This window comes from Ambystoma mexicanum, chromosome 11 (genome assembly GCF_040938575.1).
Source record: "Ambystoma mexicanum isolate Mex_15411 chromosome 11, UKY_AmexF1_1, whole genome shotgun sequence".
Taxonomy (NCBI): domain Eukaryota; kingdom Metazoa; phylum Chordata; class Amphibia; order Caudata; family Ambystomatidae; genus Ambystoma; species Ambystoma mexicanum.
In genome coordinates this window covers 872,714,601-873,830,499 of record NC_090934.1, presented here as the reverse complement: position 1 = coordinate 873,830,499, position 1,115,899 = coordinate 872,714,601, and the positions used below count along the sequence as shown (strand labels likewise).

At 45.8% G+C, this 1,115,899-nt stretch overlaps 2 protein-coding genes across 7 annotated transcripts; both read left to right on the top strand.

The window, feature by feature from the left end:
• Positions 1–201,855: 201,855 nt before the first annotated feature.
• ANO9 (anoctamin 9) lies at positions 201,856–842,417 on the top strand. Of its 5 annotated transcripts, none has more exons than XM_069623931.1 (26): positions 201,893–202,031; positions 464,322–464,381; positions 466,677–466,796; positions 504,051–504,190; positions 537,615–537,661; positions 559,266–559,310; positions 572,847–572,885; positions 573,922–573,980; positions 575,298–575,383; positions 580,179–580,313; positions 585,865–585,961; positions 668,854–668,914; positions 699,260–699,342; positions 725,965–726,069; positions 731,688–731,852; positions 735,454–735,490; positions 742,479–742,590; positions 743,723–743,780; positions 743,883–743,980; positions 754,203–754,366; positions 755,985–756,137; positions 789,414–789,561; positions 791,683–791,781; positions 792,228–792,321; positions 793,796–793,908; positions 840,112–842,417. In XM_069623931.1, the coding sequence occupies exons 1-26, from the start codon at positions 202,026–202,028 to the stop codon at positions 840,137–840,139; spliced, it is 2,352 nt and encodes a 783-aa protein (XP_069480032.1). In that variant the 5' UTR covers positions 201,893–202,025; the 3' UTR covers positions 840,140–842,417. The 5 variants fall into 5 exon arrangements, with proteins under 5 accessions (XP_069480033.1, XP_069480032.1, XP_069480029.1 ...); XM_069623928.1 differs by lacking the exon at positions 840,112–842,417 and adding an exon at positions 816,571–816,655 and having other exon boundaries at positions 201,896–202,031; XM_069623930.1 differs by lacking the exons at positions 201,893–202,031; positions 840,112–842,417 and adding exons at positions 279,349–279,475; positions 816,571–816,655.
• Positions 842,418–934,913: 92,496 nt separating this feature from the next.
• Positions 934,914–1,115,063, top strand: SIGIRR (single Ig and TIR domain containing). 2 transcript variants are annotated; one of them, XM_069623926.1, is made up of 10 exons: positions 934,914–935,020; positions 1,013,435–1,013,683; positions 1,028,005–1,028,209; positions 1,031,570–1,031,700; positions 1,063,847–1,063,987; positions 1,066,870–1,067,013; positions 1,078,159–1,078,261; positions 1,079,712–1,079,862; positions 1,112,254–1,112,431; positions 1,113,663–1,115,063. In XM_069623926.1, exons 2-10 carry the CDS (start codon positions 1,013,677–1,013,679, stop codon positions 1,113,833–1,113,835), a joined length of 1,233 nt encoding a protein of 410 aa, XP_069480027.1. In that variant the 5' UTR covers positions 934,914–935,020; positions 1,013,435–1,013,676; the 3' UTR covers positions 1,113,836–1,115,063. The 2 variants fall into 2 exon arrangements, with proteins under 2 accessions (XP_069480027.1, XP_069480028.1); XM_069623927.1 differs by lacking the exon at positions 934,914–935,020 and adding an exon at positions 999,970–1,000,112.
• The last annotated feature ends 836 nt before the right edge of the window (positions 1,115,064–1,115,899 follow it).

Below are 1,115,899 nucleotides of genomic sequence, written 5' to 3'. Positions count from 1 at the left end.
AAAGCCAAACAATGGTGCACCTGTAAATAAAACATAAAGAACAAAAAGGTGTATAATACAAGGCGGTCGAAGTACAATTTGGGTAAATTGAATATATTTCTGACAAAAAGAAGCATACATTGTTTCAGTCAATGGGGCAGAAATCTAACCTTGTACAACATGAACATACACACAATTTCGCTAGATAGTTAAAGGAACGTATTTTGCAACCTGGGACCTTACTGACTCTGGTGAACAAAAACAAGACCAAGAACAAGAGGGCTGGTCAGTTGTGGGATGTGGCATGTGTAGAATTGCCGGAATGGGCACATTGCCAGGAAGTTGGAAAACTAGGGGGTACAGGGCAGCCCCCTAGTAGTGCCGGTTATCCAATGGTGCTGCCTCATTGAGGCCTGTTTCAATGGAACGCAGCTTGAACACCCACCATGCTTCTTTATAGTTCAATGCACTGGTCACATTTCCCGAATTTAGTATTTTTTCAAGAACCCACCACTTGAGCTGGTCCTGGTTATGCTGTTGTTCCAAGAAGTGTGGGACCAGTGGTGCTGTAAGCGTCCGGCATCTGATCCTGGATCGATGTTCCACAATACGTTTGTGTATTGGTCTGCTGGTCTGGCCTACATAGCGGAGGCCACAGGGGCATTCAATCACGTAGATTACATTGGGGGTTTTGCAATTAGTGTGCTGGCGTAACGTCCAATCTTTGTCTTGAATTTTAAAGGTCTTTATCTTGTCAGTGAAACGGCAGACCGTACAGTTACCACACGGATAGTGACCCATGATTTCTCTAAGATTCCAAAGTCCTGTTCTCTGGGTCTTTTTTGGCAGTCTAGCACGCGTAAGCCATTCATGGATATTCTTGGAGCGTTTGAGGGCCATACGGGGTGGAGGTTCTCCGGGTAGGACTTGTTGGATGAGGGGCCAGAATTGCTTAATGCTCTTAATCCTGTTGGTGTTTGGTCCAAAAGTCGTAACACAAGTGATTCTGGTATTTTCTGTGTGTCTGTATTTTGGCTCAAGTAGTGTTTCACGTGGAATGCAGCGTACCCTTTTTGTGGTGTTTCTGAGGAGTTTTTCTGGGGTATCCTCGCGCTGTGAGTTTAGGCTCCAGAATGTCTGCGTGGTGTTGATATTGGCGGATGTCTGAGCAGTTGCGTCTCAGCCTAAGAAACTGTCCGAATGGGAGGTTAGTCTTGAGGCTCTGTGGGTGATTGCTCCGGTAGTGAAGGAGGGAATTTCTATCAGTTTCTTTCCTGAATAGGGTACACATGAGTTTACCCTCCTCCGCAGTGATAGTGAGGTCCAGAAAGTTGATGGTTGAGGCACTGCTGGTAATAGTAAATTGGATGTCGGTAGATCTGGCATTAAGCCATGTAAAGAAAGTCATAAGTGTGTCCGTTGTGCCTCTCCAGACAAAACTGATGTCGTCAATGTATCTATACCATCTATTAATGTTGTTAAAGAAAGGATTCTGCTGGGTGAGCACATGTGTTGCTTCAAATTCTGCCATAAAAATAATGGCAAGGCTGGGAGCAAAAGCTGCCCCCATAGCTGTCCCAGCGACTTAAAGGTAGAACGTGTCATCAAAGGTGAAGAAGTTCTTGGTAAGTGCTATTTCTGCAGGTATGTGTGCCATTATTATTCCTGGACCTACAGGCTGAGCAGTGTAGGCTGTTTCAAACCGGTCTGGCCAGCAGGCCCTGTGAGAAATCCCTGAACCAATCAGATTGTCTGGCTGTTTTCATCCAGACAATCTGGGTACACCATAATACAATGAAAAGGACCAGTTTCTGGTCCACAAACCCAGATTGGGCCATGAGGGGGGGGGGCACACTTGTCACAAAAGCAAGCATTCCCAGGAGGACCGCACACTATATACAGGAGTGTTGCAGTGTCGTACCTACCGTACCACAGGCCTGCTCAATAAGTGGAGCAGGAGCCACTCTGGCTTTCAAAGCCACTATTCCACTAGACTATGCAAAACAGCAACATGGAGCTATGTACACACGTTTACTGAACATTGTATAGTTACTTTAATAAGAGCAGACTCTGAGTTGGAACAGGCAGTACTGCTACTGGGAGGGGTCAGAAAAGTGAGGCGGGCCACGTTGTGAAGTTTTCCCAACAAATGCCATTTTATTATATAAGGGTGGAGAAACACTTTACTATCCCTAAACTGATGAGGATTTCCCTGCCTAAAATAAACTAAAGGAAACACCTTAACAAACGATATCTGTCCCTCACGCTTATACATAGTACAAATAAACAAGGAAATGCATGGCCGTTCAAAACAAGAATTAATACATTCACTATGTGATAAGTCTCTCTTCATAACCTGGACGAACTCCCCTACTCCAGGTTTAAACATGATTCTGCTTCACAGTACAAGAAAAGAACACAAAGAAATCCTGTTTCGTAACAAAGTTCCAATACAGTTCAATTCAACTTCAACTTGTCAACAGAAAGTTCCAACACAGACGATAGACATCTCTTCTCCCTCTTTAAACAGGTTCTCAGCTCCTCAACGGCAACAATGATAGTCTTAGGATGATTTGCCACTCTGACAACTCAAAGAAATACTGGTTCTCTGCAACAGCCTTGTACGGCTCTTCCTCCAGTACCACTAAGAACATAAATTCTTTCTGTCCAGACCATCTTGTAGCACTCCTTCAACTTCCACTTGGCCTGCTTCCATGCCAGAACAACAATCTCCAAAGGTTTGTCATCAGAGTAGAATTCCCCAGCCCGAACAGCTTTTCACAAGTGCTTTTGTGGTCAATATTAACTGATAAGAGGTTTACAACAACTTCACAGCATTCAACAAATTGCAGCTTCAAAACTTTCAACTTTTCAGGGAAAACAAGATTCACATTGATGCTTTTTAATATTCTTCTGCAAATGGTTCCCCTTTCCTTCTGGATACCTTTTCCCAGAAAGGCAGCCTTTTTACCAATCGTGTTTCCTCTCTACATAAGCAACCAAAGACTGATGGGGATAGGGTCTCCTCCTGCCTCTTCCCTGTTTTAGCAATGTATGGGTCTCCCAGCTTCTACTAGATGTTGTACACAATATAGATAACATGTTTCAGAGTTAAAAGACATTGCATTAGTCCCTTTCTGCTGTTGGCAAACTTGGCTAGGTTGTATTGACCTTGGTTTCAGTTTCTCTTGGCTTGGGCAATGCTTGTTGAAATTAACTCTTAAAAGATTTGCCGCCACGGGTGGTTGGGTTTTCCACATACTCACACTTTTAAGGTTACAGTCATTTGGTTTTGAAATAGGTTTTTGCTGCTTTCCCCAAGTTTGATATTTGGAATGAACTTGGGAATCACTTTCACTCATATACAAATGTTGGTACTTTACAATAATTTGGTATTAAAAAGTAACGTGTGACAGACGCAAGTGCTGCTTCTGCTGCGTTGCACTAATTCTGACCTACGCGGCGAGTACTGCTTGTTCGTCGAATGCCTGCTTCTCTCACGCAAGCGTTGGACATAGCGCTCTGTGGTCACGGACAGCCTGTGAACTCATTGAATCGGACATGTGCCTTTGTTCCCCTTGCCGCTCATAGGACTTCTGCTGTTCTGGCTCCTTGTGACCTGGAAAACTGCTTCGGTAAGTCTGCCTTCGTCCACCCCACTTCTAATTGGAGCTCCTCTTGCTCCGGAGGCCCTCTTGTGCAGGCCAGCCACCAGAGACCGCCTTGAAGCCCTCGGGCGCACACCACCCACCTGAGACAGCCTCTTGCATGCCTTTTGCTGCACAACCTCTGCAGAACAAGTCACAAGGGAGAAGCGTTCCGACTGCATGCTTCCCGCTGCACGACCGCTGCATTTCAGATTTCTGGAGGCACTGACCCTCGCGAGACCAGCAGCTGATATCTGCCAAGCAGTGGTCCCTTCTTCTTGCTCCTGCCAGCACGAACCATGCTGCTTCTACTTTTGACTACTTCTTCAGCAACAACACAAACTCCTCTTCCTCTCCTCCTATGTCTTGCAGGATCTGAATGTCACAAGGCCTAGTAGGACAGTTATTGTTTTCTCTTCTGCCCCCCCCCCAACCCCTTGAGGGACGCCGCAAGTAGAGCGTGAGATAGAGGAGATAAAAGGGCCCACTTGCACTTAAGAGGGCCGATTTTGAGAGGAAAGAGGTTAACCAGTCCAGTGCCCGGCCTATGATGCCCAGGGTGTTATGGAGCCGATTTTATGAGGGTGAAGACATTGACCTGTCAAAGGCATAGGACAGATCGAGGAAGATGAGAACGGAAGGAGAGTTGGAGTCAAGGTTTGAGAGCAAATCGTCCTGGGTGTTCAGGAGAGCAGTTTCCGTACCTCTGGCTGCTCTGAAGCCAGACTGGTGGTCGTGGAGCCAGCCAACAGATTCGGTGTGATGGACCATTTGGGAGATGACCAACTTCTCCAAGCTCCCCAAAAAGGGGGTAGTGGAGATAGGGCGGTAGTTGGCCAGGCAGGAAGGGTCCACAGATGGCTTCTTTAGGATGTGGTGCACAAAGGAGTGCTTTAGGGGTAATGGGAAGGAGCCAGTGGCAAAAGAGTGGTTACAGAACTCAGTCATGGAGGGAGCAAGAGAGGCAATATTGTCCTTGATAGTTTTAGAGGAGCAGGGAAGCACCTGTTTGGAGGAGCCTTTCATAGAGCAGACTGTCTTGGTGACCTCATCAGGTGAAACAGGTAAGGAGGAGGAGAGTAGGAAGGGAGGGGGCCGAGGTAGGCCTGTGTGTAGAGGTAGAGGAGGGAGAAGACAGGATGTCCTGAGTTTTTGTAGTGAAATGGGAGGCCAATGCCGTGCAGAGGGCCTGGGAAGGAAGAGAAGTTGAGTCTGCAGTAGAATTAAATCAAAATCATAAAGGTAATAAATAACATTTTAATTATAAATAAGTTTCCTTCAACCAAAATCTAATAACTGGGTATCCTTGTAACCTGGGTCGAATCCACTTCCCCAGATTCAAAGCGGATCTTCGTTCAAAATTAGAAAATTCAATTTTGTAACAAAGTTCAAATTATCATTTTCCTAGGTTCTAGAGTCTTCCACTTGCTCTTTAAACAGTTCTACTTGATGACAAGTCTTTAAATCATTTGAAAAAGTCTTAGGGCCTCATTATGAGTTGGGCGGTATCCTGGCAGTAAATCTGTTGGAATACCACCCAACTGAATTACCGTTACTGCTACTTGGTCTGGCGGAATTACTGCCGGATTACAAGTGGCCGTGTAATTCCCCATTTATTTTGAGTCCATTTGACTCAATGGGGCTTTTTTGGTGGAATTCTGCGGTTATTCCACTGATTCTGGCGATATTTTGGGTCAGTGAGTGGGAGAAATTACCTCCCAGGATTTTCCTGGAGGTAAATCCTCCACTCCAGGCCCAACCTCATAATTTGGCATAGTGGTAAAATTAGTATAAACAATAGTTCAACATCACTTCCTCTTGTAAGACATAGTCAAAAACCTTCACAATTCTTCTGTATCAACACACAAGGTTTTGTCACGTTGATTCCAGAAATACATTTAGTGACTTTGTCGCTTCTGCAATTCTTCTGTTTCAACAACAATGGTTTTATCAGGATGATTTCATCATCGTTCATGAGACACTCTAGTGGGCTTGCCACTGCTGCTTCTACACAACATTCAACCACAAGTCTGTATCAACATGTTTTCTTCCTGGTCCACTAACCTGCCAGGACTACCACTAGAAACTTCCTATTCTGTCTGAACGAAATAACTTCCAACACTACTACACATTTTCTTTGACAATTATGGTAAAAAGGGGCTTGCTTAAGCATCACACGCTCTGTTTGGGCAATGATGGTTCTGACTGGATTGTTAAAGTATTGCCCCCTTTTTGTATTGACAATTAACTGGGCCTTGATAACAATAATGATAACCTTTTTTTTTCTCTTCTGTTTTCAATATTCCTGCTCTTCCAATTTGATTTCCCATCTGTTTGGTATTCGAAATAACATTCAGCAGCTCGCAGTTGGCTACAGAGCATACCGGGCTTGCGCGTTAATGGTAAACTCACTGGTGTCTGACAGCGTGTCTGCTCAAGCCGCTGCTTGTTCTCCCTCTGGCCCTTCGGTTTGTTTTGGGTTGCTTCCTTTGCCCCACGCCGGGCGGGAAAGGAGTGTTCCTCACTCCGTGACCTCCGGTGCTCGCCAGCCACCGGGATACAAATCGTTACAAGGAGAGCGCCTCTCTCCACAGGGACATCTTGCCTCACCAACACTTACTGCAACACTTACTGCTGCGCAACCTCTGCAAACAAGGCAATCAATGTTGGAGACCCTCTCAGGACCAATGCCCACAGTACAAATAGCGGCGGTTCTGGTGTCTCGGTCTTCATTTTGCTGGAACTGCGATCCACACCCTCTGCAACTGCTCCACCTCCTACTTCTAATGGCCTGCACTTGAGGTGCCGTTTATAGTCTGGAGTCCCGCTCAGGTGTGGGTCATTAGAACCATTAGCCTGCCTCTTGCATTTTAGTGCTTCTGACTCCCTCTTCCTTCTCCCAGTACTTGGGGCATTGTGGGACTTTAATTCCCCAATGTTCTTTTTACCCTTTATTCAGAAGTACAGGCCTCAGCATTATAAACCTTACTCTGTTTGTTAGATGAACCGTTAGGCAAGCTTTTTGATGTAGTTATTGTTTGGTTTACAATTAAGGGAGAACTATATTCACTATAAGTCAGTGTTTGATGTTCTGATGCCCACTTCCATTCTCCCTCTGTCAATCGTAAGACTTTTCACGACTGTCAAGAAGGTTAGTTTTATCAACAGGAGGTTTACTTTGACAACAAGCTATTAAATATTCCGTCATCCTGGAGATTTCCTCTTCTGACGAAGATAAATACTGCATCTCTCCCAACTGAATCATCTGGTTCCCTTTTGGGCCCTTCTCCTCCCAGGCGAACCACCCGGCTAGTACCATCCCAGGGTTATGATCAGGTTGCAGCTTCCTTCCTCATGCCACCTGAGAGGAGACTTTAGCTAGGGTGTTTGTGAGGTGTCTGCACGATTCATCACAGTGTGGGGTGAAATGAGGGAGTGGGTCCTTGTTCCCTTCCCACAATGGTGCCACCCTGCAAAGGGCCTTGGGTTTCTGGAAAATGTGGGCAGTGTGTTATTGATTGGTTGAGTGCCCTTCCCCGGGTGCAGATTGTTCTTTTCCTTATCTTAAAGAGGACTAATCTAAATTGCTTGAGGAGAAGTGGCTAAGTGCATTTATTTTACCAAAAGGTTGACCTAAATGATGGAATAAGGCAATCCTGCCATGCTTAAAACTGCCATCTGACAAATGTTGTTAGTTCAGCATTTTAATTGTTTGTTCCAGATTCTTAGCCAATGAATGAGCAGTTAAAGAAGATTTTCTTCCTGGAATCGGAGACCCAGCTGTAAATGGGCTACACATTTGGAGGCAGATTGTGGAAGACCTAATAGTTTCTATAAAGTCAGTCTCCACCATTTATAAGGGTGATAGATCAGAGAACCCCAAAGAGAGGCCCCATATTTAGCAATTTTTTTGCTGTTTTCATGTTCTACATCTCCAAAATTATATTTATGGTTTGGGCCTTACATATCTTCATGAAATGAGAAACCTCACCCAAAACCGGTTTCATTCTAATAGCTTGTTTGAATATATGGGAGTCTTCTGTTGGATGTGGTGAAAAACATATACCCAGATAATCAAATTCAAACACGCCTTGGATTAAAGCGATATATAAATTTAAATAAATACAAAACACCTATGTTATGATGCTTTTACTACTTTGCATAAATGGAACCTTAACGCGTCTTTTGCCAAAATGCTAAACCAAAATGGTGGTCTTAGCTGTGTTAACTTGCAAGTCTAATTTTCTCACAATGTATATTCAGTAATTAACAGCTGTAAAGCTCGAGGAGTACCAGCTATTAATACTGTATCATCGCAATACTGGTTAAAAAAATCCCTATTTTGGGTACGCCTAGACTAGCTCATTGATGTACAGGGAAAACAGTGGCGCAAGAACACAGCATAGTTGTACTCCCTTTCCCCACTCTTAACACACGCGTTGGTGCCCTGATAAAGGCTGATGAGAATATCAAAGTTGTCAATCGGACAGTTCAATGACCGGAGTACTAGACACAATGTCGACCTTGTTGAAAGCAGTACTCTGGGCCTTGGTGCCCTGATGAAGGTTGATGAGAATATCAAGGATTTCAATCGACAGTTCAATAACCTGAGTACTAGCCACAATGTTGATCTTAAGGTAGTACTCTGGTCCATAAAGACAAGATAGATTCGTTATTCTTTTTCCATACCATGAGTGTGCCACAATCCAATACACATGAAGATTCTTCTTTGCAAGTCCCTAGTCCAGAACTGAAACCCAACTGGATGTTTGTCAATATCTTATTTATCCATTGCTCCAGTTTCATAAGAGCCTTCCCAAATATTTTAAAATCATTATCAAGGACAGAGATTGGTCTGTAGGCTGTCGGGCTATTGCTTCTTCCTTTTTTGTATATTGGATGAATTAATACAAATTTCCATATTTCAGGCGTCTTGCCAGTGTTAATTATGTTAAAAATAATGGTCAATACGGGAACCCACATATCAACTAGATCACAAAACAAATCCGCTCGGATTCTGTCAGAGCCAAGGCAGTGGTAAAGTGTGTGTTCGACTATAGCATCAGCTACCTCCTTCATAGAGAATTCGATGGGAAAACTGGTACCTTGGTCTTGCGTACTAATAGCCATGGGTTCAACATTCAACATCATGAAGTCCTGCATACTAACAGAGGCAGGTTAACTATGTAATGGAGAAAAATTATCAACCCAAGCCTGGTCACCTACATTTGTTTCAGAACCTTTCATTCTATTTATTTATTTTGACACTTATATAGCGCACTGAACCCAGAGGTATCTGGGCGCTTGTTCTTGGTTGGTTACAGGAGTTGCTTGTGTGGTAGGTTGCACATATAGTTATAGTGGTTACAAAGTGCAGGTGCTTAATATTCAAATCAGGTAGTTGCATTGTATAGGCAAGGCAGGTGTGCAGCACAAACCTACAGTGTCAAATCCGGAAGTTACATTGTATAGGCAAGGCAGGTGTGCAGCGCAAGACTACAGTGTCAAATCCGGCAGTTACATTATATAGGCTAGGCATGTGTACAGTGCAAGATACAGTGTCAAATCCGGTAGTTACATTGTATAGGCAAGGCAGGTGTGCAGCGCAAGACTACAGTGTCAAATCCGGCAGTTACATTATATAGGCTAGGCATGTGTACAGTGCAAGATACAGTGTCAAATCCGGTAGTTACATTGTATAGGCAAGGCAGGTGTGCAGCGCAAGCCTTTAGGGTCTGATCCGGTAGTTACATTGTAAAGGCAAGGCGTGTGTGCAGCGACTATACAACAGTCAGTTTGACGCTAGATCCCAGAATGTCCTACCATTATTTTCGGAGGAAGCTTCTACTAGATCCAACTATACTGTATTATCCATTTCAAGCTTGCAGCTAGCTGTAGCTCTCTTTTATGTAGCCCAAGCTGTTACTATTTCTTTCTTAGTCAATTGTGTTTTTCTTAGTATAGAAAGTAAATTACGTTTTGCCTTGCAGCAGTCCTTATGTAACCATGCCCTCGAATGTTAATCCACTGCAGAGGTCAAGCTACGATAAAATGCATCTGAAATATTAGACCTCAATTGATCATATATAGTCACTACCAAAGAATCATAGGATTCTGCTTGCAATATTAAATGAGATTAATATACAAGAAATGCAAGCAAGCTATTTATTGGTGGATAGTGGATTTGCCAGTTCAGGCCAATTTTATTCTTTTACTCATCAGTGCAGCTTCTGCAAGGACCAGGTGAGGGAATTCATTTAGTGTGGCTGTATTACATCACCACTTACAGGCCGATTCATGTAATTCCTCTCAAAAGTGTCGCACGCGGCTGGCGCACAGCGTGCCCGTGCGAATGTCTGCGCCAGCCGCGTGTGATAAAATCAATTTCCGCGCACAGCGTATTCATGGATTCTCGCCTCCAAAAGCAGACGTGGCGCAGAGTGGCGCAGCGACCCTGCAGCAGCGCCAGTTACGCCCCCAAGAACTCCCTCGCGCAAGGAAAAGCCATCAAGATCGCAAAACCATCGCAAAGGGCTGTGCCAACCCTGTACCAGTTTACCGGACTGGCAAACAGCAAACGCAAAGCGTGAAACGCGTATTACGGGTTTCGGGAACACGCGTGCCCGAGAAGTTTCACACGCGATCTGGCCTGGGGGAGCGTGTGCGTGTATTTCAGGGGTGCGTGAGAAGTTTCACACGCGATAGGGCTGCGTGCGGGTATTACAGGGGTGCGCGCAAAGTTTTACACACGATTTGGCCTGGGGGAGCGTGTGCGTGTATTTCAGGGGTGCGCGTGAAGTTCCACATGCGATTGGCCTGGGCACGTGTATTTCAGGGGTGCGCGAGAAGTTCCACACGCGATTGGTCTGGGCGCGTGTATTTCAGGGGTGCGCGAGAAGTTCCACACGCGATTGGCCTGGGCGCGTGTATTTCAGGGGTGCGCGAGAAGTTCCACACGCGATTGGCCTGGTCGCGTGTATTTCAGGGGTGCGCGAGAAGTTCCACACGCGATTGGCCTGGGCGCGTGTATTTCAGAGGTGCTCGAGAAGTTCCACACGCGATCTGGCCTGGGGGAGCGTGTGCGTGTATATCAGAGGTGCGCTGGAAGTTTCACACACGATTGGGCTGCGTGCGGGTATTTCAGGGGTGCGTGGGAAGTTTCACACGCGATTGGGCTGCGTGCAGGTATTTCAGGGGTGCGCGCGAAGTTTCACACGCGATTGGGCTGCGTGCAGGTATTTCAGGGGTGCGCGCGAAGTTTTACACGCGATTGGCCTGGGGGAGCGTGTACGTGTATACCAGGGGTGCGCGGAAAGTTTTACACGCGATTTCAGCAGGGTACGTGTAGTTCAGGGGTGCCGGGGAGTCCTACATGTGATTTGCCAGTGTGGGTCCTCCCAGGTGTTCCCTGTACACCCTCCACGGTCCCTGCAGGCAGCCCACACTACAGGGGACTACCCTGCATCCCTGGTCATGTCCCGCAGGCAGCCCACCCAACATGGGCATGCCCCCCAGCAAAGGCACATGTCTCCTTGCACTAATGATCACCAACTCATGTCCCCTTGCACCCCCACCCCCAGAATTGCGGGGCACCTGCCAGCAGGCCCCCACTCATGTCCCACTCATGTCCCCTTGCACCCCCACCCCCAGCATTGCGGGGCACCTGCCAGCAGGCCCCCACCCATGTCTCCCACCACCCCCAACCCCAGCATTGCGGGGCACCTGCCAGCAGGCGCCCACTCATGTCCCACTCATGTCCCCTTGCACCCCCACCCCCAGCATTGCGGGGCACCTGCCAGCAGGCCCCCACCCATGTCCAACTCATGTTCCCCACCACCCCCACCCCCCAGCAGTGCAGGGGCACCTGCCAGCAGGCCCCCACCCATGCCTCCCACCACCCCACCCCCCAGCAGTGCAGGGGCACCCTCCACCAGGCCCCCACCCATGTCTCCCACCACCCCCACCCCCAGCATTGCGGGGCACCTGCCAGCAGGCCCCCACTCATGTCCCACTCATGTCCCCCTGCACCCCCACCCCCCAGCATTGCGGGGCACCTGCCAGCAGGCCCCCACACATGTCCCCCAGCCAACATGTCATCACAATCTAGATCCCTGGCCCTTATGGTCAGCCTCCAAATGCAAAACACCCACTTGAGTATTGCATCCACCCACTTAGAAATGGCAATGACATGATAGAACCCCAATAGCAAGTCTGGAAATGAACACATGGCCCTCACATACACCCAATGGGTGTCAGTGAATCTCAAAACCCATATCATGATATGCATGATACCAATGAGATGATGCTACACATTGAAGTTTGATGAAAAAAATGTATTAAAAACAGCATAAATGGAATTAAAAATAAACAAATGACAATGGGAATCAAAAACCAAAAGCAGCATGTCCGTAAAATAATGAAAAATGACAAATCATAATCCAAAGGAAAGGTGTCCAAAGTCACAGTTCAAGAAAGTAAATCCAAGGTAAAAACAAAACCGAAAACCATTGCTCCATGGGTAAATCCAAAAAAAATTAAAAAATCCAACAGTCAACTATATACAGATAAACAAACCAGGGTCCATGATCCCAACTGAAGAAATGAAACCTACATAAAAATACTACCTAATAAAATAAAACTATATACAAAAATGTGGCCCATTGTCCAAAAGGTCCAAAATAAATAAAAAAGCAAAGGAAACCTACACTAACTACATAACTATTTACAAGGGCAGCGGGCTAGTCCGACGGCTCACTGGTTGTTGTCATGGGCCAGGGCATCATCGAACTCCTGTTCAATGGCTTGGAGGCGGGCATGTTCCCTGGCCCCGAGGTCCCGCAGGGATAATGCAGTGTCCAGCTCCAACTCCCTGCGAAGACCCTCGAGGCACTCAGCCCACCTCAGTGCCCTCCGCATGGAGTTCTCCGCCCTGACCATTGTGAGCCGTTCCTCCTCTGCCCGCTGCCGCTCCGCACCTACCTGCTGGCCCAACCGCTCCCACACGGAAGCCACTCCCATTCCAGGGTTCTCCTGCCCTCCGGCCGATGCCTGCACCCCTGATGTTGATGGCCCCCAGCCATGATGCCTCCCACGTCGAGCCTGCCGCTGCCTCCGACGCAACTGCCTGTGCCAGCACGACGGCATCCAGGCTGATGGAAACCACCGACGCCGTCGTGCACGTGCCCTGCCCGATGATGCCGTCACATCCTCCATCTGCTGGGGTCCAGTTGCTGGTGTGTCCACCCCTGCTGGACCTCCGACTCCCGACTGTGGCAGGGATGGGATCCCCACCGAGGTGGCTGCATTGGTCGGGGCAGGTCCACAGGGGGCCCTGGTGGCATCTGGGCCGGAAGACGGCATGGAGTACGACTGGCGCATAGCCTCCACAGAGGAGGAGAGGGTCGCCAGAGTGCCCGACACATGTACAAGACCCCCGACCATGACCGCTCCCAACTGGGCCACTTTGGCACGGTGCTCTTCATGATGACGTGCATGCTCCCCCCGGGAAGCACGCACCTCATCACGAATGACAGCCGTGCGCAACGCGACACCAATCGGGACCTTCTCCATACGGCCAGGGGTCCCCTCGCGCGCAGGTGGAGGGGAGTCAGATGACATGGACATCCCCCCTACCTGCGGACGGGCCTGGGATGGGGCATCCCTGCTGGTGCATGGTGGTGCAGTCACAGTGTCAGGGACAGTGACATGCACAGGCACCTCCACGGCGACCTGTGCTGCCTCCTGCCCCTGCCCCTGGACTGCACCACTTGCACCAGCATGGATGCCCCCACCAGGCCCCATGTGCGGCTCAGTAGCGGCCTCCTCCTCCTCTGTGGAAACCACCAACCTGGATGGCTCCACACCGTCTTCCGCCGTTGCAAGCCCCTGTGGGGGCTCACCCACCCCTTCCGCTGCAGCCGTGGGGGCATCCCCGCCGCTTAGCTCCACAGCGCCGTCTCCGCCCTCTTCTTCACTTTGCGCTGTGTAGAGGGAGACATAGAACACAAGCATCAGGGTACTGTACAATGGTCCCCTAGACAGGAAGCAACAGCAGATGAGTGGCACTGTCAAAGATCACTTCCATCATGTCCCTCCACAACACTTGGGTCAGTGCAGGCAAAACACATGCAGTAACAGGCATGGTGCATGCTATGGACATAAGCAAACATGTCCAAGGGACTCTTGAAGTACACAATGTTGTTTTTGGACTCACATGCATCATGGGTCATGCCTATCACATGCACACACTTCAACGTACTTTCATCCATCTGGACTCGTACACCCCAGACACAGTGGATGCAAGGATAACTAGGCTGCATCAGTGAATCTGAACATTGTCACAGACATGTGTCATGCATCCATGGCATCCACAAGTCACAGACACGCAGGTCAGAAACACAGACATGGACAGCATACATGTACATGGCATCAGCACCCATCCCTCGCCCACACCCATGTCCAGGAACAGAGACTGGCATTCTCTCATGTGTCCATTCCGCATAGGGCTCCCCATGTTGCATTTAAACACATACACCAACCGTGTGCTTCACACATTACTGGTCTCACATGCATGACCATGATGTCCCTGCACACACACACACACACACACGCGTACATGGCCTATGTCACACATACAGGCAAGTATCAGACAACCAGCACGCTGCAACATGCCCTGTCTCACACAGCAATGCTTGGCCACTTACCGCTCGACTCCAGACGGGTCTGCCTCTCAAGGATCTGGGCATGGAGCGCTGGGCGTACGCGTTCCAGGACCCTCAGCTGGATGGTACTCCTGCTGCCCCGGCCCCCCTCCACGAGGCGCCGGGCCTTTATGAGGGTCCTGGACCTGAAGTCCTCCCAGCGCTTCTTGACTTGCTTGATGTTGCGGGTTGCCACCCCCTCTGCGTTGATGGCAATCACAAAGTCATCCCAGATCCTGTCCCGTCCTTCCTTGTCGGCGCGTGGTGATCCGAAGAGGGCATCATAATGCCCCAGGACAAGCTCCACCAGGACACCAACTTCCTTCTGACTGAAGCTGGTGGCCCTCTGCCCCTTTGGCTGGGGGTCGCCAGTGGTCTCGGATGGTGTTTGCCCCGACATGGCGACCCCCGAGGCAGGCGTGGGTGGACAACTGGGTCCTGGGGCTGGGCTGTGAAGCGATGGTATCCCAGTCGGGGCTGTGGAGCGATGGTATCCCAGTCGGGAGTGTTCTGTTCCAGCAGGGGTGGACACAGCAACTGGACCCCTGCAGATGGCTGATGTGCAGGCACCAAATGGCAGGGCACGGTGGCAGCAGGCAGGCAGGCAGCAGCAGATGGCTCGTGGAAGGCTGCTTGGGGCTCTGGGGGCAGTAATTCGGCCTTTTGGGCAGGAGCGTGGTCTTCCGTGTGCTTACGCGTGGCCATCTTGATACGGAGTGATTTGGCACTTGAAAATTCTGCACGTCAGCGTGTGAATCGAGGAAAGGCCCTTAGCGCGTAAGCGCGATTCCATTGGACCAAAGGCCCTTAGCGCGTATGCGTGTCTGTGACGTGTCGCACACGGGCGTTGCTTTTCGTGGGGTGCGGTGCGTGTGTCTTGCAGGCGTTGGGGTTCACACGCTATTACTTCACAGCGGGTGGGTGTTGGCTACGCGTTCTTCTACACGCAAGGCAGACGGTGAGTGGTACCCTGCTCCCCCAGGCCCGATCGCGTGTAAAAACACCCGCGAGCCCCTGAAATACACGTACCCTGCTCCCCCAGGCCCGATCGCATGTAAAAACACCCGCGAGCCCCTGAAATACACGCGCCCAGGCCAATCGCGTGTGAGAAACTTCTCGCGCACCCCTGAAATACACGCACACGCTCCCCCAGGCCAGATCGCGTGTGGAACTTCTCGCGCACCTCTGAAATACACGCGCCCAGGCCAATCGCGTGTGGAACTTCTCGCGCACCTCTGAAATACACGCGCCCAGGCCAATCGCGTGTGGAACTTCTCGCGCACCTCTGAAATACACGCACACGCTCCCCCAGGCCCGATCGCGTGTGGAACTTCTCGCGCACCCCTGAAATACACGCGCCCAGGCCATTCGCGTGTGGAACTTCTCGCGCACCTCTGTAATACACGCACACGCTCCCCCAGGCCCGATCGCGTGTGGGCCTTCTCGCGCGTGTAGGACTTTGGCGCACATTTTTTTCCTGCGCAGGGACGCTACCGCCTGCTTTCGTGTGGCGGACATGTATGGGCCTGTGCGCGTCTTTGGCCGTGCGCTGTTTTTCCCTATTCGATTCCATGAATACGTGTTGTAGGCGAGCGTGTGGGCGTTCTGCGCACTTGCCTCCTGTACTTCCCCCGTGACGCCCACATTTTCATGAGTTGTTCCCCATTCTGCGTGTGACGCCCCGTGTTACGCCTACTTTTGTTATGTGCACCGCGCTATGTGCGAATTCGCTGTGGCCATATCGCACGGCGTTCGATGACCTGTGCGCCAGCTTGCGCCAGCGTGCGCCGCGCACTTTTTCAGCGCACATCCCACATTTTGCGCGTGCACGGACTTCCATGAATTGATGTGCGATGTTTTCTGTGCGATAATCGCACTTGCACTGCGATTTTCGCTATTTCACTGCAAATCGCACGTTTTCGCACGCGTGCGCCGTTTTTTCGGCGCACATTAATCCCATTAATCGGCCTGTTAATCTGTAACAGGGTGATGATCACTGAAAACATCTTCAACAATAAAAAACGTTCTTAACAATAATAGAACATTTTGTATCTGGAATACAAAAGTAATCAATGATGCAGTTTCCCTGGTATCCTCTGAATGTATATTTTCCAGGGATATCCTTAGGTGCTCAACCGTTGATATGGCGCAATTCCCACTCAATTAGCCAAGAATAAAAAATGAGGCAGTGAGAACAAATGCGAGGGTCTATCATAAAAGGCTCATAAAAAGACTCCATGCCATATCTTCAGATTCATCCAAAAATTCTGAGGTAGGGCTGTTGCCAATTTTTTGATTAAAAATCCCCCCCCCCGGATTAGCCAATCCTGACTCTTCAAGCCCTTTGAAAATAATTCATACATGCAACGCATACATCAATAAGCTGCATTGGTCATCGACCTTTCAATGATTATTATATAAATGTACTATTATAATAAATGCACCAGCTGCATATCGTCATTGTATATCTTGCAGACTGCTTAGTTCAAAGCAAACTAGGATGATGGTGCAGTGTAATGAGATTTTAGCAAAATATCTACCATGAACTTTCTTGAGCGTTTTGATTTGAAAAGTGTTCTATCCAGCCCGGTTCCGTGTCACTTTGCCGACAGTAATTTACCACAAAGTAATTACATTGAAATCTTTCTTAGATATATTTATTTTTATTTTTTACATTTTGGGTGGTTCCTGCTATGTTCCCCTTCCCCTTCATTACTGTCTCTACCCCTAAACCTTCCTCTCCCCCTTTTTTTACCTCTCACCCAAAACTACCTATATTTTTTTATGACATTTCGAAGTAGTTACTTTGTGGTAAATTACCACAAAGTAATTATTGTTGGCGAAACAACATACCACCATCCAGTACATTGTCATTTGTTGTCCATGTGTCTTGTAAAGGGGTGACGTGCATATTCAAAAACGGAATGACATCTGCACGTTTTTCAATCCCCCCTGCAATATTCCAAGACAATAAAAAAGTGAAGTTGTGGCATACTCAACAGAATTGAGGCATTGTATCTGATCAGCCAGTAGATACATTCAGGGGTTGTATAACACTGGATAGTATTTCTCATCTCTCTTGGGACAAGTCTGATCAGTTAGTCCTGTTCCTCAAGGGTAGACCAGCACCCAAATTATATGATATGGCATTTGTAACGCGCCTATACACAAGTATTTCAATCTAGTCAATCTATTCTTACTAGTGCCAGTCCACCACGTATTAACAAATGGTTTGTTGCAATCCTTGGGGGGTCATAGGGTATGAGTTGTTATAGTTATTAAAATGATTTGGCTGGTTTAGTCTTCTCTGCAAACTACAACCCATGAAGCGTGAAAACAATATTCTGGTTGATAGAAATAAGATAAATGCTATATTCTCAGATAATTTTTTGTGGTGTGGGGGCTGCACCCTAGGATGGAGTTAATAACAAAATGATGTAATCTCCCTTTAAAGATTTACTAGCGTTCAAACACAGTATACTCTTCTAGCCATCAAGATTTCTTGAGGATTAATATTTGACCCCTCCAACCTTCTGTTGATCTGGTGAGTAGTCTTGTTTTTAAGAAAAAATGTAGAATCCCTATAACCATCCGGCAAAGCTTCCACCTCAACAGTAACATCAGCCAATAGTAATGCTGCAGGTGGTAAATGAAAAATATGTAATTATGATTGTGGTATTTGACTCACCTAACTTACTTTTGTTAGAACATGGAGTATTGGGGGTACTCAAGCCGGCGTGTACATCTCCAGCTACCCTCCCTGGTTCTTGATCTTTCCGCAATCCCTGTATTGCAGGCATAGTAGCAGTCAAGGACAAAAGCTCAGATGTTATAGGATGTGATACACCTTTGATCAGTATTTCAACCTGGTTACTTGTTCGACCACCATTATCAATTGCATTTTCTCTTTTTGGTCCATAGAAGTAGCCTTAAGGTCCTTGGAGAGATCCACCACCACCTCAGGAAGTAATTTCTCTCCTTGACCTGTTCTGAGAATGTGCTATCTATTTAAACCTGCACAATTTCAGACGGAATGTCTCCTGAAACTTAGTGGGGATTGAAATTAGTATCATTGGTGGGAGGTAATGGAACATGCTCAATATAATGTGTTGGCTGCGAATCCTCATTTAAGGACCCCTTCTACTCTACATGTTCACTATATCCATGGTACAGATCAATTTGTCTTTCACTGTCGGATTCAATGACTGAGTAATCAGGGTTAATAAATCCACAGCCTACGGACCTTTGATATAATTGGTTTTAAGTCTCATAGTTTCATTAGGAGCTCGTTCTGCCACAAGTATCCTCTCTTTCAGTTTTCCTGACACTTGTAAATATGAGTCCACTCTTTCTAGGTCTTTTCTCAAACATTTACGCAATTTTGCTTTTTGTTTTCCCATTGGTTATATGAAAATTAAGGCACACAATAGTTCAAAGGCAGTATCCTGCAGTCACTAACCTCTCCTAGTTAAAGTCAAAAGGGAAGCAAAAGCATCAAAGGCACTTGACCACAATCGCCCTAAACCTATTGTTCAGAGAGCTAAAGTTCAATGTACTTTGTAGGAAGTACTGAGAATACTAACACAATTAATCAAATCATAAAAGGTAATTACAAATATTCATTATCTTATTGCTTTATTCAGTTAATCATTACAAATTTGTGAATCTTCCTAAACTCTGTGGTCCGGAGCACTTAAATATTCTTGGGTAAACTAATTATGGGCCATTTCATCAAGATCTCTGAGTTGGAGAGCATGTCACAGTAACAGTACCTTAATGGCTGTGTAGATCCTATTCATTATCCAGTTTGTGCATCGTAATGTGTCATGATGGTGTCAATATATAAAGTCGTACATTAATATGCACATAACTGCAGCGCAGGCAAGGAATCCGCAAAAAAACTCTGGAACCTCTTATATCTCCAGGAGCCAAAGTGACAATCCAGCAAAGTACGGCACTAGGTGTGGGTAAATAAAGGACCACAGACCGCTCCCACAAAGGGCCCTGAGTGTGCAAGAAACCCAATCAGTTATAGGCTGCAAACCACAGAAAGGTGGTTAATAGCTAGTGGTTAGTGACTAATAACAAGTGGCATGCAACGAAGGAAAATTAAGTGCCTGCTCAACCAACGGCCTCCCGGAATAGCCCGCTCCTGGCCCAGCTCTGCTTGAGCACCGGTTAGTAGGTTTTGAACAGGTTCGCATAGACTGGCACCACAGCCCCAAAATGCGGCTGTTTGTGGGTTCTTACTCCCACTGCCTATGCACCACAACACAGCCCCCTTCTGGTCCCTCTGTTTATTAGTAGGCGTAACACAATAAAAAGTACAATAAAACCTACATTGTTGGACTGTTACTACAAACTTAACCTCACCTAACTATACCTTTTTCAAAGCACATGAAAATACATAAGCATCCAATTAATTTACCAAACAATCCACAGCCACAATCCTTATTTTATTTGCACAAGAATTGCAACTTATGTTAAGTTACTTTAACGCCATACACAATTACTAAAATCACTAGCTCGCAACATAAGGTCTTAATACCAGCTTAATTTGCCTTTTCACACCATTTAACATTCACAGTCTAAGGGCAAAGAAGCAGATTACAGCACCAATATACAACCAAAACACAATACTATTAATTCATGTACATATTCACACATTAACACCTTTAAGGTTTTAACAATGTTGGTTTTTAACATGGTTTTTTATTATGTCGTTAACTGTTAACATTACTTTTTGTTTAATAATGTTTAAACTTAATGTTGATATTTTCAGTCAGTAACCTTTAACTTTTTCAAAAAATGTTTTTCTGAATTTGTATATGTAGGTAGTATCTGTGTGTAAAGATTTATCTATCTTAATACTTTGAAATTGCAACCTGTGGATTGTCAGACTAAGCACTACTATGCTGGATCTTTTCTCGCTTCTTCACCCGGAGAGGGCCATTTTTGTTATTTTCCCCTTCCTCCTTTTCTACTGTAAATTATAACCATTGTTTCTTTCCATGTTGCATGCGGTTTGTTCAAAAGAAATATCAACTCAACAGCGGAGGAAGGGTCTTGCTTTAGATGATTGCAAAATGCGGTTTCATTATGCACCATTTTTTAAATGATTTGTGATTGCATCACAAGTATACAGCAGGAAACCAGTCTGCTCAATTCATTTTCCCTGATATCCAATTTTTTTCCTGTTCGAATTGCACGTGCCACTGCCACTTCACCCCCCAGTTAGCAGGAGTAGTTTTGATTATTTGGATTCATTGTGGATGTTGGCAAGTGCAACACTTGGATAGAGCTGTGAATGTTAGAAGTGCCACACTAAGGTAGAATTGTGAACATTAGTCTGCGCTGCATTCAGACTGAATTATGAGTGTTGGCAGATGCCACACTGGTATAGAATTGTGAGTGTTGGCAAGTACCACACTTGGATAGAGCTGTGAATGAAAGCGAGTGCCTCATTTGGATAGAATTGTGGAGTTTGGCAAGTGTCGCAACTGGATAGAACTGTGAATGCTGGCGAGTGCCGCACTCAGATAGAGCTGTGAGTGTTGACAGGTGCCACACTTGGATAGAGTTATGAACATTGGACTGAGGCACACGCTCACTGATTTGTGAATGTTTGCAAGTGCCACACTAAGATAGAATTGTGAACATTAGCTTGCGTAGCATCCACTCTGCAGGACTCTCAATATAGGTGTAGCCTCCACCTTTGTCAATTGTATGGTGAAAAGTAATGTATTGTGCAGCCTAGACCTCTCTTCCACTTTATGGGACTCTCAAGTCTAGGGGTGGCCCCCATCTTTGTCCATCATATGGTTAAACGTAGTGTGTGGTGGCAACCTGTTCTCTCTCCCACCTTGCAGGACTCTCAAATCTAGGTATAGCCTCCATCTTTGTCTACGGTATGGTTAAATGTAATGTATTATGAAACCTAGGCCTCCCCACCACGTTACAGGACACTCAAATCCAGGTAGGGCCTACATCTTTGTCTACTATGGTGAAACGTAGGCCATCGTGAGACCTGGGCCTCTTCCCCAGCATACAGGGTTTCCAAATCTAGGCATTTAGCCTAACAGCGAAGGTCAGCTGCGAGACACATAACCCACTAACCAAAAATATCAAAATCTCTGCATACTTAACTCCTACAAAAACCCACACAACCTCCTCTCGCACGGAAAGCCGCGCGCACTTCACCACACAGCAAAAACAAACAAACACATATGCTGCACCAACAGCACACGAGGACTGAAATTGACCCGATACTCGCACCAAAGCTAAAGCGTATGGTGTCAACCGAACTGAAGCAGCCAACAGGACATCACTTCTCTCACTATCCTACTCCCTCCTCACCTTACTAACCCAACCTGCCTTCTCGTTTACAGATCCGCCTGAGCTCCTGAGGACCAAATCCGTTGGTTGACAGTGCAAATACCTTTTTAACATTTAATTATCAATCTCGTACACCTCATAGAAGTTTCACATTCTTATTGTGCATGTGGTGTCATACTGCGGAGTGTAAGGATTTGTAACGACAAAAACACAATAGGACCTCATGCTTAGAGCATGATGTGTGAGTTCTAGTGCTACTTTAAAAAAACTGTGATGTTTACGCCTTCAGCTATAGAGCGTTGCACAGGTCCCAGTGTGGATCAATGTCTTTTCCTCTGTGCCCTTTTCAAGGTGGGCCTTCTTTTCGTCTAATCCAAGTCCTTTCCTACCTTATTTCTCTTTTACAGAATGGGGTATGCTTCAACACCCCAACTCACCTTTTGATCCCCTTTTTACTTCCAATTCCCTTCTTCCCATCTGCTTGTTCTGTGTTTTTTCAATCTGTTAGCTGACACGTGTCGTAAAGTCACTGATGATGTACCCAAGAGTTGAAACCACTAGGAAAAAGCTGTCACCCACCACTGTTCCTTATCTTTGTATCCACATATCCTTTCCTGTTTTCCAGGTGAAACATTGCTTTACTCACCAGCTCCCAGCCCCTCTATGTAGACAGGACATCATCCCCCTCTGGCATTCGGGGAGCGCCTCAGCTGTTCTAAAATGGAAATTCCCTACAGTGCAGTTCTGCCTCCCACTCCATTGATGAGTAAACATCATTTTATAGAGCTCCTTATTTTTATTTTTTATTTTTATTGATTTTATATCAAACAAACAACCCAACTTGCAGTACATATTACAATATTTCGAATTTTATGCAACACAATCATCATCACTGCTTCTCGCGTTCCCTCCCCCCCCCACCCAAGCCTACATCACTTTGTGATCTGCTTCTTCATCTTGCAAAGGGGTTCCCTCTCCCGTATTCTCTGCTGGGTGCTGGTCGCTTGACCAATCTTGAGTGGACCCAAACAGTGTTGCTATTCAATGTTTCCAGTTTGTCTGGGTTTCTGCTTCTTAATCCCCTCCAATGTTTATAGCTTCCTGCCATACTGCAGTTTCAGCTTCTGCCCATTTCTGAAGGCCTTTCCACCATATTTCTATCCTAGGTCTGTGACATACCTTCCATCCCATGGCAATTCTACGCCTCGTGAGTATATACGCCAGATCCTTTAGTTTACTTACATGTTTAAGTTTACGTGGTCTGGGAAAATCGCCTACCAAACATTAATCCCCTTTTCCTCTAATCTGTGGGCTACTTCTCCCCAAAATGTCCCAATTTCTGGGCACGCCCAGAACATGTGCGTTATCCCAGCTTTTTCACCGCCGCATTTGGGGCATATTTGCCGTTCTGCGTTTTTAAATGTAGCTATCCTCTGAGGTGTCATTTAAGCCCTGTGGGTTATATACAGTTGTACTTTCTGTAACCTCGCATTCCTTGACACTTTCTTATGGTACCCTTGGGCCCACTCCCACGTTCCATCACTCATAGGGGCACCCACTTCCTCTTCCCCGTCCTGTCGTAGTTGTACCACTTCCTTTCCCACTTTGGGCATCACCAGCTCATATATCCTGGATATCTCATGCCCTCCCTCTGCTATATCTTATATTATTTCTATAGCGGTGTCCGGTTGCTCTTCCAGTACTATTTCTGACCATCTCTTTGATTCACCGGACCATCCTATGATACGTAATATATTGTCCCGTATGTAACCCGTATCTTCCAACATCCCAAATTCCTTTATCCTCCCCTCTTGCCATATGTCCCCTATTGTTGCTATACCCACCGGTTCCCAGTGTTTCCTGATTATCTTCATTAATTGGTCTTCTTTTCCCGTCAATGCAACCAGTGGCACTTGCAGGGAACACGGGGTCGGGTTCTCCATTGCCTGAAGGGTCTTATGCCATATTTTCTACCCCAATGTCATCATCTCTCGGTGCTCTTCCATGTCTAATTTTGACAGCCATATAATTTCTTTCAGGAAGAATGGGGCGCAGTCCTGTCTAAACAACATAGATTCTGAGGTTGGCTCTTCTGATAGCCATTTTGCTATGTATTGTAGTTGGCTCGCTAGATAATAGATCTCGTAGTTTGGCAATTTTATGCCCCCCTTATCATACACATTTTGTAATTTCCAAAGGGCAACCCTGCTCCTCGTCCCATGCCAGATAAACCCCCTACATGTACTATGCATCCTATCAAAAAATCGTCTTGGTATCAAATATGCTATGTTCCCAAAATAATGCAATAATCTAGGTAGAACCACCATTTTCAGCATTGCCCCTCTTCCCATCATCGCCAAGGGTAGCTTTTTCCAAAATGTCATACTATTTTCGATTCCCTTGACCGCTTTCTCAGTATTATGTTGGTGCTCTGCCTCCACCGTATGATAGATGTCTATCCCAAGATATCTAAACGTGTTGACCTCCCACGATATTTGTAGAACTGGCAATTTCTCTCGTGGGATTCCATCATACCTACTCAGCGGAAATATACATTATTTTTTGGGGTTCACCGCTATGCCAGACAGCGCCACAAATCGCTCCATTACCTCCAGAACATATTGGAGATTTTCCTCAGGGTATTGCAAATACAACAGCATATCGTCAGCATACAAGGAAATTAAGTGCAGTATCCCGATTATGTCATACTGTTGCCTTAGATATATCGCCAGAGGCTCTAATGCTAAGATATACAGCATAGGGGACCATGGACATCCCTGTCTAGTACCCCTGCTAAGTAGCCACCTCTCCGATATTATCGCACCCATTTTGACCCTGGCCAGCGGTGCGCTGTACAGCAGTTTGACCCATTTAAGATACCCAGGGCCTGTCCCATAACTGGACAGGGCTGCAATTAGCCAAGGCCATTTAACTGAGTCAAATGCTTTTATTGCGTCCAATGATACAATTGCAATTTCAGATGTTTCCCTTTTTGCATGTTCTATAATTCGGTGAAGTCGCCTGAGGTTATTTGTTATATTTCTAAGTGGGACGTACCCGGTCTGGTCGGGGTGTATTACTTTGTTAATAATCCGTTTCATTCTGTTTGCCAGTACCGCCATGAGCATTTTGCTATCTTGATTAAGCATTGACAGCGGTCTGAATGATCTGCATTCTTTGCCAGGCTTATTGGGTTTAGGGAGCGGTATGAAAATCGCCTCTCTCAGGGACTCTGGCAACCTTCCTATTTCGTATGCCTCATTAAGCATTGCTAAAAGCGAGGGGAGCACCTCCTTTCTATACATTATAAAATTCACTAGGAAGTCCGTTGGCTCCCGGGGTCTTACTAGTGGGTAGCTGCACCACCACCTCCTCTAGTTCCTCCAGGGTAATCAGGGCATCTAAATCCTCTCGCTCCTCCATGCTAATTCGTGGCATACCTATGTCTTCCAGTGTTTCCGTCATTTCCCTGTAGTCTCTTCCCCCTTCATCCCCATACAATTGTTGATAGTATTTTAGGAATTCCTTATTCACGCCCTCTTGGGTATCCACTCCACAGCCATCCTCCTTTGCTATTGCCCCGATTGTTGGTCTGGGGGTCTCGCTTTTATATAACCATGCTAGCACCCTTCCTGGTTTATCTCCTCCTGCGTGTTGTCTTTCTACATATCTTTTATAGTTTAGATTGCACAGTCTCTCCCAGTGTCTTGCACATTCCTGTTGCAGCCTGATTATGGTTTTAGTGCCCTCTTCAGTTTTGCCCTCTCTTCTCATCACTTTTTCTAGCTCCCTTTCCGCTTCCTTAGTTCTGTTAGTATCCCCCCCTTGTAGTCCCTTAGTCTTAGCTATGGCTATCCCTCTTACTGTTGAAGGCATCCCACAGTGTGCCAGCTGACTGAACACTGCCAGTATTGGTCTCAAAGTAACTTACAATTTCTTCTCTCAAGTCCTCCCTAAACATTGTATCTTTTAGTGCCTCGGCTCTGAGGCGCCACGTTGGTATCCTTGCTCTTGGAGGTCGGAATCGCCATATTAGGACCAGTGGCGAGTGGTCTGACAGGACCCTTGCCTTGTATTCTATCTGTACTATTTCTGCCATCAGCTCTTGTGTGACAAACGTGTAATCTAGCCTTGTAAGTAAATTATGTGGGGCCGAGTGATGTGAGTACTGTCTGTCTTGCAGGTGGTGCATCCTCGTACCTGAAGTCCGTCAACAATGACTGCAGTGCCGTGGCAGTCGGGGTGGGTCTATTTTATTGTCCAATCTGTCTACTTTCAGGTTTAGTGTGCAGTTAGTCACCCAGATGATCACCCCTCTAGCATAAGCCGAATATGTTGCACCGTCCCCTTCCACTTCTTCTGGATAACCTCTAATTTTTCCTTTGTAAGGTGGGTCTCTTGTATTAGGGCTATATCTATTTTCTGTCTATGCAGATACATCATATCCTTATTCCTTTTCAGGTAACTATTGAGCCCCCTAACATTCCAAGTTATTACTTTGAGGTCCCCCATTATCCAATACCTTCCTGCCTCTCCTTGTGCAGGTCTGCAGGTTTTGCTTGAAGGCCATCGCTCATGTCTGTAGGCTTGTTCCCCAACTTTAAACCATCCCTCCCTTGTACTCCAACTCCCCCAGCCTCATCCCCTCCCCCCTCCTCTCCCAGCCCCAACCTACTTCCCAACTCCCAACATTCCCTCCCCTCTTCTACAAACACCCCAACATGTCCCCCACCACCCTACCCGCCCCCACCCTTCCCATGCCCAACTGATGCCCAGCTCCATCCCTGGATCTCAGGCCTACCTGCATTTAGTACCTATTCGGCAATGCCGATACTAGGGACACAGCAGGGGGTTGCCACCCTACCGGCAACCCAACTATCCTATCTATTGGGGTATACGAGTGAGTCCATCGTGTCTCCTGATATCTGCCACGTTATGTTATGCACATTCAATATTATACACTCAATCGCCCCTTAATTTCAACACTGTCCTACCCTATCTAGTATTCAAGTCCCAAAGTCACAATATATACAGCACCTCGACCTCAGGATCAGTCTTCACTTATCCATACCGTCCTCTTTCCGTCTGTCTGCTCCCTCCGGACAATTTTGGGCATCCAACCACTCTGTTGCATCTTCCAGAGTCTCAAAGAACAGAGCTTTGTTTTTATGAAACACTTTCAGTTTTGCTGGGTACATCATCATATATATCGAAGACCTGCATCGCGCAATCTCTTCTTCACAGGCCCATAATTCAGTCGCCGTCTCTACACTTAGTGTATAATCTGGATATGCCAAGATGGTCGCAGATGTCCTTTGTATAGTGCCTCCTTTCCGGAAGTGTTCTAGGATATTCTCCCTGTCTCGATAATTCAGTATCTTGGCGATGATTGGCCTTGTGGGGGATCCTGTGGGGGGTCTTCTTGTGAGCGCTCTGTGCTCTCTCCACCGCAAATCCTTGAGTAAGGGCCCCGCCGCCTATCTTCTGAAGCAACATGGTTTCAACGTAGTCTGTTGGGTTAGGGCCTTCTTCCCCTTCCGGAAAGGCCCACTATGCGTACATTGTTCCTCCGGGTGCGCCCTTCAGCTTCCTCTGCTCTGTTTTCTAGATTGCTAACCTGTTGCTTCAGTATGTGGATCTCCGAGGCATGAGATGCTCGGGCTGTTGTGTTTGTGGTCACTTCATTCTCCAGCTCATCTGTACGTTCTGCTATCTTCCGTACATCTTGTGTGAGTAGGTTGACTTCCTCTTGTACTGCCCCCACTTTGAGCTCCAGCGTTGCTTTGCGTACAGCTGTAGCAGCCTCCAGCTTGCTCTCCCATGTTGCCTTTAAGTCCGCGATTGCATCCAGGATCTGCTGGTCATTGCGCGTTGGGGTCGTATCCACCTGTGGGTTTCTCTATTCCTAGCCCCCTCTGTCGGTTAAAGGGTTTTCGTGAATTCCTCCATTGTGGACTGCTTCCCTTTGAACTTGGGAAGTTTAGACGTCATCTTGGTACCTAGGCTTGTACAGATAGTACCCAGCAGAACTTTGCCAGTTCCCTGTATCGTTGTTTTAGGCTGTAAGGGTTAGTGTGTGCGCCGCTGGGGTTCGGATGTTCTGATATGCTAAGGCTGGGTTTCTTCGTTTCTGGAGCTGTGGCGCTTCTGAGTCTATTCTCGAGGGGACATGGAATCCCTTGTTTACTGTAGTCCCCTCCTGGGGTGGCCCTGCCATGGTTTCTCGTGCCGTGCAGGTCCGGTTTCTGATTGCCAGATAGGTCCTCAGCAATGGCTATGTTGCTCGCCCGTTCTGCTTCCTCCCCGGTGCAAGCAAACTTTGTCTATCTTGCTGTGTTATTGCTACTTTCCTTTTTGTTGGTTCGATGTTCCTTGCCACTTATTGTGTCCAATCCTGTCCCTTGCTCAGATCTTGTTGATTTTCTCTCCGCTTGTCTGCTCTGCTATCTCGGCTCAGTGTATGCCACCGGATCCCAGGGATATGCGTTTTGGTTTCCCTTTCGTGCGTCTGCCGGTTTCCTGCTTCAGTGTTCCGGTGTCCGTGTTATCCGCCCTATGGCAGGCGGTCACTCAGCTTGCTTCCTTTGCAGACCACCTTGCTTGCCCTCACTTCTTTTCCATGTACCAGCTTCAGGGCGTGCTTCTTAGTTTGCTGGTTTGTCCCTCTAACGCTAGCCCTGCACCCTGTTTTTCGTTGTGTGGCAGTGCTTTGATGTGTCACCAATTGCTTTGGGCTGCAGGGTCTAACGGGCCAACAGCAACAGCAGTCCCTGTCACCCCGGCACAGTTGCTTGGTCCGGGCGTACAGTCGCTGTATCTCGGTCTACTTAGTCCAAGCCCTCAACAGCAGGTGTCCCGCAGTCTCAGTATGTTTATTATTTGGGCCTGCCGTTCACCTTCCTGCCCAGATTATTGTCTGTTCAGGATGCACTGTCTGTCTTCTATGCACAGGACTAACTGCTGGGCTCACTGGTTTGCATTTGTGGCAGCTGCTGAGAGCTATGACACAGTCCGCGTGTCTTTTTAAAGAAGCGCTATTGTCATTTGTAATGCAGGTCCCCGGGCAGAGATATTCAGCGTCTGAGCCCCCATCCATTGGTGTCACACTCCTCTTCATGCGCCCGCACCTTTGTTCATTTCCATCAGGAACGAACATTGCATGTTTATGTCCAGCAGCATTCCTCTTCGCATATTCGCTCTTACCGCGAGTGTGACATTGCCACAGATACAATGTACATCTGTGTACTTGGGGCTCTTATTTGAATGTCAGTTTTGTTTACACTCACATCACCCGCTCTCGCTGTTATATAGCCGAGATGTTAACATTACTTGAGCCGCTCTGCTTCTGACAAGCTCGAGGGCTGCCGCAGCGGGGCCGCAAGCACTGTGTCCCCTGCACAACCCGCCCAGCTACGCCGCCTTAACAGCGCCCTTTCCCGGTGATGCAGTTCGTCGCTGCGGAGACTCCCGCGCCTACCTCAGCGCGCAGCTTAGTTTGGGACCATCAATCCAGGCCAAAGGCGTTGTCCCAGCAACTGCGCAATTCACCTGGAGGATCTGTCTGACCTCACCCCGCATCCGTCCCATTGATGAGTAATCCTGGTGTGCGTTCCTTGCCAAAAGTTCACATGGGCCACTGCGTTCACTGGCCCGGCATCCACATGCAGTGCTGCGATGCTTTGGCGTCAGTCTTCCGCTCCAGCGGGCTGGATCAGTCCCGTGTCAGGGTTTCTCCGTGCATCAGCTGTCGACCATTGTCCTTTGTTCATGATGGACGCCATCTTGGGGATTTGTCCTCTGGACTTACGACAAGCGTTTTCTGTCCTGGTTGCGATTTCTATTCACGGATCTTCATCTGGGCACGGTCCTTCGATGCCTCACATGCTCCCACAGCTGTAGTTTGATTTGTTGCCGTAACACGTTCATTTAGACGTCCATGTGCATCAGGATATTGAAGGATCCTCAGGAGCCGCACGGAGAGACAGCTTATTCCATGGCTCTCTAGCCACGCCCCTCATAGAGCTCCTTATTCCATGTTTTTTAGTCCCAATTCTCACACTGGTGAGATTTCCAATCTCATCGGTCCCGTCAATTGCAAATGAACCCACCTTTAACATACACGGCTTACTTTGTTGATATACTCCTACATTCTGGCCCCTTTCCTCCCTACATATGGGACATGTACCCAGTGATGATGGGAATATAGCCTTTTTGCACAGCAATAGTGTTTGGACAAAAAGCAACCCCCCATCTCATGTTTGTCATGATGGCCATGCTGAATCTGCTCTCCTGGCTTGACCTGCCCATCCTTTACTTTCTGTTTAGACTTGACATATTTGGACTGCCAACATAAACCAGAAGGTTGACTCTAGGGGCTGAACAGGGTGCAACCAATGCCATGCAAGCACCCTGGTTCCAAGTGAGGGTAGTACGCGTTTTGATGTGCAAAAAAATGAGTCTCGTCACCATTGGTACAAATCTTTAAGTATGGAAGAAATGGGATTATGGGCACGCTAGGTAATATGATCAGTAAATTAGGCGTTTCCTCTGGTTGCCGCAAGATGGGCTCCCAAGTCGGTACTAACCCTTCCATCTGAATACACTTATAATTGTTCATTTAGTACATGCTTCTTACCAGGAGTGGTTTCTAACCATGCGATCGGGATTCGAACCTGTCTCACTGCTTTAATTTGCTTCCAAGAAAAATGGTTGCCACAGAGCTATCCTTCCTCCTCATGTAAAATCAAAATTCATGATGCTTCCTTTGTTTATCAATTCTATTGCGCTCTTAACCAAGCTAAGGGATCATAGGAACGTCATGTGCTCAATGAGATGAGAAGATATGGAAGTATTCTCTTTCCAAAGAAATGGGTGAGTGATACCTGTGGAGTTGGATTACTGTTTTCTTTGCTAGGAGATATTAATGCGCTCAACCATTTTGAAAGGTATTTTCACTGAGAACTGATGTGTGATGTTGATCTTGAGTCCGAGATATCTTAATGGCAGGGCAAAGGGGCACTTGCCCCCGGGCCCCATCTTGGGAGGGGTGGGGGGGAGCGGTGCGGCAGAAGGCTGCCGATCAGAAGAAATCAATTCCGCTTGGCCACCAAACGTAAATGGAACAAATCTGGACAGGGGTGTTACTAGATCTGGAAAAGATCAGGGGCTAAGCTAATATTGGGACTGCCAGGATTCGGGGTTAGCTATAGCCTTTTGGTTGCAGTCCCTGAGCTTTTATCTGGGGCTAGAACCAAAAACCCGGGGCTATAGCCCTCTCAGCCCCACCCCCCTGCTAGCAACGCCTCTGAATCTGGATATATTATGGCGTGCTGCTGAGGCTCGAAATATATTGCCCCTCTCTTAAGTACTTTCTACACTGATCACTTCATCCTGTAACGCTTTCTTTGTTCACTGTGGTATGCATTGTTTGTGCATTCACTATGGCACACATCCTGTTACATGCTCACCTCTCTGTGGGGAGTATATTGATCATGTGCGATAGCCAAAGTTGAAATGCATTTGGATGAATTAGAGTGCTGTGATTAAGAAAATATCTCTTGTGTGTCAAGTACTCATTGCACAGATTTGTTCATATGGAAAATTATCATACCAATTCCAGCCCGGCCAACTCTGCCTTTTCAATTTCTGATTTCATAAACCTGCATGTATATGTACTTTGTTTTGTAATGCAATAGGTGTTGTTATAATTTGTATTTTGTATTTAATTGTATATAGTGCCTTACACCAAAGCACTTTAGATAGCATTAAAAACAGTACAGCCAGTAGGATCAATATTTAAAACACAAAGTATTTCCAAATTGCAATAGGACCTTGATAACCAGGGGCCATATTACAGAAACTTTGCACTGGTGCAAGTGCAAAGTTGCACGGTATTAGCACTAGGGCAAAGTTTGCCCTATTATTTAAAACAAAGGGACATATTAGAAAACTATTGCATCATGACAAGTGCAGTTTGGCATGGTATAAGCACCAGGGCAAAAATTGCCTTTGGGCAAAAAAGATACATTTTGACTGCATTATTGTAACGGGGCAAAGTTTGCCCTAGTGCTAATAAGGAATGGTATTCGCACTAGGGCAAACTTTGCACTGGTAAGAAAACGCATTGAAAATGCATCTTTTTTGCACTATGGCAATTTTTACCCAGGTCCTTATACCATGCCAAATTGCACTTGTCATGGTGCAATAGCTCTCTAATATGTCCCTGTGTTTTTTAAAAATAGGGCAAACTTTGCCCTTCTGCTAATACCGTGCTATTTTTGCACTTGCACTGGTGTACAGTTTCTGTAATCTGGCCCCAGATGAAAGTAAATGAGAGTGTAAAGAAGCTCAAAAGGAGGAGTAACCAATGGATCTGCTCCAGATAGTGGTTACTATAGAAAATAATGTAGCACCTGTATGGTGAAGTTCTAGAAATTGGTTTGTTCATATGCAGAGTTGGAAAACCTTGGCAAGCACCTCCAACAATGAGCATACAGCGTTACTCTGAAGAGGTGATTAGGTATGCAAATTCAAGACTGTGCAACCAAAGTGTGCATGCTTGTGTCCTGGCTTTGCTAGCAGACAATACAGTGATCCTGGAAGATCTTCTGTGAACAGGTTTCTTTTCACATGCTGGTGGCACTGTTTAACCCATTGCATGACTTTTCTTTTTTATGAAGGCCATTTGAGTGGAGTCATTTGAGTGGAATAGGTTCCAGACCGAAGAGAGCGGACCAGATACCACAGACCTCTTGCTTGCATATTTTAAGGTCTGCTTATGTGATACAAAAAACTGTTTGCTTTCTTTTTGTACAATTCAAAGCTTTATCTTCATATTTTTTGATAGCAATTTCATAAGCTTGTATTTTGGGTGTATTTTAAGCTTTAACATACACAATGAAACCCAGATTAAATCTTTTCAGAACACATCAGTTAGTATGCTTGTACTTCTATACTTCCCTTGATGATGCAAACAATGAAGCTACAATCATTCCCATATGCTTCTATAATGTTTTTTAAAAATTGTCATTTTTGATTTGTGTACTTTCCTAATAAGCTCTTTAAAATGTAATTATTTTAGTTCATGTCAAGAACTGGAAAAGAAAGTGCTAGAGTAGGAAAGTATGCCAGCTTCACCTTTTAACCAATATGGGATCCTGGGCATCTCATTTAATCTTGCATTGCCTAACATGTTAAAATTCCCAGTCCTGAGGGACTGGGCTTGAAGCCACTGGGATTGGACACAATCTTGAAGTGCTCCCTGGGTGCCGAGCAGTATCCTGTTTCAAACTTCCCCACAGAGGTCTCTGAAGACGAGTATATTGCCCTCCATGTGTGGTGCCTGTTAAGGAAGCCCCCTTGATTTCCCCAACAAGGAAACAACTGTATATGGAAGCGGATGATCAGAGTGCAACAATGATCCCAGATGGCTGCTGGTAGAGCCCAGGCAAGAGGCCAGTTACTAGGAAGAGTTGGGCAAGTTGCAGAGGAGTGACAAAGGAAGGCTGTCTGGAGCCCAGAGGTGTGGAGGGATCAACCCAGTCCCTCTGCCAAGCATCTAGACCTGAGGCACAGCGAATCCTGGAGGATAGTGCAGAGCGGCAGCCCGACATAGATACAGTGGGTAAGTGTGCTGATTGTCTCAAAGGAGTGGCAGTGGAGCATCACTGACAGCCTCAACTTGAAGAAGGATCAGGCTGGCTGCGGTAAGTGCCAGGAGCTTCATAGTGGTTCCCCGGCATGACGGGAGGTTGGTCCCTATCTCCCCCTCACCTTATGTTCAGAAGGAAGCCTTGTGTGACCCCCAAAGAGTAACATCATCTGGTTGAAGCAGCATTGAAACCACACCAGAACTAACTTGAAGAGAACAGCTTTACTTAAGGTAAGACTATTGGAGCTCTGGCTGTAGAGCTGGAGCACTACATGCCCCAACTATATAAAGCTCTTGACACCAGGCAGCAGAGGAACTGCCTGCCAAATTGCCAAATGGGAGTGTCTTACCCAACGTGAGTGCTATCCAGACAAAGATTACATTGACAAATAGGAATTTTAAGCACAAAGAGAGACAGATTAGTTATTCAAGCTGCTGAAGGACTCGACCCTAACCAGAAGTAATTTTGGTTGTTGGAAGGAAAGGGCCCCCTTCTAGACATTGCGATAGGGTTATCAACGGCAGTGTAAAGTGTGGGGGTCTAACAAAAGGATGTTGGGAGGCAGACATAAAAGAATTCCACAAACCAACATCATAGACTGCTACACACCATCAAAGGGGATTTGATTGAAGCCACACTGGCCCAATCGTATAGGTCGAGACGTGGAGGCGGGTGCAGTAAATTGACCCAGTGAGACTTTGGGGGCAGGAGTACCCTCATTATCTTTAATATTGAAAGAAATAAGGAGCAGCCGTGTGATGCTGGAAAAACAGATTTGAAAAATAGGGACAGATCTATCGTCTTTGAGGGCAGAACTGAAAAAAGTGTCAGAACAAAGGAGGCTGAAGATCATATTTTGACGTTCGTGGATGAGCTATCTGGCTAAGGAGCAGGTAGCTCTTCAACTAAACTTGAAAGACAAGCGGAGGAAGCAGCAGGATGCTCAAGGAGAAATGCTGTGTGGATAGTGGGTCTGCCAGAGAAAGTGGAAGGAGAATCAATGGACCTTATGTGGAGAAATGGTTGGTCAGGAGTTTTGGTACGAAAGGGTTCTCATCCTGCTCAATAGAAAAGGTGCACTGGGTCCCAGCTAGACCTCAAGTCTCAATATTCCTGGACTTAATGCGAGAGGCACAGAGACAAAGGCAATCCTATGAAGGAGTGAAGCGCAAATTGAGCCGGTGGGGACTAAGCTAAATGCCCCTTTTCCCATCAAAGCTGAAAGTATTACACATGGGAAGATTGTGGTTATTTAGCACCTCAAAGGATGGCTGAGAGCTGGCTGGAAAGAAATGATTTAAGGAATATAAGCTGTACACCAAAGGGAGGAGTGGATCCTGAGGAAACTCAGGACATGAGCCCCAAGGATTCAAACTCTGGAGAGATGGATGTGGGTTTGTTGGGGAAAACAAATGAGCGCGCAAGAGTGCCTGAGGATGGTACCTTGGCTTTGGGACATCGGGAAAGGGACCTGAAATATTAATTTGGGAGTCGGGGAGGTGAGAACAAACACAGTGGGGTCAGATCTGACCTTAACAAAGGCCTGGAGTATGTTCTTGGGGACTATATGGTCTCGGGAGGATAGCTCAGGCGCAACATGCTCGCCTTGGAAGCAAGACAACACGGAGCAACACAGGTCCGATCCCCCCGGGTCCGCACTTAGAAACCTCTGGGTATTAAGCACATTATAAATAACCTATCATATCATGGGGCAAGGCACTTTTTGTGGAAATTGGCAGCTGGGGTGGGCTGACTGGTTTCCAGAATGACAACAGCAGTCTATTTTTCGGGGAAAGGTATTAAGCCACGTTGGCAATTTTTGTTCTAGATTGAAATGTAAAAGGGGTGTAGTTGGCTGTGTACTGCGAGGAGGGTGCAGATGCTTTTAGTGGATGGTGGGTGGGAGTGGCATATATGTCATGAGGGACGCTTGGAATCAAATACCAGGCACCGGAGGTAAGACTGGGATATTTGAGAGGGATGGACACAACTTCAGGATAGCTGCAGGTGTCAAGAATTACTTATACGAATTTGAGCACGGTGCTGGAAGAAAGTGGAGTGTGGGTTTGGTCTTTGGCGGTCTGGGTCGGGCAGCGTAGGGCGAACTGAGGCAAATTTCAGCTTACAGAAGACTTCTCTAAAAACATGAGTGACTGTCCATTCTGAACTAGTTTACGACTGCTCAATGTATGCTTGAAGAACCAAGAATCCAGGGCCAATTTCCCCCCCCCCCCCCGGCCCCATTTCCATTCCTGCTCTTCCAGATTCTGCATGTCACAAACTCTTTATGCTAAAGTTGCAGGAGCTGCTCCCTGCAAAGATCCCCGAAAACCGAATCCGTGTACAAAGACAGAGTAACAAGGGAAACATATATAGCACTATCACACAGGGTAAAATCACTGCGTACTTGCACAATGTGGAAGATGCATCGATCCTGGAGATACTATGAGTCGAAACTCCTACCACCACCCAAAAACAGTATGTAGATCTATCTATTTCCCATTGCATCACCAGATTCTGTACCTCTAACAATTCCAACGCAGACTACATCTACGGTGGTGTAACTTAATGACAGACCTGGAAGGCTTTCTTCTGATCCTTCTCAAAGCTGGGAATCTTTCATTTTCTTCCAATCTGTTCAGGTCGGAGAACAGTAACACAAACCAGTCAAAAAATCCCTCTAGCTTTTCTTCCAAACCTTCCCCGAATCTGTTGCATTCCCCAGAGTTGATGGAACCCTCTGGGGATTCCTCTACCACAGGGCAACCTTCGCTCTTGGCCTTAAACTTTGTTCTTACTTCTCTGATCAACCTGTATGAGAACATTCACAACGATTTTAAACAACACAAAGCCCTGTTAAATTCACTTAATTCCAAAATGCAATTTCTGGAAGGTTTAATTTGTGCTCTCCCCAAACCTTCACATTTGAGATTTTTCGAGGCCAGGTTTGATGTAAGGGAGTCCTCCAACTCGGAACCTAAGAGCACATAACTAGCATCAAAGGGATATATCCAGGGGTGTGGCCAGCAGATGACTGATGCAGTCGTAGAACCTCTGTGCTCTCGCTGCCACCTGACCTTGATTTTACTTAAATCCTGAATGTGCAGAAGTAATCAATATAAAACATATATTTGAATGTACTGGAGCACCAGGGGAGCTGGATAAAGGCCGTTCTGACTTGGAATGAAAATGGCTGCCACCCACAGCTAAGATGTCAGCCACGGCTCTACCCCAAACTGATCACATCGGCGGCTAGGAAACTGGCGTGTGACCCCCTACCTGTTCTCTTATAATACGGAAGAGGAACGGGTCGAGGTAGGGGTCTGCGAGGGAAGAGAGGAGCACACTTGCATGTTCTCTCCTCAAGTAGATGGAAATATCCTTAGTGTCTGGAGAATCTGGCCTGCTTGGGGTGCAGACCTGGCTGCATCGCCTTTAGATGGCGGGATCCAGCGTTTGGAGAAGATTTGGCAGAACATGCGGCGCAACAGGCGAGCAAAGCCCCACAGACAGCCATGCAGCCTGATTGCCGGGGACCGGACCTGTGGTGGGGACGCCCGTGGGCAGGAGAGCGGCCCGGGGCACACTAAAGTAGAGGACTGGAACTGGAACATAGGAGGAAGCACCCGGCTCCGGAGTACATAGAGGAGCGGGAGCCGCAATTGCCAGAGATGCACGATAGACTGTGATGAGTTCATACGTGGAGTGGACTAACTCCCCATTAAGTTTGGGAGCAACAGAAACACAGTGCTAAGATTATTAGGCCTCTACAAATGCAGGCAAGTAAGCTGCCCCGTTTCAGCATGTGGGCCCCGTTGAGCCTGGGAAATCGGAATAGAGGACTGCCTTGGGAGAGGCATCCTGGATTGAGGGGAGAATGGTCATGGAGTGGAAGGAGGCTTCAATATAAGGGACCTGGTGGGGCACCAAACAGCAAATCCAGGAGAGGGTTCCTGAATAGGGCAGCGTCCCCAGGACAGTGGACGCCCGGGCAAGTGGGGGACTACTCAACCTTGCAGGAGGAATAGGGAAGAACCCTAGGCATATAGCAGAAGGGGCCTAGGGGCTGGACAGACTGAGGCCGGCCACGATGTTGAAGGGCCAACAAAAGATTGACAAGTATCCAGACCCCAGAAGTAAGCAACAGATGCAGGAGGATGTGAACGAATCACCAGTGGGGAGGGACGCAGGGAGCTCTGGAGACCCTTATGGAGGCTATTCAGGCCACAAAAGCTTTTCTAGAAAGAAGCATTAAAGGAGGAGGGGTAGATATGTCCCTGGTGAGGGCAGACCTACAGAAAGTGTGTGAAAGAGTCAGAGGTGGAGCAGAGAGTGGGCAATGTGGAGGATGATTTGCAATGCCTTAAGAACCAGGTAGCTGGCCTAGTGGGGGCAACGAGAACATTGGAGGCAAAAGCAGAGGACGCAAAAGGTTGATACCGGAGTTGTAACATCAGGTTGGCAGGGATCCCGCAGAGGGAGGAAGGGTCAAGTGTGGAACTTTTTGTGGAGAACCTCATTTTGAACACACTCGATGTGAAAGAGCTCTCAAAATTATTCACAGTAGAAAGGGTACATAGGGTGCCAGGCAGGGCCCCGCCGCCTGGGGGACCACCGAGAGTGATAGTGGGCAAGGTGTTACATTTCCGGGACAGGGACGATATCCTGCAGGAGTCTACTATGAGGTGGGCAGAACAAAGCTATGAATATTCCCAGGCTTTACAAGGGAGGTGCAGCAGCAGCAAAAGACCTTTGATGCGGTGCAATGACGCCTTCACGAAATGAACATTAGATACATGATGATCTTTCCAGCCAAGCTGAAGATTATAGTGGATGGCAAATCCCTGTTTTTATATGACCCCACAGGAGGTGTAGACTTGGTTGGACTCAGCAGCATGACTTCTGGACCCATGAAGTGAGGGAATGGAGGGGACGCCCAGGCCCAAGGACTGAGATTGAGACTATACTGGCGGGAGGATGGTTGGGAAACAAGAGGATGAGCGGTGGCTACATGGTAATATTGAGACTATGGTGATAGGTGCTGGGTAAGGGGGCTGAGGAATCTGAGTTGGGTGGAGGGCGGAGCGGGAGCAGGAGCTGAAGAGGACACACCCCTGGACTACCAATCGCTCACCCATCAGAATGGGGAGGAGGGGACTGACTGGGGGGTGCAAGGGGAGAGGGAGGGATTTGTTGGGGTGAGGGGGAGGGAAGTTGGTTTTTTAGTTTGGTTTGAGTTGGGGATAGTTGGGTAAAAGAGGGGGTGGGGCCAGGATAGATAGCAGGAGGGGGACTTGGGCATGCAGGGGGGTGTTGGGGGGGGGAGGGGGTATAGGGGGAAGGATTGGAAGATTCTAGAGTTCCTATTTCATATGTTTGGGTGGGAGGGAGCTGTTGAAGAGATCGGAGATGTGGTGGTCGAAAGGTGGGCCATGGCATGAATTCAGGGGACCTATGTGGGGTAAGGAGCTCCATAGGAAGTTCTACAAAAGGGGGATGACAAATTGAAATTTGGGACATGGAATGTCCGGGGGCTGGGAAAGCGGATTAAATGCTATTGGTAATGGGGTTCCTCAAGAGGCACAGTATACAGCTTGCGTTACTTCAGGAGACACATGGTTTGGAAAGACCTGGAGATGCTTCGGAAACAGTTGCGGGGGGGGGGGTATAATGGTGTGGACGTCATACTCTTCATATGCTAGGGAGGTGCTGATTTGGGTCGCTCCTGGAGTCCCTTTTACGGTAGAGAAAGTTCTGATGGACGAAGTTGGAAGAACGGTGTTGCTCAGGGGATCGCTGGAGGGGAGGGAAATGTGTATAGTGAATTTGTATGCGCCAAATACTGACAATGGGGATTATTTTCTCGCAGTTATGGACCTTTTTGGCAGAATACAGGGAGGACCTGTTTATATGGGGAGAGGATTTTTTAATTGCCTCCTGGACTCGGTCCTGGACAGCACAGGGACCTTGGGGTTACTGAAGCGATGAGCACCAGCAGCAGGTGGTGGGGGTCTGGACCTGGTGGAGTTGTGGCGGGAGACACATGGGCAAAAGAGAGGATATTCATTTCTCTCGTGAGTGCATGGTTCTCAATCCTGTCTTGACTAATTGTGGGGGTGGAAAACATTCACTCCTTCAAAGGTACGGAATATCTGGGATGGACCTTTTCGGACCATTCCTCCTTGACGATGAAGCTCAGGGGAGCGGGGGGACGGTTGCGACAGACCTCCACGGAGGCTGTGGCGTATGCAGGTTGCAGTGCTAGATGACGTAGGGTTCAAGAGGCTGGTACAAGAGGAGATAGTTTTTTTTTTTACTTATTGAAGGATCAGTGGAATCAGCAGGGCCTTTAAAGCCACGCTTAGAGGGGTCTGTATTTCCAAGGTTACGGGGGTTAGGAAGGAATTACAAGGAAAGTTGACAAGGATGGAAAGGCAAGTAGCGGATATAGAGGGGAACCTAGAAAGGGGGGAAAAGGTGGGGGAGGAATTTGCCAAGGTGCTTGCCACGCATCAGAGTCATGGCTTTGCTGTCCAGCTTCGAGAACAGTAAGCAGGATGTATGGATCCATGGGGAAAGGAACAAATCAGGGAAGTTATTGAGTTATTGGCTTGGTTGATTTGGAGGGAGCAGCTGTGGCAGACTATTGTTCAAATCCACAGGGAGACAGGTGAATTGAATTGTACCCAGGAGGGGATTAATTATACTTTTAATAGATTCTACCAGAAATTGTACGCACGCAAGGGTACATACTTGCCAGAGGATGCAGACGCATTACTGGAATTAGTTTGGTTGCCCGTTTTGTCAGAGGACTACAGAGGAGCAGCTGAATGCCTCTTCAGAAAATCCTGCCCCTATACTTCCTATAAGCTGGAAACCAGAAGTTGCGCCATGCATGACACCAGTCATTGTGTCAATTCCACTAAATGTTTTTGAGAAAAGGTATCCATTGAGAAAAATTTATATGATGTATCCCCGTAGAGATGACAATCTCTTGGAGGAGATCCCTGATGGAATATGAAGATGAGAAAGGGAGGTTGGTGACATTACAAGAAGCCAGCGTGGCGGACTGGGAAGAGTGGCTGAGAAAGGAATGTATTGACCATATGGAATTTGATGACAAAATAAAGAATAGAGTAAACTGTCATATGTGGAATGAAGATTGCACCTGTGAAGAGCACTGCAGAAAATGCAAGCCGTTTGATAACTTTACAGAGGCAGCAAGGCAACTAGACTAAGCTTAAAGGCCAGCTATATATACTGAATAGACTACAGACAGTGCCACCATTATATAGAAGCTGGACATTGGTGTCACATAATTAGTAAGCTCAGACCCACATAGAAAGAGGGATCGGAAAGCTGTGTCGCAGCAACATGAAGCAAAGAGCATGGAAAGGCCTGGAAAAGCCATCTGACCTGGTGTAAAAGGATGGAGCGGCCAAGAACTGGTTATCTACACTTGAAGAACAGAAACCGTAAAACGCTGAATCTTCTCATGTTAAGGTACAAAGAAAGAACACCATGAGTGGCAAGTTTGTTAATTAAAGACCATTAAATACTGCAAAAAAGGATGAAATATGGTTGTCTGTCATGTGGGCTTTGAATAGAAATAGAAGGTGGGCATGCTGCTCTAGACTCGAGATAGCGTGTTTTTGTACTCCCTTTTATTCCCAGGAGCAAGGATACTTTACAAGACCAAGTTCAAAGACAATCTGAATGGCAGAAGGCATGAGAGATGTTGGGCTAATTGGGTGCGGACACATGGTCAAAGTCCACGCACTGCCATCTGGGGCACTAGCTTACGTTCTGCTAGTGAGCCAAATGTTCCAAAAGGGTACAAGCATGCCAACCAATTATAGAGGGTCAAATAACAAAGGGCCTTACATTTTGAGAGCCAATGATATACTGGGTATCTAATAACTGATGTAGATGACTTGCACTAGGGGTGGACAGAAGTTGTTCACCTGACCATAAATACCCAATTACAACCCATCCCTATATAGAAAGTATACTTGGATGTTCTCCGTGAGCCTATCACAATACCCTGTAGGTTTTAATTATTTGCCACTTAGTATGACATCATGTATGATTAATTTTTAGGATATAAATGTGTTTTTTATGCAAAATGTTTGAGAGCAACCCCCCCACCCGTTGATGTATGTTGTAACTCCCTGTTTTAGACAATTGATAGTAAAACAGTCGGATGAGACTTTTTGCCAACTTCCTGAGTTGGTCTTATTATTTGGTATAAGATATATTCTGCATCCCATTCCTGCATGACCTGTTACTGATGTAAGGTCCCTCTGGGTTCACGTGGTAGCAATGTTGGATGGCTGAAAAAAGACATATCGATCTGTTGAACTCTAGTATTTCGGACGATCGGACATCCTCCACCATCTAGCCGGAAGATTGCAGGTTTCCTTTGGAGAGCGGCCAAATAGAAATCTTTCAAGAACATCGAGACGGTGGGCAGGGTCCCTTCTTAACAAAATCCCTGCCTGGTTTTCACAGGCGCTTTGCGGACGGAATGTGAAAGTGGTTGATTGAGGAGGAGGCGATACCGAAGACCTTGAGTCAAACGAGCAAATGGTGAGTAGACTGAGGGGAATGGTAAACTAATGTGACATGGTTGTGATAATTTAAAAAGTAACGAAAGTAACAGAAGTAACAGCAAATATTGTGTAAAAAGAGAGAGACATAGTGCCCAAGAGTCCTAACCTAACAGATTTAGAAGAGGTTGTTTCACACTCCAGTTGGAGTAAACTAGGCTACGTGCAGGACAGGACCGCATAAGGAGACAACCTAAACTCTGTGATCAGAGTATTAAGTAGGGGCAAGAGGAATGAGAGTCCACTAATTTGTGTTGAATTAAGGTGTCGAGGAGCGACAGTTTTGTAAGAATTGAGACAAAGTGAATAAGTTATACTATCTATCTATGGAAGTGGTTGGTACTAATCCAGAGGTAGACAGAGAAAATTGGAGAAATAGAGGTTTTGAGTGGCGATAGTTAGGGCATGCTCATATTTATTGTTTTTAAAAATTAAAAAGTGGCAAAAGTATTTTATAAACTCTGGTAAGTATTGACAGTCAATTGAGACTCATCACAATGGGATATGTCATTCCCCTGATTCATCTATGTAAGACATTGCCAAAGCACATGAACAAGCTCAAACAGTATAGTGCGGAATGGGTGAAAGTTCATGCCACGGACGCAAGGGGGATCATTGTCAAAAGCGGTATTACAACACATGGCCACATACTTGAATGCTGCGTACACGGGAAAGAAGTTAGAGAAAGGTTAGCTATTTTAAAGCTGTGGAAAATGTATCAGGAAGAGAGGGAAGATCTGCCAGCTGAAGAGTGGATGCTTAACCAGTGTAAGGAGGAAGGTATTGAGACCTCAGCTCCCCTTACCTCGCTTGAAATAAAATGCGATAGTACGGAAGAAATAGGAGTGTAGCCTTTAAAGGAACTGAAAGCAGCGACTGCGTATAGTAACCCGATATACGAACCGCCCGCTTATAGCAGTGACGATAGTTCAGAGGAGAGTAAGAGAACATAGGAGTTCTTTAAGCTCATACAAAACAGGGAAGATAAAAGTGAGTGATGAAATGTATTGACAGAGATAGAACGAGAGATGGAAAGGAGAAAAGATAAAGCTGATGAGGTAACACTTGTACAGACGAATGGATGGGAGGACAGATATTACTCAAGCTTTATGGGAAAAACATTGAGGAAGTAAGGCAAAAGGAAGACGGGACTAACAGGATAGGAAAGACTGGGAGCGAGAAAAATGATTAAAGGAAGGAAGATGAGTATAAAAGAAAGAGCAGACAGTGGTGAAAACAGTAGAAAGAAGGAAGGGCAGAGGAGCAGAGAAAGTATGACAACAGGCAGAGAGCAATAGGAGAGAACAGATGAGACAAGAAGAGAAGAAAGTTAGATGGGAAGCGAGAAAGCGAAGAGAGTTAGATGAAGAATTGGAACGCAAGAGGAGACAGCGGAAGCTTGATATTAACCGCATTCAAAAGGAGCTAATGGAGCCAAGCCCTATAATGTGATGGGACAGAATAGAAGAGTTCCGCTCGATAAAGGGAGCAACATCCGAACCATCTAGAGTGGCCCTAGAAGAGAACTTTGAAATAGGAAGTATCGGAGATACTAACGATAAGGCCTATTAAGAGTTAAAGGAAGGGATTCCTAGATGGCGGCTGAGCCGGGTAGACGTGCGTAACAAAAAAATATAAAAAAGCAGACATATGACCCTCCGGAGTTTGTCTCCATAGAAGATATGCCAAGGGAAAGAAAATCCGAAACCACAGATCCAGCACGCCGATATTAGGTGGAGGGACCCGCGGGCCATAACGAGAGGAAGAGCGCCCACAGGGCCCACTTCACACAGACCCAACAAGCGGAGAGAGACCAGGACCTCTGACCAAAGAAGGCGACACAGGAGGCAGGACCAGCACGCCACCCCTCCGTGCGACCCGTTGACGCATACCAGAAGCTGAGCCACAGAGACTACCGCCCAGGACCCAGGCAAGTGGCTCAGGCCGTGCGGAGACGCAGCACCCGATGCGGGAAAGCAAACTGTAGGATCGGATCTCCTGAGCCCCCAGAAGAAACTCCAGTAACATACCGCCGAGCTGCAGCAAGCGGGGAAGGAAATCCACAGAACCTCTGACGGTGTACCAACAGCCGGGGAAGAAGGTCCCCCCCCCCGCACGGTGTCCGGCAGGAGAACCACGGGTGCAGAAGACCACGAGAACGCCACCTCAGGAGAAATGAAAAGACTCAAAACGAACGGTAAGCCCACAGGGACGGTGGGAGGACAGGCAACAGTAACTGCAGGCAAACACCCACCCCACCGTACCCTCCAACAACAGGAAGGGATTGGGCCCAAGGGAGCAGGTAGAAAGGAAGGCTCACCCCACAAAGGGGGCCCTGACAACTTCACAGGCCACAATGCAGGACAGAAGAGGCTGGAAAAGCCCTCTGGGGAGGAATTAGACACTGGAGGGGAGAACACCCAGCCACACGAGATTAACGCTGCAGGGGGCGAATACCAGAAACGAACGGCGACCACACGACCAACCTCAGAGACAGGGAACCATCCCACCGCTAACAACAAGAAAGGACTCCGGTCATAGGGAGCAGGCAAAAAAGAAGACCCCCCCCACCCCCACAAAGATAGCCCGGACAACTCCACGGGACACAACACGGGGCAGATATCACGCACTAGGCTCCACTGGGAGTAAATAATGCAACAGGACATCAGCCCCGCATTCGATACTACCACAACAGAGAAGGCACCTCGAAGGGACTGAAACGGGGCGACTCACGAGCCCATCAAAGCAAGGGAAAATAGATCCCGGAGGGGCAAGAAACCCCAATAAAGCGAACATAACCGGAAGAATACCCACGCCGCCAAGGCCACCACAAGAGAAGACTCACACACATGTCAAGATCTAGAAACCATCAAGTGCAACAGGCGACACAGCCATCCATCAGCAAGCTCAAACAAGATCAAGACCTAATACAACTCTGGGAAACAGACAAAGGAGTGACACTGAAAGCAAATACGCAAAAAGATAAGGGGAAGACTAAATCGGAGCAGGCTGGAGGCACAGACATGGCCACAGGTCCCCGATTGGTTCCGACTGTGTGCCGTGGCCGCAGCGGGGGGGCAGGTCTCCCCGGGGGGCAGCAACCGGTTTGCTGCCTCCCTGGGAGCCCTGCACTCACGGTGGACGCGCTGCCGTCGGGGCAGGGATTCCCCTTTAGGCCCCCCCTTTTTGTCCTTCCGGAATTGTATTGTGCTCTCTACATATTTGCACACTAATTGGTAATTTACAGCCTTAATGATGGTTGTACTCTCTCTTATTTGACCTTTGTGTATGTACTTTTATTCTTTGTTGATCTCACAGATGGATCTCGAATTTCGTATACTAATGGTAGTCCCGTCTCGGTTCTTCTCCCCTCTCCAACCACAGTGTGTGTTTGACACTCACAGTGTGAAATAGAAACACACCTTGATGAACCAACTGGGCAGAACACTCGGGGACCTTCAAATTGGCCATATCCCCCAGCATCATTTGGCTTGTACTGCTTTCTTGCGTCTTGAAGAAGATCATACGTAAATGACAAGTGACACAACTGCAAGGTAAACTGAGACAGCTCCACTATGATTCTGGGTGGGGTGTGATATACTGTTACATTGTGGTTTGAATTTGTTGGATCACAATTATGACGGGAACAACAATATAGATATGACACTGTCTAAGGACATATACATGTCTGTGGTCACAGAGAAAAAACAGCACCAGCATCAAGAAGGAATTCTTTGTCTGTGGTGGCCCCGTTGGAACCATATGAAGACATTGTAGTGAAGTCAGCACAGTGCAGCTTGGGTGAGAGAATTGTGCGATACTAACCCAGCATGAGACATTATCTGCAGTAGAGGTTAGTTTAGTGTGGTACCACTAAGCCTGCAATCATGTATATTGATTCTTGACCCATCAAGGGTTGGACGTGAGAGTACAGTACAGCACAGCCTCATTCCCTAATTTTTAATCTTTCTTTAAATTTTTCTTTCAAACTGAGATTTTAAATTATATGTGTGTTGCTGATTCTTCCATCTTGGGGTGGCGGTGTGGAATGGCCAACAGTACTCAATCACATTACCCTTCTAGGAATGTCAGGGTGAGCACACTGCCTCCCTAGTTATAAATTGGTTGGAGTAACCCAGATTGGACTATGCCTCAAGTAATGTTGGGGGTAATGGATACGACAGATTAGTGTGTGAGGTTCATAGGAGCCAGGACACATGGTTAGGAAGGGTTGGAGGACATGGTAGAGAAGGATTGTAAACATTGTTTTTTCTCTTGCTGGTACAAGTGGCTCGCCTTGGAACATCTTTCGCAGAAATAGATATCTTGAAAAATGGAAGAAACTAGATACTGAATATTGAATAAAATGTAATTCACACCAACCCGATTTCTCATAAAAAGCACTGTTTGTTTTTGTATTGTATATGTCCTGATGAGGTGCACCAAGCAGACCTGTTTAGGCTGGTTGCCCGAAACTCGAGTCGGCATCACCATAGAGCCCACCCCTCCCAGGTTGGCTCTAACTTGGGTTCATACAGAAAAAATGTGGTAAATCGACATATGTTCAAGAGCAACCACTTTTGTAACATTTACCCTGTCTTTGGCTTTAAAAAAAAACATTGCCAATTAGGCCTTTTTTGAGTAAACTAAGTACAAACCCAATTATATGGGTGTTCTGTTTACAGAACAAAGTTATCAAAACTGCGACCTTTGCATAAGTACGAGTGGTGTGTTGTGTGAATGGGGATGAAGGAGTATGTGAGAAATGATATGTGAGATGTGAGTTTTTTTGTTGGTGTGATATGTGTTTTGAATCATTGACTTGGTGATAACTTTTATAGATGTGATATTAACCCTTTAAGTGCCATGGGTATTCCCCCCCCGTGCCAGGGCCTTTTTTGGTGATTTTGTCCTTTTTTTCCAACATGTAGGCGGTTGTAACGCCACCCAGGAATCCTAGGTTGCTGTAGGGGTTGAGAGAAAATAAGCAAAAAGGGCGAACATTTGGGGTTTTTTGAAAAAATGATGTACAAAGAAGCATGTGGTTTTTTCCTTGTAAGAGCTAGGAACAAATGGTTTGCTGTGTTGAGTTCCCCAATTTCCTGGCTTTCAAGAACAGGTTGAGTGGAAACGAAAAAAAAATATTTTGATGTGGTTATCAACTGTTTTGTTAGAGGTAGGCGATTTTGCCCATTTTTGCCAATTGGACATGCATGGACGGAATGGAAGAAAAGAGTAGGAAAGCCGAATTGGAGGACAGAAAAGCATATATTACTGAAAAGTAGAGAAAATTCCAAGTTTAGGAAGTGGTGATTTGCATAGATCAGGCAACAACTAGGTAGGGCAAAATGCCATAGATTGGGGTAAAGCGAGAAAATGAGCAAAAAAAAGGTATGTGTTGGACATGGTTGGCTTGGTACGGCAATGGCTTCTATGAATTTTGAGAAAAGCAATGCTGCGCTACAGTCCCCCGATTCTTGCAGTTAGGAAAGCACACCTTTTTTGTAGTGTTTTACAAATCAAGCATGTAAATCGAGAAAACCAATGTGGCGAGGAACAGCAAGCATCCATTTTTTGAAAGAGCACAGGCAGACCTTTTCAAGGGTAGGTGACTTGTGCAGGTTACAGAAGTGTATGGTGCCTAAAGCAGCGACTAAATGTAGGTCACATTTGGGAAATGAAAGGGTTGTGTGACAAAGGGCACCAGCAAAAGGGTCAAAACATTATGAAAACCACACAAACAAATATTATACCTTTGTGCGTTCCCACAGGTGTACCGATGAAAACGGTACCTCACATGTGTGGGTGCACCTACCGGGGGCGCAAAAGGAAACTGGTAACCCCAAGCCTTTCGCCACTGCCCATTTTATTCATGTGGGCAACCTACAGATTTGGGCCTAGGGTGTTGAAGCCAGCAAGGAAAACAGGGAACGCCATGCATTTCCCAAAAGAGGACACCCGTGGGAATCCACATATGGCCAAACTGGAGGGGCGGCCCATCTCATGTAGCCCTCCCGATGGGCAGATAGGGGGGGGGGGGCTGTCCTGCACTCCTCCCTGGGCTCAGGCGGCCGTTCCTAGGAGCAGATATCTGGTCCCAGGGGGCTGCATGACATGGCGCCCACTCAATTGCGGCTGGGGGGGTTAACGCCCCAACCCATTAGGACATTCCCAGACCCTTTGGGGTGCCCCACAGCCCCCCCTATAAAGCGTTCCACCATTTTCACTTTTTTCCTTTGGTAACCCAACTCCCCTTGGTGCAGAGAGGCACATTGATGTGCCAAGCTGGCCTCAGGGTGCACAAACCTTACTGCCCCACCCACTGAGGGACCTGTCCCACCATTTTTGGGGGCCCTCAGCCCCCTCACCCCAAATGGGTGGCAGGGGCACCTCATGCAGGCCTCCCTGGGCCTCCTACAAACAGCTGCGTGAGGTACATCCCCCTCCATTTGGTTTGGGTGGAAGAGGGCCCCCAAAAATGGTGTGACAGGCCCCCCAGTGGGTGGCACAGAAAGGTTTGGGCACCCCAGCACCATATTGGCACACCAATGTGCCCCTCTGCGACAAGGCAGGTATAGTAAACAAAGAAAATAATTCAAAATGGCAGGCTGCCCTTTAGTGGGGGCTGAGGGGCCCCCTACACTGCTGTAGAATTTTCTAATGTGAAGGGGGGTGTACCTCTCCACCCCCACCCCAATTGGAGGGGCGGCGCATCTCATGTAGCCCTCCCCAGGGGCAGGAAAATTGGGGGGCTGTCCTGCACTCCTCCCTAGGCTCAGGCGTCCATTCCTAGGAGCAGATATCTGTTTGCAGGGAGGGCTGCATGACATGGCACCCACTCCATTGCGGGTGGGGAAGACAGGGTCACTACCCCGTCCAATTAGAAAATTCCCCATCCCTTTGGGGTGCCCCACAGCCCCCCTAAAATGCATTCCACCATTTTTGGGGGCCCTCTCCCCCTCACCCCAAATGGGTGGTGGGGGCACCTCGTGCAGGCTGCCCTGGGCCTCCTACAAATGGCTGTGTGAGTTACACCCTCCCTCCATTTGGGGTGGGGGGGAGAGGGCCCCCAAAAATTGTGGGACAGGCCCCCCAGTGGATGGGGCAGTAAGGTTTGGGCACCCTGGGGCCAGATTGGCACACCAATGTGCCCCTCTGCGCCAAGGCAAGTTTCGTAAAGAAAAAAAAAATGGAAAAGGTACACTACACTTTAGGGCGGGCTGAGGGGCACCCTAAACCTCCAGGTAATTTTCTAATGTACTGGGGGGTGACCCTCTACACTCCCACACCAAATGTAGGGGGGGGGCATCTCATGCATCCCTCCCTGGAGCCAGATGCCCCTTCCTAGGAGCAGATATCTGCCCCCAGGGAGGGCTACAAGAGGTGCCCCCATTTCCCCTTGGGCTGAGGGGGAGAGGGCCACCCCCCCATTTCTGTAAACTATATCCCTGGTGGCTAGTGCCCCCCCCCATCCCACCCAAAATTCCCTTTTCTTATTTTCATTTTTTTTTTGCTCCCTTCCCTGGCCACCTCATGTACTCCTGCCTGGGGCCATAAATCTGCCCCCAGGGAGGGCTACAAGGGGTGGCCCCCCTTTCCACTTGGTGTGGGAGGGGGAGGAACACCACCATTTCATGGTGGCAAAAAAATCCCAGGCCCCCCACCCCCACCCCCGTTCTATGTTTTTTTGCCCCCCCTTCCCTGGGGGCAGATGATCAGCCATCTACCCCCAGGGTTGTGCACATATGTGCCCCCATGCTTTGGGTGCCAGGGGGAGAGGGCTGCTTACTTGAAGCAGCCCCCCCCCACGTAACAAACTTTTCCATGGTGGTCCAGTGGGTTGCTGGTAACGGATCGAGCGCTCTGCGCCGATCCATGACCAGCAATGCCTCATGTAGATGGTGTCCTTGGAAAGGGGAGAACCTCTCCTTTCCAAGGACACCACGTTTTCCTATATCCCTGGTGGTCTAGTGGCCCCAGGGCCCCAAACCCCCTCCCACCTCCCCCTTCCCTCGACTTTTATTTATTTTATTTTTTTTCTTTTTCACCCCAGGGGGCAGTTAACATCTGCCCCCAGGGGTCTCCAGCACTGTGGCCCCATGCTTTGGGGCCATAGGAGGAAGGGGGGCTGCTTACCTAGTAAGCAGCCCCCCTCCCCCCACGTCACAAACTGATCTGTATTGATCCTGTGACATTGCTGCTCCCAGATTGCGCGCCCCGCACCCGATCCGTGAGCAGAAATACCACATAATGGGTATCGTTGGAAAGGGGAGAATCTCCTCGATCTCCAGCTTGAAATACAACCGGAGATCGATGCGGAGAAGAAAGAAGGGCTCTTTCTTTCTTCACTGCAGCAGCCGAAAATGGCTGCTGTAGTGATTTTACTTTGTTTCACGCCAACGTGCTTTACGAACGCCGACGTGAAACTGAAGGTAATCCAGCCCCCTGGCAGTGAGGGGGGACCACCCCCTCACATAGCCCAGGCGTTGGATTACAGTTTTGTGATCCCTGCTTTGTAGTCGGGACCTGATGCAATTGACTATTAATACGTCCGAACGGTTGGCAGCCAAACAAAAAACAAGAGCTGGAAGAGCAGGAAGCAACTTTTTTGGCAAGCGGCACTCTGGCAGAGGCAAAAAAACAATTGAGCGCCATTAACTTAGAGAGGGACGATTTCAAGAAATTCAATCTGCAGAAAAAATCTAATAAATTGAAAACTGACATTGCCGCTTTCTCAAAAGAAAAAATATACCCCTATCTAGCCAAAGATTATAAAGCTCCAAATTGGAATCATAAGTTCCAAAATAGGCCTAATAACAACAAACGATGGCTAACATTCTCAGACACGAGTTCCTCTGGGAGCGATCCAAGTAATCCCACATGTGGGCAAAATATTAACAGAGGTCAGAATTTTTTAGTTCAGGGCGGTCCAAGAGGCAGACGCCCACCCAGAGGCAATGGTCCACCAGCGGGACCGACTGAGAGCCTTCTTCATGGAAAAACCAGACAGACGCGATCAATCCCTTACAGGTTTTAGACCAAAGTCCTCCTTTACCCCTAGCGCTAATGAAATACTGGCAGAAATTGTCTCCTTTGAAAGGATGGTGTTGAAGGCCCTACCGGAAATTATGAACCAACCGGGCAATTTACATCACAAACACAACCTCTCATCAGAGGAAAAAGAGGCTTTAAAATCTTTAGCTGAAAATAAAAACCTAGTGATAAAAGCTGCAGACAAGTGGGGGGGGGATAGTTGTCATGGACAGACGGGGATATGAAGATATGAAAGGATGGTAATCTCCCCAATTAGCAACAGCAGTCATTATGAAGAGATGCGCATCGACCCCACTGACAAACTCATGGTCACTTTACAAAATCTGTGTACCCAGGGTATAGAGGATGGATTTCTCACATCTGAAGAGGCATGCTTTTTTAACCCCCAGGGAATGCCACATACCAACGATATATGCACTGCCGAAAGTGCACAAAGATAGTGTTAACCCTCCAGGAAGACCAATCATCTCTTTGGGCCTCATTACAACTCGGGCGTTAAGGGTTAACGCCGTCGTTAACCCTTAACGCCTGATTCCGATTTTAACGGCTGCTTTTAGCAGCCGTTAAAATCCATGGCGCTAAACCGCCTTGGTGCTAATTACGCCACCGTAATTCACGGTGGCGTAATTAGCCCTTCCCCACTCCCATTATGCCCTATGGGACAAAAATGGGAATGGGGAAGGGTAAAATGGGAAATGGGGATTTACCGCCCCACTCACCTTGGAATGGGGCGGTAAATCCGCCATCCACCATGGTGTAAACATAGTTTACACCATGGTGGTAAAGTTGGCGTACTTACCGCCTGGGTCGTAATGACCCCCTTTGTGTGGTTTGACCTTGGAACCAACAGGGAAATGCATCGAAAAGGCTATTTACACACTGGCGAAGACTCTCCGTCCTTTCTAAAGGACACCATGTCCACGATCAATCACTACGAGGGTCTCACTTTGGTGGGTGACCAAAATGTATTGGTCACATTAGATATTACTGCCCTGTATACAAACATCCCTAAGGACAAAGCATTGGCAAGCATTGAACAGAGACTGAATAGACGACCCACACCACACGGGATACCAACACAATTTGTATTAAAACTATTAGAAATCGCTTTATGCAACAACTTTTTTCAATTTCTAGACACCATCTACATTCAGAAACATGGCACCGCCATGGGGGCAGCATTTGCTCCCAGCTTAGCCAATGTATACATGCAGTTTTTTGAAGATCAGTATTACATGGCCACGGTAGTGGCCATGTAGTTATGGTTAAGTTGGTGTTTCCATAGGAAGAGCACTTTTTGGGCGGCTTATAACTTCGCTCCCCCTGGACGAATCCTCACCAAACTTTGCAAAACAAGTATATGGCCCACTCTGAATATTTCCAAAGTTTGGTGAGGATTCGTCCGGGGGGGGGGGGAATTTATAGGGGGGTTCCCAAAACTTTTGTTTTTTCCCATAGACATAGACATAATGGGAAAAAACTTTGCTCACACCTACAGCCCAAACCGCTGGACGGATTTACACCAAATTTGCGGCAGGAGTGTCGGCTTGGTCTCGAAAGCATGTTTGCTTAATTTGGTGTAAATCCGTCCAGTAGTTTTTTAAAAAATGACAAAAATGTAAGTGAAAAAAATTAGTGATATCTGTGTTCGCTTCGCGGACACACTTCCCTGTTCGCTCTGCAGACAGGACAGTGATTGGGCAAGCAGCTTGTGTGATGTCCGCGGAAATCTGACGTGCTCTCTCATTGGATGCGGTGAAAGGGCTTCAGAGACGCCCTCCATCTTTGTTCCTCGCATGAGAGGCTTTCTCAGCAGGAGCGGGATCTGCCGCCTGCACAGTAAGTCCGCCAGTGTCTGTCTCCTGTTCCTCCCACCCCCGCTCATGCCCCATGTGTCCTTCTTGTCCCCCCCCACCCCCACTCATGCTCCGTGTCTCCCCTGTTCCTCCAGCCCCCCCGCTCATGCCATCGGCACACGGTGGCCAGCGGAGGGCCGAGGAGCGGGATCTGCCGCCTGCTACACGAATGCCGTGTGTCTCTCTCCCTCCCCCCACCCCCTGCTCATGCCCCGTGTGTCCCTCTCCCTCCCCCCAACCCCCGCTCATGCCCCGTGTCTCTCCCTCCCCTCCACCCCCGCTCATGCACCGTGTCTCTCTCCCTCCAACCCCCGCTCATGCCCCGTGTGTCTCCCCCTCCCGCCAACCCCCTGCTCATGCCCCGTGTCTCTCCCCCTCCCACCATCCCCCCACTCATGCCCCGTGTCTCTCTCCCTCCCATGCCCCGTGTGTCTATCCCAAGCCCCCGGCCACCCCCCCGCCCAACCCCTGCTCATTCCCGTGTGTCTATCCCTCCCTCTGCCCATGCCCCGTGTGTCTATCCCTCCCGCCGGCCACCCCCCGCTCATGCCCCGTGTCTATCCCTCCCCCCGCTCATGCCCGTGTCTCTATCCCTCCCGCCGCCCACCCCCGCTCATGCCCCGTGTCTCTATCCCTCCTGCCGCCCACCCCCACTCATGCCCTGTGTCTCTATCCCTCCCGCCGCCCACCCCCGCTCATGCCCCGTGTGTCTATCCCTCCCGCCGCCCACCCCCCGTTCATGCCCCATGTGTCTATCCCTCCCGCCGCCCACCCCCTGCTCATGCCCCGTGTGTCTATCCCTCCCGCCGCTCATGCCCCGTGTGTCTATCCCTCCCGCCGCCCACCCCCCGCTCATGCCCCGTGTCTCTATCTCTCCCGCCGCCCACCCCCCGCTCATGCCCCGTGTGTCTATTCCTCCCGCGGCCCACCCCCCGCTCATGCCCCGTGTGTCTCTCCCCCTCCCACCCATCCCCCCTCATGCCCCGTGTGTCTCTCTCCCTCCCGCTCATGCCCCGTGTCTCTCTCCCTCCCGCCGCCCACCCCCCGCTCATGCCCCGTGTGTCTCTCCCCCTCCCCTCCACCCCCCACTCATGCCCCGTGTGTCTCTCTCCTCCCCCCCACTCATGCCCCGTGTGTCTCTCCCCTCCCCCCAACCCCGCTCATGCCCCATGTGTCTCTCCCTCCTGCCGCCCACCCCCCGCTCATGCCCCGTGTGTCTATCCCTCCCACCGCCCACCCCCCGCTCATGCCCCGTGTCTCTATCCCTCCTGCCGCCCACCCCTGCTCATGCCCTGTGTCTCTATCCCTCCCGCCGCCCACCCCTGCTCATGCCCCGTATCTCTCCCCCCACCCCCGCTCATGCCCCATGTCTCTCCCTCCCGCCGCCCACCCCTCGCTCATGCCCCGTGTGTCTATCCCTCCCATGCCCCGTGTGTCTATCCCAAGCCCCCGGCCACCCCCCCGCCCAACCCCTGCTCATTCCCGTGTGTCTATCCCTCCCTCTGCCCATGCCCCGTGTGTCTATCCCTCCCGCCGGCCACCCCCCGCTCATGCCCCGTGTCTATCCCTCCCCCCGCTCATGCCCGTGTCTCTATCCCTCCCGCCGCCCACCCCCGCTCATGCCCCGTGTCTCTATCCCTCCTGCCGCCCACCCCCACTCATGCCCTGTGTCTCTATCCCTCCCGCCGCCCACCCCCGCTCATGCCCCGTGTGTCTATCCCTCCCGCCGCCCACCCCCCGTTCATGCCCCGTGTGTCTATCCCTCCCGCCGCCCACCCCCTGCTCATGCCCCGTGTGTCTATCCCTCCCGCCGCTCATGCCCCGTGTGTCTATCCCTCCCGCCGCCCACCCCCCGCTCATGCCCCGTGTCTCTATCTCTCCCGCCGCCCACCCCCCGCTCATGCCCCGTGTGTCTATTCCTCCCGCGGCCCACCCCCCGCTCATGCCCCGTGTGTCTCTCCCCCTCCCACCCATCCCCCCTCATGCCCCGTGTGTCTCTCTCCCTCCCGCTCATGCCCCGTGTCTCTCTCCCTCCCGCCGCCCACCCCCCGCTCATGCCCCGTGTGTCTCTCCCCCTCCCCTCCACCCCCCGCTCATGCCCCGTGTGTCTCTCTCCTCCCCCCCACTCATGCCCCGTGTGTCTCTCCCCTCCCCCCAACCCCGCTCATGCCCCATGTGTCTCTCCCTCCTGCCGCCCACCCCCCGCTCATGCCCCGTGTGTCTATCCCTCCCACCGCCCACCCCCCGCTCATGCCCCGTGTCTCTATCCCTCCTGCCGCCCACCCCTGCTCATGCCCTGTGTCTCTATCCCTCCCGCCGCCCACCCCTGCTCATGCCCCGTATCTCTCCCCCCACCCCCGCTCATGCCCCATGTCTCTCCCTCCCGCCGCCCACCCCTCGCTCATGCCCCGTGTGTCTATCCCTCCCGCCGCCCACCCCCCGCTCATGCCCTGTGTGTCTATCCCTCCCGCCGCCCACCCCCGCTCATGCCCTGTGTGTCTATTATTCCTCCCGCCCACCCCCCGCTCATGCCCCGTGTCTATCCCTCCCACCGCCCACCCCGCTCATGTCCCGTGTCTCTAACCCTCCCCCCGCTCATGCCCCATGTCTCTATCCCATAAGCCACCCACCCCCTGCTCATGCCCCGTGTCTCTATCCCTCCCGCCGCCCACCCCCTGCTCATTCCCGCCGCCCACCCCCGCTCATGCCCTGTGTCTCTATCCCAACCCACCGCCCACCCCCGCTCATGCCCCGTGTGTCTATCCCTCCCGCCGCCCACCCCCCGCTCATGCCCCGTGTGTCTATCCCTCCCGCCGCCCACCCCCCGCTCATGCCCCGTGTGTCTATCCCTCCCACCGCCCACCCCCCGCTCATGCCCCGTGTGTCTATCCCTCCCGCCGGCCACCCCCCATGTCTCTATCCCCCCCGCTCATGCCCCGTGTGTCTCTCCCTCCTGCCGCCCACGCCCCTTGTCTCTATCCCTCCCGCCGCCCACCCCCGCTCATGCCCCATGTCTCTATCCCTCCCGCCGCCCACCCCCCGCTCATGCCCCGTGTCTCTCCCCTCCCCCCGACCCCCCCGCTCATGCCCCATGTGTCTATCCCTCCCGCCCACCCCCCGCTCATGCCCCATGTGTCTATCCCTCCCGCCCACCCCCCGCTCATGCCCCGTGTGTCTCTCCCTCCTGCCGCCCACGCCCCTTGTCTCTATCCCTCCCGCCGCCCACCCCCCGCTCATGCCCCGTGTCTCTCCCCTCCCCCCGACCCCCCCGCTCATGCCCCATGTGTCTATCCCTCCCGCCCACCCCCCGCTCATGCCCCATGTGTCTATCCCTCCCGCCCACCCCCCGCTCATTCCCCGTGTCTTTCCCTCCCGCTCATGCCCCGTGTCTCTCTCCCTCCCGCCACTCGTGCCCCGTGTCTCTCTCCCTCCCCCCGCTCATGCCCCGTGTCTCTATCCCTCCCTCCGCCCACTGTTACGCTCACCTGGTTCCCACGGGGGCGTCGACCGGAACTGGGCCGCTGTTATTTCCACCAACGTGATGTGTAGCGCCGAGATGACTGACTGGACTGGCCCGCTCAGCCTAGTTTGTCTGGCTCGCAAGAATATTCTTCTGCAAAGGAGAAGAGGAATTAACCACCCGTGGAATTGAGTGTCAACCCACCTTCCCCACTCCCGTTGTCTTCCCACAGATCACTCTTGATGTCCCCTCCTTAGTCTCACCTGATGGTTTGGAAGGATGAGCTCTCCATCCTGCGTCGACCGCAGGGGCGCGTTGATGACCAGTTACTTCACTGGCGTAGAGGAATTGGTGAGTTCCAGTATTGACTCTAAAGTCCAATTGTTCATAAGAGTTCAAATGTCTGCTCTTCACACTGTCCGATTCCTTGCAGGTTGCTGATTAATCCACTCGAAGATTTCCAAATGGCACTCGGTAAGATTCAGGTAAGTCTATTGTGTTTTTCCCCTTAGGGGCCGGGGTACGGCAATGAAGCAGAGTTGACTGTGCCGACCCGAGATGAGGTGAGACCCCCGTGGTAAATCAGGTAAGTTTTGTGGGGGGTAACTGGTATTGTCTTTGCTTTCTCCCCTTAGGGGCCGGGGTACGGCGAAGAAGCAGAGTTGACTGCGCCGACCCGAGATGAGATGAGTACTTCCCGTGGTAAATCAAGTAAGTCCTTGGGGGTAGCTTGTATAGCCTTAGAGAGTCCCCTTGCTCACCTTGCTGTCTTTGTCTCCTTAGGTGTCGGAGGGCGGCCGCGAGATGGAGAGAGCGTGATGGAATGCTGAAGTACCGCCAAGCAGGTGAGTTCAGCACGGCGCCGTAGGAATGCGAAGCGATGCTTCAAAGACTTCTGTCTTTCAGTTCCATGGCGAAATGGATCAGGATTCAGGTAAGGATTAAAGTTAAAACTCCTGTTCTAACCTTTATCCTTCTTGTCTTCTTGTTTCAGGAGTCCCAGGACTGAAGCGGGCGTGGCTGAAGACTGGAGCTGCTGAAAACACAGTGAGCGTTCCGCTGCAGCAAGCAGAATAACGCGAAGCACGTGTGGCTGTCCGGGCGTGGTTTAAATAGCCTTGGAAGAAGATCCAGGTAAGTATTCTTCCACAGCCCCGCCCAAGTAACAAAATAGTCCCTTCAGTAAAATAGTCCCTCCTAAGCCTCATTTGGCTTGAGTCTTCATGCAGCATGGTCTGCCTCAGGTGAGTATGCAGCATGGTCTGCTTCAGGTAAGTTATCAATAATGAGCCTGGTGCCCATGGCGCCAGGACTGACTTTATCTTTATGAGCCTGGCGCCAGGACTGTACCCAAACAGCCCCTAACTGGGGCTTTTGGGCATGCTCCAAGTGGCATGATGCCTGCTTCCGGGGCTGCTGGGCCTGGTCTGGTCTTCCGGGGGCAGGCATCATGACACCCATCCCCTGCTCATGCCCCGTGTCTCTATCCCTCCCGCCGCCCACCCCCGCTCATGCCCCGTGTCTCTATCCCTCCCGCCGCCCACCCCCTGCTCATGCCCCGTGTGTCTAACCCTCCCGCCGCCCACCCCCCCGCTCATGCCCCGTGTGTCTATCCCTCCCGCCGCCCACCCCCGCTCATACCCCGTGTCTCTATCCCTCCCGCCGCTCACCCCCCGCTCATGCCCCGTGTCTCTATCTCTCCCTCCTGCCCACCCCCCGCTCATGCCCCGTGTCTGTCTCCTGTTTCCCCCATCCGCTCATGCCCCGTCGGTTCACCCCGTTTCGGCGACGGGATGTTTTGGCGCGCCGCACACCAATGCACATCGCCTGTTGTTTAGGGAAACGTTCAGTGCCATGCACTGAAAATGCGAGTTTCAACTTCACCCCACACTATTTTAAAATTAAACTGTTCTAGAGCGGTTTCATTTTAAAATAGTGTGGGATGAAGTTGAAACTCGCACTTTCAGTGCACTGCACTGAACGTTTCCCTAAACAGCAGGCGATGTGCACTGGGGTGCGGCGCACAGAGCAGAACTGATCTGCCGGGCTCACAAGGGTGGGGGCTGTGCTGCTCGTAGCGGACTGCTCCGAGCAGCACAGCCCCCACCTTCACGGGCCCGGCTGTGTACTCTGCGTGAAGAACTTGCGCATGAGTAGCTTAGTATACTGGATAGAACTTCATAATAGAATGCTATTTATATCAATGCATTGCTTAATGCACTAATTAGCTCATGATATTTATCCCCAATGATCCTTGACAGATTATAAGAATCCCTTGTACAGAGTTTCATGAAAAGTAAATGCACATGTGATGTCATCAGTGATGTCATCAATGACATTTGTGATGTCATCTTTGATGTCCTGGGTGTTAGTGTTAACAGTGCACGGTGGCGCGAGTTATGGTTGCTTATCTTACCATAACTGCCGAATTTCAGGGGTTTTTCGGTTTTACTTTGAACCATAACGTCCCTTTAACAAAGTTTTTTCACTGAATTTCATAGGTTTTTAGTAGCACAACTTAACCATAACCTCCCTTTAACAAAGTTTTTTTACTGAATATATATATATATGTGTATATATATATATATATATATAACACAACAACCCCTTTAGTGAAAACGGTATATCGATGATATATTCTTTATTTGGACAGGTTCTGAAGAACAACTGATGGCGTTTCTATTCTGGCTGAATGAGCGCAAACCCAATCTCACCTTTACAGGCCATTGGAATCCAACAGAACTACCATTTTTGGATTTGATCATTGCTCAAAAACAAGGCTGTATATTTACATCACTATACAGAAAGGGCACAGACCGGAATACTTTGCTTGAATACTCTAGTCAACATCCCCACTCCCAAAAGGATAATTTACCGATGGCCAATTTCTCAGGCTCCGACGGAATTGCACCAACATTGCTGATTACGAACAAAATGCAAACCTATTGGGAGTGAGACTCCTAGAGAGGGGTTATCCACACAAACTAATTAAACGTTCAGCGAAATGGGCAAGTTGGACACCGAGGGAACATCTCTTGAAGCCGAGGGAGAAGAAAGCAGAAACAAATCATCTGTTATGTGTCACTACTTTTTCACCTCAATCAGTACAAATAAAAAAGTTAATAAAAAAAACATTGGACCCTAGTCACAAGCACGGGGTGCACCAGTGGGTTACCTTTATTTGCGTTAAAGCAGTCGAAGAACCTTCGAGACCATCTAGTTCATTCTAGACTGCAAACTATTGGGACCAATTTTGCACAGAACAGTTTAAGAGCGGCCTGGAGTCACAGCAAAGAACAAATATTGGGCCATTACCCCTGTGGTAAGTGCAGTGTGTGCCATTTGACCTCTAAAACCACGAAATTCAAACATGGCCAGTTCAATTGGCAGCTTCGACAATTTACCAACTGTCTATCCAGCAATGTTATTTATGTTATATGGTGCCCGTACAAACTACTGTATGTAGTCGTGACAACAAGGAAGGCATCTATCCGGATAAACGAACATAGGTCACGTATTCGCACCAAATGGGAGTACTGCACCTTTAGTTCAACACTACACTGCACACAACCACACAGAGGATGATATACGTTGGACAATAATAGATCAGTTGACACCAGACAGCAGTCAATACTCTATGAAATATAGGTTAACCAAATTGTAACAAAATTGGGTTCACAGACTTAAGACTCATGAAATTGGCCTGAATGAAGACATCCAATGGTCTTATTTGCTGCAGCGGTTACTCAAATAACTAGGCTTGGTCTTCCCTCAACCATGTCAGTGTTTCATGGATACAGACTGAACATTTTTTTGTAGTCACACCGAGAGATGTCAGGTTCAGTTGTTTTGAACCTGGTTGATACGTGTATGACACGATACACCAATACCTTATGTATGAGAATCAACATAGACCTTTTTTGAGGGTCTCTGCACAAGTAAGGGATTAACTGTTTTTTGCCATCTTTGGTGATTTCTTGCAGCTAATATTACATCAATGATTTTGGTGATGTCTGTACATTAGCATCACATTACACGCACCCGGCCTTTTTCACCTATCACATCTGGCAGACTGTGTTCATTTTTTAATCACAAACTGATCTTGAGGTCTCTGGGTTTTCCCTTTCCTCATGAATCTTTCACGTCTGCGATATCTGTATTATGACCAACAGCGTGATTCTTTAATATTATACCTTTGATTTGATTCAGGTATCCATATCGTCTTGTTAGAAAATCACCTTTAAAAATAAACTTGCCGATGAGGGGCGCAACAGTAATGGTCTCCTGGGTGGCGTGCTAGCGGTTAAACTGGCGCCTGTAACATGGATGGGGGTGTGAATATGAACTTTTGCTCCGGCCCCTAGTCCACTTCAGCAAGGACTGACGTATGGGGCACGCCCCCTGTACGTCTCTATGTAAACAGCGTCATCGTACCGGAAGCAGAAACTAGGATTAAACAAACTCGGAAGACGATAGACCGCACACAGTGGTTTGGAATCGCGGGCGAGCCTCTGAGGTGAGAATGCCGTGGCACATTGCAGCTTGCGAGTAGCAGTCAGCACCATGCCAGGTGCCTGCGCCGCTGACTTGTTTGGGGAGAGGATTTGGTCTCATTTGGGAATTGATTCGTGACGGCCCCGACTGTGTGTCGTGGCTGCCGTGGTGGGCGGGTCCCCCCGGGGGGCAGCAACCGGTTTGCTGCTTCTCTGGGGGCCAAGCGCATATGGCAGACACGCGTCCGGCGGGGTAGTCTGTGCTTGTTGGTCTCCCTCTCTGTTTGATTCAATTTTCGGAGCAGGGTCTGGGTCCCTGATTGGTTCCGACCATGTGTCGCGGCTGCCGTGGTGGGCGGGTCTCCCCGGGGGGCAGAAACTGGTTTGCTGCCTCCCTGGGAGCCCTGCACTCACGGTGGACCTGCGGCCGGCGGGGCAGGGATTCCCCTTTAGGCCCCCCCTTTTTATCCTTCCGGAATTGTATTGTGCCCTCTACATATTTGCACACTAATTGGTAATTTACAGCCTTAATGATGGTTGTACTCTCTCTCTTATTTGACCTTTGTGCCTGTACTTTTATTCTTTGTTGACCTCACACATGGATCTGGAATTTCGTATACTAATGGTAGTCCCGTCTCGGTTCTTCTCCCCTCACCAACCACAGTGTTTGTTGACACTCAGTGTGAAATAGAAACACACCTTGATGAACCAACTGGGCAGAACACTCGGGGACCTTCAAATTGATGGCCATATCCCCCAGCATCATTTGGCTTACACCACTTTCTTGCGTCTTGAAGATCATCATACGTAAATCACAAGTGACACAACTGCAAGGTAAACTATGAGACAGCTCCACTATGATTCTGGGTGGGGTGTGATATACTGTTACATTGTGGTTCGAATTTGTTGGATCACAATTATGACAGGAACAACAATATAGATATGACACTGTCTAAGGACATATACATGTCTGTGTTCACAGAGAAAAACAGCACCAGCATCAAGAAGAAATTATTTGTCTGTGGTGGCCCCGTTGGAACCATATGAAGACATTGTAGTGAAGTCCGCACAGTGCAGCTTGGGTGAGAGAATTGTGTGATACTAACCCAGCATGAGACAACATTATCTGCAGTAGAGGTTAGTCTAGTGTGGTACCACTAAGCCTGAAATCATGTATTTTGATTCTTGACCCATCAAGGTTGGACGTGAGAGTACAGTACAGCACAGCCTCATTGCCTAATTTTTAATCTTTAATCTTTCTTTAAATTTTTCTTTCAAACTGAGATTTTACATTCTATGTGTGTTGCTGATTCTTCCATCTTGGTGTGGCGGTGTGGAATGGCCAACAGTACTCAATCACATTACCCTTCTAGGAATGTCAGGGTGAGCACACTGCCTCCCTAGTTATAAATTGGGTGGAGTAACCCAGATTGGACTATGCCTCAAGTAATGTTGGGGGGCATGGATATGACAGAACAGTGTGTGAGGTTCATAGGAGCCAGGACACATGGTTAGGAAGGGTTGGAGGACATGGTAGAGAAGGATTGTAAACATTGTTTTCTCCCCCCCACCCCCTTTTTCTCCCTTGCTGGTACAAGTGGCTCTCCTTGGAACATCTTTCGCAGAAATTCGATATCTTGAAAAATGGAAGAAACTAGACACTGAATATTGGATAATGTCTAATTCACACCAACCTGATTTCTCATAAAAAGAACTGTTTGTTTTTGTATTGTATATGTCCTGATGAGGTGCACCAGATGGAACTGTTTAGGCTGTTCTGGTTGCCCGAAACTCGAGTTGACATCACCATAGAGTCCACCCCTCCCAGGGTTGGCTCTTACTTGGGTTCATACAGAAAACATTTGGTAAATTGACATATGTTCAAGAGCAACCACTTTTGTAACATTTACCCTGTCTTTGGCTTTCAAAAAAAACATTGCCAATTAGGCCTTTTTTGAGTAAACTAAGTACAAACAAAGTTATCAAAACTGCGACCTTTGCACAAGTACGAGTGGTGTGTTGTATGAATGGGGATGAAAGAGTATGTGAGAAATGATATGTGAGATGTGAGTTTTTTTTGTTGGTATGATATGTGTTTTGAATCATTGACTTGGTTATGATAACTTTTATAGATGTGATATTAATGTGTTTTATGCGATTTTTTTTTTTTTTTTTTTTTTTTTTTTTTTTTTGCTTTGCAAATGTTTTTTATGACTGTGTTTGATTAACTAATAAAATAAATGAATTGCTATGCATACTGTTTTTCTGTCTAGAATCTATACCCTCTAAGTAGGGTTGTTCCTTGGAAGGGATTATGTTGCGTCTCTACGCACACATTTTTCATTATTAATGATTGGAGGGTGTTGCACCTATCTACGGATATTTGCAGCTTTTGTATGATGGCCACGAAAGACGACATGAAAATGTGGTTTAAAGAATTTCAGGACCAATTCATATCCTCCAGGCAAACACAGTTTGAAAACATGAAAGGTGAGATGAAACGAGCAATTCAGGAACTGAAGAAGGATATGGGGAATCTGGAGGAGCAAACGGACCAACTGGAAAGAACGGTCCAGAACATAGATGAGGAAACACAGCAATACGCCGAAGCACAAGAACGACTGGCAAGACTGGCCCAAGAACTAGAAACTCAATGTGAAGACTTAGAGAATCGATCCTCTAGGTTGAACATAAAAATAAAAAATATGGCGGAATCGGTAGAGGACAAAGACCTCCGTACAGCAGTCCAACAGGTGTTCCAAGACATACTCACGGAAGGCTCGGGAGAAGAAATCCAGATAGACAAAATACACAGAGTCGGCCCCTGTAGAGCGGGAGAACCAGGAGCCCACCCAAGAGATGTTCTGGTACCACTGATGCAATGCACGCAAAAAGAGCAACTCTTAAGGAAAGCCAGGACCATAGACCACATAAGAATGAACGGCAAAGAAATTCAGCTCTTCCAGGATTTAGTGCAATCGACGCTCAGGAAACGAAGAGAGATGGCCCAAATAACAAAATTCTTAACAGAGAAACAGGTGCGCTACAAATGGACCTTCCCATTTGGCCTTCTTTTTACGTGGGAGGAGAAGCAACATCGTATCACCACATGTGAGGAGGGTCTCAAAATACTGAACATGCAAGAGCAAGACAAAGAGCCAATAACAGACATGGATACACACCGAGAACGATAGGCGCCGAGGGGATGGCAAACAGAGACTAAATGAACGCAACGCCAAACTCGAAACCTGGACCACAAATCATACCATCTCGAGACAAAAGGAATAAGACTTATCAGATGGAAGGGAGACATTGTTTACGCAAATAAAAGAAGAAATGGGCCAATTGTTGCCTGAGAATGCGGCAGAGCCAATGGACACCCTTGGAATCCACAACAGACAAGCAGTGTTAAGGACTCCCTGCGAAAGACATTAACCTGAGTTTTTAGAGGACATGGAGCAAAGGCCACCCGCCCGAGCAACCATAGGGCCCACTGCCCTCCTCAGGGAAAAAGTTGGGGGGAAGGGACTAAGGGAAGGGGGGTTTGTGGGAGAGTTACAAAGTGGAAAAGATCCAAACACCGGCACCAATGGACATACCTGCAAACCACACAGTAAGAGACATGGGAATTCAGAAACTCAAGGGAAAGGATGGGGCTGAAAATACTAACATACAATATTAGAGGGCTGAACTCTCCCGTAAAAAGAAAGAAAATGGAACACTTTCTACACAGAGAAAAATATGATGTAATAATGCTACAAGAGACTCATATACAGAGGAAAAGAAAAGGACAAATCCACATAAGAGGCTACAACCAAATACTCCAAGCCAACGACGAAGAGAAGAAAAAAGGGGTCATGATAGTATTCGCTAACCAACTCAATGTACAAATACGAAAAACGATGTCAGACAAAAAAAGTCGATACCTATTTGCAAAAGTGCAGATCGAAAACCGGCCACTGACATTAGCAACCATATATGCCCCAAACATGGGTCAGGACAGATTCATAAAAGACGCACTGAACAAACTGGAAAATTTCGCAGTAGGAGAAGTAATTCTGACAGGAGACTTCAATATAGCATGGAACCCGAGGGAAGACCGCTCAAACCCAAACACATGCAACAAGGGACACCGTCACAACCGCTAAAAGAACTGATGAAAAAGATGGCCCTGGAAGATGTATGGCGGAGAATCAGAGGCACAACCCCGGGATACACATACCACTCACACGTGCATGGCACGAGCTCAAGAATCGATTATATATGGGTCACCGGGAGCCTACTAGGGGAGATTCAGGACATAGCGAGATCTGGCCTTTTTCTATCAGACCATGCCCCGCTGTGGATGTCACTCCCCAAGATTCGCAAGCGCACAGGTCTATGGCGCTGGACACTTCCAAGAGACACATTACAGGACCCGGTAATGAGAGAAACAATCAGAGAGAAAATAACAGAATACTTTGAACAAAACGATACCCAGGAAGTCTAAAAAATCACAATATGGGAAGCCTTCAAAGCGGTGATAAGAGGACAAATAGCCCTTAAAGCACAGAAAGGCAAGCAATCCAGAAAATGGGAAAACGAATTAGAAAACAAATTGGAAGAGATAAGAGAAGAAATGACACATAACAGATCTCTGAAAATAAAGGTAGCCTACCGACATGTCCAAAGCCAGCTAGAAGCACTCAGAACCAAAAGAGCAGAAACAGAACTATTACACTTAAAGCATTGGTATGCGGTGAAATGGAACAAAGCGGATAAACTCCTGGCAAGACAACTGAAAGGAAAACAACAAAATCAAACGGTAAAAGCATTAAAAGACAAACGCAGGCAAATGAAAAAAACACAATCCAAAGAGATAAAAGAAATATTCAGAGACTACTACCAGAAACTGTACACATCGGACAAAGCGAAAGAGGAGGAACAGAAAGCATACCTGAGGGGGATCACACTTCCAACCATCACCCCAGAAGAAAAAACATCACTGGATGAACAAATAACAGAGGAGGTAACGAGAGCAATCAGAGATCTACCCAAAAATAAATCCCCAGGTCCGAGTGGCTACACGGCCGCCTTCTATAAAACGTACGCGGGAGTTCTTTCCCCCATCTTAACTAACCTCTTCAATCAACTTTAAAGACACGGCCAACATCACTACATCAATGAACGAGGCAAAAATACTGGTTTTTCACAAGAAAGGGAAAGACCTAGAGAATCCGAGCTCATACCGCCCAATAGCATTAATAAATATAGATGCAAAACTCTACACAAAGGTCCTCGCTAACAGACTTTCGCCCCTGCTCCCCAAACTGATACATTAAGATCAATCAGGATTCATCCCAAACAGGAAAACTCATGACAATATCAGACGAATCGCACACCTAATAGAGAAAGTGGGGATCACCAAAATCCCGGCAGCAATCCTAGCGGTAGATGCCGAAAAAGTATTCGACGGGGTGGAGTGGTCCATGTTATTTGCAATACTGGAGAAAATGGGCATGGGCAACACGTACATAAGCATGATGCGGGCCAACTACAACTCACCCTTGGCAAGAATTGCAGTAAACGGAGAACTCTCAGACAAGATCAGAATAGGGAGAGGTACCAAACACGGCTGTCCATTGTCTCCCCTTCTATATGCAATCTTCCTCGAGCCACTACTGGCGAAGATCAGGGCGGCCTCCAACATTAAGGGCATAGAAATGGGAGGGCAGGCACACAAGACAGCGGCATATGCGGACGACATGTTGATGACCCTAACCGAGCCAACAGAGACCCTACCCCACCTCATACAATAAATAGACGAATATGGAACGATATCGGGCCTGAAAATAAATAGGCAAAAGTCATTGGTAATGGTCCTGGCTGGAGACATTCAAGAAATACATAGGAAAACGGAAGAGCTACATCTTCAAACGGCGGAAGAAGGGGTACGATACCTTGGAGTCACGCGGACCAACTCGATACAAAATCTCTATGCAGGGAACGTCTCGAAACTAATAGAACAGGTGAAAAGAGACCTGGAAAGATGGAACCCGCTCTCAATATCCTGATGGGGCAGAATTACAGTCATAAAAATGACAAAACTGCCCAGACTTCTATACTACTTTCAAGCACTCCCAATAAGGATACCGGCAGCATTTGTCAAGTCACTCACCAAAGTAATAACGAAATACATCTGGCAGAACAAAACCCTGAGACTGTCAAACCAAGCACTCACGGCGCAAATGTCAGAAGGAGGCATGGAACTCCCTCACTTCCGGAAGTACTACGAGGCAGCCCAGATGTGGGTTCTGAAGGAATGGATCCCAAACATATCAGAAAAACGATGGGAGGCACAGGACAGAGCGGTAGCAAGATCAAACATGCGACTCCTGCTATGGATCAAACCTGAACATAGACATCAGAATGTCCGAATAAGTGAGATCATGAGCACAACCTTGGAAATATGGGACAGAGCGACCAAAAAAGAAACACTGACAAAAGTCCCAGCCCCCTTCATACCAATACTCGACAACCCAGAATTTCTCCGGGCACGGAGAAAGGAGCATTCCAGAAATGGTGGGAAGCAGACTGCACGAAAGTGGAGACATGTATGACGGTCTACAGATCAGAACATAAACGGAATGCCAGGACCTACTGGGCCTCACGGAAAAGGAAAGATATCAATATGAACAACTCCATCACCGGCTCACTACCCCAAGAATAACACAGGCAATAGCAAGGGACCTGACCTCATTACAAACATACATCATGACACAGACAGGGGAAAAACAATTAATCTCCACACTATACAAATTCTTAAATGCCCAGACAGAGGAAATAAAATGGCAATATATGAAGAAATGGTAAACTACGTTAAGGAAAAACATCACGAGGGAACAATGGATATATATCTGGCAAATTCCCAAATGGACACAGGCGATCCAGACAAGAGAAGCGTGGACAAAAATGATGATACAATGGCACTATAACCAGAAAAGACTCCACAGAATGTTCAACACAGCACAAGATAGATGTTGGAGGGGATGCGACGAAGTGGGCAATTGGAGACACATCTGGTGGGACTGCCCGGAATTACAAAACTTCTGGGCAGAGGTAAAGACCCAAATGCAAGGAATGTTTAAGGGTGCAGAAACACTAGAAGAGGTATGGATGTGTGGCACGTGGAATCCCGAGACAGGACATTAACAAAGATACAGAAGAGAAACTTTATGGAATTCCTCACAGCTGCATGGCTAGCAATTGCACAAAAATGGAAACAGAAGACGCCCCATCCAACCAGGAATGGCTACAGAGAATATGGACATTCGTGGCAATGGAGAGAATTACATACAATATTCAAGGGGACCGACAAAAATTTGTAACAGACTGGGGAGAGGCGATAGACTACCTACACAGCGACTATATGATGCAGTGGCGCCGCATTTTGGACAAGTTTACAGGATGAGACAGAATACGAAGAGTGGAAGCGGAAGAAAATGAAGGACAGTTCAACCGGTGAGGGGGGGGGAGTTTAGGGGGAGAAGGGATGATGTTGAAATACCTATGTTCATGTTTAAAGAAAACGCCAATAAAAATATTGAAAAAAAATAAAAAATTTCAAAAAAATGAAAAAATTAGTTAAAGGAAGGTAGCACATCGGTGAGCCGAGGGAAGGAAGATCAATCCCCCAGTCTTCCAATCACAAAGCGAAGAGGAAAATCCATTCAGTCTCAAGCATAGGGCCTTATCCTTAAGCAAACTGACCTTAGATAAGGATGAAGGGGATGAGAGTCACACTGGTTGGGGACTAGACATGTCAGACCAAGAGAGGGAATCCTTCCATGGGGAAGAGGGAGTAGGGGCATGTGCCCCAGAGGGAAGCCTGCAGATGGACAAGGTAGCAAGTTGTTCTGATCTAGAGCAACCTAAGGATAGGATGCCAGATCCCATAGTCGATCCAGAGCGTCCCAGATGACGATCATATAGTGAGAAGGGAGAATCGCTGCCATATGTGAGAAGGTTAAGATCATAACAAGGGAGGAGACGGTCAGTGCCCATTGTCCCTGCCATGGATAGGCAGATGATGGGAGCCGATTGTGGGACAGGGTTTACGCAGTTTGCCTTATTGGAGAAAGGGGAGAAAGACCGCAGTATATTCCATGCCTACAGATGGATAAGGATAATTTAAGATGCAAGCTCACGATTTTGACACTGGGTGCAAGGAAATGGATTTATGAACTGGAAAAAATGACAGGTGGAAACACGCTAGCCATATGAGACATCAAGAGTCGCTTGGCTGCTATTCTTGGGGAAAGAGCTGATGATATATGGAGGAGAACATGCTATTCAAGTGTGACAGCACAAAACACAGCACATGAGGGAGCGCCATTCAATAATTGTAGAGGAGATGTCTGGAGGGCTCTTAGGGTACAGTATCCTGATATGTCAGACATTGGTGCAATCATGACACATAATATGAAGGAAGATGAAGACCCTCTTGCTTACATTCAAGATATTCAAGAGCGTTGGACTCTTGAAACGAGGGAACCATGGGAAAAAAGCGATGGCATTATTTTACCACATTTTATGTCAGAGATTGCCCGAGCATGTACAGAGGCAGATGAAAAAGCAAGTGGGAATGGAAGCAAAGCCATGGGCTGGAATACAGGTGACGATGGTGCATCACTGTCGGCTGTTACAGGAGAAAAATAAGAAGGATGAGGCTAGGAAATTTGAAGCTAAATTAGTTCCAGAAAATTGTCAAAATATGCAATAGAAGGGGTGGCATTGGCAAGAAGGGTTAGGAATACAGCAAGTAGTGTGTATATCGCAGGCAAATAATCAGCGCCAAATGGACCAAAGGGGAAATGGGTTCATGCCACGAAACAGAGGTATGGGCTATAGAGGAAAGGGGTGGATTCCAAAACAATCAATGTGGGTTTCAGAACGCACAGAATGGAAGTCAAAATGCGCAAGAAGGATTGAACCAAGGGGGACTAGTTAGAAAGGCTCCTCTTGTGTATTTGATTTGTGGGATGACAGGACACATTGAACACATATGTGGGAGCCAAGAGAATGTACAGAATGGCCCCTTTTCAAGAAGGGGACAGCTTGTCCTCCAGTATAAAGCCCACAAGCTAGGGAAGGGTTTGCCCAAGATCAGACCGTGTATCAAACACAGGTGCCGCAAATGCAACAGGCAGAACCGCCACAGCAAGCACAAATGAATCCACCACAAGGGCAGTCGCAGCATGCCCCCATGCAAACACAACATTAAGTGAACACAGGACAATTGTTGACACCAAGAACAGAGGGTGTCACTGTGGTGGGAGGAAATCCTTTCAGAGTACAGGGGTATGCATGTATCTACAATAGGACAGCTCACAGGGCGACTAGATGTGTTCAGTGCTATCAGTGACACCAGACCCCCAAGAGGAACCAATGGTTGATGTGATGATAGGAGGCAAATCTTTTTCTTTTCTAGTAGAGACTGGGGCTACTCATTCATGTATACAAGAGGGAAAGTATCCAATGTCGGGAATTGCCATGAATGTTCAAGGGTTCTCTGGACCTACGAGTGGAGTTCCTTTTACTGATAAATTACGAGTCTCTATAGGAGAGTGTGATATGTCTGTTCCATTGTTGTATTCTCAGCAGAAACCAGTTAACATTTTGGGAAGAGATTCGATGACAAAACTCAACATGACAATTTCTTTTACTGACGAAGGAATAGTGTGTTCTACTCCCGGAATACATTATATGAATGTGGGAAAATGTATATTGGCATTGACATGGGCAAGTGGCTCTGTGATGCTTTCCTGCAGAGCCAGAGGTTTTTCTTTATGCAGTGAGCATTCTACTGACATGGCTACCTGGCTTGGTGGGAAGAACTATGAGAGTACCTGATGAATTTTTGTTTAGACCACTGATACCCATAGACGAAGAAGGGGGACAGACCAACCCTATAGAGTTAGATGCATCCATAGTATGGGGGAAATGGCAATGCTTGAAAGAACGGATGACAAGGGTAGACCATGGTGAACAGTAATAGCTATTGGGGAAGGGTACAGGTTGACTGACATTATGATAACATGTTTAGAGACGATCCGACAGGCGATGAAGTGGTGTTCTTTGTGAGCATTACATATTGGATAAAAATAGAGAAAAGGGAGACCCCACAGCGAATGACAATAATAATACGGCAGTGTGCAGCAATTTTTGATGAAGACTTGGAGGAGATGCCAAGCGTTTTATGGACCACAGGCCCATATGACGTAGGACTGTTAAAAGAGGATAGGGGAAGTCAAGATAAAGCTGAAACTAGGAGCGATTTTACCTCGAGCAAGACAGCACACCATGTCTCGAAACTATTTGAATACTGATGGAACAAGATATTCTGCTGCCGTCAGAATCATCGTGCAACATTGCGGTGTATCCTGCGAAAAAAGTCGTGGAGATTCATACAAGACATGAGACTGATTAACCAGATTGTAGAGAGAGTTTCCTTTAGTTCCTAACACAGCGTTGATACTATGCAGTATCCCAGCAGAAGCATGAAATTTCACTCTGATTGATTTGAAAAATGCATTTTTCTCAATTTCTCAATCCCGTTGCACAATGACTCACAAGATCTGATTTCATTTATGTTCCGCCAGACTCAGCTGATACACACTAGGCTGCCCCAAGGGTATTGTGAGTCTCTATCAATCTTTAACAGAGTCCTCTAGATGGACTTAGGTACTATTGATTTGAATAGTGCTGTGATACAATACGTAGATGATATTTTAATTTGTAGCACTACAAAAGATGAGTGCAGACAGGACTCGAGTCAATTGATGACTATCCTAGCAGACCAGGGATACAAGGTAGACAAGGAAAAATTGCAGTACTGTCAAGAAGCAGTGTTGTAAATAGGACAGTTGATTTCACATGAGGGAAAGAAAGTGACACCCGAAAGGGTTGAGGCGATTATGAAAACTGTAAAACCGCATACAGTGAAACAGATGCAACAATTTTTGGGGCTATGTAATTATGTTAGAGTCTTGGTGTTTGACTATAGTTCATGTACAAGACCCCTTTTGCAGGCTTTGGAGAAAGCACAGGTGAATGGTGTTAAAATAGATTAGACTGAGGAGGTGGAGGAAGGGTTTGAAAAGTTGAAAAAAGCAATTTGTATGGCTCCTGTTTTAGGAATTCCAACTATCCCGAGGAGTACTTACTTTCACACATGAATGAGACAAGCATGCCTGCAGTACTTACACACAGAACTACCTTGGGGTATAAACCTCTGGCATATTACAGTACGATTCTAGACACATTTATGAAAGGACACTTTCCTTGCCAACAGTCATTGGCAGCCACCACGTTCGCAATTGCGAAGTCTACAAGTGAAGTAATGGGCTGCTCTATGACTTTTTTCGTGGAGCATGCTTTGTTTGCCATTTTAGAGAAACCTAAAGGTACGTTAACCTCTCAGAGAGCTTCTGCTTATGAAGTGATGATTTTGAACCCAGCGATTAAAATTGTCAGATGTAAAATAGTGAACCCTGCGCCCATTTGTAGCTGAGCAAGTGGCAGAGGGCAAGCATATGCATGACTGCGAAAACTATGTTGAATTCTATGATGATATACCTAGCATAAAGAAAACACATTGCCAGGAGGGAAAATTCTCTTTATTGATGGTTCTTTGAAAATTGATCAAATTAATGGAGAAAGGCATTCTGGTGCAGCTGGAGTGAGGCATAGAGCAAATGGAGAGTTTGAGGTTGTAGCGAGTGCCAGGATACTGTCTCACTTTTCAGCGCAAGCGACAGAATTAGTAGCGCTTATTGTCACGCTTGAGAATCATGAAGGGCGGGAAGTGACGGTGTACAGTGACTCTGCCTGCGTGATGTCAACCATACATGCAGGGTTAGCACACTGGAAAAGGAGGAGCTACCTCTGTGCACATGGCACTCCAGTGCAGCACACATCCTTATTGAACAGGCTTATTAAGGCACTACAGCTCCCAGTAGCCATAGTGGTCATCAAATGCACTGCTCACACTAAGCCTACAGACTTGATTTCTTGCAGGAACGAAGCAGCAGATGCAGAAGCCAAAAGGGTTGCATATTCACCAGATATTTCAAGTTTTGATACTCCAGATGTCGAGGAGAAGGTAGTCACAATTATCATAGTGAAAGAAGGATTTCATCATTTTACAAAAACCCAATTAATGGAGATTCAAGGCAGTGCACCACAGGAAGAGCTGGAATTATGGAAGCGAAGGCAGTGTTCTTTATCCCCACTGAAGCATTATGGCAACAGGATAGCACTGGAAAGCCGGTGAAGCCAGTAGCATTGTTAAAAGCAGCACTTAAACAGCTGCACTATCCAGCGCATGTAACTAGGGAAAGTCTTGCTGCAACGATTGCAGAAGGCTGGTTACTCCAAATTTGTTAGACACTTTGCATTTTATGTAGTAAACTGCATCGTATGTCAAAAGTTTACAGCTGGGCATACACTGAGAACGATTAGAGGAGTAATTACTTAACCGAATGTTCCTTTTCAGCATTTATATATTGACCATGTTGATATGCTGCAGATGTGTAATGGATACAGGTATCTGATAGTGGCGGTGTGTCCCTTCTCTAGATGGATCGAAGTAGGTATGTATACACAACCTGACACCACTTGCGCAGCGAAGTTTCTAGTACGTGAAGACTTTCCTAGGTGGGGAGTGTGTGAAGTGCTGAGATCCGATAATGGCCCACATTTTGTTAATGAAGTATTTGAATGAACAGGACCATTATATTTGAATATAAAGCACACGTTTTCTTCTGCTTATTACCCACAAGCGAACAGGATATGTGAGAGACTCCACAGCCTCCTTAAAGAAAGGATTGCCAAGCTCAAGCTATCATTGTAAGACAGGATGGCTATACTGCATACCCTTAGCTTTTTATGTCTTAAGGAATTAGCCTGGTTCAGACCACCACCTCACCCCCCATGAACTAGTGACAGGAAGGGGAATGAGAATGCCTCTGACTCCTCCATCAAGGAGTACAAGTGATGCCCAGAGTACAGCAAAGATGTTAGGAAATACGTTACGTGAATATTTGACATGTATGACCTCTAGCATCTCATTTCAGATCAACTCAAGCGCCAGGGCGGTCGGTCTCAGAACACAGATGAAAACCATTCAGCAATCGGATCAAGTGAAATATTATCAGCACCTGGACTATTTTTTGGCCACACCGTGCTATTTAAAAACTTCACTAGGAAGTGGCACGAGCCGAGATTTAATGGTCCGTTTCTTGTCGAAGATGTCACTCCCTCAGCAGTAAAAGTCCAATGCAGATGAGCTTGGATCCACCTGAAAGACGTCAAGATATACGTTGGTGAGACCACAGAACCCCCTAGCTATCCATTCGGAAGCAAGACAAGAAGAAGAATTTCAGCGTGTGCAGACTCCATCAATGGCGAGGAAGAAGGACGAAAGAGCTATAAGTTAATAAATGCAGCTTTTCATTTGGACTGTCACTCTCCTTGGACACTCCTTATAGATATTATACCAGGCATGCAATTCTTTGCTAGAGTCACAGGAAAATTTGAAAATGAACTTTAGAAAAGTACTGATTTGTCACAACTATGCCTAACCTCGAATTCGACAACTTGAAATATTATCAGTACCCCGATTCGTTTCTTACAGAATATTTTTTCGGCTGAATCTTTGGTCTTCACAGACAGAGCTGCTCACAGGCACATACTTGCTGTTTTTGTGTTTATCCTTCGAGCTTGTCCTGCTCTTGTCAGAAGAGACGTAGACATACATACTTTTTTTTATAGGATCCCAAGAATGGCCCTGTAAGGTTGCTTGTTGCAATATTAGAGGAATTACTGCAGCTGCCAGATCTACTGCAATTGCTGGAGTAAAACATTTTTTCCTTTGTTAAAATGAAGTAAAAATGAGGCATGATGAAGCTGGTATGATTTCAGAGAATGAGCTAGCTCAAGAAATTCCAAAATGGCATAAGTGGTGGGGATTAATATGTTGGTTCATGATATACATATGCACAATTATGCTTTGTGTCTTTCTGTTTCTCCTGATTCACCTCTTCTATTTTATTGATCTAAACAAAGCAGATGTCCCTTTTAATCCTCCCCACTCCAGAAACTGCTGTTGATTTGCCCATTACAGATGAGCCAAACCCCCTTGTGTTTTCTTCCCGTAGTAAAGCTGCTTTGGAGTTGTTTCCATGGGTTGCAACCATTCTGTTAGGGAGACACGAGAAGCACAGAGGAAGATAATGATGAGATAAATATATATAAAGACAGTACAGCACACTTGGGTAATAACATGTGGTACCAGCACATGAAAAAGGTGGGAGAGAGAACATTTAAGGAGGGTTGCTACATATGCGCACTCATACCTTATGCCATGAATGCTGCCCAAACTTTCTTTTCCAGAGAAATGCCAGAATACAATGCCAGATGTCTTGTTCACCTTGCTGCATGCATGACTCAAAGACAGTTTCAAGGACATTGGGCACTCTACAATGGAGATCAAAATGGTCATTTCCATTCCAGGATGATTATATCAAGACTTCACAGATGGAAAAGGACCCTGCATGGAAGAGCAAGATGCTCATGTACCCTAGGGCATGACCGGATGAAGTGACCATAACCGAAATGAAGAAAATGGACTGTCCTGATAAAGGAGAGATTGCTTGGCCGCCTGGATGCTGGGAAAGAACTCAGTTACTAGTCTATGGATGATTGAAATCCAAGAAAGGATGGGAAGAAAGATTGATGTCCTTTGCAGCTCATGTATTGAAGCAGGAATATGTGCGAGTAGTACAAAAAGTAACTAATGCGTGTTTGAAGTCATGGGCTGAATATGCCAAGCTGCTGACATGGGTAGAAGATGAATCAGGCCCAATGTTTGTGATTCCACTGGTGAATGTGACACTGGGCTTTGAAAGAAAAGGAAGAAGGCATGTGGAAGATAACACAGGTTGCAAGACTATAGTTGCTGTCTCCAGTATGGGCGCAGGGACAGCCATCCTGATGGATCGATATTGGCTTGTGGGACCAGAGCCTACATGGAGCTGCCCAAGGTTTGGGGAGGAACATGTTCCTTAGTGCTTGTCCATGTTCCAGCATTAGTGATTCCTCAAAAGGACCTGAACATTGGAGAGTTTCCAAAAGCAGTCACCCATTTTAGGAGAAGATCACTTGAATCTCTTAATAGAACAAAGAGAAAACTATTTTTCAGCAAAATCAGTAGAAGCTTTTGATGCTATTCCGTATGAGCACAGATTGTTCAGTCAGACTTCTGCAATCTCCATGACTTTCTTTATGCCTGGAATCCAGACAATGGTCAATGCGAAGTGGTTGCAAATTACTTGCTGGGAGCTCCTGCAGACAATCAACACTACCATAAAGGGATTCAATGCTATTAAGGAACAATGGAGGCCCATACGACTAATGACCCTCTAGAACAGATATGTCCTTGACATGATCACAGCGATGGAAGGAGGAGTTTGCGCCAAAAGCGGGCCATCATGTTGCACGTTGCTACCTTCTCATGATGACGAGAATGGGACCTTGACAGAGGCCATAACATTCACGATCAGATGGAAGATGAGACAGAACACATTGCGGATGACATTTGGTTTGCGTCTAACTTCTCATGGGTTCTACAATGGATGGCGAACATTTTCAAGCTTCTTGGAACAAAACTGGTGATGTTTGGATTCTGTGTGATCAGGATAATAATTACACAATGCAAGAAGACCGTTAAGAAGGCAGTTGGAATGAAGATCATGATTGATGTTGAATCAGGGTTCGGACACAAGGAGTGGACAGATGAGGAGATCAGAAAATATATAGAGGCCAGCATCTTAGTACCTGAGGGAACAAAGTTCCTGCATCCAAGAAATCATAAGAAGTATGTAGGACGATGGGTCTATTGTAGACTGAATGGACAGTGCAGCTAAGTGACCTGGAGTGTTGATGAACATGTAAAATCAGCAGGGTCCCTGAAAGGAGTAATGAAGAGCTGGACTCCAAAGAAGCATTTCTTCAAGAGAGGATACCAAGATGTGAAGACTGATGAATGAGTGGTCGACGATGAATCAACCAGAGGGGGGAGTATAGAGGAGCAGCTGAATGCCTCTTCAGGAAATCCTGCCCCCATACTTCCTATATGCTGGAAACCAGAAGTCACGCCATGCACGACAGCAGCGATTGTGTCAATTCCATGAAAAGCCTTCGAGAAAAGGTATCTATTGAGAAAACCCTATATGACGTATCCACGTAGAGATGACAATCTCTTGGAGGAGATCCCTGAAGGTGAAGATGAGAGAAAGAGTAGTTGGTGATGTCACAAAAAGTGAGTGTGGCGCACTTGGAAGAGTGGCTGAAGACAAAGATGTATGGACCATATGTTATCTGATGACGAAATAAAGAATCGAGTTAACTTTCATATGCAGAATGAAGATTGCACGTGTGAAGAGCTCTGCAGAGAATGCAAGCTGTTTGATAACTGTGCAGATGCAGCAACGCAAGTAGACTAATCTTAAAGGCTAGCTATATATAGTGAATAGACTGCAGGCGGTGCCACCATTATATAGATGCTGGACATCAGTGTCACATGTAAGCTCAGACCCACGGAGAAGGAGGGATCCGAAAGCTGTGTCGCAGCAACATGAAGCTTATAGCATGGAAAGGCCTGGAAGAGCTGTCTGACCTGGTGTCAAAGGATGGAGCGGCCAAGAACTAGTTATCTGTTGTTTAAGAACAGAACCCGTGAGACACTGAATCAGCTCATGTTAAGGTACAAAGAACGAACACCATGAGTGCCATGTTTGTTAATTAAAGACAATTAAATGCTGCAAAACAGGCCAAAATACGGTATGCTGTCACGTGTGCTATGAATCGAAATAGAAGGTGGGCATGCTGCTCTAGGCTTGAGATAGCGTGTGCTTGCACTCCCTTTTATTCTCAGGAGCAAGGATACTTTGCAAGGCCAAGTTCAAAGACAATCTGAATGGTAGAAGGCATGAGCAATGCAATGTTGGGCTACTTGGGTGGGGAGACACGGTCAAAGTCCACCCACTGACACCTGGGGTACTAGCTTACGTGCTGCTAGTGAGCTGAATGTTCCAGAAGGCCAACCAATTATAGAGGGCCATAAAATCACGGGTCTTATATTTTGAGAGCCAATGATATACTGTGTATCTAATAACTGATTAAGATGTCTTGCACTCAGGGCGGGCATAAATTGTCCACCTGACCGTAAAGACCCAATTACAACCTGTCCCTATATAGAAAGAATACTTAGATGTACCCCGTGAGTGTATCACAATACCCCGTAGGATTTTCTTAATTGCCACATAGTATGATATCATGTATGACAAATTTCTAGTATAAAAATGTGTTTTTTATGAAAAATGTTTGAGAACTCTAGCGAAGGTCTGTTGTAACTCCCTGTTTTAGACAATTGATAATAAAACAGTCAGATGAGACTTTTTGCCAACTTCCTGCGTAGGTCTTATTATTTGGTGTAAGAGTTATTCATGCATGATATGTTACTGATTTAAAGACCACCTGGGTTCAGGACCTTAGAGTAGGGATGGAAGGGCAGATTGAGGAGGAGGATTTACGAGGGGCACTTCAGGATATGGGAACAGCCAGGTCTCCAGCAAGTGATGGTTTCCCTGACAAATTCTACATTGAAGACACAGATCTAGTGATCCCTAGTCTTAAGAGGGTGTATGATGAGGCCTTTGAGAATGGGGTACTCCTGGCTTCGATGAGGGATGCAGTTATAACAGTGTTACTAAAGGAAGGGAAAGACCCACTGGACTTTGAATCTTATCGTCCAATTTCACTGCTAAATGTTGATGCAAAACTCCTGGGTAAGATCCTGGCTACTAGGCTATTGAGCATGCCTCCGATACTAGTACATCCTGATCAGTGCGGCTTTGTAGGGGGTCATAATACTGCAAGGAATATTTATCGCTTACACCATGTTATAAATCACACTCAACATTTGGAAGGGGAAATGGAATTGGCTTCCTTTGATGCGATGAAGGCATTTGGTTTGCTGGCATGGGAATGCGTGTTCAGAGTGCTGAGGGCCTATGGATTTGGGGCTGAGATCTGATGCTGGTTGAGCCTGCCATATACCAAACCGGGGGCTGCAGTTAGGACCAATGCCTGGATGTCAGGGCAATGGGAGCTGAGTAGGGGCACAAGACAGAGATGCCCGGTGTCACCTATTCTGTTCTCCATGGAGTTGGAGATTCTGCCACAGTTCTTAAGGCAGGAGAGGGGCGAAGCTGAGATTCTAGTGCGGGGATACGGCTTATAGTTTCTCTATATGCAGATAACCTGCTGTTGTATGTAGGGTATCTGCAGGACAATGTGCCCATGTTGCTTGAAGTGCTGGTAAACTTCCGGAAGATGTCAGGATTCCAGATTAATAAGGAAACATTGCTTCTGTTTGCAATGGGAGGACTTGGAAATATGAAGCTGGCTAATCTCCCTGACTGGGGATACGTTGGGAGGGGGAGTCATTCAGATACCTGGGAATTCAAATATTTCACAAGATGGTGGATACGTTTGTATATAGTATGGGAAGGGTGCTTTCTAGGGTGGGGGATTCCATCTTGTTTTGGAATGGTCATATTGCTGAGGCTACTTTATTACTTCACCAACTTTCCATACCTGGTCAAAAAGGTGTTTTTTATAATGGTAGATGAGAAAATCAGGGAATTACTGTGGAATGCGAGGAGAAAGAGGGTATCACTAGCGATCCCAAGGCATCCACGGTTGGAAGGGGGGTCTCAATTTGCCTGACTATGAAGGGTATTTTGTAGCGGCTCAAGTGCAGGTGATATTGGAGTGGGGGGACCCTGCATCGGAACTATTGAAGGAACTGGTGGGGCGCATTTCAGGAGCCAGGTGGGGGATTGAAATGTTGTGGGGGTAATCTAGATAGTAATGGAGGAACGAATGTGTTTCAGACCATATGAGAGGCATGGCGGAAGTATCTAGGAAGGATTCTGGTGCTAGGGTTACTAGCCCAGATTTACCATGGAGTGCAGGCTGGAAGTTAAGGCAGATTATTGGGAGCGTAGGATTTTGAAGGGGCACTTTTTGACATACGAGGTGATGACTTAGCGGTTAGCTGCAAGATGGGAGAAGATCCTGGATGAACCGCAAGTAAGCCCATTGATGCAGGTATTGATGGATAAGGGTGGAGGGGGAGCTAGAATCTCCCGCATTTACCAAACGATGAGGGATCGGGTACCCTTGAAAGAGTTAGTAGTGAAAGGTAAATGGAAAAAGGAAGGGGCTTGACAGATCTCTGAGAAGGAGTGGACGAAAATCTGGGAACGAGTTCAGAAGGTTTCAAGAAAAGCCGGTTTCCAGCTTACTCAGTTTAACATACTGCACAGAATTTCCATTACTCCGGCTAAACTTCATGACGTGCTACGTAACCGACTAGCCCAATTCTTGTTGATACTGGCCAAATGGAGAATAGCCATAGCCTGGAAGAGACCCAAGGGGCCTCCGGTGGAACAATGGATGATAGACGTTTGTAGGTGGGGAATGGCAGAACAGGAAATGTTGCAGAAAGATAACAACACGGAACAGGAGGAAGGGGTGGTGACAGACTGGAGTCGAATGTTGAATGAGATGTGTTCCACTAAAGATCTGAAACCCCCATGATGACAGAGAAGGGGGGGTGTGGGGAGGTGAAGGGGAGACAAGTGTGGGATCACTATGCATTGTAATTGGCTCAATTGATGTTTCTGATTATGCCTGGGGCTTGGAAAATCAGCAAACTTGGGACACCATGAATGAGGGAAGGAACCAGGAGAGTATAAGGAGGGGGAGAGACATGGGACTATGCAGCTGCGTGTAGGGGGAAGAGGGATGTTACTGTTGGTTCTTTATGCAAAAGCAAATAAAACAGATTTTCCCCCCAAAAAAGGGCAACATTCATAATGTTGGCTTTCAAGATTTAAATCGTCCTGTTTCAACATTGCACCAGGATGGCGTTTCTAAAGAGGGGTTATTGACTACCACCAGTACCGGCACGGTTAACATCTTACCCAAAAGACCACTCTCATTACCACCAAAAAACAAAAAGAATGTTCCCACATGCAAACATAAAGGTTCTAGGACATTTCTCTGCAACCTAAGGCAGTCTTTATTTTCAAAAAATCAGTCACCCCTTTTACTGGAAGCCAATTCCTGTCCTAGAAAGTGTATCTGGACTCCCGGACTCTTAACTGTTCCCTCTCAAACAAACAATTATCTTCAGCCATCCTGGCCCTTTGAGGGTTAAAACATTATTTAAAGCCTTTTCTGGAAAATCATACACAGAATAATGATATGGTAGATCTGATTATTTTCACAACTCGCTCGTATGGGGGATGATCTGAACGAAAAGTGGATTTCTACTTCTCTGCAGAGAGGGCAGGCTCCGAATCAGCCTCTCAATAGAGAGCCTCTCACTTTACCTATTAATACACCTAAAGAAGAGCAGATCCTGTGCAATCTGCTAGCTCAGGTATATGTGAGAATTCTGCTTCTCAGTTTATTACAGAAATAAATACATCAGCAACAGTCGTCAAGCGATTGCAGTCTCCTGCCATGCACATTCACAACTTGTTGTCCTTACAGACCTTGAGGTCTGTGGAGCCCAAGAGATTAGATTTGTTTATCGCAAATTCAGTGAGCGAATTGTGAGAACTATTACTGTACCAGTTTAATTTATTCTTTGAGTGAAGCAGGGAATGATTACTTCTTGGTGGGAACTACTTCAAAAGCTACACAGAAGAACAAATAGTCAATTATAGAGGAACTACGTCCTCTCGACCAGGTGAAGAGGCCTGATATATCATTTCCTATTTGGCCATTGGCCACATCGAAGCCCCAAGAATCCATAACAGTCTTCATTTTTTTTCCCTTTACACTTAGATTCTCTGGCATAAGTCCCATCTGAACTATTCATCTCTGATACACAATAAACATTGAAATCTCAGCCACTATGATTTTGCCTGAGTAAGACCAATCAAACATCAAATATCCGAACTAAAGCTACTAAAAACATGGAATGAGAGGTTCTAGCAGGATTTCTGTAAAGATTGACAAGCACTAAAGTATTACCACTGTTGTAAGAAGACACCTCGCAGGTAATTTGGAGCATCAGAATATCCGAAAAAAGAACACCCAAACTGCACATTTCCTGTTCTTAGTAGAACTAACGGCAGTCAAAAGAACCCCAGAAGGTTGCCCTATGATGCCTTTGAGCGTGGTATGTACAAAGACCGAATCCATCGAGAAAAGTCTTGGTCCTGCAGCCAAGGTTCCTGTAGGAGGAGAATGTCTTAATACAACCTACTGAAAACATATGGATAGTCATTGAACAAGTGATAATGGTCACTAGAGGTCCACAATACCATAGAGATCTCGGAATCAGCCAGACAGTTCTTGTCTCGTGGACCCTCTGGTGGGGTACAATTCAATTTGCGAAGAGCAGCAGATATTGAGTTCCAGTTTTTTCGTGGCTGAAACAAAGTTGGAGAAAAGAATTCAGTTCCATGACTTGATGCTTGGATAGGAAGGGATCATTATTAATTGATATTCGTAAGTCCTTCACATCTGTCTGAATATTATCTGGAAAGGAACTCAATCTTTTATTTCCAATGCTTGTACACTCTGAGGGAGCACTGTTATTGATGTTATTTCCTAAAGGAAAGAAAGACTGCACTTCTTCAATCAAGAGAGGAATGGTGAGTCTAAAATAAAGGTGAATTGCAACTAGATCAAGCCTCTTTGTAAATGATAATACACTTATTTTCTTATTTTATGTCTCCCTAGGAAAAGGTACAAAGGCGAGGAATTTCACATAGCAAGTGAAGAATGGTTTGTGTATTTAAAATCACAGGGGTATCTTCTGGAAAAATCTGTTTCAGGTATAAGGAAAATGTAATGGCTCCAAAAAATGTAATGGCCAACGTTCCATGATGATGAATAATGCTCACTTTTATGGTAGGTCGGCATTGCACTCTTTTGCATTTTTAACTTTACCTTTTATAAAAGATAATGGCTGCCCTATTCATCCCCCAATGACCTATTTTCATCGTTTTGACAAAAAAAGTAGCTCTTAAAAAAAAAAAGAATTAAAATCAAATCTGAGGCAACTTTGGTGCAATATTAATCCTGTGTCACTAGCTACACATAAGGCTTTCAAATCGAATTATAAAAATTGTCTCAAAGCACACAAAGCAACTCTACATCAGAGAGATGCAGAGTGTTTGTTGAGAGCACTTAACCTATCTAAACTGAAAACCTTTTGGCAATTAGTCTGTCAGGGTGCAGGCATTGGGATTGTGTAGAGGGGAGCCTGGAGTAAGCTGTGGACGTGGTCCACACATGGGGAAACACAAAAAACCCCAGCGCAAACGGATATTGCCTTATAGAAGGCTTCTGTGCCCTCTTTGCAGCAACAAAGGCCACAAACTCCACTTCCCAGCAGGCCCTGGGCCAGAAACTACAAAGCCCCACCCACGTTGGGCGGAGCACATCCGCGCATGCGCGCGCGCGCACGTTAGCACGGGGCTTGTGCTTGAACTCCCGAACGAAGAGGACGTGTTCATTGCAGCTCCGAGGAAGGGGACACACACGAGGGGCCACACCCCAGCCAGCCATCACCCGGGCCCCTCACACGCCTGAGATAAGTACCGCAAGCGCAGGGGAGCAGCTGCAGCACATGCTGGGAAACCCGCGCTTGGGCAGCAAAGCCGCGTTCAGGGGCGAACAGTCAGGAATCTCCCACGCGAAGCGGGGCACACGCAAGGGGGCACCGCCCAGACTCATGAAGTCCCCTTGTTCGGCAAAAGATAAGTGCAGCATGTAGCAGCCATTAATCCAAAGCTAAGACCCGCACCGAAGCGCAGCAATCCCACGAGCAGTGCATATTATTTGCATGCATAATTAGCCATGTGCACCAGCTAAGGGAACCGCAACTGGAAACACGGCGTGGCTTGTACTGAAGTCGCACTGCGCCACGTGCGGCTAGCGGCACGTTTATTATTTAATCTGCGTGCGCATATTAACAGGTGGATCACCGTGAACAGCGGGGCCACGTGCGGCCTAGCCGCATATCAGGGTGAAACCCACTCAAGGGGGCATACATGTTAGAACGTGGCAACTTGGAGATGAGTGGGGGTGCATGAAGGAATGTCGTTTACCCACTGGATGCATCTGTTGTGTGTGTGAGGAAACACCCACAAGGTAGTAACTCATAACTCTCTTTGCAGCATTTATCTGCTCCGGAGACCGGACCTGAGAGTGCGCAGGCAGGAGGCCAGCACTCAAAAACAGAGATAAGTCCTTTTGCTCTAATTGCCTCATTGATGACAGTCTGTAATGTGGCCATGTAATGTATATGCTGGTTTGGGTATGCATGTTTAATTGTTAGCTCGTATTTACCCTGACTCCCCCAGTCCTGTCCACCTTCCCTCTCCTAACCCTTTATCCGGTGATCCTGAAAACCAGTTCCTATCCAAACAACGATTCCCTAACCCTCTTTCCCCGCCGGGGTCTCGGAGGTCTGTGTAAGCTGTGACTTGCTGGCACCCAGACCGCGGAGGGGGTGGTTGGTTCGTACCACTCCTGCGCTTGAAGGTTGGAGCCTGACATAGTCAATAAACCTGTCTCTTTTCATCTTGAAGCCCAAAGTAACTTCATCTCTGAGTGGACATGGAAGGCTAATTTCACTGAAATCTTTGTATGACCTGTTACCAGTTACAAGCCATGTCAAATTAATCCATTCAATCATGTGATTTATTTTCTATGAAGATTTAATCTTCCTATGTATCGCCAGGGCTTCTTGTGCACTAGGACCAGCTCGAGTACCTATGACAGTCATTAAGAATAATCTTAATTTATAGTCTAAAGTTATAATGGAATTATTCTCTGCCTTTCTATTCACTGGAACAATCCAGAACTCGTGAAAAACTTACATCATTGTTCCAATTTTCAAGAAGGGTAATAGAGGGCACCCTAACAGCTACATGCCCATTACGGTTCTAGATAGCATGAGTAAAAGCTTTTCGATGATTATGCTTGATAATCTCAACAAGTGGATTAGAAAAGTGAGTTTAGGTCCCTTTAGGAACGTGCATTCAATGGATGGGTTCACACAGAATAACTGAGTCCAAATAACCAAACCAACTCAGGAAGATGGCAAAGTACTGTTTTATTAACAATTATCTAAAACAGGGAGTCACAAAGAACATCAACGGACGTACGCTCGATTTCTCTCAACAATCTTTTCATAAAAACATGGTTTTATATCAAAAATATGTCAGAGGTTAAGTCATACTACGTGGCAAATAATGAAAAAACCTACTAGGGACCGGGATTGGTTTAAGGGGAACATCTAAATACACATTCTATAGGAACTGGGATTATGATTGGCTGCCAACTGCCAGGTGGACAACATACGCCTACCTCTAAAACATGTCATCTTCAGAAACATTAGATACACGGTTTCTCATTGGTATTCAAACTATAAGGTCCTTCGTTATATGGACCACCACAATTGTTGGCACTCTTGTGCCATGTCTAGAACATTCGGTTCACTTATCAGCACATAAGCCCAAACCCAGGTGCAAGGGGAGGGGGGCTGACTCTATCTCCCCACCCAATTAGCCCAGCATCTCTCATCACCCAAACCTTCTGCCATGAAGATTGTCTTTGAACTTGGCCTTGCAGAGTATCCTTGTCTCTAAGAATATATGGGAGTGAGGTTACCCGCTATCGTGTTCTAGGACTCAAAGTTCAACCTCTATTTTCATCCTTGGCTCAAGTGACAGGAGACCACGATGTGGTCCATTTTGCAGGTTTTAGATGTCTTAAATTAATTGAACTTGGCACTCTTGCTGTTCTTTTTTTGCACCTTAACACGAGATGATTCATCCTTGCATGTTCACTCCTTTCCAGAATGGATAACCTACCTTGGCTGCTTCAGTCCTGACTTCAGGCCAAACAACCTCACCATGCGGCTTCATGATTCAGCTTATTCTTGCTGCAACAACATTTTCCCTGTTTTCTTTATGGGTCCTGGTTTACTAAAATTCATGATACCGATGTCCAGCTCCTATACAATGGTGGCTTCACCTGCATCGTATTCACTACATATAGCTAGCTTCTATAATAACTCATTCTACCTTGCGTTTCAGCGTCTGTACAATTATTGAACGGTTGATTCTCTCCAACAATTTGTGTACATGTAATCTTCTTTTTCATATTTAAAAGTTCTATTGATTCTTTACTTGGTCGTTAGTTTCTGTAGGATCCATACATCCCATTTAGCCAGTATCTTGAGACGTCATTCATACTCTCTTATGACGTCACAGGCTTCTTTCTTTACTCTTTTTATATTCCTTCAGGGAGTCCCTCCATCAAATTGTCGTCCCTTCGGGTATACATTCGATAGGGTTATCTCAGTGGGTATCTTCTTTCGAACATACGTTGCGGTATTGGCACAACTGCTGGTGTTGAACATGGCACGATCTCAGGCTTCCAACATATGGGAGGTAGGGTGCGGGGTTTCCCGCAGAGGCATGCAGCTGCTCCTCTACAAAAGAATCAATAGGGTACATGGGCCAATCGGTCATTCGACCTGGCATGGATACTTCATAACAATTCTGTTCCCTCACTCAAACAGTACCGAAATTCTAAAAGCCCTATCTATTTGGCTTTTGTAGATCTTTCACAGGCTTTTGATTCTGTAAATAGGTCTCAACTCTGGGACCAAATTCTATCCTTTGGATGTCCTTCTCCTATTGTTAATATCCTGAATTGTTTACATTGCAATACTGCAAGAAGAATCCGTCTAGATCTTAGTGTTGCCCTGTCGGATGCCATATTTACTAACTTAGGCCTCCACCAGGACTGCTGTCTTGTGTCCAATCTCTTTAATTTATACATATAAGACTTGGCCAACTCTCTACTTAGCAGTCAATCTTACCCACCAAAGCTGGGTCCTCACACTACACAACACCTAGTCTATGCAGACAATTTTGTACTGCTGGACCAAACACCTATAGGTCTTCAAAATTCACTATCATCTTTATATAAACATGGCAATGATCTAAAAAATCCATTCTGCCAAAACTAAAATATATGTATTGTTTGTAACCTACAATTCAGAAAGAATAGTTATTAATATTATTATTATGTTATTTATTGGGCACAGACATTGCTTCAAGAAGCAACGTAGCTCTTTACAGAGGTATACAACAATACAGCTACTACATAAAAAAGCGCTTTACAGAGATATACAACAGTACAGATGCATAACAGAGTGCTTTTCAGAGGTGACAACAGAACAGATTTACAGCAGGAGTTAGGATACAGAGGGGCACAGATGAGGGATACAGCTGTACCGGGTGGCTGGGAGAAGAGGAGTGGGCTGCGTCTAGTGAATAATGTTGTGCGAAGGGTGGCGTGATGGCCTAGGTGTTGAGGAGAGACTCCTTGAAGAGGTGGGTCTTGAGTTCTTTTCTGAATTGTTTGCCTGGGGGCGAGTCTGATGCTTATGGGGAGTAGATTCCATAGTCTTGACCAGTAGGCAGAGAAGGCTTGTTTTCTGTTCCTTTTCTTTTTGCAGGAGTGGATTGCAAGTCTGCACGTGTCCTGGCTTCTGGTAGTGCGCTGTCCACCGGAGATACTGAGTTTCTGTGCAAGGTAGCTCGGTGACTCGATTGGGACTGCCTTATAGATGATGCAGCAAGACTTGAAGGGGGTTCGTGCGTGCAGAGGGAGCCAGTGAACGTTTATGAGGGCTGGGGTTATGTGGTGTCTCTGTGTACACCCTCGATGAGGTGTGCGGTATTGTTGGACACTGCTCAGGGGCACAAGGAAGGACGACAGGAGGCCTTCGGGAAGTGCATTGCCCCCACCCAGGTGGGATAGGACCAATGCTTGAATGGTGGATCTATAGCTGTCCGGAGGGAGGGCTTGACTTCTTTCTGCAGGAGGGAGGACTGATGCCAAGCTGTCTGAGTTTTCTTAGCTATGTGTCTCTTAAAGGAGAGGTGTTTATCGATGTGGAACCCAAGAGACTTGTTGCGGCAAGTGAGATTGTGTGTGAAGCCCTCTGAGTTCATGGTTGATAGCCAGGTCTGTGTGTCTGGGTGTTCAGTGTTGTTAATGAGGAGTAGGAATTCGGTCTTTGAGGGTTTGAGCTTGAAGTATGCACTGGACATCCAAGAATGGATCAGCGAGAAGCAGGTTTTGAGCCTATGGATGTCCTTGATAGAGTTGGTCTTGAGGTATAGCTGGGTGTCGTCGACATGCTGGTGGATGTGGACGTTTTGTGTGGCTAGGAGGGCTCCCAGCAGCTCCGTGTATAGATTGAAGATCACTGGGGAGAGGATGGAACCCTGAAGGACTCCACAGGTGACGAGTAGCATTGGCGATCTTGAGTAGTCCACCTGAACCAACTGCTGGCGGTTGTCGAGAAAGGACTTGAACCGGCATAGGATAAGGTTGCTGATCCGCATGCACCGATGTAGGGTGCCCATAAGCGCCTGGTGGTCTACTGTTTCGAAAAGCAGCCAAGAGGTTGAGTTGAACCAGAAGGCAGAGGTGGCCATTATCAAGGATGTTTAGGGTGTCGTCGACCACCTGTATGATTGCTGTATGGTTTCTGTCCAGTAAATTCAAATGGTATGCTAATAAGGAACAGAGCTGGAAATATCTCTGGTTTACTATTGAACAAACTCACAATCCAAAGCTAATTGAGAAAGATGCCTACACGAAATCTCCACCACTCGTAACTCAAATGAGGAAAACCTATTCCAAATATGGTACAGTTTCCATACTCCAATTGGTTCTCTTCTAGAAAGGGTAAATTGTCCCCTGCCTAACATATGGGTCAGCAAATCGATTTGCTATCAATGATTGGCAGGAAATAGGCCAATTTAAAGTTTGCCCCCAAATATTTCCCTCTAAGGGAGTTCAAAGACCTGCCTTATGCCATGAGCTTGGTTTATAATCATTACAGGTGTCTTTTCACTGGAAAATGCTACTACTTTACTATGAAGTGTCCAACCCTCCACCTAACTCCTTTTTGATCAAACTAGTTAAGCTTAAAGAATATCAGTCCTGTACAGTTGTGACAACTGGAGAAACGGGGTTTTAACCATTCTAAAGATGTTGGGGTCTAATGAACAAGAGTTGTTGGATTCCCCTCTAGAATTAAAAAAAAGTTGCTTAACCTGATGGACTGGATTAACACTCATTCTGTCAATCTGAAGTACATACTTTTCTGCTTTACCCGTCTGCTTGAGAAGAAAGTGCGTTGTGTACCTCTTTACTTGTGGAAATAATGACACATAGTTGTGATGACATTTTTATCTGATATTTTAGCATTTTAGTAATTATTTTGTTGGCTTAAGTTTAAACATTGTAAGACTCTTTCTATTTATTTGCTTTATTGTTTTTCTTTTCTTTCCTATATTGTGAAAGGTTTAAACCGAAACACCAACAAAAAAAGAAACACTGAAATGTATATCTTGGAACATAAATTGGCTCTTGGATAACGGGGGGGGGGCAGAGGGGGGTTACCAACTGTCGGTTTCTGGGAAGACACCAATATTCAACTGTGCTTCACGCAGAAGTTGCCAAGGGATCCAGAGGGTAGCTATTCTGATCAAAATGTCTGTCCTTTGGACGATGAGACAACTTACATTGGCCAAAGGGGGAAGTTATATTTGTGTTTCGGGAACACTTTGACAAAATGTTATCATTTGTTAATGTTTACACTGCTCCCCCGGCCAAAAAGGGGTTGCTAGCTGAGGTAACAATCCTGGAGGCTAGAACTACAACAGTGCTAATAGGAGGGGTTTTTAATGATGTTATGAACGTAGTGCGCGGCGGGATGGTTGTGAAATGATCAAAGAGCCGCTGGAACTCAAAACCATATGAATTGGCACAAGCACTAGGCCTAAACAGACCTTTGGAAGGAATTATACCCCGAAAGGGATTCATTTTCGTTCCATTTAGGAGCCCATGGGTAATTGTCCCGTTTAGACTCTATGTTCACACCAAGGGAGGAGGCACATAGAGTGAAAGAAGCAATAATATCTACCAAGAGGATTGTCAGATCACTCTCCCTTGTTGATAACATGGGGATTATGTAAGAGGAAAGCCCAATAGGTGGGGAGTGCTTTAATGCCTGTCATTTATTGGTGCCGGAACCAGGGGATTGCTTGGTTTAAACGACCAAGCAATATTTTAGGGAAAAAGGTAGCTAGTGAGGTAATGTTGTGGGAGGCATATAAAACGGTGATTCGAGGGAAAGTGATAAGCCACGTCAGGAAGAAAGAAAAAGTTCAGTGACAGGGACTAGTGGAAGAGGAGAACCTAGTGAGGGATTTGGAGGGCAAGTGTTGAAGGGATAAGATGAACAGGCGCATCAGGACCTAAATAGGGCCCAGGATAAGGTAAGAACAATTTAGCTAGATGAAGCAAAATATCTGTTTAGGCTGAGCAGAGGGAGGTTGTATGAACATGATGATAAAAATGGGGAGTTTGTGGCATGGTTGGCTAAGCAGGAAAAAGGGGGTAGATGGTTTGAGGCACTACAGGTACCTAAGGGTAACTGATCAAGGTAGGGGAAGGGATTGCCAATACAGTTGCAAAATTCTATGGAAAATATACTCCAAGGGTCCAGAGAGGGGGGATGAGGAAATTATAGCATTTTTGGATAATATCCCATTAAAGTGGCTGACTGAGGCACAAACAGGGGGCTTGGAGACGGATTTTGCTCTGTGCGCGGTGGAATGCAGCATTCAATAGCTTTTAGGAGGTGGGGGGAATATCAGCCCTGAACAGACTTCCAATCGAACTATGGAAGCGGGTGGTAGAAAGAGTGAGCCCACACTTTTCTGAATATGCTTGTGAGGAGCAAAAAGGATGGGATTCTTCCTCGGGACATGAGGGAAAGTAGAATCTTGGTAATCCACAAGTAAGGGAACCTCATGGAACTATGCGGGTCCTACAGACCAGTCTCCCTACTAAATTCAGAAGTGAAGGTACTAGCATAAATATCAGCTTTCAGACTGGTGGAGGTTCTCCTGGGGTTGATTCATTCAGACCAGAATGGGTTCTTGCCCTGGAGGTCGACATGCCTTAATATACATAGGCTTTTTGCGGCAGTGACAATGGCAGAATCTTTGCCTCATGACTATAATTCTAGAATTGGATTCCTATAAAGCCTTTGTTTTGATCAAATGGAATTACATGTGGGCAGTTCTGGAAAGAATGGGGTTTGGGCCCAATTTCATTGGGTAGGTAAAACTGTTGTATAAGTCTCCTATAGCTAGAGTGAGGGTGAATGGCCAGCTTTCAGAATCTTTCCCCCTGGTTAGGGGCACGAGACATGATGGCCCCCTTCCTCAGTTTATATTCACGCTCCTTATAGAATCATTGGTTGAATGGGTAATGGACACAGTGCTTACCGGCTTCCACTGGCCGGGTATTCACAAGGACAGAATCTCGCTGTTTGTGGATGATGTACTCTTATATTTAAGCAACCCTGAAGTGTCGGTGCCACGTGTGATTGAACTAGTCAAAATGTTTGCAGCCTATAATGAACTGAAAGTGAGCTGAGATAAATCAGTCTGTTTTACACTCACAGGAAACAATTGTAGACTTGGCGACTTGGGTGATCTGAAAATCGGGTGTGAACCATGTAGATACCTGGGTATCCAAGTAACCAAATTGAAGAAAGAAATAATTTCTTAAATTGAACTGGGATCCACTGGTAGCAAGCTTCTCTACGGATGTTAAGTTAGAACAGTCTGTGATTGACATTGATGGGTAGAACGGCACTTTTCAAAATGGTATTTTTCCCCATGTTTTTGTATGGACTCTAGGCCACCGCAGACGAGATGCTTTAAGAATTTGATAAGGTGCAAAGAGGCTTGAGGAAACTGTTGTGGGGTTCACAAGTCCCAATAATGGACCTGCTCACCAACTTGGTCTGGGAAGAGAAATTGAACATACTAGACCATAAAAAGCTCTTCTGAGTGATACAACTGACTGTTTTTTTCTGGATGAGGAGGATCCATCAAGAAGCATAGCAAGATGAAAAATGGGCACCATTGCACTGAGTCAGGGCTCTATAGGAGGATATAACCGGGTGGGTTCCCTCTGGCAGGCAAACTGGTTATATATGTGTGGCACATCCTTAGTGACAAGATATGAGGGGAGGTTAGGATGACTGGTGACCAGCCTATATGGTGTAATAGTTGGGAAATATGCTGGGGGTTCAAAAATGGTTGGAAAGGGGAGTTGGGGATGTGGTCAGGCCGAGGCTATTGTATCCTTTGTGGATTTACAGGAAAGATTCAGGTTGGAGCAAATGATGCACTATTAATATTTGCAACTACATAAGCAACTGGGGAGAAATGTTGGTATCTTGCATGAATCACCAATGCTATGTAAGGGAGCGAAGGACAAATTGACGGAAAAACCCAGATCTAAGATATAAAGATGGATAACTGGGGCAAAGGCCGAACCAATGGACCAATTAAGGGAGAGATTGGAAAGAGATTTAGATCTTTTGGATGAAGGAGACTGGGGCAGGCCCTGGGCCCAGCAAGAGAAGTAGCCATAACTTTGCATATGGTGTGATTCAGTTCAAAATCCTGCATAGGATTTACTGCACCCGTCAAGTGCTCCATAAAATGGGAAAGAGGGTGAGGAGACCTGTGCTAAGTGTAAAATCGAGGTGGGGACCCTTTTTCATATGGTGTGGCAATGCCCCTGAATTCAAGTATATTGAGGGAAGGCATTGTGTGTGATGGCGATAATAGTGGAGGAAGAGATTGACGCAGGCCCTTTACTGTGTTTTCTCCTATGGGGAGATGCAACATTAACTGCTCATGGCCAAGCACTGACAGGCTTGGCACTTGTTCTTGCAAAGAGGGGTATAACAAGAGTATGGGACTCAGTGAACTCCCGTTCCCATGGCCGAAGGGTAATCCTGTATGGACAGCTGCATAGCAATGGAAAAACTGGTATACAAGAACGGGGATTACCTGGAAAATACACGAGAAAGTGTGGAGGAAATGGATACAACAACGGCAGGGTTAGTTAAGATAAGTTCTCTGAGACAAAGAGGGTTGTTACTTAGACACTTGGTGGGAAGATGGAAGTTGGTTGTATGGGTATGCCAGAGAGGTCCGGGGTTCACACCACGCATCGAGCACCGAGGGCCCAAGGAACTCTCCCTGGCATACAAATGGAGGACTCAGCCAAGGGCAAGTTAGAACTGTCCTTTATTTTCTATAACAGACAGGGATCATACACGAAAACAGAATTCTCCAGCAATCACAGCTCCTGAGCCCATGTCTGTGCCTTTTGTCGAGGTCTTGCGTCACATATCAGGTCTCTTCCCCAAAAACCTAATAGCCTGCGTGATTGGGTGATTGGAGTGGTGTTACCTATAGCCGGCACATATAGAGGTTATTTGACTGGCCTTCTCATGTCAGGTGGCTTGCCTGAACCTTCCAGAGAAACTATCTATTGCATTGTTGTAGGGTCGCAGGATTACCATTGGCCCTTGCCCTTTGCCATCCACCTCTGGATTTGTGTTCCCTGATTGGCTGGAGCTGATCTCCCCAGGCCTGGGACCCTGCTCTGTTCTCAGCGGTCCATGGACCTTCACAAGGTGATGAGAAAGACTATGTGTCCCCATTGTTGCCATCAGTATTAACACTTCCTTTGAGAGTGCCTGCAGGGTTGCAATATTGTAGAAAAACACTTGTTATCACTTTGTGTCTGTTTTGCTGGGAACTGTTCCTCTTCTCACCACAGGTAAATGGCCATTGTTCATCTCGGCTGCACCACGTGGGTGAAGACCACACATTTGAGCTTTGTGGTATGCAGTTAGTGAGGATTTATTCTGCTTTTCTGCAGGTGGCACCTTGTCTCTGAGGCTTAGGAATGTTCTGCTTGTCTCTGCCCTCGGATGCGAGCCCTGGCCTGGTGCTTCATGCGGCCTAATTCTGCTTTTCTTTGCCTCTCGTCCTGAGGCCATTTGGCTTTGTGTAATTCAAATATAGTTATGCTATAATTGCTATGTGTCTACATTGTGCTATTCTTCTTATAGATTAGTAGTATTTTGGTTCTTCCAGGTTCTTTATACGATCCTGCAGTTCCATATGGTTAGTTGCAATAAGCGTCAGCAAGCTGCTCTGCATCTCTTGCTTCCTTGCATTTCTGCTGATTAATGAAACAATAATAAAGGCTTTTGACAGTATGTATATGCTTCTGTCCTCTATTTACAAAACTGTGTAAGCATGTTCTTCATGTGTGCATGTGTGTGTCCATCTAACTTCATGCAGGGATGCAAGTTAGCTTCATGGCTAACGTTTCTATGTTGTGGTGTCTCTAATGACGTCAGCACTGTTAAGATATTTGCCATTAGTCGATCAGGTCCAGCGAGGCACCTGGATCCAGGATCAGTGTTGGGGCACCTGGATCCATGATGACCATAGCTGGATAAGGTTTGAATGGCTGTCTTAGAGAATATCTGTTTGCATATGTATTTGTCACTGGCCCTCCTGGGGGCTGTCCAAACAGTGACTTGCATCTTGCATCTCCGACTCTTCGGGCTGTCATGTCTATAGGGGTCAAGAGGGGCATTCCAGGGACCATCTCTTCAGTCTCCCTTCTGGTTGACTTATCAACCAAACCTAGTTACCATTGCCTTCGGTAATTATATCTTTGTTATTCTTCAAAGATATCCTTAGTAATTTGCATGGTCATCGAAACTCCATGTCATGTAACTGCAATCTCCTTCTGGGTTACACCATAGCCATTTCGACCAATACCTATTGTCCACGGGATCATTGAATGTTATCATCTCGGTCAGGAACAATGGGCACTCCTTTATCTGTGTCCCAATTTTGTTTCTTTCCTCTACTATCTTATCTTCTTCAACATTTGTATTTATATCTACTATCACTTTCATCCCTATTATTTTCTCTGTTGTCTTGCAGCATTGTGTGATGCGAATCTTTATCACACATAGTGCTACTAGTACCAATATTAGTGCTCCTACTAATACTTTTAGTCCATCTTCCATCCATGTTGGCATCCATGAGAATATATACGATAGCCAACTTTGAGCTTTTCCTTTGGCTTCCTCCACCATTTTGGCATGCATTTTCGACAATATTGTCACTGCTTCCATTAGTGTGCCATTTGCTTCATCATTTGCGGGCACAAATGTACAGCAAGAACTCCCGATCTTGGCGCAAACTGTTCCTTCCATTGCTGTGAGAAGTTCTAGAACATATCTGTTCTGGAGGGCCCTCAACCTTACTGCTTGGAGCTCTTCTTTTATCGCGTTGAAGCCATTTACAATTGAGTTTATTGTCTGCATCAGTTCCCATCTCATAATCTGGAGCGATTTGGGGTTTGTGTATGTCTTTACGGCTGGAACTACTGATGCAAAGAACATCTCTGTCCTACTGAACAATCAACAGTCAGGTAGTACATCATCCATTGATGCTTTTGATGCTGATGAGGAGTAGTTATCCCTTTTCACTCTACTCACTTCTACTGACCTCTCTTTTCTCCTTGTATTGTCTATCTTAGGGAAGTCTTCTGTTTTGATGTCCTTTTGTGGTACTATCAGTGCTGGTGTATTGATGTGTACCAATGAACACACTCCTCCCCAGTTGGGTGTCAGCTTCTCATATGCCTTGGATGTGCACGCCCAATAATGATCCATTTCCATCTTCACCTTTCCATCTCCAACACTCTCGACATTCTTGGCCATGTCATGAGGGTCTGACTGAAGCCTGCCAAAAAGTGCAACTCTTGGTACAACTCCGATCTAGCTGCCCTTAAATGGAGGTGCAGAGCAGCAGAACAGAAATGGGGATTCTCAGGTGCACCCTCTGACAAGCCAGTCTGCAGCCTTCTTCAAAGGCAATACAAACTCCTCATCGGGTCCAAAAAGAGAGTCCATATTCATGCCTGCATCTCTGCGGTATCTAACACAGGGACAAACTTTTCAAAGCCTGCAGGGATCTGGCCAACCCTACGGCAGCGTCATCCTCTACTGCACCCACCCAAGCCCTATGCTCAGTCCTGGCTGCACACTTCACCACCAAAACATGGGACATCCTGACCTCTTTTGCCTCTGTACCCACTCATGCACCAACATCTCTTTGGCCCCCCTCGGCCGCCCCTCCCCAATCCCTCTTCTCCCCTCCCACAACTGAGGCGGTCTCTAGATAAGTCTGGTCTATGAAAGCCTCTTCCAAACAGGTTGCCCCTTGCCCTTCCAAAACCATTGAGGACAACATTGACACTCTTGCTCCAGCCTTAGCAGACCTCTGTAACCTCTTCTTCCCCATTGGAGCTTTCCCCACTTCTCTCAATCACTCTCTTGTGCAGCCTCTGCTCAAAAAACCTTCCTCCGACCCTTCCATTCTGGAAAACTACAGCCCGATCTCATCACTCCCTTCCTGGGAAAACTCTTGGAGAAGTTAGCTATCTCTCAGCTTACCCTCCACACTGAATCTGTTGGTTGTCTCCATGACCATCAGTGTGTCTTTCAGTCTGTCTTTAGAGCATCCAGGCACACAGCAACTGCTCTTCTGAACACCTGTGAAGACCTGCTCTCAAATCTTGACTCTAACTCTCCCTCTGTCCTCATTCTTCTTACCACTCTTCTGCTATCGACACAGTAAACACAACATCTTGATCTCCCATCTCTGTGAACCCTGGTGATCACAGATCAGGCCCTGGCGTGGCTTGCCTCCTTTCTCTCGGACCGTCCTTCCCAGGTGTAACTTGGGTCTTTTCTCTCCGTATCACTCTCTCTACGTGTGGTATCCCCCAGGGATCTAACCTATCCCACTGTTTCTCCAATGTCTACATGGCCCCTCTGGCCTGCAGGATTTTTGCCTTCACCTCCAACCATCAGTGTTATGCGGATGACACACACCTCTTTTTCAGGCTTCCCTCAGCCTCCTCCTCCTTGCTCATTCCTGATTGTCTGCATTTCAGTCTTGGTGTGCTGCGATCAATCTTTGCCTCAATGCCAGCAAGACAGAGATCGTCCACAATGGGACCCCTGCTCCCGCTTTCCAATTTTCACTCTGGCTGGCCTCCCTTGGCCCTGTGCCCTCAGCCACTAGTGAGGCAAAAATGTAGGGGCCATCTAGGGGTCATCTTCGACTCCACTCTCTCCTTCTCCTCTCACATCTCACACATCTTTAAAAGAACCCCACTACCAGCTGCAGCTCCTCAGAGATATTCTACCTTTTCTCACTTCCCCCAGATGCTCACCATCCAGTGCCCTGGTTCTTTCTAGACTGGATTGCCGCAACAGTCTCTTTGCCAATCTTCCTACTTCTACTCTCCGACCTCTATAACTCTTCCAGAAAAGAACTGCAAGGCTTATCCTTGGCCTCAAGCCCAGGGGTCGTATCTCTCTGGCGCTTAAATCCCTCCACTGGCTCCCTTTGGCTGCGAGGATCAAGTTCAAGACCCTCTGCATAGTCCACAAGTCTTTCTGGGGCAGAGGCTCACACTATATACACCTTTCTCTCCTTAAATACTCTCCTTTTAGAGCCTTCCGCTCGTCCTCATCCAACTCCCTGCGGGTGACCCGATTTTCAAAACAGATTTGGGGGTAGTTCATCATCCTCTGCAGGTGCTTCCCTCTGGAACAACCTTCCTACCTCTCTCCACCTTGAGCCTGATGTCCTTAAGTTTCCGGAAACTCCTCAAGACCTTTGTCTTCTCTTCCTCTTTCTCTCACTCTCTCTCTTATTAAACTCCTCTCTAGTCTTCCCTACTCCTTCTCTCCCTGGTGCACCTCCAGGGCCACATAGGTCTCAGGCTCCCCCGCCAGTCCTCGCACTTTCCCCTAGGTGTCTGCACTCTACTCATCACTACTGCACTTCTGAATTCATTCTATGAGAATGTTAACCTCTCTGCACTTAACCCAGGGCCCTGCTGGACTGGTCGCACTTGTTCCCCTTTCCTCCTGTCTGCGCACTTACATTACCTAGATTTCACTAGGGCTAGTTCCCAGGCCAGTACAGTAGTTTTTTAAAATGTTATGTCCCTCTCCTTCTCCTCCCCCTTATCACCTCACTTTCTGCCACGCACTTGCACTATCTGAAACGTTGTGGGCCTAGTACAGTAGTGTAAGGACTGTATCTTCTCTTCCCTCTACTCCCCCCTTTCTTGCCTCCCTTCTTGTCTTGCACTTGCACTAGTAATAATAGCCGTTGTCCTAGTTTGCTAGTCATTTTATTTTTGCTAGATCATTCGGAAACTTCAAGGACTAAGAATGACTCTGTATTCCCTTGTTCCCTTCCCGCCTTGAAGCGCTTTGAAGCACTTCACTTGTGTATAAGTGCTTTACAAATAAAAATTACAATTGCAATTACATTACTACTGCTGTCCCAACCTTCATTGCTGGATGCTTTTCTGTGTACTTGCACTCTTTGTTTTCTCCAGCCTTTACTGACCGTCATTCTGGAATCACAATGCTGGTTTCTTCAGTGGTATTATGGGCATTGGTCCAACTTCGTTATCCACACAGGTCAGTAACTTTGTACTTGCATCCCATTCTTTCAGGCATTTATCATTTTCACCTTGTACTGTGTTTACTGGAGCTTGTAAGAGCGTGTATGCTTTTCTGCCTAATAGCCCCTCCTTCCATCCTTCAGCTGCGTATACTTGGCCATACACAAGCATCTGTGGTCGTTCCCAACATCCTGGTTCTCCTCCTATTTCCTTGGGTCCCTTCTTAGGACTTGGCAATTCTTTCAGTGTTATTGTTTTTGTCTCTCCTTTCTGTGGGCCGTCAGTTATGGACAGTGGTCAAAGTGCATGAAAAGAATCAGTGGAACTATGTTCCCTGCTGGCCTGCTCTGCTCCCCACAAACCTTGTCACCACACCGCCTCCCACGCCCCGCACAACACAAACCCCCAAACAAATGTGCTTGCTGTTTAAGGGAATGTTCAGTGCAGTGCACCGAAGTGCACGTTTCAACGGCTTCCTACACTTTTATTTTAAAACAAAACCGTCCTGGAATGGTTTCTTTTTAAAATAAAAGTACAGGAACAGTAAAACGTAATTACAAAAGTAGAGGAGCACCGCTTCCAACCGCTTCCGCCCACTTCGACCACTAGTTATGTATTGTATAGCCTGGTCTAGTTACCAATAATTGTTCATCGTGTCAAGTGTCTTTATATCACTGTCTTCATAGGGGAACGTTGCCTTTGACATCCATCTCAATGTTGCTGTTTTCCCTTGGATACTTCCTCGGTCTGTAAACATGGACAGGTTCATAAGGCATTGTGCTCTTGCTGCTGGTATTTCAGTTGCTACAAACGTTCTGGAGGCACTCATGACATAGACGATTAGTGAGCAGACATAGCAGCTCTCCCCTTTGGTTTGTTTACCTACTTTAGTCATGTGCTTGTACCACATGTTATTAGATACTCAAGCAGTATCAGTGAGATTGTATTTTATTGTATTGTATTTGGTTATTTATACAGCGCTCTTTCCCTATTTGTATGGCCTCAATGCACTTTTTCGGTTGGAATGCCCTCGGTATCCGTTGTCAATGTGCTGGAGAGTTCTAAGAAGTTTGGATTAGGAGATGCATGTGTGCATTTATTTTGCCGGTCTAGGACTTGGGTGGCTGGCTAGTCTTGACTAGGCAGCCCAGAAAGAGGCCAGGCACATGGGTGGGTGCTGTTGGAGGTTGCAATAGAGTGGTATTGTTGAGAGAGTCTATGTGTGGCCAGCTATACCGAATTTATTTTGTAGGTAGCCGATGTATGCTAGTGGCAGAGGTGTTGAGGCTGTGAACGGCTATATGGGCTGCCAGAAAACGCAGCCGTAGCTGCATTCTCTGGTGCATGGCTGCTTGGCTGTGCCTGCGGCCTGTGTTCACAGATGTGGTGTAAGGTATGCATACCCTGGTCTTCAAGGTTATACGTACCATAGTCTTCGAAGTTGTTCGGCTGGAGCGATCTTTGTCCAGTGCGGACGGCATGGTCTCGTTATTCATGGCCTCTCTAGTGCGAGGGTCTGAGCATGCGCTGAGCGTGGGCGAGTTTATTGCAGTGTGCCTCAGTGAAGGCTGCTGGCTTCGCTGGTGTTTTTGTCAGGTGGGAATGTTGTTGTGCATGGGGTGATAGTGTGTCAGGTGAGCCACTGCGAAAGCTGCCAGCCACTGTGTTGTAATTGGTGCAAGGCATGTTGGTTTCAGCAGAGTACTCTTGAGGTACAGGGTTCAGGGGAATATTGGGAAAAGCCAGGATTTTAGGGTCTTTCTGAATGTTAGGTGGTTTTCAAGGTTGTGAATGTGTAGTGGTAGACAGTTCCAGATGATTGGCGCTTGGACGGAGAAGGAGGAACAGCCCAGCCTGGAGGAGTTGTGTGATGGGATCACTAGGCAAAATGTGTTGCAGAATCTGAGGTTCCTAGACGGTTGGTAAGGAACGATTTTGTGTCGAAGAAATTCTGGTCTGGTGTTGTGGACTGCGTGGTGGGTGATGCACATGGCTTTGAAGGTAGTGCTTCGACCGATCCAGAGCCAATGGAGCACTCTTAGGGCAGGGTTGATGTGTTCTCTGGCAGGTAGGTTAAAGAGCAGGCGTGCTGCCACGTTTTGGTTTCTTTGGAGTTTCCTTAGTAGAGATGCTGGTGTTCCTAGGTAGAGGCAGTTTGCATAGTCTAGTTGGGACAGGATGATGGAGTTGATGGCCAAAACAATGGTGTGGATAGTTGAGGTAAGGGGAAATACACCTGAGAATCCGTAGATTGAAGAAGCAGGTTTTGGATACGACAGTGGTGTGTTGGGTGAGGGATAAGTCTGGGTCCAATGTGCATCCAAGGTTTTTTACCACGTTAGAGATTGCTGGTGCTTGTCCTAGTGTGTTGGGCCACGGGATTGGGATTGGTTGGGGGTGGAGGGCTGTCTTCCCTCAAACTAGGATTTCAGTTTTCCCAGGGTTGAGGATGAGGTGGTTGGTCGTCATCCAGTGGTCAATATCCGAGAGGCATGAGGACAAGTCCGGACTGCCAGAGCCTTGAGATTTGGGGATTTTGAGGATGATCTGCATGTCATCTGCATAGTTGTAGCAGGTAAGATTGTATGAGCAGATGATCGTCAGAAGGGGTTTTAAGATTAGGGGTGATCGGGATGCTCCTTGTGGGACACATTTACTAACTGGTTGTGATGTGGTTGTGAACTGGTGGAAGTGCTTCATTTGTGATCGATTTGAGATAAAGGAGGAGTTCCAAGAGAGGGCCGTTTTTATGATTCCTAGTGTTTGTAGCCTGTCTGTTATATGGTGTGATTGATTGTATCAAAGGCTGCAGAGAGGTCCAGCAGGATGAGAACAGCACAGTCTTCTGCGTTGGCTGTTCTTTTTAGGTTCGTCCCAGATGGAGACTAGGGAGGATTCTGTTCCCCTTAGAGGTTTGAAGCATGGTTGTTGGCTTCAGCAAATTGGCCAAGCTGTTTGTATGCTGCGCGGTCCATGAGTTTGCCGATGAAACGCGTGTTGGAGATAGGACGGTAGTTCTGAGGGAGGAGTGGGTTGAGCATCGTTTTTTTGCAGATCGGTTTGATATAGGATGTTTGATATACACAAAGTACCTGAAGAAACAAGACCTTCTCTTTTGTAAAAACTGTTAATTCAGTTAACACAATAAAAAAAAAAATAATAGGATGTTTTAAGGGATTTCGGGAAAGATCCGGATGTGAGTGAGTGGTTAAGGATTGTACGCGCAACCCTACCTGCACAGGTGGAAGCTAGGATGTTTTTGAGGAGTGAGGGTGGGCAGGAGTCCTCAGCGGAGCCTGACGGGTGGCTGACTTCTACAAGTGAAAGGAATTCTAGGTGTGTGATGGGAGAGAAAGAGTCAAGGAAATGTATTTGGGGAGGAGGGTTTGGACGTTGGTCTGTTTGGTGTCGGGGGTATATGTTTAATTTAGAGATGATGGCCGAGTGTCTTTCATTGGCAGCACTGTGGAAGTGGGGCGATAAGGTGTTACAAAGGGCTTGGGAGCTTGTTGGGGGAGGCTCGAGCATGCAGGGGATTTGTAGTTCATTACTCGGATTTTGAGCGTTTAGGATTCCTTTCCCATAGAATTTATTCTTGCTGTTTTCTGGATAGAGATCCACCCCCCATGTCTGCATCTGCACTGCATCTACCTCTCTTTATTGTACTTACAGTGCTTACCTTTCCACCTGACATGGTCTTGCCACCTGCTGGAGTTGGGGTTGTGTTAGTAGAGGATACAGCAGTCTTCCTAGCAATGTATGACACTCGCCAAAATATGACAGTGAAAATACTACATGAGAATAAGACACAAGACACATAAATAATTATTTTAATAATGTCCTCCATCACTTACACCTCCTGGATCTTTGAGTAGTTTGAAGATATCAGTTGCCCACCTGAAATGCTCAAAACAAGTGTTACTGTGTTAATATATTAATTCAAGCTCAGCGAATGAAATAGTCGGCCATAGCAAGAAGGAATAGCTGTTCCCACACAGCTTTTATTCTGGTGTTACGGAGTACTGAGAGCACTGATGGATTTCCTCTTTCCAGGTGTGGATATACTTGGGACAAATATGCTATGAAGACACAGAAATATACATTTGCATGGTGTTTCCTTGTGCTATTGGACCTCCTGACAAATTGGATGAATTGGCCTTGGAAGGTTTTGGGATGAGGATCATGGGGAAGCATGAAACAATGCATAACTAACAATGCAATAATAACAGTCGACCTTTCACGATGAATGCTGTCAGTGTGCGAAAAGAAAAATAATAAACAGCCTGTGTTCCCTCACTTTGGATGTGTAGGAAGTCCTTTCCCTATCTCTCTTTATCTGGAATGAGTAACCATAGGGTGCCCTCTGCTCGGGTGTGATGCTTCCAAACAATTGTTTTCTTCTTATGCTTGTGAATCATTGGCCCTTTTGTTGTTGGTGCTAGGAGAAGCCACCGCTTTGTGGGGCTTAATTTCCACAGGTGATTCCAAGTGTTTGTGCCTACCAACTTTACCGCTCACTCAGTCACTAACTCCACGATGGCTTGTCCCACTTTCTGCTAAGGTCCATAGTAGGACTGTGTCCCCCTGATACAATGGTGGCTGCTTTTGAAGATGTTCATTTGCTTCAGTGTTGTTTTCTCCTCTGGCTTCAGTCCTCTCCTGTTATCCCTGCAGTTGACGAGAAATAAGAGGCACTAGCCATCAAGGAAGTGGTGTATTTGTACATTTCCTGACCCAATACATCAGACATTTTTGCAGCATCTTTTAAGGCCCTAGTGGGAGGAGCCAGGGGAAGTAGCATGTGCTGTCCTGTCACTACCTCATGTGAGGTTAAATGATGGTCGGACCCTGGTTTATTGCACAACGCGAATAATGTTAATGGAAGACAGTGAAGCCAACTCTTATTGAGGGTCTTTTTAATTTTGACACTAACACACCCCATTTGCTAGTGGTTGATAGAAGAGAATTTGTGTTGTATTCCTAACAAGGTTGTGATATGCTGAAACATCTCATTGGAGAAGTGAGTGCCATTGTCAGACTGCAGGACCTCACACACGCCCCATCATGGAAAGATTTCTCAAACCAGGAATTTCGTCACTCTAGGGGCATCGGGATGTGAACAAGGACCGGCTTTGATCCACTGGGAAAATGGCCATACAACCACTATCATGTAGTGGTACCCTTGGCATACTTGGATCATGTCGACATAGTCGACGTGCAGGTGTTGGAATGGACCTATTGAGCGAGGTATGGCTCCTCTCACTACCCTTAATCTATGACCTGCTGTAAATTATACACTAGACAATTAGTCATGAATTCAGCCACATGTTCAGCCAAATTGGGACAGAACCAGTCCTCTCCAATATGAGCAGCAAGCACATCCTTCCCTATATGGGTACGATGATGTAATTGTGTCAGTGTGGTGTGCAATAATGTAAATGGCATTACCACTTTTCCTTTGTTATTTTGCCACACTAAGGCATCTACCGGAGACACAGTACATCCCCTCTTAATCCAAAGCTCTTTTTCTTCCTTGGGTGCAGCTCTCTGCAATTCTATAATCTGTGTCACTGGTAATGTGTAATATCCTTCCTTTTGTATCATTGTTTGTGCATAATTGCATGCTGGAGACGAAGTATCCATTTCTAAAATGTCCCTAAAGTAGGCAGCTCGTTTTGCTTCCGTGTCTGCTGCCTTGTTACCCCTAGAGATGGGGTCTTCCCCCTTGTGTGTGCTTGGTGCTTCGCCACTGCTATGCGCTGTGGGTACTGGAGTGCCTCTATCAGTCCGCCTAATAGGAGTGCGTGCTGCACCGGTGATCCATCAGCACGTCTGAATCCCCCCCTCAGCCAACATGAGAGTCCAGAATGCACTGCAGATGTCACGTAGGCTGAAGCCGAATATACTGTAACTTGTGTGTAGGTGCGTTATAAATGCCATATCATATCATATAAATGGCATATTATATCACTTATTTCCTTTTCTGTGCTCCAATGCTAGTATTGAAGCTACTAATTCTACTACTTGTGCTGATAAATGTGACGGGAGATGTGCGCTTGTCACCACCTCGCTCGTCCCATCCCCTCTCAATCTTACTACTGCTGTCCCAGTATGTCTTTCCCAAGTCATTTGTTGACGACGCGTCAATATAAAGCATGTCTCAAGTGCATTATCCTGTACTTTTCTAGTGTCAATGAATTCTTCTATGTTGTCTTTGCAGTTGTGCACATAGTCGTTCTCCTTTACGGGTTCAGCGATGAAAGTCACTGGGTTGACAAGTCTGCATCTCGCTATTTCGAGAGCTGGGTTTGACAGTAACACCTTGTACCCTGAAGCTCTCTGTGTTGTCAATGTACTTGTCGGTCTTTCCAGAATTACGAAGACAGCATGCTCCACATAAAGAGTGGTGCTGCATCCCATGGTAATACCCGCTGATTTGTCTACTGCGAATACGCAGCAGCCAATGCCTGTTCACATGCATGGTGTCCTCTCATTACTGGGTCTAATTTCCCACTGTAATGTTCTAAAGGTTTATGCCCCATGCTTGACTTTTGTGTCACTACTGCAGTCATAACCACCCCATTTGAGTGTGAGAATAAAAAAAACTCAATTCGATAGTCTGGTATCCCTAAAACTGGAGCTGTGCACATTGCTTCTTTCAGCTCATCAAATGCCTCAGTCATCTCGTTTGTCCATTGTAGTGTACTCTCCCCTCTTTGTGCTTCTTTCAGTGCACTCAATAAGGGCCTAGTATAAGTGCTGTAGTCAAATGCCCATGCCCTGCAGTAGTTACATAGTCCTATAAATTGCTGCATTTGTCTTATGGTTGTGGGTTTGGCTGTCTTGCGTATTGCCTTTGCCCTTTCTGGTGTCACCTTTCCCCCATCTTGGGATATCAGTTGTCCAATGTATAACACCTCTTTTTGGCTATATTGCAATTTGGCCTTGTGTTTACTTTGTACCCTTTGTTTGCTAGTACTGTCAACATGTGCACGGAGTCGTCGCTCCACTCTGTTTGTCTTGCTGCAAATGACTATGTTGTCTACGTACTGTTTACCCGTGCTCTAATTTTACATTTCCATTTGAAGTACTCTGTTGAATATAGAAGGTGATTCGCAGTACCCTTGAAGTCCTGTATGTTTCCACTTCTTATTTATATATAGAAATGAAGTTAAGTCTTGTGAGTCTGTGTTTAATGGTATAGAGAAGAACGCATTCTTCAAATCTATCCTCTTGGAACACCTCTCAAATTCAATTGAAGAAACAAATTGGATAAGCCGCATAGATAGATCGACCGAAATGCTGAGCTGGCCAATTGACTTGCTGCTGTGGGATAATCTTTATGCGACTGACTGATGAGCAGTGGCGCAATGGTGAGACATATGGCACATCAATGCTAAAGTTGATGCAATAGGGCAGTCCTAAGAGCTCTGCAACACATCAGGAATTCTGCTTTATTTCTTAAATGAGGTGGGAGGGTGTTATGGAGTGTTCCACCCTTGAAGTGTAGTGTTCGACCTCTGAATGGTGGTAAGTATTTGTATTTATGTTTTGAGGGTACATTTTCTTTGTACTGTGAGAAACCTGAGGGTATCCTCACACCTACTCCCCTTGAATCCTCTTCTTGGGTGGTCAGGGAAAGGCCTTGCTTAAGGATCCGGACCCTGGGGGTGGAGAAGGGAGAAACCATCACCTAGGTGGAGGTTCTTTGGGGATTGGAGAGAGGATATCCACAGGTGAGACATGGTATCCCCCTTTCCCTTATGAAGACCAGTCCAACCCTCCCCCGGCCTTTGTGAGCTATTGTAACACATCTCCTCACATTTTTCCTCATTCAATCCACTATGGTACTGGGACGAGGAAGAGGCAACTAATGGTAGTGAACACTAATAAGTCATTTCACCACTCTCGTACTGAAACGAGGAAGAGTTCTGCAGAGGATTGTAAAGGTAAGGCATGTCCCAACTGCTTTACTAATTACCACGAGGCAATTCCAATCTGGGACTCACACACACAACCTGTCAAGTGGTTACAGGTGTATAAGAAGGGGGAGACCAACAGCAAAGAGACAAGCAGGGAATCCTGAATGCAAGGAGGCAGCTGTGGTGGGTGCTGCAGGAGGGCCAGGTCACTGGCAGATGACCCTAGTGAACTCTAGAGTCCAGGGCCATACGGTCCGCGAGAAGGACACAAGAGGGGGAGCTTTGATGGTCGTAGTCATGCAGTTGAACCTCCTGGCACAGAATAGAGAAGCCAAAACACTCGCAAGCGGCTGCAGAGAGAAAGCAGAGCTGCCAGGGCAGGAGTTGCACAGCAGAAGCAGTATGGAGAAGCCAAACGCCTGACAGTGTCTATGGAGAAAAAGCAGAGCTGCCAATGGGATACCGAGAGAGACCGAAGTGCGAGCTAGGCTCCCAGTCGCAGAAAGACGCGCAGGCGGAGTCGAGACAAGAAGCGCAGCTGCCCGGAGGAGACACCAAGGTCCGGTGAGTGAGGAGGGAGAATCACTCAAACCGTAGCTCTTTTGGGGGCTGTGGGCAACCAAAGTGAATGGAGTGAACCGAAAAGCATGTGCCTGATTAAACCAACCCAAAGCCACAAGTTGGAAAGAAATTAAGGACAATATAATGTGTAAGCAGCAAAGTGCAAGGTAACATATATTGAATATGGAATCAAATGAAAGCTTTTAGCAGAGCCATGATCTGATGACAAGAATATGTGAACTTCAGATATTGCCTATTGTGAATGCAAAGCAAGAGCCATATGAAATGCAGAACTCTGCAAGTATATAGAAGTGTGAAAGAAACTGAAAGCAAAGTGGTTGGGAAACAGAACTACTGTAAAGTGAACTATATGCATACATACAGTGTGTCAACACCAAAGACTGGCAAAGGAGAGGTGACACATTGTGGAAAAGACGAAGAAGGAGAGGGTAAGTGAATGTGAACCACATGTACAGATACGGAAGAACCTGTGTGGGCTGGAAAGTCTAGGGTTCCTGGTTGCGCGACCTGTAGTGGGTGGACTGTGGGTGGACCGTGTTGTCTGAAAACTGCACCTAGACCAGGGAACCCTAATTGTGAAATCTAAAGAAGTTGCTGATGCAAAGCAAAAGAAAGTCATTAAGAAACCCAAAGAGGGATATAGTTAATCTGGAACTGTCTTGCACTTGGGGAAGGGATACCTAAGGTTTTGTACAACTCTCTTGGGCTTGGGGAAGGGAACCCCAAGGTTTTCTGGAACTGTCTTGAACTTGGGGAAAGTATCCCCGAGGTTTTATGGAGCTGTTTTGAACTTGAGGAAGCCAGCTCCAAGGTTGTGTGGAACTTTATTGAACTCAAAGAAGGGGAGCTCAAAAGTAAGCCGGGAGCTGAAGGAAGCTCATAACTTTACTTGGAACACTATTTTTTTTATTGCTGACATCCCTACACATTGTCTAGCTTTAGTTGTGAGGGCAACAATAGATTTTGGACACAGACAGACTTTAAAGTTGAACTCTTTGACTCAGACTTTCTTTAGTTTCTTTAGGTAGGGAAATCCCACTTTAGTTTAGAGCAAGTTAGGCCTTCGACCATCCTGACAATTAAGTTAAATAAAACACTTTTGTTTGAACTTTGAATCTGTTGTCTTGCTTCATGATGCCTTGACAGTACCAGGAACACAAAATGGAAACCGCCAACTGGGTAATCCTGAGCCATTTGCTGCACATATGTGGGCGAAGTTGTGGTAATCTGAGTGGTGGATGGTGAGAAGTACATAGAACAGGGACTGGGACAGGACAGGATGGGATAGGACAGGCACATTCTATTAGTCTGGAGGCACTGAATATATACAGGATATTATTAGAAGTGGAGTTATTTTCAAGGGCTGCTGAGGAGGGGGTGAAATATAGGAGAAAGAGGAGCTCTGTCTTGATAAAGGAAGTAGAGCTATACTGCAAATTTGAAAAAGCAGATATTAGTAGTATTTTTAACATGGAGAGGAGGGGAGTTCCAGAGGTGTGGGGTGAGGAGAGAAAAGGAGCAGAAGCAAGATGATGTGTAGTGCATGTAAAAACATTTACACCAGAAATGATGCCATAGAAGATTCCCAGTCCCAGAATTTCAAAGTCCTGTCATAATAAGTCATGAGCCCAGGTATCGCATATAAACACATATAAACACAGGCCAAAGAAACCCTGATACACATAGATTGCTTACGAAAGGGAATATTTAGGTGGTACACCACACCTGCTAACTAGTGGAAAACATCTGCAACTTCACACTAGGAAAACTTGATTAATTTATATGAGGGAAATCTCACATTAAAATGTGTAATCACTAAATTGAGTGCTGCATCTCAATGCAAGTTCCAATTAATATCGTTGCTGAGAAGGGTTGTTTGTTATTGCACCAGCATTCAACTTTGGGCCTCATTACACGGTAGGCGGTAGGGGATTACCGGCACCGGTAAGGGCACCGGTGCCGGAAATCCCCTACTGCCCTACTACGAGGTCCCTCAGCGGGTCCCGTCCTTAACATTTGGTCTGCCCAGGCGTTATGGACGGTTCCCGCTGAGGGACCTCAGAGCTAATAACGGTTACCACAAATTGCAGTACCGTTATTGGCTCCTTCCCCATTCCCATTGAGCCCTATGGGGGCTCAAATGGGAATGAGGAATGGTTCCCGGAATGGGGACTTACCGGTCCCGCAAATGTCGGAATAGACCGGTAAGTCCCTATTCCGGGAACCCGGACTCCGCCGGCGGTAGGGGGTAGCCATGGTGCTAATAGCGCCATGCCTACTGCCTACCGTGTAATGAGGCCCTTTGAGTCAAAAGGCTAATGAAGGAACTTTAATCCAAATATTGTGTCTCATTGGTCATGACTTCAAAGCAAGGTTCATAAATTGTCAAAACAGATTTCTTAACCGCTTTGTTATATCTTCAATGCAGGTTTCATAAACTCTCAAAACAATTTTCCTCACCTCAACACGTGTTTCTCCACTGCAGTTCCAGTGGTTCATTAGGAGGTTATGCATATGAAAAACACAACTTAAATGTTTCTGTGAAATGAAAGTAAGAGAAATGGGCCCTGATAAAAAATTTAATTTGGCCACAACCCATACAGAGCACTTATTTTATCACGGATAATTGGACAGTTTGTAAGTTATATTGTTCTCACTCACCCTTATTGGTGTTAAGGATTTCAATCAGGAGACGCACACCTTAGTCTTGGCCCAGTATGCAGCGCACGATTGAAATGCTTATGTTTTTATGTTAGATTCAATATTGAGATGGTACAACACTCATATCACACCCCCTTTTCAAATACCCTGGGCCAAGATGGACCATGAACCAGGCTGGTTGGTCAAATGCAATATTTATTTATTTATTTAAAAATTAAAAGAAATCATACAATTGTTAATATGGGGCAGCAATCACCAATAGGGTGATAATAACAATCGGAATGTAAGCAATGCACTAGTGTAACTTTCTATTGACACATCTACAAAACACCAGGGAATAGGAGCACTTTTTGATTTTAGGAAAGATAGCACTCCAGTTAGGATTTCCCCCTGCAATGTTCCCTCAACCCACAAATAATCAATTCTAAATGGTGTTAGGCAGAATCCTGTGCAGTACCCTCAAGATTAAGACTACAGGTGGTTTTACAATTTCACCTGTGGTACAAGCCTGTACTACACAGTTAGAGTGGTAGCAGTAGTGGAGCAGCCAGACTTATCTCAAGAGCAAATGAGCAGCAGTAGAGATTACACAAAGGACTACAATTCCTGTGACTTAAGCAAACACTGACTCAAGGTTTCTGGTTAAAAAATATAAGTACATTTATTTTTAAACCATCTGTTCAATAAACACTTCACTTCTATTAAATTAAAACCACGCTTCAAATATACTACACACAACCAATTCCCCTTGTGCAGATCAATTCAAGGTAAGTACCTTGGATTTGACGGACTGGTGTTGTACAACAAGAACGTTACTGCGGGTTAATACGCAACCACTTTTTGACAGTAATGACAGTTCGGTCTTACGAAAGAAAGGCGTACCTACGAGAAGAAATTTTACCGAAGTCAAACACACTTAGCACATGAATTAACACAAGGGAATAGGGGATAAAAATCATAGGCAATACTTTGTCAAGGCAGACAGAATCAGAGGATACTTTCTAAAACATAGATAAAAGTCAATAGGCCTGTGCCAGTGTCAAATGGGACAGGGGTCCTGTTGTCGAGGATCACAAGGCTAGAACAGTTCACGATTCGAGATTGCAAGGAGTACTTAGATATTGTCTAAAGGGAAGCAAAAGTTATAAGAGGGAAGGAAGATAAGGACAAGCCTTTGATGAGGAGAAAGGGTTCACCCCAATTCCTCGAAGTCGGACACATTACCTTATTCGTTTGAAGAAAAGCTGGTGCTACGACAGTTGTTCCTGGTAGTTCCTGCAGACTCACGGTTCCTGGAGCTTCAGTCGTGGGGACAAGAAGGAGGACGTCTGGAGCGATCTGCACTACCCAGGGATGAGGCCAGCAGCAGCGAAGCAACGGTGAATAAAAGGTGTGCTCCTTTAAAACAGGAGAGGCTCTTCAGATGGCTATCTGGACCACTACAGCTGTGTGCAGTGATTTCAACCAAGAAGAGGATCATCTGGCTGTAGAAGGTGAGCTGGTTGATCCCACCAGGCTCAAGGGAAGAAGATTCCGGACCGGATCTTCTCTTGTTGTTGAAGGGTAGATATCTCAGGACTGCAGCAGGGCTTCACCGGGACTCGGGAGTTGCAGCAGCCATCTTCTTCTCCGCTTCTCTTCGGTTCTTTGCAGTTCCAGTGGCGACTCTGACTTCCAGCCCAAGAGTCCTGCCTTTTATGCCAAAATCCCCCATTCACTCAGCCTGGCTGTCAATCACTCAGCAGGGGGGTTGTCGTGCCCGGACAACCACCTTAGCCAATCGACACAAAGTGCGACTTGGGTCTCCAAGGAGACCCTGTGCAGGGGGTGACTAAACCCCTCCCTCACATTCAGCCCACCTAGACACCCAGACGCCAAAGGAGGGCTTATGGACAGAAGCCCGCTAAAGGTTGGCGAACAAAGAAGGCAAACCTGGTTTGCCGAGCAAAGTAAAACACAAAAAGGATTTTAACAAAAAGAAATGGCGATAAAACCTGACCGGAGCAAAATTAAAAAGTATTTGAGCAAGCAGGTTTAAGTTTGAGGCTAATACAATAGCCAAAAACAGTACCACGTTTATATACTATAATTGCGGTAGAAAAGATAGGGTAGGTACCACTACCACCAGCCAAGTCTTAGTGTTAAGGGAGCAAAACAAAGCTCTAAGAGGCGCAGACAAAAGGAGTAGGAATTAACCCTTTCCAGTACTCCATGTACTGCGTCTACAGTTTAAATGACTACATAAAGTAAATGGCAACTTTACCTGTTTCTGGCAGACAGGAGTCAGCCCCAGAAAAATTGAGTCAGTGGGAAGTCTTAAAGACAACCCTGTGTCACTGCACTGAAGGTGCTGTGTAACACACACAAAAAGTTGGGCTCATGGATTGGTGTGGCTCCAGAGTCCAAGATCACACAAACAGTAGAAATACACATGGCAAAACACATGTAAGAGTGGGAAAAAGGTTCACACTCTTACCAGGTGGAAGAAATAAACCCCAGAAATCCAGCAAAGCTGCTGAGGGAAATTAGCCATAAATGAGATTTCTCCCCAACAAATGGATATGAAGAAACGGAAGGTAATTAGGAATAAGAAGCTGAAAACGGAATTCAAAACCGACCTTCCCTCTCCAAATAAGAGTGAAAACGGATTTGAAACTCTTGCAATGTTAAAAAGGACACTCGGAAATGGATGAATAAAATGATGAATGAGTGCGAAAACCTTGAAACAAATACAGTTCTTCACTAAAGCAACAATGTAAAGGTACTACAATCACAAGCAATGGATTAGCAAGAGCATACAGTTCGAAAATGAGTGGCAGGTTTTAAAGCATGTTGCAGCAAATGACACGTTGGAAACTTTGCAAACTTGCAATTCCCGCCTGAAATTACCCAAACGGTTTTTAATAAAAACGGGTGAAATACACTGATTTAGAGTGCTTTTTGAGTAAAATAAAGCGGTGAAAAAGGAAAGGAAATCAGTTTTGACAAGAACAGTTTTACTCTACACTAGAGTATTCAGGCTAGGCCACCAAAGAGGGACACAGTAAGTTCCAGGGTTGATTTGCGAGTTCAACCCTAGCTCCCCAGCACCCAACCCTGGCGGACCCAGTCTAATCACTCGAAATAGGACTAAGGGCTTAGGATTTACACAAGGCAGAATTACTAAAGAGATGGCGCTAGCACTAGAAATCAAAGATAAGGGTTGCAAGAATGATTCTGACGGTATTACTAGTTATCATGGTAAGGATAGGATGACTTGGAGAGGGGAACTAAGGACAAGGCAAGGGAAGGTATATTATAGATTTCTATGGTTTTCTATTGATACTCATAGTCCACTTTTGTTTAGGATTTGGAAAGTCAGCGTTCTGGTTACCACACGGATCTTGTCTAACAAAGGACAGCCGGACAAATTAGCGGGATAGGATCAGCTGGGCAGGGACTGGATACCAAAGGATAGTTCCGGTCACCAGATGGCACCGGTACCTCTGGATGCAGTTATTGGGCAACAATTGGTGGGCCGCAAGCCAGGCTGGTGTCAGGAGGCTTCCCACAAAAATACCACCGCTTCTCCCTTTAAGTATTGGGATTTTAGAATTGAAGCCTTGCTGTAAGGGTCAGCAATGCTTGGCTTGGTAGTTGGATCTGGAATCTGGATCAGTGCAAGATGAGGGAAACGGGAACAGAATACCGCGCAGGAAATCAGGAAGAGAGCGTGTGTCTAGAGTCTTGTCAGGGACCCTTATTTATAGTGCATAATGACATCATCAAAGTAGAGGCTGGGCAGGGTTAACTAAGCACGCCCCTAAACTACTTGGATTGGACAGGGGTGCTAGTCTCCGCCTTGTTCTCAACTGGTTGGATTTCCAAGGGAATGATGTCAGGTTTATGAGGTGAGTTTTACAATGTCCAAAAACTCCCACATTTTCTTTACTTAAAATTCGATTTTGCCAAAAACATACATGTACACTATTGCAATCTCTTGGCAAATTATATACACAGTTTACATATTATGTGCAGAACAAATCAGTCTGATCCTCAAGTCTGTGGCACCTTGTTTTGCCCTTCTGATACATTTTGGTAATTTTAAACATGAAAGATTCGGCCTAAAATTCCACAACTTTATACACATGTGGGGTTGATCATAAGGTATGTAAGTATAACAATTTACACTTGGGACATGTGTACTTTTCTGGTAATCTGCAATATTTTGTTACTTCTGTTCCTTATGCAGCAATGAAACCTATGACGTCTTAAAAGAAAGTTTTATATAACACAAGGTAGACAGTAGTTGTATCATTAAAATAATGTATTCCTGGGTCTAAGTCCCTATCGATAACTCTCTTGCCCTGTGTTTGAATACCTCAATACACCCGTGATGTGGTGTAGCCATCCCTTGTTGGCGATGGTGTGCTGCCTACAACAAGATGTAGAGATCCTTGCCCTCAACTCTCTCACTACTTTCCTCAATCTAGATGATTAGGTGCACATAGCCTGGTGGTCGGTTTTTCTTTTTAATGTTACCGCCCCCAGTCTGTGTGTCTTATAGTTAAAATAAATTCGACCAAATGGTCAAAGGGAACATAAAAAGGTAATTTTTTATCTATCAGTAAGATAACTATTACTGCCGGATAAAGTTTAAAATGATGTTACAATTGCTCAAGCCCTCTTCTCAAGAGTATGTAGGGTCTCGGAGTTGTGGTCATCAGCCCTTCAACTCTTAAATTTGTCAACCGGTTTCAGCGGTGCTAGTAAATGGCCGCCTTCTTCAGGACAGAGAATCTTGCATTGTCAGTGACAGTAAGATTTCTTCAAAAGTCTCCACTTTTTGGAGGGTTGTAGAGATTCTTCGGGTTTCCCACGGGCATTCTGACTAGTGTCACGGTCCCTGTAGGTTTACAAGAATGGACAATTGGGGATAGTGATCAGGGGGATGTTCTTTACCAGTACTAGGTGTTAGAACTAACGTACTGCGAAAGAGAAGTGTTACCTGTCTCTATCACTTGGCTCTCTTTAGTAAGTATGCTGTTCTTGCAGGGTATGCCGATGCAGCTGGTGACTTGCGTAGTAAGCCTGCAAGAAGATGACCTAGTATATAGTATTGTGTACCGACTGTGTAACACTTTTTCACAAGCTAGGCCATACATATTGCTTCTGTATTGTATTGCCGTACCTGTAGGGTGTAGGTCTCGCCTATCGAGCTGTAAAGGTTCTTTGTCTGGGTACTGGCATCTCAGTTGAGTCCAGCCCTCTTCGTACTCTGTTGTGGGATACCGCTGTGAAAAGGAGACCATATGGGGTCAGTTTTGATGGTCCCGTGGTCTAAATGTCATAAAGTGGACAACAAAAGCTAGTCTGCGGTCTCACTAATCTCTGCATGGACAGTGGACTGTGCCTCATGCAGGGTAAGATACATTCTTGCCATAGAACATGCTGTGCCTTTTATACTGTAAATTAAATGCTGTTAGCAGTTCTCCAAGGTATATTCAAAATGCCCCTGTTCTATTCTTGGGGTAAGGAACTGTGGTCAAATAGGTATCCCTATAGTTTCTTACCTCTATGTGTGCATCGCTTTCTCTCAATCGACTGCCTTCAAAGTGACGGCGTATTCGCCCGCCATCTTGTGGTGCCTGTTTATAATCCGATGTCCTGACTTAGTCACGTGATATGTTATGACTACAAAAAAGCCCAGTTGACTGATGGGGATTGTGGTTTACTTGCCTGATCTTTATTTCTGATCTCGTGTAGCTGAAAAGCTAAGTTTCTCCCCAGATTGTAATCGGGGTTGTGATAATAATCGGCACCGTCTCTGTTGTGCCTGTGTTTGTTCTCTGCTTACTCGCGTAGTCACGTGAGGTTAGGTGACTACAAGGCAACCCAAAGCCTGAAGGGGGTTGTAGTTGGTTCACATGGTCTGTTGTGGCAAAGTATATATTCAATTGCATAACATATAATTGGGAGAATCCCATACCAGGGATTTGTAGTAACTCCTAATGTTAGAAATCGTATAGGACCTGTTTATGATCCAATATCCTCACGTGGTCACATAAGGCTGAGCAATTACAGAGGAGGGCCCCAGTCACTGATGGGGATTGTAGTTAGCTTGCATACTATGGTGGGGCAAAGTGCTCTCCTATTCCTAGTCATGTGTGGCTGAAAGGCTACGTTTATCCCAGAATGTAATGGGGGTTATGATAATAATCGGCGCTGTCTTTGTTGTGCCTGTGTTCATTCTCTGCTTACTCGCATAGTCACGTGAAACTGAGTGACTACAAGGCAACCCAAAGCCTGATGGGGTTGTAGTTGGTTCACGTAGTCTTTTGTGGAAAAGTATATATTCAATTACATTACATATTCCCATACTGGGAATTTGTAGTGTGGTAACTCCTGATGTTGGAAATCATGTAGGACCTATTTATGGTCCAAATTCCTCACGTGGTCCCATGAGGCTGAGCAATTACAATGAAGGGCTCCAATGGCTAATGGGGATTGTGGTTGGCTCACATACTATAGTGGGGCAAAGTGCCCCCTTATTGCTAGTCGCGTGTAGCTGAAGGGCTATGTTTATCCCCAGAGTGTAATGGGGACTGTAGTAATGTACGGCGCCGTCTTTGTTGTGGCTGTATTTGTACATTGCTTACTCGCGTGGTCCTGTGCGGTTAAGTGACAGTAAGGAAGCCCAAGGCTTGAAGAAGGTTGTAATTTGTTGACGTAGTATGTTAAGGCAAAGTATGTTTGCAGTCACATGTTGCTGGGAAATAAAGGGAAGGGCCCCCTATTCCTCACAGTGTGGTAGCTCATAATGTGGTTGACTGCGGATGGATAAAGTGGCTCTTGTCCCATATATGCACACCCAGTGCTAACTCTACTAAGGCAATGGGCCTCATTACGACCCTGGCGGTACGGAGTGAACGGCGCCGTAAAAGGTGCCGGCGCCGTTCACTCCGTACCGCCGCATTACGAATTCCCTTCGCGGGACACGGTAAGCACGCCTGGGAAAACCAGGCATGCTTACCGGGTCCCGCGAGGGGAAGAGGGAGCAAACAACAGACCATCTCGTAATGGGCCGTTGTTTGCTCCCTCTCCCAATACCATTCAGCCCTATGGGGGCTGGAATGGGAATGGGGAAGGACCATGTCTGGGTCCTGGGAGGGAGGAATTACAGGGCCTTCCGAACTCGGAATGGCCCGGTAAATCCTCATTCCGAGGACCCGGACCCCGACGCGATTTCGGCAGCAGCCATGCCGTCAATAGCGGCATGGTTACCGCCGAACTCGTAATGAGGGCAAATGAGTGGATCTTAAAATTACTTGTAAACATTGAAATATTTAAATTTTTCCAGAGTCCTGCTTCAAAGATAGAAGTCTTTAAAGTTTATTCCTGAAATAGTCTTTGGGAACTAATGGCCGTCTCTTTGTTCCTGGGTCCATTTTTCTTCTTGTCCTTCAACTGCTGCCAACTGTCATTTCCTTTAGAGCAGGGTGGGGGCTTCTTCCTGGACTGGATTTGTATTGCCCTCTTCACACCTCCGGCTTCCTCCCCTGGGAGCTTCATTGTTTGGGTCTCAGCAGAGATAAAAGTCTGTTCAACCCCGTCATTATCAGGGGTTTGTCAGTATCTGCTGATTGTTATGATAGCCCCCTTCCCCTTGGGGGAAGTTTCAGCCTGCCATCTGGAATAACTTATTTTTTACAGCTTGCAAATTCAGCACATTTTGGGTCCTGAATTAAACAAACCAGTGAAAGAAAATAGCTCATGGGTGTATTTTCAGCAGCAACAAAGCCCCTTTACATTGCTAAGTAGGCAAGCTTTCATTCAACAATTTATTTTTAAACAGGTAATTTTTTTCCTTCAGTCAGCTAAGCCCATTCTTACACGTGTTGAAAACTGCTAGCATTTTTTTCTTTAAATTCGGTTTGGCAGCTCCCTCAGCTGCCCACACTGTCTTTGCAGCTCTAGTCATTTCCTTGAATGCAGGCGTTTTATCTGATGCATAGATACATTACACTGACCTGGCTCAGAGAGTTAAAGTCTCTTTGAACTGCTGAGCCTGGATACTTTTGGAAAGAAATAAACACGTGTTCCCGTGCGAGTGACAGTGAATTTGCTTATTGATTTCCCTCAGAGTTGGTTTGACTGGGCCTGTCACTCAGGAATTATTCCTGGTTTTGGTGACACAGTGGCTTTAAGGAACAGAGGGAATCAGCGTCACATCAGGTGAAAAAGGGTTTCTTTTCAATGGATATTTTGGCTTTTGCAGCAAAGCAACTCTGCTTTTTCCACTTTCTTCCTTTTGTTTATGTGGGAACCCACTGGTAATCTCCTTTAATGTGCCCCTGGTTCCATCCTGCCCGATGCGTGCTCGGCAGGACGGTGCAGCCATTTTTGTTGTTGCAAAACGCAGTTATGAGCCATGGCGCTCACAGGAGCCAGCACAACCCTTTTGTGGCTGTTTCTGTGCAAATGCAGCTTAGTGATGTGGGGCAATGCCATTGAGTGGGTCAATATATCCCACATTGGTATACTGGTATAAGTAGTCTTTTTAAATTGGAATTTTGTCTTTTTATTCCAAAGGTTATACCTTGTGTTTATGCAGTTGTCTAAACATAACAGAGATAGATTTTGTACATAATAGCTTAGTATTTCTTATTGCAGATGCATGCTAGGGATGCATTAAAATAACGTCATTTCTAGGATGGGTGTTTCCAAGAAAAGGTTTTGGCTTAGTTACCTTTACAAAGGAAGGACTCAAGGATTCAGTTGTTCCTTTGTTGCTTGAAACGCGACGCTTGTAAGGGATAAGCATTTCAAAATGGCCACCAATGTGCATCCTTACGCGATGACATCATCACCTTAATGCGTTCAATCTAGCCGTGGCCATCCCGTGATAAGGGTCTTTGCTGCTATTTCATAACAGCATGCAAGAGACTCTGTTTTTTAATACAGATCAGTCTATAATACTGGGTCTACACTAGTACAATGCCATCACTCACACCAAATGTTAACAGATTATCGTGTGAGTATCTAATTACATATACAAGAGAAAGATGATACTTACAAAAAAGTTATAAAATAGATAAATATTTCTGCAGTAGAGTATTTGTGTGAAGACATGTGTATACATATGTGAGGAAACACACAAGGAACAGAAATGAGAGGTGAAAGAGATTTTCCCCAATAATATATGTGTTACGCTCACCTGACTCCCACGTAGGCGCTGGCCTGGTTCGCGCTGCTGTGACCTCTTCTAAGGTGATGCGCAGGGTTCGGAAGACGGACTGGACCGGGCCCCCAAATCTGGCTTGCCTGGCTCGCAGAAGTATCCTTCTGTAGACGAAAATAGGGGATTAACTGTCTGCGGGGTAATGCAATCGGCCTCCCACTTTCCCCTCTCACCCTCCTCGAAACCCTTCTGTGATTTCTCGTAGCGTCTCTCCTTAGGGTCTGGAAGGACAAGCTCTCCATCCTGCTTCTGATGCAGGGGCGCGTTGGTATCCAGTTACTTCACTGGATTTTCGGATTGGTGAGAACCAAACTTGCTTGGCTTCCAGGTAAGTTTTTTGATAAGAGGTTCCCCTTGTGTCCATGCATTAATGTACTAGTGCTAGTGTCTTTTTCCCCATAGGGGCCGGGGTACGGAATGCCGGGGAACAGGCACCGACCCGAGATGAGAGGTGAAATCTTTGTAGAAATCAGGTAAGTCTTTAATGAGCATTTTTTGGTAATGTCTTTTCATTCGATCATTAACGCTGATGTCTCTTTTTCCCCTTAGGGGCCGGGGTCCGGAAATGGCAGGATGCGGCGCGGACCCGAAATGAAGAGGGAATGAATCAACAGGTAAGTCTTAACATGGAGATTTAGCTTTCCTTATTCCCGTCTCTCTCTCACCTTTTGTTCTGGTCTTTTTCTCCCTAGGCGCCGGGGCGTGACTGCGAATCCGGATGATCGCTGCTGAACATGGAGGCGCCCTGTAAAGGTGAGTGGAATGCGGCACTGCAGCGATCGACGCGATGAGCTTTTAAATTAAAGTCTTCCTTTTCAGGATTGTCGGCGAGATGTCTCCGGGATGCGGGTTTAGCAAGTAAGGACTTTTCCTTCTTTTGTTCTCTTCTTCTCTTCCTTTGCAGGTGATCCAGGATGCTGGCAGGCGTGGCAGAAGTCAGGATGCAGGAGCAGAAACGGTGAGCGTCCAGCTGCTAGATGCAGAACAACGCGAAGCACGTGTGGCTGTTCGGGTGGGGTTTAAATAGCCTTGGAAGAAGTTCCAGGTATGTATCCTTCCTCCAATCAGGTATGTATCCTTCCCTGACCACGCCTGGATGGTAAATTAGTCCCACAGGTAAAGTAGTTCCTTTCAGGCCTCAAGGAGGCCGGGATCCTGCAGCATGGTCTGCATCAGGTAAGTGCACCCAAGCACTCCCATAATGAGCCTGGTGCCTATGGCGCCAGGACTGATGTCTTTTATGAGCCTGGCGCCATAGGCGCCAGGACACTGTCCAAAGGGCCCCTATATGGGGTTGCTGGGTCCTTCCTTGGGGACTGGATGTCCGCTTTCGGGGACGCAGGGCTTGAACCGGCTCCCCGGGAGCGGGCATCATGACAGCACTCCCCCCCAAGGCCCCTCCCAAGGTGGTTCCCTCCGGGGGTTTTGGTTTGTCTGGGAAGAGTCGGTGGAATTTCCTGACTAATCGAGGTGCATGCACATGGTCGCTGGGTTCCCACAACCTCTCCTGAGGTCCGTACCCCTTCCAATCAATTAGGTAGAACAGTTTTGACCTAAACATTTTTGAGTCTAAAATGTTCTTCACTTCGAATTCGGGCTCCCCATCTATTAGAATAGGTTCTGGAGGTTTGAGTAGTCGGGTTCCGGGTACCACTAGTTTCAGAAGTGACACATGAAAAACAGGGTGAATTCGCATACTAGCTGGTAAATCAAGTTTAACAGCCACTGGGTTAATTATTGCCGTAATAGAGTAAGGTCCAAGATATTTTGGGTTAAAAGTTCGAGGCCCTTTGAGTGGTTAATGTCTGGTAGCTAACCACACTTGATCCCCAATCTGATACGGAGGTGCTTCACTCCGATGTAGATCAGCATTCTCCTTGTATTTTCTCTTGGCTTGTTGTAAATGCGTAGTTGCCTCTTTGAAGGCTTGGGTAATTGTAGAATGCAGATGTTCCACTGCAGGCATTCCGAGGTTCTGAGGTGAGTCAAGGTTTGAGGTTCGAGGGTGATGCCCAAACAAAGTATAAAAAGGACTGTGGCCAGTTCCAGAGTGTACCGAATTATTATATGCGTATTCGGCTATCCAAAGAATGTCTTTCCAGTTGCTTTCAGATTGCTGTAACATACACCGTAAGTACTGTTCAAGGGTCTGATTTGTCCTCTCGGTCTGACCATCGGTCTGGGGGTGGTGACTGGTCGATAATCTTGCGTCGATCTGCGCCATTTGACAACATTTGCGCCAGAAGTGGGAAATGAATTGGCTTTCCCGGTCAGAGATTAGTATAGATGGGAATCCATGTAGCCGAACAATATTTTCGAGGAATTGTTTGGCTAGGACAGAAGCTGAAGGTAAACCTTTCAAAGGAATAAAGTGGGCCATTTTGGAAAACAAATCCACAATTACCAGAATAGTATTGTACCCCGAACAAGGAGGCAGGTCCGTAATAAAATCCATTGATAGGGTGTGCCAGGGTGCTGGTGGTATGTCTAGAGGTTGAAGGAGACCGGCTGGTCTTTTCTTTTGACTTTTCTTTTGGGCGCAAACGCCACAGGACATCACAAAAGATTTAACATCTTTTCGCCAAGAGGGCCACCAAAATTGTCGTTTCACCTTTTCCTCTGTCTTGGCAATACCTGGGTGTCCCTCTATTAATGTATCATGATAACCGGAAATAACTAGTTTGTGTAATTCCTTATGTGGCAGGAATAAGCGTCCCTGGAAATATGGTAAACCATTATCTATGGTAAAGTCTGATCCCTTTTGTATCCATTCCTGTAAGGTTGTAGGGTCCAGGAGTTGTTTCACTCTGGCTTGAATGTCTTCAAGCGTCTGTAACGAAGTCATGCCTAGAATCCTCTGTTCGGGAATTATTGGTACTGGTTCTGAGTTTGTATCAGATTCTCCCATTCCAATTCGGGATAAGGCGTCTGCTTTGCCATTCATGCAGCCAGGTCAATAGGTAATCACGAAATCAAATTCAGCGAAAAACAAAGCCCATCGGAGCTGCCGTGATGACTGAGCCTTGGCGGTTTTCAAATACTGTAAATTCCGGTGATCAGTGATCACTGTGATGGTATGTCGAGCGCCAAGCAGATAATGCCGCCAGGCTTTAAAAGCGGACTTAATGGCTAACAGTTCTTTGTCCGTGATTGCATAATTAACCTCGGGTGCCGAGAATTTTCTGGACCAAAATGCTACGGGATGCAGTTGGTTGGTTTCGGGATCTCTTTGGGACAGGACAGCTCCCATGGCTAGGCTGGATGCGTCAGTCTCGACGACATAAGGGAGATCTGGACGTGGGTGTTTCAATATAGGTGCAGAGGTAAACTTAGCTTTTAAATCCTGAAAGGCCTGCTCAGCTTCTTCAGACCATTCAAAACGTTTATTTTTCCTCAAGAGTGCAGTAATGGGTTGTACCACGCGTGAAAATTCCGGGATAAACCTGCGATAGAAATTGGCAAAGCCGAGCATGCTTTGAACCCCTTTTACAGTGCTAGGTGATGGCCATTTGAGGATGGCATCCACTTTTCTTGAGTCCATTCGGACTCCTTTGGGTGTCAGGATGAAACCTAGAAACTCGACTTCTGTGGTATGGAAAACACATTTCTCCAATTTAGCAAATAGTTTGTGTTGGCGCAGTTTTTCAAGTACTGCCCTGACGTGTTTTCTGTGATCAGATTCCGAAGAGGAGTACACCAGAATGTCATCGATATATACGACAACACAAACATCAATCAGTTCCCGAAGGACATCATTCATGAAGTATTGGAAGGCAGCCAGCGCGTTACACAATCTGAAAGGCATCACCTGGTACTCGAATAATCCGTATTTAGTACGGAAGGCAGTTTTCCATTCGTCGCCTTCGTTAACTCGTACCAGATGATAAGCCCCCCGGAGATCTAACTTGGTGTATATGCTAGCATCCTTCACCTGGTCAAGGAGTTCAGGGATCAGAGGCAGAGGATAACGGTTTTTAACCGTTATCTGGTTCAATGCGCGGTAATCGATACAAGTTCTAAGGTCGCCTTCTTTTTTGGGCACAAAGAACAAAGCCGAGGATGCCGGGGACTTTGACGGACGAATAAAACCATTAGCTAGGTATTGATCCAAATATTGTCTCAAATGCAGATTCTCAGGTTCGGTAAGGGCATAAATCCTGCTACAAGGGGGTTGTGCACCGGGCACCAGATCGATTTGGCAATCGTACGATCTGTGAGGAGGTAACGTGTTGGCCTGTTCCTTTTGGAAGACGTCCTGAAAGTCTTGGTATTCCGGAGGTAGTTGCATGGAGGCAGAGGTTACAGATGCTAGATTAATCTTCAGGTTTTCTGGGTAGCAGGTTTGTGTACAATCCGGGAAGGTTATTCTCTTAGCTCGCCAATCAATTTGAGGATTATGTGTCTCTAACCAAGGGATTCCAAGAATAACCTGAAACTGTGGAGCCTTGATTACATCAAACACAACACCCTCCCGATGGCCGTCGGGACCAATAAGAGTCACCTCAGTAGTGGAATGTGTTACCGGTCCAGAGGCAATTTCAGTTCCATCAACTGTGGTGATGACATCTTTGCTGGTTTTAGGACAGAGAGGGAGGTTAATCCTAGAGACCAATTCACGATCCACATAGTTTCCAATAGCCCCACTATCGATGTATGCCTTTATTGCATGCAACCACTTAGGCTGTTCTGGATCTACGAGAACCATTGGCACAATGAAATGCGAGGTCTGAGAGTTTGTTTTCAAGCTCGGCAAGCGGACCCCTACACTTGTCCGGCAGAGTCGTTTCCCGAAACAGAGTCTTCATGGTTTTTATCAGCGGCTCCTACCGCCTTTCGGGGCGGTTTTGCCGGGCAATCTCGTAGAAAGTGTCCAGAATTCCCACAATAAAGACATAATTTTAACTGCCGCCTCCTTTCACGTTCCTTTTGAGTTAAGGGTCCTTTAACCCCTCCAATTTGCATAGGCTCAGAGACATCAACTCCCTTGGGATTAGCATGGGTCTTGACCAACACCCGGGTCTCAAACCTGGACCGATCTGCTTTTCTGTTTTGAAGTCTGTGATCCAATTGGACCACAAAGTCTATATACTCTGTGCATTCTTGGGGCGGATTTACAACTTGGGCCAAGACATCGTAAAGTTCTCGGCGAAGGCCTCGATAAAACAACGTGACTCTTTTATCCTCTGGCCATCCTGTTTCCACAATTAGTCTATTAAAGGTTGCAATATAGGATAGGAGGTCCTGATTGCCCTGTCGCAGGGATAGAAGTTCGTCATCCAGAGCCTGCCCCTGAGAGTGTCGAGCAAATAACCTTTCCATGCTTACTTGGAACCTTCGAAAATCACGGAGAATCGGGTCATCTTGAGTAACCAGTGGAACTGACCAATCGGCAGCGCAGCCGCTGAGATATGACAATACAAAGGCTACCTTGGTCTGATCATTAGGGAAGGCCCCAGGTCTGCATAGGAAGTGCAAACGACACTGATTCATGAATACGGCAAATCGTTTGGGGTCCCCAGCAAAGCGTTCGGGTGGGGCCAGCGGCATGTTTCCAGGTAGATTAATCTGCACAGGGTTACTGGAAACCACAGGAGCGGGGTTCCCTCCGGAACCGGGTAGAGGAGTTTGCCCAGCTTGACCTTGCAAAAGCTGTCTGGCCAGGTCATCAGTTCTTTCCTTAGATATTATTAATTCCCTCCTGAGGGCACTAGTCTCTTGACGAGCGGCATGTACTTCGGCCCATAATTCCCCCAGTAATTGGGCCAACTGATCAGTCTCAGAACTTTCCATAGCGCCTGGGTGGGAATTTGTAGGAAGGCTTCGCGTTCTGTTACGCTCACCTGACTCTCACGGAGGCGCTGGTCTGGTTCGCGCTGCTATGACCTCTTCTAAGGTGATGCGCAGGGTTCGAATGACGGACTGGACCGGGCCCCCAAATCTGGCTTTCCTGGCTCGCAGAAGTATCCTTCTGTAGGCGAAAATAGGGGATTAACTGTATGCGGGGTAATGCAATCGGCCTCCCACTTTCCCCTCTCACCCTCCTCAAAACCCTTCTGTGATTTCTCGTAGCGTCTCACCTTAGGGTCTGGAAGGACAAGCTCTCCATCCTGCTTCTGATGCAGGGGCGCGTTGGTATCCAGTTACTTCACTGGATTTTCGGATTGGTGAGAACCAAACTTGCTTGGCTTCCAGGTAAGTTTTTTGATAAGAGGTTCCCCTTGTGTCCATGCATTAATGTACTAATGCTAGTGTCTTTTTCCCCATAGGGGCCGGGGTACGGAATGCCGGGGAACAGGCACCGACCCGAGATGAGAGGTGAAATCCTTGTAGAAATCAGGTAAGTCTTTAATGAGCGTTTCTTGGTAATGTCTTTTCATTCGCTCATTAACGCTGATGTCTCTTTTTCCCCTTAGGGGCTGGGGTCCGGAAATGCCAGGATGCGGCGCGGACCCGAAATGAAGAGGGAATGAATCAACAGGTAAGTCTTAACATGGAGATTTAGCTTTCCTTATTCCCTTCTCTCTCTCACCTTTTGTTCTGGTCTTTTTCTCCCTAGGCGCTGCGGCGTGACTGCGATTCCAGATGATCGCTGCTGAACATGGAGGCGCCCTGTAAAGGTGAGTGGAATGCAGCGCTGCAGCGATCGACGCGATGAGCTTTTAAATTAAAGTCTTCCTTTTCAGGATTGTCGGCGAGATGTCTCCGGGATGCAGATTTAGCAAGTAAGGACTTTTCCTTCTTCTGTTCTCTTCTTCTCTTCCTTTGCAGGTGATCCAGGATGCTGGCAGGCGTGGCAGAAGTCAGGATGCAGGAGCAGACACGGTGAGCGTCCAGCTGCTAGATGCAGAACAAGGCGAAGCACATGTGGCTGTTCGGGTGGGGTTTAAATAGCCTTGGAAGAAGTTCCAGGTATGTATCCTTCCTCCAATCAGGTATGTATCCTTCCCCGACCATGCCCAGATGGTAAATTAGTCCCACAGGTAAAGTAGTTCCTTTCAGGCCTCAAGGAGGCCGGGATCCTGCAGCATGGTCTGCATCAGGTAAGTGCACCCAAGCACTCTCATAATGAGCCTGGCGCCTACGGCGCCAGGACTGATGTCTTTTATGAGCCTGGCGCCATAGGCGCCAGGACACTGTCCAAAGGGCCCCTATATGGGGTTGCTGGGTCCTTCCTTGGGGACTGGAGGTCTGCTTTCGGGGACGCAGGGCTTGAACCGGCTCCCCGGGAGCGGGCATCATGACAATATGATTAAATGAGTGTCATAGAACATGTCATCAGACTCATTGGTATTACATGTCAAAATGTTAATGATCTGATCAATGCAGTGATTCCTAGATGGCTATTTTACCAACAATAGCAAATTTTTGTCTTTTGAGTCCTTTCGGTCAACTCGTATAGATTTAGAGGAAATTAAATATTTCACTGTCCTGGTTTAAACCTGATATACATGTGTCCAATGAATTGATCCATCTGGCTTCTTTTCATCTGAGGAGCTGTTCTTTGTTGCCACCTCTTGGCGGTAGATCTACTTTTTCTATGCTGAAAAATGTAATTCCTTCTACTGTTTCAGTAGAGTGTTCCATGTAACAAATGACCCTTCTGAGCAACTATATCATGCATTAGTATTGGGCAGACACAGTACCGGGACATTATTGCCGACAGCTACAATAATATAATACTTGAAAAGATTTGCCTTTTATAGAAAAGTTTGTAGATAGAAGTACTATCCATCAGAATATGTACATATACATTGTGCCACATTTTGAGCACACCAGATATGGGAACAAATGCACAAGTGCGCCAAATGTTATTGGAAATCAAATCATTAAAAATCTCTAAATGTGTGCACCAACTTGGAGAATCTGAAAATATTAATTTTAGCAATCTTGCATATTTTAGGGAGAAATTGGGTCTAAAAGCAAAATCTACTTTTCCCATAAGAGTGTTCTCCTTCCCACCTATGGGACTGGAAAGCCACACCTCTGTCACAAGGCACAGGTGGAGTCAGAGAGGGAGATATATTTCCATACACAGATTATTATGGAACAAAGGAATTTGAGTAAGGCGAAAAAGAAGGATGATAGAATATGGGGAGATGAACATTTAGGATTGACCCACCAGGAGAGAAAGAGGCAGTCCATGTAGAGAAGGAGACCAAGCCATAGAAGGTAGACCAGTCTGTGCTAGGAGATTGATTTGCAAATAAGCCACCTGAACAGAGGGTTTGCTGAAGGAGGGAATTTAGGGTGAGTGGGTTCCTTCTCGACTCTTTAAAATCAGATGTTACATCTTAAAAGATACATTAAAAACCCCAATCATCCCCCAAGCTAAGGTTACTGCGGCAATGCTATTTGAAAACAGGAACACAGGTGCTGATATCTCCATGCCTTGGGCTCCCCCTTTATATTGAATACAAAGTGACATATTGTTCTTGAGGCCCAATCTACTTTGTATTGGAAAACAACATTTTAAACTGAGTACATTTTGGTTCCCCTTTAATGTCGAACTTTCTTTGTAAAGTTAAATATTCTTTCAAATATAATTAGTGGCCTAAACCGGTCCAGAGTGCTTTTGGGTCATGATGTCAATGCAAAATATCATCACCTAAGGTGATGTGCTATACATTTATTTAGTCAGGGGAAACCATAGTCATAGATCAGATGTTTGTGAAACAAAATGAATTCTGAGAGAATGTATTCAATTTATTATGAATTGTGCGAAGTGCAAACCCCTGCATTCCTTTATCTTCAATGCACAGGAAGATTCCGGTGTAATGCCGAAGGAAAAGGGAATGGGGGGATCTTTACATGATTACGTGTTAGAGGGGAATAATATCTTCAGCCTGAAAATACATAAAGGCTGACACCCACACACAGATGCATTGAGGTTTTGCAGGCTTAAACAGATCGAAAGCTGCACACATAAATAGACTGAAAAAAGTGTACACACACAAGTGAATTTAAAGCTGCATATACAGCTGCATTTAAAGTGACACACAAACACGTATAGATTGCAAGCAACACTCGCATGATTAGTGAAAACTGTACTCATGTCTTTTGAGAGCACACTATGCATGTGGGTTGTGGGTTCAGAGTAGAGTAGACAGATCTTTGATAGTATTATCTCAAATTCAAAATTTTAGGTGCCAATGCATGCTGACCATTGTCTACATGTACATGGCCTCCACAGCCTGTACTTTCACAACCTCACACATGTATTGGGGAGCTAAGTTGAATATATGTGAATGCATGTTATTTATTCAATGGTGTTTTTGCTGATACCTCACTTGCCTTGATACTGGAGAAAATTAAATGTTTGAAAGCCATTTGCATCATGTTGAAATATTACCATTGAGGAACTAGTGATGTTCATGTTTGAATTGAAAGTGAATGCCTTTGTGGGCTTATAATAGTGAGATTCATATAGGCAGGGAAATGTGTTTGATATTATTACGTGATTTTGGATTGACTGCACTGTATGGATTATCAGGGTGAAAAGCTGGATAACAAGTTGGCTGAAGTTACATTATCCTTTTAAATACGTTTAGTTTTATTGACTACCACACTGTTCCTTACACAGAATTTTAGGGTGGGATAACTGGGAGTGTTATATTGGCATGTCACATCAGCATGAGCCAATAATAGAATATACAAACATTTTATTCATGTGGTTAGGGAATTAAGACAATTGGTGCAAGAACAGAGGGTGTGGGGAGCCGAGTAGTGGGAGATAGTGCTAAATAAGTAGAATGAAGGAAAGTCATGCAAGGGATTTGCAAATGAGCAGTAGAGGCTTAGAGATGCTGGTTTTAATGGACAGTCATCTGCCATGGAGGCAGTGTTTGGAGGTGGGAGATGATAATTGTAGATGGTCGATGTGGCAAAGATGAATACTTTAGGTGGGGAGGAGGACTAAAGTCAGAAGTCAAGTGTAAGGCTGGCACAGTAGTTCAGATTGCTGAGAAAAAGGGTCTGTACAGGGGTTTTTATCTCGATTTTAAGTGAGGAAGGGTCTATATTCTTGATAAATGTGCAGGTTAATCTGGCTGCAGCTGAGGTAGATGTAACGAAGTGGTGGAGGTTAAGGTTGCTATCAATAGGCGCCACTAGGTTGTGTGTTTTAGGGCAGGAGGGATAGTAAGACAGGTTGAAATGAGAGGGTTGAAGGAAGGTGGGACAGTGAAGGAAGGAAAGTAGATGACTTCGGTCTTGGTGGAGTTAAGAATAAGGCAATGAAGTGCCATCCAGTGATGGGTTGCAGAGTGAAGGCAAGATAAGCGGGCAGAGAGATCAGGAGTAAAGGTAAAGAAGGAGAAGATTTATATGTTGTCTATAAAGAAGTTATTGGAGAACCCAAAAGAGGAGATCAGTTAGTCATGGGTGAATATTAAGGGAATAAGGGTAATGTTCTGGGGCGCAAATAGGGAGGGAGATCTATCAGAATTGGCAGAGTTCCAAGCATTGGAGAAGGACAAAAGAGACAGGTAGGAATCTGCCAGTCAAAGCTAGTCTCATAGAGTCCAAGGGCAGCAAGGGTATGAATAAGAGAGGAGTGATCCTTTAAACCATAGGTTGCTGAAGGTTTGAGCCAGGTTATTGTAGTTCTAAGTGGTGGGCAGAGGGCAGAAAGTTAGAGACCTCCCTAAGGATCAATTTAAAATGCCAGCTGTGAAGTCCACACTGAAGAGGGTCACGAAGGTCGTTAGTGTTCCGATAGGAGGAGATCCTATTAAAGGACAGATATTCAAGGAGTTTAAAGGAGTGAGATAGGAGACATACAGGCCAATAGTTGGCAGGACTGTTGGCATCAGTCAAGGGCTTCTTTAATATTGGCAGGACAATTGCTGCTTTGTAGCAGGCAGTAAAGTTACAGCGGGAGAGAGAGAAGGTGAAGGGAGAGGAGATAAAAGAGCAGGTGAGAGTTGTCAGTTTCTTGCCCGTCTGTCGATCAAAAAGATCAGCAGGGACACAGGAAGGGCTGGCATTCCTCAGGGTAAGTGACAATTCACCCGCAGAGGTGGGGGGGTAATAAGATGTAGATGGTGTAGATGGATGTGGGGGTAGAGAGAGAGGTGAGGGTGTCATGAGTTTCAATTTTAGAGGAGAAAAATGGGAAAAGTAATTTACAGATGGGGAAGATGAGATGGCACAAGGATGACATGCTGCCAGCATGACTTGGTGGGTGGAGGATAGCTTTCTAAGGGTGTTGGGGGGTGAGATAGAAAAGTAGTAATGGGATGAGAAGTCAGTAGATTTGGCTGAGTCAAGAGGTAAGAGTAGGGTCTTCTTAGATGTGTGGGGGTATGGTCTTTGTGCTACCTGCATAGGCAGGGTCATAGTGCCTTTTCAGGAGTTGGATATCCGTGGTGATACAGGTTTGGGGTTGAGGAGTGGAGGGGTTGAATATATAAGAGGGATAGCACTGACCGAAGGAAGAGTGGAGAACCAGGTTAAAATCTGAGAAGACCTGCTCATTAGCAGAGGCTTGGGGAAGAACAAGAGAGAGGAGGCTGGACCTAACTTCAGCTATGTAGGGGGCATTGAGTTTGGGTTTGATTTTGGGTATCACGATGTTGGTGATGGGAGGGTTCAAGGTCTGCATAGTAAAAAAGCAATGCTGAGTAGGTTGACGCAGATCAGGGCCCTTTCAAGGATATACGCTACCTAAGGCAGTCTCATTTAACTACACAATGAAACTGCTATATGTGTTGGTTGGGAGGGCGGTCTGGTGCCCCCCTGTTACCTCCTCTTCTCAGTGGTGGTTTAATCCTGCCTTAGTATAGAACCAGTAAGAAGGCAGGCTTATCTTTAGTGACACGTTGGCTGGTGTAGCTGAAAGACGTTAGAGGGATAGAGAACACTGCTGTTGGGAAGTATCTTAAACTGTGTTCCATTCTTAATCGGAAAGGGGAGACCTGATACTTGCGTCACAGAATGAATAGAAGATAGGTGGCATGGATCTGGCTGTCACAATCTCGAACATGGAACCTATAATAAGAATTGTGTCCCGATGAGGACTTCTTGCATACGCATTTCTCTCTCCTGTTCAACATTATAAAAATCAGGAGCATTGTTCATTGAGGCAGCTAGGATGCCTGTATTATAGGCAGGTGCATTATGGAATAGGTGATACTGGACACATTTATTTAGGGCAACATAAACTATAAAGGAATGTTTACATTGTGCACAACATTAACACAGAATATAGAATTCTGATGTACAATATAGTTTAGCAAAAGACAGCCATTGCATTAGAGATGGCTACAGGCTCCAGAACTCCATGAGGGGTTTAAAGTGCTGGATGCACAGAAAAGGTGCTGTGTGCAATTCAAGGAAGAGAGTGACTGGGTAGAAGCCAAGGTACGGTGATATAGAAGAATTAATTACATAATGTGATTTTCAATGATGTGACTCATAAAGTGAAACTAGCTACAGTCAGGAGCAGATGAGAAAGGTGAGATGACCTTGGACAGAATGTACTAGAGAAGTAAATGCATCCTTTCTAAAATTTGTTTTCACCAGTTTAAGGTTGCATCATATGTCTGATGATTCAGAAAAAGTGGAAGACACCTAGTCATGCTGATCAGTATACAAGTCATGTGTTCAGGAAGTCTTTATGTCCAATGACAATCAAATGATGTTTGACTTTTAAGTAAAATGGGCAATCAAATCCAATTGAGATATAAGGTTCATATTAGCATAAACAGGATTGCATAATCTGTTGCCATTGTATAAAACCACAATGTATGCAGTACACAGTTGAGAGACATTTCCTTTTTCAGTCATGAGAAGCAGTGATTAAATGAATTAACTCCCAGCCGGCGGCCCATATGTCTCTTCCTTGCACAAAAGTATATTTATTTCCAGGGATGGCTGACTGCAGAGAATTATGGCTGAGAATTAAGCTCTTTACATTTGGCAACAAATCAAAGGGACTGTCTTAAGACTTCAAAGATGGCAAGAACCCATGTTCCCTGCACTGGGGGATACAGGGAATTTACAGGAGACAGATGAGGTATAAGGATATACCGCAGTTGACCCCATGTTTCAGACCACCTCCCTGTGCCCAGCAGAGCAGAAGTCAGCCTCATAATTATTATGGTAATGTGTACGTTGTGCAAGGAACTGAGATAAGGGAAGGGAAGATTGCTTTGTATATAATTTATAAGCAACAGGATTTTGGGGAAAAGAAAATAGGATACCTCAGTTTAGAGTTTCAAGGGAACTCAAGGGCACACACTACACTCCAGTTGGGGTAATTTGTAGATACATGAGGCAAGAGCCAATATGAAGAGTTAGTTGTCAAACTCCAAAATGGAGCAATGAATGTTGAGATGGAATACATTTTCATAAAAGGGATAACAGAACAAGACAGCCGTAAAGTGCACATTTTTGTTGGGGTTTAAGCTGTGATAGTAAAGATATTTTATTTAGTGTTCTATGTATGGTGAATGAAGCTGGATTTCATTTTATTGCATATAAATGGAGAAAAGGGCAATTGTTTTTTAATGAAGACATTGTTTGAATGTGTTATTGGTTGAGTTGAATGAAAACTATTTTTCTTTCGTGTGCTATGGGATTCTTATTTTTACTTTTTAACAAAGCAAATGCAGTTTTTTTGCATAAAGTTGCCATACAAACAGGGCCACATTTTTAATCAGTGAAGACAGTTTTAAATGAATAACCTAGGTAAAAGCTTGGTTTTGTATTTCTTTTTTTTTCAAATTAGATTTTATTGAATTTGTTTTACAACAAAGTTCGGGAAAAATGCATTAATGTAATCGTTACAAATGTGGCATCTCGTTTCAGTACATTATGAAGTGACTTGCAAGAGTTCATTACAGGAGTAGTGTGATGGGGTTACTTTTTTGCAAGATGTGCTCTGTGTATCTGTACTGTTCATCACAACCAAAACCTTAATAGCATGATTCCCTTCTCCTTTCCCTGCCACTCTTCACATCAGAGAACACTACTGAATAATATGGGCTCTTGATCAAGCACTCTTTATTTGTTGGTCTGTTTTGCCTATGTGCGGGCTGAGCTGTGCGGCATTAGGAAACTTTTCTGTTAACAATCTATTCTATTTAGCCCTGGTTCCTGACATCTTTAATGCTTTGTATGTTTATGTATTTCTATGTATTTCTATACTCCACCTAATGTTCAATGAAGGGCAGCCAGGTCGTTTCTATGTGGGAGTGTGTTTCCAACAATGTGGCTGTGATGCTCTCCATTTGATATATCCCATGTGCTTTGGCTAGCTACTCTTTTCTAGGGTAGTGTGCTGCATTTCCATCGGATCGTCAGGCCGACTCTCGCTGCCAAGAACAGGTTTTTGGGCATATGTGACAACAATGTGTATTCCTCCCCGTCTCAGTTTCTACCCCGAACAATAGTAGCAGTGGGGAGAGGTTTCTGTGCACCCACCCTAGGACTTCTTTCCACTATGTTTGGACCTTCTGACAGCACCACCACTGGCGCCAGTATTCACTAACCTCAGGACATCCTCTCCAATAATGTGGCGTTACCCCCTGGTACATTTTAGCTAGTCTTTGTGAGGTCAGATGCCATCGTAACAGTATCCTCCCGTTGTGCATCTTGTATTGCATCGAAATGGAGGAAGACCAGACTGCTCTATATATTGCCACCCAAGCTTCCTTGTTTTCATGCAAGCCCAGTTCTGTGTCCCATTTTTATCTTGTGTGCTTGGTGTAGGGAGGTAACCTCTGTTGATAAGCAAGGAATACAATCGCGAAATTAGCCCTTTGGGGGTTTGGCTTTCGTTGAGGATTTTTTCTAACAAGGTTAGCGGTCTACTGAGAGTGTCGGCTTAGCGTGCATCCTGCAGCATGCTTCTGAACTGCAGGTAGCATAGTGGGGAGATGGTACTGCTCTATAGTGCTGTTTACAGTTCCTGCTTTGTCATGAAGAAGCCCTCCTTCCACATCTGTCCTGCCCTTACCAGGCCTCCCTCGTACTGGGGTTGAAAGCTACGTGGATCCACCAGCAGGTCTCTTATCTGGGGTGCCCGTATGCAGCTTAGTGGAGATGGCCAGGTCTTGACCCCCCGCATCTTTGGGGATGGGTGCCAGATGGACCACAGCGCTTTACGCACAGGGTGTTCACGAATCCTCCGTGGCATGGAGCTAGCAGGGATCCAAAGCCATTCAGTTGGAGTTACTGAGGTGAATAACTCATTTTCGAGGCCCACCCACTGTTTTTCTGTATTTACCCTTAAGTGGTCCACCAGCACCCGTAGTTGGGATCCCCTATAATACTCGAACAGGTCTGGGAAATTCATACCCCCCTTGCCCTTGTGCATCACCAGGGTCATGTAACAAGATTCTTTGCTTCTGATCCACCCACATGTACTTGAGCAGGGATAGCTTGATCTCTGCATGGAACGATTCTGGGATTACTACTGAGAGTGATTGATAGAGGAACAGTAGTCTTGGGAGTACATTCATTTTTATTGATGTAAAGCGTGCTGCCCAGGACAGTGCCATTTTATCCCACCTCTGCAGGTCTGCTTTGATTGTGTCCCATAGGGGAGTGAAATTCGCACTGAACCGATTCGCTAGGTCTTTGGTCATTTCTATCCCCATATATTTTATTTTCTGTTTGTAGCTGGAATCCCCCTTCCGCAGTGAAGTGACTTGGGAGGGTGGTGGGCTGTTGTAGGGGGAAGGCTACTGTCTGGCTTAGGTTAATGCAGAATCCTGATAGTGCCCCGTATTCCAAGAGACTCGCTGTGAGGGCAGGGACGGATTCCTTTTGGTGGGTCAAATATGCAAGAATATTGTCAACTAATAGTGCTAGTTTGTATTCCCGCCCTGCTCTAACCAACCCCCATATCTGAGCGTTAGCCCGTATGGTTTGTGCGGGTGGCTCCAGGATCAGGGCAAACAGTAGGGGCGACAGGGGCAGCTCTGACCCGTGCCGCGCATCAAGTAAAAGGGTTCCGATGGGATGCCATTTACCACCACCTTGGTCTTGGCTTCTCGATATAGTGCCTGTGCGCCTCTTGTCCATTGTTGTGCTAGCCCCGCCCAGCCCATCACTGCTCGGAGAAAGGGCCACTCCACCCTGTCAAATGCTTTCTCTGCATCTATTGACAATCGGGTGGGGCATTCATCTTGGCCGTTTATGGAAGTGATCAGGTCTATGGTTTTGCATACATTGTCTGCACCCTGCCTACCCCTTACGTAACCCACTTGGTCTGTATGAACTAGCCGGGGGAGGATTTGGGTGAGCCGTCCTGCCAGGATGCTGGTGTAAATCTTGGCATCTACATTTTTTAGAGATATCGGGAGGTATGATGCACAGTCTCGGTTGTCTTTACCCTCTTTTGGAATTACCACAATTATGTACTCTGTGAACAAGGCCGGTGCTTGACCAGTCTCCAAGATCTCGTTGAAGAGTTTTACCAAGAATGGGATTAGGGAGTTACTGTGGGCTTTATAGAAGTCCGGGGTGAATCCATCTTGCGCTGGCACCGAACCTGCTTTAAGTTTGAATATGGCACCTTGGATTTCCTCAATTGTTATAGGAGAGTTTAGCGCTTTTAAGGTCTCATCAGGCAATTGAGCTCGAGGGGTGTTTTTCAAGAACTGTGCTATCTCTTCTACAGAGCTGCTGCCTTCCGTGGTGTACAGTGAATCATAAAATTGGGCCAAGAGTTTCGTTATCTCCCCCGGGTCCGCCCCCGCCCCTTTTCGCCTTTCAGTTTGTGGACTGCGCTCTCTGCTTTCTGGGCTCGTAGGTGCGCAGCCAGCCTTGTGTAGACCTTGTCGCCCTTCTCTTAAATTGAATTAGCACTTTGTCGTGCCATATTTTGCCCAGTTCCTTGCGGAGCATCCCAAGCTTTGCTAGGGTTTGCTAGGGTTTCTTGCCTACAAGCAATCTGGGTCTGGAGGCCGGCTTCCCCCTTTCTGATTTCCCTTTTTATTTCGTTCTCCCTTCACAGCCTGGTTCTGTTTCTGAAAGCTCCCTCAGAGATCAGGACAACCCGAATTGTGGCATTGGCCCGTTTCCCATACTGTGTTTAATGCCAGCTCCCCCGGGTCATTGCTTGAGAAGTAGCCCTTTATTTCCCTGACCAGAGTTTCACTAAATATTGGGTCTTTATAGAGCATATCGTTACAGATCCATACACGATCTGTTTGTGGGGGGGTTCCAGATCAAGTTCTAACAGACACATTTCATGGTCTGACCAGCCTATTATCTCAATGGCAGCCAGTTGTATTGTGTATGTGTTTGCCGCTTCTATGAGTAAGTAATCGATTTTTGTGTACGTCAGATGTGGGGGAGAGTAGTACGTGAATGCTCTTTTCTGTGGATGCATCTCTCTCCATGTATCTACCAGGTAGTTGGTCTTTAGGAGATCGGGGAATTGTCCGCTGGCTGGATTGGGGGTGGGGGGCGTCAAATATCAATGCTCCTGTCTTCCAGTTGTTTAAGAAGGCAAAGCGGTCTTCGCCGAAGGCTAGCTGCTTCTGATTTGGTGTATAGGCTGCACACAGGGTGATTCTGCGGGTCCTCACCTTCCTGTTAATTGCTATATATCCCCCCTCCTTGTCTCTGTGGACCAGCGTGATCTGTAGATCTAGTGACTTCTTATAGACAATGCCCACCCCTCCCCTTTTGTGCTCTCCTGATGCCCACAGCACCCCTCCTATGCCCCTCCCCCCACCTTGAATTATTTCCCTCTTGCACATTTTTTGTTTCTTGGACATCTAATTTGGAAAGTTTAAATGCTCTCGCCAACATGAAGCGCTTTTGTGGTGAATTCAGACGTTTAATATTAAGTGACCCTAACCTATTTCTGTTAGCTTGCGCCATGATCTTGTGTCAGATTTCTTCCTATTACCGTTGACCGTAGGGCTGTCAGCCTATTGTTTCTCCCAGATGACCAACTTATTCTGTGTGGAGAGCGCTTGGTCTGCCTATGTTGTAGCAGTTTCATAGCTGCAAGTGAACCCCTTTCCCTTGTCTGATGTGAGTGCCCCCCTCCGACTCCCTCTGAAGAGTGCTTCCATGGGCACTTCTCTCATAGTTGGAGAGGCCCTAAGAGCAATAAGGGCCACACTACAGGGGCCCCTCACCGAGTTAAAGCAAATGTTGTCCAAACAGAACTCGTGCCGACGTGAACAGACCACGGCTATGAACATGTAGAAATGTTGAACTAACCAACTCAATCAATGTAAACTTATATATCAATCTTAACTTCCAGGGCGATAGTGTCTTGAGTTTTCATGGCATAAATCAGGCTCCTCCACTTGTCCCCCCTCCCTCCAGTATTATTCCGGCTTGCGAAGTGCAAGGAATGCCTGCTTCAGGCTTGCCAGAAGTTGTGTGTAGCCTACCATTTAGTCTATTGCAAGGTCTGCACTGCGCAAGCTTTGACTGGGTGTTGAAGCGCTTATATTTCCTTGTCCCTTGCACGCGTCCTCTGTGCGGGGTGGAGGACATTGCTTTGTCCACTGGCCTCTGATCTTTTGTGCACCGTTTTGTCCCGTCTCCTGTGCATTCGTCCGCAGATCTTCTAGAACTCCCTTTGCTGCTTCTTCAGAGGTGAATGGGTAGTCCTCACCTCCGCACTCAAAGTTAAGTGAAAAGGGGAATCCCCACCTGTAGAGAACAGCTTGTTATTGTAACCAGGTTGTGAGCGGTCGGAAGCCCTTCCTTTTAAGGAGTGTAAATGCAGAGAGATCCTGGAACATTTTTACAGTTGATCTTTCAAATGTGATGGGCTCTCTTTCCCTTGCTTTTTGTAGAATTCCACTTTTTGTTTATAGTAATTGCATTTGGCTAGGATGGACCTAACGCAGCTTGGCAGGCCTCCAGCTCTGTGTATCCTGTCAAACTCAAAGTCTGAAGTTGCTGGGGGATCAAGCGGAGATGATATTATGGCTTTCACTCGGTTTTCAAGAGAGGATGGCGACTCGCCTGGCTTTCTTGGAGGCCCATGATGCGAATATTCATTCATCTTTCCCTGTTCTCCATATCATCAAGCTTCAGCTCTAGATCTCTTTCTCTTTGTTCCAAGTCCTGAAATCGGGCTTCATTGTTCATTACTGTGAGGTCGCCAGATAACTGATTATTTTTTAATTCTTCTATGCGGTCCTCAACTTTCCCCCATCCTGAAGTGCAGGTCTGTGACCTTTTCAATCAGGGTGGACTTGATGGATTGGATCTCCCTCAGTAGGAGCTGAATGTCCGCTTTGGTTGAGCTGTCGTCGTCTGACCCGGGGATGTTCGCCTGATCGTCCATCCTGCTTGCTTCAGTGTCTGCTGGGACTTAGCTAAAGGTGTGCAGCCTGGTCCTGGTGTACTGATCCAGGGTGTGATGGTTGGTTTGCATGCACTTCTGGCTGCGCCGGCATTGTGTATCGCATGTACTATCACACTGAGCGGGAGCCACAGTGTTCTCCTTTATAAACATTTTCCCGTTTATGACTGGCACCCGTCTGCTGCTCGCCCTTTGTTGCTTTGGGCTGGGGCGTTTTGTGCTTCATGTTGTGGGTTCGCCCTCTCTCCTGCTTGCCCCTGTTTTGCTGACACAGTTTTTTTTGGGGCCTTTCTCGCAGCTTTGCTTCCAGGTTTTTATGTCTGCAGGCGCCGGAACTATTTCACATTCAGAGGACCGTGGCTCATCAGCTGTGAGCCACGGTAGCATTGGGTGCACTTTGCTTCTTCCACACTCCCCCGGGCTCCTGGCGCCTTGCTTATCTCCTATCCTTCTGCGCCTCGCTGGGTGGGGAAGAGGGGTGATTCCCTTCTGCTATCCGGCTAACCCTTGGTCTTGTGTGTGCCACTCTTTGTCGCTCGCTCCCCTGGGCTGCTGATATACCTCTATTTCCCTCACCCTGCGCTCTTTGTTGGGCAGGGGAGGGTGAGGGTTTCTTCTGCTGACTCAATAGCCCATTGGGGCCGGTGTGCGGTTCGCGCTGGTCTGAAGGTCCGGCCGGCAGGAATCCCTCTGTTTGTGGTGCAAGGTGGATAGTGCTGCTGCTGCTCATTACCGCTTGCTCACCCGGCCGGATGGCGGCCAGGGGCCTTCTCCAGGTGCTCGCCAATGTTCCGTGCTCTGTTGTCAGCCTCCTGGTCACTGCTCCGTCACACCTGCCAATGGTCCAGAGACTTGGCACGTCTGTTCTCAGCGGGGGGTGTCCGGTCTTAGGTTCTAAAGCTGGTCAGTTCCTTTGTTTTGTTGCGGCGATCGTTTGCTCCATGTCTGCTAATTCAGTGAGGGAGACGGTGGTTTAAGCTGCCATATCGTCTGCACCCCCTGGTGGTCTCCAGTATTCTATTTTTTAAACTTAAATTACAAATGAAACAGGTTTGAAAGATACACTGTGTTTCACGTGATGAAAATAAATAATAGCTGTGTTAATCAGAAAGGCAAAAATAACATTTTCTTTGCTATGCTTATCTCCTGTGTGCACAGTAGAAACAGTCTGCTTTAAATGAAGCTTGCTCATGGGCTGCGTTTGTAGAAATAACAGAATTACATTCTTTTGAGCAAGTGGAGGCAGCTCTAATAACACAAAGCCTATAAATGGTTTTGTGTCACAGAGAAACAGAGCAACATTTTGATAGTGCCGAGTTAAAAAAAGAGCAACATTGTGTTCAAGTACATTTTATTTAGGCCTAAAAAAATGTGCATGTCCTATAATGTATTTAAGCTAAAAAATAAAAGGGGTTTAAGGGAGATACAGGGCCTCATTATGACCCTGGCGGAATGGGTTTAACGGCGCCGGTAATGGTGCCGATGCTGTTAAACCCATTCCGCCCTATTACGAGGTCCCCTTGCGGGACCTGATCTGGACGGCTGGTCATACCAGATGTCCTTTGCGGGTCCCGCGAGGGGACCAGCATGTTAGCAATAGGCCCATCATTAACGGCCCCTTTGTTAACATGCTCCCCATTCCCATTGAGCCCTCTGGGGGCTCAAATGGGAATGGGGATGGTCCGTGTCTGGGTTCTCTGAATGGGGAAATACCGGGCCCTCCAAAGTCGGAATGGCTCGGTATTTCCCCATTCAGGGTCCACGGACCCCGACCCGTGTTTGGAGGCAGCCTTGCCCTTTTTAAGGGCATGGCTGCCTCCAAACTCGTAATGAGGCCCACAGAGTTTTTTTGTTATGCGAACAGTTCAGTTGAAGTGCACCCACAATTTATGACCTTGTCAAGTAGAGATAAACATTCCTTTATTTCACTAAGCAGAGGCGCCAACAGAATAAGATAACAGCTAACAATCTTCAGTAGAAGACATGACGTGGGGGGCTCAGAGAGCGAGTAGGTCTCAAGGTAGCTTAGTGGGATATGGTATTAGTTGCTCTGTTTCCCACATTGATTGTAGTAGTATGCAATTAGAGTGAAAAATAGTTTGGTTGGGAAGATTGTGTTAGAAATGTTAGTAAGGTTGGGATAAATGACAGATGAATATTTATGGAGAAGCTTGGAGAAATGATATGAAGAGTTTGGATTTATAGAAAGGTGAACTGGGATGTTTTGCAAGTATTTTTAAATAATGTTTATATGGATGAACGATCAGCAAGAGTATTTGAGTGCCAATTTTGATTGGAAGGAAAATCAAATTTATCTTTTTAAGGTGTGATCTGAGGCACAAGAAAATGTGTGTGTATATACGATTATATATATATATATATATATATATATATATAAAACCTCCTTCCTCACAGACTGTACCTCCCAGGTTATATTGGGCTCTCTATCCTCTCCCACCTCTATCTCCACCTGTGGCATTGGCAGGGTTCCAACCTTTCTCCCAGGCTATTTAACATCTATCTTGCTCTGCTTGCACACCTAATTTCCACTTTCTCCCCTTACTTCCAGTGTTATGCAGATGACACACAACTCTTCTTCAAACGTCCATCTGATCCTCTCCTCACTTCCTCCATCATTCCTGACTGCCTACGGCCATCCAGTCCTGTTGTGCCTCCAATGATCTCTGCCTCAATGCCAACAAGACTGAGATCCTTCCCATTGGGACTCCTGCACCCTCTTTTTTCCCTTAACTCTGGCCACCCTCTATGGGCTTTCCCCCTTCTCCTTCTTCTGAAGCCAGAAACCTTGGAGTCATCTTCCACCTCTCTCGTTCCTTCTTCCCTCACATCCAGGACCTTGCCAAGAAGGCCCACTCTCAACTTCAACTCCTCAAAGAACATCTTCCTTTCTTCACTTTCGCCCAGAAGTTCAATGTCTCTAGCTCTGGCACTCTCTATGCTGGACTACTGCAATAGCCTCTCCCCTAATCTACCCTCTTCTACTCTACTCCCCTCCAGCCTATCCAGAATAGGACTGCAAGATTTATCCTCGTCCTCAAGCCCAGGCACTGCATCTCTCCAGCCCAAGAATCCCTCCACTGGAACCGATTACTGCAAGGATTAAATCCAAATCCCTCTGCATCATCCATAAGGTGGTCTGAGGCCGGGGACCAAGCTATCTACAACTGGCCCTCACCTGATACTCTCCCTCCAGATCTTTACGCTCCTCCGACGTCAACTCCCTGTGTGTCAAGCGCTTCTCTAAACACTGAGCTTGTGACTGAGCTCTTTCCTCAGCTGGCTCCCTCCTCTGGACCAGCCTCCCCCTTCCTCTCTGCCTTGAGCCGGATCTCCTCAAATTCCAGAAGCTCCTCAAGACATTCCTTTTCACCTCCTCCATCCCCCTCTCCTTCCATTGCTAAACCCTATAGTCGCTCGCTCAGATTGGTGACAAGGGACCTTATGTGTTCTACTGTGTCTTGGACTCCCCCCCCCCCCCCCAATCGATCTTCAGCCTCCGCCCACTACCAGCACTTGCCTTTGGACGCCCACTGGCCTGAGCTGTCGCACAGGCCTGAACCTATTGTATTGGCAGTTGACCACTCTTACCAAATGATCTATGCCAGGCACTTAACAGCTGCTTGCAACTTACTCACTAGCAATAATACAGACCTTTAAGTGAAACAGGGGCTCAGTGCCACTCTCATTGTGTCACGCTCCCGGGTAGCTGGCGCCTTTGGAAGCAGTGGAAACACTGACTCCATTGATTGCACTGTTACGTTTTTGCTACAATGTAGCAGCGCAGTCTAGTTGTCAGTTCCATCACGGCCGCTACTTGGAGGCTCTTATTCCCCCTCCTCCCAGCGGTCGGCGCGTTGCAACCCTTTGCATGCTTTTCCACTTTGTGTTCGTCACGCTTTGTGATTTTTTCCATTGGCTGTGTTCCACTCCTCTATCCTGTTTTTTCTCCTGCTTTTTGAGCCTTGCCTTTCGTTCGATCTTCTCTTTCTTTCTCCCCGCCGGCAGAGCTCTCTCCCCCATGGACTCTCTCATTCTCCCTCGAGGCAGAGCTCTCTCCCCCACGGTCTCTCTCTCTCTCTCTCTCTCTCTCTCTCTCTCTCTCTCTCTCTCTTTCTCTCTCTCTCTCTCTCTCTCTCTCCCTCTCTCTCTCTCTCTCTCTCTCTCAGGGGCCCCCTTTTCACCTATCTAGGCTGGCTCTCTTGCTAGCCTTGCAGTGTGGTTCTTCTCTGTTTTCTGTTTCTCTCTACTCAGCTCCTTTACCTCATCCGGCTCCAAGCTTACCTCTAGGGTTCTCCGGATCTCCTCTGTTCCCTCTGAGGTTACGGCCTCTCTAATCTGCCTAGCTTCACATTACTGCTTTAATTCAGAGGGTTCCTTCTCTGTTGTTTGCACACTACCACTTGCATAGTGCTTTCTCTTCTGCCAGGTACCGAACCTGGATACCACTACCACTGTCAAGAATTACCTACCAGGATCAGGATGAACAAACCGTATCTGTGGCAACTACACTGGGGTTTTTTGTGCCTGGAGGCTTTTCCCCCTGTTTTCTGGCTACTCCGGAAGCAAGGTCACTGGCCTGCTGAATCCTCGTGGTCACAGTGGCTTCCTTCCGTGGTAGACCGTATTTACTCCAAAAAAAAGGATTATCGCCTCAGAGGAAAGAAGAAGATTCCTACTCCAGAGTCCATTTCTGAAGGAGATAACGTTGTCATATTGAAAACGTGTTGAAGATCCTGCACTCATTAAATTGACTTTCATTTTTAAGGGTTTTAATGAGATATATCAGTAGTAATAGTGTTTTTTGAGTAGAGGATGTTAGTTTTAGTTTGATTTAACAACACCAGCTGAAGAAATTTGAGATTGGATAGGTTTTGAAGAAAGAAAAATAATTTGATATTTTGTTACATGTTATGTTGATGTGCTTGGGGAGCATTTGATTGGAATATATGGGATTATGGGGTGTGTAAGCCCTTGTTTTTGATTTGGTGAGGGTCTATATTATTTTAATACTTTTTTTTCTTCACTAAAAGTTTATCTATGATTAACCATATTTGGAGCACATTTTTCACACTAGAATTTGTCCCCATTCATTACCCATATATGGAATCGATAACCTTTTTAAGGACCTGATCATAGACATACTATTAGCACACACCAGAGCACCTGTGATTTTGTAATCCCATTTACACATTGTAGGTATTTTTATTAGTAATAGATGGGGCATTTTTAAAAGGCATATACTATAAGCATGCATAGGGTAATCCCATACAGGAGAGCGAACGGTATGTTGAGTAATGGAAATAAACAATTTTTGAAGTTTAGGCACATTGTTGAAAAGTGATTTGGAAAAGAGAAACGTTACTTGCCCAATGGTTTTCCAACATATAGTGAATGAGCACAGGGAGGTGCCTCACACCCTTGTGTTAAGTTGCATCCCTTGTGTTAAGTAACATAAGAAATTGTTGCAACAACTGGAAGGGCTCTTAGAAGTTTCAGTACACTATCAAAAGAAAGAGCAGGTGCACACAGTTTACTTTTTTATATAATGTGTAACAAGAAAGCAATGAGAAAGCAAGGAAGTATGTCAGAAGAGGGACATGTGAAAGTGATTGAGGAAGGAGAGGGAGAGAAATGATGGTAAGAAAGTACATGGGCATTGGAAAGCAAGAGTGAGGTAGAGATTGCAATGAAGGCACAGTAGAGTGCTACAAATAACCAGACAGTAAGAACATTGGTAACTAAGTAGGGGGGCAGCATATCCCCCACTGCATAGCACAGAATCATTGAAATAATATGTCTGAGATCACACATGATGCCAGGCATGCACTGAGAATAAAAATACAATTATAAATGCACATCACTCAACAGAGAATGTTAATGTAATAACAAGTGACACCGAATTAGGCATGAACAATATGTAAATGAGCACAGCAGGAATTAAGGTTATAAGCCCTTTTTACAGTAGCACCATCAAGTGAGCATACACTGACACAAACCTTTTGGATTCAAAATGGGGTGGGGGGGGCTAATAATAATGAGAGGGAGCACTCTCACTAGCCAAAGACTGAAGTTATGTACATTATAGGATAAGAGAGCATGATCTTTGTATACTATTATTACATATTTTGTAACAAATTAACAGATATATTGGGGAGATATTTGAGTAAGTGACTAGGGGATAACATGCACTATTTTAGGGATTAACTATGTAAATACACTTGAAGTCACATTAGTTGTTAAATGCCTGGAAATATAAAGGGGTCTGCCATTAGTCCAAATAGGTATTTTATATGAAGCACACACCCTGATTTGCATGGCTTTGTTTAGATTAACACATCTATGGATAAGGACGAAGAGCCAATGAGTGCAAGTAAGCTAGGAGCTGAAGACATAAGGGAATACAACTGAAGAATAGTTATGGCTCTTGGTAAAGAACACAGATAGATTAATTTGACAAACAAAGGCTTGTTTAATGGAAGTGTATTCAGCAGTTAATGATTGCAAACAAAAAAAGGAGGATTTGAGGTAGTTACCTGTGGACACAAGAAGTGTGTGGATCTCCTCATTGATAATTATTAGAAGAAAGAGGACCCAGGTGAGTACACGTGAAAGATAGTGAGGGATACAGTGGTTTCAAAGTCATAGCATTTTTTCTCAAGTAAAGTGTAGCAAGCTTAGGTAAAGAATAGTGCATGTATCTAAGTATGGCCATATTTAGTGAAAAAGGAAGAGAAGACCTTTGGATGTAAGAAGGTGGAGTAACCCTTTTATGATTATGTTAAGAACAGAGAAAATATTCCTCAGGATAAAGAAAGCTAAAAGAAGGCCTGCCAACACATTTAATAAAAAAGATAAAAGCAAAATGCACCATTGTTTCTACTTAAAAAATGAGCTTGCGTTCTACATGGCCATGGATATGAAGAGATGACCCCAGCATCACCATGTTAAGGAAATACACAAGCGACAAGGCCAGCGCCCTCCGTGCAGAAGAAGGAAGAAAGGCCTATTTTAGGAAAGTGCAGTTCTCTTTGTTAGCTTACCATGACTTTTGCCTCCATTTGGTTTCTGCAGGAAGTAAAACAGTAATTCATAGAGTGCCAAGAAAAAAGAAGAAGTCGTCTGAAGAAGAAGACAGTTCCTTTTGTGTTGTTGGTGGATTTGTCATGTTGTCTGTTTTGTCTTTTATTATTTTTTATTATAAAGAAAGGGACAATTTAACCCCAGTAGTGTAACGTATGATACAACCATTTATAAATAAACTCTATCAAGAATGGAGGAACAATTGTTTCCTTTTTCAATTAAAAAAAGGAGTTGATGATGTTTGAGTTTAGAATGGCACTAAGAAGGACAAAAGAAGATGTGAACCTATGAAAAGGGGGGCAAGTGAGTGTAAAACAACTGTTACACTTCAGGCTTCCCCGCGGGCATCCTTGCAGAATAATGCAACTTCTTTACAGGCTCCTCTATGGTCCAGGTACAAGCTACCATGGCGTCTGTACAAACGTTGACGCATTCCAGGTCACCTGACACGTCTTGTACTTGGAAGACATACAGCAAGCCACGCCCCTCTTCCGACTATAAAATCACCGTCTTCCAAGGGGCTCGTTGCTGCTAATTAGCGTTACCAGCTACACGCGGTTTCGTTCATTTCCTCTTCGTGTCTCCCTACACGAATCCTTACCTGAATTCCTGGTTTTGACCTTTTGCCTGACTTTTGGATTGCCTCGTCTCCTCCTTTATTCCTGTCGTGCTCGTCTGGTTGTTGGACTCGGAACGCTACTGGATACGGCTCTCTTCTGTGTCTTGCGGTTCTTTCCTGGTTGCCGCTCTGCACATCAATTTGCTGTCTACTATCCGGATCATCTCAACAGCTACTCAACTATACTCGTGTACTCAGGTACATACCTATTGCCCTCCATTTTGCTATTTGTTACCTGCACGACTAGTTTGGATATTGTCTTCTGTTGGATTCTGGGACATTGAGTGACTTTCTTATGAGATTACTCTTAAGTGCATATGAACGCCCTCCTAAACTGCACCAACCCGGCACTAGTGCGTCCCTCATGCCGTTCGTACTAACTTCACTGTTTGTTATTTTCTCCTGTCGTTGTCTTCAGAATCCTGGACTCCTCTTACTCCATTTATCTTTACTCAGGTCAGTTGTTATCAATTCTATAGCTATAGTGGGAACCAATACTGATTTAGTTTTATTCCACTCATTTGTGTTATTCTTTGTAGATCATCCCGGGGAAACTCAACTCCACTCCAATATCTATCTAGGTAGTTGTCCAATCATTTCAACTGTTCTAATCACTTGTATAATATCAACACTGTCTAATATCTTTGTATTCTTTTGCAGCATTGGTATTGGCGGTGTGTGTTCCCCCCGCTCTTTTACTCAATTGACATCTCTGTCTGTTCTAACTGAAACAGCAGAGAGGTACATTGTGGAAAAGAGCCCCTCTTTGAGGAAGCCTGAGTCTTGTACTCAGGGGAGCTGGGATGGAAGGCTGAATTCCGAATCTTATACCACCAACATCTCCAAGGTCATTTTCTCTGCATCTTCGGCCTATTCGGAGTGGTGAGTAACAGAATTAGCAGCCTAAAAAAAATGTCCACAGAGGCCAGTGATGCTTTGAATCAAATCGTGCAAATGGTCACGGATCTACGTACCGACTTGACCAATGCACAAGAAGCACTGCGCCAACGCATGGACGCCATTCAGTCTTTGGTTACCACACCAGCGTCACAGATGGCTGGTGCTGGAGCTACAGCATCAGGTTCAGCGTTTCCACCTCCACAGCAGGAACCAAACCCGATCATGCTTACAACCCAGTTCCCTCTAGCTCCTCCTCAACGCTTCCTAGGCGACCCTAAACAATATCGAACCTTCATTAATCAATGCAAATTGCATTTTCTGTGTTGCCCTGCTTCAATTCCCACATCTACAACCAAAGCGGCTTTTGTTTTGTCTCATTTGGGAGGCACTGCAGCCGCATGGGCTAACCCGTTGTTGGAATCTAATAGTCATGTTCTCTACAATTGTGATGCCCTTCTTGCTATGATGAGTAAAGTATTCGATACACGTTATACTACTCAAGCTACTGATCTGGAACTCTTAAAACATCGACAAGGAAACAATTCTTTATTGGTTTATTTGGCACAGTTCAATCAGTTGGCAGCAGAAACTGACTGGCCTGAAGAAAAGAAGACAGCTGTCTTCTATCAAGGCCTCTCAGATGAACTAAAGGACATCCTCTCCACTGTTCCTGTAGTTCCTGCGGCATTCGGGGAACTTCTAGACTTAGTCCTTCAGATTGATGCTCGTAAGTCCGAAAGACGTGGCGAAAAGAAAACAGCATTGTTCAGCACGGTTTCAGCAGAGGCCTCGTCTTCGTCATCTCCTGCGCCTGAACCTATGCAGATTGGGGTGGTTAGGGGACCGCTTACCCCTGCTCAACGAGAATATCGTCGATCACACAATCTCTGCATGTATTGTGGGGCCTCTGATCACTTATTACCTGAGTGTACCAAAAAACCTAAAAGAAAGGCGGGAAACGCCAAATCCCGACAGTAGACAGAGTCCCTATGTCGGGAAACTCACCCTTGGACTCTACATTACAGAATCCGAGTCATTTAGTCCGCCTACCTGTCACATTTTCCTTAGATCATGATGTTTCATTCCAGACAACAGCCGGGATTGATTCAGGTGCAACAGGTAATTATGTTGATCAATGTTTTGCCGCCATGTCAAGAATACCACTGGTTCGCAAAACTATACCTGAAACAGTGAATGCAGTGGATGGTTCACTTCTTGTCTCAGGAATGGTAACTCACCAAACAGTTCCACTACATATGAGTACTGATGAAGGCCATACTGAAGACATATCATTTGATATCATTAAAGCACCAGCTTACAAAGTCATTCTGGGCATTCCATGGTTGAAACTTCATAATCCTGCCATCGACTGGTCGACATCTCAGATTCAGTTCCCTTCCAATATGTGCAATACTCGATGTACTACATTACTCGGTATTACCCAGGATAGTCCAGTCAGGGCGCTAGTTTCACCTACGATGCATATCGGAGCTGTCTCTAAAAATGTTACCTCTGTGATACATTCCCAATATGCAGATTACACAGATGTTTTTGATAAAGGGATGGCGGAGACTCTACCCCCACATAGAGCTTATGATTGCCCAATAGACCTAATTCCAGGAGTAAAAATACCATCCGGCAGAGTGTACTCCCTCACTCTCAAAGAAGACGAAGTTCTTAAAGATTACATAGACAAGGCTTTGACCATGGGATTCATTTGTCCTTCCAAATCACCAATTTCATCACCACTTTTCTTTGTCCCTAAGAAGGAAGGGGATCTACGTCCTTGTATTGATTATCGTGCTTTGAATGCAGCAACCATAAAAAAACAGTATCCTCTTCCTCTGATTTCTGTCCTTCTTGATCAATTGGGTTCTTCCAAAATATTCACTAAGCTTGATCTCAGAGGAGCTTACAATCTTGTCCGTATGAGAGAGGGGGACGAATGGAAGACCGTATTTACAACACGTTACGGTCTATTTGAGTATCTTGTCATGCCTTTTGGGTTATGTAATGCCCCGGCCACCTTTCAAGCTTCCATGAACGATCTGTTTTACAACATTCTTGATCAATTTGTTGTTGTCTACCTGGATGACATTTTGATTTACTCACAAAACCAGGAAGACCACGAAAAACATGTCAAGACAGTACTCCAACGTCTGAGGGAACATAGATTGTTTGTTAAAGCCGAAAAGTGCATATTTCATGCCTCAGAGGTGGAATTATTGGGATATGATCTTACTAACAATGGAGTGCGCATGAGTCAATCCAAAATGAGGGCGATCCTGGAATGGCCTGTGCCCAATTCAGTCAAATCTTTACAATCATTCCTGGGATTTGCAAACTTTTATAGATGCTTCATCAATGGGTTTTCTGAAATATCTGCACCACTTACCTCTTTGACAAGTGCCAAGTACCATTTGTATGGTCTTCAGAAGCTCAGAGAGCCTTTGATCAATTAAAATCAGCCTTCACTTCCGCTCCTGTCCTCAAACATCCTGATCCCGAGCTTCCTTTTTTTGTTGAAGCTGATGCTTCAGGTTATGCCCTGGGGCGGTATTGTCTCAAACCTGTCCGCATTCGGGAGAGATTCATCCTGTTGCCTATTTCTCTCGTAAATTGACAGCTTACGAAAAAAATTATTCCATCACAGAACGCAAACCTTTAGCCATCAGAGAAGCATTCTTGGAATGGAGGCATCATCTTTTGGGGGCCAAACACCTTGTAACTGTATACTCGGATCACCGCAGTCTGTTAGCCTTCAAATCTATGAAATGTCTTACGGCTAGACAGGCGCAGTGGCATTTATTCTTTTCACAATACCAATTTGTTATCACATACTGTCCTGCTAAAGCTCAAGTTCCAGCTGATACTCTCTCGCACTTATATACAGATGGTCAGTCTCAACAGGTCGAAGCTCTTCCTCTTCTACCAAACAAGGTTGTTTGTGGTTGTTCAGTTCAGCCCTCTTTGCGTTCAATCATCCTTGATTGGGTTTCAAAACATCCAAAAGAGATCACTGACCTCAATCTGGAAATCATTCAGGGTATACCATTCATTCAAGGGCGCGTCTATATACCCTCAGGTCAAGCTAGAGATTTAGAGCTTCAGTGGTCTCACGAAAACTCTTGAAGCCTTACGGCATTGGGCTTGGTGGCCTTCCATGGTTCGTGATGTAAATGGATTTCATTGTGGAACTTCCTGATGTTCAGGGCTATGACACTATTTGGGTAATCGTTGATTACTTCACTAAATATGCATTGTTCATACCTTGTTCTGGTTTGCTTGCAGCTCCAGAATTGGCGAAACTGTTCTTGACGAATGTGTTTCGTTTCTTTGGTTTACCCTCGATTATTGTTTCCGATCGTGGTACACAATTTACGTCACGATTCTGGAAGGCTCTTACAGCTTCTCTGGGTATTGAGGACAGGTATTCCTCGGCTTACCATCCTCAAACGGATGGGCAGACCGAGAGAACTAATGCTACCATCGAACAGTATCTACGCTGTTTATGCCTTCAGTTCCAACAGTCTTGGTTTACTTCTTTGCCTTATGCAGAATTTGCATACAACAACTCAATGCATACATCAACTGGAGTTTCTCCCTTTTTTGCCCTTTATGGTGGTCATCCCAGGGCACTTCCACTTGATCCGGTATTACCGGCCATTAATCCTGCAGCAAAAGATTGCATCAGAGATCTCGATAAGATTCATCTGGATGTACGCTGTCATTTACTCCGAGCTCAAGATCGTGCCAAGAAGTATGCTGATGTGCATCGATCACCTGCTCCAGTCTATGGCAGTGGCATGAAGGTGTGGTTATCGTCCCACAATTTGCGAATTGCAGGCAAACGCTTGCTTCTGCCCAAATTTGTGGGACCCTATGTCATTACTGATGTCATCAATCCTGTGGCAGTTAAGCTTTCTCTGCCGCGATCATGGCGCATACATCCAGTCTTTCACGTCTCCTTGATCAAGCCTTTCATCCATGGGACCCGTCTGCCTACTTGTCCTTCGCCGATTTTGGTGGATGGTGAGGAGGAATATGAGGTCTCGCGTATCCTGGACTGCAGGGTGTCTAGGGGTACATTGTTCTACCTCGTTGATTGGAAGGGGTATGGTCCTGAGGACCGCACTTGGGAGCCACTCTCCAATTTGCATTGCCCGGTTCTTCTGAGGAGCTTCCATTCCGCCAGGGGGTTGCCAGAGTCTTTGGGGGAGGATGCTGTTACACTTCAGGCTTACACTTCAGGTATTCTGTTACACTTCAGGTATTATGCAAGGATGCCCCGCGGGCATCCTTGCAGAATACAACTTCTTTACAGGCTCCTCTATGGTCCAGGTACAAGCTACCATGGCGTCTGTACAAACGTCGACGCATTCCAGGTCACCTGACACGTCTTGTACGTGGAAGACGTACAGCAAGCCATGCCCCTCTTACGACTATAAAACCACCGTCTTCCAAGGGACTCGTTGCTGCTAATTAGCGTTACCAGCTACATGTGGTTTCGTCCGTTTCCTCTTCGTGTCTCCCAATACGAATCCTTACCTGAATTCCTGGTTTTGACTTTTGCCTGACTTTTGGATTGCCTCGTCTCCTCCTTTATTCCTGTCGTGCTCGTCTGGTTGTTGGACTTGGAACGCTACTGGATACGGCTCTCTTCTGTGTCTTGCGGTTCTTTCCTGGTTGCCTCTCTGCACATCAATTTGCTGTCTACTATCCGGATCATCTCAACAGCTACTCAACTATACTCGTGTACTCGGGTACATACCTATTGTCCTCGATTTTGCTATTTGTTACCTCCACGACTAGTTTGGATATTGTCTTCTTTTGGATTCTGGGACATTGAGTGACTTTCTTATGAGATTGCTCTTAAGTGCATATGAACGCCCTCCTGAACTGCACCAACCCGGCACTAGTGCGTCCCTCGTGCCGTTCGGGGTTACTTACCTGTACTAACTTCCCTGTTTGTTATTTTCTCCTGTCGTTGTCTTCAGAATCCTGGACTCCTTTTACTCCATTTATCTTTACTCAGGTCAGTTGTTATCAATTCTATAGCTATAGCGGGAACCAATACTGATTTAGTTCTATTCCACTCATTTGTGTTATTCTTTGTAGATCATCCCGGGGAAACTCAACTCCACTCCAATATCTATCTAGGTAGTTGTCCAATCATTTCAACTGTTCTAATCACTTGTATAATATCAACACTGTCTAATATCTTTGTATTCTTTTGCAGCATTGGTATTGGCGGTGTGTGTTCTCCCCGCTCTTTTACTCAATTGACATCTCTGTCTGTTCTAACTGAAACAGCAGAGAGGTACATTGTGGAAAAGAGCCCCTCTTTGAGGAAGCCTGAGTCTTGTACTCAGGGGAGCTGGGATGGAAGGCTGAATTCCGAATCGTATTCCACCAACATCTCCAAGGTCATTTTCTCTGCATCTTCGGCCTATTCGGAGTGGTGAGTAACAACAACGTATGTGTGTGCTTGTTGGTCCAATGTTATAGTCACACCCAGTTATAAGCATAGATAAACACGGGTGACATTTGGTATGCACAAGAGGGAAGTTAAGCAGCTATTCAATCAAATTAAAGAGGAAATTTAGTAGCAAGTATTTTAGGAGTAATATTTTAGAGAAATAGGAGCATTGAAGTAGTAATTTTCTGGTTTTAGGAGGAAGTGCTGATAGTACTTCCTCCTAAAAGGTAAATGGTTGTATTTTTCAAGAAACTCGCTCAGTTTTTTATATTTCAGATGGACCGGGAATACCTGCACTATGAGTAATGTCATCACACAAGCCTACAAGCAGAGAGAAAAGCTCTAAAGATGGCATGAAAAAGAGGCTTGGGGGACCCAGCCAGATGCTCATTGCTGTTTTATTGAAGAAAAGAAGAAGCAGAAAAGAATCCTCTTTATGGACTCCTGTATCCTTATTTCTCCTTGACTGACTATTTTACTCAAGAAGACAATACTCCCTAAAGCATGGCCCTTGTACAAATTAAGGGGCCCCTGAACTTGCTGCAAAGCAGAGAAAATAAAACAATAATGAACTGATGAAAGATCCTTGTAGTTGAAATAAAAGAAGGAAAGAGAACCAGATTGAAGAGGTTCTAACAGAAGTTAAGCAAGATGATGACCAGGAAATGGACTCTAAGCAGATGGCAAATGGGAAGAGGAGAGGTGAAATGTTATGGGGACGAGAAGAGTAATAACTTACTAACTACAGAGGAAAAGAGGAGAGAAATAAAAATGATGATGAATGAATGAGCTGGTGGGTCCCCTCAGAAGAAGAGATATACATGTTGTTTAATGATATCTCCTGATTCTCGTAGTGGCAGAATCACTTGCTGTGCATGTAAATTAACATTTAATTGGGTAATAGGGGTGGGAACAAGATGGAAGAAAACAATGTCACTTTATGGGGATACATATATATACTCAAATAATGAAAGAGGGCAAAATATGTCACACCTTTGACAAAAAAGGATACATGTACAATAGATTAGGAGAATACAATATGGTTGGAGACACTATTGGTTCTTTAGAAGTGTCTTCCATGATACCTCCCATGTTGAGATAGAGCACTGAGGTGAGGGGGAGACTGACTAAGTTAGAGATGCATAGGTACATTGCATGCAGGGGGGGTAAACAATAGGTATGATGTTGAATAGTGGTCAGATATATCGACCATACAGGGGAATGTAGAGGATCAGTCTCTCTCTCCCTCTCTCATGACATACAGGTGAATATGGAATTTAGGTGTTCTACCCCTCCCTCCTCTTCAACATTATATAAATCGAGGGCATTGTTAATTGAGGCAGCTAGGAAACCCGTATTATAGGCAGGTACATTAGGGAATAGGTGATACTGTACACTTATTTAGGGCAACATAAACCATAAAGGAATGCTTACAATGGGCACAACATTAACACGGAATATAGATTTCTGCTGTAGAATATGGGTTAGCAAAAAACAGCCATTGCATTACAGATGGCTACATGCCTCAGAACTCCATGAGGGTTATTCAGGGAGGTGAAGGCGCAGGGATGGTTGTGGCTGGGGATGCAGGAGGGTCGGGATGTCACGGGCTGCAGGGGCTCTTGGACACAATATGTTGGCACCCGTGGAGCCAGCGGTACAGAGAGAACCTAGCAGACCGCGTTCCGAGCTGGCGATACGGGGACGGCACAAGCCACGCTGAGCGCAGTTTTCACACGAGAGACTGCCCTCCCATTCCGATCAGGGTCGGCAGCGTGCAAGGGGAAACCATGCCCCATGCCCCATGCTCAGCCCACCCGACCAACATCGGAGCCAGGGCGGTGTCATGAGGGGCAGTCCCACGTTTTAGCCCCTAGCACAGGCCCAACACCTTAACTGCAAGGCCAGAGAACATGGCGTCCCCAGCCGTACCGACCAACAGGGAAAGCCCTGACAGGAGGCGGGACCGGACGGCTGCAACGAGGGTGGGCTGGGAGGCTCTTGCCGGCCCGATGTATGCTGGAAGAGGAGCCTGCACAAGGCCCAAGCAGTGGAGTGTGCGGAAGGAACGCGGCTGCCACATGGGGTTGGAGGCAAAGAGGGCAGTCATGGCAATCACTCTGGAGCAGCCAGGGCAGGAAATAGACAGCAGCTCCTATATTAAGGGGTGGGCTTTCACACTACCAACCAACCTGGGTGGGGTGGCAGCTCCTGTCCCTGATTAGCTTAAAATCAAGCCTATTACAGAGGATAAAAGAACCAACATTGATTCTCCTGTTGCTCATTTCAGGAAGCTGGAGAGGAGAGAGGAAGCGACTGTTGGGCCTACCCAGGCTTGAGTGATTAGGAGAAGGCTCAAGAGGAGTAGCCTTTCTCCCAGACTTTAACCACAGTGAAGTAACTACCCTTAAGTCTGAACCACTATTTGTTTTTGGACACTTTATGAACATTAAGAAATTAACCAATAAATAAAGTATTGTTTGGCATTACAATACCGTCTCCTGTCCTGTATCCTACAGTGTTTCAAAGTGCTGGAAGCATAGAAAAGGTGCCATGTGCAACTCAAGAAAGGGAGTGTCTGGGTAGAAGCCAATGTACAGTGATATATCAGAATTACTTACAGAATATGTGTTTTTCAATGATGGGACTTGTAAAGTGAAACTGGTAAACAGGAGCAGATAAGAAAGGCGAGATGACCTGCAAAGTAAATGCGTCATTTCTAGAATTTGTTTTGCCCAGTTTAAGGTTGCAACATATATCCTGATGATTCAGAAAAAGTGGAAAACACCTAGTCATGCTGATTAGTATAAAAGTCATGTGTAAAGGAAGTCTTTATGTCCAATGGAAATCAAGTGATTTTTGACCTTTAAGTAAAATGGCCAATCAAAGCCTATTGAGATATACTGTTCATATTAGCATAACAATTATTGCATAATCTGTTGCCATTGTATACAACCACGATGTATGCAGACATTTCCTTTTTCAGCTGTAACAAGCAGTGATGAAACAAATTCACTCCAAGTTGGCTGTCCAGATGTCTCTTCCTTGCACAAAAGTATATTTATTTCCAGGGGTGGCTGACTGCAGAGAATTACGGCAGAGAATTAATCTCTTAAAAGCATCTTGTTCCCATTACAATGACTTTGGCAATTCTGTCAATTGGTTAAATTCTTTCACTGTTTGAACTATGCAACTTTTTTCAACAATACGCTATGCACCTAGTACCCAAAAGCTGATAAGTATGTATTGCTGTTAGCTAAGTAGCTATTTGCTACCCACCATCAGTGCAGATTAAAAATGTACAAACTCATTTCAGTAATCATACTTGACATACAGAGATGGTTACAGAATGAAATACAGGTGGATATAGGTGAATGAAAAGCGGTGGGTTGATATATAGAGACGGCATGGACGGTCCGGGAAGGGAGGGGGCAAAGGGGCAATTTTGCACCAGGCTGGGTGGACTTTTGCACCCAGGGCAACACATGCATTGAGCAACAATAAAAAAAAAGTTGACATCACTAAACTTCCAGCATACCAGGAAGGAGTGCAATTTAGAAAGTTTTACTGGCTTCTGTGTATATCTACTCCAGCAATTATATTGATTACTGCATTGATGCATGCGCGCCTGCTTGTCCTCCACATGTGGACCTCCACAGTAAGATGTAAATGTAAATGTGCAAAGGCCACAGGCACATGTTCATAGTGCACATTGTCAAGACATATTCCTTTGCTCGTTATTTCAATGTTGGCACATAAACCTTTGGTCTATTAAAATCTGCAGCCACTTATCATGATTCCTACTTTCCAGTGAGGTTAGACTTTGTTTATTTTATTTATTTATTGGTAATTTGTAAAGCAGCTATACAAAAAATGGTGTTTCAAGGTGCCAAAAGACAAAAAAGGGGCAGGGAAGAAGAAAAACAATAGCGGTCCTACTAGGCCTTGTGCCATTCAGATCGTGCAAGAGCAGTAACAAGAAATGCAGGGGGAAGGGAGTTGGAAGGGGTGGTGTAGGTCAGGGCAGAAGGGAAAATGCTAGGGTGGGTGAGAAGTGTGGGGCAAGAGGAGGTATACAAGTGCAGGAGGGTAGGAGGAGTGGGAAAAGAGGGTCAGGCAAGTGCTAAGGGGATGCCAGGTGGGGAAGTGCCAGGGGAAGCAGGGAGTGAGGACCACATGCAAAGCGCGAGAACAGGGGTGGACCAGGCTTGGTAGGAATACACACCTTGTCAGGCTTCTCAGGGAAGCCAGAAGAGAAAGTACAGGTTGCTGGGTGGGGCAGGAAGACAGGGTGCTGGGTTATACTGGGTAAGGAGGGTGTGGTGCCCTGTGGAGAAGGGACCAGGCAGCCAGTCAATGTCTCAGGAGGATAGCTCAGGGGCAACGTGCTTGCCTTCGAAGCAATGCGACATGGAGCAACACAGGTTCGATTCCCGGGTGCGTGCTTAGAAATCTTTGGGTATTAAGTGCATTATAAATAGCCAATTACAATTACAAGTCTTTGTTTTCTTTCCAAGAATGTATGTTAGAACAATGTTTTTTTTTTTTGCAAGCCGAATATCTACAGGTCCATCACAAGTTTTTGAGCTCCACCAAAGAGGGTTGCTGATAATTTTTTTCAATTGATTTAGCGACGTGCCATATATCATATTGATGCTTTATGTCCGGGAACTGCTCTCGGATAGCCTTGGCTATTGAAACGTGCAGTCGGTGGCTATCATGTTGATTTGCATTCCTCTGGATTGCAGAAGTTAAATGGATTTAATGAAACCATATTTTTCCATGGCAACGAAAGATGTACATAAAGATACTTGCACAATGACGAACCTCACTATTTTTTGGGTTTCCATGTCTTGAAAGTGGTAAGTGCAGTATTTAGCAGAAAAACCTGGAGTGTCACACTGTCCATCACCAACAAGCCAGAGCCTTTTACCAGCAAGAGCATTTTCTAATTGACAACTGTTTGAGTGTCCATGCCTGTTAATAGCGGGGAACAATAAATCCTTCTGATATTTGTAGTACTGGGTTTTTTAAAGGAACTAGAGTCTCACAAAGTTAGAAACACTTGAAATGGTACTGTACGTTGATCCGCTAAACAACAAAGCAGATGAACAAAGTACATTTCCAGCAGGCACTTTTACAAGTATGGGTTCAGCAGACCATGAAAATGAGCTCTGGCGGTGTACACAGCTACCCTTCATCTTCGGGTTGGTGCCTTTAGCTAGACAAGTAAACTTCACCAATGGATCCCCACGAATCCTCCTAATCAATTTATGATCACATTTAATCATATTCATAAACTCGATCAGGCAGCAGTGAAATACAATGTATTTTGGTTCCTTTAATAACCAGTTGTCCAGAAGTATACTGGTTTGCGATTCCATGGTGGTGGATAAGTCCTCAACACTAGGAAGAGTGAAGTCCACATCACAAGCACAATCATCACTCAGAAGCGAAGATGCTTCAGTTATTTCTCTCTGTCATATTTCCGATTTGTCCACATGTATTGGGGAAACAGGGAACATTGTTTCTTAGATAGAATTTTTTAAAGGGTGTGGATTGTGTGAGCGGTTCTGCAAGCAATTCTGAAACATCTTCTGTGTTGTCTGTTTCTTCTGGGTGACGTTGTGTAACAATGGGTAACAATGATCCAGGGTTACTTTCCATGGGTCACTGTTGACATTCAATTCAAATTCCAGCCAATGTACATCTGCATCATGACGCTGAATCTTGCGAGGACCATGCTGAGCCTCAAAATGTAGCTTCTTCCAAGTGACAACGGTTTGGCAAGCAACATCATTAGTTTGTATAGTTGTCTGAGGGGGTCATTACGGGATTTGCAGTAAAAATCAGTTTTTACCGGCCTGGAGGAAATACCGGGTCCAGGTAGCAATGACGCCGCTAACAGCGGCTGATTACGAGTATGCGTGCATGTGCGTAGCGGCATGCCGGTATTGACATTACGGGCATGCCGCACAAGACCCCAAAACATCCTTAAGCGGCATCATGGAAAGAGCCGACACCTCTTCCGCCTCCGTCCACCCCTAAATAACGGGTCTGGTATTACCGGGCCCGGCATTACCGTGCCCGCTAATATCCAAACCGGAAGTAACGTCATTGTGCCGGAACAGGAATTGGCACGGCGGCCATCGTGAAAAACACAATCCATTGCCATCATCGAAATACAGGATCTGGAGCCTCACACCATCAGTCAAATCAGCATCTACACCACCAGCACTATGCCAAAGGCCATAAAAAAAGGGGCATCCCTGCAGCGGAAGGAGCAGTTCTCCGATGATGAACTCAACATGCTGGCCGACACTCTGGCAGAGAATTCAGATGTGGTCTTTGCCTCAGACCTCAAGAGAGCTGCACAGCTCAAGAAGAAAGAGGTATGGGAGCTAGCGGGCCAGAAAGTCAGTGCGGTTGGCACCACCCCCGCACGGTAAAGGACGTTAAAAAACGCTGGGACGACCTGCACCTCCGAGTGCGCAATATCTTGTCTGCTAATCATAGCCAGGCTCTGGCTACTGGCGGTGGGTCCAACTCACCCATTAAACTCACCCGCTGGGAAGAAACCTGCACCAGCACCATTGGAATGGAGTCCATAGTAGGAGTGGGAGATATGGAACGTGGAGCGCCGTCATCGGCAGATGGAGTTGAGTGTCCAAAGAAAACACTGTAATGCAAAGTATGATGATGGTCCACCAATGTGACCGTGCCATGAGGCAATGCATGGGCCATCACACACACATGGACTCATCCCTGCCTAGATGCTGTCCCCAGCACCATCACATTCACATGCATGCAGCATGCCAATGCCATACCTGAGACACTCACCACAAATAGGGAAACGGCATGTGTCACACTGCACGCAGTCCACAACACACACAGCATACACCACCTCACATATGTGTGAACCTAACGTATGTCTGAATAACCCCACCATATGGCAAGCAACCTGTATGCCACAACTGTAAGACAGCACGTCATCAAATGTGTACAACTGAACTAATACCATTGTATGCATGATGCATGTACAACCATCACTGATGCCGTCCCTCTTTCGGTCCCCCACAGGCCATGATACCAACAGCGATGCACAGGACTCTGCATTACAGGCCACCACTCCATCGAAGAGGGCCAGGTCCAGGGAAGAAACTAACAGGCCTTCCACGTCCAAGGGCACAGGCAAGGCACATCAGCCACCGAGGGCAAATGCAACACAGGATGGCAGAGAACAGGGGCGTCAAAGGACAGCCACCACACCAACAGTGCCAACACCTGTTGAATCCACTGCAGTCGAGCCAGTGGCAGATGGGACCCTGTCTGCAGCTGACAGCTCGGTAGGGGAGGCAGCTGCCACAGTGCCACAGAGTGGCAACGATGAATAATCCCAAGACGAGGTATGTGTCCCTGAGGAGGATAACCGCTCCATGGAAGTTGGTGGCACACCCAGCTCCGCCCAAACACCCCAGTACACACCAATTAGCACACCCGATGGCACCTCGCACATCCAGACTGGAGGAGAGGCAGAACCAGAAGCCTGGAGACCCACACATGACCCACCTGAATTAGGCCCCTTGCCAGACGTACCATCCACCTCCACAGGGGTCTGGGACAGGGAGTTCAGGATGGCACAAATGGAGGCGCGGCAGCAGGAGCCGACCTGGCTGGTAAAACAATATGTCTCTGATGGTGATGTGACGAGGAAGGAGGCCCGAGAGAACACTGCAGCCATGAAAGTGAACATAGAGTGGAGCACATTAAAGATCTGTGAGGAGCTGTTGGCAGTGAGGCAGGTCCTTGCCATAATTGCAGATGCCTTGGAGGCTCAGCGTCCTGCCTCGACAGTAGAGCATGCGCCCACGAGGTCATCGTCAAGCTCCACACAGACAAGCCCCCTGCACAGGTCTGTGCGCACCATGCGGCACCCCAACATGCCATCCCCGGAGTCAGACACAGGACATTAGTAGCAGGGTCAGCCTGCATGTGCAGACTTATGCAGACTCGAGCGGCATAACATTGCACGCCATGTGTGGGGGAGTTGTGGGGGGAGGGGTAGGGTGTGTGTGGGGGAGTTGTGGGGGGATTTGGAGGGGGAGGGGGTGTGTGGGGGAGTTTTGGGGGAGCGGGAGGGGGAGAGGGTGTGTGGGGGAGTTGTGGGGGGAGGGGGAGTGGGTGTGTGTGAGGTGGAGGGTCTGAGCACTTGTTACATGTTTCTAGTTAAATACACCCGTTGTGTACCAAACAATCACATGACTGGACATTCCTTATTGTGTATGTGTGCTTTATTGGTTTACAGTGCATAGTGTCCATGTACCCCCACACCCATTGCCCTGAGTCCCACATTCATGGCACCCTCTGCATCCATGTGTCTTAGAAATATTGGCCTTTCACAGACTGGCGCACAGCACGTCCCTCCTGTGCATCGCCACCTGGATGATGTGCAACCCCATCTTCTTCATCTTCTTCATCCTCACCTGGTGGTTGCTGTTCAATGTCAGAGGGCAGAGGCATGTTCCATCGGATGCACATGTTGTGCAGCATGACAAATGCCATGATGATCTTGGCCACCTTCTCATGTCTGTACAGGAGTGCCCCACCTGACCTGCTAAGGCAATGAAAACGTGCCTTAAACAGGCCAAAGGTCTGCTCGATCACCACACGGGTACGGGTATGAGCACGATTGTAGTCCTATTCGTGCTTGTTCTGCGGGTTCCGGACAGGGGTGAGGAGCCACAGCTTCAAGGGATAGCCACTATCACCTGCATGGGTACAAAATCATATGTATGTGTAAGTCATCATAATATGTGTAAGTCAATTCCTGTAAGGCACCTGTACTTATCACACATGCCAGCAGATATTTGTTGTTCACATGCACATGTCACTGGATGTATGCACACATTTTACCTTGCCACAATGTGTGCTGTCCCATGGTCTAATGGTGTGGGTTGCGTCGTCCAGATGACACAGTGTGTCCACTCCCTTGCTGGTGTTCATGCACTGTGGATGCATACCGCTGTGTTTGTTATCATTATGTGATGTGTAGTGATTAGTATGATTTTATTACTAGCAGCATTGGCACAAGTCTCAGCATGACTTCTCATTCAGCGCATATTATTCCCATGGTGACATGCAGCGCTACTGTGGTGGTGGCCCAGTGACAAGCAGTGGATTCCCTTGATGGGATTGATTTGTGCACACTCATGGATGCTTGTCCTGTGTTGTGTTTTGCTGCTGACATTTACATTGTACATACTCACACCATGTTGCTGGATTGTGTCACAGAGGGTGAGGTCTGATGATGTGCAGTGGATGTGTTGTGGGATGTGTGCTGGTTGAAAGTCAGGCATATTGTCATTGGTGTGCAGCTTCCGTCATTACTATGGGGTTTGTTTGTCATGTTCAGTTTGGGATGCTTTGGGGTACAGTGTTTTGCAGTATGGACATTGTGCAGTCACAACAACAATGACACCAGGGTGGTGTGTGCATCTCTCCCCCCATTACACTGCCATGTGCCTGTCATGCAACTTATCAAGCAGCCAGGCACGTCGTCCTGCATGTTGCTCCATGTATCGTGGTAGCGTGGAGTTCTGCAGGACCATTGAGTCATGAGTTGATCCGGGAAATCGGGCACAACAATGTGTGATGATCTTGCTGGAGTCACATACCATCTGGTCATTGATGGAGTGATATAGCTTACGATTGCGGTACACCACCTCCATGGCATGTGGGACCACCAATTCCACATGGGTGCAGTCAAGGGCATCATTACAAATTGGCATGCCTGCCAGTGCATGGAAGCCAACTTTCGTGTCAAAGATCTCCTGGCCAGTCTGTGGTAGGGATATGTAGTCGCTTGAGTGCTTCAGGAGGGCATCCAGCACTTGGTTCTGCATGCGTGAAAATAAGGGTTGTGATAGGCCATGCATGTTGCCCCACTGTGTGCTGGTAGGAGCCTGTGGCCTGGAAGTGGAGCACAGACACTACCTTCAGTAGAGGGGGGATGGCGGTGCGGATTTCAATAAGGCTGACAATGTCATTGTGTAGCATGTGCACAATGGTGGTGATGGTGTCCCGGTACAGGCGGGACAGGGTGTGGATCTGCTCAGGGGTTAGGTTGACTGGACTGGCTCTGATGCAAGGTATTGGGGGCTGCCTGCGTGGTACCACTGGCTGCACTGGTGGGGCTTGCTGGGCCTTTCTCACCCTCCTTCTCCTGCATCTCCTCTGTGGTGCCTGTTGTTGTTGTTGCTGGTGTAGCAATGCAAGCATGTCCTCCAGCCCCAATATTGCAACTGCAAGTGGAATCATTTTGGTGTGGAAAGGGGTGTGGTGTGTGGTGTGTGCTGTGTGGGTGTGCTCCTTTTGTGCTGGGCCAGACTCCATTGTCTCCACCTCTGCTGATTGTGTGCATCTGTGGCAGTTGAGAACACTGCACATTGCTGTTAGCGGGTGATTCGCGATGCCGGTGATGCCGGCATCCCGGTATCCCTTATTACCTCCTTCATGATGCCGGTATTTGCATGTCCGCATGACTTGTGATGTCCTCCTGTTAGCGCCATCCCGATATTGCCGGCATGAAGGGCCGCGTGCCCGCTTGCATGCCGGTACGGGGGTGCACGGTCTTTGCAGTGGCGTTGATACTGGGTTGTTGACTCGTAATAGGCCGGAGTGGTATGCGGTGCCAGTATTCCCTTACCGGCATCGTTTTTCCATTACCGCGAATCTCGTAATGACCCCCTGAGTCTTTATGCTCCTCTTCTTCCTAGGCCTCTAATCAAAGAGAAAAACAACATGCTTACTTTATAGCACACATACAGACTATATGAATTACACCATGGAAATGTAATGTCAATGAAATAACTGATAAACAACTTATTTTAAAAAAAGGCATTTCTGCTATTTACCCTTTTTTCCAAATTTTCCTTGAAACAGTCAAATTGGATTTGCCGACCACCAGGCCAAGCTGAAAAACAGCATTTTGAAATTGCATGAACCTAGAAATGTGCTCTTCTACTTAACGAATCATATATACATATGTAACAAAATGTCACTATGGAAACCATTAAAACATATTAAATATTACATCACAGTTAAAATGGATAACTGTTATTTTGCAATATCTTATGGATAACTCTGGTACATGTTTCTGTTTAATTTCGACCGCTTCAGTAGCACATTCCTTGTACATAACAAATTCAAATAACATTGATAAAATTGTTAAACAATTTAATATTAAAATCTTTGACCTCACAAAGTACATCTTGAGAAAGATGATTTAATGATTGGTGACCTTACAATATAAGTTAAACTATGTAAAAAGATACGGTTAATCGTCTGATTAAAATGTTTAAATTAGTATTGACATAAAGTTGAGCACTGTGTACATGTAACATTTTAAAAAGACACATTTGAAAACTGTACCTGATAACCTTCAGAGATGTTGCAGGGAGTTGGTGCGAGATCATCCTGGAAAACATATTGATTAAATTGTGGCTCCTTTAATGGATTGTAATGTTATTTTGTTTCACTAATTCCATTTTATTGCTAAGCAGCAAACGTTTATAAACAAAAACATACACCATTCATATAGTGAAAAGGTCTATGTTGTTCAGTGACAAAGTACATTTTTACTTTCATTGTCAGATGTGTTTCTGTGATAAATACATCAAGGTTGTTGATCTAATGCTTTGCAATCTGCTGACAGTATTGCACATTATAAAATAAATAAGTGATCTTAAATGTAAAAAATATACTATTAATCAATAACTATTAGTATAAATCAATACATTATCACTTCCAATACCTCATCCTCCAAACCGGTTGCAGTAGAAGAATAGTACTTTGTTGAAGTTCCAGGCGCCGCTTGTAACAGTAATTGTAATAATATAGATGTAACATCAACAACAAAAAACATGCATGTAAAAGATGGTCGATATTGACAAAGAAGCCTACAAGCCAGTTTGTATCAAAACCTAATATTAAACATATAACAATAATCAATATGTTTTAAGTTGAACTTGAACAAATACATATTTTGTATAGTTGAATCTGAAGGAAGATTCTAAAAAAATGACTTGAAAGATGACTTTCTGTTAACTCCGGAATAGAGGTCGATGTAGCATCACAGTCCTTTAATTGATGTATATGTTCATACCATTGTTCAATAGAAAATGGACATTAGTATTATAATTTAGACCACATCAAAAACGATAAAAAAAGTTTGTGTGCAAGTTGCTTGGCTTCACCATTAGGATGTTGGACGTGTCTGTTGTTTTCTACCTGGTAACGGTCTGTAATTCCATCAGTGTTGTCTACGTAAAGACAGACATGGTCATTTTAAAAGAATTACCTATTTATAAAGGACACAATGTGAATGTGTATTTGACAATAGAGCACTCTAAAGTAGAGATACACAAAGTAATCCAAAGTTCAAAATGTACAAACCACAGTACATCGTGTCCGAAAGGAAACGTGTGTAAGAAAATATCAATGGATATATTCCCCAAAAATTGAAAAACTTTCATTATGTACCTGTTAACAGACTATTTCAATATATTGAGTGGTCATTTATAAGACATATTATACAGGCAAGTTCAGAAAATGGTAAAATACATTTCAAAATTCAGCGTCCACTACTCACCTGGGTCAGCGTGTGCTGAAATTGATTGGAACTGCATTGGGAAGTCATTTGCAAAGGGGTCTGAGGCGACGCTTTTTAGTGTATTGTGATTCTTCGTACATATCTTCTGAGAAATGCATGCTGCAGTTGCGGAATTGATTGCCCCAATGTCATCCAAGACATCATTGGCTCTGCTTTCAGTTTCCGACACTGTAAATCCGCAGCTCAAGAGCCATTTTCTTATTACATTTAAATCCTTTGGAAATACATGCAGGACTGTACTCAGACATTTAGCATGACTGTTAGTACAACCCAAAACAATACAAGAAGGCATTGTTGGATTGTCCCCATGATCTGTTAAAGAAATATAAATAAATATTACTATTAACCAAGTATCACAGTGAGTACATTAAACATCATATTCCTTTGATAATACAAAATAAAGTACTTCATAAAAAATGGCACCTAAAGCAAACATGCATTGAAAACATGCACTACGAAAGATTACATTTGGAAACAATAATCTGAAATGTTATGTACTAATTAAAGAGATAAAAATGCATAGGACGGTTGATAATGGTGTAGACCTTTTGAATCAAATACAATGAGAATAGAGTGTACATTGAGTATAAAGCAATAGAAAGCGGCCTATCAGAGAACATTGACACTACAAAAAACGAAAGTAAAAGTTCACTAACTGTTACATAGAAGAAGAGATGAGCTGACTCAGCAAGCAAGGTAACCAGTGGAGAGCAAGCGATATCCGTTGTCGATATCACAGAGGTTTTCTTGTTAACTCCCGCAGTGTTTATAAAGTGTGCTCTAGCACCTTGAAGCATCTCTTGTGCTAGATGTGATTACCAATAAAGATCACAGACCAAATAACTGGACAGACTCAAAGAATATGGCAACAGGTTAATAAAGCAGGGCAAACTGGCAGACATTGGCCTAATGCTTGCACACTCACACACAACCTTGATTTTACAGGGGATTTATACCCCAATATGCGTCATCTATGACGTCATCCTACATGGCAAACAGTAAAACCTATTGAGGGGAGGGATTGGTTAGGAGAGCATGTGCACCTATGCTATCCATATGGGTTAGTACTTCATTGGCTGCCTCTTATCTGTAAGGCATGCCTCGAACTACATCTAAATTTGTATAATACTAATTATAGCGGACAAAATGGCAGATTGGTATGTAACATTGTATGGTAGGTTGCCTTATAGACCCACTGATTAGTGGTGTGGGAAACCTGAGGCTGTCTCACTCACTGTTCCACAGGGATCTGTCATCCAGGTGGCCAGGACATGCCCATCGCTGTTGGATCCAGTTCTTGGGGGTGAATGAGTGAGGGAGGATCACCTGGATGAGGGGTTCTCGGGGAGTGGAAGTGGGACACCGAAGGTTCAGATGCGTTATTCCCTTTCTTATGACACCTTTTCCCCATCCTACCTAGTAGGATATGTAAAACCTCCATCCCCTTTTTCCAATACAAACACTTTCTCACAGCGTGAACGACAACAGACTAATACCTGAGCCGTTTACATGACATGTCTCAACACAAGGGTCAGGCAATTACCAACAAGTACACACACCTGACTACCCTTTCCCTTCCCCATAGGGATAAAAGGCAAAGCACCAGAGCTCACTCCAAGCCAGGCCAAATGCACAAGGAAGCAGCCATTCCAGGACGGCAGCTCAAACTTAGAAGAAAGGCGGCGAGACCTGAAAGGATGCCAAAGAGGGAGTTGCCCTTGCCCTTTTCAACCCAGACCCTCGAAGCCTCTGATGAAAGCAACATAAGACCATGAATCGCAGCTGGCAGATGGTGTGACGGATGTCAGCGGTACATGGCACCCCTCGCACTGATAGCCAGGGCGGGAAGATGTGGTTGTCATTGTGGTATCGTCCTTCACTCCAGCGGCAAAGGAACCGCTGATGAGTAGAGCACATCTGGTGAGTCGGAAGAACCTGATAGTCGACCAGACTGTGTTAGACTCAAGGTTGCAATGGCAACGTGAAGAAGATAAATAGATAGGAGGTCTTTTGTGAACAAACTGGGTGCCAGGGATAGAGTGGTCCAGCATCACAGGGGCGCTCAGTCGAAGGCCTCTGGCTGGTGGCCCTCTCCTGAGCAAAGAGACTGTGCTGGTAAATAAACTACAAGTACCAAGAGGCCATAGGGAAGGCCGGTATAATGTGTTAGGGTTGTCATACAAGGGTCGAGCCAAATCTCTTGAACACTCAAAAGTCCTTGAAACATTGCAGATGTTTCATTATTGTGGAACTAGCGTTTGCGCCCGGCTGAGGGGAACGCGTGCAAACTGTCATTTTGTAAAACCTGTGCTTTCTGTAAACTAACAGAGTGACACAGCGAGACTAGATCGCCCTTCAGAAGTCTCTGCTTAAATTGACAAGTGCTCTGGTTGGTCTGAGCCCAGACGAGGGGGGCCTAATGTGAGCATTGGGCAATTGTTTAAAAAGACATTAAGATTTATGACTATTATAGAAGAAGAGAAAAGCTAAACAAAGTGAATTGTGTTACTGTGGCTAATGTGAACCCGACTAGGGGATGCCTGCGACTTCATAGTGATGATAGAACTATGTGACGCCTGACTGGAGGCTTAAGAGAAAGCCTGACTGGGGGCTGAGATCCGGACTTGGGTAAAGGTCGAATCAAAGGGGTCTAGAATAACTTTCTTGTGAACTGTATAAACAATGGCAATGTGAACCCGACAGAGGGAAGTGAATCCCACATGGTGTCAAAACACCCATGAAACTTTGTGATGACAAGTGTGAACCTGACTGAGGGATGTTCCCAGTGAGTGGTTGGTCTGAACCCGACTGAGGGAGGCTGACGACCGAGAGAAGGATCAGAGCCCGGGTGAGGGGGATCCAAGGGTGAAAAGTATTCACCCCACATAGAGATTACTTGAAGGAAATTTTGGTTTGTTGTTTTGGCATATCAGGCCCTCTGAAGCAAGAGACTTTGCATGAGAAGAGACTTAAGCACAGAAGGCCCTGATGCTGGAAAAGGAACTTTAGCCTCATGCTGGAGAAGCCGAGGAGTGTGCTGTGCTCGAGAGTCCTGCCTTGTCCCGTGCTAAAAATGTGGGGAAGGGAGACCCCGGCCATAACATCCTGCCTTATCATTTTGTGAACACTTTCTTTTATTGTGAATGTTATCCCACACTATTTTGTAGTATAGCTGTAAGGATTGGCAAAAGTTGTTCTTAATATAGGCCCTTTTATTTGACTAGACACCATTAGGACTGTATTATTATTATTTGATGGTCGCAGCTTGCTCCCATCTTAGATTTATGTTTAGCTTAGGCGTTTATCTCACCCATTTTACAGTTTTGTAAACACCCTTGAACTGTGATCACTTGTGTCTGTCTTACTTTGATGCCATGCCTTCCTTACAGTGGGCATTCTCACCCACCCTTTCACTTTTGGCTTGCTAGTAGCACTTAAGAGAAACAAAACTCAGGTGCTTGAGTCACGTCAGATTACTCCCCACTTTCCCTATTAATCTATCATCTCTCATCAGTCTGGCCATGAGCCAAAGTATTTTTGTCTATTGTTGTCCTTGTAGCCTGCTCACTGTTCTGGCACATTTAAGGGAGTGTAGCACATCACTATCTTCATCCAAAGCTTAATGATTAGCCCTTGTTTTCGACTTCTGAATCACGTGTGAAGACACCACAAATGTGTCCATTCAGGCCTTCCATTTACTGCTATTTGATTTAATTATACTGGATGTTATTGCTCCTCTTGGCCTCGAGAGACTTGCTCACTTCATCTTATATAGACTTGATATGCTTTAAATTGTCCAAAACTTGGCTCTTGCAGAAGTTTCTATCTTCTTTAATCTAAGAGAAATATGTCTCACGTACAAGGCTTATCCATCTGCCCCGACCCCCCTCGTGCCTTGCAATTATTCCTTAAAATAGCATCCTTGATCTCAGGCCAACATAGACTCCTCTTTGTTTTGCACACAAAGCTATTCTCCAGCGTTTCCCGATTCTGCAGCCTTGGTCTGTTTCGGAGGTAGCTGGGCTGAATTTGACACAAGCCGACGTCCATTTTCCTATCATTGTCATATATTAATAAATGAGACAAGTTATATGCATATCCAATCAAACAATTGGCAGGTTATCTCAAGGACTCACCGTTACCTCTTCCTCTGACAGACCCCCTTTCGGTAGTGGAAGCTCTTCTGGTTCCAAATGGAGAGAAGATAATGAAAGCCTCCCAAGTACCTCTTCCCCCTCCCGGATAAACCAGGTAGAAGAAGAAGTCCCAGGGAAACCCTCTGGGGAAGAAAACCCTGTTCCGAAGGTAGCGGTGTGTTGTCCTCCGTTGCAGTCGGGGATTTCGGCGAAGTCAGGAGGGCGTTCGTCTTTGAGAAGAAGAAAGAGACTGGTAAGTATCAGAGTGAAACTGAGGGATAGAATGTAAGGTAAGAGGAATGTGGATTACCCTTAAACCGGAACAATAGGGGGAAGATGGTGGTAGTCAGAATCTTCAGAAAACCTCTGAGAGGCAATCGAGGCGGAGCTAAGATCTGTTTTGATGGTGCAGAGTCTTGCCAGTGTGTTCGAAATGCTGGTGCGTGATGTGCCTGTTACGCGGTCCGGAATGGGACCGGATGGCAAACTTGGTTGATGAGGAGGAGGAGACCGTAAACTCGGAAAACAAAGAGGTAGTTGGAGAGACAGTAGCGTTGTTAATGAGGAGTAGCAACGCAACGCCGTGTTGATCTCCGGGACTGATATACCCACCCTCGGGTAGGGAGGCAGTACTTCCGGGAAATCAAGGTGTGCTGAGGCTAGACCCGCAACTCCTGTTACGGCGGCCATCTTGGTAGTAGAAATGGCTGACACCCGCCGTCCTATGGTCCATCGATGCCACAAAGCCCAGCGTCTCCGAAGGGGCGTGACAATCATAGCCGTCCTTGCCACGTTATATTTTCCGCTATAGCAAGCCTCTATATGTCTCATCTACCTTGCATATTTACATTCCTTGACCAGCAAGCTACTTTATCTTCTTTGTATATATGATTACTTTATCCTTAAGTACATGTTTCTCTTGTTTCTTCAGTTACATTGTCACTCTTAAGTATTTTCATATAGTTTTGGTATTTCTTCATTTATCTTCTTTATGACATCACTTTTCCCTCTTTAGTTTTCACTTAACGCTCCATGATGTCCAATGGTGCATGCTGACATACTTCTATGCGACATCCTTAGCTCCTTCAGTACGAGGGTACATTCTATATGGTTGTCTGAGTGCATATCGTTTCTCGTACAATCGATGCAGTATAGGGACAATAGATAGGGTCCCATTTATAGCTCTTCTCCTGCTGTTCCAATATGACCTTGGTGAGGGGCGGAAGTTATGGACAACAAGTGTACCTGCTCCTCTACATTCCCCCCTCTGGTTGAGTCCTGAACCACATTCTCCTCTTCAATCAGGTGACCTGCATTATTTATATGCTCATCTACACTGCAGTTCTTGTGCCAGCATTCTCCAGTTGGTCGACAGAATATCCAATGTCCTACGTATTTCTCATGATACTTTGTTCCTAGAGGTCCAAAGGTACTTTGCTATATATTCTCACTGGTACTTTCCTCATTTTGCATTTCTTCACCGGTTCCTGCATCTATATCAATCATTATCTTCATCCCAATAGCTTTCTTGGCTGTCTTCTGCCACTGCCCCAATTTGATCCATATGAGACAAAATCCTATCAATACTAACACTAGTATTGTTCCAAATATTTTGAAGGCATTTGCCAGCCAGGTTGGAATCCATGATAATAGCCATGAAAACCAGTCATCTCCTGCTGTCCCGTCAGTTTCATCTTCCATCTTCGTATGCAGGGCCATCAGCATAGTTATTGCCTCTGTCAGGATTCAATTTTCTCTATCATGAGATGGTATGAATGTACAGCAAGAAGGCTTGACCTTGGTGCATACGCCTCCTTCCATTGCTGTAATTAGGTCCAGGACATATCTGTTCTAGAGAGTCATCAGCCTGATGGCTCTCAATTCTTCTCTGATTGCATTAATTCCTTTTATTGTTGCATTGATTGTCTGCAGCAGCTCCCATCTTGTAATCTGAAGCCATTTGGCATTCACTGCAGTCTCTTTCCCTGATTCATGGATTATTTGCGCCGAAAAAAACGGGATTTGTGCGCCATTCTGCCCGCAAATCCCCATTTGTTAAACAGTGATTTGCGGGCAGAATGGCGCACAAATCCCGTTTTTTTCGGTGCAAATAATCCATGAATCAGGGAATCTGTCTTTAGCCGGAGAAAGGTTGAGCGACCTCTTCCTCCTCTGATGATCATCCATTTTTGTAAATCCATCAATATTGAGGTCACTTTGGGGAATCACACATGCTGCAACATGTATTACTAAAAGGGAACATATCCCCCTTCCCCCAATTCTTAAACAACTGAATGTAAGCTCTGGATCCACAGGCCCAATATAGTTCCATCAACACTGCAGTTCTTTCATTCATTCCTGGGAGTTCGATCATATGTCTACAACATTTGTTTTCCTTTGGGTCAGGCCTCCATTCTTGAAGCAAGTTTTTGCATTCCTCAGCGGTATTATAGATACTGGTCCTGCTTCATTGTTGACCCATGTTAGTAACTTGGAGTATTTGGCCCATGATTCTAGTCATCTTTCATTCACTATTTGCACTATCCCTACTGGTTCCTTCTTCAATAAGTGTGCAGGACAAGATAACCTTCATTCTTTCCATCCGGTACTGGTGGCAACACTCCCACACACCAATATCTGAGGTCTCTCCCAGCATCTTGGTTCTCCTGATCTTTCAGTCATATCTGAGCTGTCCAACCTTTATTAGTTCTATAATCTGGGATGGACACGTAGGTTTCTTGTTTGTCAACTCCATTCCACTTTCCATCCTCTTTGTTTTCACATAAGTATCTTCATATGGAAATGTCCCTCTTGATCGCCATCGTAGACTTGCCTATTTTCCTTTCATCTGCCTTCTGGTTGTACATGCTGCTAGATGACTGAGACATTTTGCATCATGTGCAGTCATTTCTTTTGCAATAAATACCCTTGCCGCATTCATGGCATATGCTATTAAGTAACAGACGTAGCAGCTTTCTTCTGACATTCTTTCTCTCACCACTTCCATATGCTGATACCATAAATTATTTTATAAATGAGCCGAATTATCAAGATATATATTTATATCTTCATGATCTTCTTCATCCCTTTTAAATCAAAATAGGTGGTGCCTAGTAAGATCATACAGAATACTGTTTGTGCTCTCATCGGGGACAATAGCAAGTGTTCCATTGTCTCCCACCATATCTGTATTGTTTCTTATAACATGTCTAAATGCCATAATAATCAGGAGTGAAACACAAATCATAATGCAGAATGATACCGCAATTATTATACCATGGAAAATCATTGATTTTCTTGATGGTAATGCGCCTCTTATATTCTGAAACCTCATCATTTTGACTTGAACTTTTTAAAATGTAACTCTGTTATTCTTTATAGATCACACTTTTATATCAGGAACTGCAAGATGATTGCTATAAGTATTCTGAAAATAATGTAACTATGCTTAGGGTTCCCAAAAAATTGCACAATGTTCAAGTTTCTTCTTATTAGAGCCGGATAAGAATGGAATATATATATAAAAACAGCATACAAGAATGTGTGTATTGTTATTACAATGGGTAACATAAAAGATGGCAAGTGCTTTTTTTCTTAAGGCTCTGGTATTTTCAAAGCATTTTGGGCCTATCTAAAAAAAGTTCCAGGATAACTGCAAGTCTATTTGTTTTTTATCAAATTTGAAGATATTGGTCCTCAATTTAGAATGCTTTTGTGCTCTTCATTTTCCATGTCTTTGCTTTTGGGCATCGAGCGAGTCAGCATGTCTGAAGCATCTTCTCTTGCTTCACTGTGGGCAGCTGCAGGAGGAGTTGGTGTCTCTCCTTTATACGGTTTGATATCATGAAGATGCAGCCAGGCTCTTCTTCCTTTCAATTTAACCACTGTGTGTGGGGCTAACTTCCTCCACCTCATATGATCCCCCAAACGGGGCTTACTGCATGTACGTGCAAACTTGCGTACCATCATCTGGTGCCCTAGGTATAAGATAGATGGCTTTAGTAAATCTTCTGAATCAATGGGTTGGTCATTATTGTTGCTTCTTTTTTACCCCTCCGCTTGGCGTTTGACCTGTTGAGACATGAAAGAAATACTTGCAGTCATTGTTAGATAATCATGCATCTCATCATCTAGTGCCTTTGCTACACTATGGGCATCAGTTATTACCCTAGTAGGAAGAGCAGGAGGGTTATCATACATCGTCCATTCACCACCTCATGAGGGGTTAGATGGTGATCTGAGCCAGGCTGATTTCTTAAAGCATATAGGGCAAGGGGTAGGCGGTGTAGCCATCCCTTCTTTAAAGTCATCTTAATTTTTGCAATTCCTTCTTTTAGTAATCCGTTTAATCTCTCACATGTGTCATTTGCCTGTGGGGGATACATGGAGGAAAACATGTGCTCAATGCCTAATAGGAGAACTATTTGCTCAAACAACTTATTTACAAAATGCGGACCCATCCTCAGTCCCACCACACCTCACACACACCCCATCTGGGAAACACCTTGCAAACAAGGAACTTGGTGGTGCACGTGGAATCAAGGTGTGTGCATGGACCTGCCTCGATCCACCTAGAAAAGGACATACCACAACCAGCATATATCTGTAGCCATTGCACGCCTGCAGCATATCCACAAGATCTATATGTAGATGTTGAAATTGGCCATTGGGTCTAGGGATTGCTCCTCTCACTGTTTGCAAAGTGTGCCCTGCAGTACATTTCTGGCACACGGTGCAATTTACAATGAACTGTGCCACATGCTCTAATAAATTCAGGCAAAACCATCCTTCTGCAATTGTAACAGCAAGACTTTCTCGAGTCGCAAGCGCTGGGTAGTGAAGCTGCTCCAGCATTACCTTCAATAATGCTAGAGGCATAACTGGCTTTCCAGTGCTATCATGTCTCCGAATTGCCTCAGTGGGGATAAAGAATACCCCTGCTTTCTCTATAGATCCTGTTCTTCTTGTGGGGCTCAACCTTGTATCTCAATTAACTGGACAATAGACAGCATGTCAAATGCCTGCTTTACTAACATCCATTGTCCTGTCATCTGTTTAACACTTTCTAATTCAAAATTGAAAATGGTTGGGAAATAGGCTGCCTGTTTGGTGTCTATGTCTGAGGCTTTGTTTCTGCAAGAAATGACGTCAGTCCTTTAAAATGCGCTGAAATTTTACGACTGTTAGAGTCACTGGAATGCTTCAATGAGCTTATCCAATCGGGCCACATGTTGCACTAGAGTGCTGTCTGCACAGAGGAAGCCCCTCCTTTCCAACATTACAGACCTGCGTGTACAGTTGACATCACATAAGCAGAGTCAGAGTACACCGTCATTTCCCCATCTTCAAATCTCTGAAGCACAGCTATAAACGCCACTAATTCTGCAGCTTGTGCTGAATAATGCAAAGGCAATCTTGTGCCTGTCACTACCTCAAATTCACCATCTCGGTTCAGCTACAATACTGCTGATCCCATATGTGTTTCACCAGTTTTTTGGTCAATTTTCAAGGACCCATCAATAAAGACAATCCATCCTCCCCCCAGATCATTTTCTGTAGCTTGGGGAATATCATTATAACTATCAGTATACGTTGTGCAATCATGTATGTAATCATCCTCTCCTACTGGCTCTGCTATGAACGTTGTTGGGTTCACTGTCTTACATCTGATGATTTTAATTGCAGAATTCGAGATTATTACCTTGTATCCTGATACTCTCTGTGTGGTCAATGTACTTTTGGGTTTCTCTAAAATTGAAAATAATGCGTGTTCCACAAACATTGTTACTGAACACCCCATTGTTATACTTGAAGCTTTTTCAATTTACAAATGCAGCAGCAGCTAAAGATTGCTCACAAGGGTTTTGTTCTTTCATAACAGGGTCTAAAATCCCACTATAATAAGCTAATGGTTTATGCACATGTTCTCATGTCGTTTTCTGTGTAAGGACTGCTGTCATAACTTCTCCATTTGAATGAGAGAACAGATACAATTCTTCATGATGAACTGGAATTCCTAACAGAGGGGCTTAACTGATTGCCTTTTTTAACACTTTAAATCCTTCAGTCATCTCAACTGCCCATGGTATTTTACTATTGTCCACCTGTGCTTCTTTAAGTCCTTTAAAAGTGTCAAATATATGTAATGTAATCAAAAACCCAGACCCTAAAATAATTAAATAAGCCTAAGAATTGCTGCATTTCATTCACTGTTTTAGGCTCTGTAGTTTCCATAATTGTTTTTGCCCTCTTAGGGTGTCACTTTTCTCCCTTCATGAGAGATCAACTGTCCTATACAAGACCTCTTCCTGACAGTATTGTAACATTTCTTTGTCTACCTTATACCCTTTCTCTGAAAGCATAGTCATGAGCTTAACTGAGTCTTCTCTGCATCTTTATTTTCTCTCACTGCACACCAAAATATCATCTATGTACAGATTTATTTCACATTTGAGCTGAACATTATCTAAATCCACCTGGAAGACTCTATTAAAGATTGAAGGGGACTCACAGTACCCCTGGGAAAAATAAGTATGTTTCAGGTGAATATTTCTATATGAAAAGGAGTCAAATTGTGTGAGTCTTCATGAAGGGGAACTGAGATAAATGCATTTTTTAAACCTATATCTGTGAAATATTTGGCCTTAGATGGGATATTGCACAATATTGTTGCAGGATTTGGAAATTAAGGAAATTCAGCTTCGAGTATATTGTTTAGCGGGTGAAGGTCCTGTATAAATCTCCACGACCCCCCCCTTTGATTTTTTCACAGGGTACACAGCCGTGTTGCAAGGAGAGTCGGATGGCACCAATATTCCTTGCTTCATTAAAGTGTAAATGGTCTTAAATATGTCTTCATCGGTTTATAGTCATAAAGTCAAATGAAATAATATCGAAAGTCATAATGTCTAAAACAAAAAGTCGAAAAGAAAATGTTGAATTTTTTTTTTTTGGTTGTTTTTTGTTCGAAATGGGGGGTTCCCCCCAACCCCCCCTTTTTTTTGTTTTACCCCTTTCTTTTAACCCCCAGAACCCAAAAAAACATGTAAATTAAAAAATAAAAAATTCAAAATTTCTTTTTTTCAACATTTTTGTTTAGACATTTTTGCAATTTGATATTATTTTTTCGACATTATGACTGCACACTGTCTTCATCCGCCTCTCTAGACATGGAATATTGCTTTGCCTGTGGCAAAAGGGCTCCTGCTTTAATCTTGATTTCAACTGCTCCTATCCCTTTTTATAGAACCACATCACATGGGCTTATGGTCCATAAAATAGTTGGCACTTTCTCCAAGTCTCCCAGAAAAACTGACGGTTTCTATTTTACCAACGCCATCTCTGTGGTATCTCTAAATTCTCTACTTTAATCCAATAATTGAGACTTATAAAAACACTAATTCATTGTCTGAGTAATCATCCCTAAACATCTCTTGATCTGTCAAATCTGTCAACCTACATCCTTCACTGAGAGATATCACTGTTCTCCATCCTCTACCCTCATCATCTGTTCCATGAAGAATCACCCTTTCCTCTTTGACCACTGCTGCTTCTAATTCCAAAGGGATAATCTGCCCTTCTTCATCATCCATGGGAATTTCTGGTCTAAATAAAAACTCATCTGGTATTCTCAACAGTTTACCTATCACCTGGGGAACCATGATAATAAAACAGTCACTCCATACACAAAAACTTTTGGATCTAAAAGAAATCCTCGTAATGCCTTCTGACCTGTAAAAGCTAATATAAACTCTCTCCCATTCATATAATGTAACCCTTGGGTAGAACACACTATTCCTTCATCAGTAAAAGATATCGTCATGTTGAACTTCGTCATGAAGTCATGTCCTAGTATGTTAACTAGCTTCTGCCTAGAATATAATATTGGCATCGACATATCGTGTTTTCCTATGGAGATTGGTCATTCGTATGTAAAAGGAACTAAACTCATTTCCCTAGAGAATCCCTGCGGATTCATGATAATTCCTGACTTTGGATATTTTCCCTCACAGCCATAGGAACGAGTTGCTCCAGTGTCTATGAGAAATGAAAATGTCTTGCCTCCTGTCGTTATCTTAACCATTGGTTCCTCTTGGGGGTCCGGTGTCACTGAAATTGCTGAACAAATCAGGCAACTCTGTGGACTGCCCAATTGTGGATATAAATTCATCCCCATACCTGTGAAAGGATTTCCTCCTACCACTGTCACACTACCCAATTTGGGTGCTGGTGTTTCCTAGGCTCCTGTATTCATATTCCATTGTGGTACCACAGCCTATTATCTCTGTGCTTGCTGAGTTTGAACCTGATGTGTTTGCATGGGCACTTGCTGAGATTGCCCTTCCGGCGCTTTAATTTGCAATGGGGCTTGCTGTGACTGCTGTAGTTGCGGCGCATATCTCTGAGCCAGTGTGTGATCTTGGGCATAATATTCCGGTGGTTCTCTGTTATACTGTGGAGCATAACCCATCCCCCTCTTGGAGTTTGCCAATTTTGCTGCATGCCTTTTCTGCTTTTACATGTTCTGGCTATGTGTCCTATTCTCCTGCAATTCCAACATTGTTGCGGTTGTCTGGCATTAAATCCTCCTCTTTCCTGAGGGTTCTGAAATCCACCTTGTCATCCTCCTCTAGGCCCATTCCCTCTTTGTCTTGGCCAAAAATGGTACCAACCTTGATTCATGGGATACACTGTGTTTTTTTGCTGCACTGATTGCATCTCCTGTGTCACCACAGCTTCATTACTCATCAATACCGCTCCCTCTATGGCTAATTTTGACAAATTTTTCTGAACTAACTTTGCTTCTTCCTCCTGCCTACTCTCAGCTTTCTTCTTATTTTTCTCTTGCAATAATCGGCAGTGATGGATGATCGTCAATTGTATTTCTGGCCATGGTTTTGCTTCCATTCCCACATGTTTCTTCATTTGCCTTTGCACTGGCCGAGGCAGTCCCTGACACAAAATGTGGTAAAATAATGCCACTGTTTTGTCCCAATGCTCTCTCGTATCAAGACGCTATCGCTCTTGAATATCTTGAATAAAAGTGACAGGGTCTTCATCTTCCCCCAGTTCCTTGTCATGATCGCACCCATATCTGTTGTGTCAGGATATTGTACTCTGAGAGCCTGCCATACGCCTGCTCTGCAATTATTAAATGGCACTCCATAATGTTTTGTGTTTTGTGCAGTTACACCTAAATATCCTGTTCGCTTCCAAATGTCATCACCTCTCTCCCCTAAAATGGCTGCCAGAACGTCTTTTATGTCACTTATTGCTAACATAATTCCTGATGTTATGCTCTCTAATTCATAAATCCATTTCCCCGCACAGGATGTTAAACTCAGTAATTTACATTTTAAATGATCTTTATTTATTTGTGGGCATGGAATATACTTTGGTCATCCTCCCCCTTTCACTAATAATGGAAATTGTGAGAACCCTACTCAATAATCATGCCCAACTACACTCCTTGTTTTCCAGGCGGGCTAGTCTCAACCGTTGGTCGCTGTCCAGGTAGTCTGCTTACATAAAGCAGGGATACATCCCCTGTACTGCGCGATCGTGTTGTTCTCTCTTTGGGGTCCTCTAGATCTAACAATCTTACCCCTTTCTCTACACTTGATTCTTTTGAAAATCCACATGCGCCCTCCCTTCACGCTTTCTCGTTTTCCTCCCTTTCTTCATTTCTTCGTCTGACATAATTATGCCCCAACTTGTATGACTATTATCCTTTTCCACGTCATCAGATCTAATCTGCTTAAAGACAGCATTATATGATTGTCTGTTATAATGTTATCTAACCTACCATCAGTTTCCCTCAATAGGGATCCTTCTATATTCTCTTGAGTTTTATACCCTTTTTTATCCCTCATTTGCCTATATAAATAATAATTTTCCCTACGTTCTCCATGTCTTGTTCATCCGCCCATGTTGATCTTCTCAGCATTCCTTGCAACTCTCTGTGAGGCTGTTGTGATCTTTTCTCCTCCTGAAATCATTCTTATGCTTTGTTCGGCACCATGCTTCTATGACATAGATATAATTTCTTGTCATCTTTTAATCCCCTACTTCTGTTCATTTCTTCTTCTCTTCTCCTCATCTCCCTTAATTCATCTTCCTCTTGCCTTCTTTGCAACCTGTGTACTTTCGTTCTTTGTGCTTCTACCTCCTTTCCTTTTTTCTCTTCTAATCTCTCCTTTTCTTTCCTTGCCTCATACTTTCTTCGTTCTTCCCTTCGCCGGTGTTCTTTTTCCTACTCCTCTTTGTATACCCTCCCCTCTTGCTTTTCTCACTCTTTCCTCTCTTTCTAAAACCCCATCAATGCCCTCACATCCATTCCTTCTGTACTGCTACTCCCTTAGCCTTGCCCTTTATTTCTGTCTGGCTCTTTGCTTCTTACTCTATCTGCCTGTCTTGCCTATCTTTTCTCTCATCACACTGTTTACTTTCATCGCGTTTCATAATATGTTTGCGTTCTCTGCTTTTGCTCTCTTCCATGTTGTCCTCACTGTTATACACTCGGGGCTCATATATCGGGTTAACATACCCCGCCGCTGGTTTCAATTCCTTTAAGGGATCAAATCCCTTTTCCTCTGCATCTATGCTCTTCTTTTCAGGAGCAGAAAGGGGAGCCAAAGGCGTTACATCCTCCCCTTTATGCTGATTAAGCATCCACACCCTCTTGGCTGGATCTTCTTTCTCGCTCTGGTACATTTTACATAACTCTAGAACAGCTAGCCTTTTCAGTAACTTCTTTCCCTTATATGTAGCATGTAAGTACGTCATCATATGTCGCAATACTGTTTTTGACAGCAATCCCTTTTGAGGCCATGGTATAAGTGTTTTATTAGTCATGCCTTGAACCCACTCCAAATGATATTTCCTTATTTTAGCTTTATATCTTAGCAATGTCCTGCATAAATGTAGAAGCAGAGTGTTCCCCATAATGACAAGTCGATCTCAACTGTCTCTACTTACCCAACCTTTTATTCTGGTCCTTACTGTATCAAATACACAACACTTATCAATTTGAGCAGACACCATAAATCGCCGCTTATTTATTCAAAAAAATTAAAATATTTAAAGCACTTTTTAAAATGTACACAACAATGTTCTTTTCGTTCCTTTTGAACTCGGGTCATGGGGCCCTTTAAGACAGGTAGCAATACTTAGAGATGGATGAGGATGCAGAACTTACTCATACATCAATAATCAGACCGACGCAGGAAGTTGGCAAAACACTGTACTGTTTTATTAACAATTATCTAAAACAGGGAGTTACAATGGACATCAATGGACGTTCGCTCAATTTCTCTCAAAGCATCACATGAAAAAAAAGCATTCTTATACTACAAATTCATCACTACTGACGTCATCCTACCTGGCAAACTAAGAAAACCTACTAGGCGATGTGATAGGCTTAAAGGGAACATCTAGGTATACGTTCCATACTGACGGGAGTTGTGATTGGGTCTCTAAGATCAGGTGGACTACTAAGTCCACCCCAAGAGCAAGTCATCTTCCGTGTCATACTAATACACAACACCCTATTGGCTTCACAAACTATAGGGTTCCTTAATATGTGGCCCTCTCTAATTGGTTGGCACGCTTGTATCCTTCTGGAATATTCCACTTGCTAGCAGCACACAAGCTGGTTACCCCAGGTGCTGGGAGGGTCGGCCTGGTCATGCCTCCCCCCCCAAGTAGCCCTTATCCATCATCACTCCTGTGGTCTGCCATTCAATTAAGGCTTTGAACTCGGCCCTGTAGAGGCTCACTGTGCCTGAGAATAAAAGGGAGCATGGCATGGTCTTATCTTCTGGTTTCAGTGTAGCTCGAACGAGTCTATTTCCATCTGACCATGTGACTGGAGACCACGTTTTTGAGCTCTTCGTTGCATAGAATACTATTAAATGATGAACTCTAGGCACTTTCAGTGTTTTCCATTACACCTCAACAGGAGTTTGTTTCTTTCTCACGTTCATGCAGTTTCTTGACAGATAACCAGGCTCGTGATGGCCCGACACTTGATGCTGGGCCAGCCAGCCTTTCTTGAATTCTCCTTCGCCATCAGCTGTTTTCAACTGCACCACACTTCAAGTCCTTTCCATTCACGGGGTGCAAGTGCATTGTGGAACATCTAGATTCTATACATTCCTATGAATATACATTGGTGCATCACAGCAATCTATTTACTACGTAGCCAGCCTCATGATTACATTGTCTACTTGCGTTACAGCATCTGTACAATTGTCAAATGACTTTGCATTTTCTTCAGTGTTTCTTCACACAAGCAATCTTCATTTTGATCCCGAAATGTTGCTTTTCTTTGATACCTCATCCTCAGATCCTATAGAATGTCTATATTGCTTCTTCATTTGTATCTTTATTGGGTGTGTCAATTCTGCTTCCTATGACGTCACCAGTCTTCTTTCCCTTTCATTTTCACACTTCTTCCGGGACTTTTTCCAGAAGACCATTTATTCTTTGTGAATGCATATAGGGTTTTCTCAATGGATATATTCTCTCAAGGATTTTTTGCGGTATAGGCATTCTCCCTGGCACTGCACATGTCGCAATTTCTGGTTCCCAACATATAGGCAACATGGGGCAGAGCTTCTGGTAGGGGTATTTGGCTCTTCCTCTACATCTACACTCCCTCCTCTGAGCGACTCATCGACCACTCTCTCATCAATCTTCACATCAAGACATTCTGGTCTGAAGAAGTGCTTCTTCGGAGTCCATATCTTTATGACTCCTTTGAAGCATCCTGCTGATTTCCCATGTTCATCAACACTCCAAGTCATAAGACTGCATTGTCCATTCGGGCTGCAGTAAATCCATCTTTCCACATACTTCTTGTGGTTCTTCGGATACAGGAACTTTGTTCCCTCAGGTGCATGAATACTGGCCTTTACGTAGTCTCTGATTTCCTTGTCTGTCAGCTCTTTAGGTTTGAACCCTGATTCAACATCAATCACGATCTTCATTCCTACTGCTTTCTTTGCAGTCTTCTTGCACTGTGTGATTATTATCCTGATCACACAGAATCCAAACATGATTATCACCAACAGGGCTCCAAGGAACTTGAAAATGTTTGCCATCCATTGTGCAACCCACGAGAAGATTGACGCAAACCAGCTGTCATCAAAAATGTCTTCCACTTCATCTTCCATCTTGACGTGTAAGATTGTCAGCATCGTTATGGCTTCTGTCAAGGTGCCATTCTCGTTGTTGTGACAAGGTATGAATGCGCAACATGATTCTCAGATTTTGGCACAAACACCTCCATCCTTAGCTGTAATCATATCCATGACATATCTGTTCTGAAGAGTCATCAGGCGTATGGCTCTTAGCTCCTCCTTGATAGCATTCAATCCCTTTATGGTGGTGTTAATCATCTGCAGAAGCTCCCATCTGGTAATCTGCAACCACTTGGCATTTACCATTGTCTGGATCCCAAGCATAAAGATAACAGTGAAAATTGAAGCAGTTTTGCTGAATAGTCTGTGCTCATATGGAATAGCATCAAAAGCTTATATTGATTTGGCTGAGAAATAGTTTTCTCTCTTCATTCGATTAAGGAGTTCAACAGATCTCTTCTTCCTCAGGTGAGCATCTGCTTTCGGAAACTCGTCAATGTTCAGGTCACTCTTTGGTATCACCAATATTGGAACATGGAAAATCACTATAGAACATAGTCCTCCCCAATCTCTGGGCAGCTTCATGTAAGCTCTGGATCCACAGGCCCAGTAGTGATCAATTATCACCCCTGTCCCAACTTTCATTCCTGGTACATCGAAGATTCGACCACAATGCTGATTCTATCCACCTTTTCCTGTGCCATTGTTTCTGAAGCATAGCTCTGCATTTGTTAGAGGCACTATCTACAACGGGCCTCCTTTGTCTTCGACCAATGTCAGTAACCATCAAAAAGGAAGTCAAGATGGGGCATTTTTCATTTACTTCAGCACTTCCTAAGTTCCATTGTCAAGCTCCTGTCGCTCAAGAACAGTAACTTTCTCATTTCCAGCTATAATATCTATAAGGAGTGTTTCAGGGGAGCCACAGTCCAAATGTGCATCTATCTACTTGATAGTCTTTGCGTCCTTCTTCCTCGTCATCGATCGAGTCTACATGTGCTGAACCTCTTCTTCTTGACTTGCTTCCGAATGGGGTGGAGGTGTGACGGTCTCACCAGCATATACTTTTACATCTCCCAAGTGGATCCAGGCTTGCCTTCCTTGGACTTTAACTGCTGAAAGAATAACGTCTTCCACAATGTAAGGACCACCAAACCTGTGCTCGTGCCACTTTCTGGTGAAATTCCTAATTAGAACAGAGCCTCCAGCAAAAAGTTTAGGAACATATAACTTTTCAAGTCCGGTTGCTGTATTGTCTTCATCTGTGGCCTGAAACCAACACCCCTTCCGCTTGAGTTGATCTGAAAGGACAGAGATACTAGCCATCTTACATACATCTTAAATACACATGTAACAAATTTCCTAACAATTCTGCAGTTGTCTGTGCATCACTTCTATTCCTCGATGGTGGAGTCAGAGGCGTTCTCATCTGCCTCCTCATAACTAACTCATGGGGCATGAGGTGGTGGTCTGAACCAGGCTGATTTCCCAATGCATATAATGCAAGGGGCAGGCAATGCAGCCACTCCTTCTTCAGTGTCAATTTCAGCTTTGCTATCCTTTCCTTTAGAAGACCGTTGAGTCTCTCACATATTCTGTTCACTTGCGGGTGATAAGCAGAAGAAAATGTATTTTTAATGCTAAGGAATAGGCTAATCTGTTCGAATACCTCATTCACAAAATGGGGTCCATTGTCAGATCTCAGCACCTCACATACTCCCCATTTAGGAAATACTTCTTGAACTAAAAACTTTGCAGCGCCAGTTGCATCAGGATGTGTGCATGGACAAGCTTCAATCCATCTTGAAAGGGGGCACGCTGCCAATATCATATACCTGTATCCATTACATACTTGCAGCATGTCAACATAATCGATATGTAAATGCTGAAAAGGACCATTTGGTCGAGAAATCACTCCTCTGTTTGCAGTGTGCACCCAGCAGTAAACGTTTGACATAAGATGCAATTTACTACAGAAAAAGCAACTTGTTCTAACAGGTTCGGTACAAACCAGTCCTCCGCGATAGACGCTGCAAGGCTCTCCCTAGTTACATGCGCAAGGTAGTGTAGCTGTTCTAATAAGCCACCCTTAATAAGGCTACAGGCATCACTGGTTTACCAGTGCTGTCTTGTCGCAACAATGCTTTGGAAGGGGATAAAGGACCCCCCCACCCCGTGTCTACAGCTCTTTTTCTTCCTGTGGAGCCCCACCTTGAACTTCCATCAATTGCATTCTTGACAAATGATTAAACCCTTCATTCACAACCATAATTGTGACCATTTTTTGTTTCACATCAGGTTTGTCACAATTGGAAATATCAGGTGAATATGCAACCTTTTTGGCCTCTTCATCTGCGGCTTGGTTTCCGCGGGAAATAAAGTCAGTTCTTTTATTATGTGCTGCACACTTAACTATTGCGATGGCTACTGGGAGTTGTAGTGCCTTGATAAGCCTGTCCAATAATGCTTTGTGTTGCATTGGAGGCCGTCCGCTTGAAGGTAGCCCCACCTTTTCCACTGTGCTAGCCCTGCGTGCACAGTTGACGTCACATAGGCGGAGTCACTGTACACCATCTCTTCCTACCATGCAGGTTTCTCGAGCACGACAATAAGTGCCACCAATTCTGCAAGCTGTGCTGAAAAATGAGACGGTAGTCTCGCACTTGCTACAACTTCAAATTCCCTGTTAGCTCAGTGTCTTACCACAGCTGTACTTGAATGCCTTTCTCTATCAGTTTGATCGATTTTCGAAGACCTGTCATTAAAGATAACCACCCCGCTTCGAGAGCATTCTCCTTTACCCTTGGGATCTCATCATAGAATTCCTCATAATTGGAGCAATCATGTACTTGCTCGTCCACTGCCAATGGTTTGGCTACAAACATGGCAGGATTCACTATTTTACACCTGACTATTTTGATCGCTGGATTCGATATAACCACCTCCTTGGGTTTCTCCAAAACAGCAAATAATGCATGCTCAACAAAAAAAAGTCATGGAACACCCTGTCACTTTGCTTGTGGACTTCCCAATAGCAAATGTGACAGCTGGCAGTGATTGTTCGCAAGGAAAGTGTCCTCTCATAACTGGGTCTAGAATCCCACTATAATATGCTACGGGTTTGTACCCTAATGTGGTTCTCTGTGTGAGTACTGTTGTCATAACTGTTCCATTCGTATGTGAAAACAGGTATAATTCCTCAGAATAATTGGGAATTCCTAAAACTGGAGCTGTGCAAATAGTTTTTTCAATTCATCAAATCCTTCCTCCATTTCCTCAGTCCATTAAATGTTTTCCTGATTCACCTGGGCTTTCTTCAGAGCCTGCAAAAGGGGTCTCGTATATGAACTAAAGTCAAAAACCCATGCTCTGACATAATTACACAGTCCCAGATACTTGCATTTGCTTTATCGTGTTTGGTTTTGGCGTTTTCATAATTGCCTCAGCTCTTTCAGGTGTAACTTTCTTTCCCTCATGAGAAATTAACTGACCTATGTATAACACCTCTTCCTGACAATATTGCAATTTCTCCCTATCCACTTTGTATCCTTTGCCTGCTAAAGTAATCATCAGCTGAATCGAGTCTCGTTTGCACTCTTCTTCTGTTGTGCTACAAACTAAAATATTGTCTACGTACTGCAGCATAATACTTTGTATTGCATTGTATTGTATTGTATTGTATATTTATATAGCACTCTTTCCCCACTTGTGTGGCCTCAATGCGCTTTTTCCTCAGTTGAACGCCCTTGGTGACCGTAGTCGATGTAGTTGTAAGGTTCTAGGGGGTTTAGTTTAGGAGATGCGTGTGTGCATTTTGCCGTTCTAGGACTTTGGTGGCAGGCAAGGCGCGACTAAGCAGCCCAAGAGAGATCAGACACGTGGGTGGGTGCTGGTGAGTGTTAGAGATAGCTTGCTATTGTTGAGAGAGTCTATGTGAGGCCAGCTATACCAAGTTCCTTTCGGGTGGTGGTCGCTGTATGCTAGTGGCAGAGGTGTAGAGGTACGTCTGATGTTTCAGTCTGGACAGCTTTGTGTGCACTAGACCGACTGTGCTTAACCAGAGGCATGGTCTATCGTGCATGGATGCCCGCCGGTGCCTGCGGCCCATGTCCATGCTAGTAGTATGAGAATATACGTACCTTAGGCTGCGACATTGCTCCAGGTCTATACCAGGGGGACCTGGTTTTAATAAAGTGGTAGGAATCCACCTATATTAAGCTGTGACGGGGGCTACACCTAGAATTTGAGAATCCTGTATAGTGGGAGAGAGGTCTACACCTAACAGTACAGTGTTCGTAAAGAGGCTAAGCACGGCCAGATAATAGAGTCTAGTCTAGTGGGAGAGAGGCCTACCCCAACAGTGCATGATTTGGATACAGGCAAAAGATAGCTAGAGTTGAGAGTCATGCTTGGTTGGTGGGATGCCTACTCCCGATTCAAATTGGATAACAGGCCTTGAGAATCCACAGCAGGAGCTGAGAATCCTGTACAATTGGAGGGAGACCCACATCCAAAACGTGCAGCCTGGATAAGAGAGTAGGCAAGGCCAAATCCGAGCGTCATGAACAGTGGGAGAGGTCTAAGACTGACAATGCAATTTGGGTGACTAACTAGGGACAGCCACAACTAAGAGTCCAGCCCAGTGGGACGAGGGGTTGAAACCTGTCAATGCGGCCAGAGTACAGGACTAAAACAGGGTTGGTGCCCATAACTCGTTGACCACGCAAATAAGAGTATACTACTAGACAGAGGCAGACCCTAACCCTGACAGTGCTATTTGTGTAAAGAAAAACAGATTTGGACCCTTAGATGGAGGATGACAACATGTTCATTTATCTTTTTTTAATAAATATTGACAAATGATTCAATATGTTCTTTTATAAACATTTCAAATATTTTTTATAAAGTATCACCATTACGGTGTAAAATTATTTTAAACATAAAACACAATTTGCGCTTATTTAAGATCCACAAAACCATTCATCCCTACATTCCATTCTTTTCACTTTATCATACCATCAATCACACAAATACAAAACAACCTAATCTTTTAGGTCACACTCTAACAATTTTATACATCAACACAAAATTTAGATCCTCTCAATACAGTTTTAAGTTTAAGTGACTGTCTGCCCCTAATCAAGCAGTAGGTCGACACGTGTTTCAGGTTGTATTTTATAGACTTAAATCAGTCCAATATGTACGCCAACCATCTTCAGGACATACACAGGAACAACAGTAAAGTCCCTTTAGATCTAGTAGGGTGGATCAAATTTCTTCAGAAGCCACAGGTGAAGCCTCACTCAGAGTCTTTCGAATCAGGTCCTCAGTGGAGCCCCCTTTTTCTTTGTATGCAATCTCCTTAAAAACGGCCATACGTGTCTATCCTCTCCGGCTTATGGACCATGCTGCTATGGTCATCTTCGTATCATTAAATGATGTGACGCTCGGACCTCTTTCTATTTTGTTTGCGTGGTTCTCATTAGGTTACAAAAAATCTGAAAGGTTTTGCCCAATTCTCACTACTCGCCATGAGTGCCGTTCATTCCATCTGTTCCCAACTGGTACGTCAGCAGTGCTATTTGTGTACAGGACTACACCATACTGCAAATCTGAACCAAATAGTGTGAATATACACCTAACAGTGTAAGTCTAAGTACAAGACCGAACAAAGCTAGAGCCTACCCCAACAGTGCAAATTGAGTACCCATCCAAGGAAAGCTAGATTAGAGAGTCCTGCACAGTGGGAGAGAGGACCGCAGACCACGGAGAAACCGGAGCACATGACTCACATCATATAATAGCAAGAGATGGAGGCTCCGTCTCGAGTTGGGAGTCCTGCGGGGTGGGTGCGATGCTTGGCAAATCGATATTGCTTAGGTCCATCTGCAGGACCCTATTAAAGATTAACGGAGACTCACAGTACCCTTGGGGCAAAAGTGTGCTTTTCAGTTTAGTCTGACAGAACGTAAATGACGTAAGGTCTTGGGAATCCTTGTGCAACGGGATTAAGAAAAACACATTTTTCTAGTCAGTCACCGTAAAATAGCTTGCCACTGGGGGAATACTGCATAAAATCGTCGCAGGATTCGGAACTAAAGGAAACTCTGTGTCACGACTCGCTCCCTTCGCTCCCGTTCCCGCCACTTGGGGGCATGTTTTGGGGCTTATTCCTTGCTGGACATTTCCTCCGAACCTAATGCCACAGTGCTGTAATGAATTGGGAGCGCTAAATCCCTATTTTCCAAACTACTTCCCTTCCGGATCCATTCCAGGTTTTTGGCAGCCAGCATGCTTCTTTAACCAAATGACTGTGCTTCCCAGAATGCCTGGCCCACTGCTCCACCTCCACCCTTGCAGGACAAGGTTGGGTGGAGGATAGGCAACACCTGTGGCTGCATGTGCAGCAGTCAGCACACCTGAGGCGTGTGCTCGTTAAACAGCTTTAAAAGCCTCAGTCTCACTTCAGTCCAGCGCTGGTCATCGTTTGCAGTGTTCCTGTTTTTGACTAGTCCCTGGTTCCTGGTCCCTTGCCTTTGTACCTACTTCCTTGTTCCTGTTTTCTTGTTTCCTCCGCCCTGAATTTCGGATTCATGCGCTAATTGATTTCTGCTCCCTTGATTTCCCTTTTTGTCTTCCCCTGTTTGCAGGCAGCAATTCTCAGTGCTTTCCCCTTTTAGATGCAGCCCAGTTTGTCTGTGTTCTATATTTCTTTGACTCTGTCCTTTGCTGCTGTTACCCATTTGCCTTAGCCTTCCTCTTAGTTTAGTTTCCTGTCTTTTCCTTGGAGGGGTAGGGAGAAGTTTGCATAGGTTATTTCGTTTTTCCCTGCTCCTGATCCTTACCTTCTAGAGGATCCATTCCATGTTTTCCATTGCACTTCTGCATCCATTTCCCATTTGATCATTAGGTGTGGTGTGTGGTGGTAGCTAGCTCCTGTGTGAATGCTTATGTTTTTTCCCACTAATTTGTAATCCCTATTCCATCTTAGGTATTTAGTTTTCTGCAGCGGATCACGCTCCACTGCCTTCCAGTCTCCGCCCTTGCCCTGCCGGGCTCTCCACATTGCAGCGGATCTCGCTCTGCTGCCTTCCAGCCTCCGCCCTTGCCCTGCGGGCTCTCCACATAGCAGCGGATCTCGCTCTGCTGATTCCCAGCCTCAGCCCTTGTCCTCTGGGCTCCCTGCCCGGCAGCCTGCCTCATTCCGGCTGCCTTCAGCCCTTGTCCTCAGGACCTCCCTACTTCTCCCATTGCTGTTATAGCCTTTCTGGGTCCCAGATTCATCAACAGGATTCGTGGGCTAGCTGACATTCAAGAGGTGTATTTCGTCCTCGTGAGTACAGTTCCTAAGCTCCCTTATGTAATACCATCAAGAGTGTTAGTACACAGATCCTGTCATTGCTGGCCCTCCACGTGGGTTTAGCGCTGTCAGTACCTGTAACAGCAATTGGGGGTAAGGTGCTTGACGACTTTCCTCGCGGTCAGGTGCTTACCCCACATCCCTTTTCATATATTGGTTTTGATGTCACACTCTATTTTGCACTCCTGGGTTCTAGCATACCTGAGTCGTTGTTCCTGGGTGCACATTTCCCTTGCCATATTCGCTGCCTTAGTACTCGCCTGACTAATCCTGACAGTATGACCAGCCCAAAATTCCCATTGAATATGGCAGGTTTAAGAAAGAAAGGCAGCAAGGCCTCTAACAAGCTTGTACAGAAAGCTTCCCCTACATTTACCTGTGACAAACCAATCACTAGTCCTGACCCCTATGAACTCCTTGTCACGAATGGGCATTTACGTGCAAAGTGTTTTTCCCATAGGATGGCACATCCTACATGGCCTGATCCTAGTTCTATCTTTGGTTTTGATCCCGATTCTATGTCAGCACAAGCCTTAGCCGCAGAAAACAACACACTGTTAGACTTATTATACGAGAGTACCTCTGTTGTTGAACCCCATGATTCCAGTTGTGCTTCACCTCAGATAGAACAGTTTCATGATACCAACATAAAGAATGGAGGGGTTTCTTGCATAACTTCTGTTTTCTACCCTCAGTCTAACGCATACTCTGTTGCACAGGTACAGACTGTAGTCCCTAATGCCAAGAGGTCTAAAGTCAATAGTTTGTTTAAGGGAAACACAGACCAAGTTGGAAAGATAAACTATAAATCACAGAACCTGCAAGCAGTAGAGGACAATGTACAATCGATGCATATTCAGATTGCTAGTGCAGGATCCAGCCCTGATGCCACTATGCTTCCCCCTGTGCCTACTGATAGTGATGTACAGTTAATGCAGGGCATGCTAAGAGCTAAACTTGAGGAGTTAAGACAAAAACTCATTTCGGCACGAGAGGAAAATAAAACCTTACACTCTTTACTGATTACACCTCAGACTTTATCTGTTGATGTGGAGGAAGTGAACTCTGTTCAGCCCCTGAGTGTAGAGACCTTGGTAAACCATGATATTTGTCGATATGTTAGATCTATTGGGAGTGAAGGTCTTTCGTCTAGCACAGCGCTTAATCTAGGCACAGGTTCTAACAATTGTTCTGCTGTTTATCAGGGATTGCAGTTAGCCGAAGAGTTACAAGCCACTCCTTTACCAAAAATACCCTGTGTAGCAGTTTGTCATAATTCTGAGCTAGCACACATACAAGCTTCTGATTTCCAAACACAATCCACAATGGTGGCATACACAAATTCAGTCACTACCCTAGGCTTAGGCCCTGCTCTTTATACAGCTGCTGAGACTGAAGTAGATGTTAAAGCTGATGTGGAAGACAATGTTACCTCTGGGTTCACTCTTCCTGCTGCCACTTCTGATCAATACGAACAGTCAGAGACAGTACAGATTTCATGTTCTGATGGACTCATCCCACAGTATACTGAACCAAAGAACCGTCAGGCGGTTCCTGAACTGTTGATTGATAATCTGCCTCTTTCAGAAGCTAAAACAGAGGAATGGACAATAGACGAAATCCTGATTAACAGAGACTTTACTATGGTGATTCCACTGATTGATATGGACTTCTACAAAGAAAAAGACTCTGTGTCACCCACTAAAGAAAGGGACTGCAAGGGTACAGCTCAGTCTTTGGTTACTGGTGCCAAGGAGTCTACTGCCCTAAAGGTGCCCTTCATTCCTGAGCCACCGATGGGTCTGTCAACTTCTGAGACTTCTGTCTGTCCTCCTACAACAATTGACTCTTCTATGATTCAATCCACAGCCCTGCCGTCATCTTTGGCACACCTGTCTTCAACCAATGAACCGCTGCCATGTCTGCCATCTACTCAAGAGCCAGTCCCAAAGACCTGGACATGTTTGTATCCAGCAACCGAGATTGCTCCAGCTTGCATGCCTTCAGCCTCAAGGTTTCCCCTGACCTGCCTGTCTTCAGCTACAGTGACTCATCCTGCAGATCATCCTTCAGCTTTAGAGCCTCCGGTAGTCCATCAGAAGAGCATGTCTTCAGCCCCGGAGTATACTGAGAATTTGCCTCCAGTTCATGAGACACCTGTATCCTGCATAGCCTCGCTGCCATTATCAGAGGTATACCGGTCTACACCAAAAGATTCGGCTGTGTTTTCTTCTGCTCCAGCGATTCCTCCTGAATCCCAACCATTTACAGTCGATGAACGTCTAGCCTGCCTTTCTCTTGCTTCAGGAGGAGCACCAGAATGTCTGCCTTTTTCACAAGACGATTCTTCCAACTGCTTCATTTTAGCATCAGTGCCTCCTAAAGATGCAGCATCAGAGTTTGAGACTTTTGCCAGCTCCCGCTTCAGAGTCATCAAGCTGGACCAAGTGGTGAGTCAGAACCACTCAATCGGGTGTGCACAAGGGGTGGTGCAGACCGGCGTATTACCTACAGGACTTGTGCAACAGAATTCCGCCAAGAAGCACCAGTCGGGTGCTAGTAGCCAAAGGAAGGGAATGACTGCTGCAGTTCAAGATGTGTCTGTTATTGCTCCTTCTGCGAGTCTGCCTGAAATACCAAGTACTGCGTCTATCACTCCCATCAGGATGCCAAACATCCCTGCTGTGGTATCCCACGTGAAACAAGGTGGCTACACGACTGTCACCAGGAGTACTAGCCTTGTACAACCCATTGGACTTTCAGGTCTCCAAGGCGTAGAACATGTGCAGTCAAACCTAAGTCGCTTTCAACCAAAAGCCTTTTCCCAGATGGATGACAGAAGGAAATCTGAACCTCTACCTCAGCCACCACCTTCTCTAATGGCTGAGCATAAACCTTTCCTGAAGCCAGCATTTTCCTCACCTCCCGCATGTCCACTCTCGGCAGAAAGGCTTACAGAACTTCTACCATTGCCTAAGGCATGTTGCACCAGCCTGCCTCTCTCCTCAAAGACTTACAAGGGTCCACTCCCAGTGACTGAGCTTCCTGGACCTTCCAACTCTGCTCCAGGTCCTGCAAGTTCTTCATGCCTTTCTTCGAACCATGAGTCTCTTCCTCACCAGAAGTCACCGTTTCCATCAGTATCACCTCCAAAGACAACACACTCCTATCATGGAAGCCCATCTGCCTTTGCCCACAAGCCGCCATTTCCATCAGTGCCACCTCCAAAGAAAAAGCACTCCCATCATGGAAAGAAGAAGTCTCGTACGGGTGGCAGGCACCCGAAGAGGGCCGTAGGAGGGGGTATACTGTCACGACTCGCTCCCTTCGCTCCCGTTCCCGCCACTTGGGGGCATGTTTTGGGGCTTATTCCTTGCTGGACATTTCCTCCGAACCTAATGCCACAGTGCTGTAATGAATTGGGAGCGCTAAATCCCTATTTTCCAAACTACTTCCCTTCCGGATCCATTCCAGGTTTTTGGCAGCCAGCATGCTTCTTTAACCAAATGACTGTGCTTCCCAGAATGCCTGGCCCACTGCTCCACCTCCACCCTTGCAGGACAAGGTTGGGTGGAGGATAGGCAACACCTGTGGCTGCATGTGCAGCAGTCAGCACACCTGAGGCGTGTGCTCGTTAAACAGCTTTAAAAGCCTCAGTCTCACTTCAGTCCAGCGCTGGTCATTGTTTGCAGTGTTCCTGTTTTTGACTAGTCCCTGGTTCCTGGTCCCTTGCCTTTGTACCTACTTCCTTGTTCCTGTTTTCTTGTTTCCTCCGCCCTGAATTTCGGATTCATGCGCTAATTGATTTCTGCTCCCTTGATTTCCCTTTTTGTCTTCCCCTGTTTGCAGGCAGCAATTCTCAGTGCTTTCCCCTTTTAGATGCAGCCCAGTTTGTCTGTGTTCTATATTTCTTTGACTCTGTCCTTTGCTGCTGTTACCCATTTGCCTTAGCCTTCCTCTTAGTTTAGTTTCCTGTCTTTTCCTTGGAGGGGTAGGGAGAAGTTTGCATAGGTTATTTCGTTTTTCCCTGCTCCTGATCCTTACCTTCTAGAGGATCCATTCCATGTTTTCCATTGCACTTCTGCATCCATTTCCCATTTGATCATTAGGTGTGGTGTGTGGTGGTAGCTAGCTCCTGTGTGAATGCTTATGTTTTTTCCCACTAATTTGTAATCCCTATTCCATCTTAGGTATTTAGTTTTCTGCAGCGGATCACGCTCCACTGCCTTCCAGTCTCCGCCCTTGCCCTGCCGGGCTCTCCACATTGCAGCGGATCTCGCTCTGCTGCCTTCCAGCCTCCGCCCTTGCCCTGCGGGCTCTCCACATAGCAGCGGATCTCGCTCTGCTGATTCCCAGCCTCAGCCCTTGTCCTCTGGGCTCCCTGCCCGGCAGCCTGCCTCATTCCGGCTGCCTTCAGCCCTTGTCCTCAGGACCTCCCTACTTCTCCCATTGCTGTTATAGCCTTTCTGGGTCCCAGATTCATCAACAGGATTCGTGGGCTAGCTGACATTCAAGAGGTGTATTTCGTCCTCGTGAGTACAGTTCCTAAGCTCCCTTATGTAATACCATCAAGAGTGTTAGTACACAGATCCTGTCATTGCTGGCCCTCCACGTGGGTTTAGCGCTGTCAGTACCTGTAACAGCAATTGGGGGTAAGGTGCTTGACGACTTTCCTCGCGGTCAGGTGCTTACCCCACATCCCTTTTCATATATTGGTTTTGATGTCACACTCTATTTTGCACTCCTGGGTTCTAGCATACCTGAGTCGTTGTTCCTGGGTGCACATTTCCCTTGCCATATTCGCTGCCTTAGTACTCGCCTGACTAATCCTGACACTCTGCCTCTACAATCTGGTTAATTGGCCTCATGGCCTGAATTAAATGCCACAACCCCCCTTTTGATTTTTTAACAGGATACACTGCAGTATTACACAGTGATTCTGACATCACCAAGATGCCTTGTTCCATCATAGCCGATATAGTCTTAAAAATACCTTAATTTGCCTCTCGAGACATAGGATACTTCCTTGCTCGAGGTAAAATTGCTCCTGCTTTCAGCTTAATCTTAACTTCTGCCACCCCCTTCAACAGTTCTACGTCATAGGGGCCCGTAGTCCATAAAGAGGTTGGCACCTTCTCCATGTCCTCATCAAAAAATGCAGGACGCTGCCACACTATCACCATTCACTGTGGGATTTCACTTCTTTGTATCCTAATCCAATAAGTAATGCTACATCTCGAACACCACTTCATGGTCTGACAGATCGCCTTTAAACATATCTTTGTCAGTGACGTCAGTCAATCTGTACCCTTCCCCAATGGCAATTACTGTTCTCCATGGCCTGCCATCATCATCGGTTCCTTTGAGCATGGCCAATTCCCCTCGTACTATGGCTGCCTGTAATTCTATAGGTTTTTACTGTCCCCCCTTTTCATCCATAGGTACATGTGGCCTGAACAAGAATTCATCAGGTATCCTCATAATCTTACCCACTAAACCGGGTAGCCATGTTAACAAAATGAGTACCCCACAGTGAAAGACTTCTTGCTCTAACGTTGTTCCTCGCAAAGCTATTTGTCCTGTAAATGCCATGATAAATTCACCCACATTTAAATAATATATTCCTGGCGTGGAACACACTATACCTCCGTCATTGAAGGAAACCGTCATATTTAGCTTTGTCATTAAATCTCGGCCCAGAATATTAACTGGTGTCTGCCTTGAATACAACAATGGGACAGCCATATCGCATTCTCCTATAGAGACTGGCCATTTCTCAGCAAAGGCACTCTACTTGTATCTCCAGAGAACCCTTGAGCATTCATGGCATTTCCTGATAACACATATGTTCCCTCTCGTATACATGAGTGAGTTGCCCCAGTGTCTACTAAAAAAGAAAAGGATTTGCCTCCTATGGTAACATCAACCCTTGGTTCCTCTTGAGGATTTGGCATCACCAATAGTACTGAACACATCAAGTCACCATGTGAGCTGTCCTATTGTGGGTACATGCTTATTCCTGTGCCTGTAAAGGAACCCCATCCGCAACAGTAACACCCCCTACTCTAGGAGACAATAACTGTCCTGTATCTGCATGGGTGCATGCTGTGACGGCCCTAGCAGTGGATTTAATGGTGCTTGCTGTGGTTGTAAAGCCTGTTGCAATGGCGGCGCTTGCCCCTGATACACTGTCTGATCTTGGGAAACCCATCCCAATTTTGTGAGCTACACCTCCACAAGGCGTACCTCTGATCTGTACCCCTCCCCAGAAGTCCTTCAAGGATGGCAACCTTCTCAATATTGCTACTCTAAACCCTTGCTCTGCTTTCAAACACTCCTCCGACATCTGCTGCCTTCTGGAAGAATTTGACCTCAATGTCTTTGGCGTCACTGAGACATGGTTCACGGCCGGCTCTGTCACTGGCTTTGACCCGCTCCTCCCTGATGGCTACAAGATCCTCTCCACGCCCAGGTCCAACCGCTCTGGGGGGATTGTAGCCCTGATCTTCTCCGAGTGGATTCCTGCCTCGGTCACTCCTACGCAGGCCTACTCCTCTTTTGAATGCCTCGTCTGCAGGCTCTCTCTCGACCCTAGCCATTCCCTTACTGTGGCTACTATCTATCACCCACCTGGTCAGATCTCCTCCTTCCTCTCTGAGTGGGCAGACCTCGCCTCCTCACTCCTGGCCTCAACCTCTCAACTCCTCCTTCTTGGAGACTTTAACATCCACCTGGATGCCTCCTGTCCTCCCTCTGGACTCTTTCACGACTTCTGCGACTCTCTCTCACTCACTATTCTCCCTTCTGGCCCAACTCACTCTGCAGGGCACACTCTGGATGTTCTGATCTCCTCAGACCTTCCCCTTTCTGTCCCTCTCTCCACTCCTCTCTCCTGGAGTGATCACTTTCTCCTCTCCTCCCATCTCACCCTCCCTACCCCTCAGGCCAAACAACTTCCATCACTGCCACCCACCTTCTCGGTCATCCGACCCATGAAGCGCGTATCAGTTGAGGCTTTCGCTGCCACCTTCTCACCCCCCTCCCACTTTGGCTGACTCTCACCCTGACACAGCCCTCTCCACACTCCACTCTGCTGTATCTGATACTCTTGGTATCCTTGCCCCTGTCATGAGAATCCGCCTGCAGCCCAAAGCCAAGTGCAACTCCTGGTATGACTCAGACCTCGTCACCCAAAAACGCAAGTGCAGGGTGGTCGAGAGGAAATGGCGTGCTTCATGTACATCCTCTGACAAACTAGCCTGCCGCCTGCTCCAAAGGCAATACCGCCTCTCTGTCCTCACCAAGAAGAGAGCTCATATCCAAGACGGGTCTCTGCGGCATCTAACAACTCGGCTCAACTCTTTCAAATCTGCAAGGATCTGGCCAATCCTGCTGCAGTCTCTACCTCTCCTGTCTCTTCCCAGGCCCTCTGCAAGGCACTGGCTTCTCACTTCATCTCTAAAACTCAGGACATCCTGTCCTCACTCTCCTCCTCTCCCCTCCCTTCCTCTCCCCTCCCTCTACTCCCTGCTCTTCCTGCGGCCCTTCTGAAGACACCTCTCCTACCTCCTTCTCTGCCTTTCTCCTGTTCTCCGCAGACAAGGTTTCTAGACAAGTCCAATCTATGCAAGTCTCGTTAAACAAGTTCACCCCTGTTCCTCCAAAACCATCAAGGACCACATCGACTCCCTGGCTCCTACCCTGGCTGATTTCTGCAATCACTTCTTCGCCACTGGAGTCTTCCCATCCCCCCTGAAGCACTCCCTTGTTCCCCCTCTTCTTAAGAAACCCTCTGCTGACCCCTCCTGCCCTGCTAACTATCGCCTAATATCGATCACTCCCTTCCTGGGCAAGCTCCTGGAGAAACTGGCCATATCCCAGCTTAATCTCCACACTGAATCTGTTGGTTGTCTTCATGGCCATCAATCTGGCTTCAGAGCTGCCAGAAGCATGGAAACTGCCCTCCTGAACATCCGTGAAGACCTGCTCTCCAACCTTGACTCTAACACCCCATGTGTCCTCATCCTGCTTGATCTCTCTTCTGCCTTTGGCACAGTCAACCATGCCATCCTGTTCAACCGTCTCCGGGATAACCTGGGTATCATTGGTCAGACTCTGGCGTGGCTGACTTCTTTCCTCTCTGACCGACTCTCCCAGGTCCAGCTTGGGTCTTTCCTCTCCTCTATCTTTTTCTCTACCTGTGGTGTTCCCCAGGGGTTTTACCTCTCTCCTGGCTGTTCAACCAGTACCTGGCCCTCCTTGCCCACCGCATTGCTGCTCTCTGCCCCAACATTCAGTGCTATGCAGATGACACTCAGCTCATTTTCAGGCTACCTTCGGCCTCCTCTTCTCCTTCCCTCATCTCTGACTGTCTGTCCGCTATCCAGGAGTGGTGTGCCACCAGTGACCTCTGCCTTAATGCCAGTAAGACTGAGATTCTCCTCATTGGCACACCTGCTCTCTCACTTCCTGTAGCTTTTTGGCCACCCTCTCTTGGCCCTCTTCCTGCTCCCACCTGCAAGGCTAAAAACCTTGGGGTCATCTTCGATTCCACACTCTCCTTCTCTCCTCACATCTCTGACGTCACTAAGAAGTCACACTACCAGCTTCACCTCCTCAGAGGTATTATTCTTTTATTCTCCTTCCCCCAGAAGCTCACTGTCTCCAGAGCTCTGGTTCTCTCTAGGCTGGATAACTGCAACAGCCTCTTTCTAAATCGTCCTGCCTATACTCTCCGCCCTTTGCAGCTCATCCAGAACAGGACTGCGAGACTTGTCCTTGGCCTCAAGCCCAGGGATCTTATCTCCCCTGGACTGAAATCTATGCACTGGCTCCCAGTGGCTGCGAGGATTAAGTTCAAAACCCTATGCATTGTCCACAAAGCCTTCTGGGACATGGCGCCTCAATACCTTCAACTCTCTCTTCCTAAATATCTGCCTTCTCGAGGTCTTCGCTCATTCGCCTCCAACTCCCTCAGGGTCAGTCGCTTCTCCAAGCAACGAGTTGGTGGTAGATCTCTTTCTTCAGCTGGGGCCTCCCTCTGGAACAGCCTCCCTGCCCCCCTGAAACTTGAGGAGAACCATCTCCGGTTCCGGAGGCCCCTCAAAACCTTTCTCTTTGCTTATGCTTTTTCTCCGCCTCTCCCCTGCTGACCTCCAGGCTGTATCCCGAGCTGCACTGGTTACCTGGACACCCTCTGATCTCGGTCCCAGGTCCCTCCCCCACCAGCATCACACACCTGCACTGCCCGCCTGGCTACCCCCGCACTTGAGGACTGTTTTGGTATCCCTACAGTCCCCCTACCAGCCCTTGACACCGATGTCTGCACTTACCCATGCACTTGCCACATGCTGGCCATTACTTTACTTATTGTTATTATCTATTCCCATGTACTGCACTGTCCCTTCCCCCTTCCCACGCACTTGCACGATCTGAATGACACCTGGCCTAGTAGGATAGTTGTCTGTCCTCCCTCTGTTCCCCCTCCCTTGCCTCGTCGCACCTTGAAACACTTGTGTATAGGCGGGTTAGAAATGCCATATCATGTCATATCATATCATATTATATCATATCAGGATAAGCTGTCTCCCCTTTTGAGAATTGTCCATTCTGTACATACCCTTGACTCCCACAAGTTTGCACAGTATACCCTGTCATTCCACATGTCCAACACACAGGAGGGAGTCTTCTAATCTGCCCTCTCTGCATGCTTTGATTATCATTCTGTACATTCTGAAAACCACCTTGGTTATTCTGAAAACCTCTTCTTTCTCTGAAACCATTCCCCCTGCCTCTTGGCATGAACCCATTCCCTCCTTAATCCGATTGCTGTTGATTATTCATCTGTGACATACCTGCTGCTTGCTGCATTCCCAACCCCTCTCTGCTTGTCAGTACTGCTCCTTCCATAGCGTACTTTGACAATTTCATCCGAACTAATTTAGTTTACTCAAGGTTCCTAGCATCTTCCCTCTTCCTATTTTTCTCTTGCGACAATCGGCAACGATGCGCAATGGTCAACTGTATTTCTGCCCATGGTTTTGCTTATGATAATACAGGTATTTATTTCCCCCAAGACTCTCGGGTTTCTGAAAGACCACCGTTCCTGAAATTTTTAATTTAAGCAAGCAGATCTTCGTCCTCTTTCATCTTACGTGCCATAATTGCACCCATATCTGACGTATCAGGATATTGTACTCTAAGCGCTTTCCAGACTGCCGCCCTACAATTATTGAACAGTGCCCTGTCATGCACTGTGCTGTGACACTCGAGTATTCTGCTCTCGTCCAAATGTCATCAGCCCTTTCCCCAAGGATAGCTGCTAGAAGACCCTTAATGTCCCCTATGGCTTAGGTATTTCCTCCTGTCACTTTTTCCAACTCATAAATCCATTTCCCCACACCGCCGTTAAGCTGGGAAGTTTCCATCTTAAATTGTCTTTATCCATCTGGGGCCAAGGGATATACTGGGGTCTGACCCCTCCTTTCTCTAATAAAGGGAATTGAAAAATCCCAAAATCGCAATCGGCTCCCATCGTCTGCCTATCCATAGCAGGGACAATGGTTCCTGGTTGCCTTCTGCCGGGTAATGACCTCAGTCTAGTCACATATGGTGGCGATCCCCCCCTCTCACTATGAGTTCGCCCTTTAGGCTGCTCTAGGTACGCCATAGGTTCTGGCGTCCTTTCTTTAGGTTGGTCTAAATCTGACCATCTTACTTCCTTATCTGTCTGGAAGCATCCCTCAAGACCGGATGAACTGACACCCTCCTCCCAATGGAAGGTTTCCCTGTATATACCAGTTTTTGTGAGTGTATTGCACCATCCCCCATGCCTCCACGGGAGTGGCGCCGGCCGAGGCTCTGTTCAGACGCTGCCCCCGGCACTGCTGCCCGAGGTGGGGGAGAAGGAGCCCGGGGTGATTGATGACCAGCAGGTGGAGATGGATCGCCGGCTGCAGACAGAACCGGAGAACGCCAGGAGAGGACTCTGACCGCAAAGACTAGAGCTGGGAGATGAGGTGCTAATCAGGAACAGGCATCCCCAATGAAAGCTCTCTCTCCCCCCTATGAACCCGAGCCACTTGATGTGGTGGCCGTCAAGCGGTCCATGGTGACAGCCTCGGATGGGGAGGCGGCCGTCACCCGGAACGTGAGCTTCTTTAAGAAGCTAGGGGACCCCAGAACTGAGCCGCCCCTCGAACCGGACCGGATGGAAGTGCCAGACGAGGGTGGAGGTCACTCCTCCATGCCCGCGTCCCCAGCCCGGGGAGTACCGCATGATGGACTGCCCGTGCCGGAGGTAAGCGGGAGGTACCCCCAGAGGGCTGGGCGAGGGAAACCCGCTTACCTCAGCGATTACGTGTTGGGACATATTTCATAATTGACCAGTGGGCCTCCAGTGTTAGGGGGATCCAGGGTGGTTGTGAATAAAGGGGTTTGTGGGGATTTTATGGTAATGTTGTGTTGTTATTGTTATAAACTAGTGAAGCATTGTTGTTTGTCCTCATGGAAAAGGAGCAGTGTGGTGCTGTCCCCTTAAGGGACACGCACGCGGCAGCGTGAAGTTGCATGCTGCTGCGTGCATTATAAATAAAGGGGGCATTTCCGGCCGCGACAGTGCGACCGGGAAGCCTGCGCAGTGCAGACTTGTACGTGTCAGTCTGTGAGTGCTGGGGGCTTACGGGCATCGCTTATGGGGGTCCTCACAGACTCCCAACAATACTCACATCAGCAGGTAGCTGCGGGGTCCCCCAAGAACACGGGTCCAGGGTGACAGCACAGACTCCCTATGCCTTGGGAGGCTCTGGTGGTGCCCTTTGTGCAGCCCAGCTAACAAATAGCCACTCCCATGCCCCATTACAAACCTTACATACATCTGGCTCTGTGTGTCTGCCCTACATGTCAATGGTGATTGCTTAAATCCAAGAGAAAGGGTTCTTATTTTTTCAGTTAAAACCCCATTTAAAAAGACAAGGGTCCAAAAGTGCACCCTCCATACACAAAAAGTGAAAATATAGTTTCGTTTACTAAATCAGATGGAACACAAATAAGTTCATTGAAACAACAAAAACGAGTGCACAAGGTGAAAAATGCACCACACTTCGCGGCCGGTTTCTGACTACCAAAAATCACAACCAAATCAAACATACTTCGTATGCATAAAACCAGACGCAATTATGATGATATGCGCGTGGGTCTCTCAAGAAATGTGCCAATGGGGCTGATCTGCGCCGAAGAATCCGCTGTTGCGACCAGTCGTTGATTTCGCCACTCACCTGGCGCACGGGGCGAGGTAAGTTGTCCCATCCCAGGAGTTGAGCCCGTGGGGCGGGACGGGGGCGGGGCGCGGCAGGTGAGGGGGCGGAGAGGCAGAGAAAAGAGCGAGCGAGAAAGAGGGTGAGGTAGGGGCTCTCCCTCAAGAAGCAGAGGGTCCACCGAGGAAGTCCCTCACCTGCCCGGCACGGGCCAGGTGGTCTCTCGCCCCTGTCAGGACCCCATGTAACCGGAGGGCAGCGGCGACCGGATCTTCACTATGCAGGTAAGGGAGGCGCCTGGGCAGGGAGGACCCGGCAGCGACAGCCGGGGATCAGAGTGTCAGGAAACTTTCGACACGGCCCGCGACAGAGGCGGAAGGGAGCTGGCACCCACGCCAAGAAACACCGGCTCTCCAGCACGGACACACACTCAGTGTGTACAGCCACATATGTATGTAGATACACGCGGAATGCACACGCGTATACACAAACACGGAGAGGATCAGACAAAACACTGACATAAACCATAACTACAAAGACGGTATGGTCGCCCGAAAATAATATCTGCTCCCCCTAGAAACCAAAGGATATATATGCAGGCGCACGGGTGTGTACTGGATCAGGCAACAATTCAGATGTATACACGTACATCCACGCGAAGACCTGGAGAGACGTCGGAAAGGCGTGTACAGGCATACACAAACAGGTATACACAGAGAAGATCAGATAACAATTTAGATGTGTACATACACACCCACGCGAAGACCATGGAGGCACGTAGGAAAGACTTGTACACGCACACACAAACAGGTATACACAGATAGAACCGCGTTGTGTGTACATACCCAGACAGAAACAATGCTGCCTGTGCATATAGTTAGAAATATATTCTCTAGACCCAGGACATGTTTTTTTGCACTATGACACCTCCTTATCTCTCACAGCACTGTGTGTGAGTGCCAGGGTCGAAAGGCGTTATGCTGCTACACGCCATGCCCTTTTCAGGCTGAAGCCTCATCGTTAGGGTCGCCACCTCTGAAGGAAAAACCAGACGTTTAGCCACACCCACATTTTAGAAGCTCCACCCCCTGACACACCTCTTTCTGCATTACTAAAAATAATTATGTATGGCTAAAATGACATGCTTTACCATAAATGTTTTATCTTGGCATAATGAAAAGATGAGCTGGCTCTGACAAAATGGATCTGCTGATATCAAGCCATACCTGCTTACCGTTAAAATCAAAAACTCTTCCATTTCTGGTATTTGCATCACGCGCCTGACGCCGTTCCTAGGTATGAAACATTCTGCCATTGTCATATCTCAAGGAAGAAAAGGAAGGGTGGTTATAACAGCATACACACACACTCATGCCAACATTTTTAACTATGTTGAAAAAAATGCAACGCTTGTAACCTATAATCGTCACTTGATTCATTTTAATCTGGGCAAACCTTAATAGGCCCATGTGTACATTGTTGGAAGTCTCTCAAGAGGGGTGGGATGATGCGATGGAGGTGGGAGAACTGAGCATGAGCGGAGGCCAGAAAAGGATGCTATGGAGCTGTGACCTTGAGAGTGCTAGAGTAGTAGCACAAAAGAGCTGGTGGGGGCATCTGGAAAGAATAAAAAATAGAGGTACAAACACTAATGTTGAATGGATTATAGAGGGATTTGAGAAGGTGATTAAAAAAATGTGGGCATTAGTATTCCAGATGGCTAGGACGAAACTAACAAATGGGCAATACAAGGAAAGACCTAGATCCAAAAGGAAAGATCTGATGGGGAGGTACAATTAGAAAGGATCTTGTTGAGATACATCCAATCCATACACAATGTGGGGTTTTAAGTTCGAATGTAAGCCTAAGTAAGAGTTTAGAGGCCATAAAACTAAAATTTAAAAAGTGGGTTCTATCTCACCTTAGGGAAAAAAGGATGAGTGCCTGGTTATGGTTAAGACACTGAATGTCCACTATAAATGATTTTGTCAAAATATCAATCGAAACAATTGCCCAGGGATTCTAATCAATGGGTTCTCGAGCAAAGAATTGAAGGACTATGTCACCTCCACTTTAAGGATAGCAGAAATGGTCACCCAAAAAGGGGTGTGTGTGTATGGTAACGATTGGTCTTTTAGATTGTCTATTGAAGCTTTGACCAAAATGATTAGCAAATGAAAGGTGTGTCGTGCCATGGGATGGAACGTGCAATGCCTTACTTAAACTAAACCCCTTAAACTAGGCCCACTCTTATTCGGATGTTCTGATTGCAATCAGTAAATCTGGAAAGACAGTACAATCCTGCCCGTGTTTAAGAAGGGACTGCAAAATCATCTGGCTAATTACAAGATGCTTGCTGTGCTCAGTAAAACGTCAAAAGATTTTGCAAGAATATTGCTTGCAGATCTTCTGGATTGGTATGAGAGAGACAAAATCTTGCCTTATAACCAAACTGGTTTCTGTAAGACAATGGGGACCATCGATAACATCCTGACACTTACAAGCATAATGGGGTTTACTTAGGGAAGGAGGGGTTTACCTTTGTATGTGGCCTTTCTAGACTACTCAGCTGCGTTCGATATGGTCAACAGAGGTAAACTCTGGAAGAAATTGCGTGCCTGGAATCTACCAGGTGGCCTTTTGAGTATGATTGTGGAGCTAAATACTAATATTAGGATATGAGTGCGTCTGAATCAAGCTTGGAAGACTACAAATTGGGTGGATACATCAAGAGGCGTTAAGCAGGGTTGCCTACTGGCTCCTTTTTTATTTAATTTATATCTGGAAAATCTCCAGAGTGCTCTTGACTCATCAGAAGTGTGCCATGTTAAATTTGGAAGGCTGACACTTTCTTGGTTAGGCTATGCGGAAAATATGATTATCATGGCTTACACACAGCATGGCCTTCAAAAAAAATTGTGTTGGATCAATACTCTAAAGATAATGATTTGAGGATTAACACAGTAAAAACAAAATCATGGTCTTTAACAAAGGGTCTAAAAGATTGAAGAACTATCAGTGGTATCTCCAGGGCAAGGAACTTGATGTTTTTAGAGAATACAAATATCTTGGAGTAATTGTTGATGACCAGTTAAAATGGGTTAAACACTGGGAATCTGTAAAACTAAAAGTTAGTGAAATTGTGGGAGGAATACATGCTTTCTAAGGGACTCGTGGAGGACATAGCCTGGCAGCAATTGTTAAAGTGTACAAAGCAAACATCCGCTCCATTAGGACATATGGGGTGGAAACATGGGGTAGTAGGTTTATGTCCTGCCTAGAAAAAATTGGAGGCCAAAACCCTACAGAAATTGGCAAACTTAAAATCTACCCTGTCAGTTGAATATTTAACTTTGTAATGTAATCTGCCTAGCTGTAAGGCAGTATGTAGACAGAAGTTAATATTGCTATACAGAAAGCTTGTTACAGCGCAAGGCGACTCGTTGTTATATCGTCTATGGTCTGTGTATAACCCCTTGAATGTTCCCCTTAGACAGGGCATGTTGTTAAACATTGAGTTATCTGATGTGGGGTGGCAAAGGGAATCGGTTTTATTATCAGATGGGGAGTTTTAAAACTGTTCTGCATGGAGTATTGTACAATCAGGATAGAGACCGAAAAAGTACAGTGCTTGCAGCCAAATCTAATAGCATTGAATTTTTTTGATATATTGAGGATAATTGCTCGCTGCTAAAATATGTCAAGGCATACCCATATGGAAAAAATCGTAAGGAAATATTTGGAGATCAAATGTAATATTATGCCCTCGTTGGAGGTGTTGGGTGGCTGTATTGTCATCCCCAGGGGAGATGGAGATTGCTGGTTATACAGCAAGAGTGTATTGGAATCAACATGTCATTTGATAATAGATTGTATAAGCTAAGGGGGAGCTACCTCGGGCAATACTGCAATAATGGTACAATTGTTGATGAGTAAAAACTGTGGGTGCACTTTCTAATTGGCAATGATTTTAATTTTATGTTTTATATTGTTGGCTTTGCAGAAGTGATATTTATTGTAAGAGTTTCTCTGTTAGGACAATCACATTTTGTAACTTTGTTTTTCTTTTGTATATTGATTGTATTCTTGAGTGTTTAGATTGGTTAAAGTATTGGATTGTGTATAAGGTCTTTATATGTACACAATAAACAAAAACAATTTTATATATATATATCTTCCTCTATTTGATGGAAAAGCAGGGCTTATTTAGTTCACATTAGGTGTTCTACAGATAAGGCAAAGATGGATAAACTGATTTGTCAAGGATCACACACTTTAGTTTAAAAATGAAGCTAGGAGTTCAGATCAGTCCACCACTTAAGGACTTTACTTCATATTGCAGGTACATTCCTCTGACTGAGCTGACGACATTGTCCATTGCAAAGGTTCGATTTCCGGTGGGGGATCCAAGCTTTATAGCTTCATTTCCCCACCCCCCATGAGACGGCTGTGCACACCATAAACCTATAGGGCTCCCTCTCTCCCTGGAGAAAGTCTATAAAAAACAGAATCCTGGAGGTTAGGCAGGTGTGTATCAAGCTGCTCAGTTTTTTTTTTATCAAGATGTGCATTAACCCACTTGTCTATCTTGCCAGATCAATAGATGGCACTGACCATCTGATTTGTAAAAACATGTTCTTAGTTTTAAAAGCAGCTGTACTATCATTCCTAGAAGCTTTCTTTTAAGCTTTGAAAGTCAGTAAATCCTTAGAACAGCCCAGTGAGTTAAGAACCTGCAGCAGAGATCTCGCCGCAGGTTTCACATAAATCACTGCAGCTGGCACATTAACCCACCAAGCCAACATTCCAAAACAAATTCAAAGTGAGAAAAGGTGAGAGTGATTCTTCAACCGTTTTATAAATTACACTCCAATAACAAAATGGTCTGACTTTTTTAAGATATATTGCCCACGCAAATTAATTTTATAGGAGCTAGAAAGTTTAAAGGCTGACTAAAGTACATCTATAATTATCTGAATATTCCCAAGCCCTACTCTCCTTTTAGAGGCATAGGCCAGTCATAAAATCCTGCTAGATAATAATTTTCACCAGAATCTTATTAATTTTGTGAGATAAGAGTCTGAGCAGGGTGCACCGACTTGCGACTGACTTCCCCCATTGCTACTAGCCTCTTACAGAAACGTACCTGTTATTAAATCTCCCCATTTTATCTTTGTTGTTGTGCTTGGTGGGCATATCATACAGCAGTATTAGAGACCTCTTGCTCCCTTACACAATAGTGAAGGTTAATGTTCCCAGTTGGAATGCAGATTTACAATAAGCATGTCTGAAGGCTGATGTGGGTTGGGAATCCATGACTGGTGTAACTCTTACTAGAAATTGGTTAGCTTGACAGGCCTACAGAAAAGAGACTACATTCCAATAACACTTTTAGCATTGAGAAGTGGCCCCATAACATGTCTGACACCTCCCATCCAGTCCTAGCTGTTTGTTTATTCATTCTGAGAGGTGTAGCTCAGTGTTTCCCAAATGTGTGTACCACAAAGCAAATGCAGATTGACAGTGGCTGAAAAGTAAAAACTGACCACTAGTCTGCCTCTTTCCCACCATTTCCTCCATACTCTACATGGGGGTTCTGAATCGGAGATGCATATTCCGTCGAACTATGTAGGTCAGGTGTAAGTAGCGCATCCTGTGCTGACTGTTTCTCTGCATTCTGGTAATTGTAGTTTTTACCTTCTCATTTATCATTGAAGAGCTGTAAGTGACAGAATGCAAAAAAGGAGGCATGTCTGGGTGCCCTATGTATGCATGACACTGCAACAAGGAGGTGTCTGAAGTCTACCATGGGTTGGTTGTATTATTAATAAAGGTTGCTTGCTTATTTCATTTTTGAAAATGGGCATCCAGCATATCGTTTGTCAAAGTGTAAATAAAGTTTACAGTTTTGAACAAAAAAAATTGTTTGCGCTTTCAAACAAGCAGGCAGACTTTTATAAATATACAATTCTCCTATTCTTTCACAAATAGCTTGCGGGACCTGTTGTCTGTACTTGCCTTGAAAATGCATATGGGCCATCAAAATGAACAACCTCCGACAGTAGCACTTTGTATGCAGAGTTGGTACTTTACATGTGCATGGGTCACTGGAGGTGTACTTGCCCCCATGATCAAGTTTCCATTAATTGCTGCCTGCTGGGCAGCCCTTTTCTGATAACAGGGCTGTACATCACAGCTCTGAGGAGCCCTGCAGGAAGCTCATTCATCTCTGCCTGAGGCACACCCGAAAACCGCACAGGCCGCTCTTGAAACTGAGACTGCTGATGTCCGAGGAGACACATACAATCCAGATGTATTGCATCTAGACCTCGACAAATACAGTCAGTCTGAATACGGTCAGTCTGGTCGAAATCGGTGCTGCTGGAAACCCTACTGAAAGGTCCTCATTACGTGTGAGCCTGAGTGGTAAAAAAGCCAGAGAAAATGTTGGTACTACCACTCTGGAATTGTTACTGAACCTGCTCACTCCGAGACTGCCGTCAGGGGCAGTGAACTACCTGCAGGCTTGACCTGCTGGGAGTTCAGGCCCCTACCTGCAGAGAAATGACTGAATAACTGGTGCCAGTGATTCAGTAGTTCCCATCCCATAGAATCCTATGGGAACTTACTGCCGTGCGGGCACCCATAATATCCCGGTATCGCCGGGATAATGGCACCGGTAAGTGTAAGGTGAGTTTGCTGGTAACCTACCGGTAGTACAGGCGGGTTACCAGCAAACTCAGAATGAGGGCTTTAGTGTCCATGTTTGGCGGCCTCCACTGACGTATGGGCTTCGGCCTTGGAGGCCACATCTGAAGTATGGTGTTCAGCTTTGGAAGTCTCACCTGGAGTATTGTGTATAAATATCGCTGCTTTCTGAGATGCAACTGGAGTATGGCGTCCATCCCTAGGAGGGATGTCACATCAAGAGTATGGAGTCCAGCCGTGGCGGGGGAGAGGATCCCATCTGAAGTACAGTGTTTTAGACACATCTGGAGTATGGAGTCCAGCCCTGGAGGACACCTCTGGAGTACCAGGTCCACCCTTGAAGGTCACATCTGGAATAAGTTGTCCAGCCGTGGAGGTCACACCATGTATGGTGTCCAGCTTTGAGCCACAATTCAGAGTATTGTGTAAAGCTCTTGTTGACGCACCCCAGGTGTTCTGCTCGGAAATAATTTGTCCACCTCTGTGAGGCAATCCTGGAGTATGGAGTCCTGCCCTGAGGGTCAAATTTGGAATACCTTGTTCATCTTTGTGAGACACATGTGGAGTATGGAGTCGGGCCCTACAGGCCACATCTGGAGTATGGTGTCCAGCTTTGTAAGTTTAACCTGGAGTACTGTGTAAAGCTCTTGTTGCCAAGCCTTATCTGGACTAGAGACACAATTGGAGTATGGAATCCAGCCTGGTGAAGGTCACATCCAAGACACATCTGGAGTCCAGCTGTCGAAGTCAGATCTGGAGTATTGGGTCTGTCCTTGGAGGCTGCATACCCCTGAAGGTGATCTCTGGAACATGGAGTCCAGTCCTGGAGGTCACATCTGGAGTAAAGGGACCAGCTGTGTAGACACATCTGGAATATGGAGTCCAACCCTGGGGGACACATCTGGAGTTCAGGGTCCATCCTTGAAGGTCCCATCTGGAGTGTATAGTCCAACCATGGAGGCCACATCTGGAGTAGGGTGTCCAGACCTAGCGATCACACCATGTATGAACTCTAATTCAGAGTATCGTGTGAAGCTCTTGTTGACACACCCCTCAAGTATTGCTTGGCAATAATTTGTCCACTTCTGTGGGGCACACCCGGAGTATGGAGTCCATCCCTGGGGATCAAAACTGTAGTACTTTATCTTATCCATCTTTGTGAGACACTTGGAGTATGGAGTCGAGCCCTAGAGGTCATATATATCTGGAGTATGGCGCCCAGCTTTGGGAGTCTAACCCTGAGTTTTGTGTACAGCTCTTTTTGACACACCTAGTTTGTCCAGCTATGTGAGACACAACTAGAGTATGGAATCCAACCCTCGGAGGGTCACATCTGGAGTGTTCGGTCCATCCTTGGAGCCCGTGTATGGTGTTCAGCCTTGGAGGTCACATCTGGAATATGGAGTGCAGCTTTCAACTCTCCTCTGGAGTAATATGTAAAGCTTGTGTTAACATACCTCTGGGGGCCTTTTCTGGAGTCCTTTGTCCACCTCTGAGAAACACATCTGGTGTACAGAGTCCAGCTCTGGAGTATGGAGTTCAACCATGGAGATCACATCTGGGTAGGGTTTCTAGCCCTGGAAGTCACACCTGGAGTATGGTGTGCAGCTTTGAACCATAATTCAGAGTACTGTCTAAAGCTCTTGTTGACACACCCCTGGGGTCCTAGTCTGGTGTAATTTGTGCACCTCTGAGGGGCACATCTGAAGTATGGAGTCTAGCCTTGGTGTTCACACCTGGAGTACTTTATCCAGCTTTGTGAGACGAATCTAGAGTATGGGTTTTAGCACTGGAGGCCACTTTTGGAGTGTGGAGTCCAGATCTGGTGGTCAAATCTGGAGTTTTGGGTCCATCCCTGGAGGCCATATTTAGAGTCCAACACTGGATATTGCATATGGAGTATGGTGCACAGCCCTAGAGGTCACAGCTTTGAACCCTCCTGTGGAATAATGTGTAAAGCTCTTGTTAACATAATTCTGCAGCCCGTATCTAGAGTACTTTGTCTACCTCTGATTGACACATCCAGAATATGGAGTCCAGACCTGGAAGTCGCACCTGGAGTATGGTGTGCCGATTTTGAAGGCAATTCTGGCGTATTGTTTAAGGCTGTTCTTTCACTGGTGAAAGTGAGGCAAAGTGTGTGCTGTGGTGGTCCCTGGGATTCGGTGGACTTTGCGGCATCTGAGAGACCAGCTGGAACTACTTGTCAGCACTCTCCAAGTCATTCGGTAAGCAGAGGGGGGCGAGAAACGAATGCTCAAAGCCGCTCTAACGATTCCTTGCCGACTTCAATTCATTCCTCCACCCCTCCACCCGCGCTCACAGTGTGCTGAAACTGAACTGAAAAATCAACGAATCAAATAACAAATTGAGGTCCCGGCAAAGAGTGTGCCGCCTCGGCGGTTGCTGCCCAGAGCACTACACTCCTCATTGTTATTCCTCTCCCCTTACCAGATAATTACCAGCAACTTGCAATCTCACACAAGGCTCATGGGTGTGTGCCGTTGGCACTTGAGCTATGTGAATCGGCAGCGCAGAGGCTTCAATGACTCCTCCCCCCCCCCAACCTTGCACACATGGACAGGCTTTAAAGTCTCTCATCAACGAAAGGGCTGAAACCAACTATAATGAGCGCAGTGTCTCTACGCCGCATGATCAAATCGTCAGTCCCTTGAGTGGCCTGCAATCCGACCCCCCCCCGGATCTAGCGCCAAATGTGGATGAGGCGAGTGACTCGATGTTCCACTCCTCGAACGAGCTTTTGTCTCCTGGTCACTCTGGCAACCTAATTGGAAGCCATAGTAGTAAACAAATGGAAGGGGGCGTGATTGATGGCCTGAATATACAAAACAGTCCGTTAACCAACCTGAGCCCTCTGCCTTACCCCAGCAACGTTGCCTTAGAGTGCTTTCCACCCACAATCGGTACCCTCGCCAATGCTGACACTTCTGCATTAATGTGCGAGCAACTGGAGCCAAGCATGGCCACTGGCAAAAATGGACTCTGACCTGTCATGAAATGAACGGAAAGGGCCAACTCAAAGCTCCCACAACTGATCTTAGGTTGAGAGCTGCAAAAGCAAAGCAAATCTGGAAACAGAACTTCATATCGAGACTAAGCATGAAAAATATCGTGCCCACTGATGGCAAACTAGACCAACAGTGGCAGCGAACTGCGAGACTGTCTTTAGACATCATAGAAATAGAATCCATAATGTCCAACCACGAAAAATGGAACCACGTTTTTGGCTGCATAACACCAGTCCACCCAAGGAGTTTAAAAGCAGAACTGACTTCAACCCCAATTATGCTCGACCTGAGGACCCACGGCTTCCCAACACATTAAGCAACCATGATGGATGCGCCATATCCAATAGAAAGGAATATGGTAAACCCTGGGTGTAAAGAAGAGGAATCTTTACCCAACATGTCACACAATGAGGAACAAACAGAAAAAAGTACCAGTAAGTGCACGTGTGACCTAGATAATCGAGAATTACAGCCCGCCATACCGACAACAATGCTTGACTTACAATAGTCATTGATGGCGGCTTCAACAATTGCACTAGCTCAATTTCTTAAGCTATATGAGACCGGCAGTGAAGCTATGAAAGATCAAGCTACCTTACTTGCACTTATCCACACTAAACGGATACACATGGAAGCATTTATAAATAAAATCCAATCTCGGTTAGATATAGAGGCGGAAACATGTAGGAGATGGCAGGCTCACCTTTTCAACATTGCCAGAACTGACCATCTGGACAAAAGCGTAGCTACCAACGGCTTTGATGTAACTATTGAAAAAGAGACACCAAGATCATCAGCAACCAAGATCATCAACAATCTAGTGGTCAACCCACAACTGATATAGTACCTATAACTTCTGCTCATAAATCTTCCCACCAGGATCAAAAAGCAATGAATGGAAGTGCAGCCCAAATGACTGCTCCACTACCACCGCAAGGGCAAAATGGGCACGGTGCTAAGTTAAAGGAGGCCATTATCCCTCCGCCTCCAAATGAAACCAATCTGACACCGACTGTAAGCATCGACTTTGCAAAAACAACATTGTTACCGGCCAAAAGTCAACCGAAACAAACCCCATTTTCAATATTTGAACCCACAAATGCAAAACAGAGAATGTCGCCCCGACTAAGACACTCATTACGAAAGGGAAAAACCAACCAGCAAGACCCAAAAACAACACAAACGGTTCCCATCCATTTGCAACTTCCATCAAACCTGCTATCAAGCAGGTCCACAAAACACAAGCACAGCTGGCCATGAAAAAACCCACTCTTGGGGATGTCAAGGACCTGACAAATGAAGAGGGAGATCCGTGTAACATTTTGCTAAATTCATCATTCTACTCTGCAGGAAATGAATCTGGGGGAGAAATAACAGGGAGAAATGAAACGGATATAGGGGATGGTCAACTGAGTAGACCCTACCAGGATGCAAACCAAAGTGAAAAATCCACCTTCATTGTCATCTCTGACTTGACGTGTAAAGAAATAAATCAACAAATTCAACGACGGACAAGTCCGAAGACCCTCATGAACACAACCCCTTGAGTGTCTCGCGCGATCTCTACTTTTATACGTTGGAACAAAAACGAGGACTTGCTAACCACAGGCTCCCAACAATTGCCAGGAACTCTTAACCCAATTATACCAACCCTGCCACCCCCCCACCCACCCCACTATTAACTCTTGGCGGCTCACTGACTCCAAAGTGATCGTCATTGAAAGCTTGATTAAAGGGAATGAAGAGCTCATTCCGAACAGAACAAATGTCTTGAGACTTCTACATGGCCTCCCGATTCCAAAGGTATCAGAGTAGTCGAATTATCTGACGCTAGAATGTATTGGGTCGCTATTCATTTGACTTTAAATACAGTACACCGAACCATCTTAGATAAACAGTATGCCTTCCAGCAGATGGGATTCGACATAACTGAAATGTGGAGGGATAGTTCAATAGCACAAGAGGCCTCGAAAAAAAAACCTCTGATATACAACACAGAGTTACCCCGTGGATCAAATATCCCAGCCAACAGAAACCCCACCCTGTATATTGGGAGGGCAGACACAACACCAGATCCGCTCAAAATAAAAATAGTCTGGCACCATTGCCTTCTCAAAACTAAGTGATGTGGAACTAAAAGACAATACACTCGAAAACCAAACCAAAGCAGACCTGATATCCCAATTTTCACAAAAAGGCCCAAGGAAATAATAACAATCGTGGGCAGTCGAAAAAGCACCCTGGTCCATGTGCTCTTGGAATACATGAGGGTCCAGGCACCTCTTCACACAGGACAACCAAGATCAGAAAAAATACAATATCTGTGTTTTCAGGAAACCTGGATTTCAAAAGAACCCACCAGCAAAGGCTTTGTCTCCAACATTAATCCAGCTATGTCCAGAGACAAGGGATGACCCTGCAGGCTTGCTTACCCTACTCAAGCTCAGGGTAAATTTAAGAGCCATCGAGACACAGATTCCTAATCACTTTATACAAGTCCTATTGAAGCAATTGACGACTATGACAACCAGGCCCAACTGAACAGTAACACCCAAAGACCGCAAACCATAGGCCTGCTGAATTTATACTGGAAGCCTGTGGCTATAAACAACAACATCTTTATAGATAGTGTTTGCACTTCAATTGACGACGTTTATGCACGCTATCCAGCTACAGAGTTCATCGTATATGGAGACATGAATCTGCATCTTTTCACAAAAATGGGAACCCTGATTCCAAAGTCGAAGCTCTCCTAAAAGGCAATGGTCTGGATGAAGGAAATGGCACAAAGGGACCTAATCCTAATGAATGGCCACACGAAAGGCGAAATCCTGGCATTACCTACATGGTCCGAGGGAAACTCAAAGTCCCACTTGGACTATATTTTTATGTCCTCTAACTTAAGCGCTGCGATTGACTCACTATCAATTGTACTGACACACTAATGATCGTCACAAACTGTCGATGACCTGGATATCCCACCAACCAAGAGCTCCTGCCCTCCTCCGTCCGAATCTGGAACTCACCCATGGCAATAAAAGATTGTAAATTACTGACTCCCAATCAAACCAGTTAAAGCAGACATTTGTTAACAATGGGATGATGGATGTCTTCAAAATCGATTATGACTGGCTCCTGCTGCCCTTTAGACAACCATTCAAGCCAAAGATCGTCGGGAAGCCATCACACCTTCACGACTATAGCAAAGAAATTGCCATTAGGAAAAAGGACCTACGATCCAACCTTAGGAAAGCGAAACACCTACCGCCTGATCAACAAAGTGCCTTCATTAAATCGTGTAAGCAGTCTTACAAAAACTGGAGTCATTGCAATTGGAGTATACAAGTCCAGAACGATGCGGAGCATATGCTTGGAGCATTATCAGGCCAAAACACAAGAGACTTGTGGAAGATCCTAAACGGCCAAGATTCCCATCCAGATTGTTAGCAGCAAATGTTACCGAATCAGCATGAGTCGATCATTTCACCCACCAATTCGATAGAAAATCTAACGAACAGCCTAGTGAAGGTAAAGAACCAACTCCACGGCTTAAATGGGATCTTAAGCTGGACTATGAACAAATACTTTCACACATAAAAAGACTCAACTCTTTCAGAGCCCCTGGTCCTGATGGTCTCAGTAACCAAATACTAAATTCAAATTCGGAGGCCTGGGCAGATTTTTGCTACCATCTGTTTACGCTAGTCATTGCCTACAAACAAATTCCAGCAACTTGGTCAATGGCTATTCTAATAACAATCTACAAAAAAGGAGATAGAACCAGCCCATCGTCCCATAGCACTACTGGATCCACTCGGCAAAGTGTTTGCATCCTTCTTCAGCGCTTGACTGAGTGGATAAAAAACAATAGAAGAGACCCCAGGCAAACTGGATTTATACAAGGAGTGAGAACTAATATCAACCTCTTGATTTTAAATCTACTCCAGCTAGACGCCATCAAGAACAAAATCCATACTGTGGTGGTCTTTATAGGCTTTAAACTAGCATTCGACAGCATCAATCGAAGCAACCTCTGGCAATAATTAACAATGTGGAAATGCCAGCTGGAAATATTGGAGCCGATCAAGGCTTTATACTCAAATACAACAGTCAGACTACCACGAAGTGGCGCATTATCAATGCCATTCCCTCATGGAATGGGTTAAAACAGGACTGTCCCTTGGCTGTGTCTCTATACAATCTTTATACCTCAGACTTCAAACCAACACAGAACCTGCCTACAGCAAATCCCTCCCCAATACTAAATGGAACGCCAGTCCCATATTTAATGTATGCGGACGATCTCGTCCTATTGGACAGAACTCAAGTCGGGCTACAAAAACGCCTTTCGGCCCTCGAGAGTTATGTAGGAAAAAGCGATCTCGAGATCAACACATACAAATCATATCATATGTCACTAACCCAACTACCAAGGAAAAAGAATATCACACTATTCATTACTATACACAAAAAACTGGAAGAAGTTAAACTCGTTAAATACCAAGAGTTTGGCTTAACCAAAGTAAAGGCGGAAAGGAATGGGCAGATCATCTCCAAACGAAAACAGAAGCCCTAGCTCGCCAAGGAGTCATCATCCATAGAAAGTATGGCAAATTCTTGCTAAATCTACTAATTTCTTTCTATATACTAAAAGTAGTAGCAATACTCACTTGTGGAGCAGAATCCATGTTAAACCTACATTGGAATATGAGATTTATTTGAAGCAACATTCGATTCGAACTGGCTCTGAAATCATTGAGAACCATTGTAATCTGGAAATACTTCGATCTCTACAGGAAACTATTACTGGACAAAGTTATTTCATCAGTAGGCATCCTAAGAGACAGACCGATTTCATCTCGCGACTCTCTACTGAAAATATGGAAGGCAGGTTGTAGTCAAATCCTAGATGTTCTGGAATACTCAATGGAAACACTTCTCCAGCGCCCATTGGAAGTTTAAAAGAAAAATTAAAAGAACAGACTGGATGGATACAACGAAGAAAAAAGTATCATACAAGCTTGCAATCCGAGGTGTAAATGAAATAAGAGCGCTACACCAACAGCCATCATATCTTTCTGTGTCAGCAAACTAGAGATCTTTCTAAGAATGTGATTAAACATACTACCTACCAAAGAAGTACTAGCATTAAGGAAACGAGATGGGTTGACCTCCCCTTTCTGCCGCTTCTGTCAACAGAAAGATACAATTGAGTTACTACATCACATTATCATGCACTGCAAAGCATTGACTGAAGAAAGACGTTGTTATGCTGATATGCTTCTGACTGCGCTTGTTGAATTGATTCCCCAAGAAAGATGGTCAACACTGATGATTGGCTCAAACAAGAAGGTAACTACCAGAATCGTCAGTTGGGGTCCCACATGATTGGAAAGGACTAATTGCCCCCAATCGAACCTCCTCCAGGTCCAAAGGAGGAACTGACCTCCCACAAAACCAAAAATGTTTTATCCAGATTTCAATCAAACCTGTTTGACAGGATTCCAAATTAACTTCGTCTTCATAATATACTTTCCCCAAATTCTCCTTTCCTAATTTCTTTTTTTAGTGTTAATTATAAAATAGGATTCATCAAATGAAAAAAGTTTGTAAATAAAACTATATTCATTAAATAAAAAAAAAAATGTTGACACACCACTGGGGGTCTTATCTGTAGTACTTTGTCTAACTTGTTTGAGATACATTTGGAGTATGCAGACCAACCCATGGGGTCACATCTGGAAGCTTTGTCCAGCTTTGTGAGACACATATGTAGTATGAAAAAAAAACATACGTATATTTGGGGAACCAGGTCTGAGGGAGCTGTGGCTTGGGTGAGAAATTATCAGCTGTAGACTAAAGAACTCTAGGCTACCCCTGCCTAGTGTAGCAAAACAAATATTAGGATTTTTGCATGTACTTGCGCTGGTATTTCCAAAATAGATGCTATAACATAATAGTGCTGATCCGCATATGCGAGTTGGAATATCAGTATTTATTTCATGGTCATGAATAAACAAAAACTATGCCGACACGTGTTTCGACCACATTGGTCTTTTTAAAGGCAAAATATTTGATCTCTGGTGTTCACATGTGTCCTGGCCATATATATATGGCCCAGAAAAGTATCAGGTGTTTGTAGCTGTTTGCTGAAAACTGGCGCAATAATGTCGTAATGCGAACACTGAATTAGGATAGGCACGGTTTCCCTCATAGAAAGAACGTGTTGCCGGTAGCATTAGTCATTTCGGGTCTACCCAGTACGCGGCCTCGCCATCGTCTGGCCTACACAGTAGTATGGAACTAGGGAGTGTGCAATCTATAGCCTTGGTGGTGGCAGCCGGAGTATGGTGTCCAGCCTCTGAGGTCCCATCTGAAATCGAGCTCTGCGGCATTGGGTACCGCCCTGGAAGTCACTTCTAGAGATAGATGCCGCTCTCAACGACTGTCTGCGGCTCAGAGACCATAACGATGCCTGCTCTAACACACATATGAGCCCGATGAGCAGGGCATCGCTATTGTAATGCCAAAGCACTGGGTTTTATGTGAGCAGGATTCGAATGTTTGAAGGGAGCAAACACTGCATAAGATGGAGCATTCTTTCTGGGAAACAGTAATCTTGCAACTATGGGGGTGGTATGGGACTGAGGCGGGGCTGAGGTGTCACGAGGGTTCTATGCCATTCCATCGCCAGGCTTTTTTTTTTTTTGCGGCTTATTTTTGGCTGAAAAACTAATCGAAATAATTGTTTTAATGGGGGTGCCACCCCCAGCCCTATTCCCAGTTATTAACTACCTAACCCTTATATCCATTTACCCATTCCCCCATATTTTTCTATGAGTTTTCTTAACCAAAAATCGGCGCCAAAAATCTACACGAAAAAAACCTGGCGAGGAATGAACGTCGTACTGTCATGAGTGACGTTACAGACGCATTACCGAAAGGGCAGTGCTTAGAAGTAGCATGCTCCAGCAGACATAACAAGGCACGCTCCGAGGCACCCCAGGCTGCAGAGCACACACACACAGAAGCCCTTAGTTAAGGGGAAACAGTGGCTAGTACTTCTGGTGACCGCTTAGTAGTGGCAGGGTCGGGCTGGGGCAAACAGTTGGTTTGGGCCACAGTGAAAACGTGCCACACAGTTGCAAATACCAAGTCATTCCTTTTGTGTAATGCTGTATGAGTAGTACCCCCAGAAAACATATTTTTGCAAACTATGCATTTTAAAGAATGCTTATTTACTAATATTAGTAAGACCTATCAGCTGTATTGTGAAGTAACGCATCAAAACAGCCCACTTTGGCCCAAAAAGTGGCCCACGCTAGCATGCTGGACCTGCACTTGGTCCAGTCAGGGTGCGTCGAAGCAGGCAGCACCAAAGCAGACTGGAAGGCATGCTGGTGGTCACGTGTCTGTTACCCCTGAGGCATAGGAAGATCCCGCCCACCCCCCAAAGCATATACTGCCTGCCAGTCCAGACACCTAGAGGGAGGCATACCTTCGTTTGTGATCAGGGCGCGCTCGCAGGAAGCAACTCTACCCTACAGTTATTTTGGGAGTCTTTGGTTATGTTAATGTAATACCAGCCCCTCCGAAAGTCGCATCTTGCAAGTCGGGCATTCAAAGATTCTTTTTTTTTTTCTTCACAGGGAATGAAGGATGGAGGGGGAGGTTGGGGTGCTCAGCGTTACTTTAATTCAAAGCAAGCACTGGCAAAAACAATAGGTTTTGGTTCACAAAGGTCAAGTGCAGCATCAAACGCCTCACTAAAATTCATGCCATAACTAACAATGAAGTTTTGCTCATTGCAAGTAATAATCATAATTCATGTATTTAGTGCAAAACAGGCAGACACTGGAAGCAACGTGTAGAGCAAAATAAACGCTTTTGTGAAACCTCGGACATCTAGGCCTCTCCCCATTGAAGTGATCACAGAGACGAGCAATTGCAAAGGAAAGGCACAGACCGAATCGCCACCTTTCAGCAAATCTCAGTGCCAGGAACATACACATTAATGACACGTCACTGAGGCGGGTGTATGTTCATGCACCGTTGCCACGTTCCACTATCTATTGCAATAGTTTTCCTCTGCCAGGTGTCGCTAAAGTGACGCCTCTAAGCCACACCTTAAAGGAGATGATTAGAGAACGTGGACAGAGCCTGCAGCACACAGGAGGCCAGGAGTTTAGAAGAGCACCATGGACCAACAACATGGGTGTGTAGTCTAGACTGCAGGGGCGGTCAAACTGGACAGGAATGAGCGATTACAATCATAATAACAATGCCATGTTTTTATGTAGTGCTTCATGTTGGATTCGTCCAACTTCTAAGTGCTGTTAAAGTCGCTGTTCTTATCACACACTTTAATGGGACGTGATTTTTCAAACTTGGAAGGATGCAGAGTGGAGTCAACCCTGTCGGAATTTGAACCTGTGGAGTGCACGCTGACCTTTTGTGGCGAACCCATCATTCATGAGTTATCTTCCTGAACCTAGTGGCTAGCCTAGTGAGTCTAGCGTCCTGAAGCTGATAATTGGGCAGGTCTCTGCTACACACAAAGTCTGGCACCAGTGAGCCTGTCTAAGGCATGTCAATAAGGAGACCTGTGCCTGGTGGCAGGGATGGACCAACACTATAGGGGTGGATCAGGTGGCAGAGGTGCATGGATGGGCCAAAGCGATACTCGAGGTCTGGTGCTGGGGGAGCCTGTAGCAAAGAGTACAGTGTCTGTGATCAGAGATGCCCACAGTAACACCTATCCTAGGTTGGCTCGGAGAATTTGTGTGCCAAGTCCTCTCCAAGGGCTGGCGGAAGTGTGCATGCCCGGTATTGGCACAAAACGGGGTCCAGAGCGAGCAAAATCAGTAGATAGTGTGAATTATCTGGAACCAGTGCTTTAAGTGGGGTAAGAAATTGAGGTGGGGGGGTCCTCATTTGGGGGTGTGGTTTGCATGATGGGTGTGGTTTAAGACTTGATGGGCGTGGCCTAAGACAAACATGTGAAAAGGCTTTACCATCGATGGCCAGTTTGGACCACTATGGCACTACCAGGCAAAGTGCCATTCCCATGCCTACACAAAAGCCAAGACAATTGGCATAGCAAATGTTTGTTCGTTATCAGGGGCGCCTCCAAGGGGTGGCCAGGGGGGGCCATGGCCACCCTTATAAAAATGCTGGCCCCCCCATCGGCCACCCCATGAAAAAGCAAAAAAATACACTTTTTTTTCTTCCCCTCTGAACTGTGTATGGACAATAATCACATGTGCAGTTCAGTGTGAACACATTTTTTTGTTTGTTGCCGCAGCTCGCCACCCGCGATGGACTGGATCAAGCCACGTATGATGGTGGCCCTACCCCCATTGATCACACAATAAACACAGCCTGAGTGCACGCATTTCTGTTTTGGCTTGTACTTGCAGGCTTTGTTCACTTCCAGGCACTGAAAAGGATACCTGGGCTGCGGCGCTGAGGGATCGAGTGGTTGTCCTAGGCAAGCACTTCAGAGTTGAGGTATGTGGCACCAGGGGTGGTGCCAGGCATGGGCGTGGGAGGGCTAAACTCCCCCCTTCTGCAGCTGCCTATTTGCCATGCACAGGCCTGCTCGCTTGACCTCAAGCCGGCGCTCTCCACACCGCTTTATTTTCTCCTCACAAAACTGATTGTGGGGGAGGGAGGAGGCGTTAAAATGTAACAAGCCCATTATTATTAAATAGAACAATTGTGGAGGTGAGACGCCCCTGGAAGAAGAGAGTACCTGCTGGCTGCGAGATGCATGCTGGCCACCTTAGCAGGATAATCGGTGTCTCTTTCAGTGAGGCCATTCTCCTTGTACCCATCGTGAAGAGTACACCCTTTGTCAAAAACATGTTGCTGCGGTGCCTGCCAATTGAAAGAGCAGCTCTTTAAATTGTATCTGGCCTACGTGGCCAGACCATGTCGTATGCGAACCCTGCCACGTCGTCATTTGCCAATCGGCAAAGAGCAGTGCTGCCATCATTGCTGCCTATCCAAAAACAGGGCCCCTCCTGTCACAGCCGTCCCCTGGACTAGAGGCCCATGTTCGGTGACCTTTACTTTCTACCCCCAAATACCTTTGCCCTTCTACCTGCCCATTCGACAGGTGGGAGGCATTTCACTGCCCTACTCTCCACACAAGACCCATGATTGCTGCCCACCTTCACCCCACCCTTGACCGAGGCCAGCACTGCACTGCCCTGATCTCCCTACACAATTCTGCTCTCCTCACACAAGCAATTTCTTTATACTTACACCTCCTTACACAATCCCGACCATTCTGTCACCACCCAGAACAAATGAGCTCCTAGGCCTGTTGTGCACAGCTAGATTTGGTCCCTCTATATAGGACGTCTAGAAACATTTAAATTAAATAACTATCAACTTTCCCACTAACAGATGTGACTCCCCTCATTCTTGTGTGCACTTCAGAATGCTGCATTAAAATAGAAACGAGCACCCCTCTCTAATGCTTCATAGGATGACAGTGTCCATATTACTTGCCAATATGCTTCAATACACCAAGTCCTTCCCTTCCTTGACATAGTCCTTACAACTTGCGGCACTTTCACCTCTCGAGTCACCTTATGTAAGCAAATAGCTTTCAAATAATACTTTAGTTTAATTCAAATGCAGACTCCAAATAGCACTCCTCCCACTCCCAGAATGCTCTCTTTGGCTAGAAAGCTCCTAAGCATGTGCACAGGCTGGCAGCATTACTTGGCAGGGTAGCAGGAGGATTGAGAGTGACAAGAAAGAGTAGGATTTGGAGTAACGCGAATCCCCTGTGGACACTATAGCACCTTCCTCGCCCCAGTTGTAGATATATGAGGCTATAGCAAGCACCATTAAACACACACACTGGAAATGCTGCAACACATTTGCTGAAGACCAGATCCTTAATGAGCAATGCTTTCTGAGCTAAAATGAAGTCCAACAAAGTCTACAACATGAAATGTGTAATGCTTAATGAATGTTAAGGGACACATGCTTACATTGTGGTCCTGCAGATTTTTGGCACTGATATACACATCCTTTCTGCCCATAAAGCTGCAATGCCACCCGAGTAATGAAATTGGATCACATTAAGTAGTAGAACTTTCTGGTGTCCTTAGTCCAACACAATCATTTGCTTTGCCCATCTGCCTTTGATAGTAGTTGCATGTTTCCAGCTCCATTTCCCTGGAACAAAAGCTACTAACAGTGTGCCAACGGTTGCCAGTCAATTCGTCGAAAAAAATTGGTCGACCAGACAAATGGTCGAATCAAATTGGTCGAAAACCATTTCGTCTAATTTTTTTTTTTTTCTATTTTAACCCTTTTTTTTTTTTTTTTGGGGGGGTCCCCCCCCAACCCCCTTTTTTTCTCTAAAAACCCATTTTTTATCAAAACGAAAACCCAAAAAATAAATATATAAATAAAAATTTTTTTTCGACGAAATGGTTTTTGACCAAATTGCGTCGACCAAATTGCAGTCGACCAGTTTTTTTTCGACGAGTTGACTGGACACCGTGCCAACAGAGCGAAAAGGAGCAACCCTGTGTAAATAGATGGCCCTCCCTAGGTACAACATATGAGGCAGCCCATCAGGGCAGTTTTACAGACTGAAAGTAGGGAGAATATGCTTCAGTGATATATGAAAGGGCATTTACTTACGAACAAACCCAGAGTAGAAGTCATTTCAGATGAGGCTCAGAGGAAAGAAGTGCCCCCCAATTTCCCTAAGCAGTGAGTTGAAGTAATAGCCACTAAATAAATAGTGCCATAAATGACAAAAGCTGCAGGTGCACCTTTTGCAGAAGGGTCTAGTCGGGAGACTCACACTCTAAGTGCATGGCATGTCTTACTGCCATTTTTGGGCAATGGAAAGCCTACTTGAGTGTTTGTATGTGATGGTGGGGTTGGAGTGGGGATGGGTGGGGGAGAATACTACAGTGGGGCTGGCCTGGCAGGGTCTTACTGTGGCATGGAATGTTGTACTCGCATTAAGGTCAAGGGCAACATGAGTGTTCTTACATTGGGAGCACATGCTTCCTTATCTTGACTTGGGTCTTTATTATTTTACTGGTGTTTAAGGTCAAAGGCAACATACATATTGTTACATGGGGGAATATAACATGATGTGTGCAACATAAATGTTCTTATATGGGGGGATTTGTGTGATGATATGCTATTTATATAGCGCTTTCACCAAAGCGATTTTCAGAGAACATATTTACATCAAATGTATCACCCAGCCGAAGTTTGCACTCATTTAATGAGCTTTATTTATTTATTGCATTTATTGACATTGCGCAAACCCATACGTATCACAGCGGTGGTACAACTTGGTGAGCAGGGAAAACAGTACTGTCATGATGCCTACCTCCAAGGAGCCAGGCCGGGCCCAGCAACCCCAGAGGCAGACATCATTTTCCCCAGGGAAGTCTCAGCGGGCCCAAGTCGGGGCCCTTTGGACTCAGTCCTGGCGCCTTAGGCGCCAGGCTCATAGCGGACCCCAGTCCTGGCGCCTTAGGCGCCAGGCTCATAGAAGAGGATATGTGTTTAATTTGCAAGGCGCTTCCATCTTCAGCAGCGATCTTCCGGATTCAGCTACGCCCCGGCGCCTAGAGGAAAAAAGACAAGAACAAAGGTGAGAGGGAGAAAAGGAATAAGGAAAGCTCAGTTTCCTTTTATGTCTTACCTGTTGGATTATTCCCACTGCATTTCGGGTCCTGCCGCTTCCTGGCATCTCCGGACCCCGGCCCCTATGGCCATTGAATGAGCGAATGCAAAGACATTACCTGAGCGCACATCCAGAACTGTTTCACTTCGGGTCGGCGCCATATCTCCGGCACTCCGAACCCCGGCCCCTAAGGGGAAAAAGACATAAGCATTAGCGCTTGCTGCAATTAGACAACGAACATTATTATTAAGCTTGAACTTTTGAACAGAACTTTTACAGCGCCTTACCTGAACAGTCAAGCTTACCTGAACTCCCATCAACCCTCAATCCAGTGAAGTAACTGGGTTTCAACGCGCCCCTGCATCAGAAGCAGGATGGAGAGCTCATCCTTCCAAACCCTAAGGTGAGGCTTCACGGGGAATCGTGGAGGAGGTATCGTGGAGGGTTGGAAGGGAGTGGGAGGCTTGAGCATTGTTCCACAGTCGGTAATACTCCCTTTTCACGTACAGGAGGGTATCCAACGAGCCAGGGAAGCCAGAATAGAGGGGCCCTTCCTGTCCATCTTCAGAGTTCTGCGCCTTCGACGCCGCGCCTCCGTGGGATCCAGGTGAGCGTTACAGTACAGTACAGAGTAAGAGAGGTAACAAGTTGCAAAAGCAACATAATAGTACGAGGTCCATAAAGGAGGGTAGAGATCACAGAGATCACATTGAAGTATGAAAGACAGAGTTGGCCTTGCCTGGATTTGAACCTGCGAATCACACTCGGATTACAAAAGCATGCGCTCAGCCCGGTTAGCTATTTTACCGGCTTGCCAGCAAGAGCATGTTTTCTTTCTGTGGCATTGCAGTGTATTACTGGTGTTAAGGCCAAAGGCAACATACGTATTCTAACATTGGGGTGGGGGCATTCGTGCTGCCTGCAAGGCTATATGTTTTTTTACTGTGGCATGACATTTTTTATTGCCGTTAAGGAGCAAATACAACATGATGAGTGTTATTATATGTGGAGTGGGGGATTTTTGTAGCCAGCAAGGATATATTTTCTTAATGTGGCATGGCTCTTTTTTCACTGGCATTAAGGCAAAGCCAACAGGAGTATGTTCTTACATGGGGATTCTGGCGCGTATTGGGAGAGCTAGCATAAACATGCTTTGTTATAGTATCGTTACTGGCATTATAGACAAAGCAAACATGATTATTGTCATATATGGAAATATTGGCATATATAGGTGCACCAGAAAGGACATGTGTGAGCAGAATCAATATGAAAATGCTTTTTTACACTTGCAGAGTACTGGCATATAGCGGACAAAGGCATTATGAAAATGTGTTTGAAAATGCTCCGGTGCATTGTTGGTGGCTTGGAATCTAACATACTTTTCATGTCTTACCCTACAAAATCGATTGTAAACTGGGTGGTTTTTACCTAATTTATCACAAAGTGTACTGTAAAATGCACTATATTTTAACACATTATTTAAAACCTTTTCTCAAGGGGACAAACCCCCTTTGATTGGTTCGCCCTCCCTCAATACTCTGTCACTCCTATGTATTGGCTGGGGGCAGAACAAGTGCCCTTCCTTCTGCAGGCTCTTCTTAATGTGGGCCCTACTACATTAGCTCCAGGCCCCACTTGTTACAGAATAACGGCTACGCCTCTGGTGAGTTGGGGTGAAAGATGGATCTAATGGGCCAAAGGATGGCGTGATATCTACTCAGCCTACTGGGCTTTCAAACAGTAGCGCCTCCAGAAATTTTTCATAGGGGTGGCCTGATGAGGCCACAGGAAATCTTGGGGTGGCACACAGGGTGCCAAACAGGGGCGGATCCAGCCTCAACATTTTGGCGGGGCTGGATGACCGTTTTGAAAACTGTTAGTGAGCCCGGACATTAAACCTATTGGGCTACTGAACCACCCTCGTCCTAACATCCGCTTTGAAAGCCCAGTAGGCTGAGTAGATATCACGCCATCCTTTGGCCCATTAGATCCATCTTTCACCCCAACTCACCAGAGGCGTAGCCGTTATTCTGTAACAAGTGGGGCCTGGAGCTAATGTAGTAGGGCCCACATTAAGAAGAGCCTGCAGAAGGAAGGGCACTTGTTCTGCCCCCAGCCAATACATAGGAGTGACAGAGTATTGAGGGAGGGCGAACCAATCAAAGGGGGTTTGTCCCCTTGAGAAAAGGTTTTAAATAATGTGTTAAAATATAGTGCATTTTACAGTACACTTTGTGATAAATTAGGTAAAAACCACCCAGTTTACAATCGATTTTGTAGGGTAAGACATGAAAAGTATGTTAGATTCCAAGCCACCAACAATGCACCGGAGCATTTTCAAACACATTTTCATAATGCCTTTGTCCGCTATATGCCAGTACTCTGCAAGTGTAAAAAAGCATTTTCATATTGATTCTGCTCACACATGTCCTTTCTGGTGCACCTATATATGCCAATATTTCCATATATGACAATAATCATGTTTGCTTTGTCTATAATGCCAGTAACGATACTATAACAAAGCATGTTTATGCTAGCTCTCCCAATACGCGCCAGAATCCCCATGTAAGAACATACTCCTGTTGGCTTTGCCTTAATGCCAGTGAAAAAAGAGCCATGCCACATTAAGAAAATATATCCTTGCTGGCTACAAAAATCCCCCACTCCACATATAATAACACTCATCATGTTGTATTTGCTCCTTAACGGCAATAAAAAATGTCATGCCACAGTAAAAAAACATATAGCCTTGCAGGCAGCACGAATGCCCCCACCCCAATGTTAGAATACGTATGTTGCCTTTGGCCTTAACACCAGTAATACACTGCAATGCCACAGAAAGAAAACATGCTCTTGCTGGCAAGCCGGTAAAATAGCTAACCGGGCTGAGCGCATGCTTTTGTAATCCGAGTGTGATTCGCAGGTTCAAATCCAGGCAAGGCCAACTCTGTCTTTCATACTTCAATGTGATCTCTGTGATCTCTACCCTCCTTTATGGACCTCGTACTATTATGTTGCTTTTGCAACTTGTTACCTCTCTTACTCTGTACTGTACTGTAACGCTCACCTGGATCCCACGGAGGCGCGGCGTCGAAGGCGCAGAACTCTGAAGATGGACAGGAAGGGCCCCTCTATTCTGGCTTCCCTGGCTCGTTGGATACCCTCCTGTACGTGAAAAGGGAGTATTACCGACTGTGGAACAATGCTCAAGCCTCCCACTCCCTTCCAACCCTCCACGATACCTCCTCCACGATTCCCCGTGAAGCCTCACCTTAGGGTTTGGAAGGATGAGCTCTCCATCCTGCTTCTGATGCAGGGGCGCGTTGAAACCCAGTTACTTCACTGGATTGAGGGTTGATGGGAGTTCAGGTAAGCTTGACTGTTCAGGTAAGGCGCTGTAAAAGTTCTGTTCAAAAGTTCAAGCTTAATAATAATGTTCGTTGTCTAATTGCAGCAAGCGCTAATGCTTATGTCTTTTTCCCCTTAGGGGCCGGGGTTCGGAGTGCCGGAGATATGGCGCCGACCCGAAGTGAAACAGTTCTGGATGTGCGCTCAGGTAATGTCTTTGCATTCGCTCATTCAATGGCCATAGGGGCCGGGGTCCGGAGATGCCAGGAAGCGGCAGGACCCGAAATGCAGTGGGAATAATCCAACAGGTAAGACATAAAAGGAAACTGAGCTTTCCTTATTCCTTTTCTCCCTCTCACCTTTGTTCTTGTCTTTTTTCCTCTAGGCGCCGGGGCGTAGCTGAATCCGGAAGATCGCTGCTGAAGATGGAAGCGCCTTGCAAATTAAACACATATCCTCTTCTATGAGCCTGGCGCCTAAGGCGCCAGGACTGGGGTCCGCTATGAGCCTGGCGCCTAAGGCGCCAGGACTGAGTCCAAAGGGCCCCGACTTGGGCCCGCTGAGACTTCCCTGGGGAAAATGATGTCTGCCTCTGGGGTTGCTGGGCCCGGCCTGGCTCCTTGGAGGTAGGCATCATGACAGTACTGTTTTCCCTGCTCACCAAGTTGTACCACCGCTGTGATACGTATGGGTTTGCGCAATGTCAATAAATGCAATAAATAAATAAAGCTCATTAAATGAGTGCAAACTTCGGCTGGGTGATACATTTGATGTAAATATGTTCTCTGAAAATCGCTTTGGTGAAAGCGCTATATAAATAGCATATCATCACACAAATCCCCCCATATAAGAACATTTATGTTGCACACATCATGTTATATTCCCCCATGTAACAATATGTATGTTGCCTTTGACCTTAAACACCAGTAAAATAATAAAGACCCAAGTCAAGATAAGGAAGCATGTGCTCCCAATGTAAGAACACTCATGTTGCCCTTGACCTTAATGCGAGTACAACATTCCATGCCACAGTAAGACCCTGCCAGGCCAGCCCCACTGTAGTATTCTCCCCCACCCATCCCCACTCCAACCCCACCATCACATACAAACACTCAAGTAGGCTTTCCATTGCCCAAAAATGGCAGTAAGACATGCCATGCACTTAGAGTGTGAGTCTCCCGACTAGACCCTTCTGCAAAAGGTGCACCTGCAGCTTTTGTCATTTATGGCACTATTTATTTAGTGGCTATTACTTCAACTCACTGCTTAGGGAAATTGGGGGGCACTTCTTTCCTCTGAGCCTCATCTGAAATGACTTCTACTCTGGGTTTGTTCGTAAGTAAATGCCCTTTCATATATCACTGAAGCATATTCTCCCTACTTTCAGTCTGTAAAACTGCCCTGATGGGCTGCCTCATATGTTGTACCTAGGGAGGGCCATCTATTTACACAGGGTTGCTCCTTTTCGCTCTGTTGGCACGGTGTCCAGTCAACTCGTCGAAAAAAAACTGGTCGACTGCAATTTGGTCGACGCAATTTGGTCAAAAACCATTTCGTCGAAAAAAATTTTTTATTTATATATTTATTTTTTGGGTTTTCGTTTTGATAAAAAATGGGTTTTTAGAGAAAAAAAGGGGGTTGGGGGGGGACCCCCCCAAAAAAAAAAAAAAAAGGGTTAAAATAGAAAAAAAAAAAAAATTAGACGAAATGGTTTTCGACCAATTTGATTCGACCATTTGTCTGGTCGACCAATTTTTTTCGACGAATTGACTGGCAACCGTTGGCACACTGTTAGTAGCTTTTGTTCCAGGGAAATGGAGCTGGAAACATGCAACTACTATCAAAGGCAGATGGGCAAAGCAAATGATTGTGTTGGACTAAGGACACCAGAAAGTTCTACTACTTAATGTGATCCAATTTCATTACTCGGGTGGCATTGCAGCTTTATGGGCAGAAAGGATGTGTATATCAGTGCCAAAAATCTGCAGGACCACAATGTAAGCATGTGTCCCTTAACATTCATTAAGCATTACACATTTCATGTTGTAGACTTTGTTGGACTTCATTTTAGCTCAGAAAGCATTGCTCATTAAGGATCTGGTCTTCAGCAAATGTGTTGCAGCATTTCCAGTGTGTGTGTTTAATGGTGCTTGCTATAGCCTCATATATCTACAACTGGGGCGAGGAAGGTGCTATAGTGTCCACAGGGGATTCGCGTTACTCCAAATCCTACTCTTTCTTGTCACTCTCAATCCTCCTGCTACCCTGCCAAGTAATGCTGCCAGCCTGTGCACATGCTTAGGAGCTTTCTAGCCAAAGAGAGCATTCTGGGAGTGGGAGGAGTGCTATTTGGAGTCTGCATTTGAATTAAACTAAAGTATTATTTGAAAGCTATTTGCTTACATAAGGTGACTCGAGAGGTGAAAGTGCCGCAAGTTGTAAGGACTATGTCAAGGAAGGGAAGGACTTGGTGTATTGAAGCATATTGGCAAGTAATATGGACACTGTCACCCTATGAAGCATTAGAGAGGGGTGCTCGTTTCTATTTTAATGCAGCATTCTGAAGTGCACACAAGAATGAGGGGAGTCACATCTGTTAGTGGGAAAGTTGATAGTTATTTAATTTAAATGTTTCTAGACGTCCTATATAGAGGGACCAAATCTAGCTGTGCACAACAGGCCTAGGAGCTCATTTGTTCTGGGTGGTGACAGAATGGTCGGGATTGTGTAAGGAGGTGTAAGTATAAAGAAATTGCTTGTGTGAGGAGAGCAGAATTGTGTAGGGAGATCAGGGCAGTGCAGTGCTGGCCTCGGTCAAGGGTGGGGTGAAGGTGGGCAGCAATCATGGGTCTTGTGTGGAGAGTAGGGCAGTGAAATGCCTCCCACCTGTCGAATGGGCAGGTAGAAGGGCAAAGGTATTTGGGGGTAGAAAGTAAAGGTCACCGAACATGGGCCTCTAGTCCAGGGGACGGCTGTGACAGGAGGGGCCCTGTTTTTGGATAGGCAGCAATGATGGCAGCACTGCTCTTTGCCGATTGGCAAATGACGACGTGGCAGGGTTCGCATACGACATGGTCTGGCCACGTAGGCCAGATACAATTTAAAGAGCTGCTCTTTCAATTGGCAGGCACCGCAGCAACATGTTTTTGACAAAGGGTGTACTCTTCACGATGGGTACAAGGAGAATGGCCTCACTGAAAGAGACACCGATTATCCTGCTAAGGTGGCCAGCATGCATCTCGCAGCCAGCAGGTACTCTCTTCTTCCAGGGGCGTCTCACCTCCACAATTGTTCTATTTAATAATAATGGGCTTGTTACATTTTAACGCCTCCTCCCTCCTCCACAATCAGTTTTGTGAGGAGAAAATAAAGCGGTGTGGAGAGCGCCGGCTTGAGGTCAAGCGAGCAGGCCTGTGCATGGCAAATAGGCAGCTGCAGAAGGGGGGAGTTTAGCCCTCCCACGCCCATGCCTGGCACCACCCCTGGTGCCACATACCTCAACTCTGAAGTGCTTGCCTAGGACAACCACTCGATCCCTCAGCGCCGCAGCCCAGGTATCCTTTTCAGTGCCTGGAAGTGAACAAAGCCTGCAAGTACAAGCCAAAACAGAAATGCGTGCACTCAGGCTGTGTTTATTGTGTGATCAATGGGGGTAGGGCCACCATCATACGTGGCTTGATCCAGTCCATCGCGGGTGGTGAGCTGCGGCAACAAACAAAAAAATGTGTTCACACTGAACTGCACATGTGATTATTGTCCATACACAGTTCAGAGGGGAAGAAAAAAAAGTGTATTTTTTTGCTTTTTCATGGGGTGGCCGATGGGGGGGCCAGCATTTTTATAAGGGTGGCCATGGCCCCCCCTGGCCACCCCTTGGAGGCGCCCCTGCTTTCAAAGCGGATGTTAGGACGAGGGTGGTTCAGTAGCCCAATAGGTTTAATGTCCGGGCTCACTAACAGTTTTCAAAACTGTCATCCAGCCCCGCCAAAATGTTGAGGCTGGATCCGCCCCTGTTTGGCACCCTGTGTGCCACCCCAAGATTTCCTGTGGCCTCATCAGGCCACCCCTATGAAAAATTTCTGGAGGCGCTACTGTTCGTTATGTACCCTGCTCTTCCATTGATGGCCCATCTTTCCTCTGTTCAATTGTACGTCTCTACATAAAACCCCGCATATACCAAGCTCTCCTTGCACCTAATCTTACCATCGCCAACTAATTAATTAACTGTTTACTAATGCCTGCCTTTCCATGCTGCATTTTCCACACTTAGTTCATGTGATAAGCTTATTTTAAGTACAAAATGGCTGGGAAGTTAATGCAAGGGGGCACAATATCATACAACACTCTGCAATACATATTTAAATGGACAGCAAGGGTGCCACTACAAATACCATAGGGGGCTTGGTGAGATAATCTTCTCTGCAGCTCTTAGGTCATTGAGCCCATGGCTTTGCCGACAGATAAGAAGCCTCTGGCTCGGTGATCTGTGCTCTGCAGAGCAGATTAGATCACCGAGCCCCCAGGGTCTCAGCGCATCAAAGACGCCTCAGTGACCTGGGGAGGGGGTGAAGGCATGATTCAGCCCGATGGTGTAGCATAGGACTACAACTCCCTCTCGTGAGGTTTGTGAGCCTGCCAGGGGTTGCATGGGGAAGTTACAGGTTGAGGACGCTGTGTGTTTCCTACAGCTGTGATTGACGGAAGTGACAGCCAGCCACAGCGTTGTGCAAACAGCAACTTCCCGGTCCACTTAAAACTCTCTGTAGTTAGAAGCTTTGCCGCAGCTTGCATGCAGTAAGTGCAGGCAGGTTATGTACCCGCTGCCCGCTGTGTGTCCCTACCTGTGCGCCACCTCGAACTCTCATACAGGGAATCTCGAGTGTGGTTCCCGCAGGAGGCCCTCTGTGAGTTCCGTATATGGAAAGCAAGTGGGACTAAGGGCACGTAGTGCCTACAGGAAGCCTGGTATGCCACATTAAAACTCCTGTGGGAAAAAGGCACGCCTGATGCAGCTGTCAAGAAGGTAGAGATGTTCAATGGATATTGAAGTGAAATTCAGTCAAGTGGCGAATGGAAGACACCCGTGGACATTGAATGAACCTTGGCAAGAGTTTGGTCAGTCTTTGGTTCCCTGTGGAGGAGTAATACGAATTAAAACATATAAGGCTATGCAACAGCAAAAACAAAGTCTCCCTGCTAGAATTTTCAAATTAGATATCAGTGACCCGTTTTAACTAGTAGCTCTGTAGCTCTCCTGAGGCCCTTTCTCTCCAGGCATTGCAATACGTATGTGCTCTTTCTCGACCAATTTACAGATTGCTCCAGAAAGAGGAAATGCGACTAGTTGGCAGCAAGTAGCAGAATTTCTACTGAACCATCAACTTGCAGCCTTTTGTGAGGGGCTTTCTACTTTACCTTTTGAAGATAAAGCAGGATTATATGTAGTGGAATAGAAACACTCTTCCCTTGTAAAAGTACATCTTTGGCATTGTTTCATTAAATGTTCTGCTCTGTGTAGTGTATCATGCAGGCTTAAAATGATTACTTGAAATACTAGCCATTCCCAGAGTAACCTACGCCGTTCTAGCAGATCTTAAAGGTCGGTAATTCATAGGATCACTTTGACCCCCTTCTTAAAAATTGGAATTGCACCAATCGCTTCCAGGAAGGGGGCATAGGTCCCTCTGACTTATGAATGGTCATTGAAAAGGCTAAACGCATATAAGTAACTGTCTTCTTTTGAATTTGAAAGGCATGTTTGTATCAGATGGAATGAGAGGTATGCGTGGTATAAGAACAGTATCTAAGTTCCATCCATTACACGGGCCTCTATGATGTGTCTTTGTAGAGGTGTAATTGTCAACCATGTTCCATTGCAGAATCCCCGTGATGGCATAAGATTGCATAGTAGCAGAATTAAATCACCTACTTTGTTTGAACTTTTGAAGGGGCATTCATCCGGTGTCCAGTCATTTGGTTGACAGACAAATGGCCGACAGCCAAATGGTCGACGCAATTTGGTCGAAAGACAAATGGTCGAATTTTTTTTAAAATTTATATATATATTTTTCAGGTTTTCGTTTAGGAAAAAAAAGGTTTTTTTAGCAAAAAAAGGGGTTGGGAGGACCCCCCCCCCAAAAAAAAGTGAAAATACAACAAAAAAAAATTCAACCATTTGTCTTTCGACCAAATTGCGTCGGCCATTTGTCCTGTTGACCATTTATTTTCGACCAAATGACCTGTAACCCATTCATCCCACATCATTTCATTCTTTGGAGATTGCACATTGAGCCGGTAATACACTGTTCATTGACAATGGGACCACCGTGCCCTGTGTGAAGACAAGTGGGTGTGGAAAGATGTAACTTAAAATGATTCTGAATGTTTGCAATAGTGAAAGGTGAAGGTGACCACATAGAACCATGCTCATTCTGTTTGTTAAAAAGATAGCTGTTGAAGTGGTAGCTCACACAGAGGTGAACTTTGCCATTTGGACAGCAGAGGGCAACCTAACACTGATACATTATATCAACTGAGTACAGAAACATAACTAAGCGTTATATATTTTATGATGAGTATCAGTACATTTCCAGGCAAAGTTGTGATGTCTCATTTAAAATGGTGCATGAAAAAAATGGTAGATTTACATTAGTGGGTCTGTTGCATAATGAATACGAAGTATATTAAAAATCACGTTCTTATTTTCAACATGTGCATAATATTGTCCTATCCATGAGGCGTCTCAAACACATTGGAAATTATCATCTATTTTTCCCTATGACGAGGTTCTGCAACTCTCAAGGTGTTTTGGACTACATTTCCTATGATCCCACACAATGACTGTGCTGTCTAGGGCTGATGGGATTTGTAGTCAAAACGATGTGGCGAGCCACAGGTTCGAGACCCCTGCCCTCTGCTGTATGGACATCCCTCATGGAAAAGTTCAAAGCAAAACCCTTTTTTCCGAAACCATAATTTCACAGCAAATGCACTTTTGGTGGTTCCAATGTGCTACCCTGTACAATGGTATTACTATATACCCTCCCACCCCACTCAGAAACTTTACAAGTCTCACCCTATGTTTGCCTATGGAGTGGAGGTAGGTCGACATTCATTAGAATGATATAAGAGAAGATGTTTCTTTCTTGCATACATCCTTTAGGAGTGTAGAGTAACCCCTCAATGCTCACACCAGAAGAATTGTTCTGCTCAACACTCATATGCTAACGCTATAATTGATAATGCATGAATTAACAGCTACTATTTATGCATGTTGATGACAATTTCCTCACCAGCTTACTCTACTCGTGCCAACGTGTTTTTTGCATGCTCCCACCAACACTCTATAAGCAATTGCCTGCTCATCTCTTCTACACACCCTGCCACTAGTTGTTTTGGAACCTCGCGCTCTAACCTCCTCTGCACATGAGACAGTACTTTCTAAAAAAATGAGCCATCCTAAAGACAACAGGAGCCCTTTCCTCATCATAGATGACTCCACACCCTGTACACATGGAATATTCATCGCACTGGCTGGCGGCTTATTGAGATAGGGATGCCACCGCCACCACCCCCTCCCATGCCCTACTCCATTTTAACCAAAAAAAAAACTCCTTTTCCATCTACACCAGTCCATTGGAAACTTCAAAATATCGATGGAAATGACAAACCCCTGTTGACAACAGATACTATTAACCTAACATCACTTGACTCTAGTTCTCGCGCCACCCACAAAAATACCAAGGACACACACATGATAACCAACTCCCGCCTTCCACATTACGATGTGCCCCATCCAGGGAACAGCAAGACTCAGCAGGCTAAGAGCACGCACGTAATAATATGATCATGCCTCCCCCAGCCTAAAACCATCTGGCCTATCACATTCACCAAATCCACGGCTAATAAACTTAGCCTCGGAAGAACAAACCAAGGCCAACCCCTTACCACGTCCCAAACTTCCCTCCATGAGCGGCAGTACATTTTCCGCTCAACACGCCACCTCTAGGACCCCACAGGCCATCACCACCCCCCCATCCTTCCGCTACAGAGCCACCGCCTAACCTCAAAGGTGCACTACTAAATTTACGATCCCTTGGAGCTCATGCTATTGAGAGATACAACCTCATCCTATACCAACAGTTGGACTTACTAGTGGTAACCTAAACTTGGCTACACCAAGCTTCAGGCCCATTACTAGCACTAGCCATCCCATCTGGTTTCAACATCACTAGGATGGATAGAACGAATGCACAAGAAGGCAGCGTGGCCATCATCGCCAAATCTAATCTGCAAATCAGACCATGCCTACCTGACCCAGTAGAAGGTTATGAATTTCTACTTGTCAAATTGTCCAGAAACTCAAAACCACCATTTAACATCCTGGTCACCTACAGAGCACCTAACGATAACTCACACCCAGAATTAGATATCCCACCCCTCCTCACCCCCCATCTCAAGCCCAACACCAAATTCATAATCCTTGGTGACATGAACTTAGGCTTTAATGACAAACTTGACTATAAAGCCAATGCCTTCCTTACCTCACTCTTAGACATGAACTTCTCCCAACTAGTTAATATCCCTACGCACAAGAAGGGTAGAATATTAGATTGGATACTTACATCAAACACTGTAGTCCCAGTAGATGCGGTTGACCCAATTGATTGGACAGACCACTATCTTATCGGCTTCTCCCTACCCAACCAGGAAAAAGCCCATCTCACACCTATCACAATGGATACAGTAGAGATAAGAAACTGACAGTAGACAATCTCACCCCCATTTTGAAGGAAGTGCTCACCATGACCACTCTCCCCATAGACCACCCTAGTGGTTTAGCAGACATTTACCATAAATGTCTAACTTCAGCCATTGATGCTCTAGCCCCCCTACAACCAAAACAAAATGCCCAGATAAACGCTCTAGCTTCTGGCTCAATGACAAACTTGTAGTACTCGGGCGCAATAAAAGGGCACTGGAACACAACCTTAAAAAAAAAAACAGTCAATAGACACTGCCAATGCATTCCTAAAAGCCAATCAAATCTACAAGGCAGCCATCATAGCTCATAAAGCGAATACCCTGAATCTACGCATTAGTAATTCGTCGTCTGATTCCGAAGAGCTCTTCACAATACTTAGAGAGCTGGAAAACCCTATTCCGCCCGCGCCACAGAATAATTCCAGCAAAGAATGGTGCACCACCATTCAGAATGCTCTAGCATCCAAAATCCAAGTGCTCCCAACCAAAATCAACACAAAAAGAAACATTCTAGCTAACTAAAAAAAACTCACCTCCACCTACCACGGACTCAGTCAACAACAATATCAACACCCAATTGAATTCCTCCCTAGTGAGCAAAGTCCGAGTGCTAAACACCATCACCAAACTAAAATCCTCCAACTGCAAAGGAGACAGCTTTCCTTCATACTTTCCTGAACACAAAGGAACTCTTCAAGATCATAAAAGAGTTAGAAATGCCTGCCACCCCCCCTGACACCTGCACCAAAGACAGTAAATGGTGTGCCAATATACAGGCAGCCTTATTGAATAAAATCTCTATGCTACAATCCAAAATTAAAGACAAGCAAGACAGTCTGAAACTTGACAACCAACCACCTTCCCTTGCAAGGTCCCCCCTCTAGACTCGGCTAACATTAAACCATTTGCCTTCTCACCACTCACTACTACTTAGGTAGAAAACATCATCCTGAGAATGAAACCATCTAACTGCCAAGGTGATCCTTGCCCAGCCCCTACCATTAAGGAATCTGCACATGACCTAGCCCCATTCATCACGGCCTTCATAAACTCTTCCTTTAAATCAGGTATTGTCCCTCACAACCTTAAGGGTGCATGGGTGATCCCATTGCTTAAAAAACCATCCCTAGACCCCAGCATACCCACCAATTTCAGAACCAGTACTACTGTCCCGTTCTTGCTCAAGATCCTAGACCGCGCAGCATACCTTCAGATCCAAGACTACCTGGAATCTAACAACCTACTAGGTCTACGACAATCTGGATTTCGGCCCAGACATGGGACCAAAACGGCTTTGATAGACTTAAAAACCCAAATTGAGGTACTGAAGGACAAGGGTAAACTAGCATTGCTACTTCTTCTCAACCTCTGTGGCATTCGATCTGGTCAACCACCAGATCCTATGCAGTCACCTCCACTCTGCTGCCCACTTCTCCACCTCAGCCATGGCCTGGATCAAATCCTTTCTGAGTAACAGATCCATGAGGGTCTTTGCTCCGTCCGCATCTGCAGATCCATCTCCTATTCACTGCGGCGTTCCTCAGGGATCTTGCGTGTCACCTACACTCTATAACATTTTCACGAAACCACTCTTCGATGTGCTTGACTATCTGGGTGTCTCCTACACAAACTATGCAGACGACACCCAGATACTCATTCCCATCACAGGTGACTATCTAGCTGACTCCAAGGCCCTTAACGACGTCTATTTGGTAATCCAAGCCTGGATGGCCCAACACCAGCTATGCCTAAATGACGACAAGACTACTGAGCTCCTCATCTTGGGCACCTCGCAATGCCTCAGCAAACTAGAGCCTGCCTACAAGTCCTTTGCCATTGACGGCAACACCATCCAAGTCTCGAAGGACACCAAAACTTTAGGTTTCTACCTTGACCCCGCCCTATCCTTATCTCGACAAATAAATGCAGTCAGATCAGCCTCCGCATACACATGTAAACTCATTGCAGCCTGCAGACCCTTTCTTACCACTCCTAACACTGTCACACTAGCTAGAACCCTCATCATGGCAAAAATTGACTATTGCAGCGCCCTCTACTTAGGAACCAGCCAAGAGAACCTGAATAAACTTCTAACAACCCAAAACAAAGCTATTCGAGCCACCCTAAACATCCCTCGCAACCATCGCATCTCTGAATCCAGAACCAATCTAATGTGCTTACCTGTGAAACAGAGAATCTCACTGAAAACACTTGCCCTCACACACAAATGCTTGGCTAATAAGGCCCCCCCTAGCTCTGCAGTCGGCTGCCCCGCCACTCGACATCCTGACCTCTAAGAACCGCCCAGACTCACTGTCTTTCGATCCAGAGGTTCAAACTCCAAAGAGCGGAGGGCTCAAGCTTCCCTGTGTTAGCCTCCAAGCTTTGGAACGCCCTCCCTGTTACAATCAGATCTGAAGACTCCTTCAACACTTTCAAGGCCAAAACCAAATCTTGGCTCTTCAATCAGCACTAAGACACGTCCTGCACACCTGCCTGCACACTCCACTTTACATACATAGACACTTGTTATGTCTCATGTATTACCCGCATTGTTATTTATGTACATTGAATTGCTTGTTTATTATCTTATGTACTATTTTGTTATATGTATATATGCTCTGTATGCAACCCTGCACAAATTCGTAAATCTTCATGTATGTCTTTATGCTTTGTATGTAACCTTGCTTAATTTGCGCCCTGATGCCTCTGGGCCTGATGGTCTGCGCGTTATAAATATACAAATACAAATACTTAGTCAAATTATGCACCCCTACTCTAACTCACATTATCAGGCACTTTGTCAATGCCTCCTTTAGTACAAATAACATCCCCACTAGCATCAAGGAAGCCTGGGTCACCCAAATCCTAAAGAAAACATCCCTGGATGCGACAGTACCCACAAACTATCACCCTTTTACGACTGTCCCTTTCTTGCTCAAAATAATTGATGAAATAGCCTACTCCCAAATCCAAACACATCTCGAACAAAACCACCTCCTAGGAGCGTGACAATCAGGCTTCAGGCCAAACCATATCACAGAGACGGCACTCCTAAATCTCAAATTCCAGATGGACACCATAAGAGACGGTGGTAAACTTTACATTCTTCTACTCCTAGATTTACCCGCGGGTATCAATTTAGTCGAGCATGACAAACTCTGTGCCACTCTAGCCCAAGACTTCCACTTCTCAAAAGAAGCCACGGCCCGGGTCAAATCCTTCCTGGCCGACTGAACATCTCGTGTTTCCATTGGCAAGGAGGCCACAGACCCCATCCCAGTGCCTATAGGTGTCTCACAAGGATCGTGTCTGTCTCCAAAGCTATAAAATGCATATACCAAGCTGCTATTTGCTGCCTTGGACGCCATGGGTGTCATCTACACGAATGTCGCCGATGACGCCCAAATTCTAATCCTCATCACGGGAAACTACGACCAGGACACAATCATGATGAATAAAATCTATGCTATAATACAGAACTGGATGGTGCTAAATAGCCTCTGCCTCAACGATTAGAAGACAGAGATTCTCATCGTAGGTTCACCAGCCAGAATCAACACCCTCCATGCTGACTACTCAGCCATCAACATTGACGGCACCCTTATCCCAGTCCTAAAACAGGTCAAAATGCTAGGCGTCCACTTAGATACTAATCTAACAATGGAAAAGCATATCAAGGCTTTATCTTCAGCCACTGCTTACACTGCTAAATTGATCGTCTTAAGCCATCAATTCCTAACGCCACAGAACTGCATCACCCTAGCCCGGGCTCTCATTGTATCGAAGCTTGATTACTGTAATGTCCTACTACTTGGCACTTCTAACACCAATTTGGCAAAACTACAACTATTGCAAAATAAAGCCTTGCGAGCAGCCCTGGGACTAAAAAAAACAGATCACATCTCATCCATCAGAAGAGAAACTCATTGGCTACCCATAAAGGCCATAATTCTTTACAAATCGCTATGCATCACCCATAAATGCCTCGCAAAAAAGGCACTTACCTACCTGAACAACAAGGTCGCCCTGAACAAATCAGCAAGAACTCTCAGATCCAATCAATTTGCCCACCTCTCTGTACCGCGCTATAAATGCGCCAGAGCTGGGGGTAGCAGTTTTCCAGTAATGGCCCCAAAAACCTGAAACACACTCCCATTACTCACCAGAAATGAGTCCTCCCACCAATGCTTCAAAAAGGCCCTATAAACCTGGTTATTCAACAAATACTAGGTTCTGCCCCTTTGCACCTGTTGCACACTAGGCATCATCTACTGATCATGCACAGATGCCAACTGTATAGTTTTCATGTTAACACCAGCAAAAGTCTCTAAACACAAAGCTATCTGTTTACAAACTATCTGTTTAATGTATACTATCTGATTTGTTACTGTATTAATATGCTAAGATGTCTGTAACTATGCCGTGATACCAAAGGGTTTGGGCGTATTATAAATAAATAAATAAATAAATACAACCCACTAGGGGAAAATAAACCAGCACACCTCTTGCAAGGAGAGCAAGGTTTAATCTCACAAAAAACTTTGCTGCCACAGAGTGTTACGAAGAACAAACCGTATTAGCAGTAGTTTTTAAGGATACACAGCATCACTTGTGACGTACATCGCATAGGTTACAAATCCAGGTAGCTGGTTTGTGCGACCCTATACACATATAGCCTGCTCCATGCAGATTGCCAGGTGATTGGTCCCAGCATCTTCTTCCACGTGGGGATCTTCTTCTTTCGTCAGCGAAGTATAAAGCATGAATTGGCAATTGAGTTACGCACACACACAACTCATTATTTCACAGTTCTACAGTGCACCTGGTACCAAGGACATGAGCGAGGTGGCTACTTTAGAGGTCGCGATAACTCCTCAAAACTACATGAACCCCTGCTCCTTTCCCAGACACACCAGTGCCTCCCCAGCTTTCCCACCCCAGGAATAGATTTGTTACCTTCTACCTTGGCACCTCGCAGCACAAATCACATGAACTGATGGTGGGGCAGCCAGTCTCTCATCTTTCTGATCGACTAGTCAGTTTTATGGCCAAGTGTCATCAGCTGGTCCATGTACTCAAATGTTTTATGTCTAGAACTTGGGGGTGTCGGGTTACTATAACTTAAAGCTCTCACCCCTCGTCTTGTGGGATTGCTCTTTGAAGATTAATTAGGGCCACTCTTGGCCTTGCTGGGTACATTCCTTCTGGGTTGCATGGACCACGGATAAGATACAATAAAGGACTATGTGTGTGTTCAGGAAATTAACCTTCTGCTGAGCTGCCAGGGCTGTGAGTGAAGGAGCACGTGCACCCTTCTAACCCCCTGGACTAACTATAGGCATACTAGCATAGCTATGGCACTAGGCCTCAAGTTCAAAATGTCATCTACCTTTTAAAATGGGGTTTCGCTACACAGGTGGTTCTAAGGTTACAATTGGCTATGTTTCCATTACAATCTAACTTCTATAAGCGGATCCCCCACCCCCTTCGATCTTCTAACTCTCCAGCAAATCCCCCATCTACAATCGCTTGCCCTAAACAACTGCAGGTCCTGGGACCTTTGCCCCTGCTCCCCAACATTCCCCCTTTAGTTAATCCTATATTAACAAACTCTTTTGCCATCCTCTCAGCCTCCTCATACCTCCATGTACCTTCCTTTGGCACCTACACTCTACATACTGAGCGCACACTTTCTCCTGCTTGAGCATACTTCTCTGGGGTGCAGGTGAGATATATGCAGCCCCCATCTCCTTCTAAATCTACCTAGTGTTCCACATTTGTGGGGACAAGTGGGGCTGTGGTAACTGTTCTAGAGTGATCAATACTTTGCTCTATTCTCACCATGCAGGGCTTATTTAGGTCATCTGTTTGTACCTGCCCATCTTTTGTACTGCAAGGTGCACTGCTTTCCCCAATTGTAACCATCATCACTGCACTATTAGGGATCACCTTAGCACAGCATCGAAGTCCCAACTGGCATGTGCGGAACACCACCACTGGCACTAGTATCTTGACTATCACTCCCAACCATGATGGTGCCCACGAGAAAAAGTCATCAAACCAGTCACTCTTCTGGATCCCATTTTCCATCTGCATATGTTCTCCGAAGGTGTGCATGGGCTCTATTATTTGTTTGGGAGAGCTGTTTGCTGCATCGTTTGTGGGCACGTAAGTACAACCAGATTCTACAATTTCTTTACAAATTCCTTCTTCCATAGCTGTGAGCAGATCGAGCACATATCGGTTCTGCAGCGTCATTAACCAGATGGCCCTCACCTCAACTTTAATCACGTTAAAGCCTTGTTCAGTGTCATTCGCCTGCTGTATTAGTTCATATCTAACTATTGGCAGCCATTTGGCATTGGCTGCTGCTTGTATGCCTGGCACTAACAGAGAAGCGAAAAATGTCTCTTCTTTATTGTACAGTCTTTATTGATCAGTTATCTCTTTGAGCTGAGTTTGATGAAAAATAAAACCTTATCTTACTCTCCAAAAGTCAATTTTCCTTCTTTTCTAGCAGAATACGGAAGACAGGTAGTTGTAGTGGGGATGCAGAAGCAGTGGGCTCTGGTGATGATGTGGGGTACCCAAGCTCCCTGGTTTTATACTCTGGTGCGCTTCTGGGAAACGTGACGAGCTGAGTACAGCATAGCCAGGGAGCATATGTCCCTCCAGGATGGTGGGCGGTGCAAGAACGCATGCTGGCCGCTGACTCAGTAGGTATCCATCAATGTGGCTGGTCCTTTCTTGAGATCCGGAATGTTTATCGTCACGTTGAACTTATCATTGGTACCCACAGAGACATTTCCTGTATTATAGAATCAGTTGATATACTTCTTGTTTCTGCATCTTCACAGGCTTCTCTTTTGCTTTGAATGTTAACTTTGCCACATGCTTCCCCTAGTATTCTTGACATGCTTTGTTCACCCTCTGAATCTCTTCTTTTTTCTGTCCTATAAGTCCTCCTGCCATACAGCTGAGCACAGTCTCTTCCTACCGATTGGCCCAAACCTCAATCCTTCTAGCTGCATGTATGGTCTTTGCAAACACTGTAGGCTTTTGGTGTTGTGGGCACACTGCTGTTCATCTGTATCCACCATCAGAAGGCATATACTGTGCGCTGGGAATGTGCTTTGCAATCTACACACTGATAGATGGACAAAACATTGAGCATCTAAAAACGGAACCTCTTGTGGTATCAGTACCTTGCATGCTCCTAACACATGTGTTATTAAGGAGCAAATATGACAACTCCCATTTACCCTCTGTTTCCCCACCAAGCTCATGTCCGCATACCAACTGTTACTCATCTCTGCGTGGTGCACGTACTCTATCATATCAAAACCTAAAACTCTGTACTCATCATATCTTTTCCTATATTGTCTTTTAAAATGTTTCAATATTCTTGCTTCTGGCACATGTGACTTTGCATCTGGTGGTACATTATTCATTTTTTGTGACATCATATCCCTATAATGGTGGTGTATTAGTAGTAATTCCCTATATTGTGTTGTTATACCCATTGTGATATGTACATCCACCCCTTCTACACCTACCCTGGGTATCCTCCCCTTTTGTATGCTCCAACCATATAAAATTACATTCTAAATATGCTGCTAAACCAAACATAAAGGCACAAAATATTTTCAGTGTGAAATGCATCATAGACATATAAATGGATGAAAACGCAGACCTATTATATTTGTCTTTGGTTGTATTTTGTACATTGGAAACCGGCGCATAAATGAGCAACTTTACTGGCATTCTGACATGAAAAGAGAAACAGCAAGAATAGACCAAGAAAAAGAACCCAAAACATATAAAGAAAATAAAAAGAAGAAAAAGACACTTTACTCAGAAAGGATATACTAAATCATATGTACAGCTGATAAATTATCCTGCAAATCTCAGTGCACCTTTACTCTTGTACTGTTGTCTTGCTTGTTAGCGGGGGGGGGAGGTGCGGCATCAGGTGACTTCTGAACATCAGAAAGGTGTACCCAATATCGCACCTCACGGACCTTCACCGCAAATGGAGTGGCATAGATGATGGAAAAGGGGCAGTTATAGCTTACTTCACTCCACCTGGTATTAAGTTCCTCATGAACACCCTATCACCAGGCGATAATTGGAAGAGGCTGTGAAGGTGTGGAAGTAGATGCAGTGCTGGTTTGTTATTCAGCCAGCCATGGTGCTTTCTGTTGAGAAACACATTCTATTGATCTAGTTAGCAAGTTAAGTAGTCCTTGAATTCTTCCCCTAGAACGGACGCTGCTCTTTGAGCATCAGAGGCCTTCCTTATAGGGGATAGAGGTGTATGCATTCACATGCCTAGGGGATAGAGGTGTATGCATTCACCTGCCTGTTACCATCTCATGTGGTGATAAGTGGTGATTTTCACAGGGCTGCGTGCACAAACTAAATAAAGTGAGGGGAAGACAGTGCACCCAGTTTCTCTGTAGGGTGGCACATAACTTAGAGAGGTTGGCCTTCAGCAAGTCATTGATCCTCTCCACAACCCCTTTGGCATGGGGGTGGTAAACTGTGCACATCCGATGCTTGAGGCCTAGCAATGCGGTAATTTCCTTACCCAGTTCATAAAGAAATGGGTGCCTTTGTCAGACCGCAACACATCACAGACCCCCCCCCCAATGAGGAAACACCTGTCTCACTAAAAATGTGGGCACACATTTAGCGTCTGGATGTGCACAAGGACCCACTTCAACCTATCATATTGGGATCGCGACCGAGAAGGGATCTAAGCCCTGTGATTAGTGTACAACGAGGGATTTCCAGGGATTGGAATTTGACAATTCACTCTCACCATTGCAAGTGACTGATGTCTTAATCAGTAGCGCCTCCAGAAATTTTTCATAGGGGTGGCCTGATGAGGCCACAGGAAATCTTGGGGTGGCACACAGGGTGCCAAACAGGGGCGGATCCAGCCTCAACATTTTGGCGGGGCTGGATGACAGTTTTGAAAACTGTTAGTGAGCCCGGACATTAAACCTATTGGGCTACTGAACCACCCTCGTCCTAACATCCGCTTTGAAAGCCCAGTAGGCTGAGTAGATATCACGCCATCCTTTGGCCCATTAGATCCATCTTTCACCCCAACTCACCAGAGGCGTAGCCGTTATTCTGTAACAAGTGGGGCCTGGAGCTAATGTAGTAGGGCCCACATTAAGAAGAGCCTGCAGAAGGAAGGGCACTTGTTCTGCCCCCAGCCAATACATAGGAGTGACAGAGTATTGAGGGAGGGCGAACCAATCAAAGGGGGTTTGTCCCCTTGAGAAAAGGTTTTAAATAATGTGTTAAAATATAGTGCATTTTACAGTACACTTTGTGATAAATTAGGTAAAAACCACCCAGTTTACAATCGATTTTGTAGGGTAAGACATGAAAAGTATGTTAGATTCCAAGCCACCAACAATGCACCGGAGCATTTTCAAACACATTTTCATAATGCCTTTGTCCGCTATATGCCAGTACTCTGCAAGTGTAAAAAAGCATTTTCATATTGATTCTGCTCACACATGTCCTTTCTGGTGCACCTATATATGCCAATATTTCCATATATGACAATAATCATGTTTGCTTTGTCTATAATGCCAGTAACGATACTATAACAAAGCATGTTTATGCTAGCTCTCCCAATACGCGCCAGAATCCCCATGTAAGAACATACTCCTGTTGGCTTTGCCTTAATGCCAGTGAAAAAAGAGCCATGCCACATTAAGAAAATATATCCTTGCTGGCTACAAAAATCCCCCACTCCACATATAATAACACTCATCATGTTGTATTTGCTCCTTAACGGCAATAAAAAATGTCATGCCACAGTAAAAAAACATATAGCCTTGCAGGCAGCACGAATGCCCCCACCCCAATGTTAGAATACGTATGTTGCCTTTGGCCTTAACACCAGTAATACACTGCAATGCCACAGAAAGAAAACATGCTCTTGCTGGCAAGCCGGTAAAATAGCTAACCGGGCTGAGCGCATGCTTTTGTAATCCGAGTGTGATTCGCAGGTTCAAATCCAGGCAAGGCCAACTCTGTCTTTCATACTTCAATGTGATCTCTGTGATCTCTACCCTCCTTTATGGACCTCGTACTATTATGTTGCTTTTGCAACTTGTTACCTCTCTTACTCTGTACTGTACTGTAACGCTCACCTGGATCCCACGGAGGCGCGGCGTCGAAGGCGCAGAACTCTGAAGATGGACAGGAAGGGCCCCTCTATTCTGGCTTCCCTGGCTCGTTGGATACCCTCCTGTACGTGAAAAGGGAGTATTACCGACTGTGGAACAATGCTCAAGCCTCCCACTCCCTTCCAACCCTCCACGATACCTCCTCCACGATTCCCCGTGAAGCCTCACCTTAGGGTTTGGAAGGATGAGCTCTCCATCCTGCTTCTGATGCAGGGGCGCGTTGAAACCCAGTTACTTCACTGGATTGAGGGTTGATGGGAGTTCAGGTAAGCTTGACTGTTCAGGTAAGGCGCTGTAAAAGTTCTGTTCAAAAGTTCAAGCTTAATAATAATGTTCGTTGTCTAATTGCAGCAAGCGCTAATGCTTATGTCTTTTTCCCCTTAGGGGCCGGGGTTCGGAGTGCCGGAGATATGGCGCCGACCCGAAGTGAAACAGTTCTGGATGTGCGCTCAGGTAATGTCTTTGCATTCGCTCATTCAATGGCCATAGGGGCCGGGGTCCGGAGATGCCAGGAAGCGGCAGGACCCGAAATGCAGTGGGAATAATCCAACAGGTAAGACATAAAAGGAAACTGAGCTTTCCTTATTCCTTTTCTCCCTCTCACCTTTGTTCTTGTCTTTTTTCCTCTAGGCGCCGGGGCGTAGCTGAATCCGGAAGATCGCTGCTGAAGATGGAAGCGCCTTGCAAATTAAACACATATCCTCTTCTATGAGCCTGGCGCCTAAGGCGCCAGGACTGGGGTCCGCTATGAGCCTGGCGCCTAAGGCGCCAGGACTGAGTCCAAAGGGCCCCGACTTGGGCCCGCTGAGACTTCCCTGGGGAAAATGATGTCTGCCTCTGGGGTTGCTGGGCCCGGCCTGGCTCCTTGGAGGTAGGCATCATGACAGTACTGTTTTCCCTGCTCACCAAGTTGTACCACCGCTGTGATACGTATGGGTTTGCGCAATGTCAATAAATGCAATAAATAAATAAAGCTCATTAAATGAGTGCAAACTTCGGCTGGGTGATACATTTGATGTAAATATGTTCTCTGAAAATCGCTTTGGTGAAAGCGCTATATAAATAGCATATCATCACACAAATCCCCCCATATAAGAACATTTATGTTGCACACATCATGTTATATTCCCCCATGTAACAATATGTATGTTGCCTTTGACCTTAAACACCAGTAAAATAATAAAGACCCAAGTCAAGATAAGGAAGCATGTGCTCCCAATGTAAGAACACTCATGTTGCCCTTGACCTTAATGCGAGTACAACATTCCATGCCACAGTAAGACCCTGCCAGGCCAGCCCCACTGTAGTATTCTCCCCCACCCATCCCCACTCCAACCCCACCATCACATACAAACACTCAAGTAGGCTTTCCATTGCCCAAAAATGGCAGTAAGACATGCCATGCACTTAGAGTGTGAGTCTCCCGACTAGACCCTTCTGCAAAAGGTGCACCTGCAGCTTTTGTCATTTATGGCACTATTTATTTAGTGGCTATTACTTCAACTCACTGCTTAGGGAAATTGGGGGGCACTTCTTTCCTCTGAGCCTCATCTGAAATGACTTCTACTCTGGGTTTGTTCGTAAGTAAATGCCCTTTCATATATCACTGAAGCATATTCTCCCTACTTTCAGTCTGTAAAACTGCCCTGATGGGCTGCCTCATATGTTGTACCTAGGGAGGGCCATCTATTTACACAGGGTTGCTCCTTTTCGCTCTGTTGGCACGGTGTCCAGTCAACTCGTCGAAAAAAAACTGGTCGACTGCAATTTGGTCGACGCAATTTGGTCAAAAACCATTTCGTCGAAAAAAATTTTTTATTTATATATTTATTTTTTGGGTTTTCGTTTTGATAAAAAATGGGTTTTTAGAGAAAAAAAGGGGGTTGGGGGGGACCCCCCCCCAAAAAAAAAAAAAAAAAGGGTTAAAATAGAAAAAAAAAAAAAATTCGACGAAATGGTTTCCGACCAATTTGATTCGACCATTTGTCTGGTCGACCAATTTTTTTCGACGAATTGACTGGCAACCGTTGGCACACTGTTAGTAGCTTTTGTTCCAGGGAAATGGAGCTGGAAACATGCAACTACTATCAAAGGCAGATGGGCAAAGCAAATGATTGTGTTGGACTAAGGACACCAGAAAGTTCTACTACTTAATGTGATCCAATTTCATTACTCGGGTGGCATTGCAGCTTTATGGGCAGAAAGGATGTGTATATCAGTGCCAAAAATCTGCAGGACCACAATGTAAGCATGTGTCCCTTAACATTCATTAAGCATTACACATTTCATGTTGTAGACTTTGTTGGACTTCATTTTAGCTCAGAAAGCATTGCTCATTAAGGATCTGGTCTTCAGCAAATGTGTTGCAGCATTTCCAGTGTGTGTGTTTAATGGTGCTTGCTATAGCCTCATATATCTACAACTGGGGCGAGGAAGGTGCTATAGTGTCCACAGGGGATTCGCGTTACTCCAAATCCTACTCTTTCTTGTCACTCTCAATCCTCCTGCTACCCTGCCAAGTAATGCTGCCAGCCTGTGCACATGCTTAGGAGCTTTCTAGCCAAAGAGAGCATTCTGGGAGTGGGAGGAGTGCTATTTGGAGTCTGCATTTGAATTAAACTAAAGTATTATTTGAAAGCTATTTGCTTACATAAGGTGACTCGAGAGGTGAAAGTGCCGCAAGTTGTAAGGACTATGTCAAGGAAGGGAAGGACTTGGTGTATTGAAGCATATTGGCAAGTAATATGGACACTGTCATCCTATGAAGCATTAGAGAGGGGTGCTCGTTTCTATTTTAATGCAGCATTCTGAAGTGCACACAAGAATGAGGGGAGTCACATCTGTTAGTGGGAAAGTTGATAGTTATTTAATTTAAATGTTTCTAGACGTCCTATATAGAGGGACCAAATCTAGCTGTGCACAACAGGCCTAGGAGCTCATTTGTTCTGGGTGGTGACAGAATGGTCGGGATTGTGTAAGGAGGTGTAAGTATAAAGAAATTGCTTGTGTGAGGAGAGCAGAATTGTGTAGGGAGATCAGGGCAGTGCAGTGCTGGCCTCGGTCAAGGGTGGGGTGAAGGTGGGCAGCAATCATGGGTCTTGTGTGGAGAGTAGGGCAGTGAAATGCCTCCCACCTGTCGAATGGGCAGGTAGAAGGGCAAAGGTATTTGGGGGTAGAAAGTAAAGGTCACCGAACATGGGCCTCTAGTCCAGGGGACGGCTGTGACAGGAGGGGCCCTGTTTTTGGATAGGCAGCAATGATGGCAGCACTGCTCTTTGCCGATTGGCAAATGACGACGTGGCAGGGTTCGCATACGACATGGTCTGGCCACGTAGGCCAGATACAATTTAAAGAGCTGCTCTTTCAATTGGCAGGCACCGCAGCAACATGTTTTTGACAAAGGGTGTACTCTTCACGATGGGTACAAGGAGAATGGCCTCACTGAAAGAGACACCGATTATCCTGCTAAGGTGGCCAGCATGCATCTCGCAGCCAGCAGGTACTCTCTTCTTCCAGGGGCGTCTCACCTCCACAATTGTTCTATTTAATAATAATGGGCTTGTTACATTTTAACGCCTCCTCCCTCCCCCACAATCAGTTTTGTGAGGAGAAAATAAAGCGGTGTGGAGAGCGCCGGCTTGAGGTCAAGCGAGCAGGCCTGTGCATGGCAAATAGGCAGCTGCAGAAGGGGGGAGTTTAGCCCTCCCACGCCCATGCCTGGCACCACCCCTGGTGCCACATACCTCAGCTCTGAAGTGCTTGCCTAGGACAACCACTCGATCCCTCAGCGCCGCAGCCCAGGTATCCTTTTCAGTGCCTGGAAGTGAACAAAGCCTGCAAGTACAAGCCAAAACAGAAATGCGTGCACTCAGGCTGTGTTTATTGTGTGATCAATGGGGGTAGGGCCACCATCATACGTGGCTTGATCCAGTCCATCGCGGGTGGTGAGCTGCGGCAACAAACAAAAAAATGTGTTCACACTGAACTGCACATGTGATTATTGTCCATACACAGTTCAGAGGGGAAGAAAAAAAAGTGTATTTTTTTGCTTTTTCATGGGGTGGCCGATGGGGGGGCCAGCATTTTTATAAGGGTGGCCATGGCCCCCCCTGGCCACCCCTTGGAGGCGCCCCTGGTCTTAATACGTTTGGTATATGTTCAGTTTCAAAGAAGACCCCAAGACCGAAACACGGGTTAACCAGTGGATATAGCTGTATATTAATACATTGAACATGTGGCACAACCCATACATATCTTCATCGTATCATTGGGAAAAGAGAAATACAACAACAATGAAATGCCTGTACCTATTGCACCGCTCTCCCATGCCAGCACAATCAATGTGGAGCTCCCTAAATGGCCCCTCAGGGCAAGGCAATTTACATTGTTTTGTTCTCTGGGTGAGACCAGTACTGTAGGTTTGACACGTAATATCACCAATTTAGTAAGAATCTACTGAAGATTGGGAACAAACCAAAACTCCTGAATATCTGCAACAATGTGCTGGTTTGACAAATGAGATGAATGGTGTAGCTGCTCGAAGTCGACCAACAATAATTCACGTGGCATGTCAACCTTTCCCATACTTTCTTGCCACCATAATAAATCAGTAGGGGATTGGGTGAACCCTCTTTTCTGCACAAATCTTTCTCTTCCTGTGGGGCTCAACCTTGTATTTCAATGATTTGTGCCATGGGAAGTGAAGTGTAGGGTGCTGGCAACTGCTCTTGTCGCTGTGGTGTTACTGGATATTCCAAGAGGATGGGTACTGGGAAATATACTGCTTGTTTGGCCACCTTGCTTGCGGCAGCGTTGCCGAGTAAAACTTGGTCTGTGTCATTGGTATGGGCGGTGCGTTTAACCATTGCTGTCACGGCAGAGTGGGAAAGTGCTTCAATCAGTTTATCCAAGAATGCTGCATATTGCACTGGGGACCCATCAGCCCTTATAAACTCTCTCCTTTTCCACCTTGCAAGTCCAGAGTGCACCGCTGTGGTGACATAGGCAAAATCAGAATAAATGGTCACTCAACAACGCTGGGATGCTAGAGTTGCTTCAATGAGAACTATGAGTTTTGCTACTTGTGCTAAATAAGGCATAGGCAGTCTTTTTTGCACCACCATCTCATACACTCCGTCCACTAGGCAGATGACTGCCACACCAGTATGTCTTAGGCCTGCCACCTGGTCTATAGTTGCTGATCCATCAATGAAATGCACTTCTCCCCCTCGAGTGGACTGCCTCTCGCTTTTGGTATGCCCTCCTCCTCCCCTTTACTGTCTTGCACCGCACTATGTGGCTCTTTGGGCTCGATAGGATAACCACATATGCAGATACCCACTGCGGAGTCGAAGTTGTTTTAGATCATTCTAGGATGGCAAATACTGCATGCTCCACATGCAGTGTTACAGAACACCCCATGGTAATTTTGGAGCTCTTATCAATTGCAAATGTAGCGGCAGCAAGCTCCTGTTCGCAAGGGAACTGGCACTGCATTTCTGAATCTAGCACTCCACTGTAATATGCCAATGGCTTTTTGCCCATAGTGTTTTTCTGCGCGAGTACCGCAGACATCATTTGACTACTAGAATGGTAAAACAAGTAAAACTCTTGAGAGTAGTTAGGGGTTGCTAACACTGGGGCTAGTGGAGATGACCTCTTTCAGTTCATTAAAGCTTGTAAGCATGGCCTCTGTCCATGTTTTCTGTCTTTTGTGCTTCTTTGAGGCCTTATAGCGGGGGCCTAGTGTATGCAGCATAATCTAAAACCACGACTTGCAGTAATTGCACAGTCCAAGGAATTTCTGCAATTTCTTTGACAGTTTTGGGCTGGATGGCACTGCGCACCAACACAGTGCCTTCTGGTATTATTTTCTTTCCATGGACAGCTATCAATTGTCCCAAATAGAGGACTTCTTGGAGGCAATATTGTAATTTAGCTCTGTCTACTTTGTACCCTTTATATGCTAGCAGCTGTAAGAGAATGACCGAGTTCTTCTGACACTGTCGCTCATTATCACTGCATACCAGTAAATCGTCCACATATTCAATGATAGTGCTGGGCACCTATATGTTCCCCTAATCTGCATGTAATATTATGTTAAAGATACTAGGAGAGTCACAGTACCCCTCAGGTAATCTTGTATGTTTGTACTGCTTTCTGTCATGAGTAAACGCAGTGAGCTATTGAGTCTGGGTGCAGGGGTATAGAAAAAAGGCATTTTTCTAGTCCACTACAGTTAAATGTGTTGTTTGTTCTGGGATACTACACAAAACTGTTGAAGGGTTGGGAACAACCGGATACTCTGCCTGTACAATGTTATTTAAGGGGCAGAGATCTGGATCATTCTCCAACTTGACCCTTTTGACTTTATCGGTTATATCACTGTGTTGCATGGGGAGTTAGAGGGCACAATAATCCCCTAATTTAGAAGTGTGGGGATGATATCTCTTATCCCTTCCTCTGCTTCTTTGGAAAGTGGATATGGTTTCACCTGGGCAGTACACCACCTTGCTTGTGTGTTATTCGAATGGTTGCAACCCCTGTAAGAGGCCGACATTGTGTGCACTGGTTTTCCATAACCTCTCGGGGAACCTGTTCTAGATCGGTTTCAGTGAAAGAGGGTGCTTGCACAAGGTCCATCAAAGAACACTGTACTCTAAAATACTGCACCATTATCTCACAGGGTATGAAAATAGCTAACACTATCTCTCCATCATCAACCTGGTCCTTAAACAATTCTGCATCTGTCACTTCTTTTAGGGATACTGTCGGTTCAATGCACAATACAGTGCGGCACTCGCACCCGTCTGAATTGGTCCCAACCACAACAATCCTTTTCTCTGACACTACCAACCCTTGCAGGTCCAGTGAGAGTATTGTCCCTGCCACAAGCTCTGGGGTCACAATGGTTCTGAAGATAAAATCAGAAGGTATCTGCCAACAATCCTTCCCAATATGGGGCACTGCATCAAGTAACATGTAATCCCACATACAAACATATAGGGATTAACTGGAATGCCGCAAACCACCATCTCTCCTCCTCTGGCATGTATGATCACCATTGCTCTCGTAGCACACATTCCTTGAGTAGCACATATTATTCCCCGGTCTGTGAAAGAGATGGTCATTTTTAATTTGCTTACAAGGTCACGCACTAAGAAATGTACTGGTGAGGTTTCCGTATACAATAGAGGTGCACGCACCACTTTCCCTCCTATTTTGATTGCTACATCTTCAGTAAATAGAACCGTTGCCACAGCCCCACAGAAGCCTTGCATGTCGAGAGTTTCACTTGATAACGGGAAGTTTCCTTCACTAATGCATGATTTAGTGGTACCTGTGTCAACCATAAAGATGAATTGTTTATTTCCTATCTCAGCGCCCACCACAGGGTTCTTCGTCGGGGTGGGTAGTCACGTACAGGACTGGGCATGCAAGAGCTTTCTGTGGGCTGTCGTAGTAAATATAGGAACTGGTCCCTGAAATGTAAAAAGGGTTGCCTCCCAGAATGCTCTCTTCCTGATAATGTGTCACTGTCCGATTTGGAACTGCATTGTTTCTGGGCATTGGGGCAGCTTGTGTTGGGGTCCCAGGTGGGGCAAACACCTGTGCCTGAGGGGGTCACAGTGGTAACTGTGTATATGCTTGGTGTACTTCATATGGTTTGGACATGGGAACCGGGGGCGTGGGCAAATACTGCTGCTGTTGCACTGGGCCTGTGCGCATGTACAAATGATATTCCGCTCCCATCCTGCTCCTGCATTCCCTTGCAAAATTAACCCATTTCCCACATCCCCAACACTGAGCTGGTCCCGCTCCACCTCTCGCCCCCATCCCTCCAAATCCACCTATGCTCCCCTGCTCTCCCTTGAAACCCTCCTCTTCCATGCTGCTGACCTCCTTGGTACCAATCTGGGTACGGTGGTTGCAATCCACCATTTCACTGTCCTCTTCCTGGCCAAAATGCTGCTATTCTTACGTCTGTCAACGCTGCTGCCTTGTCTGCAGAATCTGTTTGCATGACTGCTGTTACCGCCCCTTAAACTGTTTTTGCAATTTTTCTCTGTCCCAGTTTTGCTTACGCAGTTTGCGACCTTTGTGCCATTTCCTTTTCTCCTTCTTTGATTTGCTTACAGTGATGTATCATTATAGTCTGTATTTCGGCCCACCCTTTCGCTTCTTTACCCACAATCTTATTGAGAGCTTTCTGTACATCCTTGGGCAATCCTTGTTTGGTAACAAAATAGAAAAGCGGAACTGATCGGTCCCACTGTTCCCTCGTCTCTGCCCTCCACATCTCTTGCACTTTCGAAATGTATTGGGCAAGGTCTTCATCATCCCCCATTGTGTGTTGCATTATGGACTGTTAATCCGGCGTATCTGGGTTTGCCTGCCGGAGTGCAGCCCACATCTGCACTCTGATGTTGTTAAAGTGTGCCCATCATGTGTATCATCGTCTATTTTCACTCCTGAATATCCAGCCTTAACCCAAACATCCCCCACCTGATCTTCCACAATTGCTGCAAGCAAACCTTTTATATCTCCCACTGCTAAGGGCATACCAGCTGTGTTTTTTATTTTATTTCTTAATTTTTATTTTTTAAAATGTTTTGGTTTACAAATCAAACCTTTCGTCTTATTATAATATCATATGTATCCCTTTGTTCATAGCATCATATTCACAAATGTCTTTAGAGTCTATTTCATTCTCTTCCTTCTCCTTATTCTCTTGTCCTTATTATTTCTCATCCAAGTTGACATTTCTCCATGATGTTATTCCAAAAAGAGACAACTGCAAAAATCGTTTTTTTCTAATTTCCCAATAAAAGTTGGGCCCATCGATCTTCGGGAGAGAGTGGTGTTTGGTTGTTCATAAACCATCCTCTAGACGGGTTTCTTTTCTCGATTAAAGCGGGGCATATCATTATAATATGGTGCAGGCTTTCAATTGACTCTTTGTCGTTGCAATATTTTTGGTTTCCTGGGATTTTTTTCCTAGCTGCCATGATTTCGCATTTTGGTAATATATTAAACCGCAATTTCAAAAAAAATATCCCTTATCTTAAGTGATGGAAACATCTTTAGGTATGATGGCAGTTTGTTGATTGGTCTGACATCTAATTTGCATGGAAGATCATGTTGGTACTTGGCTTTAGTGTCATTCGTCTGTATACAATTGTTATCCGCAATTCTCCTTTTTGCTTTTTGCGGTCTGTTGAGCAGCATGTCTATAGAAATGTCTGATGCTTCCCTTTTAGCTTCAACAGATCTTTTCCACATGTCCAGTGGTTGTTTGTTTCTTCAATTTTTTCTGCTTCGTAGGATTTCAAATGGTGGAACATATGTGTCGCTCATTATTTTTCGGTATAGATAGAGTTGTTTCCAATCTACAATTGAGGCGAAAGATTGGAGGGCAAGTTCTGCGCGGATACGTGGCATTGGAAATGATGTGGGTAAAGTTAATACTTTCCTCCAAAAGATTCCTTCTATTTGTAGCCAGATGGTGTTTTCGATATTTATCATTGTTTATGCTCTATATGTTAAAATTGCCATAACTTTTTGCCTATAGAACGTTATTAGAGGGACCGTAGAGAATTTTCCGTATTTCCGGTGGAGTAGTTTGGCTTGTCGCTCTAGCGATAGCGTTTTTGGCTTTAAGATGTTGGGACCATTCTTTCTCCATTGGAGATTGCGTTAGCATACCCCAAGGTATTTTACTTCTTTGCTTGTTCCACTTTTTCCTTCCGATGTAGAATGAGATGGTGTCTCCTTTCCTTTTTGTCTCATCAGGGGCATCATTTTTGTTTTCTGAACTTTTATTTCAAGCTGGTTTTTAGTCATGTATTCCTCTAAGTTCTGAAGTGCAATCTGCAGCCCTCTTGGGGTTTTGGCTAGTATAACAATATCATCTGCGTACATGATGCACAATATTGTTGTGCTGTTCAGTTTTGGTGGGTTCATCAAATGTGTATAAATATTTGCTTCAAAGTCAGCTGTGAATAAATGAAACAGTGTGGCGGACAGAGGGCAGCCTTGTTTCAGGCCGTTCCATGTCTTGATGGGATCCAAGAGTATTCCTTCACTGGACATTCTGATTCCTATGGTGGTGTTTTCATATAGTAATTTAATAGGTTCTGAGATGTTACTCGGGCAGTCCCATGAACTTAGTTAATTCCACAGGTAATTTCAATTCACTGAGTTGAAAGCTAATATTAGATCCACAAATGCTGCGTAAATCTGTGTTCTTGTTTTTATAGCTTCATGCTTTAGTAAATTCAGTAAGAAAAGGTTGATGTTGGCTCCTATATTTTTCACAAATCCTGTTTGTCTAGTGGCATATTTGTTTTCCTTCATCGCCCAGCTATTCTTGGCTCTTTAGTTGACCCATGTTTGAATATTGGGATTATAGTAGCTTGCTGCCATGTTGCTGGAATGTTCTTAGTCTTCTGGATTAACTTGAATATGCAGTTGCATATTGATCCCCAAATAGCTGGGTTCTGTTTAATGATCATGTTGGAGAGGCCATCTGGGCCTGGCGCCCTGGATGCATTTAGACTCTGTATTGCCTTCTGTATATCGCAGAGCTCCCAGTCAAGTTGCCATGTTGGATTCTTCACTTGCTGTGTGTTCTCATTATGCTTTGGGTGTAGTCCGTATAGCTCAGTAAAATATACCGTCCAGCTCGCCTCGGGTACATCGGCAAGCATTGCGTCTTGCGTGTGCGTCTGACCATTTAGTAAGGACCATAATTGCCTCGTATTACTGTTTTTTCAGGGTTTGTAACATCTTTTCTGCATCCTATTGTGAGGTGATAATTCTGTTATTTCTCAGACAATTTTTGTGTTGTTGTTTTGCTGAATTGATTTGTTTATATTTATCACATGGATTTTGTTTGGTTATCTATTTTATCTTCTGCCTCAATTCCTTCTTCTTTGCTGCTACCTTGCAGTTTTATGCATGGAGATGTTTACGTGATGCAAGTTGGTTTGTTTTCATTGGTTTCCTGAATGGATAAAGCAACCATTCATAATTCATTTTTTGTGGATCTTCCATCGTCGAATTTAACAGGATGTTTGGTAACTTTGCTATCGTACTTTGGCTGATCCTTAATCTGTTCCTCCCGTTGTTAATCTCCATTGGTGGTAGGCATCTTTTCTCATTACTTAGATGTTTGGAATACCAAGCTCTTATCATGATATAAGGGTCGCCGTTATCATTTTTGAGGTTTCGGCTACTGCTGATTTCGACATAGATTCCTTTTGTCAGGAAAATATAATCAATTGTTGCAGTTATCATTCCTCGCGCCCAGGTTTCTGTAGGGTGACCTGTGGTTATATAGTGGTGTCAGATCTGGACATATTGCTATTTTTTACTTCTTTACTCCAGCTTTTGGCTCGAGGCTGTAGCTTATGTTCTTAAATTTCCACACCATTGATATCGCAGAGGTGGATATTTAAATCACCACAAATGATTAACTCTATATCCATGTATTTCGTCTTAGCTTGATCAATTGCTGAGAAGACTATATCGATGAAGATTTCCTCAGCTATGGCCGTTGGATTCCAGTACAAATTCATTATGGCCCATATTTCAGCCTTCAAAAGCATGTATCCATTTCCCAGCTCCTGCAGTGAAGGGCAGGAACGCCTTAATCAGATTGTTTTTGTCTATTTGGGCCTAGAGGACATACTGTGCCCTGCGGGAGCCTTTATGCAATAATGGCAACTGTGGCCCACTCCCCTTCTTGGTTTCCTGTCGTCACTTGCCTTCTTCCTGGCCACTGCTGCCTGTCTAAATCTATTCCTTAATTGCGGACCCCATAAGCTCTCTACCCGTGGAGTAACTGTCAGTGCTTCTTCTTCATCCTCCAATTCATCCATTGTGTCCCACTCGTTCTCCCGCAGCTCACTGTTTGTACCTCCCATCCAACCTCACTGTCCCATAGCCTACACTCCCCATCCCTCGTTTGTCACTCTTCCCCTTCTCAATATGGACATCCTTAATCGTGGTGCTGTCTACTCTAAACAAAATGTCTCTGGCCCTCTATTTGTCCAGTCCACACCCTGATTTGCCTCCTTCTTCCCTGAGGGCCCCCAACCAAAGGCCCTCACTGTGTCACTGCCAATTCCGCTTGCACTGCCTCGAAAGCCTCTTCTAGCTCCTTCTGTGGTTTCCTACCCATTGGTACACCAGCGTTAATACTAGTTTGATATGGGGGTGGTAAAACGGGTGGGGATGGTGCTGTAGTTGCCGGGGACACATATGTTGGATTAGTGTATCCTGTGATGGGAAGGGTTGGGCAACATCCTGCTAAAGGTGAAGGTGACTGGTTCCATCAGGTATTACTGTTTAATTGCACTCAGGGTTGTGCTGCTGTCGCCATGAGATTTGCACTCCTCACTGTCTTCTACGTCCTCCACCATTTTCCATAATTCTAAAATCTCTTTACTCCTTCTTACATTTGTATTTATCAGCTACAAATGTGTACATGTTCTAATATCCCTTTTATTATTCGCACCCTGCTCCGGCCATGGGTGGACTCCCTCCCCCTCCACCCCCTGTGTTTCTACCACCCATTGCTTGTGATATTTCTCAATCCTATCTTTCTAAAAATGGTAAATGTCAGACCATATGCTAAATGCAGTCTGTTTTAGGCGTTCCTACCAGTCCTTCGCTCCCTTTCCCCTGTCGCACCCTACACACACACTCACACACTCTCACACTCTCACGCTCTCACGCTCTCACACTCTCACTCAACACCCACACTACTTCTTTTTCATGTCCTCCCTTGGCCCCTGCTCTCTACACAATAAAAAGTTAAAACACTAAAACAACAAGCTAAAACGATAAACTAAAATGGCAATCACTACTTTGTGTCATTCCCCCATCCGAAATATATTGGGCACAGGAATCTGAGCTCTCTAACTATACAGAGCCCCTACTTCTTACTTCTATTATCTCACTTTAAAATTGTTCTTCCCTGCCTCAGAAAGGATCCCACTTCCCTATTTCTCTCCTTCTGTACTTATAATAATAATAATACTAAAAAAACGCTACTTGGTCTTTACACACTACCCACCTCAATCACACACAGCTTTTTGCCATACACTCTCGTCCCATCTTCTTCAATGCACACAAACCCACACAACTGTTTCCCTGTTATCCCAGCTTCCCCCTCAGCGTCAGTCCTTGTTGTTATCGCTCCACAAGAGGTGTACTTACATATGCGTGTTCACCCAAGCTACACCTCTACAAGTAGCGCGCTTGGGATTGGTCACTGCAGGTCGGCGCTGCCCGTCCTGATGTGCGGCCTGGAAGCATCCACCTTTGCAGAAAACCTGGCATCACGTTGGGGTCACCAAAAATATAGAGTAACCCCTCAACGCTCACACCAGGAAAAAATACAACCCACTAGGGGAAAAAGGCACACCACACCTCCTGCAAGAACAAGGGTTAATCTAACAAAAATACAAGTATGTGCCAGCAAAGAACTCTGCTGCCACAGAGCGCTCTGAAGAATAAACAGCATGAGCAGTAGTTCTTAAGGATACACGGCGCCACAAGTGACGTACATCGCATAGGTTACAAATCCAGGTAGCTTGTTGGTGCGACCCTATACACATATAGCTTGTTCCATACGGGATGCCAGGGAATTGGTCCCAGCATTCCCTGTCAATCTTCGCAGTGAGGATCTTCTTCTTTCATTAACAAAGTATAAAGCATTAATTGGCAATTGAGTTACACACACAACTCATTATTTCAGTTCTACAGTGCACCTGGTACCAAGGACATGAGCGAGGCGGCTACTGTAGAGGTCCCGATAACTGCAAAACTATATGAACGCCTGCTCCTTTCCCAGACACGCCAGCCCCTCCCCAGCTTTCCCATCTCAGGCATACATTTGTTACCTTCTCCCCTGGCACCTCGCAGCACAAGTCACATTAACTGATGGTGGGGGAAGCTAGTCTCTGTTCTCTGATCTTCCTGATTGATTGGTCACTTTACAGTTTTATGGGCAAGGGTCTTCGGCTGGTCCGTGCACGCAAATGTTTATGTGTAAAACTTGGGGTTCTCAGGCCACTGTAACTTATGGATTTGGACTGGCGAGGGCCTAAAGCCCTCACCCCTCGTCTTGTGGGATTGCTCTTTGAAGAATCATTTGGGCCTCTCTTAGCCTTGCTGGGTACATTCCTTCTGGGTTGCATGCACTATGGATAAAATCCAATAAAGGACTGTGTGTGTTCAGGAAATTAACCTTTCGCGGAGCTGCCAGGGCTGCGAGTGAAGAACACATACACGACTAACTATAAGCATAATAGCATAGCAATGGCATTAGGCCTCAATTTCAAAATGGCGCCTACCTTCTAAAATGGGGGGGTCTCTACACACATGGTTCTAAGGTTACAATTCGCTATGTTTCCATTACAATCTAACTTCCATATGAGGGTCCACCTCCCCCCTTCGATCTCCTAACTCTAGCAACGCTTCCTTCTACAATCGCCTTGTCCTAAAACGTAGTGGGGCCTGGGACCTTCGCCCCTGCTCCCCAACAGGACATGGAGGAGAGTTCCTACGATTGAGTATGTTTTTCCTTCGCCCTGTGTTTTGGTACATGTTTTCACCATTTTGGTTAAGCATTGGGGTGATGGGTGGGTCCGCTAGTGGGCTGAGTGTGATGATCTAGATTTACGTTTAGAGTTGTGAGCTTATGTGTACTATGTTGCTTTAAGGGGATTATGGAATTTCCACTATTCTGAGAAACAGGTATACGCAAATGTAGGTTGCTCATGCTTCCTAAGAGGGGAATGTGATAAGTGGTATTAGTATTGTACTTTTGTGTGGAGGAGATTCAAGAAATGAATTATTTTGCTGTTGTTTGGGGGGGAGGGGGTTGTTCCCCATAGTTTTACAGTAGTTTGAGAATTTATGACGTAGTTGCAAGTTGTGATGGATGCCCACATGCTATTTACGGGACCTGGGGCATGTTGCTTTGACTTCTGGTTGTTGTGATTAGTGTTTAATGCTAGTGAGGCATGTGGATGTTTATGCAAGAGGTTGGTCCAGTCAGTGTTTGTGAGTGCTTGGAAGGCAGGGACGGCACATGTTATTTATTGCCCATGCTAGGGGGCCATGTGAATGTTTTTTAATGGCCTCAGGCCAGGCACACATGTTGATCCTAAGATTATTTAGAGGTCATGCTCAGGAGGCATGCACATGTTTTTTGATGGCCTCAGGCTCGGGAGCTAAGTTGATCCTAAGGTTATTTAGGTTTCATGCTAGAGAGGCTATTTATTTATTTATTGTATTGATCTTCTGTTTTTGTTCTCAATTTTGTGGGCATGGAGTGGGTTCTGATAGTTGCGCGCTTGTGAGAAATGTTCAGAATGTGGATGAAGTGAGTGCGAGTGGTCATCAAGTGGTCATTTGACAGTGTAGGTGTCAGTTCCATAGTCAGAAGGCCTGTGGTGTAGGATGGAGTTGTAACATGTCTATTTCTCTCTTTTGTACATTTTACTCAAAGGAGCGGAGAAGTGTGACTATCTGTATAAGAGTGGGTGAATGTTAGTGTGAGAGCTGTCTGATGGGAGAAAGCATGGCTTTCTGTATCAGTCGGTGAATACTACAGTGAGAAGCTTGTGATGGAAGAAGTGTGGCTATCTGTATCAGTGTGGGCGAGTGCTTGCGTGTGAATTTTCAGATGGAGCAAGTCTGGTTCTCTGTATCAGAGTGGGTGAATGTTTGCATGATAGGTTTCCGTTGATATAATTCATGTTGCTGTACTGAAGGTTCTAATTCAATGCCAGATAGGGAGACACATCTACCACCTTTTGAGAGTAAAGAAGGGGGGGCACAGGCACCTACTAGGGCGGGGGTGGGGAGGACACCAAGGGTACACAAAGCCCTAGTCACCCTGTAAATGAAGACCTCACTTGGAAGGGAAAGAGTAGTGATGTACCGGGTGCATAGTCAGCCCAATGGATTTTTATATAAAAAACACAAGACTGGGAAAAAACAATGGGTCTTATGAGTTAACCGGTCCGGATTTAACGGTGCTGGTAAAACCTTACCGGCACTGTTTTCCGGACCAGCTAACTCCAATTTGTGTGGCGTTACGCCCGCCAGGTCAGACATGGCGGGCGTAACGTCACTGGCTGCACACGGACGTGTAAACTCCATCACCATTACTGCATGGTGCCGGTGTTTCCAGTGCCCCCATTCCCATGGAGTCCTATGGGACCCCCACGGGAATGGGGAGTAAGGGAATGCCGGCTCCGGTATTGCCGGACCACTGGGCTGTAATGCCCCGGTAAGTCTGGCAATTCCAAAGCTGGTAAATCCCTACGGTCCGGCGGCCTGCCGGTTTTACCGGCAGGGCTACCGCCGGACTCGTAATGAGGCCCAATATCTTTGGTAAACGCGTTCAGTGGGGAAATCCAGAGAGCGGGCCCGACCCGGGAAAACTCGATCTGAAACACATGACCACCCCTCGGGATCAAGGGAGGAGGGAGGCGGAGCACAAGCTGCTTGTCACAGAAAAAAAAATCGAAGCAGCTAGAACAACACTGGGTGATGTAATTACAGGGCGGTCAGCCAATCCAGCAGTCACACGGGGAGGAAGGGAAATGGATCTGAGCCAGTGTACTAGTCACATGGCCACCTGTGCCCATCAGCAGGTGGCTATGGGAACAAAGTGGCGTTCCTGGAAGGACCAATCGGATGGTAAGTCACTCTGCTCTGGTGAGGTGACCCGCCTTCAGAGTATCCACTGCAGGGCTTGCGAAGGTCATCAGCAAGCAGGTGTCGTGTGAATGTCTCCTTTTCCACCAGAGGCAGGGTGTCTCGTGTCCCGTTGTCAATGGTGCTGACAGTAGTGTATTAAAATTCACGGGGTCGGCACAAATGTTATTTTGCTAATTGTTCTGGGGTGGGCTGAGAATCGATGTGGCGCCACATGGCAAGGGGAAGTGTTGGGATATTGTTGAAACTGTTTGCTCCAATCGCATTTCACCAACATATGTTTAGCACTAAGGATATGATGTAGACTAGTGTAAGGAAGTCATGGTATCAACAGTAAGACACAAGTGACCACAGCTCACACGCCTCCACTGGCTCCCTGCGGCTGCAAGGATCCAGTTCAAGTCCCTCTGCATAGTCCACAAGATTTTCTGGGGCCGGGGCCACTACTATCTTGGGCACCTAAGGCTATGTTTTCTTTGGGAAAAATTGAACGATGGGTCAGGGGGCAGCCATTATCTGTAAAGAAGCCCTGGGGATGTATGAGGCAAAGTGTGACTGAAGGATGTGAGCTATTACACACTAAGATCACTCCTAATCCTAATAATAGCATTAACTTTGTATTACTCTATAGGCCCCGGGGTGTAATGCCTTTGTTCAATGAAAACATCACACATTTATTGTCATCTATGCAGAACATGAATAGTGCTATAATCCTCCTGGGTGACCTAAACCTATGGAGGGGAGACTCGAGAGATAAGAAGGTGCTTGAATTAGAAACATTACTGAATAATGTGAAAATAATTGTACACAACTCAGACCCCACACACATAAAGGGTAACACGTTAGAGTGGTTGGCCAGAGAGAATATAATATTGATGGATGTAATTACTACACCCTGTGTGTGGTCGGATCATTTTTTTCTCACTGGCCAGATACAGCTTTCTAAACCCTCCTGTGAGAAACATGAGCTACCATGTAAAGTCCTTGGGAGAAATTATCGTAGCATCAAACCAGCTGATTTTGCGGGATGCATGAGTAGTCTGAAGATGCAGACTACTGATTTAGACTCCCCTGACTTGTTAGTGAAAAGCTACAATATGCACCTGACATCATTGCTGGATAGGATTGCACCTAATAAATTCCAGAGTGTTAGGGATCCTCCCAACCATCCGAAGTGATTTTCCCCGGAACTTGCTCTGCTCAAACAAAAGAAAAGGCAGGCCGAACGTAGTTGGCTTAAAGGCAAAGTCCCAAAGATTAAAGTAGAATGGAAACATATAAAAGTAAGATCTTAGAAGTCAAACAAAACCATTATTATGAGAAGATAAACAGGGAATGAAACTAAATAACTCTTTAAATTGTTCAGAATTTGGGAAAAGCCCAAGGTCCTGAATCAAAACACCGATCCTAATAAAGATGATTGCTTAAGGGTCCAAAAAGCATTTGCAGACAAAATAGTGCTTGCCCATGGAAAATATGTAACGAGTTGGATAAATTGAATGCCCCAATTGCTTGTGATACTACTGGAAGTAGGCAACAAAAAATTGTAGTTGCCCCATCCAATTTTTAGGATTGAAGGAGCAGGAAACTGCGGATCTCTCTCCTCAGTTCCACTTTTCAGTTGTTACGGACCTAGCGTTCTAGGACATTTTGAGGACCACGCATCCCACTAGCTGTCTGGGTGACCTAGTACCATAAAAAGTCACCCTTGAAAATTGTGGTATCTTTGATCCATTCTTACGCAGGTTTATTAATGCCTAATTTGCCCATTGTTATATACCCGGAACTATTAAAGATGTTGTGGTTACTCCCCTTCTAAAGAACCAGGGGTTAGATCCTAAGGATGCCTCTAATTTGAGGCCTATAACCAACACTTTTTCTTTCCCTTAAAATTGTTGATAAGGTGTCTATCATGCAAATTCAATCTTCCATGGAAGTGGGAGGTGTCATGCATAAAAAACAGTCCAGTTTTTGCTGTGCCCATGGTACGGAAAGCACCCTTGTCGATCTCCAAACTCAGATGTTAACAGTCCTGGAAAGGAGTAGATCGGGGCTGCTGGTTTTGCTTGACTTATCAGCAGCCTTTGATCTCCTGGACCACAAAAAATTGCTGAACAGATTGGCTGTTATTGGGGGCTTTTCTAAGGAAGCAGTGACATGGACAAAGTCATTTCTTGAGGGATGAAGGTGCAGGGTCCATTGGGGAGATGCTTCATCTGACGCTGAACCCATCGTCTGTGGTGTTCCGCATGGGGCCTGCTTGTCCCCCCTCCCTCTTTAGCATTTATATCCAGCCATGGTGCATGGAATTGGAGAGATGAGGGGAATTCTTTGCTAATTATGTGAATGATTTCCAGTTTACCTTGGAACTCCCTGTAAACTATGCCTATGATCAGGAGAGGCTAACCAAAATCTACATGGCCATCAAAAATTGGATGTCCAGTAATTGGTTATGCCTAAATGTTAAAAAAAAATGTCTTGAGAGTTTAGGACAGAAATGTTCTAGTTTCGATATTGATGGAGGTCTTGTTCTGGTAGCTGCGAAGGTTGAAACCTTTGGCACCTTCATGGAGGCTATGCTCAATGCGGAAGCCCATGTGGACTACATAGTCAGGAACTCTAACTATTATCTTAGAGTCCTAAGATTGATCGGTCCTATGATTACAAGGGAAAATTGCACAAAGCCGGTGCAAGCCATTATTTTACTGTGACTCATCTATTGCAATTCTCTGCTAGGGGAAGCTAGCAAGGATTGAATTTACAAACTACAGAAACTCCAAAATGAAGCAGTACGAATAATCTATAACTTTGCGCGTAGAGACTCTGTAACTATGGTCCACAGAGAGCTTCATTGGCTCCCGGTGGCAGCCAGAATTCTCTTTAAGATGTTGACATTGGGACACAAGTGTCTTTTTGGGTCTGCACCTCAATATCTAAAGGAGAAATTGGAGATCGACAGACCCTTTAGGAACCTGTGCTCCACAGAGGCCTGTACCCTTAAGGTCATGGGTAGCACAGGCCTGGAATGAGCTCCCTGAATCATAAGGAAGGAGGGAAATCACTCCACTTTTTACAAAACGCCTTAAAACCAGGTTGTTCGCTTAGGATTGATCGCAGCTATTTGTTTTGTAATTTTGTCTTTGTTTCATGTCTGTCTGTCTCAGCACATGGATGCTTGAGGGTTTCTTGCGCTTTATAAACACATAGGTAGATATCTACACTGCTCTCTTCCTAAATACTTCCCTTCCAGAGCGCTCCGCTCAGCCTCCTCCAAATCTCTGCGGGTGAGCCGCTTTTCCAACCAGAGATTTGGGGGTAGATCCTTATGTTATGTTATATCATGTTATTTTGCATTTATATAGCGCCTTATATACCATTGGTATGGTCTAAAGGCGCTGGTAGGTGAAACGCCCTTGGGAACCGAAGTTCAGGTCAGTAGAGAGAGTAGAGAGAGTCAAAGGTGCATGTGAGCACCGGGATTGCGTGCAGCTGGTGCGGTATTCGTGTAATAGCTGCTTCTGAGCGGTAGGTATGGTGGTTGAGAGATCAGGAGTATGTGTTCGTTCTGGCAGAATTTATCCAGACCGAATGTGGCTGCGTTATGCCTGAGGAGAACACCTGGCTGGGGGGGGTGTAACCAGCAGTGTTTACTTAGAATGATAGGGAGGGAGCGGCGGATGTTGGTATGAGAACAGTTATACCGAATGGTGTCATAGTATCTCTGTGTTCTAGTTGAGTGGTGGTGTAAAGAAGAGAGTAAACGTGGTGGTGTGATATGATGGGTTATATGCTCTTTCAAACGTTCCCTGCATTTCAAACCATACTATGTACATCACGTAATACTATGCGCTCCAGTCCGTTCCATGCACTCTTATTCATTCCATGCACCCCAGTCTGCTTCACACACTCTGGTCTGCTCGATGCACTCCAGTCTGCCCCACGTGCTCCATTCCACCCCACATACTCCTGCCTGCCCCGCGCGTGCACTCCTGCCTGCCTGCCCCGCGCGTGCACTCCTGCCTGCCTGCCCCGCGCGTGCACTCCTGCCTGCCTGCCCCGCGCGTGCACTCCTGCCTGCCTGCCCCGCGCGTGCACTCCTGCCTGCCTGCCCCGCGCGTGCACTCCTGCCTGCCTGCCCCGCGCGTGCACTCCTGCCTGCCTGCCCCGCGCGTGCACTCCTGCCTGCCTGCCCCGCGCGTGCACTCCTGCCTGCCTGCCCCGCGCGTGCACTCCTGCCTGCCTGCCCCGCGCGTGCACTCCTGCCTGCCTGCCCCGCGCGTGCACTCCTGCCTGCCTGCCCCGCGCGTGCACTCCTGCCTGCCTGCCCCGCGCGTGCACTCCTGCCTGCCTGCCCCGCGCGTGCACTCCTGCCTGCCTGCCCCGCGCGTGCACTCCTGCCTGCCTGCCCCGCGCGTGCACTCCTGCCTGCCTGCCCCGCGCGTGCACTCCTGCCTGCCTGCCCCGCGCGTGCACTCCTGCCTGCCTGCCCCGCGCGTGCACTCCTGCCTGCCTGCCCCGCGCGTGCACTCCTGCCTGCCTGCCCCGCGCGTGCACTCCTGCCTGCCTGCCCCGCGCGTGCACTCCTGCCTGCCTGCCCCGCGCGTGCACTCCTGCCTGCCTGCCCCGCGCGTGCACTCCTGCCTGCCTGCCCCGCGCGTGCACTCCTGCCTGCCTGCCCCGCGCGTGCACTCCTGCCTGCCTGCCCCGCGCGTGCACTCCTGCCTGCCTGCCCCGCGCGTGCACTCCTGCCTGCCTGCCCCGCGCGTGCACTCCTGCCTGCCTGCCCCGCGCGTGCACTCCTGCCTGCCTGCCCCGCGCGTGCACTCCTGCCTGCCTGCCCCGCGCGTGCACTCCTGCCTGCCTGCCCCGCGCGTGCACTCCTGCCTGCCTGCCCCGCGCGTGCACTCCTGCCTGCCTGCCCCGCGCGTGCACTCCTGCCTGCCTGCCCCGCGCGTGCACTCCTGCCTGCCTGCCCCGCGCGTGCACTCCTGCCTGCCTGCCCCGCGCGTGCACTCCTGCCTGCCTGCCCCGCGCGTGCACTCCTGCCTGCCTGCCCCGCGCGTGCACTCCTGCCTGCCTGCCCCGCGCGTGCACTCCTGCCTGCCTGCCCCGCGCGTGCACTCCTGCCTGCCTGCCCCGCGCGTGCACTCCTGCCTGCCTGCCCCGCGCGTGCACTCCTGCCTGCCTGCCCCGCGCGTGCACTCCTGCCTGCCTGCCCCGCGCGTGCACTCCTGCCTGCCTGCCCCGCGCGTGCACTCCTGCCTGCCTGCCCCGCGCGTGCACTCCTGCCTGCCTGCCCCGCGCGTGCACTCCTGCCTGCCTGCCCCGCGCGTGCACTCCTGCCTGCCTGCCCCGCGCGTGCACTCCTGCCTGCCTGCCCCGCGCGTGCACTCCTGCCTGCCTGCCCCGCGCGTGCACTCCTGCCTGCCTGCCCCGCGCGTGCACTCCTGCCTGCCTGCCCCGCGCGTGCACTCCTGCCTGCCTGCCCCGCGCGTGCACTCCTGCCTGCCTGCCCCGCGCGTGCACTCCTGCCTGCCCCGCGCGTGCACTCCTGCCTGCCTGCCCCGCGCGTGCACTCCTGCCTGCCTGCCCCGCGCGTGCACTCCTGCCTGCCTGCCCCGCGCGTGCACTCCTGCCTGCCTGCCCCGCGCGTGCACTCCTGCCTGCCTGCCCCGCGCGTGCACTCCTGCCTGCCTGCCCCGCGCGTGCACTCCTGCCTGCCTGCCCCGCGCGTGCACTCCTGCCTGCCTGCCCCGCGCGTGCACTCCTGCCTGCCTGCCCCGCGCGTGCACTCCTGCCTGCCTGCCCCGCGCGTGCACTCCTGCCTGCCTGCCCCGCGCGTGCACTCCTGCCTGCCTGCCCCGCGCGTGCACTCCTGCCTGCCTGCCCCGCGCGTGCACTCCTGCCTGCCTGCCCCGCGCGTGCACTCCTGCCTGCCTGCCTCGCGCGTGCACTCCTGCCTGCCTGCCTCGCGCGTGCACTCCTGCCTGCCTGCCTCGCGCGTGCACTCCTGCCTGCCTGCCCCGCGCGTGCACTCCTGCCTGCCTGCCCCGCGCGTGCACTCCTGCCTGCCTGCCCCGCGCGTGCACTCCTGCCTGCCTGCCCCGCGCGTGCACTCCTGCCTGCCTGCCCCGCGCGTGCACTCCTGCCTGCCTGCCCCGCGCGTGCACTCCTGCCTGCCTGCCCCGCGCGTGCACTCCTGCCTGCCTGCCCCGCGCGTGCACTCCTGCCTGCCTGCCCCGCGCGTGCACTCCTGCCTGCCTGCCCCGCGCGTGCACTCCTGCCTGCCTGCCCCGCGCGTGCACGCCTGCCTGCCTGCCCCGCGCGTGCACGCCTGCCTGCCTGCCTCGCGCGTGCACGCCTGCCTGCCTGCCTCGCGCGTGCACGCCTGCCTGCCTGCCTCGCGCGTGCACGCCTGCCTGCCTCGCGCGTGCACGCCTGCCTGCCTCGCGCGTGCACGCCTGCCTGCCTCGCGCGTGCACGCCTGCCTGCCTGCCTCGCGCGTGCACGCCTGCCTGCCTGCCTCGCGCGTGCACGCCTGCCTGCCTGCCTCGCGCGTGCACGCCTGCCTGCCTGCCTCGCGCGTGCACGCCTGCCTGCCTCGCGCGTGCACGCCTGCCTGCCTCGCGCGTGCACGCCTGCCTGCCTCGCGCGTGCACGCCTGCCTGCCTCGCGCGTGCACGCCTGCCTGCCTCGCGCGTGCACGCCTGCCTGCCTCGCGCGTGCACGCCTGCCTGCCTCGCGCGTGCACGCCTGCCTGCCTCGCGCGTGCACGCCTGCCTGCCTCGCGCGTGCACGCCTGCCTGCCTGCCCCGCGCGTGCACGCCTGCCTGCCTGCCCCGCGCGTGCACGCCTGCCTGCCTGCCCCGCGCGTGCACGCCTGCCTGCCTGCCTGCCCCGCGCGTGCACGCCTGCCTGCCTGCCTGCCCCGCGCGTGCACGCCTGCCTGCCTGCCCCGCGCGTGCACGCCTGCCTGCCTGCCCCGCGCGTGCACGCCTGCCTGCCCCGCGCGTGCACGCCTGCCTGCCCCGCGCGTGCACGCCTGCCTGCCCCGCGCGTGCACGCCTGCCTGCCTGCCCCTGGCACTCCTGTCCACCACTCGCACTCAAACCGCTCTATTTACTCCAATCTGTTTAATGTATTCTAAGTTGTTTTATGCACTACGTCTACAAATTTCTCCCGTAACATCTTCATAATTCATCCGTTCCATCTACCTATTTCACACGTTTCATCCACTTATGTCACCCATTTTATCCACGTACGGCACCTGATCGATCCACCTACGACACCCGATCGATCCATGTACAGCACCCGTTCTATCCACATATGTCAGCCGATCCTTCAACGTATGTCACCCGTTCCATCCACTTTCGGCATGCGTTCCATCCATATATGTGATCAATTCCATTCACATATATCATTTGTTATATCCATATAGAATCCATCTACATACTTCACTTGTTCCGTCCTCTCTACGTATTCAGAAGCTCTATGCACTTATCCATTCTACGCACTCATCCAAACTGCATGCAATCTGCACTCATTCGTTCTATGTACTTATCCGCTCTACGCAACTCGTCCGCTCTACGCAACACATCTGTTCCCTCTAGGCACTCATTCACTCCGCTCTAGGCACTCATTCGCTCTAGGCACTCGTCCGTTTTATTCCCTCACGTGCACTATGCCCTCACACGCACTATGCATTCACCTGTTTTGCTCACTCACCCGCTCTACGCACTCGTCGGTTTTATGCCCTCATCCCCTCTACGCGTTCATCCCCTCTACGCGTTCATCCCCTCTACGCACTTATCCGCGCTCATCTGCCCCCCGCGCTCATCTGCCCCCCGCGCTCATCTGCCCCCCGCGCTCATCTGCCCCCCGCGCTCATCTGCCCCCCGCGCTCATCTGCCCCCCGCGCTCATCTGCCCCCCGCGCTCATCTGCCCCCCGCGCTCTTCTGCCCCCCGCACTCATCCGCTTTATGTACTCATCCGCTCTATGCACTCGTGCTTTCCATGCATTCAACTCATCTGCTCTCCACACTCATCCGTTCCCCGCGTTCCCTGCACTCATCCGCTCTAAGTACTCATCCGTTCTAAGCACTCGTTCTTTCCACGCATTCAACAGCAATATGCACTCATCAGCCCTATAAAGTCATTCGCTAATACGCAGTAATCCTGTTCTATATATTCATCTACTCTCTACACTCATCCGCCCTGTACACTCATCCGCCCTGTGCACTCATCCGCCCTGTGCACTCATCCGCCCTGTGCACTCATCCGCCCTGTGCACTCATCCGCCCTATGCACTCATACGCTCTGCACATTCATCTGCTCAAGCGATCTACACACTCTCTGTATTTCCGTATCCATCTGCTATCTACACACTCATCCGCTCTACACACTCATCCGGTTTACGCTCGTCCGTTCTGTACATTCATCTGTTCTACGCATTCATGCGTTCTACTCGCTTCTCTGTATTTATGCAATCATCCGCTCTACACGCTCGTCCGCTCTGCACACTCATCCGCTTAACATGTTCATCAATTCTATACACTCATCCGATCTACATACTCATTCGATTTACATACTCATTCGATCTATATAGTCATCTGTTCTTCCACTCATGCATTCTTCACCCAGCGCATTCATCTGTTCCACACGCTTCATCCATTCTAACTATTTCATCCACGCCATTCACTTTGTTCGCTCCTCATGCATTATGTCTATTTCAGCAGTTTAAATCTCCTTACTGTTTTCAGCAGTTTAAATCTCCTTACTGTTTCCCTATGTTTTATTCTTATTATCCACTTCACTGTTTTGATCTACTTTACTCGTTTAATTCTGTTTGTCCTTCTAGTTTATATTCGGGGTGATTAGCTGTCAATTTCTCGCATCAGGTAGTTTGTTGGATTGGTGTCATTGAGATGCTGTTAGTCCTCTTCCCCAACCTGTTCAGTCAGCTGACTGGTCGCCTAGTGCACCTCCAGAGCCTCACAGGTCCCAGGCTCCCCTGCCAGTCCTGCACTTGCCTCCGCCCTCTACCTTGTATTGCTGCACTTGCAATACGTTCCATGAGAGTGGCACTCACTCCACACTTAACCCTGGCCCTGCTGGTCCGGAGTACTTGTCCCCCCTCTCCCTTGCACCTCTGTCTGCGCACTTGCACGGCCTTGAATGTACTAGGTTTAGCATGTTTGTCTTTCCTGTCTTCCTCTATTGCCCCTCCCTAGCTTGTTGTGTCTGCATGCATAGGCGCATTGATGACCAACCTTTTGTCTCGTATACCCCCCCCTCTTCGTCACGCACTTATACTAGTAGAAATGCCCTGGCCTAGTATGCTAGTTATTGCTGTTAGATCATTCAGAATCTTCAAGGCCTAAGAATGATGACGATATCCCCTTGTTCCCTTCCCACCTTGAAGCCCTTTGAAACACTTCACTTGTGTATAAGCGCTTTACAAATAAACAATTATGATTACAATTACAAGGGTGTTTATTGAACTTTCACAAGGGTGTTATAAACGCCTATCTAAACCTAAATCTACAGATGGGAGCAAGCTACAACCATCAACTAATAATAATGCAGTGTACCCTTGTCAAAATAAAAGGACCTATACTAAAAAAAACGATTGCCACTCTTTACCACTAATTTACAAATAATGTGGGGTAGTGTTCATGAAAAAGAAAGAAGTGTTCACAAAATGATATGTCAGGATGTTCAGGCCATTGGTCTCCCTTCCCCACATTTTTAGCACAGGGCAAGGCAGTTCACTCGAGCAAAGCACACACGCTGGCTTCTGTTCAGAGAATATTCTTTCTCGGGTGACTCCAGTTCACTCTGGCTCCCCCTCAGCCAGGCTCGGATCCATTTCTTTTACCCAATTAGTCTCCCTCAGCCGGGCTCAGACCAATTGCAGTATACATGAAACCATCAAAGACTTTCAAATGTGCACAGGGTTTAGCTTAACCCGTTGCAGGACCACTTTGATCTCAAGATTCTCTTTTCTCACACTTGGCATCAGTTGGATACCTAACAGAGACTTTAGAATAAGCACCCACGTGGTGCCGGACCACTTTACTTAGCCTCGCAAAGTTCAGTCACTCCTTTGGTTTCCAATTATATTCGCGTCACTCGTCACATATGTCTCACACACTGTTCTCTTTCTTTATCTTCATACAATGTTGACGCTTGCGACCTTGGTTCAAAACATAGGCTGGTTTGGTATCAATCTCTCTGACTGTCCTTTACTGACGCTGCTTTGTTGTAGGAGCCAAGGGCAGTACCACGGCATCAATCGCTCCCCCCGCCTTGGTTATCGATGTGGGAGAGCCCCGGGTACCTCTGACACACTGTGCAGATTTGATCCACTTTTGTTCCTGTTCTTAGGTTTCTTACTTTCCAAGGCTCACAAAAGTAATGGTCTTTAAAGGTCAAGGACAGTTCCCTCCTTGCACCCCTCTCCGGTCTTGCTGTCTTTCTCCTTGTATTAATCTGCCATCTTAGAACCGCTGTCTCCTCGTGTGCATTGCCTCGCTCAGGGTATGCGTTCGTGCTCCGCCTTCTATCTGTGTGGGGAAGTGTGATGGAAGTCGGGTGTGTGTAATGGTCAGTAATTGCCTGACCTTGCCTGACTATTGTATTTGGACATGTCAGGTATACGGCTCTGGTGTTAGTCAATTGTTGCTCACGGTGAGCTGTCCATGAGAAAGTGTTTGTGTTGGTGAACCTGGAGGGAGGGGCGGCTGAGTTCCTAGATATCCTACCTGGTAGGACGGGGTAAAGGTGTTACGGAGAAGGGGATACCGCATCTCACCCTCCGGTGCCCCACTACTCCCTGAAGACCCCTCATCCAGGTGATCCTCCCACACTGGTCCACCCCCAGGAACTTGATCCAAAAGCGATGGCTGTGTCCTGGCCACCTGGATGACAGAACTCGAGCACTAGCGGGTGAGACACCTTCAGGATTCTCACACTAGCCAATGAAATGTATGGGAAACATTGAACATACCAAATTACAAGTGTTTCAATAAGTTCAGTTAATTGTGTTTTATGGCATAAAACGAATGTTCGCAGAGCATTCAGATGTCAGATCTCATCAATCAGATCTATTCCACTGTTCTGTTTGATTTGTGATTGTCCAGCTGTAATAAACAGCGTTGCTTCTTGCCCGCTGTGTGCTCCTTTTTCGAGTACGTGTTTTTATGGTGTGATCGAAGGACCCCCAAGTACATTGCTGTGGAAGGTTGAGTGAATGAATGATGCTTGCAAACTTAGCTGGGTGTCCTAGGAATGAGAGGATTTTCGTGAAGTTGTGTAGTTGCAAAAAAGTGCTTTAATTGTTATGTTATGCTGACTTATACCGTGCATCGCTACCACCCTGGGGCAGTCTCCAGACACTCACGTGGCTCTGAAAGATATAGTACAGGGTTGGTTAGTGTGGGTAGAGGGATAGGATAGGTCCAGAACCAGGAGAAACTGGCATCTGTGTATGTTGGGTTGTCTATGGGTTGATTACATGCACTGGCTTGTTGTATCCGTAAGGGTGCAGCCAAATGCCTGGGTTGTTTGTTGTATGTTAATGTCTGTTATGTTGGGTGTGTGGTTGTGTGTTATGTGTAAATTGGCTGGTGTTTAAGGTTATGGTTGCGCACACTGGCTTGTTGTGGCTCTAGGGGAAAGGTCCAGTGCCTGGGATTGTTTTTGTATACGAGTGTTACGCAATAATAATAGGTGGTTAAATGCAGATATTCAAGAGTTAAAATCAAGGAAAACAACATATTTTTAATGACTGGAGGAAGAGGGAGGACACTCCAAACGTGGAAGTGTATAAATAAAAAAGTGGCCAGGATTTATAAAAACTCAATCATACATTCAAAAAAGATATGTTTAACGATAGAATATCAAAGGCTACTTCCGACAGGACTATTTAAGATTTTAAGAGAGCAGGAATGCCCCAATGGACCCAGTAAGGAACCACTAGTGAAAGATAAGGCATGGCGCTCATCAATTCAGGAAGCCATGACGGATACATTAGAAAAAATCAAAAAAAGTATTGAGGCAAAAAAAAAAACACATTTAACAAACCCCTAGAAACAGACCATGAGGATGTTATTAGTAAACCCAGCATACAGCAGGAATTTAATTTCTCACCAATCACAGAAGTGGAGTTGGCAAGGGTTATCAGGCAGCTAAAAACCACAAGCTGCAAGGGGGACCCTTGCTTTGCTCTGATCATTAAAGAGTGTCCATGCACTTTAATACCGGCACTAACTACATTTGTGAACACCTCATTTGCACATAATCATGTGCCAGAAGGACTAAAGAAAGCATGGATGATGCCCTTTCTCAAAATGCCAGATTTATTCTCCAGCAAACTAACTAACTGCAAGCCGATTACGAACACCCCATTTCTCCTAAAGATTCTTGATAGGGTTGCCTATAACCACATTTTAACACATCCGAATTGCCATCAGATACTGAATAAGTATCAATCGGGCTTCAGACATATCATGGGACAAGACTGTTCTTCTTAACTTGAAATCTAAACTGTTGGAAGCCATGGACATTGGTCAAACCTCACTGCTGATGATTCCCGATCTAGCGGGGAAGCAGAGTCTGAAACGATAGCCTTAGTCTATGGTGTACCACAGGGTGCATGCGTATCTCCCTGCCTGTATAACATCTTCATGGTGCCCTTTTTCAACATGCTAGAGGCATCACATTCTCTAATTATGCAGATGACACACAATGTGTCTTACTGCTTACAAGGCTACAAAATAGGGATGAAATTGAGATCAATAGGGTATATGAAATCATCCAGATTTGGATGGCACCGACTGGCCTAGCTCTGAACAACGAAAAAACATATGGTATTGGGAACAAATAAGAAACTGGCCAAGTTAGGACAAACTTTAGACATAACTTTAGATCAGAATCTAAACATGAAATCCCAAGTGAGCAACCTGGTCCCCTCTTCCACTTATTACCTAAAGCTATTGGCTCAACATCGGCCTTTTATTTCACAAAAGAATTCGGAGGTAATAGACAGAGCAATAGACAGAGCCATAAGCGACGCAAAGATCTATTACTGCTGCAGTCTACTCATTGGGGTCCCACAATCTGAGATCAATCGTCTGCAGGTAATTCCGAACAGTGCAGTCAGGGTAGTGAAAGGACTGAAATGGAGAGACCGTGTCTGAAGACGGGCGCAGTTTACGCTGGCTTCCAGTGAAGGCAAGATTTCAGTTGAGATTGCTATTGATCATCCACAGATGCTGTGTGTGTCGCATGCCAATCTATCTGATGGAAGGGGTAGTAGTGAAACCGAGTCAGAGGGCACAGAGATCCAACAACTCCCACCTACTGAAAACACAGCGATGTAAATCCAGTAAAGCTCTTAAGGGACCTTTTAGCTTAGTAGCCCTGATGGCATGGAATGCTCTCCGCCTGGATTCAAGAGAGACAGAGTCCACAGACATTTTCAAAAAGAAGTTAAAACCATTTTTATTTTATTAGGCACCCAGAATAACTGAGAGAAATCTGTGTCACACTGAAACTCGAATGGAGACTCTCTTCATTTCTGTCGTTCTGTCTGTGTTCGTTATGTGTGTGCCCGTAAGCCTTTGGGTACCTGGAGCGCAGTAGAAATTAAAGTAAAGTAAATGCAGGCCAAATACAAGACATGGCTACCTAGTACAACTTATGTTAAAACCAAGATATGGCTACCCAGCACAACGTAGATCAAATGCAAGATATGGCTACCTATTACAACTTAGGTTAAATGCAAGATATGGCTACCTAGTACAAGGTAGGTTAAATGCAAGACATGGCCACCTAGTACAATTTAGGCTAAATGCATATGCATACGATATTTGGTAGTAAGAGTGGTGGGGCTTTACATGAGTAGAGTAATGTCTGTACTCCCCAACCAGACCACACTTACCTTATCAGTCGCTGCTGGTTGACTGCAGCAGGATTCCCAGTTGAACACGGGCAAACAGCGAGCAGAGCTGCTTAGGCGATAGCAGCCCTTTGCCTTGTGGTGCTTAGCCAGTGGGTGCTCGGGCAAGGCTGCCCTGGAAGTGCCTCTGAAATGCTGCTGTTCAAGTCACCGTGGGGCAAAAACCAATGAGAACCAAAAGTATGGCCAGGGGAGGAGAAGGGAGGGAGGGTGAGAGGATGGATGAAGGTGAACGAGAGAAGGCAGAGGGAAGCAGGCAGAGATGGCCTCCAGGACAGAGTTAATGAGACACCTCACTGTCTGAGCCAATTGCTGAGGGTTAGGTGGGTGAAGGAAAAAAGCCAGAAACTAATAAAGGACTATAGCACAAAGGCAGGCGATTTCTGAAGTAGACCAGCCCAAAATACGGGTTTGGAGTCGAAGGAAAACACCAAATTAATCCCTTAGAAAACCAAGTTCTAGCTCTAAAAATGATTGCAAAATACATACAAATCCTCCACAAGTGCAATTTGTTCGAAAATAAAGCATGCAAGGTTATCAAACGTACAGTGTTATTAATGATTCATAACGCTGTTTTGAAGGTACATCAACATCTCTGAAGAATGCATGCTGAATTGTCTATGTATCAGTTATGTATACACACCATCCAGTTTGAATTTTAAGCTGATAAGCGAGAGCATTTTTTTTTTTAACCTTCGTTTTTAATTAATGCCTCTACCACGTAACTAGAATTCTGGACATTGTACAATTGAAGGTACAGTTAACGGTAACAAGCTTAATCTAGTCTAGCCCCCGTTGGCCCCTTCCCGCTCATTTACCATTCCCGATCCTTATTGCACATGCTGTTCAATGTTTTGGTTTGAGCGAGAAAGACAGTGCAACGGTGTGAAAGTGGATTGGGTACTGTCTGCAGAGGTCAGTGTTGGGATTGTGAGCAGAAGGCATGTTGTGACTTTACACCTGTGTACCTTGCCATGCTTTTCTATGTCGTGCTAGATGTGGCTTTTTTTAAAAAAAAATCTTTATTTATATTCCGAATATAAATAACACAACACTTAAATTGACAATAAAGAAATAGCAAGGGCAATAAATATAACACCAGTGACAATATATGCATACCAATTTCAAGAACATCTACCCCCTCCGCCCCCTGCAACCTCCACCAACCCACCAAACAGATTGAAAAATCATGGAACTAGTACAAACCTACAAATGTTGTCAAAAATTAGTGGCTTTCTCAATCTCCTGAAGATTGTTCATTCCATGTCCACAAGTTTATACATTTCATCAATCCAAACTGCGGGTAACAGCGCAACCCGAAATTTCCAACCACACAGAATCATTTTCTTACTTATTATTGCTCCACTGAGAAGCCATTTCCTCTGGGATATTGATAAATCCTCCATCAAATCATCACATCCAAGTATCATCGTCTTGAAATCCAGATCAATAGATTCTCCACGTGCTCTCACACAAATAGTGCATATTCCAAAGCATATGCTCTGAAGTACCCATCTCATTCAAGCAACCACAACACTCATCTGAATCGGACATACCCCTTTTTACCAAGTGTTCGGGGCTCCAGTAAACTCTATTTAGTATTTTGATTTGTCTCGATCTCTCACTCAAGTTCAGCGAGCACAGATTCACATTTGCACACATACCCTGCCACATCTCGGAAGTAATAGTGTAGCCCAATCTTTTACCCCACTCTTCCCTCAAGTTGACATTCTCGTTGTTTTTAGCAACAATTTGCCTATATATCCTACTAGCAATGGCTCCTTCCCCCGACTCCCTCTTGGCAGTAAAAATATCTAAATCTTTAGCCCAATCAACTTTCCCAATTATCTTTTTCAGCCGCCTGTAGTCTGCAGTAGAAAAATCCGGAATATCCCACTTTGTTTTAAAATCTGCTCCTGAAAGCCATTTCCCATCCTTCCCCAAGATCACCAATGCAGTTCAATCCGCTCATGAACAATTCCGGCCAAAATAAAGTCTTACTTTTTGTCTTTAATTTTAGGATTACACCAAATCGAGGCATTCGACGACTTCAAAGCATCCACATCCAGCAGCTCAGACAAGTTTCTCCAAGTATCTCGCAAAAATTCTGTTTCCGGAACTTACTTTCTGGCAAAATTCATTGTTGTCAAGACTATCCTGGGGTTTAGTGGGCCAGTAAAGCTCGACTCAGCAACTGTCCATGTGTCCGGGAGATCTTTCAGAAATGGCACAAGAAATAGACTAGAAAACACCAAATGACCAGCTACATGCTTGTCTGCTAAGGTAAAACCTATGAATAAAGACCCAGACAACAGTGGTTTGAGTACAATATTTGATTAAGTGTGGGGTGTGTGTGTGTGTGTGTGTGTGTGTTTGTTTGTGCTAAGTGGTGTGGACTAGTCCAGCCAGCCCACCATGGGACTGGATGAGAGGTTGAAAAAAGGGACAAAAGAAAGGGCTAGAGATAAGAGGAGAGAGAGGAGGAAAGGAGGACGAAAAACAAGAAAAGTGGCTCCTGGAGGGCCGGGGGGGGGGTGAGTAGGGGCACAGCCTTGGGATCCCCATAAGGGGAGCGACCCAGCGTTAGAACCTTGGGGCTGGGCACCCACGGGGCCATGGCACCTGTTGGCCCACCCCGGTTCCATACCGGACGGGCCCATCAACATTAAAGGATTCTGGTAGCATTTGCGGTTGGTGCTCGGGCCATGTGTGGTGGGTTGGCCCGAACCAGGCAACTCGACCGTGCCCCTTCACAGCCCTCTTGGGCCAATCAGGGGAGGGGCAATGCAGAAAGTACTCCTGGGCTGTGAAGAGTCTTGGAAGAAGTCTGCCCGATGAATACTAGTCAATTTGGGTGGCCCGCCAGGCCATGGGAACGCCCTGAGAAGAGAACAAAGTGGGTGCGGGATGTGGTGGTGATGTCGGAAACACCTCCAGGCCATGGGGGCTAAGAAGGGACAAAGTACCACAGGACCGTGACGGTGATGTAGGGGTGAGCCCCCTCTCGAGCAGGGGGCTGCTCAAGAAATTTTTTATAAGTGCAGGTCGTGCTGTGAGCTCGGGTAGTCGCATGTGTTGGACGGGGTGACCCAGAAGAACGAAGCTGTGCGGCCAGGCCAGGCCAGGCCAGGCCAGGCCCCAACACCATCCCATGGCAGGCCCTTCACCCAGCCACCAAGGCAGAGCCCTAAGAAGGTACTGTGGAATGGGTGGTTGACTACAGCAGTCACCCTTGTGTATAAAGTCATGTTTTAATCGTTGTATGTCATTGTTTGTGTTAGTGTTTATTTAAGTGTTATGTAGGAATGTTATGTAGGGGAAATGTTGGGAGGGAGAACTGTTATGTAAGAATTGTTAGGTAGATTACATGTCTAGTATATATGTAAGTGAGTAAGTGGGGACAGACCATAGAGGGGGCAAGGACCCTGACGTGAGGTAGTGAAAGAAGGGACGGCCTACCTGAGGCTGCTTAGAGAGTGGAACCACCCACAGAGGCCATCATTTGGCCCCATACATCAGTAGGTGGTACCAGGAATTAGGTAGGGGGTTTGTTGCATCAGTCCCACCCTATGGGCTCCCTGAGAATGATGTCCCCTGCTCTCCTTACACCGATGAGGGGCTCGGGGGATGCAGAGGTGTCCCCAACAGTTGCAAGGCCATGATTGTGCAACTAAAGCACAGATGCTGGATCTATTTGATCGCTGTGTGCCTGTATTTCCAATTTCTGTTTGCGGTATTCTCGGGTGCGCAGTGATCACATAGATTCCACAATTACTCTAAACGGATAACGGTGTGGGAACTTTAACTGTCTATACATATCTCTCCAGTGCTCACCTTGTAACTCAATAACAAGAGGACTGCATAGCTCACTTTGAAAAACACCCGGACATCTGCAGGGTGCTACAGGCTCAAAAGCAACCTTAGGGGCCATGAAACAGCAACTACCATTGGCCAGCGTAGCTGAATGTCCAGGTTACGCACAGCTAAATTAATTAATTTCACACTGTGTTTAATTGTTTCACAGATGGATTGTTGCAGATAGAATACGTTTGCATGCACAGCTAGAGATATTTTTATGAACACCTAGATTCATGTATTCTGTATTTATTTGGTGCACTGCTGGATGCACTTTAAAGACAGCTAGATTGATTGTTACGGCTTCATTATTTTTGTCCCTTGGTGAATGTATGTTTGCAGCTAGATCAGGTCATTTTACAGCTGGATTAATCTATGCACAGCTAAACTGATGTGGGCACTGCTACATTGATTGTGACAGATAGATGTTTTTGTTGCACAGCTAATTTAATTGAGCAAAGCTAGGTTGCCTTTAAGCACCGATAGATTTGTGGTTGCAGTTAGATTATGCACAGCTGGATTGTGGCCTCTAGATTATTTTTAACCACAGCTACTTTGATTTATGCATGGGTATATCGATTGTTGCAGCTAGATTCACTTTGCAGCTAGATTCAACTCAGAGATAAACACAGAATGTCCTCTGCGAGGGCGCAAACATCTTAGCTTTTTCACATTTTTAGCAATAAAATCATGCATTTAATTCGCTCTCTGAAAGAAAGCTCTGCTAATCGGATTCGCTTTGATTAAAGCTCCTTGCTAAAAACCATATTGTGCAATGAACCTGTCTGTGGCTGTCTACCGACATCCCCCAGCAGTTACCCTGCAGTTAAGAAGGGCAAGTTCAAAGGTCACATGTATACACCTGAGTCGGCAGCTTGAACCCAAAGTTCCAACGGGCAGAGGTGGCTTTTTAATTGCAAGCACATCTGATTCAAAATGTAATAATTGTGTGTCCTTACTAAGGCCTGGTCACATGTAAATATCTAAATATGCTAAAGTCATCCCAAGTGAAACGGGTATGTCCAGACGTGGGTCCTGAGCCTGCTGGGCATAGAGACCCAAGCTACTCCTCACTAATGATGCCCAATGAGGCCAGAAAATGTCTGGGGATGCTTGTGGTCTTGTGCAGAAGGGATATGACTGCCCTTTTTGGGGTGGGGCCAAGCCTGATTTGCATGTGGTCTTTCCCCTTCTCTAATGGCTTGGCAGACTGAGCAACAATGGTCTCGAGGGTTTCCCACAGCAATGCCAGAGGTTGCACTTAATTTCAAACCTTCCAACCACCACCTCCTTTGTTTAGCATACATATCTAAATATGAGTCATGTCTAGTTATGTAATGGTGGTCACTGGGATCACACAATTGTAAAACCACAAGCATTTGGATGTTATTGTCAGGCTGGTTAGGCTACTCATTCATGACAGGGCTGGTGTGTATTAGTTGACTGGCCTGGGTGTATCCACAAAAACCATGTGGGACCCTGCTGAAAAAATCTCTTTTCTCTTTTTTGGTCACCTTGAGTAAGGTCAACACCTTCTTCCAGTGGACAGGACATCTCTTCTGGAGTTCCCCTGTGTAGTGGTGTTCCAATGTTAGAACTGACCTGACAATGCCCTCTCACACCACACTGCTGATTACTGGAGACCTTTTGAAGTAGGCAGGCAGAGGAAGGGGGAGAAGTGAGTAGTTTAGAGGAGAGGTTTAGCCCAGAGAGGGGTTCCACCATCTTGGATTCTGCACTGCTCCCTAAACCTCCTGCCCCACCCTCACATCCTGCAGACAAAGTACTCTCGGTATAACATCAGAATTGGACCTTTGGCAACAGGCTTACTTTGGACCAAACTGCTGCAGCATTTTGCCTTTATAAGGTGGGTAACCTTGCCCTTAGTTCATTAATCTTTGCACTTCAAGATAAGAAGGATTAACCTGCAAATCTTTTGGGGATACACTGCGTCATTATAAGAGTGCTGGTCCGGTAACAATGGTGCCGGTAAGCCTACCGGCACCGTTGTTACCGAACCGGCACTCTACGAGTCTGCGGGTGGGATGGCACCCGCCCGCAGACTTTGATGGAAGCACCGACACTGTTGCACATGGTGCCGGTGCTTATGTCCTCCCCATTCCTGTTGAGTCCTATGGGACTCAAATGGGAATGGAGGGTAACACTTTTCCAGCGCCTGACTTCAAGGTACACCGGGGTCGTAATCCCCCGGTGTTTCCATGAAGCCAGGCGCAGGAAAAAAAATCACACAAGTCCGGCGGCAGCCTGCCGGTTTTACCAGCTCGGTTACCGCCGGACTTGTAATGAGGCCCACAGAGTGCCTCCACGGCAGAGGACTTTGGAATAAAGACAGAAGGCTTCAAGAAAGTGGAAAGCTCTTCTCCCCACCCATCTTAAAAGTACATTTTGGGTGCAAATGCTGTGTGTACAAGGCTTTCTGCACCTGAGGCACTGGTACCCAGAACATGTCTCTGGAGGTGACCAACCCCCTGCAAGTACCCTCTGCAAACCTTCCCAGTTGAGAAAAAGAGAATGAAGAGTTTGTCTTGCCCCTAAGGCCTTGGACTGGGTCTCCCAGTAACTCCAGAATCAAAGAAGTGACCCATGTACCTACTTGCATCACTGAACTGGCCTGCTGCCGGTTTGGGCACATTCGACACTATCTAAGGTTCTGTATAGGAACTGCCAGTGTCATCTAATACCTAAATGCTTGATCCCCTCTGCATCTCCGAGTTTCACTCAATGTGATAACAAAGTTCTACCATCTTTACATATTAGACCTGCTGAGTTGCTAGCATCCCCATACTGTTTGCTGCCAAAGGCTAGTCTCCAGTTCGCTGCACCTGAGACTGCTGAGTTGTGCCATCGACCCGACATCACCCGTTATCCCGAATGTCTTTGATCCACATGTCGACGCCGCTACCGAACACTACTTCATTACTGGAATCCTTTGACACTGCTCCTCGACTTGAACCCGAAAGCTACCAGACTCCCGGTTTGAATGCAAAATGCCTGTCTCAAGGCTGTTGCGCCCCAAAGACCAGAACATAACATATTTGAAGTGGCCCTGTCACGTTGGTCTGCCTTAAAAGGGCCTAGTGACTTTTACACCCCCTTCTCTACCTTTTGAAAGACCTATCCTTGAACATTGGCACTTGCTGCAGAAAGCATTGCCTGAGCACCCCTATTTTCCGACCCTTTTTTGGAAACGAATGTTAACACGTTTGCACTTGTGTGATTATTGTGTATCAAAATATGAGGTGTTTATTTGTTTATTACTGTACGATGGGCCTCATCATAAGTTGGGCGGTAGCCCTTAATTGCAGCTGTATCGCCATTACTGACGCATTTAAGAGCTGGCCCAATCTTGAGCCAAAAGCTGGAGGTAAACATTTCCACTTGCTGCCCATTTTCGGCACTATTACCACCAGCGCAATTACCACCAGCGGTAATGGCACCCCCGCCCCCATTGGGCCCTATCGACCCAATGGGGAATGGGCAATAGTGGCCCAACTGCTACTTGTGGTCCGGCACTAATAGTGCCAGATCGAGTAGCAATAACGCTATTTGCGCTGGCGGTATCCCTGCACTATTACTGCCGGAATACCGCCAGAGTCCTGATGAGGGACTATATGTTGAATGACAGGATGTTCTGTATTCCAAGAGACATGTACAATGCTCGATTCATGGGAATACATGTCTAAAGGTAAATGAATGCCTGTATCAAATAATTGGTGAAGAATTGAAAATATCAAACCAGAAAAGAAGAATACCAATAAAATAAACACATTGGTTGGCAATATTTAGTTCCAAGAACTTTATTTACATTGATTGTAGTTGAAATAGACAGATTGATATTGACGGTGCAAAATGTTGGGCACATTTTTGTGAAAAGTGTCAGATTGAACCCATTGTATCCAACTCAAAGGGTTTTCCCTTATGTATTGGTGTTCTAACCCATAGTTTTCTTTCCTTCAAAGTCTGCATTCTCTTTTGTTCCTTTACCGAGGTGTGTCTTTTTTTTTTTTTTTTGTGTGCATTGTCAGCTTTTATTAAAGTTCCTGTTTTTATGGAAACTTCGTTGGACCTTCTTTTTATTTGGTAACAATGTTATTGTTGTTTGTGTTACATCTATACCAGCTCACACACCTCCTGAAGAGGATAGCCTGCCTTAGGCCACGTTACCAAAAAAAGTGAAGGAGGTTTACCCGTCAGGCTGAGTCTATTTCACCTTCATAATTGAGATTACTGCTTTGAAGTGGTGTGGGGCTGAGTAGGCAATTCAGCCACTTATCCCAGTACGTCTTCAGAGCAGTAGTCATTTCATCACAGGTGACTGACTGTTGCAGCTAGAATAGTTGTAAGCAGCTATATTATATTGTTGCACATCTAGTGTGATTGTTACATAGCCAGATTAACTTTCTAAACACAGCTGAATCAACTTTATGCACAGCTGTACTTTCACAGCTATATTGATTTATTCTGCTCATCTAGATTAATTTGTTGCACAACTCTTTGCATAGCTAGACTGATCTGATGCACAGGTGCATTGATTTTGCTGCGGATAATTTTATACACCGCTATTTTCATATACATACAGCTAGATTTATTTTTGCAGATAGGTTAATTTTCTTTATGCCCAGTTTAAGGAGTCAGCCATGGGAGACGGACACATAGGTGGACTTTTCCCACAAGTCGCCATTTATTAAGTAATAACGGGGGAGACAAATGCCTAACTTTCCCTAACCTAACAAGGATTTCCCTACCTAACAAACCAAGGCTAATGGAAAATGACCTAACATCCAAATGGGTCTGTCCCTCGCACTAATATGTACAACAAAATCATACAGTAATTTATTTGGCGGTTTCAACTTTGCAAAATAACATATATATTCAAACATAAAGAAAACAAAAATCCTGTGACCAGTCTTGGATCCCCTTCCCCTGGATCAATTCAGGATGTTTGACACCAACGTTCAATTTCAAGTTGTTCTTTTCACTCGCCAAGTTCCACTCCAGTTAGAAAACACAGTGCTTTGCATCCAATATGTCTTTTACTTGGCAAGGGGACTTTCTTTGTTTCAAAAAGTTTTCTCACTATTAGGAAAGTGATTAAAGCGTTCACAACCTTCCACTTGGCAAATCAAAAAGTCTGTTTCTTCATACATCAAGTTGAAAAGCAAATGGAAAAAGGTTAATTTCTCAGAAGGCCAATCACTTTCATCACATTGCATTTCTTATTCATAAGCAACACCTTAATCAGGATGGTACATTCAGAAGTTCTACGTTAGTCATAGTCAGGATGGTTATACAACAGTTCATCAAAACACAGCAGTGGAATTGCCACATTTTTCCACCACAATCTTCACAACCTTCTACCACAGTCGCAGTACTTCAAATCCTCTTCTTCCTGGTCCACTCACCTGCCAGGACTAACTGCTATTTGTCCCTTTCCTGTTGTACTTGCCAGCCAGGATAAAGCTCCTACTATTATTACTCCTACTCTGTAGTAAGGCTTGTTTCCAACTTTTCACACTCAACTCCTCTATGGGGAAAGTTGAGCCAACAACAGCTTCTGGGATAAGTCTTCTTTCATAAACATCCTGTACAAGAGGACAATGATTCAGACATTGATCTGTTTGCTATAAGCAATACAGGTTAGTTGTCTCCCCCTTGATCCTTTCTACAACGAGGGATTTTCTCCTGCCGTCTCTGATTTCTTTCTACACAACCTATTGGATGTGATTTCCAACTTCTGGGACAGCTGCATTCAAATTGCTTTGATGTTCCCTGGCTTTGACAATACAGGTAATAATGTCCCCTGTTTGGATAACCCTCATTGGAAGAATTGTAACCCCTTTCTTTTATATTTGCCCCTCTTTGGCTTTGGTAATGTGGGTTATAATGTTCTTATTGGGTGTCTCCTTTCAGGTAAGTCGTATTCCCTTCATTTGATTATAGCCTCTTTTGTCTTGGATAATGCATGTTACAATATTCTTCTGTCCGCCCTCTCCCTTTGTAGAGGTTACATTCAGTCTGCTTTAATTTAAATGTTAGTTATTCAAAAAATGCTTTCTTGTGCAGTGGTATAAGTGCCTCAGGGTCACCTATATCAGGCCAACTCACTGATCCTGGCTTCTCCTCCGGACTCGCTGCTTCTGCATCTTTACTCGTCGCATCTTTCCTGGCATTTGACAGCCCCAGTCAGCCTTCTTCTGTGTGGGCTGTCTATCAAAGGAGCACATGCTGCTCCCAACATGCTCTGGTAAAAGCCTCACACTGGGTCGAGATGCAGGACACTGAGAGCTTCTCTCTCCTTCAGGACAACCGGTCTCAATACTGCTTCTCGCTGTGCATCCTCTGCATCTCACAGGCATCACAATCTCTACCACGTTCTCTGCACAGTTTCTCGCTTCCAGCAAAGCCGCAGCACTGACCTCTGCTTCGTACTGCTGTTTCTCCTTCATCATTGTTGTGTACTTCCATTACACATCTATAATTAGAGTGCCATCTTTAAATAACAACATGAGACGGTCCGCACGTTTATACCTCTTTATTCATACATATCAACTGACCCTCTTTCCCTTTCACCATTCCATTCTTCCCTCTCAGTTCTACTCCAACCACATTCCACATTCTACCAGCCACAACATCCCCCCCCTTGATTATCACATAAGTCCCCCTCCATCTGTCCAGCAGGATCACCTCTACATCTGCTCAATCAGACGTAAGGGTTTACGAATAGTTCTATGAGGCCGAATAGTAGCCGCCCCTCAAAGTCCCTTGCCAGTCAAACAAGCATCCCCAGTTACTTCACTACCATCCTTCATGACAGTGACCATGGCCATGGGCACTTAACAGCCGTCACAGTTAGGGGCTCTGACTCATCCCTAGATCCCATCTTCCTTCGCTGCCTCTGCCACACCAGTATTCTCTCATCTACCGTCATCTGATATTCTTCCGCTCTCCTCTTGTGAGCTGTCCAAACTTTGTTCTTCCTTCTCATTTCACTTTCTCTTTCACCAATTGCTTCACCTTTTATGCGGTTATAACCTTCATGCCATGGAATGTGATCCTTCAGCTGATATTTGATCACTCTTTCAATGGGAGCACACCCTGTCGCCTCATGTGGAATCCTTCATTAACTTTTTAGGATTTGTGAATTGTCCTGCAGCTCCTCCCATTGCAGCCAACTTCTTACTCTAGGCATTAGTTTTTGATCAGTTGTAGTCACATCACTTTGCTCTCTCATTAGTATCTTCAAATCCCTCCAGCTGACCTCCCCATTCTCAAAATGTTCCATGGTTCTGCATTCGATATTAACTGTGCATTGGATCTGTAGGTTGGTAATAAACAGACTCTCTCTCTCTCTCTCTCTCTCTCTCTCTGCACATGACCCAGAAGTGACCTCCCCGACCACATTGCACACACTCGACCAATGGCCGGACACCGACCTTTGTGTGGAAACCCTAATCCACATCTATAACACAATCTTCACAGTCGACTTCTGCCGATAGCATTCCATGTGCTTTGGCAGAGTACAATGCTTGAGTATCGGGACTGTCTTTGTACGTTAGCTCTGATGTCAGCTATTGCGTCCAACTACCTCTTATTTTCCATATTGGCTGCCTGTTTCTCAATCCTTTCATACATTCTTGCTAATTCCAGGATACCTTTCAACGGTAGAGGTACTCTTAGAAGATGTTTCCGAAGCTCCGACAATGTGCAACTCTCAATTATTCTTAGCCTAATTGCCTCGTCTGCTTTTTATTGTAATCGCAATACAAACTGTGCAATCGTCTCCTGTGGCCCCTGTGTGCACTGATTAAATGCATAAGGCTCATAATCTCTATTAGGAGGAACTATTAATCATTCACTTATTGCAGCAATAAGAAGCTGGTATAATCTCTCTTCAGTTGTTATTGCCTTGATGACATTCTTCATTTATTCTCCTACCAGATTTATAAATATGTCTAATTTGTTTGGAACATTTTCACCCCCACTGCTCTTAGAAATTCCTCAAATTCATTCACCCCTTCTTGCCAGTGCCGTCCCTGGTCATCATGCGGCACAAGGCTAAATGGGTTTGGGCGTCGTAAATAACTTACTACATTCGTGGATGAAGGCATTCCAGACATTCCTTCACTTGGGTTTACATCTCCACTTGCATTATCAGACAACATTTTTCTTTATCTTGTGCCTGCGTGTAATCGTTTGTGCTTTGACTTGATCCACTAAATGACACACTCTTCACTTGGCTGTTGATCCAGAATCCATTGCAGTGTTGTAACGTTTTATTACTTTTGCTATATAGGAGCATTAGTCTAGCCTTTTTGCTCTTCTTTGCTATGTTTCGTTTCTGTTGGCTTTATTCTTTTTAGTTAATAGTTATTTCATGCATTTTGTCACTTCCTTGCGCGTGGCCTTTATGGATGAGGCTCTTATCAACATCAATCCATGCGCAATATTTCCTTCAATTGTCCAGCTTGTGTTGTGTATTGTTTCTGAATTATCTATCTGCTTTGCTATTATGACTGTAGTATGCTACATTCGTTATCATTGCTTGTGCAAATATATATTCTTTTTAATTGGTTACTTTGTTGATGTTGCTATTCTGATCCTGTCGTGCAGCTACAGCAGTTGTAGTTATAGGTCTTCTTTCTTCATTTATTGTTGTTGCATTCGTTTTCTTCTGTACTCTACTGGACAAAGTTCTGGATTTATTTTTTTGTTTCTCCTATATAACGTTGCTTGTCAAAGTGCTGAATTTATTTCTTTGTTTCTCCCATATAACGTTGCTTGTCAAAGTGCTGAATTTATTTCTTTGTTTCTCCCATATAACGTTGCTTGTCAAAGTGCTGAATTTATTTCTTTGTTTCTCCTATAGAACGTTGATGTGACCGCAGCCGTAATGCTTCCCTTCCCCAGCGTTATGTTGCCATAGTAACATTGTACACAATAAAGTCGTTTAGCCTAAAATGTCCACATGTTTTCGCACGTATTTGGGTCCATTCCTCTAAAGTCACCTAATACTACGTGCTATGTCATGCGGTTGCCATCGCTTTGGAATCCTCACCCTCACGCTCCGGTGAGCAGTGCATTTTTTAAATGTCTCACATAAATGCTGGCTTTCAATGTTTCCGTTGCAGCGTAATATTCATTGTTCATGCTTACGCCTGTTGCCTTACAACATTAAACCTTTGAATACGTAATAATGCCTTCCCTCTTTAATTGCGCAGCACCTCTTACCATCTGTGCACTTGTCTCCCACTGTTCACTTCAGTTCCTCTTGTTGCTGTTCCATCTTCAGTGTTCCCGGTTTACACTAATAGTCCTTTCCTTTTGTAGTTCCAAATCACAACCTCTTCCACAGGTTGTACGTTCATATGTTTTCCACCCTCTTCAATCAGCCAGCTCCGCAGGCTCTGCTCTGTCATAAATGGGTTGTCGTTCCCTCATCGCCAAATTGTTGTGTACTTCCATTACGCAACTATAATTACAGTGCCATCCTTAAATAACAACATGAGACGGTCCGCACGTCTATACCTCTTTATTCATTCATACAGATCAACTGACCCCCCTTCCCCTTTCCCCATTCCATTCTTCCCTCTCAGTTCTACTCCAGCCACATTCTAACAGCCACAACAATCATGGTCTGCATCTGAAGGGCCTTTAAATGTTTAAAGGTCCAACTCAGATATGGGTCATTATAACCACTAGACCATGCACCACATTCTGGTAACTCTGGACCCCTCTTCCTTGTCTTAGTACTAATAGCATTATGGGACTTGGAGTCCATAATGTCCTTAGTTGTTTTTATTTCTTTTAATTCACTCTGAGTGATAGATACAATTCATTTTAAGGGATGATTTTAAAGGGAATAATGGTTTTCTTTTAGATTTATAATCCAAGCACCATGTAGCATCATAACTACTAACCTGATCTTGAGGGTCATCTCCTCTGTGATAGTCAGGTCATCCATGCTGTCCGCCGCAAGATCAGATAAACCCAGCATCTACAGAGAGCCAAGGAATCAAGACCCCAGCTCGTAATCCCCAGAGAACTATGACTCATACACGACCTCAGAGAACTTTAAAAACTGCTTCGCTATCTCCCCGGGTCAAAGAGGTCCCCTCCATTTGGGCTTTTAATTTTGTTGACCAATCTAGATTTCAAGGCCTCCCGTAAGCACATGCCAAAATTCTATCTGTCCTGTCTCCCTTGTCGCGATATTTCTGTTTCGAGAATGCTAACTTCTTTTCCGTATCCTGGATCAGCAAAACCTTCAACTGTGATTTGTAAAGGCACAGCTGAGCAACCAGTTGTGGGTTCTGTCCACCCACCCTAGCACCCTCTGGGTAAAGCTTCTCTATCTTAGAGCATAGGTCTGCCTCTTCCCCTTGTCTCTCTCGCTTCTTCTGTGCACCCAGACCAATCAACACGTCCCTGATTGTGGCCTTAAACCCTTCCCACACAAACTGAGGACTGGTATCCCCCCCGCAGCCTCGTTGTGAAACTAAAATTATTCCTCAATGCGAGTCAGGGGGTCTAAGCTACTGCTTTGTCCTTCAGCAGCAGCTCATTGCATATCTGCCTCACAGGGGGGGGGGGTCTACGTTCCCACCCCTCTCCAAATAACACCCAGACCAAATCCTGATCCAACCACAGGACCAGGGGCACAGTGACAGAGTTGACAAACCCCTTCAACACAGTATCAACCAGAACTATGTTGATTCTGGAGTAAGTGTCGTGGACTCGTGAATAAAAAGTATAGGAGGGCTCCTCATCTGTTTTCAACGTGAGGGCGTCCATAATCCCTAGCTCAGTGTTAATGCTATTGAACTTCCTAGATTGTGAAGACTCGGCACAAGACACCCCCTGCTCGTTTCCTATCTCTCTTCAGGTCAAGGACCATGTTAAAGTCACCACTGACTATTAATTGACCCTTAAGAAACAATTTTAATTCCTCTTTGAGCTTTGCCCAAACTTGTTCTGACAAACAAACCTCTTTGCGACCATAGGCGACACAAGAGTGATTGGAGTTCCCTGCAGCAGCCCCTTAACCAAAATGTACCTCCCCTCTGGGTGCCACAGAATACCCTGAACTATAAGCCTGAGTGTGGATGATGCTACTATGGCTACCCCTCTCTTCTTGACATTGACTGACAACTGAAATACCTCCCCAATGAACATAGACTTCAGCCCCTGAGAACTTCCCCAGGTCCAACGGGTTTCCTGCAAGAGAAGCAGGTCAAGCTTAGCTCTGAAAATGAGAGACCACTTAGTAGGAGAGTTTAAACCTCAGACATTGAGAGACCCCACCACCAGATAAATATTCACATCAGCTAGTAGCTAGCATTGGATTTCCGATAATGGTCCCATCTAAACATCTGTCAATTCGCCAAACAAAGCATGTCTTCCACAAAACGCAAACCCCACACTTCCCAAGCTCCTTTATCGTTAATGTATAACAAACATTAACCTCCCCGCATACAGTTCCCCTCCCACCCAACTGAATTCAACCCTCTCCCCCAGGCGTCCAGTCCCACCAAGTTATCACTGGCTTTGGATATCAAACCACAAAAGAAAGCCGCTCCACCGGGTCTTACCCATTATTGTAAACCTCTGAAGAGCCCCTGCCCCCCCACCACCTCACTGCTGCAGCCCCGAAGGTTCACATGTCTCCACACTAATGACCTAAAACAAAAGAATATTGAACTTCCTCCCCTTCCCTTTCCCCTCCCCCCAGTTCTAGCTCCATGGTTTACCCGACACTGGGATAAACCATAACATTATGCAGGACTCAGCCCTCTTCCCCTTGCTTTTTAATATATACATCCAGCTGCTGGCAGTTCTCATTCGCTCCTTTGGGTTTAGATTCTATTCTTACGCAGATGATACCCAGATTCTGTTTAGGCTGAATGTGTGCCTGCCAGGCAGGCATGGCTGCTCATATTAGATCCTGCCTGGCAGCGATTGACGCTTGGATGGTAGCCAACTGGCTTAAACTTAATGGCGAGACTGAGGTCCTTATTACTGGCCCATTGGGTGTGTCGCAGAGATCTACCACAGACTTCTGGCCATTAACATTGGGGCCCCTCCCTGTTCAGCTCGAGGTGGTTAAAAACCTTGGTGTGAAAATCTCAGCTTCACTGACAATGGATTCTCGGATCAATACTGTGTGCGGACTGGGCTTTCTCAAGTTAAAGCAACTTGGGAAAATCCTTCCTTTTATCCCAGAGGACCTGCAAACACAGGTAGTGGCAGTGTATCCTAACGGTAGCCTGGACTACTGTGATGCAATTTTCTTGTCTCACCCAGTTTACCTACTGCATCGTTTGCAGGTTCTACACAATGCAGCAGGTTGCTTGGTGAAAGGTATGCCTATTGGACAGCATGTCTCCAACACTCGGAGGGGACATCATTGGCTGCCCGTCCAAGCTCGAATTCATTTCAAAATCCGGTGTATCATTCATCGGGCTCTGAATGAACAGGGTTGCCTAGCCCTGCAGGAAAAAAATGTAACTGCACTGTCCTGGCCATGAATTTTCTTCAGCAGGGGCAGGACTTCTGAAAATACATGCCTATCGTCGGGGAAAGGATAGGCGGTCGGGCTTTCTCCATCTCAGGCCCCAAACTGTGCAATACACTTCCAGTAGAGATCTGCTGTCTGCAGGACTTTGGTCTCTTTAAGCAGAGTCTGAAGACCCATTTGTTTGCCTAAACTGTGCGTTTTCTCTGTCCACGCTTCTAAACAGCGCCAAGATGCCTTTGGTGAAAGAGCACTCTATAAATGCAGTGATTGATTGATTGATTCACATGTAATGCACCAGCACGTCTAAGGCACCAAAACTTATAGGACACTGTAACATATAGCAATTGGAGGACAACATTTGCAGCCCCCCCATCTTCTCTGCAACCCCAATGAAAAACAGTGTGCCCCCAAAACTCTTTTTGCTGCCTTGTCCAGCAGATAAATCAGTTATATACTTCGCCACAAACTGTCAAGTTAGGTCGGTCAGCGAAACAAAACGACCAGCAGAACGCAATAGAACAAAGCCCAGACTGATGAAAATAAGGCTATCTGGAAAAACATTGAAAAGGAGTATAGGGAAAACACCTTTATTGCAACAAAAAAAAAACTTTTATAATTCTGAAATTGAGGGACCCTCTTATAGTACAAGGAAAACTCTTTCACATCCTAAAAACCTTGGACAAGCCACACAGTAAACCAGTCTTAGCATCACCTACCTACTAAGGAACACTGCGGCAGAGGTCAACAAGCTTTTTAGATAAGATTACCATAGCTCATGCAACTCCTGGCAGAACCAGTTTCAGTTCTTGAACCCGGAAATGTTAAGGCCCCCTCAAGTGAGGATACCTGGGTTTTCAATTTCACCATTATTTCTTTGCAAACCATGGAGGAAGTCCTTAAGAAAATGTGCCCCACTTGATGTAATGGTGATACCCTTCCAGTCAAAATGATCTTAAATAACAATGATATTTATTCACCTTTCTTAACCTGCTTTACTAATGCCACTTTTCAACACTGTATGATTTCGAAAGAGGTTAAGAAAGTTGTAGTCTCCCCATTACTGAAGAAAACGGGTTTAGACCCTAATAATTCTAATAATTACAGACCCATTACGAATGTGCCTTTCCTCCTGAAAGTTGTGGACCGAGTAGATCCCTTACAGCTACAAAAATATCTCATACAGGCCAGCTTCAATCCAAGCAATCTGGCTTCAGAGAACATTATGGCACAGATCTCCAGAGCTAGATAATGGACTGTTGGATAAGAGCAAAGCAGGAGTATTGGTGCTTCTTGACCTATCTGCGGCTTTCGATCTCCTCGACCACAAAAAACTCTTATCCACGCTATCCTCAGTAGGTCATTGCTCTCCATCTGCCATGAAGTGGTTAGAGTCTTTTCTGTCAGATAGGATGTCAAGAGTGTGTTGGGGCCAAGCTTGCTCGGGACAATTATTGTCCATGTGCAGAGTGCAGATGGAGCTTGTCTATCCCCTACACTCTTTAATATCTATTTACACCCCCTGTGTAACATCTTGGACAAAGCAGGGGTGAAATTGTTTTGGTGTCATATGTGCCCCCTGATGCCTGGGAGCTCCAGCGCTTTACAAGCATAAACATAACATAACATAAACATAAACATAACATAACACGTTGCCATAAAGGTTAGGTCCTTCCACGAGACACCCCTCAAGGGGGTAGTCAATGCTTTGAATTTTCTGGAGCCTGGCATCCTACGCCACCTGCTCCCCTTAACCTTTTGGAACACGTCAATATGAGCACCACCATCTTCGTGGGGCTGCTTGCCCGAAGAACCCATCAGCTCACCCATGCCCCTCTGGATGTCGTCCACTGTAACCAACGTATATTTGTGACTGTCATACTCAAAGGAAATGGAAAATGGGGAAACCCCAGCAATAGCAGACCCCCTTCTTGTTGAGTCATCGGGTGAGGGGGCACACATTCGCCGCAAGTGTGAAGGCTGATGGGTCCTGAAAAACAGTGATCTTAGAGTCCCCCAAAGACACTGGCCCCTCCTTTTCTGGTCCTATTTAGGATCCTTGTTTTCTCCTCATAGTAGTGGAAATGGGCAAATACCGATCGTGGGCCCCTGCACCCCCTACCCTTCCTGCATGGTGACCTATTTCCATAGTAGGTTTGTCCATGGAGTCTTCACCAAACAAAAGCTTAACAACCTCAAAGATTATCCATTTAATATCTCTTTCAGTTTCCCACTCCTCCTGGATCCCAAAGAACCAGAGGTTGTTCCCCCTTTTACGGTTCTCAAAATCATCCATTCTGAGTCTCTGATTCCCTCCTTTCAAGTTCAGAAAGCCACATGTCGATGTGTAGTTCTATCGTGTCCAGTGAGGTTTGATTATTTTCCAAATTCTGCAATCTGTCATCGATTTTTGTCCACACGTTTCCACAGGGTGTGCATCCTGATCCCAATGTCAGCACGTATTCCTCATATCTCCCCCAGCAGTGCTGCAATGTCTTTTTTTAGTTGACAACGGGTCAGATTCCCTCTCTGCAATTGTCACTAAACCCACTTCTGGCCCCAATGGAGGGGAGTGTGAACTCCCAAATTTAAATCTCTGAAGAGAAGACCAATCCATCAGAGTGACAATGCCCAAAGAGCCTCCGTAAATCAGCCCACAGCCCCAGCACTGACCCTCCCCAAGAGGCAGCCGAAGCTCTAAGAGGCCTCTGCTTTTCATCAGGCCTGCTGCTCCCCCATCTACCAGGACCTCCTTGCATGACCCGGGCCTCAGAGGCTATACTCTCTGCATACTAGCTGCACATTCCAGAGCAGGCAGACCCCGAAGAGCTGACTCCAACAGGCAAAACTGAGCAGACAAGGAGAGAGTTGAAATCCAACCAGGCGGACATCTGCCTCACTCCCCCAGTAATGTACTGGGTGCACCACAAGTCCATCCAGTCACCGGGCCATCCACTGCCCCACCAATGGCCAAGTGTGTGGCAAGGTGAAGTAGGAAGACCTTTTCTGATACAGCGCCCCCCCTCCCAGTCACCTCACAACAGAAATCATGGGGATCCAGGTCTGTGCAAATGCTCCTCTCCCAGGTCAAACACAGCTCTGTACCCCTTGAGGGACCTTCATTCACACAGCGAGACTACAGGGCCTCATCCACTGCCTGAAGCCCTATTCGGTAGCTCCCTGCAGCTCAAGGCTGTGTCATTGGTATAGTGCTAGGCACCAAGCCTTCACCACATCACTACCGTGGCGAAGAGAGACTTCGACCACTTCCTGTGCCCAGCTCCATGCTATATCACTGCGGCGGGCGAGGGTGGGAATATGAGGGGGACTGCGGCTCACTCCATATCACCAAGCTGTTCACCTTAGGAAGTGTGGAGCCACTGTCCTCAGGCCTCCCCGGCCTCCGCGGTCTCAAAGTCTACTAAAAGGCTCGATGACGAGCATCAAGGGCTTTGCGCCCACATCCTCCAGCTTGCTTTCGATTCGGGAGCGGCCCGAGCACCGGAGACTCCAAGGCCCCGGGCCACGACATTGGGGGACACCTCAAGGGCTAGGGGGCCTCATGACAGCAATAAACCAACTTGGCTCTTCACTCATGCAGCCCTGGCGGGCTACAGAGAGATACAAGTCCATGGTGCCTCCCACTGCTCATAGGCCTTGCAATGCGGGTCCTTACTCCTGCATCTGTTACCACTTCCAAGGGCCCTCAAGAACTGGAATTTTGCACAGGGGTGCACTCCACCTCACGCTCACTGGGGGCAGGGGCAGGGGCATGGGGGGGCCACAACTGGTGTTTCCAAAGGGGTCTGAAGTGAGGGTTCTCTCGCTTTAGACCCAGTGTAATCGGAGCCCCGCGTTTAGGCTGCTGCCATCAACGCGTCCCCTGGTGGCCTCAGAGTTTTGTTTTGATGAGTTATGTATTGTTGCTGTCTGGTTCTTTGTTGCTACTGTTGCTGTGTGTGCATGTATGCATGAGAAGCATGGGTAAATGATAACTATGTTGGTAGAAGAACACTGCAAGATGTTCTGTGATTCCGAGAGCGAACAAAGGATGTGGTACAGCTATAATTATTACTTACTTTATGTTGCTGTGAGTGAAGTTCAGGATTCATAATTTATAGTAAATGTGACTATTACAAATGTATCTTTGATATTTTTATAGAGGGGTATATGAAAATAAATGAGACAATTAGTGTATTGTTTTACAAAGGATGATATTAGAAATGACTTTGTTGCTGTTTTGAACTGGGAGAGGTATCTCATACCTGCATAATTTATGATTTGACTGACCGCTAAGTTTATTTTGTGATAGATGCAGGCATGCTAGTGAGTCATATGGATTTGCAGGCATGATGTTTTGATTTGTGGCTAGTGTGACCCACAACATGTGTGCTAGCGAGGTGTATGGGTGCAGTTTGCACTAATGAGTGTGTGCTTGGAAGGCATGAACAACATATGTCATTGATTTGTCGTGTGCTTTGAAGACATGTGAATGCTTATGTTGATCAACACATGCAAGGATACTCATTATATAGACACAGGTGGTTATTTGGGATTTCATACTTGTGAGGTATGTGGCTGATGGATTGGGATTACCATGAAATGATCAAATGGAGAAATGACTGCATTGCTTCTCAGTCCTCTACCTTAACTATTACCCTTACCCCATGCCACACCTATATTTTAGTAAAATGTCCTCAAATTTCGAAAACATCAGTTAAAAATTCTGTCATTTCTTCATTCGTCATTTTAAAGTGGATCATTTCTACAGATCCATGGATTGCATGGTAGGCAAGCATGTGTAAGATTACGTAATGTATGTGAACTACTAGCTAAGCATACCATTTTTTCATTGCATGCCAAAGAGTCATGTGCGTGCCAGGTAGGCATGTGGTTCAAGACATTGCGGATGTAAGGAGGCATGTGTGTAAAATGTTCATGCTTTCTTGTGTAGATGAAGGCAATGTATTGCCCCTCTACTTTGTGGTAATTGTTTGAATTGTTTAGTGCCATAGACATTTGGAAGAATAGTGTTAGCCACTTGTTGCTACCGAGTGGTGCCTAAGTGTCATTGGCATGCTAGGAAGCACTGTACTCTACGAGTATGGTATTCCCCTGTCTATCCTTGTGTATCAGCCTCTCTTGTGCTTTGAATAAGGGAGAAGTGCAGTGATTTGTACTTATGCTTACATGACTGCCTGTGTGAGAAGGTGCTGATTATGTCATGCATGTTGTGGAATGTGGAGTGAATGATGCAAGTTGTGAGAAGGGTTCTAGAGATGACAGTTGGTGAGTGGTGTGACGAATCCTGAGATGTCGTCCCTTCTCCCCAGGTGGGAACCCCTTCCTATGAGGCAAGGTTGGTGAGGCTGCTACCCAATAGTCCCCCTGGGGGTGGTACTCAGTGGGAGAGTCTCATGGGAAGTGTGAGAAACCTGAAGGTGTCTCCCTAGTTAGTCCCCAGGGATCTGTCATACCAGTGGCCAGGGCACGGCCATTGCTATTGGATCCAGTTCCTGTGGGCGGACCAGTGAGGGAGGATCACCTAGATGGGGGGGTCCTTGGGGAGTGGAAGTTGGACGCTGATGGGTGAGATGCGGTCTCCCCCTTCTTTCAACACCTTTTCCCCATCCAACCATGTAGGATATTCCAAAACACTGCCCCCCCGCTTTTCCGACACGAACCCTTTCGCATAACGTGAAAGACAATAGATTAACACCAGAGCCGTTTACCTGACATGTCCCAATAAAAGGGTCGGGCAAAGTCAGGCAATTGACCAAAATTGCATATACCTGACTGCCCTTTCCCTTCCTCACAGAAAGGTGGAGCATGAGAGCACAGGACGAGCAAGGCAGACTGCACGACGTGAGAGCTACCTTAGCACTGCAGTTCTAAAGGAGGCGAAAGACGGTGCATACCGAAGGGTTGACGAGGTTGAGAAGCGACCTTACCCTTTCCAAACAAGTCCAGTGAAACCTCTGCAGACGGAAACATAAGACCACGAACAAAGGCTAGTGTGTGTTGCAGCAGGTGTCAATGGTACACAAGACCCTCCACCGCTGATAACCAAGCCGGGGAGAGGGGCTGGTCTCTGTGGTACTAGCCTTGACTCGAAGGAAGAGAAAGCCAAGCAGTTCATCACAGCCAGTGAGTCGAGGGGAGAGTCGATAAGAAACCAAACTGTGATGAACGAAAAGTAGCCAACGGCTAATTTGAACTTTGAAAGGCATAAAGCAAATCTTGATGTGAAAGGGGGAAAAACCTGCAACAGAGGAGTCTGGCACCACGTGGGTGCTCACGCGGGAAACTGTGGGCGATTACCTGACGGTAGAAACTATGGTAACCAGGAGGCCTTGAGAAGAGGCAAAAAGAGGTCAAAGTGTTCATACAGGGGTCTTGTAAAATCCTCTGTACCGTCAAAAGTCTTTGACCGACAGATGATTGTGAAAGGTAAGGGAAATGAATCCTGCATGGTGAAAATTAGTATATGAACAGGAATGAACCCGATGGAGGGATGTCCACAGTGAATTGTTTGAAAAGACATTAAGACTTGTGAATGTAAGAAAAGATATTGTGAACCCAAAGGAGCTAGCATTTGAAAAAGAGTCTGATCCCGGAAGAGGGCGATCCCGGGGTGCAAAGTCATCATCCAAAGTTCATTGAGAAAGGAATTATTCAAGTGATTTGTTGAATATGACTTTTGAGGGGTCAGCGCCCGAAAGAGGTGGATCCAGGGGTGAAGCTGTCACCCAAAGTATATGTGGAACCGAACTTTGTGTTTGTATGTTGAAGAGACTTAACCATCGAAGAATCTGAAAGCTGATACAGAACTGTCGACTCGTGCTGGGAAGGCTCGAGTGTGTGCTGTGCTCAGGAGATCCATCTTGTCCCATCCTCACAACCTGGGGAAGGGAGACCCATGGCAATCACATCCTGACTTATTATTTTGTGAACACTTCTTTCTTTATTGAGAAGATTATCACACAGTTCTTTTGGTATTTAGAGTAAGGATTGGAATTAGGTTTTTCTTAGTATGTATTTATTTATTAACTATTGTGGGTGCCATTTCAAAAGGAAAGGACATGCATAGTAAGAAATGCTTGCGAATGAGGCAGTCCCTGCGTACAGTGCCTTAACAAAAGATTGAGGCTATCTGAGTGGGAGTAACCAATTGATGAGAGGGTACAGTAATGGGACATGAACCCAGGCCAAAGAGTACATAGCAGACATAAAAAACAAACAAAACTGGTTTAGTGACATGGCATATGGCAATACACATATTTGCAGATGGAGCATGCATGTGGCAGCTAGCTCGGAAGGTAGCGCTGGGGTCAGTTTGTGGAGTCGAGTGGGATGGGAGAGGCTCCTTCACTGGCCAGAAAGCAGTGCTTGAGTCCATTCTTGAACTCTTTGTTGTATGCTTGTTGGGGTTTATTGATTTTGGGGATGACCGTTGCTATTTCATAGCAGGCAGGGAAAACCTCTGTCTAGAGGGAGAGGATGAAGAAGGAGAAGAGGTGAGAGGAGGTGGCAGAAGCACCTTCTGCAATTGCTTTTGTTGCAAATGTTTTTTTTCTATACCCTTTCATCTTGCGTCCTTTTTATGTAAAGATTGGATTTTTAGAACTATTATGAAATGAGTATTTTATGGATTAAGATTTATTTTTTAATCAAACAATTTTTATTGATTTTTCACATTCATTGTAAACAACACAGTTACTTATAAACTCTACGTGCCCCCCCTCTGCCCCCAAAACCCCTTTTCTCCCTGGGTGTCCGTAAACCAGTCATAGTCTCAGACTCACTAGCAGTGTTAGGCAATGTTCCATTGGCGTTTGTATGTTTCGCACTTTCCTTCTAAGTGTAGATACCTGGCTAGGCAGCAGACCAGTCTGTGAATGTCCTCCCATTTCTGCCATATTTTCCTCGCTTTGTCAGGGCAACCTCTTGCGGTATACACCCGGTGTTCCATTGCGGCACATATGTCGACGTCTGTGACCCACTGATCGAAACTGGCAGTAGCCTCCGAGCCCCAAACTTGCGCAATGTTCCTTCTGACCACTGCGTGGCAGTAGATGGAAACAACTTTTCATATCTTGACAGATCGCTTTTGTCATCCACTCCCAGCAATAGCTGCTTTGGTTCTTTTGGTATTGTTTTGCCTATGACCCTATATAACTCGTCGCAACACACCTGCCAAAATTGCTGTATGTGGTCGCATTCCCATAAAATGTGAAAGAAGGTGCCTTCCTCATGTTTACAGCGCAAGCACCAGGGACCTGAGACTTTTCCCCACTGGAAGAGGGCCACTCTCGGGTAGTAGGTACGATGTAGGATCTTAGGTTGGACGAGCCAGAGTCTGGATGAGATTGCGGTCTCCCTGGGGTACATTAACGCAGTGATCCAGTCTTCTGGTTGTATTTCTCCTACATCCCGTTCCCATTTGGCCTTGAGGCTGACTAAATCCTCTGTGGCAAAGGATGTGATTGCATTGTACATGGTTGAGGTGACTTTGTGTTTGATCTGTTCTGGGATCATGTTGCGTTCAATCGGGCTATATTCAGGCATATTGTTCATGTCCGGGAGATGGGATCTTAATGCGTGCCTCATTTGGGTGTAGTGGTAGTGTTCTGTTGGTGGGAGCGAGAAACTGGACTGCAAAGATTCAAATGTGGCTATCTCGCCCTCTTGTATGACACCTTTGATCCTCGTTATCCCGTGTGTTACCCAGGTAGACCAATTTGGGAGCTTGTTGATTTCTGGGAGATGTCTATTGTTCCATAGTGGTTGCTCTGGTGTCAGTTTCATGTCCCAGTCCATGTACTTAAGTGTCACTACCCAGATTCGAGGCAGATGCGATAGCATGGACAGTGGGGCAGCTCTGTTCAGGGTGCGGTATAGGAGTTTAATGGGGGGTGTTCCCCTGCTGGTGTTTAATACTCTGATATGTGGCAATGTTGCGTCCCCATGTAGCATGTCGTTCATGACCACTATCTGGCTTGCCCAGTAGTATGTTTGTAGCCTGGGTAGTCCAAATCCCTCCCAGATGGATCTTTGAAGCATGGCAAGTGCTATACGCAGAATGCCACCACACCATAGCAGTTTCCAAAGGGCGTGATCTATTTTCTGGAATTCGTGCATTGGGATATGTAGTGGGGCGTATAGGAAGCGGGGAGGGCAAACATTTTGAAGAGGGCTGCTCTGCCCAGTAGAGTTAGCGGTAGCGAAGTCCAGTGACGCGTATCCTCTACGATCTCGTTGTGATGGGTTGTAGTTTTTTGGTTATGTAGTCTGTGAGACTATTTGTGATCTGTATGCCAAGGTACTTGAATCGCATTTTTTTGATGCGGTGGGGGCAGTTTGCAGGGGTTATGTTGTTTGTCCTCCCTATCGGGAATAATATAGATTTAGACCAGTTGGCTCGAAGTCCACTGAAGGCTCCATACCTCTCTAACAAGTCTGTGATTGCAGGGCTTGAGTTGACCGGGTCCCTCAGGTAGATTAATAGGTCGTCTGCATACAGTGAGACCCTGTCTTCCCAAGTGTCTGACCATAGGAAGCCCTCCCACATCTCTGACTCCCTCAGCAGTGTTGCAAGGGGTTCTGTGGCTAGCGCGAATATCATGGCTGATAGGGGACAGCATTGTCACGTGCTCCTCCCTAAGGTGAAGGGTTCTGACCTCCAGCCATTGACCCTGGTTCTCGCCCTTCGACAATTATATAGGAGTTTCACCCATGTCACGATTGGTGACCGAAGCCCAAGCAGTGCATTATTTCCCATATGGCCTCCCAGTGCACGAGTCGAAGGCTTTTTCAAAGTCGATGGCAATCAATGCCATGGGACCCCGAAGTCTGTCCGCTCTTTCTAGAACTGAATGTAATCTGTATATGTTCATCCAGGTTGACCTCTGTGGCATGAAGCCGCATTGGTCTGTGTGGATCAGGGATGAAATTACCAATTGCAGTCGATCGGCTAATACCTTCGCAAGGATTTTGTTTCGCCATTTATGAGGGAGATGGGTCTGTATAACCCGCAGTTGACTAAGAATTTTTGATGAATGTTTTCCTTTTCTTTTTTTTCCAAGTCGCTTTTAATTGTGTTTTAAACATGGTATGAATTAAATAATATTGTATGAAATGCTATATCTGTATACTGTAAAGGTTTTAATTAACCAAACATGATTACAAAAAAAAATGGGTCAGTAGATGCGTGGGATGGGCTAGCTGAGTGGAAGATGAGTAAGAGTTTAGTGGGGGGGAAAGTGGGATAGTGAGGAGGGGTGGGGGATATAGGAAGTGGATAGAAGGAGGCAAGAGGTAGGAGAGCTAAGAGGGTGGACAAGGTGTTGTGTGTATTGTTTTGTGATTTTGAAAGAAAAGTAGATGGCAAGGTCATCAGCTGAGAGATTGGAACAGAGATCGTTTTTAGGGGGGCTAGAACATAGCCTGGAGGGTCACAGAAAGATGATATGAGGTAGTACGGTGATTTGGCAGAGTCAAAAGCTGTTTGAGGACTTTTTAAAGACAGTGAGAAAAGTTATCTAGTCCTCTTTATGGCAATGGAAGATAGACAGAACACCCATTTGATGTCTTCAGTTGTTCGATTGCTGGTGGGATCTATGGAGGAGGGTGGGGATGAAAGAGGGTGATGGAGCATGCAGGATAGTTCTAGTCAATTGAGGAGACACGTGTGTTTTTGAAAGTTGGAAAAGGCTATGATCAATGGAGTGGTTATGTGGATGTGAGAGGGTGTAAGGTTTGAACTCCCTCGAGGTGATATATGCGGGTGGGTGAATGCAACTGGAGGGGGAACAGAGATGATAAAGTGAATGAGTGTGTGATCAGAGTGAGAGGGGTGAATAGAGCGGGCAGAGGAGTGAATCATGGAGGATAGCAAGATGACCTCTAGAGAGTTTGCATGGGTGTGAGTCAAAAGTTTATGTAAGCGGACCAGAGAATGGTCAATGAAGTTGGGGTGAAATTGTAATTGGTGGGTCCTGTTGATGGTGAGAAGGTTGAGGTGACCCATAATGACCAAGGGAACCTTGGCTGGGTGAGTTGTAAGTGGTAGGTTTAGGTCACAAAAGAAGTGGCTAGGGCTGCCAGGTGGCCAATAAATAGTAGGATAGTGAGAGGGGTGTGAACTAGGAGCTGGTCAGGGATGTGTTCAAAGGAGGAGGAGAGGTCTGAGGGTGGAGGTGAAGCTGATCTGGTATGCTTACTGATATTAGCCGAACACCACCAGCATTGAGGGAATGAGAAAGGGTGGCCATTTCAACAGGGTCGGATTGGACACTCTGCCTTTCGGCCCGTGGCCGGGCCGAAATCGTCCCTGGGGAATGGGGCCGGTTTCTGCCCATGCCTGGGCCAGTTTTGAAAAAAAATGTTGGAAAAAAATTTTTTTGGGAAGAAAAAAAAATCTTTTGGAAAATAAATAACACCTGCAATGTCATACTTCATCAAAACAAGGTAACAGATGTTACCTTGCTTTGATGATTTATTTGCATGCATGATGTGTGCATCATAAATTATGATAAATACATCATTCACATGCTGCTTCAGCATGCAACGTTGAGGGGCCGGGAAAACCGCCAGGCTGGCGGCTCTCACTGTGCCACCCCTCCAGGAAGAACGGTGCCGCCTGGAGTTGTTGTGCTGTTCTATTAGTGATAAATATGTATTAAATTAGTGATAAACTACCAATTTTAGAGTAGAATGAGCATCAATTTCAGACTAGGGGGGTCATTACGAGTCAGGAGGTAACCATGCCACTATTAGCGGCATGGCTACCCCCTCAGCGAGTACCGGGTCTGGGTTCCTTGAATGAGGAATTACCGGGCCATTCCGACCTTGGAGGGCCTGGTAATTCCTCATTCAAGGAACCCATTCCCATTGGAGCCCCCATAGGGCTCAATGGGAATGGGGAGGGTGCTAACAACGGGCCCATTATTAATGGGCTCGTTGTTAGCACCAGGGTCTGCTCGCGGGACCCGCTAAGGACGCCTGGTTTTACCAGGCAGCCTTAACGGGTCCCGCGAGCAGAACTCTTAATGAGGCGGTAAGGGGTTGACGGCTCCGGCACTTTTACCTGGGCCGTTAACCCTATACCGCCTCACTCGTAATAACCCCCTATGTATTTTGCCTTTCGCAAGTTGCAGTAATAGCATGTTTTTTTTTTCTGCTGTTGTCTTTGTTACGATCATCATAAGACATTCCATCTCGGTGTCCTCGGTCACTTGATATAATCCTTGTGCCTAAAAGCTTCTGTACAGTGTAGAAATATTTGACCATACCACATCAAGTAGCCATTGACTTCATTGTGCCATAATTAATGCTTTGTTGTAATGGGCATCATTACAAGTTTGCCGGTACAGTAACAACGGTACCGGTAAGCTTGCTGGTACCGTTGTTACTGTACCGGCAAACTACTAGTTCTGCTCGCAAGTGCCTTTTTGCCCGCCGGGTCTGACCTGGCGGGCAGACCGGCACCCACGATCAGAGCATGTTGGATGCACCGGCACCATTCACTGGTGCGTCCGGCCTCCCCATTTCCATTGAGCCATATTCGGCTGAAATGGGAATGGGGACGAATATTTTCTGGCACCCGGGAATGGGCAATTACCGGGTCCGCCGGGGTTGTAATATCCCGGTAATTGCCCATTCCCAGGCACCATAACAAATTCACAAGTTCGGCGGCAGCCTGCCGGTGTTACTGGCAAGGCTACCGCCGAACTTGTAATGAGGCCCAATGTGTCTATCTTTCCCATCTCCCTGGTATGCTGTTCAGGATGTTTGTTTGCATGTATGAAGTAACGAGTGCTCAGGGTATGGGATGTCCTGTGAGTGCGCTGCTTTCCCTATTTTGCCAACCTCTGAAGCCTGAAAGTAGATGCATGCAGGCTTGACATGCGGCCAACTTTACACAAGACCTGCAGATAAACTTAACTGGTCTGTTGTTAAATCTCAGTTACCAGTTTAATGGTATCCACTACAGAATAAGTGCTCATTTTACTATATCCGATATGATAGCTCAGTGGTTTGAGCGCTCACTGCTGCGATGTGTGTGTGATCTGCAGGTTCCAATCCCAGCAAGGCCATCTCAGCCTTTCATCCTTCTTAGGTCAATAAATGAGTACCAACACAGGCTGGGTGATATTGGGCCTCATTACACGGAAGGCGGTAAACCATGGTGCTATTAGCACCATGGTTGCCGCTGGTACCATACCGGTACCACCGTGGAGGAAAGGGGAATTCCCACCCCATTCCAAGGTTGGCGGGGCGGTAATTCCCCCTTTCTCCATGGCCCTTCCCCATTCCCATTTTTGCCCCATAGGGCATAATGGGAATGGGGAAGGCGGTAATTACGGTACCACAAATTGCGGTACCGTAATTAGCACCATGGACCCTTTGCGGGTCCCAACTTTAACGGCTGGTCTACACCAGTCGTTAAGGTCGGGTCCCGCAAAGGGACCTCGTAGTAAGGCGGTAAGGGTTAACGGTCACCGGTACCCTTACCGGTGACCGTTAACCCTTACCGCCTACCGTGTAATGAGGCCCATTGTATGCATATTTGTTCTATAAAAAAGAGCTTAAGTGTAAGCGCTATATAGTAACATGTTATCATTTGGCCTTGGACGTCTGCTTGCATTCACAGTAATTTGACAATATGGATCTATACACACAGATATTAATGATACATATGGTGATCCATTCTTGTATGAAATGTATATCACATTAGTGAAATCATAACTATATTTTTCGTAGTGTACCTAGGAACAATGCTATTTGATGCCACTTCCTGTTTTGTCAAAGGGTGAAAGGTCATGTTTCATCGCTTCCCGGGATGTCACTTTGGGGTGGGGTCAAATGACATAATGTCCGGTGATGTCATCAGAGGTCAAGGGTCGTGGGCAAGGGGGGGGGGCACTTTTTTGAGGCGAGGGGTGGGCCACCTTTTTGGGGGTGTCCGGGCCTATTTCTTGTCCCAGTCCGACCCTGCATTTCAATATGGAGTACAGAAAGATTTGCAGTGTCTTCTGAGGAGATCAAGGTTTCAATGACCTCCATCACAGGGAGGTTGCGGTCATGGGAGATGAAGTGGTCGAGTGGTCGGTGATGAAAGAAGTTTTATTCCAAACGTATTGGGTATTCCAAAGTCCCAGAGTAGGGTCCATTGGGGGCACAGAGGGTGAAGTGTTAGGAGGGGTAGTGGTGGAAGGAAGGCAACAGGACAGGTGAAGTTGGAGTGGGTGGTGCTTAGGAGACGGGCGCAGCAAAATTGGAGGATGGGAAAGAGGGCAATTGGCTGAGAGGGAGGACAGAAGAGTTGGAGGACGAGGAGGAGGAGGTGGAGGAGGAGGAGGATGGGGAGAGTACCAATAATGGAGGAAAAGAGAGGAAGGTGAGGAGGAGTGTGATGGGTAGATACACGGTGAGATGGTGACCAGGGACGTGGTATGAAAGAGTAGTCGGAGGCACTGCAGAGGGTGATGATAGCTTTGGTGATAAGTTAGTGGGCCTGTTACAACCACAAAATACAGGTTTGAATAGGATGGTAGCAACCAAAACACACAATTGTAAATGGGTCTGTACCAATTATAAGACATATGTCTAAATATGTTGGTAGTGACCAAAACAAATACAGGTTACAATAGGCCTGTAACAGCCAAAATAAATCCAGGTTTAAGTAGGCCAGTAGCAACAGTGAGATATATGTGCAGATAACTGCTACTCACGGTCGCCATCTTGGCATAAGTGAAGGAGGCCATATTGAGTGGAGGGCAAGCTCCGCTCTGTCCAAATCAGCCTATATGTGATATTACGAGGCGGACTGTGACCTCCCATTCAATGAGGAAACGGACCAGTCCTTTGATATCACAGACCTCCAAAGCAACCCGGTGACCTCCAAGACAACCTCGCATCTAGTTACAAGCAAGCCATTTTGATGCCCTAGCATGCACACTTGAAAGCTTTATTGTGTGGTAGGTCACTGCCGCCTAAGTAAGTAGTCTGAAGCTGGAATGAAGGGCCTCCAAAAAGGGCGAAAACTCACCTAGCACACAAGAGACCACCTAGCACACAAGAGACCACCTAGCACACAAGAAACCACCTAGCACACAAGAGACCAATAGTAAGGCCACAGCTAACACTATTAGAGCTTGTGCAGGGGGAAAAAGAGAAGATTAAGCTGTGGTTTGCTGTGACAAAGCTTGTCCATGCCTCCTTGCCCAGTGTGTACACATCACAAAAGGAAGCTTTGAAGGCAGTCTTTACATGTGGTTCGAGCCGCCCTTCCGAACATGCTGATTGGTTAGAGAGCTGGAAACAGTGAGAAAAACAAAGGAGATGCTTGGAATGCATGCTTCCATTGAAACATTACAGCCCACACGCGAGGGTTCTATATTGTGGTAGATGACCTCAGCCCAATTTAGTGGCTCCGAGCAATAGGCAAAGGCCTCTGTGGAGGGTTAACATCGCCCACAACAGAATAGTGCCAGATGGTAAGGGTGTGCTCCAACGCTTTCGAAACGTGTGCAAGATCAAAAATCTGCAGCCTCGCCGAAATTTCCTATGACACAGCTTGACCTTGTCTCCTTGATTAGTGCCCAGTGTGTACATATCACAAAGGGAAGCTTGGAATCTAGCCTTAAAGGGCAATTAGCACCTCCATTCCAAGCTTGTTGATTGGCTAGATAACTGGAAGCTGTAAGAAGAAGCAGGGAGAAGCACATACTGCAGGCTTCTAATGTATGTAGAGCCTGGAGGCTACACTTTCTGATTGTCTAAAGAGCAGACCACTTGCTCTAGTGTTTGATCTAGCAGTGCACCTGGTTAAGCAGGCTTGCCAAGGGCCTGTGAACCCCCTCCTCCATGGAAATCCCAGGTGTTCACCGGGGAAAGCTCCAGACACAGCAGGGCACCAAAGGATGTCCTGCATGTGGCGTGCTTGCCAAGGCTTTGTTTGTGTTGCTACAGAAAGATTTCTAAAGCAATATCTGCTTCATGTGGCTTCTTGGTACTGACAAATGCCCTGGTTCATTTGAAGTGTCCTTTGCTCTTGTGACCTTTCCCAAAACCAACGCATGGATAACTATGAAGATGGGCTGAGAATGAGGTGCTTTCACATCAAAATAGTGTTAGATTCTACTGCAGTACTTTTGAAGGGATTCAGCTGATAAAGTAGCTCAGTGAGTGAAGTGTTGGCGGATGCGATTTGTGTGGAGGAACCCCGCTAGGGCAGGCACACCTTTTTATCCTTTTAATATTGTTAGAGCACACTTGAGTTCGGAGATCATAACATCTCTCATTAATAAAATGGCAAACATCTCCAGTAGCAAGCACTTATTTTTATGATACATGGAAGCGTGCAATATCGGTAGAAAGCCTGTATGTAATATTATTATAACAGGTCAAGATCTGTAATTATGGCCCCTGACGACAAAGCTAAAGGTCCGAGCTGCAAGCCAGGCTTTTTTTTTTCCTTCATTTTTTGAAAGAAAATGTGTTTATTATTTGTTTTGCAACATTTCTCATATACAACATACACATGAGATGTCATTTCCACCACTTCTCTTCGTGCACTTTGTTCCCCAAAACTCCCAACCCTACCAGTTTTCATTCCCACCCTATCCCCAACTAAACACAACCACTACCTTAAGACCACAGCATACTCTCCTCCAGAGTTTACAGACTGTTTCCACATACTTAATCACCCATTTGCTTCCCTGTTCCATGCTGCCTTCAGAATAACCGCTCTTGTCATGTATGTGACCTATACAGGGAGTTTATGGAGGCTTATCATCAGGCGAACTGAACAATGGGCCTCATTCCGAGTACGGCGCTAACCAATGGCGCTATTAACGCCTTGGTTGACGCCGTACCCGGACCGGCAGCGCCTTGGTGGATGGCGGAATTACCGCCCCATTCCAAGGTTGGCGGGGCGGTAATTCCCCATTCACCAAGGCTCTTCCCCATTCCCAAATGAGCCCCCATAGGGCTCAATGGGAATGGGGAAGATGCAAATAACGGTGACCGTTCATTACGGTCACCGTTATTGGCTTGGAGGCCCCTTTGCGCCCTCGACTTTAACACCTGCTCAAAGCAGGCGTTAAGGGCGAGGGCGCAAAGGGAACTCAGAGTATGGCGGTAAGGGATCACCGCCACCGGTCTCGTTACCGGTGGCCGCTATCCCTTACCGCCATACTCGGAATGAGGCCCAATGTCTGTACCAGAGTATTCCAGGACACTAAATCCGCTGCCCCCACTCCTCCCCCTCTTTTAACCGCTTCATGCCAGACCGTTGTCTCTGCTGTTGACCATCTTTTCAAGTCGTCCCACCATCGCTCTATTCTCGGGCCCTGTTGTGACTTCCAGGTCTTGGCAAACCTCCTCTTCGCCAGGACCCAAGCCAAGTCTATCTACCTATTTTCCGGCCTAGTCGTCTCTGGTCGTACAAAAACCCCTAAGAGGCAGGCCTCTGCTGTCCATACATATCTAGTTATGCCTCCATTTCTTAATCTCCGCTCGTTGCCAAAAAACCCTTATGCTGGGGCAACTCCAGAACATATGCACTAAGTCTGCTTCCTTCTCCTGACAATGTAGGCACCCTTTGATATCTAACGTGGCAGCCATTTCGGTGTCATGTAAGGCCTATGGAGAGTGTAAAATTGAGTCTGTGTGAATCTAGAATTCCTCGATATTTCTGGCGGTATAATAACGCCTTATACCATTCACCATAAGTTAATTCCCTTCCTAAGTCTGATTCCCGTAATTCCTTCCCTTGACATGTATCGTTAGAAGTCGCTTCTAATAAGCTCTGATACATTCTGGAGACCTCACGTGCCCCTTCCGATACGTCGTACAATAGACCCCGCACCCTATTGTCTTCAACACATTTTAAAAAGTTTGGCCACCGGGTAGCTAGAGCATGTATTATTTCAGGGTATAATATAAAAAATGTCCCTTGATGCATTCCACTTCTATCCACTAGTTCACGAAACGTTAGCAGAATGTTAGAGGAAAACAAGCCCCCTATTGTCGCCATGCCCACACTTTGCCAATAATTCCGAATCTGCGCTAGGTCTGTGTGGCTATTCCCATATATGGCTGACAACGGTATGTGGGGGGAGCAGGGTTCTTGCCCTTTCAATAACAGTTTGGTTCTAGCCCACACCTGTCTGCCCAATTTCAAGAGCACTGAATGATCCACTACTTTATTATTCTCCAACCATAATTCCTCCTTTAATAAGCAGGGTGCCCTTTCCATGCTTATTACAGTGTGTTCTACATTCTCAGTCTGCTAACCACCCGGCCACATGTTACAATTGTCCAGCCAGATAATAGATTTTGAAATGTGGAAGTCTCATTCCTCCATTAACATAGTCTCTATGCATTGTGTCCATGTCCACTCTACGTCTACCTTGTTTCCATGTAAACCTCCCCACCATAGTGTTGTTCAATTATTTGACAAATGACCTAGGTATAAGGTATGGGACATCAAGCAAGGCTATTTAAGGAGGTTTCTGGATCCTCAACACCCGGTACAGCACAAGGTTTCTGGATCCTCAACACCCGGTACAGCACAAGGGTGGTGTCTATAAAGCAAATATACCCTGAGTTGCTCTTGATACTATGTACCATTAATACTTAATATGTGGCCCTCCAAAGGTTTTGGACTTCAACTCCCATGAACCCTAGCTATCGTAGTCTATGGTGAAGGATCATAGGAGTTGTAGTAAAAACACCAAGGGTCACATAGTAAGTGACTCTGGTATATAGTATCTATATGTAGCTAGATGTTATTATTACATAAATCTCCATTGGCCTGTTGCCGGGAATTGGTTGGTGGTACGTCCGCACTGCAGCTACCTTGAAATGCAGCATTCTGAACAGTCTGTGGGCTATACAAACCATTCTAGTTTGTGTAGCCCACAGATTGTCAAATGAGAACATTCTTTGAGCATTGCAAGGAATATAATTAGAATGACACCACTACTCTCATTATAGTTGAGTTGTGGCATCACGATGACTGCTGCCAGAATACTTGGTGAAGGGCAGCTGTCTGATGAATTCCAGCTGTTACTTTTAGAATGTGTGTTTTGTCAAGTCACCGTTATGATTTGGTTAATATGGAGAGGTTTATGCTAGTTTATTTAGTGTTCTATTGGACTCTATTTTCATGATACCACTTATTCTAAGCCGCAAAGCGAGCTTTTAAGTGGATTTTCTAAATTAAACTGATTACAATATTTGTTTGTAATACATTCTATTTCGTATATATTGGTGTGTTTTTCCAGCTCATCACATTATACAAGTATTCAACATATAAACAACTGGAATATTTCCCGCATCAAAACAGCAAGTATTATAGGAGGTGATGCTGTGACTATAAGTAACACAATACCGCCCACTGTACATTCTAAAGATCTTGCAGGTCACGTCAGAGTCTGTGACCCTGTAAATGTGTTTGTCCTCTGGCCTCATTGCCCCATTTCATCACAGAACCCCTTGGTGATCTGCAATACCCTCAGAATGTGTGCTACATTTCATCACACGAATTGGAGTCTAATTGTGATATACCCAACTGTAAGCAGAACATTACAGCTCAAACAACTGTAATAGAATATTACAGTTGTTTGTGTGGTCACAATGCCTGCTGCATGAGCAATCACAGAGTGTGAAAGGTCGCGTCCTGAAAATAATTCCAGCTGCAGCTTGAAACCTTAGTAAAGGAAAGATGAGCTTTTCAGATCCCATCTTCTGGGGCTTCCTTTCTCTGACAACTCAGTCCTTAGTCACTAAGGAGCCCTTCAGTGCAATACTTGAGCAATATGCCCAGAGCCGCGGGGACATTGCCTGCCTCGGTAATGCCCCCGCAGCGAGGGGCATATTGCTATTAATACCCCGGCCCTCAAGTCTCATTGGTTGAGGGGATTGCCACGCCCCCCCGCCGGGGACAATGGCGTGGAACCCCGTCTGAGGGATTAACGGCTGGGTAATGGCCCGGCGTGAGCCAATCAGAATGTTTCTTACATTCTGGTTGACTCTTGCCGGGTACTAATAGACTTTAGTACAGGAGTGCATGTTACCATTTATTTAAAACCACAAACCCGGCTTTTAAAGGGACTTTTTATTAAACCACTTACAATATGTGTTTATTAAACATTATGAGCTGAATATCAGTTCCACTTTTTTAACAGTACAGAATTTACAGTTATTCTACATATCATCAACTGCAAGATCTTCTTTTTCAGAGCTGGCCACAGCTGACATATTAAAGAGGAGGATGGTGTGGCAATGTACCTACATTGGATGATGCAAGTCGCCTGCGTGTTCCATCACCTCAGAAAGCAGGGGTCTGCATTCTGGGGCTCTCCAGATGTTTTGACCCATGTCCCCCATGATCTCTAACCATTGACTATGATGGCTAGAGCTGATGGAATTTGTCCTAAAACACCCTAGGAGCCCAAGTTTGCAGACCTCTGTTATAATGAAAATGACCTTCACCCTCCTGCTCGTCTTTGGCCACAGAATATCCCAGTGACTGGCAATATCTTTATAACGGACTGTAAGGTGCACTTTATCCCATAAGTTATAGTCAAGTCATTGTGCCTCATTACGTGTTTCACTGTATTTCGGCGGTAAATCATTTACCGCTACTTGCTCAAGTGGATTTACCGCAGGATTGCAATTGATGGAAAGACGGCGTACGTCCTCATTTTTGGAGTCCGTATGACTCCCTGGGGATTTCAGCGGAATTACCACCAGCAGTAATCCCACCAATTTTGCTGATTTGTGGCGGTAAGGTGGGACATTTACCTCCTGCTTTTTGCTGGAGGTTTAGACTACTGGTTTAGAGTTATGGAGGCTAATAGGCAAACAACCTTAGGAAAGTGCCTTTTATTAGAGAAAAGAAAGAATCAAGAAAGCCTATACAAATTGGTTGCTGCATTACCACCAGTTTAAAACATCAGAGAAATGGCCAAAGATGCTGATTATATTGTCAATTGGGGACACAAAGGGTTGTTCGGATTTGATAAATAACAGGGCACGAGGGCCTTAAGATGGCTCAAATAAGCTCCATAGATTGCAATACATTGGTTCACAAACAACACAAACACATATTTGAATCATTGTTTAAAGTTGGGCCTGCAGACTCTTAATGCGGCTCAACATATGCGCAAAGATCTCCAGGGCCCCCGGCCTGACACACTTCAGTGAGGTCTTCAAGACTTGCACAAAGAAATGATAGAAGTGCTTTACATTCTGCTTAAAACAAAAGTACAAACTGGCTCTATATGACAAATGTGGACAGAAAGCTGTGAGAAACCCAAGGGTGTCTAACCCTTAGTCCCTTGGGATCTGTCATCCAGGTGGCCAGGACATGGCCATCGCTTTTGGATCCAGTTCCTGGGGGGGGGGGACCAGTGCGAGTGGATCACCTGGGTGAGGGGTCCCTGGGGAGTAGGAGTGGGGCACCGAGAGTTGAGACGCAGTATCCCTGCTGTTGTTTCCCTGATTTCCCATTATATTACTTAGGAACTTTACCACCCACCCCCTTTCTCACACCACACACTGTTACACGGACAGAGCGCTCTGGGGGAGACATACTCACCCCCAGCCAGTCTGTTTTACATGTCCCGACATCAGAGTCAGGCACTTGCCTACAGCGACTCACATCTGAATCCCATTATCCTTCCCGACTGGGATAAAAGGTGGAGCATGGGAGTACACAGCGAGCGAGGCGAAAGGCATGGAGGAGCAAAACTTCCATGGTGGCAGCAATATTGCAAAGGAGTGGTGGCAGATCCGAACGGGGCAGTGAGAGTGGAAAGGCTCTTTACCCCATTGTATGGTGATCAACTATATCTGAATGGTCAGCGAACAGCACAAGCAAAACCTAACAGGAATACTGAGCGGAGCTTCGAATTCTGTGCACAATGTCCAGGGCCCTTCTGCATGTCTGCTGGAGACAGAGAGGAGTTGCAGCCGACGGAGTATCATCCTTGGCTTGAGAAACGAAGCTGCCGATAAAACAGCTTTTTGTAACCAGTGCGTTGGAGGGAACTGTGAGATACCAGTATGCTTTGAAGCGAAGGCTGCGAGCAGCAAGATAGTTGCAATATGAACAGCTTTTTGAAAGGCCTATATTGAGAGATGCGAGTGAAGGCTAAGTGGCAAGAGGGGGTTTCAGAGATACAGAAAAAGACTCAAGGATAAGCCACTGTAGTGTGGTCCGGGCACCTGGGGTGCCCAGGCTAAGGTCTTAGACGGGACGTCTTTGAGTGAAAGTGCAGAACTGAATGAACTAAATTCGAAGTGGTCATGCAAAGGTCACAGCAAAACCCCTTTGCACAATTGAAAGGCTTTGAACTTGTTGTTAATCATTAAGGTGAAGAGGCTTTTGCCCGATCGAGGGGAGACTTTACTTGTGAGAAATTTGTGAAAAAGTACATGGACTCGAGCCCAGCCTAGTGAAGTCCATGTCAAAAGGAAAAGAGAATAGTCTGAGCCCGATGGAGGGGGACCTGAAGTATTCGGTGTGTGTAACAATTTAGCATGTGAACTGTACAGAAGGATATTTCCCAGTGGAGAGACTCTTCGACACCGAAAGGGAGACTTTGCTTAGGAAGACCCTGACTTGCGTTAAAGACTGCTTCCATGTACCACAAGCTTCCAGTGTACACCAAGCTCGACTCCTGTTCCGCCTAGTCCTGTGCTGAAACGTGGCGAATGAAAGCTACAGTTCCACAGTCCTGAACTACACTGTCTTTGGTATACACGTCATCATCCCACACTCTTTTGTTATATAGTTTAAGGTTTGGCAGTAGTTGTTTTTTAGTATAGGCCATCTTTGTTTTGACACGACATGACTAGGACAGCGTTTTCTTTATTTTGATGGCAGTAGCTTGCTCCCATCATTAGCAATTAGGTTTAGAATAGGTGTTTTTCCAACCCATGCAAAGTTCAATAAAAATCCTTGAACTGCATTCCTCGTGTCTGTCGTGCTTCTGATACCATGCCTTCCTTACAAAGCATACTTGTGCCTATTTTTAAAAAAGGAAAAAGAGAGGCTCCCTGCAAATAATACCATTCAAAAGTGTTAAGGCACTAAACCTGTAAAATCTTTGCTACGATATTGCTGCAAGAACCTAGCATCTGGGTGGAGAAGAACTGTACCCTCTCACACTTTCAAACTGGCTTCTGTAAGGGTATGTCTACAACTCATAACACTTATTTGCTGAACTAGTTAAGTCCTTGACCACTACTCGCTGGTCAAATGTTGCTTTGTACCGCCTTTATCGGTTACCCAGATGCACTTGGCAGTGGCGTAACACAAAATGCGGGAGCCCCCCTGCAAGCCATGCTGAGGGGGCCCCCCCAACTCAGCAACAAATCACTGGTCACGCCACACTCTGGGCTGGCATAGATTATCAGACTTGCGCAATACCCACGAACGTGCTGCTGAAGGTTTATGCCGCACACTGCACTAGCAGAACGATATAAATATGTGTTTTAATGCACACACCCTCGCTCTAGCCATGGCTGATTTCTGTAATCACACTTTCACCAGTGGCACGTTCCCCTCTCCCCTTAAGCACTCCCTTATGCATCCACTCCTCAAGAAGCCCTCCGCCAATCCTGCCTGCCCGGCAAACTATCGCCCAATCTCCATCACCCCTTTCCTGGGCAAACTGTTGGAAAAGCTGGCCATCTCCCAGCTTACTCTCCACATGGAATCTGTTGGTTGTGCTCCATGACCTTCAGTCTGGCTTCAGAGCTGCCAGAGTCACGGAAACTGCTCTCCTGAACACCTGTGAAGACCTGCTCTCTAACCTTGATTCCAGCATTCCTTCTGTCCTCATCCTCCTTGATCTTTTCTCTGCTTTCGACACGGTCAACCACGCCGTCCTGATCAATCCTGATCAATCGACTCCATGAGAACCTGGGCATCACGGATCAGGCCCTTGAGTGGCTGACCTCCTTCCTCTTGGACAGCCCCTCCCAGGTCCAACTTGGTCCCTTTCTCTCTGCTCCATCCTCTCACCCTGGTTTTTCAACCTCTACTTGGCCCCTTTGGCCCACCTAATCTCTACCTTCGCCTCTAACTTTCAGTGTTATGTGGATGGCACTCCGCTTTCCTTCAGGCTCCCCTCAGACTCCTCTCCGCTCTTGCTCATTCCTGACTGTCTATCCGCGATTCAGGATTGGTGTGCCTCCAATGATCTCTGCCTTAATGTCACTAAGATGCAGATCCTTCTCATTTGGACTCCTGTCCCCGCTTTCCCTCTCTCTCTCTGGCTGCCCTCCTTGGGCCCTCTTCCTTCAACATTCTGTGAGGAAAACAACCTTGGTGTCATCTTTGACTCCACTCTCTTTCTCTCCTCACATCTCGGACATCGCCAGGAAGTCCCACTACCAGCTGCTCCTCCTCAAAGGTACTCTTCCCTTTCTCACTTTCCCCCAGAAGCTCACTGTCTCCAGAGCCTTGGTTCTCTCTAGGCTGGACTACTGCAACAGCCTTTCTCAATCTGCCTTCCTCTACTGTCCACCCTTTGCAACTAATCCAGAACAGGAATGCGAGACGTACCTTGGCCTCAAGCCCAGGGATCGTATCTCTCCAGCCCTGAAATCTCTCCACTGGCTCCCAGTTGCTGCAAGGATCAAGTTCAAGATCCTTTGCATTGTCCACAAGGCTTTCTGGGCCTGGGGTCCACACTACATCCAACGCTCTCTTCCAAAATATCTTCCTTCTCAAGCCCTTTCCTCTGCTACCTAAAACTCTCTAAGGGTTAAACACTTTTCCAGGCAGAGAATGGGTGGTAGATCTCTCTCCTATGCAGGCACCTCCCTCTGGAATAGCCTCCCTGACCCTCTCAAACTTGAGCCGGACCACCTGAAGTTCCGGAAGCAGCTCAAACCTTTCCTCTTCTGCTTTCTCTCTCCCTCCCCTGCTGGCCTACCTGACCTACCTGTCTGCTGTACCCACTGGTTGCTTGGCTACCCTCAGAGTCTCACTGAGTCCAGACTCTTTCTTGATAAGTCACCCTTGCACTACCTCTGGGCCTACCACACACTTAGGGGCTGTAACTGTAACCCTCTCGTCCCTTGTTCTCCTTGCACTACCCACAGCCGCGCTGCCCTGGCTGCACTTACTCGGAGCATTGCTGCCCTGTTTTTCCCTCTCCTCTCCCTTGCACTCCCCCCCCCTTTTTTCCCCTTGCACTTCTCGTTCTTGCACTTGCACAATCTGAATGACACAAGGGGCCTCATTACGAGAGGGGCATTGACGGGACCCGTTAAGGGACTTTAGAGCTAATGACGGTACCGCAATTTGCGGTACCGTTATTAGCTCCTTCCCCATTCCCATTGAGCCCTATGGGGGCTCAAATATGAATGGGGGATGGCTTTTTCACCAGTCCCGCAAAGGTCGGAATAGACCGGTAAGTCCCCATTGAACAAGGGCGGACTCGGTACCGGTATTGGAGGTAGTCATGGCGCTATTAGCGCCATGATTACCTCCATACTCGGGATGAGGCCCAAGGCCTAGTAAGATTGTTTGTCTTGTCCTCCCTCTATTTTCCGGCCCTTGTCTTGTTGCGCCTAGTAACACTTGTGTTCAGGCGCGTTATAAATGACTTATATCATATCATTTGATCACAGATGCCCAGAAAGATATACAAAGCTGCAGTAAGAAGCGGCTAGACTGGCAGCACCGAAATCGCAGTCTAGCCAGGTAATTCACTTAGCAGGACTGCTTTATCAGAAATGCCCAGTTAAATAATGACATATTAAACTGAGGAATGACTAGACTCGCTACACCAAAATGCCTCTCTAGCCACTAATACCATATATCATGCCTGCTTAGCCTGGACATGGACAGCCTTTATGATTTGTTGCACAATCTGCCCCCACACATCCCCTCTCCCTCCCAACCCTACCCAACCTCCAAACTAAGCTCCTGGGCCCAGAATTACCTCCACGTCCCTCTTCCTTGTCCCAGAGCTTACGTATGAGGCTCTTTTGCCTCATAGGTAAGTACTGGGATGAGGAAATGTGGGACTAGGAGTAATGATGATTACAGGTAGCTAAATCAGGCATTACCTCCATGTACCTCTACCTCATCCCAGTACTTATATATAAGGCACTCTGCCTCATACACAAGTACTGTCTCATACACACTGGGACAAGGAAGAATAGGGGTAGGAGTAATGAGTAATCAAGGCATTAAATGCAAGTATTGGTGCAACACCATTGAGTTTACTGGGATTCAGCACTTCCTCCCCCATCCCCCTGAAATTTTGGGCTATGTTGACTCAACCTGGTCGACCTTCACAGCAGTTGCCACCAGACAGAACAGGACACAGATGTTAAATGGCACCTGGGTTTTGCTGTTAACAAGATCCCAGCAGTTACTAACATTAAGCATTTCACTGATAGTACCTGCATTCAAATGCCAATTTTTTTTAGGCAATTGAAGTGGTGATGTGGTTTTAATACTTGCATGTCAGGGGAGTGATTGGAAAGGTAGGGAGGCAGCAGGAGACCACTCATTCTCATAGCAGTCCATAAGTGGGTGCGTTCAACCGTAAAGGAGAGAGTTAACTGCTTGTAACATTGAAGCTGCACTAGAATAGTCTTATTAAAATGTGTAAAGAAATGAGATGCCCCAAACAAATAAGTTTGCCCCTCCCTCGCCACCCATGAAGTTAGCGCCTCTCCCAACATTTGAAGGGTTAGCCCCCCGAAATGTAGATTTGTTGGGCCCCTGAACGCAAGCACACACACCATTCACTATATACACACACCCAGCCATCCATACATTTAAGTGTGCATTCTTTCACCAAACACGGACACCCAAGCAGCCATCCATACATTTAAGTGTGCACCCTTTCACCATATGCTCACACAGGCAGCCACCTATACATTTAAGTGTACACACACACAATATATATATATATATATATATATATATATATATATATATATATATATATATATATATATATATATATATATATATATATATATTGGGGTTGAGGGGAGCCCTAATACTTCCCAAAGAATTGGGCCTCATTACAACTATGCCAGTCTGGAAACAACGGTGCCGGTAAGCTTACCGGCACCTTTGTTTCCTGACTGGCATATTAAAGCTCTGCGGGCGGTTGCTATCCCGCCCGGCAGGTCAGACCAGACCTGCCAGGCAGAACGACACCCACCCACAGAGTTTTCACGGAAGCACCAACACTGTTAATAATGGTGCCGGTGCTTCCGTGGACCCCATTCCCATAGAGTCCAATGGAAATGGGGCAGTCGGGCACCAGTAAATCATTACGGGGACGGCGGCAACCTGCCGGTAGCACCGGCACGGTTACCGCCAAACCCGTAATGAGGCCCATTGTTTCTTTTTGAAGTCACTCTGACTTCATAAAGAAATTATTTCCATTAAGGACCGAACCATAACGGCAATCATTTCTTTGGGAAGGCAGAGTTACTTCAAAAATAAACAAATTCTTTTTTAAGTCATAGGGCTCCCCCCACCCCATGACATGGAGGCCTCCAGCCGAGGGGCTTCCATGCCGTGGGGGGGCAGAGCCCTCGGACTTCAAAAAGAACGTTTCTTTTTGTAGTCACTGCCTTAATAAATTATTTCTGTTACAGAAATCATTTCTTTATGAATGCAGAGTAAATTGAAAAAGATTTTTTTTATTTTTTTTAAATATATTTTTCTTTTTTTTCACCAGGGGGGGACCCTGACATGTGCTGGCGGTGCCCCCCGCACCGCAGGGAATGCGGGGGCCCCTGTTACGCCAGTGGCACTTGGCCATGTTCAGTGAAAGTTATTCTGGAACATACTTTTTAAATGGGTTATTGAATTAGGACTATACAAATGTATTATTGTCCTACTTTATAAATTACTGTTAGAGTTGAATTAGATCAGGAAGGGCCATGTTTGAACTCTGTGGCCTGTACCAGAGACCTACACCATTAGTGTTCTCCTGTAGCCCTGTTATTAAATATTTCCATGGCCGACTTGGAAGTCGGCTCGAGGAAGATTCCTCCTTAGCTGGGGCAATCTGCTATCTCTTAGTTGGTATACGCTCATGATTTGTTCTTTTGTGGTATGTGAGAAACCAAAGGGTGTCTCACCTACTAGTCCCCAGGGATCTCTCAGGTGGCCAGGGCATGGCCATCCCCTTTTGGATCCAGACCCTGGGGGCGAACCAGTGCAGGAGGATCACCTGGGTGAGGGGTCTTCAGGGAGTGGGGGTGAAGCGACCAATGGTGAGACGTGGTATTCCCCCCTTTCCTGTACCCATGACCCATCTTATTTTATAGGATTCTCCAATGTCCCAACTCCTCCTCCATCCCCCTTTTCTACACAAGAGGGCGACTGAGAGTGAAGAGGCTAACCCTTACATATCTCATTGGACATGTCCAGCTAATCGTGTCAGGCAAAGTCAGGCACTTGACCTTTAGTACATTTATCTGATACCAATTTGCTCTCCCCACATGGATAAAAGGCAGAACATAGTGGCAGAACACTCTGAGCAAGGTGGAACACGAGAAAGAGCAGAATCTCTGGAGTGAGCTGGGGATGCTGGATGGTGCACAGAGGTTCAGAGGAGAGAATTCGAGCTGGAGAGACCCTTGAAGGCCTGAAGGAAGAAGGACTGCCTAATTGCTGGGCCTGTGAGTACCGGAGAGGCTGCAGTGTGGCGAGGGAGGCAGCTCGGGGTTACCTGGCAGTGCCCACACCAGAGCCCCTTCCCTGGAAAAAAGCAGGAAAGCCCAGTCCTTTGAGGGGCAGCTGGCGAGACCCTGACCACAACAAGTCATCCCCTTTATCACCTGCAGCTCCCAAAACTCTGGAATGCAGTATAGTAGAGCAGACAAAGGGGGAGCAAAATAATAAAAGTGCATTCTGGGACATGATGTCCAAAGACTTTAAAACTTTGCAAATCAAGAGGCGTCCAAGCCCGAATGAGGGAGACATGAGTGAGAAACTTTAAGGACGGATCCAAGCCCAGCTGATGGCGACCCCTGAGATGACAGAGCGAAAGAGAGCAGTGCTTCGAACATTGCATTCGAAAGAGACCAGCAGCCCTCCCAGGTGAACGGCTGAGTTGGGGAGATGAGGCCGCAGCTGTGGTATCGTCCTTGGCTCCCAAATTTAAGGATGTGAACAAAGAAACCAACAAAGCCCATGAGTTGAAGCAAGCAAGTGATGAATAATAGCGAAACAGTATAACAGAGTGGTCGATGTTGAGTGTAACGAAGGGCCTGGTTATCAGAAGTACGACTATCATACATGTTCCCCTTCACCTATTGTTTGTATGAGAGATAGGGCAGGCATTCGGTTTTGTTAGTATAGACCATTTTGATTTGACAGACTCAACTAGGACTGTTTTATTTATTATTTGATGGTAGAGACTACTCCTATCATAGTTATAGGGCAAAGTAGGTGTTTTTCCAAACCCCGAAAATGTAATAAAATTTTACAAATTGTGCCTCTTGTCAGTGTCATACTTTTGATAGCATGCCTCCCTTACAGGTACCAAACCAAAACCGGTATGCTGAGAAGTATTAATGCAGTAGAAAATCTATTTAAAAAAAGAGGTACAAACAGTGGTTAAACAAAGATACAGTACTTCTCCAAAAATGTTAATAGTTTATTTAGAAATTGGAAAGTCACCCCATTGAAATATCAAGTGAATATTGCCATTGGGGAACTCTGTTGGAACAGAATCTTAGACAAAAACAGGCCAGATCCAAACTTTAGAGAAAGTTGTTAATGGTTATTTTGGCTTTGAAAGGCTTTAACAGTTCTATGTTCATTTGTTGAAGTAAATCACAATGTGGTAATTTACTTCGCCAAAATTACTTCCCCATTTTTTTCAATATTCTTTTTACAATGGGGCATCATCGATCATGCCCCCAGCTCCCCAACTCTCCCACCCCCACCACCTCACCTATACGTCTTACCCTAAATATACATATTTATCCACCCCCCCAATCAAAGTGATTTTGTCAAAATAAATTACCACATGTTAATTTACTTCAGCGAAACAATGGCTATATGGTGGATTATGTATTACACTGCTAGTTGTATCCTATAAACAATTTGTTTTCCTGTTGACACTGGATGGCATGGAAACCGTTCCAGGTGGCATGTTTGGGTGATTAGGCATCATAGACGGTCGTAACTAAAGGAACGTTCTGTGCCTACTGTGAGTGGTCGGAAATGTGAGGCAGGCAACCTTTGTGAAGATTTTTCATAAGATGCCATTTTATTAATTCAAAGGCGTTTGAGAAACGCCTAACTACCTCTACCTTAACAAGGTTTCCCTGCCTATCAACGTAAACTAAATGGAACACTCTAACAAAAGGAATCTGTCTCTCACCCTTGTACATACAACACACTTAACAAGGTAATATATGGCAATTCAAATATAGCAGAAATATCATGCTCAAAACCTCATAACTATTTCTCCTTGTCACCTGGGTGAGTTCTGTGAGAAACTCATGGTGACAACAAGTAAGACAGACACAAGTGCTCAAAGTTAAAGGGTGTCTATTGAACAATGAAAGTTGTATGCGGGTTGGAAAACGCATATTCTAAACCAATATCTAAGATGAAGCAAGTGTCAATGAAAAATGAAAAATAAGGCAGTCGTAGTGGCGTTGGGTGTAAATAAAAGGGCCTATAAGAAACCTATTGCCAAATCTCACATCTAATACAAAAAGGGGTGCGGGATAGTTCTCAGGAAAAGGAAGAAGTGTAATCAAATGATATGTCAGGATGCGGTAACCTGGGCCTTCCTTTCCAACATTTTGCGCACAGGGTAAGGTGGGAGCTTGGAGCACAGTACTGTCTTGGGCTTCTCCAGCACGAGACAACAGTTGCAGTGGTAGTTCTCAGGACCGTTGATGGCCAAGTGTCGTTTCCTTTGAAAGTCTCTTGCCTTCGGGGCCTGATGTGTTCAAATAACAAGAACAAAAGTTCCTTTAACAAATGAAAGGTCTTGTCCAATGTTCGCTGGGTGATGGGTTTACCCCTGGGTCCCCCTCTTCTGGGCACTGACCCTTCTTGATTATTTATTACCACAGTTCAGATAAGGTGCTGGTTTCACCCAGGGTCTCGCGCTTCTTGTCGCTGACCCTTTTCAATTGTAATACACAAATTTATATATCAGTTTCTTCTTGAAGCTTGGATGATGGCTTCACCCCTGGATCTCCCTTGACTGCTAGTACTTGGGCGATAGCTTCATCTCCGGCATCCGTCCTTTGGGTTCACCACTGCCGTTTCTGTAACTTGTGCTTTTCATACAATTTTGGGTGATATATTCACCCCTGGATCTCTCTCGTCGGGCAGGGACCCCTCTTCTCTTAACGGGATTCAATTCCCTTGGTTTCTCAATATTCTTAGGTCAACAGTGTGGAAGGAAAACTCTGCTCTGCTCTCCTTCAGCTGCAACTTCAATGTGGAGTTACTGAAATCACTCCACCTCCTACTAGTGCTCCTTATGGCCTGAACCTGAGGGGGACTTATATGCCTCCCAGTCTTCCTCAGGTGTGGTTCATCAACACTATTAGGCTGTAACTTGCAGTCCAGTGCCTCTGCATCCCTCTTCTTCGGCCCAGTACTTTGGACATTGTGGGACTTGAAGTCCCCAATGTTCCAAATTCTTTTTGTAAAGGAAATATTATCAACTTCATTTATATCCTTACTTACATTTTCTAAAGGAGTATTATAAGGATTTAATGAGTGGATTGGCTTTACAGTGGAACTAGGGTTTTCAGAATCTGAGATGTTAACGTTTGAAGATCCACTTTTAACATTCCCCTGTTAATCACAGTAGCTTTCACCTCAATCAATGGGAGTGACCTTGTGGGGGAGGATTCTTATTCCCAATAAATGATTGGTTATGACAGCTTTCACTATATCAGGATAATTAGCTTTGGGAAGGAAAAGCTCCCTCTGACAGCAAGTCATTACATATTCCGGCATCACTGACATTTCTTCCTCTGATGAAAACAACATACTGTATCTCTTCCAACAGAGTCCTCCTGTTCCCTTGGGCCCTTCTCCTAGGTGATCTTCCTGGCAAAAACCTCCCCAGGGTCAGGATCAGGTAGCGGCTGCCTTCCCCGGCCACCTGCTATGAGACTTTAGGTAGGGTTTCTTTGAGGACTCTGGTACTGTGATGAATCCTGCAACTTGTTGCCTCATCTATCTTGAGCTTGTTCTTATTTCCGTGGAGACAATGAAGAAGATCACAAGAGCATGTTTACATTTTAAGATTACAGCTGTGAAATAAGGCAATGGTGTGTCAATAGTGAGGGCTGCCGGGGAAAAGGGGGCAATGATGCCCTAGCAGACTTCAAGAAATCAAAGGAGACGTTTCTCAACAATATTCAGATGGACTTAGCATGTGGACCTGCACCACTGCATTTGATGGCACTTGCCTTCCTGGCCTTCCCTAGCACTTGCACCTGTTCCTCTGTGCCATGCTTCCCTACCCATCCTAGCACTTTGCTTTTTTTTCCGCAGACCGGCAATTCCCTCCGTACCCTCCCTTGCACTTCTTGTTCTGCACTTGCACGATCCAACTGTCACAAGGCCTAGTAGGGCGGTTATTGTATCTTTCTCCCTTGTCCCCCCTCGTTTTTTGTCTTGTGCTGCCTTGAAACACTATTTGTTGTATAGGCACCTTAGAAATATCCCAAAAATAAATAAATAAATGGGGAAGATTGACAAAGAAGAGGAAGTTGCCCTTTCTTCCAGGGAATTGAAGAAGGCATATCAATGGCACTGGCATGAAAAGGTTTCTCTTTCAAAAGAGAAAAAAAGTTCATGCGATTTAACTTTAACCTCCTGGAGACCATTTAGATCCGGGGTGCACAACTGATTTTGACAGAGGGCAGAAAGTACCTTACATGATGGCTATAGTGGGCCGAAAAGTAAACGTGGGCGGGGTGGTAGGCGGGGCGTGGCAAGAGGCTTTTTCAACCCCCGATTTGTATTGAACACATGGGAAAAGAATGTTTTTGAGGGGTAACGATTTTTATTTGTATTTCAAACTTCCATTTTGTACTACACATTTTCCATTGTTATAATTTATTTCTCTTTAGTTATTGTATATCGTCTGTTTAATTAAATTATATATACTTTATTGATCCTTGATTGGACATTCTGTTATTTTGGACTGCTATAGTTTGCTGTTTGGGTTGCCCAAGAGGAGTATGGCCTTTGTTGAGTCAGGTTTCCTCAAAAAGCAAAGGATGTACATCTCCTAACTGTGTCTGTTTTAGCTTTATTATTGGGTTCACTCTTGGAGTGCAACACTATGCCCCATGGCTCCCATCCCCAACCAAACACTATGCCCCATGGCACCCTCACCCCCAACCAAACACTATGCCCCATGGCCCCCTCACCCCCAACCAAACACTGTGCCCCATGGCCCCCTAACCCCCAACCAAACACTGTGCCCCATGGCCCCCTAACCCCCAACCAAACACTGTGCCCCATGGCTCCCACCCCCAACCAAACACTGTGCCCCATGGCCCCCTCACCCCCAACCCAACACTATGCCCCATGGCCCCCTCACCCCCAACCAAACACTATGCCCCATGTCCCTCACCCCCAACCAAACACTATGCCCCATGGACCCCTCACCCCCAACCAAACACTATGCCCCATGTCCCTCACCCCCAACCAAACACTGTGCCACATGCACCCATACAGACCCAGCCCCCGACCCCCCAACTCAGCACACACACTCAAGCATGCACCCATACAGACCCGAACAACCATCCCCCCAACTCAGCACACACACTCAAGCATGCACCCATACAGACCCAAACCCACCACCCCCAACTCAGCACACAAGCATGCACCCATACAGGCTCGAGCCCCCCACCCCGAACTCAGCACACACTCTCAAACATGCACCCATACAGACCTGAACCCCCCACCCCCAACTCAGCACACACACACGAGCATGCACCCATACAGACCCAAACCCCCCATCCCCCAACTCAGCATACAAACTCTCAAGCATGCACCCATATAGACCCTACATCTCAAAATACACCGCACTTGCACTCCAAAACAACCATTCATGCACACCCGAACCCCCACCCCACCCCCGCATCTCAACAAACACTACACAAACATACAAAAACGAACATTCATGCATACCCGACACCCCCCACCCCCGCATCTCAACATACACAACACAAACATACAAAAACAAACATTCATGCATACCCGACACCACCCACCCCAGCATCTCAACATACACAACACAAACATACAAAAACAAACAAACATTCATGCACACCTGACACCCCTCCCACCCCTGCATCTCAACAAACACTGTTCAATTATACAAAAACAAACATTTGTGCACACCCGACACCCACCCCCGCATCTCAACACAACACAAACATACACACAAACATACAGCAGAACAGATCCGACACACAAACCCAACCAAACAGACCACTTACCGGACGTGCTGGAAGGCAGGCTATCTGGAACGCTGGCGAGGTCTCTGGCACTACGGATGGCGTGGGCGTGGCAAGGCTGAAATGCCTTCCGGCATCAAGCCTTACTGGCCACGCCAGCCGTAGTGCTGGCCCTCCATTGGTGCAGCACACACGCACTACGTGGCTCGTAGGAGCTATGTGGTGCGTGTTCCCTGCGCCAATGAGGGCCAGTGTTTTGTCCGGCCCGGAAGAGAAGAGTTTCAAAGACTTTCCTAATGGAGGGCGGCCGATGCTGCTTGCGGGCCGGACTCCATTAGGAAAGTCTTTGTGCCTCGCGGGCCGGACAAAATGCCATGGCGGGCCGCAACTGGCCCGCGGGCCGTACATTGTGCACCCATGATTTAGATGAAGAGGGAAGCTACTTCAGGATTAGTTATATGTATAGCATAGTATTTTACATTTGTAAATGAGTTTTTCTTTTTTCTATTATACATGTGTGTTTTTTTGTATGTAAGAGTTATTATGAAGCATAAAGCACTGTGAAAAAAATAAATCCCCAAACATTTCACATATCCATAACATTCCGCATGAATTAGAAAAAAGAATTGTACCAACTGGCCCAATCACTCAGGACCCCATACGCCAGACCCCCTTATAGATGTCTCCTTAAATCTCACACTACACCTGCAGTTTGTAGCCGTAGGGCTGCTCCCTACTACTCCCCATTGCCCACACAGGGGTATCGACTCGCAGGGGCCCAGCCGGTCTAAATCCTTGGGATGATTTCTCACTGGAGCCTTAACACCCTTCATCATGGCCGTCTCCATCAGCATCGGAGGCAACCATCGATGCTGCATCTCTACCTTCAAATACCCAATTGGGAGCCTGTGTGGACCTGTGTGGGCCTTGGAGGGCTCAGGGAGCCCCCTACCTTCTCCCCCGCAGCTCCACCACCTCCGACCTCATGGGACAGTTCCCAGCATGCAGTCTGCTATTCCAAGAACTTGTGACTCTCCTGGAACCTTGTCCTCCCTTTTGCAGAGCACTTGTGAGTTATGTTCTGACTACCTGATGACTGCTCACTAACTCACCCTTGTTTAATCGAGCTGTGCCAAAGCCAATTTTCTCCTGTTTCGCCTATGCCTTCTATATCTCCTTTATCTTAGTGCATTTGTGTGCATCTAAGTGTGTTTAACCACTGTACACCCCCATGTTCTACCCAAGTGTTTCTACTGCATCTGTTTGCTATCCTCTTCGGCTGCTGGGCTGCCCGGTGAGTTTGTGCTTGTGCCGTGCAGTCTCTCCTTTTTGTCCAATCCTATCTCTCCGCCACCCCAATGGCACTCACTAGCTCGCCTGTCTATTTTAACTGCTTTACTATCACCTATCCTCCTTCTCTCACAAAGTGTGGAAGGAAAAAGTGTTTAAGAGTTCCTGACCACCAACCCTGGTCTACTCATTGCAGACACCTACGTCAGCGCAACTTCCAAACAGATTGTCACTGATATCCACTTTTCTGTCCCCTCTCCAGATCTCTGGACCCCTCATCTTATCTTTGCTCTCTCTCCTTCTCTATCCTCACCCATTAATGATGGCACTAGATGGGAAGTACTCTTGGCGGGCTTCTTATCATCCAGGTGTATCATTAACGTTTAGCGCAATGGCACAACCGGTGCCTGCCGTCACTCATCAGCTTCCTTCCTCTAAACTCCTTCTACTGGGTGACTTCAACATTCACTTTGATTCCTCAAGCACAGCGTCCACTCTCTTTCGTGACCTTTGCACCTCGCTCACCCTAATCATTCTCCCCTCTGGTCCTACCCACTCGGGGGACACACTCTTGATGCCTTTATTCACACAGATCTCTTGCTCTCTGCCCCTCTCGGCACCCCGCTCTCCTGGTCAAACCACTCTCTCCTCTCCTTGCACTTGGGCCCTCTCTACCCTCTGACCGCACCTCCCCCAGCTCTGCCAACCTTGTTCACGGACATCTGCCCGATGAAACGAGTGTCAGTTGCTGCCTTTTCATCCACCTTCATCCCACCCCCTCCACCCACTGCAGAATCTACCTCTGACTCTGCTCTCAGCAACCTCCATCTTCCCACCTCTAACACTCTCAATATTCTTGCCCCAGGCATGAGGGTCAGCCTGAAACATGCCACCAAGCGTAAAACTTGGTACAACTCCAATCTAACAGACCTGAAGTGCAAATGCAGAGTGTCAGAACGGAAGTGGCAGACCACAGGCTCATCCTCTGATAAATTGGCCTGTCGCCTTCTCCAAAGGCAATATCGTCTCACCATTCATTCTAAGAGGGCCCACATCAAGGCCTTTGTCTCTGAAGCATCCAACAACACAGATGAACTCTTTAAGATCTGCAAGGAACTAGCCAATCCTTCTGCACTCTCCACCTCGCCTCTTCCCTCTCAGGCCCTCTGCACTGCACTGTCCACCCACTTCACTGCAAAAACTCAGGACACCCTGATCACTCTTTCTTACTCCCCTTCTCCCCCCGACCCTCACCTCCCATCCTGCTGCCACCCCTGGACTTCCAACCTCCTTCAGCCTTTCTCTCCTCCTTCTCTCCGATCACATCGAACAAGGTCTCTAGGGTTGTCCGCTCTATGAAGGTCTCCTCCAAACAGGTCTCCCCCTGTTCTTCCAGAACTATTAAGAACAGTGTCGGCTCCCTTGCCCCTGCACTTGCTGATTTCTGCAATCACTCACTTGCTACTGTCTTTCCCCTCTTCCCTCAAGCATTCTCTTGTCTGCCACCTCCTGAAAAAGCATTCCGCCGAACCCTCATGTCCGGCTAACTACCACCCCATCTCTATCACTCCATTCCTTGGGAAACCCCTGGAGAAGCTGGTCTTCCCCCAACTGACCCAGCAGACTGAGCTCGTTGGTTGCCCACAGGACCATCAATCTGGATTCCAAGCATCCAGAGGCACGGAAACTACTCTTCTGAACACCCGTGAAGAACTGATTGCGTCTTTTGACACTTACTCTCCTGCTGTTCTTATTCTACTGGATCTTTTCTTTGAATTTGATATGAACAACCAATCAATCCTCATAAAACGGCTCCACGATACCCTTAGTATCTCGGAGCGGGCACTGGACTGGCTGACCTCCTTCCTCACTGACCATCCCTCCCAGGTCATCCTGGGCTCTTTCTCTTCTACCTCTATGTCCACCTGTGGCATTCCCTAGGGCTCTTACCTCTCACCCTGTCTCTCTAACGTCTATCTCGCTCCACTTGCTCACCTTATCTCCACTGTCTCCCCTCACTTCCAGTGCTATGCAGATGACCCCCAACTCTTCTTCAAACTTCCATTTTGATGCTTCCTCTACTTCCTCTTCCATTCCCGACTGCCTATTTGCTAATCAGTCCTGGCATGTCTCCAATGATCTATGCCTCAATGCCAGAAAGACTGAGATCCTTCCTATTGGGACTCCCACTCCCTCTTTCGTCCCATCACTCTGGCCACCCTCTATGGGCTCTCCCCCTTCTACTGCATCTGAAGCCAGAAACCTTGGCATCATCTTCGGCTCCTCCCTATTTCCTCCCTCATATCTTGGACCTTACCAAGAAGGCCCATTTTCAACACTACCTCAGAGGTATACTTCCTTTCCTCACTTTTCCTCAGATGCTCAATGTCTCTAGCGCTCTGGTACTCTTTATGCTGGACTACTGCAAAAGCATGTTCTTTAATCTACCCTCCGTCTCTCTCTGCCCCCTCCAGCTTTTCCAGAATAGGGCTGCAAGACGTATCCTTGGCCTCAAGCCCAGGCACCGTATCTCTCCAGCCCTAAAATCCCTCCACTGACTCGAGGTTGCTGCAAAGATCAAATTTAAATCCCTCTGCATCATCCATAAGGCTGTCTGGGGCCGAGGACCAATCTATCTACAACTTGGTCTCACTAAATGCTCTCCTTCCAGTTATTTATGCTCCTCCGGCTCAACTCTCTCTGTGTCAGGTGCTTTTCTAAGCAGTGAGCTGGTGGCAGATCTCTCTTCTCGGCTGTCTCCTTCCTCTGGAAGAGCCTCCCCCTTCCTCTCTGTCTTGAGCCAGATCTCCTCAAATTCCAGAAGCTCCTCAAGACTTTCTTCTTCACCTCCTCCTTCTCCCTCTCACTCCCATACTAATACCGGTGAGAAACCTGAAGGTGTCTTACTTATTAGTCCCTGGGGATCTGTCATCCAGTTGGCCAGGATACGGCCATCGCTATTGGATCCAGTTTCTGGAGGTGGACCAGTGCGGGTGGATCACATGGGTGACGGTATCTTCGGGGAGTGGAAGTGAGACACCGAAGGGTGAGACACGGTACCCCCTTCTTTATGACACCTGTTCCCCATCCTATCCCATAGGATATCTAGATACTCAGCCCCCCCCCCTTTCTTGACACAAACACTTTCTCACAGAGTGATTACCATGAAAAACAATGGACTAACACCAGAGCCGTAAACCTGACATATCCAAACACAAGGGTCAGGCAGAGTCAGGCAATTGCTGATAATTACACACACTTGACTTCCCTTCCCTTTCCCCATAAGGTTAAAAGGCAGAGCACAAAAGCACACTCTGAGCACCCAAAGTATGAGGAAGCAGCTATTTCAGGCTGGCAGTTCAAACAGAGGAGAAAGGTGGCTAGACCTGAAAGGACTAGGAGGGAATTGCCCTTGCCCTTTTCAACCCAGACCCGTGAAACATCCCAGAAGGGAAACGTAAGACTGGGAATTGCAGCTGGCGAATGGTGCAAAGGATGTTAGTGGTACATGGGACCCTCCCGCACTGATAGCCAGGGTGGGAAGAAGCGGTTGCCATCGTGGTACCGTGCTTGACTCCAGAGGCAGGAGACGCCAACCGAGTTCAGCACAGCTGGTGATTCAGAAAGAGCTGATAATAGACCGGACTGTGTGGGGCTCAGGGTTATGAAGAGCAACATTATATGAAAAAAGGAGACCAATGGACAAAGGTTCCTTGTAAACTCAAATTGGTATCAGAGGTAGTGGTCCGGCTCCACGTGGGTGCTCATTCGAAGAACTCAAACTGGCGCCTCGCTCCTGAACAAGGAGAATGTGTTGAACTGCGAAATCTAAGTGGTCTTGCAGCAGGTTATGTTAAATCATATGCATAGTCGAACGTCTTTGGTTGTTTTAGAAACTACAGGTACCAAGAGGCCCCAGGGGAGGCTGGCGTGAGGTGTCATTCAAGGGTCAAGCCAAATCCCTTGTAAAATTGAAAGCCCACGACACGTTCCAGAAACTTAGGAATATGAAAGTGTGAACCCGACTAAGGGAAGTGTGAAACTGGCGTTTGAACCCGGATGAGGGGAACGCTGTATGATCTGTGATATTTTGAAGTAAGCACTTGCCAGAGAATAGCTAGAGTGACTCCGTGAGACTAGATCGCCCCTAAGAAGTCTTTGTTTGAACTAGCAAGTACTTTAGGAGGCTGTTAAAGCAAGGTCTGAGCCTGGATGAGGGGGTCCTAATTAAACCTGATGGTTGTTTAAAAAATATTTGTGACTTTTGGATTACTACAAATTAAGAGATTATGATTGAAAGGCGGTAGTGAACCCGACTGGGGGGTCGTCAAGTGAAAAGCTAAGGGAAGTGAATCCCACATTGTGAAAAAGCTAAGGGAGCATTTACATTGTGCTGCAAACGTGAACCCGACTGAGGGATGTCCACAGTGAGTGGTTGGTCTGAGCCCGACTGAGGGAGGCTAACATTGAGAGAAGGATCGAAGCCTGGCTAAGGGGGATCCAAGGATGAAGAGTAATCGCCTGATTGTGAAGATAAATAGAAGTAACTTTGTTCTTTACGATACGTCCGGTCCTCTGAAGCAAGAGTCTTTGCATGAAAGAGACTTGGACATAGAAGGTCCTGATATTGAGAAAAGGAACTGTAACCTCGTGCTGGAAAATCCCAGGAGTGTGCTGTGCTCAAGAGTCGTGCCTTGCCCCGTGCTAAAAACTTGGGGAAGGGAGACACCAGCCATAACATCCTGACTTATCATTTTGTGAACACTTCTTTCTTTTCTTGTGAACACTATCTCACACTATTTTGTAGCATAACGTTAAGGATTGGCAATAGGCTTTCTTAGTATAAGCCCTGGCTATTTGACTAGACTCTACTAGGACTGTATTATTATTTGATGGTTGCTCCCATTTTAGATTTAAGTTCAGAGTAGGCGTTTATCTCACCCATTTTACAGTTTAATAAACACCCTTGCACGGTGATCACTTGTGTCTGTCTTATTTTGTTACCATGCCTTCCTTACATACCCCACAGTCGCTGAGATTGGTGGCCTGGGGCCTTATGTGCCCTTTTGGGTCCCGGCCTTCCGCCCAATCGCTCTCAGCCTTCAGCCCCATACCAGCACTTGCTTTCGGGCACCCACTGACTTGTGTTCTCACTGGCCTTCACTTATTATTGTCAGGTGATCACTCTGTACCAAGCGATCCCTGCCAGGCACTTACTGTTGCACATAAATGACTCCTTGGCACTTGCCTGTGTGGAACTCCTAGCACTTACCCCTTCCCTGTCCCTTATCTATCTCCCTGCACTATCACATTCTGAATTTTCACAAGGCCTAGTAGAACAACCCCTTTCCTGTTCATCAGTTTATTCTATTTGCTTTTGTTCCCATGTCCCCTTCCCTTTGCCCTGTGGGCGCTTTGAAAAATGTCTTGATATATTTGCGCCTTCCAAATGCACAGTAAATAAAATAAATAAATAAATGTCTTACTCGAGTGCAGTAACATGTTTCTCCCTCCATCGCACACTACACAATAATTAAACATATGTGACTAACAGCCTGTGAATGCACACAGTCACTTCATATCACAATCATGCACGTACTCACCTACACGTAAGGCAGGTTCTCTAATTAAAAACGTCATGCTTTGAAGACATCTGCATTTGACAAGGCTGTCTGAAGGGGATGCAATCCTGCATGCCCATGAACTTTCTTACGCTCAAAAAGATCAAAAGAGAATGCTTGTTATTCGTGCATAACATAGTATTCAGATGTCACCAACCGTGGCCTAACCAGCTATGAGTGGAATGCTTTGCCGCCCACCAACATTTCTATTTCCACCACCAAATGACTTTTGTTCAGTAATGAAGAGATTTTCAAGTCTGCAGCAAGCCTGCATATTTAACAGACTTGCTTCACGTGTCGGGCTGGTCCAGCAGAGGCAGGATGCCTCCCTGAGTCAGAGCGCAAATACCGGCCTTTCCACCCAAGCAAACCTCAAATCGGTCCTTTACCACATTCCCTGCGGCAAAAACAGGAACACCCACCCGCCGACAGCCACACTCAAAGTACCATCCCATACTTGCGGCACATCTTGCACACATACTTGACACCCTCCTGGAATATGGTGTTAGTGTAAAGTGAATGGAGTTATTAGTACATACATTTTCCTTGGCGGTTGCCGGAAGTTGGCTGGGCACTGCAGCTATCGTTTAAATGCAGCATTCTGAACATCCTCCTCTGTTGTCGATATGTAAAACACTCTGATACCCCTGGATGGTGTGCCATATAAAAAGCCAATCCTCAAAAACAGGGCTGCCTTGCATGCACGATTACCTGGCAGCATCACCTGGTTTACAGCCCTCTTGACTGTGGTGCTGCCCCCTTAAGGGCACATGCACGCGGCGGAGTGACGTTGCACTCCGCCGCGTGCGGTATAAATAAAGTGGGCAATCCCGGCCGCGGCAGTGCGACCGGGGAGCCCGACCCATCAACAAGTGTGTGTGTGTGGCCTTTGCTGGTGGGGAGAGGGGCTCACAGTACTCCGACAACAGAGACTCGTCACATTGACTAACACTCAGAGCCTTGCACATCACATATATTGCAGTATCGGCCGCCATATGCCACGCCATTTTTCCACTTGTACAGACGAACGGGTACCTATCCCCTGACACTATCCGTGACGGGCTTACACCCTTGAAGATCTTTCATTCCCGTTATATTCACCCCTGGAAGTTGAGCTGGGGAGCCCCACGCAAGAATACTGGATTGACCTGGGTGTGCGTTTCTGAGAGAGATACAAAAGATTCAGTAATCTCCAAATGAAGCACAATTCGCTAGAAGTTCCTTGCCTCCCTTAAAGGAGAGTTCCGGGACTTTTTTTTTATTGTCCCTACGGTTCGGCCATGTGTTTTTAAGCATAACTCGGTAGATCGTGGAAAACTTTCCTATGGACGTTACCCGACTTTTCGTCCATTAACGCACTCGAAATCAGCCGCCATTTTATGATAATCCTATCACTTGCCGCATCGCCCTGGCTCACCTGCTTTTGCGGCACTAAATCAAATCCCCCGCCCCCGAGGCTGACATCAGCAGACGCGTACCGCCCATTTCCCAACGCCAAAGCACGTTTCGTGTCAACAATCGCTGCGCCTCAGCTAATGAAGTGTCGCCATGGAAACGGCAGGACGCCTCTTTCCTCAATAAGTATAAACACACCGTTTCACAACACACAGCAGCAGATTTTCGATTCCATTACTCTCGCTGTGTTACTTTGAGTATTCTGTGACTCGTTTCTGTGCTCTGGTCAGCTACCTTCGTTGATTGTAGCCCGTGTGAACAGATACCAGTACCACCGCTATAAATTATTTTACTTTCTTTACCACACAATGGCTACAATAATGCCGTATATGTACGAACCCGAGTACACCGAGGAAGAACTACTGGAAAGGCAAGCACGCGAAAACGATGGGGATTCGGACGGCAGTTGGGAGGACCAGTCAACGGATGAAGAGCCTGGACCATGTCGCATGGACGGCGTCTCCACCTGGTGCACGTGCAATCGGTGCGAGCTAATGCCAACTGAGGAGGAGAACTGCTGCTGCCGTGAAAATTCCGGGTGCTTGGCCTACATTTCGGAAGGCGAGCCAAGTCCGCAATGCATCACCGAGCTGCCAGAGTTCAGGGAAGCCTGCCTCTCACGGACAGTGTTGAGGATGATGATGGTGCTTATGCACGAACTTTGCGGCACTGTTCGTCCGCGTAATCCGAGTAACGAGTAAGTATACTCTGGTTGTGATGTCAGTGATGCCACTACTATTTCATGGTCGTCTCCCACATATAAAACTACATCTACATATCATTCGAATGCATGTAAATTGGTTCCATGTTGTGCATTTTCTAGATAGAATTTTTTTCAAAGCAGAATGACATTTTTGTACCTGAATCGACAGTGATAAGAAAGTTGTCATTTTAATACAGTTTGCATCTTTCATTTTCACAGGTGGTACAGGCTGGTGGCCTATCGTTGCTTCACTTGGTGGCTTCACGGGAGGCTCGGACACCGCATTCGGAGAGTAATACCTGCCTGTGCGGTACTTGCCATTAGACAACATTTCCCCAGCGACAGTGGACAATACCGCGGCTTTTCCCGGGATGTGCTGCAACCGCAACTTTACAATGTGTAATGTTTATTATTTATGTTCAATTGAAATTAAGATCTAAAATAAAACCCAACATATATTTTAACAATGGTTGTTTTGATTTTTTAAATGAATCTAGTGTGTCTCCATTGAATAGTCTTCCTGTGCCTTGTCTTGTCACACCACATGTCTCCGGCCAGCATCCTCCATCACGCTGGCCGCCCACCTTCAATCCACATAACCGTTGAACCCATATGCAGCAGACATACATATGTTATTTTGCGGGTTGGCATCAAGCCTCCCGGCCTTGCCTCCTCCCCCAAAAATACTTACCACACCACTTTGTTCAGGGTCTCCAGGGTGAACTGCACCCATATATTCTCCTGGGAGGCTGAGGTATTTATAAACTCACCCCCCTGCCTTCCATGTACTAGATCCTGCAGCCTACCTCTTACATGCAGTTAGATGGCCTCTCCTTGGTGAGGCCCTACGGCAAACGAGTCTTGTCTGCACGACCACCGCCCCAATCCACCCCCCGCCCTATCAAAGGCAGTTCGCACCGGGGTACTTGCGCTGGCAAGTGGAGCTGTCAGGGAGCGATAAAGGCCAAGAGGTGCCAAAGACCATGTACACTTCAAAGTGGTCTATAGAGCATGGGTTGTTGTTCCCATGTCTACCGCCAGACCCCGTGTCTCCTGCCAAGCATCTCCCCTCACGCTGGACGGCCCCCTGCAATCCACATAAGTGTGTCTCCATTCACGAGTCTTCCTGTGTCTTGTCTGCACGACCACCGCCCCAATCCACCCCCCGCCCTATCAAAGGCAGTTCGCACCGGGGTACTTGTGCTGGCAAGTGGAGCTGTCAGGGAGCGATAAAGGCCAAGAGGTGCCAAAGACCATGTACACTTCAAAGTGGTCTATAGAGCATGGGTTGTTGTTCCCATGTCTACCTCCAGACCCCGTGTCTCCTGCCAAGCATCCCCCCTCACGCGGGACGCCCCCCTGCAAACCGCATAATGCCACGACATATACACGTCATTCATTCACAAACACACCCCTGTTTCGAATTCTTTATAACCCACTTCATATTTCTAATGAGAACTTCTTTGCGCTTTGCTAGTCAACCCGTGAAGGTGCTGGTTGTCTGCTCTTCGTCTCTGTGAACTTCCGTGACCACTTTGAGCAAACTCATCAGTTTGCAACCTGTGAACTGCTCCCTGTTCTACGACAAGAAACTACTCTGATCCCTGCATCTAACTGTTTGCTCGTCAAGGTAAGGCCATGTACCATACTCATTTTGCGTCCAATTTCTTTTCGTTCAAGACAGTACATGCAAGGAACTAGTCACATGTTCTGAGTTTAGTCAAATTATTTTTGTATTTTTTTAAAGTTATTCAAATACTTATCCGCATGTGAATAACGTGTATAGTTCCAAGAACCAAAACATACCTTGCATTGAACCTTTTATGTATTTAATTTTTTAACACATTGGTATTCATAGAGAATTGTTGATCTTTACTTTTCAGAACTTTCCACAATGCCTGCCTGTTCCATTGGCGGTTGTCCTTCGAAGACCCATAATAAATCTGAAGGTACTATAATGCATGTTTTCCCTAAGACAATAGATCAGATAAGAGAATGGGTCCGATATTGCGGATATCCACCCTCTGAGCTTGAAAGTAGAGTCCTAGAAGTCTTTGCGGACAAGAGGGGTGATCGATACCGCATCTGCAGCAGGCACTTTACCTCTGACATGTACTCCACATCATTGCTAATAAAGAAGAACACACCGCGAGCGAGGCGAAAATTGCTCTCAACCGCTATTCCCACTCTATTCGTCCACATCCCTCCACTGGTGAGTCAAGTTTACGTATTTATCTCTCGGCCTTGCGGTAGTGTGTAGCATTAGCTAACAATAATTTCCCCATTTATGTATCCACTCAATATGAAGGCGGAAGATTCTCCATCCGTGTCGTTATTGCAGTCATCAGCCACTTCAAGCGCCTATCGGGTAATCTTACTTGGCTATTCTGCCACTGACTTGTTTTAGGCATGTAAATCAATAGTTTTAATTTATCGTGTAATTATTTTACCTAATGGTACACCCTTGTACTCGTCCTCTAGTCTTTGTTTTCAGTTATAATTATTGTTATCCAAAATAATTCAAGTACTGTCTTTCAGGGAGATGCTGAGGAGTCCAACGTATTGACGACTACCGTTGATGTCACTCAGATGCTCGAGGTACGTTTCAGGACAGTTCCATCGATGGAGATCATCAGATCTTGCATTCTTGTAGCGTGATTGTTACACACAATGTTTCTTTCGTTTTTAGCCATTGATATGTCCTTCTGTCGTCGCCCTCCTATGTGTCTTCTTTTTTCAATATTGTGTTCATTACTAATGAAAGTCCTATGTTTCAGGGAGTCGATGGAGCATTAGTCCAAGAAGAAGGGGGAGCGTGCAGTTACGGGTCGGCGCAACAGCTTGCAGAAGTGTGCACCGCAGTTACATCGTCCCTTGATGTTCTTATGCATTTCGAGGTATGGATACTGACAGTTCGATGAAGCGAAATCATATGACGTGATTACATCCGCTATACTTCCTTCTTTATTAACGCAAGTACTATGTTTCAGGGAGATGACGGAGCTTCTTCTACAAGAACATCACCCCTAGTAGTTGATGCAGATTTCTGGGTGGTGACACTTCCAACGATCGAGCAAATCGAATCATATTTAGATATCCATTATTTATTTTAGACAACTGATCATTTGTGCAGGTCTATTTAGATGAGCCGTTCACGCCTGCACAAACTTTCTGTTCTTTTTATCAAAATAGAAAACCATACTAATGCAATTACTGTGTTTCAGGGAGTCACTGAAGCATCATCTTCAATAATATCATCAATGGAAGTCTATGAGGAGCCCGAGGTATGGATCTTGACAGTTCCATCTAACTAGATCAACAATGCGTGAATAATTGTCGTTTGAATGTTCTACACAAAGCGTTCATTCGTGTTTTGCTATTGAGAAGTACGTGGGTATTGGTCCCCAAGTACATTTTGTGTTTTCGATATTATTATACATACTAATGAAAGTTCTATGTTTCAGGGAGTCCATGGAGCGTCAGTGCGTGATGGATGTGCTTATCAGGAAAACATAGTCGTTGCAGCGCAAGAGGAAGTGGAGACATGCACACACGAGTCGGAGCAACAGCGTCCTGATGTTGAAGTTCGAGGCAAGAAAGTTTCAAAGAAAAGAAAGCAAAAGAAGGTTAGTGTCCTGGTCACTATATTATGTTGTTTTTCACTGTTAATAGTTCAATACTGTAAGTTGTGTTTAAACTGAACAACCCTTTTCCAATCTGTCCTCTAGTTGCGAGTGGGTGTACGAACTAGATCTACACAGACAGTGAAGCGAACGAGAGATGTTGCTTGTCAAACCTTTTGGCAGGGACTTGAGACTGGAGAAGCATCGTGCCAATGGGAAGAATATGAAGTGATTGACAACGGAGCTATACCACCACCAGCCATTGATAGTGAATGTCCTCCTGGTAGTTCGGATGCAGTCGGAGGTCAATTCACAGAATCCACACCCGCAAAAACTAAGACGGCGAGAAAGTTGAAGAAATTGTTTTATTCACCCATCGCCGGAGAAGGAACAGATGTTGCAATGGAAGAGAATGAAGTAGACGACAATGAAACACCATCAATATCACTGAACATAGCGGAAGACGATATCAGAGATTCTACCTTTCATGTGAGTGACATGTCCTCAACGTTACAGGCCGAACCAGCTGGGATGCAGAGTGACAGTATAAGGAAAGAGGTCAAATTCATTGTATTCGATAGTTGTTTGATTGATATTATTATTCGGATTAAATGTGGGCATTTGGTAGGTGGGGAAGTATGTGGGGAGCCATTGATTAATGTGACTCGTGCAATTCGAGGCACTAACCTTAAAATACATGCCACCTGTACAAAATATCATCCTTTCACATGGTCTGCACAACCTATGCTGGGACAACTGCCAGCAGGCAATCTACTTTGTGCAGCGGCTGCACTTTTTAGTGGTTCAAGTTTTAAAAAATTAGAGTCTTTCTTTCAGTTTGTGGGAATCCGTTTCATTGCGAAAACTCAGTTCTACAAATACCAAACCGATTATCTATTTCCAGCCATTAGCGAAGCTTGGAGAATGGAAAAAATGTCTATTGATAGTACATTCGCGGGCAAACGGTTCAGGCTAGCCGGTGATGGACAGTGCGACAGCCCAGGATTTTCAGCCAAGTACTGCACCTACCACTTTCAGGACATGGAAAGTAAGAAAATTGTGAGTTCGGTGGTCGTGCAGGTGTCACAAAGTACATCCTCAGTGGCCATGGAGAAAGTTGGCTTTGTAGCATCATTGCAAGAACTACAATCGCGGGGAATGGTGATCGAACTGATAGCCACGGACAGACACGTTTCAATTGCCAAGACAATGAGAGAACAGTACAAAAATATAAATCACCAATTTGACGTTTGGCATCTTGCAAAATCAATCAATAAAAAATTGTCGGCTGCAGGTAAAAAAAAAGAATTGCAAGGTGTTTCACAGTGGTCCAAGTCAATCAGCAACCATCTTTGGTGGAGCTCAAAAACATGTGGAGGGTCGTTGGAAATTCTACTGGAAAAATGGCGGTCAGTAATGCCACACTGTACGAACGTTCACCGATGGAACACGAACCAACATTTCCACAATTGTGAACATGGCCATTTGTCCACAGAGGAGGCACGGAAGAAGAAGTGGTTGATTCCTTCATCACCCACTCACAAAGCCATTGAAAAGATTGTATTTGATAAAACTATAACAAAAGCTTTGAGGGGACTCACGGAATTCTGCCACACAGGAGATTTGGAGGTGTTCCACAATATGTGCCTAAAGTACAGGCCAAAACGATTGCATTTTGGCATGGAGGGCATGATAAATCGGACTCTTTTAGCGGTCTTGGCACATAACCATAATGTTGGCCGTCAACAAAGTAGGACGACCGGAACTTTAGGGACGCTTCGCTACAATAAGGCCTTCACTAAAAGAAGTAAACAATGGGTGATCAAACCCGTGTTTGAGGATATGCAATATGAGTTTATTGAGAAACTTATTGTTGACGTCCTAGATAGGCACATAAATGGAGTTGTGAACGAACCTGTGCAGGGGACAACTGCATTGCCACCCAACATTGCATCTGTTCCATGTCCACCTAAAGAAGAACTCATTGAGAAATACACATCACGGTTTAAATGATTGTAATTTGATTGTCTGTTCTCTCAAGTCTCCTCATGTCGCAGGCCCATTGAATATGTGTATCTAGCCAACCTTGTTCATTTGCGCATTAAATTAAACCAAACAGTAATATAAATCATTTTTCAATAAATATAGAATCTCTCCGTATTTATGGTTCTGTGTGGCTGCAAAGCACGCAGACAAAATGCAAAGATGGAGTGTAAATTTCAAGTCCTGTGAGAATGCCTTACACTGTAGCTAACTTGGAATGTGTGCTCGTTCGAAGTGAAGGTCAGCTGCTTTGATTTTTTCTCGGGTGCCAGAATGGCCCACGACTCAGAATAAGGTTCTATTGTATTTTGACCTTGACAGGCCTGGACCACGTAAGAAACGATAATGAATATAATTTCAGAAACGAAAGCCATTTCATGTTCGTTCATTAGAAGAAATAACGTCGGCATAGAAGGAGTGGTATTTCGGGGCTGCCCTACGCACAGACGCAATGGAAAATGCAAATATAATGTAAGTAACTCTTTAGATGAGTTTATACCGCAATTTAATTACTATAGAGTTGCTTTAAAGACGGGTTAAGTTGTACTTGTTCGTTCTATGTGGCATGTTGTTTTGTACCGCGCACTATCTTGGGGAGAACCGTCTACTTGGCCCCCTTCCCGCCCCTACCTGCAAGGCTAAAAACCTCGGGGTCATCTTCGACTCCACACTCTCCTTCTCTTCTCATATATCTGACGTCTCTAAGAAGTCACACTACCAGCTGCACCTCCTCAGAGGTATTCTTCCCTTCCTCTCCTTCCCCCAGAAGCTCACTGTCTCCCGAGCCCTGGTTCTCTCTAGGCTGGACTACTGTAACAGCCTCTATCTTAATCTGCCTGCCTCCACTCTCCGCCCTCTGCAACTTATCCAGAACAGAACTGCGAGACTTGTCCTTGGCCTCAAGCGGGCCCTTTTTATTTATTATTTATTATTTATTATTTTATTACGCTACTTACCTTGTACTGCACTTCCCCCCCACCTCCTCTCCTTGCACTTTGTTCCCCTTGTTCCCCTCCCTCCCTGCCTCGTCGCGCCTTGAAACACTTGTGTATAGGCGCGTTACAAATATCATATCATATCATATCATACTTTTACGGAAGCACCTCAAAACCTTTGCTTCTGCTTTCTCTCTCCCTCTCCCCTGCTACAACTGGTCCACTGTCTGCGATCTCGGTCCTGGGCCCTTCCACTCTCCACCTGCACTCCCTGTCAACCCCTGCACTGGGGGACTGTCTCAGTATCCTACAGCCCCCCTTGACGTTTAAAACCCAGTTGCACTGTCCTAGCTATGAAATAATTTCCAGACCTAATATATAAAATGAATAATTTTAATAAAGATCTGATGGTGAGACTAATTTCCTTTTTTTATGTTTTTCAAATAGATACATCGTCCATTATTGTCTGTGTCACGAGTACCAGACACCGGCGGATGGCTTCTATAATCGCCAGTTGCTTCTCCGCGTGAACAACGTTAGCACCCTGACCATTTTGTGGGACGATCGCCAAGTACAAGTATGCCCTTACGCGGTACTAACGGCTAGATGCAACATACAGACCGTTGTGGTGCCCTAGTGCCTCGTTGTTGGAATAGCCATGCGATTATCAGTGCGACCGAAGAGCTTATTTTATCGTAAACCAACACCATGTCTACTGCACACGAACATCGCTTGCCTCAAGACGAAATATTTTGGATCGAGAGCAAATAAAAATTCATTTATCTAAGACCCTGTGTACAGCAAAGGAACATCGTGTGCCTCGAAACGAACTTTTCGGAACGTGAACAAATAAAAATGCAAATCGCTGAATATTCTCAAAACATTTGATGTCAAATAAATGTACTTTGCCAAATGTACAATCTTGCCGTTTGCTTTTAAACCACTGTTTCATATTCCGAATTGTGGCGCTGTATTGTGAGATGATCTAAGACCCTGTGTACAGCAAAGGAACATCGTGTGCCTCGAAACGAACTTTTTGGAACATGTGCAAATAAAAATGCTAATCGCTGAATATTCTCAAAACATTTGATGTCAAATAAATGTACTTTACCAAATTTACAATCTTGCGGTTTAATTTAAAAGTACAGTTTCATATTCCCAATTGTGGCGCGCTGTGTTGTTTGAGCTCATCTGTGTTGATTTCCTGGTTCTGTGTGGAGTCGCGTAGAAGACGCCTGGGCGCGTTTGCCTACGCAGCTCAGTCACGTCACGGATAGAGGCGGGGAATATGAATGTTTTGATCAAGTCTGTTTCAGGGGCGGGGGATTTGATTTAGTGCCGCAAAAGCAGGTGAGCCAGGGCGATGCGGCAAGTGATAGGATTATCATAAAATGGCGGCTGATTTCGAGTGCGTTAATGGACGAAAAGTCGGGTAAGGTCCATAGGAAAGTTTTCCACGATCTACCGAGTTATGCTTAAAAACACATGGCCGAACCGTAGGGACAATAAAAAAAAAGTCCCGGAACTCTCCTTTAACACTTCCGGGCGCATTGCATGCTGTATCAACGAGTAAACAAGTCATTTCACCAAAATTCCAGGGGTAGTAGAAGTGACATCAGACGACCCTTGACCGCTGACATCACAGGAAGTGATGTCATTTGAGCCCACCCTGAAGTGATATCACGGGAAGCGTTGGAACATGACCTTTCACCCCTATAGGCATCACATAGCATTGTTCCTAAGTACACTACGAAAAATATGGTTACGGTATCACTGTAATGTGATATACATTTCATACAAGAATGGATTGCCATATGTATCATTAAGATTAGTGTGTATAGGCCCATATTACCAAATCACTGTGAATGCAAGCAGACGTCCAGGGCCAAATGATAATGATGTGTTTTTATATGGCACTTAGGCTTAAGCGCATTATATAGAGAAAATATACATACAATATCACCCAACCTGTGTTATACTCATTTATCGACCTCAGAAGGATGAAAGGCTCAGTTGAGGTGATTAAGAACAGACTAAATCAGTGACTCACCCCTGAAGTGTGCCTGAAATAAACCTTTAATGAATCTAGCAATCATTGTATAGAATTCCAGAACAACACATTATTTGGTATTACTGTTCTTTCTTATTTAGGGTCAGTGCTGAAAGTGTTAGATTTGTGGAACCCCTGTTCTTTTTTTTCCCCCCTCTTCTAAGTGGCCTGAACATGAAAGCAGCCACTCCAGAAGCAAAGAGCCACATGGCGTTGGCCACCGCCCAGGAGCTTGTATAAAAAAAGGAGAAAAAAAAACCTTTTTTATGGGTAGCAAGGGAGACCTCAGGAGTTGCAGTTGTGACCCCTGGTGACCCCTAAAGGACGTCCCTGAATGCCGTGCTATGGTATCATTGTGTACATTTTTCCCATTATGGAGGCAGGTGAGTGGAGCAGCGATGCGCGGCGCCCATTTTGGGCCAAAAACACTTGAAAAAGTGTCTGCATTCCCTACGAGCCCCAGCCACCATTTCCTGGTCTCTCCCCCTCCAACCCGCCTCCCATCCCGCCCACGGGCAGTGATTGGCTGCCTAGCGTGCAGCATCGGGGCCCAACGCTCGCATGCTCCCACCAGCTCCATTTCCCATTATGGAGGCAGGTGAGTGGAGCAGCGATGCGCGGCGCCCATTTTGGGCCAAAAACACTTGAAAAAGTGTCTGCATTCCCTACGAGCCCCAGCCACCATTTCCTGGTCTCTCCCCCTCCAACCCGCCTCCCATCCCGCCCACGGGCAGTGATTGGCTGCCTAGCGTGCAGCATTGGGGCCCAACGCTCGCATGCTCCCACCAGCTCCATTTCCCATTATGGAGGCAGGTGAGTGGAGCAGCGATGCGCGGCGCCCATCTTGGGCCAAAAACACTTGAAAAAGTGTCTGCATTCCCTACGAGCCCCAGCCACCATTTCCTGGTCTCTCCCCCTCCAACCCGCCTCCCATCCCGCCCACGGGCAGTGATTGGGTGCCTAGCGTGCAGCATCGGGGCCCAACGCTCGCATGCTCCCACCAGCTCCATTTCCCATTATGGAGGCAGGTGAGTGGAGCAGCGATGCGCGGCGCCCATTTTGGGCCAAAAACACTTGAAAAAGTGTCTGCATTCCCTACGAGCCCCAGCCACCATTTCCTGGTCTCTCCCCCTCCAACCCGCCTCCCATCCCGCCCACGGGCAGTGATTGGCTGCCTAGCGTGCAGCATCGGGGCCCAACGCTCGCATGCTCCCACCAGCTCCATTTCCCATTATGGAGGCAGGTGAGTGGAGCAGCGATGCGCGGCGCCCATTTTGGCCCAAAAACACTTGAAAAAGTGTCTGCATTCCCTACGAGCCCCAGCCACCATTTCCTGGTCTCTCCCCCTCCAACCCGCCTCCCATCCCGCCCACGGGCAATGATTGGCTGCCTAGCGTGCAGCATCGGGGCCCAACGCTCGCATGCTCCCACCAGCTCCATTTCCCATTATGGAGGCAGGTGAGTGGAGCAGCGATGCGCGGCGCCCATTTTGGGCCAAAAACACTTGAAAAAGTGTCTGCATTCCCTACGAGCCCCAGCCACCATTTCCTGGTCTCTCCCCCTCCAACCCGCCTCCCATCCCGCCCACGGGCAGTGATTGGCTGCCCCTCATCTCATAACCAGCCCTCCCAGGGCAGCCCTCTGCCCGGCAGCCCCTGCGGCTAAGGGCATCTCCCACTAGGGCGGCTCCAGAGAGTGTCTGCAGGTGTCAGCAGGGGAAGCCAATGAAGCCACCAGACACCAACAAAACTGTAAGTGCTGGCATGGGTGGGGAGTAGAGCAATTACTCTACTCCAGAAAGCTCCTGCCACTCTAATTTACCTTTCAATGGCCTGCAGTATAATGTTAACCAGTACCACACCCCGAGAGAACCACAAAGATTAGCCTGCACCAAATCTAACACTGCACTTAGATGGTACTCTCAACCTTAGCCCGCATCGCATCTAGGTAGAAATAATGATTGTTAGCATATGCCACACTTAGATGAATCTCAAGTTTAGTCTGCGCCAAATCTAGACAGAAATGTAATTGTCAGCAAAAACCGCACCTAGATGGCATTTCAGAAATGTGATTGTTAGCATATGTGATTCCTAGCATGCACCACAATTAGAATTATGAACCTAGCTTGCGCAGCATCTAGATAGAAATGTGACTCTAAGAAAAGCTGCATTGAGAAGTGTACCCAATTGCCTATGTGTATTTAGAAGTTGTGCCCAATAGCCTCTCTGAGAAAGTTGCATTTAGAAGTTGTGCCCAATGGCCTCTCTGAGAAAAGTTGCATTTAGAAGTTATGCCCAATAGCCTCTCTGAGAAAAGTTGCATTTAGAAGTTGTGCCCAATAGCCTCTCTGAGAAATGTTGCTTTTAGAAGTTTACCCAATAGCCTATGTGTATATAGAAGTTGCGCCCAATAGCCTCTCTGAGGAAAGCTGCATTTAGAAGTGTACCCAATAGCCTATGTCTATTTACAAGTTGCGCCCAATAACCTCTCACCTACCACTGAGAAAAGTTGCATTAAGAAGTGTACCCAATAGCCTCTCTGAGAAAAATTGCATTAAGAAGTGTACCCAATAACGTATGCGTATTTAGAAGTTGTGCCCAATAGCCTCTCTGAGAAACGTTGCATCTAGAAGTGTACCCAATAGCCTGTGTATTTAGAAGTTGTGCCCAATAGCCTCTGAGAAAGTTGCATTTAGAAGTTGTGCCCAATAGCCTCTGAGAAAGTTGCATTTAGAAGTTGTGCCCAATAGCCTCTCTGAAAAAAGTTGCATTTAGAAGTTGTGCCCAATAGCCTCTATGTATTTAGAAGTGTACCCAATAGCCTCTCTGAGAAAAGTTGCAATAAGAAGTGTACCCAATAGCCTATGTGTATTTAGAAGTTGTGCCCAATAGCCTCTCTGAGAAAGTGACATCTAGAAGTTGTGCCCTATAGCCTCTCTGAGAAAAGTTGCATTTAGAAGCGTATCAAACAGCCTATGTGTATTTAGAAGTGTAGCTGGTTCCAGTATGGTCTGGAATGCAGGGAACGTTTGGAAGAGCATGTAAACCCACCATATCACACCCCACGCTTACTCTCTCCTCTACATCACCACTCAAATAGAACACAGAGATACTATGACACCATTCGGTATAACTGTTCTCATACCAACACTTCTCGCTCACTCCCCATCACTCTAAGTAAACACCGCTGGTTACACACCCCCCAGCCAGGCGTTCTCCTCAGGCCTAACGCAGCCACAGTCGGTCTGGATAAATCCTGCCAGAACTAACACATACCCCTGACATCAACCACCACACCTACCGCTAAGAAGCAGCTATTTCACGAATAACGCACCAGCTGCACACATACCCGGTGCGCACACGCGCCGTTTGACCCTCCCCACTCTCTCTACTGACTTGAACTTCGGTTCCCAAGGGCGTTCAACCTACCAGCGCCTTCAGACCATACCAATGGTATATAAGGCGCTATATAAGTGCAAAATAACAATAACAATAACTTAAGACACATTGAACTCCCTGTACCAGAGAAATGCATAGTGAACAGCTAAACACCATGCACTTGCCTGAGGCAACTTTATGATGGAAAGTAAACCCTTGTAGGTAAATTTTCTCCTGCCTAAAGGACCTTTTAAGGCCTTACATGAGTTCTACATGAATCATGGGGATGGCTGATCTGTCCTCAGTAGTAGATGAACCACCACCAGAGACAAAAATGCACACAATCACCATCAGAATGTGGCATGAAATTCTGCTAGTGTCTGACCAGTGCTTCTAATGTAAATCTGCCAGTGTCTGGCCACTGTCCCTGATGTTAAGCTGCCAGTGCCTCTAATATAAAGCTGTCAATGTAGCCGACCCCAATAAAAAGCTGCTAGTGCCTGAGCAGTTCACATGATATAACCCTGCCAGTGTCTGACCACTGTCCCTGATATAAAGCTGCGAATGTCTGACCACTGTCGCTGATGTAAAGCTGAGAGGTGTTTCGATACTTATTAAAAAGAATCTGCCTATATCAGTCATCAGGAGCAAGGGAGACAAAGAAGGAAGAATTATTTGCGTTCTGGTGAGAATTCAAGGTGTGGACATTCTACTATGCAATCTGTATGCACCAAATTTGGATGACCCGATCTTTTTTCATGAAGTGGCTCAATTGCTTCAAAGTTTTAATATGGACTCCATTGTGGTGGGTGGTGATTTCAATCAGGTCATGGACTCTGCTTTGGATCGATCAAATGGAGATTATACTAGGACACCAAATAGATGCAAACGATCCTTGGAGAATTTGATTGAGGAGTTCAACCTGGCTGACATCTGGAGGCTGGAGCACCCGTCGGACAGGGATTATAGTTTTCATTCACAGTGTCATGACACATACTCTAGAATTGACTTCTTTTTGACCTCTGGCCGAGTGACTTCCAGTTGCTATGATTCGGCTATTGGCCTTATTGCCCTTTCTGACCACGCACCTATTTCATTGCGATTGTCCTTGCAATACTCTTTGGTTAAATCTCCAAGGTGGAGAATGAACTCTTATATACTGAAAAATGATCAGATCAGACAGGAGGTGACAGAAGAAATTGATAACTTCGTCCTAATTAATAGGACTGCCGATGTTCAACTTTCAACAGTTTGGGAAGCTCTGAAATGCTTTGTTAGGGGGATACTGATTTCAAAAACTGGCAAAGAAAGGAAATTGAGAATGAAAGAAATTCAGAGAATCTCTTCTGAAGCTAAGCGCCTGGATGTTCTGTTTGCAGCAACCAGAGATGAAAATGCAAAGAATGAACTACAAAAAACTAAGTATGAATTTAACAAACTCATCTCTAGCCAAGTTGACTATGCACTGTTTAGACAAAAAATTAATTATTTTGAGAATGGTGAGAAGGCAGGGAAATTGCTGGCACATCGGCTGAAGATGGCTGAAAGCGATCGTTTCATTCCTGCAATAAGGAGTCTTGCTAACACATTGGAGACGCAGCAAAAACAGATTAACAATTCATTCCGTGGCTTCTATGAAAAACTCTATGCCTCAGATCTGTCCTGTGGAAATGATGAAATTGAAAACTTCCTTGACTCTCATGTTCTCCCTAGCCTGACAACAGATGATGCGATGAGTTTAGAAGGGAAGGTGGAAATAGATGATGTTCAGCACGCAATTTCAAAACTAACAATGGGTAAATCACCTGGCACTGATGGACTACCTAATGAATTTTATAAGGCCCTCCATGATTCCGCACTACAGCTTTTGTGTGATGTTTTTAATGCTGCTTTTGAATCTGGTTCACTGCCGGACTCAATGAGACATGCATTGATTACAGTGATGAGGAAGAAAGACAGATCTGCTACCAGATGTGAGAATTATCGACCGATCAGTCTGATAAACTGTGACTGCAAAATACTGGCCAAGATCCTGGCTGTTCGGTTAAATAGGGTGGTTTCAACTCTGGTACATGAGAACCAAGTGGGTTTTGTCTCTGGCAGGGCAGTGGCGGACAACATGAGGCGCCTGCTATTGACCATTGAGAAAGGGCATAATCAACCAATTGCCAGTGCGGTCATTTCCCTGGATGCTGAAAAGGCATTTGATCGTGTTGAATGGAACTTTTTATTTGCATGCTTGGGGAAGATGAAATTTGGGCAAGATTTCCAGCGATGGGTTAAGTTGTTATATACCAACCCTTCTGCAAGTGTGCTGACGAATGGCCTTATTTCCGATCCGTTTGAGCTTCATCGTGGTACAAGGGAGGGTTGCCCTCTTTCACCTCTCCTTTTTATTATATCTATGGAACCTCTAGCAGTGAGTTTAAGGGTGGATGTACGCCTTCATCCGGTAATTGGAAATGGTCGGAATAATTTGGTTTGGTTATATGCTGATGATTTGTTGATTGCCCTTCAAGACCCGGCTGTTGGTATTTCTTATTTGATGCAAGACATTCATTCCTTCTCCGTGATATCGGGATATAAGGTTAACTGGAGTAAATCCGAGATCCTTCCAATCAATGGGTTGTGTCAACGACATACATGTGTTCAATTTCAATTCAGGTGGTGTGCTGAAAAGTTGAAATATCTTGGCATATGGATTGGAGCAGACATAGTGAAGTTACCTGCCATTAACTTTGCTCGGATTCTTCCGACTCTAAAATCAGATTTGATGAGGTGGAGTCTTTTGAAGTTATCGACATGGGGCAGAATCAACTGTTTGAAGATGAACCTGGCTCCTCGGATAAATTACTTCCTGAGCATGCTCCCCATTAAGATACCAGGAAACATCTTTAAGGAGGTCAATAGGATTATGCAGAACTTTATTTGGAATGGGAAGCCTCCGAGACTTGCAATCTGGAAACTTCAACTCCCATTGAAATTGGGGGGAATGAATTTGCCTAATTTCTCAGACTACCATTTATCCTTTTCCACTCGACATTTGTGAAAAGTTATTGACTCTGGAAATGTACAGTCTGAGCATTTTGACCTCTTATCTTGGGAATGCAGTGCTGTATCCCAATTAGACCCGAGAGCTCTGCTAACCACTCGAAGGAATAAATCAAGAAAAATCAGCGCCCTTACTTCATTCTTACAAGACTGCTGGTGTGAACTCTCAATCCGTATGAGTGCAGATCCATATTTACATCCAGATGCCTCCATATGGAATAATCCAGCCTTGAAGTATCAGGGCAAAACACTGTTTTGGACGGAATGGTTTGTGGCTGGTATCAAATACATTGGAGATTTGTTTGATGGGGAGAACTGTTTAACGTTCACTCAGCTTGGCCAGAGGTGTGATATGACGGAATGCTCATTTGCCGAATATCGAAAGTTGAAGATTATTATTTCGGCTTGTATTGAGGTGCCACAATTGACTGTTCAGAGTCCAGCCTGGGCAGCTATCACTGTATGCCTCAGTGCATCTCACCCTGCTTCTACCATGTATAGTATCATAAAAGCTACTCGGAAAGGTGATCCGAGATTACCTGCTCTGTGGGCGGAGGAATTGGGGGAAGATGTGAACTTCAGATGTTGGCGAAGGTGCTGTGAGAACACTTGTTTGGTGAGTTTGGATTGGTCCCTCAGAGCTTCTCAAACAAAGTTGTTGTTTAGGGCCTATTGGACGCCGGAGAAACTATTCAGGAGACAACTTTTAGACAACAATCTTTGCTGGAAATGTAAATGTTCTAGAGGATCTCTGAGTCACTTGATTTGGTCCTGTCCTAAAACGATGCAGTTCTGGGAAAAGGTATGTGAGAGATTAAGCTTGGTCTTAAACATTGCAATCCCCATGAATGCCTCATTATTGATTTTAGGCGATGATTCTCTTCTGGAGGAAATTGACTTTGGAAAGAAAGTTTGGCTGCTACGTGCATGTATGGTTGATAAATATTCATTTTGAGGTCCTGGAAATCGAGTAATTATTTCAACATTGATGATTGGGTGGAGGAGCTTCTTACAATTTCGACATATGAAAGAGCTATTTACAAACTCACTGATGACATTGACAAGTTTTGGGACATTTGGGGCTGCTTTCTTGATGCCTATGAGTAAAGCAGAACTTTGATCTGGGACAATATATACATATCCTTATACACTATTGTGTTGTATGACATCTATAGGATGTGCATTGGTTGTTTTATTATTGAATTTGTTGTATGGTTCATGCAATTAGTATTCTTAGTCCTTATTTCCTGCATTTGCTCTCTTTTTTCCTTTCTCTTTCCTTTCTTTTTCTTTCCCTTTTTTTTTTTTTTCTTCTTCTTCAACCGGTTCTATTTTTAGTACATTGATGATTATTTTTAAATTGGTTGTGATAGGTTGCTTATTTACATTGAATTGATTGGCTGTGTGTTTATTGGATTATTCATGTTCATGTTTATTTATGTAAAAATAAAAATTGTAAAGCATGAGAATGTCTGACCACTGTCGCTGATATAAAGCTGCCAATGTCCGACCACTGTCGCTGATATAAAGCTGCCAGTCTCTGGCTAGTATCTCTAATGTAAAGGTGTCCGTGCTGGGCCAGTACCCCTGATATACAATGGTTAGTGTCTGAACACTATCCCTGATACAAAGCTGTACGAATTTGGCCAGTGCCTCTAATGTAAAGCTGATAGTGACTGGGCAGTGCACCCGATAAAAAGCTGCCAGTGTCTGCACTCTACCCCTAATTTTGGTTATTGCATAATTAGTTTAATACAAAAACCTTTTGCAAAAAACAACATGGAACCATCTTAAGACCATTCTTCCCAACGTTACGAAAAAGATAGAGGAAACCGGAAAGAAAACAAAACAAAAAGGGACCCCCGGCCTGTGAGCTTTCCACTGTTCTGGCCACTCATCTCGTGGCTCAAGGCGGCCCAGGCAGTCCTTTGCAAATTTTTCTGCTGCCATAGACCGCGAAGTTCTCTCCCCTCTCAATAGGAGCTGCCACTACTCGACAACCGACAACGATGAACAACCCTCCACATATTTAGCAAAGTACATTGATTGCTTTCGGTTAGTGCCGGGCAAGAGGTGAACAGATGCAGTAAATCTTCTACCACCTCCTTGCCTTTGTAAAATCTGCAGGCCGCTGCCCCCCTACCCAGCCCGGCTCTTGCTGATATGATCTACACGGTACTACAGAGATTTAACCTAATCCTCAGAGAAATTCCCTGATCAGCTTCCAAGGGACTAATTTCTAAGTACAATGATGTCTGGCCAAAAGGTCTTGACTCGTTTGCCAAGTGGGGAAACAGTTTATAGTTGGATGACTCATCATGGCTAGCGATCCAGTCTTTTTCCCACAGCTTCCTTTTCACTTTGGCTGGGTTTGCCAGTAGCTCTTCGCAAGAAGACCCCAGGTTGTCCAATAAAGATTTGCAGTCCAGTTCCCACAGAGCCCCTACTACACTTTCACCACTAGACAGTTCTGTTTTTATAGTGGCAAAAATTGGGGCAGGTAGGCCTTTTGAGCATTTCCCATAAAAAGACAAAGTCTTCAGTCCACCGCTGCTCTCAACGAAGGGAAGCCAAGTTCTCTTCTAATAACCTGGATCGGTATGGACCTTGGGAGGGTGAGCAGTCTCTTCCAGAACAACCCTTCCAGTCTGTTCCAATGATTGTTTTGGGTTCCTGGCAAACCTTCTGCTCCATAGGTCATAATTGGAACTACTTTTGCACTGTAGAAGACCAGAAGGGGTTTAATGGAGAACCGACAGAACCTGAGCTTCAAGATTAAAGCTTGGTTGGTCAAAGCAATCATTTTCCTTTTTTTGGCTTAAAGCGTTCTGGACTTCAACTAAGCCATTGCTGATCTATATAGGTATTTCGAAGAGTCAACTAGCTCTATCTTCTTTGCGTGTAAGTGCCATGTGAAAAACCCCCCACTTTTTTCCTGGTCCTTTCTGGAACGTTAGGATCTTTGTTTTTCATGCGTTGGCGTTCAAATGGTTTTGCCTAGTGCATTTCTCTAAACTATTTAATTGTCATTGGAGACCTATCGGGGTTGAGTCTACTAGGACCAAGTCATCTGCAAACAGTAGCCGGCCCACTCTTACCCCACTGATTTTTGGAGGAAAGCATCCGGCCTGATCCAAAAAAGCTGCTAAATTGGAAGTATAGAAATTGAAAAGGGCCGGTGCTAGCAGGCAGCATTGTTTGACTCCCCGTGCCGTAGCAATCTCTTCGCTCAATAGTCCTTTTATGTTCAGTTGGACTCAGATAAAAGTAGCTGTGTGTACCTACTTTATTTGGTCTACCAGGTCTGGTGGGCAGTTCCACCAGCCGTTTCCTGCTTATGCTGTCAATCGGCAAAGGCCAGACAGATTTTGCTGTTCTTTGTGTGGGTTTTATCCTTCAGACCTGATAAAAAGAAAATCGGTGGCAAAGTCCACAGCTTCCGCACGAAAACCTGATTGAAAGGAGTCTTGGTGGTCAACACTGACCACCTATGCCGTCAACCTTTTTAGCAGTAACGATGAGTATAGTTTACCCAGCATGTCTAAAAGGGTGATTGGGCAATAATTGCTCGGATCCTCCCTGTCTCCATTCTCGAAGATGGGAATTATGCTGGTGGTCTTCCATGATGGAGGTATTGTGCGTGTGGTCAGCACTTTGTCCAACACCTTACCCAGAACTAAGGGCCATTGTTCAGGATTTTGCTTAAGCATCACATTGGATATGCCGTCGGGGCCGGGTGCTCTGGAAGCCCTAGATTTCCTATCAAGGCTACCAAATCCTCCTGAGCGTAAGGCAAGGTCCAGGTGGCTGGGTTCACTTCAGGACTCCCTTTTGATGACAACTCGGAAAACAGAGCTTTAAGAAACCCTACCCAGGCTTCTTCTGAGACACGGTTCACTTGTGTACATTTTCCATCTTTACCAGAGGATTTAATTATGGCCCAGTTTTCTGATATCTTCTTCCTGGCTAGCGCTTTGAGCATTCTCTCGGCGTCCTGCTGACCCATTTGGTATCTATGGCCTTTTAGCCAGTTCTTATAGTTGTTTCTTAGATTCTTGATAGCGACGGCAGTTGGCGATGATAAATCCCCTTTCAAGCGGGCGATCTCCTACCTCATGACTCACTTCTTGAGGATTATCCATTTGTTAAAGGCGTGCTGGTGGCTCTTTAACTCAATCGCTTTGAAACGGTTACTAAACAAATATGATGACAATCAGGGGACATAATTGACAGTAGCCGACACCGGATGTGCCTTGGTGGGCCGATGGGTTTTCGAATAGGTGGCGCTCAGTTCAGCCATATCCGATTTTGACTTCTTAAGCCTAGAGCCATTGTTCACTGAGGCCACAGCTATGTTAATGTTAAAGGACAATTGTACCGCGCACTATCACCACCAGAGTGGTCCCCTGGCGCTCTGGCGGCTCTGAAAGAGGACGAGAGGGGGGAGTTAGTGGGAGGAAGCTTGAAAAGTGCAAGAGAGCAGTGATGTGCTGTTGGCGGCCTCAGCCCGGTGGGTCCGTTGGCTGGGCCTGGGGTGTTTGCGGCCGGCAGTCGTTGTGTACTGTTGTGTGAGTCTGTGTGTTTTTGTTTTGTTTCAATGTAGGGAGGTTTGTGTGGTTTTTTGTGCTGTAGGTTTGTGGTTGTGTTTGGTTTGGAGTTTGAGAGGTGTATGCAGAGGGGGGGAAATTGTTCGTGCAATTGGTTAGCAATTGGCATATCTATCCTGAATTGAGGCGCTGGGCTTCTGTAATCTTCCCCAGACGAGGTTCAGGAGCATCCCTGTGCCTCTGTCCTGATCTGGGTCCGTCCGGCCTTCAAAGTCCCGTTCACAACTGGTCCCCTCCTCCACCAGCCTCCCTCACAGCCCTACCTGTCTTCCCTTCCCACTCATACAGCCAGTGCACCTGCCAATGGCCACAGCTCAGCTAATGTGGTGATTGCTAATATAGCTATGAGTGTTTTATGGACTAGCCTTTGGCTCTGCATTGCCCATCGCATTTTGAGCAGGTTATGGTCGCTTGCCCAAGATGGGAATACTTCCAGAACAAGAATGGCGTCTGTCAGGTCCCTTGAGACAAAAATAAAGTCAATTACAGAGAGGTGCAGGCCACGATGCCAAGTAGGGTGGCAGAGCTTATCCTCTTCGAAGTGACCATTTAGCAAATGGAGATCTTGAGACTCCATTAGATCGTTCCACAGAAGGCCTCTATGGTTCGGTGAGTTTCAAACTGTTCAAATTAAAGTTCCCCTTTCATTTGCGCAGTTTACGTTAAGGTCACCACATATGATTATTGACGGGTTCTCCAGGTTATAAGCGTTGTCAATCGCCACTGTGACCACGTTAATTATCTCCTTAGGGTTTATTCTTGAGGGATTCCAATCGATGTTGTTTATATCCAGGTGGTTGGTGTAGCACTTCGTCCATAGAGCATGGTCGTGGCTTGAGAACAGAATAGTTTGCTGCACATATGGGCCCCGATTTATGGAACCCACCACTTCGTACCCATTTCCCGACTTTATCAGGGCCAGGAGGCCAGCAGTGGGTCGACCCACACAAGTGTGTATTGCCGGTTTTAAAAAAACGATGTGAAGCCACCCATAAACGGTTGAGATCTAAACCAGACCTCCTGGAGGCAAATAAAATCTGTCACTTCCCATCTCGACTCGCCTCTTGTTAGTGACGAGAGCTTCCCCGTTGGCTTTTGAAGGTTCGGCTATTTGTTGTCATCAGTCGACAATGCAGCTGCTAGCCAGGACCACGATTCCTGCTCTGGCAAGGCCGATGGGATCTGCAGGTTTGTTTTCAGGTTTTTTTCTGTGGTTTTTCTGCTTTGTTGAAAAATGATCTGTGTTAAATTTGCCTGTTTGTTTGGGTTCAAAACCACCTCAGGAACCGGGCCTCGCGGGCCTCTCAAAAGTTGATTTACTGACCCCCACCTCACTTTCGTCCCTTTCTTCTGAGGGCCATTTACACAATCGTTTTGTTTTGTCTACATTCCTTGAAGCACTCGGTCCTGTAGGACTTGGCTGAGCATGTGTGTCTTCGCCTTCCACGTGCTGATCATGCAGGTCCGTTAGGTTAAATCCTAATTGTAGGAGGCTCGAAGTCAAAGCCAACAATAGTCTTTTTACCACCACTGAACAAAGGTGGAGGTAGACCAGGTCCATACGATCCTCTTGAATGAATTTGATTGTCAAATTAACACTGATGACTTTTTGATAAAGGGAGGGCACACAGTGACCGAGTTCTAAGATGTTATATCTATTTAAAATGCATTCATCGCCTTTATCCACCAGTCTTTTCAGCCTAACACTTCTGGCGTAGTGTCTTCCAGAAGATTTTGGGATATTATTTCTCAAGACTTGAAATTTTGGGAGTATTAAGTCTGATTCTGATTTGGTAAAGTTGGAGTAATGCCCTCCTTTTTTTCTGCTGATTTAGTTGAAAGGAATCTACAGTTCTCGTTGTAAATCTTTCCCCTGCATTATGGAGGCCCTGAAGGGGGAGAGGGCTCCCTAGTGGAGTTCCCACATCATTTACTAATGAGCGATTTCTTCGGGGGTCATTTCTCTCGGAGTAACCCACCTCCTCTCTAGGTACAAGGCTGGCTCTGTGTTTAGCCTCCAGTCTCTCTTCTTCTCCGCTACAGTCAAAAACACGTTGTTGCTTTGTGGAGTTGTAGTGGGGTCTACGTGGGCGAGCGGGACTGTATTTACTACTGAGGCAAACTGTTCAGATGGTTTTTCGGTCGCTCATCACCGTGCCCATCCAAAGAGTAATTTGAGAAGTGTAACAAAAGGTCCTTGTCGTCGTCTGATGGAAGTTGATTTGGGTCTGCCACCAGTGGAGGACTTGGAATTACGTTCCCAATTGTGACTGATGGACGCACCGCTGGGTTTGATTCTGTGAGTAGCAGTGGATGCTTCCTCAAAAAGCTTCTAGAGTCCTTTGCTTTTACCATCAGTGTTACTTTGGGACGCTCAATTACACCATTCAATTGAGTACCATTTCTTTTATTTGGTAAATAGCGAATTGGTCTCATCGGTAGATGATTTTGTTTGCAATTCATCTAACCTTCCCGGCCTCCCCTTGTCAGGGCCACTTAGAGAATTTTCTTGGGACACGGCAGCCAACCCTTCTCCACTTGATGGGAGTTTCATTGAGACTGGAGCTAGACATGTTACGGCACCCTCTTCTGTTCGCACTCTTTTTTTGGTGTAGTTTAGGTGGTGGAAAAACCACCTCTATTGGTGAATGATGTGGATCATCAGATGTCCTGATCCTACTGTGAGCAGTTGATTTGGCCCTACCCCTCGGGGCCGACACTGGGGCTTCGCCGCCGCCACCACCACCCTGATGCTTTCCAGCTAGGATGCAACCTTCTATAAAGATCTTCATATGAACCATCACCAACAGCGACGTATGATCCTTAAGGGTTTCGTTTATGGCTTCATACAGTTTCATGAAGGGAGACATTGCAATGGTTACTACGGACCTCTGGGCTAGCTGGTCATCAGGTCATTTATTGACCTTTCCTTGGGAAGTTGGAGAACCCAAACTCTGATTTGAGCCAGTCCTGTCCTTTACCGTGGGGGTAGCTAGGCCTCTCTCAGTTTTTTCGCCTTGAACTTGACCATTCAACTCCACTGCTGCTCCCCTGGCTAACCCCTGTGCCCGGAGGCCAGAGATGGCCCACCTTGTGGGCAGAGGTCCACCTTGGGATCTTGATTCAGCGTTGGAACCATCTGTATGAGCTTGGATGTTGTTAGTAGCAGTAGGCAAGTTTAACCTGGCACTCTGCAGCTCTATAGATTCTTTCGAAGCTTTGATGTCTTGTCGTATCACATTATTAGGGTCAAGAGTGATTTGATCATTAGGTTTCCTTATGCGAAACTAGCGCCAGGACCTCCTCCTACTCTAAAGTGAGTCTTTTTCGTGTGGGGCAGTATCGAGCTCTGCGTTGGCCCATGCACTTTTTTTGGGTGGGGGCTCGGCCCCATAAGTCTGAATCCTCCAGGCACGCACCCGCAAAAGAAAGGACTTGAACTGTTGAGGGCTCGGCACCTTGCAGTAGTTCAACATCCGTTAGCTCCGTATCGGGGGCTCGGTAGTCGGCAAAGTTCCCCACCTGTTTCTCTACCAAAGGTGCTGGTACAGTGGGCGCCTTGCGACTGGCCAGGCCAGAGGAGCCCAGCTTCTTTGGCTCTCCCCAGACCATTTCCACCTCACAGGCAGTGATCTGGATGTTGGTGCATCTGGATTCTTTGCAGGAACCTGACCAAAAGTACTCTCTTGATTCTTCAACTCCATAAAGATACCGTCTCCATAGGTTGGCAATAAACTTAATCGAGCTCCTCCCTGGGTCAGGTCTAGTGCCCTACAGTTAGCCACAGCGCTGCCCACCAAGTTTGAGCTGTTCGGGAGGAGGGGGGACTGCACTTAGGGGAAGCCTTTGTGGCCCCCGGGGACAGTTTCATCACTTCCCATCCATGCTGCCAACCTTTGACTCAGCGGTCCCTGAGCCCTTTCCGGGAGAGTCAGGTGGTTTTGAGTGACATGCATAGTCGATGCCCTCGCTGTCCCGATACAGGGTCTCGTGGGTTTGCTTGCTTGTCGGATAGTTCACCCACAGCCTCGCAGTCCGCCTCGAACCCCATGTACCCAGGGCGCTCAGCAATTTGTTTGATAAGAGCGCCGCTCTGCTCGCAGGCCAGGGTTAGTGGGCTTAGGGAGGCGTCCGGGACTGTGGCTTTTTGGGCTATTTGGGGCCCCTCAGAAGAGTCTGTTACAGCAGTCTTTGTAGGGGACCCACATTCCAGCACTTGGGTCGTTTGAAAATCAATTTTGGGGGATTTATTTGAGCCCCCTCCAACTTCCGCCCCCCATTGGTAACCACAGCAGCGAATGGGGACACCGAACAGGTAAATGTCTCTTATCCGCTCCTTCAATCGCCAAGACAACTTCCCTTTGGACTTCTGTGGCTCCGGGCCCGGCCGAACGCCTCCTTCCCGCGGCCATCGCTCTTTGGCAGGTTTTTTACTGCTTTCCGAACTGAGGCCGACTCCATCAGCCCCTTCGGGTCTCGTCTACTCGTCCCCAGTCAGTTGACTGGCGAGTGACTGGACTCGACGCCGGACTCTGTGCCGGTGCTCCGCGCCACAGGAGGAGGATATATAATTTTCTTAAAGCTGCAGCGCCTCAGCCAGTAGAGTGTAACGGTCTCCTTCTACCAGCAGGACTCTACCCCTAATATAAAGCTGTCGTTGTCTGGCCAATGCTTCAAATGTTAATCTGGAAAGTTCTGAACACTGTTCCTGATATAAAGCTGCCAACGTCTGAACACTGCCTCTAATGTAAAACTGCCAATGTTGGACACGTGCCCCGGATAAAAGCTGCCGGTGTCTGGCCACTGTCGTTGATATAAAGCTGCAAGAGCCTGGCCAAGGCCTGTAATGCAAAGCTGTGAAAGCACATGCTCGCGATATAAGTCTGCCAGGGGCTGGGCAGTGCCACCGATAGACATCTGCCATTGTCTGGACAGTGTCCCTGATATGAAGCTTCTGTGCATGGCCAGTGAAGTTGGAGTACACAGAATCCATGGCTACGCTGTTGTGTGCAACAAAATAACCATACAAGAACAAGTAAAGTAGCAACACAGGTTTAGTCTTGCAAAGGCTCCAGAGTCCAGATTAAGCGGCAAGACTGGAGTCTCACATAAACAAACATTCAGAATTCCACAGCAGAACAAGAACACTAGGCATCCAATGTATGCCTGCAGCCTAGGTATGACATCTCCCACCCTTAGGAAAACAAATGGTCCAAGGGAAGGAGGAATGAAAGGGGAAGAAATACTAAACATACCAGGAGCCGGACACTGCAGACACGTGCACTTCCCCATTTCCCTGAAATGCCTGCATTTCCCTGAGTGGTTGATTCCGCCTGAGTATTTAGTGTAGGTTTATTGGGCTTGCGAACCTTGACACCAGAGCACAAAGAGCAGCTCTCTCCATCTCCCAACCCGACTTTGCTATGCTGCACATTGACCACCTTCGTAGCAGGGACGGAAAATGCAAGGCCCTTCCCCAAGTGAGTGAAAAGCATAATTAAAATATACGGAGAGAACTTCCGGAACTGTTCTAGAGGCACACGGTAGGGTCGCGTTGGAATCCATCTTGAACTGATGTAAGGGAAGAGAAAATGCATAGCATGTTGTGTATTCTTACGTATTTGCACAATTCGAATTGTATACTGCACACCCTGACCCCAAGGACGCAGGTACTGATAACGCCTCCCACGTTGGCGGTTGGCAAGGATTGCTTTAGAGCCGTTGGAGGTACTTCCCTTGCCCAGCTGCCAGCTTTATCTAATCCGCTAACGAGTTATCTGTCCTTGGATACCTGCCCGGGTCTGAGTAGAAAACACAATTCATTCATTGGGTCGGTGAGTCTCCTCTTGAAGAGATCATGGAACTTCCTCTCGCTGTCTAGTAAATCTATACGACCACAAAAGGCACAACTAGTATAAAAAGCTCGTTGCATTCTGAGGGAGTGCGGTTTACTCTTTTCTGCTATAGGGGTCACGCTGCTCATTGTTGAGTTTGCTTCTTGCAGTGCTGTGGGAGAAAGGTTTCTTCATGAATTGACCTAATAATCCCAACTGACCTCAGCATGTGGTTTACATGTCGCACACATGCCTGGAATCTTTACCCTCAACCAGTCCCCTTGGTGATGTCAGCAGCCCCCTCCACCCCTCTTGGACAATTTTCTGTCTACTTGCTACTAGTCACCTCGCCTGTTGCAACACGGTTTCCTACCCCTTGTGATAGTGAAACGTTCTACCGCAGTAACTGACTAGGCAGTGAACATATAAGCAGCTATAGCTTCTTCCGGCACAATGCTCTCATTCAACCCAGAGACAGATGCTGGCTTAATAGCACCCTTGAGAAAACGGTTCACCCTCTCGAGTTGGCCATTCGAAGGAGGACTGTTCTATAATTCCTACTGTTCCACCCTTCCAGAATTTCCCTCATATACCACTAGCCAAACAGCGCTCCACTGTCTGTCACCAATGATGCTGCAATCCCTTCACCTCCAAACACATGATGCTATGGCTTTATCACTGTTGGCCAAGTATAGGCCCTCTCCCACTATCCAACAGCAGTACCAAGTAGATCAGTTGAGAGCCCAGTGCCTCACCGTGTACCCACCACGTGTTGACTGCCACTTCCTTGCTGCAAGATGGAGGGCACACCACTCTGTTGGATGTCACTTTCTACACAGAGTTGGGCACATTCTCCTCACTTCAGCATCCGTTCTCGACCACCAGCAGTGTTTCCTCAACAGACGCTTTGCCATAGTGCATTCCAGCTGCCCCTTGTGAGCTTTTTCTTCAGAGCTACAGGTGGAATTAATCAATTTCCATACACCATCTTTCATTGGGGTATCCGCCCGCAGATCCAGAACTTGCTTGTTTGCAGCTGGGTCACCAGCCACACGTTTCCAAACATCCTTCAGTCGTTTGCTAATCCAACCCTCTTCTACGTCCTTGGGCTCTTTTCCAGCCACAGGGCGTTTCAAATGGCCATGGCCATGGTCCCTAAGGTCTTTTGCACAACACCACAACCAACACCTTCACCGGAGGATGTACCACTCTCCGCTTCTCCTTGCTCCACCGTCGGACATGAAAGACAATCTGCTGCGTGTTCTGGCTGTACTGATATGGTATGTCAACATGTGCCGCATTCCCTCACTGATGTGCAATGTACCCAATAACACGCTGCCAGTGTCTGGACGCTGTCACTAATGTAAAGCTGTCAGTGTCTGGCCCGCGCTTCTTATGTAAATCTGGAAGTTTCTGCCCACTGTCCATGATTGATATAAAGCTGTCGGAGTCTGGTTAGTGCCTCTAATATAAAGGTGTCCGTGTTACACCAATGTTCCCGATATAAAGCTGCTAGTGCTTCTATGTACAAGCGTCCATGTTGGACTAGTGTCCCGGATATAAAGCTGCGTCATATCCCGTATGGCTCCTAAAGTCTGTTGCTGCTGTAAAAGATCCGAGGTGGCCTGGGTTGTAGGCCCGACCATGCAGTGTGATGTCGGTTGTTAAGCATCTGCCCCCATGTTCTTGGGGTGGGGGGCGTTTCTACATTCGGGTCAGTCAGCGCCCACCAATTCCCCATCCTCGCTTTGAACTGCTGCAATATGCCTGCAAGTGTCACTCACTGCTAGGCACCGATGCCACTGATAAGTGCACTCTGATGTGCGTGTCACAAGTGCTCGCTGATGGCATTAACTACCAGGGTCGGACTGGGACATGAAATAGTTTTGGGCACCAATGTAATAGTGGTCCACAGTTGCAAATGGAAATTCATTCTTTTTGTGACAGACGGTTGAGTAGTACCCAAGGGGGAGGGATGCAGTTATGAATTTTAAAGAATATTTATTCAGTAACACTGGTCAAAACTTCTAGCCGCATGGTGAAGTAACTTATCAAACTGGCCCAAATGCGCCAAATAAATGGGCCACGTTTACCCAAAAAAATGCACCACACTAGCATTTTGCGTTTTTGGTTTGGGCATTGCCCTATTGGCCAGTCCGAGCCGCTTCACTACTCTTCCCACAGAAGTATCCTCATGCAAGCTGCCAATACTCCTGCGCTTCCGGCCTCGTGGGACACAGCACGGAAGCATCCGCAAGGTAGGTCACTGCCCCGGTATCCTGACGTCTTCTGCACAATCGCTTTGTTGCCTTACTCCCTTGCGTAGCACACTGGCTTCCTGAATGCTAGCCGTGCCCAACGACAGCTCTCTGGAATTGCTATGTGAAAAGAAATAACCACAGTAGGCCAAAGTAGAGGAGCACCTCAAGCTTACTCCCGCAAGACTGGAGCCTCACATAACAGAACATGCCAAATTCTGCAACAGAACAAGAACACTAGACATCCACACTGTGGAAGTAGTGGCCATGCAGCAGAAGTATGAGAGCCAAATGCAAGCCAATCTGGCAAACGAGTGGCTGTGTAGACATCATTTAAGTTATTTATTTACATTTATAAAGCGCACAAATGGTCCTTGGGCATCGTGGTGCTGTTACAGTAGGCTTACTTAGTTGCAAAGGAAGTACAGAATAATGATAATGAAAACAATATTGGATAATAACAACAGGGCGAGAAGAAATTTACATGGTGGGGTTGGTTCCTTGGTTACAGTGGAACTAGATATTGGTGGCTTCTGCAATGAGGAAGATTTAAAAGCAAGGTGGCTAACTGTGACAAACAATAGACGCACAGTGGCATTGGGGCATGATGGGTGGTTACAGGGCAGCCCAAAGTTATGAGAGGCTGATGGACCGGGGTGAAGCCTTCAGCTTGGAGGACATCTTAAAAGGGTGGTCCAAATGACCCCTTAATGAACCTTTCCCGTCTCCACAAACATCAGCTTAAACATAAAGTACTCTTAATTTACTAAAGTCCTGATGTATATACATTGTACAAACCAGGACCCTGTTCGGCAGAAGACATGGCTTGACCTGATCAGAAGTGATGTCATAGAAAAAACTTTAGGAGGAGCGTCATCAGTCTTTGAATCTCGAAGGCATCATGGGAAGTGACATTAGAAGTTGCCATGGCTAAGCTAAGAAGTAGACAAATAACACTGTGCAGTGCAACATATGAATATGAAGTGACACAATTATTATATATACAATAACTAATGAGTAAGACTTAGTTAATAGCGTAAATTGTGAAGTGAATCACTTTGAGGATTCCCACTTTTGGCTGACAAGACACAGCAAGATGTAGTTATTAGCCCAGGATCCCTCACTCTGGATAAGTGGTGAAATGAGGACTGAAGCCTAGCACATATTTCAGGCACTTCCCTACCTATGATTAGTTTTGACCAATATTTGTTGCAGTATGGGTTTCAAGAACTAAAAACAATAGTTTCATACGGAGGCCACTGAAAATACAGCACTTGCACAATAAACTTACCCGAGAATATATAGAACATTTGAGAAGAATATTGATCCAAAGGAGCATGTTTATAGCTTTATTTTCCCCACCCTGAATAGAAGATTACAGTCGCGCATGCAAAGTAATGTGAGCAGCCTGTGACGCACACTGAAGAAAATGCACGATTTGCTCACATGCTTGGAGACATTATTTAATGTATTGCCCACCAATTTCTAATCATGCAACATTTGCACCTATTAGTAGACAAAAGTGAATAGCTAATTGCCCCTCACTGGTATGATTGCGACCACCTACAACTACTCTCCTCCATTTCAATGCTCCACTGAAGAAAGGTATGTGGTAAGAAGTTATTTAGCAGAACCCAGGCTGAGCTGCTCCGTGCTTGGTGATGGAACCAAGAGGCTATGAAATCACAGCAGTCCCACAAATGTTTGCCCCCTGTGAGGTAGAAAGGCTAAGACACCCACAAATCAATGCAATCTTATACCAGCATGGGCAGACCAGTAAAGCATGCAGTGTTCCCCTATCAGACCCAGGTTCTAATCCCCTCGGGGTGTCGCTACCTATTTCTTTACGCAAATTGTTGATTGAAGGCGAAGATCAGTTGGTGCTTTGGGCTGACACTGCCTCGCAGCTCAGATCCAACTAGAGTCATTAGTTTGACCTGGGCCTGCCCTAACCTGCCTTACCGGTTCCACCTCCTGGTATTACCGGGATATTACGGGCGGCAGAGACACGTGTAAGTGCCCATTCCAGGGAGTCCCATGGGACTTCCTGGGATGGGACTGCCGGAATTACCGGCACTGCCAGTACCAGTGCCGTCATTCAGGTATTTATTTGCCTTAAGGGGCCTAGGTTCCCGGCAGGTCAGGTCTGCAGGTAGTACACTACCCCCACCAGCAAACTTGTGTTTCCCCGCTACAGAAAAAATGCTGGTGCCAGAATTACTGGCTTTTTTTACGCCATTTTTTCCAGACCGGGGAACTCCTAATGAGCACCCAGGGCCCAATTCCCAAAACCTATTTGGAGCAACAGAGGAGCCATCTCCTTTACTTGCATCTGGAAAGTGCGCCCCATTCACAAAGAGCATCATTCAGATGCTCTGTTTTCATCATTTTGAAATCCTGTCCATTGTGCGAATTGGGGGCATTTGTGTGCCTTTAAAGCATGTTCTGGATTCACAAATGGGAAGCCCTTTAAAATGCGTGAAAACAGAATAAATACCACATGCCTTTTGAAGAGACGCAGGGGGACGCAACATGCATGAACATTTCATGCATCGATCCACCACTGCTGTCCCACTTGCATGTATGCCACCCAACAAGGGTAGAAGTCCTTTTTTTCTATTTTTACTATTCACAAGGCCAGGTCCTGTTACTCTGAAATGTACTCCTGCACCTGCATTGGTGCTGCAAGCCTGTTATGAAACTGGCTAGCGTGTCTTTCGCTGGTGCATATTCCCTCCAGGAATGCACAAGGCACCTCCCATATATATTTTTTTTACCAGCACGCTATTTAAAAAGTAACGTAAGTAAAAAATAGTGCATTCTGTGTAACATAACATGATATTATTGTCCTGTTCTGTCTTGGCGATGGTGCTCTAACGACCTGTGCACACTGGAGAAGGGTGTGCCGCCAAATGGTTCGTGATAAGGTAGATCAGCATATTAGTAGCCGTTCTGTGCCCTGGCATTATCTCTCCTCCCCCCTCGCTCCGGGTTCGGTGGCGCAGGCTGCCAGCCGCTTTCTGTATGGCTTCTGCACAGGCCTATTTCTATTTATACCCCTTTGGTAAACATCTCATTTAGTTGCCATGGCACAACTGTACGAGGAAGCAGGCGTGGCACTGGGGTGTGGCAAATGCAGCACTTATTACATGAAATCAGATTGAGGCAACAGAAATGGATATTTTCCAATGAATGAATGAATGAATTAATACAAACACAGTGAGCTATTAGTTCTTTCCAAACATGAGACATTTAGGGGGATTGATGGTCTTTGGGGTGTCTGACTGTGTGTTTGGGCACTGGCAGCAGGGGTGTGGGGAGGTTAGAGATGGGTGGGGGGGTGGATTTGGTATTGTTTTTGATGTTATTTTCAAGGCTTCAGGCTGTATAAGGTTATGTACCTTGACTTTGGAAAATGTAGAGATAAAGAATATGACTTCTCCCCCACCCAACCACGCCCCGTATGTCTAATTCAAGGGACACTCCGGGACCCGCTACCATGTCTCTACCTCCCCTTTACCCATTTGCTTTGCCTCTCCTCCCCGACTGAACTCTCGCCACTCGCCACTCGCCTCGCCTCCTCTTCCGCTGGCCCGGGATTGCCTAGAGAACGTTCTGTAATCACTTACACGTGCAACATCCTATATGGAACGCGTGGCGCGGGCAGTTGAGTGGCTCCTTCCAGGGTCTCTGTTATGCCAGACTAACCGGTTCCATCGCTTAGAGCTGCATCAGAGGAGGTCGGTCATTCTATGGTCGATGCCCTCACCTATGGAACTTACAAGACCAGCAGGTGCTCATATGTACTCCACATTGCACACTCTGTAGGTCACAACCGTAGCACATGCATACTGGGTCTGACATCGATCTGCCCTGCATATGAGTCTTGGCAGGTCTATGTCAAGCTACTAGCCAGCCGTAAGAAGTCTCTTGCCACCTTAATTCTAAACATATACATGCGTGCCAAGAGTTAATTAGCACTAGCCAAAGGCTTGTGGCAAGTGCACATTTTGGGCCCTGGAAACTAGGTCATGGTTCAAAAAATAGATCATTTGCCCAGACCCAAGCGCAACTGTGTGTTTGGGTTGCATGTCGAGGAAATGCACCTTTTCTTAACCTGTGTTTTCCAAAACCTCACATTTCGAATGTTCCTCTTATTTGGCCCATAAGGTGTCAGATCTCTGAGTAACTTGACGGCTTGTATAGATGTTGGCGTTAGGTTCGTTGTTCTGCTTCTGGCAGGCGCTTGTCCCTTTCCTTAGCTTTGGCCTTTCATGTTGATTGTCACAATTTCCTGGCACTTGCTCTGATGCATCTCTGATAGGCCTTTGATAGGAAACTCATTAGCATTCCCCAGAAGACAGCAGCTACAACCGCTAGATTATGTGTGCAGCTAGGCCGATCTTTTTTTATTAAAAAACAAATATTGTGGGGTATAGCTGCGTTCTAAAGACTGTTGAGTGTTCCCAGAGGAAGCTGATGGGATGTCAACAATGACATAGCTGCTCCCATGTGCCGATAAGCCGACCATGCAACCCCAAACTGCACTACAATCTTAATGCCCACAACTCCAAACCCGAGACATAATAACACTTCTGCTCCTGTGCTATGACTGGGCTCGCTCATTGTCCTCGACGGGGCAGAAACCACTCTCCAACACTAGGCGATGTTTTATTCTATCTGGAAACCAATACCCCGACTCCAAACCCGGGTCCTAATAGCACTTCTGCTCATCGCCACGACCAAGATTAAACATCATCTCCCTCCAAGTATGCACAGCCATAGGTCCAGGAGGATTCATGCTCTGTTAATCTTACTTACTGGTGAATTAATGCGCAGAACTACAAACCAATAGCACTTATGTTCAAACAATACGATTGGGCCTGCCTTTAACAGATGTTCTATATTTTCTTACAGAGGGCACATTCTAATCCCTTTCTTTGACCGATGACTTCTTCTGTAGTACAGAGATTGAATCTGTAGCTCAGGAATGTTTGTGTAGTCATATACGCATTACGGCATTGGCGTAATGCGTGATGACGTCACAGAGACGCAGCGATATGCAGTTCAAATAGGTGGCCATTTTGGCGGCAGATTTGAAAACACTGTTCAAATCCACCACGAGGGAAGGACTATGCAACTTCTCTCCCGCATTGGTAAGCATGACAATTCTCTCTTTTTCATCTTATATTATTTAACAAGTCACACTCTATACCGCGTATTTTGAAGTCGAAACTGTTATGTTTTTGACTTGCATAAGCCCTGTGTCTAACGCCCTTAGAATATCATATATGAGGAAGACCCTTATGAAAGCACAGTGCGATTTGGACTAGGTGTGTGGATATACCATGGACAGCACGTGTCTGTAGATACTTTACAAAATTAAGTGAATTAGCCTTTTTATTATTATTTTTGTTTATACAGAAAGATGTAAGGAACAGCCTTTATTTAAAGGAATAGGAAGAGTAAAAGAAAAAGCATAAGAAGCTCTGGACTACTAACTAGAAGGTGAGGTATTGCCAGCAGGATGAATTAGGTTTTTTGAAAGATACACTGATGTGGTTAAGAAATAATTGTGTGATGTACTGAACACATTAATCAGTGATATGATAAGCAGTAACTGACTGGTTAGCTGTTGTTCCTCCAATAGCGATTATCAGAAAACAAACATACATTCTGTAGTGGTCTTTACACTGTGGTGAAATTCACCCTTATGTTTTCAAATTTACAAACTATGATTAATGAGCCCGCCTTTTTTTGACAAGTGGCTGTTGTGAAACCATTTCTAAAACTTTGCTATTTACATTATTTTATAGAAATGATGAGAAACATGATCCCCTGATGAAGAGAATTCAATTCTCGAAACGCGTTGGGCTCCAGGAATAATAAAAAATGAACTATATGTTAAACTATTTTGTTTCAAGAAACTTATTGTGACATTAATGATATATGGAAAGTCAGTTGCCATCAAATGATTTTAGAATCTATCAGAGAACTGTATGAATGTATTTAAATGTTTGGATCTAATTTGAGAGCGGGTGATAGTGTGCGAGGGACGGGAGTTCCCTTACTGGGAACTATTTCTTGTCCCTTTCTAAGTTATTCAGTCCATGTGTCAGGATTGATTGTATCTCTCCGCACATTGAGATTTTGAAGATTCTTCTCTAAAGATTATTTCTACATCCAACTACGTATTTAGAATAAAGGTGTGCAGTGTGTAAACCTTTCGACTTGCGGCTGCATTACAAGAAATCTTAGTTTGCACGTGCACTGGCCCCAAAGCAGGTACCTCTGTGCTTTATGTTGCTCTTGATGCCATGTGTACAAGCTCCATTTCTCCCACAGTCTCTGGCCGAAGAGGGCCAAGGAAAGTGTATGGCCAGCAGTAGCCTCTTCCCAGATCAGTCTGATTTTTTTAATTAGCATCATAATAAATCCGTAACAAGCACAGCAAATGAGGAAAAAACATAACTGTGTCTACTATACTTCATGCGTTCGGTAAACTCTAATTTTAGCATCAATGTTATCAGTCACAGGTTGAAATTCACGTTTAAATAAAAGTAGTACATTAAGCAGTGTGGTTGTTAAGAGTACATTTCTGCAGATGAATTTGATAATGAAGTTAATGTTTGTGCTCAGGGCTTTGCTATGCTACTCTGTTATCTACATTACCATACACGCTAACAGGCCCCATTCTATTCGGAAGGTGCTTGTCCTGTTCTGCTTTTTCGTGGGATTCTCGGACGTGTAATCCTGCATTTATGAAAGGAAATGATGGACAACCAACAGAGCTATGCAAAGAAAAACAAGCAGTGGCTAAGCCAGTAATTCTGTAGAGGTTAAGACTTTTTTTTTTGCCAGGTGGGTGCTTTGTGAACACATCATAAGGTCTGCATTTGCCGAGCCAGAATGGTGGCCATGATGGATTCAGAGGATTGTGAAGGTTTATAGGTGAGGATCACAATCCATCATGTTTGCAGTCTTTAACACTCCAATAGTGACAGCCGTTGACATTAGCAATGATGATATCAATTACAACAAAACAAAGAAACCATGTAATGCCACATTATGTGGACAACACACCAATGTACCAAGGACCATGGAAAGAAAAACAACTCCCTCACCAACTTACAGTCGTTCGTGCTTCTGCAAGGTGGCAGACCCTATAAAGGAGCTTTTGACAGGATACACTAGTTCTGAAACGCAAAGCAGCCAATCGACCCCAGTGCCCTTCGACTATGTTTCTTCAAGAGCTCTGGTAGAGGGCTGAATCTCTCTTTATGTAGACGTAGCCAGATCGTGTTGGCATGTTAATGTTACTATGATGTTATACTGCACCATCATTATAGTAGTATGAGCTTGCTTAGGCTCATCCGTGAACTGGCGTATGTGCCCCTGGCAGGGGTAACTAGCCCGTATTTTGCTGGAAGAAAGAAAATGAGCGAGGGGAAGATAAGAGGATATGACGGCAGGAAATAGATGCTACGAACACAGGCAGGGAGGGATATAGCGGCGGAAGCATGATTTGTCCCATTGGTAAATGTCGGTCCTACTATGTGTTTCCAGGTTCAGCAAAAGGGAGGAAGCGGATGTGTCCTAAAGTGATGGGATAATGGTGTTGTGCGTCAAACAGATTTGGAGACTTGTACGTTAGTACACAATGTAACGTTAGATGCATGAGAAACTAAAAGTGCGCTCTGGCAATCAAGGAAGTTTGCTGGCATATTTGCCTCGGTGTCTAGAACACTGAGCTCAGAGGACACAGGAGGAATAGCTGCTCTGTGGGCTTCTTATCAGATGAGTAGCATCCACACAGTTGGGAGATCCCCGGAGAGAACGGTTTACAGAAGAAGCTAGCGGAATATACGAAGTGTAACACTTCTAAGTAAAGTTCTCTTCATGTTATCCCGACTGGGAGATTCTGGTGTGCAGTCCAGGCCTTTCAGGGAATGCTTACAGTAAGATTACTCCACTTCGGGGCAGCAATAGACAAGGTGAAAAGTCCCCTTTAGTGCTAGAAGCATCTATGTTCGTCCTGAATTCTGTGAGAAAGGCATCGTGCTCAGAGATCGACACAGACACAAGGATACACGTTTCAAAACCTTTATATAAAGAAAAGGGGTTTGAAGAATACGTAGCTTGCCCTGTTTCTTAATGGGAGTAGTCTCGACCATTAAAATAACGAAGAAATGATAGTCCAAAAGTCAATCGGTCAAACCTAAAGAATCTGTCTGTGTCAAACCTAAGCTTGCCCTCACCATGTAACTTAACAATGTGTGAGGTAGTTGATAAAGTATCTAAGTGTCTCAAAACAATATCAGCATGGTCATGGAGTTTCTTCCACACTCCCTTACCCAAGTTTAAGTCACCCCGGGATTTTCAACAGTTCAGTTCCTTTCAAATGGACTACAAAAGGGCAGTTGAGTAGTTTCCTTATTTGGCACAGTTCTCATACTTCTCTCAGGCTTCCTTGCCTGCTTCAATGCTCTCTAATGTAACAAAGATCTGCTTTAATCATGTTTTGTTTCTCAGGCTTCCCTCGCCTGATTCAATGCTTTTCAGTATATCACAGTTCTGCTTCAACAATAGTCTCTTTCCCAGGCTTAGACCTTCTTAACTTGTCACTTTCAACTCGGTTTCTATTTCAACAATTCACCATCTTAGTACATAGGGTTCCCTTCTCCAATCTTCATGCTTTCAAGATGCAGTTTATGTCGAAGAAACGGCACAGCTTTACTTATCCCCATGCCTGACCACTCAGACACTGTTGCATTCTGGTTGTTGTATTTCTCATACTGTGTGTTCTGTTTCATCCGATCCCCTTGGATATTGGTTTGCTCAATATCTTCCTCCCTAGCCTTTTCTCATCGGCTTTTACTCTAGTTAATTTCTTCCACTCGCTTTTCACTTTAGCAAAACTTTACTTAACTTTTACTTTTCACAGAGACTTTCGACAATGTGTTTTTCCACAGGAGCACTCTGTTACTTTGCTTCCTCACAGTTCAAAATAATCAGAGCTTTCTCTCAACGCGTCTCGATCCGTAAGCGTAATCTTGCTTGCAATTGTAATCATTCACATCTGTAGCAACTGGGCTCTCTTATCACTTTGAACTCACCGGTTGTACTGTAACATTGCGTCCTTCACAACACTTTTATACTAGGTCAGGGTCTCTCCCCTCCTGCCCTTCAGATCTTCCCAGGTGTCCTTGTGGTCCCAGGGAAACAAGCAATTTCTTGGCACCCAGTTTGGAGATATTAACCAGCATCTTGACTTCCTTTGACAAACACTTTCGGCTTCTTGGAGACAGGGCCCTCTCGCCATGCTTTCTCTGGCGAGAGGGCCGTGTCTCCAAGAAGCCGAAAGACCTGTAGTCTTGAAGCGCCTCGGTGTCCCGTTCTCACAAGACTTGTTCTCAATAGCCCTTGCTCAGCTGCTCGCAATCTCATGCCTCAAACTCAGCCTTGCTTTCCGGGCTGCACGTGCTCTCCTTGTGAATCTCGGTTCTACCTTTTATACTTAGTTCGGTTTTCAAATGGATTCAGGTATTTGTGGTTGTAATGAAGGGCCTGACTTCGCTTGGCCTCATCAGAGGGACATTCATAGAAAGAGAAAAGTTCCTTTGAATGTTGTTGTTCGTCGTGCTGTAATCAAGATGGGAGAAGCATTGTTGGCTCTGGTGAAACCAGGGGTCTGGTTTACAGTAGGCTCAGGTGATGTCAGGCAGTGGGGTTATTTAAAGGGGGGATGCCATGTCTCACCCTCAAGTAATCCCTCCCCAATTCCAAGGGACCATCCACCCAGGTGATACTCCCTCACTAGTCCGCCCCCAGGGTCAGGATCCAAAAGCGATGGTCCTCCCCTGGACACCTTTTTGGAAGGTCCCCAGGAAGTGTGAAGAGAAAATCCCACAGGTTTTTTGCAATTCTGATAAGGAATCATCGAAGGATCTGCCCCCTGTATACATGTCTGAATTAAGAGGTCTTGCTTTGCCACAAGGCGTATCTAGTTTGTTTGTGGGGCAGTGGGGAGCCTGTGAAGGGGGAAAGTAAGCATTGTATCTCAACCAAAATCCTGAAGTCCTTTCTATTTGGAGAAGACACTCTTGAGTTCCCAGGCAGGCTCTAAAAAAAAATAAAAGATGGCATTAACGTTTGAAAATCACACGTGGTTTATGCGTGTGACTATTTTCTTTGTCCATCCAACTTTTAAATGCCTTATTGAATAACATTTAGCACACCGTTTTTACAGGCGTTGGTGAGAATATAACGCATTACCTTTTCAAATGCGTTTCCACGTGAAATTACATAGTTTGGTGTAATTCCTTTAACAAGTAATTTTAGAAGCATGATGGGTGGGTAAGACATTTCACTCCAGTACACCGCCACACTCTTTGATCTCAGCTAAGGTTTTCATTATAGTTTAGGTTTTCCAAATCTTTCTGTTTTTGGGTGACAGACATACTGCTGTATTTAATTTATTTTTAAGAGTAACCTTTATTTATATTTTATCACATTTCTTAGGTGGATACATCTGACCATTGTTCACACTGAAAAGGAGCACAGATGCTTTAGAAGACAAGGTGTATAATTAGCAGTAGGAACACCTGTAAGGTGGTTCTTAACACGCACTGGCAAAGCCAACAGTTTTGGCTTTTTTATAGGCATGGGATAAGCTTTTTCCATGCACTGCCTTGATGGTGCTACAGACATAAGATGGACACAGCTGGCAGAATGAGCTAGTACTTGGGTGTATTACGACAGAGCCTGTTAAACATCTATTTAAAGCCTTTACAAGAGCAAACAATGTTGTTTTTTCCTTTGCTTGTTTTTTATTTACAGGATTTCAGTGAAAGTTACAGATATAAGAAAACACATATTGCTCATAGATCAAGTTCCTGTATGCACACTTGGATATGCCATTTGATTACACCTGGAACAGATCTAGAGCTACAATGAATCCACTACCTTTTAGAAGACTGCTTAGGAATAACACTCCCATCCCCTGACAGTACCTAGCTAGCTCAATGAGATCCCTGGGGGAGGGGACAGGTATTTTGGGGAGTGAGGCAGGTAGTGGGCGGGAATGGCCATAGGGACTAGCATGGCCAAGGGTGGTCAATGAGTAGGTAAAAAAAACACCACCACCACAGCTGTGTATACGCCCCACCCGTCCCATCTCTCTCCTATCTTCACTTCCCATGCCAAAAGGGATAGTGTATAGGCAGCGCTCACAGTGCCACCCGATATTCACAAAGATGAAAGGATGGTCTTTAGAATCGGATGCCTTTATTTAAAGTCCTAAAAAGGGAAGGAAACCATCAGTGTTAGGAAAACTCTGCTTAATTATAGAACATGATTGACAAGCCACCTTGTGCACTATTTCGAAATACAATACCAAAGTCCAGTTTTGATCCTATGCACAATTCTGAGAAGATACCCAATCATTCAAGTTTGTTTTTTCTGTGTATAATTTTAAGAACTGATTCTTTATTTTAAATTACTACCTCTGGGGTTTTCTATAATGCACTCACAAACATAACAAGTTGGTAAAGTTGTTACATTTGATTGGGAAAAGCGACATTGCTTGATGCTACATATCCACTAGGAGCTCCTGGTTCTTCAGAAGTGGTTCCTGCTCACTGAATCATGCCCTATAGCAAGGAGATATGTATTGCTCCTGCTTGGCGACCCTTTATTTCAATCCCTGTTGATAGCCTTGTGGTCAGTAAGAACAGCAGGGTAGATTTAAGAGTCCTTTACAGATGGTATGAGAAAGACTGAAATAAGCTGAAAATTGTTCCTACATTAGCAAGAGCTGGACACATCACTCCATGTAAACGGTTGTATTGTAAATATAGCTCCATGTATGAAAACTCCAAGGAGAGACACCAACGTGCCATCAAAGCGCACTCCGGGGACCAACCATGGCAAAAGCAGCATCCACATGAGAAAGCCGTACATCTTTATTGCATAGTCCTCAAAAAATGTATAAATAAAGACAAGCAAAAGAAATCCATGTAACATGTTTCACAACCGCCTGGTCGTTTGTTAACATGGACATTCCCAGAAGCGAACACCATTTATAACGAGTCTGTTTCCTGATGAGAAAACGTGGACCTTCCTTGCTGTTGATTACTCTCAGGCAGGCAAATCTCATATGTTGTGTATGGCAGCCATCTTTTAAGATATACCGTGGTGATACTCCAAATAAAAGTGCTTTCATTAATGTAAAGCCAAGACAGTAATGCTGTATTACAAATCAACCACATCTTATTGTACGATGGCATACAGCTCCCATAGTTTTTCCAGAGTATACATGTGTTGCCCACCAGCCTGACTGCATTGTTTTGGACCATGTTTTCCCATTATGTCCCAATTGTCCACCAGTGGCTGTCCTTATTATTTACACATAAATAAAATATCCATGTAGTTGGGATGAAACCTGATGAAATCATTGCATTAAAGTCCATGCATGTTTACAAGGCATACTTTTGGCAATATTTCCTCTATGTATATATGGCACTGAGGGAGGCACAGCGACTGTTGTTGTTCTATTAGTTTACATCAATTAAATCACCAAGGTTTTCTATATCTTCTTATTTTATCAATTGAAAAATGTCTTTAGCTGCAAATCTCTGATAAAATAGTCTGGTACCAGGAGAAACTCCAGAACACCTTTCCGCATGGACATTTTTCAATTGATACTATAAGAAGATAAACCAAAAGAACCACAGTTGTGCGAAATAATGCTATCATAACCTCCCGATGATCCACATCAATAATGTGCTAAAACACGTGCAGAGGCATCTTTGAGGTATTTATGAATTGATGAAAACTATAATTTAATAGTGAAAAACACTCATGATTTGATGAAAAAGATATTCTGAATAAATGAACACATTAAAATACTGTCGATCTATTGCCATTTCAACAAATAAGGAGAACACTTATAAACTAGGAGAACATTTGAATAACTAAGGAGAATACCTATACTAATTAACTGCAAGGCGCAGTAACCGGCCCATATTATTTCAGGATATTACTGTTGTATGTAATATTTGTAGGGCAAATACAAGGGTTTCGACTAGAACGTCATGGGATCCAAAGCTGTCTCCTTAGAAAGGACTGTGTGGAATTGAGGCAGTAGCAGCGGAGGTGGTGGTTCCAGGGCAGAATCATATCTTATCATCCTCTTCTTTCTCTCTTCACGCAGGAGTGTGCTTCTTTCAAGTATACGGAATGGAGGTGCAAATCTCGACAGAATAAAAATATAGCTTTTCTATCAAGGAAGCCAATAATATCCCTAACATTTGTCCATGTGAACTTTGCATTAAGAACCATGCACACAACAGGTACAGATTAAAATGAACTTGAGTAGCGCAAATGAAATCTGTTAGGAGGAAATTATGTATTCTCTATCGGGGAACATGAGATTGTTTTTTAAAATATAAATGTACAGGTTAGCACAGGTCTTCAGCTAGTCTTAATTTAAAAGGATGGTAAAAATTTGCATTTTTTTTCTTCAGATTAAAACATTTAAGGGTTCAAAATGCTGTAAAAACAATATCACTTGTAAGGCTCTTCAGAGTTTTAGTGAAAGTATAGAATTGGGAATTGGGTTTCATTTTTCTTTTTCTTAAATAATTCTCTCCCGTTCATTTATACATCGGGACCTCACAAGAAGGCTTGCTTTTCATTCATGCAATGTTTTTGCTCTAGAGCCAAGGTCTGCAACCATTGGCTCTTTTGATACTTTGGACTACATCTCCCATCAACCATAGCCAGCATCGTCAATGGTAAGGGATCATTGCAGCTAAGGTCCAAGCCACAGGTTTCAGATCCCTGCTCTAGAGGCTCCTCCTTCTGGAGAAACAGCCTTAACAGTACTGATGCTATAGTCCTTCACAGGCAGGTTTCTTCCTGCAGCTTGTAAAATTTTGCCTCTGGCAGTGGCACAACTGAGTAAAAATGAAACTGGTACCTCTCATTTTCTTGCAATTGACAGAAGAAATGTACATACCTTCCCCCCTAAATGAATAACTACATAAAAGAAACCCCCCCAAAAAGTAAGGAAGCAACTGGAAAGAAAATCTAGCAAATGTCCAACAGAAGAAAAAACAAATAATCAAGGAACAATTGGCAATAATGATTAGCAAACACGACACAAAAAAAATGAACTGCAAACATTGTGCATAACATGAGACAGAACATTTTTCAGATAATCAAAATTGCATAGTAAAAAAATTCTCCACCCCATTAACATTGCACAAAATCCTTCAAGTCACCCGGAGGCATTCTCACCCTTGTGCTTGTTCTGACCCCAACCTGCACATAGCCATCTTCCAACACAGGATCATTCCTGAATGGACACCACCCTCTCCAGCATCGCTTCCCTCCACAGCATTACTCCTCGCCGTCGCTCCTTTATAAGGTGCCAGTCTGCCCATAGACCACACATCACCTCCTTCCACAATCACTACTCCACTCCTACCTGCAGTATTATTTTTGTGGCCCAACAACCTGCTTTCAAGACATTTCAGTCCCAACCTGGGATATTTTTACCAACACCAAATCACCATCAGCCCATGGATGCACGGCCTTTCACTCCATGACAATCATTGAAAAAGATCTTATAGTACTCTTGCCCCTCTCCACAACTCTCATGATCTCTTCATGGTACACACAGACTGACATGGATGAGCCCATCCACCCAGGGCATAATTTGGTCTCCGGCTCACGACCCTTCAAAGAAACAAAAGGGGACACCTTTGTCGCTTTGTGGGGCGTAGTGCAGTACCGCCAAACCATCTGCCTCAAGACAGTCCGCCAGGGTAAAGCAGACCTCTGGGCCAATTGAATACCACCCTTTATAAACCTGTTTACCCATTCCACTAATCCATTCACATGGGGGTGATATAAGGTTGTGCGTACATGTGAGATGGAATATTCTTTTTAAAACGTCTTCATCATCTCAGAAATGAACTGGACTCCATTGTCGGTAACTAACACTTTGGGAAATCCCTTTCAGAAAAACACATTCTCCTGAAACCTAATCAATTCAGTGGTTGTTGCTTCTCTTGCAACTTCCAACTCCACCCATTTTGAGTGGTAGTCTGCCAGAACAAACAAGTACTTAAAATCATCCCCTAGTCCTTGAATAGGCCTCATCACTTCCACAGTAATTTTCTGCCATGTTTGATCTGGAATCTTTACAGGAATTAAAGGCGTCTCACTCACCACCTTACTTTTGTCGCTCATCAAACATTCTACGCACTCTCCCACTTGCTTCTCCACTGCCCCATCCATGGTAGGCCACCAATAGTTCTGGCACAATCTCATTTTTGTGCTGTTAACACGGAAATGACCTTGATGGGCCAGCTCTATTAGCTTCCACCTAACATTCTCCGGAGGCACAACTTTGGCGCTTCTTCTCACCCTCGTCCCCACTAAGGATAGTTCATCTTTGATCTCAAAGTAAGGTTCGAACTTCCTGTACAACACATCTCTGTTGGGGCTTCCAATAACAGTCCATTCAATAATCTCACTCAACACTTCATCCTCCACAGATGCACGTTCCCATTCTTCCCCATTAATTGCTCCTCTCTCAGTGCTCACCACAACCAACTCTTTTCCCAGGTAAATTTCACACACAAAAATCATATCCTTGAAGATCCAACAACCATTTTGAAATCCTGGGCGGTCCATTGCTCCACCCCACACTAGACATCATCTGCACAAGAGGTTTGTGGTCTGACCTTACAATAAAGCACTAGCCCAAAAATAATTTAAAATGTAAAATTGACCAATATATGGCCAATGCCTCTCTCTCAACTATAGAATAATTTCCCTCTGCACCCCTCAAAGCTCTGGAGGCAAACACCACCACCCGTTGTTCTGCCTTGCTGTCACTCTGAGTCATAGAGGCACCTAAACCTAAAATACTCGCATCAACAGTAAGGAAGGATCTACTCCTGGGGAAAAATGCTCCCAGAGATGGGGCATTAGCAACACTCTTAATATTCTCAAAAGCCTCATTATAATCATTTGACCACACATACCTCAGACACTTTTTGAGTAATGATCTAAGAGGTGTCGACAGCACCGTAACATTCTCCACAAATGCGTGATAGTATTCAGCTAATCCCAAGAAAGAACATAATTCGCTCTTTATCTTTAGGCTCGGGGGCTAGGCTAATCGCCTCAACCAAACTATGTTTCGGCACAATAGCTTCAGCAGAAACACAATGGCCCAAATACTCCACACTTCGCACACCAATTTTATATTTGCTCCTTTGGACAGTAAAGGCCGCTCCTTTCAACCTGCACAACACCTCTCTTATCACTATGTCATGCTCCTAAACAGAACTAGTGTGAATTAACACATCGTCTTGGAAAATTATTACTTTCTTCATGCATTTGAGAACTTTTCCATCACTCGCTGGAACACGGCAGCTGCCAATGCCAGTCCAAAAGATGTCAGTTCTTGGGGCACTTGATGGTAGGCTGCCGAAAGATCAATTACTGTAAACAGTCTGGCATCTCCCAACAGAGCCAAAACCTCTGAGATCACTGGTAGGGGATGACGGTCCACTAGAATATTTCTGTTGAGATCCCCGAGATCTACACAGAGCCTCCATTTGCTATTTGCTTCTGGCACCAAAACCACCGGAAACTACTACTCTGTTCCCTCAACTCTTTCTGTGACACCTTCCTGAAGAAGTCTATCAAGTTAATCTCTCATCTGGTCTTATAAGTGGTGGGGAACCAGATGAACTTTGTGTACCACGGGAGTGTAATTCTCCTTCAGCCTAATAAGATGCTCAAAATCCCTTAACTTCTCCAGCTTCTCAGAGAATACTTTGAAAACTCGACGGCACATTTATCTTGGGCCTCTATGATGGGCACTGGCTCCTCCAAATTAGCTTGGATGTGAATTCTCAGATTGGCCTGTTCGTCCCACCCCAACAGATACAAACCTTTCCTTGCCACAAACACTTCAGCTGTAGAACTCCTCCCTTTGTACTCTTTGGGGCATGACATTTCCCCAGCATCTCTATTTCCACTTCACCATAACCATGAGGACGAATGATGTGTTCCAAAAGACTCCTGTACTCTACCCACAAGAATATTCGTGAATGTCTCACCAGAGATGATGGTTCAAGGGGAGGCACCATCTACCTTCATTGTGAGCTTTTTCCCATTGAAGGTGAACTCATCCATAGGCCCTCTCTTTCCTCCATTAAGTGCAGAGATTTTGAACACATGTATGACACTGCTTCCCTTGCTCTCTGTGTCGGACAGCTGTGCTGCTTCATGTCGAGCATTGCTTCCCCTAGCCTCTGCCTGCGATGGCTGAGCCACCTCTTGTTCTACTCTGGAGGGTGCCCGCTCCAAGCGTTCACTGCTGCTTCCTTACCTACTCGAGTAAAGTGACCCATAGGCTTGCATTTTGCACAGATCACATTTCGGGCAGGACAGAATAAGTTTGAGGATAGATAGTCTGTTACTGCCACACTTGAATCATCTTACTTCCCTGCTGACTTCATTAGTTTTCCTATTTCTTACAGCACACACTTCATTGTTGGGTAGATCAAACTTCATATTTCTCATATGGTGAGCTGTTTGCTCAATACTGTGGAACAGTTCTACCGCCTGTTCTAGTGAGAGATCTTTTGTCAGCAGCTTTTCCTGAACCTTAATGATGTTGGTACACCTTACGGGTTGGTCAATGATCAGAGAATTTGCTAAAGGACCAAACTCACAAGTAGGACTGAGCGTGCAAAGGACAGCTATGAAGCTTTTAACTGGCTCCAGCGCCTCTTGACACCTCTTGAAAAATGTGTGGCGTTCGAAAGTTGCACTCTTTTTTTTTTGCTCATAATGATCTTTGAACATCCTGATTGCCATGGCAAAGTCATCGAGGCCACCAGCACCTAAACCTTCCAGATCTGGCAACCCATCAAACACACTGCACACTTTGGTGCTCAGGTTGTGAAGTAACAAGGCGTGTTTCCTTGCTGGCGCAAAATTTGTCTCCACCCATTGCGAGCATATAAGTCTCAAACATTTTTTTCCACCTGTTCCACGTAATCGGGGGTGTACCAGGTTCATCCAAGAATGGTGGAGGAGGAGGAATCCCATTGTCCTGTCCAGGGTACACTGGATGTGGCTACTGTAAAGACTTTCCCTTCTCTTGACAGCTGTGAATTTCTAATCCTTTTAGTCTAGCTGTATGCACTGTAGACTCTGGTGAGGATTTTTCCTTCTCTTGTCAGCCTCGCATCTCTAATCGTTTGTCTCCTAATTTATCATTATAAAAAGTCTCTCTACTGGCCGAGACAATGCACGTAAATGAGGAAGCACCGCCATTTTGGAGAAGCCTGCAACACATCCCGAGACGCTCCCCATTGCTATGGAAACAATGTGACACACGTATGCGCTTGAAGGTCCTTTCCTCTGATGCTTTTTCGGGAAGAGGCCCGGGACTGCCATCGTTGCAGCCAAATCCCATGGAACAAGACCTGCGCCTTGTCACCTGCTTCTGGCCCCTCTCACCTTGAGGTGGGCTCAACGCCTCCGTCTTTCTCGCTTTAGAGGCACCAGACACCAACAGTTGCTCCCAATACTGGGAGAGGGACTCCGCGGGCTGCTCTTCGTTGTCCGCTTCCCCCTTTTACGGACCCTGGACACTTGTCGCTATAGATGAAGTGCAACAAGGCGGGTAAGAAAGTAGCTTCATTAGTAACCCACAGAGCGCAGCACTTCTGTTGATGGCTAACATGACAACTGACAGCAATTCCAAATGGCACAATTCCAGAACTGGAATCGAAGCAAAGTCACACTGCAGGGAATATGGACATAACAAGAACCCATTACAACAGTCACTGTGAGTACCTATGGCCTGGGAGCAATGATGATGCAGAAACACCAAAGCATTGAGTAGGGTGTACCATGTGTCTCTAAGCCTGTCACTAATCCCATAAATATGACTCAGAGTAATGGTGCCATGCACAGGTGTTACCAAATGTTAATGTTAAAGGATATTTGTACCGTGCACTATCGCCACCGGAGTGGTCCCCTGGCACTTTGGCAGCTCTGAAAGAGGGAGAGGGGGGTTGAGTTAGTGGGAATGAGCTGGAAAATGCAAGATTGCAGTGATGTGCTGTTGGCAGCCTCAGCCCGGTCGGTCCATTGGCTGGGTTTGGGGTGTTATACCGTCGATAGTCGTCATGTGCTGTTGTGCAAGTCTATGTGCGGTTTGTTTTGTTGTTGCAGTGTAGTGAAGTTTGTGCGGTTTGCTGCGTTTTAGGCTTGTGTTTGTGTTTGGTTAGGGTTTGAGAGGTGTATGCAGAGGGATGAAATTGTTAGTGGATTGGTTAGTTGGCATTGCTGACCTATCAATTATGTCTAGGTGTGATGCTTGCTATTACATCGGAGTGTGGCGCTTGCTAATTTTCAGTATTCTGTCTAGATGTGAGGCAGGCTAGTGATCACAATTCCATTCTAGTATTGCACTTTTTATCATTCACAGTTTCATTTAAGTGTTCTAACATTCACATTTTTGTCTAGATGAGACGCAAGCCAAGGCTAATAATTCCATCTAAGTGTGGCACATGCTAACATTCACATTTCTATCTAGATTTGATGCAAGCTAAGGATAAGAATTCCATCCAAGTGTGGCAATTGCTAACATTCACATTTCTGTCTAGATGTGAGGCAAGCCAAGGCTAAGAATTCTATCTTAGTGTGGCACATGCTAACATTCATAATCCTATCTAGATGCGACGTAAGCTAAGGCTAAGAATTCAATCTTAGTGTGACACATGTTAACATTCACAATCCTAGCTAGATGTGACGCAGGCTAAGGCTAAGAATTCCAGTGTGGACATGTTAACATTCACATTTCTATCTAGATGTGACGAAAGCTAAGGCTAAGAGTTCCATCTAAGTGTGGCACATGCTAACATTATTACACCTGTCTAAAGGTGACACAGGCCAATCTTGACAGTTCTTGATAGGTGTAGCACTAGTTACCATTGGCTAGTATGTTAGTGCGTGATGCAATGCAATATTTACAGTCAAGCCAAGAGTGGATTTGGGCTTGTGGTCACTAATCTCTCTAAGTGTGCATGTTGTAAGACTATGGCAGTCTACATTAAGGAGAGGTAAGGTAGAGTGGCGAGGGCTTTCTGCAGTAGAGTAATTGCTCTACACCCCACCCAGGCCACACTTACAGTTTTGTTGCTGTCTGTTGGCTGCGGGCTTCCTTTGCTTCCCCTTCTGACACCTGCAGACACATCTTCGAGCTGCCAATGCAGGAGCCGCCCTATGCCTCGAGGCCCTTAAACAAGGGGGCTGCCAGGCAGTGGGCTGCCCTGGGGTGCCCTTGGTGAGAGTGCAATGGGCCAATCGGGGCCAGTGGGAGGTGGGGATAAGGGAAGCCCGGAACTGGGAAGCCTGGGGAGAGACGGCACTGCCGCCATGCACTGCATGCTTTTTAAGGCACTGGCGCTGTTTTGGGGGGTTGGCTGGGGCCATGGGGGCAGAGATGCAACTCACCTTGCCTGGGGTTTTCCAGCGAATGGTGCTGATGCCTCAATGTTTGCAGGTCTCTAGGCCTGTGTGGTGGAGGGATGGCTAGGCCAATCAGGGCCAGTGGGAGGCAGGGATAAGGGAAGCCCGGAACTGGGAATGAATCCACGAATCATAGAAAAAAAACACTATTTAAATCAGATGGTGACTCAAAATAAAAATGAATACAAGCCCAGAGATAACAAATCCATGTACACTGCCCCAGCGAAAGTGAAGAGAGTATCAAGAGCCAACATGGCTAATGAATCTGGAAGAAGAGAGTCCTTCTAGAGGGGAATGTTCTGAAAAAGCAGACAACATTAGGATAGGTGACATAAAGAGAATAGACAACCAAGCAGCTGACATAGTAGATGTGGAACATGAAATAAACGAAAGACCAACATCAGAGGAAGACAAGATAGCACATAGACAAGCAAAGTTTCTACAGCAGAAGATCAAACACAAGGATGGGCTCATTTTCTTGCAGGAAGAGGGGTGATGCAGTATGAGTATTTTACCTTCCCTACTGACCCGAATGGGGCACATTCACCCCTTAAAGCATTCTCACTTCAGCGTAACCACACAGCAAAAAATAAAAGGTCTGTGTCCTCGCTGCAAAGGTGATGCTGCTGTGAGAGTTTTTCAAAATGTAAAATCCCTGTTCTGGGTTTGGGGGAAAAAGTAGTGTGGCTATTGGCAGAAACCCAGCTGGGACTAGGCAAAGTATAAACACTGCATCTCGGTGTGCAATGCTCATTTACCAGCAAATCAACTTAACAGTTATAAACCAAATAAGGCCAATCCTACTGCAGTCTTCACCTCTCCTGTTCCCTCCCAGGCCCTCTCTACAGCTTTGGCCCCGCATTTCACCATTATAACTCGGGACATCCTGTTCTTGCTTTCCTCTTCCTCCTCCCCTCTTTCCCCCTTTTGCCACCTCTCTCTCTCTCTCTCTCTCCTCTTCCTTTTTCCTCCTTTGCTCTTGCAACACCTGAAAATGTTTCTAGAAAAGTCTGATCTATGAAAGTGTTGTCCAAACAGGTGCTCCCCTGCTCCTCCGAACCATCAAGGACCACATTGCCACCCTTGCTCCAGCCATGGTCAATTTCCGCAATCACTCTTTATCCACTGGGTCCTTCCTCTCTCCCCTTAAGCAAACCCTTTCTCACCCCCTCCTAAAAAAAGCCTTCTGCCGATCCTTAATGTCCAACAAACTATTGCCCGATTTCTATCAGTCCTTTCCTGGGCAAACTCCAGGAAAAGCTGGCCATCTCCCAGCTCACCCTCCACACTGAATCTGTTGGCTGCCTCCATGACCATCAGTCTGGCTTCAGATCAGCCAGAGGCATGGAAACTGCCCTTCTGAACACCCATGAAGATCTGCTCTCTAACCCCGACTCAAGCTTTCCCTCTGTCCTCATCCTCCTTGACCTTTCTTCTGCTTTCGACATGGTCAATCACGCCACCCTGATCAACAGACTCTGTGTGAACCTGGGCATCATGGATCAGGCCCTGGTGTGGCGGACATCCTTCCTCCTGGACTGTCCCTCCAAGGTCCAATTTGGGGTTGTTCTCTCCACCACCTCTTTCCATATGTGGTGTCGCCCAGGGCTCTATCCTTTCACCTTGGCTCTTTAATGTCTATCTGGCCCCTTTGGCCCACCTGATCTCCACCTTCTCCTCTAACTTTCAGTGTTATATGGATGACACGCCGCTCTCTTTCAGGCTACCCCAAGGCCTCCTCTCCTCCCTCGCTCATTCCGGACTCTCTATCCACGATTCAGGATTGGTGCGCCTCCAACGATCTTTGCCTTAATGCCAGCAAGACAGAGATCCTTCTCATTGGGACCCCTGCTCCTGCTTTCCCTCCCTCTCTCTCTCTCTCTCTCTCTCTCTCTCTCTCTCTCTCTCTCTCTCTCTCTCTCTCTCTCTCTCTCTCTCTCTCTCTCTCTCTCTCTCTCTCTCTCTCTCTCTCTGGCTGCCCTCTTAGGCCCTCTACCCTCACCTTCCTGTGAAGTAAAAAACATTGGTGTCATGTTCGACTCCACCCTCTCCTTCTCTCCTGACATAACGGACCTTGCCAAAAAGGCCCACTTTGACCTGCCCCCCTCAGAGGTATGCTACCTTTCCTCACTGTCCCCCACAAGCTCATGTTCTTCAGAGCCCTGGTTCTCTCCAGGCTGGACTACTGCAACAGCCTATTTCTCAATCTGCCCATCTCTACTCTTTGCCCCCTGCAACTAATCCAGAACAGGACTGCAATACTTATCCTTGGCCTCAAGCCCAGGCACCATATTTCTACAGCCCTGAAATGTTTTCACTGGCTCCCGGTGGCCGCAAGGATCAAGTTCAAGACCTTCTGCATCGTCCACAAGGCTTTCTGCCCCCTGGCCTACCATGCACTTAGGGGCTTAAACTGTAGCCCTACAGCCCCCCCTGCCTCCGGCACTTACCTAGATTCGCACTCCCCCCTTCTTCTCCCTTGCACTTCCCCCTCTCTTTCCCTTGCACTTATATTATTGCACTTTCACGAAATCAATAACACAAGGTCTAGTAGTATTGTTTGCCTTATCCTCCCTTTGTTTTCCCTCCCTGTCTTGTAGTGCCTAGAAACACTTGTGTACAGTCACGTTATAAATGCCATACCATCTCATAATAATGGTTTGGTAATTTAGCATTGCCAACTAGACCAGACTCTGGCATCGCTGAGGATGGCCATTACCACCAACCTTTCAATTAAGAGCCACATTCATTAACAGATTGTGCCACAGAGACCGCTTAGGAACCAGTTGCAGACATCAGACCAAAAGCTCCTTTGTTTTGAACGTTTATAGTGTTAGCACGTTTAATATTCAGGCCCTGGGAAATGGCCGAACTCCCCCTGCCACTAAAGTGTAGTCATGGTAGCTACTGTCAAATTGTAGTCCTATGTTTATGTCGGTGCCCTTTACCGTTTTCTTTATTTTTTAAATCTGTCCATCCTCTCGCTGCGCCATGTCCCCAAATGACTGGAATTCAAAGCGGTTCAGTGTTGGGAACAGTCACAAGTGCAGTTAACCACATCTCGGAGGTCACGGCTCTTTCAAAGGACCTGGGAAATCAGTCGTGCCTCAGGGATGGGTGCTGGTGACTCGGTGCTGGAATGACATCAAGGCAGTTGCTGGCTTTGAAGGACACAAACGGATGAAACGGAATAAGGCAGGTGCCATCTTCCATGGAAACACAAAACTGGCCTCCGGGTGAGGCGTTCTTCTAACAGCCTCGTCTACCCCATTTCCGGCACACTTTGACACGCTACGATCAAGGCATTTGTGCTGAGAAAAATGCAGCACATCCACACAGGCCTAGAGACCTGCAAACATCGAGGCATCAGTAATATTGTGTTTTTAAGTGCCAATCTTTGATAATTAGGATAAACGGTCAGACCTGGAAAGCAGAACATGGCCTGGTCTGCCACTGAGGTGACCTTGTCCCTGTAGAGAACACAACTCACTTCCTTACACAATGCCCTAAAATGATAGCGAATCCTCTCGCAGAAGCAAGAACTTTATACGTCTTTAAGACCAACTAAAGGTACCTTTCCTAATAGGAGAAAAGTCAGAGGTAGCAGAAAATACAGCATAACACGTCAGCTGGTGACGCCATCTGTGGCGATAAAACGGATTTGCAAATCTGATGCAATTCCTACGGACCCGCAAACGCCCGAGTACGTCATACAGTAAAGCACAATTGGACTGCGTGAACTTTTACACTATGTAACAACTCACTGAAAAAAGCCACTCTCAGTTTGCAACAGAAGTACTTGTCATTGTAAGTCCACGGCAGATAAGAGGTACTGCCTCCAAATTTCCACTCGCTCCTGCAAGGCAACTGGGTACACGCACAGGTATGGAACGCCTGCTGCCTGTACCTTGCTCCATAATGTAGGGGTCCGGGATGGATTCTGTGAGAGCGCGGGTGGGCCCAGGAGCGTGGATGACGCAGTACAGAAAGGCGGACACAGAGATAACTGAACATGTCTTTCTTTATTGGACTCCTACAATGTACTGCCTCTTTTCCTCCCCGCCCCGTCACTTCCCATTCCCACGTCAGTTCCCCTTTTCTTAACGCCCGCCTCCTGCTCCCAAGGCAACATCAACGTAACATCCCCCCATTTTAAACAGCTACCAGACTCTTCACAACCGGTGCCGGTCTGGTGGACCTCAGTAGTCCATTTCCTCGATCCACCGGCGAGGCTTTTTCAGAGCTCTCTGCGGGCGGGCACTGACGGTCTTTGGAGACTGCACACTACCCTCACTCTCCTTCTGGGATTCTTGATCAGAGTCCTCAGTGTCCATTGGTCTCCTTGATACGGATAATCCGACTCCTATTCCAAAGGCGCTCGCACCTGCCCACTCATACGCCTCAATCCCAGGGCTGGGATCCCCTTGAAGTGGGAGGAATTTCGCGTGACTGACCCCTCCGGATCTTGGGCTGTTACCATGGAACCTTTCTTTTGCGTGACAAATAGAGGTTCCTCTCGAAATGGAGAGGTGTGTTTGTGCGTTATAGGCTGTTGAACTGCCACCACATCTCCCACTTCGATCCGTGGCATTTGCACCCCACGGCGGCTGTCTGCGGATGCATTCATGCAAGCCTTTGCAGCCTCATCCCTCTCCTGCACCTCCTGGTCTAGCGCGGGTGGGTGGCTGACCTGGCTGGCTTGTGGAATTCTCGTCTGAGGGTTTTGTCCAAACATTAGCTCTGCAGGGGCCCTCCCCGTAGTGCTATGGGGTGTTCCCCGGTAGTCTCTCATGAGCTGATTCAGCACTTGTTCATACAGCTGTACAGTCAACTCGGCGATCCGAAATGCTCTCTTTAGATTGGCCATGAAGCGTTCTATCATGCCATTTGCTTGGGGTCAGAGGGGAGCTATCTTCCGGTGGTGAAACCCTAGGTATTCTGCAAACTGAGCAAACTGATGCCAGCTGAACGGGGGTCCATTGTCCGTCTTGAGTACCTTGGGCACTTCGTTTGACGAGAAGATATGGTCCAGGGCCGGGATGACATGATGGGCTGCGGTCGATGATATCAATTGAACTTCCGGATATCGTCAATATTCGTCCATTACTGCTAAAACGTACTTCCCACCTTCAATGGGCCCAAAGAAGTCAGCGGCAACAACGTCCCATATTCCCTGCGGGAGAACAGACATATTCAGTGATTCCGAATGGCGATTTGGGGTGATAAGGCTGTAAGTGGGACATGCATTTAACGCAGTCTCCACCATGGTGTCCATGTTGGGGAACCAAACCTTTTGGCGGAGCATGCGCTTTGTGGACACCATGCCCCGGTGATTTTCGTGGGCCAATTGGATAATCTTTGGTCTCAGGGCTGACGGGATTACTAGTTTGCAGTCTTTCAGCAGCAGATGGTCCTCGGATAGTGCTAGCTCGTCCTTCACTTGTATAAGGCACTCTACATCCGCCTGTATTGCGTCCCCTGCTGCTCTCCCTCTTTCATTGGCTCTTTGCCACACTCCAGATTTGAGTCCTTCGCATATTATTCGGCAGGCTAGGTCCTTTTCTGATTCCCTCACTAGTACCTCTGTATTGACTCCCTCCGGGGTTGTCTGATGTATGAGGTATCAGAGGTACCTGTCTGCCACGGAGGGTTCTGGCACGCACCCCTTACGGGGCCTTCTGGACAGGAAATCTGCAGGGTTTTCACCTTTCCCTGGCCGGTGAACTATTTCGAATGCATAGTCTTGTAGTCTCAGTCCCCATCGAGCAATGCGTGGTGGCATCTTTGCCTGGGGATTTCCGTACAGGAATAACAGGGCTTGATGATCAGTAATGACTCAGAATGGTTTCCCGTATCGAAACAGGTGAAAGTGCTTGCACGCCCATACGACTGCAAGACCTTCATTCTCTGCTTGAGAGTACGCCTGCTCGGTGGTGGAAAGACTCCTGCTGGCATATGCTACGATGTGCATTTGGGAAGGGTCTCTGGGGTCTACGTGTGCTAGTATGGCCCCCCAAACCTACTGGACTTGCATCCACGGTCAGTTCAGTTTTCCGGCTTGGGTCGTAATAGGCCATGTTTTCTGCCTTTGCAACTCTCTCTCTGATAATCTCGAATGCCCTCTGACAGTTGTCGGTCCAATCGAAAAGTCATATCTTGATGTGTCGGTTGTCTCAACGGCTCGCCGACGGATGCAAAGTCTTTGATGTTACGGTTGCAGTAACTGGCCAGGCCTAGGAAAGAGCGCAGTTCTGACACGTTTGCTGGAGCTGAGATTTCGTTTAGTGCTGCTACTCTCTGTGTCCGGAGTCATGCCCGTCTCCGAGAATACATGTCTGAAGAATTTCAGTGTGCTTTTGCGGAACTCACACTTGCCTCTGTTCAAAGTGAGGTTTGCATCATTTAAGGCTTTGCAGACTTTCATCAGTGTCTCGTCATGCTTGTTTATATCAGTGGCGAAGACTAATATGGCATTACAATAATTGAGACAGTTCTGGATGTGTTTGATGACATTGCGTACCTCGGCCTGGTATATTTCCGCAGCCGAGGACACCCCAAAGCTTAACCTCTTATACCTGAAGAGGCCCACATGGATGACAAACGTAGTGATATTTCTACTTTCGGGGCTCAATACCAACTGGTGGTATCCTTTCTGTAGGTCAAGCTTGGAGAATACCTTGGCTCCGTTTAACAGGTGGATCATATCCATGATGCGGGGCACCGGATATCTCTCCCACCTGATGGCTTGATTGGGGTGCCTCATGTCCACGCACAGTCGTATGGCCTCTGATCCTTTTTTGAGCACGGGTACTATGGGTGACACCCAGGTGGTGGGGCCCATGGCATGTTCGATGATGTCATGTTCCAGTAGTTTGTGGAGCTCATCCTCCTACTTTCTTCTGGATGTTGACTGGGATACCTCGGTAGGGTTGTGCTACCGGGCGTATTGAGTCATTCACATGAAGTTTGATTTGTCTGTTTTTCAGCTTGCCAATGCCTTTGAATATCCGTGAGTATAAGTTGTTGACCATTTTGACTGGGTCAATGTATTTGTGAACCATTATGTTGTACAGGATATGAATGAGCCCCATGTCGGCAGCGGCTTTAAAACTCAGAACACAGCCGCTGTCTGTCTTGGTGGCCCGAACATGTAGAGGTATTTTCCTCTCGTGCCCTTTGTAATGACAGAGAACATCGAATTGTCCCAAACACTTGAGGTGTGCCTTGGCACCATAGGCGTAGATGTCTACTGTTGCTGGGTGTAGCTTTGCTTTGGCGAAGTTCATTGTATATCTTATTGCTGACCACGTTTACCGTGGCTCCCGTGTCGATGAGGAATTCAGTCGGTTGCTTGTTGAGTTTGATGATAAGTGTAGGGCTGAGTGCCGTGGCGGTGGGGTTGCCCAGGGCGTACACGTATGCCCTATTCTTCTGGTCACTCCCCGATGAGCTGGGGTCCGAGTCTGTGGGGATTGCTCTACTAGGTAATGCACGTGGTGTCTTGATCTGTGCTCTGGCCTTGCCCGCATGACATATCTTCTTCTTTCTCTTCTATCTCTCGTTTGCTTGTCCTCCCCTGAGACGCTCTCTCTTGGATCGGGGTTCAATTGGGTGGTCAGATTTTAAGTGCTTGCTGTCGGGCTGGGGTTTGATGGTCCCATGCTTTGCACCTTGGACCTAGGTGGGTTGTCTCTGGGTGGGCCTCTCCCCTTGTCCCTGAATAGTCTGCATACAGCTTTGAAGTGCCCTTCCTCGCCGCAGGATGCACAACGTTGTCCACTAGCTGGGCACGTCCCATCGTGGGGGGTATTCAAACCCACACTTGTAGGAGAAGAGCTCTTCTGTCTTCCTCTCAAGCTGGAGCCTATGCAAGCTCTCTCCTGGATTTGCACTTCCAAAACTCTTTACCTGGGAGTCTATGGCCCTCTAGACTCTCGCGAGTGCCAATATCTCCTCCAGCGTGCAGGACTTTTGAATTAAGTTTCCTTCGGAACGCCTGCGATTCGCATCCAGATATGATCTGGGATCTCAAGGCATCGGTATATGAGTAGTTGGCCAAGTCGCAGTATTTTGGATTGGTGCGCAGTCGCATTACGTATGCGTCCATCATCTCTCCTTTAACTTGTTTGATGCTGTGAAACAAGTGTCTTTCGTTAATCCATGTTGGTGTGTGGAGCGAAATACACTGCCAGCGCGTCTTTAAGATCTTGAATGGAGTCTATGGAGTCAGGGGGCATTTCATCAATGATATCGCGGGTGGCAGACCCAACCACCAGCTTCAACAGGCATACTTGCCTGGAATCGGCGATCGGCCCAGTGCCTCCGATGTATAGGTCGAAATCTCTAATCCACTTGGTTCATCTAGGACCCATATTGCTGGTGTCGGTGACGTCGAACTAACCTGGAATTTGGGCAGCCAGCGTATCGGCCAGATGGTATGGCACTGGATCTGGTGCTTGTGGGCCTGGAGCTGGGGGCCCATTCCCTTGAGCTGGTGCCCCTTGGTTGTTATCCTGTGCTGACATTTCCCTCTGTATGGGGGTGACTTGTCTCTTCCCGGCTTCCTGCCAACACTCCCTCAGCGTGGGATGTCCGCCAATATGGCACAAGCACCATCAGTTGGGGGAAGTTCCTGAGATGAGGCCCTGCTTTCTTGATGTCTGATGGCCGCCAGGAGTGGCACGAGCATCATCAGTTCAGTCTTTGGGGAGGATTGGGCGGCCTTGCACAGCATTTACTGTGAGATGGAGGTCCGTAGGAACAGCCACGTGCTGCTGTGTAGCTCTCCGCTCCACGTGCTGCTCTGTGGCTCTCCGCTCCATGGGAACACGTGCTGATGTCCCTGCTCACCGCCGTGGGCCCGTCACAGATGCAGCCTCCTCACTGCTTCTCGGTGCGCTCTGTGGCCCCCTCCCCGCCTTGCTGAGTTCACCGCCGCCGCCCCAGGCTGGATGAAGTGGGCTTGCTCACTGCCCCCCGTCCCCCACCGACTGGCTCCGCGTCCTCTGGGCTTTCCTCTCCTCGCTCGCGTATGAATGCGAGCGCTCACTCTCTCCACGAGAGCGGTTGCACGTACCAGGCCGCCCTCCTCGTAGCCAATGTGAGAGCGCGAGTGGGCCCACGAGCGCGGATGACGCAGTAAAGAAAGGCGGACACGGAGATAACTGAACACGTCTTTCTTTATTGAACTCCTACAATGTACTGCCCCTTTTCCTCCCCGCCCGCACCCTGTCACTTCCCATTCCCACGTCATTTCCCCTTTTTCTAACGCCCGCCTCTCGCTCCCAAGGCAACGTCAACGTGACAGATTCCATCAGTAATCTGGGGGCCTCTAATCACAGTGCAAAGGTCAACCATGTTTGCAAAATATCTGTCCTGCTTCCTGGCTCTGTTTGCCTACGACCAAAGGGGATTTCACAATATTTTGCTTGAGGCTCCCTACCACATCATAACAGTAGCTTTGGTCTCTAGCTTTACACTTTGTGTTCATGCCAAATAACACCGCTCTCCCTTTTTTTTGTCTCACGCAATTATAGAGCTGGGCCTATGGATCGTCAGAAATATGCACAGGATTACAGGGTTAATGTGTGCCCCCAACATTCATCTTCACCACTCTACTCTCACAACTTCCCAGCTCTGTGTCTGTTTCCTACTCCCTCTACTAGAAAGGGAGAACTCTGCGTAGCAAGAACACACTATGAAAGACACTCATCCTCATTGGGGTTTCTGGGAGCAGTTAGACTAAGGGGTTTAAAGGAAAATGGTCCCTGGGGTGCTAAAGTACAGGCCCCCCATTATTTTATGCCAGAGCAGCAAGGGGTAGGCTTCAATGTATCTTTAGTCTCGCCTTGCCCATGTGCTGTGCCAAGTAGGCCTGCCTGGCGCGAAGGCCTGGAAAGACTTTGAGACAAGGAAATGGGTGGAGATTGGGCCGGCAGTAAACCCTGGTCCATTGTCTCCAGAATCTATCCCTCCACCTGCTGACCTGGTCACCTTCTCCAGTCCCGCTGATAAGGTGGCAACAGCACCAGCCTGTGGGTAGGGAGTAAGACAGAAAGCAAAGAAAAATCGAATGGTCTTGCAGAAAGATAGGGGGGCTTGTCTTTCAGGGACGTGTGTTGCTCACCTGTCAAAGTACTCCCCTGGTCTGCATCCTCTCTCCAGTGGCAAGAATTCTCATTTGCTGGTTTGATATGCACTTGTGTTCTGGTCAGAGAAACTTCAGAAAAGAAGCGAGAGAGCACAACTTGTGACACAGAAGGGGAGGAGCAGGGTAATTGGGGTTGAAAGACAGGTAGGACGTTGAAAGTAGTGATGGACTCTGGAGATTTCCTTGTGGGCCCCTGCCCCATGGGCCATTGTTGTGCAGGTATCCTAGGTTTTGGCTATTCTTACTCTCCCATTCCCTCTCCTTCCTTCGTTCTCTTTGCCACTCCCACATCCATTTGTAGTAAAGAATGTATTGTAAAACTCTGAGTAGGGCTATTGAACATCTATTAATCTAACTTTGTCCCTAGTGTATTATATGGCCTAGAGTTTTTTCAAAGAAAAGAAGTGAGCCGGTTAACGTTTAGGAGGTTAAACTATGGCCCGAGACCCTGTGGATTTCAGGGCCTAGGAGGTTAAACTGTGGCCCAAGACCATGTGGATTTCAAGGCCTAGGAGGTTAAACTGTGGCCCGAGACCATGTGGATTGCAAGGACCAGGAGGTTAAACTGTGGCCCGAGACCATGTGGATTTCAAGGCCTAGGAGGTTAAACTGTGGCCCGAGACCATGAGGATTTCAAGGCCTAGGAGGTTAAACTGTGGGCCGAGACCCTGTGGATTTCAAGGCCTAGGAGGTTAAACTGTGGCCCGAGACCATGTGGATTGCAAGGACCAGGAGGTTAAACTGTGGCCCGAGACCATGTGGATTGCAAGGACCAGGAGGTAAAACTGTGGCCCGAGACCATGTGGATTTCAAGGTCTAGGAGGTTAAACTGTGGCCCGAGACCCTGTGGATTTCAAGGCCTAGGAGGTTAAACTGTGGCCCGAGACCATGTGGATTTCAAGGTCTATTCCACATGAGGAAATCTGCCAAGAATTGTTTGACATCATTACTCACTAGGTGGAGGATGGCATGTGCAATAATGTACTTGTAAATCTCATTGGAGGACTATGACCCCCCTACACCCCCCCCGTTGCTGTTTTCAAATGTTTAAAAGATTTTTGACAGTGACCTGGGAGAGAAAACCTATGATGGGTGTTTGGGGAATGCAAATGTTTTCTTTTTGCTGAAATAGATGTTGCTCTGGGTTACCCTCTATATCTTGGTCTCGCTTGCAAACAGCTAAGAATCAAGGCTGCTTTATAGATCGGATTAATAACATCAGCAAACTATCTGGAACATCATCCTTTAAGAACCATGTTCGACAAGATACCCCGATACACTGTCCTTTTAAATATTTCACCACAACAAGGAATGTAAAGATAGAGCGGTTTATGATGAGACTGTGTTTTGAGCAGGTTCCCACTGATGCTAGACTGGGGGCCTGGCAAAGAATTGCCCGGCATAAGAGACTTTGTAGACTCTGTAATGTTGAAATGGAAACTACTCAACATCCTTTGACATCTTGTGTGGCCTTGCGAGCTGAATGCATTAGGGGCTGTGGCACAATTCTTCACAGCATGAAAAATATACAAGCTGACCGATTCTGGGCTATGATACTTTCTGGTGAAGTTACTATTTTGAATGCTGCCATGTTTAATATTTGGACAGTATTGAAAAAGACACAATAACCAAATGCAATTTGTCTCTTGAAGCTTTGTGGCAATGGATACTATGAGAGTGTTCTTCTATATTCTACTCAGTGTGTTTATACATATTGATACTGAAGTGTTGGTGTACATGATATTTTACTGAAATGTTTGTAATTGGATTTTATTTGTACTGTGTTTTGTAACTGAGTATAATACCTTTGTTTGTTTTGTATGGTGTAAATTATCTTACCAAACCACCAAATAAATACAAAAATAAACAATCTCCCAGTATATTATTCCGCACTCTTAATAAATCCTGTAGGTCTCTTTTTTGTTCTGTTTTATGACTTAATTCTTTATATAAGGGCAAATGTGTTTTAAAATTCAACAATTGCATCAATTGTTCCCACATTTTCTTTGGGGGACCCCCTACACGACTCGCAGGGGTTGTTTTTTCTCGCTCATTTCGCTGGCAAAGGGCCACTACGACAAACTAATATAGTGCTACTTTGAAAAACATTTCCCCGGCCACTTTTGGATCCCAGTCCACACCTGGTTGAAAAAGGTTTGATGGCACCCACTGCTGAGGTTTGTGGCTAATTGTCATAATCAGAAGACGGCCAGGCATCGTGTGGCGGTAACGACCAAGAGATTAGCCACAGCTGACCTCTGCCGTTGGTGAGAGCAAAGTGGTCCACATTTCGGGCTTGTGACATTTAATTTTCAGTTCAACATATACATTCAAGTGGAGTGTTAAAGACATGCACTTACTCCCAACCCAGTGTACCTCTGCAGAAGTCAATTTCCTTTAAAAGCAGGAAACACAGATGGAATTCCTGAAAGGTAAAAGATGGTTGATACTTAAGCTGAAAAGCGCTCAATAAGAAATAAGAAGAGGAATCCCAATACGGAGACGAGATCTGGAGACGACCAGTTCAACTGCAATGGCAAGCACAAGGAATCTGACCAGAATAAAAGAAGAAAGAGGCATCGCACATAAGGACCTTGAGGAGTTGCTCAATAACTCAGGCTTCCATGGGGGAGAACGGCATGAGGCATGAAGACAATAGCTGTAAAGCAAAACTAGATGTTCAACAATTTTGGATTAGAAATGTTTTTGTGATCACTCTTTGAGATTGAAAGATCTTTGAAATGTGTAACAAATGGGACGAAGTATTCTGAGAAGAATTGGAAAGACCACAAAGTACAAGGATTTAACTGAGATATAAGTAAGAAAGCGCTCCTACAGCTGAGGTACCTCTAGTAATACCTTTTAAAATCAGTTTGTCTCTCCAGCAAGTGGGCTGATTATTCTCGCACTGGCAGACCTATCCAGCATGGTTGCCAAAAGCTGGACAGTAACTAGATCCTTGTTGCCTAGGAGAGGGTCAAACAGATGCTTCCTCCTGGTTCTCCACCGAAGAAGATGCCCGTTCCTTTCGGTCCATTGTTTGGACCGATAAGGGCAGTCCTGGGTTAGACGTACTCGCGATGCAGCTGGTCCTTAGTGGGTGCCACGCCCATTGTGGACACTTAAGCCTTGAGCAGTACCCTGCTGTTCCACACCATATACACGGGGGATTGACGAATTCCAGTGTGGTGCACACAAGTGAGAGAAATAGACTCGGGGGGGCTGCTGACACAAGCACCACACAGTTTCCATATTGGATAGGTTACCATTGCCCAGCGCTTTTATGACTGTCTTAGGGACAGTTCCTGAAAGAGGGCAATATTACAAGAAGGGTCAGAGGAGGCACAATGGGCCTCATTACAAGTCTGGCGGTAACCTGCCGGTTTTTCCAGCTCGGTTACCGCCGGACTCGTCTTACTATTCTGCCTCTGCATTACGACCCAGGTGTCCCGGGAATTCCGGATGCGGAATTCGGTAAATCGTCCCATAGGACTCAATGGGAATGGGGAAGTGGAAACATCGGCACCATCTCGTGATGGTGCTGGTGTTTCCACGTCCGCCTGCAGGTCAGACCTGGCGGAAACGCCACCTCCCGCCTGCAGGACTCGAGATCGGGCGGACCGGAATTAACAGTGGCGGCGGGTTTACCTCCACTGTTATTTCTGGACCACCCGACGCGTAATGAGGCCCAATGTCTTTTTTTTTTAACTCGGCCATTCATGCTGCAGGTGACTAAACCTGGACCCAAAATGTGAATATTACATGGTAATGTGTATTCTTAGCCAGTTAGTTGTCTTGGATATCCCCTGTGTCGTGTCTTTAGCCAATACTTTGAGATAGCCTGTACTCTCAATCACTTTTTTTCATGATTTTGATATTTAATATAATTTCAGAAGCTTATTCTTTGGGTTTTAAATGACCCTGGATTATCTGTTTAGGAGCTCAAAGGAGAATATCGATTTTCAAACCAATCTCAAGCTGCCCATGAGCGAGTCCTGCCCAAAATTCCAGGCCGCTCTCTTCAGAGGACTGGTACCAACAGCAACCCCAAGTCCAGGTTTCTGCCTCATTGGATGGCATCAGTCGGGTGCAGCTGGATCCCCACACTCGGGCAGAAAGCAGTCCACATGTGGATTACCCATACTCACTTAAGACAGAGTTCCCCAAATGATTCCAAGTTTCCAAATGCTTTGTTCATTGCTATGAGGAATGGAGCACAGCCCAGGGAGTGGGCCATCAGGGGACCAAAGGATCGCTGCTGATGCCTTCTAGCAGGACTTTAACTCGTTCAAACTGAGCCAATTCTTCCTCATCTGGCCCTGGAAGTTGAAGAGACCAGTGACTATACTTCACTGCATCCTATATTCACCCTGATGGAACTGGCCATAGACCATCGGTACCGAACACTAGCTGTGGTCCAATGGTTTAAAGTAAGAATTGAAAAATCCTTGAGAGAGCCACATTCGCTGAATGACCACTCATCACACTGGACTGTCAATACAAGGGGCCATTTATGTACTTTGAGACCAATCAGAGAGAAAGATAGACAGAGAGAGCGAGAAGGAGAGAGAGAGCACGCCGGAGAACCGGGCGAAGACTTAATGTTTGATTTCTCCCATGTACAAGAACTTCAACACCGACCTGCTACCTTACACGGTACTGGAGGCCACTGATATACCCCATAACGCCAGGCACATATTGTCATTTCTCTCTGTTTTATTGTGGGCTCCCGTAACTCACCTAAGATGGAAGCCTGACTGGGGTTAACTTATTTGTGATGGTCTTCTCAATAGCGTGGCCAGGATTCCAAGGTTCTGGATGCTGCATAGGTGCGTTGGCATGGCAGAGGTTGCATTGGTTTGAAAATGAAGGCTCTTGGTTGCCGTAGTTTTCAGACTCTGAAGGATGAAAAGAATATCTTACGCGTTGTTATTTGCAGTTCAGTTTGATGACGTACAAACGGACCTGGGAAGCAACACTACACTGTATAGAATAGTCATGGGGAAACCAGTACGGCAAGGACTTTGGAACGATTCAGAATCGCATATGAGAGGGAATGTATAGGAGGGTGATGGAAACCGGACATCCTGTAGGGATGAATATAGAGAGGTGGAGGCGCATTCCGTGGTGTGGAACGGGCTCTGCGCAGAACATAGGCGCCGAAAGTTAAAGTAGGCAGTGTAGCGAGAGCGCAGGGTCCTCTGCCCAGCTGTGGCAGGCTAGCAGTGTTAGAGAGTAGGCACTGTTGTCATTGGTAATATTATCTGGAAATGTACTGAGGCCACATTTCAATATTGATTTTCAATAGCAGCTTAAATTGCTGTTATGTAAGATTTAAGCGTTCATTTCCTTTAAGGGAAGCAAAATGTTTGTTATAGGATTAAACTAAATGCATATCGGCTGCCTGTAAAACGTGTCGAAGCTGTGAAATTCCTGTGGTACTTGTCAAAGTGATTGTGTGTGAGGACATTGTAGGAAAATCAATCCATGTTGCCCATTGATGCTGACAATGGCCCTACATGGTAGGAGAACAAAGCTAATTAGATGCCCAAAAAAACAAATAGAGGGGGTGTGGTCAAAATGTAACTTCCTGGCACAAGGAAGACTGAAGATCTCATTGGTTTGATGCTTTGGTGGTTGATTATTAGTTGCAGAAAATCCCACTGGGCAATATGTCTAGAATTTTGTCCGAAAGTGCTTTTCAGCAGCTATGATGGCGCACTTGCATTATAAACAAAAACAACAAATAGGCAGTTGTCTTGTCCAATCCATAGAGATTCTTTCAACAGTGTCATTTTATAGTTATCTGCCCAGTTGCCTGGCATTTCAACTTCTCCTTTGGCCCTCAAACTCTTAGCTTCTGTGTAATGTATCACAGGTGCCCTTAAGCATCTCTCGCTCCCAGGTACCTACAGTGTCCCTCGATGCTCCTGTAGAATCGACCCTAGAGCTCCTACAAGCTCTCCAGACAATCCAGAATGCCACAGCCCATCTTCAAATTCGACCACATCACCCCAGCCTTGGGTACCATGCAGTGGTTTGCAATGGTCAAAATAATTAGATTCCACGCTCTTTGCATTGACAAGTCTTTGATAATTGAACCCCTTTCTGATTTGGAAATGTCATCTCTACATCCTTCTCCAATCTTTGTCCTGCAAAACTAGAAATCCTGAGTAGGTAGCTGAGCTTTCTCCATCTCGACCCCTCGACTATGGCACTCCTCCCCTCGGCACATGTGGTTAATAGGGAATCACGTGAGCGTCTGCAAGTTGCTGAAGACTTATTTTAGGTATAATTCCATGCTGTTCTGTCTCATTTGTTTTACCCGCTCAAGAGACCCTCTTCGTGTTGCATGTTTCACTTTAGTAATTCTCAGAAGAAATAGCTCAAGTAAGAATGGACTTCTACAAAATCTTCCATGCTTGACCTCCCACTTTGCCTTTGTTAATTGAGATGTTACCGCAGCGCTTCAGTAGGATCGGCGCTGTGTCCTGTGCAAGGAACACCAGACTGCTGCATACTCTTTTCCAAACTCCTGCGGAATCTTTGCAAATGTTCCTCAGACTCTAACCCTGATGTACTGCAGAACTAACTCATGAGGTCCCAAAGCCTGCATAAGCTGTCCCATACTCCTGCAGGATCGTTCCCCTGCTTCTTCAAACTCTAACCATGAGACCTTGAAAGGTCTAACTCTGGGTTCCTGCATAATCTATCCCAATATCAAACAAAGTCTACTCCCAGCAGAATCTATCCCATGCAGTGCTTAATTTGTAAAACAATAAGTGCCAGTGCTCAAAAAATATTGGCCCCATAATGCCGGGCGCGGCGCCACCCTCAGCGTGGTTGCGCCGGCCGCACCAGTTCAGCGCTAGTCCTACCTAGATCGGCCCACCACCAGCCCATCACAGTGCTGCTGCTCCATGTCACATGTTCGGCGCTGCAGCTACTGTTGGCAAAGGCTAGTAGTAAATACGCAACTAAGACATGCTCCTCCTATAACTGCACCTCGATGCCCCCGGACTGTGTGAGCGCTTTAAAAATGCAAATAAATAAAAAAGCATTCTGTTTCTGGCACTGTTGTACTGTATTTGTCTCTACCGCTTTTGCCCCATCTGACAGTCTGTTAAAGTACACCAAGTATTGTTAATCGGTTACCTCCAGGAAAAGCACCCTCCCCTCAGCCCGTTCTTCAGTCACCACATCCAGGTGTTTTGTGTAATCAATTTACTCTCAAGCCCTTATCAGTCATCACATCTCATAAATGCATCCCCCCTTCACCCTTCCTTCAAGCATGAGCATGGTGTTGTATAACTTGAAAAAAGTCATTTCTGCAAGACATTGTTGTGAAATCAACGGCCTGTGCTACTTCTGCTTTAGGGCCTCTTTCCACCATAACACATATTAACAAACTAAATATGTTTTGTCCCCAAATATTCAGGATCCAGAGGAGAATGCATATTCGGATATCTCCTTCCGACTGACATGTTCTTGACATACTTCACTAAACTGCGGGGTGTGCTAACAGACACCCACCACCCTATCTGAGGATTCCTATCTGAGGATTGCTTGTGCTCTCATTCGGAGCACATGCTCGGAGGGTATTGTACCCAGGTTAAGGAGCCACATCTGGTGTATAAACCACACATCAGGATAGAAAACATGCGTTGGAATTATGTAAAAAAATGACAGCAATAGACGGTTGAGAATTATACATGAATACTCAACTAGTGCTTTTATTTATGACGACAGATTAGTGGGCACGTGCACCATGTTTATCCCCATCTAGTTTCCATGTGTGTATCTTTAACCCTGAAATGCCATTTCAGAAGTTCGTCTTTGCATGGGCTTTTCTTGCGAAGTGCAGCCGGTTCGGTTTCAGCCCAATACGTGCACTGTTCCGGGACCCCTCGCTGAAGCTCGTTTGTGAACTAATGAGGCCGATAACATTAAAAGGAAGAACAGAAACACCCAGGCAAAAATTCACAGTTCATGTTTCGCTTAGATGAATACTATCCAGGGTCGGACTGGGGCATACAATTGTCTCAAGTCAGGCTCGGCACCAAAGAAAAAGTGGCCAAAGTTGCAAACGACAATTCATTCCTTTTGTGATAGACACTAGTGGAACCATGTTGCCGCCCATGCCCCGCTCTGGGCTTTGCCCTGCCTTGCCTCAATCACTTAGGCTACCTTCCGTGGGGCCGCCACCACCACCACCACCATGCTGAGCCTGATGACAAAAATAGGTGCGCGGCGCAGAGGCCCTACGGAAGGTAAGATTTTAAAAGAAAAAACGTATATTTGGGCGGCTGGTGCCAATCACTTTTGAAGTGATGGGTCACAGCCGCCACTCAAAATAAGTTCTTTCTTTTAAAACCTACCTTCTGTGGGGTGGGGCCCCGGCCACCGGCCCCACGGAAGGTCAAGTTTTCAAAGAAAAAAGTAAAAAACATACTTTTGGGCACAATCCACGGGCCCGCTGCCTGCGGCAGAGTCATCCGACTCAGTCTGTGGCAGCCGGCAGCCCCTGGTCACAGAAATTGGCCTGGGCCTGGCACTGACTGCAGTCAGCAGCACACTGCACACAGGTCCCACAGACAGAAGCCTGGGCGCGGACGAGCCCCTTGTGGGGTCCTGACTCCTGGGTAGTCAGGACACCACCAGGGGAACGTGCCGCCGCCCGGGCCCGACCTGGGTCATCCTTGCCTGATCACTTGACTGTGGCAGGCTCAGGCGGCACTGCACGCAACAACAAGTGACTTACCTGCTTTGCCGGCTGGGACTTGGTCTCCTGTCGGCCTCAGGGTGGGCTGGCGGGTGCGCACACTGGCACCTGCACAAATGAAAAAGCAGGAAGAGGGGGCCCCAGGAAGCAACTAGGCCGCACCAAGCAATGCAGCAGGGCAGGCTCTCTCTCTCTCACAAGTCAGCACTGACGACGCCACACCTCGACACCTTCACTTGACAGTAACTCGTGAAATGAAGGTGGCGCTGCGCTGCCTCCTGTGGCATCAACAACACGTCACCATGTAATTTCACTGGCTCAGAAGAACAGCCAATGAAAACTGCACATTCTGTGTTACTATACAGAATGTATCAAATACTGCATAGTAACAACAGAATGGTAGTTTTCATTGGCTGTTGTTTGTAACAGTTTGTTGTTCATTGCTATTGCTGGCCCCTCCCAGGCCCAGCCAGCCATGGCCTGCAACATGCAAGCATGAGAGAGATCGAGATCAGAATGTCAAAGTCCAATGATTTATAATCGAAGCAAAGCGAAGTGGAAGAACAAACAAAGCAATTGCACGTGCGCTGGCCCCACATGAGTTCCGGTGCCCAAAAAAGAGTGCCAGTGTTGGGCACCGGCAACCACCCCCACAAATTAAGCACTGATCCCATGACTCCAGCAGAATCTACTCCGGAGCTCCTGAAGTGTCTACCACTAGCCTGTCAGAATCTACCGTACAGCTTCTGCTGACTTTATCTGAGAGTTCCTGCTAAATAGGTCGCTCTCCTCCCATATAATCTACATTTTAGTTTGTGCAGCCTCTGCTCCTGTGTCCTGCGGAATCTTCTGCAGACTGCCAGGTAGAATCTACCAGTCAGCTCCTTCATATTCCACCCTGAACCTACCTAAAGCTACTGCATAACCTATACCTGCACCTCTGAAAACTCTGCTAAATCTACCTGCACTGCAAACCTATCCTACTCGCCAGTACTTGAAAAATATAATCCTGCCTGGGCTCCTGTATAGTCTATCCCTCAGTACCTGTACTATCTGCCCCAGGAGCCTTCAGAATCTACTCTGGACTCATGCAGAATAGATCTCCTAGCTTCTGAATTATATATCCATGAGCTCTTGCAGAATCTATGGTCATTTAGGTTCTGTTATTAAGGCTGCACCATTTCATTCAGTGTCGTGTTATATTGTTTTATATCTGCAACCTGTTGCGTATTATGATGGATGCCGAAGTCTTGAACATTATTTAATTGTAACTTTAAGAATTAGAACACACTGTTTATTCTAATTGTAATGGGTTATTTATAAAACGCTTAATACCCAGAGGTTTTTAATCGCGCAGCCGGGGATCGAACCTGTGTTCCTCAACATCATCTTGCTTCCAAGACGAGCGCGTTGCCGATGAACTATCCCCCAATACAATATCATCATTATTATCATTATGAAAGAAAATCCTATATTATCATTATGAAAGAAAATCCTTTTTTATATAAGACCTTTAAATGAATCGATCGCTCGAACAATTATTCGCACATATTGTTTGCATATCAAAGTAAACTATTCAGTATTTCAGACTTCCACGGTAGTCTGAAAACATTAATTGGAATTGTAACACGTATAAGGGACATATGTGTATGTTTTATATGACTGTAATTAAACAAATGTCCACAATGCATGAATTGGAGCAAAGCATTGAATATAAACACACACAGACACATGTCCCTGAGCTGTTGAAGAATCTGGCTTTGAACTGTAGTAGAATCAACATTATAGATCCTATGTATTCTATCACAGGAAGCTCCTGTGCAACCTGACGCATAACTCCTGCAGAATCTACTACTCTGTTCTAATAGAACCCATGCTGGAATCATGAAGAATCTACTACTCTGGAGATGCTTGAATCTACTTCTGAGCTCCTGTCGAATCTACACCTGAGTCAGTAGAATCTACCTCTGAGCTCTTGCAGAATCTACCGGAGTCTGTGGAATCTACCTCTGAGCTCTTGGTGAATGTGCCCCTGATCTCCTGCAAAATCTAGCCCTGAACACCTTTGAACTCCTCTGAGATCCTGTAGTATCTACCCCTGAGCCCTCGCAGAATCTACCCCTGAGCTCTTGCAAAATGGACCTCATAGCTCTCACAGAATCTAACGCTGAGCTCTTAGTGTCAACGTCAAACTCTTGCGGAATCTACCCTAAGCTCTTCCAGAATATGAAACGCCCATAGCGTGGCACTTTACTCCCCTTCAAGTTTGGCATCCTCTCTCTGCCTTTAATTCCCTCGCTCATGGCGTGACCCACTTTTGATGACGGCATCACGAATGTTCGTGAGAAAACAGATAGTGAATGAGTGACTGATGGCATGGATGAATTATTTTCATTAGCGCAGCTCTTCAAACTGAATTTTCTTAATGCCCGGGCCATCACACACTGGGCACATTGTCCGGCCCCTGTAATTTACGTGGAGGGAGCGATTACGTATGCGCTTTCATGCAAACAGGTCCCTTCTGCCCACCTTTTGTCCTTTGCACTGTAAAGTGTAAAAGGGAGGTGTAAACTGCAGGCAAAATTTCCTTTGGGCCTTCCTTTTACACTTTGCAGTGCACATTGATTAATTGCTATATGCCTGGCAGGCAGCATTACAATAGATTCCTATGGAATCTGACTGCTTTGTGCTGGTGTGAAAAGCAGAGGGATTCCATAGGAATCCACAGTATTTACACCAGCATGAACATGACATGCCGGTGTAAATTCTGTCACACTTGTATGATACAGAGGATGAAGGAGGCTTAAATGGATAATCCGTTACTTGCCCCCTCTCCACCATACAAATGCCTTAAAATGAGGAGTACAGTAAAAGCATTGCCTAAAATGTTTTTGCATGGAAATTTAAACCCTCATTTGACGTTGTTCCTCGTTGAACATTAGCCCCACCACGTTTGCACGAGAGCAGAAATAGCAACATAATGAAGGCACCAAGGCTTGCTTGCCTAGCATGGGCGAACCAGACCGACCTGCTCAGCCTGCACGTCACTCCCCCGCCTGGGGCACTGGTCGCAGAGAGATCCCACCCTGCCTTCCACGCTCCGCAATCGCTTGATGTTGCAAGTGTCCTGGAGTTGGCTTAGTTCTCCACTGAAGTTTCAAGGCAGGTGGTGATATAAATCACTTCGATGGTAGCACACCACAAGAGAGCTTAACAGGAAAGTCACCGGCATGCAGCCTGCTGCTGGCAGGGGAATCGCGGAAAGGTTGACTCAGCCTTTCTTCTTTTTCAAGAAAAACGTGAAGCTTTGTTTCGTTTTATAAAGCGAAATTATTATCAGGAGTCATGTCTCGAGGCATGAAATGGCAGCATCACACTCCTCACTAGGGAGCAAATGTACATAGGGCACTGTAGCGACTTGCGTTGCCCTGTCCTGCTGGCAATCTTTGAATGCAGTTCGAATGTTGCAGCATGGTGTGACTGACAGCTCAGGAGAATGTTCATAAATGCGTGGCTTTGAATGTTTTTAATGTTTCAGGAGCCTGAGCTGCAGTGCATGCGGAAGGCGGTGGGTGGTCTCATTATGTATATACTTAAGAGAACTTGGAACCTATTAACTAATGTGTGGGCAGGGAGGATCACTTAGGGGCAACATGCTTACCTTGGATGCAAGACAATACGAAGCAATCATGGGTTTGATACCCGGTCCCGCTCTTATAGGCTAGATTAAAGTGTGTTGTAAAAGCCCAATTTATTTTATTTTTTAATGTGTGTATTAGATATAAAATCAGTGAGCAAACTTTGTTAAAGGGGCGTTATGGTTATAAGTAAAACCGAAAAAAACCCAAGAAATTCGCCAGCCATGGTAAGCTAAGCAACCATAACTCACGCCACTATCATGCACTGCTAAGACTAATACCAAGGACATCTCACTATTTATGTCACTAATTTCTTTACTTCATTTTTGACACTTTCAAAAAAGTAAAACACAGGACAGATTTACAAAAGCATACTTTCAGGTCCTTGCTGATGCTCCTCGTGCAAGTTTGCTGCAATCCCATCCAGCACTTCGGGCTGCAGCCGCAAGCAGAATTTTTTTCCACATTTAAAGGAATGGTGCAGTCAGAAATATTATTGTCCATATGGTTCGGCCATGTGTTTTTAACCATAAATCGATCAACCGTACAAACATTTCCTATGCACCTTACCAGATTTTTCGTCTCTTGAACACAAGCGAAATCAGGCAGCAGGGCATCTTCTGATAATCTTATCACCTGCTGCATCGCCCTGGGTGACCTGCGTTTGCGGCACTAAATCATATCCCCCGCCCCTGAGCCTGACATCACCAAATCATTGATATTCTCCGCCTCTCTCCGTGACGTTACTGGGCAGCGTAGCCAAACGTGCCCAGTCGCCACCTATGCGACTAGACGCGGAACCCGGAAAACAACACACATAGTCTCACAGTACAGCGCGTCACAATTAGGAATATGAAACTGTACTTTAAAAGGAAACAGCAAGAATTTACAATTGGTAAAGTACATTTATTTCACATTAAATGTTTCGATAGCATTCGGCGTCTGACATAATCAATCAAAATGGGACTTTTTTTCTTTGCTCTCGATCCGCAAATCTGCAAACGTTTATCGTGAGTCACGTGCTGTTCCTTTTGGGTACACAGGGTGTTCGTTTTGTCTAAATAAAGCACTTCGGTCGTAAGGTGAATTGCAAAGCTGGTGCATCAACTTGGCACTAGACCACCGTAAAAGTTGTTATGTTATGCCGGTCAAGTGGCACAGCGAGTAGAGCGCTTGCTTTGACACCAGTGCAGAGCTTGCTAACGCAGGTTCGAATCCCGGCAGGGCCAAACTCAGCCTTTCATCCTTCCGAGGTCGACAAAATGAGCACCACACACTGTGGGTAATAATAAGCAGCGCTCAGATATCTGAGGGTTCGTAGCGCTATATAAATGCGAAATTATTATTATTATGCTGCTCCTAATCGCTGGTACTGTGTACGGGCATATTGGACCTTGTCTGTCCCAAAAAACGGTTAAGTAGATCCAGTGATTGACATGTAGCTGCAGATGGCTGTTGAAGAATCCATCGGTCGGGGTCTGGAATAGATGACAATCGCAGAATGGCATGATGTACCTGTTTGCAAAACATAAAAATAGAAATGTGTCTCAGTAGCCGATCTTTACTACAATTAATCATTTTCTTTATTAGCGCAGAGGTGACACAATGTGAACCGAGAGAATATAAAGTACGCTATTTGCTTCCGAGGATAGTGCAATGGAGTATGTTGAGCTCTAAACGTAATGCGTAAACTGGGGCAACAATTTGAGGTGCACAAACAATGTAATGATTTATTAGCGTAGAACCAGGGAGAAACGAGTGGTAGTCTACATGCGTCTTGATGCTGGCCTGCCCATGTGCCCGGTAGATAGCCCAGCACACAAAGGTTGTACTAGCACTTCATTGCAATATGCCACACAGAACAAACAAGTACAATGTGACCCAGCAAGAACGGTCAGCTATTCATATTTCGACTAGTTCTGGTACAAAATCGTCTAAAGAGAAACTTACATTATATTCAGCATTTCCATTCTCTTGGCGTACTGCAGACCGTAATGCAGACTCCTCCGTTCGTGTCAACAAATTTTCATAAACTGAACTTATATGCAACTAGGTCCAGTTTTGGAATGGGCAACCTTATCATATCATACGTTATTACACCCTCCCTTCAATTCAATCCCTTTCGGAATGGTACCTGCCTCTCAAGGTCAAAAAACAATAGAACCTTATACTGTGCGCAGGACGCGTGGGCCTCCCAGCTCCGGAGCAAAAATTCAAAGCTGTTGACCTTCACTCACAATGAACATACTTTCTTACTTTGCAACATCCAATGTCAACGCATCCATGAGAACATGAATTTTGAAGCAAGGGCACAGGATGAAAAAATTGGGGGCTGTCACTGCTCGTAGTTCGTGACGCTGCTGAGGTGTAGGGGAAACTTGCCAATGACAGAATGCCCCCTACCCCCAAATTATAGTCGATGAAACACAAAAACTGAGTCGGATTTGTCTAGTAATGGGCCCACCTCTGCTTATCTCATGGCCTCCTACCCCATGGCATGTTTTCACAGTCGGTACTTCTTGCGTGCCTATAATGTTTTGTAACCTAGGTCTAATCCCTTTTGTGTGATCAGCAGATGTTCAGCTGTTTGGGGAACTTTATGGCAAGGCAACTGGCAAAACCCAAAGATTCTTAGACACTGTTATCCATTGGTCATTAACACGAAAAATGAAGGTCCCACAGTAGATCGACTAAGCTGTGAAATGTGAAAGCAATCGTAATAATTGTACTATTTTTTTAAGAAAAGGACTAAGAGGATAGATTTCAAAACACAAATTGCATACTTTATTTGTACAGTTTATTAAAACATTTTTGTCAAAAATAAAAACGGATGGTAATAATTTGTACCGGGATTTGAACGATTGAATGAGCTCTGCTTTGGGTGGACATGGCACTTTGGCAATGTTTTGTGGCAATGTATGTGTGCTCTGAACAGATTTGGGTGCGATTCCATGAGTATGCATCTCTACCACATTAACAATAAGATCTTTCACAAAATCGAATTCCATTTTCTCATATACTGGTTTGACAACCCATTTTTGCTTCTTTTCGTAAAGGCCATAGTGTAGCGAAGTATCCCTAAGTTTCCTGCAGTCCTAGATTGTTCCCAGCCTACATTCTCGTTATGCGCTAATACAGCTAGTAAAGTCCTAGATTTCTTCCCTTGGATGCCGAAATGCAATTTCTTTGGCCTGTACTTTAGGCCCATATTGTGGAACACCTCCAAATCTCCTGTGTGACAGAATTCTGTGAGTCCCTTCAGATCTCTTGATGGAGTTTTATCAAACACAATCTTCTCAAGGGCTTTGTGTGGAGGTGAAGATGGGATCAACCACTTCTTCTTCCGTGCCTCCTCTGGGGACAAAGGGCCATGTTCACATTGGTGGAAATGTTGGTTTTCTGTCCAGTGGTGAACGTTGGAACAGTGGTGCATTAGTGACCGCCATTTTTCCAGTAGAATTTCCACAGACTCATCACATGTTTTGGAGCTCCACCAAAGATGGTTGCTGAAAGACTGGGACCATTGTGAAATACTTTCAAAACCTTTTTTTTTCCCCTGCCGCCAATATTTTTTTATCAATTGATTTGGCAATATGCCATACATCAAATTGATGTTTAATATTTGGATACTGCTCTCTAATTGTCTTGGCTATTGAAATGTATCTGTCTGTGGCTATGAGGTCGATTTGCATTCCCCTCGATTGTAGATCTTCCAGTGATTTTATGAAACCAAGTTTCTCCATGGCCACTGAGGATTTGCATTGGGACACCTGCACGACCACCAAACTCACAATTTACTTACTTTCCATGTCCTGAAATGGTAGGTGCAGTACTTAGCAGAAAATCCGGGGCTGTCACACTGTCCATCGCCAGCTAGCCTGAACCGTTTGTCGGGGAATGTACTTTGAATAGCCAATTGTTCAATTTTCCAAGCTTCACTAATGGCAGGGAATAGATAATCGCGTTGGTATTTGTAGTATTGCGTTTTTAGAAATTAAATGGAGTCCCACAAACTGAAAGAAACTGGATAACTTTGTGAAACTAGAGCCACTGAAAAGTAAAGCTGCTGCACACAGTAGATTGCCAGCTCGCAGTTTCCCCAGCATTGGTTGAGCGGACCATGAAAATGTTTTATGTAACTTTTCACAGGTGGCATGTATTTTGAGGTTACTGCCTTTGTTAGACGAGTCATGCTCACCAATGGCTTCCCACATACTTCCCCTCCCACTGAATGCACACATTTCAGCATCTTTATAATCTCCATCAAGCTGCTGTCGAATACTATGTATTTGGCCTCTTTTATTAGACTGTCATCCGGCAACACTGTTGTTTCGGACTGAACCGTTGTGGACATATCAGCCAAACTGGACATACTATAGTCGATATCTTTGTCTGTTTTGTCGCTCAATAGTGTTGATGCTTCAGTCTCTGTCATTTCAACATCTGTTACTTGACCATGGATAGGAGAAAACCTCAATGTGGACTGTTTTTTGGGGGGCATTTTTTTGGCGGTTGTCGATTGTGTCAAGTGCTCATCGAGTAATGTAAAACGATCTTCTATAAATTAACTTTCACCTTCATCTGGCAGAGCAGGCGCATTGTAGCAATGGTCCAAAAACACTTTGCTGGATTCGCCGGGCATATTAAATTCATTTTCTGGCCATTGGACACAGCCATCTCGAATGTGAACACGCCGCGACTCAATTAATAGTTCCTCCATGGTGAAAACAGTTTGGCAAACAGCATCTGTCATTTGTATCGCTGTCTGTGTCTGCATAGTCATGCAACTACAGGACAGATAGGAAAAGGGATGTTCAGTGTAAATCCAACATACAGTGTTGTACAATTTACATTAAAAAAAAAGCATATAATGAAGGCCTCAGCACAAAACAAATGCCAAAAATATAAAATGTTTTATAACTAACCTTATTTTTATTTCTTTTCTTTGAAACCTTCTTTACTCTAACATCACCATCAGCAAGCTGGCACACCGACTCAGATCCACGTGCCTCCCGTTCAATATACGGATCTTGTATACATCCCTACAAAAAATAGTATCCATTTAAAATAAGTCATTTGCATTACACATATAATTAGACCGACTTTCTTTCATTAGATGGTACTGTCAGTACGCATACCTCTGGTTTCGGATCAACTGCAAGGTCTGGTCCCGGTACAACTACAAGGGATAATGTAATTGTAGTGGACGCTTCAGCATCTCCCTGAAACACAGTACTTGCATTAGTAAGGATGATAATATTGGAAACTGGACACACAATTTGGAAAGACAAAGGTACATATCAATAGTAAAGTACGAATGAAACATTTTGTAAAACAATTACACGATATGTAAATATGATAACATTATCTCGTTCAATTTAACTGTGAAGACCCATACCTCTGGCTCCGGATCTACTATGAGGGATGTTGTAATTGTAGTGGACGCTTCAGCATCTCCCTGAAACACAGTACTTGCATAAGTAAGGACGAAAATATTGGAAACTGGACACACAATTTGGAAAGACGACAAAGGTACATATTAATATCAAACCACGATAAACATTGTGTAAAGCAATGATAAGTTGCAAAAATATGATCACATTATCTAGAATTCCGTGCATAAAACCAGTCTGGAACAGAATAGCTAGGTAAGATTACCTGATACACGCTCAAAGTGGTTGATGACTCCAGGCAAGACATGGATGTTGAATCTTGTTGCTTCATAATCGGTGGATAGTCATGGAGTTGTAAAGGGAAAGTATTATTCGATTTAGAAATTCCAACATTAAAAAGTGGCATGTAAGGAGACTAAATACGGGAAAATTATGCTTATGTAAATGCCTAATATAGCATAGTTATCTGTCCCCATAAATCAATTTTCTATGAGGGTTCTCAAAAACAAGGACTGATGTTTAGCAAAATAGTCATTATTTAAACAGCTATTCAATCATATAAATATCGAAAGTATTAAAAGTGACATTTACACCGAAAATACAGGCGTAAAGCTAAATCGGGAAGCGTGATTCACCTGTGGCTGCATTTTCACGAATAAAGTCGGAATAGTGTTTGGGAGCAGTTTTCAAGTTTTTCTCAGTTGATTCCTCTTTGTGTACAAGGATGTGTTGTACATATCCGGGTTGAAGTACAGGCTGCAGATGCGGTATCAATGACCCCTCTTGTCCTCCAAGACTTGTTTGACTCTACTTTCAAACTCTTCCGGTGGATATCCGCAATATCTGACCCATTCTCATATTCGATCAACAGTCTTAGGGAATATGTGCATTGTAATGCCTTCGGATTTGTCATCGGTCTTCGAAGGGCAACCAAAAATAGAACATGCAGGCATTGTTGTAAATTCTGTAAAATAAAGGTCAACATTATTACAAAATTATTTTGCATAAGAATGTGAGAAAGAATTAATTGGACCATACATTGTTCATTGCACGCTTTCTTTTGGGCACCACAGCAAAACCAGTGCAGCTTGGGCGGCTGTATTATAGGATACATTTCACAAACCATTCATTGATATGTTGAAAATCAGAACATGTTACTCGTCCCTTGAATGTTCTATCGTGCACGAAAAGGAAACATGCTTATACTATAGACACTGTCCGCGAAGGATGCAATACGATGCCAATTGACACTGACAGAAATTGATATATCGATAATATAACAAAAGAAACTCAAGTCAATAGCAATGAGACAAATTAACATAGCACTACTGAGTACGTTACTTCGAAATAGATATAAATTTACAAATGAAGGAGATATGATTAGGATACATGCCCTTACCTTGACCAACAAACTGTTAGATTCAGCAAGCGGAGTAATTAGTGGCAGGAGAACAGGGAGATGTTCACAGGTAGCACACTGACGAGTTCACTCGAAGCGGTCAGAGTAGCACGTTCACGAGTTGACTTGCAGTGCTCAAAGATGTTCTCATGGTAAATATCAAGTGGTTTATAAAGAATAATAAAAAGGGGTGTTTTTGTGAATGAATGACGTGTATATGTCGTGGTATTATGTGTATTGCAGGGGAGCCTGCCTGGAGACACGGGTCTGAGGAGGCCATGTGAACAATGGCACCTGGGCGTAAAATACCTTTTGAAGTGTACATGGTGTTTGGCACCTTGGCCGTTCGCGCCCCTGACGGCACCCCATGGCAGCGCACATCCACTGGTGCGAACTGCCTTTGATAGTGGAGGGGGGATGGATTGGCCGGGGGCATGCAGTCAAGGCAGTGGAACACTGCAGAATGGAGACACACTTCTGTGTATTGCAGGGGAGTGGCCTGCTTCAAGGGGAGCCTGCCTGGAGACACGGGGTCTGAGGAGGCCATGTGAATAATGGCCCCTGGGCGTAAGATACCTTTTGAAGTGTACATGGTGTTTTGGCACCTTGGCCATTCGTGCCCGTTACAGCACCCTATGGCAGCGCACATCAACCAGTGCGAACTGCCTTTGATGGTGGAGGGGGGATGGATTGGACGGGGGCGTGCAGTCAAGGCAATGGAACACTGCAGAAGGGAGACACACTTATGTGTATTGCAGGGGAGTGGCCTGCTTCAAGGGGAGCCTGCCTGGGGATGCAGGGTCTGAGGAGGCCATGTGAAAAATGGCCCCTGGGCGTAAGATACCTTTTGAAGTGTACATGGTGTTTTGGCACCTAGGCCATTTGTGCCCGTTACAGCACCCCATGGCAGCGCACATCCACTGGTGCGAACTGCCTTTGATTGTGGAGGGGGGATGGATTGGCCGGGGCGTGCAGACAAGGCACCGGAACACTGCTGAATGGAGACAAACTTGATTCACTTAAAAACTGAAACAACCATTGATAAAATATATGTTGTGTTTTATTTGGTTTGTTATTTTGATGGCACAAAAATACTAGACATTGAAAATCCCCTGTACTGATCGCTGTCACTGGGGAAAGTTTGTCTAATGACACCAACGACACAGGTGGGTATTACTCGTCGAACACGGTGTCCAAGCCTCCCATGAAGCCACTATGTGTATGAACGATAGGCTGCCAGCTGGTCCCACTTGTGAAAGAGAAAGATACAAACTGTTTTTAAATGACCAAGATAAGTGTATTAAACCTTAGTTGTCATTGACAATTCTTGTATCGAATGGCATTTTTGCGAGGACAAATGCTAACTAGACACTGCACAATATTGGACGACTTTTATGCGACTATTACTAGAGAATTGCAAGACTAAACTGATATGACAATGATATATTGAAGTTACAAAAATATAGGGTACAACCATGAAATAGTAGTGGCCTAACTGACATCACAACCAGAATATACTTAATCGTTAATTGGATTACTAGGGCGAACTGTTGCGCGAAGTTCGTGCATAAGCACCATCAAAATCCTCAACACGGACCTCGTGAGGCAGGCTGCCGTGAAGTCTGGCAGCTCGGTAATGCATTGCGGCTGTGGATCGTCTTGCGATATGTAGGACAAGCATCCAGAATTTTCTCGGCAGCAGCAGTTCTCCTCCTCGGTTGGCATTAGCGCGCACCAATTGCAGGTACACCAGGTGGAAACACCGTCCATGCGACTAGGCCCAGGCTCTTCATCTGTTGAAACGTCTGCCCAACTGTCGTCCAAAGCCCCTCGTTTACGCAGCTTTCGCTTTCCAGTAATTCTTCCTCGGAATACTCAGGCTCGTACAAGTAGGGCATTATTGTTGCCATTGTGTGGTAAACAAATGAAAATAATTTATAGCGGTGGTACTGGTATCTGTTCACACGGGCTACAAGCAACAAAGGTAGCTGACCAGAGCACAGTAACGAGTCACAGAATACTCAAAGAAATACAGTGAGAGGAATGGAATAGAAAATCTGCTGTTATGTGTTGTGAAACAGTCTGTCTATAATTATCGAGGAAAGAGGCTTCCTGCCGTTTCCATGGTGACACGTCATTAGCTGAAGCGCAGAGAACGTTGACATGAGACGTGCTTTGGCGTTGTGAAATGGGCGATACGTGTCTAGTGATGTCAGGCTCAGGGGCGGGGGATATGATTTAGTGCCGCAAACGCAGGTCACCCAGGGCGATGCAGCAAGGGATAAGATTATCACAAGATGGCCATGCCCTGCTGCCTGATTTCACTTGAGTTCAAGAGACGAAAACTTGGGTAAGGTGCATAGGAAATGTGTGTATGATCGATCGACTTATGGTTAAAAACACATGGCTGAACCATAGGGACAATAATATTTTCTGCCAGAACCATTCCTTTAAACCTAAGGCTTCTGCCATGCCGCATGCCCCAATAAGTAAATCGGGATCAAGCCGCGCCCGTGTCGCAAATTTGGTGAAAATTCACTCCAGTGATTTGGGCTGTAGGTGTGAGCAAAATTATTTTTCCATTACGTCTATGGGAAAAACACAAATTTTGGGACCCCCCCTATAACTTTGCCCCTCCTGGACGAAACCTCACCAAACTTTGCAGAATCGATCTGCCGGGCCGCATACTTTTTTGGGTGAAGATTCGTCCGGGGGTGGAGGTTATAAGACGCCCAAAAAGTGCTCTTTCTATTGGTTGAGCAACTTAACCAAACTACACACCCGCTACCGCAGGCCGTGTAATAATACTGCTTACCTGGACTATCTAACCAAGAGGCTCACAGCTGGTCTGCATCTGGACTCCACTATCTATCCTATTTTGGTTACTACATGTTGGTGAAGAGAGGACTACGAGGACCAGAACGAAACACATATACAAGTAAGGAAAGCTGTGGTGGGGGAACAGCATAAAATAGACCACCACAACCCACCCACCCCCCACAAAAGGTGTCATGCATCCTCCACAGGCTGCACAGGGGGGGAATGGGAGAACGGGGGCAAGAAAAGGGCAAGAGCCAATGCTTCCACAAGAGGAGCCCATTTCCCAAACCCAGCTACTCAAGGAAAGGGAGACCTTCTGAGGGAAAGTTGGAGCTCGGGGAAGAGTTTTCCCAGCCTGGGCTGTCATAGGGAAAGATGAGTAAGTGCAACTCTTCATCAAGAAACCATGCAGTGGCAACAGTGCGCGGTATCAGAACCTTTAACAGAACATGACATAAAGACTGCTAGCCCATAGGAGCCCCATCCAGCAAGAACAAGTTGGCTCGTAAAAAGTACTTTCAGCCGTGTTAGGTATAAATAATTGGCTGCCATCATCACAGCCACCAAATACCTGCAGTAGTATTCGGGGGGTGCACATGAAGTCTGCAACCTGCTGCAAGCCCTGAGACGCTGGTCCATGTGGCTTGCGTCACTGAAACTGGTTGGTATTAAGAAACAAAATATATCATTTTGGTCATTGAAGTAAACAAACCCCATCTTATGTGGCTTCACTGCAGGGGCTGGTGGGGGACCAGAAGAGCCATAGGAAGCGCCAGTGTCTTGCAAGGCCCCGAATGCACGGGTCAGAAGGCTTTAGAGTGTCTGGAGGGGCGCATGCGTAGCAATCTCGCAGCTTCTGGGATCTCCAATCCCTGCGGCTGCCCCCTAAAAGTGATCAACAGAACGTTTCTGCAGGCATTCAACTGTCACGGCCACCACGCTCCGCGTCCCATGCTGCCTGCAACAGCATCGGGCCAAATGCGTGAGAGCGCACCCGACATAACTATCCTCCAGTTGCAGGGAAACAACATGCGGAACGTTTCTTTTGCCTGGGAAGCCCATTAGGCTTTAGAGGGAGTGGGTTATCCTTGGCGCCACGGCGCTGAAGGATTGTGTGCCTTAAAACCCTATTCTGCAGATATGGGGGGGATACTGCTTAACTCTTACGGGGTAAATGTCATGCATCGTTTGGTGGTAGCCCCGGTGCTGGTTTTGCCATAACAACATGGGCATTTTTCACACCTCCATCACCGTGGATATTTTTCTACTACCTTATATTTTAACCCCATAACTGCCAGGCTATTATGCACGTCTATGCATAATGGACGAGCATACAGGTCCTTGGTACTTGCATTCTGTTGTAGGTTTGTGGGGCAAGTGTGTGTGATGCGTGTGTCTGATGCCCCATGACAGGATTTAATGTAACGTTAGACACCATCAGTGTATATAAACATAAGAGAAGGGATCAGTGGCGCAACATCATTGAGCAGATGGGGCTCTAGCCCTCTCCCCACCCCTGAAAGCTTGGGCTATGTTGACTCGACCTGGCTGACCCGCAGAGCCGTGGCCAGGCAGAACAGGACACAGACATTCAATGGTGCCTGAGCTTTGCTGTTAACAAAGGCCCTGCAATTACTACCATAGAGCATTTCACTGTTAGCACCTGCATTCACATGCAAAACCTTTTAGGCAATTGAAATAGTGATGTGGGGTTAGCACTTGCATGCCAGAGGAGTGATTAGAAGGGAAGTGGGGACAGGATACCCCTCATTCTCACAGCAGTCCTTAAGTGTGACATTTCATAAATGAAGGAGAGAATTAACTGCTCGTAACATTGAAGCTGCACTGGAATAGTCTCATTAGAATGTGTAAAGAAGTTAGATGACCGGTGGCATACCAAGCTGGGGATTGGGGGGCAGATGTGGGGGTCGGGGGGTGCAGCTTGCACCCGAAAGTTGCTCTTTTAGAGCCAGATCCGGAAATTTGGCAGCAGGACACCTGTCATGGTGCCAAACAGGAAAGGTGTCCCACTGGCAGGACAATGAGGGTACCAAACACAGTGTTCCTGCACAGCACCCTCATTGTCCTGGCAAAGAGCATTAGAATGGGAGCCATTAGACATTGATGGGAGGCTGGAGAGACAATTAACTGGGACTGTTGTGCCTTAGGAAATGTGAATGGGGGTGATCAGAACTAAAAAGGGTGCATAATGCTGTATGCTTTATGACCTAATGACTATGGCTCTAAATTCCAAGGGGGATTTGTTAGGCTGACATTAATCTGCATGGTGCTATTGTAACTTTTCATGCAGAATGTGGAGAATAAAACTAAAGCCATTCTCTTATTGCTCAACATATTTCTATGATGATGTATGTAGTGTATAGTTAGTTTATTATGAAAGGCTAGTTCATTATGTAATGTGGTTTGCTTCCAAGGCATTGCTATAAATAAAGTATTATTTAAGCATATGAAATGAAAAGCAAAACCATAATAAATATCTATATCAAACCTGGAAAGATGTGTTCAGTTGCTTAAAGTGTCCACATTCCGGTTTCACCATTTAACCAAACTGTGTGATCCTGGTCAAATCATTTAATCGCACTTATCTGCAGCTCTACAAGTGATTCACTTCATTGATTATATTAATATATCATGCTGTTATAGAAAAAGGCCTAATGACTATAGAGTCACTACATATATAAAAATAGTGCAACTTAGGTATTTTACACCACAAAATTATTTGCCACTTGGCTTACTCATGGCAACCTGTTCTAAAGTCACTTCGATGGTGCCTCCAAGTATCAAAGGCCGATTATGCCCTTGCAATGTTCTTTTTCTGAGAAGTCACTTCTGTTGGTGCAATCCATATGCAAGTTTGGAGGTTTGCATATATTTTGCCACACAGAGCCCAGCCAGAACTCTAATTGATGTGTTTCCTGCATCTGTAATGGTCTTGCAGTAAAAAACAATGTCTCATGCGTATGCGTTAAAATGCCATCTGCCACTCGTGTTACCAAAACAGTTGATTGGGGCAGGGGGAGGGCAGGGCACACATGAGACCATATGGATTCCCACGCATTGCATTTGGGGGTAAAAGTATAAAGATTTTTTTCGTGGCTCACCACCCCGCCCCCACACCCGCCGCCTCTTTCTATTGTATTTTTCTTGTCATATGAAGTCCAGAGTGTTTGAGATCCTGGGGTACGATTATGATGCGTGTGTGCATTTGGGTCCAAAAGGCTTAGCAGGGCTGTCCAGGCTGTGGTAGAAAAGCAACCCATGCAGTCAGGCACGTGGATGGGTGCAGGGAAGAATGGGGGTGGCTTCAGTGCTAGTGACTCGCTATGTGTTCAGTGTGCCTGAAAGTATCGTAGAACTGCACTGCATACTGCTGTCAACAGGTGGCGAAGTCGAGTGTAGGTAGGTGCAAAATGTATGCAGACAGCACAACCACATTTTTTTGTCGTCCTTGCTGTATACTTATGTGTGTTGTTAGACATGCGTGTGGCCAATGGACTGGTGTATTCTACATACCATTGCCTCCAATTGGAAGCGCATTGGTGTTAGGGCGCCCGCTCAGGTGTTTGGCATCTTCTGTTGATTCTTGCAGCTGTGAAAGAAACGGTTGGCAGCAAACAGTCTATGCCCCGACTAATCACCACAGGAGGTCAGATTCTTCTATGTGGGTAGGTTTTCCAATACGGTGGAGGCGGCATTGGTTCTATCTCAACTGATGTGCTTCTAGGACTGTTGATGTGATTAGCCCATTGTTTGTCCATTTGCCAGGTGCAGTTGTGCCTGAGTTCTGTGACATTACATGTGAGAATGCTCTGAATCAGCTAGTGGCCCTTTGAGGGAAGATAGGGTTGTGACAAGTTTATGAGGGTGTGTGTGGTTGGGGCCACCCAACCCAGGTGTTGTCGTCCGGCATCGTCGGGTGTTTAGAGCAAAAAAGGTCGGAGACGCCACGAACGCAGCCGGTCCCTCCTGGGGAGACAGTTCATATGCTTTGGGTTAATGGTCAGGATAGAGCGGTAAAGAGCCAGGTTTTGAGGGCTTTTTTGAACGAGGGGTATGTTGGATACTCCCCTGGGGATGCCCCCACACAAGTAAGGTTGCCCCTCCCACAGTCTCTGAAGTTAGCGCTTCTCCCAACATTTGAAGGGTTATAAGCCCCTATCCCCCGGAAAATGTAGCCTAGCTGCACCCCTGATAGGAATGTTGGACACTTGGGACTAGTATAAGCACTCAGGTTTAGATGACAAAGGCCGTTGTTTCATTTGTGTGAATGCATTTAATGGTATTTGTTGTGGCCTTACGGAAGTAAGTCAGCAACGTGATGACATGCATCATTGCAGCTACCTAGATATCGGGACAATTCAGGCATTTTCACCAGTAGAGGTCTAAGGTATGGGCCTCAGGGAATGTTCTTACTGTTAGGGGATTTGTTTAGGTATAGCACTCTAGGAAATATAATACTCAGGATAGGTTTTAGAAAATAAAACAACGGTACCGAATTTTAGGGATAGGCCTTAGGTATTGGCCTACCTGGAGAAATGTGCTCTAATTGACACATGATATTTTGGACAGTCTGGACTATAAACACAACCATTAGCAGTCACCACTGGATACATTTTGCCTATAGTTGTGTTTGGACATTAACATGTTTTGCACATTTAGATTATGTATTACTAATCTTAGTTCAGTACCACTCCAGAGGGTGCTACATGCCCGTTAACCTTTCACTGTTGGTATGTGTGTTAGGTGTGCGGGTGCTTGCTACTTGTGGGCGCAAGCTTTTGAGTGAATGGTTTCTATGATACTTTTGAATGAGTCTGATTGCTAAGTGTTTGGAACCTCAGTAGTTGCAGTATTTGCAATGTTAAGTGGTTGTCATTGTTCTTTGGGGCCGTGTTACGATTGCAATTGTATGTGATGGGGTATGGCCTGTGTGTTAGGCGACAGAGGGAGTTAGATAGGCTTATAAATCTGGCTCCATGGTTGTCGTTACCTCATAGCCTAGATAATATTCCTGCACAGCACAGCATATCCCTTGTGCACTGGGGCCTTGTTGGTTAAGTTTATAGCCAAGATGACTGTGATGAATGTGTTTGGGGGTGATGTTGAATGATTGTGTAATGTCTGAAAAGAAGGGAGATGTAGTGATTTGATGAGTGTTTTCGTGTCCTTCTGGCCATCTATGAAAGTCAATGTAATGTTGGTGCATGCGTGGGACTGACGGCTCAGGAGAATGTTGATGAATGCTTGAGTGTGAATGTTCTAAATGTGTCATTTGGGGGCCTGAGCTGGAGCGCCTGAGGATGGCTATTGGGTGGTCTCATTATGTATATACTTAAGAGTAACTGGAACCTATTAACTAACATATATATATATATATGCTCAAAAAACGTTGTTAAAGGGACGTTATGGTTAAGTTGCACTAATAAAAACCTATGAAATAAAAAAAATTACTTTGTTAAAGGGACTTTAACCGAAAACCCCCAGCAATGTGCCAGTTATATTAAGCTAAGCAACCATAACTCACGCCACCACTGTGCACTGCTAAGACCAACACCCAGGACATGAAAGATGACATCACAAATGTCATTAATGACATCATACATCTGGGCCACTTGTTTTTGTTTACTGACATGATTAGGCTACTGTTTTGTTTTTACGAACAATGAGAATTTCCAAAATGTAAAAGGTGCTATATATATACACATTAACTCTTTTATAAGTTCTTAAATTACTTTCATTAGAGTTTAATCTGAGCTCATAGCGCACATATACGGGTCAATAAGCAGGCCTCAAACACACAATTAATGGGTTTACATGATGATTAACTCTAAGTTCGTCATTTTTGGTGCTGTTGTTTCTTTCTTCCTTACTTTAGTTTCCCTGTATGTGCCTCTAATTTGTATGCATTGTGAGGTTTTATATATATTTTTTCTACTAAAACAAGTGTGTGGTAAGTTTTCAATGTTTACCTATTTATTCCATGTTTAACATTACTCAAAACTCTCATAAAATAGCATTTATTATTTTACTATTGGAAATGACCAGATAATGAATATTGTACTTCTATGATGCATGCAGCAACCATTGCCTATATGTATGTATGATTAGGTTCCTCTATTAACAACAACACTAGAATATAATGATTTGTTTACATGAGTACATTCTTTAACACATTAAGTAGTTCATTCTAGGTCTCCCAATCACCACTAACATCTTCTTACCAGGATTATGAACACAACCCCTTGTAGGGACTATTCATCAAAATTAATATGTGATGTCATCAGTGATGTCATCAATGACATTTGTGATGTCATCTTTCATGTCCTAGGTATTAGTTTTAGCAGCGCGCGGGGTGGTGTGAGTTATGGTTGCTTAACTTACCATAATTGGCGACTTTCTGGGGGGTTTTGGTTTTGCTTGTAACCATAACGTCCCTTTAACAAAGTTTTTTTCAGTGAATTTCATAGGTCTTTATTAGTGCAACTTAACCATAACGTCCCTTTTTACAAATTATTTTCAGTAAATTTTGTACCAGTGCACCCTAATGTGCTACAACTTACAAATATCATACTGACCCCAATATAGAAAAACATTTCTACAATTTAGAATGTTTCACCTTAAAACCCGGCCATTCCCCGCCGTTTAGCATAATGTTTAACACTTCTATACACTTTTTTGAACTTTTTCACTGTTTTTGTGTTCGCCGAAGTTAATGAACGTGGATGTCATTGCAGACTTTTTTTCGGACAGTGTCATGTGACCATGCGCTCGTGCACAGCATGATGACGTGTTTGCGAATGCGTCCATGTTAGGCAGAAACCTGTGCAGTTCCCTTAGGGACCACTGCAAAAGATTTAAGACTACAGGTGTTGGCAGTAAACCCATTTGGTAGCAGTCTGCACCACCCAGATTTACCTGGTAGCTGTGGCTGAGGAGTCAGACTTCCCTCAAGAAGAGTTAGGCAGTATGCAAAGTATACACAATAGGCACTCAGATACAATAATACAAGCAAACACTGACCAGAGCTTTGGTATCAAAGTATATAATTATTTATTTAAAAACACACAGTTGAAACACTCCAGCACTCTTATTGTAAAATATTCTAAACACAGTTACTATTGTAATATACACCCCTTTTTCCTTATCAGATAAGTCACAGTAAAACACCACTTATTTTCATACAGAGGTGAGCGCTTAACTAGATTGCACTCCAATAAGTTTGTGAAAAAGGGAGGGAAAAAGACAGAATATGGAAAGGTACACCACTCTAAGATTCAGGAACACTGTTAGCAAGGCAGAAGAGCAAAAGTCACTGGTGAGCCAAAGTCCAAAGGCTGGGCCCACTCTCAGAGAGAGCAGAGCACAAATGCGCCCAAGATCACACAGTTACACTAGGCTTAGAAAGTCTTGCAGAGGGTTCAAAAAGAGTTTAGAGAGGCTTTAGGAAAGTTTAGCCAGGGTGTCCCAAACTAACCCAGGTTCGAAAGCCGGGGGCTAAATCTACCCCGTACAGTCGGTAGCAAGGGAAGCCAGGCGGGACACGGTACCTTAAGTGGGAAGGATCCTCCAGCGGTGGCAGTTGTTCCTTGTAGTGGGTGCAAGTTGCGTCGTCGTCCAGGGGAAGAGAAGATCTCGACTTGGAGGAAAGATGAAGGTCGTTGCACTACCAGGGAAGAAACCAGCCGCAGAGTTTTCCGGTTAAAGGTGGTACCTTTGTTTCGCGGTCGTGGTAAAACGTGGTATCCCGGTTGCCGGGGTGCTTGGCACAGGCAAGGCGGCCACGAGGTACGTCGGGAAAACTGGTTATCCCCACCAGTCAAAGGAAGAAGACTCTCCGGCGGGAGATCTCCTATGTCGTTGGGAAACGTGGTGAGGCAGTCCAGCAGGGCTCCACCGGTGGTGGTGTCGTGGCAGGTCGGCTCAGCTTCTCCCTCGTCGGATTCTTAGGTCCTGTGGCGACTTCTGAAGTTCCAGTCCCCAAAGCCCTGCTTTTATGCAGCAAACCCCCATTCACTCAGCCTAGCTGTCACTCAAACATGCTAAGTGGTGAGCCGGCCGGCTCACCACTTGGGCCAATCAGGATGGAGTGCGACTTGAGTTGCCTAGGCAACTCAGTCCAGGGTGCCTAAATTCCCCTCCACCCTTCCTAAGTACCCCAGACAGAGTGGCGCCACTTTGGAGGGCTTCTGTGGAGAAGCCCGCCAAAAAGTGGAACAAAGGGCTCGACTTGGGTTGGAGTCACAGAAGAGAACACAAACGACATTTTAGAATCAAGTTTCGGCAAAAAATACCAACCGGACAATTAATATTAATTAAATAAACCAGCGGTATGTTCGAGGCTACCGTAAATAATTAAATAAAGATAGCCTAAAACAATGGGAAATACCATAGGAAAATATTCGCGGTTGAATATAAAAAGTAGTATCCACTGCCACCAGCCAAAACTCAATCAGGGGGGACGGAGACGTGCCCCCTCGACTAACAGACTCCGGGGCAATTGAATTGCCCCAGTCAGTACGTCCACAATATGATGGTTTGTACTGGTTCTGTTCAGAATTTAAGACTAGTAAAGTCAATGGTGACTTTGCATGCCCTGGGAGACAGTAGTCAGTCCCAGGGTTTGGAGTCTATACTGGGGGGTCACTATGACACCTCTGTGTCACTGCACTGAGGGTGCTGTGTAACACACATCACAAAAACACACGAAGCCCTATGGAGTAAAAGACCCCATAGCCCATTAAACACATCTAGATTCAAAGAAACACACTCCAATCATGCCCAAGAGTGAGGGTAAAAGTGTCTCACTCTTGGCAGGAGAAAAAAAGAAACCCCAAAAAATCCAGCAAAGTTGCTGGGGGACTCACTAGGTTAGGAAATTCAGCCTAAACAGAGAATTCTCCCTAATACTCGCCCCCCTACCCCCAGACTAAGGGACAGGAGGATTTAATCCACTCCTGGATGAACCTCATACCTCTATTCGATGACATACATCCTAGAGAGTCCATCAGCATTTTGATGGTGACACCCTGACCTGTGCTCAATGGTGAAATCAAACCCTTGCAGGCAGATTGACCATCTCAATAGTTTTGGATTTTCCCCCTTCATTTGCATTAACCATCTCAAGGGTTGGTGGTCAGTCTGAATGACAAAAGTAGAACCATACAAGTATGGCCTAAACTTCTTCAGTGCCCACACAATAGCAAAGCATTCTTTCTATTGTTGCCCACTTTGTCTCAGGATCCTTCAGCTTACGGCTGATGAAGCAAATGGGGTGCTCCCTACCCTTCTCATCCAGTTGGCTTAGAACTGCACCTATACCTACATTGGAAGCATCAGTTTGTACAATGAAAGTTTGGTGGTAGTCAGGAGCTCTCAATACTGGAGCTTGGCAAAGAGCGTTCTTCAGTTTTTCAAAGGCCTGATTGCACTCCTCATTCCATTTGACCTTTTTAGCGAATTATGGAGAGGAGATTACATTCAGTGGATAAGCTATGGTCCCATAGTTCTCAATGAAATTCCTGTAGTACCCAGTGAGGCCTAGGAAGGCTCTCACTTGGGTTTGAGTAGTAGGTGTTGTCCAATTTTGCACAGCTTCAATCTTGCTGAGCAAAGGCCTTATTTCTCCACCTCATGCCCAAGGTAGACCACCTTACTTTGACCTATCTGGCATTTACTTGCCTTGATAGTCAAATTGGCCTGTCCAAGAGCCTGCAAAACATGTCCTAGGTGGTTCACATGATCCTCCCAGGAGTGGCTGAAGACTGCAATGTCATCCAAGTATGCCATGCAGAAGTCCTCCATCCCAGCTAGAACTTGGTTCACCATCCTTTGGAATGTAGCAGGTGCATTTTTTAATCCAAAAGGCATGACCTTAAACTGGTACAAGCCAACTGGGGTGGAAAATGCAGTTTTCTCCTTGGCATGGTCTGTCAAGGCTATTTGCCAATAGCCTGACGTAAGGTCAAATGTGCTGAGGTACTTGGCTGCACCAAGTTTATCCACCAACTCATCTGTCCTTGGTAAAGGGTGGGCATCAGTCTTGGTGACTGCATTAAGAGCTCTATAGTCCACACATAATCTCAAGTCTTTGGACCCTGCCTTTGGAACTAACACAACTGGGCTAGACCATGGACTAGTAGAGGGTCTATTACCCCGAGATCAAGCATCTTCTTGACCTCCCCCTTGATATGGGTTCTCACATTTTCTGACATTCGGTATCCTCTGCTTTTGACTGGCAGACAGTCACCAGTGAGTATCTCGTGCTGTCCCCAAGGGGTCAAGCCTGATGAGAGTGAGAACAGGGAGGCAAACTGATTTAACATAGATTTGCACTCCTCTTGTTGCTCAGGTGTCAGATCTGAAGAGAGATTGACTCCTTCAATTTTTTCATCTAAAGGTACACCTCTGAGGAGATCGGGGAGAAACTCACTCTCTTCTTCCTCTGCTGCTGAAGCTAGAAGCAAGGCTCCTACTTCAGGTCTGGAGATGTACGCTTTCAGTCGGTTGGTGTGAGAGACTCTAGGAGCTTCCCTGGGTCTGCCCAGATCCACCAGATAGTTGACCTCTCCAAGTTTTCCCACAACTTTGAAGGGTCCCATCCATTTGTCTTGCAAGGCCCTCTGCCTTGTTGGGAGCATAACGAGAACTGGCTGGTCTTGAGTGAACTCAACCATGTTAGCCTTTTGATCATGCCAATGCTTGACCAAAGCTTGTCCAGCATTCAGGTTATCACTAGCTTCTGCCATCATGTGTGACATTCTCCTTCGGAGACCTATCACATAGTCAGTCACTCTGACTGGCTTGAGGGGAGGAGCGCCTTCCAACCCCTCCTTAATCAGGGCCAATGGACCTCTGACCGGATGGCCATAGAGAAGTTCAAAGGGAGAATAACCTACTCCCTCTTGAGGGACTTCTCTATAAGCAAAGAGAAGGCATGGCAGTAGAAGGTCCCACTTTCTTTTCAGAGGTTCCTCTAAAGCACCTATCATGCTCTTCATGGTTCTGTTAAAACATTCTACCAGCCCATTGGTTTGGGGGTGGTAGGCGGTTGAGAACTTGTAAGTAACTCCACAGGTTTTCCACATGGCTTTCATGTAGTGGGACATAAAGTTTGACCCCCTGTCGGATATTACTTCCTTAGGAAACCCAACCCTGGTAAAAATACCAAGGAGGGCCTTAGCCACAGCCGGAGCTGTAACAGTTCTCATAGGAATTGCCTCAGGGTATCTAGTAGCATGGTCTACTACAACAAGGATAAACCTGTTGCCTGAGGAGGTAGGGGGATCAAGGGGACCAACAATGTCAATCCCTACCCTCTCAAATTGGACTCCCACAACTGGGAGAGGCACTAAGGGTGCCACATTCTTGGCGCCAACCTTACCAGAAGTTTGGCAGGTATGGCAGCTCTTGCAAAACTTATCTACTTCTGCCCCCATTTTTGGCCAATAGAAGTAGAGGGAGAGCCTTTCCTTGTTCTTCTTGAAGCTCAAGTGACCAGCTAAAGGAATCTCGTGGGCTAAGTGCAAGAACTGTTGTCTGTTTTCTTGAGGCACTACAAGGCGTTTGTAGTCTCCAGGTTCAGAATCGGTTGGTTCACTGTAGAAGAGGCCATCTTCCGCATGCAACCTATACTTCCCAGGCTCTTGCCCATCAGCCTGAACAGCTGCCTGTTGGCGGAGACCCTCCAGAGTTGGACATTCTCTTTGTCCCTTACGGAAAGCTGCCCTGCTGGGTCCACCTTCTGCCAGTAAAGGCTGCAGCTCAGGATGGTCCTCAGGGTATAGATCTCCAATAAGTTCTTGGCCTCCCACTAGCTTTTCTTCAGAGTCTAGTTCAACCATACAGGGTTGTACCTCCCTCTCAGACTCAGCTGGAGGTGGAGTTACAGGTGTAAATGTTGGAAGCACTGGAGTGCTTGCTGCTGACTTTTTCCTAGGAGTCTTGGGTTGCCCCTTTGCTCCTGATCTGGTAGTTACTGCAGTGAGTTGCTCCAGTGGTAAAGGACGGATCTCATCATCTCCTGAGATAACCCTCGCAGGGTTTTCTCTCTTGCAGGTTTTGTGAGCTCCTGTAACCTTTTACTAGGTGGTCTGGGGGTATGTGACACAACTCCAAGAGCTTTTAGGTCATTACCCAACAGAACCCTACCTGGCACTTCACATTGTACACTGACAGGTATTTTTACAGCCATGTCATTACACTGGATGAGAACTGGTAACTGGGGACACATCTGCATAGGCCCTCCCGCTAACTTGGTGAGGCATTTGGGTGCCTTAGCAACATCCTCTGCCTTGAAAAATGATTCATCCACCACATTTATGCTGGCCCCAGTGTCTCTAATGGCAGGAGTCTCCTGACCATTTACCTGGACACTGTCTTTATAATACTCTTTAGTATTATCTGGGATAGAATTATACACATCTAAATTCTGCTGTTCCCACAACCCCGGAGAGACTAAAGAAACACTGGCTGAGACTCCAATGGGTTCATGAGCCAGCAGTAGAAAGTTTCCACTTGCCATTGGGACTTCCTCTTCTGGAGTGAAGGCTAAGGAGGCAAGTTGGATCCCTGAAGGTTTACCCTTGCATCTGGGATCTCCTTTCACATGGTCAGTAGAGCCACAAACAAAGCATTTACCAAATGCCTTCTGGAATGGAGGCTTGTTCTGACCTCCCTCTGGTTTGTCACCAGAGGAGACACTATTCTGCTGTGGTTTCCCTGGTGTCTGACCCTTCTGGTTTTGGTTGGGGCCCTATTTGGAATTTGCAGTATTAGAATTCTCTTTGGAGTCCTTTTTAGGCTGTTTCCCCTCATCCTTTTTCTGATTTACCCCAGAATCCTTGTGAGAGGCCCTATTGGCAACCCACAAGTCAGCAGCCTTAGCTAGCTTTCGGGAATCTAATTCCTTTGAATCAGCCAAGTGATGTATGAGCTCAGGAGAGCAGGCATCATAAATTGACTCCAACATAAAAAGATTCTTTATACCTTCATAAGTGTTCACTTTGTAACCCTTAATCCATCCCTCTAAGTTTTTCAACCCTTCACTCACCCAGGTAGCCCAAGGGGTACCATCATGCTTTTTGAGGGTTCTAAACCTCTTAAGATACTGGGAAGGGGTCTTCCCAAACCTAGCTATCAGAGCTAGTTTTACACATTCATACTCTTTCCTATCCTCCTCCCCCAACTCCATTACCTCGTCAGTTGCAAAAGGGGGAAGCCTAGAGAACAACCAGGTGAGTAAGTAATTTCCTGTGATGTTCTGGAGCCCATGATTATATTCAAACGGAGACAACCAATCCAACACATCCAACCTGGGCTCATACATACCAACCGATTCTTTAGGCATCCGGGGTCTTTTAGGACTGGAACTCTTAGAGGAGCCAGAGAGAGAAGCATTTTCGACAGATAATTTCTTCATTTCTAGCTCATGCTTGAGCTCCATTTCCCTTAGCCTTAGTTCTTGATTCATTTCCTGATGTCTCTGTTCAGCCAGAGTATTCAGTCTCTTGAACTCTAGTTCAAGTTTCATTTTCTCTAATTCGAGATATTGAGGACTTAGTGTGGGACTTGGCAAAGGCCCAGTAGGTACAGCAGTTAGAGCAGACAGAGGCCTAGGGGGGGCAGTCACAGAAGCCTCACCCTCCTCTTCTGACTCTTCCTCATGATTATCAACATTTTGATCAATATCAATTTCTATACTGTTATCTACATTTTCTGGCATGGTAGGTTCCTCAGACCCATCATCCAGACTTTGGTTAGCTAACAACCTTTCTATTAATTCCACTGTCCTGCCTTTAGTCAGGAGGTTCTTATGCTTACATAATACTCTTAAATAATCAGCAGTTTTTGTAGCAAGGGACACTTGACTATAAGTTTCCATAGTTGACATGTTAGAAAGATTACTTTTTCAGTGCTAAGCTTTGTGGTTAGTTGTACTAAGGTATCCTAGAGTGTATATTCAATACAAATCCCACCGCTGTACACCAGTGTTAGGCAGAAACCCGTGCAGTTCCCTTAGGGACCACTGCAAAAGATTTAAGACTACAGGTGTTGGCAGTAAACCCATTTGGTAGCAGTCTGCACCACCCAGATTTACCTGGTAGCTGTGGCTGAGGAGTCAGACTTCCCTCAAGAAGAGTTAGGCAGTATGCAAAGTATACACAATAGGCACTCAGATACAATAATACAAGCAAACACTGACCAGAGCTTTGGTATCAAAGTATATAATTATTTATTTAAAAACACACTGTTGAAACACTCCAGCACTCTTATCGTAAAATATTCTAAACACAGTTACTATTGTAATGTATACCCCCCTTTTTCCTTATCAGATAAGTCACAGTAAAACACCACTTATTTTCAAACAGAGGTGAGCGCTTAACTAGATTGCACTCCAATAAGTTTGTGAAAAAGGGAGGGAAAAAGACAGAATATGGAAAGGTACACCACTCTAAGATTCAGGAACACTGTTAGCAAGGCAGAAGAGCAAAAGTCACTGGTGAGCCAAAGTCCAAAGGCTGGGCCCACTCTTAGAGAGAGCAGAGCACAAATGGACCCAAGATCACACAGTTACACTATGCTTAGAAAGTCTTGCAGAGGGTTCAAAAAGAGTTTAGAGAGGCTTTAGGAAAGTTTAGCCAAGGTGTCCCAGACTAACCCAGGTTCGAAAGCCGGGGGCTAAATCTACCCCGTACAGTCGGTAGCAAGGGAAGCCAGGCGGGACACGGTACCTTAAGTGGGAAGGATCCTCCAGCGGTGGCAGTTGTTCCTGGTAGTGAGTGCAAGTTGCGTCGTCGTCCAGGGGAAGAGAAGATCTCAACTTGGAGGAAAGATGAATGTCGTTGCACTACCAGGGAAGAAACCAGCCGCAGAGTTTTCCGGTTAAAGGTGGTACCTTTGTTTCACGGTCGTGGTAAAACGTTGTATCCCGGTTGCCGGGGTGCTGGGCACGGGCAAGGCAGCCACGAGGTACGTTGGGAAAGCGAAAAGACGGTGAAACTGGTTATCCCCACCAGTCAAAGGAAGAAGACTCTCCGGCGGGAGATCTCCTCTGTCGTTGGGAAAAGTGGTGAGGCAGTCCAGCAGGCCTCCACCGGTGGTGGTGTCGTGGCAGGTCGGCTCAGCTTCTCCCTCGTCGGATTCTTAGGTCCTGTGGCGACCTCTGAAGTTCCAGTCCCAAAAGCCCTGCTTTTATGCAGCAAACCCCCATTCACTCAGCCTAGCTGTCACTCAAACATGCTAAGTGGTGAGACGGCCGGCTCACCACTTGGGCCAATCAGGATGGAGTGCGACTTGAGTTGCCTAGGCAACTCAGTCCAGGGTGCCTAAATTCGCCTCCACCCCTCCTAAGTACCCCAGACAGAGTGGCACCACTTTGGAGGGCTTCTGTGGAGAAGCCCGCCAAAAAGTGGAACAAAGGGCTCGACTTGCGTTGGAGTCACAGAAGAGAACACACACGCCATTTTCGAATCAAGTTTCGGCAAAAAATACCAACCGGAGAATTAATATTAATTAAATAAACCGGCGGTATGTTCAAGGCTACCGTAAATAATTTAATAAAGATAGTAGCCTAAGACAATGGGAAATCCCATAGGAAAATATTCGCGGTTGAATATAAAAAGTAGTATCCACTACCACCAGCCAAAACTCAATCAGGGGGGACGGAGACGTGCCCCCTCGACTAACAGACATCGGGGCAATTGAATTGCCCCAGTCAGTACATCCACAATATGATGGTTTGTACTGGTTCTGTTCAGAATTTAAGACTAGTAAAGTCAATGATGACTTTACATGCCCTGGGAGACTGTAGTCAGTCCCAGGGTATGGAGTCTATACTGGGGGGTCACTATGACACCCCTGTGTCACTGCACTGAGGGTGCTGTGTAACACACATCACAAAAACACATGAAGCCCTATGGAGTAAAAGACCCCATAGCCCATTAAACACATCTAGATTCAAAGAAACACACTCAAATCATGCCCAAGAGTGAGGGTAAAAGAGTCTCACTCTTGGCAGGAGAAAAAAATAAACCCCAAAAAATCCAGCAAAGTTGCTGGGGGACTCACTAGGTTAGGAAATTCAGCCTAAACAGAGAATTCTCCCTAACAGTCCGCACTTCACGAACTGGTCCGTGCTTCGCGAACAGTTAAAAACTGCATTTTTCAGCTGATCTAGGAATTCTGAAGCTCAAAATGTACCCTTGCACAGCTCCTACAACTATTCTTCCTCATTATCCATTAACAATCTAGCACACAGCACATGCTTGGAAGAATATTAGGAAAATTGCTATTTATCTTAAAAATGGCATCGTCTATTGCCATTCCTCCTCCCAAAGAGCCACCAACACCACCAGCTGGAGGACCTACACAACAAAAGAAGCGCAATACTTCAAAAGACAATGAAGAAGACCAGGAAGATGAGGTAGAAGTGCCTACAGTAAGGAAGGCATAGGTATCAAAGTAAGGCAGACACACGTTATCACAGTTCCAGGGTGTTTATTGAACTTTATTAGGGGTGAAAAAAACCAAAATCTAAGATGGGAGCAAGCTACGACTATCAAATAATAATAATACAGCCCTGGTGGAGTCTAGTCAAATGAAAAGGGCATATACTAAAAAAAAAGATTGCCAATCCTTACCGCCATGTTACAAAAGAGTGTGGGATAAAATTCACAGAAATAAAGAAGTGTTCACAAAATAATAAGTCAGGATGTCTAGGCCATTGGCCTCCCTTCCCCACGTTTTTAGCACGGGACAAGGCGTATCACTCGAGCACACCACACTCATGGGCTTCTTAGGCACGAGGTCACAGTTCCTTTCGCCAACATCATGGCCTTCTGTGCCCAATTCTCTTGTATTCAAAGTATCTTGCTTCAGAGGGCCTGATGCAACAAAAACAACAAAGAAAAGTTCCTTTCCCAAAATTCATGTGGCCAGTTTTACTCTTCGCCCGGGATCCCTCTCAGCCAGGGTCAGATACTTCTTTCACAATTAGCCTCCCTCAATCGGGTTCAGACCAACTTTTATTCGCAGACATCCCTCAGTCGGGTTCACAGTTGCCATAACAATGGTACTGTTCACCCGGGAATCCCCTCTTCCGGGCTTAGATCCCCTTTTAACCAATTAGTCCCCCTCTTCTGGGCTCAGATCAATTTCAGTTCATAGACAATCGAATGCTTTTGAATGTGCACAGGATTTAACTTAACCTGCTGCAGGACCACTTCGATTTCACCATTCAATGATTCTCACATGCTCAGTTGGATACCAAACAGACTTTCGAGTGAGCACCCACGTGGCGCTGGACCACTCTGTCTCTGATACCTATTTCGGTTTCATAAAGTTCATTCACATACAAGTCATCTGTCCTCATACAATGTTGCCGCTTGCAACATTGAGCATAACACAGTCCGGTCTGCTAGCAGTCTTTCAGACTCACCGGCTGTGCTGAATTCACTGGCACTTTGTTGTCAGAGCCAAGGACAGTACCACAGAAGCAATTGCTTATCCCCACCTTGGCTTTGAATGTGGGAGGGCCCCGTGTACCTTCTACACACACTGCACTGTTGTTCAGCTGTAATTCCTGGTGTTCTGTTTCTGTTCCTCGAGGTCCCTTGAAAGTTGCAGTCCTTTTCTGAAAAGGTCAAGGATAGCTCCCGTTTTGCCAACTTTATCCTCAGTTTTAACTGCCATCTCGGAATTGCTGCTTCCTCATGCGTTTTGCTTTGCTCATAATGCGCTTTTGTTCTCCTCCGTTTATCCATTTGATGAAGTGTGATGGAACTCAGGTGTGTGTGTAATTATCAGTAATTGCCTGACTCTGCCTGACCCTTGTGTTGGGACATGTTAGGTATACGGCTCTTGTGTTAGTCCGTTTTCACTCATGATGAACTGTCCATGAGAAAGTGATTGTGTCAGGATAGGGGATGGGAGGTTGAGCTTGTAGGTATCCTACCTGGTAGGATGGGGAAAAGGTGTTACAGGGCATGGGATACTGCGTCTCACCCTTCGGTGTCCCAATTCCACTCCACAAAGACCCCTCATTCAGGTGATCCTCCTGCACTGGTCCACCACCAGGAACTGGATCCAATATCAATGCCCATGTCCTGGCCTCCTGGATGACCGATCACCGGGGACTAGCGGGTGAGACACCTTCAGGTTTCTCATACTACCTCTAGCAGCCCGAGAGAATCATGGGTCTGGCAGTTCTTTACCACTCTTGTAAATGTACCAAAATGAAATGCACTGAGCGCAACGGTGTACTCATCCGCAACAACCTGGGCAGTACTCTTACGGGACTTCCTCCAGGCGCCGCCACACCAAATCCAACCACTGCAATTCTCTCAGAAAGGTTTGCCCTTTTTTAGGAAGTAGTGGGCTGTCTTCCTCTACCTCATCTTCCTCAACCAATGCTGTAACCACACAGCCTACTTCTGTGGGAAACAAAATCCCACCAGCTACCTTGCAAGCAATAAAAGAGGCTGTTGATCCATATCTTTCGGAAACAACAGTACTCTGTATATACTGCAACACACCACTCTGCAGAGTGGAGCAATTTCGAAGTGCTTTTGAAGCTGTAATCAAGGAGCATGAGAAACACTGCCCTCTACCTTAAATTTCACACACGCGCAACATCTTCCCCTGTCCACCTACCCCTCCATATGTGAGGTTGGTTCCCCTTCCCTCATTTCCCTCCCCACCTTACTTTCTGGATTCTCCTGCAAAACAAAAATGTAATTCTTTTTTTAAAAGGTTCCTTTAGGAATCACCTTTCAAAGTAAAAAAATAGAACTGAAAAAATAAGCTTATTGACTCCATCATTCCCATTAGTCTATTGTGCTAATGTAAATAATGGACAATTATATACTACCGGAAAAAAAAGCACAAACAAATTTCTGTCCGAAATTCTTCTGTCTAGTATACAATAAAAACCATAATCCATTGCCATTTAAAACTATCCACAGTCTCTGCATTCCCCTGTCTAGCCCATGCCTTATTAGAAAACCCAGATTGCACATGCACACCATCACACGAGACAGCCCTTCTGCTCTATTTACTGTTATGTTTGTAACACTCCCTCATTGCCTGCTTTAAACCATTCACACATATATCCACCAATCACTTAAAACAACTCTTCACATAGCCTATCAACATATTAGACTTCCACCCACCAACTGCCACTTAACAATGTTCTACAATTCTTTTGCATCTGCATTTCCCATGCTTATTCCAAGAAATTGTACGTAGTGCACATATAAATGCACATATACATTGTGCAGTGAGAGAAGTGCATAAATTAAAGGGGCAGTACGGATGAACATGTGCTCATAGGAACCCAGGACGGAGGTGCCACGAGATGCAAAGATGGGAGGTCACTAGCTATCTGCTGCGGCAGTGGAGTCACAAGGGTGGAGGTACATCTTAACCGTAACATCCCTTTAACAAAGTTTTTTTCTGTCAATTGAAAATGGTTTCATAAGTGAAAATGTTTCATAATGTTAAGAACGGTATATAAGTTATAAAAAATTCCTCTTTTAACATATATAAAACTATAAACCTCCTTTAGCAAACATATTTTTTCCAACGCATACTTATATGAGCTGTTATCAGCAGCGCATACCCCAATAGGCAAATCGAAGTAGGCATTTGTGCTTGCCAAATGCCAGGCCCTGATGCTCCTCGCACAACTTTGCTGGAATCCCATCCAGCATTCCGTGTTACAGCCGCATGCAGATTTTTCCCCCCCATTTAAATCTGCAGCTTAGGCCATGCCGCATGCCCCAATAAGTAAATCAGGGTAGGCATTCGACCTTGCCGAGGGCCAGGCCCATTGTCCATGCACCAAACCTATATCACACATTTTTTTTCCTTACATTTGGGCCCTTTGCAAAAATAAAACACAAAACAGATTTGCAATGCCATGCTTTCAGGCCCTTGCTGATGCTCCTTGCACAGGTTTATTGTCATTCAGTGCAGCACTTGAGGCTGTAGCCGCAAGCAGAATATTTCTTCCCATTTAAACCTAGGGTTCGGCCATGCTGCGTGCCCCAATAATCAAATCGGAGTAGACGATTATCAAGTAATTGCAGGGTGGTAGAATGGGTAGATGACTGCGCTTCATCTAGTACTTTACACAGATTACCCTGTTGCTGGTGATGGGGTTCTTTTGTGAAGGTGCCCTTCCTTCTTCAAGTTTTAGGTTTCAAATAGGCGGGTGAGCCATGTTCACCTCAGCAATTGGTTTATTCAATAAGTGACTGTTATCGCAATGAAGCAGTCTTTAAAAACCATTCTTGATGCTATATTTATAGTTGGAAATCAGCCGACAAATAATAATCTCTGCAGTCTTTTTCAAGGCATGTGGATTGCGGGCCAGTCATTGCTGTGAGGTTGTGCAAATGAGTCTGGCATGCAATCTCAATATCTTGTCCCACTATATTCGCAAATAGGGATGGCCTGGTGACCACGTGGGCACCTGGTTTGGTAATTATCTGCTTATTAGCATTGTCTCAGAGTGTATGCAGCGATGGGCACAGCGATCTGTTGATGCAATGCTGTGCAGCACTTCGGGCTGTTGCCGCAGACAGAATTATAACCAGGGGCAGAATTTATTTTCCCATTCAAACCTATCCTGTTTTTGAAAACCTTCACCACATAGCCAGTCCCTGGTGGCCATGCCCACTTTAACCCCATTGCCAGTCCTTCGTGGTCATGGCCCGTAGCAATCTGGCCACTGCCCATGGCCATCGGCTATACCTCAGTCACCAAAGGTATATCACAATTTTTTGTACCTACATTGTGACATTTTTCAAAAAATAAAACACAGACACATTTGCAAACGCATGCTTTCAGGTCCTTGCCAATTCTCCTTGCCCAACTTTCCTGCAAATCCATCCTTGATTTATTTTTTTAAAATGTCAAAATGTGCGTACATAAAATAGTCATATAATTTAGCTCCCAGTTGACAAAATATATTCAGACTTTGCAGAAAAATTCAAGGATTGGTCTTTAATCTGTCTAAAATCTTTTGTGCACATTCGTCAAACGTCAACAAAGTTATAAGCAATCTAAAAATGTTGAACCCCCCATCTAATTGTGCCCCCTCTTCACAAAATACCACCAAACTTTGCAAAAACGTTCAAATCTGGGTCTTAAATCTTTTTGCAAACTATTGTGCAGATTCGCGAAACAGTAACACATTTATAAGCCTTTCAAATATTTTGGGACCCCCCTCTAATTTTGTTCCCTCTTGGCAAAACAGCACAAACTTTGTAGAACCATTCAAGTTCACCTCTAGAATGATATCACAAAGTTTCAGGCAGTTTCATTGAGTGGTGCCAAAGTTATAGGTCATCCAAAAACTGCTTTTCACCAACCCTGCAATGCAAAAATATTTATAGATGCTCCCGAACATCTGAGATGTTTGCAAATATCACAGGGCTGTCCCCAAACTGTTTGCGGACATCCGAGATGAAACATAACCCTTTTTTGGCTTTTATGGCCACATCGCATCCCATCCTCATACCCCCTCACCTCCCCAGAGATTCTTTCACTAGTTTGACAAGTGCAATGTTGTGTTTTTTTAATGTTTTCACCACAATGTTGGCGGGCAACGGCGGCTGTCTGCGAATCCAAAAATTACGCACCTTACCCTTTTCACCATCCAATCAGTGGACATGTCCAATGTCTGCGGACATCACGCCGTCCTCTGGACCAATCGGCGGCCCGTCTGCGGAGTGAACAGGGAAGTGAGTCCGCAGACCGAACCCAGATATCTCAAATTATTTGTGTACCTACTTTATAGCCATTTGTAAAACAACTACTGGAGAGGTTTACACCAAATTTTACAAAAGCACACTTTCCGGACGAAGCCTCTGCTCCTGGCACAAATTTGGTGAAAATCCGTCCAGCGGTTTGGGCTGTAGGTGTGAGCAAAAACATTTTTCAGATGCATCTATTGGGAATACTACAGATTAGATTTTGGGACCCCAATATAACTTTGCTCCCCCTGCCCTCGGACGAAACCTCATAAACTTTGCAAAATCAATTAGAGGGGGCCATATATTTTTTTTGCAAAGTTTGGTGAAGATTCATCTGGGGGGGCAGTTATAAGCCTCCCAAAACGTGCTCTTCCTGTGGGTTGAGCAACTTAACCATAACTACAAGGCCGCTACCGCAGGCCATGTAATAATAATGCTTACCTGGACGATCTAACCAAGAGGCTCACAGCTGGTCTGTGTCTGGACTCTACTATCTATCCTCTTCTGTTTACTACAGGCACCCATGTAAAAGATCAAGGCTACTCTCATTTCCCTATTTAATATATATAGTCGCTTGCTTCATTTTCTATTCACCTAAGGCGTTTTATTTTTTATTTTCTCCAGTTAAGCAGCTCATATCGTTTTCTACGCCCACACATGTCAAAGGGTCCAAAGGTATACCTAGAGCAATCTCTGACTTATCTGCTGGTGTGGCAGGGGCATAAGCTACCTGGGGGATGTCACAATCTGACACTTAGCTCTAATATCGATCCCATGAAAGGGCCATACCCGACGGGTGACTTTTCATTGGTCTGCCATTGACCAGCTGTCTCTTTCTGAGGCTGACCTCTGAATTACCAAGGCCCCTGGAGACATTCGTGCATAGTTGGCATAAGGAGCACCCCTTGAAGGCTTTCTGGGAATTGCTTTGCTCCGTCCCTCACAGGAGCCACGCCTGACATCAGCCATTTTTCTGACATGCTGATTTCTCCTCGTGCACCACCTTCCCACTCATCAGTCATCCCACGCACCATCAGTCTTCATTCTTCTTCCATCCTACTGTCTTATTCCGCACCGCTCTGACTCAGGGGAGTCTACCTATAGGCTTTCCAGTGGGGGTGGGGAGTGTATTAATACTAAGCATAGATCGCTTGGCCACAGGGGTCTCCTGCCCCCAGACCACTCAAGCACTCAACGCCCCAGCTCAGATTGATGCCTGTTGACACTCTTTGAGGAGTGAGAAGGAGGCATGAGGAGTATAAAGAGACACAAGGGGAGCCATTTTAAGACCTCCTTGTGTCTCCTTATAATGCCTCCTTCTCAATCACTTCCTCGCTCATCAGACTTAATAATAATGTGCTTCAATGCACTGTATTCACCCAGCTACATATACTATTTACATTAATATAATTTAAGCACAGCAGTGGTATGGAGTTAAACTTGTGTTTACTGTTCACTCACTGTATGTAGCCAATCAGTGGTGCCCCTAGGATGGTCTGAGATGGGAGTCGAACGTGAGTTGCATCCAATAAAGAAGCACGTTGGCGCTCTCAACGTCGCTATGTCTTCCTCCGCGCCTTACATGTTCGCAGAATATAATGCTATCTTCCACGTTGAACCTCCTGCCCTCGCTAAAACAAAGAACATAGGAAGGCGGGAAGGAGACGAGCCGAGTCAAGTTTAGCAACACTCTTCTCAGAAAACACTGAAACACAAGGCCAGTTGTCATGGATAGAGAAAAGTAATGAACTTGGAAAATCTAGGGCGCCAGGGCCAGTCAGAAAGATGAGGACCTTTCATCAGCGCTTCAGCTAGCGCAACAAAAATCCTGTTTTTTGTTTTATTTTTTAATTCGTTTTTTATTAAGTTTTTTAAACAGGTAACAGACCAGGAGCAGTTAATACAGGTAATCACATATTCCCCCATGAATCCTAACCCCTCCCCACCCCCAACTGGTTCATATGTATAAGCACCCCACCTTGAGCATCCTTCCTTGTATGCTTATCCATTAGTATCATCCCTTTTGCTGTCACCCTCTTATTATCACTCGCCGCCATACAGTGAGATCCCCAGTCTCTTCTCAACAGACACATATGAATCCGTCTCATGTATATCTGTGAGTAACTTTGCTCATGGGGGTTTCAAATCCGGTGTGGAAGCCGGCTCGTTCAATAACTGTCCCCAATACATTTCTCCTCCTCCTTCTCCCTCTGTCCCTCTGTTTCTTCAGATATTCCACCTCTGTCAAGCCCCATCACTGTGCATCCAAGAGCCACTGTCTTATTGATGGGCCATTAGCGCACGTCCATGATATCGTGATAAGTCGCTACAAAAATCCTGTTTGATCCTTTGTCTTTTCACCAGTGGCCTTGACCAAAAAATAAGCAGTCCACAGATGACTGCGTTTCAATCCTGCTGGTACAACATTTTACCCCTGTTGCTGCATCGTGGGGTGAAAACAACTCAGTAGAAGGTTAGTGTCTGAAGCCGCAGAGTCTTCCAGGGGCAGTTACTTCCAGATTAGTCCTTGCCTAAGTGAAACCAGCCAATTCCTGGTTTCTCCCGGTTGCCAGGTTAAGTGGTCTGAAGCTCTCCTGTGGCAGCTTCACATGCAGAGGACGCGGTACCGCTGTTGGTGATCAGCTACGCTGGTGGAATTTGGCGGCAAGTCCATTTTGGAGGTTACCTGCATGGCAGTAATCGTGGAGTGGCTTTCTCCAGACCACCTGTTTTAGGAGAAATGGATGAACAGTGGAAGGAATCAGGGAGGGTCCGCTGGGAGGCCTTGTGTCCTTGATGCTGCAGCTTTAGCAGAGAGCATGGACCAGTCTACCTGCGTTCCTCCCACCCTGGCAGCTGAGAGATAAGGAGCGTGGGGTCCTCCCAAGAAGTGTGGACAATGGGGGCTGACAAGGGGCTAGCAAGGCGCCCCCTGGGCTTCATTGGGACTCATGGAACCAAAGTAGACACAGCCAACAGCAATTCCTAACAGAGTTCACGTATATTAGCACAGGTGGCAACAACGCACAGGCGAGACACTTCTTTACGTGGCAGCCTGACTCTGGAGCTTGATGCCAACCAGGTCAGGGGAAGAGCACTTAATGGAGGAATGGCCCGCTCAGTTCATCATCCAGACCAAGGTGACACATGCCTCGATGGCACACTGAGGGGCTGATTTTTTTTTTATCACAGTGAGGACCCTAGTGCTGAGCTGTGTTGTCGCGTACAGACAGCTCTGCAAACACTGTGGAGCCGTAGGTAAGGGGTTGCCTAGGTGCCGATAGTGCTCTCCTGGTGATCAGTAGCCACAGAACACCCATCCGTGGTTAACCTCATGAGGTAACTGAGGACAGTGAGATAGCTGAGGTCCTTGGAGGAATGATCTCACAAGCCCATGTAAGTGGTATATAATATGGTGCTTTATTGACCTTCAGTCCATAGCACAGTCAGAGTTGACACAGGTAGGAATGATAGGCATGCAGGACACGACGTGACAGACATTGGTTCACCCACACCCTTCCAGCCAGCCCCATTCACACTGGGCCACCATCCCAGAGCCTCAGGCCTGCCAGGCCCGAGCACAACCTTGCTCACCCCGAGCAAAAAACAACCAACCTACTAGAGCATCCAGAAACCACTGAACTCCTTCTGCCCTGGGCTGCGTCCCAGAGCCTCAGGCCTGCCTCACTCGACTACCAACTAGCTCACCTGCGAGCACCTACACACACCAACACGAATCCCGTCTGAGGTGCATGGAACCTCTGACCTCACGCCCACCTGCACATCATCACTAAGCAAGCCTTTTGTGGAACAAGAGAACAAGCTTGCACAATGCACAGCACACTATGCGTAGGCTTGCAACTCCAAATCCCAATCTGGAAAATATGACCTATTGGAAGCAATAATAAACTCTTGCTGCCAATTCTGAAATAGCTGATTGCAGCGTGACCAGTGGATCACCTGCTGGCAGAGCATGCGTGAAGAATGTTACTTCAATTGATCAAGACGCAAACACACACAGTCAAAGTGTGGGTCAGAAGCTGAACATGTTTACACTGATAGTAGACCATTCACAGGAAAGAAACGACACACGCGTGGCAGGATAAAGCACATGGGCGTAATTTTAGGGGGGGGACAAGAGTGTTAGTCCTCCCCAACTTTTGTGGAACGCCTTTTTTTTTGCCACTCATTTAGCAAGGGCCCCTTTCATTTAGATGGCATGCCCCCCCCTCAACATTTTCAGCAAAGTTACTCCACTGATAGAGGAGGCCGAAGAGCAGATTTTGACAGTAAGACCCTGTTGAGACTTTACTGGCAAAGATAAACAAGCTCAAAGTAATCCTTAAAAAGGTCTGAAATAAAGAGGTGGAATGATGTGGTGATTGTAGGCTTCCTTGAGAATATGCACGGCTGCCATGGAAGGGCCCTTCCAGCTCTGAAATGCTCTGATCCAGATCTAGTTACCCATGCACGGACGCAGGTGCCAGGGTCGGGTCCTCGTGCCTACCTCAGGAGGCACTTTAGCCCTGAACTACCAATAGCGAGACCTGATCGTAGTGTCAGCCCATAAAAGAACAGTTGTGAAATTCCATGTAGCCTGGAGGAAAGTGCTCAAGAAAGTGCATACACCTCAAAGCAGGAGGGCATAAGTGCTGATTGCTGCGTCCTATGCAACGCAAGAATCCGCGCATCTCGGATACCGTCATAATGGAAGGTCCCCAAGTTGCGTGCAAAGACACTCACTAGATAAATGAGACCAGATTTGTTTTACTACCTTTGTTAATCCTATAGGCATTAATGAAACATACATTAAACTGGGGTCTTTACTTGGTTTGCTTAAGATCTGCAACAGTCCAGTGGTGGAAGTGGGTGGGAGCGGTGGTCCTCTGCTTTTTTAAATTAAGTTTTACTGTTCCTATAATTTTATTTTTTAAAAGAAAACGTTCCGGAATGGTTTCTTTTTCAAATAAAAGTATAGGTAGAAGTTGACTGCACTGAACATTCCCTTAAACAGCAGGCGCATGTGCTTGGGGGTTTGTATTGTGCATGTGAGGCAGGTTCGGACTGGGCCACAAAATTGTCTCGGGCACCAATGAAAAAATGGCCCACGTTTGCAAATTGCTATTCATTTGTTTGTGACACTGTTTGAATACTAACCAAGGTGGAGTTTTTTGATGAAGTGTGATGCAAATTGTGCCTTTTAAAGAATATTTATTCAGCAACATTGGTCAAAACTACTAGTCCCAGAGTGAATTAATTAATCAAAGTGGCCCAAATTGGCCAACAAAGTGGCCCACTTTGACCCAAAAATGCGGCCTACGCCAGCATTTTGTGTTTTTGGTTTGGCCATGTATCTATTGCCCTGCAGGCCAGTCCGAGCCTAGTGGAAGGGGCCGTGGCAATGGGGTTTGTGGCGAGTAGGGCAGGACCATTGGGGACATTGTTCCCCTGCTTCTTTTTGCACACTTCGACCACTGCAAGAGTCTCTCATACACAAACGGGTACACCATTATCTAGTTATTAGAAACTCATTTGTACACTAGAGTTTGACTTGATGGCCAACACATTGGGTACACAAATACTTGTCTTCTTTCTGCATGCAAGCAGGGAGTATGGTATCCACAACATATTGGGCTTCATTACGACCCTGGCGGAATGGGTTAACGGGTGCCGCAAAAGGATGCGGACCCGTTAAACCCATTCCGCCACATTATGAGGTACCCTCGCGGGACACGGTAAGTACGCCTAGTAAAATCGTGCTTACCGGGTCCTGCGAGGGGAAGAGGGAGCCACTCGTAATCGGCCTGTTGTTTGCTCCCTCTCCCATTCCCATTCAGCCCTATGGGGGCTGCAATGGGAATGGGGAAGGTCTGGGTCCTTGAAGGGAGGAATTCCCGGGCTCTCCGAACTCGGAATGGCCCGGTAATTCCTCATTCTGGGAACCCAGACGCGATTTCGGCGGCAGCCATGCCGCCAATAGCGGCATGGCTACCGCCGAGGTCGTAATGAGGCCCATTGCGTTTTATATTGTAAAAAGTATTGACCGATAATGTAGAGATGGTCCAACAAAAATGGAACCTACTCTTTCAAAGTGCCATCTGAAATCTGTGTCATTGGCAACCAACATGTGGCGCAGAGCTTTTGCGGCATAATCCATCCCTAGCCCATCAAGGCGAATTAAATACAAGTTTGCAGTCATTTGTTGGCCTATCTAATGGTTCAACACTGCAACCCAAGCACCTTGAATGTGGTCTGGGAGATTGCAGGCCTAATGAATTCAAAACAGCCAATGTTCTGCATATGCTTATGCAGAAATGAGAGCCATTGGGGCTCATTATGGATTTGCTGGTATCCCGACGGAAAATCCACAGGGATATCGGCAAATGCTAATACTGTTACCATTGCCTGATCTTGGGGAATTACCGACAGATTAGAGATGCCATCAACGATGGGTTAATCCCCATTCCATAGGACTCCATGGGGGGATTGCAGGTATTACTGGCACCGGTAATACTGGTGACAGTAATACCGGCCATTTTTTGCCAGTGGGGTGCCCCGATTTACCTCCAGCTCTTGGCTGGAGGTAAATCGTCCCACCCCACTGGCAAATTTGTACTTTGTCGGTGCAGAAACGTGCCAGTAAACGGAATTAACGGCATGTTAAATCCAGAGTGGCAGGGTTGTAATGACCCCCATAGTCTTACTAATAAAATCATTCGAGACCTATTGCACTCGGCTGTTGGCATGCGTAGCAGATGGCTGGGGCACATCAAGTGGGAATTTATCAAATTGCGGCTGTCTCGTGTCTTTTTGGATCCCTCCGCTGCCTTTGAAATAAATATAAAAACAATGCTGCAGATTTTTATTCCAGAAGAGGAAATAGAGAAAATAAATCTCTCTATCCAACATTATTATTACCGATTAGTACCTAGCGCGCTGATGCCATGGGAAACACTGAACATGGACTGGCTCAATTGTGAGCCTTACCACAGTGTAATCCCGTGTACGCATTAGCGTGCATCTCGCACCGGGTCTGAAAGCCTCCTCACTCACTGCTGTACGCCGCCATTTCTGTCAATGAACTCGCAGAACCTGCGAGCCCGCCACCTCCCCATTCATTACTACGGATAAACTTGGCCCAAAATGGCACCCTGTTGATCCGCAGTAATAAAGCAGTATCCGCTTTCTAGTCTTTGTAGAACTAACGCCTACTGCAGTGGCTGCCTTTTCAAACGGCAAAACAAATGCCGCTTGAAAAGTATAACAACGCCATTAGTATCCCGGGGCTAAAAAACCTGGAATACTAATGGCAATAAGCCCTGACCAGGCGGGCCATTACCGCTTAATGGTAATGGCCCCAGGGCCATTGTCTTCAAGTGGTAATGGCACGCCGGCTCGGGGCGTATTGCCACATTCAAATACCTCTGTAGTCTTGCAGTACCTTTAGTCTTTTCCTAAAGGGCAACCTTGTGCTTGCACTGCATTATTTTACTGAAAGATGTATATTAGGAGCAAATTGATGTAATGTTTTTTGATGGTTAATTATTCAGAATCGCTATGCTTGATGATCCTGGTTTGCTGCAAAACTCATTTCTTAAGCTGGGTGGCCTTTTATTTTAGCTTTGTAATTCCAATTGTGTATTTTTATTATATAAAGGCGTTACACATCTTCGAAATAGAGACAGAGATCCTCCACAATAAACGATGGCACATGTGGGCACATCACCACCTGTTTGCCCAAACGTGCATGCCTCCATGGGTGTAATTGTAGGGGGCAAGGGTGTTTGTCCCCCCAACTTTCGTGACACACCATTTCCCCCCCCCCCTGCATTTGGCAGGGGTCCCTTTCCTTTAGATGTCATGTCTTTCCCCCCGCCCCCCAACATGTTCAGCAAAGGTACTCCACTACATGCCTCAGCGTTCCTTGTCCACATCATGGGTAGATGCCACTAGTTTAGTTTTAACAAAGTCTCAGGCCGATGTTCTCTGCCCACGCTCTACCTCCCTCAGCTGTGTAAGCCGCCTCCTGCTCCGCCTTCATAAGACAGATCCAAAAAGTGGACCATGCATTACTACCAATAGCAATTCAGTCCGAACCACCCCAAAATGCTGCGCCTGACCCCTCGGAAGCCACAGTAGGCCACAGAATAAGGTGGGAGGTGCACATTGATTTTGGGCAGCATGAAGATGTGAATGGCTGAAAGAAGGGGCATATGTACACCCTTTCTTGTCAGTGTAATAAGGCACTGATGCAATGGAGTTGCTAGAGGGATACTTCGTAATAGACGTGCTCCAATACAAGTGAGCAATATCTCTTTGGATTAAAACATAACACTGCAGATATTTAAAGCTGCACTTTGCGGTAAAGTTTCACGGTGGGTGGTCATAATTTCGACAAAAAAATGTCGAAAAAAAAATGTCGACTTTTGTTTTTTTTAATTATATATTTATTTTAGTGGTTCGGGAGTTAAAAAAAAGGGAAAAATTTTTTAAAAAATTTAAAAAGGGGGGGTTGGGGGAGAACCCCCCCCTATTTCAAAAAAAAAATGCATTGAAAAAAAAAGTCGACTTTTTTTTTTCGACATTTTTTTTTCGATATTTTGACTTTCGACATTTTTGTTGTCGAAATTATCACTGTAAACCAAGTTTCACATTGTGGTTAAAGTAAATGTTAACTGGTGGACCTAATATGCCAAACCATGGGGAATAGCTGACGTAAGTACTGAAAGTACAGGTTATCTCATCTACCAGGCTAGGCGCATTCTACTTCTGTCTGCAACAGAGGCTGCAGTGGAATAGGTTTAGATTATCTCATAGGTGATGGGCGAACGGGTATCGGTGTCATGCCCAGAGTAGTGTCCTGGTTTCTATTGCTGAAAACGGATCATTGCTTATTAGCATAAGAGGGGTGCGACTCGCGTGAGCACGCGCTGTATTGCACGCGCACACTCCTTTATATCCCCTCTACCTGAACACCATTTCACTCCGTTGAGCTGGCTTGTTAAACAGCACAGCTCTATTTTATGTAATTGTATACAACTCTGTAAACCCATCATAATTAAGGTACATAAAACCATCATAATTGCGTTTGATTTCCTTGAAAAGAAAGCCCTTTTAACAAACTCCACCAGACTGTACATAACATCCAATTCTTTGCCGTTCATTATAAAAACGCCTTGCTGAGAAACAAGCCCTTATTCCATTTGCACTAAACGAGCTCTAAGGCAATGTTGGCGAAGGGCTAAAAAGCAGGGACACACCAAACGCAAATGAGGCAAATCTTCTTCCTGTTCCGGTTATTTTCCCCTTACCACCTTTGTATTTGTTCAAGGGTAGACGATGTAATCTAATGAGTAACCATCGTCTACAGTCCGGTGATCTTACCCTAGCGGTATCCCCTTGTTCATGCAGTCGGCAATCTGTATATAGTGCTAACAAGGGCAGCTGTTTTATGTTCTCTCCCTCCTCTCATCCGCTTTTGAGTGCTTTCAGCTGGACTTCTTTCTTCAGGCTGGTTAGTGTGCCAAAGCGCCTTATGTCTTTACTTTCTTTAACAAACTCTTCCATAGACTAATACCTCTACCTTGTACCATTTGTACTTCAGGGCCCCCTACACTCATGCCATTTCGAGATCCCCGTATTCTCATTTAGCTCTGCAGCAAATCCCAAGAGGCTCTTGAAAAAATAGACTAGAAATCTAGACTGGGCCTCTAACGTAAGACTCGTTATCCCAGCTCTAGTCTCAGCGCGCTATTCGGTGTCCCTGCAGGGAGGCCTACAACCTGTCTTAAAAAATGACTTTCATCCCACCTCCAATTGATTGCCTGTTGCATGTCCTCAGATTTCACTGCTGTATATTTATAAGTAAACTCTGCCACCTTATTACAATGTATAAGACGGGCATGTTTTGGTGCTGAATGTATTTATGTAACAAGTTCTCAGTAAACATGAGTTGTTTCATTTACGCCAATTAGTAATTTTCCTGACGGCACACTGATTACAAATACAGGGCTGCGTTACATAAGTATATTGGATGTTATTTTATATCATTTGTGTGATAACTGGATCTTATATATTAGGTTGGTCAAATAGATCAATGTAATACATCAATTTCAAAGATCTGTGTGTTGTAAGAGTTTACTGAGAGGCCACCCTCAACGCAGGGAGTCCCCCGCCCCATGCTAAGTGTTGCATAATAAACAGTTTAATGTCAGTTCTTTTATTCAGCCCTATCTCCAATTCATCTAATACCCCCTGGATCTCTTCCCTGAGCAACCAATGAGCCAAGAACCAGGCCAGTGTTTAGGAAATATATTTATTGTAATTAGATGTTAAAGTAAATCGCAATAAAACATCAAACGCCACTTTATCCATGGCACAACAAAATAAACTTCTCTCAACATAAATAAACCACACACGTGGGTTGAAAATAACACAAATCATAATTCTTTACTTACTACAAATTTCACTTCAAGAAATAACGAAACTGATCAATAAACAAAAAAACAACTATGTATGCAATGCTGTGCAATTTTGATTTTCCTGCTTGCCTAAAAGGCTAGCAGTTTAGTTTTACGAATGTGTGCAAATGCATATGGCAATTATTATTTCACCCACTTTACTTTAAACTAAACCCAGGATGATTTAGCAATTTGTTTTTCAGACCCCTCCCACCCCCCACTTTGGTTTATGTTGGGGAAGTCTGACAGAAAAATTGGAATGATTTGAGAATTTGGGATTTCAGATCCCCCCACCCCCCAGTCAGGCAACCGGACCGAAAGTCAGGCAGACATGCTCCTGTAACTGGGCGGGGTACCGGGTGGGTCTCGTGGGCGGCGCTTGCTTTGGGCAGGCACCGGCTCTATAAGGGGGGGGCCAGGCCAGAGCCGTAGGTTGGGCTTGGGCCGGCCTGAGCCACGCCGGGCTCACCCAGCTCTATGCCACAGTGTAATACAATACAAAGGTCCCAGGTATGTGTAGACCAGGCCTCACTGTCTAGAGGGGGCTTTCTTGATCTTTATTTTGAAATCTCTTTGGAATAAAGGCTACAATTGAACACAGGCAGCCCGAGCAGCAGGAACTACCCCAGCGATGATCACACCATCCACCATCGGGGACTACTTGCTACTGGTCATTAAGAGTGCGGTGAGCCATCAAGCGACACGGCAGCCCAACTCTCTCCCTAAAGAGTAACAGCTCTGCATTGACTGATCAACTTATGTAATACACAGGTGATTCCAGCTGGGACTAGATATATATGCATGCTTGTAATGTTGACATAGCATTGACAAGGCTAGATGATGACACTGTGTGCATGAAGAGAATACATGCCAGCAACTAGATCATCACGTCTGCGTGTAGTCCTTGCTTAGGCCACACCATAATTGGCGACGAGGATGGAATGATGTAGTTACTGGCATGATCTCGTAGGGTAGATCAGGGCGAAAGTCGAGTTCAAGGGAAGAGTCACAAAAACCAAAGTGTACTTTGCTGAAAATGGGCCACCGGTATTACGCTGGGATGACCAGGCTAAATTGCAAATTAGGTTGTACCTCAGCTTGGAGGGACACGTTTTGTTCATAAACAAAAGTGGGATGTCAATCACCAAAGAAGAGTTTCCAGTACACAAAATAAGGTTTAAAAAAGTAGCTGTGCCAGTCATGCACAGAGTGAGACCAGTGCCGGCGATGGCGAGATTCAGATGGCAGGAGAAACGAAACAAGATGCTAGAAGAAGGAACCATAGAGACGGTGGAGTCGTCAAAATGGCTCAGCCCAGTAGTACTTACAAAGAAACAGAACTCTGGGGACTTGCGCATCTGCATCGACCTCTGCAGTCTAAACCTTGAAATTGTGGCAGATAGTTATCCCTCACTGAGTATAAATGAACTGATTTTGCTGATGAAGGAGGCAAAGGTCTTTTCGAAGTTAGATATGAGAGACGCCTACCACTAGATCAATTCGCATCGGGAGTCCAGACACCTCACCGCGTTGATAACCCCATTTGGAATGTATCAGTTCACCTTTTGGGTTGTCTTCAGCAGCCTCCGTGTTCCAAAGCATGATGGACTTCCTGATGAAAAATATTGGGAATGTTTCATCCTTCCAAGACAACATTTTAATTTATGCAGAGGACAAAGAGACACATGATATAGCTCTTCGCAAGGTGTTGGCAAAGTTGCAAGAAGCAGGGGTGCGGCTACGCTATAATAAGTGCGTGCTACAGGCTGCCGAAGTAGAGTACTTGGGATACACCATATCCAAGGCAGGTATCCGCCCAAAGAAAGATCTACTGCACCTCCAACCAACAGCAAAGAAGATTTGAGATTGTTTCTATGATTATCTGAATATTCCGTAACATGTGTGCCACATTTTTCAGAGACTACTGCCCCATGAGAGAATTGCTCAAAGGTGTGGAGTACCATTGGAATGCATAACAATCCAAGTCGTTTGAAGAAGTCAAAGAGGGCATCATGCATGCGCCCTTTCTGCAACCATTCAATCTCCACCTGAAAACCATGATCGCCACTGATGCCAGCGCGTATGATATAGGAGCGACGCTAACACAAAGAAAGGTGATGAAGAGAACATTGTAGAGTTTGCATCTAATGCACTGTCTCAAGCAGAGAGAAATTACTCCACCATAGAAAATGAGATGTTGGCATATGCGTGGGCAGTAGATTACTTTTGCATATACGTCTGGGGAACAACATTTCTACTTGTTACGGACCACAAACCCCTAGGGCACCTACTGAGCTCGGGAGTGACCCGAACATTGACACCCCGGCTTGCTTGCATCGCAGCAAAGATGCTAAAATACACATACGAAATACAGCACATAGCAGGGTAGAAAAATGCTTAAGCGGATTGTATATCCAGACTTCCAGTGTGCAAAGACACAGAGACCAGCTTTCTACAAGATGAATGTGTGGTTGCATCACTCACTGATTTAAGGAGCCGAGAATTCCTCAAAATGTGCGAAGGACACTGGAAAGAAGAAGCAGCTTAGGATGTCACCACAACAAAAATCATGGAATGGGTCAGGAAGGGTTGGCCTGATGAGAAATATATCCCAGAAGGGTTGCATCCCTATTAGAAAGTAGCTGATGAGATCTTCGAAAGCGAATGGATACTCATGAGAGGTGATTAAGTCATCCCACTAGTAACAATGAGGAGAACCATCATATGCAGTGCTCACGCCGGTCACCCCGGAAACAATATGATGAGAAGGAGAGTGAGGGAATCCTATTGGTGGCTAGGAATGGACTTGGAAATACGGACAATGACAGAGATTTTTTTTTGGGGGGTCCCCCAACCCCTGTTTTTGTGGTAAAAACCACTTTTTTTCACTAAACGAAACCCCCCCCAAAAAAATGTGATCCTTTGGTTTTCGATCCTTTGGTGTCGATCCTTTGACCATTCGACCCTTTGGATTCGATCCTTTGTCCAGACACCGTCATGAATGCGTAAATAGCGACAAGCGACTGAAGATCATACAAGCGCCACTACACCCAACAGAAGTGCCAGAGGTGCAGTGGCGAAAACTGAGCATGGGCTTCATAAGCCCGCTTGGTAAAATGGAACATGAACACAAGTATGGCATAGTGCTAGTGGATTATTTGTCCAAATGGGCTGAAGTCCAGTTCGTATACAACATAACCACAGCTACCGTGAGTCCGTTTCTCAAGAACATTTTGCAAAGAGAACTGGTCACCGACAGCAGAGTTGAACTTGTATCAAGAGAAATGGAAAAGTTCATGAAGGGAAACAATATCCAGCAAATTAAAGCAGCATTATATCATCCACAAGCAAATGGGTTAGTCGAACGCACCAACATGTTCATCAAGGGGGCCCTGCAGTTGGCTACCACAGCTGGCCTTCATCTGCATAGCACAGTCAAGGAAGCAGTGGCTGCCCATCGTCTTACCCCCCCAATGCGGTCACCAATATATCACTGTTCCACCTTCTCAGAGGATGCAGGGCAGCGTCCATGTTGGTTCAGCCATGGTTGGCAAATATGAGAGGACGAAATGGTTTACATGGAATAATTGGTGTGGCGAATAAAGAAAATCAAAGAGCACATGAAAAGATATAGCGACGAAAGAAGAAATCCTCAACAAAGCACAGTTCGAGAAGGTGATTTGATAAAGATTAAAATGCTACATGGTGATCTCGCTCATAAACGTAACTGGAGGGAAACCCTTACGTGGATGGACTAGGGGTTAGAGTAAAGTATACAACATGTTCTGTTACCTCTGTAAAGCGCTCTGTTATGCATCTGCATTGTTGTATACCTCTGTAAAGCGCTCCGTTGTTCCTCAAACTAGGTCAGCGCTCAATAAATATCATAATAATAATACTTTTGTTTCAGACCTACTCGGTGGATCATCAGGAATCCCCTAAGGGGATAATTCTGGCGGGGAGATGGACTCATGATAAGGGCAGGAAGGATAGGATCCACCTTTGCAGCTGCTGGAGGACAAGGAACATGAAAGGTGTACCTTATGACTATAGGGCACAGTGTTATGCTAGGGACAATCTCCTGCTCCCCAGAGGCGCAATAACTTTTCAGATTTTCACAGCCAAGCCCGGCACAATTGAAGGGTCAGTAAACAGATCAGTAAAAAATGACTACAGTAGAAGGTAACTACGTTTGTAAGTTCTGTTACATGTATTGACTGATGGCAAACCAGCAAGCGTCTTCTATGGATGCACTTTCTCCGAGTTTGAACAATTGCCAGGTAAGGTAACCTTGGGGCAGGATCAACCCCCTGCCCAATTGATAGCACAAAGCAAGGGCAAGTATCGAAAGTACGTGGAGCCACCTTAATCACACCTGGTAAATACGTTTATTGAAATGAAGAGTAATTGCGTGGCTGGTACTTTTTGTAGACGTGGCTCCCAGCTCATGGCCAGAGAGCAATAAAACACAACATTGATATGAGGCAAACACATTTGAATGTATACATACTGACAAAAACACTGAATTCTATGTGGTACCTATGAATGGGAAATAGAAACAAGCATTGGCAAAACCAAGAGTTTGGGCTTTTGTCTAGCTATGGGATAGGCATTTGCTTGTCACTGACATAAATGTGCTCCTTTTCTAAATGATCACTCAATTTTTTAGTTGTTGCAATTACATGGGTATATGATTTCAGTACCTGGCAAATTCCTATCTAATATCTCAAGCCAAAACGGTGGCTTTGTCATTGCTTGCTTTTAACTAGACTTCATTGTAAGGTATATATATATATATAATTCAAGTGGCTAAAGGCGCACCTGGTTAAGACTTTTTTTATTATACCAGTAGCCATTTACACCTGCAATTAACTAAAAATAGAGTGCTTAGAAAACATTGGCAGGATTAAGCTTGATTTTATTACTTGATAGAGCAAGCTCAAAGACCTCACAGAGGGGTGTGTTTTGGGTGGGGTGGGACACTGAGTAGCTGGGAATGGCCATATGGATTAGCCTTGCCATGGGCAGTCAATGGGTAGGTAAATAACCAAGCAACACCCACAAGCTTTATGTCCCTCCTCACATGTCATCTGCCTCCTACCTGTACACCAATGCGATAGTTTCGGCTATTAGGTGGTGCTTAATCACCACCTAATAGACCAAACTAAAAATACAATTTAGTTTGTGAACTGAGCGTGATGAGAAAGAAACAAATGAGAAATGTAATTGCCATAGAACACGGAGAGAGTAAGAGTAAAAATAAAAGACCATGACATTCATCAATAGATTGTGGAAAAACACTAACGGGGATCAGGCCATTGAAAAGTACTGAGACTGCGATACAAAATGCTTTGTTGTTTGGATGTCTCGGACAAGTGTTGGGGGACTGGGATCTGTGTACAATACAGCATTTCTTATATCAATGTTGGTACTCTTTGATGACCAGTAGATTTCTTTGAAACCAAATTTTCTTGAATTCCATTGTTAGACTGAAAATCAAGATTATTAATTATTGTTTTAGTTATTAATTTTGTGTTGGTTCGTAAATTGCCTTAATAAAATAATTCTGAACTAGCTTAGCGGGACCATTGGAGACAACCATTTTTTTTACCTGGGTCCTGAATCTCTTGTGGGTCCTGCATTGTCGTAGGCATGTATGCTGTGCTAATTACCACCCTACTGGTCTCACAGTGCTGACATTGTGGCGAATCAACTTCCGGGTCACCAGTGGTCCAGTGATGAATATCGGTTTCTAAACCATCAATCAGCCCTACGCCTCTAGTACACCAGAAGGGATCTGAACAGATTGGAAACACAAGCAAATTATAAACCTCCTTGTCCAATTTTGGTAACCTGGACGGAACTGTAGGCTTATCTATGCAAGATCATTGATCGTTGGTTAGTTGCAACACAGCGAAAATACAATTATTACCCACTGATAAAAGGGACTGTCCAGTCAAGGTTGTATAACAATATCTACTTTCTTCTGATCACAACACACAGTTCTAGCACACTGCAAAATGCAACCCACCCTGTAAAGGAATGCAGACAGTTTCAAAGAAGGATCAGGGATGCACTCTGTATAACGACAGGAGGGTAGTTGGTAGAGTAAGTAATCGCAATTGTTCAAGGATACTTGGTTTCAGCACAAAGGGAGCAATGGGTCGTAAAATGTCACTAGGAGCCTTCGGAGAATGACCAGGAGGCAAGAACCACAATGTATGTTGTGCTTGTAGATATTCTTGGTGCTTGACAGGGTGAAGTCAGTTTCAGGGCACTTTGCAGCTCCTGTGGCATAGGTCAGGACGGGAGACAACTGCGGGTACTGGGCGGTAGGCAGTTTGGTGAGTGAGGCTGGACGGATGGCTGCAGGCTGGTCTACACAGCGACTCAGGGTCAGGAATTGTCTCAGTGCTGGTGGGCGGATCTGAAGCACTGGTCGAGGCGTCTCGGATGCTCTTAGCGACTGCAGCATGACAACAGTCAGTGGTGCAATTGGTTGGAGCTTGACGGGCTCGACTGGCTCAAAAATGTCTTTTAAGACAGACACTGGTTGATGCATGTCGATGCACTCCTCCTACCTTCTTCACTGAGCTTGTGTCGTCCTTTTTAAGGCGGATGGCTCAAAGCTGATGAGAGTGTTGCAGGCAGCTGTCTTGTCCTTAGTTTGGTTCATAGACTCTCTGGCCTTTCCCACATAGGAAGCTTGCTGCAGAGCCTAGCAGGGCACGCTGTGTGCTGGCTGGGTACCAGTTCGGGAGCTGCTGGATTCAGTTTTTCCCCTCTGTTAAGGGGAGGGATTGTTCTTCCCTCTTTGGAAATCCTGCCCTTCCTTCACTGGGGGAAGCTCTAGGGCAGACTTTAGCTTCAGCCAGGGTCCAATGCTGAGTTCTTCTTAATCCTTGCAAAGACTTCAGATGATCTGCCTAAAAGAGGGGCTCGACCCTTTTTTAAAGCCAAATGGGCCACAGTGATTGAAGGCTAAGCCCATCAACCCCATCAACAATCTCCTGTTTGCGTGAGGTCTTAACCAGAGTATTTTGCAACAGAAAAGGAAAAGGGGTGAAAAAATGTAATACTAAGTCCCACCCATCTTCCTGCCTGTTGTGGATCAAAGGGTCTCTCTGGTTATTTGAGCTCTCTGTGTTTCCTGATTAAAGCAGCAGATCTCCCTCGAATCTGTGGGGGAGACCAGATTTATTGGTCACTGCCAAACCACATACTTGTACCTTCTGAATGAGGTGCCCCAGCGGGGATGACGACTGTAGATGCATAGTCCTTGATACTGAGAGGAGGGAGCTGGCCTCAGGTTGACACAGTGCATATCAAAGGTTATTGGTGTTTCCTGTCTCCTTTGTTCACCTCTGCAGCTAGGTCCTATGTCGGCCTGTTTTCATATACCTACATTTCACTGAATGAGAAATCTTTGAAAACATATATAATTTGATTGGGTAAGTGGTTAAAGGGGTAACTCAAAAATATTATTGGCTAAAAAGATGGCCCATAATCAATAAATATATATAAAAAATATTTTTAAACAAAGTCCCTATGTAAAGTTTTTGAGCAAATGATGCTCAGACTCAAAAATTTGAAGCAGTAGGAGGCATCCATTTTGTGGAATGGATGAGCCTCCTGTGCTTCTGTTAAACTCTGCCCTTTCGGCACTAATGAAGCAAAAGCCAGCCAGCTGTAATAAACAAAAGCTACCACTGGGTTGCTTTTGCTTCATTAGTGCCGGAGACAGAGAATGCAGACAGAAAAGCTGCAAGTAGATAAATGCTTATTTTTTAACTAAGCACTGCAAAGATTATAAAAGCTGCAGTTTTCTTTCTAAGTGTTCCGGGCTGGAGGAGCCCGGAAAACTACGAAGGGGGTGGCTGGAGTGTGGATGACACTTGGCACTTCCTCTTCACATGTAAACTCTTTGAGCCTCGTTTGCTCAAAATTTTAAATAGGAACATTCTCTAAAATGATGTTTAATGCATGTTTTTGATTATTGCCCATCTTTTGGGACAATAATAGTTTTAAGCGAACTATTCCTTTAAATGTAAAACCTAGATTGGTGGGGTAAGGGTATAGGATAAGGTAGAGGGAAGTGGTGCAGGGGGACTCCCCACCGCATAATAAAAAAAAATGTGAAGACAAAAACAAAATCAAAGATTTCACCTTTTAGGGGAAGTGGATTCGGTGACATCACATACATCTGGGCTGTTTGAAGTATACTCTACTAGTATGGTAATTGTTAATTTCTGCCACCATTCTGCATTGCTTACACAAAAGGACAGGGTGGATCCAGGGAGCCTTTGATAGTTAATTAGGCTGCCCATGGCAGGAGGAAGGTTTTGTCCACCCCCTTCTGAGATGCCTTGATGTACTCTTGGCTGTCATATCCCAACTAAATATGATAGGGGGGATGGCACCTGGAGTACATGGGTCTATGTGTATGTCGTGCTGTGAGCATAGGAAAATGTGTGCGGCTTAGCCCCACACATATTTTCTGGAGGTTCATCCACCATCATTCAATGTCTTTTTTGTACATTTTTAAAAAGCCCAGGGTAGCCCACACCATGCGGATGGTCGAATTCCTCAGACATTTTCTGGAAAGTGACATATTCTACCCTGGCCCAGATTATCCAGTCTGTGGTCTGTGGAGGGAACTAAAAAGGTGATGGAGAAGGAGGAGGCGGAAAAAATGAGAACGGGTAAAAAAAATCAGATGTTGGGGAGAGAGTGTAGTAGAGGTCTGGGAGAGGGTGATGCTGGTCATAGACTGGATAGCTGCAGACCCATCTAAGCTGGCTCAGAAAATAAGTGTCTGGACATGGGCGGACAATTCTAGGGTGCATAAAGCTACAGGCAACATTGCTGTAGGGCAGTTTCTTAGTACTCAGTAGATAGCACTTGTTGTAGGTATGTGGCTGTGATGGGCTCCGGTTGTGCTCAAGAGTTCCCTTGAGGCATGGAGGCGTGTGTGCAAAGGTGACTTTTTTTATCGTCACAAGCCCTTAACTCTGGGATTGCAAGGTCCAACTGTGAGAGAGGTGAAACTAGTAGACAGCATAGAACACAGAGACGAGGGGTTTGGGGGGGTACAAGTAGGAGGGGGCCGCAGGAGGGATCCGTCAATCTGAGTGCTGTACCTGCTTGGTCATATATAGAGTGGTATGTTTAAGTAACCTTGTTTGGAGGTTATAAGGGAGGGAACTGAACTTGTCACGTATTACCACTGCGAATCGCACTGTGAAGTTTTCTAGGCCTAGCAAATATCCTGTGAACCTATAATTGCTTATATAGGGCAAGGAATAAGTGGAGAAGTCCTTAAATGGACTGACATAGTTTAATTGCAGTGTGAACACCAATATGAAAGGACACATGTTTTACCTACTATTAACACTAAAACGAAACATGTTCCTTGAACACATGTACAAGTGTGTTTAATACCAGTAGAAACATGACACATGACAGTGTACGTTCGGATGTGTACGTTCCCAGTTGTGTCCCATGCCCTGTACGGCAGTTACCACCTTTGATTAAATGTGGCAGCCTCGTGCATCCTGAGCGAGTCCCTAAGGGACATAGGTAGAGCTCTGCAGCCTTACAAGTTACCCGAGAAGCTGCATTTTAATGTCGTGTAGGAGGGTAGCCACACAGCTCTGGTGAGTCACAGGGATGTTATTACACATTTATGTGTGTCTGTGTGGTAGTGTGTGAGAATGCTACTGCATGCAGCTCTTTGTGACTTTAGAACATTGACTTTACAGGGAAGTACGCAGGTGTATTCGCTAAATGGTGTTTGCAAAGCATCACGGTCACCATTTCCCTTCTTCTTGCACCTGACAGCTGCTAAGAGTTGTTTTGCCAGAGGTAGGTTGCAATCCGGGATGATTTCGCGAGAGAAGGGGGGAGCAGCAGTGCTGCATCCCCAACATCCTAGCCTTCCATGTAGGTCTCTGGTTCAGGGCTGGTCATTCTTGGAGGCCTTCCGCTATGGAGGGATGCCATTGAGTGTAGTGAAAGAACACACAAGGGAACAGGGGAGCAAACACACTTCTAATTACCCTCTAGGTCGTGAATGGGCAGCTCCTATAGTTAAGAAATGTGGGTGGGGGTACTCTTCAATCAGGGTAGGGCTTTATCTGTGGTTCCTCTGTGAGCAGTGCCCTGTACTGAGCTGCTTCAATATTCTTGAGGCCTACTAGGCGCTTTATGGCAAAGATTATAGTAGTGTGGGGAGTGGGGGCTAGATTGCTCTTGCACTACGGGCTCTTCTGGAGTTAATCTGCATAATCCAGCATTTATTTACCCATCTGACCTGGTTTCAATTGACCTTGTCTTGTTAAGGGAGGGTCGAAGGATTGCTGTTGGGTCCAACAGAGTTGTAGAGTCTAATAACAAGCTTACATTTGCAGTTTTTTTTGGGTGCTATGACATGTTTCATGAACTGACTCCTGCTTATGGGATTTATTTGGGTTTTTTGCGTCGTGCTATATGTAACCTTCTGGAGTCTTCAGAGTTCTTTTCTGACTAGTAGACAGCAACCTGGCATTAATGTGAAGTGACATAACAAAAAGTAACATGGTGTAACTTGACTTAACATGGCAAACATAACAAGGTAGTACAGCATGTCATGTCAGAAATGAAAGGAGGGGGGGGGAGTACAACTATAAACAAAAAGTAAAACATTAAAATGGTGACATATTCCCTTAGAATCAGAAAAATTGAATTTGACTAAATCGAGATTAGGATGTAACATTAAAAAGGAAAAACCACAAGGGTGAACAGCGGTAGGTATAGATGCAGTGAGGAAGGGAGGGGACCCCACAGGGATTGCTGATTGATATCCAATAAAAGCAAAGGTAAGGTGTATCTTAAAATGGGCATTTTCATGTTAACATTTTTAGCAAAGATGCAGAACAACATCTTGTCACATGTCCCAGAGCCAAGTAGGGTCAACACGCTGCAACCAAACACACATATGTTTAAACAAGGCTATAATGGGGATATTTTAGTCTTTGGTTTGCAAATCCTCATCCGGATTTCCTTGCCAGTGTATATAATCAGTTTACAGAAACTCCCCTTCCTGGGGTTTTCCGCGTGCCTGCACTTCTTTGTGTCTTCTCAGTTGATGAACTCAAGTCACCTGCTTCACATCATGGGTGTCGGGTAGGCCCATTCTAGGGGTGGACAAGACCTCCAGAGCTTGCACCCGGAGATTGGTAGGGTATGTTTGTCTAGATGCCTGACATCTGCTTCCTTGCCACCTCCTTATCTCATCGTTCTGGCCATATTCCCCAAAGCCCAATTCTTGGTATACTCTTTGTCAGACAATAACGATATTGTGCCTAAGAGAAATACTCCTGCACCTTCTGATTGCTCCTCCCCAATCTATCTGCCTGCTCCTCCCCAATCTATCTGCCTGCACCTCCTCATTACTTCTCCACATGCTTGTTCCTCTACTCTGACTAGGTTCACGTGTAACAGGTTTTGGGTTTACCTTCTCCTGATCTCTCGGTCTCCTTCCCTCCTCTGTGATCTTGTCTCTTTCTCTCTGTTTTGTATCTCTCCTGGGCTCTTCTTCGTCTCTGCTTCCATTCCCCCCCCCCCTTTTCTTACATTCGCTGCCCTGATGGCCTCTCTCCACCTACAGAGTTTCTCCTTTAACCTCCCATCTCTCACTCTTGGAGATCGCCATTAACCCCCTCCTCGTGTCTCCTTCCAACTTTCGGCTTGTTCCTCTTTCCACCTTCATTCTCGTTTCTCCTCTTCTTCTCTCCTTCCTCATATTTTCTCGCTTATTCACCTGGATATTCCTTCTGGCATCTCTCTTCTTTCTCTCTCTTCTTTCTCTCTCTCTCTCCCTCTCTCTCTCGCTCTCTCTCTCTCTCTCTCTCTCTCTCTCTCTCGCTCTCTCTCTCGCTCTCTCTCTCTCTTAGATCCCCCCGATTCTCTCTTCTTGTGCCCTTTCATTCTCCTCTTCTTTCTCTCTTCATTGACATTTCTTTAACCCCATCTTTCTTCCTACTCTCACCTGAATGTTGATATTCTCTTCAACTGTCCTCTTTACAACTCCAATCTCATTTCTATTTCCCTCTCTTTAGCTTCTCTTGCCTCCCCCGCCATCCTTTATTCACCTTTTAACAACCCCTTCTCTCCTACCTCCTCCCCAGGCTCCATCCTCCACTCTCCTCTCCAGCTTCCTTTCTCCTTATCTCCCCAAGCCTATTGCCTCCCTTTGCTGTCTCTCTTCCGCCACCTTTCTTAAAATACTCTCTCCTTCCTCCTCTTGCCTCCTCCCCACAGCCATCTCTCTGTGCTCCTTCATCCACCCCTCACCACCCCCTCCACACCTCACTTGCCAACTCATTTCACCCAGCTGTCTGTTAGACTCCCTGCTCCTCCTATAGGGTCCTAGACCCGCCCATTGTTCGGGGCCCTCGCTTGAATCTCATACTTAAGTTCAGGACACCACCTAGGGGCTGCCCATGCACATTCTTTCCCATTCTGAGAGCAGACACGCCGACCTGGTGCCTGATGCCTTTTTACATACCACTGCTCGGTTCAAATGTCAGTTTCAACTGTTCTTCTCCATTTAGGCTGCCACACAGGGGAACTATATCCCACATGGCCACTCATGCATTGGACCTCCCACAGCACCTGAGGATCCCTTTTAGGGTCAGGAGAGAATTACATGCACACTACTTGTGGCGGTCATCTGCTTAAGTCCTGCACAAGGTGGGGTGGTCCTGGGCATCCCATGTGCCCTTTCTCTGGGCCTAGCGTCACATGGCTGGTGGCAGCACCGAGACCATGTGACCACTGCTTTGTTCAACTCCAGGCAAAGGCATCTGAGTTCATTGAAAGGGGATGTTTCTACCATGGAATAGAACAGAACAACATGGGGGACCTATAACAGGCTAGAAACACCTAAGAAGCAGGAACATTTAGTGACCTCACACTTTCATCCCACATCTCTCTGCCCAAGCACAGCACCAGGCAGCCTTGCCCCACTCCTGCACTACCCCACCACACAAAATCCTTCTCCAGACTCGCCTCTTCCAGTTTTGACATCTGCGTCGCTACAAGGTCTGTTACAATAGGAATGGAGAAATGTAGATTCAGATTGTTGGGATATTGCCAGGATTTAAAAGGGCCTTGGAAAAAAAGGGTTCCATGTGTTAATATCCCCGCAAAAATATCGCCATATGAAAATATCAACATATTTTTGCGGTGATATTAAGGCATGGAACCTGCAGGGGACACCCCCGCAACCTCTGCATTATTTTGAATGGAGCGGGGGACATCCCCGCTCCCAAAAACCCCACAAATTATCCCCCCAAAATATCGCCTATGGCCGTTCCAGACGGCCATATATATGGCGATATTTTGGTGGGGATAATATGTTGTGATACCAAAAAAAGGTGTCTCAGTGACATGTAGTTATGCGGTCACTCTCTTCAAACCCCCTGACCCTGCTGACACAACTACAAATGTTATAGCGATCAGTATGCACATGAATAAAGGCTTTAAGGGTAGTCTGAGGAAAGTAGGGCCATACTAACAAAGGGTAGCATTCATTTCTGCATAAGCAGGATTATTACAAGTACCCTCCACTACCCCCAACAGACAAGAATGAGGATTAGTGTGTAAGAGCAGTAGAAGCGGCAGCTTCTCTCACACAGAATAGATCATTATAAGTTTGGTAGTATCTCAGCGGTAAATCCGCTGAGAAACAACCAAACTGTATTACTGTTACTGCCACTTGGTTCAGCGGTATTACCGCAGGATTATAAGTGGCAGTAGGCAATGTTAGTCCATTTTAATTGGAGTCCATAGTACTCCATGGGGGATTTTGCCAGAATTACTGTGGCAGTGAATCCTTCAACTTGCAGCCAAAGTTATAGTTGGGCAGTACGGTAATGAGGTGGTATATGGTAATGCTGCCGCATTTTACCCACACCACCCAACTTATGATGAGGCCCAGTAATTGTAAGCTACACTCAAACCTATGCCTTCCCCTTCTCTCTCCCTCTACTCCCACTGATCTCAAGCAACTCACACACCTCTTTTAATTCCCACCTCTCTTTCTCTCTCTCTCCCCCCTTCTCTCCCCTTCTCTCCCTCTCTCCCTCTCTCTTCCCCAATGCCCCCCAAACCTCTGAACTTGGGTGGTGTCGGGGCCTAAGAAGATGGCATCAAGTTTTAGTGCAGGTTCCTAAAATGGAGAGGTCTAACACCATAAAATGTCGTTTTTCGAAGTGAATTCCTGTTTTAAAAGGTAAAAAACGTGGAGTTTGGAACTGCTTTTTTAGTTGACTTTCCTTTGCTTCGTCGCGCTTTGTGATTGACATTTTGAATCGTAATTTTAATGCATATGCCTGGCCTTTACATGCCGTGTTATTGCACTTTGGTGTAATGTCCACTCCAAAGCACTTTAAAATAAAATAAAAAGTAACAATCAAACAATTGCCTTCTCTTTTTCTCTCTTTGCAGGACGGCAACCTATTGACACCCTGGAGGGAAAACATGCAACTCCTGGACTTCCCTGACACGGTGAGTCCGTCCTGGTATGGGTGTGTGCAGCTGCAGTGTAGGCGGGGCTGGGGCTGAGAGCAGGCCCATGCACCTGGACGGTACTGAGGTGGACATGGGCAGTGCTTTAAGTGGGGTAAGAAATTGAGGGGGGGCCCTCGTTTGGGGGCGTGGCTTTCATTGTGGGCGTGGCCTAAAAGTGCACAAATCATAGTAAGGTGCGCAAACAAATATATAAATGTGAGCATTTATATGTTTGTATGCGTACTAGTATGGTGTGTGTACTTTTCAAGCCATATTTTATAAACATAGCAATGTTACATATTTCTATGTTTATAAAAGGTGGCTTGAAAGTGTACAAACCATAGTAAGTTACGCACACTTGTATGCTTACCTTTCTATGGTTTGTGTACTTTTCAAGCCACCTTTTATAAACATAGATATTTGTAACATGTTTCTATGTTTCTAAAAGATGGCTTGACACGTAAACAATTCAAGGCATCTTTTATAAAGCGTTGATGACGGACAAAACAAACCGCAAGGTGGCTTTGTCCGTAGACAAAGCTTTATAAAAGATGGCTTGAATTGCGCACGTTTCAAGCCGTCTTTTATAAACACAGAAATATTTCTAACTTTATAAAAGATGGCTTGAAACGTACACAGTTCAAGGCATCTTTTATAAAGCTTTGCCAACGGAGAAAGGCACCTCGGGCTCTGTGATCTATCTGCTCAGAGCACATAGATCACTGAGCCCGAGGCATCTTTCACCCTCTGCGAACCCACGGGCTCCGTGATTTAATCTGCATATTAGATCACGGAGCTCGCGGGGTTAGAGACCTGGGGAGGGAAAACAGAGGGACAGTAACTTCCTCTGATGATCCTGATGAGGGGTCATCAGAGGGAGTTACACTAACTGACAGAAGTGCCGCCAGCCTCAGCTTCTCTGTGGGTGGCTGGCACTTCTGTCAGCTTGGCCGACATAATGACGGGCGCATCTCCCGTCGCGGCTGCGGCGGGATAATGCATCCCACCAATGTTGTGTGGGACGGGGCCCCGGCTGGGCCCCGGCTCAGCCCCACTTTCTGGAGACTGCCGGGGCCCGGCCCCGGCAGGCCCCGGCCCACTTAAAGCACTGGACATGGGCCTTGAGGAACCTACCATTATCAAAGGTCGTAGACCATGTGTTGCAGGGGTGAGGATCTTCCTTGTAGCTACCTTGGCAGTCCTACTTGTATGCGTGGATCGTTTGCATACTTCATTTTGTATTGCATGCCCACCAGCACTCCATTTTTGATAAGCTTCACATTTTGTTGTCTGTGGATCAATTGGCCTGGGAATCTACTTAGTGATTTTGTCCTTCACCAACATCAAAAGATCACGCTTCCTCTGATAGATTAAGGGCCTTCTTAGTGGCGGCTGGTGATTCTTTTCAATTGTAACGGGGTCAATCTTTCCCACGAAAATGCGTAAGCGACCGGCATAGCAAGGGAGTCCGAATTAACCAAGTGGAGTTCACAGGGGTAGGGGGTTTCTCCCCCCCCCAAAAAAAGTAAAAGATAATTGGTTACAATGGTGCATTTAAAGTGTACTTTCTGTGAAAAATTGGGTAAACAGTTTACATTTGGTTTTGTATTGAAATACATGAACAAATCCAGTAGATGCAAGTCACCAACAGCACACAGAGCATTTTCATGATGACTTGCCCACAATATATGCCAGTATAACAAAACATGTTCATGCTGGTTGTGCTCATACATGTCCATGCAGGCTGCACCAATACATTGCCAGTAAAAAAATGCCATGCCACAGTTAGAAAATATAGCCAGACTAGCTACACCAATATAGTTCACTCTAGACACTTCTATAAGATGCAATTTTTTACTTGGCATCAAGGGTAAACTAACTAAGGGGAACCTATATAGAGTTGTTAACCCCATCCCCCTCTTTCAGTGTGGTACCAGAGCTTTTTTACCCTTCTTTGTTGTTCACTGTAGACACTGACTGGTGTTGGGCACAGTGAGCACCAAAATTAACAGACTCCAAACTGACCACACACCCCTACTGCAACCCTCACCTCGCTAAAGACAAATTCCCGTATAAAGACTACTCCCACCATTAGCTCAAAGCCACGTATAGACCCTTCTCCTTACTCCAGACTACACTTCCTTCTGACCTCTTAACCACCAACCTCTCTTGTCACTGAGTGGGTAGGCAGTGGGATATGGGTCATGAATTTCTGCACCTGCCTTTCTATCTCCACTACCTCCTCTACCTCCGGGAATAACTTTCCATTGGCCCTTGTGTCTTTTCTGCCAGAGAATCAAATGGGACCTGGTTCTGGTAAGCGACAACGCCTCTACCAATGACCACAGCCAGCGGGAGGACAAGCGGCGCCGCTTCCTGGCGGAGCTGGAAATGAAGCGCTTCAAGATCAAGGTGAGGGGGGGGCTACTTTCCTCTAGCATGGAGGGGCTCGTCAAAAGCTGAATTTGAGAAATGTATGACAAGCTAGTGCGTGGAGTATGCAAAGGCGAGTGAAGAGTCCTTCACGCCAAGCAGCGAATGACAGCCGATGGTTTCTTTCCCAGCCCTAAAGCATTTCAGGCGCACCAGCCAGGCTTGAAACTGGCCCTACTTCCGCTCTGCCCGTCTTTCATAAGTGAGGTGTGACGCTCTCTTACCACAGCCTTCAGGTCTTTTAGATATAACCCTGAGATGGTGCAAGGACCCGAGTCAGTGAGATCCCTGTGACCTGACAGATAGCTGCACTGGGTGCTTTGCAATCTGTGTAACCTAAGAGGCATCTATTCTGTCTGTGGCCAGAGCCTGGCATCTGTGTTTCCTAAGGCAAGCAGGTGAGGTCTAAGCCTGGTGCCTTTGCAGCCTGGGGCAAACAATAATGCTGAGTCCTAAACCTGGCATCTGTGTAACCGGAAGCAAACGGTAACCTGACATCTGTGTTACCATGGGAAACAGTAATGCTGTCTGGGGATTCAGGGCTTCTAGGATGCATGTAGCCTATGCGAAAGTGCTATTGTTTGGGGACTGGCCCTGTACGCATCTATTTAATGAGAGGTGTGTCTCGGGTTTAAGAGATGAGCCCACAGCATAAGTGGAGCCTGGGGGTATCTCTGCATATTGTAACCCGTACCTGTAAGAGGAGAGTAAGCAGAAAGACAGATGTGCTTTCTGGTGCATGGCCATATACTATTAGTCTAACCTGGGGATACACTCTGCTGTCTGAGGCCTGATCCATCAAAACTTGTATCTTGAGTTTATGGCCTATGAAGTTATTAGTACCCGACGGGGGAGGGGGGAAAGGGGTCAGGGGTTGCGAGCCGCTCAGCCAATGAAAATGCTCAGAGCTGTAATCCCCCCCCGCCCCACCCAAAGCTTCTTCACTGCTGGAGGCAGCCATCTCCCCCCACCGGTGACCGAGGTAAGTGTGATCTCCCTCCCCCAATCCTCTCCTCCCTCCTCTCAGCCACAGAATTCCCTCCCTACCGTCAACTCTCACTTACCTTCTTTAAAGTCAATTTCTGGAGCAGACGCGCTGGGAACACTTCTGTCCCCAGCGCGTCTGCTTCTGATCTGCGACAGGCCATCATGGACAGGAAGAATGGACTACCTGTAGTCCCTTCTCCCGATTCCATGGCAGCCAGCCATTTATTTTTGTTTACTTTTTTTCAATGGCTGCCATGGAAAGGGAAAACAGACTACTTTTCCTTCCCCGGCGGCCATTTTTTTAAAAAAATGTTTCTGTTCCTAAACACTGCAGCGTTTTGGAGCCGAAACAAAAATGCTTTTAGTACCCCGGTCCTACAGGCCGGGGTACTAATAGCAATAAGCCCCTTGCAGGGCGGGCATTACCAATTCAGGTAATGCTCCTGGGCCTTCGTTAAGGCCCTCGCTTCACTCAGGCTTTTAACTATGGGCCTCGGGGCATTACCTGAAGTGCTTTTTGCTTAAGTATAACTTGGTGGATAACTCTGCAGTCTACTATCTGAGCCTGGCAATTCTGTGTAACCTTAGGGTCTATCTAACGAAGGTATAACTTAAGGGATAGTGCTGCTTTTTCAAAACTACACCTGTTTTTATAACCTGGGTGATACCAACGCTGTCTGAAGCCTAAGCCTGTGTAATCACGGTAACCATTCGTTAGTGTTATAGTGTAAGAACTGATGTTATAAGTCTGTGTAAGCAAAGGATTGCTCTGGTTTCTGAGACCTCAGCCTGTGAATCAGTGTAACCTGAGGAATGGCTACAGTGAACAATAGTGAGACTTGAGCTTGTGAGAGTCTGTGTCGCCTAATGGTGGGATCGACTCTGTGAGACATCAGCCTGCAAGAGCTGTTTACCGGAAGGAATGCGCTCTGGCAGCCCTTCTGTCTGCTACTCACGTTTTTCTAAGGTTTGAGTATCATGGGAGATACTGCCGGAAGTCTGAAGGTCAAATTCACAAACATAGCGCAAATGAAAGGAGCGCCTTTGTGCTATTTATTTTATAAATTTGCGTGGCACCTTTCTCTCAAATGTGACCTGTGTATTTTAGGAGGGGCTGGACAGTGGCGTGAAGATGAAATGTCCATTCCCTTTGCATACATTGGTGTTGGCAGGGACGTCATCTGGGGGTTGCCAGGGGTCGCAAATGCGGCCCCTCTGGTCACATTTGCAACCCTGCCCTCCTGCTTGCAACCCCTATATTTAATTTAAAAAAACAAAATCCAGTTCTTAATTTGTGCTCAGGGCTGTTGCTGTCCAGTGTTCAGCCGCAGCACTTTTTTGGGAGGCTGGGGGGGGGGGGGGGTTTGCAGAGTAGCCCAATGACAGTGTTGGTAGCAGTTGTTGACTTTCACCTGTTCAAACAAAATCCTCCCTTCTATTGGCTGGCAAGTGTATGACAAAATGCAGGACTGGAGGCCTGGAGTCTTGATTTGCGTGCAAAATGGCCAGGGCGGGCCTATAGCAGGATGCAGCAGTGCATGCTGCTTGCAAGGCCTTCTGAAAGTTATAACGGCCTGGCAGCACAAGCAGGATTTATGTCTTCGTGTTGCTTGTCAGGACAGGTTAGTGACTTCTTGACCTTGCAGGTTACGCATCCCATCACCGATTGTAATATTGGCCTGGACCTCGGCCAAGAAGTTATCCCTGTTGCCAAGGGTTAGCCTCTCAGCGCCAACAAGCTAATATCCCCATCAATGGCTGGGCACTTGAACACCTTTGTATGCCGAGTTAAACTGGGTGGAGTGGCTGATTGCTTTTCCGAGTGCTAATGTGAAGGTCTGAATTCCAAAACCTTGGCCATTAGTCGCGCGAGACCATCTTCTAGCAATAGTTGTGACAACTGCTTTTGACGTGGCCTTTGTAAGGCGTTCAATACTCTAAATTATGCACTCTGATTAACAGTTTACACGTGCATTGAAATGTGTGTTGTTCCCTGTATTACGATAGTTCTCATTTCACACCTAAATAAAGAATAAATATTTATGTGCCTTGTCAAGGGCTGGCATGCTGTGGGGCAGCTGTGGGGCAGCTTTGCGGCCTGCTATGCCGTGTTTTTATGTGCCATTCCGGCTCTTTGTGTTGCTTATGACATTCTAAAATGACTGTCTGTTTTGCCTGATCTCTGGTGACATAACAGCACTTTAACAGGCTTCGAGGAGAGGTGGCTGACCATTTGATGCCTTATCCTCTTCACCCTTGATCCCTCTGCTGTAACTAGGTTTTTGCTTTCTCTCAGGTTGATCCAGGATCAAAGGTCCTTGACCTCGTTGGTTTCAGGTCCTAAAGAACCATCATGGTCGCTGTGAATAATCTACCTTCAAATATCAATCTGCGCAACAGTTTCTCCCCTTGGCAAATGACCATAGTTCACCTGAACAAATGTCATTTCGCCTTTGCAGTGCCTTTTCTCGGAAACGTGACCTACAGTGGTAAAAGCCCGCCCATCTCTAACCCCTCCCCCCCCCCCTCTGTCTGGTTCAGACCCTTTTTTCATGGCTTCGTTATGACTTGGGAGGCATTTTATGAGGCATCCTGTTTATTTGTACTGTTTTGTTGCAGCTGTTTATGTGCAGTTTTATAAGTTCAGATGCATGGCCAGAGCAAAAGAATGCATTCTCGCTTTGCAATGTTACTTCATTCCAAAGGGAATCCGGAGCCACAAGCAATGAACTGGTGTGCAAGTTACATCAGCCAGAAAGCGCCTACGCTGAGGGTAGGTGAGAAGGCCCCCATAGGAAGTACTCGGCCCGAGGGACATTTCACTAAAATGCCAGGGGTAGCGGAAGTGACATCACACGGCCCTTGATACTCTGATGACATCACAGGAAGTGATGTAATTTGACATTGCCCCCAAGTGCTCTCATTTCAGCCCGCTATAAGAACCTAGGCACAGAGGGAGGCATGATTTGTCCACAATTACACATTTGGGGAATACCGTTTTCCAGATTCGACATGGGTCCTATAAGTAAAACATACATATTGCAGTATTTCTAACAGCGTAACTGAAATCTGTAACACCGGCTACAGCTAGTGTATGAAACATCTATAGATCAATGGACACAGAAGTACATGTTATCTGTGGCGTTGCTGTGTTGAACAAGCCAGAAAAGCACTGTCCTGGGGAAGCGTGCGCTGCTGTTTAACCAGGAGAAAAATGCTGCACGAGCAAGGCCTGAAAATTAAATCATTGACCAGGATTTAGTATCAACAAAATTCCATGGTTATAAATCTATCTATGAGTCAGCTACCACTACAATAGAAGAAACCTATTAGACTGCTCTGCGGGCTCCGAGGGGAGTGCACCTGATAATGTTATCTTTACTGGAGTATAATATCTGGGAAAGGTTCTTTCAATGTTCTTTCAATGTACCCAAGCCCCCCATAGTTTTTATTATATAAGCGTAATGGTGCGTGCCAGAGGACTTAAAAAAAGCACACCATTTAATGTAATATCATTGCTGCAAGCATAAATTCATAGCACAACAGTGTTATTTAAAATTGAAAACACCCTTGAATTGCTTCTCACCTGGGGACTCACTGGGAGACTTCAAGGCGCGCAGTGCAAACTACCCCTTCGTCAGACCCAGTGGTGCTCAATGGCATAGTACAACATTTGGCAGCTCCCCTGCGAGCCATGCTGTGCCCCCCCAAGATCCTTAACAAAGCACAGAGCACACCACAAACCCGGTCCGGACAACCAAGTATGTGCAATGTCCATGATGATTATGCCACTGCAGGGGCATGCACTACTGCAAGTGAAAGAAGTAAACATGTTTATTAATAAAAGCTTACATCTTTAACGTAACATAAAGGGAAGGGAGTGGTGCCTGGTCCACAAATATACCAGCCACTAGTGGTGGCTGGTGAGTTGTTTTTTGGAGGGTGTAAATATTTGCCACAAGTATGTGATTGCGACTGAGCATAGCGAAGGAGCCTGAACTAACGAAAATGGGTTAGGGGATGCAGGGGGGAATTCTTCTTCCTCCCCAGAGTAAATGTTTTGAATAATGGGTTAAAATGATACATTACACAGCACACTTTCTGGGAACATTTGGGTAAAAGGCCAACAATGTGGGTAAAAGGCCAACAATCAGTTTTGTAGGGTGTAGAGTAAATCATGAAAAAAGTACAATAGATGCAAGTCACCAAAAGTGCACAGGGCATTTCCTAATGCATTATCATCTAAAACATTTACCTTGCTTGATTCATCATAGATGCTCAGTTAATAAAACGTCATGATACAGTGAAGAATATACAGGCCACTACACCAAAACATCAGTCTAGCGAGGCAGCACTACTTATCTTGCTTGCTTTTTTAAAGATACTGAGTAATAAGTGTCATGCCACAGTAAGCAATGGCTAGATTGACTGCATCAAAATGGCACTCTAGCCAGGTAATGGCACACATGAACTTGTCTTTGCCCAAAAATACCAGTAAAACATATAAAGTCAATAAAAGATGTGGCAAAAATGCTCCAGTGATCCCCACTCTCCCAGGACCTTACACACACATGCATCCCATTTCACCCACTGGCCACTTACCCATGTATCTCCTCTCACACTCGCTCACACTGGATTCACCAAACAGGCACACACCAAACCCCATCCAGAACATTCAAGCACACACTACCACATGTATGCTCATTCACCCACCAGTCACTCACTCACACCTTCTCTTACATGCCTTCATTGCATTCTCTACACAGACACCCACCCGCCCACTCACCCAGAACTTTCAAAAACGCACCATCACATTCATACTCGTTCACCCACCAGTCACCCACACCTTCTATTACATGCCTTCATTACATTATCAACACTGGCACACACCCAGCCACCCAGAACATTCAAACACACACATCACTTCTCATTCACCCACCAGTCACTCACACCTTCTAGGACAACCACTCATTGCATTATCTACACTGGCACACACCAAGCCACCCAGAACATTCAAACGCACATCACATCGCTTCTCATTCACCCATCAGTCGCACCTTCTCTTACATCCACTCATTACGCTATGTGCACCCAAAGAGGGTTGAGAGTAAAGAGCAAAAGGATTTGCCAAGTTGTACCAGGAATACATATATGTTTTAATAGATCTGCTACTAATCAGTGCATTTAATCATTTAGTTTACGTTTTAGCAAGGAGAGGGACACATTGCATTGCCATAAGCGACTTTGTGGCGTGAACTATATTAGTGAGGCATACATTACTCAGTGGACAGTGAAATGTATGGGCGCTTATGAGGATGACACAAGAGGTGTTCAGCAGGTGAGCATCATTTATTGCAATACACTGGGGTATGTCAGAAGGAATCCAGGTGAGAGCAGAGGAGCCGAACATCCTGCACCCGGCATAGATGGCAGCATCTGTCTCAAATGTAGGACATGTAGGACATGGGATCTTCACATAGAACACTTAACACACCGACTTTACACAGCTGCCACTCATCTCGTGGCCATCACACAACCTTGCTTCCACTAATTCTAGTACTTCCTTCCAAGGTACTATGAACTGCCATCACTGGAAAATGGCTTGTTGTCACAAGATTTCTTGACTTTCCTCTTTCATGATCAGATTCCTGCTTCATCCATTGACTACCATTGCACGTGCAATTGTATTGGTTCTATGTGATTCTGCCGAGTTATTTTGATCGCTGTAGATATCATCGAATATTTCTTAAAATTTGATTTTGCTGCAAAAATATGCACGGGGAACCCCCCTGCACCCTGTCGTAGTCCTCCTACATTAATTACTAGCCTAAACCCACCCTCCACATATATATGCAGCAAAATCCATTGAAAAAAACTAAATGAAATCTGCTGCGACGATATCTGCTGCGGAAAAACCTACCGTTCCTTATTTGTTAAAACTACATTATCTTTACCTCAACCAAATTGTATCTTTCCTATTTGTTCGCGCTGTGTGTCCCTCTCTAGTCAGGATTCTCTCCACCCCTCACATTAGCCCTTTTTCCTTTCTTCTTCTTCCATCTTTCACTACAGTCTGATTCCCCCAGGCGGGTTCACAATGCACCAGTTTCTGGGGCAAGGTGTGGGCCCCGGAAGACCATTATGGTTGTGATTGGTGCAGTATAAAAACTTTATAACATCAACCCCTGTGCATCACTTTTGGGAATAGAGGCTTATAGTTCTAGATCTTGGGACATGGAATCAATTCCAAGTTCCAGGAGTCTGATGGGTTCCCAAATGTTGGTTCCCAAGAAGCTTAAATTGATTTTAATCACCATTTAACTTTATTTTGCATAAAGAGTCTCAGCCCAGTGCCACGCTGCGATATGACTTATGGAAATGCTTTATACATGTCCATGCACACTAACTATTCGTACTATATATGTGGAAACACTGTTGCCTGAAAGGTTTGAACCTCTAATCCCTTTATAAATGAGTAAATGATGCACCATTGGGCTAGACCACACAGAATCACCCCAGATTTGCCTAAAAGTGAAAAAGGTTGCTTAATGTGACAGACCAAAGCTTATCAATGTTTGCTACCTTGGCTCCTTAGCCTTACAGACTAAACCAGATAAATTATACATAGGTGCTCACCTGAAACCCCACTCCTCCCTAAATTGATTCCTCTTGTAAGCTCTCCCTTTTCCCAACTTTCCCATTCTCACTCACCGTACCGCTGCAACGTCCTAATTATGCCAGTTCCTCCGCCTCACTATATCTCTCAGCTAGCCCGTTCATCCGAACAGAACTAACCACTCTCCTTAACAATAAAATAACTCCAAACCTTAACCCAACAACTAAGTGAAATGGCAGAGCACCCAGACAAACCTTCCCCAGAAGAGTTATTTCTGCTCCCGCTTCCCCTACTTACGTAAACCTTTGACCACCTCTTTTAAAGCCACCCTCACATCTAATATGTAAAACTCATCACCCATCATCGACAGGTGCCTACCATCCTCACTAAATAATTTGATTGCTTCATATGTCATATTTGGATGCCACAGCACCCTAACATCCCAAACACTGCAAAATGTCTTCAACTCCCTGATAATCTTCCTCCTCATCCTGTCTACAGCTGCTTCTCTTACGGCTCCCTTCCAAACCCTCCTTTGTCAAAGCTTGATCCAATGCAAAACAGCCTTAGGCCAGTCCTCCCTTATTTTCATGATATCTCTCTTCATCTTCTTCACCAAAACTATCTATCTCTGGCTCCTTAGCCAGATCAGTTCCCCTGCATGTAATATACTCCCGTCCGGTATCAAATTTCCTTCCTTCAGTTTCGCCAACATTAGCATTAGCTGGTCCCATCATAGACCCCGACAACCATGACCACCTTCTCCCAATAGTTACAGCCCAACTGCTCCCCAAAAACTCTCCTCTACACCTATTGACCCACCCATTTAATCAGCGAGGGTCTGCAAATCCATGCCTCTGGAACTCTGCCCCTTACTTGCATCACATTTGCAAAAGGAGGAGTCAATACCCAACCTCCTAATTATAGCCCACACCGCTAGGGCACATGTGTGCCCCCACGTTTAAATCTTCCTAATGTAGCTCTAGTACCTATCCGACCTTCATCTCCTCAAAATATTCACCTCATATTCCTTCATCCCTAACCTCTTTCTTTCTGATGCCTCCCCTATTCCAAAGGAATGTGTCCAAAACCCCTCAGCATCTTCACCCAGCAACCTCAACATAACACACTCAAAGCCTGAAAGGCTGACACCTCCTCCCCTTTCTTGTGCTTCAATCCCACACCTGAGCCACACGCATGCCCCCTTTTCCACATCGTGCCTACTTTCACCTGACTCAGACCCCACTCCCAACCCCTTTTCCTAACAAGACCCATGTGTCCACAGCCCGCTTACAGATAGAGGAGGCATTGCCATGAAGGCTGCCTGTACAATGGCACAAAGATGAGAACACGTGGTGAGCCAGCTTATGAGGTGTAAAAGTGTTATATATACAAGGGACAAAACAATCAGAATAAAATATAAATAAGAAAACAAATGACTTGCAAAGGTAAAGTTAACCAGAGGGGACAAGCGCTTGCTTTAAACTGGAGGGATTGGTGGTGTCTTGCAGAGAGCCACAGTTGGGCTGGCTTTGATTTTGATGAGCAGTAGCATCCAGTGGAGCAGGGCGCATAAAGAGAAATAGTGGAAGCAAGAGGAGGGCTGGGGGGCATTGGACAGCAAGGTTGAGTGCAGAGGAGGGAACAAGCTTGTGAGTAAATAGATGTAATCAGACAGGTACTGAGGAGCAATTGCTAGATTTATAAATTAGGAGAAGCAACATAAAAGGAGTGGTTGTCCATTGAGAACCAGCTAGCATGATATTGGACGGTAGAAGTGTGGTGGTTCTGGGAAGGCTGTAGAGAGTGGGGGTAGCAAAGTTGAGGACTTTGTCCAGAGGGAGGAAGGAGCAGAGAGGAAAGCCAAGGAGTAGGTTTGAGAAGTAGTAAAGTTTGCTGAGCAGAAGGGTGGAGATTAGAGATTTCGTGAAGAGGTTAGTAAGAAAAGAATGACTTTTCTGCATGTTGAGGAGGTTATTACAAGCAGCAGAAACAGTGGTAGTAGTGAATTGTTAGAGTCAGAGGTCGCTATCAAATAAGACCCCATGGTTGTGAGGCTTGACGAGAGAGCAAGAATGTCAGGTGGGAAGGAGATAGGCGAGCAGAAGAGTAGGTAAGGCATTGGAAGCTGGAAGTTGAGACTTAACTGTGAACCTTTCCTCCGCTCAATGTAGACCCTCTATACCTTTTCCTTCAACTAACTCAGACACTCTGAAAGGCCCCGAAACATCCACGTGAAACAAGTCTAAATCAAGGACAGCTCCCAACAGGATCAGTGAACTTCCCCAGCAACCTTATCAGCAATTCCACCAACATTGCCTTCCTCAGTGTTGTAACCTGGCCCCTCACCCTAGCCCAACCTTCCAACATTCTCCTTCCTCACCATTCCCCCCTTCTTGGCTCAAAATCCCCAAACCACTTGCCATATAAAGAAATCCATGCCAACATGCCCGTAGTCATTGCCCAAGACATACCTTTATCCATCAACCATATGATGTACAATATTACGTTTTCCTCCTTTCCTCTGCATCCACATAAAGTTTCAAAATATTGCCACCACCTCCTCCCGCTTACAAATCCTACCATGCTCTCCGATTTCCATCACAGAACCCTTCAGAGAAAGTCTTCTCCACCAGATCCAGGGACTGAAGTATCCCACTTGCCACTGTCCTTCTGGGATCCACGCTCCTTTCCCATTAGCTTCTGGGTCCAACATAGGAAAGCCCCGGCCACTAAAAATGAGACAAGTGTGAGGAACACATGGTATCAAAAGGAGAGTCTCAAACAAGAGATGCAAGTTCAACAGATTTATTTATAACTTTGCAAGGGGTTGGAGACTTCCTAACTGACCCTGAATCTAAAGTGGGAGTAAACTCGACCATAAAGTAAAAATAAAACAGTCCTAGTCAGTACAGTCAAAACAAAAGGTTATAAACCTAATGCCTGCCCTAATTCTAATACAAAAAGGTGCAAGGGAAATGTACACAAAATGAAAAGGATAGTGTTCTCAACAAAAGGATGAGGATTGCAAGGGGTTTGAAGCAATGATGAATCGCTTCCCCACGATTTCACCTTGGGACAATGGGATTCGAGGGCACAGGGACGTAGGCAGTGCAGTTTTTCTCAGTGAGGCACACTCTGGCTTACTGGGTCGAGTCAACAGAATGTTCAGGCTTCTTTCATAATCAAATGTTAGGTTGGACTTTCCAAAAACAAAGGTTGCAAATGTTTTCCACAAATAGACTTCTTCGTCTTGAAACAAAAACCTTAATAGTCACAATCTTTTATAAAGGTCTCAGGGATACACTTCCCCAAGCTTCCTTGGTTGAAGACTTTTGAGACGGCATAGGTTTGGCTTCTGACTATGCCTCACCACTTCGACACCCGTTACCTTCACTTTCCCCCAATGCTTTCTGGTATTAGTAGTTGCAAGGTTATGGGCTTCTCTCTGTCAGGCTTGTGCCACTCATAATGTTACGGGTTTTGCTCAGCCGGGCTCAGGCCTTCAATACCTTTTTCACAGTTCACACAAGCCTCCCTCAGTAGGGCTCAGGCTTGAAATGCATTCCCCCAGCTCACACAAGCTCCCCTCAATCGGTTGCAAGCTTCAATCCACGTTAATTTCTATTTCCAACAATCCCTTTAACCTTTGGAACTTTGAATAGTCTGGCATGTTACTACAGAGCCGTTTGACTGTGCTGTATCCAACAGCAGGACCACTCTGTGTACATTGTATCACACTGTCCCTTTAAAGCATTGATCTTTCTTTACTCGTGGTTGCCGTATTAGGAGCAACTTTGTCTTGATACAGTTACTTTCAAGCAAAAACAACCGGGCATTTGTTCTTCTCTTTTGTTAACTCACTGGCTGTGTTTAGATAGAATATTGTTTGGATGTCCGAGTTCAAGGTTCCTTTGCTCGTAGCTTTATCAAACCTCTCCAATGCAATCGTTCACCAGGAGGAAAGCAGGCCTCTCATCAAGGTTCCCCAGAAGGACGACTTCCAGCAAGGGTTATCAGCTGCTTGTTGCAAGTCTGGTTCTTTTGCCTGGCTTTCTTGAGACTTCTCCCCAGCTCGTAAAAGTCCTCTGGCTTTCTGCCCTTCAATCTTGCATTTGCAGCAGCTCCTGAAGTCCGGTCCCATCTCGCTAAAAGCCTCGCTCAGAGTGTACCTGTGTCCTCTGCCTTTTATCCCAAGCGGGTAAGTTAACAAGGTTCAGGTGGGGATGATTGGAAAGGAAGGCTTAACCTTGCCTGCCCTCATTACCGGTACAGAGAAATTGAAACGAGTCAGAGGTAATCTTCTTGGTGCTGTTCCTGATCTTCCTCGGCTCAGTAGTACTGATAGTGTAGGAAGCGTGAGGAACTCATGGGAGTTGTAGTGTCCTACAAAGTAGCTAGGGATAGGAGTAGGGAAGGTCTTTGGAAAAGGGGGATACCATGTCTTGCTATTGGGTGTTCCTCCCCAATGACCCCTTAGCCAGATGATCCACCCTCACTTGTCCACCACAGGGTCGGGATCCGAAAGCGATGGCCCTCCCCTGGCCACGTGAGCAACGGATCCCCGGGGTTCAGGTTGTGAAACACTCCCTAGTTTTTCAAACAAGGCATCCACTATACCATCATCTCCATTTAGTCATGTTACCCTCTTTCCAATCCATCACCGCTCCTTGCATCCTGTCCTCATCCTGCACTCAGAACCATTTCCCAGCCGGCACACACCTGGTCCCTGGATGCTTGGGTCCTCCCAGCAGGAGCATCCATCCCTACACTCCTCGAGGACATCCTTGCAGCGTACGGCTGTCCCGGCAAGGTCCCCACCCATGTTGTTGCTGATTTGAAGCATCCCTCCCTCAGCCCCGGTTTTCACCATGCTTTGGGAGGCCGTGATCGACCCTCTCTGACACTCCACACCAACGGGTTGAGTTTCCGGTCCTCTAACACCTTCCTTGCCACTTCGGTACCTTTCCTTCTCTGCTACTCTACACTAGCCCACCTACCCTCCTGCCCTTACCCCCTTTTGACATACCTTTTAATAGAACCTGAACCCCCTCGCCCCCACTGTCTCCAAGTTCCCAACTCCCGAACCCTCGCCCCTGCTGCACACAGGGGTCCCACCTCCTCTGCCCGACCCGCGTTAAGAGCTACCTTTGATAGCGGCTTCTGTGGTATAGGAAGTGTTCTGATCACCTCCATGCTTTCTTATTCTAGTTGCTCTTCCTTAACCCCTTGCTGACAAAAAAACATAGCTTTCAGTGAACATTTAGGTTTTCAGCTCCCGGCTGGTTGACCTTCTCCTGATTATCTGTGGCAATTAAGCCCACTGTCTCCTTTTTAAAATATGCATCCCACGGGTTCCTTGCACTGTTTTTCTCAGCTCTAGACAAGGGTGGGGGGGGCAAACATCATGTTGAAACAGGCCCCCACAAGCTGTGACACATTGTTGGGGGGTCGGATCTAATAGAGGCTGGGAACACACTCCTCCCTGACCATCTTTCAAGTGCCGGTAGAGCTGCGTACATTTGAAACTCAAAAACCCTGAGATGCCTGCATTTTGTGCCGCGTGCGCCTACCGCTACCCAGAAGTATTCATCATTCCCACACCCCAAGGTAAAAAAGGCTGTGTGTTTAGGTATGCTATATGATGTATGCCAAACATTTTTAACTGTCAAGGAAACGGCATAATTAATAACGACCACACAGATTTGTCTGTTTTAATTATTAGATCATTCCCTGTTTGGTGCAAAACAAGGCATATGTAGATCACTTTAGAATTCCCCTGGATAAGGCACAGAAGGATAAACTGTTCTGTCCAGCATCGAACACTAAAGTGATGAAGCCGGGATTTAAGACTAGTTATGAATAAGATATGTTATTGAGATTTATGCCAGGCACTGCTGCCACTTTCCTGGTCTCCAGGCGCTCATGCTTATCTGAAAAGCAAGGAGGGCTAGGGAAGGGTAGTGAGTGGGACGGAGCGGGAGAGTGCAAGATAGCTTTGGTGTGCTGTTCATACCTTCATTTCGGAAAAAACACGGTTGCTGTGTATTAGGTTTGCTTTTTGTTGGTAGGGGTTTGGCGTTTTTTCGGGGTGTGAGTGTGTATGGGATTGTTTTGTGAGTCTATGGTGTGGTGCTCTGTGGAAGTTAAGTCTGCAAATTGAGCCTGTGAGGAATTCGACCATAGGCTGGGGGGGGGGGGGGTGCACCGGCCTGTTTTAAAAAAAAAAAAAGTTTAATTAAATGGAATGATGGGAGATCAACTTCAGGAAAATGTTTGGAGCTCATCCACACACAATTTCCTATGCTCACACCAAAACAAACGCATAGACCTGTGTACTCTTGGTGGACACAGCCTACAGGCACAGGCCACCCTGTCATATTTAGTTGGGATATTACAGCCAGGAGTACAGTATCACCTCACCAGAAGAGGGGAGGGCCAAGCTTCCCCTTGGCATGGCCAGCCCGATTAACCAACAAAGGCTCCATGGATCCGCCCTGCTCTTTTGTTCAGCCCTGCACCTGATTGCCATACTAATAGTGTACTTCAAACAGGTCCACATGGAGCCTGGCTGCAGAGGCTAACAAAATAGACAGGAAACCCCAACAAGCTTTCATAAGTGACTATGTCAACCTGAAGCAGCTACCGCCCTCAGTGCCATTTGACAGTGAACTGTCATGTCTGGGACTGCGTGTTTACAGTAACCCTCTCCACTAGGGGGGATCCCATTCATCAGTAAGAGATTGTGGTTTAGAGGCGCCAGAGAGTCTGGTCTCACCGCCTCTTCAAGGAGACCTGCTGCTTTAAACAGAAACCACAGAGAAATCTGTTAAACAGAGAGACTCTTTGATCAACAACAGACAGGAAGATGGGTGGGACTTAATATCGCATATTGTTGGTACAGATCCCAGGATAGTATCATTAAGGTAGGCCTAGCAAGCACCAATCACTGTGGCCCATTTGCTTTAAAAGAGGGCTGAGCCCCTCTTTTGGCAGATCACCTGAAGACTCCACAAGAAGTAGCAAGACAAGTTCATCATTAGAATATGGCTGAAGGTACAGTCTTCCTTGGATCTTCCACCAGTTAAGGAGGGCCCGGACCTCCAAAGAGGGAAGCAAGATCCCTCACCTAAACTTCTGCCAGGGAATGGGCACTGGGAATAGAGGGAGAAACTGAATCCAGAGGACTCTAGCCATCTCCAGAACCAATACCCAGCCAGCACACATCATGTCCTGCCAGGCTCTGCAGCAAGCTTCCTAGGTACGAAGTGCCAGAAGGTCTCTGAACCCAAAACCAAGGACCAGGCAGCTGCCTGCAACACACGCCTCAACTTTGGGCCGTCCGCCCATAAAGGACAACACAAGCCCATTGAAGAAAATGGGAGAAATTCCTTGATGAACATCTACTGATATCCGCCTTAAAGGACATTTTCAAACCAGTCGAGTTCCTCAAGCTGCAACCGACTGTAACGTTGACCATTAAGCTGAAGTCGCTTAAAGACATCCGAGACGTCTTGGCCAGTGCTTCAGGACCACCGACTAGCACTGAGCTGATGTGTAGGCCACCCTGCAGCCATCTGTCCAGCCTCGCTCACCGAACTACATGTTGCCTGATACCCTCAGCTGTCTCCCATCTTGAAATGTGTCCCAAAAGCCTGCAAGTGCCCTGTAGCCGACTCTGCCCTGTCGAGCACGAAGAACACCTACAGCACGAGTAACATTGCGGTTCTGTAGCCCCTGGTCATTCCTGGAAGGCCCCTAGAGACATATTAAGACCCACTGCTTCTTTTGTGCTGAAGCCAAGTAACCTTAAACTGTTGTGGTTATTAACCCTACCTCCTGCCCTCCTGTCAGTATCCAGAGTGCACCCCTTTTCCTTGTTTGAAACTGTCTGTCCTCTGCATTACTGTACAGAGTGGGTTGTATTTCGTAGTGTTGTTAGAACTGTCTGTTGTGATATAAATGAAATAGATATTTTTCATACAACCTTGACTGTACAGTCCCTTTTATCATCTGGTAATAATTGTATTTTCGCTGTGTTGCAACTAACCAACGATCCACAACCTTTTGGAGATAAGCCTGCCGTTCTGTCCACGTTACCCAAATTGGACAAGAAGGTTTATAATTTGCTTGTGTTTTCAATCTGTTTGTATCCCTTCTGGTGTACTAGAGGTGTGGGGCTGATTAATGGTTTAGAAACCGTTATTCACCCATGGGCCCCGAAGTTGATCCATCACAGAGTCCATGTTTTCTCAGGTTTAATTGGTAGAAATGTGTTTTATGTGCGGATTTCACGGATATTCTGTTTTAAAGAGATTAGTTGAAAAGCCCCGAAATCACAATAAACCAGCTTGACAAATATATATACCCCTATAGAAATATGTTAAGCAAAAAGTATAATTGCAGCTTTCTTTCGCACGCCATCCTTATTAAAAGAAAGCAACTGCAGAAGGCAGTAATGTTTGGCAGGCAATTGATTAGAGTAAGAACACGACACTTTTGGGCAAGTGACGTCTGTGGTGTCTGGTTGTATGGCCTTGAGGGGCAGGGCCATAAGGTCAATAGATACAGAACACATTGCACTAGCCATTGGAAAATAGCACTGCGTGGTGAAGGCTCTTTTTGGCTTACTGCACAAAAACCCAGACTCATTTAAAAGTGGAAAAGGTTGCGTTAATGTGACAGGCCAAAGCTTACAATTAAACGCTTAGCTGGCTCCATGGCCTTACAGCCTAAATGACTATTTTAAACAACCAATTAAATAATTAAACATTTTCATTTTCCCCCAACAATTAAATAATTAAATAAAGCCACTTCCTCCCTACCGTCTCCTTACCCCTTTTCCATTTGTCCCGCTTTCTCCCCGGGGCCATGCCCCTCGAGGCTCAATACCTGTTCCCCGGGGTGGGCCGCTTGTGCAAACAGCACCACCCCATCCTTTCCCGTGCCATTCCCCCATTGTGCTTCCCTCCCCCCACATCTAAAGGGGCCATGCCCCTGGCACCAGAAAAACCCTCCACCGAGGTGTTCTTTCTGCCCCCCCACCAATTCTCTTTACCTCCAACTCCTTATCCAATCTCCCCGCCAAGAGCCCAAGTCCGCCAGATAATGATTATTCCCATAAAGCAACAAGTGTAAACCATCCTCTCTAAAGATCATTAATCCCCCATAGACTATTTCCTTCCGGTCCAAAACATGTACCGCCACCGCTGCACAAAACTCTACCATCTCTCCGTTTACCCCCTTCCTTGCCTGCTCTATCACTCCCTAATTTCTCGCTCCCCTCCAAATTCTCTGCGGCAAGCTCTTAGTCCCCCCTACAGATGTTTGAGGCCACCCTTCTCGGACCCATAACAAAATCCCTTTATATTTTCCTAAGCAGAGCCACACCGGTATTCCTTACCATATCATTTTCCCCACCATCAATAATCACCCCATCTGGAGGCCCATAGCTTTCCCTCAACCCAGCCAACATAGGAAGCAACTGATCCCAGCACAGCCCCCCAAACGCGGACCATCTTACCACAACATCTTTATAGCTGCCACCCAGTTGCCTGCCAACAACCCTTTTCTCATCTTCTTTCCCTGCCCACTTAACCATAGCATGTCCCACAAACCAGGTTTTTGACGTCTGACCCGACCTCCTGGCAGCATCTGAAAAAGAAATTACAAAATCACTTACAAATCAACAACATCCTACTAAATGCAACACTCCTGCTACCTACTGAAAATTCTTTAAAGACATCCCGTTTGCCCCGGTCCCTGACATACCCTTTGTATCTCCCTTACTTCCAGCGTCCCAAACTTTTCACCTACTCCTCTCAATAGCCCAGCCTGCTACCTACAGATGCTGCACCCCTCCTAAATGAGTTCCAACCTCCTAACCTTTCCCACACCCCTAGTAACACCTTCCTCAGTACCCTATCCTTCCTGACCCTCTCCTTATCCCTCTCCGGAAACACCCCCGGTCCTCTCCTACCTGTCATCCTATATTTCGCACCTTTCACCTACCTTTAAACCATACCTCTTAGACCCCCTTTCCCCTCTAACCTATTACCCTCCTGCTCACCCTTGTCCCCCACCTTCCCTCACCTCACTAATATGGCCCTGCGTTGCCCACCCTGCACCGGGGGGCCCACGTGCACACCAGTCCATGCAGGCCCTTTTCTTTATTACTCCTCTTCGCCACTGTACCCGGGGCCAAACCTGCACCCCCGTCCATGCAGTCCATTCCATATAACTAATCCTCAAGCTCCTTGCATCCATTACCACCTGGTTCCCACCTGCACCAGGGGCCCTAGTGCACCATCGTCCATGCAGGCCCCTTTTCTGCCTTACTCCTCCCCACCTCTGCACAAGGGGCCAAACCTGCGCTCCCGTCCATGCGGTCCATTCCATATAAATTCCTCTTCCAGCACCTTGCTTTGTTGCTCAATTTCTTCCCCCAGCTGCACCAGGAGCCCTAGTGCACCCCCATCCATGCAGACCCATCTCATCACTTCCCCCCTGCTGCACCAGAGGCGCTCCTGCACCCCCGTCCATGCAGCCTAAAGCTTACTCACCTTGTCATGCGTCAAGCGTGAGGGCTTTGCCACCATCGTCCATGTCCTCCAAACAACGTCCACCACTCCTTAACAATTTCCACAGTTACATCCCCCCTGCGGCCCTCACCTGCCTCACCTAAGCGTCTTCCTCCTCGCCCCTCTTCTAACCCCTTTGGATCACCCTCAATGCATCTCATCAAACTTTGTGCCCCCCCCCTATTCCGATAAACTGAGCCCGACCTACCACAACAACCCCATTTACCTGGCATGCGGTCCTTCCCCCCCCCCACCTCCTTGCCGCGCTCCTCACCCTGACCCACTGTCCCCTGCCTGAAAACAATCTGTAACCCGATGCCGACCCGCACACCTGCTGCACTTGTGTTTAAACTTGCCCATCCACCTCGTGCAGCCTTCTTTGTTGAACGCCCAACATGTTGCTGAGGGCAGTCCTCTGCCTCCTCCCTCCACCCCTTCATGGGCGGGGTGACCAAGAAAGGGCCGGTAAGGCACAGGCAGCCCACTTGCTGTATGCAATGTCGGGGCAGGCCTCGTTGGGGCCATCCATTGCAGCCAAAGATCCATGTCTATCTCACCCCAGACCGCCTGACTGTCCTCTGCCATTCTTGCTCTGAATTCCTCATCATAGCGTACCCAGGCAAAACCCCCAGAACTTGTGAAAGCCTTCCTAATTACGTCCATATATTTAAGCAGGGCCACGCATCGCTCCGGGAATTTTTCACAATATACACTGGCATAAATGTTAAATGTCGACGTCCAATTCTCAATAGTCACCGGGACCCTTGGGCGCGAAGCCAGTTCCCTCTCTTCTTCTTTCGACCCCTCCTTTGCTCTCACTTCCCTATGGAGCAACTTAAAAACATCTACAAATTCCCCCGCCTGAATCTTCTCCTTGGTCGCTGCCATTAAGTGCCCCCCCAACGGCTTTGTTATACCCATGTATGGCAGTTTTTTCCCCTTGCCTTTCACTTCAACCTCCTTTTTCTTTTTCAACTTGCACCTCGAGCACCAATGGCTCCACCACCTTGTCCGTTTGAACCTCCACTGAGCAAATTCTCTTCTCATCCCCCAAGGTTCCAATGGCCTGTACACCAACTTCTTTCCTTACCCCTTGCAGTCCAGACCCTTCATTTCCCATCCCCCTTCTCGTGTCCCCCTCTGCCATGCAGATGACCATTCCCTTTCCCGCTCACCTCTTTCCACACAGCCCGTCTGCGGTCTGGCATCCACACCGATGCTCCTCATCTCTTTTCTTAGAGGGCTCCTACTGCGGGGACAAAACATATCAGCAGACTCACCCAGCCAATAGTTCCCCCGACCCTTGCCCCCGACCACCCTGCACCTGCCTATCCCGCTCCCACCTCAAACTTCTTCTCTCCTCCCCCCTTTCCCTTACAGCCCTATAACCTTCTACCTCCCAATGCCCCACATAATCCTCCAATCCAACTTCATCACCCCTTAAATACCATTGTGGATGTGAGCTCATGCCCAAGTTGAGTTGATCTTTTTTGTGCGAGCCCGGGGTGTCCGCCCCGCCACTCCTTTGACGTATTCTCGGTGGGGCTGTAGAAACCCCTGCCTGGTCCTCTTCTCACGGGCGAGGCGTTCCGTCCTCCACCCTGGAATCCTCATCCCTAGGGGCCCTGCTGCACCCTTTAGGCTCTCCTTGCGCTGACCGAGGAGGGCCATTCTAAAACCCTCTACCTCTGCCCGAACAGCGGGGGCTGCGCAGGCCCTCCGCCCTCACTCCTCCTACCCGGGGGGGCCGTTCCGCACCCCACTCTAATCTCAATTGATGGGGACCTCTCCCTCCTTCTCCCACCTGCACTCTTCTGCAGGTATTTACCCCCTCTTCCCCTCTCCCCTGTCAACCCCTTCTGCGCCCCATCACCGCCCCCACTGTGGTTCCCTTGACATACCTATTTTTTGAGCCATAGCTTCCCCTCCGCTACCATTGACTCCTTCCCTCACTGGCACCCCACCCGAAATCATTTCTCCCCCAGACACCCTCCTATCTATCTCCCTCCTCGTCTTCCTGCCCCTGGATTCCCAAACCTCCCATCTCCCAGCCACGGGGGTGCAAGCCACCACTGCCGCGAGAGCCCCATTGCTGCTGCTCTACGCTGTGGCCTACCACCACTTACCTCCCCCTCTCCCGTGACCTCCCCCACTGCCCCTTCCAACTGGGCCCTAGATGCCCTACTGACTATTTCCAGGGCCTCCCTCAGTGCCCTAGCATCAACCAGACCCTTCTTGCTGGCTCCCTGCCCACCATAGTGCACCAATAATCTGGTTGTGCACTAAAATATGCCCCTTGAAAATTAAACTAGCTATCCTAAGCTCCCGAGCCAAGATCTACCCGTGGACCTATACCCCAATAGACAAACTACTATCTTTGAACCGAGTTAACTAAGCATTTGCTATCACCTAACCGGTAATATATAATTCCAAAAATACTATTTTCAAAAATTATTATATATATATATTTTTTTTTTCTTCCTATCTTTACCCCTCTAAATACTGCCCTAGCCCTTAAAACCCCCTACCTTGGCAAATAAAATGCCACTGGAAAAAGAAAGCCCCAAAAACCAGCAGCACAACTACCAATGGGTCCGAGATGCGTCCGTGTCACACTGCCTCCTGGCGGCGTGCAAGCACCATCGCACTTACATAAACAAAAATACCGCGGTCCCTTTAATATGAACACACTGCCCCCTCTGCCATGCGACGGCTACCGTGTACAGAATTCCCCTCACCCAGACGCGAACAACACGGGACCCGGCGCTCCCCCAATGAATACCACCCACAACAACCAGTGGAAGAGAGGCACCGAACCTAGATGCCCATAAACCTGCCCGCTCCCCCCTACCGGACCGTGTTCCCCGGCACCTTTCCTAACACCACACCCTGCAGCAAGCTGATAAATGCTGTGACAAAATGCTGTGACAGAATGAAACCCTGCACCCGACCGTGGATGATGCTGGGACCGGAGCCAGATACAGTAAGGGGGGGTACCTTATCTACAGTACCCCCGGCTATAACAATAATCTTATAAAATTTGAAATATACTTAAATAACTATACCTAACCTCCCCCAAATGCTAACCAACTATCCCTCTCACCTACGCTACCCTGCAGCACCGAAGGCCCAGCTACTTCACGGAAGGCTTGGGAGCAGGCGACAGGACTTCACACACAATCTCCAAGTCCAACCGTCGCCTGCCTCCCAAACCTTCCCTGAAACCTTAAATACCGCAAGGAGGCGCTTTGCCCCCCACGGCCACTCGCTGGCCGTGTGCAGCGCCAAAATAATCCCCGGGGGAAACGCTTTGCATTCCCCCCAGGGCTCCCCTTCTGAAATCGGGTCAAGTGGCGCCGTTATCTGAACTGTACAGATTCGAACTCCACCAGGGGATGTATGTGTCATTATTTTACCAATTCGTCCGTTCTAGTTGTACAAACGAAGTTGTCATTCATTGAGAGGAGGATAGTCTATTTCAATCTGCGAAGAGAGCAGGAGTGGACTGGAGGCATTTCACTTTACAGAGATAAGTACGCCACAAGAAATCCCAATCTTTCACGTGACCCGAGTACCCAAGAAAACTCGAGTACGGAGTCTCCGGGCCAATCTCGGAGGTTACGCAGCTCTGGGTTCAGCTCCAGTAAAATCCGTGTTGTGTGGAGGCCAGCGCAGGTCTGAGGGCAGTGCGCTCTCAGGAATAACCTGCTGCCCTGGGCGCATGCTGCTGTTGTCGTCATGAGCAGTTTTGCGTGAAAGAACATGTCTGAGTAACTACCACTGACTGCACGGTCCATGCAAGCAAAGCTGTTTTCATGGAACCTGCTATTGAACTTTGACACACCCCTCCCCTAAAATGGTGGCAGTTTCTGCCCTATGTTTAGACATGGCACGTGCTTGTATCTTGTGCACAGCAAGTCACTCAGAGAGGCTGAGGCGGAGTGGCTCAAAGTTCAGTGGTTATTACCATCGCTTTCGTCCATCATCACCAAACCATGTTAGCTGAGTTGTCGTGTCTTTCCAAGGCAGGTGTGCCCCTCCCATCCTGCCCTGTTTAGTTTGGGCTATTAGGTGGCGCCCTATAAGCCGAAACTATTGCATTAGAGTACAGATCGGGAGAAATGGCATATGAGGTGGGACACAAAGCTTATGTTGTTTAGTTACTTGCCCATACATTGACTGCCCATGGCCCTATGGCCGTTCCTAGCCAGTTCCCGCTGCTTCCTGACCAAAAACCTCCTTATGGGAACCCTTTGAGCTTCGAGCCTGACCGTCAAACTTTGCCCGCGTGTTTTTTCAAAGCAGACTTCTAAAATTTAATGACTACATTGGAAAAGTAAATGCACAGCTGGTGTAATAAAAATGTCTTAACCATTTCTGCATTCAGTCACTTGATTTATAAGCACTGTGCGTCCTTCACGGAAATCTTATTTAAAGCAAGCATTGGCAAAGCCAGCGGTTTTGGCTAGTGTATAAGTATTAGGCATTTGCCAGGCACTGCTATCCGATGCCCAGGTACTTGCACCATTTTGCACCTGCTACCAACAATGGCTAGTTACTACCACTATGGCAGTGACTGGTTGTGCCTTTACAATGCATGAGCAAAAGCCCAAATTGTTGGCATTGCAATGGTTGTTTTTCAGTGGCATACCAGTTACTGCCCGATTACAGGCCCGTTGGATTTCTGTGCATGTTTGCCACCCGCACTAATTACCATTATATTTTTGTCGATGGTAATTTGTGCGTGCTGCGTTGTTACAGCTTAACCACCACCGTCCTTTCCGTAAATCCTCACCTGACCAGTTAAATATGCATGTTTAAGCATGTCCATCCTCCGTGCGAGGATGGACATCGTTTATGTGCAGTATCACTACTGTACACGCTGCAGACGCACAACCGGGTCATATGCGACTCTTTTATGCATTACATGGGTACGCTGGTGAGAAGGTGAGCTTCAGAGATGCCCACTTTTTCTACCACTTACAATGTCCCCGGAGAAAATGTTTTTTGCTACCAGTGCTGCTTTCCAAACTGTTCCCCATTATGCCCGTTTATTTATTTATTTTTACATTTATTTCCACCGCACATAACCCGTAGGTATCTAGGCGCTAGTTTCATTGTGGAAGGGCACGTTATTTATAACACGCTCGATTTTTTTTTTCTTTTTTTTTTTTCTCCAAGCACACTATCCTACTAAATGTAATTTCTTGTTGCTGTAAACAAGAAAAAGCAGAACTTTGCCAAACCTTTGGCGAAAGAAATCTGCTTAATTTAGGGTGTTGCTGAGATGCAGCCTCATAGCGGTGCCAGCGCCCATTGGCCCCACCTCCCCTTTTCTGGGGGGGAGATGACCATAGACCATGACCCTTGCTGCCTAAATAACAGACCGACAATAGTTATACATTTGGAAACCCGCCTTATACGCCATCCCCAGGGCACACCGGGTATACCAGCCCTGGTGACGCCCCTTCCTCCAGGAGGAAAGGTGGGAGTTGTCTGCAGAGGGCAGGGGGTGGCCAGAGTTGCGTCCATCCCCTGATACTGTGTCTGCCCAATAGCAGATTTGAAATCTACTTGGAGTGGGGAAAGGTTTCTGCGCCAACACAAAAGTCAAAAGTAGTGTAAGTATTAGGCGTTTGGCATATTTGACCAAAATAAAAAACCTCTTATTTGGTTTGCCAAATGTGTTTATTAATTCAACCAAAAATGTCGATCTCCTTGAAGGACTTATTGGCTAATTTACATACGAATATTTGTTCACAGTATTTTGTTCCTTGGATTCTTCGATTGTAACGAAGTGAAAGTCCTCCAAAAGTGGAAATCCTCTATTTAAAGAAAATGAAAGTCCTCAAACATTATTTATTTATTATTTATTTTTTCATTTAAAAAGCATGCTAAACCCCAGAGGCATCAAGGCGCTGTTACAACCAGTTACGCAGAATCTTAGGTGAGAATAGAATAGGAGTAAAATAATAGGAGCGCGGACCCGGGGTTCGAACCTGTGTTGCTCTGCGTTGTCTTGCTTCCAAGGCGAGGGCATTGCCCCTGAGCTATCCTCCCGCGACGTGGAAGGCTCCTACCTGTGGAACAACCTCTCTATCAGGTCAGGAATCATTTACTCATTATTTTGGGGTTTATGGGACACCACTTTGTGGAAATCATCAGCATCTGAACCAGAAAACATCCACTTTCTGAGAGCTTTGATGTCATTACTAACATCCACTTTCTGGAGCTTGGATGTCATTACTCAAACTAAGGCAAATAGGAAGATCACAAATATATGGTTTGATGGCCAATTAACTGAACTCAAGAGAAACGGCAGAAAACTTTAGTGTACCCTGCAATAATCTTAGAAAATTGTGCACTTGATTATTGGTGTTCGAAGTGATTCACAACCTCACAGTTTGCCAGTCATTCCACTTCTTAAAAAGAAGCAACTCATGACAATACTTATCAAACAAGCTCTTCTCTAGTTGCCAACTGACCCTGCCATGCAAATTTAATTTGAAGAATTGTAACCCACGGTCAGAATTTCATCAAATCCAACCATGTCCTAAGTGATCAACAATTAGAAGCCAGGCCGGCAAGTAGAACTGAATCTACCCCGGTGGACATCAGGAAAGAAATCCTTTAACCATTAGAAACCAACCATCCAATTACTCTGATCGAGTTAAAACTATCTACGGTAAACAATACTGTAGTCCGCTTAATATTCCCAACTGGCATCTAGCAGCGCAGAGGAATCTAGGAAATCACATTAAAATGGATCGATTATTTTCCTTGTTACTAACTCATTCAGCCAGAGAGAAACTCAGCAAGTTTCTTTACAATCACTATCGCAAACTGCTTGCTGTTAGCCAGGTCTCTTCGCTGTCTACTTGCATTCCAGTGCTTATCTTAGACCCCTGGAGCTCTTGATTGAAAACATCACTGTGCCTCTCAGTGCCTCTTCAGCTCTAGGCAGACGGATCCCAACTAATAACCCGCCTGGGAGAGGCCAACACGAAGGTTTCTAAGCCTTGATGCCATCAGTGCATCAATGATTGGCAGAAATGGTTGCCTGAATGGCAAAAAATAGAAATCTAATTATGCAGTTTTACTAATGTCATACAAATACCGTTTCCTCCAGCTAATTTCTGTAATCCACATCCACCCGGTGAAATAAGTAATGGTCTTTGCTCCTAACCTTTCCTTTGTTCATCAAATCGGCACGGTTACTAGCAAATGTCATTATCAATTAGACTTCATCCAAAATCCTACTTTTACTTGATTTTCAACATAGGATAGAAGTCATCCATTCATTATTGCAATCTAAAATTGATTATTCTAATAGCATTTATTCTGGGTAACCAAAGAAAAACCTTCTGAAGTTGCATCACTGATAAAAGAAAAGTGTCGCCTGTTGGCCCTGGACATGAGCAAACAAGATCACAGAACTCGGGGCCCGAACCCTTTACATTGGATCCCCAACCAGCAATGAGTGTGTTTCAAGAGTCTTTGCATCATCCATGGAGTTGTGGGCCCTAATTACATCCCTTAAAGGGTGTGTCACACTATGCTCCAAAAAGAAGCTTTGCTTTGCATCTGCTATTTGCAGAGCCAGGCCACACATCAGAAGAACAGCTATGGAGGCTAAATGATGCACTCAAGGGGCTGAACCTTTGGAATAAGCTCTCTCTTCAAGACAGATTGAAGACTTGAAGTTTACCACTTTAGATTTAGGAAAGCACTGAAATCTACGTTGCTCTTCTGTACCTGATCATCAAATCCCACTCAATGACCTGGAATATAGATCCCTGGGTAACTGGAAAGAAATAAGGGACTGCTGCAGAAGCGAACTCTACTTTCTCCCCTGCCCGCTTCCTCCCTCCTGAGCCCCCTTTCCCCATCTGAACCCCCTGCTCTTCTTTTTGGCACTCTGAGGTGACTTTGTTTTGCATGTGGCATATCACAAGCCTGCCAATGAACAACAATATGCAAATAAATAAATATGCAGCAACAATTTATCACTAGTTAAATCCATGACACCAATCATTGCTTAGTTAAAGCATAGGGGCACCATTTTAAATCTTTAGGTCTCTTAATATGGTATTTTCTTGTTTATTTAAAACATAAGAACTTTGTACACAATTAAACAAAAAAAGAAAACGACCATACCACTTCATACAATCCAATATGCATAGTATTAAATAAATAGCAACATCTACAATGTCATTCTGAAAGACAACCTTAAACAACAAAGTCACTTAATAGCCCCAGAACATAATCACATAATTTCACAACCTAATAGATCGAATTGCAATATACATAAACAGCTCCCACACCGCATGAGAAGGAAGTCCGTCAGCATCGTTCTTGTATTGTGCCAGAAAGCGATGGCGAAGCAGGTGCAAGCTGATACACTTACCCAGGAGGTGCTTAATAGTCGCAATCATAGTCGCCCCACATAATCTACACTGTCTCTCCTTGCCAGGTTTGCACCTTCTATCAATCAATCAATCTATTTGTTTTCTTCTAGTGCACACTTTCGCCAAAGGCATAATGGCGCTTACACCGAGGGAACGAGAAGAACAGAGATACCAGAAGGAAGGGAAGCCCCTATGTAAAAAGAAAGGTCTTGATGACTTTGCATCATTCAGGAAGGTGCTCATTATTTTTTAAATGTATGGGCAGAGAATTCCATAGCCTGGGCCCAGCCACACAAAAGGATCTTCCACCGAGCTGTTCTCTTTTGTACCTAGGCACAAATACAAGAGAGGTATTTGTGGATCTTAAAGTTCGACTCGGATTATAACTATGAGGTTTCTCTTGAATGACTAGGCGTCTTTTGCCATTTCGGGCATGATGACTCATGCACAATAACTTGAACTTTACCCTTGCTTCAATAGGCAACCAGTGTAATGATTGCCGCGCCCTGGTTACTCCTTTTCCGAATGGGACTTGTTTCACCAGGTGCACTGCTGCGCTTTGCAGCACTTGCAAGCGATAGAGGAGATAAGATGGCTGAGCCAAATAGATCGGATTGCAATAATCAATTCTACTGTTGATACCTGCTGTCATAATCTGAGCATGAAACTTCTCCGGTACAAGGGGAAGAACTTTCTTTAATTGCTTGAGTTTGGCGAAACGCTGGCCACATACTGCATTCACTTGGGCCTCAAGAGACAAGGACTGCGATATTTTGATGCCTAAGTTTCACACCATTTTTACTGGCTCAGGGAGTGGACCCAATAAATCTGTCCAGAACGCTGAGGTCCAGTCACTCATATCGGTTTTCCCACCGTTTAATTTAAGCCAGTTTACCTCCATCCATCCCCGGATAGCTTCCAAACAATTTCTAAGAATTTCCACAATTTCTGGCTGGTACGGCTGCAGCCTGAAAAAAATGTGCGTGTCATCCGCATAGAACACCCTAAAGCCAAATAGGTGGATGAGAGCCAATAGAGGACGTATATAAAGGTTAAAAAGGAGACAGTGCTGACCCCGCTGGTATCCCGCAAGTAACCGCCACTGAGGACGAACGGTTGGGTGAAAGTTAAACTATTTGAAAACGACAAACCAGAAACTCCTGAAATCAGTCTAAGACAGCCCCAGAGAACCCCGCTTCCTTCATTCTGGATACCATAATCCCATGATCAATAGCATCGAAGGTTGCCGACAGGCCTAATAAAATAAGGCCTGCCTTACCACTCTCGTCTATGATCATGGTAAGATCGTCGAGCACTGATACAAGAACCAATTCTGTGCCCCTCATAGGCCGGAATCCCATCTGGCAACTGTCTAGGATCTTTTGTTCTTCCAGATAATCTCTCAATTGAGGAGTGACTAAAGCTTACAAGACCTTCGTAAGGAAGGGAAGCAGCGATACGGGGCAGTTGTTCACTAAAATCGAGATGTCTAAAGAGGGTTTTTATAATGGAGGAATTACTAATGCCTCTTTTCGTTTCCTATTTATTTAACCCCAAATTCTAGCGCACTCAATTTCAAGAGAATGGACAAATTGAATTTAATTTGCATATACCGTCTCACAGTATAACTATGTGGATGGGCACACATATACTTGGGGTGCCCCTCCGCTCCAGCAAGTAATCGAGAAACAAGCCACTGTTCACCTTAGTAGCAAGGTCAACCATGGCTCGTTCCCTATCATATGCGGTTAATGCCTTCTTTACAATGCTTTTAAATGCCTTAAGTGCCAGGCTATTATGCAAAAAGGACGAGCATACTCGTCCTTGGCACTTAAGAGGCGGACAGAGTATCTGGACCCAAAAGTGGATATGGTATTACCAATAGCAGTCAGTTACTCATATCTTATCCTACCTTCCTGGAAATATACCAATACCACTTTCTACCGCAGGGAAGATGGAAAGATGGAGCAAGGTATTTTATACTGATAGCATCGTTGCCTCCAAATAATGAGATACAGAGGGGAAATCACTGCATCATTACAACATTGGTACTCCGCCTTTTAAAAGCGAGCACTTTGTTAACAACCACGTCTCACTTTGACTGCATACCTGTTCTGCGTCTTCGGTCTAGGCGAGATCCCCAGGAGCTGTTGGGTGATACGGGAATGGGTGTGGCCTAGGGAGAGGGTTAGACTAATACACTAGATGAAAAATAAAATAAAAACAGAAACAATGTGGAGGAAAGAATGAATCTGGCAAAAAGATGGAAGGTGTGGGTTTGGTAGCATACTGGATGGAGCAATGAATATGAAAAAAAGGAAAAGGTGTGATTTAGTGAGGGGGCTTTGTGGGTAGTTGGTGTTATGCGTGTGTAAGGATAGCAGAGGCTGGGGTGGATAATGGCTTGTTCTTGGAAATAGGTTGATGTCCTTAGATGGATTGTCAGAGTTAAAGGAGTCACAGTCCCACCAATATGAAACATACATGGAGCCTAGGTTTGCCGTGAGCTTTTAGTAGTTTGGCAACATTAGGTAAATGGAGAGGTATAAGACCCCAATTGCACAGATGATGTATCGTCAGGCAGACTGACCTTAGTTTGGCATCTGTTTGCCCTTTGGCGCTCACAGTCTCACTTTCAAAGGAATTGAAAAAATGTGTAGAGTGAGAGTGAACCATCTGCCCTGTCAGTTCTTATAAACATTAAGAACGGTAAAGACATATTTCAGTCCTAAATTGACATCCTTTACTTTGATAGCATCATTATCTATGATGACCTTTGCACACTCTGTTTATTGTGAGAGAAATGGCCCTTGTTGTCGAGCCTCCTTGATATTGACCTCTCTTTGAGCTCCTTGCAGGTGCATGAACAGACCATTAAGGAAAAGAGAAGTCAGGAACCAAAATCATGGAACATGGTTAATAGCCAATCTGGTTATTTAACTGGAGCTGTGAGGCTGTTCCACTTTGGTCTTCATGCCAGTAAGATGCCTGGTAACAATTTGCACATACACATGTTACTTTTAAGAGGTTCAGTAAGACTGGAATCTCTACGAATACTGCTAGCAACTAGTTCATCTAAACCCTAAACCCATCACACAGAGAAGACAGAGAAGGGTCATTTGGAGCATAGATACCATCTTACAAAACATCCTTATTACTATAAATTGCAGGCTATAGTTACCCATTGATGGAAATTAGTTAGGTTCAGGTGAGTAACATCGCCTCTCATCTCGCTCATACCTCTACTGCTCATACAGGGGTCAACAATTCCTCTTCAATGGTATGATATGATCACCTCTCCAATAACAATTAAACTATTCCCCCACTTAAGTTGAACCAACCTTCAGAAAAGCACCACTAGAAGCAACTTCCGTAGTTGTAATAATATAATCATCCAAACGTCAGACTGGTTGTTAGATGATTTAGTCAGTCGCCATATTCCATGTCATTCAAAGATGCTTTAGGCAGAAACCTATTTGAACAGGGAAAATGGTTCCTACTTCCAGTTGAAAACTTTATTAGACAGTTATGAGAAGCCTGAAGGTGTTTCACCCGCTAGTCCCTGGGGATCTGTCATCCAGGTGGCCAGGAACGGCCATCACTTTTGGATCCAGTTCTTAGGGGTGGACCAGTGCGGGAGGATCACCGAGGTGAGGGGTCTTCGGGGAGTGGGAGTGGGACAATGGATGATGAGATGCAGTATCCCCTTCCCTGTAACACCTTTATCCAATCCAGGTAGGATACTTAGGAACATAACCCCCCCTTCACAACATGAACACTTTCTCACAGACAGCTCGCTATGAGAGAAAATGGACTAATACCTGAGCCGTTAACCTGGCATGTCCCAATACCATAGTTTGTCAGGGTTAGTCAATTCCTGACCATCACACACACACACCTGACTTCCATTACATTTCCCCACATGGATAAAAGGTGGAGCACGAGAGCACACTCTGGGTGAGGCGAAGCACACAAGGAAAAAGCAGTTCCAAGATGGCAGTTTAACACGAGGTAAAAGACGGCAAACCAGAAGGGGATCGCAAGGAGGGAAGTCCCCTTGAACTTTATGACGAGGAACCATTACTTTTGTGAAACCTCAAGAATAGAAAGCGTAAAACCAGGAAATCAGGCTGAGGAATCTTTCATGGTCTGTTGGAGGTACCCGGGGCTCTCCGGCGTCAATAATCCAGGTGGGGAGAATTGCCTGCTGCCATGGTACTGTTCTTGGCTCCTACAACAAAGCAGCACCAGTGAAATCAACACAGCCAGTGAGTTAGAGAGGCTGATACCAGACAGGTCTGTGTTGAAGCCAAGGTTGCAAGCAGCAACATTGTATGGTGTACGCTGAAGTGAACAGTGTATGAAGTGCTTGTGATAACCAATGCAAGTAAAACTGGACATCAGATGAATGATTGAACTTTGAAACCAAGATACGATACCTTAGAGTGGTCCAGCACCGCGTGCATGCTTATTCGAAAGTCTCTGTAAGGTATCCAACTGAGAGGTGGCAAAAGCGAAAGAGTGACAGAGGATTGTGAATCGAAGTGGTCCTGCAATGGGTCAAGAAAAATGCAGTGCACAATCGAAAGTCTTCGATGTTAATAGAGTAAAGAAAGTTGTGTTAAAGTAAATAAAAATTGGTCCGAACCCGGCAGAGGGAGACTGATGGAACATTGTGTTGAAACCGATCCGAGCCCGGCTGAGGGGGATCCAGGGTGAATAGTGAATCACCTGAGAAATTGAGTACATGTAAAATTCTCAGAGGAAATGAACTTATTGTTTGTTTGTGGCATCAGGCCCTCTGAAAGAAGAGACTTTGAAAGGCAGAGAGACTTGGGCACAGAAGGCCCTGATGCTAATTTTTTAACTGCACCCTTGTGCCAGAGAAGCCAGAGACTCTGCTAAGCTCGAGTGGGCCGCCTTGTCCCGTGCATTAAATGTGGGGAAGGGAGGCCAATGGCCTGAATATCCTGACATATCATTTCTTGAACACTTTTCTTTTGCATAACATTGTTTCCCACACTATTTTTATTTAGAAGTAAGGATTGGCATAGTATAGGCCCTTTTTATTTTGACAAGACACCACTAGGACGGTACAATTTTTATTTGATGGTCGTAGCTTGCTCCCATCTTTAGATTTAGGATTAGATAGGAATTTTTCAAACCCTTTTTGAAGTTCAATAAACACTCTTGAACTGTGATCACTTGTGTCTGTCTTACCGTTGGTACCATGCCTTCCTTGCACAGTCTACAGTGTGATATAATGCGGCTCTCTAATCAATCATAAACTCTTATTCTTCTGAAATGCCTGGCTCCCCTCTAAACCCAAAAATTGTTAAGTTTGCTGTTTTGTGTGTGTCTGTTATATGTGCGCTACCATGCCCATGGGCCTGTCTTTATGCACAATATAAATAAACACATCTCTGAGATTGATGCCTATGATTGAAATTGGTATAATTGCTTACTGGCAAATTTGCATTTGAGGGATTAAAAAATATCAGAGGTTGCAAAGATGTTCTATTTAAGTCTTTAGCAGCAGTTTAAGCAAAACAAAAGAGGTGATAGCTGGAAGGTTTAGAATGAATCTTAACCTCTGGCATTGCTCTGGGTAAGCCTCCAGACCATTGTTCTTCACCTGCCAAGCCATTACAAAAGGGGAAAGACCATATGCAAATCAGGCTTGGTCCCACTCCAAAAGGGGCAGTCCAGCCCGAACTGCTTGGCCGCATCCCTTCTGCACGAGACCATAAGCATCCCCAGACATGTTTCAGTCTGTGGTTATAGTCTGTCTCACTATGTGAGGTGAGAGACGGTATGCCCAGACGTGGGTCCCTTGCTCGCTGCGCTATTGGGAACCAAGCTTCACCTCACTGAGGAGGCCCTACAAGGCCGAAACATGTCTGGGAATGCTTGTGTTTCCGTGCAGAGGGTACCTGGCGTAGCAGTTCCGGCTGGGCTGCTACTATTGGTGGCACTACCTGACTGATTTGCATACGGCTGGACCCCTTTTGCAATGGCGCAGATGGGCTAAAAAACAGTGGTGTAGAAGGTTGCCTAGAGCAATGCCAGTAGTTCAGATTCATTCAAAACCTTCCACCCATCACCTTTGTGGTTTTAGCAGCAGTCTGAAATAAATCAGTATTTCTGAAAGCTAGGTGGGTTCGCCCAGACAAGGGGTTTGACATGGTTTATAGTTATAGTTTCCACAGCCATAGTTTCGAATGCCAATAGTTCTGATACAAAAGTGCCGGAAAAAAAAGTTTTGATATTTTTTTTTTTTGGGAGGACTTTCCCAACCCCCCCCAACCACTGTGTTTTTTTTTTAAACACCTTTTACAATACAAAATAAAAAAATAAACTTGAATACAGAAAAAAAAAAATTGAAACTTTTCTTTTCGGCACTTTTGATTCGAACTATTGTTTCGAAACTTTGACTGGACACCGCTTGACATACCATAAGTAAATGTATTAGATGCACAAAGTGCAAACCCCTCTTCCTCCATATGCTCCTGACTGCCTTCCTCTCTCTCTGCTTGCCCCATGATATCTGCAATTGCCCATAAAACTGCATTACTAGGTTGCACACTTAGAACACTTTTGTCTGAACCTGCAGACCAGGTGTGTACATGATCCTCTATTGTAGACCCAATACACGGTTCTACGTTGTCTTATTGAAGAAAATTACTCTCCAACAGAATTACTTGTTTTTTTTTTTAAATGGATGTTCTCTTCCGTTATCCACCTTAAACCCCCACAAGACCCCCACTCTCACCCTCCCACCACCCTTATACCTCCAAGCCTTAAAAATCATATATATATAAAATTACTTCCCCACAAAGTAATTATCTCCATGTAAATTACCAAAGAGTAGTCTATCTACTTCAGTAAAACAATGGCATGCACACCATCCGCTTTGGAGACTGCCCTTCAGTCCTGGCCACCTACCCTTTCATGGGTGAGTCAACCTTGAAAGGATAGATCTGAAAAGCGAGGCATGCCTCCATTTTCAACACCACTGCCGCCCAGTGGCATCCACTTAAACCAGAGGTTCGTGTTGAGTTTCTCCTACTGTATGGCTTTATACTCTGTCATTTGCGACCAAAGTTCTTTGTACTGCGTAACCATTTTACCCATCGAGCCGTGAAGTTGAAGGGCACCTGCCTAATCATATAATGTTAGTTTATCAATGTGACACCTAACTCCTGGAATTTTAATTGACCCTAGCAAAAATGATAAAATGTGATATCCACTGACACCCTTGGTTCTCTAGGCCACTTCCCTCTCCTCCTCCTCATAGCCCGCTTTTGATCATAGCACAGCAACTTAAAAATCTCTCCAAGTTTACCTGACCAGATCTTTTCCTTGGTGCTCATCATGAGATGTGCCACAAATTGCGCTGTGGTCTCCCTTTATGGCATCTTCTTAGTTTCCTGAATGACCTGTTCCTTTCTGTCCATTCTAGCAACCGATGACTACCAGCTTCAGTTCTGGAAGCACCTCAAGACCTTCTTCTTCTTTGCTTCTGCTTTCTCTCTTCCTCTCCCCTACTAATCTCAGTTGTCTCTGCACTGGGCATCTGCTACCCCCTGATTTCGGGCCCAGATCCCTGCCCACACAGCCAGCTGCATACCCACACTGCCTCCGGCAACCCTTGAACTTGGGTCTGTATCTGCAACCCTACAGTCCCCATACGTGCACTTATTGACACCCACCACTGCACTTAATTCCTGCACTTTTCACCGGCTGACCGCACTACCTGTTTTTCTTTCATGTGTTCAGCACTTTCCACTCCTCCCCTGATCCCTTGTACACCTCCCTTGCCTCGTCGTGCCCTGAAACACATGTCTATGGGCACGATATAAATAAATATCATATCATATCACCATTTTAGGGTACACTAGGACCACATCACTGATGCTGGCACCCTGTGGGGCGGAGGCCATGGACATGTTCCCCATGTGGGCGCCAAGACCACAGCACTGACTTTTGCAGCCCGTGGGAGGCACCAAGACTACAAAGTCCTGTGGACACCTACAGGTTTTAGCTGGAGGGTACAACCGCTTTATTTCCCTCTTGTTCCTAAATCACTAAGCAGATGTCCTTCAATTATTGTTTTACCTTCTAGGTATACACTGTCTCTGCTGTGTTGTCTCATCTGCCTCACTTTTGCTCGTCCTCTGTGGGCCTCTGATGACTTGACTTGCTGATGGAGGTGCTCCTGCATGCATACCCGTGCACACCAGCCAGAGTGTGTCTTAGACTCACTGAGTCTGCTCTTCGTCCCTGGCTGGCATGCACGGGCATGCAAGGATCGCACAAGGGCAATGCGCCTAGGAAGCAAGTCCACGCAGAGCAACAGAGGTTTGAATCCCGATCCGCGCTTAGAAACCGCCCTCGGGTATAGTATTACGCATGTTATAAAAAAACAATTAAATAAATATATACATAGAAAGTGAAACTGAAAATGCGAATTCGGTTGGGAGGGCCCACACTTCCGTCATACAAAAAAAATGCTAATGCAGTGCAGGCTATGCAAAATCCAATTTAAATCCAAATTAAATATAAAATCCAATTAAGCACTGGCCGGTGCGGGGCCCCTAAAAGGAGTGGGGCCCATAGGCCGGTGCTTACTTGGCCTAATGGATAATCCGGCGCTGATCGTTCCCTTCTGTTTTGTGGGTCTGTGCCCATGTTCTTTCCCTTTCGCTAGGCCATCATGTCTCTTATTCACTCCTTTAATGACTATGGGCCTCATTACACGGATGGCGGTAAGGATTTACCGGTAAAATACCGGTACCGGTAAATCCTTACCGCCTTACTACGAGGTCCCTTTGCGGGTTGGGGGATTTAACGCCAACCCGCAAAGGGACCCAGGGAGCTAATTACAGTACCGCAATTTGCGGTACCGTAATTAGCGCCTTCCCCATTCTCATTGAGCCCTATGGGCCAAAAATGGGAATGGGGAAGGGCAATGGTGGAAGGGGGAATTACCACTCTGCCAACCTTGGAATGGGGCGGTAATTCCCCTTTCCGCCAAGGCGGTGCCGGTATTTTACCGGCATGAACCATGGCGCTAATAGCGCCATGGTTCTCCGCCATCCGTGTAATGAGGCCCTTTGTATTCTTGTGGGATAAATCCTTACCCTAAGCTCCAACCGTTTTTTCTTTTGTGCCCCTCAGTTGGTGGCCGAGCCCCACTTTGACCACCCAAATGCTGGGCACTTCCTACCTTTGACCTTGCTTTCCACTAGTGACCAACTATGCCTGCTGCTGGTAGATCAACCACCTCACTTCAGCCTGTAGATAGAATTCCATTTGTGGGGCCTCCCTGTGCTTTCCTAAGGCTGAGAACGCATTTGCAAGGTGGATTGGGCTGCACACAAAAATAACGGCAAATTGTTCCACTGCTGTTAATGAGCAGATTTGGCCATCGGGTACCCCTACATCCCTGTGCACCCGCCCAACAGGTGGTGGGAATCGGGAGGAGCCCTACCCTGTTTTTTGGCAATGTATTAGTTGGGTGGATGTGCCTGTCATCACTCACTCATGCACCAGCCTTAAGGAAGTTACACCGATCCTCATTGGGGTCATGGTGAGAGGCATGAAATGTCTCTGCCACCAAAGCTAGGAATTTGGTGAAGTGATGCCATTCGGATCTTTGCACTGTGGTTCTTGCTATCCGAATTTTGGTTGGGAAGAACACCAAAACTATAAGTAACAGACTACCACTGTGTGATATACTTGTATAGTTACATCCAATATGGAACAATGTGTGATATCTGGAGTCTTTGGTAACTATGCGTGCGTTTGGGAGCGCACCTTCTAATGAGGAAAAATGTGCTGGTTACTGAGACCTGGCATAATTCCAAATTCCAGCCCATTTCATATGCTTTTACAGCTCAGAAGGAACAATGGAAAGAACCCCTCATTCCGAGTTTGTGGGTAGTTTGACAGAATTACCACCGAACTACCACCAGATGGGATTACTGTTACAGCCACTTTTGACGGAGGTAATTCCTCCACTCCAAGGCCAAACTCGGAGTGTGACGGCGTGGGAAAAGTGGTGGTAATTCCGTGACCGCCACCTTTTTACCGGTCAACCACACTCGGAAAGCACTTTAGTAAACAATAGATGCCATTGTGGACCCTTCTTCCAGCAAAGATAACCCGTGTGTGAGCTATTCCCTGACCTCATAAAACACCCATGTGTGTGGAGGAGTTTGGGGCATGTAGCCGTGATGACTTTAGGATTACATTCTATAGCTGATGATATATCACTCCCCAGTCTTTTCCCCGTGTGTGGAAGAGTTTGGGGCATGTAGCTGTGATGACTTTAGGATTACATTCTATAGCTGATGATATATCACTCCCCAATCTTTTCCCCGTGTGTAGAAGAGTTTGGGGCATGTAGCCGTGATGACTTTAGGATTACATTCTATAGCTGATGATATATCACTCCCCAGTCTTTTCGCCTCCTTGCCGTGTTTGACCGACCGGAAGCAGCCATGGCTACTTGGTCATTCTATAAAGTTTTCCTTTTGGCATGATTGGTTCTGTGTGCTACGGAGTACACAAGGGTGTACCTCATTTGTTCACTTTTATTGTTTGCATTTTTACATTTACCTTTTTCTTTCAACGCCAGAAAATTGAAGAAAAGACTAAAACGTTTTATGGCATCCGTGCACCACCGGATATCTTTCAGAAGTACATCCGGCTCTTGAGGAATCCAGACAAAGATGCCCTGAATGTGAACCCAGAAGACATTGTTCGCATCACCACCAGGTAGGAATACACAAACAATCCAGTATCCCAAGTTCGAGGGTCCTAATGTCACACGACAATCGCTAGTTAGTCATGAATAGGAAACGCTTGAGCCAGCATTAAGAAACTCAGAAGTCTGTGGCCCTCATAAGTTTCCCGGTATCCCGCCGGTATTACCAGCAAACTGTAATACCGTTTTCGCCACTTGGTCTGTCGGAATTACCGGCAGATTCCAAGTGGCGGAAAAGTTAGTAAATCCCCATTACATGAAGTCCGATAGGACTCCATGGGAGGAATATGCCAGTATTGCCGGCACTGGTATAACCGGGACGGTAATATCAAGTTTTTTGCTGGTAGGGTGGTGGATTTACCTCCAGCTCAGAGCTAGAGTTAAATCCTCCACCCTACCACCAACTTATGGTTGGCCAGTCTGGAAAAGTGGCGGTACACGTTATTACCAGCACTTTATTTCCGGACCAGCCAACTTATAATGCGGCCCTGTGTTTGGTCAATGCTAAATGAGCTGGAAATGCCATGTGCACATCACTCCAAATGCAAGGTGTCCATCTGCAAAGGGAATTCTCCAAAGGCTAATTCTCTAGCACCATAAAAATACTCACAAGATCATGGGCAGTGACCCCCACACTGCAAAGTGGCTTGGAGCCCCCAAAGGACCATGTGTCTTATCACCGTGGGATTCCCCACATCGGACTGTGTGACCATTATCTTTAGGAGCTCCAACACTGGTGTGTCCATCACCATTGGAAGGCCACAAAGCACCATATATGGATTATTACTAGAAGCCCTACCACATTCCTGCCCTCACCAGTGGGAACCCTGAAAAGATCATGTGCACATAAACACTCTTAAGTGTCCCTAAAATGATATACCCAGCAACACTAATGAAAGTGGCCCACCAACACTGGTGCCCCCTTAAAATGTGTGCATGTTATCATTCTGAGACTTTATATATTTATTTGGTATTTATAAAGCGCCCATACAGCACAATGTGTTTCTAGGTGCCACAAGACAAGACAAGAGGGGTGGGGAACAGGGATGAAGATGAACAAAAACGGTCCTACTAGGTCTTGTGTCATTCGCATCATGCAAGTGCAGTAAAAGAAGTGCAGGGGAGTGGGGGTGAAGCCGGTCAGAGCGGAATGCGTTAATGCTAAAATGGGAAGGGAAGAGTGGAGAGCACGCAAGTGCTGTGGGGGCCAGGGAGGGGGCGAAGAGGGCCCCTAGGCTAGGCGAGTGCTAAGGGAAGGCCAGGTGGACAAGGGCAAGGGGAAAGCAGGGAGTGCAGGGAATGAGGGTCTGCATGCTAAGTGCCAGGATAGGGAGGGATCAGGCTCAGTAGGGTTGTAGGCCCCACCAGCCTAGTATAGGGGGAGACAGTCCGGTAGGGCAAGTGCAGGTTTGGGGGGGTCAGAGGAGAACGAAGTGCTGGGATAGAGTGTGCGAGGAGGGCCTGGTTCCCTGTATGACTCAGAAGGAACCAGGCAGCCAGACAAAATGCGGGAGAGGTGGAGATTAGCAGGGGAGGGGAGTGGGAAGAAAAAAGAGCAATGGAGGGTCTTGAGAAGCTTCTGGAGCTTAAAGAGATCCGGCTCAAGCCTGAGAGGGACAGAGAGAGCATTCCAGAGGGGGGCTCCTGTGGAAGAGAAAGATCTACCCCACCCCCCCTCTATGCTTGGAAAAACATCTGATCTACAGAGAGCTGGAGCTAGAAGGCCGAAGGGCTCTAGCAGGGAGCTATTTAGGGAGAGAGAGTTGGAGGTAGCGGGTCCCAGGCGGCAGAAGGCCTTGTGGATGGTGTAGAGGGTGTTGAACCTGATCCTTGCAACAACCAAGAGCCAGTGGAGAGATTTTAGTGCTGGAGATGTGGTCCCTGGTCTTAAACCAAGGATAAATCTTGTGGTCCTATTCTGCATTAGTTGATGGGGCAAAGGGAGGATTTAGGCAGACTGGGGAAGAGGCTGTTGCAGTAGTCCAGCCTAGAGAGGACCAGAGCTCTGCAGACAATGATTTTCTGGGAGAAGTTGAGGAAAGGGAAAATTCCTCTTAGGAGGTGCAGCTGAAAGAGGGCCTTCTTGGCAAGGTCCGCGATGTGAGGATAGTAGGAGAGAGAGGAGTAGAAGATGACAGCAAGGTTTTTTGCCTCACAAGAGGGTGAGGTGAGTGGGCTCATGGAGGCCAGCCAGAGAGTAGGAGGGAAGGAGGGAGTTGGTGTCCCAATGAGAAGGATCTCATTCTTACTGACATTAAGGCAGAGATTATTAGCAGCACACAATGCCTGAATAGCAGTCAGGCAGTCGGGAATGAGAGAGGAAGAAGAGGGTGAAGAAGAGAGAAGCTTAAAGGAGAGCTGCATGTCGTCTGCATAGCAGTGGAAGTGAGGAGAGTAAGCAGAGATCAAGTGGGCCAGAGGGGCAAGGTAGATGTTGAAGATCCACAGCGAGAGGATAGAGCCCTGAGGACGCTGCATGTGGAGAGTCTGATGGGGGAGAGAAAAGGGCGCAGGGAAGGTCAGTCCGAGAGGAAGGAGCTGAACCAGTCCAGAGCCAGGTCCGTGATGCCATGGGTATCATAGAGCTGATTTATTAGGGTGTCATGATTTAATTCCTATGTGCGTCATCACTGGAAACCCCTGTAGAATCACTCTCCGGGAGTGATTGAAAGGTAACAATAGCTTTTGAAAAGTGTCCATGAGAAAGTGTGTATTGTATATAATAGCCACAATGCCCACCAAGAATAAATCATGAAACTCAGATTATGTGGTGAATTTCATGAAACTCTAGAGACGAACTATCATAAAAACCATACTATTTCAAATACTGCCTGTTTGTATTGCTTGCCAAATTACGGCCTACAGACAATGGGCCTCATTATGAAGTCAGCAGTAAAACCTGCTGGTAGGCTACCACCGACCCCGTAACACTGTTTCCGCCGCCTGACATCCCAGTGCTACCAGGATATCCTAGGTGCGGAACAGTTATTTCCCATTCCCATGGAGCCCCATTGAACTCCAGGAGAATGGAAAACCTGAAGCACCAGTACTAAAGGTCTGCCTTGCCTCCCCTGACCCCACGCTTTTTGCATCACTGCTGTCTGTGAACCCAAGCTACCTCCGGCAGGTGCCTGGATTCAACATCGCACAGACCCTCACATTTCTGTGGACTTGTGGCTCTCAGAAAACAACAAGGGAACGTGTACTCACTCCCCTTTTGTTACTCCCAGCAAACGTAAGCCAAGATTTTGGAGCAAAACTACTCAAACACATTATAGTGCTTATAGTGGCCAAACAAGGCATAGAAATGACAGTTAACTGTTTGGTGAAAGAGGCCTAAACACATTAGCAGACGAGAATGGCTTCTAAAGACTTGGACCAGGTGTTTGCACAAGTGAAGATATCGAAAAAGCTAACATTATTTTCCATAGATAAGACAAAGTAACATGTTTCCACAAAATCTGCATGCTTTATTTTCATGATCTATTTATCCATTTCCACCCTCGTTATAATGATGGAAATTTATTGAGTACAGTTGCAGATCATACGACTTCTTTTTAGCACCCCTTGGGTGACTCCATGCAAACATTTTCTTTCTCACAGTGTAAGGCATCATGTGTGCTTCCTTTTTCTACAAGAAAAAAGCTTTCTTAAGAAAAACCTCAAAGGGCATTTTAATATGTTTTGCTGTGCTGTTGGGATGGAGGAACACATTTGAGTATACAAGGTATTTCAACTCGAGGTCTTTACCGCATGCTGTATTTCTGTGCAATACAACACATTGGGCCTCATTATAAGTTTGGCGGTCCAGAAATAATGGTGATGGTAGCAACGTACCAGCACCCTTTCCGGACTGCCAAACAAAGAGTCTGCCAGTAGGGACACAGAACTCACGGCAGTCCTGCAGCCTCGTTTGTCTCTGAGGTAGTTTCAACATGATCCGACGTACCTCTTTACATCATGGCTGGTCTTTTTACGTTATAGTTTCTATTGCAGCAACCTTCTCTATATCTTATCTACCATGCGTTTCTGCATATATACATTTGTTGAGCTTCATCTCGCTCCTCTTTACAACATAAATGATTGCTTTATCTTTTTACACTTGATTACTAATGTCACTTCAATTGCACCTTCGTTCTTTAAGTATCTGCATATCATTTCTGTGCCTCTTTGTGTCTTCCCTTTATGAAGTCACTTTACTCGTACAATTTGCAATTACAGCTCTTCTATGTCCAATGGTGTATGTCGACATCCTTCCACCTCTTCAGTACGAGAGTACATAAGAAACAGCTGTCTGAGTGCATAACGTCTCTCATTTCTTCGGTGCTCTATTGGTATGCTACTTGGCATCATACACAGCTCTCTTTCTGTTCTTCCAGTATGCCTGAGGTGAGGGGGCTCCTCTACATTCCCCCTCTGGTTGAGTCTTTGACCACCTCTTCAATCTTCTTAACCTTTTCTTCACACTGTGGTTTCTTTGGAATCCATATCTTTGTCACCCCCCCTCAGGTGACATGCATTCTTTATATGCTCATTCACACTCCAAGTCAAGTGGCACCAATCTCGAGATGGGTGGCAGAATATCCAACGTCCTGCATACTTCTTATTTTCCTTAGGGTAGTAGAACTTAATTCCTGGTGGTGCCAGGGGATTTCCTTTTATGTGTTTACAGGTGGTTGTCTCATTTTGCATTTGTTCATCAGTTGCAGCATTTATGTCGATCATCATCTACAGGTTTCTTTGCGGTCTTCTGACATTGTCCAGTAATGATTCTCACAACACAGAATCCCAGCATTACCAACACTAGTATTGCTCCAAATAACTTGAATTATTTGAACGCATATGACAATTTTAGTGGCCTTGATAACATGAATGATGTATGGGAAACCCTTTTAAAAGGAAATAATAGCAATTACATTTTTCATATGATGATTTTTTATGAGCTTAGTTTAAATATTCTTAATCAATTGTCCATTGGCATCTTCTTTTAATAGCAGAGTTTTAAAGATGTATTAGATCTGTAGCTGTCTTTTTACTCTTTTACTAACTTTTTTTCATTGGATTTAATGCAGTGAGCTATATGTAAAGCCTTTGTTTGCTGAATGCATATTATTGTAATTAATAAATAACTTGAAGGCATTTCCCATCCGTGTTGGAATTCATGAAAACAGAGACGAGAACCAATCATCTTCTTCATTCTTGTATACTTCTTCTACCATCTTTGTGTGCAGTTTTGACAACATCGTTAATTGCCTTTGTCAGGGTTCAATTTTCTCCACCATGGGCAGGTATGAACATAAATCAAGATGGCCCCATCTTGGCGCAAATGCCACCTTGCATTGCTGTAATCAAGTCCAAGCCATACCTGTTCTGGAGGGTCATTAATTGAATGGCCCTTGGTTCTTTTCGAATCGCATTAAATCCTTTTATTGTTGTGTTAATTGTTTGCAGAAGCTCCCATCTGGTGATCTGCAACCACTAGGCATTCACTGCAGTCTGGAGTCCTGGCATAAATATGGTTGTGAATATCATTGCCGACTTGCCAACTAGTTTGTGATCATCTGGAATATTATCATAAGCTTTTATCGATTGTTCTGAAAAATAGTTCTCTCTCTTCAGCTGGAGGAGGTTGAACAACCTCTTTTTTTCCCCTCTGGTGCACATCCATTTTAATAAATTCTTCAATATGGAGATTACTTTAGGGAATCACTAATGCAGGAACATGTATGACCACTAAGGAGCATATTTTTCCCCAGTTTTTAGGCAGTTTCATATAACCTTAGGATCCAAAAGCCCAATAATGATACATTAGCACAGCAGTTCCTCCATTAATTCCTGGTGCTTCGAGCATCTGCTTGCATCCTCTATTTTCTCCAACGATAACCAGACCTGTGTTCCTGAAGCATGTTGTTGCATTCTTTATTGGTATTATGGACACCGGTCCTGCTTCATTTTCAACCCATGTTAGTAACTTAGAATACATGGCCCATGACTTTAGGCATACTTCATTTACAGTTTGCACTATGTCTACTGATTCCTTCATCAACAAATGTGCACTGCATGATAACATTACTACTTTCCACTCTGTACTGGTGGCAACTCATCCATATGCCAATAGCCGTGGTCTCGCCCAGCATCCTGGCAATCCTGATGTTTCCTGTAGATCTGCACATTCCAACCTTTTGCTCAACCAGCCTATATCTTTTTCCATCTTCTGTGTTTTTACGTAAGCATCTTCATGTGGAAATGATTTCTTTGATTGCCATTGTAGGGTTGCTCATCTTCCTTCGAATTGTCCTTTTGTTGTACATGCTACTACATGACTGAGGCACTTCGCATTGTGAGTAGGTATTTCTTTCGCAATGAATGTTCTGCCCACATTCGTGGCATAAGGGATGAGAGAACACACAACAGCTTTCCTCTGACATTCTCTTTCCCACCTCTCTCATGTGCTGATACCACATTTTATTCTTTAAATGGGCAGTATTATCAAGAGATGAGTTTATATCCTCATTATCTACTTCAGCATCTCGTTTTGCTCAAACAATTTGTTCAGAAGCATTAGGGAAATCCAAGATTATCCCTAGCAAAGGTACAAACCATGAAGTGCCATTACCTAACATTTCATCAGCATTATTAATGATTATTTGTCTAAATGCCACAAAAAAAAGAAAAAAAGACAAATCAATGTACAGAATGATAATACAATAAGCAATACAAATTAAATTATTGATCTTCTCACTGGCATAGTATCTCTTATACTCTGAAATATTCTCATTTTCTTCTTTTCTTTCAATGCATGTTTAAGTCACTTTTATAAATGTTTTCCCTTTTTACAACAAATATTGCAGACTAATCACAATGACAATTCTGAGAATGATGGTACCATTTTTAGGATCCCCCACAAATTTAACAGCATCCATGTCTTGTCTTCTCTTACTAAAGCTGGGTAAGAATGGAGAAAATAGGTAAACGGAGCAGTAAAAAAAGTGCGCACCATTTGAGTTATGGGATTCATTACGTGATATTTGTATACGCATTATTGTTTTGTTTCGGGCACATTATTGTAAAATCACTATAATGTTTACAGCAGCATACAATATGTTGTGCACTCTGTCTCTCCTTGTTTATGTATAATCTGGTTTTAATTCAGCTGAAAGAATGTCTGGAACAGCAGCAAGTCCATTCACTTCCTATTAAGCTCTAGGAAATGTAAGTTTGTTCCAGAATATTGTTAATTCATCGATAATTTGTCCTTGCCCTTGGTAGCCGAATTGGTCCGCATATGCGGAACATCTTCTCTTCTCTTCTATGTCATCGGCTGTTGGAGGGATATAGGTCTCTCATTTGTGGAGCTTTACGTCATTCAGGTGCACCCAGGCTCTTCTACCTTTCAATTTAACAGCTGTAGGTATGACATCCTTTACTAGGTATGGTCCTTCAAAGCGGGGCTTATTCCAAGTGCACAGACAACCTTGTGCTAACACCTGGTCCCATGGGTACAAACTAGGCTTTTTTATCTATTTACTAAGATCATCAGTTTGGCTGTCTTCTTCAATCTTCTTCAACTTTTCCCCCTGATGTTTGATCTGTTGAGAAATAAAAGAAACACTAGCGCTCATATTGTCAAATGATCATACATCTAATCACCTAAAGCCTTTGCTACACTATGGGCATTGGTTTCTGTTCGAGTGGGAGGAGCAAGGGGTATTCCCATGCAACGTCCAGTCACCAACTCATGAGGAGTCAGATTGTGATCTGAACTAGGCTGATTTCTCAGTGCAAACAAAGCCAGGGGTAGGCAATGCAGTCACCCCTTTTTTAAGTTAATCTTAATTTTATCTATCCTCTCTTTAAGGAGTCTGTTTAATCTCTCACATATAACATTGGCCTGTGGGTCATAAGCACACAAAAGTGTGTGTTTTATACATAATAAAAGAATAACATGCACAAATAGTTAATTTACAAAGTGCGGTCCATTGCACACACCCCATCTTGCAAACACCTTGCGTACGAGAAACATGGCAGCGCATGTGGCATTAGGATGCGTACATGGACCTGCCTCAATCCATCTGGAAAAGGGATAAACTACCACTAACATGTACCTATATCCATTGCTTACTTGCAACATATCCACATAATCTATATGTAGATGCTGAAAAGGACCATTAGGCCGTGGGATTGCTCCTCTCTCTGTTCACAAAGTCTATCCTACTGTGAACCTCTGGCTTATAATGAAATTCACAACAAACTGTGCCATGTGTTCTAATAAATTTGGTGCGAACCAGTCTTCTGCAATCGTGGCAGCAAGACTCTCTCTCGTTGTGTGCACTCGGTAGTGAAGCTGCTTCAGTGCCACCTTTAATAATGCTAGAGGCATAACTGGCTTTCCAGTGCGGTCCTGCCTCCATAAGGCCTCAGCGTGGGATAAAGGACACCCCATGTCTTCCAAAGATCCTGTTCTTCCTGTGGTGCTTGACTATGTTTCTCAATTAATTGTACAATGGATAACATATGAAACCCTTCCTTCATCATCATTGCATCTTCTTGACAATTGTTTAACACTCTCTACATCAAAATCTGAAATGTTTGGGAAATACAGTGCCCTTTTGCGGCTTCGTTACCATGAGAAATCAAATTTGCCCTTTTAGTATGAGCTGCACACTTACGACGGCAATAGCCGATGGAAGCTTTAGTACTTTAATAAGCTTGTCCAATAACAGTGCATGTTGCACTTGTGAGCTGTCTGCATGGGGGAAACCCCTCCTTTTCCAACGTGACAATCCGGCATATATGGTTGACGTCACACAGGCTGAGTCAGAGTACGCTGTCACTTCCTCATCCTCGTATCTCAGGAGTGCAGCGATAAGTGCCACTAATTCTGCAGCCTCTGCTGAACAATGCAAGGGCAGTCTCGCACTTGTCACTACCTCAAATTCACCTTCACGGTTCAGCTTTACTACTGCTGATCCAGTATGTCTTTCGCCCATCTTTTGGTCAATTTTCAAGGAACCGTCAATAAAGAGCACTCCCACCCTCCGAGGGCATTTTCTCTAACATGTGGAATGCCATCATAAAATTCAGTATTCGTTGTACAATCATGCACATAGTCCTCTTTCCCTACCAGTTGCGCCAAGAATTTGCTGGATTCGCTGCTCTGATTTTAAGAATTTTAATCAGTGGGTTCAAAAACTCACTTCATATCCAGATGCTCTTTGTGCAGTCAAATATACTTTTAGGTTTCTCTAAAATAGCGACTAAGGCGTGCTCAAGAAGTAACGTCATTGAGCACCCCATCGTAATACTTGCAGCCTATTCAATTGCAAATGCGGCAGCAACTAAAGCTTGTTCGCAAGGGTAATGTCCTTGCATTATTGGGTCTAAAATCCCACTGTAATATGCTAATGGTTTGTGCCCATGTCATAAAGTCATTTTCTGTGTAAGAACTGCTGTAATCACTACTCCATTTGAATATGAGAATAAATAAAACACTTAATTATAATCTGGTATTCCTAACACAGGGGCTGTGCAAATTGCTCTTTTTAATTCTTCAAATCCTTCAGCCATTTCCATATCCTTCCCCACATTCTTAGCACAGTAGAAGGCTGAACTCTTGAGCACAGCACAGTTCTGGGCTTCTCCGGCACAAGATTACAGTTCGTTTTCCTCGATATCAAGGCCTTCTGTGCCCAAGTCTCTTTCATGCAAAGTCTCTTGTTTCAGAGGGCTTGTTTCAGAGGGCCTGTTAGTTCAAAAACAACAATACAAAAAAGGCAGCAGGTGCCCCTCTCTAACAAGAACATGGCATGATAACCTGTTCTATGTTTTTTTCCCACTTTGAGAGTCTGCAGCCAATGCTTTTAGACACTGTACTTTTCACAAAGGAGGAATAGCCATTTGCATAGAAGTCTTTGTCCCACTCACAAGGGAAGCCCAGCAGCGAAATACCAGGCAAACCACCTTTGAACAAAAGTACCAACAGCAACCCCATATATGTGTTTCAGCCTTGTTGGGCCTCATCAGTGAGGTGGAGCTGTGCCTCTCTGAGCACAGTGAGCAAGCGTTCCACATCTGGGTTCCGCAGGTAACTTAGGGTGACCATCCCCAAGTTCCTTGCAAAAATACAAAAAAAGGATAGCAGGTGCCCCTCTCTAGAAAGAACATGGCATGATAACGTGTTCTGTGGTTTTTTTCCCACTTTGAGAGTCTGCAGTCAACCAAACAAAAAAGGGAATTGCCCTTGGCCTTTTCAACCCAGACCCACAAAGCCTCTGTGAAAGCAAATGTAAGACCTGGAATCGCAGCTGGCGAGTGGTGTATCGGATGTCAGTGGTACGTGGAACCCTCCCACACTGATTGACACGGTGGGGAGAAGCGGTTGCCATCGTGGTACCGTCCTTGACTCCAGTGACAAAGGAAACACCTACAAGGTCAACACAGCCAGTGAGTCAGAGGAAGCTGATAGTGGACCGAACGGTGTTGCACTCAGGGTTGCAGTGGCAACATTGTATGTGAAGAAAGAAGATAATAGACATAGGTCTTTTGTGAGTGGAATTGGAACCAGACATAGTGTTCCAGAGCCTGCCAACTCTGCTGCGTGCCCCCTCTTCTCCTACAGGTTCGAGCTATATGTCCCATTCTCCCACAATTCCAACATTGCCCCAAACCTATATGGAAGTAATATTTCTCAGAATATGATTGTGATAACCTACCATCCAGAAAATTATAGGGAAGAAGAAGAACCACTGCCAGTACTGACACTCTCGTGCTTCATCAGAACCTTTAGTAACAAGGAACCATTTTGAGGGAAATCTGCAGTTACGTCACCACACAAACCTTAGAAACCTGGGTGCGCAGGACTCAATTCTATCCCAGATAAACTGCTTTCCCTACATGGAGGAAGATCTAAACCTGCCGAACAAGGAATTACAACTCTTGGCAATCCACCAACAGCATGATACTCCGCTGGCAGGGCCTCCTCTGATCTGATGGTGTGGAAGTGCTGGTGCCCCATGGCAAAAAAGGATATCCAGAATTATGTATTTTATAAACAAACAAACAAACATGTGCTACCTTGCAACGTGTGTGCCCACAATAAAATCCGCCAACAAGGACTGGTGCAACCCCTGCCAATCGGGCCTACCACTTGGCACACAATCTCATTAGACTTCATCACAGCTCTACCCAAGAGCTGGAGTTGCACTGTCATCTTAATATGACCAGTTATCCAAGAGGGCTCACTTCACTCCCTTCAAAAGGTTTCAGACCGCATTGGAGCTGGCCATAGTTTTTCTCTCTCACACAGTCTGTTTGCATGGGGTACACTCAGTCACCATTTCTCATCGGGAAGGCCAATTACTTTAACATTTCTGGAGGGCTTTCTGTTCTTCCCTAGAAGTAGACGTAAGGTTGCCCATTGCCTCCCCCACAGATGGCTGGGTATCAGAGACCGCTAACCAGGCCCAATAAAAATACCTATTTCGCAAAATATCACAAGGGGATCAAGACTGGGCGGATCTACACTAGGCTGCAGAATTTGCCCTTAGGAACTTGTCTCATGAATTGACAGGCTACTCAAATGTTGTTTATTGGGGTTTCCATCCAAAGACCATTGAGCTTCCAAGTCCTATTCCTGTTATGTACCTGCAGTAAGAAACACCATGCAAACCATAGGCAAATCTAACACCATCTCACGATCAACCTAAACAAGGCCAAGTGAACATACAAGGGACAGGCAGACAAGCATCATAGGTACACCAAACCACTAGAACCAGGAGTGGATGTTTGACTAGTCACTATGAAACGGTGCATGAAAGGGCCCCACAAAGTCTAACCTTGATGCATGTGTCCATTCCCTGTTGAAAAGAGGTTTGTACCTACAGCTGTGCAGTTAGTCCATGCCCCCTCAATTCACATACACCCAACATTCCTTGTTTCCCTAATCAAAAGGGTTGAATCGCACCACAGACATTGAACCATACCTCCTCCAGTTTGAGGTCACCTAGTTTCCCAGAGTGTATGGTGGTGGGTACATGACCTCATAGACTGGAAACACTATAACACAGAATTAGCTCCCGAGAACCCGCAAACAACATCCAAGTTCCATGTGTAGTCACTTCCAACAGCAGCACCCAGAAAAACACACTGCATAACCGGAAGAATTCTCAAGGCGGTTATTGTAATGGCAGCCCTTGGACAAATGCCTTTACCAACCGGAATGGGCTGCTCTGGACCATTATGGCCCTTGGTATATGCTAATGGTGAGTGGAGTGCAGAGTTCAACAATATCTAGTCAAAAACAATAAGGACCACAAACACAAAGTCCTGAAAATCTCACATGATCTTGTCAACCCGCAAGATCTTGCAAGATATGGAAATCATGCGAGATCTCAGCAGCATATGCCAGTCGTTCTTCAGGAGCCTACCTGGAAGAAGTCCTGGGCTGCTCCACCGTGGGATGGAATTGTCTTCCTACCTATAGAAGAGCCAAGAATAGAAAGTGGGTCACAAGGGAAAGTAACCTGATCAAACTGCATCATCCCAGACAGGACCTTATCATTCCTGCAAAGAAGAGGGAACTGTGAGAAACCAAAGGGTGTCTCACTTGCTAGTTCCCGGGGATCTCTCTCTCAGGCGGCCAGGCATGGCCATCAGCTTTTGATCCTGACCCTGGGGGTGTGCCAGTGCGGGAGGATCACCTGGGCGAAAGATCTTCTGGGAGTGGGGGTGAGGCATTTGATCGTGAGACGCGGTATTCACCCCTTTCTCGTGCCCATACCCCATCCTATTTTATAGGATTCTCCAACGTCCCAACTACCCCCTAACCACCTTTCTACACAAAAACTGGGCAGAGGAAGAGGATGACAAAGAGGACGACTGAGACTAAAGAGGCTAACCCTTACATATCACATTGGAATTTTCCCGTTAATCAGGTCAGGCAAAGTCAGGCACTTTACCTTAATCACATACATCTGATACCCATTAGTTCCCCACATGGATAACAGGCCGAACATAGGGACACACTCTGGGCAAGGTGAGACACGAGAAGGAGCAGATATTCCAGGGCAAAGGTTAACCCAATGGAGCAGGACGACCGATCGAGGGACCAGAGCGCAGAAGAGAAAGACCCTGAAGATCCCTGCAGGAGATTGTTGCCTCCAGGAAACTGTGAAGGATACGTGGAGAAAGCCAAATCCCAGACGAAAAGAACCCTGCTTTGTGTTTCAAGGGCACCAGTGACCCACGCAGGTGAACAGCAGAGTTAGGGAGGAAAGGCCAAGCCTGTGGTATGAACCTTAACTCTTGAATCAAAGCCGCAGAGAAAAGAAAGGAATGCACACAACCAGTGAGTTAGTGAAAGACCTGAAAGTTCGGTTTGTGTCAAGGAAAAATTTAAGCTGCAACAGTGTATCTTACAATTGAAGTCTGCGTGCATGCTCATGAGACGTAAAAGAAGGCAAATCAATGGTGAACTTTAAGGATTCTGATAACTGTGAAGCCTATGATACAGAGTAGCTGAGTGGGCCGGCGAAAGGATGTAGTCCACTCGAAAGTCTCCACGAAAAGCGTGATGTCTCGTTGAAAAAAACGACAAAGTGACCAAAATTTGAAGTGCGCAATGGTCAAGATTAACCCTGTTGAACGGGGAAGTTAAAAGGGTGATTTCTTCAAGAGAAAAGATCTCTTTGAACTTTGCTTATTGGGTTATGGAACTACCGAGACAAAGAGACACTGGGGCAAATAACATAAGGGAAAAATAAAGTGAAAGCCGAGGTGGTCAGGCGTAAGTCTATGGAAAAAGCCTTGATAATTCTAAAGTCTTCGATATCAGTGAAAGGTCCAAGCCTGACCAAGGGAGACCTGGAATATGAAATAAGTTGGGGGGAAGGGGAACAACTAATGAATGTGAATAAAGCTTGGGGAAGGGAATCCCTGCAAGTGCTGTGTTTGCGAGTTCCGAGACCGTCTGACGGAGACCTATGTGATGTTGAATCAGGTACTTTTTGTGTTGAGGGGTCCGAAACCGACAGAAGGAGACCTATGTGAAGTTTTATTGAACTGTGAAAGAACTTTTGGTGAACTGAAACAAGCGTGGAAGACCAACCGGGCCTCCACCTATGTGTTGAACTGCCTTTTTTTTGATGACCTGAGCCAGTGTGTGTCATCCTGTTTCCAAGGGCTGCCTTACTCCGTGCTGTCCAACGTGGGGACAGCTCTTCTCCCCAGGTCAGACAGCATGGAGTAAGGCAGCCCCCGTAAACAGGATGACACACGCTGGCTCAGGTTATCAAAAAAAGGCAGTTTAAAATGTGGTTCGAGGCACGCTTGGCCTTCCACGTTAAAGTCACTTGTTTTGGTTCACCAAAAGTTATTTCAATGTTTGCCCTTGTTATAACACTGACTTTCCTTTGCATACACATTCCCCTTTACACACTTTTTGTATAAGAGATAGGGCAGGCTTTAGGTTTTGTTAGTTTAGGCCATTTTGAATTGACATATTCTGACTAGAACTGTGTTTTCTTTATTATTTGATGGTAGAGACTACTCCCATCATAGCTATAGGGCGAAGTAGGAGGTTTTCCAAACCCCAAGAATTGAATAAAGGTTTTGAAACTTGTAGCTCTTCTGTCAGTGTCATACTTATGAGACCATGCCTCCCTTACAGAACACAAAGTTAAATGCGGGTGATTAGCCAGGATTGAATTTTGTCTTAGTTATATTCTGAGCACAAAACTAGAAAAAAAGATACCACAATCTCTACTCCAACGCAGAGATCATGGACTACGATATACTCCTGAGAGCATTTCAGCTATGCTGGTCACAGCAGAGAAAGGGTGTGGCACCATTGTGTTCTTGCTACTTCCCACATTTTAGGTGCCACTTACACCTGGGTGTTTTGAGAAGAAGCAGGGTGGAGTTTTCCACGTATAATGAATAGATTCTTTAAACTTCGTTTTTCATGACCCTTCTGTGCAGTAGTGGAGTGCATCAATTACGTTTTTGTGTTTGCCACTGTTTAGAGCTAGTTTTCCTGAACACAGGCACTCATCTGTTGCACTAGTGACTACAATTTCGGTTGACAGGGCTTTGAGTGTGGCACTTGTAGCAACATGGTTGATGTGCTGCTCTAGTTGAATCACTGCCCCTTTCCTCTTGGGCAGTGGCCGCTCTGTAATGGAACGATAGAAAATCTAAGGGATTGCCAATTCCAGGATGATAATGGATGCAGAATTTCTATTCTTGCAGATGTAGAATCTACATTTTGATCGTGGCAGATGGGAGGGGGTCGGAGAGCTGCGCGGTTGAACATTGGGATTAGTGGCTTGTATCTGTGATTATTTGGATATGTTGGCACCCCATACCAATGCAATGGCTTCCTTCTCGATCTGTACCCGATTTATGGAGTTAGGTTGAGCGTTCTGCTTGCATACGCCACCGGGACCACTTCTCTTGTTAGGATGGCCTATGTGAGTAGCCCTCCAAGCCCATGGGAACTGCCACCCATAAGCAATTCCGTTTACCACACTGGATTGAAATAGGTGATCATAGTGTCTGCTGCCGGGGCATCTTTGGTTGCTTGGAAGGCCACCACTTGTTCTTCCCACGAAGATGCTTCAAAAGTCTTGGTCAATCAGTGAATTGGCTTTGTGAGGGTGGGTCAATTGGGGATGATGCCTCACCATAGTTCACCATGATGAGGAAGCTTTGAAGTTCTGACTGATTTTAGGGAGGAGAGGCAGATTTACTAACATTGACGTTGCAGGGGGTCATCAAAGATGCCATCGTTTTAGAGCTCAATGCTGAGGATTCTATTTTGTCTTTATCAAACTCACATTTCTTTCTGTTTAGAGTGGGGCGTTGATCTGAGACATTGGTGAACCTTCCTTAGATGGCAGGGGTACTCAGCTGATGATTTGGCAAAGATGAGTATGTCGTCATGTTACTGCTATTAACCCTCTGATTGTGTCCTTTGGCAGCTGAGGAAATGCCAAAGCTGAGGTGCTTCTACTGTTGCAGACCCACACGTGATGAGAAAGTCTCAATGATCTTGAATCTTTATGAAGTGGAATCTGGTGGTATCCAGAAATCAGCTTGAGCTTTGAAAAATTTTGCTGTGATGATATCATAGAGTATGGGAGGTGAATGCCTTTTGCGTTTCACTGCATTGTTGGAGAGACACATGCCAAAGCCATTGTAATCTGGTTTCTAGGATATTTTCGCCACATAAGGGGGTATGATGTTCGATTTTGTCTATTATTATGGCTCTGTCCAGTTTACATAGTCCTTCCTCTATTTTGGGTCACAGGTGAAGGGATTAATCTGTGCATGAGGGCAACTGGTTGTATCATTACGGCAATGTGAAGGTGCACCTCCCAAGCTTTAGAGAGACCATGCCCCGGTAGAGGTTATCAATTTCTGGTTTGATGGCATCTAGATGTTTTACGCAAAGTAAACAAGCTGTAGGTCTTCAGCCGTATTGCAGCTAATGAGGTTCACAGTGTCTGTAGATGTTACGTAATATTTCTCAGCTACTCTAAGATCACTATATTTAGAGTTCATGTGGGTCACAGCTAACGGGGGTGTTACTTTTTCCCTACTGTAGGCTTATATCCTTACTTTAGTAGGCTGTAATTGAGGCCTTTGTCTAAGTGTGGAGAGGTTGGAGTGACTCATCACATGTATTGATGCCCGTGTGTCGCTAAGAGTGGGTACAAGAGTGCCCAATATGATTACTCTGCAGTGGTGTTGGTGATGCCCCATTGCTTGGCTGCCTAGAACTACTGAGATCAGGAACACTTTGTGCTCTTCTTCAAAGCCTTTACTGCCATCCAAAGATTGAGAGATAACTTGTATTCTCTGTGACAAGGTCTACTACCTCTTGGTGGGAGAGGGTTTTTGCTGGATCAGTATACCTTGGCAAAGTGGTTTAGATGTCCACACCTCGAGCATTTAGCTCCTCTCACAGGGCATCGACCTTTGTGAGGAAGCTCCAATTGCAGTATTTACTATATAATGTTTCTCTTGAACTGGGAAAGGTAGCATCATGATAAAGTGTTTCATTGCCACTGCGGCCGTAGACCTTGTCCATAAGGGTTTTCTCACCACCACATGAACTTCTGCAACTTCTACATTTTGTAAATGCGACCTCCATCTATTCGGTGCCCACCTCTGTGTGGTTGTGGCGGCATTAAAGTTCTAAAATGTAATGGAGGGATGGACTGGATTCACAAAGAATGTGTCATCTCAGTTTGTTCGAGAAACATCTCTGAATCAGTTGGATGCTTACCTCTTGAGGGTGGCAGAAACGGGCATGGAACGCACCTATGGGTCCGTGTGTTGAGTGTCATGCTTGATGGAGTTGAAACCTCTCAAAATCTATCATATCATGGTCTTCAAATTCACCCTGCTTGGTTATATGACATTTAAATCATCTTAACAACACATTTTCCGAAGAGGTTGCAAAACTGATGCTGGATAGACTGTTGTTGCCACAACTACCTTTGATCAGAGAAGTCTTAGAACAAGTTCAAGCAATAGTAGTATCCACACAGGATTTAAATGCAACAAATAGCTTCACACTAAGAAAGGCCATGAATAGGGCATGGGCTGCTCCTCTGTGAAGATATCAATTTCTTTCACTATAAGTTAACATTCTAGCTTTATTTCAAATTGAGTAGGATAGAAGTTTTTTCTTTTCTTTAATCACGAATAGTGAATCTGGATTAAAATCCTCAAAATGTTCTATTACACAGCAAAGTATTTGTTTATTGGCAAGAGGGAGGGGACAAGGCATGATAAACAATTAAAATACATACAATATAGTAAATACAGTGGGGGAGGACAAACCCACTATGCTTTGTGAGTATTCAGAACGTGCAAGTGCAGGAGGAAGAGGGAATGGGATAGGTGCTGGGGTGCTCATGAGTGAACAACAGGAGAAGTGCAATGTAAGGTAAGTGCGATCCTCCAGGGGTGGAGGATGAGAATCGGGCATGGAACGCGCCCATGGGTTTGTGTGCTCCTTGACGTGCTTGATGGAGTTGAAACCTCTCAAAATGTATCATATCATGGTATATTATTCTCTGAACATTGAATTGAATATTTTTAATATTTTGAATGAAACAATTCAGTTTTGCAAAAAACATTTTTTTGCCATTTCATTTATTAATATTAATCGAACATCACAAAAATAAAAAATCATTTAGCTTCTGTAAAAAATTACTTATTGTCCGCATAACTTGCAAGGTGAAAAGGGGGCGATTCACCTACTCCAGTGAAACACATCTTGGGCCTAAATATTCTCAATTTATTTTTGGATTCAATAAATTCACTGTTCCAGCATAAATTATATTTTCTGACCTTATTTGGATATCTTCATGGTTATGCATATGTGGATGATGTTTTGATAATGTAATTTGGAAAGGCATTTACACAGAAATGATAGTTCCATGTGCAGCAAGAGAAAGACCTTTTGGGGATTTGTTATACCCCTTGGAAAAGTGGCATTCGATCATCCAAGGTACAACCAGTAAACTCAGTAAACAAGCCCTTCCATGCACATGCTGGTCAGCGAATGAAGGCATCGGAACATGTTCCCTGATGGTTTACTGCTGTCTATTCAACATTCGTGTTTCCTTAAATCCTTACATGGCTTTCATGAAGAGCTGTACCATTCAGAAGGGAGATGAGGAAGAGTTGGCTCTTTAAATGTTGTAGACCAGTGCTTGAAAAGCCAGATTTTTTAAGGAAGTCGTTTTTTAAACAGATGCTTCTAATGTGACTTGACAAAAAGTATTGTCTCAGATTGGCCCTAACAAATAATCAAAGTTAGAGGCCCGCAGCTTGGCATTTTGAATGAAATTGCTCAAACTAGCTGTCCTGTAGTAGTCTAGGTGAATCTTAGCCAGCCTCCGGCTTTTAATACAGTTGCAGATCATGAAAATCTCACAAGGATTCTCACGCTGTAGTCTCACATCGAAGCCTTCGCTCCTATTTTCTGCCCTGGAAACATGACTATCACAAGCATCAGTGGACCTCGTTGGAGATCAAATTATGGGGTGATACCTTGGATGTTCAGGAGATTATAAAACCACTAATCATGGGGTGTTTACAGCATGGGCACATAGAATAGAATACGAGTTACTGCTTTCCTGCTAGTTATACTTCACTGGGTAGCACACAATTAGCCAGCGAGAACCAATGCCAGCAGTACCAATGTTAAATTCAAACCTAGATTCCTGGTACAAGTATATTGCTAATAGCATGATGCAACATGCAAGTGCAATAGGATAGCAAAAAGGAAGATGGCGCCAAACAGTTAGGGTGGAAAAGGAGGAAGGCTACAAATGTCAATAACTGTCAAAAGAATTAAATATAGGGCCAGAAAGTAAACTTGAATTTTGAGAGAACTTAAACTCTGCCAAGGGGCTCATTATAAGTGTGGCAGTATTAAAAACATGTGAGCTCTGGAGGTACTTGCCTCATGCAGTAAGCATACTACATTAAAAACAGGTGAGCTGTGGGGGTACTTACCAAATGCAGTAAGTACCCCCACAGCTCGCCTGTTTTTAATACTGCCACACTCATAATGAGCCCCTTAAAGTTTATTTCTGGCCCTATATTTAAATCTTTTGGACAGTTATTGTCATTTGTAGACTTCCTCCTTTTCCACCCTAACCTTTTGGCACCATTTTCCTTGTTGCAATCCTATTGCACGTGCATGTTGTATCATGCTATTTACCAGCAGTACACTTGTATCGGGAATGTAGGTTTGAATTTAAAATTGATACTTCTGGCGATGGTTCTGGCTGGCCAATTTTGTGATACCTAGTGATACCTTCTGTTTCTTGTATAAGGAAATTACTTGTAGAAATTAATCTGGGTGATCCATGTGATAACCCAGATTTGATTGCACGATCCACCCTGAACCTACTAAATTAGATATACTGTAAAATGGTTTACTTGTTTGGCTGCATAAAGTTGAGGGCAAATCGCTGGTCCTTGTGCAGCTGACGGGGAAATCAGTAGTGGGATTTGAAACTTATCCTAACTGGATTTCCTCCCCTAGACAGAAGAACGTGTTTTTAAATTGAGTAGACATTCGCCCGCTTATGCATTATACCAATTAATGGGACACCTCGAAGTTAATGATTTGACAAATGTATTTTCATAACCGAGAGGATGACTACCATTTCTTATTTTTCTCTGGCCTTTTAAGTCATTTTAGGCTTTGGTGGCAGATCCCACTTTTTAGAACTGAGAAAATAACCACATGGACTGAAGTGTCCTGGAAATCAGCAGTCACTCTTTTCAGAACTTCAGCCAGTTCAGGTTTCTTAAACACGTCCTCGGCACTTAAAGGGTTAATCAGGGCTTGGAACAGAAGATGTAAACACATGAAATCGGATATTAATTGGTTGGAATAATGTAATAGTGTTTTTTTTATGATTTGCATCAGTTTTATAATTGAATGATAGATGTCTATTCTATATTCCTCTTGTTGGTATTTTGATTCTGCATTGCTTTTATGGTTATGCCAAAGTACAGCTGAACTGTACTGAATAGAACTGTTCACGACCCTTAAGTGGTTTATGTTGTAACTGTTGCATTTTAAAACAGCTCGAGGCACAGGAGCCGTCTCGTGCTCGTTCTGAGGGATTCAGCTTGAGGAAAAGGTGTCCTCGAAAAAGAGCATTCCGCTAAACACGTCACCTACATGTAGAATTTTAATTCGATGATTTCAAAATGTTGCTTTTAGATCAAAATGAATGTGAGACTGGAATTCTGTGTCTTTAAACATTTCATCTCTGTTTCTGCGGGTGCCCCCCAGCGAGATGCAGGAACCAGAAAGCACTGCATGGTATTGGTCCCTCAAATTGGAGACTTGTTGATTGAGATGGTTTACGTTATGTTTCCAGTGTCTTGCATATCACGAACGTATCGTTTTGCTCAGCTTTACTCAGGCTACCAAAAGGGGACGCAAGGCTACTTAAGTCTTTTGCTCAGCCTTTTTCTGTGAAGGGCTGGATAGGGCACTGCGTAAGCTCAGACCGTGTTAAATGTTTAGCACGTCTGTCACGACCGCGAGTTACTGGCGGCTATTGAAGAGGTGGAAACTTGGCCGCCGTTGAACTGCGCCGTCACGTTTTCTCGTGGACCACGCAAACGGTCTAGTCTTTTCCAACATGGCCGCCGCCAAAGTGTATTTACCACTCTACACTAGGCGACTCGGCGGGTTGCAACTTCGGATTTCCCTCAGTTGCTCTCGCTCATCTACGTTTTCCTCTTGGCGGTGCTCCGCCCGCTTCCTACTTTCTCCTGTTGCTTGTTCTCTCTCTCTCTTCCTGGATACTGCATTCCTTCTCTGTTCCTCCCGTTCTCAGTTGCTCTTCCCTGACGGTTACCTCTCCTTCCGTCTCTGGGGTTCCCCCCCCCCTGGTTTCCTTCACTGCTTCTCCCGTGCTTTCATTGATTACTTGCCTCTCAGTCGCTCACCCCCTTACTCACCTCAAGTGGATCTGCAGTGTGTTCCTTCACCGTTTTTTCTGGTCCCGGTTCAGCATGCTTCAGTGCTCTGAGGGGTTTTTACACCGTTGGCTTTTCCCCTCACTCTGTATTTTGTCCGTCGCGGAGGGGGGTCACCGTGCCTCCACTGTTGAGCCGCGGTGGCTTCCTTTCGAGGCCGACCTTACCTCCTTAAAAAGAAAAGAGTACCCACTATGCACGCCAGGAGAAAGAAACTTAACTACTCTTCGACTTCAGGTGAGGAGGAAAGGGAACCGGGAGACGATTTGTGTTCCACTGAAGAGGAGGACATTACCGATCAGCCTGATAAGGTAGCGAGTCTGCCAGTCAACGTTGATAGCTTGCAACGCCAAAGTACCGAAATGGCAACCCCACAACAGCTCCAGGAGCTCGTCACTGCGGTACAGAACCTAAATCTGGAAGTAAAGACTCTGAAGACAGAGAATGCCGCTCTCCAACAGAGGGTTGCCGCTCGAGAACAGCTCACGGCTGATCTCCCCCCTCCCCCCCCACCTTTGGTATCAGGAAAATTCGATGGAACCGAAAGGAAAGTAAAGGAACTTTTGGATGCATGCAATATTCACTTTGCTTTCAGAAGAGGCACCTTTTCTACCGACCATGCCAAGGTAGAGTTCATGATTACCCACATGACGGGTAACGCCCTAGCGTGGGCGACTCCCTTGGTATCTCAGTCCGATCCGCTGTTACAGGATTTTACTGCCTTCAAGGATCTCCTCAAGCAGACATTCCTTCATACAGAAACCGCCTACTTAGCAAGCGAGGACCTGCTTGATGTGCGTCAAGGCAATTCAGACCTACTTTCGTACCTGTCCTCCTTCAAAAGAATAGCGGCAGAGGCAGGTTGGCAGGAAGAAGCACAGTATACCATATTTTGGAGAGGTTTGCGGGAGGACTTGAAAGATGAACTTGCCAGGATTCCCCGTCCTGATTCCTTCTCTGATCTTATAAAGGCAGTCATTAGGATCGATTTTCGCATAACTGAAAGAAAGAATGAGAAGAGGAAGGCTCGTCCTACCAGATCCTTTCTTGAACCTCCCCCTTCGACCTCCTCACCTGCTACTCGCCTGCCACCCAAGGAAGAACCGATGCAGATCGGAACAACCCGAGCTCCTTTGACAGCGGAAGAAAAGAGAAGAAGAGAGGGCAGTCTGTGCCTCTATTGTGGCTCTGCCACTCATCTCTTGAGAGGCTGTCCCGACGTACCCCCGAGGAGGCTGGGAAACGAACGCACTCGGTAGTCGGTAGGACAGACTATCGAGGGGTGTCCTTCAGTTCCTACACTACTCTTTCGGTGACCTCGGCCAAGTCCTCCGAAGATCATCGTTTAATGGTTATCACCGTCCTACTCCAGTTCAGAGGAAAAGAGATGGAGACTCAAGCCCTACTCGACTGTGGAGCTGCCGGGAACTTTCTAGACACCTTATGGGCGGATAAGGTGGGTCTGATCCAAGTTCCCAAGAAGGAAGACCAGAAGGTGGAAGGGGTGGATGGCACTCCTTTATGCTCCGGGCTCATCACTCATATTACAGAGGAAGTGCAAGTATCCATTCAACAGCATTCTGAGGTGATAAAATTCGATATCATCAAGGCAGCCCATTTCCCTGTAATATTAGGGATAGGATGGCTCCGTAAGCACAATCCTACTATAAACTGGACAGACAATCTACTAAGTTTTCGCTCAACTTATTGTCAAGAGAAGTGTTTGCCTGGACCAGGGTTTGAGAAAGTCAAGACGGTATGTGCTACCGAGAAGAGCTCCATCCATTTTATTCCCAGGCACTTCGAGGAATTCGCAATCATCTTCAAGGAACAACAACCCCTAGTACTCCCCCCCTCATCGACCAGAGGACTGTAACATTGACCTCATACCTCAGGCCTTGGTCCCCTTTGGGAGAATGTACCCCCTTTCTATGTCTGAAAAGGAAGTGCTCAGGTGTTACTTGGATGACAACCTTGCCAACGGTCTGATTCGACCATCAAGATCCCCGGCCGGCGCCTCCTTATTCTTCATACCCAAGAGAGACTCTAAGGAATTAAGACCTTGTATTGACTACAGGGGTCTTAATCAGATGACCATCAAGGACAGATATCCCATGCCCATCATCTCAGAGATTCTAGAAGCGGTCCAGGGATCAGTGATTTTCACGAAGTTGGATCTACGGAACGCATATCATCTACTTCGCATTAAGTCCGGAGATGAATGGAAGACGGCTTTCCGCACTCCCTACGAGCTTTTTGAATATCGAGTGATGCTTTTCGGACTCGTTAATGCCCCCTCAATCTTCCAGAGGTTCATGAACCGCATAATCTCCAATCTGTTGGGTCTCAACACCGTGGTTTACCTTGATGACATCCTGGTATATTCCCGTAAGAAGGAAGAACATACTTCCCAAGTTTCTGAGGGGTTACACAGACCTCAATCACATCACCTACTGGTGAAACCAGAGAAATGTGCCTTCGCCCAGTCGCCCATATCCTACTTGGGATTTATACTCTCTGAAAGGGGAGTTACCATGGATCCCAAGAAGGTAGATGCCATTCTCGCATGGCCATCTCCCTCATCGATAAAGGAAATCCAAAGATTTCTAGATCTAGCAAATTTCTATCGGAAATTCATCCCAGAGTTCTCGAGACTTACGCTTCCCATCACTTCTCTACTAAAGAAATCTTCCACGCCTTTTTTTTGGAACAAGGATGCGGAAGACAGTTTTATCTGTCTCAAGAAAAGATTTTGTACGGCCCCCATTCTCAGGCAGCCTGACCAACGGAAGCCTTTTGTATTGGAGACCGACGCCTCTGCGGCAGCGGCGGGTGCTGCCCTCCTGCAAACCAACCACGACATGGAACATCCAGTAGCTTATTTCTCTAAGACCTTGACAGCCAGCCAACAAAACTATTCTGTCATCGAGAAAGAACTCTTAGCTATGAAATTGGCTTGTCTGTAATACAGACATCTGCTCCAAGGGAGTATGCATCCCTTTCTAATACGTACCGATCACAAAAATTTGCAGATTTTGAGGCAACAGGAATGTTACAATACTCGACAGGCCAGATGGGCACACTTTTTTGCTCAATTTCATTTTACCATAACGTACATTCCAGGCTCCCAAAACCAAATTGCAGACGCGTTATCCCGAACAGAAGAAGTCAGCCCGATATATCAGAAAGAACTTATGTTCCCCCATACTAGGATTGTCTTGGCGGTGTCATTGTTTCTGGAGGAGGTTAGGGGAGCTTTTCCTTCTTTAGAAGAACTCACTCCAAGCCTAGGGAGAATACCTGTCGAAATAAAGGACAGACTATACTTCAACCGAGGGAGGTTGCTCCTCCCTACACACAATCTCCAGGTACAAGCCCTTCGGTGGTGTCATGACTCGAAGGTCGCAGGTCATCGGGGTCTAAGTGGTACTCTTGAATTGCTCCACAGATCCTTCTATTGGCCCAACATGAAGGCGGACACTCAGGCTTACTTTCGGACCGGTTTGACCTGTTTGAGTTGTTTACGAAACGAGAACTCCACCCAGAAGCTGTTGGGGTTGCTTCAACTCAATCCGATCCCTCCAGGTCCTTGGATGAACATTTCTACGGATTTCATCGTGGACTTACCTGTATCCCAAGGTTGTACGTGCATCATGGTTACTATCGATACCTATTCTAAACTGGCACATTTTTCTCCTTTGTCCAGCATACTCTCGGCCTCGGTTACAGCCGAAGTCTTCCTTAAGGATGTATTCAGACTACACGGTCTTCCACAAACGATTGTATCCGATCGTGGCAGCCAGTTCACCTCTAAGTTTTGGTCAGCATTGTGCAAGTTATTGGGGATTGAGAGGGCTCTCTCTTCGGGATTCCATCCTCAAACAAATGGCCAAACTGAGCGGTTGAATGGTACCCTCGAACAGTACCTGAGGTGTTTTGTAAACCAGTCCCAAGACAATTGGGTATCTCTTCTCCCAACTGCTGAATTCACTTATAACAACTCTATCCATGCCTCTCTAGGTATGAGCCCTTTCTGTTGTACGTATGGGTACCACCCCAAATCTATAATACCCACCTTCTGGAAGGACACCTCCATTCCATCGATAGAAACCAGCCTGGCTCAACTAAGAGAAACCCACATAACTGCCAGACAGAGTCTTCAAAGGGCAAGCGTTCAGTACAAAGAACAAGCAGATCGACACCGAAGACAAGTACCGGCTTGGGAAAAGGGTACTAAGGTTATGTTGTCTACAAAGTTTTTACCTCGCTGGGTCCGACCATCCAAGCTGTCTCCCTGTTACATTGGCCCCTTTGACATACTGTCTAAGATTAACCCAGTTGCTTATCGCCTTAAGTTGCCCAAGTCACTCAGTCGGATTCATCCAACCTTTCACTCCTCAGTTACGTCCCTATGTGTCTGACGATAGGAAGCAGGAAGCTCCTAGACTTCGCATATTACCCAACCCGAACTCTGATGAATACAAAGTCTCCCACATCCTGGATTCCCGTTATCACTGGGGACGTCTAGAATATCTCATACATTGGAAGGGCTTTCCTTCGTCCGAAGATTCCTGGGAACCTCAGTCTTATGTTCATGCCCCCCGTTTGGTATGCCGGTTCCACAACCTGCATTCCGGTAAGCCGGGGGGATGCCACCTTAGAGGGGGGCATACTGTCACAACCGTGAGTTACTGGCGGCTATGGAAGAGGTGGAAACTTGGCCACCATTGAACTGCGCTATCACGTCTTCTCGTGAATGGCGCAAACGGTCTAGTCTTTTCCAACATGGCCGCCGCCAAAGTGTATTTACCACTCTACACTAGGCGACTCGGCGCGTTGCAACTTCGAATTTCCCTCAGTTGCTCTCGATCATCTACGTTTTCCTCTTGGCGGTGCTCCGTGCTTTCATTGTTTACTTGCCTCTCAGTCGCTCACCCCCTTACTCACCTCAAGTGGATCTGCAGCGTGTTCCTTCACCGTTTTTTATGGTCCCGGTTCAGCGTGCTTCAGTGCTCCGAGGGGTTTTTACGCTGTTGGCTTTTCCCCTCACTATGTATTTTGTCCGTCGCGGAGGGGGGTCCCCGTGCCTTCACTGTTGAGCCGCGGTGGCTTCCTTTCGAGGCCTACCTTACCTCCTTAAGAAGAAAAGAGTACCCGCTCTGCACGCCAGGAGAAAGAAACTTAACTACTCTTCGACTTCAGGTGAGGAGGAAAGGGAACCGGGAGCTGATTTGTGTTCCACTGAAGAGGAGGACATTACCGATCAGCCAGATAAGGTAGCGAGTCTGCCAGTCAACGTTGATACCGTCTTCCACTGCTACTCTCCCAGTGATTGGCTCATACTAGTGGTGAGAGTCTAGAGTTTACATAGAGAAGTTTAGAGTTCCAGTAGTGAAGGGTGGAGATGTATTTATTTATTTATTGGTCATTTGTTAGATGCTTAAACAATAGCAAAACTGTTTCAAAGCGCCCACAGGGCAACAGGGTGGGGACAGGAGACAGGGGAAGGTAGACCATGAATTAGAGGATAAATAATTGAATTAATAGTACAAATAAATAATGTGAATAACAGGGAGGGGAGACCAACCTGATATGCCTTGTGAGTGTTCAGAACGTGCAAGTGTAGAGGGCAGGGGGGTAAGGGATAGGTGCTATGGTGCACATGGAGAAGTGCTCAGGGTGAAGTGCTAGGAAGAGAAGAATGTAAGTGCAACCTCCTGTGGGGAGGCTGAGCCTGAGCAAGTGCAGTATATAGACAGCGGCTGGGATGAGAGATGTCTGGAGCCAGGAACCGGAGGATACATAAGGGTCCTGCACATCAGTCACGCTACTGTATGATTAGTAGGGAAGAGGGGAGGAGAAGGAAGAGGTAAAGAGAAAGGTCTTGATGCTTTTTTGGAACTTGAGGTCCTGCTCAAGACACAGAGGGTGAGGGAGGCTATTCCACAGAAGGGAGCCCGCCAAGGAAAGTGATTGACCCCCAGCTCTCTGTTTAGCCAACCATTTCACCTGCAGGAAGTTGGTGCCAGAGGGACACAGGAGTCTAGAAGGGGAGTAATTGGTCAGGAAGCGTTGAAGATAGTGGTCCCCGGCCCCAGATAGCCCTGTGGATGATGGAGGGTTTTGAATTTGATCTGTGTTGCGACCGGGAGCCAGTGAAGGATTTCTAGGGCAGGAGAGATGCAGTCTCTGGGCTTGAGGCCAAGGATAAGTCTCAGTTCCCTATTCAGGGTTAGCTGGAGGGGTCGTAGGGTGGACAAAGGAAGATTAAGGAAGAGGCTATTGCAGTAGTCTAGCCTGGAGAGAACCAGATCCCGGGTAACATTGAGTCTCTGGGGGAATGTGAGGAGGGTAGAGTTCCTTTGAGAAGGAAGAGCTGAAAGTGGGACTTCTTGACAATGTCCTGAATATGAGGGATGAAGGAAAGGCAGGAGTCGAAGATGAATCTGAGATTCCTGGCTTCAGAGGAGGGGACAGGGAGGGGAGCCCATGGAGGAAGGCCAGAGTGAAGGGAATAAGTAGGGTACAGGGGACCCAGTAGGGAGAATCTCTGTTTTGCTGGCATTGAGGCAGATGTCATTAGTAGTGCACCAGGCCTGGATGGCAGATAGGCAGTCAGGGGTGATGGAAGATGCAAAGGCATCAGTAAGAAGTTTGAAGAAGAGTTGTGTGTCATCAGCATAGCACTGGATGTTGGGGGAGAAGGAGAAAATGAGGTGTGCCAACAGAGAAAGGTATATGTTAAAGAGCCAGGGCAAAAGAATGGAGTCCTGGGGCATGCCACAGGTGGAGGAGGATATAGGGGAGGAGAAAGGGCCCAGAATGATTTTGGGGGAACGGTCCGTTAGGAAGGAGGTAAGCCAGTCCAGTGCCCACTCCGAGATACCAAGTGTATCATGGAGCCTTTTTATGAGGATAGAATGGTTCACTGTGTCAAATGCAGACGGGAGATCAAGGAGGATGAGGACAACGGGGGAGTTGGAATCATAGGATGCAAGCAGTTATTTGTGGGTGTTTAGAAGAGCAGTTTCCATGCCTCTGGATGCTTGGAATCCAGACTGATGGTCGTGTAGGCCGCCAACAATTTCGTTATGAGGAATGAGTTTGGGGAGAGCCAACTTCTCGAACAGTTTCCCCAGGAAGGGGGTGATGAAAATGGGGCGGTAGTTGGCTTCGCAGGAAGGGTCTCCAGAGGGTTTTTTAAGGAGGCGGCGCACAAGGGAGTGCTTGACGGTGGATGGAAAAGATCCAGTAGCAAAGGAGTGGTTGCAGAGATCAGCAAGAGCAGGGATGAGGGAGGAGATGTTGTCCTTGATGGTTATGGAAGAGCATGGTCAACCTGTTTAGAAGCAACCTTCATTGATGTTGAGAACTCTGGTGACTTCTTCAGGGGAGACGGGGGAGACAGGAGAGAAGGAGGAAGGAGGAAGGAGGAGGGGAAGTGGGAGGGGAGCAGAGGGAGGAGGGTTAGGTTGGAAGAGTGTGTGACAAGGCTGTTCAGTATGTCCTGGTTTTGGAAATGAAGTGAGAGGCGAGTGCATTGCAGAGGTCCTGGGGAGGAGTAGGGGCAGAACATACTGCGGACGGGTTGTCCAGTTCACTGACGATTTTTAAGTGCTCAGTCATGTTGGATGCATTGGACACTCCTGCCTGAATGTGGCCGCTTTTTTTGGCACTGTTGGAGAGTCTGTAGTGCCTCTGGATCAGTCGGCAGGCCAGTTTGTCAGAGGTTTAGCCTGAAGTGTGTCACTTCCGTTCAGCAGCCCTGCACTTTCGGAGTTGTACCAGGTGCTATGCTTGGAGGGAGGTTTCAGGTGGACCCTCATGACTGGGGCAAGAATGTCAAGGGTGTTGGTAATGGTAAGCTAGTGGTTGCTGATGGCAGAATTAGTGATAGTCTGTGTTGGGTGGGCATGGGGGAAAGAAAGTGTAAGAGAAGGCAGCAGCTGACACTCATTTCATCGGATGTTCGTGAACGAGGTTGGCACAGCTTTGAGGAGTTGTCACAGGGCCATAGAGACCCAGATGAGAGGAGAGAGTGGTCAGAGCAGGAGAGAGGGGTGACCAGGGGTGTAGAGAGAGTGAGGTTGGAGTGGATGATGGTGTCCAGCAGAATGGGTAGGGCCGGAGGGAAGAATGGAGAGAGATAGGGAGGAGCAGAGGTCAGTGAAGAGGGTGGTTGCTGCGCAAGGGGAGTCTAGGTGAAGTCACCAAGTAGTAGCAGGTTAGAGGTGGTAGAGAGTAGGGAGGAACAGAAGTCTGCCCACTCAGAAAGGTACAGAGAAGAAGTGTCTGGGGGCTGGTAGATGGTAGCAATGGTCAAGGTGGTGGAAGGAGAGATGACCAATCTGCATACTATGCTCACAAAGGACAAATAGGTTTGAGTGGGTAGGATGGAAGAAGGAATCCACTCTGGGAAGATTAAGGCAACCCCACCACCAGCAGAGTGGGGTCGAGGCTTTTAGCTGATCTTAAAGCTGTCTGTAGGAGTGAGTCGAAGGAATTAACTGAGCTGGCATTGAACCAAGTTTCAGTGAGTGCAGGCATGTCCAGGTCCGTGTCAAGGAGAAGGCAGATGTCAGCAGAGTGTTTGATGGCTGAGCGTGAGTTGAGGGTCGCCAGGTGGAAACGATCGCTGCCTTTCGCAGGTTTTTTGAGGCAGAGTGTCAGGATGTGGGACTTTGGACAGAAGTGGTGGGGAAGAGGGGATAGAAGGTGGAGAGGCAGGGGAAGGAAGGAAATCGATGAGCGATGGCAGGATACGGTCAAAGAGAAGGTGGTTGGCCTGAGGGTCTTGAACAAGGACTCTGCCTGTGAGATAGACATTGATGCAGCAGAGAGATGAGAAGAGGCCTGTAAGGAGGACTTCCCACTTGGTGCCGCCATTAATGGAAGTGGAAGAGTAAGATGGGAGGATGGCAATGAGGTGAGAGGTCCATAAGTCAGGAGATGGGACAGAGAAGAGGATGTCAGTGAAGGTTTCTCTTGAGGATGCACTGACATAGGTGTCTGTAATTGGGAGGCCAGTGTTTGCAGCAAGGATGTCTTTATGTTTTTCTGTCCAGACTTTGTGAGAGGGAGGATAGGTGATGGTCTAGCAGTTGGAGTAGATTGGGGAGATGGAGAGTGCCATCTCGCAGCAAGAGGAGGAAGTGAGGGGCAGAGAAAAAGCGAGGGGGTTAGGGGTGCTGCAATGGACAGTTCTGAATCTAATACACAGTTGGCCAAGTGGGTGTTAAGAGTACAAAACAATGTAGGCTGAAGGCACGCCTAAATTCTATTTTTCCACTAGCAGACAAATACAATGCAGGATGATATAGGAATGGCAGCACAGCAGTACAGAGATGGGGGGTCAGTGGAAATGTGGCTCAGGGTGTGGAAGCAGAGTGAAGTTTCACCGTAATACAGGGGACTTCTGCCATGTGAATGACTGGAGAGGCAGAGGGAGTGAGTCAAGTAAGGACGAAAGCAGCCTCCAAGCAAGAGACAGTACTCACGTGATGGCAAGAGGGGGTATATCACAGTTCAGAGGTTCATGGTTAGAGTATCCAACATGATGGAGTATCTATGGATTTAATCGTAAAAGTGTAGAGCCCAGAAGCCCGGCCAGGCACAGACAGGGGCAGACAGGACCTTTAGTGAGGAGTTCTATAGATCCACTAAGAATGTCTTTAGTTCTAGTGGTCATGCCTAAAGATCTAGTTGTGAATACTTGTGCCCCAATGTCTGACCTACAGGGGTGATGTTTAGAGTAGGAATCAAAAAGTCTACAGTGTCAAGTGGAATTTCTAGTACATACGTTTTAAATTCAAGTGGAGAATCTGAGCTCTGCCCTGGTGGAAACACACCAACCTGGACATAGATCCACAAGTTGCCTTTATGCCAGGGAGGGCCATCTTAAGCACTTTTGGGGCCCTGGGCACGAACATCTTTGGGGCTCCCCTCCACCAAACCAAAGGAATTAAGGGATCAAGAATACTGGTTGCGGCCACCACCCGCCGCGCTCAAAACCTATAGGTTGATATGCTGTCTTGCAGCATAATAAGCACGTTTACTCCCTTTAAGTCCGATTACCCTCTTCATTTTTGCTCTAATCAGAATGATAAAGATGTAGCATTTGAAGACCAACACATTACTAAACATGACCATTTTTAAACAAAATATTATAGAAGGGTGTTATGCAAAATGGGAATGATTCTAGTTTCATTCTCTCCATCATTAAGGGAATATCAGCATACCAATCAATGTGATTTAACAAATTTAATCTGGCTTTGCCTTTTGTATTTTAAAGCTTTAAATACTTCCAAAACAATGGCTTCGGACATTTTCATTTATAAACGTGCATAAAAACCTTCGACTTTTACCAAAAGGCAAAACCGCTTCTTGGGTCACACGAGCAGACCGTACAATATGCTTGCCCGAGGCCTGTAACATCTGGTCCGCTCTCTTCTGTCTACCAACCCTTCCACCCAAATGGCCTACATAAGAAGAAAGATCAAGTAATGGGCTAAATGATACCAGCAGCATGCAAGAAGGCAAACCTCACAGAAGACAGCACAGTAATGTAAGATATATTAGATGATTTGACCAGGATCACTGTATCGTCTGCTGGCAAATCCAGGATACAAGGATGAACGCTTTTGTTCCACAGCATTGAATTTGGATACTTATTCACCTCTTGGACTAACAGTTTATGCCATCGTTGGAGGTGATTGCCTAGGTTTTACAACACCCCATCTGTACAAACCAATTTCTAGACCTTTACCACACGGATATGTTTGTTATTATAGCAACCCCTATCTGGTGCAGGTACATTGCCGATAATAGCAGATATTGTTCTGCTAAACCAAGTACATATGCAGGCAGGTTTATACACTTCAGATATAGGAAAGGCTCCGCCAGCCTTGCTGGAATGTGATCTTCTAATTTTGCATATGAACACATCTCTGCAAGGGGTGCTTCATATACTGAGCTAACTTCTGAACCATTGTGGCACTCAATTGATCAATATACATTTCACTGTTGCCTATTGCACATGATCAACATAATTCCCACAGGAAGGAAAGAATGCTACAGAGTTGTGTCATAAGGAACACACAAACTATGTATACCACAGTGACCATAGAAAGCAATACATGATGAATTGATCAAGGCAGAATGTACTTGCCAAAACAGAAAGGCAATGAGTTTAGAGCCTCAGCAGCACCCCACAAAATATCCTGACGTGTGCTATTTAAGACTGGTGAACAATGGAATCTTACTTCTTCAGATCAGGCAGCCCTGTGGGGCCCCCTCCAAGGTGGGGGCCCTGGGCAAGTGCCCCTTTTGCCCTCCCATTAAAACGTCTCTGTTGCCAGGCTTCATGGCACAGCCCTATGATGGCGTGGAAACAGATAGAGGCCTTTTCTTGCATGTACTGACTTTATTGGGCCTTAAAGTGTCTAACAAAAACATCACAGTAGACACAGTTGCAATATCGATACACTTACACCAAACAAGTAGAGAAAAGAGCTGCTAAACGGCACTTTGACAACTCAATGTCAAGGTGTTCTGATATCCTTGATCCAACTCACAATTAAAATGTGCAGCAGTGAAAGATCTGAGGTTTCCCCTCCTTGCTGAGTGCTTTGGAAGCTGGTAATAACTCTCCTCCTTTGCCCAATGAAAGAAGGACTGCTCATGAAGTTGAGGACAGGCAGCCATTCCATTGTGTGGCTCTTTCTTGCTTGAACACAAGTTTGTATTATAGTTGTCATTGCTTTCGGCTGTGTAACCCCGCATAACCAACTTGTATGTTTATATGGCCGTAGAATGTTTTCTGCTTGACTAATCAATATCTATCATTCTCCCTGTCTCTCTGTCTCTCTCTCCCTCTCTCTCTCTCTCTCTCTCTCTCTCTCTCTCTTTCAGAATACGAATTGTTTACTTTATCTTGCACAAAATTGAAATAAAAAGAGGTAAGGAAGTATTTTAATTTTTTCTGCAACTGCTTCAATAGTTGAGTACCTGCCAGGGAGCTTTTGAATGCTGCATGCTGATACAGACTATGGAATTAAAATGGCGTCCATATAGCACACAACTGCAAACTATTGTGCTTTTCGTGGCATGACGTCAACCCAACAGAGGAGAGCCTGAGACGAACAGAGCATGGCCATGGAGTCATCGAATGGAGTTACCAGGTGTTCCAGAGATTGGAGTCATTGCACCGGCATCACCGTTCCCTTAGCATTGAATTCCTCTTCTTAAAGATGGGCCCTGCAAATCTAGCGCTGCCTTGTGCAACAGGTGCCATCGCTGTCATTTTAACAAGAACTGATGTGCAGACCTCAGTCATACATGGGGGACCAGGGTCTGGAATAACATCCTTGTGCAGGCAGCACATGGTCTGTGAAATGTTTTGCCACATGATTGTCACTTCTGTTTTCTCAAGTTCAATAGAAAAATAAACGCGAAATTGACCTATTTTGCAAAAAACAAATGCGAAAATCAGCAAAATTGACCTATTTTGCAAAAAACAAATGCGAAAATCAGCAGTATTTATATACATTGCAATTCCCTTTTTTTTTAAACACAAAATTTGCATTTTGAAAATAATAAAAATAGTCACAATGTAAGGACTAAGAAAGGGGGAGCGGTGGACCAGATTGGTAGGGATGTGTAAAAAAGCATGGAGTGGGCGTTGTGGGAAGGAGGGGCGAGGGAACGATGAGCCAGAGCAGAGGGCAGAAAGCAGATGGAACGGTGGGCCAGAAAGAGGTGCGCGGTACAGAATGGGGTGAAAGGATGAGGGAGAGCACGACAGACTTCGAGAAACAATACGGAAAGCCGAAGAAGCTAGAGGGAGAATGGAGGACTGTAGACCGCAGGAAAAACTGCAGAGTGTAAGGCAGGGGTGCAGAGTTGATGTTGCCAGAGGGCCGAATGTACCAGTGACTGGTCCTTACTGTCTATGGGGCTGAGCGGATGGTAGGGGAGCCGCTGCATGGGCTGAGGAGTAATTTGTATATATTGCTCTATGTTTTAACCATGATACATGGCTTTGCAATGGCATTACCACTTTGATTTATTTCTATTATGGGGCTTAAGTCATGTTATAAATGGGAGTAAAACTGCAGCTATCGGGATGCAAATACAAAACGGACTTTAGGCCAGGCAGCATTTCATCATGGGAATATTGCACTGCTACAACTGATAACCAATAAAGGTAATAGTGTAAATAGGCACGCACATTAATCCCAAAAAGTAGAGCAAACCAAACAAGGTTCTGGCAAGCCTGGGACATCTGGGACTCTTTCTATTAAGCGGATAGCCGAGACCCCATACTATAGTTACTAATAAGGAGAACATGACCCTCTGGCAGCCTCGCACACACTGCCTCTTTCTCTCAACTTGACTCTCTTACACCCTGGCTCTCTAGCAGCCTCTGGGCAACAAAAAATGTGCTACAGAAATGGTGGGATAAATACAATTTTGTGCCACAGAAGTTTGCTTTTTAATGTCGCAAAATGTTCAATTGTCGCTAGTAAAGATGTTTTATTCCTCCATCCTCTCATGCTGCGGCTCGCCTTGGAAGCAAGACAATGCGGAGCAGCAACACAGGTTCGATCCCCGGCCCGATCTTAGAATCCTCTGGGTATTAAGCGCGTTATAAATAACCAATGAGAATTATACAGGCCAAATTAGTTACCTGGATATTGATGGAAGAAAAGCCTTGCTTGGCTCACCTAGTCTGCGCTCTGCCTGCCGATACCTCTTGCTCTCAGCTTCAGTCTCTGTGCTTATAGCGTTGGGACGGTGCATACACTGGAGCAAAGCCAAGCGGATGCTGAGGTCACATGAGGGCCCCCAGGTTTGCCCGATGCTCCCCCTGTTGCAAATACACAGGCCCAAATTAAGGGCTCAAGTATGGCAGCACTTTACACACCTGTTTTATTCCAAATCTATTGATTTTGTGTTTTGAGGTACTTACTTTATTTATTTTTATTTTTATTTATACTTTATTGTGATACAATCCATAAATTGGATTTTACACAACTCATAAGTATATACACATATATACATCTCAAAATACAGACAGAACATAAACAGAACATAGATAAGATATATCAGCTCACTCATATAAAAATAAGATATAAAAAATAAGATATAAAAATATAAAAGTATGAGAAAATACAATACATCACATAGCAACCACGTAGAAGAGTTTGATAAGTAAAAATAAGTAAAAATAGGTAAGTTGTTCTACCAGGTGAGCACCTATAGTTGTTGGGAATTCCCCAGCCCAATAGAGTAGTGTATTGAAAAGACCGTTCAGTATCACTTTAAAGCTAAAGTGTTAAGGTTTTCACTGAAGTAAAGGCTTCACATGGTTCCATACCCTAAAGAGAGCTAGCTGAAGGCCTAAAGTGACTGGGTTCAAACATCCGTACCAAAAGAACTCATCTTTTATTGCCTCAAGGTTGTGGACCCATTTTTCATATGCGTTCATGTATACCGGTCCCAATTTTGGGCAAAGTGTTAGTACATGCCGAGCAGATTCTAGTGCTCCTATTTTCTTACATATTCTACATGTTCTAGATTCACGAGGGATTTTTAACCTTGGGCCAATTATGGTAAGCACGGGGAGCTGGTTTGTTCTTAATTGTAGCAAGAAGCGTCTAACATCAGGTGCCGGGGTGAGCAAGAGATACACCTGGGGTCTAAGATATCTATGAGTGACATGAAGTACTGCCTCATACCCTTTTAAGGTAGCTAAATGCTCCACATTCAAGCACCAGTCCCACTTATTCAGCTTATCTTGGAAAGCTCTTTTCTGGTGCATAAACAGTAAGTGTTTTAGCTTTTCATAGGGCCAGTCAATCTCCGTAAACAGTGATTCATTCAATTGTTTATAAGATCCCCCGCTAGGGTGTTTTTCCAGGTCAAAGCTTTGCCCTGCCAGTTTGAGCAATTTACAACGTGGGTTGGCTAAGGCTTTCAAGTAGAAGGAACCTCTCGCGCGCAGTGCCATCCCTCTCAAAGAGACAAGACCCAGTTCCAATCTTAGATACTGTACTGAGCAAGACGGTCCCAGGCCAAAGACAGAGCGCCAGTAGTGTCCCTCTAGTATGTTTAGCCACATCAAGTCTTGCATTGCTAAGGCCTCCAGGCCATATAGAACAGCAGGGACAAAGCATTGCATATACAACTTCATGATACCAGCCATGCTAAAGCCAGCAGTCCCCTTAGCAAATCTACATGCCTGGAGAGTGAGCAGTTTAGCTCGTCTTTTTTTGTTTCTGATAATGGCTTCATAGTCTGATAAGGCCCTAAAATCAAGCCCCAGATATGGGTATTGCTTCACCACTGCAATAGTTCCCAAATTAGTATCAATGCCAGATCGTCTTGGCCCTTTTTTTGCAATAACCATTATTTTTGTTTTTTCCAAGTTTATAACAAGGCCCAATTTAGCCGAGTATTTCTGTAGTTCATTAAGTAGAGACTTAATACCGGTTAATGTCCGGTCAAATAAAATTAGATCATCTGCGTATAGCATTCCCGTAAGTGGGGTATCCTTCAATTTAGGTGGGCAGTTTGATTTTAATGCCATACGTGCCAGCAGATCTGCTACATATAAATTATATAGCATAGGAGCCGTTACGCATCCCTGCTTTACTCCTATGTTGGTACAGATCTCTTTGGATACCTCCCCCCGGTCATTAAGGCGGACCCTTGTAGTGGTATTACTGTGTAGGGCTATCAGGATATCTAAGATCCAATGTGGGCATTCCATATCTTTTAACTTGCACCACAGGGTATCCCGATCCACCAGATCGAAAGCACTTGTAAAATCTACAAAGGCAATGAAGAGTGTGGCATCCTTACAGCTCATGGTGTTATTTATTAGCATGTCTAGGGCCCTGATGTTATGGGTAGTGCCTGCTCCGGGTCTAAAGCCAGTTTGGGCATAATGCAAAATCTGTCTTTCAGAAGCCCAATTTTCAATCTCTTTAAGAACCAGCGTATTAAAGATTTTACTGCTCACATCCAGCATTGAGAGTAGGCGATAATTGGCGGGTAAGGTGCGCTCCCCCTTTTTATATATAGGTATTAATATAGACTTATTCCAAGAAGAAGGAATTTGTCTAGATCTACAGATCCTAGAATATAGTGTGAGTAGTATCTGTGCCCAATTATGTGGGTCCTGCTTCAATACCGCATTAGCCAGGCCATTTGGGCCGGGAGCATTGGATGATTTTAAATTCAATATAGCCTGTTTTATATAACTATAGCTCAGGGGGAGGTGCCACGTTAGTGCCCCCATAGTGCTTTGTGTATTGATCGTATTCTCTCTGAAGAATTTGTTTGAAATATAATCTACCCATTTTTCTCCCTGTATGGGGTTTAAGACCTTCAATTTCTGTTCTCCCCCCGCCTTTGCCAATATTTGCCAGATCTTGCGACTATTTTTACTGCAAAGAGCTTCAGCAAATTTTTGCCATTTACTTCTTTTTTGAGTCTGGCGGTATCTTTTTAGCCAGTTGTGATAATTACGTTTTATCTTTAAGGTCTCCGAAGTAAATATATCCACCTCAGTGATAGGAGTTTTGTGTGTTCTTAAGGATCTTAGGGCTCTTCTCATAAGGCGTTTCTGGTCTCTGATATTAGCATCAAATGTTCGATTACCCCCACTCTTCCAACTTATCATTGGAGTAGGATTAGCTTTAAAGAGTGAGTGTGTTAAGTGGGTAATCCAAGATTCAATTTCCTCAGGACTCTTACCCCACATTAATTGCTTGATGGTCTTATCACTAGGGAAGGTGATAGAGGTCATTTTTTCAATATATCTGTGTGTCCATCTAATCTTATTACCCGCAAGGTTAGAAGCCAAATCTTTAAAAGAATCCACCTTTGTACTATCCCCTCCACCCTCTAGAACCAATGTGAGGGATCCATGATCGCTAAAATCGTTCAACATGATGTCAAAATGCATGACATATGAGAGGATACACTCCGATACGGCCACATAGTCCAGAACAGAGCTTTTTTCCCCCCACAGTCCAGGAGTCTTTCCCAGGTATATCTCCCCTAGTTCGGCCATTTAGAAAGGTCAAGTTCCATTCTCTAATAATGTCCAACCAGAGGTTTCCTTTGTTATTACTCCTCGTTAGGGGCATATCACATGTATTCTGGACATAGTGGTAGTTCCCACACCCCTCCAAGTCAAAGCATTTTGCGTTCAGATCTCCACAAAGTATCACTGCTGGCTTATTATCCCCTGTGTACCAAGCAGACAAAACTGTATCCAATTTATCTCCTATGGCTTCTGTGTTCTGCTCACCAGGCGGATCATAGATATTAATTATCAGGACCTTATTACAGCCTGCCCAACCACCCGGCGAATTTATTTCAATCGCCAAGGCATTTCCTCCTGGGTTGTCCTGGTGAATCAATTTCGGGTTGTATGTAGACTTAACACCAATTAGGAGACCTCCTTTCGGTCTACCCCTGTCTCCCCTTACTGCCATACATTGAAATATAGTATATCCATCGAACGCCAAGTCGAAAGTTACCCAAGTTTCTTGCAGTAGGAATATGTCCGCAGCTAAGAGGATATTATAGGAGGCTCCCTCATTTATCCAATGTCTATATCCCCTCGTATTCCAACTAATGATGGTAAAAGTTCATTCCCTTTTCTTCTGGTCAAACATTCGTTGTAGCCATTCCCACCCTTGTTCATCACTGAGACTATGTGCAGCCTTTGATGTTGTTGATCCGGCTGCACCAGTGGTACAAGTGCAAGAGCATTTCAGGCACGTTTCCTCCATCAAAACAGTAGGTATGGGAACGTCTAATTTATATCCCAGATATTCTAGGGACGACCAGTTTGCCCTTATCATGGCAGCGGTCTCTGGTAAGCAGCAATGAATTGTGGTTAATTTTACTCCCTTTTGGAGTGAGGGTTCAACAAAGCTGACATCGCTATTATTTAGTATCCTCAGTGATGGGATTTTTGAAAGAAGAGCAAAGAGTGCAGATCTGTTTAATTGAGTGCCCATTTTTTCGCCCTCAATGGGCGCTATAGTAACTTTTTTGATGTCCAATTTTTCGTCACTCGAGGGCTCCCTGTTCTCCACACGAGGAGTTTTGGTAGGCATGTGTTGGGGAAAAGGAGGGGTCGGTACGGCAGCCTCAGTTGCCTGCCTGGGAATAGATACAGAATTTTGTAGCCCTTCTCCTAGTTCAGAGCAATTTTGCATCTGGGCTTCCGAGTGCTGGCTAGGTTGTCCCCGTTGTTCCTCCATTAACCAGCTGGTTAAAGTGCCCACTGTTTGGGCCGATCTTCGTTTCCTTCTGGCCACCCGTTTACGTTGTTTTTTAGATAGATTTTTAACTGGTGGCCGCGGGGTAGAGTTTCGGGGTGGGGGGGAATTTTGGGTTTTTTCCTCAGCTTTCTTTGCCAGTCTTCTCTGTTTTCTGGAGGGCTGTGTTCTATTTTCCACCACCCGCTCCCCTGTAAGAGGAGGTCCATGTTCCTCCTCCATCGTGGTTTCTTTGTCTAGTGTTGGTCTTGGGATTGTCTTTCCCTGACCCTTTGGAGATAAAGCAGTGGGTGGTAGTTCCCGCAAGTCAATGCAGGGGATGGTTGGTAGTTTGATAGAGTCTCTCAGCAGTTTATAGAGAGCCAGGACCACTCTCCCCTGAGCTATTTGATCTTCATGGATCCTACCACAGAGTTTTAGCAGTATTTTGATGGCAAAGTTAAGTGTTGAGTTCTCAGATTGTGATGTTTCGTGAGTGCTATAATCTGATGGTGCAAGGTTATGTACAGAATTTCCAGAGTCAAAGGCCATATTTGGACTAGCCGATAAACGTGGCTCCATTGGTGCGGATATAGGGGTGATAGTTGGTGAGGGGGAGGACAAAGGAGGGTCTGTTTGCGAGGCAGAGGATACAAGGATGGGGTGTTCCTCATCCCCCAACGATGGGGTATTAGCCAAGTTCTTCAAGGTCGGCAGCATAGTTCCTCTTTGCGCCGGGGTGTCTGGTATAAAATCTCTAAGGACAGGAGACCCTCCAGCTTTTTCCTCTATTTGTTTCCCCTCTTGTGTACCCACTTGCTCCTGTAGGGCATAGCACAACTGTAGCAGGGAGTCATTATCAAGATCTAGTGGTAGATAACTACCTTCTCCCTCTATTTGAGGCGTATTCCCTTTTTTTGGGCCAGTCGCGTGACTTCCCTCCTGTGGTTTACTGGGAAAGTATGCATCCAGAGGGCCTTTTAGGGGAACCACCTCTTTGCCTCCTGCGGCGTTCATATCTCCATTTTCCGCCAAAGGAGTTTTACTCAAGTCCGCTATAGGTCCTTTATTAGATCGTAGGCCATAGGGTTTCCTCCCCCTTGCCATTTTATTTCGATTTGATGCCTTACCCGGCATTCTCTTAACCAAGATGGATTTAGTTACAACTTCTTTCCTAGCTCTGCTCAAGTCCAAGGGAGGGAATAGATAAAAGCCGCCTTTTTTGAGCAGCACCACTACCTTGGGCTATGGCAGTTTATTGCCACGCTCCCGAAAGGTTTGCCTAGAATAGCGAGCGGATTGCAGTGATAGTATAGGCAATAAGAAGGTTAGGGAGAGTTTAGGGCTTTTAGCTTTCCCAAGGTACCTTGGCCTTTTGGCACTAAGGCAATGCCTAGTTCAAATCAGTCACCTTCTCCTTCCTCTCTCTCCCGTTTTATACAGGCAATTTTTTCAATGATCTAATAGTAATAGTATAAGCTGGTTACCTGTACGTGCACCGTGGTATTTGGATCCGCACTTGCTGTTTTGGCTTGATTTAAAATCCTGGAGGGATCAAAGAGGGAAATACCTCCGCAGTCTCCCTCAGTGCACCACCAGTGCCTAACAGCTGCACAACAGCCAGTGCCCTTTACCCCTGTCGGGCTTAACGCCGCAAGGGTGGCTGTCTCTCCTTGAAATACAGCGTTTGGGTCACGTGATCAGTCACGTGTCAGTCCTCGCAGTCGCCGCCTCCTCCAGGAAGCGGATCCCAACAAGAGCAGGAGCCCTTCCTCGCTCACTTGCTCGCAATGCCGGTAAGGATTAGTAAAAGTTTAAAGTCGCCGCTTCTCCGTGATGCACACTACTCCCAGTATTTTGAAATACTGTATGTAGTAAATACAGCACACTTATGGCTTAAATACCTCCTACCTTTTTTGGGTATTAACCATAACATTATCACCACCCAAAAGTTGGATGTCCATGTCTCTCTCTTCCACCTGTGCGACTGCACCTGCTTGCCTTTGAAAAGAAGTGCTGCAGTCAAAAGGGGGTGAGAATGCCAGCATGCCAGAATCCTCACCTTCGTGACTGGTGCATGGACACAGTAGGCACAGTGCAGGATTAAACCCTGTGGAGGCACCGAGGCAGTGGAAATGTCAAGGCCCCCTCGCAAATGATCTCCTAAAACGTTTCTAATTTTCTGCACCGCTTTTTTTTGATCCGTTGTCGCGGGGGCCCTAAAAGGAGCGCGCCCATAGGCCAGTGCCCACTTGGCCAAATGGATAATCGGGCACTGAGTAGGCACCCTTCTGGGCACTTTATCTTCTTCGAATAGTAATGGTGTGCATCAGAGCTGCCCCACTCCTGGACGCGGGATATTTCAGGATTACTGCATTCGTTAGTCCAGGATTACTGCACATCCGGCATGACTTTACGGCCCTGGTACATGTCTACATTTGCCTGCATCTAATCGACATCAAAGCAGGGCTTATCTGAGTGCCGGGCAGCCTGGCGCCAGGTGCAGGGCTATCCAACTGAGCGGCGCGGGAAGGAGATTGAGACCACCCCCTAAATTATGCTAAATGTCCTTATGCCGACACTGTCACCGCATGCGCTAAACCATACATACAGTGAATGCGGCTAGGAACTGGAGGCCAATAGAACAGTGGTGTCGCTAGCAGGGGTTGGTAGGGGTGGGCAAATCCTGCTCCCCCTTGTGCCCCCCACCTCAGCGTGGCTACTTTCTCTGCACTGTCAGCAGCGCTGTGTCCGCCAGCACAGCGCACACAGGGCCCCTCCAATCAGAATGTAGTGCACAACCCGCTATGATGGGTCATTAGTGACTTAATGGTTTAGTGCCTGCATTCGGATGGGGGGGAAGGTGCACAAAAGGGGCGTGGTAGTTGGTGTGCATAAAAGATTATCCGCAGGAGTGCTTCTGACGTCACACATTGCCCTTTGATAGGCGCCCCCCTACGTTTGTCTGTTGCCCCCCTACTTTTGTCTGTGGCCCCCTCTGTGCCCCTCCTAAATTTGATTCCTGGCGACGCCACTGCAACAGAATGCACAGTTCAATGGGTTACAATATTTCTTCTGTGATATGAAATGTGCATGAGGCAGCCAGGTGCAGCTCATTTCCTGGGGAGCATTCCCAGGTCCCATGCAGATGATGGCATGTGTGTGTCGAACCAGTCACCAAGAAAGCTAGCAAAACACTCGGCCCTTCAGAAGGAAACCTGCAGCCAGGAAAGAAGAGCACGCTAACTAGGTCCTGAAGCACCCTCAACATATTTTGTTTAATTTTTTTTTATTTTATTGGTTTAAATTCAAACCTTTAAAATATTACAAAAAACAAAACAACAATTAAAACATTAATATTGTGCCCCAGCTATCCTCCTCCCTTCTCACATCCCATGTCATGTAATTCCAGAGGACCTCGCCTGATCGAGGTTTTCGCGTTACTGAATCGTCCTTAAATTTACTTGACATCTTTAGCTAGGGGCCGTTCAATTGCATTTTTTAGTCTCTCTTCAATTACGGCCAAAAAAGAAGTCGGGGGCATAATTAAATTCATGTCCAAACATTCCACATTCTCTGCCACCATTCCTCCGCGCACACCGACTGATGGTCATCATACCACTGGTCCAGATGAATAGATCTTTCATCCTTTAGTTCCGGACAGAAAAGCATGAGGTGCCTGAGGGATTCCAGCTCATTGTTGCAAAAGCGACAAGTGAAATTTAGTCCTACATTACAAGTCCAATGGCTAGTCCGCTCCTTAGTTTTAATCGCATTTAGCCGGAATAACATGAAAAGTCTGCTGGCTTTCGAATTTGGGAAGCGATTCAGATATTTTTGTAGCACATTGTAGCCTCTTGCTTCGGCAGGAGCGTCTTTCATCTCACTAGCAGATTGGCGCTCACTACATATACTAATCCAATCGGCACACCAAATCATCACTTTAGCTGCCGTAGGATTTGAGTGGAGAGTTTCCAAACTGATATTATTAATTCTTAAGAGGTCTTCACATCGTTTCACCCATTGAGATAGAATATCTGGGCCTCTAGCTGACACATTGTGGAAGATCTTGAATTGGAAGATTCCCTCCTCGGCTCTGGATTTCCAAAACAAGGCTAGTTGGTTCCAGCAGATCCGGGCATGCAGCGAAACGAGGGCGAGTTCATACCTTATGCAGGCTGTAGAAATTCCGATTGGTAAGCATAATGCCTTGGTCCAGAACGTGTGTTCCAGTAAAGCCCAATGGGTCGACGGGCATCCAAAGATGTTTTCCGCACCGTAGGTCAGGATCGGGACCACTTTCTGTTCGTAAAAGTTTTGTAGCGGCTGCATTGAAAAACGCCCGAAGTTTCTGTGTATCACAAGTCCCTGACATGCCAGCTGGCCGCATTTCCTCTTGGATTCAGCTACCCAAGGCTCATCACAGATACTAGAGTTCAGAATCATACCCAGGTACTTTACGCTTTTTGAAATACGTAGTTGATCTTGATCTAATGACCACACATATTTTGAGACCCTTGACTTTTGGCTTGTTCTTAAGTCCTCAAACACCAGTATTTCAGTCTTTGCTGTGTTTATCTTCAGATTGTTCATGCTCACATAATTTTGCACTGCCTCAAGTTTGCGTTGAAGGCCAATCGGGGTTAGATCTAAGATTACCAAATCGTCGGCGTACAACAACCAACTTAACTGCGATGAGTTGAGCTTAGGTGGAAAAGCCCTCACAGATTGAATCGCTTCACCGATGTCGGAAATGAAAAGACTAAAAATTGCAGCTGCCAACGGGCATCCCTGTTTCACCCCTTTGAGCGTCTTAATTTGAGCTGACCGGGAACCTGATTGATTTAGTCGAATAGCAATTGAAGTATGATGTTCTTTAATTGCCGCAAGTATATCTGCCGGACAACCCCACACTTCCATTTTTTGCCACAACGCTTCCCGATCAATCATGTCAAATGCCATAGAAAAGTCGACAAAGGCAAGATACACTTTCATGTTAGCTCGCAGGGCTTCCATTTTCAGTAGGTTTAGGACAAGCAGGTTCAGGGAACACCCAACAAATTTCATGAAACCTGCTCGTCTTTCGTCCACTCATTTAGCTGTTCTGGCCCAGTTGATCAATTTTGTTTGCATCAAAGACGCGTAAATCTTACCCAGTACATCAAGCAGAGCCACCGGACGAAAGTTTTTCGGTGAAGATCTGTTTCCTTTCTTGAAAATTGGCACTATTATCCCTGTCTTCCATGAGGTTGGCACTTGTTTTTGCGAGTTGATTCTTGCAAAAAGATCAGAAGACAGGTCAGCCCAAAGATCAGGAAACTATTTGATCATGAAATTCGCCAAACCGTCGGAACCCGGCGCCCTAGAATTTTTTGCTCTCATGATTACCTCTCGGATGTCATCTCTTGTAAAGTGTAAATTCCATGATGCTAGGTTAGATGTTGCCAAGTTTGGAGCAAGAGTTTTGTGATATAGCGCAGTGAAATGATGCGCCCACTCAGTTTCTGGAACCAGGCATACTTGCAATGCCTCTTGCGGTGTTTCCATGCAATTAATGGTTCGCCAGAACTCACCACTGTTCTTATTTGTTAGAGTCTTCAACATAGCCTCCGCATCATTCTGGTGTAGTACAAATTGATGGCTTTTAATCCCATTTTTATAGGACTGTTTGGTTACTTTGTTCTTGCCGTTATTTCTTCCTTTGGTCCTTGATTATTTTTCCGGATTTCAGCTCTCATAGTACTTTTGCAATGCATCACCATTAGATCGAAACAGTGTTTTTTCTGAAATGAGCAGTTTTTCATTCCATTGTTTTTGGCTTTAAATTGCGACAATATAGGTGCATATTCAATCTCCTCCGGTGTCGACTTAAATTGGGAGCATATATTGGCCACCTCATGTTCCTCCAGTCTTACACGTAGGCGATTTGATTCCACCCGAACTTTTGTGCCCCATTTTTTGCTTTGCACGCCTCTTATATCTTGAAATTTTAATACCAGCATTTCGTGGTCACTGTTGACCATTGCAAGAATATTCATGGGGCCTCATTACACGGAAGGCGGTGAGCCATGGCGCTATTAGTGCCATGGCTCATGCCGGTAAAATACCGGCACCGCCTTGGCGGAAAGGGGATTTACCGCCCCATTCCAAGGTTGGAGGGGCGGTAAATCCCCTTTCCGCCATTGCCCTTCCCCATTCCCATTTCTGCCCCAAAGGGCTCTATGGAAATGGGGAAGGCGCTAATTACGCCACCGCAATTTTGCGGTGCCGTAATTAGCTCCGAGGTCCCTTAGCGGGTTGGATTTTAACGCCTGCAAGAAGCAGGCGTTAAATCCTCCAACCCGCAAAGGGACCTCGTAGTACGGCGGTAAGGGTTAACGGTCACCGTTGCCATTAACGGTGACCGTTAACCCTTACCGCCGTCCGTGTAATGAGGCCCATGGTCTTTATCCTCGCATGCATCGTATAAGAGGCAAAGATATAGTCGATGATCGAGCTTTGGCTTTCACGCTGCCACGTAGGCTTTGCTGGAATGTCTCCTTGGGTACAGCCGTTTAACATTGATAGACCTCTTGCGTTTAGTTCTTCTGACCAGGTTTTAGCTAATTCACCTTTGGCGACACTCTGTGGTTTGAAAAAGTCAATATTTAGATCACCACAGACTATCAAGCGACTTCCACTGGTTGACTCTAGCAGGTTATCAATTATTGAGGTAACCTCATCAATGAATGAATATGTCCCGGTCCATCGATGGTTCCAATATAAGTTGATTATGTGGATCACATTGTATACTTTCGGTGTACCAATGATTTTTCTTATCTCACAAACTTGAATGTAGGGCGTATAGTTCTTAGAATTTAGCAACCGGTAGCCTGAGGACCGTTTGATCATCATTAAGAGCCCTGCTAACGGCCGCCCCTTTTCAGCTTTAATGGCTGGATTCAAAGCACATTCAAATTCAGAGATCACTGGCAAATCACACATTCAAGTTTCTTGAAGACAGATCAGTTGTAAATCGTGTAGCCAGTCGTTATTTAGGAGATGTATGAAGCCACGCGTGTTCCATGAAGCAAAGGAACATTCCTGAACCACGCTGGACTTCGAGCATTAGCTGTGAGAGTTAGTGTTCAAGGCCAAGGCCAGCCAATTCCATTCTTGCGTAGGTTCGTGTTCCATTAGGCTACTTGTTTTTGTTACAGCAGACTTATCGGCTGGACCACCATTGTTTATTGTAATTTTAATCTTCGCCTTTGGGCTGGTTCTAGGTGACTCCACCTGCTCAACAGCAACTACACTTTGAGGTGTGAGTGCGGATTGTTGAACTTTAAGGGTTGGTCCAATCTGACCAAACTGTTCCTGCTGATTCTGTTCGATTACTTTAGTTTTTTGCGAGATTTCCAGAGACGATGACTTACCCTTTTGAGTAAGCCATGCTTCGCCTACTCCATCTTTCCGCTCCACTTTTTACACCTTTCAGGTTCCATTACTTTGTAAGTATCGAATCGTAACCATAACAATTCTTCATCTGCATCTAGGATTATGTTTGCAATTATATTAGAGTTTATGTGCAGAATCACCTTATCGGTACACAAATCGTCCGGGAATTCGACAATTTTCAAGTCTTTCGAATCGAGAGATCGGAGCCGAGGTATATGATGGAGCAGTCTTAACACGTTTGTTCTATTCAAGATTAGTTTGTCATCGCATGCCAGCCTCTCCAACATTAGTTTATCAAGGGAGTCGGTTCCAAGGTTCGGGCTGTTTCCTGCCGGTTCCTTGTCTTCTGATTTTTTTACTAATGTTTCCACTTGATGGTGGTCGAATTTCTGGGGCGTAGATGGAACGGCAGCCGAAGGTGCCGCCGCTGGCGCTTCATTTCCTCTTACAAATGTCACCCCGTTCAAAAGACGTTGACGCGGTCCACCAACATCCTGGTGCCTCGTCTGCACGCTTGGCCTTTGTCTTTCCCATTTTGCTTGTAACATAATGAACTCCGGGCTCCTAGGCTCTGGGCCCCCATCCCTTACTTCTACATCAAGAGGGACCAACTCACATAACCTCTCTTTGATCTCTCGTGTTGTGTTAGTTGGTGAAACCTGGTCTTTTGTGGCATACTCCGTTTGGGGTTTAAGGGATCTGTTTCCAAGTTCTTAGGCTCACTGAACGCTTTTGAGTTCGTTGGCAGTAGAGTGACTTTTTGAGTGCATGGAGCTGCGAGAGGGGCTTTCACAAGTTCAGCAGCCACTTGCGCAGGGTCTTCATAGGTTGATAGTTCCATTAACTCTTCATGAATTGCCAATTCCTCCTCGTTTCGCTGAGTTTCCACAAGTTTCATGTTAGTTCCCACTGTTTCTGGTTGGGCCACTTTGTTCTCTTTGATTGTGTCTGCTAATTTCAGACTGGTAGTGATTGCTTTATCTACAAGCTGAAACATATTGATTTTGCGAATGAATTTTCGAGCTCCTTTTTGTTGAGATTTTTTACAGGCTGGCAAGTTCTTTTGCTCTTTCATTTGAGGGGGATTTTATTTTTAGCATCCACATTTTATTTAGTTTCAGCTTCAGCATCTAGACTTCCAAAGATAGAAACAGGCCTGCAGACTTTGTGATAACAACGGGCACCTCCTTCATACCAGCTGCCTGATCCACCACTTTCAGTGGAGGAGATGAGCCAGATGCCTTTTGAGAGTCCAGTAAGGCTGGATGTAATGCATTTTTGGCTTGCAGAAATGCCCTATTAAACGACTTTTCCAGTAAGTTGGGCTGCCCATCAATTTTACTCTGTATCTCACTGAGGTTGTTCAGATTTCCCACCTTGATTACTACCAGTGGAGAGGCGACCTTAGGCCCTAGATTGAGTGAGTCATTCCCTTCCGCTACAAAACTTTCCGATAGCATGATGGGCTGGGGAGTCTGTTTCAGGGGTTGAACTGGCTGCAATTGGCAGGCAGCCTTCTTGGCTAACTTGACGGTGTTGGATGGAACTTTTACGAAAGATGATTGTTCTTTCGTTACCATATCTTTCATGTTGCCAACATTACCCAGCTCCTCATCTCTTTGATCTGTATGTGATTTTACGAAAAAAAGAGACGGGGCTTCTTTCGCAACCTCTGCGAACAGTTTTTTTATCCATCTTGTCATTCCGTTTTGCATCATTAGCTGATCCTATGCCCGCCAATATTTTATGATTCACTTCTTCTTGTTTGGTCTTTTGTGCGCCATGCATTACTTCCAGGTGCATCAATTTTGAGTTCATCATAGCCAGTAAAGCTGTAACATCCTTCACATTTTCATTTAGGGTTTCGTACAGCTTGGTTAAAGGTGTAAGAGAGATTGCCATTGCAGCTGTTAGGGCTGTTAGAAGGTCATTTGAAGGCACATGTACACATGGGGCAGGGCACCCCCCTCCAGCTTTCCCCTGTGGCTCATGTGCGGCTCGTACAAACCGTGCCCGTTCTCTCCGAATTTTTGGAAATGGACGCTCGACGAGCGAAGAGTCCCTTGTAGTGGGGTCATCTGACAAGTCCTCACAACTTGAGGATTGACTTGGTTGGATTTGATTTCTCATCCTAGGATCGCGCGCTGCATTAATGTGGGAAGGCAATCTTTTCTGGGAGTCGGCCACCTTGCCCTCTTGTGACTGTACTGACCCGTCCGAAGATACAATCTCTCGTGACTTAAGTCTTTTGTAGTTGCCAGATCCCCATATATCTCGATTTACATCAGTAATATTAACGCAGTGCCTTTTCTGGGGGGCTTTATGCATCGAATCCTGCACCGGGGTAGACGCAGCTATCCGTTTACATGCGCGGGATATGTTTAAGTTGATCAGATTTTGTAATACAGAAGACACCACCTCTAAAGAGTTTCTTTTGTCAATGTAGGGTGGACCTTCGCTGTGTTAAACATGGGTGCTTTGAAGTGAGGATCCATTAAGTATGCCTCAGGGGTAGGGGTTTTCAGTGTGGATGCAGGAGCTTCACATTGATCAACACTTAAAGTTCCGGTCAAGATCGCGTTTCCACCCCTGGGAGAAACGAGAATTACACTTACTTCTAAATCATCTTCAGATCCAACATTGCATCTTCCACCAGACATGGCTTTCGGCCGCCACGCCGACCCAGAGAGGGCGAGCGGCTGACTAGACACGCCTCGGCCAAGTCCAACAGACGCTGCACGGCTTCCGAGGCAACGCCGTGCTCGCACATCGACGCTGCACTAACAACCCGCCCCCGCCCACCAGTGTCATCCAGAAGCGGCCGCGGCCGTAGTCAGCATCCCCGTTTCCTGTGGCCGCTCCGCGGCAGCCTCCATGCAAACCGGAGCCATGGCCACCACGACCGCTGCTCCACCCCACACAATGACCCTGGGACAGCGGCCGCCCCGTCCTCGCCAGCCGGTAAGTCGGGATCAGTGACGTTGGCCGGCTTGTTGAATGTATTCTTCGTGCATGTTATGCTTTGCGTCGGGGACTGAATCATATCCTCCACTTGCTGAATAATGATGGGAGAAGGGGATGGGGGCAACAATGTAGTTGAAGGGGGTGTTTCTGGGTGAACAGTAGGCACTAATGCGACAGGAGTAGGAGCCAGGCACTCCTCAGTTCGCACAAGTTCAAAAACGTCATCTACCATCAATACAGTTGGTTCTTCGGATATTCCTGTGTTTTCAGACACTGATCCGCATGAAAAATATTGGCTCACCTGTTGTTGACACAATCGTTTTGCAGGCAGATCCTCTAAATTGGCCATACGTTTTACTTGGGCTCTGGTCCTTGAAATTAGATTGGATGGATCTATCATCTGCGGAGCGCGGCAGAGCAAGCGCCTTGCGCCACTCGCTAAACCGTGAAGTCCTTAGCCCTTTGATCCTCAGGGCTTAGTGCTGCAAGGGCGGCAGAGGCGGCCTTTTGTATCTGGTGACCTAGGTCAGGTGACTTGGTCAGTTGTTTTTTTAAAAAAACGTGTTTATTTTAAACAGGCAGGTTATGGCGATACAAAGCTTAATCACTTGCGACATGTAGCATACAGTAATACCATTTGACGCTCCTCCCACCCCACCCTTCGGTCTCAAGTTCCTTCTTCACTTCCCTGTAGGGGGTCTCCATCCCGAATAGTTCTCCTGGCCAGTTGGGGCTTGAAAGTCAGGGCTGGGAACCTTTGGTCAAACTCCAATACCGGACCCCAGATGTTGCGAAAGCGATGCAAGGTGCCTGCTCCGGCAGCCGTCACCTTCTCAGCGATCAGGATGTCCCAGACTTTTATCCACCAGAAAGGCATGAGCAGGCCTTCCGTCGTTTTCCAGGTGCGGGCTATCACGTTCCTACCCGCAAGTGGGCATTGTGACAATAATTTGGCCTTGGGTCCAGACCTGGGGTAGATCCCGGGGATTGGTGCTCCAAGGAGGATAGGTTCGGGGGCCAAGGGCAGTCGCACCTGAGTGATGTCCGCCATCGTCGCCAGGCATTGTTTCCAAAAGGCTTGGGCCTTGGGACAGGACCACCACATGTGAAAGAAGGAGCCTATTTGGCCGCACTGCCTCCAGCATTGAGGGTTGATCGTGGAGTTCATGTGGTGGAGTCTTAGGGGAGGGTAGTACCACCGGAGGAGGATCTTGTAGGCACACTCTCTATTCGTGATGCATGATGAGGAGGTGTGAGCCCGGGACCAGATGTCCATCCACTGTTGGTCTTCAATCGGATGGCCCAGGTCCGCCTCCCATAGGGCCATATACCGGGTCTTGGAGGTTAGGAAGTCCATTTGGAGGCGCTTGTATAGAGTGGAGATTCTTCCTCGGGGCGGGAGCTCCTTCAGGGTCAATTCGATAGCTGTGGGGGGACGAGTAGCTGCCTGGCGAGTCTGTGGATGAGTGCACCAGTGGCGTTGCTGGGTATATGTGAACCTATCTCGTTCCTGGATCCCAAAGAGTTCCTTGCATCGCTCAAAGGTGCAGGGCTGGCCCCCTTCAAAAGGTTGACCCAGGGTTTCCAGGCCTCCCGCAATACAGGCCTTAAAATTCCGGGGAGACAGACCAGGAGAGAAGGTCGGGTTCATGAACACTGGGGAGAGGGGGCTGAGCCCCGTCGGGATCCTCTTCTGTCTCAGTGCCTTGTCCCACACCGAAATGGTGTGTCTGGTGGATGCCAGGAGATTCCGCCACTGTCGCCGTTCCGGAGGGGGAACATGTGTGAGAAAGCGTAGCGGGAGGGGCAACTGCACTTGTTCGAGGTCTACCCATCTGGGGCGGTTGGTGAGGACTTGCCATGATTGGATACAAGACAGGTGAGCCGCCATTTGGTATTTCTGCAAATCAGGGACCCCGAGCCCACCCAATTTCGCGTTGCCCAGCACCGGGAGTGTGGAGCATGCATACAGAAATCTCGGTAGTAAGTTCATCTTACAAGCTGTAATACGGCCCATCAGCGATATCTTCTGTGTCGCCCAGCGTCTCAAATCTGCCTCCAGGTTTGTAAATAATGGGGGAAAATTAGCCCGAAAAAGTCTCGCTCGGATTGGCCGGGATCTGAACTCCCAAGTAGCTAATTCCTTTGGTCGACCATTGTATTGGGCACAGCGGAACCAGGGCCTCTCGGGCTTCCCGGGTCAAGCCCACTCCCATGGCGACTGATTTCCGGTAGTTGACTGTGAAGCCTGTGACCCTGCCATAGCTCGTTATCTCAGACAGGGCTTGAGGGAGGGAGGAGCGGGGTTTTGTGATAGTCAGGAGGACATCATTTGCATAGATGGCTAGCTTGTGGTGCGCCGGACCTGATTGAAAGCCTTCGACTGCAGGATTCGACCTGATCTGCTGGGCAAACGGTTCCATAATTAACGCGAAGAGAAGCGGCGACAGCGGGCATCCTTGTCGGGTTCCGCAAGTTAGGTTGATGGGGGAGGAGAGGCTGCCGTTGACTCTAAGAAGGGTTTTGGGGGCTTTGTAATTTGTCAGCGTCATGGTGCAGAACTCCGGGCCAAATCCAAAAGCCTCCTGGTTCAGCCTCATGAAAGTCCAATCCACTTTGTCAAACGCCTTGGTCGCGTCCAGGGCCAAGAGCACCAACTTCCGGGAATCCCGGGAGGCGAGTTCCACCAGATCCAAGGCTCTTCGAATGTTGTCTGCCATGGAGCGGTGTCTGAGGAAGCCACTCTGATCCGCACTGATTATCTCCCAGTTGGTCAGTTGTTAAAGGTACTGGCACAGGCACACGCACCTCAGTCCCTACTCCTCTTATTCTCCTCGTGATAGAGACACTCGCCACAGCCAAACAGTGAAGTCCTCATCCCTTTGATCCTCAGGGCTTAGCATATGCCCACGACAGATAGTCTGATCAAGGAGAATCTCTATACTGGGCAGTTCTCTGGAGACCACGGTTCAACCAAAAACATCTCTGATGAACAAGTCCAAATGGCGGACAGAGACCAGTCCACAAATCTGAGCTGGTCTAAATTATAATGCCCAGAAACTAGTTCAAGTCTTCTGCCAGCCTACCTAGATGAGAAGTAAAACATCAAACCTTCAGCAGCATGTTGGCGGAGTTCAAGCAGAAGCCAGGACCAGCTCAGCAATCTTTAAAGACAATGGGCTGCTAAATCTAGGCTTGTTATAATGTCAAGAAAGGCAGTGTTTCCAAGAACAATTCCTAGGTCTCTAGTGTTTTAATGTAGTTCTCCACAGGTGCAAAGTAAGCTTCTGCCGCCCATTCCACACAGCATGTGCATCGTGTGACCCAGCATTCTGCCATTGAGTGAGGTTTGGGGGGAGCTCAAGAGGTATGGGGGCAGATGGGGACTGCATCTTGCCTAGTGGGAGGCCAGGAGACTCACTATATACTAGCAGCTCCTGGAAAAAAGGACACCGTTAACATCTCTCGTCTTGCCCATGGGACCTGCGTGACCATAGGCAACTCCAGTCAGTGGAGAACCTTTTATTGGACCTCCCAGCAGAGTGGAATGTCAGAAAATGAGGACATTCATTTTCAGTACACGTCCCTTTCTTGTGGACTTCCGACAGCAATAGATAAAACAAACACCTGGCCATCGCAGGGCAGAAAGTCTGAAATCTTCTCCTTAAAACACGGTTGTATTGTATTGTGGCTCTGGCTCATATCTCGCTTTCAATGCCAGGAGGCTATGTATGGTGAACCTGCACTTTCCTTGGTTAGTGAGAAAACAGAAAAAGTGAGGGCAGATACCACCAGCCTCTCATGGTTTTACAAGCACCATCAGCAAATGAACCCACAAAGGAAATGCCTTGTGCTATTGGTAATCTAATGTAGAGACCTGTCCCCTTAACCTGGACCATCGGACATCATTCGGCAGCAGGTCCCCATCAATAGAAACATTATTTGATTGTGTGTCTTCAGGACAACGCATTTTTTGAAGATCATGGGTCTCCAAAAATGCACATTCCTCCACAATTGTGTGCTCATCAATACGACCGATCCTCCAACCAGAGATGTCCGACTCCAGGCCTCAAGACCCTGAATCCTGACGGATTTACAGGATATCCCCGATTGATATTCATGAGAGAAAATGTGCATGCATTTAGAATGATTGTATCCACATATATCTAAAGAATATTAAAGAGGTATATCCTGAAAACCTGTCAGGATTCCGGCCATCGAGACCTGGAGTTGGACAGACCTTCTACCCTTGCATTCATGATTGCCCCTTGGAGTTTCAGGAAAGTCTGCACATCACTGCCTTGCCACAGTTATGAAGACACAGTAGTGCGAAGTTATGTGGTGAATCTGAATGCCTTTCTGCAGATGCATAATGATCAGGTTGGGAGCACCCCACCCCCCCTCACCTGCTCTCGAAGGGGTTCTAAGTCTAGCCTATTGCTGAGATGTTTGGTTCCCTCTGTCGCTGGATAGTCCTTCTGCATTAATTCCATCAGCAGCAGCAGGGTGTGTTTCCTAGGCAACAGATTCAATCTCTAGTACCTACTGACCATTGGCACTTCTGAGCTGGAGTACCCTGGGATGCGTAGCTCGCTCGCTACAAGGCTCTCCAATACTTTAAGCACTTTGTATCCCTTCACAGTAACTAGCAACCCTTTTATTGAGATATGCACTTCCCTTTCTTCCATCAAAGCAGGCACAGTGACTTGTTTTCTTGGCCTCTTTAGTCAACATAAAATGTCAGTTTTGCTGGTTGTTGGATGTGTAAAATTCTTCAGTCAAAACCGCGCATGCATGAAAGCGCATGATGGATACTCACATTTCATTGGCTGGCCCTTCAGTACGGACGCCATGACCGTTTTCTTTTTCTTCAATACAGATGATGATAAAATACGGAGATACGAAGGACAAGAACCAGAGCCAGGTATGTGGATGGAAAGTAGATCCCAACCTTCCTCCCCATTCCCCCTACTTGCCAACTTGTAATTCCTAACTTTATGAACTGTGAGTGTGTAATTTGTGCGCGGCTCAGCACCGGTCTGGTGGCACCGCAGCCTGTGTGGCATCAGCATATGTGGAATTAATTCCTTGGTAATCAAGGCCAGGCTATTTAGGTATGAATCAGTCTGTGGGGTATTTTCTGTATTCATAGGGCACAGACCTAGCCTCAGAACAGTGTGCAGTATTTGCAATAGTAATAATCGGGAGTAGTAAAGAAAAGAGGGCTATTGAGGAAAGGATATAAGATTATACCCTTGAGGAGGACATTTTTAAGTGCAGGTAGGCTGTAGAGCCAGCTGTGTTAGGAACATGACCTTGATGACGTGCTAGAGTGGAGGCAGAGAAAGTGAGAGGCAGAGGCAGGTTAGAGGGCAGGGAAAATGTTAGCTTGAAATCAGATGAGAGAGGTAGGTTAGGAGGGTAACTCGGACAGCGAGGAGGAAGACTTTAAGTTTGGTTTTGAACAACTCCGTGCGAACTGTTTCTCGGAAGTCAGGGGGAAGAGAATTCCATGCAAGTGGAGCAAGAAGAAAAAAGAGCAGAAGCGAGAAGAAGCAGAGGGAGGGTGAGGTGCCCCAAGGGTAGTCGTGGAGACAGAGCAGAGATTACGAAAATGCTTCTACAGTTGGATAGAGAAGGATAGATACAGTGGTGCCTTACCAAGGATAGATTTGTGAAGCAGGAGAAGAAATTTAAATATGGCCCTGTTTTGCATCGTCAGCCATCCCACCTGGCGACGGTACGACGAAGTAAGTGTGAACTGAGGGAGTTCAGAGAGAGTCCTGTTAGCGTAGTTAATGATCATGCTGAGAGGACAGAAAGCTTATTTGGGGAGAGAAAAGGGGACGCTGGCACAGTCTAGTTTAGAGAAGACAAAAGTGGTTAAGATATGCTTGGCAGTGTCGAAAGGAAGGAGGTGCCTGATTTTCCTAATATTTAGGAGATGGCGGCATGCTGCCATTGCAGTTTTGCAGGTGAAAGTAGAGCAGGTGTGAGAAGAGTCATAGATGACACTTAGGCTTTTAGCTGAGGAAGAGTAGGGGAGTGTCAGGTGGGTACTGGATAGGAAGGGGAAGATATTAGAGAGCGCATTTGGTAGCAAGGAGGAGCACCGCTGCTTTGGAAGAGTTGAACATCAGGGTGGGCAAAGCCATTCAATATTTAATAGCAGAGAGACAGTTGGAAATGTTTATAGAGATCAGAGGAGAGTTCAGGAAAAGTAGAGAAGAATTGGGTGTCGTCTGCGAACAGTTGATACAATAACCTAAAGGAGGAGATTAGTGCCCTAAGAGCAGAGGTGTATAGTATAAAGAGTACAGGATCCAAGACAGTGCATTGTGGAACACCAACAGCTATAGGAGTGAGTGGAGAGGCTTTGTTGCTCCACGAGACAAAGAATTGGTGAGGTCCCAGCCAGGATTAAATCCATGCAAGGGATCGATCGCAAATCCCAAGAAGAAAGAGATCCCAAAAAGAAAGAGTATTAAAGAGATCAGAGTGATTGGTAGTGTCAAAGGCAGCCGATAGGTCAAGGAAAATTAGGATAGAGGATAGGTTGGACTCCTTAGCAGCGGTAATGAAGTTGGAGACCTTCACGAGAGCAGTTTCCATGGAGTGAAAGGTGCAAAAACATGCTTATAGGGTGTCTCGAAGGTTGTGGATGTCTAGGAAATTGGTAAGACTGATAAACACAACCCTTTGGAGCCCTTTAGGGTACTGTAGAAGGAGAGACACAGGGCAAAAATTAACTGGTAGGGTTGAGTCAGCCCCTTGCTATTTTAGGAGAGGGATGACTGGGCAGTCTTGAAAGTAGAGGGAAAGCAAGCAGAGTCGAAGGACAGGTTGAAGAGTTTAGCACGGTGAAAGGCCTCTGAATGGGCGTTAGGCTGGACTAGCTGAGGAGAAAGAGGATCTGATGGGGCTCAAGGAGTTAACGTTCATCAGTATAGCTATAACCTCTTCAGTATTAGTGTGACTAAAGTGGAAGATTTAGGCAGAGGACGATGGTAGAGTAGGCAGAGTGTAGAATGTAGGAGTAGCGAGTGTGAGGAAGGACAGGAGAGAGTCTCTAATTTTGGATATTTTTGTAGCAAAGTGTTCAGCTAAGCCATTAGTTGTTATAGTGGATAGTCGTAGAATTAGGAGGAGTGAGCAGTGAGTTTAGGGTCTCCTGTAACCAGCGAGGATGGTTGGAGTTAGTCAATGAGGGTGAGGTAGAATTCCCTTTTCACTCTATCAAGAGAGGACCTGTGAGAGTTCAGGACAGAGAGGTAGAGTTGTAAATCCTCATGCAAGCGGGAGCACCTCCATTTGCACAACAGCCAACACATGTCTGTCCGGAGAGAGAGTGTCTGAATGGGGGTACTCATGGTTGTGGATGCTGAGACTTGGGGGTGAAAGTTAGCAGTGGGAAGTGAGAGGAGTCATATAGCAGGGATTGGAAGTTGGAGAAGGTAATGTTTGTGGAACATGCATTAGGTATGAAGGAGGAGAGTGAGAACTGTAGGTCAGAGAGAAGGGGAGGAATGTAAGGTTTACTATAGGTGAAATAAGTGGTGAGGAGAGATTAGAGGGTGGAAAGGAGATGTGGTGGAAACAAGGAGTGATCAGATGGGGATGGTGTGACAGTAGAATTAATGGCTGAGAGAGAGTTGGAGAGGAATAAGAGATCCAAAGAGATACCCCTGGTGTGGGTAGGTAGGCCATGGGTAGAGTGGAGAGCGTGGTAAGTTAAAAAAGAGTGAAGTTCTGATTTCTGAGAAGTGGTTGGAGAGGGAACGGTAAAGTCACCTAATAGAATAAGGTGCTGTTTAGTGGAAAGAGAATCAAGGAGTTGTCCGAGTTCATCAAAGAATGGTCCAGTGGGACTGGTAGGGCGATAAATGGAGAGACCTCTCCACCTCTGCCAGTTGGATGAGGAGAGAGCATGAAGGATATTTTGGAGTCGTGTATGGCCACCAGAGATGGGGAAATCCAGGTAGAAGTGACATCAAGGTGGTCTACGGGAGGAAAGGTGGTGTGAAAGTAGTCTGTGAAAAAGGACATTTTGTTGCATACTGACCATTCCAGAATGCAATGTTCAGTTGATGCAGTTAGGAAGATTGGGAAGTTGAGTTTCAGAGGAAGATAGGGGAGGTGGATATGTGTTAGGCGAGGTATGGCTAGCTCATCAGCGTTGTTTGTTGGAAGCAGTTGAAAGAGAGATGGAGTAGTGAGAGTTTTGAGATTTTCGTTTTTTAAAGGGGATAGGAAAGGAGGAAGTTGTAGCATGATTGGAGAAAACAGGGAGAGTTGAGTGGGAGGAGCAGCAAGAGGAGCAGGAGTGAATGAATTCTAATTGAGTCCTGCACTGTGGAGGGACAGCACAGTAAATGGAAATCTAGGGGTACTCATAGGAGCAGCAAGTAGGAAAGTAGAGCAATGGCTCATAGGTAAAGAAGCAAAGTGGCTGATCAATGGCTAGTATTCACTCTTCACTGTACTGCCCTTAGCTGGTACGTCCCTGACTGGACAACCCTAGGGAGTTCAGAAGTGATCTCACACACTCTCGTCACCTGATCTCCTAGTCCATCATTGGTTAGTCTCTCTGATTTTATCGTTTGTGTTGCTGGGATGAGGTGATTACTTCCTGATTGGTGTTTCTAGAGGAGCTGCTTGTGGCCTTCAGCTGGAGAGTAGGCTGACACAAGATGGCCGCAAGAAGTGATGTCACCGATCCAACATAGCAACAGCAAGTGATGTTACAGATCCATGATGGCCACAGGAACTTATTTCACAGATCCAAGATGTTCACAGGAAGTGATGTTACAGACAGAAAGTGAAGCCACAAACCAGAAGTGATGACACACGCTCTTGTTCCCCGATTGCCTAGTCCGTCAGTGGTTAGTGTCTCTGATTTTATCCATGGTGTTGCTGGGATGAGACAATTACTTCCTGATTGGTGTTCCCAGAGGAGCCTCTTGTGGCTGTCAGCTGGAGAATAGGCCACCTCAAGACTCATTATCACATACGCATGGGAGTTGAGTGTTACATTTTTAATATGAAGAGTTTTCTTGGTTGTGAAGGCTTTGGTGGATCGTTCATCTCTAAAGAAAATGCCTAAGAGTGGCTGGACCAGAAGTGATCTCCTGCCATGTAGACCGTGAGCTTAACTAGATCAGTAGTGGGCACAGTAGCCAGGAGACTGGAGTGGTGGTTTGAACGCATTGATGGTTAAGGGAGTGTTTTTCTGGGATGCAACATGAAAGATTTGCAAGGCTGGTGCTCGGAGGTATTTGTTACACCAGTGTGATGAAGTAAGCACTAGTTGTAGAAACGGGGCGGTTAGGGGATGACAGAGTAAGGGGGTCATTCTATAGTACCAGTGGATATAAGTCACACTGTCCTGCACTCTAAACGTGAGCTTCATGTCCGTAGAATCCGTCTTCCACTTGGCTGAGATATGGAACAAGTGGGGTGAATGGTGAGGAGGGGTGGTTTAGATGTGAAAGGGAGAGGGTGAGTGAGCTATGAAAAGGGAGTCTGGCTCTGCTCAGGTTGTAATGCTGACTATGACTGCAAAGAAGATTAGTAGAAACAGAGGGTGGCCTTGGGCTTGATTGCACATTGAAGAGGTAGATTTTCAGATCCTACGATGGAATAGTATATGATTCTGTTTTTCTCTTTGATTTCTGAATTACTTTTTGAACATTTTCACTGTTAATACTTTAGTTTTTAATAATTTTGCCTTTAAGCGTTCAAGATTTTTTTTGTATAATTTTGCTTCCTTCCATTTTCAGTATTTCATGTTTTTTATTAGTTCATTTTGTTTAGTGTTTGTCGGGTAGGAGTAGACCATCTGAGGCACCCACCGCTCCTCTTCACTGCCTTTTCTCCGCTACTTTTCTATTTTCCTCAGCCGCCCTCTGTACTGCAGCCATCTTATGTATGGTGTTTGTTGTTTCTTTCTATTGCTCCTGCTGCATTGCACCTTGCCCTCTTACATTTCTTCCTTTGTCTTCCTGGCTCGGTCAGGCAATGCTCCTCTGTGGTAGGGTCGCTTATATATATCTTGTTCATAGAAGAGGTTCTTGGGTCAGGGATTGAGCATTACATGCATTGTTATGACAATGCCCCGGAGTGTAAAGTTTTTTTTTTATATTTTAACCTCCTGCCATTTCCTTTCATTGCTCCTGATTGACAAAGCGTTTTTCTGGTGGTAAATGCATCTGCACCCTGAAAAATGGGCAAATCGTTCCAGGCGCTTGGGACTAGTAGCTCTCCGACTTAACCCCTTCAATGCCAAGGACGAGCATGCTCTTCGTTTTTGCATAGACTTGCATAATAGCCTGGCACTTAAGGGCAAGAATGGAGTGTCCATTAAGACACGCTCACTTTGCATTTGCAAAATGGGTGTGTCTGGTGGAGTTGCAGTGGGTGCAATTCAAATGAGGAACACACCCATAGACGTAAATGATATAAGGATTCACACAAGGAAAGGCCATTGCTCATGTAATAATTTGCTCCAGCAACAATCTGGCAAAAGGCAGATTTGGAAATGTGGGCACATTTAAAGGAGCACATTCTTTTAAAAATATTTTTCCTTAAAAGTGGTTCACTTTCCCAAAAGATTGACATCATTTTCAGGTACAAATGTAATTAAAAGTGTTTATTTGATTTATTTTTCGCCTCTCCCTGACATTTTGACTTGCTGGGACTTGCACATGTTTTTGTGGAAATCGGGTCCATTTGTGTGTGAGGGGCAAGGTGGGCAAAATGGTGTGTTTTTTTATTTTTTTTATTTTTTTTTAGAAAACGTATGCTCAATACGCGCCTAACAATGTTCAACTGCTTATGCACTTCTTTGTGAATAAGGGCCATTCTGCTTACTAACTCAACACCAGGGCCCTGTCGTGCAGCCAGTCAGGTGGCTCGAATAGTAGGCTTCAGCTAACATAACAAACCTGCATTCCCAGCATCCTGTAGGCTGCCCCAGCTCGCCCCCCACCCCATCTCATCAGCCTCCCACCATCCGCCTCACACCTCCCATCACTACCCAGCCACTTTCCTGAACAGCTCCCAACCTTTTGTGTCCCCAGGATTGGTGAAAATACCCTATTTTGTTTGAGGTGGGATGAGAGCCCATTGGAGTGTATGGTCCTCTGCCGTCTTCTTTGAGCTGTCATGGGAATAGAAGACGTCATTCTACTGGAGCCTAAACCTGTCCGTTTTTTATTTCTGAGAAAATGAAAGTTTGTGCGTTCTGTATCGCTTTTTTTTTTTTACCCTGAAATAAGGTCATTGCAGGCTAGCAAGGGAGTATCCAGCATGCCAAGAAGGAGGGGAGGGTGTGGGTGAGGCGCTATGAAAAAAGTTCAGTTCTTTTCTATTTTTATATGGGAAATCGTGTTTCCCAAGGTGTAGTCAAAGAAGGTAGCAAGACCTTACTAGCCACCATAATGGACTTCACTACCTTACTCCGATAATACCTCTACTCTAGAGCAATTGCAGCTTGTGAAATTGTAAAATGGAGGGGTGTAAATGTTTGCCCTGAAATGAACTGGCCGAGCGCACTTGAACTATTACAATAGAGTTTTGGCTAGTGTCCCTCGAGAAATGTTTTAAAATAACACACTGAAATTGTGCATTTTATAGCCTACATTTTAAAAAAAATCTGTAGCAATGTAGAATGTTCTGCAGGGAAACGCCATAAGTGCACAGAAGCATTTTCTCCTTGCCTCTACCTCTCAACTTCTCCTCCTCTGAGACCTCGACATCCACCTGGATGCCTCTAACCCCTCCTCTGGCTCTTCCTCAACTTTTGCGTTTCTCTCTCCCTTTCCACTCTACCCTCTGGTCCGACACACTCTGCTAGACACACCCTGGATGCTATCATCTCCTCAGACATCCCCCTCTCTAACCCTCTCTCTCAAATCCTCTCACTACTCCTATCTTGGACTGGCCACTCTCTGCTCTCCTCCCACCTGAAACTCCTTGTACCCTAGGCAAAGTGATGTATCTTGCCTCCTGAAAGATGTACCCTGGGCCAGTGATGCACAAGTAGCAGGAACCAGGCTGACCTAGGTAAGTATAAACAGGAACATGCTTTATTGTCTCTTAGTTACATAGTTTAGGTAAGGAAGTAGGAGAAAAGATCTGCAAGCCTCCACCCTGCTTCCCTGCCCAGCTCCAAGTCCCAACCGTCAGTTCCCGGAACACTCAGGTCCCCCGGCACTCCAAGCTCCACCTGAACATTCCACTAGGCTCTGCACACACACATACAATCAATCACAACATCCAGGATACTACACAAAGCCCACCCCAGCACTGCCACCTTCCTTCGTGGTTATTCGGCCCATGAAGCAAGTGCCAGTGGCCGCCTTTGTGTCAACTATCTCTGCTCCTCCTACTCCTTCGGCTGGCTCCCACTCTGACACAGCCTTCTCTAACCTGCATCTTTCGATATTCAACACTTTGGACACCCTTGGCCCTGTCATGAGGATCCGTCTGAAGCCTACCTCCAAGTGCAACTCTTGGTATGACTCCAACCACGCTGCCCTAAAACGCAAGCGCAGGGTGCCTGAGAGGAACTGGAGGGCTTTGGGGGCATTCTCTGACCAACTGGCCTGCCGTCTGCTCCAAAGGCAATACAGACTCTGTCTTTTCCAAGAAGGGTGTCCATATTCAAGCTTCTGTCTCTGGGGCCTCTAGCAACACAGCCAAACTCTTTAAAATCTACAAGGAGCTGGCCAATCCTACTGAAGTCTCCACCTCTCATGTTCCCTCTCAGACCCTCTGTTCTGCTCTGGCATCTCATTTCACCATTAAAACCCAGGACATCCAGTCCTCGCTTTCCTCTTCTCTCTCTCCATCTACCTCTCTCTAGCCCCCTTTGGCCTCCTCCCCCTCTCCTCTCCCTCTTTCCTCCCTCTCTGCGATTACACCTGACGATGTTTCATACCTAGTCTGATCTATGAAAGTGTCATCCAAGCAGGTGCTCCCCTGCTTTTCCAGAACTATTGAGGACCACATCGACACCCTTACTCCAGTCTTGGTCAATTTCTGCAATCACTCTTTCACCACTCAATCTTCCCTTCTCTCCTCAAGTACTCCCTTGTGCACCCCCTCCTAAATACGCCTTCTGCCATTCCTACCTGTCTGGCAAGCCATCACCTGATTTCTATCAATCTTTTCCTGGGCAACCTCCTGGTATCTCCCAGCTTTGCCAGTAAGACTGAAATCCTTCTCATTGGAACCCTTGCTCTGGCTTTCCCTCTCTCTCTGGCCACCCTCCTTGGGCCCTCTACCCTTGCCTTGCTATGAGGCAGAACATCTTGGTGTCATCTACTCCACTCTCTCCTTCTCGCCTCACACCACAGACCTTGCCAAGAAGGCACACTTCCAGCTGCACCTTTTCTCGCCTTCCTCCAGAAGCTCACTGTCTACAGAGCTCTGGTTCTCTCCAGGCTGGACTATTACAACAGCCACTTTCTCAATCTGCCTAACTCTGCTATTCACCGCCTGCAACTAATCCCGTTCCCAGTGAAAAGATATTTTTACAAAGATCTTTTCATTAAAATATCGCTTTCTAAAGACGCTCAGTGACTGCACAGAGCGGTCTTTCTTAAGCGAACTGTCACAGCCCTGCCGCACCCGAGTGTGCCCAGGTGCTGACCGGCTCTGCGGGACCAGGAAGTGGAGGGGGCGAGGAGAACGGGTGTGTATGTGTGTTGTATGTGTGTGTGTTTTGGTTTAGGGGTGGGGGGTCTGGGACTAAAATCCCATGAGAGAGGGTGGGGTAGGAGTCTGGGGCTGAAATCCCATGGGAGAGGGGGTGGGAGGAAGAACCATGGTGGTTCAGGGGGTGAACCCCCCGAATATTAAAAATAGTGGCCTCACATAGCATTGTTCCTAACTACACAACGAAAAATATGGTTATATCACTATAATGTGATATACATTTCATACAAGAATGGATCACCATATGTATCGTTAGGATCAGTGTGTATAGGCCCATATTACCAAATTACTGTGAATGCAAGCAGATGTCAACGGCCAAATGATGTGTTATAATGTAGCACTTACGCTTAAGCGCTTTATATAGAATAAATATAGATAAAATATCACCCACCATGTGTTGAAACTCATTTATCGACCTCAGTAGGACGAAAGGCTGAGTTGAGGTGTTTAAGAACAGACTAATTCAGTGACCCACCCCCTGAAGTGTGCCTGAAATAAACCTTTAATGAGTCTAGCAATTATTGTATAGAATTCCAGAAAGACACATTATTTGGTATTCCTATTCTGTCTTATTTACGGTCTCTGCTGAAAGTGTTAGACTTGTGGAACCCCTGTTCATTTTATTTTAAGAGGCCAAAACAAGAAAGCCAGCCACTCCAGAGGCAAATAGCCACATGGTGCTGGCCACAGCCCAGGAGCTTGCATCTAGAAAAAAGAAAAGAAAAGACACTTTTTTTTTTTTAGGGTTAGCAAGGGAGAGGCAGTTGCGACCCCCGGGAACCCCTAAATGACATCCCTAGCTGCAAGCTCCTCGTTCTATTTTTTTACAACTTTATTGTACAGGAAGCAGGGGACACCTCTGCAACCCACAGTACCACTGTAGTGAACAAGTGTGCGGGGGACACCCCGCAACTCCCTCTCCCCTTGTTCGCTACAATGGTACCGTATGCTAGATTAGATTGAACATTTTGGCTGTACAAAATTTTCATACAGCTGAAATTCGATCAAATCTACCTTTTATTTTAATTCGAGATTTTGTGGCAATGCCAGTGTTTGTATATGATATTATCTGTGCAGCTAGGATGATTTTTTCATGGGGTATAGCTGCGATCTAAAGATCGTTGAGGGGTGCATGGTGGTGTATAATTATGTGTGTGGCTTGGCCGAAATTAATCACAGGGGATAGCCGCATTCTATTGTTTTTTGGTACAGAGGAGAAAGTCAGCAAATTGGGATGTATGTCCGAGTGTCAGTGCAGTTGGAAGAGGTCCCCAGTTCCTGATTCCCTTCCTGTGCCTATAGAGATAACATTTGCTCCCTATTATAGAGGGTTGGTGCTTTAGTTCTTCAAGGACTTCTTGGTCTAGTGTGGACCCAATTCTGTTAGGCAAAGCATGGTCGTATACCTCCCTGGCTTAACAATATCATCAATGTTGAGTTTGGCCATTTCCCAAAACTGTCGTTCCAGGTTATTAGCCTTCATGCTTTGGAGTGTAGAGTGGTTGGGTCTAGGCATGGCGGGGCAGCGAAGGGCAGTGGTCACTCTAGTGAGAACAGTCCTGGTGCTCTACTGGGCCAAGAGATTGCAGATCTACAGTCGATCATCCCTGTGTCTACTTGTGCAAGCAATTGCTTATAGGTTAACCCCTTCTCCAAGAGCAGTTACATCCAGTTCTGGTCTGTCGGAATTACGAGCACTTCCTAGATACGTTGTTGGGTACTTAATGAACACGAAAGGTCCAGCGTCAAAACAAGGCTGTGCTGTTAGTGCTGTGCCTGTCTGACATTTCTTAGGGTGTCCAGTCATTTGGTCGACTACAAACTGGTCGACTGCAATTTGGTCGACGTCATTTGGTCGAAAACCAAATGGTCGAATTTTTTTTTTTTTATTTATATATGTGTTTTGTGGGTTTTCGTGTTAAAAAAAAAAAAAGAAAGAAAAAAAAGGGGGTTGGGGGGGGGACCCCCCCCAAAAAAAAAAAAAAAGGGGTAAAAAAAAAAAAAAAAAAAAATTCGACCATTTGGTTTTCGACCAAATTGATTCGACCAGTTGTCCAGTCGACCAATTGATTTCGACCAAATGACTGGCAACCATTTCTTAGGTGCAGCCGATGGCTGAGCATTCCAGGTGTAGTGTGTGGTTTGAGTTGTAGGTGACAGCTCGTTGTCGTTACTTAGAAGAGATGGCCTCGCCAGATTCCTCACCTAGTTTAAGAGCATAGTACATTGCCAGTGAAACTATGCTAGCCCAGTCATAATGTTAGAACAAAAGTGCTAGTAGGCCCAGGGTTCCAAGTCCCCCGTATTCTTTTACAGCACATGGTCAAGTATTCCAGCAATAGTTTATGGCTTAAGTTGTGAGCAACAACGAATCAGTGTCCCTTATGAGAACTGAACCAGCCAGAGAAAAACCCATGATCTGAGAGCGTAGTGCATTCCCGGTAGAGGACAAAGAGCCAGCCCAACCACAGCGTTAGAACAGAAGTGATACTCGGCCCACAACACGACTAAACATAACACCCCTAGCACATTCATTTTTGCTTCCATGAAGCTTTTATTTGCCGATAAGATAATGCCTCTTCTTTTGTTTACATTTTTTAATGGTCAAAACATTGAAAACTAGACAGCCATCGCACTCACTATCGCTCACCCTTATGTTATAATTTCCCTTCATGTTGTGACTTGAGTCTGTACATTTTTGCCCCCCCTGACTTTTCTCACTCACCTCTTCCGTCTCGTGGCCCCTGTTTCCTTTTCACTCCACAGACCTTGGTCTGGCTGTTAACTCAGCCAGGGTCGCAATTCGCATTGGTGCTTTAAAATAGCTGTGAGTGCTGATGTGTGCAGTATAAAAGACTGTATTAGCATAATTGAACCAACAGACATTTGACCTAAATCATTTGATCGAATTATTTTGACCTTTTTTTCTGTGAAATGTAATTAAATATATATATATATATATATATATATATATATATATATATATATATATATATATATATATATATATATATATAGCGGTGGGCTACTCATTCTTTAAGCTTATCTCTTGCAATGAGGCTCTTTATTGTCCTCAGGATCCCTACATGTGGTTTAAATAATAGAGGTAGTGCTGGCCGCTATGCTTTACCCGCAGAATTCTCTGGTAAGTCTGCGCACTCATTGCTTAAAGAATGATTCACACTCTTGTGCAGGGAGGTGGGTTCTGACCCTCTCCTATACGGAGGTGGCCTATCTTTTGCCTCTCCACCGATTGGATGGCTGTAAATGTCGATCAAAGAGTGTATATCCAACCCCATCCATGTGCCATGCTGCAGCTTCCCTGTGGAATGCACACACACTCTGCCTACTGTTCTGTGATAAGATCCCTACTAACTCTTGATATGGCCAATGTATAGCCCATGTGAAAACTTTTCCCTGTCACTGTCTAAAATATCAGCCGCAGACAGCTGAGACTCTCATCATACACCAAGCCTGATATTTATTAATACTTTCATTGCTCAATCATCTTTGAACCCTTTACAACATCTATATTGTAAATGTGGCCAGTCTAGGGCACTGCAAATTGGCGAATCAATGTCTCCAGTCCTATTTTACATACCCTTTAAGGCAGAATAGAAAACATGAACCTTTGAAAGCTGCAGCGTGACGTTCAACTCTTGTGACCAGCTCTTTTTCTAAGATCAATTTCTGATCGGGTATGCCACTTGTCATCTAAAGAATCATCACACTTCATTTTGTGCAGCGTTCTATTCTGACATGTACCTATCACTTTAGAACTATGCATATAGGGCACATCTGACTGTTGTAAAGACGCTGTACTTGCGCATCTACTCTTCCTGCAGTGAGAACTATTTGAAAAGGATGAAAAAAAGATGTCTTTGCTTAAAAGCATGAATGTTCATTCTCTATCGGAATTTGTTGTTGTTAGTTGCACACAATTCATCTTTAGCGCAGATGTCCTTTGATTTGCATTTGACCTCACATCATGCACGCTGCATGTATGCGGAATGTAGCAGTGTGCCTTATCGCATACTTCTGGTTACCACGAAAGATTCAGTCCAGCTCTCACATAGTATCTACCATATGCATGTGCACTACATAAAGTATAGCGGTGCCATCAACTGTAGACAGTCGCTCCGGGCGTTCACACATTTTTCCTTTGCACTACTTTCCTTCTGTAGCTATATGCCTCATAGCAAACAGTCTAGCTGTCACACAGTCTCTAGCATCTTCAATACACTCTTTGCCTCTTCTCTATCCACTCTTTGACTTCCAACGTCTCTGCACTGGACATTTCTGCTTTCCGTACAGTGCTAAAACTACAATTACTGCTGCATGCATTGAGGCGCGCCACTCTCTGGTCCTTTCAGACCACGGTCCGCTCAAGGGCCATGCTTCCAACAGCGCTTCAATGCTATCACATATGGTAGGAGGTGCTATACAAATATAAGATAACATAACATTTGCCAAATGCCCACCCATGTTCCAGAGGGGCCTACAACAGTGTGACTGACTTTACTGCCCTGGCAAGTTGTGTTTCAGTAGTACAGCCACTGTACTAAAACAAACATTGGCTCCTGTATGGAACTCGTATTCAAACCTGATAGGCCTCCCTTTGGACCAAGTGTTAGATGGATCCCGCTTAGCCATGTGATTCACTGTTTAAAGCACCCCTGTATGTGGCACGGTAGCATGGCCCCATGGAAAAGTTAAAGTGTATAATCGCCTTATTTCCTAGATCACCATGGTTGCTTACTTTCACAAAAAAGTTCACCAGGTCAGTAATCTGTGCAATTTGCAACGAATATTAACCCTTGTCTGTCCCAATGTTCAATGATATCTTCTGTAATTATGGATTCCCAGGAAATGAACGAATGGAGAAACGACCGATTTTTCTTTTTTAATAATGCGGGGGAGACCCCCTTACCCCGTCTCCCCTTACCTTACCTTAACTGTTACCCTTACCCCACCCCACACCCATATTTTAGTTAAATGTTCCCACATTTCGAAATACATCGGTAAACAAATTCGGTCATTTCTCCATTTGTTATTTTTAATTTGATCATTTCTACAGATTCCGGAATTATGGGCTCCATATTCTTTGATAAAACAAATATTGGACTTGCTGCCTTCCTCTGATTATCAGATACTGCACCAGATGTGACTGATATTTCAAAGATTTAGTCTAGCAGCTCTGCACTTTAACCCTTATGAAGACTGTTGTGAACCCTCTCTAGCCCTCGAGCTGGTGCCCCCATTTTGCTACCACAGCATTTGTTGGATCCAAGTGCTGCCCCCGTGTGGAAATAACCTCGGTTGGCATTACTGGATGCTCCTGCCCTACCATCATAACCCCTCTTTGATGCCAGCACTTGGTGCTATATCCCTCTCTATCCTCCTACCTTCTGCATATAGGACCTCTGGTTTCACTGGCTACCATATGTTCTACTAGGCTTCAACTGGGGATACGCCAAAGTCCTGTCCTTATTCTCAGTTTGGCCTCATTGGACCCTTCGGACTGTCCTCATCAGCCTTGCTGACTCACCGGAGATCACTTTACTCTGCGCCTATCAAAACTTGGGACTTATTTTAGACCACCAAGCTAACCCCTTCACCTCTTGATCAAACCATTGATTTGTATTGATTAATATGCATTACTAGTACCTCCAATAGTGCATGCTTTACATCACAACCTTTGCATGATCGTACTGTGTACCCAGGCCCTGCATGCCTTTGCAACTCTTTCTTTACATATATTACAAGATTCACATTTTGATTCTTTGTTTTACATTGCACATTTCTTTTCTTGTTAGAGAAACTGGATGATCTGATAAAGGACAAAGTGTTTGAGGCCGTATTTCCGCTACATGACGTAAGCAACAATCGCCACAGATGTAAATATGCTAGTTTTTGTGGGAAGGCGGTAAGGAGTGGAGTACGAATTGATAGGATTGTCCTGCCAGCCAGGATAGGGACTAGCGTGGTCTGAGGCTGGACTTGCAGGAGTGTGTGTTATGGGATGGCTGCTGGAATCAATGACGACAAAAACGGTAGGATTGTGAGATGAGTCAAACGCCCCCAAAATGGCTGTCCTCAGCACGAAAACCTACACAAGCTCGCTGTCTGAAGAAGTAGGTCCCAGTGGTCTGCAAAGATGCACACAGGGGCTGTGTGCTGACAGAACATAGTCCAAAGACACAAGGACTTATGGCATAGGCGAGGAGGCGTTCTTCAGAAGGGGAATATAGCTTGACATTTAGATGTTGTTGACATGGAGATAATCGGCGATCTTCATCTGTCGCAAGAGTGCTTCATATAAAGATGGGACAGTGCGCAGTTATTTTTTGGGATGAGGGTACTGTATGGTTCGCCTCATCTGGAGGATGCCATGTTAGAAGATGTGGTGGTGTGCCTTTTGCACTGGAGTGCTTAAATGTGAGGGGTTGGTATTGCTGTGTTGATTGATGGTAGGGATTCTGCTGCTCTCTTGGTGGTTTACATGGAGGTCCTGCAGAGGGTTTGCATCGGTCTTTAGGAATCTCTGCTTCAAGGCACATAGACGTTCTGTTGCTTTTGGGGGATTTATGCAAGAGGTAGCGCTCTCTCATTGATCTGCAGGATCTTGTGTCTAAAAATGGGTTAAAGTGTTGTCATTGTTCGGAATTTCCCTTTATGTATAGTGAAGAGTGTGAGAATTGATGGGAGTGTGGGTGTTCTTTGTTGCAAGCTAGAGAGTTTATGTTGCTCTGAAGGGGCTATGCGCGAGAATAATACAGAGGGTATATTGGTTGGTATGAAGAATGTTTTGTTTGAAGGTCTGTTAGATGGTTGTCTTTGTTGAGGAGGGGATGTGTACATGGCTACTGCAGAGTATGTGCCTTGGTATAAAGGAGAAGGTGTTTGATTGATTGATAGATGGTAAGGGGAAGCTTCCGCTGCTTCTGGAGTGTTATGAAGGATTGTAGGGCAGGGGGTTCGTGCCACTCTGGAGGATGTTGAATACGGAGATCGAGTATATAGGTTTTATTTCTACAGGCTGTGTTATTAAAATTGGCACGTGCGAAGAGGAAGAAACCTCCTAGGTCTACAGTATGTGTCTGAAACGATATCTAGAAAGTGACAGTAACCGCTGTGGCAAAGTCTTTGCTGTATTGGATTTGTTTATTTTGACAATTTCTTTGCTTCCCAGGCAAATGACGGCGTTGGCAAAGCTTTGAAGAAGAAATGGGCGCGGTGGAGGGATGTCATTTATGTCCAGCCAGTCCAGGAAATCAGGTATGATTCGGGCATCCACCTGATCGGCTTCAATAAGCAGCACCCCACCGCCCTTTCCCAAACGCAGTCCTAGAATGCCATCTCCATAATATTGATGGTTGGACAAACCGTCCAAATTGAAGAGAATCCCTGTCTTTCAAGCAGAGGTAATGCGAATTCAAAGGGAACAAAGCCGTATCTATTTAACAGTATCATTGCAGTCCAGTTTGTTATAACCACCAAATAAGACTGCTTGGGAAACAATGCTCCATTTCTATAACAGTGCTAGAATGGCCCTGTTGGAACATATGATTTTGGCAGAAACACCCAGCTGTTAATAGTTTACAGTGATCCAGACCTGTCAATGATCGCATCTCAGTGACATGGATGTCCCACTGTAGGTATTTTATAGTGACACCACTGTCTCACAGAGGAGATCTCAATGTGGCAAGTAGCTCACTGAGAACGTGTCGGGGTTAGAAGGACCATCCGAAAAGAACGGCCAATGAATGAGGAGATCACATGACGATGACCTCAATTGCAAGGGTGAGGAATCTCACAACGACCACGAGGTAGAACCGAAGAGACATCTTTTAGCTAGAAGGAAGCACATGTGGGGATATCTGACAATAATAAGTGTGCCTCATTGATGAGGGCACACTATGGTGAATACAGTAGGGCTGTGAGGGCATTCCAATAAATATGTCTCAAACAGCTAGAAGGGCCCCCGACTAAGAGCATTGAACAGTGATGCAACATCACACTAAGACAACTGTGAGGATGCAAGATTGAGGAAGTCACATAGTGCAGATAAAAGTCCAAATGTGAACATACTTAGTATTATGGGCCGGTCCATTAGGTGAATCTCTTGATGTTGGCCTACAATGGCCGGATTGTAGTTAGCAAGTGGAGTTAAGCGTTCCCTCTATGAAATATGATTCAGGCCATTTGGGAAGGATTTCATGCAAGGAGCTGGGGCGAAGAGTGCAACGTCTGCTTTTCATTTATCCCTAGTGGCTGCATCTTGTTTCGATGCATTGATGCGCTGGAACGGCAAAGCTGCAGTCTTTTCCAAACGAAGGGGGCATGCGCCAATTCTGTGTCCTGACAGCAATCCCTTTTCATTTCTACATCCAGGACATTGTGGTGGATTTGTTTAACCTCGATTGAGTGCTGAAAAAAATCAATGTCCTCTTTTTTGAAGCCGCCCTAAATATCAAAATCTTCCATGGAGCTGCAAAAGCCCATGGATTGTTTCCAAAAGTGCTGTGCACAATCTATATGTGGCAAAAACTAACTTCATGACGGGCAACATTTAAATGCCAGTCGCTTTGTTGCCAAGTCATAAATTGAGCAAGTCTCCGCATTTGATTTGACTACATTAAATGGGACATGACAGGAACAGTTTAAGAAAGGCATTTACCTGACCTTGCATTTTGCAAAGCGCAAACATGTTCCGCTGATTTATATGGCGTGGAACTTTGGGGGTTTAAAACTGTAGACAAATGATAGTCTATTGAAAACTTTTTAGAAAAGCTTACTTGCACTGTGCGATGATTCACCAGGTATCGTCACTTCTACCCATGGGGGAGAAGCCCTTTCCTATGAGGCTAGGGAGGTGAGGCCACTATCCAATAATACACCTATGAGTGGAAAAAAGCGGGAGGACCTTCTAGGGAGAAACTCCCCCCTTGGGGACAAGAACACCCGTCTGGTGAAAAACCTCCCTAAACCCTTATCCCCAGAAACATTAACATCCTTGACTCCTTCTTGTTCCTCTCTAGAGCAAACAACTGTATGTTATTGTAGAGTCACAAATGTCTCAGGCAAGCAATTTTATAATACTGAGAAGAAGGAAAAAGAAGTAATGCTGATTACCCCCTGGATAAGACCAGACCCCTACTGAGATGAAGAAGCCACAAGGAGGCATGAAGATCCCTACATGGAATCAAAGAAAGACTTTGACAGTCAACTGGGGAGGAACCAGCTGGCAAACATTAAAACAGGGGAAGGACTAGTTGAAGAGGGGGGGGGGGGGGAACAGGTGTGAAGCCTGGATACCTCGGAGGTTTGGAGGAAAGAAGACTGCTGCAGGGAAGAACGGAACTGCAACACACAGGACGTGGGCTGCGAATCGAGAGGGTCCAGGTCAGGCCATGCTGGAGCAAGCCTGAGTGTGAGTGAGGAACAGTAGGCCGGTGGCATGACCTTGGTAGGGTGGACCATTTGGGCTGACAACAGCACCGACACCGCTGCCTGGAAGAGGCCCCAGAGACTCCATAAAACACAGGAGACCAAAGAGGGAAGCAGAAGCTGCCAATCCTGACCCCAGGAAGAACTGGTGATGTGCTGTAACCATAAAGCAGATAAAGGGGCAAACAAGAGAACCGGTAGGGGTGTTGGGGTGTCAGAGGGCAGCATCTAGAGTTCTCTCCCTCATCACAGTAGTGATACCCAGAGAACAATGAGTCAAGAAGTACTTGGGAGTCATCTGCCTCGTCACAGTCGTGATACCCATAGTACCAGGAGTCATCTCCATCATCACACTGGTGATAAGATAAGAAGTACTGGGGAGTAACCTTCCTCCCTCGTCACAACAGTGATACCCACGACCCTGGCGTTAAGGGTTTAACGGCGCCGTAAAAGGTGTCGGCGCCGTTAAACCCTTAACGCCTGATTACGAGGTCCCTTTGCGGGACCCGACCTTAACGGCTGGTTTTACCAGTCGTTAAAGTAGGGTGCCGCAAAGGGACCTTGATGCTAAGTACGGTGCCACAATTTGCGGCACCGTACTTAGCGCCTTCCCCATTCCCATTGAGGCCTATGGGGCAAAAATGGGAATGGGGAAGGGCCCATGGTGAATGGGGAATTACCGCCCGCCAACCTTGGAATGGGGTCGTAATGAGGCCCAGAGTGGGATAAAAGTGGTTTTAAAGCCTGGATGTTGATATTCAAAAGTTCATGGAAGGAATTAAAGAAACTTTGTAAGGCTTATAAAAGAACCAGTGAAAGGAACTTTGATAAGCAGACAATGAAAATCTGGTGAAACAGACCGTACTTCAAGAGACTGTGGTTGAAATAAGGGTACTTCACCAGGAAAAGGGAGTCATTCTTCTGGTGTATTAAAAAAAGGAACATTTGTGAGCAGTTGATGACAATTTGCAAAGCAGATCCTATTTCAAGAAACTACCGCTGAAGCAGCCAGAGACTGAAAAGGTCCACCAGGAGAAAGGAGTCATTCTCCTTATGTCTGAAAAGGAACTCGATTACACACTTTACTTTTGTAGTGGCATGGATAGAGTAGGTGGTAAGTTTAGTAGTATAGTAGAGTATAGTAGTACGTTTTAGTTGACTTCCATATGACTGACGAGAACCCACGTTATTCTGGGTTGAGTCAGGGATCCCCCCTCTAGTGCTAGGGCGTGATGGGTGTGTTACCTTAGTTAATAAAAGTTTATAACCAAAAATGAAACCAAGTTGTCAGCCTCCTTACTCCATCTCGCCACACCTCCCAAAAGGGTACAATTAATATTCCACTACATATGGAATTTGTTCTTGAGGGCATAGGGCAAACAGATGTATTTAGGACAATCATCTTGTGGGTCAGGGTTTGGACTGCCGCAAATTTCGTGTTATTAAGAAGACTTAACAGATGTTTTTCAACCACCACCCACAGGACTTTTAATTTTCCTTGGTTCCGGAATCTGTAGATGACCAGTCAAAGCTTAGCAGGCTAGGCCTACTCTGGTGTCGCCCTCCCCAAATGCATAATTACTCCTATGAGTGGGTTAAACTAGCTTTCCAGAATTGGGTGACAGATATGTTCTAAGTCGGCTATTCTACATCTCACTCAATATCAAACCCATAAAGGGGATGGAAAAGCATCTTGATCAAATTGCATCTTTTAGATCGAAAAATCAGTGATTACATTTTAGGCTAGATGTTTTCTCGCTTCTAGACTGTACCTCCTCTTTGTCTACCTCTAATTCTGGCAGCTGTGGATATTACCTGGATCTAAACATCTTTTCTTCTTCTACCCTGTGCATTGTAGAACAGGAATTTGCCACACACAGGAAGCCTTACATATTTGCAGTTTGACTATAAGATTCCATGTAGTCTTTGCTATGACAAATTATTGGAGAGTTGTTTGGATAAAGAGTAGATTGCACAATTAACTGGTGATATGATACCAAAAATGGCATGACATGTTTTCCCTGTGATTATGACTTTTTACATTTGCCTCGTGACTCGAATGCAATCTTTTAATATTTTGTACGCCCATATTCAATCATAATTTACACATTGATATTTCCCTTGCACTGTATTTTGATATAGTATACCATGTGAAAGATGATTTTTAATGTGACTGTATGGGCAAGGCATGAAATAAAATAGTTTTGACAGACTACATTTTACACTGGCAGAGATGCACTGTAATACCAGCCACCATGTGCATACATGTCAGCTGGCATTACCCCCTGTTTTCAGTTAGGGGGATGAAAAGACATTGAAACCCACCTGGCAGATTCCCGTGCCTTTGAAAGAAATCCTAATTGAATGGAGGAGGAAAAGGGCACGCAAATGTTTGTGGCCATGGCCCTCTCCATGTATTTGACCCTTTATTTAAAATTCGGGTGTTTGTGGTAAGAATGCCCAAAAACTATGCAATGCATCATTCTCAAAGTGTTATTTTAATCATGGAGGCCTCAAAGCACTTAACTCATTTTAAAAATGAATCCAAGCATGACGGCGGTCTGATAATCAATTCCATTTCTTCAAAGAGTGACTTACTATGTCATGTGACCTTCTCTTCTAGGGAGTATTTTGGGGAGAAAGTTGCCCTCTACTTTGCCTGGTTGGGTTGGTACACCATCATGCTTTTTCCCGCTGCCCTTGTGGGAATCGTCGTCTTCCTCTATGGATTGATGGACTTCAGATCGAGTCAAATCAGGTGCGTGCAGCCTACTGGCTTGTGATAACTTTATGACGTGGCAAACACTACTAATATTGCATACGAGTAGGTGTAATCCTAGTGGTTGGTGTATGTCGGCTCATTGTTGTGGGTGTAAGGTCGTGGGGGGCTTTGACTATTGATTGATCCATGTGTTCCCATGCCATCAGGTGACTTACCGGTCATTGTTTAACACATTGAAATGACCTTTGCTGGCACAAGTCACTGCACTAAGCATTTGTTTGATCTAGTGCATGGTTTAAGTAGAGGTAGGACATTGATGAGCTTAGAGGACCGTGTGTCATAAGGGAAATGCATGGGTTGAAGTTGTGTGAATGTTAGATTAGTGGAAGGATGGGGTGAAGAGTAATACAGATGGGCAGGAGAGGTTGTGGGATGGTCTCAAAGTTTGAGAGGCTGTCGAAAGAAAGAGGATGGCTAGGCATATGAGTGGTACCTAAGATGTGCGACTCATAGGATTTTCTGAGGTGTTCCTTGGCTAAGTAAGAGAAAAGCTGACACGTGCACTAGAGGCCCATTCTCTGTGCCAAATGCCTGCTACCCATGACCATTGCATTGCCCTGCAGTGATTCATAGATAAATATGATCATATTCCGCAAGCACCAACTACGCCCTCTGCTTGTTGTACGCCAACTTTGACTTTAGTGTTTCTATTCTCATGGCCTGGGCTCAAGCCTCTTACACCTCCTTGTGCTTGGATAATGTTCTAGGATGAGTCTGCATTTGTCCATCACCACTTCATAACCTCTAGCCCTGGAGCATATTTCACACTGGAAAAACCCATATCTTTAGCACATTATGGATGAATTTGCAAATGCTTAGATGATTTCAGTATTCCCTGCTCGCCTTCAGAAAGTATGACTCTTTAGTGGAAGGTGAAAGTGGAAAACACTGATTGATGTGAGGAAGAAAGAAGGATCCTACGGTAGATGATTTTGGGAGATGATCAGTACCTAAAGCAGTGTACCAGGTAGAAGATAACTAGACCGCTGGATTTAAGAGAAGAAAGGGAACAAAACAACACGGGCCACAGGCTAGAGAAAGGGATGTCAGGGGATGGGGGTACTGAGAAGGCAGGAGGAATCCAGTCCTGGTCATTGTGGGCATTGGTTAGACTGAACCATTATAGTCAAACGCCAAAACACGGAACCCAACACCAAATCCGATTGAATAAACAAGACTTCACTGCTGCCGTAGCCAGGCAGACACCCCAGTGTTTAGTCCTTGATGGAACATTTAGTCTACTCAGGGGATTATATTCATGGTGCCCTGGGAGATGTCTCCGAGCTACCTGTCAGACCATCATTAAGAGCCAAGGGGTCTTGCAAAAAAGAAGTCAATGGTGTGTACCCCGTGATAGGCCTTCACAGAGATCCTATATTAGGTCTGTTCCAAAGGTCACACATTATACAATGAGAATTTACAAAAGAAGGAGGTGTAGCACTAACCACAAACACAAACCTGCAAAAAATAGCCTACTACTTCTTTTGAATCTTTTGAAGAATCCCAGAGGAAGGAAGCCTTGGCTTGTAGGCCCTCACCTATAGCTAACCTTAGATAGTAGGTGATACCAATCGCAAGGTTGACAACCTTGGTTTGTGGGACACCTGCATTAGGGTGGAGGGCAACCACAAGAGGTTGAGAGTCGGCATCCCATTAGTGAACCCTGCCTGCTACCTAATCCAAAGTAAAAGACATAGATTTCTTTGTGAAGTAAAGATCCTCAAACCTTCCTTCGGAGTCTGGGAGTTTATACTGCCATTGGTGACGGGTGGTACACAGTTATTTTCTTTTCACTTTGCACTTCATCGGGAGAAAATGTGAATTTTCCTTGAACCTCTTCATTATCACTCAATTTGCTACAAGAAACACTAAATCAAGAACAATGTTCAGTTTTATCAACATTTAAATTTCTACCACAGTGATGGCACCCATGCATATGCAACAGTCACCCCCTCTTGACTTAATATTGTTAATTTTCCCCTCGTTTTCAATGTTTACTTTTTGACCCTTCACACTGCTTTTTTCTCACTTATGCACTCATTCTTTCGAATTTCATCTACTCATTTAAAGGCGTGCTCCATGCACCTGGTTAGTTCTTCCACCTCATCAACAGAAAGAGTTTCTTCCATCCAAACTGCCTACCTTATCCTGTTATTCTTACATCTACTCTTGAATTGGTCTATAATATGTACGTAAATAATTTTCCCCAAACTCGCGATTGACTGTCAACGCCATCAATTCTATAGGGTGGTTATCTCTGGATTTTTCTGATCTTTGTTCTTGTGTACCAACTCTGTATCTCTCAAGCACCGTATTCATTTGAAGGCTCTCTTGCATCCTGTTGCTACTGCTGTAGTGGTTGTGGCTGCCTCTACAAATGGACTGATGCAGTGGTGTCAAATGAGATGACTTCCACCTTAGCGGTTTGATGGTCCATGTGTCACTTTGGTGGAGGGCCCGATTGCCGCTACCAAATTTCTCGAAAGAGATATTATGGTATTTCACAGGCATATGTCATCAGTCTCAAACTACCCTTTCCATAATGTTCATGTTATGTATGAATGCCTATGTCTATAATAGGACACAAACATAGATTCCTTGATGGTGAAGTAGAAGGCCAAGGCCTCTTGGGGACGTCATTTCACCAAACGCCAGGGGTAGTGGAAGTGACATCACATGACCGTTGACCTGTGATGACATCACAGGAAGTGATATCATATGACCCAACCTCAAAGTGACATCACGGGAAGCGAATGATCACAACCTTTCGCTCCTTGATAAAACAGGAAGGGGCTTCACATAACATTGTTCATACGTACACAATGAAAAATATGGTTACGATATCACTATAATGTGATATATATTTCATACAAGAAACCCATATTACCAAATTAATGTGAATGCAAGAAGACATCCAAGGCCAAATGATAATTATGTGTTATTATAAAGCACTTACGCTTAAGCGCTTTATATAGAACAAATATACATACAATATCACCCAATCAGTGTTGGTACTCATTTATCGACCTCCGAAGGATGAAAGGCTGAGTTTAGGTGTTTAAGAACAGACTAAATCAAGGACTCACCCCCTGAAGTGTGCCTGAAATAAACCTTCAATGAGTCTAGCTATTATTGTATAGAATTCCAGAAAGACAAATTATTTGTTATTCCTATTCATTCTTATTTAGGGCCACTACTCAAATGTTACACTTGTGCAACCCCCTGTTTTTTTTTAAGAGGCCCGAACAAGAAAGCCAGCCACTTCAGAAACAAAAAGCCACATGACACTGGCCACAGCCAGCCCAGGAGCTTACATTAAAAAAAAGAAGAAAAAAAAATCTTTTTTTTTTGGGGTAGCAAGGGACCCCTGCCGACCCCCAAATGACATTCCTGAGGCCTCTGCCGAGGTCACATATTGGTATCAAAAATAGTGAATAGAAGCTGCAGGTACAAAGTAACTATAACAGGACATGTAAAAGTTAGGATTCTGGGGTTATTGTTGCAAAATATCTTTAATGTCTCTGCCTGCCTTTCTGCTGTTCAGTCTTGGATGTCCTCTGACTTTCTTCATCATAATCCATCCAAAACCGAAATTCTCTTCTTCCCTACCTCCGTCCCTGTCTTGCCCTTCTGCTGGTATTTGCGTCCCTCTGCCTTTCTTCCTTTTTCCCCAACTGCTTGCAACCCCAGGGCCAACTTTGAACCGTCTCTATCATTCTCCCTTAATACCTCTACAATTGTCCGTCTCTTCCGTTATATTTCTAATCTTCGTTGTATACAACCCTTTCTTCAGTTTTTATGCCACCAAAAATCTCCTCTCCGCTTGCATTTTCTCTCGACTTGATTACTGTTCGGCCCTCCCAGTGGGCCTTTCTTCTTCTTATCTTACTCCACTCAGTTCTGTCGTCAGTTCCTCAATTCGAGTTTTTTTTTCCACGCAGAAAATGTGTCTTCGCTTTAATGAGCGTCCATGTGAGGTACATGTTGTGATGTGCCTGTTTACTGATTAGATACTATCAACAGCCTACTTGTTTTAAGTATTGATCTGTATCTTTTGTTGACCACTGCCTGTCACATTGCTGTCCTTTGGAAGTGCTTTGTCTTATTAAAATATATAAGCAGTGCATAAAGACATTCTTCGGCTGACATTCCAAGGAGCACAAGTAAGGTTTTTTCCCGTTCGGCGTTCTGCAGACAGCGTTCGCAACCAGACAGATACGGCGTCTGCAATGCTTTCCCTAAACTAGGACTCAACTACCCGCCTTACCCTTGTGAACTGTGTAGAAGAAGAACACTCATTTATTGCTACACCGTATTACCACACTGTGAGCTGCCCCTCACAAGGATTCAGAAGGCAGTTACACTGAATAGTAAAACCGCCTCAGAGGACTGGTTTACCGACACTGACACTGTTTGGCCTGGATATTCCCTCTGCGTACTCAAGACAAGAGGGTGAAGACAATTACGTACTTGAATTGTCACTTGGGAATCAACATTTTAATGTTCACACTGCTACGACAATGCCAACTTGTCAAGTCCATCTTTAGAGACCACCAAAAGACCGGTTTCAAGGCGTCCCAATGCCCCGGTCCACCTATACCCCTGAAGAAGTTCCTAACAGTAACTTTAATCACTATAGGAATGAAACATGTTGGGCAATTGGAGATACTAATATGAAGCATCAACAAAAGCTTAAGAATCTCAGATAGGTGCACTTTAGGTACTGATTGACCTAGACATCTAGACAAGAGGTACTTATAATCAGGAACTCTGTCACCTGCTGATATATCGAGTGGTTCAACCGTATTGCAACAACTGAGACTTGAATAACTCAAAGCTGTCTGTGTGTTAACTTGTACACTTGATTTGAGATCTCTCAGGGAGAGATACTGTTTAATTGTATATTTTGCACAATTGAAGCACATTTTGCACATGGTAACTGTTGTGATGACGAGCATCAATCACTTTATAGCACTGGTCACTTTGCCTAGTTTTATGTGATGGTTTTAATATTTCTATTTATTAAAAACTGTTTGTTGTATTACAATAACGCTCTTTGAAGTCAGGTTGTATTTTCCTTGAACTTCTACTTGTCATTGTTTGAATTGTCATATGCCAGTGTGTAAATCCTAAGATTAGCCAGCTAATTACATGCCATAAACCTAATTGAGGTGTGGGAGCCTTGTTGTTCATAGTACAAAACATGGGCACCTCAGCAGGAGCTTCAGGCACTACCAAGCAGGAAGGACAATGGATCTCAACACACAAGATGAACCTGTCGCATTCCGGGCTAATGGAATCAGACAGGATGATGTATGACAGCAGTAGGAGTGGACCTGTGACATTAGATGCCGTTAGAACTGCGACCATAACAAAATCAATCTCTGGGGAAAATACTTCAGGGCGGTGCAAGTCTTTGATTTAGTGCAGGCAGATTGAAGCAGCCTTTGAGTGGCATATGTTGCACAATAAAAGTGTAATACCTGAATGCATCAGAAATATTTTCTATCGCTCTCTCTCCCATCAGTAAAGAGATCTGCCAAGCCAACTCGACCATCATGTGCCCACGATGTGAACCGAATTGCCCGTTTTGGGAGCTCTCCGACACATGCACCTATGCCAAGGTAATGACTGCTTCTGGATATTGGGTCAGATAAATGTTGACGGGTCATATGCATGCTGCGAAATTGGGGGTATCTATGCACGATGGCTTGTACCCTGCAATAGTAGCGTGCCTAAGACTATGCTGTCCCGAAGAATGGGTGGATGGCGGTGGAAGGGGACTGTAGATGCGCCATGAAACTGCAGCAGTGTTCTGCATTCCAGATGTTTAAGAGGGTTGATACATTGTATTAAAGAAACTTCTCGTAAAGCAAACTTCCCTACATTTTCTTTTTATAAACTTAATGTTCAGTAAGACAGGTTTGAAAGAGAACAAGAGTAAGAACATGTGGACAAGTAAGTCATTACATTTTATTGCATCTAAAAGTGGATACATAATTTCATAGTAAAAATGATTATATTACGAGTAATCGATAATACAGATGTTGCCCCTTACTCGGGAAGAACTCCCTTTCAAGATCATCCCCAACTCCTAATTAAGGCAGCCTCCATACTTTGCACTTATGCCAACTCCAACAGAACACCCCTGGGAGTTTGTGGCTGTGTGTAATTATTGCTCCATCCCTTACATATTCTATAAATAGCTCTGACATCTTCAAGTGTTACTGATATTTGTTTGTAAGAATAGAGCCTATCATTTCTGTCATGCACATTTGTCACAAACAAGATCAGCAGACTCCAATGTGCAGGGTGTCAGGTCTGGCAATAATCAAAACGGTGCTATTTTAATGTGTGCAGATACAAGTAGCTGTGTGAGTAGCCTGCTTCTTGTAAACCCCACTCCACCCCTCAGGTAATATGTTGCCTTTTCATCTGTGTCTCCCATTACTCCCCTTTAGTCTTAGATTCTTAATTTGAGCTAACACTTCCTTCCAAACGATTTAAATTCCTTAGCAAGCAGCATGATGCTCTGAACCGTACAACCTCCACAACAAGGCGGGGAATAGTAACGATCAATCTTGTTTATTCTGGCTGGGGCATGGTAGGACATGAGGAATATCTTGAAGGTATATTTTCTTTTGTCCGTTGAAGGTTGGCGACTTAGGTCCATGGGGCCGTATAGTAACCTAAGAATCTTCAGTGGTTGCAATTCCAATCTCCTCTTCGCGTTTGGTCAAATAGAAATATCTAAGCTCGGTAATTTCTCCATCTGGGAGACGTAAAACCTTTAGTCCACAGCGAAGGATCCTTTAGTCCTCTGCGAAGGCCAAAAACTTAACTGAGTTTGTTGTATCAAAACACTTCTCTTGATTAATTGATGTGACACCCAGTGACGCAATTGGCAGTAAATCAAATGTTTGTATACCTGAATCAAAAAGACTTTGTTGCATTGCTCAATACTCAGAGGATTACCTTGTTCAATATGCAACTGGCCTCAGTGCTTCAGGCAAAAACCAAAAGGGGTGATGGCTGGAAGGTTTAGAATCAATCTTAACCTCTGACATTGCTCTGGGCAACCCTCCAGACCACCGTCCTTCACCTGCCAAGTCATTACAAAAGCGGAAATACCATATGCAAATCAGACTTGATCCCACCCCAAAAGGGGTAGTCCAGTCTGAACTGTTTGGTCACACCCCTTATGCACGAGACTACAAGCACCCCCAAACATGTTTTGGCCTCATCGGGCCTATTCAGTGAGGAGTAGCTTGGGTCTCTAGGCCCAGCAGGCACAAGGCCCATGTCTGGGCATACCCGTCCCACTCGGGTGACTAGAGCAACACAAAAGGGGTGATAGCCACCTCTAACCAAGGAAAAAACCCTCCTGGTTTCCTGCCATGTGCTAAATGGGACATTATAAAGATATGCAATGACCTGCAACCAAATAAATTATGGGTGAGTCCATAGAAGACTCTTAAAATTCATAAAAAGGACCTCCCCCATCGATTTCTAAAAAGGTACTCAAAAACAGACACAATTTGGGCCGTGTGAGGGCATCTTGGAGTAAGACACAGATAACATATTCTGAATTAGAAACAAACTTAATCAACTTAAAAATCAGGATGGAAAAAAGGCCCATCTTGCCCTATACTATGGTGGGATTTCCCTACCAAACCAAAACTAAGGAAAGTCTGAGTCAAAGTGCCTCATTCTGAGTTTGGAGGTAGCCATGGTGCTATTGGCGCCATGGCTGCCTCCAAACCCGGGTCCGGTCTGACAGAATGGGGACTTACAAGGTCATTCCGACCTTGGAGGACCCGGTAAATCCCCATTCTGTAGACCATTCCCCATTCCCATTTGAGCCCCCCATAGGGCTCAATGGGAATGGGGAAGGCGCTAACTACGGGCCCGCAAATAGAGGGCCCGTTATTAGCGCCCTGGTCCCTTAGCGGGACCCGCAAAGGACATGAGGTCAGACCACATGTCCTTTGCGGGTCCCGCTAAGGGAACTCAGAATTGGGCGGTAAGGGTTTACTGGCATCCTTACCAGTGCCCGTAAACCCTTACTGCCCAACTCGGAATGAGGCCCAAAGAGTTCAACTTCAAAATCTGTCTATGCCCAAAACCTATACTTTCCCTCACTACTTATCTATACAATGGGCCTCATTACGACCCAGGCGCTAATGGGTTAACGGCGCCGTAAAAGGCTGCAGCGCCGTTAACCTATTAGCGCCCTAATTACGAGGTCCCTTTGCGGGACCCGACCTTAACGGCTGGTGTAGACCAGCCGTTAAAGTAGGGACCCGCAAAGGGACCTTGGTGATAATTACGGTGCTGCAATTTGCGGCACCGTACTTAGCGCCTTCCCCAGTCCCATTCAGCCCTATGGGGCAAAAATGGGAATGCGGAAGGGCCATGGAGGAAGGGGGAATTACCGCCCGCCAACCTTGTAATGCAGTGGTAATTCCCCCTTTCTCCATGGCGGAGTCGGTAACTTACCGGCATGGACCATGGTGCTAATAGCACCACGGTCTTCCGCCAGGGTCGTAATGAGGCCCAATGTGTATGGATGTCAGCAACCAACAAAACAGTCTTATGCCCAAAGTTCGGAGCTCTGTCCAGTTTACAGCTTTGTTTCAGCTCCCTTTTCCAGGTATAAAACAGTTCCAACAAAAGTCTCAGGATTGCCTTAAATTCAGGATGAAAATCGCTTGAACCAATACTCGGGATTCCCTTCGGCAAGTTCCAAATAACACAGTTCCAAACACAAAAGTATCTTGAGATTCCGGCCTCAACTCAATAAGTAGGTTAAACCTCAGGGTTCCCTTCCCCAAGATTCACTCTCAATGTCTGAATAGACTTTACCAGTTTTCTTAAAGTTCTGTGCCACACTTGCGCTCTCTGGACATGATTGATCTTGGTACAAAAGTATCTTGACTGAGAGTTACAGTTCATTTAGCTTTCCAAATATATTATTCACAATTTCTGCCACTCTGAAGTTTAATATGTCTTTCTTTGGTCCACTGGTAAAGTTCACATTCAAAGTTCCATTTACTCTGGAATTGAACATATATTGGGTTCACTTGTATTGTTGAAGTTTTATTCACTTTAAAGTTTGTTATGCATTCGATTAATTTAATTTTCACTTGTAGGTTCAACACATATAGGTTTCCTTGTATTCAAGTTTCATTCATTTCTGGACTTGGCACGTGGTGGTCTTATTTGAGTTTTAAAGTTCCATTCACGTGTAAACTTCACAGGCAATAGTTCTGTTTATTTGGTATATTTTCCTTCAATTCGGTATTCAATAAAGATATATTTGTTTAATACCTTCATTCGGTTCGAACTTCAATAATTGTGAAGATATTTGTTAAAGCTTTGATTCAGTTTATCTTGTTCCATGTCTTTGTAGATTGCCTTTTATTCAGTAGTTAACTAGGATTCAGATCGGAGACCTTCGAAACGTGTTTTATCATACGCACGACCACTGTGATAGAAAGTAATCCTCTGAGTAGGTTCAAACATTTGCATCCCGGGTTTCCTCTTTCACATAAACTCACAAGTTGCTTCTTTGGGTTTCCCCACAGCACAGATCGTTCAGCCTTCTATTCTCCACCTCAGGGCTCCAACTCCTGCTTCTCGGGCACTCCTGTGTTAGCTTCCGTTCCCAGGAGAACGAGCACTCCGAACACCAGAAAAAGGGACAGCCTTTCTGCACGGCTCTATTTCCAACGTTTGTTCAGTTCCACAGGGCCCCAGCTCCTGGGCCACACGTCCCTGAATTGTCAGCGTGCTGCACATGTACAGCTCCCTGCTGCTTCTCTTGGCCTCTTGCTCCGCCACTGCCTTGCCTTCACCACCTTGCATTTGATTGGGCCTCCTTTCATACACCTGCAGCCCTTTAACAGGCTGCAGGTTTGAATGTGTCATCAGCCCAGCCTGACCGTCCCTAAGGGAACATGTCTGACCTATACAACTCTTAGCAGGTCTCTTCCTCATCCCAGTACAAGAATGGTAAACACACCTAGCCTTCATTGCTCCCAGTTACCTCTTCCTCATCCCAGTACTGATCATATATGAGGAATTCATGGAAGTTGACTCACAATAAAACCTTTAAGGTGGAGGAAGGGTTGGGTTGGTTGTTAGCAGGAAAAGGGGGATACCATGTCTCTCCCAAGGGCATCCCACTTCTAGTCCCCAAAGGCCCACCATCCAAGTGATCCTCCCTCGCTTGTCCACCCACAGGTCCAGGATCCAAAAGCGATGGCCTTTCCCGGGCCACCTGTGCAGAGGACCCATGGGGAATAGGAGTGAGAATACCCTTCAGTTTATCACAGCTGCTGTGGGGTAGCATATGTTTAGTGTAACTGAGATGATACTTCAATCCAGGGCAGCCCTATCCATCTTTTGCGCCCCACCATCTGACCAGGAAATGGAACAAATACAGGGATGTTATTTTTATAGAGTTGGTCTTATGATTTGCCATTTTGATACATAAGCAAGGCATTCTTCGTGCAGGACAATTTCAGTTCCAATCTGTGCTTCAGGACATGTTGTTCACTCCCCTTAACTTGATGTAATTGACTGTGAATCCTGAGATATTGGCAAACCCTTGTACCTCTCTGAATGCTGCAAAATGAGTTGTGGGTGGGTCTTTCATCATGAGCAAATCATCAACATGAAATAATGCCTTTTTCTGAGGTGGGCCTCCCTACTTTGTTGCTCCCCCCTCTGGGTTTTAGTCTAATCCACTAGAAGCGCCCTCCTGAGGGGTGCCGCTTTGTAGATTTAGTACTTTGGGGAGGGACTTGCTTGTCTTCTGTTTTTTCAAGGGTAGAACATAGCAAAAATGAATGTGTGTATTTTGTGGACAAATCCGAATTTAACTGATGCACATTTTATATTAGACCAGTTAATACGTTCAGATGTTTTTACTCAGCCTAAAGAGAGAAACATGATTGGAGACTTGCTCTGGCTGGACAACTTTTACCATAATGTTGACCCCCCTATTATCAAATGTCTGATGCCCTGTCTAATGCCCTGTAATTAAACATCGCTTGTCTGAATTCATAAATTGGGGAAGGTGTAATTCCAGCTGATTTTATTTGCACACCTTGATTAATTGTACAGTCCCTGACAAAAGGTGATTGGCTTTATTCCCTTTTATAGTAATATTTAAGCAATAATTGTGCTTCACCAGCTGTGAATGCCCAGAGGCCCAAGTTATAACAATGGACCCCTGCACCGAGTATTATTGCTATTGCACCCTGGGGCACTCCTATATCTTTTTAAGTTGAGAAATGGCATGGTAGCTGTTTCTTTAAAAAAAAAAGGACTACACAAGAAAATGGCCACTGGACAGAAAATAGAAGGAAACCAGCAGTTGTCCCTTCTCCATTTGCCTGGCAGGCATGATTCAGGTAACTCACTCTACGCACTCCTGAATATGCTCCACTTCAAGCAAATACTAAATGGATTACCCACAACGCCAGACACACCTTGGACACAATCTTTTGCACAGAAGGACTCTGTGCATTCGCCCGAACAACCCCAATGGTATGGAGAGATCACTACCTAATACCATTCTACATCATACTCCAAACCCACTTGCAACCCAGAAATACAATACTACATGAAACAAGGAAAAGAAACTGGAAGAGTCTTGACTTGGAGTTCCTAACAGATCTGCTGGAACCGACAACTTTACAACGCCGAGCTGAACAGGATGACCCCAGACTCAGCGCAAAATCTACTTAATTTATTGATCACTGAGGCCCTAGAACAACTTGCACCAACAAAACCTTGCAAAGCCCCAGTAAAAAAGCTGGCAGCAAGGAGATTCACGGAAGAGCTGGGAGAACTTAAAAAAATCAAACCGTGAACTGGAAAAAATACGGAGGAAACTTTACAATCAACTGGACAAAATAAAGCACCAAAGACAACTCAGATCATGCAAATCGACAGTCCTCAAAACAAAAAATGTATAGTATGCTACAAGAATCCAATCGGCAACCAACTCACAAAAATAACTTTTCAGAATCATCAAAGAAATTTAAAAAAACCTCATCCTGCAACATAGGGGCCATCCCAACACAAGCTCTTTGTGACAACATCCTCAACCACTTTAGATCAAAAATTGAAACAATCCAACGGACCATTGACACAAACCGCGCAAATATATACACAACCACTGAATCGTGGATAACTGGCGATACTCGAACCACAGCAAGACTTGCCCACTTTGAACCAATAGACAAAGAAACCTCCTCCACACTAATAAAGGACACCAACGTTGCAGGATCTCCAGGAGACCCTTGTCCCTTGGACATCTACAAAGAAATCTTAAGCCACAGCGCCCCTGCGTTGCACTTCCAACACCAAATGAACCTATCCTTAAACTCAGGAATAGTACAAGAGTTCTTCAAATCGGCATACATAAAACCATTGATAAAAAAGGAAACTGAAAGTGCAGAAGATACCAGCAACTACAGACTGTGAGGAACCCGAGGGTGTCCACACTTTCACCTGTAACCTCAGCTCGGGTGGTAAGGGAAAGGCCATCGCTTTTTGGATCCCGACCCTGGGGGTGGATATGCGAGGGAGGATCACCGGGTAGAAGCAGACTTGCAGAGTGGGGAGAGGAGATCCTTAGGTGAGACATGGTATTCACCCATTTCGTTTTCACAACAAACTTTACATCCCTCAAGCCTTTTATAGGCTTTTGTCAACCCTTTCTTGGGTACTGGGATGAAGAAGAGAATATCTAGAACACGTCCTCATTTTAATAATACTGACACATATAGACCCCAACCAAGTACTGAGACAAGGAGGAGGACAACATGAGTAAATCTGGAGTACTGCTTTAATGGTGAGCAGTCTAGTCCATTTTGGAATACTCATGGAGGCGGGAACTTTAAAAGCTGGAATGAAGAGGTGAACGGAGTTGGCTGTGGAGGCCGAGTCAGTTGTGAAGGTCGAGGTAGCAGCTGGGAAAGCAACTCCAGGTCAGTGGTGTGGCAAGAGGAGCACCCGAGACCAGTGTGGAGATGAAGAGTTTATGCAGCAGGAAGCCAAGCCAAGCTGTGCTGGAAGCCAGGAGCAGTCCGTGAGAGGGAGACCGGCATAACAGAGTGAAGCGGTCACATAAATCCTGTCCTGAAGGTGGAGCATCGCTAGGGAGCCATGCCACGAAGAGCACTGGGAGAGGTAGACGAGGCAACACACAGGAAATCAGAGACCTGTGGTGGCAGATGCCCCGCAATGCCGTAAACTCCGACCGGCGAGTGTGGAAGACACCAGGCTGCAGGTGAATATGTGATGAGCATGCTTTTGAATGCTGAACTGAATGATAATGTTTACAAGTGCTTTCAAATATCGCATAGAGCAATTACAAGTACTTTTGAATAATAAACAAACTGAAAAGTCCTTATAAACACTTTTGAATGCTGAGCAGAGCAAACACAACTTTTGAGCATTCCTGAGTGAGAGAAAGATTGGGAAATTAAAGGGTACTATGAACAGTCTTTTTTGAAACCCAAGTATCGGCAAAGTCAATAAAACACCTAGAAGGGTATGGTATGAGGAAACAAGTGCTACAAAAGCCATGAGAACACAAATGGGTATATGCAGGTTATGAGAAACCAAGCAATGGCAATAGCCACAATACAAGGAACTGTATTACCTGAGAAACAAGTGCTAGTATAGCCAAAGGAACATAAAGAGAGGTAAGATATGAGAAATCTAGCATTTGCCAGACCCAAGAGTTCAAGGAACTGTATGCTAAGAGGAAGCAAGCATTGGCAAGAGCCAAGAGAACATACGTAAATATAACAAGGGCATGGTGGCCAACCAAACTACCGTACACCGTCAGGAGAGTGGGACACATGTGAATGAAGCAGGTTCCACTGCTAAGAAGAAACCGGGGATTGGTGTTGATGGAAAAGCAGTCAACAAAGGTTACCGGTTGCATTACCTGTAATGGGTGGACCGTGTCACCCAACAACTGTGGCTAGACGGAGTGGCCCTTGCATGGAAGTGGCATGGAATGAAAGCAGACAAGAAAGTGGTATCGGTTGTGTGACCTGTAATGGGTGGATCATGTGGTCTGACAGCTGCACCTAGATCAAGGGCCCTTTATAAAGAATTAGAGGTGTGGTTTCCAGACCTAGCACAGTTGCGCTAGACATTGAACTGATATCAAGAGCTCATTCTCTAAGTAATAGTCTGCGAAATCTAATTTGGTGTGCATGAACCAGTGTTTATTTGAAATTGCCAGTGTTTATTTGGAATTGGCAATTCCAAATAAATACTGGCAATTTCACGTAAACATTGGTTCAGGGACACCAATTTCAAAACCACACTTCTAATGCGATTAAAAGGGACAGTGGGGCACTGTCCCTATGAGATCAGGTCACGCGCCGCAGGACGCACACCAAACTAATTTGGAAGCGCGTCAGTCCCGCAGTTCTAGTGCTCCCATTCACCAGTACACACCCTGTATAAAGAAGCCATTGAAAGTATCTGTTGAGAAGTTTGTTTTGCAACAATTTTTTATGTGCTTTTGAAATCAGGATATTGAGCTGCCTAAATGAATTAGTGAAAAGAATCAATATCAAAAGAGCTGGCAAGCGTCCTTAGGAACTGTATTATTTTTAGAAAACAGGAGGCGTTGAACTGTTGGGGAAAACCCCAGTACCCTGTGAACTATTTTGAACTTAGGGAAGGGGAAGCTGATTACAAGCCAAGAGCTGAATGAAGCTCAGAACCCCATTTTGAAGACTATTTATTTTGATGCGGACATCCCTACACTTTGTATATAGTTAATTGTGAGGACAAATATAGGTTTGGGGCACAGGCAGACATTTGATTTGGACTTCCTGACACAGACTATCCTTGGCTTTCTTTAGGTAGGGAAAGCCCACTTTAGCATAGGGCAAATTACGCCTTACTCCATCCCAACTTTTGTTTAATAAAGCTTGTTTGTGAATCAAACTTGAACCTGTTGCCTGTGTTCACTTCATGATGCCTTCACAAGACCCATATCCTATCTGCCCCACGCACCGAAGGTACTGGATAACCACATTTCCAAAACCCTACTTAACTACGTAGAATTAATGGAATACTTGACCACTCGCAAGTTGGCTTCAGACCGATTAGAGGAACGGAATCATGAATCCTAGCCATATGGGATTACCTAAAAATAAATGCAGACAAGGGCACCCAATGCACCTTCATACTACTGGACATCTCAGAGGCTTTCGATACAATCAGCCACACAACATTAAAAAAAAAGACTATTAGAATGCGGTATAAAAGGCACTGTCTTAAAATGGCCTAAACCCTTCCTCACAAATCAAACCAAAAGAACCTACCTACCACTGTTCATCTCTAACACCAAAACGATCTCCTGCGGAGTGCCACAAGGCTCAGTCTCCCGTCCTTTTCAATGTCTACATCTCCCACTTGATGAAAATCGTTTGAACCCACGGACTGACCGCCTACAACTACGCAGACAGCACATGACTGATTGTGAAAATAACCAGGACCCAAGAACCAAACAATGCCCTCAACAATTGTCTGTCAGACATATACAGGTGGATGACAACAAACAACCTCAAACTGTACCTGTCCAAAATGGAAATAATTATCTCACCCCCAGGGGGCCAGAGAACCGACGCGCCAGACATGGGAACCGAACCGCAGACTTCAAATGTGATAAACAACCTAGGAATTCCTATGGACAGCAGACTATGGGCCTCATTACACGGACGGCGGTGGACCAAGGTGCTATCAGCACCTTGGTCCATGCCGGTAAAATACCGGCACCGCCTTGGTGGAAAGGGGAAATACCTCCCTATTCCAAGGTTGGTGGGGCGGTAATTCCCCCTTCCCCCATTGCCCTTCCCCATTCCCATTTTTGCCCCATAGGGCATAATGGGAATGGGGAAGGTGCTAATTACGGCATCGCAAATTGCGGTACTGTAATTAGGTCCCTGGTCCCTTTGTGGGTTGGTTTTTAACGCCTGCAAAAAGCAGGCGTTAAATTCTCCAACCCGCAAAGGGACCTCGTAGTAAGGTGGTAAGGGTTTACCGGTACCGGTAAAATACCAGTACCGGTAAACCCTTACCACCTACCGTGTAATGAGGCCCTATCTCTGGAACCACAAGTCAACATTACCACAAAGAAGTGCTTCTACCTCTTGACACTAGTCAGGGGGTATGCTCCCACACCTCTCCTTTCCACATAGAACCCTTAGAATTACATCTCTGATATTGTCAAGAATCGACTATGCAAACGGCCTCTACCTTGGAATACCTGAAAGGCTCACCAAAAAACATAATTGTATCCAGAACACTGCAGCAAGGATAGTCCTGAGATCAAATACCAAAGGCCGCATCACACCAGCCCTGAGAAGCCTACATTGTCTGCTCATTAAAAAACTCATTAAGGCCCTCTCCATTGCCCACAAATCTCTACGTAGACAAAGAGCTGAATTCCTCCAGACTAAGATCAGCCACTATCAACCAGGAAGAGAACTAAAATCAAGCAATGACCTCCAAATTCGGACCAAACACTACAAAAAAGGAAGTTCAGAGGAACTGCAGTCTCACACCTAATTGCAAACCTATGGAACAGAATGTCAAAGGAAATTATAACCACAGAAGACCACCTCACCTTCAGGAAATTACTAAAATCATGGCTATTCAACTGCCAATAACCAGCACAATGGGAAAAAAGCAGCCCATCCAATGACCGAAAGAAACACCCCTACCCTCCCCTCTCCTCCCCTCCTAACCACACGTCACCCTTAGATAGACCTGGAATGAATAGCCTTGCCTCACGCTAGACAAAACTGCAAAAGAAACGCACCACTTGTTAGGGAACCAGGGACTAGGAAGGTACCACTGAGTTTGCAGCAGGACGAGCTCTGAGATCACACTTGGAGGAATTTTGTAAGTAGCCAATGTACTAATAACTCCACCCTTCTCCAGCTCCTCCTACATAATCGACAAACATGATACACAACTGTGTGCTAGCCAATTACACAAAGACACACCAAACCACCTTACACTTGCAAACAATAAACAGACTTTGGACCTAATGTCCAGACGGTACAAAACCGTTCATACAACCAAAAACACTAACCAATCAACAGATACCAATGCACTAAAAACACACGCCATCTGAATGTATCCAGCATAAACCACACTACATCGACACTGGGCACCCCTACGGATACAACAAGCCAGTGTGCTCGATTATACAACCAGCTAACCACACATGATAAACACAGCGAACATAAACACAACAAATGGCTGAGGCACTGAGTCTTACCCTTACGGCTACAACAAACCAGGTCTTTCTACTGTGAGACGTGCATGGTATCAAGAGAGACCACACAGACAACAGAACCCAAGTTCCAAAGAACTTTATTAAAATGTCAGGATGGTGTAAGGCCCAACTTGCAATATACCTAAGGTAGGGATTTCCTCTGCCTAAAGAAAACGAAGGGACGTCTGTGTCTGTAAGCCAAATAAAAAATCTGTCTGTGTCAAAACCTATGCTTGCCCTCACGTCTAGAAATAAACATGGTGTGGGGTTTCTTAACAAAAAATTAATGTTCAAAAGTAAAGTCTCAACTGCTCTCAGCTTAAGTCCTTCTTGGGTTTTCTATTTTAGGCTAAATACAGTTTCAATAGCTGTTTGTGTTGCCAATGTTCAACCAGGCCTTGAGGATCCCTTCCTCAAGTTCAATATGGTACAGTTTGCACAAAAAGATGATGTAGTACTAATGTCACTTGCTCAATGTTCAATAAAAGAAAACAGGTTCACTTGATCTGCCTTCTGGCTTGCTTTGCCAGCTAGTTCACAGTGTCCTTTGCTTGTCATCATTTAGGGCTCCGTGGTCTAGGCGCAGTTATCAGACCACACGGTCCACCCATCACAGGTCATGCAACCAGGAATCCTATCCTTCTGCTTGGCTTGATTCAGGATGTCTGTGATCTTCACAGTAGAGAGCTCATTGGTCTAGGCGTAGTTATCAGATCTCATGGTCCACCCATTAGAGGTCACACAACTATAAATCACCCCCTTAGATTGGTTTGGCCCCTCACAGGCTCATCTGCTTTGGGCTATGGGTTTTCCACACTAGGCTTTCTTTTTGGCAAGTTTAACCCTTTTCTGCATCAGACTTTGCTTTGCCACCAGTTCATAAATCTTCCTCACATTTGTAGTTTGAATACTTAAGTGTTTGATCAATTTGCTACAGGCTTTAGTTCTATTCACAATGTTGCTGATGTACAATTTGACATCCACTATGTTGATTTAACTTACAAATGTTCTTTTAGTATTCAATATCACTTGTTATTAATCGAATACCAGTTTCCATTCAGTTCGTTATTCAATATGATGCCCTTTCACTCAAATCACAATTTCCATTCAGTTCATCATTCAATATCATTTGTATTCACTTGTGCTCATGGAACACTACTTGCATGGGTTCTATGTGATATTACAGCATTTAAAAGACTGAACACAAAAAGATAGATTGTTATTCAGCGGCTTTTGTGTTGGCTATTAAATGCAGCAATATGACATTCCCCCACAAAACCAACCACAAACATGCTTCAAAAAAAACACACACACACACACACACACACTCTCACTCTCACACTCTCACTCTCACTCTCACTCTCACTCTCACTCTCTCACTCTCACTCTCACTCTCACTCTCACACTCACACTCACACTCACACACTCTCTCTCTCTCACACTCTATCTCTCTCACACTCTATCTCTCTCACACTCTATCTCTCTCACACTCTATCTCTCTCACACTCTATCTCACACTCTCTCTCTCACCTGACAGCTCGATTTAGAATGACCGCTCTGTGTGGTCAAAGAGCAGTCATTCTAAATCCATCTATTTTTTTTCTTCGGTTCGGTGAAAACTAGGTTTTCACTTAGGACCCTTGCATGCAGTCCCATGGGAGCACTCCAGTTTTCCTGTGTCCTCTGAAACTCATCGCCTCTTCACGTCTCCCCAGCGGCGATTCCTGCTCCTCCCGCTCACCACTTCGGGAAGCAGCTTCCACTTTGAAGGTTCCTGGTCCTGCAAACGCCACACGACCCGTTCTTTCCGGGTACTGCAGGTCCTCTGGGATCCTTTCCGATCTTTAGACTTCCTAATCTGCTGCAACATGACGGTTCTCCTCCCTCAACTGGTTTGCCTTTCCTCCCTTTATACTCCTAATCCCTATTAAGGGGCCTCAGGCATGAGTCGATGATTCGCCTTTAATGAACCCAATTAATGGGACATGCCTGGCCTTCAGTACTGCATGCTCTTACACCTCTCTTCTTCGTCTCAGTACAAGAGTGGTGTTTGTATTAGGAAGTGTGCATTGGTCCTAGTTGCTGTTTACTCTTCTCAGTACTTGGTGGGCATTTACAGTGAAATATGGGGCAGGAGTGGACATAGCCCATGAAGGCTGAGGGAAGGAAGGGTCAATCTGTATTAAGGAAGGGACGATACCATGTCCCGCCTCCCAGCACACTCTCCCCAATCCCCAAGGGCCCTCCACCCAGGTGATCCTCCCTCATTTGTCCACCACCAGGGTCGGGATCCAAAAGCTATGACCCTTCCCAGGCCACCTGAGCAAAAGTTCCCTGGAGAGTTGCTGTGAGAGTGCCTTCTGATTTCTCACACTATCAACCCATATGCAAGAAAACTCACGCAGATGCCAGTTTCTCATGGTTCTGAACCTATCCCATATTTCTAATCTCACTAACTGCCATGCCCTCTTGTCTTGCAGAGCCAGGCGAGCACCCGGAGACTGTCCCGGAAGTGGTAACACTGCACAGTATAAGTCAACATAACATAACATAACATAAATGGAGGAGGCTGGGAAGGATGGATTCAGGAGGCGGGCTGTCTGGTATGTGGGAGGGTACGCGGGTGGCTGGATGGTTTGGGTCAGGGATAGAGCAGGGAGATTCAGGGCGGGGTAGCAACGTGGGTGAGGAAATGGCGCCAGAGGTGTGGGATGCTCGGCTCACCCTGGGTTTGAAGGCAACTGATTTTCCTCACCTGCACCAGGTGCTGTTTAAAAAATTAGGAGAGATTGGGCTATTATGTCTGCTAAGAGTGCTAAGCACAGCTCAAGTTCTTTGTAAGGACATAAAGGATTGAACCAGACTTGATCGTCGGTACTTAGATTCCGGGGAACGCACATGTCTAGATGTTCTCCCAACTTGTTGGAAAACATGCTCCATCAGCAGGCCAGGAAACCGGTCTAATGATGCAGCGCAATGCAGCTGTGGATTCTGGGATTTGGAATTCCTGCGTTTCGATCCCTGCCTTTTCCTAACCTGGTCATATGCTACCCTATATAAGCAGCAGCCCAAGCACCTGTTGCTGTTTTCCCACCTTGCAGTTTGATCAGTGGACTCCCCTTCACATCTTTTCTGTTTCATCAATCTAGGGGCATTTTGTGACTAATATTCAGTCCCTCTTGTTGCTTTTTAACAGAGAGAAACTATTCCTAAAAACTAATTTAAATTGATTTTTTAAAAATCTAAATGTCATTTGAATTTTTTTTACAATAGTTACTTTCAGTTTCACAGACACGCCCTGCATTTCACGAGCTTTACAGTGTATATCCGGTTCACTCGTCCATTGTTGGATTCTCAAACTCACACAGAGGCTGCATCACATGCCTGGGCAATCTATATCTGGTGCAGTCTTGTCACTTCTGTACAGGAATAGGGCCATGGTCCCTTAGAAGCCATCCTTAAAAAGGGGCGGAAGGGGTCCAGTACTGCAGACGATGGTGGAATTTACACTTGATTGTTGGATGTTGGTAAGGTGGTTTGTGCACCTGGTTCACTGCGGGTGGCTGGAGTTTCTGTAGGTATTGGGCAGATAGGTGCACCCCCAGTTCATGGGGTTCCTGAGGTTGTTGGTTCCTGATTCTCAGACATACAGGTGCCTGCTAGGCCAATCAATCTACATGGTGTGACCACTACAAATCCTTCATTACAGGATCTCGTTTTACGGCTCTGTTAGTTTGGTAATGATCAGTGACCATCAAATGCCAGCTCACCTGCCTACATGATTCCACATTTTCTGCCAGATAGAGCCTCTTCTCCTGGTCCAGATTTGCACCGTAAAAACAGGAGGCAAAAGCATGAGTCCAAGACTAGCACTAGTGCACAATAAGTGCTACTTCAGGCTTTTTAAAAAGAAAAAAAGAGACATCACAAAGACTAGAGTGAGCAGAGTGTCAGCAGAGTGTCAGGGCTAACACAGTTACAAGGCTGTGTCTTCAGTAAGGTGAAGCGAACATCCAGATCCCTGTTCTGTTTCATTGAAGAGGAGGAGAAGAGGAGCCTTTGTCACGTGAGCCCAGCTGTCACATACAAACGTGCTGGGTGCGTGTAGTGCTCGCACAGAGTGTCAGCAGAGTGTCGGGGCTAACACAGTTACAAGGCTGTGTCTGCAGTAAGGTGCTTTGTTTTGCAACCTGAAGCGAGCATTGAGTTGCTTGTTCTGTTTCATTGAAGAGGAGGAACCTTTTTCACGCGAGCCTACCTGTCGCGTATAAAAGAACTGGGAGCGCGTAGCATTCACAGAGTGTCGGGGCTAATGCAGTTGCATCAATGTATTGGTTATTCGGTTCACGGTTGCACTCTAACACCACTTCATCTCCTCTCAGCGAGTGCTTCAGCAACTTGGGGAGAACGTCTATAAAGTGAGTTGTACCCACTTTCTCTTTCCTACTGCAAGTCTATTTGATTTCTCCAGTGTGGCCTCTACCAAATCTCCATTTGTCTCAATGCATGATTTATGCAGTAATCCCTCTGCAACTGGAAGCATATGATCCCCCCCCTACTACACCTGCTCCTACTCCCACACTTGTAACGAAAGGCCTGGGCATTGATCAGAATGCATGGTATCAAGGTAAAAAGAAAAAAGTGGGGAGGCAAGACTCAAAGTACGAACATCTCTCCAATAAAACAAAAAGAATCAATAAAAAGATGTCATGCTTCACTTTAGTGGAGGCTGTCAATCCTGCTATGAAACCTGGTGAAATCAACCTTGCTCCGGAGGCTAACACCAACACGCTGACTCCCAATCTACCACAAAATGGGCTAAGTACTGCCGCCCCCAATTGTGTGTCTCACATCCCACCTGCAGTGGGTGATGAAATCAATACAATAAGCACGGGTGACACAATGGGTTGCCAACAGCAGTATGTGGCTGAAGAACCACTGACAGTCCAACAACCATGCCAGCTTATTACTGAAAAGGATTGTCCCCACAATGAAGCTCTAAACCTAGGGAAAGACACCACTGATATTGAAGTCGCACCAACTTCAATGCTAGGACAAAGTGTTAGGGGGAATGTTGACAACACCTGTCCTAAACCTCTGGTTGATGAGGGTACTGTGAAAGCAATGAGGATCGAGAGTGTCTTTGGTCACAAACAGAACTTCCATCTGAATCGGTCCTGTTTGCTGGAACTATTTCACAATGTTAGAAGTGACATTGCTTTCGTTGACATATATGAGGACGTCAGTAAGGCCACTTCAATAGTGTACTTCACCACAGAGACTACACTATCATATGTCTTGGATCATTGCTACTCTACCTACAAACTCGGGTATGAATGCTCGATGATTGCAACAGGAGACCCATTCTCGCGTGGGCCGACTATGCAGGAAAACAGAGTAACTTCCACACATGCTTAAACTGCCACATCAACTAATCTCTTCTCTGGCTGCCATCTTAATACCATTGTTTCTGCAACTGAGCAAGATAGGATTTCTCCTCTTCTGCTATGCAATCCGTCTGCAGATGCTAGTGGTCACAGAGGGGAAGACACTCTAGAAGGCGCTCACTGGTCCTGGCTGGCTAACATGATGGCCAACCGGGGGGATTTGCACTCAGACCCCAGGGCCTATACGCCAGTTTGTCCTGTTAAACGGGAACATGCGTTGCTCATTGCATCTATTTCACGAGGACGGACTACTAGATCAAATAGATTAGTTGTGCATAATAGCCTTACAGGAAACCTGGTTAACAAACCTTCTAATTGTGGATGGCTGGCAATTAATCAATCGCCCCACGATACAGGACCTAAGAGGACGCCAATAAAGGGGCTTGACACTGGGAGTAAGAAGCCCAATTGGAGTGGAGGAAATTCAATTCTCTTTACCCAATATTCTGATTGGGAAAATCATTCTATCACAAGATCAGTACCATGCCTCTGCCTCTGAGTTCTATGTTATTAACATCTACTTACCCCTGTACACCACTAGCCATCACGTAGTGATAAGGTAATTGGAAGAATCACTCTATCTACTGAACAAATGTAGCTCAATCTTGGTATGTGGTGACTTGAATGCACCAATCCCCAACTTTTGACATTCCGAAGATAGCATTCCATCACTCTCTACGTCAATCTCTGCACATGTGGCATCAAAGATCCGATTGAATAAAACTAAACATGGTCAAAGGTGGAGTCAATTGATGGCTGAAGCTAGTCTGTTTATGGTGAACGGTGACCAACACGGCAACACTACCTCATGGCTCCCTACATCCAGAGTTTTAAAACGGGGTTGCAATTTGGCTCCCATACTTTTTAACCTTTATCTTGCCGACTTGGATAAGGCCGTGCATAATTCAGCTTCGATTCCACCAAAATTAGGTACTGTAGCGATCAAGTGTCTAGGCTATGCAGACGATATTGTCATCTTCGATCTACCCCTGCGAGGCTTGCAGGCCACCTTGGTTAATCTCAAGGACTACACCGATCTAAACAAGATTAGTACCCCGGCGAGAGACAATCAGAATGCAACAAGCATTCTGATTGGCTCTCGCCAGGTCCCTACCCGGCCGGGAATCCCTCCGTCAGGATTCCACAGCCTTTGTCCCTGGTGGGGGGCGTGGCAGCCCCTCAGCCAATGAGGAGGCTTGAAGCGGGGCCATGCCGCTCCGAGCCTCCCTGCTGCTGAGAGGCTGCCTTTGCCCCCCGCCGGGGACTTGGGTAAGTCTTTTTTTTTAATTTGATTTTTCACTTCCCTTCCCTCCCTCCCTCCCACCCGCCCCCCAACTTACCTTCTTGATCATGCGTCCCCGGCGGGGGACGAGGGAAGCCTCCAGCCGTGTGGAGACTCGGAGCGGGGCCATCCCCGCTCTGCGCCTCCACATGGCTGGGGGCTTCCCTCGTCCCCCGCCAGGGACGCAGGTACTTTTTTTTTTTTTTTCTTTTTCCCCCGTCCCACTCCCGCCCTCGCAACCCCACTTACCTTTTTTTTTAAATCCTTTTTCGGGAGCGGACGCGCTGGGAACACTTGTGTTCCCAGCGCGTCCGCTCCCGATGGCTGCTATGGAAAGGGAACATGGATCCTTCAGATCCTTTGCCGGAGATGAATCATCGTCCATTGCTTGAGTTAAACTTTGTATTAAACTCTCTCATTAAGTTATATGAAAATATACACACAGAGTTTAAAGACCAAAAGACTGTTTTGTCCTCAATAAGAGTGAAGCTATGTTTTCTGCAGGGCTATATTTGTGCCACCGAGTTACATACGTCTCTGTTCTGTCACCTCGAGAGAAGGTATCTCAAGTTTTCCAAATCCAGCTACTACAGACTTGCTTCCACCATGTAACAGCGCTGACCTGCAAATAAATAGATCACTATCTACTGTAAAGGTGCAGAAGTAAGGCTCAGACACAAAGGTGGCATAGTTTTGGTTATCAACTTTTATTAACCAGGAAAGGTGTTGGGGAAAAATGCCTCTCTGTCTCTAAATCTGAGAGGTTTCCCTGCCTCAAAGAAATCTATGGAAAACGTTGGGATACCAAAGAAATAGTCAGTGTCGCCTCCAAAACCCCTACTTCTGACCTTAACACTAGTAACTTAAATCTAATGTGCAATGATGTTGTTTTCCAAAACCTAAAGTGGTACTGAAAGTTCCTTTCAACTGAACAGTTCCCAATGCCTCAGGTGGTCAAAGCAATAAAAGAAATGTTCGTTTTTCACAATGTATAAGTTCAATGTTCAGGGCGTTCGGCTCCTTTCCGCTGGATTCTTTCTGGTTCTACTTCAGCAACTTGTCTCCTCTTTATGTGCTTTCCTTTGTATTATACCAGCTTGGCATACTCTCCTGCCAAGAGTATACTTCCTTCTAATCTGTCTCTTTCGCTTTAAGGGTCCCAGACCATCTTTTTCTCTGGTTCTCATATGGTTGCGGGGCCCAGACTCACAATGCGCTGTCACAATAGCTTGGTTTACTCTCCTGCCAAGCACATGTTTCCTTCTGTACTATCTATGTTTCTTTCAGGATTCCAGACCATCTGATTCTCTTGCTCTCATATGGATGCGGGTCCCAGACTCTCAATGATATCTCTTGCCTGCTTGGTTTACTCTCCTGACAAGCATACAAGTGGTTATTCCTTTCACTCGTGTTCCTGGGGTCCCAGACCCCGTTATCTTGTACTCTGCAGTTCCTCCCCTGGTCCTCCCGGAACTCAAGCACTTATCAGTCTGCATGCGTACCTGTTTGTGTGGTTCGTGCCTTCCGGGCACCAGTGCTCTGCTGTCAGGCTCTGGCAGCATTCGGGTGTTCTCTCGCATCGGCAGTGCCTCTGCCGGTCAATTCTTTTCCCTGGGCCAGACCATTCTTCTCTTGCCACATTCAGTTTTTCCTTCTCATTGGCGGCTGCTCCACCAATCGCTGCTCCCTCCCACCCGAGCTGCATTCTTGCTTTCTGGCTGCTTGCCAGACTTCGGGACAACCTCAGGGCTGTTCGGGCAGCATACAGGGTAGCTCCTTCTCAATGGACTACCTTCATGCTCCCGTTTGCCTCCATACACGGCGTCTCCTGCTATAGGCTCCTGTTCACCGGGTCAGCATCTCTCAGGTGTCCACGATGGAGGATGGATCTCTCCAGATTGGCTTCCCTCTGCTATTTTGTATTTCCTTTGGCCAATCAAAAACTGTAAGAGACTAGACCGTTCACTCCAGTTCTCTGGAGTGATCTTCATACTGCTAGTCATCATCTTCTTCATAGTACTTGTATTGGAGCAATATGGAAAGCAATCTGTATTTTCAAGCCCACTGGTCAGGTTTGACCCACTAGGTTGGTAACCTTACAGAAAAGGACACTGGCCCTGGTTGGACAGATGGAAGGAGTGTTTGGGTTGGGGAAATACAGGAGGGTCTAACACTGTGGTAGTATACTGCGTTCTCAGGTGATGGTCGTTCCTAATCCCATGAGGGGCTTCCTCTCCCATGTGATCCTCCCCGGTGCACCACCCAGAGGGGAATATTGTACTGTGGAGGCACCACCCTGCCCCCAATGGAAAAGGTCTTGCCCTAGGGGAGAAGGGATGACAACCATAGATTCGTCACACTACCGTTAATGTGATAACAACAATGGAAACACGAACCGTCTCTGTGAAAGAAAATCCAAAGGCTGATGAGGACAATCTCTCAACCCCCAGAAAGAAAGCAAAACATCAGAAAAAACCTGCAGGAGTAAATATCAATGGGTCAAGGAAGTTCCTGCGAAAACTCAAGCCTTCTTTGTTAGAACTATCTAAAGCAAACATTAACCAATCGAAGAAAAAGAGAAATAAATAATCTCTAAACTGGGAAAATGGTGGCCAGATTGTATCTTTGTCAGAGGAAATTGCCTTGCATAAATTGCTCCCTCCAAGGCCAAAAGTAGAAATCCAGTCTGCAAAGCCAAAATCTCAGATATATCATTATACGCTACCTAAGGATGTGCTACAAAATCAAGGGGAAGATGTTCTCAACCTAAACCAACTATCAATTTACTCTGATGAGGTTTTACTGTTGGGGATCTCGTCAGAATATATGGATAACACCAATGTTGAACAAACATCAACAGTGTTTCACCATGAGTGTGCCGCCCAGTCTCCAGTTATCCCCCTTATGTTTGGCAGTGGTAGCCCAGCTCATAAACAAAACGTAGACAATGATAATATTCGGGAAGCGCGTTCAGACACTTGAAGAAAAAAATAACTAAGGCGAGCAGTCATGGAAATATCATGACAAATGATTTGAAAGACTGAGTCATCAAAAAAAGGCATCATAAAAAAGGTGACTTCTGATAGCTCTGTGTGTGTTTGTTTGGAAAAGCCCTTTGGAACAGACTACACCATCACCTTAAACAGACAGAACATCTTACTCCTATTGAAGGAGCTGCTTAGGCTTCGAGTCATATCTTCAGCAACCTCAAACAGATCGAGTTTATATCCAACAAGAGACTGGATGTTATACTTATTCACCTACACTCCAGATTGACAACATCATAACATTTTTACTCCACAAGTCCATCCTGAGCCACCATGTTCTGCCACTTCTGTAGGAAGTAAGACATTGTATCATAATGAGGCGTGAGAAGAGCTCCTACAGACAGAAGTGGAGGGCGCCTCTGGCAGGCACAGCAGGAGGGTGATAAGACCTACCTCTACATAGCACCAAGGAAAGGAAAGAAACGATTGGTTTGAACCAACTTCTGCTCTGCATGCACAATTTAAAGACAGTTCTGTCAACAGATGAGATCACACTTCTACTTGCTATCTAATGTCTTGAAATTCGAGGGGTCAGGCACACATGATTTTTCAAGAACAGTTTGACTTTCTTCTTTTGCAGGAAATGTGGCTCCAACATAAACCACTACTGGATGGTTTCTTGCTTTTCCATCTCTGGGAGGGTGGGAGGGTGAGGAAAGGAGGACTTATAGACCACCGTAATTGTATCTTTTTTTATGAACTTATGAACTGTGATCAATTTCCCATGAATTCCAAAGTCCTGCTGGCAGTAGCAATGTCGGACTGCTCTCACGATGGAAACATGTGCAAGATTGCTTGATTAATATTTATCTCAATCCTTAGGCGATAAATGCTTCCACGCTAATTCGGGATATAGTGGGAGTGTTAGACCTATGGTATGCTGAGCACGATGGTGACATAATAATCGATGGTGACTTTTAATTCCAATTGTATTAATTTTAAATCCCCGGGCCACAGCATTTACGCTAAGTGGAGAGGTGGTTTAATTGTGGACTGTATGAAAGCCTGGGTACTGCAAATGATCAGTTGGGGAATTACATTCCTGTCCACTCGACATGGAGGAGAGGCATTGGCCATTCCATGATTGACTACCTATTTGCCTCGAGCAACTTCTTTGAAAAATGTACTACATTTAAGATAAAAACCCATGGAAAACAGTGGCCATGCTGCTCTACGCCTTTGCTTTAAAACTAAAATGTGGTTGAAAGAGCGCTCCTTAATGCACGCCAACCACAGTACAAATAACCAAGGGACGAGCATCAAGTAGACCCGTAGACTGATTTGTACCTTTAATTCATAGATTTTGAAGCCTCTACACAATACCAAAACGTCTGGTCCTTGTATACAAAATGCGGAATCCCGTAGCATGTCCCTTCTAAGAGCTAATATGAAGTCCATTGACGTCCCGCAACAGAGGTGCCACAGCTTTGATAAGGGAACCAGATCTAGCAAGAAAGTATTCAAATCTAAGATGAAACACTCTTAAGTCTTGAAAGAGCAAAGGCACTTGAAACAATTATTTAAAAATTGGCCGAAGTCGCACAAAATAATATTATATCAAAGCTATGCTGAGGGCTCTTAACCCCAGAAAAATCAAGGATTGTTGTCATCTCCTTGGAAATAGGGGTTATGATCACACCAGTGCCCTAAATAATCCAATCCAGGAATTTATTTGGCGTGGACACTTACTGGAGCTTTATGCTATTTCTTATGCTTCAGACCATGCACTCAATTTTGGGACCATGCACTTAATTATGGGACAATCTTTCTTGGGCACTAACTTTTGACAGGGACAATATCCTTTTAGCGATATCGAGGGCAAACCGTCAAGAGCTGCAAGGCCCGGCGTGATTCCCATATTAGTTTTCAGGGACAAGCCAGTTTTCTGTGCTGGAATATTATTTGAACTGTTTAGGGACAGCTTGAAAAGGAGGAAGACCCCTGCCTCATGGAAGACATCGATTTTGGTTCCTATTTATTTATTTATTTATTTATTGAGCATTTGTTAGGAGCCTATACAACAAAATAGTGTTTCCAGGCGCCATTTCACATTTAAACAAGCATTGGCAAAGCCTACAGTGTTGGCCTTTATGTCCCATGGATAGGAGGATGCATGGTATATTAACCATTCAAAGATGGCTGGCTTGTTTCCAGACAGCTTCCTTAGAGACAGTCATCCAGGTTGGCTGCCTCCATGGTAGAACTCACTCAAAATCAAAGAGTTCCGAGGTGGGCAGGAATGGGTGGGATTAGCCGTAGGGATTACATTGCCTAGGGTAGGGAATGGGAAGAATTACAACTGTGTATCCCTCCTCAAATGTCATCCCCATTGGAAAAGCATTACAGACCTTCATTCAAAGCCCATATTTGAAGCTCTTATCTTAATGACAAGAGTTTTGACTTTTAAGGAAGGTAACGCTTTCAGCGCCACCTAATAGCCCAAACTAAAATGGGGATAGAGACTGCCCAGTCAATTACAGAGCTGTAGCCTTACTTGATGCAGTAAGTAAGGTAATCTCAGCAGTAGTTCTGAATAATTTGAGGATGTGGATTAAACATTTTAAGATATAGGGCGTGAACAAATCTGGTTTTCGAAAGGTCTAGACACATCCCTGAATTCCCACAGTCTATCATAACTTCAGGAGCACTCTAGGGTTTCTGGACAATCTATCTATATGACTTTTTTTAGACTTAATGCAAGCTTTTGTCAGAGTGAACAGGGTCAAATTTTGGAATAAGTTGAAATATATGGGATGTTCAATTCTGCTAATTATCATACTGAGGTATCTATTTTTTTGTTATTGATTAAAACGTGCAACTAGCTCGAGAGCAGCGGAGCACTGTACGGAGTGTGGGACACCAGGATTTTGGCTACCATCTTTTGACAGTAGCACAGTACTGTCAGGTTTGTGCATCGGTAAGTGCATCCTTGGTAAGCTGTTGTTGAAGGAGTCATATTTGAGAGATTTGCAAAATTGGAGAATTTTGGGGGCATTGCAAGTCAACACTGGGATCGGGTTCCAGCGGGTGGCGGCATGACAAGAGAAGGATTGCTTGCAGGTGCTCTCTTTGCAGAGGAGTTGTGATTCAAGATAGTGGGTCGATTTGCTGTGTGGGGAATGTGTGCCACTAGATATGTGGAGCTTAGTCATCAGGTACACTGGAGTGCTACTTGTGACTGCTTTGTAGATGATACATGCAGTCTTGAACAATATCCTGGCTTGGAGTGGAAGCCAATGTAGTTTGCGTAGGATGGGGGTAATTCGGTAAGATTTCCATGCTACTGTACTAAGACATGGTACACTCAGACACAGAAATTCAGGTATGCCTGAGTGGGGATGGAATGTTGTCAAAGGCAGTTGCAGTATTAAAAGTCTTCAGCAAGGGTGTGTACTCACCCCAGCATTGTTTAACGTATACTCTGCTAATCTAGAGACTGCTTTGCAAACTAAGGGAGTTTTTTCCACCTAGAGTGGGCCAGCTGCAAGTTAAATACTAGAGAGGTCTATTCACATCCTTTATACATATTTGAATGAGCTGGACCTACAAATAAATGCCCAGAAAACTAAAATATTAATTTTGAACCCCAAAATGAAATCCCTTGGTAATTTTAAGTGGTATTTGAATAATTCTCAGCTGGAACAGGTGTCCCAATGTAAATACCTAGGCAATAACTACTACCAGAATCTTACATCAGCAGTGGTGCATAAAGAACAGCCAATTAAATGCTTTTACTTCTTGTTGCTCATATGAAAAAATGGAGACTAAATTTGGCAAATATTCTATTTGACAAGTTATAAAATATTACAGTAGGGAAAATTGTACCAAGCTTAATTTACGGAGCTGAATGTAAAACCACTAAGATCTTTCGGGATACAATTGAGGACATGCTATGGAACGAAACCTTGAATCTGCCCAAAGGGGTTGCCGTTCCGTGTATCCGGTACGTACTGGGTCTGGAATCTTTAGAGGGCTATAAGTGGGCATCGCTACTTTTTGTTTAACAAGGTGTCGCTCCCTCCTGTGGGTTCCCTCTTTGTAAAAGTACAGGAGCTGGTTATCAAACAGTCATGTTGTGTTTTCAACAACTGGGTTGAGGCAATGCACATTACATCGAACAGCATTGATAGCTCTGCTTGTGAACTGAGAGTACCCATATTTAGTCCAAACAAAATTCTTCCAGTTAGAATGGATTGCCTCCAGAGATCGTTGCCTTGGCTATAAGGTATTTAGATTCACCCATGTTCCAGGGAAAGGCATGGGTTCCCTAAATACATATCTGAGGCGTTCGCCCAATAAACAATGGGGACTGGACTTTCTACGCCTAAGACTTAACCTTTCTCCTACTCACAAGATTTCCTGTTTTCGTGGAACTTTAGCTGACACTCCTAGAACTTGCAGATACTCTAAAGAGGAGCCTGTCATTGTAACTCCGGAACACTTACTAGTGTTTTGTCCGGCGTTTCTTCAAAAACGCACTTTACACTTTTCGAGATTTTTAGAATTATTCTGCCATAGAAATTTTATCGATATCTGTAATTATCTTTTGAGCGGAAAGCAGATTTCTATAAGCACAGCAACTTTGAATTTTGTACGTGATATTTTAGAAATGAATGCACTTTTTTTAATGTAAGTTGAGTAGAATTCAATATATTTTTCTTCTATTAGGGTCTTGGGAAAGCATGGAGCAATTTGAATACGTTTTGAGTTTTAAAGTTCGAACCATGTGGTTAATTTTATGAAATGTGTAGATCAAGATGTGAAAGGTTTATTGTAAAACCAAACACACTAACAATAATTTTTCTTTAAAAAAAACAGTGAGCCAAAGAGGAATCTCCTCATACCTTCAAATGATTCCGTAGTACCAGGTCCAGTGCAGGATGAACTGTCTACTGTGACAAATCCTGGGAATTTGTCCCTTTTCCCCACGGTGGAGTCACCGCCTTTGGCACTAAGTAGGTGAGCCTGCTACACAATACCCTCCCTAACGGTTGGAGCAAGCAGGATCCCACTGGGTAGGAAGGCGTAAAGCAGGGCTCCATCCCACCTAAATTCCCTTCCAAGACTTCAATGTTCATTGGTTATTAGGGAATTGGAAATGTTTACCAATGTATAGGGCCCCTTTAAGGTGGATGGCTTGTTTACTGACCCATACTCATTCTTACATGCTGAAGAGGCCGATGATCAATTTACTTCTCGTCTTTACTCCAGGAAGAAAGTTAATTCATGGAGGAAGTCAACTGACAAGGGGAAACTCTGCTGGATATCGTGGAAACATGGGCCTGTGCAGAGCTAGAGGAGGGAGGCAGTCCCTCATCTGGAGAACAGAGAACCACAACAAGGATGTGGTGGACAGAGACCGAGGGCTCCACGATGAAACCTGCCACTTTGACGAATGTGGGGACCCCAAGCTGGCAGGGGCCGCTGAGACGGAAAGCGAACAGAGAAGCACCACAAAGTACCAGATTCATGACACTCGGACATCGATGTCCCAATGGAAGAAGGAGAAGCTGAAAAGATGACCGCGCATTCCAAAGTGGAAGTGGAGGTGCAGAACTGCAGGAACCATATACACCGATGACAGCACTGAGTCCTGCTGCTGGAGATAAGGTACACGGCCACCATGAGGGATTGGTTGGCAAGTCGAGAATAAAACAAGAAACAGGTCTGACTGAGCCCCTAGCCCACCTGGTTCTGAGAAACCGAGAACTCCACAAGGGGGTAGAAAAGAGATAGTGAGCTCGACTGAAGTTTCCCAGAGCCCGCCTGGGGCTGAGGAACAAAAGACCCAGTGAGGGGGTGAAAAGGAAATACCGAACCTGCCTAAATGACACTCTGGATGAGAGAAGGAGTACTCCGCTCCCAGGAAGAAGAATCATACTGCATATGCATAGGGCAGAACAAGCCTTTAGCCAACCAGGGGAGAGATATTCAGAACCCTGCGAGGGGAGGAAAGACGAGGCATAATAGGCTGGGTGGAACAGGTCCACAACATAGCTACTACGACCAAGTTGCACAAGGGCAGAGCAACAGAGAGGGAACTTTGTTTATTTTTCTAACCCTAGGTTTACCAGAGTCAATAGAATACAAACCCAAAGGAGGAATAGTTGGCATTGTTTTAGGAATATCTGACTAAAGCATTGGGGTTCATGTTCGTTGGGGTGTAGTGTATGCAAAATGCATACAAACCTTGTGTGAAGGATTTTACGCATTTTGCTACGCCCCTATTTGTATTCATTTATACGGCAGAGGGGTGGGATGGAGTGCAACTTGCATTTCCACTGCCTCCCTTTCTCTCTGCAATAGAAATGTCCCAGCATTTGTGCCGTAATGTATTTTTATGCTAGTGCAAATGCTGGGGATCCCTATGGAGCCCAAAGGTGGATTGCATAAGGATCCATTGTAAATGCTGCCTGCCATACGAGCATGGTAGACAGTGCAGAACGCTGACACGGGAGCGGGACAGATGGTGTTCGTAGTTGAAGGAAACCACAGTACCTGGAAAGGCAGGTTGGAACTGATTGCTTGAAACCAGTTGATGACCAGGCAACAGGTCAGGTGGCAAGCAGGATGGAGGCACAGAATGTCTGGCGAAGGAGAGGAGGGAGGGAGGGAGGGAAGGGAAAGGAAAGAAAAGAAAAAGGACAAACAGGGGAACCCCAAGTAAGGGAACCAGGCAGGAACAAATGTTAGGTAGCAGGGGCAGGAGAAGAAAGGGACAAGGCAAAGGCAGGACTAGACTGAAGGCAAGGCCAGAATGCGCGAACATCGAGATGTGTGCATACAGAGCATTGTGATGCACCGGAATGAATGGGAAGCCTTCTTTTAACTGCTTCTAGACTACCGCTACAGAGATATGCTGTCATGGCGACACCTGTCCCGTTGTGTGTGCATGTTGCAGGGGGTGTATTCTTACACATTCTTTTTATTTAAATGAAAGAAAAAGGCCTGTATATCCCTATCCAAAGGGTTTGCCATACTGAACACCAAACAACTAGGGTGCTTGTCGTCAGTAGTGCAGTCCAAAACAGTCATCCATCCTCCTTCCAAAAAGCTATCCTGTTCTGACCCTACCACTAATAAAATATCCAAAAGAAAAGAGAGGTCCAGGAGAATGACTCCCTTCTCCTGCAAAGGCTTGTTTATTCTCAATGATCTATCTTCAAATAGTACTTTGTAATTACGTGAACCAGTTTGTTTAGTTCTTCTAGGGGACATGTCCACCCTTTGAGCCTCCTCTGTCATTCTTTAAATACAGTTCCTTGGTTTATCAAGCTAGGGTATTGACCCTTATTCCTTTGGGATTCTTGCAGTGTCCTTCTTACTTTCTACTCTTGGTTTGGGTTTAAATCACTTCCTGGGCTCAATTGTATTTCAAAGGGTTCTTCACTTTCCTTAAAGTATTCACAATCACTGGGATGAATATGATGAGTACCTTTGTACTCTTTACTTTCTTCCAGGTATTTACAACCACTGGGACAAGTATGATGAGTCCCTTGTGTAGGGAAGGTAAGGTATCACAAGTATGACACTAACACAGTTGATACAATTTGTAAAACATTTATTGAAAATGTTGGGGTCGTAGAAACTCCTATTTTGCCCTATAACTAAGATGGGAGTAGTCTCGACCATCGAACTGTAAACAAAACAGTCCCAGTGGAGTTGCTCAAATAAAAATGGCCTATGCTAACAAAACCTAATGCCCGCCCTATCTCTTGTACAAAAAGTGTAGAAAGGAAAAATAAGTGTTCTAAAGAATAACGGTAGGTGAAATAGCTCTCATCCTCACGTTAAACCTCACAGAGTAAGGCTGTCTTTGTAGGCAGGATGACACACTCTGGCTCGGTTTACAACACTCGAAGAAGGTCCAAATTGTGGATGGAGGCCCGCCTGGCCTTGCACGTTAAAGTCTCTTTCTTGACTATCAAAATTGCCTTCCCAAATTAAAGTTCACAAAGGTCCCCCTCTGCCGGGCTCAGACCTTACAGCACACAGTTCACGTAGGTCCCCCTCTGTCTGGCTCAGACCTCTCACATCACAGTTCAACACAAACTTGCTGGGGTTCCCTTCCCTAAGCTTATTGTACTTTGGGTCTCCCTCAAATGTGCTTGAACCCCTTTCGGATGTCGAAGACTTTCAAATGTGCGTGGCTCTATTTACAGACCACTACAGGAGCACTTTGACTCAATGCTCACATTTACTCTTGCTTATTTCACTTTGCTGTTTGTTTGCTTTACAACTTCAAACAATATACCTTTCACTGAGACTTTAGAATGGGGTACTTCCTTTCGCCAGACTACTCTGTAGTCTACTTAGTCTACTCTGTACTTAGTATGACTAATCTCCCAGCTGCCTTTTACTTAAAAGTTCATTCACACGTCTGCCTTTCTTCGCGTCTCATCCACAGGTGTGCAGTCTTCCCTTGTGATATAATGTTGCCACTTCATTCGCTTTAACATACACCGGTCTCTAAGGTCACTTGCCAACTCACTGGGGGTCATTACAACTTGGGCGGTAAGGGATACTGGGCACCGGTAAGGAGACTGGTGCCGGTAATCCCTTACCGCCCTATTCCAAGGTCCCTTGGCGGGGACCGTAAGGAATGTGTGGTCTGACCACACGTCCCTTACGGGTTCCACTAAGGGACCAGGGTGCTAATAGCGGGCTTGCAAGTCTCGAGCCCGTTATTAGCGCCCTCCCCATTCCCATTGAGCCCTATGTGGGCTCAATGGGAATGGGGAATGGTTTGTTCAATGGGGACTTACCGGTCCCGCCAGGGTCAGACTGCACCGGTAAATCCCCATTGAACAACACCGGTGCCGGACCCGTTATTGGAGGCAGCCATGGCGCAAATAGTGCCAGGACTACCTCCAATCTCAGAATGAGGCCCACTGTCTCTGTGTGCTTTTTTTTCTTGTTTTGCTATTTCCAATTTCAAGAGTCATGGTTAGTACCACAGGCTTGGCCTCGCCTCCCCAACTCTGCCGTTCACCAGGGAGGGTCATTGGCATCCTTGAAACACAATGCAATCTTCACTTGTATGATCTGGCCTTCTCCACGTGGTTTTCGCAGACTGCTGGAGGCAACGACCTCCAGTAGGGACCCCTTGGGGTTTTTGGCCTGCTGCTTTTGTCCCTTGGTCTGTTGCTCTGCTCCAGTAGGTGTGCCTTCGTTCTGTTCTGATCGTACTCGTGTTCCGCCTTGCTGAGAGTGTTTCTTTAGGTGTTGCCTTTTATTTGAGCGCTAACTGGTATCAGGTGTATGCACTTAGTGTAAAGTGCCTGACTTTGCCTGACCCGATTAATGAGACATGTCTAGTATGATGTGAGAGAGTTAGTCTTGTTACCCTCGGTCCCCCTCTTCCTCAGCCTAGAATTTGTGTAATAAAGTGGGAGGGGAGTTGGGACTTCGGAAATCCTACAAAATAGGATGGGGTAGATGAACGAAAAACGCTGCTCCCGTTACCTTTGTTCTGTCGGATTGGTGTCAGTGGTTCTTCATGTGGGGTCGGGCTTTTTCTCTTAGCCCGAACACTTCTAGCATTTCTTCTTTCTTCCTGCTCCAATGTGCAGCTTTGCTGAGCCCCTTCTACTGCGGTCTCGGCGTCATTCGAAGACCAGCGGGTCCACCTCCTCTGGGTCACGCCACTACCTCCACTTTCCTTCTTGGGCCCCTGCCCTCTCTGTGCCTCCTTTCATTTGCGGTTGCCAGTGTCCACTCAACAGAGGTCCTCCCAGACTCTCCTGGTTTCTCTCTCTCTCTCCGGGTTTGAAACTCCCAGGTTCCGCCAACATTGTACGTTGGTACTTCTTTCCTTTTTATCGGGAAGTGCTGGGTCCTCTCCACTGTAGACCTGTAGACCCTTTTCTCTCTTCCCTGAGCGTTCTTTGCTATTCGCTCAATCTTCTTCATCCCAGTATGGTTGGCTTCCAACCACTGAGTAATCTTCATTTCTGACAAACTCTTCTTCTTCTCAGTATGTCTGTCTTTCGGTTGGTTATTTTGTATGATGTTACCATAACAAAAATGACTTGTTTAGGATGGTTCTCAGGAAGTTCTGATGGTCTTAGTGGTTCCTCGCAGAGGGTTTTAGGGAGTTCCTTGATGCAACAGGAGTCCTTGTCCCCAAGAGAGGAATCTCTCCCTTTGAGGTCCCGCTTACCACCATCCTAGGGGGAATGGTGCCTAGTGCGCTTACACCCCTAGCCTCACAGAAAAGGGTTCCCCTCTGGGGAGAAGTGACGAGATCCCGCGAATCATCACACTTCCCCTCGATGCCCTTAATTCTGAAAATTCTTTAAAATTGCGGCTCTATGTGACCCCAATGATAATTCTGCTTGCTCTGTTATATATGCAATAGTTTTTCTTTGCAGATCTGATGTTTTCAGATAGTCTTCCTGGACGTTCTTCCTTATAGGAAAGACTTTCTGTCACTAGAAAAAATGTTGATCCTCCTTACCCTCACCGCACTATTCACCCCAACCATTGATCAGCTCTAGATCATGGTTTCTGATGCAATATCCTAAGCTCAAAGGGGGATTTCTGGGCTCAGCATTAAAATTTGCTGTGTTCCAGGAAGGAAACAATAAAAAAGCAAATGCATGCACTTCTGTCATTTGGCTCTGGAGAATAGTGTCAACCGTATCACTGCGTCCATAGACAATGGATCGTCTTTTATGTCACATTTCACCAGCACTTATATAACAAAACTGCTCATGAGCAAGGTCGCGATTTAAACAATAGTTAAAAAAACAAGCATTGGCAATGCCAACGGTTTGGGCTTTTGTGTAGGCATGGGAAAGGCAGTTGCTAGGCCCTTCCAAAGTGGTATTAACTGCCATTGATGGTAGCAGGTACAAAATGGAACAAACCCCACAAACTGCGTGAAGAGAGGAAGAAAGGAAGGGGAGGGCAGAACCGACAGAGGGAGCTGCACGACTAGTAAACGGGCAGGGAGAGCGCATAAAAAGCACTGCAAGCAACACGATGGAAAGAACGATGGCACACCTTTTTCAGATTTCCCCCATCCCCTTGAAGGTTCCACCTGATTATAAAGCACACATTACAGTGTGAGGGTTGAGAAGGGCTCACCTTCTTGCTCAGCGGTGGACAACAAATGAAGCTTAACTTTGTCAGTGCATTTATTTATTTAATTTATAATGCGCGCATACAACCCGGATGCATTGACATACTGTTACCGGTACAACTCAGGTAGGCACGGTTAGTCATAAAGTAAGGTTTTGGTGGAAAGGCAATGAGAGTAGGTAAAGATTACACTGGTTACATGACGACAAAGTGTTCTCATACATATTGGTCGTACTGTACATACTGAAGGTAGAGGTGTGGAAGAAACAGACTAGAAGGTAAGGGTGGGGTGGTTAGAAGAGCTGGGTTTTGAGGGCAATACATTTGCAAATCGTTCAGCAACCCTCCACCCCCCAGCATTGACTGTTGTTACTGGACATTCACATCTGTAAGATGTGCTTTCACACAATAACAATGCAGCAGATGCCCACACTCAAAGCAAAAACAAGAAACAAAGCTGCTGTATGGAAGTGGTCTTTCCTCACAGTTTACAATAAAACAATAGAATAAATGGACACCAATGGACACACCCCAGTAGGGAATGAGACCAGGAGAGATTGCAAGTGAGTTAAAGGGATTCTTTATAGAAAGATAAAGTGGGGCACGCAGAGGACTCTGCAACTTTGAGAGCACTCTGCCCATCATGCAAAAACCTCACATTTTATGTCAAAAACGTAATCTATGACGTTTGCTATACAGGTTACACAAATATATTTCATTGGTTCAATGAAAGAAGACAGTATACAATGATTGCTGGTACTGGTGCCAGATTGGCTGAGGTTGAACTTGTTGTATCTAGAGGCGTGTGGGACGGCTGGGCTCATCAGGGAGGGCGAAGGGTCATGCAGTGTCCATGCAGCTATAACTCTAACTAAGCTAAGCTTCACAGTAATCATGGGAACGCAAGATTTAATAAGACATTTAAGATTCATCACAACACATTGTTGTCTATAATTTGTTGCAGTAGGTATGCACTCTTGACCTGGGCCAAAGTGGGGCAGAGGTGCGGTTGTCCAGGTGCCTTATCTTGGCGGGTACTGTCGGGGTACATTTATCAAATGCCTCGAGGATCAAACGGGGGTGTCGGGTTTGTTAGTACATGGAGAATATATGTTTGCTCAAGATTAGTTATATGGGGGCATTCTAGGATGGCCCATGGGCAGGGGTCTTAATCCTGCTACATCAAAGAAGCGAGGGGGTTTTGAGGTTCATGCAGACAGTAACTCTTAAGGTGTGGGTTTTTGGTGCAGGGGCAGGTTTGTGGAGACGGATGGTTTCCATGAGCCTGGCTCTTGCCCGGTCACACACAGGGCAGTGATCTCAGAGGAAGAATAGAGATACAGTGCCAGCTTGCAACAATTTGCGCCCAGGTTTCCGTGAGAACAGGACAGCCACACCGCAGACAGTGGGGAGGAGGTGGGGGTTGCTGGGCTGGCCATGCATGGCACTGGACAGGGGAGAGATGCAGACTTGCCGCTGAAGGTTTGATGTGTGGCCTAGTTAAAGATGGAGTTGTGGTTAATACAAAATGGAGTCTCTTGTGTCATGGAGAGGCATTGGATATGTGTCATTCAGTGGCTATCTTGCATCTTGCACCCTTCATCGGGGCACGGCCAAGGGTATGTTTCCAACCATTGAATGAGTATAACGTACCCTTTCCCCTTGAATTTAGGGGTCCCAAACGACCCTTCCTCCCTTACACGTGTCACCCCGTTATATAGCAAGCACTCATTCCGACATAAAGTACACCTTCATACAAATTGAAAAGAAATATGAGGAATATTCAAAAGCATTTTTCATGTGACTGTAAAGTTGCAGTAAGTGGTAGTATGTTGTAAAGCACATTCAAGCATTTTAACGTAAACTCTACTTTTCCGGTGACCCGTGTTACAAGTGACTGTGTTCCTAAATACTCAAAAGGTCTGTGTCAAGTGCATTGAACCACGAAAAAAGGCACCCATTAGTCCCAACATCATGCCACATTTCCCGGTGTACCCTCTTCCCACTTAAATGCAGTGCTCCCTTCACACGCGAGCCCTACAGATTGCATCTCTGTATAAACCCCCTGCACAATCATACCAACCTAACACAGTCCACAGTAATGCCGCTATCGCAAACAACCCATACCTGCCTACATTTGAAAATCAAAAACCCTGAGCTTTATGACCCGCCCACAGTCAAAAAAGACTCCACCCACTTGTACACGGCCCGCCCACCTGTCAAAAAGGTAAACTCGGCTGTTGTAGCCGTCATTCGAAACACGTTCACAGTTTGCACTTTACACTGGAATGGAATAAATGTGAATGTCCAAGGACATGCATAACCACCTGTTGCATCTTGTGCACAGGCCCTGCAATTAATAAAGACGCAGACACAGGATGTATATCCGTCCTCCTTTATTTCTCTACATCATTTCCCGTTCCCTTCCTCGTTCCTTCTCTTCCCCTTTCCCTCCCCAACCCATGGCTCTCTTAAAGGGGCAGAGCCCATCTAGCCCGTAACCCCCACCCCTTACTTATCACGGGAGTTTGTGGCCTACATCTGTTCAATGAGGCGGGGGCCTGCATACGTTCGCTGGGGCTGGCCCTGCGGATTCCCAGCATCATCATCATCTAGTGCCTTTGGTGGGGGATCCTCGGGCGGGTCTGCCTAGGGTTCCTCTTCGCCCAATCCCTCTTCCATCACAGGCATCTCTTCGTCAGGGTCCTCTTGGAATAACTTGCGGAAGAGCGATGCGTTTCTTGTTATCTCCCCGCTCTCTCCTGTGGCCGTGATCATTGGCTCTTTGACTTCCTAGACCACTAGTGGCTCAGCTCTGTATCTGGGGTCGGTTTTCCACTGTTGCGTCTGTCTGACCAGCACGACTTTGCCTACTGGGGTTTTGGTCTTCTCTGGCTTTCCGCTTCTGATCCGTCCATTCTTTGGCCTTCCTCCTCTTCTCGACCTCCCGTTCCCTAATCTCTGCGTCTTCTGCCAGGGTGTAATCTTCCAATTGCGGTAGACGAGTTTTCGGCTTGTATTTTATCATGAGTTTGGCCGGGGTTCGGCCGATTGTCTCATGAGGGGTGTTTCTCCTCCGTCACCTAAGTGCAGTCAGGCGGGCTGCTGTGTACCTTCCTGTACGCTCCTCCTCCTCCTCCCCTTTCTCTTTCACTCCCCCAACCCATGGCTCTCTTAAAAGGGCAGAGCCCATCTAGCCCGTAGCACCACTCAAATTGCAAAGGACTAATGGCATTCGCCTTCCATAAAAGCAATACACACACAAAACCAGGATAGGATATTTTCTTCAAATAATGTTTTTGAAAACGTTCGCATGTGTGCATGTTTTAAACTCCCAGAACCAATACAAAGGTTTTCCCTGGAACTTGCAGTACCGACATTTCACTTTAGTTGTTATTTTTAATGAGGTTATATAGTGCGGTGGTGAGGTGTTCAACCTGCAAACCTGATGGCTGTGGTTGGCTAATTCATGAATTCAAAGCGGACCTTCAATGTTTATCATTTTAGTTCGGGGGACCGAGTCCACCCTCTGAAATAAGTGCACCCACCCGCGTTAACCCTCAACTTGAGCTCTGGCAAACTGGCCAAAAAGAATGCAAGTAGGAACACTAGGAATACTGGTTTCAATCCAGTGTCATTAATTACACCGGATTGAAAGCAAGTAAACTGCCTTTTTTTTTTTTTTTTTTTTTTTCTTTGCTTCAGTTTTCATTCTTTTTTGCCAGTTTTCCTTATGTTTTATTCGCCCTTCAATTTAGGGCGGCTAAAACATAAGGCAAACTGGCCAAAAAGAATACAAGTTTAAGCAAAATAAATGCGGTAATACTGCATTTTCGCCATTTCCGGGTCCCCTCCAATCCTCCACACGATTGGCTTCAAAAGACCGCTGCTGGTAGCCAATCGGATGTAGGATTGGACGGGACCCGAAAACCCAGAGACTCCAGGGTCTTCCCCGAAGACCCAGAGAAATGACTAAAAACCCAGAGTCTCTGGGGAAAACCCAAAGGTTAGACGGGTAGGAAACCACCAGGTGTTCGAAAATCATGAATTCCCTGAATCGAGCGTCTTAACCACCGGCAACACAGCACAAAGTGACTTACTTGAGTTCAATATAATGCCCTTAGCAGCTGATAAATCGGCGGTATGGAGGGAAATATGGGGATGGAGCTGGGTTGGGGGAGGGGGCGTCATGAGAGCCTTAGTATCAGCAGATCTTTAGCACTGTTCTTTTTTTAAAAATGTGTTAACGCTTGCTTCGAGGGGGGATTCTGTAGTGCTCAGTGTGTTGATTGTTGCCATAGCTGTGTGTGCATGGATAGCAGGTGGTACTATGCAATACAGGTGGACACAGGCTAAGAAAATAACAATGACTGCTGGGGGAGGTTGGCTAAACGAACACTAACGCAAGAGTTGAATTCCAGCTACCAACAGATTAGCTATGCACGGTGAGGTGACCGGTACTGCATGGTAACGCAATGCAGCAGAAGTCAAGATAAGCACTTCAGCACAGACTGTCTGGCCGCAATTCAGGAATGGTGTGCCGCCAATGATCTCTGACTTGATCCCAGTAAGACTGAGATGCTCCTCATTGGGACACCCGCTCCATCCTTTTCTCTCTCTCTCGCTCTCTCGCTCTCTCTCGCTCTCTCGCTCCCTCTCTCTTGCCACCCACTCTGAACCCTCTTCATGCTCCTTCCGGTGAGGCTAAGAACCTTGCTGTTATCTTCGACTCCACCCTCTCCTTCTATCCTCACATCTCTGACGTCTTTAAGAAGTCAAAATATCAGCTGCACATGTCTCCAGAGCTCTGGTCCTCTCTAGGCTCGCCTATTGCAACAGCCTCTTTCTAAATCTTCCTGCCTCTACACTTCGACCTTTACAACTTTTCCAGAACAGGACTGTGAGACTTGTCCTTGGTCTCAAGCCCAGTGATCGTATCTCTCCAGCTATGAAATCTCTTCACTGGCTCGCTGTGGCTGCAAGGATCTATTTAAAGACCCTCTGCATCGTCCACAAGGCTTTCTGGGGCCTGGGACTGTACTTCCTCCAACTTTCTCTTCCAAAAGATCTTCCTTCTCGAGCTCTCCGCTCATCCACCCCCAACTCTCTGAGGGTCAGACGCTTCTCCAAGCAGAGAGTTGGGGGCAGATCTATCTCCTCAGCTGGGCCCCCTCTGGAACTCCCTCCCTGCCTCTCTCAAACTTGAGCAGAACCACCTCCGATTCTGGAAGCAACTCAAGACCTTCCTTTTTGCTTCCGGTTTATCTCTTCCTCTCCCCTGCTGATGCACCTGACTGCTCCACGCACTGGTCACCTGGTCACTCTATGAACTTGGGTCCAGGATTCTGCATGTCCAGTTGCCCTTGCACTGCCTCCGGGCTCCCCAGCACTTAAGGGTCTGTATCTGCAACCCTACAGTCCCTTCTGTCTGCACTTATGAGCCACCAGCTGGCTGCACTTGTGAGTTAACGGCATTACCCCACTTACCTTCCATTCTGGCACTTCTCCCTTCCCTCTTCACCACAATTGCACGATCTGAATGACACAAGGCCTAGTAACATAATTATTTTGTCCTCCCTTTGTTTCCCCCTCCTTGTCTTGTCGCACGTTGAAACAATTGTGTACAGGCGCATTATAAATGCCACATCATATATCCTATCATATCATATCACTATGCCAACCAAGCTGGTTTCCACAGATTTGCCGAAAATGAGCCAAACACGAAGGAGGGTGGATGCGCTGCATAAAGTATGTGATGAATGGGGAAGACATGCCTCACCGAGTGTGGAGGGGGTAAGCGCTGTTAACCGGATGGGGAAGGGAAGATATGGGCCATGGGAGAAGAGGGGAGTCTGTGCACATGAGGCCCAGCCTGCTGTGGCATGCAGGCCAAGGCACGCCGCAAGAGGAGGTGCCCCCCACGCCTCTTCATACTTAGCCTGAATTAATGCCTCCCTCCAATACCAACCTGGGAAATTGCAAGCTGCACGCTGAAATCGAACACTGGAACTCCTCAATGACTCTGGAACCGTGTCTCGTGTGTACCAATCATGGCTTCTACAATAGCTGCCAAGAGAACCTGTCATGAGTGAAATGTGCAGCCAGTGCTGCCATTTTAGCTAACTGCCCTGTGCTTTCTGGGAATTATAGTTTTTATTAGCAATTAAACGGTTTTTATTTTGCATTGAATCCAAATGTGTTATTTTGCCATGCATATGCGCTATGAGTTTTTGATGCATTTTATATTTGAATTTGGTACAATTAATGTAATAACAAAGAGGTAGATATAGAAGCATACAGGAGCATGTCTACTTTAGCTATTTTAAACAATATATCATTTTATTTAGAAGATGCCTGGTATCTTTTCCAATCAAAGATGACGGCTAGTTTTGCCTTGTTTGAGAGCTTCCCTAGAGAGTCATCCAAGATGGCTGACTCTGTGGAAGAGCTCACACAAAATCAAAAGTTCCAATATGGGCAGGAATGGGTGGAATTAGCCATAGGGATTGGAAAAGCATTACAGACCCTGATTCAAAGCCCAAATTTGAAGCTCTTATGTTAATGGCAATAGTTTCAGCTTTTAAGGTAGCGCTTTCAGTGCCACCTTTATAGCCCAAACTAAAAACGATATCCCTATTGGGTGAAAAGAACTATCATAAATTCATTTCTAATTATTCTCCAAATATTAGGATAGTTTAGGGGCAACACGCTCGACTTGGAAGCAGGACAACGTGGAGCAACACAGGTTCGGTCCCCGGGTCTGATATATTACACTGCCACAATAGTGGCAGTGTAGTTATGGTTAAGTTGCTGTTTCCATAGGAAGAGCACTTTTTGGACGGCTTATAACTTCGCTCCCCCTGGAAGAATCCTCCCCAAACTTTGCAAAAAAAGTATATGGCCCACTCTGAATTTTTTTTGCAAAGTTTGGTGAGGCTCCGTGCAGGGGGGGAAAAGTTATAGGGGGGGGTCCCAAAATTTCTGTTTTTCCCATAGACTGAATGGGAAAAAATGTTTGCTCGCGCCTACAGCCCAAACCGCTGGACGGATTTTCACCAAATTTGGACCAAGAGCAGCGGCTTGGTCCCGAAAGCGTGCTTTTGCAAATTTGGTGAAAATCCGTCCAGTAGTTTTTTTTAAAATGACCAAAAAGTAGGGCAAAAAAAATTAGTGAGATCTGTGTTCGGTCCATGGATGGACTTCCATGTTCGCTCTGCGGACAGGAAGGTGATTGGGCCAGCAGCTTGCGTGATGTCCGTGGAAATCTGACGTGCTCTCTCATTGGATGCAGTGAAAGCGTGCAGATTGGCTTCAGAGATGCCCGCCATCTTTCTTTCCCGCATGAGAGGCTTTGTCGGGTCAGCAGGAGCGTGTCTGTCTCCTGTTCCTCCCACCCCCGCTCATGCCCCGTGTCTGCCCCACCCCCCCGCTCATGCCCTGTGTGTCCTTTCTGTCCCCCCCATCCCCACTCATGCCCCGTGTGTCCTTTCTGTCCCCTCCACCCCCGCTCATGCCCCGTGTGTCCTTCCTGTCCCCCACCCCCGCTCATGCTCCGTGCGGAGGGCCGATGAGCCGGGATCTGCCGCACGAACTCATGTCCGTGCGGCATGTCCGTGTTTTTGTTTGTCCCCCACCCCCCTTCATGCCCCGTGTGTCTCTCTGCCTCCCCCACCCCCGCTCATGCCTCGTGTGTCTCTCTCCCTCCCCCCCAACGCCTGCTCATGCCCCGTGTGTCTCTCTCCCTCCCCCCCACCCCCGCTCAAGCCCCGTGTGTCTCTCTCCCTCCCCCCCACCCCCGCTCATGCCCCGTGTGTTTCGCTCCCTCCCCCCACCCCCACTCATGCCCCGTGTGTGTCTCTCCCTCCCTCCCACCCCCGCTCATGCCCCGTGTGTCTCTCCCTCCCGCCCACTCCCCGCTCATGCCTCGTGTCTCTCCCTCCCACCACCCCCCGCTCATGCCTTGTGTGTCTCTCTCCCTCCCCCCACCCCTGCTCATGCCCCGTGTGTCTCATGCCCCGTGTGTCTCTAGCCCTCCCACCCACCCCCCACTCATGCCCCGTGTGTCTCTAGACCTCCCACCCACCCCCGCTCATGCCCCGTGTGTCTCTCTCCCTCCCCCCACCCCCTGCTCATGCCCCGTGTGTCTCTCTCCCTCCCCCCACCCCCTGCTCATGCCCCGTGTGTCTCTCTCCCTCCCCCCACCCCCCGCTCATGCCTCGTGTGTCTCTCCCCCACCCCCCCACCCCCCGCTCATGCCTCGTCTCTCCCCTCCCCCACCCCCCGCTCATGCCCCGTGTGTCTCTCTCCCTCCCACCCCTGCTCATGCCCCATGTGTTTCTCTTTCTCCCCCCACCCCCGCTCATGCCCCGTATGTTTCTCTCCCTCCCCCCCACCCCCGCTCATGCCCCATGTGTCTCTCCCTCCCCCCCACCCCCGCTCATGCCCCATGTGTCTCTCCCTCCCCCCCACCCCCGCTCATGCCCCATGTGTCTCTCCCTCCTCCCCACCCCCGCTCTTGCCCCGTGTGTCTCTCTCCCTCCCGCCCACCCCCGCTCATGCCCCGTGTGTCTCTCTCCCTCCCCCACCACCGCTCATGCCCCGTGTGTCTCTCTCCCTCCCCCACCCCCGCTCATGCCTCGTGTGTCTCTCTCCCTCCCCCCACCCCACTCATGCCCCGTGTGTCTCTAGCCCTCCCACCCCCCGCTCATGCCCCGTGTGTCTCTAGCCCTCCCCCCACCCCCCGCTCATGCCTCGTGTGTCTCTCCCCCTCCCCCCCACCCCCCGCTCATGGCCCGTGTGTCTCTCCCCCTCCCCCCCACCCCCGCTCATGGCCCGTGTGTCTCTCCCCCTCCCCCCACCCCCGCTCATGCCCCGTGTGTCTCTAGCCCTCCCACCCACCCCCCGCTCATGCCCAGTGTGTCTCTAGAACTCCCACCCACCCCCCGCTCCTGCCCCATGTGTCTCTCTCGCCGCCCCCAACCCCCCGCTCATGCCTCGTGTGTCTCTCTCCCTCCCCCCACCCCCCGCTCATTCCCCGTGTGTCTCTAGCCCTCCCACCCACCCCCCACTCATGCCCCGTGTGTCTCTAGCCGTCCCACCCACCCCCCGCTCATGCCCTGTGTGTCTCTATCCCTCCCCCCACCCCCCGCTCATGCCCCGTGTGTCTCTCCCCTCCCATCCACCCCCCTGCTCATGCCCCGTGTGTCTCTCCCCTCCCATCCACCCCCCTGCTCATGCCCCGTGTGTCTCTCCCCTCCCACCCACCCCCCTGCTCATGCCCCATGTGTCTCTCCCCTCCCACCCACCCCCCTGCTCATGCCCCGTGTGTCTCTCCCCTCCACCCCCCTGCTCATGCCCCGTGTGTCTCTCCCCTACCACCCACCCCCCTGCTCATGCCCTGTGTGTCTCTCCCCTCCCATCCCCCCTCTGCTCATGCCCCGTGTGTCTCTCCCCTCCCACCCACCCCCTGCTCATGCCCCGTGTGTCTCTCCCCTCCCACCCACCCCCTGCTCATGCCCTGTGTCTCTCCCCTCCCACCCACCCCCTGCTCATGCCCCGTGTGTCTCTGCCCTCCCACCCACCCCCTGCTCATGCCCCGTGTGTCTCTGCCCTCCCACCCACCCCCTGCTCATGCCTCGTGTGTCTCTCCCCTCCCACCCACCCCCCTGCTCATGCCCCGTGTGTCTCTCCCCTCCCACCCCCCTGCTCATGCCCCGTGTGTCTCTCCCCTCCCACCCACCCCCCTGCTCATGCCCCGTGTGTCTCTCCCTTCCCACCCACCCCCTGCTCATGCCCCGTGTGTCTCTCCCTTCCCACCCACCCCCTGCTCATGCCCCGTGTGTCTCTCCCCTCCCACCCACCCCCCTGCTCATGCCCCGTGTATACTAGATAGAACCCCATAATAGAATGCTATTTATATCAATGCATCGTTCAATGAACTAATTAGGGTATGATATTTATTGCAATGATCCTTGGCACTTTTTCCGCAACATTATAATAAGAATCCCTTGTACACATATTTCATGAAAAGTACATACACATGTGATGCCATCAGTGATGTCATCAATGACATTTGTGATGTCATCTTTGATGTCGTGGGTGTTAGTCTTAGCAGTGCACGGTGGTGGCGCGAGTTATGGTTACTTAGCTTACCATAACTGGCGAATTTCAAGGGTTTTTCGGTTTTACTTGGAACCATAACGTCCCTTTAACAAAGTTTTTTCACTGAATTTCATAGGTTTTTAGTAGCGCAACTTAACCATAACGTCCCTTTAACAAAGTTTTTTCACTGAATATATATATATATATTGAATATTCTATAACGCAGAACAGAAAAATAAAGATTAACAACCCAAAAATATATTGCCTTTATTTATAAAAAAAAAAAAAGTTTGGAAAAAAAAATAACAATGTGACGAATCCTTGGATGTCGTCCCTTCTCCCCTAGGGCGAGCCCATTCTCTTGAGGGCAGGGAGGTGAGGCTGCTACCCGATGGTCCTCCTGGGGGTGGTACTCAGCGGGAGGATCTCATGTGGAGGGAGCCACCCTGTGGGACTAGGCACAACTGTCCTGAGAGAACGTGGTATTGGTATACCTCACCAGACCCTCATTCACCCTCCTCACCTCACATTCCCACACCTATACCCCACACTTCCATGTATACATGTAGGGTAAAAGAAAACATCTCCTTAGAAAGTACTGGGATGAGGAGGAACAAGAGCTACCCAAATAGTATTTACATCAACTATGGGCCGATGAACATCTCTATTGACTCTTGGAAAAATCACCAAACTGATACTGTGTCCAGAAGGGGATGCAGAGACATCAAGAGCACCTCTTTGAAATGTTTTGAGTCGTCTAGCATTTGTCAAACCCTTATTGGTTCAGAACGAAATAAGATGGAAAAAGACTAACATAGTTGCTAAACCCGCCCTGGAGAAGCCACGAGAGGTTCAACAATCCAGGAAGGAAAGAGGCAGACTGGGACGCCGTAGCGGGAGCAAACCGGTCCAGAGTGGATCCCGCATGGAGGGACAGCATGCTGCACACTGAGGAAGAAGCTCCTGGTACCCCTGAAGTCCAAAAGGCATGGGAAACAGGAGCCACACCAGCCTGAGAAAGGCTTTTGCTGTGGGACCACTGCAGGCAAAGGAAAGCCATAGAGAAATGGGGAAGCCCCTTGGCAGATTGCAGGCATCCAGGAAGACCCGGGACCACCGCAGACCATAAAGTGAGGTACCAGAGCCCATAGAAGTGGTCAGGAGACTGTAAAAGGAAAAGAAGTCAAGAAGTTATCTGATCTACTTCACTCACAATTTTCCCATTCTAGATGCCTTTGCTGAACCCTTTCTCGACTGCTTTCATTGCCTATTCCTGACCCTTTTATCAATTGTACTCATAAGGCTACCGATCTTTCACTCTACCACGAAAGTCTCCTAATTTCTATTCGCTATCGAGACCTCTCGTGCTCAGGACAATTCTACATCCTCTGTACCTATTCTTGAATCTCCAAACGTAATTTTCCCTGGCTTCACCTCTATCACTAACGAAGACACCCTTTGCCTTCCAGCTCATGCTCACCCTACTTCATCTCCTTTGGATCGTATACCATCTGTAATTATACCTCAAATCTATATTTCTACTCTATCCTACCTTACAATTCTATTTAATTCCTGCTTCTCTCTTCTACCTTCCCTTTGTCATTTAAGCATGACACTATTATCCTATTTTGAAATAACCTTCCGCTGATGTTTCTTCTGCCTCTAATTTCCATCCTATCTCACTTCTCCCTTATCTCTCTAAATCCTTGAACGCCTAGCTTACACTCAACTTTCTACCTTTGTCTCCCAAAATTCTATTCTTCCTTGTTTCCAATCTGGGTTTCGCCTAGGTTATTCTAATGAGACTGCCCTCCTCTCCATTTTTGACTCATTACACTCTGCATGCCACGCTAAACAATCCTCTCTTCTCATACGTCTTGACCTTTCTGCTGCATTCAATACTGTTGATCATACACTATTGCTATTTGCTCTCTCTACTTTTAGTTTTTCCTGGTTCTACCCTCTCTTGGTTCGGATCTGATCTCTCTCAGAACTTTTTCAGTTTCTTGGGCTGGGGTCTCCTCTGAAACACACTCACTCACTTGCGGCGTTCCTCAATGCTCAGTCCTTGGTCCTTTTATTTTTTCCCTCTACACTTCTTTATTAGCTGGGGTTATCTCCTCTTTTAGGTTCTTGCATCATTTCTATGCTGATGATACACAGCCTTTTCTTTCATTTCCACAAACTCAGTGCTTGTTTAATGGCTATTCAATCATGGATATCTGATGACTTTCTTGTCCATAATGGGGCAAAAACAGAGGTTAGTTTCTTTCTTTCTAACACCTTCTCTGGCTTCCTTGTCTTCTATCATCTAATTTCCGCCAGCTCAGTTACCTACTTCATCAATTGTGCATAATCTTAGTCTTTTTCTTGATTCAGATCTTTCTTTCACTCACCACATCTCACTTACTGTCGTTTTCATTTCTACAACATCCAGAAAGCCTGTTTGTTCATGACTTTTAAAGCAACAAAATTATTGGTCTGTGCGCTAATCTTTTCACGACTTTTCTACTGCTCTTCTGCACTTTTCGGGCTTCCAATTTCTCACTTAGCCCCACTTGAGTCTGTATTTCATGCTTCTATTTGTGTTCTTGGTCAACTGGATCCCCGTGACTCAATCTCTTCCTTCCTGGTTCAACTTGGTTGGCTTCCTTTTCATGAAACGTTTGAAGTTTAATTTCTGATGTCTGGTGTTTAAAGCACTTTATGGTCTCGGCCCTAATTTCCACCCTGTCATCCACTCTCATCCTTGTGCCCAATCTCGTTTCCGATCCTTTTCTCTCCTCGCACCTCTGAACTGGAATAGTCTCCCTCTTTCTCACCTATCTATTACTGTGTACGCCTCTTTTCGAGCCTCCTTACGCTCTCACTTACTTTTATCTGGTTAGCAAGATCCTGTTGCAATTTTTGAAATACTTTGTGTTTTAAATATTGATTCTACTATTTTCACTGTTTTAATGCTATGTAAAGGGCTTTGATGTAAGGCACTATATAAAACAAAATAAAATACAAATACAAAATACAAATATATGGTTTGGGTGCCTGTGATAAGAGAATGAATATTTGCAGATGTGAAAACCAGTGATCTACCTTGGCAGGAGAGTGAACCAAGGCTATCAAGTGGAAGTGTAAAGGGAGACATGCAAGTCTGGGACCCACACCCATAATGAATCAAGTATTATCATTGTACAGAGAATGTCCGAGAAATTAGCCCCAAAGTGGGTAGCTGCGCACAACCTCTGACAATTAGTATGATTTGCAATAATGGTAATCTGTAAGGTTTGCTGCAGTAGTGGGGCGTGGAAGGGTAATTTCTCGGTACCCCTTCTAAGAAATCATGGACTAAGAGTGAGGAGTGCCTCCCTATCGGCTCTATCATCCAGTTATTATGTGACAAGGCTATGTCAGGATAGGTATATGTACCCACAGGTTTCACTTGGAAAGTATAATGGCTGACAGCAGTGTCATTCTTATAGTTACAAGCGTTTAATTCACAGAAAAAAACGCCACGCCAACATGTGTTTCAGCCCTCTCTGGGCCGTCCTCAGGGCGTTAGAAAATTATATATATGTGACGGTCAATCAAACGGTGCAAAATCAAACATTGTAGCAAAACATTAAGACATATCCATAGTCACCAATTCGTAGTTGCAACAACAAAATACCATACATTGATGTAAAGACATGAAAACAAAACAAGGACAAGGTGGGGGAATGGGAAGAGAAAGCAAAAATGAGAAAAAAGCCATTAATTAAGACTGACAAATCCTCATTCTAGGCAATATTATAATAAATAATATTGTCACAATATATTCAAAAGTGATAGGTAATAAAGGACCACATCACAAATAGAAAGCAGTCCATGTGGGCGGGGTACCTGATATATGGAGCACGTTGCATAGTCTGCCGTGTGTTTGGTGTAACAGAATTGTGTGCGTTGGCTAGAAGAATTTCCTACTTGCATACATTTCTGTAAAAACAAACAAGACCTATTTTTAGACAGATGTGTTAGACACTAACTAATCCATTCCGTATTTCCAAATACTCGAGTTAACCAGCAAGTCACAAGCTTTCTATTAATCACGCGACGTTATGAGCTTTATCTAGGTGTCTTGTATCATCTAATTCGTAATCTTGTGTGCTAATAGAATGAAACATGGAGAGACAGAAAGGCATGTTTGCTGTCAGAACCTGTATCCAACAACCTGCAGTGTCAACGTTCTGATTAACGGTGATGTGAAGTCAGCTTACCCATTAGCCGCTTGAATGCGTGTGTGTCTGGTGATTCCTGCCAGCTTTCCGGTCGCACCCTTGAAGGAATGTGGGTGTTGTCTTGGCTGTCCTATAGCAGCTCAGTAGCGAGGATAAAGACATTGCTCATGTGACCTGTTGAAGCACTGGTTACCTAGCAACCTAGGTCGTTGTACTAGCTTTTAGAAATGCCTCGTGTTTGGTTTGTTTGCTAAGTACCGAAAAAGTTTGAAAGTCCCCAATTAAAATGCAAGGAACATCAAAGGTTACATGCAGTGCTTTAAGTGGGGTAAGAAATTGAGGGGGGGCCCTGGTTTGGGGGTGTGGCTTCCATTGTGGGAGTGGCCTAAAAGTGCACAAATCATAGTAAGGTGCGCAAACAAATATATAAATGTATTTGAGCATTTATATATTTGTTTGCGTACTACTATGGTTTGTGACTTTTCAAGCCTTCTTTTATATACATAGCAATGTTACATATTTCTATGTTTATAAAAGGTGGCTTGTAAGTGCACAAAGCATAGTAAATTACGCACACTTGTGTGCTTACCTTACTATGGTCTGTGTACTTTTCAAGCTGCCTTTTATAAACATAGACATTTGTAACATATGTCTATGTTTATAAAAGACGGCTTGAAAAGTAGGCATCTTTTATAAAGCGTTGAGGACGGACAAAACCCAAGGTGGCTTTGTCCGTCGACAAAGCTTTATAAAAGATGCCTTGAATTGTGTACGATTCAAGCAGTCTGTTATAAACATAGAAATATTTCTACGTTTATAAAAGATGGCTTAAACGTACACAGTTGAAGGCATCTTTTATAAAGCCTTGCCAAAGGAGAAAGGCGCCTCGAGCTCAGTGATCTCTGCTTTGAGCAGAGATCACAGACCCTGAGGCGTCTTTCACCCTCTGCGAACCCGCGGGCTCCGTGATCTAATCTGCATATTTGATCATGGAGCCCGCGGGTTCGCTGAGGGTCAGTGACCTGGCGAGGGAACACTAAAGGACTCTAGCTTCCTCTGATGGCCCCTCAGATGAGGGGTCATCAGAGAAAGTTACAGTGACTGACGGAAGTGCCAGCCAGGCACAGCAACGGTGTGCCTGGCTGGCACTTCTGTCAGCTTGCCTGACGTTAAAGTGGTGGGCGCATCTCCCGTCGCGGCTGCGGCCGCGGCGGGATAATGCGTCCTGCCATGGCGTGATGAGGTCGGGGGGCCCCGGCAGGGCCCCGGCTCAGCCCCACTTTTTGGAGACTGCCGGGGCCCGGCAGGCCCCGGCCCACTTAAAGCACTGGTTACATGTGACAAATAGTAGCATTTCTACATAATTGCTGCATGGTCCGTGCATGACGGAAAACTACATCATAACGGTGAAAGCTGAACGTATTAGATCCCCAGATGCCTAGCAGCTTTCGAGTCGTGCTACACATTACACATTCTCTTTTACAGGAGCTTGTTTGCTAGATAAAGATTAAAGACATGGACTCACTAAGACGCACAAGTGAGTTTTAAATAATCTCAAGGGTTGGCGGATGTGTCACTATATCATTGGCGCAAATATATAATCTCGATTATGAATATATACGTGAATGATGATGGATTCGCTCTCGTGCGGGTCTTTTAAACAAACATTTTTTGGGTGTAAGATTAAGCATATCACTGTCATATGAGAGGCTCAGGTGCCAATGTGAATATTATTGGTGCAATAAATCATCTCCACTCAAAGATATACTACACTAATCACGCAACTGAGCATCTCGGTTATATTATTAGTGCAACTGTACATCTCAACTTGAAGAGTACTCTAATGATGCATACTGGTCATCTCAGCTATAAAGTATATGTGTACTAGTGGGTTAGCTCTCATACCAGCTTTCTGTGATAACTCCAACTGTTATCGACAACTTGTACATACTATCCAATTTATTGCATTTATGATAAATACCCCAAAATATTGACAAAATATTTGACGGGACATAAAATTGGTAAATAAAAGGATGGAATGTGTGTCAGAGAGGAATGGTTGTACAGCCGAAAGGCTGATCTATGTGATGTGAGTTGACACTCGGTCCCTAGGCACATAACTGGCTCTGATTAGAGCACAGAAACAAAAATAATGGGTCTGATTAGAGCACAGAAAAAAGAACAGGAATAGAAATCAAAAGAACCCCTCAAAGGACTGCCTGATCTATTGTGATGTGGTGCCATCATGCAGTCTCAGCATTAAATTATTGATTTTGCTTTACATTGCACCATTTAAATCATAGAAATACATTAAGTTCACGTTCTTGGTTAAGACCAAGCTGAAAACATCTTAGCCTACAAATCATATAAACTTCTGCTTGTCGTAATTTCAGTTGTCTGACGCCACCTCTTGCGTGTGGCTTGATGTGTTGCAGGCCCACAAATCTGATGTCTCTTCTGTGTGCCATTTGATGCTCCTTTTGCTAATGTGTTGCAAATGGCAATTTTATATCTTGGCTATTCAAGTTTGCAAGATGTTCTCTAATCCTTATTCTCAGCTCTCTGATGGTAATGCCAATATACACTTTCTTGCATACACATATTATTCCATATATAATATATTTGGAATGGCAATTGATGAAATCAATGATGTTATTTCTCAAATTCCCATGACATAAAAATACTTTGGTTGGAGATAAGGCAAACTGGCAGAAATTACAAGTCCCACACTTATGGAAACCACTGGGTCTAATATTCTGAGTGATCCAGTTTTCCTGTCTGTTGGAACCAGATTTCAGAAAGGAGGGACAGAGTAAATTTCTGAGAGCCGACACTCTTGAGAAGATTATTTTGGGTTTCTCTGTGCTATAGGTCCCCAAATCTGCATCTAAATGTAAGAGTTCCAATGTTTATTCAAAATATAATAAATGAATTGAATTTGGAATCACTAGAGAATTTAGTGATGAAATTGACATATTGTGGAAATCCAGTGGTACTTCTAACTGGTTCTCCCGTAGTCTTTGTGAGGAGAGAGGGTCGCGTTATTGTTTTCGCATTCCTTAATGCGTTATGAATGTTAGCATTCGTGTAACCTCTCTCTTGGAATCTGGCTCCTATAGACTTACCTGCTTCAAATTGCACATCTTCACTACAGTTCCTCCTTGCTCTTAGGAACTCTCCTTGTGGTATGTTATTAATCACGTTTCTTCTATGACTGCTACTAGCATGCAGAAAAGAGTTAACTGCAGTTTCTTTATGATATGTACAGGTTTGTAGGGTTTCATTAGTTATATAGATTCTAAGATCCAAAAACATAATTTCTGTGGCATCAATTTGGCCAGTAAACTGAATCCCGAATTGTTTCTGATTTAAGAAACTGCATGAAATCGTGAAATTGGGAGCGTGCACCTGCCCATATTGCAAAAACATTGTCAATATATCTCCTCCATACAGGGATGAGCTCAATGTACGGATTGTTATGAAAGATATGAGTCCTCAAAGTATGCCATGAAAAGATTAGCTAGGGCGGGGGCATACTTAGCACCCATGACAATGCCCTTTGTTTGGGTATAGTATTCATCATCAAAAATGAACTGGTTGTGGTTAAAGGTAAAATCCACAAAATTCTTAAGCATCTGAACGCGCGCTGCATGTGATGCAGAGTGAGATCTGAATGAATGGTCTATTGTTTTTAGAGCCAATGTATGTTCGATTGATGTATACAGTGCAGTAACATCTAGGGTAACCAGAAAGTAATGTGATTTCCATGGGATGTTGTTGAGAATTTGTAAGATATGAGTTGTCTTTCAAGTATGCTGGAATTTTTGGTACTTGATCCGTAATGCAGGAGCCAATGTAAGTTGCTAGGTTCTCAGTGACCCCTCCTTGGCCGCTCATAATAGGTCTTACTGATTGTAGATTTTCAAAGGTTTTGTGTATCTTGGGTAGTAGATACAGGGTGGGCATAAATGGACTGTTGTTGATCAGGAAATATTTTTTTCTTCATCAGTCAACATACCTCGTTAGTACCATTCTTGGATCAGTGTCTGAAGTTCTTGGACGGTCTGAATCGTCGGATTGTTACTAAGCTTTTGGTAGCAGCCTGGTGTTGCTAAATGATCTTGACCCATGCTTATATAATCCGATGTGTTGAGAATAACAATGCTCCCTCCTTTATCCGCCTCCTTAATAACAAGCGTATTGTCCGCAGCCAACTCTTGGAGTGCCAATTGTTCAGATTTAGATAGGTTAGAATTTTTGCTGGTGTAGCCCCTATGTTGTCCATCAATATATTGATGGATTTCCTTGGTAATTGCTCTGTAGAAAATTTCTATTGCACTGTCTCCAATATTGGGCAGCGTGAATTTGGATCTGTTCTTGTGTTCCATGATGTCCATATTCCATTGATGTACCCCTAAGTCTCTTTGGATCTCAGTTATCGATTGGCCATTTTCGCCTGCATGGTTAGCAAGGAGATGTATATTCTCAATTTCCTGAATGCTCTTGCTGCTGATAGGGGGTAGCATTGTCTTTTGTTGGAAGAATTCCGATTTATTGTGAAAATGTTTCTTCAGTTCCAATTTTCTCGTGAATTTGTATAGATCTATTTGTACCTCAGTCATATCAGATGCAGTGCTGGGTGCGAAGGAGAGGCCATAGTTAAGAACAGTTATTTGTTGTGGTGATAGTTGTTTATCCAAAAGATTTATAACTAAGTTTTGAGAATTGGCTTTAGTTTCGATACTTTGAGACTGGATCTGGTAAATCTTTTCCTTGTATCTCTGGTTCCCTCTCCTCTTAGCTCCTCTTCCTCTGAGGTTGTTGGGTTGTAGGTATATTTGGGCCTAAAGGGAGTGTTTTTTGAAAATGTACTTGCTTGTGATTCGCATTGAGGTTCAAAATGTTGCCCTTTTTATATCTTTTAATTTCCGCCAGGAAAACTCTTCTAATGTTTCGTCTTTCCTCCACAGTTTGTGCTTGATCTGTGTCTTCCGTCCCGTCAGTACTGATTGTCCCTGGTTCTGAATCAGAATCCATATCTGATGTAATTGGTGAGACATTTGGAGTCTTGACGTGTGTTTTATCTCCATCAGATTTAGCCTGAAAGGTGTAGACTCCGTCATTGATATAATCTATTTCATCTCAATAGAACTTCCTGAATTTTCTCATTTTAATGTCATCCTGATAATCTTCTAGAATAATGTGCATTTTCTCATAATTTTTGCCTTTAGTTGCTACAGGGTTAGGCATTTCCGAAATTTCCTTCTGAATCTGGTCGATTTCTGCGGTCACTCTAGTATGTTCTCTCTCTGGATGTTGAACAAGAATTTTCATCATATTTTCTGAACTCAATGTCAAATTAGCTTCCCAATCGGAGGCTAAGGCCCTCATTACAACCCTGGCGCTAAACCATGGTGCTATTAGCACCATGGTTATTGCCGGTGTTGTAACAAGTCCGCCATGGTGGAATGGGGAAATACCGCCCCATTCCAAGGTTGGCGGGTCGGTATTTCCCCATTTCACCATGGCCCTTCCCCATTCCCATTTTCGCCCCATAGGGCTCAATGGGACTGGGGAAGGCGCTAAGTACGGTACCGCAAATTGCAGTACCGTAATTAGCATCGAGGTCCCGTTGCGGCACCCTACTTTAAGGGCTGGTAAAACCAGCCGTTAAGGTCGGGTCCCGCAAAGGGACCTCGTAATCAGGCGTTAAGGGTTTAATGGCGCCGACACCTTTTACAGCGCCGTTAAACCCTTAACGCCAGAGTTGTAATGACCCCCAAAGTCTTGGTCATCCTGATGGGTGAAATCTGGAAATATAAGTATTCGTAAACCTCTTGGGACGATTTCTTGCTTAAGGTAATTTTTAAGTGACACTTGTGCCCAGTATTTGTTTATTTCTTTTCTGCTTAATCGTTCTAGTTTGATGAATTTTTGCACCAACGTCTCAGTTTTTTGCATGCGGTTTTTGAAGGGGTTGCTATCCGTACCCTGTGGGGCAAAAAGGGCAGCACTGTCATCACTATTATTTTAATATTTGGCCATATTGGAGTGGTACAGTGTTACAAGAGTGGTATTGTGCAGCACTCCCAAGGGAAAGGTAAGTACAGAGAATGTCCGAGAAATTAGCCCCAAAGTGGGTAGCTGCACACAATCTCTGACAATTAGTATGATTTGCAATAATTTTAATCTGTAAGGTTTGCTGCAGTAGTGGGCCGTGGAAGGGTAATTTGTCTGTACCCCTTCTAAGAAAGCATGGACTAAGAGTGAGGAGTGCCTCACTATCCGCGCTATCAACCAGTTATTATGGGAATAGGCTATGTCAGGATAGGTATATGTACCCGCAAGTTTCACTTGGAAAGTAAAAAACGGCAGTGTCATTCTTATAGTTACAAGAGTTTAATTCACAGAAGAAAACGCCACGCCAACACATGTTTCAGCCCTCTCTGGGCCGTCCTGAGGGCGTTAGAAAATTATATATAAGTGACTGCCAATCAAACGGTGCAAAATCAAACATTGTAGCAAAACATTAAGACATATCCATAGTCACCAATCCGTAGTTGCAACAACAAAATACCATACATTGATTTTTTTTTAAACTTTATTTTTGAATTTTGAATACAAACGCACCAACATGGGGCTCTGTCGAAACCATTGGAAAGGGAAAAAGGGAAGAAGGGAAAAGAGGGGGGCATGAGAGGAAATGAAGGGAAGATAGAAGGAGGAAAAACAACACAACGTTACCCAATCCCGAGTTCCCCTCCGAGGCCGCTTCCACACCCACCCCCGCAAGATGAAAAAAGCCCAAAACAGTCCTTCATCAGAGTCTGATAGTTTAAAAATTCAGTGGAGTGTTGAGGATCTTAGTTCCATAATCTCCTTTCAGGTACCAGATGAATCGGAGTCAGAAGATTCATCACTATTTAGCAGATATGCAATATATGGTCCCCAGATGTCGGGGGGCGTGCATGCAATGGTAGGGTTCTTATAAATGTGCTTTCCACGTCCTGGCAGTATGTTATGTCTTTTTTCCAGTCTTCAATTTTGGGTAGTGGGCCTCGGCTCCATGACATGGCGATCCTTCTTCGGGCCAGCACCAGAAGAAGGGATGCTAATTTACGTGATGCGGGTTGAAGGTATTTAGTGAGACCTAGTAGGGGCCCCAGTGGTAGTGGGGTCACCTGTTCGCCTATGATGTCGGCAGTTGTTTGTAGAACCAAGTTCCAGAAACGCCTTATTCTAGGGCAGTCCCACACTAGGTGGCGGTAGTCCGCACGGGCTGCCGCACATCTATTGCATTGGGGTGATGTTTCTGGGTGAAGCTTGTGTTTCTTAACTGGGGGATAATATGTTTGGTGTACAAAATTAAATTGAAGTGTATTAGTTTATAGCGCATGTTTAGTGAGACCTTTTGAGTTTGACATAGGATATAGGACCAATCCTCTGTGGGTATTGTCTCCTGAATGGCAGTTTCCCATTTTAGCTGTGTTTTAGGGTTGGGTTTCCCAATATCGACCACCAGGGATTCATATAGCAACAAGACTAACCTCCCCTCCACCTGCGCCTGAATCGTGTTTTGCAGCAACTCTGACGTGGGGGGGTTGTTTGGGAAATGAGGGAAATCATTTGTGTAAGGTGTGGCATAGTTTAAAGTAGAGGAACACATCCAGGGAAGTGTTTCCGCCCCTATCTTTGGGTCATTTGTGGGGTTAGAAAGGTGCCCTCTGGGAACAGGTCTCCGAAGGAGTGGACCTTAACCTTGTCAGCCCATATTAGGAATACTTTTTCATTTGTGAGGGGGATTCCGGGAATAAATCTGATAGGCAATAGAGGGGAGAATCTTATGTCCACACCATATTTGGCCGTCATCTTTATCCAGATTGCGTATGTAGACAAGACTGTGTTGAGCGTGCTGTACGGAACTGGGATCTGACTTATGATGATAGCACTTAGAAAGCCGGGTGAGGCCAGGGCTCGTTCCACCTGCACGTGTGGGCGAACAAAGTGAGTCATATACCAGAAGCTCAGGAAGTGAGTCTGGGCCGCCCAATAGTATTTTTCTGTATCTGGGAGCACCAGACCTCCCTTTGACGTCGGTAGAACTAGTGTGTTATACGCGACACAAGCCGGTTTACCCGCCCATATTAGCTGCAGGACTGCCGACTTGACTTTCTGTAGAAAGGATTTGGGGAGGAGTAGTGGGATGTTTATGAATAGATACAGAAGCTTAGGAAGAACGACCATTTTAGTCAAGGATGTTCTACCCCATAGCGTTAGTGGTAACGATTTCCACCTGTGTATACGTTCCTGCAGAGAATTTAACGTGGCAACATAATTATCTTTGTAGATCTCATGATGGTTCCGTGACATGTAAATACTCAAATAGCGCACCTTTGAGTGCTCCCATTTAAAACCATGATCGTCAACAAATTCAGTTGTATTGGGAGTCGAGGGGAATACTACCGATTTGGAATGATTCGTTTTAAGACCTGACATTTGGCCAAATCTTATCACTTTGCGCATTACAGGGTTAAGATTCTCTTTGGGGTCACTGACGAACAACACGACGTCATCAGTGTAAAGAGAGACAATCAACCTGTGGGGGCCTAGTTTAAGACCTCGGTGCAGGTGGTTTTCTCGTAATCTCGATGCCAGGGGTTCCATGATAAGGGTGAATATCGGGGCTGAAAGCGGGCAACCTTGTTGTGTTCCCCGCTCTAATGATATGCTCTTGGATCTAGTGTTTCCTAGAGTGACGTATGACCGTGGGTCGTTATATAACAGAGATACTAACTTGATAAAGAAATTGCCGAAGCCCATTTGCCTAAGCGTTTCCATCATGAATGGCCATTCTACATAGTCAAACGCCTTCTCGGCGTCGAGCAGTACTGCAATTGCTTGTAGCGTTGGATCTATGGCCTCAATGACCACGAACAGTCTCCTGATGCCGTATGTGGTGCTGCGTCCTGGGATGAATCCGGCTTGGTCTCCAATCACCAGAGCCGGCATGAGAGGGAGGAGCCGTGACGCGAGTTTTCTGGCTAGGATTTTATTGTCCAGGTTGATTAAGGAGATCGGCCTGTAAAATGCGCAGTCATCTGCGGGTTTGCCGGCTTTTGTGCAGCACCATAACGTTGGCTTTGCGCAGTGTGGGGGGAAGGTTTCCACGTTCGATTGCTTCTTCGTAAACGTGAAGCAGGAGTGGGGCGAGGATGGACACGTGGGCTTTGTAGAACTCTCCAATGAGCCCATATGGGCCTGGCGCTTTCGAGTTTGGAAGGGATTTTATTGCTTCCAGAATTTCCTCCTCTGTCAGCGGTGCGTTCAGTGGTTCACGCAGGTCTGCCTCCACCCAGTACAACTAGGTGTTGTCGAGATACTCTTGTATAGATTTCGGATCTGAGATACCTGTGGAACTGTACAGTTTCTGATAAAAGTTTGTGGCCAAGCAGCCATGGAGTAGGCTGCGATTCCTTGGAGCTCCGTGATCCGACTTATTGATTTGAAGCAAAATACATTTGTTGACGGCTGATTCCAGCGGAAAAAAGATATTGCATCTGGGTGAATACTTCAGGCAGCAGATGAGCGTATCGGCGGGAGAAAGTGGACACAGCAGATGGAATTAGGCCACTTTGTGTCCTGATCCGGGAGCGGCGCAATTGATACTAAGATGGTGGCTTGCCAACACAAAGGGACCCCCAGCGGCACTTGAAATCGGGTGCCAGGTGGGCAGTGAATGGACTGCAGGCGTGCAGCGGCGGATGGAACAGTGAGTGGCCGACTACCGGAGAGAAGCCCATGAATAGCCCGAGAGGATGTACACAGCGTTGGGCCACCGGGCCATGAGATAGGCGGCACGTCCTTGGTGCTCCCACTAGACCAGGACGATGTATACACGAAACGGACAAGAAGAATGACAGTGTTCCTACAATAGGTTGGAAGCGTCGAGCACGCAGGGATTACATCCCTAAGCTGCATCGAGGAGTGGATTAGCAAATATGGACACAAGTGGCGCCGAGACCTGTACCGCCCGAAACAAAATGGCTACCGATCCTGAACAAAGGATTACACTGGTGGACCGTGAAGCGGCCTCGTAAGTGTTGGGACGCAGCAAATGAGTATATGCATCTTGTATGCACCATCGGCCTTTGATAGGTGCCAAGACCAGGAAGAAGCATTGAAGACGCAGAAGACATCACCCTGCTGATAACGGGCACAGAAACTGAAAGGTAATTGTGACACAGAAAGTTACAATCCACCCGAATAACAACTTCATGTGTAACAATTGGTGTAGGTTGCTATACAGAGACCCCAACAACTAAGCGGCACCGGGCCGGAGCCAGACATGTGGGCAAGGTTGCATCATGTCGCTGAAAAGTCTGAGAACCAAGACCAAAGAACCCACAATGGAGGTCTTCGCGAAAGCGCAGAGGACCCCCACAACATCGGAGCGGAGCGCGCATGAGACCACTGCTGAAGAAGCTCCAGAAGGAGATAAGCACCAAATCCTAGAGGCTATATCGGAGCTGAGCACCAAGTGGGGCGCGATAATGGCGGACTTACGGACAGCCCTGGAGGGCAAAATAGATGCGGTCGGGACTGAACTTACCCTGTTACGGCAAGATGTCAGGGGGCTGGCAGAGAGAACAAGTGGGCTGGAGAGTGCCGTAAAGACCAATACTGATGTCAGCACAAATAATGCAAAGGAAGTTCATGTCCTCAAACAGCAGGTTGCTAACCTCAAATCGGGTGGAAGAAGCGAAGGGAAGAGCGAGGAGAAATAACATACGGGTTGTCGGCCTGCCGGAGGAGGAGGAGGGCCAAGACCCTACAAACTACGTGGAAAACATGATCCTACAAGAAATAGGAGCAGATAAGCTTTCGCAGGGATTCACGGTGGAGCGGGCGCACCGAGCCTTGATGATGAAACCACGACCTGGGGCTCCGCCGAGACCTATCATCGCTAGGATCTTGAACTATAGAGATAGGGAGAAGATCCTGGAATATTTATGTAAAGGTGGGACAATACAGAAAGCATCCGCCAACATTACAGCATACCCGGATTATACGATGCTGGTGCAGAGACTGAGATACAGCTACGTGGCCGTCAAGAGGAGGCTGCGAGCAGCAGGCATCAAGTACATGCTCCTGTTCCCCGCAAAGCTGAAGGTGCTACAGAAGAGTAGAGCGCTATTTTTTGACACTCCCTAGGAGGTGGTAACGTGGCTGGATCTGAAAGGCTGCCCGGAACAAGAAGTGGACCGTGCACGGCAGGAACAGGACGGCTGAAAAACTGGTGCCACGGACATTGGGGGTACCGGATTATACCGGGAAGCGAGACTGGTTGAACACTGGATGTTACATCTTCCACGTCCACGTCCTCTACCTTACGAACTCCTGTGTTTCCCACTGACTCACGTTTCCACACACCCACATTACGCAGCCCCCGAGGCTTACCTCTGGGCGCGCAGACAAGGCGACACCAGTGCATTCGTAATGTCAGGGGGGTCCATGGCAGACTCGGTGTCTATCGCCCTTCTCTCCGTTGGCAATGTAATTGGAGGTTCCCATTTGGCCGCAATCACTGTTGCCCATGTGGACCTGATCGTCACGTGAAGAGACCAAACGCAATCGGTATCACGTGACGACCCCCACGCCTCCACGTTCCTTGTTGAACATCACGTGACTTTCCCCAATGGTTTAAATGCATTCGGAAACACCGACACGGTGCTTCACAGCTGGTCTTTCTCTTGGACATTGCCACGCTTTGAATCTACCAGGAAATTTATGGTTACTTGACAACGGCTTGCTTAACGGATTGCTTCCTCTACGCCCTGAACTTGCTTTGAACACTATTGGAACTTTTGGTTACTCGACCACGGCCTGATTAACGGATTTTCTCCACGAACCACGACTCTTTGGATCCTGGGCCTATGGCCTTTCACTAGGCGTTTGCCTGATCAACACCTATCCTAACCTGACTTCAGGTCCATTCACTCACCCACATACTGTGCACATAGGTAAGAACGTTTAGTTTCCATTTCTAGATACTCTGTGAATTGCATTTCACCTTGTACTAATCCCTCCTTGCCTTACAGCGCTCAAAGGGTCCTTCCGGCAGTTCCTGACTACTACCTCGACAAACTACCACACCTGTGGCTCCAAGGACTGCACAGGCAGTATTCCTATAATTGCCTGTGTGGTACTTGGGAACGGAGGTATTCATATCTGCACGACCGGCAACATTGTAACACTGGATAGCATTCGGGCCTTGTGCCCGTCATGGACTGGAATATAGTAGGTAAATTGTAATTGGAAGCTGCATAGGGTTAACACAATGCGTAATAAATTTGGAAATAGAAGCAATAGGATGGAAGTAACCCACCCCCGAAATACTAATAGTGAAGTGGCCATTAGGGCGACTTTACCCTACTGAGCCCTGAGCATAAGTTTGTGCTGGACGGGGCTAGATGTGGGGGTGCCTGAGATCCAGGGATGGAGCTGGGCAACAGTTGGAGGGGGCGTTGTTGGGGAAGGGTTGGGTGGGGGGAGGGAAGGGAGGTGGGAAGTTTGGGGTGTACATAGTTTTGGGGAGTTTAAGTTTAAACATGAGCCTACATGGAAGAGCTGAAGGGTTGTTTCTGCATACCATGACCGGGAGGGTTCGTTTGGAAATGAGGGAGGAAGATATCCGAGCGCTATGGGAGATCTCAGGATAGTGACGTGGAATGTTAGGGGACTTAACCGTTATATGAGGAGGAATAAGGTCATGCTGTATTTGAAAAGGCAAATGATAGATGTTGCATTGAAACAGGAGACGCATTTGACGCGGGAGAAGCTGGAGCTAGTTGGGAAAAAATGGAAAGGGATTGTGGTGGGTTCTTCGTACTATGCTTACGCTAGGGGAGTGCTTGTCTGGGTGGCGCCTCATGTCCCGTTTCAGCTACTACAGGAAGTGGCGGAAACTGACGGGAGGATGGTTATATTGAGAGGGCTGTTGGAGAATAAAGAGGTATGCATCGTGAATACGTACGCCCCCAACCATAACACGGCGGCATACTTCAGGACCCTGTGCACCAACCTTAGTATGTGTGTGGGAAGCGCGGTTATTTGGGGTGGGGATTTCAATTGTGTAATGAACCCCAAGGTGGATAGATCTGATAGCAGGATTGACAGGCCCACCCCAGCGGCCAAAGCATTGCAGGTGTTACTAGATGATTTCGGCTTGGTAGATGTATGGAGAACAAAACATCCCAATGATGGGCAATATTCGCATTATTCTGCCCCGCAGCAGCTACACACGAGATTGGACTATGTTTTTGCCACGCCGGATGTAATTGCAGAGAGCATTCAAATATAATACAAGGCGAGGGTCCTCTCAGATCACTCGCCCCTGGTCCTCGGGTGGCAATACTGCCCTCCCGAGGGCGGGGATTCCGACATGGCGCCTCCGAGCGGAGGCACTCAAAGACCTGGTCTTTCGTGAGGACATAAGAGATGAGATCATTAACTATTTTGAAATTAATACTGGTAGTGTTGACTCGGTGGGTACACTATGGGAAGCTTTTAAGGTGGTGATGCGGGGGCAGCCATAGCTAAGTCAAAGGGCCTGCAAGGTGGGGTTCTGGCTGACCTACAAAGAGTTGAAGATGAACTAGAAAGAACATTAGAAAGTGGCAGTGTGGACACTGAGCTAGTACTTAAACTACAACAGCAATGTGCGGAACTCTGGGAAAGGCTCTGTAACCTCAATTATAAAAAGTATGTAGAAAGACAGCACGCAAGAGGAGATAAAACGGGTAGGCTTTTAGCGTGGCTGCACAAGAGTGAGACCCCCAGACCCTCGATTAGGACAATAACTAGAGAGGATGGCGATGTAGTAGACACTCAAGAAGGAGTCAACAAGGAATTTGCGGATTATTATTGGGTCCTATACGGGGACAAGGAGGGGAGTAGTCAAGAGGAGATAACAGAAACACTAGAAGATATAGGACTACCTAAGATAAGTGATGAGGAGAGAGAAGAGCTTGATGCACCAATTACCCTGGAGGAGTTGGAGGAGGTTGTGAGGCAGTTGCCCACCAGTAAGACCCCAGGAGCAGACGGGTTCCCTAGCGAATTTTATAAAGTATATAGAGAAGAAGTTCTCCCCCCCAATGCTAGATATGCCTAACGAAGCGTTTGAGATGGGAAGGTTGCCGGAGTCACTCAGAGAAGCGATTATAATACCGCTCCCTAAACCCGACAAACCGGGGTGTAGCTGTGGCTCCTACAGGCCTTTGTCGATGCTGAATCAGGACAGCAAGATACTGACGGCTGTCCTGGCAAACAGATTGCAGAGAGTAATTAGTAAATTAATCCACCCGGATCAAACGGGCTATGTCCCGAATAGGAATATAACCCATAATCATAGGAGACTCCACCGTGTGATCGAATGGGCGGATAGAAATGAAGGCAAAATGGCGATTGTATCCCTAGACACAGTAAAAGCTTTTGACTCCGTTAAGTGGCCATGGCTGCTTGCGGCCCTGGGAGGTTACGGAGTAGGGCCGGGTTTTATCAGGTGGGCAAAATGCTATACAGTGAGCCATTAGCCAGAGTTCGAACAGGATCAGTGATATCCGAGAGATGGCAGCTTAGTAGAGGTACCAGGCAGGGGTCCCCTGGTCCCAGATGCTTTACATCCTAGCCCTGGAGCCCCTAGCGATATACCTCAGGCAACAATACGATACAATAGGTATTGAGGTTGGGGAGGAGCGGCATCTAATATCCTTATATGCGGATGATTTATTACTATACTTGAAATACCCGGAAGAGAATCTTCCATATATCCTTGAAGTGATGGAGAAATATGCAGGGTTGTCTGGCATAGCGGTAAATCCTCAAAAATCTAGTATATTCCCGCTAGGTAGCTATAAGGAGACCCCAGTGGAAAGGTTGCCTGTGTTACAGATACCATGGGTGACAGGTTCTTTCCGTTACCTTGGCATAGATGTGTATCACACCGCAGAAGAGGAACATAAGCATAATACCGAGGTAGCTGTTGAGAAAATCCGGAAATGCATGAAGTTTTGGGAGAAGTTGCCCCTAGCTATGATGGGACAGCGGGCAATGCTTAAGATGGTGGTCCTACCTAGGCTTTTACATTATTTTAGTAATATCCCACATATGATACCCAAGAAGTTCTTCGCTAAACTGAATAGTGTGTGCAGGGACTTCCTATGGCATGGTACCCGGAATAGAGTAGCGCTATGGAAGTTGCACAACTTCTACGAAAAGGGGGGTATCAAGCTGCCCAATTTTGAGGTCTACTATATAGCAAGTCAATTACAATATGTGGCCAATTGGCTCTCCGACGAAGTGACCCCTGAACATAGGTTGTTTGGGCGGGTTTGTACCCCATTTTACTTAAGGGAAATGATATGGTTGCCTGAGACAGATATGAAGGAGCGCCCTAGGATGATGATGTTGGGGTAGAAAATGTGGCGTCGAGCGTGTCGGATGATGGAGGACCCATTCCCGTGCTCCCCGCAAGTACCGCTGGTCGTTTTAACAGGAGGGGACAAGCAGCTGAGGGTGATTATCAGACCCTACTGGGAATCGGTGGGGCTGGTAACGTTAGGGGACATCTGGCAAGAGGGGACCATTAGAGATTTCGAAGAACTTGGGGAGGAGGTGGGATTACATACTGGCCAATATGTTACATACCATAGGAAAACGTGGCCGGAAACAGTGTTGGCAGAGGAACCAGATGCTACTGTGGGGGCAATATATGACATATCAGAAGGGGGGCATGAGATTTCTAGATTGTATGAGATGGTAATGACCAAGGTGGGGAAGGAATTGACACATTTGAGACTTGATTGGAAGGAAGGAGGAGGTGGGGGCCCCAATGGGAGATGGGATGTGGGAACGAGCCCTGGGATATCACAAAAAAGTTTTGCGAAACGCCAGACTTAAACAAATACAGCTGTACATAACGCATAGAGCATACATGACCCCTCTGAGGATATCCAAGTTCCAAAACGCTGGGCGACAGGCCTGCCCTAAGTGCGACATGGAAAACGTTGACATGACACACATGTTTTGGACATGCCCAGTAATCTAATGTTTCTGGGGTGAAGTGGCACAAAAATTAGAGACAAAAGGGGTCCCGCTTGTCATAGATACGGCCTGGGCCTGCTTGCTGGGAGGGTTCCCCAGACCACGGAAACTTAAACATGTTGAGAAATAGAGAAACTTGGCATACGTGTTAGCAAAACGGAGGATCGCCATAGGATGGAAGAAGTGCCACAAGCCACGGGTGAAGGTATGGTGGAAGGAGTTACAGAAATGGGCGGAGGCCGAAACGGTAGTATGGCAGGAAGCGAGCAGCATGAGTGGGGAGGAAGAAGTGGGTACTTTGATGGCATGGAAATTATTAATAGCGGAACTGTTCGGATCTATATCGGACCCGACGGAATCCGATGGTAGTGAGACCCGGCCACATGTAGCAGATGTTGAACGCAAAGTATAAATAGGCACATAATGGAGGGTGGGACCTGGGGAGCAGTGGCAAAATGGAAATGCAAATGGTGTTTAATGGAATTGTTGTAAACTACACTGCGTGTTGGGTTTGTTTGTATTGTTGTTTGGTTTGAATAAAATTAATAAAAACATTTTTTTTTTAAAAAGTTCCGAAATGTGAGAGCAATTTCCTCCTCAGTGTACACTCGCTACCCTTGATCATCTTTAACGCATTCAACTCAAGTCGGGGTTCTGTCCATCGACAGTAGACGGGCTAACAGAGTGCCTGGTTTCTGTCCTTCTCCATATTGTCAGACCTGGCGACCGCGACCCAAGAACTTTATCTCTCGTTCGGCCGTTTTCTTGAACTTCAGAATTTCTTCCTTTAGTTTAGCTTGGGTGTGCGAGTTTGGAGCAGTGAGGACCTGGAGCTCTAGTGTCTTCTGACGTTATTCACTGTTTAATAAATCTTTGCGGATCAGTTTTAGTATGCCATTTTCTTTAGGTAGGCATATGCCACGAACAAAGCACTTCAGAGCTTCCCAGATGGTACCGGGCGAGTCAACAGAGCCATCGTTTGTCTCGATGAAGGCCATTATTTCTTTGTGCAGTTCATCTGCGAAAACTGCATCGGCAAGTGTGCCAGGTTTGAATCTCCAGTTAAGGCTGGGAACTGCTGTGTTCGCTAGGGAGACGTCGAGAGTGACCATTGAGTGGTCGGACAAGGTGCGTGGCAAAATTTGACTCATCCCCCAGACGAATGGGCTGTGGGTGGACGCCAAGATGTAATCAATCCGGGAACTGGTGTTATGGACGCGGAGTAGAATGTATAGTCCTTTGCATCTCGGTTGTGGTACCTCCAGGAGTCGGATAGGCCAAATGTCTGGCAGATCTCCCGAACTTGAGCGCTGGCTTTGGACGGATTCCCCGCTGTGTTGTGGGATTTATCAAGTCTGGAATCAACTGGTGTGTTAAGGTCCGTTCCCCATATAATGGTTGCTGCGTTGGCCATTCCTAGTTGGGACATCACCCAGTTAAAGTTGTTTGGGCTATCCGTATTCGGTGCGTAGGAGTTCACAATTATTACTTCCTTTCCTGCGATTATCCCCCTCACCAGCAGAGCTCTCCCCTCAGAGTCTTTCTGCGAGTCAATTACACTAAAGTTTGTTCTCCTGTCTATTAAGATTGCGACTCCCCTGGCATAGGAAGAGTACGATGAGAAATACCTGTGACAGCCCCAGGATTTGGCCCAGTGCAGTTCCGACTGTGGCAGGAGATGAGTTTCCTGCAGTATGGCAATGTTGATTTTGTGTCTGCGGAGGTACTGGAAGATTCTCCTTGCTTTCGCTGCTGGTTGCCCCCACGGATGTTCCAGGTGGTGACTTTAAGTGTTGGCACTGTCATCGGAGAGATCTGGTGAGGTCATGTTTGACAGGTCCGGATGTTGCGACTGATGGCTTGATCCGTATGAGTGACTGGAGGACTTGGCTTCTGATCGGACAGCTACGTGCTGCGTGATTGTTGTGGAATGGGAGTGCGGGGTGTAAGGCGGCCGTACTGAACTCGAATCCCTCCCTTGAGTGGGCAACCCCCAATTGGCCCACGACAAACAGTCCCTAATAAACCAAACTGTCAACATTGCTGTGCAAGGGGCGCTGGTAGCCCTCCAAGAGGAGGTTTGCTCCCTCCCACTGTTACGCTTTTATTTCGCAATGATGAATGTATTGCGTCAAGGGAAAATGGAAGCCTTTGATTTGTTTTTGCACCTGGAGATAACTTTATGGCGGGTCTCTTCTTGGTCGGTGTCCCCTTTGTGGGAGACCATTATTTTGGGCTGGTCTGCAGCCTGCGTGATCCAGGTAGTCACTTGTTTCTTCAGGTGTGCTGAAAAACTGAGTTTTTCCCTCGAATTGGATGCAAAGTTTCACCGGGAATAGCATTGAGTATTGAATTTGGTTTTCTTGCAGCCTGCGTTTCACAGCTGTGAACGACAGTCTTTGTGTCTGGATTGCTTGCGAAAAGTCTGGGAAGAACTGTATCTTATCTCCCTCGTATAGTAGATCCCCTTTCTCCCTTGCGGACCTGAGGATTGCATCTCGATCCTTATAGTTTAGTAGCTTAGCTATGATGGGACGCGGGTTTGCCCCCGGGATGGGTCTTGAGTTAGGAATTCTGTGGGCTCTTTCGACCACGAAAAGCTTGGACAGGATCTCAGGGCCAAAAGTCAGTGCAGATCTTCTCCACGTGGTCCTCAGTCTTGGAAGTCGGTTGGTGCTCTCTAACTCTGACAATCCTTATGTTTTTGCGCCAGGAGCGACCTTCCAAGTCCTTATTTTTGGCCATTACCACTCTCATTTGCGCCTCGAGTGAGGACACTCTGGTCATCAGGGCTGATGCCCCATCGTCAAGGTCGGAGACCCTCTGCTCGACTGCATCCAGCCGGTCTGCTTGCTTGTCCAACCGGTGTTGGAGCTGGTCCACTTTGGAGGAGAGTGTATCCAGTTTGCTTCCCAGGCCACCTATGCCGGCTTTAAGATCAAGTAGTATTTCCCTGATGTCGAAGTCCTGTGTCGGTTCTCCGTCTTGCGGTGGGTCCTGGGCGGGGGATTGCAATCTACTGTTGGGGGGTCCCCGTTTTGGTAGAGGAGCAGCTTTCAAAGGTCAGCTTTCTCTGTGACCTATCGGTTTTCCCCATTCTTGTTGTGGATAGGGCCGGCTGTATCCCCGGAGGCTGTGTGGCAGTGATTTTCGGGGCTCACGTCCGTATATAGTGCCTCAGCTGGATATTCGGAACCTCAGGGACACCAGGGCTCCCCGCTATATTTCGTTGCTTGAGTTCGGGGGTACCGCTCGCTGCTGAGTATTCCTCGCTGTCCTCTCCGACCTGTGCAACGGTGTCGCGGCTTGAGACCCCCTCCGCAGCTCTCCTGTTTTCAGGGAACGGGCCTCTGGGCGGATGCAGCCTCGAGACTTGTGCCGCTTGCTTGCTTGTCGCAGGGGGAGATCGGGATGTTCAGCCTGCCGCCGTGCGTGTGTATGTGGCTTAGGGGTGCGCAGGGCACTCGTACCTGGGCTCCCGCGGGTCACGGCCGGTTTCCTCTACTTTCTTCCTGGTGCCGGTGTTGGGCCACTCGCTCTTCTCAGGCCGCACCCGGATGCAGCGGTGACCGCCGGGCCCATCCAGCGGTCTCAGAGCTTATCCTGAAGTGGGTGCCGCCCGGATGTTGCAAACGGGAGGCAGGTTCCTCTCAGCTGACTGCCTTTCCGCACCCCCGGCCCTCCGTGCCCGAGCAGAGGCCGTGTCTTCAGGCCTGCAAGAGGAGGGGGGGTCCTTTCTGCCGGGTATTCAGAGGCAAAGCGCCTGGTAACCAGATTAATCACAAATTTTGGTTCGCAAACGCTTCGTCTAAATATTGCTGGCGTCAGGGCTTAAAATCACCATCACGATAGCGATTTATCAGGATCTCGGGGGAGCTTCACGGAGCTCACGGGGAGGCTGCCATCTTGGACGGCTCTCTAGCGCCCTCAAAATACCATACATTGATGTAAAGACTTGAAAACAGATCAAGGACAAGGTGGGGGAATGAGAAGAGAAAGCAAAAAAGAGAAAAAAGCCATTAATTAAGACTGACCAATCCTCATTCTAGGCGATATTATAATAAATAATATTGTCACAATATATTCAAAAGTGATAGATAATAAAGGACCACATCACAAAGAGAAAGCAGTCCATGTGGGCGGGGTACCTGACATATGGAGCACGTTGTATAGTCTGCCGTGTGTTTGGTGTAACAGAATTGTGTGCGTTGGCTAGAAGAAGTTCCTACTTGCATACATTTCTGTAAAAACAAACAGGACCAATTTGTAGACAGATTTGTTAGACACTAAATAATCCATTCCGTATTTCCAAAGTATAATGGAATACTCGAGCTTACCAGCAAGTCACAAGTTTCTATTAATCATGCGAGGTTATGAGCTTTATCTAGGTGTCTTGTATCGTCCAATTCGTCATCTTGTGTGCTAGTAGAACAAAACAGGGAGAGACAGAAAGGCATGGTTGCTGTCAGAACTTGTATCCAACAACCTGCGGTGTCAACGTTCTGATTAACGGCGATGTAAAGTCAGTTTACCCATTAGCCGCTTGAATGCGTGTGTGTCTGGTGATTCCTGCCGGCTTGCCGGTCGCATCCTTGAAGGAATGTGGGTGTTGTCTGGGCTGTCTTCTAGCAGCTCAGTAGAGAGGATAAAGACATTTGTCATGTGACCTGTCGAAGCACTGGTTACCTAGCAACCTAGGTCGTTGTACTAGCTTTTAAAAATGCCTCGTGTTTGGTTTGTTTGCTAAGTACCGAAAAAGTTTGAAAGTCCCCAATTAAAATGCAAGGAACATCAAAGGTTACATGTGCCAAATAGTATCATTTCTACATAATTGCTGCATGGTCCGTGCACGACCGAAAACTACATCATAACGGTGTAAATTGAACAAGCTGAACGTATTAGATCCCCAGGTGCCTAGCGACTTTCGAGCCGCGCTACACATTACACGTTCTCTTTTACAGGAGCTCGTTTGTTTGCTAGATAAAGAGTAAAGACATGGACTCACTAAGACGCACAAGTGAGTTTTAAATAATCTCAAGGGTTGGAGGATGTGTCACTTTATGATTGGCACAAATAAATAATCTCTATTATGAATATATATGTGAATGATGTTGGATTCTCTCTTGTGCTGGTCTTTTAAACAAAATAATTTTTTTGCGTGTAAGATTAAGCATATCACTGTCATAGGAGAGGCTCAGTGGCCAATGTGAATATTATTGGCGCAATAAATCATCTCCACTCAAAGATATACTACACTAATCACGCAACTGAGCATCTCGGTTATATTATTAGTGCAACTGTACATCTAAACTTGAAGAGTACTCTAATGACGCATGCTGGTCATCTCAGCTATAAAGTATATGTGTACTAGTGGGTTAGCTCTCATACCAGTCTTGTGTGATAACTCCAACTGTTATCAACAACTTGTACATATTTTCCAATTTATTGCATTTATGATAAATCCCCCAATATATTGACAAAATATTTGACGGGACATAAAATGGGTAAATAAAAGGATGGGAATGTGTGTCAGAGAGGAATGGTTGTACAGCCGAAAAGGCTGATCTATGTGATGTGAGTTGACACTCGGTCCCTAGGCACATAACTGGGTCTGATTAGAGCACAGAAACAAAAAGAATGGGTCTGATTAGAGCACAGAAAAAAGAACCGGAATAGAAATCAAAAGAACCCCTCAAAGCTGCCTTATCTATTGTGACGTGGTGACATCATGCAGTCTCAGCAATAAATTATTGATTTGGCTTTACATTGTACCATTTGAATCCTAGAAGTACATTAAGTTCATGTTCTTGGTTAAGACCGAGCTGAACACATCTTAGCCTACAAATCATACGAGCTTCTGCTTGTCGTAATTTCAGTTGTCTGTTGCCACTTCTTGCGAGTGGCTTGGTGTGTTGCAGGCCCCCAAATCTGATGTCTCTTCTGTGTGCCATTTGATGCTCCTTTTGCCAATGTGTTGCAAATGGCAATTTGATATCTTGGCTATTCAAGTTTGCAAGATGTTCTCTAATCCTTATTCTCAGCTCCCTGATGGTACTGCCAATATACACTTTCTTGCATACACATATTATTCCATATATAATATATTTGGAACGGCAGTTGATGAAATCAATGATGTTAGTTCTCAAATTCCCATGACATACAAATACTTTGGTTGGAGATAAGGCAAACTGGCAAAAATTACAAGTCCCACACTTACGGAAACCACTGGGTCTAATATTCTGAGTGAGCCAGTTTTCCTGTCTGTTGGAACCAGATTTCAGAAAGGAGGGACAGAGTAAATTTCTGAGAGTCGACACTCTTGAGAAGATTATTTTGGGTTTCTCTGTGATATAGGCCCCCAAATCTGCATCTAAATGTAAGAGGTTCCAGTGTTTATTCAAAATATAATAAATTAATTTGGAATCACTAGAGAATTCAGTGATGAAATTGACATATTGTGGAATTCCAGTGGTACTTTTTACTGGTTCTCCCTTAGTCTGTGTGAGGAGAGAGGGTTGCGTTATTGTTTATGCATTCCTTAATGCGTTATCAATGGTAGCATTTGTGTAACTTCTCTCTTGGAATCTGGCTCCTATAGACTTACATTCTGTTTCAAATTGCACATGTTCACTACAGTTCCTCCTTGCTCTTAGGAACTCTCCACGTGGTATGTTATTAATTACATTTCTTCTATGACTGCTACTAGCATGCAGAATAGAGTTAACTGCAGTTTCTTTACGATATGTACAGGTTTGTAGGGTTTCATTAGTTATATAGATTCTAAGATCCAAAAACATAATTTCTGTGGCATCAATGTGGCCAGTAAACTGAATCCCGAATTGGTTCTGATTAAGAAATTGCATGAAATCGTGAAATTGGGAGCGTGTACCTGCCCATATTGCAAAAACATTGTCAATATATCTCCTCCATACAGGGATGAGCTCAATGTATGGATTGTTATGAAAGATATGAGTCCTCAAAATATGCCATGAAAAGATTAGCTAGGGCGGGGGCATACTTAGCACCCATGGGAATGCCCTTTGTTTGGGTATATTATTCATCATCAAAAATTAACTGGTTGTGGTTAAGGGTAAAATCCACAAAATTCTTCAGCATCTGAACGTGCGCTGCATGTGATGCCGAGTGAGATCTGTATGAATGGTCTATTGTTTTTAGAGCCAATGTATGTTTGATTGATGTATACAGTGCAGTAACATCTAGAGTAACCAGAAAGTAATGTGATTTGATGAAAATTCTTGTTCAACATGCAGAGGGAGAACATACTAGAGTGGCCACAGAAATCGAACAGATTCAGAAGGAAATTTCGCAAATGCCTAACCCTGTAGCAACTAAAGACAAAAATTATGAGAAAATGCACACTATTCTAGTAGATTATCAGGATGACATTAAAATGAGAAAATCCAGGAAGTTCTATCTAGATGAGAGATTATATCAATGACAGTCTACACCTTTCAGGCTAAATTTGATGGAGATCAAACACACATCAAAACTCCAAATGTCTCACCAATTACATCAGATATGGATTCTGATTCAGAACCAGTGACAATCAGTACTGATGGGACGGAAGACACAGATCAAGCACAAACTGTGGAGGAAAGACGACACATTAGAAGAGGTTTCCTGGCGGAAATTAAAAGATATAAAAAGGGCAACATTTTGAACCTCAATGCGAATTACAAGCAAGTACGTTTTAAAAAAACACTCCCTTTAGGCCCAAATATACCAACAACCCCAACAACCTCAGAGGAAGAAGAGGAAGAGGAGCTAAGAGGAGAGGGAACCGGAGATGCAAGGAAAAGATTTACCAGATCCAGTCTCAAAGTATCAAAACTAAAGCCAATTCTCAAAACCTAGTTATAAATCTTTCGGATAAACAACTATCACCAAAGCAAATAACTGTTCTTAACTATGGCTTCTCCTTTGCACCCAGCACTGCATCTGATATGACTGAGGTACAAATAGATCTATACAAATTCACGAGAAAATTGAAACTGAAGAAACATTTTCACAATAAATCGGAATTCTTCCAACAAAAGACAATGCTACCCCCTATCAGCAGCAAGAGCATTCAGGAAATTGAGAACATACATTTCCTTGCTAACCTTGCAGGCGAAAATGGCCAATCGATAACTGAGATCCAAAGAGACTTAGGGGTACATCAATGGAATATGGACATCATGGAACACAAGAACAGATCCAAATTCACGCTGCCCAATATTGGAGACAATGCAATAGAAATTTTCTACAGAGCAATTGCCAAGGAAATCCATCAATATATTGATGGACAACATAGGGGCTACACCAGCAAAAATTCTAACCTATCTAAATCTGAACAATTGGCACTCCAAGAGTTGGCTGCTGACAATACGCTTGTTATTAAGGAGGCGGATAAAGGAGGGAACATTGTTATTCTCAACAAATTGGATTATATAAGCATGGCTCAAGATCATTTAGCAACACCAGGCTGCTACCAAAAGCTTAGTAACAATCCGATGATTCAGACCGTCCAAGAACTTCAGACACTGATCCAAGAATGGTACCAACGAGGTATGTTGACTGATGAAGAAAAATATTTACTGATCAACAGCAGTCCATTTATGCCCACCCTGTATCTACTACCCAAAATACACAAACCCTTTGAAAATCTACCATCAGTAAGACCTTTTATGAGCGGCCAAGGAGGGGTCACTGAGAACCTAGCAACTTACATTGACTCCTGCATTACGGATCAAGTACCAAAATTTCCAGCATACTTGAAAGACACAACTCATATCTTACACATTCTCAACAACATCCCATGGAAATCACATTACTTTCTGGTTACCCTAGATGTTACTGCACTGTATACATCAATCGAACATACATTGGCTCTAAAAACAATAGACCATTCATTCAGATCTCACTCGGCATCACATGCAGTGCACGTTCAGATGCTGAAGAATTTTGTGGGTTTTACCCTTAACCACAACCAGTTAATTTTTGATGATGAATACTATACCCAAACAAAGGGCATTGCCATGGGTGCTAAGTATGCCCCCGCCCTAGCTAATCTTTTCATGGTGTACTTTGAGGACTCACATATCTTTCATAACAATCCGTACATTGAGCTCATCCCTGTATGGAGGAGATATATTGATGATGTTTTTGCAATATGGGCAGGTACACGCTCCCAATTTCACGATTTCATGCAATTTCTTAATCAGATCCAATTCGGGATTCAGTTTACTGGCCAAATTGATACCACAGAAATTATGTTTTTGGATCTTAGAATCTATATAACTAATGAAGCTCTACAAACCTGTACATATCGTAAAGAAACTGCAGTTAACTCTATTCTGCATGCTAGAAGCAGTCATAGAAGAAACGTGATTAATAACATACCACGTCTAAGAGCAAGGAGGAACTGTAGTGAAGATGTGCAATTTGAAGCAGAATGTAAGTCTATAGGAGCCAGATTCCAAGAGAGGTTACACGAATGCTACCATTCATAACGCATTAAGGAATGCGAAAACAATAACGCAACCCTCTCTCCTCACACAGACTATGGGAGAACCAGCAGAAAGTACCACTTGGATTTCCACAATATGTCAATTTCATCACTAAATTCTCTAGTGATTCAAAATTCATTTATTATATTTTGAATAAACATTGGAACCTCTTACATTTAGATGCAAGTTTGGGGACCTATATCGCAGAGAAACCCAAAATAATCTTCTCAAGAGCGTCAACTCTCAGAAATTTACTCTGTCCCTACTTTCTGAAATCTGGTTCCAACAGACAGGAAAACTGGCTCACTATTATATATGGAATAATATGTGTATGCAAGAAAGTGTATATTGGCAGTACCATCAGGGAGCTGAGAATAAGGATTAGAGAACATCTTGCAAACTTGAATAGCCAAGATATCAAATTGCCATTTGCAACACATTGGCAAAAGGAGCATCAAATGGCACACAGAAGAGACATCAGATTTGTTGGCCTGCAACACATCAAGCAACACGCAAGAGGTGGCGACAGTCAACTGAAATTACGACAAGCAGAAGCTCGTATGATTTGTAGGCTAAGATATGTTCAGTTCGGTCTTAAACAAGAACATGAACTTAATGTATTTATATGATTTAAATGGTACAATGCAAAGCCAAATCAATAATTTAATGCTGAGACTGCATGATGTCACCACATCACAATAGATAAGGCAGCCCTTTGAGGGGTTCTTTTGATTTCTATTCCTGTTCTTTTTTCTGTGCTCTAATCAGACCCATTCTTTTTGTTTCTGTGCTATAATCAGACCCAGTTATGTGCCTAGGGTCCGAGTGTCAACTCACATCACATAGATCAGCCTTTTCGGCTGTACAACCATTCCTCTCTGATGCACATTCCCATCCTTTTATTTACCAATTTTATGTCCCATCAAATATTTTGTTAATATATTGGGGGATTTATCATAAATGCAATACATTGGATAGTATGTAGAAGTTGTCGATAACAGTTGGAGTTATCACACAAGACTGGTATGAGAGCTAACCCACTAGTACACATATACTTTATAGCTGAGTACCAGTATGCATCATTACAGTACTCTTCAAGTTGAGATGTACAGTTGCACTAATAATATAACCGAGATGCTCAGTTGCGTGATTAGTGTAGTATATCTTGGAGTGGAGATGATTTATTGCGCCAATAATATTCACATTGGCACCTGAGCCTCTCATATGACAGTGATATGCTTAATCTTACACCCCAAAAAATTATTTTGTTTAAAAGACCCGCACGAGAGCGAATCCATCATCATTCACATATATATTCATAATCGAGATTATTTATTTGCGTGAATGATATAGTGACACATCTGCCAACCCTTGAGATTATTTAAAACTCACTTGTGAATCTTAGTGAGTCCATGTCTTTACTCTTTATCTAGCAAACAAACGGAGCTCCTGTAAAAGAGAACGTGTAATGTGTAGCACGGCTCGAAAGCAGCTAGGCACCTGGGGATCTAATACGTCAGCTTACACCGTTATGATGTAGTTTTCCGTCGTGCACGGACCATGCAGCAATTATGTAGAAATGCTACTATTTGGCACACGTAACCTTTGATGTTCCTTGCATTTTAATTGGGGACTTTCGAACTTTTTTGGTACTTAGCAAACAAACCAAACACGAAGCATTTCTAAAAGCTAGTACAACGACCTAGGTTGCTAGGTAACCAGTTCTTCAACAGGCCAATGTCTTTATCCTCTCTACTTAGCTGCTATGGGACAGCCCAGACAACACCCACATTCCTTCAAGGGTGCGACCGGCAAGCCGGCAGGAATCGCCAGACACACACACACATTCAAGCGGCTAATGGGTAAACTGACTTTACATCGCCGTTAATCAGAACGTTGGCACCGCAGGTTGTTGGATACAGGTTCTGACGGCAACCATGCCTTTTTGTCTCTCCCCGTTTCATTCTACTAGCACGCAAGATGACGAATTAGACGATACAAGACACCTAGATAAAGCTCATAACCTCGCGTTATTAATAGCAAGCTCGTGACTTGCTGGTAAACTTGAGTATTTCTTTATAGTTTGGAAATACGGAATGGATTATTTAGTGTCTAACACATCTGTTTAAAAATAGGTCCTGTTTGTTTTTACAGAAATGTGTGCAAGTAGGAAATTCTTTTAGCCAACGCACACAATTCTGTTACACCAAACACACGGCAGAATATACAACGTGCTACATATATCAGGTACCCCGCCCACATGGATTGCTTTCTCTTTGTGATGTGGTCCTTTATTACCGATCACTTTTGAATATATTGTGACAATATTATTTATGCATTGTGAATAAGGAAAGCTGGGAAAAGCCAGGGGAAGCAGCCATACCCTCTTGTGCTGTCAATAGATTGGGGCCCGAGAATGGCCAGGGGAATGGAAACATTAACCCAGCTGTAGTGAACTGCCAGGAGAGACCTGACAAGGGCCAGGGGGAAGGGAGCCAATTCCCCCAGCTGTATTAGACTGCCAAGAGAAGCCCGAGAAAAGCTTGTGGAAGGGAGGCATTCCCACACTTGATGAAACTGGGAAAATTGGGCGGAGAAAGGCCACGGGAAGGGAGCCATTCCCTCTACTTCATGAAATTGCCAACCATCTAAAACTGTACGTGTCCAGAGGAAGGGAGTCTTTCTTCTGGACTTAGATGGCAGTAAACCACTTTAGTTTGTTTTCAAGTGTAAGAATTGGAAATGGGTTTTGACACGCGACAGTGGACTCTTTCCTTTAGACTGACATCCTGACATGCTTCTTGGTATTTAGTTAAGGCAAGGAAACCCCTCTTCGAGTTAGGGAAAGGTAGGGTTTTCCCTTTACTTTCTTTAAAGAATGAAAGTCTTTGCCCAAAACCATGCCACCTCAGTGTCGGTCTCCTCCTTCCACAACATTTAAAACCAATTCAGAGAAATGCAGACCAACAACCTGCAATTTGGTTGGTTGTATATCAAACCTGTCCACCTGGATAGCCTCCTTCCTTAAAGACAGGTCCATCGGGTTATTTCAGACACGGCAAATGCCCCCCATACATATCCCCATCTTTTGCAGTGTTCCACAAGGTTCTTCCGTCTCCCCTTCCCTTTCTAACATTTTTATCAAAACCCTATTCGACCTCCTCAATGACATTGGTATGTAATACAGCAACTATGCCGATGACACCCAAATTCTCATACCCCTATCAGGCTCCTATGAAGAAGACTCCCATACTCTCAATAAAACCTACTCCATAATCCAGGCCTGGATGGCAACTAACCACCTCTGCTTGAATGACGACAAGACGGAGATCCTGCTGGTCGGCCCACAGGGTATGCTAAAATAACAGAACCCCCAATTCACCACCTTCACCCTAGATGGAATCTGTATCCCATTTTCAGCCTCTGCAAAAACACTTGATGTCTACTTGGATGCCTCTCTCTCCCACACTAAACAAGTGAGCACTGTGGCCTCATCGGCAGCATACTCGTCCCAGGAGGATAGCCCAACGGCAACGTGCTTGCCTTGGAAGCAAGATGACACGGAACAACAAGGGTTCGATCCCTGGGTCCGCCCTTAGAAAACTCTGGGTATTAAGCGCGTTATAAATAACCTATCATATCATATATCATACACGGCCAAGCTCATCAACACAGCCAGACCATTCCTGTCCCCGGAGAGCTACTCGACTATTGATAGAGCCATCACAGGTGCAATGCTGGACTATTGCAATGCCCTTTTCGCTGGGATACCTAAACAGAACATCAATAAACTACAGAAAATCTAGGACGGTGTCCTTCGGCCAGCATTGAAAATATCAAAAAGAGACCACATCACAGAGGCCAGGAAGAAGGTTTACTGGCTGCCAATTATGGAAAGGATCATTTTCAAAATGATTTTCAAAACACTGTCTATCATCCATAAGTGTTTGAGTAACACAGCTCTGCAATACCTTTCTCAGGTAATCGAAAGGCATAAGCAAACTGACCAATAAGATCCTTCCACTCCCACTGCCTGATCCTTCTGAAAGTGAAAAGGGGTTGGAGAAAGCTTCCCCACAGTGGCAGTGTTCCTCTGGAACTCCCTTCCCTCTAATAGCAGAGGACTCATACTGGGCCTTCCGTAAGGCTTTGAAAAATCCAAATCCTTGGGTGGTATTAACTGGCATTTAGCCCGGTTTATGGTCTTTACATCGAAACTGTAGCATCCAAATGCCACAGCATTGAAACCAAAGCATTGTCTACCAGTGCATCAACAGGCTATCTTACATGTAAAAGGGCTTTTCCATCTAAACCAGTCCATCGAAAATATAAATGGACTGGTTTCAATGGAAATGCACTTTTACATGTAAAAGATAGCCTTTCAATGCATTTTTTAATAATGTTAAAACATCACATGGATCTGTCCAGTCCTGCATTTTCGGCACTGGCCAGCTTCTTGTAACGTTTTATTGTTTTTTTTGTATATTGGGAGGTGGGGGTCAGCCCTCCCAACCCCCATGACCGCCCCAAATCCTAACCCTAATGTAACCCTTAATCTAACCCTAGCCCCAACCCTAACCCTAATGTAACCCTTAATCTAACCCTAGCCCCAACCCTAACCCTAATCCTAACCCTAATGTAGTTCTTAATCTAACCCTAGCCACAAGCCTAACACTAATCCTAATGTAACCCTTACTCATTTCGATACTACCATCGAATTATAGTCAACGAAAAAGTCTTTCGATGGTAAGGATTTTTGTTGCATATAAATCCATGGAGTGGTGTTAGATGAACTAGCATTCGATGGAATAACTAGATACCATTTAGCCCCTGTATTTATGTCTGTTCTAGCATTGTTGTTATTTAACTCTTGTAAGATGTTGATGCCTCTGGGCTTATGCGCTTTTCAAATTAAAAAATAAATATGCAGAGTCCCTAATGTAACATGTTTATATATCCTACGTTTGATTTTTGTAGACATATATGTATGTACTGTCAAGTTTAGATACCACAGGGCGCAGGTGGATGTTTTCAACTCCTTTTATTTTCAAGAGTCTGGTTGATTGGTTGGAAGACCAGCTATTCAAGAAGGAAACGAACACAAGAGGGAAGGTCACAGCTAGAGGTAAATGGGCCGATGAAACTCTATAAGAGCCTAATCTAAAAGGACCCAATATTCGGAGTCCAGTCCCTATTCTAAGTTTTAATCTTTTGATCGCCCTCCCATGACAGTGTTCATCCAGTCCCTCACAGTGACAGGAAGTTTGGAGAACCACAACACACCTCTTTGGATTAGTTGTGGTGGTGGCTGTTGTCTTTGCGTTGGACGGCCAAACCTCTCTTTGTGTATCTTACTGCATGGAGTTGGTGGCATGGATACTGCTTCCAGGGCAAGGCATTTAATGCACCCCTCCTACCCTGTGTTTCTTATCAGGTTTTTGGTGGGAATTCTCCCCTCTGCATGAGTACTTTGGGGTAGGATTGTGTTCCTCCGACCCACCATAGGTTCCGAAAGGATTGCAAACTTTTTAGTTAGGCCTGTGGTCTTTCAGGCGACAGACTTATCTGATAGTTCTCTGGCTTTTCTTTCAAGACCTGTCTCCTGACATCCTGTGGGCCCAGGTTCTCGGCCAGCTCTAGACTCTAGCCTCTCCATTTAGCCTTAACTGTTCTAGCGTGTCACCTAATTTTCTTAACCACCTCTGTTTCTGGATTCTCCTAACTACATGCCCTATTTGGCTTGGTTAATTCAAGTCCAACCTCTCTGGTGCTTCTTCTCTTTACACTCTCCTTGCAACACAACTCTTTCTCTATGCAACACGACCCTAACGCCCAAGACATGAGGAGGCTTGCACCTCCCTTTATAGGTGTGTTCAGTCATGACTACTTTTCCCAATGACCCTACTGATTCATTGATCCTTTTTCCAAATCGCTTTGTGAAGTGCGAGTGGCCGTTGATTAATTATTCCACCTTCTTCCCATGTGTTTCATTTTCACTTGACATCATGTGGAGATTGTGGTTCAACAATAATAATTGGCCTGTTCTCATTCCACGTGTTCAGAGAGGGTAAAAGGACTGTCCGTCATCTTGGGATGAGGTACATAACCAGCTGTCTAGCATTCCTTGTTTGTCTGCTTTGTCTACAGAGTCATTGCACTGAGTGCAGTTAAATGGTTTATGTGCTTCCTGCAGGTCTTGGGTAAATAACATTCGCCTTTGATTTGAGCTTTATGAGGGGGTTCTCAAGCCCTCTGAGTGCTGCTTCCCGAGTGTTACTCTATGCATGCAGCCACAAGCGTGACTGACCACAATCTGAAATGATTTGTGGTTGCCTCATATTTGTGAACCTCTGCTGGAAGGGATTTTCTTTGTTTTTCTCTCCCAGGCAGCCTGAAACCCTTCTGTCCATAAGGCTTGACCTTCTCCTTCTTCCCTCATAGCTCACATATCCTTTATTGGTCTGGAGGTCCCATTCTGGTCTGGACAGTGACTGAACTTTAGGGGCAACGGAGGAAAGACTGGAAAGTTTCTGGGGGATATGTACTGGTTCCAAAGGTGGCCCCACAGAGTGCAAAGCTCTCCATGACCTCCAGAACTCCCAGTCTCCCTCAAGAGGTCACCACCTGGTGACCTTGTTGCAATACACAAAACAAGAGATTGTTCCATAGCATATCATTAAAACAAGTAACACTTAAAATAAACAAGAAGACCGGAATGGCAAAGGACATCAACAGGTGCTTGTGTACATGCTCTTTGTTAATATCCATACGTAGGTGCCATCAAACATATAACCAACAAGTTTCAACGTAAAGGGTCTCTATTTCACTCCTCCGTCTTCCTCAGGGTCTCCATCCATCTCGGGAGGATAGCTCAGGGGCAACATGCTCGCCTTGGAAGCAAGACGACACAAAGCAACCACAGGTTCGATCCCCGGTCTGCGCTTAGAGACCTCTAGGTATTAAGCGTGTTATAAATAACCTATCCTATCATTATTTATAACTCTCACTTAGGACATCCATCAGTTAAGATTTAGAATTGATTTTCAAACCAATGTAGCACTGGATGTGCTAACTTCACCTGTGGGGGATCCAAACCAGTGGCGTATTGCCAGTGTTCCTTCTATCTCGGAGGCTTCCTCATCAGACCTAATGGCGTGCAGTAGAAATGTTATGGGGCATGCCTATCAAATCTAGTCATATTGCTCCTGGCGGGTGTAATTTATCAGCCGATGTCCCTCATATGAACTGTGGCAGTTTCTAAACGGATTCTTGTGGACACGGGGCCTCATTACACGGATGGCGCTAAGGGATTACTGGCACCGGTAAGGGCACCGGTGCCGGTAATCCCTTAGCGCCATACTACGAAGTCCCTCAGCGGGTCCCGTCCTTAACGTGTAGCCAGACCACACGTTAAGGAAGGGACCCGCTGAGGGACTTCAGGGCAAAAAACAGTACAGCTAATAGCGGTACCGTTATTTGCTCCTTCCCCATTCCCATTGAGCCCTATGGGGGCTCAAATGGGAATGTGGAAGGGCCTTGTTGAATGGGGAATTACCGCCCCGCCAACCTTGGAATGGGGCGGTAATTCCCCCATTCACCAAGGCGGAATCGGTAAAATACCGGCGGCAACCATGGCGCTAATAGCCAACTGTCTGTTGGATACTGCAGCCTACTTTAACATGGTGAGGATGTTTTCATCTTTGACGAATTAAGCTTCTTTGCCTTTATCCACCTGTCAGAAATGTATATAGCACTATGCAGATGTGCATGCAAATATGGATTTCCAAGGACTGATGCGTCGTCCAATCCTAAGGACCGGTCTGTTTTTCATATGAACCAGGGCGTGTGCTTACCTGTTTTTCAGCCAACATTACCATGCTTTGACTCCAGATTAGGCACTGCAGAATATGGACATGGCCCACACTTTTAAGTGTGATTAAGACAGTGGGAAGACCTTTTCGTGGCGCAATCTTTTTGTTATTCAGGGTGGTGTTTTACCTGGGGGGCGAGGGGCTCAAGGGGGCTACTGCCATAATTGCCAGAAGGATTGTACTGTGCATTCCAAAAGCATACACTTTGCATGGCCTTCCTCTTCGCAGGAGGCAGCATGCATGCATATACGTGGCCTCCTGCGCCCATGTCCATTTTTTGTAATGTCATACCTCAACAACAAGAACTCCCCTGCTTTTGTTCCCTTTTAGCCCCCCCACCTCCATCACTCCTTTCAACTGTAAGGCACCCAGTAACAATAATTACAATGCGGTCCTATACATTCCACTAGATATAAGGCAGTAAGAGTAACTTTCCAAAAGCATGTTCCTATTTCTAGCAAGTGTAAGGCGGCCATGTGGGCCATTACGTGTCTGCTCTAGACGCCCTATTCCCTGGATTTGTGTTCCAGAGGGGATGTTTCAGTTCTGCGTAACCTATTCGCATTCGCTTGAGGCACTGGTGTAGCCCGTCACCTCCTCCCTAGTTTGTAAGCTGTGTGATCTGCCCCAGCAGGTTGGGAAGGAGAGAGAGCAATGTGGACACAAGATCAATGCAAAATGGCCACCATGGCGATTCACTCGCTCTTACTCCACAGTTCTCCCTCCTTCACAACTCCCACCAAGTCGCCCTCTTGTGCATCTGCCAGTGGAGCTATTACGCAGCCGCTGGGCGTAGGACTTGGGAACCGACGGCTGGGCCAATGGGATCAATTATAGAAGAGAGTTTGGCACAAGGGTGTGTGGTGGGAGGGTTGCGTACAGGGGAATTGAAATCCCGTATGCTCTAGCTGCATCGTGCTGCATCTTTGGACCAATTGCCCTACCTTGCCTGTTGAAGGAGCAGGCTTCCCAGCATGTTCTGATGGAGGGAGTGCTATGGACTAAGAAAAGAGTACCTGCATCACCATGAAGGTAAATCTTTTCTTATTTCGTCACGTGTTGAAATGAAATTAAGAAATAGAGGACATAGAAAGGCTTGCAGTCTTGTGGGAAAATACAGAATAGTACAGCATAAAAGGTTTTGAACACCTGTCTTCAAAGGTATTTGCACCATAGTTCTTAAGAGCTCAACAATACATTTAGCCTCATCACGAGTTGGGCAGTATCCTGGTGGTAATACCGTCGGGACTATTAGCGTTACTGCCAAGCCCCCCGGTGCTATTAGCACCAGATCACGGGTTTGGCAGAACGGTAATTGCCCATTGGGCCCATTCGGGAATTTTCGGTGCTACTACCGTCAATGGTATTATCACACGGTAATAACACCAAAAATCGTCAAATTCGCCACGGATTTACCCCCAGCTATGAGCTGGGGGTAAATTCTGCCAAACCCGTGATTTGGTGGACCCTTAAATGCAGTGGTAATAGCATTACCGCCGTATTTAAGGTTACCGCCAAACTCGTGATGAGGCAGATTATGTTATTAGTTGTTAGGATATTTAATTAGAGCCCGTTCCAGAGGGCTCTATTGTGTGGTAAGCGACTGCTGACCAAGTTAGTGTTTCTGAGCTGATGGCGAGGGACTCTAGCGAGGCCGAAGGTCACCTACCACAGTGTAGAGCCTGAGGGTAAAGGGTCTAATGCTATCAGAGCTTGTGCAGGGGGAAAGGTCAAATCCTCCTCTGGGGCCTCCTGTGACACTGCTTGTCCATGTCTCTGACCAGTGCCAAGTGTACACGCATCACAGAGGGAAGCATGGAATGCAGCCTTTACAAGTGGTTAGAGCCTCCCTTCCATGCTTGCTGATTGGCTAGAGAACAGGAAGCTGCGAGAAGAATAAAGGAGAAGCCTAGAATGTGGGCTTCTGCCTACTGTGGTTAGAGCCTACGTTCCACACTTCCTGACAGGATCACTAGAAGACAGCATGCGCTAACCCCATCCTACCCTGCACAAAAGTGCCTTGAGGGGATTCTGTGTGCACATTCAAATTGAACATGCAATGAACGGGCACTATTATGTCTCCCTCCCCCGTCTGCATGCTACTTGTTTTTGATTCCACGTGTGCATTTTTTCATTCAGTGTCTTCCTTCCTCCCATTGGCAGTCGCATTCTCCCCTCTCCTCTACAGTACATTATTCTGTCTCATCTTCCCATGCTGCGCCAGTCGCGCGCTTCCCTTTCTGACTCTTCAACCACTTGGTCCCTTCTCCAGGCATTTACCGATTATGCCAAGCCTGATCTCCCCACCCTCTATCTCAAACATAAACCTTAACCCTTGGTTTTCCACTGACTCCTTCATCTTTTATGTCTACAATCACTACTTCAACATCTATTCCCTCCCTAACTTCCTCGTACTCCATTTATAACTTTACACGCTCATCCTCTTTTTCTGTGTCCATCTTTACTTCTTTGTGCTTTATTTCCTCGCCATCCGTAACTCCTGTCATCTGTCTTTTGTTTCCTGAAGGTGACGCATCTCTTTGACAATGAAGGGACAGTCTTCTTTGCCATGTTCATGGCAGTGTGGGGTAAGTGTGGCTGGTTGTGGGTGGGCGCCATCATATTGGAATGTTGATGCCCTTATTGCAGTGCTTGTTATTTCCCTGGGGTAGCTTGCTCTACTCCCGGTCTGTCAGGTGGTAAGTCTATTTGCCCTATGTTTGTATCTCTTCGTGTTGCTGTTTGTGAAGCTGTGATATGTTCCCAAAACCCAAAGAGAATTGAGAGGTCAAATGATGGTCCCCTTTGAGCTTTCTGGTGCCCCACAACTCACATTCCCTGACTCTAGAGTCACACAAGATTCATTTGCCTCACTGTTTAGCAATGAGGCTAAATGTTACATCGCACCACAAATGAAAACTTAATTCTCGCTGCATCCCTAATTCACAACCGTCGCTAGATATTAGGTAGATTACATCAATACTATGGCTAAAGACTGTCTTGTGAAGCACTGGTGTTGTGTGAAATCACAACACAACTAATAGAACATCAGTAGAGAAATGCGTGGGACTATTCCTGCTGCATAGTAAAGAATACTTGCCTCGTAGATAGGTTCCAAAAATGAAGTCCAAGTATTCAGATTGTGTACATCTAAGTATGCTGACACTACATCTGGGCCTCGAACATCTGAAAGAGGTACGGTATTGATGAAATCAGAAATCCCCAGTTTACAGGGAGGGAATACTTGAATAAAAGGATCTCCTGCATCATAATGTAGAGAATACTCCCACTATGTAAATTCTGCATATAGAAGAACCATTCCCCCTAAAGAATGGGATTAGCTTCTAATGCTCTCAACTGACCAGATCCACTCAGACACATTTCCAGAAGGATTTTGGAGATCTTTTGCCTTAAGGAGTAGCACCGTTTTTAGTTACCTGGTTTTAATATCTGTATTTCAAATGTTTTGAAATGCACGTTTTTATCTACGTCAGTTTTTTTAAAGACTTTTTTCATATGTTCATGCTCACGGGCGTGGCCGACTGCAATGCCGGGAAGACACGGATGGCGTGAGCTCCTTAGAGAGATCCTTAGTAAAGATGCTTAAACGGTGCGCGCAATCTTGATTTCGACATAGACAGCTCCTCTTGGCTGTGACGGCAGGCTGCTTGAAAACTGAGTTGGTCGGTTGCCAGAGAAGGCAGTTTAAGGAGGCTGTGGAGCACTGCACACTCCCTCAAGAAGGCAACCGGTGGCTGAGACTAGATGGCCCGGCAGCTGAAAACAGGCGGGGAGGAGACGCTGCTTGGAAGTGGGCGTGGCGGGACTCCCTGGACTGTCTTTCCCATTTACGGAGGACAGCGTCGCCCTATCACCCCCCCCCCACCAACCGCCCGTCCGCTGTAGGTGACATGTGGCGGAGTGTGGCCAGGAACCCAAAGTGCAGTGGTGACACAGACGGCAACAGGGGCTTGTTGCCGCAGGGCCCCATGAGCAGTGATCCCACATGGGCCGTATAGAGAGATGTAAAACACCCGAGAGGGTGGCATGGCAGATGACAGCCTAGCTGGGAGAGAAGCCGGAAAGGCCACACATCTATTTTATGGGAGCCTTCTGAGGCAAATTTACTGGTGATAACCTCACGGCACTTGGGACACTGGCTGGTGGCCTGTAGCACTGTGGGGGTGACCAGATTTTCAGAAACGAGGCTCTCACCACCAGGGTTGTCTGAGAGGCAAGAAGGAACTAAGAGGGCGCCAAGCACCGTAGGGTGTGTGATGGGGCTTCCCATGCCTCGGGCCGCCCTGTACTAGCATCAAAGCATATGCACACAATAAGACTCGCACACGCACGTCTGATCGTTCCAGGGTCCCGGCGGCATCTGCCCCACGGACCGTCTTTATTCTTTAAGCGCATGCGCGGCCATAACGAGGCTCGCGCATGCACACATGCATTACGGACGTAACAGGGTGGTCCTACTGTTGGCTCCAGCACTGCAGCCCATAATACTGCATACATGCCGGCCCGTGGGTACGCAGAAGGACCCTCCACCACCCACGCAGGGGGTGCATATTGTCGATGGGCTCATCCCATTAGACCAAGAAGATAAGCTTCTGGCAGCAATAGCAGCACTACGTACCTCAGTTGAGTGTAAGATAGATGAGATAGATGAGGTAAACATGCACATTAACCTTCTATGACAAGATGTTCCGTCGCTATCTGAAAGGGTCACCAACACTGAAGAGTGGCTCACCGCAAACGTGAAGAGGACGGAGCCCCCGATGACTATGGTGGAAGAATTGAAAGCCAAGACTAGGGTACTGGAGCAGCGGGCGGAAGACGCAGAGGGAAGGTCTAAATGCAATAATATTTGCGTTATGGGACCCCTGAATGCAGTGGCGTCGCCAGGAAACAAATTTAGGTGGGGCACAGAGGGGGCCAAAGACAAAAGTAGGGGGGCACAGACAAAAGTAAGGGGAGAACATGGTCACTGCTCATCTTAGGTAAGGGGGCACAGGGTTTCATAGGAGGGGCTGGGCCCCCCCCCCCAAGATGCCCACCTAGCGACGCCACTGCTTGAAGGTGAAGAGGGGAGCCTCCTAACAACAATCATCGAGAATATGCTCCTACAGGACTTTGGTCCGAGCAAGTTATCTCAGGGCTTCACACTTGAGAGTGCACACCGGTCCCTAACACGAAGACCACTGCCAGGGGCCCCACCAATGCCCATCATAGCATGGGTACTTAACTTCAGAGACAGTGAAGTGATCCTTAAATTTTTCAGGGAGGGCAGGATCATACAACGTGGACCCTCTCTGATGCCGATTATATCTGACTATACACCGCTGGTCCAGAAAAAAAAACATTTTCACCCCAACGAAAGAGAGTCCAACAGCTGGGGCTTAAGTATATGTTTGTGTACCTGGCAAAATTGAAGGTTCTCAATAATGGGAAAACTTTATTTTTTGAAGGTCCAGAAGAAGCACATTAATGGATGGACAATAACAGACTGCTGATGTGTCCCTTAGAGGGCAACAGAGAAACATTGAAAGATTGAACTGGGCTCCTCTTTTGAACATATAAACCACTGGATACTGCCCAGCCTGCGGACCACCCTTTGGGGTCATTGACTTTATCTAGCATACGAGCTGGTATTATGTAAGTTCTCAGGAGCTCCACACTGACCCTTACAGTCAGCAATCTGGTGAACAACAGCTTGGAGAGAGTGTCTAGCAACCCAGAGGCTTTGGTACTTGGGGGCGAGGGGGAGTTCCATGTTGCTGGTACGCCGCTGACTTCCGAAGTAGCTTTGCTCTAGAAGTGCAGAATGACTCGAAAGGTGACATACCGTTGAGCCTATTGGTCACTCTTATTGTTTTGGTTTGTTCTTTTTGTTTGGTTTATATCAGAGCTACATAGCTGCACATGTGAGAAGAGGTGGGCACTTCTGGCGGCTTGGAGAGAGTAGTGGGAGGTGGGCTAGACTCAAAGAAGACGGAATTACTGAGTGGATTAACGTGGGGACTAATCTATGTTGAGTCGAAAATCTGTGAGTGGTCTAAGAGTGCTGAAGGAGGAGACTGACACACAGGTGGCATGCGTGTTGGCATAAACTTTTATTTAGTCAAAATAAAGAGGAAACCTGTCCCTCCCTATCTCTAAGAGAGGTTTCCCTGCCTCTACTAAGGAACTAAGGAATCGGTCAGAATGTCTAAGTAAATAACAAAAGAGTCCACTGTCTTGTGTCAAATCTGTCCCTCACACTTGTAACTAATACTAAAGAGGTTGTAGATCTTCGTGGTCCAGAAGGATGACTCCCTTCTTATGGACACTGAACCACCGTTCCAATCGCAGAAGGGTGGGAACTTCGCCTGAGAGAAGGACTCCCTTTCCCAGGTCTCACTTCTTTCCCAATAACAAAGTTACAGGTTGTGGTGATGTAAAGTTCTCAGTTTCAACTCAAACATCATTCCCTATCCCATACTTTTCTTCACTATTGGGGGTCCTGGAGAATGCCTCCCTTCTTGAGATATTTCACTCTCAATGCCTCAAAAATGCCAGGGCAATGACTTCATTGCCCGGGCCTTCTTCTGTTTGGTTACACTTGCTCTACTGGTGTCTCTTGGTTTCACGGTTAACCAAGGCTGGGAAGAATGATTCCCTTCCCCCAAGCCCATCTCAGGCTTTTGCAATGCCAATAGAATTGTCTCCCTTCCCCTGGCTTCCTTGACTTGTTGGTTGCAGAGTTCACAGTTCAACATTGCCAGGGGGAATGCCTCCCTTCCCCAGTCTTGTTTGGAATTAAAGTTCACTATTAACATTAACTCTGTTTTATGGGTGCGGGTTCCAGACCCATGTATTTCTCTTGTTCTTTCCTGCGGACCTGGTTCACAAACCTGCCAGGTACTGTGACTGGGAAGATGATTTGACTTATTCTTTCTAAAAGGTTATGGGTCCCAGACACGTGGGATTCTCTCCTATTAGGGTGTCAGACTTGGTTAACTATCCTGCCAGGTACTGTGACAAGTGAGAGGGTTAGTGATGTCCTTCTCATTTTGTGATGGTGGGTCCCAGACCCTTCTTGGTGCTCTGTAACTTGTAGCTAGTATATGTGTTTCACTATCCTGCCAGGTATTCTCCTGATTCAGTTTGCATAAGGCAATCACTGCACTTGTGTATGGGTCACAGACCATGGTTCTTGGGCTTCCCGCACCTCTTGGCTTCCCCCAGCAACCAGTTTGATTAATGGAGTCTCTGCACTTGTGTATGGGTCCCAGTCCCTGATTATTGAAATTCCCATGCCTTTTCAGCTTCCTCAAACAGCCCTCGCACCTTTGGGTTCGTTGTTGGGTCTTCTGTGCAGGTGCGAAGGGCTTCTGCAGCTCTATTCGGCTTCCCATGTTCTTTCTCTCTTGCGGGCTCTGTGCTCTCTGCAATGGCTCTGCAGACGTAGAGGCTGGGCGGCTGAAGGATCTCTCCATGACCATGTGGTTCGGTGGCTTGCTCTCACCTGGCTTCTGTTCCACTAGCTCTCGGCTCTGTCTGCCGCTTGCAGGCTAAATAGGGATGCCTCTTGAGCGACCCTCGCATCTCTGGCCACTGTCTCCTCTCTGCTCCAAGCCAGACGTCCTCCAGACTGGTGGATCCTCCTGGGAGGATTTTTCTCTGTCCTGGTTTCCCACTTCAGTACTGATGAGGGTTTGCCAGATCAGGTTTTGGAAAGCATTAGACTTTTCATTACAGTTCTCCTGAGTGCTATTTATGCTTCTGCACTTCTTCTTTGTCCCAGTACTGATCTTGAAATCTTCCATTGAGCCAATTGGTCTCTCCCGCATCCCAGTACTTAAGGGATACATTTCCCTTGAGGCGTTCACACTCTTCCTCGTCCCAGTACTTCCTATACTGCCAGTATTACAATAACATATAGGAACACTACGAAAAGTGTTGGTGGGAGGGGCGTAGGAATTTGTGTTAGGGTAAGGCGATTTATGGGTATACCATGTCATTGCTAATCCCATAGGGGGCTTGCCTCCCCATGATATCCATCCGCAGGGGGTCTATCGTGTAGCGGCCTCACCTCCGTGGCCTCATCGGAAGGTGCTCCTCCTAGGGGAGAAGTGACAACATCCACGGACTGAATGGGGGATGGCGGACCCACATGTAAAATGGCTACACTTAGGGTTGTGACGTGGAATGTCCAGGGGATGAACACTTATCTGAGGTGGATCAGGAGTGTCACCAGATGGGCTGAGGGGATGAACTGGACAAGTTTGTCAGCAGATGGGGTGAGGTGAATATGACTTTCATTACGCAGTATATGCAAGGGGAGTTTTGGTGTGGATTTCTGGTTCGGTCCCCTTCAAATTGCTCAATGTTATATAGGATGACCTCAGCAGACCGGTGATCGTACATGATTATATTAAACATAGGGAAATATGCATTGTTGATTTGTGTTCGCCTTATCAGCAGCATCTGACTTTATTTGTTTGCTATATGGTAGATTGACACCTTGAAGAGGGACCTTTTGAATTTGGGGGGTGATTTTAATTGTACGATGGACCCCAAGTTAGACAGGTCAGACTTTAAATGTGAGCAGCCCTCTGCGCCTGCTAAAACCCTTAGTACCATGCTGGGTGAGCTCTCACTGGTGGATGTGTGGACAGCCATCAACAAGGACCGTAGGTGATATTCATATTACTCTGAGCCACATAAATTCACACCCAGATTGATTACTTGGGTGAGATTACTGTGGCAGTATATGCTGGTAGATCTATAAAGGAGCAGCAGGGGCACTCATCAGTCACCCCAATTACCAGAAAGATGGTACTTGGGCCCCAACAAAATCCCTGCCGCAAGAATGGAAGACTCAACCATAGAAAGTTTACTGTCTTTATTATCAATCGAAATGACTGGGATCACACTAGAACAGCATCTCGTTCCCGAAACTCATCATCCAAACGTGGATTACACCATTTCTAAATGTCAGTGACCTCATAAAAACAAGTTACAACCCAATAAAACTATCAGGGATTGCGACTGGTTAGTCGAGGAAAACTATAAATGTAATTTACAGGGGTTAGTCTGGTTATTGGAGCGCCATATCTGGTGGTTCCTCCTAGGACCAACTCTAAATGTTACAATTACAAAATTGCAGGTTAACAGGGAAATCATTGGCCCTTACAACATTGTGTACCTAATGTGAAAGGTAGCTGAGGATTGGGCAGGACAGGTATTCTCAGCTATGGGAACTTGGACAGCTATTAGGCTGAGTGAAACTATTTAAGGCAATCGGAACAATCACAAAGGTGCTGTCCATTCCCAATAAGTTGCCATCGCTGATCGCCTAAGCCCTGAGAGTGTACATCCAGCTTTGAACCTGTGTATTAATTGCATCTTTCCACCTCCGGTTAGACGGGAACATCTTTATTGCATCTACCACAAATGAATAGGCACTGTCCGATTCTTCCAGGTCACGTGTGTATGGACCATGAAATGGAGCTCTCCTGCCTGTAATTATGAGGATTTTAGGCTACATTCCTTGCAGGTGTCTTATCGCCTTGGTAAACTAGAAACCTTCCATCTCTTCTCATCCTTGGCTAGGATGTGCACTGTGTCTGTGCTGGAAGCTCTGTCTGTCTGCCTTTAGCTGAATCAGGCTGTCAGCCTCTCCATGTATTCGGAAATCATCTTGCTTTCGCGATTCACTTCAATGCACCTATGGTTTGCGTCTTTGGTCTTATGGCTGTCCTTGTTGGTCCCAATTAAGCAAGAGCAAGCTAGTTGTACGCATTCTTAGCATCTTTCTGTTTCCGACTAGCAAAGGATATATAAGTAGGTGTGTGTGTTACTCCTCTATCTATGGGAGTCATAAGCATTTGTTTCACATCTATCTGCAATGAACTAAAATGTCTTTGTAGCTTCATGCATGGGTGCCTATATGCTTCATGTCTAACACATCTACATCATGAGTCAGTAGTGATGTCATCAGCTGCTATAGTCAGTTGATTTGTTCGATCAATGACAACTGTATCTCTTTAATATCGTCAGTTGAGTACTGTTTGAATGGCTGTCTGAGCGAATAGCAATTCTCAAATCTATGATACATCACCTCCAGCAGGGTTGCACCAAACTAATTTTCCCCATTAGTCATGTGAGTTGAAACTCCAACACTGTGCCTGGTGGGAACAGTGGACCCTATGTCAGCTGTTATGTCAGCGCATTACGTGTTTTTGTCAGTTCATCCTCTTCTGTCTCCAAGTCTAGTAATACTTTCATCCCTATATCCTTTTCAGTAGTCTTCCTGCTTTGTGATATTGCTACTCTGATGACACAAAAGGCAAATAACACTGGTATCAATGCTGATACCAGCACCTTAAGTTCATTGGCCATCCATGATGTTATCCAGGAAAAGATGTATGACAACCAATCGTCATCTGGCTCTATAGCATTCATCTTTGCCTTGATTTTAGCATGCAGGTCTGATAGTTGAGTAATAGCTTTTGTCAGGTTACCATTTTCTTCATCCTGGGTGGGAATGTATGTACAGCAATAAGGCCCAATCTTGGTGCAAACACCTTCTTCTATAGGTGTGAGAGGTCTAGAACATATTGGTTCTGTAGGGCCATTAATCTGACAACTCTCAGTTCTCCTTTGATGGCATTCAACCCTTTCACGGTTGAGTTTATCACCTGCCACAGCTCCCATTGTGTGATCTGTAGCCATTTACCATTCAAATTCACTTGAACAGCTGGAACAATGGACACAAAGAACATCTTGGTCCTGCTGACGTTCTGGTGGTATTGCATCCAGTGCATCTTCCATCTTTGATGATGCATAGTTTCCTCTCCTCACTCTTGTCAGCTCTACAGATCTCTTCATCCTTTGATGAGCATCCATCTTCGGGTACCCATCTACTTGTATGTACTTCAGAGGTACTACTAGTGCTGGTGCGTTTAGCTGTACTAGAGAACATATTCCTCCCCAATATGGCAGCAGTTGCATGTATATATTTGACACGCAGTCCCAGTAGTGGTCCATTAGTACTGCAGTGCTGAACTTCATGCCTGGTACCTTCGATATTTGCTTGCATCCCTTATTCTCTCGAACCTTAAGTGGACCATCATTCTGGAAACACAATGAAGCACTCTTGAGCTGTAGAATTGGCATAGGACCTGCTTAATTCTCTACCAAGGTGAGCAGTTGCACATGCTTCCCATTCCTTGAGGCAATTGTCATTTTCCTTTTCTATTATTTTTACTGGCACTGTCAGGAGCACATGTGCTTTGCTCCCAACCATTCCCTCAGTCGGGTTCACTAAAGGCTTTTTTTTCAAGATCTCAGCAACTTGTAGCATTCAAGAGTCTCAATCTCTTTTTAAACAATTGTTCATTGTGGGCATCCCTCAGCTGAGTTAACATTTGCCAGATTAACACCGTTCACTTGCAACACCTCGTGGGATTCACTTCCCTTAGTTTTTTTCCAGCCCCCAGTGAGGCATCTCTCAAGCCCCCAGTCAGGTTTTCCACATTTATTTTTCATACAGTGGTTTCCATCAGTGGGCCCACAGGCCTGTTTCACACTGTCACGACTTTGGTAATATGTTATGGACTTTCAATTGTACAAGGCTCGACCCTTGTATGACCACCTTAACTCTGTATGCTGGCCTTTCCTACGGCTTCTTGTTACTATATTATTCACAAGAAAAGGGGGCCAGCCAGAGTCTTTTGAATGGATGCCCATGTGACTCTGGACCACTCTGCAGCTGGTCTTTCCCTGGGTTTTAAAAGTTCAGTAGTACACAAGTTCTTTGTTCATAATGAGTTGCCATTTGCAACCTTCGCTCAACACCATCCGATGTACTATCGGTTCTCCCTCCATCTCACCGGCTGTGCTGACCTCCTGGTCGTGTCTTGTCTCTGGAGTCAAGGATGATACCACGGTAGCAAGTGCACCTCCCTACCTCGGCTATCCGTGTGGGAGGCTCCTGTGCACCGTTGACATCTATTATACCACATGTCAACTGTAGTTCCCGGTCTTATGATTCCTTTTACTGAGGCTTTGCAGGCTTGGGTTGAAGAGGGCAAGTTCCCTCCTTGTTGTCCTGTCCGGTCTCGCCGCCTTTCTTTTCTGTTTGAACTGCCATCCTGGAATAGCTGCCTCCTTGTGTGTTTACCCTTGCTCAAAAAGTGCTCTCATGCTCTACCTTTTATCCATGTGTGCAAGAGAAAGGGCCGTCAGGTGGGTGTAGTTATTGTCAATTGACTGACTCTGCCTGACCCTTGTGTTGGGTCACATCATGTAAACGGCTCTGGTGTTAGTCCATTGTCTTTCACGGTGTAAGAAAGTGTTCGTGTTGGAAGGGGGGGGGTAGAGCTTCAAAGTATCCTATGGGGTAGGATGGGGAAAAGGTGTTAAGGAAGGTGGTACCGTGTCTCAACCATTGGTGTCCCACTTCCACTCCCCAAAGACCCCTCATCCAGGTGATCCTCCCTCACTGGTCCCCACCAGGCACGGAATCTAATAGTGATGGCCATGTCCTGGCCACCTGTATGACAATTCTGTGGGGACTAGCTGGTGAGACACCTTCGGGTTTCTCACACTGTTCAAAGTCTGTCTGTACTGCGTTTAAATCTTTTTACTTCTCTAGCAGTATTAGTCCTCGGCCCAGATATGGCTTCCATAAAAGCATGAATAGGGGTTGAGTTAGTAGGATTCAAGGAATGTGCATGCAATAATAGAATCCTGTGTGTAACGACACAACAGTTTGAATTACAGTTCTCATTTTCTGTAGTAGTGATGTCCTCTGTGTTCTGAAAATCTGTAGGTATCACCTGAAAAGTCTCAAACATGATGATATAGTTTTGGTGTGTTATCTAAGCTCTTTTCCTGTAATATTGGATGAGTTTTGCAAAAAGCAATCGTTCCCACACCAAATGAACTCTAGCACTGCTCAGTAATCTGATGACAGATGGATCTCCATGGGTCAGACGTGGATATGTTTGTGCCACATAAAGAAGGAAAGCATGAAAAAGCAATCTAGATGGGATCATCGATTCAGACTCAATTACAAATCTGGTAAAGTGCTCCTCGAAGGGTGTGTTCAGGTACGGAACCATGTATTTAAAGCAGTCCTTTTACTTTCACGATGAATACTTAGTGTGAGGAATCTAATTCTGCATTTTGTCCTTCCCTAACTCTATTCATAGATTGAGTTAATCTTTGTTGTGGTGCTTTTCCTTTGTCTTGTTCTTCTTGCATTAAATTGTCTTCGATCTGGCGGGAAGAGGTCTCACCTCGGCAGAGTTTGACCTCTCCAATATAGTTCAGCCTTTCTTGCTACACAGTTTTACCACTCGATAAGTGGCCTGCTCTACAGAAAACGGTCCCTCAAACCTAGGTTTGAACAAAAGCCTAACAAATGTTCGGAAATATACAGAGTCTCCAGGATAAAGCAGTGGCTGCTTCAGTAGTTCGGAGTTTGTTTCTGGTATGCTGTCTTCTTCAACTTTCTTTGACCTCTCCCACCCGGATTGTAGCTGTCGAGAGATAGAAGAGGCACTAGCCATCATCGAAGCAAGGTAATCGTGCATTTTATCACCTAAGACAACAGCAGAACTATGGGTGTTTGTCAGCATTCTAGTGGGAGTCGCAAGTGGGAGTCGCTTGCGTCGCCCTGTCACCACCTCATGGGGAGTTAAATGGTGGTCGGATCAAGGCTAATTGCGCAATGCGAACAAAGCTAGGGGCACGCAATGAAACCATCCCTTTTTCAATGTGGCTTTAATATTGGTTATTTTCTCTTTCAATAGGCCATTGAGACTCTCACATATTATATTCGCTTGTGGGTGATAAGCACAGGAAAATGTGTGTTTAATCCCCAATAGAGCTGTAATGTGTTTAAAAAGTCTAATTTACAAAAGGAGGTTAATTGTCAGATTGCAGGACCTTGAACACCCCCCATCATGGGAACACCTCTCTAACGAGGAATGTGCCCGCCATGAGGGTATCGAGTGTGAACAGCGACCAGCTTCGATCCACTGGGAAAATAGGCATACAACTATTATCATATAACGGTAGCCTTAGCAGACTTGGATCAGGTCTACATAATCTACATGGAGATGTTGGAAAGGCCCGATTGGGCGGGGCATTGCTCCTCACTGTCATGACGCGTCCGTATTGGAAGTTGTGGACGCTATGGAAGAAACGCTAATGGAACTGTTTGCTGCAGTCTAGTGTCTGGATTGTTTGCCACGCCCCCAGGGGACTAACGCTTATCTCCGCGTCCATCCGTAATGCTGACACGTTGCAACCCTTGCTTCCGCTTCGGGTCTAAATGCTGTGTTTCTTCCTACGTGCATTCCTTGTGAGTATCCTGCTTCTATATTTTCTGCCTCCCTACTTTCGTTCTGCTTTCTTTCTCCGTGTCTCCCGCCTCCTGCCTCTATGTACCTCCACTTCTGCATTGCTTACCTCCGTTCAATTTCCTTACCTGCTCCGGCTCCGCTCCTCTTCTGTTGCTGCTCCCATTCCGGAGTATACCTTCTACTTCACTCCTCTTCTTCGATTTCCTAGATCCCGCATTGTCCAGATCACCGGAAGAGACTTCTGGGAATTGTAGTCTCCTCCCGCTGGAATTCTATCGTACCACAGAGAAACATCGAACCAGGGTTTTTTCAGCTACGCTTTTTCCCTGGAATTGGGGCCGGACTCCTTTGGGTCATGGACTCCCTGGGGGTCCCACTGCCAAGCAGATTGCTAACTGGCAGGGTGGCCTCCAGAAGAGTTTGTCCTAAGCTCTGCAAAAAAAGGCAAGAAGGGGCCTGGAGAGATAGAAGGACAATATCTACAGAGAGCTCCTCAGAAGGACCAAAGACAGGTGAGGAGGAGGAGGAGGAGGTGGGCATTCCGGGCATTGTCCAAAGCAAAGAACCCTCCACATCTGAGAGTTTGCAACGCAAAACGATGGTCAGCTTGGAGCAGTTCCAGGAACTGGTCAATGCCATTCAGGGGATAACAGCTGAACTACAGGCAATAAAGGCCGATGACAATGCATTAAAGGCTGACAATGCTGCCTTACGCCAACAAGTCACACAAAGGGAGGATATACAGGATGATCTCCCCCCTATGCCCTTGCCCTGTGGCAAGTATGAAGGCAATCCTAAAAGAAGGAATGAATGAATTCCTCGACGCATGTCAGGTCTACTTTACTTTTCGTCCAAAGATGTTCGGATCTGACAAGGCAAGAGTCGTATTTCTTATCTCCAACCTAGGAGGTAATGCTTTGGCTTGGGCAACCCTGTTAGTAACCAACTCTGACCCTATTCTGACCGATTACGGAGACTTTGTTCAACAATTCTGCACAAGGTTTGAAAGACCAGAAGATCTATACACCTCATACGAGAATCTCTTGGATACCAAACGGGGTCCTCAAGACGTACAGACGTACGTGTCAACCTTTCAAAGGATTGCAGCGGAAACCAGGAGGACGGACTCTGCCAAACAAACACTCTTCAGATAGGGTTTACATGATGAGATCAAAGATGAACTCTCGAAGGTGGCTAGACACTACTCGCAACGCTGGGCCACATTATATTTTTTGCAAACAGTACAATTTTCCACAAATGCGGCTATATGCTCCACCATATTTGGACAGGACCACTCTTCACAAATTTGTGCGGCAAGTACGTCCCTACTTAAGTGAGTGGGATGATGCAGTTGCATGCAATCTGTAACAATGCTACTGGAATCACTAGCTTGCCTGTGCAATCCTGTTGCCATAATGCTTCTCTAGGGGATATTGAACAACTCCTCATGCCCATAGTTCCTTTTCCTCTAGTGGTGCCTTCCCTAAAATTCCATTATCTGTGTATCAGGTAGTGAACTATACCCTTCCTTCAATATCAGATTGTGCATGTGTATACGTGTGTTAGATGGGGTGGGAGACTCATTTATTTCCATGAAATATGCGGCACGCTTCGCTTCTGTGTCTGTGGCTTCATTGCCAGAGGAGACTAACAGGGTAATTCATGGAAATTCGCACAAAAGTGTCGCACGCGGCTGGCGCACAGCGTGCCCGTGCGAATGTCTGCGCCAGCCGCGTGCGATAAAATCAATTTCCGCGCACAGCGTATTCATGGATTCTCGCCTCCAAAAGCAGACGTGGCGCAGAGTGGCGCAGCGATCCTGCAGCAGCGGCAGTTACGCCCCCAAGAACGCCCTCGCGCAAGGAAAAGCCATCAAGATCGCAAAACCATCGCAAAGGGATGCGCCAACCCTGTACCAGTTTACCGGACTGGCAAACAGCAAACGCAAAGCGGGGAACGTGTATTACGGGTTTCGGGAACACGCGTGCGTGAGAAGTTTCACACGCGACCTGGCCTGGGGGAGCGTGTGCGTGTATTTCAGAGGTGCGCGAGAAGTTTCACACGCGAACGGGCTGGGTGTGTGTATTTCAGGGGTGCGCGAGAAGTTCCACACCCGATCGGGCCTGGGGGAGCGTGTGCGTGTATTTCAGAGGTGCGCGAGAAGTTCCACATGCGATTGGCCTGGGCGATTGTATTCCAGAGGTGCGCGAGAAGTTCCACACGCGATTGGCCTGGGCGCGTGTTTTTCAGAGGTGCGCGAGAAGTTTCACACGCGAACGGGCCTGGTGGAGCGTGTGCGTGTATTTCAGAGGTGCGCGAGAAGTCTCACACGCGATCGGGCCTGGGGGAGCGTGTGCGTGTATTTCAGGGGTGCACTAGAAGTTCCACACGCGATCGGGCCTGGGGGAGCGTGTGCATGTATTTCAGAGGTGCGCGAGAAGTTTCACACACGATTGGCCTGGGCGCGTGTATTTCAGGGGTGCGTGAGAAGTTTTACACGCGATTGGCCTGGGTGCGTGTATTTCAGGGGTGCGCGAGAAGTTCCACACGCGATTGGCCTGGGCGCGTGTATTTCAGAGGTGCGTGAGAAGTTTCACACGCGATCGGGCCTGGGGGAGCGTGTGCGTGTATTTCAGAGGTGCGCGAGAAGTTCCACACGCGATTGGCCTGGGCGCGTGTATTTCAGAGGTGCGCGAGAAGTTTCACACGCGATTGGCCTGGGCGCGTGTATTTCAGAGGTGCGCGAGAAGTTTCACACGCGATCGGGCCTGGGGGAGCGTGTGCGTGTATTTCAGGGGTGCGTGAGAATTATCACACGCGATTTCAGCAGGGTACGTGTATTTCAGGGGTGCGCGAGAATTTTCACATGCAATTTCAGCAGGGTACGTGTATTTCAGGGGTGCCGGGGAGTCCTACATGTGATTTGGCAGTGTGGGTCCTCCCAGGTGTTCCCTGTACACCCTCCACGGCCCCTGCAGGCAGCCCACACCACAGGGGACTACCCTGCATCCCTGGTCATGTCCCGCAGGCAGCCCACCCAACATGGGCATGCCCCCCAGCAAAGGCACATGTCTCCTTGCACTACTGATCACCAACTCATGTCCCCTTGCACCCCCACCCCCAGCATTGTGGGGCACCTGCCAGCAGGCCCCCACTCATGTCCCACTCATGTCCCCTTGCACCCCCACCCCGCAGCACTGTGGTGCACCCTCCACCAGGCCCCAACTCATGTTCCCCTGCACCCCCACCCCCCAGCACTGTGGTGCACCCTCCACCAGGCCCCAACTCATGTTCCCCTGCACCCCCACCCCCCAGCACTGTGGGGCACCTGCCAGCAGGCCCCCACTCATGTCCAACTCATGTCTCCCATCACCCCCACCCCCCAGCACTGTGGGGCACCTGCCAGCAGGCCCCCACTCATGTCCAACTCATGTCTCCCATCACCCCCAGCCCCAGCACTGTGGTGCACCCTCCACCAGGCCCCAACCCATGTTCCCCTGCACCCCTACACCCCAGCATTGCGGGGCACCTGCCAGCAGGCCCCCACTCATGCCCCACTCATGTCCCCCTGCACCCCCACCCCCCAGCACTGTGGTGCACCCTCCACCAGGCCCCAACTCATGTTCCCCTGCACCCCCAGCACTGTGGTGCACCCTCCACCAGGCCCAAACTCATGTTCCCCTGCACCCCCAGCACTGTGGTGCACCCTCCACCAGGCCCCAACTCCTGTTCCCCTGCACTACCCACCCCCCAGCACTGTGGGGCACCTGCCAGCAGGCCCCAACTCATGTTCCCCAGCCAACATGTCATCACAATCTAGATCCCTGGTCCCTATGGTCAGCCTCCAAATGCAGAACACCCACCTGAGTATTGCATCCACCCACTTAGAAATGGCAATAACATGATAGAACACCAATTGCAAGTTTGGAAACGAACACATGTCCCTCACATACACCCAATGGGTGTCAGTGAATCTCAAAACCCATATCATGATACGCATGAAACCAATGAGATGATACTACACATTGAAGTTTGATCAAGAAATATGTATTAAAGGAAACATAAATTGAATAAAAAATAAACAAACAGAAATGGGAATGTAAAAAAATAAAAAGAAGCATGTCCGTGAAAAAATGCTAAACCAAAAATCATAATCCAAAGGAATGGTGTCCAAAGTCACAGTCCACAAAAGAAAATCCTATGGAAAATAATAATCGAAAGCCATTGCTCCATGTGTAAATTGTAAAATAAAAAGAAAATCTAACAGTGAACTATGTACAGAGGAACAAGCCAGGGTCCATGATCCCAACAAAAGAAATGAAACCTATCTAACAACACTACCTAATAAAAAAAACTATATACAAAAATGTGGCCCATTGTCCAAAAGGTCCAAAATAAATAAAAAAGCAAAGGAAACCTAATACTAACTGCATAACTATTTACAAGGGCAGCGGGCTAGTCCGACGGCTCCCTGGTTGTCATGGGCCAGGGCATCATCGAACTCCTGTTCAATGGCTTGGAGGCGGGCATGTTCCCTGGCCCCGAGGTCCCGCAGGGATAATGCAGTGTCCAGCTCCAACTCCCTGCGAAGACCCTCGAGGCACTCAGCCCGCCTCAGCGCCCTCCGCATGGAGTTCTCCACCCTGACCATTGTGAGCCGCTCCTCCTCTGCCCGCTGCCGCTCCGCACCTATCTGCTGGCCCAACCACTCCCACACGGTAGCCACTCCCATTCCAGGGTTCTCCTGCCCTCCGGCCGATGCCTGCACCCCTGATGTTGATGGCCCCGAGCCATGATGCCTCCCACGTCGAGCCTGCCGCTGCCTCCGTCGCAACTGCCTGTGCCAGCACGACGGCATCCAGGCTGATGGAATCCACCGACGCCATCGTGCCCGTGCCCTGCCCGATGATGCCGTCACATCCTCCATCTGCTGGGGTCCAGTTGCTCGTGTGTCCACCCCTGCTGGACCTCTGACTCCTGACTGTGGCAGGGATGGGATCCCCACCGAGGTGGCTGCATTGGTCGGGGCAGGTCCACAGGGGGCCCTGGTGGCATCTGGGCCGGAAGACGGCATGTAGTACGACTGGCGCATAGCCTCCAAATAGGAGGAGAGGGTCGCCAGAGTGCCCGACACATGTACGAGACCCCCGACCATGACCGCTCCCAACTGGGCCACTTTGGCACGGTGCTCTTCGTGATGACGTGCGTGCTCCCCCGGGAAGCACGCACCTCATCACGAAGACAGCCGTGTGCAACGCGACACCAATCAGGACCTTCTCCATACGGCCAGGGGTCCCCTCGTCCGCAGGTGGAGGGGAGTCAGATGACATGGACATCCCCCCTACCTGTGGACGGGCCTGGGATGGGGCATCCCTGCTGGTACATGGTGGTGCAGTTACAGTGTCAGGGACAGTGACATGCACAGGCACCTCCACGGCGACCTGTGCTGCCTCCTGCCCCTGCCCCTGGACTGCACCACTTGCACCAGCAGGGATGCCCCCACCAGGCCCCATGTGCGGCTCATTAGCGGCCTCCACCTCCTCTGTGGAAACCACCAACCTGGATGGCTCCACACCGTCCTCCACCGTTGCAAGCCCCTGTGGGGGCTCACCCACCCCTTCCGCTGCAGCCGTGGGGGCATCCCCGCCGCTTAGCTCCACAGCGCCGTCTCCGCCCTCTTCTTCACTTTGCACTGTGTAGAGGGAGACATAGAACACAAGCATCAGGGTACTGTACAATGGTCCCCTAGACAGGAGGCAACAGCAGATGAGTGGCACTGTCAAAGATCACTTCCATCATGTCCCTCCACAACACATGGGTCAGTGCAGGCAAAACACATGCAGTAACAGGCATGGCACATGCTATGGACATAAGCAAACATGTCCAAGGGACTCTTGAAGAATACAATGTTTTTGGACTCACATGCATCATGGGTCATGCCTATCACATGCACACACTTCAGCGTACTTTCATCCATCTGGACTCGTACACCCCAGACACAGTGGATGCAAGAATAACTAGGCTGCATCAGTGATTCTGAACATTGTCACAGACATGTGTCATGCATCCATGGCATTCACAAGTCACAGACACGCAGTTCAGAAACACAGACATGGACACCATACATGTACATGGCATCAGCACACATCCCTCACCCCCACCATGTCCAGGAACAGAGACTGGCATGCTCTCATGTGTCCATTCCGCATAGGGCTCCCCATGTTGCATTTAAACACATACACCAACCTTGTGCTTCACACATTACTGGTCTCACATGCATGACCATGATGTCCCTGCACACACACACGTGTACATGGCCTATGTCACACATACAGGCTGGTATCAGACAACCAGCACGCTGCAACATGCCCTGTCTCGCACAGCAATGCTTGGCCACTTACCGCTCGACTCCAGACGGGTCTGCCTCTCAAGGATCTGGGCATGGAGCGCTGGGCGTACGCGTTCCAGGACCCTCAGCTGGATGGTACTCATGCTGCCCCGGCCCCCCTCCACGAGGCGCCGGGCCTTTGAGGGTCCTGGACCTGAAGTCCTCCCAGCGCTTCTTGACTTGCTTGATGTTGCGGGTTGCCACCCCCTCCGCTTTGATGGCAACCACATAGTCGTCCCAGATCCTGTCCCGTCCTTCCTTGTCGGCGCGTGATGATCGGAAGAGGGTATCATAATGCCTCAGGACAAGCTCTACCAGGACACCAACTTCCTTCTGACTGAAGCTGGTGGCCCTCTGCCCCTCTGGCTGGGGGTCGCCAGTGGTCTCGGATGGTGTTTGCCCCGACATGGCGACCCCCGAGGCAGGCGTGGGTGGGCAACTGGGTCCTGGGGCTGGGCTGTGGAGCGATGGTATCCCATTCGGGAGTGTTCTGTTCCAGCAGGGGTGGACACAGCAACTGGACCCCTGCAGATGGCTGATGTGCAGGCACCAAATGGCAGGGCACGGTGGCAGCAGGCAGGCAGCAGCAGATGGCTCGTGGGAGGCTGCTCGGGGCTCTGGGGGGCAGTAATTCGGCCTTTTTGGCAGGAGCGTGGTCTTCCGTGTGCTTACGCGTGGCCAGCTTGATACGGAGTGATTAGGCACATGAAAATTCTGCACGTCAGCGTGTGAATCGAGGAAAGGCCCTTAGCACGTAAGCGCGTCAGCACGCATACGCGATTCCATTGGACCAAAGGCCCTTAGCACGTATGCGTGTCTGTGACGTATCGCGCACGGGCGTTGCTTTTCGTGGGGTGCGGTGCGTGTGTTTTGCAGGCGTTGGGGTTCACACGCTATTACTTCACAGCGGGTGGGTGTTGGCTACGCGTTCTTCTACACGCAAGGCAGACGGTGAGTGGTACCCTGCTCCCCCAGGCCCGATCGCGTGTAAAACCACCCGAGAGCCCCTGAAATACATGTACCCCGCTCCCCAAGGCCCGATCGCTTGTAAAAACACCCGCAAGCCCCGGAAATACACGTACCCCGCTCCCCCAGGCCCGCTCGCTTGTAAAACCACCCGCGAGCCCCTGAAATACACGTACCCCGCTCCCCCAGCCCCGATTGCGTGTAAAAACACCCGCGAGCCCCTGAAATACACGTACCCCGCTCCCCCAAGCCCGATCGCGTGTAAAAACACCCGCGAGCCCCTGAAATACAAGCGCCCAGGCCAATCGCGTGTGGAACTTCTCGCGCACCTCTGAAATACACGCGCCCAGGCCAATCGCGTGTGGAACTTCTCGCGCACCCCTGAAATACCCGCGCCCAGGCCAATCGCGTGTGAGAAACTTCTCGCGCACCTCTGGAATACACGCATACGCTCCCCCAGGCCCGATCGCGTGTGAAACTTCTCGCGCACCTCTGAAATACACGCACACGCTCCCCCAGGCCAATCGCGTGTGGAACTTCTCGCGCACCCCTGAAATACACGCGCCAGGCCAATCGCGTGTGGAACTTCTCACGCACCCCTGAAATACACGCGCCCAGGCCAATCGCGTGTGGAACTTCTCACGCACCCCTGAAATACACGCGCCCAGGCCAATCGCGTGTGAGAAACTTCTCGCTCACCTCTGGAATACACGCACACGCTCCCCCAGGCCCGATCGCGTGTGAAACTTCTCGCGCACCTCTGAAATACACGCACACGCTCCACCAGGCCCGATCGCGTGTATAGCACTTTGGTGCACATTTTTTTCCTGCGCAGGGACGCTACCACCTGCTTTCGTGTGGCGGACATGTATGGGCCTGTGCGCGTCTTTGGCTGTGCGCTGTTTTTCCCTATTCGATTCCATGAATACGTGTTGTAGGCGAGCGTTGCCTCCTGTACTTCCCCCGTGATGCCCACATTTTCACGAGTTGTTCCCCATTCTGCGTGTGACGCCCCGTGTTACGCCTACTTTTGTTATGTGCGAATTCGCTGTGGCCTTATCGCACGGCGTTCGATGACCTGTGCGCCAGCATGCGCCGCGCACTTTTTCAGCGCACATCCCACATTTTGCGCGTGCACGGGCTTCCATGAATAGATGTGCAATGTTTTCTGTGCGATAATCGCACTTGCACTGCGATTTTCGCTATTTCACTGCGAATCGCACGTTTTCGCACGCGTGCGCCGTTTTTTCGGTGCACATTAATTCCATGAATCGGCCTGTAAGTCCTCCCTCTTCGTGTGTGCTTGGCACTTTGCGACCGCTATGGCTGATGGGAGTTGTAGCACGTCTATGAGTCTGCCCAATAGGGGCGCGTGTTGCACTGGTGTGCTGTCAACACATCGGAAGTCCCTCTTCTGCCATCGTGGCAGTCCAGTGTGTACTGTAGATGTCACAAAGGCCGAATCGGAATACACTGTAGCCGCCTTGTCTTTTTTGTGCTTCTAAGGCCATTATGAGAGCCAATAATTCTGCTGCTTTCGGTGAGAAATGTTGAACTGGAGAACTTCCAGCCCTTTAAGACGAGGTAGCAATACTCTGAGATGAATGGGGATGCAGAGTTTACTCAAAACATCAATAAACAAAATGTCTCAGAAAGTAGGCAACAAGATAACTGTTTTAATAGCAATTAACTAAAACAGGGAGTACAACAAACGTCATTGGACGTATCATAGCAAGATATCAATGAACTTCACAAAAAAACACTCTTTTATACTAAAATCTCATCATACAACCTGCATATTACGAACGTCCTCCTATGTGGCAAACTACAAAAGCTACTAGCAAGTGTGATTGGCTCTAAAGGAATATCTTCGTATATGTTCCATACTAGTATAATGGGCGTGAAAGTAGTGATAGGTTTCTTAACATCAGGTGGGGCAACTAAGCCCTTCCCTCAAAACAGGTCACTATGAACGTCACTTAATACACGACGTCCAATTGGTTACTTAACGATAGGGCTCCTAATCATGCAGTCCTCGATCATTGGCTGATTTCTAACTTCCTTCATCCCTCTTCCACCCACACTAGCAACACGCAGGCCACACTGCCAGGTGCTTGGTGAGCTGGTCATGACCATAGCTTCTCATAAATTAGAACATCATCCATCATCACCTCAGTGGTCTGCTATCAATTAGGCCTTTTGAACTTGTCCTTGAAAATGTTCTCTGTTCCTGCAGAATACAGGGTGTAGAGATACTCATTTCTCGTGCATAGGTGTGACCATCATGCTCGTCCATCTTCCTCCCTCCACGTGACTGAATACCACAAAATCGAGCAAAGGCGTATTAAAAAGAAGACTATTTTCCAATGAGCCTCTGATGTCTTCTTTTTTCTTATTCACGCCTTCAGAAAAGGTGGTTAATTCCTTCACAGATTGCAACTAATTCCTGTTCCTTCCAGCCGTTACCTTGGCTTCTTGGCTCATTCAACCTCGCAATTCTGAAATTCGCCTGTAATTCACTTATTGTTTTACTGCGACATATTTGGAAAATAAAGTTTTTTCCTTCTTCTTATCTTTGCTATAATGCTTGGTGGAAGACCCCATTCCGTAATCTTACTTTTTACACGTGTATATATATATATTGGCGCTTGCCGCAATCTATTTTACTATAAAGGTAGCCTCATGAAAACGTCATCTGCTTGCGTTACTTTGCATCTGTACATGTGAATTGACTTTAATAATTTAATCGTTTCTTCAGCATAAGCCACTTCATCTTGAGCCTAAGATGTTGCTTATCTTTGTTACATTCTTGATGCCTTATAGAATATCCGCATTTTCTCGTCTCTGCATCTCTTCTATGTACGTCAGCTTGACTCTCGCATGATGTCACCAATCTGCTCTCTCGTGCATTCGTCCTTTTCCTTCTGGGTTTTCATTCAAATAGCCATCATACCGTCTTGGATGTAGGTATGGTTTCCTCAACGGGAACCTTGCCTCCAGAAGTCTCTTGGGTATGGGCACTTCCCCTGGTACTGCTCGAGTTTCACACTCTGGTACCCAACATATAGGCAATATGGGCGAGTTGGTTGAGGTGGGGTACTTGGCTCCTTCTCTACAATGTGAAAGCAATCTCTTGCTTGCTACTACTTTGGCTGTCCCGTCTACATTAATTTTCACCACTGCTGTCCCAGTATGCCTTTCACCCATCGTCTGGTCTATAGTTGATGACCCATCAATGAAGAGTATTTCTGCCCCCTCAAGGACATTCTCTCCCACTTTATGGATGTCGTCATAATGTGTATTAATGATGGGTACTTCCCAAATTTGTTGTTGAGTGACCAGTCGCCACTGGGGAAGATGCCTTTAAGACTATATAAATAAAATTGGCGACTAATTACGCCTCCCTTGACTACACACATTTGTGAACATACTCTATATATGCTATAGTCAATCTTAGCATTTCATTTCCTAACCAAAAAAAAGGATTATCAATCCAAAAAATATAAATGTATTCATAGATCTTTAAAACAATGCATTGTTTTACATATAACACCATTTTATACCAAATTTCATTCCGATAAACTATAAGAATGAAGGCAATTGGAGGCAAATAATAACAGTACTTTCCATACCACACTTGATAAGTAAGAATACTGGGCATCAACATGGGATTCAAAAGGCTTCAAGACAGTTTAGGCTATTCTGAGGTTAGTGTGAATTTGTTATCCTCTGTATGACGTACATAGAAATAAAACCTCTTTTGGACAAGAATCCTGTTAACAGAATACTAAATTAAGGTTATGTGTTTTTGAAGCAGATACAAGCTACCAAGCCACATGCAGATTGAGATAAACAACTTAAAGAGCCCATCTACACCCCTATCAAAGTAAGGTTAGTTTTCCACACTCTAGATTGAAACTTACACTATTGTTTTGTTATGGTGTCCACCTCTGACATAGTCGTCAATGTCTATATGGCTGCCCTGGCACGTGTGATTGCCACTTTCACCTCTAACTACCAGTGTTAAGCGGATGACACCCAGCTATCCTTCAGGCTACCCTCGGCCGCCTCCTCCTCCTTGCACATATCTGACTGTCTGTCGGCTAACAATCATGCTGTGCTGCAAACGACCTCTGCCTCAATGCCAGTATGACTGAGATCGTTCGCAATGGGAACCCTGCTCCTGCTTTGCCACTTTCACTCTGGCCGGCCTCCCTTAGCCCTGCACCCGCACCCACCTGCAAGGCTAAAAACCTTAGGGTCACCTTCGACTCCACGCTCTCCTTCTCCTCACACATTTCGGACATCTCTAAAAAAAATCCAACCATCAGCTACACCTCTTCAGAGGTACTCTACCTTTTCTTACTTTCCCCCAGTGGCTCACTGTCTCCAGAGCGCTGGTTCTCTCTAGGCTTGATTACTGCAACAGCTTCTTCCTTAATCTCCCTTCTTCTACAACTCATCCAGAACAGAACCGCAAGACTTATCCTTGGTCTCAAGCCCTGGGATAGCATCCCTCCGGTGCTGAAATCCCTTTATTGGCTCCCTGTGGCTGCAAAGATCAAGTTTTAGACCCTTTGCAAGGTCCTCAAGGCTTTCTGGAGACTGGGACCAACCTACCTGCAACATTGCCTACCTAAATACTGTCCCTCACGAGCCCTCCGCTCATCTACCTCCAACCATCTGCGGTTCTCCAAGCAGAGACTTGGAGGGAGAGCCTTATCCTCAGCAGGTACCTCCCTCTGGAATAGCCTCCCTGTCACCCTCCGTCTTGAGCCTGATCTTCTTAAGTTCCAGAAACTCCTCCGGACCTTCCTCTTCTCCTCTTCTCCTCTTCCTTCTCTCTCTCCTACCCTGCTAAACTAGCTCTCTGCTCTTTCCTTCCCTCCCTCCCCCTCCTTACAGCTTGCTGACTGGCCGTCTGGTGTTCCTCAGAGATTCACAAGTCCCCGCCAGTCCTCTCTCGCACTTGCCTCAGGGCCCTACATCCCGCCCACCATCACTGCACTTAAAAAAAAAAACAAGAGAGTGGCTCTCTCTGCACTTACCTAGTCTCCACTGACCAGGTGCACTTGGACCTCCCCCTCCCTGTCACCGTCTAGGCACTTGAGCATGACAAATGCACTGAAGACAGTCTTCACCCCCTAATCGCACTGTGTAAAACTGCAGAATCACCGTCAGGCCTATTTGCTTTGTCCTCTGTTGTTAAATTCATTTTTCGCACTTACTCTGCATGTTGCATACTATTATCGTCTCAGAAATTCAAGGGCTCTGAGCGACTGCTGTTTTTTTTCCCCATGTTCCCACTCTCCTTGAGCGCTTTGAAACACTTGCCTGTATATAGGTGCTTTATAAATAAACAATACCAATACCAATTACAAAGTTTTATTATTTTTTCTCACATTATAGCATGATTGTTTCGAAGAAAGGGTTGTATTGATTCTTTCACATACATAAGAAGAACCGTCATGGAGAAAGCCCATCATTTATCTGTCAATAACATTTGGATCAATGTATAAGGGCTGAAACGTGTAGACAACACAACTGCTTGAATGACATCTGTCGATCCTTTTTTCCATCTAGGTGTCTGAGTAAAAACGCAGACACCTTTTTGTTGTTCTGTGCATGTTTTTTATCTGAATCAATTATGAAAAAAATAGAGCAGAATTGTAGTAAGAATAGTGAATATGTTCAGAAGCAACTAAACCACACTGTTACTAACTTCAAGACATAAAAAGATTTTATATTAAAGGTTTATCTGAAATGTTAATGCTTATCTGAATTAACTTTGGTATCAAAATTGTGTTATATGTAAAACAATGAATTTGTATACACATTTTTGTAAGCTCTACATTTATATTTTTGGATTGATAATCCTGTTTTTGGGCTGGACAATGAAATGCTAAAATTGACTATAGCATAAAGAGTGCTCACAAATAGGTGTGCAAACAAGGGAGGGGTAATCAGTAGCCTATTGTGTTTATACTGTCGTCATAATGTTCGTAGCACAGTCAGGCACATAGTCTTCTTCCTCCACTGGTTCAGCTATGAATGTCACTGGGTTTCTAATTCTGCATCTCACTACCTTTATCTCTAGATTTTAGTTACTCGCCTCTCACATCCAGAGATGCTCTCTGTGTAGTCAATGTGTGTTTGAGCTTTTCGCGGATCGCAAAGAGGGCATGCTTCACTTGAAGTGTGGTGCTGCACCCCATTGTGATACTTGCTGACTTTTCTACCGTGAATGCAGCAGCAGACAATGCTTGTTCTCAAGAGTAATGTAATCTCATCACTGGGTCTAAAAGTCTGCTATGGTAGGCCACTGGTTTGTGTCCTAAGGTTGACTTCTATGTGAGCACTGCTGTCATCACTACTCCACTGGAGTGTGAGAACAAAAAGAATGTGTCCTTGTAATCGGGAATACTTCACTGGAGCTGTGTATATTGCCTTTGTCAGCTCCACGAATGCTTCAGTCATCTTGTGTGCCCATGATAGGTTACCATCCTCTCTCTGTGCCTCATTAAGCCCACTTAATAGGGGTCTTATTTATGTGCTGTAGTCGAATACATAGGCTCTGCAGTAATTGCAGAGGCCCAAGAATTGCTGCATCTCTCTCACTGTCTGTGGCAGCAGCATTTGAAAGATACCCTTTCCTGAGTTACCTTTCGGCCTTCCTGTGATATCAACTGCCCAATGTACACTTCCTCCTGGCAATATTGTAGTTTTGCCATGTCTACCTTGTAAGCCTTTCCTGCTAGTACTGTTAACAAGTACACTGAGACATTTCAACACTGCTCTTTCGGACGTGCTGGAAATCAAAATGTCATCTACATACTGAATGATGGTACTCTCCAACTGTATGTTCCCTAGGTCCATTCGAAGGACCCTATTTAAGATAGAGGGTGATTCACAGGGTGATTCACAGTACCCCTGTGATAATCTTGTGTGTTTCCACTTCTGGTTTCTATATAGGAAGGAAGTCAAGTCCTGTGATTCTTCGTGGCGTGGTATAGAAAAGAAGGCGCTCTTCAAATCTATTACCATGAAATGGCTACCTTCCGGCGGAACACTACATAGAATTGTTGCTGGATTGGGAATTTATGGAAATTCTGCCTCAACAGTTTGATTCAGAGGATGTAGATCTTGAATAAAATGATCCCCCATGTCCTTCTTCACTGGGTACACAGCTTTATTACACTGTAACTCTGAAGGGACTATAATGCCCTGCTTTCCTAAAGTGGTGATCGTCTCATAAATGCCTTCATCTGCCTCTCTAGATAGGGGATATTGTCTTGCCCTTCATGAAATATCCCCTGGCTTGAGCTTTATTTTGACAGCTCCTATCCCTTTTAACAGGCCAATGTCATCTGGACTGCTAGTCCATCGAACACTGGGTATTTGTGCTAAGTCTTCCTTGAGAAATGGTGATAGCACTTTTTTCAGCAAAACCATTCTCTGTGGTACTTCCCTGTAATGTATCCTCACCCAATGAGTAATGCTCATGAAAAACACTTTCTCGTGATCTGAACAATCGTCTCCAAACAGTTCCTTGTCTGTCAAGTCATTCAGCCTGTGCGCTTCTCCTACCGTGATTACTGTCCTGCATGCTCGTCCTGTGTCTTTCTACCCTTACTATAATTGCCTACATTTCTATTTGGTATCACCTGTCCTTCCCTCTAGTGCTCTAGCACCTTGAAGAGTCTCTTGTGCTAGATGGGATTACCAATAAAGATCTCATACAAAATAACCAGACAGACTCAAAGAATATGGCAAAGTGCTACTTTATTCTCAATTTAATAAAGCAAGGCAAACTGGCAGACATCGGACTGATGCTTGCACACTCACACAAAAACTTGATTGCACAGAGGTTTTATACCCCAACATGCATCATATATGATGTCATGGTACATGGCAAACTGTAAAACCTATTGACAGGAGGGATTGGTTAGCGGAACATATCTAGTTATAGAATACATAGGGATTAGTACAACATTGGCCGTCTCTTATCTGTAAGGCACTCCTCAAACTACTTCTAAATACGTATAATACTGATTATAGCAGACGAAATGGCATCGTACAGTATTCAACCTTGTATAGCAGGTTACCCGTTAGACCCACTGATTGGCTGGCATTGCCACCCAACCTTGGACTTTCGGCTCGGCTAGCAGCACATAAGTTTTTACAAAGTCCAAGACAGGTACTTGATTCACATCAGATTACTCCCCACTTTCCAAATTAGTTGATCATCTCTCATCCGTCTGACCGTTAGCCAAAGGTTCCTGTCTATAGTTGACCTTGTAGCTTGGTCTCTGTTCTGGGACATTCAAGGGAGTGTAAGCACATCATTATCTTCAACCAAGGTTTAATGAATAGCCCTTATTTTCAACTTTTGACTCAGGTGTAAAGAGAACACAAATGTGTCCATCTTTACCTCTTATTTACTGCTATTTGATTTACTAATGCTGGGTGTTCTTGCTCCTCTTGGCCTCTATAGGGACTTGCTCATTCCGTCTTCTAGGAGCCTTGTCCATTGTTAATTGTCCAATACCTGGCTCTTGCAAATGCTTTCTTCTTTTTTAATCTAAGAGTAATGTGTCTCACGTCCATGGCTTATCCGTCTGCCTCCTTTGTGCCATGCAGATATTCTTTAAATATAGCATCCTTGATCCCAGGCCATCATAGACTCCTTTTCGTATTGCACATGAAGCTGTCTCCGAGCATCTCCTGACTCAGCAACCCTGGTATGTCTCTGAAGTAGCTGGATTGAGTCTTAGCATGAGCCGGTTTAAATTTTCCAATTATGGCCATCCTAGCCATGTTATATATTCCTCTATAGCAAGCTTCTATATGTCTCCTCTACTTTGCATTACTACGTATGTACAATTATTGGTTAGCAAGTTACATTGACTTCTTTTGCATATGATTACTTTATCATTTTGTACATGTTTCTCTTTTCACTTCAGTTTCATTGTCAGTCTTAAGTATTTTCATAATGTTTCAGTATGTCCTCACACATCTTCTTCATGACATCACTATGCCTCAATCATATTTTACTGAGCACTTCATGATGTCCAATGGTGCGTGCTGACATCCTTCCACACAATATCCTTTTACTCTCTCAGTGCGAGGATACATTCAATACAGTTGTCTGAGTGCATCTCGTCTTTCATACACTCAATGTGGTATAGGGACGGCACATGGAGTCCTATTGAGGGCTCTTCTCCTACTGTTCCAATATGACAGCAGTGAGGGGGCGGGAGTTAGGGAAAATGCATCCACCTGTTCCTCTACACTCTCATCTAGGTGAAACTCTGGTTTGAACAGAATCATGTTGGGTATACGTAGAAATTTTCCTTGTATCCCTTGAAGCCATTCTATCAGCACTTCCACTCCATTTTGGAAAAGCTTGAGATTTGCTGGCACCCACCTCTGTTTAGTCTGCCCACAATATGCCTGGATATGTTCCCTCATGTTCATGTAGTGAATTCCTGGAGTCGAGCACACTATCCTCTGGTCACTGAATTAAATGGTCATGTTAAATCGGCTCATCATGTCCCTACCCATAATGTTTAATGGTGTCTGTTGGGAATATAACAATAACATAGTAAGGTTGTGTTCTCCTATGGAGATTGTAAGTTCGTCAGTGAAAGGAACCAAATCTGTAGCCCCAGAGAATGCCTGCGCATTCATGGCAATGCCTGACTTCGGTATCTCCCCTTCTCCAATACAGAATCGAGTCGCCCCCGTATCCACGAGAAAGGAGAAAGTCTTGTCACCTATTGTCACCCTTATACGTGGTTCCTAGTTTGGGTTGAGTGTAATGGATAGGATCGAACACATCCATTTTGTCTGTGGGCTGTCTTATTGTGGATATAATGACCTTCCTGTCCAGGTAAAAGGATTACCCCCCACTACAATCACTCCCTCCCAGCTTCCGTATGGGAGTCCACATCATGGAGTCTGTGTGTGCCATGGCTACAATGTTCTGCTGCATTGGTGCTTGCTGTGCTGGTTGAGGTGGCTGTGCATGTTCCTGTGTTTGCGGTTCATATGTCATGGGCTGATATGGCTGCATGTGCATGCTCTTTATTTGTGCTGGTTGTGGCACGTATGTCTCTGCGTGCTTGTGATCTTGAGCATAATAGTCAATTTGTTCTGTCTGATATGTGGGCTGATATGGCATTCTCCCCCTTCATTGCATTCTGCCCCTTTTTCTGCACATTCGTGATATGTGATCTATCCTTCCGCATAGCCAGTTTTGTACCGGACCCCCCATTGGTCTTGGCTGTTACTCATTAAATCCATCTCCACACTGTTGCATTGGGTATCCAAACCCTCCTCCCCATCTCCTTGGCCAGTAATTTGTGTCACCCCTTCCTACGAAGGCTCCTCCTACTGTTTGCGGTCGATTTTGTATGTTCTGGGTAACTACTCCCTCTCTGCTTGTCAACATCGGCCCTTCCATGGTGTACTTTGATAGTTTTTTCTGCACTAACTTTGCTTCTTCCTACTTCCTCTCCTCCCACTTCTTTCTTGCATTCACCTGCATTAACCAACAATAGTGCACTATATATAGCTGGATCTCTGACCATGGTTTAGCTTCCATCCCCACTAATTTCTTCAGATATTTCTGTGCATGTTCTGGCAATCCTTGCCATAATATGTGAATAAATAACCCCACTGTTTTGTCCCACGGTTCTCTTGTCTCAAGGTGCCAACGTTCTTGAATCTCATGAATGTATTGGAGTGGGTCTTCGTCCTCACGCATTTTGCATGCCACAATTGCGCTTATGTCCGATGTGTCTGGGTACTGTACCCTTAGAGCAGTTATTGAACGGGCTCCATGGTGCGCCATATTTTGTGCTGTCACTCCAGGATATCCTGTCCTTTTCCAAATGTCGTCCGCGACCTCCCTGAGAATGCCAGACAGCAACTCTTCATGTTGCCCTGTGGGGGAGGGATATCATTGAGTCTGGTGTAGACCTGTGTCTCTTGCCAGGTATACCTGTGGGAACCATTGTGCAAGGATCAAAGGTCCTGATTTAATCAAACTGGTTGCCTGGTCCACAATGGTAACATATTATTGAATTAACAAAGGTATGCGTCCATAGATGTTTGTAGATTTGAGTATTCACTGTGTCTGCCTACTGGGAGGACCCCCTACACAGCTATACATGATGAAAACAATGTGCTGTGCTCTGTGCTTAAACCTGCAGCTACCGTATTCCTGGAGCTATGGAAGAGGCAGCGAGCCAAAGACGTCACGTGGTGGAACCTGTACAGCTGGGATGAAGATGAGGTGAGACATTGACCTGTCTAATTTGTTTGACTTTACCCCCAGCTGGAGTCTATTTGGGGTTCAACCAGTGGGATGTAGAGGAAAAGAATAGTTCAGCTCCAGACCACTGATGCCAGTCACACCTGGCTGCTGGTTATGAATGGTGTGCATGGGTTGGTGTTCCCAGCCCAGTGTCCTCTTACCAGGACACCAGCAGTAATTGACACAGTTTCATTGGGTTCCAGACCTGACAGGTCAATGGGTTACATACTACATTTTTTGCGTAAGAGCGATGGAAAGCAAAGGTAATCCTTTTATTAATGTTTTTCTCTGTAGTGCCTGTTTATCACCACAAACAAAAGAAGGCTGTAGCGTTAACTCAACTAATGTTATCTCCCTCAAAATGCATACGTGTCTTTTCTCTATCGTTGTACTTCTGGCTTTTGAGGAGCACATCTTCTCTGCAATCGCCCGCCATTTCTGGGGCCACAAATTGATGGAACGTATAAAGTGTAAGTTTGAATGCCTGAGTGGGAGGGTGTATCCGTAGGCAGTGGAGCTCTCATTGGAAGGTCCAGATCTGGATTTGAGTTGCCCAGCATACAATTCCTGAGCAGTAGGAATGATATTTAATTCCCAAACTCATGGCAAGCTTTCTTTCCTGCTAGGCTAATATGAGTCCCATGAACGCAACCACAGGAAAAGGGGGAAACCCCTCCACCAAAACCATGGAATTCTGGTGCATTCTTCACATTGATAGCTAGCTACAATCTTCTTAAATGAATGGCGTCAAGGGGATTTCTCTGTCCCCACAGCTTAAGAACTCAAATGTTCTAACTCCAGAGAACAGCCATCTACAAAGACGTACAAAGACACTGCTTCGTAAAAGAAAGGCCCTCACGATTTCACAGGGAAATCCCTTTGCTTCGGTTGTGTGCGAACAGGATCGAGCTAGCCCATAGGGCAAAAGAACAATACCTGAAGCGCCGGCCTGAAAGTCCAGCATGGGCAACATTGCTGGGCCAATGTGGGCCACATTTTGGACAAAAAAGATGGTCGTTTTAACCATGTTACTGTCCTAACGTGCCTTCATAGTCACTATTTCACACACATGTTCCCAAACAATCCACTGCTAAGTACTGCCTAAACAGTTTTTCATGGACTGTCACAAATTACAATTTCCAAATGCACTGTAGACTCGTTTGAAGAAGATGGGCATTTGCACACAGACGGGCAGAAATTCGATTGTCTGGAGCAACAGAAAGAACGAGTGGTTGTGTGGCCTTCAGATAATTCGATGATAGAAAGTGCTCTGGGTCTGGAGCAACAGTGAGAGGTAAAGGTGCGCTCTGTTTTCGATGCATGGTGACTGAGTGAATAGGTATTTTCAGCTACCTTTTTCTTGATGCTTTACTCGCAATGGTGCAATCGGAAGATGCAATGTTTCTTTTTATGCCAACCCACCTTAGCTTTGGTTACCCTCCTCTTCCTGCGCATCTTCCTTGTTCACACCCTCCCCTCAGGTTGCCCCTGCCTCTGTGGTCAGTATCTTGAACCTAGTTCTCCTTACCTGTGTCTTTCGTCCATTCTCTGCCCTGGTGCAGTGATGCTCCTGCCATCAGTGGTCCTTCTCTCCTTCTCTGCAAGGGGCAGAAAATGCATCCAGGCACCAAGGAAAAAGTGGCCCACAATCGCACGATTCGTTACTTTTCAGAATAGACTGTTCCCCCAAGGGGGGGGGGGTGGGGGGGTTTGGTCAAATATATTGCAAGTAATGCATTTGTAAGCATATTTGCTTAGTAACCTTGGTAAAAACGAGTGTAGTAACTTATGAAAATGGTCTGCTCGGGTTAAACAAGAAAAAAAACTGGCTAAAAAAACTGGCCCATACTAGAATCATAGACTGGCACTTCATGCATTGCCTTATAGGTTAGTCTGGGCCTGCTTCCTGTCTGCTACCATTCTTTAGGGGGGGTCCATTTTACCCTGCCCCCACCTCTCTACCAAGTCCCATCCTGCCCTCCATCAGCAGCGCCAGGGGCAAATTGACATTCTCATGGTAAGAGTTTGTGTTGGCGAGAGTTTGTTGTGGTTGTGGTTTCTGTTCACCTTTAGTTTACCATGCTGCAAGTGAACTGGAGGTATCATTTCACCTAGAACTCTAATAGCGTTTCTGTAAAATTAGCACCGTTCCCAATTAATTCATGATCTTCCTTTCATTGTAAATATTATATTTTTTCTTTTTCAAAAAACAAAAATGATTGTCCAATTCACGCCTTCGTAGCGCATCAAACATTATAATCCATCGCAACAATTATTTTGATAAGCACAGCAAAAGTCATAAGGAATAACCCAAAATCATATTTGCCAGAAATGCTATAAACTCTTATGGCCGGATTCTGAAAACAGTTTTGTGCGCAAATGATGAACGAACATACATTTCATGTGTCTGTGAACATCCTAGTTGTACGCATACAGATGCCCTTTAACTTTTAAGATTGCGTTTGTTTTATATTGTTTATAATGTTTGTTTTTAACCAATAAACAATTTTTTTTAAAGAGAAAAGAAGAGGCACTTTAACCCCCCCCCCCCTTGCACATTTGCGAGTAGTAGGGAGTGTAAGAGGGGGTTTCTGCACATTTCAAAGCACATCCACAGTTCACATACAGGATGTGCACTGAAATGCAATAAAATAAATGCATTCAAGTGAGTGTAATTTCTGGCAGTTACTTTAAATGGTACATCAGCTGTTATTTTTCCACTTGCATTTCTTTTTTTTTCTTTTTTTTTTATTAGCATTTATGGTTATAACATACACAAACACCTCCCCTTCCCCATACCCCCAACCACCTCCTACCCTTCCCTGAACACTCCCCCCAGGACAGCTGCCCCTCTTCTTTCTTAGTCGAGATCAATTCTCACCCAACCCCAACATTGTCCCCCCAAACGCTCTGCGTATTCTAGAACCAAATATTTCTTTCATTGCCACATTAATACATTTCCAGAATGGTTTTAGGACGGGGCAGTCCCATCATAAGTGCCTGCATGTCCCATTTTCTTTGCAACCCCTCCAACATATCCCAGACATTTTAGGGGAGCCGTTCTGTAGCTTCTCCGGCATCAGGTGCCACTGTACCGTAACTTTAACTCACATTTCTCGAATTTTAAGTGCTCTCATATGATTCGGTATCCTCTGCCACACTTCTTGCCATTGTTCGGCCGGTATGGAGTTATTTAAGTCTTTTTCCCATTGTTTTGTATACCCCCAGTGCCAGTGTATAGTCAATGAATCTGTAAGTAGCCTATAGAGTGCTCTGACCATATGAAGGTGCCCCGAGTTTGTAATTAAATATTTTTCAAAGGGTGTAAAGTCACTTACTGCTGCTTCTTTATTTCCCCTTGCCAATAGCCAATGTCTCAATTGTGAATATCTAAACCCTTCCATTTCAGCCAAGTCAAATGCCTTACATTGCTGAAATGTCTTGGTCTTCCACCAGATCACCCATCTTCTACCACCCCACCTTTTCCCAGCATCTAAAAGCACCCCGCTCTAACCCAGGTGTGAACTGTGGGTTACGAAATAGGGGAGTAAATGGAGAGGTGAACATTGTTATACCCACACACCGTAATAGCTCATCTCATAGGTCACCCATCAATGTCGTTATTTTACTCTTGTACATGTTATGGGGATGATCAACCTTTTGAAACCAGAGAACTTTTTCTAAGGGCCTACCGACCACTGCTGGATCCATCTGTACCCATATTTTCCCTTTATTTCCCCCAAACCAGTCACATATTATCTGCAGTTGAGCCACTTGATAATTGATTTTAAACTTCAGGGCCCCCATTCCTCCTCTCGCAACGGGTGCCGTCAATAACTTCCAAGCTACCCTTGTCCTTTTCCGATTCCATATAAATGCCTCACAACCCTATTCAGTTTTTTTTAAATGCCAAAGGTACGGCTATTGGCAAGGCTTGGAAATAATATAACACCCTCGGGAGGACAACCATTTTGATTACATTAATCCTACCTATCCATGAGATTAATAATGGATTAAGCTCCTCCAATCACTGGGATAATTACCCTGGTATATACTCCATGGAGTGGTTAATTTTCACTCCCAGATATGTCAACCCTTTAAATGTCCTCTGATAATGTCCCAAATCTACAAGCCTTTCCGTGTATGGAGCCCCCCGCCCCCTTGTAGTACCATGATTTCTGATTTGTGAGTATTGATCTACAATCCCTCTACTTCTCCAAACGTGTTAAGCTCTGTGGTCAATTCCAGTAGTGAGTTAACCAAGTCCATTGCCGTGACAAGTAAGTCATCGGCAAATGCCATCGCCTTATGTTCCATACCTCCGAACAGTATCCCCCTAATGTTCTTCTCATTGCGGATCTTTGATAAAAGCGGTTCCAAATGTATCGCATACAGAAGTGGAGACAAAAGGGCTTCCTTGTTTTGTGCCAAAAGATACTTTAATTCCCTGGGAGATGTACCCATTAAAAGCCAATCGGTGTACCAGAGTCTGATAATTAACCCCAACCATGCGCAAAAATCTAGGGCCAAACCCATAAACTCCATAGTATGGAACAAAAAACTACTACTCCACCCAATCAAACACTTTTTCAGCATCTAGAGCGAATATCCATGCCGCCAACCCCGATTTATTTACTTTCTCAATCAAATGACTCACCCTTCCTATATTATCAAAAGTTTGTCTTCCTTTAGCAAATTCCAATTGATCAGGGTGAATAAGTTTAGGTGTTACAATTTCCATTTGTAGTGCTAATATTTTCATGAATATTTTTGCATGAATATTGATGAGAGCAACGGGTCTGTATGACCCACACTCCATTTTATCTTTGTTAGGCTGAGGAAATAGCTCCACCTTAGCCTCTTCCATAGATGGTGTAATACATCCTGTCATGATAAAATAATTAAAAAGGGAAGTTAATATCAGAGCTGGCGAATCTATGTAAGTTTTATAGAATAGTGCCAGGAAACCATCTGCCCAGGAGCCTTATTTATAGGAATAGCCCTAATTGTTTTACCTACTTCCTCCCTTGTAATCTCTCTTTTCAGTTCCTCCCTTTGCCGAAGATCAAGACTATTCAAATGGCATTGCCTCTAATAAGTTTCTTGAGCTAATTCATCTGGTATATCCGAAGTATACAATTTGGAGTAATAGTCTGTAAATCTTTGAATTATATCTTCAGTTACGGTGCTATAAGTATCTGAACCTGTTTTAATACAGAGGATGGCCCTTGCTTCCTCCTTCTTTCGCACTTGCCACGCCAGCATATAATCTGCCTTATTTGCCTTTATATGATAGCGCTGCTTCAGAAATAATAACGACTTCTCAGGCTGTTTAGTTTGAAACAAATCCAATTGTCCCCTAATGTGTCTATATTCCCTCCGTAAGGTCACACCCCTATTTGATTCCATTCTCCTCGTTACCCCCTTTAATTGTAATTCTAAGTCCCTTTGCATTAACGTAAGTCTTTCTCGTTGAACCTTTATTGCAATTAGTTTGCCCCTCATTGTCGCCTTAAAGATATCCCACACTGTCTGTTCCTGCATTCCTGGCATCTTATTGGTTGTGAAAAACTCCCCAATTGTACCCCGTATCTCAGCACTAATGACCGGATCGCCCAATAAATGCTTTGGGAATTTCCAGCACCGAAAGCTTGACTGGGGAAGATCTAATTGGATTTCTATTGATAATGGAGCGTGATCTGCAATTTGACATACTCGCCCCAACAAAGTGGTTGATACTCATATATAATGTATGTGGGAAAAGGACAGGTGGATCTGGGAATAAAAAGTATATCCTTTAGCCCCCTTCTGAATTTCTTTCCAATAATCAGCCATAGCTAGTCGGGTCATACTTGCACAGAGTTTCTGCGTCTGGCCCTTATGAGAGACATCTGCTATTGTCCTCCTGTCCACCTTTGGATCCCATGCTAGATTAAAATCTCCTGTCATTATAATTTGGCCTATTGCACATTTTTCTAATTTACTCAATACCGCCTGGAGGAATCCATCCTGTCCCGCATTAGGGGCGTATATTGTGGCTATCGTAGGTTTTAAAGTTCCCAACTGAATATGAGTGAAAATATATCTGCCCTCATTGTCAAATTCGTTTGCAACTATTTGGAGTACCTTCATTCTCTTGAATGCTAGGAGGACCCCTCCCATCTTCTCTTTGTTGTTAGAGTGTAATATATGTTGATGACTCTTGATCCTTAATTTGTGGCTATCTTTCTTGGCTATATGAGACTCCTGAAAAGCCACCATGTCAGGGTTACCCCGCCTTAACCATTCCTCTACTTTACTTATTTTAACCGGTGAATTCAAACCCCTAACATTCACTGACAACAGATGAAGCCCGCTTTTACCCCATGTAAATTTTGACACAAAATGTTCCCACCTGGTAGCTGTTCCCCCCGCCCCCCTAACTAACCCCTGCTTTCCCCCTCCCCTCTCCCCAACCCCTACCGGTCGGATTTAACCCAACTCTTCCCTCTCCCATGCAACGAACCATGGGGTTGAATCACATTACTCGCCTGTGATAACTTGTATGGGCCTACTTTGACCCATGAAACCCCTCCCGATTCCAAGTGCCAGAATCATCTCACACCAACCACAACGCCCCTAGAACCATAATCCACCACCCCAGGGGTATATGCTCATCTTCGTACAACCTGCTGCCCACCAATCCGTCCCCTCTGAGAGCCCAAGGAACCATGTACCTATTAATCTTCGTACACAAGTCATGCTGTTGACAGTCCCTCAGGTCCATTTGAAGGCTTCTTTCTCGACTGTGGCCCTCAAACTCTTCTCCATTCCCTGTATTTCTTTAATGTCTCTGTTGGCAGGCCTTGTCGCTCACTCCCCTCCTCCAATTTCAAAATCCTAAGACCTTCCTCGCAGGTAGTGACACAATGTTGCCTTCCCTCCCACGCGAACAACAATCCAAAAGGAAATGTCCATCTATATTTTACTTGAGTCTGCAATAGGGCTCTGACCACTGGACCTATCAATCTCCTTTTTACCAGCATAGCCTGCGCTAGGTCTTGATACAGCTGAATTTCCACACCATTCACTTTAGCAGGGCTAGCCTGTCTAGCCTCCTGCAGCAGCACCTCTTTTTGGCCATACCGTTGAATAGCTGTAACATCCTGAGGTCTGGCACCTGATTCCCTTCTTCTTGGACCTATTCGATGACTGCGATCAAGGGGCGCCTCTTCCCCCACTTCCAGCTCAAGCAGGTCAGCAAAAACGTGTTGTATCATGTCCTTTAGATCGCATTCAGAAAACACTTTGATTCTAATGTTAGATCTCCTCGAGCGATTTTCGAGACCTTCAGTCTGATTCTCCAAATTATGCGTGACTGTTGCAAGTTGTTCAGTCAGGGTATCAATCTTGCGGGTATCTTCTACCAGTTCCTGTATGACTTTTTCTGCAGAGTCCAATTTTTCCCCTAATTCTGTTATTTCACCTTTCACCTCCTGGAGGGATTGAACCAGTTCATTTCTAATTAAACTCAGCTGGGACTGTATGGTCTCTGTCGTTTGATCACTGAAGTCCTTAAAACATTGTTGAAACACCTTTTTTAGTGATCATTTGTCCCATGGACCGGCCTGGGGGCCCTGCCGTATCTTCCTGGACCTGGGTGGTCTGTTCTTCATCTAATTCCACTTCCCCTTTCTTACGCCAAAGTTTTTGCCATGCACCATCTTGATGCTTTTTCACCCCTCTTGGGGTAAGTGCCCCCTAGTTGGTGTCCTTCGGCCTGTTCTTTAACATCTTGAAAAGATTTATGCAATGTCTTCTTTTCGCTGCTACCATCTCAGCTGTCCAACCAGAAGGCTCACCTTAATCCTGTAATTTGCTGTTCTTATCAGGTACCACAGGTTTGAGTCCCTTGCCCCTCCACTTTCATTCCCTAGGGCTCGCCAAGATTCTTCCACTTCCAAGGAGCCACACCTTGTGCCCTTCCTTTGCGGCTCTTGGGTGCTACTTTCAATGAAATCCTTGGTGGACACACTACATTTCCCCTACCACCACAATGCCACACCCACCTCAGCGCGATTCCTTTTTCTGCCCGTTTCAATAGATTCCGAAATTCACAGTGGTGGAAACATTTATGCCCTGGTACACTGCTAGGCGCCCAAAATGGTTAGAAAATTCAGCTGTTGCCCCAGTGAAAGTTCCATGCCCATCCTCAGCGGTCCATAACAGGCCTAGTTTCCAAATGGCGACTGGGCAGGGCCTTGATGAAGTTTCTTGTTTATCCCTCACCATTCAGCAGGATCGGTCTCCATCCTTAATTCCAGGGGTACCCAAGCCTTCCTCGGGTTGCCAGAACACTTTACCCGCTCTCCCTAGGGTGTGGAGTTTTCCATTTGCATAGTTTCTGGGGCGCCAGGTGGGAGCCTTCCCCTCGTGGTGTTATCATGTCAGTGGTCATCTTGCAAGTGGAGATTCCAAGAGCCACCCACCTCATGGTGTTATCATGACGGCAGCCATCTTGGAATCTCCACTTGCATTTCTAACCATCAATCAGGATACAAATTATTTTCCCTATGGCAGAGACTTCAAGTGCCCATCATTACAAAATGCACCCCGACACCAATGTGTGTGTTTGGCATCCCTCAGACATTAATATCGGGGAACGCTCCCAACACCAATGCACGCAAAATTGCTGGTCAGTGCATCATTTGCGCTGGATCATTTGCGCTGGCACACAATGCCCCCACCAAAAATGCAGAGGCAACGTTTGAGATTAAGATGACCTTGGCGCTTCTTTAAACCACGTAAGTACAAAGAGCACGTCTTCAGTGCTTTTTTTTTTTACTTGTGTGAATGATTTATTTTTTATTTCAATATATCACATTCAGAGAAACTATTTGTTTCAGACAAAAGTGAATTCGGGGATAAACTTCTGAAAACGTTTAATAATAATAATAATAGTAATAATATTGTATTTGTGACTTTCCTTATGGTTCAGTTTTTACGTTTTTCTAAGTGACATCTTCCGCCTTCCCTTCCCCACCTTCTGTAAGTGTAAGCCTACTTCAGAAATCAAAGAAAACAAAATTCAGATATGTCTTCATTATGTCCTAAAAATGTACAATAATGCATTACTGATTATTTTCCCTTGGATGGTTGGTACACGTTTCAGTATTTGTTTTTGAATGTTGTCATTGTGCTGTGAACATATATTTTATGAGAACATAGTATTTTCTCTGGTATCTTAACGCAACATTTAAAAAAATTGCATTTAAGAATTAACATTCATCTGAAAGTCAAATTCGCCCAGATTACTTTGCCGACATGGCTAAGCGCCCTTCACTCGTTTGCATAAGCAGTGTGTGTCATTCACCCATCAATGTGCCCTTCAGTGCATCTTCCAGAGTTACATAACTGCAAGGCATCTGCATTTCTTTCTCATGGATTTTAGAGTTTACCCCAGGGAAACAAAGAGCTGAATTTTAGGATAAATTAATGTAAATAGGTTTGTCATTTATGGTCAATAGACACTCATGGCATAAATATAAATGACAATCCTATGCTTTTTAACATTTACCATGCTCCCCTCGTCCACCTGATCTCTACCTTCTCTCCTCATTTCCAGTGTTATACGGATGACACTCCGCTCTCTTTTAAGCTTCCACTTTCTCCCATTTACTGCACTTTCCCCTCTCCCTTCCCCCGCGTACTTTTCCTTTTCCCCTTTCCCATGCACTTGCGCGATCTGAATGACACTTGGCCTAGTAGGATCGCTGTCTGTCCTCCCTTTGTCCCCCCCCCCCTTGCCTAGTCGCGCCTTGAAACACTTGCGTATAGGCGTGTTATAAATGCCATATCATATTGTGTTATAAATGCCATATCATATCCTCTACCTCCTCTCCTTCCTCTCTCATTCCGATTGTCTGACTGCTATTCAGGCATGGTGTGCTTCTAACTATCTGTCTTAATGCCAGTAGTACTGAGATTCTTCTCATTGGAACCCCACCCTCCTTCTCTCCTATTCTCTGGCCCCCCTCGTTGGTTCCCCTGCCCTAAACCTCTTGTGAGGCAGAAAAACTAGGGGTAATCTTCGACTCCTCTCTCTCCTTCTCACCTCATATTGCTGACCTTGCCAAGAAGGCTCACTTTCTGCTTCACCTCCTCGGAGGTATTATCTCTTTCCTAACCTTCACCCAGAAAATCAATGTCACTTGAGCTCTGGTTCTCTCTAGGTTGGACTACTGCAACAGCCTCTTCCTTAATCTGCCTCTTTCTCCCTTCGCCCTCTACAACTAATCCAGAATAGGACTGCAAGGCTTATCCTTGGCATCAAGCCCAGGGACCGCATCTCCCCAGCCTCAATGGCTCTCCACTGGCTCCCGGTGAATGCAAGGATCATATTCAAGACCCTCTGCATCATCCTCGCTCTGCTCTGCTATCAAACATGTGGCCGACATCTGCCTCCTCCTTTAAGACCTTGACCTTGACATCCTCACTCTTACTGAGACGTGGTTCGATGCCAGCTTAGTCACTGCTTTTGACTCGCTTCCCTCTGATGGCCATAAGATCATCTCCATGCCGTGGCCTAACCGTGCTGGCGGTGGGGTTGCCCTGATCTTCCCTGAGTGGGTCCCTTCTTCTCTCATGCCCGCCCAACCTTACTCTTCCTTCGAGAGCCTGGTTTGCAAACTGGTATTCTCTTCCACATCCTCCTTGACCATTGGCTCTATCTACAGGTCACCTGGCTCTACCACCCTGTTCCTCTCTGAATGGGCTGATTTCTCCTCCTCTAAACTCCATTTCCTGGGTGACTTCAACATCCACCTTGACTCCTCAATCACAGCATTCACTCTCTTCCATGACCTCTGCACCTCACTCTCCCTCTCCATTCTCCCCTCTGGTCCTACCCACTCGGCTGGACACACTCTCGATTCCATCATCCACACTGATCTCTTGTTCTCCTCCCCACTCAACACCCCACTCTCCTGGTCAGACCGTTCTCTCCGCTCTTCTCACCTGGGCCCTCTCTGCCCCTAGCCCCGTCAACCTTGTTCACGAACATCCGTTCGATGAAATGAGTGTCAGCTGCTGAATGCGCATCTACCTTCATGCTCCTCTCCTCCCCCACTGCAGGCTCTATCGCTAACCCTGCTCTCAGCAACCTCCAACTTGCCATCACCAATACTCTTGACATTCTAGCCCCAGTCATGAGGATTCACCTGAAACATGCCTCCAAGCGTAACATCTTGCACGACTCTGAACTTGCAGCCCTGAAATGCAAGTGCAGAGCTGCGGAATGGAAGTGGCAGACCTCAGGCTCACCCTCTGACAAACTGGCCTGTTGCCTGTTCCAAAGGCAATACTGGCTCTCCATTTGCTCCAAAAAAAGGATCCATATCCAGGCTCACGTTTCTGGTGCATCCAACAACACGGCTGAACTCTTTAAAATCTGCAAGAAACTAGCCAACCCTTCCGCAGTATCCACCTCACCTCTTCCCTGCCAGGCCCTGTGCAATGCACTGGCCACACACTTCACTGCAAAAATTCAGAACATCCTGAGCACCCTCGCTTCTGTTTCCCCCTTCCCCTTGCTCCACCCTCCTGCCACCTATGGAATCCTATCCCCCCTCTGCCTTTCTCTCCTATCACATCTGACGAGGTCACTAGAGTTGTCCGCTCTATGATGGTCTCCTCCAAACAGGTCTCCCCCTGTTCTTCCAGAACTATTAAGGACAATATTGGCTCTCTTGCGCCTGCACTTGATGATTTCTGCAATCACTCTTTTGCTACAGGGTCTTTCCCCTCTTCTCTCAAGCATTCTCTTGAGCACCCCCTCCTGAAAAACCTTCTGCAGACCCATCTTTTCTGGCTAACTACCGCCCCATCTCTATGGTAATGTTCATGTTATGTTATCACCCCCTTCCATTGGAAACTTTTGGAGAAGCTGGTCTTTCCCCACCTGACCCCGTATACTGAGCTTGTTGGTTGCTTACACAACCATCAAACTGGAGTCTGAGCATCGAGAGGCAAGGAAACTGCTCTTCTGAACACCCATGAAGAACTGCTTGCATCTCCTGAGTCTAACTCTCCTGATGTTCTCATTCTACTTGATCTCTCCTCTGCATTTGACATGGTCAACCACTCCATCCTCGTAAAACGGCTCACAATACCATAGGTATCTCGGAGTGGGCACTGGACTGTCTGAGCTCCTTCCTCAATGACTGTCCTTCCCAGGTTTTCCCTTGGCTCTTTCACCCCTCCAACCTCTTTCTCCATCTTTGGCGTCCCCCAGGGCTCCAACCTTTCTCCCTGGCTCTTCCCTCAGATCCTCTCCTTACCTCATCCATCATTCCTGACTACCTATCTGCCATCCAGTCTTGGTGTGCCTCCAATCATCTCTGCCTCAATGCCTGCAAGAGAGAGATCCTTCCCGTTGGGACTCCTGCTCCCTCTTTCTTCCCCTCACTCCGGCCACTCTTTATGGGCTCTCCTCCTTCTCCTTCACCTGAAGCCAAAAACCCTGGAGTCATCTTTGACCCCTCTTTCTTTCCTCCCTCACATTCAGGGCCTTGCCAAGAAGGCCAACTTTCAACTTGGGTTCCTCAAAGGAATCCTTCCTTTCCTCATTTTTCCACAGAAGCTCAATGTCTCTAGAGCTCTGATACTCTCTAGGCTTGACTACTGCAATGACCCCTTCCTAAATCTACCCATCTCCTCTCTACATCCCCTCCAGATAATCCAGAATAGGACAGCAAGACCTACTCTTGGTCTTAAGCCCAGGGACCAAATCTCTCCAGCCCTAAGAACTCTCCACTGGCGCCGAGTTGCTGCAAGGATCAAATTCAAATCCCTCTGCATCATCCATAAGGCTGTCTGGGGGTTTCGGGGACCACACTATCTACAACTGGCTCTCACTAAATGCACTCTCTCCAGATCTTTACATTCCTCCAGCACCAACTCTCTTTGTGTCAAGCGATTCGCTAAACAGCGAGCTGGCTGAGGATCTCTTTCCTCCGCTGGCTCCCTACAATCCTCAAATTCCTGAAGCTCCTCAAGACTTTCCTTTTCACCTCCTCCTTTCCCCCCTCCTTTGCTAAACCCCACAGTCGCTGAGATTGGTGACCAGGGCCCTTATGTGTGTACCAGGGTCCTGGCTTCCCACCCCCAATCACCTTCAGCCTCCGCCCACTCCCAGCACTTGCCTGTGCTATCACAGGCTTGCACTTATTTATTGGCAGTTCACCACTCTCACCAAGTGATCTCTGCCAGTCGCTTAACAGTTTGCAACTTACCACCTAGCACTTCCCTCCTTGTTAGTCCTAGCACGTACCCCCCACTCCCTCATCCCTCTCTCTGCACTTGCACGCTCTGAGTGCTCACAAGGCCTAGTAGGACCGCCTCTATCTTTCATTGTTATATTTGACTTTCATTGCCATGTTCCCTTCCTGTTGCCCTGTGGGCGCTTTGATTTTAATAATTTTTTATTAAGGTATGTAGAATACATTTGTAACGTCATAATATCCAAAACATAATACAGTTAACCATTACATGTACTTAAGAATAATCTATGGTAAAATAGTAGTGATCGAGAGGATCTATTAATAGAGTGCACTACATACTTTATGAGGTTAAGCATTTGATGAACAACTTACAATAATAATTGAAACATAAACGAAACCATTGTGACACAGTGTTGCGCACGATTTAGTGTTGAACGATTTCTGCATTATGATGTTTTAAGTAGGGGGAGGACGAACACAAGACTAACATTTGACAAACACGGAAAATGAGGGGATGGGAGAGGTAGGGGGGTAGGTGTAGAGGTGTGGCTCTTTAGTATATGGTAAAATAAATATTCAATACAGTGTTAGGGTTAAGATTCATACATAAAAATCTTACGAGCATCAAAGGAGTGTTATATATTAACAAAAGTCAACACAACTTACTTGATGTATAAGCGCCTTACAAATGCACAATAAATAAATCAAATCCACAAATCGTTTCTCCAAGCAGAGAGTGGGGGGCAGATCTCTTTCTTCGGCTGGAGCAGCCCTCTGGAACGGCCTCCCCACCCCTCTCAGATTTGAGCCGGATCTCTGTAAATTCCAGAAGCTTCTCAAGATCTTCCTCTTTGCCTCCTCCTCCCCTCTCCCTTGCTAAAGCTCCCCCCTGCTGATACTACTGGCTGCATGGTCCCTTCTGAGTCATACGGGGGTCAGGCCCTCCACGACCAGTCTGCCTTAGCTCCCTGCACTTGCTTTCGGGCACCCTTCCCTGATCTGACTACTGAGTTGGGTCCACCCCCCCCCCACTCCTTGCACTACCTGATCCCCACCCTATCCCTTTAGCACTTGCCCTCCAGGCCTCACTTGGCACTTGCCCCTCAGGTCCCTTTAGCACTTATCCAGACCCTGGCTCCTCATCTTCTTGAATCCCCCTTCCCCACCCCACACCTTCCCCTCGCCCTCCCCCACTGCACTTCATGTTGCTGCATGTGCATGATCCGAATGTCACAAGACCTAGTAGGGCCGTTTATTGTTGTTTTATGCTCCTCTGTTCCCTCCCCCTTAGTCGTGTGGCACCTCGTGTGGCGCCTGGAAACACTTTCTGCTGTATAGGCGCCATACAAATGTTCAATAAATAAATACATTCTAGAGGGCAGGGACGAAAATCTTTCTGATTCAGCATTCAGAGAAGATAATGTATTTCCTGGAGTGGTTCTATTAAGAGCTGGAAAAAGCAAAGTGCAGGGGACTGTAAATGGATCCTCACCAGATGGTTTGGGCAACAACGCCCATGTCGATGGGAGTTTTGGTCCTAAACATACTGAGAGCCAAAGGATCATTCCCCTGGGACAGCACTGCACCCTGCTCCTCGTTCCCGACCGGTCCGAACGGGCGCAGTCAGTAGTAGACTAGGAACCAAAAGAGGGTCTGGATTTTTTTCAAAGTGGCCCCATTTTACATCTTGCATGCGAAAATAGCATCTTAATTGTGTGTGTTTTGTGTGCATACAATTCTTATAATTCTAAGTGCTCTCAGAAGAAAGAGGCCCACAGGAAAACTCCAGACTTCCCTGTAGGGCAGTCCAGCCATGGGGTCAGTATACACTCCCATAATTGTGGAATCATATATGCGCCCTAGATTCAATCTGCCACTTCCGTGGCACACCCCTAACGTGATCACTTATTTGGTGTGGTGGAAATGCATGTGTAAAGAGGTTTCTGCATGCAGTGCCTCTCATATGAATCAGCACATTGACTCGGGAGGATAGCTCAAGGGCAACATGCTCGCCTTGGAAGCACGCCAACACTAAGCAATACCGGTTCGATCCCTGGGTCCGCGCTTAGAAACCTCTGGGAATTAAGCGTGCTACAAATAACCAATCAAATCATATCACACACGCAAACTGTGTTTCTCCACTGGATTCTGTGTGCACTTGAAACATGTAAGCAAGCGGGTGAAAACGTTTGTGATTTGGCCACTATCTGACAGGAAACCAACAATGCTGAAGTCCTGTGCCACAGAAAGAGCACTGATGAGGACTTACAGCACTAAAAGAATAATAACCTGCAAGTATTTTATATTGCTGTGCTTCTGGACCACTGCTGAGAACAAGCTCACAGTGCTGAAAAACCTACAGCACTCAAAGATCAATTACTAGCAGATTATTTTTTATTGTGCTTTGCTTCTGTACCAGTGAAAGAGCACTGCCCAGAACAAGCCCACAATAATGAAATCATACAGCACTGAAATAACAATTATTAGAATGTATGTTATAGTGCTGTGCTTCTGTACCACTGAAAGAGCACTGCCCAGAACAAGCCCACAATGTCCTAAAACCTACAGCACTGAAACAACAATTTCTAGCAGGTATTTTATAGTGCAGTTCTTCTGCACCACTGTAAGGGCACTGCCGAGAACAGGCTCACAATGCTGAAAAGCTACATCACTGATGGAACAATTTCTAGCAGGCATTTTATAGTGCTCCACTTACTGCCAAGAACAAACTCACAATTCTGAAAACCTACTGCATTGAAAGAAAAAATACTAGCAGGTCGTTTATAGTGCTGTGCTTCTGTGTCATTGAAAGAGCACTGCCCAGAACAAGCAAACAGTGCTGACATCTTACAGTACTAAAATATCAATTACTAGCAGGTATTTTATAGTGCTGGGCCTCTGGACCACTGGAAGGGCACTGCCCAGAACAGGTCCACAATACTGAAAATCTACAGCACTGATGGAACCATTACTATCTGTTATTTCTATAGTGCAGTACTTCTGTACCACAGAAAGAACTGTACAGAGAACAAGCTAATAATGCCAAAAACCTTCAGAACTGAAAGAATAATTACTAGCAGGTATCTCATAGTGGAGTTCTTCTTTACCACTGAAAGAGAACTGAACAAGCACTGAACAGAACAATCCACAACACTGAAATCCTACACCACTTAAAGAACTGTACTAGCAAGTAGTTTATAGAGTTCTGCTTCTGTACCACCGGAAGAGCACTGCCTAGATCTGTTAAACGAGGTGTCTTGTAATTGCTGGGTACCTGTTCTTCCAGGTGAGTGATGTAGAGAGGGTGCCAGTCTGTTGACATATACTGAGGGGAAGAACAAGCAACACAGAACACAAACCCATCACCCTCCTGGTTGACTTAAACAGGACGGGCTGGACTGGTTCCCAATGCCACGGACGGCACTTCTCTGATTGGCCTGACATCAGGTACAGTGCAACCACTGACAGCGAAGGCCTTGAGATGGTCCAACTGTAGTTCAGGTGTAGAACGGAGATCCGAGAGACAGAGGTACACAGTTTCCAGGAGGCAGGACGATGAGGTTCCAAAACGGAGCAGTGAGCTGGTTCCAACAGGCAGGATATCGAGCAAAGGCACAAGGCAACGCAATGACAAGAGACTGACAGCCAGGAGACAGCCAGGAAACTGCTCAGAGAGGCCATAGGGAGTCGGGAGAGGGAATCTGGGAAACCAGAGAAGGGAGCGGTAGGCCCCCAGAAGGAGAGACAGGGAACCAGAGGGCAAGGACCCAACCCATACCCAGGGTAGGGATCCCAACCCGACCCAAGGAAGGCACAGGAACCAACCTGACAAGGAGCAGGCCAACCAAAAGACAAGGAAGGAGAACAAGGCAGGGCAAGGAACATAGACCAAGAACTAGTCCAAAGCGAGGAATGCGATCAGGGGACTTGCCGCATTGAGATGTGGTATACCCTTGCCAGTGGAGCCCGGAGATAGGTCCGGCTTCAAAACGAGTCTTGGAGCGTAAGCCCTGGTTGCCAAGCGCACTGCGCATGCCCGGAGAGTCAGGCACAGGTACCAGTGTATGCGCAGGCCCGCAATCATGACTGCGCCCAAGGAGCCGGAGACCCGGACTGGACGGGCCCGTGGAAAGCACCATCGCGGGTAAGCCTCCATGTCGGGATCCACCCGAACCAATGACCCTGCCTCCCAGACCCGATGAGTGGCATAACAACAACAAGCGTACAATGCTGAAAACATACAGCACTGAAATAACAATTACTAGCAATAATGTTATAGTGCAGGGCTTTGTCCTTGCCCTGCTCCTCTTAAGCATTTACATTGAAAAGGTAATTTCTTCACTCATAGAGAACTGTCTTGATCCTTCTAGGTTGGGGAATGGCAGATTCCCTGTCCTCTCTTTTGCCGCTGCCACCGTACTGTTAGCCACTTCCCCTATGGGGCTTAGATATACCTTAAATCACTTAATTCATTAATGGGTTGGAGCTCAACAAGAGCAAAACGAAAGTGGTGGTATTTCGGCCAAAATTTACCAAGTCGTGTAGACTGGCTGTGGAAGTTGACGGATATAAATGAGAGCAGGTTCTGTATTACAATTACCTCGGAACGCGGTTCTACGAGAATGGCTATCGCAAGATCAGCTCACCAAATCTTGAGTTACTCTGGAGAAGAACAGTGGCGGTGTACGCAATCCACATCAAATTATGGGTGCAGATCTGTGTCTCCTGCTTTTGAGATCTATAACCTTCAGGCCCTACCATAGGCCCTTTGTGGTGCAGACATTTGGGGCTATTCCAACTGCTCTTCTCAGGCAACTGCTGAGAACAAGTTCCTCAAATTACTGTTGAGGCTCCCAAGCAGTTCACCTACTGCTTCACTCCATATGAAATGTGGAATTAGCCCTATATTAGATATAGCTCTATTTAGACCCCTGCTGTATTGGACGAGAATTTGGAGCACCCCTGAAATGGGGTAAGTACAGAGAGGCCTTATCCTACATCCTCGCGTCTTAAGGAGGACGTTTATTACCCTTGGCGGCCCATGTCAAAAAATGGCTAACACTAAACATCCAATGTTTGTGGCTGGAACCGCTAAACCTTAACAAGGGAAGTAAGATCATTATATCTAGGGGCAGCGAAAGAACTGTCGAAGAATATGTTGGAGAGCTCATGTCGTTCGCTATGTCCCGGTCAGACGTATCTCCTAGCTGAAGAAGTGTCTGGGCCCGAATCATATGTAGATGTTCTAGTTCCAACCACTGATCGCAGGCTTTTTGTGGCGTTCCTATGAGCATATGGGGTGAGCCCGGCACTGCTACTTGCCCAGTTTGCAATATTAGCGATGAACCAATCAGACACTTCATATTGCTGTGTAATGGTTCTAGAGCACTAAGAGCTAGGTATCTACTGGCAATGTTTCGAGCTGCTAACATCTGTCTCACTCATGAGGCAGTAACTTTCTGTACGGCAACAATCGACTTCAATGATGCCCGCCTTACTGCGAAGTACCCCTATCATGCATGGTTGGTGAGGAAATCACAAGTTCCCCAAAACAATGTTTAACGCTACCTTCCATATCCGTGTACCACATTAGCGGCTCATTGTAGAACAATTAGTATGGGGGGGGCTGCTATGCTAGTGCTCAGCTCTTGTCTTAAGAATTATTATTAGGTCCTCCCTCCCTCCCGCCTACCTGCTCACCCACAACTCCTATTGGGTGCCTTCTGGTATTAATCTGACCCTCTTGGGTAGCCCCCCTGCCCAGCAGCCCCCTCGGCTAAGGGCCCCTTAAGCAAAAGGGCGGCTCCATGTGCTGTCTGCAGGTGTCCGAGGGGACGCCTGGTGCCTCCCTTGCTCATTGGGCTGGGCCCTCTGTCCACTGTGTCCACCTGGTTTGACCAACTAAGTCAGCTGTGATCTCACTGTTTCAACTGTGCACTGTCACCGTATTTAAAGTTGCTCTGTGAAACCTAGGCCTTTTCTCACTCTTTAGGATTCTCAAATTTAGGTGGGTTTCTCTACCTGTTTAACATGCACTGTCACCGTATTTAAGTTGTTCTGTGAAACCTAGGCCTTTTCTCCCTCTTTAGGATTCTCAAATTTAGGTTTGTCCTTCCTATCTTAGTTTGTCCTGGGCCTCTCTTGCACTCGCCGCGTAAGTACCGTCCTGTGCCATTCTCCTGCTCACTTGTCTCTCGCTGTCTTGTCTGCCTACCCCTGGACCCCCTCCTCTCCCACCTACTTTATGGTGCTCTCTGTCTCCCCCATCTTTTCAAACTGTTTCACTATTGACTATCCTGCTGCCCTCACTAAGTCTGGTAGGAAAAAGTTTAAAAAGGACATCCTGGTCTTTAACCCAGGCCTCCCTATCGCTGACACCTACATCAGTGCCTCCTCCAAGGAAACTCTCACCGACATCCTCTTTGTCGTTCCTTCTTCAGATCTATGGACCCCTCATATGGTCTCTGTTCTCTCGCCTTTCTCCTCTTCTCCCATTAATGGTGGTACTCGCTGGGATGCCTTCCTGGCCTCCTTCCTTTCCTCTAAGGTCATCATTAATGTCTACTCTAATGGAACCGTCTTGGTCCAAGGCCCTCAGGCCAACCTTCATCTCTTTGATAGATGCTTTCCACACCTCATCAACTTCCTTTCTTCTCCTGCTGTCCCCTGCCCCCCTTCCTTGGCTACCTTGCCTACCCTCTCCCTCTCTGCCCCCTCTCGGGCGCTTTCTACACCTCCGCAGGGCGTACCTCTGATCTGTACCCCTCCCCGGAAGTCCTTCAATGAGGGCAACCTTCTCCACATTGCCACTCTTAACTCCCGCTCCGCTGTCAAACACTCCTCTGACATCTGCCGCCTTCTTGAAGAACTCAACCTCGATGTCCTCGGTCTCACTGAGACATGGTTCACGTCCAGCTCTGTCACCAGCTTCGACATGCTCCTACATGATGGCTACAAGATCCTCTCCGCGGCCAGGCCCAACCGATCTGGTGGGGGCGTAGCCCTTATCTTCCCTGAGTGGATTCCTGCCTCTATCATTCCTACGCAGGCCTACTCCTCTTTTGAATGCTTCGTCTGCAGGCTCTCTCTCTCGCTTAGCCATTCCCTTACTGTGGCTACTATCTATCGGCCACCTGGTCAGGTTTCTTCCTTCCACTCCGAGTGGGCGGACCTCTCCTCCTCACTCCTGGCCTCAACCACTCAACTCCTCCTTCTTGGAGACTTCAACATCCACCTGGATGCCTCCTGTCCCCCCTCTGAATTCTTTCGCGACTTCTGCGACTCCCTCTCCTCACTAGTCTCCCCTCTGGCCCGACTCACTCTGCAGGGCACACTCTCGATGTTCTGATCTCTTCAGACCTTCCCCTCTCTATCCCTCTCTCCACTCCTCTCTCCTGGAGTGACCACTTTCTCCTTTCCTCCCACCTCACCCTCCCTACCCCACAGGCCAAGCCACCTCCGTCACTCCACCCACCTTCTCGGTCACCCGACCCATGAAGCGCGTGTCAGCTGAGGCTTTCGCTGCCACCTTCTCACCTCCTCTGGCTGACTCTCACCCTGACGCAGCCCTCTCCACTCTGCTATATCTGATACTCTTGACATCCTTGCCCCTGTCATGAGAATCCGCTTGAAGCCCAAAGCCAAGTGCAACTCCTGGTACGACTCAGACCTCGTCAGCCTAAAACGTAAGTGCAGGGTTGCCGAGAGGAAATGGGGTGCTTCAAGTTCATCCTCTGACAAACTGGCCTGCCGCCTGCTGCAAAGGCAATACCGGCTCTCCGTCCTCACCAAGAGGAGAGCTCATATCCAAGCCCGCGTCTCTGCGGCATCCAACAACTCGGCTGAACTCTTTAAAATCTGCAAGGAACTAGCCAATCCTGCCGCAGTCTCTACCTCTCCTGTCCCTTCCCAGGCCCTCTGCACGGCATTGGCCTCTCACTTCATTTCTAAAACTCAGGACATCCTGTCCTCACTCTCCTCCTCTTACCCCCCACCTGCTATTCCCTGCTCTTCCTCTGGCCCTTCTGCTGCCACCCCTACTCCCTCCTTCTCTACCTTTCCCCTTTTCTCTCCAGACGAGGTTTCTAGACAAGTCCGTTCTATGAAAGTCTTGTCGAAACAGGTTCACCCCTGTTCCTCCAAAACTATTAAGGATCAAATCAACTCCTTAGCTCCTGCCCTGGTGGATTTCTGCAATCACTCCTTCGCCACTGGAGTCTTCCCTTCCCCCTGAAGAACTCCCTTGTGCACCTTCTTCTTAAGAAACCCTCTGCCGACCCCTCCTGCCCGGCTGACTATCGCCCAATCTCCATAACTCCCTTCTTGGGCAAGCTCTCCCAACTCATTCTCCACACTGAATCTGTTGGTTGTGCTCATGACCATCAGTCTGGCTTCAGAGCTGCCAGAAGCACAGAAACTACTCTCCTGAACATCCGTGAAGACCTGCTCTCCAACCTCGATTCTAACACCCCTTGCGTTCTTATCCTACTTGATCTCTCTTCTGCCTTTGACACGGTCAACCATGCCATCCTTCTCAACCGTCTCTGTGACAACCTGGGTATCCCTGGTCTGGCTCTGGCGTGGCTGACTTCTTTCCTCTCCGACCGACCCTCCCAGGTCCAACTTGGGTCCGTCCTCTCTGACATCTTTTTCTCTACCTGTGGTGTCCCCCAGGGATCTAACCTCTTTCCCTGGCTGTTCAACCAATACCTGGCACTCTTTGGCCACCGCATCGCCACTCTCTGTCCCAACTTTCAGTGCTATGCTGATGACACCCAGCTCATTTTCAGGCTACCCTCAGCCCCCTCCTCCTCCTTTCCTTCCCTCATCTCTGACTGTCTGTCTGCCATCCAGGATTGGTGTGCCGCCAACGACCTCTGCCTTAATGCCAGTAAAACTGAGATTCTATTCATCGGCACACCCACTCCCTCCTTCCCTGCAGCTCTCTGGCCGGCCTCCCTTGGCCCTCCTCCCACTCCCACCTGCAAGGCAAAAAACCTTGGGGTTATCTTCGACTCTGCACTCTCCTCCCCTCACATCTCTGACGTCTCTAAGAGATCACACTACCAGCTGCACCTCCTTAGAGGTATTCTTCCTTTCCTATCCTTCCCCCAGAAGCTCACTGTCTCCAGAGCCCTGGTCCTCTCCAAGCTGGACTACTGTAACAGCCTCTATCTAAATCTTCCTGCCTCCACTCTCCGACCTCGGCAACTTATCCAGAACAGGACTGCAAGACTTGTCCTTGGCCTCAAGCCCAGGGATCGTATCTCTCCCGGACTGAAATCTCTGCAATGGCTCCCAGTGGCTGCGAGGATTAAATTCAAAACCCTCTGCATTGTACACAAGGCCTACTGGGGTCTGGGGCCGAAATACCTTCAACTCTCTCTTCCTAAATACCTTCCCTCTCGAGCTCTTCGCTCATCTGCCTCCAACTCCCTCTGGGTCAGTCGCTTCTCCAAGCAACGAGTTGGTGGCAGATCACTCTCTTCGGCAGGGGCCTCTCTCCTTCCTGCCTCCCTGAAACTCGAGGAGAACCACCTCCGGTTCCGGAAACACCTCAAAACCTTCCTCTTTGCTTCTGCTTTCTCTCCTCCCCTCCCTTCCCTTGCTGAACTCCTGACTGAAATTGCACTGGTTACCTGGCCACCCTTCTGATCTCTGGCCCAGGCCCTGTCAACTGCCCACCTGCACTGCCTCCCTGGCAACCCCTGCACTTGGGGACTGTTTTTCTGTACCCCTTCAGTCCCCTTCCAGCACTTTGTCCGCACTTCCTTGCACTTGCCTGTTGTTGTTTTTTTTTAATGCGCTTTTATTATTTATCTTATTTATTCCACTTCCCATGTACTGCACTTTCCCCTCTCCCTTTTTCCCCCTCGCATTCTTCCTTTTTCCCCCCTTCCCATGCACTTGCACGATCTGAATGACACCTGGCCTAGTAAGATCGTTGTCTGTCCTCCCTTTGTACCCCCCCTTGCCACTTGTGTATAGGTGCGTTATACATGTCATATCATATCATATCATATGTCAGATTTCTCCCTACTCTAAAATTCGAGGATATGGGGAACATTCAGATTAGAGGTCTAATAGTCAAGAGACAGCAATAAGAGACAACTTTGTATGTGAAAAAGGGCTACACACTCCAGGTCCCCAGCTTGTGAGGGGCCTTCACATGGCTGCATGCTGCAAAGAAGTCAGTGCCCATTTTCTCAAAAAAACAACACAAAAAAAACACACCTTTCATGATATTGTATAGCACTCTGCTAGGGCCGGAGTCTAGCTATTTTTTACAAGTGCATTTCAATCTGACCAATACATTCTGTAATGTATTCTGTGTTCACTATAACACCAGTTGTGTAGTGTTTTTCACCTTTCTGAAGGGAATATATTGACGATGCGCAATAACCAAAGTTGAAATACTTATTCGTACATTAGAGTGCTGTAATGGTCCAGAAGACAGGTCTGTGTGTTAAGCAGCAATTAGTAGAGAATTGTGATCATATTCCCGACGCAATACCAAAACCCATCAATATTGTCTCGGGCCTGAATCTGAGGTGCATGCACACAATTAGGAAAGTGTTTTCCATGAAGGAAGAACACTTTCCTTAAAAGCACCATATTCTGTTAAAGTGATAATGTGGCATCCTGGCTTCAAAGCCGCCACTTTTACATGTGCCTGATTTACTGCTTGACAACAGCTCAGCAACTATCAGGAATGCAGGACAGACACTGCTTGGGGATTCTCCTTCCAAAAACCCTAGTTTTGCACACCAATAAAAGGAGTTACTGCAGCACCTCTAAGGTGCTGTTAAAATCTGCTGCACACCTTCTCCCTTTATAAAAATAGCATTTCCTGCACCAACGAGATGGTGTTACTTTTACAAACGGACATACCATAAGTATGTTGCTGGTCTAGGGCTTGGTTCCTCTAGCCTAGGGTTGTAAATCTGGACAGCCACCCCCGACAGGGGACGTGAAACATTGGTCGGGGAGGTGATTAGGAGGCTAGATTCGAGACTCTGGATCCAGTGTTGAGGCTCATATTCCGGCTTCACCACTAGATACTACAGGGACCCTGCTGTGTTCTATGAAAGGGTTTGACATCCCGCCATTCTGGTGACACGTTTAGGTCATTACCTACCCCTCTTTTTTTGTATTTAGGCCATTTGAGTGGCAGGGGCTCTATAACGAAGGGTGCGGACCAAATGTTACAGGCCTCTCTCTGGCAGATATTTTTCCAGGCTGCTCATATCTCACATATGATTTCAAATGTTCTTCTGCACTTCATGAATAACAAGCCACAAGTCTGTGCTTTCAGTGTATTCGAAGCTTCAGTCAAACGCATTTTATAAGCAGACCTCCATTGGCATTCTGGTACTTGTATATTCCCCTTGCTGATGGAGATAAGGATGGCACAATCATTCTTATTTGCATACAATTTTTCTGTAAACATTGTTTAAAATATATCGTCATAATGGGTTGTTATGTGATGTTTTTACTTTCCAAATCACGGTTACAAAAAAGGGCATTATTTTAGTTTATGAAACTCAAAACGTTCACCAACATTTACAGCTTGCTCTATGACAAGAACTGGCAAAACATGTGGTCAAGTTGAGAAATGAGTGTCTGGGCTCAAGTCCCAGGTTCATCGCCTTACCAAAGTGTGTGATCCCGGGCAACTCATTTACGCCTCACCTTGCCTAACCTGTTGAAATTGCCAGCCCCTTAATATTTCAAAATGGTCAGCCCTTAAGATTGAATGAGTTCTCAGGGTATGCGCTTCAAAAAGCCTCACTCAAGGTTTTCCAGGCTAAAGTGTTACTTCATATATAATATTAGTGATCATTAATGTATTGCACATCACATAGTCATGTGTTTCTCCGCTCCCTAATGGCATCGCCACTTGAAAACCATGACCCTCTTCTGATCTCAGTGTATGCCCGGATATGTGCACCTTCCTGGTAGCTCCTAAACCTTATGCACTATCTCCGTTGTGCGCCCCTTTCTCGTGCCCCCTATCTATGCTTGAACACTTGTACATTCTGCAAGGTTGCTAATCTGAGCTCTGTGTCTATGCTGGGGCTATGTTTCCCTTTTTCAGATTGCTACTGATCTGTTCTGTTATAAGGCATTTCTTCTTTCTTTTTCTATGAGCATATAAGGTTAACCGAAAACCGAATTGTGCAATAAAGAAATAGTGCAATTTAAAACACATTTGTCCAGTATCATTGATCACATCCTCCACCTGCACAGAGCAGCGACTCCTCAAACTGACCCACTGTGCCCCTTAGAAATGGCCCACATTAGAATGTTGGACTGGTACCTCGACCATTGGCTAATTGCTCTATGACCCATCCGAGCCAGCAGGTGGGCGACACTGCTCAGGCCATATATTGATCGCAAGGTACTGCTGATGGAAGCTCAGATTCTGAGGCCTAGAACTGGAAGCACCAACAGGGCACTGCCGAGGCCCTGCAGCAGTAACAGGGCTATACTGGAGGTACACTCACAGTGCTGCAGCACTGCACCGCTGATCGGTCACTGTTTCACAGGACGATTACACTGGCAACGACCTTTAACACTGGCACTTTTGACCTAAAGTTCAGAATGACGACGGGTTCATCAATAGGCCCTCTTTAAGCAAGTCTCTCTTTACTCTTTAATCAATTATAGGATGTCCCAGTGGCACGTGGGTCTCTGTATACCAGGTTCCTTGCACTTTTTTCCAGTGGGCTCTGATCTCCCTGGTCCTCCCCGTTGCCCCATTGTTCCATGGGTTTCTGTGTTCTGTCCCTCTTCTCCCTGTGTCTCTGGTCTCTTTCCCATTGTGCCATGTATCTCCTGTTTCCTGTGCTATTGATTCATGGGCCTCTGGCCTTCTGTTCAATTGTTCCCTGTGTTACCCGCCCCTAACCCCCCCCCATTGTTTAATGGGTTTCTGGTATCCTGTCTCACTGTTCCCTGTGTCTCCGGTTTCCCATCTCGTTGTTCCATTGGCCTATTAGTCTCTGGTGCTTGTCTCATTGATCCCTGGGCCTCCATTCTCCTGTTATATTGATGTATGGGTCTCCGGTCTCCCGTGCTGTTGATTGATTTACAGGTGTCTCCAACCTTTGGCTCTCCAGATGTTTTGGACTACAGCTCACCTCAGCCAATGTCAGCATTTTCAGTGGTGCAGGATCATGGGAGTCTTAGTCCAAAACACAGATAGCGCTGTAGGTCCCAGACCCTGTTGGGGCTCTGGTCTCTTATCTCATTGTTCCGTTTGGTGTCACTGTTCTTGGATTGTCTTATGAATGTGTCACAGGCTCCTCTGCTTCTGTGTCCCCTCTTTCTCTCTCTGCAGGAAGAAATGGCCTTGGAGCTGATCAACAATCCAGATTGTGCCATCCAGTTACATCAGCACTCCTACATCAACAGTACACTGATCATCATCGGTGTCTCCATAATGGTACAGACCTTTCTGCTTCCATGTATGTTTCCTCCGCGTGCATGTTTACTGGGCGTGGGTTGCACAATATGTTTGTGACCACTGCATGCACACGTTACATGGAACTTTTGGAAAGTTCTGGTTGGATGTGGCCTTGCTTGGTTGGATCTAGGGTCATGAAAATGATGGAAGAACATGCTGTACACCTGCTTTGGACTTTTGGAAATGGGGAAATCAGAGCAGATCTATGTTGACTTACATTGAATGGGTTGTTTATTGTAGGAAGAGATGGTACTCTGAAAGAAGTCTATCGTGTATCCTCCTATCTGACTTTCCCTAATTAATAAATATAGGGGTTGGGATTTGCACTTTGTTTTCTTTCTCCTGCTTGTCCCGTGCTCTCTTCTTCACTGTGCCCGGACCACATGCTGTGGCACCTTTCTTTTTTACTGTCCTCTTATCCTATCTTCTTTAATGCCATTTTGATGTGTCGCCATCTTTCTTTCGTCGCTTCAATGGCCGCCTCTCCTCTGTGTTGCTTTCTTGTCTCTCCGTCAGAGCTGGCATGCTGTGTTCCCTGCATAACCGAGTTTCATCCATCCTCTTCTGGCTACAATTTGGTAATTCTCTGACATTGTATGGTTGTGACTAACACACTGAGCCAGGACACTTTGCAAAGGTTTCCCTGTTTAAATGGAACCAAATGTCCCCGCTGCATCGTCTATATAGATATGTTTCCTAATTCAGCCTGCTCGCACCTGGCACTACCTTGAACCCAAACAGTACCTGCTTGCCTAATGCAATTCCATTCTGATCCCGCAAAGCTGTCTTTTATTTAGCATTTCCGTGTACCCTCGTTTATTTAGCATTTCCACGTACCCTGGCCCTGTCCAACGTCTGTCCTTTGTCTGACATTACTACATCCTTCTGTTTACCTTTCGCTGCTCTCTAGGACAATTCACAGATCACCAAAGAGGAAAGCAGCTGATGATGAGATGAAAACAAAGGGAATAAAACAGAATTCCTCCAAAACAGAGTGCATTATTTTTGAACCTATTAAATTGGCCTGAAAAAATAACGGGGCCATGTTCTCCACCCCACAGTTATGGGGGCATTGTTTGCCGCTTTGCAGTCCTGAGGCCCTGTTCTCAACTCTGCATTTATGGTGTCTGTGTTCTCCACTCTCTGCAGTCATGGACCATTGCTCTCCACACTGCAGTTGTGTGCCCCTATGCTACACTCTGTAGTCATGTTGCCCTGATCTCCACTGTGCAGTCTTGGGGCCCTGGTCTCCACACTTCAGTCATAGGGTCCTATTTTTCACTCTGCAGTCATGTGACTGTGAGAAACCAAAGGGTGTCTCAAGTGCTAGTCCCCAGGGATCTCTCTCTCAGGTGGCCAGGGCGTGGCCATCGCCTTTGGATCCAGACCCTGGGGGTGGACCAGTGCGGGAGGATCACCTGGGTGAGGGGTCTTCGGGGAGTTGGGGTGAGGCGACCGGTGGCGAGATGCAGTATTCCCCCCCCTTTTCCATACACCTAACCCATCCTATTTTGTAGAATTCTCTGATGTCGCAACTCACCCCCACCCTTTCTAGACAAACACTGGGCTGAGGAAGAGGGTGACTGAGACTAAAGAGGCTAACTCTTACACATCGCATTGCACATGTCCCTTTAATCGGGTCAGGCAGAGTCAGGCACTTGACTTTAAGTGCATACATCTGATACCAATTCGCTCTCCTCACCTGGATAAAAGGCGTAACATAGAGACACACTCTGAGAAAGGTGGCAAACGGGCTTGAGCAGAACTTCAGGGGCGAACGCGAACCTAGTGGAGCAGAGTGACAGACCGAGGGATGAGGGCAACTAGTCGAGGGCTGCAGGAGTTCCCTACAGAAGGTTGTTGCCTCCAACAGGCCGTGAAAGACACGTGGAGAAGGTCGTACTCCAGACAAGAAGGCTGCATTGTGTTTCAAGGATGCCAGCAACCCTCCCGGGTGAATGGCAGATTTGGGGAGGCAAGGCCAAGCCTGTGGTACTAACCTTGACTCATGAATTGAAAAACTGTAAAGACAAGAAAGAAATGCACAGAGCCGATGAGTCGACAAGTGACCTGAAAGACCGGTGTGTGTTAAGGAAAGATTGAAGTTGCAACATTATATCACACAATTGAAGGCTGCACGCGTGTGGATGTGACGGGAAGAAAGGCAGACCTGTGAATGAACCTTGAAGTAGGGATAGCTGTGAAACCAGCAATACTGAGTGGTCAGGTGAAAAGAAGTAGCCCACTCGAAAGTCTCTGTGAAAGGTGAAATGTTTGGAGCGATAAAGTGAATGAACTGTAAACGAGAAGTAATCAAAATTAACCCTGAGAGTAAAAAGGTGAACTTTGCACTTTGGATGCTTATGACATTGAACTACACAAACCAAGAAGCACTGGGGCAAATACAAGCGTGTGAGCTGAAGGGAAAGTGGAAGTGATCCTGCAGAGGTCTGCAGTAAAAGCCACGCACATTCAAAAATCTTCGACATCAGGAAATGGTGCGAGCCTGACTGAGGTAGACAGGAAGTGTGATAAGTTAGTGGAAGGGAACCCCTAAAGTATGTGAATTAAGTTTGAGGAAGGGAATCCCTGCAAGTGCTGTGTTTGAAAGGTCGGAGCCCGATCGAGGGAGACCAATGTGAACTTATTGTTGAAATGAGTTTTGAAAGCTGGATAGAGAGACTTTAACGTGGAAGGCCAGGTGATCCTCGATCCACGTTTTTAACTGCCTTTATGTTAAGAACCTGAGCCAGAGTGTTTCATCCCGTCTATGGAGACCGCCTTACCCCATGCTGTCTAACGTGGGGAGGAGAGCTAACTCAACCACATTTATTCTTTATATTTGAACACTGATTTTCCTTTGCATACATAGTCTCCTTTATTCACTTTTTGTACAAGAGATAGGGCAAGCATTAGGTTTTGTTAGTATAGGCCATTTTTATTTGACAGACTCAACTAGGACTGTTTTATTTATTATTTAATGATAGAGACCACTTTCATCCTAGTTATAGGGCAAAGTAGGAGTTTTTCCAAACCCAGAAACCTTAATAAAGGTTTTATGAACTGCACCCTTTGTGTCAGTGTCATACTTGTGATACAATGCCTCCCTTACATGGCCCTCATGCCGCTGTGCCCTCAGAGGACCTATTCCTTACTCCTCAGACATGGGGGCCTGTCATCAACTGTGCATTCATGGTGCCTATGTGCTCCACTCTGCAGTCATTGAGCATTGCTCTCCACTCAGCAGTTATGTGAACCCTGATGTCCTCTCTGCAGTCCTGAGGCCCTGTTCTCCACGCTGTCGTCATGGTTCCTGTGTTCTCCACTACTCCAATATGGCACCCTGCTCTCAGCTCTGTATTCATTGTGCCTGTGTTCCCCACTATGCAGTCATGGAGCATTGCTTTCCACTTTGCAGGCATGTGACCCAGATGTCCACTCTGCCCTCAGAGAACCTGTTCTCCACTCCTCAGACATGGTGCCCTGTTCTCAACTTTGTATTAATTTGCCTGTGTTCCCCACTCCTCAGCCATGCGCCATCTGCTACACTCTGTAGTCATGGTTCCTGTGTTCTCCACTCTGCAGTCATGGAGCATTGCTTTCCACACTGCAGTCATGTGGCCCTATGGTACACTCTGCAGTCATGAGTCCCTGATATCCACTCTGCCGTCAGAGGATCTGATCTCCACTCTGCTGTCATAGGGCCCTGTTCCCAACACTTCAGTCATGGGACCCTATTCTGCAATCTTTAGACATATAACCCTGATGCTCACTCTTTATTCATGGTGCCTGTGTTCTCCACTCTTCAGTCATGGAGCATTGCTCTCCACACTGCAGTTATGTGGCCCTGATGTCCACTCTTCAGCTCAGAGGCCCTGCTCTCCAACCTGCAGTCATGGGACATTGCTCGCCGCTTTGCAGTCCCGAGGCCTTGATCTCCACTCTGTAGTCATGGTTTCTTTGTTCTCCACCCCTCAGACATGCACCCTGTTCTTAACTCTGTATTCATGATGCCTGTGTTCTCCATTCTGCAGTCATGGAACATTGCAAGCCACTCTGCAGTCATGTGGCCCTCGTGCCCACGCTGCCATCAAAAGACCTGTTCTCCACTCCTCAGACAAGGCGGCCTGTTATCAACTCTGTATTCATGCTTCCTGTGTTCTCCACTCCTCCGACATGCACCCTGTGCTCCACTTTGTAGCCATGGTTCCTGTGTTCGCCACTCCTTGGCCATGGCGGCCTGTTGTCATCTCTGTATTCATTGTGCCTGTTTTCTCCGCTCTGCAGTCATGGAGCATTGTTCTCCACTCTGCAGGCATGTGACCCTGATGTCCACTCTGCCGTCAGAGGACCTGATCTCTACTCTGCAGTCATGGGGCCTTGTTATCCACTCTGCGGTTAGGATTCTCTGCTCTTCACTCAGAAGTTTTGGGGAAACAACCCATCCTTTCCTCTTGGGAGCTGTATCTCTCCGCTTACACTCCCCTGTTCTCCAAGAGCCACCCTATCTGATGGAAGTCCTACCACTCTGCTTGAAATCCACTGCTCTCCCAGAGCCAACGGTATCGGGTAATAAAAACGCGGCAAAAGTGTCGCTGGTAAAAAAAAATGCAGCAAAAATTTATTGGTTTGACCCGGTAAAGGTGTACGCTATTATACCATTTAAGGGGAGCAGAGGTTGAGGGGGTGCCCCCCGCATCCCTTAAATGGTATAATAGGTCTGGGGGGTTGCGGGGGTGTCCCCCGTATCCTTTACATGAATGTGGTGGCAAAACCACAGCCTTTTTGCCGCGATATTTTGTATACACGGCCATTTATGCCGCGACTTTAAGACATGGAACCAAGCCAACATGTCCTAGTGAATTCCCTTCCTCTCTGCTTAGCCTTTCAAGGTCTCCTGCAGCAATCTATGCTGCCTATCTCTTTGCATACACCATCATGTTTTTCTTGGCAAACATCCTTTTGACGTGTTCTCTCTCTTAGTTCCCCTGTTCTACACTTTCCCTCACATGTCGTACCTCTCTGTTTCTACTGCCATGGTTTCTTAAAGCACCCTTTCTAGTGAACATCTAACCTCAATGTTTGTACACTTATGGTTTCGCAGAGTCTCTTTTTCCTGGAGAAAGTATTCTCTTATTTTTCCATGGTGCCCTGGCACCACACTCTTCTAGTCAACATCGCACACCTCTTTCCACTTCCCTGGTTCACATAAGCCACCCTTTCTAGCTGGAAATCCCACCTGGCTGCTTGTATTTGTGGAGTCTAGTGCTCATTTGTCTTGTTGATTTTCTTTTCTTTGTGCAAAATCTCTGTTTGCTGATATTCTGCCAAACTAGAAGTTGGCTCATTCTTTTGGCAAAGTGCAAATTCCCTGTACTTGACATAGGCCCTGCAAACAGGGCAACAATGTTGTCCTGCTGAAGATGTTCTGATAGTGTACTGACTACACATAGTTGTGTAGCGCGCTGGTACCTACTCGCTCTGATGTGCTCGGCTTCTCCAGGGTCTAACATTGTATCCTTATGCCACAACAGTGGTACTTCAAGACTTAGGTATTATTGCATGCATGCCCTTGACCCCTTGTTCTTGTTCTGCAGCTCGCCATCATGATCGGCATCGCCCAGGCAATCGTCATCTACCGGGTGGTAATGACTGTGTACTTCACACAGTCTGACTGGGACTTCATCCGTGAGCGAGCCAACACAATAGCAGTCATGACTGGGGCATTGGTCCATTACATTACCATTGTCATCATGACCAAGGTATGGTATGTGTAAAGTCTGCCTCCTTTGGATTAGTGCAGTGTCTGGAGTGATCCTAGTACTGTGCTAGGTCCCAGAAAAGCATTCTGGGCTCTGTGTTAGTGCTGACCCACACTGAATTGTGCCTCTAACATATTGCTGGACACTGGGCATGCGCTGAGACGGACATAAGAGTGTCTCTGACACCATGGTAGGGATTTGTAAGTTGTGACACTAAGGGAATACTGGTACAAACTTCTTACACATCACTATTATATACAGGGATTGGCTAGTGCCCATAATACCGTGCAGGGAATTCCATCCGCGTTGGCACAACAGTAGGTGTATCCCTAGCACAATTCTGGGTTTTGGGACAGTGCTTTCTTACCATTAATTGTCCCTAGTACCGTACCGTGCTGTGCATTGGGCCAGTGTCGGCACAGGAGGAATAGTGTTGTTAATGGTATGCTGGTGTGTGGAGGGAGCGCTGCAAGAGAGAAGAATGGCCCTAATACAAGCTGCTCCCTTTGGGTTGCACAGATGGAGAGCTGCAATGCTTTCCTGGTCCCTTGGTCACTGCTGACTCAGAGGTAAGAGTGCCCCAACACCGTCCTGGACCTTGGAACCTGGGCCATGGGGTGAGTACTGCCTCAGAGAGAAGAGTGACCTAACACCATGTCACCAACACCTGGGACATGGGACAGTGCTTGCTCAGAAGGAAGAGTGCTCTAATTATGCTGTGCTATAGGCCCTGGTCAAGACTAGCTTAGTGGGACTAACAGAATGATTGCCCCTGGGCCAAAGGACAGTGCTGTCTCAGAGGGAAGTGCCCTAATACTATGCTGCCCCTATGCATGGGTCAGAACTAGCTTAGAAGGGAAGAGTGCCCTAACACCACCCTGGGCCTTGCAACCTGCATCATGGGGTAAGAGAGAGAACAGTGACCTAATACCACACTGGGTCATGGGTCAATGCTGCTTTATAAGGAAGTGTGCCCTAGTGCATGCTGTGATATGGGACAGTGCTTGCTCAGAGGGAAGACTTCCCTAATACTATCCTGCCCTGTTGACCCTGGTTCAAGACTGGCTTAGAGGGAATAGTACCCAAACACCAGGCATCGACCTGGGTCAAGGGACAGTTCTGTCTCATAGAGAATAGTGTCCCAATCATATGCTGTATTCTAAGCCATGGGCCAGAAATGGTGCAGAAGGGAAGAGTGCCCCAACACCATGCTTGGCCCTGGTCTTGGGACAGGGCTGGCTTATATAGGAGAGCACCCTAACACTATGCTGTGCCCTAAGACCTGGTGCATTACTGGCTCAGAGGGAACAGTGCCCTAACTGTATGGATGACCCAAGGACATTGGAAAATGATGACTTATAGGGAATAGTGCTCTAATACGGTGTCCGGTCAAAGGATCGACTGAAAAGGATCGAATGACAAAAGGGTCGAGTCAAAAGGACTGAAAACCAAAGGGTCGATTTTTTTTTTTAAATGTATATTCTATTTTTGGATTTCGTATAGGTAAAAAAGTGGTTTTTACACCCAAAACGGGGGTTTTGGGGGGGACCCCCCCGGCCCACCCCACCAACAAATAAATAAAAAAAATTTGACCCGTTGGTTTTCGGTCCTTTTGACTCGACCCTTTTGTCATTTGATCCTTTTCATTCGAACCTTTGACCTATAACCCTCTAATACTATGCTCAGCCTTAAGCCCTGGTGTAGCGCTGGCTCAGCGCGAACAGTGCCCTAACACCATGCTCGACTCTAGGAAATGGGACACAGCTGGCTCAGAGCAAAGACTGGCAAATATTATGCTATACCCTAGGCCCTGGTTCAGGACAGGCTTTGCAGGAATTGTGCTCTAACATCACGTGTGACCCTGTGCCACGGGACAGTGCTGGCTCAGAAGAAAGAGTGCCCCTAATACTATGTTGCTCCCTAGGACATGGGTCAGTAATTGCTCTGAGGTAAGTTTACCCTAACACCATGCTTGGCCCTGGGACGTGGGACAGTGCTGTATCATTGGGAAGACTACCCTAATCAGTGGTGAACTGGCCTATAGGGTACTCTGAAGATTTCCCGGTAGGCCTCTGCACCTTGGGCCCCTTTTGTGCAGTAACTTATTTTATTTCCAAATTTCTCATAGGAAAAGGATTGGGCTTGCTGAAAATGTGTAGTATGGGGCCACTTTGAAAATTATATAAATCCCTTGCAGGACAAGGCAGCAGTGTTGTGCGATACAGGACCGCAGGAGATACTGCCCTTTGATACGTAACACCTTGTCCTATGTCTACGCTTCTGAACCTTTAAGAGCTGAGGATCAGACCCCCTGCAGCAAAGCCCTCGCAGGACTAGGCAGCGGTGTTGTGCGACGTAGGACCGCAGGATACGCTGCCCTTTGATATGTAACATGTTGTCCTATGTCTACGCTTCTGAACCTTTAAGAGCTGAGGATCAGACCCCCTGCAGCAAAGCCCTCGCAGGACTAGGCAGCGGTGTTGTGCGACGTAGGACCGCAGGATACGCTGCCCTTTGATATGTAACATGTTGTGCTACGTCTACGCTTCCAAAGCTTTTAGAGATGAGGATCGGACCCACTGTGGCAAAGCCCTTGTGGGACAAGGCTGCAGTGTTGTGTGATGCAGGACCGGAGACACTGCCCATCGATACATAGCATGTTGCGCTACCAGCACGCTTCTGAAACTTTAAGAGCTGACCGTAGAAACCTGCAAGCTTTAAGGTGTATTTCAAGTCAGTCACACAGCTATACACTACAGTGTATATGTGTTCTTTATAAAATCAGCCCTCAAACAAATTCCTCTATATATACAGAGAGATATGAACTTACTTTTAACTTTCTTCACAATGCGTCACACCCCAAATTCAGGCCACCAATCTTTCACAAATATTGCACCTCTCCATTTATGTCTTCCTATTTGGCCTTTTCTTTTCTACTATCCCCTCCCTTTTTTCTCTTTCCTCACAGACTATGGCATTAGTAACCCGTTCCATGGGCTATACGGGAGGTGGGGTGGTAATGGCCCGGAAGCCCCAGAGCAAAGCAAAGGGGTATAACGGGGGCACCGCGATGTTACCCCCCCTGGTATAGCTCATGGAACGAGTTACTAATTCCATTAGCACCTTGGGTTGCCAATCTGGGGTGTTGATGGCAGGGTCTTTAATGCTAATGAACGGGACGCCTCCTGGCCTCCTGTTGCGTCTTACGGAGTCCCTCTTCCATTACCATGGCAGCCGGCAAAGGGAGACGGAGAGAAGCAGCAGCGGGCATTGTCGCCGCAATGATCAAGTAAGTAGGGGTGGGGAGGGGGCTTGGGACATAAAAAAGCAAAAGAAGGGAATGGAGGGTGGGGAGAAGATAGTGGTGTGGGGCGGAGGAAGCATCCTGCGTGTTGCATGGCTGAGATTAGCAATTTTAGCCCACAATCCACAGAACCTGATTGGCTGCTCCCCCACCTTGGGTGCTAATAGGGTCTGGAAACCCCTGGGGAGAGCACAATAAACCACCTTTTAGACAGGCCTAGGCACTCTGATATTTCTACAGTGATTTTGCACGATGTAATAACATAACCTATATCTGACCTTTCATGTCTCCTTTCAGGTGAACAGAGTGGTGGCCATGTACTTGTGTAACTTAGGTGAGTCAAGGGTCTTTAAGTACGTACGTGAGCTGATAACCGGTGTGTTTGCATACAGCTCCCTCATTGTTATGGGCAAGGAGGTGGCCTGGGAGAACGGGGCACCTTGGGGTTTGGAGACTTGTTAAGGGCATGTGTTTCTGTTCATGCATGTATGTGCAGGGTTTTATAATAGTAAAAGCCTAGCTGGGAAGCAACAGAGCGCGTAACAGCAAAGGGACACAGGAATATCATACCATACTATGGGTTCAGTTAGACGGGAGGAATGTTAAGGGTACGTTTAGAAGGACATGGAGAAAGGAGATATACAGTGTCAGGGATGCTGCTAGGTAGGGGGAGAAGGTGTGCCCATGCTTGATTCCCTTGTTGGTGGATCCACAGCTGCGCTCCCATTGATGCTATATTCCTGTCTGTATCACACAACTTCACTGCGTAGTTCCTGCGTCTGCACCAGTGGTCCCCCCCACCAAACCCCCTTACCTTCTTATTTTATTCCTGTGTCTCCTGTTGCACTGGATGGTGCATGGATGAGGGAGTCATTGGATTAAATGGGCTGTGGTCAGAAGATAGGGGGGATTTTGAATGGAGCCATGTGTGCACAAATTCTGATTGGTGATGTTTGTAAAATAATGCAATTACCAGGAACCTATCCAAGATCACTCAAGGTTGCAGCAATGGCAGTCTCCTACAGAAATGCACACATTGGAAGTAGAATACACCCCTCCGCATTCTTCCCATGCGGTGCACGATGAGTGGTGTGTAAGGTGAAGCAATGGGCATGTACAGTAAGTACAAGAGTCAGATGCAGGAGGAAATTAAATAGCATTTTGCACCACAGACAGAAACAGTGTAGGGGGGCAACTGGCCTATTAGAGTAGAGCACATTCCCCGGGTCTGTGTAGGGAAGGAACTGCACATTCAGCATAATCCACTGCCAAGAAGAAGCCTGCAGAATGAACAAATAGAACAGCAGAGAAGCAAACAAAACGAGCACATGTCAACACAATTCACTTAGACTGGAAAAGTGATTTGATATAAGATTCTTTGCAGGACAATGCGCAATGAGGCTGCCAATATGGCCGAGCTGTGTTATACAAGGCCACTTTACACAACATTCAATTTTGTTTAGCCTCCAGGGTGTAATTTTCTAAAAATACCTATTCCCTTTGCCCTTTTGGTATACAACTCCAGCTGAACACACAAGTTAAACTGTCTTGGGACATAGGATAACCCTGCTGCAAAAAACCGGTGAAACACAAAATCGAGGGACTGTTGTGTAATTGCAAACACACGGGAGAAGTGGTTTTCTATAGTGGAGTGTCTATGGTTTTGGAGGCGTCTTTCTGTGCGCTGCAGGAACATACAAAATGAATCCAAAGATGGGGGTGGGGGAGACAAAGCAGGGGGGAGCAATCAGCTCACACCTGGGTAGACAGGCTACCCTCTTGAGGAAAGGTTCAGCACTATGATGTGCTAGATGATGGGCGGGAGGTGATTATTGGAGGTGCTGTAACCAGTAGCACACACATTAGACCACACACCAAAAACAGGAAGAAAAGAGAAAAAACACCTAACAGAAAAAGTGCAGTGCTGATCACAGGGCCGCCGGTGCGTGCAACTCTCATGGTTTAGTTATAGGAATAAACTCGGAGGGAAAGGCATGTATCCTCAGGAACACGACTTCTGCAAGTCAAAAGGAAAAGTTGTGAAAATAGCAACACATGTTCTGGTGTATCAGAAATGTGGCCACAGGCTTTACGAAAGGGCAAGAATTAGTCCAAACCTCATTTTTATCGTCTGTATTCTCATGTGTGTGATCTAACTTGAAAGCTTTGTCACATATGCACTAACCTACAACTGCTTTTGTGTATGGGCTTTGTGTGGTGCCATTTCTTGCCAAAATAATACAATGAATGTGCAAAAAAAAAAAAACATTCAGTTGGTTGAGGTAGATCAGTGGCGCAGCAGCCACAGGTTAGATGACAAGAGCTGAGCAAATGCTGAGCTGTGGAGGTCTCATGAACGGGCTACCTGCATCACCGGCAAACTCGCTCTGGTCATAGCTATTAGGAAAGAGGTGATGGACCAGTCAGTAAGTGGTACAACAGTGATTAAACATGAGAATGCGGTGGCACAGGTCACCACTATTACCGTAGAAACTAGCCTGTTTCCCCAGTATTCAGGGGACTTCATTAGTTCCCAGTAAATTAAAAAATCTTGTTTAAATTCCTCACCATAAAGCACTTCATGGAAATTGCTCTACATATATTACTGCCCAACTCAAATGGCATTTACTAATTTTCCTTTTAAGATCCAATCACAGAATCACGCTGCAAATTCCTAGATTTAAACAATATTGTGGCCTTGGCCGTGCCAGCCTGGTCTTCTCCGCTACCACAAAAGAAAGAGGTCACCCACCAAATTTACTTTTGAAGCAGCATCCCCAAGTGGGATCAATTGGAAAGGACAAAATAAGAGGAGATTGCTGCAATTTTCATGATATTGATTGATTGTTTATTTATATAGCGCCTATACACCATGTGTTTCAAAGCGCTTCAAGGAGGGAGGGAACATAGGAAAAATACAGTTACATTCAATAAAGGTCCTTGAAACAATACAGAATGTGAAAAATAACTATCGTAATAGGCCTGACGACATTTCAGATAGTGCAAGTGCATAGAACAAATAAGGCAAAGAGGGAAAGGAAAAGAAGGAGAACAAAACAAGCAGTAACATTACTATGCCTGACGACAATTGATGTAGTGCAAGAGGTAAACAAGAGGAGGGGTGGGAGGGGGGAAAAGGGGGATAAGAGAGGGGAGAAAGGGAATAACAAGACACGCTACTGTGCAAATTTGTCAGCGACAAATTAATAGAGCAGGGGAGGGGGGTGGAAGGAGAAGATAAGGAGGGGAGGAGGGGAGACAGACAAGCTGCTATCAAAAGTCACGGGAACAAATGATAAGAGTAAGTGCTAAGTGGGGGGGGAGTAAGAGAGGAGCAAGAAAGATAGAGGGGTGAGGTGTAGGAAGGTGGTGAAAGAAAAGAGATTAGTGGAGGGGGTAAGGGGCGAAAGGCAGTTTAGGAGGCAAGGGGGGCACACAGACACTCACGGGGGGTAATGGGGCACACAGACACTCACAGGGGGGTAATGGGGCATACAGACACTCACAGGGGGTAATGGGGCACGCAGACACTCACGGGGGGGTAATGGGGCATGCAGACACTCACGGGGGGGTAATGGGGCACACAAACACTCACGGGGGCAAGGGGGCACACAGACACTCATGGGGGTAAGGGGGCACACAGACACTCACGGGGGGTAAGGGGACACACAGACACAGGGGGTAATGGGGCACACAGACACTCACGGGGGGTAATGGGGCACACAGACACTCACAGGGGTGAAGGGGGCAGACAGACATAATAAAAATAAAATGTAATTCACAGGTGGAATTGCATTTACAGAATCAAAAAATAGATTATTTCAGTGTTTTACTGATTTAACAGAAGAAATGTGACATAAATGCACATATATGCAGAGAAGACAACTTCATACAAAAGACAAAAACTTGTTTTATAACTTGTTTTATAACAAAAGATATCACAATGTACAGACAAAGCGAAAGATGACCTTTGCCGCAGATACACAACAGAATTGTATGACCTACGTGCAGAATGCCCAAAGTAGGGGATAAGTAAAAAAACTAAAATCGTGGGATAAAAACACCAAAAGAGTCCTATGTGTACCCTTTGAGTTGTACTAATATATCAACTCATGCATCCACATTAAATCAAAGGTGCGCAAAAGCAACATGACTACCATCCAAAATTCTAACAGAGAAAAGCAATCCATGCTTAGATGTTCATATAGGCTGCTTAACCAAGAAATTGTACTTCAAAACTACAAGAGATGTTTCTAGACAAATGGAAACTCGAGTTTTGGTTGCTAGATGGCTGTCAACTTAAACAGTGGCCTAGCCTTCTTCTGGGCAGGAGGAGTTTTCAGTGGGGAAGCATACATAAATAACCATGTTCCTGGGGGTAATATGTTCCAATAATTCTAGTGAAAAAGCACATAATCTTAATGCAAGGACACAACCGTCCATATAGTTTCTGGGTCCCCTCTACCAACGGGAGTCTTTGGCGCATGGCCCTGCATGAGGTAGTGCTTAAAAGTCTTCGGTACCGTCACTTACTCAAAAATCGATTCAAACAGCATTCATTCTGGAAACCCAGTCAACCCTACGACAGAGCTGCATCAACCGGTCTTCTCCGCTACGCACTCAAACAATCTACCAGACATTGGTCCTCATTCCGACCCAGCTGGTATCCTGGTGGTAAACCCGCCAGGATACTGGCTAATGTTATTGCCTTTTCCAGGACTCGGTCTGGCGGCATTGCTGCGGATCACAAGTGCCGGAGTGATGGTGTTAATCCCCATTCATGGAGTCCTAGGGATTTGCTGTCATTACCAGCACCGGCAATACCTCAAAAGAAAAAACCCTAAGCCCCTCAAAATGAACAACTCCTGGTTCTCAGAGGACCTAGTGATCTTCCGAATGGAAAAGAATGGCCTTTCAACACATATGTTAAAAATAAAACTCACCAAGCAACTGCACCACCCTGACCACTGCTGCACGCTCATAAAAGAAAGCAGTAGTCACCTCCAAATCTGACTCGAACAATGCTATAATCGCCAATGCAGGCTCCAACACCAGAGAGTTATTCTCCATTATCAGAGAACTAGAAACCCCACAGCCCCATTGCAGGCACTCGCATGGATCAAGATTGGAATGCACAATACACAATGCCCTGTCACATAAAATCGAGGTTCTACTCACCAAAATCAGTAGTAAAAACGCCCTGCTCGCTACCAAAGCTCCCACTCTGGGTGATTTTGACCAACTCAGTGTGGCGCATCCCTCTCCTGCCCCACCATTTTCTTCCTTCCAGGTTACCCAGGAGCCAAGTCTTTGCCACTGTCTGATCACTGAAGCCCTTGAACCGCAAAGGGGACTCCTGCCCAGCCTACATTGTGCAGCTCTGCGCACCCACGCTAGCACCACTCATCACCAAGATTAACGCATCATTTCGATCCAGCACTGTACCCTCCAGTATCAAATTCGCCTGGATCACCGCACTCCTAAAAATTAAACATGTTAGACCCATCCTTTCCCACTAGTTGCCACCCTATTACCACAGTCCCTTTCCTGCTTAAAATTGACTGCCTGGCCTATGCGCAGGTCCAACAATTCCTGGAACAAAACCACCTACTTGGTAAAAGGCATTCCGGCTTCCGGACCAAGCACAGCACATAAATTGCTTTGTTGGACCTAAAAATCCAAATGGACAAGACTCGTGGCTCTGGCGACCTGCCCATCCTTCTCCTAATAGACCCCTCGGCTGCATTTGTTGTAGTCGCCCATGATATCCTTTGTCAACATCTTAGCCATCGCTTCCACTTCTCCCTCGATGCCACCTCCTGGATTAAATCCTTCCTCAATGGTAGCACCATAGTCTCCATAGGCGATGCAGCAGCCCCATCCCTGCCCCATTAGACGTCCCCCAAGGCTCCTGTCTCTCGACCACACTCTACAACAAATACACCAAGCCTCTATTCAACCTCCTTGATACATAGGAAATTGCAGATGACATGCAAATAATCATCCCCATCTCTGGTGATTACGCCCGAAATACTGCCAGCATCAACTCAGTGTACAGTACTATACAAAACTGGATGGCCACTCCCAAGTTGTGCCTAACTGGCAAAAAAACAGAGCTCCTCAGTGTGAGCTCCTCGTACCGTCTCAAAAACCTTGATGCAGTTTACACCTCCATCAGCATTGATGGTACCGCCATCCCCGTCCTGAAACAAATCAAAATCCTGGGGTTCTACCTTGAAGCAGATCTATCCATTTCTAGACACATCCACACTCTATCATCTGCTACAGCTTACACTGTCAGGCTCATCTCCTTGAGCAGGCAGTTCCTCTCACCAAACAATTGCCTCACTCTTGCTCGAGCACTGACTCTTACAAAACTGGATTACTGTAATGTCTTACTAATGGGCATTTCAGGGGCCAACATGGCCAAACTATAGCTACTGACAAAACATTACGTGCTGCTCTAGGCCTAAAATGATCAGAACAGAACTCAGAAATCAGATGTAACACACACTGGCTGCCTATCAAAGCTTGAGTGGATTCCAAAACCTTGGCTCTAGCACACAGATGCATCTGCAATGAGGCAATCCTCTTCCTTAAATCCAGTATTGCTCAAAACTTGCCAGCGCATGCACTAAGATCCCTCTCCAACATCTCGCTGGTCACTCCTCACTTCAAGAGCAAAAGAGCCAGAGGCGTCAGCTTCTGCGTCACTGCTCCCACCCTCTGGAACTCCTTGCCCGCCCATATCGGAAATAAACAATCCTATCATACCATAAAAAAGTGTAAAAACATGAGATTTTTTATCAAATATGAGTAACATCTGCCATTTCACAAATGACTGCCGTTTTCTACCTTTACTTTACCAATGTCTGCTTGAATGTATTTCTTGCCTTTACTGTAACAAACGGTGTGATACACTTGGGTCTTAAAAAATGAAAAAATAAATAAAACCCCAATTATTCTAACCCTATGAATCTTACTGTCCTCTTTAACACTTCTTTTTCTATGGTCCAATTCTTGAAGGGGGCGGCGAGAGAGTCCCAATACACATCTGTCAAATATTTGGTTTTGAGTCATCACAGTGACACATGATTGGTTGAATGGAACATGGAGAATCCCTACTGGCAGCTTGAATGGGTCTGCAAAAAGGGGCGGGGGGAGGGCTGCCTGGCATGGCTCCTAGGGAATGATTGGTCCCTGGTGAGATGTATCTTTCTTACTCAGGTATTCTTTTACCACTTTCCTACTCCTTCTATCTTTTGCCTCCAGTGCTAGTGTCTCTGTGCTGTAACCCCTGTCCGCTGACCTTTCTTTTGCAGAGAAACCTCGGACCTTCACCGAGAAAGAGAATAACTTCACAGTGAAGTTCTTCACCTTCCAATTCTTCACACACTTCTCCTCCCTGATCTACGTGGCCTTCTTCTTGGGCAGGTAAGAAGATTACTGAAGCCATGTAAGGCGTAGAGGGTATCAGGTAATATTATCCCCACCAAAAATATCGCCGTTTATATGGTCGTCGGGAACAGCCATAGGTGATATTTTTGGTGGGGATAATATTAGGAGTAGGGGTTGCGGGAGTGTCCCCCGCTCCTTTAAAAATAATACAGGGGTTGCGGGAGTGTCCCCCGCTCCTTTAAAAATAATACAGGGGTTGCGGGGGTGTCCCCCGCAGGTTCCATGCATTAATATTACCGCAAAAATATGGCAATATTTTTGTATGGCGATATTTTTGCAGGGATATTAACACATGGAACTGCTTAGAGTGGCAATCCTGCTCCCTTCTAGGGCACAACACTCTATCCCCAACTCCTTGTCTTTTCCTCTTAAACGGTGTGTATTGGTGATACATTTAACAAGCCCAGTGGCAAGCCTGGTTTCCCCAGTAGACCTGGGGTGTTGCGTAAGCGCCATATTCTCAAGCTCCCCTTCCCTGTTACGTACACGTTGCAATTTTTGAAGAAACAATCGAAGGATTTAGCTGAACGCAATGCATCCATGATGCCATGTCAATGTGGATCCATCAATATTTTGGTGGCAGTCAGGTGCGCCCAACACAGAAAGTAAGAATGCCATGTGCAGAGCACACACTTTGCATTCTCTTTCTGAGGATGCAACCTGAAGAAGCAGTCTTGGTCTCTTTATGAACTTGGAAGCTTTTCAGTGCCGTCCTGAAATGAAGGTCGTCTGCCTCCCAGCAGAGATCAGTGGAGCCCTCATTGCAGGTGGTGGGTGTGAGGTTTGATCCTGAGCAGAGGGTGTATGGAATGTGTGTTTATAAGCAGACTGTGCTCTAGCGAGGAGAACTCAGGAGTTGGAGCACATCAGGAGACCTTTCTGCAATGGGCCATCAAGAGGTGATATTGTGAGCTAGCCCAAAGTGCCTGATATGTGGTATCGATCCTCTTTCCTCCCATGCGATCCCTCTCCTCTGCATTCCTTTAGATGCCCTTTGATTTGCTATGGACAACATTACCAGGGATGCTTAGCGCAGGAGGAATATTCACTATCTAGGATTTGGTTCTAGGCTCCACGACTCACACGGGGTCTACCTTTTCTTTCTCAGGATTAACGGGCGTCCTGGGCAGTATGTGAGGATTGCGGGCAAGTGGAGGCTGGAGGAAGTGAGTATCCCTTCCGCAAGATCTGTGAGTGGCCGCGCAGGAAGATGGTGAGTTCTATAAAGACGAGAAGACTGACAGTCTGTGCGTTCCTCTCCTTGTTAGTGCCACCCGAGCGGCTGCATCACAGACCTCTTCATACAGATGGCCATCGTGATGGTCCTGAAGCAGACCCTGAGTAACTTCGTGGAGTTCTTGTCGCCGTAAGTTTCCCCTCTTGAGTCATCTGCCCCTTCACCTTGGGATGGGCTGAGGAAGATGGCTGAGGCAAATACATAATTCAAGTATTGATGAATGTGTAGCTTCTCCTTACGCAGTGATGGGTGGTATTCTGTTTTCTATGGACTACGGCAGGGTTTTGCAACCTTTGGCTCCCCAGATGTTTTTGACTACAACTCCCATCACCCTTAGACAATTTAGTCAATGTTGACAGCTCTTGAGAATGCTAGTTAATGTTGACGGCTCATGGGAATGGTAGTTCAAAACTTCTGGACAGTCACAGGTTGAAGACCCCTGAACTAGGGTGTTTGCATTGGAAAGGAAATGCAGTGCAATAATGTAATATCAAAAAGCTGCCATGGCCAATGTCATTGGGCAGTGCCATCTGTACCATTCTTACTCCTCCCCAAGTTAGCATCTCCTGCCAGTACTTTCATTAGCCAGTGCCTCACCTAATTCCAAGTGCTCTCCTCCATTTTCTGTCATTTCTTCTCATAATCATAGTTCAATGACATCATAGTGCTTGCTCTTTTCCTCCTTTTCTAGATTATCCTCATTATTGATACTATTAATGGAAGCTTAATAGTTAAATACCACTATTTGCACTACGCACACATTCAGCAAAATGTACAGTTTTGTGTTGAAATATTTTCTTTTTGAAACGATTGCCACAGTTTTTTGGTGGGTTGTTTATTGTATCGATGATATGGGGTCTGTCTTTACGATTCGTGCTGTAATACAAAGCATGCATTATCTGTTCACCACACTTATTTTTACCTGTGTCCATTATTAGGTGTATGCCTTACATTTTAATATTTGCTGCATGTAATAGAAAAAATGTTTTAATCTGCATTTCAATACTGCTTTTCTGTAAAGAAAACATACTGTCAGAACATTCGGTGGTTACTCTTTCAGTTAATTTCCACCCAAAAGGTGCAGTCGACGTTGTTTGTCATCATTGTGTCGCGTATTTTCTTCCACAAGTGAAGAGATGCGCTAGTGCTCCTCTCGCTTCCGGGGAAAGCAATGCAAGGTGTTCACACAGGGCACGAGACTGGGCACCTCACAGATGTGCCCATTCCAAATGTGCTCTTCCAGACCTCTGTGCACACTTGTGCAACTCCACTGGATTTAATTCAGGGATGGGGGGGATCAGGGGGCGTTTCCTGGCCTCTGCATCCCGTATTCATGGCGGAAGGATATGGACAGTATAAAATGTGTAACACTTTGAAAATGTTTTAATATTGCACAAAAACACGTGCCTCTCTTTGTGCCCAACAACGTTTTGTGTATTCGCCCTTCGTCAGGTGGGCTGTTAGAAAAATATATAAAGAAAAAGAAACCAGACTTTTTTCGATTGTGCCTTTAAATACGAGAAAAATGAGACCCTTCTAAAAATATAATAGCATTCAACTTCCCTAGAGGGTTAAGGCAAAACACGGCGAGCTGAATTTTGGTGTACTCTCGCCTCAGCTTTTTGCAAAATGTATGTTACGAAGAAATGCCATGGTGTTCTGCCAAAGCAAAGCACATATGCATAGGGTTGTCCAGTGATAATGGGACGCGTTGTTCCGCTGCCCCATTAACACATCAATCTCTACACACTCAAAATACACAAAATGCAATATCCATGACAAACCTTCTGAGAAAGCGCCATTCGTGTCGGTATCTTCACTGGATCAATCCCTAGGTGGCAGTTAGCAGCTCTGCTTGAGTCATTATGGAAAATGTAGTTAATGCCGGATTTTTGCCACCTGCTTGAGAGACCACTGTGGTGCTGTTTAGACAGAGGGACTGGCCTACGGGGAACTCTGGAGACTTTCCGGTGGGCTTCTGCACCATGGTCTTCTTGTGTGGATACCCTGCTTTTCTGCTCCACTTTCCCTCTCTCATATGCACCCCGCCCCCTCCTCTCATTTATCCTGAATCCAAACATCCCTTTGACCTACAGAATTTGTTATAAAGCTTTCAGAATGTTATTCCTCATTGTTAACAGTTATTTCTCCTTTTTTTGTTATGTTTAACTGCTTCTTAATTCATGTATAGAAGCAAATGCGCTTTAAAATTCACTATTTTAACCAATTGTTTCCAAATGTTCTTGTGGGACAACTGCGCTGTACCAGAATGCTTATAGTGTTTTGATTTTAAGTTTAGAAACTGCGTGTTTGATGTTTCTCAATTTAAAATAAACTAAAAAAAAGATGGCCACCATGGTTGAGGGAGAAGGGAACTACACATAGGGCCTCATTACGAGTCAGTCGGTCTGGAAATAAGGGTGGCGGTAAACCCGCCGCCACCGTTGTTTCCGGACCAACTGATTTCGAGTTCTGCAGGTGGGAGGTGGCATTACCGCCAGGTCTGACCTGGCAGGTTTAACACCACCCGCCTGCTGGCGGACATGGAAACACCGGCACCATCACAAGATGGTGCCGGTGTTTCCACTTCCCCATTCCCATGGAGTCCTATGCGACTCCATGGGAATGGGGATTTACCGAATTCCGCCTCCGGAAATGCTTGTAATGCTCCGCTGATTCCGGGAATCACAGAGGCGGAATGGTAATACGAGTCTGGCGGTAACCTGCCGGAATTTCCAGCACGGTTACCGCCGGACTCGTAATGAGGGCCCACTGCCCCTTTTTCCTTTCTATGATGGCCATTGCTGCATCATAAACTGACACTGTAACACAGCAAAAAGGTTGACCGCGCAGCCCTGATATAAGGACAGGACAAGCCGGAGTGAGTTGGAGATTGAAGCTCTCGCAGTCCCGCTACTCCAAGGGTTAACAAATAGATCTGGAGGGACGGAGCATGGGGCACCCGAATATCGAATAACCCAAGCCGAACCCAACGCATACTGTCCCCAAGCAGTGTAACACGCGGAGACATGCAGTCACTTGCCAGAGGAGTTTAATGAGGACTGGCAGTGTGACACACTGAATGATGACCAGGACCGGAGCACGAAGACGCCCGAAGCGCATCAATGTCACCAGGTCGGGATAGGAGTCACGACGAAAGGAAATGTGCCAATCGAGCTGCTCACTATTTACAAAGATTTCGGTGCGCGAGACTCGTAGAGCACCATTAACAAGCCTGAAAGAGCAGCATAGAGCTGAGACCAGGGATACAGCAGCTGCTGCACAGATACACTGTTCGGGCCAAACTAAATGCAGCGGCCAGAAAACACACCCACCCCGGTGCATGACCGGGACGAATAACGGTCAATATTAGACGGTCCAGAAGCCATCTCACACACGTGAGAACAAAGACCCTCAGAGACCGGGAGAGGGCAAGAGTGAAGGAAGGCCAATGGCAGAGACTCAAGGATGCCACTGATCACAGAGACAAAGAACACGCCACTCATCGGAACAAAACCCCACTAGGCGAGCACCCATGTGAGTCGGACTGCCCTAGGAACACAAAAATTGGGAAGGCAGGCACAAGAATTGGAGAGCGTGAGCACACACACAGCAGGGACCCACATTGGAACTGACTAGATGGCCGAAGAGGATGCGGGCAACACACAAGCCACTCTGAATTGTGGCTGTGCAGCAGCGCAACATCGCCAGGCGCCAAGTACAATGCAGGATGGAGGCCGCGGACAAAAACCAGCTTAAAACAGCGATCCCGAATTGAACAAGATGCCAAGGTAGAGGCAGCAGAAGCAGAGGGCACAGAGCTCTGCGGCAAAACCAGACGTCAACACTGGGTCACAGGCCATAATACCGGTACCCACGCAGAACTGAAAGGTATACCAGTAGACAACCGCAGTAACTGATGAGAGGAAGGACTGAATAGAGGCCGACCTAGACCACGCAGCAGGCACTAGACTCGGGGGTCAGCAGGCAAGTGGACATCAGACCACCAGACCGGGTAAAGCTCCCGGATCGACCAGCAGAGCACGGTGAGGTGACAGACGGAGAACTGGCCTGGCCAGCGAATTGGAGGATCTCCCATGGATGAATAAAAGCCTGCTACGCTCGTGAGCCTGCCTACGGCTAGCCAAAGTGAGCACAGCCCAGCAACAGGCAAGAACGAGAACTGCACAGAACGACACCAAACAGTATACACTTTAACAGCAATCTAGGCTGTTAAGAAGGGATAACCCCGCTTGACCATGGAGCCGTAGGGGCCACGGCCAAGCTCAGAGACCCCTGATACTGGGCCCACACATCTAACCAGTGCACCCACATACGCACTAACATCTGTAGCCACACCCCACACTCCGCAGATGCGACTGGCAGCCCATGAATAAATCCAAGCACTAGACGAGCCAGGGCAAGCGGAAGGACTCGTGAGACTGGCCCCAACCACACAAGAAAACCTCTGCCTGGAGCCCCCCTCAATCCCTGAGGCCGATAATTGCCAACATTTTAAACTACCGGGATAGGGAGAAGATCCTGGAATTCTTCCAGAAAGGGGGCACAATACAAAGGGCATCCGCGTCTATTACGGTGTACCCGGACTATACACTCCTATTGCAAAGGCGGCGACTGAACTATGGGACTGTGAAGAAAAGGTTGCGAGAGGCGGGCTTCAAGTACATGTTGATGTACCCAGCGAAACTGAATGTGTTCCACAGGAACAGGGCACTGTTTTTCGAAACCCCAGAAGATGTGACGGAGTGGCTGGATGCACAAAATTGCCCGTCCGGGATAGACAAACAGAAGGAGGACGGAACAGAGAAGTGAAGCAGCGGATCCAGAGGCCGAGGTGCTGTATAAATTGGGACATTGGGACTTGAATATAAGATAGAGTAACATAAGCTGAGAGACAAGATAGGTGCCAAGTAGAAGAATACGGGCGCGCAAAGTATATTGTGGCATGATTGCGGGAGATAAACCGGACCCAATCCCATATCCCTATTGATAGTTTAGATAGGTTACCGGTAGTTTGGTAAACCCTGCTGAGTTCCTAGTACCGGCTAGCCGAGAAAGGACTAAATGTGGGACCGCCTGAGATCCAGGGATGGAGCTGGGCAACAGTTGGGGACGGGAAGGGCGGGGGGAGGGAAGGGAGTTGGGGGATTTGGTTTGTTATTAGTTAGTGAACGAGCTAACACACACGTACTGCTGTGCTTGAAGCGGAAGATGAGGAGGGTCAGAGGTGGGACTGGGTATGGCTGAAATATGGGAGACCTTAGGATAGTAACCTGGAATGTCAGGGGGCTCAACAGTTACTTGAAGAGAAACAAGATCATTATGTACTTAAGGAGACAGAAAATAGATATTGCCCTAATACAGGAAAAATATCTCACGAAAGAAAAACAAGAGGTGATAAAGAGGAAATGGAAGGGGACCTTCATAGGTGCAACGTATTCGGCTTTTGCCAGAGGGGTGATCACCCGGTTGGCACCACATGTCAGCTTCCAGCTGCTACAGTCCACGGCCAAGTCTGACGGTAGGATGGTCGCAATACGGGGATTGATAGAAAATAGAGAAATATGCATTGTTAATACATATGCCCCCGAACCAAGATACAGTGGCCTATTTTAAGACCCTATATATCAGAATGAGCCCGTACCTGGGGGGCATGGTTATATGGGGTGGCGATTTTAACTGCACGCTAGACCCAAGGGTAGATGGGTCAGACAGGAAATTTGACAAACCCACCCCCACTGCCAGAGCCCTGAGGTCCCTGTTGGGAGACCTTCGGCTGGAGGATATGTGGAGGTTACACCACCCATATGACATTACTCACATTACTCGGCCCCACAAAACTTGTACACACGGCTAGATCATAGGTTCGCCTCACAGGAGATGACGGGAGAAATAGTGCGATCAGAATATAAAGCGAGGGTCCTCTCGGACCACTCGCCAATGGTCTTAACATGGCAATATGTGCCTCAGAGAGCTATGATCCCAACATGGCGGCTCAGAGCCGAAGCATTTAAAGATACGGTGTTCAGGGAGGACCTCAGAGAAGAAATCATAGAATACTTTGGAAATAACACTGGGAGTGTAGAGTCGGCCGGTACTTTATGGGAAGCATTTAAGGTGGTGGTGAGAGGATCAGCTATAACTAAATCTAAAGGGCTCCAGGGAGGCATACTACTAAAGCTGCAGAAGGCAGAGGCGGAACTAGAGACTGTCCTGGGCAGAGGCGTTAACTCCTGGGTGGATGCCGAAACCATAAATCAATTGCAGCAGGAGTGTGTGGGACATTGGGAGAGATTATGCAATTTAAACTATAAGAAATACATAGAAAGGCAGCACGCTGGGGGAGACCAGCCGGGGAGATTGCTGGCATGGCTGTATAAAAGTGAGAACCCCCCAGACCAACGATTAGAGCAGTACTGGGGGAGAGTGGACAAATATTAGGTACCCAAGAGAGCATGAACGGAGAGTTCCTTCAATTCTATAAATGATTGTACAGGGATGTAGGAGGTGGTGGAGGGAGCGAGATATCCGAAACACTAGAGGATATTGGCTTACCAAAAGTAAGTGCTGAAGAGTAAGAAAACCTGGATGCCCCAATTACACTGGAAGAACTAGAGGCGGTGGTTGAGCAACTACCTACCTGTAAGACCCCGGGAGTGGATGGACTCCCCAGCGAGTTTTACAAAATGTATAAGAAGGAAGTGCCCCCCCCCCTTACTGGCAATGTTAAATGAAGGATTTGAAATGGGGATGTTGCCAGAATCCCTGAGAGAGGCGATCTTTATCCCACTCCTCAAACCTAATAAGCCAAGCACGGACCGAGGGTCGTACAGACCGTTGTCGATGCTGAACCAGGACAGCAAGATGCTCACGGCTGTGTTAGCAAATGGAATGAAACAGGTCATAATCAGACTAATACATCGCGATCAGACCGGATATGTGCCACACAGAAGCATATCCGACAACCTCAGACAGCTCCACCGTGTCATAGAGCAAATGGAAGGAGACTTGCGCGAGATGGCAATTGTATCATTAGATGCAGTGAAGGCCTTTGACTCTGTCAAATGGCCTTGGCTGATGGCAGCCCTAAAAAAATATGGGATGGGACCCGGGTACCTAAAGTGGGGGAAATTACTATACAGCTCGCCATTAGCCAGAGTCAAGAGGGAAGCAATCATTTCCGAGAGGTGGCAACTCAGTCGGGGCACTAGACAGGGATGCCCTTGGTCCCTGATGCTGTACTTTCTCGCACTGGAACCCCTAGCGATCTATTTGAGACAACAATACGAGGAAGTGGGGATCTACACAAAAGGGGGACCACACATAATATCGTTATATGCAGATGACATGCTGTTATACTTGAGGTACCCCAAAGAAAATCTGCAATACATATTAGAAGTATTGGAGCGATTTGCGTTGCTCTCTGGCATTGTAGTCAATCCTAAGAAGTCATGCATATTCCCCCTGGGAAGGTATGTAAGGGTCACGCGGGAGCAACTGCCAGTACTACAAATACCTTGGGAGACCAGTACCTTTAGATACCTGGGGATTGACATCTATCACACGGTAGAAGCTGAATATAAACATAACACTGAGAAAGCGGTAGCAAACATTGAGAATAGCATGAAGTTCTGGACTAAGCTCCCATTGGCCATGGTGCGGAGGGGGGGGGCACTGCTGAAGATGGTTGTATTACTCAGGTTGCTACACTTTTTTGGGAATATACCATACATGATACCCAAGCGATTCTTTGTTAAACTTCAGAGCATATGCAGTGGCTTCATTTGGAATGGAACTAGGAATAGGATAGCCCTATGGAAACTACAGAACATGTATGACAAAGGGGATATAAAGCTACCTAACTTCAAGATCTATTATGTGGCCAGTCAACTACAATACGTGGCTAAGTGGTTAGCGGAAGACTCAACATCAGAGTGCAGACTGTTAAGATCTGAATGTGCCCCCTTTTTCTTGAAAGAATGGATATGGCTGCTCAAACTAGAGATAAAAGGGTGCCCGGGGATGTTGGAACTGGGATGGAAAATATGGCGAAAGGCTTGCCAGGCCATAGAGAACCCGACCCTGTGTTCTCCGCAAGTGCCGCTAGTGGCATTGACCGGAGGAGACGTGCAACTGAGGAAGACGATTCGTAGGCATTGGAAACCAGTGGGAATTGCAACAATGGGAGATATATGGCAAGAGGTAGAAGTAAAGGAATTTATTGAGCTGGTGGAAGAAACAGGCTTACAGTTTGGGCAGTATATCACTTATACCAGATTGGTACGGTGGGTGAGAGAGACATGGTTCGAAATAATGCTGGAAGATCAACCCGACATGGCTATTGAAACATTATATGATGTTGCAGAGGGAGGGCACAAGGTTTCCCGAATCTATTAATTGCTGATGTGCATGGTTGGAAAGGAAGCGACTCAGCTGAGATGGGACTGGGAGGAAGAAGCAGGGGAACTCATGACTGATGGGCTGTAGGAGCGGGTTCAAGGGTATCATAAAAAAGTGTCTAGGAACACGAGGCTACAACAAATGCAGCTATATGTAACCCACACAGCATACATGACCCCCCCAGAGAATAGCCTGATTCAAAAGCATAGAACGACAAACATGCCCCAAATGCGGGGAAGAAAATGCAGGGATGACAGACATGTTTTGGGCATGCCCCGAAATTGGGAAGTTCTGGGGAAAAGTAGCCCACTGATTAAACGAGAAAGGGATAAAGTTAAACGTGGAATCAGTGTGGGCATTCATGGTAGGGGGGTTTCCTAGACCGCGTCAATTGAAACATGTGAGTAAACTCAAAGATTTGGCTTATATACTTGCCAAGTGGAGAATTGCCATGGGGTGGGAAGCATGTAACAGACCCAGGATAGAGGTTTGGTGGAGCGATCTCCAGAAATGGACCGAAGCAGAAATGGCAGTATGGAATGAAGCGGCCAATAGGGAAGGGGAGGAGGAAGCAGAAACCCTGACGGCCTGGAAACACTTAGTGGCCACACTGTCGGGGTCCACCCAGGACTGCTCAAGCAATGATACTTCTGAGAATACTGATTGGGAGGCACCCCCAGAGGAAAAAAAGGCAGAGGGCGAAGTGGAGTAGGCTCGAGTTGTGGGTTAAGGGCAAGCAGTAGAGACTTAACGATATTTCCATGATGTTTCAAATGTTATGACAAGCACTGCTGGGGTTGTTGATTGTTGTTTGTTGTAAAAATGAATAAAAACATTTTTTTTTTAAAAAGTTGTGTACAAGCCATTTGTGTGCATTCATCAACAGACAAAGTACCGGCAATCATTGGGATCTACAAAGGAGAAATATCGTCAGTGTCATCTAATCGTTTTCACTTACGGGTATAGTGGTTTGCATCTTAGTGTTTCCAAGAGCTTGTCAAAGAGACATCACCTCTGACATGCCTTAGATTAACCTCAAGCAGGATGATGCTGGAAGTTATGAGAACTAGTCCATGTTGGTTGTTCATTCTCGTTTAGTGCTGCTGAACAGAAGAAAACCGATCTCTCCTGAACAGTTGGAATTAGCATCTGGTCCCAGACCACAATCTCATAAACAAATCAGAAGAAGAGAGAGCACATACATTATTCTGGTCCTCCTGAGGTTTTCAGAACAAATCTGAGCTGGATCATTAATTAACTGCCATGGGTTCCCCCCCCCCAGTGCCAAGGCCTCTTTCGGTGATTTTGGTATTCTGCCATTCAATGCCTTCTAACATTTTCTGTTTCATTAACCCCTTCAGTGCCAAGGACAAGGTATCTCGTTCTTGGTAACAGGTATGTAACCCAAGGACGAGATACCGTGCCCTTGGCATTTAAGGGCTTAATCACTGACATAGTATCTCCTAGAATTCCTCTGCAGGTCTCTCTGAGGTTCTTGATCGTCTCCCAAACAATGTACACCATTTACCCTTCAAAAGCTATGTCTCTGTGAATGATCTTTGGAGTCATGCAAAATGTGTAGACTTTGAACCATGACCTTCCCACTAGCCCATCCTCCCAAACGAATATCCAAGTTCATTTTCAACCCCAAATACCTCATTTCCTGCAACCTTCATCTCCCAGATGGTGCTTCTAGTTGATCCAAGGTAGGGGGCCATCTACCATCATTAAGAGCATGATCTTGGTTAAAAGTTCCCACAGTGTATACGACAACTTGTTTGGCCTGCATGACGATTTTGGTGTCATTCTAGAAACTGTTGTGACTGCACAACCTACACAACAGTGGCTTATGACCCATTTATTTGAAGGGCTTTGATAGTTTTGGAAGTAGCTTCACACAGACAAAAGTCTCTTAATAATATATCTGCAGGTATCTGAAGTTTAAATTCAACTGCTTCCGAGCCACCCCCAAGGGAAAGGGACAGGTTTACTTTGAAGGCAATGGACCAGACCCCTGCAAAGAGAAGTGGCAGCAAAACTACCGAATGGGGGAAGTACATGTCTTCAGTTTGTTTGATGAGTTTTTGGAAATGGGTGAGTGAGCTCCTGCCTAGTGGGAGCTTCACGTTCTTTTGCATTTGCTCTTGCTTAACCTGTGTGCCTATTATTCTGTTTAAATCAAGTTTCTGTGTCATTTTTCATATTTCTCTTTCTGAAATTTCTATATATCCTTCGTCTCACTCTGTTTCTGCATCTCTATCACTGTCTCAACTCTATTCCATCCTCACTAGGTGTTCTGCACCCTCTTTCATGTCATTGCCCTTTGCCTGCTATTTAGCTTATGTTTCTTCTATCATATGAAATTCATTTAGCAGTCTTTCATCATATTCTTTTCATTCATTTTTTCTGATCGCTCAGTATTTTGCTCGTATCCCTCTAAATCTGCACACCTCCTCCTCTGTGGTCGGATGCCTGGCTTCTTTGGCAACACACATTGCTTCCTTTTTGTTCCTCTTTAGGTTTTCCCCTGGGTTCCCCCTCTTCTCTGTACCTTCTTGAGTTAATCTCTTAGAGCGGCCACTTATCTCTCTGGGTGTCTCTTATCTTTTCCTCTAGAAGTATACACGATGGACTTAGCGATCATCTCTCTGATGGTCTTTTTCTCTCAGTCAGTCTCTCAAGATTGTCACTGCTCTCTGACTGTCTTCCTCACTCTGCCTCCATTTGTCTGTGTTTTTGGCAGTCTCCCCCTCTTCCTGTCTGTACATCTAACAGTTTTTCTATCAGTCATCGTCTCTCTATTTCCAGCGGCCACTCTCTGTGGCAGATTCCCACTCCGTAGGTCTGTGGTTCTGTCACCCTAGCAGTCCTACTGTTTGTATGTGCATGAGTCAATCCCTAAAGGCTGACAATGGTTTTTTTCATCATTCTCCATCTTTGCAATTCCAGTTTCTTAGGGGATTAGCTGCAAATCTTGACACTGTACTTCTCTACCTTCTGGATCTCACCTCTCTGACAGCTTCCCTCTATGTGCCTCAGTGAGACACTCTTTCCGGCTTTCTATGAACTACCAGGGGACAGTTTCACAGCCTGCAACTGCTCTCTGTCAGAATTCTTCTTGGAACTTCCATAGTTTCTCAGTGTTCCAATCTGTATGTCTGTACGTCCATCTTTGAGAGGTAATAAAGCTCCCGCTGGCAATCTTCCTCTGCATTTTGTGTACCTCAATGAGTCAGACCCTTGGATATGTCAGTCCTCTCTCTAGCAGCTTTTCTCTCTTTTCTCCATCTACCTCCACAGGTTGGTCTCTGGCTAGCTATTTGTAACCACATGAGCATGTCTACTACTGCTTAAAAATGTCTGTCAATCTCTTGCACTAAGACTTCCATGGGTTGTTCTCAAAGGGCTGTCACTTTTCCCCTGGATGTCTTAGTCTGTGTCTTCTATCGGTTGGTCTCTCTAGAAGTCTTCCTGACTATGGCTTCTTCGGTTGGTCTTTCAAGGACATGATTGCTCTCTGTAAATCTCACTCTATTCCTCCAGGGATTGTCCTCTGTGACAGTCATTGCTCTATTCCAGTTTTAGCCCCTTTAATTCCTGGCATTCTTCCTCTCTTTAACTCTAAGGTTCAGTCTCGCTTACTGTAGCTCTTTCTAAACCACAATGGATTTGGTTCACAGGCCTCAAATCTTGGGTTGTATATTCCACACAGTGATCCAGTACAGCTTCACAACCATCTTTGTGGCGGCCTTCCCATTGGCTCCGCTGCTGGCCTTCCTCAACAACATCGTGGAGATCCGCTTGGACGCAATAAAGATGACAAGACTGCAGAGGCGCATGGTGCCCAGGAAAGCCAATGACATGGGTAAGAGCAAGGAGTGGGCATCATCTGTTAGGAAAACAGCAAAAGTCCTAGATTGGTAAAGGGTATCCTTTGTGGTATGTCCTTTGTAGCAGTAACCAATGTCCTTTTTCACCCACTGACAGTATGTTGCTTATTCCCAGACAGTATCATGAATTTTCTCCCTTGTGCATGCATTACCTTTGTGGGTCCATGAACCACTCCCATTATATTTAATGCCCCTTACCCTTTCATCAATGGTCTTTGTTCTCCTTTTTTTATTTTCAATGTTTGCGGGGGGCTGTGTTGGACAGCATCAATGATGAATATGCAGTGTTCGGCCTGGAGAGCGATCACCAGATGAAAAGTTCACTCACCTGTGCAATCCCTAAAGGATCCACTCTTTCTCCTCTCCTTTTCATTGCCTACCTGCTGCCTCTCACCAGGATGATCAAAGAGTTTGGCTGGGTTTTCAGATAGATGAAAATGCTGATTGTAACCATGACTGTGCCATGAGGGACATGGCAAGAGAAGCTTCCTGACTGATGGAAGTCCAAGCTTGGATGGAACAGAACTCACTGTGTTTAAAAGCACACAAAATAGAGGTCCTCTTTCTGGGTCTCACCTTTGTCTGGCTAGAACAGTTGGGGAGGGACCCTAAAGTCTGTCCTGGGTGGTTGGAGAATTGGAGTCCTTTTTTAAAATTCTGCTCTGACTTTTTTTTGCCAAAGGTCAATGCCACTGAGAGAAGAGCCCATTTCTGGCTTAGCCTGATGGCCCAACCTTTTCTCTTGCCAGGCCCCAGACATCGGGCTCTTCTCATCCTGATTACTATCTCCAGGTTTCAATACAGCAATAACAGCCATTTTGAGCATATTAACAAATGTCTGGATAGGCTCCAACGGGTCTAGAATTGAGCTATCTATCTGATATACGGCATAAAATGCAACAACCCAATCGCTCACTTCATATGATGTGGTATGATATGGCATTTATAACGCGTCTGTACACAAGTGTTTCTAGGCGTGACACGACAAGGAGGGGGAAACAGAGGGAGGACAATACAACAATCTTACTAGGCCTTGTGTCATTCAGAGAGCGAGTGGCTCAGTGTAGGTAATAGAAAGTGCAGCCAGTGGGTGCCTCATAAGTGCAGAGAGAAGGGACTGTAGGGTTACAGATACGGACCTCAAGTACTGGGGAGCCAAGAGGCAGTGCGAAGTGCAACTGGACATGCAGGGACCTGGGCCCAAGTTCAGAGGGTTGCCAGGAGACCAGTGCATGGACTGGGTTATCAGCATGGGAGAGGAAGAGAGGAAGTGAAGAAGATGGTCTTGAGTTTCTTCTGGAACCGGAGGTGGTTCTGCTCAAGTTTCAGAGAGGCAAGGAGGATGTTCCAGAGGAAGGCCCCAGCCGAAGAAAGAGATCTGCCCCCAACTCTCTGCTTGGAAAAGCAACTGACCCTCAGAGAGTTGGAGGCGGATGAGCGGAGGGCTCGAGAAGTGAGATGTTTTGGAAGAGAGCTTTAGAGGTAGTGTGATCCCAGTCCCCAGAAAGCCTTGTGGACGATGCCAGGTGTCTTGAACTAGATCCTTGCTGCCACTGGGAGCCACTGAAGAGATTTCAGTGCTGGAGAGATATGATCCCTGGGCTTGAGGCCAAGCACAAGTCTCACAGTCCTGTTCTGGATAATTTGTAGAGGATGGAGAGTAGAGGCAGGAAGATTTAGAAAGAGGATGTTGCAGTAATCCAGCCTAGAGAGGACTAGAGCTCTGGAGACAGTAAGCTTCTGGGGGAAAGTGAGGAAAGGAAGAATACCTCAGAGGAGGTGCAGCTGATAGTTTGACTTCTTAGAGACATCAGAGATGTGAGGAGAGAAGGAAAGGGTAGAGACGACGATGACACCAAGGTTCTTAGCCTCACAGGTAGGAGTATGAAGAGGGCCCAGAGTGGCCAGCCAGAGAGGAAGGAAAGGAGTAATAAACTAGGCTGGCTAACCACCCATCAGCCAATTATGCCAAATCCGGCATGCTTTGCTGAAAATGTATGAGAGGTCATGGCTCTGAATACCTTTCACAGCTGGTCCTTCTATACTGCCCAACCAAGGTCTTGTTGTTCCTGCAGAGAAATCCGTATTTTCCCATTTGAATCAAAACCTAAGAAACTTGAGGATACATGTTTGCAATCTTGTAGCATTGCTTTTTGGCATGATATGATATGGCATTTGTAACGCGCCTATACACAAGTGTTTCAAGTGTTTCAAGGCGCTACGAGGCAGGGAAGGGGGAACAAGGGGAAGACAGACAACAATCCTACTAGGCCAGGTGTCATTCAGATCGCGCAAGTGCAGGGGTAGGGGGAAGGGAGAAAGTGCAAGGGGAGGGGAGGGGGGGGAGTGCAGTACAAGGTAAGTAGAATAAAATAAATAAAGGGCCAGCTGGTGGCAAGTGCAAGGTAAGTGCAGACAAGTGCTGGGAACGGGGGCTGTAGGGATACAGAGACAGTCCCGCAGTGTTGGGGTTGTCAGGGAGGCAGTGCAAGTGGAGAGTGGCTGGGCCCAAGACCGAGGTCGGCGAGAGTGGCCCAGTTGCAGATTCGGTGCTGATTCAGCAAAGAATTAGCAGGGGAGAGGGAGAGAGAAAGCAGAAGCAAAGAGGAAGGTTTTGAGGTGCTTCCGGAACCGGAGATGGTTCTCCTCAAGTTTCAGGGAAGCAGGAAGGCTGTTCCAGAGGTAGGCCCCTGCCGCAGAGAGAGATCTACCCCCAGCTCGTTGCTTCGAGAAGCGGCTGACCCTGAGGGAGTTGGAGACGGATGAGCGAAGGGCTCGGGAAGGAAGATATTTAGGAAGAGAGTTGAAGGTATTTAGGCCCCAGGCCCCAGAAGGCCTTGTGGACAATGCAGAGGGTTTTGAACTTTATCCTCGCAGCCACTGGGAGCCAGTGTAGAGACTTCAGTCCTGGAGAGATACGGTCCCTGGGCTTGAGGCCAAGGACAAGTCTCGCAGTTCTGTTCTGGATGAGTTGCAGAGGGCGGAGAGTGGAGGCAGGCACATTAAGAAAGAGGCTGTTACAGTAGTCCAGCTTTGAGAGAACCAGGGCTCGTGAGACAGTGAGCTTCTGGGGGAAGGAGAGGAAGGGAAGAATACCTCTGAGGAGGTGCAGCTGGTAGTGTGACTTCTTAGAGACGTCAGATATATGAGGAGAGAAGGAGAGTGTGGAGTCGAAGTTAACCCCGAGGTTTTTTGTCTTGCAGGTAGGAGCAGGAAGAGGGCCGGCCAGAGAGCGGCAGGGAAGGAGGGAGTGGGTGTACCGATGAGTAGAATCTCAGTCTTACTGGCATTAAGGCAGAGGTCATTGGCGGCACACCATTCCTGGATAGCAGACAGACAGTCAGAGATGAGGGAAGGAGAGGAGGAGGCCGAGGGTAGCCTGAAAATGAGCTGGGTATCGTCCGCATAGCACTGAAAGTTGGGGCAGAGAGCGGCGATGCGGTGGGCAAGGAGTGCCAGGTACTGGTTGAACAGCCAGGGGGAGAGATCTGATCCCTGGGAGACACCACAGGTGGAGAAAAAGATGTCAGAGAGGAAGGACCCCAGTTAGACCTGGGAGGGTCGATTGGAGAGGAAAGAGGTCAGCCACGCCAGAGCCTGACAAGTGATACCCAGGTTATCACGGAGACGGTTGAGCAGGATGGCATGGTTGACAGTGTCAAAGGCAGAAGAGAGATCGAGCAGAATGAGAACACACGGAGTGTTGGAGTCAAGGTTCAAGAGTAGGTCCTCACGGATGTTCTGGAGAGCAGTTTGCGTGTGTCATGATGCCCGCTCCCGGGGAGCCGGTTCAAGCCCTACATCCCCGAAAGTGGACATCCAGTCCCCAAGGAAGGACCCAGCAGCCCCATATAGGGGCCCTTTGGACAGTGTCCTGGCGCCATAGGCGCCAGGCTCATTATGGAAGTGCTTGGGTGCACTTACCTGATGCAGACCATGCTGCAGGATCCCGGCCTCCTTGAGGCCTGAAAGGAACTACTTTACCTGTGGGACTAATTTACCATCCGGGCGTGGCCGGGGAAGGATACATACCTGGAACTTATTCCAAGGCTATTTAAACCCCACCCGAACAGCCACACATGCTTCGCGTTGTTCTGCATCTAGCAGCTGGACGCTCACCGTGTCTGCTCCTGCATCCTGACTTCTGCCAGCATCCTGGATCACCTGCAAAGGAAGAGAAGAAGAGAACAGAAGAAGGAAAAGTCCTTACCTGCAAAATCCGCATCCCGGAGACATCTCGCCGACAATCCTGAAAAGGAAGACTTATTTAAAAGCTCATCGCGTCGATCGCTGCAGCGCCGCATTCCACTCACCTTTACAGGGTGCCTCCAAGTTCAGCAGCGATCATCCGGATTTGCAGTCACGCCCCAGCGCCTAGGGAGAAAAAGACCAGAACAAAAGGTGAGAGAGAGAAGGGAATAAGGAAAGCTAAATCTCCATGTTAAGACTTACCTGTTGATTCATTCCCTCTTCATTTCGGGTCCGCGCCGCATCCTGGCATTTCCGGACCCCGGCCCCTAAGGGGAAAAAGAGACATCAGCGTTAATGAGCGAATTAAAAGACATTACCAAAAAAACGCTCATTAAAGACTTACCTGATTTCTACAAGGATTTCACCTCTCATCTCGGGTCGGTGCCTGTTCCCCGGCATTCCGTACCCCGGCCCCAATGGGGAAAAAGACACTAGCATTAGTACATTAATGCATGGACACAAGGGGAACCTCTTATCAAAAAACTTACCTGGAAGCCAAGCACGTTTAGTTCTCACCAATCCGAAAATCCAGTGAAGTAACTGGATACCAACGCGCCCCTGCATCAGAAGCAGTATGGAGAGCTCGTTCTTCCAGACCCTAAGGTGAGACGCTATGAAGAATCACAGAAGGGTTTCGAGGAGGGTGAGAGGGGAAAGTGGGAGGCTGATTGCATTACCCTGCAGACAGTTAATCCCCTATTTTCACCTAGAGAAGGATACTTCTGCGAGCCAACAAGCCAGATTTGGGGGCCCGGTCCAGTCCGTCTTCCGAACCCTGCGCATCACCTTAGAAGAGGTCACAACAGAGCGAACCAGGCCAGCGCCTCCGTGGGAGTCAGGTGAGCGTTACAGAACGCGAAGCCTTCCTACAAATTCCCACCCAGGCGCTATGGAAAGTTCTGAGACTGATCAGTTGGCCCAATTACTGGGGGAATTACGGGCCGAAGTACATGCTGCTCGTCAAGAGACTAATGCCCTCAGGAGGGAATTAATAATATCAAAGGAAAGAGCTGGCCCCACCCGAACGCTTTGCTGGGGACCCCAAACGATTCGCCGTATTCATGAATCAGTGTCGTTTGCACTTCCTATGCAGACCTGGGGCCTTCCCTAATGATCAGACCAAGGTAGCCTTTGTATTGTCATATCTCAGCGGCTGCGCTGCCGATTGGTCAGTTCCACTGGTTACTCAAGATGACCCGATTCTCCGTGATTTTCAAAGGTTTCAAGCAAGCATGGAAAGGTTATTTGCTCGACACTCTCAGGGGCAGGCTCTGGATGACGAACTTCTATCCCTGCGACAGGGCAATCAGGACCTCCTATCCTATATTGCAACCTTTAATAGACTAATTGTGGAAACGGGATGGCCAGAGGATAAAAGAGTCACGTTGTTTTATCGAGGCCTACGCAGAGAACTTAGATGTCTTGGCCCAAGTTGTAAATCCGCCCCAAGAATGCACAGAGTATATAGACTTAGTGGTCCAATTGGATCACAGACTTCAAAACAGAAAAGCAGATCGGTCCAGGTTTGAGAGCCGGGTGTTGGTCAAGACCCATGCTAATCCCAAGGGAGTTGATGTCTCTGAGCCTATGCAAATTGGAGGGGTTAATGGACCCTTAACTCAAAAGGAACGAGAAAGGAGGCGGCAGTTAAAATTATGACACTTTCTACGAGATTGCCCGGCAAAACCGCCCCGAAAGGCGGTAGGAGCCGCTGATAAAAACCATGAAGACTCTGTTTCGGGAAACGACTCTGCCCGACAAGTGTAGGGGTCCACTTGCCGAGCTTGAAAACTAACTCTCAGACCTCGCATTTCATTGTGCCAATGGTTCTCGTAGATCCAGAACAGCCTAAGCGGTTGCATGCAATAAAGGAATACATCGATAGTGGGGCTATTGGAAACTATGTGGATCGTGAATTGGTCTCTAGGATTAACCTCCCTCTCCGTCCTAAAACCAGCAAAGATGTCATCACCACAGTCGATGGAACTGAAATTGCCTCTGGACCGGTAACACATTCCACTACTGAGGTGACTCTTATTGGTCCCGACGGCCATCGGGAGGGTGTTGTGTTTGATGTAATCAAGGCTCCACAGTTTCAGGTTATTCTTGGAATCCCTTGGTTAGAGACACATAATCCTCGAATTGATTGGCGAGCTAAGAGAATAACCTTCCCGGATTGTATACAAACCTGCTACCCAGAAAACCTGAAGATTAATCTAGCATCTGTAACCTCTGCCTCCATGCAACTACCTCCGGAATACCAAGACTTTCAGGACGTCTTCCAAAAGGAACAGGCCAACACGTTACCTCCTCACAGATCGTACGATTGCCAAATCGATCTGGTGCCCGGTGCACAACCCCCTTGTAGCAGGATTTATGCCCTTACCGAACCTGAGAATCTGCATTTGAGACAATATTTGGATCAATACCTAGCTAATGGTTTTATTCGCCTGTCAAAGTCCCCGGCATCCTCGGCTTTGTTCTTCGTGCCCAAAAAAGAAGGCGACCTTAGAACTTGTATCGATTACCGCGCATTGAACCAGATAACAGTTAAAAACTCTCTGATCCCTGAACTCCTTGACCAGGTGAAGGACGCTTGCATATACACCAAGTTAGATCTCCGGGGGGCTTATCATCTGGTACGAGTTCAAGAAGGCGACGAATGGAAAACTGCCTTCCGTACTAAATACGGATTATTCGAGTACCAGGTGATGCCTTTCGGATTGTGTAACGCGCCGGCTGCCTTCCAATACTTCATGAATGATGTCCTTCGGGAACTCATCGATGTTTGTGTTGTCGTATATATCGATGACATTCTGGTGTACTCCTCTTCGGAATCTGATCACAGAAAACACGTCAGGGCAGTACTTGAAAAACTGCACCAACACAAACTATTTGCTAAATTGGAGAAATGTGTTTTCCATACCACAGAAGTCGAGTTTCTAGGTTTCATCCTGACACCCAAAGGAGTCCGAATGGACTCAAGAAAAGTGGATGCCATCCTCAAATGGCCATCACCTAGCTCTGTAAAAGGGGTTCAAAGCATGCTCGGCTTTGCCAATTTCTATCGCAGGTTTATCCCGGAATTTTCACGCGTGGTACAACCCATTACTGCACTCTTGAGGAAAAATAAACGTTTTGAATGGTCTGAAGAAGCCGAGCAGGCCTTTCAGGATTTAAAAGCTAAGTTTACCTCCACACCTATATTGAAACACCCGTGTCCAGATCTCCCTTATGTTGTCGAGACTGACGCATCCAGCCTAGCCATGGGAGCTGTCCTGTCCCAAAGAGATCCCGAAACCAACCAACTGCATCCCGTAGCATTTTGGTCCAGAAAATTCTCGGCACCCGAGGTTAATTATGCAATCACGGACAAAGAACTGTTAGCCATTAAGTCCGCTTTTAAAGCCTGGCAGCATTATCTGCTTGGCGCTCGACATACCATCACAGTGATCACTGATCACCGGAATTTACAGTATTTGAAAACCGCCAAGGCTCAGTCATCACGGCAGCTCCGATGGGCTTTGTTTTTCGCTGAATTTGATTTCGTGATTACCTATCGACCTGGCTGCAAGAATGGCAAAGCAGACGCCTTATCCCGAATTGGAATGGGAGAATCTGATACAAACTCAGAACCAGTACCAATAATTCCCGAACAGAGGATTCCAGGCATGACTTCGTTACAGACGCTTGAAGACATTCAAGCCAGGGTGAAACAACTCCTGGACCCTACAACCTTACAGGATTGGATACAAAAGGGATCAGACTTTATCATAGATAATGGTTTACCTTATTTCCAAGGACGCTTGTTCCTGCCACATAAGGAATTACACGAACTAGTTATTTCCGGTTATCATGATGCATTAATAGAGGGACACCCCGGTATTGCCAAGACAGAGGAAAAGGTGAAACGACAATTTTGGTGGCCCTCTTGGCGAAAAGATGTTAAATCTTTTGTGATGTCCTGTGGTGTTTGCGCCCAAAATAAAAGTCAAAAGAAAAGACCAGCCGGTCTCCTTCAACCTCTAGACATACCGCCAGCACCCTGTCACACCCTATCAATGGATTTTATTACGGACCTGCCTCCTTGTTCGGGGTACAATACTATTCTGGTAATTGTGGATTTGTTTTCCAAAATGGCCCACTTTATTCCTTTGAAAGGTTTACCTTCAGCTTCTGTCCTAGCCAAAGAATTCCTCGAAAATATTGTTCGGCTACATGGATTCCCATTTATACTAATCTCTGACCGGGGAAGCCAATTCATTTCCCACTTCTGGCGCAAATGTTGTCAAATGGCGCAGATCGACGTAAGATTATCGACCAGTCACCACCATCAGACCGATGGTCAGACCAAGAGGACAAATCAGACCCTTGAGCAATACTTGCGGTGTATGTTACAGCAATCTGAAAGCAACTGGAAAGACATTCTTTGGATAGCCGAATACGCATATAATAATTCGGTACACTCTGGAACTGGCCACAGTCCTTTTTATACTTTGTTTGGGCATCACCCTCGAACCTCAAACCTTGACTCACCTCAGAACCTCGGAATGCCTGCAGTAGAACATCTGCATTCTACAATTACCCAAGCCTTCAAAGAGGCAACTACGCATTCACTACAAGCCAAGAGAAAATACAAGGAGAATGCTGATCTACATCGGAGTGAAGCACCTCCGTATCAGATTGGGGATCAAGTGTAGTTAGTTACCAGACATTTACCACTCAAAGGGCCTTGAACTTTTAACCCAAAATATCTGGGACCTTATTCTATTACGGCAATAATTAACCCAGTGGCTGTTAAACTTGATTTACCAGCTAGTATGCGAATTCACCCTGTTTTTCATGTGTCACTTCTGAAACCAGTGGTACCCGGAACCCGACTACTCAAACCTCCAGAACCTATTTTAATAGATGGGGAGCCCGAATTCGAAGTGAAGAACATTTTAGACTCAAAAATGTTTAGGTCAAAACTGTTCTACCTAATTGATTGGAAGGGGTACGGACCTCAGGAGAGGTCGTGGGAACCCAGCGACCATGTGCATGCACCTCGATTAGTCAGGAGATTCCACCGACTCTTCCCAGACAAACCAAAACCCCCGGAGGGAACAACCTTGGGAGGGGCCTTGGGGGGGAGTGCTGTCATGATGCCCGCTCCCGGGGAGCCGGTTCAAGCCCTGCGTCCCCGAAAGCGGACATCCAGTCCCCAAGGAAGGACCCAGCAGCCCCATATAGGGGCCCTTTGGACAGTGTCCTGGCACCAGGCTCATAAAAGACATCAGTCCTGGCGCCATAGGCGCCAGGCTCATTATGGAAGTGCTTGGGTGCACTTACCTGATGCAGACCATGCTGCAGGATCCCGGCCTCCTTGAGGCCTGAAAGGAACTACTTTACCTGTGGGACTAATTTACCTTCCGGGCGTGGCCGGGGAAGGATACATACCTGATTGGAGGAAGGATACATACCTGGAACTTATTCCAAGGCTATTTAAACCCCACCCGAACACCACACGTGCTTCGCGTTGTTCTGCATCTAGCAGCTGGACGCTCACCGTGTCTGCTCCTGCATCCTGACTTCTGCCACGCCTGCCAGCATCCTGGATCACCTGCAAAGGAAGAGAAGAAGAGAACAGAAGAAGGAAAAGTCCTTACATGCAAAATCCGCATCCCGGAGACATTTCGCCGACAATCCTGAAAAGGAAGACTTTTTTAAAAGCTCATCGTGTCGATCGCTGCAGCACCGCATTCCACTCACCTTTACAGGGCGCCTCCAAGTTCAGCAGCGATCATCCGGATTCGCAGTCACGCCCCAGCGCCTAGGGAGAAAAAGACCAGAACAAAAGGTGAGAGAGAGAAGGGAATAAGGAAAGCTAAATCTCCATGTTAAGACTTACCTGTTGATTCATTCCCTCTTCATTTCGGGTCCGCGCCTCATCCTGGCATTTCCGGACCCCGGCCCCTAGGGGGAAAAAGGGCCATCAGCGTTAATGAGCGAATGAAAAGACATTACCAAAAAAACGCTCATTAAAGACTTACCTGATTTCTACAAGGATTTCACCTCTCATCTCGGGTCGGTGCCTGTTCCCCGGCATTCCGTACCCCGGCCCCAATGGGGAAAAAGACACTAGAATTAGTACATTAATGCATGGACACAAGGGGAACCTCTTATTAAAAAACTTACCTGGAAGCCAAGCAAGTTTGGTTCTCACCAATCCGAAAATCCAGTGAAGTAACTGGATACCAACGCGCCCCTGCATCAGAAGCAGGATGGAGAGCTCGTTCTTCCAGACCCTAAGGTGAGACGCTATGAAGAATCACAGAAGGGTTTCGAGGAGGGTGAGAGGGGAAAGTGGGAGGCTGATTGCATTACCCCGCAGACAGTTAATCCCCTATTTTTGCCTACAGAAGGATACTTCTGCGAGCCAGACAAGCCAGATTTGGGGGCCCGGACCAGTCCGTCTTCCGAACCCTGCGCATCACCTTAGAAGAAGTCACAGCAGCGCGAACCAGGCCAGCGCCTCCGTGGGAGTCAGGTGAGCGTTACACCGTGCTTCTGGCAGCTCTGAAGCCAGATTGATGGTCATGAAGACTGCCAACAGATTCAGCATGGAGGTTAAGCTGGGAGATGGCCAGTTTCTCCAGGAGCTTGCCCTCTTCGTTACCGTTGAGGTCCTTGTTTTTATTTGAGCGTGGTTACATTTTAATTTGTCTGCTTCTTTAGACCTACTGCAGGCACCAAGTGAACATTCCTTATGCTTTCATTGTGTGCTTTCTTTATAGCAGATATGCATTTTTGTTGTATTGTTATTCTTGGTATATGTATTGTGTATTATTTCTGCAATATAGGGAAGTGAATTTGGATTTATAATCTAAACTAAAACTAAACTCACTGCTTATTTGAACATGAATTTGTTCGCTCAGTGACACTCATTGTGAAGTCATATGAAATCTCTAGATGGCCATTTTTGATTGTCACTTCTCAATGATATGTATTGCATTTTTGAGGTCTTCTTAAACCATTCCTTAAAACCAACATAGAGTTTTGAATTTATTAAGTGTTCCTAATTGTGACTGTTTCACTGGACATTGCCTTAGAACAAAGGCAAGTTTAAAAGAAAACTTCCTATGGTAATCTATGGGTGGTGAGTATCAAATGGCCAGGTCTTGGGTCATTCCCTGACCCCTACAGTCATGCAGAATGTGGGTTTTGTTCTTTTATCTTCTACCAGGAAGTCCACTCTCAGGAATTACACCTTCACGTATGATTTAGGACAAGAACAAGGTTATTTAAGAGGATCTGAGTTGGACTGGAAGATTGTTTCAAAGATGAAGTTTGAATACAGAAAATCCCCCATCTCCTCTCTTAATACAAGGAGGAATGGTTAGAAGATGTAGCTGCGCTCTGCGGAGTGAGAGTGAAGGATGACATTCCTCTATTTTTTGTGAAAAATATTGTGGTGCCAAGTCATGGATGTATTTATAAACTAAGAAAAGTATCTTGAAATAAGTTATTTGGGAAATGGGTGGTGTGAAGGCATCATGAAGCAAAACAAAGACAACAGATTGAAATTTGTACTCGCTGTATATTTATTGACTTTAAAGATAGGGTGGAGAAAGGCCTAACTTGCCCTATGATTTTCCTACCTAAAGGAAACTAATGATAGTCTGTGTCAGGATGTTCAATTTAAGTTTCTGTCTGCGTCCGAAACCTATACTTGCCCTCCCAACTAACTGTATACAATGATTAGGGATGTTGGTCTCAAAACAATAGTGTTCAAAAGAAAGTTCAGCGCTTCTTCCAGCTCCTGGCTTAGGATCAGTTTCCCCTTCTCCATGTTGAATATTGTTCTCAAAGTCTTGGGATTCCCTACCGCAAGAGTTCAAATCTTCTTGCTTCCAAATCAACACAGTTATTTGGTACACTTCCCAAGTCAGGGTTTTCTTCCCCAATAGTTCAAACTTCCAGCTTTCAAAATTAACACAGTTCCTTGCGACCCTTTTCAGTCCAGGACTTATTTTGTCAGAAGCTCACAAGGTTCCCAGCTTTCAAAGATGCTACACTTCTGTTTCTTGTCTTCAGTTTATTTGGCAAAGATGTCGTAACCTATAAGCTGGCATTCAAATATGCTTTTATTGGCTTTTCACAATCGACACAGTTCTGTTTCTTAATTTCTGTTTCTCCAACCAAGATGTAGCAACACATGAGCTTGACTTCAAATATGCTTTAAATGGCTTTTTCCAAATGGGGCACTTGGTTTAGGCGGTCTAGGCGCAGTTGTCGGACCACGCAATCCACCCATTACAGGTCACACAGCCGATACTTCCATCAACACTTCTCTGAGCAGGATGCTTATTTGATTCGTCAGTGTCACAGGCTCCCATGGCTGCTTTAGCCAACATGCACTTTCTTATTCTAATTGGCTTTCCTCTGGCCCTTGCCAACCCATCTATGGCTCTTGCCAACACTGGTTTCTCTTAGTTGACCATGTCTCATGCACTTAATTAGTCTTGGTTATATTCCTCTGGCTCTAGCCACCACAAGTCTGGTTATCGCCAACACAATTCTCTCTTACTTTGTCATGCCTGGGCTCTCTCTGGACATTGTGCATCAATTGAGTGTGTCTTCGTACCTCCTTAGTACTCTCTTGACTTTGCCTTTACTTGTTTCACTTGCTGCACACACTGTACTTCTTCACTCTATTACTAAGCACTCCTTTGCTTTCGCTCCCTTCATGAGCATTCAACTTGTTTTGCTTCAGCCTTCACAAGTGTTTTCAATACCTTTTTATTCTGTGCGGTATTCACAATAGCTTTCTAAATTTAATCAAGCTGTACAGTATTCACAATAGTTTTCCATTCATTTTTACTCTGTTCGGTATTCACAAGTGCGTTCAATCCATTGCACTTCATTCGATTTGCAATCATTTTCATTCCGGCATTTAACTTGCTTTGCCTTTCACTTGGCAGCAGCAAAGGACTTTACTAAACGTTACGCAAGCTCTCTGGTCAGAGTGTATATTGGTTATTCACTCACTGGCCACGTATGGCAGCGTTCTTCCTTCTGGCGTCCTTGCAATGGGCTTCTCACGGCTTCTGCTGCTTCCTGGCTTCTCCGAACTCCGCCCTTCTCTCATGGTCTGCACCGCTCATACCGCCCATTTTTCTGACTGCACTCAGCAGTGGCTGCGGTCATGGGGAGCTCCACTGCTTCTCCCCTCCATACCTGCTTTGGCAGATGTCAGGATCCCTGGATCCTCCCACAGCCAGCCACGACTACAGTGTACCTTCTCCTGTACAGCACTGCTTCAGCCTCCTAGATCTCCAGCTTCCTCTCCTCTAGCCTGTTCCTCTTTCTTCTGCACAACAGTAATTTTTATATAGTTCAGGTGTGTTAAGTGACCCCATGTGTGAGTCGTTGAGTTCCCTTGCCTGATTTTGGAGGAGTCCATTACGCAGACATGCCTGGATGTTTCTCTGGTATGTCTCCATAGTCCTCTTCCTCGTCTCAGTAGCAGAGTGGTGTTTGAAATTGCCTGATTTAACAAACAAAGTATTTTCATCTCTGTTTTGACTCTGATATATATATATGTGTGTGTTCATGAAATGAGGATGTGTCCTCCCAGTTGGTCTCTTCATCGTCCCAGTACTAAAATGTTGTGTCTGGGGAACAGATTGAAAGGAGGAGAAGGGGTTGACAATATCCCACAAAGGATTTAGGGATAGAGGGCTCAGTGGGAAAGGGAAAGGGGGGATACTGTATCTCACCCAAAGACATCCTCTGCCCATTCCCCAATTTCCCTCCACCCATGTGATCCTCCCTCGCATATCCACCCCGATGGTCGAGATCCAAAAGCAATGGCCTTTCCCTGGCCACCTGAGAGGAGGAGTTTGCGAAAAAGAAGTAAATACGCCCTCAGGTTCCTCAGTCGCCAACAAAGAGACCTTCTTAAAGCAGAAGGACATCAGCAGAGATGAAAATTTAAATGATGGCTGCATTTTGCATGATTTGTAGATGGTGTACGAGATAGTTTGGCAGAGCTGCATATGATGTGCTGGCATAATCCAGATGTGAGTTTACCATTGTGCCCACCACTACGGCATGATCTGACGGAGGAAGGAATCAGAGGATGTGACGCACCAATCAAAGGCAAAATAAGACCGATTTTACTATGCTATTAATTTGTTTGGTTAACTTTAATTCTGTATCCCAGATGGTTCCCAAGTTCCAAACATTTTTTAGATGGTTGTGGAAAGGCCAAAAAGCCGAGGAGAAAAAGGATGGCGTGAAGGGTCCCTTCAAAAATGTTTAGGTCCCAGAAGCATAACCTCGGTTTTTGCAGGGTTGAGTTGGTCGAAAGGATCTTAGTGGCTGGATACCATAAGAAACATTTGGGTCCCATCTGCATATGAATTGGATGTTATATTTCTGGATAAGGAACATGAGAGGCAAGATGTATATATTAAAAAGAACAGGTAATAAAGAGAATGCCTGTATAACTCCACAAGCGACAGGGGAGGATGTAGAGGTAAAGGGACCAATTTTCATTGTCTGGTGTGCCCGAAAGGGAGCTCCAGAACCAGTACAGAATAGAACCAGAAACTTCGGTGATTTCTGAAAGCCAGCGCAAAATCATGGCATGATCCACCATGTCCAGACATATCTAACATGATCAACAGGGATAAATAACCTGGGTAGGAATAATGTAGGAGATAACCCCAGACTGAGAATAGAGATGTTTCTGTCCCATCTCTTGGGTGAAAGCCATATTGAAATTGGTCCAGGATCTGGTTGGTCTATTTGTAATCCATAAACTGGGGAAATACCACTTTTTCAAGAATCTTGTGAATGCAAGGCACGGCTATGGATCGGTAATGACCTGTCTCTTTAGGTTCGAGGGGTTTCTAAATCGGGGGCAAAATGATGGTGGTTTTTAGGTGTGAGGAATGATCCCCTCAGTGAGGGAAAGATTAACAAAATGGATAATGTGACTGGTGAGACCTGCAGCATGGGCTTGGGAGACAAAAGCTGGTAGCACGTCTACACTGGAGTGCTGGTTTAGCGTGTAGGTTTAAGTTTGCACATTAGGGAGAAAAGTGTCTCCTGTGGAAGACTTTTAAATATGAAGGAGGCAGTAGTTGGAGAGGTTAAAGAGGAATTCACAGATGTGTTGGATTTAAGATTTAAGTAGATCTTTTGAAATCTTGTCAATGAAGAATGTATTCAACTCATTAGCAAACAGAGTCGAAGGTTCCAATTTCTGAAGGAAGCACAGGGGCTGACACATAGTGAAAATAGAAAAAAGCTTGGCAGGTTTATTACTGGCTAGATTAACCTGGTCATCTAGGTAGATCATTCTGGATTTCGAGATCGCTTTTTTATATGCAGTAAGAGCTGCACATGCATCAATAAGATGACGACAAGCAGTTCTAGAAGGAAGGTAGTGAATGAACATCATCACAACTCAGTGATACAGAGAGTAGAACATCTGAGTTAATCTGTGGAAGTGCTCTTTTGGACCTGTGAAATTTTATTATGGCAGGGAGAATATTCTTAATACAGTTCATAGAATAGTTTGCAACACATCTGGCAAAATGATCACTCCAAGAGAAGGGAAGAGTGGAAGAGAGAGAGAGTGAGATCTACATCTCTTGATAAAATTACATCCAGGAAGTTGTCTTTACTATGCCTTGGTGGCCCTTGTGTGCCAAGAGGACCATGTGTCTGGGCAGGTCACGAGGACTTATCAACTGTGTCCCTCAGTCGTAGTCCTTCTGGTGCTATTGATAGATCCCTTTTGATTTAATCAGGGCTTGATATAGTGTTGATTCCTTTCCATGATGCATTTTCACTGATGTTTCTGGTTTGGGTCCGTTACTATCTGTAGGAATTCACCTTCTAGAGTTGCTTAAGGGGGATTCTATAGGTATGAGGGTTACACTGTCATGATCACGTGCTCACTTGACATGCATTGCATGCTCTTTCATCTTTGCCCCTTCCTGGCACTCTGCAGTGGTCGCAGAGTTAGGGTGCCATGACAGGTAGCCTGCAGGATTGCCAGCTCTGTTAAACTGGTACTAATCTTGCAACATCCTCTTCTTTGTTTAAGTCTGCTGTTCTGGGGATATCGTTGGCTATCAAAATAAAGGGCTTGTGGTTTGCTGCCATTTTGATTGGTTCGCAGCACACACACAAATGGAAGAACCAGTCTTCCCACAGTATCATTTATATTTCATTTTCTAATTATGAGTAGTGAGTCCAAATTTCACTTTTTCTATAAAAGCTGCCACAAAGCAATCGGGATCAAGAAGCATGCCAAGACCAGACATGTCTATTTATCCTATTTTCATGTTGAGTAACTGTTACAGAATGGGAGAAAAGCAAAGGGGGACAAAACAAAAATCAACATCTTCGGGTGTCGGGTGTCGTTTAAATCTCTTTTATTGTTTTTGCTTTAACCTCTCTTGAGAGGGCTGAGCTACTGTTCTTTAGAGGACTCGAGCTCCTGAGCCCATCTTTGTGTTAATTGTCCACTGTGGGGTTTCTACATTCCGTTGTGTGTTTCCTGGGTTCCCAAACCCTTTTCAGTTGACTGACCATTGCAGTTTCCCGGGTATTTTTAAATTTATAATTTAAACTTTGCTTTCTGCTTTTCTCTGATGTTTCTGGGCGCCAATCTGGGAAAGCTGATTAGTTAATGGCAGGCTTTCCAATAAAGGATTGACCTAGCTTCCCTAAAGTGGACGTTCCTTTCAGATGCTTGTACCACTCCCTGCCTCCAATTCTTTACTTAGGCTGATCTGGCCCTCCAGAACCTGTCTGCTCTGCCATCCGGGCATTACCTCTGGTACCAGTTCTAGCTCTACCATCAAAGGGCCTCCCCTGCAGACCTTCCCCTTAAGATGTTCCCAACCAATATCTTATCTTCCCAAGTTCACAGAATGTCTTCCAAGTTCTCTCTTATGTGTCTTCTCACTCTGATGTCTCTTTGACAGAATTGTGCCTCACACTTGTAAAAGAGGTCCACAGAGCTGTCCTCCACTTCTTCCTTTATTCCTCCAGCCACTTTCTTCAAAGGATCAACTCGTGTCTCAAAATGTTTCAGCTTTCTTTCCTCACTTTCTACAACCATCTCCTTGACTTTACCAACCACCTCCACAATGTGTATTCCTTATTCTATTCAATGTTCCCACCCATCTCCTTCTCTTTACCTTCCTCCTCAAGATGTTCTTCTCTTCAGTACCTCCACTCCCCTCTGTCCCTTTAAGAACCATCTTCTTTTAAATATGTTTCACATCCTTCTTCTCAATTACTCAAGCCTCTTCCTTTGCCACCTCTCTTCTCCACTTCCTCCTTTAACCCTGAAAGCTCTCGCAGGACAAGGCCACGGTGTTGAGTGACGCAGATGCGCAGGAGATGCTGCCCGACTATATGTAGCATGCTTCGCTATGTCCATGCTACCGTGCCTATAAGAACTGAGGTACGGACCCTCTGCGGCAAAGGCCTCGCAGGACAAGGTCGTGGTGTTGAGAGACAGAAGTATGCAGGAGACGCTGGCCGACTATATGCAGGTGTTTGGCTTCAATGAGGTAGCGGTGCAGATTGTGAGTGCAGACAACTTCACCCTCCTTTCCACTGCCGCAAGGTAGGAAGTTGCGTGGAGAGTTAGTTTAGTTTAGTTTAGTTTATTAATTTGTATAGCGCGCCATACCCTGGAGTATCAGGGCGCAAGCGAACAAGGATATGCTCAACTTAGTTACAGGTACATAGAAATGGGGGTACAAAGATGCGCTGAGCTTGGTTACAGATATGCTCAGCCATTGCAAGTACAGAAAAAAAGCCAGGAAGTGTAGACATAGGCAATATTACAGCAATCGAATGTGAACAGGGAGACATAAGCAGAATTATAGCAAGCAAATATGAACAGGGAGAGATCCAGGACAGGGGTGCGAGGAGCATGCTCCTGTTCACGTAATATATAGTTATATACAGTATTGTACAATGTGACAAGTGGACTAGTTAGTTGTCATTGGCTCTCAGCCACCTGGTGAGGTTTTGTCTGAATTTAGCAAAAGGCTGAGGTTCTCTGACGTCATGGGGGAGGGAGTTCCATAGCTGCGCCGCCTTAACCGGGAAGCTGTTACCTCCTATAGTGGCAAGTTTGAAACGCGGGACTTGAAGGCAGTTTGCGTTGGCTATTCTGGTAGGTCTGGAGGAGGTTCTTTTACGTAATCTATCCATGAGGTAAGGTGGAGCTTTGTTGTTGATACATTTGTGGGTGAGGGAAGCGATTTTGAGATGAATTTTGTCTATGGTGGTGAGCCATTTGTGTTCTCTTCTTGTGGATGATATATGTTCGTTTCTGTTTATCTTGAGTGCTGCTCTCAAAGCATTGTTCTGGAGCACTTGAATTTTGTGGATGGTCTGTTTATTAGCTCCAATGTAAAGTCCATTACAATAGTCTAATTTGGATAGTATCAAGGCTCTGGCAAGTGTAATGCAACTGTCTGTGGAGAGGAATTGTTTGCTCGCTCTGATAAGTTTGCATGTATATGCTGTGGCAGAAGCTAGAGAGTTAACTTGTTTGGTAAAGTTCATGGTGGCGTCTAGGTAAAATCCTAAGGTTTTTACTTCATGGGCTACTTTTATGTTGTTCCCATCGATAATGAAGTTGTCATAATCATGGCTGAGTTTGGATATATAGGTAGTGGTGCCCAGGATGATAAGCTCAGTTTTATCATCGTTCAGGCATAGGCCGTGTGTGGCCATCCATGCCTGAACGATGCTATAAATTCTGTTCACTAGGGCCAGGTCCTTGGCGTAGTCTCCTGATAGCGGGAGGAGGATCTGGGTATCGTCTGCGTAGTTAGTGTAGGCGATACCCAGATGATCCAATTCATCAAAGAGAGACTTCGTAAAGACATTATAGAGGGTAGGTGATACACAGGACCCTTGTGGAACACCGCAGGTTATGGGGACTGGATCTGCTGAGGCTGATGGCGCGAAGACTCTCATGGTCCGATTGCTCAGGAATGACTTGATCCAAATTATGGCCTCTTTTGAGAAGTGGGCTGCCGAGTCGAGGTGATTACAGAGGACTTTGTGGTCCACTAGGTCGAATGCCGCTGATAGGTCCAGGAGGAGAAGTAGGGCCGCTTGGCCATTGTCTCTGCAATCGTCTATTTGTGCCTTAAGGTCTATTAGCGCTGTCTCGGTCCCATGTTGCTGCCGGAAGCCTGATTGACGGGTTCCAAGTAAATGGTTAGTCTCTAGGAAGCTTTGAATTTGCGAGTAAGCCACTTTATCTAAGATTTTTAGAAGAAAGGGCACCGTCGTGATGGGCCTGAAGTTAGTCGGAATGGCAGGGTCAAGGGTTTGCTTCTTTAGTAGTGGCAGTACCCAGGACTCTTTTAGGTTGATCGGTACTGAGCCTGAGGTAAAGGAGGAGTTGATTAGTTTGGTTATAAATGGCGACAGTTCTCTCGCAGCATCCTTGATGAGTTGTGCTGGGCATTGGTCGCCTTTGCAGTTGGACGGTTTAAGTCCCAGGATGACCTTTTCTACCTCTATGGTCGATACCTTAGAGAAGCAGAATCGGGCTCCCAACTTGGGCTGGGGCGGTGGCGCTGAACTCTGAAGGATGTGTGGTGTTAGTGATGCCTTCTTGATGGCAATTTTGGTTTGTAGGTTTGCTACTTTGTTTATTAAGGCAAGTTGTATGCTAGAGCACCATTGTTTATCCTTGGTGCAATTTTCTTGGGGTACAACGGGTGTCTCTAATTCTTTCAGAATGCTGAACAGTTCTTTGACACTAGATTTTGAGTTGGATATTCTAGTATTGTAGGTTTCTTGTTTGGCTAATAGTATTTCTTTCTTGTATTGGGAGGAGGCTTTGGAGAGGTTGAGTTTATTTTTGACTGATGGGGAAAGTCTCCAAATGGTTTCAAGTTTTCTTTTAGCCAGCCTAAGATTTTTTAGGTGGGGCGTGAACCAAGAATTGAGGTGTTTTTTAGGTTTGCTGTTTCTTAGTTTGAGCGGGGCTATGTGATCCAAGGCTGAGGACATGGCTGCATTATAATGTTCGACTAGCAGATTAGGGTCCATGCAGTCAGATAGTGCGTTTAATTTACGTAGTATAACGGGCATCAGATTTTCTGCTGTCATTAGTTTTTTATTCCTCGTTGGCATAGGTGGGGCAAGTGAGGGCGGGGCAGTGACCTGATAGGTTGTCACTGAGAATAATAGCAGGTGGTGGTCAGTCCAGATCTGCGGTACAGAATCTGTAATATTTACATCGCAATTATGTTCCGCTATCCAGTCAAGGATGCGACCTTTGTTGTGGGTGGGTAGTTTAACTTTTTGGGAGAATCCCAGCTCTTTCAAGGTCAGAGCAATCGCTGACGATTGGGTGTCCTTAATGTCATTGTACCCTAGATTAAAATCTCCTAGCACTATTGTTTGGGATGTATTTTTTAGGTTGTTGGACAGGGATGTCGAGATGTCCTCAGAGAAGGTTCCGATAGGACCTGGTGGTCTGTAGATGAGGATGATGTTTAGGGTTTGGGAGTTGGCGGTGGCTATTTTGACCGTGAGGGATTCACAGGATTGCATATTGGTAGCAGTGATGATCCTCATGTCCAGGCTAGTTTTAGCTATAATTGCTAGACCTCCACCTCTGGAGGTAAGTCTGTCCGCGCGTAGGATTGTATAGTTGTCTGGGACTGCTAGTGATAAGGCTGGGCCAGCCGCATCATGTAGCCAAGATTCTGAGATGGCCAAGAAGTCTAAGTTGTCTGTGACAATGATATCTGAGATCTCTGTAGCGTGTGCGACTAGCGACCTGGCATTTATAAGTGCGCCTTTGAGATGTGGTTTGTGGTCGGTTAAGTTAGGGCTGGAGATGTTGTGACTACCTTTGGTTGTCTGTTTGGAGTTATATATTTTCGGTCTGTTAGGCTTGGGCTGTTTCCTAGTGGGTTCCGCAATACCCTTCAGGGGTAATTGTAATTTATTTCGGGATTTTGATAGTTCAACCTTCTTGGCTGGTAGCTCATGCAGTTTGGACAAACGAGCACGTAGTCTAAGATTTCTGTCTGCAGTGTTACAAGGCCTTTGTAGAGTGGTGCTATCTGGATGATGAGTCATTTTAAGTTCAGTATTAGGTTGTTGTATGTTGAGCATGATATGGCAGGCGCGATGGATGGAATAAGTGCGAAGACTCAGAGTGTTAACTTTGGTGCTTATTTTAGGTGGTTGTATTCCTAATGTGAGGAGGAGGGCGATATACAATGGTAGCCAAGGTGACCTGTAGGCAAAACGTAGGGAGTACATGCTAAGTGACTGGATAGTAATCCGGTAGGAGTAGTTTCGATGGCCGTTTAAGTGGCTAGGACTAGGCAGGCTAGATGCAACTATCAGGTTGAGTACAGTTTCCGTAGGTGAGGGTTAGGAGAGTTCAGGCTATGGTCCCACGTGGGAGTGAGACGCCGGTAGTGGTGTGCATAATGTGGGAGCGAAGAGGTAATGCTTGTATTAGGTGAGATTGGAAGTGCGAGTGTACTATCAGTCTAGTTGGTAGGTCCTGTTAGCTCGCTACTTTCCACGCAACCCCCCAAACTTTTGCCCCCTCAAACCCTTGCATATGCGTTCTCCCCCTGCAACCTACACTTGCACCCCCAATGCGCTTGTGCCTCCCCCTCTTACATTCACTCCCCAGCGGCTGAGTGCGTGCCCTCGCAACTTCAGACAATGTACGCTCCTTTGCTTCTCTTGCCGCATGTGCTCCCTTGCATCATAGGTCCCCGCACCCTGCTTGTGTGCGTGTACTCCCTCGCAACTGGCTGCGTGCGCTCCCCTGCTTCGCTAGCTGCGTGCACTCCCTCGCATCATCATAGGCCGCCACATCCTGTTCCGCTCTCCCCTGTTCCCATCTTATCCCTTCCCTTCTTGATCTATTGTGTACTGTTTTTTGACATGGTGCTTGCTCCACTGCGTTCCTTCCTCTCATCTCCAGTTGCGCACTGTGCCTTCTTGGTGGTATTGACTTAGTGTTGATCCCTTCGGTTTTGATATTGTGGTGTTCTCCACAGTCTGTGGCAATAAAGGTTTGCAGGAAGATTGAGAACTGAGATTAGGAATGTGAGGTATGATAATTTGGCAGAGTCCAGTGCAGAGGAAAGGGCAGCAACGGAATTGTTGTAGGCTAGGCGTATGACCAGGGTCTGGGATTTGCACAAGCATTCTATGACCTGGCACATGTTTGCTTTGAGTGTCTAGATTGTAGAGGTGATCTAGGACTGAGGATGGAGGGGGGAATGATGTGAATGTGCGCGCAGCATAGTGTTGGTCAAGGAGGTCATAAATCCACGATGAAAGTTGGGAGAAAGTGCAGTCACTGGAAGATGCATGAATGAGAGAGAGAGAGAGAGAGAGATGGAGAGAGAGAGGGAGGGAGAGAGAGAGAGAGCCAGGCAAGGGGGCCTCACATCATCAAGTTAAAGGCCAGGGGCCTCATTACGACCCAGGCGGACTTCGCGGTGCTAAATGCACCGCGAAGCATGGCGGAAAGCCGCCGATAGCGCCATGGGGGTTGGCGGATTTACCGCCCCATTCCGACCTCGGCGGAGCGGTAAATCCCCAATCCCCATTCTGCCCTTCCCCATTCCCATTTTCGCCCCATAGGGTATAATGGGAGTGGGGAAGGAGTTAATTACGCCACCGTAAAATACGGTGGCGTAATTAACAACGAGGTCCCGTAGCGCCATGGTTTTCTCCGGCTGGTAAAACCAGGCGGAGAAAACCTCCATGGCGCTACGGGAACTCGTAGTATGGCGGAGAGGTACGCCATGCACTACGCTGGCGTAATACCCTCTCCGCCAGGGTCCTAATGAGGCCCCAAGAGTGTTTTGTTCAAATTTCTTATTGGTCATGTAAGAGGGGAGGGGTAGATGGCAGAGGGATCAAGACATTAAGTGAACAATGGAATGACCAGAATGAGAGGAGTTAATCTAGAGGTTACAAAAGGAGAGCAAAACACAGGGAATGACAATTTCAGGAGAGTTCCCACCAGAGTAGGTAGGCTAGTCATGTAGGAAGTAGAGGGCATGGCCTAATAGAAGGGAATCCAGTTCAAGGTGGGATACTTTGAGGGGTGTTGGGGAGGTTCAAGTCTCCCAGCATGACAATGGGAATGTCTGTGAAAAGTGACTCAAGGAGAATGTTCAGGTCAGGGAAGAAGGAGTTGGGACAACCATGGGGTTGATAGAGAACTAGAATAGTGAGAGGAGTGGGAGGGAGGAGTTGATTAATGGCATATTAAAAGGAAGAGGAGGTTATCCAATAGGGGCAGTGGTGAGGGCCTTATTGATAAGCAACTACTCTCCACTGCCCTTCCCAATAGGTCGGGGAGAGTGGGATAAGGTAACAGTCGTATGAAGAGCCCCCACTGTAACAGAGTAAGGAGGGGAAGATCCAGGTTTCTGTGATGTCGGAGTGACAGCTAAGGGGATAAGAGTCAAAGCGATCAGTGAAGTAGGACGACTTGTCATAGAGTGATTGTGAATTCCAGAGGCCAAGCAAAAGGGTGATATGATGTGGAGGATAGGAGCAGGCATTATACACGAGCTGATGGGGGGGGATAGATGAAGTTGGAGATCCTGGGAGGATGGGAGCATCAGGTTTGAGGTGTGGGGGTAAAACAAATAGCAAGCAAAGACAGTGCATGAAGAATGCACCCCAAGAGGGAGAGGGTAGTTGGGTGAGTGAAAAGGTTGCCTGGGAAGGAGTAGGTATACGTTCTGAGTTGGGTTAGAATGAGTCTATAGATGACCAAAAGCCATTTAGAAAGCCCAAAAAAGGGATGACTCTTGGTTCTTTGAGGTAACAGCAGCTTCACAGTGAATGGCACGTCACTGTGTAAATGGAGCCCTATGTGTGGAAGCAGGAATTGGGCAAAGAGAATCGCCAAAAGATGGCAAGATATTTGATCATTTCTGTGTGTAGGTTCCTTTGTACATTTAAAGTTCATTGATTTCAGTGCATATTGTTAAAGCAAGTGGTAATTAAGCCATATTGAAAGGATGATCCAAAATATGTATTGCCTGCCCAATAAATGAATAATTTTTAATGGTCGCTTACCGCCTGTTTATATTTTTCAGCAAAAACAAAATGGTCTTTGGCTAACTGGTTACTGCACCTACCTTTTGGATTTCGTTCAGTGCAAACTACTGGTTAATTGAAGTCTGTTTATGTTTATAATTGAGAGTGTGGTTTTGTTTCTCTCACGTGTCACTATTACAGTGAGCAGCAAGAACTTCACACTATCCGAGAGGATTTGGACTATGCCCCGGGCTAGAGTGCTAATTGTAAGGCTTCATAAGGCAGTGGTCAGGTCACCTTGAGATCATCATTGAAATAGACCAAAGGGATGCAATATTCATAGGCATCTACTTGCGAAATTGTGACCACCATCCCACAGGGACTTGCATCCACGTTTGCTGCACTGGTTTAAAAGGTTTACTGTGAGGGTCTTAGTTTCTGGGGCAGCTTTAGTATGCTGGAAGGCCTCTTGGCAATTTGGAGTCCACGTCCTTTTATTGTCGATATTCAGGTTGTTAAAATACTCACATGTCTCTGTGCATGCAATGACAGTCCTGTGTCTTTTGGTCGTTGCTGTATTGTACATAGTCTTTCATAATGTTCTGTCTCACCTCATGTGTGGATTCATTCTCTGTGGCATTCTGAAAACCCTCAGCCACTGGGACACACTAAAGCTCTGCATCACCTTCTCATGGCATGTAGGGCTCATCCAGCATGCTGGCACCGGATAAGGCCCACGCGTCTTGAGAAGGTGGTGATGTACCATGTCGCTGGGTGCAAACAGTCAACTGTGAAATCAGTTGTGAGGTCTACTTTTAAAGAACAGCTTGCCTGACCGTGGCCTGACAGTATGTCATTGATGGTGGGAGTGATATGCCTCTTCTGTTAAATTGCCTTAGTGGGAAATATCATGTCTAGACAGATTCTGACCTCATTCTGATGCTTTGGTTGCCTTATGAGAATGATAGATGCCAGTGAGAGGGTGATCCCCAGTACTTTTTCTATGATGTTAGCTTGCCCCAGTTTTAGGTTATTTTCAACTTTGGATATCATGTGGAAGGCTTCACTACGTCATGAACGTAGACGTATTACAAACTATTGTGGCCCTGCAATCATTTCACACATTTTATTTAATTTATTTTTTATTTATTTGTGTATGGTTTATATAAACGTTTACAAAAATGTTTTACAAACATAAGTAAAATAGTACAATATCAGAAATACCTATAAAAGAAAGAGTAATAATAACAAAGAGAAAAAAACAATTCATCAAATGACAAACAGTATGGTTCTAATTTCATACAAGTCCTATAAGTCTCATAGGTATATACTACTACTTTCTACACATTTTCAACCTTTCCACAGAACCCTGCTAATATTAGATTGTCTGCTTTTAGTCTATTTTACAAACTATTTTTCGAAATGATAAAACTCTTAACTTAATGATATTGAGTCACCATGTAACAAAGTTAACCAAAACTGATGTCATTGAATCCATTCAGTGTTTACAAAACATTTAAGATACTTTATCCTATTACACAACAGTTCCGGACACAGCAATAACAAGTGAAACAATGATTCAGTATCCAACTGGTTTTTACATTCTCTAAATATACCATTTGTCCCTTCCTTTGGATTGCGAATTAAATTTATTTCATTTGTTGACATGACATTAAATCTGAACCTCATAATCCCAATTTTCGCCTTTCTAGTGTGGCATTTAATAAGATAGTTCTCCATTGAGCCAGGAATGTTTTGTGGGGATACCACTTGGGCATAGATCAGAGAGTCGAGAATCTCCAACCTATTCCTCTCCCAATCCAAGCTCTTATTAATATTTTGTACCTTTGTCGGGTTAGTTCTTAATATGTCCAGAGAGAGACCCAGATTCTCAAGAATGATGACGCACTCTTCACTAAGATTCTTCATATAGCCAGCCGTATCATTTGTTCCCAATAATGTATATAATGTCTAATCATGCAAAATTTCACACTTTCTTAGCAGGCATAATTTTCTCCATGAGACTATACTAACAATGGACTGCAGACCAATCTCAGAACGTATTACCTGTGACGGAACACATTTTGGCAGAAAATAAAGGCTAGATCGCCAAATCACACTTTCTATGACTTTAAATTCTGACTCCAATTCCTTAGGCCAGACTTCCAGGCCATAACAAATACTTTTTCCCCTATAAGATTCCCTACTTGGTGTAAACAAGATTTTACTAAATTTCCGATCCAATTGCCTCATTTGATTTATCATTCCTGTTACTTTTGATTTTAGATCGATTTTATAGAATATTATTTTGAATCTTGCCACAATTGGATAACCTAGATATGGCAAGTTATTCTTTATTGCCAACACACTGTTTTCCCAGGTCCACTTCAACTTTCTTACCTTATTCTCCTTCCCTTTGGCCATTCTCATAATCACATGTATTCACCAAATGCTACACTAAGTCTTTGCAATCCTACTGGCGTAGAGTCTATCAGCAATAAATTGTCGGCATAAGCTGCCCAGTGTAATTTTAATGCTCCAATTTTAGGAGAGGCCAGCATTGTCTTATCTAATACCGTACCTACTTCTGACATGTATAGATTGTATAATGTGCGTCCCAGGATGCACCCTTGACATATCCCTCACATTGTCTTGCATTCCTTTGATAGTAATCCCTCAGAGTTTAATCTAATCTTTATTTTCGAGTCTTTATGCAGATGCATCACAATGCTAAGTAAACCCTTTGGCATACCAAAATTTATCTAGTTTTTTCCAAAGTAAATTCCTATTTACCTTATCAAACGCCTTGCTTAGATCCATTGAGGCCATAGATATTGTAGAATGTGTTGAAGACCAGGTCAATCTCTGTAGGCAACTCACCAATAGCCCCCACAATCCATACCCATATTTTTTCGGAAGTCCATCTGTCTATAATCACGTATATTACTTGTGCACCATTCCTCTGTGTTCCAGCAAAGTCAAATCAAACATTTTGGAATCCACATCCATTATTGAGATGGTTCTATAATTCATTGGAGACAGTCTCGAGCCCTTCTTAAAAATTAGGACCATATAAGACATTTTCCAAGACTCCGGAATAATATGTGTTTCCCTTATATTTTTTAATGCAATCTGAAGGGTCTTGGCCCACAGCCCCAAATTTTGTTTTAATATGACTTTGGTTAATTTATTGGACGCTGCTGCTCTTGATGGGTTTCCTAATTTTTGCTTTGAGGTTGTTCACAGAAATATCTATTAACCACTCTTGGTCCTGCTTTAAACTATCATTACTTTCCAAGATATTAGATTTATGCATGTCCTCGAAATATTTAATCCAAATCTCTTCGGGAATAGGATTACTTACGAGTCACCTCTGGTTTTCTTCTGTTTTATTTATTAAGTCCCAGAAAGCTCTTGAGGTTTTACCTTTAACACTTTCTAACATCCTGTATCCATCTAATTGGTATAGCCTTGCTCGCTCGAAATTTAACCAGTTTTTATACCTCTGTTTTCATAACCAGATTTTCTCTCCTTTATTCACCTCCTTCACATTTGTCCTTAAGATTTTTTTGAATCTCTCTATGCAAGACGTTTTTCTATGCCTTTGCCTCTATATTAAACACATGCCTTCCTTTTCTATTAGGTTTAGTGTTTTGGCCCATTTCAGTATTCACTTCCCCAAAGATTGGCTCTAGGTATTCTGGGAGACCCTGTATTGAGTATCAACAGTTTCTCTTCCAAGGAGCTAGCATTGAATTCCCTCATTATGGTTGCATTAAATTGACACACTTTCTTAGCTGACCATCTCAATCGGTTTCCACTATTGTTGACCATTAGATCCCTCAAGTTAATGTCTGAGGATACTATGTTTGTCACCCACTTAAACTGCACACATAGTTGCGCATGATCACTCAAGTCAGTTGGCTTGATTTCATAATTCAATACCTTGGAGAAAAGATTACTTGACACACATTTTTACTCAATCTCTGAGGAAAGGCCCCTAGCCGCCCATGTGGGGGCGTTGTTCTGCAAGAGAATAAATCCCCAGGTTTCTGCAAAATTAAGCCAGATACCCCGCTTCTACTATTTTGTTCCTACCTCTAGAGACCGGAGCATAGTCTGTCATAAGAAAGTTCATTCTATCTATATTTTTAATATTACAGCTTGCATTAAGATCCCCTGCCAGGGTCACATCTCCTCCATCATGCGAGTTATACAATTCTTCAATTTTTTGATTCATCTTGCCAATAACTGTTTCCAGATTAAGATTAAGAGTCCAATACACATTACTTAATAAAATGGCCACTGTTCCATTTACCCCCTTCACTTCTAACCCCGTTCCCAGAATGTTATCCATTCTCCTCCAATTTTCAATTCTTTTTATTTACCGCCACATTTTTAAGTGCAGTTGTTACCCCACCCTTTTGTCTTCCCTTCGTCCCCTGCGCAGCTCATATACTTATCATATCAAATCCCTCCCAAATTAGTGTTGATGTTACTCAGGTTTCTTGAAGAAATATGACATCATTTTATTTGATTTCCTTACAGACATTTGTGTTAGTAAGCAATTGCCTATGCCCCCTGGTGTTCCAAATGAGGAGCTTCAGGGTATTATTATTTTTAAAGTGCTTGACTCAAAGATTTAGTCAGCCACCGCCAATTGGAAACCTCCACACTAGACGACCTTTGTCTCCAATCATCCTCTTTCACTCTACCCCTCTCATCATACTCTGTCCTCCCTCACCCTCCTTTCCTCAGGCTTATATTTCTCATTGTTATATACCGAAATATCATATCCGTAATTTCTGCTAACTAGATTTCTTACCAAGGGAGATTGGATGATTAATCTAACATAATCATTGTAGACGACGTATGATTTCAAAAGTCTATCGACATAGTGGCAAAAGCCTGTTCGCTCATAGAGGTATGACGTTATTAATCGACAATGCGTCTAAACCACCAATAACCTTTACATACACTTTAATAAAGTTCCCTGTAATTTCCTACCATTTCTCCTGGGTATGTCCAGGTAGACAAGCTTACTGCAGTAAGAATTGCAGCTTTAATGTCATCCAACCAATTGCGGATTTCTTGTCATCCAACCAATTGCAATGATATTGTCCCCATTCCTTAAGCGAACTCCAGAACGTAAATTATATATTTGCATAAAGTGAATCCACCCAGCTGCCACAGAGGAACAGCCAAACAGGCACTTCTCTGGTGCGCACTGCTTTGGTGTTTTATGGATGTGGCTGTCGCGTGATGGGAGGGTTTCAGCCTGTATAGTGAAAAACAGTCAAAAAAACGTGTTGTTAGTGTTAAATAAGTGTTGAATAATATATCCGCCAAAGTCAGGGTTGCTTTAAGGGCTTGCAGGTTGCCAATAGTACGTTAATTCAAAGTTTGAAGCACACCATAGAGTTTGCAATGATCCGGGTCGTCAAAGACAACAGAGCTTCCCGCCAAACAGGCACTTCCTGGGCACTTCTCTGGTGCGCACACCCGTAGTGTTATATGGATGTGGCTGTGGTGTGATGGGAGGGGCTTCAGCCATAGAGTTCTCAATGATCCGGGTTGGCAAAGACAACAGAGCTTCCCGCCAAGCAGATCCTTCCTGGGCACTTCTCTGGTGCGCACACCCGTGGTGTTATATGGATATGGATGTGGCTGTGGCGTGATGGGAGGGGCTTCAGCCATAGAGTTCTCAATGATCCGGGTCGGCAAAGACAACAGAGCTTCCCGCCAAGCAGATCCTTCCTGGGCACTTCTCTGGTGCGCACTTATCTGGTTCACACATATACATAATGATTGCAAACTGAATCTCTTGCAGTATTTCTGCTGCTGCCCAGGCTGTGTCACAAACACCTTTTGGAGTTGCTTTGTTCTCCTTGTGTTGCAGCATCCTGTTAAATGTCTCAGTTGGAGATGTAAAATGTTTAAAGCATGGCAGAATTCTGGGCACTAAAAATAGAACAATTAAAGCAATATATAGTCTCAGAAATCTAGTAGCAATCATCTTTAGAGCAAGCTAGGGAGTGAGGAGACAAACAATAAATTAATCAAGAATTGCGTTATGCAACACATCGTTCAATTTCCTTTTAAATTGGAGATCTGGTATCGGGGACTAGGCTTTGTGTCTTAATATGAAACCCGCCCCTGTTCACAAACTCTTTTGAGAGAGTATGAATAGTGCATCTCGTGAAGGAGCAGTGGATGCAAGGAACCCTAAGGCAAAATCAGTCCTGGCTCCTAAAAACTATTTTGGTCCTGCAAGATTAAGAGTGTCCTTGAATATTGAAAATACACTGGAAGGTGCAGGACAATGTATGTATATGGTAACATCACAGAATCATCAGATCAAACATTTTGACAACCTTATGATGAGGTTCTCCATTCGATGTGACTCTATCGACTCTGACTTGCCAACCATATACCAATGCCTAATACTTTGGGTTTCTTCTGAAAAGCACCATGATTGTCTTTTGCCTGATTTTTCGAATCTTCCAGCTATATCCTGCAATGCATATTCAGACTGGCTTCATCTTGGGTGTCACCTGCATGCAGCACAGATGGAGAGAGAGAGAGGCAGAAAGTCCCTTTCCGCCTCCCCTGCTTGTGATCTGTCCCCTTTTTAGTCTATTTTTAGTTCTGCCATCTGGCCCCTTTCTATGCACTCTCCTTGTGCAGTGCGCTTTGTTGGATTTCCTCTCTTTCTATTGGCTGTTCCGTCCTCCTTGTGCTCAGTCCCACTTCCTCTCATTCTTACTTCTTAGTCCTGAATTTTGTAATGCCCTTCCCTTTACCCTGTTCTTCTACTCATTTCTCTTTCTATTATTTAATAAAAACCTTGCTCTTGCTACGTCCTGACCTAAAATGTGCATTCATGTCTCACTGTCTAAAGAGCTCTGGTTCTCTATGCTGGACTAATGCAACAGCCTCTTTCTAAATCTGCTTGCTTCTACTCTCCACCCTCTGCAACTTATCCCGAACAGGGCTGTATGACTTGTCCTTGGCCTCAAACCCAGGGATCGTATCTCTACTGACATCTCTGCATTGGCTCCGAGTGGCTGCGAGGATTAAGTTCAAGACCCTCTGCATTGTCCACAAGTCCTTCTGGGGCCTGGGACCTCAATACCGCCAACTCTCTCTTTGTAAATACCTTCCTACTCGAGCCCTTCACTCCTCCACCTCCAACTCCCTCAGGGTCAGTCACTTTTCTAAGCAACGAGTTGGTGGTAGATCTCTTTCTTTGGCTGGGGCCTCCTCCTGGAACAGCCTCCCTGCCTCTCTGAAACTTGAGGAGAACTGTCTCCGGTTCCGGAAGCAACTCAAGACCTTCCTCTTTGCTTCTGCCTTCTCTCTCCCTCCCCCCTGCTGATTTCCTTTCTGATACTGCACCGGTTACCTGGCTACCCTCTGATTTCGGGCCCAGGTCCCTGCCCGCCCAGTTGCACACCCGCACTGCCTCCCGGCAACCCTTGCACTTGGGTCTGTATCTGTAACCCTACCGTCCCCCTACCTGCACTTTTTGACACCTGCTGTCTGCACTTACCCTTGCAACTGCCACCTGCTGGCTGCACTTATTATTGTTTTGATCTCATGTACAGCACTGCCACCTCCCCTTGGCACTTTTCCCTCCCCTATTCCCTGCACTTGCACAATCTCAATGTCAGTTGGCCTAGTAAGATCGTTGTCTCTGTCCTCCTTCTGTTCTTCCACACTTGCCTCGTTGCGCCTTGAAACACTTGTGTGTAAGCGTGTTATAAATGCCATATCATATAATATGTTGGTTTCTTCCTTTTATTGCATATAAACATGTTGCAGTTATAATTCGATTTGTAAAGCACTTAGGCAAAGGTTATTAAAATGCAAAAATAAAATAAACTATAAGCCTGACGCACAACATATCTCTTGGCAAGGCAAGTACTTTTAGTAAGGGCTGGTCGAGGGTATCTTGTGCCCGGAAATTGGGATCCTTAAGGGCAAAGGGCAGAGTATTTTTTTTCCTGAAAGGGTCTAGCCAAGAAAGCTCACCAATGGCATAAGATACCAGTCAAGCAAAACCGGTAATGGAAGGTGACTGTGTCCAGTCCCAAGCAAGCAAAATCAGTAATGGTAGGTTGAATGTATCCTGCGCCACCTCACAGACCATCCATGAGCATCCTGCTGCCCCTGGTCCAAGTCATTGGAGCAGTGATTTGTAAAGATCCTGATTTCAGAGAAATGTGTCTGTTGATACCCTTCAGTCTTAGGGGATTTTCATCACTGCTATAGATTGCTTAGGGGTCTGTCTTTCAATCTCCCTGAGTCAGAAGAGATGTCTGTCACGGCACTGTATACCTGATGAATGGGCATTTTCCTCTTCTTAATGCTTAATAGGTTGTGCGTTACACTGACCTGGTCCTCCCAAGTCTGTTCCTGTCCCTAATTCAGGAGGAGTCTGTTTTCTATGATTTCTGAGGTACGTGCGTGTGACTGCCTCCGATTCCTAAAGGATGTCTGACGGCACTACTTATTCTTACACTGTTATGACACCTATGGGCTATGCTTCTGCCCCTACGTGTCGCTGTACTGAACCCTGAGGGATAAGCCACATTCCTGACTCCTGAAGATTCTGTTTCTGCCCCGGACTGCTAAGGGGTGTGCCTCAGTGTGAGCACTCCTGAGGGATGTGTGTCACTAACCCCTTTCTCACGAGGTATGTGAATTGGTATGGTTGATTCTTGGGGGTTCTTTGGCCATACCCCTATTTCTTGCATGATGTTTGTGACTGCCCCAGCACCCTAAGGATGTGCAGGTCTCCTGAATGTTGTGAGTCGCTGCCCCTAAATGTGGAACGTTGCTCTGGATTGCTGAGAGATATGCTTAACTGCTTGTGGTGCACTCACCCCGTCCGCTTTACATTACAGGCATCTGGCTGCAAGTCCTAGAAGCCATCGGAGTCCTTGCTGTCATTTCCAATGGCCTGGTGATTGCCATCACCTCCGACTTCATCCCACGGATCATCTACAAATACTTCTACGGGCCCTGTGCCACAAGCAACGTCACTGACATTGAGTGAGTACAATGGGGCATTGCAATGCCCTCTGCCAGACCTCAACATACCCTTAACCAGTCCTCACTGTACCCATAAATGTGTCTTGTATGCCCTCAGCCTCACTGCCTTGTACCCAGACACAGAAAAGGTGATGCATAGACATCTTTGAGATAATCATTACCACGAGGACAAACTCTGGGTGGCTTTCTTTATTTTGTAGATATTTTGTGGCATTATAAAATGGGGAAACCACATGCAAATCAGGCTTCATCCCACCCCAAAAGGGGCACTCCTGGCCAAACAGCTTGGCCAGATCCCTTCTGTAGGCTATCTCAAGCAAATCCAGACATGATGCAGCCTCATGTGTCCCCAGTGAGCTTGGGACCCATGGCATGCGTCCATGGAGGTGAGCAGTCAAAATATCGAAAAAAAATGTCGAAAGACGAAAAAGTCGGAAAAAAAAGTCGAATAATTATTTTTTTTATTTATATTTATTTTTTGGCTCTCGTACGTAAAAAAAAAAAAAAGGTTGGCGGAAAACCCCCCATTTCGAATAAAAGAGGTTATAAAAAAAAATTCTTTTTTTTTTCGATGTTTTGACTATGAACCGTCCATGGATCCACATAGGTTACTTGTCCAGTCGTCTCCAAAATCTTCAAAAGAACTCCAACACATCCTACGTCGGGCAGATATTTCTAGGAAATTCTTCCAAAATCTTCCCCAGCATTTTTCAGTGCAAACCCACTGCATTACTTTGGGACACTAAGGCCTTCCAAATTCTAAAATAACCTCAGCTCCGATAGCCTCAGCCCTCTGAACATACCCCCACCTCTTAGAGCATCTAACAGAATTCAAAGGAGCATTGGCAGAGCAAACAGTTCAGCTTTTGTGTAAGCCTAGGATAGGCATTTCTCAGGCACTGCCATAATGGTACTACCTGGGCATATGATAACAGCGCTAGGCAAATGCTTAATGCCTACGCAAGCCAACACTTTTGGCTTTGCCAATGCCTGTTTTTATCAGGACTTCAGTTTAAGCACATGCATCCTGCTTATAAATCAACTGGCTGAAAGCATGGTTGGTGAAAAGATTTTTATTACAGCAGCACACTTTTTGCTTCAATTAAGCGTATAATGCTTGCGCCAGAAAGTCCTGCAACGGATGAGTCGCCACTCACTCCCTGATCTCAGAAATGCAGGGGAGCCCAGCGATGGGGCAGGCTTCTTCAACCAGCTTATTTAATGGAAAAAGGCCTTCAACTAGATGACAAATAAGACACATAAAGGTGTACATACTTGGAAACCCCTGGAGCAAGTGGTGCCCTGGCATGTTCTTTACCAATAACACCAGCGGCTGCAGCAACTGAACCAGAAGTGAGTGTGCGAGTGAATGCATGTGACCTTTTATATAGCACTCACTAAGGACGAGTCTGCCACTTGGCGTTGCCAGAGACAAGCGGGCAGGGGGAGTAAGTCATCCGAGGAGTGCAAGGTGCAGGTGGTCTGTGGAAATGAGAAGAGGGTTGTGTCTTGTCTCTCCTGCTGAATATCTTTGACTTTTGTTGCGAAGAAGTGGCTCATGGCATCACAGATTCCCTGGGAAGCAGCAGGTTCTCCCATGGTACAATGATGGACAAGAACGTTCTGGTTAATTTGAAATACTCCCCAATGTTTATTCATGTAGGTGAATAATGTGGTCTGTAGAAAAACGGTTTTTGGCTTCAAAGAGGCTGTTTGTACCCATGTAACGATTGCTTCTGTTAATCAGGTTAGAGTCACCCATTGCCTTTCACCAGAAAGTTTCAAAACATCTGCAATTGCCCTTCAGTAGGAGGACCTCTGCCATGAACACGAGGGATGTCCCTTGTTTGAGGGAATGCCAGAGTGGACATGAAAGGTTATTTATTAGACACTTACTACCCAGATGTTACTAAGTCTGACCCGGGGATCGAACCTGGGTTGCTCTGTGTCATCTCGTTTCCAAGGCGAGCACGTTTCCCCTGAGCTATCCTCCCGAGACGAGGTGTTCGAGAGCGTAGGGCCCAGAACATAAATGCCCTTTGCCTTTACATAGATTTACCATCTTTCATAAGAGTCCATGCATGGATCCTTACCGCTGTTCTCTGCTTTCTTCTCTTGCAGCTGTTTGACTGGATATATTGACAACAGCCTGTCAGTGTTCCAGCTGAAGGACTTTGAAAGTAACATCACAGCATCCAAATTCAATATCTCCAATTGCAGGTATAACAGGAACACCTTGGCACTGCTTTGTAAGTGGCCCCTCTTGGCTGGCCTCCAAACAGGCAGGTACTATGTGATGGGGGCTTGGTCATGTGGTTGAGAATAACTTTGTGATTAACCAAACATGACAAATCACCTCTTGGCACTTGAAGCACCGTTGAGCAGGCCATTTCATCGCCACAGTGCCACACCTACTGCGGATGCTACAAAGTTGTCTGCGAGTGTTATACGTCATAGAAATTGAGTTATTCTTCCTTAGGGAAGCCACTGCTTTGGTTCCACCCTCTCAAAATGTCCACATGTCACGTAAGGATGATCAGTCATCCATCTGCCCCTTACTTCGTCTCCATTCCTGGCCTCTACTCCTTTTCCTCATCACCTACCTCTAAGTGCCAGGGTCTGTGCTTGGTCTTCTGTCTCTAATTGATACCTCCTCCCCATCATAGGTACCGTGATTATCGAAACCCTGATGACTACAACTTCTCGGTGCAGTTCTGGCACATCTTTGCAGCCCGCCTGGCGTTTGTGATTGTGTTTGAGGTAAAACCACAGTGCCTGGGAAAGGAGTGCAATGCACAGGCAGTCCATAAATGGCAGATCAGTCGCAGTGATCACGTGAGGGACATGGTCGTCACACAGCGTTCTGGGTCCACCACCGCCATCGAGCTACAGGGTCAACAGTGAGAACCCGCTATCAGATGATTGTTCAGAGAACCATTACACAATTGGGGTCCAGACTGTATGACTCCTTACTGAATGCCATTGGGTCCTGGTAATCATGACCGGTCCCCAAGAAATGATCGAGGAATGGCTCGGTCCACGCACTGTTCATGTGTGAGTGGAGTATTTTATTCTACCACGGTAGAGTGCACTAGCCACCGTGGCCTTGTGATTGACGCAGCATTCAGCAGCTGCAGGAGCCTGGCATACAAGGGATACCTAAGGGTTTGGGTGTGTAATCAAATGCAATAAATACAAATAATAAATAAATACAACACCACATAACTCACCAATGATAAGAGTAACGCCGGCAAGAGGATGGGGCATGCAGTTCCTATTTTCAGATCGCCTAGAAGCTCTTCTGTTAATCGTGCATGCCACAAAATGCCTTCACTGTGCAGGGTTATAGAGTTCATTGTTGTGCCATATATAATTATCACCATTTAACTAGTACATGCTGCTGGGCAAATTGTTGAATAGTTCACTTGTAGCAATGCCACTTAGGAGTCAAGGAAATACATCATATACTACATTGTTTGGTGGGTGGGGGGGGTCCTTCGATCCCCAAAAGACAATAAAAAATAGTTTGAAGGATGACTTGCATCCTGACCTGTCCTTGGGTTACATACAGTTGTTTGGGTGAGGTGGCTGTTATTGGGTCTGAACGATATAAACATTGCCTGATCCTGTGACAATCCCCACACTGCTAAAAGCTTCCACTCTAGAGGTTGAGGCCATGAGACAACGCCTCGTCTGCCTCCTCCCCGAGCACTCGTCATGAAATGTCATAGGACCGTTTTTAAAATGAATGATTTGTCGGCGAGTGCTTTCATTCCTGATTGGAAGTGGGTGGAGCTTGCTTTTTGATGAGGTTGCTCTCTGGGGGTCGGCGAATTTGGAGGAAGGGACACATGTTTTTCAGGGGAATCTTAAGCATCCCAATAATTATTTTACAGGCTGAGTGATAACCTTCAGGATTTCAAAGTTGCATATAGTAAGGAGCAGAAGAGCTGTATACGGGTTAAGCAGTGCATCGGGCGGGGGGACGGGGTGCAGAGGGATAGATGATGAGGAGAGGGGGGTTGGTGAGGAGGTACAAGCCTGCTGTGAAATCTCCAGAGCCTGGTGTACCTGACTGCACCTCATTTTTACTGGGCTGCCAGGGGAATCCTCCTTCAGACTACTGGGTGATGGAACAAGGGGTGGCCTGGCCAGACTGGTGTGGCGGGCGTGTGTGCGCCCCTGTCTTGATAATCTAATGCTGCAAAGGCACTCTCCCATTTTTTTCTTTCAGCATGTAGTTGTGTGCATCAAGTTCATTGCCGCCTGGTTTGTGCCCGATATCCCACAGTCGGTGAAGAATGACGCCCTGACAAAGAAACGTGATGAATTACTGGCAGAACTCAGGTGAGTGCTGTTCAGGAAACATTGGATAACTGTCCTCTAGGACTGAACCTACTCTTAAGTAAAGGGTGTCGTACTGCCTCCCCCTCTTTCTCTACATACTTATTTTCCTTCCTCGTCCTATCATCTCATTTAAGGGTGCACTGCTTCCTTTGCCACTCGTCCTGTCTCATGGTGGCTAGCTTCGCAGCTCTTAGCCCACACACCACTACCATTAGGCAGATGCATAAGCCTACACACACACACACACACACACACACATTGTACAGTCGGCATCTTGGCTACCATAAACCACACAAATAAATGGGACATATTTGGAGAGCTGATCTTATAGCTCTTCAGATGTAAATGCCCAAACAGTAGCAACAACAGTACTAAGTGCCATCCCAACAACAGATACACTAATCCCTGGTTCTAAAAACCCTTTGTGCCTGGCAAATATGCCTGCTAACCAATGGTAGTTCTAAAAAAATAAACCCACCAAGGCTCCTATCAGTTTTTAATGGAGAAACCTAAATGGAAACTTGATATAAATCCAGAAAAACAAAACCAGAAACTCAAGTGACCTGAACGTGAAATGGGGCACCTGGAACAGGGGTCTCCAATCTTTGGCTCTCCAGATGTTTTGGAGTGCAACCCTCATCCACCTTAGTCTGCTTAGTCAATAACGGGGGATCAAGGGAGTTGCAGCCCTAAAAAACTGCAGAGCCACTGAGCCTTTGCAACAATTATAGGCGGTGGTGCCTTAAACAAGACTGCTTTCATAAGGCCATACATGAACTCCCGTGTCTGGGGGGGGATACTGTGATGCTGGAAATGCACTGGAGGGACAGGGTTTCCCTGTCCTTGTCCTGTAGTCCTTTTTCATTTGTGTTCTGTATTGTTTTCTGCCCAGGAATCCACATAGGATTCCTGGCAGTGCAGCTCTTCCTGTTTTTGGTTTGGTGTACAGACCCATGTGTCAGGGCTCCAGCTTCCAGGCTCAGGAGTGGCACGAACCAACCATCCCCTCCCGGGTCTTGGTGCCTGCAAGTTTAGACTTACACAAGCCTCCGTGACCCCGGTGGGGAAAGAGGGTTAGGGTCTCGTTGGTTGGTGGGGTTCCGTAGCAAGGGTAACCGGTGAGAGGACTAGGAAAGGGGAGGTGGACAGGGAAGGGGACATGGGATAACAATACAATATTCGCACTTTCACAGCATGCACAATTCCCCCCCACACCCCACAACGAAGGCTAGAGCCAGAAAGAGACTTATCTCAATGGGTGAGTGCTGGCCTCCTGTCTGCGCACTCTCAGGTCCAGAATCCGGAGCAGTGTTATTGCTGAAAAGAGAGTGGGAATTACCGACTGAGTGTTACCTCACACACTGCACCTTACATTCACACACTCTCACACAAGTGGTTAATTGCACCCTAAACATGCTTTAGGTGCATCATGCTCAGGTAGTTAGGCACATGCTTCTGCCCAGATTATCCCCTTCACGAGCGGCTACAGCCGCGCGTGGCTCTGTGTCTATTGGTGGCCGAAGTAATTGTTCTACTAAGAGTGTTCCTGCGAAGCAAAAGCTTGTGTTGTGCTTCACACGAATCAAGTTCTAACTCTTCAAGAAGCCACATATTAATAAGAGCGTTCTCTTCCTGTAGGTTAACTCGCAGCAGTTAGTGGGTTAATACATGCACAGCAACGCGCTGCATGACTCCTAAGACTCCGTGTAGTTCGGGTTGCAGAAACTACTGCACTGATAATCAGGACGTTTTCACTTGGCTTTGCCAGAGCAGGGGGACATGAGAATCTTGGGAGGAGCCCCCTGCGCGTGCCCCCGACCGCAGCTGCTGATAAAATCTCTTGACTCTCTACGATGCGGTACAGCGCTGCGAGCATTCCCCCTGGTCTGGTTGGTCTGCCTATGGCTTGCGGCACTTATCTGAATTAGATGAGGGGCCCGGGTGAAGGAAGGCTGTGGCCCCTCCTTCGCTTGCCCTTGCTCGGAGCTCCAGAGAACGCGTCTTCACTCGCCGTTCTGAGCACAAGCCCCGTGCTCTTGTTGATCTTGTGCGCATGCGCACACTTGCCCCACCCGACGTGGGTGGTGGTGAGTAGTTTTTGGCCCGGGGGTGCTTGGGAAATGTAGTTTGTAGGCCGATTCTCCTGCAGAAAGCACATAAGAGCCTTTTGTAAGGCAGCAGCCTACTTACAGAAGCACGTTTCCTGGTAGTGCTGGCTACCAGTAGTCTCTGCCCCTTTCCCAGTGCTAAGCTACCATGATTGTTGCCTTGTCCCATGACACAATGGGATACCCTTATGGCACCCATGGGTGGGGTGCAACCCTGTGCCCCTAGTGTATGTTTTTGGGCACCTGTGTGTGGCCCACAGAGCAGGGTATGGGCTGGTGGCAGCTATATGCTGAATTTGACAGGTGCTCCGAGTATCCTCCATTTTGGGATATCCAGGCCCTGCCATTGGAATCAGTTGATTCCTGATAGGAAACAAGATGGCCCCTGTGGCCTCTTGCTTTTTATTGCCTGCTACCTTGTTTTCCCAAAGTCCTGGGAAGCCCTGACTCTGTCCCTTCCCCCTGACTGGCTGTTGGGTGGAAGTTCCATATATGGTGTTGTTGTGAAGTCCAGGCCAGACTGGCTGGAACCTTCCCAGTGACTTTATGTTGTGAGTACACTCTGTGGGTGGGACCTGGGTGAATGGTGTGTGTGACCAATATGCACTTCTTGTTGTGGATGTCTGGTTGCTGGTATATGACACAATGACTGAGACAGCCCTGCCCGAAACTGGTATGCAGTGTGAAGTGTTGAATGGCTAGGTACTTGTCCCAATACATATTCCTTGTTGTGAGGGTCTGAGAGGGAGGAGTATTGCCTGAATGCAGTGTATGCCTGATTGGCTGACTGACTGCATGAATGACCTTCTGTATGATTGGCTGCTGAGTGTGACTCAGCAGTGTGGATGAGAGACAGAATAGTATATCTGGGGACCTCTCACCACTGGAAATTGCTCAGAAGCTGAGTTGACACTTGAAGAGTAACTGGAACTGCTTATCCTTGAAGCCCAGCTTGAAGAAGAAGAACTGCTACTGCATTTGTTACGACCCGATCCGAAATCTGTCGAAATCATCAAGGACTGATCCAAAAGAGGACCTGGTTAGGCGCCCTCTTCCCATGCTCCGAGGGACCATTGAGCACTGCTAACCTTTGCCGAAGCTCCCTAGAAGTCAGACCCTCGAAAGGCTGCCAACGGAGACCAGGACCGCCGAGGAGAACGAAGTAAAGCTCCCGGACATTGACGCCGTCGAAGTCCATTGCTGTCGACCAGGGTTCGGAGTATCGCCGTAACCGCTGAAGGCCCATCGAAGCCGGGTTGCCCAGAAGAGTGGACCGCTTGACGCCATGCCACCGACGACCGGAGCCGCACGCTCTTTTGCCTAAGACTTTTGATTCACGGATGCGCTTGTCCGCACCGCCGCCCGCCTTATCCCACCGGAGAAGGCCAGGTCGTCGACGCACTGAGGAGCATCCGCAGGTGGGTTTCCCGCCACCCAAAGACCACAAAGACTTCGACGACTCGACGCCCTTGTCGGGCCATGGTTCTTCAGAAACTCTTTGCGGTCCTCAACTATCAAACACCGAGTTGCCCCGCACACCTCATCCTCACAGGACGTCGCCAACAAGCACCGCCTGGATCGACGCCGTGGTCTTGGCACCATCGAACTTTTCATTGACGCCATCGAAGCCAAGTTCACCTTCTTCGACGCCTCTTGATGATCCGTGGCTCCTGCTTTTAAAGGGCGTCACTCAAGAAGGATCCATCGATGCCTCATCAAAGAACTCTGCTCTACCAGGTACATTTGGGGGGTAGAAACCTTATAGAAGGAAATAAGACTTATAGAACAATATATAGACTGGGCTTGTGATATATCTTTAATTTACAGGTTGCCAAGGTGGGGGGATCTCCACACAGAATTGTGCCTAGTTGGTAGGGGTCAATATTCTGCCCATTGTTCTAACCAACTGCTTTCCTCCTATATCTATTGTTGGTTACTTTTATTCCTTGATCTGTGTGACATTTGACCAGAGTATAGTTTAGTTGATGCACTTTAATGAGATCTGATAATAATTGTGGTACCACTTTAGAACTGTATATATTTGCCATCGTGGATTTTCTGAGAACAAAGTGAGTTATTGTGATAGTATACATAACCTTGAATATTAATTATATAAAGACTGTGTTTTAACTAATAAAGTGTGTGGACATTCCTTTGTGGGGGCTTGGGGACTACACTGTACTTAAGAACCAGCCTGCATCACCTCCTGAGAAGCTAGGCCTTGATTGCTGAAACAGCGCTACCCTATAGAGACTCTTGGCTAGGGTCCTCTGTGCCTCTCCTCTGCCATATAGAGAGCAGGAAGTACAGACACCCCCCTCCAGTCTTTACAGATGCCTCAGCGACAAAGTGCTCGCCTTTGAAGCAAGAGGACATGGAGCAACACATGTTCGATCCCTGGCTCGCGCTTAGAAACCTCTGGGTATTAGTGCGTTATAAATAACCTATCATACTATATCATTGGTGGCGGAACTATCTCAAAGTAAAGGGGCATACCAGAGCAGGACATAAGACTCGCAGGAAGATTCCAACTATCCCAGTACCTGCATAGACCCGATCCAGCAGCCATCGCCATTACCTGCCTGTCCTGGGAGGGCAATGCTTATTCCAATGGTTTCGGCAGAACCTGGGACCCAAACACTGTGCATAGAGCGGCCCTGTGACACTCGACATGTTTCCTTTTGGGACCAGTCAATTGTCCGCTTACTTTCAATCCGACTTCTGTTTGAAATAGGCAATTCTATGCAGTGTCCTTGCTCTGGACTAGAAATGTTGATACGAAGTTGTTAAGAACAATTTCGGAGTTTGGGCAAAGAATGTTCCATCCTGGATGATCTTTCAGTTCGGGCATGAAGCCGCCATGTCAGGGAGTAATGGGCTGCACCCACCTGTGCCTGACATGGCGGCGCTGCTCTCCTGGTGACATCTATCTCTCAAGGACATTCTGATCCAGTTCTAAGCAGATGATGAAGCTGCCATGGTGGCCAGGCCCCGATGCTATCATGGAACCCCTTTCCATGTGTGTGGCCCTATGGCGCCATAGGTTAAATGCACACTGGCAATGCAACGTGTGCAAATGTCAGATAGAACATGCATAATTATCAGGCACATTATTTCAGCGGGTGTGGGCTGCTAAAAACAATTCGCTGAAAAACAGAAGAGTTGTTTTTTTTTAGTGCCTCTGTCACTTTCCTTCCAGGTTTGGGACACATTTCTGCACTCGATCTCTCAGTATGTTCAGGCCCCTAAACCTCACACCATCTCCCAGAATGCATTGTTTCCTTTTCCTACTCTGGTCGTACTCTCGGGTTGCATTGGTTTTCCCAGACTGTGGAATCTCTACTCTTGAATCTGGTTATTTTTAAGGAGGGTACTTTGATTTCCAGATTTCACTGTTTTACTTGGTTGCTTTCCCTGGGGTTAGACTCGCGCTCTGTGTTTGGACTCCTTTGTCTCTGGAGGATAGCCCAGGGGCAACGTGCTCGCCTTCGAAGCAAGATGACCCAGGAGCAACACAGCTTCGATCACTGGGTCGGCGCTTAGAAACCTCTGGGTATTAAGTGCGTTATAAATAACCAATTAAAATAAAATAAACGTAGCCTTTACTTGGCTTCTTATTCTTGGTTATGTCGTTGGGATTGTACTTGGTTTCCAAAATGTTACTTTATGATGAAGTGATTTTTAAAGGGTAATGCTCTCCACAAGTGGCCACTTAGCGCTAATGGTCCCTGATTCCCAAGGGGGAGGAGACTAAATCAGGCTTTGAACCAAAACATTTTTAAGTGCCTTCGAAAGAGCAGATATTGCTCCATGCCATAGTCGTAAACCATTCCATACTGCCTGGGCCAGTGAAGAGAAGGTCCCGCTACCCACTCTGCTTTTATTAAAGCGTAGGATGTGGAAGAGAAGATACCACCACCCACTCTGCTTTTATTAAAGCGTAGGATGTGGAAGAAAAGATACCACCACCCACTCTGCTTTTAATAAAGCATAAGATGTTGAAGAGAAGACACCGCAACCCGCTCTGCTTTTATTAAAGCATAGGTTGTGGAAGAGAAGATACCGCCACCCACTCTGCTTTTAATAAAATAAGATGTTGAAGAGAAGACACCGCAACCCGCTCTGCTTTTAATAAAGCATAAGATGTTGAAGAGAAGATACCGCCACCCGCTCTGCTTTTATTAAAGCATAGGTTGTGGAAGAGAAGATACCGCAACCCGCTCTGCTTTTATTGACGTGTCGGATTGTGAACTGTCTTGAGGTCAAGAAACAGTGGCATTTCACTATGTGATAATCAAGGAACACTGTGCAGGGTTCACAGTGAGCACAACGGGCCAGACACAGTGTCCTGAAATGGGAGCACCTTTGCATTGGGAGCCAAAGAAGGGACCTAATCATAGGGGTGAACTGTTCACTTCTTGGGACACTGCTTCTGATAAAAACACACTGAAGCATTATGGAGCCTGGGAAGTCTCAGTGAGATACTTTGGGTGGTCTGGGTAAATGCCCTTGGTTTAGCCCAAGCCTGACTGGATTAGGATAACAGCATTTACCTGGGTCCCAAATGACAGAGTTCCACTTACCTGCCTTCGATGGCTTGTGTTTGTGTTGCCCTTAAGGAATGGACACTATTTCTCGGAATGTACATATTACCTTGTTTCATACTATTGCCTTCTTTACGCTGTGGGAGTGTACTCGGTTTCCCAAAATTCAGAATTTCAACTTTGGGATTGGCCTCGTCGTCAAGAATGCCACGGTTCAATCTGTTGATGTCATTATGTTGCGCTCTTTTTTCTGTATGCAGCGTTTCAATTAATGTCCTTCTCCGAGTTTCAGTACAGATGCTATTGCAATATATCTAGAATTCCCAGAGGGCAGCGTTTTGCTTCACTCCAGCAAACCCCCTGTCTTGGTTCTGCATGCTATCAGAGTGTTACTCCACTTCCAGAAGTCAGCATGCTTCTCAAGTTTAATAATCTCCTTGGTTTGGTCCTGCATGCAATGAGTGCATGACTCTAACTTTCACTGAACATTTTTGTAGCATTTTGTATTGGGGCAAGCCCCCCTACACCCTTACCCTCACCTCTACTAGAAAATATTGTGAAAAAGTGCAGCAAAATAACAGTTCACCAAATGTGCTGAAATGGCCATGGTGAGTTGGGCAGGGTATGAGCGTGTGACTCGAACTCCCATACGTCCCAGATTGCTCAGGCAATCTCCTGCTCTTGGTTTACTTCTCTTACTTTTGTTACCAGACCTCCCACATCTGCGTCTATCATAGTCGCTTCTTGGTGGCATTCTCTCTTGAGTATTCATTTCATGTTCACGTCCCGGTTCTCTATTCTTTGATGTTATACTCATTCCTCTCTCCGGCATTTGCAAGCTTGCTCATCAGAAGTCTCTCCGTACCTCTGCCATCTGAGGCACATCACTCAGTCGAGAGTCCTAGTCCTCTCCCATTCTCTTTGTCCAGCATTAGATCCCTTTCCCTTATAGCTCTCTCTCTCTCTCTTCTCGTTGGTTCCAACCTCCTTCGTTTTCTGGGATCCACACTGGTCCTCCCATCCTCTGTCTCCATCACTCGCTCTGTGTCATATATCCACTGCTGATGGCATCTCTGCTCCTGCCATGAACATCTTGCTCAGCCTCTTTAGCCAGCTGTAGTTAGCTGTTGTGTCTCAGACCTCTGTGGGACACTGCATCTTCCTACATCCTTCTCCGTCCTTCCTCTTACCCGCGTTGCTGCAGATCTAGTCACCTGGTTAGAGAAAAGAAAGGGGCACTGCCACAATGTTAATGTTTTTTGCCCCCCTCGAGCCACCCTTATTTGGGATCAGTTGTAGATACTTTGCCACATATCCTCTCCTTAGCTATCAAATCTACGACACCTCAAAAGGAGGATGGAAGCCAAAGAGAAAGTATTGTGCTCACAACCTCCCCATCCCCCGATGGGTGACATCAAACTGAAAGGGTTGTAATGCCAAAAATCACCCTAATATTCTGTCATTGTTCTTGTTTGTAGCCAGTCAGGCTTAATGGATTGTGATCCATCATTGAGGCAAAATTATCCTTGGTATATGATACTGCAGAGAACACATCCTCATTCAATCACCAAACATTGTGTTGAATGATAGAATATCTATTCTATATCGGTAGAAGTTTCCTGCTGATGTATAACACTGTTTTTTTTTCTTCTTCCGTCTCTAATTTGCAAAAAAAAGGCTTCCCAAACCTACTTTTGTAGGTTTCTGACTATAAGGTAGAACGTTGATTGACATCAATATACTTTAGGAGTGAAAGCTTACACAATGCATCTTTCAAGTCCAGAAACCCTTTGAATGGCTGTTCATCTCACTTCGAAGGCTTGGGTTCATTGTTTGACAGCATATTCGTGAGGATACTTGGCGTGGAGGGAACACTGCAAACAAACAGTCTGTAGTAACCTATCAATCCCAAGAAGTATCTCAGATCTGTTTTCTTTTCTGGCATCAGAAGATTCTGTTTGGCTTGCACTCTGAATTCTTGTGGTGTTATCACTGCATTTTCCATGTCATGTTTGAGATAATGGGCTGATAGGGTGGTTCATGCACACTTGGTAAGGTTAGGTGTAAAGCCTGGTTATCGAAGGGTGATTTTTACAAATGCATTTATCAATTTGGGCCATATATAATGTTAGCTTTGGGATAGTCTGCATTGTAGTCCCTATTTTTTGTAAAAGATACTCCATAAGTCTTTGGAAGTTAATGGGTGCACTGTGCAAGCCAAATGGTAACACTACGAAATGTGAAGACCCTTGTGGCGTGGGAAATGTGGTCTTTTCCTTATCCCTCGGCTGGAACTGCATCTGCCAGTAGCCCTTGGTTAGATTGAGATTGGTGAGAATCCGAGATTGCCCACATTTGTTCAATTAGCTCATCGATGCATGACTTAGGCTATGCGGTAAATTCAGAGAGGCCAATAACTTTCCCAAATTCTACACAGAACCTCCAGAACCCATTGAGCTCATACACCAATGCAACCAGGAAGGAATATTCACTAAATAAAGATTTTTTCAGTGAACCCCAGTTTTAGCATTTTTGTACCTCCTTCCATTTTCCCTATATTTGGGCCTCTAGAACTTAATAGAGTCTTTGTTAAGCTACCTTTACCAGAGTTGCTTTTATCAGTTAATTGACTCAGCCTTGCTTTTGTAACCAGTAATACTGCTTACGGAGACTCTCCGCTCCTTACTGTGTTGTATAGAGAAACACTCTGGCATTTGTGCAGTTCCTTTCAATTGATGATCCCACAGACTTTCGTGATCTTACCCGCGAGTGGATATGTATGTCACATTTTGATCATCCTGTTTGACTTTGTGTGTTTTTCCATGATATATTTGGGTTTTCTTCAGATGATAGACTCGACAATTTAGGTTCCCCAACACATCAGTGACTTTATATGGGCCATTAAATTTATATGGTTCATGCCAGTAGAAAATCAGTTTATTGTCACGGCTGGGTAGCTGTACCACTACTTAGTATCCTCCTTCGAAAGTCTGCATGTGAAAGTTTGAATTGTAAGAGTTTTTCCATTTTTTTTTTTTGGCCTTTGACATTTTTTTGACCAAATCCCTTCCCAGTCTCATTGTTTCTTAGGTATTGTGGTGGGTTGGAAGGAGTCGGACACGTTTCTGACATGTTAATGATTGTTTAATCAAATTATAGTAAAAAGTCCCATCTTTCCCTATTGCTAAAGGTGTTTTCCATAATGAAAGGTGCTCTCTACCTGACCCTGCCACTAATATGAAGAAATACCCGGGCACTCCTAACAGGGATATTCACCCTTGCATTTGATCATTTAGATTATTAAATGATTCAATTGAATACGTAAACTCGCCAATTGTTCTTATGGCTTTGATTATAATTTAGTATAATATTGCTAAATGTAGCTTCCTAATTGTTAGGGAGTTTTTCTAAAGTCCACCAACCTAGGCCTTTATAAGACTCTCTCCTTGGGCATACATAGCTCCAACTTTAGTATAGGCCTGTACCACTCAAGGTAATGGTAGCTATGGCAGAGCGGCCAGGCTCATCTTAGGAGGGAGAGAGGGCTGTAGGATGTATGCAATGAACCTGTAGCATACATATGGTCCAAAGAAACACGTATACACTCGGGAGTTATATACAAATCATGGTTCATTCAATATATAAACACAGGCAAAGAGAATTCTTCAGAAAGGAAGTACTATTCATAAACGTATTAAACATAATAGAAAACCAATCCAATGTTTCTGGTAAGCAAAACACAGTGTAAAAGACTTATTGAAGGGGAGTATGCAATTCAAAGTAAGCAGAAAACACTTTGTAGTAAACTTGGTAGCATATTCTATTTCAGGAATAGAATGAATGAACCAAACCAACATAAGCAGGTAAGCATATTTCAACACTTGTAACACTTTCATAGGGTGCCTCAGGCTTCAGCAGTCCTGCCCTATCTAGGTATGAGATTGTCTCAGAGTCAGAAGGGGACACTGGGCATCAGTAGCCTGTTGTAGGCAGAACAGGATAAGGCACACGCTCTAGAAACGTCAGCGCTCCAGAGGATTCTTCTGCAACAAGTAAGTACTAAGCTTTTGTAGGTACAAAATGTTCAGGACTTTGTAGAAAGCTCCCTGAATGCGCACCAGCATTAGGCCTGGGCAAATGTGTATCGGCAAATACCCAAACGTGCACATTACCACCTCAGCAACAAAGGAGTAGAAGGATGACTCTAGGTAAGTTTTACCTCGAGTCTCACAGTACCTCAACAGTGAAGAAGATGATGCCGATGGACGCCCTCCCGATGTAGCAGCTGCAGGACCTTGTCACAGAATTCTTGATTTTCTGATGAAAGAAGGTACACTGGATGGCATTTTGCAGCAGCAGTCGAGTAGAGAGGCTCCCAGCAAAGGATTCTTTGTAGCTTCTCGTGGATCTGTGATTTTGGTGCCCTTTTCAAGACACCAGATGAAGAAATGTGACTGTCCAGTCGCTTCACCTCGCTTTCTCGGTCCATCACTCTGGTGAGGGTACTTCAAGGAGTGGAATTTCGACTCCACCAAAGTTTCCGCAGGATTCAGTCTTCTGAAGATGCACTGCACGATGGTTGCATGTCCGAGGATATTGGTGGTTTGCAGCCCAGGAGGGTCAGGTCGTTGTGCAAAATGCAGGTTGTCTCAAGGCTCATTATGCTCACCAGCCCAAAGGAACGAGTTCTCCTCTTCGGAGATCCTCTGTCGCATGGAAGAATGGTTCCGCGCAGCAGGGGTCACTCAGCAGGCATCTCTGGTTGATGGAAGCAGCTGCAGGCATCTTCTCCTCTTCAGATTTATTCCCAGTGGTCGACTATCTGTGCACCAGGAATCTAGCCTCTTATCTAGGAACCCAGCCAATCAACATTCATGCCACATTCAAACTTTGGACCTGGTTCCAGGCAGGCATACCAGAAGACAAAGAACAGCCGATCTCCGGAACCCTCCCGTGCTTCCTGTCCTCACAGACACACTTGCGCCTTGAAGGGCTTCTAAATGGATTCTCAATGAAGACAAAAGCACGAGAAGGATATCTCCGAACCTGCATGGTAGAAGAAGGAAAAACAAAGGACAAGCAAATAAGAAATGGTAAAAAAAAAAAAAGGGAAACTGTCACCAATGATGACCCTTCTATGTATTACCAGGGCTGTGAACACAGTCTGCATGTAAAAATGATACAAAGTCGGTAGGACACGTCCACTGCCATCAGCCATTCAACTATGCTTGTCACTATAACAGAAATGTCACAGGAGCGCTGAGAAAGGGGATACAGTGTAACCCCTCTGCACTCCACATAAGGTGGTGTGTGCTGATCTCAAAATAAAATGTGTAGAAAGCATGAAAAGTATCCCCCTACCCTTGAGAACATGTGTTCACCCAAGGGACTCCCCAGCAACACTGCACAGAAGGTGCTATGTGCTGCAAAAGTAAATTACAGATGCCCAACAGTTGGAGGAAAGCATGACTCCAAGAGTAAAGTGTAAAAAGACACAAAAGTGACTCCTATGGATAGAGTAAACGAATGGGTGAGTCGGTGGGTAAAAAGGTTCCCACTCACCAGGTCATATTGACAAACAATCCACAAGTCCAGCAAAAAGTGCTGGGGGACTCACAGGTGAAGGAGATTTGACATAAAAATGAAAAATATACCCGACACTAATGAATGTGTATAGCCCCTTGCGTGTAAGGAAGACTTCTATTATAAAGTACAAATAAACAAGATAAATGACGGGTTACAAAATAAGATATAGAAACTCTGTAAAGGTTCTCATTAAATGGTTAGCCAACAATTAATTATACCTCTCGAAAAGGTGGCAGCCGTTCTTGCCCCGCACTCAGCATCACCTTTTCGAGAGATATAATCCACTGTCGGCTATCCATTGAATATCTTGAAGTGCACGGAGTAGTCAATGGCATTTGTGGGTTATCTACAAGAGCGTTGTCATCTTTATGTGAAACTTCACTAACAGTTCAGCTTTTAGCTACATGTTGCCCGAAGGGATACATGTTGGACGAAGGGATACATGTTGGACGAAGGGATACATGTTGGACGAAGGGATGCATGATTCCCGAAACACATAGTTAACACAGGAGGGAATAATGAGTCATCACTTTAATTTTGTAAAAGAGTACTCCTGTGCTTTGACTATCATACAAGAAAAGAAATGTGGGACACGATGTTGTCAAACTGATTTTGAGCATGAATTATGTAAAATGATTTCTTGGGTCTTCTTTTGTAACCAGTCATTTATCTTGTTTATTTGTACTTTATAATAGAAGACTTCCTTACACACAAGGGGCTATGCGCTTTCATTAGGAGCTACATTTAACAATATCATACTGAATTACAATAAAAACCATAAGAACAATTGGTGAATTTACATATTTTTCTGAATCATTTAATAATCTGAATGATCATTTGTAAGGGAGAAAATCCCCTTGGGAGTGCCTGGGTAGTTCTTTGGGTTCCGAGGAACTACATTTGGGATTATTCTTGATCTGGTAGTTAGGGTCTTGCACAGAGCACCTGAAACATCTCTGTAATTTATTTTAAACCATCAAATATTCCTGGGCACTCTCGTCCTCATTGCCGAAAGGATAAAGGTGAAGCACATAGTAGTTATCAGCAAACAAACAAAGAGTCCGAATGTGTGCAGATCAAGGCCTAACTCTATGGCCACAGATGACATATTGACAAACACCTGAGAGAGAATAGAGAGTGGGTATGCTATGAATAGCATGCCTCCGACTCATAAGGTTGATGAACTGAACATGAGGTTCTGTCTCCCTGACCGCTACAGAAAAATGCCTTTTGCAATCCCTTTGCCCTTTGCAAAAAGTATGGCAATAAAGGGACAGAATCTGTTGACTAAGCGAATTGAAAACAATCAGCGTGTGTCCTCATACGTACATATGTTCATTTTGCCCTTGGCTTAGTTATGAAGCTCAGAAGAATCAGTTGCAGCATGTCCCAGTTCAGGGATAAAGCCACAGGAGAGAACCTCTCCAGACTTTAGCAAGATGTTTGGGCACGACTACCATTCAACGAGTGTCCCAACTAATACTGGGCTTAATTATCCCTGTACGGAGTTCTCAGTAACTTCCTGCATTCAGTGCCCTTTAAGGAGAGGCCAGGAACAGCCCACACAGGCTAAGAACGGCAGCAGAGAGGCTAAATAATGGGCGAGTACCCTTCATTCTAGGACACAAAAATGTTCTATCTATTGGTGGTGGATGACTTGTCGCACTTCCTTCTACAGTCAGATTAGGCTTAATCATAGTAGTACCCATAGGAGTTCTGTGTGTTTACAACAAATCAAACTGATTTTTCTTAGCTTTGCCTTTAGTTCATTGTATTGAAGACACCTTTGCAGCACAGTTTATTTTCACACCTCAGAACAAGTCTGTTTCTGAAATACAGGACACCCTGATCTGCAGGTCTTTTGGCATTACTATGATCAGCAGAAACCCTGTAATATCCTTGGGTCTGGTTCTGACATCTCCTGCCTGCCGATAAGCAGTGAACGCAGCTATCAGGGTGCATGTACATCGAATGCCAGATCCTAGGACCATAACCTTTGTCCAGAATCATCGCAGCCAACCAACTCATAAATATGCTGTGCAAGGGACGATAGATACAATTTGGCACATCATTACTCTGCTATTTCCAAGTTAAAATGAGCAGCAGGCATTGAAAACTACTAAGAAAAGGCATCAAAGTTGGTCATCTTAGACATAGGATACAAATTGACAACAGTGCTGAGCTAGAGTAAACTTTCATGATAATAACTTTTACGGTTCAAGAAATAGTTTTTGGTTCCTCCACCTACCACTTTGCTTTCAAACACATGGTACACATGTTTCTCAGTCAATTTTGCCTTTTAATAACAAGCAAAGATGACACAAAAGCCATAGCATCTGAGATAATTTACTCTGAACTAAAGGTGGGAAAGCCAGGCAGGGCTAGGACTGGCCTGGGAAAAGTTGCTGGCTCCAGCTCGACTCGAGATAGGAGCCGCTCCCTGGCCAAAACACAAGACAAGTCCTGCCAGGTCATCTGGTGCAAGGAGAAACCTTAGGAAAAAAAACCCTCTTACCTTGCAGCAGAGCCACATTGGAACCCGATGGGCATTGTTGTTAGTTTACACGTTTTGGTCTCTTTTTATTGTGGAATTAGGCTTTCTTCCTCCCTTTAAGCCTGAAAATCAACAATGGAGCAGGCAACAACAGTGATAAGGAGGAAGCAAGCCTGAATTCCCTTAAAGAGGCCTGACAAATGTGGGAACACACAACAAAGGTAAGAAGGTCACAAATGCTCAAACATGTGTTTAATGTTTTGGCAGATAGGGGTCGTGTGCTTTTTGTGGGAGCTTAGTGGGAATGTGGGGGGAAAGCAACATGCCGGATAGAGGTCTTGCATGGTGTTGGAGGTGGATGAAGCAGTCAATGCCATTAAGGGGTCTCTCTTTATGGGAGGAGACATGATGCTAGGTAGTCGTCCTCTGTGATGGTGGCAGGAGAAAGTGTGGCAGGTTGTGATGTAGGTGTCCTTGTTGTTGGGGGGAGTGGGTGGCAAGGCAGAATGCCAACCAGGGGTCTGGTGCTCTTGTAGAGTGGGATTGGGTGCAGGAAGCCGGGTATGGGTGTCATGATGCCTACCCCCGGGGATCCAGACCAAGTCCAGCAACCCCGGAAGCAGGCATCAAGTTATTCCAAGCAAGCCCAACAACCCCTGCTAGGGGATATTTGGGTGCAGTCCTGGCGTCTATGGCGCCAGGCTCATATGGAGAGTCAGCCCTGGCGCCATAGCCGCCAGGCTCATAGATTAAAACTTACCTGATGCAGACCATGCTGCAAGAGCCCTAAGCCAAAAGAGGCTTGGAAGGGACTACTTTACCTAGGGACTATTTTTTACTCGGGTGGGGCTGGGGAGGAATACTTACCTGGGACTACTTTGGAGGCTATTTAAACCACGCCCGAAGAGCAGTACACGCTTCGCATTATTCTGCATCCAGCAGCGTAACGCTCACCGTGCCTGCAAGTCTGTATCCAGTCTTCTGCCATGCCCGCCTCGAGTCTGGAGCTCCTAGAAAAAGGGAGAAAGAAGGAGAAAAGGTTAGAACAAGAGCAATACCTTTGATCCTTACCTGAATTCCTGATCCATTGCGCCTTCGAACTGGAAGAAAGAAATTAATTATTGCGCGTCGCCTCGCCTGCTGCAGCGCCGCGCTGGACTCACCGGCCTTCGCAGCGTCTTCACATTCCACCGCATCCTTCTGAATTTTCCTGCTGCATTCCGGGACCTAAGGGGAAGACAAGAACAGCAAGGTGAGCCAAGGGAATACACAGAGGCAACATTAGTTACCCCCCATAGACTTACCTGATTTTACCACCGGGGGTACTATTCCTCTTCTCGGGTCGGCGCAGCTTCCACTGCATCCTCGCTGAACCCCGGCCCCTAAGGGGAAACAAAAGGACAGCAAGGTGAAACAAAGGGACAAACAAGGAGAAACCTCCTCTCCACAATAGACTTAACTGATTTTACCGCTGGAGGCATTATTCCCTGAGACTTCATACTTTCTCTCAGCGCCTGAATAAGGGAGAAAGCAACAGCTTACATATTGACATTATTTTATCGAACTGTGTTGGATAATACAAATACTTACCTGAATATTACCGGTTGCCACGAGGAACTCTTCGCTAGGGTCAAGCTGCAACCTGCAAGGAATCGGACAAGAGTGAAAGTCAGACAATTGAACTCTTACGAACTACATAATTACGGCGTCTTGCCGGGAATCTGAGTCAATATTGTTCTGGAACTCACCATTTCCTTTGAGCCAGTGAAGCAACTGGTTATCTACGCGCCCCTGCGCTCAATGCAGGATGGAGAGCTCATCTTTCCAAACCATCAGCTGAGACTATAAGAGGGGACATCAAAGGTGATCAGTGGGGAGAACAGCGGAGTGGGGGGGGTTAACGCTCAACTCCACGGGTGGTTAATTCCCTTTCTCCATTTGCAGAAGAATATTCCTACGGGCCAAGCAAACGAAGCTAGGCAGGCCAGTCCAGTCCGTCATCTCAGCACTACGCTTCACATTGGTGGAGACTGCAGCTGTCCAGTTCGGATCGACGCCCCTGTGGGAACCAGGTGAGCGTAACAATGGGTCCTGAATGGTGGGACATCGGGAGGCAGGATACCACGTATATTGTCTTGCTGACTCAACTCATGTGTAGCCGTAAGAGAAAACCTGAATCTACTGGCTTGGCTCTCGCTTAGCCTTACCCATGAATTCTCTGGCTCCCCCAAATCCACAGATAAGATTAGAGATTTTTGCTGTATCAGCCAAAAATGACATTTATTTATTTATTTGGGTATTTGTATCACACACCTAACCCAGGGGTATCTGGGTGCATTCTTAACATCAAAACAGTTACAGCAGTACAGAGTGAGTTAACAATCATTATTGCAATGATGGGTTACACAATTAAAGTAAAAACAGAGGGAACATAATTAGCAGAAATGATGCATAGTATTTACATGAGTTGTCAATCCTTACAAGTAGATACATTGATGGGTAGATCAATACAGATACATGCAGTGCAATTTAGTGATAAAGGGTAGTCTTTATACGTTAACTCTCTTGTTGGAAAAGCCACATTTTCCATTTTTTTCTAAACGTCCTGTAAGATGGTTCTGCTCTTAAGGTCAGGGGCATAGAGTTCCAGATTTTCGCAGCTTGGACTAGGAAACTAGTCCCTCCAGATTTTTGTAGTTTAAATCCCGGTATGTTTAAGAGATAGCTATGTGTTGACCGGGTGGGTCTTAGGCTGGTATGTTTTGTAAATGTATTAGAAAGATATCTAGGAGCTGCTTTGGAAAGGCACTTATGCGTTAGGGAGAGTGTTTTAAACACTATCCTGTCATGCATCGGGAGACAGTGGGCATTACGTCTGGCAGCATGTGGTTATTCCTCAGTATATTAAGAGCCACTCTCAGAGCATCATTTTGTAGAACTTAGTTTTTAAAATTCCGTTTGTTAGTTCCAACATAAAGGGCATTGCAATAATCGAGACTGGAGACAATGAGGGCTCTGGCCAGAGTCAAACAACTCTCGGGTGACAGAAAGGGTTTACAGGCATTGATGAGTTTAGAGGAGTAGGCAGTTGCCGAGGTAGTCGCGTCAACTTGTTTAGCTAGCGTGAGGGTTGAGTGCAGGTAAATGGCAAGTGTTTTAACTTCTTTGGAGACCTTGATGTTAATATTATCGATATTGAATGATTTAAACCGGGTGTCTAGTTTCTTTAGTTGGTTCTGAGAACCAATGGGAAGTAACTCAGTTTTGTCATTATTAAGGCAAAGGCCTTGGATAGCCATCCACGCCTGAATAGTTTGGTACGTGTCATTAAGGTTTTTTTGAATCAACATCATAAAAGCCAGTGATGGGAATGGAATTTGGGTTTCATATGCGTAGTTAGTGTAGGTGACACCCAAATTGTCCAGGTGGTCAACTAGTGGCTTTGTAAAGATGTTGTGTAATGTGGGTGAGACACAGGAACCCTGTGGGACTCTGCAGTCCACTGAGGCTGGCTCGGCAGAAGCTGACGGTGTGAAGACCCTCATGGTCCTGTTGGAGAGGAAGGTTTGAATCCATTCCGATGTTTTATTAGAGGAGTGTGCCTCCATAGTCAGATGGTTACACAGTACTTTATGGTCGAATAGGTCAAAGGCCGCAGATTATTCTAGCAGGAGTAGGAGAGCTAAGTTGCCATTATCTTTGATTTTGTCCATTTGCACTTTAAGGTCTATCAAGGCTGATTCAGTCCTGTGTCCTGGTCTAAAGCCTGATTGACGAAGGCCTAAGAGATTGTTTGATTTTGAATTTGCAGGTAAGCTGCGCTGTCCAGTATTTTCAGTAAAAATGGGACAGTCGTGATAGGCCGGTAGTTTGTAGGAATGTTTGAGTCCAATGTTGGTTTTTTAGGAGAGGGAGGACCCAAGCATCTTTCAGGTTGGTTGGGACAGTGTTAGATTCGAAAGAGGCGTTAATAAATGACCTGATGAAAGAGTCTAGGTCTTCCACCGCGTCTTTCATGTCTGAGGCTGTGCAAATGTCACCTTGGCATCTAGATGGTTTGAGGCCAGATATGATTTGTTTTACTTCCATTATGGTTACAGATGTGAATTCGAATGGAGTGATCTGATTTAGGGGGACTTCCATAGGTTTAGCAAATTGAATGTTAGGTGGTAAACTCAGTTTTTTGCTTCAATTTTATTTTAAAGAAGTTTAATTTTGCCCAGTTAGGCATTCACTATGTTTTGTGCACCATGTTGCATCTTTGGTGCTGGATTCTTGTGGTGTCACAGGTGATTCTAATTCATGGAGGTTTGCAAACAGTTCTTTAGTGCCAGAGTTGGCGTTCGGTATTCTTTCATTATAAGTAGAGCTTTTAGTCTGCAAGATGGCTGTTTTGTAGTTATCGGAGGCAGTGGCAAATTTTCTTTATTTGAGTCCGTTGGGTTTGTTTTCCATTGCATTTCAGCAGCTCTCTTTTCACTATGCAGGGTTTTGAGACTAGTGGTGTACCACGTATTTAGATGTGTGAGTGGTTTTGCTTTGCGCACTTTGAGTGGAGCTACTTTACCTACGGCTTGTAGGATAGTGTGATTATACAGTTCGACTAAAGCAGATAGGTCAGAGCTGTTTTAGTTAGTATTGCTAGTAATGGGTGACAATAGTGGCAGTAGCTTATCAGCTGTGATGTTACGTTTGCACCTTGTAGATGCTGGTGGTGCTTTATTCAGGGCAGTGTTTGCGAGGGGTTTATCCTGGATTGCGAAACATATGACATGAAGGTCCGACAAGCCGCATGGCATGTTGGAGAGGATCTTCGTGTCACAGTAGAGGTCGGCCAGCCAGTCAATGGTTCTACCTTTACAATGTGTATGGTTTTTAATCCTATGAGAGAAGACAAGTTTGGTTAAGGTGTTGGCTAAGGCAAGGGCGTTATCGTCATTATTGTCATTGAAGCCTAGGTTTAAATCTCCTAGCAGCATGATTTGGGAATTGGGTTTTGTCGTCTGTGTTAGGAACTGTGTGATGTCATCCTCGAAAGAAGTGGTGGGAAACGTGGGGGTCTGTAGATGAGGTGGATTGTTAGTGCGGGAGGCAGTAAGAGGAAGTTTAACGGATAGAAGGTCACCTGATGGAAACGATTGTTTGGGTAGCTCTCCCAGACCAAGTTCATATTTAGCAATGATGGCTACTCCTCCACCTCTTGTGGTTTCTCTGTCTGTCGTAAGGATGGTGTAGTTGTCAGGGAGAGAGTGGGTCCTGCCATGGCTTGAAGCCATGTTTCTGTCACTGCCAAGACATCCAGATTGTTGTAGAGGATAAGGTCAGCAATATCTAGAGCATGGGCAACGAGCGATCTGGTGTTGATAAGTGCACCTTTGATGCGTATATTTATGAGAGTTTTAGGAGTATTAGGAGTTTTGGCAGCCAAGGGTAAGTTGATAGTTCCTAATGGCTGTGGGTGTCTCAAAATCATTTAGATGCGCTGAGGTGTTGTGGTTTGAGTTGGACAGGTTAGGTTGTGTTGTGGAGTTCGACCTGTTTGCGAAGATAGATTTATACATGGTTAGAGTCGTTGGTCTAGGTCTTTTTTGTGGTGTGGACTTGAGAAATCAATATCTCAGTCTGGTGTTTCAGATGTACACTGGGCAGGGTTGGTTAGGGGTGGGTCGGCTATGATATTGCATAATCCATTGCAAAGGAGTGAGTAGGCAATCTATTTTGGGAGTAGTGCCTTTCTCAGTTTTAGCTATAGTCCCATTCCCAGGCTTCATTAAGGGGTTGCTGAGTTGTAGCATGGGAAGGAAACTAGTAGGTGGTATGTCGAAGTTTTGAGGTGTTTGTCGAGCCATAGTTAGTATAGACTTATGTGTGTAGGGCATGTAGAGGGCTAGTGGCAAAGGATAGCGTGGCTATTGCACTCCACTTATGTGGGGGCCCTATTTAGGAATGAGAGGTCACTCATCATAGGATAAGTTAGTTAGGCACTAGCAGTTAGGTAATGAGCACATAGATGTGCCATAATATTAAATGCTAGCACAGGGAGTATGGTTGGCATATCTCATAGGATCCTAACTTACAAGTAATTGTTTACACTGACGGTAGTACAGGTAATAATGAGTTATTTGTTTCTTATAGCTGTAAACGGTCTAGGAGGTAGGCGCCTGGCAATGCCATAGTTTCAAGGGTAAAGGATCCCTGGAAGGACTGAGTCGTTGGATATACCTAGTGGCACCTATACATTCAGGGTATGGAGCACAGTATTTAGTTATGCATGGTGTCACATATGCCTTCAACGGTAATGTAGGTTTAGGGTAATGGAACCCTGGATTCATTAATTGTACCTAATGGCACATATACATTCTAGAGTAAAGGAGCAATATATTACAGCATTGTTTATGTATACTGGCATGTGTGAGACAGAAGAGTGAATCCTGGTGAGTGGGAAAATGAAAAATGTATATTAACAAAAAATGTGTAGGAAAGTGAAGGCAAATAACACATTCACATGAACCATGAACACTAAAAAAAGAGGGATGAGAGGGCAAATGAAAACAGAGCTTCTGATGGATAGCGGCCTACCTCAGATTTCACGTCTTTAAAATAGCTTGATGTGAAACATGACTCAGAATGTTTACACCAGCCACCAGGGGGCATTGGTGCGACTCCGACTGTCGTCATGCCATCGTCATCATGGGCAGTCATGATGCAGGTGTTACATCATTTTACTATCAGTATTATTATGGTTTTACCAATAATAATAATAATACTAAAATACTTCTACTAAAAATAATTTCAACTATAAGACTAATTATTACTATTATTTTTTGTTTTCTTCTAATTATTATTATTATTAATAATAATAGTAGCAGTAATAGGAGTAGTATTGGTAAAAAAAAATAGTTTACAAAATTGTGTTAAAGTAAACTAAAAAAACAGCAACAAACTCAAATTTAATGGAACCTCGATATGTGACAGTTTTCATAATGCATTTTCCCTAATAGATTTTTCAGGAAAGTATGCATTGAAAAATGTATTTTTCATAATCCGATAAATGTGCCCGTCTAGCCAAGCACAGTTAAAAGTAATGGCTCACAAACAAATGTCCTCTTCTACCTCACCCTGGCCAAATCAAAATCATTTCCAATTAGACATTCTTTCCAGCCATTCCCGCCTCCTTCACTATTTAGAGAATGCCTACCATGCTTTTTGTCAATCACAAAATTCCTCCAAAACAATATTTGCAGAATATAATGGTTTCACTAAACTCATTGTTTGCCCTTCCATTGCTCTTAGCCTAAGGTTGCCTTTGTTCCCGTTTTGCTAGGGCAACGCCTTGCTCAACTGCTTACATAGCTGGATGAGTGATAATAGTTAGACCTGGTTACATGTCACTTTCTTCCCCAGTCTCGCTCTCTCTTTCTCTGTCTCTGTCTCTCTTCATCACGCCCCCCCTCCACCATCTCTGTCTCTGACTGAAGCAGGGTGGGATGGGAAGTGGCAAATGGTAACGAACAGGAAGACATAGGCAGGGGGAATCTCAGAATATAAGAGGCAACCTGGAATGGGGATAAAATGTGAGGAGGTCACACCGGGGCTACGATGAGGATAATGAAAGACTTGAAGCATGGGGCGGTAAGTATAAAATGCCAATGCACAAATTCTACAATTTAAATGTTGAAAAGACCTTTTGGTCAAAGAGCTATGTGACATCTCCCAACAGATTTGCTAAATATGAATGGGGTTTAAAAGGGCAAATGTGATAGGTACAAAGTGGCAAATGTACTTCTCATAATCTTGACTGCTCCCCACCAAACGGTGAGAGTGCATAGGTATCAAAGACATTTTCACAAGTAACACATTTCTTTTTAAGAATTATGCTTCACCACCCTTGTCATAAATGTCACACATAAGTGTACTGACAATTTTGCAGCTATGAGCCATCACCTGACTCGGCATGGCCCACGGCATGGGCCCCGTTTCTTCCTAACGGCACCAGGTAAGAGCTGGGTTGGGTGCAGCAGAAGCGAAAAGTTCAAGTCAATTATTGTATTGAACATTTTATGATATTTTGGGGAAAATCAATAATGCTTCTGAATGTTTCAAGCTGAAATTTTGGAGCCAAATGCATTGGTTCATGGATTATTCAATACTTCTATGGTTTGGCCAAATCAATACAGCAATATCACTGAATTTTCCAAACCAATATTTTGGCACCAAATTAAGTCAAGCTAAAAATGTTTAGCCAAATGAATCATGTTACTGATTGTCAAACTGACATTTTGGGGACAAATCAATAGATTTGATGATTTTTGTAGGCTTCTCTTTTTGGCCAAATCAATAATTTGGCTTAATATTTGAAAGTGATAGTTTAGATCTAAATCAATGACATTACTGACAATTTGAAAGTTATACTTTTAGGTTAAATCATTGCAGCTTCTGAATGTTCTCAGCTATTCAAACTTTTCAGAATAATTTCAAGCTGATTTTGCAGGGCAAAATTAGAAGGTCCATTAATGGGACTCTTATGCCAGAGAGTGTAATCCATGCAAATGTGGGAGCAATGTATGATTATTGCATGTACATTTTAGATGTAGCATGAAAGTAGCCACAGACATCTAAGGACACCAGAGACCTGCTACTCCTCAATCTCATGTGGCCAAACACCACTTGTCCCGCTAAGAAGTTGACCGCAGACTGCTGGAGTCATGCAACTAGTGAGCATGGAGGAATCCCTGTTTTTTAATCAGAAATAACCAATCAAATCGCTCCATCTATGAACGACATGCACCACCATTTTACATGAACATTAGTAGTAGAAGGGGTCCCCTTTTGCACAAGTCAACATTTTGACAGGTGGTCCCTCCCCCTTTTGATAGGCTCTGATATAAACTTACTATAAATTTGATATAAAAAAAATTCTTTTTATATCAATTTGATATCTAATGAATATTGGATATAAAGTGTGTTATAATTTATATCAGTTTTGATATAAAGTGAATATAAGTTTTATATAAAATCTATATATAAATGGGAGCAGCGCTCAACCATATTTCTCAGTCTAGAGCTGAAAGCGAAGTGAACTCTGAAGACAGGGACTGTGAATCTAGGGTTTCACATTGACGCAGTGATGACATCACACATGGGTTCCGCCCGCTGCGATAGGAAGCAGATATACATTTCATATCAAATTGATAAGCCCTCCAAAGTTTTTGATAGCAATTTTATTGCACCCCAATAATGTTTATATACATTTGATATATTTGAAGAATTCAAAGAATGTTTGATATACATTTTGATCTAAAGTGACAGCCCTAAGGCTATGATGGCGTGGGCGAGGGGCTTGCAACCCGGGTATATATCCTTTGTGGTAGGCCTGGGAAATACGGGTGCTCTTTCAGCTTTCCTGGGGCTATTCAGAAAATGATGATTATGAACAGCTACAGTTGCGATGAGGGGAAAAATCCTAGGTGTTATGACGATAGTCATATTTCTGATTGTTTTATGGTGTATGATCGGATTTGATATTGATATGATATCTTATTTATAGCGCACCTATACACATGTGTTTCATGGAAGATGCCCAGTTTTTTAATGGCTGACTAAGAACCTGAAGAGTTTTGGGACAACGACAATGTGGTTTTGGAGCAACCAGCCAGTGGGGGCTCCGAAGACCGGGATGGACTGTGAATCTAGAGTTTTGCAGGTGGTGATGCCCGGGACTGATCTAGCCCCCTGGGGAATTGATGGAAAAACAGGGCCCTGAGTTTGGGGGTGATGAGCACCAAGCTGTAGTAGGAACTATCAATATTTATTGTGTTTGCTTCTCAAACCAACTTGAGAACCCGGTGGATCCTGACAATCGCCTATTTAAGGAATGTGTTTCGCTAACGGAGACCGGTAGCATTAAAGACAATGTTTTTATTCATTGTACCCTGCTGTTCAAAATGAATTGGAAGCCTGGGGGATAACAGTCTGTGTGAGGAATAGCTTGATAATGGAGACCGATACGGACACACCGGCTCTCTCCCGCATTGATATTTGGACCATACAAGGGTTTACGGACATAGGGGCTGGGGCGTGTTTAATAAACACTTTTACAGATGGTGCTACAGACATAAAATTGATGATCCCCAGCAGGATGCTCACCAACATTTGGAAATATCTTGCATAGATAATTTGCTCTGTAAAATATGTTGCGTGTTGATCCCTAAACGTCTAGTAGATGTGCTGCACTTGACACAGCAGCTGACAAAGATAAGGATTGGTGTAGGGACTGAACAATGCGCGTCTAAAACATTATGGGGTATAGAATCAGCGGATACCCCCTTATGAAAATGAAGCAGTTTAGAAACTTGTGTCCGCTGGCTGTTAGAAACATTAGTGAGAAAACAGTACCCAAGTGGGCAGGGTTAAAGGATATCCATTTAAATGCCTAATGGAATGTTGACATGTTTGCTTATCAAGGCGGTGGTGTGCAATGTATCTGTGCAGTAATCGCATGTACAATGGAGCCTACAGTAGGACTGATTGTTCTAAAAAACATTTTAAACAATGAATGACTGTGGTATCCAAAGTCGACCAACATTGGCAGGCAGATATTATAGATTTGAGTCAATTCCACAAAGACAACAATGGTTTTCACTACATTCCAGCTGCTATCTGTCATAAATCACCAAGGTATCTTCTGAAAGGATATAGTAACCAAAAAGGATACAATTGGTAGGGCTCTTCCGGATCCTTATTCACACGACTTGATAGTAGTGAAGTCAAATTAGACCATCCAAATGATACCACTCTCTGACCGATGAAACAGGCAGAGAGAGGGATCACTGGAAAGGGCGTGGGAGCTTTGTAGGAAGTCAGCCTAGGATAAATAAAGTATCATGAGAAACTGTCCCAAATCAACTAACTATAGAACAGCAATATCACTAATTAACAACACTGACCTGTGGGCTTAGAACTGAAGTCTCCACCAAAGTCTCTGAAGAAATCCTGGAGTTCACACAACAAAAAGGAAGGGAAGGTTAGTAAGGGAGACTTATCCCGAATGGCACGAGGCTCACGCTAGATACCGGGTTGGTGCACCACAGGATAGCATCCAAAGTACTGTGCACAATCACCTTTTAAAAGAAATACTTCCTTTCCCACGTAGAAACAGAAATATGATGAAATGAGTCCACCCGTTTTCTCATCACAGGTGCCAGGGATTCACTCCAAAGTAAAGAACAGTATGCGTGTGCAATTACACGTTTCAACAGAGTTCAAAAGTCTGTGTGCAGGTTTACACGCGACAGAGTTCACGCAGCCGGGACAGCCGCTCTTGCAAGCGTGAGGATTCACACGTAACACAAGGACACGCAACTAGGACCGCAGCGTGTAAAGAGAAGACCGCGTGCGATACGCAAACAGAAGTGCACGCAGTCAGAGCAGCCGTACCTGAAGAGTTCCAGAGTCCGCGTGTGTATTACCCACGAACAAAGTACACGCAGCCCAGGACAGTCACGCTTGGAAACAGTGTCCGTGTGGGATTTACACGCGACCAACTTCACGTAGTCAGGAAAGCAGCATGCGAAGAAATCAGGAACCCGCGTGTCAGAATACACGCGACTGAAGAGCACGCAGACAGTGCGGCCAACCTGTGACTTCCAGACAGCAGCTCCAGGAATTTGCGTGTGGAGAAAAACACGCCGAAGAAACCAAGGAAGTAACTGAAGAGAATGTGAGGATGCAGATCAAGAGTTTCAGCTACCAAACGCCATATTGGATCAATCAGAAGCAGCGAGCGACGTATCCACGCTGCTTATGAACGTACTGCCATAACACACGTGACTAACCTGAATCACGTGAATTTAACGATGTGAATAATGCAGACGTCGTTTTCCCGGCAGTGCATCAAACAATCTCCATTTAGAATAGAACGGTCTAGCAGTTCTATGAGCATAACTCGTTCTGCGTGAAGATGTCGTTCCAGGTCCAGAGGTAATATGTCCAGCATGCATGACACCATCGACGTTCTTTCAAAACAGGCCTATGTTGAGGCTTTAAAGATCAAGATGGGTCACAGCGTGGCAACGGCTTTTAAACTCATATTTAACAAAGGCTGAGCCCCCGCTAAACTACAGACAGATGCCAGTAAGGAGTTTTTAAATAAGCCGCTACAGAGTCCTCTAAAGCAACACAGGGTGCACCACTTCGTAACACACTCCGAAGTTAAAGCCTCTATTGTAGATTGTTTTATGCAAACTTTTAAAACACGGTTCTGGCGAATTTTCACAGCTCAAAACACCGTAGATATGGGGAGGCATTACCCGCTTTTATAAATGTGTATAACACGAATCATAGATCTATTTAAACCACCCCTGCTGATGGAACGCCGCAGAATATCCTGAAGGTCTGGAAAAAACTGTACGGCGAAAGACTTTTTAAAAGACGACGCTTGTGCCCCTTAAAAAGTGTGACCATGTGCGGATCTCAAAACACAAGGCCGTCTTTACAAAGGGCTATGAGCAGAAATACAGCAATGAGATTTTTATTGTAGATGGAGAGACTCAAAGGAAGGGCATCTATATATATACACACACATTGATTATTCGGGCAAGGGTGTTCAAGGTGTTTTTTACAGGGAGGAGATCCTGAAAGTCATTAAAGACCAACAGCGAGTTTATAGAATCCAAAAAGTCATAAAGAGTAAATGGCATGGAGCCAGGAAACAGCATCTAGTCAAATTGCTAGGGTGGCCCGACAAATTCAACAGTTGGGTGCCCATCCAGATGCATCGGTTAGGTTTTCAAAAGCGGGAAGACTACGCAACATATTGGGATACGTGCAGCACACTGCAAGTAAAGAACCGTGGGATAATACCAGCACCGACATTAACAGGGGTTTTAATAGCTTACTGCTTTACAGCGATATGGTGGAGTATGGAAGGGTGAGAGATAGCTACGCCCCGCTGCTTAGAACCATGGAGAATAAAGGAAACAACAATATTGTGAACATTCAATACAACAAGCCTGATTATGCATGCCCCTGTGTGTAAAAAACATTTTGACACCATCAACATACAGATAAGAGACGACCAGGGGAGTTTGTATAATTTAAATGTTGAAAAATCTGGCAGAGGTTGTACTTCAAACCGCTCCAGCTGAAAGTCTACTAAAACAACGCTATAATGGCTTTGGTGTATAACTATGGAGACCCTGGGGCCTATATGGAATATTGCATTAACCAGGCCAGTTACAGCGATCAGCCGTATTTTAGCAGAAATCCCCATAATGTATGGTGCAGAGCTCAGCGGTATCTTTAGAAGTCTTTTCAGACAAGCAATACCCTTCCTACGTGGTAGCTTTGAATTGGCTAAACCGCACATGAAAATGGCAGCCACCAATATTGCAAAAGATGTCATGGGAAGCGTGACAACAGCGGTTGATGGGCGTATTGCCAAACAGAAAAAGGAGAGCCAGGACGACTCAAGACTCATTTTTAAACCATGCAAGAGCATTTAGAGGAAGAGGTCAGCGTCCCTGCTGCACGCCCCCTCGAAAACCCACCAAAAAAGCACCTTAAAAAACTGACACGGACAGCCGAGTAAGAAGAAGAAGCGTGCTATCACTAGAAGACACAAGGGTGGGAATATCTTTTAAAGAACAATGGCGTTCTTAAACAGAGCCTTTGGGGAATATGTGAAAACAGATCTTGACCTCTTCAGCATACCTCCGACCTAAAAAAGCATTGATAACAGTTTCTACATGGAGGTCTCGCCTCTAGCAGCTCTATCGACGCTATCCCACATAGAGTTCTTTGTACGGATTGACCGACATGTATCTGGATTTGAACAACACACTGCTGCATCTAACTTGTAAAATAACAAGGCGGATGGGACCGACATTGCGGGTACAGCACGAGTGGGAATGATCGCCTACACGATAGCCACCATCTTCAACCAGGTAGATGTGACGTTGGGTGATTGAAAGATAATGCAGAGCAATAATATGTATGCCTACCGGGCCTATATAGAGAGCCTACTAAATTCTAGCCACAATGTCCTGAATAAGTAGCTCTTAGCTCATTATCGCGATAAAGGAGACCTTATCGTGACAATGCAGGGCATTTTGACAACACTGCTCTGGATGGCAATAACAAGGGGTTCGTGATTAGAGCACTTCACACCAGAACCAGTAGAGTATTCAATTTACTAGACCATCTACACGTTAACCGTTTCTTCCAGGATAAACTATTGATCAACAGTGTTGACCTCTAAAGTGAAACTATCCAGAAACACAGCCGATTTTTGTCTAATGAACGCAGCCTCTGACCAATACAAACTAGTCATCATCGGCTAGTTTATTCGTCAAACATATAAGCGTTCCGCTGACCATTAGATTAGCTTATGCAGAGGTGCTGCCGATATGTAACGTGAAGTTTCTCGCGGAGAGTCACCCTTAAAGTCTTCAGCATTTCTACCGGTAGCAGGGGCATCAGTCAAGACAACCTATTCCTAGGCCAGCTTCCAAAAATTATCATCCTGGGTGTTGTTAAAACAGTATCTGGGACCGGAACGTACGATCGAAATCACTTTGACGTCAAACACAGTAAAATGAACTATGCTGCGCTGCATAAGGACAGTGTCCTGAACCCTGCCAAAGCGTATGCTCCTAACATTGGAGTTCGGAAAATAATCAGGGAATACATGAGCCTGGTGGCAGTCACAGGAGGGCAGATGTGTGATGCACGGGTCTCAATCACACGCAACCAGTATGCTCTCAGCTATACCCTATTGACCTTCCATCGAAGACCTGACAACGCATCATTGGGTCATTTCAACTTCATGAGGAGCAGAAACATAAGTGCTGAAATAAAGTTTGAAAGAAACCTAGCCATGCACTCACTGCTAGTGTGAAGCATTTTCGATAGGGTTCTCGAGATCAACGCACAAAGAAACATACTTTTTGATAGTTAATGGATACTCTACAGATGAAAGGATTTTTGTATAATCATAACATAAACAAGCTCAGAAAACATTTCACGGTGTGTATGCCAGCGACACATGTCCCAAGTGCCCAGGAATTGGCTGGTTAGCCTGGTGTTGAACACCGATCTGCAGACCAGAGGTGCAACAAATTGGATAGCTTTGTGGTTGGAGTGGGATGTGCTAACAGTGTTTGATAGTTTGGCACACTTCGTGCATCACCCCATTTACGCCAGAGTTTTAATGGAATATGTGAAAAGTCTTGCAAAGTATTTACGTTATACCACTGTGCCGATTCAAGACTCTAAATCTGTGACCTGTGGTCAGCACTGTTTTTTTTGTATTAGTCAAATGTCTGAATGGAAATCGCTGTCGGCTGTTTTGAAAATGTATTTGAGCAATCCCAATCAACACAATCAAATGGCTGCAAGATTCGTTAACAAGACATTACCTAATGTGTATAGATGTCACAAAATATTCACAGTGTGTTAAAAATGTTAATGCAGATTGTCTATCCAGTGATACATATGTCAATAAAATAACTTTTTTTTTAATCATTGTGTGTCGTGTGTCAATATACATAATAAATAATAAAACGTAATGAAGAACCTGTTGGTTTTACGATTTATAAACATTTATTAATAAAAAATGAAAAAAGATCTACTTAATACAGAAAGAATGAAAGTTATACCACAAACATGCCAATATAGCAAAGAAGAAACATATCCATTCAGACAATGATGGAGGAGTGCATTAATTGGATAATCATATAGGGGGCATGTGTCTTGATGCGACCTAGGCGCTTCAGCAGTATGACTGATGGGGGAATCGTAGATTTGTGAGGGGGTGGGTAAATATTGCTTAAACCAGCTGGTATTCCACCCCTCACCGGGACTGGGCCAACAGGTTCTGCTCACAGGGCTATCTAGAGGGCTGTGTTGTTGATGAAGAATAATGGGGGCAGCATATTATAGCCACTCCAGAAGGTGTTGTTGGGTGACATTACCCACCATGGATGTCAGGATATTTAAATTCACGAACGTATGCATGAACTCGTTCCAGCAATGGGGCATTTAATATAGATGTTGGGTGTTCATTCGTAACACCCTGCACTATATTGTGCAGGTTTGAACCCCTTACAACCCAGCTGCTGTAAATAAACTCACCCATATCGATCTAGCCGGCCATATCCTTTGCAAGTTCCATCTTATGTAGCGATAGGTCCACGTTAAGTTTATAGCGTTGGCTAAGGGTCTTCACCATATCAGCGGCAGCCTGATCTAGCCATGGTGGAGCCTTCACACAGATTCCTCAGGTGGCATGTATAAAGTTAGTTTGTATCTCTCTGCATTGACGTGTCAGGCGTAGTTTAAGTATTTATGCAGAATCAGTATATAAGGCAGCTTTATCATGCGACAGTAAATCAGGTCCGTTTAAAATGTCCTTCATTTCCGAGGCGAGACCCATGGAGGCGACCATGCGTATATCCCAATCTGGCAGGGGCGTGGGGTTGTCAGACTTTCTAACTGCTGGTTGTTCACCAAATACATTTTATGGGTGTGCTCCATCAATGACCCCAGAGCGAGCTGGTGATTAAGGCTATGCCAAATACAGATCCTATGAATCTGCAAGCCTGAAAGACTGTTTTTCTTTTAGCCCTTAGCGATATTAGCTTATTGACCAGATTCATGATGACCACCTTTTTCAACACACCTATTTGACAGTGTGCTAGGGGTATGTGTCCCTTTAAAGTGTTCTGAGCAGTCTCCAATATAGAAGCCACCAGATCGTCAGAGGCCATGGCTAGAATGGCCTTGCGTGGTTGAGGGGATGGCGCATACAAGCATTTTGAGCAGCTCAGTGTTTCAACATGGTGAAAGCACGACTGGCTACTGGCACTGTAATGTGAGTAAGGTTGTTTTTTAGATGTCTTTTTTGGCATATACACAGCGGGTAGCCCTGCAGGAATATAGCAGTGCATAATCTATAATCCTCTAGAGTGATTGTTTTAAAATCAAGCAGAAGATATCCGTAGGGCTTAATGGTCGAATCTTCAAAAACATCCATGAGGACATACGTTTTAGACTATACATTTTACAGGCTATCATGGTTAGTTGTTTATCCCAGGGGGTTTTAAATAACACTATGCAACTAGTATTTGGCATTATAGATCTGTTACTCTTGCTCGTGTTGAACAGGTTCTGCAATGTAACTAAAACTTAGATTGCGGTGGTGGAAGTATAGAGTAAAGGCTTTCTCTAGCTCGGCATTCTGGCACCCCTCCGTCATCAAATCGTTCACGATGATCATATTCACCATGCTAACTGGAAGTAAATGATCGCCGTTGAGACTGTTGGGCATACTGTCTACAAACCGAATGTGTTTAAACTGATGTTGCAAGGAGGTATAAAGAGGTTGCCAGCAGCTGTACAACCATATATTATTATTGACAAGGTGTGTAATCGCGGTGTTGGCATTTTCTAGAGGTTCTCTGACCAAAAAAACGTTTACTGTAGCTGGAATGCCCTGCAAGCACACACGCGAATGAATGTTGTAGCTGGTATTAATAACAACAAATTCTTGACCACAAACCAACCATGTACAAATATCTATGTGCGAACGCCCCAACATGAGGTTAAATCACAGTGGGTGGTTAGCCTTTCAACTTTCTAGGGGTTGGTTAAAACAAACACCAATGTATCTGGGCGTGTATATTTGGCGCTGAAGCACCAAGTGAAAACCTACAAATGTACATAGTCTTCTCTAGCATACCTAGAAGCGGCAAATAAAAACATGCGACAGTTTTTGCAAATTTCCTTCAACAATATGACATTAAAGACTGTATAAAATGCACATCCACTGTATATGATACACAACATACGTTTGGATGTTATAATGAATCATCCAATAAATAGCACCCCATACCATTACACCTGTGGAAAACAATGGTTTGCTTTTTGTCAGACAGCCCATAACACCTGTCCTTGAGGCTCTCAATATTCCCCATACTTGTTGGCCCCCAGATATTCCATGGCCCTTGATGATTTGACAAAAACAGGCGGCCCCATCCTTAGACCCTCAAAACAATGTTTCACACTTAAATACTGTAGCGCAGAGGTCGTCAAACTGTGGGGCGCGCCCCCCAGGGGGCCGCGCCCGCATCCCAGGGGGGGCGCCAGAGCCCAGCATGAAATGTTAAAAATGTTTTTTTAGTTTGGAGTAAATGAGAAGGGACAGCTCACATGGTCAGACTGGACCATAAAACGGTCGTAGGCACCAATGAAAAAATGGCCAGCAGTTGCGAATGGATATTCAGTCCTTCAGTCACAGACTGTTTGAATAGTACCCAAGGGGTTGTTTTTTGTTCAAATGTAAACAAATTGTGATATTTAAAGAATATTTATTCAGCAACAATGGTCAAAACTACTAGCTGCATAGTGAAGTAACTCCTCAAACTGGCCCACATTGGCCAAAAAAGTGGCCCATTTTGACTGACCTACATTAGCATTTAGCATTTTTGGTCATCGCCCTATTGCCCTATAGGCCAGTCCAAGCCTGCCGGCTCATCCATAATGGGTGAGGGGGCGTCCACCCACTGGCCACCTCACCCATTATGGAGGAGCTGAGGAGCCAGCCCAGTGAAACACTGAACATCCCTCAGCTGCTTTTAGCAGCTGAGGGAGTGCTCATGGGCTGGCTGAACTGTCAAAGGGAAACACTGTTTGCTTTTGACAGTTCATTTCCCCAGCCGCACATGATCACTGAGCCATGCAATGCTGGGGGTGTTTTGCTTCACCAGCCTTGCATAGCTCATTGGAAATGCTGGCTGGGGCACTGTATGTATGTATGTATGTATGTATGTGCGAGGGGTGCTCCTGCGCCTCCTCGCACATACGGGCAGAGCAACTTGGAGCGGGGCATTTTAGCAACCACGCGCAGGCCCCTGCAGAAGGTACGTTTATGGCGATTTTATTTTTTATTTAAATGTGTATGGATGTGTGTATGCTTGTGTTATGGGACTGTGGTGGGAGCAGGATGGGTGGCAACACTGGGATAGTGGTGGGAGTATGGTGGGGAGAGCCCAGGGTCTGTACTGGGAGTAGGGTGCGGCGACTGCACGCAAAAGTTCATAGCGATTTCTACATACTGTCCATCTGGCACTTTTGGGGGGGCCCGGCCTGCCCAAAACTTTGCTCAGGGGGGGCCCAGGCCAAAAACGTTTGAAGACCACTGCTGTAGTGTCATCATCAACCCCTGTAATACTGGTTCTTGGGGTCAGACCCACTATCTGTATCACCCCATGATTGATATCTTGATTGCTGTGGCATTCTCACTGCTCTCTGGCTTACGGATAACAAGGGCATCCAGAAACCCTATCCATTCCCAAGACACTTGTTGCCGGAGCCCCTTGAACTACCCCGAAAGCCATGCTCCATTGCCGGTGGCAAACCCAGGCCTTTGTGGGTTGAAACCCCCTGAAAAACAGTCCCTTCCAGTGACACATTCCACAAACCTTGCTATGCAGATCTATCCTCGATGATTGCGTGAACCTATCAGTCATATCCATGGGCGGCCGTAGATCCATGGCATCGGCGTATTTTAGTTGCAAGAGGCCACATGCCACACACAGTGTGGGAACAGCACAGAGACCATGATGGTTTGTCTGGCCCCAAACACCATGTTCGGGCTCTCAATACATCCAGAAATTGTTCATTTATGTGCAGAAATGTTCATAAATCCAATGGCGTCGAATGCTGATCTGCGCAGGCTGTTTTTTCAGGGGCACCGTGCTGTAACATCCAGTTGTTGGAAAACATTTCTATAAAAAACTGAAAATATATAGAATCAGGATAGATCACCTTTTACAAAGTGAGCATCTGTGCATTAAAATATTCACCAACAGTGTTACAACTGTAGCAACACACAGTGTGTTGCAATGTCAGCGTCAACATATTAAATCCAATGTAACAACCAAGTAAAGGTCCCTAAGAAATTGAAATTTCAATCCATTTATATAAAAGAATCACGGCTACACCCCTTCATCAAAGGTGTGATCTTTGGCAAAAAATCGAATCCATCACATCTTGGGGCATGCCAAGATTGTATGAAACACTGCAAAAGTTAGACCCATATTTTAAACATTCTGGTACACTTCTACCTCACACCTTTGTTTCAAAAGGTACACATTGCAGTTTTCACATGTATAGATGTAGGACAGCACTTGGCACTTCCCTTGCAGACAGTACACCTCCCCAAAAACCTCGAGCCCTGTATAGCACCCTGGCATTCCCACCCTTAAAATTTCATCAACTGTAGTACTTTGTACCACTAAATCACTGCGGTACCTTTCGCGCAACATGTGTGATCTTTGGCAGAAATACCAATGTCACTTTGCATGCATTTGAAATAGTTCATCAACTTTATCGGTTCTGTGAAGCTGAAACAAGGCCCTTGTGCACGTGCAAATATGCTGCATCACAAAAAGACAAGTGCACCAAAAGTGCAGACAGTGTTTATTTAATTTTTAATGTAATATTTTGAACGGCAATAAGGTGGTGGGTTCCACACTTTAATGGTGAAGTGTCTGAATGAATGTGTAGCAGCACCATAAATGCTTACAAAAAAACTCTACACACATGTTCAACTTATTCCCAAAGCTGTAGTCAAAATCAAAATACAGTTCTAGAACATAAGCTCTGTGCATAGAAATAGAATCCGGCGCTACCAATGTCTACGCACTGTCCTGTCTGACATGCAAAATCACAGAGCAATCTAAGCAAAGTATACATTTAAAAACACGTCATTAAAAGCACATAGCTGTTTAGTTTAAAAATGCACAACCTGTCTCAGAATGGGCCTGCATCATGGCCTATACAACAAAGGGTCTGCCTATCAATAAATACAGTAAACAAAAAAAGACTTATCAAAGCTTGAATAAAACTGCATAAATTGTCCAAACCACAAAAACAATATATTAAAGCAGTGGTCTTCAAACTTTTTTGGCCTGGGCCCCCCTGAGCAAAATTTGGGCAGCCCAGGCCCCCCCAAATGTGCCAGATGAACCTTTGCGCGCCGTCACTGCACCCTACACCCAGTACAGACCCTGGGCTCTCCCCACCCTGTTCCCATCACTATCCCAGTGCTCCCGCTCATCCTGCTCCCACCACAGTCCCTTAACACAATCATACACGCATCCATACACATATTTAAATAAAAAATAAATCACCATAAACACACCTTCCACAGGGGCCTGCGTGTGGTTGCTAAAAGGCCCCGCTGCAGGTTGCTCTGCCTGTATGTGCAAGGAGGCATAGGAGCACCCCCTCACACATTCATGCATGCATACATACATACATACATACATGCATGCAGTGCCCCAGCCAGCTTCCCAATGAGCTATGCAAGGCTGGTGAAGCAAAACGCCCCCAGCGTTGCATGGCTCAGTGATCATGTGCGGCTGGGGAACTGAACTATCAAAGGCAAACAGTGTTTCTATTTGACAGTTCTGCCAGCCCAGGAGCACTCCCCCAGCTGGAAAAAGCAGCTGAAGCTGAGGGAGTGCTCAGAGTTTCACTGGGCTGGCTCCTCAGCTCCCCCATAATGGGTGAGGGGGCCAGTGGGTAGATTCCCCCTTACCCATTATGGATGAGCTGCCAGGCTTGGACTGGCCTATAGGGCAATAGGGTGATGACCGTACCGAAAATACAAAATGCTAGTGTAGGCCAGTCAAAATGGGACACTTTTTTTGGCCAATGTGGGCCAGTATGAGGAGTTACTTCACCATGCAGCTAGTAGTTTTGGCTATTTTTGCTGAATAAATATTCTTTAAATATCACAATTTGTTTACATTTGAACAAAAAACACCCCCTTGGGTATTATTCGAATAGTCTGTGACTAAAGGACTGAATATCCATTTGCAACACTGCCCACTTTTACATTGGTGCCTAAGGCCGTTTTATGGTCCAGTGTTATAATTTCCTACAATGTAAAAAAATAGAAAAATATATATATATATTTTTACACATGTCATGCTGGGCTCTCGCGCCCCCGCACCCTCCCCCCAAGTTGTGGCCAGGCACGCCCTACAGTTTGAAGACCTCTGCATTAAAGTATTGAAATACCCCCCAAACTCAGTTTTACTGTTGAAATAAACTCTGAATAAACAGCAGACCCAGTTTCCAATCAGCAGGCTTTGCAGGGGTTCTCCCAGTGTTTGCAGACCCACGATAAAATCCAGCTGAAAAACAAGACCTCCCCGGGCAGAGCTGCAATCGGATGTCCCACTGCAGGGGATCTTCAGGCAGGTGTTCTGACACTGGGGTTGACAGTAGTCCTACTGGAGTCAGAGAACCCCTTTTAAAGGTTGAAAGCTCAATGTGTTTTCATTATCAACACATACAGATTTTATGAACTCATGTACAGGGTTTGTCACAAATCCAATTGTACCCGTTTCCTGTGTCCAAGCTGTTTCCCTGGCCTGGTGCCACTTTTTCTTATCAACACACACAGATTTCATGCATACTTGACAGGAATTACAGAGTGGCACCCTAGATTGTGAATAGTTAGCTTCCTGTATCCTTATAGCAACATCTAAAATTAAATAATGTCAGTGTTTATTTTCATGGATGGTGTGTTTATACAGTTGGCACAGAACATTCTGTTTTCCGGCGAGCTAAATATAAAGACATCTATGTTTTCTGCTGATGAGCTAGAATACCTCTGAGTCGCCACATTCCTGGGATTCCCCAGGCCTTGTCGTAGATAGTGTTGCTTTGCAGCTGTTTGTTGGGTCGCATAGCGGCAGAGGGCTACACGTAGGTTGCCGGATTGCACAGTGTCTGGGGAACACACTTTACTTATAATGTAAACTGCTTTAGTTATTTCAAAGCCAATAGTTTGAAGTGTTGTACAGGATCTAGTAAGCACATTTTACTTATAAAACAAAAGGCATTTCATATTTATACTCTGTATCAAAGTCAGTTCATATAAGATTGATATACATGTTTATATCAAAAATTGTGATATGAAATTGTATATAAAAATATTATTTGAATTATTTTTTATATACATTTTCATAGCAGAAAATATGTGTAATACGGTTTATATAAAATTTCATATAAAGAATTATTTTAAATATTTTTATATACATTTATATATCAAAAAATATGTTTCTATTATTTTTATATACATTTTTATATCAAGAAATATGTTTTATATAAAGGTTAAAAGGATATCAAAACTGCTTGATATTTTCCACTTCCAATCGCAGCAGGCCAGAACCCCTCTGTGGCATCATCACCATGTCATTCTGTGAAACCCTAGATTCACAGCCCCTGACTTCAGAGCTCACTTCACTCTTGGTGCTCGACCGAGCAACATCGTTGAGCGCCGCTCCCAGCCTCTCTTTTCTATATATAGATTTGATATTAAATGTATATTCACTTTATAGCAAACTGATATAAATTAGAAAACACTTTATATCCAATGCATATTGGATATAAAATTGATATCAAACATTTTTGATAGCCTTTTATATCAAATTAATATTGTGTTTATATCAAAGCCTACTAAAGGGGGAGGGACTAAGACTGGAAGCAGGGGGTGTGACCACCTGCCAAAATTTCGACTTGTGCAAAAGGGGACCCCTTCTACTACTTACATTTTCTCCTTTAAGGGAACATCGGTCACCAGCATATCTTGTTCTTTACAAAGAAATGCATAACAATTCCACAATTGTTCTCTTCTGCTTTGAGAAGAAATATATAACAATTGCACAATTTTATAATGTGTTTGACACCAGATAATACTTGATCTTGAAACACCTCACTGGAAAGCTTGGATTACATATCAGTAATCCTATTACTCTGATTCCTTCTCTTCCTCATCCCAGGCCTTATTGAGACAACCTCTTGTTTACATCTAAAAAAAGGTTCTGATGCCCCCGCCTCCACCTAGACAAGGAAGTGTATAAGATAGAACTCATGAATCTACATGTTCATACCTCAGAAGTAACATCCTGCAATATCCCTCTCAGTGTTGGGGCAGGGAGATGTAATCTGGACTCAACTTTACAATTGAGGTAGCCATGAACTTCCTTCCCTACATCTAGTGAGTCCCTAGTGAGCCCCTGCCATTCTCTCATTCAGTGTATGGAGGACTAGGTCCACATATAGGTGAATGTCAGTGATTACCTTAGGTTTGTAAAGGGGGGTAGAAATAAGCTATAGGCCTTTCAGAATGAACCTCAGGTATTGGGGTATGGAGTTTGTGAGGAACACATGGTGGCAACAGTAAAGACTGACACAAGCAATCACAGTTTAAGGGTGTTTATTAAACTGCATGAAGGTTGGATAAATGCCTAATCTAAACCTAAATCTAATATGGTAGCAAACGACTACCATGACATGAAAATGAAGCAGTCCTAGTGGCATCATTTCAAATAAAAAGCGCCTATACTAAGAAACCTATTGCCAAACCTTACAACTAATATATAAAGGGTGTGGGATAGTTTTCAAGAAACGAAAGAAGTGTTCACAAATAATATTTCAGGATGCGGTAGCTTGGGTCTCCCTTCCCCAAGTTTTGAGCACGGTGTAAGGTAGGATCTTGGAGCACAATACACTCTCAAACTACCCCAGCATGAGATGAAAGGTGCACTTGCAGCTGTCCAGGTCACTGATGGCCAAGTATCGTTTCTCTTGAAAGTCTCTTGCCTTTGAGGGCCTGACGTATTCCACTAACAAAACAAAAGTTCCTTCAACAAACAAATGAAGTTCAGTTTCCAATGTTCGCTGGGTGATGGCTTCGCCCCTGGGTCCCCCTCTTCCGGGTGCAGACCCTTCTTTACTTTCAGACTCCCTCCTCTGGGTTCACTGTAGCTTTTCCTTCTTTCATAAATCTTAATGTCTTTCCAAACAGTTTGCATGAACATCCCTTGGCCGGGTTCACCTTTGTCAGCACACTGTTTCTTGGGATTTTAGACTTTGCCCCTTCTTCTAGGCATCCATCTTCCAGGTTCACTCTTGCCAACGTCACATTCATTTTGCTTTTACTTTTCACTGTTTGCTGCATTCACTTCCCTTACTTTCTCTATAGTTCTTGGTCCAAAGGCTTTTGACTGCATTGGGATTTTGCTTGACCTCCTGTATGACCACTGTGAACTAACTTGGCTGCTCTCCTACAGACATCTGGTATCTGTAGTTTCACTCAGGCGGGGATCGACCAGAGTCTCTCGAGTTAGCACCCACGTTGTGCCAGTTCCCCCTGCAGCTGGTCTCCCCTTAACAGTTTTACAGTTCTTTGAACTTGGCTCATCTTGCCACTTTGTGACTGTCATTCACCACAGCCCGGCTCCCATCGGCTCTCGCCTCGACTCACCGGCTGTGATGAACCCCTTGGCTTTCCTCTTACCTGGAATCAAGGCCGGTACCACAGTAGTAGGAGTTTCCCTCGCTCCCGCTTATCAGCGTTGACATGCTCTGTGTACCGTTGACATCTGGTGCAGGACATTTGGGCTATTGTCCTTGGTCTTACAATTCCCTCTGCAGAGGTTTTGTGGGTCTGCATCGAAAAGGGCAAGGTTGTGTCTCCTTGTCAGCCACTCGATATCTGCCGCCTTTCTCCTCCTCTTGGATTGCGGACCTGGATAGCTGACTCGTCGTGTGTTTGCCTTGCTCGTACTGTGCTCTCTTGCTCCACCTTTTATCCCAATGGGGAAGGGTAAGGGCCATCGGGTGTGTGTGATTCTGATCAATTGCCTGACTTTGCCTGCCTCTTGTATTGGGACATGTCAGGTAAACGGCTCTGGTGTTAGTCCATTCTTTTGCATGTTGTGCGAAAGTGTTCATGTCAGAAAAAGGGGGGGGGGCAGTGTTTTTGAATGTCCTATGTGGTAGGGTGGAGAAGGGGTGTTGAAGAAAGGGCTTACTGCGTCTCACCCGTCTGTGTCCCACTCCCACTCCCTGAGGACCCCCCCATCCAGGTGATCCTCCCTCACTGGCCCACCCCCAGGAACTGGATCCAATAGCGTTGGCTGTGTCCTGGCCACCTGGATGACATATCCGCGGGGACTAGCCAGGGAGAGACCTTCAGGTTTCTAACAGGTATAACACACTGACCCATCCTGCATGCCAATGCCATTACCCAAAGAAAAATATTAGTAAGCTAGCACACACCTGTGGACTGGTTCAATGTGTTTGAATGCTGCACAGGGGTTGTGACATGGCCCTGAGGACAAGTAGGAGTTCCCAATTAGAACAGGGTGATCAAACTATAGAGCATGGAATTTTAAAACCTATGAGAACTGGGGAGATGGAAGCCCAAGAGGACCTAAAGAGTCTTATGGCTGCCAGTTGTGCTCTTGGGGATAACATGGCCAAAAATGTCTGGTGGGAAACCAAACACGTTGATTGGATTGTAATAGTTTGGGTCCAGTCAGCTTTGTGGCAGCGACTGGATAAGGATATCAAGTTGTGGGTGTACGATTTGCAGGTGGAACCCTGTGTTGCTTTGGGCACACCTGGAGAAAGGTCCTTCTCCAATCTTCTCAGGAGGCAGGCATTTCAACGAAGATGTTTCAGAGTGGAGAAAGGAATGTGTGGTCAGAGGAACAGGGAGGGGTCGACTGATGTGATGGAAGGTAGGAACACCTGTATTCCCTCAAACAGCAGGGAGCCACCAAAATGATTGAAGACTTCCCTTTTCTGATTTGTACCAGTACCTTATGAAGGGCAGGTATCAATGGGAATACAAATGAAAAGTAGCTCAGCCACAGAAATATAATTTAATTAGTAGCCAGAGTTAGGGGGTCTTGAGAGCAAGATGTTTACCTGGCAAATAGTGCATTTAGATTTGAGGCCCAAAAATCCCACAAGGAGGCAGTGAAACTATTGCAATGTATCTGAATGTTGAGGGTCTTAGTGAATAGCCCACTGTTGAGGGGTGTAATAGGCCTGAAGTGATATTGAGTTGCCTCTGCCCAGCTCCGTGTTTTGTGGGCAACTATCTGGATTGAGTAGCACTTTGTACCACCTTGATGATATATGTAGATCTTGGCCACCATGTTTTAGTGTGAATCAGGGCAGCCTACCCCATCACCTAAGAAGCCAGTTATTGGGGTAACTGAATGTGATACAAAGCTCAGTATCTCGCTATTGACTCTCAGGAATGTTTGTTCTGGCACCTAAGAGATTTGTTGTTGCCCCCAGCCCAAAAGGAGCATCGATTGGGGGGAGGTTTAGTGTGAGGTCTTTGAGGAAATGATAATCCTCGAGTCACCATGCCAAGGACTACCTCATTGGACAATGTGATTGCTTTTTGAGATTGAATAACAGTGCAACAGTAGGATATCCACCATGGGGTTGATGTGAGGAGAGGCCCAGGGAACCACAAACATGGTGCTGGCCAGTCCGCCTTGAACTGTTAGTGTTTCTTGGCCCTGTCCCCCATCAGGAAGGCCGACATCCTGTTCTACAGCTTGGATGCTCTTTTATGGGTGAGGAAAGTCTCATTCCTTGTGGTGTTAAAGGCCACTAATTAACGCCAGTTCATGGGATGGTACAAAGAAGAATTACTTCATGTTCAGAAGCCACTGAAATCGCTGCAGGAGATTCCATACAGTATTTGTGCCCTTCCACGAATGCTGTAAAGATGGAGCACAAATGACCCAGTCATGCAACTACGAGTGGACCACAACACCTTGGCCTTGAAGCATTCCTACCATGGGTGCAGACCTCTATGAATACTGTGAGGGCACAGTGCAGCCAAAAGGCTATAATACTGAATTGGTATTGGACTGATTTTGCAGTAAACCTCCGAAGCCCATTGGTTTCCATTTGGATGGGGATGTGAAAAAAAGTTGTCCTGTTGGTTTATTGATGCCATGAAGTTCCTTTTGGGGGGCATCGGGGTGATCCCCTGAAGTGTCTCTGTCTTGAACGGGATATCCTTGTCAAATTTGTTGTCCACCTTTATGTCGATAATTGGGGACCATTCCCCTGAGCTCTTTGCTACCAGGGAGAGTATGGAGTATATTCCCATCGACTATTGTGATTTGAGGAAAGATGTTATTTCCCCTTTCTGTAAGAGTTTCTGGATCCCCTCCTAGAGTGCTGCTTCATTGTGGGGGTTCCTGGGCCAATGTGTGACAACCAGCCAAGAGCCTTATGGAAGAGATTTTCATCCTATATCGCCATTTAACAATATCCGGATGTAGATGTCTTTTACCTCTTCTTCTGAAACCTAGGTTAAAAAGTTGGAGGCGGTCCCCAACCAATGATGTCTAGTTGTGTCCCGTGTTCCTGGTGTCAGAACGTTGACCGACTCTGAGACAGGTTGTTTTTTTCTTTAATAGGTTTGAATCAACTACATCTGTGAAATATTAGATGTGGAAACAGGAATCTGCACAACTGAGCATGACACAGAAACAGGAAATAAATAGGACAATAAATAAGACCCTAAGTGGGAGACAGAGAGGTAGTAAACCAGCCAGAGAGCCTGGATCATGGCAATGCCCTTCTGGAAGTTCTCCAGCAAGCACCCTGGCACCCCTGAAATGCTTCCTATATGCTGCAGCATGACTCATCAAAGGACTCTGCAAATTCGACTACCTCGCCCTGACCCCTCTAGAACTGTGCTGGCTCCTGCTTCAAGCACATATCACCTTCAAATCCTGCTGCATCATCTACAAGGCTGTTGTGCTCAAGTCCCCAAGCTACCTGGCTGCGAAGCTTAGCATCTGCAGAGGCCTACGATCCACCAGAAGTAAGGACATGTGTAGACTTGAACGCTGCCGGCGCTGGGAGGAAAAAAACAGAAGGCAGGCCTTCTCTGTCTATGCCACAAGACTCTGGAACCTCCTTCCCATCAACACCAGACTCACCCCTTTGCTTTTACATTTTAAGAAGGAGCTTGAGGTCCTTTTATACAAGGAATGGCAACTCCTTAAAATGAAGATCCACACACTGCTTCACTCACAACCTAACCAGAGACTAGGCAATCCAATCCCCTATTTTCTAGTGATAAAAATTGTAATAATAATAATGAGGTCAAATACATAACTCTGTAGTGGCTTCATTAGTCCACTGAACCACAGACCTGACTAAACCATCACCAAGTGGCCCACACATGTCAGGGCAACACTGTTAGCTTGCTTTAAAGTCTAGGAGATATTTACTCGTCCTTGTAGCCTTAGAGAAATGTTCAAGAGCAGCAGTCAGATAAGTGTCTTCGCACCTCAAAAATGAATTCCTTGCAGCAAATTTCCCCAGCAAAACACACTGGTTTAAGGTACCGCCTCCTAAAGACAGTGGGTGAAAAAACATAAATGGTTGACACTAGTTAATATGCACTTTGTGTTTCATTATTTTCAAAATATATTTGGGCAAGTATATCTAACAGTTGTCTTCAAGCAAATTTACATTTGAGCAGTTTAACTAGCTCAGCAGTGCTTTAAAATACAAAATAATTCCTTCTAATGCTGCCTTTAATTATTTGTCAAATTCACATTAAACATGCATATATATATACATTTCCTTGCTTAATCATTGAATTCGTTTTTTTTTTAATGGCAGAGCTATATTCCAACGCAGATTTTTCAGCCATTGACCTTCTCCTAGTGCAAACCTCCAAATTGCAGATAATCCAGAACTTCAAATGAAAAAATACATTTTGCTAACCTTCACTTTTCTTACTTTAAATATTCATAATAGAATGTATATTCTCTTCAGGGCGGGGAATTAATTGTGAGCAACATCGGGTGGGAGAGGGTCATAAAACCAGGATCAGGCTGGGGAGCTACCAAATAGTTACACTGGGTGAGAAAGATGCAGGTAACAAAATGCACCTACAGATGGGATTAATGGAGGGCAGAAACAGCCCGAGATAAACTGAGCATTTACGGTGAGCTACAGTGGGTGGAAACAAGCGAGGTAACTGTATGCACATAGAGATGAGAACAACAGTGTTAGAGATACATGCAGGAAACAGGCAATGGAACTAACAGAGATACACTGGGAGAGAGCAGGTAACAGGATGCATCTATAGATAAGAGCAACAGAGGTGAGATAAAGCTGGAAAACTAAAATATAGTTAAACTGGGTGGAATCGAGCCAGGTAACGGGGTGCACCTATAGACAAGAGACACAGTGGGGAGATGCAATCAATAAACATGACCGGGTACTAACTTAGAATAACACTGGGTGTGTGAGAGCAAGGTAACAGGATATACCTATAGATAGAGCAACAGCGGGGAGCCAGATGTAGGAAACCGGCCACAGAACTAAACTAGGGTTACTCTGGGTGGGAGAAAGCCAAGTAATGGGAACCACCTATATAAGAGAAAGAGATGCGGATGCAGCCAGGAAGCAGGCCCTGGAACTAACAATGAGTAACATTGGGTAGAAAAGAGACAGGTAACAGGATCCAACAGTAGATGAGAGCAATAGAGTGGAGATACAGCCGGGTGACCGGTCAGTGAACTAACAGGTAGCACTGGGTAGAAAAGAGCCATGCGACAGAATACAACTGTAGTTAGAAGTATCAGAGCAGAGACATGCCAGGGAACTAACAAAGTGTTACACTGGGTGGGAGGCAGCTAGGTGAAGGGATGCAACTGTAGATTACATACAGCAAACAAGGGACTAGGGCCAATAATCAGGCTAGGGAAACTACCATAGAGTTACACTTGGTAGCAGCATGTGTCTATCGATCAGAGCAACAGAGGGAGATACAGCCAGAAGACAGGCCAGAGAACTAACATAATGTTACACTGGGTGGAATAGAGACAGGTAACAGGATACACCTATAGATAGAGTGATCGTGGGTAAATAGAACCAAGAAACAAGCCAGGGGACTAACCTGGGTTACTCTTGGTGGGAGAAAGTTCACTAATGGGATCTACCTATAAATAACCACAACAAAAGGTAGATGGAGCTGGCAAACTAGCAATGAGTTAAACTGGGTGGAATCGAGCCAGGTAATATGATGCCCCTATAGTGCAGAGCAACAGAGGGGGCTAGAGCCTATAAACAGGCCAGGGAATAAATATAGAGTTACACTACGTAGGGAGAGACCCGGGTAATAGAGTACTCCTGTAGATACATACCATAGAGATGGTTTAGATCCAAGAAGATCCAAGAAGCAGGCCATGACACTAACATTGAGTTACACTGGTTATCAAGCCAGGCTGTCCATGGGAATTGTTGCCTATGAAATAGCCAGAGAACTAATAATGAGTTCCAGTGGCTGGTAAAGAGCCAGGTAACTTGATAAACCTATAGATAAGAGCAACAGATACGCATTTAGGAAACAGTCTAGCGAAAAACAATGAATTATGCAGGGTTGGCTGTACCTATAAATAAGAACAAAGGTGGATGGGATAGTACCAGGACACTAGTGAGGGAACTAAGAATATGAGGCACGGTGAGTTGTTGAATGGTGGCTAGCCGTGGGAAAGGGGTCGTTTTCCTCTGCTGTACCTCACATAAGCGTTGTGTGTTTGCCTTGCAGTGTGATCGAGCACTCAACAGAAGTGTGAGGGGCTCCTGACCTGGAGCAGGCGTGCACTGAGAGACCTCCTTGAACCCATGGATGCAGCTGGACTGTGCTACAGCAGGTCTCTGGTGCTCTGCATGACTCTTTCTATTAAACATACTCTCTATCTGGCCGACCTGAGCATTAGACTTTCTTTCAGAAGCACCGAGAATGACCAACAAATAGACCCCTACCGTTCTCTGGGAGGGCTGAAGCTCAGGAGATATCAGTCAAGGTCTCGAACCGTGCCAAGTCTCTACATGTTGACCATGTCTCCAAAGGAGGATGAGGACTACCTAAAAGCTGTTTGTGAATCAATGTAAGGAACTGTATGTACCCTTCCACAAAGCATTCATCAGCAACTAAGTCCCACAGCGAAGCTCTAGTGCACAAATATTGAGTCTCGACTATCTGTTCTCTCACTGAGTGCTTAGCATCATTAAGGGTCTGTGTCGCACTGAAGAGATGTCTTCTGGCCGATGACAAAATGAACACTCAGATCATGACAGCCAGATCAAAGAGACCAAAAACTCCTGAACACTTTAAACCACCCACCTTCTCCAGACTCCTCCCCATTTGTTCCTGGCTTGTCTCACAATTGATCGAATTGGACATCAGATGTGAAGTATTGAAAGTGGGCAGGTTATCCTGTAATGTTGATGTTTCCCATTCTTGCATAAAGCAAAATGTCATAATTCTTGCATTGATCAACACATGATTGTCCTCTGTCGACAGATCCTCTTTCCTCAGGCCTCCATGTGCTTGTGGCTGGTGAAATCATTGGACAGATGTCCAGTTGAAGGACTCATTTAGATGATAAAGTTAATGAAATTGACCACCCGAATTGTAGAACCTGACTTCGGGAAGGCGTGTGGTGGTTACTACCTCATTTGCATATTGTTGACATCCCCCAACCACACATTTATGACATTTTTGTGTAATTTACTCATAATTACTGTTTGTGATTAAGAACATTGGACCAGAGGATTGTTTAGATAGGAATTTGTCACCCACGTGGGCCCTGACCCGTAGTGTAAGGCAGAGCTAGGCCAATCACCAATGTCTCCCACAATGAAATCAAAAGGAGAAGAGGAAGAACGCTATTATTTATTGTCTTGTTTGGGATGCTTTGGGAGAGATTGCTAGGATTCTGGAAATTCTAAGAGACTTGTCTGTGTGCCTGGACCGATTCCTTAATTGCTGCCTGCTCTGTTGATCATCACTCTTTGGCCCATGAACAGTTGGAGGAGCAGGCATTTTGACGAGAGGTATGCAAAGGTGCTGTCACACATAGATCTCCTATGTGTAGGCCAGTTTGGGCTAGTTACATTCCTTTCTTGCCATCTCCCAATACTACACATGCTAAATGCCAGAGGAAAACGCACCATCCATCTCCCTGGCCCTCTTACTGTAACAGAACATGCCAATATGGCACCATTTATTTGTCTATAAGAGAGCTGTTATTTAGGAGTGTTGCATTCTGGAGAACTAAAACATGGCATTTACTTAAGATAAGCACACACTGCTTCTTCCCAATTCAATTTATCATAAGATGCATTGTGAGCAGAGTCAATGACCAGACCACTATGGTTCTTTGAAGTGGCTTTCGTGATATTGTCAATTTGGAACAAAACACATCTACATTTCCCTATTCTTATGCACTGAAAGAAGTTCAAACCTCTAGTGCCAAACTCTGTTTTAGATACTATAAAGTGATGTGGTTAGAGCCATCTAGCTCCGGGTAAGATCAATTGATAGAGGTAAGGCATTGTTTTGCTCTGGCTGGTGGCGTTCTTAACCCTTTTTCTCCCTGCCCTCTCCCCTGGATCAAATGCCTTCCAGAGGTGGTCTATGCTAAGGGAAATCAGAAGATAGGCTAGTGCCACCACAAAATGAAAGAGATGTGGGGAGATTAGATAAGACAAAGTCTTTACACACTAAATTGTCAGTCTGACCACCGACTGACTCTCTCCAGTCCGACCGGTCTTTTAAGGCAGTGCACATGTAGACCTGATCAGATCAGTATCTTCTTCCATAGCCCATTGGATATTCCAAATGCTAAATCTTTCATCCGCAGGTTCAGCTGGAACACTGAAGAGTGAAGTTGATCTCAATACCAATGTTGTCTTCCTTTTAGGTTGCCACCTGTCCATCATGTTTGTATGGAGATATTTCAATTGGTGGTATGTTGGCTTGAACACTACATTTGTAACCAGACAGTAATTTTCCTAGAATGTTGGCACTTTTTTTATACAATAAATGAAGTTGTTTACGTAATGTAATTGATCGGTATTATTGCATTGTTGAGGAATTCTGGGGCGAAATATGGGGTTTCTCTCTCATTTCTTCTTTCTCAACAAATGACTTGAAAGTAAATCTGAAGGGCAAGACTATTTCAGTATTGTGGTTTGTTGCAGCTTCAAATAGTTGGGTGACTACTCTGTGTCAACAGGGTCTCAGGCAACGGTTCTAGAAGAGCCCTTAACTAATGGGAAAGGCGAAAGGATGATGGCAGTGTTGATAAGTTCAAAACACGGTTCTACTGCTCAGAGATCCCCTGAAACTCTACTGTGTGTGTGTAAGGGTATTTATGGTGGAACCCAAGTGGGTGGGGCATTTGTAAACTATCACAGACTGGGTGGGCCCTGCCACATTCAGGAGCCTTCCTGCCACAGACAACCTAGCCAGGTGTTGGTACTGCCTGCAAATGAGAGGTTGCAATTTCAGCAGCAAGCGAAGGACTTTTATAGAAAGGTTTGTTAGAGGCAACATTTGCTGCCATAGGTTGAGAAGACCAATCAGGACCCTGTGCTGACAGACGGGGTCTATTAGAAGTAGTAGTTGTGAGGTTAAGAATTGTGCATTTGGAGTATCATCACTTTAGATAAAAAAAAGATTTGTGTGCACTGATTTGCATGACTGGGAAGCGTTATAAGTATGGTCCAGGCAATATAGCCATCTTCAGGTCTTGCATTCTGGGTATAATTTTGTATGCTATTTTCACAGATACAATGGTGTAAGGGTTTTAGGACCTATGTTCTGCTATCATGGAAAGAATACTAAAAAGCAGGGAGGCAAATATTTGTTATAAGTGCTGCAGAGACATGGCTAATGATAACTGCTGGACTGTGCCCATCTTCACCTATTTTATGAGGCGGTGACCTGTGATTATTTAACTTTAGTGTAGGTGTCAGAGCACATTCAGGTTAATAAGGCACAAATAATCTTTGAGGTTTTGTCTCACTAACAGATTTTTCTTCTTTTGTTCTAAGTAGCCAAAAGTCTTTTATTGTTAGTCCTACAAAAGCATGGCAAAAGTTACCTCTACAATATGGACTGTGAAATGATGCAATGCAGGGTTCCTATGTTGTTTCTGGGGTTACCTCACAGGGATGCAGTTGGGGAGAGTATCACATGTTCTCAGGTTCAAAAGCAGAGTCCTAGACATATTTTGTATTAGAGTGGCAGATCAGCGGCAGCTTCAGTGGTCTGCCTCCTCTGCGACTAAGCTGGAGACTTGAGGTCAGAGTCCTTGTAAAGTAATCACACCAATGATAGCTGGAATCAAAGAACTGAAGGTAACTAAACCATCTCCCCTCCAGATGCAAGGGCTGGGCTTGCTGATGGAAAGTGTAAAACCATAATCAAAGAGTGCTCACAACACCACCTACAGGTCATAGGAGGGACTGAACATAGTTACGACATACAAATGAGCACATAAGTTGTCATCAGAGAAAACATGCAAGCTACCGACAAGCACCTTTCGCCCATCCCAAGTAATTATGTGCCCAATACTGCATTAAACAACCTTGTTTCAACTCTCTGTGGCGTGGAGGCATAGACACTGTCCCTTCACGTTACCTCTATAGTGACACCTGCTGGCTAAAGAGAGGCATTTCTGTGTTAGCATCCTTTCCTAGCATGGATGGTGATGGCCGACTTCTATGCAGTGCTGGGGAAAGCTGAAGTGGAATTTGAGACAGATACCCAGCCCCGAAGGAAGCCTTTGTCCTAAGAGGATGCATGATGAAAGTAGTTAGAATACCACAAGTACTATACCCATGGCCAGAATCAAACAGTCTCAGTTATATATCTCATGGCAGGGTCTTAGGTGTGCCGAAGCTAGTCAGGACGAAGCCCTAGCAGTATCCAAAATGGTCTCCTGAGACGATTCCTCATCCCACTGAAAGCACTGTCCTATGTGCATATTAAATGGGCATTTTTCTTTTTCAGCCTTTCGTCTTTGTTGCAGGTGAAAGACGCCAAATCGCTATTCTAAAAGGAATTACAAATTTGAAGGAAAATTATGTGGAGTCTAAGTAGCAATTTTCCATCTACTGTTTCTTTGGACTTGTATGAGCATACATAAACTAAGGCAAAATCCCAGCTCCATTGCATGTCCTGTACATTCATTTACAATAGGATTAACAATGTTCTGGCCAACATATTACTTTTATTTATTTATTTAGGGAAGAACAATGCTCTTTTGATCGCAAAAGAACATAAATAAATAATCTACCAGATTTGAAGCAGTGAGCTTCTAACAGTGGGGTGAGTTTAGGTGACATTCTGAACAGGTTATGACGGAGAGTGAATGGGACAATCACCCGGGACAATGCATGGGTGGAATGACATAGATTAAGGAAAATTAACATTAGACATTTTTAAGTGCAAGTAGGAGGAATGGTCAGCTATGTTAGTGTGTGAACATGATTGATGAAGTGTTACTGGAGGCAGAGAAAGTGAGGGACTGAGGCAGATTAGAGGCGAGGGGAAAATGTTAGCTAGAAGGTAGATGAGAGGTAGGTAAAGAGGAGGATAACTATGAGACGAGGAGGTAGTCTTTCAAATTGTCATTGAACAAATTGATGTGGACTGTTTCTCCGTTGTCCAGTGGAAGGGAATTTCATGCTGGTGGAGCAAGAAGAGAAAAGGAGCAGAAGTGAGAGAAAGCACAGGATGGGCGAGGTGCCCCAAGGGTAGTTGAGATGGAGCAGAGATTGCGAGAAGGCTTGTAGAGTTGGATAGAGGAGGATAGAAATGGTGGTGCCTTACTGAGAATAGATTTGTGAACCAGGAGAAGAAATTTAAATCCGGCCCTGTTGCATCGTCAGCCGTTTACCCTGGTGACAGTATGAGAAAGTAGGTGTGAAGTGAGTCCTAAAAGAATACTTACTGGTTGTGAAGTTAATGATCTTGTCAAGGGGACAGAAAGCATATTTATGGAGACCAAAGAAAACGCTGGTTTAGGGAAGACAAGAGTAGTTAAGAGATCCTTGACAATGTTGAAAGGAAGAAGGTGCCTGATTTTGCTAATATTTAGGAGGTTGATGCGAGCTACCATTGCAGTTTTGGAGACAAAGTAGAGAAGGTGTGAGAAGAGTCATAGAAGACTGCAAGGTTTCTAGCTGAAGAGGAGTAAGGGAGAGTGTTAAGTGGGAACTGGACAGGCACGGGAGGAGGTGAGACACAGTATTTGCAGGGAAGAAGGGCACCTATGTTTTGGAAGAGTTTAACATCAGAGAGTGTGAGGCCTTCCAATATTTTATGGCAGAGACAAAGTTGAGATATTGATAGAGAGGTCAGAGAAGAGTTCAGGAAAAGAGAAGATGTCGGTGTCATCTGTGAAGAGTTGATACTAGAACCCAATGGTGGATATTAGTGCCCCCAGAGCAGAGTTGTAGAGTGTAAAGAGGAGAGGACCCAAGAGAGAGCCTTGTTGAACACCAACAGTTGGCGGAGTGAGTTGAGTGGTGTTGTTCCATGAGACAGAGAATTGGTGAGGTGAGGTGCTAGTTTGGATTCAATCCAGGCAAGCGCTTCCAAGAAGAGAGAGAGTATTAAGGAGATCAGAGTTATTGACTGTGTCAAAGGCAGCATACAGGTCAATGAGAATTAGTATAGAGGATAAGTGTGTTTGCTTAGCAGAGGCGATGAAGTTGGAGACATTTATGTGAGCAGATTCCATGGAGTGACAGGAACGGAAATGGTATACAGTGTTTATAACGAAATTAAAATAGTGACACACTTTTTCAGTGAAACATAAATAACGACAAAAATGTCAAATTTGTAATAAAGGTATATGTGGAGTGTGGGGTAGGGGATTAAAAAGTGTTGGGGGTTGAGGGAAGGCTAGTAAAGCAGGGAAAACGTGGGGTTTTGGGGGAATCCATAATAAACATTTTTTTATAAAATCAACATGTGTTCGTTATTTTAGAGTCACTGAAAATGTTTGTCACTATTTTTCTTCTCGTTATAAAGACATGTAACCAATGGAAACCTGCTTGTAGGGTGTCTTGAAGGTTGTGGATGTCTAATAAATTGTTAAGATCATTGAACACAACACTTTCTAGAGCTTTAGAGTAGTGCGGAAGGAGGGACACAGGACAAATGTTGGGTCAGCCCCTTGCTTTTTATAAAAGAGGGATGGCCGTGGCAATTACGAAGATGGTGGGAAAGCAAGTGGAGTCGAAGGACCAGTTGAAGAGTTCAGTGAGGTGAGAGGCTGCAAATAAGGCAATTAGTTTGCCTAGATGAGGAGCAAGAGGGTCTGATGGGGCACAAGAGGTGGTAGCCTTCATCAGTAGAGATATGACTTTGGTATTAGTGTGACTATAGTGGGAGATAGAGGCGGAGGATGATGGTAGAGCAGGCAGAGTGTAGAATGTAGGAAGAGGGAAATGTTTGCACTAAAGTAGTCAGCTAGGCTATTAGCTGTAAGAGTGGAGTTGCTAGTTATAGGTTTAGGAGGAGTGAGTTCAGAGTGCCATATAGAAGGCCAGGATGGGCAGGGTGAGAGTCGATGAGGGTGAAGTAGAATTCCCTTTTTGCTCTATCAAGAAAGGACTTAAGAGAGTTCAAGGCATAGAGGTAGAATTGCAGGTCCTGAGGCGATTGGCTATGCCACCCATTTCGCAGCAGCCGAGGCATGCCTGTGCAGAGACAGAGTATGAATGGGGCAACCCATATTTGAGGACGCCAAGACTTAGGGATGAGTGGGAAGTGAGAGGAGAATGTATCAATCGTCCCCGCATTGGTAGGGTACATGACAGGTAACGGCCCGCTAGCACGGGCCAAGACAGGTCCGAACAAAGCAAGTGCCTTGGTGAGGATTGTGGGCCATTACCGCCCATGTATGCACGCCCGACAAGGGGCTGATAGCTTATAGCACCCCAGAGTTTGCCTGAGGTGCCAACAGTTCTTTTTTTTTTTTTTTTAAATGGGAGATCGGCTCCGCACGTATTAAGTGAGCTCGATATACCGTAAACAAAAAAAAAAACAAGATGGTCACTACCATAGGAAAAGGGACTTAGTCCCTTTTCTATTTGCATGGAGGCAGCCACGGGCAGGAGGAGTGCTGGAACTGGAGCACTAAGCTCCGGTCCAGCAGGGAAGTGGGGAGGGGCAAGTTAAGGGGATGGGATAAGGGTGTGGGATGTCTTTGGAGGTGGGTGGGGATGTGGGAAGGCAACAGGGAGTGGCTCCCTGTTGCCTTTCCTCAAACAAGATGACAACACCCGGGGAAGGGCCTTTGGTGGCTGGAAAAAGCAGGTGGTACATAGCGTGTTCTTTCTGCTTTTGCACCTCATTGACTAAGCGCCCTTCCCTATGAATGAGTCCTATAATAGGGATTGGAAGATGGTGAAGGCAGTGATAGTGGAAGATGTAATTAGGTGTGAAGGACAGTGATAACTGTATGTCAGAGAGAAAGGGAGACATGGCATATTGTTTACATTTCCTTTCTAATAGGTGAGGTAAGTGGTGGTGGAAACAATGGAGTGACCAGATAGGGATGGTGTGACAGTAGTATTAGTGGCTGAGAGAGAAGAAGGTTAGATCCAAAGAGTTAGCCCAGGTGTGGACTGCTAGGCTATGGATAGAGTGAAGGGCGTGGTCACTAAGAAAAGACTGAAGTTCAGATTTCTGTGGAGACTGAAGGTTAAAGTCACCTAAGAGAATGAGGTGATATTTAGTGGAAAGAGAATCAAGGATTTGCCCAAGTTCATTAAAGAATGGTCAGGTGGGACTAGGAGGGCGAAAGATGGAGATGTAGGTGAGGTGGAGAAATAGTAGAGATGGTGAATTCAAGAGCTAGGAGAGGACATGACATTGGAGATGTGTGAGGCGATAAGACAGGAAGGCAGTAGGTGTCCAACACCCTCCACCCCTGCCAGTCAGCTGAGGTGAATGAATAAATTATAGTTTGCAGAGTGGCAGTGTCGGATGGGGAAATCCCGGTTTCAGCGATAGTCAGGCGATATAGGGGAGGAAAGGTGGCATGAAAATAGCCAGTGATAACAGAGGTTTTGTTGCATACAGACTGAGCATTCCAGAGATCATTGTTCAGTTGATGCAGTAAGGAAGATTAGAGAAGTTGAATTTCAGAGAAAGAGAGGCAATGTGAATAGGTGTTAGTGAAGGTGTGGTTTGCTTGTTGGCTTTGTTGGAAGTAGGAGATGGAGGAGAGGGGGTTTTGATATGTGAGTTCTAGGATATGGATATAAAAGGAGGAAATTGCGGCGTGATTGAAGAAAGCGAAGGGAGAGGTGAGTAGGAGGAGAAGCAGCACTGAATACATTATAGTGAGTACTGCAGTATGGAGAGACAGCACAGTAATTTGCAAGCTTGGGGGATTCACAGGGAATGTATGTTAAACAAACGTATCCCAAAAGATCGAATTACAAAATCACGGAGCTCACTTGCCCATATTTTGGAATTTGATGTTTTGGGATTTTGCTAATTTGTCCCCTGAACTGCCTTTAATGTATGCGGGGACACCTCTGCAACCCCCGCAGCCCATAATACAGAACTGGTGGAGCGGGAGACACCCCCGCAACGCCCTCTCCCCTGTTCAGTATTATGGACAAAAGATCTAATCTACTATGCCGAATGCACACTAAACGTACATTCGGCATTTTAGGTTAAATCTTTTCGTTCATTACCATTAACAGGGGCAGCAGGTAGGAAGGCAAAGGCTCATAGGTGAAGAGATAAATAGGCTGGTAAACAGCTGGTATTTTCCCTTTATTGTTAGAAGAAGCTAGTCAATGGCTGGTCTTCAGAGTTTACAGTTCTGTCCTTCACTGGGACATCCCTATTATAAAAGGATTGCAGTGGTGTGAACACGCCTTTCCATTCTGTCATGTTTTCTTGTAACTTTTCTTTATTGTAGGTTTGGGTATTCCACTGTTTAATATTTGTTCTATTCCATTGGGTAACTTTTGTAAATTTTCTCTTTCAGCATATTTCCCCTAACAAGCAGTATTATGAGACAACCTCCTTTATGGTTACTACTACATAATTGCATGAGACTATGGTTATTATGGCTATGGCACCTTGCTATGAAACGGGACTGCATTAGGCAGCGCAGCTGCCACTAAAAACTGCTGACAATGTAGTAGGGGCCTGAGCCCTAGGAAGCAGCATGGGATTCAAACACTAGAGAACTGCATTAAGGATGTGAGATAATGTAAATGTACTGACTGTCATGAAGTGTCAGAAATGCAAGACGGACACACAGGTAAAGTTTTTTCACAAGTAGCCATTTTATTAAATGATATGGGGTGAGACAAATACCTATCTTTCGCTCGTCTAACAGGGATTTTCCTACCTGACAAACTAGGGCTAAAGGAAAATTATATAATGTCCAAAAGTGTCTGTCCCTCACACTAATACATACAACAAAATCATACAGGAATTATTTGGCTGTTTAAATGTCTTGTAATAACATATAAATTAAAACATAAAGGTTAGAAACAGGAATCCTTGGGACCAGGGTTGGATCCCCTTCCCCTGGATGAATTCAGGATGTTTCAAACCAACGTTCAATTTCAGAAACGTTCTTTTCACTACCCAAGTTCCACTCCAGGTAGAATACAAAGTTATTTTCATTCAATATGTCCTATGTCCTTTTACTTGGTAAAGTGACTGTCTTCCTTCCGAAAGGTTTCTCACACTTAAAGACAATTGTTATAGTGTCCACAACCTTCTGCTTGGCAGACCAAAAAGACTTTCTCTTCGCACATCAAGTCAGAAGTCAATATGAATATTATTTTCTCTGAAGACCAATCATTTTTTATCACATCCTATTTCACCTTAATAAGCAACACCTTAGCCAGGAAGGTTCATTCAAGATATACATTAGTCAGGATGGTTTTACAACAGTTCATCAAAACACAGCAGTTGAATTGCCACTTATTTTCCACCACAATCTTCTACCACATTTACAGTACTTAAAATGTTATTCTTCCTGGGCCACTCGCCTGCCAGGACTATCCACTATTTGTCCCTTTCCTGGTTTACTCGCCTGCCAGGATAGAACTCTTACTACTACAACTTTCTGGTAAGGCTTGTTCCAAACTTTCCACAATTAAATCCTCAATGGGGAAAGTTGAACCAACAAATGCTTCTTGGGATAGTCGTTTGACTTTCAAAACAATTGGCTTACTGCTTCTTCCAAAAGTATACTGCACAAAAATTGGACGATGATTTTCACAATGATCTATTTGCCATAGGCAATGCAAGTTACAATTCCCCCCCCTTGATTCTTTTTAAAAAGAGGGTTTTTCTCCTGCAGTCTCCAATTTCTTTCTACACAACCTATTGCCTGCTGATAATGTAGTTTACAACTTTCTCCCACAGAGTATCTTGTTTTAGGACTGTTATATTCAAGTTGCTTTGGTGTCACCCTCAGCTTTCTATGGCTTTGGCAATGCAGGTCATAATGTCCCCTTATTGGATATCCCCCTTTGGGAAATTTGTGCTCACTTTGCTTTACCTTTGCCCATCTATGGATTTGGCAATGCAGGCTACAATTTTCCTTTATTGGTTATCCCCTGTAGGCAAACTGTATTCACTTTGCTTTATTTGCCGCCTTTTGGCTTTGGCAATGTGGGTTACAATATTCTCATGTTCAACATCTCTTAATAGGAGAGTTGCACCCAGTTTGCTTTAATTCATAAATTCAGTATTCAAAATATGAATTCTTACACAGCAGTCTCCTTTGGAACACCCAGGGTCACCTGTATCAGGCCAACTCACCAGTGTCTCCTGGCATCGCCTTCTGGCTCACCGGTTCCGCTTCTTCGTTCGTCGGGAGTCCCTCAGCGTTGGACATCTCTGATCAGTCTGCCACTGCTTGCGCTGTTAATGGAGCTTTCACAGCTCCATACGCTCTCCGGTGAAACCTTTTCAACATAGCGGGTTACAGGACATAGAGAGCTTCTCTCTCCTTCAGGGTAGCTGGCCTCAATTCTGCTTCCAGCTTAGCGTCCTCTGCATAACACAGGAATCGCAACCTCCGCCACGTTCTCTGCACAGCGTCCCGCTGTCAGCACAGCAGTGACTCCAACTTCTGCTTCTTCCTGCTGCTCTCACTTGGCCTGCACCTGAAAGGCCTGGTTTATTTATTTATTTATTACATTTGTTATACGGCCAGACCCTGAGGTATCACAGCGTAGTTACAGATATAGGGAAAAAATACAATCTTAGAAATGAACACATCATTTAGGCAAAGAATAAAGGTTACATTTGTTACATAATATACATTGGATACAGGTTACATTTATCACATTACATACATTGGAGACGACATTTATGTACAGTTGGAAAGGGGAGTAGGCCAGGGCTGTGAGAGGCAAAGGACTAACTAAAACTGGTTGAAAAGCCATGTTTTGAGTAGTTTTTTGAAGAGTGGGAAGGTAGTTTCTTTCTTGATGTTTATGGGTAGGGTATTCCAGTGCCTGGGAGCGAGTACTTTGAAGCTGCTGCCTCCTGCTTTTTCTCTTTTATAACGTGGGATTTCAAGGTTTTCCCTGTTAGATATGAGGAGTCTAGTGTGTGTTTTCTCGGTAATTGTGTTGATGAGGTGTTTAGGAGCTTTGTTTGTGATGCATTTATGGGAAAGGGTTTTGAAGAGTATGAACGGTGCACCTACCTTGAAATGTTTAACGGTGGCGCTCAGGTGTGGATCATTGCACAACTAGACTGCTCATTACAGTTTGGTAACTCTGTACCCCTCTTCCTCATCTCAGTACTAAGCATTATGGGACTTGAAGTCCATAATGTTATTATTTGCTTTCATATTATTTAATTCACTCTGTTTGAGTTATTTATAGGATGCATATTTAAGGGAAGGTGTCTAAGGAAGTGACAGTTTTCTCTTAGATCTTTAACCCAAACACAATTTACAATCATAACTACTAGAAGTAGTAGTATTAAATTCCTGCTCCTTATATACAGAATTTTCACGTTGACAAACAGGTTCTCATACTTGGCACCTTGGGGAAGTCGGGGAGGGGAAGCCTTACAGTGACAACATGGCATTAAATATTCAGGCACTAGGATACAGCATCCTCAGAAGAGGATGAACACAGATTCTCCCCTGAAGGAGTCAACTCATTCCCTTGACAGCCTTCTCCTCCCATGTGATCCTCCCTCTTAAAGCCAACCCCAGGGTTAGGACGAGGAAGCAGCTGCCTTTCCCTGGCCACATGGGAGGAGACTTTAGGATGGGATTCAGTGATGACTCGGAGGGGTTCATCACACAGTCTAGCAACGAAGGTAGCAAGGTCACCACACAGTCTGGAAGCTTCAGGCAGGATTTAGTCATGTGTTCAGCCATTGCGGATGTACACAAGAATGGCCGCAGACTAATAGAAAGGTGCCTTGGCAGGACTGTCGAAGGCTGACTTCCCTCATTGTTTCTGATCAGTTTTCCTTTTCATCAGCACCCTATTTCATATAAAGGCTCTATTTTTGGGGGTGGGTTTAGGTTGTTGCTGGAAGTTTAGAAGGGGACATGCTGTTGGCATTTTAGTAAACTGTCACTGTTCCTTGCTACTCTTCAAATTATGTTGTGTGGGTTCAGTTTCTCCAACAAAGTGCCGTGACCCTGACCTATTTTGGCCCTTAGATATTGATGGTTTGAAGATTGCCTCCCTCCAAACCCCTATGGCACTGCCTCTGAAGGTACGAAATCAGTTTACAACTGCAATGGGGTGATCTGGAGGAGTCTAACCGTAAGTGTTCTCTTTTGGATTACACAGGGGACTGTATTTTTCATGAAGTAGCACCAGGATTGGCAAAAAAAACGCAGGGCCAGGTCTATAAGTATGTAGGTTTAAGAAAACACACATGAGCACGGTATCAGAACATATTACACAGCGTTGTTAGTAGTGTTCTCAGTCAGTCAGTTAAATGCATGCAGTCAATCGAGGACTAGGTAGGAAGTTAGTGAGTTGCAAGAATTATGTCCGTTAGTGAGTAAATAAAAGGTAGGCAGCATCGATAGCCAGAAGGTGGGATGAGCCGGCGAGGCCCGGAAACCAGAGCCCTAAGACTGGGTATGCATGGAGCATTATTGGTATGGGACTACTTTGGTTCCATCCATCCAGAGGATCCACCCTGGCAGTGAGTATCGAAAGCAAAGGGAAACCTCTGCTTTCTTATTGTCCCTTTTGCGTCTGCTGAGACTTTGATTTGTGAATGATTCTTCCCTCCTTAGGACAACATTTCAGAGTTTTCTGACTCTCTGATCTCCATTCTCACCAATCAAGGCCATAGTAAAGTTTATTTGCTTAATGTATTTAATGTAAATTACAGGGAAACAATGTATTTTTAGCACAAAAAAAGAGCAGAGGTTATCGTACAGACGGTTTTTCCCATTGGGAATTCGTTTTGTAAAAGGATTTCTTAGCAATGCGTGTGCACATGAATCCATTATTGTAGGCAAACAATACTGTCATTGTAACAATTTCGCTGATCAGTATTAGAAAAATAATGTTTTAATTTATAATGCCAGCATGATTATTTTGCTCATGTTTATTTCATTACATCCCACCTGCGTCCCTTTGGCACCCTAAAATTTCCCTGCCTTCTTGAACATCTGCCCGATGAAACGAGTGTCAGCTGCTGCCTTTGCTTCTACCTTTATCCACCTTTTCCCCACTACCTCAGATTCTACCACCGACTGCTCTCAGCAACCTTCACTCTGCCATCACCAATACTCTTGACATCCTTGCCCCAGACATGAGGATCTGCCTGAAACCCGCCTCTAAGCGTCACACCTGGTATGACTCCGAACTTGAAGCACTGAACGGAAGTGGCAAACCTCAGGTTCACCCTCTGACAAACTGGCCTGCCGCCTGCTTCAAAAGCAATACAGACTCTCCATCCATGCCAAGAAAAGAGCCACATTCAAGCAGTAACACGGCTTAACTTTTCAAAATCTGCAGGGAGCTAGCCAACCCTTCCGCAGTCTCCTCTTCCCCTCTTCCATTCCAGGCCCTCTGCAATGCACTGGCCACTCACTTTGCCACCAAAACTCAGACATACTGAACACCCTTGTTTTTCACCCGCCAAACCCATCCCACACCCCCTTGCATCCCTTGGCCACTCACCCTCCTTCCGCCTTCTCCTCCTTCACCCCTGTCACACCTGAAGAAGTTACCAGAGTTGCAAGCTCTATGAAGGCTTCTTCCAAACAGGTCCCCCCTGCTCGTCCAGAACCATCAAGTACAACATTGGCTCGCTTTCCTCCGCACTCGCTGATTTGTGCAACCACTCTTTCTTTACTGGTTCTTTCCCCTTCTCCCTCAATTACTCCCTTGTGAGCCCACTCCTGAAAAAGCTTCAGCAGAGAACCTGCCTGTCCATCCAACTACTGCCCCATTTCAATCACCCCCTTTCTGTGGAAACTGCTGGAGAAGCTGGCCTTGCCCCCACTGAACTTGCACACTGAACTTGTCGGTGGTCTCCACGAACATCAATCTGGATCCCGAGCATCCAGAGGCACGGAAACTGCTCTTCTGAACACCCGTGAAGACATGCTTGCATCCCTGGACTCCAACTCCCCAGCTGTCCTCATCCTACTTGATATCTCCTCTACTTTTGACTCTGTCGACCATTCCATCCTCACACAAAGGCTCCACGATACCCTTGGTATCTTGGAACGGGCACTGGAATGGCTGACCTCTTTCCTAACTGGCCGCTCTTCCCATGTCACCTTGGGCACCTTGTCTCCTACTTCCTTCTCCACCCGTGGTGTCCCCCAGGGATCTATACTCTCCCCTTGACTGCCTATCTTCCATCCAGGCCTGGTGCACTTCCAACAATCTCTGCCTCAAGGCCAGCAAAACTGAGATCCTTCTGATTGGGACCCTGCTCCCTCCTTCTTCCCTTCTCTCTGGCCTCCCACTTTGGGGTCTCCCCCTGCTCCTTCGTCTGAAGCCAGAAACATTGGAGTAATCTTTGACTCCTCTCTCTCTCTCTCCTTCCTCCCTCATACTCAGGACATTGCTAAGAAGTCCCACTTTCAACTCTTCCTTCTCAAAGGAATTCTCCCATTTCTCACTTTCCCCCAAGAAGCCCAATGTTTCCCGAGACCTGGTTCTCTCTAACTTGACTATTGCAACAGCCTCCTCCTCAATCTACCTTCTTCCACTCTGTGACCCCTTCAGCTAATCCAGAATAGAGCAGCAAGACTTATTCTTGGCCTTAAGCCCAGGAACCGTATCTCTCCTGCCCTAAAAAGTCTCCACTGGATCCCGGTTGCTGCATGGATCAAAGTCAAATCTCTCCATCATCCACAAGGCTGTCTGGGGCCAGGGGCCACACTATCTGCAACTCTCTGTTACAAAAGTCTCTCCATCTAGACCTCTACATTCCCTTGGCACCAACTCCCTCTGTGTAAAGCGTTTTGCTAAACAGACAGCAGGAGGTTGTTCGCTTTCCTCAGCTGGATCCCTCCTATGGAACAGCCCCCGCTCCCACTGCGTCTTGAGTAGGACCTTCTTAAGTTCCGAAAGCACAGCAAGATGCTCCTCTTTTCCTCCTCCTTTCCTTCTTCCCTCCTCTGCTAATCCCACAGTTGTTGTGATTGGTGTCTTGAACCCTTTTGCATATTCGGGCCGCTTACCATTTACACCCAATCTACCCAGCTTCTGTCTACCTTCAGCAATTGCCTCGGCACACCCTCCGCACTGGCGACTCACACTTTTGCACATAATGCGGCTCCAGCCCGCATAGCACTCACCATACCTTGCTTTTCATCTGTGGCTCACCCTCGAGCTCGGACACCCCAGCACCTACCCCACTGTCCTCTTCCTTGCTGCACTTGCACGTTCAGAATCTTCACAAGGCATAGTAAATTCGTCCGTCCCTACCCCCACTGTATTTCTTGTATTTGTTAATTGTACTGTAATCCCATGTCCCCCTCCCTGTTGCCCTATGGGCACTTTGAAACAGAATTGATTTGCTGTATAAGCGCCTAACAAGAAAACAATAAGTAATAAATGAACATAGATTTAGTTAAAAATCTGAAATTGAAAATGGCACAGCAAAAGTTGTGAGACAAACTAATCAAAAAATATACATGATATATGAAGAAAGGGTAGTCATTTTGTCCAAAGAAATATGAAAATAATAAATTACTGATCTCATCTAATGAGATGATAAGATGATTGCCATAATGAGGTGAATAAATGAAATGGCTCAACATCTGTTTTCGACTGGGTACAGGGTTGAGGGTAGTGACAATGACTTGACTGTGAAGAGGTTGAAATCCAATGCTTAATTCAGAAAGTGTGAAAATGGTAAAACCAATTATGTGAAATGGAAGTGCTTATAGCATATCCCTGTTTATAATGGCATACATTAACATACCTGAATGGTACCAGAACATTATCACATAATGAGACTGCAGGGAACAATGGTGTCTCGCAAATATGTCATCTCATCTAAAGAGAAAACGAAGGTGCCTCAGGGTCGTCATTTTACCAAAATGCCAGGGGTAGTGGAAGTGACATCACATGACACTTGACCCCTGATGACATCACAGGAAGTGATGTCATTTGACCACACCCCGAAGTGATATCACGAGAAGCAATGGAACACGACCTTTCACCCGTTGACAAAACAGGAAGTGTCATCACCTAGCATGGTACACTACGAAAAATATGGTTACGATATCACTATAATGTGATGTATATTTCATACAAGAATGGATCGCCATATGTATTGTTAAGATCAGTGTGTATAGGCCCATATTACCAAATTAATGTGAATGCAAGCAGATGTCCATGACCAAATGAGAATGATGTGTTATTATTTAGCACTTACGCTTAAGCGCTTTATATAGAAAAAATATACACCCAATATCACCCAGGCTGAGTCGAGGCAGGCGTTTAAGAACAGACTAAATCAGTGACTCGCCCACTGAAGTGTGCCTGAAATAAACCTTTAATGAGTCTAGCAATTATTGTATAGAATTCCAGAAAGACACATTTGGTATTCCTATTCTTTCTTATTTAGGGTCAGTGCTGAAAGTGTTAGACTTGTGGCACTCCTGTTCTTATTTTTCTTTTTTTTTTTTTTTTAAAGGGCCTGAACAAGAAAGCCAGCCACTCCAGAAGTAAAGAGCCATATGGCACAGCCATCCCAGGAGCTTGCATTACATTGCACTTTTTTTTTTTTTAGAGATCGCATGGGAGACCACAGGGGTCGCAAGGGAGACCTCGGAGGTCGCAGTTGCGACCTCTGGTGACCCCTAAATGACGTCCCTGTGGTCCCCTCATTGCATGAGCTGAAAGGTATATATACTGTGGACAAAGTAAGGTAATCTGAGAAGTATAGTTTGGGTAAAGGAGGCAGTCTTACCTTTGCAACAAATGAGGTAAGAGAAACCTGACTGCAAAGTCAGATGCGGGCAAAGGACCTGTTGTGAAAAATCACAAGCAGTAATATTGAGGTGCTCGTGCATCATTATGTCAGTGCGCTGGAGCAGTATGACATCACGCAGCGGCACAGTGACATAATGACATCGGCGGAGTGGGCGGTGTGACGCATTCGAGCAGACTATTGATACACGTGTGGAAATCTGGATGGGAGGAAACCTTCCTAAAAACCAAGGTGAGATGGAACAATGTAATGCATTCAGAAAAAACTGTACTGAATTACAGAAGTTAGCAACAATTATGTGGATGAAAAACCATTTTGAGTGAGAAAAAATGTTTAAATGATGAAGGACATTGTCAAGAAATGGTCATGATGGACAAAGCTGCTGATTTAAAAAAAAGAGGAAAGGACCAATGTCCTTAACAATGGGTGAGAGGATGTGAATATAAGACCATATGATGCAGGGAAGGAAGAAACATGAACCAGGGACAAGGACAGTAGAGCCTGATATAGGAACAGGACAGTGGAGGAAGGGCTGAGTTTTAGGATGAAGGGGTGAGGGATAAGTGCTGTGGGGTTGTCGGAGAGAGATAGGGGGAAAGGAGAACAGGGAGATGTGGTGGCAAGATGCTTCAGAAAGACCAAGAGCTAGGAGGTTGGATTTAAATAGAGATAGAGTGGGAGTAGTTCAGAGAGGGAGAGACAGCATTCCAAAGTGAGTGAGGAAAGGGGGTGCAAGGGGCACGGGAGGTGGCAATAAGGTGAGCTGAGGATGATCATAGGGAGCTAGGGGGGTACTAGTGAGTGATATGGGCCAATGGGTAGGTTGGGGGCAAGAATATGTATAGTTTTGCAGATGATGAGAACTAGTTTATACTTTGCCTCCTGTCTCATGGATAACTAGCCTAACTGATGGGCTAGGGAGGTGAAGTATTGAAGGTTGAAAAAGCATAGTTGGTAAAACCATAGAATAGACTCGCACAGTAGTCTGATCAAGAGCGTACTAAAGAGGAGATCGCTTAGTAGTGTTGAAGGGAAGGAGAGGTCTTATTTTTCTGATGTTGAAGAGATTAAGTCTGGCCGCAGTGCAAATTTGGAGATCAAGAGCTGGCCGCAGTGCAAATCTGGAGATCAAGAGCAGGTAGTTGTGAGATGGGTCAAAGACAACACCAAGGTTGCGAGCAGATGCAGAGATGTGACGGTAGTCAGGAGAGAAGAATAGAAGAGGGTTAGAGGAAGAGCTAGCCTGTTCCACCATCCCTGCATATTGAAAAGAACAGCAATATGTTTTTGTGTCATCTCGCTAACTAAAACAATATGATATGGCATTTATAACGCACCTATACACTAGTGTTTCAAAGCGCAACGAGGCAAGTGAGGTGGAACAGGGGAAAGATAATCCTACCAGGCCAGGTGACATTGAAATCGCGCAAGTGCAGGGTAGGGGGGGGAAGGGGAAAAGTGCGAAAGGGAGGGGGCAGTGCAGTACATAGGATAACAGTAAAATAAATCAAGACAATAAATTAAAGTGCGGCCAGATGGTGGTAAGTGCAGACATCAGGTGTCTAGTGCTAGTAGGGGCTGTAGGAATACAGAAACAGTCCCCAAGTGCAAGGAGTGCCAGGGGGGCAGTGCAGATGTGCAACTGTTGGGAAAGGGACCTGGGCCTGAGATCAGAGGGTAGCCAGGTAACCAGCAAAGTTTCAGATTCAGCCAGGAGATCAGCAGGGTAGAGGAGGAGAGAAAGCAGAAGCAAAGAGGGAGGTCTTGAGGTGCTTCCGGAACCGGAGATGGTGCTCCTTGAGTTTCAGAGAGGCAGGGAGGCTGTTCCAGAGGGAGCCCCCAGCAGAAGAAAGATCTACCACCAACTCACTGCTTGGAGAAGCGACTGACCCGGAGGGATTTGAGGGCAGATGAGCGAAGAGCTCGAGAGGGAAGATATTTAGGAAGAGAGAGTTGAAGATATTGAGGTCCCAGGCCCCAGAAGGCCTTGTGGACAATGCAGAAGATTTTGAACTTAATCCTCGGTGCCACTGGAAGCAAGTGCAGAGATTTCAGTCCGGGAGGGATACGATCCCTGGGCTTGAGGCCAAGGACAAGTCTTGCACTCCTGTTTTGGATGAGTTGCAGAGGGCAGAGAGTAGAGGCAGGCAGATTTAGAAAGAGGCTGTTGCAGTAGTCCAGCCTGGAGAGAACCAGAGTTCTGGAGACGGTGAGCTTCTGGGGGAAGGAGAAGAAAGAAAGAATACCTCAGAGGAGGTGCAGCTGGTAGTGTGACTTCTTAGAGACGTCAGAGATGTGAGGAGAGAAGGAGAGAGTGGAGTCAAAGATGACCCAGAGGTTTTTAGCCTCACGGGTGGTGCGTGGGAGGGGGCCAAGAGAGTGACAGGAAAAGAAGGAGTAGGTGTGCAGATGAGGAAAATCTTAGTTTTACTGGCATTTAGCCAGAGATCATTGGCAGCACACAACTCCTGGATGGCAGACAGGCAGTCAGAGATGAGAGAAGGAGAAGAGGTGGCGGAAGGGAGCCTGAAAATTAGTTGTGTCATCCGCATAGCACTGAAAGTTAGAGCAGAGAGCGGCAATTCGGTGGGCAAGAACTGCCAGGTATTGGTTGAACAGCCAGGGAGAGAGGTTAGACCCCTGGGGAACAAAGCAGGTGGAGATGGAGATAGAGGAGAGGAAGGACCCAAGTTGGACCTGGGAGGGTCGATCAAAGAGGAAAAAGGTCAGCCAAGCTAGGGCCTGATCGGTGATACCCAGGTTATCACAGAGCCGGTTAAGCAGGATGGCATGGTTGACCGTGTCAAAGGCAGAAGAGAGATCAAGTAAGATGAGGACAAAAGGTGTGTTGCAATCGGGGTTGGAGAGCAGGTCTTCACGGATGTTCAGGAGAGCAGTTTCCATGCTTCTGTCATATCTGAAGCCAGACTGATGATCATGGAAACAACCAACAGATTCAGTGTGAGGATTAATCTGGGAGATGGCCAGCTTTTCCAGAAGTTTGCCCAGAAACGGAGTGATGGAGATTGGGCGATAGTTAGCCGGGTAGGAAGGGTCGGCAGAAGGCTTCTTAAGAAGAGGGTGCACAAGGGAGTGCTTCAGGGGGAGGGGGGAAAGACTCCAGTGGCGAAGCAGTGATTGCAGAAGTCAGCCAGAGCAGGAGCTGGACAGTCTCATGCCACTGCATGAACCTAGCACGAAGCAAACAAAAAACTGCACAAAGTTTCTTGTGTCACTGCGTGAACTTAGCACACATCAAAAAGAATGGCAACGGTTTGAAAAAAACATGCAAAGTTTCTTGTGCCACAAAGCAAAACTAGTATGGACCTAAAATAAGCCTGTGCAAATTTTCTCATGTCGATGCACAAAACTAGCACGGATTGAAAAAAGACCTTTGCAAAGTTTAATGTGTCGCAAACCTAGCCTGCATCGTAAAAAGATCCACACAAAGTTTCTGTCGCGCAGTGTGAACCTATCATGAATCGAAAAACCACATGAAGTTTCATGTTGCAACGCACAAAACTAGCACAGCTCGGGGGAAACCTGCATGAAGATTCTCATGCCGCTGCACGAAACTAATACAGATTGGAAAAAAAAGTGCAAAGTTTTTCGACGTGCTACACAAAACTAATATGGGAACAAAACACCATGCTCTGTGCAAAACTGCAACATTTCAGTGGCGGTGGAACCGTATTTCTTATGTCGCAGAACGGGCAGAAGCAGTTTCCAGTGCGGATTGCACACATTTTGCTTGATGGAAGCAAATAGGGATGGAGGATGCCACGGTCAGATTGGCACCAGGAGTTGGTGGGGGGTCCGGCTTTATCTGCAGGCAGCCTCAGGCAGATGAAATTGTGGTTAGGAGCTCTGTGTTGCTCTCAGCCCAGTGGAAGCCCCTTTTGTAGGTGGAAAGACCTTTCAAAGGTGGCAGTTTTGGGGTCAGAGTTCATGTGAGCAGTACGTATATCGATCCTGGATGCTTCTTGTAAGTTCCCTGACCTCTACAGACAACGTCAGGCAGATAGAATGAGTTCCCATGGTGGTGTTGTTATGTCCTCAATGTTGCAGTTTGTGTGTGCATCTGTGTGTGTGGATAGAGTTGTTGAAGAAAGGGCTCTTTCAGATAGGTTTAAGATTGTGGTTGTTAGTGCCAAGGTTAGCAGGTCTAACCAGAACAAATAGGGATGGGGAAGTCAAAGGATGTGCCGATACAAGCTAAGAGAACTCCAGCACATTACATGCACATACAACATAACAGCAGAACATGAAATCTAGCGATGTCACTGCTTCCCTGGAGAGAAACGTCCCTCATGTGACAAGGGAAAGGCAGAAGCTACCTGGCTCTGACCCTAGGGGTGGCTATTGGCGGGAGGACTGCATGGGGAAGAAAACCCTCAGGGAGATGGAGAAGACTTGCTAGGTCAAAGCAGGCCTTTCCCTCCTTCATTAGCCTCTGGTAACACCCACTTTCCTCCCTATTCCTGTATGGCATACTATAATGTGGGTGTTGAACCTCCAGTCATGACCAATCAACAACTGTATTTACATTCCGCTTTGCTTGATAACACTGAGACAAGGAAGAGGACTGAAGTAATGTAGATCACTAGAACCGGAAAGCAAACACCGCTCTCTAGTTGTTGGAAAAGGTTAAAGGGTGCCAGGACATTTAAAAACATCACACTTGAAGGGAAGGAGAGACTCACTTCTCCTGCTGTCGCTCGGGACACCCGAAGGAGAGCAGGCTGTAGTGCGTAGTGGAAAAGCTGCTGGAGGTACCATCCAGGGAAGTCTGGAAGTGGAAGGTTCTCTGTGCTTGTGCCACGGACAGCAGGAGCTGTCAGACGAAGGAGGAGGCAAAGCGGGAACTGGAGAGCAGACAGGATGCCTTCCCAGTCGACAAGCAAGCCGCAGCGAGAACAGTGAGATGCAAAGGACGTTGAAGAAGCTGACGGAAACCGGTGAGCCCAGAGAGCGAGGATGGGATGCTGGGGCGCTTCATGGCCGGTACTGCTTACCGTTGATAAGCCTGGCCCAAACAAGGGAGCTGGGACACCAGGGCAATTGAGCAAAGAGGCTAAGAAGAATGAAAAGGGTTTTCTGACCCAACATATGAAAGGTTTCATTAAAGAATCTTGGGACTATATAAAAGGGAAGGTGATTACTGATGAGAAGTGCGAATCTGGGTCCTGCACTCAAATACTGAACCAATCAAGAAAGTCTTGGCAAGAGAGTAAACCAGGCAAACAGCAAATCTGGCACCCGCAACCAATCAAGATTGTTAAACTTGGAAAAGGGTGAAAGCAGTTTCTCAAAGTTTTGGAATCTATGGGATGGGCGTCTTGTACCGCTTTTTGCTGTGGGAAAATCAAGAAGGCTCAGGGGACGTAGCATACCTCTTGAGACTGTGACTTATGAAATTGTGAAGTCTGTTAACTGTAGACTGTGTACTGATTGTGGAATGGTATTTATTGATTTGTTGTTCACTTGTTAGGTACTTATACAGGAAGCAAATACTGTTTTAAAGCACACACAGGGCAACAGGGAGGATACAGGGGATGATAGACAACAATGTTAAATAATTAAGACAACAATATAAGAAGAGACAATGGGGAGGGGAAGACGAACCTACTATGCCTTGTGAGTGTTCAGAACGTGCAAGTTCAGTGGGCAGATGGGTATGGGATAGGTGCTGTGGTACTCATGGAGAGCAGTAGGTGAAGTGCTGTGAAGAAGCTAAGTGCAACCTCCAGTGGTGGAGGGTGAGCCGAGGCAAGTACAGAGAACAGACAGCACCTGGTATGACAAGATGTCGGAGGTCCGGCCCCCGAGGATGCATAAGGGCCCTGCACACCAATCAAGCTACTGTGCGATTAACAGAGGGGAGAGGAGGGAAGGAAGAGCTAAGAGGAAGGCCTTGAGGCTTTTCCAGAACTTAAGGAGGTCCTGCTCAAGACGAAGAGAGAGGGGGAGGCTGTTCCAAAGTAGGGAGCCCACTGAGGAAAGCTATCGACCACCTGCCCTCTGTTTGGCAAACTGCTTTACACACAAGGAGTTGGTGCCAGAGGAAAACAGGTGTCTAGATGGGGAATATTTAATCAGAAAGAGTTGCAGAGAGTGGCCCCCGGCCCCAGACAGCCTTGTGGTTGATGCATAGGGATTTGAATTTAATTTGTGCTGCAACCAGGAGCCAGGGAAGAGTTTGTAGGGCAGGAGAGATGCGGTCCCAGGGCTTGAGGCCAAGGAAAAGTCTTGCTACCCTATTCTGGATTAGCTGGAGGGGTCACAGAGTGGATGAAGATAGATTAAGGAGGAGGCTATTGCAGTAGTCAAGCCTCGAGAGAACCAGAGCCCAGGTAACAATGAGTCTCCGGGGGAAGGTGAGGAAAGGTAGAATTCCTTTGTGAAGTAAGAGCTGAAAGTGGGACTTCTTGGCAATGTCCTATGTGTGAGGGGGGAAGGAGATAGAGGAGTCGAAGATGACTCTGAGGTTTCTGGCTTCTGAGGAGGGAGCAGGGGGAGAGTCCATGGAAGAAGGCAAGAGTGAAGGGAAGAAGTCGGGTGCTTGGGTCCCAAAAGGAAGGTTCTCTGTTTAGCTGGCATTGAGACTAGGTTCATTATAGGTCCACCAGGCCTGTATGCCTGAGAAGCAGTCAGGGATGATGGATGCTGCAATAGCGTCAGCAGGAAGTTTGAAGAAAAACTGAGTGTCGTCAGCATAGCACTGGAAGTTGGGGGGAGTATGAGGAAATGAAGCCTGCCAGCAGAGTAAGGTAGATGTTAAAGAGCCAAGGTGATATAATGGAGCCTTGGGGGATGCAACAGGTGGAGAAGGAAGTAGGGGAGGAGAAGGTGCCCAGTATGACTTTGGAAGAGCGGTCTGTTAGGAATGAGGTCAGCCAGTCCAGTGCCCGCTCCGAGGTGCCAAGGGCGTCATAGAGCCTTTTTATAAGGATGGAGTGGTTCACTGTGTCAAATGCACGGGAGTGATCAAGGAGGATGAGGACAGCAGGTGAGTTGGAATCAAGGGATGTAAGCAGTTCTTCATGGGTGTTCAGAAGAGCAGTTTGTGTTGCTGGATGCTCAGATTCCAGAGTGATGATTGTGAAGACCGCCGATAATTTCAGTGTTTAAGTTAAGTTGGGGCAGGGCCAACTTCTCAAGCAGTTTCCCCAGGAAAGGGGTGATGGAGATGGGGCAATATTTGTCTGGGAAGGAAGGGTCTGCTGGCATTTTTTTTTAAGGAGAGGGCGCACAAGGGAGTGCTTAAGGATGGATGGAAAAGAACCAGTAGCAAATTAGTGGTTACAAAGATCAGCAAGAGCAGGGGCGAGAGAGGAAATGTTGTTGATAGTTCTGGATGAGCAAGAAGCAACATGTTTGGAGGAGACCCTCATGGAGTTGACAGCTCTGGTGACTTCTTCCAGAGAGACATAGGCGAAGGAGGAAAAGGAGGAAGGAGGAGCATGAGTGGTCAGGTGTGGGGAAGGGGGAGGGATGAGTTGGAAGAGTGCGCAACATGGTTGTTCCGTATGTCCTGGGTTTTGGAGGTGAAATGAGTGGTGAGTGCATTCTAAAGGGCCTGGGAAGGTGTAGGGGCAGAGGATACTGTGGATGGGTTGGCAAGTTCCCTGCAGATTTTGAAGAGTTCAGCCATGTTGTTGGACATGCCAGATACTTGTGCCTGAATGTGGGCCCTTTCTTTGGCACAGATAGAGAGTCTATAATTATTATTATTATTATTATTTTATTATTATTTATAAGCATTATATTAGTTTACATTTAAACTTTTTATGCTTGAAACCATAAAATCAAACCAATAAATATAATTCAATCCAAATAAATAAAAATAAAAAAATAAAAAATAAAACACACACATTATCTCTTCAACTTTAGTCCATTCTCTTTAGATGGTCTCTTTTTCTGTTATCTTCAAAAAAATGTCTTGAGTAAAAGTTAAAAGCACTAAAATTTCAGTGGTTCTACTCCCCTGAGTCAAATAATCCCAAAGTTCCTTAGATGAGAAGGTCATTAAGTGCTGGAAAAGTGGGCTCAAATATGTTGTTCTCAGAACTGTCAGTGATCCACATTCTGTCACCAGGTGTGCAACAGTTTCCCCGACACTCTAGGCAGAGCCTACAAGTATGGACATGCTATGCTACTGGTTTCCGTTTCTCCATGACCTCCCTAGTAGGGTAAAGATTAAAGCTTTAATCTTTAAATCTTAATCATAAATCTTAATCTTAATCTTTTTATGATTAATCTCAGAGTCACCAGGTAGAGACCGTCTCTGAAGGTTTTCTGTGGTTGAGTACAGGGGCATGGTAATTCAGTCAGAGGTGGCGGAGCAGAAGGGCAAGTAGGGGGAGAGGCAGTAGAAGGAAGGAGGTTGGTGAGAGATGGCAGGATCCGGTGAAAGAGGTTGGCCTGAGGGCCTTGAACCACGATGGTGCCCGTGAAGTAGAGATTAATGCAGCAGCGAGATGAGAAGAAGCCCACCAAGAGGACTTCCGACTTGGTGCCACCATTATTGGTAGTGGAAGAGTAAGGGGGGAGAGAGTAGAGATGAGAAGTCTATAGGTCAGGAGATGGGACAGAGAAAAGGATGTCAGTAAAGATTTCTCTGAAGGATGCACAGACATAGGTGTCTGCAATTGGGAAGCCAGGGTTTGCAGCAAGGATGTCCTTTTTATGTTTTTCCGTCCAGATTTTGTGAGAGAGGGTGGATAGGTGATAATGTAGCAGTTGGGGTAGATTGAGGAGATGGAGAGTGCCATCTCAGAGGAAGAGTAAAGATGTGAGAGGCCGGGAGATAAAGAGGGCAGGGGAATGCTACAGTGCACATTTCTGACTTTTAGCTCACAGGCGGCCAAGTGGATGTTAAGAATAACAGTTACAAAGCAATGCAGGATGTGTGCACAACTACATTCAATTGCAAAGCAGCAGTCACAAATGAAGGATGTGAGCACACCTAAATTCGATTTTAAAAGCAACAGGCACAAATGCAGCATATGAGCACACCTACATTCGATTTTAAAAGCAGCAGTCACAAATGCAGGTTGTGAGCACACTTACATTTGATTTTAAAAGCAACAGTCACAAATGCAGGATGTGAGCACACTTGCATTCGATTTTAAATGCAACAGTCGTCACAAATGTATGATGTGAGCACACCCAAATTCGATTTTAAAAGCAACAGTCACAAATGCAGGAGGTGAGCAAACATAGTTGTGATTATTTAAGACATAGGTATTGCAGCACTGAGTACAGAGTGGAAGGGAAAGGGATGAGATAGCTTTGGAAGCAAAGATAATTAAATAAGTATTGACCATGCAGTAGATTGGGGGAGAAGTGCCAGCTGCGATATATCAGTTAGAAGGTCAGGAATGGCACAGGATCAGAGTCAAGGATAGCTTAGGCAGACACACGGAGCAATCAGCAGCACTCAAGTTATAGCAGAAAGAAGCATGCCATAGTGCAAGGGTGAGTGTTGGAAGTGTCCAGCAGCATGGCACATTTTGTACCTGTAATAGAGGGAGGGGTCAAGCCAAGGCCAGTCATACCCGGACAGGCACAGAAAGGGCCTTGGATGTCGGCCTTCATTGCAGGGGCTGGCTTTCCCCTCCCGGTGCCCCGATTGGGTAAAGTACAGCGTGGCAGCCAATAGCATGGAACCAGGCTGCAGACAAAGGGTGGCTCCACTGCCCTAGACAGTGGCAACCATCTTGAAGGAGTAGCAGAGTCAATGCAGGGAGATGTAAATAGGCTCCTCAAATCATCATAAGCATCACTAATGCATCACACACATAATCGCTTTGCTCAAAATTTGATTTGCCAACACAGGCTCAAATGTGTGTCTCGCATGCAGAGCTGCAATTATTGATAATAAAATTAATTAAACGCGATAAATGCTGATTTCAATTAATTAAAATGAAGGGAAGTGCCCAGCGATTTATTTATTTTTTAGCCCTAATGAGCTTACCTTCATGAAAATGCAGCTCAAAAGAGGGAGGCGGCAGTGTGGGCTCCAGGGAGCATGATGCTTTTGTTCCTTCTGCTGGACAATGAGGGAGAGACCAAAAGGAGATCAAGAGAGAAATCATATATCTTGAGTTGATGAACTGTGTAAAAAGAAAGAAACTCAGTGAAGAGAGTTAAAGTGAAGAACATTGAAAACACAGATAAATCCAGGGAAGAACCCTTTTAACTGGTAGAACTTTGTTGTTTTTTCCTTTTATGTTGGAACTTTGGAAAGGAGCTGCAGGTGTTCAGCTAAGAGAAACCAAAAGAGAAACAAGTGGTTGGGACACGTATATTGGGAAAATCCGCGAATTGAACATGCAAGACATTGCCTGGCAGAATAGTGAACCAGGCCTGATTAAGAGAAGGCCTGCGGCAGGGAGACCCCCAGTGTGAAACTATACAGAAATCCTAGTGAGGGCCAGGGGAAGGAGGATATGCCCCCATCATTGATGAACTGCCTACAGTTAGTCAGAAGGAGGGAGCCATCCTTCTGGAATCAGGGCACAACCTAATAGGTTTGGGACACAGGACAGTGAACTATTTGATTTTGATGGATGTTCTGACACCATCGTTAGTTTTATTTGAGGCAAGGAAACCCCTCTTAGTTACATGGTGTGGGGTAAAATAGCCCCTGGATGCCATAAGTAAAAGGCCAGTGTCAGTGGGCGACATGCCCCTAAGCCAAAGGCCTGCTCTGGAATAATGTGGAAAATGAGGCTATGAAATCAAAGTGAGAAGGAGTGAAATTGAGCCTCAAAGCATCAAGACTTTTATGAATGCCAAATGCCAACCTCCCTGCCATTGCCTTCCATTCAAAGGAATAAAGTCCAATTGATGTTTTGGGGGTTGAGTGTCCCAGGGGGAGTGCTTAACTCTTGTGCGATCATTGGGCCTCATTATGACTCTGGCAGTAGCCGTGCCGATAAAATCAGGATGGCTGCCGCCGGAGTAATTTTTTTCCGGTGCCTGGGAATTGGCAATTCCAGGGGCATTACAGCCCCGGCATACCCGGTAATTGCCCATACCTGGGCACCGGAAAAAAATGCTCCCCATTCCCATTGAGCCATGGGGCTCAATGGGAATGGGGAGGCCAGATGCACCAGCACCATTCGTGAATGGTGCCGGCGCATCCGACATGGTCTGCTCGTGCCGGTCCACCTGCCAAATCAGACCTGGGAGCCGAAAAGGCACCCGCGAGAAAGACCTTGTAGTTTGCCGGTCCGGTAACAATGGTACTTGCAAGTTTACCGGTACCGTTGTTACCGGACCGGCAACCTTATAATGAGGCCCATTGTCTGTTGAATTGTTCTTCTTCTGTTTTATCATTAAAAAAGGAAGTATTTATGACAGTATATCTTAACCTGGTCGATTTATAGAAGTCATTGCATTTTGTGTTGCCTCAACATTGGTGGCTGTTCTAATTGGTTGATTCTAATTTGACATTAAATAATAAATGAATAAATATCTTATTGATACACACCGGCCTGGTCCCTAGTCCATTGTGACACGGGGTGTTTGTAGAGGGTGTGTGCGAGACGGGTTGGAGGCCTTCTCAAAAGAATCTGAGGTATAAAACTAAAGCGTTTGTATTGTTCACCACATTCATTGTAGGGGGAAGGAGATCCCTGGTTGTGTGTACCGCGTAATAAACCGTGACAAATGAAGAGATAGAGTTCTTCATTATTTTTCTGTTAAATAAAAGTTTATGCCAACAACATGCCACCTTTGTGTCCTTTGTCTACGTCTGCACCCTCACAGAATAAAGAATAAACCGGAAAAAGAGAAAGACACGGAGACGACACTGACTTTGCTGTACCCTCTATTATCTAAAGATAAACAGGAGGAAGAGACAGCAGAAGATGTAATTTATTATTATTTATCTTTACCAATGTCAGATGTCTTTCTCGACAATCTGATCAGACCTACCCCCACATCTAGCCACCTCACAGCATGTTAGCCAAACTGGCCGGACTCCCCACCCAGCAGGTCCAGTAAATGGCTGTTACACAGCAGCTGGCTGCCCAGTTCTTGCACATTTCCCTGTATCCAACCCCGAAATTCCCAGTATTTTCCAAGCCAATTATTTTCGACAGGTCCACCAGCCTATTCACTTAATCAGACAACTGGGGAGTAGGTCACCACCAGGTTTTCCCACATTCCTGTAATTTCTCCCTTTAAAGGTCCATTACTCAGGGAGGTGGCATCTTCGGTACTACAAGGATTATCTGGAGAAACCAAGAGTCGGGTCATCGTGCATGCCCCATGGTCACCAGGAGATCTCAGAAATCTGGTAAGACTTTCAAAACACGAGTAAGGAGCTGCAGGGATTCACTGAGGTATTACAGACTGTCATCCTGTGCTATGATACCTTGTGGGCTGATGTTAATCAGTATAGTCACGTAATCATGCCTGCAGAGGTCAGATATGAAACATTCAGGATGGCAGTTGGTTGGCCAAAGTCTGAGTCTCGAATAGGTACAGGGAAAGACTGTTCAATGCCTTTTGTGAAGTATGCCACCAGAAAATGCATTGGGGCAAGATTCACAATTGCTAGCAGAAGAAGGGACAATCTTTGGCAGACTTTCTGGACTGGCTGCACAAGAGGCTGTGGCAAATGCCTTGATTCAAGGACTACAGCCCAAAGCAGCAGCAGATGAAAATGATTTGCACTCGATGGCATTCTAAGCCCTTTTCTGAATTGTTTATGGTCCCGCTTGCCAAGAATAAAAAGTAAAACACTGAGAACAAGCTCATGGCCCCACAGTTGCACAATCGCCAAGGGGCGATGTCTCGGACAGAAGAGAAAGGGTTAACCCAAGGGGAGCTGAAAGGGTTTGGGAAGAGGAAGGGGATAGGGAGATGGTGCAGAATGCCAAGGGTACCACCAGTCTCACAGCATGTAATTATTGCCAACAGGAAGTTTATTTGAAGAAGGAATGCACCAATTGGCCCATTGGAATTTCCAGCCTCTACTCCCAGATCTGACCCATTTCCTAATACAAATGTAACTGCTTTCATGCCAAAGAATGTACAGCCTAGTGCTCATCATGACGATCAGGATTAGGACAGTCTGAGAGAACATCTTGTTATGAATCCCTTTATACCTGTACATCAAGGAGTTTCTTATGTACATTGTGCTATAGAAGGATAGTCTGTTTCATGTTTGGTTGACCCATGTGTTAGCAGGGCAGCCATACGTGCGTTTCCCGAATATAGCTGCTCTGCCTTTTCCTTCCTATGCCTGAATGTTCTATCATATTCTTCCATATCCTCTCGTCAGAAATGTTTTGTTATCTTGCATTTTCATACTGCCTCCTGCCATAGCTTATGGCATCAAAGCACTTTTTTGCCTGTCGAGGACCTGATCTTCACAAAGAAGGGTAGGGAAAACTCTTGTGACTACCAGAGAAATAATATATGTGGGAATCAGAACATTAATACCCTGACCTCTGATAAATTTAATTATCCCTTAAATCTAAACCAAACATCAACTTCTCTAAAAAAAAAAAAAGTAAATCCAATAATGTTGAAGTTTATATTTTGGAAGAAAGAAATAATCAGAACATTGGGGACTTCCAAGTCCCACAATGCCCTAAGTACTCAGACGAGGAAAACAGCAAATATGCAGTCTAGTGGTTCTAATGACCCACACCTGAGTGGGAATTGTGAATATATAAGGCCCCCTCAGGTGCAGGCCATTTGAACAAGATGGTGGAGTTGCAGAGACTACCCGTTGCAGGAGAAGCAGAAGTGGAAGAAGGTGGGAGATGCCAGAGTCACCGCTATTTTTGAAGTGAATGTCAGTCCTGAGATGGTCTCCAAGTTCCCACCCACTAGTCCCTGTGGGTCTGTCATACAGGTGGCCAGGACACAGCCATCGCTTTTGGATCCAGTTCCAGGGGTGGACAATTGCAGGATGATCACTTGGGCGAGGGGTCTTCGGGAGTGGGACATCGGATAGTGAGACGCAGTATCCCCTTCCCTATAACAGCTTTACCCTATCCTACCAGGTAGAATATTAGGAACTCAACCCCCCACCGCCTTTTACAACACGAACACCTTCAGACGGCCCGCTTTGAGAGAAAACAGACTAACACCCAAGCCTTATACCTGACGTGTTTCAATACAATGGTCAGGCGAGGTTAGGCAATTACTGACCATCACATACACCTGACTTCCATCAAGCTTCCCCACATGGATAAAAGGCGGAGCACGAGAGCAGACTCCGAGCAAGGCAAAGAACCCGAGGAAACAGCAGTTTCAAAACGGCAGTTGAACGAGAGAGGAAAGACAGCAAAACAGAAGGGGATCGCGAGAAGTTCCCTTGACCTTTTCAAAAATGAACCATAACTTTCCAGAGACCTCGAGAGTAGAGTGCGCAAGACCAGGAAACCAGGCAGAAGTATCCTGCATTGTGTATCAGAGGTACCCAGGGCTCTCCCATGTCAATAATCAAGACAGGGAGAATCATCAGCCGCCATGGTACCGTCCTTGGCTCCAAGAACAAAGCAGCATTGGTGAAATCAACACAGCCGGTGAGTTGGGGAGACCGATACAAGACCGGTCTGTGTTGAAGCCAAGATTGCAAGCAGCAACATTGTATGGCGAGCACTGGAACGAACATTGTTAAAACGCATGTGATAAAAGACGCAAGTAATGTTGGACTGCTGATAAGTTATTGAACTTTCAAAGTAAGATACAATACCTTTGACAGAGTGGTTCGGCACCACGTAGGTGCTCAATCAAAGATCTCTGCAAGGTAGCCAGCTGAGAAGTGTCAAAAGTGAAAGTGAGAAAGAGGTTATATCAAGAAGAGAGTGAGTAATTGTGAAGCGAGTTGGTGCTGTGACGGTTTTCAGCAAAATCCAGCGCATAGTCGAAAGTCTTTGATTTTTTTTTAAATAAAGAAAGCTTGGAAAAGTAGATAAAGTTGGTCTGATCCCGGTGGAGGGAGAACAATTGAAAGCTTTGTGTTAAAGTGGGTCTGAGCCCAGCAGAGGGGGACCCGGTGTGAACAGTAAACCACCCGATAAGGTTTTTGTGTTGAAATGGGTCTGAGCCCGGCAGGTTGAATGGAAAATCACCAGAGAAGTTGTATATGTGAAATCCTAAGAAGAAAGGAACTTTAGTGTTTGTCATGTTGCATCAGGCCCTCTGAAATAAGAGACTGTGAATGGAAAAGAGACTCTGGGATGGAAGTCCTTACTGTTGAAGTTTTGAACTGCATCCTCGTGCTAGAGAAGTCAGAGATTGTGCTAAGTTTCAGTTTGCTGCCTTGTACCATGCTGAAAACATGGGGTAGAGGAAGGCAACAGCTTGAATATCCTGACATATCATTTCTTGAACACTTTTCTTTTGCATAATGTTGTTTCCTACACTATTTGTATTTAGAAGTAAGGATTGGAAATAGATTAATTACTAGAGGCCCGTTTATTTTAACAGACTCGACTAGGACTGCGTTATTATTTCATGGTCCCAGCTTTAGATTTAGGATTAGATAGGCATTTTGCAAACCGAACTGAAGTTCAATAAATACTCTTGAGCTGTGATCACTTGTGTTTGTCTTCCCGTTTGATACCATGCCTTCCTTACAAAGGTTAATAACCTGAATCGCACAACAGGAATCCACATTGCGGCAGGCTTTCAAAATGGAGAGAGAGGCTCTCCTGTTGGCGTGCAATTTCCTGGTGGCTTGATGGCACCGGCATACACCGGGAGCAAGGAAAGCTTCTTTCCCCTTTGGCATGGGCCGCAGAAATCTAGGAGCAGCCTGCCATTCAGACAGAGGCAAAAGAAGAAGAATGAGCAGTGGCAGCAAATCGCATGTGCAGAAGCCGGTGAATTTACCAGTGAAGGGTAATCCCGGTACACTCTGTGCACAAACACTGACCACTGACAGTAATGTTGAACACCAAACTAATATAAAGAAAGCATATTGGTGAAATAAGAACTTTGTAAAGTGGCAAGAAGAGAAACATTACAATCATTGTTATAAAAGTCAACACCTTTACCAAAGTAAAAAAGGGCCAACACTGAAGCCAGCTAATTACAAACACCATTGCCAAAGTAAAGAAGGTGTAATACAAAAGCAAGCTAATCATAACCAGCATTGCCAAAGTAAAGAGGGGGGCAATACTTTACAGAGCATATAATCCATGTTGGTTAAATGACAAGAGAACATTGTTGCAGGAAGATCCTAACTCGTTGCTGCCAGAATAAGGAAGATGCAATAATTAAACAAGATAACAACAAACATTGCCTAAGCCAAAGAGCAGCAACGGTTAGAAAGAAAAAATGTCCTCAGTTTATTGATGTGAAAGTGGGAAAACGGAAGTGGCAGGAGAAGGGCCCTCCTAATATAGAGTGTCCATTAGGGGAGGAGCATAACCTGCATTTCCTGTGGCAAAACCAAGAGTGGACAAACTGCACCAATGTGTGACATGTCTTTTTAAAAGAAGTTGTGAATGTTGATGTTGTTGATAGTTAAAGAGGTTTCTAAAGATTTGAAGTAGACTTCACCACAGAATACTTGTAGTGTTATGAGCTTTCCTCCTGGCAGGCAAGTATACCAGGATAGAGACCATTTAGTGGTAGTCCTGGCAAGTTAGTGGACCAGGATGAAATCCTTGAAGTACTGCATTGTGGTTGAAGGATTTGTGAAGAGGAAGTGGCAAAAGTGTTTCATTAATTGTTGTAGAATTATCCTGGCAAAACTTTGCTGTTAATACAAAGAATTGTAAAAGTGATTGGTTTCTCAAGAAGAAGTTGTTGTATTGAACTTTTGCCATAAGTGGAGAGACAAAGCCTTTTCAAATTGAACTGTTGCTTAAATTCCAAGTGAAAGACTTTTGGAGCAAGAAGGACTTTATGATCCAAACTCGGCTACAAAAAGGAACTTGCTTATTTGAACTTTTGAATGAAAATCGTGCTTTAAATCTGGGAAGAGGAGCTGACCCAGGTTACAAGGATGTATAGTTATTAGGTCTATGTTGAACTTAACTGTTATTTTTGTTACATTTAAATTGCCATATCTTTCCTTTAGGAGTTTGATGTATGTATAAATGTGAGGTACAGATTCCTTTTGTTAGAGCGTTTTCCTTTAGTTTATTTTGACAGGCAGGGAAAATCCTTGTTAGGTTAGGGATAGTGAAGCATTTACCAAACACTTGAGTTCATAAAATGGCTTCTTGTGAAAAACCTTTACCACATTAATGACCCCTCACACGCGTCTGTTCAATACCATATAAAGTTCCAACTGGATTTGGGTCCTAGACCCAGGTTGTTCTTTGACTCAGTGGACCTGGTTCACTACCCTGCCAAGTACTTGTATTATTCTCTTGGTTAGGGTTGCTGACCCTATTCTCTCTTATTCATCTTGGGCATGGGTCCTTGACCGTTCTCTGGTGGTCAGTGTGATTTCCCCATCCACTGATGCAAAGAAGAGGCGCATTCAGGTAGGTCTGATGCACATATGGACCAATCTGGATGTGGCAACTATTAAGCCAAAGAAATGTGTTTAATGCCTGCCTCCCTTCTACTCCCAAATCCCCTTTGGGTCTCCCGTACCTCCCTTTACCTTCATCGGGATGTTGGTACTTCACTGAGGCTTCCAGGGCCAAAGGTTTGCCTCTCTACTGCTTCAGGCTACTCCCTCTGCATCTGTGATGATGAATAGATTGACCTGATCCCAGGAAGAGATAAGATTCTGGATTCAGGGAGTAGGAGGGGGCTTTTTCATGGATCCAGCTTCTCTGCGGTTCTCTCCATATCTGTGACTGCAGTGCGTTCTCCCTCTCTGCAGCTCAGCTTCATTGGGTTTCTCTTTGTGTCGGTCACGTGAGTGCAGCACTTCCTTTCAATATTCAGCTTCCTTTTGGCCTCCGGGACTGCCTGAGATCAAAGGCTGCAGTGGCTCTGCAGCATCCACCATGCTCCTTCTTCTCTGGTTCCACAAGTGGCTTTGAAACTCCCACGCTGCTGTCTTTCTCTGCTGGAGTTGACTGGTATCTTTGTACCTCTTTAGTTTTTATACAATGTAGCCAGTTCCCAATCAGATCATTCTATAAGTTCTTCATCTCTTTTGTTGTTTTGTTCTTGATACTGGTGTGGGTCCACCTCATACCAGTACTTGTTTGACAAGTGATAGTCATGTTTCCTGCACTCTTGGTACTTTGAAGTTCCCAATAGTTCTCTAACTGATAACAGTACATATGTTTACTCTCTACAAAGAGGTTATTCGTGGAAAGAAAGGTTAAAGTGCGTGAGGGTATGCTGATGTCAAAAGGGCTGCACCTTAGATGGTCATATTATTTCCTAGAGAAGGCTTCCCTACCCATGAGATCCTTCCACATTATACCACCCCCAGGGGGACTATCGGGTAGTGGCCTTACCTCCCTTGCCTCTTGGGAATGGGGTTCCCCCTCAGGGAGAAGGGATGACATGTAGTAAATGATCACACAGTGTCACGCCTGTTACTCTGTGGCGCCTCTGGAACCAATGGACCTGCTGCCATTAACCGGCCATTACGCAGTCCCGGAACGTGCAGCAGCGCACTAGTTGTTTCCATCATGGTCGCCGCCAGAATTAATAACTTAATTCAGAACCTCTGGCGCAGTGATTTGAAACCTTTCTGTTATCTCCATGGGTAAGACGCTAGTGTAGAGTTTTTCCTTTGCGATTCCCCACGCCTGCTTGCTGCCTTCATTGCTTGCCAGCATTCCTTCCCTCTTTTGTGTGTGTTTTTTCCATTGGATTTTCCCGTTGTTTTGTTTGGCTCTCAGCCTCCCTATCCATTGCTCCTGTACCCTCCTACAGTTTGCTGGTTTCACGGTCTCCCACTTACCTGGTTCTCCTTTTCTGAGATTCCGGTCTCTTGCTTACCTGGTTCTCCTTTTCTGGGAATGGGAATCTCGACACCAGTTTTCTACACCTCAAGGATCTCATCCCTGGCTCACGACTACCTATTGTTCTGGATACTTACCTGCAACTGCCTTCTGGATCCTCAATATGCCGCAACCTTCCCAGGGTTTTTCTGCCTGTATAGGCTTTTCTCCTGCCCGGCTGTTCCGGGGAAGGGGCCGATAGTCTGCTTATCCCTCAGGCAGACATACTGGCTTCCCTCCAAGACAGGCCTTGCCTCTTCAAGGAAAGAAAGACAACAAAAAAGAAGGAGAAGAAAGGATCAAGGAAAGGGTCCCTTTCTTAGAGCAGGAAGGAACAGGTGAGGAGCTTGAGAACCTTTCCAATACCAGTGACAGTCTCGACACACAGGCCTGTACTTGCCAGACTCCCTACTCCTGGTACTCTTCAGTATTTCAAGTACTGTAAGCAGGAGAACTGGAATAAGTCTTTTGCATCCCCCCTCCTCATCACCCCTCAAGATCACTGGCGTGAATATATATCTTACTAATGATATGGTACTAAATTAGTGCACAAGGCATATTTCCTCTTTAAAGTTTCTTCATGTTCAGGTGAAAGAAGCATTCCTGAAAAGGACCATAAGAAGCGGGCCACTTCTTATAGCCAGGCGATTGCATCTATAGCAATAAACATCGGAGGAAGCCATCACAGACACCCTACAGGGCCTACTCACAACCAACACTGCGATAAAGTTGAAGGATGTCCCTGTGTGGGTGTATGTCACCCATTGTACAAAAATGTTACCGCAAATTATGCAGAACAGATTAATATCATTTAGTCTCCTGCTGGATTTTCTATATATTGTGCCTTTGATTACTGACGTGTGTAAGGAACTCATGGTGGCAACAGTAAAGACAGACACAAGTGATCACAGTTCAAGGGTGTTTATTAAAATGTATAAATGGGTGAGAAAAACACCTAACCTAAACCGAATTTTAAGCTGGGAGCAAGCTACGACCATCAAATAATAATAAGGCAGTCATAGTGGTGCATTGTCAAATTAAAGGGCCTATACCAAAAAATAAACTATTGCCAATCCTTACTGCTAAGTTCCAGAACAGTGTGGGATAATGTTCACAAGAAAAGAAAGAAGTGTTCGCAATGGCCGCCGTCTCCCTTCCCCCCGTTTTTTCGCACGGGACAAGATAGGATTCTTGAGCACAGCACACTCCTGGCCTTCTCCAGCACAAAGCTACAGTTCCTTTCAGCGATATCAGGACCTTAGATGGTCAATTCTCTTTTCTACAAAGTCTCTTCCTTCTGAGGGCCTGATGCGTCAAAATAACAAAACAAAAGATCCTTTACGTATTCTTTTCCGTTGGGCGATGACTCTTCACTCCTGGATCCCCCTCAATCGGGCTCCGACCCTCTCGAATGTTAGTTTCCCTCCGTCGGGTTCCCTACTCCCTTTCACTCAGAATATTTTCACCTGTCGTATTCAGCATTCTCAATGTCTTTTTAAACAACATTTCACTGTGGACATCCCTCAGCTGGGTTTACTATCATCAAAACAATGTTCACAGGGTTACCATGCTTCACCCTGTTTTGCAGGCATCCCTCTGGCGGGTTCACATTTGCCAGCTACACAGTTCACTTTGTTTTATCACAATGCAGGATTCACTTCCCTTAGCTTTCCTCTCGGTTACGGGTCAAAGACTTCGATTGTACAAGGGGTTTTACTCAACCCTTGTATGACCACTTTGACCTCTTATTCCGGTTCTCCTAGGGCCTCCTGGTATCTTCAATTTTAACAAAAGGGGATCAACCAGAGTCTTTTGAGTAAGCACCCATGTGGCGCTAGACCACTCAGAGCTGGTCTTTTCCAGGGCTTTAAAAGTTCTATAACTCACATGGGGGGTCATTACGAGTTTGGAGGTAGGCATTGTGCTATTAGCACCATGGCTGCCTCCAAAGTCCTGTCCGGGTTCTTTGAATGGGTACTTACCGGGTCATTCCAACCTTGGAGGAGCCAGTAAGTCCCCATTCAAAATACCATTCCCATTCGAGCCCCCATAGTGCTCAATGGGAATTGGGGAGGGAGCTAATAACGGGCCCACTAATTGCGGGCCCGTTATTAGCTCCCTGGTCCCTTAGCGGCTCCCGCTAAGGATGGCTGGTTTTACCAGCCGGCCTTAGTGGGACCCGCTAAGGGACCTCCGAATGCGGTGGTAAGGGGTTAACGGCACTGGCATCCTTACCAGCGCCGTTAACCCCTTACCGCTGCACTTGTAAGGAGTCCTACGGTCTTTGTTTTCCAATTCATATCATGTTGCCATTTGCAACCTTTGCTCAACACAGCCCGGTCTTCTATTGGTTCTCCCTCCGACTCACCAGCTTTGCTGACCTCCTTAGCCTTCTTGTCTCTGGGATCAAGGACGGTACTACGGTAGAAAGCGCCTCTCTCCGTCTTGGTTATCAGTGTGGGAGGGCCCTTTGAACTGTTGACATCTGTTACACCACACGCTAGCTGTAGTTCCCAGTTTTGTAATTCCTTTCACGGAGGCTTTGTAGGTCTGGGTCGAAAAGGGCAAGGGCACTTCCCTCCTTGTTCTTTCCAGTTTCTCCGCCTTTCTCCTCCTCTTGAACTGCCATCTTGGAACAGCAGTTTCCGCTTCCGTTTTGCCTTGCTCAAAGGGCGCTCTTGTGCTTCACCTTTTATCCATGTAGGGAAGGGAAAGGGCAGTCAGGTGTGTGTAGTTATTGTCAATTGCCTGACTCTGCCTGACCCCTGTGCTGGAGCATGTCGGGTAAACAGCCCTGGTTTTAGTCTGTTGTCTATCATGGAGTAAGAAAGTGTTTGTGTCAGAAAAGAGGTTGGGTGGGGGGGGGAGTTTCTGAATATTTTACGGGGTAGGATGAGGAAAAGGTGGTATAAGGAAGGGGGTACTGCACCTCACCCGTCAGTGTCCCACTTCCACTCCCTGAGTACCCCCCATTTAGGTGATCCTTCCATACTGGTCTACCCCCAGGAACTGGATCCAATACCAATGGCCGTGTCCTGACCATCTGGAAGACAGAAACCTTCCAGGCCATCAACACTTTGTTTTTGCTTTGTCACCCCAAGTGGGACGGGCATGCCTAGATGTGGATCCCATGCCTGCTGGGCCTAGAGACCCAAGCTACACCTCACTGATGAGGCCCAACAAGACTGAAACATGTTTGGCGATGCTTGTGGTCTCACGCAGAAGGGATATGACCTGGCAGTGCGGGCTGGACTGCTGCTTTTGGGGCAGGCCCAAGCCTGATTTACATATGGTCTTTCTCCTTCTGTAATTGCTTCACATGTGAAGAACAATGGTCTGGAGGGTTGCCAAGAGCAATGCCAGAGGTTAAGATTCATTCTAAACCTTCCAGCCATCCCCACTTTGTTTTTGCTTTGGCAAGAAGCGTGTGACATATTCTGCCAAGGCCAGGAGGCTACCGAGGTGAAGACAGAGAACGGTAAATATCATCCATAAAGCCAAGAGGCCAACAAAGAGAGGGATCCTGGTTACACGACTTGTGATGGGTGGACTGGGTGGTCTAACAACTGTGCCAAGAGCAGTGAGCCATGAACTGTCAGAACCAAAATACATTGTAGAATAAACCAGGAAGGGGCACGGCCAGTGAATGGATGAGGCAATCATAGAACAAGGTCAAGTTCAGCTTGAATTGTGGTAAACCATTTGTTTTAAAGACTGACATAAGTATAACTGGCGGAGTTGAAGTCTTGGGGAAGGCAACCCTGAGACATTTAGAGTTACATTTTGTTGTCTTGAAAACAAAGCCTCAAGATCTGTTTCTTGTGAACTTTGTTGCTAAAACCTGGGAACCCCGAGGATTGTGTGTAACTATATTGCCTTGAATTGCAGGGTAATGTTGAGACTTTTGGGAAAATTCTTTGAACTTGGCGAAGGGGAGCTGAACAGAAAGCTGAGAGCAGGAAAAAGCTCAGAACTGTATGATGGTTACCGTTTCTTTGATTATTGACATTCTTACAGGTTGATTTGCTTTAGTTGTCAGCTCAAGGATACATTTGCACCCAGACAGATTCTTGGACTCAGACTTACCTTAGTTTTGTTCGGATAGGGAGATCCCACCTTAGCATAGGGCAAGTTAGGCCTTCTACCATCCTGACATTTACTTTGATAAATCATTTTTTTTTAACATTGAATCTGTTTTCTGTGTCTTGCTTCTGATTCCTTCACAAATGGTATCAGCGATGGGATGTGACTCAACTGATGAAAGTTGGGGGACTCTAAAATTTGAAAAGCTAAGTGCTAGAGCATCAGTCCCTGCAGTAGCTACTAAGGGCTTTTTTGGGTTTGATATCTGTAGTAGTAGGGATGAGACAATTTCTCCAGGTGAAAGAATATTGATACCCACAGATTTGATATTGATTCCACCCTTGGATACCTACATTAGACTAGCGCCCAGGTTAGGGCTAGCATTGAGATTTGGAAATGATGTACTGGCAGAATTGATAGACCTAGGCTTTAGGGGTGATGTTAAGGTATTGCTACAAAACCACAGAAAGAACCCATTCCAAATTCACCAAGGGGATAAGGTTGTCCAAGAGGTGCTTGAAAATGCAGTGTTCCCTTGGCTTAAGGAAACATCTGGAGAGGAAAGCACAGACAGGGGGACTCGAGGATTTAGGAGGCTTATGAGACATCTGAGGGCCCTCCCAAGGCTGAACCCAAGAAGCCTACGGAGGAAGGTCCAGAGACATTTCCTGATTTAGCCTTTGCTCAAAGAAATCACCCCTTGTTGGTTGAAGCATTTTTACAAGTAGTATTGGAGCTCGAGGGTCAGGAGAAAGGAGGACCCTCTTTCTTTTTAAACCATGGGCTTCTTTATAGGGGAGATACCACTTCAGAAGGTCTGATAAAAAAACGAGTTGTGGTCCCTAAGAGTTCTAAATGGGTGGTCCTAGAGATAGCCCATTCACATCTGATGGGAGGCCATCTGGGGCAGTCCAAGACTCAAGCACATATAGCAAATAAGTTATATTGGCCTGGAATTTACACTGTCATTAAAACCTTCATTCAAGTGTGTGTAGTCTGTCATAAAACCAGCACACATGTACCGCCACCAGTCCACTTAAAACCATTACCAATAATTGAGGTCCCATTTTACCGGATTGGTATGGCATTTGTAGGACCCCTGAAAACATCTAAACTCAGGAATAAATACACCACACGTTAGCTAGCCCGAGGCCTTCTACCTGAGAGCCAACAAATCCTGAAACACCTCCCTTTCTTCTCCCGAGGTGTGTTCCCAAAGGAGATATTGGTTGATCAGGGTTCTATTTCATGAGCAAGCTTATGGGGGAAGTTAAAGAACTATTGCACATCGCCACCCTTAGAACATTGGTGTATCATCCCCAGACAGATGGCAGGTGGAAAGATTTAATAAGACTCTCAAAACTATACCTTGAAGGTTGATTGAACAAGACAGTAAATACTGGGATCAAATGATAACCTCAACCTTGTTTGCTTTCCGGAAAACCCCTGAGGCTTCAACAGGATTGTTCCAGTTTGAACTCCTTTATGGCCAAGAACCAAAGGATGTCCTGGATATGTTGAGAGAAACCTGCAAGAAGACAGAGGAAGCTCCAATTCCCCTCTCCCAGGCCGTGGATAGATTCAAATAACACATGACAACTGTAATATCTTTGGTACAGCCTCAAGTGGTTAAAGCACAAGAACAACAAAAGACCTCCTACGATAAAAAGGTTTCTCTCAGATCCTTTTCAATAGGTCAAAAGGTACTCATCTTATTGCCTACTTCAGAAAATAAACTTGTCTCCATGCGGCATAGACCATGCAAAGTAATAGAGCAAACGGGTCAGTGTAATTACAAAATCTCACACCAGATCGCTGCCTTATAAGACAAATATATCACATAGATGTATTTAAGGAGTGGAAGGAAAATCCCACAGTGTTTCCGGCTATAATATTGTCTTGTTTCTTGCCAGAAGGCAGAGAGAGGAAGGCCCTAATTTCATCAGAAACAAGATTTATATGAACTAATAAGGCAGTACACAGATGTGTTTCGAGAGGAACCGTGGCGAGTAAAGAGTATATTGATTGATTTGTTTATTTATTATGTGCTTATACACAAGTGTTTCAAAGCGCAACCATGCATGGGAGCGAAGACATAAGGAATACAAGAAGAAGTGATCTTACTTGGAATGATACATTCAAATGATGCAGGTCACAGAAAAGGAAGTGCGTGGTGGGGGAGGGGGCGCCAATAGGGACCAAGTGCACCCAGCCCCGTCAGAACATGGGTAATAATGTAAGTGAAATAGTGTTGTGGCAAGTGCAAGGGCCGGGAGCAAGTGCAGGTAACTGGCAAGGAGAGCTTGGGACCTCTGGGGCTCTGAAGGTAGACCAAGCAGCCAGTCAGCAAAACTGAACAGAAGTAGAGGAGAGGATTGACAGAGCAAAAAGAGGTGGTTAGCAGGGAAGAGGGAGAGAGAAAGAGGAGGCGAAGAGGAAAGTCTTGAGGAGTTTCAAGAACTTAAGTATTTCTGGCTCAAGATGGAGAGATGCAGGGAGGCTGTTCCAGAGGGAGGCACCTGCAGAGGATAATGATCTCCCCACAAGTCTCTGCTTGGAGAAGTGGCTCTCCCGCAGAGAATCAGAGGAAGATAAGCACAGGGCTCGGGGGGAAGAGTATTTAGGAAGAGAGCGTTGCAGATAGAGTGGACCCAGGTCCCAGAAAGCCTTGTGGACAATGCAAAGGGTCTTGAACTTAATCCTTGCAGCTACGGGAGCCAGTGAAGGGATTTCAGCGTGGGAGAGATGCGGTCCCTGGGCTTGAGGCCAAGGATAATCTTGTAGTTCTGTTCTGGATGAGTTGAAGAGGACAGAGGGTAAAAGAGGGAAGGTTGAGAAAGAGGCTGTTGCAGTAAGGTAGCCTAGAGAGGGCCAGGGCTCTGGAGATGGTTAGCCTCTGGGGGAAAGTGAGAAAAGGTAAAATACCTCTGTAAAGGTGCAATTGTTAGCCAGACTTTTCAGAGATATCCCCGATGTGAGACGAGATAGAGAGAGTGGAGTCGAAGATGATCCCTAGATGTCTTGCCTCGTTGGTAGGTGGAGGCGCAGGGCCAACGGAGGCCGGCCAGAGAGAAAGAGGGAAGATGGGAGCAGGGGTCCCGATGATGACAATCTGTCTTATTGGCATTGAGGCAGAGGTCGTTTGCAGCATACCAAGACTGGATTGCGGACAAACAGGCAGGTATGAGTGAGGAATAGGAAGAGGCTGAGGGTAGCCTGAAGGATAGCTGCGTGTCATCTGCGTTACACTGAAAGTTAGAGGTGAATGTGGCAATCATACAGGCTAGATACCCATTGGAAAACCAGGGGGCTAGGTTAGATCCCTGGGGGGCACTGCAAGTAGAGAGAGTGATAGGGGAGAGAACGGACCCCAATACCAGCTGGGATGGGCAGTCAGACAGAAAGGAGGTTAGCCACACCAGGTCCTGATCAGTGATGCCCATGGTATCACGGAGACGTTCGATCAGGTTGTTGTGATTCACTGTGACGAAGGCAGAGGAGAGGTCGAGTAGAATGAGGACAGAGGGAGAGTTAGAATCAAGACTTGAGAACAGATCTTCAACAGTGTTCAGAAGAGCGGTTTCCATGCCTCTGGATGCTCTAACGCCAGACTGGTGGTCATGTAAGTACCAACAGATTCAGACTGGAGGTTAAGCTGAGAAAAAGCCAACTTCTCCAACAGTTTGCCAAGGATAGGGGTGTTAGAGATCGGGTGATAGTGCGCCGGAATAGAAGGGTCAGCAGATGGTTTTTTGAGGAGAGGGTGCACAAGAGAGTGCTTAAGAGCAGTGGGGAAAACTCCAGTGGCGAAGGAGAGGTTGCAGAGGTCAGCCAAGGATGGGGCGAGAGAGTCAATGTTGTCCTTGATGGTTTTGGAGGGACAGGGGTCTACCTGTTTGGAAGAGGCTTTCATAGACCAGACTTGTTTAGTCAATTCCTCAGGTGCGACAGGGGAGAGAGAAGAGGGGGGCAGGGGACATGGGCAATACAGGAGATGTTGGTGCATGAAGTGGTACGGAAGAACGAGAGGATAGGGTATCCTGTGTTTTTGGTGTGCAGTGTGCACCCAGGACTGAGCACAGGGCATGGGTGGGTGCAAAGGTGGAGGAGGCTGCAGTGCAATTGGCTAGTTCCTTGCAGACTTTGAAGAGTTTGGCCGTGTTGATTCCGTGGAGATGCAGGCTTGAATAATGACTCTTTTCATGAAGCGGATGCACAGTCTAGACCAGGGGTGCACAACTGATTTTGACAGAGGGCCGAAAGTACCTTACATGAGGGCTATAGTGGGCCGAAAAGTAAATGTGGCCGGGGCGGTAGGCGGGGCATGGCAGGAGGCTTTTTAAACCCCCAATTTGTACTAAACACATGGAAAAAGAATGTTTTTGAGGGGTAACGATTTTTATTTGCATTTCAAACTTACATTTTGTACTACACATTTTCCATTGTTATAATTTATTTCTATTTAGTTATTGTATCTCGCCTGTTTAATTAACTTATATATATTTTATTGACCCTAGATTGGACATGCCATTATTTTGGACTGCTACAGTTTGCTATTTGGGTTGCCCAAGAGGAGTATGGCCTTCGTTGAGTCAGGTTTCCTCAAAAAGCCAAAGATGAACATCTGTTAACTGTGCCTGTTTTAGCTTTATTATTGGGTTCACTCTTGGAGTGCAACACTAAGCCCCATGGCCCCCTCACCCCCAACCAAACACTATGCCCTATGGCCCCTTACACCCAACCAAACACTATGCCCCATGGCCCCCTTACACCCAACCAAACACTATGCCCTATGGCCCCCCTCACCCCCAACCAAACACTATGCCCCATGGCCCCCTTACACCCGACCAAACACAATGCCCCATGGCCCCCTTACACCCAACCAAACACAATGCCCCATGGCCCCCTCACCCCCAACCAAACACTATGCCCCACGGCCCCCTCACACCCAACCAAACACTATGCCCTATGGCCCCCTTACACCCAACCAAACACTATGCCCTATGGCCCCCTCACCCCCAACCAAACACTATGCCCCATGGCCCCCTTACACCCGACCAAACACAATGCCCCATGGCCCCCTTACACCCAACCAAACACAATGCCCCATGGCCCCCTCACCCCCAACCAAACACTATGCCCCACGGCCCCCTCACACCCAACCAAACACTATGCCCAATGGCCCCCTAACCCCCAACCAAACATTATGCCCCACGGACCCCTCACCCCCAACCAAACACTATGCCCCATGGCCCCCTCACCCCCAACCAAACACTATGCCCCATGGCCCCCTTATACCCAACCAAACATTATGCCCCATGGCACCCTCACCCCCAACCAAACACAATGCCCCATGGCCCCCTCACCCCAACCAAACACTATGCCCCAGGGCCCCCTTACCCCCAACCAAACACTATCCCCCATGGCCCCCTCACACCCAACCAAACACTATGCCCCATGGCCCCCTTACCCCCAACCAAACACTATGCCCCATGGCCCCCTTACACCCAACCAAACATTATGCCCCATGGCCCCCTCACCCCCAACCAAACATTATGCCCAATGCCCCCCTCACCCCCAACCAAACACTATGCCCCATGGCCCCCTCACACCCAACCAAACACTATGCCCCATGGCCCCCTCACCCCCAACCAACCCCCCCCCACCCCCGCATCTCAACATACACACAAAATACATTGAAATCCAAACATTCATACACATCCGACACCCCCCCACCACCGCATCTCAACATACACACAAAATACATTCAAATCCAAACATTCATACACATCCGACACCCCCCCACCCCCGCATCTCAACATACACACACACAAACAAAGCAAAACAAACCCGACACACAAACACAAACAGACCACTTACCGGAGACATGCTGGAAGGCAGGCAGGCAAGCGGCAGGTAAGGTGGAACGTTGGAATCGTACTACGGCTGGCGTGGTCCAAGGCTGAAATGCCTTCCGGCATCAAGCCTTATGGACCATGCCAGCCGTAGTGCTGGCCCTCCATTGGTGCAGCACACACGCATTACGTGGCTCGTAGGAGCGACGTGGTGCGTGTGTGTGCTGAGCCAATGAGGGCCAGTGTTTTGTCTGGCCCGGAAGACAACAAAGACTTTCCTAATGGAGGGCGGCCGCGGGCCGCCCTCCATTAGGAAAGTCTTTGTGCCTCGCGGGCCGGACAAAAGAGCATGGCGGGCCGCAACTGGCCCACGGGCTGTAGGTTGTGCACCCATGGTCTAGACTGTCTTTGAAGGAGGCGGCAGGCCAGTTTGTTAGAGGGTGTGCCATACGAATCCCATTTCCGTCCGGCTGCCCTGCACTTGCATTTAAGGACGGCCAGTTAAGAGTTGTAAGAAAAGTTGCACTTTTTGGTAGGATTCAGCCGTTCCCTCATGACAGGGACAAGAATATCAAGAGTGTTGGAAACAGAGATGTTAAAGTTAGAGAGGGCTGTGTCAGGGTGGGAGTCAGCTGCAGGAGTAGAAGGAGGAGAGCAGGTAGAGGCAAAGGTGGCTACTGACACTCTTTTCATGGGTCCGATGACCTTGTAGATGGGAGGCAGTGCTGGGTTTCCGATGCAAGAGTAGAAGAGAGCTTTAAGTGAGATGAGAGGAGAGAGTGATCAGTCCAGGAGAGAGAGGTAGTGAGAGGGATAGATAGGGAAATATCAGTTGAGATGAGAGCATCCAAAGTGTGGCTAGCGGTGTGCGTTGAGCCTGTGGATAAGATGGAAAGAGAGAGAGTGTCGCAAAGATTGTGGAAAGGTCCTGAGGAATCAGGTGAGTCGAGATGGATGTTAAGATCACCAAGTAGGAGTTGAGAGGAGGCGGAAAAGAGATAGGAAGTCAAGTCAGCCCATTATGAAAGGAAGAGTATGGGCTGACCAGGTGGCCAATAGAAAGTGGACAGCAGGAGTGAAGCGCTAGGAAAAGGGTAGAGCCTGCAGGCTAGGCACTCAAATGATGAATAGGCCTGAGTAAGAGTGACAGACACAAGAATCCACTCAGGGAAAATCATTGCTACTCCACCACCTGGTCTGTTTAGTCTAGGAAGAGAGAGTATGTTATAGCCTTCTGGGAGAAGTGTGTCAAAACCTATGACAGAGCTATCTTTGCACCAAGTCTCAGTGAGGGCAAGAGGTTGCAGATGTCAGAGGAGTGTTTGACAGCTGAGCGAGTGTTAAGCGTGGCAATGTGGAGCAGATTGCCATCTGTGAAATACTTACTACGGGGGGGCAAGGGACGGTGGTCCGCCCCATAAGTGGCGAAAGTGCCTGAGGGACAGAGGTAGAAGGGGGCAGAGGAGCCAAGGTCAGCAAGGGAGCAGGGACCACAGTGAGTGAGAAGGGAGCCAGTGCGGGCAGGACCGCAGGGGACATTGGAGCCCCAGATACAGTATTAGTGGGTGGCAGGTTCACCAAAGAGAAGGAAGCTGATGAGGTTGTCAATGTGAGGGGTGTTAGCAAGGAGGCCGTGGCGAGGGAAGAAGGGTAGTTAGGAGGCAGCGAGGGAGCCAAGGTGGGCAAAGCTGACAAGGGAGCCAGGGATACCAAAAGAGCTGATGCAGAAGAAGCAAGGGAGGATCCTATCAAAGCGTAGAAGGTTGGTTTGAGGGCCCTCTACCATGATGGTACAATTACAGTGGACATTGATGATGACCCTGGAGGTGGAGAAGAGGGAAAGAAGTGCCTCCCAGCAGGTGCCACCATTAATGGGCGAGGAGGAGAAAGGAGAGAGAAGGGTGATCATATAGAGAGTTCATAGGTCGGGTGAGGGAACAACAAAGAGGATGTCGGTGAGGTTGGTGGCAAAACTCGGTGGAAGTTGGAGATTCTGTATAGATATTCATGAATGAAATATCATCTCTGCCTTCAACGCTTACTCAATGCCCCGTATTGATGATCTGAAAGATCGGCTGGGTAATGCGGTCTACCTTTCAACTCTCGATCTCACAAAGGGGTATTGGCAGGTTCCCCTACATGGGCCTGAAAAAGAGAAAACTGCCTTTGCTATTCCCATAGGGTTGTTTCATTTTAAAGTCCTATCTTTTGGGCTACATGGTGTTCCTGCAACATTACAGAGACTTATGGATAAAATCTTAAAACCATACTTGGAATTTTGTGGAGCCTATATAGATGACATTGTAACACGTAGCAGGACATAGGAATATCATTTGTACCATCTCTACACCATCATGAGAGTAGTAAGAAACGCAGGGTTGAACGCTAATCCCATAAAGTGCAAGTTGACTCAGTGTGCAGTAAAATATTTGGGGTAATGGCACGGTCCAACCAGAAGAGAAGGTGAGAGCCGTCCTTGATGCAACCCCTCCAAAAACCCACTAGGACTAATCAGGTACTAGCACAGCTTTATTCCACATTTATCTAGCAAGACATCCAGTTTGACAAACAAATTGAAAAATGCTGAGCCCCAAAAGATCAGGTGGGAAGAAGAGGATGAAATCTTTTATACGGCCTTGAAACAAGCCCTATGCTAGAGCCCAGTTCTGAGCGTGGCAGATTTCTCCAAATAATTCATCCTCCAGATTGCTGCTTCCTTAATAGGAAAAGGGGCTGTTCTGTCACAAAAATACGATCGTTTTGAACACCCAATTGTATACATCTGCAGAAAACTCTTTCCCAGAGAAAAACATTATTCAGTCATTGAGTTAGAGGCATTGGAAATCAAGTGGGCTTTAATTCATCTAAAGTATTACCTCTTTGGTCACAGGTTTTGCTTAATAACAGACCACTCTCTTCCAGTTTGGATTAGTCAGAGGTGTAAGGAAGGCATGGTATAAACAGTAAGACGGACACAAGTGACCATAGTTCAAGAGTGTTTATTGAATTAAAAAGGGTTTGAAAAACACCTATGTAATCCTAAATCTACAGATGTGAGCAAGCTACGACCATCAAATAATAATAACGCAGTCCTAGTTGTGTCTTGTCAAAATAAAAGGGCCTATACTAATAAACCTATTGCCAATCCTTACTAATGGTTACACGCAGTCGAGCAGGGATCGTGCTGACTGGCAGAATAGAGCTTGTCACTCTCTGCGCCGACGATATAATGCTATATGTGAGGAACCCAGAGAGATACCTGCTAAACGTTTTAGAAGCAGTAAAAGAGTTCAGAGAATACTCGGGTCTGAGGTTGAACGTTGCCAAATCTGAAGTGTTTCCCCTAACAGATGCAATTAAACAACCTGGCCAATTACACAGACTCAAATGGGCACCACAAAGGGTGAAATATCTGGGAGTAGAGATAGAATGCACGACACAGCATGCAGGCATGCTCAATTACGGCGAACTAATAGATGCATTCTGCACCAAGCTCGACCGCTGGAACTACCTTCCGATCTCGCTTATGGGACGCCTAACACTGATAAAAATGATTCTATTACCCAACATGTTCTATCTGTTGAGCACAGTCCCAATATGGCTGGGAAGATCCTTCCTCTCCAAGATTCAAGGAGCATGCTCAATATTTGTATGGAAAGGGCAGGCACGAGTGAGTTGGAAACGGCTAACCAGACCATATGAACAGGGGGCACTAGCTTGAATTCCTTGTGGCACAAGCCTATTATGCAGTATACTGGAAGAAGGGTGGTCCCGCGGCTTCACACGTGACACTGGAAACAAAGGGAAAGGACCCAGCGAGACTCCTACACCCACTGGCGGAAGGAAAATCAAGAAGCAACAATGTATTGAACCCCACTCTGGTGACATATGTAGCATGGAACAGGCTAACGGGCAACCCCAATAGTGCTGTGTTATAGAGCCCAGTCATGACTAGATCGGATGCACCATACATCCCCCCGGCGCATGATGTGCAATTGGCCACACACTGGAGAAACAAAGGTATAAATCACTTTGGGGACTTATATGTTAACAAACAATGTGTTGGCTGGGATGACAAAGGCAATTGTCGATGATAATCGATGATACACTGATGCAAAAGTTAGAATACCTCAGGCTATGCTCGACAGTAGCAAACACATGGGAGTGTTTCCCCAGGGAACCACCATCACATCCAAGCCTGGGATATATACTTTCTCCTAGCCGGGCAAAAAAATCAGCCTCTACCCTATACAAAACCACCATGTCAACCTGGAAGATCCAAGCTCCAGATGTTAGAGGGGAATGGGAATGGGACCTAGATATCACCCTTACAGATGCACACTGGTCACAAATATGGTGGTTAACAAAGAATATATTTTGCAACTCCAGATATCGCCTGATACATTTTAAGATACTGAACAGGGCCTATCTTACCACAGCCCGTCTCAAAACATGTTCACTTCAGTGTTGGTTGAAAGCCAAGATGCAACAGTGAAGCAGTGGGCATATTTCACATGCTGTGGTCGAGCAAAAAACTCGCTGGATACTGGTCAGATGTGTGTGAAACGCTCAGTGAAATGTCGGACCAGCCAATAGACTGGGACCCGGTGTATTGGGTGTTGTGTGCAGAATGAACCCGACCCGGTGCAAACTCCTCAATCTAGGCCTGTTATTAGCAAAACATGTAATACTAAGGCGTTAGAAAAACAGAGAACCTCTTGTACGGAAAGAATGGATAAAGGACATGACCTGGGAAAATGATAATGAAGAAGTATACCCCAATGTATTTCCAACGACATGTCGCCTGAAAGATATATTGGGCGGGTTCAGACAGTATTTGTTGGATAGAAATGTAGGAGAAGACGATATAAACATGTAAACCTCCAACTATGTACACAATTGAATAACTGTAACAAATAAGAAATGCAACTGCATACAATGAAATGTGTTGAAGAAGTGCAAGCTAAATAAAAGGTTTAAAAAAAAAACGATTGGAAATCCTTTCCTCCAAATAAAAATAGTGTGGGAAACAGGGTTACGAAAAAGAAAGAAATGCTCCCAAAATTATATGTCAGGATGTTCCTGCCGTTAGCCTCCCTTCTCCAAGTTTTCAGCATGGGACAAGGCGGTACACTCAAGCTTGGCACAGTTTCTGGCTTCTCTAGCACAAGGATATAGTACAATCATTAGCATTAGGGCATTCTGCACTCAAGCCTCTTTACCTTTCAAAGTCTTTTCTTTCAGAGGGCCTGATGCGACAAACAAAATACGTTCTTTTCCTCTTAGGATTTCACCAAGTACTCAATTTCTCAGGAAATTCACTATTCACCTCGGATCCCACTTAGCTGGGCACAGATCCTCATAACACAATGTTCAATTAGTCTGCCTCTGCCAGACTCGAACCAATTTCAATTTAACTTTCAAACTCAAACTTTCTTTAACAAAAATCTCTCAGCTGAACTCCCTCCCCCCGGGCTCGGACCAACTTCATCTGCTTGTTCATCAACTTCCTTTACGCTATTAACATCGAAGACTTTCAATTGTGCACAGGATTTTGCTTGACCCGTTGCAGGACCACTTTGATTCACAAATCTGTGTTATTCTTTCGCTTTTGCCACCTTTCACTAGTGGATACCTTACAGAGACTTTTGAATGAGCATGTACGCACGGGGTGCCGGACCTGTCTAAGGTATCGTATCTCGGCTTAAAAGTTCAATCACTCATCTGTTGTTCAATTTTACTTGCGTAGATTATCTCATCTGTTTCATACACTGTTCGCTTCAGCATTCACTATACAATGTTGCCACTTGCAACCTTGGCTTCAACACAGACCAGTCTGGTATCAGTCTCCTCAACTCACCGGCTGTGCTGACTTCACTGGCGCTGCTTTGTTGTAGGAGCCAAGGACAAAACCACGGCAGCAAACGATTCTCCCCACCTTCACTATTGACGCGGAAGAGCCCGGGTTGCTCCGACACAATGCAGGATTCTTCAGCCTTGTTTCTTGGTCTTACGTTTTCGATTCTTGAAGGTTCATGAAAGTAATGGCTCTTTGTCAAAAAGGTCAAGGGAATTACCCTCCTTGCGATCCCCTTCTGTTTTGCCATTTTTCGCCTTGTATTAAACTGCCATCTTGGAAATTCTGCTTCCTCGTGTGCTTTGCATCGCTTCAAGTGTGAGAAAGTATAATGGAAGTCAGGTGTGTTTAATAGTCAGTAATTGCCTGACCCTGCTTGACCATTGCATTATGACATGTCAGGTATATAGCTCGATTGTTAGTCCGTTTTCTCTCATAGCGAGCAATCTGTGAGAAAGTGTTTGTGCTGGGAAAGGCGGGGGGTGAGTTCCTAAGTATCCTACTTGGTAGGATGGGGTAAAGGTGTTAGAATTAAGGGGATACAGCGTCTCCCCATCCGGTGTCCCATTCCCACTCCCCGGAGACCCCTCACCGGCCCACCCCCATGGAATTGGATCCAAAAGCGATGGCCATGTCCTGGGCACCTGGATGACAGATCCCTGGGGACTAGTGGGTGAGACACCTTCAGGTTTCTCACAGAAGCAAGAGTCTAACCCTCTGGTAATATAGTGGTTCTTGGACCTTCAGCCATATTGCTTCACAGTCAAACACAGAAAAGGAGAGCAAGGCCACGTGGACTTCCCCCCTCCCGTTTTCCCTGTGAAGCACCTTGGTCCAACCCCCATTAGGGAAGGGTATGTGGGAAACCTGATGGTATTCTCACTCCTTCTCTCTTCGGATCCTCTGTGCAGGTGGCCAGGGAAAGGCCATTGCTTTTGGATCCTGACCCTGGGGGTGGAGAATCACATGGGTGAAGGGTCCTTGAGGATTGGGAATGAGGTGCACTTGGGTGAGACATGGTATGCCCCTTTCGATCTTGACGACTAACCTAACCATCCCCTGACCTTTATGGGCTGTTGCAAGCCAGCTCCCCTCATTTACTAACATGCGACACTTAACAGTACTGAGACAAGGGAGAGCAGACAGAGTAATACTCACTTGCCTTGTCACCACTTAGTACTGGGATGAGGAAGATGCCTGCAAAGAGTGGTGAAAGTCAGGCATGTCCTATTAATCATAGTCAGGCAAACACAATTGGAAGCCCACACCTGCAACCTGTTAAAAGGTTGCAGATGTATAAAGGGTGACAGCATGTGAAGCAGGAGGAGGAACAGGGAGACCTGTGGGAAAGGGGTCTAGCAGGAGACCCATTTCCAGAGGAGGCAGCCATGGTGGGACCTGTGCAAGAGCCAGGACGCCAGCCAGAAGACCAGTAAGCCTAAAAAGCCCAAGGCATGTTGGGCCGGTGGGCTTTTGCATGAGTGGGAGCCTCCGTGCCATACAAATCAGCAGCCAGAGCTGCGGAGGTGTATGAGAGAGTGTGACGCTGTACGCGTCCATCCAGAGCAACCAGCGTGGGCGACAAAGGCCCACAATGTGATGGGGGCTAGCAGCACCTAGCCCACTGACCAGTGAGGCTAGAAGAAAGGAGCGGGAGCTGCCGACGAACAGTGCTGAAAACCGGTGAGTGTCGGGAGAGGCACTCAGGAGCCAGGGGCGTTCCTAGAGGGTGGCAAAGAGGTAATGCTTTACCGTATTGAAGGAAAAACTTGAAATTAAGCATATTGAACATTTGTTAAACATCGCACTGAAGGAAACTTTGCAAATAAGTGAATTGAATTAAACATGCTATATGCATATTGAATACTGAACCAAATGGGAACTTGAAATTCCACATATTGAACATTTGTTAAACACCGAACTGAATGAAACTTTACAAACAAACACATTGAGTATTTGTTGAATACCGAGTGGAACAAAATCTCGCAATTAAGCTTGGTGAATATGAAATTAAGTGACATCTTGTGGACAAAGTCAATAATAAAAGGCAGTCAGAGGGAAAGTGCCCATATGACAACAATAAGAAAAAGCAGAAAGATTAAAGATTGTCATGGAAAGGTGGGACAGGAGTAAGACCACCACAAAGTGAACTTTACAAATAAATGCAATGCGGCAAGGACCAAGACTGGCAAGAGGTGTGCGACATATTCTGTCAAAGCCAGGAGGCTACAGAGGAAAAGCCAGAGAACTGTAAATATCATCCATAAAGCCAAGAGGCCAACAAAGAGAGGGATCCTGGTTGCGTGACCTGTGATGGGTGGAACGTGTGGTGTGACCACTACGCCAAGACCAGTGAGCCCTGAACTGTGAGATCCAAAATACATTGTGGAATAAACCAAGAAGGGGCACTGCCAGTGAATGGATGCCTGGTGTTCATTACCTCTCAGGGTTGCAGACATATTGAAGGAACTTGGGCACCTCCCAGCAGATACTTCCCTGTCCGTGGGCAGGGGATACTTGAGACTTTATTGTACACCATGACGTATGGCAGATCAAAATTGCTCGACAGTCTGACAGATTCGTGTTGAGTGCCCTAAAGGTAAATCATGGCTGGATTGGTCCTGGAACAAATTGGCAGTTGGAGCCCCTTGTACCACCCCATTTGCAATGTATAAAATATTAGCGCCAGGTCAGAGAGTAAAGGTATGCTGGGTGGGGTTTGCTTAAAGGTTCCTATTAGAGGGAGGTGAGTTTTTCAGCGCAAATAACAGCTGTTTTGGGGGCATCAGTGCCCCCTCCGTGACATGCATTTCGTTTTAAACAGATGTACTAGGACTCAAAGTGTATTTTGGCCTCGGGAAAGGAAGAGGTTGGTAAGCCTTGAATATGATAGCTTCAATTTGTCAACTCTTTTGCCACTTTATTTCCTGAATCTTTTATAATGTATGCCTTAGGTCTAACAAACATCCAACATAAGTAAGCATACCAAATAGAAATCATGTTTGCTGTGGAGAAAACAGGTTTTCAGGCGACACATATCGATACAACATTCTGTGCATTCCTTCAGATTTATTCTGCATGGTAACAGAGCATAAAGGCAAAACCTTATTATTTTTGGGGCGTGGTACTAACAATATTTCTTGTTGCCTCAGAAGGTATGATAATGTCTTGTCATGTTTATAAAGGATCAGCACATGGTTATTTCCATCGTGAACATGATGATGCTTTTGAATTGCATAGTGATGCGCTGATGAACATAGTGTCTTGTGATTGTATTAAGAGATTAATAAGGTCACTTCTCATGGACCTGGCTCCCATGAAATGTAACGTATTGTGAAAAGGCAATAAAGTGATTTCAATAATAAAGGTAGTTGCACATGACGTGCAAAGGGAGTGGGGGCTGGGAGCATATCATTCCAGTCTGTCATTTTGCCTTGTTCCTTTTCTTGATTATATGTTTGGGTATTCCACTGATTTATATTTGCTCTGTTCCATTCCCTATGTTTTGTTTCAGCTTGGACCTTTAACAAAGAACTATAATCCCACTAATAAGTAGCAGTATACAATAACCTTCATTAGGATTGCTGGCACCTTTTATGGGCGGCCACAGTTACTAGAGCTGCTGGCATTTGGCTATGAGGCCGTACTGCATGAGGCAGCTGGCACTATACACTGCTGACACTGGGGTAGAGGGTGGGGTGCTGGGAAGCAGCAGGGGATTCGGACTACTAAACAATAACGAACTGTATTATGGATGTGAGCTAATGGAAACGCACCGACTGTCTAGCATGGGAGGAAGGTAGCAGGTAGCCCCAAGCTTACCTCAGAGTCAGGACGCTTCAAGGAGGATTTCATCGTGTGCTTGGGCATTGCAGGTGTTCCGGAGAATGAGGATGGACTAATAGAGAAATGGAAGAAGGACTTACTCTAGAAGCTGAGAAAGGCATCTTCCAGGGGCTGTCCAGAGCAACCTTTATTCATTGTTTCTGATCAAGTTTTCTTTATTTAGCACCCTTCTTCTTGGGAGTGGGTCTAGGTTGGTGCTTGAAAATTAAAAAGGGGACATGCTGTTGTTTTGTTTCTTAGTGCATTGCAATCTAATAAACCTTCTCTGTTAGTTCCTCCTCTTCAGTTTATATTGCATGGGCTCCGTTTTTCTGACAGTGACCATGTAGCATTCCACAGTATTATGTGTACCATTGTTTGGAGTTTGAACTGTAAAGGTTAAAAAACAAGGGTGCAAGGTCTTATCTTAGTTACTTCAATCACACGATTCTATGTGATTGAAACGTTTTAATCTAAAAAATATATTGGTAGATTTTGCAACAAATATATGTGGGGTGAGACCCTCGCAACCCCCCTGCATTAGTTATGCGGCTAAACCCACCCCTCAGATATATTTGGGGCAAAAGCCGATGAATTATTCTATAATGAAATCTTCTGCGGCCAAAACTCCCTTTCTCAATCCCAGAATTCCTACAGGTTTGTGCACTTAGCCTTTCGTCCATATCCCCATAGCAGCCATGTTAGCATGTAATATCTATTTCCGTAGGTCCTCTTATTCATATGTCTATTTATGATCACAGACAGGGAAAAGCTGTGAACCATTGTTACTCGCAGATCACTAAACTCTCATTTGACCCGCAAGAACAGTGTTTGTATCCGTGACTCAATCTTGAAGCTGTTGAATGACCAGGCTTCATATATCATGTATTCCCTATGCATGCATCCGTATAGGCAGGAGCGGTGCACTATACTGGTTGCTAAAAGCCCTGCAGCTCAAGTTTACTTCCTCCGTCAAGCGAGGTTGGTTATCTAGTGGCTTCTAAAGGCCGCAGCTACAGAGCAGAAAGCTTTCTGCTAAAGATTTTAGAATTTAAAACGTTTCCCCTACTTGAAAACATGAGGTAAACGTGAATGCCATGGGGAATGAAGGAGCTCCTTGAATGAAGGAGGCCCTTTTCTTTTTCCATTGCAGCCAAGGAGCAGAGCCACCAGCGGCCCCAAGAGAAGAAGTTGAAGCCTGTGGCCAGACACCAGGTAAGCCAATAGAAAACAACCTGTTAGGCCCCGATGGGCCACTGAAAGGAGGACAGACACGCCGAGGTTGTGCGTATGTCTTGCTTTATTCCGAGCAGAACATAAACTGCCTAGAACATTCCCTCCCCCTTGCGTTCCCTGTAACGTGACGCTACCCACGTGACACAGCGTCGGTCTCTTAAGGAGACACGAACACTGTGACATCACCCCCGGACGAAATATCCTTACAACGTTCTCAACATTCTTCAACCAGGCGTGCTGGTTTCTTCACGGCTCATTGGGGCCGGCTGCTGGTGGCTTTTCCTGGATCTTCTTCTGGCCTCTCTGTTCTCTTTGTTCCTGGACGAGGTGAGAATCTTGGAGGCGTCCATAGTGTATCTCGAGGATCTAGTGACATTGGTTCGGGATCTGTGGGCTGAAGTCTCTCATTTCCCTTTGTTGCCGTGAGCTTGAACTGTGAGCTGTTCCAGGTTATTTCTCCTTCTTCATTTTTGTCAGTCACCATGGTCCCTTTTATTGCCGTGACTTGTAGAGGCTGTGGGGTGAATCTAGAATCGGTCTTCTTGACCATTGTCTATTGTACCAACACTTAATCTCCTACTTGCAGGCAGGGGAATTGCTAGGTGTGGAAAAGACCTGGGGCTAAGCTGATGTCGGAACTGTCGGGACTGGGGGCTAGCTAGTCTTTTGGCTGTAGCTCCTGAGATTCTATCCGGGGCTACAACCAAAAGATCAGGGGCTATAGCCCCCTTAGCCCCCCCTAGCAATGCCCCTGCTTGCAGGTCTTTTGGGCGTGCTCTTCTTCTTTCATCTGCCTGGATGCGGGCTCGTTCTTTCCACTCTGCGTCTCTCTCTAGGATTTCCGGATCTGTTTCTGGTTGTTTGTCGGATGTCGTATGATTCGTGTACGAACTTGGTATTTTACCATGAGTTCGACCGGGGTCCTGTTTGTGGCCTCATGTGGTGTGTTACGATAATCTCAAAGCATCCCGCATAGGGCCTGGTGTGGGTCAACATTTTCCAGTCTGGCTCTTTGTAATGTCTTTTTGATTGATGACATAATCTCTATGCCATCCCGTTGGCTTGCGGCCATAAAGGTGTTATTTTCTGGTGCTTGAACCCGGTTGCTTGGCGAATGTTGCAAAATCGTGGCCGCAGAATGGCGGGCCATTGTCTGACTTGATGACATCAGGTATGCCCCATTCGCTGACGACTTGGTGAAAGACAGCTACGACTTGGGCAAAGGCTGTGGATGAGGATGAGGATCTCTTTACGATTGGGAACCTTGAATGTTCAGCAATGAATAAGAGCAGGTATTCCCCTGATTCTAGGAGTCCATAAAAGTCCACTGCCACCTTTTCCCATGGGTGTTCTGGTATCCGAGTTGGCTGTAGGAGTATCGGCGCTTCGGCTCTGGCCAGGGCATTGGCATGCCATGCAGTTCCTTACCCATCGGTTTACTAAAGCGTCAAGGAAAGGGAACCACACGTGGCAGCGCAGTTGTCGTTTGGTGCTGTCCGCTCCCCGGTGTCCCTCGTGGGCTGTCTTTATTATGTCTGACCGTAGGGCCGCTGGGATTACTATTCTACACCCTCTGAGGAGTATGGCTTTGTCTTTGACGGCTAGCTCCGTATGGACTTTTGCTAGTCTCTCTAGTTCGTCTCGGTTTTCACCTGGATGTGTTGTCAGTGATCTCCTGTGGTCCTTCCACTTGTGTTCAGTGAGGTGAATCGCCAGGGCCATGGACGGATCAGCTGCTGACACCAGTGCGACAGCTTCTAACGATATTGCTGGAGGCAGCGCATTTGTGGTGACGTAGCTTATGTATTCCATGTCACCCTGTCTTGGTGTTGGCCTTCCTGTGGGGTGTCTGGATAAATAGTCGGCTGGGTTGTGTTCACTCCCCGGATGATGTATGACCTGATAATCATACTCTTGTAGGCGGATGCCCCATCGTTCGATTCTAGGGGGCATCTTTGTTTGTGGGTTTCCAAATAGTGAAAGTAAGGCTTGATGGTCCGTGATAAGGGTGAATCTCTTTCATATTATGAAATTGTGAAAATGATCACACGCCCAGACTGCCGCTAGGCTCTCTTTTTCTGCTTGGGAGTATGCAGACTCGGGGGGCACTAGTGCCCTGCTGGCATATGCCACTATGTGTTTCGGGTGGGTGTCAACTCCGTTAGTCTGGGCGAGTATGGCACCCAGTCCTACTGGGCTTGCGTCAACCACTATTTCGGTGTGCCAGTCCGGGTCGAAATAGGCCAGTTTTCTGGCTTCTGCTAGGGATTGCTTTATGGTGTTGAATGCCTCTTGGCATTCTGCTGTCCAGGCGAAGAGCATGTCTTTCTGGAGCAGTTTTCGGAGTGGTTTGATGATTGTGGCATAGTGCGGTACGTACCTTGTGCAGTATCCTGCCATGCCCAGGAATGAACGTACGTCTGCTATTTGTCTCGGTTCTTGTAGTTTGAAGATCGTAGCAACTTTGTCGCGGTCTGGGGTCATTCCGTCTGCAGAGAATGTGACTGAAAAATTTTAACTTGGTTTTGCTGAACCAGCACTTGTCAACATTCAAGGTGAGGCCTGCGTCTTGGATGGCTTTGCATGTGGCACGAAGGGCGACATGTTCTTCTTTCGACTGCCCATACACAAGAATGTTGTCACTGAAGTTCAGTGCCCCTCTAAATGGCTGAATGATTTGACTGATGGCCTCGTGGAAAATTTCTGCGGCTGAAGATATGCCGAAATTTAGACACTTGTAGCAGAATAATCCGTCGTGCGTGGCAAAGGTGGCGATTCCTCTCGATTCTGGATGGAGTACCATCTGGTGGTACCCTAGATTGAGGTCTTGTTTGGAGAAGAGAGTGGACTTATTCAGTTGAACAATCATGTCCTCGATTCTGGGGCCTGGGTGTCGTTCACGCTAAATCGCGGTGTTGGCTACTCGCATGTCCACACAGAGTCTAAGTCGTCCTCCGTCCTTTGGCACTATTACCAATGGGGAGGCCCACGGGTTCGGGCCTGTCGCTGGTTTGATTATTCCGTCTTCCAGGAGTTGTCCGAGTTCAGCTGCCACTGCGGCTTGGAGGTGGAAGCCAACCCTCCTTGGATGTTGTGGAAGGGGTCGGACAGTGGGATCAATATGGAGTTTCACTGGGGCTCCTTTTAGTTTCCCTAGGTCCTTGCAGATGAGGTGGAATTCTTTCATGATGGTGTCTTTTGATATCGTCTCTGTACACGTGGGACCTGAACGGATGTTGAACACGCTATCTCTTGTCTCAGGTGTTGGTACTGTCAAGTGGATTTTGTCGCCTTCTTGCACGTGTATGTCTACGAGTCCTAGGCAGGGGGCAGTTCTGTAGCAGAGGAGGCATCTTCCTTTGGTTGGACTGCGAATGACATGAATGCTTGTCGTGGTTGCCGTGGATGAGACGCCGACCGAAAGAGCCAATTGTTTGTAGAGGGGTTGCAGCGCCCCATTGATATATCTTGGACTCGGATGGCGTCAGGGCTGGTTTGTTGGGAATCTGGTGGAACTTCTTCTCACCCATTATGTTGACGGTGGCTCCTGAGTCGACTAGGAAACAGAATTGTCTCCCTCCTATATCCACCGGTATCATGGGTGCTTCACGTGCTTCTCCTTCATACATGATAAGATTGACATATTCGTCATGTGGATGTTGGTCAGATTGATTGACTTCTTATTCGAGACCTTGTTGGTCTGCTTCATAGTGGGTGTGATGAGTTGGGGGCCCATCATATTCGTCTCTTATGAGGGATACTTGCTCGTATCCTTCAACTCCCTGGGTCTCATCAGGCGGTTAGACATCTTTGACCACTGTGACATACCTTCTTGGGTTTTGGTGATATGGCTGTGTTTGGTAGGCTTGAGCTTGTGGGTTTCTGTTGGGTATTTTGAATTGAGGGGCAACAGGTGGTCTTTGTATCGGAAATGGTCTGCCTTCCCTGCAGACTGACTGAAAGTGTCCCTCTCTGCCGCAGTTACCACATCTCTGGGACAGTGCGGGGCAAGTCCCTGCATGAGGGAAAGCCATCCCACAGCGGTAGCATTGGCTTTGGGTTCTCGGCGTCATTGAATGGTTGGGATTGAGGACTCTCTCTGTTGTTCTGGTGGCGTTGGACTGCATTGCCACTATCGTTTCGTTCTTGTCCTGTTTTGTCGAAGCAGTGCCTGTTATCTGTGACACTTGTTTTTCAACCCTTTCTAAAATCCTAGCCATCGGACTTCTTCTATGGTGATCGGCTTTTTGAGGAGTTGTTTCTTTAGGGTCTCGGATACACATCCTTCGATTACTCTCAAACGTATGGCTTCATCAAGCGAGAAGGCATGGAATTGGCAATTCGCTCCTTTTATTCGTAGGCGGGTGATGAACTCGTCGACGGTCTCGTCAATCCTTTGCGTGCACTGATTAAATATGTACCTTTCATAGTCCCTATTGGGCTCAATTACCAGTATTCTATTCAGTGCCTGGGAAATCAGCTTGTTCAGCCGTCGGAATGGTTTTCAACAGAACTTTTGCCATTTCCTGCAAGGTTTAGAAACATGCTGCGTAGTCTTGGTGACCTTTCTTCTCCCGCGGCATCTATGAAGGTATTAAAGTCTTCTAACCACTCAACCCACCTTGGGCCCTTGTCCGCTTGTGACATCATGGAGAAAGTGGGGGGCATGCGCCATGCCGTGGTTGCTGTGTTCCCTGTAGGAGCTGGAGGGGTTGGAGCTTGCTGATCTTGGGGCAAGCTCATGGTGCGGTGGTGGTGGTGAGCGGGGTGTGTGTCACTGTTGGTCGTCTCGGATTGGGCACCCTGTGGTTGCAGCAGGTGGATGGGCTTGGACCAGCCGTCTTATTTGTTGGCTGTCGGTGCGGGGTATCATCCACCTTCCTCAGGAGTCTGCTGGTTCTTGGTTGAGACCGCTGGCGGATTGCCGTGCAGTCGATGTGTGGGGGCACTTCACGTGCACCCTGGACGAGTTGTCTTTGCCGACGTGGAGTTGTTGCTGGAGGATGGGCCACGTGGAGTTGAGGTCTGCCCTGGATTGAGGAGGGCTTGGGCCTAGGATCAGGCGTGCTGCTGGGCACGTGGCTTGCACGTGTGCAATGGAGGAGAAGGAGAGCGGCCTCAGGCTGGGCTGGCTGCCAATGGCGCACGTGGTGGTATTCGCATGACCGTGTGTGTATCGAGGAGGGAGGGCGGGCCTGGGGTCAGGTATCCGCTGCTGCGGCCCAGGATCAGGTCGCAGTGTGGAGGAGGAGGAGGAGGAGGAGGAGGAGGAGGAGGGGGGGGGCGGGTGTGGGATCACACACAGCGGCAATGCAAGATGGGCCAGGATCGGTCCATTGGATGTGGTAGGAGGCGGGCCTGGGATCAGGCACGGGCGCCGGTGGGCTGGAGGTGCCTGTGGTGTGCTGCCAAGCGGGATCGCTGCCCGAAGATGGAGGAAGAGGAGGAGGACTCGGCGGTCTTGGAGAGCACCTCGTTGCCAGTTGTTAGGCCCGGATTGGGTCATTGAAAGGAGGACAGACACGCCGAGATTGTGCGTACGTCTTGCTTTATTCCTAGCACAACATAAACTGCCTAGAACATTCCCTCCCCCTTGCATTCCCCGTCACGTGACACTACCCACGTGACACGGCATCGGTCTCTTAAGGAGACACGAACACTGTGACACAACCTGGCATTGTTATGTCATGTTCCTGGGATTTATACAGTGCAGCACTTCCTGTGCAGGGTCTACAGGTGCTCCGGTGGCACCAAACTCATCAGATTGCTCGGAACCACAGCTCAATAATTGATTATTGCCTTTATTCCAAGCTACCTGATTGGCCAGAATGCGTCTCCACGGGTTCTAGTTATTAAGATAGGCCTCCAATGGTAAGGGTTGTTAAATCACACAGCTTGATACCTTTCTTTTCTTGAATAGCAACGTACCCTCGCTGCCTGCTGATTTAATCACTTGATCACATTTAGTAAAATTGCTCCTGATGGGTTGATCTGACCTGACTTGAGGTCTGTCTGTTAAGGCCGCATCAATGTCTTCTAGAGTGCATTCGCATGAGTGAGTGAGCGGCATGACTTGCATACACTGTGAACCAAACCGACTGAGCCAGTAGCGGAGGCAGCTTTTCGTGCCGGGGGAGAGGAAGGGCGGATAATAAGACACCAGCGGGAGGCTGGGGGGTACTAGGCACCTGGGTGGTACCGGGGGGCAGCCCCCCCGCCCCCGGCTCTGCCACTGCCCTGGGCACCTGCAATGAAAAATGAGACCTCCGAGCAGGCAGGAGACAGACTGTACTTTCCAGCTGTTCTCCCTGGTTTGGGATCTTTCACAGAGCACTCAATTCTGCTTCCCATTTCACCTATTTTTATTTATCTATGGAATAAGCACATTAGATTCGACCCTTGTACTGACTAAAAAAGTATCAATACATTTGGTGTCTGTGTTAACAGGCAGGCAGCCGTAGTTTCCCAGTGGTAGCAGCCAAACGCTGGATACGCTCCCGCTCGCTCTAACATCAGAACCGTCTTTCTGGACCGTGTGCAAAAACCTCAAAACCTGGCTCTTTAAACAAGACTCCTAAACAATAGGAGACCACCTTGCTTCCCGCTGCTTACTCCTACAAGTGACAACACCACAGGTCTGGACAGCGCCTCTCTAACCAGCTACCAACCTGACGTGCAATGTATCCTTTCTGCCTATTGTCTTTTCTATGCAACCAGCGCACAGATGCCTCCAGGCTTGAAGTGCTCTACAAATGCTAAATAAATAAATAAATACATAAATAAATAAATATACCTATGTTAACTTACATTTGGTCTATGACCTTTTAATAATCGCCTGTGATATCTGGAATACTATGCAGATGTAACCCACTGCTTTTTATAAGGTCATATCTATAGGACCATTCACTATAAAAGTGACCCTTTGTGTCCAGTGCAGTGCTGCTGCCATCTCTCGCTCCTCATAATGCTCAAATTACTACCACGGCCGCCTGAAAATATCTCGTTGAGCCCCATGTTGGACTGTGCTTGTCCAGTTTTCGTTATAGGTTATGATTTACATGGATCTCGTCACCAGAAGGCCCTCTTGCAGAGTCAGGAAGACATGCTTCTTCTGCTGTGGATCAAAGCACACCATTGTGTCATCCTTTCTGCAAAACGTAAGAAGCACAGACACCGAAAGGTTAATAACTGCTGTAGTGTGCTTGTCTGCACAGGTTGTTCTCTGCTTTGGAGATAGCCAGCCCCTCACACTGTGTTCTTGTACCATTGATGTCCCCTTCTCTCCTGTCTTGTCTCCATTCCTCACTCCTGCCTCTTCCTGGAAGTGGTGTCCAGATCCAGGTTTAGGGTCCAGGTCTGTGGCTCAGTGGACTAGTGCGTTCGCTAGAAGGATACATGAGTGTGACCTCATAGTCACTGGTTTGAATCCCTGCAGGTCCACCCAGAGTTGTGTAACAATCAGTGGAGTAACTTTGCTGAAAATGTTGGGGGGGACATGACATCTGAAGAAAAGGTGCCCCAAGTCAAGTGAATGGGGACAAAATGGTGTGCCATGAAAGTTGGGGGGGACAAACACCCCTGTCCCCCCATACATCCAGGCCCATGGTAACAATGAACATCTGTTGCCTTCTATCTATAACACCAAAATGCACCAGTGTGGGTTTGGGGGGGTGGGTGCACTCCAAAAATACACCTATTATGTTAATACCTTCCTCTGTGCCGGACCCAATAAACTCAATTGGTAATTCGCTATTGGACCTCTATGATTGGTCACAGCACTTTGCTATAGGGGGTGGACGAGTGGAGTTCTAAAAGTGAATTAATAGGCACATTGGCAGCTACAAGTAGTATTGGTTGTTCTCCTTCCAGATCATTGTGGGGGCAATGGATTGAGGAGGGGCTGAATGAAATAGAACACCAGATCTGCACTTTGGTGGGCGATTACGCCATCTTGTCCATCCGTGTGTCGTTTTGTGTCTAGGCATGAAAGCGTGAGCGTTCTGGAGGGGATTTGAGAGCATGGGGTGGAAAAGATGCGATGGGGTTTTGACGTTTAATCAAAAAAAAAGATTTATTTAGGTTTATTATTGGTTAAAAAACCACCCAATTAAACCAACAACAATAGATAGATAAAATAGGGGGGGGGAGCATTTCGTTACATTGCTATGTATAAACATGATTCCTAAAAGCACCGAGTTAAAAAAGAAACGGCCATTTCTTAAAACATGATATCAATAGATTACATTTCCTTGAAATAATCAAATAAAAGGGTAAACATACGTTTCATGTACCTTTCATTCCATTATTATTAAAACTACTCCAGTGAATTGTGATCAAATCTTAAAAACATACTTTTCCCTTAACTATCAGATGTGGAGTGCAGAAGTATGACAGACCCACACTCCCGCTGCCTGCCCACCCGCAAGAGGGGCCACAACATGAGGTGATTGAAAAGGAAGCCCCTTTCTCACGCTTGTGAAGGATGGTGAGCCAAGGACAGTGACACGCCCACTTGCACCCGTTCGTGAGCGGCGAGCAATTCAGGTGATCAGAGTGTTAAAGGCTCCTGAAATCATCTGTGTCCCTTAGTTATTAACTTCTTGTCGCCATTTGTGGGAAATAATAACCAACTGGCATTTATTTTTATTTTTGCATTTGTAGAGCGCCCTACAGCCCACAGGCATCGAGGCGCTATGAGAAGACGTAAGAAAACTTGATTAAGGGTTACAGAGATGCGGCCCAACAGAGTATTGCTTAGTACAGAATGTTTTGATACAGTGTTACAAAAAAAGAGATACATAGATATGGGCATGCAGCCTAGACAAAGAGCCTTGTTTTGATGGCTTTGCGGAATGCTGAATGAGAGTAAATGGCTCTGATCTGGTGCGGGAGCATGTTCCAGAAAGTGGCGGCCATGGTGGGGAAGCTTGTGCCACCCGAACGCACTCTGCGAGTTAGGGGAACAGTGTTTTGGTTCGAGTAAGCCATTCTAGAAGGTCTAGATGGTGTGTGTCTGACAATCCTTTGGGTCAGGTAAGGGGGTGGGGGGGGACGGCCATGGAGACATTTGTGTGTCAGGGCCAGGGTTTTAAAGACAATTCTTTCCTTGACGGGGAGCCAGTGGATGTGCCTTCTGACCACAGAGATGTGGTCCCTTCGTGAGATGCCCATTGCTGCCTTAAGGGCATTGTTCTGAGCTAGTTGAAGCTTGGCAAGATTCTTGTGGGATGTTCCAACAAAAAGGGCATTACAATAGTCAAGCCTTGAGCCAATAATTGCCCTAGCGATGGTGAGGCAATTCTCCTGGGATAGGAAAGGTCTGGCTGCATTGAGCAGTTTGGAATGGTAGGCTGCGGAGGATGCAATAGCATTGACCTGTCTGTTCATGGTCAGGTTGGGTTCAGGGTAGACGCCCAAGGTCTTGATGTATTGCTAGATGGTGATGGGGATGTTATCAATGGTGAAAGAGCAGTATTGCTTGTCCAATTTGCCCAAGGTGGAGGGGGACCAATCAGCAGAAGTTCGGTTTTCTCACTGTTGAGACATAACCAGTTTTCTGCCATTCAGGATTGGATTGTGGAGTAGATGGAGTTGAGGGTGTTCATATCCATTGAATAGTCTCCCGAAAGGGGGATGAGCACCCGAGTGTCATCTGCATAATTGGTGTATGAGATGCCCAGGGCTTCCAATATTCTGAACAGCGGCCTAGTGAAGAGGTTGTAGAGGGTTGGAGCTAATCAAGAACCCTGTGGGACCCCACATTTAATGAGACTAGGGTTGGCATTAGAGATTTCGGAGAAAACCTTCATCACTCTTTCCTGTAGGAATGAAGTTATCCATGCACAGGCCCTCGGGGAGAAGTTGGCTGCAGATGAGAGGTGATGGCAGAGGGTTTTGTGATCCAGCAGATCAAAGGCAGTGGAGAGGTCTAAAAGAAGGAGGAGCGCAGGTTTGCCTGCATATCGCAGGTCATCCATTTGATTTTTTAGGTCAAGTAATGCCATTCGGTGCCATGTCGAGGTCAGAACCCAGGTTGGCGAAGACCAAGAAGGTGGTTGTCTTCAATGAATTTTTGGACTTGCAGGTAGGCTGCTTTGTCCAGAATTTTAAGCAGGAAGGGGACAGTGGTAATGGGCCTGAAGTTCCCTGGGACCGATGGGTTGAGGGAGATTTTTTTTCTTTAGTTTTCTTTTTAGGAGCGGTTGGACCCACGCTTCCTTGAGTCCAGTTGGAACATGGCCGGCCTGGAAGGCGGTGATAAATGGGGCAAGGGTGGAGGCAGAGTCTTTAATTCACGTTCACTCATGTCTGTGAATTCAAACATTGTGGTCTGCTTGGGAGTGGAGACTGGGGCAGCAGTATCAGGACTTTTAGCAAAGAGATAAGGCAACACTTTTAGATGGGCTAGAATTTTGCCATGCAGGGAGTCCAGTTTGTCTAGCATGGCTGCTTGAAGTTTGTTGCACCACTTTGCGTCCGTCAGGAGAGTAGGAGGCGGGGGTGATGTCATCTCCAACTCTCTAAAGATGGCAAAGATTTCCTTTGTCCCCGATTTGGCATTTTTAATCCTGGAGTTGAAAGAGTCAGCTTTTGCATGAATGATCGCCGATTTATAGACTTTAGATATAGACCTAAAGGCAGCTTTGGAGGCGTCATTGGGGTTGTGTTTCCAGGTAGCAAGAGCTGCCTTTTTTCTGGAACGAAATTCCACGAGCTCCTTGGTGAACCAGGAATTGGAGTGTTTTGCTTTCTTGGCTTTTTTGAGGGTGAGCGGAGCGATGGCATCTACTGCTTGGGAGATTCCCTTATTAAATGCAGTTGCCAGTAGCTCCGGGTCATTAGGAAAGGGGGGCAGGAGGGCCGGTACCAAGAGGTAGGGGGATAGCACCTCTTTGGTGAGCTTCCGTGAGCTTCTTAAGTATGCATCTGGTTGGAGGATGGTAGACTTAGCTGACTCTTTGGGTGTCGTGATGTCAAGCTTAATGCAAAAGTGGTCGGACCAGGGGATGGGAGAAATTTCAGAGATGAAGAGGGAAAAGTTGTGGGCGGATACCCAGTCAAGCGTGCAACCTTTGATATGGGTCGGCTTAGAAATGGCTCGAGTAAACCCTAAGGTGGTTAAGGCTTTTAGCAGAGTGGAGGCATTGACATCCTTCGGGTCATTGAGCCCTAAATTAAGGTCACCCATGAGAAGGACTTTGGACGATTTTTTGAGGTTGTCAGACAATGCGTAGATGAGGGCCTCATGAAAATCAGTGAGGGGCCTGGTGGGCGGTAAACCAGATGAAGGGCAATCGTACAGTTGGGAGAGAGCTTGATTTTGAGAAAGAGGTAGTCAGCGTTCTGTCCCAGTTCCCCAGGTATCCTTCTGATATTGAGCATGTTTTTAGCGATAACAGCTACCCCTCCATCCCTTTGACCAGTCCGGTCTGGTCTAAATATGGTGTAGCCAGTTGGGACTGCAAGGGAGAGGGCAGGACCAGGGGTCTCATTGTTAGGTGTTGGGGCCCCCTATTGGCTAGCATCCCGTGTGCATTCCTGATGAAGACCCACTTTGAAGCACTCTCCCACACATTGCCCTGGGAGGGAAGCTCCAAGATGTGGCTCCATCAATTGGGCCTAGGTCTTAATCAAGTCCTCACAGCTCACACCCTGCAGACATTGTTGCTAACAGCGGCATGATTCAGTCATAACACCTCTCGGCTCTGCATGACCTGCTATGTGAGGGATCTTTCCACCCTCTCTTCCTCCTCTTCTTCCACTCCTGGCCTGTCCGAGGCCGTCTCTCCTCCTCCTTTCCTCTATTCACCCCTGATGATGTGTCTAGACATGTCCTATCTATGAAAGTCTCATCAAAGCAGCTTCTCCCCTGCTCATCCAGAACTATCAAGGACCAGATTGACACCCTTGCTCCAGCCTTGATCAATTTCTGCAATCACTCCTTTGCCACTGGAACTTTTGCCTCACCGTAAGCACTTTCGTATGCACCCCCTTCTAAAGAAGCCCTAGGCCGATCCTTCCTCTCTGGCTAACTATCGCCGGATCTCCATCACTCCTTTCCTGGGGAAACTCTTGGAAAAGCTGGCCTTCTCCCAGCTTAATCTAGATACCGCATCTGTTGGTTGCCTCCATGAACTCCAGTCTGGCTTCAGAGCTGTCAGAAGCACGGAAACTGCTTTCCTGAACACGTGTGAAGACTTGCTCTCCAATCTTGACCCTAATCTCCCTTCTGTCCTCGTTCTCCTTGATCTATGCTCTGCTTTAGACACGGCCAACCATGCCATCCTGCTCAATCGTCTCTGGGACAACCTTGGTATTACGGATCTGGCCCTGGCCTGGTTGACCTCCTTTCCCACCGACTGACCCTATCAGGTCCAACAGGGGTCTTTCCTTTCTTCTATCTCTCTCTCTACCTGTGGTGTTCCTCAGGGATCTTACCTCTCTCCCTGGCACCTCTTGCCCACCGCATTGCTACATACTGCTACAATTTTCAATGTTATGCGGATGACACTGGGCTCTCTTTCAGGCTCCCCTCAGCCACCTCCACTTCTTCTCTCATACCAGACTGTCAGGCCGCAATTCAGGAATGGTGTACCGTCAATGATATCTGCCTTAATGCCAGTAAGACTGAGATCCTCCTCATGGGGATTTTTTTTTCTCTCCCTCTCTCCCTCTCTCCACTCTTGGCTCTCTTCCTGCTCCTTCATGTGTGGCTAAGAACCTTGGTGTCATCTTCCACTCCACCCTCTCCTTCCCTTCTCACATCGCAATGTCACTAAGAAGTCAAATGATCAGCTGCACCTCCTCAGAGGTATTCTTCCTTTTCTCACTTTCCCCCAGAAGCTCACTGTTTCCAGAGCTCTGGTCCTCTCTAGGCTAGGCTATTGCAATAGCCTCTTTCTAAATCTTCCTGCCTCTACTTTTCGACCTCTACAACTTATCAGGACAGGATTGCGAGACTTTTCCTTGGACTCAAGCACAGGGATCGTATCCCTCCAGCTCTTAAATCTCTTCACTGGCTCGCTGTGCCTACACGGATCAACTTCAAGACCCTCTGCATTGTCCACAAGGCTTTCTGGGGCCTGGGACCGCTCTAACTCCAACTTTCTCTTCCAACATATCTATCTTCTGAAACTCTCCACTCATCCACTTCCTACTCTCTGTGGGGCAGATGCTTTTCAACGCAGAGAGTTGGGGGCAGATCTATCCTCGGCTGGGGACTCCCTCTGGAACAGCCTCCCTGCCTCTCTCAAACTTGAGCAGAACCACCTACAGTTCCAGAAGCAACTCAAGACCTTCCTTTTCACTTCCACTTTCTCTCTTCCTCTCCCCTGCTGGTGCACCTGACTGCTCTGCGCAATGGTCACCTGGTCACCTTCTGAACTCAGGCCCTGGGTCCTCATTGTCCAGTTGCCCTTACACTGCCTGTGGGCTCCTCAGCACTTAAGTGTCTGTATCTGCAACCCTACAGTCCCTTCTCTCTGCACTTATGAGCCACCCACTGGCTGCACTTATGAGTTAATTGCACTTCTCCATTCCCCTCCGCCTGGCACTTCTCCCATTTCCTTCACTTGCGCGATCTGAATGACAAGGCCTAGTAAGATTGTTGTTTCGTCCTACCTTGTTTCGCCCTCCTTGTCTTGTCGCACCTAGAAACACTTGTGTACAGGCACGTTATAAATGCCACATTATATCATATCCAAAGCAAGACTGACTTCCCCTTAGCTGGTTATGGGGTGGTGTGTCGCTCGGGTTGCCCACTGAGGTACTCCTTACTGCATAGCTTATTACACAGCCCATGTGAGGTGAGGGGCAGTCTTAAAGGTCTTATTTAAATGGGCAGTCACCTTCACCTCAATATGAACCCCCCCTGTCCCCACCTTGGGTATACCTCTCACAAGGAACTGGTCCAGTGCACTCTGTTTAATTTTGTTCTTTTCACTTTCATAGCTGCATGTATTGTAGTTAGATCATTTTCTTGGCTCACGTGAATAAATTCCCTTTCATTGAAAACAACTTGACATCATTGGTGCCAGCCCCCCAGGCAAGAAGGATTGTGTACACACTCCAATTGGACCTGTAATGTACTTGCAAAAAGGAACTGGGCGGCTACTAGATCTGGGATGGCACTGGCCTCCCTGTCTGGCTAAGGTAGAGCCCAAGATCAGCCAGTCTTTGGCAGAGGTCAGCTGGCTCACCGTTACTTGTCCATACCTCCCAAGATCAGCCAGTCCTCCGCAGAGGTCAGCTGGCTCTCCGTTACTTGTCCTTACCTCCCAAGATCAGCCAGTCCTCCGCAGAGGTCAGCTGGCTCACCGTTACTTGTCCTTACCTCCCAAGATCAGCCAGTCCTCCGCAGAGGTCAGCTGGCTCTCCGTTACTGGTCCTTACCTCCCAGGATCAGCCAGTCCTCCGCAGAGGTCAGCTGGCTCTCCGTTACTTGTCCTTACCTCCCAAGATCAGCCAGTCCTCCGCAGAGGTCAGCTGGCTCACCGTTACTTGTCCTTACCTCCCAAGATCTGCCAGTCCTCCGCAGAGGTCAGCTGGCTCTCCGTTACTGGTCCTTACCTCCCAAGATCAGCCAGTCCTCCGCAGAGGTCAGCTGGCTCTCCGTTACTGGTCCTTACCTACCAAGATCAGCCAGTCCTCCACAGAGGTCAGCTGGCTCACCGTTACTTGTCCTTACCTACCAAGATCAGCCAGTCCTTCACAGAGGCCAGCTGGCTCTCCTTTACTTCACCTTACCTGCAATGAACGTAAAGACGCTCAGGCTAGAGAATGCAGGTGGTCGTCCAGATTTGTAAAGGGTGACGTCCAACACCACTATCATCAGTTCATTAGCAGAAGCGAGGAAGAAGCTAGGAAGGAGGAAACCAGGAGCATCAGGTAACCTCCTCTCACTCTAGCAATCGTCCAATCCATAAATAGAAATATTTGGATACAGAAACTTAGATCAAGGAGACGTCTAACCAGGGACACCAGGCCCTCTGTTGGGTGTATTGAAAGCTTAGTTTCCTGGATACATGTTCTGTTCAGGTACCCTACTGGTGAGTGATTCCTTGTCCGACTGTCAAGCTTTAAAGCTGGGCTTTTGATCTGTACACATCAGTGCGTTGTGATCCAAACGGCATGTCCTTGCCTCCGCGCCTCAAGGAAGATTACAAGGAAGGACTCTAGAATCATACTCATATTGTGTTCTGTTTTTTCCAGATCTCCGATGTACAGTTGGATGTATATGAAACTATAGTGTGTCATTTGCAGAATAAAAAGAAGGAATTAGCATTGCGCTGAATTCCTTCGATTTTACTTGAGCACTTCTGAATGTTGCGAGTTCTGCAGCCACCATGGATAGAAGACGTTATGGCAATTGTGGGCCTCCAAGTGGGTACCAAGGCTGCACATTCCCTGGTACCCAAGGGAGCTTATGGGAACACCTATGGTCATCTTCAAAGAGGAGATGACTCTGAGCGCACCCGAGTCAGACATCCAGTATAGACCAAACAACCACTGAGCTGTTCCCACAGGTCAAAGCTGGAACTTCGTGGCCTGTATCAATCCCAGGGAGATGCCCACTGTCTGTGCTCAAAGGCTTTCGACATTGCAGGCTATGGCAGGCACTGGCCAGCGTTCATTGCACCCAACGCCTGGGAATGTGGCACCAGGTATGCTGGCCATGGTTTACCATTTCAATGCATGGTGGTCTAGGGCAAATCCCTATCCATGGTTCTAGAGGTTTCCAATTGTATCACGTTCTTCAAGCATCGTGTGCCCCACTTTCACTGCCCCCCCCCTTTCAATGAAGGCAATCTGTAAGGGCCTTATTTCACCTCCTGGCCTGAAAGCGACCACATAGCCCCAAGTATGCAGGGGCCAGTTTGATCTTGGCAGCTTGCTTTCACGCTAGAGCACACCATTGGATTGTAGTCCTAATAGGTAGCCCTACAATCCCAGTAGGGAAGAAAGTGGGCCTTGAGGAGCGGCCCAAAATGTTTCAACTTTAACTTTGCCTCTCTTAACTGCGCTGCCCAAACCTCCACAACTGAACAGGGGCAGTGATATTTATCAAACACAAATTGAATAACGTTACCTTTCAGAAGGAGAGTGGACGCTTGTACATTCCTGCCAATGTCAAGAAAACACATCTATCCTCCTAGCCAGTTAGTAAATGTATTGAATGTACACGTTTCGGTTCTAAGAGCTTCAGCAGAAGCATACATGGCTAAAAAGAAAAAAAAAAACAAAAACAAAGAGGCGATGGATGGAAGGTTTAGAATGAATCTTAAACTCTGGCATTGCTTTGGGCAACCCTCCAGACCAGCGTTCTTCACCTGCCAAGCCATTACAAAAGGGGAAAGACCATATGCAGATCAGGCTTGTTCCCACGCCAAAAGGGGCACTCCAGCTCAAACTACTTGATCACTTCTGTTCTGCACAAGAACACAAGCATCCCTAAATATGTTTCGGTCTTGTTGGGCCTCATCAGTGAGGAGTAGCTTGGGCTTCTAGGCCCAGCAGGTACGTGACCCACATCTGGGCATACCCGTCCCACTCAGGGTGACAAAGCAAAATCAAAGAGGTGATGGCTGGAAGGACTAGCATGAATCTTAACCTCTGGCTTTGCTCTGGGCAACAATCCAGACCATAGTTCTTTGCTTCCCAAGCCATTGCAGAAGGTGACAGACCATATGCAAATCAGTCTTAGTCCCACCCCAAAAAGGGCAGTTCAGCCTGAACTGCTTGGTCACCTCCCTTCTGCACAAGACCACAAGCAGGATTGGTCCCGTGCCTGCTGGGCCTAGAGAACCAAAAAACTCCTCACTGATGAGGCCCAACAAGGCCGAAACATGTTTGGGGATGCTTGTTGTCTCGGAAAGTGACCGAGCAGTTCTTGGCAGGCGAAAAACAATGGTCTGGAGGGTTGCCGAGAGCAATGTCAGAGGTTAAGATTCATTTAAAACCTTACAGCCATCACCTCTTTGCTTTTGCTAAAAACAGAAAATAACAGGTTTTCATATTTTTATAGTAGGGCTACATTTGAAACGATTAAAAGCACGCCCCTCCTCCCTGATTTAAGTTGTTTTCTAAAAAAAAGAAGAGTCCTGTACATATAACCATCTGTTATCAAAACGGTGAGAAATCTCACCTCCCTGGAAAGAAAATATAATGAGATTCAATGTCTTTTCCATGTTAACTAGTCCTCTTGATATTTTAGTCCAATATAACAAGTGACTGAGTGTGTTCGAGGTCTGCTGGACATTGAGACAACAGCATGTGGAGAATCTCACTGTTATTTATTTATTTTATTGCTATTTATAAAGCTCTTCAAAAAGACTAGTGTGCCTTGATCCGAAGCCTACACTCCCGAGAGTTGCTTGCCATGTAACATCCAGCTATTTAAACTTCACCCAGGCCCCCATAGCAAGCAAGCAACCTGTCAAATCTGCCAAGACCAGCACTTTGCATTAAAATACCAGCCAGCGCCTGCACATTTCACTGGAATAAGTATGCACAAAACATTTGCTCATATAATACTAGCACTTTCTTCTTCACACTCAAACACACTATACACAGGGCAACTATGCCACTTGTGCACAGCAATTTCAAATCCCTCCCTATATAAATCAAACAAAACTCTACGCCTACATGGCAGCATTCCGGCCAATGCACCCCAGCACCACGGGCAAAAGGAGGCTCCCATCTGGACACTAATCCTCTATGCCCTTGAGACTGACCACCCAGAAACAGACCTACACCTAGTACCAGAATACCTCTAAACTGTACATATCACCTCAGTGGCACAGCTAATCTTGCATCTTCCCACTCTCACCACTAACTTAAACCACTCCTCCCTCAGATCCACCACAGCGGCTAGTGGATATGCAAATGGCAGCTGTGCCATTCAATTCAAGTAACACAGCATAACATGACATCCTCAGAAATGCAAAATTGACGCAGAGATGTAAATACAATGCAAGTTCAACTTCACAGCATGCCACGTGCAATGCATTAAACAACAATATGGCCCCATATACAGGAGTCCTTTTGTACCATGAACCAACATTCCTAGTTCTTTCTTCACCACTCCAGAGCCCTATTATTGGGTTGTTTTACCATCCTGGGGTACAATCTTTTTAGGTCTGGTAGAATACGATTTTAACACTGATATGACATAAAATGTCCTAATAAAATAAGAAGACTCCATGTCAGCTGCATTCCATATGATTTTTTTCTGCTCAAGATACACACGCCTTTTTGATATGTGGGTTGTGCCTCTACCAGAAAGTGGTACCATGTTATGCATACAACCACAGCATGGGGGAAATTATAAGTAAAAGCGCATGGGCAGCTGTTACATTAGAATTCGAAAGTGGTTTGTAAAAAGAAGCCAAGCATCAGCTGTGGGGAAGGGTTTTTCTTCCAAAATCGCATGAAACAGTTTCAAACGGCCCATCTCATAGACACCTTGCAAGGAAGTTATTCCTTATTGTGATGCTACCATAAACAAAAATGGAAAGTAGATAAGAAACCAGAGGCTCATGATCAATACCCATAGGGTTGCAAAACATGCCCCAGATTCGACTCAGGAGATGCTAGTCCAGTACATGTTTTTCTTTTGCGTTTTTGCCCTGGATGTAAAACAGGGACATTGATGACAAGTCTAAGTCCGGAATACCATCTTCCGAACGGAAGGGGCATGTTGGGATTTATACATACTACCAACATGATGTGCTTTTTTTTCCAAGCTTCCCTGAAAACCTCTCACAACTCCCTCTGCCTGTTCCAGTCCTCCAACAACCCAAGATTTGCTCTGCTGTGGGTCATGTGATGCTGAAACACAGCACAGAGCAGTGCTTCCCAGGGTAGCCTTTCCCAGGCAGCCTTTCCCAGGCAGCAGTGCAGTGTAAAGGCTAAGGGGGCTCCTGTCTGCCTGTTCTCCTGGCACCCGAGCTCTAGCCTTACAACATGTCTCCCCAATCAAAAGGATCAACAACCTGGCAAGGTGATTGCAACAGCTTAATTGTCTTCTTTTTCCTTACAAATCCAGGGCACTACCAGTTTATTCTTTAAATGGTTAAATGAATACATCTCCCATTGGGTATGATACCAGCGTATTCAATTGCTTAGCTAGATAAATTCATTTTGCTACACGTGCAAAATCACATAGCTAGATTATTTTATCTTCACATTGATTAAGCTACCAGTTTATCCACTGTGTTGCCAGACGCATTTAATTATGTCACCAGTGATCCCATTGATCAGCTAGATTAATTAATTGTATTATTTTAGTTTGCTACTGGAACATACATTGCATAGCTAGATTATTGCATGATGCTACCAGTGTAAGCATTCCTAGCTTGATTAAATCAATGCCCCTCTCTAACGGCTACTGTTAAATCCAGTGCACAAATATACTATTACTATTCCTCATTCATTACTGTGGCAAGAGAAGGCATTGCATACCTAGATTAATATAATGTCTCCATTCATTGAGCTATCAATGAATGTGCTGCATAGCTTTTTTGATTGAGAGATCAGTGAAGGCACATGTCCTGATTTAATTGATCTTTACATTCATTGTTGTTTCCAGTAATCCTAGTCCAACACCACCATATATCATTATACTATTAGTGCACCAATTGCATAGTTCATTCATTGTGTTACCAGTTATCCACTGCATAGAGTAATTACTCCATGATGGGGAGCAGGTGCAAGTGGATCTTGGTCACCTAGCCTAAGCCCCGCCCACCTGGTGCCTTCCTGGTTGCCGCTCTTTTTACCTACTTAAGGAGCCCTCCAGCCTCTTTTCCTTTGCAGATGGGGAGAAGGTCCAAGTGGATCTAGGTCACCTGGCCTAAGCACCACCCACCTTCTTAGGCTGCCTCTTCCTTCCTGCTCTTAACTCTTAGATCCCTTTTCCTATCTCCACCCCTCCTCTCCTTACTTCTCTATGCACTTACTCTATGAGAATTGTCCCTGGACCTAGTATGATGGCAACCTCGTCTGTCTCCTCCCCCCTTCCCCTTACTTGTCCCCCCCAGCACTATCTGAAATGTCGTCAGGCCTAGTACAACAGTTGCTTGTTTTGATTAGCCCATCCCTTTCTGCACCCCTCTCCCTTGTTCTGCACCCCTACTCTTGTTCAGAGGAGAATTGCCTAGAATTTCGGTGCTGGACAGCCCCTGGGCAGGGCAAAGACTGATATGCAGGGATATTTCTTCTCCGTGAAAGGGACAGTGAGCTAAAGACTTGGTTGAGATTCTCCCAGGGGCCATCCATCCAAGAACAGGTCAATGGGCCGTGTTCGTGCTGGTAGAGAGACTCCCAGATCCCCTTTAGTTTTGCATATTAAGTAACTTTGGGTCTCACCCTAAATTACCAGGGGAATCCAGACGTGGACCCATTGCTCACTGTTCTTCGAGAGGCACAACTCCACCTCACTGATGAGGCCCGACTAGGCCGAAACACGTGTCTGGGGTGGCTGTTGATACTCTTGTTCAGAGGAGAATTGCCTAGCATTTCGGTGCTGGACAGCCCCTGGGCAGGACAAAGACTGATATGCAGGGATATTTCTTCTCTGTGAAAGGGACAGTGAGCTAAAGACTTGGTTGAGAGTCCCCAAGGGGCCATCCACCCAAGAACAGGTCAATGGGCCATGTTCGTGCTGGTAGAAAACCTCCCAGACCCCCTTTTGTTTTACATATAATACACGTTTCTTGTGGTCTAGACTATTGTGTTCATTGCATTTTGGAGCACACCACTATAAATTGAATTGATTGAGCACATTTGAAACTTAAAGTTGCTTGTTTTTAATCCCCAATCAATATGAACTGGTAGTGAAATAATGATTGAGGATTCATCTTTGTTTCAGATAGTAAACAGGTTTAAAGGAATGGTTCGCCCAAAAACTATTATTTCAAAAATAGATAGGCAATATAAAAAAAAAACGATTGCCATTTTTTTTTCAAAGTCCCTATGTAAAGTTTTTAGCAAATCAAGCTCAAAAATTGAAAAAAGCAAGCACATGGGGGCATCCATTTTGTGAAATGGCTGCCCGCCTGTGCTGGCTTTTGCTTTTGCGGCACTAATGAAGGAAAAGCCGGCCAGCTGTAGTAAACAAAAGCTACCACTGGGTGGCTTTTCCTTCATTGGTGCCGGGACTCGGAGGACGCAGACCGGAGATTACAGGCAGAAAAGCTGCAGCTGCCTTTCGGTAAGTGCTATTTATGCTGGAGGAGCCCGGAAAACCTAGAAATAAAACCGCAGCTTTAAAAACGTTGTATTTATGTTTGCGGTCACTTTTGAAGCGACCGCAAACATAAATACAACGTCATTGTGTTTGAAAACGCTGCGGTTTTTCTTTCTAAGTTTCTCAGGCTCCCCTGAGCCTGAGAAACTTAGAACGAAAAACCGCAGCGTTTTCAAACACAACCGCGTTGTGTTTCTGCCTAAATCTGCTTTCCCCCTTGGGGAGCCCGAGAGCCCCAAATGGGAAATCAGATTTAGGCAGAAACACCGCGGCATGTAAACACAACCGCGTTGTGTTTCTGCCTGCCTTGGCTTTCACTTTGGGTCTAGCACTGGAGACCCAAAGTGATAGCCACGGCAGGCAGAAACACAACGCGCTTGTGTTTGAAAACGCTGCGGTTTTTCTTTCTGAGTTTCTCAGGCTCCTCCGAGCCAGAGGAGCCTGAGAAACTCAGAAAGAAAAACTGCAGCGTTTTCAAACACAATAACGTTGTATTTATGTTTGCGGTCGCTTCAAAAGCTACCGCAAACATAAATACAACGTTTTTAAAGCTGCGGTTTTATTTCTAAGTTTTCCGGGCTCCTCCAGCCTGGAAAACTTAGAAAATAAAACGCAGCTAGTGCTTCTTTTTAAAAAAAAATAAATAGCCCTTACCGAGAAGCAGCTGCAGCTTTTCTGCCTGTAGTCTCCGGTCCGCGTCCTCTGGCACCAATGAAGGAAAAGCCACCCAGTGGTAGTTTTTGTTTACTACAGATGGCTGGCTTTTCCTTCATTAGTGCCGCAAAAGCCAAAGCGAGCACAGCGGCGGGCATCCATTTCACAAAATGGATGCCCCCATGTGCTATCTTTGAGCTTGAATTGCTCAACATTTTACACAGGGACTTCAAAAAAACAAATGGCAATCGTTTTTTTTTTATATTGCCTATCTATTTTTGAAATAAAAAATGTTGGGCGAACCATTCCTTTAAGGGGCAGCATCCCTGCAACTGTGTGTTCTATGAAACTGAGATGTACTTATAGGAAATGCTATGTATCTGGTTGACCTCAGAATAAATGCTTTCTCATTTTATTAATGGTTCCAAATTCTTACAGTGGAGCTGCAGACATCCATCACCATTCGGCTTTTGCTTTAAAGAAAGTGGCTGTTTAATGATAAGGTGATTATTTCACTGCATTTATTTGGCTGGTTTCATTTTCATTCATGACTGTATTGTCTACCTTGCCATAATATACCATCTCTCTAGTGTGATGGTGCACCCAGACAATCTGCAGAGAATGAGCAGTGCAAACCATGCACAATAGTAGCTTTTACTTTGCTATCTTATCATAGGCCCTTGGTATCTAATGTTAAGCTAGATTACGCATTCTCCCATTGATTATGGTACTAGGGTGCCCATTGCATAGCAAGATGAATTAATTATGCTGCCAGTGAACCCAGTGCATAGATAAATGCATTCACTGTGCTACCATTATATACATTGTATTGACACATTTATTGGGCTAACCTGTGAACTCAGCGCAGCGCTGTATCAATTCATTTTCTCAATTTATGTTGCTAGTAGTGCTTCCATTAAATAGCTAAACTAACTCATTATACTACCTTTGTGTGTGTTTTATGACCTTGATAAAATAACAATTCTGTTCCTTGGTTTACCTGTAAATCCAGTGCATAGCTACATTAATTAAATTGCTCATTCTTACCAGCTGCCACAGATGGCCTTGCAAAACTAAAATAATTTAATTTCTCCACAGTGTGCTACCAGTGAATGCACTGTATAGTTTCTTTAATCGATTGGTATAGCAGTAATGCATTGCATTACATGGCTTGATTAATATATGTCCCTGTTTGTTGCTGCTGCCAGTGATCCTATTGCATAGGATGAATCCTAATAATTAACTTCTAGAATGATCTAGAATCATCTAGAAACATCTCACTGCTGAACCTAAAGGAGAGCTTACTAATATGCTCCTCACAGCTCAGGTCTTTCAATTAAACAAAAAGCTGAGAATCGCCCCTTCACCACCTCCCTCTTCCCACTCCCAGCTCCTTCAATTTTTCCATTAAATCCTGTAGTTCACTAAGACCCAAAACAACATGCGAGGACACTTCAAAGCCGCAGAATCAGAATAGAAGAAAGTTCAAGGAAAATGATAGAAGCTACCCTAGCTACTCCTTCAGACCAGTCAGCCATAGGCACTAGACTAATCCTTTTTCCTCACCTCTTCCTCACCTCAGAAGAAGAACTTCCAAGTACACTTTGAAGCCCAGAGCCCAACTACGATGTGAACTCAGAAGACTTAGACAAAAACAGCAAGTAGAGAAGCAGGACACATCGCTAACCCAACAAGCTCCCCACACCATCCACCAAGAGATCTACTGTTATACTGAAACTACAAGGACCTACTACAGAGTTCATCACAAGTCAGCCTGAAACAGCCATAACCAACTCACAAGGACACTATGAAGATAAGCCAGACTCCAAGAGGAATCTACTCAGTATTTTCGAATCTGATAGCCTTAACCTGGAAGCCAACCAATGCAACAACACACAACTCACTGAAATGCCTTAAAGACCGGCCACAGAATGACTGGCACCAGATAACTCTTGATGAATGCATGTTCAATTGCCAAACACAGTTCTGATATTTTGTATCTCCTCTCTGAGGACCAAATAGATCTTCTCTTAATCATGGAATCCCATATCTCTGGTGATCAATTTCCGTTTATCCCACCAGGTTATAAGATCACATGCACAAATTATGCCCACAGGCGAGGTGGAGAGAAATGAATGCACGTCCCCATTAAAAACATCCCAGATTGTAAATTGTTCGTCGTTATCAGCCCCATCTCTCTCACCTCATCATTAAGCTTGCTCTTAATATATAGAAAACTATGGTGCCAGTAGAGCGCTCACTTTGACATCCATGCAGAGCCTGCCGACGCAGGTTCGAATCCCGGCAGGGCCAAACTCAGCCTTTCATCCTACCGAGGTCGATAAATGAGCACCACACACCGTGGGTAATAATAAGCAGCGCTCAGATACCTGAGGGTTCGTAGCGCTATATAAAATGCAAAATTATTATTATTATTATCCTAAAGCTCAAACTTCACAGACAAACTCACTGATGTGGCAACCAACATGTTTGTAGTTTACCAATATCTGACTATACTCAGAGATTTCAACATCTTACTTGCAAAAATCATTTGCAACAACGGACTGACCACCTACAACTACGCAGATTATACCCAAGTCATCGTCAAGATAGCCTCAATCCAAACACCCTCAACAACTGCTTTACCAACATATACAGCTGGATGACAACCAACAACCTCAAGCTAAACCCGACCAAAACAGAAATAATGATCTCATGCCCAGAGGATAACTCAACAGACACAACCGAACTGGCCACCTGGATTGGGTACTCAACCGGAAGTGGCCATGATAAAAAATCTGCGACTCTACTCCAGGACAATGGACTCTCACTAGAACCACAAGTCAACGTTTTTTTTTTTTTTAACGTTAACGCAAAGAAATGTTTTTCCTTCCTGTAACTACTTAGTGGAATCTTCCCCTCCCTCTCCTTCCCACACAGAACCCTTGCAATCATCTATTTAGTATTATCAAGAAAGGACTACGTAAGCAGCCTTTACCTCAGAAGGCCAAAACGGCTCACAAAAAAACTCCAACGCATCCAAACTCCCAAGTCTAAACAGAAGAGACAACATCACACCGGTCTTGGAAAGCCTACACTGGCTCCCAGTGAAAAAAATGCATTAACTTCACCGGGGGATGGAGGGCGGTGGGGAAATTGTTGGTATGTTGTATGTATGTTTAAAAATTAACCAATAAAAAAACAAACACATCAGATGAGGAACTCCACAACATTCATAACTTGATTTGTTCCGAGTTGGGCAGCATCGAAAGACATTACCTTTAAGAAATTGAGAGAAGAAGAGACTTTCTAAATAGCTCACTGCCAAACTAATTGCATGAGAAAAGAAAACTGGTGAAAATGTGGAGGAAAAACAACTTGCAATCAGACAAATTTGCCTACTATCAATAGCTATTTTTCTACAGGACAGAAAAGATCAAATCCAAGAAAGGACACTACTCCCTATGCCTAGAATCAGAACACATACTCAAGGAAATGTTTAAGACCTAACCTGCTATAAATACTAAAACAACTCACAAACACTTCTTCAATGAACTCAACAGCCCTAACACATGTCTCACACATGTGGATGAATGAATGACAGCAAACAGGTTGAAACTCAGTGATACTCATCTTTTTGGTCAAAAGTGGAAAGGTCTAATTTTCTTTAACCCCATTTGCTACTTTTTTTACAGCAAAAATGTAGATAGTGTGTTAGGGGTAGGTGTATAGTAAGAGGGTGTATAGTAAGAGGGGTTAGAGACTAAGTGTGGGTGTTTTGCATTCAAGCAAAAAATGTATTTTTCTAAAATAGAACCAACTCAACTATCTCAAAACAGAAAACTTATACTTTGCAGTTCAGCTCTGCCAATCACCACCTCAATCCCTTGGTTTAATGCGATGGGCCCAAGCCCAGTACGGAATGTTGGAGTAGCGACGAGTAGCAGTCTTGCAGGAAGCCCTATCTGGTGGTCTGTTTTTGCTGGCAATTGTTTGTGGAGGAGGAGCTTTTACAAACAAAAAGACCCACTGCCCGCGGTGCGGAGTAGCAACGAGTAGCAGTCTTGCAGTTTATGCTGGCTGCGTGGCTGTGTTGCTGTAAATTGGAGCCATGCAGGAGAAGTGGTGAAGTGTAAAAGCCTGTATAAACCTTAAACCGTCTGGACAAGGAACCTTAAGGTAGTAGCATTGAGATCAACCACATGTATTGGGTGTAAAGGGTAAATTTATCATAGATCGAAGAATTTTGTCTTCCATGTGCTCTAACCAAGTAATCTGGTGAACTTTTAGTGCAACCGAGCCATACATTACGGTGGGTATTATGCATATTTCAAGGAGACCCTCTATGTTGTTCGCCCCATGATGGCTTATGTAGTGCTTTACCACTAACCACTTCTTCCAAACTTTCTCCCACAATTTTTCAAAGTCAAATTTCCCAGTTCTGTTTACTATTATGAAGAATCCTAAATAATTATACTCAGATACATTTACCAGAGGGAAATCTTGAATTTGCCAATCCATTTTTTCTTTTTACCAATGTTCTTTTTACTTAGCCAAGGCATTTTTGTTTTGTTTATGTTAATCACCATTGTGTTCTGTGCAGCATATTTTGCCATAGAGTTTAAAGACCTCTGCAACCCAATCTGGGTACGATCGAATACGATGATATCGTCAGCGTAAAGCAACATAGGAATCTTCACTCCGTTAACACTTGGGGGCAAATGTTTTGTTTCGACAAATACTTTTTCCATGTCTGCGGTAAATAGGTTATAGAGTATTGGGCCAAGTACACACCCCTGTGTTTTAATCTTATGTTTGCCTCTTGGAAGTTCGTACAATGCCCTACTACATTCAACTGGATTGCAATGCTTGTATTTTTGTAAAGAAGTTGAATGTAGTACAACAGATTTTTGTCTATTCCCCAATATATTCGTTTTTTCCAAAGGGTAGTACGTGGCACCTAATCAAATGCCTAAGAAAAATCAACACTGCATGCGTACAGATATGGTGTATTTTTGTTTTCCCCCTCAGCCTTTAAATATTGAACCACTGATATATTTGTTAAGGTGTTGTACTTCTTTCTGAATCATGTTTGATAATGACTCTGAATATTGTTTTCTTTGGCCCATTTTGTCAATTTACTTAATAGAACACCAGCAAATATTTTCTGACTGGTGTCCATAAGGGCTATTAACCTGTAGTTTTGAGGATCTTCCCTCTTTTCTTTTTAATAAAATGGGACCAGTATCGCCTTATGCCAACTTTTTGGCAAGGTCCCATTCTTTTCTATATTTTTAAACATTATTACAAGTATTTTGGCCCATAGCTCCCGCTGCGCCTTCATAACTATATTTGCTATCCCGTCGGGACCCGGCGCCCGGGAGCTCTTTAAGTTTGAAATAATTCTATGTATGCCATTTTCATCAATATCAAAATTTGACATGCTAAATCGATTTATCTTCTCCGAGATTTGAATGTTTTTAACATCTGGGATGAAGTATAGTTTTTCTATATACTCTAGCCATTTTTCTTCAGAAATTGGATTTAGTTCCAAGGGTGAAATATCCTTCTTATAGGTGTTAAATTTGGACCAAAAGGATTTACTATCATGGGTCCGTAACCCCCTAAATAATAAGAACCAGTTCAAATTCTGGCTACCAAGCCCATGTTGTTTATACCAATTCCTATAGCCTGTGGCTAATTTTCTTATCTGCATATGTTTTTCATTAAGATCTAATAATGCATTTTTTTAAATTAAATTCCTCACTGTTCTAAAGACTCGCTTTCTATTGGCTATTATTACATCATAGGGGTTTCTGTAATTATTGTTGTTGTAATACTTTTCTTTGCTAGTTTTTATTCCATGGAATTTCATGTAGGAATCTAGCAATGATATAATATCCCCCTGGAAATGATCCAAATCCTGATTAATAGTGATTTTTTTTTGTTTTCAACATTTCATTAACACTATTAATTAATTCTGCCGACCAGTTTAATCTCAAACCCCTATTATCGCAGCACAATCCAACCAAAGGTTTGTTAATGTATTTACTCCCTTTTGCAAAATCAGTTGTTTTCCAACTCAGTCTAGCATGGTCACTCAACGTATTCGGATTTATCTCTACTTCTTCACATTTCGTTTGTGTATCTTTATCCGTGATTATATAATCAATGTGTGACCTTGCTTTACCATTTGACCAAGTAAATGTACCTTTATTACCCTTCATGGCCTTGCATATTAGTAATGTCAAATCATGCCTTTCAAGGAATTTCTCCCATTCCTTATTTTGTTTTTGCACTCCACTATGGTGCATATGTAGGTCTTTGGCATTAAAGTCCCCAGCTATTATTACTGAACAGTTTTTGTTTTGAATGAGCCATCCAAGCATAACATCTTCCACACAATCTATGATTTTCTTTGTACAACTTCCACCGGGAGAGTCGTATATATTAATCAAAAGCGTTGGATTTTTGAAACCTCATGCTAATCTTAATATCGTTGGCAAAACGTATGGTATTAATGATTTGATTTTAATCATTTCTAATGAGTGTTCGACTCGTGTGCCAAGCGCTAATCCCCCCCCTAAGTATACCTTGACCTGATTAAATTACAAAGTTCTGTACTATATGAAAACCATCCAGAAATAAAGGCTTTGTACACCATGCCTCGTGTAACAAGAACACATAACATGATCTTATCATCTCTAGACCTTCATACTGAGCAAGAAACAAATTGTACTCTTGGGTATTCCAAGATAACCACATTATTTCCTCTAAACCAGATGCATATCAATTCGCTCCATTGCTCACTACTACTGGCTGCCAACTAACCATTTCACAAGTAGTTTCTATTGCCCTTTCTCTTTCCCTCTTTAGCTCCCTCAAGGCTTCCCTCTATGTTGTTAACTTCGGTTCTCTCTTGACCCTTGATAAGTTTGAGCTTCCTCCCGCATTATATTGAACGAACATTTTCTTTTTTTGACAAAGGATCAATGATATACCTATTTCTGTCAGTAAATGAGCGTGAGCTTTAAGCAGAGCGATCGTAATGGCCGATGAAAATTCATTCAAAGCCCAGTTAGTCTGACTTACCCATCTAGAGAGTTCAATCCTTTTCATATCCCTTGAAGCGATCAGGCTAAATTCTACTATTTCACCAAAAATAGCTAACATTTGTGTGCGGTTTAGAAAAGGGCTTTCCAAAGTTGGATCTACTTCTTCAAACTTTGCCCACAAACCCAAATAATTTCCCGTCACGGACACCCGAGTTCTCACCACCCATAGGTTGTTTGGCTGGGCCATAGGAAAGGGGATCCTGCTTGCAAGGTCTTACCAAGCAAGCCATAGTGAATGTTGGACTCGTGGAAGAAGCCATCATTAGCGTGGGACTCCTAGAGGAGGACTTCCCACTAGGCCAATGAGTGGCTGAATGTGGGTTGGTTACACTGATTGGGAGTGGTACTGGGTCTTCAAAAGAGATTGCAGTTCCCAATAATACTCAACTCTATTGAGAACATGTGTATATCAATGGCCACAAAACTCCTGCGGTCCGAGACACCATGGTTAGTGGCACTACTGTCACGTGGCATTGGGAACTGCCAGGCCAATATATTGATGCGCCTGATTGTAGCATCAGTGGGTTTGATGGAAAGAGTAAGCACCCCTTGCAGTTAGTAGAGTTCAGCTGATGAGGTGAAACAACCCAGTGCAGTTTAGCGGTGAAAGACTCCATCCCTGTCCCATGTCTATTGGGTAATGATCTTCCTGATCCCAAGATAGTTGCAGTGGCTACCAGTTCGAGGGCCAAAGAGATCACCAGATTGAACACTCTCACAGCCTTCGGGCCTGGAGTATTTCCAGAGGGCTTGTTGGAAGGACCGGCGTGACTGGTAGCCCCTAGTGCAGTTCAAAATACTACTGAGCCACCTATTCCTGTGGGAGAGGGGCCAGTAGCCACTGAGGACACTACTTGGTAGCAGGGGATTCAGGGACTTCAGAGTTGTCTGGTGCAGAGCAGGAACCTGAGGTGGAGGACTAGGTGGGTGCAGATCTGAAGGACCTGCCCAAGCTGGATGAGTTTTCATCAGCTGGGGGCCCAGATCAGACTGACTTCTTCAAATCCCAGAAAGAGTGTCCCACTCTGGCAGGTCTGCAGAAGCAGGATCTAAGGGCGAAGCCCCTGGTCTGTTCAAAGTGTCCTGGGAGGATGGACTCCTATACAGTGAGCTAAAATACTCTGAGGGCGAGGGCACAAGAAGGTTGGCGATTCCCCAGTGCCACAGAAAGTTCCTTTTGGATTTGGCTCACCTAAATCCTTTAGCAGGTCACTTGGGAATGACTAAGATATCAGACTGGTTGTCTGCGCACTTTTAGTGCCCTCAGTTCGAAGTAAAGGTTAAGGAATGTGTCCAGTCCTGCTCGATTTGTCAAACTTCTGGCAAGTCAGGTAGTGACACAAAGGCTCCCTTAATTCCACTAACCATGGTTGGTGGGTCTTTCGAGAGAATAGGCATGGACATTGTGGGCCCTTTGGATCCTCAAACCAGCTCAGGGAACAGATAGCTCTTGGTGGTGGTTGACCACACCACAAGATACCCTGAGGCTGTCCCTCTGATGAGCATCAAAGCTCCTGTGGTTTCAAAGGCTCTGATTGGGATATTCTCCCATGTTGGATTCCTCAAGAAGTCGTTTCTGACAGGGGATCAAACTTTATATCAGCATATATGAAGGCTATGTGGGAAGAGTGTAGAGTCACCTACCGGTTCTCTACATCCTTTCATCCACAAACAAGTGGGCTGGTTGAGTGGTTCAACAAGACTCAGAAAGGCATGATAGGTGGCTTGGAAGAGCACCTGAGGAGAAAATGGGGTATTCTCCTGGCATACCTGCTGTTTGCCTACAGGGAGGTGCCACAAAACGGAGTAAGGTTTAGCCCCTTTGAGCTTCTGTTTGGACATCCTGTATGAGGTCCCGTCAGTCTAGTGAAAGAGGAATGGGAGAGCAACCCCTCATCCCCTACACAAGATGTGGTGGACTATGTAGATGGCCTTTGGTCTAGAATGGCAAAGTACATTGAACAACTTTTACTGCTTCTCCAGTATTAGCTCTACCTGTCTTCTTATCAGATCACTATATACTCTCAGTATCAGTTTTGTCTTCCATTCCCCAGAGTTCCCCTGCTTCTTCTCTTCCAAAAACATTTGTCGGTGTGACCTACGCAGCTTTAACCCTACACTTTTTAATGATACGTGTACTGCCATCCTTCCTTCTCCCTCACCTTTCTCCACTCTCAATGCTGATGAGGCGGCATCTGCTCTTTCCTCATCTCTCTCTCTTTGCCTTTATCAACTCTATCCCTCGTCTGCGTTCCACCCCCCTCGGAAACCCTCTCAACCCTGGCTTTCCCCCACCACTGCTCTATGTGAGGTCTTCTTTGCTGACTCGAAAGGCGTTGGATCAAATCTAAATCTGCATCTAATCATTCTTCCTACTTCTCATTTCACACTCTCTATAACAAGTGTCTACTCTCTGCAAAGCGTGCCTACTTCTCTGAACTTCATCACACTCAATCAACCCATCCTAGGCATCTTTTTCAAACTCGTGCATGGCTACCATCTCCTCCCACTCCTGATCATTCTCTTAACTCCACCTTATCCGCTTCTGACTTAGCTCATTTCCTCTCTTCGAAAGTCCTCTCCCTCCATCAAGACATTGGAGTCTCACTTCCCCAAAGTACATCATCTCCTTCTCCTTCTTCTACTCCTGCTTTTATTTCTCACTTTGTTCCGTTTCCAATACTGATGTTCTTGGCTTGCTTAGTAACGCCCACCATACTGCTACTCCCACTGATCCAATTCCTTATGCTCTCATACCTAAGGTCTATCCGCTTCTTATACCCTACCTTATTTACTTTTTCAACACCTGTCTCTCTGCCTCTGTCTTTCCTGTTTCCTTTAAACATGCAACTATTATTCCTATCTTAAAAACACCTACAGTTAATCCTTTGATCATTTCTAATTTCCGCCCCATCTCTTTCCTACCCTATCTTTCTAAACTGTTAGAGCGTATTGTGTATTCTAAGATCTCCTCTTTTTTCACCGATCTTTCTCTTCTTCCTTGCTTGCAGTCTGACTTCTGTCTTCTCCACTCTACTGAAACTGCCTTGATCTCTCTGCCTAACGCTCTTCTCTCAGGTCGATACTCCAAACATTCCTCTTTTCTTATTCTTCTTGACTTATCTGCTGCATTTGACACTGTGGATCACTCTTTGCTCCTGGAGTCACTTTCTTCTTTTGGTCTCAAGGGTTCTGTTCTATCCTGGTTTATCTCCTATTTGTCCCATCAAACTTTCTCTGTCTCATGGGCGGGCAAGACCTCTACGTCCCTTGACATAGAGACCCTTGATCACGGAGTACCTCAAGGGTTAGGCCTCTTCCTTTTTTCATTGTACACTTCACAACTCGCTGCCATTATTTCTTCTTTTGGTCTTTCACATCACTTCTATACGGATAATACTTGTCCTATCCTTTTCTTCCTTCACTTCTGATATCCCCCACACTCTCACAGCTTGTCTCACTGCTATTAAATCCTGGATGTCATCTCACTTTCTCACTTTTAATGCAGGGAAGACAGAAGTCATGTTCATCCCTGCTAACACTCCTCCTCCTCCATCAATATCTTTTCCTCCCTTTAATCTGCCAATCTCTACAACTGCTCGCAAGCTTGGTCTTCAATTTGACTCAAACCTTTCCTTCTCTAATCATTTTTCTCTCACCCCTCGTTCCTGTCGTTTCCATCTTCATAACATCCTTACTTTCCAAGCATCTAAGCTCTTAATCTCCTCACTTCTCCCGCCTTTTCTATTGTTCTACCACTCTGTTTGGTCTTCCAACTTCTCATCTTGCCCCTCTAAAATCAATCTTTAATGCTTCCATTTGTCTACTTTGTCTCCTTTCCTTTTGAGACTGCATCTCTTCCTCTCTCGCTACACTTGGTTGGCTACCCTTTCATTCACAAATTAAATTTCACTTTCTTTGCATTGTCTTTAAATCCCTCTACGGACTTGCTCCTAGTTAGCTTGCTGTGCTGTTACCTTTCTATACTGTGTCTCGCTCTCTGTGGTCCTCCCCTCTCTTTTGACTTGCAGTTCCCCATCCTCTGTGTGCCCAGTCTCACTTCTGATCTTTTCAACTTCTTGCTCTTCACTAGAATGCTCTCCCACATTCTCTTCGTTCTATTACTGTCTACTCTCTCTTTCGTGCTTGCTTGAAAATCTATCTTCTTCAACATCCCTGAATGATTTCTATGTGAATTTGATTATTTGATTGTTCCACTGCTTAACCATTTATATTGTACCGTATCTTGTTTTTAAAATGTACAGCATTTGGCTTAAGGTGCTTTATAAAACACAAATAAAATACAAATGCAAACAGTCAGCGAGAAACATAAAGGCCAGTCAAGAGCTGATGAAGCACTGGCACGACCAGAAGGCCAGAGTGACAGTGGGTGTGGATTATGGTGCCTGTCAAACACAGTGCCCTTCGGGACAAGTGGATTAGGCCTTACTGTGTTCTGGGAAAAGTCAGTTTGATAAATTATCTCATTGACGTGAAAGGACCTAAACAGATGTGCAGGGTCTTTCACGTCAACTGGCTTACACCCCATTCAACCCGGGATGACTTGGTCATGGTATTAGTGACTGTCGGAGAGACTGAGGAGGAGACCGATCTCCTCCCAGACCTCCTGCACACTGAAGCCACAGATGGGTCATTTGAAGGTGTCAACCTTCCACAGACCTGTCTCACCAGACTGTTGCCATTTACTGGGACAGTTTGCTGGTCTGTTTTCACCGATACCGGGTTGCGCACATTGGTGCACCCTTGATATGGGCACTGGAGACAGTAAACCGGTGACGAGTAGGATTCACCTGATGTCCAATCATTTCAGGGACACCATCAAGGAGGATGTTTCCAAGATGCTGTCCCTAGCAGTGATAGAGCCATCGAACAGCCCCTGGGCTAGCCCAATGGTACAGATCCCTATAAAGACCAGTGGTGGGAAGACTAAAGTTCGCTTTTGTGTGGACTACAGGGGCCTCAATTCTGTCACGAAGACAGATGCTCACCTCATTGCTCGGGGGGATGAGTTCATTGACAATCTTGACGCTGAGTACCCTTAAGTGAGTGAGTATCCTTGACCTCCCTCACGGCAGGGTTTTGGCAGGTTGGCTTGACAGATGGAGCGAGAAAGATCAGCATTCTCCACCCCAGAAGGAAATTATCAGTTCACTGTGATGCCCTTCAGATTGAAGAATGACCCTGCCACTATTCAGCAGATGGTTAACCAGGTTTTGTCTGGTCTGGAAAACTTCAGTGTCGCCTAGTTAGACTACATTGTTGTCTTTAGCCACACCTGGGAGGATCACTTATCCCACCTGAAACAAGTGCTTCATGCACTGCAGAATGCAGGTCTAACTATCAAGGCCCCAATGTGCCAGATAGCACAGGGCACCATGCCACACCTAGGCCACCTGGTCAGTGGAGGTAAGAAACAACTTCTCGAAGCGAAGATACAGGCTGTGAAGGATTTTGATAACCCCACCACACAGACACAGGTGAGAGCCTTTCTAGGTCTCACCAGGTACTACCGGCCATTCATCAAGGGCTATGGGACCATTGCTATGCCCCTGAATGATGTAACTTCCAAGAATATGCCAATGAAGGTAACTTGGACCCCGCCTGTCAAACCTCCTTTCAGGATTTAAAAGATGGATTGTGCAGAGCCCCAGTTCTGAAAATGGCAGACTGTGGTCAGGAATTCAATATCCAGACAGACAGTTGTGATTTTGGGATTGGAGCATTGTTAGCATAGCTGAACTCTCAAGGGGTATAGCAACCTGTTGCCTACATAAGCAGGCGATTGACAAAAAAGGAAAGGAACTGGGGTGTCATTGAAAAAGAGGCTTACACAGTTGTTTGGTCCGTAAAGAATCTGAAACCCTACATCTTTGACTCACACTTTATGATCCAGACAGCCCACAGGCCTCTTCGATGGTTAATGGCCATGCAAGTGGAGAACCCTAAGCTTCTGCATTCGGCCATATCCCTACAGGATGAATCCGCTTCTGCCAGTGAAGGAAGGCTATGATTTCCATGTCTGTCCTCTGCATTCCTTTTCAGGGTGGGTTTTATTTTGTAGTGTGCTAGAACGGTCTGTTGTGATAATAATTAAAGTAGACATTTGTATACAACCTTGCCTGGACATTGCCTTCCATCATTGGGTAATAACTGTATTTTCGCTGTGTTGCAACTAACCAACGATCCACGACCTTGCGGATATAAGCCTGCCGTTCCGTTCCCGTTACCAACATTGGACAAGGAGGTTTATAATTTGCTTTTGTTTGCAATCTGTTCGGATCCCTTCGGGTGTACTAGAGGTGTGGGTCTGATTGCTGGTTTAGAAACCGATATTCATCCCTGGACTACTGGTGACACGGAATTTGATTCGTCACACCCGGCCTGCCCACATTTTCCTCAGGTGGGCCCAGGACAAACATGTTTGAAGGCCACTGGCATAAATAGAGGATACATGTGGGTGGGCACACTTTTTTCAGAGGGGGTCCACTAGCCCGCTTGGGTATTTTTGTGCCCAGCAAACATGCTCAAGTGTTCGGCTACAAGGATTTCACCCAGGTTGTCCAAGTGCAGACACTTACCCACAAGACCACATAAAAGTGTCATCAAAAATATGTCTCTTACTGGGATTTTGTTTTCCTCTGAATATTTTGTGGGGATTAAAAGGTGGGTGCCTTTTAGACTTTGCCAGCATAGTTATTGGAAAATCTCCCCTCTCATGTCATTTTCCTGGTGCTGATTAATGGGTTTTTTTTTACGTCAATGTTCTTTTGTCTGGTGCACTTTCTTTTAAGGGGAAAGGACAATTGAACCAAACTTGAATATTACACTTTATGATTTGTACACTTATTGAGTTTATATTCATAGGTGACAGCTTTTGATGTTTGATATGGGGCCAGATGTTCCCACAACTAGTGATAGAAGGGAGCCATACCCATCCCATAGTCGAAACACCACATTTTGCAGCAGGAATGGGAAAAAGCCATATGTTTTACAGGAAGATATAAACATAACATTTCAGCAACAGCCACCTAACCTGGTCAGTTGCCATTGAAACATTCTGTTATGGGATTCCCTGATTCCTGTTTCAGTCCCTGCACCCCGCCAAACAGTTGTGGCCTGCTCACCCCATGAAGGCTTTTACGTTTGGTTGCAGGTGCAGGCTGGACCACATAAGAATCCTTAATCTAACTCACATAAGGACCGCAAAATACTGTAAGTACACTTACATCCCAGAGAATAGCATATACTAACATTAGTGATAAAATGAATCGCATCAGAATAGCTAACCAATGTTTGTATGGTTTATTTACAGAGAGTAACAGGCGCAGATAAACAAGTGGCTGTTCGCCACTCTGCAGTGCATGGCCAATTGAAAATGGCCTGAAGAATCAAGCTAAACACAAAATCAGGCTGATTGGTATTAAAAAGGAAATGTAAAGGGCTATGATCCGACTACCCTAATTTTGTATATGAGGAAGAGTTGAAACCCCCCACCCACCTTCTTTGGTTTAGGGGATAACCGAATGTAAGGTTCGGTTACCCCCTAAACCAAAGAAGGGATGAAGGCTCAGGGGGTAATGAGGCTCCCTTCTCATTTTGTCTGCTACTACTAAATAAAGCCTCACTCCTGATATTGCCACATAGGTACATGTTAACAGTGACATATCATATACTGGACGTCATATTGTATTTGCCTCCTGCCTTACTAATGGCAACGTGTTTTTAATGTAACTGCTGGTGATATTTTGTATATTAAAGACTCATTCGGTGAAATAATTTTCTGTAATATCACGTGTCCCCCCATTTATGCACATAAGGTCCCCACCCTCGGAAATCCTAAGGCCGGCCCTGCCATTAGCATCACTGTAAGCGGAGTCTAAGGCAGCACTGAGGTGCGCTGACAGAGCTGTGTCTGTGGCCTTGGCCCTGCGGTGCTCCGCGGGCGTGGTTGCAGTTGCAGGTGAAGAGCTGGATAGTGTCCCAACCATGGACCCTGGAATGTAGGCGTTCTGCCCCGGGGAACCTTCGTGACATCCGAGCCGTAAACATGTCAATGTAAGTTTCTTCTGGGAGTGGCTGCTGAGCCGGATTTTCCACTTTTTGTTCTTATTAAAACTGTTTGTGAATTGATGAAGGTCAGGTGGCGATGAAGGTGACGGGCACACAAGCACAATGTCGCTTGGGCTTTGGCGGAGAATTGCGCCAGGCCCTGCCTAGGAGCTGTGTCTTCCCCTCCCACCCTCCGTGACACACTTTGGACCTCGTCCACTCCCCACGCCTTATCACGCCCAAGTACGACGATGCGTCACTGTGAAAAACACCGAGCCTGCACCCGACACTTCCAACACCTGCGCAGGATAGCGGGGTATCCTATCCCGTGTGAAGATGGGCGCGTCGCGTTTACGCAATTAAGCGTGAGTATGACGCAGTGCTCTTTTTTTTTAATACCTGAGACAGAGTATATGAATTATCGCAAGATAGAGAGAATGGGGTGTTTTGAAAGATAGGGCGCCCTCACGGGAAGCCTATTCCTTCCAGTATAAGAGTGATGCACTAACATTATGACGTACACACGCGCCTCACTCTGAGGATGGTTGTCATTCTGCGCGACGTCACTAATGCGTGACGTGCACAGACATCATCCCCATTTTACACACACAGACACACGCTAGACAGGATGCAACGGCATTGGAATTAGGAATTGCCTACAGATTTCAAATCTTGCCTTTTCCACTAATTAAAATGTACTCTCTTTTGTATTTCTTTTCAGCTAGCAACTCGGTTTAGGAGATGGGAGGGTGGTTCAAACCCAAGTTGACAGCCCTAACTCGCCCAGCAATCAGACAGTAGAACAGTAGGTGTCTCTCCTGAGTCCAGGTCCGGGGCAAAACTAAAGCAATGCACAAGTCTTAGGCCTAGGCACGCATCCTGCATGCTCAAGAGCAGTGTCCCCACTCCCTAGGCACAAACGGGGTAGCAGCTCTCCGTTTGCCGCTCCTCCTGCCTTTACCAAACCAAATTAGGACATTAAATAGTGAATACATGATTTCATGATCATCCATCAGTTTTACCTGAAGGTATAGTTACAAACATACAAGACAAAGTTAAATACATCAAAACATTAAAAAAACACATTATGGTAAAAACAACTATAAAGTGCAGTGTGCAAAAGTGTCAAAGTGCTTAATGTAACCAGTTGTGTGAAACACCTAAAATGTGCAAATATTGCAGCTAGTCTATAGATGTTGTTGGAGATCTATTTTCCCTTTAATTGCCCAACATGTTTTGTTCCTGTTTTTTCTGAATCAATCAGTGGAACTCATCAGAGGCTAGTTAACCTTACGTACACTTGTGTACATTTTAGCGTTCATGGGTGATATAACTATGCACTGCCCTTTTGTTTAGGCAGAGCTTTCTTGCTCTATGTTGCTGAGAACCTTACATTCGGTTACCCCCTAAACCAAAGAAGGGGTGTGGGGGGGTTTCAACTCTTCCTCATATACAAAATTAGGGTAGTCGGCATTTCCTTTTTAATACCAATCAGCCTGATTTTGTGTTTAGCTTGATTCTTCAGGCCATTTTCAATTGGCCATGCACTGCAGAGTGGCGAACAGCCACTTGTTTATCTGCGCCTGTTACTCTCTGTAAATAAATCATACAAACATTGGTTAGCTATTCTGATGCGATTCATCTTATCACTAATGTTAGTATATGCTATTCTCTGGGATGTAAGTTTACTTACAGTATTTTGCGGTCCTTAAGTGAGTTAGATTAAGGATTCTTATGTGGTCCAGCCTGCACCTGCAACCAAACGTAAAAACGGATATTGCCGCTGTCTGACTTTAAGTATTCTGTCACCTATCTGCGATATAATTCACAGTATTCTTTACACCGGAGGCCGAGTTGCTTAACAAATAACTCGGACCTCTGTATCATTTACCTTAACCATAAGGCACTTACTTATTTTAAGGGTAGCCTTGTCTTCGTAGTATTGAGGCTGTTTTCTGTGTTACTTGCAAGAATGGCTCTCTAAAGTTAATAAAAATGGTCCTTGGTCAGGATTAGGCAGTATTATGTGCATTCTAGATTAACTATAAAACGTTGTGACAATTTCAACATATCTGTCACTCTTGACATATATTAGTAACATACTTAGAGGTGTATTTATTTATTTAGTCATTTGTATAGCACACCAAACCCAGAGGCATCAGGGCGATGGTTACAGTAAGCGCAGATTTGTGAGTCAGATACAAATGGCACAGACATACAGTTAATGAGCGATTTAGAAATGCAGGACCCCTAATTAGTCGCTAGACAGTGATTCAGGCTAATATTTGTTTTTAAGTCTTGTGAAAAAAAAGCCAAGTTTTGAGGCACGTTGCGGAAGGTCCAGAATGACGGTTCTGACCTTAATGGTAGTGGTAGCGCATTCCAATGTTTGGCAGCCACCACCAGGAAACTACAACCCCCTGCTCTTTGTAGTTTGAATCTGGGGATGTTGAGATTGTGTGAGTGGGTGGCCCGGGTTGGTGTGATGGATTGCGTTTTGGTAAATGTTCTAGACAAGTACCTTGGTGCAGTGTTTGAGAGGCATTTACGCGTTATGGTGAGAGTTTTAAACAGAATGTGCTCTCAAATGGGCAGCCAGTGAGCATTTTTTCTTTTTCTAGCATGCGATTTGTTGTTTTTTGTTTGAATGTTTAGGGTTCCTCTTGGCACAATTTTTTGAACAATCTACAACGTCTTGATGTTGCAGGTAGATCCTGTGAAGAGGGCGTTACAATAGTCTAGCCTTGAGACAATGAGTGCTGTAGCAATTGTGACGCAGCTGTCCGCAGAGAGAAAGGGTTTGCAAGCATTAATAAGTTTAGCAGTGTAGGCTGCAGACAAGGCAATTGCATTAACCTGTCTAGTTAACGATAAGGATGAGTCCAGATAAATCCCTAAGGTTTTAGCCTCTTTGGAGAATGGGATAGTGATACCGTCGCTGATAAAGGATTTGTAGACTCCGTCAAATTTATTTAGTAGTGTCTGTGATCCGATAAGGAGCAACTCGGTCTTCTCATCGTTTAGGTATAAAGAATGTGCAGCCATCCAGGCTTGAATAGTTTGGTAGACTATGCCTAGTGTGTTGGAGTCAGTGTCATAAGTGCCTGAGATGGGAAGGAGGATTTGGGTATTGTCTGCATAATTAGTGTAGGAGATACCCGGGGTGTCAAGGAGGTGGATTTCGGTTTGATTTCTCTTCAAGGATTATTGATGCTTTGATATGTCTTTAACGATCATTCACGCCTTAATAGGTCCACAACCTCAATATTTAGCATTCTACAAATAACGGACCTTGGCCTCGGTCTGCTTATGCATTTTTATTACCGCTGATGTTCATGTGCATAGTTTAAACTACTCATTAGTTTAATGATAGCCTACCAGATGCCTCTCGAGCTCTGTCTCAGTCTTCATTGAGGGTCGAGTGGCTTGCAACTCAGTATCTCATTTGTGGCCGCCAGAACGCCAGGAAAGGTTTAGTATGGTTATCCCGGGCAACCCAGTCACTTGTATCTAACTCGTGGCTATGGTGCTCTGTTCATTTCTGCGTGCGCCATCTTATGCTGGTTTTCACTTCAATGTCATACATAGAATATGCAAGAAGTGCAGATGTTCCAGCCAACATATTATGTGTGAATCGGGACACTATTTGTTTATCACCATATGATCGTCTCTAATTCTGCATGAAGGCTAAATCTGTGGTGGCAATCAAACATTGTCGCATTTTAATAATTATAGCTGCCGTGTCACTCTGATGTTGTCTAAATTATATATTTACTAGCTCTCTCCTACCCCCCATTAACCGGTCAAAGTCCATGCTGGCCTGAAAAAAGACATTGTTAACACATGTGTAGGAAACTACATGGGTGCTAAGTGGTGAAGGGGGATCCAGGAAGGGAAGGGGATGCTGGCTGCCCAGGCTGCTCGGAACGTGGGCTTGTACCATGCAGTACAGCCCGCGTTCCAAGCCTTCTGAGTGGCCAGGGCCGCCCTCCCAGGGCGCTAATCATTTAACTTTTAGATTAGGAGAGAACCATGGCTCACAAGGGAAAGTTCCATGAGCAAGCCAGACCTGCCTACATTTCTATGGCAAAAAACCCTGAGATAGCATCAGCATATTTAATTCATTCCATCTGGGAGAATCGAAATAAAAAAACAATCATGCACACGCACACACCGTATGTAGTTCACATTAGAGGTGCTGCAGAGAAGAGACAGAAGGATACACTGATTTGCCCAGGATCACACACTTTAGTTAAATGCAGTTGCGGCTGGTGAATTTTTTTTAATTGGAGGGGCATAAATGTTTGCCACGAATATGTAAGAGCGATCGACCATAGCATCTTCTCCTTGACTACCTAGCTGAACTCATTTTACAATTCGTGCACTTTACAATCTTGGGTGGTTTCAATTCTTAAATTGATCTAGGACTCTTTATGTTAGATGGGTCTTTCCCTCTTTTATCTCTGACCCTAATGGTGAGAGTTTGTGGGAGTTGTAGTCCACAACATCAGAAGAGCCAGAGGTTGCAGACCAAGGATCTAGGATTTCCTACCAGTGGCGGCTGGTGAATTTTTTAATTGGAGGTGCATAAATAAAAAAGAGTTGCCATATATGGAAGCAAATGAGCAGGGTTAGAGTGGGTTCTTCCCCTAGAATATTTTTTTAAAAATGTGTTAAAATGCTGCATTTCGAAGCACACTTTTAGTGAAAAAATTAGTAAAAAGTCACACAATTAGTAATTTTATAAGGTAAAACATGAAAAAATAACAGTAGATGCAAATCACCAGCAGTATACAGGTAACTTTTTCATTCCATTATTTTCATGCCTTTGGCCACAATATATGCCAATATAAAAACATTTTTAACGCTGGCTGTGAAAATACATCTCCATACAGGCTGCACCAACGTGTTCCAGTATTACCATATCAAAATATAGTCCTGTTCCCTTTGAATGCCAGTAAATAACACCATGCCACTGTAAGAAAGTGTATCCAGACTGGCTGTATACATGTTGTCCATTCTAGGCATGTAATAACACTCTTCATGTTTTGTTATACCCTTTAGGTCTAGTAAAACATGCCACGTCGCAGTAAGAAAGGATATTCAGGCTAGCTGTACCAATGAAGGCCAGTATAGTCATGTAATAACACTTATCATGTTTGCATTGCATGTTTGCATTACCCTTGAGGCACAGTAAAAAAAATGCCATGCCACAGTAAGAGTATATGCACAGACTGGCACCACCAATGTAGACCAGTCTAGTAATAGCATTTATGTTTGCTGTACCCTTGGAGCAATATACAGGAGTCATGCTACCAGCAGCCTCCCCAAAGTGTTGAGGCTGCACCCTCTTCTCTCTCACACACACACACACACACACACACTCATAACAACAAACATACATACAAACACATTACATTCACATAAATGATATGGCCAGGATTTTGGATGAATTTTTTACATTTCTTTACCCTTCAGACTACACATCCTGGAAATGCAGATTTTACTTTTACAGCACTGTTTTCTGGATTGTGGCCTTTCAAGAGCTTAACTATAACACTGCACATGTGTGAACACTTCCCGATTTTCTGTATGGAGGGGCAGCCTTACATTGCTACCTTCCACCAATCAAAAAAGTCACAGGAAAGGGGCAACTTACCCCCAACAATTCAGGAGGAGGCCAAGCAGACAGGTAGGGAAGAGGTGTGCCTTAGCTTCAAAATTTAAAAATGCCCCATTTTAGACTAGTCAAAAGTGGTTTCTGGCCCTACTTACACACATCCCAAATAAGGTGTAACCCACTGAAATTGCTACTTATTTACACACATTTTTTTAAAAGATGGTGAAATAAAGATTTCAATATGTTCCTTGTAAAATGAGTGCAGTATTTTGAAAGTTCTGGGATTTTAGCTCACAATTTGTGTAATATCTCTACTTTTTATTTGCACTATGTATTTAACCGTGAGGATAGCTCAAGTCTTAGGTGCTTACCCTGGGAACAGGACAATGCTGTGCATCATGGGTTCGATACCCTAATTGGCAAAATAAGCCTTTCGCTCCCCTCATCCCCATGTGACAAACATAGTACCACATTGTGGATACAATGAATGGTAATAGGTCAATGATGTTACCAAGCGCTCTGAAACTAGATTTCTTTTCATTGGGGTGCTTTGTAAAACAGCATTAATCACATATATACAAGACTACAAGTAACAGGATGTAAAGTGATGGGAGCCTAAACAACAGACCTCAGCACATATCACACCGGACATTGGGCAACTACAGAATGTTGTAATCTCGCTTCTGTGTGATATGGTGTCCTGCTTTTAGTTAATGTTTGATACAGTCATGATGTGAATACATGTTGCAACCCGACAAAAACATAAAAATAGTTTTGAAGTCAACTGGTAGTTTTACGTTTAAGAAAGGGATTAATACAGTGTTCTTCTACATGCTGGAATTTCCATCTGAGGTACAAAGAAGCCCATTTGATTCCCACTGACGCAACCATATCCTGCTGTGTCAGCTGTAGGCCACAGTCATTTACTCCCTAAAGCAAATACACATTTAGTGAAACAGTGACAATTGGGGGGTGCGGGCTATGATATACATGAGTAAAAGGGGACTGAAAACCTCCAGACTCCAGGCAGCCAGTGCCATACTCAGGCCTCAAAACTGCGAGAATGGGGTCAAATTGACATCACAGTGAATTGACTGTGTTGTTCCCAATAGTTCTCAATAGTTGCGCGGTCCGAAACGTGGTACAAGAACCATAGTCTGGAACCGGACAGAAACCTCTGTAGGAGCAATTAAATGCTCAGGTACCCAATGCTTGGGAAGATCCTTAAAGGTTTACTAAACACAAAAAACCATCATGGTGATTAAAGTATCTTTAGTCCACAGCTGTCTCTCCTTCTTAACAGAAACTAGAACTCTTTGCAGCTGGAACCCATGTCGCCACCACCGAAGGCCCAGGCACTACGTGTAATCCCGTGAAACCATGGGCAGCCCGTGTAACCACATATTAAACCATTATTTTGTAGTTTCTAGTCCTTATCCTTCCAGTCTGTTTGCAAAGTGTGGTTCGTTGTTGAAACATAGAACTTCACAGACCTCCCCACTTTGGAAATACCTCACATACGGGGAAATTCTGCAGCGGATGTGGCATATGATAGTGTGCATGGACCTGCTTCGATTTGGCTGGAAGAAGGGCATAAACCTACTATCATATACTTGGAAATGTTACAAATATGGAACATATACATCTAGCCGATATGCAAATGCTGAAATGGTCCAGTAGGATGGGGTATTGCTCCTCTCACCATTCTCATGATATGGCCAGCATTAAACATTTGGCAAACAAGGCAAAAATGTTCAATGTGCTCATTTAAGTTGAGGACAAACCAGTTCTCTGATATTAATACTGCTAAACATTCCCTTGTTATGTGTGCTGGATAATGGAGCTGCTCTAGTGCTACGGTAAGCAGCCCAGGGACATAACTGGTTTCCTGGTGTTTTCCTGCTGCCACATTGCTTCTATGGTGGACAATGAGCAGCCCCTCCTCTTCCACAACTTCTGCTCTTCTGGTGGTGCCCGTCCCTGCAACTCTACAATCTGTGCTACGGGTAGTGTATTAAATCCGTTGTTCATCACCATGTTGCGTTTGTATGTATTTGGTTGGGGCAGTTGTAATGTCAGATAATTCTGGAAAATATGCTGCACTATTGGCTTCTAAGCCGAGGCCTCATTGCCGCGGGAAATCGAGTCTGCACCTCTGGAGTGCACTGTGCACTTCACTACAGTGATAGCTGATGGAAGTTCAAGTGAGTCTATTAGTCTTTGGAACAATGGCTCATGCTGTAGTGGTGTGCCATCTGTGCTTTGAAAGCTCTGTCTTTTCCAATGTGAAAGCCCTGCGTGTACTGTGGACATCAGGTAGGCGGAGTCAGAATACACTGTTACCGCCTCATCCTTACGAGCTTCAAGGTCAAAAATCAAAGCTACCAACTCTGTCGCTGAAAAATGCACTGAAAATCTTGCACTTGTCACTGTTTCAAACTTTTCACTCTTTCCTGCCTTCACTACTGCTATTCCGCTGTGTCTCACTTCAGAGCTCTGATCTATCATCGATGACCTATCAAGGAAGAGAAATATCTCCCCTCCTAGGTCATATTCTTTGACATGAGGTACATCGTCATAATAATCAGTGTAGGTAGTACAATCATGTACATGGTCTGCCTCGTTCGCTTCTTCTGCTATGAATCTGGCTGTGTTCACTACTCGACACCTAACCATTTTGATCAATGGATTTGATATAATCACTTCATAACCTGAAGCTCTCTGTGGCAATGTACTTTTGGGCTTTTTAAGGATGGCAAAAAGAGCATGTTCAACATATGATGCAACTGAACAGGTAATAGTTATGCTGGCTGATTTCTCTATTGCAAAAGCTGATGCAGCCATTGCTTGCTCACATGGGTAATGGCCTCTCATTACTAGTTTTAAGATTCCACTGTAGAATGCTAATGGTTTGTGTCCCATGGACATTTTCTGCATTTTCTGCATGAGCACAGCTGTCATCAATACTCCATTTGAATGGGAGAATAGAAAAATCTTCATTGTTATCAGGAATTCCTAACACTGGAGCTGTGCTAATTGCTAGCTTCAACTCACCAAAGGCATTTATCATCTCGTCTGTCTAGGCTATGTCACATTTGTCTTTCAGTGCTTCTTTCAGTCCTTCTAAAAGTGGCCTGGCATATGTCCTGTAGTCAAAGACCCATGCCTTACAATAGTTGCAAAGTACTGGGGACTGCTGTAATTCTTTCAGTGCATAAGGCCTGCGTGTTGGTAATTGCTTCTGCTCTTTCACGTGTCACCTTCCTTCTGTCTTAAGATATTATCTGACCTATGTATAGTACCTCTTCCTGACAATATTGCAGTTTCTCTTTATCAACTTTGTACCTTTATTCTGACAATAGGGTCAATAGTTTCACTGAGTCTTTCCTGCACACAAATATGTCATCCACATATTGGATGATTGTGCTGTCAAGTTGTACATTTCCATCTGCAGCACTCTGTTAAAGACGGAGGGTGAATCACAGTACCCCTGAGGTAAACGGGAATGTTGCAATCGGATTCCTCGATAAGTAAACGCAGTTAAATATTGAGAATCTTCATGCACAGGAATTGAAAAGAAGACATTCTTCAAATCTATAACTGTATGTTACACAATAGTGTGGATGGACTAATAAATTCTGCCTCAACAATATTATTCGGGGGGCCTAAATCCTGTTAAAATCTCCATGAGCCCCCGTCGTCTTTTTGATCAGGTACACCTCTGTGTTGCATAATGATTTTGAGGGTAGTAATATGCCTTGCTGCTTCGGGGCAGAAATGGTTTCATAAACACCGTTGTCACCTTCTTTGGACATGGGATACTGTTTTACCCATGGAAAAATGGCACCCTTCTTTAGTTTAGTTTACTTTTGTCTGCTCAAACTCCTTTTAATGGAGATCATATGGACTGCTGGTCCATAGTGATCTCGGCACGTCTGCCAAATGTTCCTGTAAGAAAGATGAAGATTCCCCAGAGAATGTCATTGCTAAGTAAAGTACTCTGTCCACAATTTGTAACTCATATGTGAGACTAATGCTAAAAACCACCTCTCATCTTTGAACAATTCTCCATCCATCAAATCAGTCAGTCTGTGTACTGAGTCAAGTGCTATTACTGTGCTCCAGTTTACCGCTTCGCCATTCACTTCATGTAAAATTACTTGGTCCTCACTCACTATTGCTGCTTCTAGCTTAATTGTAATTATCTGCCCTTCCACCACATCCATGGGGGCCTCTGGTCTAAACAAAAACTCTGCGGGTAACCTCAATAATTTGTCCTGCGTTCGTGGAAGCCATACCAATAACGTGTACTCCATAAAGGAATACTTCCGCGTTTAGTGGAACCACTCTTGGTGCTTTCTGACGATAAAATGCTGTTATGAATTTGTGTGCATTCACTTAATAGATTCCTGCAATAGAACATATGATCCCCTCTTCAGTAAATGAGATTATCATGTTTAACTTGCTCATAAAATCTCTCCCCAATATGTTAACTGCTGTCTTGCGAGAATATAGCAATGGTATAGCCATGTTGTGCTCTCCTTTGGTTATGGGTAAGTTACATGTAAAAGTAACCATTGTTACTGCCCTAGAAAGTCCTTGTGCATCCATGGAAATACCTGACATTGGGAGTTTTCCTTCTCTAACACATGATCATGTTCCCCTCATATCTATCAAAAATGAACAATTTTGTTGCCTATGGTCACCCCAACCCTTGGTTCCTCTTGTGGGGCTGGTGTATCGATAGGATGGAGCACATCAAGTCTTTCTGCGGGCTGTAATATTATAGATCCATATTCAGTCCTGTACCAATGAAAGGATTCCCTTCCACTGCTGTCACACACCCTAATCTACATGTAAGTGTTTGCGGCAATATGTTTGTGTTCCATGGGGCCACTGGGCCCTGTTGTACTGGTGCCCATGCCTGTATTGGTGCTTGCTGTGTCTGAGGCTGCATCTCTTGTTGCATCTGCTGTATTTGTGGTGCTGGTGTCTGATACTGCATGTGGTCTTTGGCATAATAGTCTTGTGGTTCCACGCTATAGTAGGGGGTATGCTGGGCCACTTTTGGGTCCAGTGGTTGGTGCCAATGTTGTATTCCTCCTCTACCTCTGCTTACATGTGCAATGTGTTCTATCTTCCCGCATGTCCGCCATTGTGGTGGAGGTCCTCTGAATCGTGGTTGCACTCCATTAAATCCCTCCTCCCTGCGGGGCATGACATCCAAGCCTTCTGCCCTGCTTGCAAACCCTCTCCCCCAGGTGGAGTAATTATATTCTTCCCTTCTTGCAAAATTCCCATTGGCATTTGGCTGCATAGATTGAACTCCCTGTGCATTGTGGCTCTCCCCAGTGTTTCAGTATTGCCCCTTCAACTGTTAATATTGAAAATAATTCTGGACCAATATCGCTTCATCTTTCTGTCTTCAACTTTCTTTTTGTCCTTTTCTTGTTTTAAATCGAAAATAATGGACGTATTCAATTGTATTTAATTGGTATCTCATGATTTTGCTTAAATTCTCTAAATTTTCTCTAATTGCCTCTGTACTTCTTCGGGAAGACCCTGACAGTTCCCATAATGCACCACACCAGTTATTGCAGCTTTTTTTGCTACATATAACCATCTCCTTCTTATGTATCCTCATAAAAGAGCCAAAGTGTGATTATATTATGTGTTTCTACTGGGAGATTTTTTTTTAAGTTGCAGCTATTACACATTAAAACTGCACCCCTTTAATCGCACCTGTTTAATTTTCCAAAATCCATTTAGGAAATCGAATTCTGCCACATGGTTAAATGACATTTGTACACACTGAGCCTGTCCTGACTGTTTAGCAAACAGGTCATTGCATTCTTGGGTTTGTAGTCTCAGTTATTCCATCGAAAGGTGTGGCGCACAAGTCTAAAAATAATAAACGTTGTTGACTGAAAAAACTGGTCTAGCATACATACACAAATCAAGAATCTGTCACAAAGTCATGAGGTGACTGTCAGCGCTGACTCTTTTTTTTGTTTTTTAAAACGGTTTTTATTAATTTTTAAAACAAACAATACAAACCAAACTGGCAGCGCTTTTTGCAACAATCACATGAACATCAATTAGTCAAGACCACTGCTCCCCCAAACCCTCCCCCCTCAAGAGCATGTTTATCCTTCACTTTCCGTATCTGCTACGTGTGGCAGGGTATCACCTCCTTCTGAGTATGCAGAATCCGTTATCGTTCCGAACAGTCCTGCTATTAATACTCTCCATGCCATCAGGGTACCCACTTCTTCCCCACACATGCTACATGCCTCCTGCCATACCACCGTTTCAGCCTCCGCACATTTCTGTAATTCCCGCCACCATACCTCCACCCGTGGCTTATGACACTGCTTCCATCTCATGGCAATCCTTTGTTTTGCGAGCACATATGCCAAGTCCTTCAATTTCCCAACATGTTTAAGTTTCCATGGTCTGTGAAACCCTCCCAACAGGCAGGCCCAGGCCATATCTATGATGAGTGTGACCCCTTTGTCCGCTAGTTTTTGCGCCACTTCTCCCCAGAAACTCTCAATCACTGGGCAAGACCAAAACATGTGCGTCATATCAGCATTTTCCTTATCGCATTTTGGGCACGCTTGTCGTCCCGCATTTCCGAACTTCGATATTCTCATCGGGGTCATGTAAGCTCTGTGCATTATATACAACTGTATTTGTTGTAATCTAGCATTTCTTGACACCTTCTTGTGGTATCCCATAGCACGCTCCCACATCCCATCCTCCATCTGTGCTCCCACCTCTGTTTCCCAATCCAACCTCAAATGCGTCAACTCCTTCCCAACCCGGGTCATCACCATCTCATACAATCTAGAGATCTCATGCCCCCTTCTGATATGTCATATATTGTCCCCATAGTGGCATCTGGTTCCTCCGCCAATACAGTCTCAGGCCAGATTTTACGAATATCTGCACCAGCCTTAGGTACGTGACATACTGGCCCCTATGACAGCCTAACTTACTGCTCCTATTGTGATTGTCCGCTGATTGTACACTATGTATGTATGACATCTTTGATCATGTTTATATGCACCTGCAACACTAAATATGTACATACCTGTAACTGTAACATAACCCTTTGTTGACTGCTTTTAATTGTAACTGTAACCAGATCTAATTTACGCGCCCGTATGCCCCCGGGCCTGGCTGCGCTTTATAAATAAAATAAATACAAATACAAATATGCAAGCCCGCCTCTTCCCATAGTCCTTCAAAATCCCTAATGGTCCCCTCTTGCCAAACATCCCCCAATGTAACCAGCCCGACCGACTCCCAGTAGGTCCTGATTATCTTCCTTAGTTGCTTGTCTTCCCCTGCCAAAGCAACCAACGGCACCTGTGGGGAACACGGGTACGAGTCCTCCATCATTCGACATACTCTACGCCACATCTTCCACCCCAGCAACATCATTCCCGGGCGCTCCTTCATTTCTGAACTAGGCAACCAAATAATTTCCTTCAGGTAAAACGGAGTGCAGTCCTGTCCAAACAGCCTAAATTCGGGAGTTACCTCATCAGAGAGCCATTTGACCACATATTGCAACTGACCAGCTACATAATAGGCCTCAAAATTAGGCAGCTTAATACCCCCCCTCTCATAGAAATTCTGCAACTTCCATAGCGCCACTCTATTCTGGGTGCCATGCCATAGGAAGTCTCTGCACATACTATTCAGCTTGGCAAAAAACTTCTTAGGTATCATATACGGAATGTTACTGAAAAAATGTAAGAGCCTAGGCAGGACCACCATTTTAAGCATCGCCCCCCATCCCATCATCGCCAACGGCAACTTCTCCCAAAACTTCATGCTTATGCAGATTTTTCTCACAGCCACCTCGGTGTTGTGCAAATGTTCCTCCTCTACCGTGTGATACACATCTATTCCGAGGTAGCGGAAGGAACCAACCGCCCATGGTATTGGCAACACTGGCAACCGCTCCGGAGGGGTTCCTCTGTAGCTACCCAATGGGAATATGCTCGATGTTTGGGGGTTCACCGCTATGCCAGACAGTTCTGCATACCTTTCGATTACCTCCAGAATATATTGAAGATTTTCCTCCGGATATTTCAAGTATAATAGCAAATCGTCAGCATACAGGGATATTAGGTGTTTCTCTCCCCCTACCTCGATGCCTATCATGTCATATTGTTGCCGAAGGTACACTGCCAGGGGCTCCAGGGCCAGAATATATAACATCGAGGACCAGGGGCACCCTTGTCTGGTGCCTCTGCTAAGTTGCCACCTCTCGGATATCACCGCTCCTGTACGTACCCTAGCTAGCGGCTCACTGTATAGCCACTTCACCCACCTAACGTAGCCCGGCCCCATCCCATATTCCCTCAGGGCCTCCAGCAACCACGACCACTTGACTGTCGAAATCTTTGACTGCATCTACGGACACAACCGCCATTTCACCTTCGCTCTTGCTCCCCCATTCAACCACCCGGTGGAGTCGCCTATGGTTGTGGGTTATATTCCTGTTGGGGACATAACCTGTTTGGTCCGGATGTATCAAATTACTAATAACTCTCCGCAATCTATTAGCCAGGACCGCCGTCAATATCTTGCCATCCTGGTTCAGCATTGACAAGGGCCTGTAGGAGCCGCAGCTATGCCCTGGTTTGTTGGGCTTAGGGAGTGGTATTATAATCGCTTCTCTAAGCGATTCCGGCAACTCAGCGCTGACTCTTAAAGATCATGTTATTGTCTCCCTGCCAGTGTTCCTCTGTGCACATGGGGTGGACGGGCCTATAAGGAACTCTGGAGATTTCTCGGTAGGGCTCTGCACCCTGCAGGAAAGATAGCTCAGGGGCAACACATTTGTCTTGGAAGCAAGACAACGTGGCGCAACACAGATTCGAATCCCGATTCCATGCTTTGAAACCACTCGCTGGTATTAAGCACGTTATAAATGAACAATACAATTAAAACAAATTAAATCAGAAAAGGGTTGGGCTTGCAAAAAATGTGTAAGGTGGGGCCACTTTGAAAATGATTTCCTGGGCCTCTTTTGGTTGCCAGTCCACCCATGTCTGTGCAACAAGCATGCCACTCTCTTTAGTGAGAGGGAGATTGGAGGGGCGACTGGGCACCCCATTAAAAGAGGGAGGCAGGTCTGTTGTCAGTCATTTCCACTGAAGACAATGCAAATCATAGTAATGTTCTGAGATAAGTAGCAGCAGACTACTGCAAGTAAAAATCCCCGATGGGGTTGGTCAGGAAGGATGCTACTACTACTAGAAGACATGTTTAAATGGTGCTGGGCATTTAATTTGAATATGAATACATCTCTGAATTGAATGCCAGGAGCCCTGCACCAATTGATTGCAGCCAGCCAGGATTGCAGCACTAGTGGAGGTAGCTTTTGGTGTCAGCGGGGCGGATAATAGGGCACCAGTGGGAGGCTGGGGCTTGGGTTGCGCACTGGGCAACAGGGAGGACCCAAGGGGGACGGCCGCCCCACCTAAAACTGCCACTGGATTGCAGATGGCCATCATGATCATAGATTTCTTTGCCAGGAGGCACCCACACAGCAATACTTCTACTCTCCCGTGTGGGCGTCCCCACCGTCCATCACTGGCCCAAGCTTGCATACGCTCACGCAGATGCATACTTTCATTCACACAAAGGTAGACACACAACTGCTCGTATAGACGCAAGCAAGCACACATACATCCACACAGATATTTTCTTTTTCTTTTTTTTTAACTTACTAAGCTCCCTCGGCTGCATCAGCTCTGGACTCTGTCTTCTTCTGGATTCCCAGCCCCTGTGTACTCTCTCGATGCATGAATCAGGAAGCAGGGGCAGGGTTGTCAATCGCACCTCTCTCTGATTCCTGGTTACTGCTTAGTGCCAGTGATCTAATGCTGGTTTCAGATATTTATGTGTAGGAACTCCCCCTACAGTATAAGGGACTGCAGTAATCCAGCCAGTGTGTCAAATGGGCTATGCATGTCTGAGAAAGCAAAATGCCCTCAGACCCTGCATGGCCCAGGGGCATGCGCTGGAAGTGGTACAACCACACACCGGGAACAAGGTTTTCCATATTACATGGGTTGGCCCAAGAGCTGTCTCTGGAGAAGTGCTCTGGGTTCACTGTGGCTCCTCCATAATTGGTGTTAGGTTGGCACACAACTCCCATAATTGCGCAATCCACAAAACACTGACTTTGCCATGGGTAAAAGGTTCAGATAGGCACAATGACTGTTTCTTCATTAATAATATTTTCAAGCCTTGCATTTGGGGTTTGATAGGAACTATAATGTGCCTAACATTAGGGGTGTACCAAACTTTGGCTTCAAGTCACTATTCGGCCAAAGTTCAGCTGAACCACAGCTATTCGGTTTCTGCCGTAGTGACTCAAAGCCGAAGTCCTCTTTCTATGATTAGCTGTCTTCTCCCTGTTTGGGAGATGACAGCCAATCATAGAATGTGTGGCAGTGTCTAGGCTGCAGAAGCCAAATAAACTGTTTGATTATTGGATACTGCAGCCTGACCACAAAGGAAGCAGCCTCTGCATGTTAAAATAGGAAGTGAGAGAAGGGAACAGTTCTTCCCTTCTCTCGCTTCCTATGCCAGCAGACCAGCAGACGCCAGCACTGCCAGAAAGACCACTTCCCAGGTAAGTCTCCCCCTCCTCCTTCAACACACGGTGAGGCCGCTGAGGTGTCTTGCTCTCCTGTGGCCTCACCGAAATGCCCAGCTTTATTTGCATCAGCCACCAGTGCAAAACCGGTGGCTCGACCTTCATTTTAGTATTAGGGGGCTGCTCCACTCTCCGGGAACAGCCCCCAGACTCACAAGGCCACCGAGGCACTTGTTCCCCCCCGCGGCCTCTAAATTTGTAAACATCACCCCTTCAACACAGAGTGTGGCTGCCGGGGTGATCTGCAATCCTGCAGCCTCACCGGAGTGGCCATTTGCGACAGGCCACCGGTGCAAAGCCAGAGGCCCGACCTTCATTATAGTATTTTGGGGGATGCTCCACACTCTGGGAGCAGCCCCCAAACTCACGAGGCCGATGGGCACTTTGTTCCCACCCCCGCAGCCTCGAAATTTGGTGGGACTGGGCCATAAAATTGTCACTGACATCAAAGTGGCCCACAGTTGCAAATGGCTATTCATTCCTTTTCTGACACTGTTTGAACGGGGTGTTTTGTGTTTGAAATTGTGCATTTTAAAAGAATATTTATTCAGCAACACTGGTAAAAAATGATTAGCCGCATAGCTACGTAACTCATCAAACTGGCCCACCACAATGCCCCAAAAGGTGGCCAACTATGACCCCAGAAAACTGGTCCACGCTAGCTTTGTGTTTTTGGTTCAGACATTTGCCCTATGACCGACTCCAAAAAAGTGCTTACAGTTGCAAATGGCTATTCATTCCTTTTCTGACACTGCTTGACTAGCACCCAAGGGGTGTTTTTGGATAAAATATGATGCGATTGAAATTTTGCATTTTAACGAATATTTATTCAGCAACACTGGTCAAAACGATTAGCCACATAAAGTAACTCATGAAACTGGCTCACCACATTTCCCCAAAAAGTGGCCAACTATGACCCCAGAAAACTGGATCACGCTAGCTTCTTGTGTTTTTGGTTCAGGCATTTGCCCTATTGCCCACTCCAAAAACAACTATTTGGCTCACTAATCGGCTCCGGCTGAATAGTTGAACCAACTATTCGGTATTCGGCTGAAGAGTAAATTAACTATTCGGTACACCCCTTGTCTAACTAAATTATAAACATGTTTCTTCACTTGCAGAGGACTACAGAATCCTGAGCACAGGAGGAGATGGAAATTGGGGCATCGCTATCATTTGTCCTAATTTGGACAGAACTAAATACCAGACATTTCTCCCAGTACAACAGAGTTAAATGTCCATTTGTCTGTGCTTGTGGTTTCACTAGACTAACAAGTAAATCTGTTTGAGAATGTGCTGTGGATTAGTACTTCTCACTACAAGCAAATGTTCATAGATATTTATGAAAATGGGATTTCAAATGCAAAACATGATCCTGTTTTTGAAAGCTATCTTGATGGGTTTCCACTCGGGTCAGCTCACACACCAGCGTGTTCATGCATCTCGATGGTACAAAAGGTACCAAAAAAGTAGTGGAAGTGTGACCATGGCAGGGAAACAATAGGTAGGAGGCGAGCAATGTCCAAACCATTTTTCAAGGGTTGCAGCCATGCTGGTTGACGGGCAAATGAGTTGAAACAGATCTCAGTTTAGCTGTAACTGCTATTGGGTGGTAAAGTGGAGAACTGTGCTTCAACCTCGCAAAGAGCAGTTCTGGAATGATGAAAAAAGTTGCAAGAAGTAGTGGAACTGTTAACAGTAAACAGTAAAAAATAAAAGTAGTGGAACTCCGCTTCTGACCATTCCCACTCACTGCGATCACCGATACATCTCTTGATTTTGTTTTGGTGGCTCCACTTGCCAGTACCAGCACTCTGAAAAGTGGTCTGGCACCACTGTCCATCCTTGGACCTGATTTCTTTATTTTACATTTTTTTTAATTGGCATATGGTTTATTACAAACCTTTACCAATTAATTGCAAAAAATAAGTACATTACAATTAAATAAATTATAATTAACTTATCTCAGACTGGGTTCCATCCCATTTCATGCTAGGACTGTTTTAAATAGTTCTTGTACAGAAGTTGTTAAGACAAAAGACAATCTGGAGTTGTCACTCCCACATAGCAAAACCCACCAGTCTCTAGCATCTTTGGGTTGCGACTCATTCACAAGGAAGCCTAAGAACCTAGTTCTCCGCTCTCTCAGCTCGGAGCAACAGAGGACCAGGCACATTAGTGTTTCTCTCTGTAATTTACATAGTCTACAAGCATCTGTTTCACCAATACCCTTTCTTCTTGATGTGAGAAATAGATTAGTTGGAAAAAGATTAAATCTGACACACAGTAGCAGATTTCGATGGTATGGACTTGGGAATTTGATCAAGTATTTTGTGAGGACATTCCTTGCTTTAGTATCATTTATTATGTAGTCATAGAGTTTGTGTTTAGCTTTGGCTTCTTCTGTTTTTATCCAGTCCCAGTCCTGTAGTTTCTTTTTTGCTGCATCCGGGTTGCTTAGTAGGAGATAGAACTTTATGTTGATATCCACAAGGACTGCTAGGCATTGGTGTGACTACTGGGAAAGTGCCCAATCTTGATTCAAAGTATTGTCCAGATGAAGTATATTGAATCGGTTGATTTTTCAAGGCCAGCTTTCTGAACAAGGACAAGGATTTCCATATTACAGCAGGGTAGATTAAAATCGAGCCCAATTCATACCTTATGATGGATATAGGTACACATCTTGGCAACTTTAGTATTTTCTTCCAGAATACACCTTCCAAGGTGCTCCATACTTCCCAAGGGAGGCACAGGGATGCTTCGGCACCGTAAGTCAGTATGGGGATTACTTTTTGTTTAAAAAAACTAACTGCTGGCAACAGTGAAAACGTTCTGAATTTTCTGTGGATAATGGAACCATGTGTCGCAAAATTCTTTGTTTTGGACTTTAATTGACCTATTTGTTGCATACCATTTGTGCTTTAATGTTTGTCCACTCCTAGATATCTCATATTAGAGACCTGGACTCGTGTTTCATTATCGACCTGCCAATGGAAGCTTTGTTGCCTATTCTTCCCATTTGGTCTTTGGAAAACCAAGCCTGCTGATTTGGAAGCATTGATCTTGAGCCCTTTGTCTTAAATATAAGTGTGTAGTTTATCCAGTTTCCTCTGTAGACCAATATGAGTTTGGTCTAAAATAATGTCATCAGCGCACAACATCCATCCCACCGGTGACCAAGGAAATTTAATCGGAAATGAACCATCAGTATACATCCGATCTGTTATATCTGAGATGAAAAGATTGAATAATTCTGCTGCCAGGGGGCAACCTTGTCTTAACCCACGATTGGTTGATATTTGTTTAGTTGATTGGCCTGAATGGTTCAGCCTTATTTGTGTTGAAGTTGTCATGTAAAGGGTCTTTATTGGTTGCAAGATTTCCAAAGGACAGCCCGTTTTCCATTTTTTCCCACAGCAGCTCCCTGTTAATGCTATCAAATGCTTGTGCAAGATCCACTGCTGCTGCATATATTTTCGTTGCTTCTCTTAGGACTCTTAATTCGAGGATGTTTAGAACTAATACATTTAGAGGGCAGCTCACATCTTTGACAAAACCGGTTTGTCTTTCATCAAAATGGCCTGATTTCTTAACCCATTCTTCAAGCTTGTGCAGGATCAGGGTGGTAAATAGTTTGTCAAAAATGTCCAATAAGGCAATGGGCCGATAGTTCTTCGGTTTTGCCCTATAGCCTTTTCTAAAAATGGGTATGATAACTGCGGTCTGCCATGAGTTAGGGATTTGCTTCTTATTTATTATCACACTGAATAGGGTTGTACAGAACTCCACCCATTCTTCGGGTGCTTTCTTTAGCTTTGTGTTCAAGAGGCCGCCTGGGCCTGGGGGATTCGAGTGGCTGATTTAGCTAATTAGGTCTTCAATCTCTTCCTTCTCGAAGATCAATGACCATGAGGGAGTGGAGGTTTTGCTGCTTGGTATCGCATCACTTGCTGGTTGACCATATAATGCACCAAAAACGTGAACCCAGTCATCCTCTTGGACTGGATTGCTTTGGAGAGCTGTCTGTTTTCCATCTGACTCATTCAATATCAGCCACAATCTTCTTGAATCGCTTTGATGCTACGATCTTCAAACTGTGTTCAGCAGCTCTCGGACGCATTATAATTTTGTGGTTGAGTACCCAGTTCTTGTACTGTTGTTGACATTTATGACGCTTCTCAAGTTCTTACCTTTGGTCAATCTTAAATACCTGATTTCCTGGTTCAGCTGACGTTGCGTTCAAACAACTTCAATGCGATACGTATGTTTTGGCTTAAAGTGGGTTTTTCTATGGAAGGGTTTGGACATGACAATGTGACTGAAGAGAGGCTCATAGTTGGCACTAATGCTCCGCTCAACGAGCGCACACTTTTAGTCGGTGGTTATTCGCTGAATATTTTAAGATAGGGGGTAGAGCCTATTTCTGCCTGGTCCTAACGTTACCTTATGATCCCATACAGCAGGACTTTCAAGTTGGTAAGCAGAGGACTACTTCTACCAGGTCATGATCACTTTGAGCAACCTTGATCACGACTAAGGATTTAACAAGCATCAGCATATTGGACAACACAAAGAAATAATCCAGAATTAAAGCTTGATCACAGTGCCTTCATGTTGGAGCAGCTGGAGTGTCACCACGGACCTGGACATTCAATAGGTAGATGTTCTGCTCATCCATTTCCATTTTCCACATTTTGGCCTTTGAGCTCTCGATGTTGGTTTTGACTCCCGCTTGTGTTTTCAAATTGTATAGGGCTTCCCTGATGCAAATTAGGTTGAGGTGTCCGCATAGGATTATTATGGGATCATCATATTCAATAACACTATCCTCAATAACCGCCATAACTATTAAAACGAAGCAATCCTTTTTCCATGCAGCTGAATTCCAGTACAAATTCATGATGACTAAGCAAACAGGATTCTTATCAGCGTCATTCACTAGCTCCAAGATCATAATCTGCATATGTTGGTTAAGGTTTATTTTAGATATAATCTTCATTCCTTTTCTGATTTGGTAGATAGCCATGTCTCCTGCAAACAGAGAATGTCACATTTAATAAGCAAGGATTTTTCATTATAGCAGAGATGCTCAAATCCTCTTGTGGCCCAACTGCCTACGATGCTGAGGTCTTCCAGCAGGGAAGTTGGCTGTTATTGCATTTTATTTGCATTCAACGACCCAGCAAGCCAACCCCAATTAAGCTCGTCTTGATGGGACTGCTGCTTGGAGTCTGGAATTGAGAATTCCCTTTTGGAGTCTTGCTGTCTTTTAATCAGAATTTTGAACATGACTTGTTTACCAGGTGAATCTAATTCAAGTTCGTTAAGGGGATCAATGCACTTTTGTAAGCTGGTAATTCCAGAGACCCAGTGCCTTTGTTTTTCCCATGTGCTCATAAATTCGAGTCTTCTAGTCTAAGTTCTTTTAGGTCAAACCTCATAGGCCGAAAAAGATCTACTGAACCCAGAAATAGTGAGAACATGATTTTAGAGTTGGTGTGGAAGCATACACAATCAAAACAGTTTGTTTGGTAGTGGGAAATCAATGATCTGGTACTTTCGGTACAGGCTGGAATAGTCCAAATACATTGGAGCAGCTCATCATGAGGCCATCAAAGTATTCTGCCCAACATGTAGTTTAGTTCAGTTTATTATTTGATAATGCGCTCAAAACCCTGGGGTAGCCGGGCGCAGCGGTAACAAGAGTACTTAAGCTTGGTTACATACAGAGAATACATTACATGTTATTACCGTATTTACAGTACAAATATACAGGTTGTCAGTACCTCCCTTCCACTAGTCTAAGGTACAGGTTTCAAAGTAGTACAGGTTTCAAAGGTATTTACATGCAGAAGTCCAGTGTCTAGTACCGGGGAGCAGTTTGGTGGGTGTCGGTAGTCCAGAGCCAACTTTTCACTTTACATCTGAATCTAGCGTATGGCTGACGCAACGAAAAGGGGGGAATTATCCCATAAGCAGTGAGGAAAGGGATTAAGAACTAGACTAAAACAAGAGGGTCCGCACTGTTGTGGGTTTAATTAATAATTAGTGCGAGTAAAAAGTTATTTGTCAGGGTGTACTACAAGGGTATCACTCAAATTTTTAGGCTGTAGCAGACTCTGAAAGCAAACAGGGTAGTCTGAGATTGAAAAACCATAAAAAATATTTATTTAACAAAGAAATAGTTGTGTAAATAATACATAAACAACTAAAGATAAAGCAATATAACAAACATATAAATGCATTTGTTCGATGATTGGAAGGTTAATAGTCAAGAGACACCAAACACAAAAACTTAAATGTAGGTTTTTCTTCAAACTTTTGAACAAAGTAGACAAAAGAGAATTCTAAAAGAAACTGGACAACAAACTGCCAACTGTATGGTGGCCTTGATCCCAGCCAATATTCTTATTTATGGCTTATATTGGGCCACTGCACAAGTTGTTCTCAAAAGAGTTGGCAGGAGTAAAATTGTTCTATGTCCTACGATTTGTTGACGGGTCTGCCTACGTGTGCGTGTCAAAAGTTAGTGACGTAAACAGTAAATTTAAATTGACATCATTAGACCACGTTTCGGCAAAAGTGCCACCTGTCTGGCCAATAGTTCCATGATATAGTTAAAGTTGCCTTCCTCAGGGCGAAATACCATACAACAACTGGACCCTGTGGGGAAGCAGACATAAACAAAGTAAATAATATGAAAGAGATGAACCCTTTCTATTCAACTACCCATATTGCTTAAAGAGAAAGTAAAACGCCCAAAGGCATAAAAATTACCAAGTCAATTCGCTGTGGGTGAGTGGAGATAGCCAGGCGCGTAGTGAGCCAGGAATCCCAGCGCAGAGCGTCTGGATGAGTGGAAGCGGGGTGACTCACGGCAGGGCTGCATCAAAAGACAAGGGGCTACATCGGAGAAAACATGCTCTCTGGCAATTAAATAAAAGAAGTTTCAGAAACAAGGGTGCATAAATGATGCTAAACAGGTAATATATTGTTGAAAAGTGGGTGACTACCTTTCACAAAAGTGTTTAATAGGGAACGCCTAGGGGACCCTGACGTCTATGGAAACAAGGCGAGTCACCACACATGATAGAAACGCCAGACACAAGGTTGTATTCCCAAAGCTAGGGTTTTATTGCAAAGCAAAAGTCTCAGTTGGCCAACTCGGTCTCGACGCCCCGTGACGTGTATCTCTAGACCTCGTGGGACACAAGAGAGCGAATCACGTACATCAGTTACATATATACAAAATGCATATCAAACAATCAGCTATGTCATGGTTAACACCCCTCTTCATTGGGTTTCTTTGAACTTGGTGTGACGATGGACATCCCCGGCCAGTATGACACCTTCAAACATCTAGTCTACTAACAATTTGCAATTTGTGAGTGCGTAGGCATCTTTTGGTTATTGAATAGAACATGGCGCTTCTGTTCTTGGAAGCGAGCTACATGCAGAGGGGGTTACATTCCGGACCTTGCTATCTATCGGGTGCTATTCGCGTCCTGGGAGCCGACATGCTCTTAGCGGGCTCAGCAAGTGGGGGCCGTTAGAAAAGCATAATTCAAGCCTTTAGTGGTATTATTCTAACATATTCTACCATATAACGAGACTGGCTGGCAGCTGTGAAATGATTAAATGCCCTGCGGCTCTGCTTCAAGGCTACATTAAGGAGGGAGCTGGGCATTCTTCCTGGCGCTGCCTACGTTTGTGTTTCAGCAAAACTCTTGTTATCCTCTCGGCCCTGTGGCCTTGTCCTTTTCATATACAGACAGCATTGTTCCTCAGTCGAGCAGTGTAAGCGAAAAATATACTGCGAAGCAATAGGAACAGAAAGCAATGAGCAATGGTTAAAAAAACAAAATGGCGATTCTTGTTACATCAAAATGGCTGTTCATTAGATTACTCGAAAACCTATATTCTGTCGTATCGTGCATGAGACGGTTGGCCCACGGCCACCAAAATACGTTTGTGGTCTCGAATTAGATTTCTAGACTGACAAACCCTCCTTTGGCCGTATGCCAAACGTCTCATCTATTTATTGAAACCTCATCTAGTGATGATGAATCTGAATTACTTATGTCTGATTTGTGCATGCTATCGTGGTCATCATTGCCTTCAGTAATATCTATTGCCATCAACTCCTTTATTACTCTCATCTCATTTGGGTCTGCGCTAGTTCGATCATGAGGTGGTTTTTTCTTTGTCATCATTTGCATGCATCCTTCCATACATCCCTCAGTTACCTCTGCACAAACTATGGGTAAACAATGTATACAACAACAACACGTTAGGAATATTCCGAACACCACTACTAGTATCGAGATCAGCTTCCATCCCCAAGATCATAGTATTCCCCAAAACCAAGATCCTATTTCCCAGCTCCCAGCTCCCTTCTCCCGTGGGGAGTTCAGAGCTTAGGACGTGCATTTTCTTTATTGCTTCAAAGATCGTGGGGGAATATTCATCGACATAACCGCAACATGCTGATCCCACTATTTTGCAAATTCCCCAAAGATCAACCAGGATTACATCGAGAGCCATTCTATTTTGCAGCGTCATTAACCGGATTCCTCTTTCTTACAACGTCATGTTGAATAATAAATCTGTTGTGTTTATTGTATTCTTTAGGATTCTGGACAATTGCCTTATATTATAGGAGTTCACTATCTGTCCTAAGAATGGAACAAATGATTTTGCTACATTAGTTGCTATTAAAACACCATTGTCAGTCCTTTTGACTCTAGTTCTGGATAATTTGGCCATGGCTGCTGTTTCCAAGAGGAATACCCCTGGGAATAATAGCCCAAGATAACATGTACCTCCCCAGTTTCTGGGCAACCAAGGGTATGCTTTCTCTCCACATATAAAATAAACTGGATCACCTACGTATACTGGTTCTACTTCCCATGTTAGTACCACCGTATTCATACAACCAGTATATGTTCCGACCGAAAAAGATCCTTTCTTTTTCAGGCAAAACGGGACAGTTCTTGGGCTATAATTCACCATGTAAGATGGGGGAATCGCATCTTTGTTCCCTTCTGTTCTTACACGCAAGGTCATTACAGATGGTTTTTTCTGGCGGGGACAATCTATCTCGTCTATTTTGTCTGTTATTTTACGTGTGCTTTTCCTCGTGGGCTCTGGGGCTATTACTTGTGCTTTATGGAAAATGGACAACCCACAGGCTTCATTATTATCTCCTCAAACTCATTCATGTTGGTTCTGTCTAATTGACCCATACTACTCTCATTCCATTTCCCATAGAACATTGCACCTAAAGATGCACTACATGCAGAAGTTAATGGTAACGGCTGCACATACCACCCTATTCCTTTCCCAGCATGCTGTGGGAAATGGGCACATACCCAGCAGTTTGTTTTCTTCAGGATCGCATGTGTCATGTTCATGATTAATAATAATGTATTATTCCCAAAACCTTCCCTATGTGTTTCTTCCATTGGGGGTAGAGTATAAGTGATCACCTAAACCGGGCTTTCAGTAGTGGATATATTGATTATTGGTAAAAACATTTCTAATGGGTGTATTGTTTCTACCCACCATAATATTAGGGCTGTTGATATTGGTGCTACCACGCTCATAAAGCACATCATTATCATTAGTTTCAGCATACAATTTGTTTTACCATGCGTTTTTCCTAAAGTTATAGTCTTTATAACTGACTCATTTTCAGCAGTGCTGGTGCAGGAGGAGGCTGGAACCGGTCACGGCATGTTTCTTGTTGTCCTTCTTCCTTATCACAGTTCGTTGTGGATATCTCTCTTCGTCGTGTTTGCTCTGATGTCTATAAGTTCAATGAAATTCTCCCAGTTCAGTTTTGCCTGTCCTTTTTTGGTTCAGCGTGGATTCGATTATTCGTTTTTGGGCAAGATCACTTGGCCCTTTTTATACTGCTCCGAGGACCTTTGATCAGTTTTTGCCTCAGTATCATGCGCGCCCTGCTTGTCCGCTCTGCTTTCGGACACATGTACTGTTAATCAATTATCTCACTTGCCATAGTACCATGTGCGCCCAGCTTGTCCGCTCTGGTTCCGGACACATGTACTTTTATGATCGCACCGAGGAGCTGCGAGTCTTGAATTGTCCGACATGCACAATTCTCACGCTTCTCTCCTCTAGACCCCTGGTTCCTGCCCCGTCCATGAGCTGAACCAGAGGTTGACATAAACACCAAAAGAAAAAGAATGCAGATCGCCTTGTCTTCCGAGGCCGCAGGTTGTATCGCCTTGCTCCTGGTATCGTATGATCCGTGAACAGTGCCGGTGCACTTTCAGATTCAGGCTTGAAGTCGGCCTGCGGCGCTTCTGCAGGTACTGGTGTGCGCCGCGCCAATAATGCAGATTCAGTCTTTGGCGTGCTGGCAAGTGCTGGTGGGCGCCAAAGGGGTACATAATTTGTTTCTGCTGGTATTTGCAAGGCATATTTCACGTCGGTCAGCAGTGATGTCGATTCTGCTGGGCAACGTTGGGGCACTCTTTGCCCTTCTACCTCTTTGGTAATCGTCTCAGGCTTTGTTTCGAGTTTCACTTCATGTTTTGGCAGATCAGAGGGCTGCACACTGGCAACAGTTTCTTTTGTCTCTGCGACCGCTGTCTCTTTCCAGTCATCGATGTCAGGCAAAACTTTCAGTGCAGTTGGAATTTTCTTGGCATGGGTGGCATGGATCGACGACTTCCTTCCATCCACCCGGATTGCCGTTTGCGTCGCCAAAAGTACTTGATAGGGCCCGCGCCACCTGGGTGCTAATGATGACTTTCTTTCGAAGTTTTTTAGCAGCACCAGTGTCCTGGCTCCAGCGCGGGCCCGGGACCGGTATACCGCACGGGTAATGCCTCCTGCACCTGCTGATGAATCAAACGCAATTTCTGCATTAAAAGGCCACAATAAGTACTAAGCACAGGATGTTCTATCTCACCGTGTCGTTTTGGCTGAGGTGTGCACCATACATTTGCCGGCCTCCCCATTATGATCTCGTATGGGGAGAGCCCAGTTTTAGCCTGTACAGACATACGCATACATAATAGTGCTATTGGTAATGCATCCGCCCAACTCAATTTGCTTGCCGCACAAATCTCGCTAATCTTTGATTTAAGAATCCCGTTGTGCCTCTCCACAAGACTGGCAGAACTCGGATGCCTTGAACTGTGGAATCTTTTATCAATCTGGAGACCTACACATATCTGTAACACCACTGCACCCACAAAATGTGGTCCATTATCAGACTATAGGACACGGGGCATGCCAAATCTGGAAAAATACTCCTTCAACATTACTTTTGCCGTACTCATCGCTGTGCAGTCTTTTAAAGGATATGCCTCCACCCACTTACTGAATGCACAGATTACCACCAAGACGTATTTTAAGTTTTGGCACTTTTCCATCTCTATGAAATCAAAATGAACTACCTCAAACGACATGTAGGGCGGGCCAAAACTTCCTGTTGGTGTCACTGTTCCCTTTCCTACATTGTGTTGTAAACAGGTGATACAGTTCTGCACCAACCTTTCTGCATTCTTTTTTATGTTTGCATTCTGCCATACTGTAGAAAGGTGCTGTATCATTTTCTTGGCACAGATGTGCGTAGGACTGTGGGCCATTGTGACCATTGCAGTCACATATGAATTTGGCAACATCCAGTTTCTAGTTCCCTTGTCCACCCAACAACCCTCCAAATCCAACTCAGCAGATCCCTCTGCCCATCCCTATATTTCATTGGCGGTAGCCTCTGCCTGCATTTCTTTGAGTCGCAACTCCATCTTCTATCATACAGGGTACTTCCTCTGTCTGAACCGTCATCATCTTGGTATTTAAATCAGTGGCAGTTTGTTTCTCAATCCTGTCTGCAAACACGTTTGCCTCCCCTATTTTGCATGTTACTTTATTTGCCTCGTATTTCACTATTGCTAGGCGCTCTGGAGACGTGAGTGCAGACAGCAATCGTACAATCAAAGGGCCATGTTGAATTCTGGCACCATGTGATGTCAGAAACCATCTCTCAGCCCAGAGTCGTCCAAAGTTATGAACCACTCCAAACGTGTTCTGACTGTCAGTATATATATTCACGTTCAAATTTTCAGACATCTCGCAGGCTCTGGTTACTGCTATTATTTCCACAGCTTGTGCTGATTTGTAGGGGATTCTTTTGCTTTCTACAACACTCTAGGCTAGTGATAGCGTATGTGGCAGTTGTCGTGCCATCTGGTAATTTAAAACATGAGCCGTCACAAAATAACTCTCCATCCGGCTCTTTCTGTGGAATATCACTTAAATCAACTCTCCCCTTGGTTTCTTCCTCAGTGACCATTAAGCAATCGTTGGGGGGGGGGGTGTGATTCATTCTTCCCAATTTCTGTTATGGTTAATGTCATTTATTCTGCAGGATTCAAAGTGCTACACCTCATAATTTGGATATGGGGTGCAAACAAGATAATCTCATATCTTGTTAATCTAGCAGAGGTGAGGTGTTGCATCTGTGTCCTATTTAATAGAATGTCTATGGCATGTGGCACCATCAGAATTAAAGTGTGCCCCAATACCATCCCTTCCATTTGTTTCACTGACGCAGCAGCCGCCGCGACAGATCGCAAACATCGTGGTAGAGTGCGCGCGCTACAGGTTCCAGCGCAGATGAAAAGTAGCCGCACGGCCTATTTCTTCCACCTTGTTCCTGTGTCAAAACCTCCAATGCACATCCTTCACTTTCACACACAAATAGTCTGAAAATGTTCTTATAGTTCGGCGTACCCAAAACTGGAGCCGAGCATAATGCAGTTTTCAATCCATCAAATGCTCTCTGACATTCCTCATCCCACTGCAAAGGCATAACTGCATCCTTTCTAGTCAAATTCACTAATGGTTTCATAATCAACGCAAAATTACCAATCCATTGTCGGCAATATGAAGCCATGCCCATTTATGGCTCTGACTTCTTTTTGTGTCTTTGGAATAGGCATACAAGAAATACTTTCTATGCGTTCTGGCGTTAGTCTTCTCCCTCCTTTCGAAAGTAGGTAGCCCAAATAAACTACCTCCTTTCAATTATACTGAAATTTCTTCAAACTAGCTTTATGGCCATGTGCCGCTAGGTGTGACAGTAGTAATACAGTGCTTTTTTTACAAATCTCCTTGTGTCTGCAGCTAGTAATAAATCGTCTATGTATTGCAAAGGTACACAACCCATGGGTAATTCCAGCATGTCTAGCTGCTCTTTTAATGCTCTACTGTAAATACTTGGACTTTCCGTGTAACCTTGTGGAATCCGTGTAAATGTAAATGATCGTCCTCCTAATGTGAACGCGAACAAGTATCTACTGTCCTTGTCAACTGGAATACTAAAGAATGCGTTCTTCAAATCTATTACACTAAAATATTCTGCTGAAACAGGTATCATTGTCAATATTGTAGTGACGTCTGGCACTAAAGGAAATTGCGGATGTACTACCTTGTTTAATGCACGTAGATCAATTATGAAACGGTATGGTACCTCATTACCTCCTTTTTTATAAACAGGAAGGATCGGGCTGTTACATGTACTGCCTGTGATTTCCTCTATTACCCCTAATTTCATCAAATCGGTAACAATACTCTTCAATCCTTTCTCACCTTCAACTGAAATTTTGTATTGGGGTATTCGCGGTAGGGTAACACCTTCTTTTAAAATGATCTTTACTGGCTCCATCTTTAAACATCCCACATCGTTGTCATGCATTGCCCATATACAGGTTGGTACTTTACTTAGTTCCCCTGGTAATGCTTCGGACATGAATTCTGACACAGGGGCACGTGTGGCCATATCGTTAGAAACACTCCGTCTGCCGTGCAATGTATAACAGAACCTAGTTTTTTCAACAAATTCAATCCCAACACATTTTCTCCACAATTTCCTGTTAGAAGGAAAGGACAATGTTCAGTGAATGGTCCTATGGTAACTGGGACTGGTTTGGACACTGGGTTTATGACTGGTGTACCTGCGAACCCTACAGAAATATTCTTTTGCCCTGACAGTGGTATATTCGGAACCAAGTGATGGTCTATTGAACACTTCTGTGCTCCTGTATCTACAAGAAAGCGGTGTTCCTCATTCCCGACTCATTTCTACGTAGGGTCCTCTCTGATTCACGGGAATAGACACTGGTTCCGACCCCTGTCCTGGGCTGTCCTATTGGGAAAATAACACATCGTCCGATGTGTAATCATTACTATTACTGTAATACGTGTTTGGCTGTGTATCGAAAACATTTCCACTCTTCCCTCTATTTCCCCCATTCTGATTTCCATATTGTTGATTTTGCTGTCCCTGACTCTGGTTTGGGGGCATTTTGGTTTTGGCCTTGGTTTTGATTACCTCCATTATGATGATGCTGCTGCATACTATTCCTATTTGGTCCATTCGCTCCTGGGTGTCCTCTATGCTGTCTCCTTTGATCAGACCCATTTCTGTTCTGTAAATGCGGGCATTGCGCTCGCCAATCTCCTTCCTCTTTACAATATGCACACTGATTCGGCCCCACTGTTCCCCCATACATATTCAAACTACTCCTCACTTGTGCGTTCCCTCGCCCTCTATTATGTCCTACTACTTGCTGCATTAATACCTGTGTCTTTAGATTTACCCTATCCCTCTCTTCTTTTTCTTTTCCTGCAGTCACTCTGCGCTCATAATATTGGGCCATATGCAGTACTTCGCCCAACATTTTTGCTTGCCATGTACTCTCTGATGTCATTATTAGATCCTGAATTGGAAGTCTTAACCCCCTCACATATTTGTCAACAAATAACCTTTTCCCTGCTTCTGCACCCACATCCAGCCCGCTGAAGTCTCTGAATATTTCTTCAAATCTATTAAAATAATCTGTAGCCAACTCATCTTTGCCTTGTACACATGCAGTCAGTTTGTCCCATTGGATTCTTTTCTCTATAACAATTGTTTTGAACTTCTGTACTATACGTGCTGGTAATGCCACCAGGTTTGGTCCTGGTGTTCCTCCAACCGCTTTATTCCTATCCTCTATCATCAAATCCGCCCATGTGGCGTCAAAGGCAGTTGTGTCATCTACCTTCCTTATTTGTTTCCATATATCTGCTGGCAGGATCACCGGGAATATTAGGTCTATATCACCCATGGTAAGCATGGATGACTGCAGGCAGGACTCTACTTCCTTGTAAAACCCTGCAGGATTCTTTCTTATATCCGGAATTGTCTGCTTTATGTTGTTCAACTCTTGTCTGGAAGAGGGGACATGCACGTATTGGGCGGTGTAATGGGCTGGTGCTACCTGCGCCGCTACATTGCCCACTGCGGGAACCTCCACTTTGGGCACAAAGGTAGGTGGGACCTCTCTCATAGAGAATGCCCCACTTACCGTCCCTCCCCCTTCTCTTAGATGCAACAATATTCCCAGATCCAATGATAGGGCTGTTTCTCCTGTTCCTCGTTCTAATGCTCTCCTATATACTGCCATTATTTCAGGCGGGCTGGCCTTCTCGTTTTTTATGTCTTTATCTAATAAGTGTTCAACCATCGATGGTAGCGCTTTTCTTTTCATAGGCATGGAATATTCATCAAATATCTCCTTTATCTCCATTGTGGGAATACTAGGATCTGACATCCATCTAGACGCTTCTCGCATACATACTTTTACCTTGTCGCCCCTTTGTACTGATGACATCGAATGCCGTCGCTGTATATATGGCTCTACAGTTTCCTTTCTATTTATCCCAATATCTTTACTCCTATATCCAGGTGCAGTAAAAATTTTGGCATAGCCATTATCCAATTCATCCTTTAACTCAAAAAGTCTATACACATGTTCTCTTACTTCCCCATCCCTCTCCCTACACCGTGCTAATGCATTCAGATCTAACAATCGCTGCGGTGGTAATTTCCCAATTAGCTGTTTCCATCTCTCCACCAAATATTCACCTATGCATTCCAACACTACCTGTCTTTCGTTGCTTCTACGAAAGTCATATATCGAAGCCAATGTTGCCGTCCCATCATTCCCGTCTATATACATCTCTGCCTGTTGCTGCAATTCCACCTTCCTCTCCTTGCTGATTGCACTGCGGGTTACCCTTGTGCACTACCGTTGGTCAGTCCCGCCTCTTGCCCCCATGGTTTCAACTTCAACCCCGGGAGGAACGGACGGTACCGAGTCTGTGTCTAAGGCGGGAGGTGCGGATGGGACAATGGGAACAGCGAGTGTCTGTTGTGGGCCTGGTTGGCTAGTAGGAAGTGTTACGTGCACGGTCTGTGGCTGTGGGAGGGCTTGAGCTACCGGAGGGGGAGCTTGAGCTACAGGCGGGGTCTGGGCAATAGTTACTAACATATCTGGTCTTTCGTCTGATCTTGGGCCTTGTTTTGTATGAGTCAATATATTTTCTATCAATTCATCTGTCATGTGTAATTCTCGGTGTGGGTATATCTTTTCTATATTCAACTGGTCACGCCTGCCTGCCCTTCTTAGACTCTCAGTCCACTCCTCCTCTTCTTTTTCTTCTGCTACCTCACCTTTTGATTTATGCCTGCGCGCATGCTTTGCTCTGCTTTTAAATCGGAGCATTGCTTCCTTTCTCCAGTCTTTAATAGTTTCAAAGGCCGCAGGGCGTGCTTTCTTTCTTATCAACACCCTTTCCAAGTTATCTATCCTCGTCATCTCAAAACTACCATTAATCGGCCACTGGTGGTCTTGTTGCTTTCTGGTTTGCCTATGCCAAGTCTCACAGAATATTATCGCACCCACTCCATACTTCACATACATCTCATACGCCGGCGTTCCCCCAGGTGGTACAATTTGGCCATGTTCCAAAGATTGTCTACCACAGCGGAAAAACCCCGCTAAGGTGGACAATACCACAGGCATGTTTCAACCTTCCCCTTGGTTAATCAACCTTACCTAGGGCGTTTGATTTTGCAAAGTCAACTCTCAACCAATATCAGGATGCTATGAATCGGGGAATGACTCACCTGATAAATCAAGTCGTCTGTATACTGACCGACCAAAGGACGTCGTGTCTGCGTTTTTTGGCTTCCGCCTCATTTCGGGACCCTCGCCTCCTTGTTCTCTAGCCAGGCACGTCGATCAGGAATCAGATGTGTGCAGATCTGCAAAGGAGTCTCTCATCACTTTTACAGGGCGCCCCGAACACCTCTTGATCCCGGCTCGATCGTCCCGTCCTCGCCGTTCTCTGCCTTTCTCAATTACAACGTTACACGAAGGAACAAGTGGGGGAGGGTCCCTATTCGGGTGCCATCTTGAAAGGGGCCCCTAGGGGACCCTGACGTCTATGGAAACAAGGCGAGTCACCACACACGATAGAGACGCCAGACACGAGGTTGTATTCCCAAAGCTAGGGTTTTATTGCAAAGCAAATGTCTCAGTTGGCCAACTCGGTCTCGACGCCCCGCGACGTGCATCTCTAGACCTCGTGGGACGCAAGAGAGCGAATTACGTACATCAGTTACATATACACAAATTGCATATCAAACAATTAGCTATCTCATGGTTAACACCCCTCTTCTTTGGGTTTCTTTGAACTTGGTGTGATGATGGACATTTCCGGCCACTATGACACCTTCAAACATCTATTCTAGTAACAATTTGCGAGTGCGTAGGCATCTTTTGGTTATTGAATAGAACATGGTGCTTCTGTTTTTGGAAGCGAGCTACATGCAGAGGGGGTTACATTCTGGACCTTGCTATCTATCAGGTGCTATTCGCGTCCTGGGAGCCGACATGCTCTTAGCGGGCTCAGCAAGGGGGTGCTGTTAGGAAAGCATAATTCAAGCCTTTAGTGGAATTTTTTTAACATATTCTACCATATAACAAGACTGGCTGGCAGCTGTGAAATGAATAAATGCCCTGCGGCTCTGCTTCAAGGCTACATTAAGGAGTGAGCCGGGCATTCTTCCTGGCGCTACCTACGTTTGTGTTTCAGCAAAACTCTGGTTATCCTCTCGGCCCTGTGGCCTTGTCTTTTCCTATACAGACAGCATTGTTCCTCAGTCGAGCAGTGTAAGCGAAAAATATACTGCGAAGCAATAGGAACAGAAAGCAATGAGCAATGGTTAAAAAAACAAAATGGGGATTCTTGTTACATCAAAATGGCTGTTCATTAGATTACTCGAAAACCTATATTCTGTCGTATCGTGCATGAGACGGTTGGCCCACGGCCACCAAAATACGTTTGCGGTCTCGAATTAGATTTCTAGACTGACAGTGGCACAGGGAGAGACTGCACTGGTGCACGCTTGCCAAAGGCAGTCTTTCTGGAGTAGCTAGACGCACTCTGTCTCTAGGTTTTGCTCTTTCTCGTTCTTCAGAGGTTACACATCAGAAAGTTCTGGGGGTTGCACCTGCATTTCTGTCGCCACGTCAGGTAAGTCTGTCAATGGCAAAGATATTATTATGGAGGGCGATATCTTACAAGTGAAGTTACTAGACCTTTGTGGGCTCCGTTTGTCTCTTGACACACTGCTAAATATGTATTTGTGTTTAGGATTGTCATTAGCAGGGATCTGTTCTGATTTATGGAGTTCATATCTGCGAACGCTAGAGGTATCGAGGAGCTGACTAGACTTGTCTCGTTTGCTGGAGCAGTCATTTAAATGTTCTGAAACTGAAAACAAGCTTACTTGCATTGTAGTTGTTGTAGTCGGTTGGACTGCTCCATTTTTTGAGAATAGGCAGACTTGGCGTCTAGTGCGCTGGAGTGTGGCAGCGTTGAAATCCATACTTGATGAACTGTCAATAAACTGCTAAAACCACACTCCACTCGCTGTACTGACAGCACAGACAGCCACTCTTCACCACTCGGCTCCACGGATGGAAGCTGGTTTTAGGAAGATGCCCCACTTCTTCAGGGACGCAATGGAAAAACCACTCAGTTATGTTTCAGCACAGGCAGCCACTTTACCACTTTGCCCTATTAAAAACATGGTGTGGACTCGCTCAGCCAGAGGGATTATGAATCCTTCATGCACATAGACACTGGTCTGTGGTCTCTGCTTAAAATAGAGGGATTGCCTTAAACCGACATGGTTTTAAAAAAGATAATAATAATAATAATTCATGTGACACTGAAAGTGCTGCATGTGTTTAGTGTGAAAAATTCACGCTTTAGCAAGCAAGCAGCCCAGGACAAGGTTATGGATTTCTTTTCAATGGAAGAACCCTATTAGCAATGGTTAGCAGGTATCTTCTCTATCACCACCATAGGTTATGACAAATGATCTCACTGCTTGATATCAAAATAGGGCCTTGATTTTGGGAACAACTGTGAACCCCAAAATACCCTCTTTGCTTCTCTTTAAAAAAACTCCAGAGAACTCAGAAGGCAACAGTTCGGCTACAATGTGCCGACGACAAAGTGGCCATGTCTTACTGGTTAAATGCAGCAGATAGAATTAATTTAGTTTGTTTTGTCTGGCTTACAATTGCCTGAAATCCTCTGCCCCTTTTTACCTCATCGCTGAACTTTCACAACAGGTCCTACTCAGGGATCCAAAGACGGGAATCACTAAATTCTGTCATCTCCAACATTTCAACTCTTCTCCAAAGCAGGCAGACATTTTGTAGTACAAGCTCCAAATGTCCAGCATCAACTTCTGATTAACTGCTGGTGTGCAACTGCCTTGTCATTTAGGTGAAATTGTAAGCAATTCGGTTCCATTAAGTAGTTCCCCAAAGAGTAACCCCTACGGTGTGTGGTCACTATTTAAATGTACTAAACCAATCAATCTGTTCTCGCCTTCCACTAACAAAGTCCAGTAGCAGTTAAAGAATGGTGCTCTAGTGGCTACGGCAGGCCCTGGGATTTGCGGTGTCCTGGGCGGCAAAAGATGTGTGGGCCCCCCCTTATTTGCATAAATAGTGACATGAGTCATATTCCAAACAATATTACAGAATGAGGCTTTAATATGCAACGGTATCATGGAAAGCTAAATTAAAAACCTGATGCCATGAGTGAGGCAGGAGACAAATAAACTGACATCCTGTATATGAATTGTCACTGTTAATATTTAACTTTGTGGCAGTATCCGGAGAGAGACATTTTTTCACAGTATGTGGTGAGCCTGAAGAAGCACACCGACCTGAGGACATGGTATCCAAGTAACTTTATTTAACTTAAAAGAAAAACACCAGAGTAACCTTAGTGCTAAAGGGGAATTCCCTTCCCATCAAAACTAAACTAAGGTGCTCGTCAGTTGTCAAAACAAAAATAGTCCTCGGTCCAAACCTATCCACTAAACTAGTCCAACCACTTAGAGAACATGTATTAGAAAATTAGCTAGAGTGTTCTACACTAAGGGTTGTTCACCACAGTCTCTCTTGGATGTTCCAGGAGTTCTTCCTGGCTCTGGATCCACTGGTTATCCATAAGTAAATGTTCTCCTTATTTAACAGTTCTTGGCAGTGTATCAAAATTTTCAGGTTCAACAACAAAAGTCTCAAGTTCCTGCAAAAACAGACTGTCCAAATTTCTGTAGGTGGAAGGACATTTCCCTGATCTCTCTCTCCATACCTTTCCTATTACAAAAGTTGGGAGACCATGGTTCTCCTTCAGTCTGCTCTCCACTTTGCTTATGGGCCCCAGTGATTCCGTTGGGTTTCTCTACCCCAAATGTCTCCCATTTTATTTCTCTGGTATAGGGGTGACTCCTCTTTCCATCTGGTTCTTTTAGTTCTCAGGGGCTCCTTTTGATTCTTCTTGAGCTTTATACTGTTTGGGTTTCTCGGGTCTCCACAACACTTTTCCTTGTATCGTGTTCACTTTCTTGTCAGACCCCAGTGACTCTCGTGGTGGTTTAGGGAAGTCCTTTCTTCATCCCCCCCCTTGTTCATTTACTTATCCCTCTGGGGTATTGGTGACCCCATTTGCTTTTTGTTTCTTTCAACTCTTGGTTCAGATGTTGAGAGCCTCTATGCTCCCCTCGTACCTATTCTTTGCTTATTGGGCCCCCTCTGGCTCCCTTGGGTTCCTCTTTCCCCATTGTCCCACTTATCTCTTCTTTCCTTGTGGCTCTCTTTAGCTCTTGCGGGTTCCTGTGACCCTTCTAGAGATTGAACCTACTCTGGTTTCTCTGGCTCCCATAACCCTTCTCATTCTCTCGTTCTGGGTCTTTGTGACCCTGGTATGGTGTTAGGGCAATCCTTTGTTCTTCCCCACTTGCTCTTTCCTCTCTCAACCTCCCTTCAACCTGGGCAATCCACGTACCTTCAGTGTTGCAGGGTTTGCTCCAGAGAAGATGCATCTCTCCAGCAGCAGTGGTGTGCTCCACAGCATGCCGCTCCTCTGGATTGGATACAAGCGATTCGCGGGTTTCGCTAGTTTCAGTGTTCTCTTGCTCTTTTGCTCTTGGTTGAGAGCAGAAGTCTCACTCCTCCCTCGGTTCTTGGTTTCAGCGTCAGTTCACGGACACCAGGCCCACCACGTCCTCAGTGTAGTTGCTCCTCCAGGTAAGCTTTGCTTTTGGCACCATTTGCTTCTCAGGCCATGCACTTCTCTGTCGGGTCAGCAGCATCTCACTTTGCCGTTTGCTCCTCTCTGATGTTTCCATGTCAGAGATTCACCTCCGCGTATGGTTTCTGAGCCGTCATTCAAGGGTTGTTGGATCTTTATTCTCTTTCTGTGACTTCAAAAGGGGCGTATTGTTCACCTTCAGCTGTCGAGCCTATGGAGAATTCAGCATTACCTTGAGCCAAACGCATAGAAGTAATGTCAGGGTTATTTTGAGTCCAACACATAGATGTACTCCCTTATTCCCATGTGGGCAGATCATTTCTTTGGTAAAGGTAGTTTCACTGTGTGAATGGGAGGTCTTGTTCCCTGAAGGGGAGTCAGTCCCATTGAGGTACGGCTTTCCTGAACCATTAGGGAGGGTTTTACTTAGTGCCATAACCTCCCTAGCCTCAGAGAGGGTGGCTCCTCCTAGGGAAAAAGGGATGAAGTGTCCAGATTTGTCACAAGTATGTGAGAAAGGCATGGTATCAAAGTAAGACAGACACTGATCACAGTTCAAGGGTGTTTATTGAACTTATCAGGGGTGTGGAAAACACCTATCTGAACCCAAATGTAAGATGGGAGCAAGCTACAACCATCAAATAATAGAAAACGCTGTCCTGGTTGTCTCATCAAAATAAAGGTGGCACATACAAAAAAAAAAAAAAACTATTACTAAACCTTACTCTGCATAACAAAAAGTGTGTGGGATAATGTTCATTAAAAGAAAGAAGTGATCACCAAGTATGTCAGCATGTTTAGGCCTTTGGCCTCCCTTCCCAACGTTTTTAGCATGGGACAAGGTGGATCACTCGAGCACAGCACACTTACGGGCTTCTTTTGCACGAGGTCACAGTTCCTTCTACCAACATCAGGGCCTTCTGTGCCCAAGTCTTTTTTATACAAAGTCTCTTGCTTCAGAGGTCCTGATGCACCAACAAAGAAAAGTTCCTTTAAAAATACATTTTCAAGTCGGGTACTTAACTCCTCGCCCCGGGATCACCCTCAGCTGGGCTCAGGTCTTTCTTGTACAATTAGCTTCCCTCTGTCAAGTTCGGACCAACTTTAATTTGCAGGTATCCCTCAGTCGGTTTCATATTTGCCACAACACTATCTTTTGTGGGTGAGCTTTACTGTACACCCCAGATCCCCCTCTTCTGAGCTCAGATTCCCCTTTTAACCAATTAGTCCCCCTCTTCCGGGCTCAGACCAATGTCAGTTCCTATGCAATCGAAGTCTTTCAAATGCGCACAGGATTTAACTTAACCCACTGCCGGACCACTTCGATTTCGTCATTCAATGTTCACATGCTCTGGGGGTAGCAAACAGAGACCTTCTAGTGAGCACACACGTGGTGCTGGACCACTCTGTATCTGGTTCTGAACTGGGTTATCTTAATAGCACAGAGGTTCTTTGTTCATACAGTGTTGCTGCTTGCAACCTTGAGCATTACACAGTCCGGTCAGCTATCAGTTTATCCCGACTCACCAGCTGTGCTGAACTCATTGGCGTTGCTTTACTGTCGTGAGTACAGGACAGTACCACGGTGGCAATCGCTTCTCCCAGCCTTGGTTATCGGAGGGCCCTTGTACCTTTGACACACGCTACACCGCTAGTCAGCTGGAATTCCTAGTCTTTTGTTCTTTTGTTTCTTTTCCTTGAGGCTTCTTGAAAGTCACGATCCTTTGGTGAAAAGGACGAGTGCAACTCCCTCCTTGTTGTCCTCTCTGGTCTCACCACCTTTCTCCTTGGTTTAAACTGCCATCCCGGAATAGCTGCTTACTTGTGTGTTTGGCCTTGCTCAGATTGTGCTTTCATGCTCCGCCTGTGGGGAAGTGTGATGGAAGTCAGGTGTGTGTAATTATCAGTAATTACCCGACTCTGCCTGAACCTTGCTTTGGGACACGTCAGGTATACATCTCTGGTGTTAGTCTGTTGTTGCTCACGATTAACTGTCCGTGAGAAAGTGTTTGTGTTGGGAAAGGGGGGGGGGGTGGGTGAGTTTCTAAGTCTCCTACATGGTAGGATGGGGAAAAGGTATCGTAAGGAGAGGGATACCGCGTCTCACCCTTCGGTGTTCCAATTCCACTCCCCAAAGACCCCTTATCCAGGTGATCGTCCCGCACTGGCCCAGCTCCAGGAACTGGATCCAATGGCGATGGCCGTGTCCTGGCCACCTGGATGACAGATCCCCGGAGTCTAGCGAGTGAGACACCTTCAGGTTTCTCACAAGTAGCAGACAAGTGCGAGATAAATACCTTGTAGTGACTTCTAATTTTGGCAGATAGGGCATAGTGAGATAAATGAACTTTCCCAGAAGCACACTCTTTGGTTAAGTGGCAAAGCCGGGATTTGAGACCAGCCTGTACTTCAGGCATTTGAACACATTGTAATTGGTAAACATATTGTTTGTGAAAGGTCTTTTTGAAACTCTGGTATGAAAACACGATCTGACTGTTTTGTATTGAAAAGAATATATATATTTTTTGCTAACTGAAGGGAAGTGCTATTTTTGCAGAAGTTTGAAAAAAGTGTTGTACATTGAACACAAAGGGCTATCACAGAGCAATTCTGTGGGCCAAGATATCAAAATACACAACCTGCATTTGAGAGGGCACCAACCAATGGCAACACATCTTTTGTGTGATCATAGACGCAAGTTAGTTTAAGAATACACCATGTGCCACCTCCCAACACGACGGACACCTCTTATCTTTATTTTTATAACAAAATCTTGAAGATCTGTGAAGTAATTCTAGCCAATTCAGAAGTGTTACCTAACAACCTCCATTCACAGAGGTCCATCCTGCGGCGGTAAAACCAAAATCACTGGGTATAAAGATCAAAGCTATTCAGTTTTCGGTTGCGATAACTGCAGGGTCCAGGAGAATCCTTGGGAAGCCAGTGTTGAGAATTGACTGAGCAAGCTCTCAAGCCCGAAAAGGTTGGTCAGAGGTGCACACCGAATTTGTATGACATTATTGATATTAATTGGAGAAATCCAATACTGTCATTTAACATAAATTCTACTAATCACAAAGTTAAGCAAATGCAGTTTGTTGAGAACCAAAAAGGTATTTTATCGGAACAATATACTTCAGATTCGAAAAATGATTTGCAAAAGAAGAAACAAAGTGGCATCAATAATCAACACCAAGTATTAAGAGATGCTGGAGTCCGATTAAGTCTGACGTGTTTCGAGGATGGAGGGATTGGTAGTCACCTCCTCTTGTGGGACCCTTAACTACTTCAAGTACCTGAAATTTCAATAGTGCAATCGAATGCTTTTGGGAGTTGAAGTAGCGGGCTACTGGTGAATGCCGATTATTGCACCTTATATTTGACCTTTGCTCAGTCAATCTCAATTTTAAGGGCCTTTTGGTCTGACCCACATACACCTTCCCGCAAATAATCATTTTTTCATTGCTATCAGACAGTGGCATTCCAGATGAATCATAGTCAAGGGGTGGGGATACTCAGTGGGGCCTTTTGTCCCTTAGTACCCATTTTGGGCATCCAGTGACTAATAAATGGTACATGTCCATATCTCTTTGACCCTGTATATGAACATATTTGTGACCCAAAATATGGGAGAAGAATAAGATTCTATATGTCATAGCTTTATAGGATCATTTAACCTTACAATAAACAATATAGGCATTGGGTATACAAGTTGAATATGTGTAATGAGTTATGTAAAGATTAATTCTTGAATTACATGTTAATGAACCAATGTTTTCTTTCTGTCTGAAGAGTCAATTTCTGGCTACATGCAGAAGAGGAAAGCATCCTCGAAACGCGTCGCTGACTTTATCGGACTCCAGCATCTCTTAATTCTTGGTGTTGATTATTGATGCCACATTGTTTCTTCTTTTGCAAATAATTTTTCGAATCTGAACTATATTGTTCCGATAAAATACCTTTGGTTCTCAACAAACTGTGTTTGCTTAACTTTGTGATTAGTAGAATTTATGTTACCTCCTTACATTTTGTTTCAATGACAGTATTGGATTTCTCCAAACATTTGAAAGTGTGCAGGGGACGGGAGGATTCCTAGGCTGAATCCTCTCTCTTTTCGAAGCTCTCAAGCCCTTCAAATATCCAAAATTACATTCCCTTGGAAATGCAACACAATTATCACAGTATTTAAGTACACATCCTCCTCCTCTCCTCTGTTGCAGAACAATGGTCCACCTAACAGGACGGACATGCACCCATGCCATCACAAAACATTCTTCTCTGAAAATAAGGGTGCCAGTAGCAACATACTGGCACCCTTTCCGGACCACCAGACTAGGAGTATGCCTGCAGGGGCCGTTGTTCCCGGCAGGCCTGACCTGCTGGGGGCACCGGCCCCTGCAGGCATGGTTTTCATGGAAGCACCGGCACCATTAGCAATGGTGCCATGGCTTCCGTGTCCCCAGTCCCGTGAAGTCCAATGGGACTCCACTGGAATGGAGACTTTTCGCCGCCTGACATCCCAGGCCGCTGCGACTTGTATTGTCCCAGTAGCACCCAGATATCAGGCGGTGGAACAGTGTTATGAGTTTGCCAGCAACCGGTTACTGACAAACTCATAATGAGGCTCTGTGTGCTCTCGCTCATCCCTTGTAACAAGTTGAATCTAAATTCATGTACAATCGGTACAAGTTAATTAAATTATTGTGGTCCTTAAATCATATTATCCATATCAATGTCTACTAACTCAGTTCTTTTATTTCATCATAAAAGGCAGTGAAAATCCATAAGTGTCATATCGCTAATGCATTTCAGAACTCGGTACGTCCTAGGGCTAAACACTGCATATGTACATAAAGTTGTATGCAATTGAATGATTCTTCTAACCTACTCAAGGTTAATAATTCATTGATATGGATGATATGATTTAAGGACAACAATAATTGAATTAACTTATACCCAATATACATGAATTTTAATTCAACTTGTTACAAGAGATGAGCGAGAGCACATGGTCAGTCTAGGGGCAACCTTGAAAGTTTTGCTTTGTACTTTATATTTTTGTGCTAATGTTTTTTTTACCATTGTGCTCCGATGAATTTTAATGACTGTTGTAATAATTATTTAAGCAAATAGATAATACTAATTGAGTGAAGTGGTGCCCACCTTGTACCATTTTTGTTATAATTACTTGTAGTTTGATCACATGGCATAGTATAAGGTCTTGGCCAGATTGACTACTTCTACTTCCCCACAAGCCAGGTACGATGTCCACTGTGTGTGCCCATGTACGCTGGTAGGGTGCTGTTCCTCACTATCATGGCATCATGTGTGGCACAAGGTTATCGGGCAGAGGAGTGGCAGATTGTGAGGTCGGCATTGCATATCATTTGGGCATTCATGGAATGGAACGGTTTCCTGTATGCCTGCTCCACTGCCTAGGGGGCCACTAACGCCACATGTGTGCAATCCACTGCTGCTATGGTGCTGGGGAAATGGGCAATGGTGTATAAACGTGTCTTTGCTTCATGCACCTACACCTCGATGGTGAGCATGGAGATGTGCTGATGGGCATGCCACAGAAGTGCATCCAGGGCTTGTTCCAGCAGCTTCAAGAAAGTTGGCTGGGACATCCCATGCAGAGTCACAAAAGTGTGCTGGGATCCGCCCATGGCACAGAACTGTAGGAGGGACACATGCTTTACTGCGGGGGGTACGCAGTTCTGAATGTAATGGCGCTCTGTAGATAAGCTTCCATCAGGGAGTGCAGGTCTGTGATGGATGGATGGCCCAAGCGATAGAATGTCACTAATTGGTTGTTTGTCAGTGTCCAAGGAGATGGCCGGACATGTGGTATGGGTGCCCTCCCCGGGAAAGGTACCCTGCACCTTTGTGGTGCCCGTCTTCTTCTCTGCTGGGGTCTTGCATACTGCTGTAGCTGGATGAATAGTAGCAGGTCATGGTTCCCATAATCTACGTCTGCTTGTGGCTGCATGTTGCTTGCAAGGTGTGGGCCTTATACTCCTCCAGAGTGGATTGGGTGCACGTGTGTGCATTTATCTCCACGGTTTTGGTGGAGGAAACTGCACTGTGTTTTTTGGATGAATTACCACAGCTTTTAAGTGGTAATTCAGCTGTTTTTCAACTTGTGATAGAGTGGAAATTCCATTTGTAGTTCTGGCGATAATTCCACTATGGGATTTGCCCCGGTACTAATTCCACCAAATCTCAGCTGTAATTCTGCAGCTGGTGATTCTGCCAGTGGAATTAGTGACACTTCCTTATTTCTGCGTTGTTGTAAACGTACCACCAAATTTGTAATGAGCCCCAATAGCTTGATAAAACCATTCATGTCTCTAACAACATGTGATACCAAGATATGAGCCGAGTGGGGAGGGAGACGTCTGATGAGAGCTGTTGTGTGTACCCTCATTCCCTATTCCATGAGTGCCTCCACAATATTCCTAAAGACAGAAATACTTTCACACAGCGTACACTGTCTAATGCATTTGGCACTATGCAAGGGCAATTTCAGGGCAGGTGGGCCACTTTACAATGGATGACAAAAGCAATGTTCCCTTATGAGATAGCTTCATAAAACAAAAGTCCACAATGGATGACACTAAAACAAAAAAATAAGGTGATGAAATATACACTGGCAGGCCAGAATAGAGGAGAGTTTAAAATGATGGACCCTAAATTGTTGCAATGCATTAATGCAGACGGGAAAAAAAAACACCTGGTTGCTGAAACAGACCCCAGTTACTAATATACCAAGAGATATTTACCTCGGAAGGCTTGGTGAAACAGATGATTGGTTGTAAGGCACAAGCACTTCTATCAGTACCACTAGGGGTTGCACAGAATGCAAAAGATATATGCCTCAAGTAAAGGACTGAATATTCCTAGTTACTCACATGGGTGGAGGATGAAGAATGCCTCTTTATGCTTCAGAAGTAAGGGCCCAGTAAAAGTAGGGTAAAGTGAATGGTGAAAACACATTTTTTATGTGCCTGGCATGAAATCAGACACAGCAATGAACCACTATTTAGCCTGTGGTTTAAGAGCCTACATCCAGCTCCCTCCGAATTGGGCAGGCCTTTGCTCCCTAGAAATAATAAGTACACTGGCCCCGGTAGTGCCCCAGAAAGAGGTGCAGATTGGCGATTTACCCCGGATTAATGCACACATAAGAAACAAAGGTTCCCTCACTCTTAAACGCACAAAGAGGGATAACTGTTTCTCGATAAAAGCAGTAAATGGGTATGATTGGTAACGGGAGGGACAGCCCAGTATCGGCAGGACTAAATGGGCTGAAGAAACAAGAGGTTTTTCCTGTCCTCAAAAAATGCTATTGCAATTAATTCTTGCAATAATTATTCAAACCTTCAAAAAAGGACTGATTAGCCAAATAAAAAAGGCAGATGTAGCCAAATCTCAGTGGATGGATGGTTCTTTCCCAGTGACAAACTTTATTGATGTCTCGCTGGGCCCTTTTTTTGAAGGTTTGAATAATTATTGCAAGAATTAATTGCAATTGCATTTTTTGAGGACAGGACAAACCTCTTGTGTACACTGTAAATGGGTATGATGACATACCTGATGGGCATAAATTGTTCAGTAGAATGGCAATGTTCATCCTTCTTTACTGCCGGGTTGCAGGCATCTACAAATGCAAAATGGTTACAAATGACCAGATGGAAGCTGTTGCAAACAATCAATACAACTGTGAAAGGATTTAATAGAATAAAAGAAGAGCTGAGAGCAGTTAGGCGCATGGCTCTTCAAAACAGGTATGGCCTCAACCTCATAACAGCAATGGAGGGGGCGTGTGTGCAAAAATTGGCCCGTCTTGCTGCACATACATTCTGCTCACGATGAGGAACATGTGTCCCTCACAGAGGCAAACACCACCTTGAAAGAAGGCAGTGGGAATGAAAATAATACATTTGGATACTCATGTACATGAGTGTACCCAAACAGATGAAGTCTCCTGTATGCTGACTATGGAGAGTCCTATCACATCTCCTGGGTCCAAGTTCAAGTTCCCTTTACCCCTACACTTAGACCGAGCACTGGGTGAATTGTGACTCTGATGGGAAATGTAGCTACATGACACGGGTTCCAGAAGAATATGTGGCACGTGGCGGTAGCCTGAGGGGGTGAGCAAAATATAGATACCCAAGAAGCCCCATCTTGGGGAGAGCAGAAGAATGGGAGTGGTTGATGACTCAGTGTTAGGAGGCAGATGAATTTTGTCTCTGCGGAGAGGCACGTTAGAGGAAATGCCATATGCACATTCTCCCATGCGTGATGAAGTATAAGGAAGTTTTGAGTGGTGAATATCGGACCGCTCGGGTTGTGTACTTTGATGAGTGGTCTGCTTTGTTTGAGCACATTTAAAATGCTTGTTTCGGGTAGTGTCACTGCCTTCATGTATTATTGGGGGGGAATGATAGAAGCTATGATTTGCAGGGAGAGGCTATTGTATGTAACAGCAATGGGACAAGGAGGATTTGAGGTAATGTAATCATCGCTGATGCAGCGGCGAAACCATGTAGCAAGGTGCAGACAAGAGATATTGGTTGCTTGGAGCGCAGTGCTGGGAAGCAAGTAAGGTAATGTGCCAGCCCTGGGATAAAGTATCCAAAGGGGCAATGCCTGCATTTCAATGTAAAATGATGCAACAGTAACAAAGAGTTTTAAGTTAAGAGTTTTAGGGTATGCCTTTGCTGGTATTGCATATGGACTAATACGGTGGTGCAGAGAATGCCTTTTGTTGGTACTGCAAAGGAATTAACGTGGTGGAGCATGGGATTTTATGCACATTGACCGTTGTCTGCAATTATGTTAGATGCTCAGAAGGCTGTACTGAATGGAGACACGCTATAATGGCAATGGTATGGAGGGCATTATTCAATTTTAATGTTTACTGATGGATGCGGATGCAATTCTGCATTCTTGGTCCATTTCACAGCCTGAGGTTTTTACTTTGGCGTGTTTTCAATATGCTAAGGAATTAAATGAATGGCTTTTGGAATGTGTGCCGTTGGGTGAATGGAGTTGCACTTTAATGTGTTTAAGAGTTGCTACCAGGGAAGTTGTGCTTTTTGAATGATGAGCAGTGTAAATGAATTACAAAGTAGAACTGAAGAGTGCATTTAATGCTAATGAGCATCAGTGAATATTGACCTAGTATGCAATAATGATGCTGCTATTTATATGATGTTGGAGGAATACAGCTATAGATAATAGAAAATGAAATGTTTCTACATATTGATTTTCATGTGACATGTAGTCGAAATTAATACTCCAAAAGCAAATGAAAGGGGAAGATCGTTCCAGTTTGACTATTGCCAGTCAGAGACATCCAAGTGTGGCCCATGTAAAGAGCGGGACCGAAACGCAGACAATTGTTATACTCCTTCCACGAAGACAGTCCTGAAGAAGGTGGCAAGAATTAGATAATCCACCGAAACCAGTCGACAAACACAGGAAGCCAGCGGGAAAATGTCCGATGCAATTCCCCGATCAAGTAAGGGGCAGTTCTAGAAATTGGAACACACAGACCCCTGACACGAGTCTTCACAGTAGTCGTTCAGCTATCTACAGAAGTACACTTGTTTTTAAGGGGAACTGTTCACACAAAGTAATGCATTGCCACAGTACTGTCCGAGCACAATCCCATATAGTTTTCAATAAGTTTACATTAGCACGTCCCTATGCTGGTGTTTCTGTCCTGCATGAAGAAATGAATCTCACAAAAAATTAATCAACAACTGGATTGATGCTGTATAGCTATGAATAGAATTAGAACATCAAGTATTCTTTTTCCTTATTCTATCCACTTTTAGATCGGCGGCATGGAAGCGCTGCCTAGAGATAGGTCCCCAGATAGGAAGGCATAGATATAAACTTCTCTACCCCCCCACCCCCCTTCTAACGGTCTTCAAAAGCCACCTGAGATCTATGTTCAAGAACTACCTAGCACGCAGCATCCAATCCATTTATCTAGTCTGCTCTCAAGAGAGAGGACAGAGCCCAACCAGCCAAGTCTGCCCTTCCTGCCCTTTCTTTCGGGAGACGGTTCGAAACATTAAGGGGCATTATAAATTCTCTACTGAATTAAGTAATTGTTAGGGTACGTAGCCCCACTCCCCATTTCGTGTTACAAAATATTGCCAGGGCACAACCCTTTTTCAACAACTGTTAGCAACTTCACCCCTCCTTTTTTTGGCTTAGTAACTCTGGATAGTACCAACACTTCAGAGATCTGCTCATGTGACACCCAGGTGCTTTACATAGCTATGCTCTTTGCAATTACCAGGCAAACTCACTCAGACCTCTAGCCTGGACAATAAAAGGAAGCTAGAAATGTTTTTTGTGTCTAGCTTCGAAGATCTTTAGCTCTCTGAGGAAAAGGTAATGATAGGAGCAGATGAATAAGGTCTCATGTTCCAAAGTTCATGACGTGTAGCAGAAACCATTACGCATGTTAGTGATGTAGCGCTATCGACTAGTGAACTCTATTAGAGTCTCTCCTGCATTCTTCCTATAAGTAGTGCTGTTCAGTGGTACACTACATGTATGCTAAAGGGACACATTGTATATGGGACGGTGCGACATCGCACTGAAACCCATATATCATATTACCTTGGTCTTTCATTTAAAAAGGTGCTAAACTTGTAATATTAGCCCAGCATTGTGGGGAATGGAACAGCTCTCCGAGAAGAAAAGGAATTGCACTGTGAAATGGAGGCTGTTCCTGAAAGGACTGTGTGGCTTGGGAAGTTTACATTTCACAGTTATCATTCAGGGAGAAGAAGTCAAACAATTCCATGACTGAAGAATTGGGAAGTATGTACATATTTTTGTAGGTCAAAGTAGTCCCAGAATTACTTTTGAGAAAAATAAAATGAAATTAAATAGTTGGATAGGAAGCCAGGTGGAATTCTCTAACTTTTTTAAAATCAAATCTGGAAACGGAACATAAGACAAAGCTGACAATTAACTTGTAAAATTCCCAATCTGGCTGCAAGGAGCTGCGAGATGAACTGTGGGAGAAAGTCAAGGAAAATTTTTAGGAATGCTGCTGAGGTGCTATTACCGGAAGTCATGTTTTAAAAACAGTGCAATCTATGAACATTCTTGACTTCCTGGTGCCTATTTTGGGACTTTATTTTGCCCTTTATGATGCTTAACAAACACCCAAAGGGGCCTAATGGAAGTGCAGTCAAAATGGAAAAGCCATCAGGTGCAGTATGTGCCCCATGCCCGTTACAGATGGCCTCAATGACTCTCAAACAAGAATAAGGAAAGGTTCACCGTTCTTTATTTTTGACTTAATAGGTATTTTATGGACGTGTTCTAGGGGGTACGGTCGGCTACTCTAAACATCCATCTGGGCACCCTCCAACATAGCCCAGGTGTTCCCGCTCCCCCCAACAGAAATCTAAGGCACAGTAAACCCCATCTGCCTAGATGTAAACAATTCTAAGGGTGGGCCTAAATGCCGGGTGCTTCTCCAAATCCCACCATCAGGGGACTTTCTATAGGGATCCTCTAGGTGTTTTTGATATGCCAGGTAAAAGGTTTAACAGTTCTGCTCACTCACTCGCTCTCTCGCTGTCTCTCTTTCTCTTCAACCTTGCTCCTCCTCGCTCTCACTTCTTTCTGCCTCTCTGTCTCTTCCGCCTCTCCTACCACCTTCTCCACTAATCCTCCTAGTCTCCTCTCTCCTTTCATCTTGCTTGTCTCTCTCTGGCCTCTGCTGTGCGATCGGCTATGGCAACTGTCCTGGTAGGCCGCCTAACCCAGGTTTGGGAAGGGTCCCTCCTCCCCTTTGATGGGGTGGAACCCCCGGACCCTGTCCACTGTTTAGTTTCTGAACACAACAACAGTGTCCATCCCTATTAAATCTATTGGGAATGACCCACATCTAAGTACTGTGCTACTAAAGGTAAAGCAGCATAATTGTTTCACTGTAATCCTATATAGAAAGGTAGAGTCACCCTACAGAGAAGTATTGTACCATTTTATTATGTACTCAGCTTCTCAGCCACTTTGTTAGGTTACGTTACTTGGCATTTATATAGCGCTCTATATATCATTGGTATGACCTCAAAGCGCTGGTAGGTTGAACTCCCTCGGTCACCGTAGTTCTGGTCAGTAGAGAGAGATAGTGTTGTAGGGTGCATGGGTGCACGAGATAAGTGTACAGCTGGTGTAATTGCTAGGTGGTAGCTGCATCCTAGCGTTTAGGTGTGATGCTGGGGATGTCGGTTGGATGTGTGCAGTATGTTGGGTGGACACCCAGGCTGCGCTCTGGCTGCGTTAAGCCTGAAGGACGCATATGTGAGCAACTAGGCTGGAATGTGCTCAGCTAGCTGCGCTTTATTAGGGTGATGAGGTGTTCATGCGGTCGTATTCCTATGTGAACAGCTAGGCCAAATTAATCTGGGGTTTAGCTGTGTTCTAGTTGAATGATGGTGTATAGTAGAGAGTAAGAGTAGTGATGTGATATGATGGTTATCTTTAGAGCGCCCGAGACGAGGCACGTGAACAGGGAACATAGCGACACACAGACACTTAGAGACAGGTGGGATACAGATGTATAGCAACAACAAGCGGAACAGGAAGGCAGGGTGCACAGTGATAAATGTGTGGGGCGTGGTAACATTCACATTTGCCTTTCTGTCCAGATGCGATTCAGGCAGCGTTCACAGCTCCATCGGAAGTGGGACAAGCCAACATCTGCGCTTCCATCCAGAAGCGACAGGCTAGCATTTACAATCCTGATATGGTCCAGCGCAGGCAACATGCATGTTTCCAAATGAGTACTCCATTAATTCTTTCCATTTCCATCCATTTCATCCACTCATCTTATTCTTCCATTCCATCCATTCCACCCACTTCATCCATTCCATGTACTCCACCATTCCATCCATTCTGACCATTCCATCTCTCCACACCATCAATTCCATACAACCAATCCATCCGTTCTATCGATTCCGCCCATTCCATCTGCCCCATTCATTCCGTCCACTCCGTCCATTCCACCCAGTCTATCCATTCCATCTATTCCATCTATTCCATCCACTCTATCCATTCCACCCATTCCATACACTCTATCCAATTCATCCATTTCATCTATCCCATCCACTTTAGCCAATCTATCCCATCGACTGCCATTCAATCTATCCCATCCTCTCTAGCCATTCAATCTGTCCCATCCTCTCTAGCCATTCAATCTGTCCCATCCACTGCACCCATTCCATCTATCCATCACATCCACTCTGTCCGTTTAATCCACTCTATTCATTCTGTCCACTCTATCCATTCCATCTATTCCATCCACTCTATCCGATTCCATCCAATTCCATCCATTTGAAATATTCCATCCATTCAATCCATTCCATCCACTCTATTCCTTTCGTCTATTCCATCCACTCTATTCAATTCTATCCCATTCCATCCACTCCATCCTGTGGGTAGGATTGGGGGTCCTTGAACAGCAGGTAGAGACTGTCATTGGGTGTCAAGTCATTGGGTTGTTGGGAGTTCAGACATATCTTTAGGGTTGTTGTTGGAGTTATGGAAAGAGCCATGTTTTTAGTAATTTGCGGAATGTCATATAGTCTTGGGTGTGTCGGATGTGAGGTGGAAGCAAGTTCCACAGAGTCGGGGCCAATGCTGAGAAAGCAGATCCTCCAATCCTGACAGAATTGGTGGTTATGATTAGTTGGTACTTAAGTCTTAAAAGGCAGAATTCAACACAATAAAGTGCAAACCCGATGTCGCTTGACCACAATATCTTGGTGTGACACAGTCTTAAGAGGCAGAGTTCAGCACAGTGAACTTTTAGTGAACTCTAGGCACAGGGGGTGCAATGCAACACAGTATCGCTTGACCACAATATCTAGGTGTGACACAGTCTTAAGAGGTAGAATTTAACACAGTAATCTTAGAGCGCACCATCTAGATGTGACACAGTCTTAAGAGGTAGAGTACAACACAATATACTTTCTGCGGACTATCTAGATGCGACACAGTTTTAAGAGGCAGTTGCTATCATTGACAATTCCGTCCGGGTCCGACGCAGTCTAAACTTCACAATTATATCTAAATGCGGCTTAGATGTAGACTAATGTTCCTGACTACATCCAGGTGTGGTGCATGCTAACTTTTAAAGGTCTGTCTAGGTTTCAGCACAACCAAGCATTCATAGTTGAGAGGTAGGTTAATGTAGAGTGACAGGGTTTTCTGGAGTAAAGTGATTGCTCTACTCCCCACCCGTGCCACACTTACTTTAGTGGTTGGTGCTGGTTGACAGCTGGCTTCCCTGGCGTCTCCTGCGGACACCTGCTGACACTTTCTGGACCCGCCTCTGTAGAAGCCGCATTTTGCCTTGGGGGCTGCACAGACAGAGGGATGCCTTGGGGTGTCTTCATTGAGGGTGTAGCGCACCAATCAAGGCCGGGAGGGGGGGCGGGGAGGTCTGGGAGGTGGGCTCGTGTGAAACCAGGAAGCGGAGAAGCCTGGGGGTAGACCATGCTACGGTCGCGTACTGCGTGCTTTGTAAGGCACTGCAACTATTTCTTTTTTTTTTGGGATGATCACTACATCCCCCTTCTTCGACTAAAAAGAAAATGACCAGACAATAACCACATTGAAATGGGTTCCTTCCTGTTAAACCATAACCACCGACAGAAGCAGTCACCAGTTTTCTGACTTAACTTTTCCATCACCTTTGGGGTACCTCCCAGGTTCGGCCCTACCACCAATGGTACGACACATGTTCATGCCCTCCCCAAGGCCTTATTCACAGGAAGTTTCTCAGAAATGGATGTGGATGCAAGACAACCACCTATCTCAGTGCTGCTTCAAAGCTTTGATAAGGCTATGTGGCCTTCATTGCTTTCTCTTGTCAGTGGCTGCATTCCTTAGCCGGCCTCCACTTTGACTTTGCAGCATATCATGTGCAAACTAGGAGTGAACTTTTAACTGACATCTCTTTCAAATCTCATTTCAATGATCCCACTAACTTGCCTTTCTACAGCCTATTCCTCCCGGAACTCCTCTTCCTCTTTTTCCTTGCATACAGCATAGTGATGTGCCTTGCAGTTGTAATATTTAACTGTGTCTACTTCAATATAATGTACTTTGGCCACCTTTTATGAGGGCCTGAACAAACATCTGAGGGCTCAGGCGTTGCAGTCTGCCTCACGTGAGGCCTAGATAGATATATAAGCAATGCACAACCGGAGGGTTATGAAAATTCTGCATTACCGCCCTGTCAGGCAGCAGAAAGAATTCAGGGCACTGTGCCTTGTACCAAGGCTCTCACATCACCTTAACGACGTGTTCCCTTCTTACCAAATGTCTTAGTTCGTCCTCCCCAAACCTGTTGGCTTCCAGGCTAAATAGATAGAAAACATTTTGGTGCAGAATGCTCCACACTGTCCCTGATCCTCCGACACCCACAAGTTACAGAGAGTACTAAGGATTCCTCAGTTTCACTCAGCTTAATGTCCCTAACCAATAGAATTTGCCTGACACCCTTTTCCTGCATGCCGCTCTGCCTCTCATCCATCTACTTTTTTAAGCAACTTGAAGTGGCATCCGCATGGTGCATGTGCTAGATGAATAGAGTGAATGGATATTAAAAGTATAGAAGAGAATTGGAGTGGAAATAAGCATTTTGACATCTTTGGGCAGAATTCCCCTGACCATTAAAGTGCACAAAACGGTCTACATTTGTAAATTGCGGTAAACTGGATTGGATGAAACAGGTGGTCTTGGGATTGGACAAAATGCGTATCTGTGATTTCATTAATGACAGTTTTCAACAAACCTAATTAGTCTTAAATTACCCTTTGGCAGAAGCAAAGCTAGTGTAATGTAAAGCAATATTTTAGACCACTAAACATTCTTCAATTAATAAGTGTAAATTAATAAGTACACTCTCACATTCAATTAAAATGAATAAGTAAACAAATTAATCTAATGACAGAACACAAAACTGCTAATATATATAGCTAAATGAAACAATTTAGGTCAAACTCTAGATTCATGCCTTTAGGACTTTAACAGGGCATGGATCCAATACATTTTCCATTGTTTCATCGGTAGAATAGTTCCTCCCCTCTTCAAAAGTGAAACCTTTTCAAGGACCACACATTGGTACTGTGTCCCTGTAAGATTATGTTCTGCAGAATGTACTGACACTGGCGCTTTCAAATTTCTTATATGCATCTGAGACTTGTGCTCAGTCCATCTCGTTTTGACTTTTCTAGCTGTTAACCCAACATAAAATATTCCACATGGACATTTCAAACCATAAATAACATAAGGCGAACCTCATGTTGCAAAATCACGTAATGTAATGTTCTGACCAGTATATGAGTTATTGTAGTACGATCACAGTCCTTATTTTATCCAGGATCAAGGATTTCAATGCAATGGGTTATTCTTTAACGGAAATGACATCACATTTGCTACACAACATTATTTCTATGAATAATTTAACTTTTTAACCCGGTTCTTATTTAGTTTACTGACCATTACTCATGGTAATCTTAAATTCTACAAGAAACCATCCATGGTATCTGTAGATTGAAGTCATTCTAAATTAGGCTGTAAATTAGTAGATTATATGCATTTTTATTTACTTCAAGATGGCTGACATCGTGGCCATTGGAAACTGACAAGTATCGGTCTAGTAGGACCGAACATGATGTCTTATCCCAGAGATAGGTGTTTTCATCCTTTTTAGGAGAACACCCGAGGGATACATTGTTTTGCTCCTTTGAAACAAGGTTCGAAGTTGGTCATAGCACATAAACCTCAGAGGGGTTTTGTCTTTACTTATTGTATTGGGACTGTGTAAAATGTTGAAAAACATGATAGCCGAATATTTTTGATAATACTACATACACATTTGTGTTACATAGATCTCCACAGCACTTAGAAGAGTGAACATCCTTTTGGGGTCATTTTTCAAAGTTTCAGGTAAAATGTGATTTGCTAAGATGATGGTCTCTGTGACAACCTGGATATCAACGGTCAGGCTCTGGCCTGGCTGACCTCTTTTCTCTCTGATCAACCCTCCCAGGTACAACTTGGGTCCTTCCTATCTTCTATCTCCCTCTCAACCTGTGGTGTTCCCCAGGGGTCTAACCTCTCGCCCTGGCTTTTCAACCAATACCTGGCAACTCTCGCCTACTGCATTTCCATTTTCTGCTCAAATTTCCAGTGCTATGCTGACGACACCCAACTCATTTTTAGGCTTCCTTCAGCCACCTCCTCTCCTTCCCTAATCTATGACTGTCTAATTGCCATTCAAAATTGGTGTGCCGCCAATGATCTTTGTTTAAATGCCAACAAGACAGATCCTCCTCATTGGTACACACTCTCCATCCTTTCCCCTGACTTTCTGGCCGGCCTCCCTTGGCTCTCCTCCTGCACCTACCTGCGGATCTAAGAAACTCAGGGTCATCTTTGACTCCACCCTTTCCTTCTCCGCACACATCTGACGTCTCTAAAAAGTCAAACTTCTTACTGCACCTCCTTAGAGGTACTCTTCCTTTCCTCCCCTTCCCTCAGAAGCTGACTGTCTCCCAAGCTGTGATTCTCTCTAGGTTGGACTACTGTGACAGCCTCTTTCTAAATCTACCTGCCTCCACTCTCTGACCTTTACAACTAATCCAGAACAGGACTGCGAGACTTGTCCTTGGCCTCAAGCCCTGGGATCGTATTTCTCCAGCTCTGAAATCCCTTCATTAGCTCCCAGTGGATGCAAGGATTACATTTAAAACCCTTTGTATTGTCCACAAGGCTTTCTGGGGCCTCAGTCCAAAATATCTTCAACTATCCCTCTGTAAATACCTCCCCTCTCGAGCCCTTTGCTCCTCTACTTCTAACTCCCTCAGGGTTAGTCGTTTTTCAAAGAAACAAGCTGGGGGTATGTCTTCGGCTGAGGCCTCCCTTTGGAACTGCCTCCCTGCCACCTTCAAACTTGAGGAGAACCCTCTACGGTTCCGGAAGCTCCTCAAGACCTTTCTCTTCGCCTCTGCCTTTGCCCCTCTTCTCCCCTGCTGATCTGCTTTCTCTCTCGGCACTGTTGCACCTATCCACCCCCTGTCCTTTGGGCCCAAGTACCTGCTCACCCTGCCACCCTCCTGCACTGCCTACTGGCCAACCCCTTGCACTGGGGCCTGCATCTGTACCCATGCAGTCCCCACCCACTCTTCTTCTGCACTTATCAGATACACCCTATCTGACTAACCTTGCACATTGCTAGTCAAAGGCTTCACTACCACTTACTTATATATTTACTTATTAGTTATCTTGTTCTCTCCTTTGCTCTGCACTTTCCATTTTTTCCCCTCTCCCATGCACTTTCCCCCTTTTCCCTTCCCCATGAATCTGCGCATTCTCAATGTCACTGGGCCTAGTATGATCGTTATTTTTGTTTTCTCCCCTGTTCCCCTCCCTTTGCCTGGTCGCGCTCTGAAACACCTGTGTAAGAGCGCAATATAAATAAAATATCATATCATGGCTGTTTTTTGTATTGTTGGTCTGTTTTACAGTTCACCCTTTCAATAGGGGAATACATTTTTCTTCCAATTTAGGATGCTTGTTCAACTGATACATACTTACAGATTACTAATTGTGGATATTTACGAGTACCAGGTTAATGAATTCTGTCAAGTTAATTTTTTTTAATGGTTGAGACTATGGCGTTTTTGCCTACAAATGAAGGGCTTGTCGTGAAACATGTAGAGCACATTTTCATATTTCAATTAAATATTTGTATGAAGACAGGCTTTTAGGTTTCAATTGTATAATTGTTCATAAGCTGATATGAACTACTAACTTGATGTGTGAATTTGATTTTTGTCCATATGGGTGTGAAATATGGTCAAAATGTTATACATTGTTTTTAATCACAATATATGTTGTGGCTTATGATATATCTTATGTTTTACTGAAATTGTTTGTTAAATGGCCCTTGTGGTTCTGCAGGGCGTGCAACCGCATTCCAGATTGGTACAGTTTAGTGCATTTGTGTTAGGTCTATAGTGATAGATGTTTTTGTGGTTGCCACCAATCATTTTGATTTAAATAATTAAGAATTCTAGGAGATATGTGTTAACTTTAATTAGAATTTCTCATTTACTGTATGGTGTGCATACCATTTCCATTGTCCTTTTTTGTATTACTCAAAACGATGTCAATGGCCACGGCCCACCGGCCGGCATCTGTTTTTCGCCCAATTGAAACTTATGATATTTCATTGGGTTATCCTAAGGCTGGTACCTTCTGTTTGGCAACAACTGGGTGTGCAGCCATACTATTTAGGGATGGACAAGTAAAACTGATTAATCCAGGTTTGACCAAGATAGATTCACATAATTAATCTTGGCTGAACCCAAGTCACTGGATGCATGGCTTGCTGATTGCTCTACATGGTGAACAAATGGCTTTTGGTCCGATTTCTACATCCATTGTTCACCAATCGGAGGCGGAAAGTGGAGTCCAGTGTGGTGAGGAGGAACAGGTGAAGAGAGCATGGGTTGTGGGTGGGAGAGTGATTACCAGGCATGGGGTGGGCTATTGTGGCGAATCAACTTCCGGGCACCAGTGGTCCAGGGATGAATATCGGTTTTCTAAACTGTCAATCAGCCCCACACCTCTAGTACACCAGAAGGGATCTGAACAGAAATGCAAGTAAATTATAAACCTTGTCCAATCTTTGGTAACATGGACAAAATGGCAGGCTTTTCTCTGTAAGATCATAGACCTTTGGTTAGTTGCAACACATGGAAACACAATTATTACCCAATGATAAAAGGGACTTTCCAATCAAGGTTGTATAAATATAACTACTTATTATTCAACTGACAGTTCTAGCACACTACAAATTACAATCCACCCTGTTATGGAATGCAGATGACAGTTTCAAGAAGGAAACAAGATGCACTCTGGATACTGACAGGAGGGTAGTTGGTAAATTAATCTCAATATTTCAATGGTATTTGGTTTCAGCACAAAGAGGGCAATGGATCATCAAATGTCACTAGGGGCCTTGGGGGAAGGACCAGGGGGACAAAACCACAATGTACCTTGTGTTTGTAGAAGTTCTCGGTGCTGGACAGCATCGAATCGGTTTCAGGGCACTTTGCAGCTTCTGCAACAGGGTTCAAGGCGGAAGACAGCTGCAGGTATTAGACGGCAGGCAGTTTGGCAAGTGAGGCTGGACGGATGGCTTCAGGCTGGCCTAAACGGAGGCTTGGGGTCAAGAATCATCGTCTTTGTGCTAGTTGGCAGATCAGGAATGCTGGTCGAGGCGTCTAGGACAGCTTTAGTGACTGCAGCATGACAAAAGTCTGTGGTGCTGCTGGTCCACTGGTCGCAGTTCAAGGGCTTGACGGTCTCAAAAATGTCCTTAAAAGATGGCCGCTGGTTGATGCTTGTTGTGGCACTCCTCCTAGCTTCTTTGTAAGGCTGGTGTCATCCTTGAAGGCGGACGGCGCAAAGCTGAAGAGAGTGTTTGCAAGCAAAGGCCTTGTCCTTGGTTCAGAGACTCTCTGGCACTTCCCACCTAGGGAGCTTGCTGGTAGAACCTAGCAGGGTACGCTGTGTGCTGGCTAGGTACTGGGGATGGGTCCTCTGAGTCCTATCTCCCACCTTTCCCTGGGAGATGTTTAGAGAAGCGATCTTGCTCCCTCTTGGAAATCCTGGCCTTCCTTCACTGGCGGGAAGATGCAAGGCAGACTGTAACTTTAGCCAGGGTCCACATGAGTCCTCCTTACTCCGTTCAAAGTCGTTGGATGATCTGCTAAGTGAAAGGCTCAACCCACTTTTAAAGCCAAATAGGCCCCAGTGATTGGTGCAGGCTAAGCCTGCCTTAAGGAACCAATCCTGGGTCCCCACCAGCAATCTTCTGTTATGCGTGAGGTCAGGACCAGAGTGCTTTGCAACAGGAAAGGTAAGGGATGACAACATGCACTCCTGGGTCCCACACATCTTCCTGTCTGTTGTAGATCAAAGTGTCTCTCAGGTTAACTGAGCCCTCTGTGACTCTTGATCAAAGCGCAGGTCTCCCTTGAAGTTTGTGACGAGAGCATACCTCCTCTCTCACTTAAATCACATACTTCTTCCCCCTGAAAGGGGTCCTCTCTGCAGGGGTTGCCTAAGGTAAATAGTGGACCCAGGCATGTCATTCACTGCCTTTCATACAGGGTGGTGGGATATAGCTTCAAGTTGACATATTGCATATCCAACAGGTTTCAGTCCTGCCTCGCTTTTGTCCGTTCTGCGACCAAACCTATCGCAGGCCTGTTTCAATTAACTCATCAGTATGTGCTGCCACCATCCGATTTAGACAATAAGAGAGGCAGATTCATGTAGTCTGATATTTTAATTAGGCTGGCCATGGCCGTAGGAGGGTGTCGCCTTGCCCCTCTGAGATGCTTTGGATGTACCTGTAGCTTTTACATTCCAGCTGAACATGACAAGGGAGGACGGAGCCTGTAGTACATTCGACTATGCGTTTGTTGTGCGGTGAGCAGAGAAAATCTGTGCAGAATGGCCCCTCTCATTTTCAGAGGTTGATCTCCCATCATTCATTTTCATTTCCAAAAAAGCCCAGGCGAGCACATATTCCCAGTGTGCATGGTCAAATTCCTCACATGACCCCCCCCCCAGCCTCAACATGTGAATCACCATGCTACTGAGGGTCTGGTTCGTCATCAAGGTGAAAGTAACGGCTGAGGCCATCTGCATTTCCATGCTGGGAGCCTGGCTTGTGTTGAATGTCCATATCTAATCTCTGTACGGATATTTCCCAACCCAAAAGCTTAGGGTGCTCCGCTTGCATGGCCATTAACCATCGCAGAAGCTGGCGGTCTGTCTGGATGGTAAAGTGAGACCCAAAGAGGCAACACTGAAGTTTTTCAGACCAAACGAAATCTGGTTAATCATCTGCTGAGAAGTGACAGGGGCATTCTTCAATCCAAAGGGCATCAAAGTGAACTGATAATATCCTTTTAGGGTTGCAAATGCTGAATTCTCTCTCGCTCCATCTGTCAAGCAAACCTGCCAATACCTTGCTGTGAGTTCAAAAGGTACTCATGTACTAGCACCACCGAGCCTGTCAATGTGCTCATCTGCTCGAGAAATGGGGTGAGCTCTGTCTTCGTGACAAAATGGAACCCCCTGTAATCCACACAAAAGAGTCTTCCCATCACTGGTCTTTGTAGGCACCAGTATCACTGGGCTAGCCCACTGACTGTGGGATGGCTCTATCAATCCAAGGGACAGTATCTTGGAAACCTCCTCATGGATGGCGGCTCTGACCTTAATCGGACATCCAGTGAATCCTACTCTTCACAAGCTTACTGTCTCCAGTGTCCACACCATGGGTGCACCAATCTTTGCCACCAGGATTCAGAGAGAAAACAGGCCATCAAACTGTCCCAGTACCCGGAGACAGTCTGTTAGTTGCTGTTCTCACAAGTCCGCTGCAAGGTTGACACCTTCAACTGACCCATCTGTGGCTTCAGGGTGCAAGAGTTCTGGGAGCGGGATCAGTCTCCTCCTCAGTCTCTCAGTCAGTCACTAATGTCATGGCCAAGTCTTCCTGGCCTTAATGAGGTTTTAGCTGGTTGACGTAAAAGACCCTGCACACCCTTTTAGGTCCCTTGAGGTCAATGAAATAATTCACCTTTACTGACCTTTTCCAGCACACAGTAAGGCCCCGACCACTTGTCCTGAAGGGCACTGCGTTTGACAGGTTCCATAATCTACACCCACTGGCCTGGAGAATAGACTGTCACTGTGACCTTCGGGTTGTGCAGTGCTTCAGCAGCCCCTGACTGGCCTTTAGGTTCTTTATTGACTGTTCATGTACTTTGCCATTCTAGACCGAAAGCCGAGTATCTCCTGTAGGGGATGAGGGTTTGCTTTCCCATCCCTCTCTCACTAGACTCAGAGGACCTTGTACAGGGTGTCCAAATAGATGCTCAAAGGGGCTAAGCCCTACTCCGTTCTGTGGCACCTCCCTGTAGGCGAACAGAAGGCATGGCAGGAGATTCCTATTTTCTCCTTAGGTGCTTTTCCAATCCACCCATCATGCCTTTCAGGGGTTTTGTTGAACTGGTCAACAAGCCCATTTGTTTGTGAATGTAAGGATGTAGAGAACCTATAGGTGACTACACACTCTTCCCACATGGCCTTCATATATGCTGATAAGAAGTTTGATCCCCTGTCACAAACAACTTCCTTGGGGAATTCAGCACGGGAGAATATGCAAATCAGAGCCTTCGCTTTGATGGTCCTCTGAGGGACAGCCTCAGGGTATCTTGTGGCGTGGTCCACCACCACCAAGATATATCAGTTCCCTGAGCTAGTTTGAAGATTCAAGATTTAAGGCAGACTGTACCTTCAGCTAGGGCCCAAATGAGTCGTCCTTCTTACTCCTTTCAAAGTGTCTCTCTGGTTAACCGAGCCCTCTGTGACTCGTGTTCAAAGCACAGATCTCCCTTGAAGTTTGTGATGAGTGCAAACTTCCTGTCTCCATTAAATCGCATACTTCTTCCCTCTGAAAGGGTCCCTCTCTGAAAGGGTTGCCTACGGTATATAGTGGACCCAGACATGCCATTCACTGCCTTTCATACAGAGGGGTGGGAACTAGCTTCAAGTTGACACATTGGGCATCATTATGTGGTTGGCAGTAACTCACTGGTGTGACTGGCGGGTTGCCACCAACCCCGTTAACACCGAATATGGCCCCTGACTTCCAGATGCTACCGGGACATTACAAGTCCCAGCGGCACAGGAAGTCAGGCGCCCGATTTTGTAACTATCCATTCCCGTAGAGTCCAATAGGACTCTATCGGAGTGGGGAGACAGAAGCGCTGTTGCTAACAAGGCCTCCCTGCTGCGGGCGCCGGTTGCAGGAGGCCCTTCCTCCTTTGCTGTGATGATCCCATTCATTTGGTAAAATAGGGTATAATAATCCCTGGGCCTGACAACAGCGTTGGGTCCAGCCATCCACCTTCAGGTCCTGAAAATCGCACCATTTTGCAAATGCACCCAGGACTTCTAGGCCCAGACTATCTGGAGCCAACACAAGGGCGGGCAGGCAGGCAGGCGTACAGGGCACATTTGCTACAGTAGCAAATAATACATTTGCGTGCACAGCCCAGAAACAAGCTGCTGCCTGCCTGCCACCAATGAGGATCACTTAGCCATCCCTGCCGGCCTGCCCGTGTGTGTGCATGCGTGCCATGGTGGTCCACGGTGCCCTGGCCTGCCCTGGCTCTGGCTGCACTGCAAGCTGCCTGCCTGGCCTATGATGGAGTCAGAGACTCTGCAGCACGCAGAGAGCCGCCCGCATAGCAGGTGTCCCGCACGCCTGGACATTTGTTGCTCCTGGAAGACTTCCTTCGATGTCTGTGTTTTTGAGGTGACGCTAGGGCGCCTGAATCACTCTGGCGTTCACAGGCCTTTTTGCCTTTCTCCGGATTCATTCAAGCGGCACAGTTAATAGGTTCAGTGTCACATACCTGGCAAGACTAAGCCCAATTCCTCTGGTTATTCATACGCTGCTTCGAGTTCCCCTTGACACCGGAGAAGTCTTCAAGCCCCGCACAAGTAACAGCGTTAATTATTCAGAAACTTTCGTTTTTCACAAGAATCATTAACATTTTGCACCACCACCTGGAAGGGAATTTTTCTGACGGAAAGCGGGAGATTTAATTTTTGCCATTTGGGGGTTGGAATATTTTTTTAGGATGAGAGAAAGTTAAACATTTAAAAACATTTCTTTTTAAAATGGTTGGCATGTATGCATGGGGCCGCTGGGCAGCTAGGCTGATGGGGTCATTGCTCTTTCCAGCATGAGAGCACTACACCAAGTAATAAGCGTTGCTGCTAAGCGCAGTGTCCCTTAAGGCCTCCCGCTGTGCTGTGCAGCTTGTTTGAAATTAATCTCCTGCAGCGTTGTGCAAGTAGACCTTCCCATCAGGGAATGTGTGGCCAAAAGACCTAAACTAAATAATGTTATGGTTTATGCGACTCTTTTATACCACTCTCAGCTGCCATTTACATGGTCCCTTGGCTCTATAGGATCTGAAATACAAGTGGGCTGCGTTGGTTGGAACAAGGCAAGACTGCTTTGTTCTTGGGCCGATGCAGATCAGAAGTACTGAGCTTCATTATTACTATCATTAGGGTATTTGAGCACAGAGTTAGCTTTGGGAAGCAACCGTCCTCCGTCGGAGTGCGTGACACGTGCATTTCATTCTTTGGCAGATGTTCACACGTGCATTTCTCCCCACAGAGCTGTGTTGTGTTACTTACCAATTCGAAACTTTGCGATATATAACGGGATCTGCATCTGTTTTTTAATTCATAGCGCATGGAGCAGCGCACACTCAGGGGGCATCTAGTTGTTTGGCATATGAACATGGCCGCTTCTGAATGCACACCACACTACCGGTCCTATTCTGCACCGTCATTGTTTTGATCCATAAATGCCATCGGAATAAGCAGATGCATTTTGGACAACTTTGGAATGTTTCAAAACAGTTCCATCTGCTGCCTGGCCGTTGGGAGACTTTAAAGGCCTAACTCACTGAACGTTCTGCAATGGGGGGTTGCCGTTATAAAACACTTGTGTGAATTAGGCCCTATGCTTGGAACCTGAAAGTGCATTTTGAAAGGCATTTCCTGAAAGCATGCAGCACTTGCTTCTGGGCAATGCTCACATCTGTTTTGCCTTGAGTATTAAGCATCCCAATTAGCAGTTTGTGGACAGTGAAGGAGAAAAGGAATGCTGAAACATCACATTATAGTAACTGTTATTTAAAATGGAACACCAAATAAGTGCTCCAACCCACAGACGTAAGGCATGAAAAAAGTATGCCTTCCCATCAACAGTTCCTAGTTATACCCACAAAATTCAGGAAATGGTACTGACCCCGACTCCTTTTTGACCCGACTGCCGCTGTGTGCACAGTGGAGCACTTCGCCCCCCCCCCCCAAACCTGGGTCTGCCACTGGTAACGAGGCGGAATGGGGGTAATTGAATATCTTCAATATGCCTGGACAAGCAGATCCTCAATTTTGAGGAAGGGGACAGGGGAACAACCAGGTGTAATGATGGTGTAGGGAGCCACGCACCACATGGCGGAACGAGGAGGTGAGAAAGGTAAAGCCTGGGGGCAGGAAAAGGGAGGCAATTGTGTCAGTGGAAGAGACCAAATACAAGAGGAGAGAGCAAGTGCGGGTATCGGAGTCCAGGGGTGTGGAGAATGGGAAGGTGCAAAAAAAAAAAAAAAACAGCAGATGGCAGAAACGTGCAAGAGGAATTGGTTGGGCATCCCTCTACCTGCCGCCCACAGTCAAACATTTACCAGAGTAAAGAAAATAGAATTAAAGATTATAATACATGAGGTGGTAGGACTCCCAGCGGGAGGTTATAGGCGAGAGCCTAGCACCAGGACCTCCTGAGCAAGTAGACTTCCTTATCTTACTTTACTTCCCATTGCTGGTCTCGCTCACTCTTTTCCCCTCTGTGGTTACTGGTTTTCTTTGCCGTTCCTCGCTCCTCCTCCTGTCCCTTTTGCAGCTGCTCTTCTCTTTAGTTTCGCTCTTGTACATCCTTCACTTGGGGCGCTTCCTCGCCCTGCTCCCGTATCCCTGAATCCCCCCTCCAGCTCTGCCCACTCCTTGCTCGCTTCTCCTCTGCGCTCTTCCCCTCTATCCTCCTTCAGTTCTGCCCACTCTTTTCTCGCTTCTCCTCTGCGCTCTTGCCCACTCTGGCCCTCTATCCCCCTTCAGTTCTGCTTCTGCCCACTCTTTGCTGTTTTCCTTTCCGCGGTGCTTCCTCTTTCTTCTCCAATTTCTCCCCATCCCTCCTCCTCCGCAGCCCCTCCTCGCCCTTGTCCTATTTCACTCGCCACCAGTATTCCACCGCTCCCCTTCCCGTTAGCCGTGCTCCTGCTCTGGGTTTAGACTCCTTTTTACCTGCGCAGTTCTGCGTCTTTCCCTCCAAGACCCTATCCCCCCCTTTTCCACCACTGCAATTCCCAGTTTCTCCCGACTTCTCCTGTTAAACGCTCCTCCCTTTTCCTCTGCTGCTGTGCTTTCTCCCTCCCCGCCCACTTGTGGTTTCAATTCCTTCTCCTCTCTTTGCCCACTGTGGCAGCCCTGCCCCATCATCCTCGCCCCCCACCATTGCTCCCCTTGGAAAGCCCTTGCCCTGCGGTGCCCCGTGTGCAGTGAAGTGTAGCGGCGGAATTCCCTTTGGACCCTGGCCTGGCTCTGCTTCGTGCACTGGCCCGAAGCCCAGTGTTTGGCGGAGGCCGCTGGTCCGGACAGGTGAGTTATTAACATTGTGCGCGCGGCTCTACCTGCTGGCCACGAAGAGGAGCCGCAAACAGGAAGTACAGCACAGCTCAGCTCAGAACGAGGTCACCAGTGTCTGTACACCCGCATTGCGCTTTACGGTCAGTATGTGCATGCATAGCCTAGCACTGGACAACACCTGTGTCTGCTTGTGCGTACCAGCAAAGAAATCCTCACAACCAGGAAGTGTAGACAGCCCAGCACTGGCTCACACCTGTGTGCGAGAGAGAGAGGGCGTCGCTAGCAGGTGAGCTGCATGAGGGTAAGAGATAGCATTTCATTGATAACGTGTATGTGAGAGAGATGGCGCGGGCCTGCGAACAGGCCTTGAAAACAAGACTTACAAGTCAATTTTGTGATGTATTTTCGGTGACTTGTTTCACTCCTGTGAGTTGGACCAAGCACACCTGAAGCTTGTGTGTGCACCACCCCTACCCCCTCCTAGCTGGTTGAATGACAGTGTGACTGACTACCGTTGTGAGCTGGCCTAGGGGCTGTGAATGAATATGGATGGATGTACTCATTCTGGCAGTGCCTGCTTGTGACATGGTGATGGGCTTGCGTCTGTTTGACTCTGATGTATATGTTTTTGACGGCACGTATCTTTTGAGTTTGACGGTCTTATTTCTGTGTGTAATATAGCCCGTGTTTGTGTATTTCAGTGCATACCTGTCGGGTGATGGTTCTTGCCTCTGTGTGTTTTCGTTCGCTTTTTCTGATTGAGTTCTGCACAGCTAGTCCTAGGCAGCCCCTACTGGCGCTGTACGCTATCCGGTGTGTTTACACAACAGGAACAGCTTTTGGCCGCTGCACAACAGGCACATCTGTGTGGTATTCCAGGTAAGAGGGGAGGGTAGTTGGAGAGACCAGGACGCCTGGGGGTGGAGTGTGTTGGGAAATAGGTGGTCAGGCAAGTCATGTGTGGACGCGGTTCCTCTCCCAGGGCAGGGGGTCCGTAATGGGCGGGACTTTTAGGTAGTTTAGGAGGCAGGGTCAGGTGTGATGCAATGTGCACTTAAACATGATCATACATGTCAACATACCCCATTCCATCCGGGAGATGATGGCCCAGTGTTGGTTTAACTTTGAATTCTGGGACTTGTGGTCTTCAGTTTATAGTGGGGAAACCCAGGACTAAAAGTCCCAGAATGCTAAATTAATACCTGCACTAGCATCTGCCAAGTGGAATGGGATGTTGGCACACTTTTGCCTCTTTCCTATACTCCTGCTATGACGGTATAACATATTTTGTGTCCGGAGGGGGCATTCTTGCAGGTTTGCTAATAGGCAATGTTAAATGCCTATCCCTGAAGGGGGCGGGAGGGAAGGTCACCTTACCTGCCGCTCAATGACAATGTTGCTTTGTTCACAGTCGCCTGTTGACACCACGCCCCCTTTTTTAAGTCTACAGAACGTATCAGGCAGGCATGGCCCCGGAACAAAGTCGCAAATACTGTCACTCGTATAGGACCAGACACCTTCATATACACGAGGCAGACCGACAGAATAATTAACAGTAACACCGGCATAACATTGTCACACACAACACCCACAGTAAAACGAGACGTTCGGGAAGAGAGCACCAGCAATACACAGTAATTCAACAAAGCATATCTGCCGTGATACAAGTTTCAACGTTAAAATGGGTTCAGGGTGTGTCAAACACACATTTCGCCCCAATTGCAGCACACCACAAACATATGCTTGGTAATCTTCATTACTCCTATTCCTACTCTTCCTCGTCACAATACTCACCTCTGAGGCCCTGCCTCCATTCCAGGACCCTTCTTTTCTTTCTTCTGAGGTATGTTACCTCATACTTACCCATAAGCCCCAGTTAACAATATCCAAGCCGGAGCATGGAACCCTGTTCACAGGGAGGGAGAGGAGGGTCGACAGTACTGTGATGAGGAAGAGTATCACTAGGAGTACTGAAGAATACTGGTAAGTAATCTGAGCATTACCTCCTCGTCTCAGTACTTCCCTCTGCGGTATAACAAAGCACCACTAACGGGTAGAGGTCCCAATGAGACACAAGAGCCAATGAGACATGCAACACAACACACTTTAACACCCCAGAAATTCACATGACAACTGGCAAAACTCCAACCCCAAAGAATCCATCCGAGGGGTGAGCCACATTCAGCCTATAATGGCTAACAAACATGCTCTGCAGATCTATAAATCTCCTGCAGGGACACCCCACAGACATCAGCCCAGGAAGCCGCCACACCCCTAGTGAACCGACCCTGGACATGGTGAGGCACAGGCAAACCAGCAGACACACAAACCATTGAGCTGACCGTCCCGCAGCAGCAGCCCAAACATCAGCCTAAACATGACAGTCGGACGGAATATTTCCGTCCTAGAAAGGTACTCCAGGACAGCCCGATGAACATCAATGGCGTGCCTTCAAGCAACCTTGTCAGGAGTCTGGAGGTCCTGGAAAAAAGCCAGGAGAAGCAGACCCTGCAAGGTGTGAAGCGAGACACCACCATTGGCAGAAACTTGGGGTCACAACGTAAAACAATGCAATCGGGGAGCACCCACAAAAAGGGAGGGAGGCGCAACAAAACCACCACCTCCAGCAAACGCCGGTCAGAAGTGATAATGGAAGGCTGTCTTGAGCACGAGGAGCCGGATGTTGATGAACTCAGTGGGCTCAAAGGGAGGACCCTGAAGAAACTTTAAAACCACAGAAAGTTCCCACGGAGGAAGACTGTTATAGGTACAGGGATGAGAAGTAGAAAACCCCCTAAGGAACATCCCCACCGTACAGCCCTCCGAGGGAAGGCTGTGGAGAATCTGATGGGATTTCCCCCCCCCCTCCCCCAGGAACCTGGTCTGGGACCCTTCTCATGTGGCCAGGGGAAGGCAGGCACTCTCTGATCCCGACCCTGGAGGGTTGTGCACTGCAGGAGGATCAAATGGGGGAGGGGTTAAATCAGACCAGGAAGACTGGGAGGAACCGCTTTTTTATCTTTCCCAGTAATCTGCCCTTCTTATGGAAATCGGCCGTTTTAGGGAAGCAGGAAAAAAGTGGACTACATATCCCAGATTCCCTTGGGGACTGTGATGAAGAAGAGGGTTGGGAAGACCTGTAGGAGCCAAGGGCAGGCAGGCCTAATGGCTTTTGGCAAGGTCAGGCAATTGGTCCTAAGGGCCTGTACCTTATGCCAGTTAACTCACCTGAGTGGTATAAAAGTCTGCAGCAGGAAGGAGCAGTAGAAAGCAGCGGGAGCAGAAGAAGCAGAGCATGAGGCTGGCAATTCTCTAAGAAGTATGACCACAGAAGGGATGCCGGAGCAGATTTCACCTGAAGACTCTGAGTTGGTCCTGTGCTCACAAACCCTGTTTGACTGTGGCAGCATTGGAAGAGACTGGGAGAAACGGGCAGTTTTTTCCAGGTGCACCTAATTGATGTGAATGCAGAGCTGAAGTTGTGCATCCACGCAAGGCCTGTGTGCAGGTCAAGCCGAGGGAAGCTGGAGAGAGGAAGACTCTACATTTATGAGGCCGTATCAGAGGCACCCATGCAGCAGAGGGGTGTAGGTCCCAAGAGTGCCTGTAACAGTAGCAGCAGAAGAAGTTCAGGAAGCAGCCTGCAGCCGGTATGCTTGTGGAGTTGGAAGAAGGAAGCTCTGTACTACAAATCCTCAGAAATACCTTGTCAGTAACTGTAACCAGCTTAATTTACACTCTCATACTCATGAAAGTGAGTAAATGTTATTCATATAAGTGGGAAGTCCTTCTAACAAGGGAATTGTATCACACGCTTATATTAACAAAGCTGAAGTACCTGTGTGTAGAGAAAGCCTCTCGTGTCCCCATTGTTAGAAGTAACCTGTGGCTGAGCAGTCGCATGTCTCCTATTAAAGAGGAGAAAGTTGCCTGTAAATCTTATGAAGCAGAACTTGACTTTCCTGTAATGTTACAAGACCATTTAACATCAAAAGAGGTTGCACACGAAACTGTGTATCTCAATTCCTTTGAAACATAACGCTGACCAAAAGGAGGGAATGAACAACTTTGACAGTGGCAGTACAATATCAGAATGAAATCACTTGTGCCTAATTTAGTTTCCACAAAGGAACTTAAAGCTTGTAACCTATTGAGCACTGAGGGAGCAGTCGTGGAAGTTGTTGAAGTCAACTAAAGAACAAGTATTACCCAAGCCAGTAGAGAAAACTCTGTTAAAGTGAAACCAGCACATTTAAGAACTGAACACCATTGATATAAAGTTGCTGAGGCTTTTGTAAACCCCTAAGTCATCTGATGCACTGGTGAAAATGTTATTGAAGGCTTGAAGAGTGGGAATACAACTTGGGGGTAACTACTGGAGGCAAGCAGGTTTATATGCAGCTGGGGAAGGGAGCTAGGTACTTGTTAAAAAATAACGAATTCAAATCTGTAGAGTTCAAGTTGAGAAGAGGCAGTCTGGGAGACAGAGTTTCTGGTACAAAGTGGCTGCCCTTTCTTGCCAAACAAGAGTGCCTTGCCAACCTCTAGCAGTCTAAGAGTCTTGTTGAAGTTGCTTAAAATTATGTCGCAGCAGTAGAACTGTGGTTGTCGATACTTTTGTCAGAACTTTATTCATTGACGTTGTAGAAGCAGAAGTCAACTGTGGGGCAAGGGAGCCTGTTCTCACAGTATCATTGGCAGAAGGGAGTTGCTAGAGGGAGAGAGCAAACCCTATGAAGAAGCATTCTGACATACTAAGACACTGCAGAAGTTGCAAGAAGAAGGGTTGTTGCGAAGTAGAAGTGGTACTTTTGGCTTACATGTGATGTTTATCGAATGATAGAAATGAAATCCCCACCCCATAACCTACGATTCCCAACCACATATATATAGTTAAAATGCATTTTCTTTCTATTCGATAACAACACTGCATATCATACTTTTTTCTTCAAATTTACCCATTGTTTCCTGGAAGGAGGTTATCCAGGAATAACATTGGTGCTGTTGTTTTTTTTTTGTGGAACTCAAGACAGCATAGAGAATACCTCACGGCTACTCCTGATTCATGGTGTTGACCACTTAGGCACCCACTGAAGGAAACCGGGAGCAGAAGAGGGGCACCTTCGACGAGGTGGTGAAGCAAAGTGATCTGGAACCTGGCACCCGAACCAGTGGCAGATCTCCACAAACCCCTTGTCCGTGAGGACCAGATCAAGGGAAGAGGGGGGGGGGGGAACCCTGCTGAGGCGATCTGCCCGAAAGTTGTCCACCCCGGATGTGTGCATCTTCCAGATACACCAGATGTCCCCCCCCCAAGCAACAAAGGCCAGGTCATTCAGGGAGCGACCCAAGCCCCCTTGATGATTTACATATGCCAAGGCCATCATGTTGTCTTTCCTGACCACCGAGCCCGGCCCAACAGGGACTCACTGAAAAACAGGGCCGGTGAGTGGCACACAACTCCTTCCAGTTGGACGAGCAGTGAAACTCGTCTGGCCCCGAAGGCCCTGCACCAAACGGGACCCCAGAGTGGCTCCCACCCCTACCCACTGGCATCGATAGTAAGAGTGGTTTGCATGGGACAAACAAGGTCCACCCCCACCCAGAGATTGTGAACCTTCAACCACCAAAGCAGATCCTCCTTCAGAGCCCAAGAGAATGGGACAGAAGCCTTGTATGCTTGAGAGGCCGAAATCCAGTGGGCCAGGATGTAGGAGACCAGGGGACACAGATGGAGGTGTGTCCATGGCACTAGAAAAACACAAGAGCCATGTGCCCCTGCAGAGCATGCAACATGCGAACCATAGCCCCCCTCCACCGGACAACCTGTGGAGAACATGTTGAAGATGCCAGACCCTCACCAGAGGCAAGCAGACCTTCCCCAGCCTGCTGCAAAACTGGGTCTCAATGAAAACCAGATCTTGGGATGGACACAGGTGGGACCTGCCCCCACTCATAATGCCTTCCCCGCTGGAAGTCGCTGCCTCTGTGCTTCCTGTGGTTTTGCGAGAGCTCTGGCTGACGTCCTGAGGGTGCGTTACTCTACATACCTCCTTTGTTGAGAATGGAAGCATCACTCTATCAAATAGTTTGTAAACCGTCCTGGTCTTCTTCTTTCTCTTTGTGGATGAGTTCCTGCTTTGGGGAAGTCTCCACCTTGCTGTTCTCTCCTGGTACACCTCACTCCTCCTTGGGTTGCCCCTTTCTCGTGTTGGTATTCCTACGTGCTGCTCTGTTTCCTGTTCAGGCTGTTCTTCAGCCAGCGTAAACAAAAACAAATTTTCAGGGTGAGAGGTCACACTACTCCCGCATTCTGAACATATATCACAGTCACTAGAAATACATTTTTTTTTTCCACATCAATGTGTTTTAATAACATCTGGATAAAAACTGATGGGGCTAGAGCACCCAGGAGTGTTTGAGAACACAATACAAATATGTATGATCCAGTGGACAGAACTGGATCTGGATGCAATAAACAGCAAAATGTTACTCTTGTTCGATTATAACACTTGTGCGGTCACAGGAACGAACATATGTTCAATTTCATGAACATGTATACAGTAAATCATAAAGAAAAACAACAATGCTAGGATTGTGCACTGTTCAGGTGGTGTTTACGTATGTGGAATCTTAATTTTGATCTTATCACCCTCTTGGTCTGAACTACGTTGTGGAGCTCTCCTCCAATCATCCCACGTCTTCATGCTCTCTTTACTTCTCCATTGCCAGAGTAATTCCTCTATATTCACTGTGTGATCTTCCCTTATTCTTGCCAGCCATGGCGGGACTAATGTGGACTCAGCTCTGCAACCTCTGAGGGGATGGAATGGCGATATGTTTGTAATTCCATTGGAGGTAAGGTGATGAGCCGCTGCCCCTTCTTTGACTGTGCTATGCGGGTCCAATCTGGCTTCTGTGGCTAGTTGCATGGCCCCTTAATGAACCTGTTTGCACGTTCCACCAAGCCATTTGCTTGGGGATGGTACAGTGCTGCTTTTATTTGGTGAATGTTATTTTCTTTGGGAAACATTTCCATTTCGCTCTAGACAAGTTGTACCCCATGGTCAGTGACTAATTCATTCAGCAATCCTTCTCTTTGGAATATATTTTTGATGAAGCGGTCACCGTGGATGTCATGATGTCTGAGACAAACTCAACTACTACCCACTTTAACAGGTAGTCAACAAACGCAATTCTGTGCTTGTGTTCCGAGTCCATCAGATCTAGTAGACTTATAAAGTCCAGCCCTAGTTTTTGCCATACTCTTTCCGGCACTGCGGTTGGGTGCAAAGGGGCCTGTCTGACTCAGAGTCTATTGACTCTGAGGCATTCATGACACCTTTCAGTCATTGCTCTTATGTCCAGGCCCATCCCAAGTCACCAGTACGATTCTTTCACCCGCCTTCTCATCATATAACTCCCTAGGTGTCCTGTGTGAGCTCTGCACATGATGGTTCTCCTCTGTGTCACCGGTTGAATGCATTGATCACCTCTCATTAGCATCCCCTCATGTTCAATCATCTCATCTGAAACCTTCCAGTATGGACGCAGTCCTTCTGGGATCGCCTTCTGGTTCAAACAGCCTTTTCTGATCCATTCTATGTCTTTTGTAGTTGTGGTATCCTTGAATGCCTCCTCGCTCCAATGATTCTCACTCATTTCTAAGAATTCTTGACTTCTGAGATCGCCCAGTAATGCAACTAGACATTCATCTTTAAGAAAGCTGGTCATCATTTCTTTGCATTCAGGCAACCTGGACATGCAGTCTGCTCGAGCATTTTTACACCCCTCCGCAATGTGCTGAATCTCGTAATTGTAACTTAGCTGAGATGCGAACCAGGCGGGGAGTGGATGTTTAGGTGCCTCCTGGACTTAGCAAATGTACCAGGGCCTTGTGGTCTGTTACCAACTGAAATTTCATGCCCCACACATATGTCCAAAAATAGTCTACTGCCCAGGTGCATGCAAGCATCTCCTTTTCTATGGCGGAGTAGTTCTTTCTGCCTGCGATAGTGCCTTCAATGGAAATGCCACTATGTGCTCCTCATCCCCTTTCTTCTGGGTTAGGGTTACCCCTAACCCATATGAACTGGCATTGGTGGTGATCATTGTTTACAACTGGGGGTTAAATGGCTGGAGACACAGTGCATGCGTGATACCCTCTTTGACTTCCTCAAAGGCCTTCGACTGCTCTTCATTCCATTGATGCTCTGCTCCTTTCTTCAGTAGTTATTTCACGGGGGCCGGGGTTTCTGAAAGAATTAGTCACACATTTGGAATAGTACTCGGGCCTAGGATCGACCTGAACTCCTCCTTACTGTTGGGAGGGGGTGCCTTCACTATGGCCTGTAACAGATCCTTCTTCCGACTGATCCCTGACTTATATTGTGTAGCCCAGGTATTCCACTTCTGCCAGCTGCAATACGCACTTGTTGTAGCATAGCCGAACGCCCACTTCTTGTAGTTTGGCTAGTACCTTGCAAAGCTCTGTCATGCATCTCCTGATCCTCAGCATACACCAGGATACCATTCTGAAAGTACAACGCATTCCTGATGTTCTTCAGCAAGGCGTCCATCATGCGTTGGAACGCCGAGGCTGCAGAGGACAAGCCAAACGGCATTCCTGTGAATTGGTATGTACCAAATGGAGTTATGAAGGCAGTAAGTGGTCTTGACTTAGTGTAAAATGATCTGGGTATAAGCGTCTCTCATATTGAGCTTTGAAAAGTCTTTGGCCTCCTTCATTAGTAGGATAAGTTCATTGATACGTGGCAAGGGATAGCTGTCCGACACTACTTCAAGGTCGACACTGCAAAGGTCGATGCAGATGCGAAGATCCCTTGTGTTTTCTTTTTTTTTTTATAGGGACCACCGGGCTGAGCCATTCAGACGACTCCACTTTTTCGAACGTTCCTTCTTTCAGCAGCTTGTTGAGCTTAGCCTGTAATGCACTTCTCGCTGGTACTGGTCTCACCTTGTGCTTTACTGGAACAGCTCCTTGTTTCAACTTGATCTTGTGAACAAGTTCCTGTTTTTCCCAGGTGTGTCGGAGAACAGTTCTGGGAATTCTTCTTTGGTGATCAATGCTCCTCATCTGTCTATGGACAATACTTGTCCCTCCACACTGGGGTCTAGTCTGATTTACAGCTTGGCCTGGTCATCCCACCCCAAAACCGGTGGGCCTTTTTCTGCAAGTATACTTTTGTCCTCGTGGATCTTCCTTTTGAATTCCACAGTTGCTTGGATATATCGTAGGAGGTTCACCATGGCCCCACTAAAGACTGTAGGGTTGTACTTCGTCTGGTTTACTTCTACCTTCTCTTTGCCGACCATGTGCTTGTATGTGTCCAGTGGCAATTTTGTGAGATCCGAATCTGCCATCACTCGTTTCGCACCCATCCACCTTGATGGTGCAGTGTGGCTTTTCTCTGCGAGCCGTGACGCTGTTGACCATGATGACTGTGGGACCCACTTCTTCAGAGGAGACGTTGTCCCTAACTTTGGCACTCTGTACCATCAACATGGCTTTCTTGCCTCTCTGAGTGCAGACTGAAGCAAAATGTCCAGATCTTCTGTATTTAGAGCATTCTCTATTCCGTGCAGGACATTCTGTGTGTACCAAATGTTTCTTCCACTGCTCTTGAAATCTGGATGGCCTTGTCTAGTTGAAGCTCCTTTTCAAGAATTAACATGTCCTGAATCTTGCGGTTGTTGGTGTGCACTTAAGAGCATGTCACAGATCCTATCTTCCGACGTGCTGCCAAAAGCGCACATTTTTTACCAATTCTCTCATCTTGACTACGTAGTAGTCAAAAGGTTCAGCAGGGTCCTGTTTTCTGTTGTAGAACTTGATACTGAGCATGACTACATTTTCTTTGGAAGAGAATCTTTTCTCTGTCCTACTCACTGCTTCATTATATGTGTCGTTATCGTCCCCTTCCTGTGTTTCTGCAAAGTCCTTTGGCCATCAACTACTAGAGCATTAAGGAGCATGGCCTTCTTCCATAAATTCTATGACTGCAATTTCAGTTTATTGGAGTCACTGAATCCAGTGGGGATAGGGTCTTGGGCTTTGTTAAGCCAATGTCGGGAGGAGCGCTTGGCTGGGGTGGCATTCCTGGACCTGCCTGCACTCAAAATGCCTTCCCCACGGGAAGTCACTGCCTCTCGGTGCATTGCGTGCTCTCACGAGAGCTTGGGCCGACTTCCCGTAGGCTGCGTTACTCTACAATGCCTATTCTTTATAAACCGATTGCACTTTATAAACTTCTGTTTACCGCCTCTGTTCTTCTCACCACACCTAACAATATAAAAAAAGATTCTCTTCACCTGTCATCACAGAAGCTCCTCCGCACTTCATGTGTAGTTATCATAGTCTTGAGCTTGAGAGTCTGCTACCTTTATTGAGATGCATCATGAAGTAGAACCAAAAGTGAAATAAAGAGCCCTGGGGTATTTACAGAGTCCTCCCGTTCTATTTTGTATTCTTCCTGTGAACTCTGAATGAATGCAAATATGTCCTTATTTGCATTTGACAATGGCTCCCAATAAACACTTGGCCGCTGGTTATCTGGCAGGACTCAGATTGTTTCTGACTAGGCTAGGTCTCTTGTTCTTACTTTACATTGTGGGCAGGAACTGCTTGCTAGAACATGTGAACTGCTCAGAAATGCAGGAGATGTTTAATCTAGAAAACTCTGTTGTCCTTGAAGAATATTTAGTCGTAATAAAACTATGCCTTTGGACTAACCGTTGTGTTATGTTAAAAGCATTTATAACTCGCACAGTCGCCCTAATTCATTATGGCGCGACGAAATACAAAGTATGAAGGCCACCAAGATGACAAAAGGTCAGATGGTTCTCAGCCCGTCTAAGGGGAATGAGCAGACCATTCCAAAGTTTGCCCCCAGAGACGGAGAAAGCACCCCTCTACCCCCGCCTTTGTGATGATCAAAATGTCATGTATTGCCACCGTGATTGCGGATAATTTCACTCTCCGAATACATGAGTCTAAGGTTAAGAAAGCTCCCAGATGTTGCCTCTGAATGACCTTTTGGCAGGAATGGCACGTGGACAAACACTGGAAGTAGGAAGGGCACAGAGCGTGGGTGTGGCCAGGAGGAAGGGAAACTGAAACTAGAAGCAACGAAGGGTGAGTCGCCTGTCTGGGGTACTGACTACCCGATAGAAATTCTACTTGTGAAGGGTTGGGAGGGTAGCCATCTGCAAACAAATTCATCTTGCTAGACCGCAAACAGGTAGAGGAAACTGAGAAGGACTAACGGGGGTAAGCCAGGAGAAAAGTGTGGGGATGGAAGTAAACGTGGGCAAACAGGAAGCTGGCTGCACAGGGTACTGCTGGTGGGAAAATTGAGGTAAAATATTTAGTGCTAGTTAGTTGTGTTACTCGCTGCTAAATGTGTGTGTTCTCTTCATCATTGCTGTGGAAGGTTGGGAGACCATTGCACTGAGAGTGGCAGATTGTTTTTAGTGCTAATACCGTGCAGACTTCACCGGGGAGGAGGGTTTGGGGAGGAGTTGTTAAGGAGGAGTTAAGAGCAGCAGGGTTGTTAAAGGGCAGAGAGTTCTGGGTAACTCCAGGAAAGTTTAAGCATCCCAGAAACTGGGAGGTAGTTTTTAGTGGGGTGAGCATGCAATCGGTATTTTGCAAGCCAACTTGCAAGAAGGGGGTGATTGGGCTGGTGCACCTTCCAACACAAGCAGTCCATCCACTGTGGGATGTAGGAAGGCAGAAGAAGAAAACGGATTAAGCCAGAACGATTGTAAATCATTCAAGTGCAACTCAAGGTACAGATAGTCCATCACCTCTCAAACAGAGAGCATTCCCTTTGAGTGGAACCCGTGAGTGGCCGGGAGAGTAGTGAGCATCTGCACCTCCCTTGAATGCACTGCTGAGTTACTAAACCACACGTGTTGCCGCAAGACGCTAGTGCAGTGGCAGATGCTGGACTGTAGGGCATGAAAGCAGATGACATGTCACACATATCACGCTTAACTTTGGAAGGCTGAGGTCAGAGTCAGTCACATATCATGGTAATAGTTGATTTCCGTGAAGGCAACATAGCCTCTACATGGTTCACTGTGGGATATTGGCCCAACGGCAATGCCAATATGTGTCCCCTTCAAATGTTTATATAGCTAAGAGTGCAGCTAAACTTTGAGGCCCAACATTGAAAGGTAGGCTGCTAATAGCCTTGCATGTCTGGGTGTGAGGGACCAAGAGGGGTTGCAGAGCCTGAGCCTTGTCTTCAGTTTAACCTTTTGGTCCATGGATTCCGAGGTATTGGTATTTATTTTAAGAACTGGGATGCCAATGTCGATCAGAAATGACTTCCAATAACACATTTACAGATGGCGGAAGCATTCCCATGATAGATGCCCGTACAATAGCATAAAGATGAGAACAAGGAATGCACCAGTTTTTCAGGGTTTAAAAAGTTCAGACATATACCAGGGACAAAACTGAACGAACAGATATAAGAAAACGGCCAGGTCTTGGCCAGGCCAAGATAAGGTAACCTTAGTCTAAGGGAGCAAGAACTTCAAACTAAAGAGGAGTAATAACTAATATTAAGCGTCACTGGAGGCAGTACTGGTGTTGAGTAAGGAGTGTAGGGGAGAGGTCTGGGGGAGCTCCCTCTTTAGTAAGTAAGTGACATTTAAGCCAAGCTTTGAAGAGATCCACAGTTGGGTTTGCTTTGATTTTTATGGGCAGTGGTTTTCTGTGGAGTGGGAGGAGTAGGCGGAAAGAGCGGAAACAAGAGGAGGCACAGGGAGGTATGGTGAGGTTTAGTGCAGAGTAGGATTGGAGGAAACAAGATAATGAGTCAAGTGAGATACAATCAGACAGGTACTGAGAAGCAAGACCATTTGTAGCTTTGAAGGCAAGGAGAAGGAATTTGAAAAGAGAGCGGTTGTGCATGGAGCGCCAGCCAGCATGTTGTTGGTAGGTAAAAGTAAGGGGAGGATCTGGGTAGGTTGTAGAGTGTGTGGTTGCAAAGTTGACAACTTTGTCTAGCGGGAGGAAGAAGTAGAGGAGAAAGCCAAGGATAAGGCTTGAGCAATAGTTCTGTTTACTGAGCACAAGGGTGGAGATTTGTGTTTTGTAGAGTGGTTATTAAGAAAAGGACACATTTTCTGATGTTGGGGAGGTTAATGCAAGCAGCAGGGGCAGTGACAGTGATGAATTGTTGCAGTTGTACTCCACTATCAAAGAGAACCTGCTCTGTTTCTTAAAGGTAGGTTCCTAGACAAGTTGGCCATCATGTCTGTGGGGATGCTGAAAGGGGTAACAGAGCCTGTTAATTCTCTGGAGTTTAACCCTGTGGACTATGATCCCAAAGTGATGGAGGAGCAACAGATCCCCAAGGTAGCATGGAGGAAATGTTTCTGCATGCCTTCTACTAAGCAAACAATGCTGCATGATGCTGGTTTGGTTTAGCCAGCCTGTAAGACATATTGGTTTGCCCCTGGCTGCCCCTTCCCTCAACAGCAGCCCGTTTTTGTATTGGCATCCTTGCTCGTTCTCTGTGATCATTACACTTGGCCAACAGTTACTCATTAACCCACTCTTCTGGCTTTCAGTCACCGGCAAAACCTTGTGCATCAACATCGACTGCTTCTACAACCACACAGCTTGACCGTGCATGAGCCTGTCGAACAACTCTTCCGTCCCCCGGCCAAAGACAGTCTGGGCCTACAGCGGGCTTTGCTGAGGTTTAACCTGCATTGGAGTAAAGATTGCCTTCCTCTGGCACTAGACAGCGAGGGGTCCCATTTGTGAAAGCTTTACATGCAACCTCTTCTTGCGGCACGACGTTCTCACCATGGCAGGTAGGTGTGGCTGTGGAGAAGGGGGGGGGGTGGGCTCACACCACCCATTCTTGGGCAATTGAAGATGATGATGATGACACTAAATGCTTCTTCTACCACCCATAAATCACAGGTCTAATGTATCAGGGCAATAGAGCCACGTTTCCTTTTTTTTTTTTACATTTTATGTAGTGACATGTCCATGTTTGTAGTTGGTGTGACATTTCAATGCCTTTTGCGCCATTTTAAATGGCACTTTATCATCAGTAATATTGTTACGTTTAGCAATAAAGTCTTTTGTGTGTATTTTAATCGTGTAGAATGAGGCAGTCAACCGCCATGACAATCCCAACATGATTCAGTGCGATGCACAAGCCACACATACACAGAACACCTTCCTGTTTACCTCATATTCTGAGCAGCAGTCTGTAAATCCTAGTGCCTCTGAGCAGTTTCTGAACAGGAAGCACGCTTGGCACCTGAGCGAGCAGCACACGCACTCTGGGCAAGCTTTTGCCCGACATGCACACCCAAAGACATATCGGATTCAGCCTGCCCTATACTCTACACAATCTTCTGCCCCAGTGCACAGGCAGGGATTATTTCCTGGTACACATGGACACCCAGGGTGAACACCTATGCGGTGTGCACACTCTGTTAACCCAGGCCGCTACCCCCGTGCTGCCCAGGGACATCACAATGTAATCACAGGAGGCTAAACCACAGTCGCACGGGCCGTGTTCCTAATTTTGCTGCTATTTATTTTGATAGGGTTGGGTAGGAGAACTCAAGCCAGTAGCATGGAAACATGCAACAAAATGTTCCCAGTGTGAGTAAATGTTGCACAGAGAGTACTTCCTACTTGTTGCTGCACTGCCCCCCACAGATTGTAGACCCAAGCACATTTCAGAGAATGTTGGCTCCATACATAATTTGTGCATCGCCTGCAAAATGTGGCAATCAAGCAATTTCTTATGAGAAGGATGCGTGCCCTCTTTTGGATCAATTACTATGACGAATCCCAAGTCATGATGTCCCCTCCCAAGGTCTGCATGGCTATTGGCACATGGTGGAACTGGCAATATATGTTTTGGCGCTTTCGTGGTGAAGTTAAAAAAGGGTGTTTTTAAAAGTGAGTAAAGTAAATGGACAAACTGAGTTGGTAAATTAAATGATGTAGTTTTATTTGGTACTTATAGTTAAACATTTTAATTGCAACTTGGTTTAACGAAAGCGGGGACGTCATTTCACCAAAATGCCAGGGGTAGCGGAAGTGATATCACACGACCCTTTACCTCTGATGACATCACAGGAAGTGGCCCCACCCTGAAGTGACATCACGGGAAGCGATGGAGCACAACCTTTCACCCCCCTCGACAAAGCAGGAAGTGGTATCACCTAACATTGTTTCTGAGTACACTGCAGAAGATATGGTTATGATATCACTGTAAAGTGATACACATTTCAAACAAGAATGGCTCACTATATGTATCGTTAATATAGGTGCGTATAGGCCCGTATTACAAAATCACTGTGAATGAAAGCAGACGTCCAAGGCCAAACGATAATGATGTGTTATTATTATATAGCACTTACGCTTAAACGCTCCATATAAAACAAATATACATACAATATCACCCAACCTGTGTTGGTACTCCGTTATCAACTTCAGCAGGATGAAAGGCTAAATTGACCTTGCTGGGAGTCGAACCTGCAACCTGCATATCACACGCACATTGCAGCAGCTGGTGCTCAACCCACTGAGCTATTTTACCGGCTATAGCTATCAGAAAACCAGCCACTCCAGAAACGAAGAGCCACATGCTGCTTGCTGGCAACAGCCCACGAGCCTCAATGTGTAAAAAAAAAAAAAAAAACTTTTTTTTTTTTGGGATAGCAAGGGAGACCACAGGGCTAGCAAGGAAGACCCCATGGGTCGCACTTGCAACCCGTGGCGAAACCCCTAAATAACATCCAAATAAATGGTTTCTCTATAAGAAAGCTGAAACTTTTTCCAATCTGTTATCTTTCTCTTTCGTGTGTTAAAAAGTCCTCCTGGAAACAAAACCATGCCTGGAAATTGCGCTGTTGTTTCCCTGGCTGCTTCTGAAAATAGAATGTTCAGAATTCAGTCAATACCATAGTTATTGATGCAATGTAAACATTCTGATTGGCTCAGAGGAGGTGACCAACGATTTCCACGTGCTAATAATATTTAAGTACATTTTCTTAGCTACTGTTTACATTCATTTTCCTAAATCACATTTTTACCATATATTGTTTCCCTTTCCTGCCCTGTATGTTTTGTAATGCAGTTAAAATTCGACCATGTAGGCCACTCTTTTAGGGACCCACACCGCCCTAGTTACTTGCGCTTCTTAGGCCGTGGCAGGCGCTTCTTATCTTCTGCCCCGGGTATTGGTATTGTTTTCATGACTGGTGAGCCCCCCCGCTTTGATTTTTTTTTTCATCACTTTTAAGGCCCTGCACAGTGTGCACTTAAGGAAACCTCTTCACCAAACGTATTTATCCTCCCATGAAATGTTTCTGGCCTTACTCTGGCTGTTGTAAGGTCTTGCTTTGCCATTTGCTTAATGCGTCCTCTTTCCTTTGTCATGATTCTTGTCTTTCATTGTTCTGTCCAGTGCCTCCCTTCGTGGTCTCAGTGCAGAACCACATTTACATGTAAGTTATCCTGATTATGCAGCCCCCTAGTGACCCCTCCCTGGCCACCTGCATGCTCTCTATTGTTCTCTTCAGTGCTATATTTCAGATGATTCTTGATTGGGATTCAAAAATGGCCACATGCAGCCTATATACTACACCGAGGCATGAAATGCACAATCCAATGAAAAAAGAACTGGATAAAGGAGTAATTGGAAAGTCATGTCTTGAGGGCTTTATGGAATCTGAGAACAGTATCCATCGTTCGAGTGGAAAAAGGTAGAGCATTGCATATTTGAGGTGCTGAAAGAGCAAATCTACGGTTCCCTCCAAATTTAAAATGTAGCTTTGGGAAGTTTAGATCTGCCCATCTTAAAGAACAGGATGGGCTGTATTACTGGGTCTTGTATTGCAAATAAACCGGGGCAAGCCCATGCACACATTTAACACCCTACAGAGGACCTTAAAAGTGACCCAGTATCTGATGGGAAGCCAGTGAAGAGACTTGCAAAAGGAAGTGATCAGATATGCGTGCATGAGAAAATTGAAAGCTGAAGCAGACTGCCAGGTTCTGGACTGTCTGTTATCCTACTTGGTAGCCTGATATGCCCAGGTACAAGGAATGTCAAAAATATATCCTAGAATCTATTTATGAGAACCGACAACCACAGGGAGATGATCTCTATCAATATAAGGGGAGATACTTTGAAGTAGTCGAAGCTTGTAAAAAGATGTTTTAAAAGTTGATTTGATGTGTTTAGTCGTGTCTAAGTCTTGTTAAAATTAACTTTTCTGGCAAATGAGGGTAGTGTTTGTTATACTGTGATTTAATTGGGGGGGGGCATTGTCTTGGATCCAGGATTGAACTTCATCTAGTCAATTGACAAGCTTTTTATGACTAGAGCCTAGGACAATCAACTTTAATGTAGACTTGAGTGTCATGTTCATATGAGTGATACCTTAATCCATACTAGGGAAAAATGTTGAACAGTGGTCATCTAACATAGATATTGAAAAACAGTAGAGACAGGGGAGAGCCCTGAAGAACACCACAGGTCACACATTTTCCTGGAGACATGAACCAACCTAACTTTAGCTGTTGGGTTTGGTTCTCCAAAAAATATCCCAACCATTTCAGGACATGTACCAAGATACTGGCACATTAAATCATCAGAAGTGTCATGCCTTCCATGATAGCATCCAAGACTGAAAGTAAAGCAGTCTCTGTGCCATGTTTGGGGCAGATCTACCACAGAATTACGTACAATAACATTTTGAAAGTGTGAGGTCACCACTTGTTCCAAGATATCAAAAGCCAAGTGAGGCCTGCTACTGGTCGATAGTTATTCATTTCCAGTGGATCAAGCAATATTTATTTTTAATAAAGTGGAGGTCAGGGAGGATTTCAATTAAACTGATACCAGCCCTTCATTTTACAACTTATTAATTAACAATGTAATATGTTCCACAATTGAATCTGCAGGTTTTTTGGAAGATATGGCTGGAAGGGCATTTTCTGAACGCTAAGTAAGCCACAGATTTCTGAATAATATAACAATCTCACTTGAAAAAACCGGATGGAAATCAAATAGTTTGAAGGAAGATCAAGTAAATTAATGGGAGAATACATGTCATCCTTCTAGCCAATAATCGTACATTTTTGTTCCAAAATATTTGTTTGAATATCTAACAATTGGCAGATGAAATGATCTTTCAATGTGTCAGACAGTGGTCATAAGAGACCAGTACAACCGATTGAGATACAGACGGTTTTACTAATTATTGGATCATCTGAAACGGATTCTTAGGTACATTTTCAGCATTCGTAATCTAATTGTCTAAGAATTGTTTTTTAGCTTGCATTTCTTTTCTCTTTGTTTGTCAATTCTAAGCGAGTTCTTGGAACTCCTATTCTTCCAACATCTTTCTGCTTTAAGAAGATCGTTCAGCTTCCCTTAGCTGTGGTGCGAATCAAGGGGAAGATTTCTCCATGGCATTGGTCATTTCAAGTGGTGCAATATTACAGCAAATGTTTAGAAACGATGACAAAAGGCATTCTTTAAATTCACTGCAAGAAGAATCTTTATTTAAAATTATTTGATTGTGTTCTTGCAACGATTTTGTTTTTACGAAAAGGAACGCTGAGGTTTTCAGCTGCTCTAAAAGCATAAAATGATGGAAACTCCTAATGTAGCGGTCGTCCATGAGACTCGTATTGCCGTGCAGCATTGCAAGGGCTCGAACAGCCCTTGATCTCAGCATTGGCCCTTTGAATGAGTGGGGCTATAAGGAAGGTGATTAAAATGATTTCCAGTTATAACTGTTTATGTTTCAGCACATTTATGACCTAAAAACCACCAGAGATTTAAATCTCCCAACACTAGGAGACTTTTGAAATCTAGAGCCTCTCCCCAAAGCCATGACTCAAGATATAAAACCACTTTGGCAGAACCTGGAGGACAGTAACACAGCAAGGCCATAAACATTCACTTTTTCTCTAGTCCACATTTTAATAATAAACATTCAATTGTTTAGAGCCAAACAAAATGGTGAACTGCGCATACTTCATGAATACTTGAATGGATTGTAGCAGTGCCACCACCTCGGCCCATTAACAAGCAAACATACTATAGTTTAAAGGAACTATAGTATGAAAGAGGGCCTCACAATCCTCACTAAACCAGGTGCCTGCAACAAACATAACATCTAAATGTAAGGTTATTTAGTTTTTTCTCCTGTTGCCTTGAGTGCTGAACTTACTTTGTTCTCTGTGTTGTTGCGCACACTTGTTTCTTCCCAGTTCTTTTATTCTCTTCAGTGGTTTCCACAGTGTCTCTGGTGCTTTTCTTGCCTCCTCTTTGTCACCATTGCTTTCTATTCTTTCCTCTTCCTTTTCCTGAAATGTATTTTCTTCAGTGTCTCATCACTCTTACTCGTTTTACCTCTCTCGTTTCTCTTTGTGTTCTCTCTACATCTGTCTCGTTAACCTCTTCCAGTGGTTCTTTTTCCCCTCACCGCCATAGTTTATTTACCATTCCTTTCCCATTCCCTTGCCTCTCTGCAAGTCTGCCCTCTCCCTCTCTCGTTCTCAAGTGTTTCTCTTCCTTTTGCTCCTTTCTAAAGAGCCTCGCTCTTCCCCTCCTCCTCTTCCCATTCCCTAGGTCACCTTCATCCTTCGCTAATCCGTCTTCCCTTTCACTCTGTCCCCCTCCCCTCTTGCTTTTCGTAAAATGTCTCGCTCATGTAACAATGCATTGCTCAGTTGCACTGCTTATTTCTGAGTGTTGCAAGAGACTGTGTGGGTTATGCTGGATTTAGCTTGTCAACAACATCCCCAGTAACTAGAAACAATAATATTTTAAGGCATTTGAAAAAGGCAAACGTGCCCCAGGCAACTGTATTTTAGCCCCCCACTTACTTTCCAAACGTAGTCCTGCCTGTTGCCAGCTGTTCGTGCCTTGCACTGGCAGCAGCGTCCAGTAATGTTCTGACAGAGTGACCTGAACACAGGCTTGTCATTATGGGGTCGCAGGTTTTGAATCCTATATTGGAGCAGAGCCCATTGCTGTGGACAGAGAGCATGCTTTAGTGATGTGCCATTATGCCCACCTTCTATGTTTCTGACATTGTGATTTGCTGGAAGGTGAATAGACTGTGCGTGCCTTTGTAGTAATTGGTTGCCCATGCTGCCACTTTAAGGGATAGAGATCCAGATGTCCAAGGCTTGTCCTGACAGTGCATCTCATTATGAGTTGGCCGCTATCCGGCTAAAGTGCCGGTAATAACTTTTACTGGCACTTTTACCAGACTGGCCAGCTACAACTTTGCCAGTAGGGGTTAAGGAGAGGTAAATCTGACCCTTAACGGTAGGAAACTGCTTGTATTACCGGCATGGCTGGGAATAGCATACTAATCCCCCTCCATGGAGTTCTACAATGATTTACTGTGTATACCAGACGTGCCGGCAATACAGGCAGTTTTTTGCCAGTATGGGTTAGATTTAAGTGCCGGTAATGGTAATTGCGCTTGTCGGTATTCTGGCGGATGTACCGCTGGAATACCAGCAAACTTGTAATGAAGCCCAGTGTTTTCTCTGCTCTACTTTTTCGGCTGTACGTTTATGCCTGTTTTTTGTTAGGGTATTTGATGATTGTCATTTGTAATCGCGTGAACTTTTCTTCCAACCTTTAGTCAAGGCATAACGTTTATTGGCGCGCTTGATGGTGCACTTGCAAGTCATAACGTTTATTGGCGCGCTTGATGGTGCATTTGGCGTATGACAGCCAACGCCTACTGGCCTGATCGATGCTTGTTTTACTTCCTTTGGCCCCAATTAACATTCTGTATCAAGTACTTTTTTTGGCTGTGGTTAGGTCTTGGGGTTGGTTTGGGTGATGGGTATTTTAACTATGGCATCATGTAATGTAAACCTTATTAGGAAATAAACTATTACCCACCTTGCAATGTGCTGGTAGCTAAAGAGGACCTAAGTCCAGCTGCTTTTTATGGCGCATATATAACACTACACCAAAAAAGGCTGTCCCTGCAGAACGTATTGTGAAATTACTTTTCAATTAACTGAGCACTTTAAGTCCCGCTTCTCAATGTTGTTTGTTTATGTATGCACATTCCAGAATCATGAAAATCCAGAGAGTGTAAAATGTGGAGTTTGGACAGTTGTGCTCTGGGCAAGAATCGCGGAAACACGTAGTGCGTTAATACATTTCACCATTTCAAAGTGACAGTAAAACTGTTTAGCTCAGGGGCCACACGCTTGTTCTTGGGAACAAGACAGTGCTGAGCAACGTGGGTTCTATAACCAGTCCCACGCTTAGAGGCTGGAGGCCGGCATGAACTGCGATATAAATACCCAATTTAATTAAAATGATTATTCAAATTGAGCTTTCTAAAGTATTGAGCACGTATGTATGTATATGTGTGTGTGTGTGTATATATATATATATATATATATATATATATATATTTTAATTTTAAACTTTTTTAAGGGTGTAATTAACCTGGGCCTCTGCTCCCAAGGACACCTCTAGAATAATCCCTACCGTTTTCACCTTGTTAGATACTGGGATTACACAGTCCTCGATCAGGAAGTTGGAATACTCTAGTATTTGGCTCTAGATTGACGAGAGCCAAATATAAGTAGCTCAGTCTTCTTATTATTGACGCACATCCAGTTGCCACACATCAATTTTTTGATGGTTTCATAAATCAGATGGATATAATCTAAATCTGCTTCATAGGTCCATATGTGGCTAGATTTAGTTATTCACCCAGAAACAATCCAGGGTTTGGGTACATTCTAAGGGGACATTGTCTCTTACATGACAGTTGCTGGCGGCTGGAGTCATGAGCTGCTTAGGGGCTTCTATGTGCAAGCAGATCAAGCAGGAGATGGGAGCAGCCTCAGCCGTCCATGCCTCTGGCCCCCAGCAGACTACCCGGGCGAGGCTGCACTGAACAAATTGCTGGAATGCGCGTCTTCTGGTCACGTGATTTGAAACATGTATCAATCGGGGACCAAGGATGCGTGCATGGTATAGTGGCCTAGAAACCTTGCGTAGGCGTGATAGAATAAGGGTTTGTAAGTTTGCCAGGGGGAAAAGTCATGTTTTATGGGCCTTCCTGAATGAGAGGTGGTCCTCTAAGAGGCAGACGTTGAGTGGAAGGAAGTTTCAGAGTTAGAGAGATAGAACAGAGAAAGATGAACCTCCTATTCTGGCATGATTGAAGGGGGGGATTACAAGGAGGAGTGCAGAGCCAGATCTGAGAATTCTGTTGGGTCGGTATAGTGTGAGTTTGTTTTGTAGGAATTCAGTGCTTTACTTGTGGATGGCATGGTGGTTGATGCACATGACTTTGAAAGTGGCACATCGCCTGGTAGGCAGCCAATTAAAGACCCTGAGGGAGATAGAGATGTGTTCTCTTGGGGAGAGGGCAAGGAGGATTCTGGCTGCAGAGGTGTGGGTATGTTGGAGCTTTCTGAGCTGAAAGGCAGGGGCACCTAGATAGAGGGAGTTTGCATAGCCAGGAGAGGATGATAGCCAGAATTGCAGAGATTCTGTGAGGGTAGGAGAGTTAAGGGAAGATTTGTCTGAGAGTGAAGAGGTGAAATTGGCATGATCTGGAAACAGCCTTGATGTGGCGAGAGAGTGTAAGGTCCGAGCTCAAAGTGCATCCCAGGTTCTTTACTGAGGTCGAGGCTGCAGCAGGGGGGCCTAGGGAGAGCGGCTAGAGGGTGGGTTGGGGCAGGAGTGCTATTTTACCTTGTATCAGGACTTTGGTTTTAGCTGGATTGAGGAGTTGGTGGTTGGCCATCATCAAGTGGTCAATTTCAGCATGGCAGGAGGTGAGGTCTGGTTGGGGAAAGGCAGGGGATTTCGGAATCTTGAAGAGGATCTGTGTGATACGTGTAATTGTAGCAGGTAAGGTCATGAGATCGAATGATGGTGGGAAGGGGGTTTATGTAGCGGTTGAAGAGGAGAGCGGGAGGAAGGCTCCTTGTTGGACTCCATAGGAGACAGGACAGGGGGATAAGAAGGGAGGTAGGATGATGATTTGGGAGCTGTTGGCGAGGAAAGAGGAGATTCAACTACGAGCAGATTCCCTGATGCCTAGGGAGTGGAGTCTGTCTATGAGGGTGATGTGGTCGATTGTGTCAAATGCTGCCAACCGATCAGAGAAAGTGTACAGCGCAGCCTTCTGAGTGTGCTGTTCTTTTTATGCTGTCCCTGATGGAGACAATGGAGGGTCTGAAACCGGAATGTGTAGGATCAAGTAGGCCGTTGGATTCTGTAAAGAGGCAGAGTTGGGAATATAAGAGTTTGGCAATAAAGTGGTTGTTTGATATTGGGTGGTAGTTTCATGGGAGGAAGGGGACGAGGGAGGGCTTTTTCAGTATTGAGCAGTTTTGAAGGCTGCTGGGAAGACACCCGATGTTAGTGAATGGTTATTGATCTAGTGACGCTGCCTGAGCAGGTTGATAAGGAAATGTTCTTGAGTAGATGGGGGCGGGAGAGGATCCGGCGGGGTGCCTACTGAAGAGTAGCTTCAGGAAATCTGGATGGGAAATGGGGGAGAAGGAGCACACAGGGGAGGAATGGAGGTTAAGGGAAGGATGGGTTGAGAGGGGGGGAGAATGTTGCTAATTTGGTGCTGATGGTGTAGTTTCTTTTGATAGTGATGTTGTAGAAATGATGTGACGGGGCATCGCATAGTGCTTGGTAGTGTGGGGTGGAGAGGGTGGAGCAGAGGGGGGCCTTGAATTCTGCAATGATCTTCTGGAGTTCCCTGCGGACATTGGAGAGTCGGCTTCCATAGAAGGATCTTTGACCTTTCTTAATTTCCGTCATGTCGGCCCTGATCTGTCTTGTCGGGGTGCCTTCGTTATGCTGGCCCTAAGCCCCAGAGCCATCTATGTACAAGCCACAGTTGCTTGAAGTTGATTCTGTACGGCACCTGCAGCCAGCGGAAAGATGTCCTGGCGGTGGTGACCTGGTGATATTTCATAATGCTAATAAACAGTCTAACTACAGCATTTTAGTTTTGTAAAGTTTGTAATTTAGAAATGCTGGCCATAGGTAGTCCTGTATATAAAGAATATATATTCCAGTTTACAAACTCTCCCACCACAATAGCCCGTTCTTTAGTAGGTAGGCACAGGACAAAGATGGGTACCTTTTATTTGACATTCATAATTTGGGGTTTCATTGACAACTTGGTGCATCTGCACCCCAGGATTGCAGACCTGGGTGGTTGAGATGGAGATGTTGTTCAACAACAGGGGTGGAGGGGCACTGGCGTAACAGAGGCCCACGCAGACCCCGTGGTGCAGGGGGCCCCATTCTGCCCATGTCCAGCAGAGGGGCCAGTGGCGGTTGCGGGGGGGGCCCCCCCTCAGCAGGGCTTGCACGGGGGCCCCCACATTTTGTGTTACACCATTGTGGAGGGGGGTGAGTGGGAACCATGACTAACCACAATAGCAGGACTGAGTAGAATAAGCTTGTATTTCCCTTTAAATTGAAGGCAGTTCTACCTCACTCATAACTGGATGTCGTCCAAATGCAAGATCCCAGATTGGAAAATTGATCCGAAGAGATCCGTAACTTGATAAGTTGTCATTGATGTTGGCTGATAAGGAATATTACATTGCTGATTGGGTGTGAAAAGTGCTGCAATGAAGAGATTACATTGTAGAGGGGAGATTTGGAAGCTCAGAAGAACCCCACATACCACCTCTGCTGTGAAGGGGTGAAAGAGTCAATTTATGGCCAACTGGGAACAATGTGCCAAGAAAATAAAAAGAACCATTTGATTCTGCTTGGCGAGAGATAGGTGGCAAGCCTTACGACCAAAGTCCCATCATCCACCAGATCGAACACTGCCTAGTTGTCAAGTAGGCAGATCAAAGTGCAATCGCTGGCATCCAAGGCAGTGTCCCTGGCATGGAGTAGAGCAGATTTGGTGCCAAGTGGAGTCCCGACTGAAAATGATCCAATATATTAGTGGATATGCTATATTCCTGCAACTAGGCTGTGGCAACCGCTTCTAGGAGCTTAGCTAGAAGAGGAGACACTGCATTGGAGCAATAGTTGGTGGCAAATGCTGGGTCTAGTTAAGATTAACAAGGTACGGGCCAGTGCGTGTTTTATACCCATTATGAAAGATTCCTTCTTACAAGGAGGAATTGATCATGTTAGTGAAGGCAGGCATAAATAGATGAGGGCATGTGTGTCCCAGAGAGGCAGGAACTGGGTCCACCATAGAATTAGTGAGTTTAAGAAGAGTGACTCGACTGACTTCCCCCCCCTGCCCCCTCCCTGCCCTCCCTTTCCTCATTTATCCTGATTGGCTGGATTTCAAATGTAATGATATCTGTGGGGTTGCCAGGGACATCGATTAGGGGCCTCACTTCTTGGATATCAATTTCATCAAGTGGCGACCTTAATTTCATAAATTTAGAAAGAGAGAAATGGGAATTTCTTTGCAAACTTTTAAGAATTGTATGACTCATCTAATGGAAAAGGGGGAGGCGAGAGCTTGAACCATCTTGGCATCTTCTTGTATTCCATTGTTGAAAAAAATATTTTAGCCTGTGAGATTGTAATGTGGTACAATGTTATTTTTGTTAATGATTTGAGGAATTGGATCTTCCTCAAAGTAAGTTATCCTGCGTGATTTCCTGTGCTAGATTTAAATTCCCCAGAACACCCAGAGCAGTCAAGTTTTTTGTATAGTTTTACAGAGATTCTCTGGTGCTATGGCCTTAAAAGCTTTTCCCACTGTGTCTGCAGGGCCGTCAGCTAGGTTGTTGGCATATCTAGCGTCAGTGGTGTGGGTGGATAGGTTAGCCAGAAGAGGCACTTTTGGTAATATCTCTCGAAGGGAGAATGTACCCCTGGAAAACTAGTCACAGGCAGGGGTGGGCTGGCCAACAGGGAACTCTGGAGATTTCCTAGTAGGCCTTTGCAGCCTGGGCCTCTTTTTTTGTAGGTAATTCCAAATGTTCTCGTAGGAGATGGTTTGGGCATGCTCAAAATGTGTAATATGGTGCCACTCGGACAATTATTTCCAGGGCCTCTTTTGGTTCGCAGTCCATCCCTGGTCACAGGGATTGCATCTAGTGTACTCTAACCTCAAGGGGTGGTGGTAGTGGTCCGTCCAGGCGAGAGTTAGAGACGTGGATATTGCCAGAAGTGGGTCTCTAGTAGTAAACCTGTCCAGGGCATGTCTATGTGCATGGGTGCAGCCAGTGGGGGATCACTGAAAGATTTAGTGATGTCTAAAGGACCCAGGAAGTGTGCAAAAGGGAATTGGATATAATGTTCTGATGAATGTTGAGGTCCCCTTGAGAGAGGATTTGGTCATGTTCAATGTCTAGGGAAGCTCTAATAACGTAGAAGTGCACAATACTTATTAATGCTGGGGGGGGGAGGGAGAATGGTAGCAGAGTATGACAATCCAGGAACTATTGGGGGATAATGATATTTTTAAGACAACGTCTCTACGCCTAGTTGTGAGATTTGAACAGAAATGGAGATGGACCATTGTTTGAGAGAAATTAGAGCTAAACTCCTATGGGGTTATCAGGAGGCCTTGCCTCTTCACTGATAGCACTTGTTGTCCAGTCAACGACCATGCCCTCTGCCACCCAACGGCCAACTCGCTCACTGATCTGCCCATAACCCTGTGCTGGCCTTTCTTTGGATCCGCTGCTCTGCTGGCCAGATAGTTTGTTCTATTGTTCACTGTTTGCAATGACTTTGGTCCTCGGCATACAGTAATAACTGTTGTGATCACATCTATATGCACCCTTATTTCCTGCTCCGCTTCCATGATGCTGTTCCTACCCTACCACTTCCCTTTTCCCCTTGCACTGTGAAGCTAATCTAATTGGACGTGGCCATTATAGATCACCAATAAATAAATACTTCCACTAAAGGATTCAACCACTGCGATACTAGAAGGCGCCCCTCGCGGTGTAACTGATGCAAGTCCTCTACACTTAAGGGGGATCCACACTGAAGCCAGAGTATCTCACTGGGAAGCGCTTGCGGCCGTGATTGCAATGAGGCATTTGCACACCTTGCTCCAGAATCCAACGCCTCTCGCCCCCACCTTGTTCTCGAACATCATATCTATGACCCCAGTTCTAGAATTCATGTACATAATGGCCTGCCACTTGCATGGCCCATGGTGCCCGGTTTATTGCGCTTGTTACCCCCTTTCACCAAGGTGAGCTAATTTTCCAGGCATTTGTACTGCATGGCACTGGCACAGCTCATAACTCTGCTTACATAACTTGCTCGCTCTCCTGGGCTGCTAAACTGGTTTGTAATTCTTGTGTTTGTGTGAAACACTAAATGAGTCTTGAGAACAACCCAAGTAGACCTCATCCTTCACCTATCCCTTGATTTCTGCTTTCCCGTCCTCTCATCTTCCCTCGCTCCTTTTCTTACCCCCCAGCAGACCAAGGTACGGAATCCCCTGGCAGTGGGCCCAGTATGCCACTCTACGGACAAGCCTACGCACTCTGCAACTACCATGGTGGAGAGTTGGCATTGCATACAAGCCTATTAACATCATATAGCAAATAACTAGTCAGCCAGCCCAACAATGCAACTGGATCTACCTCTGTGGGGTTTTTTTCTCCCAGAGAGGGAGTTTGGGCTCCTTGGCTGATAGTTGCCACCCATATCTTGGCTCTCCTTTACACCATGCGAATGATGCATTGTCAGCATTTTGTATTTCCATTCCCTTCTGTCTCTGTGGGTCACAATAGCATGTTCAATGCATTCAGCCCGGCATACACTTCAGAATATGGCAATATGTAGGTCAATTCCCACTCATTTGGCTAATGTCAGATTTCAATGGTTAAAGTACAATTTCCCATTAAAATGAATTCTAATTACCTGGAGGAGGGTGGCGCCATGGAGAGAGATCAAAGTATAGCACGAAGGACCTATGTACTCATTAAGTGGACGATAATATCATGCAACGGCTAATCAAGACCTTAATACACATGGCTGCTTATCAATTGCGTTGGCATGTATTGAGAGAGATGGAGAGAGACCGGGCAAGAGAGTTGGTTGGCTGAGCCTGTCTTTTCTCATGTGAGCGTATTTTCTGTGATTCTACTCTCACGCCACTTTCTCTTTCTACAGCCGACTCTTGCACTGCACAACCAGATTTCCTGGCCCCTCAATCGGGCAAGCAAGTTCTAGAGCCGATCCTCGGGGACCGAGTCTTCCTAAACTGCACCGTCAGACAGCAATTTGAACTCCAGTGTGAGCAGACCCCCCTCCTGTGGTTCAAAGATGGGCTGGCCCTGGGAAGCGACAGCCCATACACCAGCCAGGTGTTTTCCTGGTGAGTAGTGGGGTTCAGGGACACCCTGCCCAGGTAAGTTGGTAAATGAGGGTGGCTTAGGTCTATTCTAGCTAAATCTATCTACTGTTGCTCACATTGAAGCCATCAACTTGTGGCTCTGAGAAATAGGTAAGATCTATGCCTTGTACACTTGAACGGGGCAGACGGTGACGGGTCATCTTACCATGAGCCTTTTCACGGTTACCTTACCGTGTGTAAAAAAACGGAAGATTTTGAGGGTCTCAACCAGGAAGAGAAAGTCCACCGCCTTGCAGAGCAGCAAGCGGGCGGTAGGGCCAGGAGCAGATGTAACCTGGAGTGAACGAGTAAGCCCTGAATAGAATGCTGTGGTGAAATGACCCTGAGCCAACAGTGGTATCAAACGAGAGCCAGTATGATCTACATGGAAAGTGCCAGAACTCCCTACAGGTTTTGCCTCAAGGCCATTGGTCCTCTTGAATTCCTGTTCACGTCTTACACATGGCTACTACTGTCTCTAACAGCCAGCATCTAGGATTTTGGACTGGCTGGCATCTAGGACTTTGGACACTTTGTCCTAAAGGGGCTTTCTGTTCTCTGGATGTTGGCTGAACAAATAGCCTTCACCTCCCAGAATGCATGTAGGTTCCTTTCGTATTGTTGGTCTTCCTGGTGCAGGTTAAAGTACATGTTTTTTATGGCTATCCAGAGAAAGCCAATCCTCACACTTACAGCTAAACAAAGTACAGAAACCAGAGCCGGATCTATTCTAGTGATGGGTGACCCTTAAAGTGCTCTACTTGATGTTGGTTCAAACCTACCATGAAAAGTTACATATTGGCTGAAGCCGTTCAAGACTCCATAGACTCGTTTAATGAGTCGGAAACCGATGCAATAAATATCCTGTTCTGCTTCATCGTTTCGAGCCATAGCATGCTGTACTTCAAATTGTGTTTTTAAAAAAAAGTTTAAAATCCATAGGGATTTTAAGACCTAATGGGGAAAGATCTATTTTTGACCCTAGTGAGAAAATGCACTTGCGCGCTGCATCATTGCACCCCAAAGAATCCCCCTATTCTCATACATGTCTGAAAGTGAACATGTTCAGATGGCATTGTAAACCCCTTTGTGCACGTGCATAATTAAGGGTGCATGTCTGTGCGTTTCAAAGTGCATCCCAAGTCCATAAATCCAATTCTCTCAGAAATGCACAGAAAATAGCCACATTCCTCTGCACCTATTTGGATATGCGCCCCCTGCTGTCACAATTGCATTTCTTTCCCTCAAACTGGGCTCATTTATTTTTTACATTTCACAGTTGCAGGCTCTGAAATGCTGTTCCAGCACCCACGTGGCTGATAGAAGCCTGTCGTACGTTAGTGTCTGGTGCGTGCTAGGACGCTAACGTTTGTAAGGTGGCGGGTCGGCGCATCGTTTGCGCTGCCTGCCGCACATTCTACTGAAATGCACAGCTCACCTTTGTGAATAAGGCAGTCTGGGTATTTCTAAAGTGAATGCAAATGGGAAAAAGTGCATCCTCTGCCCTTTTTTTTTTATTTTTTAATTGTGGCTTATTTTATTTGTCCCTATTGCATAATATATTTAGTGACCAGTACTAGTGAATTCTAGATACTGACCCAACATCCTAGAAAACGGCATTACTAAGGAGCTGTGTCCGAGTCGAACCATCAAATACTCGCATGTATACGAGTGCCTCGAATTACGTTTTGAAAGTTTGAAACCATTTTGCGACTCTACTCCAAATGGTTCAAATGATATGGGCTCGGTTGAACCCATATTATCCAGATCGCTGCAAATTGTTTTCGAAGCTGTTCACCCAGCCCTAATCTATACCCTCTTGGTGTAAATATTGATTGTAGAATCAATAATTATAATTACAAAATGCTTCTGGTCTTTAAATGAGGGTCTCCCCTCCTACCTCCCATGCAACCTCAGTTAAACTGCCTTATTCCCTGTTCCTGTCCTATTTTTGCAAGGGGTATTAAATATGTCACACATTTCATTTTTGTAATCGGAGTGGCATGTTTTTTTTTTATGAAAAGGCATAGAGGCCTGGAAGAACTTGGGAGTAATTGGGGAAGCTTCTGGAATAAGTGGCAAAAGAACAGCTGGTTCTCAGTGGCCACTGCATATCCAGGACCCCCCACTGCACGAGACCAAGGCAGCCATGGCTACATTCCAGGATGGTGCATCTTACTGCGTAGAAAGTAGGCAGATTGGCCACCGCCAGTCACTCCCCTATCGCTTCTATTTTAGGCCAATTGCACACAGACCAATAACCTTCCCTTCTTCAGAAACGAAAGCAGTAAATGGACCCTGACCTTCTCAAGGATAGTGGTGCACACCACCACTTGCCTTTCACTTCCTCCTCTGAGACCAGTGGTGCACACAGCCGCTCACCTTTCATGTACAATTCAGCGAATAAGGGCGCGGGTACAACCGGTGACCTTTTTGACGAGCTGTTAAAAAATAAAAAACAATGATTGATTACTTGGCTAAATGCACACTGAATCGAGGACGTTCACATTGTGGCTCGACACCCACACACACACACACTCCCTCTCTTCACTTTCTGTGAAGAGGGTGTGGGAAGAAGACCGAACATATTTGCCTTTCAGTTGTTTGGCGAGTAGTGCCCAAGTACATTAACAATCTCTTCCTGTAGGAGTACACGTTCACTGGGTTTCTTGTTTTCAGGCTACCGATCCATGCACTCGGTGACCTTTCCCTTTGTCTTCTGAGGCTCATAAAGGATCATACGATTACATGTTGCTGACAGTCCCTGGTCTCGTTGCAAAGGCTTTTGGCGCATACAGTGGACCTTTCGTTTTCTTTTAGGATGCTTGCCTGACACTGATCTTTAACCTCCTGTCCAGAGCAGAGAGTTGGTTCCATCAGTTACTGACCTTCCACTTCCCATAGAGAGTAAAAGCATGGACAAGGGGGCCCGCCAGTCAATGCCTCTTTCTCTAGTGAGCTAGGTAGGATGGAGCTGGGGACTCTGAATGGCCTGCAGTGTGGACGGGCCTCAAGGTCCAGGTGTCTGCAGAAGTGAGTTCACTGTTGTCCGAAAAATGATGATTGCATGGTCTGAGATTGACTATTAAAGTGAGTGAGACAGTCTGCAAATTAGACTATGCTTCGACTCGCTCCCAGAGAGAGAGACTTGTTGTGTCTGGGTGTGGACTACATACGAATGGGTGCAGAATATCTGGGTTTGGAGGACTGGTCTGTGTTCATTTTCTAGATTTATCACACGTTGGGTCTCCTCTCATGGCGGCTTGGATCCCACGTAGACTCTCTATGGCCTCTAGCATGCACACCTCATTTTAACACCCATCTCTTGTACTTCTACCGCAGGGTTAATAATGTGTCTTCAGAAAGGTTCACCTCTGGCATCCTTGACGTGAACATGACCAGAGAGGACAACTTTGGCACGTTCACCTGTGTGGTGCATAACAGCACAGCCACATTCATCCTAAATCAAGCGGGTAAGTACATTCTCCTTCATTGCTTAGTTCTCTCTGGAGGCCTAAGGTAATCTTTGGATCTCTTTGGGCATTGACAACTGTGTAGGAAAATGGCAACCCTTCTGTCTGTGGTAGAGGAAGAGGGAAGGCGGTGGATTTCAGGGCTCCCACTATCATCTGTCAATGTGTTGATCTAGCGTCTAGACTCTCCCATGCTCGCTCGTTAATTCAGGATGATGATGGATTAAATTCATTGCAGGGCACCATGTAATCCAGTGTTATCAGAGAGGATTAGCTAGAACTACCTGCACTAGGATTATTTGGAGATCTAGAGGAAGCCACTCGCCATTCCAAGTTGGAGGCACTTTTTTGATAGCCCTGTATAGGCATTCACCAGGAGATCACTTGGTTTTAGGTATGCACCTCCTGATGCAACACCGTGCTAAATATAGTTCACAGTATCAGTTTATTCAATTCATTTGGTTGAACACATCAAAAATGATGTAAAGAAGCACCTGCCAACGCGTGTTTCAAACGTATTGCTCTTCATCAGCTACTTCCTTGGAATATAAATATTTAGATATATTCTGGTAAATCTATCAATAATTGATTGTGTCCCTCACTCATGTCGCTTCTCATCCTTTTGTTTAAAAGTGTTCTGCAATACACAGTGCACTCAACGCTTTTTAGAATGGGAACATATACACCTAACGGGGAACCAATATCAAAAAGGCAAAAATTAATGGCTGCATGAAAGTGAAGACAGAGTTAAAAATGGCCACACTACTGCAACACGTGTTTCATTGCAGAATTTCTTTACAAAAAGGATGAGAACTGGCATGAGAAAGAGGTACACCATCCTAAATTCATACATTAACCAGAATACATCTAAAGATCTCTATTTTAAGCAAGTAGCCCTAATGAAGAGCAAGTAGCCTGAAAATGGTGCTGGCAGGTACATTTTTACTGCTACTTTAAAATGCCATCTGTTGGTCACAGCACAATTTACCAAGATCCTTAATCTACCTTGTAGTGTCCCTTCATCATTACAGGAGAGTGTTCTAGATTCGTGCAAATAGTCATAGACCACAGAGAGAAACACTGCAGGCATTGTGTGCATAGAACACTTGGCCAATCACAATGACTGATCACTCAGTTTGGCAGTAGGGGACAACCCTACGGTATTCTGCCTCCAAGCTGCTCAGTTTTACTCATGTCTCGGTGGTACATCTGAGCTGCTAGGAGTGTTTCCCAGATTTGATTTAAGCTTGTAGGTTTCTCATGAGCTCCTGTAGCTCGTAGTCCCCATTGCCCGGTGTTTGCCAGTCTTCCTGATGACCTTACTGTCTGTCTTATTTTCCTCCTGAATATAGTCTCTTATGATTCTTCCTCTTGTTTTCAGTCCTGTGCTGTCCTGGTACTGAGGTCTACCTCTGTTAGGACTTGGTTTCTCTTACTTCTCCTTTTCACTATAGGGGTTCCACCACTCCTGACGACTTTCCACTGGTTTACCCCTCTCTTGTTCTCTTCTAATGCTGGGCTTTGTACTTAAACTTAATATAGAATGGCTTTCACTGACTTTTCCTAGAATGTTCCAATGTTTTACAAATGTGACACTTGGCAACTTTTTTTCCTCCCAGTACACACACTCAGGGTTTCACATTCATTCTTATATTTAATTTCACATTTAGTTTGTAGCCTCTGTTGCCTCTCCCTCTCTCGCTCTACCCTTGTACCTTCATTCCCAGGGTTTAGATTCCTAGGGTCTGGTATTGAGACTGAGCAGCTTCGATCTGGTTCTGCTGCCATCTTCCTTACTCTGCCGCGGAGTCGCTCTGAGCGCATGATCAACTAGGACTGTTCAGCGTTGTTCGTCCGTTGAAAGCTTTTGCTTCTCCCACTCCTGTTGGTTTCAGTGTCATTCGTCCAGAAGGAGATTTTGTATCTCTTGTTCCTGCTGGTTTTGGCGTTGTTCCTTGGGCCCCAAGTCCACCACGGCTCCCTCACAGTCACGCCACCACAATGGACTGACTCCTGCACTCTGTCCTGACAGCAGATTCGCACCTGCTTGAAACACCAGTCTTCCAGCATTCTTGGCTGGAATTCTCTCCCCCCTTCAAGGCATAGCGACGTCGGAGGGCTTCCCTTGCGTATGCCTCTTCTCGCCATCTCCCTCTGTCTCGCGCTCTCACTCTCTTTCAATCGATTAGTTTCAGTTACATGTGTGTCCGAATGCAAATGGGGGTTGTGTTTGGCTTCAGATTTCCTAGTTGATTCAGCATTATCTGAAGTGAAAGGAAAAGACGACATATGACTTGGTATAGAAGATAATCCCATATAAGGAGATATTGTTGCTGTTATAGGGAGTTCCTCATGGGAATGAGAGTCCTTGTCCCCTAGAGGGGAGTCACTCCCAGTGAGGCCCTACTTGCCCAGATGCCTAGGGGGTGTGTTGAAGAGCGGGCTCTCCTCCCTAGCGATGCAGGGGTTGCCCCCACCTGGGTAGAGTGGGCAAATAGTCTCGATTTGTCACAGTATCTAGAGGGGGCAAGGTTTCCAGGAACCGTCAGATTATTCCTCCCACGAAAATGTGAAGAACGATCTTAAAAAAAAAAGTACTCATGGGGCCAATGTAGGTATTAATAACTCTGACCAAATGAGCCATATGGAACCCGACACAGAGTTTCTGCACTCATGCAGACAATCCTCATATCTGCATATATCAGCATTCCAATTCCCCAAAATGGGTTAACAGCTTGGTTTTTCTGTGCTAGCAACAATGATGCGCAATCCTTTGCAATCGGTGGGGCTTTAGGAGCTCACCTTTTGCAATGTAGCAACCATTGCTGATCTACGTTTGTGCTTGCATGCATGGTGGAGATCGACTGCATGTGCACAATGAAGGGTGTGGAAGCCTGTGCAGATCTCCGATTTCCACACCCGGCTCTGCAGGGGTGCAGACATTAACAAATTCCACCCGACTATCTGAATGTGCTGTTGGTTGGGCGTGCTTCCACGGTCCCACCACCAACAGTAAACTGAAGATCGGATTTTCAGACAGGAAAACCTAACCTTGTACAAGTTTTGCATTCCCTAGAATTATTCTGCACCTGTGATTGGCTAAATCCAGCCCCGCAGAGCTGACATTTTCGCTGCAATTCTAAAAGATATGATTTCCTCCCGCCTTCCCTTAGAACTCGATGGACCAGAGATCTAAATGATAAATTAATGTATATCTCTTCTAGCCTACACAGGTCTCTCCTGTTTAGGCTAGATGCTTAATTCACCAGTTAATGTTACCCATGTACGCTTCAGAGAAGTTACTTCCTCGGAAGAAGAAGATATATACATTCATTTATCCTTTATATCTCTGGTCCATCGAGTTCTATGGGAAGCCGGGAGGAAATCATATCTTTTAGAATTGCAGCAAAAATGTCAGCTCTCGGGGGCTGGATTTAGCTGCAATTCTAAAAGATATGATTTCCTCCCGGCTTCCCATAGAACTCGATGGATCAGAGATATAAATGATAACTTAATGTATATATCTTCTTCTTCCGAGGAAGTAACTTCTCTGAAGTCTACATGGGTAACATTAACTGTTGGAAGTCTGGTGAATTGAGCATCTATGGCCTACTCGGGAGAGACCTGCAGAAAAAGACTAAAACACATGCAGCTAGGTTCACTCTAAATTTGACTGAATCTATGCATAAGAAGTAGGCTTCGGTGCACAAATTGGCACATCTCTCACCAATCGTGTATCCGATGAAATTTCTCTCCGTAACCACACGACTTCCTATAAAGAATAAATCCTACAAAATAAAATACATTCCGAACGCTTCATATTTCTAAAGCTTCTGATACACTAAAGGCTTTCTTTAGAATAAACCTAGATTTCAGGGGGGTGGGCTCCAAGATGGCCACTCATCTTTTGCACTCCGACGGGAGCTCCATTCCTGGGACCCTTTCTCATACTAGAAACAAAGCAGTGACCTGCCATGGTAGAACTTCTGTTGTGTTGATGGTGGAACCCTAGTGGTAGAACCACCCACATGTAAGAAGGAGCGGTGCCGTGATCCCAAACACAAGGCTCTCACTTTCCTGAAGCTGTGCTGAGGGACCTTTTTAATTGCAGTGTTACCCAAGCAAAGGTGAGACCCACATGTGGATGGCTACCCTTTCTCGAGGCAGAGAGCTAGGGGGACGATCTCTGGAGACTGGCGCTTTATACCAGAATCTCTGTTATGGTCCCAGCGAGAGGCCTTCCTGTGGCGAGGAAAGTCCTATGAAGAGAAGCTTTATTTTAAAGATATTATAAGGGTGAAGGGAATAGTTTTATACATGTTCTTTATAACTACAGTTGTCTGTATGCCATACTGTCCCTGATATGGAGTGGGGGCGAGGCAGCCTCCTTTGTGTGCTATGTCACCCTACACTGGCGGTGGTGGGCTGCTTAAAATGGGTGTGTGATCTCATAGTTGTTCCAGGTTCTATCTGCTGATGTTCCATTCTTAAGGTTGGTCAGCAATGACCTCAAATGACTCTAAGGGCAAATCTAAGGGAGAGGCCTTTTCTGCCACAGGAGTCTCAGCACAGGTGAGGGACGTATGCAGATATATGCCCGTAGGGGTAGATCAGCCAGCTCTGGTTTTAATGCATGAAACATCCCTCCTTAAGGGTGCCCTTAAAACAACCACTAAAGACTTTGAGTGCACAGTTGCAGTATTTGAGGATAAGCTATAGACAATGAATGCCAGCAGAGACTCCTCAGTGAAAGAGGTGTTGGTTCTGCTGAAGAGGATGTACACTGTTGCAGCAGTAGTTGTCAAGCGCATGCAGTAACCTCCATAATGTAGCAAGTGGATCAATTTGAGACTCAACCTATGGCCACAAACCTGCCTTTACTGGTCCTCGCTGCTCCCACCACTATGGGGGGTCCCTGATTGACTTGGTACGTTGACTCCTGTATCATGTCTTCTAACCTGATAAAGAAGGGTTCAGGGTACTGCTAACCAGGACATTTCACCATGCAACCCGTGGATCTGATAATGGGGAATCAACTGAGTTGTGAGACTGCAACGCCCGAGAGACGGGGAGAGGATTTTAAGATTGTTTGCCAAAAACAAGGGGCATTTGTTTCAGGGGTCATGGAATATATGTGATCTCGAGCTTGCTAGATAAATGCAAACTCAGAGGCAGGAACCTCAAGCAATCAAAGAAAGAGTTGATCAAGACAGGGATTGATGCATCAATTCAGTTAATTCACGATGGGACGACTAAAATGTTTGTGCTGGTTGAGGGGGCCCAGACTTTATTGGAATTATTGTCCAAAGCTAATGAGGGGGAGTGTTGATGCTGGTGTTTTGGGTTTCATTATCTAGGAGGTTGAAATTTGGGTTGCTTAAGGGAGTTGCCTCCAAACAGGACAGGTTATGCAAGTTGTTGGCTCATCTATTGATGGGTTGCTGGTGTAGCAGCTCCAAATTATAGTAGGGGAATGTTTTTAAAAGTACTCTGTTTCCTGAGTTAACTGGTTTTCTGCCGAAAGCATCCACCTCTAACTTTCCACCTCCTTGTTATGCATTGTTTTGAACAAAAGCAAGTCCTGAGGGATCTATTTTAGTATGTTTCTTCACTAAGAGATGTTGCATTATTATAAGCATGAGAGTCTGTATTTAATTACATTGCTTTTCTCCCTTTGGATATATGCAAGATACATTGATTATTGTTTGGGATTTATTGCTTGGTGTAACATATTTGAGCAAAATAAATAAGGTTGTGGAAAAGATAATACTCAGCTTTCCGAAATCCCTCTGCTACCAGTAGCAAAAGTGAACCTAGTGCATTCATGTGCAATTAGCTAGCTAAACATGTTCATCAGAACATTTAGAAAATGCATGATGAATTTAAAATGAAAACGGTCTCAGCTGATCCATCCTCTCCAGCAGCACTAGGCTGCAAGAGCTCTCTGTACATTTCTGGATCCTTTTCAACCCTGAGCCCTGGCTGATCCTCACACCTTCAAGCCATTCAGGAGCATGGTTCTCCTTTAGACCCTTTGCTCAGCAGACATCCATCTCTATAGGATATATGATTATCATGAAAGCCTCTTCCTCACCCAAGATTTAGTCACCGAAGCATGGAACTGACAGAGTGATCCAGGGATTTGGTGCCCAATTGTCATTTCTAATACGACCCACCCTGCCAAGCGTATTGTATATTTGCATGGTGCTATGCTATAGTTCTATCTTTTATAGAGCGAACATCTCTCCTTAACCCCTTGCAGGCTCGCTTTCTTCCACAGAGGGGAACACAGCAGTCATAATAGATGTACTACTACAGGTTGTACTCTTGGATTTGCTATTAGCATACTTGATCAAAACATTTTACGTTTTCGATTTGACCTAATTCTTTTTATCGCGTTTTCGGTCAAATTGAATAAATATATGAGGAGGGGTAAGGGAATAGGTTGAGGTGGGGGGAACTGAAGGGTTGGGGGGGATTTTCAACCACAAAACCCCCCCAAATAAATGGGTCAAATTGGAAAAGGTCAAATATTTTCGACCAAGTAGACCTAAACCTTGGATTTGAATGCTGATGTTGACATTAAGCCACTCCATTTCGTACTCACTTTGCGCAATGGGTTTTAAATGCTTGGTTATCACATGGATCAAATCCATTATCAGAGGCAGGCAGTAAAGAATCCCCATCTCCTTGTTCTTTTCACATCCCTTAACGTAGTGTGCCCGGGGGCTCGGATTCTTCATTACTGATTAGCATCTAACTCCATGCTTTTGGAGCAGACTCCTTCCTTTTGGGATTATTTTCTTTAAATATGTTGAGGGCACAAAAGAGGTGGTGGAGGGGGATCTGGGCGTGAGGAGGCGAGGGTACACAAAAATATGGGGTCCAAAGAAAGACGGAAAGCTGGAGGGGGAAAATAGCGGTGTCATCGGTGTATGGCAAATCAGGGGGTTGAAAAAGTCTGGGAATACCATGAGGTAAGGCTCCTCTTTTGGGAACTGTGATTGGCAGAGGTGCTATATGATGTCCTAGGCCGGGTGCCAATTTGGTCACACCAATGGCTGCTAAAATGTTGACCTTTTTATTTTATGTTGATGTTAAAGAGCATTTTTACCACTTACTATCACCACCGGAGTGGTCCCCTGGTGCTATGGCGGATCTGAAAAAGATGGAGTGTTGGGTGGGTTAGGAGGGCATAGTGGGGAGAGGTAGAGCGAGTGTTTTTATGTCCTGTTGACCAGTTCAGTTTGGTTTGCCCCATTCGCTGAGCATAGGTTGCCATTTACGGCTCAGAAGATTCACATGTGCTGTTTTGCTGGACTATGTGTGGTTGTTTGTTGTTGCAGTGTAGTGAAGTGCATGCAGATTGCTGTGCAGAGATGGGGTTGTGTTTGTTAAGTGTTTAAGAGGTGTATGTGGAACTTGAGGATTTAGGGTTGGGTTAGAGGGATTTTTCTTACTTCTGTTGGTTCGAACGTCTGTGCTCACGGTCTCTGCCTGTGCTGTGTTTGTAGTGGTTCATTGGCCGGGTTCTGCGCATTGTGATAGCTTTTCTCTCTAACTGTCTAACGGGCTATATACATGAGGTGGTGAAGGCCTCCCCCATTCCTGGCTGGAGATGGGTATGGTTGAAGGGTTTGCTCTTAGTCTGCCAAGGGTGTACCTACCCTATTCTTCCCCCATGCCCTGATGCAAGGTCCCCACCCACCGAGGAAGGCACATTAGGATCTCGGGGGGGGGGGGGGGGGTGCCAGTTTATGGGTAATGCTCCTCCCTCCGCAGTTATGGTGTGCATCCCTGCGCTGTCTAGAGTGGGGTTTTTGTTTGGGGGTGGGTCCTTTTTAGTGTCCTCGTTATTCCGGTCAGATTCTGAGGTGAAAAGCCAGGTTTTAAATCGTTTTCTGAATTTTTGGTGATCCTTCGGACTGCATATTTGTTATGGGAGGGTGTTCCAAATTTTTGCTGCCATGTGGGAGAAAGATGACCTCCACCCGCCCGCGGCCAAGTTTCTTTCTTGTGTAAGGCTTTGGTTCCTGGCAAATGTCGTTGCTTGGTCCGAGTGCTCTTGTTGGTCGGTAGATCATTATTTTCTTTTGTAGGTAATTCTGACCTTGGCCATGAATTGTTCTGTACGTTATGCACATTGTTTTGAAAGTGATTCGTTGTTTGATAAGATTCATATTTGCTGTAAAGGACACCACACATGCTTTAAGCAATAAGTCAATCTCCCTATCCAGTACTATCCAGCAGTATTTTCATCCATGTTCTGATTAGAGTACCCCCTTGTGCCTCTTGTGTGCCTCCTACAGCAACCTAGGCCTAGGATGAAGGGTCATCACAAAACAGCAACGGCACAACACCTTGCTGTCCTCTGTGAGAAACCTGAAGGTGTCTCCCTGACTAGTCCCCGGGGGTCTGTCATCCAGGTGGCCAGGACACGCCCATCGCTATTGGATCCAGTTCCTGGGGGTGGACCAGTGAGGGAGGATGGGCGGTCCTCTGGGAGTGGAAGTGGGACACAGACTGGTGAGATGCATTATCCCCCTTCTCATGACAACTTTTCCCCAACCTTCCACGTAGGATACACACACTTCACCCCCCCCCCCTTTTCCGAAGCAAACACCTTCACATATTACGAAGTACGACGGACTAACACTGGAGCCATTTACCTGACGTGTCCCAACACAAGGGTCTGGCAAAGTCAGGCAATTGATCTGAATCTCACACACACACACCCGAGAGCCCTTTCCCTTCCCCACAGAGATAAAAGGTGGAATATGAGAGCAGACTACAAGCAAGGCAGACCACACGTCCAGGAAGCAAACTCAGCACAGCAGTACAAGAGGAGGGGAAAGACGGTGCATACTGAGAAGGTGACAAGAAGAGGCACAACCTTGCCCTTTCTGACCAAGACCCGTGCCTCTGCAGAATGAATTGTAAGTCCTCGAACAATAGCCAACGTTTGTTGCAGCAGATGTCAACGGCACCCAACACCCTCCTCCGCTGATAAACAAGTCAGGAGAGACACTTGTCTCCATGGTACCAACCTTGATTTCAAAGGGAAAGAAAGCCAAGTGGTTCATCACAGCCGGTGGGGAGAGGAGAGACTCGATAAGAAACCGAACTGTGTTGAACGAAAAGTAGCAAACGGATAATTCAACTGTGAAAGGTTAAATGAACTATTGATGATAAAAGGGGGGAAAACCAGCAACAGAGGAGTCTGGAACCACGTGGGTGCTCACTCGGGAAACTCTGGGCGATTACCCCATTGTTGAAACTACCATAACCAGAAGGCCTTGGGAAAGGCAAGAAGGGGGGTCAAAGTGGTCATACAGGGGTCTTGTAAAATCCTCTGTACAGTCAAAAGTATTTGACCGACAGATGATTGTGAAGCTAAGGGAAGTGAATCCTGCACCGTAAGAGTTGAATAGAAAAGGCACGATAGACAAGATTGGCAAGAGTGAACCCGAATGAGGGATGCCGGTAAAAGGGGGGCGAAGTCTAAAGTCCTGAAATACAGTATGTTGACAAGAGTGAACCCGACCGAGGGATGTCCACAGTGAACTGTATAAAAAGACATTAAGATCTGTGAAAGTCATAAAGAAGTTTGCGTTGAAAGCCATAGTGAACCCGCAGAGGGTGTCTAACAATTGCAAAGGGTTAGAGCCAGGAAGAAGGGGACCCAGTGGTGGAAAAGGCATCATCCAAGATTTATGCAACAAGGAACTCTGTTTATTTGAATACATCAGGCCCACGACTTTTTGATAGAAAAGAGACTTAACCACCAAATGCCCTACTGCTGAAAGCGCAACTGTTATCTCAAGCTGGGAAAGCTGGACCATGTGCTGTGCTCCAGAGTCCACCCTTGTCCCATGCTGGAGACCCCAAGTACCGCATCCTGACTTATCATTTGTGAACACCTCTTTCTTTCATAAGAACATTACCCCACACTTCTTTTTGTATTTAGCGTAAGGACTGGCGATAGGTTTTTCTTAGTATAGGCCCTTTTATTTGTTACAACATCACTAGGACTGCCTTATTATTATTTGATGGTCGACGCTTGCTTCCATCTTAGATTTAGATTAGGTGTTATTCCACCTACCTTTGCAGTTTATTAATAAACACCCTTGAACTGTGATCACTTGCGTTTGTCTTTACTGTTGCCACCATGAGTTCCTAACACCTCCACCAACAGTTTTTCATTCATTCTTACATATGCTGGGCCCACCAACCTTTCCTTCGAATACCCTTCACTATATACCACAGTGCCTTTTCAAAAATGTCTTTGCAGGTGGCACCAATCCATTCCTCCTCAGATACCAATGTTTCTGTGGCACACATGGCATCCACTACACCAACTACATCAACCACATCCTTCTTATCTCCTAAAATGTTGCTGCATGGCAGTGGCAGCCCCATTCTCTTGAACATTCCAGTATGTGTATACTACACCCTGTATACAAACTCATGATATTTTAATGATAGCCTGGCAAGCTTTGCTAACCTAATTTTTTTAACCACACACTTGTAAAACTTTAGAAATAAGCCTGAGGTCTTTGCCACTGCAAATGTAATCCACCAAATATGACCTAAAAATTGTGCACTGCGCACACACATGCCAAATCCTCTTTTTCTATTTGTTCGTGGGTACTGTTCCAATGTATTGTGTAATATGTTTGAAGTGAATTCCTCTGCGTGTTCCTTTCATACTAAAAGCTGCAATAAGGTCACCCTCAGCCCACACACCCTTGGATCAAGGATTATGATGCACTTGATGTACTATACATAGATCTGCAAGGTGACGTGTGGTCACACAGGCCAGCCTGATCAGGGCTGCGGGCAGGCAACAGATGGAAGGTGTTGCCGTGTTCACACCGCGGGACAGTTGCTTTTGGTCACCTAGGCATGCGACAGCGGATCAGATATACATACAGGCGTGGGCACACAGCGTTGCGTACAATGATGAGTCGGACAGAGTTGCCGGCCACGGAGTCTGCTGTTGTACTACTGCACATGCCGGCTAAGGCTCCTTTTTATTGGGAACCAGTCATGACACAGACATGACTCACACTTTTGAACGGGACATCACCACACTCTCCATAATGGCATTTTTGATACCATTAAAACTTATATTCCTTCCGTTTTCCCACTCATATGAGACATATCCAGGGTTCCAAATTTCACATCATTTTCCACAACCCCTAACTGGCAGCTGTTCTCTATTTATGAGTCAAGGAGCATATTGAAGTTCCCTCTGTACTGATTGAGCCAGGACAGACACAATTGAGAAGCTTCCTCCCAATAAAAGGCAAAAATATGGACAAAAGCACCACAGACACAGACTTCCTGACCGTGTGTTTTTCCACCCTCAAGGCCCTTGGTATGTGTTCCCCAGGCTCATATCCTCCCTTTGCTCCCACACCTATATTTGTCTGGCTTGCAAAGGTAACCTCTGTGTCTGAACCTGGTGGACCAGCTACTGCTGTCGCCAGCACAGGGTACACCTGCCACTCCACTCCCTGCCAGCTCCTACTGCTTCCCTGACAAGAAAAAACACAAACAACTAGTTAAAAACCCTACAACCCACCCCTTTATGGACAAACAAGGAGAATGCAGACTTTGGAATAAATAGGGGTGCTGTGGGTTTGAAGACTGAGGTGTACAGACAATACTTTCAGAAGCAATATCAATTCACTGAAGATGTCTCTCAAAGTGAAAGCGTGGTGTCTTACTAGTCATTAGTACACTTTAAGGTGAGCCAATGGGACAGAACCACTTCAAACACCTTAAAATGCTTCTCCTGGGTGCACAACAGCATGGAATGAGACTTCTAGGTGTTTTTTTTGCCATTTGAGTCAGTGTTGAAATGGGTCGAGACCATTGCTATAATAATTCAAAATATTGGCCTATATCTCTTTTGTCTTTTTGCAAAGTTGGAATACAACAAAGTTTCAAATACATATAGTTTAAAATGGAAAATGTATTCCTAAATATTCAAACACTTTAAAAAGAATAATCAAAATGTCATCAATTCTGACTGATTAAGCAACTCTTATTGATTAGCTGAATTAAATTATCTACATCAAACGTTCACATGCATGAAAAATTAATAAACAAACACTCATCCTCAGATGTGGGTTTCAAGACCATTGCTTCCAGCAAGTAATATCAGCATTGGGATGGGTTGAGTCAATGTCTTCAAGCGGATTGAGGCACTTCGAGACGGACAAATCAATGGCTTTCACTAGGTTCAGTTGGCATCAAAGCAGATCGAGCCAAAGTCGATGGCTTCCAGTGGGTCAAGTTGGTGTCGAGACAAATTGAAGATAGAATGAAATGAAATCAGTAAGTGTCGATGGCAGCTCTGGCTGCTTGCAACGACTTGCAAAATGACTTGAGTGGGTCAAGCTGGATCAAAATCATATCAAATCATGCAAACGGTGCTCTTAGATAATTCTTAACTTCTGGTTGCTGTTGCTGTTGGGACCAGGTCTCCCAGTGCAAGTTAAGTACTTTCATCTGCATTTGCCAGCCAGGAAGGTTTTAGACCTCATTTGCAGGATGTTGCCACCTGTAGTGAGCGGGTCATGGGCACAATTGCTCTCAACTGCAGTAGACAATGGCCAATCAGCAGATCATGCCAAATGTTTTTCAGGATGGTTATGGGAAGGGTCTTTCTCCCTATTTGGAGCCTCTGTTTTCACCTCTCTGATAGAGCGCTTTGGAGCAGACTGTACTCCCAATAAAGATCCATATGAAATCCTTCCTCTTCAGATGTCAAAAGATGATTTGTTTATTGGCTTGGAGTTTCCTTCTAAAATAGTAAATCTTCTACAGCAGATTGGATCTCTTCTAGTCTCCTTTAAGGGGTTCAGTCCTGACTTCTGTTTCAGCATTTTCTGCCTAGTGATGTCATACCAATAATGATTTCCTGAAGGAATTGAGGATAGGATGCAGAAAGTTTGGAGCCCTAGGAATCTCGAAGATGGTGGAACCTTTCCCTTACTCGAAAGTCCTCTCCCGATCTACTCTACTTCACCCCCTTACCCGGTCTGTGTCAAAGAGTCTGTGTTAATTTCCAACGCTGTGCGATTTTCCTTTGACCAGGCAGAGGAAGTCCTTTGAAGCACCGGAAATCGCCCTAGCCCGTGGGGGCAGTTCCTGTCTTTGACAGATGTAACAACCTTTCCCAGGTGAAGGCAAAGGATTTGCAAATTTTCAGTTTTGGGTGAAACTCTTTCCCTGAGAGTGAATACACTGGAGGCCTGGACAGGGCTGCCGCTTTAAACCAAGCTGACGATACATTGACACACAGGTTTTGGCAATATAATTGTGGATTCCCAGAGGCCGCCATGTCATTGCCAGACATGGCTTCTATTTAGATTTCTCATCTGCCACCAGGTTTCGAGGCCCACAATTATATATATTTGTATTTAGATGCAGGACTGTCCACGAGTAAGGGTGGGTCCTGGCTGCTCTACTTTTGGTCCCAACAGATGCTGGCAGGAATGCACATGTCACCTTATCACTGCCATGTTGCCATAATTCAAGGCAGCTGCTAAGAGGTGTCCGAAGACAGCCTACATAGAGGTACATGTGCGCACTATGTTTTGTAGCGTGAAGCATTATTGAGCGTCCCTGAGGCCTGCAAGTGTGAGGCACTATATACAATATTTACAGAATACAATATAATTAAGAAAGGGGGTAGAGGGTCTGATTAGCAGACCTCACTTTCAGAATCCAAGCAACCAACATAATTGTATTGCTAAAAATCAAAATCGCTTAGGTTATTCCACCCTCACAGATCACATTCTGTCACATGCAGGAACTCCTGGAGACCACTTTTGAGACCATCTTGCATTAAAGAGAGGTACCAGCCAAAGGCCCATTATCAAAAAAGAGAAAGATCCAAGAGGAGCTCCTTTATCTAGGAGATTAATATTCTGAGGAGTCATTTGGGAAAGACCTTAAACATGAGGTCCTGGAAGAAGTTATCAAATGTGTGCTGTCGAATTGAGGGCCAAGAACAGCCCTGGGCGCACCAGGTTCAAACTCCTGTCATGGTTGGGCTAACTGTATCAGAGGATGTACATGACATGGTGACATGGTGAACCCCTCAACTATTCCCAGGGTGGACTCCTAGCCCCCCTCCCTCTCCACAAAATAATCAGTGACCACTGAGAATGCCCACCGTCGGATGCTATTAACAGAAAGGTGAAGGCCTCTCTCAAGCTATCCTACACCTCCCCCCAAGTTTACATTAAGGGCCACAATTTATGCAGCATAGCTAACAATATCTCAGTGGGTTTTAAGGTAATTTGAGCAGCAGCCAATCACTTTCGGATTGCACTGATAAGCTGGCAATAATTTACCAACGAGTCGATTTCTTTCAGATATTGCGTGTGATTCCGTGAAGGCAGCAGCTTCTTCTTTGTCTTCCATCGTGGGGACTATGCAACAGTATTGGCTTTGCTTCTTCATTTACCCGTTGTAGGCCAGAAACTATTTGGACCAAGTTAGGTGACAAAAGGAAGCAAGGAGCAGAAGATAGGCGGGCTGACGACTCCCTTCTAGCCTAGACCTTTATGGACGCATACCTCCATATATCTATTTGGCCAACAGGTCAGCAATTCCTAAGATTCATGGTGCTAGGTTTGCACTATTAAGTTCAAGTGTTGACTCAAAACAGCGTAGCAAGCTCCATGTTGACAAAATCGTATTTCATCCCTACATGGATGACTGACTTCTACATGCTAATATAAATCATCCCAAAATGGCCACGGATTATGTTCCATGGTGACAGAACAGGGCCTGAAAATGGTCTTCACAAAATCTTAGATGTCACTTATTCATGTTCTCCACTTCATCTAAGCCACTTTCAACACCCAGTTGAGACAGATATTTCTTCTAATACAGAGAGCTCACAAACTCTCAAGTTGTCGCCAAACACTTCTATCGCTATATCATGCTTCTGTTTATGGATGGTTATACATGCAAGAGGACATGGAATCAAGCATATTAACAATGCTGTGGGCACAATTACATTTAAAGTCCCTACTACAATGCATTCTGAAACACTGGTCGCCAGACTCCAAGAATACAAAGTCATTCTTCCAGTGCATCAGTCTCTACTGGAAAATATCTAGTGGTGGATGGAAGATGCACACCTGTTCAAGTGTATTCCCCTCTCTAACGAAACTCCAAAGGTCATTACTACAGATGCAAGATAGAAAGACTGAGGAATACAATTGGGGTCCACATTAATTCAGGGCCTTGGTCTCTATCGGATGTGATGGACTTCTCAAACTGGAGGGATACAATGGTGTTCTTGCTGACTCATCAGCACTTTGTGAACAAAATCTCCAACCTCACTATCCTAGTAAGAACAGGCAAAGAGGAGCCAGAATCTTCTGAACAAGCTCAAGATATTGTATATTGGGCTGAGACAAGTATTCTCTCCCTACAGGCAGCCTACAACCCAGAGAAGGAGGCCATTACTGGTGTCTCCCTCAGAGTGCTATTCCTACTTGCCATGACCTCTCCTTATATTAGGAAGTGTTTAATCAAAACTGCCTCTTTCTGGTCCTCGCTGGAGAGACATATTTTCCTTGCCTCACAATTCACAGCTACCGACCTACTGTTCTTGGGTCAGGGTCCCTAAGACTGGTCCATAGATCCCATGTTGTTCCCCTGGTTCTTTACCTGTATGCCACAATCCCATGCTTTTGAGGGTCCAGGCGAAGAGCAGGAGGGATGAGGCTCAGTCACCCTCATTTCCAAACAGCCCAGTATGTCATGGTTCCCTCTTCTCTGTCCATGTAGATCTCCAGGGAATGGTCAAGTTCGATCCCTCCTGCCCCAATGAGGTGGCCAACCCTTCCAAACTGTGCCCTAAGCAGATTGTGGCTCATGACGTGGAAGCTGAAAGAGTGGCGTTGATCCTGAAAACCTCAAGTCAAGGTGCCCATCCACATGGAAATCCTACAACGGGCAATGGGCCAACGGTAGTACTTGGTGTGCTTCTATGCAGCCACACCCCCTTGAATTGGACCTTGTCTAAATTCTTCAGTCATTGACCGACTGGTTTGAAAAAGGTTGGTCTTTTTGCACTCTTAGATCCCAGCTAACGCAAATTGTGGCTTTTAGAGGGCTTTTTGGGAAGTTGGGGGGGGAGGGCAGGGGGATGTTAAGGAGATTGATGCTGCTTTCCAGAAAGGCACAGTCGGGCCTGGTCAGAAGCAGTCTCCCTCCCTGAAATCTTCCATTGGTCACCCAAGGGGATCCCTTAGAACCTTTGCGTAAAGTCTCCTTAAAATACTTGGCATAGAAAGTTGTATTTTCGGTTCGACTTCTGGATAAACTGGGCACCTTAGTGATGCAGAACTTAATGAAATCCTCCCTCATGGAATGGACCTCCTGCCATCTCCTGCCTTTTTACCTGCGATGGCATCAGATTTCCACATTGACAAGGAGATTGTTCTATCCACTGGACAAACACTGCTGTTTCCTTGATGTAGGCTGAGCCTTACAAATATACCTGGAAGGGACGTCCACCTTTATAAAGTCAGAAGCACAGTTTGTACTGTTTGGTCCATGTCACTAGGCCATCCAAAGCTCCACCCAGACAGCCAGTAGGTGGATTAAGGAATGCATTTCCCCTGCATATGAAATGAAATATGTTCCTTTACACGTTTGTAACCTCTGTCATTCAACCAGGGGTGTGGCTACAATTTGGGCAGATTAACGGCCTCTCCATCTCAGAAATTCATAGGGAAGCTACAGGGGCTCCTCCCACACCCACTGATCAGTTCAGATGTGGTGTTCAATTTGTTGTACAACTGGACTATGCTATTTATTGATGGGAATAGTCTGGTGGCTTGGTATATCCTCAAGAATATAGGACGGGGAAGGGTAAAAGGGATGATGGGGTAATGTCTGGATTACTGAACGGTAATTTTGGTTACTCAGAGTCCTACTCTTCTTCATCACAGTCCTTAGCCCTCCTGGGTATGAGCCCCGATTTTGATATTCTTGTTTGGGATGAAAACAGGAGTTAATGCCAGTAACAGGGATGCTTGGGGTGAGACCACCATGGGGAGGAGTGGGGACCCAGATCATATCTGAAAACTGCTTATGAAAATGAGGTCTGTCCCACGTGACTCGCCCTCTGTGATCAGGAAAAGCAAGACTCAGAGTAATGAGGGTTACCAATAAGTAGTCTGGACGAAGTCATTATACAGAATGTTTATGTTGGGGAGAATTATCAGAAATGTGCTAATTCACTTTTACCTTAGAGACCACCTAGCTCTTTTTGCTGGACTGTAGGACTTTTAATTTTAATCATGGAGTGAGGCCTTTTTCCCACTCTCTCATGCATTTTTGTTTAATTTGAACTCTGTGTTTCTTTTGGTTTTGGAGTCTGACAAACTCCATAGGCATCTTCTTTTACATTGCGACACACAGCACCTTCAGTACAGTGGCACAGGAAGTCTTTCAGATTTCCCAAAGGTTTAAATACCTTCTCTTGGTTGAACTACTGTTTCCAAGAGCAGTGAAGTGAAATTGACTTTACTTAAATTTTGTAACTTTTTTGACCCAGCACACGCTATCTTACAATAGGGTGCTGGAGGGATTACTTAGTCTTCCCTTTGTCTAGTTTCTGATGCATCATTTTTATGTTACCCTTTCTACAAGTAATGGCTGGTGGCAGTGGTTTACTTTTTACTACCATTGAGAGTTTCTACCGCGGGCTGCAATTGCAGCTGCAGTAAAGCACCCATGGGTGCCCATTTTGTGAAAATGACCCGGTCTTCTCTTTTCACCATTTCTTGTTGGAAAGGTCCTTCGTGAGATTACTCTGAGCGCCAAACCAGGTTTGCTCCTTTTGTTCAGTTTGCCTCTGCCGTCAGCGTGTCTGGCAGGGCAGGAAGCAAGGTAGGCACACAAAGCTCCCTGTGCTTAATCCCCTTGGTTACAGTAATGCACCCAAAAGGTGATGTGCTGGCTGGCTGGCTGGCTGTCTGTCTGTGTGATTGACAGCTAGGCTGTGACTGAATGGGAGAAACTTGTATAAAAGGCGAGGTCTCTTGCTTGGAAGGCAGAGTCGTTGCTTGGAAGGCAGAGTCGACCACTGGACAAAGGCATACTAAGAAGAACTTGGAAGAGACGCCTGCTGCAACTCCTGTATCATTGGTTTGCCGGGTGACACCCTGCTGCAGGGATGAATTTCTGAATTTGCCTAGACTAGAGAAGCCCTGCAAAGCATCTCTTTCCTCGGCTGGTGCCTCCCTCTGGAACAGCCTCCCTGCCTCCCTGAAACTTGAGGAGAATCATCTTCGGTTCCGGAAGCACCTCAAAATCTTTCTTTGCTTCTGCTTTCTCTCCCTCTCTCCCTTGCTGACCTCCTGGCTGACACTGAAACTGCACTGGTTACCTGGCCACCCTCTGATCTCGGGCCCAGGTCCCCTCCCTCGCCAGTCACACTCCTGCACTGCCTTCCTGGCAACCCCCGCACTTGGGGACTGTTTCTGTATCCCTACAATCCCACTACCAGCACTCGGCAACTGTTGTCCGGCCTTACCCTTGCACTGGCAACCTGCTGGCCTTACCCTCACTGTTGTTTATTTATATCCCATGCACTGCACTGTCCTCTCCCTCTTGCCCCCTTGCACTTCTCCTCCTTCCCCTTCCCATGCACTTGTGTGATCTGAATGACACTTGGCCTAGTAACATCGTTGTCTGTCCTCCCTCTGTTCCCCGTCCCTTGCCTCGTGGCGCCTTGAAACACTTGTGTATAGGCGCGTTATAAATGCTATATCTTATCAAGGACGACTTCTTCCCCTGGGTTGGTGGGATCAATCGACCCCCAAGACAAACTGGTCTGAAAATCCTCTCGGAGGAAGCTGTACTCTCATTGCTGCTGCAGGAACCGATTGCCAGGGAGAGGAACGCCAGAATAGAGTGTGTCATCTTTAAGTCAAACCAGAGCTCCAGGAAGATCCTCTGGACACCCATGAAGCAGGTCTGACCAAGCCTGAGCTGGACTCCAGATGCAACGAAAGTCCATAAGGTATCCGAGAACCGTGGTGGTGCTATTCGCGAGAAGCTGAAACTGCGAAGTGCCGCTGATCTGAAGTTTGCCCATTGCTACCGCTGACCTTCAATTCGTAGTAGAGGATTCCCCAGATGTCCTCTCTTTTGTCCCCATGACTGAGGGCCAGTAACAATCAGATCTGCAGACCTACAACAGGAACATAAGCCAGCTGGAACCAATTTCTTCAGACCTAACGTACTGTAAAACTAAGGGGTACTTGCCTCTTGTTGTGTCTCCTTGCTAGCTCTGAGTTGACACTCGTCTTGGTTGCTTTTGCAGAGTTGCTTCCAGCTTTGCCCCTCACAAGCCTCCCAGCGTGTGGCCCAACAGTGATTTTATTTTCTACTTCAAGAAGTGCTTCAGCTCCCCTAGACTTTGCTCAAATTACATTGGCTGTCCTGGCTCCCTGAAAGACTCTTCTATCCTCTGGCTTTGTGCTTGAACTATCCCTCAACAAAAGTCACACATTCTCTAACTTGTGTAGCTGGGAAAGGTTAATTTACTTTGCATTGGGAAGTTCATAATTACTTACCTGCTTAAGAATATTTGTTAACCATTGTTTTATTCCCGCACTCTTTTCATTTTGACACCAAACTCAGTATTGCTCTAAGTGTGCAGTGATATATCAATGTCCACAGGGTCCTAGTTATTTAGGTCACCTCAGGGTTTAGGAAGTGTCTGCATTAGGGCTACACAATAATAGTACATAGAGTGTACATACCACGTATATTGTTAACCGAAAGAACAATATGCCCCAGTGTTGAGTTGTAACTTTATAAGTAAAAATAATCCCAGTATTGTTGGAAGTGTCTGTGTGTAATCCCAAATGGGTATCTACTGATTTATTGAAACTGAGTGTGTATTTTTGAAGTATATTTTGTGTTGCATGTATTGCTCCCTTCTAAAGAAGGCGTATTCAGACTGACTTTAAAATAAATAATTGTTCAATCAAGAAACCTTGAGTGTGAGAGTTTTATTTTGGATACTTGTCACTGTGAAACTCTGTGTTACAACCCTACAGCTCACATTGACCCCACTTGAGATAAGCCTGGCTGCTCAGTCACTCTACCAACTTGTGTAGTACATGCTTATACCGAAGGTTGGGTTAACTATTGCCAAGAGGACAAGGCTGGTGCAGTCTCCCACAGGGTACTGCATACAATCTTGCCTAACACTGGTGGCAAGCGGTGAGGATCTATTGTAGAGTTTTTACATTGAGTATTTGCTTTGCTTTTGTTCAACTAAAACCTTCACAGGGCTAAGCTCCATCAGAAAAGCGACTGCAACATGCCTAATATGGATAACTTCAGTCAGGAAACCCTGATCATTTTGACAGTAGATCAACAAAGAAATGTGTAAGGTTAGGAATCTCCTTGTAAAAAGAAAGAAACATGAGTTGATTACAAGGCTGTTGAATCACCAAAGTTTGGGTAGTAGATCTGTCACACCTACTAACCAAGGACATGTGGAAACTGATAATGAGGATGGTAGTTCAGAGTCTAGCTCTAATGTCTTAGAAGAGTCAGAGGCGGTAGAGGAGTTCCAGGATAGGAGCCCCTCTTTGCCTCAGCCTGCCCTTTTGCCCTAAGCTATATCCACAAGGTCCATCACAGAGTCCAGAATATGTGTCTCTTGATAAAATGAGACCTGAATTGGAATTTAAAAGGTTTCAAGCTCAAGCCAAACATCAGGAAACCAAGCTCAGGGAATTGGAAATGCAACATGCTCTTGAAATGGAGAAAAAAAAAATGCTTTCCCTCCCAGAGTCCTCTAGGTCTTCCAGTCCCAAGAGGCCTTGCCTGCTTAAAGATGCATTGAGTATGTATGAATTGAAACTTGATATTTTTGATTGGTTGGGTACCTTGGAATACAATCGTGGGATTCAGGGTCTCACAGGGAATCAGTTGATTCCCTGGCTTTTGTCTAGCCCCCCCACCCCCAGGTTGCAACTGACTGATGCTGTAATGGAGGTGGGTGAACTTGAAAGACAGGGGCATGATAATGTGAAGCTGGCTTTGATAGCCACATTTGGGAAAACTCCTTTCCAGTACCTCAAGAGGTTTAGGACCCTCAAAGAGACTGATGGTACCTCTTGGGCTACCTGGGTGTGTGAATGTTTGAAAAACTTAGATTGTTGGATTAAGGGTTACAGAGTGAACTCCTTTGAAGGAATGAGAAATCTATTTTTGTTCGTCTATTTTTGATGCCTGCTCCCCTGAGCTGGGACAGCACTTGGCTGACTCAAAACAGATTGATCCCAAGAAGTTAGCAAGGATTCTCGGGCCACTCACAAAAAGGTTGAGGAGAAGCAGCACAAGAAAGATGGAACAGAGAATTCAAATTTCAACCACCCAAAAGACGGCCACAAACAGAAAAAAGGTAAGCCACATGGGAAACCAGGTCAGTCTAGTGAAACCTCTGGTGCTAAGCAGGGAGGTCAGCAGAAGCCCCATTCCACAAAGCATTTGGTAAATGTTATTGTTTTGGGTCAACTGACCACGTGAAAGGGGATCCCAGATGCAAGGGTAAACCTTCAGGGATCCACACTGCCTCCTTATACTTAATCCCCGAGGATGAAGTTCATATGGCCAGTGGTAACTTTCATGTATTGGCTGAAGACCCCTTTGGAGTCTCAGCCTGTGTTTCTTTAGTATCCCTGGGTCTGTGTATAACTCTATTCCAGATAATACTAAAGAATATTACAAGGACAGTGTGCTTCTGAATGGACAGGAGACCCCTGACATTAGAGACATTGGGGCCAGCATTACAGTAGTGGATGAAACTTTTTTTGAGCCAGAGGATGTTGCTAAGGCACCCACGGCTCCCACTAAACTTGCTCGAGGCCCACTTCAGATGATTCCTAGACTACCAGCTCTTATCCAGTGCAACAATATGACTGTAAGAATACCTGTCAGTGTACAAAGTGAGATGCCTGGGAGAGTCCTGTTGGGGAATGACTTAAAGACTCTTGGAGTTGTATCAACCACCCTCAGGCCTCCCAGTAAAAGGAAGCAGGAGCAGTCTAGATTAGCCAGAGACAGAACTTTAGATGACTCTCAATGGGAAGTTGCAGAGGAATCTATAACTTCCAGTCCACAGGAAAGACGCCCTTCTACTTCTAGGACAAAAAAGGAGACCAAGGGGAAACCCAAGGTCTCAGGAAAGAAGAAAGGTGTCACACCTATTCAAAGGACATGGACATCCCCGAGAGGACAGTTCAAGGTCACACATATGATCCCCTCCACCAGCTGAGGCTGAGTGTGAGGAACAACCAGAAGAATGGTGAAACGGAGCTGGAATAAGCCCTTCCCTATGTTGGAGATCTGGATCCTAAAGACCATCCTGAGCTGCAGTCTTTTCTTGCAGAAGGTGGACCCTCTAAGCCACACTTCAGGAGAGGTCAAAGAGTGTCCTACTCTAGAAGGCCTTTGGCAAGAGGCAGGATCCCAGCTGGAAGGGCAAGAGCCAGGGAAGCACAGGATGTACTGGGAGGATGGTTTCAGTCTACCCCAGGGGACTACAAAAGACTTGTAGTACCTCAGGTGGCGAGACCCCAGTTTCTACAGTTAGTCCATGAGATTTCTTTAGCTGGTCACTTAAGTTTTAAGAAGACCAAGGAACATATTTCTCATGTATTTCTACTAGCCCAATATGGGGTCTGATGTAGATAAATTCTGTAGAAGTTGTCACACTTGTCAGACCTCTGGTAAGAGTGGAGCCAAGAACGTGGCACCCCTGATGCCCCTCACAGTGATGGGAATTCATTTTGAGAGGGTAGAGATTGACATTGTTGGTCCCCCTAGACCCCCACATCTTCAGGCAACCAATTTATATTGGTTGTGGTAGACCATGCTACCAGGTATCCTGAAGCCATGCCTATGAGGACCGTTACTGCTCAGGCAGTGGCTAAGGCCCTCCTTGGTATTTTTTACCAGGGTTGGTTTTCCTAAGGAGGTTATCTCAGACAGGGGACCAGCTTTATGTCCCACTGCATGTTACATGCAAGCCATGTGGAAGAATTGTGGAGTGACCTACAAGTTCTCAACAGCCTACCATCCCAAACCAATGGGTTGGTGGAGAGGTTTAATACAACTATGAAGAGCATGATTGGTGCTTTAGAGGAATCCCTTAGAAGAAAGTGGGACCTTCCAGTGCCATGCCTTCTCTTACCTTATAGAGAAGTCCTTCAGTAAGGGGTTGGTTTCAGCCCCTTTGAACTCCTCTATGGTCATCTGGTTAGAGGTCCATTGGCCCTAATCAAGGCAGGGTTGGAGAGTGCCCCTTCCCTCAAACCAGTGAGAGTCACTGACAATGTGTTAGATCTCAGAAGAAGAATGACACACATGATGACAGAAGCTTCTGATAACTTGAAAGCAGGTCATGCTCTGGTTAAACATTGGCATGACCAGAAGACCAACATGGTGGAGTTTACTCTAGACCAGCGAGTTCTAGTAATGGTACCTACAAGGCAGACAGCCTTACAGGACAAATGCATTGGACCCTTCAAGGTTGTGGTCAAACTTGGAGAGGTCAATTACTTAGTGGACTTGCGAGGCCCCTAGGATCTTTCACACTAACTGCCTAAAGACATATGTATCCAGACCAGAACTGGGAGCTTTGCTCTTAGCCTCTGATCAAGAGGAGGAGCAGAGTGAACCTCTACCTGACCTTCAGGGGACAGCCTCTAGATGGGAAAATAGGAGTTAATCTCCCTTTTTGATCTGACTCTGCAACAACAGGAGGAGTGGAAAGTTCTGTTAAATCAGTTTGCCTCCATGTTTTCACTAACACCAGGCTTGCCCCTTGGGGCCAGCATAATATACTCACTGGTGACTGTCTCCCTGTCAAAAACAGTGGTTACAGAATGTCAGACCATGTAAGAACCCACATAAAGGAGGAGGTAAATATGATGCTTGATCTTGGGGTAATTGAGCCATCTACAAGTCCATGGGCTAGTCCAGTTGTACTACTGCCAAAGGCAGGATCCAAGGAGTTCAGATTATGTGTGGACTATAGAGCGCTTAATGCAGTCACCACGACTAATGCCCATCCTTTACCTAGGACAGATGAGCTGGTTGATAAACTTGGTTCAGCCAAGTTCCTCAGTTCATTTGCCCTAACATCAAGAGACCATGCCAAGAGGAAAACTGCATTTTCCACCCCAGGAGGCCTCTACCAGTTTACAGGTATATACCCTTTGGACTAAAACATCAACCTGCTACATTCCAAAGGATGGTAAATCATGTTCTGAATGGGATGGAGGACTTCTGCGTGGCATAATCGGATGACATTGCAGTGTTAAGCCCCACTTGGGAAGAGCATCTTGACCACCTGGGATATGTATTACAGGCTCTTGAGCCCATCTGACCATAAAGGCAGGAAAGTGTCAAATTGGTCAGAGTAAAGTGGTCTACCTTGGACATGAGGTAGGAGGAGGTAAAATAAGGCCATTGCCTAGCAAGGTACAAGCTGTACAAGTCTGGGCCACACCTACTACTCAAACCCAAGTGAGAGCCTTTCTGGGTCTCACATGTTACTATAGGAACTTCATTGAGCACTATAGGACCATAGCTAGTCCCTTGAATGTGATCTCCTCATCCAGGTGGAATGAGGAGTGCACCAAGGCATTTTAAGGACTTAAGAAAGCCCTTTGTCAAGCTCCAGTCTTGAGAGTTCCTGACTACAACCAATCCTTTATTGCACAAACTGATGATTCAAATACAGTAATAGGTGCAGTTCTGGGTAAGCTGAATGTGAAAGACAGGGAACAGCCTATCTACTTCATTAGTAGGAAACTGAAGGACAGTGAAACAAGGTGGGCAACAATTGAAAGAGAATGTTTTGCAATTGTGTGGTCTTTGAAGAAATTTAGACCATACTTGTATTGATCTACTTTTTGTAATTCAAACAGACCACCAACCCTTGAGATGGTTAATGCAGATGAAGAGGGAGAATCCTAAATTGGTAAGCTGGTCAATAGCCTTCAGGAGTTTGATTTCACCATAGAACACAGGTCAGGGTGTAATCCCCAAAATGCTGATGGTCTCTCCAGAAAGTAAGACCGACTGGAGTAAGGAGATTAATTCAGGAGTGGATTTAATCCTCCTGTCCCTTAGTCTGGGGGGAGACGAGTGTTAGGGAGAATTCTCAGAAATGTGCTAATTCCCTTTTACCTTGGAGACCCCCAGCTCTTTTTGCTGGACTTTAGGACTTTTAATTTTAATCCTGGAGCGAGTAAGACCATTTTCCCGCCCTCTCATGCATTTTTGTTTAATTTGAACGGTGGTGACAGTGGTATCCCCGTGGTAATGGGACTCCAGCAGAAGAAATAATGGTGAGTTGCGGGAGTGAGGTGGTCCTCAGAGCATGGGGAAACTGCGCAGCATGAAGAGCGTACCGCGGATGCAGCAGTGATGGTAACCAGCCCCCAGCAGGGCATAGAGGCCATCAAGGAAGACGTGTACCATGGGTTGTGCAGTGGCAGCAGCAACCCCACATCATGAATAGAGCAGCCTGAAAGAACTAAAGACATGCCGGGCAATGCAGCGGTAATCGGGAGGCCCCATGTGGTGCCCTTTTTGTGAAGTGCACCAGCAACCAACCAATGAACAGTGAATGGGGTGCATCGTCCATTTGTACAGCCCTGGGCAGACCCCATCCACCAAGGACAGCACTACACGGGTACTTAAAAAGGGTAGTTAACTGCAGCAGCCACCCCTGCTTAATATAATGTAAATACTTGTTTAATATGGATTATAATGTGGGTAAATATGAAATAGGTATTCCTGTAATTGTGTAAGTCAGGGTTCCATTTAACAGTGGTTCATGTTGGGTATGTATTTGGTTCTGTTAGTATTGTATGTGGATTTGATTGGGTATGGGTTGTAGGTTGCATAAGGTTGGTAAGTATAGGTGAAGGAGCCCCGGGGTGAGGTAAGGAAGGGAGGTATTGGCCACCCACTGGGGCAATTTCCTGGTCGTCGTCCTTCGCAGTGGGTGGTGCAAGGCAGGGCATAGGGGTCTGCTCCATCAGTTGCACCCTCAGGATCTTCGTTTGACCCCTTTCAGGGAGGGCGGGCTGACTGGGCAGATCCCTCAGAGGGAAATCGCACCAGGGGAAAGAGAATAGGAATGGTATAAGAGTTTTAGAGTGGGCAAGGTTTATAGAATTTGTGTTTTATTTTTTAGTTAAAATAAATTCCCTGTTAGGATCCCTTAAAAAATCCACCTTGGTGTTGGTGTCACATTGGGATAATAAGGTAAGAGCTCAGGGCGTAGCCCAACGCCTGTTTAAACATCAGTTAATTGCAGGTTGCTTGGCACCCATTCCTGTCCAGCTGGTCTGGGGCGTGGGGTGGTTACAGTGTTGTTAATCTCTGGTCTGGATAAAGAAGGTCCACTTTCGACACAGGGCCAGAAATTTAGGGGCTACTAAACCATTTCAGTGCATTATTGTTTTATGTATTTTACCAGTACATTTTCTGAAAACATTCCAACCTATTTACATCTGTCTTTTGTTTTTCTATCGTAACATATATTATTACACATCTTTTCAAAAGTGTGAATATACGAATATACAACCGTTCCTATTGATTCCATATCCCTGGCTGGACTATTGCCACCCTCAGTGTATTCTGTTTTTCTTTTGTGCTATCCTTCTTTACATTTCGTACTACTGAAAAGTATAAGCACGAACCAGCTTAAAGTGATTTAATGTTCTACTTCATTTCATAAATACCACCTTACTATGTGTAATGGGGGATGATGCGTGAAACAGGCGTGGGTGGGCCAGGCCAATACTCTAGTATCCATTTTCTTTAACACATTCCTGCCACTCCTTTGACCTGTTTCGAGTGATCTGCTCTTGCTGCAGTTCTTGGATTGCCCCAGGTCATGTCGCAAGGGAAAGAAAGTAGGCATGTCAAGTGGTGTAAAGGCAGGTAAGAAGGGAAGGTGCACCCATCCCCTATCCAAGTAATGAAACCATCACACTTCTAGCAACACAAAAGGTGACTCAAGGATACACAGACAACAGGGGGTCTGGTGTATGTTTTCTACAGCCACAATCCCTGTTTGTCTGTTCGCCCTCATGCAAGACTCCAGGCACTACAGCTACTCTCAGGTAAGGGACGCCCAATTAGTATTTGCCGCACAGTTCCTATGAGAATCCTGAAGGTGTCTCACCCGCTGCTCCCCGGGGATCTGTCATCCAGGTGGCCAGGACGCAGCTATTGCTATTGGATCCAGTTCCTAGGGATGGACCAGTGGGGGAGGATCACCTGGATGAGGGGTCTTCAGGGAGTGGAAGTGGGACACTGGTGGTTATGTGGTACCTTCTTCCTTGTAACACCTTTTCCCCATCCTACCCTGTAGGATACTTAGACGCTCTATCCCCCACCCCCTTTTCTGACACAAACACTTTCTTACACCATAACGGACAATGGACTAACACCAGAGCCATTTACCTGACATGTCCCAACACACGGGTCAGGCAGAGTCGGGCAGTTGACAATAACCACGCACACCTGACGGCCCTTTCCCTTCCCCACAGGGATAAAAGGCAGAGCGCGAGAGCACACTAAGAGCAAGGCCGAGCGCACGAGGAAACCGCAACACTGAACCAGCAGTTCAAATGGAGGAGAAAGGCGGCGAGACCTAGAGGGACGACGAAGAGGGAACTGCCCTTGCTCTTTCCAACTCAGACCTGTGAAGCCACCGAAAAAGGAATTCTAAGACCGGGAAGTACAGCTGTTGTGTAGAGTGACCAATGTCAACGGTGCACGGGGCCTCCCGCATTTATAACACAGGTGGGGAGGCAAGCTGGCTACCGTGGTACCGTCCTTGACCCCAGAGGCAAGCCAAGCCAAGCCAGCGGACTCCACACAATTGGTGAGTCGAGAACAAAGAGCTTGTGTACATTTTGAATTCCTGAGAAAGCCCAGAGAAGGGCCAGCAGCAGAGTGAACCTGGCAGAGGGATGCTTGCAAGTTGAGGTGAAGAGTAATGCACCCATGAACATTGTGTTGACAAGAGTGAACCCGGTCGAGGATTGTCCGCAGTGGGAAGTGGTTTGAAAGGACATTTAAGGCTCTTTAATATTGCGAGCTGCATTGTGTGAAAGGCTGTACTGAACCCGACAGAGGGAGGCCCAAGTTGCAAGATGGATCTGAGCCCAGCGGAGGCAGAACCAAGGGGCGAAGAGCCATCGCTCAAACTGCAAGATTACCGAAGGAACTTTTATTTGTTTGTTGTTTTGATCCAGCAGGCCATCTAAGGCGAGAGACATTGTAGTAAAGAGACTTGGCCCCTGAAGTTCCTAGTATCATTGAACTTGAATCGTAAACCTGCTCAGAAGTACTACCTTATCACGTGCTAAAAACAGGGGAAGGGAGATCCAGCCATACCATCATGACTTAGCCTTTTGTGAACACCTCTTTCTTTTTTGGTGAACATTATCCCTCACTCTTTTTTTTAAACCTAGTAGTAAGGATTGGCAACAATTTTCTTTTTAGTATAGGCCCTCTTTATTTGACAAGACGCCACTAGGACTGCCTTATTAATATTTGATGGTTGTAGCTTGCTCCCATCTTAGATTCAGGTTTAGATTATGTATTTATCTCGCCCATTATAACGTTCAATAAACACCCTTGAACTGTGATCACTTGTGTCTGTCTTTACTGTTGCCACCATGAGATCTTTACATACCCCAAAAGTAGATTTTGCCATCTTATCTCGCCATCGTTTGTATTTTGCCACTACTTCAATTTTGCCACACAGTGTCCCAAATGTAGATTTCGACGCCTTGTTATCTCGCCACTGTTTTGCCCCGACTTGCTTTTTTCCCCATAGTGTCCCAAATGTAGGCTTAAAATCACTAACCATGATATCCTGCATAACCACCTTCAAACACCAAACAAAACATGCACATACCTCTACCACACCGGAAACCTAAAACCACCCAACACCCAACCTAAACAAAACACACTACAGAAAACTAAACCATTTACACACAAATCATCCCACGCACACTCGTACAACAAACGCCACCTAACGCGTACCAACTAAAAACAAACCTAAAACACAGTGACCGTTTTTTACAAACTGAAGCTACCAACAGCACAGCCAAGCTCTCCAGCGCTTTCCCTCTCTATCCCACTAACTAAGCCCTCCTTCCTATTCAAATCTACCAGGACCCTGGAGACCATAAAAAAGAAATGCCAGCGGTGCGTGGTATAAATCACAATAACATAACATATATTAGGCCTAGATGTAATGGGGACAGCGGCAGAATTATTTTTGGACTGGGTAGTGAGGACAGAGAGCGGGACGCCATCACATCCCTCCATAGTGAGGGTCAGGTGAACACTTTTAAAATGGCCCTTCACTTCCTCACTTCATCAGCATTCCTCTGTTTTCCTTTGAAAGCGTTGTCTGAGCGGCGCAAGCACAGGAGGGTCCCTTAATTTAAAGTGCAGCCTGGGTGCTTGGGGGAGGGGGGCCCGAGCTGTACCCACTTAAAAAAAAATAACATGTGCCTTATTGAAATCCCCATCTAATAGGGGCAAAGGGTGTAGGTTTACCAATGTTATACTACCTTTTCTGAATACCACCTTACTGTATAATAAACTTCTTGTGAATGTTCTACATCTTTTCTGTTCTCTCTTTCTCTGTTACAATGTGATTCAGAGTGTGAATAAATATATATATCAAATAATATATTCGAGGGATTCCTCCCCGACCTGAGAGGCGGTGGCACTCGGATCTCCTTTTCTAGGTTAAAATTCATTCTTTATTATCCATCTGTGTGGCATCAAGGCACCATGAACAAACGTGAACAACCAGGCTTCGTCCTATGCGCATGTCTTTTATCTCCTGGGGATCCCTTATTTGTGTCTGACCATTCATTTCAGGTTTTTAACAACGTGTGGTAATTGCGGGGGCCATCTTGGAACAAACTCAAGTCTGTACATTACATAGTAAATCTATAAGTGCTGCCCATGTTGGAGGCAAGCACATTCAATTTCAAACATTTAACACAAACGTGTATCGACATACCTGTAACTCAAGTTATTACTGTGCTGGTATTGCTATTGTGGTCCAATATCTTGTTCTACCCCATTGTATAGCTTAATTTGTTTGTTTTACTGTTTGTTTGTGTCATACACATCCCCTCCTGTTTGGACGCCTCCTAATCTTAAAGCATGTTCCATTGCCCGACTGGTATTTTATAATCTTACTGGCATGCCTACCTTTATTGCATTGGTTTTCCAGATCTGATTGTATTAAACCCCAATTAAGGCACATTGTGCCTGTATAATGCAATAAACCCCCTAGTATTCATATAGGCATACATTTCACTGTAACCCAAATTATAGGACCGCATAGAGTTAATTGACCTGTAGTCCAGTGAGGCCAAATTGTTTGGACATGTATAGTAGAATATTGTGTGTATAGTGGAATTACACTATCTTGTGTCTCGTATTATGTGTAGAACGACTTGTGGGGAATAAGCTGCCATATCATAGTAGGTTATGAAGATGCATATTCGTTTCATTCCATATCTAAAGAATTGTATGTTGTTCCACATAACAGGCACCCATTCTCCATCCCATCAAATATTTAAAGTACTGGATGGAATAACCCCAAACCACAAAAAGCACTCAAGTCCCTGCTTCGTGCCCAAGTTGTTTTGCACCTGTTCCAAATCCGTCCAGCAATTTGGGCTATGTGGTGGAGCAAAAATGGACCTTTTTTGTCTGTGTAAAAATAAATGAGGCCTAGGCCGCACCCTTTGTTTTTTGTGTGTTCTTCATAACCTTTTTAACAAATATTTCCAAAATCTGCAATATTAGGGGGCACGGGTCTGTCTAGATATCATTAGAATTTCAACAAATCCATCGCACAGGTCAAATGGTCACAGCAATTCATTTTTAGGGTTTCCTATGGTAGTCTGACTCACCTTAACTGTATGTGTGTTTGTGTATATATATATACACCCCCACCCCTAGTTATTGTTACAGATATGATAAAATGTGTATCTTGGTGCCACAGCACATACATACTTATTCAGTAGCTTACACAGCCTGGGTTTAAATAGGATGCACATTTTTACAAATCGGAGTGAACGCATATGCAATGGACAAGTGCGTTACACACTTTTGAGTAAAGTCAAATGAAAGCTATGGCAGGGCAATACAACGCACAAACGTCCTACTGGTTAGTAGAAACCCAATGAAAAGAAATTGCTGACCTTGCAGATAATGTTATATGAAGGGCAACTAAGGGGCTTGAAATGCAGCTAGATAGTTGCCTTGTATATTCTGAAATCGGGACCCTATAGGTTCGTATTATGGTAAACAGTTAAGCCTGCTAAGGAGCACTGGACATCCACTGCCTCCAGGAGCAACTTCACATTTCAGTTTTGGTCGAAACATACTGTTTGAGCCACACACTTTTCAAGACAGCTATTTGTATGTCGCTAAAGGCTAAAGGTCGGGAGTTCAAATAATAGGCAAAATGGGCGTTTCAATACAGTCTGTGCTACATTGACATCTGTGCGTTGTTGAGGAACCAACATGAGCCTAAAATCTTCTCCTGTGCTGTTTTGGGAGTAGAAATGTACACCTCCACCGAAAGAGCACCAGAAAAACCTTAAATCACGTACAGCAACGGGACAATAGTCAATCAATGAAATGATCAAATGCAGCCTCACCAAATTATATTTCAGCAATACATTACTTATAACCTTTATAACAATGGGTCTTTTGCAGTGTATATTAAACATGAGGCAAGTTGTACAGTATTTATTTGCCTATAAGTCAATTATTTTTGTGTCCAAGTTTTGATGTGTGTTTGTGTATGCTATGTGTCCACTAGCACTGACTTCCCGACTAACTCCACAGTTGTGTACACAGGTTTGAGTAACCCCTCTTTCATGCTTATACCACATTCTTCCTGTAATGTTCCCTTCAGTCCCAGAAGGGCAGGGGCAGTAGAATCACTTGAGGACAATTGCAGCTTTCACTCACCATGATTTGTCCCTTGTCCTTGCAGAGTCTCCCGGGCATGTGGCTGCCCTTCTCTTTGCCTTGGCACTCATTGCAGTGCTGCTCATCGGTGGACTGCTGTATGTGAAGTGTCGTCTGAACGCCAAGATCTGGTACAGGAACAAGTATGGCGATGTGGAGATGAATGGTGAGTGGGGGTGGCCCGATGTGCCTCACAGACGTGAAATGATTTAAATGTAGAATAAACAGGATGAAGCACCTTCTGAGTGTAAACAGTCTGGAGTGTAACTTACCAATAGACTGAACTGGGGCACCCCCTGCTATTGCCAACCTGTTAGTACTCGTACACAGCTCAGTGGGATAGCCAGGGCATGGCAGGGGGGCAGTCACGACGCAGGCACCTCCTCAGTGCCCAGTATACCCACACTGGCTTCCGTAGGGCTGGTGCTCCCACCCTAAATGTATATTTTAAAAAAATTAATAAAGTGTGCTCTGCGCGGGCACCAGTGTGTGCGGCACTGCCTAACCACTTTGTTCCCTAGGTTGCAGTTGTTCATATCTGTCAAGCCTTCTGGAGTTTGTTCGCACTTGGGCCCATTCCCCTGGGACTTTAGATAGGAAGATAAGTATGTTTTTTTGTAAGTGATTGTAGGTTTGTACTTTGTGAGTGTGGGTTTGAATGCAATGTGTGTGTTTTGAGTCTGGTTTGTTGAAGTGTGTACGTATGTGTGTGTCCATGTAGCAGTGCTTGTGTGCACGTGTGTGTGTGTCTAAATGACTGGGTATGAGTGTGGGAGTGAATGCAGTGTGTGAATGTGTTTGCATGGTGGGGAAGAGGGTAGCATTGGCAATGCTCATATTTGTCAGGGATTCCGCTTCATAAATGATTTACAGTGACCATTACTGCACTATATTGGCTACAGCCTTGTGTAAGTGATTTACAGCGAACACTACAGGCAAAGATTGATTGTTCATGGCTTCATGTAGGTGATGCATTGTGGCTGCAGTCTCGTGCAAGAGATTTAGAGTGAACATAGCTAAAACAGATTGGCTGCAACCTCACACACGTGATTTACAGTGACCAGAGTTATTGGCATAGATTGTTTGGGCCAACAGCTTCATGCAAGTGATTTACAGTGAACATCCTTTGAATAGGTATGGCAATAGCTTCATGAAAGTGACTTGGACACTGTAAACCACTTTCATGAAGCTGGGACCACAATCCACAATCTATGCTAGTAATGGCCAATGTATATCAATTTCATGACCAGCCTACATACATTCTGATTATAAATGTTGACCTGTATACTTTTAACGACCTGTCATTTATGGGACTTTTTCATGTGTTGCCTTTCAGAACCAAATGTAAACAGTGTGCATTTTTACCCCTTTTTGTTCGTAAATTGTGCTGTAAAAGGCACAAATATAAAAAAAAACAACACTTTATTAGGTGGAAGGAGATACTCCAAGCCCTTCTACATTATCTTGTCATCAATAGATTGTAGCTGAGCCTCATGTAAGTGGTTTACAGTGGCTATTACTGACACAGAGTGGGTGCATAGCCTCAGACAAGTGATTTGCCATTGGTAGTATTGGCATAGGCTGTGCCTATAACCATAGTATGTGATTTACTGGCATAGATTGATCATGGCCCGCAGCTTCATACATGTGATCTACCAACTGTAAATGACTTTCGTGCAACTGTGGGCACAAATTACAACTTGTTTATGCCAGTAAGTGTCAATGTAAAGTAATTTACAGTAACTGTCAATGGCATAGATATATGGATTGTGGCAGCAGCTTATTGAACATGCTGTAAAATGCTCTTGTGTACTTTTGGTGAAATGGTATTTATTTGATTTTTAATGTGTTAACCCTAGAAAACCAATTGTAAACTGTCTTTTTACTCCATTTCTTTTAAAAAGAGTGCTGCAATATTCTATTTTATAAATGATCTCCGGGGGAGGGGCGGGGGTGTGTGGAGAAACCCCCCCGAACCAGTCCATATTCTTTTGGGCATCTTTGGTATGCTTGTTCCTTGCAGTTTGGGATACATCTAGGCCACTCCACTGAAATTATTCACCAACTGTGACTGACCATACATCATTTAGAATTCCTAAGGGGCTGTCTGCGCCCGACACCAAAACCTGCCTCCACCAATGGCATAGACCTACCAATGACCCTGAACTCTTACGTACGCTGCTATTCACATACCAAGACCCAAAACAGTGATATTAATGTACCGGTTTTCTGACATGAAGCATCTGTACTCATCTCTTCCCGAGGACTGGATGCCGTTCTTTCAAAACCCTTTATCACGGGTCGACCCAGCACATCTAATAATGCTAATCCTGGATCCTTGCAAACCGCAATCCATCTACCCCCGAACCCCTCTTCCAGTACGGAGGCCCACCTGAAGCTCTGCCATGCATCTCAATCCTGAGTCAAATCACACCTGCTGCTTTAGTCTTGGAGCCCACCCATCACTCGGCCAATGAGCTTAGTTTCAAGCAGCAGCACTCCTTCCATTCCAGTATTAGAACCTAGGAACAGAAACAAATACACTCCATTCCATTCCTGCTGCATCTGCAGCACTGGGACTTGCAAAAACAGTGTGCCATCTCTGCATCTTAGATTGTCTCTAAAGATTCACACCTCGCCTGTGCTGCCTTTGATGCCTGGTATGATAAACCAATGGAAGAAATGGTGACCTCTCTACCCTGTCTCTTTGTAATTCTCTTGAGTACTAGAAGAGTCTTCTTTTGTTACCCATTATCCCTAGGGGTCACTGAAGGGATGCCTGACACAGGGCCCTGAGCAATGAGCCTTGAGTGCCATCACTAAGTGGTGTATCTGGGCAGCAAGGAAGAACCTAGGCAGAATATGTGACTATCAAAGCTGCACCAGTACCCAATCACTGCCATAAACGCATGTGTCCAACTATACTCTTTGTTCAGCAAATTTGTTGATCCTCCAGAGACAGGAGATAATCTTTAATTAGGCCCAGTAAGTTTCAGCTTTCACACATCCTCAACTTCTTCTCTCTACTTGGTTTTGTTTGGCCTCTAGATGGCAAGCTGTATGATGCATACGTCTCCTACTCCACTTCCACTGATGACAAGAAATTTGCCAACTTCATTCTGAAGCCACACCTGGAGAATCGCTATGGGTACAAACTCTTCTTGGATGATAAGGACATCTTGCCAGGCTCAGGTAGGCGATGTCCACTCATTCAAAATTGTTCAATCTCTAGTGTATTTGCACTCTGTTTCTTTGGCCAATCCTAGCCAGTACCTGCAAAGGGCCATCACCCTGAGACCCCGGGATGATGTTTGTGCTGCCTTTACGTGGATGCTTGGATGTTGTTGGTCACATACATCCATGGGCTTGGTTGTTCTGCACATCTCTAGATCATGGGTCAGCGGCATTTGGCTTTCCCCAGTGTTTTGGACTACATCTCACATCAGCCCTTGTCAGAATAGTCGATGATGAGGGATCTGTGGTTTCATAGTCGAAAATATCTGGATAGACACAAGTTGCAGACACCTGCCCTAGATGGTCTTGATTTCTCTCTCTCATGCACACACAACAAACACTCACATATTCATAGTGACCATCACTAGCCGATAAAAGAGGGGTTGAGCAAAACACATAGTATGTTTCTTAACTTCATAAAAAATTTTTTTTTTTTACATTTGTTTGAAAGCAGAGCGCAAGCCTGAGATCATTTTATGTTTTTTGTGGGGCTCATTTTCAAATGCTTGTCACAATAAGCAAAACATTAGGCACCCAGGCAGTAGAAAAGCACCACAGTCCTTAGCAGAGGGCAAGTGGTTGGGAACTAGGCAGAGAAGACCACACTACATGTTGTTTGTTGCACACAGATCCTCAATTGGTGCTGATCACTTACAGATTGCTGATTGGTGCTCATTACCCACAGATCTCTGTATGCTGCTGAACAGATGCCTAAATAGTACTGATCCATCACAGATCACTGGATGAACCTTGTCAGGACATGCTCGCTTTCAATGCAGCATGCCTCTACTCCCACCTTCTTGTTAGGCCAAAAACCTTGGGGTCATCTTCGATTCCGGTTTCTCCTTTGCCCCTCACATCATGGACCTTACCAAAAAGTCCAATTACCAGCTCCACCTCCTCAGAGGCATTTTTCATTGTCTCAACTTCCCCCAGAAGCTCAATGTCTCCAGAGCTCTGGTCCTTTCCAGGCTGGACTACTGCAACAGCCTCTTTCTCGATGTCCCTCTCTCCTCTCTTTTCCCCCCTCCACCAGCTAATCCAGAATAAGGCAGCATGATTTATCCTCGGCCTCAAGCCCAGAGAGCATATCTCTCCAGCCCTAAAATCACTCCACTGACTCCCAGTGGCTGCAAGGATCAAATCCAAGTCCCTTTGCATCATCTACAAGGCCTTCTGGGGCCTGGGTCCACACTATCTCCAACTTTCCCTCCCTAAATACTCCCCTGCTAGAGCCCTACGCTCCTCTAATTCCAATTCTCTGACTGTCGAGTGCTCCTCTAAGCAGAGAGTGGGGGGCAGATCTCTCTCTTCTGTGGCTGGTGCCTCCCTTAGGAACAGCCTCCCTGTCCCTCTCAGATTTGAGACAGACCTCCTTAAGTTCCTGAAACTGCTCAAAACTCTGCTTTTCTCTTCCTCTTTCGCTCTCCTGCTAATCACCCCACTGCCACTGTGACTGGTGGCCTGGTCCTCATGAACCTCATAGGATCTCAGGTCCTTCCTCCCAGTCATGGTCCGCACCCCCTGACCCCCACAATTTGCATTGCCCTGTGTGCCCCCGACTGGTGGCTCCTCTCACCACCCTCGAAAGCTGCCTTTACCAGCGCTTAGCCTGAGGTGCTCCTCCTGGCTCCCCTTGGTACTTTCCTCTTGGGCCCTCCTCCAGCACTTGTCCACTCCTCTGCTCTCTGTTAAGATGGATTTCTGAACTCTGTCCTGGAGGGGCAGAGGTTCAGAAGGCCAGTCTAGTTTCTTGGAACAGGGTAACCTCTGGACAAGCCAGACCAATCAAGGTAGCGATCGCGGCGGTCAAGACTAGGTCTCAAGAGGGGTGAGGGTGACTGAAAGCCAGCAATGAGCACACAAAGCAAGGACACTTACAAATTACTCCAAGCAGGTGTTATATTAAAAATATAGACACATTTATTACAAGGCCTTTGTAACATTGACCGTAGCGAAAAATCTTAATAAAACTCAAGTAAACCAACACATCGAAACCAAATACAATATATATACAATTACCAACGAGTCTAACGAGTTAGGCGCACCAAATGTGCAGACCACCTAGATGGGGAGGAAAACAGGCAGTGCGAATAATAGTTGGACCCAGTCCGCCTTCAGAGGCAGCTAACTAGAAGGAAGTCCGAGCCCTACGAAGAGTGGAGCCTTGTGCTCAAAAGGACCTGCACACGCTGGTGCCAACGGGCAAAGGGGAGTCTCTTCGAGGGAGTCTGGCAGTTCAGTTCGATGAACAATTGAAGATGTACAGAGCTCTGCCACTCAAGCGCAGCCTCCACTGTGGGCAGAAGCAGAGCGCGAGTACGGAAAGGCGTGCTGTTAGACACAGCCGGGAAAAGCTATGGGTTACTGCAGGAGGGCGACCAGTTCCTAGCGATGCTACTCACCGGTCCCCGATGCAGGCAGACCCATGCTTCTCTGCGTCAGTTTCAGTGCTGGCAGGTTCAGATACGAGCAGGGGACGTCTCGGCGTCGTGCAGATTCCGCAGCAGCAGAAGTTAGAGTTGAGGATGTCCCAAACGCAGTGAACCCGCACAGATTGTCACCACAGCAGGGCGACGGCGCGGCCGTGTGTATTTCAGCCCAATGTACACTTCTCACGTCAGACCTGGGAATGCCAAGTGTACGAATCGTGTGAGAGTGGCAAGGTCTCGTAATACAACACAACCTGACGGCAGTTACAGAGCAAGACTCCTGGGTAGGCTGGTCAGTCTGCTGGATGGCCCAGAGGCACTTCCGAAGGCTTACGTGCAGGAGATGGTGAAGATGCCGAGAATAGTTGTTCCCACTATGGCAAGGGGTCGAAGTACCAGTACAGGCCTTCTCGTTCGATCAGAGGTAGAAAGGGTTTCGCAAAGCGACAGCAGTGCAGAGGAGCAGTCCTTCAGCGGGTCACCAGCGATTCCTCGGTTCAGCCTCATAGTTGCAGGATACTTGGCTCCTGTATTCCTTCGTTCGTGAGAACTCAGGAGATCGACATGGCAGTGGTGTTTCCAGCCTCCTCTTATCCACTGTTCCCTTTGCGCCAAAACGGAGGGGACCCAATAGGAGATCTGCTCACAAAACACTCACACCATATGTGGACCTATCACGCACCATGGTGGTCCCAGGCGTTCATGACACATAAGACTCTCTGGCACCCAGGATGTGTATTGAGACCAGACATCCCAGCCCACATCCTGGAGGCACACACAAGGCCTGTAGAAGCCCGCAAAAGCATCTGTGTTTCGCGGGAAAGTACATGCCCAAATAAGGAAGGCCCCAGGACGGCTCGACCTGGGGAAGGTGAAGGGGGCAAGACGGTCAGCGGGCAGGACAAAGAGCCTTGTGGTCTGGCCATTTTGGGAGCCAGGCCACCATTTTGGGCTAAGCGCGAGAAACGCGCTTAAACGCCAAAAGGAGCTCAAAAACACAATCTGCCACCAGTCCGTCCGTCATTCACTTGCACCGTTCGTTAACAATCCAAAGAGAGTGTCTAGGGCCTGTAGAAGACTAGAGACCCAAGAGAGCAGTAACTTAGCTTACAGTGCCCTCTTGTGTCATGTTGCGCGAAAGCTGCAACATGATAAAAGAACTACGGAAAACAGCGTTTCCCAGTACTGACTGTCTTAAGGGCATGTCAGTTTCCCCGTAAGAATGTAGCGAAAGCCCAGAGGAGTGCGCCAGAAGGCTGCACTTCTCTGGCAAAGTCTAGATCATGGTGAAAACAACAGCAACAAGTTTAGGGGTTGCCACATGGAAGGAAAATTACCCACAATTAAGAAATCTTTCCTAACACTCGCCCCTCCCAGACTATGGACAGGGGGAACTAATCCACCCCTGGATGAGTCTCTTGTTCAGGTCGGTTAAAAATTCTGGACAACCAATTAGCATTGCTATGTTGGACACATGGCCTATGCTCAATAGTGAAGTCAAAGCCTTGTAGGCTTATGGACCACCTAAGCAACTTTGGATTCTCTCCCTTCATGTTCATCAGCCACTTTAAGGGCTTATGGTCCGTTTGCACAGTGAAGTGGGTCCCATAGAGGTAGGGCCTCAGCTTCCGTGGGGCTCACACAACAGAGAAGCATTCTTTCTCCACTGTGGACCATCTGAGCTCTGTCCTTAAGCTGGCGACTAATAAAACCAATGGGGTGTTCCTTACCCTTCTCATCTACTTGCGATAGTACAGCTCCTATCCCAGTGTCAGAGGTGTCCGTCTGCACAATAAAAGGTCTTTGATAATCAGGGGCCCTGAGGACAGGGGCCTGGCACAAGGAGTCTTTTAAGCCGTTGAAGGCCTTCTCACAGTCGTCGGTCCACGTTACCTTCTTGGGTTTCTTCGGAGTGGTGAGGGCAGTCAGAGGGGCAGCTATGGTGCCATAGTCTGCCATGAACTTGCGGTAATACCCCGTGAGTCCTAAGAAGGCTCTAATTTGGGTCTGTGTAGTGGGGGTAGGCCAGTCTTGTACTGCTTGTACTTTACTGGGAAGAGGCTGTATCCTCCCTCCACCTACTTCATGTCCAAGGTAAACCACTGAGCCTTGTCCAATCTGGCATTTACTAGCCTTTACGGTCAAGTGTGCTTTCTGAAGAGCCTGGAGCACAATCCCGAGGTGTTTCACATGGTCTTCCCAGGTGGCACTGAAAACTGCTATATCATCCAGATATGCAAGACAGAATTCGTCCAACCCATTCAAAACATGATTCACAAGCCTCTGGAAAGTGGCAGGTGCATTCTTCAACCCGAACGGCATTACCCTGAATTGGTAAAGGCCGTCTGGAGTAGAAAACGCTGTCTTCTCCTTGGCATGTTCTGCTAAAGCTATTTGCCAATAGCCAGCAGTGAGGTCAAACGTGCTAAGGTAATTGGAGGTACCCAAGGTATCCACCAGCTCATCTGTTCGAGGCAAGGGATGTGCATCTGTCTTGGTGACAGCATTCAGAGCCCTGTAATCCATGCAGAACCTCAATTCAGAAGTGCCTGCCTTTGGAACCAAAACCACAGGGCTGGACCTAGGACTACTAGAGGGTTCAATCACCACAAGGTCTAACATCTTGTTGACCTCGGTCTTAATGTAAGACCGTACTTTGTCTGACATCCTGTATCCCCTACCTTTGGTAGGTACACTGTCTCCTGTGTCTATGTTTGCACCAAGGTATCAAACCAGGCGACTGTGAAAACAGGGAGGAAAACTGCCGAAGCAAACCTTTCACCTCAGCCTGCTGATTAGAAGTCAGGTGAGGGGCCACTCAGACACCCTCAAAGGAGCGATCTGAAGGACCGCTTTGGAACAGGCCGGGGAGAGGTTCAGACCCCTCTTCCTCAACATCTGAAGCCAGTAGCAGTGCTGCGATTTCGATTCTTGAGACGAAAGCCTTCAGCCTATTTATGTGGAACACTTTTGGAGCCTGTACAGGCCTTCCAAGGTCCACTAAATAGTTAACCTCACCCAGGGGCTCCACCACTGTGTAAGGGCCTGACCATTTGTCCTGTAAAGCTCGAGGCCTTATGGGATTCATGATCAGGACTTGCTGACCAGGTGTAAAGTTGATGAGGGAAGCCTTTCTGGTCATACCAATGTTTCACCAGCGCTTGTCCTGCCTTCAATTTATCACTAGCCAAGCCCATCAGACGTACCATCCGGTTTCTGAGCCCCAGCACATAATCTACTACGTTGGTAGTAACAGGGAGAGTGGGCATCTGCCATCCCTCTTTGACTATGGCTAAGGGTCCCCGTACAGGATGACCAAACAGAAGTTCGAAGGGGCTGAAGCCAACACCCTCCTGTGGTACCTCTCGGTAGGCAAACAGCATGGTAAAAGAATATCCCATTTTCTTCTCTGAGGTTCTTCCAGAGCCCCAATCATGCTCTTTAACGTTCTGTTGAAACGTTCCACCAGACCATTGGTCTGGGGGTGGTATGTAGACGAGAACTTGTAGGTGACCCCACATTCTTTCCACATAGCCGGCATATACTTTGACATAAAGTTGCTGCCTCTGTCAGACAAAACTTCTTTAGAGAAGCCAACCCTAGTAAAGATGCCAAGTATCGCTTTTGCAACCGACTTGGCAGTTAGTTTTCAATGGGATAGCCTCAGGATATCTGGTAGCATAGTCGACTAGCACCAACATAAACCTATTACCTGAGGATGTCTGCGGGTCGAGGGGACCAACAATGTCGATCCCTACCCTTTCAAATCGTATTCCCACAACTGGGTGTGGTACCAATGGAGCTTGGATTGTTGAGCCACTCTTAACAGATAACTGGCAGGAGGCACAACTCCTGCAGTGACTTTCTACTTGCACCCCCATCTTGGGCCAGTAGAAGTGCATGGATAACCTTTGCTTGGTCCTCTTAATACCAAGGTGACCAGCAAGGGGCACTTCATGCGCCAGCTGCAGGAGGAAGGGTCTTAGAGCAAGAGGAACCACCAACCTCCTATGGTCTCCTTCTGTGGACTCTGTGGGCTCGCTATACAGGAGTCCACCTTCCCAATAAATCCGATGCGTCCCAGGAGGTTCACCCTCAAGCTGGGAGCAGGCCTGTCTTCTTAGGCCTTCCAGAGATGGGCTCTCACGTTGGCCTTTACTGAATTCTTCCCTGTCAGGACCACCTTCTACTAACAAGTCTTTTAGTTCAGGATGGTCATTGGGGTCAAATACTACAGGCATCGCCACCTCCTCGTCAGGCCCGGGCGATTGACCAACTTCCTCCACCGCAGTGGTAGGCGAATTCGGGGGAATGTTCTCTTTCCCTCGTCTTGACTTTCTTACTCCTTTCGCCTTGGGTTTCCTCTTTGGCTGGGGCGGCGTATTGGTCTTGGGCAATGCTGCCCGTGTTTGAGACCATGTGCAGGGTCTGTCGGCAGTGTCTCCTACGAGCCCTAAAGCTCTGAGATCGTTGCCTAACAAGACCTTTCCTGGGACGTTTCTCTGAATGCTCACTGGAATCCTGACTGCTGTACCATTTTAAAGTAAGATTTACAGGTATTACAGGAAACATGCGAGGTGGGCTGTCAGCCAACTTAGTGGGCACAGAGTAGCTCTGGCAACTTCCTCTGAATCTACCAAGGTAGAATCCACTACAGTTTGACTGCACCCACTATCCCTAAGAGCTGCAATATCTACTCCATTGATCAGCACACTGTATTTAAAGTAGTGCTTGGTATTATCTGGAATCCTAGCATAAGCCTCTGCGACTTTAGGCTCCCAGGAACCCAGGGAAACTAAAACTACCTCTGCTTCTTTCCCGCTGGGGAAGAAATCTGAGGAGAAGGATGCTCCTGTAATCTCTTCTTCCTGGTAGGAGGAGAAGGCCAGATTAGCGGAGTGGACCCCCAAAGGTTTAACCTTACACCGGGGATCCCCCTTCACATGGTCAGTTGCTCCACAAGCAAAACAAGATCCATTGGGTCTGTTTACATAGGGAGGATTATTGTAACCAGAGTTCTGTTTCGGAGGCTGCCCTCCACTACCCTGTGAGTTCTCTTGTGTCTTAACCTTATTTTTCTTTTTGTGGCCCTTTTTGAGAGGAAGTTTTATCAGATTCTCCACCCTCCTTATCTTTGGACTTTTTCCCTTCCTCCTGCTTACCAGGATGAGTTTTGTCCTTATGGGACACTCGATGTGACACCCATAATTCTGCTGCAATGGCAAGCTTCTTAGGATCTATTTCCTTCGAATCGGCCAAATGCTGCTTAAGCTCCGGGGAAGAAGATGCAAAACTATGTTCCAGCATGACAAGACTTGTCATGCCTTCAAAGGTAGAAACCTTATAACCTTCGACCCCAGCCAGTCAAGTTTTTTAAGGATTCGGTTACATAAGATACCCAAGTACCACCTTCTTTTTTCTTATACTCTTGGAATCGTTTTAAATATTGGGCAGGAGTCTTTCCAAACTTTAAAAAATGAGAGTTTGCTTTAACATTGCGAAATCAGCTCGCTCAGCCTTCGACATTTCCATAATGGCACTACAGCCAGAATGGGGCAGTCTGCTGAGTAACCGGGCAATCTTATCAGCATTGTCAACCTGTTGGACTTCACATGCATATTCAAACGTATTCAGCCAGTCCATAATGTCATTCTTTTCCTCATACACACTGAGCAGATCTTTTGGAAATCATGGATGAGAGGAGGCCCCAGACCGATGTCCAGGACCCTTGGATTCATTTGCAACCTGAAGCTTGGCCAGTTCCAACTGGTGAGCCCTGTCTTTCTGTTTTTCTGCCTGCTCGATTTTTAGCTTGACCCTATTTAACTCTAGCTCTTCCTGTAGTTTGGCCATATTGAACTCCAGCTCCTTCTGCCTAAACAGCAGCTCTTGCTTCTTGAATTCAAGCATGGCCTCCCCATCGACACTGGCAGAGGAAACATTAGACATCACATCCTCCCTGTCCTCGTGGTCGCGGTGGATCAGTGCAGCGGCAGAACCGTCGGTTCTGCCAGTGAGAGCAGCCCCACCTCCTTCCGCACTGTCCTCAGAAGTTATAGCGTCAAGCTGCGCTTCTTGCCACGCCACGATTCTTTGGATCATATCCAATTTGGTGCCTTGAGAGGAGACACCTCTCTCCGCACACATCTTTTTCAATGTTTCGGATTTAGAAGCATTTAAAGTTAACAAGGTATTTGTTTCCATACTGTTAGATACGACTATGGCCTTTTAAAAGTTAGACTATGACAATTCACTATGTTTCCTGGTAGGAATAACTTGAAATGCCTTCGCTCGTGCGCAACACTGGATACCTTCAGTCGTATCCCACCGCTGTACACCAATTTGTTAAGATGGATTTCTGAACTCTGTCCTGGAGGGGCAGAGGTTCAGAAGGCCAGCCTAGTTTCTTGGAACAGGGTAACCTCTGGACAAGCCAGACCAATCAAGGTAGCGATTGCGGCGGTCAAGACTAGGTCTCAAGAGGGGTGAGGGTGACTGAAAGCCCACAATGAGCACACAGGACACTTACAAATTACTCCAAGTAGGTGTTATATTAAAAATATAGACACATTTATTACAAGGCCTTTGTAACATTGACCTTAGCGAGATATCGCAATAAAACTCAAGTAAACCAACACATCACAATCAAATTCAATATATATACAATTACCAACGAGTCTAACGAGTTAGACGCACAAAATGTGCAGACCACTAGATGGGGAGGAAAACAGGCAGTGCGAATATTAGTTAGACCCAGTCCGCCTTCAGAGGCACCTAACTAGAAGGAAGTCCGAGCCCTATGAAGAGTGGAGCCTTGTGCTCAAAAGGACCTTCACACGCTGGTGCCAACGGGCAAAGGGGAGTCTCTTAGAGGGAATCGGGCAGTTCAGTTCGATGAACAAATGAAGATGAACAGAGCTCCGCGACTCAAGCGCAGCCTCCACTGTGGGCAGAAGCAGAGCGTGAGTACGGAAAGGCATGCTGTTAGACACAGCGGGGAAAAGCTATGGGCTACTGCAGGAGGTCGACCAGTTCCTAGCGATGCTACTCACCGGTCCCCGATGCAGGCAGACCCAGGCTTCTCTGTGTCAGTTTCAGTGTTGGCAGGTTCAGATACGAGCAGGGGACGTCTCGGCATCCTGTAGATTCCGCAGCAGCAGAAGTTAGAGTTGAGGATGTCCCAAACGCAGTGAACCCGCACAGATTGTCAGCACAGCAGGGCGACGGCGCAGCCGTGTGTATTTCAGCCCAATGTACACTTCTCACGTCAGACCTGGGAATGCCAAGTGTACGAATCGTGTGAGAGTGGCAAGGACTCGTAATACAACACAATCTGACGGCGGTTTCAGAGCAAGACTCCTGGGTCGGCTGGTCAGTCTGCTGGATGGCCCAGAGACCCTTCCAAAGGCTTACGTGCAGGAGATGGTGAAGATGCCGAGAATAGTTGTTCCCACTATTCCAAGGGGTCGAAGTACCAGTACAGGCCGATCAGAGGTAGAAAGGGTTTCACAAAGCGACAGCAGTGCAGAGGATCAGTCCTTCAGCGGGTCACCAGCGATTCCTCGGTTCAGCCTCGTAGTTGCAGGATACTTGGCTCCTGTATTCCTTCGTTCGTGGGAACTCAGGAGATCGACATGGTAGTGGTGTTTCCAGCCTCCTCTTATCCACGGTTCCCTTCGCGCCAAAACGGAGGCGACCCAATAGGAGATCTGCTCACAAAACACTCAAACCATACGTGGACCTATCATGGACCACGGTGGTCCCAGGCATTCACGACACACTAGACTCTCTGGCACCCAGGATGTGTATTGGGACCAGTCATCCCAGCCCACATCCTGGAGGCACACACAAGGCCTGTAGAAACCCGTGAAAGTATCTGTGTTTCGCGGGAAAGTACATGCCCAAATAAGGAAGGCCCCGGGTCAGCTCGACCTGGGGAAGGCCAAGGGGGCAAGACGGTCAGTGGGCAAGACAAAGAGCCTCGTGGTCTGGCCATTTTGGGAGCCAGGCCACCATTTTGGGCTAAGCGCGAGAAACGCGCTTAAACGCCAAAAGGAGCTCAAAAACACAAAGAAACGATTGCTGCCACCAGTCCCGTCCGTGATTCACTTGCACCGTTCGTTAACAATCCAAAGAGTGTCTAGGGCCTGTAGAAGACTAGAGACCCAAGAGAGCAGTAACTTAGCTTACAGTGCCCTCTTGTGTCATGTTGCGCGAAAGCTGCAACATGATAAAAAGAACTACGGAAAACAGCATGCAATAGTGTTTTTTTGCGCACAGATTTATGAATGGTGGTCATCACACACAAATTGCTTAATTTTGTTCATGATGGATAAATGGGTTATTTTGGTCATTGCATTTTGTTTGTAACACACAGATCTTGGATTCAGACTAGTTAGGGTCCCACTTTGATTTATGGATGTTGATGGTGTTGGCACCAGTCGCCAATTGGTCACTGGAAGGTTCTTGTCACATACTTAGGGATGTATCTGTGTGTTGACTTTCTATGCTGCTCATACAAGGATGCCTAATGGGAGTTGACGCTGCTCACACAGAGCTGCATTGAGAGGGTTGGTGCTGCTCACACAGAGATGCTTGGATGGCGTTGGTGGTGGTGAGACATGAGGTCCTGGCCAGTGTTAGTGCCAACCACTCTGATCTATTCCTGCAGAGCCCTCAGCTGAGCTTATCATGAATATCAGCCGCTGCCGCCGCCTCATTGTGGTCCTCTCAAAGGCCTATTTGGAGCAGGAGTGGTGCCGCAACAACTTTAGGTAAGTGTGTGGCTGCAGTACAATAACCTTTATCTGCAGATTCTTCACTGGAAATCTGTGACCCAAGCATTAAGACAGTTAATGGTGTCTGGGTGGGCTCCCATTCCTATGTAGGTCTCTCTGCCTTTTAGCCTTTTCCCTGCACCTCCCCAGGCATAGCTCTGAGTCGTCTTCCAGTATGTGCCCCAACTTTCCTTTGGCATATCTCAATACAGCTTCCATGGCCTGTATTTCTGTGACATAGCTATTCTGTCTCAACTGTATCTATTTAGTGTGTTCTCCCCAGTCCATAGTCATATTTTAACAAATCTACATAGCATGAGACTGCTATGCAGAATAGACTAGCATGTCCACATTTTTAAAACAAAGAGTAACTTAAAAATAGAAATAATCACAATTCAGGAATCGTAATGCTTTACTATGCAGAATCACATTTGACATATCTTATTCCCTTGGCGTTTCGTTCTCCTTTTTTAGATTTGATACATCGATCTCCTGCTTCCCTGTGTTGTTCCAACCAAAAACAACCTACAGTGTGTTAATCTTTATTTGCCCCTCTTTGGCATGCCACCCCCTTGGGACCTCTCACCCAAACTCCAACAGTCCGGTCTTACCCTCCTCATTTCTGATTCTCTAGATTGCCACACACCCCTTTGTCAAACACTCCATTCCTGGGCTCACCATGACATGACATGACTTCCCCACCCCCTATCCCCTAACCCCTGGCTTCTCTTGTTGTGTCCCCTCTTGGTGCATCTTCCCTTAGTGTCATTCACCCTCCCTTAGTGCTGTTCCCTCCTGGAGCATTTCTTTTGTGTGTCTGCCATCAATGTGTTTGCCATGAGTGTTCCTAACAAGCATACATGTACTGTTAGTCTGGCTTTTGATATATATACTTGTATCTCTTTTATGTCTCCTCTCATATTGCTCCTCCACTTGTTGTGTCTCCACTTAGCTTGTCCCCCCTTTGGCATGCCACCATTTAGTATATCTCCTATTGACATGTCTTCCCTGGAGATTCTCCCTTTGCTGTGTCTCCTCTAGGCATGTCTTATTGGAATATTTTCTCACAGTCATTCTCCCATTCTTAAATGTGTCTCTACGTGTCATGTCTTCTCCTGTAGTGTCTCCCCTCGGCAGGTGACCCCCATTGCCGTTTTCCTCTCAGCATGCATTCCCTTGCAATGTATCAAACTCCTCTGTCCTTGATTGGTGTTTCTCCAATTGCAATATCTGCCTGTTGAATACCCCCTATCTCCATGTCTTCATTTGTTGTGTTACCCCTGGACATCTCTCCCTTTGGCATATCTTCACTTAGCATGTTGCCGCTTGCCTTCTCTCTCCTTTGCATGTCTCCCCTTAGCGTGCCACCCCTTAGCATGTTCACCTGTGGATTGTCTTTTCTTGTCATGTCTGTTCCAGATAACCCTGGATTATGTTTCCTCTGCAGGGAGGGGCTTTGGCGACTGATGGAGCTCTCCAAGAAGCCTACTTTTATTGTGTTTGAGAGTCAGTACAAGGAGCTGTCTAACCCTGTCATTCATCTGCTGAAGCAGTATAAGAGGACAGTCTCTTTCTTGCCCTGGAGGTCTGGCTCTATGGTGAGTACAAGGGAGAAGAGGCAACTCCTGTGGAGCAAACCTCTTCCCAGTGGATAGAATCATAAGGGTTTGCTTATTAGAGAATGATCTTATGAACCCTGTGGTGGTTGACTTCCTTGCATCAACTACTGTATCCTACAAATGGGCCATTTAATTGGTGGGCTGTGCACCTTTAGATTATGTGTATGTTTTCCAGTGGTAGGCTTTTAGAAGAGAAATAATTCCTTGGTGACTCCACTGTCTTAGGTCAGTTGTCCAATACACTAAAAAGATATACTTCTTCAAGGAATGGCTTCTCCTTAATACCTTGGTCCACACCCACTCCACTCCTCAACTACCATGAGACTGGGCGATCAACCCCGCCCCCCCTGTCCGCTTACTCCCCTAGTTTCTTGTAGATACACTGCAGACTTATTGCCTGCCCCCCCTCCCATTGTTAGCTCTTTGCTATCTTATATTTTTCCTTTGCAATATGCTTCCCTCAGGGTGTACTTCACCCTATGATTTGTAAAGCACTCTGTTGCTTTTCGATATTAGGCCAGCGCTGAATAAATATTTTGATAATAACTGTGTCAGATACTATTGAATACTGCATAGTGGTAAAGTTGAATCAGGGTGCAAGGCTTTCTCTGGTCGTTAGCCATTAGACATTCCCCACAGACATCCACAAGAGTGCTTCAAATAACTCTAAAAGGGCAGAAACCAGATTGATAGGTGGGAGGAGTAACGTTCCATTTGAATGAAAGCTGTGTGGCCATTGCTGATTCGAACTCTTCGCTCATGCATGGTAGATGCAATATAGGTCTGAAGTTTGCAAGTATCTCCAGGTCTGTGCAAGCCTTCCTCAGAAGGGGAATGATTATGTCCGGCTTCAGATTTGGGGGCATTTTCTCTCCTCTCAGTTAAATGTTGATGAGGGCAATCAACAAGGCGGTATCCCTGGGACATCATGTTTAGTTTTTTTGTGGTGGTAAAGGCCTGGGAATGATGCTGATGCCTTGCAGGAATTTAGGGTCTTTATACCAGGATTAAGTTTAATGAAGTACCTCTGGTTTTCAGGGAAATAAGGTTGGGGAAGAAGCCTAAGGTATGCGGTGTTGGTGCAGAAGTTCTTGAGCCACGTGTGAATGAATTGCATAAGATAATCTCCAAGCTTTTGGAGAGTTATCGGATGAGGGTGCTTAGGGAAGGATGGCCATCTCTTGGGAGACGTGGAAGAATAGCTTTGTCATCAGTGGTGAGTCAGTTGTGGTACTGTTTCTTGGCTCCCTTGTAACCCCTCCTGTAGATGTAGGAGGTTACATAGTCTGAATGGGAACTTTGATATCCTTCTGACCCTCCCCAGTACAATTTCACACAATTCATTGCACTCAAGTCATCATGAAATCATTTGTTTGATTCAGCTTTGCTGGTCATGGGATTTCACTGTCTGTGGGGAGCTGGCTGCAATGTTTAGGGCTGCTTCACACCTCTTGCTAGGATATCAATAATCTAATATATATTCTCCTACACAACCTCTTGCTGGCACGGTGCACAAGCCTACTGTTAGCGGGTGCTCTCTGTTGACCGCAAGACAGGTCAAAGTTAATTCTTAGACGCACGTGCTCACCTTTAAGTACGGCTTTAGAGTGGTTAAACAGAAACAAATGGGTGAACACAACCTTACGAGAGCACTCGGTCTTGAAAAGTGCAAGAATAACTTTAATCTTTTATTCTCATAAAATCCACATATAAAACCCGTTATTTAAAAAGAACCAACATGGTCTTACTGGACTGCTTGTTACAGTCCTGCCATGTCAAATTGCACCACGCGTTCCATCCCTCCATCAGGGACTTCCTCAGATGAAATTACAAATCTTTGTTTCAGGCTGTTTTTTTTTATTTTTACATTCCACCAAGTCACGTGACTCATTGTTATTTGGCGGAGTTGGCTAAATTAACCCGGGGGCCATCTTGTAGTGTATTAAAATAGCACTTTGTGCTTCTGCCTGTTTAATATTGTTCTTCAAATACGCCAGCACTGATATATTTAACCATGTGACTTGGTATGCTTTCAATAATTAATCACCGTTTTCTAAACCCATAAGCCCAGTGGCTCTTAATGTTCTGTACAGTCCCCACTGCAGTCTAATACTGTGTGGCACGTACAGGACAGTAAATTTCAGAGAAGCCCTCGGATTGCAACAGCATAAAGCGCGCTTATGTTGTCACTGCCCTTGTGGGCTGTACTGAATGCAACAAGCTGTTCAATGCCATATTACTGTTATCGATTCAAATGATGCCCCAGTGGGCTACTCCCAATAAAATGCATTGTGCTGAATTCATTTTTCTAGTGTCTTGCCCCAGTGGGCTAAAATGCAACAATATCTAAAGTGCAAAGTGCTCAATATCATTTAAGACAAACCCCACATTATATGTTACATGTATCACATTAAAACCAGTGTATATAAAGAGTGTATCAATATAACTTTCTAAAATATATAAAAAGGTAAGGAGCATTTACAAAGCCTAATAAAAATGGCTAAAAAAAAAAAAAAAAGGTAAGGAGCATTCAACAATGTATTTCGATAGAAAAAAACCTTACTGTCATACTAGTATACGTATCTCTATACCATGACATTCTAATCTTCTAATAGATGGATAGCCAACTCTTCATCTGAATTGTGCCCAAATGTACGTGTTGAATACAATAATTAGTTTAGACTCCAACTTGCAAAGACTCGGTTCTCTATTGCCTTGTCTTACCTATTCGGGAACATGTGCTAGTGCAAGAGTCGCATGACTGTTATGTCTATCGGCAAAGTGCACTGTCAGAGGATAGTTCTCATCTTTGTGTAGAATGACTCGATAATGCTGTAAAATGTGAATTTTTTGTTGGCAAATGGTAGATCCTATATACATTTTTTGCACAAGGATATTTTACATTTTATGGCATAAACTACATACTTAGTTAAGCAATAGTTTTTATGCATAATGTACCAGTTGTTTTGTTTTTTTCTTCCCATATTCTACCATGGTTTTCTTTTCTGCAAATGTGCACACTTTACATTCTTTACATTTGTCAAAACATTTTTCTCGATGTCGCACTGCCTAGCCAATTCGTTCATTGATTAATTGACTGGCTTCAACATGCTAGGTGATATCGGGTCTTTTAGAGATTTGGCTTTAGAGAATGTAATTTGGGGAAACTGTCTTAATACTGCACTGAGATCATCATCAGCTTTCAGAACTGGCCAGTGCTTTTGAAGTATATTTCTGATGTGAATTGTGTAATAAATCTTATCTGTGTCTTTTTTCTATTTAGCTTTGAGAGTTCCACTCTTTTTCATTTTGTAGTTCTGTCATAAGCATTGGTGACACTTTGTCTGGAAATCCCCTTTCCTCCCTTATGCTAATATTTACATGGGGTGTTGGGAACAGGATTATGCATGGTCGGATTGCTTTGATGAATATCAGGGACAAATAATCTCTTGGTACAGATATATATATATATATAGATGATCTGCTCTTAATTTTGAGCGGAACAGAAGAATCACTAGTTGAATATATTTCGCTTCTTAACAACAACAATTAGAATCTGAAGAATCTGAAGTTGACTTTCTCCTGTACTCCAAACCGATTGCCATTTTTGGATGTAGAATTGTTTGTATTAAACAGCAAGCTATGTAGTAAATTACACGGGAAGGTTAATGCATCTAAAACAATTTTACATGGGAAAAGCCACCATCCAAAAAATGTGATCAAAAGTATCCCCTATTGGGAAATGATCAGAGCCAAATGAAACTGTTCTTTGGATGATGAATTTCAATAGGAAGTTAGCAACGTGGGAGCACATTTTCTGTAAAGGGGATATTCCAGACAAAGTGTCACCAATGTTTATGACAAAACCACAAAACGAAATGGAGTGGAACTCTCAAAGGTAAATTAAAAGAAAAAAGACACTGATTGTATAAGATTTATTACACAATTCAGTCTTCAGTCGCAACACATCGGGTATACTCCAAAAGCACCGGCCAATTCTGAAAGCTGATAATGATATCAGTGGAGTATTACAACAGTTTCCCCAAATGACATTCTCTAAAGCCAAAACTCTAAAAGACCTGATATCACCTAGCATGTTGAAGCCAGTCAATCAACAAACCAATTGGCTAGGCAGTGCGACATCGAGAAAATGTTGTGACAAATGTAAAATGTGCAAATTTGCAGAACAGAAAGCCATGTGGGAATAAAAAACAAAAGAAGTGGTACATTACACCTAAAATGAATTGCTTAAATAGGTATGTAATATATGCCATAAAATGTCCTTGTGCAAACATGTTTATAGGATTGACCATTTGCCAACGAAAATTTCCCATTTTACAGCATTATTGAAAAGATTAGAACTATCCTCTGGCAGTGCACTTTGCGGATACACATAACAGCACTGCTACTTGATTAAATTATTTTGCACTAGCACATGTTCCCAAATTGGTAAGAAAAGGCAATGGAGAACTGAGACTTTGCAAGTGGAGTCTAAACTAATTATTGTATTGAACCATTTGGGCACAATTTTGATGAAGAGTTGGCTAGCCATCTATTAGAAGATTAGAATGTCATGGTCTAGAGATATGAATACTAGTATAAATGTTTTTTCTATAGAAATACATTTTTGAGGGCTCCTAACCTTTTAATATATTTTAGAAAGTTTTATATTTGTATTTTATTTGTATTTAATTTATACAGCACTTTAATCCAAAGTGCTTTACATGAGGAACAAGGCAATATACAACAAGCATAACATGGCAATTGAATCACAACTCGAAAACAGTACAAGGAACAATTTACATTATTGCTGAGGTAAGGTGAGAGTGGAGAGGGAAAGAGGTTTGAAAGGGAATGGGAGGTATGAGTGGAGGTAGAAGCAAGAGGGGAGGCGAGAAGGTGTGAGGGAGAAGAGTGGAAAGAATAAGACCCGATAAGAGCGGGAGGTAGGGTAGAAGGGAGTAGAGAGGAAGGAGAGAGTGATGAAGTACAGAAGTAAGAGGGGGAGTAAGAGGTGAGGGATGAGGCGGTGGGAGAAATAGGAGAGGAAGCAAAAGGTGTTAGGGAGGGGAATGGAAAAGATAAGATTTTAGAGAAGAGCGGAAGGAAGGATAGGAGGGAGAAGAGCATTTGGGGAGGGGGAGGCGGTTCCAGTGGAACGGAGCGAGGAGTTGGAAAGAGCGGAAGCGGGAGGGGGCGCAGTGTGGTGGTGGTGGTGGTGGAGGAGGAGAGAGTAGGAAAAGATTAGCAGAGCAGAGAGAACCAAAGGGGTGTACAAAGTAAGAAGGGAGAAAAGGTGTGGAGGGCAAGACCATAGAGGGATTTGAATTTGAGCTGGGAGTGAAATGAGAGCCAGCCTAGAGAGGTGAGAGAAGAGGAGATGGAGTCAAGAGGTGAGAGAAGGCAGTGGGAGCAGATGGCGGAGTGGTAGACAGATTTGAGTGGGGAGAGGTGAAGGGAGGGGAGTCCAAAGAAAAGGGAGGAACAATGGAAAAGTCTGGAGAAGATGAGGGAGGTAATTATGAGTTTAGTAGCGTGAAAGGTTAGGAGGGGTCAAATTTTACAAATGTTGTAAAAGTGAAAGCGACAAGACTTGGCAGTAAGAGAAATGTGGTGAGATAGCGAGAGGTGAGGGTCAATAGGAACGCCAAGGTTACGGGCATGGGGAGAAAAGGAGAGTTGGGAGGGGGAAAGAGAATCAAAGGGGGAGGGGAGGGAGGAGGAAGAGTGTTGGCAGGGAAGAAAAGTTTTTTCAGCATTAAGAGTAAGGAAGTGAGAGGACATCCAGGATTTAATAGCAGAAAGGCAAGAAGAGAGTATATCGTGAATGTCGGGAGAGGAGGAGGAGAAGGAGAGGAAAAGCTGGGTATCATCAGCTTAGAAATGGTGCGAGATACCAAATGAGGAGATGATGGGAGCTAAGAAGGAAGTATAGAGTGAGAAAAGAAAGGGGCTAAGGCCCGAAACTTAGGGGATGCCATGGTTGAGAGGATATGTGGGAGAGGTGGAGCCACCCCAGGAGACAGAAAAGGTGAGGTTAGAAAGATGAGAGGACAGCCAGTTAAGGTGAGGTTAGAAAGATGAGAGGACAGACAGTTAAGGTGAGGTTAGAAAGATGAGAGGACAGCCAGTTAAGGTGAGGTTAGAAAGATGAGAGGACAGACAGTTAAGGTGAGGTTAGAAAGATAAGAGGACAGCCAGTTAAGGCCGAAGTCTATGAGGCCAAATGAGGAGAGGGAGTTGAGGAGAAGAGGATGGTCAACAGTATCAAAAGCAGCGGAGAGGTCAAGGAGAATAAGAATTGAGGAGTGCTTAGAGTAGTGTGCAGAAAGGAGAGAGTTAAGAACAGAAATGAGGGCAGAAGCCAGATTGGGTAGAGGGAAGGAGGGAGTGGTTAGAGAGGAAGGAAGAGAGTTGAGAATAGACAATATGTTCGAGAGGTTTGGAGAGGAAGGGTAGGAGAGATGGGGCGATAATTGGATGCAAGGTGGGGATTAGCAGAAGGTTTTTTGAGAATAGGGATAATAGTTGTGTGTTTAAAAGGAGTAGGAAAAGTGGAAGTCGAGAGGCAGATGTTAAAAAAGGAGTTTAGTGAGTGAGCAGAGGGAGAAGGGTCCTGAGGTTAGAATGAGAGGTGGATCGGTGGAACATGCAGTAAGGCAAGAACACTCTGGAAGGAGGTGGCAACCCCAGTAGAAGTCGTGGCGAGAAAGGAGGTTGCAGTGTTGAATTAGTGGTAGCCAAAGGAGCTGAGTGGAGGCCGAACTCACAAACCCACTGAGGAGAATGATGCAGGGCTGGCTAGGGTTGTAAGGATCAGGAGAGTGAAGAAGGGCTGGTTGGAGAAGGCCAGTCCATGAAAGCAGGGCCGGCCGCCCTAGGAGCAGGCTAGAGGAAGGAGGGCGGCAGGATTAGTCCCAACAGTCCAGGGCTGATGTCGAAAGCCGTGAAATGCAGGTGAGGATTAGCGCTGAAGTCGAGAGCAGCTGGGGCAGCCCACGCAGTCTTGGAAGGGCGGCAGCCACGGCTTGCCGAGGTGGAGGCAGGCAGAGTACACCTGTGAAGGCGGCGAGAGCCCTCAGCTCGAGAGCAGTTGGAGCGGCCCACGCGGTTCTGAAGGGGTGGCAGCCGTGGTAGGTAGAGGTAGGGGGCAGCCTGAGTAGAACTGCGTAGGTGGCGGGAGCTCAAGAGCAGTTAGAGCGGCCCAAGCAGTCCTGCAGTCCAGTAGGTGGAGGGCAGCCCGAGTGGAACTGCATAGGCAGCAGGAGCTCTCTGGACGAGGGCGGCTGGAGCAGTCTGTGCAGTCCTGGAACGGTAGCAGCAGCGGCAGGCACAGGTGGAAGGCTGCCCGCATAGACTGGTGCAGGCGGCAGGAGCAGTGGCCGACAAATGAGGTGGGAGCAGTCCGGATCACAAGCCGAGTCCTGGAAGGGCAGCAACAGTGGCAGTCAGAGGTGGAGGGCAGCCCGCGTAGACCGGTGCAGGCGGTGTGAGCAGAGGCTGTCAATCGTGGAGGGAGCAGTTCGGAAGCACAGGCCGAGTGCGGCAGAACAGCCCGCTCAGTTATGGATGAGGGGCAAGTGCTGCGGTAGTGTGATGTGGAAGGCCCGCAGCACTGAGCAAGAGGAGCGGGCAGAAGCAGCACCAGGAAGGATGAGGCACAGGGGGAAGCAGTCTCTAGAAGTCCAGTTGAGGGGGACCATCGAGGGTCAGGAGAATCGGGACGAGTACGCCATGTTGCCGCCAGCAGGCGGGAAAAGTGCAGAAGATGCGATCCTATGGAAAGGGGCTGAATTAATATTAATTAATATTGATGCACTCTTAAGATATACACAGGTTTACATGTGATATATGTAACATAGAATGTGGTGTTTGTCTTAAATGATATTGAGCACTTTGCACTTTAGATATTGTTGCAGTTTAGCCCACTGGTGCAAGACACTAGAAAGATTATTTCAGCTCAATGGACTTTATTGGGTGTAGCCCACTGGGGCATGATTTAAATTGATAACAGTAATATGGCATTGAGCATCTTGTTGCATTCAGTACAGCCTACCAGGGCAGTGACAACAGAAGCACACTTTAAACTGCTGCGAACCGAAATGTACTTTTATGTACCTGCCACACAGAATTAGACTGTACTGCTGACTGTATGGAACATTAAGAGCCATTGGGTTTATGGGCTTAGAAAACGGTACATAATGCTTGAAAAACATTCTACCAAGTCGCATGGTTAAATATATCCGTGCAGCTTATTTTAAGCACAATATTAAACGGGCACAAGCTCAACAAGAGTTGGTTCTTTTTTGATATGCTACAAGATGGCCTCCGGGTTAATTTAGCCAACTGGGCCAAATAAGAATGAGTCACGTGACCACATACATCACGTGACTTGGTGGAATGTAAAAATAAAAAACAGCCGGAAACAAAGATTTGTAATTTCGTCTGAGGAAGTCCCTGAAGGAGGGTTGGAACGCGTTGGGCAATTTGACACAGCAGGACTGTAACAAGCGGTTCAGTAAGACCATGTTGGTTCTTTTTAAATAACCTGTTTTATATGTGGGTTTTATGAGAATATAAGATTAAAGTAATTTTTGCACCTTTCAAGACTGAGTGCTCTCATAATTTTGTGTTCACCCGTTTGTTTCTGTTTAGCCACTCTAAAGCAGTACTTGGAGGTGAGTATATATATAATATATTTGGTTATTTATAACGCGCTCAATACCCAGAGGTTTTAAGCACAGACCTGGGGATCGTACCTGTGTTACTTCACGTCCTCTTGCTTCCAAGTCGACCGCATTGCCCCTGAGGGTTACATGTCTTTATATCGAAACAATATATAAAGAACGAAGATATATTGATACTTTTATAACGAAAAATATAACGCCTGTCCCCCACCCCTAAAAACCACAGCAACCGTTTCCCCAGAAGATTTTACCCATTACCCCACCCGTAAGTGCATTCGTCATAACATTTTTTGTTCTAAAATATTGATATATGTTCAGTCTTTATAAGATGTTCGATATGAAGACTGCATACCCCCTGAGCTATCCTCCGAAGTGGGCTCATGTTGATCAACCTAGGTCTGGTCAGTGGTGAGAAAGGCTTTGATAAAAACCTCGGCCTAGGCATCCTTGGTGTTTATGGATCAGGCATGGGGACCCTGCTGCATTCTTGATGGAAGGCAGGAGCCACACCTCATGGGTCCTGTTGAAGAGGGCACAGGTGGGGTCAGTCCAAGAGAAAGGCTGGTAGCCTGCACTGCTGATGTTGTCGTATATCAGTATGGGAATGTATGATTTCAGGAACGGCCGGAGTGATGCATAGACAGTTCAACTATTTAATGATTCTTATAGTGCAGAGGTTATCAAACGGTCGATTGCAAGGGACCAGTAGCTCGCCTGAGCCTCTTCAGTCGCCCGCGCTGGAGATACTGAAAAATAAACCCTTTCTGAAGAAAAATTATTTACTGGTGTCTTTTGTTGCTACTGTCTGTGTTCAGGATCCAAACCCTGGTCACTCCGGCGGGGATCTTGGCTGCTGTGCCACGTGGAGCTACATGTAAATTCACTGACCGATGTATCACATTCTGCTTCTGCGTCCGCCTGTAGTACCACAGATGGCCTTGTGCGCCCCCACGACACTGTCTTGCTTGAGCGAGCTTGCTCTTGTTTGTCGGAGATGTCCGAGGGGTTAGGGCAGGAACAGTGTGTGCCACGCAATGAAAATATCACACTAGCACTGCCGCTCGCCTGGGCTAGCATAGGTGGCTGGTGGAAGAGGACCTGGATTTACAGCAATGCTAAAAATACATGTCCATGGAAGTGAGTTACAAAATGTTTGTCACTGCGCAAAAAAACAAATATGGGAGGTAGGGAGTCAGCAGATATTACGATATGACAAAAACTGGATATGGCCGGCTAACGGGAACAGCACGTGTTCGAAATGGATGTCTCAATGCAGCCATGCAACACAAAGGTGCGCCACAATCTTCAAGCGTGTTTAACAGTAAGATGTGAAATGCACATATAATATTTGAACGTTCAGGAATGAAACAATATCTACATGATTGCTAATTTCACAAATGTATTGGTGGGGCCCAGGCGAGCAGCCAGGGGCTGTGCGCTTCTGCATGATCGCAGGTCTTATTGACAGATGTCAGCCCATGTTCAAAGATGGGGGCTGGGCAGTGGTGGAAATGGAAAAAAATGGAAAGGGGATCCCACAAGGGCCGAGCTGGGGGTGAAGTTTTGAGGTAAGGTCGGAGTTCCGAGGAGGCCATGCTGGCAGTTGGACTCCACTCAAAGGACTGGTGCCATTTCTTTCATGCTGCCGCTTCCCAAACTCCACACTGTATATCAATTCCACTTCAAATCACTTCCATGGCAGTGGTGCACCCAAAATACTGTTGGTAACACTGTGATTTTGAGAACATTAAGGGATCCATAGACCCACTCTACAGTACAAGGCTGCGGGGTAGCTCGGCAGGTTGACCTACTGTTGCTGAGATGCGTAATATTGAAAACTGGTTATTAATCGTATGCCTTTTTGCAATTCCTTATTTTTTTTTTAAAAGACATGTCTATAAAATGTGGCTGGGAAGGGGTGGGTTGGGCTGATTGCTTGCTTATATTCAGAGGAAAGGTGAGGATACTTCTGCCCCTGTAGCGAAAATCAAAAGTTGGCACCTATGAACCCACTGTTTAATTTCCTAAAAACTGCTATCAGCACAACAGAAGCATTTATTTGTGATTAACCATTTTGACAAGCATATAACATCTTTATAAATTTTACTTTATAAATATAATCTGTGCTAAAACACAGAGGGGCACACAAATAAAAGTATATGTGGTGTCTGTCAAAGAAAACTAGTGAACGCAAGCAGCATTTTTCAGTTTGGAAATTTTATTTATGGAAGTGTGAAATGCACATTTGGAAAACAATAGTGTGCTCAGCATGTAGAAAGCCGAAAGCTGCATAAAACGCAAAGGAAGGGGCACAACAGTTACAGGAAATTTGTGTGGTAGTCCAAGAACTATCTGTCTTTTTTATGGGGCAGCTACTAATAAATAATAATGCAACAAAGAGGTTTTTGACGTTCTTAATATACTTGTGAAGGCATGTGTTGTTCCATCTATTTATAGGGTGGAAATAATCGGGCCAAAATTTGTAAACATTCTGAGGTTTATAAACGTCCCCATCCCATTATCGCACAATAGTAGCTCTCCACTGTTGACCTCCACTACAAGTAGATCTAGCTAACGTAAAGGTTGAAGACCCCTGCTATAGTGTATATGTTGCCACTGTCATTGATCATATGTTGAGGTCCCATAGAGTGGCTGCAGGTGGAGGTTTAGTGCTCTACTGGGCCTTTAAGGTCGAAACCGCCATGTGCTTGGGAGTGTGGAAGAGAATCCGAAAACAAAACGTGTGGCTGATGATGATATTATGATTTTTGACATTGTTTTTTTTTTTTAATAAACATATTTTATTGGTGATTTAAACACATTCATACAACATATCAAAAGTTTCCCCCCTCCCCCCTTGCACCCCCCCATTCCGGGTTGATTCCTTGGTCTGTTCATGTTTGTCACTCCATGCATCACCTCCAGTAGTATGTCGCCTGTAATGTTCAAGATAGCACCCCAGTGCTCCCGCCATTGCCCACCAATAGTTCTCAGATTTCACGTTCTTCCCACTTTCCCCAGATCTTTGTAGCTTTTGCAGGGCACCCCCGTGCCGTGTATATTCTGTGTTCTTTTGTCGCGCAGATGTCCATTTCGTTGACCCATTGGTCGACTGTTGGGCATTCCGGTGCACCCCATTTCTGTGCTATGTCCTGCTTTATCAGGCCCATTGCTGTGGAGAGAAAAATACCCTCCCATTTGTTCGAGGCGCTTTCATCCGGAGCGCCCAGTAGCATTATTGCGGGTTCTAGTGTTATTGTGCGGCCCAGCATTCTTGTAAGTACTTGTGAGCATTGTGTCCAGAAGTCTCTGATCTTGGGGCAGTCCCAGAGGAGATGAAAAAAAGTGCCCTCCTCCCCCTGGCATTTCAGGCAATTGGGGTCTGCTGCCCTTCCCCAACCGAAAAGGGCCACGTGGGGGTAGTATACCCTGTGAAGTATTTTGAGCTGTACCAGTCTTATTCTGGAGTCTATTGCGATTTCGCGAGGGTGCATGAGGACCTGAATCCAGTCCTTGGGGTCAATATCCCCAATATCCCGCTCCCATCTAGTTTTGAGGCTGGCCAGTTCCGGAGTAGCGAATGCATTGATGGCCTTATACAGCATAGTCGTTACCTTGGTGGGGATATGTTGTGGCAGTAGGTTACGTTCCAGGTGTGTATAATCTGGTGCGTCGCCAAGTTCTTGCCTGTAACCCCTGAGAGCGTGTGTTAGTTGTGTATAGTGCTATTGTTCTGCTGCCGGGATTCCAAATTTCTGTTGGAGTGTTTCAAACGGAAGGATGGCGCCATCCGCAATAACATCTCCCGCTGTTAATCCCGGCCCTCACCCATCGGGTCCATGTAGTCAGTTTTTTAACCTCCGTCAGCATATGATTGCCCCATAGTGGTTGTGCCGTGGTGATCCTGTTCTCCCAGCCTATGTGTCTATGGGCCTGCCTCCAGACAATCGTGATATGGGATGAAGTAGTTTGTGCGGGGGGTCTGGGTAGGCTTTGGTATAGTGTTCGGATTGGTGGGGTGTCCTGGGTTATAGGTAATTCCGCTCTGATGTGTGGGAGTTCTGGGTCCCCATGGAGGAGGTCATTAACTATATTTAAGTAGTAGGATCTGAGATGTGGGACTCCTATGCCCCCCTCCCAAACAGAGCGTGGCTAGTGCTATTCGGGGGTGCCCCCCTTCCATATTAGTTTCCTTAAGAGGCCCTCTACCCGGGTGAACTCAGGATTTGGTATGGCTAGCGGGGCGTTCTGCAGGACATAGAGGAAACGTGGAAGTGCCATCATCTTGAATAGGGCCGCTCTCCCCATGAGTGTTAGTGGCAGGAGCCTCCAGTGCTGTACGTCACCATCGAAGTAGTCGATCAGCAGGTGTAGATTATACAACACATAGTTTGATAGTGTCCCAGTGACCCATATGCCCACGTAACAAAAACCATCCCTCTCCACTCGACATGGGTGTCCCGGGGAATTGCCAGATCATCGCCTTTAACCGGGAAGAGGATTGATTTCCCCCAGTTTACCCTGAGGCCACTGAAATTCCCGTAGGTCATCAGCATTCGGGCTATGATGGGGCATGCATGGTCCAGGTTGCTCAAATACAACAGTAGGTTGTCTGCATAAAGGGAGAGTTTATCCTCCCGTCCGTTTGGCCATTGGAATCCGGACCATGTAGTTACTTGTCGGAGCCATCGGGCTAGTGGCTCGATTGCCAGGGCGAAGAGAAGGGGGGACTGTGGGCAGCCCTGTCGAGTGCCTCGGCCCAGTGGGAAGGTTCTAGAGGTCCAACCGTTTACTCTAACTGCGGCCAAGGGGGCCTCGTATAGAAGTTGAACCCAGCTGAGAAAGGTTTCGCCTATGCCCATACGCCGCATTATTGTCCAGAGACTTGCCCATACCACCGAATCGAACGCTTTCTCATAATCAATTGCAAGCAACGCGAGTGGCGTATTAAGGGTTGGGGCCCTTTCCAGGAGCAGGTGTGAATGTCATAGGTTCATTCTGGTCGATCTTTGCGGCATGAAGCCGCATTGATCTTGATGGACCAATGCCGTTATGACCGTTTGGAGCCTATTTGCCAATACTTTGGCCAGGATTTTAGTTTCGCTATTAATGAGTGATATCGGTCTATACGACTTACATTGGTTATGAGGTTTCCCTTGTTCGGGAATTACCACGATATTGGCGGTTCGTAGGTCCGGGGGAAGGGTGCCCTGCGTCTTGGCGGCTAGGAACAGATCACGAAGGGGGGCCGCCATCTTGTTGGTGCCCAACTTCTTCCAGGTCTCGGCCGGGAAGCCATTTGGGCCTGGTGTTTTCCCCGATTTGTAGTTGGGTCATGGCCTCTGCGATCTCGGCTTCATCTATTTCCCTATCCAGATGTGCTCTTTGGGGTTCCGACAACTGCGGGAGCGTGATCTCCTCCAGAAGGGATGAGTCCGTGGGGGCCGTTGGAGCGGCGTAGAGCGAGGCATAAAAGTTGGCAAATGCCTCCGCTATTTCTGGGTCTGTTTGGGCAGGTCTGTCTGGGCTATCTGTAATTAATCTAAGATGTCTGTGCCCTTCCTCCCGTCGCTCCAGCCATGCCGTTATCTCCCTGTTCATAAATTCTGTTTTTGGACCCCCTGTGTGCCTGTCTGGTGTTATCTAGCGCTGTGTTATGCAGGGTAGCTCTGGCCTTTAACAGGGAGCGGTGTGTTTCTGGGGTAGCGTTGGTGATGTAATTGGTTTCCCACTTTTCTACCTCAGCCTCCGCCTCAGTTACTTTCCTATGATGTTCTCTCCTTTTGTTCCATATCCAGGCCATCATCTCCCCTCTAAGTACCGCCTTGTGTGCTTCCCAAAGTGTCACTGGGTCCTCCACCGAGCCCGTGTTAATTTCGAAGAATTCATCTGACTTTACAGTAATATGCTCCACGAATTCAGGGGGGCCCAGGTAGTAGTTATTTAATCTCCATGTTTTGGGTGGTAGGGGACGCTCCGTTTGGAGCGTCACCTCTAAGGGAGAGTGATCTGATATGCCGCGGGGGAGGAGCTCTGCCGCCTTTACCCTATATGCTTCGGGGGGTGGGAGGAAAAAATAATCTAACCTGGAAAGGGATGCGTGTGCTCCCGAGTGGAAGGAGAATCCCCGGTCTGTTGGGTGTAGTTCTCTCCACACGTCGCTCGGACCGAGCGCGATGCAAAGGTCGCTAGACCCGTGGGCCGGTGCGGGTTTCTGTTGCGGATATGGGTCCGGTCGAGTGTGTTACACATAACATCATTAAAATCCCCTCCTAGGATGCACAGCTCTGTCTGTTGTTGCGCCATCAGTGCCGTCACCTCCCCCAGGAGAGCCTCCCCCAATCCCGGTGGGGAATATATCGCTAGAATAGCCATTGTCTCCCCCCAGAGTGTACCTTGAATCATCACAAAACGGCCACTGGGGTCCTGCACCACAGTGGATAATTCAAAAGGGAGTCGTTTATGCAGGAGTTTCAGGACCCTCCGGGAGCCCATAGTATACCCTCCGTGGTACGTCGCCCGATAGTTGGATCTGCGGAAAAACTGGCAGTTTGAGCCTGCTAAGTGGGTCTCAGAAGAGCTACATCAGGGGAGTGCCTGTTAAGAAACTGTAGGATCAGTCGGAGTTTTATACTTGAGCCCACACATTCCATGTAAGGAGCTTAAGAGACCTATGGCGTTCATTAGACATCGTTGAGGGTTGTGTATTTTGGCAATCGGGGTCGCTATGTTGTTGTGTAGCCATTACTGTCTAAAGGTTTATGGTGGTGTGCTCTGCGGGCGCGTGGTGTGTATGAACTTAGAAACATTGTGTTCGCATTTGGTGGGAGTGTGGGCGGCGAGCACTGTGTGTTTGGTGAATTCGCTATGGACGCTTGCCTGGTATGGTTCCCCGGAAAAAGATAAACATTATACAACTTCCCTTCCCCTCTCCCCATACTCCTCCCCAACATGAAGTATCTGTCGCCCGATCTCTACTGGCGCTTAAAAACTATGTCGCCAGGTTAACTTAACATGAATTGTTCCCACTACCCCTCTGACTTACTATACCCGTGTGGGTCTGGTGTCTCGGGTCTCAAGTCGGGGCATGGCGGCCGCCGGTGGCATGGTGTGTTACTGGTGACTGCTTGCGGTTCATGTGATCCGTTGCAGGGGGACAGGGGTAATCCGCCATCAATGATACTCCCGGAGGAGTGTTCCTTGCAGGTTGTTGCCAGGAGAAGTGACCGGGCATTGAGTATGCCGTGAATCGGCCCGTTCACGTGTCCGGCCGCTGCACCTATTTTTTTCTTAAACATCCGTTATTCATTGGGGTCTCCGTCTGGTTCGATTGGGACCTCCGGTCTGGGTTGCTGTGCAGGTCTTTCTCCCCGTGGTCGGGGTCTTGATCTACTTCTGCGATTTTGATTTGGTCCAGTCCAGTCCCCCCCAGTGTGAGTTTCTGCCCATCTCCAGGCCTCCTGCGGGTCAGTGAAATGGACAGTTTTGCCCTCATGCAGGATTTTCAGTTGGGATGGGAACACCAGTCCGTATTTCACGTTCATGGAGCGTAGTTTCCTCTTTAGGTGTTCAAAGGATTGCCTGGCCCGTTGGACCTCAAGGGTGTAGTCTGGAAAAAAGGCTATTTCCGCTCTGTTATATGTCATTGACCCTTTGGTGCAGGCCATTTGTAGGTTGGCGTCTCTGTCGCAGTAATTAAGCAGTTTCGCGATGATTGTTCTCCGGGGAGCCCCGGGGATCGGGCGTCCCGTGGGCATGCGGTGTGCACGCTCCACCGAGAAAAATTTTGAGAAGGTCTTTGGTGCAAAGAGATCCGCCAGCAATTCCTCCAGGAAGAGTTCCACGCTGGGTCCCTCCGCACGCTCCGGTAGTCCCAGGATATGAATGTTGTTGCGGCTGGACCTTCCCTCTCCCTCGTCGACTCGGGCCTCCAGGGTTTTCATTTGGTTCAACGCTTGCGCGAGTTGTTGGTGTACCCCGCTCAGGTCATCCTCCACTCCGGAGATTCGTTGTTCCGTTTCCCCGGTCCAGGATGGAGGTCGTGGCGGAGGAAGGAGACTTCGGTGGAGATGGTGTCCATCTTCTGCTCCACCGAGGTGTGCGAGTTTTCGATGGCGGCCATCGTGTCCTTTAATGAGTGGTTCCTCTGGCGGAGAGGGGGTTACCCTCGAGTCCTCTGTGCTTAGTGCCATGGTTGTGCTCGTGGCGTATTGGTCCATGGTGTATTGGGTCGAGGTTTTCTTATTCCTTTCCTTGCCCATTGTATTGCTTTGCGTGGGTCGCTTGTTGCCTGTTTGGAGGGGCTGTTTTTTCCCGCCTTATCTCGGGCCACTACCGTGCTCTTGTAGCTTGCTTACAGTTTTATAGTCTCAGGAGCCTTAAGCAGTAGTGGTCTCCTTGAGGTTCTGTTCACCGATGAGTTGTTTGGGGTTTCACCTCGTTTATCTTGCCTCCTTAGTACCTTGAAATACGTCGTTCGTATGTATTTCCGTATCAAGGAGGGCCAACTCGCCTACTCAGTTCTCCCCTCGCATCGCAAAGATGGTTCCGTTCAGTATGCCACAAGGTTCTCGATTATCTCCTCCCCAGGCGGCTGCACCGCAGCAGGAGTGTGGTAGGCTGCCTTGCCAGGTTGTCAGGTGCCGTGGGATGTCGGTGGTCGGTCGGGGAGGAAGGAGGGTCACAGGCCCTTCACGTCTGTTCCCGGCATTCTGGTTTGGTTCTCTTGACTGGCGATGCTTTCCGCGGTGTCCCGGAGCAGATCTCTCGGGCTCCGCCTGCCCAAGAGCCGAATGGCGTTCCGAGGCACCGCTGCCTGGGAGTAGCGTTGTTACGGGGGTCGATTCCACCATCGTGTGCCGGGGGTGGGGGAAGATCGCACAGTCCGCTCACCCTCGGCCACAGCAACAGGATATGGTCCACCGCTGTGCAAAGTCTGTGGTTTGAATAACGCCCAGTTGCTCCGAGGGCATTTAGTACCGCATCTGCTCCGACAGTTGAGATTCGCAGCGGCCCACGTTTGTCTTCGCTCTACTTCATCGTAACTTGGAGGCGGCCATCTTAGTTGGGCCCGCGCGATACGTTCTTACAGTTTCCAATGCCGATATCTTGCGTTTTCAGGCGTGGATCCGGCCCCTTTCACGGCTAGGTGCTGCTATCGTGTTCTGCTGCCCGGATTTATTGTTTTTTAGCAATTTCACCTTTTCGTAACGCAGGATTTTTCAGGCGGCCGCGGCAGCGCCGACGAGTCGCGTCCTCCTCGCTCGCTCGCTGGCCACGCCCCTGGATTTTTGACATTGTTGATTACCGACAGTGAGTTCAGTAGTGCAACTCTGAGGATGGCTAAGAGCATTTTAGGGCTCACTTACTGTGATTCTGTTTGTGTTGTCAATTTGTTTCTGAGCTTTGTAGGTGTTGATGGAGAGTGTGTAGAGTAGTAGGACAGAAGGGGAGATGGTAATGCCATTACAGTTTGGTGCAACGGTCCATCCTGAGAACATATCCATCTTCTAGCTACCTTAAAACAAATTCTGCTAATATTACCTACCAAAGGAAGGAAGTGGCTGCAGAGGAATATTTCTGCAAAAGACTGTTTGCTGAAATTATTTCTCACAAACTACTTATTTGCGGGTGAAAATTATGGAGACAAGCATGACATACACTGCAGGTAGCATCTAAAACTTCAATAAAAGCAGTTGCCTTGCAGCAGCAACATAAATGTTAAAGCAAAAGGAAAAACGAGTGCCCCACAGTGCATTCACAAATAACCATAAAAAACTAAAGACAAATGCAAAAAGGGAAATGAAAATTGTAAAATGCCATACCTGTGGAAGGCCCTGCCGAGCCTCCTGAAAATCCCCAGTCATGGTCTCGATATGCATTCATTGTCCAAAATGTCTTTGTATTGTTTGAAATTGACATTTGTTGTACTGCTTTCATTTGCTTTGAATGCAGCTTAAAATGAGGCCCAGTTACCTAATAATTCTTCTTCTTTTCGCCAAGGTTTAAAACGTTGCAGTAGGGCCATCTAATAAAGTTATCTATGTTGCAGGGATTTAAATGATTTTTTAATTAGGCTGGGTTTAGTAAGATTCACTTGGCTTCCTTCACAAGTTGAGACTGAATATTTGCCAGTTGTCTTATCTGGTGTTACATTGTTTTTATAGAAGTCGTTTTAGGCTATGGCATACAGGCACATGTTTTCCAAAGCAGTACTTCTGTTTTGGGTACTATGTGTCAATTAAATTGTTTTATCTTAATGTCCTGGCTATTGGGATCATGCTTCATCCCTTTTAATTTTTGGTATGTTTTTAGGGGTGTTGCCTTTTGCACTGTCTAACAAAAGACATCAGGCTATTTACTCCTTTTTTGCAAACTGCCCTAGGGAAGCCAAAGCGACATTTGGTCTACTATTTACCGTTGGTTTATATCTATGTCGGCAGTATTTGCCACACTTATGTTTTTGGACACGCGTAAGATTTGTGTACGTAGGTCACTATATGTGGTTTCTGAAGGGAGGTTGCAGATAATGTATTTTTCAATAAACTGTTAAAACAGTAGCATAGCATAACTGTCATGGGCAAATTTGGGAGCATCTTTTATCCACAAAAGCATGTGGATGTGTGGTTCTCCTCTGGATTGATATTCTTTTCTACAAAAGAAGTGTTGCACTTTTCCGAGCGGAGGGTTAGTTTTATTGCAATGGAAGTGCAGCATGGCAATGAAACAATGGTGAAAGTACCTTGATACATTGACAGGGCCAACAGAACAGATTTCTACTGGTGTTTATATATCTATTCCATTTTTATTTTTGTTTGCAGTTCATAGGAAGTTGTGCAAGTCATCCCATGCGTACTCTGCACAACTTAAAGTAACAAATCATGTGGGTGGGCCTAGGTTCCTTAGCATATAACGTACATCAACGTAACATTGAAACCAGTACTCTTTTGTACCATGCATGTTTTCCAAGTGATTGATACTTGACTGCAAAACTTCTGTCTTTTATCTTTTGAAGCAGTTGGGTAGTGGACATGTTTAAAAATGTAGAGCCAGATGTGTGTGCAGCACCATAACAGTTACTAGTTCACCTTTCGGACAGGAGGTGGAAAATGTATTCTACATTTTGTCTGAATCTGGGGTCTTCAGAATACATTTATAAAGAGTAAAGTCTGATGCAGAAATGTGTGTGGATCTTTCATCATATCGTTGCCCTTTTCAAGTAGGAAAGAGTAGAGGCAAATAATGTGCTTCTTCACTTTTTGCCCACATGCTCATTAGGGATACTTTGGTTTGACACATTTGAAATGTTTCTAATGCAACTTCAATGGTGTCTTTTGCAGTGTAGTGGGTGAATGGCATACTTGTCTAAAATGTTGGCTGTTGTAACAGGATCTACACCTTGAAATTGGCCAGTTTCTGGTGACTCTTGAATTATTTGGGTGGTTTCTCTCAGGTTTTCCTCTGTTTATATCTTTGTAGTATTCATTGTTTTCTTTCCCATGTTGTAGGGTTTGTCTGACTTTAAGTCGACTAGTTGTTGCCACATTTCTTTGTCATTTGTTGGTACCATCATTAACTAGTACAATCAAAGATTGATCTGTTGGTGTTGTACTCCTAGAGTTTCTACATTATCTTTAAGTTCTAATGGCAAATATACTACTTCACCATGGATGCCTTTTACTAACTCAGATGGAGCTAATTTGGTGGTTTTCAGTTGAAGGCATTTTATACATTTAAATGGGTCTATTGTTTGGATTATAATGCTATCGTAAGTTTTTGGAGAGCTTTTGGAAGGGGGAATATTAGTTATTAGTGATAGCATGTGATGGCATTTGGTTATTGTCGTCAAGCTTCGTATCGCAGAACGTGCCTGTGAGGGGTCTTGTTATTTTGTATTTATTTTCTGCTGTTAGATATAAAGCTATTTGGAACCATTGGGATTCCCCATTGTCCTCTATTTTGTAAGCCATATCTACTAGTTTTGTGTTCCTTTTTATAAAAAAAAAGGTCTGCAACAACAGACACATACTTGGTCTGGTATTTCAACAGATGCATTTTGAAAATTAGATATTTCTTTTTTGGTGGTGTTTATCAGGAGGTTGGTGTTGGTGAGGTTTCTGCAAATTTTTTCTGAAGTGACTGAATTTTCAAAGTCCACTTCAGTTCCAAAGTATTTACTTTGGATGTGCTCTATTTCTCAAGAATTCTGTGGCTGTCCCATGTAGGAGAATGTTATTTACATTTTGCAGTTCTATCGCAGGACTTTTGCATAGTATAGTCTGCACAAGATTCTATATAGTGGAATTGTGTGTTGCTAAAAGTGGTGGAAGGTGCGTTTGCAAGCAGTTCCTGAAATGCAGGCTAATTTAAGGTCCTCTAAGTCCAGTGTGGCTGTGCACTGGACAGCAGTCCTTGGTTTGTAAAATTGTCTTTTTTAGTTTTGCCTTTTAGTTTCAAATGGTGATTGAGGAATTGTAAAGATTTAAAGGATTGTTGGCATACATTACACATTGAGCTGCATGTCCATATATACACTGGGAGGTTTGTTTGAGCAAAATGAATATTTGGTTGACCGTTTGTTGGGGATGTTTTTTCTGTAGGGGTATCTTTTGCCACAATACTGTCTCCTACCATTTCATATTCTCTGACATTAATGTCTATGGCGATTGGGTTGTTTTGTAAGCCTCTTTATTGAAATATGGTTATGTGCTGCTTGTGTGAACCCATTTACCTTCTCAGAAAAGGTATCAATATTGACATTGCCCATAATTAGAAGTACTTTTTTGTAATGTATTGATTTTAATTGGTGGTTTCATTCTGTTGAAAATCAATTTAAACAACTTTCTCTTTAGTAGAAATGTGCTGTCAATTAGAGCTTTGAGGATTAGTCTTCTGCTGTAGTTTTTAAGGGTAGATCCTGACTTGTCAGATGTCTTGATCAGATTGTGAAGAACTCTAGGGTGGAATTTTTTTTGTAAAATACATTTTTTGGAATGCTTTACTGTGGCTACGTTAACATTAGTAGATGTAGTGTTAGGTTCATTAGTAGGTCTGCTTTTGTTTGTGCATCTTTTTTACTTTTAGTTTTTGGAAGAGGGGCCTTACTTTTTCTAGTGGTCGCTGGTTTAGTTTTGTTGTGAGGTTACTAACAGTTTTGTTTTAATGTTTTCTATAAATGATTTTAGAGGTGGATGACTATATGGCTTGCTTTTATTCTTATCTGCTCTATTTTGTCTTTCTTTTCTACAGAGTTGCTTTTTAGTAGGCGTTCCGTCTTTTGGGGCAAAACAAAATTGTGTGTGTTTGAAAGTTGTGGAATGTATGTGCATATATTGTGGATGGGTGTGTGGTTGTGATTGTAGCGATGGATAGAGTGCTGTTTGATTGTTTAATGGGATGAAAGGTGTATTTGGGGAGATTGTAAGAGTAAGAGTGTGTGTAGGTGTGAAGGGTTTGGGTTAGTGAGTAATAAAGGGGTGATGTGATTGAATATTAGGGTCATTATGGTGTTTTGAGGAAAACAGTGGTTGTTGGAATGGTGGTCTTTAGATGGGAATAGAAAGTATGTGAATGTTGCAATATAATGAGTAAGAGTGAAATATAAATGTTGATTCAAAAAGAATACTGTAGGCTAATATTGAATGCACATTGTTACAATTAGAAAAGTATACATGCTATATTGATGTACTTACTTTGTAGTATGTGAAGTGTTCTTTTTTGGTAGTTGTTTTTGGCAAACTTCTTTTTCCTGTAATTGTAAAAGAAAGTAAGTGGATATATGTGGTAATGGTGAAGTGCTTTTAGCAAGCAAGGTTGTTTTTTTATGAAAGTAGGAGGAATTGTTTGGAAAAAGAGTTAATAAAGTTGTGTTATCGGTGGTGTACGAAAGTGTGTACTATATTAAAACAATTGCAGTATGAGTAGTGCAGTTTGTCACAATAGAAGCAACAGGGCAAACATTGGTGTAGGAAAAAGATGCATATCTAAGTTATTTTTGTGGTGCTGATTTTAATAGAAGAAGAGCTGTGTTTGTGGTGTAATGTATATGTAATAAGTTGCAGTGTTGTTAAAAAATATGAAACTGTGGCCTAGTGGTAATGCAATGGCGGATTGTTGTAGAAGCAGTGTTTTGGTGTCTTATAGTAGAGTTTTGGACAGAAGAGTACTTTATATGTAAGGTAAAGTGTTGTATTTAGATACTTTGGTCATATACATATACGTGTGAGCAGGTGGAGAATGGGGCAGTGTAAGGGATGTAATGAGTGAGGTTGGAAAGGGTGAGATTTATATGGAATGAAAAATGGAAAATGCTGACCGTTTTAAAAATGTTGCTTTTTAGGAGCATTTTCATGAAAGTAAAAAAATGCAGATCTGCATTTATAGCAGCACTGTGTGCAAGTGTTTTCTAAAAGGAAAGAAAAGCAGATGGAAAAGATTGGTAGCACGTTTTTTAGTGGCAGTTGGTGTGTGAAAGTTGAATATGTTGGCAATACATGCATACTTGCCATTTCGATCCATTGCAATATGTAGGTGCTTATGAAGTTTCTTTTCTTTGTATTCTGGGAGTTGTAGTTTCACCCTTACCATTAGAAAACTTGGACTACAAGTCCCAGAATGCATAGAAGAAAGTAAGAGTTGATTATCACCTACAGATTGGAATGGGTCATGTTAGCAAGTATACATGTACTGTCAAGGTATTACACTTTCACACACTGAAGTGGTATTTAAAAATATTGCACACATATTTTGCATCTGCTTTTTCTTTGTTTTACAAAGAAGTTACACACAGTACTGCTGTAAATGTATATATGCATTTTTAACTGTCGTGAAAATGCTCCTAAATACAAATATTTCTAAACGCAAAGCATTTTCCATTTTTCATTTAATATACATGTGACACTTTTGAATCTTGCAGTCCAGACCTGGTTATCTTTTCAGAGGCATTTTGGGACTTGTAGTCTGAGTTGTGTAATGGAGAAGTGGTATTAAAAGGCAAAGATAGAAACCAAGGCTTGATAAGCAGCTATAGTTTGGAATGGGTCATGTTGGCAAGTATGCATGCACTGCCAACATATTAAACTGTCACACACCAAGTGCCACTTGGTTGACAAATCTTCTTTCTGCCTTTCCTTTTTTTAATAAAAAGGTTACAAACAGTGCAGCTATGAATGTGCATATGTATTTTTTAAATTTCATGAAAATGCTGCTTAAAAGAAACATTTTGCATTGTAAGTAACTGCCGCGTGATGTGACCAGGTGCTGAATGCTGCAATGCATGTGCTAGAGTGGTTAAAAAAGAGAATGTGCTTATTGAGAAGCTTATTACAGGGTAAGTGGCAGGAACCCTGTAAACATACATTTGTAAAAGAGTTGGAAAAAAATACTTAAATAAATATAAGCATACTTATACTATGGGCCTCATTAAGGGTCCGGCTGTAACCCTGCCAATGCTATTAGCGGGTTGACACTGGACTGTAATATTTTACCAGCGCCTGACTTCCCAGTGCCACTGGCTCATTAAGAGTCCGGCAGCCCGGGAAGTCAGGCGCCAGTAAATTGTAAGTACGGGAGTGGGGACACGGAATCACTGGCAGCATTTGAAATGGTGCTGGTGCTTCCGTGAACAGTCTGCCTACCGTTGTCGCAGCACCTGGCAGGGTCAGACCTGTCAAGCGCAGCGGCCATGGTAGGCAGGCAGAGTTTGCTGTTCCGGAAACAAAGGTGCCGGTAAACTCACCGGCACCCTTGTTTCTGGACTGGCAAACTTGTAATGAAACCCTATGTCTTGATAGATGCAGATGTGGAATTGGCAAATAGAAATCTTGGAGAGTTTTACAGTAGTTTTTGATGCAGGTGGCTTTAACAGGAGACATGTACTTCGAGAGTTCAAGAGTACATCTGAAGTGTTGAACATAGATGACAGGGTTACATGTAGAGTTGTGGGATGTGACTGGGGGATGTTTGTGTGACTGTTTGAGAGCAGCCAATGAGGGAGTGTTACAAACATGAACATAGAAAAGGTAGAAGGGCTGCCCTGTGCTACAGTGTCCATGGACACTGGGGTAGTCTGCGGACCTGCATGTGCCATATGGGTCTTTTAAGGAGGCCTGGCATGGAAAGGGGACTGCAGAGACCGTGGACAGTCATGGATGTCTGCAGACATTGAGGTATCAGCCAATCGGGTTTCTTGTGTGGTGTGTAGGAAGACTGGGTAGCAAGAGTTATCTTTGTTGTGTGCAGTGAAGATGGCTATGGCTTTGTGGAAGCCGTCTGTCTGGATTGTGGGAGACTCTTGGATCCATTGGCTGAAAAGTGTATGCTGAGCACTTTGGATTGCCTGACAATCTTGGATTTGATGAATTTCAAGTTTCTGTCACAGTTGGCTGCTCAAGGGCATACGTGCCCAGTCATCCCTGTGTGGTGGGGACCTTGGGGCGATCCCACAGAACCATTGCCCTTCGTTCTCATGGGATGCTCGGAAAAGCCATGTGGATCATGTCCTGGCGCCTCTGGCGCCAGGCTCATAAAAGAGGTTAAATATGGGAGCCTGGTGTGAGTGAACATCCATCTGCACATGCACTAGGTGTGACTGGGTGTGGCTGGCCTGGTAAAACGGTATCTGGGCCCATTAGCACATGCACTAGGTGTGACTGTGTGTGGCCATCCTGATGGAGGCGTGGCTACAAGCCTGGCTATATAAGCCTCCTCCTGGCATCGGTCTGTGCTTCGCGTCACTTTGCTTCTAGCAACGTGACGCTCACTGCAACCTCATCCTGCAAAGGAGAGAACGAGAAACTAGCAATTTACTGTCACAGGTTTCCCCTTTTCTCACCTGTTTTCTCTGTTTTGCGGAGTCCTTTGTCGGGGTTTTCTTTCGAGCAGTTCGGGTCTTGTACAAGCCCGCTCGGCCGTCTTCGGATTCCAGGATTCGATCAGCTTCTTCGTCCGGGATCTAGGAAACTCCAGGAAGCTTGGAATGGAGACAGCACACGGAGGCGGTCTGCGCGGAACGCGGAAGAGACGGATCAAGGAAGGTAGTAGGAAAGGAGAAGGAGGAAGGTCCGGGGACCAGGAAGCAACACAGTTCAAGAGTACAAACTACGGAGCACGTCAGGCCACAGCTTTCGGTAGTGTTGAGATGCGTGGAACCGCAGGGGAGTGGCTCATTTATAGAACGTGCTGCATAGGACGTAAAGGTCAATAGACCGCGTTCCGTGTATACGGCCATGTTGGGTGTACTACAGCGAGTAACCCCCGACGTGCCAGGGACCAGGAAGACCAGAAGGGGCATGATTGATGGATCATGACACTTACCTGGACCCGATGACCACGACGACCATCTGCTTTGGATCTCTATCGCACCACTCTGAGCTTCAAAGACGCGTGCCGCACTCGAACTTCTCTCGCATGCACATACAAATCCACGCACCTGCAACCGCAGCTCCAGTGTTCAGCTCAGCTCACTGCGGCTTCTCTCTTCAGCACGCCTTGCCGCTGCTCTGGTGCCGCACCACTCGCTGCTACTCCAGCCGTGACGTCACCTAAGGAAAAAGACAAAAGAACATTAATAACGGAAGGAAAACAAATCGTGCAATAAGTCAGACATTACAGAACAGACAGCGCTCATCAAGGAGCGGTCGTGGAGCATCAGGGACACTGAGACATAAGGAAGGAGATCACGGAACAGACAGCACGAAACCGACATCATAGAACAGTGAACATTGAAACCTAAAAGGGACATTAAACTCCATAAAGGCCCAGTGAAGTAACTAGGACCTCAGCAACAATGTGCCCCTGTAGTGAATAGCAGGAAGGAGAGCTCGCCAACTCAAATCAAGAGGAGCAGAACCAACAGTCCCGGACCACCACCGTCAGACCAGTGAACCAGTGTGAAGAAACACAGCCCCAGATCAGACCAGACAGCACCCACGCCCCTGCAGAGACATGGTGAGCATAACAGTTTCACGGCATGGGGTTTGAGAAATGAAGTGGGCGGCATTCCTCCTGTTTTGTGAGAATATGGTTAACTTGAAGCATCCGGACATCATTGCAGTTCACTCTGGAGGCAACGGTTTGGGCTATGTTACCAGCATTTCATTACAATTTTCAATGAATAATACATTTGGAAAGTTGATGGAACTGTTTACACATTCAAAAAATCTTTTCACGGATATCTCAGAGACAAATGTGGATAAGTTCGAATTTAATTCTTCCACGAATTAAGAAAGCAAGGTGCAATGTGTATACAGTTGCATGTGTTTTTTTGCGTGATGTTAGGGTGACTTTTCCATAATGAAAATATTCAATTTGATATTGTCAAAATGTTTTGAAGAAATGGGTGAATATACAAACAGAAGATAGAAGGGAATATTTTATCTGCCTCGAGGTTCATCCCCCCTAACAACTTGCGAAAGATACTTAACTTGGGAACCTGGTTGCTTTTATGCTGTGCCTTAGGGAAATGGACGACTCGCACCACCAGGGTTCTATCACCCTTAAATATTAGGAAAATCACCTAGCTACTCACGCAAATTTCATTTGCAATACAAAAATTACTTTATTATTAAGACAATGTATTATGTTAAAAAATGTATTAAATCATCATCTGTAAAAAAACCTTTTTAGAACACATTTGGTAGACACACAATTTGACTACAATTCATATTTCAATTCAATAAAACACACAACAGTGCATTAAGTGCTTTCTTCCACTACACGCACATTGCATTCAATATCTCATTCATACACAAAACCCAAACCACAAAATTCCATACGCTCGTCGAATATAACACTAAAGAAAGCCCTCAAACATCTGAGTTGCTCACTCTCGACCCTAGTGTCTTACTTAGGCGAATCCTTGTACTCAAGGTTCTAATTAATTTAATAACTTATTCGTCAGTGTTGCCTTAACAAATGACCACCTCCTTGCCCTTTGAAGAGATGGGAGCACATTTCACTGATGTGGGCAATCAGATTTTTTTGAAAACGTTGAAAATGCATTGAAACACTTTTTTGTGAACATATAGAATATGGATTCAAGTATTCTTTAGTAGTTGAAGTAAACAAAAAGGAAAAAAGAAATTGGAGGCACTTTTTGTGAAAGTTAGAACAAATAATTTCAGTAGAATATTTGTTAGTTAAGTATATAAAACCAAAAATTAAAAAAAATCTATACAAGCCTAAAACAGGAAAAAAGTTTATTTTAAGAACCACCAATTTTAAATGGAAAAAAAAACCTATTTAAATCATTTTAATTCTCCCACCCCATGCCTGGAATTTTCCAGGTGTCTGCAGACTACTGTGCTGTCCGCGGACTATGCAGGCTGCAAAAGGGCCTGTGATTTTTTTGTTTTTTTCTTCAACTGTGAAAGGTGGCTCCTTAAGGAAACTTTTTTTGTGTTTTGTGATTTTGTATTTTTATTGCCTTTTTTATTTTTTATAGGAGAGACAAGGTAAGGTGGGTGAGGAAAATAATGGATGGGGCACCAACCACAGAGACTGAGGGGCAGGTGGACAGAGGAAGATGTTGGGCATGCCTTACTTATAAGGTGGGGGCAGTGTTTCCCATGCTCCTTGACCGCGGCCTCGAAAGCACTATGAAACTGCTCCCCCCTACAGATTGGTGCATCACAGTACAAACATAGTACTGTGAGCCTCAAAAGGTAAGAGTCAACAGCATTCTGTATTGCCTGCGAGGCGGCTTGTGGGATCCTCTGCCCTACAGGAGTAGTCTGTGTGGTGATGAGAGCGGTCGAGGAAGATTGGGTAGAGGCTGTCAACCTGATGCTCCCTGAGAAAGGTGCTGCCTTTTTCAGAGCACCCGGGTGGTTGGATCTGCTGTGACTGTGCATGGAGGTGGTCCCGTAGGAGTACAGCCCAGATTTTCCGTGATTGAGTACAACTTTGCACTCAATACATCTCACCTTGGCTGCCCGAGCCTTTGATACACCCCCAACGGTGGTGAAAAACCACCACACCCAGGCCTCACTCCAGGCGCTGGAGATAGGCACTTCCTCATCTTCATCTTGCATCCTCGCGCCTGGTCTTCTTTCCAGGCCCTCCAGATGGCGGTGGTGTTAGGGTTGGTTGTGGAGGAGGAATGGCCATAACATATTCCATTAGAGCAGATAAAGGTCTCCAAAACTGATCTGAAAAGCAGGTGCTCTCTCCTCGACAGACAGATTGAGAATGACTGAAGGTAATGGATGGGTCCCTTCAGAGGCACAGTCTGCCGACCGCATGACTGTACCTGGACTTGGCCTTGAAAGGTTGTGTTGCCAGATCATCTAAGAATGGGTCTAGGAGCTCTGGAAGGGTAAACCTTCAACTTGAAACATACTAGATTGGTGGAAAATACAGTTTTAGACTGTCCACAGAGCATGGATACCGTCCTCGGTCAGGCCTTCACGCCGCACAGGTGCAGTCACATGTTGATGTCCGCGGACACCCATCGGGCGGGAGACACAGGACGCATGCACTTGGATGTCCACTAACGGGTGCGCCGTCTGCGGACTAATAAAAAGCGCATCATGCGAGAATGGACATGCCCGGACACGGCGCATTGTCTGCGGACACTCCAATTTTGAAAACTGATATCCTGGACAGTTGCTTAGTCCGCTAACTATTAATTGGGCTTTTAAAAAAAGAAAAGTTTCACGAAAATATACAGGACATTTATAGTAGAAATTCTTTTTTTATTCATGAAAGGGATGGGGTATCAGAATGGAAAACATAAATGGGAGGATTTGGAATTTGTAGGAAGTCATGATTGGGGAAGGGAGAGAAGTTTGATCAAAGTCTTTCCTGTACATTTTTAGAATCTGCTTGGGGCGATTGTTGGGGGAAAGGTGGACAGGTGCAAGACAGTGATAATTCACATTTCGAATAACATGATTTCTTACATAAACTAAAAGTTCTTTAAAATTATGATTAAGTGTATCCAACTTTTCAGACAACATTATTAGTTCATTATGTACATTTGGGGAATTGGATAGTGGGATTGCTCCGATTCTTCACAATTAATTGTTGAACTTTCTTCAAGTGAAGTATGTACTATGAGAAAATAAGTTATTATTATTTCAATTGGCTGTTTATAAAGTACATTATTTGTTTCTATTAAAAGATGTATTGGTCACCATTAGTGCTTGCTTCATTACATTTTTGCGACGTTTTCCATTTCTGTCCAAATAAAAAATGGTCATGTTTACTTACTATTTGGTGAGAGATTGTTTTGGAAGGAGTTGCTAATCTATCTTCGTCTGTCTGAAGAGTTGTACTGAACTAGTAATTTGAGGTTTATAGTTATGGTTTGTGCTTTTTGCATTCTATAATAGTTTGTGATAAATGAACCAATAGTTTTCCCATTTTGAAATGTTGAATTGTACAAAAAGGTATATTTGGGTGTAGCAAATATAAGTAATGTGATTTTATGTATATGTTTTTGTGGGTTGAAGGGTACAACATTTTCTGTTACCCTCTGTGCTTCTGGGTTTTGTTGGTGCCACCTGATGTTCGCAGACTTCCGCTCTGTTTGCTGTGAAAATCAGAGGCTGTTTCACTGCCTAGACCCCGGGGATTCTTTACTCAGGGTGCCAGGGCACGGCCATCACCTTTAGATCAAGACCCTGGGGGTGGACAAGTGTGGGAGGATCACCTGGGTGAGGGGTCCTCAGGAGTGGGGAAGGAACGCCCGATGTTGGTACATGGTATTCTCCCCCCCTATTCAAATACCCATGTCCCAGCCTATTTTATAGGATATTCCCAGACCCACCCCCTTTCCTACACAAACACAGCCGAGGAAAGAGAAGGTATGATGCTAAAGAGTACCACCCATGCAATACATTGGACATGTCCCACTACTAAGAATAGGCATGTTCAGGCACATTATCTTAATTACATACACCTGGTACCTATTGGCTCTCCTCACAAGGTTAAAAGGTGGAACACTGAGACGCACTCTGAGGAAGGCGATGCACGACAAGGAGCGGTTCTTCCAGGGCGATGGTAAACCAGGCGGAGCAGAGCGACAGGCCGAGGGACGGAACTCTGGTACGGAGAAACCTTGGACACCCTGGCGAGAGATTGTTACCTCTGAAGGGCCTTGACGGTTGCGCATAGAATCCCAACAGGAGAGAAGAGACCAACCTCTCTTGTGTTTCAAGGATACCAGCCACACTCCCGGGTGGATGGCAGAGTTGGGGAGTTGCAGCGGCAGTTGTTATCACCCTTGACTTCAGGATCAAAGCCGTGGAAGATGGAAAAGAATTAACACAGCCGGTGAGTTGATGAAAGCAGTGAAAGACTGGTCTGTGTTAAATGAAACTTGATGACAACAGTACCCGACAAATGATGATTGTACGTGTGCTGTTAAGACGCAAGAGAAAGCAAAGCATTGTAAAGAACTGTAAATTAAAGATACAAAGTAACAGAGTGGTCCGACGAAAGAAGATTGCCCAATCGAAAGTGTCTGTGAAATGTCTGATGCCGTAGAAGTGGTGGGAAGAGAAAGAAAATGAAATGCAAGATTTTAACATTTGTTAGGTTTGATCCTGACAGAAGGAAACCTGGATGTGATAGCTTTGAACTTTAAAAAGTACTGTGCTCGAAACTACATTTACCAAGAGGCCTTGGTGTAGGAAAAAGAAAAGTGATGCTTGTGGAAAGAAGGTCCAAGTGGTCATGCCAAGGTAAGAGCAAAAGCCTCGCAGTTTCGGGCTTGAGCCCATCGCAGGGAAGCTTATGACGGTGTGGTTGAAATTCGGGAAGCGGGGGCCATCTCCCAAACCACAAAGACCAGTGACAGTCACCAAGAGAAAGCAGTAGCTAGGCTGATCCCAAAGTCTCCTGTGTGCTGTGTACGTGGACTTGCACATCGACCTATGTCATGCACAGTATGTGTGAATAAACATCCGCAACTGTAGCAAAGCATGTTTTGCTTTCTGCTAATTATACTCCAGTTAGTAATAACGTTTGCAGATATGGGTAGGCTTATGACTAGTAGGTTATATATTTTAGCAAGTAATGCATTTTGAACTTGGGGCTATGGGTCGCAATTTTTCATAAGTAAGTCTGTCAACTGCAAGATCTTAGAACTGAGTAAGTGCTACGGTTGGGCGCCCTTTCTTACGTCGGCTGTCAGATCATATAACAGATTTAGTTTTACATAGAGTACCCTGCCTGTAGTCAAATTTCGGATCTAGCAATAGGTACTATTGTACACAGCCGTATAACGACTCTGGGTTTTTATATCGTTATATTTCTTTGGCGTTCACTGCCTTTATGTACACAGCTGGATCCAGTAATGTGTAGGTTTCCATGGTTGAGTACCTCTTTTTCTGTCAACTGTTGGAACCTATGATTGATATATTTCTTAAGTGGAACACACCCCATTCTATCGGTTGTTGGACACTTTAATAGGTTTATTTTTTTGACTGGGTACACTGCCTGATGCTGACAGTTGAATATTTGAACCATAAATTAACATGGTCAGGTGGACTCCTTTGCTCTAGGATCTGTCAATCAAGGTCATGCCCCTATTTGCTGTAGGGGGTCTTAGAAGGTAGTCCAATATACTCCCTTATTTTGACTGTCAGATTTTGTAATAGTTATATTTCTATGGTGAAGTACACTGCCGTACCTAAGAGACAAAAAGGTGAGTGCTGTTGTCTTTCTTGTCCTCATGTAGACGCCTTCGTCGGACTTCTGGAAGGAGCTATATCTCGCCATGCCACGGAAGCTGTCCTACAGGAGTGGGCCTCTGGCGGACCCCCAGACACAGCTACAGGAGGACAAGGACCCCATGCTCGTCCTTGGCAGCAGCTACCTAGAGGGCAGCGCAGACCCAGATCCCGAGGGAGACCTTGGTAAGAAAAGTCACAGTAGGCACTCCCGGTCGTCTACACCGACAGGCCACGGTGACCTCTCACGAAGTGATCCCTGCTCCGTGCAGGTCTTTTAAGGAAGTTTGCAATGCAGCACTGCTCTACTTGTGGTCTGTGTTTTTAATGCTGCCTGTGCTGCACCTGTGTTTTGTGTGTGAGTGAGAGACCAATCAAGATCGGCTGCTGTCCATGTTGCACCTTGTGTCTGCGTGTTTGTGAAGCTTGCAGTGCTGCGTGTGTTGACACTGCTGCTGTCCACCCAGTGGCTGTTTTATGGGTACGATGCTTACAGATCACGTGACTATGTGGTGCCTTCTTTCACCGTTACCATTGCACTGCTCCATCCCCCTCTGTGTGGGATTCACCTCCTGCACATGCTACACCTATTCTGTGGGTGGGGAGGCTGCTTGGACTGCCTCAGGCTGTGCTCTACGGATATACATTGTTATGCGTGAGAGAGGTTATTTCGTGCTGCTGCCCAAGCTGTGCATGCAGTGCACGTAAGAGAACCTCGCACTGCCTCTTCAGTACGAGAGAGAGAGAGAGACTCTGTTTTTGCCCATGTTCTAACTCCTGTGTGTGTATAGCTAGCTTATACTGTACATGTCCATGCTGTGCCTATGTTGTGTGTAAAGCTCAACTCCTGCAACTGTTATAGTTGTTTGTTTTTGCTCTGATGCTTCCAGTGCTGTCCTTGTTTCGTGTTTAAAAAAAACAAACAAGACTGCCATGTGTGTTGTACACATCGTGGGGCAGAGGGTGCTGGGAAGGGGGGTGTCAGGGTGGTGTCCGTGTTTAGCCTGCAGCCCATGCTAGGATATCTGCTCTCCGACCATAGTTCTTGTCTAATATTTCATCTGGCTCTCTGACTCTCTCACTCTCAGTGACCCAAACTTCACCCTCCGATCCTATTTCAAAGGTCCAATCTAAACCCTACCTCAGTGTGCTGATCCTAAACCTGCCCTCTATCTAGATCTTTGCCCCTGAACTGGAGTTCTCTGATTCACCTGCCTCTTGAACCCTACCTCTGTCCTCTCACCTGTGTATCCTCTTCTTTTCGTCTGATCTTATTGAAGACCCTAACTATGTCCTTTTAGCCTATCCCCCAGGCCATCCCTTCCCTGCGAGCCTGTCCTTGTTCCCTCATGTGTATCTTGCATATGGCTCTAGCTGTGCCACCAGAACTCACTCTATTTTCTATCTCACCCTGTAGGAGTCCGTGGAACGATGTTCAAGGATCCCGCTCCCCGGATGGCAGCGGCTCCCCTACCGCCACCCAAAGTGCCAGACCCTGAGCGGAGCGAGATCGACATCTCTGACCTAGGCTCGCGCAACTATAGTGCTCGGACAGACTTCTACTGCCTGGTGACTGAAGAGGACATCTAAGCCTTGGGGTAGAGTGTGCACCCCCACATACTCCAGCATAGCCAGACCCGTGGCCTTCTCCCATGCTGGCTTCTGCAATAAACGGGTTCCAGGCATAGGAACCTGGATCTTTGTAGGGTGTTTGATGCACCTACACACTACACCCCAACGTAACCATGCGCACCAAAGTTTGGGAGGTACAGCCACCCTAATGGTTGCACCTAGTGATTTTTCGATAGCAGCCTGCACCCCAACCGACTGTTGTGCCTAATCCAGTTATGTGGTGAATGGTGGCACCATGGGTCTGTAGCAGTGCTGAGCTATTGTCATGTGGTGCCCTAGCCACTTGAACCTGCACGAACATTGGTGCCGTCTATTCCATGTGTTTGAGGAACCAGTGCCATAGAGCCGATTGCAACTCTGCCTGAGCAGAGCTGTGTGTTCTGGCACCCATGTCTACTCTGCCATACTAGGGAAACTCGCTCACCTGGAACCGGTGACCTTTTGTTGCCACCCCCACAACCAAAGCAGGATAATCCTACTGTCCTGCAGCACAAAGAGATTAAGCCTTTATCAGCAGGTATGGCGAGTAGGTGAAGTTCCATGCTACACCCCCATTCACTCCTTCCCGAAAATCCAAGATGTCCATGCAGAGAATCGTCGGATTCCTGAAGCAGAATGAACCAATTCATCAAAGATTGCTTTTAATTGGACATTTAGTGGCGTCAGTGGGATCCAAAGAGGAAGGGTTTTGTGCTATTCTGATAGACTTCATGGACACTTGCAAAGACGTGCACGTCTTCATGTTTGATGCTAGTGGACAGCTGCGACTTCCAGCACCACACTGAGATTTCTTTGGCATTCCAAGGTTTTTTGAAGCTCAAAAGGGAATTCTTTGAAGTTTGTTGGAGAGGGCAGTCTCCCTTAAACCAACAGTGAATGATGAGTTGCGGAAGACGTGCAGCTCAACTGTAAGGCTGGACGTACTTCCACACCAGTAACCTGTGAATACTTGGGTCATTGAGTGAAACGTTTGGTGGCCCATGAATACATTGCACGTCACTTTCGGGTGGGTGAAACGGACCCTCTGCTCCTTCTTAGTACTGCAAGAATATTTTAAAGTTGTTTTCTATTTCCAGTGCCAGAGCTCAAATGGCCAAACATGCTCGCCCAGCACTACCCACCGCTTCTAATTGACTTGTTTGTTCATCGGTGGTAATAAAATATGTACTATTTGAAAGATCCAGTAGAGGGCGCCAAGGGTACACTTAACCAGCATTGTTCCCCGTACACATGGCGGCAACCTGTGAACTTCGGTAGAGTCTCGAGCAGAGCTCAGGAGGTAGGCATCTGTTCCATCATGTCCCATGCTTCGAACATTTGGGTATACAACCAGTGCATGAAAGGAACTCGTGGAGCATGGGAAAAGACCAGGGTGGGCTGGGATCCAAAAGAGGCAATGGCAATCATTTTCAAAGTGGCACCATGTTACACATTTCGAGCAAGCCCAACCATTTTCCTATGAGGAAAATGTTGAAATAAAATAGGTAACCACACAAAAGAGCCCCAGGGTGCAGAGTTTATGGCATGGGTACCTGTCATTTCCTTGTGCCAAGCTTAGGACGCAAAGCTGCAATGACGTCCTTTCCTAGACCAGGGTGGGTGAGATCGCAGATTGCTGTAGTCCGAGTTCCCAACATAGCGTGCCGGGTGTGTGCGGCTGTAGACTTGCTTGCGATCTGCAGCAGAGCTCCGCATGTAGTTATCTGCACTCCTCTACTAATGTCTAGGATGCAAGGTTAGAAAGTCTGTGACGCTCACCATGGCTTTGGCGCCTTGTCATTGCCCTGTCCCAGGACTAGGACACATGGCTGCATACTGATAGCGAGTGGCCTTACGACCCATACACAAACACTTTATTGTTTTAAATAAAATAATGCATACAATTGAGATTGTCACAGACTTGCAAGTTCTGCATCCTTATCAGTCTCACCGTTCCATGTAAGGATGTTCTTGACAGCTCACATGTCTATATATATCGAAACCCACTATCTAAGAGCATTAAGCCACCCTTGTCCCCAAAGT

What these genes read in the sequence shown, in the direction of transcription:
- ANO9 (XM_069623928.1), top strand. An exon ending in TCCTGGACTTCCCTGACACG is followed by an intron (nt 464,382 to 466,676) that starts GTGAGTCCGTCC and finishes CTTTTCTGCCAG; the next exon opens with AGAATCAAATGGGACCTGGT. An exon ending in CAAAATTGAAATAAAAAGAG is followed by an intron (nt 537,662 to 559,265) that starts GTAAGGAAGTAT and finishes TCTTCAATACAG; the next exon opens with ATGATGATAAAATACGGAGA.
- SIGIRR (XM_069623926.1), top strand. An exon ending in TGGTGCCGCAACAACTTTAG is followed by an intron (nt 1,078,262 to 1,079,711) that starts GTAAGTGTGTGG and finishes TTTCCTCTGCAG; the next exon opens with GGAGGGGCTTTGGCGACTGA. An exon ending in AGATCCCGAGGGAGACCTTG is followed by an intron (nt 1,112,432 to 1,113,662) that starts GTAAGAAAAGTC and finishes CTCACCCTGTAG; the next exon opens with GAGTCCGTGGAACGATGTTC.